This window comes from Macaca mulatta, chromosome 11 (assembly GCF_049350105.2).
Source record: "Macaca mulatta isolate MMU2019108-1 chromosome 11, T2T-MMU8v2.0, whole genome shotgun sequence".
In the NCBI taxonomy this organism is placed as follows: Eukaryota; Metazoa; Chordata; class Mammalia; order Primates; family Cercopithecidae; genus Macaca; species Macaca mulatta.
In genome coordinates, this window is record NC_133416.1 from 124,462,092 (window position 1) to 125,407,136 (window position 945,045).

Genomic DNA, 945,045 nt, shown 5'->3' on the forward strand with positions numbered 1-945,045 from the left:
TCTCCTGCCTCAGCCTCCCGAGTAGCTGGGACTACAGGCGCCCGCCACCTCGCCCGGCTAGTTTTTTGTATTTTTTAGTAGAGACGGGGTTTCACCGTGTTAGCCAGGATGGTCTCGATCTCCTGACCTCGTGATTCACCCGTCTCGGCCTCCCAAAGTGCTGGGATTACAGGCTTGAGCCACCGCGCCCGGCCTATTTTTCTTCATTTCTGTGCTTGGGGGGCCTGCAAGCCCCTAAGAGGAGTTCCTGCTCCATCCCACAGTCCCTGCTAAAATCACCCTGCACAAACTCAAATCCTAGAATAAGCCCTTCTGGGATCCCTCCTCCCTGGTTTCCCAGTGGTCCTCTAGGGTGGACTCTCCCTTGCTGCAGCAAGGTAATACACTTATCTTTGTTGGGCTACAGATGAATTTCTGGTTATTTTTGGCTGGTGAGGTCAACACCCCTTTCCAATGAAATCTCCACAATCTAGCTGCAGATACCATTTGAACTCCCTTCAACACCATTCACACCTGTTTTGCCAAGATCCAAGCTCCCATTCTTTCTGTAATCTCAAGATGTTAATAAATTTCCAAGCTCCATGGTAGCAGGGAGGTGAGTAATCTTTCAGTGGGTCTCTTCCGTGTGCATGTTCATACATTTGTATGCCCATTCTCTCTTTCTCTTTTTGTTTTGGAGACAGGGTCTTGTGCTGTTGACCAGACTGGAGTGCAGTGGAGCAGTAATAGCTCACTGCAGCCTTGAACTCCTGGGATCAAGCCATCCGCCTGGCTCAGCCTCCCAAGTAACTGGGACCATACGTGTGTGCCACCATGCCTGGCTATTTTATTTTATTTTTTGAGATGGACTTTCACTCTTGTTGCCCAGGCTGGAGTTCAGTGGTGTGATCTTGGCTCACTGCAACCTCCACCACCTGGGTTCAAGCAATTCTCCTGCCTCAGCCTCCTGAGTAGCTGGGATTACAGGCGTCTGCCACCATGCCTGACTAACTTTTTTTCCTTTTTTTTGTATTTTTAGTAGAGACTACTATTTGTATTTTTAGTTTCATCATGTTGGCCAGGCTATCTCGAACTCCTGACCTCAGGTGATCCGCCTGCTTCGGCCTCCCAAAGTGCTGATATTACAGGCGGGAGCCACTGCGCCTGGCCTATGCCTGACTATTAAAAAAAAATTTATAGAGATGGGAGCTTGCAATGTTGCCCAGGCTGGTCCTGAATTCCTGGCCTCAAGCAATCCTCCTGCCTTGGCCTCCCAAAGGCCTTTTCTCTTATTAATCTGCCTTTTGTGAGTTGATTTTTCAGTGAAACTTCTGAGGGCAAAGGGGGAGTTTCCCTTACTCCCTACAGTGTTCCTTGTCCTCATAATTAATACATGCATCCTTTCTTTTCTGGTCCACTTCCCTGCCCGCCTGACAGCCTTTGCTGATACAGGTCCTTTTCCTAGGAGTGTCTCCTCAGCCACACCTACTCATCTTTCAGCTTTCTGCTCAAGTGCTCCTCTGTAGGAACACAAGTTCATGAATGCAGGCTAGGCAAGCTCCTTCTGCCTTGTGCCTTGGCAGAACCCCATGCCTTTCATTCAGTATATACTCGCAAACTGTAGGAACACACACATGGCCATGATTACTAGATTCATCCTCCCGCTGGGGCATATCTGGGTTTAGTGGAGCTTAGGCTGTGTGGAGGCCCTATTTGTGTTTTTTTTTTTTTTTTTTTTTTTTGATACGGAGTCTCGCTCAGTCGCCCAGGCTGGAGTGCAGTGGCGCGATCTCGGCTCACTGCAAGCTCCGCCTCCCGGGTTCACGCCATTCTCCTGTGGAGGCCCTGTTTTATTTTTTAAGACGGAGTCTTGCTCTGTTGCCCGGGCTAGACTGCAAGTCTCGCTCTGTAGCCCAGGCTGGAGTGCAATGGCGTGATCTTGGTTTACTGCAAACTCCGCCTCCCGGGTTTAAGCGATTCTCTCACCTCAGCCTCCCAAGTGGCTGGGACTATAGCACACATCACCACACCCAACTAATTTTTGTATTTTTGGTAGAGATGGTGTTTCACCATGTAGGCCAGACTGGTCTCAAACTCCTGACCTCAAGTGATGTGCCTGCCTCAGCCTCCCAAAATGCGGGGATTACAGGTGTGAGCCACCACACCCAGCCTGGAGGCCCCGTTTTAGAAAAGAGATACACAGGGATTAATTCACAAGTACACACGAGAGTATGTAGAATGAGAAAAGAAGTGGCCTTGGAAGGGAGGGGCTTTTTCCAAGGGAGAGGCCTTAAAATTAAGCTTCATCATTTCCATCAAATCTCTTTCTACAATATAGCAACCGGCTGGGCACGGTGGCTCACACCTGTAATGCTAGCACTCTGAGAGGCTGAGGTGGGTGGATCACCTGAGGTGAGGAGTTCAAGGCCAACCTTGCCAACATGGTGAAACCCTGTCTCTACTAAAAAAAAAATTAGGAGGGTGTGGTGGCACATGCCTGTAATCCCAGCTACTCGGGAGGCTGAGGCAGAGGAGAATTGCTTGAACCTGGGAGATGGATGCTGCAGTGAGTCAAGATCATGCCACTGCATGCCAGCCTGGGCGACATAGAGACTCTGTCTCAAAAAAAAGAAAAGAAAAGAAAAGGCAACCTCAGCTGGGCAGGGTGGCTCACGTCTATAATCTCAGCACTTTAAGAGGCTAAGGTGGGAGGATCATTTGAGCCTAGGAGGTCGAGGCTGCAGTGAGCTATCATCACACCACTACAATCCAGCCTGGGTGGTAGAGCGAGAGCTTGTCTCAAAAAAAAAAAAAAAAAAAAAAAAAAGGCAACTTCTGTGAAAACATGGCTTCTGTCCAGTTTTGCCAAAATCGTTATTGAACGTACATTGAGGACATCTCATGTTGTCCTACAGAGACGCTTTCTGACCACCTAATCAACCCCTTTATGTGCAGGGTTTGTTCCCCTACCCTCCTCATTGTCCCCTCAGAGCCACCTTTTTTTTTTTTTTTTTTTTTTTTTTTAAGACGGAGTCTCGCTCTGTCGCCCAGGCTGGGGTGCAGTGGCCAGATCTCAGCTCACTGCAAGCTCCGCCTCCCGGGTTTACGCCATTCTCCTGCCTCAGCCTCCTGAGTAGCTGGGACTACAGGCGCCCGCCATCTCGCCCGGCTAGTTTTTTGTATTTTTAGTAGAGACGGGGTTTCACCATGTTAGCCAGGATGGTCTCGATCTCCTGACCTCGTGATCCGCCCGTCTCGGCCTCCCAAAGTGCTGGGATTACAGGCTTGAGCCACCGCGCCCGGCCAGAGCCACCTTATTGCTGAAGACTTCCCTGTGTAAAAAGTCACTTTTCCTTGTTTTTTTTCCTCCAAAATTACTTAATCATCACTAACATTCTTCTTCCTACCCCCTCCTCCTCCACTTCTTCCTCTTTCCTCCTCCTCCTCCTCCTCTTCCCATTCCCCTTCTCCTCCTCCTCTTCCTCCTCCTCCTCCTCTTCCTTCTCCTCCTCTTCCTTCTCCTCCTCCTCTTCCTTCTCCTCCTCTTCCTTCTCCTCCTCCTCTTCCTTCTCCTCCTCTTCCTTCTCCTCCTCTTCCTTCTCCTCCTCTTCCTTCTCCTCCTCTTCCTTCTCCTCCTCTTCCTTCTCCTCCTCCTCTTCCTTCTCCTCCTCCTCTTCCTTCTCCTCCTCTTCCTTCTCCTCCTCTTCCTTCTCCTCCTCCTCTTCCTTCTTCTCCTCCTCCTCTTCCTCCTATTCCTTCTCCTCCTCCTCCTCCTTCTTCTTTCTTCTTCTAGCTTCCTTATGAACCAGGTTCAGTGGCTCACGCCTGTAATTCCAGCACTTTGGGAGGCCGAAATGAGGCCAAGATGGGCTGATCACTTGGGGTCAGGAGTTTGAGACCAGCCTGGACAACATGGTGAAACCCTGTCTTTACTAAAAATACAAAAATTAGGCAGGTGTGGTGGAAGGCACCTGTAGTCACAGCTACTTGGGAGGCTGAGGCAGGATAATTGCTTGAACCTGGGAGGCGGAAGTTGCAGTGAGCAGAGATCGCACCCTTGCACTCCAGCCTGGGCGATAGAGTGAGACTCTGTTTCAATAAATAAATAAATAAATAAAACAAACCTTACTTATTGTCCCTGTCCTTCTTCTGTAATGTCAGTGCTACTGGTTGATCCACCAGAGTCTGCCACATAATAGGTCCTCATTCTATTTCTATGGAACGAATGAATGAATCCTACAAGCACATCAATTGAGCTGACTGTATTTTGTGTGTGAGGTGGACATGAATCATTGGGAGCCATAGGATGGGCTGTGTTAAGCTGGAAATGATCCCCAAACACGTCCAGGGTCTAATACCTGAGAACTGTGAATATGTTACCTTATGTGGCAAAAGAGGGCTTTTCAGATGTGATTAAGGAATCTTGAGACGAGATGATCCTGGATTATCTGGGTGGGTCCAATGTCATCCCAAGGGTTCTCCTAAGAGGGAAGCAGGAGGGTCAGAGGCAGAGGACGACATGGAATAATGGAAGCAGAGGTCAGAGTGATGCTGGGCTGTGAGCCAAGGAATGTAGGAGGCTTCCAGAACCTGGAAAATGCAAGGAAATGAATTCTCCTCTAGAACAGTAGTAACAGTCAACAAATACAGATTTAATTCACATTTTGTATTAGCTTTCCTTTTTCTTTTCTTTTCTTCTTCTTCTTCTTCTTCTTTTTTTTTTTTTTTTTTTTTTTTGAGGAGTTTCTCTCTTGTTGCCCAGGCTGGAGTGCAGTGACATGGATCTCTGATCACTGCAACATCCACCTCCCAAGTTCAAGCAATTCTCCTGCCTCAGCCTCCTGAATACCTGGGATTACAGGTGCCCACCACCACGCCTAGCTAATTGTTTGTATTTTTAGTAGAGACGGGGTTTCACCATGTTGGCCAGGATGGTCTTGAACTTCTGATCTCAGGTGATCCAACTGCCTCTGCCTCCCAATGTGCTGAGATTTCAGGCGTGAGCCACCATGTCCTGCCTTAGCTTTCCTTTTTCTTTTTTTTTTTTGAGACAGAGTCTCTCTCTGTCGCCCAGGCTGGAGTGCAGTGGCACAATCTTGGCTCACTGCAACCTCCACCTCTCGGGTTCAAGCAGTTCTCCTGCTTCAGCCTCCCGAGTAGCTGGGACTACAGGCGCTTGCCCCCATGCCCGGCTAATTTTTTATTTTTAGTAGAGACGGGGTTTCACCATACTGGCCAGGCTGGTCTTGAACTCCTGACCTTAGGTGATCCACCTGCCTCCACCTCCCAATGTGCTGGGATTTCAGGTGTGAGCCACTGTGCCTGGCAAGCTTTCCTTTTTCTTTCTTTCTTTTTTCTTTTTCTTTTCTCTCTCTCTTTTTTTTTTTTTTTTTTTTTTTTTTGAGACGGAGTCTCGCTCTGTCACCCAGGCTGGAGCGCAGTGGCCGGATCTCAGCTCACTGCAAGCTCCACCTCCCGGGTTCACGCCATTCTCCTGCCTCAGCCTCCCGAGTAGCTGGGACTACAGGCGCCGCCACCTCGCCCGGCTAGTTTTTTGTAGTTTTTAGTAGAGACGGGGTTTCACCGGGTTAGCCAGGATGGTCTCGATCTCCTGACCTCGTGATCCGCCTGCCTCAGCCTCCCAAAGTGCTGGGATTACAGGCGTGAGCCACCGCGCCCGGCCCCTCTTTTTTTTTTTTTTGAGATAGGGTCTCACTCTTTTTTCCAGGCCAGAGTGCAGTGGTGTAATCACAGCTCACTGCAGCCTCAGCCTCCTGGGCCCAAGGGATCCTCCTGCCTCAGCCTCCCAAGTAGCTGGAACTACAGGCGTGAGCCACCATACCTAGCTAATATACTAGCTTTCTTCAGTCACTCTAACAAACTACTACAATCTAGTAGCTTCAAACCATGCAATGTTATTATTTTATAGCTCTGCATGTCAGAAGTCCCCAGTGACTCTTTCAGGGCTAAAATCGAAGTGTTTGGCAGAGTTGTGTCCCCACTGGAAGCTCTAGACGGACATCTGTTCTTTGTCTTTTCAGCTTGTGAAGGACACTCACATTCCCTCGCTCACAGCTACCTCCCTCCCACTTCTACAGCAATGATGCAGTATGCCAGGGAGATTTTGTGGCTGTTTGTTACTCAGCATTAGTGTGGCAAGAGCTGACTGGTACAAAGAAGCAGACAGGACATACGCACAGACACATACACAGACAACTATTGCCAAGCAACACTTCCTGGGTGCAAAGTGATTGGTATAGACAAGCAGCACAGACAGAGGCTATAGGCAGGCACCCACAGAGGGGTTGTTTGAATTAAACCCTCAGCAATAGAAATGGTATCAACAGAAATAAGAGAGGAAGGTGTGTTTCCAGGTAGTGGGGAGTGGCAGAGGCAAAGGCCTCATGGGAAGGAAAAGAAAAGCTGTGTTTAGAACCACTGGGGTGAATCAGCCCAGAAAGGTAGACTTGGGTGGAGCTGAGGAAGAAAGGGAAGCCAAAAAGGGCCACTTGTGGTCACACAAGCACTGACTGTTGGCCAGAGGGGCTAGCCCTTCCTCCTCTGATCCCTAGTGGCACTGAGTGACTTTGAGCAAAAGCATGACGGGATGAAAGAGATGTTTTAGGAAGGGCAATCTGGGGGCAGTGTGTGCTTTCCAGGGAAGGCAATGCCACCAGCCTGGAGGGAAACGGAACAGGTGTCTCTCTCCCCGTAGATTTTGCCGGCAGCGTTCTGCTAACAACAGTGTTTCCATTAGAGACTCTTTTGGAAACGTTCAAGACTAAATGAATTCGGTGACTCACTGCATCATGTTTAATTAATGCCACAGATACTACACTTTTAGTTTATTGCATGCCTCTGAGGCTTTCTCAAACTTGTTTTTTTATTTTGAGATGGAGCCTCGCTCTGTCGCCCAGGCTGGAGTGCAGTGGCGAGACGTTGGCTCACTGCAACCTCCACCTCCTGGGCTCAAGCGATTCTCCTGCCTCAGCCTCCTAAATAGCTGGGACTGCAGGTGCACACCACCATGCCCAGCTAATTTTTGTATTTTTAGTAGAGACAAGTTTTCACCATGTTGGCCAGGCTGGTCTCAAACTCCTGACCTTGAGTGATCCACCTGCCTTAGCCTCCCAAAGTGCTGGGATTACAAGTGTGAGCCACCGTGCCCGGCAGGCTTTCTCGAACTTAATCGTTGCTTTATTCAGTAGTTCCTTTCTTGATGAGAAAAGGAACTGAAGGAGAGAGGAGGAGAGTGGAAAACATCACCCCTGAATATCTTAAAATTCTTGGTCACAGTAAATTAGCAAGGGACCAAGAGAGTGAGTCTTCCCATGTTAACTCCGGGTTTCAGCAGAGAAAACCTAGATGCATGAAGGCCAGGAGATCACTCACCTCCGTACCCCCATCCCTGAGTCTAGTAATACAAAGAAATTTGAGGGTTTTTTTGTTTGATTTTGTTTTTTTAAATCACTTTACATGGCTGGGCGAGGTAGCTCACACCTATAATCCCAGTACTTTGGGAGGCCGAGGCGGGCGGATCACTTGAGGTCAGGAGTTTGAGACCAGCCTGGCCAACATGGCAAAAACCTGTCTCTACTAAAAATGCAAAAATTAGCCAGGTGTGGTGGTGTGCATCTGTAATCCCAGCTACTCAGGAGGCTGAGGCAGGAGAATCGCTTGAAACCCAGGAGATGGAGATTGCAGTGATCCAAGATTGTGCCACTGCACTCCTACCTGGGTGACAGCGAGACTCCATCTCAAGTAAAAATAAAAATAAATAAAATAAAATAAATAAATAAAACATAAGTAAATAATCACTTTACTAATTACTCAGGTCTCAACTCTTCTGCTGTTTGATTAACGTAACCTCATTTTCCTCTAGAGGCCATCACTGAAGTGAGTTCCTTTTAGTGATGTGTATCAAACTCAATGTTGATTCACCTGGTTGTAAAGATTTTGCCTGTGTTTGATTTCCTGGCAATCCTGTGGAGGGTAGAACAAACAAATAAACACATTTTGACTCTGTAACGGACCGTGAAGCCCATATTCTATATTCGTTTGTAGTGACTCCAAAATATTTGTATTTTCCCTCCCCCACCACTTGTCTCCCACCTGCTTCTCTTTCTGATTTGTACTTGGGAAGGTTCTGTTTTGGTGTAGACTCGGGTTTTTTACGTGGTTGCCAGGAAACAGAAGCCTTTTGGTTGGGATGCATATAATGTTAAATTGTCCCCAGCTGCCTCTGGGGCGGAGCCTGTTGAAACTCCAGTGTGTATATAAGTCATGCGGAGATCTGGTTAGACATGAAGATGTCTGAGCCTTTCCCTGGACAGGTCAGGGAGATGCCCAGGCACTGGCTTTTTTTTTTTTTTTTGAGACAGAGTCTCACTCTGTCACCCAGGCTGGAGTGCAGTGGCATGATCTTGGCTCATCACAACCTCCACCTCCCAGGTTCAAGCGATTCTCCTTCCTCAGCCTCCCGAGTAGCTGGGACTTCAGGCACACACCACCATGCCCGGCTAATTTTTGTATTTTTAATACAGACAGGGTTTCACTGTGTTGGCCAGGCTGATCTCGAACTCCTGACCTCATGATCTGCCCGCCTCAGCCTCCCAAAGTGTTGGGATTACAGGCGTGAGCCACCGCGCCTGGCAGCACTGGCTTTAAAAAAGAAAGATCCCTGTAACTGCAGGTGGTCTGAGAAGGCCTGAGAAATTCAGTGCCTAAGTATCAAATAACTTCAAGATGGGCTGTCGGAACTTCTAGAAGACACAAAAACTGAGAAGACTGGGAGGCACCAGAGCTGGGGCCTTATTTTATCTACCTATTCTACTCCATTCCATTCCATCCTGTCTTGCCCTTGCATATTGCAGATATTAACCTATTTAACCCTATCATAAACCAATGGCGTAGAAACAATCATAACCTATTTCACAGTGAAGAAATGGAAGTATAGAAAGGATGGGTAACTTACCCAAAATTGCACAGTTATAAAGTGGAGGAGCTGGAATTTGAACCAAGATAGTCTGGATGTCTTGGTGACATAGGAATGCAGATTCTTGGGTTGCACAGTTTGGGTTCAAATCTCACCTCTAACATTAACATGCTGTGTTGGTCTTGCATAAACTGTCTGATCCCCTTGCGCGTCAGTTACCCAAGCTTTAAATTGGAGGAGAGTAAACGGTAACATTTCAAAGCATTCTTGTCAAGACTAGCTTTTCTTTTTTCTTTTTTTTTTTTGCTTGACACTCACTCTGTCGCCCAGGCTGGAGTGCAGTGGCACAATCATGACTCATAGCAGGCTTGACCTCGCAGGCTCAAGCAATTCTCCCACCTCAGCCTTCCAAGTAGCTGGGACTACAGCTACCCCTGGCACTGCAGGTGCACACCACTACACCCAGGTTTTTTTGTTTTTTTTTTGAGACCGATTCTCACTCTGTCACATAGGCTGGAGTGCAGTGGTGTGATCTTGGCTCACTGTAACCTCCGCTTCCTGGGTTCAAGTGATTCTCCTGCCTCAGCCTCCTGAGTAGTCGGGGTTACAGGTGCATGCCACCACACCCAGCTGATTTTTGTATTTTTAGTAGAGATGGGGTTTCACCATGTTAGCCAGGCTGGTCTTGAACTCCTGACCTCAGGTGATCCACCCGCGTTGGCCTCCCAAAGTGCTGGGATTACAGGCATGAGCCACTGTGCCCAGCTGTATTTTTGTATTTTTTGTAGAGACAGGGTCTCACTCTCTTGCCCAGGCTGGCTTGAACTCCCAGACTCAAGCAATCCTCCCACTTCAGCCTCCCAAAGTGTTGGGATTACAGGCATGAGCTGCTGTGCCCGGCTGTATTTTTGTATTTTTTGTAGAGACAGGGTCTCACTATCTTGCCTAGGCTGGCTTGAACTCCCAGACTCAAGCAATCCTCCCACTTCAGCCTTCCAAAGTGTTGGGATTACAGGCATGAGCCACTGTGCCCACCAGGACTGGCTTTCAATAACTGTTTGCCCTTTTTAAAATTGGCTAACACATTGTTGTAGGACAGTAAGTGGGGCATGGAGTTCCCTGACTCCTGCTCTGTCTCTGATCTTCATCCCATACTTGAACTTAGGCATGAGGCTCAGGGATGGGATGGAGGAGTCAGGAGTGATATATGTGTGCGGGTAGGGTGGGCAATGAGTTGAGTAAGCTACTTGGTAATTTAAAAAAAGCTGAATGTCGGCTGGGCGCAGTGGCTCACGCCTATAATCCCAGCACTTTGGGAGGGCGAGGCGGGCAGATCACCTGAGGTTAGGAATTCGAGACCAGCCTGGCCAACATGGTGAAACCCTGTCTCTACTAAAAATCCAAAAAAATTAGCCAGGTGTCGTGGCCGATGCCTGTAATCCCAGATACTTGTGAGGCTGAGTCAGGAGAATCGTTTGAAACTGGGATGGATGTTGTAGTGAGTTGAAATTGTGCCATGCACTCCAGCCTGAGCGACGGCGATGGAGTGAGAGTCTGGCAAAAAAAAAAAAAAAAAAAAAAAAAGCTGAAATGTCTAGTCACGGCATCCAAATGGCCATGTCTGGAAGGGTATGATGAAGCCTCATCCCCCTGCATCAAACCCAACCACCAGTTTATTCCTTTATGGTCACAAATCTGTCAGGCATTTGACATCAGCGCTTCTTCATCTGTTCTTTTTTTTTTTTTTTTTTTTTTTCCTGAGACGGAGTTTCTCTCTTGTTGCCCAGGCTGGAGTGCAATGCTGTGGTCTCGGCTCACCGCATCCTCTGCCTCCCAGGTTCAAATGATTTTCCTACCTCTTGGTGTCCTGAGTTGCTGGGACTACAGGCATGCACCACCACGTCCGGCTAATTTTTGTATTTTTAGTAGAGACAGCGTTTCGCCATGTTGGCCAGGCTGGTCTCAAACTCCTGACCTCAGGTGATCTGCCCGCCTCAGCCTCCCAAAGTGCTGAGATTACAGGCTTGAGCCACTGCGTCCAGCCTCTTCATCTATTCTTTTACTGCTTTTGAGGTCTCTTTTGGAACTGGGCCTGAAACCAGCCAGGAATTAGGGTTTAGGGTCCTCAGGGAGGACGGCCCTAAATGGAAGACGGCTGAGGGTCCAGGTCCACCTGTTTCTCTGGGGTCCTGGCTACGGAGCAGCTGTGCTGGAGGAAAGGGGGTGTTGGGAAGGAGGGCAGAGAGGATGCTCAGCTGCGCCACCCAGACCTGCATCCGGAATCAGGAACAGTCCGCTGGCTGCTGGCAGCACCCTCAGCCTTCAGCCCCTTGGGTGTGGCTTCTGCTGGTGAGAGTTGCCTGACTCAAGACGGACTGATGTAGGGGTCTAAAGTCCCGCCTTCCAGTCCCAAATCGGGACCCCTCTGAAAGGTCACCTTTAGAATGCCCTGCAGGGCTGGCTGAAGTTTCTGTTGAGATTTATGGCAGCTCAGCTTTGCCTCTGACCAGAGAGGCCTCCTCCCCTCTCCTCCTCTCCCCCTGCCCTTCCCTTCTGCCTCCTCCTTTCCCTCCCTTCTCTCTTCTTCCCTTAGCTTTCTTCTCCCCTCCCCCTTTTCCTCTTTTTTCTTTCCCTCCTCTCTGCTCCCTCTCCTCCTCCTCTTTTCTCTCCCTCTCCTCCCCTCCTCTACCCTCCCTCCTCTTCCCTTCTTTTCCCTCCCTCCCCTCCCCCTCCTGCTCCTTCCCTGGTCTGTCTTCTCCCTCTCCCCTGTTCCTTCCTCTCTCCCCTCTTCTCTCCTCTCCTTCCATCTCTTCCCCTCCCGTCCTCTCTCCTCCCTTCCCCTCCCCTCCCACTCCCTCCCCTCCCTTCTCTTCCTCTCTTTTCCTCTCCAGTTCCTTCTCCTCCCTTCTCCCCTTCCCCTCTCTCCCCTCTCCTCCCCAAGAGCACTCCCTTGTCAGCCTCCTGACAACTCCATCTCAGAGCAGGCTTCTGGGGTACCCAACCCAGGACCCCAGGCCAAGGTGTGAGAAACTCCAAGCAAATCCAAGAGAAGACAGCAGCCAGCCAAGTTGAATCCACTTTTTAATATTGTAACCATAATGCAAACAAGCATAATAGGCTTTTGTTGAATCCCATAAAATTGGAAGATGAGAACTATACAGAAGAAAAGCATGCGACGAACACAGCCTGGACAACCTCGCAAAGAGCGTGGGGTGGGCGTCAGGCCTTCAAGGAAGGTGCTGGAGCACAGGGACACTTGGCAGAGATTAGCAGCATCGAGAGCTCAGAGGTAGGGGGGAAGGCCGAGTTTCTGACAGCGTGTGTGTGTGTGTGTGTTTGTGTGTGTTGAGATGTGACCAGGTCTGCCCATCTCCCCAGTTTCCCAAGCCCGGAAAGGACACTGTGATGTGGGGTGCCCGGCACCACTCTTTGGGCCTTCTGGAAAACCACTGCTGAGCCAGGAGTGTGAGTCTTAACAATCACAATGAGAACACAACAATGAAAACAGTGGCGGCAGAGCACAGGACGTGGGAGGGAACTGAGACCGAGTCGAGAGCACTGGATCTCAGTGGGTCTTAATCAGAACCAACACCAAGGACATAGTGTATTATTGAAATGGGCTGTCATCCTCTGTCCTGGCATAAGAGGGCTTATTTATTTTTTTTTTCCATAGGGTCTCATTCTGTCAGCAAGCTGGAGTGAGGTGGCACCATCTTGGCTCACTGCAGCCTCCGCCTCCCGGGTTCAAGTAATTCTCCTGCCTCAGCCTCCCGAGTAGCTGGGATTACAGATGCCCGCCACCATGCCAGGCTGATTTTTGTATTTTTAGTAGAGATGGGGTTTTGCCATGTTAGCCAGGTTGGTCTCTAACTCCCGGCCTCAAGTGATCTGCCAGCCTCGGCCTCCCAAAGTGCTGGGATGACAGGCATGAGCCACCACACCCGGCCTGGGAGGGGTTTTTGAAAGCATACTGCCCTCCCCGTGCCCCCTCCCCCAGATCTCCTCAAATCCCACTTTGGCAGGAGATAATGGCAACAACCACTGGGCCAGGCAAAGCTTCTGCTGCTTGCTCCAGGAAATCTATACTGAGAAGTCCTGGGGTAGCCAGCAGAGATTCTCTTGACCCTGAAGTCCCAGAGAGGGGTGTTGTCCCCGGGGACGTTGGGCAATGTCTGATGACATATTTGATTGTTACCATTGGCAGGACACTGCTACAGGTGTCTAGTGGATGGAGGCCAGGAATGTTGCTCGGCTTCCTACGGTGCCCAAGACGGCCCCCACAATAAAGAATTATCCAGCCCCAAATGCCAATAGTGCCGAGGTTGACAGACCCCGTGCAAGAGCCTCCTAGAACTTAAGAGTCAAATCTGGGCACTTGGATGTCCTGGAGTCATTTTCTAAAAGACTATAGGAAGCAGTGCATGGAGGCAGATGTGTTCCTGCCTACCAGGGCCATCTCGTTAATAACGGACTGTGTTTTGGACCAGACAGGCATAACCCTGCTTGATCAGAACTGTTCAGATATTCCAGAACAAAACAAACTCATAGATACATACTAAGGCATATTGACACCTGACCACCTCCCTCGCACGTGGCTTTGATAAGTATTAATAGGAAACAGACTCGCAACAGACACTGCTTTCCATGGGTGAAAGTGTACCTGGGTCCTCACATTTGGAGAAGGCAGCTTTTCTTTTGGGGTTCTTTTGCCACAAGGCAGGGACTGGCAGTGGGCCAAGGATAGGGGGTGTGAGATAAAGGGCAGAGGCCAGGCCAGGTTGGCTTCCAAAGGTGAAATCCCTGTTCATGGGGAACATCTGTGTTGACTCCCTGGGAGGCAGGCCCCTTCCCTCAGACCCTCAGACCTGTGTTTCTTCAATCTCAGCACCTGGTCTTTCAGTTTGATTTTTTTTTAGAGACATGGTCTCGCTCTGTCACCCAGGCTGGAGTGCAGTGATGCCATCCTAGCTCACTGTCGCCTTGAACTCCTGGGATCCAGTGATCCTCCTGCCTCAGCCTCCCAAGTAGCTGGGACCACAGAAGCATGCCACCATGCCCAACTAATTTTATTTTATTTTTTTGTAGAGATGAGATTTTACTACATTGCCCAAGCCGGTCTCAAACTCCTGGCCTCAAGTAATCCTCCCACCTCAGTCTCCCAAAGTGCTATTACAGGCATGAACCACCATGCCTGGCCTACTTTTTGAGCCAAAGAGGACATTTGGATGCAGGAGACTTTATGAAGTTTGGGGACAGCCAGAGAGTATGAATGGGTTATAAAGGAAGACTAGTTAGTGTTTCTCTCTCCTTGTTGCTTCCTGGCAGTCTCAGACTACCTTCCTGATACAGACAGAAGGCTTTGAGGACACGGTGGCCATAGCAGTATGCTGGGTATCTGGGGCAGCGGGTAGGGAAATATACAAGGAAACATGGCTGGCTTAAAACACAGACTAGAAGTCCATGGATTTCCTAATGGCATGAATGAAAAGGCTGCATGAGGCACTGGTGCTGTAGGAGGGCAGGGGCTCAGGCATCTGGACTGCCCATCCTGTCAGAACCATTTGTCCCATGAGCTAGGTCAGGACAACTCTCACTTGTTTTGAGCTTAGGGTAAAACCTGACCTCTTTCAAAGTCCAGAGCAGGCAGCTGCTGAAAGCGTGTTTGGTCAGAAGATTCCGTGTTCTTAACCGATGTCTACTGGCTGGGGGTCAGTTTTCCCTCCGGGCATCTGGGCATGGCTGGACTTGGGAAGGATTCACCCTGTCGACTCCAGAGAAGCTATCACATCAGCTCTGAAAACTCGTTTGCCTGAGCCTGCTCTTTGGAGACCTCTCTCTCAGCTAGTGGTAAGATGTTTTGTTTTACTTTATTTTATTTTGAGATGGAGTCTTGCTCTGTCACCCAGGCTGGAGTGCAGTGGTACAATCTTGGCTTACTGCAGCCTCCACTTCCCCGGCTCAAGTGATCCACCTGCCTCAGCCTTCCAGGTAGCTGAGACTACAGGCGCGTGCCACCATGCCCGGCTAATTTTTTGTATTTTCTTGGTAGAGTCAGGGTTTCTACTAACTGACTGACTGGTCTCCAACTCCTGACCTCAACTGATACACCCACCTTGGCCTCCCAAAGTGCTGGGATTACAGACACGAGCTACCGTGCCCAGCCTGCAAGATGTTTTAATTTCTCTTTTGTTCTCACCCTCTATAGCAGATGGGGCGCCAGGTACGCTGATTCAGTTCGTGGAGTCTCTTTATCACTACATCTGCCTCTTCCCTCACTCAAGCCTTGGTTGCAGCAATAACCCCCCAACAGCTCAACGGGCCATGCTCTATACTGTGGCCAGAACTTTCTTTTCCAAGCATAACTCAAATTGCCATAATGTCCCCTTTTAAAAAAAACACTCTTAGGGACTCCCTGTTGCCTTCCGAATAAAGTCTAAATTTCTTGTCATGCCACTCACCTCTCCCCACGGTCTGGTCCCAGCCCACCTTTTCTCGCCCTCCTCAGCCTTCCAAAGCCAGCCCCAATTTATCTTACATGCTCCCTGTCCGTGCCTTTCCTCTCTTCCCAATTCCTGACCAACTCTTACCTTCCAGAAGCTACCAGTAAAATCCCACCCATTTCTCAAACCTCAGAAATTTATGTCAGTTCCAAGACTGGTGTTCTCTCCATCAGATTATAACCTTTGGCCGGGCGTGGTGGCTCATTCCTGTAATCCCAACACTTTGGGAGGCTGAGGTGCGTGGATCATTTGAGGTCAGGAATTCAAGACCAGCAAGACCAACATGGTGAAACCCTGACTCTCCTAAAAATACAAAAATTAGCTGGGCATGGTGGCAGGCACCTGTAGTCCCAGCTACTCAGGAGGCCGAGGCAGGAGAATCGCTTGAACTGGGGGAGGCAGAGGATGCAGTGAGCTGAGATCGCACCACTGTAGTCCAGCCTGGGTGACAGAGCTTTTCTTGTCTAGAAAAAAGAAAAAAAAAGATTCTAACCTTTTGCATGAGAGGAACTGTGTTTCCCTTATCTCTGCATACTCTCTGGTGCCTTCCACACACTGGAGAAGCAAGACATGTTATAAGTTAAGTGAAAAATTAAAATGCAGTAAGTTTTGAACCAGGTACTGTAACTGGGCATTTCGTGGGCATTGTCTCATTCAATCCACCTTGTTATACAGGTGGGTAGATAGACTCTAAAAGGTCAAGTGAGCCGCCCACAGCCATCTGCACCAACAGGGGCAGAATTAGGATTTGCACTCAGGTCGGCTCCCAAAATTCCATTTTGATGGGTCTGAAGCATCCCCGGGCAAAAGAAAGCCACCTGGCTGTCTCACTCCAGGGAAACCAAAGGAAGCTCTCTCTCCTCCCAAGGAGTTTAACTGTCATCTCTCTGCTCTTTCACGACACAAGGTGCGGGAACTGGATTCATAGTGATGGTAGGTAAGCATGATCCAGCGTTCCTATTTCAGGAGACGTCTCATTCCTCTCGGCCAAACTCACTTTTCTGAAATGGGGTTGGAGCTGCTACAGGCCAATTCAGGGGGAAGAGGGAAATAAACGGGCCATAACCCGAACAACCCCCAAATACCCCGTCAACCCTATTTTGCCCACCCATTGGTTAATTCTATTTTGCACTTACGGTTGGCTACAAGGCCTGGATGAAAAGTCACCACAAGAGGGCAGTATTTCCCCATCCTGGATCTGAGCTAAACTCTAAATCTGTACTCCACTCTGGTCCTTGATAGGTTACTCAACAGAGAGAGGCTTTTGGTATCAGGAATTCTGGCAAATGAAAGAAACACATCAGATCGCCCTCCTGCCTTCTAGCCTGGAGTTGTGAAGCAGCTTGTGTTGGGGATTGAAAGGTGTTTACTTACAAAAAAAAATCTTTCTGGAGAAGAAGGATGAATCCTGGTTATATAATCATTTCTTTGGACTCCTTGACAAAATGAGACAATGTTTCCATCTGTCTGCTACTAAAAGGGTAGGGACATGCAGAAAGGAGGTGCCTGGCACATCGTAAGCTCTTCTAAGTATTTATTCCCTGATGGAAAAGCATTCCTGCATAAAGCTTGACTTGGAGTGGGAAGCACTGGTCAATTTCTCTTTGATGGGGGTTGGACACAGCAGTTTCCTTCCCTGGGGAACTGGGGTGGCGTCTCCAAAGGTATAAAGGATTGGAAAGAAAGCCTTCTGGAGAAAAGCTACTAGGAGCTGGAACTGTGTTTGCAGGAAAGGAGTTTAGAATGGGCTTCCCTTCAGGATAGAAGGGGAATCTAAATGCATCAAATTCTGGGACTGCCCCTTTCATTGGGAGATAGCCCCCTTAATCAATTTCCCATCCTCTCCCCATGCCCTGAACCCTTTCTAACTAGAACAATTACGGGGCTTCCAAATGTTTCAGGTACATGGGCGTGGACCCTTAATTATGGACACGTGTGGGCTTAATACAGGCCAGGGACATGTTTCTTGGCATCGAGGGTCTTCAACGAAAGCAGTGGCCATCTAAGATCGACACACTTGTGCAGGGAAGGGGATGGAGAGAGAGTGTGGGATGCTAAGTCTTTGTTCTTTACATCTGTGGAAGACTGAGCAGGGGAAATTGTGATTAAAGGAAGGCAGGGGAGATTATAGCTGGCATGAAGTCAAGCTCCACATGGCAGTAACGGGGCACTGGGGAGGGCTGCCAGGGATGGTAGAGCAAGGTGAGACATAGATTGCCTTTTCACTTTAACAGTCTCCTGGCCTGGGTCCTTTGGGGTGTTGGTGCCCTCATTGTAAAGGCCTTTCAAAGAGGGCCAGTGCACTTCCTCTTTAGCGGGCGCCCAAACTGAACACCAAGATATGCCCACGCACAGCATATAAAAGAAATGTGGTTTTTCTGTATGGCAAGACACAACAAACAGGGTAGAACCAGCAGAACATTCCCTTTCCATCCTTGGGGACCCTGCAGTCTGGGGGGCCACTAGGATTTCTTGTTTCTTTCTGGGAACTGCCTGACATTAATTTGTAGTACTTAAAAAAGTATAAAAAGGGATCCCTTCCCACCATTTACTTTGAGAGAGTAAATTCAACAGATTGCCTCTTAGGGAGAAATTGCGCGGGCCCCAATTCCTGCCAAAGACTTGGCTGCCCATTTTTGATCTGAGTTGAGGGTAATTTATTTGTCAAAATTACTTTAACAGGTTTAAAACTTTGGAGATCAACTGTAGAGGGCAACAAGCCTGAGGGCCAAGTTCTTCCCACCCTGAGTTGTGGTTCCTATTGAAGAAGCCACGTGGGACCTCATTGTGGCAACTCTTTCCAACCTCATCCACTTTAACGAGCTCCCATCATTTCATCCCCAAGGGTGAAGCAGCAAGCCCCCTTTGGGGGAATAAAAAAATAACAATCATATTGTTACTTGATATTGTTTCCAGGCACCAAAGCTTTAACATTTAATCCATTCATATTCTTTAGGTTCATATGACATTATGACTAGGAAAAACTGAGGACAAAGGACCCATCCAAAGTCACCTGGTGGCAAAGTGGAAGATCCTTATTGCCACCGGACTTCTTTGAACAACGTAACTTCCGGACCCCTTGGTATTGCTGGAAGGGGGGACTCAATGGACGTGGACAAGTTAAGTGATTCTGGTTGGGATGGCTGGGTTTGGAGAGGGGATTTGCCCAATCCCATTGGATGGGTTCATGTCACATGAGGGCTCTGCTCAGTGGTATCGGAATCTAAATGCATCAGATTCTGGGAATGCCTCTTGCATTGGGAGATAGCCCCCTTAATCAATTTCCCATCCTCTCCCCATGCCCTGAACCCTTTCTAACTAGAACAATTACGGGGCTTCCAAATGTTTCAGGTACATGGGCGTGGACCCTTAATTATGGACGCATGTGGGATTAATATGGGCCAGGGACATGTTTCTTGGCATCGAGGGTCTTCAATGAAAGCAGTGGCGATCTAAGATCGACACACTTGTGCAGGGAAGGAGATGGACAGAGACCCGGCCCATCACACACGCATATACACACGCACCACCAAAATGTCATCATAAAAAAGAAGGGGACTTCAGCGGCTGAGGGACTGGCTCAGAGAGCTTGTGCCTAGTTCCTGCAGCCTTTCCAGGGGAACCCCAGAGAAAAAAAACCCCACAGCGACGGCCATGTTCCAGTGGTTTCATGCACCCGTGAGCTGCCCTTGTCAGCAAGAGAGGGGGCGGGAACAGAGTTTTGTAAGAGCCACCGCAGATTAGAAAAGCATTGCATCGCAGCAGGAAAACTCAAGGAGGAAACCCAGGAGGGCCGAGGAAACCACTGAGGGGCGAGAACCCCGAGGAGGGAAACCAGGGCACAGCGACAAGGACAGGAGGCAGAGCGAGGGCCACGCAGGGTCCCAGAGGGAAGGTTCAGCAGTGTCTGTCCGCGCTTACAAAACTTGCAGCCGGCTGGGCAAGAGGGTCCAGTTAGGAGCTGAAAACCCTGTGGAAGGAGAAGTCGGGGGCAGTTAGTGCGAGGCTGCTGTGTTTCCTCTGAGTGTCCCAGAGAAAATCGCCCATGCTCTGGGCTCAGGGGCTTCGTCTCTTTCTTTCTTTTTTCTTTTGAGACGGACTTTCGCTCTGTCACCCAGGCTGGAGTGCAGTGGCGCGATCCCGGCTCACTGCAACCTCCACCTCTCACTGAAATCCCAGCACGGTTCAAGTGATTCTCCTGCTTTAGCCTCCCAAGTAGCTGGGATTATAGGCGCCCACCATGCCAGGCTAATTTTTGTATTTTTAGTAGAGATGGAGTTTCACCATGTTGGCCAGGCTGGTCTCGAACTCCTGACCTCAGGAGATCTGCCCGCCTCAGGCTCCCAAAGTGCTGGGATTACAGGCATGAGCCACTGCACCTGGCCCATCTCTTTCATTTAATCTGTAGCCCTAGTGTCTTGGACAGGACCTGGCACCTAGCAGGGGCTTGTTTTGAAAGAAAGAAAGAAAAAATGAATAAGTGAATGAATGAATGCTCACAAATACAACTGGCCGGGAAGAGCAGCATTTCAACGGACTTTTTTTTTTGAGACTTGAGTCTCACTCTGTCACCCAGGCTGAAGTGCAGTGACGCGATCTCGGCTGGTTACAACCTCCGCCTCCTGGGTTCAAGCGATTCTTGTGCCTCAGCCTCCTGAGTAGCTGGGATTATAGGCACATGCTACCATGCCTGGCTAATTTTTGTGTTTTTAGTAGAGACAGGGTTTTGCCATGTTGCCCAGGCTGGTCTTGAACTCCTAGGCTCAAGTGAGCCACCCATCTTGGCTTTCCAAAGTGCTGGGATTACAGGTGTGAGACACTGGGTCTGGCAAAAGGGTTTGTTTGTTTGTTTTTTCTCTTGAGACAGGGTCCTGCTCTGTTGCCTAGGCTGGGGTGCAGTGGTGCCATCATGGCTCACTGCAGCCTCGACCTCCCTGCGATCAGGCCATCTTCCTGCTTCAGCCTCCCAAGTAGCTGGGACCACAGGCGTGTGCCACCATGCCCTGCTAATTTTTAAATTATTTGTAGAGACAGGGTCTCCCTACATTGCCCAGGCTGATCTTGAACTCCTGGGATAAAGCAATTCACCCACCTCAGCTTCCCAAAGTGCTAGGATTATAGGTGTGAACCACCACACCTGGCCTTAAATGCTTTTGACAGCCCAGGGACTTGTGATCTGAAAGGCAATGATATGAGTCTACTGGTCACAACAGTATGTTTTTGAGACTGCTGTGTCATTGTAAGCAGAAAACAAGGAAGATGCCAAATTCAAGAAATGAGTGTATGCCTTGTGCTGCTGAAAAAACACAGCTGAGTCCCCACCCAATTTAAAGTAAAGGGCAGACACGGGTGGTTTCCAGGGGTTTTATGGCGGGACTGGGGCAGGGAGCTTTGGGAAATGAAATGATGATCAAGGTTGCTGTGCCACGGAATTCAGGTAAGGTTTAAATCATGAGACCCAGTCCCAGTCTCCTGGTGCCTCAGCCTGTTTCCAGCAGTTTCTAGAGGTTCAGTGAAATTCTCAAAATCATATGAAGTGTAATTTGTGTTGATGAGAAAGCCCCCAGCCATTTAGGGGGTGAGGGAGCCGCGGGAAAGGACACAAAAACTGAACTCCAGACCCCCACCCAGGTCCAGGGCGATCCCATTCTTCTCCCCACTCTCCACAAAAACTGAACTCCAGACCTCCACCCAGCGCCAGGGGTGATCCCATTCTTCTCCCAACTTTCCTAAATGAGGAGTGTTCAAACACTTTTGTAGAAGAAACCCTTGCCCTAAATCTGATGCTAAACCCCAGTAGGTGAAAAACAAACAAGAAAGATACTTCTGGTAGAAATGTCACAGATCCGGCCAGGCGCGGCGGCGGCTCACACCTATAATTCCAGCACTTTGGGAGGCTGGGGCGGGCAGATCACTTGAGGTCAGGAGTTTGAGACCAGCCTGGCCAACATGGTGTCACCCTGTCTCTACTAAAAATACAAAACTTAGCTGGGCGTGGTGGTGCACGCCTGTAGTCCTAGCTACTTGGGAGGCTGAGGCACCAGAATCGCTTGAGCCTAGGAAGTTGAGGATGCAGTGAGCTGAGACTGTGTCACTGCACTCCAGCCTGGACTACAGAGCAAGACTCCGTCAAAAAAAAAAAAAAAAGCAACTTCCCAGAGCTAGGAGCCATCATTATACTAGGGGGTGCCCCAGACAGAAGCCGGCACCCAAAGCAGGGGTTTCCTCCCACACTGGACAGGGCCTCAGGGTTCCCCTGGAGGACTCGTTAAAATGCAAACTGCTGCATCCTAACTCCTAAGTTTCCCATCCAGCAGGTCTGGGGTGGCCTGGGAATCTGCATTTTTAAACACGTTCCCAGATGGTGCTGATGTTGCTGTTTGGGGACTCTACCATGGGAAAGCCAGACATCCCTGCCCAGTAGGACCTAGAAGAGCGGGCTCTTCCTGCCCCTCACCCAGGGATAGAGCCAGCTTACTCATCGGTGTCTTTTTTGCTCTCTTCAATGAAGGCAATGGACTCAGATCTAAGGCGGTTGGTCACTTCATACGTTCGCAGGGTGACTCCGAAAATATCCTCGTGGTACCGGTTGTCATCCTAGAAGACAGAAACAGCCAGAAAACAGCTCTCAAATGCCAGATAAAGGCTTGGAGCAGGGACAGACTCGCCTGACACCTGGAACGGAATATCCCTCAGGAAGATGGTTCCCAAAGAGATGAGGCTGAAGCCAGTGCCCCCGAGGTACCTTTGATCTCGAAGACTCTGCTCAGCAAAACTGTTCTCTGGGATGTAGCCCAGTTGGCAAAGAACATTTAGGTTGCCATCTGGAAACACTGCAGCTGGTTGGTGGATTCTCAGGTGAAAAGGAGTGATGAGGTCAAATGGAAACCTCACCATTCCCCGCTTTCCTCCCTCCAACGTGTTCCTGCAAGTTCAGGTCTGGGCAAGGCTGGGTTTAGTGTGAAATAGCCCACGAGACCAGAAGAAAGGGGAGGAAGGAACAAGTGGCCGCTTAGCACTCAGGGAACTCCCCATAGCTGCCCACAGTGGAGACTGCTTGGGCATGCATGAGTTTCTCTGAAGGTGAGTATCTTTGCTCAGCATTGCCCAGAAAGAAGCAAGCAAAGAGAAGAACCTACCCTGGAGTCCCAGGAAACAGCCCAAGCGATGACTGACTTGTGACATCTGCAAATTTACCAAGTTATGGGAGCTCCTGTGGCGGGCAGTCAATATTCTCAAAGGGCAAGGGGATTAAACAAGGGGAAAATGCACCTCAATGCTGGGGAAGGGCAGTGGCTGGGAGCGTGCATCTGGCAAGCCAGGAAGAATCTGTTGTGCACTAGGTTCCAGCCTCCCCTGGTCCTGAAAGTTTTGAAGAAAGTCACCCATCTGTAGAGTGGGTTCATTTTCATTTTCAGTTGGGGTGAGTTTTTTTTTTTTTTTTTTTTTTTTTGAGACAGAGTCTCGCTCTGTTGCCTGGGCTGGAGTGCAGTGGCGCGATCTTGGCTCACTGCAACCTCCGCCTCCCGGGTTCAAGCGATTCTCCTGCCTCAGCCTCCTGAGCAGCTGGGACTACAGGCATGCGCCACTATGCCCAGCTAATTTCTGTATTTTTAGTAGAGACGGGGTTTCACCATGTTGGTTGGCCAGGATGGTCTCAATCTCTTGACCTCATGATTCACCTGCCTTGGCCTCCCAAAGTGCTGAGATTACAGGCGTGAGCCACTGCGCCTGGCCATTTTTTTTTTTTTTTTGAGATGGAGTTTCACTCTCGTCACCCAGGCTGGAGTGCAATGGCGCGATCTTGGCTCACTGCAACTTCCACTTCCCAGGTTCAAGCGATTCTCCTTCCTCAGCCTCCCGAGCTGGGACTACAGGTACCCACCACCACGCCTGGCTAATTTTTGTATTTTTACAACAGACAGGGTTTCACTGTGTTAGTCAGGCTGGTCTTGACCTCAGGTGATCCTCCTGCCTTGGCCTCTCAAAGGGCTGGGTTTATAGGCTTGAGCCACTGAGCCCAGCCGGGGTGAGTTTTTAACTCCCTTCCGCAAAATCCTGGGGAATCTATAAAAGTGTCTCTTGAGGGTCACACGAAAGAGACTGAGTATATAGAGGGCTCCACAGCTCTCCTCGGATCTGTTTGTGCAGTGCTCAACCTGTACAACTACACGGGGCAGTGCTGCAGCTTCTGAGGCAGGAAAAGTTAGGTTAGAATGGTTTCTGTCTAGTTACCAGAGGTCCATTCACTCGTTATTTTCACACATGGCCTCCAGTCATATTTACTACACCTGCCTGCATGCCCAGCCATCCTTCTACTTTCTCTGTCATTGTTTGGGGCCACCTATATCCTCTACCCTCAGTGGTAAGTGCAGTGAATGGGAGCAGGGATATCATCGTGGCTCCCTAATCATCAAGACAGGTTGGATGAAAAAGAGGCGATAGGAGAGTGGATATAGGAAAAGGGACCTGGGAAGCCAGCCTGTCACGCACCCTCAACCGACTGATGAACACGCCGGCGTCCTCTGCCGAGAGCTTCCCCTGCTGGGTCATGATGCGCTGGATGGCTTTGAGGACATCAGCGGCCATGGTGACGTCCCCACAGACGTAAATGTGGCCCCCTTGCTCCTTCAGGGCTCGGTACACAGACTCCGCCAGCTGCTCCTGCAGGATGTCCTGCACGTACTTCTGCAAGGAGCAGAGGGCAGTGAGAAGGGGCTGGGCTGTACAACATGCCTGCCATAGCCCATGTCCTCCCGGGAAGCAGAGCCTGACTCAGGGGCTTGTGGGCAGGTAGGATCTTTTGTGAGCTGATCCCAAGGAACAAGAGTAAGGGACTGGGAAGAATGAGATAGGGAAGGCGGGAAAGTCAATTGGAGGGTGCAGGAATGCATTGCTACCCTCTTTGGACAACTGGAGCTCAGCTCTGCTAAGGACCCTCCAGGGAGCTGGATAGATTGCTTCCCAGAATCATCCGCTGCAGAGGGGAAAGACGGGGAACATTCACTACCCACTCCTCTCTCCTGGTGGCCAATGGTCCCTGGGTGTTAACACCTGCACACGTCCAGGTGTGCGGCTGGTTACTGCAGGCATCCTATGTTAGAGTGCCAGGGAAGCCCTGGGCCGATAGCAAGAGATGGGGGTGAGGTGAGGGGCTGGCTGCTGTAGCAATAGCAGAAGGAAAAGGTGGGCTGAGAGGGTGTGAGGTGGGCACAAGGGGTGTCTAGTACAGCTCCAGGGAGCTCATTGGTTCAGGATATCTTTAATTTGTCCAGGAAACTCCTGCTCTGAAGCTGATATTCAGCTGGAACATGCTGGCATGGCTGTAGTGACTCTTAAGACTGACATACTTCCACCCACACTGCTCGGACTCTCTGGGTGCCCCCCAACCCACTGCAATGTCCTGACTCCTTCCCTGGGACCCTCAGACCTCCCCAAGAGCCAATGGAGCTTTAGTACTGTGGTCCATGTCCATTCTGACTAGTATTGCCTCTCGTGGACTGTTAAATTTCTATTTATTTATTTATTTATTTAATTTATGAGACAGAGTCTCACTTGTTGCCCAGGCTGGAGTGCAGTGGCATGATCTCGGCTCACTACAACCTCCGCCTCCCGGGTTCAAGCCTTCCTCCTGTCTCAGCCTCTTGAGAAGCTGGGACTACAGGCAAGCGTCACCACACCCGGCTAATTTTGTGTTTTTTCTTTTTTCTTTCTTTTTTTTTGTAGAGATGGGGTTTTACCATGTTGGCCAGGCTGGTCTCAAACTCCTGGCCTCAAGTGATCCAGCCACCTCAGCCTCCCAAAGTGCTGGGACTAACAAGCATGCGCCACTGCACTCAGCTAATTTTTATATTTTTATTAGAGATGGGGTGTTACCATGTTGGTCAGGCTGGTCTCGAACTCCTGACCTCAAACGATCTGTCTGCCTTGGCCTCCCAAAGTGCTGGGATTAAAGGTGTGAACCACCGCACCCAGCCTAAATTTATTTTTTTAAATTTCTGTTTTTAAATATTTTAAATTTTTATTTCTAACTATTTATTGTTTAGAGACAGAGTCTTGGTCTGTCGCCCAGGGTGGGTTGCAGTGGCATGATCACGGCTCACTGAAGCCTTGACCTCCCAGGCTCAAGCTGCCCTCGTACCTCAGCCTCCCAAGGAGCTGGGACCACAGTCATACGCCACCATGCCCAGCTAACTTAATTTTTTTTTTTTTTTGTAGGGACGGGGTCTAAGCATCTTGCCCAGGCTGGTCTTGAACTCCCAGACTCAAGTGATCCTCCCACCTCAGCCTCCCAAAGTGCTGGGATTACAGGCATGAGTCACGGTGCCTGGCCCAACATTTTTCATTACAGTAAAATACACGTCATGTAACATTTACCATTGTAACCACTTTAAAGTGTACGACTCAGTGGCATTAAGTACCCTTCTCAGTGTTATGGGATCATCACTATCTGGTTCCAGAACTTTCTTCTTTACCCCAGATGGAAACCCTATACCCATTTGCAGTTACTCCCCACTCTCCCCTCCCTCAGCCCCTGGCAACCACTAATCTACTCTGTCTCTATGGATTTGCCTATTCTGGATATTACATATAAGTTGAATCTTATAATATAGGCTGTTAAATACTTTATTGTATCACATATATATTTTTGAGATGGAGTCTTGCTTTGTTGCCCAGACTGGAGTGCAGTGCCACGATCTCAGCTCACTGCAACCTCTGCCTCCTGGGTTCAAGTGATTCTCCTGCCTCAGCCCGCCAAGTAGCTGGGACTACAGGTATGCACCACCATGCCTGGCTAATTTTTGCATTTTTAGTAGAGATAGGGTTTCACCATGTTGGCCAGGCTGGTCTTGAACTGCTGACCTCAAGTGATCCACTCGCTTTGGCCTCTCAAAGTGTTGGGATTACAGGCGTGAGCCACTGTGCTCGGCCTGTTAAATATTTTACGTAGATATTTTCCCTACCCATGCTTTCTGAAGTAGAGAGCAACTTCACAGAAGGGAAATCAGGAAGCTTAAGAGTGAGGGTGAGGGGTTTCTGAGAGTGGGATGTACAAGTGTGTACACACATGAGTGTGCACCAGTGTGCACATGTGTTGGGCTGGGCTGGGGGATGCGCTGCTGGGGGTTACCTTTGGTTTGTCTGGCTCCCGGGAGTAAGCCGTGTACAGCTCTCTGAAGACCCCCTTGTTCTTGGCCTGCAAGGTCTCTTCCCTGTAGATATGATCTATCTTGGATTGCCGGCACCCGAAGACCAGGACCATGGGGCAGGGGTTCATTCCTGGGGACCGGGAAGACCTTATGTCACCGATGGCTCTCTGCCTGATGTGTGGGGTGGCTGAGGTGCCAGGGATGGGGAACTGAGACCTTAGCGTGCGCCATGCGGATAGAGGCTCACGAACACTGGGGCAGGCAGATGTATGCGTGCACACACATGTACGCAGGTGGGTGCTCACATGCTCACACATGCACACACTGAGGAAGGAGGTGACGTGTGTTCAATTTTAGTGGACCTCCCTCCCAGGTCTCAATCCTTCTTTCTGCTCCTTGACTACTCAGGAGCCCCCACCTGATGCCCAGACTCTGGAGCTAGATGGCCTGGATTGAAATCTCAGCTCTGTGATGAACAACTTAGTCAACTTTTTTGTTTTGTTTTTTTGTTTTTTTGAGGTGGAGTCTTGCTCTGTCACCCAGGCTGGAGTGCAGTGGCACGATCTCGGCTCACTGCAACCTCCGCCTTCTGGGTTCAACCGATTCTCCTGCCTCAGCCTCCCGGGTAGCTGGGATTACAGGCGCCTGCAACCATGCCCGGCTAAGTTTTGTATTTTTAGTAGAGACGGGGTTTCACTGTGTTGGCCAGGCTGGCCTCAAACTCCTGACCTCGTGATCCGCCCACCTTGGCCTCCCAAAGTGTTGGGATTATAAATGTGAGCCACTGTGCCTGGCCTTTTTCTTTTTATTATTACTATTATTATTAAGATGGAGTCTCACTATGTCGCCCAGGCTGGAATGCAGTGGTGTGATCTTGGCTCACTGCAACCTGCAGAGTGAAACCTGCAGAGTTTCACTCTTGTTGCCCAAGTTGGAGTGCAATGGCACTATCTTGGCTCACTGCAACCTCTGCCTCCCAGGTTCAAGTGATTCTCCCGTCTCAGCTTCCTGAGTAACTTGGATTACAGATGTGGGCCACCATGCCTGGCTAATTTTGTATTTTTAGTAGAGACAGGGTTTCACCATGTTGGCCAGTCTGGTCTCAAACTCGTGACCTCAAGTGATCCACCTGCCTTGGCCTTCCAAAGTGCTGGGATTACAGGTGTGAACCACCACATCCAGCCACAATGTACTCAACTTTCTAAGCCTCTGCTTCCCTATTTGCAAAATGGATATAACAGGACTGTTGTTGAGAAATGAATGTGAAACATTACAACTCTGCCTGATACCTGGCAAGTACTTTATAAATGTTAGCTATCCACTACAATGACAGTTCCATGGGGGCAAGTTTTACTGACTGATTGATTGATTTGTTTTTGTAATCATCCCTCGAATCAATGGAAAGGTTTTCATTTCTGTTTTAGTTGTTTTTCTGTCTTGTTCACTGCTATGCTCCAAGAGTGTTTGGCACTTATTAGGTGCTCAATAAATCCTTGTTTAGTGCATGCTACAATTTGGGTTTCTTTCTCTCTCCTGCCGAAGCTGATCTGCTGTGTCTTTCACACAGCACTTGCTCTTGAATAACAGTCTTTGCAATAATTACAAAAGCATAGCCATTTGATAAGGACTAACGCCTACCTTTTCCAGGCTATTGGATTATTTTTTTTGAAGGGATCACATCTTAACAAATGTCCTCTGGGCCTGGAATTTCAGGCCCCTGGGACAGGCTGTTTGGATGACACCATGAACTTCACCTGTGGGTCAGGCTGGTGCTACACGCCCCGGCTTCTCTGAGGCAGTGACGCCATGGAGTGACACCTTCACTATTCTCTAGGGCTGCTGAGACACAGCTGGACCTCCCCAGGTCTGGGGGTGGGAACCAGGCAGCCGCTGGACTGTAACCCACCTTTGTGTTGGATATCAAATTGCCGCTGTTGCCAGAAGCTTCGGAAAGGTGCAATGCCGGTGCCCGGTCCAACGAGGATGCAGGGGACTTGGGGGTTCCGGGGCAGGTGGAAGCTGGGTGCTCTGGGCAAGGAAGAGGGGGTCAGAAGTCTTGAAGAGGTCAAATCCAATCAAGAACAACTGAATCTTAGGTAGACCAGGTGGCTGTCTTCGGTAGACATACAATGAGACTTACGGCTCTTCAGCCGGGGCCAGGTGCCCCTTTTCAGGGTGGGAGTCTCACCGATTAAGGGAATTCCAAAATGGGGGGTCCTCAGGGTCTGGCTATTCTTCCATTCCCCAATTCTTCTCACTGCTGGGCTCAGCAAATTCAACCCAAAGTATCTCTACACTGGCACCATTGAGACTTGGGGGTGGACCTCCTTGGTCGTGGCACTGTCCTGTGCATTGTAGGGTATCGAGCAACATCCCTGGCTTCCAGCCACGAGGTGCCAGGAGTACACGTGAGTTGTGACAACCCAAAATGTCTTCAGACTTTGTCAAATGTCCCTGGGTGGCAGGGATGGGGTGGGGCGCTGCAAAAATCACCCTGGTTTGAGAGCCACCATTTTTTTTTCTTTTTTCTTTTCTTTCTTTTTTTTTTTTCTTCTGAGGTGGAGTCTCACTCTGTCACCCAGGCTGGAGTGCAGTGGTGATCTTGGCTCACTGCAACCTCCAACTCCCGGGTTCAAGCAACTCTCCTGCCTCGGCCTCCCAAGTAGCTGGGATTACAGGCACCTGCCACCACCCTCGGCTACCTTTTTTTTTTGTATTTTAGTAGAGATGGGGTTTCGCCATGTTGGCCAGGCTGGCCTCAAACTCCTGACCTCAAGTGATCTGCCTGCCTTGGCCTCCAAAAGCGCTGGGATTATGGGCGTGAGCCACTGCACCCAGCCCAGAGCCACCGGTTTAACCAACAATGAAATCTTTAAATCAAGGAGTCACAGACTTCAGTGTGTAAAAGAATCACCTGGGGATGTTCAAGATGCAGATTCCTGGGCCATGCAGTACATCTGGGTTCAGGACGCTATGTTTGAAACACCAGAGGACTCTGATGTCAATGATATTTGGATCGTTTTCAATGGCACGTGGACCATATTGTGAACATTCTAACCTCAGTGGTTGAGAAAAAGGATTGGCTAAAGCCACTGTTCAGATAGAGAAGTTATTGATCGACAAAACAGGTTAACTATAACTGGTCTAAGATCAGCTATAGCCTTTAAAGCTGAGTTTGGGAGGAAAGGCGCCAATGAATGGGGGTGATTGGATTTTTTCCATCACCAGGAAACTGGGACTGATTGGGAGTGACCAGCAGAATTTGGCTAGAATTTCCACTAGCCCATACAGTCCACGAAGGTGGAGACTGTATTTGCAGGGTTCTCCCCGATAGCTCCAGCATCTAGCCCAGTACACGCCCAAGTGAAATGTGTGTTGCATTGACTTGACGTCGACCAGAGGACTTGCCTAGCTTGCTGTGCTGCTCTGATCTTGTTTCCTTAACAATTAAGAGAGACGCAGGACATTGGTCTCCATTGTGTGCCACCCAGTCACCTCTCTAGAACCTTTCAGACCGGTCCACCTACTTCAACTTGCAACATCAATATGCAGATTTGAGATGATTGCTCATTTTTCTCCACTTATTACTCACCCTCTCACGAAACAGGGGACCACTTCGTCAGCCTGTATCCGGTTGAGCCAGGAGGAGCACACGCCGTGGTGAATTGGTCCTTCTCCATCTAGCAGAATAACCAAGGCAGTCAGGACCACCCACTGCTCTGAAGCACGGCCTCCCCTCCTCCCTCCAATGCAAAATGCTCACAGGCCCAGTGCCAAGTTTATCCTTTGGAATTCCTCCCCAGGATCCCTTCCTCTGAAGGGCAAGAGGAAACGGTACAGCTGGGGTGACTTCGTGCCTATACAACCACCCAGGGTTCTATTGGGTAGGGGTGGTTCGGATTCAAATCCTTCCCTATAGAAGGGTGCTTTTGGTGGCTTGCTGGACTCCTGGGACGGGCACTGTGCATTTTAATTGCTTTATCTAGGAGGAAAAAGACAGGGCAGAGCTTGGGTTATCTGACTTGCAACCAGCTGGGCCTGATACAGCAGAGCGCTCTCCCAGGGAATGAGTGGTGGTGGCTTGTTCTAGCTGGTGCTTCGGGGATATGAGGGGGCACCATTGCAAATACACGTCTTGCCTCTTTCCTAATTCTGCTCAGGCTTGGCTCTGCATCAGGGGACAGTTCACCTGCTGCTTCTTCCCCCAGTTTTCTGGTCTTGGGGGTGTGTCTCTTCCCAGGGATTTGGGATTTAGCCTGCAGGCAGTGGTTTAGGGAGCCCTCCAGAGGCCCCTCGGGGGAAAATGCAGCCGAGGAGGCTCTCCCAGTGCCTCCGCCCACCTCGAGTGCGGTAGGAAACGATGGCCACAGTGAGGTGCACTTCATCAGGGTACATGTCTGGGGAGGAGCTGATGGAATAGTAGCGGGGCTGCAGCAGGGACAGCTGGGTCAGGAGCAGGGTGGCCGGCATCTGGATGGATGGGAACTCCTCCAGCACCTCCACGATGGTGGGGTTCTTGCCCCATTTCCATTCCTCATACTCCTGCAAACCCTGTGCCAAGGAGACCGACAGAGACAAGCTTGAACCCAGCTGCTACATAGTTCCCATGAGGACCTGAGGGGGTCTAAGAAGAAGGCAAAGTGAAAGTAACAGTTGGCAGGTGTAGTGGCTCATGCTGGTAATCGCAGTGCTTCGGGAGGCGGAGGAGAGAGAATCACCTGAGACTAGGAGTTCAAGGCCAGCCTGGGAAACATAGTAAGACCCTGTCTCTACAAAATTTAAGAAAAATTAGCTGGATGTGGTGGTGGATGTCTGCAGTACCCCAGTTACTTGGGAGGCTGAGGTGGGAGGACTGCTTGAGTTCAGGTGCTTGAGGCTGCAGTGAGCTAGGATCACACCACTGCGCTCCAGCCTGGGTGACAGAGTGAGACCCTGTTGACAGAAAGAAAGAAAGAGAGAGAGAGAGAAAGGAAGAAAGCAAGGAAGGAAGGAAGGAAGGAGAAGGAAAGAAAAAGACAAAGAGAAGGAAAAGAAAAAGAAAGAGCAATAACAGTTAACACTTGAATAGCAATTATTCTGTGCTGTTTTGATTCTCATGAGGACCTTATGAAATAGGTATTACTGTTTCCCCATTTTATATATGAAGAAACTGAGGGTGATAGAGGTCCTATGGCTACTAGGTGGTGATGCTGGGTGAAACTGAGCCTTGCTCTAGACAGTGTGTCTTCAGAATTTGTGTTTCTAGTCACTACACACTCCTGAAGTCAAGAGAGACGCACTATAGAAGGGAGTCATGACTCACGCGGGGAGTGGCAGCATTCGGTGGAGACCTGTGATTTGTTGGTTGCAGAATCTGGAGATGCATCTTTGGAGAGCTTGGGTCATGTTCATGGCGGTGAGTGACAGCCCCGGAAAAATCAGGTTGGGGTGTGTGGAGGACCATGTTTGGGGACGTGTTGACAGCAAAGCCCAGCTGTAACCAGGCAACAGAGGAACTCTCTGGAGCTCTGGAGTTATTTTTCCTTAATCTCAGAAGATGCCCTAGGCAGTCTCTGATTGCTGGAACAGAAGGCTCAGTTTCTGAGACCAGCGTGCCAGTGCACTGTATAACAAAGATTTTCCCCAGTTTCTAAAGACTGTCCTGGCCTTATTTATTTATCTATTTTTTATTTTTTTTTTGAGATGGAGTCTCACTCTGCTGCCCAGGCTGGAGTGCAGTGGCATGATCTTGGCTCACTGCAAGCTCCGCCTCCCAGGGTTCACGCCATTCTCCTGCCTCAGCCTCCCGAGTAGCTGGGACTACAGGCGCCTGCCACCACATCCAGCTAATTTTTTGTATTTTTAGTAGAGACGGGGTTTCACCGTGTTAGCCAGGATGGTCTCAATCTCCTGACCTTGTGATCTGCCCACCTCGGCCTCCCAAAGTGCTGGGATTATAGGCGTGAGCCACAGCGCCCGGCCTGTTCTGGCCTTATTAATAGGCGATGGCATCCTTGACATCGTGCTTCTCAGACCTCCAGCCTGACTGGCCTGCAACTGCAGGAGCAAAATGGACAAAGAGCCCTGGCCTTTCAACTCTTTGAAACTGACATTACCTGAAACGGACATCCATCACCCTGTTGGTGCCAGGCCTGCCTTCCCGCAGGCTGCTCCCTGCCAATGACCAAGCACAGGAGTCTCCAGGACTCCTCAAGAACCCTGCTGGGCCTTCCTTAAACTGCACTGCAGTCTAGAACGTTCTCATCCCACCTTTCTTCCTTTTCCTTTGGCTGGCGTTAGATTTGTTTTGAGGTCTGGTGGTTCTCCCAGCCCTATCTGATCCCTTTCCACTTTATGTCACATAAGTGTTTCCCCTAATAAAAATCCTTGCTCATTTAATCCTGTCTTGAAGTCTGCACTTTTTGGAAGAAATAAACTAATACACATGGGTTATATCAAATTCTATCTATCTATCTATCTATCTATCTATCTATCTATCTATCTATTATCTATCTATCTATCTATCTATCTATCTATCTATCTATCTATCTATCTATCTTCTATCCATCTAGAGACAGATTCTTGCTCTGTCACCCAGGCTGGAGTGTAGTGGTGTGATCTCGGCTCACTGCAACCTCCATCTCCTGGGTACAAGCAATTCTCCTACCTCAGTCTCCTGAGTAGCTGGAATTACAGGTGCCCATCACCACGCCCAGCTAATTCTTGCATTTTTAATAGAGACAGGGTTTCGCCACGTTGGCCAGGCTGGTCCCAAACTCCCGACCTCAGGTGATCCGCCTGCCTCAGCCTCCCAAAGTGCTGGGATTACAGGCGTGAGCCACTGCGCCCGGCCTATTATTTATTTATTTATTTATTTATAGAGATGGGGTCTTGCTCTTTCACCCAGGCTGGAGTACAGTTGGAAGATCATGATTCACCATAGCCTCGAACTCCTGGGCTCAAGTGATCCTCCCACCTTAGCCTCCTGAGTAGCTGGGACTACAGGCATGTGACATGATGCCCAGCTAATTTAATTTTTTTGTAGAGATGGGGTCTATGTTGCCCGGGTTGGTTCCAAACTCCTGGCCTCAAGCAATCTTCCCATCTCTGCCTCCCAGAGTGCTGGGATTACAGGCATGAGCCACTGTGCCCAAATTCTACTTTAAATAAGGTAAAAACAGTGCAATCTAATAAGGTACCAACAGTGCAATCTACAGTCCTTCTTCCTATTAGCCACCCTCCCCCATTAATTAAAAGTTTTAAATCAAAATTATACTTGCAGATAGTCTAAAAAGTTAAATAACTTTGTAAAGCTTATGATTAAAAATAATGGTCTCCTGTTCTACCTCTGCCATCTGCTTCCTACTCCCCGGAGGTAACTACTTACAGCTCTTTAAGTGTTCCTTCTGGTATTTATTTTCATATTTCTAAATACTACGCACTCGCTAATTAGCCTCTTCCTTGCTGCTCACCATTCAATCCCCTCTCCTGGACGGCAGAAAAAAGCTAAGCCATCCTGTGCTGGGGGCTTGCTTTCTGGGAAGGAGCCCCCATTGGTAGCAGTGTGGGCCGTTCTCCTGGGTAGAATTCTCACTGAGCAAGGCTTTGCAGCAGGCTGGGGCAGGTGATCCCAGGATTTCTAAGCAAGGTGGTAGAGGCTACGTTTGGTTCATTTTACAATCAGAGACCTCTGATCTCTAGTAGTTCCACCTGCAGCTCCTCTGCATTGGCAAAATCTCATCATAGCAGCCACATGGATGGAACTGGAGGACATCATGTTAAGTGCAAGAAGCCAAGCACAATAAGACAAATTTTGCATGTTCTCACTCATTTGTGGGAGCTAAAAACTAGAAGCAAATAAAGTCATGAAGACGGAGAGTAGAAGGAGGGCTACCAGTGCAAGGAAGGGTAGTGGGGAGGGGTGGGGGAAAGTGGAGATGGTTCATGGGTACAAAAATACAGTTAGATAGAAGGAATAAGATCTAGGCTAGGCGTGGTGGCTCATGCCTTTAATCCTAGCATTTTTGGGAGGTTGAGGTGGGTGGATCACCTGAGGTCAGGAATTTGATGGTGAAACTCCATCTCTACTAAAGAAAAAAATACAAAAATTAGCTGGCCATGGTGGCAGGTGCCTGTAATTCCAGCTGCTCGGGAGGCTAAGGCACGAGAATCCTTTGAGCCTGGGAAATGGAGGTTGCAGTGAACTGAGATTGTGCCACACGGCACTCCAGCCTGGGCTAGAGGGTGAGACTCTGTCTTAGGGACCAAAAAAAAAAAAAAAAAAAAAAAAAATCTACTATTTCCTAGATCTAGACAAGGTGACTATCGTCAACAATAATTCATTATATATTTAAAAATAACTAAAAGAGTGGAATTGGAATGTTTCCAACACAAAGAAATGATGAATGATTGAGGGGGTGAATACCCCCTTTGCCCTGATGTGATTATTACACATTGTATACCTGTATCAAAATATCACATGTACCCCATAAATACATACACCTACCAAGTATCCATAAAACTTAATAAAACAACAAACAAGAAAAAACCTTATCTTTAAACCAAGGCATGGTGAGATCCTGTTTTTCTCCTAAGCATGGCCTAAAATGGCACTAATGGAAGCCCAAGGTTCCAAAGGAAGACAGAAAGAATAGCAATTTCAGTTGTAGCCAGGGAACTGTTTGATTCAAAGGAGTCACTCTTGCTCTGCCAGGCCTTAGAACTGGGGGCAGACTAGCCACATTGGACCAGCCAATATGGCGACCTACAGCAAATAATGGCCCCCTTGGCTCAAGACTGCCATCTGCTGGAAGCCTGGTAATAACAGTTTTCAACTCTTTAAAGACGAGGAGATGGGCTCCCTAGGGTTGTGCGAAGCCTGAGGACCCACCTTGCTGAGGACCAGCAGACGCTGCTTCTCCTTCTCATTGGTGGCTAGGGAGGCAAACTGCTGCAGCTGCAGGGGCGTTGGTGGCGTGGTGATGTCCAGGTAGTACTTGAAGGCCTGGAAGATGGTGCAGGGTGGGAGGCGGTGCTCGTCTGTCCAGTTACTGATGATGCCTGTGGAGGTACAAGGCGGGTGAGGGGTGGGTGTGGGAGGGCTTGAGTCTAAGTCGGGGGTTCAGGTCTGCTCCTGGAGCAGAGGATGGGGCCAGGTGAGGAGGGTGGCTCCAGAGCCAAGCAACCTTCTAGCTCTCCACCTTCCATGCCCAGAATCCAGGGGATTTCATGTGTGCAAGAAGCAAATCCAAAATTAATTATGCAAATGAATCCAAAAATTAAGAAAAATACATGAAGAGAGGAGAAAAATATTAAAATAGCATGGCATAGTCCACTGGCGTTCTATACAATGAGCCCCCAGCTGTGGGTGACAGAGATAAGCCTATTTCAGCCCCATGTATCATGGGATGGTGTCAGCCTCTCACCCCCTGAATGGGATGTTAGTGTTTGTCATTATAAACACTAACACTTATCTAGCACAGTCTATGTGCCGAGTACTATTATTAGTATTTTATATTAACTCATTTAATCATCACAACAATCCAAGACAGTGTTATTCTTCTCCCGGCTGAGAAAAATAGAAGCACAGAGAGGTTAAGAAATTTGCCCGAGGTCACACAGCTCATAAGCGTGAAGTCAGGCAGTGTGGCTTCAGATCTTGTTCTGACTACTATATTGTACTCCCTCTATATACTCTTCCTCCAATATGTCCCTAAATATAAGCCTCTCCTCCATCAGGGGTTCGATCCCAAATAAAAAGCTCTATTTCAACATAGAGGAAGTATTGTCTGGGTTGGATTTATTTTATTTTATTTTATTTATTTATTTTTTTAGACTGGGTCTCACTCTGTTGCCCAGGTTACAGTGCAGTGATGCGATCACAGCTCACTGTAGCCTTGAACTCCTGGGCTCAAGTGATCCTCCCACCTCACGCTCCTGAGTAGCTGGGAATACAGACGTGAGCCACCATGCCCTACTAATTTTTTTTTTTTTTTTTAGATGGAGTCTCGCTCTGTCACCCAGGCTGGAGTGCGATGGTGCGATCTCGGTTCACTGCAACCTCTGCCTCCCGGGTTCAAGCGATTCTCCTGCCTCAGCCTCCTGAGTCGCTGGGATTACAGACATGTGCCACCATGCCCGGCTAATTTTTTGTATTTTTAGTAGACACGGGGTTTTGCCATGTTGGCCAGGCTGGTCTCGAACTCCTGACTTCAGGTGATCCACCCACCTCGGCCTCCCAAAGTGCTGGGATTATGATTACAGGCATGAGCTGCCGCACTCGGCCTGATGCCTGGCTAATTTTTGTATTTTTTTGTAGAGATGCAGTTTCACCATGTTCCCAGGCTGGTCTCCAACTCCTGGGCTCAAATGATCTGCCTGCCTCAGCCTCCCAAAGTGTTGGGATTACAGGCGTCAGCCACCTCACTCAGCCAGGATTTATTAAGAGAGGGTATGTCTCAGCCGGGTGTGGTGGCTCATGCCTGTAATCCCAGCACTTTGGGAGGCCAAGACGGGTGGATCACCTGAGGTCAGGAGTTTGAGACCAGCCTGGCCAACACGATGAAATCCCCGTCTCTACTAAAAATACAAAAAATTAGCTGGTGTGGTGGCATGCGCCTGTAATTCCAGCTACCCAGGAGGCTGAGGCAGGAGAATCACTTGAACTTGGGAGGCGGAGGTTGCAGTGAGCCAAGATTGCGCCACCGCACTCCAGCCTGGGTAACAAGAGCAAAACTCTGTCTCAAAAAAAAAAAAAAAAAAAAAAAAAAAAAAAAAAAAAAAAAAAAGAGGGTATGTCTCTCTAACGTAGTGTCTTCCTGAGAGGTTTTCAGCAGGGCTTTGACGATATGCTACTTTCACATTCTATCCTGACTTCACATCCTAGCTCTTTTGTAAAAGTGACAGGCCTGTATTGGTCTGCCAGGTAAGGTCACTGCAGTTCCTTGTACCTGACCCTTGAGCCCACTTGTGCTCCTGGATGAAGCACTGGGACCCATTTGCCTTTGAAAGTTCTTCAATATGAATGTCAAGGATGGACACTTAAGCAGGCGAGAGCTTGATCTAATGAGGTAAAACATGTGGGCTCAATCCCTCGTTGGCCATCGAGCTTCCTATAGTACCTTTTGATTTTAAGAGGAGGCAGGATCAGATTTCTGCTGTTATTTACTTGGTGGGCAATGGGGTACTAGAGATTTTCCTAAGGGTTAGTGGTGAGGATGGAAAGTAAAAAGAGTGGCTACTGCTAACATCCACGTCTAGTCAATGAAGGAAGGTAGCAGCCCCCTTCTCCCAATGGTGAGCCATCGATGGCCTGGCACTGTGTGCATTTATTTGCTCAGCTGGTTGGCCCAAGGTTGATCAGCCATGAGAAAGGGGAAAATCTTCAGTGTCTCATCGGCTGCTAGCAACAGAGACCCACTCTCCTGCCTGGACTGGTGATTGGGAAGAATGGGTCTCCTCTTCCCCAGACACCCACTGCCTCTGCAGCTCCCTAGAGCAGGGAAGGGCCCCTGGGAATGTTACCTAAAGCCGTGTTCCGCTCCTCCAGCAGCTCCACTTTCACCATCTGGTTGACAGGGGGTGCGTCCTCCAGCCGCTCGATCAGGGCATTCACGAGGTCCTCGTGGTTGCCAGGGAAGACACCCAGGTGGTCCCCAGGCTGGTACTGCAGCTCCTGATTCCCGTTGGTGTGGAGACGCACGAAGATAGTTGACCGACTGCAGGAAATTGCAGAGGAATCAAAGGACAAGGGCCAGCAGCTACTTCCTCCTTTTCTTTGGCTCTTCTGTCTGTCCCTGTTGGCTGCAATTCTCTCCTTCCATTCTTGTTGAGGCCTGTGCTAACCAAGCCTATTCCCCCATCATTCTATTATTATTATGGTGAGATAGGGTCTTGCTCTGTCGCCCTGGCTGGAGTGCAGTGGTGCGATCACGGCTCACTGCAGCCTCTATCTCCCAAGCTCAACGATCCTCCCACGTCAGCCCTCCCAAGTAGCTGGGACTACAGGCAGGCACTGTCATGCCTGGCTAATTTTGGAATTTTTTGTACAGATGGAATTTCCCTATGTGGCCCAGGCTGGTCTCAAACTTGTGAGCTCAAGCAATCTTCCCACCTCAGCCTTCCAAAGTGCTAGGATTACAGGTAAGGGCCACAGTGCTCAGCCATCATTCTACACTGAGGCTTTTTGTCAAGGTCACCAGTGAATTCCTCACTGCAAATCCAATGGCTGCTTCCTAGGTTTCATCTGGATCTGGAAGCAGTATTGGGCATAACTACTCACTCTCTCCTTCTCAACTCCCTTCTTTTGGATTCTAGCACCCCATTCTCAGTACTAATAGGGGTTCTCTCAGTGTCTAGCACTTCACTGTAACCACAGACTGTGGTATTCCCAATCTGTGAAATCCTACATCTCCTAGGAATTGCAAGCCCCACCGCCTTTGGCAACCAGGGTTCCTCGTGTTGTAATAGTAAAGGAAAAAAGACTTGGCTTTAAGCTTGGGTTCCTCCTATGCATAAACTCATCAATATTACAACATTGAGAGATCTAAAAAGACAACACAGAAGGAAACTCACTGTTGCCTACCGGGTTATAACCTTTCTGCATTGATTTTTGTGTTTCAGGTTCAGGAGGCCTGTGCTAATCCAACAGCTTTCAAGAACAAACTCTCAGAATGTGATTATTCTGGTCCTTTAAAAAGTTTCAGTACAGGCCAGGCGCAGTGGCTCACACCTGTAATCCCAGCACTTTGGGAGGTGGAGGTGTGTGGATCACCTGAGGTCAGGAGTTTGAGACCAGCCTGGCGAACATGACAAAACCCCATCTCTACTAAAAACACAAAAATTAGCTGGGCATTGTGGCACGCGTCTGTAATCCCAGCTACTCCAGAGGCTGAGGCGGGAGAATCACTTGAACCCAGGAAGTGGAGGTTGCAGTGAGCCGAAACTACACCACTGCACTCTAGCCTGGGCAATAGGGAGAGAGTATATCCCCCACCCCCGCCACCCAAAAAACAAAAAAACGAACCCCACAAAAACCTTTCAGTACAGTATACTGCATTTTACACAATACCTGCAAACTCTAGGATCAACTACACTTGGATAAATCAAATCTTTTGCACCCTTTGAGCTATGATTGCTTTTTCAGACCTGCTTTTTCTTCATTGCCAATGAGTTTTCAGTGGATAGAGACGCTTGATATTCAACATGAAGTTTCTATATTCTCTATGGTATGTAAATCAACACTTGAATAGCCCAATGGGACTCGCTATTTAAAGGAGTTTTTGGCTCAACCAAGAACCCCTTTGTGCTACAAATAGCCACCATTATTAAAAAGAGTTGAGCGGGCATATTATTTTGGGGGAAGAAACGGTGTCAAGTATTTTCTTGAAGCAAGGCATCCCTGCCCTTAGCATAGTGGGGAACTTAGCGACCATAATTGTGAATGGTAGTATTAAGGTCTGGAGTCCCACTCTCCCTCCCTGGGCAGATCTTGCCCTGTCTGGGAACCTGCACGACTGAGCCTTCTCAGAGCTCACACCAGTCTTTGGTTCCTGGGGAGCAGACATTACCTCCAGAGAGCTGCAAGAAGTTAGAAGCCAGGGCCAGCAGGGGGCGCTGTGGGGTTTCTAATTTGGGAGCCTCCTAAGTTTACCCAAAGGAAGCCTTTGAAAGGCCCGCAAATCAATTCCCGCTTTCTTCCCAGATCATCACGATTTGTACAAAATAGAAACGCAGAGGACCCAAACTTGCTGAGCTAGCTCACGAGCACAGCCACCTCCCCCCAAGTCCTCTTGAACGAGGCAGAGGGTGGCCGTGCAGACAAGGAGCAGGCATGGGAAAGTGGCTGGCTAGAAGGTGGGTCCAGGCTCTGGCCCTGCTGGGAGTTTAATCAAGGGGAGTTTAATCAAGGGGACTCCGCATGCTGCTTGGGGGTGCTTGCTGAGAACTCCCAGCGTTGAATGGCCGCAGGGCCCCAGGTGCCCCAGGGCACCTTGGTGGGCTGGTCTTTGATGCTTTGCTGGGAAGCCGACCCTCTGGGGAGTAGCACTGGCTCATAAACCAATTGTCTTAAATCTCAGTTCTGCTGAGCTTTGTAAGTGGATAATTTTTAAACATTTTTAAAAATTATTATTTTTATTTTTTTTGAGATGGAGTCTCTCTTTGTTGCCCAGGCTGGAGTGCAGTGGTGAGATCTTGGCTCACTGCAACCTCCACCTCCTGGGTTCAAGCGATTCTCCTGCCTCAGCCTCCAGAGTAGCTAGGATTACAAGCGCCCACCACCATGCCCGGCTAGTTTTTGTACTTTTAGCAGAGACAGGGTTTAACCATGATGGCCAGCTGGTCTCAAACTCCTGATCTCAGGTGATCCACCCGCCTCAACCTCCCAAAGTGCTGGGATTACAAGTGTGAGCCACCACGTCTGGCCTATTTTTTATTTTTTCTTAAAGCTTGGGACACATACGGGCCATATGAGAAGTACAGGGAGAAGGGGAAGAGGCAATGGAACAGCAGCCACCATTTGGGCCCTATTTCCTTCTCCCCCGAGTGTCCCCTCTGTGTGATTTATTTCTAGTCACATCCAGAAGCATCACATACACACACATGCTTGGCGGTGGCTCAATGATAGGTTTGCAGATAAAAGAATAATTTGCTAATGTCCAGCATTAAATGGAAAAAAAAAACCCAGAAAATGTGCATTTTTCAGTGAAAAGGATAAATATTGTCAGCTGTGAACTGCTCAAGTTAACAAGGTTCATTCATTCAACACCCGTACATTGCGTGCCAAGCACTGTTCTAGGCACTGGTGAGAGAGTGATGGGGAAGGACAGCAAAGTGCCCTATTCTCATTGAGAAGTCATTTAAAAGATCTCAGGTGGGGTTGGTGATGTGGATGAGTGGGTGGTGATGGGTTGAGGGGAGTAGGCTATGTCGATAGGACAGTCACGGAGACCTCTCTGGCGATTTGACATTTAAGCAGAGACGTGCAAAGACCTGCAGGCACAGCATTCCAGGGATGGGGAAGAGCACGTGCAAAGGCCCAGAGGCAGAGAAAAGGTGGCATGTTCAAGGAAGTGAAAGAAGGCTGGAGTGTTTGTTTGGACAATAGTAGCAGCCATATCACAAGAGCCTCATGATGACCTGCCATGGGAAGGAGTTTGGAGGTTTCCTGAAGTCCAGCAGACCATCAGGGGCTGTGAAGCCGGGGAGTGATAGGCTTCAATTCACGGTTTTAAAAGATTCCTCTGTCTGACGACCCGCTTCCATAGTAAAAGATTAGGATGGGGGTGGCCAGAAATTCACACCTTATACAAGTAGGACACCTAGTCCAAACCAGTTTTTCGCACCCTATGCAAATGACACGCCTGGTCCAACCAATATTTTGCGTCCTATGTAAATCAAACACTGCCTCCTCACTAGACATCTGTAAACCCCCAAGCCCCCGTGCATTTCACCGTGGATCTGGCAACTCATTTCTCCAGGACCCCTCTCTTCAGCAGAGAGCTCTTTTTTTTTTTTTTTTTTTTTTTTTAAGACGGAGTCTCACTCTGTTGCCCAGGCTGGAGAGCAGTGGTGCGATTTTGGCTCACAGCAACCTCTGCCTCCCGGGTTCAAGTGATTCCCCTGCCTTAGCCTCCCGAGTAGCTGGGATTACAGGCACCTGCCAACATGCCCAGCTAATTTTTGTATTTTTAGTAGACACGGGGTTTCACCATGTCGGCCAGGCTGGTCTCAAACTCCTGACCTCGTGATTCGCCTGCCTTGGCCTCCCAAAGTGCTGGGATTACAGGTGTGAGCCACCGCACCCAGCCCTTTCTTTCATCAATTAAACTTCTACTCTTAACCTCAAAAATAAAATAAAATAAAATAATTAAAAAAAAAAGAAAGAAAGAAAGGAAAGATTCCTCTGTCTGCTCTTTGGAAACCGGTGTTTTTAGAGAAAAGCTCAGAAACCAAGAGACAAGTTGGGTGGCTATTCCAGTCAGTCAGACTGGACATGCCCATGGCTTTGCTCAAGGTGGTGGGTCTGAGATGTAGTTGAAAGACAAGGCCAAGGGCATCTGCTGAGCGACTGCATGACCCAGGCGAGAGGGAGAGAGGAGTGAGGATGACACTGGAGGTTTTGACTGAAACCAAATGTTGATGTCCTTGGGGAAGGCTGGAGAGAAGCTATTTTACTCGAGGGGAGATGAGACTGAAGCATTCTACCGATCAAGAACTCTGCATTGTAATGTCTGCCATTCTCCCAGACATCCTGGTGCTGACCTTAACTTCTGCTGTTCTTCCTTCCTGGACCCCCCTCCTCTTTCCCGCCTTTCTAAAGCCCACCCTCCCATAAGAGGTTCATCTCAAGTCCTGCATTCCCCTCTTGCTCCTGATTTCTAGGACTTGGTGTCTACACCCCACACACCAGCCATCCATTATGCTCTCTCTTCTGTGTCATTTGCTAATTGTTGTACGTGCATTAGAAAATTTATTTCCAGGCTGTGATGGTGACTGCGGTCACTTTTCTCTTTAGATTTTCAAGGATCATCCTCAAAAGGCGGCCTACTTCCTCATAAGCACTTTGCCTGCAATTAATGGTCTCTTGTAGGGGGATTAGTAATATCTTGGTCGTGGCCTTTTAGGCCAGACAGCCCAACTTCAGCCTCGGGCAGGAGAAAACGGGAGAGTCATGCTTTTTCACTCAGTTATTCCTTTTTCTTCTTTTTTTAAATAAGCCTTATGAAGCTGGAAATGGTATTAAGCTTGAAAATAGGTAGTGCTTTTAAAGCACTGTAAGCTTGAAAATAGAGAACATGCTTTTAAAGAGAGAAACACGGAGGTAAGACTGGGTCCTTTTTGTGCTAATTCATAACTGATTTGAATTCTACACTCCAGTTCTAACCTTGTTTGGAATATTCTCTTGCTAGTCACTTTTAGACCCGTCGCTTAGAGTCAGGTGCCTCCTCTGGATGGGCGGGGGTGGGGGCTGATTTTGGGACTTTTGGTTTCACTTAGTATCAAAACATTTGCAAGTTTCCTTGCTACTTATGTACTATGGCTTTGGGAGTAAATTCTGTAAGCTGATCTTTCATAGTTTGTTGCTGAAGGAAATTTCCAGTAGATTATTAGGCCTTCTCATGCAATGCTACTTATATCATCCCTTCCCATAGGACCAAAATAAGTAGTAAGAGATATATTTCAAATACGGAGTCCCTCTCCACATCAGGGGCCATTATGCTCTGAATTGCACTTAACTAATTATTCAGAGATTAATTTCCCACTCCATTTCTTTAATGTTTGAGAATCTAAGAGAGAATATGAGAGCCCTGGGGCTCTGCTCTGTTGATCACTTTTATCAAAGGTTTGGAAGATTACATAGAAAGCACACACACTATATTTGCAGGTGACATGAAGCACGGATGGATAAGGAATACTGACGGGACTCTATGATATGCTAGTTGCTTTATGTAGCTTATTTTTAATACTTAGCAGCCTTGCAATGCTGGTGAGGCCATCTGTGTAGCCATTTGGCACACTGACTTTGGAGTCAGATAACCAGGTCGGTGTGACCTTGAGAAAGTCACTTGTATTTTCTAGTTGTCATTGTTCCTATTTAAAATGTGTATGATAAGAGCGCCTACTTCCCAGGCTGGTTAGAATTATAAAAGATCCTGGACAGAGGACTCAGCACAGTGCTTGGAACACAGAGAGCTCTAGAAAAACATTAGTCATCTTCATAGCTATCATTCCTATTATGTAGGTAAGGAGACAGGGGCTCAGATCACCTAAATGGCTTAGCCAAGGCTGCACAGCTAGTGCATGGCAGAGCTGGGGTTAGAGCCCAGAACTGCTTAATCAAGAGCCTACTCTTAGACATCACATCTCAAATCGATCAAACTGGGTCTGTCCATCCATCTCTCTACTTGTATAAGTAATTTTTCTTTTTCTTTTTTCTTCTCTCTTTTTTTTTTTTTTTTTGAGATGGAGTCTTACTCTGTCACCCAGGTTGGAGTGCAATGGTGCAATCTCAGCTCACTGCAGCCTCCGCCTCCTGGGTTCCAGCGATTCGCCTGCCTCAGCCTCCTGGGTAGCTGGGATTATAGGCCCCCACAACCACACCTGGCTAATTTTTGTATTTTTAGTAGAGACAGGGTTTCACCATGGTGGTCAGGCTGGTCTTGAACTCCTGACCTCATGATCCATCTGCCTCGGCTCCCAAAGTGCTGGGATTACAGGTGTGAGCCACCATGCTGGGCCGAGTAATTTTTCTAGCACTAATGAAGGTCTTTGCACTGGTTCCCGTTGAATGGAATGTTTTTCACTTTGTAGTTACAGCAGAACATCTTTTCAAGTCTTGATTCTTTGCACAGCATAGTTCACTGCGCCGTGCTTAGTTCACCGGGTTACCCACCTCTGTTCCCAGAGCAGCAAGGGGGTCTCTGTGGTACTTTGCAATAATTGGAAAACAGCCAGTCCTTGGAATCAGCAAGAGCTTGTCCTTTATTGTGGGTGGCACCTGGGAGCAGAGGTGGGTAACCCAGTGAACCAAGCACAGCACAGTGAACTATGCTGGGCAAAGAATCAAGACTTGAAAAGATTCTTGATTCTTCTGCTGTAACTACAAAGAGAAAAAGATTCTATTCAACAGGGATCTATGCAAATACTTTCATTAGTGCTAGAAAAATTATTTATACAAGTAGAGAGATGAGCAGACCTGGTGTGACGATTTTGAGAAGACGTGATGTCTAAGAACAGCAGTGATCGCTTTTAATGGAAAAGCAAAACGGCCATTAGAACCATGCCTGAGATCTCAGGCAGCATTAGCGCGTCCTGTTCAAATTGGTGATGGTAATAATAACCTGAGCACATTTGGCAGTGATCACATACTCTCCACTGCACTGTGACCAGGTGAGAGTGACATTTCCAGCAGGACAGAGTGTGTCCTTTTACTAAAGCCAGATGCTTGGGAAACCATGTCTTAGAAAAAATGACTTGAAGGAATCAGGCCCCAGAGGAGATTGGTCAATGTTGTTGGCTATTTCCAGGTCTCTCATTTGGAAAGAAATAAACTTGTCTTAGGTGTCACCAGAGAGTAAAACTGGGTTTAAAATAAAGTGCTAGGAAGACATGCTTTGGTTATATTTGATAAAAAGATACTGGTTATATTGGATATTAAGCTAATTTCTAACGATTAGGACTTTATCTCCCATCAACCCAAAGAAATTTAAGCAGAGTGTGGGTAGCCACTTTTTAGCTACATTAAAAAAATTATTCATAATAGGAAATACTTGGACTAAGTGATTTCCAGCTAAGATGCTGTGGTACAATGAACATGTAGCAAATCTACAGGGGTGTGGTCCACTGTTAAAAAAACCTTACTCAGAAAACCTTTTTCTTTCCTCTTTTCATGAGATCAACACCATCTCCTTTTCCCACCCCTTCAGGTTGGAGCTTGGCAAAAGGAAAGCAGGAACTCCGGATGCTAAAAAGCAGCAAGGGAGTCTCTATGGCACTTTGCAATGATTGGAAAACAGCCAGTCCTTGGAGTCCACAGGGCTTGTCCTTCATCGTGGGTGACATTTGAGAGAATAGGTGGGTAACCCAGTGAACCAAGATGTTCCTACCTGGATTTAGGGCTCTGGAGGTTTTGACGGCTAAGGAGTCGGGCAGCTGAGACTCGCTTTTTGTGGACATTGGATAGACCTGTGGGGAGAAAAACAGTCTTCCTGAGAAGGTGTTGAATGTTCCATTAAAAACTCCCCAGGCGGGGCAAGGTGGCTCATGCCCATAATCCCAACTACTTAGGAGGCTAAGGTGGGAGGATCACTTGAGGCCAGGAGTTCAAGACCAGTCTGGGAAACATAATGAGACCTTTTCTCAGAATATTAATACAAACAAACACTCTGCAGCATTTTCTTCACCCTCTACTGACACTTCTACTGTTCTCTGGAGTAGAATGAGAGACAGAAGAGAACAGATGAGGCAGACATTGGTTGGGATGGGTGAGGTGGTTGTGGGTAGTGCAGAACAAAAAGAAAATCTGGTTGAATTAAGTTGAGAAGAGGATGGTTTGGAAGAACACAGCATATTACTAGAGAGACAGAGAGAGAGAGAGACATTTCCCAGTACTTGTTTTACGGAGTGTGGGAGGGCAGCAAAGTATTCATTTTGGTAAGACTGCACTAAAGGGAGATCAAAGCAATGAAGCCCATCTTCCCTAAGCACCTTCTGGAGGTGAGATCGCCTGCCTTTCCCCCATTGTCATGAATGCCTCCCTAGAAGGGTGGTGGGAGGTACCTTGCGTGAGTTCTGGAGCTTCGGCCACATAGGTGAGGCGGAACTTGTTTCTCTTCCAGCTGCGGTCATTGCTGATGAGGGAATTGTTCGCCTTTTCAATGTTGACATCATCTCCCACACAGAAGACATCACAGGCTGCCTGTGGTGTACACAAGGCTTTCAGTGACCTCTTTCAGCCAAGCGGATCTCCTTGCCAACAGCTCCAAGTCATGGCATGTATCTGCATCCACCCATCCATCCATCTATCCAACTATCCATCCATCCATCCATTCATCCATCCATCCATCCATCCATTCATCTATCCATCCAGTAACCCTTCCCTCCTTCCCTTCTTCCTTCCCTTCCTTTCTTCACTCTACCCTTTCATTGTCTTCCTTCCATCCATTCACCCATCCACTCATCCACTCTGCCATTCATCTACCCTTCCGCCCTCCCATCCATGTATCCATCTTTCCATCCATCCATCTGTCCACTCACCCACCCATCCACCCACCCACCCATCCATCTTTCCATGCACCCATCCTTCCTTCCATCTACCCATGCACTCATCCATCTTTCCATGCATCCATCCTTCCATCCATCTACCCATCGACCCACCCACCCATCCATCTTTCCATGCATCCATTCTTCCATCCATTCACCCACCCATCCATATATCTTTCCATGCATACATCCATCCATCCATCCTATATATTTTGAGTGTCTGCGATGTGCTGGACATGTCAGATTTGCCATTGACTTTAGGACCTAACCTGCACTTAAGATATAATTCTATTATGTCATTTATTCCTAAAATTAATATGTGCAGAGGTTTAACATTAAATAAGAAAGTAAACATCTCAGAATTTCCCAATCCATCTTCCTCTAAATATTTAAGAATTATGTAAAGAAAGAGCATACTGAATGAATGTCTGGATGACTGCAAATACATTTTCCTTTTCTTTTTTTTTGGTCAAGCTCACTTGTTCTTCGATTTTAACAGTTCTAAGAATTGCTGTCCTTATTTATTTATTTATTTATTTAAGACAGAATCTCACTCTGTCACCCAGGCTGGAGTGCAGTGGCGCAATCTTGGCTCACTGCAGCCTCAACCTCCTCCCCAGGTTCAAGTTATTCTCATGCCTCAGCCTCCCAGGTAGCTGGGATTACAGGCATGTGCCACCACACCCAGCTAATTTTTGTATTTTTAGTAGAGACAGGGTTTTGTCATGTTGGCCAGGCTGGTTTCGAGCTCCTGGCCTCAAGGGATTTGCCTGCCTCGGCCTCCTAAAGTGCTGGGATTACAGGCATGAGCCACCATGCCCGGCCAATGTCCTCAGTTATTTTTAAGATAAAACCACAGATAATTCAAAATAATGATAATTTTTAAGAATAGTTCTTACCATTGTTTGACCTCATGTTGACTTTAAAACAATCCAAATGTTCACCAGTGGATGAATGGATTAACAAGACTTGACACATCCATACCATGGAATATTATTTGGCTATAGAAAAGGATGAAGTTCTGATACATGCTGCGGCATGAATGAACCTTGAAAACATTATACTAAGTGAAAGAAGTCAGTCACAAACGACCACATTATGATTCCATTCATATGAAATGTCCAGCACAGGGAAATCTACAGAGACAGAAAGTAGGTTTGTGTTTGCCAGAGCTGGGAGTGGGATGGGAGCAGGAGGTTGACAGCTAAAGGGTACAGTGGCTTTTAACAGGCCTTCCTTCCTGGTTGCTCAGTCAGGGTTGGCTGATGGAAATCAAGCAACAGAATTATCCCAATGGGTATAAAAAGCCATTATTTCAACTCTCCTTGTCTGGGAGGAAATGCAAGAACAGGCTGATAAACACTGCCTCCCCACATGGAAATCCTCACAGCCCAGGGGCCTCAGCTTCCCCATTTGCTCTCTACCTGCGTTTGCTTTCAGGATGAAAAGTGTCATCTAAATGACAGAAGGTTGCATAGTACTCTTCTCCCGGGGTTGCTGATGAGTATGCATTCCAAGGCTAGGATGGCGTGGGTAAAAGTGGCAGGGTCTACATTCATTACCACCTCCCAGCCTAGAATGGTCAGTTTAGTCATCCTCATATGCAGATAGAAGGCCATGCATGGTTCATTTATTCTCCTGTGGCCTTAAATTTAAAACAGCTCTGGCCAATAGGATGTCTTATCATGATGGAAAGGTTCTACACTGTCTAATATGGTAACCCCTACCCCTGTGGCTACTGAGAATGCAAAATGTGTATTCTCAGTTGCTTACTGCAACTGAACAATGGGATTTTTTTTTAAATACTGAAGAAAGATAACAGTTTATTATAATTTATTTTATTTAACAATCTAGGAAGTTCGCAGCCATCAGCAGTTCCAGCGCAATTTCAAGTACAATTGGGGATTCTGGAATCTCAGTGGAGCTGTGAATGTAGTGAACGTTGTATGTAAACTGTGTGCCATGCCTATAATCCCAGCACTTTGGGAGGCCCAGGGGGGCGGACTGACTGAGCTCAGGAGTTCACAACCACCCTGGGTGACACGGTGACACCCCATCTCTACTAAAATACAAAAAATTAGCTGGGCATGGCGGCAGGTGCCTGTAGTGTCCCAGCCTCTTGGGAGGCTGAGGCAGGAGAATAGATTGAACCCAGGAGGTGGAGGTTGCAGTGAGCCAAGATCGTGTCACCGCACTCCAGCCTGGGCAACAGAGCAAGATTCTGTCTCAAAAACAAAACAACACAAAACAAAACATGTATACTTTTGTTAATACAGGGATAGGAATCTCTCTCTCAAATTAACTTCATTTGTTTTATTCTCAGCAAACTGACCTGGGCCACTCAACATGGCTTTTATCATTCCTGATGTTAGCACATGTTCTATTTTTACAACACATTCCTGACTCTCAGAAGGTATCAGTTAGACATGCATGGTACCAGGGACTTCACAGCCACCATAGGCTTTCTCCTCTACATCCATCATGTTCTCATGAAATTCTACTTTGCTTCCCCAGGAACTTCAGTAGTTTCCTGGTAAGGTGGGGGTGCAGAGTCTGTCGCTCCCTTCTGTCTGGAGGAAGTCAGGAATGGGATTTTAAACCTATTAAATTAAATTAATTAATTAGTTTTTTAAAGACATGAGGTCGCACTATGTTGCCCAGGCTGGTCTTGAGCTCCCGGGCTCAAACAATCCTCCTGCCCAGCCTCCCAAAGTGCTAGGATGACAAGCATGAACCACCATGCCCAGCCTTATTTAATTTTGAACTGTGTAGATAGGTATAGATGTAATTCACGTAACATACAATTCACTGTTTAAACACGTACAATTCTGTGGCATGTAGAACGTCCACACGGTTGTGCAACCCTTCCCACTATCTGCTTCCAGAACATTCTCATCACCCCCCCCCCACACTGAAAAACTTTTCTATCTGTTAGTAGTCACTTCCATTTCCCATCCCCATAACCCCTAGCAACCAATAACCTGCCTTCCCTCTCTATGGATTTTCTGATTCTGGACATTTCATATAAATGGAATCCTGCAATACATATTCTTTTGTGACTGTCTTCTTCCACTTAGCACAAAGTTTTCAAGGTCCATCCATGTTGTAGCATGTATCACCACTTCATTATTTTTTACAGATGAAGAATATTCCATTGCATTGATGTATCACATTTTATTGACCCATTCATCATATTTAATTTTAATTAGCTGAAGTTTAAATTTAAATGGCTATGTGTGGCTAGTGGCTACCATATGATATTGGTCAGTGAAGATCTAGCACAAGAGGGGTACGCTTGTCAAAGTTGGTAGACTGCCAAGATCTTAAGTTTGGTTTGGTTGACTAACTCTATGTTTTTCTGTGTACCTGTATACCAAATACGAGTGAGGGATGGCTTCCTCCCAGCCCTGACATTCCAAAACTCTATAATTTTTTTATGGACCAACTCCTTGCCCATAATGTAGAATGTTGGATTCTGGGTAGAAAATATGTGCTTTCAGGACACCCAAATTTATCTGAGCTGTTTAAAGTTGTATTTTGGCTGGATACATGGGAGAGGTACTGAGGGTTCTCTCAAGTTTATTCTCTTCTTGATGGTTTAGGTGCTGTCTTTGGGAGTGTGGGGAGCATTACTTCTCCCTGTAGGTCCATGAGATCTAGATTACCTTGAAGACCTTCTTGGCCCAGGTCCTGAAAGCCTCTTCCTGCCCACAGAGCTCATCCCCTTCCCTCATCTTCAGGATCCTCTCCCCTCCCAGTTCTTCCAGGAGGGTGTCCACAGCATGTCCGAAGGCGCAAAAGTGAGGGTACGCTCGTGAGCCAAGACCAAACACTGAGAACCTGTCAAGGGGACAACAGAATGTTCATGCTAAGGGACTGTGGGGAATGTGGGGAGTGTCTGGTATAATGTGTCCCCCCAATTTCATATATTAAAACTCTAATCTCCTTATAATTGTATTTTGAGATAGGGCCTTTAAGGAGGTAATTAGGGTTAAATTAGGTTATAAGGGTAGAGCCCTGTTCTGATAAGATTAGTGTCCTTATAAGAAGAGGAAGAGACACCAGACCTCTCTCTCTCTCTCTCTCTCTCTCTCTCTCTCTCTCTCTCTCTCTCTGGACATAGTAAGAAGGTGGCCGTCTGCAAGCCAGAAAGGGAGACCTCACCAGAAAGCAACCCTGCTAGCACCCTGATCTTGAACTCTGGCTTCCAGTACCATGAGAAAATAAATTTCTTTTCTTTAAGCTGTCTGTGAGTTCTAGAATTACAGCCAATACCACTTAGTCTGTGGTATTTTGTTATGGTAGCCTGAACTAATATATCTGGTATCTCAAAAAGAACAATGTTTAGCTGATGGTGGTCAGGCAACCCCAAGCTCATCTGTGGAAGGGCACTTTAAACCTAAGGGCTCTCAAGTGTTTCTCTCCCTTTCTTTTGGTCTCTTTTAGTTACTGCCATCATCAGGAGAATATTCTAATTTGTTCTAAGGCAGACAAATTATGGATAGCAATGACCTGGAACTACTGGCTGTTTTGTGCATGTCCTCTTCTAAGCTGGACCAACTGGGGAAATTAGTCTATTTTAGTGGAAGGCTTGAATTCTATGAGTGACATAACTAGATTAGTTTTAAGTATGAAGATAATGAAACTATAACATAATGGTCCTCAGGGACTTGTATTAATGAAGAGACCAGAAGAAATTGTCATCAACACATCAGACAGGTTCTTCTAAAAGGGGATGAAAGAGTTATAAATATTCTGGTTACATTCCTTGTAGGGTCTATGAAATTAAATTGCTTCACAGACCCTCTGTGTATAGATACCACCAAGAAAATGTTGGTGCTTGAACCAGTGGGGTCAAGTTCATGAGATGTTTCTCTGTTTTGAGGTGGGGACACTTGGACTGAAGGAAGGAAATGGAGGGCTATGTCCTAGGTGGCTCCTGTACGGGTGGTCCACAGCCCTTCGGACACTTTCTGCCACATTTCTAGAACTTGGTCTTGGCTGTAGGTCTAGACCTCACAGTGACAGGAACAACAGGTTCATGAATGGGACAAAAACACCCCACCTTGCCCCACTTTTTAAGGTCAGAGTGTTCTGCTGTAGACTGTCATCTCAGATAAACCATGGAGTGGGACTACTTAACCCACTCCATACAGGATCAGGCCCTGCCCCTGAATCTCTTTTTTAGGTTGATGGGGACAAAATGGTAACAGATTGAGATGGGGAGGAAGGAAGAAGGTAGGAGAAGTTGGGAAGGTACCCTCCATCATTGGAGCATGAACTTGGGGTGGGTCCAGGTGCCTCACAGGTGAAAGTTAATGTAGGTTAATATCCACTCCCCTCAAATCCACACTCATATTGTATCATTTAATCTTCCTCTTCTTTCTTGCCCTCCTTTCCCTAGAATTCCAGAGCCTTTCCAAATAAAGTATGTGGGATTAGACAGCATTTTGCCATTTACTTATTGATTTATTATTATTTTTTTGAGACAGAGTTTTGCTCTTATCACCCAGGCTGAAGTGCAGTGGTGTGATCTCGGCTTACTGCAACCTCTGTCTCCCAGGTTCAAGTGATTCTTCTGCCTTAGCCTCACGAGTAGCTTGGATACAGGCGTGCCTGGCTAATTTTGTATTTTTATTTTTATTTTTATTTTATTTTATTTATTTTTATTTTTATTTTTATTTTTTTTTTTGAGACGGAGTCTCGCTGTGTCTCCCAGGCTGGAGTGCAGTGGCGTGATCTCGGCTCACTGCAAGCTCCGCCTCCCGGGTTCACGCCATTCTCCCGCCTCAGCCTCCCAAGTAGCTGAGACTACAGGCGCCCGCCACCACGCCCGGCTAGTTTTTTGTATTTTTAGTAGAGACGGGGTTTCACCATGTTAGCCAGGATAGTCTCGATCTCCTGACCTCGTGATCCACCCGCCTCGGCCTCCCAAAGTGCTGGGATTACAGGCTTGAGCCACCGCGCCAGGCCTAATTTTGTATTTTTAGTAGACACGGGGTTTCACCATGTTGGTCAGGCTGGTGTCAAACTCCTGACCTCGGTGATCCGCACACCTTGGCCTCCCAAAGTGTTGGGATTACAGGCATGAGCTGCTGAGCCCAGCCTGCCATATACTTTTAACTAATGATCTTCTTGAATCCAAAAACATTACCCTTTTCTTGCAGGGTGGTGGCCTGACAGGTAGACAGAGATGGTGACTGGATGTGGACTGATTGGAGGGGTGACACAAAAGGGCATCCCTGCCTGAAGCCACCTGCCTCAGCCTTAGCCCAGTGCAGATCGGGAGCTCCCAGCACTAGTCATGCCTTCTGGTTAAGGTGCTATTTCCCGAATCTCTGTGATTTATGTTTGTGATGTCTGCCATATTCGATTACCACTGACACTGTCAACAACTCATTTGTGCTTTTGAACTTGCTTTTACTTTTTCCTCACTAGCTCATCACTCCTATGATCTGAATGTTTGTGTCTCCCCCAAATTCACAGGTTGAAACCTAACCCTCAATGTCATGGTATTAGTGGCCTTTGGAAGGTGATTAGGTCATGAAGGTGAAGCCTCATGAATGGGGTTAGTGCCTCATAAGGGGCTGAAGAGACCTTCCGCCATGTAAGGACGCAGCTGGAAGGTACCATCTATGAGCCAGAGAGTGGGCCCTCACCAGACACTGAATCTGCCGGCACCTTGATCTTGGACTTCCCAGCCTCTAGAACTGTGAGAAATAAATTACTGTTGTTCACAAGCTACCAGTTTATGGTGTTTGGTATAGTAGCCCCAATGGACCAAGGCTCCTAACTCTTGTGTTCACCAACAGATGATGATTCAGGTGGTTGATTCATTAATATTCTTCTTGGTGGGCCTGAGAACCTAGACTGCAGTCACTACTAGTCACATTTCCATCACAATCTTCAGCTTATGATCTCAAAATGCCTGTTTTAAGCCTCCAAACCAGGAGTTGGCAAACCTTTTTTTTTTTTTTTTTTGAGACAGAGTTTTGCTCTATCGTCCAGGCTCGAGTGCAGTGGCGCCATCTTGGCTCACTGCAACCTCTGCCTCCCAGGTGCAAGTGATCTTCCCACCTTAGTCTCCAGAGTAGCTGGGACCACAGGTGCATGCCACCACGCCCAGCTAAGTTTTTATATTTTTGGTAGAAATGGGGTTTTGCCATGTTGCCCAGGCTGGTCTCAAACTCCTGAGCCCAAGAGATCTGCCTGCCTTGGCCTCCCAAAGTGCTGGGATTATAGGCATGAGCCACTGTGCCCGGCATTGCCAAACTTTTTATATGTGGGGGTCAGACAGCAAATATTTTTAGGCTTACAGGCCAAGAAGCAAAATTGAAGCTATTACATAGGCACTTACAAAACAAGAAAGAAAACAAATTCCTGAACATTCTCAATTGATAAAATTAAAAACATAATAATAACACTTAAGCATACTTTAACACAGGTCTACTATGAGAAGACTGGAATTCATTTTTTGGGAGAGAATAATAACATTTTCTTCATTGGGGTTCAAAGGTAATGTTTTCTACCATCAAACTGATTACAAATGTTCATCGGTAAGAAAAGCATTATTAGCTCATGGGTTGTTAAAAATATGCAGTGACCAGGCTGGATTTGGCTCACAGGCGTTAGTCTGCCAACCTCTGCCATGATAGATTTAATAAGGGAAAAATGGGTCTGACTGTCAAACTCCAGAACTGATGTTTCAATGTTGAGCTGAAAAATGTACTGATGTCAAAACCTATAGAATGTTCAACACCAAGAGTGAACCCTAAAGTAAACTATGGACTGTGGCTGATAATGATGTGTCCCTGTAGGTGCGTCAGTTCTAACAAACGCACCACTCTGGTGTGGGATGCTGATAGGAGGGGAGACTGTGCGTGTGTAGTGACAGGAGGATGTGGGAACTCTCTGTACTTTCTGCTCATTTTGCTGTTAACCTAAAATTGCTTTAAAACATAAAGCCTATTTGAAAATGTCCTGGAGGACATAACAGATATTTCAACATCTAGCAAACCAGTGATCTATATCATCTACTAAGCATTGCTCTGAGTAATTATGGAGAAGGCTCAGTTAGTGAAGTTCTGAGAGATTTGTGGCCAGGCCTGAAGGTTCTTCCTACAGGGCAACTCACATTAGTCTTGTCTTGATCAATATCCACGAAACCAAGGGTTTGACATCCCAGTTTTCTTTCCTTCCAAGAACCCATTAGACTGAATACACAACTGTTGTAATATAAAATATTTGTCCACGTACTTCCTAAAATTATCTCATAGTATGTGACTAGGCCATGAGATAATATGAGGTTAGGGCAGTATTTGTCAAATCTGACTGCATGTTAGAGTCAATTGGAGAGACTTAAAGGAAAAAGCAGCACATGGGCCCAGTTCCAGATCAATTCCATCAGAATCTCTGGAGATGGGGCTTGGTTATTGTATTAGTATGCTGCAAACCTCCCCAGGTGATTCTGAGGAGCCTCCAGGATTGAGAACCATGGGGTCATAGCAGGGTGTCTACAGAAGCTTCTATTAAGTATACACCATAGCTATTGGGAAGGGCAGCTCATTGAGCAATATCCAGAGATTGATAGCCTTCAGCACAAATAACGGGGTGAACCTTTGGTAAGGGGGCTCTGAGGGAGTGTGTATAGAAAAAGAAGTCACAGAAAGGATAAAAACGGTGCATGGGGAGACCAGGCAATGTGACTTAATGGGTGGGAGGGGTCCCAGACAGCCAGGATGCAGCTGGTTTTATGAGAAATGAATGGACATAGAAGGGAGACTGCCTCCCCACGACGAAGAGCTCACTTCGTAACTAGGTCCAGCTCCCCAGGAGCCTTAGTCTTCCCTGACCCCCGACCCCCTTATCCCCTTGCTTACCTCACATTGGCCAGGGGTCCAGCACTCTCAAAGTTGTCTCTGAGGTCGGGCCCATCGCCTGATGATTTTTGGGAGTCAGAGTAGGAGGAGACGCTATTGAATCGGACCTTGTAGCTCCTGCCAAAACCAAAGAGAACCTTTGAGCTCTGGCCTGGAGCTCCCTCCTGAGGTCAACACCCTTGATGGATCTTCAAGTGACAAGTCCTGATTCTAGGGTCTTCTCTTGTATGTTGAGTCAAACCATAACACTCCCATGGTCTCTTCTATAATCTACCAACGTACCCATGGCCACCACAGTGGTAACCGTCCATCTATACTTGGTCTTACTGGTACTAAAAAGGTTTCTGGCCATGCTTAACTCAGGAAACCTGAGACCCATAAAGTTAACATGATTTAATCAGTAAGAAGTCAGGAGCAGAACTAACTACTCCCCTAAACCATGAGACCATGCTTTCTTGTTTCTCAAAAAAAAATTTTTTTTGGGACAGAGTTTCACTCTTGTTGCCTGGGCTGGAGTGCAATGGCACGGCCTCGTCTCACTGCAACCTCTGCCTCCCGGGTTCAAGCAATTCTCCTGCCTCAGCCTCCCAAGTAGCTGGGATTACAGGCATGTACCACCATGCCTGGCTAATTTTGCATTTTTAGTAGAGACAGGGTTTCACCACATTGGCCAGGCTGGTCTCGAACTCCTGACCTCAGGTGATCCACCCTCCTCGGCCTCCCAACATGCTGGGATTACAGGCGTGAGCCACTGCGCCTGGCCCTTTCTCAAATTTTAATGTACACAAGAATCATCCTGGGATTTCATTAAAATGCAGATTCTGATTAAGTAGGTCTGGGACCTGGCTTGGAGTTCTGTGTTTCTAACAAGCTCCCAGGAGATGCCAGTGTCTCCGGACTTCACTTTAAGTAGCTGGAAACTAGACCATGCTGTCCAAGATGGCAGCCATTGGCTAAGTGTGGCTATCTAAAGTTAAATTAATTTGAATTAAATGCAAGTCAGTGTGGGTTGGTACACTGCAAACCTCCCTAGGTGATTCTGATGTGCATTCAGCTTTGAGAACCACTGGGTCACAGCAGGGTGTCACTTGCACCAGCCACATTTCAGGGGCTCCAGAGTCACGTGTGGTTAGTGGCTGCCATAGTGGACAGCACAGATATAGAACATTTACATCTCTCTAGAAAGTTCTTCTGGACAGTGCTGGAGTATCCCATTCAATACTGTCCTTCCATAAAGTTATAGTCCTTAGACTTTTCAGGGTTCTGTCACATTTCACATTTCAAGTAAATATGAACAATGTTCAGCACTGACACCTGGCATGGAAAGAGACTGCATTTTTAAATTAAATTATTTTGAAGGCGAAGGACGATGTCATTGGGACTCAAACCTCAAGATGAGAGGCTCAGGAACCTTCAGACTAAAAAAAAAAATCCAATTTCTCAGTTTTCCCCTAAAAGTGGTAAGTTGTGCTCTCAGGTAAGGCAAAACAAAACAAAGCAAACAGAAACAAACAAAAAATCTGAGACCAAACAAACAAGCAACCAAAACTCCAAAACAAAACCCAAACCTCAAGAAGCAAACCCAACACACAAATCTAATTACAAAAAATTAAAAAGAAATAAGAAAATAAAAAACAAGAGAGAGGAAGAAGAAAAGAAAAGAAATTGTGCATTCTGGCAGCAGGGTTTTCTAAGCTGGATGTTCTTTAAAGTTTTTGCTCCAGCATCAGGAAAGTTCTAAATATATGTAAGTGTATTTTCTGCCCTAAAATAGTCTCACATTGAGTCATGCAATATATCAGGGGGTGGCTGTGTTGTTAGTGTTGGAGGAATGGTTGATGGTTGTGGTAAAAATAACAGCACGTGCATTTGTATGAGGTTGGAGGTTTTTCCAAATGCTTTCCTTTTTGTTATTACCCTTTAACCCTGCCAATAGGCCACAGAAGTGCGTAGGGCAGAGCTAATTTCTCCCCATTTGGCAGAGGAGAAAGACCGAGGCCCACGGGGGTTAAGTGACTTGCTCAAGGTCACTTAGTGAGTTAGTGACACAGCTCAGGCTAGAACTCAGGTCTCCTTGAGACCTAGATGTGTGGCCTGGGATGCTCAGGTATTGGGCCTGCATGCACGCACTCGCACACACATGCGTGTACACACATGTGGACATGTACACACATGCACACTCTACCTGTGCTGGCTGTCACGGGCTGTAGCCAGACCGTGGACTTCTGTGTCACCATGGGGGAGGGGAGGCCCTTTACGGGGAAAGAAACGCAAGGGTTCCGGGCACCTAGAGGGGAGAATCGATGGTGCCCTATCTCTCCCTGAAGGAGGGGTGAGAGGGAACCTGCTGGGAGGCCATCCAGGATGGGGTGGGAAGGAGAGAGGTAGCGAGAGTGAGGACTACGATGCTGATCACAAAGGACTCAGCAACGGTCAGTTTCCTGGGTATCAAACTTATGTGAATATGGCAGTACGTTCTCTGCCCAAAGAAAATCAGAAGGGATTTTCTTTTTTTCTTTTCTCTTCTTTTCTTTTTTTTGAGACGGAGTCTCTGTCGCCCAACCTGGAGTGCAGTAGCGCAATCTCTGATCACTGCAACCTCCGCCTCCTGGGTTCAAGTGATTCTCCTGCCTCAGCCTCCCAGTAGCTGGGATTACAGGCGCACACCACCATGCCCAGCTAATTTTTATGTTTTTAGTAGAGACGATTTTCACCATGTTGGCCAGGCTGGTCTCAAACTCCTGACCTCAGGTGATCCTCCCACCTCGGCCTCCCAAAATGCTGGGATTACAGGCGTGAGCCACCGTGCCTGGCCTCAGAAAGGATTTTCTGCTTAACATAGCCAATAAACACCAGCCAGCTAGAGCATTTGATATTCACCTTAAGACACAGGGATCTGCTCCATGCTTGAGCAAATACTGAGTTGGCCTAATGGAAAGATAGCTCAGTGTGCACATACCATATGTCCTATACCTTATCGGGTATGCAAGGGCTTTTCAAGGGTAATTAAATAAAATTTTTTTTTTGGCTGGGTGCGGTGGTTCACACCTGTAATCCCAGCACTTTGGGAGGCTGAGATAGGCAGATCACCTGAGGTCAGGAGTTTGAGACCGGCCTGGCCAACATGGTGAAAGCCTGTCTCTACTAAAAACACGAAACTGGGCCGCGCACGGTGGCTCAAAGTGTAATCCCAGCACTTTGGGAGGCTGAGGCGGGTGGATCACGAGGTCAGGAGATCAAGACCATCCTGGCTAACAACATGAAACCCCGTCTCTACTAAAAATACAAAAAAAAAAAAAAAAAAAAATTAGCTGGGCACGGTGGTACGCGCCTATAGTCCCAGCTACTCAGGAGGCTGAGGCAGGAGAATGGCGTGAACCTGGGAGGTGGAGCTCGCAGTAAGCCGAGATCCCTCCACTGCACTCCAGCCTGGGTGACAGAGTGAGACTCCGTCTCAAAAAAAAAAAAAAAAAAAAAAAAAAAAAAAAAAAAAATTAGCTGGGCATGGTGGCATGTGCCTGTAATCCCACCTACTTGGGAGGCTGAGGCTGCAGAATCGCTTGAACCCAGGAGGTGGAGGTTGCAGTGAGCCAAGATCATGCCATTGTACTCCAGCCTTGGTGATAAGAGCAAAATTTCATCTCAAAAAAAATTTTTTATTTCCATTTTTTAGAGACAAGGTCTTGCTCTATTGTCTAGGCTGGGGTGCTGTGTACAATCATGGCTCACTGTAGCCTCGACCTCCTGAGCTCAAGTGATCCTCCTGCCTCAGCCTCTGGAGTAGTTGGGACTTCAGGTGCATACTACCATACCCAGCTAATTTTTAATTTTTTTTGTAGAGATGGGATCTTGCAATTGCCCAGGCTGGTTTGAACTGTTGGCCTCAAGCAATCCTTCTGCCTTAGCTTCCCAAAGCACTAGGATTATAGGCATGAGCCACCGCTCCCAGCTGTCAATGGTAAGTTTGATTAGATGCTTTTTTACTTTGTCAAATACCTTTAGAACTCAGTCCCACATTACATGCAGCTCCATTACAAACATATTTTTGACTACAGGTATGTTTTGTCTTATGATGTATCTTATCTTTTGAACTCAACTTCTAGATTAGCTGCAACTTCACTGTGAGCCTCAGACAGGAACCTTCTAAGGAAAGAAGTTCCATTCTTTGATTTTAGCAACTTTTTTTCTTTTTTGTCAAAAGGTCTGGCTGTTCAGGCTGGCCTCAAATTCCTGGGGTCAAGTGATCCTTCTGGCTCAGCCTACAGAGTAGCTGAGACCACAGGTATGTGCTACCATGCCTGACTGCCTTGCACTGATTTTGAATGTGGTTCCCAAAGAGAGAAAAATAATAATAAGAACAATATTTACACAGTGCTTTTTTTTTTTTTTTTTTTTTTTTTGAGAAGGAGTTTGCTCTTGTTGCCTAGGCTGGAGTGCAATGGCGCGATCTCGGCTGACTGCAACCTCCACCTCCCAAATTCAAGAGATTCTCCTGCCTCAGCCTCCCGAGTAGCTGGGATTACAGGCATGCGCCACCACGCCTGGCTAATTTTTGTATTATTAGTAGAGACGGGGTTTCACCATGTTGGCCAGGCTGGTCTCGAACTCCTGACCTCGTGATCCACCTGCCTCAGTCTCCCAAAGTGCTGGGATTACAGGCATGAGCCACCGCCTCCAGCACACAGTGCTTTTACATCTAGTTTGTGATTTGATTCTTACTAATTAGAAAGTCAAGGCAGGTGCTATAATCTCTATTTGATAGAAAAGGAAACTGAGGCACAAGGCTGTAAGTGACTCAGAAACCAAAATATTGGCCCTAGTAGACTGCAGACACCTCACAACTAAGACCCATCACAAATGGACTTCAGAGTACGGCCACCATCCAGAACTCAAATGTGAACCCCAGGTGCCGAAAGTCAATGTCCAGTTACCCTCAGGGGGTGGCGGGTGACATCGGAGGGGGTCATTCACTTACTTCCTTTCTTCCTGCACAGAGTTGGGGTGCCTCATTTCCATCAACGCACAGCCAAATTTCTGGAGGTGAAAACATATGGGTGAAATTAGCACATCTTAGTAAATGGGAAGCCAGGTCGGGCACTGAGCGTCTGGGGTCCTGGCTGTCACAGAAGAGACTGATGCCTGGAGGTCAGGATGTCAGGAGTGGTCAGGGGCTCAGGCTGGACAGTAATGCCTGGGTTACAGACTCAGTGGATACACCTGCTGTTTAAATGACTACAGATGTGGACTCCCTACCTCCAGCACACAACTTCCCTTTGGAGACTTCCTTAAAAATATTGTCCCCACGTTCCTCATCTACATCAGGGGATATCAAGCTCATGATAGGAGCAGCGATTGCAAACAAATAGCTTATTTAGGTGACAACATTTTCACCAGGGACTTGCTAACTAGTGGACACCCGTAGACTGAGTACTTGGAATTGTCCAACCTTTGTATAACTTGGATCCAAATGGAAATTACTGGCTTTGGGCTCTGGGAGGGTTTGCTACTGAATAGCAGGTACAGGAAGAGTCTCAACTGTGGCTCCCACTTCTTCCTGATGATGGAACCACACTCTTAAACAGGTAAAAGCTCATCTCACCTCCCCATTCTCAGGGGGATCTCCGTTGCCAAAGGTGCTGGTAACCACGAGGACCAGAGTTTCATGTTCCAGGTGCACGATGTCATATTCTTCCATGGACATCACCTAGGTGGGCGGGGCACAGGTATGGAATGGGGAGAGGAAGAAGGGGATGAGGAGAGAAAAGAGGTGGGAGAGACAGGAAGCGATGGGGAAAGGGGAAGAGGAGAGAAAAGAAAAAATGTGAGTCATTTTGAGTCATCTCCTTTGGAAGGAGAACTGAAAGATCTGGGGTGTTAGTATTTCAGTGGGCTCAAGTGGGTAGAACTAAACGCTTTTTGGTAGTGTGGGACCTTGCTATGGTCACTGTGGCCTGAAGGATTGTGGAGAGTCTGGAGCAATGGTTCAAGCGATTGACAGACACAGAAACAGATCTTGATGGAATCCCTTGGGATTCTTATAGTCAATTGGTCTTGGATTCTTCCCGACCCCAGTTAGGTTGGGAATGATCTGGCTAGAGCTGACTAAGTCTTCTCAACCTCCTCTCTAATCCTCCTGCAAGCAGTGTGGAGCACCTGACCAAACAAGCCTGAGATATCTGCCTTCTGGAAAGATGATTGCCCTGTGTCTCATCACCGTCTGAGCAACATTTCTCAAAATAGGTTCTAGAAAATCCCAGTCTCCTGAGATGCTCCATGAAAACAAGTGATCCACGATCAAACATGTTTGGGAAACGTCTATATTCTATCCTCGCCTCTTTTGGAGATTAGAACACATGCTTATAGATTACAGGCTCTGGGAAGTCCTGCCACAGCAATGAAAACCATTGAGCTGTACTTCAGGCAAAGCTTCCCAAACTGACCTCAGAATGGTTTCTTATAAACCCTCTAACATTTTGCACTAAAGAAGGGAATTTCATTTTGTGACTCCTGGACTCATGGGGAGAGGGATATCACAGTCCCCTGAAATTTATACCAACGTGCGTGTGAGCTGATAGGCATTGTCAGTTGTGCTTTCATCCTTTGCCAAAGGCTTCTTCTCTGTTGACTTCCCTCTCTCCCCTTGCCGCCTTAATTTACCGTGAGAAGCTGGCGGAGCTAGGGCTACCCCCCACCTACCTTGGCATCAAAGGCGTGTTTGAAGATCTCACACAAGGTCTTGGCATAAGCTTGCGATTTGCCTGTCTCCGTGGCATACAGGATGGTTGCTTTGACCCTCTTGGCCATAGCCTGCCCCATCAGCTTGGCCGAGAACTTGACAGCTCTGGAGGGAAGAGGATGGAGATGAGAAATGGGAAACAGAAAAGGGGAGAGAAGATGCTGGATTGGGACTTTTGTGCAAGAACCAGGATCCATGAAATATAACAGAAGAGAACTCTCTTGATCTTTGATGACTTCAGGGGTTTCCTCAGAGGCATTCGAAGCCCTTGTGTTTAAGCACCATATTATTGAATCCTTTTATTTTATCTTATTTTATTTTTTTAACTTCTCTAGAGATAATGCTGGATATTAAATCCTTTATTAAATCCTACCAGAGGCTGGGCGCAGTAGCTCATGCCTGTAATCCCAGCACTTTGAGAGGCCGAGGCGGATGGATTGCCTGAGCTCAGGAATTTGCCACCAGCCTGGGCAACAAGGTGAAACCCCGTCTCTACTAAAATACAACAGAATTAGCTGGGTGTGGCAGCTGTGTGCCTGTAGTCCCAGCTACTTGGGAGGCTAAGGCAAGAGAACTGTTTGAACCCAGGAGGCGGAGGTTGCAGTGAGCCGCAATCGCACCACTGGGCACCACTGCACTCTAGCCTGGGTGACAGAGTGAGACTCTGTATCAAAAAAAAAAAAAAAAAAAAAAAAAATCCCACCAGAGCAATTAGTCATGAGTTAAAAGAAGTAGTTAAGTTTTGCTAGCTTGTTACTTGATAGATCCCAGGCTTAAGAACCTTAGTGTGCCGAGTATTGCCTCAAAAGATGATCGTTCATCCATTTCCTCTCTCTTTCATTCATCAAATATTAAGTGCCTAACTATGTGTCAGTATTGTTACAGGAACTGGAGACCATAGAGAACATAGCTATGGCATGCAGCTGTCATGGGGCTCATATTCTAATGTGTGTATGCACATGTGTGAATGAGAGAAAGACAGAGAGAAATGAATCACGAATAAGTCACCAGGCATTGAGTTTGATGGGATTTTAGAGGTTTGTTGGTCCACAAGGGAAGGACCAAGTCTGATTTATTCAGCAATGCATGCCAAGGGTCTTGCACAGAGCCTGATACCCCATAGGCACTAAATAAATATCTATCAAAAGAAGTTATGGGATAGGCATAGTGGCTCATGCCTGTGATCCTGGCACTTTGGGAGGCTGAGGCGGGAGGATCACTTGAGGCCAAGAGTTTGAAACCAGCTTGGTCAACATAGCGAGACTTCGTCTTTATAAAAAAAAATAAAAGAAGTTATGAATTTTAAAAGATGCTGCCACTGAGAGCCTGGGGAGTCTGAACATCAAATCCAGCCTCTTTCTAGCTAAACAGAAAAGCTCAAACCAGTGTCTCTTCCTTTTGCTCTACGGGGCAGGGCGAGTTCCGGGGGCACGTAGCAGACAGGCCAGAGGCTCAGAAATACCTGCGCTCGACTCCTGAACAAGCCTCCCTGTTGTAACTAGAAATCTCATTGCAGACAAGTTGCTAACTTTCCCCCACCTGGGATTATCGGCGTTAAGTTCATTATTTTTTAGAATCAGGGAAACCGCCCACGCTGCAGGAAGACTTAGCTAAGGGGAAGAAACAGAAAGGAATAAAAGGTACCTGGAGGGTTCCCTTTGAATAATTTGAGCATAAAGATGCATCTATAATTAATTCCCATTGTTACTACCCAAAACTCAATAGTGCAATTAATGTTTTAGATTTCTCCCTCCCCTTTCCCCCAGAGACAGTGGAGCTGAACTGAAGCCAACAAGTGCCTTCCCTGAGACTATCTGAGATATTCTTTTTAGGGAAATGGTGGCTGCTGATGTGTTCTTGCTTGGCTGGGGGATGGGATTAGGGTGGAAGGAGAGAGATGGAGGGAGGGAGGGGAGAAAGAGGGAGAGAGAGGAGAGAGAAGAGAGAGAGAGAAAGAGGAGAGAGAGAAGAGAGAGAAGACAGAGAGAAGAGAGAGAGAGAGAGGAGAGAAGAGAGAAGAGAGAGAGAGAGAAGAGACAGAAACAGAAAAAGAAAAGAGAGAGAGAGAAAGAGAGAGAGAGAGATTGATTGATTGATTCTATGGGCTCTATTAATGGAACCAGGACCTAGGTTTGGGTCCGTGCAAGACCAGTCAGTGTCTTGTCTCTTGGACCCAAGGCTTAGATGATACCTGTTGTACAACTAGTTATCATACATAGAGAATTCTGGACCTGAGGGAGCTGAGGAAAGAGAGTAGTGTCTTCTGACAAAAAGTTAGCTCCAAACAGCGATCTTTTGTAAGTGGATCAGTGGGGTTCTCTTTATTTGGGCAGAAGGCTGGCATCCCCATTAAATCAACTTAGTTAACCCTACCCTACTTGTCAGCTGGTTCCCTGGCTGGTCAGGCATGATTCAGGAAAATCACTCCTCAGTAGTCTCAGGCCATAACCCCCTTCCTGCCCCTCTTTGCTTAAACTTTGTTCATCTCATTCTTTAGCTCAATTGTCACCTCCTCTAGGAAGCCCTCCCTGACCTCCCAAACTCTGTGAACCATTATTACTTCCAGGAACCATTCCTCGATGGTACCTTCCACAGCTGCCATGTTTACTGTATTTGTTGATTCTTTGACAAAGGAATGGCTGTGAGCTTCATGACAGCAGGGACAGCGTTTGTCTAGCTTGCCATGATCCCCCTGAAGCCTCACATGGTGCCTGGCACAGAATCTGCGTAGCTAGGACTATAGGCGTGTACCACAACACCCAGCTAATGAATGAATGAATGAATGAATGAATGAGTCAACGAACGAATGAGTAAAATTAGGGGTCAGCTCTGAACGAGGGTGCTCTCCAGGCAGCAGTGTGCTGGAGCCGACTAACTCTAGCTCCTCCCTACTCTGGGTTCAGTGACTTCCTAGGCCAGGCGCAGTGGCTCATGCCTGTAATCCTAGCACTTTGGGAGGCTGAGGCAGGAGGATTGCTTGAGGCCAGGTGTTTGAGACTAGCCTGGGCAACAAAGTGAGACCCCTCCAGCCTGGGGAACAGAGTGAGACCCTATCCCAAAAAAGAAAGAAAGAAAGAAAAAAAAGAAATTGTTCATAGTGGGAATATTTCCATCATGGAAACTGGCAACCATGAAAATCAAAGTATTACTATTACTATTTCTATTATTATTATTATTAGGAGGGCTGGTTCACCAACACACCATTGCCCCAGGACAAGAATTTAGGAAACTGGGATGAGGAAAGTGAGGCTGAGAAGGAGAAGAGTTGGAACGACATTCACAGCTCAGACTCAGAGGCAAAGAAGGCACAGGTGGCTGGAGAAGACAAATAAATCATATCCTACGGAGAGGTCAGAAGGCACAGGAGTCTGCCCAGCCTCCTACTCTGGGCTCTCTGAGTTTGTGCGCACATCCACCCCACCCGCCCACTGCAGGAAACTTACTCTGCCAGTTTCTTGAAGCCGATGGCTCGCCGCTTTGTGGGGGTCCCGTTGGTGCCTTTCCAGACGTGGGTGTTCCAGGGATCAGGCTGGGAAGAGAGGAGAGGGCTACGGTCACTCACTGCAGTGAGGGCATCTGGCTCCTGTTGGGGATGCTCAGGACCCCCTGAGGCTTGTGACTGCCTGACCCAGAATTCTGCCCACTGGTGACCACCATGGGGGTAGGGATGCAGGTGGGGGGGGCTGTCCTTGCCCAGTGGGTGGTCTGGCCTTGGCAGTGTTCTGCTAGCTCTTTCCCCTCCGCCCCCAGTCCCTCTCAAACTCTCTTCTTGTGACCCCTGACTACTCACTCTCATTTCATCCCTCTCTCTCTTTTAGGAGACAGGGGTCTCACTCTGTTGCCCAGGCGGGAGTGCAGTGGTGTGATCATAGCTCACTGCAGCCTTGACCTCCTTAGCTCAAGGGATCCTCCTACCTCAGCCTTCCAAATAGCTGGAACTATACAGGGTGTGCCACCACACTCAGCTAATTTTCTCTCTTTCTCTCTCTTCCTTCCTTTTTCTTTCTTTCTTTTTTCTTTCTTTTCTTTCTTTCTTTTTCTTTCTCCTTCCTTCTTTCCTTCTTCCCTTCCTTCCTTCCTTCCTCCCTTTCTTCGTTCTTTTCCTTCCTTCCCTCCCTCCCTCCCCTTCTCTCCCTCTCTCCCTCTCCCCCTCCCTGCTCTCCCTCTCTCCCGGTACCCTCTTTCCCTCTCCCCTTCTTCGTCCTCCCCCTCTCCTCCTCTCCCTCTCCCTGTCTTTCTCTCTTTCTTTCTGTCCCACTCTGTTGCCCAGGCTGGAGTTGAGTGGCTTGATCTCAGCTCACTGCAACCTCCGCCTCCTGGGTTCAAGCGATTCTCTTGCCTCGGTCTCTTGAGTAGCTGGCATATGCCAGGCTAATTTTTTGTATTTTTAGTAGAGATGGGGTTTCGCCATGTTGGCCAGGCTGGTCTCGAACTCCTGACTCAGGTGATCCACCTGCCTTGGCCTCCCAAAGTGCTGGGATCACAGGTGTGATCCACCATGCCCAGACTGCTAATTAAAAATTTTTTTAGAGATGGGGTCTCACTATATTGCCCAGGGTGGTCTCAAACTCCTGGCCTCAAGCCACCCTCCCGCCTCAACTTCCCAAATCACTGGGATTATAGGCATAAGCCATCATGCTGGACTCATATTGTCTCTCTTGTTCTTTCAGCTAGACCCGTGCTATGGTAGCCACCAGCCACATGTGGCTATTGGGTGTCCAGAGCGCTAGCCTGGGTTGAAATGAGCCTAAATGTGACACACACACCAGATACAGGACACTTAATATGAAAAGAGGCAGGGACAGGGAAGGACCTGGTATTCGAAGGAGGGGGTGAGCCGGTAGTTGAGCATCTCCTGGTGGAACACAGGGGTGATGCTTCCAGACATGGGGGGCACAATCCACACCCAGTCGGCAGGGCAGCCTCCCCGGCAGCGGTACTCGTTCTCCATGTGCTTAATGAAGGACTCGGTGGCGGAGTGATGGTCAACAATGGTCACTTTGTCACTCTGTGGGAGGAGAGGCGACATGGGTCAGGAGGTACGAGAAGCTGGGGTATTTTGGGACTTCCTCCCCCAAAGAGCAGCATTTCCCAAAGGGTGGTCCCTGAGATGGTTTAGAACAGTGTGAAGTGAAATGGAGATTCTCTTTGCATTTCTTGTCCAGTCCTTCTACTTAGACCCAGAAGAAAGTCTTCGCTGGGTGCTTCTGTATCTTTAACACCTTTCTTGTCGATCTTGCCAATCTTCCTCTCTCCCATCCCACCCCACACCCTTTTCTTCCTTTCTTTCTTTTTTTTTTTTTTTGAGATAGAGTCTTGCTCAGTTGCCCAGGCTGGAATGCAGTGGAGCGATCTCGGCTCACTGCAAGCTCTGCCTCCTGGGTTCACGCCATTCTCTTGCCTCAGCCTCCCAAGTAGCCGGGACTACAGGCGCCCACCACCTCGCCTGGCTAATTTTTTTTTTTTGTATTTTTAGTAGAGATGGGGTTTCACCATGTTAGCCAGGATGGTCTCGATCTCCTGACCTCGTGATCCACCCGCCTCGGCCTCCCAAAGTGCTGGGATTACAGGCGTGATCCACCGTGCCCGGCCCTTTTCTTTCTTTTTATATTTTTAATTTTTATATTTTATATTTTTAATTTTTATAGGTTTTTGGGGAACAGTATTTGGTTACATGCGTGGTGATTTGTGAGATTTTGGTGCACCCATCACCTGAGCAGTATACACTGCACCCAATTTTTAGTCTTTTATCCCTCACCCCTTCCCACCTTTCCCCACTTAGTCCCCAAAGTCCACTGTGTCATTCTTATGCCTTTGCATCCTCATAGCTTAGCTCCCACTTATGAGTGAGAACATACGATGTTTGGTTTTCCATTCCTGAGTTACTTCACTTAGAATAACAGTCTCCATTCCCATTCAGGTTGCTGCGAATGCCATGAATTCGATTGGTTCCACATTTTTAGCAATTGCGAATTGTGCTGCTATAAACATGTGTGTGCAAGTATCTTTTTTGTATAATGACTTCTTTTAGGTTTTTTTTTTGTTTTTTTTTTTTTTTTGATACCGGGTCTCACTCTGTCCTCCAGACTGGAGTACAGTGGCACAATCTCAGCTCACCGCAACCTCTACCTTCCAGGCTCAAGTGATTCTCCTGCCTCAGCCTCCTGAGTAGCTGGGATTACAGGCGCATGCCACTACTGCCCGACTAATTTTTGTATTTTTAGTAGAGATGGGCTTCACCACATTGGCCAGGCTGCTCTTGAACTCCTGACCTCAGATGATCTACCCGCCTCGGCCTCCCAAAGTGTCGGGATTACAGGTGTGAGCCACTGCGCCCCGCCTACTTTTAGTTCTTTAAGGAATCTCCACATCGTTTCCCATAGTGGCTGTACTAGTTTACATTCCCACCAGCACTGTAGAAGGATTCCCTTTTCACGGCATCCACACCAACATTGGTTATTTTTTGTTCATGGCCATTCTTGCAGGAGTGAGGTGGTATCACATTGTGGTTTTGATTTGCATTTCCCTGATCATTAGTGATGTGATGTTGAGCAATTTTTTCATATGTTTGTTGGTCGTTTGTATATCTTCTTTTTTTATTTGTTATTTATTATAGAGTTAGGGTCTCACTATGTTGCCAAGGTTGGCCTTGAACTCTTGGGCTCAAGTGATCCACCTGCCTCAGCCTCCCAAAGTGCTGGGATTACAGGCATGAGCCGCTGTATCCACTGCCCCGCTCTTTTTTTTTTTTTTTTAAATAAGAGGGAGGAACCTCAGGCAGTATCTAGCTAGAATTGCTCAACTTTGATTTGTTTTCCTTCTGTTTGCTTATTTGTTTATTTAATATTACAATTAACATATTTATGGCAACCAGTGCTGGCTCTCCATTTAGGGTGGTGATATAAAATCTTAAAATATACATTTTTAAGTAATAAAGATGAGTCGATTAAGAAATAAAACAAGCACATCCCAGCTGAGGTGGGGTGGACTGGCTGTCAGGGAAAGCTGGCCCCAGAGCCTGCTGTGGTTGATGGGTTTGAATTCACATCTTGTCCAAGCAATGTTTTCTGTCTGTGCCCACAAACCTTGTTCCCTTCCTACACTTTTCTGTTTTCATTATTCATCTTTTTTTTTTTTTTTTTGAGATGGAGTCTCGCTCTTGTAACCCAGGCTGGAGTGCAGTGGCCCGATCTCGGCTTACTGCAACCTCCACCTCCCGGGTTCAAGCAATTCTCCTGCCTCAGCCTCCTGAGTAGCTGGAATTACAGGCATGTGCCACCACACCAGGCTAATTTTTTGTATTTTTAGTAGAGATGGGATTTCGCCATGTTGCCCAGGCTGGTCTTGAACTCCCGACCTCAGGTGATTTGCCTGCCTTGGCCTCCCAAAGTGCTGGGATTACAAGAGTGAGCCATAGCGCCTGGCTAGTTTTCATTGCTCATCTCAATCACATCCCTGTTGTCTCTGGCTTGACAGACTTCATACCAGTCCATCAGGCCACATGCCACACTCCTGAAACCTTATTCTCCATGGTTAAGAGAGAAGGGAGGTGGCCTCCTTCCTTCTTGCCCTGTCTCAACTTGTCCCTTTCCTCTGACATTCCTCAGTGCATCCACTCCAACCAGATCTGACATGGGGACCTATGGCTTCTATTCCTATCCCTCCATGGCTTGATTTAACACATTCATTCTGCTGGCTGTGTGTGCCTCTCATGTGCATCTATGGGGGTCTAGCTGCCTAGACTGGAAGCCCCCAGAGGACAGTGATGGCCCCTATTATAGAGAGCAAATTCTAGTCTCTAGATCTCCTGGTTGGCCCAGGAGAATCCTAGTTGATGTCCATTGTCCTGGCATAGTTATTACTAGTGTCCCCCTCTGGCTCTCAAAAGTGTTGTGGTGGCCAGGCGTGATTCACGCCTATAATCTCAGCACTTTGGGAGGCCGAGGCAGGTGAATCACCTGAAGTCAGAGTTCAAGACCAGCCTGGCCAACATGGTGAAACTCCATCTCTACTAAAAATACAAAAATTAGCTGGGCGTGGTGGCAGGCACCCATAATCCCAGCTACTCAGGAGGCTGAGGCAGGAGAATCACTTGGACCTGGGAGGTGGAGGTTGCAGTGAGTCGAGATTGTGCCACTGCACTCTAGTCTGGGCGACGAGTGAAACTCCATCTCAAAAAAAAAAAAAAAAGTGTTGTGGCTTAGTTGATATATTTTCCAGCCATCCTGCTATAATGCCATTTAGCACAGCCTTATGCATTTAGGAGCCTATATGTTTCTGACCATGTTGAAGAGTATTTGTCTCTGTTATGTGATAGTCTGAGGCCCTAAGAGATGACAAGACAGAAAGGATGCCTCTTGTCTGAATTCTAAAGAACTCTAAGCAACAAGACAGAACACTCCCCTACCTCTGCCACTGTCTGTTCATCTCTTCATCAAATGGTCCCCACCCAAGATCCACACTGGAGAGGAGGGCATGCAGGATGGAAGTTAGACCATGTTCATGGACACAATCCCCCCAAAGGTGGTGTCTGGCAGTGAGGTCTCTTGACCCTCTGCACCAAGGCTCTGAAAGGTTTGAGCTCCCATTTGAGGCTTGACCCTGGTGGTGCGGGCCCTGGTGTTACCTGGAAGCTATAGAGAACTGCGATATTGATCTCCACCAGCGCCTGGTCCTTCCACAGCGAGGACGTCTTCCTCATGTCTAAGTTCATCTTCTTGGCCACTTCCTGAAAGAGGAAGGAAACACAGATTTACAGGCTGGAGTACCTCTGGATTTCATATTGAAGAGGGACAGGGCTAGTGGCATGAAATAATTTCTTTTCTTTTCTTATAAATGGAGTCTCACTTTATCGCCCAGGTTGGAGTGCAGTGGTGCGATCTCGGCTCACTGCAACCTTCACCTCCCGGGTTCAAGCGATTCTCCTGCCTCAGCCTCCTGAGCAGCTGGAATTACAGGCATCTGCCACTATGCCTGGCTAAGTTTTTGTATTTTTAGTAGAGATGGAGTTTCACCATGTTGGCCAGGTTGGTCTCAAACTCCTGGCCTCAAGTAATCCACCTGCCTTGGCCTCCCAAAGTGTTGGGATTACAGGCATGAGCCACCTTGCCTGGCCAAGAATTTCTTAATTAATTAATCAATGAATTCATAGACTAATGAACTCAATCATTCAAAAATTTTTTATTGATCTGTTGGACTAGGTATGAAATAAAAATTTAAAAATATTTAAAAAGTTACAATTTTTATTGAGAACCTACCAGCAGCAGGAAACTAGAGACTTGGCTAGCCCTTTAATTATTAAGCTTGTATTCTAATGGGGGAGAGAGACACTTAATATAGTGGTAGGTGCTAATTCCTAGGAAGAAAATAAAGAAATGGGATGAAGAGGGATATAGGGGCTGGGCTAATTCAGCCGGGGTAGTCAGGGAAGGCCCACTGTGGAGATAGCATGCAAGGCGAGGCCTAAGTGATGAGAAGCAGTCAGATATCTGCAGATCTGGGGAGGGAGTGCTCTAGGCAGAGGGGGCAGCAAGAGCAAAGGCCCTGGGGTGGGATGAGGCTTGGGCTATCTTAGATACAGAAAGAAGGCCAGAGGGTGCTTGGAGGAGGGTGGTACGAAAGAGGTAATTGGTGGCAGTGAGACAGGACTAGCTGGTACAAGATCTTGAAAGACAGGCCAAGGAGTCAGGATGTTATTCCAGATGTGATAGGCACAGGGGGCAGGATCTCTGGAGCATTTTTTTTTTTTTTTTAGATGGAGTCTTGCTCTGTCGCCAGGGTAGAGTGCAGTGGCGTGATCTCGGCTCACTGCAACCTCTGCCTCCTCGGTTCAAGTGATTCTCCTGCCTCAGCCTCCCAAGTAGCTGGGACTACAGGTGCGTACCACCATGCCCAGCTAATTTTTGTAACTTTAGTAGAGATGGGATTTCACCATGTTGACTAGGATGGTCTCGATCTCTTGACCCTGTGATCTACCCGCCACAGCTTCCCAAAGTGCTGGGATTACAGGCGTGAGCTGCTGCACCCAGCCCCTGGAACATTTTAACAGAGATGTGGGTCTGTGAGTGCATCATCTGCTTTCTAGTAGGAAAAGCTCTTCATCCATCCTACTCTACCCCTAGAGTGGTCACGACCTAGCATCTAGGCCATGGGTGCTTTGAGCTCATGAGGCCCCTGCCAGTCTCCATCTGACAGATGAGGAAACTGAGGCTCAGAGAGGTGCCTGGACATGTCCAGTGTCCGCAGAACCAGCTAGCCTCAGAGTTGGAGCCCAGGGAGATGCCTAATATCTAAGACCTTGGAGCTGCTCTCCAAGCAGCTGATGCCTTCAGTAAAATTACTTGCAAAGAAAGGAACTCATGACATGCGTGTTACAGCTAAGGCAGAAGCAGGAGCTGGTGTCAGGACCAGGGAAGACCCAATAGCAAGTGCATTAATTAAATCCCTGCTTTTCACTTCCTCTGTCAATACTAGTCACTGGTGGGAACCCAGGTCTCATTATGGGACTAGAATGCAGCAATTTCTTGGGTTTGGGTAAACTGCTCCCAGACCCAGCTGTCAACGTTTGTACATCATGGCAGATGGAATTGGAGGGTCGGGTGGGAGAGAGGCTCATTTCAATTACCAGGAGACTACTCTTTGCAACTGAAATGTAAACAGAAATCAGAGAGCAGACTTATTAACTCACTCTTCGAGGCTGAGGCATTAGTTTCTGCTTGGGGTCTCTATCAGCGACACATTTGCGGGAAGTAAGAAATTTGTTGCTGCTTTCCATAAATACATATAAAGCTGGAGTGTATGACAGAGGAAAGTACACACACAGAGGAAAGTATGTATAGAAGAACAATGCTATTGTTATTCTATGCATTATTTTGGTTAAAAGAATAGAAATTAATTGCGGGGGGGTGGGAACTCCTTAAAAAACAATCCCCAAATGCAAGTTGAGCCACATCTACGAAAACCGCCTGAAACATTTTTTCCTTCCTGCCAGAAGTTTGCACGCATTAGTGGTTGTTTAGGCTGGGCATGGTGGCTCACCCCTGTAATCCCGGCACTTTGGGAGGCCAAGGTGGGTGGATCACCTGAGGTCAGGAGTTCGAGACCAGCCTGGCCAATATGGTGAAACGCCATCTCTCCTGAAAATAATAATTAAAAAAATTAGCCGGGTGTAGTGGTGTGTACCTGTAGTCCCAGTTACTTGGGAGGCTGAGGCAGAAGAATTGTTTAACCCGGGAAGTGGAGGTTGCAGTGAGCCAAGATCGCACCACTGCATTCAAGCCTGGGTGACAGAGCGAGACTCCAATCCCCTACCCCCCAAAAAAAAGAAAGAAAGAAAAAAGAAGTTTGCATGCATCAGTGGTTGTCCAGAAGAATCTCCTAGGGAACATTGCAAAAATGCAGATACCCAGGGCCCACCCCAGACCTATGACATCAGAACCCCGATGAGTGGGACCCAGGCATTGCGAAGCCCCCCAGGTACCCTCCAATGTGTGGCAAAGCTGAGGATCCCTGGCATCTGTTTTCCACAGTGATACCAGTGGCTTTTTTTTTTTTTCTTTGAGATGGAGTCTCGCTCTGTCGCCCAGGCTGGAGTGCAGTGGCACAATCTCAGTTCACTGCAACCTCCGCCTCCCCAGTTCAAGTGATTCTCCTGGTTCAACCTCCTGAGTAGCTGGGATTATAGGTGCACGCCACCATGCCTGGCTAATTTTTCTATTTTTAGTAGAGACGGGGTTTCACCATGTTGGTCAGGCTGGTCTCAAACTCCAGGCTATGATCCACCTGCCTCGGCCTCCCAAAGTGCCGCGATTACAGGTGTGAGCCACTGTGCCCAGCCAACCAGTGGATTTTTTTTTTTTTTTTTTTTTTTTTTGAGACGGAGTCTCGCTGTGTCTCCCAGGCTGGAGTGCAGTGGCGTGATCTCGGCTCACTGCAAGCTCCGCCTCCCGGGTTCACGCCATTCTCCCGCCTCAGCCTCCCAAGTAGCTGAGACTACAGGCGCCCGCCACCACGCCCGGCTAGTTTTTTGTATTTTTAGTAGAGACGGGGTTTCACCATGTTAGCCAGGATAGTCTCGATCTCCTGACCTCGTGATCCACCCGCCTCGGCCTCCCAAAGTGCTGGGATTACAGGCTTGAGCCACCGCGCCCGGCCAACCAGTGGATTTTTAACAACACAAACCTGATGCTCGGTTCTGGGTTCTAATCTTGGTTCTGTGCCTTAGTTCCTGTGTGACACAGGCCCGATGCTTAACTTCTCTGTTTTTCGGGGCCCTCTTTTGAAACAAATCCAACAGCAGCAGAGTGTTGTTAGAGACATTTGCTGACAAAAACGCAGCAATCATGATGCTTTCACCGAAGTTGGGCTTCAGGAAGCACCGCTCCAGCACTTTTTAGTAGATACGGATGACTCAGCCCGGGAGGGAATCAGACCCTCCGCCGAGAAATGCTTAGAGTGGGGAACCACTGCCAACCTCCTCCCTTGTTTTTTAGAAAAGACACTAAATATGTCCCGAGTTTGTCAGTCATCCTCAAGCTCTTCTAACAAGATTTAAGACCGAGAGGCAGTGGAGTGGGGTGGTAATGAACTTGGACCATAAAGTCAAACCAGACACACGTCCCAGCCCTGCTGCCCGCTAGCTGTGTGACCTTGAGCTTGTCATCTGTCGAAGGCGGATTCTCATACCTCAAGGTTCAGGTGAGGATTAAATGAGAATGGAACACAGAAACAGTGCTTCGAATGGTGTTAGCATGTGCTATGTGCTATGTGTGTGTTTGCTGTCATTTTCATCGTTGTTAAAGACATGGATGCCCCTGGCATTTCCAGGGGCTTCTCTGGGATTGTAGTTCTATTCTAACCCCTTCAAGTTTCCAAGCAACCAAGCTCATCGTGGAGAAAGGGACTGCTGAGCTGGTACCCTCTCCTATGTGCTTTTCCGTGTGGTGACCAGAGAGGGTCCTTACCTCCAGGATATTGTAGCGGGAGTTGTCACAGTAGTCGCGGACACCAATCTCTGTGCCCATGTACCAGCCACTGAAGGGACAGGCGCTGAACTCCAGGCCGCCAATCTCCAGGAGCATGTTGGACACAGCAGGGAGGCCGTACCACTTCAGCCCCAGGTCCTTGAACCACTCAAACCTGCAGGGAGTAACAGGGCCCAGCTCACCTGGAGCAGCTGTCTCATGGGCGGGACACCTTGAATCTAGAGATGCTGAAATGCCAAGGATTGAGTGGGACTGACAAGGTCAGAATACGGTTCCTGGGCCCTGCTTCAGATCTGTGCAATCACAGGTTCTGCAGCTGGGGCCTGAGAATGTACATTGTTAACATATTTCTCAGGTGTTTCAGATGGATATCCAGGCCTGGAAACTACTGCCTTAGGCTGCTGTTTCTCTCCCAAACCCACCCTGAAAGTGAGTCCAGGAGAAAGTGTGCGGACCTCTCTCCTGCTTCCCTGACTGAGCACCCTCCTACCTTCAGGGCCTTTGCACAGGCAGCCCCTTCCTCCTGGGATCTTCTCCCTTCCTTCTGTGCTTTCAGTTCTTACTCATACTTTAATTTTCAGCTAAAATCATGCTTATTCTGGAAAGCCTTCCCTAAGGCCCAGCTGGTCAGGGGATTTCATCCTAGGTACCATACATTTCCTTTGCAGCACTTCATTAAAATTAAGTGGTTATTTGAGTAATTACGTGTATAAGCACTTCTTGTCATTGAGATCATAAGCACTATGGGGGCAGGGATTGAGTCAGCCCCCGAAGCTAGCACAGTGCCTGGCCTGCATGAGGAACAATGAACTGTGCTGAATGAGCCAATAAGTGAATGAATAAACGTAGAGACTACATTTCACCAAGGAACTGGGTGAATTCCCAGATATCAGGCAGTGTCAGGAGCCTCAGCACACTTGCTTCCTCTCCAAGGCTGGGGCTAGGGTGAGGCAGGTGTGGCACTATCCTTGGGTGTAAAATTTAAGTGGGGGGAGCTATTAGGTTGGTGCAAAAGTTGTTGTGGTTTTGCAATTACTTATGAACCAATCTAATAGTTTCTCCCTCTTATGTTTACTTTTGCCATTAAAAGTAATGGCAAAAACCACAATTACTTTTGCATCAACCTAATAAAAACTCAATAATTAATATCAGTGCTATTATTTATCTATACAATATTTTAAATTAATGCAACATTTAAAAAATCAAAATGAATGTAGATATATGATGAACAATAATGTAGGATTCCACCCTACCTTTGTATGATACCTCGTTCATCTCACCCTAATCTCAATCCTGAGCTGGATCCTATCTTTATTGAAAATGTTGATATATTGTTCATCACGTGCTTTTTTTTTAAAAAAAATTAACTTTGAGACCAGAAACTATAAAACTACTAGAAGAAAACATCAGGGAAATGCTTCAGGATATTGGTCTGGGAAAGGATTTTATGAATAGGACCTCAAAAGCACAGGCAAAAAAGCAAAAATAAACACACAGGATTATATTAAACTAAAAAAATGTCTGCAGAGCAAAGAAACAAGCAACAGAGTGAAAAGACAACCTAAAGAATGGGAGAAAATATTTGAAAAATATTCATCCACCAAGGGATTAATATCCAGAATATACAAGGAACTCAAACATTTCAAAAGCAAAAAACCCAAACAATTGGATTAAAAAATGGGCACTTGCTCTGAACAGACATTTCTCCAAAGAAGACATACCCAACGAATACAGGAAAAAATGCTCAACATCACTCATCAGCAGGGACGTGCAAATGAAACCCACAATGAGATAACATCTTATTGCAGTTAGGACGGCAATTATAAAATGACAAAAAATAACAAATGCTGGTGAGGTTGCAGAGAAAAGGGAACTCTTAAACACTGTTGGTGGGAATATAGGCTAGCACAGGAGTATGCAGAACTGTATGGCAGATCCTCAAAAACCTGCAAATAGAACTACCACGAGATGGGTGCAGCACACCAACATGGCACAAGTATACATATGTAACAAACCTGCACGTTATGCACATGTACCCTAGAACTTAAAGTATAATAAATAAAAATAAAAAAAAAAAAGAACTACCACAAGATCCAGCAATCCCACCAGTGGACACTTATCCAAAGGAAAGGAAATCAGGTTGGGCACAGTGGCTCACGCCTGTAATCCCAGCATTTTGGGAGGCTGAGGCAGGCGGATCATTTGAGGTCAGGGGTTCAAGACCAGCCTGACCAACATGGTGAAACCCTGTCTCTACTAAAAATACAAAAATTAGCTGGGTGTGGTTGTGTGCGCCTGTAGTCTCAGCTACTTGGGAGGCTGAGGCAGGAGAATGGCTTGAACCTGGGAGGTGGAGGTTGCAGTGAGCCAAGATCGCACTACTGCCTGGGCTGGAGTGAGACTCGACTCTGTCTCGGAAAAAAAAAAAAAAAAAAAAGGGAAAGAGCATCAATATGTCAAAGTGATATCTACATCTCCATGTTTATTGCAGCACTATTCACAGTAGCCAAGATATGGAATCAACCTACATGTCTAACAACGGATGAATGGATAAAGAAAATGTGTGAGGTAAAGAAAATGTGTGAGATACACATATATATGTATATAAAATATATATTGACTATAGTCAATAATAACGTAATTGTATGTTTCAAAATAACTTAAAGAGTATAATTTGATTGTTTGTAACTCAAAGGATAAATGTTTGAGGGGATAAATACCCCATTCTCCATGATGTGCTTATTTCACATTGCATGCCCATATCGAAACATCTTATGTACCACATAAATATATACATAAATACATATATAAAAATATATACACCTACTATCTACTCACAAAAATTAAAAGTAATAATTAAAAAAAAAAACTCTACCAGGTCTGGTATGGGTTCAAAAGAAATTTGGAGTCACGAACTCTAAATTAATTTATCTCTCTCTCTCTCTCTCTCTCTCTCTCTCTCTCTCTCTCTCTCCACACTGGAATACCATTCAGCCATAAAAAAGAATGAAACCATGTCACTCACAGCAACATGGATAGAACTGGAAGACATTATGTTAAGTGAAATGAACCAGGAACCAACAGTTAAACACTGAATATTCTCACTCATAGGTGGAAGCTAAAAAAAAAATTCATCTCATAGAAGTAAAAAGTAGAACAGAGGATGCTGGAGGCTGGGAGGTGGAGGGAGAAGGGGGAATGGGGAGTGATTTGCTAAAGGATACAAAATTATAGCTAGAAAGGAATAAGTTCTACCGTTCTATACCACTGTAGGATGACTATAGTTAACATTAACATACATTTTCAAATAGCTAGCTAGAATAAAGGAATATTGAATGTTTCCAAGACAAAGGATAAGTGTTTGAGACAATGGGTGTGTTAATTACCCTGATCTGATCACTACACATTATATATATTAAAACATCATTATATCTCATGAATATATGCAATTATACATCAATTAGAAAAATAAAATGAAACATTAATTTTGATTTAAAAATATTGCATTCTTATATTTATCTTGATTATTATTGAGTGTGTTAGCAACCCCCTCGATTTTATTCAATCCCAGGTTTGAGTCTAGCGCCTCACAGCGGGTGTCCTTCACTCTCAAAGGGCAAATGCTGTTTGTGTTGCTGGCCTGAGACCTTGAAGCAACTTTTATGACTCCAAATTCCTTTTGAACTCGATCCACGCCAAGTTCTGTACAGTTTTTTTTATTATTATTTTTAATTTTTGTGGGTACATAGCAGGCACATGTATTTATGGGGTACATGAGATGTTTTGATGCAGGCCTGCAATGTGAAATAAGCACATCATGGAGAATGGGGTATCCATCCCCTCAAGCAGTTATCCTTTGAGTTACAAATAATCCAATTACACTCTTTATTATAAAATGTACAATTATGTTATTATTGACTAGAGTCACCCTGTTGTGCTATCAAATAATAGGTTGTATTCATTGTTTCTAACTATTTTTTTTTGAGATGGGGTCTTGCTCTGTTGCCCAGGCTGGAGTGCAGTGGCATGATTTGGGCTCAACTGCAACCTCTGCTTCCTAGGTTCAAGCAATTCTCCTGCCTCAGCATCCCAAGTAGCTGGGATTATAGGCACGTGCCACCATGCCCAGGGAATTTTTGTATTTTTAGTAGAGATAGAGTTTTGCCATATTGGCCAGGCTGGCCTCGAACTCCTGACCTCAGGTGATCCTCCTGCTTCGGTCTCCCAAAGTGCTGGAATTACAGGCGTGAGCCACCGTGGCAGGCCTCTATTTTTTTTTTTTTTAATACATCTCTTAACTGTCCCAATCTTCCCCTCACCCCCTTCCCAACCTCTGGTAACCATCCTTCTACTCTTTATATCCAAGAGTTCCATTGTTTTGATTTTTAAATCTTATAAATAAATAAGAACATGTGATGTTTGCCTTTCTCTGCCTGCTTTATTTCACTTAACGTAATGATCTCCAGTTCCATCCATGTCATTGCAAATGACTGGATCTCATTCTTTTTTACGGCTGAATAGTACTTCATTGTGTATCTGTGCCACATTTTATCTATTCACCTGTTAATGGACACTTAAGTTGCTTCCTTAGTGTTGCAGCTATCGTAAACAGTGCTGCAAGAAACACAGGTGTGCAGATATCTCTTTGATATACTGATTTCCTTTCTTTTGGGTATATACCCAGCAGTGGGATTGCCGGATCATATGGTAGCTCAATTTTTAGTTTTGTGAGGAACTCCAAACTGTTTTCCATAGTAGTTGTACTAATTTACATTGCCACCAACAGTGTACAGGGGTTCCCTTTTCTCCACATCTTTGCCAGCATTTGTTATTGCCTGTCTTTTGGATAAGCCATTGTAACTGAGGTGAGATGCTATCTCATTGTAGCTTTGATTTGCATTTCAATTGAGAGAACTGTTTAAAACTCTACAGGACTGGATCATCAGATCCTATAGAGTTTTAAACAGTTCTCTCAATTGAAAATGTGGGTCAGGTACAGTGGCTCATGCCTGTAATGCCAGCACTTTGGGAGGCTGAGGCGGGAGGATCACTTCAACCCAGGAGTCCAAGACCGGCCTGGACAACATGGCAAAACCCTGTCTCTACAAAAAATACAAAAATTAGCCAAGCATGGCGGTGTGTGGCTGTAATTCTAGCTACTTGCAGGGGCTGAGGCGGGTGGATCACTTGAGCCCAGCAGGTCGAGGCTGCAATGAGTCATGTTGGTGCCACTGCACTCCAGCCTGGGCAACAGTGGCAGACCCTGTCTCAAAAAAAAAAAAAAGAAAAGAAAAGAAAAAGGAACAGGAAAAGAAAAAGCATGCTCACAACAAGACAGTATGGTGCTTCTGCTCTTTCAATGCTTAGGGCTGGAAGAAGGGCAGGTCCTTGTTAATGGCTTAGGAGTGAGATGGTTCAGAAAAGGTGGTGGTCTCCAGGCCGGTCAAAGAGGTCTTTTTGCTCCTTGAGGGAACTCACTCTGCCCAAGCCCGCAGTGAGGACAGGAACCAAGCCCTCCTTTCCCCTTTTAGCTTCTGTCTGGACTAGAAAGAAAGCCAGGGGGGATGGGGCTGCGCAAAGAGGGGCACTGGGCAAACCCACTCACCCTCTCCCACCCCTTGCCGGTCCCTCTTACTTGGGGTGCCTGATGGGAACTTCCAACACCAGCTCTGGAGGAATCTGGAAGAGCTCAGGGTCATTGCCGTTGGCCTGAAGCAGGAGCGGCAGGACATCAAAGCGGCCTCTCGGGGGTTTCCAGCCCTGCTGTATGCAAATCTGCAAGCAGACCCGGCCAGGTAACGCCACTGTACCCCACACCCTACAAACATGAGCCTTATGTGGGAAGTGGGGGTGGGGTGGATAGAGATCCAACTGCAAGCCCCCAGGAGACATTTCCTCTGGAGGCTCTTGGATCACGTCACCTGCTTTATAAAGTTCTCCCTGACATCATCATGTATTAGGTTGGTGCAAAAGTAATTGTGGGTTTTGCCATTACTTTCAATAGCAAAAACCACAATTACTTTTGCACTAACCTAGTAACTAGCATGATTTCTCATGGGCCCACAGGACAGAGGGCAACTCCTTCCTCTGGCACTGAGCATTGTTTTCCGGGTCTTCCCTGCCCACTGGAATTCCTAGAGGGCAAGGGCTGAATCCGACTAACAAGTGCATCTGCAGGTTGCCAGCTCTGTGTTTGTATTAGGTGTTGTAAGATACAAAGAAAATCTGCTGAATTTGATGAAGGCAGATGTATTAGAATTACAGTATAAAATGCACATGTTACAGCAGCTGTCCAATAAAAATATAATGCAAGCCACGTAAGTAATGAAAACTTTCTAGTAGCCACATTAGAAAAAAAAAACAGGTGAAAATAATTTTGATTTTATCTTTTTTTGCTAGGCTTCTTCAAATCATGGGAGAAAATAATTTTAATAATATACTCATCTAAAAGTTCAACAATGTCCTTGATTTAATATTAATTTATTAATAGTATATTAAAATATTACTATCACATATTCTAATTATATATTTGACATTAAAACTAAATATGTAACACACTTATTCATCCAATAAATATATCAAATAATACATTAAATATCAACATTAATTTATTAATAATAAATTATTGAGTGTATTTAAATATATTTAACATTAAAATTAAAAATATACTTATTAATCCAGTGAATCTATTCATTTGTTAATAAATATATTACCCTAATGTATCCATATTATTACTATTTAAACATCAAAAATGATCAATGGGCCGAGCGTGGTGGCTCATGCCTGTAATCCCAGCACTTTGGGAGGCTGAGGTGGGCAGATCATGAGGTCAGGAGATTGAGACCATCCTGGCCAACATGGTGAAACCCTGTCTCTACTAAAATACAAAAAATTAGTTGGGCATGGTGGTGCACATCTGTACTCCCAGCTACTCAGGAGGTGGAGGCAGGAGAATTGCTTGAACCCAGAGTTGCAGTGAGCTGAGATTGCACCGCTGCACTCCAGCCTGGCAACAGGGCAAGACTCCGTCTCAAAAAAAAAAAAAAAAAAAAAAAGAAAAAAAAAGATCAATGAGTTATTTCCCTCTCTTTTTTGGACCCAGACTTTGAGATCCAGTGTATATTTTGTCTTATGACACATCTCAACTGGGACTGGCCACATTTCAAGTGACCAACAGCCACAGGTGTCCCTATTAGGGCAGGGTTAGAGGGTTTCAAAATGTAAAATTACATGGTTAGGTTTGGAATGATTCTTTGTGCTTAGTAAAAAGAGGAAGCACCAAATCATGGTACACATCCTGCTCAGCAAGGTTTCCAGAGATGGAGCAAGAGGAAGAGTTTGGGGCGTTTATGTTCTGGTGACCACGAAGACAAGGTCAGCCAAGTACACAGTTAGTGCTCAGCCAAGTGGAGCAGGGAGTCTGAGCCTGGCTGCCTCTAAAATGGCACAGGTGCAGCTCCTGGTTGCCCTGGTTACAGTCCCCTCCTCATGAGAATAACATTTTCATAAGAAAAGCCACAGGCAAGTTGGCAGCCAGGAAGGAGTGGAGCAGCCCTTAGCTTTGCCAGCTACATTTTCAAGGAGATGCCACCGGGGAGGGGCTTGAGCAAAGGACAACAGTGAAATTCAGCAGGGTATGAGTTGGGTGATAAAGGAAAGGTGGTAGCAGGCCTGTGTGCCTGAGATCATTCTAGACCCGGGATGTGATTGTGCTGTCGTGTGGACATGGTCCGTATAAGCTACCATGTCTTACCTGTGCTACCTGCCCACACTACCACCTGGAAGGAACCCTGGGCAGGGAGATGGTGGTAGTCACTTTCCTGGTGGCTTTTATGAATTGACTTGGGCTACTAGTAACTGTAGTGATACTGGTGACAGGCAAAGTCAAGCCTACTCAAAGGCTTGGGTGGCTCAAATTGTCGTATCAACAAATGAATGAATGAATGATATGAAACTGACATATCTCATAACTCAGAAAAGGTGGATGCCAGATATGGCTTCCATTTCTCGGCTCTTCCTTTCCTGGTGAGAGGCAGGAGGTTTGGACTGTAGTTCTAGCTTTTCTTCTCTACTCATTTAGCAGTCTTTTTTTTTTTTTTTTTTTTGAGATGGTGTCTCACTCTGTTGCCCAGGTTGGAGTGCAATGGCACGATCTCTGCTCACCGCAACCTCTGCCTCCCAGGTTCAAGCGATTCTCCTGTCTCAGCTTCCCGAGTAGCTGGGATTACAGAGGCATGTGCCACCACGCCCGGCTAATTTTTGTATTTTAGTAGAGACGGGGTTTCACCATGCTGGCCAAGCTGGTCTCGAACTTTCGACCTCAGGCGATCCGCCCGCCTCAGCCTCCCAAAGTGCTGGGATTACAGGCGTGAGCCACCGCGCCCGGCCCATTTAGCAGTCTTGAATAACTCACTTGGCCTTAGTGAGACTCGGTCTACCCATCTGTGAAATGGGAGAACAGTTCCCATCAGGAGGGCTGAGTGAGGTAATGGCATGAAAGTGACCAAATGTCCAGCTGTAAAATAATTAGAATGGGGAACAGCCTGATGGAGAAGTAGGTTTGGAGAAGAGTAAACGACCCCATCGGCGGCTGTCCCTGTGATGACAGTATTAAGCCCGAAAAAGTCTGTGGATAAAAGTCTGGGGACGTAAGAGCCTATGTTGGGGCAGGGTAGGGGGCGGAAACGCTCGCACCTCTGTGAACTGCACGTTGGCCGGGTCCCCCAGGGTGGAGCCGTCGGGCTGCTTGTAGCCAGCGTAGCGGATGAGCTGGGAGTTCCAGACTCGGAAGTCGTGCTTGCCGTCTGTCCTCTGGGGGAATATGGTGATGGCAGACCTGTGGTGGAGAGAGGGGAACACCCGGCATCAGGGCGGGACTTGCGCTGTGAGAATATACTAAACATGGTGCCACCCAGGGCCACAGCCGCTTGACGCTCGGGGTGGATTACCTCCGTGCCAAGGTCCTCAGCGCCAAAGGAGCGGCGGTCGGAAGGGAGGGGCCATGCTCTGTTCCTCCACCGGAACTATGGTGTGAGGAAAACGGTGGAGGGGGTGGGAGGCCCCATGCCACCATGCTGAAGGAACGAATCTCTTTCTAGCTGGAGACTTTTAAATAATATTAACTTGAGCCAGTCTTCCAAAGAGTTATTTTGCAGCCAGTTATTTCCATGGCAACATCAGACCTTGTTTCCCCTTAAGAATGCACTATGTGCCGGGGGCAGTGGCTCACCCCTATAATCCCAGCACTTGGGGAGGCCGACGCGGGTGGATCATGAGGTCAGGTGTTCGAGACTAGCCTGGCCAACATAGTGAAACCCTGTCTCTACTAAAAATACAAAAAATTAGCTGGGTGTGTTGGTGCACGCCTGTAATCCCAGCTACTTGGGAGGCTGAGGTAGGAGAATCGCTTGAACCTTGGAGGCAGAGGTTTCAGTAAGCCGAAATCACACCACTGCACTCCAGCCTGGGCGACAGAGTGAGACTCCATCTCAAAAAATAAAAATAAAATAAAAATAAGAAAAGAATGCACTACAGGCCAGGCATGGTGGCTCATGCCTATAATCCCAGCACTTTGGGAGGCCAAGGCAGGCGGATCACGAGGACAAGAGATGGAGACCACCTTGGCATACATGGTGAAACTCTGTCTCTACTAAAAATACAAAAATTAGCTGGGCGTGGTGGTGCATGTCTGTAGTCCCAGCTACTCGGGAGGCTGAGGCAGGAGAATCGCTTGAACCCGGAAGGTGGAGGTTGCAATGAGCCGGGATCGCACCACTGCACTCCAGCCTGGCAACAGAGCAAGACTCCATCTCAAAAAAAAAAAAAAAAAAAAAGAAAAAAAAATAATAGTAATGCGCTGCAGAATCCGGATTCCAGTCTTCTCCCAGTCATCATTAATTCTCATCCACTTTGCCCACCCCCCTTACCAAACCAAAGTTTATAGACTTCTGATTAAAAAGCAATCAGCTTGCATTTGCATTCACATTTATTTATTTAAAAGAAAACTGCAGGTCACCAGCCATTGGCTTTGCCTGCCTAAACAGGCAACAGTGAAGGCTGTATTCTTTTATTAATTGTGGAAAGCTGTTGTCTGCTGAAGGTCCTATCTGGTGCCCTGGTCTCTCTGTTAAAAGGGAGATCAACAAGTATTAGGTGTTAACAATATCTTAGCACCAAACTGAGCCTTTCTCCTCGACATCATCATCAGGATTGGAAAAAAAAAAAAAGAAAAAAAAAAGGAAAATAACTTTCTCACAATGTAGTTCAATGTCATATTACGGCAGGAGCTCTTGCCAGCTGGACTCATTGGTCCCCCATCCCAGGCTATGGAAACACGGTCCTGGCTTCTTGTGTCAACACAAAGATGGCATCTTGGGTCCAACTCGTTGCTTCTAGATCTTCTCACATAAACATTTCTGTCCAGAACTGTGTCCCTGCTGATCCCCTTGGCTGGAACCCCCCTTTTCCATTTTACGTCCAAGTTCAAGACCTGATTCAAATCCGCTTCCTCCATACAGCAACCCCTGTCTCATCTAGTTTCACAGGGCCTTCTTTCTGAGCATGGTTTTTCGGTCTTACTCTCTACACAAGACAATGTAGCATGTAATTCTGCAGGGGTGATGCATCACAGCTGAAGGTGAGTCTAGAATCCAGGCTGAAGGCCAAAATCACATGGAGTCAAAGATGCTCTTAAAGATCTCTTAACAGAGGCGCCATCTTGGAGATGAACACAGAGTGAGTCAAACAGTTTTCCCTCCAGCACTAAAACACATTGCTGTTTCTCTGGTTGAACATCCGATAAAGGGTGTTTGTGTAATGCGGATATTTTTAAAGTGTGTTTAGAAACACCGGAATCACACACAGTGAGTGGGGTGTGATGCCTACTCTATGTGCAGAAACTGAGACCAACGGAGGAACCAGAACACATATCTATGCCTCTACTCTCCTGCATCCCTGAGCACAGTGTAAACCTGCATCTCTCCCTCTCTTCTCTCTGCTATCCTTCCCCTCTTATGCATAGATTATTCCTATAACATGATATACATTTTTTTTTTTTTGAGACAGTCTCACTCTGTCACCCAGGCTGGAGTGCAACCTCCACCTCTGCTCACTGCAACCTCCACCTCCTGGGTTCAAGCAATCCTCCCACCTCAGTCTCACAAGTAGCTGAGACTACAGGCACACTCCAGCACGTCCTACTAATTTTTTGCATTTTCTGTAGAGATGGGGTTTTACCACATTGCCCAGGCTGGTCTCGAACTCGAGCTCAAGTGATCCATTCACGTTGGCCTCCCATCTCGCTGGGATTTCAGGCGTGAGCCACAGCGCCCGGCTGCATGGTATACATTCTTACATAGTTCTCATCGTTTTCAGACATGAGGGTTAAAAATTATAAAAAGAAAAAGAATCTGCTGAATGTTTTCTTTAATAGATCTCACAAAGACCCCCTAATACAGCAGTGAAAAAAGTGGAGGTGCACTGCTGGGTTTGGGGTGACGATGCTCAGAGCCTGCTCACAGCCCCATGTGAAAACTACCAGAAGAGACTAGGCGTGGTGGCTCACACCTGTGATCCCAGCTCTTTGGGAGGCCGAGGCAGGTAAATCAGCTGAGGTCAGGAGTTTGAAACCAGCCTGGCCAACATGGTGAAACGCTGTCTCTACTAAAAATACAAAATTTAGCTGGGCATGGTGGTGCGTACCTGTAATCCCAGATACTCGGGAGGTTGAGGCAGGAAAGCTGTTTGAACCTGGGAGGTGGAGGTTGCAGTGAGCCAAGATCGTGCCACTGTACTCCACCAACCTGGGTGACAGAGCAAGACTCTGTCTCAAAAAAAAAAAAAAAAAAAAAAAAAAAAAAAAAAAGGAAATACACCAGAAAGCCCAAGAACCCATAAACTCCTTGAGGACCTGGCCTAACCAGGTCCAGATACACGGGAGGGTTCTTTAATATTCTTTAAGGGGTGAGGTCTCCAGGAAAAGAGTTGTCTTGGGAAAGAGACCTAAATACCAATTCCTCATGTGGGTCCAGGCTTAGATTACAGGCCCTTTTCTTACTGGTGAACTCAGAACATTGGCAAACCCCATTTCCTTCTTAAGGAAGAGAAGAGACACATCCAAGAAAACTCATGCTTCATGCAGAGAAGCCACTTTTGGATGAACTCAGTGAAGCCCGGAGGCTTGTGGGAATATCCCTGCAGTGATCCTGTGTGGCTCCAAGATGGGACTGGTGCTCAGTGGCTGGGAACAGATGCTATGGCAGCAGTGAGCCAGCAGAGTCAACAAGTGTAGCCGGCTGTCTGTGGGGCCCCAGCTGTTCCCTTCCACCTGTCCCTCTCCCAGCTGAGACTTGCCAGCGTGGCCGCCACCAGCCACGTGGATGTCTGCCTGCCTTGGCCTGCTCCCTGTGGCTTTGTTCTTTGTATTGTTGAAGAGGAGTCCAAGGCGTGGCTTGGCTGGGTGGAACCTGAAGGGGCAATTCCCATCACATTGGCAAGAGAAAATTGCCTTTTAAACCAAGGAAGATTTGGTTTGGTTTGTCTCCAGGCGACAGAGCAAAACACAGTAAAAGCAGGTCACCACCAGCAATAGGATTTTCCGATTTCTGGGAATCTCAACTATTTGTTCCTGTCGTCTCCACGAAGGATGCTGAACTGTGGGTTGAACATGATGTTTGCTGCTGTACTTTTGCCAACCACACAGGAGTCCACTTGCCCCAGAAAAGAAAGAACATGGGATGGGGTATGGAATAAAGATGCTGGGGCCAGGCGCAGTGGCTCATGCCTGTAATCCTGGCATTTTGGGAGGCCGAGGCGGGTGGATCACTTGAGGTCAGGAGTTTGAGACCAGCATGGTCAACATCATGAAAGCCTGTCTCTACTAAAAATAAAAAAATTAGCCAGGTGTGGTGGCGGGTGCTTGTAGTCCCAGCTACGCAGTAGGCTGAGGCAGGAGAATCGCTTGAATCTGGGAGGCAGCAGTTGCAGTGACCCGAGATCACACCACTGTACTCCAGCCTGGGCGACAGAGCAAGACTGTCTCAAAAAAAAAAAAAAAAAAAAAAATGCCAGGACACCTCTCCCTGCTTGGCCTGTCTCCCTGAGATGACGAGTATTTCCCTGGCAGGTGAGCTGACTCCAGAGTCAAAGTACAATGCTGTGGGGACTTTTGACCCCCTGCTCCCCAATGCCCAGCTGGTCAGCTCACCTGAGGTTCCCTTTGTTGGTGGCATACTTGACGTGGTTGCAGATGTAGTTGAACATCCCGTGGGCTGTGGTGCAGTCGCGAGCATCGAATACCTGGAAGAGGCGCAGGGTGGAACTGATTGCCTCTTCTTTCCCTCCCTAGTTCCCCAGCGTAATCTTCCCATTTTAGGAGAACCCAGATCCCACTCCAGCTGCTGCTCCATTGGTGAAGTGGGTACCTCATTACTGAGTCCCAGGCTGCATTTTATATTTTCTCTTTTCTATCCTAATAACCAAGGCCAATTTGAGCAGGAAAAAAAAAAAAATCCCCTGAAAGTAGGCATGGCATGTAAGTGAACATGGGAAAGGATTAGTAAATGAAGGGGAGTTTAAATGTGTTGGTTACATTTTCTGTTAGGTTACTAGGGATTAGGGATTAAAAAAAAACAACAGAACAAAAATCAAACAAAATCTCCCTGATCTTGATAACAAATCTACTTCCAACTTTAAACTATTTCCTAAAATAAAATCATAACCAAGGGACACAGAAACAAATGCCTTCAGGGAGTAGGCAGATAAATAAGCTGAGTAGGTGCAAGACAAAAGGGAATGGTGAGGTCTGTGGTCAACTGAAAAGTATAAGCCCTCCCTTCCAAGAGATATGCAAGTTCATTTTTGCAAAAGCACTGTGTTGGCTAAATAAGACATGATTATCATCTAGAGCTGGCTGTGATCTTAGAATGTGGGACCCCATGACCACCATCTGATAGGTCACCATGGCCACCAGGTACACTTGATAGAACCTTATCCTTTTTAAAGCTCCATCCACTCCCATTCCCCTCTTCCTTCATTTATGGGCTCTTCAAGGTATCTGACTTCACCACCTACCTGCAGCTTGGACCACTGGATCCTGCCCACACAGCGTGAGGCATTCCGCCAGGCATGCTTGGCCCCGTAGATGAGCTCTGTATCCTTGAGCTGGTAGGTGCTAGTGGTTTCGATCTCTTTGTTCACTTCTTCCAGCCTTTCCATGTGGGCTTTGGAGCCAAATCTGAATGAAGAGGAAGGGACATGGGAACATCACCCCGTCTTCTGAATTAGAAGTTGGTGGAAGGGGAGAGCTATTCCAAGAGGCTGGAAGCTACAAAAAATTCCAAGTTGACTTCTGGATGCAACAGTTTGATTTCTGGATGCAAGATAAAGCAGACACTGCAAACTCAAATGCCCACAAAGGCTGAACATTGTACATACAACTCAACCAGCTGGGTGGGGACTGTGGCAAACAGGTGAGCCAGGCCTTTTCCAAAGCAGGCAGCCATGACTCCACTCCTGCCACTTGTCACCTGACAGGAGCGGGGGCCCATGACTGCCAAATCTTTCCAGAGAAACTGGAAATCTGACTTTTAAAGGGAACTCTTCTAATTTTTAAATATTGGCAATGAATTCAATTTTAGAAAGTTAAAAAAAATTTCTACGAAAAATTTTTGGTTTACAGAAAGGTATATAGGATAATATAATAAACCCCCATGTCCCAAGCCTAAAAAATAATGTAATAGTTTCTTGGGGAAGGCTTCCCCAAGGTAGACAATTCTCTCCCCGGAAGTGACTGCTATGTTGAACCTGGCATTTATCATTCTCACACACTTGTTTATATCTTTGCCACATGTGTATCTATCCTTCAACCATGTACAATGTCATTCTGCATGTTTAAAGCATTCATATAGGCTGGGTTTGGTGGCTTACATAATCCCAGCACTTTGGGAGGCCGAGGAGGGTGGATCACTTGAGGCTAGGAATTTGAGACCAGCCTGGCCAACGTGGCAAAACTCTGTCTCTACAAAAAATACAAAAATTAGCTGGGTGTGGGGGCGCACGCCTGTAATCCCAGCTACTCAGGATGCTGAGGCAGAGAACTGCTTGAGTCTGGGGGGCAGAGGTTGCAGTGAGCCAAGATCATGCCATTGCACTCCAGCCTGGGTGACAGAGCAAGACTCTGTCTCAAAAAAATACATCAATAAAAAAATTCATATAAATGGTGCTATACTGGATGTATCCTTTTATAATTTATCCTTTCTTTTGCTCAAAGTTAGCTATGAACTGCAGTTCCATTAACATGCAGAGCACTAATCCCTTTGATTTTCATGGTTGTATAGTATTCCATCACTGGAATATACCACAACTTACCCATTCTCCTGTTGATGGCATTTATGTGGTTTCTTTTTCTTTTCTTTTCCTTTTTTTTTTTTTTTTTTTGAGATGGAGTTTCACTCTATTCACCCAGGCTGGAGTGCAGTGGTGTGATTTTGACTCATTGCAACCTCTATCTCCTGGGTTCAAGCGATTCTCATGCCTCAGCCTCCCAAGTAGCTAGGATTATAACTGTGCACCACCATGCCCTGCTAATTTTTGGATTTTTAGTAGAGGTAAGGTTTCACCATGTTGGCCAGGCTGGTCTTGAATTCTTGGGCTCAAGCGATCTGCCGCCTTGGTCTCCCAAAGCGCTGGGATTACAGGCGTGAGCCACTGTGCCTGGTATCTTGTTGGATCTTTAATGTTAATTTTTTCCTGCTACAAACAATGTTTCAGTGAACATTCTTACTGATGGTTTCTTGTGAACAGGTGTGAGAATTTCTCTAGGGTATGTATCTAGGCATGGAATTGCTTGAAATTTTTCAAATTATAAGCAGCCCTTTGCAGGTGAAACAAAAGCACTTCTGGGGAACAGATGTGACCTGTGGGTAGCCAGTTTTAAGCCTCTGTGTATGGCAGAGGCCTTGTGCTTTGGCCTTGTGCTTTGGCCTTGGTTTGCAAAGTTGGGGCTGACATCTTTGTCTCCAGCATTCGATAACTTACCTTGGGCTCCCCAGAATTGACATACACTTGCCTTTTAATTGATGAATAGTATTGATCAATAAACTCTTTGGCGAGAGGGAAGAGCTGTTCTTTTGTGCGGACATCTTCAGGCCTCCGTATATGCTGAGAAGGAAGCATGATGGAGCCCATGCAGATGTACTCAGTGCATCCCGTTTCCTGGAAGATCAAGAGATTTGGGCTATTGCTTGGTTTTACCCAAGAGTGGCAGGTGTTAGGCTGTGGGCTTGGATCTCATATTCATGATTGAATTTACCTGGCCCTTAATTCCCAGAGGCAATTTCTCAAGTACCAGCTTCAAATTCTTGCTGGATATGGTCATAGCCATGTTAAGGAACACTAAGTAGCATTTTCAGGTTCCTAAAGTATTTGCTCTACTCATCTTGGAAACAGAAGCTTTTTGACTAGGAATCAGAATCACTGGTACTAAAATCTGAAATATTTTTAGATTTTGCATGATGATCAAAGAGGAACTAATACAGTGGCTACAGTAACTCATTTGAATGCATCTATGATAGATTGATTGCAAAATAGGGCCCTAATTTTTCCCCTCCCTGTATTCACATCCTTTGTGATGTGGCTTTACAGCAATTCTCCATGAAGAAGTGGAGCCTATCCCTTAACCTCTTGACTCTGGGCTGGTTTGACCCTTAGGATGTGGCAGAAATGACCCTGTGACAATTCTGAGTCTAGGCCTCAAGAGTTCTTGCATGTTTCTGCTCATCCTCTTAGAATCCTGCAACTACATGTGAACAAGCCCAAGCCAGCTTGCTGGAAGAGGAGAGACCACATGGAACAGGGCTGAGTTATCTCAGCCAGGACCATCCTAGACCACCCTGACCTTAGTTGACCCCTCAGACGTACCTACAGATGTACGAGAAAGCCTCACCAAAATCAACAGAGTCTGGACCAGATCACTAAACCACCCAGCCAATCCGTAGACTTTTGAAAAATTATACATAGTTTTAATAGTTGTTTTCACCCAATAAGTTTCAGGGCAATTTGTTACATTGTAATAGCTTGCAGATACCATTCCTCCAAGAGGCCCAGGTTCAACAAAAATTTAAAACAATATAGCGGTTTGTTGACTATTAAAAATATGAAATAAAAATATTGAGGACACACTGTGAAATCAAGGAAGGGTTTGTTCAATACTCCACCAGTGGTCAGACTATGAGAGACAGAGAGGGTATTCACAAACAGCAACTCTTCTTAGATTCTTTTGCATACCGGGTTCACGAATAAAAAGCATTTACGTAAGAGAGTGAGAATTCACCAGTGGTTCTCAAACAGGGGTGAATTTCTTACCCAGGGGATGTTAGGTAATGTCTTGGAGACTGCAAGTGTTGAAGAAGGAAGAAAGAAACATGAAAAGTGGCTTAACAATCAGAGACAGGTTTATTTTAAAGAATAAACCTGAGAGGGGCTTCTGGCTGAGTTAGGTTAGGAGCACTCTTTTTTATTTCTTTAAGTTCCAGGATACATGTGCAGGTTTGTTACATAGGTATACATGTGCCATGGTGGGCACTTAACAACCCATCATCTAGGTTTTAAGCCCTGTATATATTAGGTGTTTGTCTTAATGAGGAGCACTCTTTTCTACAGACTAAGAGTATTTAAGGGTTTAGGGTGATAGAGTTTATCACAAGCTTGAAATGTTTCTGTGTCTCTTTGTCTTGCTTATCTGGGAGGGAGAATTTTTGTGTCTGTTCCCATACATTTTCCTGCAGCTGCAGGCATATCCCCCAAGTCTGCTTTTAGCTTCCCTATCTTAGTGCATCTAAAGGGAAAGGAATATGCTATTAAGGCCCACTGTTTTACTGGAGCCTATTATATGAGTGTGAAGTTTGGTGGTTACCCAAGAGACTTTTCCCCCTCCCTCTGTGTCTGAGCTGTCTTATCTGTGTTTTACTGTCTGCCTTTCTGGCTGCTAGTTGTTAGAAGGGAGGTGATTTCCTTGAAATGCATGAGGTTAGAAAGGGAGCTGGGGCCAGGCGCGGTGGCTCAAGCCTGTAATCCCAGTACTTTGGGAGGCCGAGGCGGGTGGATCACGAAGTCAGGAGATCGAGACCATCCTGGCTAACATGGTGAAACCCCGTCTCTACTAAAAATACAAAAAACTAGCTGGGCATGGTGGCGGGCGCCTGTAGTCCCAGCTACTCGGAGGCTGAGGCAGGAGAATGGCGTAAACCCGGGAGGCGGAGCTTGCAGTGAGCCGAGATCGGGCCACTGCACTCCAGCCTGGGTGACACAGCGAGACTCCGTCTCAAAAAAAAAAAAAAAAAAAAAGAAAGGGAGCTGGAACTTAAAATGGCAGTGTTTGTCCAAGAGGGCGGTGCTTCTGCTGTCAGAGACATTTTTAGTTGTCACAACCTGGAAGGGGATGTACTAACATCTAGGGGGTAAGGGTCAGGGGTGGTGCTCAACACCCTACAACAGAGGACAGCCCCCACAACAAAGACTTATCCGACTCCAAATGTGGACAGTGATGCAGCTGCACCCCCTTGTCTATACCCTGCTGGGGTACTCACCAATGTGCTGTTAAGGTGGAGGGTGTCAGTGAGAACCACGTCAGTCTCCCAGTTCTTGACTTTGAGGAAGCGTGGACACTTGGAGGGGCTGCCATTCTTTGTGGGGGACTGTTTTCCTGAGGCAGGGGGCTGAAGCAGAGAATGAAGGTGGAAGATGAGGCAGGGCCTTGAGTGGACTGTAACATTGTCTCCACGGAGGCTGGGAGAGCCATTGTTCTTCCTGGGATCTGCCTTGAGTCACCAACTGTCTATATCCAGAGTAAGATCCAGCCCTCCCTGGTTGACATGTACAAGGTTCCTGGGAACCTGATTTCCCCACTTACGTGGAAAGAAACACCATGGAAGAGCCTCTTGGGTTCTGCTCTGGGGAGAGGCATCAGGAACTCAAAGGTGGTCTCTCTGGTTCAATAGGGTCTGACACACTGAGTAAGGACTCGGTGAACATTTGTTGAATGAACACATGACTGAAAGGACACCATCAGCCTCTTTGAATGATAATAGCCCCTAGCACCGAGGAATCAAACCTAAAGCTGGGTCGATTTACTTGGATTTCTAGGCCTTTCTGTGACAGTCCAAACTCACCATTTCTGGCAAGGACTGAGAAAACAAAGATTTAAACTGAAAAATTTTGGGCCAGGCACAGTGGCTCACACCTGTAATCCTGGCACTTTGGGAGCCTGAGGCGGGCGGATCACTTGAGATCAGAAATTTGAGATCAGCCTGGCCAACTTGGTGAAACCTCGTCTCTATTAAAAAATACAAAAATTAGCCGGGCGTGGTAGCGCATGCCTGTAATCTTAGCTACTTGGGAGGCTGAGGCGAGGCAGGAGAATCGCTTGAATCCAGGAGGCAGAGGTTGCAGTGAGCCAAGATCACACCACTGCACTCCAGCCTGGGAGACAGAATGAGACTCCATCTCAGAAAAATAATAATGAAATAAAATAAAATAAAATAAATTGAAAAAATTTGAGGCAAAGAATATTGCCCCCAAATTTCTGGTTTCTGACTTTTAAAACTTCCAGGCTCATTCCTGCCTCTGGGCCTTTGCACTTACCGTCCCCTCTGTCTTGAACACCTACATGGAAAGAAGCCATGGAAGAGCCTGTTTATGGGGAACTTTAGTCCCCCATTTGTCTTCACTCTGCAAACAATTTGACCAGCAGGTGAGTGGGGATAAGTCTCAGGCTGACCAGTGTTGGCCCATTCATTTTAGACCTCACTGATAAGGATTACATCTGTCTTTTTTTTTTTTTTTTTTTTTTTTTTGAGACAGGGTCTCACTCTGTCACACAGGCTGGAGTACAGTGGTGCAATCATAGCTCACTGTAGACTTGACTTCCTAGGCTCAAGCGATCCTCCCACCTCACCCTCCCAAGTAGCTGGGACTACAGGTGCATGCCACCATGCCCAGCTATTTTTTTGTATTTTTTGTAGACACAGGGGTCTTACTATGTTGCCCAGGCTGGTCTTGAACTCCTAGACTCAAGTAATCCTCCTGCCGCAGCCTCCCAAAGTGTTGGGATTACAGGTGTGAGCCATCGCGCCTGGCCTAGGATCACATCTGTCTTGGATGCTCCTGGGTTATTGTCTACCTGCCTGGGCACAGGCACACACATGCATCAGGCAAGCATTGGTCACTTAGTAACTCTAAGGGAGGGGCAGCAGGCGCACCCTGATGCGAAAGCCAAGCAAGGTCCGGGAGAAGATGAGCCAATGTTAAGTGACACTCATGCAAAGAGTACATCAGTGCACAGTGACCTTAAGGCAGGGTATTCATACATTCAACTAGTATTTATTGAGTACCTATTATAATACATGCTCAATAAATAGGCACTGGGGATTCAGCAGTGAAGAAGACAGACAGGGACCTTGCTCTCTGAAGTGTTATGTGGTGGAGGTGGAGATAAACAGTAAGTAAACTAACAGGATCAGTATAATTCCAGGTGATGATAAGAATAGAAAATGGGGAGGTGACTGTAACTAACCGGAGGGGAGAAGGGCAAGTGCAAAGGCACTGATGTGGGAATGAGCTTGTTAAGTTCAAAGGACCAGCAAGGAGGTTGAGTGTGGCTGCAGCGTATGCATGAGGGCAAGTGTAAGGAGATAAAATCAGAAAGGAGGCACAGCACCCGTCTCACTGACTTGGAGGAGCTCAGGCTGGTGAGGGTAGCTGTGAATTATGATTAAAGGTGCTAAGTCCAGGATAGAAGTCACAAAGAACTGCGAAGGACTAATACTGATAACTAACATTAAATGAGCACTTATTATGTGCCAAGCAACAACCTTATTATCTCCATTTTACAGATTAGGAAACTGAGGCACAGAGAGGTTAAGTTGCCCAAGATCACAGAGCTAATAAGCTGAAGAAAGGAGTCCAATCCAGGCAGTCTGGCTATCAAACCATGTCCTTAACAGCTTGACTATCCTGCCTCTTGGCCATTAGGAATAATTCATTCATTTAACACATGTTTATTGAGTAGTTCCTATGTGCCAGGTGAGGCAGCAAAGACCAAGACCATAGGACAAACTAGATGGATGTGAGCTCCCACGGAGTCACAGTCCTGTAGGAGGTGATGAAAACTGAATGAGCCATGGCAATCGATTTAGCACAATGGATGCCATTACATGGGACCTTGGCAGCACAGGGGAGGTGGAAGCGCATAGAAGAGACATCTAACCTCTAGATTAAGACCAAAAGATGAGTACATCCTAGACAGACAAAGAAGAGGAAGCAAGGTCTTAAAGCAGAGAGAACAGATCATGCAAAGGTCCTAAGTTAAGAGAACTATCATGGCCACCTTCGCAGCCAGTGGAATAACAGTTCTGTGTTGAAGCGTTCATGGCGCCATGTTGGAGCCTGGGGAACAGGAGGTTGGGGAAGAGTGTCCCACTGTTAAAGATCGCTCCGGAAGGGTGCAGGCTGTGGCAGCACAGGGAACCCACGGAAGGTGATAGGATTCATAATCTTCCTCGTCTTCCCACCCTGGCCAGATCTGGTCCTCCTCAGTGCTGGGCGCTACCAACCATCCGTGCTGGACACGCCACACGTGGGAGCTATCTTAGTCATCAGCTTCTTCTCTATCTCCCACACCCAACTCATCACTGGTGATCACCCATCTTAGCTTTTTAACTAGCTCTAGAATCCATTCACTCCTCTCCCCTTCCACTGGCCAGCGCCCTGACCAAGTCATCTCTTACTTGGATGATCAGTCACCCCCTAAATGTTAGTCATTATTTATTATTATAAATGTTATTATTATGTGACCACTAGCCCAACTTATAGTATTAGAAGTATTAGTATTACCAGTAGTACTGCAATGATTCTGCAAGCATTATTACTTGTATTACTTGTATTATTACTACTTGTATTATTACTTGTATTACTATTATTACTTATATTATTACCTATATTATTATTACTTGTATTATTATTATTATTACTTCTGCAAGTATTATTACCACACTACCACACTCGGAGCATGATAAAGGTTTGGATGAGTTCTTCCCTTTGTTTCTCATTGATAGTTTCTGTCTCAGTTATTGTGCCCATGTTTCCTTAGGAATCTGGATACAAACAACCCCGCTTTGTTCAAAGGCCTGACCAGGCACCCTAAACACTTCTTTAGGATCCTGTCTCCCCTCCTGTCTCTTCCAGGAGGAGTTTTGGAGGTGATGAAAGTCACATCTGGGCAGGGCCTTGTAGTAAACACATTCCTCTGATCATGCCGACAACCTGTATCATTGAGGAAAAAAAAATCCTACCTTGCGCAGAGGAAGAAACCCCAGCCATCTCCCTACACACCCGGTTTCAGATGTGGTGATGACATCGGGTCTGGGCCCAGGACTCAGAGGGTGGGGGGCCAGGCATGAGGAGGAGGAGCAGGGTGCGAGCCTGTGGGCAGCAGCCGACAGTCTTCATCGCCAGGGAGTGGGAGGAACGAGATAACAGGACTAATAAAAGAGGCCATCTGTGGAGGTCCCAGATGTGTGAGGGGTGGTCGTTAAGAGTCAAGTAGTTGGCTGCCCGAGTGTGAGCCGTGCCCCCCTCCACCCTGGGTTTCACTGGATTGCACACTTGAAACCAGGCATTAGGAGGCTTCTGGCAGGGCTGTTGTACTTGGCGCTTTGATGTTTTAATTAGCCAGCAGCAATATTAGATGACTCAGGAAGGGAGAAACGGGGAGATTAATATAGCAGTCAGGGGCCCTGCATGCAGGATGCAAATAACTTTTCTGAGTGGGCACCAAAGTTCTCCTGGTCAAAATGCAGATTAGCAGCACTTGCGAGTTATTACGGTGGGCACAGGGCACATGTGGGCTTTGGACTGTGGCTACATACATCCTTTTCTGGCTTTATGTCTGCGGTGGGGACAATGGAAGCTTTTAAGTGGGAGGAGACATGGCTCGCTCTTTGTGGACCCCGGGACACCTGCCCCTAAGTGTGCAAAGGAGGCCATGAGCTCATGGACATTTTCATAGCCTTGTCAACACCTCTTTGCCTAGGAAGCTTGCAGAGGTCCTGAAGGAATGAAAGGAAATGGTCCTGCAGCCAGGCTCAAAAGGAGGCAGGGAGGTGCCGTCATGTCAGCCTGGGCTCTGGAGCTGAGAACGCCACTTCCAAGGTCTGCTGAAGCTGATTCCTTTTCCCCCTCTCTCTTTTCCTCCCTTCTTTCTCCCTTTCAACAAGTGCATATTGAGCACCTACTGTATTTTGGGGACAAGTATTCTAGGACTCAGCAGCCGTTGAATGACTCTCATTCCACAACTGGGAAAAGCATCTTACAGCTGCTTCTTCTAAAGCAGAGATGCGCAGACGGCGTGGCCCACTGTCTGTTTTTGTACAGCTCCTGAGCTAAGAAGGATTTTTTCCATTTTTGGATTATTGAATGCAAAAATCAAAAGGAGAATATTTTCTGACACACAAAAGTTATATGATGTTCAAATGTTAGTGTCCATAAATAAAGTTTCATTGGGGCTCATTTGTGTCCATATAGCGTGTGGCAGCTTTGACACAACAATGTCAGAGCTGGCTAGTAGTTTTGATGGAGTCCAATGCCATGTGGCCCACAAAGCCAAAAATATTTATCTTGACCTTTAGAGAAGAGGTTTGTAGACTCCTGATCTAAAGGGTTGAATTCCAGTGGCTGACCCCGACCACTGAGTTTGCTCAAATGCCGGCATGTTAGAAAACTTTCCTGAGCCTTTTTTTTTTTTTTTTTTTTTTTTGAGATGGAGTCTCACTCTGTCACCCAGGCTGAAGTGCATTGGTGTGATTTTGGTTCACTGCAACCTCCATCTCCTAGGTTAAGTGATTCTCCTGCCTCAGCCTCTGGAGTAACTGGGATTACAGGCATGTGCCACCAGGCCTGGTTAATTTTTTTTTTTTTTTTTTTTTTAAGTAGAGATGAGGTTTCACCATGTTGGCCAGGCTGGTCTTGAACTCCTGACCTCAGGTGATCTGCCCACCTCAGCCTCCCAAAGTGCTAGGACTGCATGTGTGAGCCACTGTGCCGGCTGTGATCATTCTTTAAAGCAGTGTCACCTCCTTGACATTCTCTGCCCCCAATCACCCTTACCATGCTTTGTTTTCCCCCTAGCACTTAACACTACCTGTGGTCATCATGAGCATATATGTACCTGGACATGTATGTGCATATCTACATTTATATATCTTGTAGATATAGATTTACATATACCTATTTAGGCATTTATATAATACTTGTTTTCTGCCTACCCACTGTTCAGTTTGTTCTATCCCTGGAATAGTGCCCAGCACACAGTACATGTTCAATAAACATATGAGATCTGCATGAGACTGCATTCTGTCCTTCCTCCAAATTTATTTGAAGCCTGTGATAGTTAATATTGTCAACTTGATTGAAGAATGCAAAGTATTGTCCCTGGGTGTGTCCGTGAGGGTGTTGTCAAAGGACACTAACATTTGAGTCAGTGGGCTGGGAAAGGCAGACCCACCCTCAATCTGGGTAGGTACAATCTAAGTAGCTGCCAGTGTAGCCAGAAGAATAAAAGCACCAGAAGAATGTAAAAAGACCAGACTGGCTTAGCCTCTGAGCCTACATCTTTCTCCTGTGCTGGATGCTTCCTGCCCTTGAACATCGGACTCCAAGTTCTTTTAGCTTTGGGACTCAGGCTGGCTTCCTGGCTCCTCAGCTTGTAGATGGCCTATTGTGGGACCTCACCTTGTGATTGTGTGAGTCAATACTCCTTAATAAACTCCCCTTTATATATACATCTATCCTATTCATTCTGTCCCTCTAGAGAACCGTGACTAATACAAAGCCCTAACCCCATCCCCCACCCCCATGTGATTTTGTTGGGAGATAGAACTTTTAGGAGATAATGAAGGTTAGACAAGGTCATAAGGGTGGGGCCCTAATCTGATAGGATTGGTGGACTTATATGAAAAGGAAGAGAGCGCTCTTTCTCTCTGTCTGCCATATGAGAACACAGAGAAGGCAGATGTCTACAAGCTGACAAGACAGCCCTCACCAGAACCTGACCACGCTGGCACCGTGATCTTGGACTTCCAGCCCCCAGAACTGTGAGCTGTAAATTTCTGTTGTCTAAGCCACCCAGGCAATGGTCCTTTGTGATTATAACCTAAGCAAACTAACACAAGGTCTAAAAAGCTTCAAGACTGTAGAGTCCCTTAAAAGCTAAGCCAAGGACGTTGGCCTTGATTTCATAGAGAATCACGAGCCCTGAAACTGCCTGCCTGAGTGAGTGATCTTATCTCAGCTGGGTTTTAGGGAAGACATGATTGCAAGGATTGCAGGAGGGAGAGGGTCAAGGCAGAGAGACCCATGAGGAGGATGCTGCAATGAGGCCGTGAGTGGCCACAGGGTGGGAATACAGCTACAGGGGCAGCAGGACTAGAAGCGGGGAACTGAAGGTTGGGGGCTCTGGAAGTGGAACTGAGAGTCTCTGGGTAGGAGAGGATCGGGGCAAAGGATAAAGTCAACATGGATTGGGTAAGTGGAAGGATGGTGGGCTTTTTTTTTTTTTTTTTTGAGATGGAGTTTTGCTCTTGTTACTCAGGCTGGAGTGCAATGGCATGATCTTGGCTCACTGAAACCTCCGCCTCCCGGGCTCAAGCGATTCTCCTGCCTCAGCCTCCTGAGTAGCTGGGACTACAGGCATGTTCCACCACACCTGGCTAATTTTTGTATTTTTAGTAGAGACGGGGTTTCTTCATGTTGGTTGGGCTGATCTCGAACTCCTGATCTCAAGTGATCCACCTGCCTTGGCCTCTCAAAGGGCTGGGATTATAGGCGTGAGCCACTGCGCCCGGCTGGATGGTGGGCTTTTTTAGCAGATGTTAGGCAGTAAGAAGCAGGTGTGCTGGGCGGTGGATGGAGGGAGATTTTTTAGGCAAGAAGACAGAAACTCAGCACCAGAACTCAGAACACCTAGAAACAGAGGTCAAGCACCTGCCCTTCCCCAGTAGTGGCTGTCACTGTCACAAGTCTCACAGTGAAACCAGGACTGACAGCTACACCAAGGGAGGCAGGCAGGCACCTCCAAGACATACAGCATCTTAGGAACTATTATGGCAGCAGTCTTCAATCTTTTTGGCACCAGGGACTGGTTTTGTGGAAGACAAATTTTCCATGGGCCAGTGGTCGGGGGCATGGTTTCAGGATGATTCAAGTGCATTACCTTGATTGTGTGCACTATTTCTATTATTATTATATTATAACACACAATGAAATCATTATACAACTCACCATAATGTAGACTCAGTGGGAGCACTGAGCTTGCTTTCTGCAATTAGATGGTCCCACGTGGGGGTGATGGGAGACAGTGACAGATCATCAGGCATTAGATTCTCATAAGGCGCATGCAGCCTGGATCCCTCATATGCGCAGTTCACAACAGGTTCGAGCTCCTATGAGAATCTAATGCCGCCACTGATCTGACAGGAGGCAGAGCTCAGGCGGTAATGTGACTGATGCGGGGCAGCCGTAAATACAGATGAAGCTTCACTTGCTCGCCCGCCGCTCACCTCCTGCTGGGCGGTCCAGCTCCTAACAGGCCAGTACTGGTCTGTGGCCTGGGGTTCGGGGACCCCCGTATTATGGGATGAACCGTGTCCTCCCCCCACCCCAACCCCATCAAATTCATATGTTGATGTCCTAAACTGCCTCAGAATGTGACCTTCTTTGGAGTTAGGGCCTTTATAGAGGAAATCAAGTTAAAGATGAGGTCATCAGGGTGGGTCCTGATCCAGGAGGGCTGGTGTCCTTACAGAAAAGAGAAATTTGACGGCAGACATGCTCACAGGGAGAGCGCCATGTGAACACAAAGACGGCCACCTACAAGCCAAGGAGGGAGGACTGGGTCAGCTTCTCCCTCCCAGCCCTCGGAAGGAACCAGCACTGCCAACACCTTGATTTTGTATTTCCGGCCTCCGGAACTGTGAGACAATCCATTCTGCTGTGTAAACCACCCAGTTGGTGGTGTTTTATTACAGCAGCCCTAGTAAACTCATCTAAGAGCTAAGGCCTAAACTTGTACAAAGCAAGTCGCTTCTTATTCTAATGCTATCGGCACCAGTGACAACTCTTCTATTAGAGGCCTGCAGCAACCTGCCCTGTTTGGCTTCTCCTGAAATGAGGGCAGCACACCAGGGCTGAGCTGGGCAGAGGGCCATTCACACCAGGGGCCAGACACCACACACTGTGCCCTTTGCTGCAGCCCTGGGTGGCACCGCACCCACCTGTAGGCACCACCTCTCCCGGGCAGCAAGTGTAACCCGGTTATGAGCTGGGGCAGACCAGCGTCCAGGCCCACAGACTCACAAATCCAGAAGGTACCCACTTATCTGTGCCATTAAAACATTGCTACGTATAGAACTTAACCAAGCGTATTTAGTACTTTGGAATATAATTTCCCATAGTGTATTCAAAGCACTATGTCTAAAGTGATTCATTCCTTAAGATAACTCCATAGAAACTCAACACTGCTTACTCTGCTTCTCTCTCTTCTGTAATTCAACAGTCTGTAGAAGGTGATTAAGAAAGGGGGTGCTTGGGTGTCAGACCCATCCCAGTTAAGGATTCAGGGTGATAGTGGAGACCTCTGGAGGACCAAGGGGCATCAAGGCTGAATTTTTTAAGCTTTCTCCAAATTGCAGTGATATCACAGTATAGCCAGATGCTACTGACAACTTTCAGCTTGGTCCCATTACCAGACCAGAACGTACATATACACCAGGAATTAATCTTAACATCAATCCTGTAATTATCTCATGGCCTGCCCTATGATACTGCATTGTACTGTGTTTGTTTGTTGAAAGCCTTAACTTGCCAAATGCAAATATTGAAAATGTACAAGTTTTGCGTTTATGTTTTGGCCCTTGGATCTTAGAAAATCCTGGGAACCTCAGGAAATGGAAGTAGGCTGGGGCTGTTGACCTGTAAGAGCCTGTTTGGTGGGGGTTGGTTTTGGCAACTGATAGCAATTTACAGAGAGAAAGAAAAATGACTTTGACCCAACTTGCCCTTTTTGGGAAAAGCATTTCAATATGGGGTGGTGCAGTGAAGGAGCATGCAGAGTGGTGTCACTGATTCAGAACCACAGTGTCGTTGTCAGACCCGGACAACAGTCTGGACAGCCTGCATTGAATATACTAACCCTTAAAACAAACAGTTAGCAAAATATGTGGAAATTCCAGCAGGGCTGAACCCAAACACCAGTCAATTCACGTACCACTTCCTGGCTCCACCTTGGCTCTGACCACCCAGGACAGCAAGCTTGGTTGCTGGCCTCTTGGCTCAGTGACCTATAAAGACCTGGGAGTCACTGAGCAGGCGATGCCTGGGGTGGAAGGAAGGAAGACGCTTCTGGGATGGAGAGAGACTCTGTTCAGTATATATCCCTAGAAAGCATCTTGGTGGGGGGTCTGCTGGTTTGAGGGCACCCTGGGAACGGTGGATCACCCCAGGAAGTGGGGCACTGAAGATGCTTTTGGGAAAATCCAACTTGGGTGTCTAGACCAAGGCAAGGGATACCGGACCTGATTGAAGTCGGGGCAAAAATGAGTTGGACTGCAGCTTAGAACTCGGGATTTGGGGCATCCTCCTACAGAGGGTAATTAATCTAAAAATGCAAGAGGTTTCTCAAATGCTTCGAGATAGACTTAGGGAAGGGAGTAACCAAGAAGCACCTTGAGATGTCAGCCTCAAGGGAGCCAAGGGACTCTACCAAGGCCAGCCAAGGGAGCTCTGTGGGTAACATCTGTGCACGAGTCTACGAAACCCCAAATATCACAATATGATGACTGCTGTGTGTATCCCCATCTGTAGTTTGTCTTGAAAGTAGAAGTTGGCCGGGCGCGGTGGCTCAAGCCTGTAATCCCAGCACTTTGGGAGGCCGAGATGGGCGGATCACGAGGTCAGGAGATCGAGACCATCCTGGCTAACACGGTGAAACCCCGTCTCTACTAAGAAATACAAAAAATAGCCGGGCGAGGTGGCAGCGCCTGTAGTCCCAGCTACTCGGGAGGCTGAGGCCGGAGAATGGCGTGAACCCGGGAGGCGGAGCTTGCAGTGAGCTGAGATCCGGCCACTGCACTCCAGCCTGGGCTACAGAGCGAGACTCCGTCTCAAAAAAAAAAAAAAAAAAAAAAGAAAGTAGAAGTTTTCAGAAGTTGAGGTACATATTAAATGAGAAGAGGGGATGGCTCGGCTGTGAACTGCTCCAGGGCAGTGATCATACTCAATTTCATTTCTTTTTTTTTTTTTTTTGAGGTGGAGTCTTGCTCTGTCACCCAGGCTGGAGTGTAGTGGCACCATCTCAGCTCACTGCAACCTCCGTCTCCCAGGTTCAAGCGATCCTCCTGCCTCAGCCTCCCAAGTAGCTGGGATTACAAGTGTGTGCCACCATACCCGGCTAATATTTTTTGTATTTTTAGTAGAAACAGGGTTTCACCATGTTGGCCAGGCTGGTCTCAAACTCCCGACCGCGAGTGATCCGCCTCAGCCTCCCAAAGTGCTGGGATTACAGGCATGAGTCACCACACCTGGCCTTCATTTAATTTTGAGTAACATTCAGTAAATGTCTATTTGGTGCCTGACCTGGGCTAGGCCACTGCACATCCACAGGCTCATTGAATCCTCATGGTAACCCATTCTTCAGATGAGAAAATAGAGGCTGTGAGAGATGACGTGGCTATCCTCAAACTAATGAAAAACAAGCAATAGAGCTGGGCTTGGAATCCAGGCTCTCAAAGTTCCGATCTTTCCACTCAAGGCCCTCCTGCTCTTTTCTCTGTGTTTCCAGAGCTCAGCACCCAGGAGGCATAAATCATATCTGTCCCGTTAATTTCAATGACTGACAAAGATGACAATGTGGTCGTAAAGGGGAAGAGACGCAGCCTTGTCATGACTCAGTGGGTGGTCACTTTGGGCTTTGGGTCACCTGTGGGCCACAAGGGTCTCATCTGTAAAATGGGCACAGTGCTTTCTTGTCCTAACTGCCTCAAATTAGCAATATATTATTTAGTCAGATAAGAACAATAGTAATGACCCCAACATTTGTTGAGCATTTACTCTGTGCCAGGCCCTGTAGCGTGGGCTCAGGGCTCCACGGCCTGGGTTCAAATCTCATCTCCGTCACTTACTGGTTATGTTGAACCACAAAACCCTCTGTGATTCTCAGTTTCCTCATCTGTAAAATGGAGACAATCACAATATTTCATCGGGTTGAGCTGGGGGTTCAGTGAGACCATGGACCTAAAGTGCTTAGCACAGTACCTGATACTGCTCAATAAATACATTAGGTCCCGTTGTTATGGTTGACATCATTATCTCATATGTTATCTCATTTCATCCTCCCCACAACTTGATGAGCCTATTAGTCCCTATTAGGAAAGGGAAGCTCAGCACAGATGCTGTTAATAATTAGTCATCTGACCAAGGTCACCAGCTAGGCGCTGTACTCCTGGCCTCAATGCTGTGGGCTCATAAGTCCAAGGGTTAAAATGACTACACACTTGCCCCCATGATATTGTTATCACTGTTACTATTTTATTTTTATTTTTTATTTTGTTGAGATAGGGTCTCACTCCGATGCCCAGGCTGGAGTGCAGTGGCATGATCTCAGCTCACTGCAACCTCTGTCTCCTGGGTTCAAGCAACTCTCCTGCCTCAGCCTCCTGAGTAGCTGGGACTACTGGCACACGCCACCACGCCCAGCTAATTTTTGTATTTTTAGTAGAGACAGGGTTTCACCATGTTGGCCAGGCTAGTCTTGAACTCCTGATATCAAGTGATCCACCCTCGTTGGCCTCCCAAAGTGTCGGGATTACAGGCATGAGCCACCGCGCTGGGCCATTATTACTGTTATTTTTATCCTGACATAATGAATCAGGGCTGACTTAGAAGGCTTCCCGGTGAGCGTGCTGGGTTGTCGCCAAGAAGTGGAGCATTTTACTGGTTTGCCTTCATTCAGACCCAGGCTGGCTGGGGCTGGCTACACCGTTTTGGTTTTCAGCAAGGCCAGCAGTAGCTGGCCAGTTGGTGTCATCCTGGAGACCTTGGATCCCCTAAAGATTGGGAAAGAAATGGCCCGCAAGCCTGTCCCCCACCTTTCGCATAATTTAGAGCCTCTAGAGAAGCTGGGGGGATGCTGTCATTTACCTGGAAACAGGGAAAATCTTCTCAACAGATTTTGACATTTTGAAAGCAGCTAACAAGCCCTGTGTCCCCAGGGGTGAGAAAATGCCATGATCCCAAGGCGGCTGAGCTTGGGGAGTGGGATTTCGATTTAACAGTCATCTCTCTATCTGATCGCCTTTACCAGTCAGAGGCTGGAGGGAGGGGCAAGGGCAGTGGGAAGGACGGAAAAGAGGAGAGAACCGCAAATGGAAATACCACTTCCCCAGGTCTGACCCTGTCCCCACTCGTACCTCATACTAAGGGTTTGATTGACGCTTAATTGGTATCTGAAAATAGATGTTCCGTCCCCAAACAGGGCACGATTCTACCCCTTCTCTCTTAGGAAGGCAAACTAGACAGGCAAGGGAAACAGATGCTTAATAAGAAAGGAAGGGAAGAAGGACTTGATTTGAATCCTGAGTTTGTGCAGGGAGGATGGCCCAACAGCAGGTCCTCATGTTATTTATCTAGGGTAGCTTTTTACTTAAGATGATTATTATGATAAGAGCCTTTAGGATGATGTCAAAACTCAATATGTGTTCATGACTGTAATCCCAGCACTTTGGGAGGCCAAGGCGGGCAGATCACAAGGTCAGGAGATAGAGACCATCCTGGCTAACTTGGTGAAACCCTGTCTCTACTAAAAATACAAAAAAATTAGCGGGGCGTGGCAGTGTGCACCTGTAGTTCCCGCTACTGGGGAGGCTGAGGCAGGAGAATGGCGTGAATCCAGGAGGCGGAGCTTGCAGTGAGCCGAGATCAGGCCACTGCACTCTAGCCTGGGTGGGTGACAGAGTGAGACTCCATCTCAAAACAAAAACAAAAAACAAAAAACAAATCCATACAAAACAAAACAAAACTCAACATGTGTCTCAGGTTGTGTTAGCACCAAAGACAACCTCAGAGAACTAACGATGATCCTTAGCAAGAAAAATAAAAAGCAACGTATCAGCCATAATGATTCCCTTGACTATAATGCCTTTTTCCATTTTCTTTTAGGCAAACTCCTACCTGAGCTTCAAAACCCAGCCCAGGTGTCACTTCTTGGGGTAAACCTTCCCTAGTACCTACTTGCTGAGGTAATTATGTTCCCAAAGCATTTTGTATTCCTCTCTATTTCAGCACTAATTGAACCTTGTATGAGTCTCTTCCCACACACATCCGTGAGGGTCTCAAGGGCAGGGACGTCTATGTTTGCTCAGCTTTGCTCCTACCCCAGAACCATGCACATAGCAGGTTAGTGAGTGAATGGTGACAGGTGAACTGATCTGTTCTATCTACTATCCCAGGCCAGATGCAATTTGCAAGGGAGTGGTGAAGATGAGGATCACAAAGTCATACACACAATGCACTCTGTGACGGGGGACTCGAGTCTCACTGGCCCGACCCACAGTGACCCAGACTGTTGGCAAGAGAAATGACTGCTAGATAAAGATTAATGCCTCAGCCTCCTGAGATGGACTTAAAAGAAGATGCCTCTAGGGCTGATTTTCTTTGAATCTAGACAAATAAGAGCATCGAAGAGGGTGGGGATCCCTTCTGGGATTACCAAGGAGTCAGACCTCACTCTTTCCTCCAGGAGCTTATAGTCTCCTGTGTCAGGAAGTTCTTCCTTATGTCTAACCTGCATCCATCCCACTTCAATTGCATTCTATTGCCTTTTGCCCAGTCCTTGGCAGTTGCTTTGCTGCTTTGCCCAGCTGCTTCTCAATCCCCACCTATCCCTTCCTGACTCAGGATTGCAGGTAGTGGCTGGGTTTCTCTCTGTGTCGTTAACAATGCTAGGCCTCCTGTGGATGCTTAAACAAGCCATAAATGTGGGTTACAACTGGAAGGATAGAAGCTGATTCCAGGAGCTCCAGGTATAGTAGCTTTGAGCAGGTACAGGCGAGGTTAGGAGACCATCTTTCAGGATGGAAAGGAGAACATTGTGTTTGCTATTAATTTGCTCACCCTGGGAAGCATTTCTGAAGCCTGTGCCTATGGAGATGTCTAGCAGGCCACAACAGGGCTGTTTCCTTTGTGCTGGAGCTGGGACTCAAATATATCCGAGTGCTAGGGCCTCTGCCTCCTGACAGCTCTATTTCTGAGAGGCATTTGGAAAATTGAATCTCAGGCAACAGAGTCAGGATGATTTCGCAGGCCTGTGACTTTTTTTTTTCTTTTTGTCTTTTTTTTCGAGGCACTCTGTTGCCTAAGCTGGAGTGCGGTGGTACAATCTCAGCTCACTGAAACCTCCACCTCCCAGATTCAAGGAATTCTTGTGCCTCAGCCTCCCAAGTAGCTAGGACTACAAGTGTGCGCCCTCACGCCTGGGCTCATTTTTATGTTTTTAGTAGAGATGGCGTTTCACCATGTTGGGCACGCTGGTTTCGAACTCCCGACCTCAGGAGATCTGCCTGCCTCAGCCTCCCAAAGTGCTGGGATTACAGTCATAAAACACCTTGCCCGGCCTGGCCCGTGGTTTTAAATCTTTCTGGGTGAAATCCTACATTAAGGATTTGATGGTGGGTGAAGATGAACATAAACCCCAAGCTCTGCTGGTCTATCAGTCATGCTCCCAGGAACTCTCTAGGCTAAAACTGCTCGGCAGACTTACTTCACCTTGGAAGATTCAGTCTTACCCCCTTTCTCCAGCACCCTCAAGTCCTTCCCTTCTCCAAGCAAACGGAATTTCTATATTAGCAGAGGCCTTAAGGCAAGCTCTCCATACATCTTCCTGTCCTTTCATCATCACGTCCTGCAAAGGCTAGTGGTCCTCCTTCCAGTCCGGAGTTTGTGCAGGGAGAATGGCCCAACAGCAGGTAGGTCCTCACTCTATTTATCTAGGGTAGCTTTTCACTTAAGATGCTTATTACGATAAGAGGCTTTAGGATGATGTCAAAACTCAGCATGTGTCTCAGTTATTGTTAGCACCAAAGACAACCTCAGAGAACTAATAATGATCCTTAGCAAGAAAAAAAGAAGCAATGTTATCCGCTACAACCATTCCTTTTTTTTTTAAGATGGAGTCTCGCCCTGTCACCCAGGCTGGAGTGCAGTGGTGCGATCTCAGCTCACTGCACCCTCCACCTCCCAGGTTCAAGCAATTCTCCCACCTCAGCCTCCCGAGTAGCTGGGATGACAGGTGCCTACCATCATGCCCGGCTAATTTTTGTATTTTTAGTAGAGACGGAGTTTTGCCATGTCGGCCAGGCTGGTCTCAAACTCCTGACCTCAGGGAATCTTCCCACCTCGGCCTCGCAAAGTGCTGGGATTACAGGTGTGGCCCCGCATTCCTTTTACTATAATGCCTTTTTCCATTTTGTTTTAGGCAAATGCTTATCTGATCTTCAAAACCCTGAGGCCCTGTTCTCAATGTTGAGCTCAACTCCTCAGACTTGAAGACCAAAGTTATGCTTTCAAGTTGGCATTGTCTAACTAAGGTGGGCAGTGTGCAAGGAAATGACCAGAGTCTGCCATTGCTCAGATTTCTGCATTGACTTTTAGTGTCTTTCTCGCAGGGTCGAGGCCTCCCCTGTTTCTTCCTTCGAATCGAGATCTCAAGGTTACTGCATACCAGGAATTACAAACTGATACCTAGAGGTGGTAGGTGGGTAAGCTAAATCAGTAAAGAAGGCTGGGTAACTTCAAAACAGGACACTCAGTTGCATATTAAAAAAGAAAGACTTGTGTGTGTAGAAATGAAGAATGTTCTTAGCTTTTTTTTTTTTTTTTTTTTTTGGAGACAGGTTCTTGCTCTGTCACCCAGGCTGGAGTGCAGTGGCACTATCACGGCACACTGTAGCCTCAACTTCCCTGGCTCAAGCGATACTCCCGCCTCAACCTCCCAAGTAGCTGGGACTACAGGTGCATGCCACCATGCCCAGTTAATAGTTTATACTTTTTTGTAGAGACGGGGTTTTGCCATGTTGCCCAGGCTGGTCTTAAATTCCTAGGCTCAAGTGATCCTCCTGCCTTGGCCTCTTAGAGTGCTGGGGTTACAGGTGTGAGCCACTGTGCCCAGCCAAAAAAAATCTTTCTTAAAACATGAACCTTTTGGTCCATCTCTACCTACCACTTATAAAAATGACATGGGACCAGGTGCAGTGGCTCATACCTGTAATCCCGGCACTTTGGCAGGCCAAGGTAGGTGGATCACCTGAGGCCAGGAGTTCGAGACCAGCCTGGCCAAGATGGTTAAACCCCATCTCCAAAAAACGTAAAAATTACCCGAGTGTGGTGGCACACGCCTGTAATTCCAGCTACTCGGGAGGCTGAGAGGGAAGGACTGCTTGAACCCAGGAGGCAGAGGTTGCAGTGAGCAGAGATAGCACCAGAGTCTGTCTCACAATAAATAATAATAATAATTAAAAAAACATGGATATGAAAAGATTTAACTTTCCTTCTACTATAAGAAATCAAAAGCACTAATGCTACTATAAATGACAATGGACACTGGCCTTAATAAGAGGGAGACAATAGGGAGTGGTGAGGTTTGTGGCCAACTAGAAAGCTGCACTCTGTCTAGAGGGGGCAGCTGCTATTCAGTCTATGCAGATTGTTGCCCCATAAGAATGTGGTTGGCTGCAGTGACTCACACCTATAATCCCAGCACTTTAAGAGGCTGAGAAGGGAGGATTGCTTGAACTAGGAGTTCAAGACCAGCCTGGGCAACATAGCGAGATCCTGTCTCTACAAAAAATCTAAAAAATTAGCCAGGTCTGGTGGCACCAGCCTGTAGTCCTAGTTACTTGGGAGGGTGAGGTGGGAGGATCTCTTAAGTCTAAGAGATTGAGGTTGCAGTGAGTAACCTAAGATGGTGCCACTGCACCTGAGCCTGGGAGACACAGCAAGACATTGTCTTTAAAAAAAAAAGAGTATAGGCGCAATGTGGTCAGATTATGTACTTTTTTTTTTTTTTTTTTTTAAGACAGAGTTTCGCTCCGTCACCCAGGCTGGAGTGCAGTAGTGCGATCTTGGCTGATTGTAACCTCCGCCTCTTGGGTTCAAGCGATTCTCCTGCCTCAGTCTCCTGAGTAGCTGGAATTACAGGCACCTGCCACCATGCCCAGCTAATTTTTTTTTTTTGAGACGGAGTCTGGCTCTGTCTCCCAGGCTGGAGTGCAGTGGCCGGATCTCAGCTCACTGCAAGCTCCGCCTCCCGGGTCCACGCCATTCTCCTGCCTCAGCCTCCCGAGTAGCTGAGACTACAGGCGCCCGCTACCTCACCCGGCTAGTTTTTTTTGTATTTTTTAGTAGAGATGGGGTTTCACCGTGTTAGCCAGGATGGTCTCGATCTCCTGACCTCATGATCCACCCGTCTCGGCCTCCCAAAGTGCTGGGATTACAGGCTTGAGCCACCACGCCTGGCCAGCTAATTTTTGTATTTTTAGTAGACATGGGGTTTTACCATGTTGGTCAGGCTGGTCTTGAACTCCTGACCTCGTGATTTGTCCCACTCGGCCTCCTAAAGTGCTGGGATTATAGGTGTGAGCCACCGCACCTGGCCTTAGACTATGTAAATTTTATTTTATTTTTTAATTTATTTTATTTTATTTTTTCTTTTTTTTTTAATTATTATACTTTAAGTTCTAGGGTACATGTGCATAACGTGCAGGTTTGTTACATATGTATACTTGTGTCATGAAGCTGTAGATATATTTATGTAAAAATCTGAAACATTGGCAGTACATTTAAAATATGACTATAAATTATCTCTTAATACAATATGGTGTAGACCTAACAAATCAGGTCTGCAGGCTAGATCTGGCCCGAGGCTGCCTCTTACTGTCTTTCTTTGTCTTGTGAGGGCTCATATGATGGCCATACCTCTTTGTTTTCAATTAAGAAAATATAAAAGAGCTTTAAATCATATTTGTTCATTTAATCATGAATGGAGCATAGCTTCCTAAAGCTTATGGTGTGGTCTTGACTTTTGAAGACAACATAATAAAAGTCTACAGTTGTGCTTTTCCACCAAACATTTCCAGATATCACTGCTAGAGGGACATTCAGCTAGTGGGATCACGGGTCTCACCCACTGCAGAAACCCCGATGTCCTTTTCTTCCTGGCCAGCCATCAGCGGCTAAGGAAAGCAATTGCCACCAAGGCTCTAGAATGTCTCATCCTCCCCGCTGAAGCTATGTAGAGAGGCTCTGAGGCCTTGTTGAGATGTGCTGGCAGTGAAAGCTGCCATCTGTAGGCCAAGCATCAGGAAAATGAAGCAGGTCATCACTTGCTGAGTCACCTAGGCCACCCCCATGTTCCGACCTCCCACTGGTCACTCCACCCCGACTTCACTGCAATGCAGAGGATGGGTGTGAAATTCACACGCTTCCTTACGGTTACCCTGACCTGGCCCATCAGCTTACTGGACAGGTGAGACAAAGGCGCTGCTGATCTCCAGCCAAATCTAGTCACTCTTTGTAAATGATACTGACTTAGCTGTCAAAACACATCTGAACAGATTGGCAAAGACTAAAAAGTTGGATAACAGATGGAGTTGGCGAGGCTGTGAGGAAACAGTCACTCTGCTACTTAGCTGGTAAGATTGATCCAACCACTATGGCAAGTACCACCAAAATCACAAATGTGCACGAATTTTGACCCAACAATTCCACTTCTAGGAATTTATTCTATTTTGTTTTTTTTTTGAGACAGGGTCTCCCTCTGTTGCCCAGGCTAGAGCGCAGTGGTGCAGTAATACAATCACAGCTCACTGCAGCCTTGACCTTCTAGGCTCAGGCGATTCTCCCAGCTCAGTCTCCAGGGTAGCTGGGACAACAGGCACGTGCCATCATACCCAGCTCATTTTTGTTTTTTTTTTTTAGAGATAGGGTTTTGTCATGTTGCTCAGGCTGATCTCAAACTCTTGGGCTCAAGTGATCCTCCTGCCTCAGCCTTTCAAAGTGTTGGATTACAGGCATGGGCCACCATGCCTGGCCTTTAGGAACGTATTCTATTGATTAGCCTATCCATGTGCCAAACAAGGTATGTGCACAAGGTCACTCATTATAGCACTGTCATAGCAAAATATTGACAATGGCTCATTATGAAGGACTGACAGAATTACAGGATGATCACACAATGGAATATTATATGGCTGTAAAAAAGGAAACAAGATCCTCTTTACCTACTAATGGGGACTAATCTCTACGATATGTTAATAAGTGAAAAAGCAAGGTATAAAACAACATGTGTAATGTGCTCTTATTTGTGTAAAAATATTCAAAAATAATGTGTGTGCTTGTCAATGCATAAAATACGGCTAAAAGAACACACAAAAACCATTAACATTGCTTGACTCTGGGGAGGAAAACTATGTGACTGGAATTGGGGACATACACAGCTTTTCATTATGTATCTTTTTGCTTATTTATTTCAATTTTTTTAAGAGACAGGGTCTCACTCTGTCACTCAGGCTAGAGTGCAGAGGTGCTATATCACAGCTCACTGCAGCCTTGAACTCCTGTCCTCAAGTGATCCTTCTGCCTCAGTCACCTGAGTAGCTAGGAACTACAGATATATGCCATTATGCTCTACTAATTAAGAAAAAATTTTTTAAAAAAAAAATTGAGATAGGGTCTTGCTATGTGGCCCAGGCTAGTTGTCTTTTTTCTTTTTCTTTTTTTTTTGAGATGGAGTCTTGCTCTGTCACCCAGGCTGGAGTGCAATGGCGCGATCTCGGCTCACTGCAAGTTCCCCCTTCCGGGTTCACGCCATTCTCCTACCTCAGCCTCCTGAGTAGCTGGAACTACAGGCGCCTGCCACCATGCCAGGCTAATTTTAGTATTTTTAGTAGAGATGGGGTTTCACCATGTTGGTCAGGCTGGTCTTGAACTCTGGACCTCAAGCTGTCCTCTGCCTTGACCTCCCAAAATGCTGGGGTTACAGGCATGAGGCACTGTGACCAGCTACCATGTATCTTTCATATCTTTTAAATTTGGAGCCATGTGAATGCCTTTCCCGGTAGAAACAGAATTAAAACGTGAAAAATGGCAAGCTCACAAACAATACCAAACCACACAGAAACGAAGTCGAGGTCCACATCCGAGGATAAACACTCCTGGCCTCGGCATCCCAAGTTCTCCAGCCACGGCGGCTGATTTCCATCACGACACAGTTTAGGGTTTAGCTTTCCTCCCCTCAGCTTCCCACCTGGGAGGGGTCGAGAAGGCATGGGAAGCAGTGGTACCAGCTTGGCATCAAGCACTTACCTGCTCCTTCTCTGAATATGGGTTGTTGAGGACCACAGGCACATTGCCCTTCCCCCATAGGTCATTGAAGACTCGGTCATTCTCCACACCAAGGGGCAGAGGTTTGTGTGATTTGCCGTCCAAATCTCTGAAAGGCAAGGTGGGGCAGGTGAGGAAGGGGACATCAGGAGGGACTGCTAGTTGCTTCGATCTGGAAGTCCTGAGTCTGTACAGAACCGCAGTGGCTCACTCACATAACTCGTTATGAGCCAGCAAGCTTTGGGTACCCCGCCCGCTGCTTCATAAAGATCGACAGTGACACGTGGGAAGGCAGTTCCGGGTATCAATCACAAAGGGAGTGCATCCAAGGGGACTTTGACAGCTGGCATATCCCTATCTTTGTGGACATCATTTCAGGATGGCAAGGAGAAGGATTTTGCCTGTCCCTCTCCCTTCTTCATTCCACGGATCTGGGAACACAGGAGGCCTGTTTCCTAGTAATAGTCCATGTACCATGAACCCCTGGACAACTTAATGCTCATGACACCTACCAGTGGAAAAAGTAGGAGGAAGGAAGGATAGAGAGGTCCTGTGGGCTTTGGGTAATAAGTTATTCTGACCCTAAGACTTTTGGCTTTGAACAATAGCAGCTCAGGACAAACAGAATGATTTGGAAAATAAAGGGAACATAATGACAAAAATAATAATACTATTAATAAGGAGAGATAGCATTTATTAAGCACTTACTATGTGCCAAGCACTTTACATGTGGGTTTTTAAAAATTATTATTTTATTTATATTAGACATGGGTTCTCCCTGTGTTGGCCAGGCTGATCTCTAACTCCTGGGCTCAAGCAATGCCCCTGCCTCAGCCTCCCAAAGTGCTGGGATTACAAGTGTGAGCCACCATGCCTGGTCATGTGTTTTAGTGCATTTAACTCTCGTGACAACCCTTTGAGACAGGAGTGACTGTTTTTTGTTTTTGTTTTTTCCCAGCCTTGTCCTGTCATCCCAGCTGGAATACAGTGGCACAATCACAGCTCACTGTAGCCTTGATCTCCTGGATTCAAGTGATTCTCCTGCCTCAGCCTTCTAAGTAGCTGGGACTACAAGGGTGTACCACCACGTCTGGCTAACTATTAAAATTTTTTGTAGAGATGGGGTCTCACTATGTTGCCCAGGCTGGTCTCAAACTCCTTGGTTCAAGTGGTCCTCCCACCCCGGCCTCCCAAAGTGCTGGGATTACAGGCGTGAGCCACTAAGCCTGTCAGGAATGATTGTTAATCAGTATTTTATGGATGGGGTAAGGGAGACAGAGAGAAGCTAAGTAGCTCAAGGTCACACAGTAGCAAAGCCTAGTATTCCAGCCCACTCATCACATCCATTCTAAAGTAGGGGTTGTCACTGTCATCATCATCATCACCACCACTGTCACCATCATCTTTATCACCACCACTACCACAGTCATCACCATAGCCACCATCGTTCTCATTGTTACCATCATCATTATTGTAATCATCATCATCTAACTTGCCTCATCAGCTTCCACCATAATCACCATCACCATCCTCATCACCATAATCACCCTCATCATTATCATTATCAACCTCATCATCATTATCAACCTCATCATATCCTCATCTTCATGATCAGTGCCATCACCTTCATTAGCAGCATCACCATTATCACCATCCTCTTCCTCCTCCTTGGCATCATGACCACACCAGCATCTTCAAGACCACCAGCATCATCCTCACAATCATCACATGAGGAAACTATAGTTCAGAGTGGTTAAGTCACTAGCCTAAGTCACACAGCTAGTGATGGTGGATTCAAACCCAGGCTTGTTCTGGATGCTAGAGCCTGACTTTTTCTGGAGACAGTCTTGCTCTTTTGCCCAGGCTGGAGTGCAGTGGTGCAATCCTAGCTCACTGCAGCCTTGACCTCCTAGGCTCGAGCGATCCTCCCACCTCTGCCTCTCCAGTAGCTGGGACTACAGGCGCGCATCACCCTACCTGGCAATGTTGTAAATTTTTTGTAGAGACAGGGTCTCACTGTGTTGTGCAGGCTGGTCTCAAACTCCCAAACTCAAGTGATCCTCTTGCCTTGGCCTCCCAAAGTGCTGGGATTACAGGTATGAGCCACCATGCCTGGCCAGAATCTGACTTCTTACTCAGTAAGTTTTCCTGGCTTCCTGTCCCTGAACTCTAACAGGCTCAGGCTGAGGTGATCTCAGCTAGGTTCCACAGGCTGGCCACCCTCTGAGATGGAGATGGGAGTTGGCACCAAAATCCAGATGGCCTCATCAGACCTGTCCTACTCTCTGAGTCCTTCTACTCTCTAAGTACTGCCCTCCTACTTCCCAACAGCCTTTCTCCTTTTGGCTCTCCTATCCAATTTCACTCTGACCATGGCCTCTGTCTGCCTCTAACTGGGCAATGCAGCTTGCCCTGTGGCTCATCTTGGTTTGGGTCCCAGGCATTAAGACTGGCCATTGTCTTGCCTTCTGTTCTATGTTCCTAGCTTTGGGGACTCCTCCATCCCCCAATCTGGTACAATGACAGTCATCTTGGATGAACCAGAAGCCACGGTCCAAGCTCTGAGAGCGAGACCCCCAGTGACCCCTCCAGCAGCTCCCTCTGGGCCACCCAGATACCCTGCCTGCAGTGTTTCACGTTGTCCCTGTGGCCCATGTCAAAGCCACTTCCGCTCTTCTGCCTGGAGAGGTTTGCAATTTGTCAGAGGGAACATTCTGTTTCACCCTCTTCAAAATGTCACCAAAACATACCCAGAGTGGCTCTTGATTACAGGCATTTCCCAAGTTAACGGTTACCTACATGATCATAAACAGAAGTATCGTCTGTTGAGAGTGCTGCTCTAAATGTCACTCAGTTCCCTTTCAGCTCTGAAACTACTGATCCTACATCACATGACCATAAGTGAGGATTCAGCAGAGAAGGGAGGAGGTTAATGTATTTGGAGCCTCTATAACATTCCAGGTACTTGCACAGAAGTTATTTCATTTAATTTCAACAGACATTAAAAGTCCCCATTTCACACATGAAAAAACTGAACCCAGAGGGGTATGTAAGTTTCCCAAGGCCCCATCGTCAGCATATCGTACAGCTGGGATTTGAAACTAGGTGTGACTGATGAGCTGCCAAGATCCTGCCTTTTTAATTTTATTTATTTTATTTTTGAGACAGAGTCTCACTCTGTTGTCCAGGCTGGAGTGCAGTGGCGTGATCTCAGCTCACTGCAACCTCTGCCTCCCAGGTTCAAGCAACTCTTCTGCCTCAGCCTCCCACATAGCTGGGATTACAGGCACACACCACCACGCCCAGCTAATTTTTGTTTTTTTAGTAGAGATTGGGTTTCACCACGTTGGCCAGGCTGGTCTCGAACCCCTGATCTCAGGTGATCCGCCTGCCTTGGCCTCCCAAAGTGCTGGGATTACAGGAGATCCTTCCTTTTTTAAAACAGAGATAGGAAAAACTGGTTAGGATGCTCACTGTAAGCCAGAGGCTACAGAGCAAGTAACCCAACATCTCCTGCGGAGTGGAGCCAATTTACAAAAATTACAAGGTACAATTACCCAGGCAATTTGAAAATGATCACATGGGTCGTCTTATGGGAATTTGCAGAGAGAGTTTCTTTTACCATCATTCTTCTTTATTTTTAATCAATTAAGATCTTTGTTTAAATAATGCAGTTGAAGTGTTTTGCCAACAAAAACTTAATTTTGGAGTCCTATGTGATGGGCATATACATTTGTATTATTTATTTTTTTTAGATGGAGTCTTGCTTGTCGCCCAGGTTGGAGTGCAGTGGCATGATCTCAGCTCACTGTAACCTCCATTTCCCAGATTCAAGTGATTCTCCTACTTCAGCTTCCCGAGTAGCTGGGATTATAGGTGCGCGCCACCATGCCCAGCTAATTAAAATTTTTTTATTTTTATTTTTAGTAGAGACAGGGTTTCATCATGTTGGCCAGGCTGCTCTTGAACTCCTGGCCTCGAGTGATCCACCCACGAAGGATATTTTAAATATGGGATCATGAGAAACATCCAGGTTGAACTATTTTACTTCCCGTCACCCAGAAGCAAAATCAGAAGCAGATTTAGTTCAATTCTCAAACCACAATCTGTCAGTGAGAACCAGGTCTGAAGGAAATATCTGGCTTACCGCCACAAATCTGTTCAACCTGGATCCACCTGTTTGCTGGGGTTGCAGGAGCAGTGTAGCATGCTGGTTAAGGACGCAGCTGTGGATTGGGAGGAACTGGGTTCAAGTCCTGGCTTTGCTGGTTATAAACTATGCAACTCTGGACACTTCACCTGTCTCAGACTCAGTTTACTCATCTGTTAAATAGGGTCAGTAATATCTGCAATGATTAAAGGAGGTCAAGCTTATAATACTTAGCAGTGTGGCACCTGCTATCACTTTTGCTGCTTATGGAGGATCAGAAAGAAATAGAGAAAGAAACTTCTAGCTCTGTATAGAACAGTGGCTATTCCTCTGTGCCATCCCTGTCTAGTAGAACTTCCTGCGATGATGGAAATGTCTCATATCTGCACTATCACATATTATAGCCGCTAGACACATGTGGCAATTGAGCATTTGAAATGAGGTTATTGTCATGGAGGAACTAAATTTTAAGTTTTATTTAACTTGGATTGATTTAAATTTAAAGAGCCAAATGTGGCTTAAGGCTATATTGTCAGACAGTGCAACCGCCGGAAACCTGAAGGCTCCAAAGACTGGGAATTGAAGGCATACATGGCTCCAATCAGGGGGCATCTTTGCTGGGGGCTGGGGCCCATGTTGGGGGGTCTACCCTCAGACACTTTCTAAGCTGCCATGTCTTGTTCATGGAACCCAGGAATTCGATAATTCTCTACTTCCCTTCCAGACTCCTACCTCCTATCATTTTTGGCCCTGATCTCTTGACTCCTCTCTCTTCCCGAGGAGTACACCATGTCCGCCCTTACCTTTATACTTAAGCTCCCCAGGTTGCTCTTTCATATTCCCTCTGCTGAGAGCCAACTCCTGCTCAGCCTTGATGGCCCACTTCATGTCCCACCTGTCCTGGGAATTTAATGAGATCATGCATGTAAAATGCCTAGCACATAATCAGCACTAACTAAACATGAGTGATGTATATTTCCATTCAGAACTAAGAAAACTGATGCCCAGAGAGATTAGGTAATTTGTCAAAGGTCACACAGCAGGCAACAAGAGCTTGCAGATGAGATGTCTCTTCATTGTTGTCCCAGCTAAGAGTCACTGTGTATAGGGCTTATGTGGGGGGCCTCTGGGAGGGCAGCATTTGGTTGGACCTCACATCTGAGAAGAACCTCAAACTTAGATGTTAGATGTTCTCTCCAAATGGGGTAGATGTGTTGAACATATTCATTCATATATAAATTTAGTAACTCTGTTGTATTATTATTATTATTTCGAGACAGAGTCTCACTCTGTCACCCAGGTTGGAGTGCAGTGGCATGATCTCAGCTTACTGCAAACTCCTGGGTTCAAGCGATTCTCTTGCCTCAGCCTCCTGAGTAGCTGAGATTACAGACATGTACCACTACGCCTTGCTAATGTTTGTATTTTTAGTAGAGACAGAGTTTCACCAGGTTGGCCAGGCTGGTCTCCAGCTCCTGACCTCAAGTGATCCATCTGCCTCAATCTCCCAAAATGTTGGGATTACAGGTGTGAGCCACTGCACCTGGCCTGTTTTATTATTTATTCACTAAAAATATATTGAGAGCTCACAGAAGGAGACGGACAGGGCCTCTTTTGACTTCTGAGATGTCTGGATGGTAACTACCCTTTAACAGAGCTCATGAGTCTTGGTCTTGCCCAGCTGCCTGGAATAATCTCAGTTTAGATTGGAGTTTCTCTGCTTCCAGACTACTGGTATTTGGGGCCTGATAATTTCTTGTTGCCGGGGCTGTCCTGTGGATTGGAGGATGTTTGAGCAGCATTCCTGGCCTCTGCACACTAGATGCCAGTAGCACCCCTATCCCCAAAGTTGTCACAACCAAAAAATGCTTCCAGATATTGCAAAGTGCCCCCTGGGAGGCAAAATTGTACTCCTACCCACTGAGAGGCACTCTCAGTGGTTTAGATGTGGCTGAGCATCTCAACGTGACACTTCCAAGTTCCTCCCCATCCTTGCTCTATGCTCACCCAAGGATCTGCAAGGACTTATTCACCAGCTGTCCCTTGTTCCCAGATGGAATTGACGAGCTCGCCTTCACTAAATGGCCCTCACCCACCCCTCTCAGGTGTCCTTCTCCGTCTGGAAAAGCCATCCCCCAGTGAGCCTGACATTCTGGTGGCCAGTGTCCCCAGGGCTATCATGTGGACACATTTGGTGGTTCTCAAACTCCAGGGTGCATCCAGATCAACTGAGCGGCTTGTTAAAATTCAGATTCCTGGCCAGGCATGGTGACACATGCCTGTAATTCCAGCACTTTAGGAGGCCGAGGTGGGAGGTTCGCTTGAGCCTAGGAATTCCAGACCAGGCTGGGCAACAAAGTGAGATCCTGTCTATACACAAAATAAAAAAAATTAGCTGAGCGCGATGGCGCCTGCCAATAGTCCCAACTACTGGAGAAGCTGAGGCAGGAGAATCACTTGAGCCCAGGAGGCTGAGACTGCAGTGAGGTAAGGTTGCGCCACTGCACTCCAGCCTGGGCGACAGAGACAGACCCTGTCACACACACACACACCCCCCTCAGATTTCTGAGCTCTCCTCCTAGAGAGTTTGAGTAGTGGGTCTAGGAGGGAACCCTAGAATCTGCATCATCAGAAGCACCCCAGGTGGTCCACGGACACACTGGGAGACCCATTCCGCTGGGAGCTCTCTGGCCCAGGCTCTAGCAGTAGGCAGCAAGGTTCCTTCTGGGTTAGAGAGGTCAGCCTCCCTATCTCCTTTCCTTTTTTCACCCCCGTCCTCCTATAAGGCCAGATGTGGAGTTCTGCCTCCCTCCTGGTAAGCATTTTCTATGCTTTCTGGCGAGAACAAAACTAAATTCTTTTTTCTTCCACTTCACTAGCTGGATGGTTGTACCCAAGCCAAAAGTTGCTTGTGCATCTCTAAACCTTCTGAGAATCTTTGCCAGATCCTTCCAACTGTGGCTTCCTAAGAACCAGGCCCCCCAACCTCTTGCATGGAAGGAAAAGGGGTCCTGGGCTTGATTTCCCAGGAAGTTTGAACGTGGGTCGATGGGACCGATGCTGAGCACTTACAGACCCCGAGGATCTGCGAGGGGAACAGGTAGGCCAGACCCTGTGCTGGGCACAGGGAGGTGGGGGCTGCTGCCTGTTCCGGCCAACCAGACAAGGAGGCCGCCGAGGAGCAGCTGGTGCTGGCAGGAGGCCCTGACCACATTTTTCAGCAGACACCACACTCTCTCTGACTCCTGCTTCTCCTGGCCCTGCACGCTCCAACAGCCTTGGTTTCTGCCTCCACCTGGTCTGGAATGCTGGGAGCTGAGTAGGAAGTAGGAAGTAGGAAGTAGGAAGACTTGGAGGCTGTAGAGGCCGGGACTGGGGTCTCTGCAAAGCTTTTCTTCTAGATTTCATCATGCTTAGAATGGGAGGAATGGGAAGTTCATGTTAAACAGAAAAGTATGCTTTATTATTATGATTTTTAGAGACAAAGTCTCGCTGTGTCACCTAGGCTGGAGTACAGAGGCATGATCATAGCTCAATGCAGCCTTGAACTTCTGGGCTCAAGTGATCCTCCTGTCTCAGTTTCCTGAGTAGCAGGGATTACAGGCATGCACCACCATCCCTGACTAATTTTTAAATTTTTTTGTAGAGATGGGGTCTTGCTATGTTGCCCAGGCTGGTTTTAAACTCCTTGGCTTAAGCAATCCTCCTGCCTTGGCCTCCCAGTGCTGGGATTACAGGCGTGAGCCACCACACCTGGCCAAAAGTATGCTTTGAAGAGGAGGAATTCTACCATGAACGCCGCATCTGGGAAGTGAGGAGAGGGCCTTTGGGCTCCGTCACAATCATGACTTAATTGTTAATATCACCAAAGGTGGACAGGATTCTTAAACTCACGTGTCTGCAGAAGACAGGCTGGTGAGGACAATGTGTGGACTGGGCTGTTTAGATGCTGGAAGATGAGAGACCCCACAGTGGCCCCTTTCCAGCTCCTGCCACTGGTTGCCTCACAAGGATGTAGACTCTGTATTAACAGAATTTTGGAATTTTTTTTTAAGAGGCTGGAGACTGATTTCACCACAAATTCACTATTCTGGAAAACTGCAGGCGAAATAAACTCATGGGAGAACTGTGTGTGCTCCTCAACCTTTTTTGCAACCCTTGCCCTAAAAGGATGTTTTGAGTTCTTCTCTTTGGAGGAATGTTCCAGAGAGGTGGAGTTCCTACGATCCAGGTGTGGTGTGGCCTGTGATGAGCGTACCAGCCACTGGCCCTCACGAGGAACCTGAACGCTAGTTCTGGAAGAAACCTTAAGGCTCATTTGGTCCACATCTCATTTTTACAGATGGGAAAACTGGTGCCCAAAGAGGTCAAAGGGCTTTCCTAAAGTACATAGCTGGTGAGTGGTAAAGTGGAAGGAGGGGCTAGAAGCAAGGTCAGTGGACTCAGTCCAGTGAGACCTCATAGGGATGGCGGCAGGGATAGCCATAGGTTAGCCCAGGGCCGGGCCAGAGCATTGCTCCATGGTGTTGGTTAGATGAGTGTGGTAGACTGAATAACAGCCCAAGGATCTCAGATCCTAATCCCTTGAACCCGTATATGTTTCCTTAGATGGAGAAAGGGTCTCTGCAGATATATTGTGATGTTAAAGATCTTGAGATGGGCAGATTCCCTGGGGTTATCTCTGTGGGCCCTCAATGTAATCACACGTCTTAATAAGAGGGCTCTGACTACAGAGGGGATGTCACCATGGAAGCCAGATGCTCTGTTCCTGGTTTTGAAAATGGAGGAAGGGACCACAAGCCAAAGGATGCAAGGAACGCAGCTTTAGACCCTGGAAGAGGCAAGGAAATGAGTTCTCTTCAAGAGCCTCCAGGAAAGAACACAGTTCTGCTGATACCTTGATTTGATATCAGCCCAGGGAGACCAATTCAGACTTAAGACCGTCAGAATGATAAGGGAATAAAGGTGTATTGCTTTCAACCACCAAGTTTGGGGTGATTTGTTATGCAGCCATAGGAAGCCGACACAATGAGTGAATGGGGGTGGGGACAGGGATGACAGTAGGGTGGTTGATGAGCCCACCCATGTGTCCAGCCTCACTGCCCACCACTCTCCCCGTCCACTCACTATGCTCAAGCCCCTCGAGCTTTCTGTCCTTTGCACGTTCCCACCCGGTTCCTGTCTCAGGGCCTTTGCTCCTGCTGTGCCTTCTGCTAGGAACACCTTTTCCTAGATGTCACATGGTTGGTATCTTTGGCCTCAGTAAAAATGTTGCCTTTTCAGAAAGCCCCTTCCTGACCCCCCGATCTAATGCTCTACCACACCCCAAGCCACTTTTCTTCAAATCACTGTTTTATTTCCTTCATAGCATGTACCACTATCTAAGATGACTGCATTTGTCTACTTATTTATTTATTTATTTATTTAGAGATGGAGTCTCATTCTGTTGCCCAGACTGGAGTGCAGTGGCATGGTCTTGGCTCATTGCAGCATCTGCCTCCCGAGTTCAAGCGATTCTCCTGCCTCAGCTTCTTGGGTAGCTGGGATTACCTCACCTGGCTGATTTTTGTATTTTTAATAGAGACAGGGTTTCACCATGCTAGCCAGGCTGGTCTCGAAATCCTGACCTCAAGGGATCTGCCCGCCTCGCCCTCCCAAAGTGCTGGGATTACAGGCATAGGCCACTGCACCCGGCCTATTTATTTTTGATTTCTTGTCTCTGATATGATTCTCTAAGGGCAGAAGTTCACCATGGAATTCCCAGGGCTGAGTACAGTGTCAGGGCAGAATGGATGCTCAGTAAACATTCATTCCATGAAAGGCGGTGAGAAGCCCCCTGGTTAGCCATCATTTTTGGTGGGCGGGCAGGCTTATCCCATGGCTCTTCCTCAGAATAAAGGGCCAGGTACCCACCTGGCAAGACAGCAGAGACACAGATGGGGAGAGGGTCCAAAGTGAGAGTAACCCCGGGAAGGGTGGATGGGGAGCTGCTTACGTTCAAGTGGGTAAGATCAGAATAAAAGGTGGAGATTCAGGTTGAAGGCTAAGTTACTGGGCTTAGTTCCTTAATTGAAATATACCCCAGCAGAGGGATTCCAAGCTCTGAGATACATCAAGTGCACCCTGGGAGGAGTGCTTCTGACTCAGACAGTCCTGGAATCAATACTGCCATCGGTCATGCTGAGGTCAATTCTAATGGAGAGTTCTAACTAGCGTGAGTCCTCTAAGCCAAAACTGAGCCAGTCAGTCATCTTCCCTGCTGTAGAGGAAGCCATGGGGGAACAGACTGCCTCCCTCCCTCCCTCCTTCCTTCCTTCCTTCCTTCCTTCCTTCCTTCCTTCCTCCCTCCCTCCCTCCCTCCCTCCCTTCCTTCCCTCCCTCTCTCCTTCCCTCCCTCCCTCTCTCCTTCCTTCCCTCATTCTCTCCTTCCTTCCCTCCCTCTCTCCTTCCCTCCCTCTCTCTTTCCCTCCCTCCCTCCTTCCTTCTCTCCTCCCTTCCCCTTCTCCTTCCTTCCCTTTTTTCCTTCCTTCCCTCCCTCTCTCCTTCCTTCCCTCCCTCTCTCCTCTCCCTCTCTCCTTCCTTCCCTTCCTCCCTCCTTCCTTCCTTCCCTCCCTCTTTCCCTTCCTCTTTCCTTTCTTCCTTCCCTCCCTCTGTCCCTCCTCTTCCTTCCCTCCTTCCTTCCCTCCCTCCTTCCTTCCTTACCTCTGTCCCTCCTCTCCTTCCTCCCTCATTCTCTCTTCTTTCCCTTCCTCCTTCCTTCCCTCCTCCCTTTCCTCACTCCTGCTTTCCCTCCCTTCTTTCCCTTTTCTTTCTCCCTTCCCTCCTTCCTTCCTTTCCTCTCCTTCCCTCCCTCCTTCCTTCCCTCTCTTCTTCTTCCCTCCCTCCTTCCTTCCTTCCCTGCCCCTCCTCCCCTCCCTCCCTCCTTCCTTCTCTTCTTTGCCTCCCTCCTTTCTTCCTTCCCTCTCTCATTCCTTTCCTCCCTCCTTCCTTCCCTGCTTCCTTTCTTTCTTCCTTCCCTCCTTCTTTCATCTCTCCTTCCCTCCCTCCTTCCTTCCCTCCCCACTTCCTGCCCTCCTTCCTTCCCTCCTCCCTTCCCTATCTCCTTCCTTTCTTCCTTCCTTCCCTCCTTACCCCCTTCCTTGCTTCCCTCCTTATTCCCTCCCTCCCTGCTTTCTTCATGCATTCTTCCTTCTCTCCCTCCCTCCCTCCCTCCTTTAAGGCCTACTCTGGGGTCAAGCTTGGAACTAAATGATGGGGATTCAGAGAGGAATAGAATGTGGCGCTTAAATAGTGAGACCATGGGTGGGAACCAGCCTTGGATGAAGGATGGGCTTTTTCATCCCATTCTTCACCCTCTCTCCACCTGCACCCTCTCTCCACCTGTTTTCCTGCCGTGTTGTCAGGTGGGTACCCAGCCTTTTATTCTGAGGAGGAGCGAGCCATGGGATAAGCCTGCCTGCCCACCAAGGTTGCAGTGAAGAAGAAAGGGCATGAGGACCACAGAGCAAATGAAGAGGCCCTTCCATAAATGGGGGAGTCCCTCCTGTTGCTTGAATGAAGCGGGGCCATGGGCATCCCTCAAGGTGACCTGCATTCGCTGCAACAGGCCAGGGGCACTTTCTTTAGCAGATGGCACCCAAGGCCTCAGTTTCCCTTTCAGATGCTGAGAAAATATTCCAGTGTCCTAAAAAATGTGACAGCTAGAAGCCAGGTGCACTGTGGCCAACAGTGCAATCTAGAAAGTCAGTAGAGGCCAAGAGTATGAGTTTGGGGTCAAGTCCTGGCTTTGCTACTTGCTAGCTGTGTGATCTGGGACAAGTGACCATACCTCTCTGAGCCTTGGTTTCCCCATCAGGAAAACAAAGTGCCGTGCATAGAAAACGACTTAACTGACGTAGAGACTGTAGCATGGAGCCAGACTCACTTCCAGTGCTCCATAGAGTTTAGCCAGACTAATAATTATAAAACTTAGGCTTCCCACAGAAGAAGCTTTCTTCTCTGCCTCCGACAACTGAGTTGATTCTCTGGAGTTGAAATTGACTTCTGTTCCCCCCATCACATTCTCTTGCCTAGTGTCCCTTTAATTTTTATTTTATTTTATTTTATTTTATTTTATTTTATTTTGAGACAGAGTCTGGCTCTGTCACTCAGGCTGGAGTGTAGTGGGGCGATCTCAACTCACTGTAACCTCTGCCCCCAGGTTCAAGCGATTCTCCTGCCTCAGCCTCCCAAGTAGCTGGGACTACGGGCATGCACCACCACATCTGGCTAATTTTTTTTTTTTTTTTTTACTTTTAGTAGAGATGGGGTTTTGCCATGTTGGCTGGTCTTGAACTCCTGACCTCAAGTAATCCACTTGCCTCAGCCTTCCAAGATGTGGGAGTAAAGCATGAGCCACCCACCTGGCTTGTCCATTAAGTTCTAAACACTCACTATGAGGCTTCTAGGTAGAACCAGGAGAGCACCCTGTGGCTGGTGCTGTGTGACCCTGGGAAAGTTGTTTGCCTCTCTGAGCCTCACCCTCATCTATGAAAGTAGGCTGAAACCACACACCCTCCTTATGGGGCGGAATTCAGACACTCGGAAGAGGCTGACAACTATTGTGAAGGGACTTTGTAAGTAACCAAGTGCCCTACAAGTGGGAGGGGTTATCAGAGCACAGGGCGAGGCTGACCTGCTGGTCCAGGTGGACGCTGGATCAGGAACCTTGGCCTCTTTGGAACCCTCCTTCAGGGCAGCAAGCTGAGTAACCTGGATATTCTCTTACATGCAGCATTTTAAAGTGACCGCTCCAGCCAGGTGCGTGGCTCACGCCTGTAATCCCAGCACTTTGGGAGGCTGAGGCAGGTGCATAATTTGAGGCCAGGAGTTTGAGACCAGCCTGGGAAACCTGATGAAACCCTGTTTCTACAAAAAAACATAAAAAATTAGCTGGGCATGGTCCCAGGTACTTGGGGAGCTGAGGTGGGAGGATCACTTGAGCCCAGGAGGTGGAGATTGCAGTGAGCCATCATGGCACCACTGCACTCCAGCCTGGGCTACAGAGCAAGAGTCTGTCTCTAAACAAACAAACAAACAAATAAAGTGACTGCTCCCAAGTACAGAAGGTGCTGAAACTTTGGGATTCACTACCTCCCTTCCCCAAAGCCCCTCGTATTGCTGCCACTGCCTGCTGGAGCCACCTTCCTCTTGGGATGAAGGGATAATACTGTCTTTAGAGTAAATATCACTTCTCGTCCCAAATAAGTGCCACCATCCTGAAACTACAGGGACGCCCCATGGGGGAATGGAAGAGATGTGGCAGGAGATTAAGCCTGTTTCCAAGAGGAAAGAAAGAAAGAAAATGGGGACAACAGAGCAGGAGAGACAGGGCACTGCTGAGAAGCAGTGACAGCTCCCGCCTCGGCTTGGCCCCCCGACTGGCAGGTGCGCCCTGGATCTGGGGCTCTGGGCCTGGTGGGCTTCACTGTCATCCAAGCCAGTGGGTTTTCTCGGGCCAGTGACTTCACCCAGCATCCAGGATGCCAGTGCTGATGTCCACCCCCTACATGCAGCCTGGATGGAGAGGTCACTGGGAGGATGAGCATTTTCCAAGCAGCCATGTGCTCTAAGCAGTTTGAATCAAGCCAGGACTGCCTGTCACAAGAGTGACCCCGAAGAACATTCTCGCTCTGGGATTCCAATTCCTGACTTGGGACACTGACGCCTAAAGAGGTCCTTATTTCAGCCCCTAGGAGGCCATTTGGCAATTTGTGGAGGTAGTTTTGGTTGTTACAAGGATGGAGGTGGGGGTGCTCCTGGCACTGTAGTAGGAGGGAGGTGGCATTAGGCTTGGTGGCCATCCTGCAACACCAGGAACATGAGGGAAGAGAGTCTTGCATGCCACACGATCTCTGGGACTTCACACATATAAAAGACAAGCTTATATTCCTGGACTGAGATCCCAACTCTCTCCTGTATAAATACGGCTTTAAAACAGACTGAATTTTCCATGCAGTAAATCCACTGGGTAAATTAAGGAAAGATGGATTTACCCATTGCTTTATCAGGAGTCATTCACCATTTTGGAAAATCGCATCACCAAGGCGACGCTGCTCATGGCATTTGAGTTGCCAGAACAACACACCTGTGTCAGTCTCTGCTTCTGACGCTGTTGTGTTTGCAGCAATTCTATGTTTAGGCGCAAACATCTGACCATTCCAGTGCGGTCGTGTCTGAACGCTGATATGTTAAATTACAGGCTTTTGAAATTATAAGTTACTTTTATGAGGTCCCCTTCATTTAATAGTTAATGGCATTTTATTAGATTTTAAAAATAAGAAGTGCAAGTAGGTTATATGATCCATGAATTAGTAAAGACACTTAAAAATATGTGTTAAGAAATGGAGGTGCTGGCCGGGCATGGTGGCTCACTCCTGTAATCCCAGCACTTTGGGGGGCCGAGACGGGTGGATCACCTGAGGTCAGGAGTTCAAGACCAGCCTGGCCAACATGGCGAAACCCTGTCTCTATTAAAAATACAAAAATTAGCCAGGCGTGGTGGCGTATGCCTATAATTCCAGCTACTCGGGAGGCTGAGGCAGGAGAATTGCTGGAACCTGGGAGGCGGAGGTTGCAGTGAGCCGAGATCATGCCACTGTGCTCCAGCATGATTAACAAAACGAGACCCCGTCTCAAAAAAAAAAAAAAAAAAAAAAAAAAAAAAAGAAGAGAAAAAAAAAAAAGAAATGGGGGTGCTTTGAGTGCAAGCCATTGAGCTAGGAGGACACACACTATTATTAAATATCACTCATCCTTAGAACTGCTCACCTAAGTGAGTTTCACAGAGCCCTGTACTTGCTCTAAGCCACCTTCTCCAGACCTTGTCTCTCCTCTGAAGCAGGTTTTTTGGCTGCTTTTGGGCAAACCACCTCATCACGGTCACAGTTGAGATGGGTGACTAGTGGGAGGACTGCAAGGGATGAGGGAAGCTGAGAGCTTGGATGCAGCCTCCTGAGTTGGGAAATAGGTCTGCAGGGGCATCCATGTCAGGCTGGCTTGTCTCGCCCTCTTGCTTGGGGAAACAAAGACAGGAGACTACTTCCTGAGATGGCGTTTGGAGAGGAACCCCTTGGTGCCTGGTGACACGAGGGCTCCCATGAAGTCCTCCGCATCACACCCAAGCCTAGAGTTCTGTACCAAGCCTCGTGTCCCAGACTGTCAGCTGGGGGAGAGGATCAAATGAACCCCCTGGAGGGGAAGGACCCAGCTCCCAGTTCTGGAAGGGAGGTTGCACTGGGATCCTCTGGGGGACATCTCCACATCACATACAGAGATTCAGACTCCTGGGGTTCTGGGGGTGTGGCTGAAATAGAGCCCCTGGGAATTCTGATACTCACCCCTCCATGCCCACCCCAGGCCCAGTTGAGAATTGCAATCAAGTGCATGGGACACTAGATACAGCTAGGATTCAGCTGCCCATGGGAAGGGGACTCTGCTTATATAAGGTAAGACAGAGCTCCCATTCCACACTGGTGCTGCTCTTCTCAGGAGAGGGAGCACTAAGGGAGAGGGAGCACTAAGGGACAGCAAGGGTGGCAGAGGATTGGGAGGCAGAGGTGGTGCTTGGGGGCAGCCTTTCGGTAGGGACACTTCCCAAAGCCTCCTGGCAAACAAGGCCAATGCCTTCTGTTCTGGATCCTACAGCTGCCTTAGGATTTAACTCCATGGCATGAGCTGGACTGCTGGGAGACACAGCAAGGCCTCAAGATGCCACCTCCACAGGATGTGCTGCTGGAGGGACCTAGGGGCAGTGGCAGCTCCCTGAGGCCCGGGTTCCAGCCTGGGAGGCCTCCTGTGCTAGTTGTAAGTGACTCAGGCTTCAAATCTCCCCCAGTCAGCTGAATCCTGAAGACTGATCCTGGCTACCCACTCTGGAAATGGACATCCAATGCCACAGAGTTCCCCATGCATGCATCTACCTCACTGAGACGTCACACCATGCTGTGTGTATCTGGACCGAGACTCTTGGTCTTCCTCCTCATGGGGACGAGGACCAAAGGTGCAGGGAGGACTCCAGGCTGTCCCCAGGGAATATACAGAGGAAAAAAGAAGTAGGTTGGAGGGAAGAGGCTTAAAGGGAGGCCTGTGACCCTGGTTTTCCCTCTGCCCAGGGACTTGTGATGGAGCCCGTGTCTTACTCCTTGGGGGGCTCTGGGGTCTTGATGGAATTGGCCCCATTTTTGCCCAGGTGTGAGAAGTTAGGAAAACTCTGATGCACTGGCAGACTGAGGTGGGCTGCCACAGACTGAGGGGCCACCAAAGGGCATTTTGGGAGGAAGGCTGCATCCCATGCAGCGCCTCAAACACTCTCTACCTGGAGTGCCCATCCCCTCTCCCACCCCCTGGAAAGCTCCCAGATTCCCTCTCTCCCTTCCTCCAGGCATTTAATTAATTAATTATGAGACGGAGTCTCGCTCTGTGGTCCAGGCTGGAGTGCAGTGGTATGATCTCGGCTCACTGCAACCTCTGTCTCCCAGGTTCAAGTGATTCTCCTGGCTCAGCCTCCCAAGTACCTGGGATTACAGGCACCCACCATCACGCCTGGCTAATGTTGTATTTTTAGTAGAGATGGGGTTTCACCATGCTGGCAGGTTGGTCTCAAACTCTTGACCTCAGGTGATCTGCTTACCTCGGCCTCCCAAAGTGCTGGGATTATAGGCATTAGCCACCTTGCCCGGCTGTATTTAAATGTTGTCTTCCTAGTGAGACCTGCTCTAGCTTCCCTAGTTAAAAGTTCTCAATATTTCTGATCCCATCCTTTCCTGCCTTTTTTTTTTTTTTTTTTTTTTTTGAGACTGAGTCTCGCTCTCCTCTCGCTCTGTTGCCCAGGCTGAAGGGTAGCAGTGCAATCTCAGCTCACTGCAACCTCCGCCTCCCAGGTCCAAGTGGTTCTCCTGCCTCAGCCGCCTGAGTTGCTGTGACTACAGGCATGTGCCATCACGCCCAGCTAATCCCTTCCCCGCTTTCTTTATCTCCTTTACATATATCCCTAACAGACGGTCACGTATCGCTTAACCACAGGGACACATTCTGTGAAATGCATCATTAGGCAGTTCAGCCATTGTGGGAACATCACAGAGTGCACTCACACAAACCTGGATGGGAGAGCCTACACCACACCACACCTAGGCTACATGGTGTAGCCTATTGCCTCCAGGTGATGAACCTGTACAGCATGTGACTGTAGGGAATGCTGAAGGCAACTGTAACACAATTGTAAGAATTTGTGGATCTAAACATATCTAAACATGGAAAAGGTACAGTAACAATACAGTTTTATAATCTAATAGGATCCCTGATACAAAAGCAGCCCTTTGATGACTGAGACATCATTATGCATCTATAGCACATGACCTCATTACATATTTTATGTATTTATCTTATTTATCACCAGTACTCCCCACTAGACTGTAAGCTCCCCAAGGGCAGGGGATTTGTTGATTTCATTCATTGCTCCACCCTAGAGCGTAGGACAGTGCCTGACACACAGTAGGTCCTCAATGAACATTTGTTAAATGAGTGAATGCAGGGGCCTGGGGAGCTACCTTAATCCAGGCCCCCAGGTTGTCGGCGGGGAGAGAGTGCGGAATGTTCCTGAAGATCTCTAAGTGCTCTGAGGACACTTTGGCGTTCTTGGGGAAAGGGTTGGGAAATCTTGGCCTGGATTTTTTGGTGGCCCCAGACTGAGCCTCCCTCCGAGTATGCCTAGACCCACCCTGGCAGCACTGGGGACTGTAGCATCAGTGCTAGACCTAAGATGCAAATGGAAGGGGGACAGAGAAACTTCTCTCTGTGTTTAATCTCCTGACCCATTATTCTCTGACCGCCTGGCCCAGCCGCTGATTTCTCCCCAGAGAAGGAGCTAGCATCACCCACTCTGCTGCCAGCTCTCCTCCTGCAGAGAATTGAAAACATTCATCTGGTAAACATAGAGGGCTGGTACCTAGTTCTTTACATTCTCGTCCCAGCTCTCACATAATCCCAGGAAGACTGCGGATTTTGGGAACTGGCGCCAATTCTAGACTTTGATTCCCTTCTCCTCCTTTAGAATTTTACACATCCCGGACTGGCTGCAATGAGGAGAAAGCTGATTTAGGCTAATGGTTGCTCCGGGCTCAGCTCTTCCCTCCTGTCTTCCAAGGGGTTTTGCAGAGCCACACACCCCAGGGTGCCATGCACACATGCCTCCCACTTGCTAGGCAACCTCAGGAAGCGCAGCCTCCACTCCGAGCCTCTGTCTTCTCACTTGTGAAACACAGATTGTAAAAATGCAAGTTCCTGGGTTCCTGGAGGATTATAGGGGATAAAGATGAGAAGACGCACTGTCCGCTACCATGATGATTAATTCGCTCTGGGTTTTGTGACAAGAGAAGCATCCTAGAAGCTATGCCCTCTGGCCTCTTGCGAATGTAATTTTAAGTGAAGATCAAGGGGGCCGCCAAGTGGGAATGCATATACAGGTGTCTGAGACAGCCCAGGTTGGCTTCTGGGCTGTGAGGCTGAGTCTCAGTGGACACAAATGTACACACACAAGCATGCACACACACACACACACACACACACACATACCCCCCGTGGAGCTTACCTGTCCACCTGGATTCCCATATCTTTCATCTCTGCCTTGGCAGGTGCCCCTCCCTTGACCCCTCTGCTCCCACTGGTGAGAAGGTTCAGCACAGGCTCTATCTCCTTGAGCAGTTCATTGTTCTCCCCTCTGCCTTGGAGGCCGACTCTGGCTGCTTTCTTTGCAGGGTCCTGGCCCGGGGGCCTGGGGGCCAGGCCGTTGGCATGGGGGAGCGAGCCAGCCTCCTGCCCATCGTCTTGGGCATGCTGAGGCCCATTCCCAGGACCCGAGGCCCCATCCACTGCCAGCGGTTGTTCTTTGCCGGCTGATGGCTGGTGGGACAGATCCACAGCTTTGGTGGGGGGACCCAGGGGCTGCGTCACCCGGATGGTTTTGGGGGTCCCATCACCTGTAAAGGTGGTCTCCAGGTGCGTGGTGAAGCCTTCAGGGCCCCTGAGAATGAGGACCACGTGGGTCTCGGAGGCAATGCCTCTGAGTACCTCCAGGGCGCTGTCATAGCTCAGGTCCACCAAGGGCCGGCCGTTGACTGCAAGAATGATGTCTCCGGCCTGGATGAGGCCACTCTGTTCCGCGGCGCCCCCACGAATCAGGTCGGAGATGATCACGGGTGGCTTACTGACCCGCTCCTTCACCAGGAATCCCAGGCCCCCAACTTTGCGCTTGAAAAGACGAACAGAAATGACATTGGGCTGGATTTGCTGAACACCGAACATGTGATCCTCCATGGTAACCAGCTTCCAAGGGGTCCTGTCTGAAGACCTCACGATGCTATCAGGCCAAGGTGATTTCACCAGGAGGAGCCAGGCTTCAGGCAAAGCTGAGAGCAGGAGCCGGGGTGACAGGTGCTGACAAGGCTTCAGCCCTCTCTGTCTTTGACGTCAACTCAGCGTCACCCGCTCATGGCTGGTGGCCCGTCGGTGGCATGATTTCCTGCGTCCGCCTCTCTCCTTATTCTCCAAGGAAGTGATGGTTGACCAGGCAGACGTCAAGAGAGGTGGTGGGATGTGTCCCTAAGCCACAGGTCAGGCAGAGAGGGGAGGAGACGCGTCTGGTGGCTGTGTCTAGAAGTGACGCATGATAAATGTGAACTATTCTCTGGGTATCTTCATTGCCAGCCTGTTAGATGCGGATCAGACCTGAGGCATCATGAGCTGAAGAGGAAGAACAGGAAGGGGATGAAAAGAATTTTACAAAAAGAGATTGAAGTAGAGTGCCCAACACCACCTTGAAAACTGAGATAGAAAATGCAGCCAACTGACAAAGTCTAGCCACAAGACACTCCAGAATTTCAAGCCAACCTAGAAACAAAATGCTTCTTTCTGGAGTTAGCTGCAAAATACCCAGTGTCGCTTCCATGATCAACGCCCTCCGGGACGAAAGGGTCTCCCTGGGCAAACCACAGACAATCACCCCGAGAAATCAAGTGACAAGAATCAGAAAACCTCTCTTATCTCTTTCCCACCACGAGAAGTCATCAGTCCAACTTGTCAAGCATTCTAGTTGCTCTCTGTGTCTTGTATACATTTTCCATCCATAGCTCAGGGGCTCAGCTGGCATAGATTTTTGGGCTCTCTTTTCCAGCCGCTCCCAAAGCCCAGTGGAACGGGAATGACACTGCCTTCCATGGACCCAACGATGACGAACGTCCATTGGCCTTCATAACCATGTTTATAATTATTAGCTTGTTCCATGTTCAAAAGAATAGGCTTAGTCACACTACAAACATGAATACCAAGAAGATGGGTCCACACAAAATTGTGGAAGACACTTTTGCTACACACACAGCTGAAACCCTGATGGAGAAACCTTAGGAAGAGTAGATTTTATACCCCTAAGGGAAACATAGGAACATTGCAGGTACTCAATGAATATTAGTTGACTGAAGAAAGAAAAACCCCAAAGACTAAACACGACAGACACTTTTTGAGCACGTTCCCTCTTAACACATATATTTTTTATTTCTCCTTTAATCCTAACGATAACTCCTCAAAAGAAGAGGAAAGGGAAGCTTGGGAAGGTTCAGTAACTTGTCCAAGGTCACACAGAGAATAATGGCAGGGGGAGGGTTTGACCTTGAGTCTGAGCTTTTAAACTTATACTCTAGCTCTTCCAAATTTATACTCTAGGATGGGTATGGAGACTCACACCTGTAATCCCAGCATTTTGGAAGGCTAAGGTGGGAGGATCGCATGAGCCCAGGAGTTTGAGACCAGCCTGGGCAACATAGTGAGACCCTGTCTCTATTTATTAAAGAAAAAAAAAATCAGGCCGGGCACAGTGCCTCACACCTGTAATCCCAGCACTTTGGGAGGCCAAGGTAGGTGGATTACCCGAGGTCAGGAGTTCAAGACCAGCCTGGCCAACATGGTGAAACCCCCACGTCTACTAAAAATACAAAGATTAGCCAGGCGTGGTGGTGGGTGCCTGTAATCCCAGCTACTTGGGAGGCTGAGGCACTAGAATCGCTTGAAACCAGTAGGTGGAGGTTGCAGTGAGCTGAGATTACACCATTGCACTCCAGCCTGGGCAACAGAGTGAGACTCTGTCTCCCTCGCCCCCCAAAAAATCAAATCTATATTCTAGTTATTTTCTTAACTCCTAACTTTTTCCCCGAAATACTGGCATCTTCCAAGTCACTGACTCCTTCAGGCTCAAAGAAATGGGGTCTGGTTGGGGTACCAAAGGCCAACAGGGGGCCCAGCTGGAGATGCTGTGGCCCAGGTGAGGGATGAGTACCTGTAGCATGTACCCACGGGGCCGTGTACATGCACAGGGTGGCACGTCTGGGGTGGGGCAGGTGATCTGTGGGGGTGGGTAGGGTGGGAAGTAGCCCCCAATCTCTACCCATGATTATTAGTTTGTTCCAAGTTCAAAAAGATAGGTTTGGTCACACTACAAACATCAATACCAGCAAGATGGGTAGCGGACATCAGAGAACCCTTCCATCTCTTTCCCTACCCCCCACTCAAGTGCTACTTCCATCTCTGTCCCAAAGCCCCTTCCTGCCAGCATCCTCACCACGCTTCAGCACCAGGAGGGAACCCCCATCTGCCATGACTAACAAACTGACACTCACTTCCTCGCTTCCCTTTTAGTGACTTCCCAGGGTCACCCCAGGACTGAGGCAGCTGACAAGCTCCTGCTGCCTGTGAGAGCAGGAGGTGGGTGCAGAGACCCTTCCAGAAGGAGGTGCCACCTTCTGGAGCCCCACAATGGGGGGTGTGTGTGGGGGGGTAATTAGCAAGTTCAGCCTCCCCTTTGCAGCCTGCATTACATAACTCCGCCAGCCCCTCTGTGTGGGTGAGGAAATAATGAATCCCCAGGCCCAGCCCGGGCTACATTCTCCATCTGGCGTTGCTCTGTGTATGTTTCTCTCTGTGTATTCATGCGTCGCCTGCGTGCTGTGTCATTTCTCTGCTGTGTGTGGCCCGGGTGTCGACCGGCTGAGTGTCTTTTGGCATCTTGCTGCTGGGGTTCTGGTTTGCAGGGAAACCCATCCAGGACCGCGCTGTGCCCTTCTCTCTCTTTGCTTCCTTAACCCTCCCCGAGCCCCACATCCTCCAGGTACCAAACCAAGGATGCTCACTGTTCAGTTGGTGGCAGAGACAGCCGGGACCTCCAGGGCTCTCTTGAGCATCCTGTTTGGCATTAAGGCTTAATTCTTTATTAAAAGAAGCAACTGAAAGGTGACCTCTTGGGTAGGCAAGGCCCCCAAGTTCACTTCCTCCAGACTCTGGCTTGGGCCAGACCTTACTAAAGGACAGAGGTGGGAATTAGCCTTTGGTGTACTTTGCTTAAGGAAAAAAGAAAACAGAAATGAAGCAACTGGCAACGGCCCCTGGCCGCTCTCAGCACGTTCTTCTCTCTTTCTCCTCTGCGTCCTACAGTCAGGGAGGGCTCTGGGCTGGTGCTTGGGAAATTGGTGTGCTGTTTCTCTCTCACATCTTGGCCATAGAAAGGAAACTTGATCTTTGGAAGGGGATGAAAAGAAGCTGGGCTGGGGAGAGGCAGAAAAATTTTTGGTCTGCTGAGACAGACACAGAGAAGGAGGGAGACAGCAAGCTCTGGGTCTGAGTTCTGGGTTCTGAGCGCTTTTCATTGTCAATCATCTTCTTCTTCTTCTTCTTCTTCTTCTTTTTGTTTTTTAGAGTCTCATTCTGTCACCCAGGCTGAAATGCAGTGGTGCGATCTCAGCTCACTGCAACCTCCGCCTCCTGGATTCAAGCGATTCTCTAGCCTCAGCCTCCTGAGTAGCTGGGATTACAGGCTCCTGCCACCACACCTGGCTAATTTTGTATTTTTAGTAGAGACGGGGTTTTGCCATGTTGGCCAGGCTGGTCTCGAACTCCTGACCTCAAGTGATCTGCCTGCCTCGGCCTCCCAAAGTGCTGGGATTACAGGTGTGAGCCATTGCACCTGTCCGTCAATCATTATCTTAATAACAATTCCACAACACTTTCTCTACCTCCCTTTCCTCCCACAAAACATCCTCATCTACCATATTTTTCATCCTTGTCCTGACCAACATCAGGTTCGGCTGTCCCCCAACTTTACAGATGAATAAATTAAGCTGCTATAAGGACACCCGCTTGTCCCAGTTTTTGAATGTCCAGTTTCCGTGAGGCTCTGTAGGGAGAGCTGGCTACCTCCTGCCCCAGGGAAGAGTTTTAAGGTCCTTCCTGGCTCTATCCGGGTGTTTCTGGGTGAGTTCTTTATTTTCTCTGAACCTCAGTTCCCTTATCTGTAAAATGCGGTCATTTGTAAGCACCTCGTCTCTGAGTAACAGGGAGGGTTAAATTAAACAGTAAATGCAGGGAACTTGGCAATGTCATAGAGTAGTGAGAGCTCAGAAAAGTGGCTTCCTATTATTGTTATGTAATAGATAACGATTCGGACTTCCTGGCTTTTAATTCAGTGCACTTTCTACTCTGTCACTGTCCAGCCAAAGGTACTTCAGGCGCCATGTAGAAGGGGGCCCTTCCCTTGAAATCACACTGAGCCATCTCACGCCGGTCTGGGTGGGAGGGCACCGTCTACAGAGAGACGGCCGCTGGACAGAATCGCCTGACAACCCTGCCTCCACCCTCGTGAACAGGGATTTTAAACAAATCACATATGCATGCTTGCCAGGGTACACACCATGGAAACAATACTTAGACCCAAGCCTCATTCAAGTAGTTCAGTGGCTTCGGGTGTATTTATTTCATTTACCTTGCTGTGAGGAAATTAGTAGCTGACTATCGGGGATGCCTGCCAGTGACAGGGAGGAAGCCCAAATAGGGCAGCGTCTGCTACTCCCTCCTCTGTGTGTGACCTTGGCCAAGCCCCTCTCCACCCTGAACCTCATTTCTGCAACTGAAGGAAAGGTCACAGCAGCAGCCTCCTGTGGTTGAGAGCTTACTGTGTGCTAAGCATTGGTGCCTGAGCCCTCTGCATAGGGGTTTTATTTAATCGTTACAGACACCATAGGAGATATATATATATATATATGTGTGTGTGTATATATATGTATTTTTTATATCAAACTCTGTGCCTCAAGTGATCCTCCTGCCTTAGTCTCCCGAGTAGCTAGGACTACACGTGCATGCCACTATACCCAGCTACTTGTTTTTATATCTGTAGAGACAGGGTCTCACTATGTTCTTGAATTCCTGGGCTCAAGTGACCCTCCTGCCTCGGCCTCCTGAGTTGCTGTGTCTACAGGCATGAGCCTCCATGCTGGGCCTTGTAAGTGCCATTTTTATCTGCACCTTATGGATGGATAAGGCAGATGAGGTTCAGGGACATAAATTAAGGAGGTAGATCTGAGTCTAAGCGAGTGGGTTCTGAGCACTCTCTGTGGTCAATCACAGTCCTGAAAATAATCCCACAACACTATGCCTCCCTCCTTTTCCTCCACAAAGCACATCCTCATCTGTGGATCTGGGTCATATTCGATTGTCCCCATTTTATAGACGAGAAAACAAAGCTCCCACAGGGAAGCCTGCCTGTCCTGGTTTGCCTGTGCTTTCCATTTTTAGCATTGAAAGATGAAGAATGTTAGGATGAAGGGAAGCCACCAAGCCTGTCTAGTCTAGCTTCCTCATTCAGAAATGAGGAAACAGAGGCCTGGAGAAGCAAAGGGCTCATTCAACATGGACCAGCCATAGCTGGAGCGTGCAGACCTGTGCTGTCCATTATGGCAGCCATTTGCCACACATGGCCATTGAGCACAAGGCCTGTGGCTGGTTCAGTTGCAATGTGCTGTAAGCGTAAAGTGCACATTGACTTTCAGAGATTAGTATGAGAGGTGATGGGTGCACCAAAATCTCAGAAGTCACCACTAAAGAACTTAGCCATGTAATCAAACACCACCTGTTCCCCAAAACACTTATTGAAATAAAAATATTTAAAAAACAAAAAACAAAAACTAGCATGAGAAAAAGAACATAAACATCTCCACGATGTTTACTGATTACATTTGAAGTGACGCTGTCATGGATATATTGTGTTAAATAAAATTATTATGAAAGTTAATTGTCCCCATCACTTTTCACTCTTTTTTCTTTTTTTTGTGAGACTGGGTCTCACTCTGTTGCCCAGGCCGGAGGGCAGTGGCACGATCTCGGCTCACTGCAGCCTCCACCTCCCAGGCTCAAGTGATCTTCCCACTTCAGCCTCCTGAGTAGCTGGGACTCCAGACACATGCCACCATGTCCAGCTAATTTTTGTATTTTTGTAGAGAAGAGGTTTTGCCATACTGACCGGGCTGGTCTTGAACTCCTGGGCTTGAGCCACCACCCTCCTGCCTCAACCTCCCAAAGTATAGGGATTACAGGCATGAGCCACTGTACCCAGCTGCTTTTCACTCTTTTTAATGTGACTTATAAAGCCAAGCATTACACACGTGGCTTGCATTATATTGCCATTGGGCAGCGTGGGTCTAGAGTGTGACTGTTGTTCCTTCTGTAGCCTACCATCCCTGGATCTCCTCAAGAACCTACTGGTAACAGCCAGGCAGAAGACATTTCTTAGAGTTTTTCCTTCTAAAGAAACCAGAAAAATGACAAAGAGGGTTTGCAAATATCATGTCACCTTTTGAAACTGACCTCTGGGAATAGGCATGGTGGCGGTAGCATGGAGAGAGAGAAAATCCACCCAGAACCATACAAAGAAAGAGGTCTCAGTAGAATGTCGCCTGGGCTAATAGTCCAGTATCCAAAATCTTGTTTCCAAGTGTCAATTGAAATCTAACCCAGGGCTGTTATCCCAGCACTTTAGGAGGCTGAGGCAGGCAGATTGCTTGAGGCCAGAAGCTTGAAATCAGCCTGGGCAACATAGTGATATCCCATTTCTACAAAAAAATACAAAAATTTGGCCAGGTGCAGGGGCTCACACCTGTAATCCCAACACTTTGGGAGGCCAAGGCAGGTGTATCACTTGAGGTCAGGAGTTCAAGACTAGCCTGGCCAACATGGTGAAACCCCATCTCTACTAAAAATACAAAAAAGTTAGCTGGGCTTGGTGGCAGGCACCTGTGATTCCAGCTGATCAGGAGGCTGAGGCAGGACAATGGCTTGAACCTGAGGCGGAGGTTGCAGTGAGGCCAGATGGCGCCACTGCCCTCCAGCCTGAGCGACAGAGTGAGATCTCTGTCTCAAAAAAAAAAAAACAAAAAACAAAACAAACAAAAAAAAACACCAGAAAAACCAAACAAACAACAAAAAAAATGAAACAAAACAAAATAAAAAGTCAGGCATGGTGACACATGCCTGTAGTCCCAGCTATTCTGGAGACTGAGGTGGGGAGGATCAATTGAGCCTGGGAGGTTGAGGCTGCAGTGAGCCAAGATAGCACCACTGCACTCTAGCCTGGGTGATAGAACGAGACCCTGTTTCAAAAAAAAAAAAAAAAAAAAAATCTAACTCATCTGTACAATAAATGTGTCATTAAAAACAATGAGGCAGATCTCTATCTGCAAATAAGAAATGAACTCCAAGGTACACCATTAAGGTGTAAACAAGTTGGTTCTGTATATGTAAATGCAAAGATTATTCTGGAGGAAACGGATCTCAATGATTGCATCTTAAGACGAATGTTAGAAGTCAGTAGGAGGGAGATATACTTTGTATTGAATACCTTTTTTTCTATTTCAGTATCATGTAAATTTTTGAAATCACATGTGTATTACCTTTTACATGAATAATATCAAAGAAAACAAAACCCAGCCTGCCTGTGAAGTCTTGACTGTTTTTAGTTTGTACACCCACAAAATCACTGATGGAGTTTCAGCCCTGTTTCCTATCTCCCTGCAATCTCATTTAAAAACAAACTCCAAGTCCTCCAAGTCTCCAAAAACAAAACAAAATACTGCCACCCCCAACACAAACAAAAGACTGAAAGCGTAAACCCAACTGTGCTCTTTTTAAAAATGCAAAACCACCAACTTCTTTACATCTCCTGAACTGCTCATTTGCAGTCTTTCCCCAGAGAGATCACCACCCCGGAATCAAGCTGAAGTGTTTTCTCCTACGCTAGTAAGTCATAGCTGGAAACCCACGAGTCCTCACAAATCCAGGGGGTAAGTTGGCATTCTGTGCCTTGGGGATCCCAAAGACGCAAGCATCCTGAGTCTCCCCAGCCCTGGAATCCCCCGAGTTTCATGGCTACAGTTTGCCTATGATGATGTCAATCTTCCCACCTCTGATGCCCATATCTCAGAGGTAGTAACAGGCTCAGCTTAGAGTTACAAGCATGAGCATTAATGATTGTTTCAAATGTGACACACACTCTGTTGCCAAGGCTTTGGGAAACCCCACTCTCTTACATTGCTGCTAAATACAACCTCTTTGAATGGCAGTTTGACAATATCTACCTCCAAAGTTAAAATACATAAACCTTAGCCTGACAATTCAAATTTTAGGACTTTCTCTTATAGGTAACCTGAAAGGAACATCCTTAAACACACACAAAACTCTTCTTTGCAGGGTTCTGAATATCTGAATATCAACAGATTGAGAAAATCTTAAGTACCCATCAATAGAAGACTATTAAATCAACTACGGCAAGCTCCGCCTCCCAGGTTCATGCCATTCTCCTGCTTCAGCCTCCCGAGTAGCTGGGACTACAGGCGCCTGCCACTACACCCGGCTAATTTTTTGTATTTTTAATAGAGACGGGTATTCACCATGTTAGCCAGGACAGTCTCGATCTCCTGACCTCGTGATCCGCCTGCCTCGGCCTCCCAAAGTGCTGGGATTACAGGCATGAGCCACCACCGTGCCCGGCTGGATTTTTTAACTTTCTGTAGAAACGGTGTCTCACTATGTTGCCCAGGGTGGTCTCAAACTCCTGGCCTCAAGCAATCCTCCCACCCTTGACCTCCCAAAGTGCTGAGTTATAAGCACGAACCAGTGTGCCTGGACTAAATTATTAGTTTTTAACAATGCTTTTTGCATCAATTTTAAGAAAAGAGTAAGGTTTTTGAAGTCAGACTGTCTGATTCTCTACTTGGCTTTGTGATTGTGGGCAAGTTACTTACTCTCTCTGAGTCATAGTTTCTGCATCTATTAAATAGGGGTGATAATAGTGCCTATATAGATAGGGTGTCTGAGGATAGGAGATAATAGTTAATGTTTTTTCCTTTTTCTTTCTTTTTTTTTGACATGGAGTCTCACTCTGTCACCCAGGTTGGAGTGCAGTGGCACAATCTTGGCTCACTGCAACCTCTGCCTCCCAGGTTCAAATGATTCTCCTGCCTCAGCCTCCTGAGTAGCTGGAACTACAGGCACTCGCCACCACGCCTGGCTAATTTTTGCATTTTAATTTTTAAATTTCTATTATTTTTATTCTTTTTTGAGATGGAATCTTGCTCTGTTGCCCAGGCTGAGTGCAATGGCATGATCTTGGCTTACTGCAACCTCTGCCTCCCAGTTTCAAATGATCCTCCTGCCTCAGACTCCTGAGGAGCTGAGATCACACCTGACTTTTTTTTTTCTTTCTTTCTTTTGTATTTTTAGTAGAGAAGATGGAGTTTCATCATGTTGGCCAGGCTGGTCTTGAACTCCTAACCTCAAGTGATCCACCTGCCTCGGCCTCCCAAAGTGCTGGGATTACAGGCATGAGCCACTGTGCCCCGTCAATAGTTAATGTTTTCTAAGTTATTACAATGCACCATAGACTAGTAAGTGCTCAGGAAATGGATCCTTTTACCACCACTCTTACTAATTATCATCACTTAAGCAGTCATTTTCCTATTGAGCATCTGTAGTGTCTGGTGGATGTGTTGCTTAAAGCACTTTGTGTTGAAGGACCAGGTAAAAGGTATGGACACGTGGACCGGTCCTGTCTCCCATGGGAGTGGATGACTGTCACTGGCTCCTTTTTGGAATGCTGCAAAAGCAGAATTCAGTTTGTGGGAATACGGCACATGAGAGGTGCGTCCAGAAGCACTGAGACCCCAGAACTTGGTGGTGAATCAACACCACCAGGGCGGGATGAGGAGGATGTTCTGGTTCATCATAAGGAGAGAGCTGCAGGGCTGTCATCCCCATGTTAGAATGGTTCTGGGGAATCACAGAGTCTTCATTTCGGCTTCGTTTTGCAGAGCTCATTTACATGAGCTAGTTCGGCCAACAGGAGACCAATATATCCATCAATCATATGACAGAAAATTTCAGGGTTTGGGGCTAAGGTTCTTAAGTTCCTTCTATCCATGGACACTTCAGTGGGAAAAAAGTCCCCACAGATGCACTTCTGCCTCCCATCCTTGCCCCTACATACATGCCTCATTGCTGTAATGCTGTGTGGGGGTCAAAGGCATGAATTTGGAGCTAGAAAAACCAGGGTGTGTGACCCACCTCTGCTGCCTATTAGCCTCAGATTCCTCATCTGTAAAGTGGGAACAATTCTGGTTTCTGCCTTAAATATGGAAACCAATAAATCACATGGGATAATTTAAATGGAAGTGCATTAGAGGGGACAATTCATCTAAAGCATGGGACAATTCATCTAAAGCATGTGCTACTGTTGACTATTATTTTTAGAGTCACTTTAGATTACACATCAAGAAAATTGAACCATTTCAGGCTAGATATGCAAACATAATCACGGCCAAGAGGACAGCCTCATTACTATAAAAAGAAAACATATTATCAGTGGTCTCAGAAACTTTTCTTAACAATCATTAAAATAAGATGGCAAGGCCGGGCGCGGTGGCTCAAGCCTGTAATCCCAGCACTTTGGGAGGCCAAGATGGGCGGATCACGAGGTCAGGAGATCGAGACCATCCTGGCTAACACGGTGAAACCCCGTCTCTACTAAGAAATACAAAAAATAGCCGGGCGAGGTGGCAGCGCCTGTAGTCCCAGCTACTCGGGAGGCTGAGGCAGGAGAATGGCGTGAACCCGGGAGGCGGAGCTTGCAGTGAGCTGAGATCCGGCCACTGCACTCCAGCCTGGGCTACAGAGCGAGACTCCGTCTCAAAAAAAAAAAAAAAAATAAGATGGCACATATTTTCTACCCCCATCAACCTTATACTCAACTTTTTACTTTTTTTTTCCTCCTTCCCTCTTTCTCTCCTTTGCCTCCTCTCATCTTTCCTTTTCTTTCATTCATGCCAACCATTCATTTGCTAACTCATACACAGCTCTCCCCAGGTCAGGGCAGTCAGTGTGGACTTTGCATTGGGATTACAGGGATGGGTAAGACAGACAGCATCCCGGCCCTCAAGCTTACAACCTAGGGTGGAGGTAGTTGGAGAGAAATATGAGTGATAAAAACAATGAGTAGAACAAAAGGGAAAATACAGGGTGCTAATGAGAGCTTGCATAAGGGACATAACATGGTCTGGATGGTGGTGGTCAGGGAAGGCTTCCTGGAGGAAGAGTCAGGATCCAGAGTCGGCCAGATAAGAAGGTGGATGGAGGAAGTGAGAAGTGGAGGACAGAGACCAGCATGTGAGAAGGCACTGTGGTAGGATGGAGCTGGCATTGTGGTGAGACAAGAAAGCCATGCCATGAGATAAAGCTGGAGAGGTCATCAGGGACTGGATCATCAGGTCTCTTGAAAGGCAAATTAACAATTTTGGACTTTATTCTTAGAGCAATGGCAAACATTGGAGGGTTTTCAGACAAGAAGTACAGTGGTCAGATTTAGATTTTATGAAGATTACTCTGGCTGCTGCTGGATGGAAATGGTTGGGAAAATCAAGGCTGGGTACGGGGAGCCTGGTTAAGAGACTGCTGCAGGCCAGAGATGAGCGATGATGGTGGTTAAGGATCAGGTGGTGAAAGTGAGGAAGGAAGGAGGTGGGTCGATTTAAGAGATGTTTACAAGATTGAGTCAACAAGATTTGGTGACTAATTGGATACAGAAGCTAACAGAGAAGGAGGTGTCTGCAGTGGCCTCCCAGCTCCTGGCTTCCACTAGTAGAAGGAGTGTGAAGGATTTCCTGAGAGAGGGAAACCTGAATAATGGGGTGAAAGGGCTGGATGCCTGTAATCCCAGCACTTTGGGAGGCTGAGGCAAGAGGATTGTTTGAGGCCAGGAGTTCAAGACCAGCCTGAGAAACACAGTAAGACCCCCATCTCTACCAAAAAAAAAAGAAAAAATTAACTACGATCGTGCCACTGCACACCAGCCTGGGTGACAGTGAAACACCCTGTCAAAAAGAAAGAAGGAAGGAAGGATGGATGGATGGAAGGAAGGAAGGGAGGAAGGGAGGAAAATGGTGAAAAAAAGAATAAGAATGAATGAAACTCATTTCATAGAATTGTCGGTCATGAGTAGTAATAAGTAATTTAGTTGTGGTCTAGTATATCGCAAGAATCAACATTTCCTAATAACGTCATTTCCATAATTCTGAGAATTCAGCTATAAAAAATAAGCTCAATTTGGCTCAATTCCAAGCTTTGCCATTTACAAGCTATTTGATCTTGGATAAGTCATTTAACATTTTGACTCTCGATTTCCTTTTGTGAAATTGAAACGGTGATAACAACTAGTTGCCAAGGATTTTGTAATGATTAAGCAAGACGGACACAGCAAAAGGCACTTTGTAAACTGTAAATGTCAACTATAATGACAATGTTGACTGTTTATTTTTCAGGGAAAATCAGTAACTGTTTTCTCCAAATTGCACATCAATGTTAACTTGATGCTCAACCAAATTTCTTCTCTCATGCCTGGCATCCTTGGGTGCTTTCTGGTATAGGGGAGCTGAGTCAAAAGGCTGACAAAAAGTGCTCAGGGAAGAAAAAAGAAGTAAGAATAACTATTTTAAGACAGCAGTAATAATATCTGTTCCCTTCACTCGAAAGTTCCCTTTAAACAGATCCACAGCATCCATACAGGCCTGAATCAGTTACAAATGAATTTCAGTAAAGGGAAAACATGTTAAATAGAAAACACAAACTACAATGGCAGAAATAATTCCATATATGTCAGATATACCAGTAATAACAATAAATGCAACTGGGTCAAACTTTAGTAAAAGATCAAGACTCTTCAATTGTTTAAAATGTATTTGCAGTTGCCCTACCTTAGCATGAATGTGTAGACTAGTAGCAAGGACAGGAGGGAAAATATTCAGTAAGGCAGGGCTGAGCCTAGTATACATTTGCTGGCCGCTTGCTTGGAACTAAAGCACCAAAGGTCTGCTTTCATCTGCACAATATAACTGACTTTCTTCTTAGAATATGTTAGCACCTAGTAAGCATGAAATAAGTATTTGGTGACTAAGTACTTATTAGGTTGAAATATATGAAATTAACAGTTTTGCAAGTGATCAAATTTTTCAATTTCGTATGGTTCAACTTAATATTTTGAACATTTTTATATGTAAACACTTTATTGGAAGATCTCATTTTCATTCTTGCAACACGATATGAACATGATGTGACATTATAATTCCCATTTTATAGATGTTAAAATCGAGGCTCTAAGACATTAAGTCATAGATTATGCAGCTAGCGTCAGTGGTGGGGACTTAAGTCAAGTTTGTCTGAACTCAACGTCTTTGCTTTTCTAACGTTCTAAGTACTGCTATGTATTTTTAGCTCAATTCTACAATTTTAGTAATTGAAAGTTGAAAGAGATGCTAGGGATTTTCTACTCTAGTTCACAACATTGATTTTATAAACCTCCTACAGGGCTCAGGGAACCCTGAAAATCCTGAAATTGTGGGTGCAACTTTTGTGATATGTGCATTTATATGGGGAAAACAGGCCATGGCATTAATATGATTCCCCAAGTATTCCATTACACAATAAATAATAAGGGTAGAAGTCACTGGTTTAACATTGCATTTTGCAGATGAGGAGCTAGAGGCTGTTAGGAAAGGACTTGTCTAAGATTCTTAGAAACAGAGTCAGAACGAGGATCAGACTCAGGCTATATGATTCATTCTTGTTTGCTTGCTTTTTTTTTTTTTTTTTTTTTTTTTTTTTGACAGTGACTCACTCTGTTGCCCAGGCTGGAGTGCAGTGGCACAATCTTGGCTCACTGCAACCTCTGCCTCCTGGGTTCAAGCAATTCTCCTGCCTCAGCCTCCTGAGTAGCTGGGACTACAGATGCCTGCCAGCTCATTTTTATATTTTTAGTGGAGATGGGATTTTGCCATGTTGGCCAGGCTGGTCTTGAACCCCTGACCTCATGTGATCCGTTTGCCTCGGCCTCCCAAAGTGCTGGGATTATAGGCGTGAGCCACTGCGCCCAGCTGCAAGATGCTCTTTCTGTCTTGTTATGCTGGAGCTTAACAATTTAAATTATTGCCCAAGCAGTCAAATATTGGCTTACCTTTCTTCCTGGTGAAATACCTCCAAAAATTATCTGCCTCCTAAGGATCGATAACAGGGTATCTGAAGATACCACTAAAAGTGAGATGAGGGGGCAAGGCTAACAGATTCTAGTCACTTGTCAAAGTAAATGTTTAAACAATCAATTTCATAATCAGGATAAGAAGCTTAAAATAAATATTTAGTGCTGAAAGGGAACCACAGATGATAATGCACTTTTTCAAATAAAAAATCAAATAAAAATAATGATTATGGTATCAGAGACGTCTGCTATGATTCCTTCATTTACTCAGCTTTTATCAAGTAACTACTTAGGGCTGGGTCCAGTGGCTCATGCCTGTAATCCCAATACTTTGGGAGGTTAAGGCAGGAGGATTATCGAGCCCAGGAGGTTGAGGTTGCAGTAAGCCATGATAGTACCACTGGACTACAGCCTGGGTGACAAAGCAAGACCCTGTTTCAAAAAAAACAAAAACAAAAACAAAAACAAAAGAACCACCTGTGCATAGCACAGGACTTGGCACATAATAGGTGCTCAGTGAATCAGGGTCTCAATCTCTAAGTCTGCAGCTACTGAATGAAGCAGCCCTGTGAGAAGTGAGAGGGAGCAGAGGGGACTGTAGAGAACTGAGGGCCCCATGCCACATCTGGAGGGCAGTTCTAGCCAGTGGTTGCCATGCAGAAAGCCAAACTGGTCTCACTTCACTTCCTGAAAGCTGCTGCAGGGAGGTGATGGCACGGCCCATTACAAATGAATGAAACTTTAGACACTTGGTTAACAAAACCTGGATTCAGGCCAGGTGCCATGGCTCACGCCTATAATCCCGGCACTTTGGGAGGCTGAGGTGGGCGGATCACCTGAGACCAGGAGTGTGAGACCCGTCTGGCCAACATGGTGAAACCCTGCCTCTACTAAAAATATAAAAATTAGCCAGGCGTGGTGGCACGTGCCTGTAATCCCAGTTACTCAGGAGGCTGAGGCAGGAGAATGGCTTGAACCTGGGAGGCGGAGGTTGTAGTGAGCCAAGGTCACACCACTGCACTCCAGCCTGGATCATAGAATGAGACTCTGTCTCAAAAAACAAAAACAGAAACAAAACTTGGATTCAGAAAAAGGAAAGACAATGTGGGGTGGGTCTTAATGGAGTTTGCAAAATCACCAGCGATGAACATGGTCTAGTCCCTTGCTACCCAAAGTGTGGTCCATGCGCCAGCACCATCACCATCACCTGGGAACATGTCAGCAATGCAGAATCCCAAGGCCCAGCCCAGACCTACGACTCAGGCTCTGCATTTTAGGAAGATCCCCAGCAGATTTACATGCACACTGGAGTTTAAGAAACACCGGTACAGCTTGCTTCTAAAGCCCTGTGTGACTTTTTGTGACCTACACAAATGGCCATTTCAAAGGAAATTTGGAATTCAACTCAAACTATCACCTGTTCTGCACAAAAAATGCCTCAGATCCAGGATATCATATGCTTCAATCAGGCTCTGGTCAGATTCTATCAAAGACAGCCCATAGGTATACAAATGAGCTGCATTTGGTTCATACAGTTAATTTTTTTCCCCCCAAATTTGTTACCACCATTTAAAAACTAGAGGTTTCAGGCTGGGCATGGTGGCTCACACCTGTAATCCCAGCACTTTGGGAGGCCGAGGAAGGTGGATCACTTGAGGTCAGAAGTTGAAGACCAGTCTGGCCAAGATGGCAAAACCCTGTCTCTACTAAAAATACAAAAATTAGCTGGGTGTGGTGGTGCATGCCTGTAGTCCCAGCTGGTTGGGGGTCTGAGGCAGGAGAATTGCTTGAACCTGGGAGGCAGAGGTTGCAGTGAGCCGAGATCGCGCCACTGCACTCCAGACTGGGTGAAAGAGAGTGTGATCCTGTCTCAAAAAAAGGAAAAAACAAACAAACAAACAAAAAAACTGGAGGTTTCACCAAAGATAAAAATCTCTGGCTTTCTTGGAACTGTGGAAGATACGTTAATACTGCGCTTGAGTTCCTGAGCACACTCCAAACAGCTGGAGTAGGTGGCGGCACCCCCTATAGGTGGGGCATGAGCTCTCTGGTTCCCCTGCACCAACCTGTGGCCCCCATCATTCGTTTCTTGCCAATAAGTATTTGACTATAGGCCTTTGACTGTGGGACCCCTGCTAGAGAGTGAGTTTTAAAGGGCAACAAGGAAGGTCACCTTCAGAAGCTACTCAATGAAGGGACATGGTGTGCTCAGTGATTTGGGTCTTGTCCTAGGTGGCCCCAGTCGATCCAGGTGTTCGATGGGATCCCCACCTCCACAGGAGATCACAGCATCCACCCCAGATTGTGCCCTGGCGCTGATGCTCAACCCTGACCTTGTTCTCCCTGGGTTAAATCTACTGAGAGTGACGCAGCACTTTGCACGATCATCATCTTTATGTCTATATCTGTTTCTTCTTTCATCTTGGGCGTGCACCAAAGCCCTTCCTGGAGTGACACCTTTCTATCTAAATTGGAGTTTTTCTTTTGATGTCAAACCAGTCTTGCGTACTCATTCTAACAGGAGCTGAGTGGAACGCAACTTCCTTCCTCCATTCCGAGGGAAGATTCAGTCCTAGATCCCCTACAGTTTTTTTTAGTGACTCTACCTGGGGGTTACCTGAACTGGCTTGGTCTTTATCTCGTGCTGCACCCGCACACCTGGGAAGCCCCTGGAGGACACCCCACCTCAGCACCGCGGGACACATCCCCAGCTGAGTTAGCTTTACTGAACAGAGCTCTGCAAATATCCCCCGAAATCAAATCACAGAAGGGAACGGCGTCACCTTCAACAGTCTATAAGCTGATGTCGCAGAGGTTGGAAGGAAGGATTATGGGGGAATGTCATGGTTTAAGATCACAGGCACAGGATTCAAATCCCGATTCTGCCATTTACTGACATGTGACTCGGTCAAGGGCTTCAGCATCTTGGTGCCTGTTTCTTCATCTATAAAATGGAGAAAAACAATAGTCCTGAATCTACTTTGCAGGGCTCTTCTGAGGATTCCACGAGGTAACGTAATGTTTCCCATGCTGCTCTTACCAACATTCTATCTTTGCATCATACCCATGTCTCACCTATGCAATTATTTATTTAATATTTTCCCTTACAATGAACTGACTTCCTATCTTACTTACTATAGCCTCATCCTAAAAGCTAAAATCCACGAAATCATGGTATAAATTTGCTAGCTGCTTTTTTTCTATGATCTATCAAAACAAATATTTAATGGGTAATTTTTTTTTAAAATGGTGCCTTGATCTAATCATGAAAACACGTGGAACAAATTCACACGAAGTGGCACTGTAACTGACCAGTCATCTTCAAAAGTGTCAAGTCCACGGGAGACAAGGAAAGACTGACAAACTGTCACAGATCAGAGGAGGCAGACAGAAATCAGCGCCGAAAGCAATGTGGGATCCTGGAACAGACACAGCACAGCAGTGGAGAAAGTGGTGCCATTCGAACAGGGTCTGTCGTTTAGTTAATATCACGCCATTGTCAATCTTCTGTTCTTGATAATTAGACTATGGTTATGTATGATATTAACATTGGGGAAACTAGGTCAGGGTATAAAGAAGCTCGTACCATATTGCAACTTTTCGGTGAATCTAAAATTACTTCAAAATAAAAGTTTAAAATAAATGAGTATCAGTAAAGTGGTTGCTCCCCCTTTCCCCTCTCCTTGCCCCCTGGCAACCACTAATCTGCTTTCTGCCTCCATGGATTTGTCTATTCTGAATACTGCATATAAATGAAATCCTACAAGATGAGGCTTTTTGTGTGTGGTTTCTTTCACTCAGCTTCACACTTTTGAGGTTCATCCATGTTATAGCACAGATCAGCACTTCATTCCTTTCAGTGGATGAGTAATATTCCATCACATAGATGGATAAGCCGCTTTTAGTTTATCCACTCGTCCACTGACAGACATTTGGGTTGTTTCCACCCTTTGGCTATTGTGAATAGTGCTACGAACACACATGGAAAAGTTTTTGTTTGAATACTTGTTTTCAATTCTTAAGAAGTACAAGGTTCCCTTGTGGGGTAATGGAGATGTTTTGGAACTAGATAGAGGCAATGATCACACAACACTGGGAAGGTACTAAATGCTACTTTAAAATGGTTAGTTTTATGTTACGTGAATTTTACCTCAATGAAATAAAACAATAAAAAATGGGTCCCGCCAGTGGAGTAACCACCATATTTTGGAAACCTGTGATTATACAGGCCCAGGGCTTAGCATGGTACCTAGTCTGTAGCACGTACATGAAGAACATTGGCTGGTGTTATTATTTATTATTTTGAGACTGGGTCTTGTTGTATTGCCCAGGCTAGAGTGCAGTGGTGCGATCATAGCTAGTTGCCGTCTTGAACTCCGGGGCTCAAGGATCCTCCTGCCTCAGCCTTCTGAATAGCTGGGACTACAGGCATAAGCCACCACACTTGGTTAATTTTTAATTTTTTTGTAGACATGGGGTCTTGCTATGTTGCCTAGGCTGGCCTCGAACTCCTGAGCTCAAGCGATCCTCCCTCCTCAACCTCCCAAAGTGCTGGGTTTACAGACGTGAGCCACTGTGCCTGGCTGGCTGGTGTTATTATCATTGCCAGAGACACACAGACTCTCAGCTCCCACTTCAGAGTTTTTTCTACAGCATCATTGTCATTTCCACCAAGAAAGTTTCTCCAAGTTTAATCTACAACTCTCCTTGAAAGTCAGCAGTAAAATCTCAGGATTCCTGAGATGCTATCATTAGAAAACCTTGCTTTGAAATCTAAGAACCTTTTGCACTTTGATAAGACTTGCATGCCTGGCTGGCAGGGCACAGCACGCCATTGTCACGGGACGATGGGTGATGTGCTCAGGGACAATGCAGAGTGGGCATTCAACAGGCACTTACTTGTTACCTGTTGACTGTACACCAAAACCATTTCAACAGATTCTTCAATGAGCCACACCTCCTCAATTAACTGGGTGCTTTATTTAGGACTCCACCCTACAATTTGCAGGCTAAGCTGCAATGACCTGGCACTGTTCACTTGATTTTACAGTACCCACTCTCATTTTCTCAAAGTACCTTGGGTGTTTGAAATGAAAGCAAATGCCTGATTTATTTTGAGGATTTCATAAGGACCCTACAGAAAACTGAAGACACACTACCATGTCCTGGATCCGGGAAGCAAAATGGAGACATTCCAGAACGTCCCAACTCAGGGAAACTTCTTTTTGCTCAGAGCTGATGAACCGGGATTGGTCTTACCATTATTGGTGAGCTCTTCCTCTTTCCCCCCATCTGTGCTAGTTGTGCTCCATCCTTTGCCCCTAGATTCATTCTCCAAACTTATCTGGGCTTCCGAAGAGACTGACCTCTATGGACACCAAAAGGTCTCTTGGCCAGGCGCGGTGGCTCAAGCCTGTAATCCCAGCACTTTGGGAGACTGAGGCTGGTGGATCATGAGGTCGGGAGATCGAGACCATCCTGGCTAACACGGTGAAACTCCATCTCTACTAAACATACAAAAAAATTAGCCAGGTGTGGTGGCGGGCGCGTATAGTCCCAGCTACTCCGGATGCTGAGGCAGGAGAATGGCGTGAACCCGGGAGGCAGAGCTTGCAGTGAGCTGATATCATGCCACTGCACTCCAGCCTGGACGACCAAGCGAGACTCTGTCTCAAAAAAAAAAAAAAAAAAGAAAAGAAAGAAAGAAAGTCTCTTGCTCTCTGGCATCTGATTAGGTTTGGCCAATGGGACGTGGAGACAGGAGATGAGGGAGAAGCAGAGAGAGGCCAGGGTATTTCTTTCTCTGCTCTCTCCCTCTCTTAGTGCTGTAGTCTGGCAGGGTCTGCATTCCCTTCTGAGTATAGCTTCTACAGGGACCCTTCCTTCGCCAGCACCCCCGCTCCATTTCACGACCCAAAGGGCTTCAGTAACACTGTTGCTTCCCCCTGTTCCTTCAGGCCTGGAGTGGCAACTGCTGCCCTGGTTGCTAGTCCCTGAGTACTTTAGCACCCTCTTGTTGGTGCCTTAACCTGTGTCCATAAGCTGCTCCTTAATTAAATTATCTTGGAAGTCCCAGCTGCAGCTGCCTTCTGTTTCCTGCTTAGACCCTGACTGACAAATCTTCACCTCCATTGCCCCTTGGGTCGAGGGATGAGGAATATCAGAAGGAACATGGATAGTCAAGGGCGTGACATGTCTAAGCCAAGTCATCCTAATCACCAACCTCATCCTTACCGAGAAACTGATGGAGGAGCCTGCATGTGCCAAGCATTTAATGGCCTCAGTAATGCAGTGAAGTGGAATTATTCCTGTGTTTACAGAAGAGGAAAATGAGATTTACAGAGAGATTAAATAACTTGCCAAGGTTACAGAGTGAATCAATGGCAGTGGTTGGATTTGAACCCAGCTTTGATGGGCTTCAGAATCCTGCCTCTTCTCCATCATCCAGAAGTGTTCAAGAACCTGCTGGGCATGGTAACTCACAGCTGTAATCCCAGTACTTTGGGAGGCCTAGGCAGGCAGATTGCTTGAGTCCAGGAATTTGAAATCAGCCTGGGCAATGTGGTGAGACCCCGTCTCTACAAAAAATACAAAAAATTAGCCAGGTGTGGTGGTGCACACCTGTAGTCCCAGCTACTCAGGAGGCTGAGGTGGGAGGATCACCTGAGCCAGGAAAGTTGAGGTTGCAGTGGGCTGTCATCATGACACAGCACTCCAGCCTGGGAGACAGAGTAAGACCCTGTCACAGAAATAAATAAATAAATAAATAAATAAATAAATAAATAAATAAATAAGTATTCAAGAGCTGATGTCTGGAGGTGAGAAGCGTGGGCCTGGGAGAAAGCTCACTATCACTGAGAAGGAGGTCAGAGCTTCAGTTTTGCACAACCCTCTCAAGCTCAAGTGCATTCAGTCCATGAACAAACCTCAAGCTCATTTCTCAGTCCCTCAAGAGGCCCTGAGCCTGTTCTGTTGCTGACAGAGGGAACTGTCGCCTGCTCACTGCTCAATGCCCCTGATGTAATGAGCACCGCCAAAGAGGGCTCGATTGGGATGCTAAACAGCCGTAAATGACATTGTCACCAGCCTTCATAAAGCATGGTGACTCACAGCCCTAATTAAAATGCTGAGGGAAAAATGTAAAGAGAAACTGCCATGAAAAACAGTGACATTCTGCTAAACTGCAGGATTATTGCTTCCAGGAAAAAAGAGGGAGAGAGAGAGAGATGTGTGTGTTCATGTGTGCATATGTGCGTGTGCACATGTATTCATGTGTGGGAGGTGAGGGGATAGAAACGAGATGGCTAAATATTATTCTCCTAAGAAACTTGGAAAAATTTAACAAGGAGGAAAGTTGAAAGCCATTCTTGGCTCCCAACTTTTTTATGATAAAGTGTTTAAAGAGAAAATGTAAAAGAATGTTGTAAAAACACCCAAAAACTTTCAACTTAATTCAACAGCTATTAGCATTTTCATATTTACCTACTTGTCTTTCTCTATCAGTCATCTATCTATCTATCCATCCATCCACACACCTACCTACCTACTTACCTATCTACCTACCTATCCATTCGTCCATCCATTCACATACCTATCTATCTACCTACGTACGTACCTATCATCTGTCTATGCATCTATCTACCTACCAATCTATCTACCTACCTATCACCTGTTATCTATCTATTCATCTATCTACCTATGTATTTATCAATCGTCTATCTATCCTTTAGCTATTATCTATCTATCTATCTATCTATCTATCTATCTATCTATCTATCTATCTACCTAGCTCTCCATCTATTATCTATCTACCTACCTACTTACCTACCTTTAAAATGAACCATTTTAAAATAAGTTGCAGAATCATAATGTCTCGGCTCTAAATTCTTAAGCACATATGCCTTCAGCATAGAGACAGACTCCCACAAAACCCACAGTACCATTATTACACCTAAGAAAATTAACTATATACTGTACTTGCACAACTTCACCAAATACTCAGTTAAGATTGTTTCCTAAACAATGACAACTCAAGTCATAAATCTCATCCCTGTTGGTTAGGAGAGAGAAGCAGACAAGCTGCTTCCCAGTAATAGGTGTCAAGGGTTCTCACGAGGGAAGAGTTTTAGCGTCATGGAGGCTGGCTCCCATTGTCAGGGTCACAAGATGAAGTACATGGCGCACAATGCTTGACTTACATGTCAGTTTTGAACCAGATAGGCAATCCTGATCATACCATATTGTTTTTTTAAAATAGCCCTCCTCTAAACTAAATCTCCACATTTTGGGCTGGGTTCATGCCTGTAATCCCAGTACTTTGGGACGCCGAGGCAGGAGGATCATTTGAGCCCAGGAGTTCAAGACCAGCCTGGGCAACATGGTGAGAATCCATCTCCATAAAAGCAAAACAAACAACAATGAAAAAAAAACCACAATGAAACAAACAAACAAGCAAACACCAAATCTCTACATTTCATCCAATGTCATCACCCATTTTAGCCAAAAAAAATGTGGCTCTCAATGACTTCTTGCTGTTTCTGAAATTCAACTGCATCCTCAAAAGCCCAGTAAGATATCACTAGTAGGGAGATTCGGAAAGAAATACCATGCTTAAGGGACCCCCAAGAAATCCTAGACCTTGACAGCAGCTGGAAGCGAAACAATATTTATCTACATATAGGAGTTTGGCGTGTTTATTAAAAAGATCATCGAAATCAATAAAAATATCAAGTCAAGAAACCCATCCAGTCCCATTATTTTATACCATGCTTTGGGAGAAAGAAAGAGGTTTCATTTCAGTGACTACCTGATATTAGAGGCAAAATGATAACTGAAGGTATTGCCAGCTAAGACATAACAAACAAGCACATAGATGCTATCAACTGTGTTCATTACCTGATTTCTGGCACGTGAACATGACTGACTTTCATTTTTTTTTACTGAATATTCCAGAGCTGATAGACTGCTTCAAAAAAATTAAAGAGAAAAATATGCCTAAAATATGTCAGTTGTGATCGAGTACCATTCTGACTTATCCCTGGAGGATACGTTTTTTTATGCTGAAAATTCCTGGAATGACATAGAGCCCAATGTGATCCATGTGGCTGTCTTAGTGACTAAATAGGATGGACTGCCCACATCGTTTACCCCACTACATCTAGTTATTGGTGAGTGGATGCCTGTTTTGGACACCACGAGCCACCTTGAGGGTAGGGACCCTGTCTTCCCTTTCTTTACGCAGAAGCCTCTCTTGTGGGGTCTGGCACAGAGCTGGGAGCTCAGGGTGTGTTTGTTAAATGAAGAAGTGGTTAACTTCACTCTTGTTTACGACAAGAAATACTTTAGCTGGGAAACGACGGCTGTACATGGATACTATCTGAAGCTGCATAAGCTTTTTGAATTCACAAGATTCCTTCTTCATTTCCAACTGGAAATGGGTTTCAGAAAGGCCCACCTTTTTAATCCTCATGGTAGTACAATTTAGCTGTGAGGTTTTCAATAAAGAAGAGATTCTTGAGTATTATTTAATGCCAGTGGGCAAATGTTCCCAGCAGAAGCTGAGATGCTTTTCAGGGCACCTCTGAAAACCTGTAGGCTCCTGAAGCATCGTGGATGGTCAAAAAGTAAAGGCTCATCATTTCCAGGAAATCCCAGTCTCAGTAGGAAACAGAACATACAAATCAGAGGTGGGAAATGCCCAGGCTGGAAATGGGAACTTCGCCCCTTGCAAGGGGCTTCTGTATTTTCCACCTGAATAGGGCCACCTTTCTCCTAGGAAATGTCAGCAGAAATCATAAACACAACTGATGGATGACAATTGGGCCCATGTTGCTCTAGGTAAGGCAGAGGATGTTAAAGCTGTAAAGGTCTTTGAGGGAAGTTAGTCCTGGGGTTATAAACTAAAATGCCTTGAAGGGCCAGACAAGTGAATTAAACAATATTGAATGGTGAGGCTGGTGACCTAAAGGAAAAAAAAAATACTCTTCAAACAAAACCCAACAAAACAATGCCCCCCAATCCAAACAAACAGAAAACAAAAAAAACCTCTGCCAGACTAAGAGAACATATCTGCAGGTCTCTGATGGGAGATGCCCTTTAATTCCAACTCCATTTCACAAATAAGAAAACCGGAGGCTGAGCAAGAGAAAGGGGCTCAGATTACACCAACTGGCTATCTTAAAAAATTAATTGATGAATTAATTTATTTATTTTTGAGACAGGTTCTGGCTCTGTTACCCAGGATGGAGTGCAACAGCACAATCTCGGCTCCCTGCAACCTCCGCCTCCTAGGCTCAAGCTATCCTCCCACCTCAGCCCACTGAGTAGCTGGGACCACAGGTGCACGCCACCACACCTGGCTAATTCTTTTGTAGAGATGGAGTCTCACGCTGTTTTCCAGGCTGGGCTCGAACGCTGAGCTCAAACAATCCTCCTGTCTCAGTCTCCCAAAGTGTTGGGATTACAGGCGTGAGCCACTGCGTCTGGCTGGCTAACTAACTCTTTTTACAATTTCTTTTCTTTATTATGATCACTGAGATGGGCCCAATGCTGCTTCCCTTCTAGAGTTACACACACACTATCCCACTAAATCCTCCTAACAACCCCCTGTAGTACTCATAATCTCAGCTGCATGAATGACAAGCCAGAGAGTCAGAGATGTTAACTCTCACTCTGAGTCACAGAATCCACAAGTGCCCAAGCTGGCCTCTCGCGTTTCCTAAGACGATTCTCAGTGTGAGACTCTGCCTTTCAACCTGGCTGCTGCTGGCCCAGTTTGGCACCGGGGACCCCATCCCTGAGAGGGTGCCACAAATCAGGCTACGGGCTTCGATGCCACCTCCTCTGAGAAGTCCTTCCTGATTCCCTCAACCACCTGTCCTGGGTGCTGCCACAGCACCTCACCTCCACCTCTCTTGCAGAAACTTCACGCCAGGTACAGGGCTTGTCTGTTGCTCACCGCTTAGCCGGACTGCAGGCTTCATTAGAGTGGGGCTCACACCACCTTTATCTGGGCACCTGCCCTCGGCGCCCAGCACTGGCCTTGCCATTTAACACGTATCATGACACATACGATAAATGTGCTGACGTCTGCTGCCGAACGGCCCACGGTAACTGCTGTTCATCCTTAGCATCATACGACTGTGCCAAGACCCACATCCACTATACCCTGTTAACCATACTTGAATTAGAGACTCAGGGGCACTTTCTGTTGATACATCATTTTCATTTAAAAGATTCGAATGGGCTCAATTTTCCAGCATTGCTGGTGCTGCTCATCATTCTTCTACCTTAAGAACAGGCATGTGAGCAGCACAAACACACTTGCAAAGGCTGGGTGGAAGGCCGAAGGGCTGCTGAAATGAGCTCAAACCAATGGCTTTGGTGAAATCAATGGTAGTTAAACTGGGTTTATTAGCTCTGTGACTACTTCTCTGCAGAAGTTATACCTGATAGGTCACTTATAAAAGGAATTTTTCTAGACCTGGCGTGGTGGCTCACACCTGTAATCCCAGCACTTAAGGATGCTGAAGCAGGCAAATGGCTTGAGCCCAGGAGTTCAAGACTAGCCTGGGCAACGTGACAAAATCCCGTCTCTACCAAAAATAAAAAAATTAGCCAGGTGTGGTGGCACACGCCTATAGTCCCAGCTACTCGAGAGGCTGAGGAGAGATGATCAGTTGAGCCCAGGAGGTCGAAGCTCCAGTGAGCTGTGATCACGCCACTACACTCCAGCCTGGGCCATAGAGAGAGACCTTGTCTCAAAAAAAAAAAAAAAAAAAAAAAAAAAAAAAAGAATATTCCCTCTGAAAGGGATAGATCAAATAGTGGGGCTAATGTCCAAGATTAGATGGGAACTCAGTGCTGACACCCAGCAAGGTCAAGGTGGGAGGACTTATTTTCAGTCTCCTCTGAGCAGTTGGTCTAATCTAGAATGACAATCAGAAAGATGAAATTAAAGTTCTTTAAACCCCGGCATTTACAGGGCTTGTACCAAAGGAAACATGAAGTTATCATCAGTGAGGATTGGACAGCGAGTCAAGACACTGAAGTTCTATCCCAGCTTTGGCAGTAATGTGCTGTGTGACTTTCATCCAGTCACATGCCTTTCCTGGGCCTCAGTTTCCCAATTTGTACAAGGAGGGTGACAGACAAAAACTGAGGGTATTAGAATCTCCTGGAGCAGCCTTGTTAAAAATATAGATATTTCCAGTCTCCCCCAGGGATGCTGATTTGGTAGATTTAGGGTGGGGTCTGGCATCTTTGCTTTTAACCAGTGACTTGTTGTATTCTGACACTAAAGGCCCACTGGGCTGATGTTTGGCGTTTGCTGGATTAGATGATGTTTAAATGTTGTCATATATTAGAACAAGGAAAATGGTCATGTCTATAACTTATGTGGTGTTAACCATAAAAACCCACACTGATCCGTGGCAGGAAACATGCCCCCCTGTTCAAACAATCCAGATTAAAAAGGGTCCTGAAATGCCAAAATCAACTTCTACAAATTCCGGTTTCTTTTTCTTTTTTTTTTTTTTTGGGACGGAACTGCACTCTGTCGCCCAGGCTGGAGTGCAGTGGTGTGATCTCGGCTCACTGCAAGCTCCACCTCCCGGGCTCACGCCATTCTCCTGCCTCAGCCTCCTGAGTAGCTGGGACTACAGGCACCCACCACCACGCCCGGAGAAGTTTTTGTATTTTTAGTGGAGATGGGGTTTCACCGTGTTAGCCAGGATGGTCTCGATCTCCTGACCTCGTGATCTGCCCGCCTCGGCCTCCCAAAGTGCTGGGATTACAGGCATGAGCCACTGCGCCCAGCCTACAAATTCCAGTTTCTAATGGGAAAAAGCCCCAGTTCTCATGAGCACTGATTGTTGCCTGTGGCTCTTAACCACATTCCAAGCCCTTCACAGACCCATAGAACCTGAGTGACAGGCAACACATGAAGTCTTGTCATAAGACACCCCAAAACATCAGCAGACTGTGAGCGCAACAGGCACAGCCAAACCTGTCTGTGCTCACAATATGCAGGCAAATTGACCTCCCAGTCTTCCTGCCTCCTGGGAAATCAGCAACCCTGCCAGCGGGGACATTTCTGGACAACCGTCTGAGTGGTACCTTGGACAACTCTTTGCATCTTACTCACAGAGACCCACTGGGAGCAGCCTAACCTGTCACAATATCCCCGCCCTCTCACTTCTCCGTGAAGTCCTTCCCCGTGGAATACATAGGCTCCTGGGGACTGGCTTTGGCCATTTGGGAAAAATAAAGAGGAGACAGAAAGGGCAAAAAGCAGGCTGCTCTGAAAGCCACGATGACACTATTGGCCCCAAACGGCTCCATTTGTTTCGGATTGTAAGGCCTTCCTGCCTTACAATCACCAATCTTGGCATAACAGCATTGTTTCTAGAACACCTTTCACACACATAATCACAAAGTCTTCAAAACAGCCCCGTGTGGGAGTTACTGTTCTCATTTTACAGACAACAGAACCGAAGCTCAGAAAGGTTAAGTGAACAATCTGAGGTCACACAGCCATGGAGTGAGCTAAGCTTGGCCTCAAGCTGAGATCTTCACCAGGTCTCTCTACCACACTGCTCACTCTTTCTCTACGTGATCTGGGACTCTGGGGAAAAAAAAATCACACAATTTGTGGAGACAAAGCCAAGCCTCTGACCATAGGGATGGCTGGCCTCTGGCTGAGCAGATGTATCAGGAAATACAGCTATGTGTGCCAAGGTTCCGGTACATGTCAGATTGCGTAGGTGCCCAGATGTATGCAAAATGCCCCCAATTAAGAAAGCAAAAATTGGGGTTGAGGTCTTGGGTAGTGCCACTTACCAGCTAGGTGACTATGGGTAGGTAGCTTGGTTTGCCACACCTCAATTTCCACAGCTGCAAAATGGAATTCAGATGACTGCACTGGCAACCTGAGAGTTGTTAAGAGGCTCCAGGTGAATAATATGTGTGACAGTGCCTTGGAGCTGTCAGTGACAGAGCTGTGCGCCCCTCAGGGCGCCTCTGAAATCCAGGCTAGTGGAAAGGGGCCGGGGCCGCTGTGGCGGTGCTGGTGGGACAGAGACCCCCTCCTTCAGAGACCTGCGGAGGCTTCTCAAACCATCCGCTGAGATGCCTTGAGGGCGGAGAACGGACGCGACCCATGCGCACTTGGGGGGATTTATCTTCAGTTCTGAAGAAATAACGGGGGAAAATTCTGTGCTCCAGAGAGCTGCGTCAGTGTTCCCTGGTGTGTTTATGAATTTCTTGCGTTTGCCCCGACCCCAATTAGCACTGAAGAAAGGGAGCAATTTTCCCTCATTCCTCTCGGGAGGAGCGGTCTGGGGGCTCCTTTCTGCTGTCTCCCAAGGTCCTGGGCCGCCAGAGGTGAGATGAGGCGCCTAGAGGAGCGCTCGCCTGCACCGCACCCTTGCCTAGCGGCGTCCCTAGGGACCCTCCCTCCGTGGCGGCTGTGCGCGCTTTTCTTAGGCCTGAGCGCAGGGTTTGATCTGGGTTATGGGAGTAGAAGGAAGAATCCCATGCGTCTTCCCCAGGATTACCGGGTTAGAGATGGAGGCGAGAGCAACCTTCTGCAGCCTGTAGTACCCTGTGGGCTAGACCCCCCCAGTTCCTACTGGCGGGAAACCCTAGACCTGCGTGCGAGTCTCCCAGATCCGGTCCCAGAGCATTACAATAATGGTTTTAAAAAAAGAAAAATCAGCAACACTTCCTGCGTTATGAACACTTACCCTGACTTCATATTCACATTTATGATTTTTTAAGGTCCTCACGACAGTCCCACGAAAAAGGTACTGTTTCTCCATTTTACAGATGAGAAACTGAGGCTGGGAAAGATGAAGAGACTTACCGAAGGTCACACAAGTAAAAGGTCGATCTAGGACCAGAACCCAGGGGAGTCACTGGAAAGGTTCCTGCCCTCCTCGGCTGCCTTCTCTGTGAGAGCCTTTCCTCTCTGGATGTCTACCCCAGACAGCTTGATGTGGGGCTTGGAGAGCCATGAGCTCTCTGGTCACAGTGCCCTGGGGGTGGGGGCGAGCGTCTGGCCTCCTCTGGGGCGCAGTCCCGAGAGAGCCCCTTCCAGGACCGCGGACGCAAGGTCCCTGAGTGGCCCTGGAAGTTGGATCTCCCGGGGACCCTGCTCCGACCCTTGGCCACCTGGAAACCACCTCACCGAGCTCTGGTGCCGCTGCCCAGCCCCGAACCGCGGCGGAGCGCGCCCCTCGGCCTCCCTAGAGCTTCCTTCGCGGGAGAGGCACAACTTTCCCAGGTTCTGGAGACGGCGCTCTTACACCCCAATCTCGCTCAGACGGAAGAAGTGCGAGGTGCGGGCGGCCCCGCCATGACCGCGGGAGGAGAGCGCAAGGAGGCTCCTCACAAAGTTGGAGGCCAGGCCCAGGCGATGTTCCGGGGAGCGGAGCCCTCCCAGCTTCGGGCCCCCAGCAGCGGACGGCTGGCGGTGCCAAAGACTCCGCCATTACCTGCGGCTCGCAGTTGCAATTCGGCCGCAGAGTCTGGCACAGAGGAAGGCGTAAAGTTGAGCTTGGGCAGGTACAACGGTCCCCAGGGACTGGCATCCCCCAGCCAGGGCTGCCCGCGGGAAGGTAGCGAGCTGTGCCAAGGGCTCCGCCATTACCGCCAGCGCACAGCTCGGAGCCGAGCGCGCGGCTGGGGAGCGACTGGGGTCCTGCAAAGTTGGAGCCTGGGCGCACAGACCCCCGGACCGGAGCCCCTGGCCTGGGGCCGCCCGCTAGGAGGAAAATGAGGCCGCCCGAACCAAGTTGGGACGCGCAGCAAAGCCCGAGCCTTCCGCGCACACCAGGGACTCGGGCGGGAGCGGGGAGCCCTGGGGACGGAGAAGGGGCGCGGGACGCCCGGATCAGGAACTCACCTGCCGCCGAGCCGGGCAGCGCGGAGGCTGCCTCTTCGCGCTGCGCACCCGCCCGCCCGCCCGCCTCCTACTCCTCCTCTTCCTCCCGGGTGCCAGCGGCCGCCGCGCTCCGGGTTCTGAATCCTCCGAGTCCGCCGCCCCGCGCGGCTGGAGGGCGCCGGTTGCACCCACTCGCCTCCTGGTAGGAGCCGCGCGCGTCCCTCCCCTTCCCCTCCGCTTTGTGCCTCCAAGATCCCTCCCCACCCCCTCTCCCCTAGCCCCCACTCCTCCCTTCTCTTCTCCCCTCCCCTTGCGTCCCCTCCCTCAGCCTCAGCGAACCCAAGTTCGGGACGGAGGCTGCGAGCTTCCCCGGCGCAGTGCTGGGCGCCCCGCACGCGCCCCTGGCTCACCCCGTCCACTCGGCCGCTGCTCGCTGCCCGGCCGCCCCTCCGAGGAGCCGCGGCGCTAAGTAGCTCCTCACCCAGCCGCTGGGAACGCGGCATAAATATGTAGGGACTGAGCCGTGAGCTCAGCGAGGGTCGTGAGGGGGAATTTATTTCTTAATGTCCCTCCTTTATCCTATCATCGCTGAAACGAATTAGTAGTGACGTCCAACCCGACTGGTTTATGGGTGTGGGGAGGGAGACGTCGCAACCCTCATTAAAAGAGCCGCTCTGGGCTCCAAAGCATACATCTTTTATATAACCTAATTTCCATTTTTTTTTTTCTATCAGGAAACACACACACACACACACACAACGACAATTTCTGGGAGCCTGGAGAGGGCTGAATGTAGTAGCCACGCAGGGGAGGGCAGGTCTATTTGGGCAGAGAAGGCCCCATAGGAGGCAGGGATGGTTATTTCTGTCTCTACATCAGTGTTGGGATAGCATTCCTTAATGGGACAGTGGAACACACAGCCCCCCAGGTTGGGCAGTGCTGGGGGCCCCTCCCGGGAGCCCGCAGAGTCGCAGCCTGGGTTCTGGCCTTGGCTCTTGGGTGGACAGACGGAGAAAGGCAGCCTGTTCAGGAAATGTTGCCTGGTTCTGGTCTTTTCTGGAGCCACACTCAGGCCTGGCATCTGGGGAGGGGGAAAGATGGAGGGCACATGTTCATCTGTGGCCTGGGAGCGCCACAGGTGTGGATAGGCCAAGGTCTGGGCTGGAGGAGGGGAAGACAGGGAACGCAGCTTCCCTTCCTTTCTTAGGGGCCCTAACATATGGGTAACCATATAAATCCGACTCAAAAGCTGTCTTTTCCTGGGCAGATTGCAAAGGATTTTGCATCTCCCCGTTGCTGTTGCTGCTGCTCACACAGTCTTGGGAAAACGGGGGAAAAGCAAGGAAAGAGAGGACACACACACACACACACACACACACACACACACACACACACACTTGGCACCTGGCTCTGGGTGATTTGATCTTTTCTTCCTCCCCAGCCTTGCCAAGTGGAGCAAACCCACTCAGGCTTCGAGTTGCACAGAGAAGAGGCAAAGAGGAAAACCACCACCCCCTTTGTCACTAATAAATGCTTTTCAGATGTCTTGCACATCCAGCAGGGGAGGGGGGTGTGACTTTGGGGGCAGGAAGAGGGGTGTGGGGGATGAGGAGGGGAGGAAGGAATAAAGAAGAAGCTGATGAGGGTGCATGGAGGTCTATGCTGTCTTCTACACACTGGAAGGAGGCCTGGAGAAATGCCGCCAGCCCCAGCGCTCTGCCGCTTCCTGACCGCCACAAGGGCAAGTTTCAGAGCCTGTTTCCCGAGCCATGGATGGGCCTGGGGATGTCATGAGGATATACACAATGAGATGGTGTTGGTGAAGCCGTTGACATAGTGCTAGACATATAGTAAATGCTCAGGAAACAGTTGCCAACAATAATGATGATTTTGATGATGATGATGAGTAAGAACAGTGGCACACAGACTGGATGGGGGGCGGGTCCCAGAAAATTGAGGCTGGAGCTGAGTCCTTGCAGTCTGGTCCCCTCCTGTCTTGGGTCCAGCGTCCCTTGCCTGAACCATTTCAAAGTTGAGTGCTGGGTTTCAGTGGTGTCATTCTCAGAACGCTGCTCCCTCAATTACCATGGCAACTGGGGAAAATCAGGAAGCCAGGGGAAGGGAAGCTGCTGTTCCACTGGGCTGGCGGTTCACCTGCTCAAAACAGAGTCCACGTCTGCCTGTGTGTGGGTCGAGGCCAAAAGCAGCTCAGAGTAGGGGCACTTCCCCTCTGGGAGCACAAGCTGTTTTGAAACTGGGGAGAAGGGTGGTTGGGAGGGAATGCACGGCCACGAGATGGTGGAGATAGTGGCGTCAGAGCCAAGGCTGGCTGTGCCTGCAGAAGGCAGAGTTGGCTGGATTTGGGGACAGCAGGACAGAAACCCCACTCCCCTCACTTCTCTCCTCACTTCCAGGTGCCTTGGTGCAATTAAAAGCAAAGCCTTAGAACGTGGCTCTTGAGACAGAGATCTGGGAAGACAGAGTCTCAGAGCCCATGGGTGGAGCCAGGGACCATGAGGGGCCCTCTGTGTGTGTGTGTAGATGAGAGAGGAAAACAGACACACACACACACGCACGCGCACACACACACACAGAGTCAGAGAAGAGAGAGAGGCAGAGAGATTGGCAGAGAGAGATACATAGACAAAGAGCGAGACAGAGGCAGCAGAGACTGGCAGAGACAGTGAGAGATAAGAACAGACAGAAAGACTGGCAGAGAGAGAGAGAGATTGGCAGAGATGGAGATAGAAAAAGCACACAGAAAAAGAGACAGAAACATTGACAGGAAGACAGAGACATATTGGCAGAGACAGAGAGAAAGACAGAAAACAGAGGGAGACAGAGATTGGCAGAAAGAGTAAGAGAAGAGAGAGGCAGAGGGATTTGCAGAGAGAGAGAGAGAGACAGACAGATTGGCAGAGGCAGAAAGAAAAAATACACAGAGAGACATATTGGCAGAGAGAAAAAGAGACAGAGAGAGTAAGAGAGAGGCAGAGAGAGATCGGCAGATTGACAGAGAGACTGGCAGAGAGAGAGAGAGAGAGAGAGAGAGATCGGCAGATTGACAGAGAGACTGGCAGAGAGAGAGAGAGAGAGAGAGATTGGCAGAGACAGGAAAGAAAGACAGAGATACAGAGAAAGATGGACAGTGACAGACAGAGCCAGACTTCCCTTCCCTCCCTCTGGTGGTGTCCCTAGGATTAACGGGAACTAGGGACACTAGTTGCAGTGGTAAAGAGAACAATGGCCATCTTCTATTGAGCACTTCTCATTTCACTGGTTTTGAGCCAAGCATTTAATAGGTATATCTCACTGAACCATCAGAAAAATGGTAAGAGATGACTCCCTTTCTTATTCCCATTTTACAGAGGGAGAAAATAGAGGCTCTGGAGGCCGAGTGACTTGCTCCAGATCACCCAGGTAATCGGTGGTAAAGCAGATATTAGAACTCGGGACCCCAAAGTGGGACTTTTCCTGCCTCCTCGCCTCTGTCTTGTGGAGAAAGAGGGAGAGTGAAGATGTCGGAGCCATCCGGGGAGTGTCTCAGGTTTGGGGAGAGTGGCTCCTGGTGTCTGGGGACTGCTACCACATGAGTGCTGGGCATTGTCTCCAGAGATCCCTAGCAAGTGGAGGGAAGAGACTTTTACCGTCAACCAGGTGGCCTTGGGATAATGCACAGTGACAGTCCCCCAAATGCCCCTTGGGTGTAGTGCCTTGGAAGCCGCTCTGGGCTGTCACAATAACCTGATTCCACCAGGACCCCTTTGGGGTTCAGGGGAAGATGAGGGTTGTGCCACCCTTCTCTCGAGCTATTGGAAAGTCAAACCAGCTGAGACCCGTCCTGGCATCAGCACAGGGCAGGCACTTCATAAATGGTCACCATGATAACAATTATTCTTGGCCTTTCTCTCAGGACCACACGCCTCAACCCGTGCGTGGATGGTGGATGGGTGAAAAGGGTGTCCCTTCCCCCCACCTCCCAGCCATGCTGGACCCTCACTGGTGCCCACCCCTTAGTGCAGAGGTGGACCCCAGGGGAGTGGAGAGCTCTGGTGGAGCCCTGGGCAGGAGGAGGAAGGGAGGAGGCTGGCCTCACTGATGTGGCTGTCACCGAGGGGGTAATACATTATCCAGGGCTAATGAAAACATAATTATCTTCTTTTGGCTGCAGAGAGGGGCTAATTTAATAGGCTGCGATCGAAAGGCATCTGCTGAATTCACCCAGCAGTGAAAACACTTGAAGAGCTCCAGTGGGGGAAATGGACGGAGTGCGGCTGGCCGGGTCCGGCAGCTGCGTCCAGGTGGCAGCTCCCCTGGGAAGAAGGGGGTTCCTGGGGCTGCAGCAGAGGGGATGTGGCTGCTGGTAGGCATCCTATGCACAAACAGACCTGGGCTTCTTTCTTGCCATGAGTTCTCAGGCCAGTTATTTCCCTGTCTCAGCCTCACCTTCCTCATCTGTAAAATGGACGTTAATCCTACCTTCCTGACATTGACTGGGAGGAGCGGATGAATGATATGAGAGAGAGCCTGGCACATTCTAAGTAAGTGTTTCATGAAATTTTCACCCCTCTTCCACTTCCTGGGCTGGCTCTACTTGGCCTTCAAGTCTTAGCGTGAACTCCCCGTCCTGGGAGCAGTCCTAGGCACTCTGCATGTCCCACTTCAGAACGTACAAGTTCTGTGATGTTTACTCATTCAGTGCCCTCACGAGGGCAGGGTGATCTGTCTCCTCTGTTACTCCAAGGCAGGGATTCTCAAAGCGTGTTCCCTGAATGATGAGATCAGCATCACCTGAGAACTTGTTAGTGATGCTGATTCCAGGGCCCCACCTCAGACCGCCCGAATTAGACACTCAGGATGGGGCCCCGCAATCTGCATTTTAAACAAGCCAGTCAGATAATTCTGATGCCTGCTCAAGTTTGAGAACCTCTGTTCCCACCAAAAACCGAACAAATGTTTGTTTAAATAAGTAGAATTTGCTGTTAAGCTGGGGTTCAGCTATGTGATGACAATGAGTCTCCCTTATTAGACGCCAACTATATACCCAGCCCTGTGCATTATCCCCTTGAACCCACCAAGCCACCCCTTTACCTGTTACTCACCATTTCCCACACTACTTCATCCCCAAGAAACGCCCCTTGGTCTGCCTCATTGTCCTGCCTTGCTGGCCTGTTGGAGGTGTTGGAAGACCCATGGGGTGCCACCTCTGTGTCCTTCCTGTTCCCATGGTGCGCAGGTCCCCTCCCTCCCTTAAGCAGCCCTGTCCACTCAGGGCTTCTGATTCTGAAAGGAAGTTAGCTTTTGACCCTGTCTCTGGGTATTTGGCTGGGAAAGTGATTTGGACCTGCTTGTTGTGAAGGACGGCACCCATCGGTCAGTTTTGCAGTTAGAGTAAGGAAGGGCCTTTGGAGATGGCTGCCTCCAACCTAGCATTTTACACTAGGGAGGCCAAGATCCAGGAAGGTTTGACAATCCATCCCGGGGCAGCAGCCTATCAGTGACAGATCAGTTTCCTGTCCTAACTCCCAGTTCAGGATGCGGGGTCTGAGACTCCTAAGAGCAAAGTGGGTGTCACTAAAGTGGCCCTGGGGGCATGCTTCTGTAGGACCCAGGAACAATGAACAGCGAACAGGGTTGTCCGAGAGCCCAAAACCCCCAGGAGAGGTAGGATATTTGCAGGACTCTGGCAGAGAAGAAAGAGGGAAGAGCCCTTTAAGGCTTAAGGAGGCAGTCTGAGCATTAAAAACACTAGATTTGTGGCTGGAACACCTGCTTTCCAGACTGGACACTTCCACCAATGTGCTATGTGAGCTCAAGGAAACTCCTTGGCATCTCTGGGTCTCAGAAGATCTTAACCTGAAGATGGCCAAGTCCCTGGAATTATATGCAAAACCAATTGCAAGTGCATTTTGCTGGGATAGAAGGTTCACAAGTGTGCAGCGGCTTTTTAAAGGGTGTGAGACCTTGGAAAGGTTAAACGCAATTTCTTGCCGGAGAACCGGCTGGCAAATTTGCAGATGCCTGTAGCTCTATGCAGCCCGTTTGGCAGAGATGCAGTTTCCAAAATGACCAACAGATGGCGCGCTAAACCTTCGCTGTAGCCTTCCTATTTTCCCGGAGACCAGTCAGGTAGTCCATGGCTTCCTATACTCAGCTTTCAGGACCAGAACCTAGGTCCCCGCTAAGCTGGGCTGCCCTGGGTGGGTTGAGAATCCTGGATCACCCCAGAAACTGTCTGCATCTCCTGGTTCCCAGCATCTGTCCACATAGAGAAGGCACTAAAAAGAATGTGAGGGCATAGGCAGGACATGGGGTGGGGGTTGCAAGCATACCAGAGGACCAAGTAAAACATTGAGAGGAGTCCTAAGTTTGCTCTTGATACCCTCAATTTAGTCCTTCAGTTCTTCCCTTCACCCACATTACGGAATTCCCTGGATCTCGCCCCAATTAAAGGCAGCTCATTGCAAAAATTCTCTAAGCCTGGAATTCTGATGGTCTAAATTGCACTGGGGTATGAAGGGCTGGTCAAAGTATTTGCATTTTGAAGGCACTGTTAGGGAGAACCCAGTGCTAACAGGGGGTTGCGAATGTACATACTTCCAGGGAACATGAAGTGGGCTGGGTAGGAGACATCAGGGAGTAGTGGAGCCTGTGGCTAACTGGAGCACATGCCCCTCCTAAAGGCATTCACATTCAGATGTTTCCAAAGTAGCGTTCCACCCAACTAAATCATTTGGGCCAATAGTATAAGAGCTCTGACCAAGGAAATGGGTTTCAGCCTGGTTAGTGGAGCTGTTTGAGCAGCAAAGAAGGTCTTAATCAGAATGTAAAATAGTGGCTCCCAAACTCTCAGATGTATAGGAATTCCCTGAGAAGGGGAACACCAATTCCTTGACCCTGCCTCCAAAGATTAGGAGTCTAGATCTGGGGTGGTACCCAAAAGGCTGTATTTTTAATAAGCTCTCCAGGGGAAACTGAGGCAGGTTGTCTTCTGGTTCTAAGTTGGCTACCTTGTGCTGGTAAGGCCACCCCAGTGTGCTGGGCTGGGTCCTTACCCTTGCTCAGCAGATAACTGGAGTTCAATGACAGAGCTTCTCATCACCAATGACATCCCCTCAAAATGAAAGCATCCCTTCAAAAAGAAAGATCTCTTACAATTCTGCCCCACCCCCCACCATACCACAGACATGTGCAAAAAAGATGACATGGGCTGACTTATTTCTAAGAATTAGGCAAATTCTGAGACCAGTCCCTCGGGGAGGATAGTGGGGAGGTGGTTGAAAGAGGAAGAGGTTAAATTCCAGCTCAGTGTTCTGGAAAGCTCCCAAACCAGGGCCAGGGTACCTTCTTTATTTGACTCTATCCTCCATCTGCTATGTGACCTTGGGCAAGTACCATTCCCCCTCTGGGCCTTAAATTCACCATGTATAAAATTAAAGAGTGGTAGACTGGAGCATAGTTTCCTCCTCTGTTCTAGGACCACCTTGGGCTCTCCAGTAGTGTCTTGGGGTCTCCCTGTCATGTAGGTCAAGGGGGAAGGTTGGGGAGCTGAGCTCTGAGCTCACTCAGACGTGTTCTGTTTTTAATCTGTCTGTGTATCTGGCTTCCTCATTCAGCTTTCATTGAGAGCTACTGGCCTGGCATCTTCTAGTATACATGTAATCATTCACTTCCCCCTCTTTCTGGTGGTCCACATGCCTGGCACTATGTCAGGGGGCTGGGGCAACCCCAGGCAGGCTTCTGGCTCATGAAGTGCTCAGTGCCAATGAGAAAGTCAGATGAGCTCATAGTCCACAGGCCATAACAACCAAGCCTGCTAGCGTGCTGACGCTTTGCAGCCTACACTGCCCAGAACCATGGAAAGGGATCCTGCTGGCCTCACCCTGACTCTTAAAGCCTTAATGAGAGAACCCACTTTCTTCTCCACAGCCTGACAGCCTAGAGCTCTGTTAGCTTCATATGCTTTGACATTTGATTTATTCAAACAGACATGCGAGCAAACTGTCTTAGACTCTTCTCTAATTGTGTGGAAGAGGGGAGGGCACACTGATATGGTGTGATGTAAAAGCTTTGGAGTCAGTCCTGGGCTTTGCTACTTCCTAGCTGTGCAATCTTAGGCAAGTTAATTACCCTTTCTGAGCCTCAGCTTTCTCATCTGGCAAAACTGGGGAAAATGATAATCCCTACTTCATAGGATTGTGCTGATAAAATGAGATAGTGGATTGGAAGCCCTTAGCACAGTATTTGGCACATAGTACACGCACAACAAATGGTAGTTCCTTCTCCTCCTATTATTACTAACGTGAGGGTCCTGCCTCTGTTTTGAGATTAGGAGCCCTTTGAGGGGTAGGAGCCATGTCCGAATCTATTCTGACATTCTCTAGTATGCCTAGCAGTTTGCCAGTACATCCCAGGCATTCAGCTACTGAATTCAATTGCATGGGGGAATTAGGACAATTTCTCTAGACCAGTGGTTCTCAAAGTGTTTTTCCCAGACCAGCATCACCTGGGAACTTACTAGAAATGCAAATTTTATGAATCCACTCTAGACCTAGTGAATCAGCAACCCTGGGCGTGGGGCCTGGCAATCTGCATTTGGAGAAGACTCCAGTGATTCTGGTACACTTTCAAATTTGGGAATCAGTTATCTGAATCAATAATTTTCAAACTTGTTTTAGCCGGGGCATTAAAAAATATTCTAATGGGATTGTATGCAGAAGCCAGTATATAAAATAGGTGAAAGGGGAACTATTGCAGAATCATGAAGCAGGGGGCAAGATTCTTGACTGCCCTGTCCTCCTCCAGGGAGCCCGTGGAGCATTTAGGACTTCCAGGAACAAAGCTTAAAAAGCATTTCCTTACAATTTTTCATCCTCCTACTCATCTCATCTACCCACCTATCCATTCAGCCACCCACTGACCCATCCATCCATCCATCCATCCATCCATCCATCCATCCATCCATCCATCCATCCATATCTGTTGGGAGATTATGTGTCTCTTGCATTTCTCTATGTCTTACCAGCAGAGGTACTGATTGCCTTTTCTTCAGTACCTTTTCTTCAGACTATCCTTTTAAGGATGCTTATATAGAGAACAGCTTTGGAAGACAGAAATAATGTTTCAATTCAGAGCGAAGGGCAGGCATGTATACTATCCAGTGTGATAAATATACTATCTCAGGAAAAGGGGGCAGGTTTGTCTAGTATTCAGGATGGGGTTTCCTCTCTTGTAAGCCAATCCATGTCACCTAATCCTCTTTCTGTTGGAGATTGAGGAACTGGCACAAATGCTGATACTCTGGTTATTACTATTGCTGTGAGTAATAAAATCCTATGTCTCTGACCCAGGAATCTCATGTCTTCTGCCAACATCCATAAAACTCGGCAGCTAAATTGTTGTCTTGCATGTAGAGTAAAGCCTCCAATCCTTCACTGTTCTTGACACTAGTCAGCCTCCCCCACATCACTCTTTTGTTGTTTCAGCATAGTGTGTTGGCTACTCCATGGCATGCAAAAGAAAATCGTGTCCTAGCCTCAGAGGGCTTGCAGTTGGCTTGTCAAGGTGAAAGATAGAGACCCACTGATCACTCTAGCCATGCTGTCAGGCAGAAAGTGGGAGTTTTTTGGAAGAATGAGAAGTCTGGACTTGGGAGACAGCAGAAAGTCCAGAGGAGGGCACATCTCTGGAGTCCACAGGGAAGGACTGAGGAGTCCACAGGGAAGGTCTCTGGACAGGACAACAGCATTCTTCTGCACCTCCCTCTGTCCCTGCACTGCTGTGTGTTCACTCTCATCTGTCTCTGCTTCTCTATCTGTCTGAGCACTCTTTGGAGCAGAGACCCCATTTTCTTCATCTCTTGGGCCCCAGAACTCTACCCAGTGTTTGGCACACACTAGGTGTTTAGAAAAGGTTTGCTGACTCACAGGAAGAATTTCAGGTAATATTAATGATGACGATAAAAGAAATATGATGATCAGAAACAGTAGCACTTTAGCACTCACTATATGTCAGGCAAGGTCCTAAGCTCTCACCCACATGGGAAATGTTATATTCATATATTGGTATATTCACTGTCACATACTTGGTGAATGATACATTAGTGTGTTAGCTCTCACCCACTTAATGACTGGCAGAGCCAGGATTTGAACCCAGGAAGACTGACTGCAGGGTCTGTGCACTTAAATGCTACACAACGATTGCTAAAGTTGAAGAGGGAATGATTAGAAGGGGCAGCTTGGGACACAGGAAGATGGGGTAGCAACTAAAAAATATGCTAAGCATCACTTCACCCAGATCACCATGGTTACCATTTCTTGAGCACTTACTATAGGCCACGCTAATCTTCCTTATTCTTCATAGCCACCCTATTAGTTGGGTATTATTGGCCTGTTTTGGGGGGAAACTAAGGCATAGAGAGGTAGAATTACTTGCTCAAGGATACCTGGCTAAGCAGTGGCAGCTGCAGAATTGCAGCTCAGGTTGGTTGAACTACAGAGCCCAGTAATCTTAAGGGGGAAAGTCTGGTTGAGGTGAAGCCCTAGAGGGTTGGGGTGACCTTAAGGCAAGGGCTTCCGTTGACTGAACTTTGAGGCAAGGTTAAGCTGACCTAGGTCTGGAGCCAAAGAGAAGAAAATGAGAAAAATGGGTGCCCTTCTTAAACTTTCTAGCCCAGGGTATCCACATCACTGTTGTATCCAACTGATCAATGTTATGAAAAGAGAGAGAGGGTGGGCACTGAAGCCAGGCAAGACTCAGCCCAAATCCAGCCTCTGCTTCCTGCTAGCTGTGTGACCTTGGGCAAGTTACCTAATGTCTCTGAGCCCCAGAATCTACCTGCCTGTCAAAAACCTTGAAAATCACATGAACTAACAGCTCCAAAGTACCTAGTATGTACTAGGCACCCAACCAATGTCCATTCCTTTATTTATTCAATAAATATTTACTGAAGCACCTTCTGGTGGTGCCCCACCCATATCACCTTGACACCTACCATTCCCATGCATGCTGATCCAGCTGCCAGCTGTGAGCATCTGCAACTCTTTTGCTAAAAAAAAGTCAGGGAATTCATACCCACCCACTCCCCGCCTCACCCAGGAACACTTAACCAATGATTGACAAGATTTGGGGTACAAATACCTGAATACTTCCTTGCCTCTTGATATGGTTTGGCTTAGTGTCCCCACCCAAATCTCACCTTGAATTGTAATAATCCCCACATGTCACGGGAGGGACCCAGTGGGAGGTAATTGAATCATGGGGGTGGGTCTTTTCCGTGCTGTTTTCATGACAATAAAAAGTCTCATGAGATCTGATGGTTTTATAAAGGGGAGTTCCTCTGCACAAGCTCTGGCTTGCATGCTGCCATGTAAGACACGACTTTGCTTCTCATTCGCCTTCTGCCATGATTGTGAGGCTTCCCTAGCCATCTGTAACTGTGAGTCAATTAAACCTCTTTTCTTTATAGATTACCCAGTCTTGGGTATGTCTTTATTAGCAGCATAAGGACAGACTAATACACCCCTTGAGTGGACTAACTCTGAGATGTGTTTTCTACATTGGTTTCCATGTCTGATAATTCATCCTTCATTGGCTCCTTGCCTTCTCTGTCTCATTTCTCCATTCTCCTATCTGTGTTTTCTGAGATCTCCTCCCAAAGAAATTCCTTGCATCCCAACCCTTGTCTTGGAATTGGCTTCTGGAGGACTCAAACAAAAGTGAAGCTAAGACATGTACTAAACTCCTCTCACATACCACCCACTGAACTCCATCTTGTGCCTGGATTAACCAGACAGATACAGTCCCTGCTGTCAGGATGCAAAGACTCAGGCCATCAGAAGAATCAATTACTAAATGAAGAAACTCATAAAGGATTAACTGCAGGCTGGGCACGGTGACTCATGTCTGTAATCCCAGCACTTTGGGAGGCCAAGGCGAGAGAATCACTTGAGGTCAGTTGTTCGAGACCAGTCTGGCCAACATGGCGAAACCTCATCTCTACTAAAAATACAAAAATTAACTGGGTGTGGTGGCATGCGCCTGTAATCCCAGCTACTCAGGAGGCTGAAGCAAGAGGATCGCTTGAATCTGGGAGGTGGAAGTTGCAGTGAGCCGAGATCACACTACTGCACTCCAGCCTCGGTGACAGAGTGAGACTCCATCTCAAACAAGAAAAAAAAAAAAAAAGAATTAACTGCAGATATGAAGCCCCTTTTCTTCCCCTTTTCTGCCTCTCAGAGATGTTAAGGCCCCATCTTAGGATGCATCTGAGTCTTTCCAGAATTGTAATAACTTTTCATGCCTTTTCTTGACCACTCAGTGAATAAGTATTTTGAAGCCAGAATCATGTCTCATTGTTCATATTTCTTTTTCCCTGCAAAATGCCTGGCCCATCGCTTTGTGTTCATTCATATGATAAATATTTATTGAGCACGACTATATGTCCTAGGCCCTGGCGGGGACACACTGAGCTAACAGAAGTGGCCCCAGCCTTCATGGAGTTGATATTCTAGCTAGGGAAGCAGAACATACACAAGTAAAGACATCAATAAGATAAAAGTTCACCAGTAAACAGATAATATGATGTCAAATGATGATGAGGACTCTGGCAAAAACACCAGGACAAGGGGGCCAAGAAGGGACTGGGCTGGAGCCAATTTTAGATAATGTGGCAGGCCCCTTGGAGGATGTGCATACAGTTGGTGCTCCATAAAGTGTTGTTAAATACAGGAAGTATCATCTTTAACTATCCAGCCAGTGAATAATATGACAGATGAGGATAACACCCTTGATATAAAAGGGAAAAGGGGCCAGATGCAGTGGTTCATGCCTGTAATCCCAGCACTTTGGGAGGCTGAGGTGGGCGGGTCACTTGAGGCCAGGAGTTCGAGACCAGCCTGACCAATGTGGTGAAACACCATCTCTACTAAAAATACAAAAAGATTAGCCAGGCTTGATGGAGCACGCCAGTAGTCCCAGCTAGTTGGGAGGCTGAGGCACAAGAATCCCTCGAACCCAGGAGGTGGAGGTTACAGTGAGCTGAGATGGTGCCACTATACTCCAGCCTGGGCGACAGAGAGAGACTCTGTAAACAAATAGATAAATACGAAAAGACCATGTAGAATTTTCCAGTCATTCAGAAATCTGTTGGGTCTCCAGTGCACACAGTTTTTGTGCCAATTAACACCCCCCACCACCACCACCAGAGGAAGGCGGCATTGATAATTGATCGGTACTAGTAGGAGAGCTGTCAGAATCAACGAAGGGGCCATCTGAGGTGTCAGGAAGCCACAGGTGCCGGTAAAAACAGAGTCTGCAACAGATTCTGCAGTAAGTCTCATGACTGAGAAGAGGCTCAGGCCAGCAACAGCTGATACTTCATGTCTGCGTCTTCTGCTGTAGGCTTCACGCTAAGTACCTTATGAGGGACACACTATTAAGGCTCTGATAACCCTGTTAGGCAGCTACTATTATAACCCCATTTTCCAGGGGATGAGGAGATTAGTAACTTGCTCAACATCGCACAGTGACCATGAAGTGTGGTCAGGGCCACAATGGAGAATGGTGGTGAGGGAGGCACAGAGGAGGCATGCCTACCCAGCCTGGGGCAAATCAACGCCTACCTCCTAGGCATAACTTCTGAGCTGAAGGCTGGAGAAGGATTGGGGTTGGCCCAGGGAAGGTGAGCAGGGAGGAGGGAAAGGAACTCATTCTAGAGAAATGCAAAGATCTGGAAGTGTTGGCACTTTTAGTAACCCCCAGGAGCTTATATTTTGCTGAAGGTGAAATTAACCCCTTGTCCAAGAGTTTGCACAGCTCAGGGCCTGGCTGGATGAAAGTCACGTTTCTGGAGCCATGGTGTAGTCCTAGGCTTCCCCATACCCCGGGGAAATGCTGTGTGGAGGGTGTGGGCATCTCCCAGGTGATTCTCTGTTCCTTCTTTGGGCAAGGTTAGCCTTGTGCCCATCTCCCTGGGCCAACAGAGTGGAAGATCTCTGGGGTCAGTGACTGGGCTACCATAATTCTGGCAGCTAGAGGGGTCTTTATATCAGCTTATGGGATTGGTTTGGATCCCTGGGTTATTGGGGGCCTTGGAGTCAACAGCTGTGGTGGGCTAAGGGTGGCTGCAGGGTCTGACACATTTGTTAGCACATGCTGATGCTGATGCTGGCATCTAGAGCACCTCAACCTCCACCCAGGGCTGTAGCCTCCCACCCAAGCTCACCAAGAAGGCTCTGAGCTGTGGTTAGCAGCTTAATTAACTATCACACATATAAAGTCCCAAAGGCTCTGACCCCATCTTTCCTTCTCTATAATCACTCTGCAGTGTGAGCCACCATCTTCCTCACCTGGGCCATGCCACCAGCCCCAACAGGCTTCCCTGATCCCTACAATCCAGTCTCCTAGCCCAAGTCAGCAAGATCTCTCCAAGGTGCAAATCTGACCATGCCATCTCCAGATCTGGAAGTACTTCAGAGTCCCCAGTGACCTCTGGATAAAGCCCAGATTCTTTAACATCCCTCGGTTCATTTATTCTTCCAACCCGCAAAAGATGATTGAGCACCAATAGATGACCCTTATTAGGTTTGATGACGCATTCGCTTCTCAACTGACTTCGTTTCATGTTCTTTTTGGTAGGAAGGAGCCTATGAGAACATTTCTTATTTTCTCAGGCTCAGCATTTGCATCCCTTCTGCAGCTGCACCTTAACTTTCTTTGGGGTGCCCCCACCCTCCTTCACTCAGTCTTGGGACTCTGGTTCCTGTACCTGAGGCTCAATTTTTCAGCTTTTCCTCAACATCTTGGTGCTACCTCAAATTCCTCCAATACACTTCTTCCTCCCTTTGCTGGAATTTTGCCAGAGTCAGTTTATGGTGCTTGAAACCAAATAAATCCTAATGAATGGGTCCACCTCTCATCTTTCAGCCTGGAAGGGGCATGGGCAATTGTTGGTTTGCCCCCTCTAGGTTAATTCACTACACTTCTGCACTATGCTAGGTGCCCTTGGAGGCTGACCCAATGGACAGACCTCTCTTCCATTTGGATTCAGTCAATAGAACACATTGGTAGGATAATGGGGGGTGAGAGGAGAGTAAGGTTGGGTTTATTCCCTCTTGGGTTAGAAAGAGCAGTGGCTGCCCTGGGCTAGAAAGAGCAGTGGCTCTGTCCCTTTGTTAGAGGCTGTCCTCGCCACATAGCTCATTCCCAAGTTCTGCTAGCTGCTCTCTTCCTCTCACTTTTTGAGGCTCCCCATAGTCCTGGGTCTTGCACTATTCCTTGTTGGTTTCCCTTGCCCCTGACCACACCTTTGTAAACTAGCCCTTCATTCATCTGTCCTCAGTTACATGGTTTGAGTGCATATCCCTTTCCTGCCGGGGCCCTGACTGATACAGGGAAGGTCTCTGCCATGATCCCTGCCTGCTTAGGATCTAGAGGAGATGGGAAGCTGTGGTGAGTCTCCCAGTCTTCTGGGATGTAGCAATAGAACAGAAGTTCTGGAGGTAGCAATAGAAGAGAAGCAATAGAATCAGCACAAGCATCAGACAAAAAGTCTCTGAAAGTATCTGCAATGGGAAGCACTAAGAAGAGCTCCACTAGAAAGAGCTTGGAGCTGTATGTAGGTCAGAGGACAGGGGCCCACTACTTCCTTGCTGTGAGGCCCTGGAGAAAATCACCTCCTGTCTCCGATTCTTGTCTTTTCATCTGTAAAATGGAAATGATAACAGAGCCTACAGTATCGAGTTTTACTGGGGAGTCAATGACATCAGGTCATTCATTCATTCAATTATTCCTTAATTCAACAAATATGTATTGTGTCCTCCTATGTGTCTGGGAATGTGCTGGGTGCTGGGCACACAGTGGGAAAGAGAACAGGTGCTGCTCTTACCCTCAGGGAAAGAGATATAAGTAAGCAAAGAGCCACAAATAAATATCCAATTATTCACTGTGAAAAGCCCTCTTGCGAGGGGCTCCATTGGATGGAAAAGTCCTCTCTGAGGAAGTGACAGATGTTTGCTGAGTCTTGGAGGAGGAGGAAGGTTAGCCAGGTAGGAAAGGTGACCCACATATAGACAACAGAACATCCCAAGGTGGAGGTGATTGTAGGAGGAACCATGAGTGATGGGGAAGTAGAAGATGAGGTGGGACAGGTGGCAGGAACCAGGCCAATCAGGGCCTCGTACACCTCAGTGAGGGATTTGTATTTTATTCTGAGTGCAAGGTCTGATCTGTGGCTTGAAGGACTACTCTGGTGGGTATGTGAAGGACAGACTAGGGAAGGGACAGGAACAGAGTCAGGGAGACCAGCAGGGACTGCCACAGTCTCCCAAGTGAGACTTGATGGTGGCTTAGACCTGGGTATTGGCTATGAAGGTGGAGGAAATAAACTGAAGCAGAGATGGTTGTCAGTCCCGCAAGGGTTCATACTCTCTATTTCCATAGTTTATAGTCGTGGATGGGAAGCAGCCAGAGACTACATTTCCCAGAGTCCTTTGCATCTGGATGTGGTCATGTGACTGGTTTTCACCAGTGAAACGAGGGCAGAAGTGATGGCCTCATCTCTGGGCTGAAGTGGTTAGGAGCAGGTGTGTCTTCCCTGCCTTCTCTTTTCCTGTGTGTTGGTTGGAGGCAAAGGCCATAGGGGATGGCAGAGTCATAGATGAGAGCTCCATACATCCCTGAATCACCACCTGAACCCTTCATTAGATTTCATTTGTTTGCAGAATAAACTCCTATTATATTGAGTTACTGAGATTACAGGGTCTGTTTGTTACAGCAGCTAGCCCTACGGTAACCAACCTATGGGCAGATTAGTTGAATAGATGGAACCAGCAGGACTTGGTTATTGTGAATGAACAAGGAGGTGAAGAATTACTTCTAAGTTTTAGCTTGAGCAACTGTGGAGATGGAGTTGATGTTTTCTGAGCTGAAGATGACATTAGAGAATTCACTTTTTCTTTTTTTATGGGAATCAAGAGTCAAGTTTAGAACACGGATGTTTGCAGTGTCTGGGAGACATCTGAGTGGATATGTCAAGTAGAAAGTTAGATATAAGGATTCAAAAGAGGTCTGGGCTGGTGACGTAGTTTAGAGATTTGTTGTCTTGTAGGTAGTATTTAAAGTACTTCGTAGGTACTCAATAAACCTTCTTTGAATCAGATGATGTAAATCATCTTTTCCTCACTTGTACTGAGCCTTTGGAAGTAGGTGGGCAAGAATCATCCAAAAGTAATTTAAAAGCCCCCCAAAACCCTGCAGCAAGCTGAAGAACCATCCATTCCTTGCTTTGCTCTTGTATGCCCATTGAGGAGCCTCTCTGAGCTCAGAGCAGCCTGAGAATCAAGCTATTCAACAGCTGAATGAAGGTAATGCTGATGATGTTTAAAACCGCCTTCCTGCTGCATTGGGTAAAACACTCATCTTTGATGCAATGAAAACCACTTGAATGTCTGCCTTTTATTCCTTCAAACAGCTTCACCTTGTAGGCCAGGATTTGAAACAGTGTAAAAAAGGCAAGGCTTGGCTTCACCTGCCTCTGTGGAGGCCTCTTGTCCAACTTCCCAGGCTACAGATACTTTACTCTGTAGGGGTTTTGGTGGGATTCTGGGTAGGCCAGGAGGCAGTGTGTCTAGGAAGAGACCTCCAGGCAAAGTTGACGTTGTCATCCAAATGGCCTATAATCCCAGGGTAGTAAACTCAGATGCTTGCAGGAGGCAACTAGTCAATGAGTCAGAGAAATGGGTCACATGGGGACCTTAAGAACCAGAGAGCTCAGGTCATGGGTAAAGGGGTTGGTACGATTTGGCTCCAGCCCATTTGTTACCACGTGGAACACAAGTCCAGTATTGGTGGGTCTTCTGAATTTTCAAAAGAAGCCCCAAATTCAGATTTGATGTGAAATTTTCTGAGTTTTAAATGCTGGTAAAGGGTTACATTTTAAAAAGTGCACTGGGGGCCAAACAAATAATTTGTACATGGTGCCAGTGACGCCTGGGCTTGCAACCAGCTTGACACCCTTGGGGAGCTGTGGAGCAGTCATGTGCCTCCTTCTCAATCAGTTGTCCAAGGGGACATACCATTTGGGAATTGTGATTGAACCCACACATGCTCTTTGACTCAGCCACAGAAATAGTGAACTATAATTATGGTTCTTTTAATTCCTCCTTTATTTAGGTAAACACTTAAAGTTTTTCAACAAGTGAGAAAAAGAAAAGATAAAGACTGAGAAAGAACTAGAATTCAAGAAAGAGCTAGAATTTGAACAGTGGGGCTATGTATATCTTATCCACTGCTGTAAGTCAGGCTGGGTGCACAAAAAATGTTGCTGAATAAAGTATTGAATGAAAGGAAATGTGAATAAATGTAGAAGAGTCACAGGAAGGAAAGGTGAATAAAAGTAGCAAAGTCACAGAGCCAAGTTTGCATGTTTCAGGGTGTGGAAGGGTGGCACAGTAGTTTCCCAAGCCCCACATTTTAGTTCTGTTACATCTAAATTATTCTCTGAAGAGGACATCTATAGGATGCTGGTGCAATGTATGAATGTATGATTACTCCCATTGAGGAACATGAACTTAGTATTACCAAGGTCTGTGTGGTTGACCTGGCATTCTCCTTTCCCTTCTCTCCCCCACTAGAATTCCTCTCCAACCTTTAAATTGTAGCTCCAGACTATGCCACATATAAAGTTTTTATTGATTCCCCCAGACAATAATAGCAGCAATAACAGTCCCATTTAATGGACAACTACTACCTGCTAAACATTGTCCTGGATGTTTGTAATGATAACATTTTTGACACCTGGCCATAGTGGTGAGTACACATGACTAAAGCCTGGCCAGTCATAGCACCTCATACCCTTCCCCTAAAGTGATTGGTCTGAAAGGTAAGCAAGTGACTCAAGCAGAGCCAATCAGGCCTCTTCCCTGGAACTAATATACTGTTACTGGGTGAAGGAAGCTGTCTTCCTGCTGAGGCTGCTAAGCCGAAGCTATTAGTGGTATTGTTACTGCCGCTTGGGAAAGGCTCATCTGCAGGAGAAGAGACTGAGGTTTATACAAATCAAGAGATGAGACAAGCAGAGAACAGAGGAAACTGTGGATGCAATGCATTCCTTTATCTGTCTCCTTGGAGTGGGGTTTTTGTCATTTACAACCAAAAGAATCCTGACGGATACAGCCCATTATATACGTTGTCATACTGAACTGTCTTAAGAACCCTGTGACACTGATATTAATAACCCTCATTTTATAGATTAGGAAATTATGGCTCAGAGAGGTGAAGTGACTTGCCCAAGGCCACACAGCCACTAAGAGGATGGTTTGATGACTCTGGATGCTCTATTTCCATTGTGTTGCTCTGCCTGTCTTGATAAACCAGTTGTCTGGGTTAGAGCAAGCTAACAACAGCTAAAAAATATCATTATTATTCCTGTAGGGCAGGAATGTCTCCCCAGCTAAGAAGTCTACTGTTTCAGGGTTAGAAGGAACTTCAGAGTTCAGTTGAGGTTCTTTGGAAAGAGCAGGGAACTTGGAATCGGGAGGCTTCTAGGGGAAGTTCTGTTTGTTCCTAGCTGGGAAAATCAGTCACTCAGTGTCTCTGTATTTGAATGTCCTCATCTGTGAAAAGAGGATAATACTCAAGATACAAGATTGTTATGACAATTAAAGGAGATAAAGTACATGAAACTGTCTTAGACATATAAAGCCCTATATAAAAGTAATGTACTAATACTATTATTTATCCCTACGATGCTTATGCCTCATCTCAGTTGTGCCTGCATACTCCCACATATAGGGAACTCACTGTCTCTCAAGGCAGTTCTTGCCACCTTTGGACTATTTTGATTATTATGAAAGTTTTTCATATTCCAAGTTGAGATATTTTCTCCTTAGACTTGTGTTCATTGAGTCTATTTTATCCCCATGGGTTTCTTTTTCTTTTTCTTTTAAATTGAGATGGAGTCTCCCTCTGTCACCCAGGCTAGAGTGCAGTGGTGCAATCTCGGCTCACTGCAGCCTCCACCTTTTGGGTTCAAGTGATTCTCCTGCCTCATCCTCCCGAGTAGCTGGGACTACAGACGGATGCCACCACACCTGGCTAATTTTTTTGTATTTTTAGTAGAGACGAGGTTTCACCATGTTGGCCAGGCTGGTCTCAAACTCCTGACCTCAAGTGATCTGCCTGCCTTGGCCTCCCGAAGCGTTGGCATTACAAGCATGAGCCACTGTACCTGGCTTCCCATGGGTTTCATCCATCCATCAATCTATCCATCCATCCATCTATCCATCCATTCATCCATTCATCTTCCTCCCTCCCTCCATCCCTCCCTTTTTTTCTTTCTTCATTCCATTTTTGCACCCATCAATCTACTGAGGTAAATACTGAAGGAAATTGGAGAATCAAGAGCTTGTGCTAGTGTGCATGTCCACACTAGCTTCACTCCACCTATCCAATTCTCCATCCAACAATTGGAATAATTTTCTAACACAGATATAATCCTGTCACCTCCTTACTTCAAGCCTACCAGTGGTCATCCATGGCCCTCATGATAGAATGAGCTGAAGATCTCTGTCTGATATGGCCCCTGACCACCTCTCCAGCCTTGCCTCTCCCCTCTCCCATCTCATGACTATCCTCAAACCGAATAGAGTGTGACCCAGCTGAACAGAGTGACTGACAATTGTTGGGATGGGCCACTGTCTTCCCCGCCAGGCCTCTGCACAAGCTCTTCTCTATGCCTGGAATATGCCGCCCACCACCCCTGCTCTTTACCTAGCTCAATCCTACTTATCCTTCAGATGTTGGTGGAGACATCACTTCCTCCAGGAAGCCTCTCCTACCTCCAAAGACTGGGTGAAATCGCTTCTCTGGTATTTCCAGAGTCCCCTGGGCTCACCTCCAGCCCAGGATAGATCACACTATGATTAGCTCCCTGCTTGCCTGTCTGTTTTCTGTCTCTGTGTTATATTGATGTCTGGTTCTCCGACACCTAACAGAGTCTCAATAAAGAGTTTTAAATGGATACCATCTCTCCTTTCATTTCTGTCTCTTGTCACTTGCCTCCATCCCTCAGGACGCTGTGAATTATAAAGAGAGCTAATGACTCCACTACAGTAGAGATGAACCACTCTGGGAGGGGCGCCTGTCTGCAATAGCTCTAGCTTACCACAGTAGCTGAACCACCACCATTAGGTGGTATCTGAGGGATCCTCAGACAGAGACCCACAGTAAGTGAGAGAGGGGTGTGTGTGTGTGTGTGTGTGTGTGTGTGTGTGTGTGTGTGTGTGCATGCTCCTCACTGCAGCACTTTGCAAGGGTCCCAAACTCCTACTTTCCAACATCAGTACTGCCAGGGGCCAGGGTGAAAGGCTGCTCATAGGAGGCTGTGTGGCACAGTGGTTGTCTCCTGTAACTGGTGTTGACTTCCTGGGTTTGAATCCTGACTCTACAGCTTCCCAGCTGGGTACCCTAGGGTAAGTCATTGAATGCATCAGTGCCTCAGTTTCTCCCTCTGTAAAATGGTCTTGATAATAACAATGTTAACTTTTGGGGTCAGGATGAGGGTATTCAGCAACATGATGCCAGTAAAGTGTTCAGTATAGAGCTGGGACAGAGTAAGAACTTAGTAGACCTCAGTTATTGTCATTGTTCTCCTTTAAATTTAAATGATTCTGCTTATCCAGAAGTCCTGGGATCTGGTCCCAGCTCTGCCGCTAACCCTGTGGATGGCCCTGGATAAGTGCTTTTCCCTCTCTGCACTTCTCCCTGTGTTCTCGAATTCTCCTGCCTCAGAGCTTCAGATGAGCGGGCTTTACTGAGCAGCTGTGAAGTGGCAGTTGGACTGCCTGGCCCTGAGCCTGCTCTTTTGTGGGGGATGAGAAGGTGGGCAGTGGACCTGAATCATCTCAGGATGATATGCCTTCAGAAGCACAGGAGGGCATGGGTAAAGGGCCTGCAAGCTGAGAGGTCATAGGTGGAGTGACCAACTTTGTTGATGTGCCCAGGACTTTCCTGGTTTTAGCATTGAAACTTCCATGTTCCAGGTACCCTGTCTGTTCTGGGATCAATAGATGTCCACTGAGCAGGATCATCATGTTTCTGGGAAAAGGATCTGGGGATTATGAGGTTGGGACAGGAACTGAAGGCTGGGGAGGGGCTGCCCAACGCATCTGGCACTGCTGGTTGGGGGTACCTGGAGGTGGGATATGGTCTCAGCAAAGCGAAGGAGAAAGTAGAGGGGGAGGGGGAAGGGCTGCTGCTACTCTTTCTTTTTTTTTTTTGGATAGGGTCTCGCTCTGTTGCCCAGGCTGGAGTGCTGTGTCACAACCAGGGCTCCTTGCAGCCTGGACCTCATGCGCTCAGGCGATCCTTCCAACTCAGCCTGCTGAATAACTGGGACCACAGGCATACACCACCATGCCTGGCTAATTTTATTTGAATTTTAGTAGATACGGGATCTCCCTATGTTTCCCAGGCTGGTCCTGAACTCCCGAGCAAGTGATCCTTCCTCCTCGACCTCCCGTAGCGCTGGGATTACAGGTGTGAGCCACCGTGCTTGAGCTGTTTCCATTTTTGCACATCTCCTCCAAAGTATCAGCTGCCCTGTGGGATGAAAGCAGGGACTTTTCCAGCCTCTGGTGTTTGCTCTTCCTGCACCCCTTCCTGTTACCTACTTAGGAACTGGGTCTGTATCTATATCCTTCCCAGGCTGCCTTGTAGCTCTCCATACATGTTTGATGAATGAACACTGAACCACACTACAGGTTTCAAAGCCTCATTTGACTTTCTAGTCTAGGGGGGACTAGAAAGGTCTTTTGGCAAGACAACAACAATAATAGCTAATGTTTATTGAGTATTTCTGTGTGCCTGTGAATGTTCTAAGCACCCTACAGCAGTGCAGTTTCTTTTAACTCAGAAAATGGTTGCCAGCCCCAGATAGCCTCCATCCATCACTGCTGACATGACACTACACACCAGGAAACAGTCTACCCCCGTACTTCTCAACAGGATGACTTTGTGCCTCAGGAGACACTTGGCAATGCCTGGAGACATTTTTGGTAGTCACAACTGAGGGAGAGGTGGAGACCAGGGATACCACTTAATACCCTACAGTGCGCATGGCTGCGCCCACCACAAAGAATTATCTGGACCATTTTGTCAGCAGTGCAGAGGTGGGGAGACCCTACATGATATGCTTCATCTCCTATTTTATCCTCTCAGTGGCCCCATGATGTAGGATCACAAAAGAGGAAACTGAGGGTCAGAGAGGTTAGGCAAATGCCCAGTGGAGCCAGGACGTGATCGCTGGTGGATCGGGTGTCAAATCCCATGCTCTTGGCCCCTGCTCTGGGGAAGCTGACTGGGAGATGAGGGCAGAGAGGCTGCCTTGGGCAGGGGCAGGGGGGCCACTCTGCTGGAGGGCGTGGATCCTCCGGATTGCTGAACACAGTCCTGTCTGAGGGTCACTGGAGGGTCGGGGTGTGGCAGAGTGGCTTGTCCAGAGCCCAGAGACAGCCTGTGGGGAATTTTCCTGGCTGGCCAGAGCAGCCACCAGATGGGAGACCGAGCAGAATGTAATATCTGGCCATCTGCAGCCAGCAGCCCCCAAATGCAGCAGGCAGCCCCTCCTGGCAGATAAGAAGATGCTTCCTGCAACCCTGTGTGCTGGATTCACTGCTGGTCTAGGACGACTGGACTTTGGGGAATAGAGCATCTCACATGCAGTTGATACATGCATGTACTCACGTGCACACAAGACACATGCCTGCACACAGCCTCCACCTTTCAGGTGCCAGGGGCTCTGACGGGCCCTGAGACCATGGGTGACCACAACTGTTGGACCATCCACCTCTCTGTCACATGCCTGCTCTTGTCTCTGTGCCTCTCCTTAGGAAACTGGTCAGAATTGACCTGCGGTGGAGGATATCTTTGCCCCCTGTGCCAAGCAGAAGGGAAAACATCAAGATTGCTATGAGTGGAGGCACGATGCATTCAGGAGGGCATGCAGGGTGGCAAGGGGGCAGGTCACCCTCACCTGTCCTCAGTCTACTCTGTGCCTTCAGAATACCTGTTCTCCTGTCAGTCCTGTGAGTCTTCAGCAAGTGCTCCTCTCCTCTCTGATCTGCTTCCAAGGAAATACAACCAGCTTCAGTTTTTGGGACCCGAGAGAGTCTTTATGAGTTCCAGAATCACCCTAGAACAATGAGAACTACCATTCACTGAGGGTTTAAATCAGGCACCAGGCACTGTGATGCACATGTCTCCTCCAACTCCTGTGATAGCTCTGAGAGATGTTGACATACACCTGAAGCTCAGAGAGGTGAAGTCTTTCTCCCAAGGTCACAGAGCAAAGCACATTATTTCAGGGTTTTCTAGGAAGTTGAGACTCGCTGTAGATCAGGCAGAAGAGTGCAGGGCAGGGCATATGGCAGGCACCCCAGATTCATCCATGTCCTTGTAGGGGATTAGGGAACCCTCTTCAGTGACAGACAAGAGCTGTTCATAACCAGTCTCACACCAGGCTGCCTGTCAGGTGTTGGGGAGCACGTGGCTTTTTGCAGTGGTTAAAATACACTCTTATTGTCGAGTGAAGAGGAAGTAAACATTGTTGACTCATTTGGTCAAAACTTTCTTTAAAAATAGGAGCATGACCCACTTCATATGGACTCAGCATCTGAGAATGGCTCAAATTCTTGAATTTGCATCTTCCAAGCCTTCACCCGGTTCAGAAGTTGCATTCTTCCTTGATTATCTCCCTGATTAACTAAACGTGACTGTGGACCAAGTCTGAGCCCGGCATGAGGAACACAAACATGAAGGCATGGGGGTGGTGGAGGTCTCTGCCTGGTGTGTCCATTCACCGAGAAGAGTGACTATTTAAAGCACCTACTATGAGTTGAGTGGCTTTGCAAACTGGACACTTCCTTATCCTCTTGGTGGTCCTGTGAGTTTAGATGATCATCACTTTTATTTTACAAGTCAGGAGACTGGGACTTGGAAGAGTTTTGTGGCTTGATCAGGGTCCTGCAATCAGATAGTGGCAGGGGTGGGATGGGGACCTAGGCCTGGCTGGGCTCGGGATGGGCAGGGCCTCTTCATTTGCCTCCTGGGTTACACTGCTTAGCTTTGCTACCTTTGGGGGTTCAAGGCTGTTTTCCTCCCAATGGGATTAGCTCTGTTCTGATTTTAACCCAAATGGAAAGTTCTGGCTACAATCACTAAGGGCCCTTCCAGTCTCCAATGACACCACGCCAGACAGGCCGAGGAGTTTGCTCTCCTAGCCCAGAACACCCAGTCTGCTCCAGACGAGGAAATCACATTACTGAATTATGGTTCACTTGCAAGGTTCCCCTGTCCAGCCAGGATGCTGGCTCCCTGACCCCATTAATCAGAGATTCAGCTTTCCAAGTGCAGGGCGGCCTCCGCAGTCCATGGTAGTTGTCCCAAGGACCACGGCTTGACCTTTGTGGAGCGAGATGCTAACGCTGAAATCAGGTTTGAATTCCAGCAGCTCCTCCCAATTTGGAGGCAATTATCTAACTTCTCTGAGCCTCAACTTTCTCACCTACAAAATAGGGATAGTCATGGTGTCTGGCAGACTTTTCCTTTCCTTTTCTTTTTGTCTGTTAGTGTCCATTTTGCTTTTCGGCTGGCATTCCCTCTTCTCATATTTTTAAGGAGAGAATTCACCTTTTTCTCTGTTGGATGATCATGGATTCTGCTCTTCCCAATCCAGAGGCAGGTACTATTCACCCCATGGGGTCATAGAGAGGATTAAATAGGGTGATGCCTGCCATGGGAAGATTTGAAAACCTTTCTTCCAACTTTTTTTTTTTTTTTTTTTTTTTTTTTTTTTTTTTTTTGAGACGAGTGTTGCTCTGTCGCACTCACCCAGGCTGGAGTGATCTCCAGCAGTGGTGTGATCTCAGCTCAGTGCAACATCCACCTCCTGGGTTCAAGTGATCCTCCTGCCTCAGCCTCCTGTGTAGCTGGGACTGCAGGTTCCTGCTACTGTGTCCAGATAAGTTTTGTATCTTGGGTAGAGATGGGGTTGCACCACATTGGCCAGGCTGGTCTCAAACTCCAGACCTCAGGTGATCTGCCCACCTTGACCTCCTGAAGTGCTGGGATTACAGGTGTGAACCACCACGCCCGGCCCTTACAGCGATTTTGAAAAGCATTTACCCGGGCCTGGCAGTTGGTATGGACATCAGCTGTCCCTCAGGGGGAGGCAGACTTCGAGAAACCCCAGCTCAGTCTTGTATTTGGTCACACAGCCAGGTATTCATAGTCAGACCCCTTGTGACTCCTTCCCCTTCACGTGTGGGTGAGACCTTGTGACCTGCTTCTAATGAATTGATACAGCAAAAGCAAGGGGCTGGCACTGCTGAGATCAGGTGACAAAAAGGCAGTGGCTTCTGTCCTTTCCTCCTGCCATTGCTCTCCTAAGAGCCCTGGAAAAGCAAGAGGCCAGGTTGCGAGCTGCCCTAGGGAGAGGTCCACGTGGCACAGAGCTGATGCCTCAGGCCTGCAGCCAGAGAGCACAAACCTGAGGCTTGCCAAGAGCCTCGTGGGTGAGCTTGGAAATGAAGTGAGCTATCTGCTTCCTTTTCCCCACCGTTGGGAGAATAGATGGTATTCTGTAAGCTCTGAAACCCTCTGTGATTTTTGCTATTTTTCTGTTAACTATTGCTTTAGCAACTGCCAGCAGCAAGCCCCACTGACGACATGCTTTCTATGTGCTAGGCGCTGTGTTAAGCCCATGTGTCTACGTTCTTTTTGAGACAGAGTCTCGCTGTGTCACCCAGGCTGGAGTGCAGTGGCGCGATCTTGGCTCACTGCAACCTCCGTCTCCTGGGCTCAAGCAATTCTCCTGCCTCAGTCTCCCGTGTAGTTGGGACTGCAGGCACCCACCACTGCACCCAGCTAATTTTTGTATTTTTAGTAGAGATGGGGTTTTTGTCATGTTGGCCAGGCTGGTCTTGAACTCCTGAGCTCAAGTGATCCTCCTGCCTCTCAGCCTCCCAAAGTGCTGGGATTACAGGCATGAGCCACCATGCCCAGCCCATTTGTCTACTTTTTTTTTTTTTTTTAATCCCTTTTTACAGAGGTGACACTGCAGCTTGAAAGGGTTAACAGTCTTGCATGTGGTCACAGGGCCAGCATGTGGCTGAGCAGGGGGCACAAAGCAAAGTCAGCCTGACATTTTGGCACCTACTTCTGGACAGGTGTAGGCTGAGGCTTCTGAGAGAGGAGCCCCAAGAAGCCCTTTATACACGCCAGGGAGCACCCTCTGCCCACGGCAGGGTTGTTGGGGGTGCCAGTGTTGTTTTGTACTGAGGGTCATGCAGAGCTGAGACTGTTCTAGAGAGACTCAGAGACTGGGGGTTTGCAGCACCTTCCTCTTAGCTGGAGGAGAGCATGGGGGCAGGTCTGCGTGGCGGCAGCAGGATGGCTGAGTTGGCCTGCCTGAGCTTTGGACACTCCAGGTTTCTTGGCCACGCACTTTTGTTCCTGAGCTCAGAGGCTCTGGGCACAGGCTTCTGGCTATGGGTCTCTGGCGACTCCTGGGGGAAAGGGGCCCCACTTGTGTGACTGAAGAAGACAAGGACCCTCCGTGGTCATTCCTCTTCCCAGGGAACCTCCTCCGAGCCAAAGGTTTGTGGTTGCTGTGACCTCATCCTCTTGTGCCAGTTCCTGCTTCCCTGTAATTTATGGCCACGTCTGCATTAATTGATGCTGCAGAGGCCGTGAACTGGACTAATTGTTTCCAAATATCAAATTGCAAGTTTTCTTGGCTGATTACAGGGGCATCAGAGTGGAAAGCGGCAAGGTTCTGCTGTTGTGATAATGAATGAGGGACCCCAGGGATGCCATCTGCCCGGATGAGACTGAGAGACCTCCCCACGTGGCACAGTTACCCAGCAGGCTGGGACACCTCCAACCCCTGGTCATGAGAGGGGCACATTTCCTGGAAGGAGCTGGGGGAGTTCTTCTCTACGGCTATGTCTTCAATGTCCCCCATTATCCTGTGGTGATAATGGGACAGACAGAAAGGGGCCTAGTGATGCACTTCCAGGCCACAGAGGAAGCAGATGCTTGCTAGATCATCAACATCATCATCATTACCTTACAACAGCACCTACTACGTACTAGGAGCTATGCCAGACCTCTCCGTAGAGCTCATTTATTTAATGCATCATTGCTATAGGGAAGGTACTCTTTCCACTGCCATTTTACAGTGAGGAAACTGAGGCACAAAAAGGGGACATCACATAGTCAGTAGGTGGTAGAGCTGGTTTTTAACCCTGTGTAGTCTGACTCTAATACACATGCTCTTAACTACCACACCAAGAGTCTCTCCAGGGGGCTCTATGTCAGCCAGACGAGCTTGCATCTCCAGTTCTGGAAGCTTTGGGGTTGTGGCTTTTTAAACTCCCCACTGTTTTCTTTTCGCTGTGTGTCCAGGCTGGAGTGCACTGGTGCAATCTCGGCTCACTGCAACCTCTGCCTCCTAGGTTCAAGCGATTCTCCTGCCTTAGCCTTCTGAGTAACTGGGACTACAGGCATCCGCCACCACTCCCGGCTAAGTTTTGTATTTTTAGTAGAGACGGGGTTTCACCATGTTGACCAGTCTGGTCTCAAACTCTTGACCTCAGGTGATCTGCTCGCCTTGGCCTCCCAAAGTGCTGGGATTACAGGCATAAGCCACCATGCCTGGCCACCACTGCTTTCTAATTGTTCCAATTTCCATTCATTTCCAGGTCAGCCCCTCTGCACTTCCCTTATCCCAGTTACTCCAGGGCCTTTTCCCTTTCCTTCCTGACTTCCTACCTCCTCAGGTTGGGTGGATTTAGAAGAGAGTGGGAAGGAGGGAAGTGAAGCTTACTGAGTCCCTACTACCTATGAATAATTTTGCAAATATGATCTCATTTAATCCTTAAAAATATATATATATTTTTATAATGAGATAATGAGAAAACTGAGGCTGAGAGGTATTTGACTTGCCCAAGATTACCTATACAAGTGGTAGAGCCAGGAATGGTCTGACCTCAGTCTGTTTTCATCGTGACATGTGGCCTCAGGATGAGCAGTCTGTTAATGCTTTGCATCTATTTCTAGCTGGGCATTTTTCACAGTGTTAACCATTTGATTAGGTGTGGCAAATATCTGTCATGTGTGCACAACCTGCCCTTCTCATGTCCCTGGCAGACATTACTAGTGGATCACAGTACACTCTCCTGCTGAGCCTGGATCTACTCTCAACACTGTGGTCTAGGCATCATTACCAAACCCTTTGAGATGACATTTGACGTAAAAACCAGGCTGGGTGCAGTGGCTCACACCTGTAATCCTAGTGCTTTGGGAAGCCAGGGCAGGAGGATCTCTTGAGTCCAGGAGTTGGAGACAAGCCTGGGCAACAAAGCAAGGCTCCATCTCTACAACATTAAAAAATAAACATTAGGCTGGGCACGGTGGCTCACGCCTGTAATCCCAGCACTTTGGGAGGCCGAGGTGGGTGAATCACGAGGTCAGGAGATCAAGACCATCCTGGCTAACACGGTGAAAACCCGTCTCTACTAAAAAATACAAAAAATTAGCCGGATGTGGTGGCAGGCACCTGTAGTCCCAGCTGCTCAGGAGGCTGAGGCAGGAGAATGGCGTGAACACAGGAGGCGGAGCTTGCAGTGAGCTGAGATCGTGCCACTGCTCTCCAGCCTGGGTGACACAGTAAGACTCCACCTCGAAATAAATAAATAAATAAATAATAAAATAAAAATAAAAATTAGCCAGGCGTGGTGGTGCATGGCTGTAATCCCTGCTACTCAGGAGGCTGAGGTGGAAGGGTTGCTTGAGCCCAGGAGTTCAAGGCTGCAGTGAGCTATGATCATGCCATTGCACTCCAGACTGGGTGACAGAGAGATACCCTGTCTCTAAAAAAAAAAACCCCAAACAACAACAACAACCGCCAAAAAAAAAAAAAAACCAAAAACAAAAACCACAAAAAAACAGATGCCACTCTTGTGATGGTCATCTTGAGGAAAAGGCAATAACTTCTGATTCCTTGGTCTCCAATCTCAACCTCAAATGCCTGCCAGTCACAAGGGGGAACCAAGAAACCCCTCAATCTTGCTGAAAACAAACCCAACCCAAAGTTTAGCCTCCTCCCCAAACACAACCAGTTTTGGAAGTTGCCCTTTCTGGATGAAATATTAGCTCAGTGCTATTAAATTGCAACTCTCAACTTTTCCTCTTCAGAGACCTGCAAAGACAGACGAGGCTAAGCATTCTCATGGGCATCCCTAGATTTCGAGGTTGGAAAAACATTTGGCAGAGAAGTAAAGCAGTTTAGTAGCTTGTAGCCACCAGGGCTGCCAACTCCCACCAGTGATAGCTTCATGGCGTCAGGCATGTTGTGGCTGAAATAGGACAGAAGGTAGGCGCAGACCCTCGTGTATCTACCTATGGTGAGCCCACGTCCTTTCTTCCTGCTCAGAAAAGTTTGTCAGTGACTGAAAGTGACATTTCTTTCAAGGACCTCCTGGAATCTGCTCTGATTTCTCTAGAATCCAATATTTGTATATCAAGTATCAAGACTTGTGTGCTCTGGAACCTCTTGATTGGTCCTGACACACCAGTGTCCCACCCCAGCAGTGAGAACCATTGCCCTAAGCCAGGAGGCCAGAAATGACCACTCCCCTCTCTAGTGCCCAGAGCCTCTTCCATGATGGCTGGTACTGAGTCCTACACACCGTGAATACTTGGTCTAGAAGTGAAATGTTGAGTCCCTGAGCCTGTTGCCTCCACAGTCTGCTTAAGACAGTTCCTGGGTTTTCCTGACCAGCTCTATCCCCTCTCCTTCTGATAACAGCACCCCATTTTCCTTGGGAGAACAATTCAGCTTTTACTCTCATGGCCATGGGATTGATTGAGGAGAAACAAGTGCCTCCAGGCAGGGCAATCAGAGGCAACACACACTAACTGAGTTCTACCCCACCGCTTCCAATACTCTCCAATTCTGCCTCAATTATAATTGTTTCAGAGCGCTTATTAGGGTCTGACTGTTGTCTGCCCACTAGAATGTAAGCTTTAAGATGGCAAGGACTCAGTCCATTTTGATTACTCATGATGCCTCAATTCTTACAATGGTGCCTAGAATATAGTAAGTGCTCAATAAAGACTTGTCAGATGAATAAATGGTGACTTTACTTTGGCAAAAGAGAGTCTAAAGGAGAGCCTTTCTTTCCACTGGTGTTGTTAAAGGGATAGAACAAAAATCTGCCCTGAGAAGAGCCTGCCTGAGAATGAAGACTGCACAGAAGAAAGCAGACCTGAGAGGTGAACAGAGAAAGATTCCTGATAATGCTGGTCACCTGGGATCCAGCTGTGTCTGAAGCCAGAACTAGAACCACTGCTTAGATGGCTGCTTTCTCATTTATTCTACTATGAGTAATTCACATGTTAGGTGCTGGGTAATACTTTGGCAAATAAACATCCATGATCCCTGCCTTCATATTCCAGAGGAGGAACTAGACAGCATAAAAGCAAGCAAATGAACAAAAGCCAAAATCATTAGCCATGATAAAGGCTGTAAAGAAATATCGCATGATGGCTAGGTGCAGTGGCTCAGGCCTGTAATGCCAACACTCTGGGAGACCAAGGTGGGTGGATCACTTGAGCCCAGGAGATTGAGGCTGCAGTAAGCTATGATTGTGCCACTGCACTCCAGCCTGGGTGACAGAGTGAGACCTTGTCTCAGAAAAAAACCAGTAACAAAAACCCAAAAAACTTGAAGATTGAGAAGTACCCCTGCCCCTCCAATGAAGAGGAGGTGTTCTGAGTAGAAGAAACAGCACATGCAAAGGCCCCGAGGTTGGAGGAAGCTTGGTAGGTATGAAGATGCCAGAATCCTGGCACGTACAGAGTGAGGGAACACCTGGCTCGAGACAGAGTTGGACATTAGCACATATCTTAGCCTAGAACTTGGAGATCAAGGTGAGGCATTTAGATTTTATCTGATGTGCCCTGGAAAGTGACAGAAGGATCTGGAACAAGGAATGACAATCACCTTGTGTCTAGACAGATTCCTTCCTCTGCCTGCTTAAGGCAAACGCATTGGGACAGAGGGTGAAAGAGGACATAAGGGCTCCTGGCGAGAGATGACTAGGTGATCGTGGTGATGCTGGACAAGGCAAGAAGTGGGCAGAGGCAAGAACTGTGGTCCAGCTGAATTTTCAGAGGCCCTCTCATGTGCGCCCACTCTTCGGAATTATTCTCATAGATACCCTGTGGGACGCCCACCCCCCAGCCTGGCCCTGCGTAGCGCTGAGTCATATCTAATTATAGCCTTCCAGGGTGATTTCCTTACCTGCTTTTTTCTGTGTTTTTAAGCTCTTCATTACTTCCTAATTGTTCTGATTTTAGTTCTTTCTTGTTCTTGTCAAACACCCATTTAAAAAATGAGTCATCATTAACTGCATGCCACTCTTCATTTAGAATTAGGCCCATTCCACCCTTTCTCTCTCTCTTTTTTTCCTCTTCAAGAAAACTGGGGGATTAAAAAATTACACTTTTCTGACATCCTTTCTTTATCTCTTTTGCTAGCGCAAATGCTGTTGGCTGCTCAACTGCCTAAGGGTTTCTTCTGCAGCCCAAATGAACAGCTTTGTGCTTCCAGCCTTTGATAGCTTTTGGGGGCGTTGATCACTGAGCCAAACCTCCAGGTCTCAGCCTCCCATAGTGGCCTGCTCAGGCATGAGTCAAATCAAGACTAGACTATCAGGGGACATGAAGCTACTGCTCACCTTGCAAATGAAGCTGGCCTGGCCTTGACCCACTCCCTGTGCAGTAATCCTAGGCACTTCTAATGTTGCAACGCCAAAAACCAGCAAGACAGGTGCTATCATTCAGTCAATCAACAAATATGTCTACTGGGTCACAGGCCTCTGCTGCGAGATAGGACAGAGCTAACGGTAGGTTCTGGATTCAAACTGCCTGAGGCTGCTTTTTTTATAGCTGGTAAAATTTGAGACAAATGACTTAACCACTCTGAACCTCAGTTTCCTCATCTGTAAATTGGTGGAATACAAACACCCTACTTACAGGGTTGCTCTGTGAATTGAAATGGATGTGATCGAAGCCATTGTCCAGCCATAGGTGATGAGATCTTGAGGGAAATGTACTTCACACAGAGGAAGAGGGATAGACATCAGCAAGTGTCAGTGGACATGGTCACTCAAGCTGAGTTTTCAGATGGGATGAGAAATAAAAAATAAATTGGTCAACTCTCAAGAAGGGGCCTACGGCACAAAGAGAACATATTGTGTGATTCTATCTCATGAGGTTCAAGAAGAAGAACACTACTGATGGCGGTAGATGTCAGAATGGTGGTGACCCATAAGAGTGGGTTATCTTTTACTATTTTTTTGAGACAAGGTCTCACTCTGTTGCCCAGGCTGGAGTGCAGTGGCACAATCATAGCTTACTGCAGCTTCAATCTCCTGGGCCCAAGCAATCCTCCAGCCTCAGCTTCCCAAGTAGCTGGGACCCCAGGCATGTGCCACTATGCCCTGCTAATTGTTTTGATTTTTTAGTAGAGATGAGGTCTCATTATGTTGTCTAGGCTAGTCTCAAATTCCTGAGCTCAGGCAATTCTTCCGCCATGGCCTCCCAAAGTGCTGGGATGATAGGTGTGAGTCACTGCACCCGGTCAAGGGGTGGCTTATTGATTGGGAAGGGCACAGGGATATTGTAGGGTGTGTTGGAAATGCCCTGCATCTTGATCCAGGTGGTAGATACACAGGAGCCTTGTTAAAACCCAGCAAGGGTGTACCTTTAATATTAGCACACTTATCTGGGTATAAGTTATGTCTATAACTCTCATTATAACTCTTGGTATCAAACCCCTTATCTAACCACTCTACCCAGTTATTTTTCTTCTATCTGTCCATCTATTCATCCATCTATCCTTCCATTCGCCATTCATTCATCTACCCATTCATCCTTCCTTCCATCCATCCATCTTTCCATTATCCAACCATCCATTCATTCACTCATCAATCTATCCATCATGTAATCATTCACCCTCCATCCATATTTCCTTCCTTCCTTCTTTCCTTCCTTCCTTCTTTCCTTCCTTCTTTCCTTCCTTCCTTCTTACTCCCTTCCTCCCTTCCTCCCTTTCTTCCTTCCACCCATCCACCCATTTGTCTTTTGGTCCATTCATCCACCCACCCACCCATCCATCCTTCTATTCATCATTCATTCATTCATTCATTCATTCACCAATTCATCCATTTATCCTTCCTTTCTTCCTTCATCCATCCTTTTGCTCATTCAGAAACTAGTAATGGCTCCGACAATATGCCAGGCATTGAACCAACTCAACTAGGAGGATGCGACAACGAAGAAATCATCATCCTTGCCCTCTCTCAGTTCATTTCAGGAGACAGAACCCAAATCCACCTCTATGATGCACCATGGAAAGTGCTACAGGGGTGAAATGGAGCCCTGTGCTTACAGCTAGAGAGTCTGGGGAAAGGGATGTGTATTTCAGAGGAGTTGATATCTTGGATGAAATGTGAAGGCTGACCTGGTGTTTACTAGGGTAAGGAAGGGCAGTGGCATTCCAGATGGGCCGAACAGTGTGTGCAAAGGCATGGGGATGAAGGAGCAACTCAAGTTCTAGGACGTGCATATTCAGCCTGATGACATATAAAGAGTTTGGGCAGAAGACTTACAGGTCTTAAGGCTGGTGGGGAGGACCACCTGGTGGAGGACTCTGTGTAGAAGACAATTGGCCCTGGCTGCATTAACTGCATGGTACTTAGGGAAGGAGGAAACTATTTCTAAGGCAGTGGCCAGCCCCAGACCCTTCTGACATATATAAACAAAAGCCCTTCCAAAGCTATACAGGGACATCTATCTCTTTTCTCAAAACCTGAATATGTCTGAGGTCTGGAGGAAAAACAGGCCCTAGGCCATGATTAAATATCTACTATATGCTTAGTTATGTGTGCAATTTAGATTTAATAAGAGGGCTCCTGGATTGTATAATAAAATACAATGAGCATGTTACCAGGTGAGGCCTGATTTTTATTTAATTAGATGCTAGCTTCATGTGGCTTCAGGGAATGAGAAAAGGACTTATGGGTTAGGGAATGACTTTTGCAGTAAGATTTAGCTATGTCCCTCTCTAGGGTATCTGTCAAAATTACCAAAGGAATATAAAAATCAGGGAAAGCCTTTATCAGTGCTGGAAACTAGGGGAGATTGGCATCCATATAAATTCATATAATTTATGCAAAATAGAGTGTGGATGAGATTTGACTGAAAGAAGGTCTGAACAGATTTATAGAAGGTCATGAAGGAGTAAGTCACCTTCCAGTTAGTGGAACAGACCCCAGAGCATACAACTGTCAGGAATGGGAAGTAACAAATAGGTTCATTTAAATCCAGCTGGTGCCTCTGGGAAGGATGTAGTACGGGCCACCATGTTGTGGTGAAGCCCAAGTGGGTGTTAATCCTTGATTGGTGGCCACTGAGGGAAGCCAGGCTCGGCAGACAGTAAGGGCATTGCCTTCATTATTTCTCTGATTCCACAATCACCAGAGAAAAGACACCATTTGGCCCAAGGCTGAGCCACCTGCTGAGGTTGCCCATGATAACCGTCCCTCACTCTCCTCTCCTGGGTGGCTGGAATCCCCAACTGGAAATGTTCAACTGTGATAAGTCCAATTTTCCCCTTCTTGTTTCTGTTGGCCTTGATAGGATTAATAAGGCTCATGTAACCTTAGCAACATGGAGGATCAATTCAGATATTACCAAAGAGGGAGTAAAATAAAGAGAAAAATAATTTGAAAAAATAGAAAACTTTCTTGAGGTTTCAGTCTATAATTGGCTGAGCCGAGTGAGTATCTTAGCCAAATCTAACAAAAATCAATATCAGGAATTTCAGAATAAGAAAAAATTTCTGCAAGTGTTTAAGAAAAAAAAATGAAGCAAAGCCAAACGCCAAACCTCAAACCACCACCACCACCACCCAGGTGATCTTTATAAAGGAACAGACTCAGGCTTGCCACAGATTTCTAAAACTTGATACCACAAACAAAAGAAGCAAATAGGCAAAAGAGTTGAACAGGCACTTCATGAAAGAATATTTCCAAACGACCGCTAAGTAAGCCTGTGAAAAGATGTGCAAAGTCATGACATTAGAGAAATACAAAGTAAAACCACAGTGAGCTCTCTCTACACACCTGGAATGGCCCAAACCAAACAAAATAAGAATTTAAACCCCGGCAAATTCCAAGTGTCGACAAGGACATGGAGCAAGTAGAACTCTCATGCATGGATGGTGGAAAATGGTGCAGACATGTTGGGAAACTCTTTGACAGCTTCTTACAGTGTTCACCTCCTATATGATTGAGCAATCCCACACCTACGTACATACCTGGGGAAATGAATTCAGTGTCTACAGAAAACACCTGTATAATAACAGTAATCCCAAACTGGAAAACACCTAAATATCTATCATGAGGAAAATGGATAGACAAACTATGGTACAGTCATTCAGTGGACTAATACTCAGACAGAAAAAAATAATTAAAAGGAACAAATTAGTGATACACACAACACAGGTGAATCTAAAAGAAATAAGATCTAGTGTTCAATAGATCAGTAGGGTGATTATAGTTATCAATAATACTATTGTACACTTCAAAATGGCTAGAAGGGAATAAAACAGATGTTCCTAGCATAAAGAAAAGATATAGCCTGGGCAACATAGTGGGACCCTGTCTCATCATAATAAAATAAAATAAAAGAAGCCAGGTGTGATGGTAGTATGTGCCTGTAGTCCCAGCTACTCGGGAGGTTGAGGCAGGAGGACCCCTGGGGCTCAGGAGACTGAGGATGCAGTGAGCTATGACTATGCCACTGCACTCTGGCCTGGGTGACAGAGTGCCCTGTCTCAAAAATAAAATAAAATAAAGAGTCAAAGTGATGAATATACCTATTACCCTGATTTAATCTTCACACATGGTATGAAATGTAACAAATGATCACACATACGTGAAAATATGTACATCTATTATGTATCAATTAAGAAAAACTTAATGTGGAGTAGAATAAGCCAGACATAGGGTCCAGACTGTGTGATTCCATTTATATGAAGTACAAGAAGAGATAAAACTAAATTGCTATGATTCTAAGGGTGGTTGCACCTGGGGGTGGAAGAATGCCTGCAAAGGAGAATAAGGGGACATTCCTGGGTCATGGAATTGTATTAATCTGTTTTCATGCTGCTGATAATGACATACTTGAGACTGGGTAATTTATAAAGAATAAGAGGTGTAATGGACTCACAGTTCCACATGGCTGGGGAGCCTCACAATCATGGCGAAAGGCAAAGGAGGAACAAAGGCATGTCTTACATGGTGGCAGGCAAGAGAGAGAATGAGAGCCAACCATCAGATCTCACGAGACTTATTCACTACCACAAGAACAATATGGGGGAAAATGCCCCCCTGATTTAATTATCTCCCACCAGGTCCCTCCTACAACATGTAGGAATTATGGGAGCTACAATTCAAGATGAGATTTGGGTAGGGACACAGTGAAACCATATCAGGAATATTCTTATTGTGGTCCAAGAATTTTCCACTCTTATATTCACCTTTCAGGTGCCATGAATGTATTCTCAGACAAAAACCTGGAAAGTCTGCCACTTGTGTGCCCTCAAACAAAACAAAATGAAAAACTCAAATGCAAGCCCTTTTTGACCAAACAATAAATCAAAACAAATAATCCAAGAATGGGGAGATCATGGATTTTAAGAACTGATATTGAGCAACAAAACCAGAAAAACAAAAATATAAATCTATGTATATTTTTGTTAATAGTTACTGACAATGCAAATATAAAAATAATTATCTGAAGTGTGATCTACTATTTTATTAATACTAATAATTTGAATCTAAGCTCCTAGAATATGATGAAAGAAATTCTGAAACTAGGGAGAGAAGAAATAAATCTTAAATAAATAAACAGATATAGGAAAAAAAGATGAATGTTCAAGGAGAGTTATGGAGTTATTGATGAGACAGAAGAAATGATCTAAATTTTCATAATGGAGGACTATATGACAGCATATTACACAGTCCATAATATTATGTCCTTTTTCTCATCTGGACTCTTTCAGTTATAGGGTAGATGACCTCAAGTGAGCCTCAGATTCCTCATTTGTAAAATAGGGTCATTCATTCATTCAACAAATATTTACTGAACACCTACTAACCGCCAGGCACTGTGGAAGGTCCCCAGAACACAAAATGAACACACCAGGGTTCTGCATTCATGTAGCTCACATTCTAGTGTGTAAGGAGGTAATGGTGCTGCAGAGAACGTTATGACAGGGTAGAGAAACAGAGGGGGACAGGATATGCTGGGGTGATCAGCAAATGCCTCTTTGAAGAAGAATCACTTCATCAGAGACCTGACAGAGATGAGAAACTGAGAAAATGAGCCCTTGGAAGGCTTTGAGTAGGGGAATGATGTCATCCAACTCCTATTTTAATAGAATCCTTCTATGTGGGATCATAAATGTAGGGTCACTCAAGGATTCATGGACAACAGGGGTTAAGGGATGGACAGAATATGGTACACAACCATCATGAAATAAGGGTTTTTGTTTTTGTTTTTGGAGACTGGGTCTTGCTCCATCACCCAGGCTGGAATGCAGTGGCTGGATCCTAGCTCACTGTAGCCTCGAACCCCTGAGCGCAAGTGATTTTCTCACCTCAGCCTCCTGAGTAGCTGGGACTACAGGCATTCACCACCATGCCTGGCTAATTTTTTAAAAAAACTTTTTGTAGAGACAGGGTCCTGCTATATTGCTCGGCCTGGCCTCAAACTCCTGGCCTCAAATGATCTTTCCTCCCTGGCCTCCAAAAGTGTTAGAATTACAAGTGTGAGCTGCTACACCCAGCTGAAAGAATATATTTGAAACTCCACTTGCACCTAGGAGAAAGTAGAGTTCTTTCTGTTGTGGGGGATGGGAACGGAGGCAACTAAAATCTTGATTTGGTCCATTGTTTTCTAGTTTTGCTCCAGAGACAGGGCTCTGGCTATGCTGAGACTGTTTGCAAGGCCCAGTGGACATGGCATGATTTGCTCTGTGTGGCTTCTGCCACACTCTCTGCAACTCCATTGGAAGAAATGGACGGAAGGGTCATTACCAAGTTCTCGTCCACATAGCCTCTGATGACCTTTCTGCAGGCAAAGGGTGACAACACTTTCCTGAAGTCCCCTGCTCTTCCCTGCCTCACCAGGAAACGTGTCAATGCCCCAGGAGTACTGGTCAGCTGGGACCCCTCCCCAGGGGCTTGGTGAGAAGAGGATGCTGTGTCATGAAACGTTCCCCTAGGGATTCTCCAGGGGTCCAACCCCTTTCTCCAGCCTTTGAAGCCTAGCTGCTGTAGAGCTGAGACTTCTTTAACTGAGACCCCTGCTTCCTCTCTTGCTGTCCCTAGGGATAGGAGGCGGGGGGTACCTGGAAGTACTCTCTTCCTTCATTCACTCATTCATTAATTTATTTAGTCAATACCATCTAATGCGCAAACTCAACAGGTTTAACTCCCACAGGGGAAGTGGTGGGGCACAATGGGGAAGACCATGGACTCTAGACTCAGCCAGTCCTGGGTTCGAATCTTGGCTCTACCATTTACTCCCTGGGTAATGTTGGGGGAAGTCACTTTACTTCTCTGTGACTCAGTTTCCTTCTCTGTAAAATGGAGATCCTCATGGTACCTACCTCATAGAGCTGACAGATTTGTGCACATAAAATACTTAGCCTTGTAATTGGCATATGATGATAAGACAAAATGGTAACTGCCATTGTTATTATTATTATTATTGCTAAATCTGCCTGAATTTGAATCCCAGTGATGCCACTTACTTTTGTGTGACTGGAAGGTTATAGAACCTTCTTCTTTAGGGGTGTTGGAGACTTCAGTGAAATAATTCAGGGGAAGTATTTGGAAGAGGGCCTAATATAAGAAAATAGTAAGTGTGAAATCAGTACAAAAAGGCCGGCTGAACGTGGTGGCTCACGTCTGTAATCCCAACACTTTGGGAGGCCAAGGCAGCCAGATCATTTGAAATCAAGAGTTCGAGACCAGCCTGGCCAATATGGTGACACCCCATTTCCACGAAACATACAAAAATTAGCTGGGCATGGTGGCCTGCACCTGTAATCCCAGTTGCTTGCGACACTGAGGCAGGAGAATTGCTTGAACCTAGGAGGTGGAGGTTGCCGTGAGCCGAGATCATGCTACTGCACTCCAGCCTGGGTGATAGAGCAAGACTCTGTCTCAAAAAAAAAAAAAAAAAATTAAAAACATTTTTTTAAAAGGACAAATTTCCCCCCAGTGTTTCATGCCACACTGACACCAGAAGAGGAAGGGCAGAGGCCATTTGACCTGGAGGAGGGTGGAGAGAGTGGTCGTTTGGGTCCCCCGCTGTGGAAAGAACCCCTGGGAGTGACCTGTCTGCTTTGCACATATCTGTTTGTAACCTTTCCACACCCTGCCCACCGGCCTAGACTGTTATGCAGTCAGCAGAGTTGAAGGGGGCACAGTGCAGCCACAGACAGCATGGACTTCAGAGCCAGACTGACACAGTTTGAGTCTTGACTCTGCTGTCTCCTGGTTGTGTGACTTGGACAAATCCTCTCACTCCTCTGGTCCTCAGTTTTCTCATCTGTAAAATGGGGACGATAATAACGGTGCCTGTCTGGTTGGGTTGGTGAAGGATTAAATGAGATCATTCCACACTGCCTGCACCTCCTATGGGCTAAGCCTAATGGAAGGTACCAGGGAACATCCGTGAATAGGACAGGTATGGTCCCTGGCCTTGAACAGGGGACACTGTCATGGTCAGCTTTCAAAAACCCTCATCAATCATCATCATAATTAAATGATGGTGTTTGTTCTCTTGAATCTGCCCCAAACAATACAAATAGCCAAGGGTTGGGTTAATTATGCTCTTCTTTGAACACCTCTGACCTCAGTTTTCCCCAGGCTTGTGAGATGCTAGGTGGCTGATCACTGGCACTCTTGTAGGAAGGTCACCAGGCACCATGATGGCCTGAGACTCCTCCACCAACCTGGCCCCATTCACAGAGGACACATCTCTTTCCTGCATCTTCGAATCTGTGGCTATGAGACATCTCAGAGCACACAGGCTGCGTTTATTGAGTGAGAGCGAACCTTTGCCTGGGAAGGGGGTTCATTGAGAATGGTTTAGGCCAAGAAATTTCAAAGTTTGCTTTTAGACCAGCTAACAGAATTATTGAAGGGGCATTTGGCTGATGCTTAGCATTTAAGCTCGAAAGAAAAGGGTCGTGAGAGTTTCTGGCAAAATCACTTGGGTTTTTCCTGGGAAAATAGACAGGAGGATTGATGGAGGATCCACCGGGGGCTTGCCAGACCTTGGCTACTGATAAATTACAGAGAACTTGACTCAGCAGGAGCAGTCGGGCCTCATTCTGTTTCAAGGACTGATAATAAAATAATAGACCCTTCTACCTCTACGATTTATCTGAGCTTTCTGACAACTTGTGAGGCAGGCAGGTTAGGCATAATTTGCCTGAATTATAAATGATGAAACTGAAGCCGAGAGAAGCTAAGGAACTGCCCAAGGCCACATAGCTAAGTAATTGACAGTTTCTTAGCGCCAAATTGTATGCTGGTGCCAGTAACTGTGAGGACTCTAAATAAGTGCACGACCTCAGCCTGCAAGGAAAATGTCACTGTGATATATTGCAAAAATGATGACAATAGTCTATGACTCCTCCCACTAAGTGGGGGAAGTATGTTTCTCCATCCCTTGAATATGGGCTGGTCATTGAACTTGCTCTGACCAGGAGAATACAGCAGAAATGATATTTCTCAGTTCCCAATGTAGGCTTCAAGAGACTGTGTAGCTGCTCTCATGCTCCTAAAATGCTGCCACTATCACATGTACAAGCTTGGACATGGCTGGAGGATGAGAGACCACGTGGAGCAGAGATGACCCATTTCAGCTAAGAACTGTTTGGATCAGCCAGGCTGCAGTTGACCTGGTAGCTGACCACAAGCGCATGAGGGAGCCTATCTGAGATCAGAAGTACCACTCATCTGACCCAGCCTAACTGCCAATTGGCAGAACTGTGAACTTAAATAACTTCAAATAACAAGCATTGGCAGTTTGGGGTGGATTGTTACACAGCAAATGCTAACTGATACATCACAAGGAGAGACAGTTTCAAAGGACCATCACTGATCCAACATGTCAGACTAGGAGTATCCATATAGATAAGACCTTCCTCTCTTGGGAGGTCAGAGCCTCAATACATGCCATCTTGTGGTCAGCCTTCTTAGAGATCCTCCAATCTGCTTCCAAAGTTAGGACCACAAATGCCTCTTGCACAATGAACAGATGTTTTGCAGCATGCCTGGACTCTACCTGCTAGATGCCAGTAGCACCATCCACCCAAGTTGTGACAACCAAAAATACGTCCAGACATTGCTCAATATTCCTTGGGGGATACAATTGTCTCTGGTTGAAAACCACTGACATAGCCACCCTCTGATGCCCAAGAAACAGGGCAGAACTTCCTCCATGGCTGAGGATGGCAGAAGGTGGAGAGAGACAGCTAAAAATAACGCTGCCCAATCAAGAATTATAAATCACCGTGAAGGAGAGCTCTCACCCAGATGATGCCATCTGTTTCCAAGTTGGTGGTGGAGGTGCCCGGGTAAGCTGGCCTGGAGGGGAAGGCAGAATGGGGAAGAGATGGGGAAAGTGGGGAATAAGTGGAACCAAGCTGGGAGGGATGGGGATTCAGAAGGCGGAGATGAGAAGAGATAGTGTCTTGGGTTGGTTTCCCCAGAGGCACACTCTGAGATGAAGATTCCTGCCCCTGTGATTTACTGGGAAACGTCCTCAGGAAAAATGACAGAGAAGAGGGGGAAATAGAACCACAAAGGGAAGACAGCCAAGCAAGCCTGTGATATCAGCAAAGTCCCCTGGAGGCTCAGTCCCGGAGGGCAGTACTGCAGACTGCGTAGGCGATACCCTGGAGCTGTTCTTGTTAGTGGCAAGGGAGCTGCACTCCCCCTGTCACTGAGGTTCACCCTTTATGGGTCACCCATAGAAGAAGGCACATTCCCAGGAACTCAGGGTCTCTCCCAGACAAAGCCTGAGGACAGCCCGCTGCAGAGAGATGCAGCTGCCAGCGGTTGGGAGTAAAAATGCACCAAGAGCTGGTATGTTATGCAAACATGGTGAAGAAATCTTAGTGACCGTGCACAGGATAATGACAGTGTCTGCTGTGGACATCCAGAGACAGAAGTAGACTGAAGAGCAAGAATACATACGCAGCTGCCTTTTATCATATTAAGTGCCAGATACTGTGCCTGTCGCTTAATGTATGACCCCAGCTCATGCCCATGATAAGTCAATGAGTTGGTGTTATTGTTCCCGTTTATAAATTAGCTTCCGGATAAATGACGCTCAAGTCACACCTCTGTAAAGTGCCAGAGTAGGATTTGAACTCAGCTCTTCCTGGCACTAAATTCTTGTTGTTGTTGTTGTTGTTACAGAGTCTCGCTCTGTCGCCCAGGCTGGAGTGCAGTGACATGATCTTGGCTCACTGCAACCTCTGCCTCCTGGGCTTAAGCGATTCTCCTGCTTCAGCCTCCTGAGTAGCTGGGATTGCAGGTGCCTGCCACCATGCCTGGCTAATTCTTTTGTAGTTTTTAGAAGCCAGCTTGGTCTCTAACTCCTGACTTCAGGGGATGCTCTCACCTCAGCCTCCCAAAGTGCTGGGATTACAGGCGTGAGCCACCGTGCCTGGCCCCTGGCACTAAATTCCGACTATTGGGCTCTGGCGAAGAGAAAGAGAGGTACAGATGAAGAAGTGGAACCTAGATGCATGTCTTAGATGAGGCAAAAAGAGAGGCTGGGGCTGCTGGGATCCCAGCCTTTCCTCCCACATCTCCCTTCTCCTGCCCTTGCTTCCTTCTGTCTGGAAAAATTAAAAACTGCCTTGAACCAGTGTCAGCCAGCCTGGCCCACGCAGAGCAGCTTGAGACCAGCTCCTTTAGGTGAAGGAGCTGTAAGGAATGGTTGACCCCCAACCCCGCAGTCCTCAGGATTAGGACCTAGGGGAGGCTGGATGAGCACTTGGGGTGGCTGGAAATAGGGTGATTTGTGGGGTCATGGAGGCTCCCAAGGCAGGGACCCCAGACCCCGATGCCTCTGGGAGCCAGGCTGCATGGTCCTCGGAGGCATTGGGGTCTGAGGTCATTTACACCGGGGTGTAAATGAGAAAGTGGGTGAGGTTAGGGGCTGAATTGAACTGGAGAGCCTATGACCTCGTCTACGGTGGGCACCTATTGCTGCCCTTCCACTTTGACTGATTGTCCCCAGGTGAGAACATGGAGCCTTCAGTGTCATCAGGCTCTCTGAATTTTCATAAGAAGCTGGACATCTAGATTATTTTGTTAAAAATGTGAAATCCCAAGTTATAAATCTCGATGGCTAACCTCAAAAAGCAAACCCAATCAGGCAAAACATGACGGTCTACATGACACATGCCCACCTGAGAGCTACTTACATGTGACCACTGGCCTATCGGGGTGAAGAAATGGGGACAGTTAGACAGCAGTGGAAATGGTGAGACCATAATGGTAAAGCTTACTTTACAGGACCCTAACTTTAAGAAAACCAGTACCTCTTTCTCTCTTCCGTTCCCTTCTCCTCTCTCCAGCCGGCCCCACTCCACCCCTGCCACCTCCTTTTGCCAGAAATTTTGCAACTGATGAACTTTTCACCTAACCTCAAATACACTGCAGTCATTTCATACCTCTGTACCTTTGCACATGCTGTTCCCCCTGCCTGGAATGCCCTCTGTCACCCCTTGTTCTCTGGCTCTGTTCATTCTAAAGAGGAACTCAGGTGTTAAGCTCTTGGGCCCAGCCCTCATCACCTCTAATACAGAACATAATTCCTGTTATTGTAACCTGCTGTTTAATGGATTTGTGTCCCTCTGTTTTCCCCATCCTTAGCTTTAGGAGGGCAGTAACAATACAGTGCCTGCCACAGAGCAGGTGTGCACAAAACTGTGAACCCCCTCTCGGTGGCTTCCTGTGGCTGCTGGCACAGGGACTGATCGTATTGTTAACTGTGGCTGCTGGCACAGGGACTGATCGTATTGTTAATGAGGCCGAGGTGAGGGTTCCGTTTCTTCCTTACATGCTCGGGAACCTATGTCAGGGTAGCTAAAACCTCAAGGGAGCCCTGAAGTTATCTCAGACTACTGATAACAAACATCCCTGATCATTCTGCTTTTCTGTATTTCCTAATTCGTTTACAAAGAATACACACGTATGCAATTAAAAACAAAGTCTTGATAGACTATAAGTACAGAAAGTCTGACTGAATTGACTTCAGGAATGAAGGTTCCAATCCCCAAATACAACGAAGAGTCTTTCCTTCTTTGCATCTGCCCACCTGCCTCTCCATCTGCTGCCCTCATACCAAGGTGCCAGACTTATCTGTCCATTATCTGCCCTCCTCTACTTGGCTCATGCTCATTTATCCTTCACGTCCCAGATTAGATCCACCTCCTCCAAGAAGTCCCCCGGGGTTTCCCAGGTGGGTGAGAGGCTTCCTCCATGCTCCCGCAGTGTACTGCCTTATCCAGTCACATCTCCTGGGTCCCCCCACCAGAAGGAGTCCCTCATGTCTTTCCATGACCTGCCCACAGGTCTTGCCAACTGCAGGGAATGGGGGTCTCAAACCCAGACACCCGAAATTATCTCCCAATGTGGTTATTCGTGCAGTCACCAAAATGCAGCAGTGGGGTCCCAAGCAGATGACATTTACCAAACAAGTTTTAACTTCTGCCCTGCCCCAGACTTTGCCAGCTGTAATGCACTATGAATTAATATTTAAAGTGAATCCTGTCACTTTCTTATGACCAGCGTCCTCCTATTGCATTGTTGTGGAAAGGTGTGCAGTGCAGTCTCATTAGTGCATTTCAAGGATTAAAAATATAGCAGCGACTTTTAAAACACTGGTTTGAAACGCCCTCATTTTTGTGTATACCAGGAGCTTCAGGAAGTGGGAGCGGTCTGGATCTCTTTCAAACTCCGAGAGGCCCTGTTCTTGGCTCCTGCTTCCAATTCCTCTCCTTTCAAACCTCCCCCTCTTCCTGCAGGAGCTGCTCTTGATCTTTCCAGTGCCCACAATGGGCATTTGCCTAACCAAATACAGACCCTGCCCAGGATCATAAGAGTGGTGGTGCCAGGGCAGGCCTCATCGAGGGTTCGGGACTGCACAGAGTCTTGGCAGAAAGCCCCTTCCTACTGGGCAGGATGACTGGAATCTTCCCTGCCCAGGCTTCCTACCTGGCTGAGGCCGCTGAGTCCCTCCAAGGCTCCTCCTTTCCCTCCTCCTCCTCCTTCTTAGGATCTGGGCAGATCCTGAAGTCACCTCTGCCTGCTCTCCCAGAGGCCTGGCCTTCTCAGGCTCCTGGCAGCCTGGCGCTGAGCAGGTCTGACCCCTGACCTCAGCGAGCCCTCCCCTTCCAGGGCTCTGGGCCGTGAGAATCAGCCCAGGTGCATCCCAGGGCCCCGTCACCTGCGCCCAGCTGCCCCACGCTCCTGGGCTGCACCTGAGGCTTGGGGAGAAAGTGGAGCTGAGACGTGGCTTACTCACCCCAAGGCTCATCCACCCATCACAGATTCCCAGTCTGAATGGGTGTCTCCAGGAGGGTTCCAGAAATCTGTGTTTTTAACAGGTGTACCAGCAATTCTCACAATTTGACAAGTTGGGCAATGGTGAAGGAAAATTCTGGGAAGGAGCCTTGAACCCTGGAATCCTGGGGGCTGGCCCAGGCTGCTAGCTAGGCAGAGAAGTGTTAGGAGAGGAGGGTAGTGGGGACTAGCTGGTGGACAATCAGCCAGCCAGGCTACAGCCTGATTGGTTTCCCTGAGTCTTAGACCTACTTGCAATTATACACTTATTGATTTGTTTACTTTATTGCTGTGCCCTCTATTAGAATGTCAGCCCCGGGAGGCTGGAACTGTGTCTAACTTGTTTGTTGCTATATCCCAGGACTAGTACAGTGCCTGGCACATAATAGGTGTTCAATAAATACTTGTGGAATAAGTGAATGAATAAAATAATAGATGTGTGAGAGGATGGACAGACAGACAGGCAGGTAGATAGAGGGATGAATGAGTGAATGGAGGGGTGGAAGGTGGATGGAGGGATGGATGGAGGGATGGATGAATGGATGGGTGGATGGATGGATGGGTGGATGGGTGTATGAAGGGATGAGTGGATAGAGGGATGGATGGGTGGATGGATGGATGAGTGGATAAAGGAATGAAAGAGTGGAAGGGGAGACAGATGGGTGGATGGAGGGGTGGAGGGATAGATAGAGGGGAGATGGGTGGGTGGATGGGTGGCTAGAGGGATGGATGGGTGGACGGAGGGATGGATGGGTGGATGGGTGGATGAGTGAATAGAGAGATGAGTGGATGGAGGGATGTATGGGTGGATGGATGGATGGATGGGTGGATGGAGGGATGGATAGGTGAATGGATGGTGGAGGGGTGGATGGATGGATGAGTGGATAGAGGGAGGGATGGGTGGATGGGTGGATAGAGAGATGAATGGGTGGATGGAGGGATGGATGGGTGGATGGAGGGATGGATGGGTGGATGGAGGGATGGATAGGTGAATGGAGGGGATGGATAGGTGAATGGAGGGTTGGAAGGGTGGATGGATGGATGAGTGGATAGAGGGAGGGATGGGTGGATGGGTGGATAGAGAGATGAATGGGTGGATGGAGGGATGGATGGGTGGATGGAGGGATGGATAGGTGAATGGAGGGGATGGATAGGTGAATGGAGGGTTGGAAGGGTGGATGGATGGATGAGTGGATAGAGGGAGGGATGGGTGGATGGGTGGATAGAGAGATGAATGGGTGGATGGAGGGATGGATGGGTGGGTGGGTGGATAGAGAGATGAATGGCTGGATGGAGGGATGGATGGGTGGATGGATGAGTGGATGGAGGGATGGATAGGTGAATGGAGGGGTGGAAGGGTAGATGGATGGATGAGTGGATAGAGGGAGGGATGGGTGGATGGGTGGATAGAGAGATGAATGGGTGGATGGAGGGATGGATGGGTGGATGGAGGGATGGATGGGTGGATGGAGGGATGGATAGGTGAATGGATGGTGGAGGGGTGGATGGATGGATGAGTGGATAGAGGGAGGGATGGGTGGATGGGTGGATAGAGAGATGAATGGGTGGATGGAGGGATGGATGGGTGGATGGAGGGATGGATGGGTGGATGGAGGGATGGATAGGTGAATGGAGGGGATGGATAGGTGAATGGAGGGTTGGAAGGGTGGATGGATGGATGAGTGGATAGAGGGAGGGATGGGTGGATGGATGGATAGAGAGATGAATGGGTGGATGGAGGGATGGATGGGTGGGTGGGTGGATAGAGAGATGAATGGGTGGATGGAGGGATGGATGGGTGGATGGATGAGTGGATGGAGGGATGGATAGGTGAATGGAGGGGTGGAAGGGTAGATGGATGGATGAGTGGATAGAGGGAGGGATGGGTGGATGGGTGGATAGAGAGATGAATGGGTGGATGGAGGGATGGATGGGTGGATGGAGGGATGGATGGGTGGATGGAGGGATGGATAGGTGAATGGAGGGGTGGAAGGGTGGATGGATGGATGAGTGGATAGAGGGATGGATGGGTGGATGGGTGGATCCTGAGGGGCCCTCGGAGCCTTGAGGCTGCCTCTACTCCCTCTGCCAACTTGGCCCAAGTCCCTCCAACTTCCCCAGCAGCCTGCCACTCCCCTTGTCCATTTCCAGACAAAGAAAATCTACTCAGAGAGAAAAGCTGCCCCCTGGGGTCATGCCAGAGAGTTCTGGAGGCCAAAACCCGGTGTCCTGAGCAGGTCTGGAAGCATCAGACCTCAAAGCTGAAGAGTGGCTGGGGGCCAGGGCTCATTTCAGCCACTGAGGCCCCAAGGAACCACCCTACCCCTGCCTTCCAGCCTCAAAGTTGGGGAGGGTCTGGAATCTTTCAAAAGTAAAAAAATGTACAAAGAATAAAATAACTCCTCGCGTGGTCCCACCTCAGCGCTAACCTGGATTAATATTGTGCATGTTTGTATCCAGCTTTTTTCCTAGGCCTATGCTTTTTAAAATTACATCATTAGTGTTTGAACACATTATCCTCTAAAAACATGACTAGTATTAATTGAATACCTACCCTATGCCAGGAGGTGTTTTATGCATTTTATATAAATTATCTCTTGTCATCCTCACAACCACTCTGTGATATAGGTATTATTAGTTCCATTCTACAGAACAGGAGACTGAGGTTGGGAGAAATGAAGTGACTTGCCTTGGGGCCAGGATCAGAACTCAGGCAGTCTGCCTTCAGAACTCACGCTCTTAACCACTGTGCTGGAAAAAAAAATTAGGATATTATAGGTAAAGCTAAAGTATCTTTTACCTCCCAGCTCTGACTCTGGTCCTCTGTATCCCCTCCCCAGAAATGGGCACCAAGGGTGGGGCTGAGGGGGTAACCCACCCTGGTTGCAGGTAATAAGGGGCTGGGCTGTCGGTAGAAAAATTTACCACAATCATAAAACTGACAAAAGCCAGTCTGCTTTTTCTTATTACCATGCACTGGCTGTTCTAACCAATGTCAGGGGTCAAATATTTCACCCTGAGAAAGTATTCTGTTTGTCTAAAATCTAAACCATTGCTGCCTTACTATTAAGTTTTACTAATAAGCTTCAAATTAGTACATTTAAAAATTCGATACATAATATTTGGGCGTATGTATGGGGTACATATATTTTGTTAAGTGCATAGAATGTGTAATTATCAAGCCAGGGTATTTAGGGTACCCATCGCCTGGAGTATTTATCATTTCTGTGTGTTGAGAACAGTTCAAGTCCTCATTTCTAGCTATTTTGAAATACACAATAATTTGCTGTTAACTATTGTTGCCCCACTCTGCTATCGAACAGTAGAACTTATTCCTTCTATTGGACTGTAGGTCAGTATCTCACCAACCTCTCTTTACCTCTCCGACTCACACATCCTTCCCAGTCTCAGATAACCATCATTCCACTCTCTACCTCCACGAGGTCAACCTTTTTTTTTTTTTTTTTTGACCCCCAGACTGGAGTGCAGTGGCGCGATCTCGGCTCACTGCAAGCTCCGCCTCCCGGGTTCACACCATTCTCCTGCCTCAGCCTCCTGAGTAGCTGGGACTACAGGTGCCTGCCACCGCGCCTGGCTAATTTTTTGTATTTTTATTAGAGACGGGGTTTCACCGTGGTCTCGATCTCCTGACCTTGTGATCCACCCGCCTCGGCCTCCCAAAGTGCTGGGATTACAGGCGTGAGCCACTGCGCCTGGCCTAGTTATTCTTTAATGAACACAGTACATTATTCTACATGGAAGTGAATTCAGAGAACCCCCTGGTTATACACAGGCAGACTCAACATGCGATTATTTCAAAAGTTGGAAAGTTCAGAACCGTTTGGAATCGTTCAAAGTCACTGAGGGCCCAATCTGTGTCTTCAACCTCTAGAATAATGTATCTTCCTTTGTTTAAACAACAGTGATTATAGACACAATGAAGTAGCACTTGAGTTAATTCTGTCATTCTTTGCCACCACTGGGAATGCTGTTTAACATTTATTTGTGATTAAAATTTAAAATGGTGAAATAGGGTACAACCTGTGAGTTTGTTTTTTTTTAACTTTCAACAAACTCCAAATAAATTTTTGGAGTTTTTTGTTAGGCACAAATTTATAGTTTACACAAAATCTATTTTACTGAATTTGAGTATAACTTTAACATAGAAATGTATTATTTTTAAATAATTGGTTTTAAAACCAAGGAACAGGACACTGTAAAAAGAGTACTTATTGTTAGAGGATTATTACTGAAAACAATTTTGTCTTAGAGAGGAGGGGAGTGTTAAAAAATGATCCTCTCTAGGTGTCCTCCAATGTCACTGCTTCCCAGAGGTAATCTATGCTGTAAGTTTCCTGTGTATCTTTCCAAGCTTGCTTTCTACTGACACATATGAATATATGCACCAGCATCGTATAAGATAGCATCATTTTGTAGATGGACAAATGTTCAAGTATATCTACATATTATCACCTTTTAACCTTATTCTCCCACCTCCTTTTCTCACTCCACAGGATGTGTTTGAGATCGGGTCACGTGGATGCTTACAGATCGAGCTCTTTCTTTTAACTTGCAATATTCATGATAGAGACCACATTTTACTTATTTGCTCCTGGGTGGGCACTCAGGCTATTTCCGGTTCTTCACTGTTACAATGTGTCCCTGAGGTAGGGTTTCTCTACACATGGAAAGGTCAGAGGCAGACATAGTTCTCAGCTTAATAGAGCCCTTCAGGCGCCCTCCTGAAGAGGCCACCCCAGCCTGCAGCTTCTCTCACTCCAGGGTTATTTTCACCCCTGTCCTTTTCCACGATGGCCCAGGGCCAGGTCAGGCCCAGGATGCCTTTCTCAACTCTGGTGGCACCTGCGGCAGATCCTGTGACCCTCACATGTGGCTGTCACTAACCCTATGCCATGAGCCCTGGAATCTGTGCTATTTAGGTAATTATGCATGCATGTGCGCGCGCGCGCACACACACACACACACACACACACACACACACACACACACACTGCATCCCTTGTTCTCTCCATGCCAATGGGAGAATTCCAGGCCTGATCATATTACCCTGCTCTGTATTCCCTGGGCTGGCAACTGGAGCTGGGGATACCAGGGCTGTTCCCACTGTCTGTCTTCACCGGTAGTTTTTCCTCTTCCCAAAAGCATTCCCTTGGCCATTGCCCCAGCCTGGGAGGTGTGCCAGGCATGGCTGTTTCTCCTCTTCCTTTTAAATAAGTGTCTATCTCCCCAACTAGCCTGTGATATCCTTGAGGGTAGGGACAGCATCTTGCTCACCGAGTCCCCAGAACTTGGCACAGAGGAGGTTCTGGGTCATTGGAGAATTGTAATTGATCAATGAAACACAGCTGTTCTGTGTGAGGTCCTTATTCTGTTGGGCATGATACTTTTTGTGTATTTTCTCATTTAATTCTTACATGGCCTTATGAGTAGAAGGCTTTATATGCTGTTACAGTTCTCACGAGGTAGTAAAATAGTCCTTATTTTGTGAGAAAACCAAGGCTCAGAGAGCTTATGAATTTTGCTCAAGGTCACACAGCAAGTACCTCTGTGGACAGGATTTGAACTAGAGTGTGCCTAACCTTCGCTGGTGACTAGGTGAAGTTTGGGAGTTCAGAGGTAAGACGGGCATCACTTTAAACCCCAATTCCTCAGCCCTAATTGAAAGACTTAGACCACCACCAACTCTGGTCAGGATGATGGTGAATGCCTCTTAGCTGGTCTACTGCCTGTTCTTGTACCCCCACTGAAGTTCCTCACAGCATCCAACATGGTCTTTCTGTAGTGTCAGTCTGAATCTGTCTCCCCTTGCTCAAATTCCATCCATGGCTCCCTATTGCCCATCCTCCTAAAGACGGCCGATGACCCTCTTTGACCCAGACCTGCTTTTGTCTCCAGGCTCATTTCCCCTCACCAGCCCCTTCCAGCCTCCGTGGTCCAGCCACACCCAGCTGCCTTCAATTCTGTACTTATATTTCCCACTCCCTCACTTCAGGGACTTTGCACATGCTGTTCCCTCTGCCTAGAGCACTCTTCCTTCCTTCCCTTTGCTGACTCAACCTTCAGATATCAGCTTAGAGACCATGCCCTCTAAGAGGCCCTTTCCTATCTCCCCTAGACTGATGTGGTACTCCGGTACCTCAAGCACAGCACTGATCACATTCTATGGTAATACCCTGCTGTAGATAGGGGCTGCTAAAAGCCATACAGAGGGCCGGGCACAGTGGCTCATGCCTGTAATCCCAGCGCTTTGGGAGGCCGAGGCAGGCAGATCACAAGGTCAAGAGATCGAGACCATCCTGGCCAATATGGTGAAACCCCGTCTCTACTAAAAATACAAAAATTAGCTGGGCGTGGTGGCCCATGCCTGTAGTCCCAGCTACTGGGGAGGCTGAGGCAGCAGAATTGCTTGAACCCAGGAGGCAGAGGTTGCAGGCAGAGGTACCGCTGCACTCCAGCCTGGTGACAGAGCGAGACTCTTTCTCAAAAATAAAAATAAAATAAAATAAAAGCCATACAGAGATATTCATGATCATGGGCCATGGCCCATAGTAGGCATTCAGCTAATATTTAGTGAATGACTAAGTAAAAAATTAAACTCTTGGGCATGAGCCCAGGAAAGTGAAACTGGGTGAGCTTGGGTAGCTTAGTTCAATCCTTTCCATCTCGCCTATCCCTGCCCCCTAACTCCTAGAAATGCCACTGCAAGCCCATTCTCTTAGGCCCCAGTGACCCAAGTGGCCCCTCCTTCCTCCTCCTCTTCCTGGCTCACAGCCTCCAGCATTTTACTGCCTCTCCCTGCCCCTGACTACTGCTTGGTTTCTCACCAAAAGGAGGGTCTGGTTCTTGCTATCAAGGTGTAACCTCGATCTGAGGTTCAACATCACCTGACTATCCACCATGGGGATCGCTCTGGTCTCAGCTGAGGGAGATGATAGCTCTAGATCTAGATTACGGATGGGGAAGCCAGGGCTCAGAGAGCTTAAGCGTTTTGCCCAAGGTCACACAGCAGGATCCTCCATGGCCACGATTGGAACTGGGGTGTTCTCCAACAGTGATGTACACACCGGCCACATGGCGGTCTTGCTCACAGGCAGGGTCTGACTCAGTGAGTCTGGGGCAGGGCCTGAGCTCTGCATTTCTAGCCAATTCCCAGGTGATGCCAACGCTGTGAGTCCATGGCTCCTGCTTCAGGAGCAAGGCACGAACTAAGTGCTTTTCAAATGTAGCAACAAAGCCCCCTTTTTCAAACGCAGTCATGCCCTATGTGTCTGAGGAATGCCAATTATTCTGATTTAAAATCCCTGGTAGGCTGCAGCGAGCCCACACTCCAGCCTGGGCAGCACAGCAAAACTCTGTCTAGAAAAAAAAAAAAAAAAGATACCTTCTTTAAAAGAAGAAGGTAATCTTCTTTAAAAGTCTGTGTAATGAAAAGTAACTCCCTAAAATCAACACACATTTATTGAGAACTTACTATGTCCCAGACCAGCCAGGCAGGCACATGTCTGTGACCTCTGACTTAGTTTCCCAGGACTGTCCTAATGCATTGCCACAAACGTTGTGGATTAAAACAACAGACACTATTTCTCTAAGAGTTTGGAGGCCAGAAGTCCTCATCCAAGGTGTTAGCAAGGCCAGGATCCCTGCAAAGGCTCATGGGAGAATCCATCCCATGCCTTTCCTAGCTTCTGGTGGTTGCCAGCAAGCCTTGGAGTTCCTTCGCTTGTAAATGCATCAGTTCAATCTCTGATTACATTTTCACATTCTGTTCTTCTCTGTGTCCTACATTTCCTTCTCCTTTCTTATAAGGATACCAGTCATAGGATTTAGGGGCTACCCTTAGTCCAGATAATCTCATCCCAAATCCCTGACTTAATCACATCTGCGAAGACCCTGTTTTCAAATAAGGTCACATTCGCAGGCACCAGGCATTAGATGCATCTATTTTGAGGACACTGTTCAACCCATTTACAGCCTCTCTCAGCAGGAGTTGGGGCTAGGAAATAGAATTAAAAACTTCCAACTCAGCCAGGTGTGGTGGCTCACGCCTATAATCTCAGCACTTTGGGAGGCCAAGGGTAGCGGATCACCTGAGGTCGGGAGTTCAAGACCAGCCTGACCAACATGGAAAAACCACATCTCTACTAAAAATACAAAATTAGCTGGGCGTGGTGGTGCATGCCTGTAATCCCAGCTACTTTGGAGGCTGAGGCAGGAGAATCGCTTGAAGCCGGGAGGCGGAGGTTGCAGTGAGCTGAGATCGCGCCACTGCACCCCAGCCTGGGCAACAAGAGCAGAACTCTGTCTCAAAAACAAAAAACAAAAACTTCCAACTCTATTCTGAAGCCTACTGACTTGGTGATGGTCTCAGGTGACCCCCAGCTTCACCAGCAGACCCCAACAGTAGTGGGTCCAGCTCACACCAGCCTTCCCTCTCTACTCCCCACCCCTCAGTGCCGATTACATCATCTCATTTCCTGGCAGTTTCCTACAGAATCAAATATCACTGACAGGGCTGCAGACTCCTGGATAGTAGAGGCTGGGACCTTGGAAAGACTTGGTTTCCAACTTTGAACTTCTCTGTGGTCCAAGACCAGGTCAAGAAGAGCTGGACTGCCCCCCGAGGGTCCAGCTGCATGCTGAGCAGGTGGTTCTGGAGTCAGGGCTTGAGGCTGGGGTGGTGGTTGGGAGACTCAGCATTCCTTGCTACCTGGGGGGTATCAAAGATTTGCACACCTCCAGCGTCAGCATCAGCATCAGCAGTCAGGATGCAGAGACTGGTCACTGCTCAACCTCCCCCGCTGCCCCCCATAACAAACCTGAGAAAATCCCTTCTTCATTTTCTGGCATTGGGCTGGACCACTGCTGGCTAATTCGAGCACTGGGAGATAAGGACCCTAAGGAAGCACCCCTTGTCCATCTGCCTCCTTTTGCTTTATTCTTTCGTGCTAATTACCCACTCCCTCCATGCGCCAGGCACCGGGAGAGATCCGATGGCAACCATAGGCTACCAGAAAGAGGACTGGTGATTTTCAGACCCAATCTTAGGCATGGATCCTCTTGAAATTCCAGGGAACTGTTTCCTCCTTGGAGTGTCCTGGTGCAGGGTCTCTTTAAAAATGGTGCCTGCAATGCCACCTGCCACCTGTGATGCCTGCTTGACTTGATTTCATAGGGGACACCAGCTGTTATCCATCTTCCCACATGGGAAAATTATACAGAAAAGTCAAGCTGACTTTCCTGATAAACCTCTGTGGTGGACCTAGGCCAAATCCACTCACAAATTGGTTTAGGACTTGTGGTTGGTGAAGGGCTGAGAGTTCAGGGCACAGACATTTGTCCTTTGGACTCTGCCACATCCCTCTCCAGAGCTGGTAGAGGCAGCGGCTGGGTTTCAGGTATCATCCTTCCCCCGGTTGCCTCCAGGACATGAAGAAGAAGGGACCCTCTTCCACAGCATGGCCATGCCCAACTCTGAAAGTAGCTCTTACATCTTTCTGGCCAAAGTTTTCAGAACTACTTTTAAGAGACTTGTGGGGAGGGAGAGTGGTCAGGAAGCTGCAGCCCAAACCCACTTACCCAGAAACTTCCCAGCTCACCTCTTGTGCCAGATCATCTGCCAAGGATGGTCTGCAGCCACCTGCACCACAATCACCCAAGGACCTGGTGAAATGCAGATTCCAAGGCCCCACCCAGATCTTCTGAATCAGACTCACCAGCCTGTGACGTGTGCAGCTGCTGTTGCTGTCCTGAATTTCTTACTAGTTTTTGAACAACGAGCCTCACATTTTCATTTTGCATAGGGCCCTGCAAATTAGGTAGCCCGTCCTAATTAGAATCTCTGGAAGTGGCGATCAGAAAGCTCCTTATTTATTTATTTATTTTAAACTAGGCCGCTGGGTGAATCTGATGCATGCTAAAATTTAAGAGCTACTGCTCTGGGGAACCTACAGTAGGCAAAAAAAAGGAGGTTTTAAATTCTCCCATTGAAAAAGGTAACATAAATTGAACACCGTTTTTTGTTTGTTTGTTTGTTTTTCAAAACTTCCAGCAGCTTCCTTTTGCCCACCTGTCCCTGGTTACTCAACTCCCTGGTCCGTGACAGCGACAGTGATCATATATATATTATATATTCTCTTCCATATAAAGGAATCAGCCTCAAAATGCCCAAGTACTTCATGCTCCACTTATTTGAAGAGAGGGAAGGTAGAGGAGGAGGAGGAAGGGTAGGAGGGAGAGGAGGGAGAAAGGGAAGGAGAGAAAGGGGAGGAGGAGGGGTAGAGGAACCACAGCAGAGTTCTAGTGACAAGCCTTGTGTCCTTAGGTTCTGTATGTTCACTTGTTTTTTTAATTTTAATTTAAAACTTTTACTTATTTATTTTTTGAGACGGGGTCTCACTGTGTTGCCCAGGCTGTAGTGCAGTGGCATGACCTCAGCTCACTGCAACCTCCACCTCCTGGGCTCAAGAGATCCTCCTACCTCAGCCCCCCGAGTAGCTGGTACCGCAAGCACGTGTCACCATGCCTGGCTAATTTTTATATTTTTTTTGTAGAGACAGGGTTTTGCCATGTTGCCCAGGCTGGTCTTGAACTCCTGAATTTAAGCAATCCAGTTGCCTTGTGATATGGTTTGGCTGTGTCCCCACCCAAATCTCATTTTGAACTGTAATTCCCATAATCCCCACGTGTCATGGGAGGGACCAGGTGGGAAGAAATTGAATCATCGGGGCGGTTATCCCCATGCTGCTGTTCTCATGATAGTGAGTGAGTTCTCATGAGGTCTGATGATTTTATAAGGGGCTTTTCACCCTTTGCCTGGAGCTTCTTCTTCCTGCTGCCCTGCAAAGAAGGACGTGTTTGCTTGCCCTGCTGCCATTATTGTAAGTTTCCTGAGGCCTCCCCAGCCATGCAGAACTGTGAGTCAATTAAATCTCTTTCCTTTGTAAATTACACAGTCTCTGTCAGTTCTTTATAGCAGCATGAGAATGGCCTCGTACACCTTGGTTTTCCAAAGTGCTGGGATTATAAGTGTGAGCCACCATGCCCAGCCTGTACGTTCATTTATAATCACATTCTCTCCCCTCTCCAATCCTCCTTTCTCCTTATCTCCTTATCTAGCTCCTGACCACTTAAGGAAGGGATGGCAGATTCTAAGGCCATTCTTACACATTCCTGAATTGCTGTGAAGTCCCCGCTTGCTATGGGTTGAATTCTGTCCCCTCACCCCCAATTCGTATGTTGAAGTCCTCACCTCCGTACCTCAGACCGTGACCTTGTTTGGGAACAGGGTCACTGCAGATGTCATTAGTTAAGATGACGTCACACTAAAGTATGGTGGACCCCAATCCCATATGATGAGTATCCTTATAAGAAGAACACCGTGTAAAGAGACAGACATGCATACAGTGGGGAGGATGTGAATACACAGCGAGAAGGAACCCTACAAATTAGGGAACACCTGAGGCTGCAGAGGCAAAGAGGGAGGCTTGGAGAAGATTCTTCCTCATGGCCTTCTGAAGGCATCTGCCCTGCTGACACCTTGGATTTGAACTTCTGGCCTCCAGAAGTGTGAAAGAAGAAATTTCTGTTGTTGGAGCCACTTAGTTTGTGGTAGTTTGTTAGGCGAACCCTAGGAAATTAACACATCTCTTATCTAAGACAGTCAATATTTCACATCCCAACTGCAAAGTGGATTGTGACTGCCCAACACATTTCAGAGGTGGGACCACGGGCACCCGGAGATGCCAATCACATGTCTGGTGTCCCATAGCACTTCCAGGCTTGAGGAGGGGCTAGGCTTGGAGCATGTCTGGGCAGGAACAGCCTGGAATGGGTGGGGGCTGCCTCTTTTCTGTCTTTCTGCTTGGATGTATCCCCTATGTCCCCATGGGTGTAGACAACAGTGGGAACAAAGCATCCAGTAGCAAAGGCTCTAATTGGCATAAGCTAATTGTTCAGGTGAACTCCCTTGTGGCTGGCAGCCAGGCTCCCAGGAGGGGCCCTGAACCACAGTCACCCACTACAGGGGGTCTTGTGCATGGGAGGACATCTCCATTAGGCTGTCAGCCTGGTACTTCTTTGCCCATCAAAGTCACAGTGGAGAAAACCTGCTGAAGCATCGCTTTCAGGAGACAAAGCCATTGGGCAACAATTACCAAAATGATTCTATGGCCCGCTGGTTCCTCCTATTATTAGACAGTCTCAGAATTCTAGGAATGAGACTGGCCATCTAATTACGGGATGCCCATGTGCTGTCATTAATGAGTTTGTCACACCTTTTTCTGCCACTGTGAGAAAAGCAGTGTGACACTTATCACGGACATGGAGTGCCCTACCCTGGAAACCTTGAAGGACTTTGAGAGTGATGGCTTCAAAGAGGTGAAGCTCAGCAGCCACCCCTATGATGTGTACAAAGGCTGAGCACAGAGCATCAGCCGGCATCACCACAGCCACCTCTAGGATCTCACTGGGGAGTCCTACCATATCCAATGGCTTCTGATCTAGCCCCATGAGCCATCTTACTACGTTTATCTCTGGGTGTGAGTGACAACTGGCCCTAAGTAGAATCTCCTCACATTAAGACCATGACTTCTAGAATTAAATGGACCCAGGTTCAAATCCTGGCTGTGCCACTTACTGAATGACCCTGAGAGTAACTTCACCTCTCTGAGCCTCAGGGTCTTCATCTGTAAAATGGGAATTATAGGGGGGATTGCCTCATCTCTTCAAAGATACTAATGTAGTTGAACCTAGAGGACGTTATGGTAAGTGAAATAAGCCAGGCACAGAAAGACAGATACCCCATGATCTCATTTGTATGTGGAATCTAAAAGAAAGTAGAATACACAGCGATAGAGAAAAAAAAAAAAAAAAACAGTGATTACCAGGGGTGAAATGGGTAGGAAGTAGGGAGATGTCGGTCAAAAGACACAAAGGGATAGATATGTGGGATGAAGTCTAGAGATCTAATGAACAACATGCTGATTATGGTGTATAGTATTGTATTGTACTGTATTGTATTTGGGATTTTTGCTTAAATAATAAATTTTAGGTGTTCTTACCACAGGAATAAAAAGGGTAACTGTGTGAGATGATGGATGTGTTTATCTGCTTGACTATCATAACTATTTCAGTCTCTCTGTATCAAAACATCATGCTGTACACTTTATTATTATTACCATTGAGACAGGTTCTCACCCTGTTGCCTAGGTTGGAGTGCAATGGTGCAATCACAGCTCACTGCAGCCTTGATCTCTTGGGCTAAAGAGATCTTCCCACCTTAGCTTCCCAAGTAGCTGGGAATACAGGTGCACGTCACTATGCCTGGCTAAATTTTTACTTTTGTAGAGATGGGATCTCACTATGTTGCCCAGTTTGGTCTTGAACTCTTGGGCTCAAGCAATCCTCTTGCCTCGGCCTCCCAAGGTGCTGGGATTACAGGTTTGAGCTACTGAATCTGGCTGTACATTTCAAATATATAGAATAAACTTTTTGAAAAAAATGCTAATATATATATAGACGGCTTAGCATAGTACCAGAAACACAGGAAATGTCCACGCAATGGTGGTGGTTTTTTTAAAAATCAATTCACAGAAAATTTAGAGCCTTTTCTTGCTTTTCCATAGAGAGGCTTTCGAACCAGAGCATCCATGTTGCCCTTGGTTTCCAAAATCCAAGATCACTCAAATGTTAACGTGAACAACTGCATGATTCCAATTTTAGCCCTAAGACCAGGAGGTCTGACCCTGGGCCTGCAGAGGTCTGCAAACATCCTCTGCAAGATGTGAGAAACAATTCAGGGTACATGTGTGTTTTTCTGCAGAGAGAGGCTTTCACTGTTACCAGATTCTCAAAGGGATTCTCCGTCCACAAAGGGATCAGCTTGTGAGGATGATCTGAGCAGGCTGCTTATGTCCAGGAGCCAGGAGAAGGGACCCACTCTTTACTGACCCTCCTAAGTGCCAGGCTGACATACACTATCCTCATACTAACAACAATCAGACAATGTAGGCATCATTATTCCCATTTTCTAGATGAGGAAACTGAGGCTTGGAGAGCTCAAATTAGGAGACAGACACTGAGCTCTACCACTTACCCTACAGCTGGTACAGGGCTGGGATTTCAGCTTGTGTCTATGTGATCCCAAGCTGGGTCCTGTCCTTGGTGCCATGCAGCCTCTGGGGAATGGAGGTGATCTAGCTGGGAAATGCATGCCCTGTCTTCTGTCAGAGCCCTCAGGAGACCAGGCTTTGAAGTGTCAGAGACCATGAGACAATCCCTGTCTAAATCTATGAGTAACTACTCTCAAGTACACAGAATGTTCCACCCAAACTCTGATATCCCTTCCTGGGGAGAGTCTCCGCCTCTCCTCCGAGAAGAGTCCATTTCTCTCTCCTCCACGTTCCGCTGGTACGTGGCTTACACCCCTCTTGGTTCCTCTCTCATGGTCTGGCTGTGTGCTATGTCAGAGGCCACGGAGTGGTTAAAAACCTGGGTCTTGGAGGCAGGTGGAGTTCTGGCTCTGCCACTTATCAGCTATGCGACCTTGAATTATTCGCTTAACCCCTCTGAGCCTCACTTTCTACACTTAGGAAATGAAGCTAATAGGACCTACCTCACATGATAGGGTATGATATTTTTCTCTTGTACTCTCTTCTATCAGGGGCATCCTCTCTTCATTCTCCATCTATGTCCTATTCTCCTATTAGTTAGAACTTAATAAATGGCAGCAGTGATCTCAGCTATTGTCACTGTGTTAGTATTAGCTGACTGCACATTTACATCCACCACTTCCCCCAGACCCTAAGCTCCCGGAAGGCAGTGATTTTTCATTTCCATATCTCTAGCACCTGCCATAGTTGCTGGAGCATAATATGTCCTTAGGAAATGTTTGTTGCTGAATAAGAAATTCAAAAAATTCCCACTTACACAATTGATAATATACATGTAACATTCAGAGCTCCAAATCTGCTCCATAAAAGTACAAGTTCCAGGAAGGTTCACAGACTTTTGCTTTGTTTTGTTTTGTTTTTGACAGGGTCTTACTCTGTCACCCAGGCTGGAGTGCAGTGGCACCATCATAGCTCACTACAACCTCAACCTCAACCTCTTGGCTCAAACAATCCTCCAGCCTCAGCCCCGAGTAGCTGGGACTATAGGCACATGCCACCATACCTGGCTAAATTTTATATATTTTGTAGAGATGAGATTTTGAGACCATGTTGCCCAGGCTGGTCTTGAACTCCTGGGCTCAAGTGATCTACTCTCCTGGGTCTCCCAAAATTCTGGGATTAGGTGTGAGCCACTGTGCCCAGCCCAGAGACACTTTTGAGTGAAAGATCCTCCGTGGGTTACTGGGAGAGCTGGGGAAAATTAGGGCATGAACTTGACCTTAGGGCTACGTGCAATAGGGCCAACTGTTACTCCATGATGTGTGTTTTGATGGCACTTGTCCAGTTTATCAGGGACCAAAGGTCATGTGCCTTCCACCTTTCCAACCAATAACCTTTTCACCCATTTGTGTATCCATTCCAGCCTTCCAGTTACTTATGCAACCATCCCCTCATCCACTCATCCATCTATCCACGCATTCAAACAACCATCTCCATCCACCATCTATTCATACATTGATCCACTCATACACTCATCACAAACATCTTTATTGAACACTTTCTAGCTTCCAGGCACTGTGTTAGGCATTGTTGTGACCTAATGCTGAACGTCATATGAATTTCACCTTCAAGGAATTTATACTCCAGAGGGGAGACCATTGAGTAAATAGATCATCTCAATTCAATGATGCAGATTATGATAGGGATGAGTGTAAGAGGCTGTGGGAGGACACAGGACTTGGAGGCTCAGGGAAGACTGGCAGAGGTGCTGTCTATGCCCAGGGAGGAAAGACATGTAGGGGATGCTGCTGGGGAGGAGAGCTTTCCATGTGGAAGAACAGCAAGGGCAAGAGGATGTCTACTGATCTGGGGAAATTGCAAGTAGTTATATTTGGCTGAATTATGGGAGGTGAAGCTGGAAGGAATAGGGTTGGTTAGAGACTAGGGCCTGGTCACAAAGGGCCTTGGGTTGAGTTTGAATTTGGACTTTATCCCAAGGGATTGGGGAACCTTGGATTGATATCAAAGAGGCTTGAGTGAAGAGAGCAGGCTTTAGAAAGATCTCTCACACAAGAGATTTCTCTTGTAGGAAATAGATTATCTTTATGAACCAGGAACAGCACCCGGGAAACAAGTCATCAAACTTGGGAATGATAGCAAAAGGCTTCTTCCTTCTGACATCGGTCTTGTCTCCTTTTCCAGGACCATTTTATGCCTGGCTGAAAATCTAGTGATGCTGGTGGGAGGGAAGTTAATGATTCAGACAGTTATTAATATTCTCCCTGAAGAAGCTTCCTTGAAGCTCGAATGGGAAAGGCAGACCTCCAAGGCCAGGCGAATTTCTGTAGTATGTAACTGTGGGCAATAATAGCCCCCATGACTATGCTTTGGCCAGTCAGTGGGGATGGGCTTGCATGCATCGTATCAGCTCCAGTCCTTCCCCTGGCTATAGTGGTGGCTGGGGGTTTATTTTCCAGATCAGCAGCCAGGTTAGGGGGCACATACTATAGGCAAGGGGCAGAGCACGGGACACGGATTTACTGCACACCTAGTATGTGCCATTAGATCCACTTGAGATATAAGAGAAATCAAACCAGGTGTCTGCTTTCCAGGAGTTCATAGTTATATTAAGTGTACAGGATCTATGCATCAAAAGACAGCTGTCAACTTTTTTTTTTTTTTGAGATAGGGTCTGGTTCTGTTGCCCAGGCTGGAGTTCAGCAGCACGATCTCATCTCACTTGCAACCTCCACCTCCTAGGCTCAAGTGATCCTCCCATCTCAGCCTCCTGAATAGCTAGGACTACAGGCATATGCCACGATGCCTGGCAAACATTTTTTTAAAAACATTTTTTGTAGAGATTGGATTTCGCCATGTTGCCCAGGCTGGTCTCGAATGTATGACCTCAAGCAATCCTCCTGCCTCAGCCTCCCAAAGTGCTGGGATTTCAGTTGTGAGCCACTGTACCCAGTCAGTTGTCAATATTTTGAAATGCAGAGAAAGGGGAAGAACAAAGGAAGTTGAAGCACCAACATCTCATCTGAAATAGTGTGGAGTCAAAATATAACCCCTGTAGTGGATGTAAGAAGAAATGGAATCATAAAGGCATTTGTTAGAGTTGCCAAGGTAACCAAGGTAGAACTAAAAATAGTGATAAACCTATTTTGGGAGAACAGGGCAAGAAATATTAATAGATGAGGTCTAAGGTCTGTAAATCAATAAATACCATGTTTTAGCGTGATGCTTAGAGGTTTGGAGAAAACCACAGAGGAAGCATCTAGAAAACTTAAGAATGGTAGCCCCTGGGAAGCAGAATAAAAGTAGGAAGAAGTAGGGGGAGAACTGCTTCCTGTTTTATGGGGTTCTCTCTCATTTGATTCTTTTTTCACCATGTGCATGTTGGTAGATAAAAAGAATTTTGAATGTTCAAATAGAAATAAGTCTTAACTAAATGGAATTGGTAGCATGAGGCAGACAGCACCATTTGATTTGTAGCAAGGGGTCTGTGGACACAACTCAGAGAAGCTGTGAACCTAGATGGGAAAAAAATTACATCTTTATTTTACATTAACCTCTAACTGAAATGTAGCACTTGCTTTCATCACGAATATAGACCAATAGCCACAGTAGTATTATCAGTACCTGTGACTTTATCACTAAAAGAAATCATAAGTATTTTCATACCACCTTACAGTTGTTACAAATATCTTGAAACGTTTATGTTCATTACTACTTCAAAATTATAGAATCTGTTAGACTCACAGCTAGCTCATTTGTTAGTTAATGTGTTAATAAAGAAACACACATGTTGGCTGGGCGCGGTGGCTCACGCCTGTAATCCCAGCACTTTGGGAAGCCAAGGTGGGTGGATCATCTGAGGTCAGGAGTTCGAGAGCAGCTTGGTTAACATGGTGAAACACTGTCTCTACTAAAAATACAAAAATTAGCCAGGTGTGGTGGCGTGCGCCTGTAGTCCCAGCTACTCAGGAGGCTGAGGCAGAAGAATCACTCCGGGAGGTAGAGCTTGCAGTGAGCTGGGATCATGCCACTGCACTCCAGCCTGGGTGATAGAGTGAGACTCCGTCTCAAAAACAAAAACAAAACAAAACAAAACAAAACAAAAAAAAAAACCCACACATGTTACCATATCACATTGGTTTCTTTAAAAGAAATACTTGGTAACTATATTTCAGTATAATTACTTCCTTTGCAATCCTATGTGTTATGTTTTATGCATTTAAAAACATTATTTGTTTTCAAAATAGCAAAGACATGGAATCAACCTAGATGCCCAGCAATGGGCTGGATAAAGAAAATATGGTTTGGGCCGGGAGCAGTGGCTCATGCCTGTAATCCCAGCACTTTGGGAGGCCAAGGCAGGAGGATCGCTTGAGCTCAGTTCGAGACCAGACTGGACAACATGGTGAAACCCCATCTCTCCAAAAAACACAGAAATTAGCTGGGCATGGTGGCTCAAGGACCTGTGGTCCCAGCTACTCAGGATACTGAAGCAGGAGGATTACTTGAGCCCAGGAGGCAGAGGTTGCAGTGAGCTGAGATGGCTCCATTGTACTCCAACCTGGACAACAGAATGAGACCTTGTCTCCACAAACAAACAAACAAACAAACAAAAAAACACAAAAAAGAAGAGAAAAGAAAAGAAAAAATGTGGTACATATAAATCATGGAATATTACACAGGCATAGAAAAGAATGAAATCACCTTTTTTTTTGCAGCAACATGGATGCAGCTGGAGGCCATTATCCTAAGCGAATTAATGCAGAAACAGAAAACCAAATACCACATGTTCTCCTTATAAGTGGGTGCTAAATATTGAGTACACATGGACACAAAGAGGGGAACAATAGACACCAAGACTTACTTGAGGGTGAAGGGTGAGAGGAGGGTGAGGTTCAGAAAACTACCTATTGAGTACTTATGTTCACTACTTGGTGACAAAGTCATGTGTACACCGAATCCCAGTGACACACAATTTTCCTGTGTAACAAACTTGCACATGTACCCCCTGAACCTAAAACAGAAGTTGGAAGAAAAAAAGAAAGAAAGAAAAACATTATTCTGAGAAAGAGTGTAGGTTTCACCAGACTACCAAGGAGCCTATGGAATAAAACAGGTTGAGAACCTGCATTAGAAAAAGGAGACTAGCTGTGAGGTTAAGGCACTGGACAAAGTCTTCATAGGCAGAGAAGCAGGATTCACATGTTGAGGGAAGCTGGGACCCAGAACGATGGAGAGACAGAGAAAGCTGATGAGCGAATGATGGTGATCGTGACACATCATCATTGATAATATGAATGAGGTTGATGGTAACAGTAACACGGCAGTTATTATTTACTGAGTGCTCACAACGTTTCAGACGCTGACTAAGCCCCTTGCAAACATGATCACGTTCACTTTTGACAATTACTGTACAAAGGTGTGAATGCTATTTCTCTTTTACAGCCTAGGAAACACAGCCCCGGATATGTCCAGGGTCTACTCTCGGGTCTCCTAGCTAGCAAGTCGTAGAGCTAGAATTCAAGCCATGGGCTGCCTGATTCCCCAGCTTGTGCCCTTACTCACTCATCCATTCTGCCAAGCGCAGGGAAGGTGTTATTCTCATTTAGCCAATGAAAGAACCAAGGCTCAGAACAAGTAAGGTGAAGCCAAGCCCAGGAGTTCAATATGCTTAGGAAAAGCAGCTGAGGTTTCTCCCTTGCTCAGCTGCTGCTGATTTCCTTCCTCATCTCTGATGGCACCTCCAGGGCCTGGGAGGCTCAAGGAACCTTGTGCCAGTTCTCTGGGCATCACCATCAAAGCTCAAATCCTGCCTAGTCTTCCTTTAACATAACACATGGCTCAGATTCTTCCTTCCATTTTTTTTTTTTTTTTTTTAATATGGGTTCTCGTTCTGTCACCCAGGCTGGAGTGCAGTGGCATGATCACGGCTCACTGCAGCCTTGACCTCCTGGGGCTCAAGCAATCCTCCCACCTCAGCCTCCTGAATAGCTGGGACTACAGGAGCATGCCACAACACCAGGCTAATTTTTATTTTTTGTAAAGCCAGGGTTTCGCCATGTTGCCCAGCCTGGTCTCTAACTCCTGCATTCAAGTGATCCTCCTGCCTCAGCCTCCCAAAGTGCTGGGATTATAGGCATAAGCCACCACACCTGGCCCTTCCTTCCCGTTTTAGCCATTGAAGCCCTCCTGCTATCAGGACTAAATAACATCATAACCTCTTAATTCAGCTCCCCAATTCTAATCCATGCTCCCCATGAATGCGAGATGTGTCTGAACATGAGTTTCTCAAATTGGGGTCCCCTGGAGCTTCACAATACACTATGATCATGTTGTAATTGCTTTAAGTTGTAGGATATTACCATCATCCTTTTCTGAATTAACTGATCACTATCTTATCATCGTGCATTGCCACATGATGCTGGTGTCTGTTCTGCATTTGTGTTAGTGATGACAACTGTGCTGAACTGTCTCACTTTAATTACTGCACAATGACAAGAAAATACCATGGGCATGATACAAAAATGATCTTCTTCGTGCCTGGTAAAGGCTCAAGAATGGAAAGCCACGCTGTAGGAACAGAAGGTTCACAGAAGTCTGAGAAGGGGAAAGTGGAAAATCAGGTCCTCACAGAGGCAGAGGAAAATCAAAAGAACTCTCTGGAATAAATACATTTTAAAAATGACATGTGCTGATCAAGCTCTTGAAAAAAGAACCATCTGGGGTGTGTGTCCACCATTTAGATTGTGAGTGGCAGTTTTGTGTCAGCAAAACATCACAGTGTGTACCGCAGACATATTTTGAATTTGGATTTTATTGGTTTTGTAATTGTGATCATATTTAATTTGCAGATTTGTTTTGGTTTTATAGCAGTAGATGAGATATAAGTGAAGAACTTATATCTACTTTTATGCCAATGTACATTTAAAAAAACCTCATAATAGAAAGATTTTATGGCGACATTGGCAAAGGGGAGGTGTCTGTGAGAATAGGTACCTGCTGAAGGCATCCCATGTTAGCGGGGCATGGTGATGCGCGCCTGTAGTCCCAGCTACTTGGGAGGCTGAGGCAGGAGGATGGCTTGAGGCCAGGAAGTTGAGGTTGCAGTGAGCTGTGATCATGCCACTGCACTCCAGCCTCGGTAACCGAGCAAGACCCCGTCTCAATTAAAAAACAAACAAAACAAAACGGCCAGAGGCCACATGGTAGCTCATGCCTGTAATCCCAGCCCTTTGGGAAGCTGAGTTAGGTAGACTGAGCCCAGCAGTTTAAGACCAGCCTGGGCAACATGGGGAATCTCTGTCTGTACAAAAAATTAAAACATTTGCCAGGCATGGTGGAGCATGCCTATAGTCTCAGCCACTGGGGAGGCTGAGGTGGGAGGATCGCCTGAGCCCAGGGAGATTGAGGCTGCAGTGAGCCATGATCATGCCATTGCACTCACTCCAGCCTGGGTGACAGAGCAAGACTCTGTCTCAAAAAAAAGTTTTTAGTTTTAAAAGAATTTTTTAAAAGCATCCCATGTTTGAAAGATGCTGACCCGCTTGCCACTTTGCAGATTACATTTACTGTTCAAATTATTGCCCATTTGGAGTTAATGCTTCACATGCTTCACCTGTGGCCTCTGTAGCCTGCCAGGTTGGTGGACAGATCCTCTGCTTCAGTCAAATGGGTAGATAAAACATCCTTTGAGTCATCTGTGCAGTACTTTCACCTACAGTTAAGGATGGGGTGTGCCGAGCGCTCAAACTAGCACCTACAACATTGATCAGTGCCTGCTAAATGATAACCACTATTAATATGAGCACAGTTGCCTCTTCAAGAGACTGTGGAAAGAGATGTCACATCTGCTGGCATAAACCCCCCTCTCCCGATGTTCCTGTCTCTGCATCTTACAGCCTGATCATGAGAACAGAAGAAAATTAAGGTAAATGTGTTATCCTAAGTAGAGAAATACCTGGGAATGAGTTTTGGGAGGCTCCATCATGTTGTGAGAAAGAATATTCTGGATTAGGGAATACAAAGACTTAAGGGTAGGGCCCACTCTGTGTGCCCTTGGACAAGACACCTAGCCTCTCTGAGCCTCGAGCTCTGCTATGTTGAATAGGACAAAGGATCATTGTAGCCCTGCTCACTTCGTGGGGCAGGCGGCAGGATCAATTAGGTCAGGGATGTGGAAGGTGGAAGTGACAGTGACCTGAGGGGCTGCCATGATTATTGCTAGAGTGACAGTGATGAGGCAGAGTTGGAGAGATGCTCAGAGAGCTGGCAAAGGAGGGAAAGGCAGAGAGAGAGAGAAGAGTAACTCTATTGCCTTTACTGTCTGTCCTTTCTCCGGAGCTAACTTAGGCACACACAGTTCCTATGAATTTTCCTCCCAGCTTCTTCTCTCAACTGGGTTCAGCTTACACAGACTCTTAGGGAGTCTTAGGCTGCCTTGGTGGCAGCTGAGGTCCCAGTAGAGAAGCTGGAATAGTTATCTTGGAGCCCCATAGGAAAAAGAGGGATGACACAGGCCAGGGACATGGCTGCTCGGGGCATGGCTGCTCAGGGCGAAGAGTGCCCATGGCTGAGTTGTGCTCAGCTCAGACCACACTGGGCTCACTGAGGGCCTGCAGCTCAGCATTGACCCTTGGTTCATCCCAGAGACATGTGCCCCAGGAGGGCCCTTCTCTCATGTCTCAGTTCGTCTATGGAGGAGGAGATGGAATGAGATGCTCTTTTTTTTTTTTTTTTTTTTTTTTTTTTTTTTTTTTTTTTGAGACGGAGTCTTGCTCTGTCACCCAGGCTGGAGTGCAGTGGCCGGATCTCAGCTCACTGCAAGCTCCGCCTGAGATGCTGTTTTTAAAGGCACTCAGAATGTGAGCAACTTGATGGGAGTGGGTGGGGAATGTCTCATCCATTTCTGCAGTCTCAGAGCCCAGTAAGGCAGGATGAGAGTAAATGTTCAATGCATGTTGGGTGAAATAAATGAGTAGATGGAAAGATGGATAGGTGGATAGATGGATGGACAGAACAACAGATGGATGGGTGCATGAATGGGTGATGGATAAATGCATGAGAGGGTGGACAGATAGATAAAAGGACAGAGAGATGGATGGAGTGAAGGAAAGCTTTAATACAGTAGCTCTGAGACAACTCCCCTGAGAGCCCTCCTTGCAAGACTGACCCTTGGCTTACAACTGGGAAGTCGGATTTTGGGAGGGTTTCCAAAGATCCTAGAATTGATAAGAGTAGCTCACTATGGTTTATGTTAAACATTCATTTTTCTTCTGAGAGTCTGGAATTTTGGTATATTTTAGGCAGAGTGTGCCTACATGGCCCACCCCCACAAAAATCTTAGGCACAGAGTCTCTAATGAGCTTCCGTGGCAGAAAACATTTCACACGTCTTGTCACAACTTGTTGCTCCAGGAATTAAGTGTGTCCTCTGTGGCTCCACTTGAAGAGGATTGTTGGAAGCTTGCTCTTGGTTTCTCTGGGCTTTATCCCATGCATCTTTTCCCTTTGCAGATTTTACTTTGTATCTTGCACTGGAATAAATTCACGAGTACAACTGTATACTGAGTCCTGAGTCCTCTGAGAGAATCATCAAACCTGGGAGTGCTCTTGGGGACCCCAATTACAGACAGATGGATGGATGGATGGATGGATGGACAGATAAACTAATAAATGGATAAATTAAAGGTAGATAGATGAGTGATGTCTGATAAGCTATTGGTAAATGTATGGATGAGTAGATGAACAGGTGGATGGATAGACAGATGAATGACTAGGTGGATGGATGGACAAATGACTAATGGGATGGGTAGATGTATGTATGTATGGATGGATGGAGGGTTGGCTGGATGGATAGATGGTTGGATGGATGGATAGATGAATGCATGAATGGATGGATGGTTGGCATGCATGCATGGGTGGATGGATGGATGCATGGACAAATTCCTGGATGCATGGATGGATGGATGGATGGATGGATGGATGGATGGATGGATGGATAGACTGATGGATTCATGGGTGAATAAATGGTTGAATGGATGGATGGGTGGATAGATGGTTCCATGGGTGAATAGATGGTTGGATGGATGGATAGATGGATGCATGCATGGATGGATGGTTGGCATGGATGGATGGATGGATGGATGGATGGATGCATAGATGGATGATTGGTTGGATGGATCGATAGATACATAGATAGATGGATGGTTTCATACATAAATGGATAGATGGATGGGTGGATGCATGAGTGGGTGGATGGTTGGTATGTGTGCAAGAATGGATGCATGAGTGGATGGATGGATGCATGAATAGACGCATGGGTGTTTGGATGATGTCTCTGTGTGTGTGTGTGTGTATGTGTGTGTGTGAAGGGTTAGAATGAGTGACCTAAATCTTTCAGATGCTCTAAAGGCCACAGATTTTAATGGCCACAAGAGTTCCTCAAAGGCTCAAGACTATTCATACCTAACTTCTTTGTCAGGAATGAGTCAGCGCCTGGGGGATTTTTGCTTGGCGGGATCAGAATTTAATATGGTCACTGCTTATATACGCATATGGGTACCTGGAGGACTAACTATATGTATAGTAGTGCCCATGATGAATAGGAAGGTTGGTATGGGGCATAAGCTCAGAATGCAGGAGGAAAGAGCGTAGAAGAATGCATCTGGTTTCCCAAATCTGTGGGTATTACTGGCCAACAGCACTACTAGCTTCCCGAAGACTGAATTTGTTTTCTCTAGTTTGGGGTTTGACTCTGTAAAAATATTTGGTCTTTATTTGAGATCTTTTGTTTTCCCTTGCAAATTAAATGTCTCTTTATGATTCATTGTTCTGGAGGAGTCATGGTGAGCATTGCAAACCCATTTTTTCCTGTTTTTTTTTTTTCTTGAATGATGAACTCTACTTTGATTTAAATATTTTTATAATAATTTTTCTTTTAATTGAAAAGTGATTTTAAAAATGCATTTGGCAGAGGGGGACAGGGGATGTGTAAAAGTTACAGTCTCATTTATTCCTAGTGAAGTGGAAGGGAAATGGAACCCAGGGGAGGAACAGGATAAAAAAAAGAATACTGGAAACTAATAGAACCAAAGGAGGAAAGAAAGAATACAATGAATGTGAGTGGGCTTTGAATAGGCATCTTGTTTTGTACCTAAGCACTCGAGTTAGAAGAAATAGAGAAACGAAAAGTCGGAGCTGCTACCTGGCCAAAGACCAATTCTCTGTGACTCAGAGGCACTGCCACCATCTCCCTCTGAGCCCATGGGCCTCAGTTTCTACATCTGTCAATGGGATGAAGCCATCTTCATAGGGCTGCTGAGGGTCTCAGGAAATAATGAATGGGAAAATGCAAGCTGTATGGTGCTACATGTGGGGTGGGTGGGTGGCGTGAGTGGGGTGAAGAAAGTAGGGTGAGCTTCCAGACTCTCCTAGCTCTAAGAGTCCATAAGTAATGAAAATACATGGATGTGTATCACACTCACAGATTTATACTCTCTCACACACAGTTACACATGCACCCACCTCTCACATGGATTCTCACACATCTCACACAGCCACACCCTCTCACACACACATGCAGACTCATTATACACACCCTTCCACACGCATAGACACACCATTAAATACACCCTCACACAGATATCAACTCCTCACACACACACACTTTCACACATGCTTCACACATACACACCCCCTCACATGCACACTCTCAACATCGCTTCTCACACACACCGTTAAACACATCTTTGCATGAGAACCCTCACACACACACCCTCACACACACACTTCACATCCCCTTACACACACTCCATACACACACTCCCTCACATGCACACTCTCAACATAGCTTCTCACACACACCCTTAATCACATCTTTGCATGCACAGAACCCTCACATGCACACACATCCTCACACACACTTTACACACACACCTTTACACACACACCCTTACACACATTCCATCCACACACAGCTCACAGGCACACTCTCAATATAGCCTCTCACACATACCTTTAAACACATCTTTGCATGCACACAGCCCTCACACACACACCTTCACACACACACACATCCCCTCACAGACACTTTATATACACACACATCCTCACACACACTCCATACACACCTTCATATGCACAATCCCAATATAACTTCTCACACACACCCTTAAACACGTCTGCACGCACATAACACTCACACTCCCTCACATGCACACTCAACATATCTTCTCACACACACCCTCAGACACACTCCATACACACACACCCTTACATGCACACTCTCAAGATAGCTTCTTACACACACCCTTAAACACATCTTTGTATGCACAGAACCCTCACACACACACACCCTCACACACACACCCTCACAGACACACTCCATACACACACACCCTTACACACACCAACACACTCCATACACACACTCACACACACACCGACACACTCCATACACACACCCTCACATGCACACTCTCAACATAGCTTCTCACATACACCCTTAAACACATCTTTGCTTGCACAGAACCCTCACACGCACACACATCCTCTCACCCACTCCATATACACACACACCCTCACATGCACACTCTCAACATAGCTTCTCACATACACTCTTAAACACATCTTTGCATGCACAGAACCCTCACACACACACGCACACACACACTCTACATATACACACGTAGGGTGCTACATGTAGGGTGGGCGGTGGGGGTGAGCTTCTAGACTCTCCTAGGTCAGTCTAAGAATCCTAAGTGATGAAAATACATAGATGTGTATCGCACTCACAGATTTACACTCTCACACACAGTTACACGTGCACACAACTCTCACACGCATTCTCACACATCTCACACACAGCCACACCCTCTCACACACATGCAGGCATTATACACACCCTTCCATACCCCATACCCATAGACACCATTAAATACACCCTCATGCAGACACCCCCAACTTCTCACACAAACACCTTCACACACGCTCCATACACACACCCCCTCATGTGCACATTCTCACACACACCCTTACACACATCTTTGCATGCACATAACCCTCACACACACGCATACCCTCATACATATACCCCATATACATACATCCCTCACATGCACTCTCAACATAGCGCTCACACATCCTTAAACACGTTTGCACATACACAACCCCCACACACACACCTTCACACACGCACACACCCTCACACACTATATACACACACATCCTCATACGTAAAATGCTCAACATAGCCTCTCACACACACCCTTAAACACATCTTTGCATGCACACAGCCCTCACACACACACCTTCACACACAACCTCATACACGTTCCCCAACAATCCGTCACATGCACACAAACTCTCATACATAGACGACCCACAATCCTCGCATGTGTTCACTCTCACACATACCCTCACACATATGCACACAACCTCACACACACACACCTCTCACACATATGCACACAACCTCACACACACACCTCTCATATACACACAACCTCACACACACACCTCTCACACATATGCACACAACCTCGCACACACACCTCTCATATACACACAACCTCACACACACAGCTCTCACACATATGCACACAACCTCACACACACATGCACACAACCTCACACACACACCTCTCATATACACACAACCTCACATACACAGCTCTCACACATATGCACACAACCTCACACACACACACACCTCTCACACATATGCACACAACCTCGCACACACACCTCTCATATACACACAACCTCACACACACAGCTCTCACACATATGCACACAACCTCACACACACACACTCTCACACATATGCACACAACCTCACACACACACCTCTCATATACACACAACCTCATACACACAGCTCTCACACATATGCACACAACCTCACACACACACCTCTCACACATATGCACACAACCTCACACACACACAGCTCTCACACATATGCACACAACCTCACACACACACCTCTCACACATATGCACACAACCTCACACACACACACCTCTCACACATATGCACACACACTCATACTCCTCACAGCCACACAGTCACCCCCCACACAGCCTCACACACACCATGTCCTTCAAATGAGCTATTTTGAGGGGTTCAACCAAGCTATGGTGGAGATCAGAGTGTCTGCTCACTCTGCTACCAGGCTTCTGACCCATGGACGCCCAGAAACTGCTCCTTCTGGGCTTCCAATGACCGCATGAAACCAAATTTCAATGGACACCCACATGCGCTCACTCTCCTGACCCCTGGGTGATGTCTCCCTTTCTTCCCTATCCTTGGTATCTGATGACCCCAATCATGAACTTTGAGCTCCCCAAGCAAAGGGGCCTTTTCTGCCTTATTCACATGTGTATCCTCAGAGCCCGACAATCAAGAAATATTTGCTGAATGAGACGGAATGAGGGTGTGAGGCATGGAGAAAGAGATGATTTACCTAGGCCAGGGCTCGGGGCTCTGGGAGTGAGGTGCAGGGAGAGGATGTAAGGGTACCCTTCACAGCCAATTTCAAGGCTTCCCTCTCTGCCCAGCTCTTGGCTAAACCCTAGGCCCCTCCTGAACCAGATCCTCCTCCCCACATACATCCCATCCTTGCCTCCTCCTGAATGACCCAAAGTTCTGGTACTATTTGGAACCTGCCTCCAGCAGCCATTTCTGACTCACCTCTCAGGGCTTCCCAGGTCCCTCTGGAGTTCGGTGGGAAGGGACCTAGCTTCACTGGGAACCCAGGCCTTCTGTGATCCAACCCAGCCTCAATACACCCACACCACCATCTTCATTGCCCCAGTAGTTACTACTTGCAGGAACTGGGCTATCCTCCCAACCATCTAGAAGGAAGGCCCTGGTGGCAGCCACATCCTAGAGTTAGGGGAACAGAGGCTCTAAGAGCAAGTCTTTGGCTCAAGGTCAACAACGGGCAAGTGGTGATTCTGGGATTTGAACTCAGGCCCCCAACTCTTCCTGGCCAAGTTTCCTCGACTTCCCACACTGGGTCTGGCACCCCCTTCTGGGCTTCCCCATCCAAGCAATGTTCCTTCCTTGCTATCCTCATCTGTCCCCTCACCTGTCTCCCCCACTGATCCAGAAACTACTCAGGGGCAGTGGTGTGGACAACAGTTGTGTCTTTGCTAGGCTAGGGCAATGCCCCAGCTGGGTATTGCCTTAGGTAGGGAAGCTGGCTTGCTTGGGAGATGATGACACCTCCCCCACCTCCCCAACTGAGGACAGCCTAAGTCAATGACTGATTGACACAGGCATACAAAAAACTGGCCCCCTTTTGTTTTCTGTGTCTACCACTTCATCATGAGGGCCTAGACCAATGCCTGGCACATAGCAGGAGCATAGTGAATGTTTGCTGAATGAATAAATGAATGTCTCTTCTTCCCCTCACCTAGACATCTGCATTTCTCAATTCCTATCCAGGTCTTCTCTAAATCTTCAAGGGCATCCTCTCCTGACCTGCCAGGTATCCTCACCTGCCAGGTTCACCCCGGCGGGCCTTGACTCCATAGCAAAGTGCTTTGTCAGCTGTCTGTACACCTCAGGAATTCAGCTGCATATAGGGGGTGAGAGGGAGTCCAAGCTGAGGGAGGTGGTGAGACTCCCACCCTAGCTCAACCTGGAACACCCTGCTTTGATCAGTTTCCACAAGATTTTGTTTAAACAAAAATGCTCTCCACCTGCAAAGGCTGAGAAGCCCTTTGACATGTTGTGTTTTCCTTCTGTCCCACCCACTCCCTTGATGGGAAGCACACCCTCCCTCATGCTGCCTCATCCAGATTTTGTAGAAAATTGCTTCTGTCTCATCTAGACTGGAACTGCTCAAGGAGGGCTGCAGCCTAGAGGGTGAAAGTGTGCACTCTGGAGTCACAAAGACCTTGGGGAAGTTATTTCACCCCTCCTAGCCTCCGTTTCTGTAGCAGTAAAATGGGAAAGTAATAGAACTAGTAAATGAGCACTGGGCAAGAGTTCAACAAGGTTAATTATCTCAGGCCAGGTTCGGTAGCTCACGCCTGTAATCTCAGCACTTTGGGAGGCCAAGACGGGACAATCACTTGAGCCTAGGAGTTAGAGACCAGCCTGGGCAACATAGCGAAACCCCACCTCTACAAAAAATACAAAAATTAGCTGGGCATTGTGGTGTGCACCTGTAATCCCAACTACTCAGGAGGCTGAGGTGGGAGGATCACTTGAGGCTGTCATATTGAGGCTACAGTGAGCTGTGATCGCACCACTGCACGCCAGCGTGGGCAACAGCACAAGAACCTGTCTCAAAAAAACAACAAAACAAAACCAAACAGAAAACAGAAGATGAAACACAAAACAAAAATAATGAATCATCTCATGTGCTAAACACAGCGCCTGGCTCATGGCAAATAACAAATGGTACCTTCTAGTATTTGTTAAATTATGCAAGCAAGTGCCTTGGGCATGCCTAGCAATTAATTATCAAAATTATCATACTTTCCTTTGGCAAAGGAAGTTAAACCATGGATGTATGTGAAGCTCATTTTGCTCTGGTGTGGTTACTTCCCAGAGGCCTAAGGGGGTATGTGATGGTCATAATCCCCGGCCTCTGGCTAAAGCCACTAATTGGGTGGACATTGGAGACATTCTGCATGGTTTTGCCAAGTGGGGCCTCATCCTTTGCCACAAAAAGAATCCCATGTCCTACTGTTTCTTAGGCATCTAGATTTCCACTAGATCCAGGCATAGCATGCAAAGACAGCTGAGAAAATTGGAAGAGGCCGTGGTTGCTCATATCCCAGATCTGCCCGTGTATCTGCCGCAGCTAGTACAGGGCTCACTCATAGTGGATCCTCAATAAATGCCGTGCAGTGAGCAAAGGAATACAGGAATTTGAGATCTCCCATGTAATTTCAGCATCTAGCAATAGATGTTTCTTGATAAGCATTTTTTGAATGAATGAATGCATTCTAGGTTTGCTATCATATCCTCAGCGTTGGGCCTAGGTCCTAGCACAGAGGCCTCTGATGAATATTTATAGCAGAAATGAACTAGATCCACTATTTCCCAGAAAGCAGCTGAGCTTCCCTTGTAGCTGCCCCCATCCCTTTCCTCTTGTCTCATACTCACAGTCCTCGGGTCCAGCTGCCAGCCTGGCTTGGCGTTAGCCAGCTGGGAAAGGAATCTGGGAGACAAAGCAAGTGAAGCTCCCCAAGATGCACAATTGGGAGAGTCTCTAGCCAGCTCTCCAGGAAGCTCTGGGGGCGCTGCCCTCGGGAAACACTCACCCCCGAGATAGACTGAGCTGGCAAGAGCCATCTACAGTGATTCTGTGACACTGTCAAGGAGCCCTCCTCTGCATGGCTTTGGCATTGAATGCAACCACACACACATACCACACACACACACACACACACACACACACACACACACAGAGCAGGCACTATGCCCTGCTGGACAGAATGGGCTACAGGGATATGCATGGGCAAATGCACCCCAGACAGCATGTGCATGTGGATGGACACTCAGCAATGTTCCATCTCCCCAGGCCAGGCCCTGCCATCCTATCTCAAACACACTTTGCCTCCACCCCAAGCAGGCAGTGGCCACAGACCACCAGGTGGTACCACCAAGTGATAACACTGCCTGTCACCACAGGGGACCCTCTCATGGATAACGGAACCTCTCCCAGCCAGGAGCTGAGGCTCAGCGTTTACAGCCAGTGCAGGCTCAAGGGCGAGTCATGTGTCCCCCCACTTCCTGGAGGCACTGGCGAGCTTTCCCTGTCTGTGTCCCCCCACCCACGTCTGTCCCATGAGCAGGCAGCCACCTCCTCCTCTGTCCCTGCTGGGATCAACTCTCCACTAGGAACCAGGAGGTGGCTCAGATCCTGCAGAGTGGCCTGGCGTGCAGGCTGTACTGCTATCCCTAAAAGCATCTGTGGATCCTGGCCAGGGCCCTCCTTGGCCTTCAGTTATGCTCCAGGACATGTGGCCCTCTGAAGCGCGTGGTCTTCCCCTCAGCTCTGGCCTCCAGTACAGCAGCCTCTCCATGCCTGCTTCCCACAGGGGTCTCATACCAGCCGAGCAATGGTGCCACCCACAGCATGAGCTCTGGGGCTGGCAGGTTGGAGGGACCCAGCCTTAGAGTCCCAGACAGGCCGGCAGGGAGAACCAGCTCTGTTGAGGGCGATGAGAGCAGAGTGGAAATCCTAAAGCCTCATCTGTGCCGACTGATCCCTCCTTCACCCATCAGGTCTCCTGACAGTGTCTGGGGGGAGCCCCTGCGGCTGCGTGACCGGAGGGGAAGGACGTGGGACTGGCCTGTGGTCCCCTTGGGTACCCTTCCTGTAAGGCTGAGGTGACGGGGGTCAGGGATGCTGCGAGGCCCTGTAACGCTGCAGGAAAATGAGCCCTACAGTGAGCCCCCAGCCCACGACGCCCAGCTCCGGCACACCAGGTCCCCCTGCCTGGGGAGCCGAGCCCCCGCCTGGGTACTCACCAGCTCCGGCAAGGCCTCACCCTGGCATGGTGGCAGTCACCCCCTCTCAGACAGTGCTCCCCATCTGGAGAGGCCAGCGGCACTAATCAGCCGCCTGGCGTGGTGCAGGCCGAACAACTGGGGTTTAATTGACACCAGGTGGCCCCTCCCCAGGGGCAGGCTGGGAGGCGGCTCTGCCGGGTTGGGAGGCCAAGCCTTGGGCAGGGGGGTTGCACCCAGACCAGGCCAGTTCAGGCTTCCCCGGGAGAGACAAGGGCAGTCAGGCAGTCGCTGGCCACCCCCCCTTCCACTCCTGCCGGCTGCCTCCATGGCACGGCCCTGGCTTCCCTAGGCTCTGACCTTTCTTTCATTTAGAGGTGGCAGCGGCAGTGGCAGTGTCTGCCCAGGAGGAGGGTGGCTCAGGTTTCCCCCCAGCTGGCTGGGGGCAGCCAGGATCAAGCTCACTGTGTCTGCGGGGATCAGGCTGTGCCCGCCAGATCCTGAGTGAGGCCACCCACGGCAGTCACAAAGGATCCCATGAACTATCTTTTATTGAACACTTACTGTGCACCAGGCCAGGCATGGTGCCCACACTGTCCCCTCTGAAATCTCATGTGCCCCCAAAAGGTGGGCATTTATTAACCCACTTTGCAAAATGAGGAAACGGAGGCTCAGAGAAGCTAAGCTTCTTCTCCAAGGTCACACAGCAGAAGAGCCAGAACACACATCCAGCTGTGTCTGATACTGAGTCAGGGATTTGCATGGCCACCTGCAAAGTAGATGATATCATCCCCATTTTTGAGATGAGGAAATTGAGGCTTAGAGAGGAGAAGTCAGTTTTCAAAGTCACACAGCAAAGTACGGAACGTGGATTTGCCACTAGGTGTGTTGGGCCAGGTTGCCCAGGAAAGTAAAGTCCACAGCTGAAATACAAGCCGTCTTCTCTGACCCACATGTGTTCCTGCTTATGAGCCACAGTTTGGGGTTTAGGAGAAACAGCACTGGACTTACAGTCAGAAGACCTGTGCCCAACTTGCTGTGTGACCTTGAGCAAGTTACTCCACCTCTCTGGGCTTTGCTGCAGCTGCTGTGAACCCCAAATGGGACATCACATGGAAAAGGCTTTGTGACTTGTGTTCACAGGGCAGGATGAGGGAGTACCAAAGTAGCACCACTCTGCCCCGGAGCCCTTCCCAAAGACCCCCAACCCTGTTCTTTCTCTTTACTGCCAGGAGCGGGACCCAGCAGGGAGGAGCATACAGGTTCCACAAGGGCACAGGGTTCAGATCCCGGCTCTGATCTGAGTCTCACAAAGCGCGTGACCTTCAGAAGTCATTTCACTCTCTAGTCTCAATTTCTCCTTTCTAAAAATGTGCTCCCGGGCACTCCCGCCATGCCTGGGCTGCATGAAAATAATGAGATAATACTCAGCACCTGCCTCTTTGTTCAACAACATTTATTGAGCACCTACTAGACACGGGTGACTGTGCTGGCGATATAATTTTTACAGGAACAATATTCTCGTAAAAACAAAGTCAGTTGACCAGGTGCGGTGGCTCACGCACTTTGGGAGGCTGAGGCGGGCAGATCACCTGAGGTCAGGAGCTCGACACCAGCCTGGCCAAGGTGGTGAAACCATGTCTCTACTAAAAATACAAAAAAATATTAGCCGGACATGGTGGTGGGCACCTGTAATCCCAGCTACTCAGGAGGCTGAGGCAGGAGAATCGCTTGAACCCGAGAGGCAGAGGTTGCAGTGAGCCAAGAACTTGCCATTGCACTCCAGCCTGGGCGACAAGAGTGAAACTCCGTCTCAAAAAAAAACCAAAAAACCAAAGTCAGTCATTCATGCCCTTGTGGTGGAGACAGACAAATGTAAAAACCCCACCAAAAAAATATGTAATTCCTTGTGTTACGTGCTCGACAAATGGAAGTAGCTATTATTGTTGTTGTTCATGCATTTATTCCACAAAAGAACTCACTGAGCACCTACTAGGTGCCAGGTACTCTTCTAGGCATTGGAGATATAGCAGTGACCAATACAGACAAGGCTGTCCACTTTAATAATTAACTATGACAATAAATAGCAATAATTAACCATGACAACATATAGCAATAATAGTTATTATATTACTATTCTCAGGCAATGCAGGTTCTCCCCAACACACTGGATGCCCTGGTTTTCTCACTGGTAGAATTACATACCTGTCTGCTGCCATCTGGCCCTCTGGGAGCTCCAAGCTGGAGCATGGGATTCCAGAATGTTCTTAGGTCTGATCCTCAGTGAAGCTCATGGGCTCTTTTTGGTCTGACTTGCGGGCACTCTGGCAGGCAGCTCATCCCCCTGGCATAGACCCAGAACCCATGTGGGTTGGGAGAAATTGAGCCTGTGACTCAGCCAGCCTGGCCTGTCAAGCAGAGATGAGAAGGGAGCAAGCAGCTGGCTGGGCTGTTAGCCATGGGGCTCTCCTGAACCATAGGGCGGGTGCCTGGGGGACAGAATGGGGCTTTGGGATGACAAGGGACCGGCCCTAAGCTCAGGTGACTGCACCCCGGCCCCTGGTGATGGTGGCTGTCTCTAGTAAAGAGAATTTGTTTTTAAGACAGAGTCTCGCTCTGTTGCCCAGGCTGGAGTGCAGTGGCATGATCTCTGCTCACTGCAACCTCTGTCTCCCAGGTTCAAGCAATTCTCCAGTCTCAACTTCCCGAGTAGCTGGGACTACAGGCACGCACCACCATGCCTGGCTAATTTTTTTGTATTTTTCCCAGAGATGGGGTTTTGCCACGTTGGCCAGACTGGTCTCAAACTCCTGACCTCAAGTGATCCACCTGCCTTAGCCTCCCAAAGTACTGGGAATGTAGGCATGAGCCACCACGCCTGGCCAAGAATATTCTTACAAGAATCACAGAGTATGCTGCCTTGTGAGTGAATGGGCTCCTCATCAATCAAATAACTCCAGCAGGAAGCTATAAAGCGGAATCCAGAATGGCCTGTTCATTTGTCAGATGTATCCGTAAGACTGAGCTCTACCTTCTAGGTCTCATTTACACCATCATAACTCGAGTGTCTGGCACAGAGCACATCACATAGTAGTTGGCAAATATTTCTTATATTCATATATGTACAGATCAGAATGTTCTTTCTGGCTTTGACCACATGAGACTTTGACAAGTAGCCCTGCCATTTTATTCATTTGTCTGTTCACTCAACAAATATATCCTGAACACCTACTATGTGCCAGGCACTCTTCTAGGCACTGGGGATATAGTAGTGATCAAGACAGATAAAAATTTCTGCCTTCGTGAAGTCTACCATCTCATGATTGGACTTTCATTTTATTTTTTAGAGATGGGGTATTAGTCTGTTCTCACACTGCTCATAAGGACATACCCGAGACTGGGTGATTTAGAAAGGAAAGAGGTTTAATGGACTTACAGTTCCACATGGCTGGGGAAGCCTCACAATCGTGGTAGAAGGTGAAGGAGGAATGAAGTCATGTCTGACATGGCAGCAGGCAAGAGAGAGCTTGTGTAGGGGAACTACCATTTATAAAACCATCGGCTCTCATGAGACTTATTCACTATCAGGGAAACAGCATGGGAGAGACCTGTCCCCATGAATCAATGACCCCCCATCGGGTCCCTCCCACATGTGGGAGTTATGGAAGCTACAATTCAAGATGATATTTGGGTGGGGACACAGCCAAACCATATCAGACAGGGTCTTGCTTTGTCACCTAGGCAGGAGTGCAGTAGTGTGGTCATGGCTCACTGCAGCCTCACACTCCTGGGTGATCCTCCCACCTCAGCCTCCTGAGTAGCTGGGACTATAGGCATATGCCACATTTCTTCATCTTTTTCAGAGGTGGGGTCTCACTCACGACTGGGCTTTTAGCGAGGTAATTCCACAGGTGTCAATCATATTAATCACAATGACAGGCATTGCCTTAGGACGACTGGGCTTTTAACGAGGTAATTCCACAGGTGTCAATCATATTGATCACAATGACAGGCATTACCTTAGGTTTCTGTACCTTGGCCGTATTAACATTTGGCTGGATAACTGTGGCAAGGGGCCGTCCAGTGCACTGTAGGATTTTAGCAGCATCCCTGGTCTCTACCCACTAGATGCCAGTAATAACCTCCCTTCTGCCTCCACTTATGACATCCCAAAATGTCTTTAGACATTGCCCGCGGCCCTGAAGGAGTAATAACATTGTCCCTGGTTGGAAATCCTAGTCATCTATTAAGCACCAACATGCGACAGGCACTTTGCATTCATTAATTTACTTAATCTCTAAAATAACTCCAGGAAGCAGGGATAATTACTATTTCCATTTTACAGAGGAGGAAACAGAAAAGATCAGCCACTTGCTGATGGGTCCCAGTCGGTGCACCTAGCCCTCTGATGCGCAGCTTCCAGCACTTCCCATGCTGAGCCCATGCGCAGCTGCACCGACCAAGCCTAGAGCAGGGTGTCTCTTTCCTGGACTTTTGCAGATTTCTCTTCTGGTTCTACTCTGTGGCCTCTTGCAGAGCACAGGGATTGGGGCCTTCAGAGAAGCCGCGACCACTAGAAAAATACTGCAAGCTGCAGATATAATTGTAAGTTTTCTAGTAGCTGCATTCAAAAGGTGAAAAGAAACAGGCAGCATTAATTATAATAATTAATACACTTTAATCCAGTATCATTGAGAGCTATCATGTCGGCGTGTAACTAATTAAAATTTATTAATGAGATAGTTTAGTCTTTTTTGGCACCTCATTGAAATCTGGTGTGTGTTTTGCACTTGCAGCTCCATTCAGAGCAGCCACATCTCAAGAGTTCGGTAGCCATGTGTGGTCAGTGGCTCCCGTTTGGGGAATGCAGATATGGAACGTTGTGTTGACTGAGGGAATGAAGACAGGAGGCAGGATATTCTCAGCAAAATGGGCAAGGTGTCCCTGAGCCCACAGATCCTGAGGTTTGCCACACTCTACTGTCACTTTCCACTGGGTTCCTTTGTGTTTATCTGTCTTTCTGTCCCTGGAGCTGAGCTCCACAGTGGGCCTCTGTAGGAGAGGCAGTTTGGAATCAGAGCGGTTGGAATCAGAGGCCAGGGCCCTATCCTGGCTTTATCACACAGGTGCCTGAGCCAGAGCCTCAGTTTCCTCATCTGTGAATTGGGGATGGATTGCTATTCCCTAGAACTTTCTGCGGTAATGGACACATGGAAACCAAGGTGGTAGCCACTAGCCACACGTGGCTATTAAACATTTGAAATATGGCTGGTGTGACAGAGGAACTGATTTTCAAATTTTGTTTAATTGTAATTAATTGAAGTGGAAGTAGCTGCCTGTGGTTCGTGGCCGTTGCATTGGACAGCACAGCTTCAGAGAGTTATCGGAGGATTAAGCATAAAGTCCCTGGCACAGAGAAGGCGTTCAGCACCTGCTGCCTCATCCCCCTGGCAGGTAGGTCCTCAATGATTGTTTGTGGAGGTCCCCTTGAGGGCTCAGCTGACCACTGATGGTGACTGGGAGGAGATCACCCAAGGCTGGGGACACCATCTGAGGGGATTAGAGGCAACAGCCTCTCACACAGTCCTGGGAAGAGTGCCTGTTGCTACGAGCCACACCGGAAAGCCTCATAATTCACAGAGCATTGGTCAGATTCTTCAGAAGGGTCTTGCCTGAGTAGTGGGAAATAATTAGCCCTAAATGAAATGCAGCTCTGAGTCTGTCTAACACAGCTTAAAAGCAATGATTTAGGAGCGCAGTCTGGTGTTCAGACCCCAGTTCAAGTCCCAGCTCTGCCTGCTGTATTACCTGCTGTGTGACTTAGAGCAAGTCGGTTCTCTCTAAACCTCAGTTTCTTCACCTCTCAAATGGGCATGCTGTAACAACAGTGCTTACCTCGTGGGGCCTTTGGGAGGACTCAGTGAGCCCTCAGCAAAGTGTTCAATAAATTGTAGCAATTACTGCTGTTTGACTGCAATGGAATGCAATGGAATTTATGTTTAAAAAGCACTTGGTGGCCGGGCTCATGGCTCGTGCCTGTAATTCTAGCACTTTGAGAGGTTGGGTTGGGTGAGTCACTTGAGGTCCGTAGTTCAAGAGCAGCCTGGCCAATATGGTGAAACTCTGTCTCTACTAAAAATACAAAAATTAGCTGGGCATGGTAGCATGTGTTTGTAATCCCAGCTACACAGGAGACTGAAGCAGAAGAATCGCTTGAATTCAGGAGGTGGATGTTGTAGTGAGCCAAGATTGCACCACTGCACTCCGGTGTGGGTGGCAAAGTGAGACTTCGTCTCAAAACAAACAAACAAAAGTGATCCTGTGAGAATTACAGGAGCGGCTGTTAGAAGCAAAAGCCCACAGAGGTGGGGGAAGGGCACACATATATGGCAACCACTAAGTGTCCCAAGTCAGTGAGACTAAGAGCTGCAGTTCAAACCCCTGGTATCTAAGTCCAGAATCCAGGGACTCTAAAAAACATTTTAAAGTTGATACATAGTATTTGCACATATTTACAGTGTACATGTGATATTTTATTACATGCATAGAATGTGTAATGATCCAAGTGGCCCCCAAACACTTGTCTATCAACTGGTGTTTCCACCCCACTGGCTTTTGGAGAAATGAGAAAATATAACAGCATTTACATTTTTATTCTTCAAATCAAGGCCCTCCTAATCTTGGGGTGATAGATAGCCTTTTTTTAATAAAACAATGTTGATACTAAGTTGGAAATATCTTGTTTTTGTTTTGCTTTGGTTTTTAAAATGTCTTTACTTGGCAAAATAAAAAGCTGAGATAATGTTATCAGTATCTCTAAAGTTTCTTTCTTTCTTTTTTTTTTTTTCTTTCATCTAATGGTCCAGGAAACATGGACTATTAGGCTGCCTGGTTTGTAAAAGGTCTCAGAATATACTTGGAATTTTTCCCATGTCTGAGAGCAGTGTTTCTCGAAGCGTTCCACAGAGCATGAATCCACCAAGATACAGTGAAAAAAGGGTTCTGAAGCCAAGTAAGTTGAGAAACCTACCTGCTCCAACTTCTCCTGAGGGAGTTATAATGTTCATGGGCATATTAAAGACTGACAGGCTGGGCACGGTGGCTCACGCCTGTAATCCCAGCATTTTGGGAGGCTGAGGTGGAAGGATTACTTGAGGCCAGGAGTTGGAGACCAGCCTGGCCAACATGGTGAAACCCCATCTCTACTAAAAACACAAACATTAGCAGGGTGTGGTGGGTGGCATGTGTCTGTAATTCAGCTTCTTGGGAGGCTGAGGCAGGATGATCTCTTGAACCCAGGAGGCAAAGTTGTGGTGAGCTGAGATCACACCACTGCACTCCAGCTTGGTCAACAGAGCAAGACTGATATGGTTTGGCTGTGTCCCCACCCAAATCTCAACTTGAACTGTTATCTCCCAGAATTCCCACGTGTTGTGGGAGGGACCGGGGGAGGTAGCTGAATCATGGTGCCCAGCCTTTCCTGTGCTGTTCTCATGATAATGATAAGTCTCACAAGATCTGATGGGTTTATCAGGGCTTTCGGTTTTTGCTTCTCTCTTATTTTTCTCTGCTGCCGCCATGTAAGAAGTGCCTTCTGCCTCCCGCCATGATTCTGAGGCCTCCCCAGCCATGTAGAACTGTAAGTCCAATTAAACCTCTTTTTGTTTGCAGTTTCAGGTATGTCTTTATCAGCAGATGAAAATGAACTAATACAAAGACTCTGTCTCAAAAAAAGAAGAGTCTGACAAGTCCTGCTGCAAAGAGCCAACTTAACTTAGTTGCATTTAGTGCCCTTTTTCTTCTTTCTTCTTCTTTCTCTTTTTTTTTTTTTTTTGAGATGGAGTTTTACTCTTGTTGCCCAGGCTGGAGCGCAATGGCGCCATCTCGGCTCACCGCAACCTCCGCCTCCCTGGTTCAAGCAATTCTCCTGTGTCAGCCTCCTGAATAGCTGGGATTACAGGCACCCACCACTATGCCCAGCTAATTGTTGGCATTTTTTAGTAAAGAGGGGGTTTCACCATGTTGGCCAGGCTGGTCTCAAATTCCTGACCTCAGGTGATCTGCCAGCCTTGGCCTCCCACAGTCCTGGGATTATAGGCGTGAGCCACTGTGCCCAGCCCCTTTTGCTTTTTGACCATAATCACTAACCTCCCATGAACACATTTCAGGAAAACTCCAAGTCCTGGCTGAAGCCACTAATCTTGGAGCTTAAGGATGTGTGTTTCCTTGTTTGGCTTGTTAGCCACTGAGATGACATTTTCCATGTTCATAAACCCCCAGGGGAGCTCCAGGAGTTATAAATGGTGCAGGAAAAACAATGACCCAATTGTCCAACACTACTGTAATTTGGAGCCCTGGGAAGGGCAGGGCCTCACATTTAGAGCTGGATCCTGGGCACTCCCAGCTACCTGACTGCAGCCGTGGAACCTGCAACTCACCCCCAGGAGCAACCATTGCAGACTGCTTAGACAAACAGGTATTGTTGGGCATGTTTTGGAAACTAATGTTAATGTCAGGTGAGGCCTGCAGGGACCCAGCCCCAACCAGAGGGCAGTGGTGGCCAGAGGTAGTGGGGAGGGATTGGCATGTGAGAGTGTGTGGGGTGAGCAGTAGGAATTTACATGTCCTAAAGTTGGGCAAGTGTGGATGTGGGTGTGCATGTGGACGATAGTGTATCCCTGTGCACACATGTGTGTGTGCATGTGTGAGCTCCTGGAAGGTAAGGCAGGGACTTGAGGGTGGGGCCACCTCTGGAACCTGTAGGCCTATGAGAAGAGGGTCCCAGCCAGGAGTGAGAGTCCCTGCTTTGGCCAACCCCACCCTTACTTGGAGCTCCAGTCACCTGCACGGGCCATACCAGCCTCACCCTGGACATGACCCTACCTGAAGTCCCTGGAGCCTCTTGGAAGGTGTATGAAATGCTCAAGGGCGGACATGGACATTCCCCCAGAGCTCATTTCAGGATGGGGGGAAGCACTGCTTGCACCACACATGTGGGGTTTGTATGGCTGACCACATCAACTGATGGGCCATCTCTGGACCACCACTGCCTATGAGCCCAAGCCCCAAATTTTAGCCTGGCATTCGGGGCCCTCAACAAAAGTCCTGCATCCAAGTGCCAATCCTGTTTCCCAGAATGCCCTGAACTAAAACATGCACTGAAGTCTTACTCTGTGCTAAACATTGAAAGTTTTTTTACATCAAGTCAATAAGGATTCACAATTTTTTGAAATAGACACTTTCATGATTTCCATTTTACAGATGAGCAAGCCAAGGCTCCAAGAGATGAAACGACTTACGCAAGGTCACACAGCGGCTAAGTGGTGTTTTGGCCACGACACAAACTCATATCGGGGGTGTCCTGACTATGCATACGAGATGCTCCTGCTCAGAGGTGGCGGCAGATTCCCTGAGGTTAGTGTCTTTGGTTTGCTTTTCTGAAAGTGTGACCGTGCAAGTGTCAGGAGACCCAGGTTCAAATCCCAGCTCTGGCCCTTTCTAGCTGTGTGGCTTTCAGCACACAGCACATGTCTCTGAGCCTTGGCTTCTGTAACTACAGAATGGGGATGACTGTTTTCAACTCCAAGGGTCTTGACTAAGCTGGGCAATGACTGAATGAATGATCATTAAATGCGTGAGCTGGGGGCATCCCTGGCCCTATGCCCACTGCACAGAAGGTGTTTAAGAATGCTGGCTTGGATTTCACTCTGTCCCTTAGCAATTCACATCACTTCTCTTGCTGCATCTGTAGAGTGAAAGCAGATGACTTGCTCTCCAACCAAGGCCTTTCTTATTCCGTGAACACTGTCCAATTGCTCCCCGCTGTAACCCAAGCCAGTGTGCCCCACCATGCCCTGTACTTGCAGGATTTCTCAACCCCAGCACCACTGACATTTTGGGCTGGATCGTTCTTGTTGTGGGGGACTGTCCTATGCATTAGGGGATTTGAACAGCATCCTGGGCCTTTAGCCATTAGATGCCATTAGCATCCCTCAGTTAGACATTGCCAAGTTCCCCGGGTGGCAACATTGTCCCTGGTTGAGAAGCATTGATTCATTGCAATGGCTTTTCATTGCCTCTTGTCTTCCCTGGAAGTCATCAAGAATTGCAATTCAGGCCAGGAGAGGTGGCTCAAGCCTGTAATTCCAGCACTTTGGGAGGCTGAGGCAGGAGGATCACTTGAGCCCTGGAGGTTGAGACCAGCCTGTGTAACACAGAGAGACCTTGTCTCTACAAAAAATAAAAAAAATTAGCTGGGCATGGTGGCACGCACCTGTAGTCCCAGCTTCCTGGGAGGCTAAGGTGGGAGGATCGTCTGAGCTCAGGAGATTGAGGCTGCAGTGAGCTGAGATGGTACCACGGCACTCCAGCCTGGGCAACAGGGTGATGCCCTGTCTCAGACAAAACAAAACAAACAAACAAAAATGAATTGCAGTTCAGAGCATGGGCCCCAGATTCAAATGGTCTGGGTATGAATCTTGGCTCCACACTTCCTGCTGTGTGATGTTGAGCAAGTCACTTAACCTCTCTGAGCCTCAGGAGCTTCATCTGCATAACAAGAACAATACAGCATTTGCTGCATGGGACCATGGTGAGGGTTAAAAGAGATGACAAATGTAATGTGCTTAGCACTGTTCCTGGGAACTGAATGATGGGAGATGGGAGATGTGGGTGGGCTCTGGAGAGTCGCATTCTGGGCAAATGTGAAGAGGTGTCCGGGACTAGAAGGGTTTCAGAGGCCTTCTCCCTGCCACCCAGGCAGCTGGGAAGGCACCTCATCTGTGCCTGTGTTTCTGGTTACCAGGCACTTGCCCTGAAGCCAGTGCACAGAGGTTAATGAGCTGTTTAGTTCCGATTACTTGCAAGGTTTCCCTCACTCAGCTCAGCACTACTGTGCCTGATTGATGGTGACCCCACGGCCACAGAAGACCACAAGCCAGAACCAGGATAATCAATTAGTTCCAGGTCCCAGGAAAGACTCTTCCCCTTCTCTTCCTCCTGCAAAAGGAGAGAGGAGGATGGAAGGTTCTGGTATTGTCTCACACCGCCTCCCCACGTCAACACTCTCCCAGAACTAAATGTCAGATCTGGGCTTGAAATAGCTAATGTGTATTGGTTGTTTATGCCAGGAATTGTGCTAAATGTTTTACCTGCTTTTATTCCTAACCACAACTCTCTGAAATGAATGTCATTATTATCCCAATTCTACAGTAAAAAAAAACTGAGGTTCTGAGAGTTTATGTCATTGCCCAGTTGAGTCACCCAGCTGGTCTGAGATAGGCCAGGACAGACAGGCAGATGCTGTAGGAGACTCACTTTTTGCAACCTCAGTTTTCCCTTGTGTAAAATGGGCCAGCTCCTACACCCACCCCATCTGAATGTGGTGAGTGGGAAGAAATCATGCTTGTGAAGGTGGGTCGAAAAGGTTACAGTGCTGGATACCAATTGCTATCCTCTGAGACAGAGATTGCAGGTGAGACAGGTCTGGGTTCACCCAGCAGAGACTGGCATTCGAGGGAGCAGATGGTCACTCATGGTGGAGTTCATCTTTAGGCACTAATGTTAGAAATGAACCACAGTCATACTTTTTTTTTTTTTTTTTTTGAGACAGAGTCTCGCTCTGTTGCCAAGGCTGGAGTGCAGTGATGTGATCTTGGCTCACTGCAGCCTCCACCTCCCAGGCTCAAGAGATCCTCCCGCCTCAGCCTACCAAGTAGCTGGGACCACAGGCGCCCACCACCATGCCTGGCTAATTGTTTTGTATTTTTAGTAGAAACGAGGTTTCACCATGTTGCTCAGGCTGGTCTTGACCTCCTCCTAAGTTCAAGCGATCTGCCTGCCTCGGCCTCCCAAAGTGCTGGGATTACAGGTGTGAGCCGCCACGCCCAGCCTAGCAATAAATATTCAAACTAGCAACTCATACATTTAAGAACACTTACTAGGCGCCAGTCACTGCTGCAAGTACTGAAGTTAATTCATGTAAGCCTCATAACGCTGGGAGGCAGGTACTACAGGTACAATAATTATGCCCATTTACAGATGAGACAACGGAGACTCAGAGCAGCTAAGTGACCTGGCCAGGGCAACATAGCTTGCATGTGGCAGTGCTATTTAATAGAATTAGACTCCAGCCTGTCAATCTGCTCCCTTCTAGCACATATTGAGAAGGACTTACCAGGACAGATGAGGTCAGTTCTTCCATCTCTCAGCAGCAGCTCCTCTAGGGAGGGGCCTGGGAGTTCCAGCCAGATTTGCCGGAGAGCCTGTTTCTCCATCTTCAGTTATTCTGCTGTTGAATGCGTTGAATAGTCCCAGTCTCACTGGTTTTCCAGGTCAGGTGAGATCTTGTTTCATAAAAGCACTTTATAAAGTGGCTTTTAAAAATCCAAGGTACTTAGAAGCCCGTCATGCTGTGTGTGGCCCCAAGAGGGCTATGAGCTTTGGGTTCTGACCTTGGGGTGGGCCAGTTACTTCATCCCTCTGCACCCAGCCTTCCCATCTATAAAATGGAATTGTGTGGTTGTGGGGATTAATATGGGCGCAGATCATATGCTCAATGTGGAGAGCCGTAGTTGTGTGCACATCTGTGTATATTTCCACATTCACACGACGAATTCACAGACGAATTTCTGCATTCGTCCCTAGGAAGAGGATGCATTTTTGCCCGGCTGGCTGGAAGAATACTTGGCCAGACTGTGATAATTTGGATTACAGTGCAGGAAACACTCACTTCCTTCCCCCTCCCATTCTGGGTGGAGTTTACAGCCCTGTCCTATTGAAAGGCTCAGTTATTTGACTTGCTTGACCCAATGAAATATTAGCGCATATGGTTTGAGTTGGTGTCGTGAATGTGTCTCCACAGGCTGGTTGGCTTGGCTCTTTTTTTTTTTTTTTTCTTTTTGAGACAGGGTCTTGCTCAGTCACCCAGGCTGAAGTGCAGTGGCACAATCATGGCTCACTGCAGCCTCAACCTCCCAGGCTCAAGTGATCCTCCCACTTCTGCCTCCTGAGTAGCTGGGACTACAGGTGAGTGCTGCCAGCCTGGCATATTTTTTTTTTTGTAAAGATGAGGTTTCACCATGTTGCCCAGGCTGGTCTCAAACTCCTGAGCTCAAGCAATCCACCTGCCTCACCCTCCCAAAGTGCTGGGATTACAGGCTTAAGCCATCACACCCAGCCTGGTTTGGCTTGTATGTTCTGATGATCTTTCACGGGAAGAGCATGCCCCAGGGAGTTTCTTCTTCAGCCTGGCCCCTGAAACAGGGAGACATGTGGAGCTGACTTGAACTTGACCTGAAGCCTGAAGAGGAGCCTCTTAGGTAAACCCAACCTAGAATTGCAGACCCATGAGCACAAGGATAAATGTTAGCTGTTATAAGCCATGGAGTTTGGGGGAGGTTTGTTACACAGCATTACCATGGTGATAGCTGGCTGATACACTGGCCAATGTCATAATTCAAGCTTCTTTCTGTACAACAGACAACAATAGAATTCAGACGGTCTTGGCGGCAGTGCAATGCAGTAATTCTCAAATTCTTTATTGGCATAAATAATTCAGACATTGGTTTTTCACTAAACATTGCACTAAACACAAGAAACAACAGGCTTGCCGGCTCAGAGGCACACAAACTGTCCAACAGCCCAAGTTAGAAATACTTTTTTTAGAAGTGTAGAAAACTTTATAAATGATTCTGTACAAATATACACAGTGGACCCTCCATCCATCTGGCCTTTCTTTCCTGGGCGGCATCTGAATAGAGTGTTATTTCTCAGCAACAAGACATTGGCAACAAGTGAGAAAGAGAGAGACAGAGACAGAGACAGACAGAGATAGAAACAAAAAGCAAAAGAAAGAAGTGGCCCCAAAAAAAGAAAACAAGAAACCACCTTCTTACATCAACTCATTCTGCAACAGTCAACACAAACAAACATGGAGAAAAGAATGTGGACCATCGGTCCGCGTTGGTCTGTACAAGAATTAGTCTTTATATATATAATATATATGTATAATATTTATAGGTCTATATACTTTGTGTATAGAAAAAGATAACAGCATAATTTACATATAGAGAAAGCCTTTTTACAATTGAGGAGTTTTCCTAAGGTCAGTAACTTCAAGAGTAATCAACCAAATTAATCATGCGTTAAGTCTGTGGAGTGGATCCTGGTACAAGATCAAGTCTCAGAGACAGAGAGAGAGAAATGAGAGGCTTGGGGTGGAAACGTTGACCACCTAAGTCTGGGACCTTCTCTGCCTGGTCCAGGTATGGTCAAGGGCACAGACATGACGTGACTTGCCTTGTCTGCCCCAGTGAACTTCTGCTTTGGGATCTGGAGGAAGAATGTTCTGTTTCTATAAGGACCTTGGTGGGGTGGGGGCTGGTCTTGCAAGAGACTCTCTCGAATCCTAAGAGGCCTCTGCCTTGTAGACAGGGGCAGCGGGTGTCCTTATGAGACTTGGGCATCCCTCCCCATGTTCACCAGGACCCAAGCATCTAAATAAATGGGTAACACCCACCACCTCTCTATTCTGGTCCCCTATTTTTTTCAGGAATGTCCCCCTAGAGGTGGGATTCTGGGGGAAGATCATTTGGGTGATTGAGAAGAAAAGCCACATTGATGAAGCACCTACTGTGTGCCAGGTATTGCGTAACATTATTGACATTCATTATTTTATTCACTCCCTCCAATAAACTCAAGGGTTAGTGATATATTAAGTGCTCGTGGGCTGCACAAAGCTAAGAAAATTCAAGGAATACTCTGGAGGGGCTGCTGATGCTGAGAAAGTGTGGATGAAATCATTATCCACAATAGACAGTGGCTCAAGAAAGGCAAATTGAGTCAAGTTGAAGCAGATAAACAAGCCTCGCTAATTTGCAGTAGCCACATACACCCTGGGAGTCTGGTGGTCAGCAAAGATGCTTTGTTTTCTGTCTTTCAAACCCTGACATATATTTATAGGGACGGCAAACACGCCATTCCACCAACAGGAGTGATACATTCTTTCCCACACTTCAGACTGTATTGCAGACTTGGCCCGTGGCCCACTATGGCCCCTAGGTCTTCTTCAGTCATTTCTGTAACAAACCAGCATTTTGCCCATCATACCTGTAATGTTTAGTCAGAGACCCTCAGTGTAGGGTCTTTCCATAAATACATTTCCACATTCATGCACGTCCTTGACCTCAACACTCCTATTCATAGAGGGGCCTATTCATAGAGTGATATGAACTGTCCAAGAAAGAGGACATGGTAAGACTGCCGAAGGAGGTTTTTTGGTATGGTAAGACAGAAGTGGGGGCCCCAGAGACATCAGAGACACAGGTCGCAAGAGTTGATAGAGGGAAAGTGAAGCAAAAGAGGAAAGGAATGAAAATGCTTTAGAGAGGAGGGCTCATGGCCAACCCATCTATAGCCAAGATGCTTATGGACTTCAGGACCCAATGCAGGGCACTAAGAAATAGAGACACATCCTCCACTGTGTGGAGGCAGGCAGACACACACACACACACACACACACACACACACACACACACAGACAGGGAGAGAGAGAGAGAGACAGAGAGAGGTCTGTAGAGCCAGAGAGGGATGCAGAGCAGGCCTGAGGTGGCCTGAGTACTGGTCTGACTCCAGCAAGCACAAAACTCTCCTCAGACATCTTCCCCCACAGGACACCAAGGCTAACAGTAGGAACCAGAGCATGCTGGGGAGAGAAGTCAAGGTCTCCATGTCTGAGCCATGGCACCCTCTGTTTGGAGATGGAGCCTCTAGGGTCCCAAAATCAGGCTTTGGGGAAAGCAGGGAAAGGCAGGCAAGTGCCAGGGGGCAGGCTTTTAGCCACTTGCAGTTACCCTCAATAAAGCATGATCTTGTCTCTGAGTCCACACACAGGCTGTCCCTTCTGTCTGACACACCGTTCCCTACCATTCTACTCAAATTTCAAGACACGGTTCAGAAGTCTCCTCCTCTGAGAACCCTCCCTGGAGGGTCTTTTTCTGGGTTGGGAGCTCCTCTGGGGCCTCGGGACCCTACTGGAACTCCTCCCTCTCTTCCACTGGACTCCTAGTACCCTGAAGGCAGCACCCACTTTTCTCCATTTTTTTTTCCCAGAATCACAAGAGGCACTTAATAAATATTTACTAAATGACTATATAAAATGAAGATTTGGGGAATGAAGGGATAAGGGTTGCTCCATGCAAGGCTCTGCTGAGGGTGTAGTGAATGTGGCTGGGGACACGAGCCTTTGAGATACAGGGAAGATTTTCTTAGAATCCTTTGGCTGCTCAACTGGAGGCATTTGAAATCCACCAATGTACCCAAAAATAGGGCTATGAGGAAACTAGAGGACCACGGCCCAGAAGCAATGCCTTGTGGAACATGGGACAGCTACGGGAGCTCATGGAGAACAGAGACTCCAAATTGGATGCCATCTTGGAAGTGGAGTCAGAGAAGCTCAGGTGACACCATGCCTGACCTGCCACCATATGGGCTTCCAGCCTCTGTGCTGCAAGGCTTGGGGCTTTGTGAGGATTGATTCCAGACAGCAAAGTCAGGGTGTGTTTTGATGGGGTGGGGAGTACAATTTATGATATTCCTTGACAGGTAGGGACCATGGGGTCCTCAGGAGGAGATAGACTTCTGAAAAGAAGGAAGAAGGGGCCAGGCAAAGATGTATGCATCTCACGGTTGTGCAGAAGCCCTGACCAAGGGCAGCCCCTCCCTTAATGCTCCAGTCGAGTCAGGACTGTCCAGATAGCTTTGAAGGGGCAGGGTATGCAGTGCTCCCTAGAAGGCTGGCTAGGAGGGAAAGGGGGCCAGGGCAGGGGGCCTCGGTGTGGCAGGGCAGGTACCTTAGAGTACCTTGATGTCCATGCTGTGGCTACATAGCAGTTACTTGAACTTACACATATGTACCCATTTAAAAATTATCACTTGTAACGCATATAGAAAAATAAGCAGAGGAAAATGGCTAGAATCTCACAGGACCAATACATTAATTGTCCAGGACGCACTTAAGCTTCCAATGCCCCAACCTGGGAAGGGCTGTGTTGGGGAGAGGTTGACCCCATCCCGGGCAGAACCCCAGGCAACTCAATTGTCTTCTTGGAAGATGTCCCAATCCCCAAAGCAGTTTTCCAAGATCTGGTCTTTTGCAATGCCCGACTCTTCCTCTCTGTTACCCTTCCCAATCCTGGGACTGCTGGAAGCCCCAGGGATTCGATTCTAGGGGTAAAACAGCAGGACCTGCAGAGGCCATCCTCACCCACTGCCTGTCTCCATGCCCAAATCAGTCAGACGGGACTGGACAGAACTGCCACATCTTGTCCAGACTGTCTATGTTGTTGCTTCATTGCTACCAGAGACAGCCATTCTAACCTGGCCTGACTCTTCATCACAGTGAACAGGGAATTGCAAGCAAGGTGGAAAAGGCCCTTCACTATCTGGGGGACTTTCCTTCCTGGGGAATTCAGAGGGACTTTCCTTGAGTAGCCTCAGAATGCAATACCAGGATTGCCGGATGCAAGTCTCAAGATTTCAGCTCGGCAAGAGGGTCTGCTTCTTAGAAGGGCTGTGGAAGGATGGAGAGAATGACTGGAGATTTCAGCCCCTGTCCACGCAGATGATGGCGAAAGGCAAGTCCACATTCTCCTTACCTAGACAGCCTTCAAACCACCGGTGATGCTAACCAGTGCTTTGAAAACCTATTTCCCTGCCAAGTTACTCGAGGAGTCTCCTCCCTGGGTTTTCCTCTTCCCCTCTGATTTCCTTTCTCCCACGGAAGGTTGCGGATGGCAGGATGCTGGATTTGATTCCTGGTCGTGTGGCCTGGAGACAACTCAGGGGACATCTGGCAATGTCTGGAGATGGTTTTGGAGGTCACACTTCGGATGTCAACTGGAGGCTTTTGAAATCCACCAATGTACCCAAAAAAAAGGGCCATGCTGGAACGAGAGGACCGCGGCCCAGAAGCAATGCCTTGTGGAATATGGGACGGTTATGGGAGCTCATAGGGAAAAGAGACTCCAAACTGCATGCCATCTCAGAAGTGGGGGTCAGAGCTCAGGTGACACCATGCCTGACATGCCACCATATGGGCTTCCCGCCTCTGTGCTGCAAGCCTTGGGGCTTTATGAGGATTGACCCCAGATAGCAAAGTCAGGGTGTGTCTGGGGATGTTTTTGGATGTCACCAGTACCAGGCGCTACTGGTATCTTGTGGGGAGAGTTGAGGAAGCTGCTTAACATCCTCCAATGCCCACGACAGTCGCCACCTCAAAGAATTATCTGGCTCCAAATAGCTCAACAGTACTGAGGTTGAGAAACCCTGGCTTAGAATGATCATCTCTTCCTCCTTTTCTTCCTTTAGATCTTGACTTAAATGTCACCTCCTCAGAAAGACCTTTGCCAGCAGCTCTCCCACAGTAGCACCCTCTCCCATGTTTCTGGTCCCCCAAGAGTTTTCTTTCCGTAGATCTACATGAGTTGCAAATTTATATATTTGTTGTTGGCTTGGTTCTTGTCTCTCTTCCCCATTGGGCTTTAGGCTTCAGAAAAGGGGAGACTTCGTATCACTCATCACTGAATGCCCAGAGTCTAACACATAGTAAATGCTCAACAAATCACCCATTGAATGAATAGTTGTGAAGAAATCTCTGTCAGAGAGGACAGAGGTTCACTGAATTCCAAACAAACCCAGAATGCCAGCATCTGTGTGAGGACACAAGACTTCTCTTCTACCTTGATCACCCCATCGCCCACCCCTCAGAAAAGGCCTCTCTGGTTATTGTTGGCCTGTATTTATTTCCTCCTGATATCCTGATACCAGCCTTTCCAAAATTCTCATGGTAGTGCTGGAGGTCAAGGTATTTTTAAACTAGAAGAACTAGCCAAGCTGGTATTTTTTTTAAGTGGTGGAAAAGAAAAACTAAGATTTGTTTTTAATCATTTGACTTTCAAATGTAAGAAGGCGCGATGCAAATAGCATGTTGGCATAAACAATTGCTGCCCACTCAATGGAGGGAGGGAGCCGTTCTTCTGAGCTAATTTAAGCTAAATACATGGCAGCTATTTTTCATCTCTACAATTGTGCAACTTTCTCCTCCGTTTACAATACACGGGAGATATTATTGGGCAGAAGGTGGATGGGGGATAAGTGAAGAGGGGAAGGAAAAGAAGAGGCAGTGGACAAGAAGGTACTCTCAGCCACTGAGCTGGTGATTAGAGGTATTTCAAGAGCTCAGGAGTAGAGTTGGTGGTCCACTAGGACCTCAAGATCTTATCTGGGTGGAAACTTGATTTTGAGCCTTCCATTCAGGGAAGAAACCAAAGAGTAACTGGAGTCAGGCTCCTTTTCCTGCCCTTTATATGCAACACCCCTTGACTTCCCAGAAGCCCAGACTGAACTGCAGAAATTTTACAAACCTCCTCAAGAAAGAAAAGCCCTTGCAGCTCTCCTGCACACCACCATGCACACTGTTATTCCTTAAGGCCCCTATATGCCATGACTTCCAGCCCAGATGTTACTAGACTGGGGGTAGCATTCAGGCCTTGTGGTGAAGCCGTGCCAGAAAAGAAATGATTTTTCTCCAAGCAGGCAGATTACCGAGTAGGATCATACACAAAGTCTTAAAGACTTTGTGTATGATCTTTCTGCATTTTCCAAGTTCCCTAACTAAGAAGAAACATCTGCAGGGCCCTGATAGACTGTCCACCAACTACAGCCCAAATGGCTTGGCTTCTGGAAGCTTCTGAGGCCTGAGTTCTAAACCTACCTCTGCCTCTTAGAAAGGACCTGACTTAGGGGAGTTTATTATAGCTTCCCCCTCTGGGCCTCAGATCCTGCTTCTGCAAAAGGAGAAGTGTGAGATAAGGGAGGGTCACTCATATCCATCTTAAGTGGTAACTCGAATGCCCTGAAGCTACATCTGTGATCAGTGGGAAGGCATGCTGTGATGGATTAATGACGTCTGCCAAGAGTACAGGAGGGGACGCTGGTGGTAGATCCATTACATATTTGTACTCCTAGGACCAGATCTTTATCCTTCTAGATCTTATAGATAGAGGTCCTTCTAGATTGTCATCCCAATGACTTGGTTGAAGATTAAAACCCAGGTGAAAACTTAACTAACCCTTCTGAGGGTGTTACATCTTAAAATAATTTTCACATTGGCCTCCAAGCCATGGTATGTTGGAGAAGCCACCAACACACAGCAAATTTGATCCCTCGATTGGGAGACACCATCAGCCAGATGTGGCGTTCTTGTTCATGGAACCACTGTCCACATGCATGGAATCAGGGTCTAAGCTACCTTTCTCATCTCCTAGCAGGGTCTATGAATGCTAGTGGTCAGCATTTTTCTGTAGGCCAGTACACTGACATTGCCTCCTTCAGTACAATGTAAGGTATCAAGTCTCATTCACAGAGGTTGATCTTGTTGGAGATTCAGAAACAGGTCTGGGAAAGCTTGGGAAGAACAGTATCCTATCAGTCATTTAGAGATTCAACCACACAATAGTGTCTTAAAAGTTCTGAAAAATCCTGCAATCAAGAAATTTAGTTTCATTTTACCTAAGCATTTCCAATGCATACTTGTCCCAGGACCCTTTCAATAATGCAGTGTCCAGCTAGTTTTCCATGGAACGAAAGGTCTGTGGAACACACTTGGGAAACAAGGTCTTATTTAGATCAGGCACATTCTAGACAGAGTCCATCTCTTCCAGCTCAGTCCTCAGTGGAAGGAGGGCAGCCATTCTCAACCCCATGAGATGAATCCTTCATATTCTTGGTGTTAGGAAATGGGAGCTGCATGATCCCAATGAGTGGGAAGGAAGGGCCCTTTCCCACCCCCGAGAGGGAAGAGCACTCACTGATGTACGCCTCTCGGGAACACAGGACCACAGTTCAACGTCCAGCGTGAGAGAAGGAGGGGATGGGAAGCCTGGAGCAGGGATGCTGGAGGGACCCAGAAGGGGCTCTGCCAACCGAAACACACATTTCCTGGAAATCCGGGCTGCTGCTGGCAGCCTGTCAGTTTGAGAACATAAGTGCAAGTTTCTGTGCAAACTCCCAGGAGGGTCCTTGCTGGCCTCTGCACCCTCCCTTCTACAACTTCCTGCTTTTCCTCTCTCTCTCCTGGTTCCAAGTTGCCAATAAGTGTCAGAGGCTGGGACTGTGACATCCCCATGAGCAGCTGGGCACGAACCCCTGGACCTGGGGGTGGGTTCCCGGGAATGGACGAGCCCAACGACTTGTTTTTAAAATGCTGGGTCTGCAATTAGGAGGCTGGCTTCTGTCCCTGTACCGCAGTTACCTCATTGAAATGAGAATAAGTCTACCTATCTCCCCAAACCATCATAGGAATTCCAGCCTGGCATGTAGTAAGTGCTCTGTGAACAGAGGCTGTTCAGGGTGGATTGTTACTCTGCCTCCTAGACATTCTGGGCCACCTGATCCAATGGGTCACTTCATAAGTCACAGATATTAAACCTGGCAAACTGGCTGGGCACAGTGGCTTACCCCTGTAATCCCGGTGCTTTGGGAGGTTGAAGCAGGGGGATTGCTTGAGACCAGGAGTTCAAGACCAGCGTGAGCAACATAGCAAGACCCTGTCTCTACAACAAGTAAAAAATTAGCAAGGCATGATGGTGTGCACCTATAGTACCAACTACTTGAGAGGCTAAGGTGGGAGGATTGCTTGTGGCCAGGAGTTCGAGGCTGCAGTGAGCTATGATCATGCTGTACTCCAGCCTGGGTGACAGAGCAAGACTCTAAGTCTAAACAACAACAACAAACCTAACAAACTCATTGGGGTTGATATGGCGCCCACAACATGGTCTGGCAAAGGGGAATCCCAATACCCGCCAATGGTGCCCTTCTAACTCCCTGTGCCCGGGTCTTACTCTTACCCAGCAACCCTCTCTGTCTGCATTCTGTAAACATTTCTTAGCACTTACTATGTGCCAGGCACTACTAAGACAAGTCCAGTAGGTCAATGGGACTGCAGATTTTCCACTTGCCCCACTACTGGTTTCAAAATTAAACTGGTAACAGAATGGGTATGGATTACAGGGCCTCAAGAAGGGAGTCTGGGATTTGGGTTAATATCATAGTCAGGCACTGAGCAGAGAGGACAGAGGTTCACTGTGGCTCCACATTCCAGGACCCAGACTGACATTTGCTGCCTGTCACTCCCCTTGGAGTTCAAAGTGATTCCCTTGCAGGTGTGTGCAGGTAAGGGTGAGGTGGTATGGGAGGGGGTGAGGCTGGGAGCCAGGGAGAGTGGCCGCGTGAGTCTGCCTGGGAACTTCCCCACATCACAGGCAAAGCCAAAAAAGGAAACAGCAAAATGTAGCTCATGAAACCCCACTCCTTTGTCAATGAACAAGAGTATAGATAAAATCAGATGCTATGTCACCAACAGCTTTGGATGGGGCCATGAAGCACATTCAGGGGTCAAGTGACAGTCCTGCTACAGACAAGCCACTTACACACAGGCTGCTCCCACACAGCCACAGAACTGAGATCCAGAGCTGTGGGAATTCAGTGATGGGACCTGTTGATTAGGGCAAGCTTGGTAAGCATGACAGCAACAGCCTGACCTTGTAGACCAGGAATTCTGGGGAATCTATCTTCCAGGGGACCTGGGTTCTACAGTGGAGGACCAGTCAAGGCACAAGAGAAAATGTCTTAGAGGGTGTTACGAGTTGCGGTCTCCCCACATCTTTTCCCCACCAAAAAAAAAAAAAAAAAAAAAAAAAAAGACATGTTGAAGTCCTCATTCCTAGTACCTCGGAATGTGACTTCATTTGGAGAGAGGGTCTTCGCAGATATAATTAGTTAAGATGAGGTGATACTTCAGGAGAGTGGGCCCTTAATCCAATATGACTCATGTCCTCGTGTCCTTAAAAGAAGACGGCCATACGAAGATAGGGACACTCAGAGAGATGATGAGGGCAGGGATTGGCCTGACATGGCTGCAAGCCAAGGAATGCCAGTGATGACCAGGAAAGCACCAGGAGTTCAGAAGCCACCAGGAAGGATTCCCTTACAGATTTCAGGGGGAGCACGGCCCCGCTAACACTTTGATTTTGGACTTCTGGTGTCCAGATGGGGGAGGGATGATATATCCGTTGTTTTAGGCCCCAGTGGGTGGTGGTTTGCTGCAGCAGTCCTAGGAGCCTCACAGAGCTGAAGAGGGCTTGGGCATACTGATGGCACAGTGGAACAAGACCAGCCTGCAGGGGATGGATGTGTGAAGTGAAGGTGTGCATAGGATGAGGACAGGGAGGGCATATTTGAGAACTCAAGATTGAGAACCAGCATGGAGAAAGAAAGCCAGGGATGGGAATAAAATCACAAAGCATTGGAACCCTAATCTAATAAGATTATTGTCCTTATCAGAAGATGAAGAGATAATGGGGATGTGCAGTCACAGAGGAAAGGCCACGTGAGGTCATGATCAGAAGGCAGCTGTCTGTAAGCCAAAGAGAGAGCCCTCACTAGAAACCAACCCTGCTGACACCTTGATCTTGGGATTTCCAGCCTCAAGAAGTGTGAGGAGTAAATTCGTGTTGTTTAAGCCACTCCGTCTGTGATATTTTGTTATTATGGCCACCCTTAGCAAACTAAGAGTATTAAAGTCCAGGGAGTCGATCCAGCCTTCAGGGCCTGAATTGCCTCCGAATCACACAGGCCAAGAAGTCAACCTCTGCTCCACCCTATCCAAGGACAGGGAGTTCTCTACTGCCCGAGGCGGTGTGCTGAATCCTGGGCCAAGCTGGCCTTCTTCCAATGAAACAAGTTCTCTCCCCCTCCAGCTTCCTGTTCTTCCCCTGAGAGCCATATCCAACCCTCTCTATCAAAGGCTAGCAAAGTTAGGAAAGGGCCAGATTGTAAATGTTTCTGACTGTGGGGGCCACATCGTCTCTGTTGCAAATAGCCGGCTCCCTCACTGTAGCACGGAGCGGCCGTGGTTGTGTACATGGAGAGGTGGCTGTGCTCCAATAACATTTTGTTTATTGACATGAAATTTGAATGTTACAGAATTTTCATGTCATGAACTATTATTCTTTTGATTTTTCCTCAATTAAAACATGTAAAAACAATTTGGCAGGCTGGATATGGCCTATGGAGCATAGGCTGGCAGCCCTGGGTTTAGATTTCTCAAGATAATGATTGGCCTAAGCTCTGTGTTTACTACTTCCTCCGTGTGCCTTTGATGATCATCTGTAGGTGGAGATAGGAATGGTGGAAGGTGAGAGAAGGCTGGTTTTGTGTGTTTGTGGGAGGGACATGATGTGTGTATATGGCATGGGAGTGAGAAAAAGGGAAGAACTAGGTTTTCTGGATACAAAAGTCTAGTGATCAATATCAGTCAAGGACTTCTGTTGACTGACAATCCAAGGTAGCTGTGGAGACAAATGGATGGGGTGAGGATGGGGGGTCCAGGGCAAGATGAAAATTTTCTCTTTGATCAGTAAAAGGAATACTAGGACGAAATGGATCTAAGCAATGACTTTGGGTTTCCAGCTTGGCTCTGGGGATGGGGACACAAGGAGCATGTCCTCCCACAGGAGGCCAAGAAGGAAACTCCTTGGTTTTGTGAACAACCTGTACTCTGGAAGAGTTGAGTGAAATTTATATGCAAATCCACATGCCCTTTAAAGAAAGCTGAGATGTTTCTCTCTGCAAAGCCAAGGCTTCCTGGTGAATCTTCACCCTGTGGACTGGTCCCCTTGGGAAGCTAAGGGGTTTGCTAAAAGCAAGACAGACTGGAACAACTTGCTGTTGAGTCAGTGACTTGTGTATACTGGGCACCTGTGTGCAGCTGTGACGGGACAAGGGCAAATACACAAATCTTGGTCATGTGGATTGTATAGAATGAGTTGAAGGTGAGGCTGGTAATTATGATGTAAAAATATACAGCCTCTTTCCTCTTTTTTTCCTCCCTGCATAAGATGAATATAACCTCCTCCCAAAACTTCATCAGTGAATAAAGATGGAGGCCAGCAGGGAAAGCAGTGGTCTGGTTCTTCCTGGATTTAAATGTGTGCAAATTAGAGCTGGCTTCTCAACAAGTCAGGGAAGTGTAGGGGGGACAGGGCAGGGATGTCAGCAAGGGACTGAAGGCCAGGAGCCTGGCCTCGCTGCAGCAGAGACCAATGCACGTGGGGACAGAATAGTGAAGTGGGGAAAGATCGAGAAGTCAAGAGCAAATGACACAGATTCAGGGATGGACTCAAGGCACCCTGTTCCACAAAGGGCTGGGTTTTCCCCCTGGATCACTCAGGCCCTGTCCTTAATCCCAAACTGGTGCTCATGAATGAATGCAAAAATCAACTGTTGGACACCATGCTAGGCCTTGCCAAAGGCTGTGGTTGGATATTTTAGCTAATTCTGGAAACAGAAGAGGCAAGAGTGAGAAGGTGCCAGTTCTTGTGGACATTTTAGCTGCAGGGTAGTAGACCCTGGCTACCTTTTCCTTCCTCGTATCCTTTCTCTTGGCACAAGGGAACATGACAAGGACTGGAGTCCGTGGACCCAAGAAGTCCTGGTGTGATGGAAGAGAAGTGAGTGGTTGGGTTTCAGGCACTCAGTAGGCTGCTGGGCAGAGCCAAGGCAGGTGCAAGTCCAGGCCAAGGGCTGGGACACAGAGTGTTGTGTCGGGATGGGGAGGTGTCCATTGACAAGAGCCATCCCCAGCAACCCCAGAGTGGCTGGGGCTCAGGCAAACATGTATAAAATGCCTCCAAGACACACACATGTCAAGCCAAGAGCCACAGATGTCCCCAGAAGAGCAATGTCCACTTAGGAGCAGCCCAAGCCGGGGTCTTTAGTCCTGTAGTCCCAGATAGCTGGGAGTGTTGGAAAGGCAATTCGGGAGGGCCCTTTGGGAAACACAGGGGTTTCCTGTAGCCAGGCTTCTGCGAAGCATGACTGGTCTCATCATTCTTCCCAGTGTGGAAGCAGGTTTGGCCCCCAGAGCATGAACCAGTCTGAGAGCCAGCCAAGGTGGGGAAGAGATCCCTATAGGTCTGTTTGGATTTTGGGAGTAAGATCAGGTAAGGGTTTTGAAGTTCTAGGTCCTCTCTCTGGCTCTCTAGGAGGGAGATGCCTGGATAGATAGCAGCTACAAGAAGACTAAGGCCCAGGCAGTACCCAGGAAATACAGAGGGGCTGTGGGCCGCCCTGAGCTCCCTGTTCACTGCCCAGATACTCCTGCTATTGCTCTGCTTGGGGACAGATTTCCCTTTTGTACCAGGTCACATTCAGGGGGTCAGGGCTTTGAAAACATGGGCAAATGACCCAGAGGCTCTCGTCTCCCATCTGCATGCCCAGCCTGCTCCCGGCACCCTTCCTGCAGAACACCAGTGGTTTCCCCAACATGGTCAGGAAGAGTCGCCGGCCCAGGCTGGGAGCAAGAGGAGGGAGGAAAGGTGGGGCACTGAGGGAACACACACAGGTGAGGGACACAGGCTTCCGATGGGAAAGCCACTCCAGGACCCCGCACCAGGCTAGAGTGGAGAACACAGAACTGTAACAAACGACATCCCCCTTTGTGCTTTCCCAACAGGACTGCTTAAGGGTGAAAGGCAGGGAAATCTTTTGCAAACGTGTTATCACAGGTACAACCACATAACCCAACATGGACATATCCCAAGGACCCTCATCCACCACGGTTGGGGAATAAGCTTCACTGGTGTGAGCAGCAGAGAAGAGAGAAGAAAAGGAATGTCCTAGAATTCCCTGCCCAGAGCCCTGATTCTCAGGGACCAGACTTCAGGGGGTGCCCTGAATGATAGTGAGCTCTAAGGAGCCCCTCAGAAGTCATCTTGGCTTTCCAAATGGCAAGGAGGTGGGGGCAGTGAGGTGAAAAGGGGTGCTACTCTCAGAGAACAGGAGGAAACAGCAGAAATGGGGGCATAGGTCCCCCAGAGAGACCCAGCACTCAAAAGACGTTCTAACTTTCCTATTGTACTTCAGAGCTCTACGCAAAGGTGCCACATGCCATGACAGGCTTGGGTTGGGGTATCTGAAAACAGATATTTCCAAAGGAACGGGCTTAGCCACTCCCGACCTTCCCTACTCGATCTTGGCTCAGCAGCCTTGACTAAGCCACCGCTCGGCTCTGTACCCCTCCTCTTAGCTTCCCAGATGGCACAGCTGGAAACCACCACACAAAGACAGAACTGAGGGGTGCCCCATCACCGGGGCAGTCTGGCTCTTGCTTGTCAAGGTGAAACAAGAGTGAACAGCGTCGAACACACAGACACACACACACTTAGCCCCAGCTGCAAGCCCGCCCACGTGGGGCCTCCTGTCCTAGTCCCATAGCCCAAAGGCACCACGTGCAGCCTGCAGTGCTTTCATTTGTGCTGTTCCCTGGGCCGCACTGACCAATAATGCATCACCCTGGCTGGTCCGGTTCAGTCCTAGCTCGGGGGTCCCCAACCCTGCCCGAGGAAAAGGGCTCAAGTCTGAGGTGCAGGGAGGCCGCCAAGCTGTTGTCCAGTGCTCCCAGGTCGGTCAGGGTTGGTACCCTCTGATGCTGAGTCTCTGGCCTCCTGAGCTGGCAGAGGACAGAGCAGGGAGGGAGAGGTGACGGGAGCCCAGGCAGCTGGACGCCGTCCCGGTGTCCAAAGGTCACAGCCTGGAGTGGGGAGAGAAGGGAGAGAGTGGTGAGAGGTCACAAGGACATGATGATATCATCCGTTGTGAATGAGCAGCCTCTCAGAGGGTCAGGTGGCTTGAGAGGAACAGTTCCTGGCTTCTGCAAGAAGACGTGGAAGAGATTTCTGCTAACTGAGGTCGTACTATACCCTGGGCTCTGTGCCAAGTGCCACACATACCTGATCCCATTTAAGCCTGAGATGAGCCTGCAATACAGGCTACGAATATTTTCAAAGATGAAAATAATCAGTGATGAACTTCTATGACAGAATCATACAATTTCACAGATGAAAACACTGAGGCTCAGAGAGGTTAAGTGTTTTGCCCAAGGATACACTGCCAGGAAGCAGCAGAGTCAGGATTTGAACTCAGAACTTTTCCCACTTGGGCATGGACTAGGAATGGTCATCCAGTGTGTGGGGCTGGAATAAAGCTCCATAACAGCTAGAGATGCAGGAAGAGGGGGTGGGACTGGGATCCACACCATAGCCTCCTGCTATGAGCAGACTTTGATGTCCACTGCAGCAAAAGGAACTCATTTATTTTGTTCACCGCTGTATTCTCACACTTAGAACAGTGTCGAGCACATAAAAGATGTTCAGTACACATAGGCTGAATAAAAAAAGAATGAATGGAAGAGGAAATGAATGGAAAATTCCACTGAACCCAACATCCCATTCTGCTAGACCACAAAGTTTCTGGTCCTGTGTTTGTTTGTTTGTTTGTTTGTTTGTTTGTTTTTTTCAGCCCAACTCCACAATAAAATATAGAAAGAGAAGCCTCCTGCTTTTCTCTCCAACCAGTAAACTTTAAGTCCCTCTCTTCAGTTAAACTGCTGGATCCTGCCTGGAGCTCCAACACTAATTCTCTAACTTGCCAGCACTCCTTTGAGCTGGGCAGAGTTTTTGCTTGTTAAAGCTTCCTTCTGTCTGTTTTCGTATCCAATCCATTGTAAATCCTGCCAGGCTGCCAGCACAGGGCTCATTCTCCCTCCTGGCAGATGACGGCAGCTGAGCTACAGTGAGTGCCTGCTATGTGGGAGGCACCTGCTCACCAGGTGCTCTGCACGTGGCCACATGGAACCTGCACAGCACTTCTGCTAGAGCAGTTTCACCGCCCTCACCTTTCAGAGCATGAAACTATAGCTCAAAGAGGCCGAGTGACATGCCCAAGGCCACACAGCTATTACACAGTGGAGTGGGAATTCCAATCTACGTCTGCCTGTAAAGTTTATGCTCCTTCCAATGGTCTGGGGAAAGGATAAGCCCCTGGGGAACGAAGAGATTCCATCCTGCAGGTTCAGCAAGCTCAAACGGCAGGGGAAGGGAGGAAAAAAGAGCCTCCCAATGTCCACAGCCCCTGGGAACATCTGTTCTTCAGGACGCTGCCTTGGGGCACTTCATGGGAAGACTCTGACAATGGCTATGGTACACCATGCCCACAGGTGGGTGTATCTATATCTGTGGGTACTGCTTGTCTTCAGTGGGTAAGCCATGGTAGTACAAGTGTGTATATACACATGTCTTCATGTGCCATGTAATGTGATTGTGATTGTGTACCTGTGTGTATGTGCCTGAGTCTGCCTATGTGTGCAGGCTTCCATGTGGGGGTGTGCGTTCATGGAATGTTTTTGTATACGGATGTGTGTGTGTATAGATCTGAGTGCAGCCGTGTGTGAAAGAATTTGTATAGAGGTACGTTTTTAAGTACTGCTCCCGGGTCTGCATGAGTGTGAGTACCTGAGAGTGTCCGTGTGAGTGTGCACAACCATGAATACCTGGGAGCAACTGGCAGAGCCATGGGGAGCCCTCAGTAGCCTCATCTGGGCCTGTCTCCCTCTTACCTTCTAGAGAGTTCAGTCACAGAAGCTGGGGTTGGCGAGGGAGGTCCCAGAAAGAGATGCCACACTCATTATCTCAGATAGAACTACTGATCTCCAGCCAGAAACAAGAGGGAGGAGCAGGGTCTGGAGCCTCTTATGAGGAAGCCAGAGATACTTCTGGTAAGAAGCTCAGAGCCTTTCCTGCTCTGGCATTCATGCAATGGAGAATGCTGGAAGCTGTGATCTGCTGTGACAGGGGCAGGCTGCTGGTCCAGAAGGAAGAGTTCCAGAAAGCTGGGCCTCATAGAGGGGTACTCTGAATACCTGACATGTGGGAGGCTTGGTGGGTTCAGGCATCACCTCACTGCATGATGCTCAGACACATCAGGGCATCAGTCTTCATCAGGAAGAGATAAGCAATGAGAAACCCAGGGTAGCTGCAGGAACCAAGACCCCACAGGACAGACTCCAGGACCCAAACCCCCAAACAGACTCCATTGAATGGAAACCTATTAGGGAAGGGTGGTTGCCAAAGGGTGGGCACATGGACAGGAGCTTGTTGGGGGAGAAGTAAAAAGGGGCAGAGAGGATCAAAAAGGTGACAAAGGGCAGAGGACAAGGCAGTGGGGAGAGATGCTAAGGGAGAAAACCTACTCTGCAGACTTCCAGAAATGTCCAGGGTGAGATAGGCGGCGGTTTCGCTTTGGCAGTTTCTCCAGCATGTCCATGAGCTTGGTGAAGGTAGGTCTCTCTTCTTGTTCAAAGGCCCAGCAGAAGAGAAGAATGTCCTAAATGAAACCAATGTGTGGTGATTACACATAAATGGTGACTTTTTGATTACTCTTTGGCATCACATTTGGTCCGCCAATTTGTCCATTCATCTGTCCCATTTCCATATTCCTCCATCATCCATCCATCCATCCATCCATCCATCCATCCATCCATCCAGCATGTATCTACACATCTACCCATCCATATCAATTCACCCTTCCATCTTTCATCCATCCATCCACCCATATATCATCCATCCATCCATTCATCCACTCATCCACCCATCATGCATGCATCTATACATCCACCCATCTATATCAATTCACTCCTTCATTCTTCATCCTTCATTATCCATCCATCCATTCATCCATCCATCCATCCATCCATCCATCCATCCATCCATCCATTACCATCCATCCATCCTTCTTCCCATGTATTTTCTGAACCCAAATAACAGCCAGGTAAGCTCTATTCTAGAAGGTCTAGGATACACTGAGATCAACAATACTTCCCAAACAGTTTCTTGACATTTTTCTTAACAGAAGGGATAAAAGGGAATCCTGGGGTCTCCATCCATATCTCAATACTATAAGAGCCCTTCAAAGTCAGAGAAGAAAAGTTACTTTTAGTAATCTCTTCATCACCTAGGTGCAGGTAATCCTTCAAAACGTAACATATAATTACTCCTTCTCTGACTTGTGTGTCTTCTGATCAAAAGAGAGGATTCTTCCTGCTGTGTTTTAGAGGAAGATTGTTAATATATACCCAGGCTTCTCTGTTTCTGTATGTCTTGTTCTGAGTTAGATAATGCCTTAAATTATTATGTAGATGCAAATAAAATTAGAACCATTAATATTTGTGATGTTTTAATTCATATCTTTTAAAAATAGCAGAAAAAGAGGGATATATAGGTTCTACCTAACTCAGCAACCCATAGTCAGGAAAAACCTGACCACGTGTTACTGTGCCCCTGGTGGCAGGTACCTGAAATTGCAGGCACAGTGCAGCAGCCTTGCCTTTTAAGCTTCAAACTGCTGTCTGACAAGGTTGTGATGCATATTTTTTTGGTCACCCTATGAAAGCATTTGTAACCTTAACACATAGTAAAAAGAAGGCCTATGACTGTGTCTGTGTCTCCCCTCATCCCCCAGGTCTGGCCCTATCTTGGGACTTACCGAGATTTCTTTTCCCATGCCAATCTGGCTGAGGTTGGGTTTCATGCCTGTGCCCATTTGCCATATTATTGCCTCTGCCGGTTGGGTCTTGAAAGGCCATTCCCTGGCGTGGAGTTCATACCAGATCGTGCTGTTGGCAGACGTTGTTAAAGGGGTGTTGGTGTGGTGTGTCACTTGCAATCTTGTACCTCCATTATTAACACACACCCACCCAGCCAGCCTCCTGGCACCCATTCTTCTCCCCAGTTTCTTCCTCATGGGGTAGGTATTTTGCCACGTGGGACACACCTAAAGCTTTCTTAATGTCTTAGAAGTCATGTTTATCCCAGGATATCTTCTAATGAATAGTTAAATACAATGTGATTAGGATCTTTGTCCCTGATTCTACTTGCAATGATTCTAGAAAATCATTGCAAATAAATAATTAGGGGTACAAAAATTTATTTATAAGGATATTCCCAGAGAATTATATATAATATTGAAAAAAAGTAAAAACACAATTGTCCAATAAGAGGAATTGGTTATATGTATTATGTTAAATCCATAAAATAAGATGAAATGCTGTATTATTATAAAAACATTTCAATGAAATTTTGCTGACATAAAAAATGCTCAGTACATAACCTTAGGTTAAAAAAAAGCAGGATATGAGACTGTATGTAAGGTTTGATATTGCTTTCTAAAAAATCATATGTGTATGAACAAGAGAATAAAGTAAAGCATAGCAAAATGTTAACAATAACTAACTCTGGGTGACAGATTAGGATTTTTTTCTTTTATACTTTTTTTTTTCTAAGTATAAACCATCCTGCGGAATGGTGGAAAGAAAAAAAGAGGTTTGAGAGTGACTTGGGTTCAAGTCCTGATTCTATTTATACTAGTAGTATAATAGGGTAGGTTTCCTGGGTATGTCACTTCACTTCTGTGAGTGCAGGTTTTCTTACCTGATAAATGAGAATAATGATAACATTGCAGTGGAAGGATGTTTATCTGGGACTCTGAATGCCAAAACAACTCCATGCTAGGATTATTCTAGAGGGATTTACCACATTATCTTCTGTTTCACAAATCGTGACATTGTAATTAACGGAGAAAGGATTGCTCTAGTGAGTAGCATGTGTCATGAATGGGGTGATGGGCCAGGTGGTGCATAAATGATGCTATGAAGTGTGAATAGCAGTGAGGACCACAGTGGATGAAACGGGATGCTGGGTTGTCACTGAGCTGTACCATGTTGACAGATCTCAGTGCTTTGAGCACAAGATTCCCCAACTTAGGAAACATCTGAAACAATTCTAGAAAGTGATCTTTCCTCCACTGTAAGATTTCATGTAAGTTTGCTTTAAAGAACACAAAGCACTCTGCTATCCTCTTTACTGATCAGAGCACTGTGTCAAATCAACTATTGTTAGGGTTTCACTTCATAGTTACATCTTCCTTCTACCTGACAACCTTATACCTCTGGGGTGGGTAAGGAGTGGTGATGCTCAGGTGTTGGAATGTCAGTTTAGGTGATCAGAAAGCTCTCAAGAGAAGGTACTAAAAGATTATAGTTATCCTAATAAATAATCATACTTATTTAGTTTTTACTCTGCACTAGACACTACTCTAAGTTTTTTGCTGAGGGAGGTCTATTAAGCATGTCTTTTTATTCTGATGCTTTGACTACTTGGGGCTTTGCTGACCCTGGAGATTCTGCCCCTTCCAGGAATAGCCAATTCCTGGAGATAGTAAAGGGCTCACCTGTGAACACACCTTTCACAGGCTAATCAGATAATCCAGAGCTCACACTCATACTGCCAACTACCTCCTTAATTGGGCTTGCAAGCTCTGGGCCAATATTCCCCAGCCCCTATATGCTATGAGCCTGCTGAAATCATTCAAACGAATCAATCCTAAGCCTTCTTACCCTGCCTCCCCTGCTCCTTCCCAAGAAAACCACAATAAAGGCTCTTCCCAACATTTTCCTCACATTTCCTCTGCTGCCAGACCAACCCTGGTGCTGCCCTCTGTGGACACTGCATGGTGTGACACGCCCCCTCTGGAACTGTGAGTAACAAACCATCTTTTCAATGACGACTGTTGGCCTCATGCTGCCTGAATAATAACAAAACCTAAATTTTAAAACAGAAGGCATTATTATTAATATTATCCCCCTTTCATAGATGAGGAAACTGATGCCCAGAAAGGTTGTGTGTCTTTCCCAAGATAACACAGCAAACAGGAAGGGCAGCCAGAAGTTGAACTTAGTCTGTCTGACTCCAAGATGGTGCCACTAGCCAACGTGCTATACTAGGAAGCTTAGACTCCATCCTATTTAACAGTCCTTTGTAATCAGGAAAATGCAAAATTTGGGAGGCGCAAGCTTGTGGTTGGTGACTGGAGTCTGGTGAAGGAGGCATCAACAGACTCATCCACCACTCATGTGAAAGGGGGAAGGATGCCTTGAGTTATTCCCTGTGCTGGGTACCTTACAAATGTTTTCTCACTCAATTTTTAGAACACCTCGATGGATTCATTATCCTTGATTTACAGTTGAGAGAAATAGGCCTTTGAGTGGCAAAATAAATCCTAAACCCATCAGGGCTCTATGGTTAAAAGCTCCAACTCTAGAGTACAGGATATTCCAGGTGAATCTCAGCACCATCAATCATCACTGTAAGGCATGTCACTGAGCCATCTGAAGCCTCAGTTTTCTCACCTGTCAATTGGGAGCAACATGGTATCTGCTTTGAAGGGTGCTTGTAAAAATTCTGTGAGACAGTGCACATAAAAGACTTAACACAGTGCTCAGCCCTCTTTAAAAAATTCGTTTTTGTTCTAAGTCATTTCTGAGCACGAGGTTCCCCAGCAACAGGATGCACCTAATTGGCAGGAAACCCAGAGCGCCGGGTCCTTCAGAATTCAGCAGTGTCAGAAATAAAAGCCTCATTAAAACTTCCTTTTAAACCCAACTTTCAAGAGAAACTCACTTTAAGGAAAAAAGAATTGCTGAAGATGAAAACTCCAGCAGAAAACCAATTATTCCGGTACATTTTGTTAATCACATTTTTTTTTCTTTTGCTAAATTTACACTAAACTATACCAACGTAATTATTGCAATTTGGTTTCAGATAACAATATTAACTAGATAAAGATTTGGGCATAAAATAATCAGGCCGACTGACTTCCTCTAAAGTGGCCCAAGCAACAGATGTTGAGAATTCTGATCTTCCAGAAATATCTCCTCAGGGTTTTTCAGTGAGGACGCAGTGGGGGCCCTTTTCCAAGGAAGACTCTCTGTAACATCTCTCGATGGTGTTAAGTCTAATTGCACTCATCTGCAGGCCTGCAACTTTCTCAAACAGCTTCCCCAGTGTTATCTCCCCCAGCCATTGCAACCACCTGTGGACAAGATTAGGCAAGGATTTGCATGGTCATGGGAGCCTAGAAGCCTTTCTGGCTATACTTTCTCAAGGCACTCTGCCCTGTATCCTGGGGCTGTGTCCTGGGCCCTTCTTCTCCTACTGTACTTCCAAAGACATCTCATTCTGTCTGTGGCTGCAGTTACCTACTTGCTGACAAGTCCTAAACTCCTCTTTTCTATACTAGTCATGTAGAGACAGCTGTGTTTTGGTGGTTGCATTTGTCATCTCCAAGACAGCTCAAACTCACTGTGTCTAAATCTGACCTCTTTGCCTCCCTGGCATGCCCCAACCCTGCCGCACCTCCACGGTCTCCACCTTAGTGAATGATGCCACTCTCCATCTGGTTGCTTAAAGCAGCTATCTAGGCACCACCCAAATTCAATCCATGATCAAGCTCTGTTGCTTCCACCTCCTATGTGTGCTTCTGATATCCATTCTCAGCTTTCATACCCACAGGCTCTGATTCAGTGAAGGCTGCCAGCATTTCCCTGGGTATTGGACATCCGGCTCCCATCCTCTCCTTCTTCATTCCATTCTCTACACAGCAGCCAGAGTGATCTGACTGATCTAAAACTCAATTAGGATTATGTCACTCCCCGTTCCCCCAGAGCTTAATAACCATCAATGGCTCCTTAGTGCACTGAAGATGAAATGAAACCTTCTTAACTCAACCTTTAGGTCCTCGCAGGATTGACTGTGCTTCCCTCTCTAGTCTCTTATCTCACCACCCCCAGCCTAATTTTTTCCTGACTCTTCATCTATCAGCTCCCTTTCCTCCCCCAACCCTTCTACATATTCTTCCATGTGGGCAATGTGTTCTTTTATTTTTGCACCTTTTTGCACATTCTTTTGATCTGGAACACCTCACCCTGCCCTTGTACTCAACCTTTAACTTAGGCTCAGGATTATCATCTCCTGGAAGCCCTCCCTGACCTCCCAGAGTGGATTTGATTCCTTTTTTATTCCCACAGTCCTGTGTTTATTCTCAGAATAGCAGTTATCATACTTTGCTAAAGTTGAATGTTTCCTTATCTGCTTTCCACTAGAAAGAGAGAGTAGGGGCCTCTGGTGTTTTTAATATGTCCAGTATATTCTTTGATACTCCATCATGTATAAGATAGAGCTTAATTCTTCTCCCCTTAGGTGTGGACTGGATTTAGCAACTTGCTTTTAACAAACAGAATATGGTAGAAACAATGATATGTAAATTTATGAGACTAGATCATAAATGACAATGAGGCTTGTAGCCACCATGCTGTGAAGTCATTCAAGCAGCCTATACACAGGCCCAAGGGTTGAAGAACTGAGGCCTCCTTCCAACAGCCGTGCGAGTGGGCCACCATGGAACTGGATCCCCAGCCTGGTGAGCCTTCAGATGAGACCACAGCCCTAGCCAATATCTTGACTGCAACCTCATAAAAGCCCACTCAGAACCAATCAGCTAAGCCATTCCCAAATTCTTGACCACAGAAACTTAAGATAAGAAATGTTTTCAGTGGCTAAGTTTTGGCATAATTTGTTACGCAGTCATAACTAATACAACACTGAGTCTTGTGTCCCCTGCATCTGCTACAATCCTAGCACATAGCAGGCAGTCAACAAATAGCTACTGAATAAGTAAATGAGTTGGGTAACTTGTTATGGCCACATAATCCATTGGAAACCAGGCACACAAGTTTGTTAGGGTCATTCTTTCTAGTATACCCTACTCAGATTCCTCCATTCTCACCCCAAAATCCAGCCACCTTGGCCCTGTAGACAGGTACACCCTGGCCCTTCCAAAACCATTGAAAGACTTGACAAGTGCCCCTCTGCCCAGGCTGTGGCTCTCAATGGCCAGGGCAGGGCCCACTTACCCAAGGGCAAAGACGTCAGAGTGCTTGGAGAAGGGGAGCTTATCCTCCTCTGTGTCGGGGGACAGCTGGCGGATGATCTCTGGTGCCAGGTGGCACAGCCAGCCATTCTGGATACGCAGTTTGTCCTCCCGTCTGGAGAAGCAAAGCACAGGATGAGCTCTGTTTCATAGCCCAGGGAGGACCAGCCCCCCTAGCACTGACCCCATGTCTCTGGAGCCATCTCTGCTGCCCTTCTTGCTTCCCCCATTGAGCACTGCCTGACCACCTACTGGAGGCAGAAACCCAGTAGGAGGTACAGGGAAGACTGCTCTAGAGAAACACTCAGGATCCAAACCATCATTGAATTCCATTGCCTCTGAGGCACCCACCTTCTTGCCCATCTTCATTCAATGACACTGTGGATTCTTGCTATTCATGGCAGTTATGTTCTATAAAGTCACTGGAACATGGAATTAGTAGAATACTGAATCATTGCTCCTGGGGAAATATGTACACATGCACACATCCTTCACATAGTTTATAATTTTAAGCTCTGAAAACAACTTATCCTAATAGATTCTGTTTTATTTTACATAATAGACTATGAGGCTCAGAAGTGTTAAGTGACTTGTCTGAGGCAACCCTACTAACGAGTTCCAGAGTTGGGATTCAAATCTCATCCAACTGGCCCCAGAGGTGCAGCGTCTTATGCTACCCTGTGCTGCCCACTCTGGCTCAATCTCTGTCCTCAAGGCTTCTCTGTATGAGGCCAAAACAGAGGCAGAGCATCCTTTGTTTGACCTAAGCTGGGAACATGTGCATCGGGCAACTCAGAGTTTTCCCCACTCTGCATGTCCATGAATAACTGTGAAAGTGCTGTGAGTATTGATTTGGGGGATTACAAATACATTTCAGTAATACACAAATAATGATAATCTACTGTTTTTCTGTCACCTATGATGCCTAGGTTCTGTGCTTGGCATGGAACAAGACCGACAAGGTCCCTTCCCTCCTGGAGCTTGCACTTTGGTAGGGAAAGGAGACAATAAATGAGTTCAATAAATAAGAAAAACTAAAGATCGTGATAAGCATTGTACAAATAATTAAAATAGAGGATGCATCAAAGACAAGACAGATCTTACTGCAGGTAAACTGTGAGCTAGGATCTACGTGACATGAAGGATCCAGCTATGTGAACAAGGAGAATATCTAGGCAGAAGGAGAAGCAAGGACAAAGTTCCAACAAGGGCCCCATTCAGGGTGTTCCAGAACCCTAAAGAACTCCAGTGTAATTGGAACATATCATCCCATCCTATGTATCAAAGTATATACAACCACCTCCTTGCTGATGGGCCTTGGGCGGTCAGTTCCCTCTTCCACCATTATGAACAATGCTGCCATGAACATCTTTGGGTAGATACTGGGAATATCTCCCTTCACCCACATTAATTTATTCCTTAGGTAAATTCTTAGACGTGGAAGGACGCCGGCTCCCTTCTTTCACTGGAAGTCCTTAGCAAGGCAGAGCTTTCCATGTGGGTCCGAAATCTAAGCAGACCCCGTCTGAGATCTTCATTGACTCAAGACTCCTAGGAACTGGCTCATTAACACAGGGGAAGTGAGCAGTCGGGGGGAGAGGGGGTGCATATCTCAAATCATCATTAAAAGTGAGGTCATGCAGGATGACAGCCTCTAGCATGAAGGTCTCTGTGGGGACCTGGGGCTGGCTAGATTCTTCCAGGGAGAGTTTCTGAGATGCAGAAGTTGTGACATGTTGCTCTCTCAAATGCATTCATTCATATCCCATAATCATGATTTTTGCCATATCTAAATACCTTTAAGAGCAGCATTGTACAATAGAACTTTCCATTATGACAGAAATGTCCTCTCTATGGTCCAATGTGGCAGCCACTAACCACCATAACTACTGAGCACTTGAAATGTGGCTTACAACTGAAGAACTAAACTTTTAATTTTTTTTTTTTTAAATTTTAGAGATAGGGTCTGCTGAGACAGCCTGTCAATCACCCAGGCTAAAGTACAGAGGTGAGATCATAGCTCATGGAAGCCTTGAAGTCCTGGCCTCAAGTGACCCTCCCATCTTCAGCCTATGAAGTAGCTGGGATTACAGGCACGAGCAACCGCACCCTGCTAATTTTATTTTATTTTTTGAGGAGATGTGGTCTTGCTATGTGATCTTGCTATCTTGCCCAGGCTGGTCTCAAACTCTTGGCCTCAAGGGATCCTCCAGCCTCAGCCTCGCAAAGCATTAAGATTATAGGCATGAGCCACTGCTCCCAGCCCTGAACTTTTCATTTTAATTAAAGTTAAATTTACGTAGCCACATCTGGCTAGTGGCCACCAAACTGGACACCACTGTTCTAGACTATCATGTACTAAGAAATGCATTTTTAACTTAAATATGTTTTAATAGGTCACTCTTTAGTGTGGCCATACATGGAGACTAGTGATTTTCTAATACACGTTAAAATTAAGATAGAAAATGTTTGTTCATGTCCTCCCCCAAATCAACTTGCAGATCAACACCTGTAGAAACACTGGGTGGAGGAAAGATCCCTGAATGAGACCCCAAGAGTTTGGGGCTCAGGGTTCCAGTACTGCAGTGACATTCACTAGCTGGGTAGGGCTGGGTGTGTCCCACACATGTAGTTCTTTAAGATCTCTTTCATTCCCCCTCCATCTTACACATGAAGGTAGCATCCATTTGCATATACTCAACTTTTTGTAGAACCCAAAACAGGGACTGTAGGAAAGGAAGCATATCTGGGTAACTGCTGTAATCGCAACTCTCAGTTGCATTTGGATGGTGGCTTACCACAGGTATCTCATCCTGGGCCACCCATCCACCTCCTGCATTCCCAGGCTAGGAGCAGACTGGCATGCATGCAACAGAAAAAACTGTGGCCAGGCAGACACCATTAAATTTGTTCTAATTTAGGATTTCTCAACCTTGGCACTATTGACATTTGGGTCTGGGCAATTCTTTGTTGTTGGGGGGCACGGGGGCTGTCCTGGGCATTGTAGGATGTTCAGCAGCATCTCTGACCTCTACTTATTAGAGGCCATTAGCACCCCCCTTCCCCCAATCATGACAACTAAAAATGTCTTCAGACATCATCAAATGTCCCCTGGAGGAGAAAAATTGCCCTGGTTGAGAATCACTGTCCTAATTTATACAAAATAAGGAAACGGTCCAAATCTCAGTGTTTCAGGATTAATAACACATGACTTGCTCCTGCATTCTACACAAAAGACATGATGCAACACATCCTGTGCTAGAAACTACTACTCAAACTCACTAGCAAACTCTTGAGTCAGCAGAGTTAAATCAGCTCTTGCTTCTACAATCAGGAACACACACAGAGGTTGAAGGCTCCATCTGTGCTTACTAGCTATGGAACCTTGAGCAGACCCAAATTTCTATCTTCCCATCTGTAAAATGGGCACATTAATTTGTACTTCACAGAGCTGTTGCAAGGACTAAAATGAGACAGTGCATGGCACAGGACTGTGTCAGCTGCCAGAGCCACACAATTACTGGACATAATCATTACACATGTATATATCTGTTTACGTGTGTGTGTGTGTGTGTGTGTGTGTGTGTGTGTGTGTGTGTTTATCTTGAGGACTCAGAAGTGGATTTGAGACTAGAGGCCACAGTAGGAATGTCCTCCATGAAAGTCTTTGGCATAGGCTAGCCAACATTCCCCTGCAATGACTGGGCCACTGTGGGTGGAGTGGGTTGGGGTGCTCCTGCCCAAGGGAAGCTTCTCTGCTCCCATCTTTTTGCAAACACCCCTGCCACCTGTTCCTGACTCATGGGGTCAGCAGAGAACTGGCATTTTGGGGCCAGGGCAGGAGGTGGAATGGTGGCCACGCAAGAGCCATCAGCCTGGGGCCGGTGTGGTAGGGGGCCGGGAGCCAGGCCTGGCACTAACACCCTGTGGTGCCCCATTCCCATGGCGATAGGCCCACTGGTGGCAAACCCAAATCATCTTCATTATGGTTATTATGATTAATAACAGGCTTTGGGAGGCTGGCATGACAGCACTGGCATCTAAAATGATACCTTTTTTGACGACGGCAGAACAGCTGTATGCTAGAGTCTGTCTGGATGTGCAGAACACACATCACTGGGCTGCTCCATCCCTGCCTCGGGCTGAGGGGTGGCCTCTCCCTGCTGGGCACCAAGGGCTATCCATACCCCAAGCTCTAATAACTGAGGGGAGGGCAGGAAGGCAAGTGACTCCTGCTGAATGCTTACTGTTTGTCAGAGTGCCCATCCCACTTAGGCCTCACAAGCCCACAATCTGAGGGCTACCATCCTGTTCTGTGGATAAGGAAACGGAGGCTCAAAACAGTTAAGTGACCTGTCCAAAGGGACAGAGCTGAGATCTGTTTGAGCACAAGTCTTTAAAACCCCAGGGACTAGGCACCTCACCCCAATTCTACAAGAATTTCTGGAGAGAACCATTAAAAAGCCTGGCTGGGTATGGTGGTGCACACCTGTAAGCCCAAGACCTTGAGAGGCTGAGGTAGGAGGACGGCTCAGAGGTTGAGGCTGCAGTGAGCCATGATTGCACTACTGCATTCCAGCCTGGGTGACAAAGCAAGAGATCCTGTCTCAAAAAAAAAAAAAAAAAAAAAAAGCAAAATGCTAAACTAAGCCTTCCTCATCTGTATCCCGTTTAATCACCAAAACAGCCTTATGAGGTAGGTGCTATTAATTAGTGCCTGCCCCTACTCCTATTTTACAGATGAGGAAACTGAGGATCAGGGAACCCCTAGGTGTGTGTTAATCTGGAATCTATCTCAAGGTATTATAGACTGAATTTTGTCTCCCCCAAATTTATTATGTTGAACCCCTAACCCTCAATTTGATTGTATTTAGAGATAAAGCCTATAGGGAGGTGATTAAGGTTAAGTGAGGTCATAAGTCTGGGGCCCTAATCCAATAAGATTGGTGTCCTTATAAGAAGAGGAAAGACATCAAAGACCTCTATCTCTCTCTTTCAGTGCACAGAGAAGAGGCCATATGAGGACACAGTAAGAAGGTGGCCATCTGCAAGCTGGGAAGAGAGCCCTCACTAGACACTAAATTTGCCAGCACCTTGATCTTGGACTTTCAGCCTCCAGAACTGTAAGAAAATAAATGTCTGTTGTTTAAACCCCTGAGTCTGGTATTGTGTTACAGCAGCCCAAGCTGACTAATACATGCACTCTCTAATTATTTGCTGACTGGCTGAGTGAATAATGAATGAGGGAACTTCCAGGCCTATCTCCTGAGAGATACTGGCCCTGCTTCCTGCAATGCCCAAAGCCTAGCCAGCTCCCTTCTCTCTCCACTCCTATAATCCAGCCCCCAGGTTGTTGATTAGGGCCATAGATGCCCCTTATTCAAGGGGTGTCCCCTGGCCTCTGGCTGCTGCACTGGGGGCTCCAGGCTGCAATGGGGGCAGTTACCAAAGATGCCTTTGCATAAACAAGAGGGAATAAATGGACCTGAACCCCTGAGGGGACTCTGTGGATCCCTAGAGCTACACTGGAGGTATTCATAAATATTGAGGCAAATCCACTACCTGGGAAACGTCCTGGGATTCATGGGACACCCAAGAGTTCCACCTCCCTGTCATGGTTTGCAACATGCTTGCTTTGGTAGAACCCACTTGCTACATAAGTTTGATTACCCTGAGACTGCCATGGTGTGAGGAAGCCCAATGTAGTCATGCAGACAGGCTGCATGAAGAGGGAAAAGCAGGAGATGAGAGAGACCCCATCAGTCCCCCAGATGTTTCAGCCAGCCCAGCCCAGCTGTGTGAATGAGGAAGCCTTCAGTTGTCTCCAATTTTACCACCCATCCCATTGTACCTACAGGACAAACTGAACACAAGAGCTCAGCTGAGCCCTGTCAACTCACAGAACCATGAGGGATGACAATACCTTGTTTTAAGCCACCAAGTTTTGAGATGGTTCATTGCAGCATAATATGTAACTGGAACAAGGATAAAAGCATAAGAAGTCATTGATGGCTACTTGTGGGTGGCCGGGAAATGTGAATTTCTTGTTGGGAGATGTTGCTGAGGGCACTCCCTGGGTTTGTGTTGACAACTTGGCTGGGGCAGGGGTGGGAGGGGCTGCTGTCTGGACAAGCAGACTGGAAGCCACATTGCCCTTGACTTGGTTGAACTAACTTCCTGGTTGACACTGGGTCTCCATGAATGAGCTAAAGGAAGGGATGCCCAAGGCATTCCATTCCATTCCATTCCATTCCATTCCATTCCATTCCATTCCATTCCACTCCATTCCATTCCATTTCTTTTTCTTCCTTTTCTCCTTGTGGCTTCAGAAAACTAAGTCTAAAGGCAGAAAATCAGAGGCCCTGCACCCCTTTCCTCCACCACAGGGAGAAGCCACTGGTCAGGAGAAAGGGAGAAGTGTGGACATGCCACCAGGAGGGAAGAATGTCTGCTTTTTATAAAAGCCCAGAAGCAAGTTAGAGAAAACTCTTACTGGGCCTCCTTTTGTCTTGATGCAAATACTTGGGTTCACAGTGAAGTCACCCACCATTGCATCCTTGCAGTTCCCCTGGGACACTGGGAAACTGGGAAGGGTATGAGTTCCCTGCCAGTGAACCAGGAACTTAACTGCTGCAGGGGAGTCAGAGGGAAGAAGGGATTCTACACGGTCTTGCCCTCCTGGGCTTCTTGGGTTCCAACTGGAGGGACTCTCTCCAGTATCTCTTGATATATTTACATATTTACTGCCTACTTACTGCCTTAGGGACTACAGATAGTTTTGTAGACTATGGTTAATCTTTCTTGGGTGGAGTAAAATCTGAAAAAGAAACTTAAGCATCTGTTTGGTCCTCATCACACAGAAACAGCTACGTGAAGTTTTGTCAAATTCCAAATGATCCGACTTATAACAGATTCAAGGTATCGCACAGCACAAACAAGATTCACTTTGTTGGCGTCCCTGCGGCATTCCTCAAAAAAAAAAAAAAAAAAAAAAAAATCAGCGGTTCTCAAAAGCAGCTGAAACGGAAGTAAAATGAGAGAAACTGTGGGCTTTCTGAAGAGATGCACCATTTGTTACAAAATGCAGGATTACAAAAAGCATGCAGAGGTTTCAAGTGAGAGGGAGAGCGAGACAGCGAGAGAGCGAGACAGAGAGAGAGCACAGTTCAAATTAAAAGTCACAAGGGTAGACTTTGTGAATTATGGGTTATCTGAGATCAAGCTGGTTTTCACGTGGCCAACTCAATGCAGCTTGCTCTAGGGTGAGTAGTGGCTGAGAGTTAATTACTTAACGACAGTTAATGATTCTCCTGGGTGATACTGGGAGGTATATGCAAATTAATACTAATTACAACAACTCAGCAGCAGCTACCCTTTGTGGAGCTTTTGAGGTACATCAGACATTGGGTGGATGCTTGATGCTTGTTCTCATTTTATCCTCACAAGAACTGATTGAGGAAGACATCATCAAACCTACCACTTTTCTTGCAGACAAGGAAACTAAAGTTCAGAGACGTTGTTCGGCTTGATTAAAGTCGCATTTAATAAGTGGAAGGGCTGTGTCAGGCCATGGTTGCCTCTGACTTTAAACCCCTTGCTGTTAACTGTACTCTTCCTGTACTAAAATCAATTAATTCCTAGAAAACTTTGAGCAAGGCCTCTTGGGTGATCTCAACTTCCAGGTGAGTACTTAGGGTTAGAGGAGAGCCCTCCAGTTAAATTCAAGGGTGGGGGCTTTGAAAGATCTGGGGATGCTCTGTGTCCAATCACACACACTCAAAGACAAGACAGGTGAGCAAGGTGCTGGCCTCCCCATGGGGAAACACGGCATGGCCTTGGCATCCTGCATCAGTAGAGCAGCCGACCCACTCAGTTCAGCAACCTCAGGCCCAACCCTGAGTCTACGTCACTAAAGCCATTTGGACTAACTTCCCACCTCCTGACTATCATCTGTTAGGAAACTCTCCGGGTGCTCCCACCGCCTCTCACCTGCCAGCCTGCAGCACCCCAGAAATGCTGAAGAGTCCAAAGTCCGTGATGACCACTTTGCCGTTGTCGTAGAAGACATTCTTTGACTTGAGGTCCTTGTGCAGGATTCCCTTGGCGTGGAGGTAGCCCATGCCCTGCAAGAAGCAAGGAACAGGGAGTTGCCAGAGAACAACCTAAGAGCTCGCTGCCACCCTGGCTTGAGTTCACATCCCTTGTCCTGAAGACTTGGCTCCCTAATGGGACCACACTCAACAGTGGCAGGGCCTGGGGTCTGACCATGGGTCCTGGGGGAGAGGTCGGGGAAGGCATGGCAAGCAGGAACAGGCAGGGCCCCCAAGACACAAATCCATTGCCACTCTCAGACCACAGAAAGGCCATCCCCACTTGCTCATCTGATTCCTGAAGAAGAAGCAAAAGAGATCCCTAGGGAAAGGAATTCAACCAACCATTTTCATCCACTTCCCCTTTAAAGACTAACTCTTCTGCAAGACTAGTCAGACCTACTTAACCTATGCTGCTGCAGAAGGCACTGAGTTCCTAAACAGATGTTCATAACTGCTCATTAAGAACAGACAAAAGTCTATTGGAAGCCTCGTTCAAGGGCAAACATCTAGAGTGGCAGTGGTTTCTTTCTTTTTGCCTTTGTGAACAGTTGCATCGTTCCTCTTACAGCTTGGTCCTAACACCTCCAAATGAGAAATGAAAGCTTGAGTACAACTAATAAGGCACCTGCCAGAAAACACAGGATGTTCTTGCTTGTTTTAATCCAAAACAACACCCAACCATTTGATGTTTCCTTAGCAGCAGTGGAGAGAGAGATGGTTTCCACTCATGGGAGTTCAAGGCCTCAAGGGATGGTGGATCCTAACCAAGAGGGCTGAATAGCTTGTATGTGACCCCTGGTCCTTGCATAGGTCCAAGTACCATAGCAATGAGACACCAGATGGAAACCATCCATTGGTGGATAGTTCCTACAGATCGTATCGAGGCAGAATTCTTACTTACACATGGCCTGGCATTTTTCAGGTGAAGTCTAATTTCTTTTAAGTCCAGATTGGTAGTCTGAAATCCAACCATGAATGTTAGGAGTCCTGGGGTTGGAGGGCTTCTCTGGGGGAAACTGGGTCTTTCTGAGATTTAGGTAGGAGGCCCTAGAGCCGACAGTACCTTCACAATTTCTTGAGCAATCTGCCTGGTTTTGTTGACATCCAAGACGATTTTGGCATCCCTCACGACAGAATAGAGCGTCCGTCCCTTACAGAGGCTGAAAAGCAAAAGGACAAGATAAATTAATGGCAGTCGTTCAGAAGAGGGTGACCCATGACAGTTACTTCAAGTGACAAATGATGGAAGAGACACGTGGACACACCACTATTGTGCTTATGAGATAATAAGTCTGGGACTGGACTTCAGATCTGGTTCTGGGATGGAGATCTGGGAGGAAGTTCTTGTAGATTCTTTAGAAACTTGGCCAACGTGGCTGACCGACAAGGACACCCACAGAATCTAGCCTAGTCCAGAAATGGGTTTGCCACGTCCAGTCCATCCCAGAGGCTCACAGGTGGAAAGCAGCACATAAATCAACAACTTCTGGGTCCTCAGACACCACTCAGACAGCATTCTGTTGGCCATTCACACCAGCTGCATGCACTTGCCAGGAGTCAGTGTGTGAGGACAGTGATGAAAGACCAGTAAAGTGGTGGCTGATGTGTATTAAGTATCATCAGCAAACGATGCAGTCAATTGTTTGGACGGGGATGTGTAAACACCAGTAATACCACCCCCAAACCAGACGCCTGTCTAGCTAAAGAGTTTTTCTAACTATTTTCAGCCTCATTGAGTTCATTTCCAGGACCAGTAGTTTAAGATGAATGACAGGATGAAAAAGGACATTATGCAGTGAAAGTAACACCTTCTCATTTAGTCGCCTGTATGCTCATCCGTCCCGTTCCTCTGCAGTGAGTCCAATTCCCAGCAGGCACAGAGCAGGCACCCACAAGCCATCACTGAATGAATGGATTCTAGATTCATCATAGCACTCCCAGCCCCTAGCACTGTGACTGGCTCAGAGTATGCAATGTGGGCCAAAAGAAGAAAGAACATCACTGTGAAAATTAATTTTCCATCTCCATCAAAATCACTGTTTGAATCTTCCTCTTTTAACCTACGACGTTATTGCTAAAATACTCCTGGCATTGTGTTCATCCATTTGGTATTTACTGAGCCCTTGTCGTGTACTGGGCTTTGCTGAGATTGTATGTCCTGTGATTGAAGCAAGAACGCTGGTATCAGAGGGATCGCAGTTAGAATCCCAGCTGTGCTCCTTACTTACTGTCTTGAGATGGGTTACCTCACCTCTCTGGGCCTCAGTTTCCTCATCGACCAAAGGAAACTAATAATACTTAACCCTGTAGTTGAGTATGAGGATTGAATGAAATACAGAGTTGGAAACAGGCCTTGGCATCCAGTGGGAAGTATAGCACAGTGGTTAGGAGCATGGGGACTTAGAGTAGGACTAAGGGGTTAGAATCCTGATCTGTCATTTAGTGGCTGTGTGACCTTGGGTGGGTGCATTAACCTCTCTGAGCTTCAGTTTTATTATCTACAAAATGGGGCCAACAGCTCCTGCCTTTCTGAGTTGTCAGGAGAATCCCATGAAACCAGGCATGTAAAGGTATAGGCACCTCTCTATGCCTAGTACATTTCATGGTAACTCTCCATGAGATCACTGGCTATTGTAAGAAGTTGTAAGTGATTAACAAAATAGTAAACAGACACACATACACTTGTGCAAATATATATAAGTGATATATCTACATACATATCACACTGTTTATCTGTCCACCCATCCGTATACTCTTCTAAAATGCTACTGATAGCCACCTATGATCTTTAACATTTTTTTCTTCATCTGCTTAAGGTGAAGTCCCCAGGTAGCTGACTCACAGAAAGTCTGATTCACGTGTCCGAGGAGGTCACCCAGCCAGCTGGCAGGAGGCAGCCCAGAATGAGTCAGGGCTGGCCCCGCATCCCCTAGGTTGCTGTCCCAGGCAGGGTGTTTGCTGTGGCTGCTGGAGCAGAGGTGGAGGAAGAGTGGGCAGAGCAGCCAATTACTCCATGTTGACATTTCAATATTTGAGACCGTGGGCGGATTCCCTCCCCTGGATACTTTGTTCCTGAACAGCCACCTACACTCATCACAGGCCAAAGCCCAGAAATCACCCTCCCCACTGCAGACCAAAGGGCAAATCACCGCCAACAAGGCTCCAAGACTCCCCGGAGTGTCCTGCTCAGGGTAACTGCAGGTAAGTCTCAAGCTTCAGATTTCCACCCCTTGTCTTCTTTCCCTCCTTACGTCATCTTTCCCTTCAGCAGCTACTGGTCTTTGCTTCTCTCACTCCCATATGACCTCAGGAGCTTCTGGAGAAACCACTGCACCAGTTTGGCACAGCTACTCAGGTGAAATATACATACAAATAATAACCTGATATGGTTTGGCTGTGTCCCCACCCAAATCTCACCTTGAATTGTAATAATTCCCACGTGTCAAGATCAGGGCCAGGTGGAGATAATTGAATTATGGGGGCAGTTTTCCCCATACTGTTCTCCTGGTGTTGAATAAGTCTTATGAGATCTGATGGTTTTATACAGGGGAGTTCCCCTGCACAAGCACCCTTGTCTGCTGCCGTGTAAGACATGCCTTTGTTTCTCCTTTGCCTTCCACCATAATTGTAAGGCCTCCCCAGCCATGTGGAACTGTGAGTCCATAAAACCTCTTTCCTTTATAAATTACCCAGTCTCTGGTAGGTCTTTATTAGCAGCATGAAAACAGACTAATACAAATCTACAACCAGCAATTCTTCCTCTAAGTAAGTACCCAACAGATATGAATTCTCATATTCACTCCTACACATGCACTAGAATGTTAACAGCAACCTGTCTGTTGGAATCCCAAACTAGGACCAACCAGCAATGGATTGAATGTTTGTGTCCCCAAATCTGTATGTTGAAATCCTCATCCCAGTGTGATGGTATTAGGAGGTGGGGCTTTGGAAGATAATTAAGTCATGAGGGCGGAGCCTCATGAATGGGATTAGTGCTCTTTTAAAAGGGACTCCAGCCAGTTCTCTTACTCTTTCCCTGCCATATGAGGATACAAGGAGAAGTCAACAGTCTGGAAGACGGCCCTCCCCAGAATCTGCCCATGCTAGCACTGGATTGTTGACTTTTCAGCCTTTGGAACTGTGAGAAATAAATTTCTGTTGTTTCTTTCTTTCCTTTTTTTTTCTTTATTTTTGAGATAGAGTCTCCCTCTGTCATCCAGGCTGGAGTGCGGTGGCACAATCTTGGCTCACTGCAACCTCTGCCTCCTGGGTTCAAGTGATTCTCCTGCCTCAGCCTCCTGAGTAGCTGGGATTACAGGCACAATTTCTGTTGCATTTAAGCCATCCAGTCTGCAGTACTTTGTCATGGTAGTCCAAACTAAGACGCAACCCAAATGTTCGTCAACAGAAAAGTGCATAAAATATGATATATACATATAACAAAATATGTTCATGCTGCACTATATAAAAATAACCAAACTACTGCTAACTGCAAAAAGCATGGATAAAGCTCACCAACATAATGTTGAGTGAAGGAAGCCTGACACCCAAGACTACTCCATTTATATGAAGTGCATAAGTAAATGAAACTGACCTAGGTGCTGGAAGTCAGCACAGTGATGGCCCTTGTGTGTGTGTGTAGCAGGCGGTGGTGCTGGAAGGAGCATTATTAGGGGGCTGGGGGAAGGCAGTGTTCTGTGTTTTGATTTGGGTGCTGGTTACATGGATACACTTAGTGGAAACTCACGGGGCTGTTCTTTTATGATCTGGATACTTTTGCAGGTATGTTATCCTTCCAAAACATGTTTTAAAAAGTCATAGCCTGGGCAACACGGCAAGACCCCAATTCTACGAAGGATACACAAAAAAACTAGCCGTGTGAAGTGGCACATGCCTGTAGTCCCAGCTATTTGGAAGGCTGAGGAGGGAGGATCTCTTGAGTCCAGGAGGCAGAGGTTGCAGTGCATGGTGATTGCACCACCACAATCCAGCTTGGGTGACAGAGTGAGACCCTGTCTCAAAAAAAAAAAAAAAAAAGAAAAGAAAAAAAAAAGAGTAAGCAGGGAAAGAATTAACAATTAATATAATTAGCATATGGTGTTGAAATCTGTAAAAAATGTAAAGCAGCACTGATACCCAAGGTATCCTTTTCTAAAGCCTTTACACAGTGAAGAGTATTTGCAGATGGGCAATGTCTACAGAGGAATTTGGGGCTCCAGGCCTGGCTGTGCCCACCTGGGTGTTTATCAAGAGCTAAGCTGGAGATAAGTTGAAGATGAAAGCTGAGCTTTAAAGATGAGCAGGCATCAGGCAGATGTCCAGGATGACTGAGGCTAGGATGGTCCCGGCAAGTCAGTTCAAGTGTCCACAGCAACTACTCTGAGCTTGGAATTCCTCATGACTAATAATGGTGGCCTAAAAGCCACTCGCAGTGTGGGATGTGGGGAAAGGAAGGGAGAAGAGGATGAAAGTTTACTGAGCATGTGCTTGGGACCTATATCACTTCCATGATTCCTTCTAGCAAGGCTGCAACCCCTATATATAATAGCAAACCCTATTATATCTATTTTATGGGTGAGGATATGGACACCCAGAGGCCCAGCTTGTGGATGCATAGCCTTGATGGGAACCCACTCCCAATCTTCTTCCTGTCTTCTCCTCCACTGTGTGGGTGCCCAGTTATCAGACATGATTCTTGAACCATTAATCAGGTATCACAGCTAAGGGAACAGAGGAGCACAAACTGAGTCCAAATCCTGACTCCAGCATTTACTACTTGCTGGGTGACCTTCAGATGTGACTTCAACCTCAGTTTCCATGTCTGTAAAATGGGTCCAGCAGAAACAATACAGGCTGACATGTCCTGGGCACATTCTATGTGCCAGGCAGTCTAAGGATAAGAGCCTTACAAAGTGGGTATTCTTGCTGTTTCTCATTGATTCCAAATATGCACATTTCTAAAATCAGAATGTGTCCTGCAATCATTGACAGAGCATAGTTTCATTGGCACTGTATTTCTTTCTTTGTAGCACGTAAAATAAATGGTGACTATTCTTTTCTTTGGAATGGGGTCTCACTATGTTGTCCAGGCTGGTCTCAAACTCCTGGGCTGAAGTGATCCTCCTGCCTCGGTCTCCCAAAGTGCTGGGATTACAGGCATGAGCCACTGCACCCAGCCTAAATGGTGAATATTCTAATTGAAGGTCTCTTCAATGGTTCAATGAAGCATGGTATCAATCTCATTTTATAGATGACAAACTTGAGGCTCAGGGGTTAAGTAGAGCTGGGATGATTTTAATTTAATGTATAAAAGTTGTATATATTTATTGTGTACTACATGGTGTTTTGATATATGTATATATGTGGAATGGCTAAATGAAGCTATTTCATTTATGCATTATCTCACATTTTTTTGTGTGTGGTGAGAACACTTAAAATCTACTCCCTCAGCAATTTTCAAGCATATAACATATTGTTATTGATTATAATAACCATGATGTTCGATAGATCTCTTGGCTTGTTCCTCCTGTCTAAATGAAGTTCTGTGTCCTTTGATCAAAGTCTCTCCACTCCCCACACTCCCCAGCCTCTGGTAACCACCATTCTACTCAATTTCTATGACTGACTGTTTTAGACTCCACATATAAGTGAGATCATGTGATATTTGTCTTTTAATTTATGTATTTATTTTGAGACGGAGTCTCACTCTGTCACCCAGGCTGAAGTGCAGTGGCGCCATCTCAGCTCACTGCAACCTCCGCCTCCTGGGTCCAAGTAATTCTCTTGTCTCAGCCTCCTGAGTAACTGGGATTATAGGTGCCTACAATCACACCCAGCTAATTTTTGTATTTTTAGTGGAGATGGGGTTTCACCATGTTGACCAGGCTGGTCTTGAACTCCTGACCTCAGGTGATCCCCCCCATCTCGGCCTCCCAAAGTGCTGGGATTACAGGCCTGAGCCACCACACCCGGCCGTTATTTGTCTTTTTATGCCTGCCTTATTTAACTTAGCATAATGTCTTCCAGGTTCATTCATGTTGTCACACATGATAGGATTTCCTTCTTTTTTTAAGGCTGAATAACATTCCATTGCATTTATATGCCACATTTTCTTGATCCATTCATCTGTTGATGGATTCGGGTTGATTCCATATCTTGGCTATTGTGAAGAGGGTTACAATGAACCAGGGAGCACAGATCTCTCTTCGACATGCTGATTTCCATTCCTTTGGATAAATACCCAGTCGTGGAATTGCAGGAACTGGGGTTTTAATGCAGGCCACCTGGATCTGGAGGCTATGTTCTTAAAACCCGTCTTTTGCTTCTTAGCAACTTTCTCTGAGTCTCTGGCATGTCATAAGCCCTCAGAAAGTGGTAGCTGTAATGTCACTATCCCCATCGCCTATGGCAACGAAGATTAATGAGGACTGCTGGTAGTACAGTCCATCTGGAGGTCAGTAGAAAGTGTTTTAGTGGCTCAATAGTGTATTTAGTACCTCTCTAGCTTCTAGTACACACACACACACGCACCTCTCGGTATCTCTCTACACCAAAAATCATCTTTCTCCAAGAAGAGGGGCAAGGCCTGGGAATTCCCCATCTTATCTGCAGGTACCCCACCTCTCCCAGCCTGGCCTCAGGCAGTACCCACAAGGCTGCCCTTTGAGCCCCTATCTCAGGTGACACAGAGAGCCTTTGGCTAAGATGGCACTGTGGGTACGAGATGTTTATTATAAACCAACCTAAAAGGGGCTTGTCAGAAACAATGAGATAAAACCATCTAGAAGGTTTGTCTCTGAGGGCCTCTGTCCAGACTGGCTCATTCTGCCAAAACAGTGGCTGGGACAGAAGCCTGGATGCCTGTGGCAGCCATGTCCTTTCCCTCCTCCAAACGCCTCACCACCAAGCCCAGGCACCTGGGCCAGGTGTGAACAGTGGGGAGCAGGGGCTTTTCTGGGAGCAGCCACCTCTGAGGACTGACACCCTGGTTCCCAGACCAGCTCTGTCACCCCAAGCCCCCATGGCCTTGGGGCACACGCATCTCATGGGGGCACAGGCTCTGCCTCTATAACCAGGAGTGTGGTGAACTGAATAATGGCTCCAAAGATGTCCACATCCTAATCCCTGGAACTGGTGAAAATTTACCCTACATGGCAAAGGGGACTTTGCAGATGTTATTGAGTCATACTCTTGAGATAGACAGATTAGCCAGGCGGGCCAGATGGATGTCACAAAGGTCTTCAAATGCAAAGGGGGAGACAAAAGAGAGAGGCAAAAGGAGATCTGATAGAAGAGGGAGCTGGATGGATGTGATGGGGGAGAAGGACTCAACCCACCATCACTGACACTGAAGATAGAGGAGGGGGCAACAAGCCGAGGAATGCAGGCAGCCTCTAAAAAGCTGGAAAAGGCAAGAAAACGGATTCTCCCCTAGAATCTCTAGAAGGAGCATAGCCCTGCCAACATCCTGATTTTAGCTCCATGAGACCCACTTTGGACTTCTGACTTTCAGAACCATGTTCTCGTTGTTTGTTGTTTGAAGCCACTAAGACAGTGGGGCAGTAAGTGCTGCATCGTGAGCAGGTGTGAGGTTGAGATGAAAGCACACAAGTGCTTCGTCCAGTGTCCAGCTACAGCGTCTACTCCTTCACCAGCTGCTTGTATTATCACTAATAATATTACCATGAATATTATTGCTAATAAGATTTTTCTTCCTGAATGATGACAACGGTTCCTCACTGTCTCTCTGGCTTCCCCAATTCATTCTCCATCCGGTACTATGAGCAACTGCTTCAAAACGCAAAACTGATCCGGTCACTCCACTGCTACAATGACTCCACAGTCCTCTCTGGATAGACACCAGAGTCTCCCAGTGCCTGGAGGTCCCATGTAGTCTGGCTCCTACACACCGTTTTCCCTCTTCTCATATGACTCTCCCTGTCATTCACGGAGTTCCAATCACACCAGCCCACCTCCGAACCTTTGCCTCTGCCATTTCCTTGGCCTGCAATGCTTTTCCCACTTGCCTCAAAAGCCTCCCATGGCCTCTCCAACTAGGTCACTCCCTCCAGTAGGTCCCTGAAGCACTGTGGACTCTACCTTTGTAACACCTGTTGTAGTTGTAATTGAACAGGTGTTGCCTGGAGCCTATGATGATGAACTGTCTCCCCACTGCAAACTGTAAGCCCTAAGAGGGCAGTTATATGGTTTGACTGTGTCCCTACCCAAATCTCAACTTGAATTGTATCTCCCAGAATTCCCATGTGTTGTGGGAGGGACCCAGGGGGAGGTAATTGAGTCATGGGGGCGAGTCTTTCCTGTGCTGTTCTAGTGATAGTGAATAAGTCTCATGAGATCCGATGGGTTTATGAGGGGTTTCTGCTTTTGCTTCTTCCTCATTTTCTCTTGCCGCTGCCATGTGAGACGTGTCTTTCGCCTCCTGCCATGATTCTGAGGCCTCCCCAGTCATGGGAAACAGTAAGTCCAATTAAACCTCTTTTTCTTCCCAGTCTTGGGTAGGTCTTTGTCAGCAGGGTGAAAATGGACTAATACGGGCAGGGACTGGGTTTATCTAGTTAATGTTACACATGTTATAATGTTAATGCTGAACACACGAATGAATGAATGAATGAATGAATGGATGCAGTGCCCTAGGCTGCTTCCCACGGCCAGAACTTTCCTTCCAGTATTCCAGGGAATGAGATCCCCACCATGGTGTGACAACCAACAAAACATAACAGCTTCTTTGGGGGCCCGCACCTGTGGTCTCCTTTGCCACAGTCCTCACCACTCTGTAATGTACCACACCTGGTCTACTTCCTACATTTATAGCACCTACCTAGATCCTGTAGGCGTTTAAGCACTAGGCCAATGGTTAACAAACTTGAGCAGGCACTAGAATCTCCTGGGGAGCTTTGTTAAAACAAAGGTGGCCCTACTCCAGCCACCTTTAACCTGCGATGGAGTTTCTGATGTGCATTTCTAACAAGTTTCCAGATAATGCAGATGCTGGGGGTCCAGGGAACCCCACTTTGAGAACCACTGCTCAAGCCCACTCTCCTTTTATGGAGGCCCAGAGGTCATCTGTTAAGTTCAAAATCCACTACATGGGTGCCAGAACGGTCCTGGCACCGTGTTCTAGGTGCAGAAGATATGTACGCACCACTGACCTAGTCCTTAATCCCACAAGCTGAAGGTCCAGTGGAGAAGAAAGGCGGTAAACAATAAGATAAAAGCAGATAAATAAGACTTCAGAGAGGTACAAGTGCTGTAAAGAGAATGCAGAGACTTATTGGATAGAGAGTAGATGGAGTTGGGGGCATCTTTAGCCACGGAAAGCCACTCTGGGGAGGTCATCTTTCTTCTGAGAGCTGAATGAAGAAAAAAGCCAGGCATGTGGAAATCTGGGGAGAGAACTCCAAGCTGGGGAAACCAGCCAGTGCAAAGGCCCTGAGGTAGGACAATGTGTGGCATGCTTGAGTAACATGGCAAAGGCCATCTGGCTGGAATCCAGAGTGTCTCCCAGTGGTAGCTCTCTACAGGTGTTTACCTTCCAAATAAAATACACAGAGAGCTGGGTGCAAATAGTCCGTGGTGCTGCCTGACTTGAGCTCACAAGGCAGTTGGTTTCAAAATCAGCTGTTATTTTAAAAAATACTCGAGCTGTCAGAGGGATTTACAACCCCTCTGCGGCCCCCTCCCTTTCAAGCATTCCCCACTTCTCACAACTCAAATCCCACTTAATTGTCCCATGCTCTTCCCCCCTCCCTTGAGCAAATAAATCACATTCCAAGTGACAGGTCGCGCACTCCATCAAATTCCAGCCTCCGGCAATCTCTAACTTCCAAGTTGCTCATGAATCTAACGCTCAAGATATTAAACCTTGGGACTCTGGGGCTTTATAATAAAAAATGCCAGGTTAGCTTCCTATAAAAATGGGACATGCCAGAAAGCAAGTGAGAAATGCCAGCTGTCTGCCACCTGCTTAACTCAACGTGTGTCCAGGAAATGAAGAGTTATAGAGTTCCATTAAGTAAGGGGCTGGCTGGGGAAGGCTCACATCCTAGCCAGACAAGAAAGATGACAATGGCCTGCCAGGCATCAGAATATGCAAAGACAGAGCCTAGTTGCCCATGAGGGCACTGAGCTTTTGTTAATGCAGGCCCTCCCTCCCCTCCTCCAGCCTCTGATATTGCTGCAAGGCTCAGAGAAGTGGGGAGGGAAATTCATATAAATACAAGTGGGCAGATCTTGAATGATTGCAAGGTGAAGAATACTGAATCAGATGTGCAGCCCTACCCTTAGGAGATGCTGAGAAAATATGATGCAGCATTGGGGAAGAGCATGTCTCAGGGTATCTTTGGACAGTGTCGACAACAGCGGGTCCCAGGCTGGACCCCACAATGTGACAGGAGGTAGAGGAATGCCAGGTTACCATTTCCCTGCAGTTCTTCCTGGAGTGACCTGGAGGCTCACACTTCCCAGTTGGCGTCCTGTGGGGTGGGAATACTCCCTCCCTATGAAGCCTAGACCGGAGAGGGCAGAAGGTCACCCAGATGCCCAGCAGCTTGGTGTCATACGGTCTGGGGCAGAAGGGATGGCCCCTAACGGGCAGAACCCCACATCTCAGTCTTTGAAGAGCCCAGAGCAGCCAGACTCTGACCTTTTGTTTGTTTGTTTGTTTTTTGTTTGTTTGTTTTTTTGGAGACACAGTCTCCCTCTGTCGCCCAGGTTGGAGTGCAGTGATGCAATCTCGGCTCACTGCAACCTCTGCCTTCCAGGTTCAAGCAATTCTCCTACCTCGGCCTAGAAGCGTAGACTCTCTTTCTGTCTTGCTAAATTCTTCCCCCCATAACTGAATCTGATTTTGCTAAGTCAAGAGATCAGAGGCGGCCGGGCGCGGTGGCTCACGCCTGTAATCCCAGCACTTTGGGAGGCCGAGGTGGGCGGGATCACAAGGTCAAGAGATGGAGACCATCCTGGCCAACATGGTGAAACCCTGTCTCTACTAAAAATACAAAAATTAGCCAGGTGTGGTTGTGTGTACCTGTAGTCCTAGCTACTCAGAAGGCCGAGGGAGGAGAATTGCTTGAACCTGGAAGGCAGAGGTTGCAGTGAGCCGAGATTACATCACTGCACTCCAACCTGGGCGACAGAGGGAGACTGTGTCTCCAAAAAAACAAACAAACAAAAAACAAACAAACAAACAAACAAAAGGTCAGAGTCTGGCTGCTCTGGGCTCTTCAAAGACTGAGATGTGGGGTTCTGCCCGTTAGGGGACATCCCTTCTGCCCCAGACCGTATGACACCAAGCTGTTGGGCATCTGGGTGACCTTCTGCCCTCTCCGGTCTAGGCTTCATAGGGAGGGAGTATTCCCACCCCACAGGACGCCAACTGGGAAGTGTGAGCCTCCAAGTCACTCCAGGAAGAACTGCAGGGAAATGGTAACCTGGCATTCCTCTACCTCCTGTCACATTGTGGGGTCCAGCCTGGGACCCGCTGTTGTCGACACTGTCCAAAGATACCCTGAGACATGCTCTTCCCCAATGCTGCATCATATTTTCTCAGCATCTCCTAAGGGTAGGGCTGCACATCTGATTCAGTATTCTTCACCTTGCAATCATTCAAGATCTGCCCACTTGTATTTATATGAATTTGCCAGATCAGCCAACTCCTATTTATCACTTAATAGCTTTTATTAAATGTACTGCCCTTGGGGGAAAAAAATCAGTGTATTTTAAAGAGATACTTTCTGTCATTACCGTCTATCATTGCCAGATGGAAAGCTAGAATCCCTAACCCCAGGTACAGAGTAAAAATAAATACAATGAAAACAAACATACATTCAAAAACAAAGTGAAATCTCGTTTGGCACTGTGGTCTGCCAACGGCCCTAAGGTTGGGGGCTCCTCTTTTTGTAAAAAAACAAAACAACAAAAGTAGTTTAGCAAGTTAGAGTTAGAAAGGTGTCGCGTCCTAGCACTGAACAGACACGTTCTCTTTTCTTTTTTTCTTTTCTTTTTGAGACGGAGTCTCGCTCTGTCTCCCAGGCTGCAGTGCAGCGGCACAATCTCAGCTCACTGAAACCTCCACCTCCTGGGTTCAAGCGACTCTCCTGCCTCAGCCTCCCAAGTACCTGGGATTACAGGCATGTATCACCATGCCTGGCTAATGTTTGTGTTTTTAGTGGAGACAAGGTTTCACCATGTTGGCCAGGCTGGTCTCGAACTCCTGACCTCAGGTGATCCACCTGCCTTGGCCTCCGGAAGTGCTGGGATTATAGGCATGAACCACTGTGCCAGGCCAACGACATTTGCCTTATTGTCACAATGATGGTGTGTGCAGGTGACAAGAAGGACTGACTGCTTGAATGAGCCGACATTCTCATGAGACAATATGCAAATAAAATAATAATAATAAATGCAAATTATAATTAGGGCAATAGAGAAACAAACTAGGTGCTAGGTGCTTCCATTAATAGGATCACTGGGGTAGGTATCTCAGGAGAGGCAGCAGGGCCCCCCTTCCCACCACCCTGTGTCGTTTCAAGGCAAAGACTCTGCATTAACTTGTGACAACTTCTAGCCTGATACTCCTTATCAAATCCCTCCACGCAGGGCAGCATCGTCCTGTTTAGGATGATGACCATCTTTAGAGGGCCTACCAGGATGCCAGGCACAGAGGCGAAAGCTTTCTGGGCAGCACCTCGTTATATGCTCCTTATAACTCTCTAAAGTGGGTACAGACCAGGAGACTGGGACAGTAAGTCAGCCTAGTTAGGAGCATACACTTCAGAATCAGAACCACCTGAGACAATCTGCCACTTTCTGGCTACGTGATTTTGGGCAAGTTACCTAAAACCTTTGGAACTCACAGTGCTTTGTAACCTCTGAGGTGGGGACGTACAGTCTGAACCGAATTCATATTCCAAGGGGCTCCGCCTTGCTTTGGAGATTCCCTAGCTGTTATTTTTTGAGGACAGGAAATAAGCATCTTGCCACTTCCGTCTTTTGCACAGGTGCGTGTGATCTTTATGTCCAATTTTAATACACACTACTCAGCAGTACTTGCAGGTTAAATGAGATAAGATGATGGTCTCCGCTGATGGAGTTTTCTCCTGCAAGGGACTGCCCTGAGAAATTCTCATACCATCTCCCCTAGTAGGAGAGACACAATTTATAAATGAAGAAATCCATGCGCAGGAAGGTAAAAATTACCTGCGCCAGGGTCCCCCAGTGAGTAGGCAACAGGGTCAGGATTTGAGTTCAGGACTCAAACCTTCACCTCTTTTCAGGATTTCATAAGATCCCCGGGAAAAGATGACTTAGCAGAGCAGGTGACTCCGGAGATGCAGAGAGCCTGACCTCTGAACCCTCATTTGCTCATTGAGCTCAGCTAAGACTACCCCACTCCAACTGTAGGCCTTTCCTTCCACCCTCCAAATTCAGGGCAGGGCCATGTTAGTCCTTATCATGCATTTGCTGCTTTTGTTTGGGAATTCCCAGCTGCTACCCAGAGACAAGCAAAGCAGGCTGCAGGTGGCTAGAGCTAGAAGGTCTCCAAGCTGCTGGATGCATCCTTGTCCACACTGGCCCAGGGGAGGGGCCGAGGAACTGCTCTTGGAATGAGTGCATGGATAAACAGAGGAATGAATGACTCCTCTCCTCTGTTTTCTTGGGGATATGCGTCCGGCGTCCCCTGTAGCTGGGGAGGGCTATGTTTCATGCCAAGTGATACAATTTGGCTGTGTCCCCATCCAAACCTCATCTTGAATTGCAGCTCCCATAATCCCCATGTATTGTGGGAGGGACCCAGTGGGAGATCATTGAATCGTGGGGGCAGGTCTTTCCTGTGCCATTCTCGTGTTAGTGAATAAGTCTCACAAGATCCGACGGCTTTATAAAGGGGAATTTCCCTCCGCAAGTTCTCTTCTCTTGTCTGCCGCCATGTGAGATGCGTCTTTCACCTTCTGCCATGATTGTGAGGCCTCCCCAGCCATGTGGAACTGTGAGTCCATTAAACTTCTTTCTTTTGTAATTGCCTAGTCTCAGGTATCCTTCATCAGCAGTGTGAAAACGGACTAATACACCAAGATATGCTTTTACCTGCTGTCTTAACACATGAAATAGACCACGAGCCTAGCCCAGATCAAATTGGTAATGAACTTTGAGCCTCTTCCATGAGCAAGGTACCACAGGGGCAAAAAGACCAAATAGACCCCTGGTCCTTCGCTCTAGGGCTAGACATCAAAGGATATCAACACACTGAGTTCTTTTTGTTGACTCACCAGAACCACACTTAGGTTTCAACTCAACAGTAGCCTGAATTACTGTTTTAAAAACTGTACACATATATCACCTAATTCATATGCATTAAAAATCCAGGGAGAGGATAGCCCCCAGGGTGTTAGCAGAGCTCTCTCTGGCTACTGGGATTAGGAGGTTTTATAAGGTTTTTTTTTTTCCCTTGCTGCTTATCTTTCTTTCCTAATTTTTCCTCCAACAAATGCATGTTCCTTTTGTAAACTGAGAAGAAAAGGAAGAAATGAAAACACGTCTGACTTCTGACTAGAGTAAAACCAGACGTATATGTTTGTTCTGTAGACAGTTTGGAAAATATTGAGCCGGTGGGGAACTGAAATGAGAAAGTGGAGTCTGAACCAAATTCATACTCCAAGTAGCTCAGCCTTGCTCTAGAGACTTCATGGTGGTTACTCTTTGAGGACTGGAAGCATTTTTGCACCTTCTGTCTTTTCAACAAGGTTTAGCCCACTCTGGTCCTCTTTGGAAGTGGGCACACAACAAATGCTTGGTGATTGCTGAAAAACCTAATAACACTCTTGGCCCAGGAAAGTTCGGTCCCTAATGAGGAAGACAGAGTTTACTGCTCAATTTTTTTTTTTCTTTCTAATAACTGTGTAGCTGGTAAGAGAAAAAAGGGCAGGTAGATGCGTGGTAGGCATAACCTCCACCTCAAATGGCTGTGTTCTTTCCACCCATGGGCCCCACAGCCCAAGAGGGCACAGGAAGGGAGGCTGAGGACACTGGGAGGAGGGCCTGTGTAAGGCAGTCAGCCAGGGTGACATGTGGGGGGCACTGCTCCCTTCTGCCATTGAGGCTGAGTCAACCTTGGACCTGTGGGTCAGGTCTGATCCTTGGTGAAGGGAGATGGAAAGATAAGGAGAAGGAGATGGAGATGGAGGTAAGAGGAAGAGGAGGCTGGGAAGGTATCTGAGCATGGAAACTACCTGGCCATGGTGTAAGACAACACATGTAGAAGAGAGAACAGGCATAGAAATGTTTTGAACTCAGGTTGTAGTCTAACGTTAGGAATTACTGGATCTGCTACTTTCATGGGGGAGATGGAGAAACCGGATTGCAGAAGGGGGATGGAATTTCCCAAGGTTGTGTTTTGAGTGACACAGCCTGGCTGCAACCCAGCTTTGTCTGAAGCTAAACCCAATGCTTGTAGACACAGAGCTATGCTGCCTTCTCAGAATAATAATGGCATTTGTGAACCTCCCCGTGAGGACTCTGCTGAAGGTTTTACATAAATTATCTCCATAGGTTGTAGTCCTAACCTAACCCCATGAGGCAGGTGTTATTCCTATCCAACAGATGAGGAAACTGAGACTCAAAGAGTTCAGGTCATTTGCCAAGGTCATATAGCTAAGATATATGAGGCAGAACTGGTATTCTACCTCAGTCTATTTGATACTAGGGTCTTAACCACTAAGCTACATGGCCTCTTTGGAAGTGGAAGGAACAAAGGCTGAGGAACAAGGGAATCGAAGTTTTCCAAGCTCCTGAGACAAGCCTTGTACTCATTCCACCCACACAAGAGCCCTGAGGGGGAACTTTTCATCCTCCCATCCCTCCAATGAGGAAGTAGTGGCTCAAGAGGATGAATGACTTGCCCAGTAATCTTCTGTGCCAGGACATGCAGCAGGAGCTGGGTCCAGTTTGCCCAAAGCCACTGGGCCTTCCACTGCTTCCCCCTTTTCTGAGAAGGCTTCCAGCACTGGGCCATCCCAGCACATGCCCAACTAGCCCACTATTCAGACTGCTGCAGGTCAAGGGTTTGCAGAGTATAGAATTTGCAAAAGTGAAGATACTGAGACTTGCTAGAACCAGGATTCTGAGACGGGAGTTGCAAACTATGGCCCACGGACCAGATGTAGCCCAAAGCCTGTTTTTTGCATGACCCATTAGCTAAGAATAATTTGATACTCCTTTAAATGGTTGAAAATTTTCAAAAGAAGAGTAGTATCTTGTGCCATGTGAAAATTATATGAAATTCAAATGTCAGTGTTTACAGTAAAGTCTGATTGGAAGACAGCCATACCTTTGTTTGCAAATTGTCTATAGATGCTTTCATGTTAAAATAGCCGAGTTAAGGAGTTGTAACAAAGACCATATGGCAAAGCTGAAAATATTTACTATCTAGCCCTTTACAGAAAAGGTTTGCTGACCCCTGCTCTAAGAAATCACGGTGGAGCCAATAGAAATTGGGCTACTTAAACTAGAAGGGCTTTCTTCAATTTCAGCCATTCTCCTCTGCATTGGGGTGTGGTTAAGGTCAAATGGATTTTCCATTCATTCAGTTGCTCACTCAGTCAACCATTTATGCTTCTATGCATGTGCTGAGCTAACACTTCCAGAGCCCTGCCAGGCACTGTGCCAGGTGTGGGGATACTGAGTCTGGTGAGCAGGCACACATTACTTGAGAAAGTGCCGGCAAGTGTCATAGGTCCAGGGACAAGGTTCTGCTTAGGATTGAGTTGGGCTAAAGAGGGAGAAGGAACTTGAACTCAGGCCAGTGCAGATGCAGCCAAATAAGGGAGTTTATCTGCAAGCCTGTGTTATGCAAGGTGGAGACAGACTGAACTACCCGCTGCCACCCATCAGGGAGAGGCGTGCCCCAGCCACACAATCACTCAAACGTGGAAGCATATGTCAAGTCCATGTTTTCTGCCTCTTCCTTTCCCTAACTCTCAGCCCATACTCCTATATCACACCCTCACAGAGCCTTCCCAGGCAGCACCTGGACATTAAATTAGCTGGACAAATGTTCACCCAAGTGAGACAAATCCAAAATTGCTTTAGAATGCCGTTCTTACAGACCACTGACTTCAAAACGGCCATCGGGAGAAAATGACCTGACCCACTGTCACCACATAGGGAATCACTGTAACTGAATCAAAAGCCACAAGTGTGACCTATGTCTGCGCACACAGGTATGCACATGGGCATTCTTGTTTCTGAGTGCAAGTGTATGTCTGCCTCTGTGACTATATGCACACATGAACACATGCAAAGACATGTCAATGTATGCATGTGCATGACTGTAGGTGCAAGTGTGTGCACATATGTATGTGCATTCACATGTGTAGGGGTCTTTGCATTTATGTGTACATCTATGTCTATGTATCTATATGTTTTTTTGTGACCTGACTTGGGGACAGCAATATGGGTACCATCATGCCAACTGCAGAACTGACCTTTCTCATCCCTCAGAAAGCACTCTGGGTCTGCATTTTCCCTGGACTCTGAAATGCTCCAACAAGAAAACCAATTCTTTGTCTAAAACTGGAACTTCAGGTTGCCTAGGGGTGGGGGAAGTTGGGAGGAGGGTAGTGGGGAATGACTGGTAATGGGTATCAAATCGATTCTGTTTTTTGAGGAAAGAAAATGTTCTAAAATTAGATTTTGGTGATAGTGGCACAATTTTGTTAACATACTAAAAACTGTGTGTACACTTTGAGTAAACTTTAGGGTATATACATTATATATCAATAAAGTTGTTTTAAAAAAGAAAAAAACAAATGGAAGTTTACAAAAATCCCAACTCACTTCTTCCTGTTGCTTTTGCTGAGGAGCCCTGAGCTGGGCAATGGGTAAAAATAAAACACCCTGATTTCACAGCTTTGTCAACCAGGGAAGGAATTTCCTCCAGTTTCAACAACCCATGCCTCTGCTGGCCTGACAGCAAAGAACATTTCTGTGCTTTGCCCTTGAAGCTTTGTAAATAGAACTTGAAGGACCTACGAGATTTGAGGAGGCCTCGGGGTGGGGTGGGGGGGCAAGATACTGGGGTGGACATTGAGAGGAAAACAAACTACCATTTCACTATCCCAAGAGGAATGGAGAAAAATTGAAGCCAGGGGAGTGTGCTGGCAGGAATCATTTCTTTTAGAAGGAGGAACAGAAATGAGAGTGGAGAGGGGAGAGAACTTATTAGGGGAGACAGTAGCACCTAGAGGTTAGGAGCTTGGAATTTGAAGTCAGAGCCAGGTTTCAGGCCCAGTCTTGATACTCTTTACCTATAAGCTTTTGGGAAAGTTGCTTAAAATCAATGCAGGTAGACAGACCAGAATCTATGTCATAGGTCTGGAAGGGTTAAATTAGAAGATCCATGTGGCAGAGACAACACCAGTGTTCATCAGATCTTGCTCCATGTTGCTCCTAGGCACTCGGGAGACTACGCTTTTCAATCTCTTTGCAGTTATGTTGCATATGTGACTGACCCTGGCCAATGAAAAGTAGGATGTTTTTATTGGCCTGGTTGGGGTATTTTAAAGTGCATTGCTCAATTCCCACTTTCTTTTCTTGTGCCACCCATGACCAAGGAGGCTCCAGGATGATATGCAGACCCACTAGATCAGAACAGCCTGAATCCCTGAGTGACTGCATGGAAGACAGCTGCCCTGGAGGATTGCCCAACCTATAGCCAACTTTACAGGAGTGAGAAATAAATGTTCTGAGTATTGAGAAATAAATGTTTACAGAGATTTTAGGGTTGTTTGTCATTGCAGTATAAGCCTCTCCCATCCTACCTAAAAGGACATGCAAAGAGGTTGGATCATTAAAAGCACTCAGTAAATATTGACAATTATGGCTGATTGGTGGGCCCCAAAATACAAAGTGAGTGAGGCCATGAGAAGAGAAGAGAGACAGGGACAATAGCAAAATCAACAAAAATAAGATACTGTAGCTAGGATCAAACTTCCACAATAAACATCACTATTTTGGGAAACCAAACTCTGGGATGGGAGTTGTATTTTCCTTTGTGTTGAAAAAACATAGTTCTTTTCCAAACACCCACAAACACTTACCTCTATTTGTACATAAATGGCCAGCACAATGATTTTAAAAACCAACAGGCAAATGGGAATCTGTGCTTGGTGAGATTCAATTTCATGTTTTTGTTAACAGCTTTCTCCTACTTCTCACAGAAAGCAAACCACTCTAGGGACGTGACCTCACCTCTCAATCATTTAAAAACAGAAAATAAATGTCCAGAGAGATTAAAAACATAGGTTCTGTGCCCCAAAACGTCATGTGACAATGTTGCATCTTCATGGGAAAGATGAAAACTCCATGTAATCCTATTACGATTATTTCCATTAGCCACCAAGCCTCACCTTGGTAATCTGTTTCAATTGAAAGTCCTGTCATTCCCCAAAACCCAATTTAGAAGGTGCAGGGACAAAATATAAGTTTGTGCCAATTTCTCAAAGATGGGCAAAAATCATCACTTGAGCTCATTTGGGATTCTTTTTTCCCTTAATCTCTTAACTCTAGGGCACTAAAAGAATTCTTTCCCAATGTTCACCTAGGTAATCTTGTCCTCTCAGGCCTCCTTAAATTCCATAGGAACTCTAGCTTCTATCTGTGAAGTTTTGAGGGTGAAGATATGGGGATCTTAATAAGCAAATGCTCAGCTGCCTGGATATCCAAGGTTCCTGTGCTTTTGGATGCTCTGGGAAAGTTAGTAGGAGGGGGTGACTGGAACTGGTGCCACAGTGTATACAAAAATAGTCAGGATCAGCCAGACTGTTCATACAGCCCAGCACCAGAATATTTTTAAAAAATCTTTGTTAAAATTTCAATAGCTTCGGTGGCTCACGCCTGTAATCCCAGCACTTTGGGAGGCCGAGGCGGGCGGATCACAAGGTCAGGAGATCGAGACCACGGTGAAACCCCGTCTCTACTAAAAAAAAAATTACAAAAAATTAGCCGGGCGCGGTTGTGGGCGCCTGTAGTCCCAGCTACTCGGGAGGCTGAGGCAGGAGAATGGCGTGAACCCGGGAGGCGGAGCTTGCAGTGAGCCGAGATCACGCCACTGCACTCCAGCCTGGGCTGGGCGACAGAGCGAGACTCCGTCTCAAAAAAAAAAAAAAAATTTCAATAGCTTTTGAGGTACAAGTGGTTTTTGGTTACATGGATGTATTATACAGTGACAAATTCTGAGATTTTAGTGTACCTGTCATCTGAATAGTGTATGTTGTACCCAATATGTAGTTTTTTATCCCACACTCCCCCCTCCCATTTTCCCCCTTCTGAGTCTCCAAAGTCCATTATATCACTGTATGCCTTTGCATATTCATAGCTTAGCTCCCACTTATAAGTGAGAACAAATGGTATTTGGTTTTCCATTCCTGAGTTACTTAATAATGGCCTCCAGCTTCATCCAAGTTGCTACAAAAGACATCATTTAGTTCATTTTTATGGATGAGTAGTATTCCATAGTGTATATATACTACATTTTCTTTATTCACTCATTGGTCAATGGACCAGAATCCTGACTTTGTGTCAGTCCTTATGCAGTCCTCTCACCAATGTGGAAGCTATCACATCATGTTGACCACACTGAAGGTGGGTGGGGAATAGCTGGTCCCATTGTCCCTCAAGGAAAAAGGTTTAACTCAAACCCAAGAGGCAGAACATGGTGGATGTTGCCCTCCCTCCAAGACCAAAACCCAAATGTTTTGCTTTCATGCCATTGTATTTTTAACCAGATCACCCCAGCCTCTTGCTCAAACAGAATTGTGCTTCTGTTGCTTATACCCATGGAACCCTGGGCAAATAATAACATTTCCTGGAGTCTGATCTGTAAAACAGTGACAATCATATTCTCCTCTCAGGTTGCAAGCATCTAATAGTGTAAAGTATGTATAATGTGCTCAGCACACTGCATAGCACCTGAAAAGGTTCAACTATCCACTCTTATTTTTAATATTACTCATCCAGGAGGGTCAAGATACATTAGGCTTTGGTGTCCCTCACTGCACATCCCCCAGTTGGCACAATTTGCTCCAACTCAACTGAGCTATTTGAAGTTTTCCAAATGTGACTTCTGTCACCTTCTTGGTCTGTGCTGTTCCATACACCAAAGAACACCCTTCCTTTAATCCCCATTTCTTCCAAAATGTCTTATTCTACAAGAAACAGCCCATTTCACCAGTCAGGCAGTCTCCTTCTCTGAGTTCTCTTCATGGCCTTTGCACACCTCTGTTTCAACACTTCCTTCCTTATATAATGACTCCTCAATTTTTGGACTATCTTCCCTATGGCTGGGAGGCTATTGAGGGCAGGCATGTCTTATAAAGCACCGCAGCTCCAGTACCTACTAGCTCCTGGCTATGCTGGATGAATGACTGGACAAGTGAACGAATGGATACACCAATTATTAACAAAGTCATTTCTGAACATTTTGATCAGGGACACAGATCTTGATCCTCTATGACTAAGAAAGAATCTTCAAAGTTGATACACATGTCACCAGTATTGGGCCCAACAAAACATCTTCTCTATCAAAATTAGGAGCTAAATGTCAAGGCTCTCAGATGCAATTTCATAAATTATTTCAACTAGGCAGCTTGGAAGAATTAGACTATGGATTTTATTGGTTCTCCATATTATATGTTAATACTCTTTTTTGGCAGCCTGAAAATGACATTTCTCTTTCCAGCCAATATCACCTCTTTCTCTACTTAGCAAACATCGATATATTTTTTTCTTGAGTTGTTAATTTCAGGTTGCAATTTCCATCCCTGTTTGGTGCATGCATGTGGCAGTCTGTTTGCTTCAGAGATTGAGAAATAAAATCCTCTGGGTGTCAGAAGAGTTTTGGGTCACCCATAAGTCTGTTTCCTCCCAGCATAGCTGCCAAGACCACACACCTTTTTAGAGAATAAATGTAGTAGCCAGGAAGTGACAGAGATGGGGCTGCACCAAAGTCTATAGGATTCCAGAGTGCTATGCAGTTCTGCCTCTGAGATGGGAGGAAAGAGAAATTTGGTTTGGCATGGCTCTTTCTGGGAATAGTTCAGTGGTTCCCAGTCCTGGTTCCATAATAGGATTGCCTGGAGGTAGGTAGGTAGGTAGGTAGATAGACAGATACATACATACATACATCATACATACATACATACATAATACATGATTATACATATACATATAATACATGATTTTATATATATACATACATATATATATTTTATATTTTATATATTTATAAAAAATATATATATATATAAAATCCACCCCAGATGGACTGATTCAGGATCTTTTGGGGTGGAGGGTGGAGCCCAGGCATCACTTAGACTTCAAGAGCTCCCAGGTAATTCTAATGTTCGGCCAAGGTTGCGAACCACTGGAAAAGCTGAAGACACTCATTTTGATTCAATAAAGGAAAAAAACTCTCATTTTCATTAAAATTCACCTGAAAAACTATTTGCCCCTCACATCCGCTTTGCATTTTTCTGTTTACAAAACACTTTCACCCACATGGTTTAATCTACTGCCTGAACTCTGTGGGATGGGCAGCAGCACGTCCGTTCTACACAGCAGGAAGCTGAGGATCACAGAACCCAAGTGACTTGCCCAAGGCCATTCAGCACCAGGATGGCAAACTAGGTCTTCTAACCTAAAATCCAAGAAGCTTTCCTGAAATGAAAGGACCAGAGATCTTTAAGTCACTTAAAGGAGGCCATGGCCATTCATCTCCCATAAAGGAATGAGTTTAAGGGTCCTGGTTTTGAGACTTGACTCCAAAGGACATTCATTCTTTCTAGGGTTGACCAAAGGCTTTTACTAGGCTACTGAAACAGCAACATAGAGCCAAATGTCAAATTCAGACTGGATGGGGCAGAGAGAGGCCAAGACATACTCCTTAGAGATCATTCTGAGATAAAGTGAAGGCTTCTGGAGTTGCAAAGCGGGGGCTGTGAAGGCTGGATGGTGTCCTTCTGTCACCAGCAGCCCCATCTGCCTTCAGACAGTGAATGTGCTGAGGCTTTTATTCTGGTTGGTTTTCTTGAGGGGGTTAAACCGATCCCCCTGCGATCTTGTTTGAACTACTGATTTGCTTAGCAAACACTTTCTCTATAAATAATGAGTAAGTAAACTCCAGCCTGCTGCTGATTGCTGATAAATTATTATGAGTTGGGAGTTAATGGGGTATAAAGTAGGCAGTGAGCAGCCCCCACCCCCACTCCTATTGGAAATCAGGCTGAACTACCTCAGGGCCTGCTAAATTGGCACTTTCTCTCCCTGTCCCCATGGCCCAAGCCTATCCTCTTCCCCTCCATTTATATCACCTTCCAGACTGAGATAAAAAGCCACCCTCCCTTGTCATCTTCCCAGGGTCTTAGACCTCTACACTCATCAGCAGCCTTGAGTTCCACAAAAGTTACATCCAAAGGGAAGGAAACCTGCAGGAAAAGACAATTCTGATTATTTTAGTCATGCTGCCCGTATTTTCCTTTGAGGGGTAGTCTGTTTTATGTTTATATCTGGGAATGTGATCCATAGATGTGCAGTTTGCTAAAATTCCCATCTACTGATGCTCCCCTAGACTTACTTGTTGTTGGCGCTAAACACGTGATACCAGAATGATGCTGACCACAGCCTTTCCATGCTACCGGCCATCATGCCTTGCCTCAAGGAGTTGGCTTTAATTGTGACACACTGCCTGCTTCCATCATATCCCAGAAGAAAAGCCCCACTCATGAACTTCTAGCACCTGGGATTGCATGTCAGAGAGTAAGATTTCGACAATTATTTGCTGAATAGCTAGGTGGCTAGAGTAATGATGGGTGAATGGATGGGTGCATGAATGGATAGGTAGGAGGGTTGGAGAGTGGGAAGATGAATGGATGGATGGATAGATGGATTGATTAATGGTGATTAGACAGATGGGTGGGTGGGTAGGTGGATAGCTGGATGTTAGATAGATGGAGGAGAGGGTAGGTGAATGGATGGGTGGATGGCTAGATTAATGATGAGTAGATGGATAGGTAGGAAGTGGATAGATGGACTGACAGGATGAATGGGTAAATGGATAGGTGGATGTTAAACACATGGATGGATGAGAGGGTGGGTGCATGGGTGGATAAATGAGTGTATGGGCAGGTTAATGGTGGATAGGTGGATGGGTGGCTGGATAGATGGTTAGTGTTTAGGTAAACTGACAGGATGAATGGGTAGATGGATAGCTGGATGTTAAACAGATGGGTTGATGTGAAGGTGGGTAGATGGATAGATGGGTGGATGGATGTTGCATGAATGAATGGATGAGAAGGTGGGTGGGTGGGTGGATGGGATGGATGAGTGGATGGATGGCAGGTGGGTTTATATTGAATAGACGGATGGCTCAGAGGGTGACGGGATGGGCAGGGGGACAGGTAAGGGTCTGGGGGATATAAGATGGTTGAATTGATAAGAGGATGGATGGACGAGTGGTCATTCACTTCTGAGGGTTCAGCTTAATTCAAACAGGTCCAGACAAGGAGGTACATGGCCCAGCTAAAGATGAAGCAGATAATGTTATAATCATTTCACAAACAAGAAAATGGAGCTAGAAGGTTGAAAGGCTTATCTAGAGTCACAAAGTGGTAGAACAAGAACCTGAACTCTTGGCTCCCTCCTCCTTCCATCCCCTTCCCTCTTTGTATTCAGCATCTGATGGAAGGCCCAACCCTCCAAATACCAGGCAAACAGCACCATGTTTTCACCTCCAATTCAGGAGCCAGGTGGTGAGATAAGGCCAGGGATAGGCCAGCACCAAGGCTGGAAAAGGGACAGAAAGAAAGAGAGCAGGGAGGTGGGAGAGCACACAAACACTGCAGAAGGAAGGGCTGCAAGGCCAGCTGAGCCTAGCAACTGCAGCTTATTGACAAGGTAGAATAATAATCCACTGAGCTTCAGTGCTGTGTCTCTAGCTATGAGAGCTGGTCAAAGGCAGCCCTTGTTGCTCAGAGAGAGATCAGACCCAGGGAACTGAGACGTTCTGATAGTCCTCAGTGGTCTACAAACACTTCCAAACAAGTCCACCAAGAATCCTTGATCTGTGCCTCCCAGTCCCAAAGGGCTGTGCTAATAACAGCCGTGGAGGGATTGGCCTCAGCTGGGGAAATGCTGAGGATGCTTGTGACCCCCTTCTTTGCCTTTGAAGATACCTGATCTGTTCCCTTCTCGAGGTTCCTCTCAGTCTTTTAAACACCTAGAAGAAACAATCTTCTTTTGAAGAGGACTTGAAGTCAAATCTTTTGATTTAAAGCAAGAGTGACTTCTCAGCTGTACACTTTCTACTGCCATCAAAGGGAGAAGATGCAAGAGGGCTGGGGAAAGGGACCTCTGCTTCTCATCACTCAGTCTCAGAGCAAAGACAGACACTTCCCTGGAGACCACTGAAGGACTTGAGTACCAAGAATGGGGGCGCTGACTGTGGGTCCCCTCAGTTGCAGTTCTAACTTTAAATGTTGGTCACCTACACCTGCCAACTCAAGAAGAAAGTTCTCTTCAGCGATAAGGTGCTATGTATACTTGCTTTGACAACAGCAGGCCTGAGCCCAAATCCTAGCTCCATCATTACCAAAAGCATCAAGCCCACCTGATATATGGAAAAAATCAAAGTGCTTGGAACAGTTCTGGACACAAAGTCAGTGCTTCATAAACTATTACTATTACTACATGATTTAAAAGATTATTCCACATTTCTGTAGCCTTGGTCACTTTATGAAGAATTTTCGGTTTTGCCTAACCACCTAGAGAAATGCACACTGTTATCTCTGTGTTATAAATGAGAACCCTAAGGCTCAGAAAGGTGAAGTGGTTTTGCCCTAGGTCATACAGCCAGCAAATGACAAGGCTAGAACATTCATCCAGGACATCCAAGTCCATACCCAATATTCTTTCTACCGCAGCAAGGGACAGGAGTGTTGTATTTACTTCACCTCCATTGAGTACCTGTGGTGTAGTGCTAGCAGTAACAGTATCTGCAACAGGCTGGGAGCAGTGGCTCATGCCTGTAATCCCAGCACTTTGGGAGGCCAAGGCGGACAGGTTGCTTTGGGTTCAGGTGTTTGAGAACAGCCTGGGCAACATGGAGAAACCCCATCTCTACTAAAAATACAAAAATTAGCCAGGCATGGTGGCACATGCCTGTGGTCCCAACTACTCGGGAGGCTGAGACTGGAGAATTGTTGGAACCCAGGAGGTGGAGGTTGCAGTGAACTGAGATCGCACCACTGCATTCCAGCCTAGGCAACAGACTGAGACCCCGTTTAAAAAAAAAAAAAAATCTGCAACAACAGTAGCAGATGTCAACGCTAATCTAGCACTTGATGTGTGCCAGGCACCATTTTCAGAGCCTTATGTCTATTAATTCATTTAATCTTCACATTTATCCCACCAGGTAGGGACTATTAGCCTATTACTACCTTCATTGAACAGATGCAGAAACTGAGGCTCAGACAGTCTAAGTGATTACCAAGACAAAAGAAAAACTTGTGTTAGCAAATCTGCATGAAAGTTCAATTACTCAAGACCCAAAACAACTAGCAAACCAAGCATTCCCCTATAGACTCTTTTGGTGACCACTTGGCTTCTGTTTCCTGATGATCCACAAGGTCAAGCACTGGCGGACACACAGGTGCTCAACTCTGATGTGGAAGAACATTTCTTTGCAGTTCGAAATTTCTGTAAGGCAGAAAATTCTTACAAACTTTACTTTATACCCAAGAGTAAGAGAAGTGGCCAGACTACGGCAGTGACCTATGAAATTCATCTTGGGAAGGCATGGAGAATAGCCAAAAAGAATAACCAAACAAAGATTTTTGCATTCTTTAAGATGACACAGTACAGCCTGGCAGGGTTAGGACTCAAGCTCTGAAATCAGAGGTCAAGGTTATGCCTTGGCTTAGCCTGACACCAGCTATATGTCTTTGGACAAGCCACCTTACCTCTCTAATCCCCAGCTTTCTCATCTGTAAAACAGGGATAACGATTTTAAAAAACAGTATCTACAAAGTCCTTAGCACAATGAATCTGTTGCTCAATGAATCTGTTCCCTTTAATAAATATCCAAGTGCCATTTCACAAGGAAGCCCTCTTTCATATTAAAAATTATTCACCCAAGTGACCAACTTCCCTTCTTTATTTTTAAAGGACAGTGGTGGCAAACATCAGTGATTAGTTTGGAAAACAATACTGCTCAGTCCCCAGAGAGGACATGTCTCCTGGAAGTCAATGCATTTCCTGTCTCAGCGACCCCACACTGCCATTCTGGCGAATTTTAGCTCTTTCCTGCTGCGAACTGTTGCTGGGAAAGGATCTTCTAGTTCTGTCCTTGATCCCTCCAATGACTCTGATGACTGAAATAGTCCCACTAACCTGGTTCAGAGGGTGAAGAGTTTTACTCCCAACTGAACCCTAGCCCTACGCTGGAAATGTACACGGTATGCAATTACAGGTTGAATTGTCAAATTACAAGTTGAGCTGTCAGATGTCACTGGGCAGATGGATAAAGGAAGTCTGCATGCATGGTAAAACCACAGCCTAACAAGATGTTAAGGCTGCAAGAATTCTGAGGGACACTTTTCTAGTTGCATCCCATTTGTCCTTGCAACACCAGCCTCTAAGCTGCTGACCACTCCCCTTGCTGGACACTGAGTGTCCCAAGCTTCCATGATAATACCTTCTCCTGGTTTTCCTCAATTCTCTGGTTCCTATCAGTCTTCCTTGCAGGAATGCTCTGTCCTCTTCTCTTCTCAGCTTCTTCTTTCCCCCCACCAAGCTTCTGGTTCTCAAAGTGGGGTCCCCAGACCTGCAGCACCCGTATCACCTGGGATGATTGTTAAACATTGTTAAAATGCACATTCCCAGGCCCCTCCCAGACCTACTGAATGAAAAACTCTGGGGGTAGGACCCAGTAATCTGTGTTTTCAAAAGCCCTCCATGAGCTTCTGATGCACGTTTCAGTGTGAAATCCATGTCTTCTAATACCTTCTAATACCCATGCTTTCTAATTCCACGCAGCATGGAGGGCTCCCAGGCCAGTATCTCCAGTCTAGAACTCACCTCTGAACAGTGAGGTATCTAAATGTCTACTTAACATCACCTCTTAATAGACTTAGACTTGGAGGCACCTCACATTCAACATCCCCAACCAAAGTCTCTTGATTTTGCTCCCTGAGCCTAACTTCAGTAGCCTGGTTCCAACCTGCCATCACGTCCCACCTTTCCCTCTTCTATTTTTTTCCAGTGATACCAGAAGGCCAAACATTAACAGAACCTTGCTGCCCATAGGCAGAAGGGATTTCTGTGCACTGGACATCTAGACAACACAAAAAAGGAAACACTAAATACAGTTTCTCGTGGAGGAAAACCTCTCCTAGGATTTCCGTAGTTCACTGCCCACCGCCCCAAAAAAAATCAGTGAGCACCTACTTTGTGCAGGTGCTGTGTTTGAGTCTGGGGATACTGAGTCATTCTGTCTCTCTGTCCTCCCTCCATCTCGTTTCCCTCTTCTGCCAAACAAATTCTCATTTCACAAAGATATATGCTCTCAATGCATATATTAATACATCTATTGATTTTCCTCTTGCCAGTCATTATCAAGATTTATTTAGCCTCACAGTTCCCCATTGATTGAGGAAAGCAGTATTCCCAGTGGTCAATCAATCCTGATATACTCCATGACAAGGAGTCAATATCTATTTATTATTTGATTTATGGACTTAATTATCTTAAACATGATCAGGCAGGGGACAAGGCCAAAGTTGAGCAGAGACCAAGCAACTGGAGCCAGGTTGGGAATACATCAAACCAAAGCCTGGGGCCCAGCAAGTTTCTGAACACTGCAGACACACTGATTTTGCTCTGCCCACCCTCACCACCCCAGCATCTGCCGCTGAGGAAAGGGAGGGAAAGGAACAAGAGGCAGGGTTTCAATTTGTGCCTGCTGCCAACTTAACAAGTCACAAGCCAGGCAGGTTTGGTGGTTTGAACAATGAACCTGATTTGGAGGTAGGTCAGTTGTTGTCCTCCACAGGGAATGGGACCCAGCAGTGGGGAGTTCCTAAGGTGTCCGTGGGGCATAAGAAAGTGGGATGGACTCAGGCACAGCTAGGAAGGGAAAGCTAGGAAGGAAAAGGGAAAGAGGGTGGTTGGATACAAGCTTCCGTATGAATCACACAGTCTCTTCCTAGCTTATGACCTTGGGCAAAATTGTAATTAAAAGCTGATTACCTGCAATCTGACCAACTGGCATGCATTACTGGTTTTTCTGTCTTTTGAATCCCTTTCATGATCCCTTGAAGTAGGTACCGTTCAATTCCCCATTTACAGACAAGGAAATGGATTGCATGGTACCTATTTCAGAGAGTGGTTAATTACAACGTTGTCTCCCGATGTAAAGCTGTCCCCATGCTCCCAAATCTTTGTTTAACCACTGCCTGCCGGCAGTACGGAGGAAACCGTCCCTTTGCTTTCTGGAACACATGTTAAGGGCCCGATGTTGCCCACACTTGCCTTCAAAACATGCAAATGCAGCTGGCTATTTTTAACGTTGGTAAATAGTGAAAGCTGTTGAAAATGCCTTCGTTTCCAAAGGCCTGCCAACTCCCTGTTGCTTTCCCCTAAGGGAGGCATGCCAAAAATCTCTTAGAACCTAAGGCATTAAAGCCTGCATTTGTTCCTGCTAATATCTTATTAGGAGCAATACCACACCATTTTTTGGAGGAGGGGAATACATCAACAACCCTACTGCAAGTTCTCTTAAGAAGAGGGAATGCCCCAAAGTAGTCTTTATAAAATGCAAACCAGACTGTGTCCCTCTTCTAGTTTAACCCCTGGGTGGCTCCCCTGACTGCCTTTAGGAGAAAGGTTCAAGTTCCTTAGCCTGCCTTGAAAGGTCCTTTAAGATCTCTCTGGTTTCTTTCTCTCTTTCTCTCTCTCTCTGTTTTTTTGAGACAGGGTTTCACTCTGTTGCCCAAGCTGGAGTACAGTGGTATGATCATGGCTCTCTCACTGCAGCCTCAGCCTCCCGGGATCAAGCGGCCCTTCTGTCTCAGCCTCCCAAGTAGCTGGGACTAGAGGAGCACACCATCACATCTGGCTAGTTTTTGTAATTTTTGTAGACATGGGGTGTCCCTATGTTGCCCAGGCTGGTCTTGAACTCCTGGGCTCAAGAGATCTTCCCACCTTGGCTTCCCAAAGTGCTGCAATTACAGGTGTGAGCCACTGCGCCTGGTCGGATCTCTCTAGTTTCATATTTCTTGCTACTCCCCATATATATCCTCTACTCCAGCTCTTGCCCTTTCCCTGGCCTTGTTACCTCCTACCTCTAAGCCTTTGCATACGCTGTCCCCTCCATTAGGAATGTCACTCCCTTCTTGTCCATCTGCCTAATTACTTGGTTGGATAAGGGGCGGGTTCCAGATCCCCATGTACCCCTGGGATCTTACTGCAGAGATCACAACACCGTTGGAGAATCATCCAGTTAATTTCCTTGTCTGTGAGATCCATGAGGGGCAGACATCATGCCTTCCTCTCTCTATTCCCATCATCAGGCATGGCATCCTATACACAGTAAGTGAGTGGGGCAAATACTCCTTTATTGCATTGTTATAACTTACATCACATACTTGGCATCTCTTTTCTTTTCATCACTGTTACTTCTCCCACATCCTATAGTCATCCCTCCAGTGTGTACTATATTTTCCTTAAGTCTACTCATTTCTCAGTGATTCTAAGTAAATAGCACCATTCATTGTCTGCTGCTACACTTGCCTAGAGGAGTAGACTGTGCTAATGCATGTGAATGTATTTTTGTAAACTTATTCATCCATTCAACAAGTATGAACGGAGGACCTAGTATTTTGGGGGCTGGGGATACAGAGGTGAGTCAAATAGCTGAGATCCTTACTTTCCTGGGGCTTATGTTCTAAGGTGGGGGAGGGGATGCAGGGGAAAAAGTAAGTGAGCAAACATAGAAGAGTAAAATAATTATTATCTTATGTTGAGAAGCACCTTGATGAGAATAAAATGCGGGCCAGGCACGGTGGTTCATGCCTGTAATCCCAGCACTTTGCGAGGCTGAGGCGGGCAGATCACTTGAGGTCAGGAGTTTGAGACAAGGATGGCCAACATGGTGAAACCCCCTCTCTACTAAAAACACAAAAATTAGTTGGGCGAGGTGGCACGTGCCTGTAATCCCAGCTACTGGGGAGGCTGAGGCAAGAGAATTGCTTGAACCCAGGAGGCACAGGACGCAGTGAGCTGAGATTGTGCCACTGCACTCCAGCCTGGGTGGCAGACTGAGACTCTGTCTCAAAAATAAAATAAAACACAGCAATGAAATAAGAGGAGACAGAGATGGGGGAAGCTGCACAGTGGGAACAATTTTGGGTTGGCTTCCTGACTTCATGCTCCTCTGGTTGCCTCCACCATCCAGCCACTTCTTCTCGGTCCCCTTGCAGAATGTGCCATCTCAACTGGGCCACAATGCTGCAGGTATTCCGGGCTTCAGGTGCTCTGGGCTTCGTCCTCGGGCAACCCTCCTCTTTTCCCCAGATGACCTCAGCTTTAGCAGAAGTCCATGACTTCCATCATCACGTCTATGCAGATGACTCATACATGGTTATTTCTAGTCCCAACCTTTCGTCCAAGCTTGAGACCAGGATATCTAGCGCCCTACTCAAGATCTCCCTCTTGATGGCTCAAAGCTTAGAGGTTCAGTAACTTGGCCAGTGTACAAGCCAGGAGCACAGCTGGGACACAAATCCAAGTAATCAAACTGCAGCCACTGACTCCTATCATTTGATATTATAATAAACACAAAACACTTGCTGTTTGTCGTGTCAAAGATGTTTTGGCACCTGAGAGAAAATACATGACTTGTACGATTTGCTGCTACCATTATTATTATTGTTGTTGTTATTATATCATTATTATTATAGCATCATTTTATAGGATGATATTATTATAGCATCGTTTTATAGGAGATAAAAGTTATTGAGCATTCCAGTCACAGGAGGCACTATGCTATAGTCTTTTCATATACATCTCTAATTCTTATCACCATCTTGCAAAAGAGATAAATGTTATCCCCATTCTACATGTGGAGAAACTAAGACAAGCAGGAGTGAAGAAATTTGCAATAGACCCAAATGCCAAAGGGGAGTGTTTCATACATATATTGTTTAGTGAATATAGCAAGTCATGAAACAGGGCTGCTGGTGTGAGTCTATTGCTCATGGTAGAAGAAGATCTATCCATAGAGATGAATGTGTGCCTCAGAGCTCCTGGCTGTTCATTAAGCCCACTATTTTCCTCCTGGGAATACAGTTAGCTATTTTCCAGCCCTCTTTGCAGTTATGTATAGCCAATGGACTCAGCACCAGCCAATGGCACATAAGTGAAGTGATATGTACCACTTGTACGAGGCTCACAGACCACCCCCCCCAAGGATGTTCCATGCCCCTTCCTTTTTCCCCAGCTAGAGGCAGAGGACTGTACAGCTTAGAAGAAGGCAAATCCAAAAGATGGACAGGGTTTGGATCCCCCCATACATGGAGAAAAGCCACCTACCATCCAAAAACTTGCATCTTAGACTATTACATGAACAAGAAATAAACTTATATTGTGTTAAACCACTTCATGTTTTAAGGCTTATTTGTTACAGCAGCTACCATTACCCTGACCAATACAAAGTGTGAATTTACACACACTCTGGGACAAATGCCTGGATGGATATACACTAAGATGTTAATGTCATTCTCTCTGGCTGGAGGCAGTATGGGTGAATTTCATTTTCTTCTTTCTGCTGATCTGCATTTGCAATTGCAAACAAGTCATTCACTTGTGTAATAAGATACACAATTTTTAAAAGTGATGACAGATGTCACACGTGCTAATTCAGGATCTTTGAGATTCGAGGAAAGTGGTGGCCAGTGGTGAGGTCTTCAGCCATGCAGATCCTCTGCTGCTCACTGGCTGGATTACACAGGCGTATGCAATGTACATGAGATGATGCTGATAATAATAATGATAATGATGCTGTACATTTATAGCGCTTCCTTCACAAAAGTCCCAGGGTGCTTTACATTTCAGCACAATTAAAGGCAGCCACAGACAAAAAACCTTTTCAGCTGTGCTTTATAAAGGGAAAGCGATTCAGCTTTTTGAACATAAAAGGAAGCCGATTCCACTCGATGATGGGGACGGAATCTTCATGTGCTCAGGCCCCCAACTCCTATATGTTATATTTAGGACAATCAAACTGGCCTGAAGGGAAACAAAAATCAGAAAGACCACAACTACAGGAGTTACAGAAAAAGCAAGTTGAAATCTCACCCAGGTATCGAGTTACCATCTTAACAGAAGGCAGGGTTCTCCGTGTGTCTGTCTGTCAAATATAGCAGCTTAGTGCTATTATATTTGAAAGCATGGAAAACAGGAACTGATTTGGAGTTGGAAATAAATAATCTAGTAAGTAGTTCCTGATATTTACTGGATTTAAAATGCTGTGCAAATGAGGCCCTAAGGGATTTCATTACTACCTTGTCCCTAGGAGATGGGTAAGTGCTGGATATTTCATGCATGCGGGCAACAGTTAACCTCACATAACTGAGAAGATACCTCTCAGACTCTGGGAACCCAGCAAGGGGATTGGTGACAAGCGCCAAATGAGAAATTTTTAAAATCATCCTGGGGGGCATGGGGAAATCCAGTTCTTCCTTCCTCTTTTTTCTGGGGGCACACAGTCTGAGCCCCTCAATTACGAGATGTTTAGGTAATGCCCCTAATACCTCGCCCCATCTTACCCCAGTCGCTGGGAAAGGATCCTGATGAAATTCACTGGTATCGTTCCTGAGAGCCCCACACAGGTGGAAATGGCAAACTGACAGTCAGGATACCCCAGAGCCTTTTCTCTCAGCCTGTGCTCTTCGGCGCTGGGTTTCCTTGATGCCATCACTATTCTAACCCATATGCATTTTGACACATTGAACCAACCAGCTGAGTGCAAGAGGAGGTAGGATCTTGGCCATCAGGAACCCCCCAGAGTAGTGTGGGCAGCTTCCATTTAAAACCTTACCCAGGCTTCCCATTGTCTTAGGATAAATGCCACATTCCTTTCTATGGCATTCAAAGCCTTGCAATTATCTGGCCTCTGCAGCCCCTTTCCATAGCTCCTCAAATGTACCAATCTTATGCCTACCCCAGGGCCTTTGCACCTGGGGTTTCCAAGGTGTGCCCGAAGCTCTTGGCAGTCGTAAAGGCAGTTTGCTCCAGGTGGGAAGAAGGACCCGCTTTCTTTAAAGCAGCAGGTCTCACAATTGAGCATGAACCAGAATTCCATATAGGGCATCTTAAAACCCAGTTCTTCCACCTGAACTGCTCTTTCTCTGCCTCTTGGCATGGCCATCGCCTCTTCATCGTTAGATCCTAGCTCAAATGTCACTTCCCCTATGAAGCCGGCTCTGAGCCCCTCTTCAAAGTAGCCCTCCCATCACTCCGACCCATCGACCGCCCTGTCTATGGCCTTCGCAGCACTTATTACAGTGTTTTAATGATCTTATGTGTTTGTTTAACTTGTTATTGTCTGTCTCTTCTGGAATGCAAAGGCCACAGTACAGACTGTAGACACTGTGTTCTGAGTGTCTATCATGTGGTTTGGCACTGTGCCGGGGTCTGATGAACGTCTGTGGAAGGCACGTTAGTGGAATGTGCTAGCACCGAAGCTAACAGATGGCTCTCAGGCCCCCGGAGGTGCTGATACTGGGTCACGCTAGGCCCTCACCCATGGTGGACTCAGCTGCACACCTCTCAGTAGTGCCTGAGAGAAGAGGTTTCCAAGGTGTGCCCGAAGCTCTTGGCAGTCGTAAAGGCAGTTTGCTCCAGGTGGGAAGAAGGACCCGCTTTCTTTAAAGCAGCAGGTCTCACAATTGAGCATGAACCAGAATTCCATATAGGGCGTCTTAAAACCCAGCTGGCTGGACACACCCACAGAGGTTCTGATTCAGCGGGGGAGGGTGGGAGAGAGAATTAGCATTTCTAACAAGTTCGCAGGTAAGGCTGCTTAGGGAACCACATGATAAGAAGCACAGATTTAAATAATTTTAGAGTTCAACAAAATTATTTGGGGAGTGGGGAAGGGGGTGAGGTGGGGGCTTCTGTGAGAGACTGTATGTTCTGTGAGTTCTGCAGAGCAGTTTTGTGACTTGCTAATATTTGTGGAATGAGTTTTGCAGGGAAAGATAGAGTATGTGCATTTCTTTGAGGGGACGCGGGAAAGAGAACAGGAGAGAAAGAAGATAATTGGCGTGTAATTTAGGGTTTATATGGAAGAGGAGCGAGTGTGTGTGTGTGCACGTGTGTGTATGTACGTGTGTGTGTGCACGTGTGCTTGAGCATGGTTATACTGGTGCCACAGGAATTTACAGGGTATTGGAGAAGCACATAAACACCAGAAAATCAAAGCTACAAAAATGCAACTCAGTTCTAACAAGCCAGTGGTTCTTAAACTGTGGCATGAACGAAATCCCCTGGTACTTACTAAAAAGGATAGAGGTCCAAGCTAATTGTAGGATGGGGCCTCCGCCCTGAATTGTTATCAATTTCTCCAGGTGATTGTGATATGACCAGAAATGCAGAATCTCTGTGCCACAAAAGTGCTCGCAGATGAAGCCCATTCCCCTTGACCTAGCTAAGGCAGCCATTGGCAAAGAAGGAACCTACTACTAGACTAGTATTCAGATAGACATTTGCTTATTCCCAGTTCTGCCAGTTATTTGTTCCATGATTTGGGCAAGGGTTCCCCCTGCCTTTCTGACCTCAGTTTTCTCACCTGTAAAATAGGCACAAGGATAAACAGGAGAACCTCATCACGCCTGGCCTGAAGAAAAGCACTTGCTGAAAGCTGCTGGAATCTGCGGCTTTTTTGGTTTATTTTTGAGGGCTCTGTCTTGGTTCTACCCCACAACCAGGGAACTGATTTCAGCAAAAAGGCTCAGCCATGTCACCTAGCATGGCTTGGCTTCTGCTGGTTCAGAGCCTCACCCAGTGTCAAAACGGCAACCCTAATATGGTGACCTTCATAACACAGGGTTTGCCAGTGCAGAGTCCCCTGCACTCTGGACAATGTCTTGGGGGCATTTTTGGTTGTCACAACCTTGGGGCTTGGTGCTACTGGCATCTAGTGAGTAGAGGCCAGGGATGCTACCAAACACCCTACAGTGCATGGGACAGCTCCCACCACAAAGGCTTTTCTCACCCCAAATATCAGCAGTGCTGAAGATGGCAGACTCCGCTCTGGGGCAGGGCCAGGCACCGTTACTGTATTAAAAGCTCCCCTTCCTCCACCAGGCTTGAGAACCCCTGCTCTCTCCAGTCGTGCTCCTGACAGCTTCTCTACCCTCACCTTCTCCCCTTTGCCCTCACCTGCCACCATCACAGTCTTTTTTCTGGAATCTGCAGTTTTACAACTTTCTTCTCCCATGACTCTGGTGCAGGAAGGACCAGGTACACCATCTTTGAGATGCATTATTCCAGACCTGTTCCCAGCTGCTTCTCAAACACAGCTCATTATCAGACAAGCAAAGAATACGGTCAGAGTCGGCAGGACACTGCAACAAACATCCGCTTCCACCTGCTCATTTTACAGAAGGAGAAACTGAGGCCTGTGAAACTCTAGATAGCAAGGTAGAAGGGTGAGAGACACTTTCACTCAACTCTATTGGCTTTCAGATTTCACTTGGAGTTCTTCACATGAGTGATTGTGCAGACTGTCAATAGCTTTGCAATAATCCCATAATGACCCAATTGTGAAACAATTTAGCAATCCTGCTGCTAATAGCATTTGTGGCTACAGCAATTGGGTAACTAGTTGGTTATTACTCATTCCCCAAGAGCCACACATATTGCATTGCAAGGAAGCTAATCTTAGAAATACTTGTTAACTTCGATGATAATTACTAAGTAATTGGCTAGAATGTGCCATTGTGAATTGATCCAGAATATGCCAGGTAATTATCTGGTCTTATGTTCCCTGTAAAATAAATCTAGGGTCCAAAAATGGTTCCAGTTGGTTGGCTATCGTCCAGTCATCAACCTCTGCCAGCCAATCGTGCGAATGCAAGTGATTAATCAAATTACTCAAATATTTGGTTTCAAACTGAATGTGCAGATAAGAAACCTAGAGAGCCAACAAGTGGACAGTGCTGAACAGAAAGAGGGATGCACAGAGGCCCTCCCGAAGATAAATATATAACAACACAATAATATGGAATCAATGCCACTTCTCTGGGGCTCATCTGGCATCCTCACACAAAATACCAAAACACTTCAGAGACCAATTACACGTCCCAAAGCTGCAGAGTCTTTATCGTGGTGCCAGGAAAAGGCTGGGCTATTTGTGAAATCTGTAGGCAGTTATGGCGCTTGGGGAGGGGGGCTCAGAATTTTGTACATAATAGAAGAGGGCCGCAAATGCAGCTGGCTTGCAGGAAGAGCAACACATTTTCATAATGACCACTCGTTTTTCAAGGATGGCTGCTGAGTTTGTCTATTTCCAACTTGCTAGCCTTTGAGGAGGGGGTGAGGGAGCCATGGGGATTAGGCTCCATAGATAATGCTGAACCAGGAGGCAGGAGGGTGGTGAGGAGCTGACCAGAGAGAAAGACGGGATAAGAGCTTAAGATGGGAGCAATAGAGAGAAGGCCAGGGGTGGGGAAAAGACCACCCTTCAACCAGACTTGTGTATCCCAAGTAATAGGCTATTGACTGCTGCTAAAAGATGAGGATATATACTGGGTAAGAAAGGGAAGGAAAGGGAGCTAAGGGTCTCTCTGTAGTAGATTGCAAAAATAGCCACAGATTGTCCCCAACCTGCAGCCACATCCTTGCAGCGGGACACTGCAGATCTTCCCATTCAGAAGTAGAGGCTGTGTCTCCATGCCTAGAATCTAGGGGAGAATAGGAGTTTCTCTGGCCAACAGATGTAGGTCTTGACCTCTCGCTGCACTTGGAAACCTGAGACCGCCATGAGAATGAGCCTGAGCTAGGCTGTTGGGGATATCCCCTGACAGTCTGCCAACCAGCAGACACACAAAGGAGGGCATCTAAGACTGACTATCCCCTTGTTGACCCAGAGCTGACCACAGCCAACTACAAGAGCCCAGCTATTCAGTCTGGCTAAGCCCAGAACTGTCCATAGGATACAGAGAAACCACCAAGTTGTGGCGTAGTTACTCAGCAAAAGCTTACACTCAAAACAGCTCAGCCCCTGAAGATTCCTGGGCTGATTTCTTCAGAGCCACTTCTCTGCCTTGTGCAGCATTGAGAACCACCATTTTTATCCTGCTTTAAGGAGGCTTGGAGGCCCATCCCTAGATCCCCAATCTTTCACCAGCGCTTATCATTCAAAGCACGAGTCACTCTGGTCAACCCACCATCCGCATTATCTACGGATACAGAATATAATGCACCTTCTAACAATCACCAAGTTCTTATAAGTGGACTCAAGGAGGTTTTGTCTCACAAGGGAGGAGATCAAAGACACACCAGCTCTTCTCTGAGCCCACAGCATCTGCTCTGGGCCTGCTAAGATGCAAGACTTGTGCATTTGGGGTCTCACTGCTTGAGTTGAGTAGAGGAAGGAGAGAGCTCCTAACGGGCCCTTGGCATCACAGATCATACTAAGAATGCCACTGCAGAGGCCAGTCCTAATGTTACAGGGGAGCCAGTGCCAGAGTTTGAAAACAAACCAAAGGGTTGTTTCACAACTGTTTCATCAAAACCAAAGGTATTTTTCCCCCAGTGCCTTAAGCCTCTGGGAGAGGCCAGAGAGCAAATCTGAGAAAGTTCAAGAAACATTTTCACAATGTTAGTTCTCTATGAACTATCCCTTTTGTGTACCCAAAGACCACAGATCCTGGATATTCCAAACGACAATGGTAAAGACTGCAAATGTGCTCTGCAACTTTCATGAAAACCAGAATAATAGTTACCAGAATCTTGGCTCATGCTTGTCATCCCAGCACTTTGAGAGGCAAAGGCGGGCAGATCACCTGAGGTCAGGAGTTCAAGACCAGCCTGACCAACATGGCAAAACCCTGTCTCTACTAAAAATACTAAATTAGCCGGGCATGATGGTGCATGCCTGTAATCTCAGCTACTCAGGAGGCTGAAGCAGGAGAATCGCTTGAACACGGGAGGTGGAGGTTGCAGTGAGCCGAGATCGCGCCATTGCACTCCAGCCTGGGCAAGAAGAGTGAAACTCCATCTCAAAAAGAAAAAAATCTTAATCAGGGGTCTGCAGACTATGGCCCATGGGCCAAATACAGCCCACTCCCCGGGTTTGTAAATGAACTTTTATTGGAACACAGCTCTGCAATTTCATTTGCAGATTGTCTATAGCCGCTTTCAGACTACAGTGGCTGAGCAGAGTAGCTGCTACAGAAACTGTACAACCCACAAAGCTGAAAATATTTACTATTGGGCCCCTTACAGAAAAAGCTGGCTGACTCCTGATTTAGTCGAATATACTCATTTCACATATGGAGAAAGTGACTCTTTGAGAAGCTGTTACACAAATACTTGGAATACAGGGGGAGCAAGACCCGATGTTTCTGATTCTCCATTTAGTACTCTTTGGTTTTGCTAAAGAGTTTTAGCATTAAAAGTATTTTCTGGGTTTAGGCGTGGTAGCTTACGGGCCTGTAATTCCGGCACTTGGGAGGCCAAGGCAGGAGGATTGCTTGAGGCCGGAAGTTTGAGACCATCCTGGGCAACATAGCGAGACCTCATCTCTACCAAAAAATTAAAAAATGAGCCAGGTGTGATGGCACACACATGTAGTGCCAGCTACTTGGGAGGCTGAAGCGAAAGGATCTCTGGAGTCCAGGAGTTCAAGGCTGCAGTGAGCTATGATCATACCACTGCATTTAAGCCTGGGCAACAGAGGGAGAGCCTGTCTCTAAAAAAAACAAATAAATAAATTAAGTATTTTCTGGAATCTTAAGTCTTAAACCATGTAAGTAAACTGTACATGGTAGAACTGGAGATGGTCTATTAACCAGAGCGGTCAAGTAAGCAGAAAACCATTTCTCAACCATGCCAGAAGCAGAATTTTGCCAATCCCTGGGTGGGAGCCCAGGTGGAACTGACCTGGTGATGATGGCTAGGTGAGGCGGGCTCATGCAGGCGCCCATGAAAAGCACCACGTTCTCGTGCCGCGTTTGCCTGTAGGCCATCACCTCCCGCTTGAAGGCCTTGAGCTGGTCCTCGTTGTCCCTCTCAATGTCAATCAGCCGGATGGCCACCTCGCCGTGCCAGCGGCCGTGGTACACTTGCCCAAAGCGACCCTTTCCAATGAGTTCACCGATCTCCAGCTGCTCAAAGGGGATGTCCCACTCCTGAAGGAAGATGCTGGTCTGGCTGGCCTTGCGTGGGAAGCTCCGGGCCGAGAGGAGGGACAGATTCATTTCCTCGAAGTCATCCTCTGACTCCTCGGCCTCATCGTGGACCTCTTCATTCTGTGGCCGGAGTGGGAGAGAGGTCAGAATTGGGTTTGCCACGGCCCCAGCCTCCCTCATGGTCCTGCTGGGTCCCGTGTGCACGCGTAGGTCTGGACACATCTCTACATGCATCTGGAGCTGGTGCAGACACACGTCCCTCTGTTTCCCCAGGTCTAGAATCTGGTCTAGAATCATACTACAGTGAAGGTGCTGAAAGGGAGATCATGATCATCCACCTCTCTTGTGCTAAATGGGGGGATACTGAGGCTCAGAGAGAAGTGTTATGGGGATCACCCATTCCAGTTTGCTGGAATCTTCGTGGTTTTAGCACCGAAAGTCCCATGTGTTGCCCTGGGAAGTGACTCACTCCAGGTCATGCAGCCAGGCAGAGGAGAGACTAAGATCCAGGTCTCTGGACTTGAATATTCGATGCCCTTCCTATTCTTCCATAGTCTTTTGGTTTGGCTGTTTATGTGCATGTGATAAAGTTGACAGGCTAGACAGGCTAAAACAACGGGTACACCATGCATCTGCAGGTAACACGTGACAACTGCCAACACGGAGTATCTTTTCCTTCCCCCAGGGAATTTGGAATTGATGATTCAAAAATTGGGAGAGGTCAGAGCTACAAGCTAGATGTTTGAGGCTCCTACAGCAGCTGGGAAGGTAGGAGACATGAGAGTGAGGGGTTGACAGAATGGGCTTAACAATCAGACAAAGTGAGCTGAAATCTCGCCTCTGTGTGACCTTGAGCCAGTTGCTTTACTTCCCTGAGGCTGCCTTTCCTCATTGTAAAGTGGGGGTAAGAAAATCTGCCCCAGGAGCAGTGTGAGGTTTTAGATGAAGGCCTGTTAAGTTCTTAGTACAGAACTGACCACCTGTATTAAACAGCCAGTGGGAGGCCCAAGAAAATGCAGATTCCTGGGCCCCACCCAGCACTATTGGATCAAAATATCAGCAGGCCAGGACCAGGAATCTGCATTTTTACCATGCACACCCACACGACTCAGGCATACTTCGGCGTGACTACCACTAGAGTTAAATGCTCGAGGTGTAGGGACCTACCTTATCAGCATGATATCTAGGGGTGCTTTGGGGTGAATTGCCTCTTGGATTCTCCTGCAGAATTGTAGGAACAGCAGGGGCCAGGGCCAGCAGGGATTCCCAGAGACCCTGGGACCTGATGAAATAGCCTGAGAAGGTGGCCTCTTGAGTGGGTACAGGTCTTCCTGACCCAGAATACCTGAGCAAGCTGCCCCCCTTGGCACACTCAGGAGAAACAATACAGGAGACATTAGTTTCTCCCAGGATCATATTTCAACAACCAAAACAGTCCCAGAAAAGAACACGATTTTCCTTGGAAGCCCTGACTCGATTCCTTTCAGTACAAGACACAGTGCAGTGGCAGAGCTGAGGGGCCAGGACTCCATGGTTTCCAGCCAGGGCATTTTATGTATTTCTGCAGCTGCTTAGGCAGGTGGGAAGAAGCCCCAGCACATTCCCAACACTTCCAAGCCCGGCATCCCTGAGGCCCCCACCTCCTCCCACATATTCTTTTGAAGGCAGCAGGGCACATCCCCCTTGGTAGTCACCCGGCTGTGAGCTGATCTTTCAACTAAGAATGCAAATCTCTTGACAATTTCCGCACAACTGGCTTTTCCATGATGCATGCCATATAATGGCCCATTAGGCTCAGTGCTAGGAGGGGCCACCGCTTGCTAAATGTCCCAGAGTTAGAACATCCATCGGTCAGGGCCACCACAGCCCCAATCTGACCCCAAGCCCTCTGCGTCATCCAAAACGTCAGTCGGCTTTGCCAAGTTCTGGGCAGCCCCTGGAAAATGTCGCTACACTGCTCTCTGATTCTCACCTCCGACGTTGGCTCCACTTCAATTTGAAGTAATGGATTTCCTTCCAAGCTGTAAAGAAAGAAAAAGAAACATGATCCCTAGGTGAAAAGGTAGGTCTGTATATTGAGTTTAGCTTTGTATGAAGAATCCCCAGATGGGAAGTCTTCACCACCAAGCCTTTATCTCACATTTCATTTCAACACGTGTGTCTGAAATAATCCATAACCTCGCCACACACACACACACACACACACACACACACGAAACACAGTGTGCCAGGACCTTGTTTTAAGTTGATTTTCTGGGCTGCTCAGGGCTCATTTTTATTTATTGCTTTGGTTTCAACTAATCTAGCAGCTTTCTTATAAACTGGCCTAAACGCCCTGGGTAGACAAGTCCTCAGAGCTCTATATGTTTGGAATTTGTTGGAAGGATCTCAGTGTTCTTGTTTGTCTGTTCATTCATGCATTCATGCGACTATTGAATAGATGTGTGTGCCAGGAACAGTGTTAGGCCCTTGGAGGGATATAGAATTGAAACTGGCATGGCTTCTGACCTTAAGGAATATTGTGTTCCTACTGAAGGAACTAAAGCCAGTATGTAGATACTATGCAGAGAGGCTAAAAGTAACAAGGCCAAAAGTTAGGTATGAATTGGATAAATGGAGCGTGGTGGGAATTCGAAGACGAGAGAATTACTGGGTGTATTTGAAAGTTCCCAATGTTTGAGGTAGGCCTTGCCAATCACATGGAATGAGGATGTGTGGAATGAAAATAAAAAGACCATATTGAACTGGAAGACACAAGTGTGTGTGTGTGTGTGTGTGTGTGTGTGTGTGTGTGTGTGTGTGTGTGAGAGATGCATTCACAAGCTCATGAGCCGCAGTTCTGTTCTTAGGAAGCAAACATTTTGGGTATAGATGCTGGCAGGGCGTCACAATGTGTTTGTGTGAGCACTGCATAGGTATTATGGGATGTGCTTTGTGCAGGGCTGTCTTGTGTGCATGTGAGTTGGGTGTACACACAGGATGTTGAGGAGGATGCTGTATGCTGATGGTATAATTGGGTGTGCATTAGAGGTGTGAGCAGACTGTCAAGTGCATGTGACATTTGACATGTCATGGATGTTGGGCACAGTGTGCATTAGAGGTATGTTGCGGGGTTTAGACTTGAGGATGTGCACGTGTTTTTGAAGTGCAGCAGGGAGACAGAATGGGGCTGTTGAAGGCATGGAAGAGCTGAGACAGGTGAGAAAAAAGAGTCACAATGAATACCCCACCCCTCCTTTCCTATTTCCCCAGTGGATCCTCCCTTCCCCCTACTCATTTGGGGAACCTCCCGTATCCTGACCCTCAGATCGCAGGAAGTGGCTGGCTCCACAGAGTCAATCCACTTGCTGGAGGGGGTCCTGGTGAGAGAGAGTCTGAAAGACCACAAGAACTAAAAGAAGGAGAAAGAAAGGTCAATCCCAAAGTGGCATTTGCCATGGTATTAACCAATTATTCATAGCACAGCCTGGGAAAGTGGAATGAACCTGCACGATGACAGCTGACATGCTGGGAACTTGATGCCCTGGGGGGACTTGGCTGGGACAATGCAGCTGGAGTCCCTCCTCATGCCCCAAACCAAACCAGGCCACCCTCCTCTCTGCATCAAGGCGTGATTCCAGCAGCCAGGGCTATTCAATTATTTCCCTCTGCAAAGAGTTGCCATCACTCCACGCACATTTAAGCAGATCGCAAGCAGCTATTGACTGTTTTTCACTGGTACTTCTGGACTGTCAGTTAATAACCTGGAGTTCATCTTGCACAAATTGTAGAATTGGTTTATGTGAAGCAGAGAAATGATCCGAAGCTAGATGTCAGCACCATATCCCCCGGCAAGTTGCTACTCCTTTGATTTCAGAGATGTACCATGTAAGACTTTAAAAAGTCCTTAAGACCAGTCAGAAAAGATGAAGCAGTTAGGGGACCCAGAAGAAAAACTAAGTAGGCAAAAGGTGAGTTGGCAAACTGATCAAATCCTAGCAAGCCCCAGGCTTCCATCACAACCAAAGAAGTTAAGGAGGTGACTTTGTGGTTATTACTTTTTTTTTCTTTAGACAGAGTCTCCCTCTGTTGCCCAGCGGGAGTGCAGTGGTACGATCCCACCTCACTGAACCTCCACCTCCTGGGTTCAAGCGATTCTCCTGCCTCAGTCTCCCGAGTAGCCGAGTAGCTGGGATTACAGTTGTGTGCCACCACTCCTGGCTAATGTTTATATTTTTAGTAGAGACAGGGTTTCACCAGGTTGGCCAGGATGGTCTCCAACTCCTGACTTCAGGTGATCCTCCCACCTCAGCCTCCCAAAGTGCTGGGATTACAGGCGTGAGCCATAGCGCCTGGCCAAGCTGACCTCACTTCTGCTGCACAAGCAATAAACCACCTGGAAAGAGGGTCTGTTTCCAAAGGATGCTATGCACAAAGATGTCCATTGCAGCATTATTTACAACAGTGAAATATGGGAAGCAATGTAAAATCCAGCAATAGGAAAATGGTTAATAAAATTATTCTACATCATATGTCATTTTACAGCCATTAGAAACAATGTCAGACAGGTGTGACTCATGCCTGTAATCCCAGCACTTTGGGAGGTTGAGGTGGAAGGATCGCTAGAACCTAGGAGTTTGAGACCCGCCTAGGCAACATGGCAAATCCCTGTCTCTACAAAAATAAAAAAATAAAAAATTTGTTGGGTGTGGTGGCACACACCTGTAATCCCAGCTACTCGGGAGGCTGAGCTGGGAGGATCACTTGAGCCCAGAAGGCTGAGGCTGCAGTGAGCTGTGATCGTGCCACTGCATTGCAGCCCTGGGTGACAGAGTGAGACTCTGTCTCAAAAAATAAACAAACAAAAACCAAGAACCAACAACATCTATAGAGAGGCTAAAATAATATTCATAAAATGTGATGTTCAGCATAAAGATAACAAAGCAGGATGGTAACTGATTGCATATCTTGTGGGTCATAACTATGTAAAATATAAATGGAAAGAACACACATAGAAGTTCTAACAGTGGTGAGATCATGAGTGATTATTTTGCCTTTCCCTTTTTAATGAATAGTCCAAATTTTCCAAAATTAGCTTATATTAGTTTTACAATAATATGAACCAGAGGTTAGCAAATTTCTTTCTGCAAAGGGTCATAGAGTAAATATTTTTGGCTTTGGAAGCCCTACAGTTTCTATTACAACTACTTAACTCTGCTGTTACACTGAGAAAGCAACCCTGCACAATACATTGTAAACAAATAGGCATGCTGTGTTCCAATAAAACTTTATATAAAAACAAGCAGGAGGTTGGATGTGTCCCACGGGCTACAGTTTGCTGATTCCTGGTATAAACCTAAATGAGACTTTCAAAAGTTATTCCATGTTCAGTGACATGGAATAACTGCCCTTTCATTAAGCCCCAACTATCGCCTGGGGAAAGTTGTCTTCCTAATCATACGGGTATTATGGGTCCTTAGGAAACGGTCCAGCCCCTGGAAAATGCATTTGACAGGCAGGGGCAGAGACACGAGGCATAGCTGCTCGTGAGGAACAGCATTGCCTCTCTCTGCCTGAGCTCTTACGTTCTTTCTCTTTGCCTAAGTTATTCCCTGTGTCTCTCTGTACCCCCTGTACATCTCCCTCTGCCCCCAACTCCATCAGTTCCAGGAAGAGGAGGAAAGAAGATAGGGAACCGGAGTGGATTGTAGGGCCAGGGCTGGGAATCTCGGAGAAGGGGGAAGATGTCTCTGTCCCACTTACATTGGATTCGAGGTCACCGGATGCAGGATGACCTGGGGCGCCCGGGTCGGCGTCTCCGGCACCGGCACCACATCTGAAAACCAGAGATTGGACATTCAGAAAACAAATGTGAAGTCCACAACCCTCACAAAGGCCTGATTCCTGGGTGACATGGTAGCTAATTTTTCACCAGATCTTGGATCTCTTCCCTTGGCCAATCTCCTTTCTCCTTTCCTGGACCACCTGGACTCTACCTGCTCAGCTGGACCAGGGTTCTGGATGACATCCTCCACAAAATTCCTCATTGTTGAGTAGGGGGCTGCCAGAACCCTCAAGCATCCAGCCTGAAGCATTGACTGATCATCTCTGAATCTTCCTTTCTCCTGGGTTCCCTCTGGTATGATAAGGCCCCTTGGTTTCACATCTTCTCAGTACCCAGCTCAGGACCCTATGACCATCTCTTCCCTGCCACATGGCTCTAGACCCCTCCTCACCCTTGCCCATTGTTCCACGGCACTCCACCCTCTCAGGCCTTTCCATGGCGCCTTGGGACCTCCTTGGGTCCCACTGTGCCCTTAGGACTTCCCACTCTTTCTTTTCCACTTCCATGTTCAGCCATTATCCTGGAGTGTGATGGTTCCACTACCACCCTCTTTGATCTTAGGCACCCCCACAACATCTGCCTCCATTCATCCCAGCAACTCCTGCAATGCAGCAGGGCTTGTTCAGAAGAGGCTGCTTCCAGCTCACATGAAACTCACCTGGGAAGATGAACTGCTGCTTGTATTTGTAGTAGTGGGATGCTTGCAAAAGAAAGAAAACATCAGAGTGAGTGTCCCCAAGGAGATGTCCCTTCACGGACCAAACTGAGCTCTTATGGCCACCACATGGTCATTCTCTGCCCACCTTCAAGAGTTTTCACACTTTTGCAGACAAAGGACTGCAAACATGTGTAAAGAAACCAGAACTCTAAACATCCATGCCAACCCTCCCATCTGATATCTCACACTCCCTAAAATCAGACTGCTCCAACTCAAACAGACGTTCTGACTACAATACCATTTTTGTGAAATGCATAATTACACACACACATACAGAAGAAGCCTGCAAAGCCATAATCCAAAATATTAATTTTTCCCCCTTTTGGCAGAATGATTACAGTGGCTTAAAAAATCCTTTATGCTTTTTCTGTACTTTCCTAATTTTCTGCAATGAGCATCGTACCAGTTTTCTCTTTTTTTGTGGATGTAACAAATTACTACAAACTTAGTAAAACAACACAAATGTATCCTCCTACAGTTCCGGAGGACAAAAGTCTGAAATAAGTCTTACAGGGCTGAAATCAAGCTTAGTTCCTTCCGAGGGCTCCAGGAAAATCTATTCCTTGTCTTTTCCAGTTGTTTGAGGCTGCCTGCATTTGTTGGCTCATGGCTCCATCACTCCAACCTCTGCTTCTGTTGTGCCATCTCCTTCTTCTGCCTTTGACCTTCTTGCTTCCCTCTGATAAGGACCTTTGTGATTATATTTAAGGACTTCCCAGATAAGCTAAGATAATCGTCTCATCTCAAGATCCATAACTTAATTACACCTGCAAAGTTCCTACTGTCCTTTAAAGCAGCATCTTCCCAGATTCTGAGATCAAGACATGGATATCTTTTGGGAATTATTCTACCTACCACAAGTATGCATTAACTTCTGTATTTAGGAAAAAGTTACATAAAATAAATTTTCTGGACTTCACTGCTGGTTCCCTGACAATTCCTTTTACTTCTAATCTACTCGCCAGAGGCCAGGAGTCTTGGACACTTAAAGGTTTCTAACATGCTAATACTCCATTGGGGAACAGTGCCTGGAATAGGGGGTCAAGGGGTGTTGGGGGCAGGGGACACAGAGCTTTGTGTCCTCAAGTAAATGAAGAGGGCAGGGATATAGTCAGATGAGTCTGTATTGGTGAATCCACTTCCAGAAACAATTCGATGACATTCAGGGACAAGCCACCATTGGAATTGTTTTATCAAATATTAGCACAGTAGCTCAGAGCCTAGAGTCTGGAAGCTGATCCTGAATGGTCAAATATTTGCTCTGCCTTTGGCTATTTGTAGAGACTCCAAGTCTCACTGCCCATATGTGTAAAATGAGGATAATAACAGTCCCTTCCTCAAAGGGCAAGGACCATCACTACAAGATAAAAGTGTATTCAAGGTACCGAATTAGTATTAGCTTTGAGATAAATAAACACATTTCTAAGCTCTCTTAACTAATAGACAAGAATGATTTATAGCTAAGAGATAATCACATAGTTCCAAGTGCTAACTAAATGTTTTGCCTTGGGGAAGCAGACGGAACACTCTCCCTGAGGTTGAAATTTACTGATAGATTGCTTCAGGATAGGGAGTAAATCCTACTATCTCAGGACCTCAAACTCCTGGTTCTGTGCCTTGCACCAGTCAGCGTGCAACATACATTTGTTGAATTAATCAACTCTCTTTATCATAGATGAAACAGCAAAAACCTTGGGCTTAGTCCAATTCCAGATTGTATCAAATAGTTGGAGTCCAGATGGATGCATTTTTGATTCTGGAAAATGAGATGTCCAGGGCAAGAAGCAACTTATTCGAGGTCACAGAGCAAAGCTTTAAAAGAAAAGCACCCTCCATGATTTCAGGGACCGTTTTACTGTTAGATAACATGAGTTTTTCATTGCATGCAACTATTTTATTAGTCAACAAGGGGCTAAAATTAAAACAGGAAAACTACCCGAGGCTCTTAAGAGGCTTGGCTGATCTTTTCCCTCCCCAGCTCTGACAGTGATGGGGGATTCAGTGTCTGTAGAAAACGTTCGCTGACAGCTATGTTCTTGTTGGGCAATGGAGAGCAGGAGCAGCTTCAGAAAGTCCGAGAAGGGACAGGTGTCAGGCAACGGGACACCAGCAAATGCCTCCACACCCGAAGCCAACGCCCTCCTTGACTCCTCCCCATGTGCCATGGAACAACTCGTTCCTGGTGACTGAAAGGGAAACACGTGGCCAGAAGAGGAGGAAAGACATTGTTGGGAGACCTGTTCTTCCTGCTGATGACAGACACCATCAAGAAGTGGCTCTAAAGAACAGCTGGTGACCTTGAGTGGGCTGCTCAGGAGAGCCCAGTGGCTCCTGGCTTTCTGGCATCCAAGATGACTCAGGACCTGGGAGGTTGCAGATGAAGTCAAAGAGACAAGCAGGCCACTTTGAAGGAGCCTCCCCTCCAGAGCCCCCATGCCTACCCTGAAGCCTCCCAAGACAGCAGCCAGAGTGGTCTTCTAGAAGGAAGGAAGAAAGGTCAAGTTGTTCTCTGCCTAAACCTTTCAACTGCATCCCATGGAGTCTCACATAAAATCTAAAATAGGCCGGGCGCGGTGGCTCAAGCCTGTAATCCCAGCACTTTGGGAGGCCGAGACGGGTGGATCACGAGGTCAGGAGATCGAGACCATCCTGGCTAACACGGTGAAACCCCGTCTCTACTAAGAAATACAAAAAACTAGCCGGGCGAGGTGGTGGGCGCCTGTAGTCCCAGCTACTCAGGAGGCTGAGACAGGAGAATGGCCCGAACCCGGGAGGCGGAGCTTGCAGTGAGCTGAGATCCGGCCACTACACCCCAGCCTGGGTGACAGAGCGAGACTCCGTCTCAAAAAAAAAAAAAAAAAAAAAAAAAAAAAATCTAAAATACTGCTAGGCCCAGACCCTGCAGCCCTGAGTCTCTCTGGAGGCCACTTTCCCTTGTTTATGGCACTTGGGCCCCTTCTTGTGACTGGGCCTTTGCCTTACTTCCCCCACCTGCAGAACTCAGCCATCCAGTGACCCTCCAACCTAAATCTGTTCTCTTGCATTTGCTCAAGGACTCTTGCAAAGACTCTTGGCCATCACAGCCTTCATCACAATCTATAATCCTGTTTTCATGCATATGTTTATTTGGTTAACACCTTTCTTTCTCACTAAGCTATACTTTTCATGAGAACTAGAGCTGTTGTAGGCAGAATAATGCCTGCCCCTACCCCCACAGCATGTTCAGGTCCTAATCTCTGGAAATTGTGAATCCATTTCATTACATGGCACACGGGACTCTTTGGATGAGATTACTTAAGGATCTTGAGGTGGGGAGATTATCCTAGATCATTCGGGTGGGCTCGACGTCATCACAAGGGTCCTCAGAAGAGGGAGGCAGGGTCAGAGAAGGAGATGTGATCACAGAAGCAGAGGCCAGAATGAGGAGGGGCCACAAGCACAGTAATGTGGGCAGCCCCTAGATGCTGGGAAAAGGCAAGGAGATGGATTCTCCCTGAGACCTTCCAGAATAAACCAACCCTGTTGACATCTTGGTTTTTAACCCAGTGAAGCCAGTTTTGGACATCTGGCCTCTAGAACCATAAGATAATAAATCTGTGTGCTTTTAAGCCACTAAGTATGTGGTCATTTGTTACAGCAACAATAGGAAGTGAATACAGGGGCTACATATGGTTTGTTCACTGCTCCAAACCTAGTGCCTAGTACAGTAGCTGGTACAGAGTAGATGCTTCATAAATACTGTTAACAAAATGAATGGATGAACACAGTCTGAGGGTCAAGAAGAAAATTTGAAGAGAAAAAACTGCAGCCCTGGGCAGTGCATGAAATTCAGGTCATTCATTCATTCAACAAACACTTAATGAGTGCCTTCAGTCACAGGCAACGTGTCGGGCTTTGAGTGTGCATTGGTGAATGAAGACACATTGCCTAGTCTCATGCAGCTGGCATTCTGATGGAGGAGACAGACACTTAACAAATGAGTACGTAAACCAGATCATGGCACAGAGTGATGAGCATAAAAGAGAGGCTTGGGAGAGATTGATGGAAAGGGGAAGGGAGGAAACACTCCCACGAGTCCAAGTGGCCCAAGTGAGGTCTCAGAAATCCTGCAAACTCCACCAAAGGCAGATTCCACCTCCTTTCTTCTCCCTTTGAGCCATTAGAATTTGCCATTTCCTGGAGTTGGGGGTATGTGTGTCTCTGTGTGTGTGTTTCAAGATGGCTCTAGGTGGCTCCAAAGAAAAAAGGTATTTGAGCACTCCAGCCTCAGAAACCCATAAGACAATCATTTCCAAAGCCTCTTCATCTATCTTGCCATGGTGGTCGCCACCACAGCTCTGAATTGTTAGCCCCATGTTACCGATGAGAAACAGACCTAAACAGAGGCAGTGCCATGCTCAAAGCCACACAGCTAGGAAGGAGCAAAGCTGGGATCCAACCCCAGGTCTGTCTGTCCATGTAGCACTCTTGACATCACCTTATACTGGGCCATGTCCAACATGGTCCCAGGACTCAGGGAAAGGTGGTTAACAGGAGGTCCACCCAGCTGGCAGTGCACAGTAACAAGTACCACCGAGGCTGCACACGCCACGCTTGGGTTCTAACAGCCTTTTCACCACATGTCCTGAGGTTAACAGACGAGTTAAATGGCTGGTCCACCCCCCACCCCCTTTTGGACAAGAATGTTCTAGATGAATCAGTGCTGGGGACATTGTTATGCCTAAGCTTTAGCTTAAATAGCCTTCAGAAAACTCAACATCTGGCAGGGACCCACCGGCTAAGTTCCATTTTTCATTAACAGAAGCTCCCAGTCAAGAGTGGGACAGCCAGCCAGATCTTTGTACAAACAGGACAGGTACTCATGACCCTGGGGCTGTTTTGCTAAAACTGCCTAAGACACAGGGTATGTCCAACTGTACTTCCAAAGGTTCTATTTTGTTTTCCATTTCAGCACTGAATTTTATTATTCGATTCTAAAATGGATGCACACTCATATACGTCGTAGAAGTAAGTGCATGAGATAAAGTCCCTCTCCTCAATGGCTGCCATGAAGTTCTTCCAGACTTTACCGTGCACATGCGAACACATATACACACACTGGTACACAGACATACATGTATGTAAATATTTTACAATAAACAGAATATTATACTGATGACTTTGCAAATCACTTACTTTCTACTTGAGAAACATTACGGATATCTTTCCATGTCAGGAAATCTACATAGAGTACTATATTCCTTTGAAAGTTTGCAGAATATTTGGTTATATGGATATATGTGTGTATTCAACCATTCACTGCCCACTCTTGATGGGCATTTGGGTTAATTTCAGTTTTCACTGCTACAATGAAGTCCTTACACACAGATCTCTGCACCCTAGTGCAAGTGTTTCTGTATATACATTCCTAGAAGTGATATACTGGTCAAAGAAATGCACATTTAAAACTTTAACAGGGCTGGGCATGGTGGCTCACACCTGTAATCTCAGCACTTTGGGAGGCCAAGGCGGGTGGATCACCTGAGGTCAGGAGTTCGAGGCGAGCCTTACCAATATGGTGAAACCCCGCCTCTACTAAAAACACAAATATTAGCCAGGCGTGGTGGTGTGCACCTTTAGTTCCAGCTACTCAGGAGACTGAGACAGGAGAATTGCTCGAACCCGGGAGGTGGAGGTTGCAGTGAACTGAGATCGCACCACTGCACTCCAGCCTGGGTGACAGAGCGAGACTCCATCTCAAAACAACAACAACAAAACAAACTTTAACAGAAAATATCAAATTACCTTCCCCAAATGTTTACTTCAGTTCATACCCCTATGGCAAGATACATTGGGATTTCATCTTTTATTCTACAATTCTGTCTAGGCCCCCACATTAATTAACAGTGATAATGAGAAATGCAAATAAAGGTAGCCACTGTACTTTATTATTATTGTGTTTAATAATAATCCAAGGAGCCCAGATTTGTTGAGGTCTTCAATGAAACTGTCACTCTGCCAAGCTTTGTCCATGTATTATGACATTTCTTTCTAAAACAATTATCTAAGGTGGGTACTATTACAATCTCCATTTTACAGATGAGAGCACTGAGGCCCAGAGAGGCAAGTTATTTGCCCAACATCACACAGACATTAAGTGGTAAAGCTGAGATTTGAACTTAAGTAGCTTGGCTGCAGAGCCCACACTCTAACTGCCATGCTGAAGTGCTTTTACCCAAAGGACCCCTTAGCTCAGCCCCCAAAGAGGGCCAGGACCTTGTCATGACCTGCCATGGAGTGGGGGGGGGGGCGGGGAATGAGGTGGCATGCTAGAACAACACATTTTCAGGCACCCCTCCTTGAAGACTCTGGCTGAGGGAAGGAAGGAGCTAAGGGACACCCTGATTACTCCAGGTTAGGCAGGTCTCTTGTCTGGAGACGCCAGCAGATTCTTTAAGGGATGAGAAGAGTTGTGGTGCTTTTGTGCACAGTTCTCCCATAAAACGGGCCCTTCCCCTTCCCTTGGTCCATAAACAAGTGCCAAACAATTTGAGAGAAAATACTCCTGAAGTCAGTGTCTCCAGGGAGTGAAGTGGCTACAGGAAAGCATCGGGCCCACTTCCCCTAAGAGTGGGTGGTCATGGGAAGTCTAAGGGTCTTTTCTTTTCCCTTTCATCTCTTTCTGAAGAAGTAAAAATGAACAACCCTGGAGATGGCGGTGGGGGCCCTTCTGTCTGTGGAAATGCCGGGCAATGAACCAGCGGCACTTACTAAGAGGATTCAGCTGGTGACTCACACGGCAGTCCCTGATGGGTGCCAGGTGAGTGGCCCCCACACAAGGCGGATATGACGCTGTTAAATTCAGACTTGAACTTAACAAAAAACCCAAAGTTCCAAGAATTCAAAATATGTGCCATCTCTGTGGACGTAGCCCAAATCAAAACAGTGTGGGCAGGTGCTGTGACTGGCTTGTCCTCAGATGGATGGTTGCATGCGGGTGCTGCCCAGGTGTGGGGCGGGGCCTCCATTTGCCTCCTGGCCATTCACTCATGCCTGGTTAAGCTTAGAGGTGTGAGCTGCGACCAAGGACCTAGGATTTTTTTTCATAGTGTGAGGCTTGTTGACTCAGGAGGAAATCAGGAGCTAGACCAGAGTAACCAAGGGAACTTTCAGTGATGATGGAAATGCTCTATACCTGAGCCATTCAGTATGGCAGCCACCAGCCACATGTGGCTACTGGGCCCTTGCAATGTGGCTAGTATAACCAATAAGCTAATTTTTAAATTATATTTAATTCATTTAAAGGTAAATAGCCACACACGGCTAGCGGATACCATATTGAACAACACAGATGTAGACTCTGGTTCCAACTGGCCATGCCAGTCCCACCAGCCTTCTTCTTGAGGCCAGCTGCAGTGCCACAAATACGGCTGAGTTGGAAGCATTCTTAGGGCCCTAGCACAGGAACTGGGCTAGGCTGGACCCTGGAATAGATGGGGAGATTCTTAGGTCTGGTCTACCTGAAGGAAGAAAAATATCCCATTCTTAGGTCTAATGACAAAGAAGGTCAAGAAGCCACAGTGTCCCATGAGTGGCTTCTCTACTATCATCTCATAGCCCAGTGCATACTCCCTGGTCAACAGCCTAGGTGCCTTGTAATTCCTGAGCTAGAGGAACCTTCCAGATCATCTTGTCCAACTACATCTTTTCAGACGTGAGACACAGCAAGAATGTGATAGACCTGGATCTTGACTCCAGGAGACCAGACTGTTCATTGACAGCCCTGTCCTCACATCTGGGTTAAGACTCAGTATGCAGCCCTGCTCAGATGTGTGCCCCTAAGATCTCCAGCACAGGATCTAGCTTCCAATTTTAACCAATTTAGCTCATAAGATAACTGTCAGCTCCAGAGTCAATGGTTCCCTTCTGTGACTTAGACTTAGGCGAAGACCCTGGGTTGTAGCTTGCCAAAACACACAGTCTCTAAGAGTTCCTGCACCCCTTTGAGCCTCTGTTTCTTCATCTGTAAAAGGAGCTGATAATGCTCACTTGTGGCTATTCCAAAGATTAAATACGTGATATAGGGTAATTGCTTAGGATACGATAAGGGTCAGTCCTCATACTTCCTTACCCCTCTCTGGTCATCAATCCGTCACCTTCCAGCAGAGACTTGCTGTATCAGGACTCTGGCGTGAACCCACCCCCTCCCTAATCTCTGCCCCTCCAACGCTGCACACCCCATATCTCCCCAAGCATGGAGGTACCTGGCAGGTTGAAGTTCTTCTGCTGCCGTGTGCACTGCGGGGAAGGGTGTAGGGGAGAAGGCGGCGTGGCACTAGGAGGGAGAGGGGGTGCTGGCGAGGAGGGCGTGGAGGACGTCGTGGAGGAGGGGTTGCTGCTGGAGTCTGGCTGGTAAGGGACAGGGATGTGGTCCTGCAGAGAGAAAACAGGGTAGGAGTCAGGGATAGGCAGGGAAGCAGAGACACAGCAGAAAGAGTGGGCTGAGCAGGAGAGGCCCCCACCCCAGCCCCTGCACCAACTCTTGCCCTTTCCTCAGCCACCAGATCCTTCCAAAGTCCCTCCTGCTTCATCAGCCCTGCTGGGCTGCATCCAGCTGTGGAAGGAACAGCCTCTGCAGTCGAATTCCTGTCCACTGCTTGGACCCCAGAGTGAAAGGTGACCGTGTAATGAAAACGACACAGGTGACAGCCACTCACCCTGTGCCTCTTTGATTCTGATAAACCCCATGCAGAGGTGTCCAGAGTACCCCTCCCAAACCAACACCTCTCCTCCCAAGTGTTTATTAAAGAATCAACAGTCTGACAGCTCCAGAGAGAATGTGAGAGGGAGCCTTCAGCATCTTAGCTCGGGTCACAGCTGGAACCAGCACTGCCTCTCTTCATGCCAGACCAGCTCAAAAACAAGGAGAGAGAAAGAATCCATGTGTGCATTTTCGGAATGGCCTGCTGGGGTGGACTTAAGAGCACAGTAGTGGGTTGAACGGCGTCCCACAAAAGACGTCCACCCAGGACCTCTGAATCTGATCTTATTTAAACTAAGGGTCTTTGCAGACATAATTTAAGGTAAGGATCCCGAGATGAGATCATCCCGGATTCGGGTGAGTCCTAGATCCAATGACAAATATCCTAAATCCAATGACAAATATCCGAATCATCCTGGATTCAGGTGAGTCCTAAATCCAATGAGACACACGGAGAGGGAAGTCACATGAAGATGGAGGGAGAGATTGGAGTGATGCAGACACAAGCCAAGGGTTGCTGGAGCCACCAGAGACTGGGAGAGAGGCATGGAAGAGATTGTCCTTCAGAGCCTCCAGAAGGCAACCCTGCTGGCATCTTGACATTGAATTTCTGGCCTCTAGAACTGTGTGAGAATAAATTTCTGTTGTTTCAGCCACCCAGTTTATATTCTTTTGTTACAGCAGCACCAGAAAATTAGTATCAGCAGGATCTGGAGTCAGGAAAACCTGGACTCAAAGTCCACAGCCACCTCTTTTCTGTGCATCCTGGGCAAAATGCCTAATCTTTCCATTCCTCAGTTTTGTCCTCTGTAAAATGGGAATAATGATAACATCAAGTGCACAGGGCTGCATGAAGATCAAATGATGTGGAAGAATGGGAGGGAGGGAGGCAGGCAGGGAGGAACAGTAGCTGATATAGAGGCATGGGAGGGAAGGAGGCAGGCAGGGAGGAACAGTAGCTGTATGTATTTGCAGGCATGTTCTCCTGGAAAGTGATAGATTGGTGCTGCCTAAAGCTTGAAAAGCATTTCACCTCTTTGGGACTTTTTGCTTTCACCAGATGGCAAGAGATGAACAAAAGCAGCAAACCTCCACATGACATAAAAGGGATTCCTGCCTCTCAAAGCCAGCAGAGCTAAGTGTTCCCAGGGGAGCCTTCATCTGTTCACCCACAGGACCGTGGTCACTTGATCCCTCCATTACTCAGAGGTCCACTACTCATGTGGACCAGGTACTCAAAGATGCTTTAGTGTGGTCAACAGGTATGCTTATCTGCCAACTCCAAGAGTAGGTGTGGTGAACACCCAATAGCAAAGGAGGTCAAGGGCAGAAGGGGAAATGGACATTCTCTGTCTACTCAGGCTTACTGGGTGTCCAGCCAGGTTGTATATTTCACCCTCCCAAAGCATACTCTACTGCCACTAGATCCACACTGCTTCTGGGTCAGTGAGTCTCTCTTTATCCCATTTTTTTTGTTTGTTTGTTTTTTTTAGATGTGGTCTCATTCTGTGGCCTGGGCTGGAGGGTAATGGCATGATCACGGCTCACTGTAGCCTCAGCCTCCTGGGTTCAAGCGATCCTCTCATCTCAGCTTCCTGAGTAGCTGGGACCATAAACATGAACCACCACGCCCAGCTTTAAAACACTGTTTTTTTGTAGACACAGGGTCCCACTATGGTGCCTAGGCTGGTTTCAAACTCTTGGGCTCATGCGATCTGACCCTCCCACCTCGGCCTCCCAAAGTGCTGGGATTACAGGTGTGGGTCAATGCGCTCGAACTCCTTATCCTTAACATGGGCTAAGAACATCCACCTTGTAGGTCTGTTGTGAAGTTTAAACAAGTTATGTATGTACCTACCTCCTTTGTATTGAGTAGAGGTGCTTTATCATCAATAAATGGTAGCCATTATGTTAATGATAGTGTGTTTCTATAATTAAACTTTTTATTTTGAGATCATTGTGGATTCACATGTAGTTGTAAGAAGAGAGAGATCTTATGTTTCCTTTGCTCAGTTTTCTCCACTGATAACATCTTATGAAACTATAGTACAATATCACAGCCCAGATACTGAACTGATACAGTCAAGATACAGAACAGATCCATCAAAACCAAGATCCCTCATGTTGCCCATTTATAGCCATACCCATTTCCTGCTCTCTCCTCACCATCCTCTCCCCATATTTAACCCCTGGCACCTCTAATCTATTCTCCACATCTGTGGAGAATAATGTTATACTAAATAGTGTTATTTAGTATAATAAACACTAGTTGTATGTGGGTTTTTTTTTTTTTTTTTTTTTGAGATAGAGCCTTGCTACATTACCCAGGCTGGTCTCAAACTCCCGGGCTCAAGCAATCCCACTGCCTCAACCTCAATCCCAAGTAGCTGGGATTAGAGTTGTACACCCTGGTGCCCAGCTCTACTCTCAGTTTCTATAATTTTATAATTTCACTGTTTTATAAATTGAATCATACAGTATGTAACCTTTTCAGACTGCATTTTTTCACTCAGAATAATTATAAATTCATCCAAGTTGTTGCATGTATTAATAGTTTCTTCCTTTCAATTGCTGAGTTTCTTCCTTTTGATTGCTGAGTAGTACTCTATGATATGGATATATCAGAGTTTGTGTAACCATTTACCCACTGAAGGACATGTAAGTTGTTTTCTATTTTTCGCTATTGTGGATAAAGCTGCTATAAACATTTCTTTACAGGATTTATGTTAACATATGTTTTTATTTCTCTGGAATAAATGCTCAGAAGTGTAGTTTCTGGATAATATAGTAATAACATGTTTAGTTTTAAAAGGAAATGCAAAAACTGTTCTCTAGAGTGGCTGCACCATTTACACCAGCAATGTAGGAATGACTGATATTTCTCTGCATCTTAGCCAGTGTTTGGTGTTATCACTATTTGTTATTTTAGCCTTTCTAATTGGAGTGTAGTGATACCTCATTGTGCTTTGATTTGCATTTCCTAATGGCTAATAATATTGAACTTCTTTTCATGTGCTTACTTGCCATCTGTATATCCACTTTGGTCTTGATGACTGTATCTATATAAGAAGTCTTGAGATCAGGTAGACTGATTCCTCTCACTTCATTATTTTTCAAAAGAATAAAGCTATTGCAGATATTCTAGTTCCTTTGCCTTTTCACATAACTTTTAGAATAATCATGTCTTTACTCATAAAAAATAATCTTTCTCGGATCTTGATATAAATTGTGCTAAACCTATATATGAATTTTGAGGAGAACTGACTTCTTAACTATGTTGAATCTTCCAATCCATGAACATGGTATGGGTATCAGTTTCCTAGAGCTGTTATAACAAAGTACTATAAACTGAGTGGGTTAAAACAACAGAAATTTATTCTCTCACAGTTTTGGAGGCCAAAAGTCCCAAGTCAAAGTATTGGCAAGGCCGTGTGTCAGGATCCCTCTGAGACTTTAGGTAGAATCCTTGTTTGCCTCTTCCTACCTTCTGGTGGTGGCCAGCAATCCTTGTCATTACTTGGATTGCAGCTGCATCACTCTAATCTCTGCCTTTGTTGTCACATGGTGCTCTCCCTGTGTGTCTCTGTTTCTCTTCTCCTCTTCTTATAAGGCCGAAAGTCATATTGGATTAAGGAACCATCCTTCCAGTACACCCTCATCTAAACTTGATTATATCTGCAAAGTTCCTGTTTCCAAAGATCACATTCACAGGTCCTGGAGGTTACAACTTTAGCATATCCTTGTAGGGAATACAGTCAGACCCACAGTGGTATCTGTCTCCATTTCTTTTGATCTGTGTTTCCTTTCACCAGCATTTTGTAGCTTTCAGTGTACAAGCCCTATACATGTTTTATCAGATATACACCAAAGTGTTTCCATTTTGTTCAGCAATTGTAGATGGCATGTTTCTAATTTAGTTTCCATATGTTAATTGCTAGTGTATAGTAAATATAACTGATTTGGGCTGGGCACGGTGGCTCGCACCTGTAATCCCAGCACTTTGGGAGGCTGAGATGGGCAGATCACAAGGTCAGGAGTTCAAGACCAGCCTGGCCAATATAGTCAAACCCCATCTCTATGAAAAATACAAAAATTAGCCAGGTGCAGTGGCACACACCTGTAGTCCCAGCTAGTTTGGAGGCTGAGACAGAAGAATCGCTTGAACCTGGGAGGCAGAGGTTGCAGTGAGCTGAGATCATACCACTGCACTCCAACCTGGGTGACAGAGCGAGACTCCATCTCAAAAAAAAAAAAAAAAAAAAAAAGAAATATAACTAATTTGTATTGATCATGTATTCTGTGACCTTGCTGAATTCACTAATTAGTTCTAAGAACTTTTTAAAAAATATATTCTTTGGGACTTTTGTATTTTCTTTGGGATTCTCTACATAGATGATGATGTCATTTGCAAATAAGGACATTTTTATTTCCCCCTTTCCTATCTGCACGTCTTGTTTCCTTTTCTTGCCTTAATGCATTGGTCAGAACTTCTAGCACTGTGTTGAATAAGAATGGTGAGAGTGGATGTCCTAGCTTGTTCCCAGTTGTAGAGGAAAACATTTAGTTTTTCATCACTAAGTATGTTAGCTGTAGTATTATTTTAGGTGCTTTTATCAAGTTGAGGAATTTCCTCATTTTTACTTTTCTGGTTTCTTTTACCATGAATGGTTGTTGAATTTGGTCAAACAATTTTTTGTATCAATTGATATAACCATGTTATTTTTTATTCTTAGCTTGTTAATATGGCGAATTATGTTAATTGATTTTTCAGATACTGAACCAGTCTGTTATCCCTGGAATAAACTCCACTTGTATATATTGCTGACCTCTATTTTCTAAATATTTTGTTAAGAATTTTCACATCTATATTAATGAAGAATATTAGTCTGTAGTTTTCCTTTTCTGTACTTTGGCTTTCAAATCAGGGTAATATTGGCATATATCATGAATTGGAAAGTATACTCTTCTATTTTTTGGAAGAGATTGTGTACAGTTGGTGTTAATTCTTCTTTAGACATTTGGTAGTATTCTCCGGTGACACCATCTGGAGATTTCTTTTTTTGGAGTAAGATAGTTTTAAAATTACAAATTCAGTTTCCTTAATGTTTACAGGGCTATGCAAATTATACATTTCATATTGGGTGAGTTGTGGAAGTTTGTGATTTTCAAGAAATTGGCTTATTTCATTTAAGCTAAAAAATGTATATGTGTAGCATTGTTTGTATATTCTCTTTTTGTCCATTTGATGACTGCAGAGTCTGTAGAGATGTCCCCTCTCATTCCTGATAATTGTAATCAGAGTTTTCTCTTTGTTGGTCACGCTACAGGCTCATCAATTTCATTTTTAATTTCTGTTTTATTTTTCCTGCCTTCCTGTGAGTTAAACATTTTTTAGAATTTCATCTTGACATAGCTAGAGTATTTTTGAGTGTATCTCTTCCTATAGCTTTTTAAATGGCTGCTGTAGGTATTATATTATATACGCATAACTTATTGCAGTCTACTGGTGTTGACATTTTACTAGTTTGAGTGAAATGTTTCTTTATGTCCTTACCCTCCCCCTTTAATAATTGTCTTAAATATTTCCTGTACATATATATAGAACCACATCAGAAAGTGTTATAATTTTTGCTTCAACTCTCAAGCATAATTTAGAAAATTTAAGAAGAGAAGGTATATGTACTATCGTATCTACTAGTATTTGTACACTTTTTATTGTTTCCTGATTTTCCAAGGTTCTTTATTACTTCTTTTCTGTTTAGAAAATACTTTTCAGTTATTCTTTCAGGATAGATATACTTATCACAAATAGTTTTCCTTCATCTGACAATGTCTTGATTTCTCTTTCATTTTTGAAGAACATTTTCACTATGCATGGAATTCTGAATTGAAAACTTTTCTTTCAGCACGTGAAAAAATGCTGTGCCACTTTCTTCTGGCCTCCATGGGTTCTGATGAGAAATTTGTTGTCATTTGAATGGTTTCTCCCATAGGTAAAGTATTGTTCCTCTGTTGTTGCTTTCAAGATGCTTTTGTCTGTCTTCAGTTTTCAGAAGTTTGACATGACATATCTTAGCATGGATTTCTTTGAGTTGATCTTCTTTGGTGTTTTCTGAGATTCTTTAATCTGTAAGTTTATGTCTTTTGCCCAGTTTGGGAAGTTTTCAACCATCATGTCTTTAAGAACATTTTCAGCTCTATCCTCTTTCTCCTCTTCTCTCTTTCCAGGACACCAATGACACCAATGTTAGATTTTTTATTATAATCCCCAGGGGTCCTTGCTACTCTGCTCAGGCCATTTTCTCTCTGTTATCCAGACTGTGTAATGTCTATCACTCTATCTTAAAGTTCACAAATTCTTTCCTCTGCCCCATCCATCTTGTTATTCAGTCCATCTACTGAATTTTTTATCTGGTTATTATATTTTCTAATTGTATGTTCTAAATTTTCTAAATGCTTCTTCTTTTTATCTTCCGATTCTTTGCTGACACTTTCTGTTTCTTTTCAGGGACTTCTTATGTTTTCATTAGTCTCAAGAATGTTCATAATTGCTTATTGAAGTATTTTTATAATGAATGCTTTAAAAGTGTCATCAGATAATTCTAAAATCCCAGTCATCTCAGCATTGGCTTCTATTGATTGTCTTTCTTTTTCTATTCAGCTTGAGATCTTTCTGCTTCTTGCTACGACAAGTAATTTTCAATTGAAGCGTGAACACGTGAGTATTATGTTGTGAGACTCTGAATCTTATTTAAACTTCTTGTTTTTGCTGGATTCCTGTGACATTGCTCTAGCAGAGAAAGGGGAGGTACTGCCTTGCTATTGCCAGGGATGGGTAGAAGTCTAAGTTCTCCATTCAGCTTCTGTTAGCCCCTGAAGAGGGGAGGAGTTTCTCATTATTGCTGGGCAGAGGTAGAAATCCAGCTCCCCCATAAACCTTCGCTGATACCACTCTTGCTGGGAGGGGTAAGAATGTTAAAAAGCAGGGAGCAGACTTGTTAATGATGGTGGTGGCAAAAGCTCTGACTCTTCACTAGGTCTCCTCGAATCCTCCCTCAGCAGGTGTGGGAAGGAGTGCTGCATGATTGCTGGGTGAGGGGGGTGTTCACTCCCACCAGCAGGGACGACAGTCCCTATTCAGCCTTCTCTAACACCAGCCTGGCAGAAGGATTGGGATGCCAGGGTTCAGCTTGACAAGGATGGGAGTCTAGATTCCCTACTTGATCTTTGCTGTTATGGGTGGGTAGGGCAACAGATTTTGCTGTGGTGTTTGGCTGTGGCGTTTGGTTGGTTATTGGGTAAAAGTTTTCTTGCTAAGCTGTCCCTTTCCTGGGCCTTCGACTAGATGGGGCAGGCTTTTGTTGGGGCTTTTATTGTTTTTAACCCATTGACACATCCAGGGTGCCAGCTTCTTCAGTTCTAAGTCTGGGATACATGGAGCTAAAAGAAGTCTCAGACGGCCAGGCACGGTGGCTCATGCCTGTAATCCCAGCACTTTGGGAGGCCAAGGCAGGTGGATCACAAGGTCAGGAGTTCAAGACCAGCCTGGCCAACATAGTGAAACCCTGTCTCTACTAAAAATACAAAAAAAGTTAGCCAGGTGTGGTGGCAGGTGCCTGTAGTCCCAGCTACTTGGGAGGCTGAGGCAGGACAATCGCTCGAACCTGGGAGGCAGAGGTTGCAGTACACCAAGATCGCGCCACTGCACTCCAGCCTGGGTGACAGAGTGAGACTACATCTTAAAAAAAAAAAAAAAAAAAAAAAGAGGCCTCAGGGAACTTGCCACTGTGTCATTGCTTGGGTCCCTAGCTGGTCTGCCTCCTTCTTGCCCTCTTTCAGAGTGGTCTTATGTTTATTTTATATACAATGTCCTTTGTTTATAGCTGTACAGTTGACCCTTGAACAACACAGGTTTGCATTGCACTGGTCCACTTATATGTGAATTTTCTTCCACCTCTGCCACCCCTGAGGCAGCAAGACCAACCCCTCCTCTTCCTCCTTTTCCTCAGCCTACTCAACATGAAGACGACAAGGATGAAGACCTTTATGGTGATCTGTTTCCACTTAATGAATAGTAAACATATATTTTCTTCCTTATAATTTTCTTAGTAACATTTTCTTTTCTTTAGCTTACTTTATTGTAAGAATATAACATATAAGACATAGAACATACAAAATACATGTTAATAAACTCTGTGTTATTGGTAAGGCTTCTGATCAACAGTGGGCTATTAGTAGTTATGTTTTTGGGGCATCAACAGTTATATGTGGATTTTCAACTGTGGGGGTGGGGTTGGCATCCCTCACCCCCATATTGTTCAAGGGTCCACTGTACTTAGTGGGAGGAATACGGAAAAGTAAAATTACTCCATCTTCCTGGAAGCAGAGTAACTAATATTGTTAGTTCATTTAATCCTGGCAGCAAACCTGCAAGTTAGGTGTTATCTCTGGAGGGAGAAACTAGACTCACTCCAGAGAGTCTCCAAGAAAGGGAGACTCAACTATGATTGTGTAGACAGAGAAATGAATATTGGTCCCATGGACAATTAACATTCCCAAGCTATAGAATTTTCCTTGGAATAACAGATCTCTCCAGTTTGATCTCTAATCCTGCGTGGGAGAAATAAATGTGAGTCCCAATAGAAGGCAGGGAATATCTGACCACTTGGACATAGTCTTACTATTCTAGGCAAGACTGTGCTCTAGTTCATTCTAACCACCTGCCAGGCAAGACCACCTTGAAAGTAACTCTGATCCAACATTAGTAGAAAGGCATCAGGAAGCCTTCTCACTCTATCTTGTCTAACGGTAATTGCATTTCCATAACAATGGACATACTGGTGTAAGGAATAATATGTCAGTGACATGTGGAGCAAACATTTATCATTTATGACTATGATATAGAGAGAAGCTCCCACTCAGCCCAGGGGGCAGGTGAGGTTTTTCAAGAAAGTTGGGGGCCAATTATATTATACGAGGAAAAGAAAGGCATCTACCCACCCTCCCAAGCCTTGCTCTTTGAACTTGCTGGCAAATTTCAAGAAGTTTCCATAGATGCTCTGCAAAAAGATGGTCATTGTCTAACTTTAAAAAAAAAACACCATATAGGTTTGTGCTTCTGCATGGACATTTGTCAGCTTATCTGTCTCATCCTCTAGACTAGGCACTCCTCGAGAACAGGGAATATGTTATATGCATCAGCACTTAGCAATGTGCCAGTCACACAGTCACATGGTGGCCACTACTCAATAAATGTGTGCTGGATGAAGGAAAAAAGAAAGGAAGAAATGAAAAGAGGAAGGGTTGTATGGATGAAAAGGAGAGACGGATAGAGGAGGATCTATTTCCTCCCACTAGACTGTTACTTATTCATCTTGGAATCTGTAAAACTAAGCAAGAAACAAAAACAGAGGAGGTAACTAATCAATGTTATATGAATGAATGAATGAATTAAGCAATTGAAAGGAAGAAAGGATAGAGGGAAAGAGGGAGAGAGGGAGAGAAAATTGTCTTTATGGTGGAAGGATGTATCTCTACCTCTTTGAGGACAGACTCATTAATACATATAGTACTTACTTCTCCTGGCAGAATTGTTACAACAGGCGGGAAAATATCTTCTGCAGGTCAGACTCAGATCTGTGTCTGAATAGGACCAGCAGCTGGCGGTTGTGTTCCATCAGAAGGAAACTTATTAAACTCTACCAGATCATGCAGGGAAAGGCTAATGGCATAATTCCTCTTTCTGAACATAGATGAGAGCTGGAAACATCCATCAGAGACCGTCCAGTCCAACCACTTCATTCTGTAGGAGGTGATGCTGAGACTCTAAGGTAGGAGGAATGGACTCCTCCTGGAGTCACACAGAGCATTAGTGGCCCAGGTCCCAAGTCCTGGCCCAGAAGCAAAAACACAAGGTTGTGCCAAGTAATAAGAAATTCACATCTGACTCTGGAACTCAAATAGAAGCACGTTCATCACCAGGTTTCCACTTCACTCAGCTGAGCACTGATTTGGACATGGTGGTGATGGTCACTGTTCTCCCATGGAAACTTTCTAAGGAAACTGTCCTCACCCTCCAACCCAACAGCCTTGGTTCAATGGACTGTCCTAAACAGACACACCTGTCTTGTGACCTCCATAGCCCACTCCCAACACAGGACCATAGGCCAGAGCATAATGGCAGCTGACCAGTGACCTATAATATGGGATGGAATAATGAGATACGCCATTAGGAAGAAGAGCATTAGGAGCAAAGGCTGAGATAAGATGAGGTTCAAAGAGAACAGGGGAGCCACAACAGGCCAGAAAACAAAGAAGCCAAAGGTCATAAGGAGTATGAACTATATGGAGGCAGAAGCAATGATAAAGGAAAGAAAGACAAAAGTAGAAGATGAAGAAACCAGCCAACAGTAACAACACATCAGAGCAGACCCACAAAGAGTAGCTAAGTCAGGGACATGATGGAAGACCAAAATAATGGCCCATGGGCTTGCTTTGGGTCCAAGGAGCTGGATTGAGCTCAAGACTGTCCTCCATGTCTAGTTTCATAAGGTCCAGATCCTAAATGATGATTTCCCTTTCTCTGAATTGCCCCATGTCCACCCTTTACAAAAGACAACTCATTTTGCAGAGCCAGCCTAGGCAGGTCTCTGTACCTTGCAACCAACCAACAAAAGTAAGCCAGCATGCAGGCACTTCAAACAGCTTGAATACAGCAGGCAGAGATTCAGCCTCTGCCACTACTGCAGATGGTAGTTTTGATGCCTTGATGTGCAAGTACAAGGGTTGTAGATTGGTCCCATAAGGAATTGGCAGATGCTACTGCTGCTGCTTCTCCTCCTTCCCTCTCCTCCATTCTCCTCATCCACCCCACTCTGTCTTCCTCTTCTTCCTCCTTCTTTCTCCTTCTCTTCCTCTTCCTGCTTCCTTTCCTCCTCCTTCCCCCTTCCTGTTCCTCCTGCCTCTTCCTTCTCCTCTTTCTCTGTCTTTGTCATCATCAAGCTATTTCCATGCCTTGAGTACTCAGCATTGGACTAAAATCCTTTATACATATCATACATCGAATCCTGTCTGCAACCCCAATAATACCTCCTATTATGCCTATTTTACATAAAGGAAAACTAAGGCAGACAGATCTTGAGATAACTGGCCCACAATCACACAGCAAGTTAAAGACCTGAGTTGCAAGCCCAGACTTCCTGACTCCAAAATCTACACTCTAACCACTGTGCTAGGTGAAAAAGCAGGGCCTTTGTGAACTGGATTGACTGAACTAGACAGGAGACAAGAAAAAGAGCAGTGAAAAAAAATCTTCAGACCAAATTGGCTCAGAAACTTATTGCACTAACCACGTCATTGCCTGACAAGAAGAATCTGTGTGAAGCCAGCAAGAAGGGAAAGAGGGGAAAAAATAACCCAGCCCTATGATAGATCCTGTCCACCTTCATGTCAAAGCTGCTTTCTTAATAGAGGTTAATTTATTTCCCTTATCAAATTCTCCTGCTGGCAGACAAGCAGAACAATGTCACAGTCACTGATCTATCTGACCTATGTTTCAGTCTCATCTGACACCAAGAGGCTCATGGTGCCTGTAAAGCCAGAGAGAAAGGTCTCAAGGTGGTTCTGAGCTCCTCACCCCTCAAAATGTCACAAAGGAAAGAATGGGTTATAAGGGATGCACAGTTACTATAGTTCCCAGAAGCCTCGCTATTTGAACTTACTCAGCCCTCCCAGCAGTGGGGATCCCCTCTCCTAAAGACCTGTATCTTTTGTGAATAACAAAGGAAAAGTGGACCCAGCCTGACGTTTTGATCAAAGGCCCCTAAATTTAAGCTGATAATAATAGCTAGAATCTCCTGGATATTAACTGTGGGCCAGTAAGTACACTGAGTGCATTTAAATGTTGATTATTGAATTCCATCCTCATAACAACTGTCTGAGGTTGGTGTTCTTATTGCCTGCCATGGGCAGTTTAAAATATGACTACAAATCTGTGGACTCTTCCCACTAAGAGTTGAGGTCTGTGTTTCTTCCCTTTGAATCTGAGCAGGCTTGTGACTGTTTCCATCAGTAAAGAGTAGCAGAAGTGACACTGTCAAAGTTCCACCTGTTTGCTAATTCATTTGCTCTTTGAGCCATGAGCTGCCATGTAAGAAGCCCAACTACCCTGAGGCAGCCATATTGTGAGGACACCCAAGCATTACAGCAAGTCCATATACAGGTGCTCTAGTTGACAACTCTGCTGAACCCATGCTTCGACTCAACCCAGCCCAGGTACCAGGCATGGAGTGAAAGAGCCTCTGAATCAGGGGTCAAAAAACCTTTTCTGTAAAGATTCTGACAGTAAATAATTTAGGCTTTGCAGGCCATGCAGTCTCTGTCATGACTACTCAACTCTGACATTATAGCACAAAAGCAGCCACAGAAATATGGGTATGACTGTGTTTCAATAAAATTTTATTTACGAAAGTAGGTGGTGGGCTGGATTTGGCCTGTGGGCCATAGTTTGTCAATCCCTGTTTTAGATGACTCCAGCCCTTATCTGTGTGAGTCTTCCCAGTTGATTCCCATCATGGAGCAGAGACAAACCACTCCCTCTGCTCTCTGTCCTAATTCCTGACCTACAGATTCTGTGAGTATAATAAAAGGATGATTGTCATATGCCACTAAGTTTGGGTGGTTTGTTGTGCTGCAGTAGATAACTGGAACACCCCCATTTTACATACAGGAAAACTGAGGCTCAGAGAGATTAAGTTACTTGTTCAGTCCCACAGCTAATAAGCAGAGGAAGCCCTGGCTGGCTGCCAGGTTTGCCTGATTCCAGAAGCCAGCTTCACTCAACTGCTGAAATGATGCCACAAGGAGCCAGATGGTAAACGGCTTCGAGATAGAAATGGCGGGGGAGATAGCTCAAGAGAAAGGGGACACATGAGCTTTGTGGGGAGACATGGAAGGAGAGGTCAGAGATAGAGGAGGGACCAAATGATACATGGCCTTTCAGGCTGCAGTAGAGTCTGATTTGTTTTCTAGATGCAATAGAAAGCTATTGGATGGTTTTTAAGCAGGGCATGGCATCATTCAAATTGCATTCACTAAGTATCACTCTAGCTGATGTGTGGGAAATGGATTGGGAAGGGGGCAATCCTCTCTCTGTGCATTGCCAATGAATAGTGACTCGGCTATCACGATGTTCCTCTAGGACCTGAAGACAGGTCAGTGCCCTCCTGATCCTTGGGCTAATGCGCTTTTTCCACTGATATAGTTTGGATATTTGTCTCCTCCAAATCTCATGTTGAAATTTGAACCCAATGTTGGAGGTAGGGCCTAGTGGGAGGTGCTTGGGTCACAGGGGTGGATCCCTCATGAAGAGTTTGGTCTCTTTTTTTTTTTTTTTGCAGTAATGAGTGAGTTCTCATCCTATTAATTCCTACTAGAGCTGGCTGTTTAAAAGAGCCTGGCACCTCTCTCCCCTTGCCTTCCCTCCCCTCCCTCCCCTCTTCTCCTCTCACCTCCCCTCTTCTCTCTCCCTCTCTCTCTCTCCCTCTCCCTCCTTCTCTCTCTCGCACACGCGTTTCCTTCCTTCCTTTCGCCTTGTGATGCCTGCTTCCCTTCACTGTCCAACATGAGTAGAAACAGCCTGTGGCTTCCCCAGAAGCAGATGCTGGTGTCAGGCTTCTTGTACAGACTGCAGAACTGTGAGCCAAATAAACATTTTTCTTTATAAATTACCCAGCCTCAGATATTCCTTTATAGCAATGCAAATGGACTAAGACATCTACCTTCGACATAATGCATGAAAGCTTTGAGATGCTTGGGAAATCACCTGCTGGTGGGTGCAACCTTTGCTTCCTACTGTGAAGCTGGGCAAACCCCTGGGATAGATTTGGTACAGTCCCATCAGCAGATCAAATAAAGGATATGGAAATCATGCCAGAAATTTCTGGGCCACAACTGAAAGAAAGATGCACAGAGGGGCCCAGTGCTAACCTCTGTCTGAGGGTAGAAGCCAACCAAATTGCCTGTTGCTCAGAGCTCAGGGCCCCAAAGAAAACCCACCCACCCAGCATCTACCAGAAGCTCAGAAATAGACCCCTATTCCTTGGAGGTCTGATCCGACAGATGTGTCAGAAAGCCCAGAACCATCTGCAAAGTTGGTCCTGGAAGATGGTGTTATAGTGTGGCAGGGTCGCCACCCAAATCTCATCTTGAATTGTAGCTCCCACAATTCCCACATGTCATGCGAGGGACCCAGTGGGAGGTAATTGAATCACGGGGGCTGGTCTTTCCTGTGCAATTCTCGTGATAGGGAATAAGTCTTACAAGATCTGATGGCTTTATAGAGGGGAGTTTCCCTGCATAAGCCCTCTCTTGTCTGCCATCATATAAGATGTGCCTTTCACATTCTGCCATGATTGTGAGGCCTCCCTAGTCACATAGAACTGTGAGACCATTAAACCTCTTTCTCTTCATCAATTACCCAGTCTCAGGTATGTCTTTATCAGCAGCATGACACAGACTAATACAGATGGCAAAACCTGTCACAGAGCAAAGCAAGTGAGGTCTGGACCACTAAGGAAACTCCTTTTAAGCCTCTCCTCCCATCCATTGTGCCTTCCTGGACACCCTCATCCATTCTCATTCCGACATGGCCTCTCTCTAAATTAGATTTCTGGCACACAAGCCTCTCCACTGATCGCTGGATGTCCCTCAAGCTTTACTCAACACAAACATCACAGAATTAGGGAAGCTGAGATGGGTTGGGAGGGAGCGCCATACTTCCAGATCAACCCTTCCTCCCTCCTACCCCTCACCCAGCAGTGCCAGCCCCACATGCCCAGACCCAGCAGAAGCCCAGCCTTACCTTGTTGATTTTGTTGGTTTTGGGGAGCGTCTGACTGATGTGCAGGTCTGAATATCGAGGTGGCTTCCGTAGAGGGTTGTTGATGTCACATGGAACGGACTCTGTCCGGACTAACCTTGCTGGATCCGTAGGGGGAAAAACATTGATTTGGGAATTTAAGTATCACTTTGTTTTTGGTTATGCCAGGAGAGCATAGCTCAGATCCCACCTCTTAGGCCCAGCCTCTAGACTGGAGGACAATTCACTAAAAGTGATCATCGTTCTGTGGTGGGATCCGGGTATTCTCTGTGGTTTGCAACATATTTCTATTGTCCATATATGACTTTTGACAATTAAGATGATAATAATAAAACTAAAGCTATCAGGGTTTTAAAAATACCATAATTGTTTCATATTGGCAGACTCAAAATTCATTTTAAATACACGAGATTCCTGATTTCTCAGGGCCTGTGATGAGTGGAAAAGCTCATCACGGTGCCCTGTCCCTAACTTTCTAACCTCTGTGTTAGGATCATCTTTCATTACTTTTGGGATTTCTCAGGCCTAAGCAGCCTGCCGCACATTGAAACACTTTGTCCTAAACAACCCTGGATCCCTGAAAGAAAGACAGCTGTTCCAGGAAGCTAGGCACATAGTAGATGCTAAATAAATGCTTCCTGATCCAAATCACGTCGCCCAAGCCCCTCTCCCTTCTGTTTCTATTACTCACAGGAGAACACAGTAAGGGACAAAAATGAGAAGATCAAAATCAAATCTGATGCCTGGTATTGTTACTTGTTAGCTGTTTTTTGTTTTTTGTTTTTATTGCAGTGGTGAGGGGAGGGTGTTGGTTGAGAAGTTTAAGCTCCGGATTGACCCAGGGATTTCATTTCTCTTCTTAGCCTGAGCTGCCATCACCATGGAAACTGACTATATTTTCAACTTCCAACCAACAGAGAGAAAAAGCAAGAAGCTGGTGGATTTCTGCAAAGTTCAGTTTGCTCTGCATGTACAGACACCTGCCACCTTTGAACAAAAGGAGGCATGGCCTTGAGGGTGGGTGGGAGGGAGCCCTTCTTCAAATGTCAGCCTCTGAGAGCCATCACCTTCCAACAGGCTGGTTCTGTCCATATGGGAATCGGCTGCTAGCAGAACCTTTTACAGAGGAGAATTTGGTGGGAGGCAATTTTTCCAATGAGGCTAACCCAAGGCAGGGTCTCAAGAGAGGTGAGAATTCAGGCTTTAAAATAGCCTCATTGAGTGTATACAGTTATTCAAGGAACAGATGGCTCTCAATTAAGGATGTGGGGTGGGAAGGGTAAGAGAAGGGAGCTGAAGACTTTGCCTTCACTTGCAATTTTCTGTGTTTTTGGAGATAAACAATGCAAAGATCATTGAAAGCTGGCTTTGGGACACATCACAGTGCTTTCAGCAGCAATTTGCCTCCTTCTTTAAGTTTCCCTTGGGTTCATTCTGAATTAGGGCAGATTCCCAGGAATATGTACTGATCAAGGCCAGGGGACATGGGAGTGGGAAAGCGGGAGGACAGGGAAGGAGGACTCAGTGCCCGATTAGCAAGTTGCTGTACTCTAAAGTTGCTTCCTGGTGATTTGAAGGCTCTATCCATCCTATAGATGAGGGGTTTGCAGGGAGGTGACCAGCATGAGTTTAGAAGATTTTAATAAACTGCTTACATTTAAAAATAAGCATATGGGCCAGGCGCAGTGGCTCACACCTGTAATCCCAGCACTTTGGGAGGCCGAGGCGGGTGGATCACTGGAGCTCAGGAGACTGAGATCATTCTGGCCAACATGGTGAAACCCCGCCTCTACTAAAAATACAAAAATTAGCCGGGCGAGGTGGCGTGTGCCTGTAATCCCAGCTACTCAGGAGGCTGAGGCAGGAGAATCGCTTGAACCCGGGAGGCGGAGGTTGCAGTGAGCCGAGATTGCACCACTGCACTCCAGCCTGGGTGACAGAGCGAGACTCCGTCTCAAAAAACACTGAGTAAATAAAAAATAAGTATTTGGCACACAAAATTCTCTATTTGGGCTTTTGTTGGAAATGTCAGAAATGCTGGCGATGTAGGTCCACATGGCTGGAGTGGCTGGCTACCCTCTCTAGATGGCACTTGGGTTTTCCAGTGTCCTACAGCCCCATCTGGCCAACTTCTCTCATTTAAGACATCTACTTGGCCCTCGTAGGCATCTCAGTTTATGTCTGACTCCTGCTCCAGAGAGTGCTTCTCCACTTTAAGGTGCATGGGAATTCCCTGCAATCCTGTTTAAAATGCAGATTCTCATTCAGTAGGTCTGGGGTGGAGCCATAAATCATGCATTTCTTTTCTTTTCTTTTTTTTTTTTTTTTTTTTGAGAGATGGAGTATCACTCTGTTGCCCACGCTAGAGTGCAGTGGCATGATCTCAGCTCACTGCAAGCTCCACCTCCCGGGTTCATGCCATTTTCCTGCCTCAGCCTCCCGAGTAGCTGGGACTACAGGTGTCTGCCACTACACCCGGCTAATTTTTTTTTTTTTTTTTAGCAGAGATGGGGTTTCACCATGTTGGCCAGGATGGTCTTGATCTCCCGACCTCATGATCCACCTGCCTCGGCCTCCCAAAGTGCTGGGATTACAGGCGTGAGCCACCACGCCCGGCCTCATAAGTCATGCATTTCTAACAAGCTCCCAGGCGATCCTAATGCTGCTGGTCCATGGACAACGCTTTGAATAGCAAGAATCTGGCCTATGGTGTGCAGTAGAACTTTCTGCAATCAATAAAACGTTCTATATTTGTACCAATATAAGCCCTTGAAATGTGGCTGGTGTGACTGAGTAATTAAATTTGTGTTTTTATTTGATTTTAATTAATCTAAATTTAAATAGTCAAATGTAGCTAGTAGCTACTGTATTGGGCAGCACAGGTCCAGAAAGTCCCTCAGGGATAAATTTCAATATGGATAATGGAGTTTGGGGGTGATCATCCCATTGGACAAGGATCAGGGGAACTATTTTGAAAGCTGGACTACAAGAGTTCCCAAGACAGTGTCCCTTATAAGTAAGTCCTTGGCAGTCAGGGAAAAGCCTTTCCTTTCAGCCAGATTTGTCTTGCTTTTGCAGTGGAATCCTGGTAGTGGCTCTCCCAGGGCTGTTACTTCCTTGCCTGGATAGGTTGGCTCGAACACTCCTAGGGCCCCAGGAGACAGGACACCGATGGCCCAATCCAACAGGCCCAAGATGTACCCCTCCTCATACCTACTTTTGCAAGGCCAATTGATTAAATCTAGCGAACACACAATGGAAAAACACCCAGCCAGTGCTCTTTTTGGTGGGAAGAAAAGCAATGGGATTGGTAAACAGAAGAGGCTAGAAGTTAGCACAGGAGGCAGGATGAGAGAGCAGGGGTTAAGTGGGGAGACAAAAGGGGCTAAAGTGTCTGAGGGACCAGTAGAGGGGCAAGAAATAGAGAGAAGAGGCATAAGGGAGGATAAAGGAGACAGATGTCAGGAAGAATGGTGTTAGAGAGGAAGAAACCATGTGGGGAACTATGTGGGGATCAGGAGGTATTCAGAACCAACCCGAGTGGGACAGCTATGTGCGGGACCTGCAGGAGCCCCACCTCACCCCTACCCCTAGGGCAGTAAGTGTTAAATACTTACCTCCTCGGTGGATGATCAGAAGATGACAGGGTGGGGCTTCTTTGGTGCATTTGTTGTGGCACTTTAACCTGAGAAAGATAAAGAGAGAGAAAGATGGATAGGTGAATGGCTGAGTGGACAGGTGGGTGGGTGGGTGGGTGGATGGATGGATGGATGGATGGATGGATGGATGGGTGGATGGGTGGATGGGTGGATGGGTGGATGAGTGAATGAATGGATGGGTAGATGGATGGGGGATAGATGGGTGAGTAGATGAATGGGTGAATGGATTCACGGATGGATGGATGGGTAGTTGGATGCATAAATTGGTAGATGGATGGATGCATGGCTGGGTGGATAGATTGATAGGTGGCTGAACAGATGGATGGATGGTAGATGGATGAGTGGATGAATAGATGGATAAATGGGTACATGGATGGATGGGTGGTTGGATGAGTGGGTGGATAGATGGGTAGATAGATGAATAGATGAATGGATGGGAGATGAATGAACAGATAGATTGATGGCTGATGTGTGGATAGATGGATAGATGGGGAAGTGAATAGATAAATAAATGGATAGATGGGTGGGTGAGTGGGTGGATGGATGGATGGATGGTGGATGGGTAGGTAGATGGATAGGTGGATAGATGGGATGCCCCCAGTGGTCTGGAAAGCTCTGGGTGCTGTGGATACTAAGATGTGAGATGAGATGGGGCAGCTACTGCAAAGGCATATCCTTAGCAAACCAGGAAATTAACTCTGGAGACAGGCTTCTAGTATCCTACTCTCTCAGGTCAGTCTTGGGTGGTCCAACAGTGGATGGCAGCTGTTTTATTAGCATTGCCCACATGGACTTCATGTTTTAAACAAATATCAAATATCATGCTTTTCCCATTAGCCTGTATCCATGATCATCATCACAATTCTTCTCATCATCTTCCATTTACTTGAAGACTCATTTTATACTATGCCATTTAATCTTTATAACAATCTCACAAAATGGGCATTATTATCATTCCCATTTCACAGATGGAAAAACTGAGATTAACTGACTTGCCCTGACAGAAAACCTGGGTCAGTGGTCCCAAAGGTGGCCGCTCATTTTTCTTAAAGCCTCAAGCTGTAGGACACATTCAACCAGGGCTTCCAATTATAATGAAATTGGTGCCAGGTATTAAGTTTTAGAGGCATAAAGTTGAAGAGTTTAGAATGAAAATGTCTTCCTTTGAAAGGAGCCAAAGAGGACACCTTGTTCTTTCCCCTCGAGTTGCCTGACTTCACAAGGATAATAAAAATCACAAATTACTGCAGCCTGGCTTTGTCCTTTTCTTTTAGAGTTTTATGTCAATAGGATAGATACACCCTGTGGAAGATGCCATAAGTGCCCCATTCATATCCCCTTGAATTCTCTTACCATTTTGCACATACCAGCCTAACTTCCAGCAGCCAACATCTTTGCCAGATGGTGGCCCTCAGGCTGCTTGGAGATTTAGTATGAAAATAGACACAAATACTAAACTCAGAAGTAGGAACTTTACAGTTGCCCCCACTTTCTTCCTGATTTGACAGTTCTCTTTAAAATAATGGTTTGAATATGCAGGCACAGACTCAACATTGATTCCTCCAATTAGTCTAGTTCAGTGGTTCTGAAAGTAGCGTCCTCAGAACAGCAGCATAAGCACCACCTGGGAACTTTTCTGGGGCCCCATGGCAGACCTGCTGAACCAGCACTCGGAGGCTAGGCTGTAGCAGGCAGCACTCTGGGTCTGAACGAGCCCTCTAGGTGAATCGGATGCATGCTCAGGTGAGAACCACCAGCCTAGCTGATTGTTTTGGAATATTTGTGCACAATTCCCCAGTTTTTCTCTTGTTTGGTCTTTCATGGTCCTCATGGGGCTCTGAATTCCTCTCTGAAAAAGTTAGACCTGGGACCACCAAGAGTGCAGCAGGGGAGCAAAGAGGGACATGGGCAATATGAGACAATGCTGAATCACAGGGTGAGACATAAGCCCCTCTCCAATTCTCTTTCAATCTGATGGCACCAGAGAGAAGGTGTCTCCAACACGTGTTATGTCCAGTCCTGGATTTCGACAGGTAGCAGTATCCACAGGGAGTTTTATCAATGGATTTTTCCATTTGAAAATTTATTTTTTCCAGGTTGCCTTATGAGATGGTTTGCATATTTGTCCCTTCCAAGTCTCATGTTGAAACATGACCTCCAAGTTGGAAGTGGACCTAGTGGAAGGTGTTCGGGTCATGAGGATGGATCCTTCACAAATGGCTTGGTGCCTTCCCTATGGTAATGAGTGAGTTCTCACTCTATTAAAGACCCTGAGATCTGATTGTTTAAAGGAGCCTGGCACTTCCTTCTATCTCTCTTGCTACCTCTCTCGCCATGTGACACCCCTGCTCCCCCTTCTCCTTCTGCTACGAGACCTTACCAGAAGCCAAGAAGATGCCGGTGCCATATTTGTACAGCCTGCAGAACCATGAGCCAAATAAACTTTTCTTTATAAATTACCCAGCCTCAGGTATTCCTTTATAGCAATGCATAACAGACTAACACACCTTATATTAATGGCAAGTGATGTTGATTTTTCATTTATGATGATGAGATATATTTTCATCTTTCAATAAATTTAAGTTTAAAAAGGCCATAAATAGAAAATAAGTAAAAATAGTAGAGCGGATATGTAATTATGATAAAATCATGACAGAGTGTTAGACAAATGTCTGAGTTAGACTGGGAAAAGCTGACTTAGACATTTTGGAATCTACAAAAAGAGGACACAGCTCTTGGCACCAGAAAGTCTAAGATGGTTGAAAAACATTTGGAATTGCTGTTGGTCATGAAGGACATAAAAACGGTAGGGCACTGAAAATAACAAGAACTAACATGTATGATGTGTCAGGTAATATCCTAAGTGCTTTACATCATTCATTTAATCCTCGTAACAGCCCTAAGAAGTAGCAATTATTGTTAGTCCCATTTTACAGAGTAAGAAACTCAGGCTCATCAAATTTGTATAACTTACCTAAGGTCAAATAGCCAGTAAGAGACAGAGGTCCCAAGCCCAACTTTTAACCACGATGCTAGATGCCTTCACAACTTGCACACTTTTTGCTTTATCATTTTGGGTGTAGGTGTGGGTAAAGCAGAAAGTTCCCGGGAGCTATGACTAACTGAGTCAAAATGCCCTTCTTTGAGACAAGCCTAAGATAACACCTAATCCTTCCCAATACAGACGCTTGACTTGACAAGGATAATCAAAATCCCAAGTTACTGTGACCTGGCTTTCTTTGTCTTTTCCTTTTCTAAGATCCTCAGACTCTCAGACTTATGGGAAATATCCCAGCCCCCATGGGAAAGCTCATGATGTCTCAAAACCCTTATGCAGAGCTCTGCTAAACGTGAAACTGGCCTTTTATTCATTCAACATTGACTTGGCCTGGAGTGCCCCAGGTACTGGACATACACAATGAACAAGACTAATGCTGCCTCTCTGTTTATGGGGAAGGATGATAAATGTATAAGCAGATAAATCAAATAACTGCAGATGTCATAAGATCATGAAAAAATATTTCAGGGAAGTGGGATGGGGGGAATGATGGAGTATGAGGGGGGTCCTTGGGTAGGTGTCAAGGGTAGGTGAAGCCGAGTTCCGGCACAAAGGTTTGGAGGGCAGGACATGTGTGGTGAGTTCAAGGGTTAAAAGTTAAAGGTCAATGAGGCTTTTAAAGTGATGAGAACTTTTAAAGTGAAGAGAACAACACAAACGGTGGGGACATGAGGAAGGGGAAGTGGCGGAGACCCCGAAAGCTAAGACAAAGGGTCTGCATTTGAATCTGCAGGGTGCTGTGAAGCCGCTGAAGGTTTCTGAGGACCATGACACGGTCAGACAGAAGTTTGGGAGGCCCTGAGCTTCGGGGAATCTGATGTCAAAGGGGAGTCAGACTAAGAAGTTTTTGCACTTGGAATAGCTGGACTCCACTCCAGAAATTTCAAGAAAGAATTGTTTTCCTTTCCAACACCCCCACCTATGAGTCATCTCTAATAAACCCAGCTGGGAGAGTGCCTTGCAGATACAAAGAAGCCCTGTGGCTATCTCGTGGGCAGCACTTTGAATCAGGGGCATGCAATTTGATTTAACCTGTAGACCACTGTTAACCCAAGACAGGACAGGTGAGGCTGCCCACGACCTTAGCCTGTTTCCTGCTCTCCTCCTTGGCATTTTTCCTCTCCAGAGTCCCTTGTTGCTTATCTCTGGCAGTAATGGGAAAGCCCTCCTTGACCTCTGTCCCAGGAGTGGGAGACTGAACACTCTTCCTTCCAGCCAGGGGCTTCAGAGGGCAGCATTGGCAGTGGAAACACAGCCTTGCTCATGCAGAAAACCCCAAGAGAAATATCTCCAATGCCCAGGCACTTAAACCTTGCATGGAGGTTCAGATGTCAAGAACGAGAGCCTGCACATCCAGGATCTGCTAATAGAGTCGGCAGGATTAGACAAGCCCTGAAATTACACAGACTCTGGAGAGCGAGGGAAGAGGGACCACAGCAAGACTTTGCAAGCACACTATGTCCCACTTAACAAAAACTGTTTTTCCAGCTGGAAGTGTGCAGCATTTTCCCAAAATATGACTTTTCCTTTTCCCTACCCGTGGAAGAAAGAGCTACTAGCATCTAATTTACCAGGAGACCACCTGCTTCAAAATTAGATTCCCAGACCTCACTCTCCGAGGTCCTGATTGGGTAAGTGTCTGTTGGGAATGCAAATTTTAAGCAAGCACACGTGAAACTTGAGAACTACCGTATCAGAGGAATACATTCTACTTCCCAGATGAGAGATGTATGGGAGCCTGAATCTTTTAGAATACAATGTTCTCCTCCGAAAGGAAAATAGGGGCAAAGTATATAGAACAAACCTCGGTTCAAATCCTGATACCACCACTCCCTGGCTGTGATAACTTGGGCAAGCTCCCGATACACTCAGAGCCTCAGTTTCCCCATCTGTAAAGTGGGGACAATTGTAGCATCTTGCCTCTCTGGGTTGCAGTGAGGACTAATGATACAATGCAAGTAAGGTGCCCAGAACAAATACTTGACACACAGTAGAATCTCAAGAAGTGGCAAGTACTATCTTTTTTATTATGGTAGCTACCATAATTATTGCTAGTTTGTGCAACAGCTTTCTACAGCAAGCCCCTAAGATCCTCTGCTGGAGGACTTTCTCTGGCTGGAAATATGGGCTGGCTAGAACACTTGGAGACCTCAACCAACTATAGGTGGGCATTGGTTGATGGATATTCCAGCCCCCTCTCTCATGGTTTGCATGACCCAGAGGCATGCTCATTTTAGGACTGCACCCCACTCCCTGCAAGCACCTGCTCTTTGATGCACCCATTACCAGCTGCCTTAACTCTCTGTCTCACTTCCCCACTCCTCTATTGATATGGCCTGGGATCATCTCTCAAATAAACCACTTGCCCTCACATCCTTGTCTCTGGGTTTGTGGAAACAGGGGAGCCCAGTTAAAATATCAGGATTATTAACAGAAATTCAGGGCATAAACGTGGCCTTCCACACGGCTCTCACACCAAAACCAAGCCTTCTGCCCCTTGACTCCTCGTGCGTCTCTAGCTGCCAGTCCTTTATGAATTTGGTTCTCCAGGTGCTCCATTCCCCAAGGAGGAAGGGAAGAGGTGGGTGGACACAGCAGACTGCCTCCAACAACATGAAAGAAGGCAAACCTCCACACCAGACGTGGGCCAGGAGGAGCTCCATGTTTCAAGATGGTGAGTCTGAAGGATTCCCAGGCACCAGGGAAGGTCCTATATGGTTCCAGAAGTGGTCAAAAGTTTGCACTTTGGAATCAAGCTGCCCTGAGCCTAAATCACAGGTCTGCCCTTCCTAGCAGGGCAAGAGAGCATTTAATGAGAGAATGAGTAGTGCCACATAGGCACTAAATAGGTCAACGCTTTAGCAGGCAGGGATACGACCCACTCTGAACGCACGCAGGAAACGCCCTGCCACCCTCATAGAGCCTGCAAACTTGGAAAGGATTTATTTGAAACTTTCATTGCAAATAGTTAACTTTTTTTTCTTTTAAATTCCAAGGTTTAATAGGATAAGCTTCAGTTATCGGGAAAAGTTGCTTACGAGGAACATCTCATTCCCTCAAGGGAGCTGCTGGCTAAATGAGACATCGTCTCTGTCTGAAAATTAAATATGTGAATTCATCTTGAGGGCAGAATCTAGGTCTCCCTCATGTTCTACCTCCCTTTCCTTTCCTCCTTCATTGAAAGGTGCCTGGTGCTTATTATCTGGTGGGTAAGTATGAGAGAGAGAAAGAGGAGGAAAGAAAAAGAACAGGTGGAAGGGGAAATCTGTCAGGCACTGAGATTTAGAAACACTCTAATCCCTATCAAAACCGTTATTGAAAGGTCATTTCTATTTCTTATAAATCGTATCCCTCTTTGTTTGTGAAATGCAATGATGCCCCCTTCTTTCTTCCCTCCCTTCTTCCCAGTGTGAGGCGCGGGGGCAAGGATTTGACCAGAAGCAAACTGGATCTCCATGGGAACCGCGGGGGACACATGGTCTCTTTCACAAGCAGCTCTGCTGTTTTCTTGAAAGATTTGTCATGGCCCCCTGTGAAGCAGTCACAAGCCTAGAGCCTGGCGCGGAGCTGGGATTGGAACGCTGGCGTTCACAGGAGGGACAGGCAAGACGCCTCCTGGGGAAGGCTGTCACGTCAATTTCTCACCATTCATTGGGCGATTCTAACCAATGGATGAAAATTTGCTCCAATCAGCTTCAATCTCTCATTTCTCCTACTTTTTCTTGTTCCATACCAGCTAACTTCACAATAATCTGTGTGAGTAGGGCCTGGGCTTTCCTTCCGGAGTGCAAATGGAACATTTAAAAAACCTGGCTCCTAATATCCAATTGAGGAAACATTCAGCAAGCACAAACTTTGAGCCAGGCGCTAAATTCCACAACCCATGTCCCCTGAACAGCAATCTCATAAGAGGTGGATATTGTTACACCCATGTAACATGTGAAAAGTCCTGAACACCTAGCTTTGTTGGCTTACTTTTGTTAATGAAATAGTGGATATCAATTCACGTATGGCTATGGAATCACAACATTGACCATGAGACTAGGAATAATAATGATTTCCCTCTACCATGTGAGATAAACTGTGTGAAATGTTTTACCTATATTTTAACACTTATTAGCTTCTGTTTGTCTGTTTGTTTACTCTCACTGCAGATCTAATGCATTCATTTTGCTCACTCATTCTTCAGAAAACAGAAGGGATAAATCCTCATAGATGTGCCCCCATTGTGTAATCATGTGATGTATAACTCTGTCTTCTACGTGCATGTTTTTAAAACCTCAATTTAAGTTTTAGACTGCAATCAAGTTGAAGACTTGAAGTCTAAGACTCTTTTTAACTGTTATCTTTTTCCCCCAGTATTTTCTTTTGCTTTTTAACTTTTTTTTTTTTTTTTGAGACGGAGTCTTGCTCTGTTGCCCAGGCTGGAGTACAATGGCACAATCTTGGCTAATTTTGGTATTTTTTGTAGAGACAGGGTTTCACCACGTTTGCCAGGCTGGTCTCAAACTGCTGACCTCACGTGATCTGCCTGCCTTGGCCTCCAAAAGTGCTGGGATTACAGGCATGAGCCACCGCGCCTGGCCTGTCCCCCTCTTTCTGTCCATGTGTTCTCATCATTTAGCTCCCACTTATAAGTGAGAACATGTGGTACTTTGTTTTCTGTTCCCGTGTTAGTTTGCTAAGGATGATGGCCTCCAGTTCCATCCATGTTCCTGCAAAAGACAGGGTCTTGTTCTTTTTTATGACTGCATAGTATTCCATGTACATCCATTTTTAAGTCAAGAAGACTGGGGTCCAGTAACAAGCTCAGTCATACAGATAGTAATGGGCAGAATTGGGACAATTCACCCATGCATGCCCACAAGAAAACACTGTGTTCCTCCTCTGTGCCAAGGGCTGTGCTCAGCACTGGGGTATAATAATTAAATAAGACAAGAATTCTTTCTTTAAAGATCTTACAGTCTAGCAAGAAATGTACTGTCCAAGAATGTAAACCCGTCTCTTGTGGCTTCAAGCATGAACATCTTTCTACTCATCCTACTGCTCCCAAATTGCCTCTTAGAAATGAGCCCATCTGGATTTGAACCAGATTTTGGGGGCCTCATATTGGCAAGAACCACTTTCTCTCCAGAGGTCCCTACTGAGATCTACTCAAGCAACAAATATTTACTGAGCATTTACCATGTGCCAAGCACCGTGATGGCCCTAGAGGTTTAAACAGTGAACAGTCCAGAAACGAGATGGCCCTGCCTTCAAAGAGTTTAAAGTCTGGTCAGGAAGACAGGCAGGTAAATAGACAAATACAACATAGTAGTATGTAATATGGTGTGACAGAAAAGGGCAGACAGTGGCACTTCAGATTTGAGGGGAGTCAAGGAGGGCTTCCTGGAGGAAAGTGGTGACTGAGCTGAGCTTAAAAGATAAATGAGAGCCAGGAGAGGTGTGCTAAAAAGATGCAGGCAGTAGCAATGGGGTGCAAAGACATGTCAATGAGTGGGCACATGGCCTGCTACAGGGATTGATGGCTCAGGGAAGCTGGAGCTCTGGGCACAAAGAGGGGAGAGATACGAGGGGATAGAGGAGGAAGCAAACATGGCGCAGGGTCTCATCATGCAGCTGGATTTCGCCGAGAGCCAGGGGGAACTAATGAAGGATTTTAAACCGGGAGGGGAACGCCGGCTAAGCATTTTGAAAAGACCCCCTCTGGCAGCAGAAACTTGCAATTAAAGGGCAGCAAAGTTCCCCTCTCATTATCTTCCCTACTCTCTGTACCTGCTTTCCTTTTCCAGGTCACCGCATTAAGTGTTCCTGAAGGCTTCTTGCAAAAAAAAAAAAAAAAAAAAAAAAAAAAAAACAACGAAACCAAATCCTTGCCCCCTTTGCAGCAGGGCTTGGTTCACTGCATACCCCAATTGAGCATTCTGGTCTCATGTGAGTTCCCTTGTGGTCTCTTGTTTGAACCAATGCTTCTAGAAATGCCTCCGTATGCTCCAAGTGCAGGATAGCAAAACACCCTTTCCCTCACTGCTAATAACTCAGTGGGGTCTAGCTCTTTAGCCTATAGCCAACCACAATATAAATGAGCAAAGGGCAGGTGGTAGGGAGTATTGACATATAAATCAAACCTTGGGCTCCAGGGACATCATGAAAAATCACCAGGAACCCCCCAGCACTTTTCTCTCCATAAGAGAACACTGCAAGGGAAGCTGTACATTTATTGCTGGCTGTACCCTCCCTCCTCTCCTCTCCCCCACCTTCCCTGAAAAAGGAGAAAGTGACTGTAGAGTCTTCTTGGCTCTCTGAACCCAGAGATGTTCATCAGAACACAAAGATCCATTTGTCGTCTTTCAATTTAACAAAGGATGAGGGGAGCGTGGGGCAGGCTGGGGGACGAATGACGAAAAGCTTTGGTCCAGGCTGGGATTGAGACCAGATTCTTATACTCTGTTCTGCTTGTTTAGTTAAAGGGCAAGCAGAGTGACACGTAGCATTTATTGCCGGCCTTCTGTGTAGCCAGCCTATGTAAAGTGGTTAAAAGTCTGGGATCTTGAATCAGAGCGATCAGTGGGTTTGAGTAACAGATCCACTCACCATGACACTTAGAGCCAGCTGTTTACTTCTGAAGGCCTCTGTTTCCTTGTCTGTAAAATGGGGGTAATAACAGACCCTACCTACTTTCCATAGTTGTGGCAAGGATTAAATGAGATCATGCATGTAAAGTGTTTAGCAAAATGTCTGGCACCTGGGTGAGCCCCCAATACATGATAGCATCATTATAATTATCATCATCATTATCACATCTAATCCCACCTCAGCCCCCAGTAGAATTATAAGCATCCCTCAGATACAACTATAATTAGACCTAAATTTTTGCTTATCATAGGTAAAAACGCATATATGGGATGATTAACTCCCATTATAATTATTGCAAAAACTGAAGTGTTTCTATTAATAGAAAAGTAAGTTCAAGATTCAAGCTGGTGATCTCTGAAATACTTGCTCATAATTATATCCTGCCAATATCCTGCCTGTTGTACAAACTCCCGAAGCTTCCAGGAACTTCGCAGCAGCTGCGACAGCAGCACTCATCATTTCCCCACTTTTTAAAGGTCTGGGTAAATCAGTGCAATGGTGGCTCATACTAGCCATGGCTTACTTCACACTTTTATCTCCTCATCACTTGTGGCTGCAGCTATTTTGCAAAAAAAAATAGGACATTTTTAGGTAAAACATATTTTGATGCAAGAACATAGGAGAGCAGAATGCACAGGGCAAGAGGGAAACCCAAGATGTGCTTGGTTTTGCTGTGTTATTGGATATTTTCACTTGGATTTTGATGTGTACGAATCCCATTGAAAAGATCCACTAACACGGCAAAACTCAATTGAGGAGTGCGTGGCTTATTTAAGTAAAAATTAGTAAAGTGACTGCTTATATAAAAAGAAATAGGTACGAGCATGTCTGGCCAGCTACTGCAGTCAGGAGGAAAGAGGACTCGTATAAAAGCCATGAAAACACCACTGGAATACACTGGAAATCTTGTGCTGGTTAACTCAGGCTTTCAAACAGCATGTCTTACCTTACTAGGGGACTGATCATGGGTCTCACTCCTACAGAAGTGGGCGGTGACCTCAACCGGAATGTATAAAATGTTTTTGGCTAGTAAAGACCTACCTCTATTATAAGGTGACCAACCTAGGCGTGACCGAAGGGTTTCTAGGCACTTTGGACTTTCAGTGCTAAACCTCAGAAAGTCCCAGACAAACTGAGATGGTTGATCACCCCCTAGTATAATAGGGATTATAATGCCTATATCACCCTATAATTATAGAGTAGATAACCCTGTAGTTCACCCTATAACCTGAAATATATATAAGGATTCACCCTACAAGTTGACTATTTGAGTAACGAGTCCAAGCACAGGTCAAGCAACTGCGAGTTGCCATTCTAAAACTGAATAATGCACAGCACAGTCCCATGGCTTAGGGATGAGTAGCTCTCTACTGTGGGCAGTTCTGACCCCCAGGAGACATTTGGCAATGTCTGCAGACGTTTTTCATGGTCACAACTGGGAGTGAGGAGGGGGTGCTACTGGCATCTAGCAGGTAGAAACTGTAGATGGTGTTAAACATCCTCCAACGACAGGACAGCCCCCACAACATAGAATTATCTGGTCCCAAATGCCAATAGTGCCAAGGTTGAGAAAAACTGAAATAAACCCTTTAACAAGCCTTCCAAGAAGTTGGCTGATTCAGAAAATTCTGAAAGAAGAGCAGAGAACCAGAACTACAGAAAAGGTGAAAATGTGCTAAAATTTTCCAGAACTTCGATGTTGCTTCAACCCATGGAAGCGATTTAGTGGGTCTGTTTCTTTTTATACTTCGCATTCATATAAAGTCGAGTTTTGCAATGAAATAAATGCTGAACAACATATTTAAAGATTCTAATTTGAAAGAATTCTCAAGTCATTATTATTGGGGCATGAACATATTTCATCACATGGAATGAATGTGTTACCCTCACTGTACATCAGAGAGGTTTAGAAACCTTCCCAGAGTCACACAGTGAGGCAGTGGCAGGGCCAGGACCTGAACTCAGCTCTCTCTGCCCGCAGTCTGTATCCTTGCTGTTGTTTCACTGTCATAAGTTGAGTTTTGTAGAAGCAGATCCTGAAATGAATATTCTTGCAAATGATTTATTGAGGGAGTATGCTCAGAAGAAACCTATTCCAGCCGGGCACGGTGGTTCATGCCTGTAGTCCCGGCACTTTGGGAAGCCGAGGCAAGCAGATCACTTGAGGCCAGGAGTTTGAGACCAGCCTGGCCAACTTAGTGAAACCCTGTCTCTAGTAAAAATGCAAAAATTGGCTGGACTTGGTGGTGGGCACCTGTAATCCCAGCTACTCAGGAGGCAGAGGGGGAAAATTGCTTGAACCCGGGTGTTCCAGGCTGCAGTGGGCCGAGATCATGCCTTTGCACTCCATCCTGGGCAACAGGGTGAGACTCTGTCTCAAAAAAGAAAAAAAGAAACCTATTTCATTGTGGAGGAAGCAAGGTCGGGAGTAGGGAGAAACCAGGCATGGATGCGGTTTCAGGTGAATGCAGTCTCAGCCTGATACCATGGGGACCCTGCAGGAAAAACTGTACCATAAAATCTATTTGTCAGCCGAGCGCGGTGGCTCAAGCCTGTAATCCCAGCACTTTGGGAGGCCGAGACGGGCGGATCACGAGGTCAGGAGATCAAGACCATCCTGGTTAACACAGTGAAACCCCATCGCTACTGAAAAATACAAAAAAAAAAAAAACCCTAGCTGGGTAAGGTGGCGGGCGCCTGTAGTCCCAGCTACTCGGGAGGCTGAGGCAGGAGAATGGCGTGAACCCAGGAGGCGGAGCTTGCAGTGAGCCGGACCCACCACTGCTCTCCAGCCTGGGCAACAGAGCAAGACTCCGTCTCAAAAAAAAAAAAAAAATCTATTTGTCTCAAGGTAAGGAGGCTGGGATTTTGCAGCCCTGAAAAAGGTAGTCACTGGCTCTGAACTACCTGGGGAAGGGGGAGGGGCTTAGTCCCAGGTACCTGGGTGAGGCAGCTGCAAGGTACTAGCCATTTGCTGCAGCCTCTGTAGCAGCGGCTGATCAAAGAGATCACTGGAAATCTGATCTGAGCACAAGATGGAAGTGGGTGAGGTAAGACTATGACCATTGGCCGCTGAGTTTATAATCACATCCTGTCTTCAAAGCAGAGGAGGAGTGCTCCTTGGTCCTAGGGAAGAATAAGCCTCCAGCATCTATGAAGTACTCTGAAATCCCTTAGTTGATCAGACCCTTCGAATCTAAGGCCCTGAGAGCAGATGACTCAGAGAATATCGCAACTCCTAGTGTGCGTTCCTCACTCTGCCACCCACAGGAAGGGTGATCTTGACACCAGCATGCTCCTCCCCATGGCCCTGTACTTGGCAAACAACCCACTCTTGCGATAATGAGAGCCTGAGTCCAAGACTGCTTTTCCAGGAGTGGGTCTGGATGGGCACTGAGCAATGCTTCCCACCCCCATCCTGTCCCCTGCCTGGAGCATCAGGTAGCAGCAGCCTGAATCATGGCAATAACTGGCCCAAACAAGCCAGGCTCAGTCCTGTGGCTGCAAAGCAGAATCTATCTCCACTCTCCCCCAGTCCCTGCCTGGCACAAACAATTGCAAAATATGCTCAAGGCCTTTAACGTCCCGGTCCAAGCTTTTGCTCAGGCTGTTTCCTCGGCCCAGAGCGCCCTGACTGCTTCACCTGGCTAACTCCTCTTCCTTCAAGACGTAGCTTCAAGGTCTTCCAGGAGAGCACCTTGATGTGCATTACTGCATCCGCCCGACCTTGACGCGGCACCGCAGCACTTCCACACTTAAATACAAATACGAATTATCTGGGAGGCTTAGTAAAATGCACATTTCTAGGCCTTATGCTCACAGCCTGGTCCAGGAAATCTGCAGAGGAGCTCTGGAAGCTGCAATGTTAAGCCTGCACCTTGATCCCGAGATAGGTGGGGCCAGGGCACACCTTGAGAACTGATAGTGACTGTGAGCATCCCCAGGACAAGTGTGTCTTCTTCACCCTCATACTCCGAGTGGCAGCAAAGAATCCCCACACGCTCAGAGATGGCTGAACTAACCAGAAATAAAACATAATCTGAGAAGAGAAAACGGGTAGCTAAAACAAGCATCAGAGACAGCTAAAATGCTACTTATCCACTTGTGGTTCTGGAAGGTGCTCCCCTCTCTTCCACACTCCAGCCCATGAAAAAAAAAAAAAAAAAAAAAGCATCTCCGTTCAAACTCTCGTTTTCTAGAGCAGGTGTCACCCAAATCACGTTGTGCATTTTCCTGCAAGAAATGCAGATAGCAGTAGAGAGGCTTCCAAGGAACCAGATCTCAGCTCTGCAGAAACTTGTGGAAGGACCCCGAGAAGGGGGAAGAATGCAGATAACACGTGATTGAAGGTTGGGAAACCCATCAGCATCTTACTGCAAAAGCAAACTTCTGCCAGCTGAATCCAGTTATCAGACAATATGTGAATTGTGCTGACATTCTACTCTCAGAGCTAAACTCCATTCTGCTCTCACGAACCTATTAGATGAAAACGCCTCAATTTAGATAACTGCAAATTGCTTTCTGAGTCTTAATTTCCTATTAGTTCATTAATCTCTCTATTCAGAATGCCAACAAGACAGCTAATGATAATTCCGGAGGAAGTGGGCATGAAATCGGAGCAGGAGGGAAGGGGGTTAGACATGAAGGAGATGTTTCTGGCTTCCTGGGTGGAGGGGTACCCCAAAGTTAATTCATAAAGTTAGTAATATAGCATTAGCTTAGATTAATTAAATACTTCTACTGGACTGGGTACTAGGATGAACATGTCATTGAACAATTACCTTGTTTTGTTGTCGTCGTTGTTGTTGTTAAGCAGTCTAGTAAGGTGGATATTATTATCCCCATTCTACAAAAAAAAAAACCTGAGGCTCCAAGGGGCCGCACAACCAGCTGGCAGCAGAGTCAGGGTTCAAATACAGGCATGTCTGACCTACAGCCTGTGTTCCTAATCACACGTTATCTTTTTTTTTTTTTTTTTTTTTTTTTTGAGATAGGGTCTCACTTTGTCACCCAGGCTGGAGTGCAGTAGTGCAATCTCGGCTCACTGCAACCTCCACCTCCTACGTTCAAGTGATTCTCCTGCCTCAGCCTCCCGAGTAGCTGGGATTACAGGCACCCACCACCAAACTTGGCTAATTTTTTGTAGTTTTAGTGGAGACGGGGTTTCACCATGTTGGCCAGGCTGGTCTCGAACTCCTGACCTCAAATGATCTGCCTGCCTCAGCCTCTCAAAGTTCTGGGATTACACGCGTGAGCCACCATGCCTGCCTCCTAATCACACATTATCTTTTAGGCTCGTCACACCAATGGATGAATTTGCTGAGCAGATGATGATGAAAAAGATTCCTATCTATAGAGTGCAGCTAAGGCGTGTAAGAACAAAAGAGCCTGAAACACCATCAGCAAAGACTTACACAAACATCTCGCATTATAAAATGTCCAGCTGGACAATACAGTTTGAATTTGTTTTTTAAGCTAGTACTTCTAATGTAGAGTGGTGGTTTGCAAACTGGGGTCCGAGGGCCGGCAGCCTCAGCGTGGCCTGGGAACTTGATAGAAATAGACATTCTGGGAGTCCACCCCAGAGGTATTGAACCTGAGAGTCTAGAAGTGGAACCCAGAAAGCTGTTTGTTAAATAAACCCTCCAGGGGATTCTTGTGCACATTCAAGTTTGAGAACCATCATCTAGAAAATGAAAAGTAGCTCAGGAAAGAAATTTGGAGATCACCTAGAGTAGTGTTTCTCAAACGTTAATGTGCAAAAGAATCACCAGGACTGTATTAGCCTGCTTTCGTGCTGCTGATAAAGATGTACCTGAGACTGGGTAATTTATAAAGAAAAAGAGGTTTAATGGAGTCATAGTTCCATGTGGCTGGGGAGGCCTCACAATCATGGTGGAAGCCCAAAGGTGGCAACAAGAGAGAATGAAAGTCAAGCGAAAGGTGTTTCCCCTTATAAAAGCATCAGATCTCTTGAGACTTATTCACTACCACAAGAACAGTATGTGGGAGACGGCCCCCATGATTCAATTATCTCCCACTGGGTCCCTCCCACAACACGTGGGAATTATGGGAGCTACAATTCAAGATGAGATTTGGGTGGGGACACAGCCAAACCATATCAAGGACCATCTTAAATGCAAATTGTGATTTGGCAGGTCTCGAGTGGGCCCCGAGAAGTGCATTTCCAGCCAGGTGCCAGGTGACGCTCATGGTGCTGGTCCAGGGACCATGTGCAGAATAGCATGAGGCCAATCCAATCCCTGTCACCCAGGGAGTTTCTGGCAGTAACAGAACTGGATTTGCTCTGAGTGAAAAAAAAAAAAAAAAAATAATTCCCTTCAGGGAAGGTTCAAATCCAGGCTTCTGGAGGGGCTTTCAGAGGACAGGAAATGACCCAGATCACACACTACTCTTTTTGCAAAGTTCTCACTCAGGTATGAGACCATCCTTGAACACTTTAATTGAAGTTGCAGCCCCCATCCTGACCCTTCTCTGCTTTGTCCATCTTCTTAGCATTTTGCATCATCTTATCATATGACCTAATTTACTAATTTACTTTGTTTACTGTCTGCCCAACTCCTGCCCAGGCCCCAGCATAGAAACTAGGGAAGGATTTTGTCTCTTTTATTCACTGTCGTTTCCCCAGTGCCTACAATTGTGCAGTCGATAGCAGGTGCCCAAAAAGTATTAGTTGAATAAGTGAACAAATGGTTCTACTCATTTTCTACAAGAAGCTGCCTCCTCATCCTTGGTGTCACCTCTCTGAAATGTCACCTGTCACCACTCTTTATGTGTACACTCTCATTTTATTGACATTCAATTTCCATAGGTGTGTCTCCTCTAAACTCCTTGACAGTGGGGTCTGTACATCTCCCATTTCTATCCCTCATCCAACCCTTCTATCAGCTCATAAGTGCATCCAAAATTCTGCCAATCTTTGAAAACACATACAAGTAACCCTCTATCCTCACTATAACTAATGTGAAAACTGCAGGAATTTATTGTAGAACACGTCTCAACTTCAACTGGTGATATTAGCAATGCATGCTCATAATTATGTACTGGAGATTGCTCTCAATTCTGTTGTAGTTTCTGCAAGCACTATGTCAAAACTCCTGAAGCATGTCAGATCTTCATGTTTTGAATTTTTGGTTTTGAATTTTGCCTCTTATATGCCAGGAGTCATTTCTGCACAAGATGGAATAGAGAAGAATGTGATAAAACATTGCAATCTGGAGCATGGACATTTCATTGACTCCTTCCAACAGCCCTGTGGTGGGTGTTAATGTCACACTTGCGTTGTAGAGAAAGACATTGAGCCCCATGACGGCACACCTCTGCTTAAGCTCATGCAAGAGTTTAGTAATGGAGCTGGGACTCAAACTCAGTTCTGACTGCTTTCCAAGTCTGTGTTCTTGCAGCCTGCCCCCCCGATCCCATCCCTATCCTTCCCACAACCTCCTCTCCCAACCCTTGGCAAGGTCTAAGGCTTTGCTCAGGATTTTTAGACCAGAGAGCACTAGCAAAGGCTACTTCTAAGTTCTGCGTCTAGTGCTGAAAATGAAAACGGCTTGGGAAGTGTTCAGCCTCGCTACCCCAGCTGCAACCCTGTCACCTAATTACCCGACTTCGAAGCCTCCACACGGCAGGTATGAGGATGTAAGAGTTGCCATCACCTCCGCGGAACGTGGTAGGTCTAGATACAGATGAGACGGGTCTTTGGAGCTGCTGGTATACGGAGAAAATCAGCCAGCCCGGGGACCAGACCTAAAGGCCTAGCCTTATGCCTTTTGTTGTCAGAAAGACCACTGAGAGCCTAGGTTCACAGAGGACCAAGGCAAGGAAGGTGGCCTTGAAGTACTAATATTTGGTCATTATTGCCCCTGCTTTCCCTTAAATTTTTTTTGTTTTTTTTTTTTGTTTTGTTTTGTTTGAGACAGGGTCTTTCTCTGTTGCCTAGTCTAGAGTGCAGTGGTGCAATCACAGCTCATTGCAACCTCAAGCTCCTAGGCTCAAGTGATCCTCCTGCCCCAGCCAAGTAGCTAGGACCACAAATATGTGCCATCACTCCTGGCTAATTTTTTACCTTAATTTATTTTGTAGAGACAGGGTCTAGTTCTGTTGCCCAGGCTGGTCTTGAACTCCTGTCCTCAAGTAATCTTCCTGCCTCAGTCTCCAGAGTGGCTAGGACAACAGGCATGTACCATCATGCCTGACTAATTTTTTTTTTTTATTTTTTTTTTTTTTTGTGTGTGTGTGGATGGGGGTCTCACTATGTTGCCAAAGCTGGTCTCAAATTCTTGGGCTCAACTGATCCTCCTGCCTCAGCCTCCCAAAGTGCTGGAATTACAGGCATAAGACTCTGCATCTGGCCTGTGCTTCCCTTTATACCATGGGGCTTAAGGCTCCCCACGACTCCAGGAGGAAAGGATGCTCAACCTTACCTTCATTACTCAGGTGAGACTGCCAGGTGGAGGGTATGGACAGGGGTGGGGCAGAGTAGGGAGAGTCAGAGCTTGCCCTTGCCACTATCTCACTTCTATCTTGGGGCAGGGATGTGGGGAGGCCTGAAAGGGCCTAAATGAGAGGCCTCTGCCTGGACTAGACAAGGAAGAGCAAGCCTAGAGCAGAAAGAGGAATTCTCAGAATCTTTTAAACTAAATGACTTCTACAAAGCAAACAGATGCACGTTCATTTGTAATTATTACATAAAGTTGACTGTTACTGACTATTTTATAGTGTTGGACCTGAAGGGGTATGTAATACGTGTTTACAGAAGGAGAGAGAGGGAGAGATTGAGGCCCGACAGCAAAGCATTGCAATTTCTTACAAAGGACTGGACTAAGCCAGGCACTGTGTTATGTCCTCAAGTGTGCTGAGTTATCAAAAGCTCATTGCCACCCAAGGCAGGCATGATAATTATATTAGTCTGTTTTTATGCTGCTGATAAAGACTTACCCATGACTGGGTAATTTATAAAGAAAAGGAGGTTGAATGGACTCTCAGTTCCACGTGGCCAGGGAGGCCTCACAATCATGGTGGAAGGCAAAAGACACTTCTTACATGGCAGTGGCAAGAGAGAATGAGAAAAAACAAGCAAAAGGGGTTTCCCCTTGTAAAACCATCAGATCCCATGAGACTTATTCATGCCACAAGGATAGTACGGGGGAAACCGCCCCCATGATTCAATTATCTCCCACCAAGTCCCTCCCATAACATGTGGGAATCGTGGGAGCTACCATTCAAGATGAGATTTTGGTGGTGACACAGCCAAATCATATCAATTATTATTCCTTTCTTTTTTTTTTTTTTTTTTTTTTTTTTGAGACGGAATCTCGCTCTGTAGCCCAGGCTGGAGTGCAGTGGCCGGATCTCAGCTCACTGCAAGCTCCGCCTCCCAGGTTCACGCCATTCTCCGGCCTCAGCCTCCCGAGTAGCTGGGACTACAGGCGCCCGCCACCTCGCCCGGCTAGTTTTTTGTATTTCTTAGTAGAGACGGGGTTTCACCGTGTTATCCAGGATGGTCTCGATCTCCTGACCTCGTGATCCACCCATCTCGGCCTCCCAAAGTGCTGGGATTACAGGCTTGAGCCACCGCGCCCAGCCTATTCCTTTCACACAGATGAAAATACTAGGGACAGAAATGTGAAGTGACTTGCCCAAGGTCAGGCAGCTGCCAAGTGGCAGCGCCAGGATTTGAAACCAGAGCCCATATCTGGTGTCTCAGTTTTCTTCTTCCTCCCTACCTTTTGCCAGCCACAACCTTGAATGGGGGTGAAGAAGAGAAAGGAAGCTGAGGAAGAGAAAGACCACCTGGGTGGTCTGGCTTTCTCATCAAAATTCCAGACCAATATGATACTACAGAAAGTGAGCAGAAAAGGAGTTAGGGATCTGGGTTCAGGTCCGGACTGTCACTTCTTCACAGTGACTTTTCATTGCTAGACTCAGCCTTCACATCTGTAAAATGGGGAGAATTACAATGCTGGTTCAAAAAGGTACCATGAGGAGAAAGAAAAAGCAGAGACAGACTTGGGAGCCAGGCGCAGTGGCTCCCGCCTGCAATCCCAACACTTTGGGAGCCTGACGAGGGAGGATCACTTGAGGTCAGGAGTTCAAGAGCAGCCTGGCCAACATGGTAAAACCCTGTCTCTACTAAAATTACAAACAAACAAAAAAAAGCCAACATGGTGGCACAGGCCTGTAGTTCCAGCTACTCAGGAGACTGAGGCAGGAGAATTGGTTGAACCCGGGAGGCGCAGATTGCAGTGAGCCAAGATCACATCACTGCCCTCCACCCTGGGTGACAGAGCAAGACTCCATCTCAAAAAAAAAAAAAAAAAAAAAAAAAAAAAAAAAAAAAAGAGACAGAGAGAGAGAAAAGGATTTGGCAAATTCTAACTCAGGATCAGCAAATTACAGCTGAGGGCCACAGCCAGCCTGCAGTCTGTTTTTGCAAATAAAGTTTTATTGGAATAAATGAAGTTGTCAAGACTGTTTCTGTTTCTGTATTGTTTACGGCTGCTTATGGTCTGCAAAGCCTAAAATATTTGCTATCTGGTCAATTTGAGAAAGTGTGCCAACCCCTGGCCTTAGATGCTATGAAAACGAGAAGTACCACTGTGCCTCAGCACACAGCATTAGGCATTTCCAGCATCTTCCATCAGCTCTGGTTCTTATTCGGAATTGCCCTCCCTTGACCCCCTACCGAAATGTAGAGGTGCATTTCAAATCTATTTCTGAAAAACAAAGCAAACAACTCTCCCAAGAGTGAAGAAATTAAACTCCCAAAGGCTGTTTCAGTGACCTGCATAGTTCTAGCTGACATTGGGTGCTGGAAAAAGTCACCGCAGGGCACAGTCACTTACTTGCAGTTTTTACACTTGAGGCCAAAAAGCATCCCTTTCCCACAGACTGTGCATGTCTGAGACATCCAGTACTTGGTGGAAAACCTGTGGAAAAGAGACAGAAAATGTTCAAGGTTAAGGAAACGGCAACTGACCTATCTCTAGAGGGATGAAGCACTTGAAGAGCAAGCACATGAACCCTGGATTCCAGTCCTGTTTCTTCCGAGCTGTGTGACTTAATCAAGTTGCTTAAACCACTGGAACCTCTGTTTCCCCATCTGTAAACTCCAGATAATAACAGTATTGACCTCGTAGGTTACTGGGGAGATTAAATGAGGTCAGTCAGGCATGTCAAGGGCTCTGTGCAGTGCCTGGTACATAGTAAGCACTCAGTAAATTGGGTTGTGACTATACTACTACCTTGAACATTCATAAGGGTCATTCATTTGTTCAACAAATATTGCCTGGTGGCCTACTATATGCCAAGGTCAGTTCTGGGACAGAGCAATGGATAGGGCTGGAACTGCCTGCAGAAAGCTACAGAGCAAGGTGGAGCCTCCTGGGGGACCCGCTGAACCATCTCCCATCAGTTGCTGGTCACACCACCTGGGGAGTATCAAAGGGAGCCCTCCCCTCCCGAAAGACCTGAGAACCCAAACTTCAGTGGCAGAGAAGAGTCTTTGAAAGTGAAAGCCATTTCAGACCATCAGCTCACCTTGCTCTCCAACCCCATCCACTTGCTGCAAACATGGGCAGTTTGGAGGTCTCCCGTGTGCAGCGATAAACCAACTGGAGCAGAGGTGCATTCGATTAACTCCCCGGGCACATCTCCCCTCGATATTGCCAGGGTGCTTTCTTCCCCAAGAGATATGAGGCAGCGGCAGGACTGGGCCCAAGAAAAGTACTGAAGGTTGCCAGGTCACAGTTAATTTTAATTTTCAATGTGTGTCACCGTCAGCAGGAGTTGTATCTAATCTCCACTGCCTCAGAGTGTCAAAAGGGAAATCGGAAGTGATTATATAACTTGGAGTCGGAGAATTTCGAGGGAAAGGTTGCATCCCTCTGTTGGACCGTTTTGCCTGATTTGGGTCAGTCACTCTCCAAACAAAATAAGCCACAGCCCAAAGCCTCCAAATCTAAGCAAACAGCAATATTCTGAGCAAAGACGCTTACTGCCAAGAAAACTCTCCCTCTCTGGTTTTGGATTTGTGAGTTGGTCAAGCCCCTTTCTTTCCCTTCAGCAGAGCCAGTGAGTTTAGCAGACCCTGTTTTGCAGAATTTGGCAGCTCCGGGGAATGGCGGCGAAGGAGCGTGTATTTCGCTCATCAGCCAGCCACACAGGAATGGCGGGCAGGCGTCAGAAGCAGTGGGTGACAGTTTTTTCTCCTTTCCAGCTCTCTCTTGTGCTTGGGATCAGCTCTGCCTCTTCCCCAGCTCTGGCTGAAGTGACTTGGATGGCAGCAGATGGGATTTTAATTTCATTTCTTCACCAAGGCTGGGGTGAGTCCAGTTCTCTCTACCTCCTGGCATTAAGCCCAGGGAGAAACACAGGGAGAGACTGAAGAGTAGTAGGTCATCCCAAGTCTCAGCTCCTCTGGGAAGACATTCCTACAATTAACAGGTTGTCTCCCGCCTCTGGGCATCAGCTTTTGAATCTTAGGGACTACCAGAGAGCCTGGGGGCTGGGCGATCTAAGGGGTGGGGCTGAGCCAGGGGCATGGCCAATCCAGGAGCCGAGCTGAGCCAGAGGAGTGGCTGACCCAGGGGTGTGGCCGAGCCAAGGGCGTGGCTGAGCCAGGGGCGTAGCCAATTCAAAACTGGGGATGAGCCAGGGGCAGGGCCAGTCCAGGGAGCATGGTCGATCAAGGGGCGTGGCCAATCCAGGGGTGGAGCAGAGCCAGAGAGCAGTGAGGAGGAAAATACAAAGAAAAGCCCTCGTCTTTGATGCCCTTCTCTCTGCAGCTCAAGGCCTGACCATTGACGTGTCTATCACACACTTCTCACTGCTTCCTCCAAAGTTTTCTCATTTAAGTCTTAACAACTATCCTGTCAACACACTTCTTTCAAAAACTGTTGACGAGATGCCATTCCGTGAGTCCCCATCATGAGAATGCTCATCTCCGCCATGGCCCCAGCTATGGTGATGCATCTGGCCCTGCTATCACCCTACCTTGTCACCCTGATCTCTCCATACTGTCGTGGTCTGTTAACTATCTGACCCTCCCCTAGAGCACAAGCTCCCCAAGGGAACAGGCCTTATGTCTTGGTCAGGGCTGTAACTGTGGCACAGAAACTCTGTAAATACAAGTGGAAAGAATCCATGAATGAGTGAACGGATCCCCCAGCGAGTTCACAGAGGCCCTGGTGCTAGGAAAACTCAGCAGGGTGTCAAAAGAACACAAAGTACTGAGGCTAATTAGCTTTTCGACCTATCGCTTAATCTCCCAGGGCCTCAGTTTGCCTATCTGTCCAATGGCCATGAGCACACTTGCCCCACTCACCCTGCTAAGTTTGTGAGGAGACTGGAACTACCAAGACGAAGTGGGGAATGCTAAATTCAGGGAGTTAAAGGACTTCTTATAAGGGATGCCTGGTATATGCAAACGCCCCTCCCCAAAAGGGCAGGTATAGCCCTGGAGAGGACCACCTGTTCCATGCACCCAGCAGGGCTAGAGCTCTGGACCGACCTCCACCACACCAGAGAATGGACACCTGCAATCTTGTGTATTCTGGGTGAGGAGACCAAAAATTAGGACATAAAGCATTAATCTTAAGAATGATACTGTTTATTAAGTGTTTGTTATGTGCCAGGATCTGTGCTAAGCACTTTACATATATTATCTCATTTAATCTGTACAGTCACCCTATAGGTAGGCAGAATTATCTAAGGAAAAAATTGAGCCTCAGAAAGGTTAAGTAACTTCCAAGGTTGCAAAGCTATAGGAGCTGGGATTGGAACATGGGTCAGTCTGACTCCAAAGCCCTGGCTTTTAACTGCTATGTGCTAATTTTATAAGGGTCAGATTAGTAAGAAGCAGATGTCTCAGTCCCCTGGTTGCCACTTTAAAGTTTAACCTAGCAGAGGAGAAAGGGACATGGAGATGTAGGTGCTGGAGTTCAATAGCCCAGCCTTCTCTCACCCCAGGGCAGGGGCCAGAGCCCCCACCCCTCACAGGGCTGTGAAGTAGGCACCAGTGCACACAGGAATCCAGCCTACCTGTGCTTGATGGAGTTGCCGAGATCTCTGCGAGGGATCTGCGGGGACCAACGTGGCACAGACAGTGTGTCTACAGAGAAAAGAGAACAGCCTGTTACACAAAGGGTCAGAGACTGGGGTGGGCTCTGGCAAGCCCTGGAAGGAAAAGGGGGGGCTCGTCACCCTCAGGAAGGACACCAGTTGCCATCACTTGCTAAACCAAAGCCAAGTGGAACACTGGTTTAGCTTGTCACCTCAACTCACGCAAGGTCCCCTGGGCAGGGCTGCCAGGGGATGCCTTAAATGAAGCCAGCTGTGGAATGAATAAAAGCGAGCATCACTTCCATTTACGGAGTGCTTGGTGTGTGCCAGGCATGTGCTAAGTGATTCACATGCCTTAGCTTGCTACATTCTCCAAACGACCCCAAGAATAGGGGTTGCTAGCATCTTCACCTTACAGAAGAAAAAACTAAGGCTTGGAGAGGGGAAGTCGCTTGCTCTAGGTCATATACCTTAGAGGCTGCACAGCAGCTGTGATTTCGGGTTCGAGGAAACTGAAATGAACACATGCCTTTGCATGAAAGTTAGAGTGCAGTGGATTCCCAGTGACAGCCAGGCACGTGATGCTTTTCTCATTTCTGCCATGCCTCTGTACAACTGCCAAGTTATTTATTTAACATTTTAGGCTGACTCCAATATTTTTGGCTAAATACACTTATTTTAAAAGCAAACCCTATGTGGAAAGCCATATCAATTTCTGTACATTATAGATAATTATTTTAATAATGTCCAACCATGCACCACCTAAAGTTATGCAAGAGTAAGTAGGTGGATGGAAGAGTGAATAGATGGGTAGGATGGATAGGATGGATGGATAGGCAGGTGGGTGAGTGGATGGATGGATGGATAGGTGGGTGGGTGAGTGGATGAATGGATGGATAAGTGGGTGAGTAAGTGGGTGGATGGATGAATAGATGGATAGATGGGTGGGTGGGTGGGTGGATGCATGGATGGATGGATGGATGGACGGACGGACGGGTGAATGGAAAGATGGATAAGTGAGTGGATAGACAGGTGGGTGGGTGGGTGGATGCATGGATGGATGGATGGATGGACGGACGGACGGGTGAATGGAAAGATGGATAAGTGAGTGGATAGACAGGTGGGTGGGTGGGTGGATGCATGATGAATGGGAATGAGGAAGAAACAAAACAAAATCAAACTTCAGATGAGATGCCTGTCCCCATCTGGTCTTTTCTTTCATCCCTTAGGCTAAATCTCAACGAACTGTACTATCACTCCATTACAGACTGAGTTCTGGTTCTCCCACAGACCCTGTGCACCAGGTCCCACCTCCGCCCTACTCCCCATTGCCCACACCGTCCTTCTGGCAGAGCCTGCAGGCCCCAGAGAGCTGTAAAACAATGGCAACAAGTAACCAGCGTTGCCTGTGGAATCTCCACCAGACAGGGAGAGAAGCAGCAAGTGCCTGACCCTACACGCCAGTTCTCATTTCTCAGGCCAGATGGATGGAGCCAGCTCCCTGTGTCTGGAGCTGCAAATGCATGCCTCATTTTTCACAGCAATTGTTATGGAGTGGCACTCTCTTCGGGGAGCCGGGCATGTCAGAACCTATCACAGAGCATTTAACCCCCAACCTACTTGCTCCTCTATTCTGTCTAATGACACCGTCGGCAGCCATCTGAAAGCTGTTTCCAGAAATCCCAGTTCTGCCCTTGTAAAGCTGGGATCCTTTATGAGAGAGCTAATGATTTCCCAAGCTTCAAAGGGCAGAGAAAACCTAGGAGGGAGAGAGCATGATGTATCAATCAGAATTACAGCCTGTGGGATTCCTTTAGTTTAAGTAAAAACTAAATGTCATCAACCTCAAGCCCATTTTACTACTTGTTTCCATTTCTGAGGGAAATAGAAAAGATAAGAGGAAAAAAAAATTTTAAGAGAGCATTTTTCTGTTCCTATCCCTTTTGGGGACTGAAGTCAGATGTGGGAGGAGGGATTCCACCATTAACTCCCTAAGGTGCTTTCTTCAGTGCCAGGGGTGGGTGGGAATGGGAGGACTGCGCTGGAGAGGAAGGGTCAGCGTCCTCACCAGGAAATCTACAAAACTAGGAGTGCTAAATGGGTTTCATTTCTGGGGCCACTAGTAGTGGCTGCCCAAAGAAGTATGTTAAAATGGATTCTGAGGCTCAACAGGAAAGGGCACTGAAATTGATTAGCAATGTCTGCCACGGGTGAAGAATAAGATTGTACCAACAGGTCCGCCTACATTTTCCACCTCTGCAAGAGCAGGAACCACATCTCAGCTTTCCATCATCATCTCAAAGCATAGTGCCTGAAGCAAAGTACTTAATACATGTTTGCTGAATCCAAGATTATTATAATAAAAACTCCGAGTTTACTGATTACTCAATAGGTGCTAGGCATTATGCTATGCATGTTATACCTGGAAGCTATTCCTCTGTGCAGTCAGGCTATCATTATTCCCATTGTGCAAAGGAAGACAAAAGGATCTCAGAGAAATGCAGTGACTTGCTAAAGGCCACACAGTCAGGTATCTGCAGATGCTCAATGAGGAACTCTGCAATTGTTTGAAAGTCTTCCAGGAGCCCCTGCACCCCCGTTCTCAACCAGAGGAGTGCTTTTTCCCCCTAGGGGATATCTGGCAATGTCTGGGGACATTTTTGGTTTTCACACTGTGTGTGTGTGTATGTGTATATGGGTGTGTGTGTGTGTGTGTGTGTGTGTGACCAGCATTTGGTGGAGAGACAGCAGGGATACTGTTTAACATCTTATAATGCACAGGGCAGACTCCCATTATAAAGAATTAAACAGCCCAAAATGTCAATAGCACCAAGGTAGAGAATTCCTGATCTAGATGTTTCTCTGTTTCTCTAGCCAACTTCTTCCCTTACTACCCCCACCCCTCCACCAAAAATCCCCCAGGTGGTGCTTCTGAGGCTCAACTCGGCAGAGAACAAATCCTCTTTTATTATAAGCACATCTCACTATTAGGTTCACAGCCTAATATTCAGTTATTCTCAATTATAGCTCCTTTTCAAAAACTAGATGTAATTAAGTTTAGTAGTTTGGTCTCATTTCCCAATATCTGGTTGAAGGGGTGAATTCTGTCAATTACATTAAGCGGCTGCAGCATCATTAGTCTCATGCAATAATAACCTCCATGCGGCTTCCTACGTGGGCGTGAAGATTTGAACTTTGAGATCCTTTCTTTGCTTTCTTCATTTGAATTTTATTAAACTTGCCAATGCAAGCCTTAAAGCAACGGAAAACTGTTGAAAGGGAAGGGGAAAAAATATATGAAAATCCAGGGCTTATCATAGCAGAGAAGACAAACAACATTTACAGCAATTAAACCAAAACAGAAACTTCTGTTTAACAATCAAGGCACCTATTAAGATGTCTCCATAGCTGAACAAAAGCTTCTTTTCTTCTCTAATTTTCTGATAACAAGTCATGCAGACACAGGGGCAGAATTGTGTGCATCCCTGGTGCCTACGGTCTCAGGAGTAGAATAACAGACATTTCTCCGTAGATATTTTCATTTCTAGTGCACAGAAAGAAAGAGGCGGAAGGAGGGAAGTTTCTTCTCCCCTTGCACAGGTCTAGCTATTGATGTCTTCTGAGAAAGGCATCTGCCCAGAAGGGGCTTTGCACAGAAGAGGGAAAAGCCAGGAGCCCTGGTCTTTGGAATCACCTTAGCAGTCAGAGGGACAAACAGAAGGCCCAACAGAAGAAACCAACATTAACAAAGCATCCACACCGCACAGAGCTGCTTGATGAAAAATCAGTCTCTGACCTGGTGAATTTGAAAGCTCCCTGACGGAGGAGCTATAGGCACGGGAAAAATACGTGAGGATATCCACAGACATACAGGGAAAAATGGGTGACAGTGAAGGAAAGGAAGAGGAGGAGAAGAAAGAAGAAAATAAGATATAAGAAAAATATGGCTGGGTGCGGTGACTCACACCTGTAATCACAATACTTTGGGAGGCCAAGGTGGGAGGATCACCTGAGGTCAGGAGTTCGAGACCAGCCTGGCCAACACGGTAAAACCCTGTATCTACTAAAAATACAAAAACAATTATTTTCGTTTATGGCAGGCACCTGTAATCCCAGCTACTCAGGAGGCTGAGGCAGGAGAATCACTTGAACCTGGGAGGCTGAGGCTGCAGTGAGCCAAGGTTGTGCCATTGCACTCCAGCCTGGGCAACAAGAACGAAACTCTGAAAGAAAAAAAAAGAAGAAGAAGAAAGAAAGGAAAGAAAAAAGAAAAGAAGGGGGGAGGGATAGCATTAGGAGATATACCTAATGTAAATGACAAGTTAACGGGTGCGGCACACCAACATGACACATGTATACATATGTAACAAACCTGCACGTTGTGCACATGTACCCTAGAACTTAAAGTATAATAATAATAATAATAAAGAAAAGAAAGAAGAAAAATAATAGTAGATCTGCTGTCTGTTGTTACCATGTGCCAAGCACTACTGTCAAACAGACCCTTGACCTATATTATCCCATTAATACAAACACTACAGAGTATACACACACATGGCATATCAGCCATGATCATTAGTGCTATTTCAACAAGGAAATTAAAAAGTTATCCTGACTGCCCAAAGTAAATGCAAGCAAATGCCAGAATGGGGATTTTTAATTGAGCCGTGGCTGTGAATTTCATCTCCCTTTCACAGAGGGGAATATTGAGGCTTAGAAGCAATATGCAATTGTCTGGAGCTGATAAGTGACTGAGTTGGGATTTAAAGTGCAGACAGAAACAAACTGGATGCTTTTAGTCCAGACCTCCCTCCAACACCCTGCTCAACCCATCCTATACTGCCAAGGCCTCCTATCTACCTCTGTCTGGGAAGGACCAAGGAGGCCTGGGAGGTGATGTAATAGCATAATGCTACTGTCCCACCCAAAAGATGATCACGTCCTAATCCCTGGAACCTGGGACTATGTTATCTTATCCAGCAAAAAGAGATGCTGAAGATGTGACCAAGTTAATTATCTTGAGATGGAGAGGTTACCCTGGATTACACGGGTGGACCCAATGTCACCATAGGCCCGTATAGGACGGAGGGAGGAGGGTGAGAGTCAGAGGTCAGAGAAGGGGACGTGACAATGAAAGCCGAGGTCAGAGTGATGCAACTGCTGGTTTTGAAGGAGGAGGTGGGACACCAGCCAAGGCACAGAGCTAGAAAAGGCGAGAATGGATTCTTCCCCTAGAGCTTCCAGAAGGAACCAGCTCTGCCGACACCCTGATCTTAATCCCATTGGCATCCATTTCGGGCTTCTGACCTCCAGAACTGTAAGATAATAAATCTGTGTTGTTTTCAGCCGCTGAGTTGGTGGCCGTTTGTCACAGCAGTCATGGGAAACTGACACAGCACCTACCTTGTTCCAGGCATGGTTTCAAGGGGATATGGTGAACAGGATAACCATGTTTTTTGAGCTTAGAGTCTACAGGGGGAAAGAACAGAAAGTAAATGAGCCAAGAAATAAGAGTCCATGAGGAAAATGAAACAGTACCGACGTTGGGGTTGTTTTACGGCAATGGAAACCCTGATGTGCGTTAGAATGGAAGGAGGACGCTGTGCTGGGCAGTATGGATTTAAGAGCTCCCTCTGGCGGTCGAGGGGAAATAGCCTGCCAGGCTGTAACTGGAAAAAACAGGGAGGGCCTCCCCACCTCCCTATCCCCGCATCAATGCTCCATCACCCCAACCCCTACCCAGGTCCAGCGCTACAGCCCTAACCCTGACAAGATCATTCCTTCCCAAGGTCATTCTCCCAACCCAGGCCTTTCCCACCGGAGCTGTCATGATCCCACCCACAGCCCCTCATAAAAAATCCACATCCCATCACTCCTCAATGTCCCCGGGAAAAGCAAAGGGGGTGTACTCATTGGCCCCACAGCCTGTATTATTTTTCAGAAGCTAACAGAGTATATTTACTATGCTGTGGCATAGACTGACCTTAGAGGAGAGTTTCTGAAGAAATTTTCATGGGATTTGCATTCTTAAACCCAAGCAGGGGAGGATAAAGAGATAGCCACAGGAAGAAAGCAAAGCCAATTTTAAAAAATTATTGTTTGTAATTTGTCTGCTATGGGGACAAATGGCACTAGGCTGGGAGATTTTGGGGTTTGGGCCTGGGTCTCATCTGTCACTGTATCCCCAAGTGTCTAGCTCAGGATCTGCTCAAAGAATATTAAATGTGTGTTTAATGGACAAATGAAGGACGAACAAATGAATAGACTGATAGTCAAGTCCTGGCTGAAACTGGTGTTTTTCTGGTTAATGATTAACTTACGTGGCCCTGGGAGATCTTAGAGATAACTTTATCAGACTCACAGCAAATCTGAACTGATTTATCCTCAAAATATTCAGTGTGGTAGGGAAGAAAGTACACATTATAACTATTTCACAGACGGCAAATTGAGGTAGATGTGGGATGTGACCTGCTGTGTGTCTTTGGGCAAGTGACAACCCCATGAGCTTCAATGTCATCAGGCAAAAACTGTGAGTAAATAACAATGCCCACTGTACCTCATTGTGTTGTTTGAAGACTAAGTAGGATAATGCACAAAGAGTATTCTGTATTCTGAGCATGACAGCAATGCTCAGACATATTTATTATATGTATCTTGCAGCTATGTCTTCATTTAATCCACACAGTCTTATGAGTTTGTATCCCCAGTTTATAGATAAGGAAAGTAAGGATAACTAAATTGTTCAAAGTCAAAGCTAAAGTTCACCAAATATCGTGAACTCCAGAGTTGAACCCAGTTTCCTATAAAATTAAAGCCTTCTATCCAGCTCCATACCATGTCCCCTTCTGAGATAAATGTAAAAATTATCTTAAAAGCCATGCCAGTCTAGAGTTGAAAAGGACTACAAGAAATAGTTTATTGCAGTCTTTGAATCTCTCAACCCTGTTGGATAAATAAGGAGCTACTCTACCCTAAATGTTTCCATGGAGATAAAGACCTCTGAGCACATAATATTATTAAACATAATAGCTAACTTTTATTAAGCACCTACTACACAGCGGGACCTAGATTATGTGATTTAGATGTATTATTTCACTTAGTCTCCATAATTCCCTTTTAGGTGCTAAAGCTCAGGTCTGAACCCAAGAGCTCATCCTCAGAAGTAACACAAAGGAACTGGAAGTTCCAAACTGCCCTTAAACTTCCAGCCCAGGGACATGACAGACTGAGTGAGAACTCAGCAGAGGTGCTGCATTCAAATCAACTAGCAAATTCATTGAGGCTAAAGGTAACTGAAACTAATAAAACTTAGACCATTAAACTTTTCTTTGGAGTCACAGGCCAGTCACCAGCTAAAATCCCACTGATTTATCCAAGGTGCCAACCAATCCTAGATTAAAGCTGCTCATGATATCATTCACATAGCAGAGGATAACTCTATTTGCTTTAATATGCAGCTCAAATATATCAGATCTGAAAGTATTTTAATTATGTGCAGTTTCTAAAGGTTACAGCTCCATGATGCTTCAGGGCCAAATTGCATTTCTTCATGGTGTTGGACATAATTTTCTCCCTGAAACAGTGACACTCATCTCCCAAGATCCAAACATCATCATCTGGGACCCTTCATGGCTATGGGGGCTTCCATGGAACCCCTTGGCACTGGTGAGTGCATAGACCAGGGTGGGCTTTGGTTTCATGTCATTGGGGAAGAAATAAGGCAGAGGAGACTGACAGCGATAAGAGATGCTAGGGGTGAGCAAGGATTCTCGATGGAAGGGATCATATACAGGGATTTCACAGAAGTTTCCTGGGGCTCCCATGACATTGAGACAAAACAATGGGCAATGGCTAAGCTATTGAGACTATGGCCTCAGTTCCTGTCCATTGCAGGAATGCAAATATTAGGATCACAGCAATCCATGCATGTGTGGAGTTTAAGTTAGAGACAAGACCTTGAGTGTGGACCTCCTCTGGAGACAGAGTAGCATATTTCTGAACAGGAAGGGCCTCAAGGGCAATCAACTTGCCCAGTGAAGTGTGGGAGAGAAAGCATGGGACTTTGACGTGAGCACACCTGTGACAAACACCAGCTCTGCCACTTACAAGCTATGGGATCTTGGTACTCTTACTTTTCTGAGACTCGGTTTCTCCTATAAAAAAGAGGTCATTGTATCTCCCTCATAAGATTGGTAGGAGGATAAAGTGGGGTGATATAATTGGAACAGTGATCCACTGAGTGTCTGATATAGTATTGTTATTATTGTTTTTGTCATTGTCATCATCACTCTGCCTCTTGAATTTAACACATCAGTTAGAAAATGACAAATCTCTGTACGAACTATGACTTAGGGCCAGAGTTGGCAAACTTGACCCTCAGGCCAAATTCAACTCACTGTCTAATTTTATATAGTTCGATTGGCACACAGCCACACCCACTCATTGACATATTGTCTATGACAGCAGTAGTAGTTGTAACAGAGACAGTATGGTCCACCAAACAAAAAAATATTTATTACCTGGCCCTTTAAAGAAAACGAGTGCCAAGTCCTGATTTAGAGCTGTGAAACTCATTTTCTTGGCTAATCAGCAGAAAGATTTTTTTCTATGGAGCCAGAAGACCAGGGTTCAGGATCCCCTTCTGCCACTTACATGGTAGGAATCCTTAGACAAACAGTCTGTAGTCTCCAAGCCAAAATACATTAAACCACTTGGTGTCACCCCACTGCCCACTTAATCCTAGCACCCTGTGACGTGTGTTGTTTTGATCCCCATTTTGCAGAAGAGAAGAGCCAGACAAAGAGGACTTGCAAGCAGCCCAGTCAAGATGATAGCCCAACGCTGTGTTCTTTCAACCCCTCACTGTCTCTCTATTCACTGTAGAATAATCCATGAGGGAGCAATGTCTCTATATGCAACTTCTGAAATCTGGGTCAACTCATGGTGGCAGAGGAAAAGAAAAATTAACTCTCTCCTCTCACTGCTTCTGTCTGGATTAAATAATTTGATTTTCTAGTTGTCACTCTATCAAAGCAGAGAGAAGACCTGAAGGAGTCTTTCTCCAGGGGAAGGAATATGCTGATCCCAGGCAGAAGAGGAAGAAATGCCTCATGCATCTGCTAAAGCACCATGACACAGCTGAGACCTGGGGGAGTCTTCTCTCTAAGTTACAACTGGAGGCAGTGGTGGTGGTCACGGATGAGATAGAGATAGGAGATGCCCTGCTAGGAGTGTCTCCAGGTAGCAGCTGATATTGGTAGGACCGGTGAGTGGTGAGGGCACTGCACTAATGGCAGCAAAGCAGATGAAGGGCTGGTATGTGGGGGCTAGAGGTAGGACACTGGAGACGATGTGAGGGATGACATCACAGGAAAGTTGTCATCACCACTCTCTTCCTCACCCATTCCACCTGGTCCCACCCCTGGTTAAAAAAAAAAATGGTGTAGTGGCTCACGTCTATAACCCCAGCACTTTGGGAGGCAGAGGTGGGCGGATCTCTTGAGGTCAGGAGTTCAAGACCAGCCTCGCCAACATGGCAAAACTCCATCTCTACTAAAAAAGGAATACAAAAGTTAGCTGGGCATGGTGGCTCACGCCTGTAATCCCAGCTACTTGGGAGGCTGAGGCATAAGAATTGCTGGAACTCAGGAGGTGGAGGTTGGAGTGAGCTGTGATTGTGCCACTGGACTCCAGCCTGGGAAATAGAGTGAGATTCTGTCTCAAAAAAAAAAAAAAAAAAAAAAAGGGTTATACTAAACTAGAAACACCTTCAGGATCTAGTGAAGATATACGAATGTATTTATTCTAATATTCACATATTCACCCTCAGAATCACTTTCCCCCCAACTTTTTTTTTTTTTTTTTTTTTTTTTTTTTTTTTAGACGGAGTCTCACTCTTTCACCCAGGCTGGAGTGCAATGGAGCAATCTCCACTCACTGCAACCTCCGCCTCCCAGGTTCAAGTGATTCTCCTGCCTCAGCCTCCTAAGTAGCTGGGATTACAGGTGCCCACCACCATGCCCGGCTAATTTTTGTATTTTTAGTAGAGACGGGGTTTCACCACATTGGCCAGGCTGGTCTTTAACTCCTGACCTCAGGTGATCCTCCCAAAGTGCTGGGATCACAGGCATGAGCCACTATGCCGGGTCCGCTTCCCCCTTTTTGAAAAGACCACCACCACCTCATGTCTGAGTCCTGGCAGGTAACCGTCAAGCTGGGATCCCCTTAATTTGCCCTAAATCAAATGTGTGGACAGTGATAACATCCCTCCCTCTCCCAATGAGAAATGTGGATCCTACAGTCATCACCTATGATTTATTTCAGCCTTTCTCAGATGGCCTCAATTAAGTTTCATTGCCAGTAAAGAAAGAAAAGATGGCTGAGGCATTTAATTACAGTTTCATAATGTGCTCACTGCTGAATTTATTAAAGTGCATCAGGGATTTTTAACCTTGTAACCAAACAATGGGAGACCTGGATGCCACAGGAGTAATGATCTTCCTTGTGTTGATGATGGATGAAGAATCCAAGATGGTAACAGTAGGTCAGGTAGGCATGCAAGGGACATGGGGACACTGGTAGCCAATCAGGGGTGAGGCACAAGACACCATCCCATGGATCAGAGAGGGGAGTGTCATAAATTATCAATCTTCATTTGAATCTAAAGATGAGACATGTTTGAAAACTTATCTTTCTTCCCTCTCCTGGCCCCACCCCCAAACTTTCCCTTCAAATTTCCCCTTGATATAATTTTACTGCTATGGTCTGGAAAGAGGAGAGCAGCCCTGATCATGTGCAGAGGCAGCTTGGAGACCTGGAGAAGCATGGGGCCTGGCTAGTGGTGCAGAGCCATCTCAACCCACATATATACAGGACTGTCTCCTTGACCCAAAGGAAAATGCTTATTGAAAGAAGTTGGCTTCCCCTGCCTGACTCAGGCTTAAATGAGGACAAAACAAGAGTTGACAGAGGACCCACACTGCCATCACCGCAAATGTCCCTGTGAAGGGAGAATAACAGCCAGCCCTGTGCTCCATCAATTTCCATTGTAAATGGCCTCACATTGAAATAAACCAACAGAAACAGCAGTAGCTTGACAGGTGTGGGGCAGGGGAAGATGGGAGACACGCAGACCACAGCCTGGAATCTGCAAGTTAGGCTTGACATTTAGACCCAGAAACTGGTGAAGACTTGTTTGTGGATTGCATGTTCCCAAATCCAGGCAAATGAGGGGATGCAAACCCCCTCTTTTGCCTGAGTTGGAACGGGCAAAATGGAATTAATTTACAGATGCAGGCCTGAGTCAGAATTCTAGCTCTGTGCTTGTGTGTCCTGTCATCTGACTCTTTCCCTCTGTGCATCTCCTCCTCTGTAAAATGGGGGCAATGAAATCCATCCTGCAGGGTTTACCTGAGGATCAGACACTGGGAAATGAAGCAGGTACCTGGCAATAGTACGTATGCATTAAGAGGCGGATGGCCCCTAGAGCAATTCAGCTGCTTGCTTTTAGCTTTTCTTAGTTGTCTCTCTTCCTGGCTGGAGAAGACCAAATATGGGAAAAGGCTCTTTTGGGAAGGAAGCCATGACCGTAGAGAGAAGCTGCAGTGAGTTATGCAGGGGACAGAACTGTCTAGGTCCTTCTTACCATTTATTCCCCTTCTATCATCCTGTTCTCAGAGAGTGTCCACAGCCCTTGCCTGCCCGGGTGTGATGGATGGGTCTTAAGTTCCTCACACACTACATCATCAATTACTTACATATTTATCGCCTTGAACTGAGTTTATGGATCTTAAATCAGAGCCATTCGGAGTTGTCTGAGCTGAAATTCTCCCCTGATGGAAATATGATGTTTCTCATTATGTAGCCACTCTCTAGTTAATGTTCAGTGGAAGTTAATTGTCCACAGAACAAAGGGCTGCTGAGAAGTTCCCCCTACAGAACCATTCTGTGGAATTTACTGCCTGGATGGACTGCTTGGGGACAGACCAGATAAGCTTGCTGCCAAAGACCCCAGCCAGGCTTTCAGAAACCCAAGACACCAGGCATCATGGGGCTCTGAACTTCAGGCAATAGACTGTCTCTCTCTCTCAGTTTTCTGAGACTTAAAGTGCCATCTGAAGAGATGTCACACTGTCTGTAGTTTGCAGACATGGTGGGGACAGCCTCATGATAAATAATATATAAGTTCAAGACTGGGTGTCCGTATTCCAAAGCCAATCTTTCTGAAGCATCCCCAAGTGAGGCCAGGAAGCCTGCTGAGGCGACAGGGTTGTGACAGGTGCTGATTGCATCCCTGAAAGTGAGACCTCTGAGGCAGGATACCTCTGGCAATAGGGCTATGGTTTATCAGTGAGAGGTGTTATCAGTAGAGGGAGGATACAAAGAGTCCCCATACCCCCAAGAACTTGGCGATAAGAAAGGGATTCCCCCCCAACAAGAGTTAAACCAGCCCAACTCCTGACAAATAAACAAAGTTAACCTAGAGAAACAGCTCTCAATTATAAGCCCTGTTGACCCCTAGGGGACATTTGGCAATATGTGCTGACATTTTTGGTTGTCACAACTTGACGGGGAGGAGTCTTACTGGTATCTACTGGGTAGAGACCAGGGACGCTACACACGAACAGAACAGCTTCCTCCAACAAAACATTGTCCAGCTCCAAATGTCAATAGTGCCTAACTGGAAATCCCTGCCTAGAAAGACAGGAAGGGACCTAGATCTCCATAGCCTGATACAATCCATTAAATGCATGGACAGATCTAAAAACAGGCTCAGTCACCATGAAAGGAGAGGCAGAGCCTAACTCTTCCAGCCCATCCAGAGGCAGAGCTCTTTGGCTCTGGACATATGCACAAGCTCAGAGCCCATTCCTCTTTCTTCAAAACACCTACCTAGATGTCACCTTATAGCCCAACACAGTGACAGGGCCTTTTCGCTACTGAGTCTCCTACAAAGGAGTTTGTTTATTTATTTATTTACTTATTTACTTTACATATTCTTCTGGGTATAAACAAATTTATACTAATTAATTCACACCAGTGCCACAGAGCCCTAAACATTGCTAGATCAAATTCTAATGTGCAGACAGTGCTCCACTGGGTTAATACATCATAATTAACTCAGGGACAATCTTTGAAGACCACCTCATTAAAATCTCCTAGTAGGCCTGTCCCTCCTATCAGTTACTTCTGAAGAAAGTAGCAGCAGCCTGATTTTCCACTGGGAAACTAACATTCCAATGTCCCACAGCAGGCTGAGTCCCTTCCAGTCTCAAAAGAGAGTGTTTGACCAAGGCTTGGTAAGGCCACAGCATTCTGACCACGGTGATTGGTTCAGGCAAAGACACGGGAAGGAAGGGCTGACACATCATTTGAGCCCCTGGAGCTTCTCCAGTTACCCTTCCTTCCTTCCTTCCTTCCTTCCTTCCTTCCTTCCTTCCTTCCTTCCTTCCTTCCTTCCTTCCCCCTCCCTCCCTCCCTTCCTCCCTTCCTTCCTTCCCTCCTTCATTCCCCCTCCCTCCCTCCCCCTCTTCCTTCCTCCCTCCCTCCCTCCCTCCCTCCCTCCCTCCCTCCCTCCCTCCCTTCCTTCCTTCCTTCCTTCCTTCCTTCCTTCCTTCCTTCCTTCCTTCTTTCCTTCCTTTTCCCTGCCCTCCCCTCCCCTCCCCTTCCCTCTGTTCTCATGCTGCTAATAAAGACATACCTGAGACTGGGTAATTTACACAGAAAAAGAAGTTTGATGGACTCACAGTTCCATACGGCTGGGGAGGCCTCACAATCATAGCAGAAGGCGAAAGGCATGTCTTACATGGCAGCAGGCAAGACAGAACATGTGTAGGGGAACTCCTCTTTATAAAACCATCAGATCTCATGATTCTTATTCACTATCATGAGAACAGCAAGGGAATGACCTGCCCCCATGATTCAATCACCTCTCCCCAGGTCCCTCCCATGACACATGGGAATTATGGAAGCTACAATTCAAGATGAGATTTGGGTGGGGACACAGTCAAATCATATCACCAAGCATCTCACTCTGACAACCAATGGGTAGTGTCTGCCACTTCCCACCTGCCATAATGCACCAACGAACACCTACCCAGACATCACCTTGTAGCGAAACAGTGTCAGGGCCTTTTCACTATTGGGTCTCCTACAAACGAGTCATTTATTTATTTATTTACGTATTTATTTATTTTACATATTCTCCTGGGTATAAACAAATTTACATTAATTAATTAACATCAGCACAACAGAACCCAAAAGCTTGGTAGATCAAATTCTAATGTGGCAATTTAAAAGTAGACAATGCTCCACTGGGTTTATGAATCATAATTAACTAAGAAACAATACTTTAAAGACCACATCATTAAAATCTCCTAGTAGGCATGTCCCACTAATCAGTTACTGCTAAAATAAGGGTCATAACAGGAGGAAGAGCAAGCACCAGGCTCACTATTGCTTTGATAAAGCACCGTGGTTCGCAGTTAAACATTTCACATCTTCCTTTCAAGTTACTGAATCTTTCTTTTTCTGGAATGGTGATTTTAGCCTCTTCCATACACCGTTTTTGCACTTAGACATTTTTCTCCACAGCCAGTACTGCCTCCTTTTTCTTTCCTACGTATCTCCTGTATAAGGGCATGGAAAACATCATCAATGTAATAGTGGTATGCAGCAGATGTCTCAAACAAGAGACAGCTGAATTATTGGGCCAAAGCCAATCCTTCTTCCTTGGTGACCTGAGGAGTTTATTTATAGAGTGGCTAATGACTTTAGTCACTGTGGTAGACTGAATAATGCCCAGCCCCGCCAAAGATTGCAGGTGCTAATCACTGGATTCAGTGACTGTTATTAGGTTCGTACGAAAGTAATGGCAAAAAAAATCGCAATTACTTTTGCACCAACATAATAGTTTATATGGCAAAAGGGACTTTGAAGATGTGATTAAATAAAAGATCTTGTTATGGGGAATCCTTCTGGATTATCCAGGTGATCCCAAGATGTAATTATAAGGATCCTTATGAAAAAGAGACAAGAGGATCAAAGGAAGAAGACGGTGATGTGACCACAACAGGGAGGAAGGGAGAAAATGTGAGGCAAAACCATGAGCCAAGGAAGGAGCGCTGCCTCTGAAAGATGAGAAAGATGTAGAGGCTCATTCTTCCCGAGAGCCTCTACAAGGAAGCGGCCCTGCCAATGCCCTGATTTCAGCCCCACAAGACTTGTTTTGGAATTATGACCTCCGGAATGATTAAAAAATATGTTTGTGTTGTTTTCAGCCACAGATTTTATGATAATTTGTTGCAGCAGCAATGGGAAACCAATGTAGCCATGTATTAAATATTCACCAGTTACCTTTGCATCAACTTAATATTACTTTTGCACCAACCTAATACTTCCCAACTCTTTCAAATAACAGGCATAACTGGACATTAATTTATCAAGCTCCTATTCCACGCCTGGCGTTCTATGTCCAGGATCCTCACAGCAACCTGAGAGTTCAGGACTATCTCCCATTACACAGGAGAGAAAACTGCAGATCAGAGAAGTTCAGTAACTTTCTCAACACAAGGAGGAGTGGGAAATTTCTCTTTTTTAATTTTATTTCAATAGATTTTGGGGGACAGGTGGTTTTTGGTTTCATGGATAAGTTCTTTACTGGTGATTTCTAGATTTTGGTGCACCTATCACCCGAGCAGTGGACACTGCACCCAATGTGTAGTCTTTTATCCCTCAGCCCCCTCTCACCCTTCCCTCTGGGTCCCCAAAGTCCATTATATCATTCTTATGCCTTTGCATCCCCATAGCTTAGATCCCACTCATAAGTGAGAAGATACAATATTTGGTTTTCCATTCCTGAGTTACTTCACTCAGAATAATGATCTCCAACTCCATCCAGGTTTCTGCAAATACCATGATTTTGTTTCTTTTTATGGCTAAGTAGTATTCCATGGTATATATATATACCACATTTTCTTTATCCACTAATTGATTGATGGGCATTTAGATTGGTTCTATTTTTTGCAATTGTGAATTGTGCTGCTATAAACATGCATGTGCAAGTATCTTTTTCATATAATGACTTCTCTAGTGGGATTGCTGGATTGAATGGTAGCTCTACTTACAGTTCTTTAAGGAATCTCCATACTGTTTTCCATAGTGGTTGTACCAGTTTACATTCCCACCAGCAGTATAAAAGTGCTCCATTTTCACCACATCCACGCCAACATCTATTATTTTTTTAATTTTTTTATTATGGCCATTCTTGCAGGAGTGAGGTAGTATTGCATTGTGGTTTTGATTTGCATTTCCCTGATAATTAGTGATGTTGAGCTTGTTTTCATATGTTTGCTGGCCATCTGTATATCTTATTTTGAGAACACTGTACTCATGTCCTTTGCAGAGGAGTAGGGAATTTCTTGCTGCTTTCTTTATCAGGAATTTCCCACAGGAAAAAAAAAAAAAAAAAAAAAAAAGTCCGTTTATTCTATATGTGACCTAGCAGCCTGAAGTGATGGGTCTGCCCTGGTAATATCTGTGAATAAGATCCAATATTCCATGAAAATCAAAACAAATGAAGTCTTCCCCCGACCTTTCCTGGAAATAAACAATTTAATCTACTAAGTCCACAAGGGAAGGCGCCATCAGACAAAAACCAAAGGCATGCTCTCACCTGTAACAGTCATTTACCGGCATTTTAATTTACCTAGAAAGTGATTTGGCCTCTCAGTCTGATAAGAGGCACTGATGTTGAGTGTTAGCTATTTGTATAATGGCAAAAACTGCAATAACTTGTGCCCCAACTTAATAATTTGACACAACTTCAAATGGGATGGAAACCCAATCGGGATTGAGAAGCTGGACTCCAAAGTCAGTTGCATGTCAGCCATTTAATGAGACCCCCACCTGCAAGTGCCTCTCTTGGCCTTTTATAGCACTAATGACTCCAGGTCACTGGTTTCCAAACTTCATGCATCAGAGTCCTGGGGGAAGGGTGGGTTGTTAAAACATCAATTGCTGGATTTCTTCCCCAGAGTTGCTGATTCAGTGAGACAAAGAATCTGCATTTCTAACAAGTTCTAGAAGATGACTGATACTAATGGCACTCCTCTTGGGACTGAATTTGGAGATCCACTGACCTAAATCAAGAATTTCCCAACCTCAGCACTGTTGACATTTGGGGCTACTCCATTCTCTCTGGTGGGGGCTGTGCATTATGAGACAGTCACCAGTATCCCTGGCCTCTTACTTACCAGATGCCAGGAGCCCTGTCCTCCCCAAGCTGTGACCAAGAAAAATGTATCTAAACATTTCCAAATGTCCCTGGGGGTGGAGAGGCAACGTTTCCCCAGATTGAAAACCACTGCCCTAGATCAAATATTTCCAGAATGCACAAGAAGGAGGGAGATCACTGAAGAAGACTCCAACATCTTAAAGCTCTTGACTGTACTGCCAACTATTTATTAAGCAGGTGGCTTGAACGGTGACCATGGTGGGGGAGACAATGGAAAGAGATGGGGAACAAGGAAATATCACAAAAGATCCTACCTAATGTTGTTCAGACTTAGAGCGAGCCTGGGTACTACAATGCCTAAGCCTGTCACTCCTGTAGACCTCCCAGGTCAGTCAAGCTGCCACAGGTTCTACCAGACAAATGGTCCATTGTCTTCTTTGAGTGACCTGCAAGTTCTCAGAGCAGCCACCACTCCCAGCTGTAGTGACTCAGCCCTGTACCTAAGGACAAAATGGCCAATCCTGGCTAATCATTGAGAAATGGGTCTGAGCCCAAAAAGGAACTCAGGGCCAATGCTCAAAGACGGTCTGATTGCAACTATCCAAGAGGAAAACAAATTCACAAAGCAGTCCCAGGTTGCCACTTCTCAAAGTCAGCAAACCAAATCCTAACGTGCAATCTTCCCCAGGTTTTTCAAAAGCCATGGGATTGATAGTCAGTGGGGAAAGGAAGAGGTGTCGAATCTGGGCCTGATGGATGGGTGCAGATGCAATCAGACGTGTTTTCAGAACCAGTGTGCTCTGACACCTGCCCCCATTCTCCAAGGAGTTTGGCTCTGAATGCGTCCCTGGACCACGCCCTCCGTCTCCTTTACCTGGCGTTCCTATTCTTGTAGAAAAGAACACAGCCTAATGATGGATTTGTTCAATGTGATCATTCTCACTTATGTACAAAACAAAGGCAGAATTGATGAACTCCTAAAGAAGCATATTCACAGGCCTGATCTATGCCTCTCACCTTGGAGCAGGCAGCAAGTACAGCCTCCAAGGGAATGTCAACAGCTTTGCACTTTGTCAATAGGACCTTGATTCTCTAAAGGCTGAAAGGTGTTTTCATGGCTGAATGCTTAGAGCCAGCTCAGGGTTTTCCAAACCCCACTCAAAGCTTCTTTTTGCATCTGTTAGCTTCTTTCATCCCTAGATATCACCCTAGGGAGAGGGCAGGCAAAAGATGTTCTCTGTACTTCAAGGAAGAAATGTTAAAGGCATGGGGGTCGAGCGGGGGCTGGGGACTCCTATGTTCTGGACAGAGTGAGGTTACTGTCCTGAAGTCACATCTCAGCTTGGCCCCTGGATGAGTCTTTTGCCCCCTCTAAGACTGTTTACTTACTTACCTGCAGTACGAGCATGTAAGCAGCAGCTCTGCATGGTGGCTGTAGGATTACATGAGCATCTGGAGTCTAGTTGCTGGTGTTGGCATCCTAATTCTGCTACTTGTCAGCTATAAAACTTTGGGCAAGTTCTTAAGTTCCTCATAGGATCAAACAAGTGCTTAGAACAGTGCCTAGCACTTAGTACGTGCTTAGCTAATATTTGTCTCTCTTTGCTCACTTCTACTCAGCTTCCAAGTGCATCTAACAAGACATAAATTGTCTGTGCTTACTCGTTTAGAATAAAACATCTTGGGGGGTACCTAATTACTAGATTAAATAGTATCCTTCCCCAAAATTTACATTCACCTGGAACCTCCAAATGTGACTTTATTTGGAGATAGGGTCTTTGCAGATGTAATCAAGTTAAGATGATGCCATCCTGGGTTTGTGTGGGCCCTAATCCAAGTCTTCTCAGCACAGGGGAAAATGGACACAGACACCCACACAGAGGGAAGAGGATGCAGGAACACAGACAGGGAGAACACTATGAGACCAAGGAGGCAGAGACTGGAGCCAGTGAATGCCAAGGATGCTGACCACCACCAGAAGCTGGAAGAGGCAAGGAAGGACCCTCCCCTAGAGCCTTCAGAGACAGCATGGCCCTGCCTACATCTTGATTTTGGACTTCTAGCCTCCAGGACTGTGAAAGAATAAATGTTGTCCTAAGCCACCCAGTTTGCAGTATTTTTGGCATCAGCCCTAGGAGACCAATACACCTAATATCAAAGGCAGCCAGTTTGTCCAACTCTCTGCCTCCAGACAAGAGCCTGCCAACCTTCCAATCTCTCAAGAATTCCCACCTGACTTCCGTCATCTGGCTGGGAAGGATCTAGAGCTAGGCCCAGCAAACATTTTCAGTAAAGTGCCAGATAGTAACTATTTTAGACTTTGCGGCCTATACAGTCTCCGTCCCAACTATTCATCTCTCCTGTGATCACATGAAAGCAGCCATAGGCGATACGTAAATGAATGAGCATGGCTGTTTTCCAATAAAACTGCATTTATGGCCACTAAAATTTAATTTCATGCAATGTTCATGTGTCACTAGATATTCTTCTTTTGATTTTTTTTCCACTTGCTTAAAAATGTAAAAACCTACTCTTAGCTTGCGGTCTGTATGAAAACAGGCAGTGGGCCAGGTTTTTTTTTTTTTTTTTTTTTTCGATTGAAGCAAAATTCACATAAAATAAAATTAACCATTTAAAAGTATATGATTCAGTGGCCTTTAGTACATTCACAGTGGTGCACAAACATCACCTCTATATAGTTTCAAACTATTTCATCACCCCTTAAGGAGACCCTGTACCCACTAAGCAATCACTCCTCATTCCTCCCACCCCAGCTTCTCCCAGTCCCTGGAATTACCAATCTGCTTTCTGTCTACATGGATTTTACTATTCAGGATATTTCATTTAAGTGGAATCATATAATATGAGGCATTGTGCATCTGACTTCTTTTACTAAGTGTAGTATTTTTGAGGTTTATCGATGTTGTAACACGTATCAGTACTTGATTCCTTTTTATGGCTGAATAATATCTCATTGTGTGATACACACACACAGAGCACAATTTGTTTATTCAACTGTTGATGAACATTTGTATTGTTTCTACCTTTTTGCTATTATAAATATGCTCCTATGAATATTTGCATATAGGTATTTGTTTGAAAACCTATCTCCCCAGAATTATGGCATTCTGAAGACTAGGAATGACTTGATGAAGCTTGCAAACCTCCCTTATTTGGAATCCCACTGGGCCTGAGTTCTTTTTCATTGCCAAAGCCCTGTTGCTAAAACTATATAGAAGCACCCTCCCTCTAGGCCCAGGAACTATCTTGGAAGAGGTGGGCGTTGAGATTGTAAGGGCTGGTTTCAAGGGATAGAATTAGTTCAGTCTGCAAATCAAGGATGGACACATAGATGCCTAAACAGGTGGCAAATTGAGGAACTTTGCTTCCTTGGCCATTATGTGACCTCTTTTCCATCCATCTCAGTCATGGAAAAATTCCTACTTTCCAAAGAATTAAAAAAGAATTGCCAAGAGGATATCAAGATACCTGGTGACAGAGCCTTCTGGGTATAGTTGTTCCAAGTTATGGGATTTATGCAAATAGAAATATAAGAAATTTTTCAGCCACCTTAGCACAAATTATTAAAGTGACTTCAAAAAGCATTGCAGCACAACAAAAATCTCTCACTTCCTTACACAACAAAAGTCTCCAACCTCCTTAGCTTAAGTGATTTTAGCAAATGTTTTATATAGCTAATTGCTACAAGTCTAACTGAAACCAAGATTACAGCAGCTCTATGCACAGAACTTACAGATAAGTCAACTTTGTAACCTTGTTTTTGGCTTTGATTTTTGTCGCTTAAATTGATGAAAAGGTTTTCAGGGTTGATGAGCGTCTGCCCACCACCCTTCCTGTCTGGCCTGGAATGTTTAAATTGGCCGTCAGTCTTTTGGCTCTAAATTCGTTGGTCACAGAGGACCCACCAAGGGCCAGGAAGGACCCAGGGCAGGCAGCCACACCACCCCGGCAATGATATGGGATGAAATAGAAGTTTAGCCATCAATGCTGCCTCTGGAAAAACTTGACCAAAAGGGGCAACATGAGAAATAAAAACAAAATTCTAACCCTCTCCAAAACCAACTGAAAAGACTCCCTCTTGACCAAGGGGACCCCCCAAAAAACTTGAAAACTGAGTTCTCAGCCAGGACAGGATGGGAGGTCAGACACACCTCATTAAAACTCCTGCTTTGCTAACTGTTTTAGGCTTTCTTCCTGAAGGGCTAAACAGAAACCAGCCTTTTCAACAGACTCCACTGCTGATATCAACCAACTGTCTGGCTGCTACCCCCTCCTTTTGCAATTTCAACAAAACAACCAACCAACATTTCTTCCTGATAAGAGATCACCAACCATGGAGTGGTTCTGCCTGGTCTATGTAGAATGCACATTGGGGTTTCCAAGTCTTCTGCTTCACTTATTGACATCAGAGGGTCAAAAACTCTACCTTCAGATAAAACACTGCCATTTTTTTTGACATGAGATCCTTGAAGGGGCATGCGGCTCAACTGCACAGGTGCACAGTTCTCCTTTCATAAATATTCATGACTCCTCCTAAGTTTATTGCATATGTATATTCAGCCACCCCACTCAGCATAAATCCCTATTCCCTTTGCTTCTCCCTTGAAGTGTCTGTTTCCAGCTTCTGACTGGAGGCTACACTTCCCAGCATGTCAGAATGGCCACCCTGCCAGCTGCAAAGCTTTGTGAAAAATAAAACTCTCCTTTCCAAATCAAAAAGAAAAAGACAACCTGTTTTCAATTCTTTGGGGTACGTAAGAATTGAATTAGGAGTGAAATTGCTGTGTTGTATGGTAATTCAAAGTTCAACTTTTTGAGGAATCACCAAACTGTTTTCCACACAGTTTGCTACTCCTTGCCCTAGAGCAAGGGTAAGAAATCTCAATGCCTATGAGCTAGAAAAATGAAACAGACAAGTTACACAATAAAAAGGCAAGTTTTTTCATGATAAAGGGGGATCCTCTCCATCTACCCACAGTTTTCCTAATTTTTATAGAAGCAGAGATGCAAGTAATTGTTACTGAATATGTTAATTCAACTATATATAATCTTTTATATAATATATATTTAAAAATTGCAGTGTGCATGTCATGCTAGGTTGGTATCTGGCATTCTGCCTCATTACTGGAGATGCTACAGGAAGAGTGGGACTTCGGCAAGTTGGAGACCATGCACCCATCTGAAGGGGATGGCTCACTGCTCAGCTCTAGTCCATTGTGGCCGAGCAGGAATGGGGGTCCAGTGCCACTGCATTTTCTCATTGTTTTTCCAAGAGAAGCCAGAAATTCAGATTTTTATATATAAAATTTCTCTATTTTTAAATATTAGCAACTAATTCAGGGGAAAAAATGAATACCTGAGTCAAGCAAAAAATATTTACTATCTATATCCAAGGATTCTAATCTCTTGTGCTTTCTTGTGATTGTGTTTGTGGCTTTTTCTAAAGAAGAGAGGGAATGAATTCACTGGGGTCTCAGGGGATTTGGGCCTCTGTGAGGAATGGGGTGTTCTAAGGTTCTCCCAAGTGTCTGTGGATTGCCAGATATGGGCATCCTGAGTTTAAGTGAGGGGCTGTGACCAGCTCATTGGTGTGGGTTTTAAGGACACTCTCTCCAACCCAGGAAGGCTCTTATGTTCATTAAGTCTCCTCCAATGTTGCTGCAAAGACCACAAATCTCTGACCTCAACATTGAGGTAATATTTTTCATTACAAAATTTTTAAAAGTTTCAGGGTACATGTGCAGGATGTGCAGGCTTGTTACATAGGTAAATGTGTGCCATGGTGGTTTGCTGTACCTATCAACCCATGACCTAGGTATTTAAGCCCAGCATGCATTAGCTATTTTTCCTAATGTTCTCTCTGCTTCCCCACCCTCCCCTGACAGGTCCCAGTGTGTGTTGTTCCCCTTCCTGTGTCCATGACCCAGCAATCCCATAACTAGGTATATACCCAAAGGAACAGAAATCATTCTATTATAAAGACACATGCACACGTATGTTTATTGAAGCACTATTCACAATAGCAAAGACATGGAACCAACCCAAATGCCCATCAATGATAGACTGGATAAAGAAATGTGGCATACATACACCATGGAATACTATGCAGCCATAAAAAGGAACGAGATCATGACCTTTGCAAGGACATGGATAAAGCTGGAAACCATTATCCCCAGCAAACTAACTCAGGAAGAGAAAACCAGACACTGCATATTCTCACTTATAAGTGGGAGCTGAACAAAGGGCTTATTTTATGCCTCAGTTAGATTCCAGAAATGAGAAAAAGAAACCAAAGAAAGAAACAACGGGCCCAAAGAGAGGAAGATTCACCCATAAAAGGAAAAAGGGCTCTTCTTAAGTGTTATATCCCAGGGTGGTGACCATGGCTGATGGGAGATGCTGTGATTAGATAATGCATGCAGAGTGTTTAGGGCAGGGCCTACCTGGCATGCAGGAATAGACAGGTGAAAGTTAAACAGTTAAAAAATTTAAATACAGCATTAAGGACCTGGTATTCAAGCAGACATAGTTTTCTTAGTGATTGACTCCTAATGACTTTCAAATTGCTTATCTTTCCTCCCTCCCTTCCTTCCTCTCCCCTCCTCCTTCCCTTTCTTATTCCTTCCTTCCCTACTTTCTTCCTTCCTCCTTCCCTTCCTTCCTTTCTCCCTACCCTCCTTCCTCCCTCCCTCCCCTCCTTCCTCCCTCCCCTCCTTCCTTCCTCCCCTCCTTCCTTCCTCCTTTCACTCCTTCCTTCCTCCCTCCCCTCCTTCCTTCCTCCCTCTTTTCCTTCCCTCCTCCCTCTTTTCCTTCCTCCCTCCCTTTCTTCCTTCCTCCTCTCCTCCCTCCCTTCCTTCCTCCCTCCCTGCCTCCCTTCCTTCCTCCTTCCCTGCCTGCCTCCCTTACTTTCTTCCTCCCCTTCTTCCTCCCTTCCCTTCTTCCTTCCTTCTTTCCTTACTCTCTCCTTCCCTCCCTTCCTCCCTTCTTTCCTTACTCTCTCCTTCCCTCCCTTCCTCCCTTCTTTCCTCCTTCTCTTCCTCCCTTCCTTCCTCCTCTCTCTCTCTCTCTCCCTGTTTTCCTCAATGAAGAAAATGATGATGGCTGTGAAGATACAATCACAAATAAACACAGGACTGGGAAGAGGGGGAGAAAGAGTCCCTGGCATAGGAGAGAAGAGACCACTGAAAGATTCTCTCTGCCCATGCAGACTCCTGCTTGCCATTGCAGACTTCTGACCTCCCTGGAGTCCCTGGGGAGTTCTGTAGGTGATAGGACCACGTGTAGCCCATCCTGTCCCTGTGGGGTACCTGCAGTGTGATTTGTCCACTGGCTCATTGAGCTCAATGACGATGAGCTCTTCAAGGGCAAGGGACGTGTCTGTTTCATCTCAGCCTCCCCTGGGCCGGGCCCAGGGCCTGTCTGGCTCAGAGCAGTCACTAACGAAGACCTAGTTGCATTCAACTAAGGTAGAGTAAGGCTACTTTGCATATAGAGGAAATTCCCCTAATATGGATTAAGGATAAGAACTTAGATGCCTTCACTGTGCTAAGGGCTGTGAGGCCTCCTCTAGTCTTCTCCGTGACTATGGGGAAAGAGACATACCTATTCCCCATCTTGCAAATAAAGAATGAGCCCAGAAAGATGCCCAGCTGGTAGGAGGCAAAGCCAGAACTGAACCCAAACCGGGCAGCCTCCGAACTGCTGAGTCTGCACTGCCCTCCATCCCATCAGCCAGCGCTGCCGCTGGGAACCCTGGACTCTGCATGCCTCCACAGGCCCCCTTTCTCCATCAGCAGGAGAATCTCCAAGAGTGAATCAGGAAAAGCTCAGCACTATCTGAGCTCACGCTCCACCACCCCACCTGCATCCACAGACCTCCCGGAGAGGAGAGGAGAGGAGAGGAGCGGGAAGCACAGAGGAGCAGGGAGCAGCCTTGATGAGCAGGGGTGACAGTGCCAGGCGTTTTGCTGACAGGAGATTAACCGGGGGTTCTGCAGATCTGAGGCCGACAGACAGGTGTGACAGGAGGGCACAGGGTTTCTGACACCACTGGTGCCCTTTTGGAGAGAGCAGGGCAGAGTCGGGGTACAGAAGAGGCTTGGTTGTCCCCAGTGTCACTGAAGCGTGAGCAGCAGCTCCTTGCTGCTCAGGCACCTGCCGGTAATCAGCACTGCAGCCCGGCCAACAGGAACGGGGCCCCACATGGGGTCAACTCAGCTCTGTAAGAGAACCACTCCTTGAGGCTAGGAAACTGGTTGCTTTTACCCAACTGTGGAGAGAAGGCAGCAAGGCATTGGAGCAAATGATTAAGGCTTGAATGCCAGCTCTGCTGCTTACAAACAGGAACAGTACTCAACCTCTCTGACCCTCAGTGCCTTCATCTGTACAGTGGAGCCAAAAATAGTATCTCAAGTGTCTAACGGTGTCTAATGCTTGCCAGAGTTTTAACATGAGCTTGCCTAGCCCACAGGCTCCTTGAAGACATGGCTGTGTCTTACACAGTTCACAGAGAGGTATCAGCCATATAGTAGCTGTTCAATTAAGAAAAAATATCCACTGAACAAAGAAATGTGCAAACAAATGTACAAAACCACAGATGATTTTATCATCACCTCCAGACTTTGGGTTAATAAAGCATCACTGTTACAATTTTTAAAACAAGGAGATATCAGCTCAGAGAATAAAGAAACTTGCTCCAGAATGCAGAGCTTTGCAGCTGTTACATGCTTCCAGAACTGTGGGGAATAGAATCAGAGCGGCCTCTCTCATCGGCACCGGAGGCACAGTGCCTGGGCCCACCCTATATACAGGTGCCCTTGCAAATCCTTTCATTTTCATTTCTTTTACAAACAGAAGAAAAAAAATAAATAAAATAACAATGAGTATGGCAAAATGAATCCAGGATGGATTATATGATCTTTATACCAACATAGACTAAAATATAATTTTTAATTTTTTCCTTTTTCCTTTTTTAATGGAGAAGGGACTAATGAAACCAAAGTACCTTGGGCCCACACTGAACAGTATGAGGCCTCTGTGGGGAAACATCCATGGGAAATGGAGTGGGGTTAAGCACTGTGGGAACTGACATGTGCACAGTTGGGGGGTAATAGCTCAGACTTAGGGTACACAGCAAATTCTGGGCGGTTGTCCATAGCTAGGGAGCCTCCCCACTATATTCTTTCTGCAGGTAGCAGCCCCTTCCCTTACTCATATTCCCCTTGGTCTATCCCGCACCACATCTCCACTTCTCACCTTGGCCCCAACCTGAGACAGACACATCCAGGCTTAGGGAAAAGTCACACAATTTTGGAACCAAGTGGCCTATAGATGTTACACATTGGCTCCAGAATGGGCCACACCTGGCTCAAATCCCAGCTCAGCCACTTTGCCACTGAGAGATGCTGAGCAAATGATTTCACCTCTCTGGGCCTCAAGTTTCTCATCTTTAAAATGGGGATAACAATGTTCCACAGGGTTGATGTGAGATGAAACAAAATCAGAATCCGTGTACAGTGCCTGGCCTATAATAAATGCTCCATGAAGATGAAGAATATCAGTTGCCCCAGCTCATAGAATCTCCAATCATTAGAATCTAACCCAGAGGTCAGCTAACTTACAGCACCAAGGCCAAATCCAGCCTGCCACCTGTATTTTTTATTTTTTGTATGGCCGCAATCTTACAATGGTTTTACATTTTTAATGGCTTGCCTAAAAATTTTTAAAAGAATCATATTTTGTGACATGGAAAATTTATATGAAATTCTAATCTCAGTGTCCATCAACAAAGTTTAATTGGAACACAGTTGCACTTGTTCACTTTTGTGTTGCCTGTGGCTGCTTTCGTACAACAATGGCAGAAGTGAGTAGTCGTGACAGAGGCCATGCGACAGGACTCTCAAGGGTTCTCCAAGGGTGGCACCAGCAACATTCGGAGCTGGATGATTCTTCATGTTGGAAGACGGTGCTGGGCATTGTAAGATATTGAGCTGTATCCCTGGTCCCATCCCCCTGGCATTCCCCTGCATTCTCTCCCCAGCTGTGACAGCCAAAAATGTTTCCAGACACTAGGAGTGGAAAATCACCCCCAGTTGAACTGTTGCCATATGGCCACATGGCCCACAAAACCTAAAATATCTGCTACCTGTATCTTTATGGAAAAAGCTTGCTAACTCCTGAGCTGACCCAACTTCCTTTTTGCACAAATAGAGAAACTGAGGCACCGGGAGGCGCACATGACTCACCCAGATATACCCTGGATGGAAGCAGCTTGGGGTCTGCTTATATCATTTTCTTATTTTTATATTTTTTTCTGAGTGTTCTTTCTAGATATTACTCAGCCTCCTGGGTGAGAAGATTTTTGGTTTTTAGGAAGTATAAACCAATAAGTTTTTATAGGATAATTTGGCAATATAATTCAATAGCCTTGTAAATATGCATTCTCTATGACACAGAAATTAGTCTTCTAAAAATGCCACCTAAGGAAATAATCACGGATGCTCACAAAGCTCTGTAGCTGTGCAGATTGTTTTAGTATTACAGAATTGTTTAAAATGCCCCCAAATCAGAAAACAACCCAAATTTCAAACAATAAAGGAAGGAGTAATAACACACAGGGTGTATTATGAGATACTATGCAGCCATTAAAAACGATCCCAGTTATGACAAGGCACAGTGGCTCATGTCTGTAATCCCAGCACTTTTGGAGGCCAAGGCAGGCAGATAGGCAGATCTCTTGAGGTCAAGGGTTCAAGACCAGCCTAGGCAACATGGTGATATCTTGTCTCTACAAAAAAATACAAAAATTAGCCTGGCATGGTGGCATGTGCCTGTGTCCCAGCTACTTGGAAGGCTGAGGTGGGAGGATCAATTGAGCCCAGGAGGTCAAGGCTGCAGTGAGCCATGATTGTACCACTGCACTCCAACCTGGGTGACAAAGCGAGACCCTGTCTCAAAAAGAGAAAAAAAAAAAAGAAAAAAGAAAAAGATCTCAGTTAGAAAATAAAACACACACACAGTATTCTGAATGCATGTATAAGTAGATAGGTAGATAGAGAGACAGAAAGAGAGAGAGAGAGAGAGAGAGACAGAGAGAGACAGACAGACAGACATATAGATAGATAGAAAAACACTGGAGACATATATATCTCAATATATTATTAAGAACCCTAGTGAAAGTACTTCTGCAATAAATCATTAGTATTGTGTAAAAAATACATCAATGTTGCCGATTCTAATTTTTAAAATATGTCTGGTTTTAATAACAATGATTTGTATAGGCTGCATAGTTTATGCTACTGTCTAAGATTATATCACCTTAGTCCTTATAAAAGTTATAATAATCTCTTGCTAAAAAAAAAAATTGTTGTCTATAAACCTAAAATAGTAATGACAATGACTTAAAAATGTTCTGATTCTAATTTTTAAAAGAATATGGCAATCATCTCTCTTTCTTCTCTTCCTCCTAACCTCAGCACTTCTGTGGGCTTGGGAGTTGTGAGATGAACTCTGGGAGAAGTAGGAGCTCCTGGATGAAGCTTGATTGGTTCTAATTTACTCAAGAAAGCTTAGAAAGTCACACTGGGTGTGGCAAGACCAGGGATGGATATGGGATCTAAGACAGTTTCCAAAGCAGTCAAATCAAGGTGTGCATCTGAGTTTCATGGAATTTTGTCAATACTTGAAAAGGCATATGCGCGCGCGCACACACACACACACACACACACACACACACACTGTATCCACTGCAGATTACCTGCTATCAGTAAGCAGAGTGACAAGTGGATGGGACATAGCATGGTTATGTTTACGTTATAGAAAGCTTCCGTTCATGGGGAATATGATGGGGAAAGTGAGTGGACATCTGGGGTACTCAAGAGCCAAGATTCACGATTGGCCAAGAACAGGTCCCGAGTAGAAATGACAGCTGAGCCCAGCACTCATGTAGCAGCTGGGAACTTCTTGTAACAATCACTTCTGGAACCCATATTCTACAGGAGAAGTACAGATAATCCTAACCAGTGATAACTTAAAATCACCTTTGTGATTTCAGTCCTAAAAAGAAAGGAAATTCTGACACATGCTACAACATGGATGAGCCTAGAGTTCATTATGCTAAATGAAATAAGTCAGTCACAAAAGGACAAATATTGTATGATTCCACTCAAATGAGGTACCTAGTCTAGTCAAATTCATAGAGACAGAAAGTCAAATGGTGGTTGCCAGAGATTATAGGGAGGAGGGAATGAGGAGCTAGTGTTTAATGAGTACAGAGTTTCAGTTGGGAAAGATGAAAAGGTTCTGGAGGTGGATGGTAGTGATGGTTGCACAACACTGTGAATGCACTTGATGCCATAGAACTGTACTCTAAAAAAATGGTTAAAATGGTAAATCTCATCCAGGCCCAGTGGCTCACACCTGTAATCCCAACACTTTTGGGAGGCCAAGGTGGGTGGATCATGAGGTCAGGAGATCGAGACCATACTAGCCAACATGGTGAAACCTTGTTTCTACTGAAATACAAAAAATTAGCTGGGCGTGGTGGTGCGCCCCTGTAGTCTCAGCTACTCGGGAGGCTGAGGCAGGGGAATCGCTTCAACCTGGGAGGCAGAGATTTCAGTGAGCTGAAATCATACCACTCCACTCCAGCCTGGAGACAGAGCAAGACTCCATCTCAAAAAAAAAAAAAAAAAAAAGGTAAATCTTATGTTATTTCATCATGATAAAAAAAAATTTAAATTGTGTTTGCCTTTGGAAGGCATGATGCAATTCTTCTTGCCAGAAAGTTTCCTTTTTCAAAGGTCAGCCAGAGCAATACCTAAATGCCTTAGTACTCCCTGAAAAAAAAAAAAAAAAAAAAGCAACCCAGAAGGTTGCTAGGAAATATAAAATTTAACTTGTTCTGAGATATACAAATAACAAATTTGCAGAAGAAAAGCCAATGGCCAATACACCTATGAAAATAATTCTAAACCTCACTATAATAATGGCAGTGCTATGGTTTGGCTCCGTGTCCCCACCCAAATCTCACCTCGAATTGTAATCCAGGTTTCGAGGAAGAAACCTGTAGGGAGGGAATTAGATCATGAGGTCAGTTTCCCCCATGCTGTTCTGGTGACAGTGAGTGATTTCTCACCAGACCTAATGGTTTTATAAGTGGCAGTTCCCCCTGCTCTCTCTCTCTTTTGCCACCGTGGAAAGATGTGTCTTGCTTCCCCTTTTCCTTCTGCCATGATTGTAAGTTTCCTGAGGCTTCCCCAGCCATGTGGAACTGCAAGTCAATTAAACCTCTTTATAAATTACTCAGTCTCTGGTAGTATCTTTATATCAGTGTGGGAACAGACTAACATAGACAGATTAAAGCAAAACCATTTTTCAGCTCTTCGGCTAGCAAATCGTGACATAGATGATAGTATCCAGAGTTGGTAACAGTATAGGAAATGACTCTCTCATACTTCCCTAGTGGGGCTGTAATTCCATTTCACCTTACTGGAAAGCAATTTGTTGCCATCTATTAAAGCTCTATATGCACATACATTTTGACCTAACAATTCTACTTCTGTTATATCACATAGAAATAGTAGTGTATCAGACTCAGCTCCCCCATTGGCCTCCCCAGAATTATTCAGCCTCACTGAGTCCCAGACTTTCAGCTACTGGCCCTGTCTAAGTTGTCACCCTGCAGCCCAACTCCATGTGGCCCATGTGGTTTTGCCACCTGAGGCTGATCAGTGGCACCTCTAGAGTCTCTGGACCCTCCTGCACTGGACTCAGATGAAACATGAAACCACAGGGCATGGGATTTGGCCTCTGTGAACTACTGCCACATGGGCTAGCAGACACAACCTATAAGTGAGGGAGAGTTAATGCTCTGTGAGGTGAACCTTGGTCACTGGAAGACAGGATGTAAAAAGCAGTTGGGCAGATCCATCTTCTCTCCCGTTCTCTCTTCAATGGACTATTCTTGAAGCATGGTTTCTCTGCACAGCCTATCCTAAGGACATCACATGTGGATGAACAGATGCACCTGCTAATTGACTGGCTGTGTCTCTTTGTGGCTCACAGTGAAGTGGTGGCCAGCGTGGTAATGCATCGTCTTACACGGTTCTCCCTGCTTCTCCATCCTTCACTCTCCATGCCCCTGAATTGTACCTCCCAAGTAACATATTAGCACTTAATCCTTGCCTCAGGCTCTGTATTCTGAGGCAAGCTCAAGCAATTAGCATGATGTTCAGAGATCTGTATGCAAGCCATTGTGGTGCTGAGACCATGAAAAGTTCAGCAAAATAGAGTAGCAAATAAATAAATGATAGTACATCCACAGTATGAAATATTGTATGTTATTAATGCCATATACATATATGTACTGATATGAAAAAATACATTTGATATAGTGGTAGGTGATAATAAAATAAGCAAAGTAAATAATAAGACATATTTTCATATTATTTAAATTAATAGAACACTACTATATGTATAGAAAAAAAAACTTAAAAAGGATGTACCCAGACTGGTTTCTAAGTGGACATATTCTGGTGACAGAATGTGACCTTTTGACTTTACATAATTGTATATTGTTTCAATTTGTTGAAATAAGCATAAATTACTTTTTATAATTTAAAAAAGGACTGAGCCCTAAAATCTAGAGAAAGCTTATTCTAAGATACATAGAAGGATACAAATGAATAGTTAAGAACTGATTGGATTTGTTTGGGCTAAATGGAAAGTGCTTTGAAACTCTCTGGACCATATCTCCCTGGGTGGGCTGTTCAGAACTCCAGTTCATTAGCTGATAAAATGTGAATTTAATATCACTATTAGGAGTAAATGATGAATCTGGTTGAAAAAGGAACCTAACAGAAGATAAAAGGGGAGGCCATTGACATCTCCATGTGGAGAAAGGTGCCTTAATAGTTTTCTGTCATACTTTTGTGCATTCAACTGTGGAAACTCAGGGAGAGGAAAATGAATCAACATTACAGGACTGCCTTTTAATTTACGCCTGTGAAATAATTTTGACGATTGTTCATAAGTGTTTAACTAATGGTTATTCTGGAAATGTCACCATTGCCTCTGGAATTTACTTTGATATTCTCTGAGTGTTATCTCTCTATTAATATGTGAGCCTGGAAATAACTGCTCCCTGTTTTTTGTCCTGACATCTTTTTTTGATGTGCTAAGACTTGGACTGAATTTGATAATAATGGTGGCGGTTGAGGGAAAAAAATTACCTTAAAAGAAAATCTATTCCATGCTCTATCTTTCAGAGACCTAGGATGCCGTCCCTTCTCCTCCCACCACAGCCACACTAGAGATATCCAGGGTACCCTTGGCCCCTACGGTGTTCTCCTCTCTAGTCTACCCACTTTGGGAGCAAGAATCTTTGTAAGACAGTAGAGGTGAGCACCCACTCTCTTCTGGTAAGACACACTCAGAGTCCTGAGGAAGCATGTTTCCTTCTCTCTTCACTTACACACACATGCACACACATACACACACACACACAATCAGATTCCTCTTTTGTCCAGAAAAATGTGTAGTGATTTAAAGATGTTGGGGAAGCTCAGGCACAGGAATTAAATCCTGCCCATTAGCTCAAGCCTTGAGTAAGGATGACATCTGCCAACCAATGTTAAATGCTTTGTTTTCTTTGCTACCAGCCCCCATTACCTACCCATCTCCAAGTCTTCAGTCTTCAGTAAGCTCATGACAATGACACAATCGGCTTATTACTATGTCCACCTGGGGACAAAGAAGATGAGAGCCAATGCAATGTGGAAAGATGGTGACTAGCTCCTGTGAAACTAGGGCTCCCATGTCATAAGGACACTCAAGGAGACCAATAGGAAGATTCATGTAGAGAGGAACTGAGGTCTCCTGCCAAAAGCCAGCACCAACTTGCCATCCATATGAGTGTGTCATCCTGGAAGTGGATCCTTTCAGCCTCAGTCAAGCCTTCAGATAAGACTGTAGCCCCAAGCAACATACTGACTGGATATGAGAGACCCTTATCCAAAACTGCCCATTTATAAGCTGCTCCAAAATCCCTGACCCATAGATGCTGTGGGATAATAAATGTGTATTGCATATTAAGCCACTAAGTTTTAAGATAAGTTGTTATGTAGCAGATAATACATACAGATTTTAAACAGATCCCAGCACTCTGGGAGGCTGAGACAGGTGGGTCACTTGAGCCCAGAAATTCGAGACCATCCTGGGCAACATGGTGAAACCGCACCTTTACAAAAAAACACAAAACTTAGCCGGGTGTGGTGGCACACGCCCATAGTCCCAGATACTTGGAGGGCTGAGGTGGGAAGAGGATTGTTTGATCCTGAGAGGTTGAGGCTGCAGTGAGCCATAATCACGCCACACCACTGCACTTCAGTCTGGGTGACAGAGTGAGACCCTGTCTCCAAAAATAAATAAATAAATACATAAATACATAAATATGAACTTTTAGTGCCTAGTAAATTGAAAATATTTTTATAAATATTTAAATGATGACTCAATCAATCAATTTGGAAAAAAAAGAAGAAAAAGATCAGCAAAAGTCACTATAAGTAAGTAGCTGTCCAGTCCCCAAGGCCCATGAGGAATTGCATTTTCTCCATTCACATATTTGAGAGCTTAAGTTATTTTGCATGGTTGTTCAATAACTAAATAACTTCAGAAGGCTACAGAACTTGGGATGCTGGGTTCCTATGCTTGCTGTTTTCTCTGGAGATATGAGGCACCACCCAGGTATCCCTTCCAAGTACCTGCCCTTGACTAAAGAAAACAGCCTTGCCCAAAATCACTCTCTCCTTGGGGTCAGTCCACTACTAAATACTGGTCAATGAGGTCATATAAAGACCTGTGCTTTTTGTCCCAATTCAGAACAACTTTGCATTGCCAGCCCAGCTCCTGAGCACCCTGTGAGGTTGGATGAGGTCTTTACTGAGACTGTATCACAGCCCAACTTCTCCTTCTGCCCAACCTTGCTTCCTTTACTCCCTTTGCTGTTGATTCCAACAGTGTTCCCTAACAATCTTCTGATATGCTCATTTCTTTCTCAGATTCTGCCTCCTAGGAAACAACTTGAAATATTTGGCAATTCTCGGACAGAAAGCCAGGCTCAATGATTCACCTTCTTATTCTTCCTTCTCTCCTTTCTTTCTTTCATTCTTTTGTTCATTCATTCATTCATATGTGCATTAATGTAATGAACAAAAGCTAGGAGCCCTGCATTAATGAGAAATTCATTTCAGGGCACTGGGTTTTGCAGTTTTACGAAGATGTTTGTGGATGTGGTTTCCTTTGTATTCATCTTGTTTGGGGTTCAAGGCACTCCTTGAAGCCGAAGCTTGATGTCTTTTGTCTTTTTTGGAAAATTCTTGATCACTATCTCTTCAAATTTTGCTTCTCTCCCTTCTTCCTCTCCTCTCCCTCTGGAATCTCAATCAAAAAGACCTTTTCAATGGGTCCTATATGAGTCACACACATTCTTTTCAGTATTTTCCATCTTTCCCTCCACTTTTTGTTTCAATCTAGGTATTTTCTTTTAATCCTTCCTCTAGTTCACTAATTCTCTCTTCAAGTGTGTCTACTCTTCTATTAAGCCCATGTATTGAATTCTTCATTTCAGTTTTTGAATTTTTCAGTTCTAAAATATTCATTTGACTTTTTGATAATTTCTAGATCTCTGCTGTAATTCTCTATCTTGTCATTTAATGTCTTATATATCTTAATCATATTAAAGCTCACGTCATAAATACAGCAATTAAAAATAACAAACTACTGATAAATACAACAACATGGATGTATTTCAACAGCATAATGCTGAATGAAATAAGCCAGATACAAAAGAGTATATACTATATGAAGCAATTTATATGAAATTCCAGAAAATGTAAAGTAATCTATAGTGATAGACGATAGATAATTAGTTGATGGGTCTAGGAGGATGAAGTGATTGCACAAGGAATGAGAGAACATTTTGAGGTGATTAGAAGGTTCTGTTTCTTCATTGTGGTTGCATTTATAAAGGTGTATGCACTTGCCAAAACTTATCCAACTATATATGGGTACAACAAGTGCATAAATGTGTACGCACTTGCCAAAACTTATCCAACTATATAAGGGTACAATACCACAATAGTGTTGCTTTAAAAAACCCAGATTAAACCTAGATGAGTTGAGGAGATAGCTCCCAATTCTGGAAAATCCCAGAACACAAGAATTAAGAATAAATTAAATTATGATAAAAAAAGATCAAGTCCGTGTTTGATAGCCCAAATATCTGGATCTCTTCAGGGTCTGATTTTTGCTCTGGTTTTTAGTCATGTCATTTTATGTCCTAATATTTCTGGTAACCTTTTATTGAATTCTTAAAATCGTGCATAAAAATTTGAGGAGATAATTTGAGTTTCTGGATGATGTTATCTTTCTCCAGAGAGGATTTAAATTTTGCTTCTGGCAAGCAGTTAGAAAAGAGAAAAATAACACTAATTCAATCAAGGATTAAGCAGATTTGATACCGGACTTCAATTTTACAAGCACCCGTCTATTTCTAGCTTACCGTTACTCCCAGAGTGTAGCCCCTCAGAGTCCCTACTCGACACGTTGATATTTACCAAGGTCCCCTTCTGCTTGATGGAACTTGAGTGCCAACATTTGTCCCTCAGCAACATGAGGTGCAGGAAGGTCTGTTGGCTTCTTAGTTTCTCAGCCGCCATTTTGGAATTAGCAAGTATCTTGAGGGGAAATGCAGCATTGAACTTTGAGCTCTTTCCTCTGTGCCTCCTTTCTTTCTGGAGTCATGGCCTGAAATGATTTGGCTGTGCCCAACCCCTCCAAATCTCATCTTGAATTGTAGCTCCCATAATTCCCTCATTTTGTGGGAGGGACTAGTAGGAGATAACTGAATCATGGGGTTGGTTTCCCCTATATTGTTTTCATGGTAGTGAGTAAGTCTCACAAGATCTGATGGTTTTATAAGGGAAAACCCCTTTCATTTGGTTCTCTCATTCTCTCTCGTCTGCCACCATGTAAGAATGCAAAACGTGCCTTTCACCTTCCACCATGATTGTGAGGCCTCCCCAGGTGAGTCCATTAAACCTCTTTTTCTTTAGAAATTACTCAGTCTCGGATATATCCTTATCAGCAGCATGAAAATGGACTAGTACATGGCCACATTCAAGCCCTCACTTTCTTGGTAGCTTGATAATACCTTCAAACATTTTTTAAAAAATATTTTGTCCAGCTTTTCCAGTTATTCTCGGTAGGAGGATTGGTCTACAGCAAAACAACTCCACTTCTGGAAGCAGAAATTTCTGCAGGACCCTAGGGGGACACAGATCCAAAGATAACTCCTACCTTCAAGAAACCTTCTAGGAGACCTTAAGAATTACTACAATACTATCTGCTAGATGGGGAGGCTACCAACCTGGTGCAATTGCTCTTCCCTGGCAACATTCCTTGTGTGCAGTCAGCCACAAGAAACAGTCAATTTTCGATGTTAAAAATAGTAATAATAACGCACACATATACAGTATGTCAGAATGTCTTATATAAGTCCAATTAATCATCTCACGTGAGCCTCAAAATTGATACTTTTTATAAAGACAGCTTTACTGAAGTATGATGTGCATATAAGACTCACTCATTTTAAGTGCACAATTCAATCATTTTTAGTAAACTTGCTGAAATGTGACCAACATCAAAATCCAATTCTAGAACATGTCCATCTCCCCAAGAAGACACCTTGTGCAAAAGTTACTCACTATTCCCAACCCTAGCCCCAGGCAACCATTAATCTACTATCTGTCTTCATATATTTGCCTTTGCTGGACATTTCAAACAAACGAAACCCTACAGTGTGTGGTCTTTTACATCTGCCTTCTTTAATTTATCATAGTTGATCTTTAATGTAGGTATTATTAGCCTCACTTTAGAGATGAGAAAATGGAGAACTGGAGAGATTAAAAGAATTGCCTGAGGTTAATCAGCTGGTTAATGATAAGGACACCAAGATCTGGACCCACGTCTAAAAGCTTTTTCTCCCTACAAAACCACCTTCATCGTATGTGAGCTTCCTGGGAGTCACAGTCATATCCTATGGGCTCCTAGACCCTGGATGGTGAGTACAGGGTCTACCACATCATGAATACACAGGAGTTATTTGTTAAACAGAAACAAATTTATCCTATATTAGTTCCTGCTTCTACCCCAATTCACCATCCCCAAACATCATTTTGAGTGACCTCCTGTTGCCTGCCATTAGTTGATGTTTGCTTAGGGACCACACATTTGTGTTATGGCTGACAGAGAAAATCACAAAGGAAACAAAAAATAAAGACATTATGGAAGTACACGCAGCACAAATAGTTTGTGAGTTTACCACGATTGAAGCTTATGCACTCTAGAGCTCCCAGTGAGCAGATATCTGTGCCCTGATAGAGATGAATTAGGTTTCTCCCTAGCTCCAATATCAGCAGCAAAGGCTGGAAGAGTGAACTCATTCTCTGCTTACATGGCTCAGAATATAGGTTAAGACACTTCTCTGTGAGCTGTGACCAATAACCAATGTGTGGGTATTTACATTCTTATTTTTTTTCTGATTATGCCATTACTAGTTCTCATGACGCAGACTTAACAGTAAGTTCTGGGAAAGCAGGGAGAGAACACTCCAGTCATATTCCATTGATCCTACTTATATATTCACTACATACATACAAAACAAAACCTAAATACGTAGTAAGCCCCTTCCATCTATAAATTACTGTGGGAAGATTAGAGGATATATAATCTGAGTTTCTGCTTCTAAGGAATTTTATTATTGAATTTGGAGGCAGTTGGTATGGTTTGGCTCTGTGTCCCCACCCAAATTTCATCTCGAATTGTAATCCCCACGTGTCAAGAGAGGAAAGTTACTGGATTCCGGGGGTGGTTTCCTCCATACTGTTCATGATAGCAAATGAATTCTCATGAGATCTGATGGTTTTATAAATGGTAGTTTTTCCTGTGCTCTCACATGCTCTCTCTTGTCTACCACCACGTAAGACACGCCTGCTTCCCCTTCCACCATAACTAAATTTCCTGAGGCCTCCCCAGCCATGCAGAGCTGTGAGTCAATTAAACCTCTTTTCTTTATAAATTATCCAGCCTCTAGCAGCTCTTTATAGCTGTATGAAAATGGAATAATACAGCAGTAAAGGAGAAAGATTAAAAGCACAGGATCTGGAATCCGATTTTGGCTGACTCTACCACTTACTAGCCGCATTCACATAGGCAGGTTATTTAACCTCTCTGTGCCTCAATCTCCTCATCAGTAGCATGAGGATAATTACAGTATGTGCTTTATAGGGTTGTTACAAGGATTTCAATGATATAGGCAGAAAAGGGGCTGGTACAGAATTTAGTTATTGAATCCATATATAAGTGCACGTCAGCAACACAGACCTTCTCCTGTAATTTAGTTAATGGTATTATACCAATGCCATTTTCCTGTTCAGGTAATATACTGTGATGATATAAGACAATATCATTGGGAGAAACTGGGTGAATAGTACATAGGAACTCTATACTATTTTTGCAACTTCTTGTGAGCCCAAAATTATTTCAAAATAATACATATTTTTTAAAATTTCAAAACCAAAGATAAAAATCATAATCATAATGCAGACCTTCTCCCCATGAGCCAACCTCAACCACTGTCACCTATAGCTCCATGCTTTAGCTGCATAACACAAATTTGCAAATGATAAAAGATAAAGGGACCAGCCACATTCCATGGGCACCTTATGGATGCATTTGCACATCCTATTACATTAATTTAGGGAGCTAAGGAATAATCTCACTGAGCACATGAAAGTTATGTAACTGCTTTGACCTCACAAGCAAGATGGCACCAGTTGGCAAACGCTTGATGGAGCAGTTGATGGGAGAATTTGAGACCATTTTCATCAGTGACTCCCAGTGTGACCTTAGGCATATCTCCACATCTCTCTGCACTTCTGTATTTTGTTTTTTGTTTAAGTATGGTGGAAAAGTGCCTAATCCTTTTGGGAATCCAGGATTTGGGATGTGATTCATTCAGGATTAAATCATCATTTCCTGCATCTTATTTTACATAATTCAAGAACTCAGAGAGTCAACACTGTTGAAATTTACAATCAGCCTTCACAGACTCTGTACTCAAAACATCTGCAAAGCAAAAGAAAGAGTCTATCTCAGAGAACCTCTTTGATAAGACAATAAAAGTTACTTTATTCAACTGGCATCTTATTCTCAATGAGCCTATTTGTGCAATTTCAGTGTTGTGCAATTTAGTTATCAAGGTTCTTTTTTCCTGTCCCTGGCAGACAAGGTCAAGCAGGATGTGCATGTTAACACCTTCCACTGCCTTAAGCAAAGGTAACACCAGGTCTAACCTACACTGGTTGGAGAGATTCTCCACACAAAATATTGTGGAGAGATTTTTCTGCACAAAACTTCCAGGTCCACTCTATGCTATAAAGCTTCAATTCAATAGGATTTCTAGAATCTTGAATTGTTTAGAAATGTCATTTACTCCACTTTTAGGAATAAGAGGAGATAATTTCCCAAACCCATCCAAGCCGTTACACACTCAATAGATATTTCCTGAACCCCTTTTATATTCCATATATGGTGCTGAATGCCAGAAATATAAGAAGCAAAGCATGAATACTGACCTCTTGGAATGCACTGTTGGGTCTGAGAAAAAGACAAATAGCCCTAAAATGATAGCATATTGAGGTAGGCATGCACGCCAATGGAGGAAGTTTAAGGTAGTGACTCAAAGCACAGGTATTAAGAGTCAGAGCTGACATGAAAACCAGACTCTGCTGGCTGCTGGTATGAGGCTCAGGGGAAGCTACTCCACTTCTTTGAACCTCATTTTCCTCTGCTTAAATTTCATAATGCAGATCTGATAATGTGCTTGGCACATAGTAGATACCAATGGACACTCAGAGGTGGATACCAGTTAAATTCCATAACAATATCTCACATTTACACATTTACTTACTTATGCCTTTGGTTTTATATAATTATTATACTTTAAGTTCTAGGGTACATGCGCACAAAATGCTGGTTTGATACATAGGTATACATGTGCAATGTTGGTTTGCTGTACCCATCAACTTATCATTTACATTAGGTATTTCTCCTAATGCTATCCCTCCCCCAGCCCCCAACCACTGACAGGCCCCAATGTGTGTTGTTCCCCACCCTGTGTCCAAGTGAACTCATTGTTCAATTCCCACCTATGAGTGAGAAGATGCGGTGTTTGGTTTTCTGTCCTTGTGATAGTTTGCTCAGAATGATGGTTTCCAGCTTCATCCATGTCCCTGCAAAGGACATGAACTCATCCTTTTTTATGGCTGCATAGTATTCCATGGCATATATGTGCCACATTTTCTTAATCCAGTCTATCATTGATGGACATTTGGGTTGCTTCCAAGTCTTTGCTATTGTGAGTAGTGTTGCAATAAACATACATATGCATGTGTCTTTATAGTAGCATGATTTATAATCCTTTGGGTATATACCCAGTAATGGGATTGCTGGCTCAAATGGTAATTCTAGTTCTAGATCCTTGAGGAATTGCCACAGTGTCTTCCACAATGGTTGAACTAATTTACACTCCCACCAACAGTGTAAAAGCGTTCCTATTTCTCCACATCCTCTCCAGCATCTGTTGTTTCCTGACTTTTTAAGAATTGCCATTCTAACTGGTGTGAGATGGTATCTCATTGTGGTTTTGATTTGCATTTCTCTGATGATCAGTGATGATGAGCATTTTTTTCATGTGTCTGCTGGCTGCATAGATCTCTTCTTTTGAGAAGTGTCTGTTCATATCCTTTGCCCACTTTTTGATGGGGTTGTTTTTTTCTTGTAAATTTGTTTGAGTTCTTTGTAGATTCTGGATGTTAGCCCTTTGTCAGATGGGTAGATTGCAAAAATTTTCTCCCATTCTGTAGGTTGCCTGTTCACTCTGCTGGTAGTTTCTTTTGTCATGCAGAAGCTCTTTAGTTTAATTAGATCCCATTTGTCTATTTTGGCTTTTGTTGCCATTGCTTTTGGTGTTTTAGTCATGAAGTTCTTGCCCATGCCTATGTCCTGAACGGTATTGCCTAGGTTTTCTTCTAAGGTTTTTGTGGTTTTAGGTCTAACATTTAAGTCTTTAATCCATCTTGAATTAATTTTTGCATAAGGTGTAAGAGATCCAGTTTCAGCTTTCTACATATGACTAGCCAGTTTTCCCAGCACCATTTATTAAATAGGGAATCCTTTCCCCATTTATTGTTTTTGTCAGGTTTGTCAAAGATCAGATGGTTATAGATGTGCGGTGTTATTTCAGAGGCCTCTGTTCTGTTCCACTGGTATCTCTCTCTGTTTTGGTACCAGTACCATGCTGTTTTGGTTACTGTAGCCTTGTAGTATAGCTTGAAGTCAGGTAGCGTGATGCCTCCAGCTTTGTTCTTTTTGCTTAGGATTGTCTTGGCAATGTGGGCTCTTTTTTGGTTCCATATGAACTTTAAAGTAGTTTTTTCCAATTCTGTGAAGACAGTCACTGGTAGCTTGATGTGGATGGCACTGAATCTATAAATTACTTTGGGCAGTACAGCCATTTTCATGATATTGATTCTTCCTATCCATGAGCATGAAATTTTCTTCCATTTGTTTGTGTCTTTTATTTCGTTGAGCAGTGGTTTGTAGTTCTCCTTGAAGAGGTCCTTCACATCCCTTGAAAGTCGTATTCCTAGGTATTTTATTCTCTTTGCAGCAATTGTGAATGGGAGTTCACTCATGATTTGGCTCTCTGTTTGTCTGTTAATGGTGTATAGGAATGCTTGTGATTTTTGCACATCGACTTTGTATCCTGAGACTTTGCTGAGGTTGCTTATCAGCTTAAGGAGATTTTGGGCTGAGATGATGGGGTTTTCTAAATATACAATCATGTCATCTGCAAACAGGGACAATTTGACTTCCTCATTTCCCAATTGAATACCCTTTATTTCTTTCTCTTGCCTGATTGTCCTGGCCAGAACTTCCAACACTATGTTGAATAGGAGTAGTAAGATAGCGCATTCCTGTCTTGTGCCAGTTTTCAAAGGGAATGCTTCCAGGTTTTGCCCATTCAGTATGATAGTGGCTGTGGGTTTGTCATAAATAGCTCTTATTATTTTGAGATACGTTCCACCAATACCTAGTTTATTGAGAGTTTTTAGGATGAAGAGCTGTTGAATTTTGTCAAAGGCCTTTTCTGCATCTATTGAGATAATCATGTGTTTTTTGCCATTGGTTCTGTTTATGTGATGGATTATTACGTTTATTGATTTGCATATGTTGAACCAGCCTTGCATCCCAGGGATGAAGCCAACTTGATCGTTGTGGATAAGCTTTTCGATGTGCTGCTGGATTTGGTTTGCCAGTATTTTATTGAGGATTTTCACATCGATGTTCATCAGGGATATTGGTCTAAAATTCTCTTTTGTTGGTGTGTCTCTGCCAGGCTTTGGTATCAGGATGATGTTGGCTCATAAAATGAGTTAGGGGGGATTCCCTCTTTTTCTATTGATTGGAATAGTTTCAGAAGGAATGGTACCAGCTCCTCTTTATACCTCTGGTAGAATTCAGCTGTGAATCCATCTGGTCCTGGACTTTTTTGGTTGGTAGGCTATTAATTATTGCCTCAATTTCAGAGTCTGTTATTAGTCTATTCAGAGATTCAACTTCTTCCTGGTTTAGACTTGGGAGTGTGTATGTGTCCAGGAATTTATCCATTTCTTCTATATTTCCTAGTTTATTTGCATAGAGTGTTTATAGTATTCTCTGATGGTAGTTTGTATTTCTGTGGGATCAGTGGTGATATCCCCTTTATCATTTTTTATGGTGTCTATTTGATTCCTCTCTCTTCTCTTCTTTATTAGTCTTGCTAGCAGTCTATCAATTTTGTTGATCTTTTCAAAAAACCAGCTCCTAGATTCGTTGATTTTTTGAAGGGTTTTTGTGTCTCTATCTCTTTCAGTTCTGCTCTGATCTTAGTTATTTCTTGCCTTCCACTAGCTTTTGATTTTGTTTACTCTTGCTTCTCTAGTTCTTTTAATTGTGATGTTGGGGTGTCAATTTTAGATCTTTCCTGCTTTCTCTTGTGGGCATTTAGTGCTATAAATTTCCCTCTACACACTACTTTAAATGTGTCCCAGAGATTCTGGTACATTGTGTCTTTTTTCTCATTGGTTTCAAAGAACATCTTTATTTCTGCCTTAATTTTGTTATTTACCCAGTAGTTATTCAGGAGCAAGTTGTTCAGTTTCCGTGTAGTTGTGTGGTTTTGAGTGAGTTTCTTAATCCTGAGTTCTAATTTGATCGCACTGTGGTCTGAGAGACAGTCTGTTGTGATTTCTGTTCTTCTACATTTGCTGAGGAGTGCTTTACTTCCAATTATGTGGTCAATTTTAGAATAAGTACGATGTGGTACTGAGAAGAATGAATATTCTGTTGATTTGGGGTGGAGAGTTCTGAAGATGTCTATTAGGTCTGCTTGTTGCAGAGCTGAGCTCAGGTCCTGGATATCCTTAGTAATCTCCTGTCTCATTAATCTGTCTAATATTGACAGTCAGGTGTTAAAGTCTCCCATTATTATTGCATGGGAACCTAAGTCTCTTTGTAGGTCTCTAAGGGCTTGCTTTATGAATCTGGATGCTCCTACTGTATTGGGTGCATATATATTTAGGATAGTTAGCTCTTCCTCTTGAATTGATCCTTTTACCATTATGTAATGGCCTTCTTTTGATCTTTGTTGGTTTAAAGTCTGTTTTATCAGAGACTAGGATTGCAACCCCTGCTTTTTTTTTTGCTTTCCATTTGTGTGGTGGATCTTCCTCCATCCCTTCATTTTGAGCCTGTGTGCATCTCTGCACATGAGATGTGTCTCCTGAATACAGCACACTGATGGGTCTTGACTCTTTATCCAATTTTCCAGTCTGTGTCTTTTAATTGGGGCATTTAGTCCATTTACATTTAAGGTTAATATTGTTATGTGTGAATTTGATCCTGTCATTATGATGTTAGCTGGCTATTTTGCTTTTTAGTTGATGCAGTTTCTTCCTAGCATCGATGGTCTTTACAATTTGGCCTGGTTTTGCAGTGGCTGGTACCAGTTGTTTCTTTCCATGTTTAGTGCTTCCTTCAGGAGCTCTTGTAAGGCAGGTCTGGTGGTGACAACATCTCTTAGCATTTACTTGTCTGCAAAGGATTTTATTTCTCCTTCACTTATGAAGCTTAGTTTGGCTGGATATGAAATTCTGGGTTGAAAATTCTTTTCTTTAAGAATGTTGAATATTGGCCCCCACTCTCTTCTGGCTTGTAGGGTTTCTGCTGAGAGATCCACTGTTAGTCTGATGGGCTTCCCTTTGTGGGTAACTCAACCTTTCTCTCTGGTTTCCCTTAACACTTTTTCCTTCATTTTAACCTTGGTGAATTTGATAGTTATGTGTCTTGGGGCTCTTCTAGAGGAGTATCTTTGTGGTGTTCTCTGTGCTTCCTGAATTTGAATGTTGGCCTGTCTTATTGTGTTGGGGAAGTTCTTCTGGATAATATCCCAAAGAGTGTTTTTCAACTTGGTTCCATTCTCCCCATCACTTTCAAGTACACCAATCAAACATAGATTTGGTTTTTTCACATAGTCCCACATTTCTTGGAGACTTTGTTCATTTCTTTTTAGTCTTTTTACTCTAACCTTGTTTTCTTGCTTTATTTCATTAATTTGATCTTCAATCACTGATACCCTTTCTTCCACTTGATCGAATCGGCTACTGAAGCTTGTGCACATATCACGAAGTTCTCGTGCCATAGTTTTCAGCTCCATCAGGTCATTTAAGGTCTTCTCTACATGGTTTATTCTAGTTAGCCATTCATCTAATCTTTTTTCAAGGTTTTTAGCTTCCTTGCGATGAGTTCAAACATCCTCCTTTAGCTTGGAGAAGTTTGTTATTACTGATCTTCTGAAGCCTACTTCTGTCAGCTCATCAAAGTCATTCTTTGTCCAGCTTTATTCCATTGCTGGCGAGGAGCTGCAGTCTTTTGGAGGAGAAGAGGCACTCTGATTTTTAGAATTTTCAGCTTTTCTGCTCTGGTTTCTCCCTATCTTTGTGGTTTTATCTACCTTTGGTCTTTGGTGTTGGTGACCTACAGATGGGGTTTTGGTGTAGATGACCTTTTTGTTGATGTTTATGCTATTCCTTTCTGTTTTTTAGTTTTCCTTCTAACAATCAGGTCCTTCAACTGCAGGTCTGTTGGAGTTTGCTGGAGTTCCACTCCAGACCTGTTTGCCTGGGTATCACCAGTGGAGGCTGTAGAACAGCAAATATTGCAGAACAGCAAATATTGCAGAACAGCAAATATTGCTACCTGATCCTTCCTCTGGAAGCTTCGTCCCAGAGGGGCAGCCGCCTATATGAGGTGTCTGTTGGCCCCTACTTGGAGGTGTCTCCCAGTTAGGCTACACGGGGGTCAGCAGTCTGTCTGTTCTCAGAGCTCAAACGCCATGCTGGGAGAACCACTGCTCTCTTCAGAGCTGTCAGACAGGGATGCTTAAGTTTGCAGAAGTTGTCTGCTGCCTTTTGTTCAGCTATGCTCTGCCCACAGAGGTGGAGTCTAGAGGCAGTAGGCCTTGTTGAGCTGCGGTGAGCTCTGCCCAGTTCAAGCTTTTCGGCCCGCTTTGTTTACCTGCTCAAGCCACAGCAATGGTGGACGCCCCTCCCCCAGCCAGGCTGCCATCTAGCAGATGGATCTCAGACTGCTGCACTAGCAGTGAGCAAGGCCCCGTGGGCGTGGGAGCCGCCGAGCCAGGCACGGGAGAGAACCACCTCGTCTGCTGGTTGCTAAGACCTTGGGAAAAGCACAGTATTTGGGTGGGAGTGTCCCATTTTTCCAGGTAGTCTGTCACGGCTTCCCTTGGCTAGGAAAGGGAAATCTCCTAACCCCTTGCACTTCCTGGGTAAGGCGATGCCCTGCTCTGCTTTGGCTCGCCCTCCGTGGGCTGCACCCACTGTCCAACCAGTCCCAATGAGATGAACCAGGTACCTCATTTGGAAATGTAGAAATCACGATCTTCTGCATCGAACATGCTGGGAGCTGCAGCCCAGAGCTGTTCCTATTCAGCCATCTTGGAACGCCTTCTATGCCTTTGGTTTATGTCAGAATATACTTAAAACTGCTTACATTCATACATTACAGAGGAAAAAAAGGGGTTTTGTATGATCTAATGAGAAAACTGGACAAGAAGGAAACAAGAGTAAGAAAAAAATGTGAAATCAAAAGGGAGAAAAGAACACAAAATCTATGCTGACAACTGCAATAAGTTGGTCACAGATTTGATTTTGAGCTCCCTCGTGATCACAGCAAAAAGGAAAACACATCAGTTATCTGACTCAGTCACTAGTTCCATAATGTGCAAAACAAGAGTGCATGAGAATCAGAACTCTTTCTGTTCCTGACATCAGAAATAAATTACTCCTATATGTCCTCAACAGGACGCTAGTTACTATAGCAATCAACATCCTCAACAACTCTTGGAATTGTCTTAAAATGTCCTTTAATTAATAGTGAGGAATATAAGAACCAAGGTGTAAGTCTGTGGAAATAGTTCAATGAGAATTTAAAATATTCCAGCTCTGGCATCACCCAAAGACTAATTCTGGCATAACAAGAAGAGTTGTACATATCCTCCATAAAGTCTACTCCCATCAGTCAACCTTTAGCAAAACAAGCATCAGCAAGTCCCCTCCAAGTGGCCTGCCAGGAGCTTTGCCAAGGATGCTACCATCTGCTTTATTGTTCAGCCTGCTGGACTCATGCAGAAGTGGGTCATGGGAGTGCTCATGGACAGGCCAACAGGACCATTCTCAAGTGGCTTTGGATTCCTCCCCCTACAGAAGAAGAAGCAAGAAAAATCCCTAGGGTCTAAGGAACAGGTGCTGCACATGCCTAATGTCCTCCCACTAGTGACATCTCTCAGCAGCCCAGTGATTCTTATTTGTGGGAACACTTATCTAACAAACTGCAGGCCAACAGATGACACGTACTGTAGATGCTCGATGCTCAGTGGCATTCTAGGCAAAGAGAACAGCACGTGCAAAAGCCCTGGGGTTGAAGACAATATGGTGGTATGAGGAATGGCAGTAGGGGAGGAAAGGAAGAAAATGTATGTGTGCATGTGTATGTGTGTGCACACGTGTGTGCATGTGTGTAAAGGAAGAGGAGTTGGAAGGTTGGCAGAGATTGGTGCAAAATAAACACAGGCACTAGTGCATACAGAGCCTAGTGTGCCAAGGACTGAGTTTTGTACAGCCATGGAAGGATTATAAACAGAGGCTACCTGATCGGATTTGCCTTTTCAAAGATCTTGTCATCTGCATAGTGGGGAATGAATTGGAAGAAGGCAAAGGGAAAGGAGGAGTTAGGAGACTGGGCAGTAGTGATGGCTCTGACCCAGCAGTGGAAAGTTGGATGGAGACAAGTGATTTGAGAGCTAATTAGGAAGTGCAAACTGGCAGAGATTAGGGACGCAAGGTTCTCTGGGAGTTGCAGTCATTGAATAGATGAAAGAGATTGGGACCAACGAGTGGTACCAATGGGTGGTATTGATGGGTAGAGAAACTAGGGACTGGGGTTACATCCTCTGCAAAAAGCAGGAACCCTGCTGATAAAGGACAATGGTACTGTTTCCTCTGGGTATAGATTCTCCGAAGACCTCAGGATTCACAATCCAAGCCAATGAGCTCTGTGAGAAATAAAAATGCTCCCCAAGCTGACAAGAGGCTGGCTGTAGAGTAAGATTCTCAGTAAATATTTGTTGAACAAGCCAGGCATGCTGGCTTACACCCATAGTCCCAAAACTTTGGGAGGCTGAGGCCAGGAGTTGAAGAGCAGCCTGGGAAACATAGTGAAACTCTGTCTCTGCAAGAAAAAAGTTTTAAATTAGCCAGGCATAGTGGCTTGTACCTGTAATCCCAGCCTCCTGAGAGGTTGAAATGAGAGGATCACTTGAGCCCAGTGTTTGAGACTGCAGTGAGCTATAATCACTCTACCGTACTCCAGCCTGGGCAACAGAGTAAGATTCTGCCTCTAAATAAATAAATAAATAAATAAATAAAAATTTGTTGAGTGATTAAATGAATGGCTGAGTCAGTTGCTGCCAGAGAGATGCAGTTTTCAAACAGTGAGCCTATATGATGGCCTGACCTCCTGTAACTACTTCTGTGCTTGAAAACTATTTTAGACTTTTATTTTACAATTTCATGATTCTTCTTTGTGATTATCATAAACCTAGGTCTTTTATTTCTCCATCAGAGAAACAATCTTGACTTTTATCTACATTTTTCATGCCTAATTATTTTTCTTCATCCATATTCCACTGTGCTAAATATTATGATAACATAGCTAGATAATCTTTAGTCGGTTCCTTTTCAAGCATACCAAGAATTCATTAACAACCAGAATCCAAATGAAACCCCAGTGTTTGTTATGTACTGATCAATAGGAAGAATCAAGTGACTTCAGGGTAGAGCAGGGATAATTATCATTATTTATCATATGAAATAATACACAAAAAGTACTTTAAAACCAAAAGCAGTATGCAATATGCGAGCTGTTATTATCATTCATTAAACAAAATTGCAAAGTATAAAGTCCCCATAAAACATTTATTTTGAGCAGCAACAAGTTCCTGGTATACCCACAAAAATAAACTAGTTGCAAATATATTCCTGGTACCAGGATGGAGTAATACAGTACAAAAGATCATTAACTAAAAGTCAGAAATATAGGAAGTCAGCTGCCAAAATTCTGACAATTTTTTTCATAGCTGTCCAGGAATTTTGGCTAGAATTACTAATAGGAGAGCCTAGTTGTCTAATAAGACCATTCTCCGTATACAGCAGTAAACTACATTATTCAACAACTTCATTAAACCAGTATTGAGTCCTGTTAGATGCCAGGCTGTAAGAGAGTGCTTATGGCTCTAGTCCTATGCCTTTTTTTTTTTTTTTTTTTTTTTGAGACAGAGTCTCGCACTGTCACCTGGGTTGGAGTGCAGTGGCGCAATCTTGGCTCACTGCAACCTCCGCCTCCCAGGTTCAAGTGATTCTCCTGCCTCAGCCTCCAAGTAGCTAGGATTACAGGTGCCCGCCACCATGCCCGGCTAATTTTTTTGTGCGTTTTTAGTAGAGACAGGGTTTCACTATGTTAGCTAGGCTGGTCTCAAACTCTTGACCTCATGATCCACCTGCCTCGGCCTCCCAAAGTGCTGGGATTATAGGCATGAGCCACCATGCCCTGCCACCTACTCCTTTTTCTAGCTTTTATTTCAGGTTCAGGGGTACATGTGCAGGTTTGTTATATAGGTAAATTGCGGGTCATGGGAGTTTGCTGTACAGGATTATTTCGTCACTCAGGTAATAAGCATAGTACCTGATAAGTTGTTTTTCAATCCTCTCTCTCCCACCCTCCACCCTCAAGTAGGCCCTGGTGTCTGTTGTTCCCTTCTTTGTGTCCATCGGTGCTCTATGTTTAGCTCCCAAGTATAAGTAAAAACACGCAGTATTTGGTTTTCTGTTCCTGCATTAGTTCACTTAGGATAATGGCCTCCAGCTCCATCCATGTTGCTGCAAGGACATGATCCCATTCATTTTTATAGTTGTGTAGTATTCCATGGTGTACATATACCACATTTTCTGTATGCAGTCCACCGTTGATGGGCATTGAGGTGGATTCCATGTCTTTGCAATTGTGAACAGTGCTGTAATGAACTGCTCTATTTTTAGTTGTAGGAGAGCTTTCATCCAATTATTCCAAGGGGGAATAAAGTCATTCAGGTACAACTGTTAAAAGGCTGGAACATACCCCTTTTTCATGGCTACTGGAAATAGTGATTCGGTTTATCAAAAGACATTTTTCATCAACTCCTGCCTTCATAATGTTACTTAAGTTACGATGTTCACTGTCCTCCAGTGATGTGGATTTCTTTTCAATTCTCTAAATATTGCCAACCTCTTTCCTGCTTCAAGTCCCTGGAAGTTCCACTTCTCTCTGCTGAGAACACTCTTCTTCTGGTTCTTCTCACATCTGACTCCTCCTTAATCTTCATGTCTCAGCTTGAATGTCTCCTTCTCAGCAGAGCCACCAGGAACAGGTGTGCAGGTTGTGCCTTGCCCAAGGCCTCCTGGGTCAGGGGAATATCAGTGCCCCAGAACTACTATAACAGAGAACAACATACTGTGTGCCTTAAAACAACAGACATTTATTCTCTCACGGTTCTAGAGAAGTCTGAAATCAAGATGTTGACAGGACTGGTTCTTTGTAGAGGCCCTAGGAAGGATAAATCCCATGCCTCTCTTCCATCCCCTGATAGTTGCTGGAAATCTTTGGCTTGTGGCTGCGTAACTCCAATCTCTGCCTCTGTCCTCACCTGGTCTCCTTCCTGTGTGTCTCTCTGTGTCTTTTTGCAAGGACATCAGTCATTGGGTTTAGGGCTCATTTAATCCATTGTGACCTCACCCTAACTCATCACATCTGCAAAGACCCTATTTCTGTTAATAAAATCACACTCTGGAGTTCCTCATGGACATAAGTTTTGGGAGGATGCTACTCAACCCAGTACAGGCAGACAAATTGGAGGTGGGATTTCATCTGCACTGTGCTCCCCCAGACATGCCCCAGTGTGGGGTGATGCTGTCCAGGGACGTATGTTTTTCTAACTGATGTTATATGGACCAGGCAGCCCTGCCTGACTCTGCTTCACATAATTTTGGAACTATCTGGATGATTTGTTTTCCCATTTCCTATCTGGCAATCACTCCATGAAGGCAGATGCTGTGTGTGTCTTACATACCCAGAGCCTAGCCCAGCCCCTGGCGTGTGGTGGGTGATCCATGACTATACATCGAATGAATGACAGTTCAGGTTCTATCCAAGAGTCAGCAACCAAGGTCCAGCCTTGACCTCTTAGCTTATCCCATAACAAACCCCTGTCCACAGAAGCCAAAAAGAAAGGTAGCTCTGATCAGGTAGGAAGAGGGAGGGAGCCTCATTTAAAGGAAAACTACACGCACTGAATTGGTTTGAAGTTGTTATTCATCTAATGGAAGAGAAAGACAAAATGTGCAAGACGGAGCTTCAAAAAACCATTGCATGCATCAGATCCTCTGTAGAATCTGAAAGCCCCCGAGTCTATCTGGCACTCCTCAAGTACCAAACTTCCACAACACCCATGAATTCAGTCAGTTGCCAGATCAAAATTAAAACAAGAAGAAAATTCACTCCAAGCAAAAAAGGGCTAGAGTGAGGTGCCCCCAGGATAAAGCCTGATGGGAGTCATCCTTTTCCCAGGTTCACACACAGAAGCGAGGAAGAATTGCCCTCTTGGGTGGCACTCCCATGGCTAAGAGAACCGGCCACAGGGAAGCAATGTCATTAGGCAGGAATCAGGGCCAGATGCCATCAGACAAGCCCTGTTCAGCATTCAGAACTCCAGAGACAACTGGCCTGCCCTGAGAAATCTGAAATCAACCAGGATTACTTCTGAGTAGATGATATTTTTCTTGGCAGGGAGAACGTAAATGTTGAGAAAAATCATATTCATCTTCCTGGGAAACAGAGTAGGGTCCAGAAGGCAGACCCTCTGGCTACCCCGAAGATGGAGATGTGAGAGAAGTTATCCAGCCTAAGCCCACCCAGCAGAGGTTCGGGAGGCCCAAATGCAATGGCTCCAGACACCTGAGCCCTGGATTGTCAAGGAGGCAATGCCACATATAAGACCTGCCCAAGGTATTGTGGAGGCTGCTGTTCTAGCCAATCAAACATCCGTACACAGCAAATTGCAGGTTAACCCACGGCCAGCCTCCTAGCATGGAGGTTCTCTGGAAAAGTCAGAGTTTGCTGCTAAAATTCAGGGGCAGAAGGAAACAAGCCTCCTGTCCCCTCATTCATGATAAGGACTTGCTCTTTCCTGTCTTCCCCACAGCCAGACTTTTTCTGCTATTATAAACACCACTAAAAATAATGGACTACATACATAAAGGGGCAGAGGAAAGAAACACCATATATTTTAAATAACAAAGGGAGGGTAGGTGATTATGAAGTGATTAAAACTAAGAGCAAACTAAAAGAGATGAATAACCTAGAAGTTAAAAAATGAGTTAGAATTCCAATAAATAGAAGGCATTAACTGTTTTTCCTCTAACTAGTGAGATAAAAGAAAAGGAATTTAAAATAACTAAGATTGCCAGTCAATGAAGCCAAAATTTAAAAGACCAAAGGCAAAAGAGATAAAAGGTTAAGATAAATGGTTTAAACCCAAGAGATGATCAGTATAAAATGCCAAAGTAAGTGATGGGTTTAAGGATTAAGAAAAAAAGAATAGAAAATATAATTTTTTTTCAATGAGATAAATATTTTTAATCAAGGTTTACATTTTGGAATACTTTCAGATTTACAGAAAAGTTGCAGAGATAGTACAAGAGAGTTCTCATATACCCTCACCCAGTTTTCTGTAATATAACCTCTTACCTAACCACAGTACATCTGTCAAAACAAAGAAACCAACATTGGTATGTTACATTGTTGTTGTTGTTGTTGTTGTTGTTGTTGTTGTTGAGACAGAGTCTCGCTCTGTCGCCTAGCCTGGAGTGCAGTGGTGTGATCTCAGCTCACTGCAACCTCCACCTCCCAGGTTCAAGCGATTCTCCCACCTCGGCCTCCTGAGTAGCTGGGATTACAGGCGCACGCCACCATGCCTGGCTAATTTTTGTATTTTTAATAAAGACAGGGTTTCTCCATGTTGGCCAGGCTGGTCTTGAACTCCTGACCTCAGGTAATCCACCCGCCTTGGCCTCCCAAAGTGCTGGGATGACAGGTGTGAGCTATGGCGCCTGGCCAGTATGTTACTACTTTTAAATGCTAGACTTTATTTGGATTTTACTCATTTTCCACTAATGTCTTTGTCTATTGTAAGATCCATTCTAGGATACTACATTTCATTGAAGAGAGGAATATTCCACTGCTGGGTATATAACCAAAACAACAACAAAAAAGAAACATCAGTATATCGATGAAATATCTGCACTCCCATGTTTGTTGGAAAAATAGTTAAAACATAAAAAAATTAAAATAAATCTTATGTACTCCAAATATATATACATGGATATATATATATAAATTCATATATATATATGAATTTTATAAGAAAACATTTAAGATCATCCAGGTAGATATGAAAGAGGAAAACTGAAATAGAGAAACTAGTCACATCCAAGATAATAGAATAGGGAGTACAGGAACAGTCCTGAGTGAAGGTAGACACCTGATCAATGACAGGTTGACATGACAGATGAGTAGAGGAAGGAAGGTTATTCAGTAAATGCCACTAGGCAACTGGTTATTCATCCAGAAAAAAAATAAGGCCCTAACTTATACCATATTCTGAAATCAATTCCAGGTTGATTAAGAACTTAAATGTGAAAGGCAAAACTTCACAACTTTTTAGAAGAATATATAGAACAGTATGTTTATGACCTCAGGGAAGAAAGAATTTGTTAAATAACATTTTTTAAAAGTAGACACCATAAAGGAAAGAAATGATACATTTGACTGCATTAATGTTAAGAACCCCTATACATCAAAAGAGACAATAAAGAAAATAAGAAGGCACACCACAAACCAGCAGACATTTGCCACATATATACCAAAGCATTAGAATTCAGAATACTTTTTTAGTTTCTAAAAGTCAATAGGAAAAAGAGAGGCAATTTAATAGGAAAAAATGGCAACTCACAGAGATATTTCACAGGTAATGAAATCTAAGAAGCCAATAAACTTGTGAAAAGACCTTCAACTTCATCAGCAATTAGGGAAATGCAAACTGAAATTAAACTGAGGCACCATCTCCTTCTCGCCTCCTTGCCACAAAAGTTAAACAGCCTGGCCAAATGAAAGTTAGCAACGATGTGGAGCAACCTAAACAAAGTTGGTGAGCATATAAATTGATGCAACAATTTTGTCAGCCAATTATACATCATTTGTTCCAGTAGTTCTCAACTGGGGGTGATTTTGACACCCACCCCCACCCCGGGGCACATTTGACAATGTCTGGAGAGATTTTGGTTTCATAAGTGTGTAGGTGGTAGGGGAAGAGTGCTACCAGCCTGTAATGGTAGGTGCCAAGAATGCTGCTATACATCTTGCAAGGCTCAGGGTAGCCCCTACCACAAAGAATAATCCATTTCAGTTGTCAATAGCTCTGAAGTTGAGAAACTGATCACATCCAGTTGCAGATGTGCAGACTTTCAGACCAAGCAGATCTATTTCCAGGAGCATTTCCTAGCTTGATATTTCCAACACTTTTCCTGATAAAAATTAAGAAGGGCACTTGTATCAATGACTAAATCTCAGTCATGTCCCTGGGAAGGCTGATTCAGAAATGGGACCCAGCAATCAGTTGTTTTTTTTTTTTTTTTTTTTTTTTTTTTTGAGACGGAGTCACTCCGTTGCCCAGGCTGGAGTGCAATGACAGGATCTCGGCTCACTGCAACCTCTGCCTCCCAGGTTTAAGTAATTCTCCTGCCTCAGCGTCTGTATTTTTACATAAATGCCTAAGTAACTGGTAACACCAGAGAAGCCTGCAAAACTGTCCTAAATGCTCAAGTGTGCAAGAAGAATGTCCAAGAATGCCTCAAGGTAAAAAATACATACACACATACATAAACAGAAAAAACGGGAGAGAATCCAAATGTCTTTCAACAGAGGAATGCTTACATTAATGGTGGTCTATTCATAGAATGAAGTGTTACTATATTTCCTGTACTCTAATAGGACATTGATTGAAGTACATCACTAATTTACGAACCACTAAGATAAAAAGAGGCTGCCAATTAATCTAGGACACACTGCTTTCTCATACTTAACATTTTTGCCTAAGTGTCATCTTAAAATCTTGTTCATTTATTTAGATACATTTTATCATATATTATGCTGCTCAGTTCCCATGTCTTCCTGCATAGACAAATTTTAATGCCAAGTTACAGTGTAATAGTTTTGAAGTCCTTTTAAATTCTAGTTAAACTCATGTAAGATCAACAACGAATAACAGGACTGAAGTGATAACATGAAGAGCCATGTCCGTGGGCCCTAGATAGGCAGGCAGTGACAGCTACAGCCCCCCCATGCTGGGCAGACAGCCACTGTGGGGTGCCACACAGTGCAATTCACAGCCCTATTTCAGAGATGCTGAACTGTTCACAGAGCCCTGAACGAATCTCAGAAACAATATTCAGGAAAAACAAAAAAGCTGCAGAATATGTGAAATATGACCTCATTTCTATGAAGTTCAAAACCATGCAAAATTAAAAGATATACTATTTAGGGACACATACATGAGGTTTCCCACAGGGGAAAGTGAGACCTGGTCAAACAAACTCAGGATGATGCTATCTCTGTGAGGAAAGGAAGGGGAAGGCAATCAGGAAATGCACATCAGGGCTTCCAGGAGCTTGTGATATTCGATTTCTCAAGTCCAAATTCAGGACTGAGCACTCAAGTGTTCATTTTATCAGGGCTGAGACTACCATGAGGCAAGTGAGGTAAACCCTCCAGCACGAAATTTAAGGGGAAATCCAAAAAATTCAGGTATCAGGATAAAAATATTTTAATGCAATAATTTTTAAAAAATCAAAATGAATGACCCCAAAACTCCATGATCAACAAAGTATGATCGATAAAGACTTTTACATAAAGACGGGATTTAGCCCTGCACCTACCTGATACTGCTTCACAGGGCACTCTCTAATCCCGGCCCTCATTCCAATAAAACTTTATTTTACAAAAACAGGCAGCTGGTTCACGTACATTGCCCACTTAGTTTTTGAAAATGTTGTATTAAAATATTTTCATCTTGATATATGAGCTTTGGGGCACCTCTTAAATTTTGCATCCAAGGCAAGCCTTTGTTCCCAGCCCCACCCTAGTCCTGGCCCTGCATTTTATCTTTAAAGTATACATATTAATAGATTAAAAGCATATACATATAAGCACAGACACACATATGCATGTATGTAGACACACTAATTTATTATTATTATTATTATTATTATTATTTGAGACAGAGTTTTGCTGTGTTGCCCAGGCTGGAGTGCAGTAGTGTGATCTCAGCTCACTGCAACCTCCATCTCCCAGGTTCAAGCAATTCTCGTGCCTCAGCCTCTCGAGTAGCTGGGATTACAGGTGCACAACACTGTGCCCGGCTAATTTTTGTATTTTTAGTATAAATGGGGTTTCACTATGTTGGCAAGGTCGGTCTCAAACTCCTGACTTCAAGGACTCCACCTACCTCGGCCTCCCAAAGTACTGGGATTACAGGCGTGAGCCACCGCACCCAGTCATGTTGTTGTTGTTGTTGTTGTTGTTATTATTATTATTTTAATATTTTACAGAAAGGGAAAGCCAGTGAGAAAACTCAAAACAATACTTGAGGTGGGAGATCTCTCCTATGGCACCCTCCCTCATGGTGGGAGAAATGTCCTCCTCAGATGTATCCCGTCAATACCAGTAATATCAAGGGGCATTTCCCACCACAAACTCCAAACAGATGGGTCAGGAGCTTCACTGCAGCTTCTGCCAGCCTGGGGCAGGAACCTTCTCTACCCCCTCCCCCACAGTAGAATAGCTTCAACTTAGAAGCCACTCTGTCATACATCCCAGAGCTTAAGCTTTGTCACAATGCTGCAGGGGAAGTGGAAAACTCCTCATTTTCCTGACGGGGAAACTGAGTCTCGGGGAGGTTGACAAACCCAGCCCACATTGCACAGCAAAGGGTGGCAGAGCCCGGCTCCTTGGTGGTATGGAATCTATTCAATATGCATTCCATCATGGCCAATTGACGGGTGGCCTTTCTGAATCAAGACACACTTCACCTAGTTTACTATTACTTCAGAAACTGGGGTGACAAGAGGAAGCAAAGGGGGTTCCAATGAAGCTCTTTTTTTTTTCTTTTTTTTTGAGATGGAGCCCTACTCAGCCTTGAAGGCTCACTCTGTCACCCAGGCTAGAGTGCAGTGGCACGATCTCGGCTCACTGCAGCCTTCACCTCCCAGGTTCAAGTGACTCTCCTACCTCAGCCTCCCCAGTTTACAGGCACATGCTGCCACACCTGGCTAAATTTTGTATTTTCAGTAGAGATGGGGTTTCACCATGTAGGCCAGGCTGGTCTCAAACTCCTGACCTCAGGTGATCCACTTGCCTCGGCCTCCCAAAAGTGCTGGGATTACAGGTGCGAGCCACCCTGCCCGGCCTTGATGAAGCTCTTTTAACTGGGAAAATAGTTTCATCCGAAGAGCGTGTTCCTACAGTGTGGCAGGCAGTATAGATTCGTGCACTTGAGGTTGGGCAGCAGCAGCTGCAACAGTCGTGTCTAATTGGCTCCCAGCCCTTCCTCCTCCCTGGACTCCCGTGGACAGCACGTCTAGATTCCCCTCCATGGCAAACAGCCGCCCAGAGCAATGGGCCATTTTGGGAAAGAGCATGGAACTCTTTACGGTCACTGGAGGGGTGATCACTCGAACACATTGACTGATGAGCAATTTCACAGCTGAGAAGAGCTCATGTCACTTCCCCCCAGAAGCACCCAGTTTACTCCCAGACTGATTATACAGTCACTGGGAAACAGATTCATTAGCACACCACTCGCTAAGTCAAGGCTGAAGACATGCCCATGATAGACACTGTGTTAAGTCTCCTAAGCTGTTGTAACAAAGTGCCACAAACTGGATGGCTTCAAACCATGGAAATGCATTCTCTCCCAGTTTTGAAGGCTATAATGTTTTTTGTTGTTGTTGGGTTTTTTTGGTTTGTTTGTTTTGAGATGGAATCTCACTCTGTCACCCAGGCTGGAGTGCAGTGGCACAATCTCGGCTCACTGCGACCTCTGCCTTCCAGGTTCAAGCGATTCTCCTGCCTCAGCACCCCAGGTAGCTGGGAATACAGGCACGTGCCACCACGCCCAGCTAATTTTTGTATTTTTAGTAGAGACGGGGTTTCACCATATTGGTCAGGCTGGTATCGAATTCCTGACCTCAAGTGACATGACCTCACCTGCCTCTGCCTCCCAAGGCTAGAAGTTTTTATTTTTCAAGGTGTCATCAGGGCCACACTCCCTGTAAGACCATTAGTAGAATCTTTCCCTGCATCTTCCTAGTTTCTGGTGGCTGTCCTCGGCATTCCTTGACTGGCAGCTGTGTCATCCCAATCTCTGCCTTTGTTGTCACATGACTTCTCCTTGTGCACCTCTGCGTCTGAATTTCCTTCTTCTTATAAGGACACCAGTCATATTGAATTAAGGGCCCGCCCTACTCCAGTATGACCTCATCTTAACTTGCCTAATTATACCTGCAAGGACCCTGTTTCCAAATAAGGTCATATTCCAAGGTATTGGGGGTTAGGACTTCAACATATCTTTTTTAATGAGGGGCACAATTTAACCCATAGCAGACACACCTGTCAGGTAGCAAAAGTTGCCCTTGAAGAGAAGAATAGAAACAGCATGGTTTAGTGAGCACCTGAGGCTAAGGCTTTCGCGCTTTCCTCAGGTCTTAGATGAAAGCCTGGATACTAAACTAAAATCTGGGTCTGGCTCCCACCCACCTCTCCAGTCCCACCTCTAACATTCTCTCTCTGTTGCTTCATCCACAGAACCTTCTGCATTCCTGAAACCTGCCAAGTTATTTCAGCACAGGCTATTCCTTCTGCCTTAAATGCACTTCCAACCCATTCCCATTCATCATCTGGCTGGCCCTGCTCACCCTTGAAGCCTTGCAGTTTAATGGCACTCACTCTTGGAAGCCTCCCCTGATCCCCAGCTAGATCAGGCATCCCTGTCCCCTCACCACTGCTGCTCCCCTGTTGTAGATTTCTGTAGCATTCTGAACTTCCACTTTGCAGCTCTTAACACTGTCATAACCAGCCCTTTTGTATCTGTGTTCCCAGCAGCCTGGGTGTTCTATGAGAATGGAGATCTTGGACATTGATGCATCCATTTCCTTGGTGTCCATCACAGGGGGTGAGCACTCAAAAAATATTTGTGATTGGAGGAACAGAAGGAGGAATGACTCTTGACGAGACAGGCTTGGAAGCTGTCCTAGGGGAAAAGTCATAGTTCCTGTATATTTTCAAGGCTTCCTTCAAGGTTCCAGAGCCAACTTTGTAGCATCAGAAAAAGCAGAAAAGAGCTCTGGACCTCAAGGTAAATGTACCTGTCCCTGAATCTTTCCTCCCTCATTGTCGACCCTGAGAAAGCCGCTTAACTTAGCTGCACCATGTTGTCCTCACTTACAAAAGGAGAAAATCAGACTCCACCTTCCCCCAAGGTTGTTACAAAGAAGACCATGCCCCTTGATACTTTACCAGGCTCTAAGCCATACTGGAGTTTGGGTGGACCTTTTTCATTTGTCAATGATTTGCTGATCTTGTGATGACTGAACTCAAATAGGAATTAGAGGTTTAGGGAAAATACTTTCCTTCCTAGAGCCTTGAGTTTCCCTTTATAACATGCAAAGAAATTTCTAGGAGAAATAGGAGAGTAGTTTCCAAGTTGAGTTTTAAGGAGGTGTCTTAGGGGCCACTGTTGTTAGGGAATGGAAGGAAAGGAAGACCCACGGGATGGGACACCAAGCCCCCAGGCTCCATGTAACCCAGAATGATTCCACTTTTATCTGCTCATTCATATGCTGAGGTTTTAGACGGGATTTTTTTAGAAGAGAGGATTTATTGCTAAATAAGAAGAAAGTTTTAATACGCCAATCTAGAGAAATGGCTTCTGACTTGGATTTTATGCATCGGTGAAATTAATAAATAGAGGACTACTTAGAGTTAGCAACTTTTCTTTCCCAATAAGGACACTAAATCGAAACCATCAGCCGGGCATGGTGACTCACACCTGTGGTCCCAGCATTTTGGGAGGCCGAGGTGGGCGGATCACTTGAGGCCAGAAGCGTGAGACCAGCCTGGCCAACATGGTGAAACCCCATCTCTCCTAGAAATACTAATACAGAAATTAACTGGGCATGGTGGTGGGTGCCTGCAGTTCTGGCTACTCGGGAGGGTGACACAGGAGAACCGCTTGAATGCGGGAGACAGAGGTTGCAGTGAGCTGAGATCATGCCACTGCACTCTAACCTGGGAAACAGAGCAAGACTCCATCTCAAAAACAAAATAAAACAACAACAACAACAAAATAGCCATTTATCACTATCATCATTTCATTTTTAAAGGGCATTTAACACCAAAAAAGGATGCAGGATATCATCTTAAACTAAAAACTTGTTTATTAAGTGCACAAACATACTTTATGGACACACTCACTACATTGCCATTATTTTCTCAGGTGGTTGGCAGTTGGCGAAAATCATCACCAGGTCCTAACCCTGGTCTGCAGACTGGTCTCTGTATCCTAATTCCACGAGTGCTCGTTAAATAGCCCCCTGATTCTGGGCCCAGCCTCAGAGACTGGGATCAGCAGTTATAAGATGGGAAAGAGATTCAAAGGCAGCGGATCCACAGAACCAGCATTTAGGAACGGCCAGAGCCTCCTCTTACTCTAAATCTTAGCTATGGGCTCAACAATTTTACTCTTAACACTACCGCACGATGCCTGACTTTGCATATCTCCCATAAACATCTGTTGAATGAATGAATGAATGAATGATCCTTGGATGGCGTGTGGCAGATGTTTTAGGCCCTCTGGACAGCTGTTGAAGCCTCCTCTTTGGCCTTGTCCCTACGGGCTGATCTGTCTGTTGTCCACCCCAGGAAGCACAGTTGTGTCTGTAGTTCATGCCTGCCTGGCCACTCACTGTCTCCACCTCTGCACATGTGGATTCAAGGGGCTGAGCAGCTGCCTTGGTGCCAGTTCAGCTGAAGATACAGCAAGCAGCCCAGATAATCTGACAGTAATCAGTGTGTTAGTAAGCAGGAACAGCACTGGTGAATTATGGCCCCAGCGAGGGCTCTGTACCTGTAAATTACACAGATCATATCATGGCCCCAAACCTGTGTCCTATTGATTTCTAGGGCTTGGATATGGTTTGAGATGAGAAGAAAAAGTTTGCAGCATCTACACTGAAGTCATAGGTATTCAGAAAATCCTACTAGAGTTTAGCTCCACCTATCTAGGACAGCTGCTGAATATGCAGGCTACTCCAGCAGGATCAGTGGTTCTTGATCTTGGCCGCATGTTGCAATCACCCAGGGAGCTTTAAAAAGTACTGACCCCCCGGACCCTATCCTCCAGGGGCTCTGATGTCATTGGACCGGAGTGCAGCCTGTGGATCAGAATTTTAAAATGCATCCCAGGTGATCTGAATGTGAAAACAAGTTTGGAAACCACTAGGCAAGAAGCACTTTCTTTTTGTTTCATGGTCAGCTGAAAGCCCATGGTGAAAGTGGGGAAAAGAGGGATTCCTGACACTCCCTGAAAGTACAATGTTGAGTAATCAGAAAGAGAAACACTCATCAAACAGGTTCATGCTCCTCTTTTGAATTAATAATCATTCATATTCCCCCCTGGCCACTCCATGGGGGAAGAAACAAATGGCAGCATGAATCACAGGTGCCCAACCCATGAACCAGTTGGTATTTACAGGCAGCAGTTGTTCTCGCGTGCTCAGCATCCGTATTCGGGTGGTTACATCACCCTGGTCTTTGGAAATCCACTCCCCTTGATTGCAACCCAGTTGGTTCAGTGGAGTTGATTCACTCCATGGCTTCAAGAGTGGACCAATAACTTGGGCCACCGTTGGTTAGAGTGATCAGTTCAGGATAAACATGTGTGTGTTCCCATGCATCTAATCAGAGCTAATACTGGGACTCTTTTACTGATACACTTAGAACTGTGAAGATGGAAGTTTGGAGCAGTCAAGGGCTACTATGAAGAGGGAGCTTAACTGGGAATAAAACTCACAAGGCTGTAAGACCAAGAAAGAGAAAGAACATGTGCTGATGACACTGGGCTCCTGGATCCAGCCATTCCTGATGCCTTTATTCTAGAAATGGATTTTGTTTTTCCAGTGCATGAACCATCATGTTCACTTGTATTTGCTGAAATGAGTATGTGGTGGTTCTCTGTTACTTATATCAGAAAAAGTTCTGACAAATGCAATCTTGGAGGCCTCCATGCCAGGCGTCCCTCTGCTGATAACAATCCCCACTCCTCTGCCCAAGTTCTATGGGATTTCTCAAAGGGAAAGAAGTTGGCTAAGTAAGAAATCTTCTCCTCTCTATAGACCCTTGAATCCCATCCTCAACCACCTACCTGCTCTCAGAATTAACTTTACACCCATGTACAAGTCATATTGTTCTTTGCGAAACCTCAATTTCACAATCTGCCTCCCTACCCAATTTTCCTGGAAGCAAAATCTCTGACTGTTTGGAAGGGGTAGTGATGGAACAGTGTGGCCAATCTTAGATCAACGCCTTGGCTTCTCATGAGGGCTAAGCGTGAAATGTTCTCATCAAATACAGTGGGTGGAGAAGCCTCATCAAAAACCACTCTGCTTGAACTCTTCTTACAATTCCAAATATAGCACTGAAAACAATTATGTCTTCTGGAATGTGCGTGTGTGCGTGCGTGTGTGTGTACAGCTGTCCTTCCGTATCCATAGGGGGTTGGTTCCAGGACACCCCACATATACCAAACTCCAATATGTTCAAGTCCCTGATATAAAATGGCATAGTCTTCATATATTAATAACTTACACAAAGCCTCCTGTATACTTTAAATCACCTCTAGATTATTTATGATACCTAATACAATGTAAATGTTACGCACATAGTTGTTATACTGTATTGTTCAGGAAATAATGACAAGAAAAAAGTCAGTACATGTGCATTACAGACATAATCATCTATGTTTTTTCAAATATGTTAGTTCTGAAGTTGGTTAAATCCATGGATGTAAAATCCATGAATACAAAGGGCCAGGGCTATTGTCCTGCAAAGCTGAAAATACTTATTATTTGGCCCTCTGCAGCAGTAGCAGCTGACCCTATCCAGCCATTTCCAGCCCATAACTTGTAGTACTGGCTCACTGGGTCCTTGTGGCAGCTCTATGAGGCTGGGAACACTTACATCATTAGTCCCATTTTATAGATGGACAAACAGACAGGTGAGGTGGCAGCCTAAGGTGACCCTACTGCTCGGGACTGGGCTGAGGCAGAGCCCCTGTGCTTTCCACTGCATCCTGCTGATGCCTAACCTCAGAGGGCCCTGATATGCCCCGTTAGGGTGCCTGCCAGGGCTAGCAGCCTCCCAGAAAGAGCTGCTGCAGGACAAGGCAATGGTTCCTGGGGTTTCCAGAGAATACTGCAGACAAAGCTTGGAGGGTGGTGAAGTAAATACTCCAACTGGAAGCAGGCCAGGGTGTGCCAATTAACCCCAGGGATCCAGGACCCCAGGCTTGTCACGATGGAGTCAGCATCGAGTTTCTCCTGAAGGGGCGCGCCAGCACCCACCCTACAGAGCTCCTCCTCTGCCATCTGTCCCCTCCTTCTCACTCCTCAGTATTCAGCATCAAAGCCCCGGCATTGCTCCCAAAGAGACAGATGCTCTGACTTCTGAGGGGGGTTAGTCCTCCCTCCCTCCCTCAGTCCCCCAGCCACCACCTCCAAGTCTTCTCTGTCAGCGGCAAGGGTTTTAAGGAATGCAGCGCAGAAGGGCTGCCAGCGTTCAAGAGGCTGTGAAGGGTGGATGGTTACAGCCAGGAGGGAGAGGAGAGGGAGAAAGAGCCAGGGAGAGGCAGAGACAGAGACAGAGATGAGAGATGTGGTGACCAGGAGAAAGAAAGACTGAGAGGGTGAAAGCCACACACAGAAAAGAGAGAGGAAGACAGGGCTCAAGGAAGAAAGTAACAGAAAAAGAGACTGGATGATCCAGACACACAGACCTGAAGACAGATGTGATGGAGGAAGAGGGCAAAGAGAGTAAACAGAGGAGGGCAGGCAGGAGGGAGAGAGGGGCGCAGGAGCTAAGTGCCCACCTACGCCTGCCTGGTCATGTCCTGACTTTATCAGAGGGAAGAACAGCTTTAACAGAGGCCTTCGACAGAGCAGCATGGGGCACGGTAGAACACTTGCCACTTTTATCCCCAGCCAAGAAGAAGTTGGCCTGAGATGAAAAACAGGGTCTCGGATCCTGCCCAGAGACTGATGGGGCCAAGCCTCAGAGTGCGGATGTGTGCCAGGAGCCAGCACGGGCCCAGGGTGCCGTGGGTTGGGGGCTGTGGCACGTCCACCCGAGGCCTAGGAAGGAGCCTGTTATTTGGAGAAGGAAGAGTTCCTCCATTCAAAACGAGTAACAAAGAGGTAAAATCCCCAGGGTGAAAATCCGAGTTATCAAAGCTACATCCTAGGGGCATAATCACAGCCGGGAGGACAGGCTTTTGCGGCATGTTAATGATGCTGGAGATCAGGAGTGGGGCCAGGAGCACAGTCCTAAGGATGAGAAGGAAGGCTGACCCATCCATTTTTGTTCTAATTTTTAGTGACAGAGTCACTCTGTCACTCAGGCTGGAGTGCAGTGGCATGATCAGAGCTCACTGCAACCTCAATCCTGCTGCCTCAGTCTCCTGAGTAGCTGGGACCACAGGTACACACCACCACGTCTGGCTATTTTTTTTACTTTTTTTTTTTTGTAGATATGGGGGTCTCAGTACATTGCCCAGGCTGTTCTCAAACTCCTGAGTGCAAGCAATCCTCTCGCTTTGGCCTCCAAAAGTGCTGAGACTACAGGTGTAAACCACCACACCCAGCCTAACTCTGTCTTTTTAAACAGAAAAGTTCCAGTTACAAGAATCAGCAAGGGACATACCATTTATGGCAGGTCCAATGATCACAAACTGGTGGCCCCCATATATATGATGCTTAACCTGTGATGGTTTTTATTAAAAAAAAATTTTAATCCATTGCCAATATTTTTAAAATGATGAGATTATCTACGAAAATCTAGATGTCTGGCTTCTCTGAGAAAATTTGGATAATGTGATGACAATTTTTCCCTTTCCCATACAGCAATGATTGATGGGGACTGAGCATTAAGTGCCTTCTTTAGAAGTGGAGGAGGAGGTGATCTCCAGTTTACCATAATCTCCACCCCTCCCTATTGTCTGACACCAACTGTATCCTTCATCTCTGATGACCCCTAATATCCTCAATCTGGATTTACTGAGTAACCATTGTGCCCCTAGCATAAGGCATTAGGGCTTCATTTATGCATTCAAAACATACTTGCTCAGGGCCTATGATGTAGCAGGCTATAGATATGAGGATATGGCAGTCAATAGAAAAGATAAAATACTGCCTTTATAGAGCACAGTCTTGTGGATGGGACAGATGGTAATCCTTAGCATTTCATTTCCTACAATCTTCACCATAACCTTGCCAGGAAGGTATTGCTATCACTTTATACATCAGGAAACTGAGGCTTGAATATTTTCTTATGCCTAGTGAGGTAGGTAGTTGTGTCTAGCGGTATTACTGAAAATATTTAACCACCCTTATGGGGTGGCATGGGCCAAATAGAAACATATCCAACCAATCACGCCAAGCCAATGAGGAAATATGCTCAGCCAAACACAAAATACGCCCAGCCAATCAGAAAATACAACTAGTCAATCAAAACATACACTCAACCAATCAGAAAACACACCAAAAACATGCCCAACCAATCAGATTGTATAGTGCTACAGACGCGCAACATCTGAATGTCTGCCCTGCCTGTCTGTTTGCTGTCTTACTAGGCAGAGATAATGATACTTTGTCCATCTGAACAATTTCTAGTTTCCAAATGGTGATCACACACCTCCCAACAAACAAGTTTTGTGAGGTAGGCAGATGACATCAATATGCACATTTGTCAGATGAAGAAACCAAGGCTCTGAAATGTTGAGTGATTTAACAAGAGCCATACAGCCAGGGGTAACAGCCCTGGGAGGAAAACCAAGATTTCCCAACTCCTGGCCCAGAGTTTTGCCTGCATCCTAGAGGGCTTCTAACCAATTCGACTGCAAGTTTACTAAGGTCAGGGACTGTAACGTACATTTATTTGACTCCTCCCTGATACTCAGTATCTTATTTTACATTTCAGATGTTCAATTAGTACTGATTGCTGCATTCAGATACGCTGTAGGGTGGGGCAATATCCAGCAGAAACCAATGAGGATTAAAGCTGACCTAAATCCAAACACCATACAACAGTATCAACAACCACGACACTCAGGTACTGCTTTCTATGCAGCAGGCATACTGCTTAGGATCCTTTCATTTCATCCCAATAATCAATCCATGAGAAAGGGATATGATGTCCATTATAAAGATGGAGAACCTGAGGCTTGGAGCTGGTAAGTAATATGTGGCAGAGATAAGATCTGAACCCAGGCTTGTCCAACTCTCAACTGCCTGCCTGGCCAAAGCCAGGATGCCATGGCTTTGCCCTGGGAGTGGGGCTGAGTCTCTACTTGGTACCATGATTAACTTTCCCTAGAAGGCTGTGTGCTTCCTAGAGGAGTGTCAGGGGATGGGAGAAAAAAAAAACTCCTTTCCAGGGATCACTGGGGAATACAGCCCAACAGAAACAGAGAACTGAAATGGTTTTCTGTACAATGATGGAGACACAGCCTGCTAATTCAGGTCATGAACTGATCTGGCCTGGGGTTGGAGGAGTGCTCCTCAAAGTCTTTGAAGACAGGGACCCCACATTATTCATGCTTGCTCTGGTGAACACTGGTTGTCAGCCTCCCCAGCATTCATTCTCTCTTTTAAGCAAATGTCATGGTTAATACTGAGTGTCAACTTGATTGGATTGAGGGATACAAATTATTAATCCTGGATGTGTCTGTGTGGGTGTTGCCAAAAGAGATTAACATTTGAGTCAGTGGGTTGGGGAAGGCAGATCCACCCTTAAACTGGTGGGCACAATCTAAGCAGCTTCCAGGGAATATAAAGCAGGCAGAAAAATGTGAAAAGGAGAGATGGGCCTAGCCTCCCAGCCTACATCTTTCTCCCGTGCTGGACGCTTCCTGCCCTCAAACATATGACTCCAAGTTCTCCAGTTTTGGGAATAAGACTGGCTCTCCTTGCTCCTCAGCTTGCAGACAGCCTATTGTGGGACCTTGCGATCGCATAAGTTAATATTTAATAAACTCATTTATATATATATGTGTGTGTGTGTGTGTGTGTGTATATATGTATATGATTAGACCCAAAAATGCTAAGGACTCTACTTCTAATAGTATAGAGAACACTGTAGAAGAGCCGTAATTGCTTTTCTCTGTATGTCAGTTCTAATGGTGGGAATCACAGTCACTCAACTACAAAATTTAAATACAAGGGGAATAATTGGATCCCAAGGTGGCAGGGGCCAATGGCAGCACTCAACTGTCAAAGGTAAGGTGAGTGTAGCTACCGCAATGGACAACAGAGGCACAGTGGCAATCAGAATACTCTGACTCTAAATGAAGTAACTCAGGAATGGAAAACCAAACATCATATGTTCTCACTGATATGTGGGAGCTAAGCTATGAGGACGCGGAGGCATAGGACACAAGGACTGATAGTCCTTGGCATGAACTGTTTAGAGAGTTATGCAAAATAAATGCATTTGAGACTCCTGATTCACTGCTTATGAAAGGCCAGGAGTTTAGTGACTATATACATAATACCTTTGACCATATGTGGAGAACCAAGGAACACAATGAAGCTGGTTGGCTGCTCCTAAGTTCAGTAGACAAAGTGATGAAATAAAATTATGAAAGAAATTACGAACTCAGGGATTCTGTCTCCCAGCTTCAGAAACAGATACTGAGCCTCAAATCTAGTAAGATTGCCCTGAGTGAGTCTTATCTCCTGTAGAGAAAGAGCTGAAATTGTGGAAAAGCAGACATAAGCTCTTACCATGTGAGTGGCTGACCTGCAACGAAAGGTGCATGCACAGCCTCACGAGGTGTTTACTGTTAAAGTGAGGGCATAGATTGGAAAAAAATGAGACCCTGAAACTTGGAATGGGGATTTGTGGGAGGACCCTGATGAAGCTGGGGACACTGAGTTTGTAAACTCTGATGGACCCTTTTTGCCAGAAGGAACAACTTCCCTATCCCCAGTAATGGCAACATCCCCTCCCCAACCAATGCTGCCATCAGCCTTTCTACCTTTGTCTGAGGAGATAAACCCTGCCCTGCCTAACGCAACAGTCATGGCCTCCCCTGAGGCAGTTGCCAGGCAAAATAATGTTGATTCTCCTCAGGAGCCACCCCCAATACCTCTGTTTGCTTCTAGACCTATAACTACATTAAAGTCCCAGTGGGTCCCTGGAGGTGAGGTTGAGAGTGTGACCCATGAGGAGGTGCACTATGCTCTAAAAGAATTGTTTGAGTTCTCTAATTTATATAGACAGCAAACTGGAGAACAGGCATGGGAATGGATACTAAGGGTGTGGGATAATGGGGGAAGGAACACAGTTGGATCAGGCTGAATTTATTGATTTGAGCCCACTAAGGAGGGACTCTGCATTTAATGTTGCAGCCTGGAGAGTTAAAAAAAGGTTCTAATAGTTTATGTGCTTGGTTAGCTGAAATATGGATTAAAAGATGGCCCACTGTGAGTGAGCTGGAAATGCCTGGTCTCCCTTGGTTTAATGTAGAGGAAGAGATCCAAAGGCTTAGGGAGATTGGGATGGTGGAGTAGATTAGTCACTTTAGATCTACTCATCCCAGCTGGGAGGGTCCAGAAGATATATCCTTGACCAATGTCTTGCAAAACAGATTTGTGAGGGCAGCACCTACATCTTTGAAGAACCCTGTAATTGCTCTTCTCTGTCTGTCAGTTCTAATGGTGGGAATCACAGTCACTCAACTACAAAATTTAAATACAAGGGGAATAATTGGATCCCAAGGTAGCAGGGGCCAAGTGGCGGCACTCAGCTGTCAAAGGCAAGGTGAGTGTAGCTACCGTAATGGACAGCAGAGGCAAAGTGGCAATCAGAATACTCTGACTCTAAGTGAAGTAACTCAGGAATGGAAAACTAAACATCATATGTTCTCACTGATATGTGGGAGCTAAGCTATGAGGACACAGAGGCATAAGAATGATACAGTGGACTTTGGAGACTCAGGGGCAGTGTAGGAGGGGGGATGAGGGATTAAAAGACTACAGATATGGTGCAGTGTATACTGCTCGGGTGATATGTGCATCAAAATCTCACAAATCACCACTAAAGAACTTACTCATGTAACCAAATACCACCTGTACCCCAATAACTTATGGAAAAGATAAAAAATAATAATTAAAAAAATAATACTCTGACTCATGTAGATCTCTGGCATTGGCTAATTAATCACAGTGTTCCTAGAAGTGAAATTGATAGGAAGCCTACTGCATTCCTACTTAAATTATACAAACAGAAAATTTCTGGGTAGAATGGACAAAAGACTAATTTGAATTATAAAAAAAGAGAATCACAGCCCCTCAGTCAATTTCCAGACTTGAGCCAGTTTATAGACCCAGAACCCTTTGAATGAAGGGGAGGCTGGGTCCCTTGAGGAAGGACCCCATTATATTACAGACAATTTATGCAGTGAATCTTTCTCCCATCCTTCCCTAAGGAGACCTCCAGCCTTTTAACAGGGTAACTGTGCACTGGGGAAAGGGAAATGATCAGACATTTCAGGGACTACTGGACACTGGCTCTGAGCTGACGCATTCCACGGGACCCAAAAACGTCACTGTGGTCCTCCAGTTACGGTAGGAGCTTATGGAGGTCAGGTAATTAATGGAGTTTTAGCTCAGGTCTGATGTACAGTGGGTCCAGTGGGTCTCCAGACTCATCTGTGGTCATTTCCCCAGTGCCAGAATGTATGACTGGCATAGACATACTTAGCAGCTGGCAGAACCCCCACATTAGCTCCCTGACTGGTAGGATGAGGACTATTATAGTGGTAAAGGCCAAATGGAAGCCATTAGAGCTGCCTCTACCTAGAAAAATAGTAAATCAAAAACAATATTGCATCCCTGGAGGGATTGTGGAGATTAGTGCCACATCAGGGACATGAAAGACACAGGGGAGGTGATTCCTACCACATCCCCATTCAACTCTCCCATTTGGCCTGTGCAGAAGACAGATGGATCTTGGAGAATGACAGTGGATTATCGTAAGCTTCACCAAGTGGTAACTCCAACTGCAGCTGTTGCACCTGTATCACATGTGATTTCATTGCTTGAGTAAATTAACACATCTCCTGGTACCTGGTATGCAGCCATTGACTTGGCAAATGCCTTTTTCTCCATTCCTGTCCATAAGGCCCACCAGAAGCAATTTACCTTCAGCTGGCAAGGCCAGCAATATACCTTCACTGTCCTACCTCAGGGGTATAGAAGCTCTCTGGCTTTGTGTCATAATCTTATTCGGAAAGACCTTGATTGCTTTTCGCTTCTGCAAGATATCACACTGGTCCATTGCACTGATAACATTATGTTGACTGGATCCAGTGAGCAAGAAGTAGCAAACACACTGGACTTACTGGTGAGACATTTGCATGCCAGAGAATGGGAAATAAATCCAACCAAAATCAGGGATCTTCTACCTCAGTAAAATTTCCAGGGCTCCAGCGCAGCACTGTGGAACCTGTTGAGATACTCCTTTTAAGGTAAAGGATAAGTTGCTGCATTTGGCCCCTCCTACAGCCAAAAAGAGGCACAACGCCTAGTGGGCCTATCTGATTTTGGAGGCAACACATTCCTCATTTGGGTGTGTTACTCCAGTGCATTTATCAAGTGACCCGAAAGGCTGCCAGTTTTGAGTGGGGTCCAGAACAGGAGCAGGCTCTACAACAGGTCCAGGCTGCTGTGCAAAGTGCTCTGCCACTTGGCCATATGACCCAGCAGATCCAATGATGCTTAAGGTGTCAGTGGCAGACAGGGATGCTGTTTGGAGCCTTTGGCAGGCTCCCATAGGTGGATCACAGCAGAGGCTTCCAGGATTTTGGAGCAAAGCCCTGAGATCTTCTGCAGATAACTACTCTCCTTTTGAGAGACAGCTCTTGGCCTGTTACTAAGCTTTGGTGGAAACTGAACATTTGGCTATGCGTCATCAATGTGACCTGAACTGCCTGTCATGAACTGGGTGCCTTCTGACCCAGCTAGCCATAAAGTGGGTCGTGCACAGCAGCATTTCATCATCAAATGGAGGCAGCATATACATGATTGGGCTCGAGCAGGTCCTGAAGGCACAAATAAGTTACACGAGGAAGTGGCTCAAATGCCCATGGTCTCCACTCCTGCCACCCCTGCCTTCTCTTCCCCAGGCTGCACTGATGGCCTCATGGGGAGTCTCCTATGATCAGTTGACAGAGGAAGAGAAGAGTAGGGCCTGGTTCACAGATGGTTCTGCACAACATGCAGGCACCACCCCAAAGTGGACAGCTGCAGCACTACAGCCCCTTTCTAGGACGTCCCTGAAGGACAGCGGTGAAAGGAAATCTTCCTAGTGGGCAGAACTTTGAGCAGTGCACCTGGCTGTGCACTTTGCATGGAAGTCAGAAATGGCCAGATGTGTGATTATATACTGATTCGTGGGCTGTAGCCAGTGGTTTGGCTGGATGGTCAGGGGCTTGGAAGAAGCATTATTGGAAAATTGGTGACAAAGAAATCTGGGGAAGAAGTATGTGAACGGAACCCTCTGAGTGGTCAAAAACTGTGAGGATGTTTGTATCCCATGTGAGTGCTCACCAACGGGTGACCTCAGTGGAAGAGGAGTTTAATAACCAAGTGGATAGAATGACCCATTCTGTCAACACCACTCAGCCTCTTTCCCCAGCCACCTCTGTCATCGCCCAATGGGCCCATGAACAAAGTGGCCATGTGGCAGGAACGGAGGTTACACATTGGCTCAGCAACATGGACTTCCACTCACCAAGGCTGACCTGGCTACAGCCACCACTGCTGAGTGCCCAATTTGCCAGCAGCAGAGACCAACACTGAGCCCTCAATATGTCACCATTCCTCAGGGTGATCAGCCAGCTACCTGGTGGCAGGTTGATTATACTGGACCTCTTCCATCATGGAAAAGGCAGAGGTTTGTCCTCACTGGAATAGACACTTACTCCAGATATGGGTTTGCCTCTCCTGCATACAATGCTTCTGCCAAAACTACTGTGGACTCACGGAATGCCTTATCCACCGTCATGGTATTCCACATAGCATTGCCTCTGATCAAGGCACTCACTTTACAGCTAAAGAAGTGTGGCATGGGCTCATGCTCATGGAATTCACTGGTCTTACCATGTTTCCCATCATCCTGAAGCAGCTGGATTGATAGAATGGTGGAATGGCCTTTCGAAGTCACAATTACAATATGAACTAGGTGACAATATTTTGCAGGGCTGGGGCAAAGTTCTCTGGAAGGCCATGTATGCTCTGAATCAGCATCCAATATATGGTACTGTTTCTCCCATAGCCAGGATTCACAGGTCCGGGAATCAAGCAGATGGAAGTGGCACCACCCACCATCACCCCTAGTGATCCACTAGCAAAATTTTTGCTTCTTGATCCCAGGACATTACGTTCTGCTGGCCTAGAGATCTTAGTTCCGGAGAGAGGAATGCTGCCACCAGGAGACACGACGATTCCACTAAACTGGAAGTTAAAATTGCCACCGGGACACTTTGAGCTCCTCCTACCTTTAAGTCAACAGGCTAAGCCAACAGTGTTGGCTGGAGTGAATGACCCAGACTATCAAGATGAAACCAGTCTGCTACTCCACAATGGAGGTAAGGAAGAGTACGCACGGAATACAGGAGATCCATTAGGGCATCTCTGAGTATTACCATGCCCTGTGATTAAGATCAATGGGAAACTATAACAGCCCAATTCAGGCAGGACTACAAATGACCCGGACACTTCAGGAATGAAGGTTTGTGTCACTCCACCAGGAAAAAAACACGACTTGCTGAGGTGCCTGCTGAAGGCAAAGGGAATACAGAATGGGTAGTAGAAGGTAGTCATCAAAACCGGCTATGACCACGTGACCAGCTGCAGCAATGAGGACTGTGTCATGAGTATTTCCTCCTTCTTTTGTTGAAAACATGTTTGTGCATGTATACACTTGTACTAAGAACATATCTTCATTTTATTTCCTTTTCCTTTATCATGTGACATAAGATTTATTGTCTACATATCAGCATTTAAGTATTGTTAACTTTATGTAATAGTATTTGGGTTAGAGATCGGTATGTTTCTGGTTATATGGAGGATAGTTGTGGCCAGGCATGGTGGCTCACACCTGTAATCTCAGCACTTTGAGAAGTCAAGGTGGGTGGATCACCTGAAGTTGGGAGTTTGAGACCAGCCTGACCAACATGGAGAAACCCCACCTCTACTAAAAATACAAAATTAGCTGGGCATGGTGGCACATGCCTGTAATCCCAGCTACTCGAGAGGCTGAGGCAGGAGAGTCGCTTGAACCCAGGAGGTGGAGGTTGTGGTGAGCTGAGATTGCGCCATTGCACTCCAGCCTGGGCAACAAGAGTGAAACTCCATCTCAAAAAAAAAAAAAAAAAAAATTTTAACTTTTCCTTGCTCCTCAGCTTGCAGACAGCCTATTGTGGGACCTTGTGATCATGCAAGTTAATACTTAATAAACTCCCCTTTGTGTGTGTATATATATTATATATATATAAAATATATATATATCCTATTAGTTCTATCCCTCTAAAAGAATCCTGACTAATACAGCAAAATTCTCCATTTCTAAGCCTATAGGTTAGATCATGGCCCAAATAAAGCCAGTAAGTATCCACCCCATTTCTCTGGCTCTGCTGATTTGTTCAGAGATGAGAATACAGTCAAGCCTATGGATTCAGAGTGAATCTCAGATCTAAACAATCTTACTCTGCCGCTATAGACTAGAATAGGGGAGACTGCTGGGGCCATATTGTCTCCACATAGAACATAAAAGTGAAGCCATCCTAAAGAAGAGCAGGGCTGAAAGATAAGAGACTAAATCACAATATGAACAGAGCCCCTAGATCCAACCATACCTGAAGCACCTGAAGCCCACACAGCCTATGGACCTTTTAGTTATATGTGTCAATAAATTACCTCTATATTAAAAAAAAAAAAACACTTAGGTTGGGTTACCTGTCACTTGTAACCAACCATGAATCCCAGTCACCGTCACCACCATGCAGTGATGAAGAGCTGCTTATTTTTCAATCAACAAAATGATTTTGGGGGCAGTTTTTCTTGGACACTTGCCTTCCTAGTCAGTTAAGCAGGAGAACCATCCATAAATCCAAAGACTGCGTCCAAATCCAGAGACTTCAGTTCCTGCCTGGGTGATGCCAAGCCCAGCCAGTCCTGCAGCTCTGGAGGGCAACAAGTAGAATTCTTTGTCTTTTGCCATCTAGATCCTGAGTAGCTGAAGGTTCACAGTGCTGGACACAAAGTGAGTGCTCAAAAATGTTCATTGCTATCTATTCAAAACTATTGTGTGTGTGCTAGCCCCATGCCAGGCACAGGGATGAGCAAGACTGACGTAGTCACTGCTTTCATGGAACTGATATTAGAGGAATGAGGCATGAAACAAATTCTCATATAAGTACACATACACCTGCACATTGTGCTAAATGCTTCTAAAGAAAAGTATAGATATGAGAAAAGGTATAACTGATCTAACTTAGAATATCAGCAATGCTTTCCCAAGGAAACAATAATTCAGATGGAAGTGATAATAATGAGTGGGCGTCCATTAGCCTAAGAGTTCATGTCAAGAGAGAACATAGTTCATTGAAGGAATTCATGTGACAGGGCAGAGAGAGAAAAATGAAGCTAGAGAGAGCACAGGAGCCAGCCGGGGTCTGGTGTGACACATTAAGGATCTGGGCTGTAGACTATGAACCGTGGGAGATCGTGGTAGAATCTTACCTTAATTGGGGTGGAGAGCCAGATTTTCACTTTGGGAAGATTACATCAATGGATTGGATTTGGGTCAAAGTGCATACAGGACGATCCATTTGGAAACTATTGCATAGTTTGGACCACGGTGGTGATGATGGAGGAAGAGATGAAAAAAAGTGGAAGGACAGAGGTCACAGTCTACATCCCACGAACCAAATCTGACCCTCCGCCTGTTATTGTAAGTCAAGTTCTATTGAAACACAGCCACATCCATTTGTTTTAGTATTGCCTCTGGATGCTTTGTGTGTTACAATGGCAGAGTTAAGTAGTTGTCACAGAAATCATACAGCCTGCAAGATTGGAAATATTTACTATCTGGCCTTTTACACAAAAAATGTTGCTGACCCCTGATTTAGAAGCCTCACTCAACACGACATGGAAGATGGGGCATCATGGAAGAGAAGGGTCAAAGTTCACACCTAAATATAGGCTTACCCAGCTGGATAGATGGGCAAGACAGGGCTGCCAGAAGAGGATCAGGCTTGTTGGGGAGGAGGGTAAATCTGATTGAAACAAATCCAACCCCCGCTGCAACCCTACCACTTCATAGAAATGAGGTCAGGCCAAGTTATGTGCAGAAAGAGCATGCAACCTGGTGTCTGAAGGCGTTGTGGTTTTTAGTCTTGCCTCTGATGCACTATGTAACTGCTGGCCAGGAATTTTCCTCTCTTGGAACATCAGTTTTCTCATCCACAGAATGGGGATGCAGGGGCATGGATAAGGAATACGAATGTCTTGTGTACACTGTACGGTTCTATCACGTAGAGAAATCAGCTGATGTTTTGAAATCAGCTGATGCTCAAGAGAGGGGTTACTGAGACAAAGGCAGTAACACTCAGACACAGGTCCCGATGCGGGGAAATGGCATTGCCCACTCTGACAGCACATACCTGACTGAGGATCAGGACTTAACTCCAACAGACACAAATGGCTCCCTTGGTTTCTAATGCCAACCACTTACCTACAAATTTTGTTTGCCACAACTCCTGGTGAGAGCAATCATAACAAAAGGTCTGAGGTTGTCTATTGCATGGTGAACCCAAACTGTTTTTGCTAGGGCAAGAAGTACAAAATGTGTAGGCAGGGACAAGAGAGGACTGATGATAAGAACCCAGAAGTCGCCTCTCATGGAACATACACACCCACACATGCACACACACGTACAGCTCATGCCCACATGCTTCAGCAGCCCTCCATACACACAAACAGCGTCACCATTTAAACAAAGACACGCTAACTTCCTTTGAACTTCCACCACCTTGTTGCTGAGCACTTGGAGTGGCAGCAGAGACTGCTGTCAACCCTCTTGATATAATGGAGAGAGCCATTGGTTGGGCATCAGGAGACTCAGGTTCAAGTCCCAGCTCTATAGCCCTGGGCAAGTCCTTTCTACTCTCTAGCCTCAGTTTCCCCATCTGTAAAACAAGGGGCTGGACTCGGTGATTTCTGAGGCCCTTTCCAGCTCTGACATCTATCCTAGAACAGAGATTAAAAATTGGGAGCCCCCAAACAAAATATAACCCACAAACCCGTGGCGTTATCCAATATGGGCTTATACAGTGTCAAAGGATGTATAATTGGGTGCTAACATTTTTTAAATGGGAGAGTGCTTGTAAAAGTCAGGATCTCCAACTTCTGAACAAATCAAACAATCGGGCAGCGCAGCGCTGGGCCCACATCTCCACGGGGCCACACCTGCTGGGGCTGGACAGCAACTGTCCCTGCCTCACCTCTTTCTTCTCTCCCCCACCTCAGGCTGCTACACTCTTTTCAGGTACTTCTTGGAACCCAGTAGGTATCTCAGAGAAAAAGCCCTGTTCCAGCTGGCATTTAAGGTGAAACTGAGACTTGAAACAGGTATTGACTTGCCATGATTATACAGTTTGGCCCTGGTGCCGCCTTTCCTTATTCTTGTTCGGAAAATGAGGAGGAGGTCTGCGTTGGTTTCCTAGGGCTGCTATAATAAAATACCAAAAACTGGTGGCTTAAAACAAGACGGGTTTGTTCTCTCACTGTTCTAGACACCAGAAGTCCAAGAGCAAGGGGGCTCTTGATTTTCAAAGCAGGGTTGGTTCTTTCTGGAGGCTCTGAGGACATCATGTCCTCATGCCTCTCTCCCAGCTTCTGGGGGCTCCGGCAATCCTTGGCGTTCCTTGGCTTGTAGATACATCGCTCCAATATCTGTCCCTATCTTTACCTGGTGCCATCCTGGCATCTCTGTCCAAATTTCCCTCTTCTTATGAGGACACCAGTCACACTGGACTAGAGCCCATCCTAATGACCTCATTTTAACTTGATCAACCTGCCAACACCCTATTTCCAAATAAGGGCACATTCACAGATATGTGGGGTAGGATTTGGGCACATCTTTTTGAGGCCACAATTCAACCCATGACAAGGCCAAATCTACCTCATTAAACGGGTAGAAATGAACACACAAGAGGTTGAAAACTCCTTTGAAACATAAAGACATTTAATAGATACATCTGCAACGGAATCATGACAATTTGACACACGTGCAGTCCCTTAAGGCCCATTGCTTCCATCCAGGCTTTATCTTCTGTGTCAGTTTCTGGCACATTGAGAGAAATTTACATCTGGAATAACTCCCATCCCATCACAGAGAAGCACAAGGAAGGCTGAGGGCTGGGCTCCTGGCTTCCTGGAAATCCATGGGGCAAGTGTGCAGGGCACAGAAGGACCTTAAGTCTCCTGATGCCACACAGTGGAGTTTTCTATGAAGACATGATATACTAAGAAAGATTCAATGCCACTTATGTAGGCATCCTGCCAAGGACATCTAGCCTGAGTCCAGCCAGAAGGAAATATCGGGCAGACCCGAACTGAGAGATGTTCTATAAAGTAACTGACCCCTCCTCTTCCAAGAGGCCAAAGTCATACACAACAACAAAGAAGGCTGAGAAACTGTTCTAGCTTGCATAACTGCTAAACACAATATGTGACCCCAGATTCGATCCTGTACCAGACAAAAAAATTGCTCTAAAGGATACTATTGGGGCGATAGATGAAATTGGAATCTGGCGAGATGAAAGTACTGATTCAATGTCAAGTTTCCTGAAATTGGTAACCTACGGGGTTATGTAAGAGAGTATGCAGCCTAGTCCCAAATGGTTCACAAAAATTAGAGAAAGAGAAAGAAAGAAGGAGAGAAAAAAGCAAATGTAGGAAAATGCTAAAAACCAGTGAATCTAAGTAAAGAGGGGCCTCGAAGTCCCCTGTGTTGTTCTTGCAACTTTTCTGTAAATTTGAAATTACTTCAAAATGAAAGCTTTAAAAAAAAAACTGTCACATAACCCGGGGATTCTGAAATGCCAGCCTGTAGAACTCCCTGGAGAGCTTGTGAAAACTCAGATTACTGGACCTCTCCCCAGAACTTCTGATTCAATAGGGCTGGAGGGGAAGAGCAAGAATTTGCATTTCTAATAAGCTTCGGGATGCTGCTGCTGCTGGGGATGATGGTCTGAAACACATTTTGAGAACCCCTGGTAGAACCTGGTTTAAATTGTGGTCATGACCACCAAAATCACTAGGCAGAAAGAGTTAAGCTGGCTGCTTCTGGGAGGCAGGACTGGGGAGGGATAGTGCAAGAGATCAGTGTTTTTCATTAGGAACTGTTCTGTAGCGTTTTGTTTATTTCCAGGTTTATATATTTTAATGCCTGCAAATCATCTACATCCACCTGGCATGTAGCAGGTGGTCAGTACCCATTAAAAAACTGCTGGGACCTGAGTTCCTAAAAGATGCCAGGCAACGTGGTACCTCCTGTGTCTGCTGAGTCCTCAGGGGAAGAGAAGATACCAGCACCTACCCCAGCTCATTTTGGGGGAGCAAAGCCCTTTGGGTAACTCCAATAGGATATCTACTTTCCCCTTGGAATTGGCACCAATGAGTCCGGTCAAACCCAAACTGCTCAAAATATCTTCCAATTCTGAGACAAGACTGTGGTTCAGTCAGCAAACTTCTGTCAAGACATGAGCCTCTCCTCCCTCTCTTCTGGGGGTAATGAACCTTGGCCTTAAGCCTCATTAAACCCCATTATATAATCACCCCCATCCTGAGTCTCTTTATAACCCTTCCAGTGGCTTCCTTGGGAGCAGGCAGTTCTGCTCCATCAGTCTTTATTGCTACCTGCTGCCTTCCTCGACAAACCAGGCTTCTGACTCAGCCTCAAGGTACACACAAGGCCAGGCTACCAAATGAGGGTCAGCTCTCTCTTAGCTTGTCCCCAGGACAAAGAGCAGGAGTTGCTTAGAGTTGGGATGAGCTGAGGGGCTGCCGTCTTTCAAGACACCTCATGAAGGACAATATTTCATAAGACCCAGGGCTAGTGGGTACTCCAGCTGGTGTCATTAAGACCAAGATGGGGAAGTTCTGGAACCCATCAGTCACTTGTTCCCCTTGGTAGCTGCTGCCCTGAAGCTGCTGCACCTGGTAGCTGTGTTCTCCCAACCCCAAGCCCCACCCAGAGTTTCCAAAACCAGCATTCTAAGTGAGTCATGGGCAGCTAATAAAGAAACACCCAGAAAACTGCAGGTGGCAAAATTACTACGTCATTCTTCATCTTCTACCAGAGATGTCCAGGATGGATGAGTCGCAGGAGCTTCCTGCAGCTTGTAATTTTGGCTCTGCAACTGCCTGGCCCCTACGGGGATGGCTACAACCTGGGACAACGGATCCCTAGAATAATCACAACAGAGTCGGGTGGAGCAGCAAAAGGCCAGTCAATGCAGGTGCTGCTTCCTAAGTGAGCACAGCACACTGACAAAGAGGCATCCTTTGAGCAAGGCTGTCACCCACAACACGCTCCCCCAGTGATGCAAGGGCATCGGAGAGAAAACTTGAGCATGCTCAGTTCCCTACCTGATGAGCAAGCAAGTTTTAATGAAGATGACATTGCAGTTTCACAACCTAGCATTGCAGAGTGGAAGATTCAAAAGGATGGCAAACTTCACCTCTTTCCTGACCTTGTGACCTTGGGCCAAGTGCTTAAACTCTCTCAGCCCCAGTTTCTTCATCTGTAAAATGGGGATAATAGTATATTATTATAGAGGATAGTAGAGTTTAAATGAAATAATAAAAGTAAACTGCTTTGTGCAATGCCTGGAACATTGTCAACACAATACATACCGATTGCTATTGTGACCATGGTTTTCATCATTGTTGCAAGCCACTTCATCATGTAACATATGGCAATAGCTCCCAAAGCCACCCTTGATTGAGACTCAGTGCTGTAAGTACCAATCTCCATGCTAGTGAATTTACATGCATTTCTCAGTGTATCCTCACTGCATCGTTGCTGGGTAGAAAATAGACTCAAGAGGTTGATTTGTCCAGTGACTTAACAGCATCCAGTTAATTGCTTTAAACCCGAAGTCACTTCTACCAGCCAGTAATGAATGATGACAATTATTTCTTCCATCTAGGTGGCACTCTTTCATTCTGAAGTCGGCTTTCTTTAGGGGATTTAAGACAGCCTGACCTTCACCAGCTGGGATCAGAGATAGAAAATAAGGAGCTCACAAGCTTGCAGACTGGTGGAGTAAAGATGATCCATTGGTGAAGAGCACCTAACCAAACCACCAGAGCATGGTGGCCCACCCAAACGCAACACAGAGTAAATACAGCAAGGGTGGAGAGATAAGTCCACTGATCTCTATTTCTCTGGGAAGCAGGTTCATTTGAGTCAACATCTCCCATGGTGAACAGAAGCAACTGATGTCTTTCATACTAGCCCTACCTGAGTGAGGCTGTGAACCCCAAGGGCTGGTGAACCTTGGAGACAGATTCCTCCATCAGCGAAGGCTCCTGCCATTCCCCTCCCTCCCTTTCCTCACTTGCCACTCCCAGGCCAGGGGACTAGGGTAAGCCCCAAGAAGGTGATGTCCTTCTCATGCCCCACTCGAGGTGGCTGGGCACCCTGAGGTTGTGAGGCTCGGCCACACTACAGCCAGATCTGCCTAATGCTGTCCCCAGGCATTACCATCATGGGGGAACAAGATGGCGTGTCACTGCCCTTCACAGTGCAGACCAGAGCCAGAGCCGACAGTGACAAACAGGCAGACAGACTGAGCCGGGCATGGATGCAGCCCCAGGGGCCCCCTTGGCTGGGTCAGCCGGAGGAAGGCTGCCACCAGGGTCCAAAAGCAGGGAGTTCTCTTCTGAAATTCACAGTGGCGGGGGAATGGGAACGATTACAAACAAGGAGGAGCCAGCACCCGGTAGCTGTGTTCTCCCAACCCCAAGCCCCACCCAGAGTCCCCAGAACCAGCATTCTAAGTGCGTCAAAAGATTTGCCTAGGAAATCGCAGTGGGTAGACCTCAGAGTCACTGAAATGGACCCTCAGGGAGTGCATACCCCTGGGGAAACTGAGACCCAGATAGAGAAAGGACCTTGCTGCATTGAAGTGATACAATGCAGGCTAGATTGCATGTGGATTCAGAAGGGACCCCACGGACAAGTTCATGCACCATTCTGAGCCTCAGTTTCTTGATCTGTAACATGGGAATTCTACTACCTGCCTCACAGACTGGGGCGAGTCTTAACTGAAATAGTGCAGCTGACACACCAGGCAGAGACAGAGGCCACACAGGCAATGGGCAGCAACACTGAAATTCCAACAGAGAGCATCTCATTTCCCAGACTGGAACCTGCCGCACCACACCAGGCTGCCTCTGTTCCTGTTACTTGTTAGAATCAACAGATAGGGAACTGGTCCCTGGGGTTTCAGCTAATAGTTGGGTTACACACTCATTTTTCCACTGAGACTCAAATGCTATCTTTCTTCTTTCTGGGAGATCAGAGAGCAACTTCTTTGCACGCAAGAACCAAGACTGTCCAAGAGGCAGTTGTGCTCCTGGTGCCTCATACTGCTGGGAGCTGCCTTTTAATTAAGGACTTTGCTCCTGTCCACAGGCAAGCAGAAAAGCTTTTCCTCTTAGGTGGAGACCAGGGCAGGAACAAAAAGTTAGAAGCCACAATGAATCCTCAAAAACTCTTTGGTAGGGACGGGGGCTCAAATGTTCAAATCCATGGGGGTTTTTTGGGGGGTTTTTTTTGTTTGTTTTTGTTTTTTCAAAGCAGGAGGGAGATGTTTTTACTCTGGCCAAAACTAAAATGCAGAGCAGTGGTCAAACCCCTGGAGGGGGCCCTGCTGACATTTACTCATAGGATGGCGATGACCAAGGACAGATGGCTGCTAGAGGCAGTGACCCAGAGTCATGCCAAGGCAAATGCCAAGCACCCTTAGGGCCATGGGTAAGTGGGGAGGGGGAGTAAACTGCAAGGCATTTAGCCACAAAAGCCCCAAATTAACCATCAGACCACAGGCTGTAAGTGCTTCAAGAATAAAACATCATCATAAAAGCCACCATTTATTATGAACCTACTGTGTGCCAGGAACTGTGCAGAAGGCTTGGCATGCATGAGCTTATCTAATCCTCACAACTATCTACAAGGTGAACCTCTTAGTGTCCCCATTTTACAGATGAGGAAACAGGTTCAGAGGCTTTGAATTCACTTGAGGTCATGCACAATTGCTTAAAAGTAGAATAACTGGGGTTCAAACCCAGGCATCTGTTCCTGGTTGTGACATCTGCCTCACCTGGCTGTTGCTACACACTGGACATGTCACTATCATGCTTTTCTTCATCCACGCTCATGCAGCCACTCTCTTTGACTACCACGCAGGCCCACCCTCATGAAGGGTGCTCTCTCTGGCGGTGATTTCTCTGGACAAATTAATAAATTGGCTTTCTGGTGTGGACCTGTGAGCCATGGGTGCTATTTTAGTTTGCTCGATTTAGAGCCTGCCTAACCTGGGCACTGAGACAAGGCAGTCTCTGGATTGACCCCTATATGATGTCCACATGGTTTATCAGTCTACATCCTCAGCTGATTCCTACCATGGATGCGCCATATACACCCGTGGGCTATAAACCAAGCTCACCACCCAGGCCCAAGCCTAACCATCTAGCTGGATGTTGGATATTACACGTGCCTTTTTTTCCAGGCAAGAATTAATAGATCTTGCCAAATTCTCAACATGTAGGAACCCTTACGTGAAAGTAATGAAGAAAATCCCACATTTAGAGAAAGGCATTCTGCTGGCTATTTGAGCCGTCATGGTTATCAAATGATGCGTGATGTGTTAGAAATAACCGAATTCAAATCCCAGCTCAAATACTCAACACCTGTGTGACTTTGTGCAAGTTCTTTGACGTCCCTGGGCCTCAGTTTCCCCTTCTGTACAATGGGAATAATCCATCTGCACGAGGGATTGTTGCAAGAACTAAATGGGGCCCTGCCTGTGAGTGATTAGCATGTATCAGTGCTCAATGAACACGTCTCATCATTTCTCAGAGCAGCAACACAACGTGCACAGCCTGTGGCTGAATTAAGGGCCAAGGGTTATGTCATCTACATTCTCAGAGCCCTTCCTTTTCTTGAGCAATCAATCAATAAAAGTTGTTGTCTTGGCTGGAGGACTGGCTGGGTTTTATTCAGGGGGCTGCCCCTCTGACCATGTCTGTGCCTGTTTGGCAAATTGGGCCTCTGGGTAGAGAAGATTAAACACCTTCTGAAACCTCAGCCCTCCATCACCAAAAAGTTCCATTTCTGCTCCAAGTAATAACCATCCTGTCTCCAGCAGAAATTCATAAGAGCAGAGAGTAAACCACCCCAGGCCATGCTCAACCGCATTTGAACCCAAATACATCTTTGAGATGGAAAGGTTATATATGTTGACCCGAGTGGGAAAAAAAATACAAAACTGAATCATAGATGCCTTAGCCACAGCGGCCAAGAAAAGTCCTGTAATCAGGCAGCTGAGAGACAGCGGGGAGGAGGGAGAGAGAGGGCGGGTGCTTCCCTGAATGCCTGCTTGCTTTCCTCTATCTTTCCTTCACACCTGCAGGGGAAAGAACGGGAACCAGGGACCAATGACAACACCCAGTCAACCTCCCCAGCGTCAATGATGCCCCCCTCCAAAACCATCCAAATGGATGTGAGTGGCACAGGCAGATGTTGCGGGGGGGGGGGGAGCCATGGGCAGAGCATGGGTGAAGCTCTATCAGTGAGCATTTTACAAGCCCTCGAGATAAAGAAAAGAGAGTTTGCACCTGGCGCAGAGGACAGCAGGTGCCGGGGAGAAGGAGGTGGCGCGGCCGGCGTCCCCAGTGCAGCCCGGCGGGGGACTTACTTGCAGAGAAGTTGGCCTCGGTGTGCACAGGAGGGGTGGAAGGCAGGAAAGGTGCGTGTCCCACAAAGAAGGAGCGGAGGGAGCGCTCGGACAGCAGCGGGGAGCGCTGCTGAGAGGGGATGTTCTCGCAGCTGCCTACGCTGCTGTGGATCTTGAGGTTCAAGGGTTTGCTCTTCTTCTTGGCTCTGAAAGGGAGACAGAAAAAGAGGAAAAGGAAATATATCCATAGGTGCGCAAAGTTACAGCAGGGAGGCCCAGACTTGTGTTTCCCATGAGGGATCCAAAACCCACAGGGAGAAATTAGAAGAGCCACAGGCTTTTAGGTAGAGACACAAGGGCTGGGTAACAAGGGTTTGCCCTCTCACCCCTAGGTCCCTCTGAGAAGCTCATTCTGCCATGGAGCACAAGCAAACACTTCAGCCATTCTTTTTCGCCCAGCTCCCTAGAGAAGCTCCAGAGAGCCAGGGTCAAGTTCAGCTTCCAACTCCAATCCCACAACTTTTGCCTAAACATCTCGAGTCCCCAGAGCTCCAAGCCCCCAACCTGTGGCCAACCTGCCCTTTGGCCATTTGACAAAAACAGCAAATCCCAGGCTGTCCTCAAGTGAGTCCAGATCTGTGTCAAGGTGGCATTCACCATCTACATGTTTCATCCCCAAATCCACTGCCCTTCCTCCAGGGAACAATGATCAGTGCATTTCTGTAGATGTTAAGCCTGACGACTTTCAAGAGATCTAAGTAGACTAAGCCTTCGGTAGGATCCCAGTGCCTCTTCTGCAAATGCTTCCTCTTGCTCAGAACTTCTAGTGCTGGGCTCCTTCTTCTCAGCCCACCCACGGCTCTGTCTGGCTCTCGGTCCAGTGCCTGCCAGGAGTCTCAGACGGTGCCCACCTTAGGAGTTCAGGAGGGAGGGTGCTCCCCCAGATCATAGGCTGGATCTGATGGGGTGCCTCACAGGCAGCTGCCAGAGATCAGAAGAGTGATATAGACGAGGGACCCTGGGTGCCCCCACCCTTCATCGCTGTGCCCACCATAGCAGCATTGCTGGAGGAGAGCAGGTGCAGCTTGTAGGAATTACACTATTCTGGGGTCACACTCCCCAGATTCAAATAACTAGTCTCACCAACCCCGAGTGAGTCCATTAAACTTCTCAAGCCTCAGTTCTCTTGCCTACAAAAGAGTCCTCCTTTGGAGAATTGTGGAGTGAATTTAAAAATGCCCATAAGTGACTCAATACAAAGTAGAAACGTGAATTATTATTATTATATTATGGAGATCTGTCTGATAGTTCCTTCAGAAGAAAGAATCTGCAGCTAAAACCAAGCAGAAGCTTCTGGAAAGTGTGGTTCTTCTCTTGGGGACTCTTTAAGACCCAAGAGATTGAACGGTATTCTTTGTACACTCTGTGCCCAGCAAAGCGAGTCACATAGAGAAGGAACTTAAATATTTGTTGAATGATCTCTAAATGGTAAAAGGAAGGAAGGTAAAGAGGAGCTCTTCCAGGGACCCCTCAGCTCACAGCCTTTGATCTATGACCGGTTATAGATTCATTCAAGAGAAGAGAGAGGGGTGATGTCTGATCTCAATCCTACACATGGGCATTGGTCTCACCCCACCAGTGGGTGAGCATCTGCCTTCTGCACTACAATATGGTGCATTCATGGCAACAATTGTGCAATAAAGCCAGGGGCTCTCCCTTACACAGAATCATAAAGGTAATGCATAGGTAACTCACTGAAACAGATAATGGCGTGATATTTAAGCAATTAATAGAAATGTGTTATGAGTGCTAGTATCCATCAGAGTTAAGCTTATGACACAATCTGATACTATCAAAAATAAGTGCAATGTATACCAAAGGCTGAGAATAACTATGCCCTCAAGAATGGATCTGTCACATGCTGGCCATTTCTTAGTATAGAGCTACCCTGTCCAATAACAGAGCTACTCGTCCACATTAGCACTTGAATTTGTGGCAAGGCTTAACTGAAATAGGCTTAGAATGAAAAATAATAATAATAATGGACAATATCTAACAATACTTTTGTAAGCATCAAATGTTGGGGTAAATATACATTGCTAAAATTTAAAAAAAAAAAAAAAAAAAGAGGGCTGGGTGCAGTGTCTCATCTCAGTAATCCCAGCACTTTGGGAGGCCAAGGTGGGAGAATAACTTGAGGCCAGGAGTTTGAGACCAGCCTGGGTAACATAGCAAGACCCTGTCTCTATAAAAAATTTAAAAATTAGCCAGATATGGAGGCATGTGCCTGCAGTCCCAGCTACTCAGGAGGCTGAGGTGGGAGGATCACTTGAGGCCAGCAGTTTGAGGCTGTAGTGAGCTATGATTGTACCACTGCGCTCCAGCCTGGGTGACACAGTGAGACCCTGTCTTTAAAATAATAATAATGATAACAATAAAATTTAAAAATGATAAAGAAAGTGAGGGGCTTAGCAATTATTCACAGTCTGTTGCTGAAATAAAAAAAAAAAGCAGGGTATTTAAGATTCTTTTAGAATTGTTTCTTTTTTTCAAGGCATCTTCCTTGCCAACAGATTATTAGGAGGTGAAATTACTCCATTTCCAACAGGACCTCTCATACTGAGAGAGAGATGGAAAGGAGACACTAAAAACAAGGATTCCAGCCAGGTGCTGATTAAGCTTTCATCTGAAACGGAGAGAATACAGCTCTGAAATTATAGACATAAAACATGGACATTTAAAATTTTTCAACTTGATCGAACAGGAGGTTTCATCATAATAATAACAACAGCAACAACAGCCAGTGTTACTGCTGCTTTGATTTGAGTGCCGACTGTCCTAGGGACTGTATCAAGTGCTTTGCTTTTCATGTATGACCTCACTTAAGTGCCATAGTAACCCTAGGTGGGAGATGCTGTTATTATCCTCTCCCCAACGATGAGGACTCCAAAGTAAAGAGATCAAGGATGCGGTGAAAGTGGTCCCAGCCCTGAAACCAGGCAGTATATGGCACCAGGGTGCATCTCTCAACTGCACCCACACCAGACCCTGCGTGTCAGTCCCAACCCCACATCATCACCCACCTCAAGGCCAGCTATACTGAGAAGTTTGATTTGGGACATGCTCAGGTCAGAGGCACAGGGGTGGCCAAGAACTGAGCCCCAAATCTTCACTTTTGCTTCATCCACCTCTTTTCTTGGAACCCTTTCACCAGAACCACCCAGAAACCCCATACAGATATTTCCCTTTGACCCCCTGTCTCCAGCACTGAGCCCTTTTGCTCTGGAGTAATTAAAGAGAAAAATGCTGTAATAGATGAAGGAGACGGGGCGGGGACCCTGGAGAGTCCCTGTTTAGTGGCCCCCATGGAACGGCAAAGCTGCCCCTTACAGAGTGTTTCTACCATTTCTCTCCCTCCTCCACCTGGTGAACCCCTACACATACTCCATGGTCCAGTTCAAATATTAACGTGTATAATGCCCTCTCCAACCCACAGAGTCAGGTAACTTATCATTCCCTCACCTCACTCTCTTAGTACCTGCTTTCCCATCACATGCTGGAAAAGACCCAATTTCCTTAACATGGTCCCCAATATCTACCCACACACACACCTGGGTCTGGCTCTGGGGCCTTCTCACTCTTTGTATATGCTCTCTCCACCACCGGGAGTACCCTCCGTTGCTTTGCCTGGTTAAACCCTATTTGTCTTTTATGACTTGGCTCTGATGTCCTCTCCTCCAGGAAGTCTTCCTTGATATCCTAATTCATTTCAGCATGAGTCAGGTGTTCTTCCTCCAGGAAGTCTTCCCTAATACTCCCTCTTCCCTCCTAGACTTGGCTGGGTGTTCCTTTGCAGTTCTCTCTCTCTCGATTGATTGACTGATCATTAGATATATAGATAGATAGATAGATAGACAGATAGATAGATAGACAGATAGACAAACAGATTGATGGCTACAGTTTCCCATTTTTTCACATTTGCTGTCTTCCAAGTACACTGTGGTCTTTGAGGGCAATGACTCTGTACGGTTCATTTTCCTATTCTTGGCAACCAGCACAGAGCCTGGCACACAGTAGGCGCTCATTAAATGCTTACTAAATGACTGTTCTGGATTAAGACTCTGGCACACATCACATTCCCTTCTAATTCTTTGCCTTCCACACGTGACTGTAGACTCCTTGAGGTCAGGAACCATGTGGTTTTCCCTGTTGGATCCTTCATCCCTTAGCTTGGTACTAGTTGAATGAAATGAAACTTTTCAGTGGGCTTGAAAACATTTCTTCCCTTCCCAAGGAGTGTGCTTAAGAGCGCTTGGTTCAAAGCTGCATCCAAAAGGAATCTTTCAGCTCCTCCTACCCACCTCCCCCAAACTCCCGTCCTGCCTGCCCGGGAGTGGAGCGCCCTCTTGTGGCCAGAGCACAGCCTCCTTGCAGATTTTCAGAATCCCTGGATGGAGAGTTTAGAAAAGTCTGTTGGTTTAAGCCTGGGGGCATCCCACACAAGCAGCTGAAAAGTCCCACTGTGCAGGAGGCCTGCTGCTCGCTGGCTTGAGGGAGTCTAAGCATGCCTGCAAAGTCTCCTTAGTGCCTGGAACGCCAACTCTGCTTATCTCCCCCAGGGCTCACGGCGAGGACCAGAAAGGAGCTTCCAGTTACAGCAGCACATACTGGCGGACTCTTTCTTGCCCATGGTCAGAGAAGAAAGGAAAGCAAGGCGGGGCTGGGGGGGGTGGGGAGCGGTTCCATTTCATCATTTCATCCCACGCAAATGCTCAATGTTGAAGATTCAAAGAAACATCCATACACGGACACAAATGACTGTTCCTAATGACTGTGACTGTGTACTTAAGATTTAGTGAATATTTTGCAGCATATCACACAGATGCAGTATAATTTAGTGGTTAAACTCATAGGCCTTGGGGTAAGAGAGACTGGGACTTAACTCCCGATTGTGACCTTGAGAAAGTGATCTCAGTTTCCTCATCTGGGCAATGGGGACAATACTAACACAATCTCAGAAGGCTATTGTGAGAATTCTATGAGATAACAAGCTTGGCACGGGACCCAGCACAGAGTGAGGGTTCAGGTGATATCACCTGCTATTAAAGTCATGATGACCAGGTCAAATTAGATGTCTGTATAGCTAGAGAAATAGACTGGAAGAAGCCAAAATTGAAGCCAAGTTGTAATTTTCACCCGAAATATCCAACAAACTTTTCTTTTCTTTTTTCTTTTTTTTTTTTTTTTTTTGAGACAGAGTCTCACTCTGTCACCCAGGCTGGAGTGCAGTGGTATGATCTCGGCTCACCACAACCTCTGCTTCCAGGGTTCAAGGGATTCTCCTGCCTCAGCCTCCCAAGTAGCTGGGACTACAGGCATGTGCTACCACACCCGGCTAATTTTTGTGTTTTTAATAGAGACGGTGTTTCACTATGTTGGCCAGGCTGGTCTCGAACTCCTGACCTTGTGATCTGCCCGCCTCGGCCTCAGCCTCCCAAAGTGCTGGGATTACAGGCGTAAGCCACTGCATCCAGCTATATCCAACACACTTTCAATCTACCATGGCCCTTAGTGAGTGAAGAGGACACAGCAAAACCCTCTGGTGATAGATAACCACTATCATCTCCGAAATCCTGACAGGAGCCTTGAGGCACTGAGTCAAGCGACAAGACCAGATCTTCTGGCAAGAAGAACCAAGTCTGACCCAGCACAAGTTTAGCAGGAGCTCAATGACCTCAGAGTCAATCTGTTTTACCAACCATGGCCACAGATGGAGGGGAGAAGGGGTATATCTAAATAAGGGTTAGTTGGACAGAAGGATGGATGAAAAGATGCATGGATGGAAGAATGGAAAGAAAGAAGGAAGGGTGAAAAAGTAGAAGGATGGAATTGATGAAGGACAGAGAGGATGGGAGGATGAGAACACAGATAAAAGGAAGGGAGGATGGGGGAGGAAGATGAAAGAATGGAAGGATAAATGGATGAAATAAAAGTGAGAATGAGAAGACAGAAGAATCGATAAAGGAATGGAGAAGAATGGGAGAATGGAAGGATGGACAGATGGAAGGAGGATGGAAGGATAGACAAATGGAAAGAGGAAGGAAGGATGGAAAAGGGAAGAACGGTGGGATGAAAAGATGGAGAGAAAGAAGGGCAGAAGAGAGAATGGGAGTAAAAGAAAACGAGAGAATACATGGGTATTTGATTAGAGTAGGGTGGAAAGAAATCCCATATTGCTTCCTACCCATCAAGGAAGCCTTCATGGACAAGATGTGGGATCCACCTTTTCCATCCACCCTCATTACCAAGGCATGGTCAGAGGGGAAAAAACAGACACAAATGACTGTTCCTAATGACTGTGACTGTGTACTTAAGATTTAGTGAATCCCACGTTTGCAGTGTATCCCACAGATGCAATTAAAAAGGACATTCTTTCCCATGATCTTTGTAGGATATTAGATATCTGTCACACAGATGTCTCATCTGGAAATAAGGCCAATTCAGAGAAAATCAACAAAAGGAGGTGGCACAAAACATTGGAAAGGGAAGCCCCATCCTCCGGGGCCATATCAGCCCTGGGTGTACCATGGTGCTTTCCGGATGGGCCAGCAAGTCAGGGCTCCCTGACAAGGTAAGCTGTGTAGAGGGGCTGGGCTAAGCTGAGGCTGCACATCTATGTTAGGGAAAGGCACTCAGCTCCAGGCCATCACCTGTGCTTAGGAAAATACATGTGTTTCCCAAGTCCAGCAAGGGACTCTTCCAGTGTTGGAATCTGGGAAACCTCCTCTCACTTTTCTGATGCCCAGTTTACATAGAGTATCAAAACTGAAAATATCCCAAGAAATCTTACATTGTCTTTGAACGAGTTCATTATTCTCCATCTCTAGCCCCATTGTTCTGGTCCAAGCCACCAACTTCCTCTCACCTGGGCTGCCGCTGCCTCCTCACTGGAATCCCAGACTCACTTTTATTTGGTTCCATTTTTGCTTTTTTGTTATATTAAGGTGAAATTCACATAATGTAAAATTCACCATTTTAAATGGAATAACTCAGTAGCATTAAGTTCATTGATCATATTGGAAGATCACAACCTCTATCTAGTTTCAAATGCTCACAACTTCAAAAGGAAATCCCTTACACATTAGTCACTCCCATTTCCCCTTTCCTACAGCCCCTGCCACCACCTTGCTCTCTCTATGGATTTGCCTATTCTGGATATTGCATATAAATGGAATCCTACAAGATGTGGCCTTTTGTGTCTGGTTTCTTCACTCAGTACAATGTTTTTGAGGCTCATCCATGTTCTAGCATGGATCAGCACTACATGCCTTTTCATGGTTAAGTAATTGGATCCCACTTTGGATGCTTTACAAGGTATTCTCTACTCAGCAGTCAAAGGCAGGCTTTAAAAAGTATACATTGTATCATGTCACTCTTCTGCTTAAAACCCCACAAAGGTTTCCCGTTGTTCTCTCCTCTTACGGTCTATAAAAGCTTCCTAGGACCCTCCACACCTACCCTCCAACTTCTTGTGTCATCTTGGACTACAGTTGTTCTGGTCATCTTTCTGGTCCTTGACCACACTAAATGCTCTACCTCAGGGCCTCTGCACATGCTGTTCCTGCTGCCTGGGACATTATTTCCCATTCTGCTTGTTAGTGGTATCCTACTCATCGTTAAGGTACCACTTCCTTAGAGATGCCATCCTTAACTCCCAAACCAGCCAGATCTCCTGGTTACACCTGCTCCCAGCACCACCTGCTTTCCTTCTTAGAATGCATCCCAGCTGGAATTCTGCATTTACTTATGTGGTCACCAGAGGACTATCTGTCTCCCCTAGGGCCCGTGCCCATGACACAAAAAGGGCCTGTATCCTCACCATCTAGCATAAGGCACGGATCCAGAAGCTGGGTCTACAGATGCTCACCCTAGCCCATGTATCCCACCTCAAGCAAGGACGATGTGACACCTTCTATTTGGGGGGAATTCTAAAGGAATGTGACCCAGTCTCCATTTGCAAGTCAGAAGGGCTGGTTTAGCAGCATCTTCCCAGTTAATTCCCAAGTAAGGGCTCTTCAAGGACAGAAACACAATTTCTTTTTCTGACAATTTCTTCTGTCAGCCCCTGGCCACCCTTGGCCTAGGTCTGGCAGGTGGTTGCACATTCAGAAAACTGAATCGATACCCTTTTGCCAGCCCACCTCTCCCAGCCTTCGTCACAGAGATTGTCAAGGGAAGCCCCAAACTGATGTTTAGTCTTTGCACCATTTCCTTTTCCCAAAGTGTGCTGGGGTCTGAAACAGAGCTGCCGGCTCACATGGCCTCAGCTTCCTTGAACATGTGGTTGTGTCCCCTTGAACTCAAAAGCCTTCACCCGGCCAAATCCCTCAGCATCTCATTAACTGTGTCTGCAGCATCTGGCCCAGCCAATTGGGAGGAAATGGCAGGGCTGGGAACAGGCAAGCTCCTCACAAGCCTGCTTTGAGGACAGGCAAGAGCACACATTCTCACCCTGTGCAGCAAAATGCTAATCCAGTAACCATTTCCCCAAACAGGAAAAATCCCTACTGGTCTGACACAAGGCTGTGAGCTGTCCCTATCAAGTGGCCCTTTTAAACCCTTTGCTCTTGGGCTGATCCAATGACCCAAGAGGAGGCTTCCAGGAAAGACTCTTTTCAAAATCAAAGAATGCACAATGTTCTGGGGCAGCAGAGCTTACAAGCCCTCGGCTCAGCTGCTCAGAGCCTAGGAAAGGGAACAGTTTGGAAAAGCAAAGCCCCGTTATGTATAACACCACAGGGATGTTTATTGAGAATCTGCTCTGTTCTTGGCCACAGGCGATAGCCCTCATTTCTGGCTGGAGCACTCCCCACGCATGGCATTAATCAACCAGGGCCCTGGCAAAAAAAAAAAAAAAAAAAAAAAAAAGGTGGGGGCATGGATGAGCCAGTGAAATAGCACAAGCTGCATTTCCCCAAGTGTGGAGGAACATGCAGTCCTTTTAAAGGAGACATGTATGCATCTTTTTGCATTTTAATAAAATTCAAGAAATAGACTTTGCATGTCAAATCTATAATTTCGTAGTAATTATTTTCTATATGCAAAAGATACTAAGAAGGAGAAAAAGAAGAAGGGGGGAAGAGAAAGAAGGATGAGAAAAAGGAAGACAAAGGAGAAAAAGGAAGAGAAAAAGAAGAACAAGAAGACAAAGAAGGAAAAGAAGATGTTGGCTAAAAAATGTTAAGTAAACTATAGTAGAGATCCCACCCAAATGGCTAAAAATAGATTGACAGTTACAAATGTTGGCAAAGATATAAGGCAACCAGAATTCTTCTAAAATCCTGGTGGGAGTGTAAATTGGTACAACCGTTTTTGAAAAATGACTTGGCAGTATCTACTAAAAAAGCTCTGACCCAATGATTTTACTCCCAGGCATGTACCTAATCAAAATGAGTGCCCATGTCTGAAAAAAAAAAAAGACCTTTGTAAGAATGTTCATGGCAGCATTATTCATAAGGGCCACACAAACACTGGGAACACCTCAATGACCATCAATAGTAGAAGGGCTAAATAAGTCATAGTGTACAAATGCTATGACTTGAATTCTCAAACACACAAAGTCTGAGAATGACAGTGAACAAGTGGAGAAGGGTGTCCATCATTGGGATAAGATGATGATGCCAGGCCTGGGAAGCAAGAAGCTCTCCTTGAAGAAGGGAGCATACAATAGCATCATCAAAGGCATCCAGAGAAAAGATGTGCAAGGAATACTTGGCCAAAGTGCCTTTTCTCCCCACACTGAGTTTTTGGTCTTAAGACATTCTCTCAGTTCTCACCATCAATGCATGTTATGGGCTGAATTTTGTTGCCCCCTCAAGTTCCTATGTTGAAGTCCTAACCCCTAGGACTTCAGAATGTGGCTGTATTTAGAGATGGAGACTTTAAAGAGGTGACTAAGCGTAAATGACATCATAAGGGAGAGCCCTAATCCAATATCATTGGTGTCTTTATAAGAAGAGGACAAGACACCAGACACCGGCTTACATAGGAGCTGCCATGTAAGGACACAGCAAGAGGATGGCCATCTGCAAGACGGAGAGAGAGGCCTCAGGAGAAACCAACCCTGCCAACACCTCGATCTTGGACTTCCAGCCTCTAGAACTGTGAGAAAATACATTTCCATTGTTTAAGCCCCTCGGTCTGTGGTATTTTGTCATAGCAACCCTAGCAGACAGTAACCTCATCTCAAGGGATTCCTTGGCATCATAACTAGAACAAGAAAAATACCTACCACTTTTTGTGGGATAGTTACTGGGGACCACACATAGGACTGGCCACTCTATGAAATTCTTATTCTAGCGGTGTCTGAATTTCTTTGTTTGCTGTCTCTGCCAACTAAAATACGAGCTCTATCTCAATCTTGCTTACTAATGTTGTCTCCAAGGCCTAGAAAAATGTCTGACACACAGCGTGTCCTCCAAAACTATACTTTGGATGAATGTACAAGTGAATATTAACATCAAGCCTCGTAGGCAGTTCCATCTTACAGATGAAGAAACTGAGTCCAGAAAGTTCTGAGCTGCCTTTTTTTTTTTTTTTTTTTTTTTTTTGAGACAGTCTCACTCTGTTGACCAGGCTGGAGTGCAGTGGTGTGATCTTGGCTCACTACAACCTCTGCTTCCTGGGTTCAAGCCATTCTTCTGCTTCAGCCTCCCAAATAGCTGGGATTACAGGCATGTGTCACCAAAGCCCAGCTAATTTTTTTTTTTTTTTTTTTTTTAATTTTTAGTAGAGATGGTGTTTCACCATATCGGCCAGGCTGGTCTTGAACTCCTGTCCTCAAGTGATCCACCCAACTCACCCTCCCAAAATGCTGGGATTACAGGAGTGAGCCACCATGCCCGGCCAGTGCCAGGCTTCTAACCCAATTTGTCCAGATCCAGAGCCCAGGCTCTCACAGCTACATCCCACTCTGGTGCCAAAAAGAGGATACTACCCCCTGCCCCCATCAACCCCTGCCAAGCTTCAGATTGCAGACATCTTCACGTACTAGGAGTTAGGATTCCCAGGCTCTCTGGGTGAGACCTACATGACTTCCTCCTCACTGTGACCCAAGACCTCGACCACAAGGAGATTCGGACTGAAGAACAGATTTCTTGCAAGAAGCAAAGGAGTTCTCCTCCAGGTACAAAACAGAACTGCTGAGGTACCTAAGAGGTGTTACCTGCATCTGTCCTCTCAAACCAAGCATCCATGACACAGGATCTGGCCTGGGAGGAATATGGTTCCCCTATGGTCATGGGATCTGTTTGGGGATAACGCACCTCTCAGAGAATGATCCATGTAACCCTGAAGGGACCTCTGTAGTGCAAAGGCAGGTTTTATGTGGGTGAGGACAATGGACAACATGATGTGGGCAGCAGGGACTGAATGCCAAATGGCCCTGGATGATGGTCCTCCTCCCCTTGTACCAGCTGTGTGGTCTTGGACAAGTCACTTCTCCTTTCTGAGCCTGTCTCCTCATTTCTTAAAGAGGGATATCATCCAAGGGTGGTGATGGTACATGAGACAAGGTCTGCTGAGGGGTCTGCCAGGGAAGGGACATGGCATCAGTGGCACCAGAAGGAGAGACTGGCATCACCCTCTTGGCATGAATCCCTTTTGTTTCTAGTAAATTTCCTACTTCATGAAGGCACATGGCCCAAACTGTTTCCCCTGTCTGCTTTCACCTTGAACCTGCTCTGGCTCAGCTTCTCTGTGCCTTCACTCTCCTAGGACCCAATACTGTCTTCTCTCCACATATCCTTAAAGACTGAATTCAAGTCTGAGCTCCTTTGAATCTTCCAGAACCATCCAATTCAGGTTGCTATCACCAGCACTCCATGTGCGTCAGCACCATGCCTGAGCATTTCCTATGGCCCAGGTACCAGCTCTCCATGTGCATTAACTCATGCAGTCCTCACAACAACCCAACAAGGAAGGTACTCGAGTTACACCCATTCCATAGATGGGGAAACTGAAGTTCAGAGAAGTTATGCGGCACTTGGTGAAAAATTCAGCACACACCAACCAAACACACTCTCTAAGTATGATGCACTGTGTTCTTACACTTCAGCGTGTAAAGGGAAATAGAAGACACAGTTTCCATTGTCAGCAACCCTGACTTGTGTATCACATCTGCACCAGCACAGACCTGGCCATGAGGCAGGAGTCTTTGACACCTGCAATAAGGGTATGGATGTCTCAAGACACAGCAGAAATCTCAAATCAGATGTGGTGATCCAGTAACTGGTTCACTGAGAGTAGGTCATCCATGCTGTCTTTTAGGCCATCTGGGTGTGTAAAACTAAACAATTCCTGGGTTATGGGTAGGGCATGGTTCTCCCTTTGTTCTCAGGAAGATTGCCTGGTGGTCTGAACTGGGCAGCTCTAGCCAGGTTCTTCCAGAACAGGGGTTCTAGAAGAACTATGGGCCAACCAATGGCCAAATCCGGCCCTCACCTTGTTTTGGTAAAGAAAGTTTCCTTGGAACACAGTCATGCCTGTTCATTTACATACATATTGTCTGTGGCTTCTTTTGCCTGACAATAGCAGGGTTAGTTGTGACAGAGTTGGCATAAACCCAAGCTGGAATATTTATTATCTGACTCTTTATGGAACAAATTTGCTGATCCCTGTCCTAGACTACCTGTCCACAGATGTCAAGAGCAAACTTGTAAGACAGCCTGCTTTAAGGGTCTGCCTAGGATTTATTTTCCCTCAAGATACAGCTTCTCTCTTGACCTTCTGTGTCTAAATAATGAACATTCTCTATTCCCGTTCACTCCTCTCCCCATATCCCTGAATTGTGTGCCACTGTGACTGGGTTATGGGGAGGGAAGTGAACAGGAACATTCTTTAATGATCAGTATAAATCCCTTTGTCTAAATCTATGCTGTTCTTTACAGATATTAACATTTTAATTAAAACAAGACAAAATTTAAAATTCTTCTTATCAGCCATTATATCCACGATTTAAATGCTCAAAAGCTACATGTGGTCAGTGGCTACTGCACTGGACAAAGCAGGTAGAAAACATTTCCATCATTTCTAACATTTCTTTTGGACATGGCTGCTCTAAACAATCCCTGCCCCCAGCATTGAAGGATGAGATGATGCATTGTTCTGCGATTAGATCATTTGCTCCATCTCATGTCTCTGTCCTCTCCAAGTCTGGTTTTCACACCCCTCCCAACAATAGTGAAATTAACTGTGCTTAGCAAAAGACTGGAGGCAGCTGAAATATGCATTATAGTGGACTGGTCGATTAAATTATGGTAATTCCATTTGATGGAAACTATGTAGGTGTTAAAAAAGAATCAGGAGAGAGAGAGCACCAACATTTATTATAAAGTGAAAGTGAGAGGAGAAAAAAACAATGGATATGATATAGCCTCATTGTGTCTTTGAAATATACATATTAATTCAAAAAAAATGACCTGATAAATATTACTAGGACAGTAAAGTAATTGGATTCCAGCAATGAAGGAGGCAGACAAGAGCTATATTTTCCCTGGGCTTATATCCTGATGGGGGAATACAGACAAACAGCAATGAAGAAATGCTACTTAAGAATAAGAGCTACCATCAGGTGTGGTGGCTCACGCCTGTAATCCCAGCACTTTGGGAGGCCAATGCAAGTGGATCCCTCGAGCTCAGGAGTTTGAGACCAGCCTGGGTAAGATGATGAAACCCTAACTCTACAAAAAATACAAAAATTAGCCAGGCATGGTGGTGCACACCTGTAGTCCCAGCTACTAGGGAGGCTGAAGTGGGAGGATCGTCTGAGCCCCGGAGGTGGAGATTGCAGTGAGCCAAGATCGTGCACTGCACTCCAGCCTAGGTGACAAGGCCAGACCCTGTCTCAAAAATAAATAAATAAATAAATAAATAAATAAATAACAATAATAAGAGCTTCTATGTAGATAATTAAAATCCAGTGATATGGTAGTGAGTAACTGGGTGAGAAGGCAGACCTGGCATTTTGGCTGAGACCTGAATGTCAAGGAGAAGCCAGATTTGAAAGATTTGAAGGAAGAAGGATCAGGCAGCTTGAGGCAGGGGGAATGTCGCAGAGCCCACAGAACTGGCGCAAGGCCAGGACAGGGAAATTCAGAGTGAGTGCCAAGGAAAGGGCAGAGGTGAGGTCGGGGGGCAGCAGGGCCAGATCACTGCAGGTCCTTGTTAGGAGGTAGGGTTTTATTCTGAGAACCTTGGGAAGCTGTTGGAGGACTTTCAGAAGGAAGATAATGGAATTGGATTTTGCTTTTAAAAGATCACTTTAAAGTCTTTAATCCACCTTGAGTTGATTTTTGTATAAGGTATAATGAAGGGGTCCAGTTTCGGTTTTCTGCATATGGCCAGCCACTTCTCCCAGCATTATTTGATAAATATGGGAGAAATAGAAACACTTTTACACTATTGGCAGGAATGTAAATTAATTAAACCATTGTGGAAGACGGTGTGGCAATTCCTCAAAGATTTAGAACTAGAAGTACCATTTGACCTAGCAATCCCATGACTGGGTATATACCCAAAGGAATAGAAATCATTCTATTATAAAGATATATGCACACGTATGTTCACTACAGCACTATTCACAATAGCAAAGACATGGAATCAACCCAAATGCCCATCAATGGTAGACTGGATAAAGAAAATGTGGTACATATACACCAAGGAATACTATGCAGCCATAAAAAGGAATGAGATCATGTCCTTTGCTGGGTCATGGACTGAGTTGGAAGCCACCATCCTCTGCAAACTAATGCAGGAACAGAGGACCAAGCACCACATGTTGTCACTTACAACTGGGAGCTGAACAATGAGAACATGTAGACACAGGGAAGGGAACAACACACACTGAGGCCTATTGCAGGGGCCGGGGGAGAGAGAACATTAGGAAAAATAGCTAACGCATGCAGGGCTTAATACCTAGGTGATGGGCTGATAGGTGCAGCAAGCCACCATGGCACACGTTTACCTATGTAACAAACCTGCGTGTCCTGCACATGCACTTCAGAACTTGTTTTGTTTTGGTTTTTGAGACGGAGTTTTGTTCTCATTGCCCAGGCTGGAGTGCAATGGCGAAATCTTGGCTTACTGAAACCTCCGCCTCCCGGGTTCAAGCTATTCTTCTGCCTCAGCCTCCCGAGTAACTGAGATTACAGGTGCGCACCACCACACCAGGGCTAATTTTTCATATTTTTAGTAGAGATGGGGTTTCTCCATGTTGGTCAGGCTGGTCTCGAACTCCCAACCTCAGCTGACCCACTGCCTTGGCCTCCCAAAGTGCTGGGACCACAGGCATGAGCCATCACGCCTGGATGTACCTCAGAACTTAACATTCAAATTAAAGAGATCACTTTGCCAGATGTGTAGAGAGTTGACCAACAAGAATGGAACAAGAACAGCAACAAGAATGGAATTGGGGGATCTGGAAAGGAGGGTGTTGGAGTCACCCAGGCAAGAGAGGATGGTGGCTTGGAGCAGGGTGGAGGTCATGAGGGTGGAGGGAGGGGACTTGACTGGGACACAGCTCTCCCAGGACTTGCCAGCAGTTTCAGTGTGTTGGGGGTGAGAGGCAGAGGAGTGAGATGCCTCCTAAGTTGAAGCTTCAAATAGATGCACTGAGTCTTAGACGCACACACATACGTATCAACATTTTCTGGAAAGACAGGCAAGAGGCAGTTGGCAGGTGAGGGGGCTGTGGATTTGGGGAGCAGACACTTTGTTACTTTTAGACTTGTCTCTGCTATTTGAATTTAGTAACAGAAGCATTCTTTTATAAAAATAAGGCATAATTTTTAGTTATATAGTAGTCATATATAAATAGTATATGACATATACTTTTTTTTTTTTTTTGCCTAGAATGTTTTCTTTTTATTTTTGTCAAAGGAAAAAAGTTCTAGAAAACAGAAAAACAGACATTAAATAACAGGGTCAACTTTTAATATTTTGATGATATTTCATTATTTTTTCAAGAAGTTACACATAAAGATCAAATTTGAGTTGGATTTTTGTTTCCTAAGTAGCTGCTATAAGTTAGCTGGTAACTGGTATCTTGGATTTAGTTGGCAAATATGAAAATGTAGTTGTGTATAAATTCCTAGAAATTAAACATATATCCTATACCTACATAAATTTATATGTTATATGTATATTGGAACATTTACACCTGAAAAATATGCAAGATGTTTTAAGAACAGCTAGATAGTGCTTATTTAGAGATTAAACTTCGCTCAGTGACAAATCATCTCTTGATACCTAACAGACCTCCTACCAAGGCTAGATTTGAAGAATGAACGAAACGTTCCTTAAATACATATTCCCCTCTTGTCCACTAAGATGCTGCTTCTGATGTAGGGCAAGAGAGGGATAAAGAAAGGGAGAGGAAAGGAAGGATGTCCTGAGGCAGAGGTTGCCAAATCTTTTCTGCAAAGGGCCGGAGAGGAAATACCTTTGGCTTTGCAAGTCACTTGCTCTCTATTACAACTCTCCATCTCTGACTTTGTAGCAGAAACTCAGTTGCAGACAATGTGTAAGTGAACAGGTATGACCATGTTCCAATAAAGCTATTTACAAACATAGGCAACGGGCTGAACTAGGCCTCTGGGCTAGATAGTAGGTTGGGTAGTTTCCCAACCACTGTTTTAATAGGATCTAGACTTACCTTAAAGTAGGGAAGTGAAAACAAAACACTAGGAGTAGCCCCTGAACCCCACTTCCCATCAACTGGTTCCCCGAGAGCCCTCATCTCTGCCACTGGGACTTTATCTAGTGTCTCTCCTCTCCTCATCCGGACCCACCCCTCCTGGGATGGCTTAGGTCTCCTCCACAGCTCTGACCACAGTTCTGAGGTACACATTGATTTTTCTGATGACTTGATGAGTATGGGCCTCTCCCACTGGTTTCGGAGTGCTGGGAAGGCAGGGGTTGGGTTTAACTTCTTTCTGGCTCCCAGCACCCAGCTTAAAGCCTGGCATATAGTAACGGCTCCATAAAAACAGTTTAACTAAACAAATACATGGAAGTCCAAGTATTTCCACTGTATTATTACATGAACGCTCACAGGCTTTCCACGGAAATGAGCGGGGCGGGGGGTGGCACGCCAGTGGATCCAATTTTCCTCGATGCCATGAGAGAGGCAAGGCCGGCACCCACCCTCTATACATATTTCCAACAGGAGGCATTTACTGCGTAGAGTGGCCATGTGGGGTTTAGCTGGCAGGAGAGGTAAGTGCCTGTACCAGCCCACCTCGGGGAGGGAATTCCAATTCTCACACAAATGCCTATGTCAGCACCAAGATCTCTCTGTTATCACATGCCAGAGGCCAGGCACTGTGCTCAGGACACATTACCTCATTTGGAGTTGGAGCAATTATGACTTCTATTTTGCAATTAAGGTAACCGGCGTTCCCGATAATTAATGTACGCAGATCACAATTCAACACAGCCTGGAGTGTGATGGCAGTTCTGGCTGATTTCAAAGCCAGTTCCTAATCACTCTATTAATTCTACCGTAAGAGTTGATCACATATATTCCCATTTTACAGAGGTACCTGTGCAAACAGGTTGTCAATTTCAGGGTTAGCCAAGGAGACTCAATCTTAGACTTGCAATCTTGGAGGGGAGGGGTACGGGCTGGTCTCAGCCAGTTCTTTAACTGGACACTGACAATGCTGCCTCCACACCATGGAATAATCCAGAAGCCCATGGCTCCCTCTTCCAGTGAAGAACCACTGCACAGCACAACCCAGCCTCCTCCACCATCCCCTGAGCTCATCCAGACAGCGACCCGGACTTTGCCTCTTAGGCCTGATCTGTGTTGGCGTCCAGGCCCGTTGATTTTCCTGCATCCCTATGATTAGTGACTAATCTTATTTTTTTGTTCCCAAACCCATAAATCAGTTACAGACCAAATATTTACACAGGCCATCATTTCCGACTGAACCAGAGCTCGTGACAGCCCTCATTATTAAAAAGGATGACTGATTTTGGGCAGAGATTTCACGGCCATGTGGCTGGATGGTTTCTTTTAGGTTTCCTTCCTCCTCCCCTTGCCTGAAGAACAGACAATTTCCAAGATAAATTGGCGCAGAGGTCTGCTCTCACTGTCTCCCCGGGGCCGATGGAACGTGGGCAGGCTTCTGTCAGCCCAATAAGTGATGGCCCCCCGGAGAAATGGCCAGTGCTAGCTTCTGCCCGCATCTCCTGGCCTCCCTCTGGGGCCAAAGAGTGGAACAGGGAGTCATTTGATTCACAATCGTTCCCTGAAATCAGAGGCTGTAAAGACAGCAGAGGGGAGGAGCCCAGAAGAGGAAATAGCTGCATTGCCACCTCCAGCCCATGTGACCCATGGGGCAGGGAGTGGTTTGGTCTGTCCAGGTGCCCCACCCCCAACCCACCACGAGAGGCCACATGTTGAGTGGATAAGATCCCTGGATGGAGAAGCAGGAGGATGAATTCCTGACCTAGCTCTGTCATTACCTAAGTTATCTTGGACTTTAATGCTGATTCCCCCCCTGTAAAAAGCAGAGATTTGCTGAAGGTCCCTTTCTATTCATTTTTGCTTCAGTTACCTTGGTCCTAATTATGACAGCTGCCGTTAATTTCACCCTTAATACATGCCTGGCTTTGTGCTAAGCATTTTAGAGGCATCAGCTCATTTTATTCTTCTTTATCATTTTTTGAGACAGGGTCTTGTTCCGGTCACCCAGGCTGGAGTGCAGTGGTGCGACCACAGCTCAATGCAGCCTCAAATCTCTTGGGTTCAAGCCATCCCCCTGTCTCAGTCTCCTCAGCAGCTGGGACCACAGGCACACACCACCACACCCAGCTAATTTTTTTTCTATTTATTTGTAGCAGAGATGAGGTCTTGCTATGTTGCCTAGGCTGGTCTTGAACTCCTTGGCTCAAGTGATCCTCCTGCCTTGGTCTTCCACAGGGCTGGGATTACAGGCATGAGCCACCATGCCTGGCCTCATTTTATTCTTTATGATGGGATCTGTCATCTGCAGATGAAGAAACAGAGGGTCAGAGAGTCTAGGTGACTTGTCTAAGGTCACACAGTATATAAGGGGCAGAGCCAGGATTTGAACCTGGTTCTGTCTGACCCCAAAGGTCTTAATCCTAAAATATGTCACAGACTCCCTAAGACCTGGCTTTGTAACACCTGGGAAAAAAAGCTCATTGTCATCTGGATTCTCAACACTCCGTCATCTCCATAGGAAAGCACCCAGAGTCAGTGTCCTAAGCAAATGCAGCATTCATCATTGTGTACTCAGGTGGTAAGCCAGTAAAAAGCCTCTTCTCTGTGCCAGCAGGAGGTCAGCCGGAAATATTTTACTCAAGGAAACTGATAGTTTTGCCACCTATGGATTATTTTACAGATGCTTCCTTTATCCTGGGAAAAAATAAATGGAGAATGAACCCTTACAAGCATGCCTATTGGAATATATTTCAATCTATGATTCTATGAGATCCACACTGAAATCCATCCATCAGAGCCTGAGAGACAGACAGCGAACAGTATCTACCAGTTCCTGAGGGCTTGGAGAGGACTTGAAAGATGCTGGGGCTGGCTGGCTGCCTGGCTGGGTGCCCAGGGCTAGTTGCTTAACCTCAGTGAGCTCTTAGCTTCCTCGTTTGTAAAATGAGGGGCTTAGAGCAACTCATCCTTAAAAGCTTATCCACCCTCAAGGCGGTGATTCTGTGATGCTGCTCCCTTTCCTCCAAGCTTCCAGCACGATCTTGGGCAGGTCAGAATCTGTGTGGTTTCAGGTCCTGTTATTTATACAACGGGATAACTTCTCCTGCCTCTGTCTGCCCCTTGCTTCTGTGGGGGCAAATGAGTCAGTGTGAGCTCAGCAGAGAGCGCAATTAAACATCAGCAAGTATGATCCCACCAGTGTGGAATTTCTAATAATTCAGTCGTGGCTCTCCTACTGTGACTCCAAGAAACAAAGTCTGAATCTCTTTTTCCACGAGAGTTTGAAGAACTGTTGCCTGAAATTAGAGGGTCTCTTCAAAGCCAGGCTTTTGATGTGCTTTCAACTTTTACATCCAGGATGAATTTGTTAGGGTAGAAAATGTGCTTATTTGGGATCAAACAGTATAGAGGGTGGGCTCGCTGCAAATTGTCACTTAACATGTTCATCTATGTAATTATTCCTGCTCAGTCAGACTCAGGTATTTCAATATCCGAGCCAAGAGCCTGTACTGCTGTCTTGCAGAGGACACTGGTTTTGTGAGCATCTAGCCTTCACCCGACTCCACCTCAGGGAATTCTCTCTCCTACTCTGTGCATAACCTTACTGGGGGTGTCAACTAGGGGACACTACCTTCCCCTAACTCACCAGGTGCCAATCGGACCAATCTGAATCTCTCTTGGAAATATGAATCTTGAATAGCATGACACACGATGGAAAAAAATATTTGAAGCTCAGTTTAATCTAGTGGTGGTTCCTCTCAAAATCAGCTGTCAAGTCATTCCTGCTACTTAGAGCCCAAAGACACCTGGATCCTGCCCCTTTCTGAGCCTGGGTCTCCAGCTTTCCTGTCAGTCCTCAGAGTTATCCCATAATATCCCAAACAAGTTCATTTTCTGCCTAAGTTAGCTAGAGTTGGCTTCTGTTGTTTGCAACCAAAGATCTTATCTCTAATGTATTCCGAGACCTTTAAAGCTGAATTTCCCTTTTAAAAAAAAAAGCCACTGCACCCAGGTACAGTGGCTCATGCCTGTAATCCCAGCACTTTGGGAGGCCAAGGTGGGTGGATTACTTGAGGTCAGGAGTTCGAGACCAGCCTGGCCAACATGGCGAAACCCCGTGTCTGCCAAAAATGCAAAAATTAGCCAGGTGTGATGGTTGGTACCTGTAATCCCAGCTACTTGGGAGGCTGAGGCGGGAGAATCGCTTGAACCCAGGAGGGGGAGGCTGCAGTGAGCCATCATGCCACTGTGCTCCAGCCTGGATGACAGAGCAAGACCTTGTCTCAGGGAAAAAAAAAAAAAAAAAAAAAAAAAAAGTCTATAGCTTAATGTTTTCACTAAGTCAGACTAAGTACCCTCAGCTCCAAAGTTTCTCAAGTCCTTTGGAGTGGGGCCCAGAAATCTGCATTTTATCACGCTTTCCAAAGAAATTTCAAGCTCCCCAGAACCACTCTCTGCATTACAATTCTACACCAATAACATCAGCCAGTGTCCAACTGGCAGGTTTGACACCGGCTGATGCTCTGTAGCAAAATACTTTTCACATGCTAGTGACTGCTCAGGCCCTCCAAGAACCAGACTCCAAGGCCTGAGTCAGGTTTAGTCCGTAGAGGCTCGATCAGGGTTCGAGTATGCCAGAAGCAAGGAGAAAATGTACTGCCAAAGGACACTCTCCAGGATGGCCATAGGGATATAAGTGCACACGCCATGAAGTCTTTGCTGCTGTAAGTTTTGAAGACAACTCAGATTCCTCCGCCTTCCCCACTGGAAAAGTCCACAGTGTTTGTGTCAAACTCTAGGCACCCCGGTCACAACTCATGTAGTAGATCCCCTTCTTTCCTTCCTTCTCTCCTGCCTCCTTTTTCCTTCCTTGCAAATGACACATGCATTACACACATCGTAGGTATTTTCATTGTAAAAGATTCACACACATAGTCCAATTTGGAAGTTCCTCCAACCCCCTTACTCTCACTGTCTGTCTCAGTGTAAACTCTTCTAACTCTTCTGTGACCATAACTACCTTATGCCAACACATAAAGAATATGTCCAAACATTATATAAATGTATATATATATATTTATGTTTATATTTATTTCTCTTTGTAGAAATAAGGTCATACTATACATGCTGTTTGGCAGTTTGTTGTCTTCACAAATCTATGTATCTTGGAGTTTTAGACATCTGTTTGTGTAGACCAGGGGTCGTCCACCAAAGGCCGTGTCAATTGCAGCAAAGCAGGAGATGTCTTAATAAGAGAGTGATTTAATAAAAATATGATGATTCCAGATTATAGAACACTATTCAGTCATTAAAAAGAATGAGGTGGTTCTATAGCAGGAGTCAAAATTTTCTCTGTAAAGGGCCAGATAGTAAATATTACAGGCTTTGCAGGACATGCAGTCTCCATTGCAACTACTCAATTCTGCCTTTACAAAAGCAGTCCTAGGCATTATATAAACAAATGGGTGTGTCTGTATATTAATAAAACTTTATTTACAAAACAGTCAGCGGGCCAGATTTGGCCCTGGGGGGCATGGGTGGATGACCCCTGGTCTACACAAACAGATGTTTAAAACTCCAAGATACATTGATTTATGAAGAAAACCAACTGCCTAACAACACACATAGTATGATCATATTTATACAAAATAAATATAAATATAAATATGTATACCTGCATTTATATAATGTTTGGACACGTTCATTATTTGTTGATATGAGGTAGTTATGATTACAGAAAAAGAGCTAGATGGGTTTATACTGAGAAAGACAGTGAGAGTAAGGGGGTTGGGGAAACTCCCAAATTTGACTATGTGTGTGAATCTTTTACAGTGAAAATGCCTAGCACGTGTGTAATGCATGTGTAATTTGGAAGAAAAGAAACAGGAAGGCAGGAGAGAAGGAAGAAAAAAAGGAAGGAAGATGGAAAAGAGAAACAGAAGGAGGGAAGAATGAATGGAGGGAGGGAGGGAAGGAGGGAAGAAGACAGAAAGCTATGTTCCAATAAAACTTTATTTACAAAAACAGGCTGTGGGCCAAGTTTGATCCATGGCCACAGTCTTCTAACCTCTGGTTTAGAAACCCAAGTCCACGAGGGCAAAGTTCTGGAAATCTTATTCACCATTATATCCCCAGTCTCTAGAACAGACCCCGACACACAGCAGGAGCTCAAGAAATAGTTGTTGAAAGAACGGGGGAAAAGGCCGGGCATAGTGGCTTACACCTGTAATCCCAGCACTTTGGGAGGCCGAGATGGGTGGATCACCTGAGGTCAGGAGTCCGAGACCAGCCAGGCCAACATGGCGAAACCCCGTCTCTATTAAAAATACAAAAAATTTGCCAGGTGTGGTGGTGTGTGCCTGTAATCCCAGCTACTTAGGAGGCTAAGGGAGGAGAATTGCTTAAACCTGGGAGGCGGAGGTTGCAGTGAGCCAAGATCACACCATTGCACTCCAGCTTGGGCAACAGAGGAAGACTCTGTCTCAAAAAAAAAGATAAAAGAATGGTGAAAAAATAAAACCACACAGCCTTTCCCTATCACCCTGGAAAACAAATAACTCAACTATTATTCTAAACCCTTGTCATGAGCATGTGTAAAGGAACATGCTGTGTGTTATTCATTTAAATGTCTTGAACTAATTGCTGCTAGCACACAGGTTAATTAAATGGCAGTGATCTTAAAAACAACAACAACAACAAAAACTAGTTGTCATCCTCACATTATCACATCAAAGGTGGCTCACTCTGTGGTACTTCGGTGGCTCAGAAAACGTTTTGCTCTGTATCCAGACACCTATTTCTCTGTTCTTACCATGCACAAAAGCTGGTCGGTGGTCCTGCAGGTTCTCAGATCTGAAGGCAAATATTCCCATCTCCAAGGAAACCATATCTCTAAATGCAATGCAGTGTTTTCCGACCACAGGCAAACAGATTCTAATGTAGAAGAGAATCAGCAAACCTACTCTTAAACACAGGGACAGGGCTTCAAGTGGGACCCAGCATGGGTTGACAATGTTGCAAAAGTGACTTTCAAAAGCATCTGGGCTGCATTTTCGAGGGGATAAGTGGAGAAATGGGAAGCTGTGCAAGCGGATTTCAGAGGAGAAACGAAATTGCTGCATTTTTGGACGCTTCGTTCCACAGTGCCCTGGAATCCAGGGTAACGGGCATCTCAACTGGCGAACTCAGGGAAAATGTCAAATACGACCTTTAGGTCCCTGGGAAATGACACAACCCAGAGCTTTACTGCTGCAAAGAGAGATGGTGCCAGGGGATACTGAGTCACTGACCCTCGCCTTGAGCCACAGGCACCTGGGAAACTGGATAAGAGCCTCCCTTCTCCCTCCCACTCACGCAAACTCTCCTGTCTTCTGCTGCCTTCGGTGTGATTCCAAGCCATGTTCAGCACTAAGATTAATGAATTATGCATCAGTGAGGTTTGGCAGGTTGACATAGACAGACGGCTGCCCACCGAAGGCCATGCCGGGTGCAGGCCAGAGCCATCACATCAAGATGTTCCAAAAGACTCCCTCCTGCCTCCCGTTCTCCATGGTGCAGAATCTCTACGCTGTGTGGCTGGCTCCAGCACTATCTACAGCACCTATCCCAGATCTCTGATGGATGCTAAGGCATCCAGCAAGGTAGTATGTCTCATAGGCCATGCCGTAGCTGCAAATTAAGCCTAGAGCAGGAAATAAAATCAAACTAGGAAGAAGTGTTCATGTCTTCTGGGGGCCCTCCCCACACTGGGTACTAGGATACACATTTCCCCTACATTGCCTCTAATCTTTAGAGACCATATAGGTGATAGAGGATTCCCCATTTTACAGATGAGAAAATTGAGGCACAGATAATGGAAGCTGCTTGCATAAGGGCAAATAGAGGTGGCATTCCATCCAGACCTGGCTGGCAACGAGTCTGTGTTCCTTTGCCTCTGCAGGGTGTCACTCCTGTGCTATCAGGCTGGTAGAGGCTTAAGGGAAGGGGAGGTTACAAATATGGATCAAAAAGAGGAAAGGGAACAGAAAGACAATCCAGTTAACAGACGGACAAATGGCACAAAGAGACGGTTCTCCGAAGGAGATATATAAGTGGTGGCCAACAAGTGTATGAAAAGATGTTCAACATTATTAGTCATTGAGGAAATGAAAATTAAAATCACAAGGAGATACCACTTCACAACCACTAGGGTGGCTATAATTTTAAAGATAGAAAATAATAAGCATTGGCAAAGATGTGGAGAAACAGGAGCTCTCACATATCACAGGTAAGGATATAAAATGTTGCAGCTGGTGTGAAATAGTTTGGTGGTTCCTCAAAAAATTAAAGATAGAATTACCACATGACCTGGCAACTTCACTCACATATATATATACACACACACACATATACACACACACACACACACACATATATATATACACATTTTCAACTCATATATATGTGTGTGTGTATATATGTACACACATGTATATACACACATATATATACACATATATATACACACATATATATGAGTTGAAAATAGGTACTTAAACAAATACATGTACACCTATGTTCATAGCAGCATTTTCACAGTAGCTAAAATATGGAAACAACCTAAATGTCCATCAACAGATGAATAAACAAATTGTGGCATATCCACACAATGGAATATTAGCCACCCATGAAAAAAATACAATTTGAGACACGATGAATCTTGAAAACATTATGCCAAGTGAAGGAGGTAGCGTCACAAAAGGTCACATATTGTCCGATTTCCATTTATATGAAATGTCTAGAACAGGCAAATCCACAGAGACAGAATGCAGGCTGGCAGTTGCCAGAGGATAGGGGGAAGCTGGGGAATTGGGAGTAACTGTTTAATGGATATAGGGTTTCCTTTTGGGGTGATGAAAATATTCTGGAACTACTTAGAGGTGGTGGTTGTGCAACAGTGTGAATGTACCAAATGCCACTGAATTGTTCAGTTTAAAGTGGTCAGTCTCACGTTATGTGAATTCCACTTCAATAATTTTTAAAAAGAATGTGGAATCCAAAGAAACAAGGAGGCAGGATGGTTACCTAAGAGGAAGCCTGGGAAGCCTGGGGGGTCTTTACCACCAACCTGCCACCCCATCCTCAAGCAGCCAAGACTGCCCCCCGAAGTGAAACAGAACAAATAAATAAAGACAAATGAAAACACAGTGTGAGATAAATACTAAGTGCCTGTTGGCCTTGTTTAATTGAATAAGGATAGAATATTAATAGACGATGCTGTAGAGTAAGAACCAATCTACAATGAACCACCTGTGGGCCACAAATGACTTGCCAGTCACCCTCCATGGAAGCCCAGAGGATTGTGCTGACTTGGTAGAACATTCCTAAACTAGAAAGGGAAGTTCATTTTCCAAAAACTACACATCCTCCTCCCCCACATCTCTGCTTAGGTCACTGAAGATGGGTGACAGCTTCAAAAGACCCTGCATCTCAAAGTCTGGGTCTGAAGAAGCAACAATCATGATAGACAATAGTCATGTCTGTGAATGCCCAAGTCTAGCATGTTAGCATGGTCCTCAGCTGACAGGAAGTTGTGCTTGATAAGTTCTGGGTGGATAAATACCTCCTTTCCATAATAGTGATGCTCTGGGAGTGCTCATGTCCTTCCAGGCCCTATGCTAGATGCTTTATATGCACAATCTCATGGAGTTCTCCCAACCCCAGGAAGCAGGTCCTACCGTCATCCCCACTGACAGATGGCACACCTGCGGTTCACAGGGGAGACTCATTTGTCAAACTATCTGCCCACTGAGCAGTAAAATCAGGCTTCTATAAGACATGCTCCAACGCCTATGCCCTTAAGCTAAACCACTCTGCTCTTGCCTCTTGAATAACTTACTTTCTTCCAGTTCCATATTCTTTGGTCTACAACACTGATTGAAGGGTCATTACTCAGCCCCTGAACTTTGTTTTAGGTGATAAGTGAAAGGGTTAACTAAAGGACGCTGCAAAAAGGTGTGGAGGAGGTGGAGAAACAGGAACCCCACTGCATGGCTGGTGGGAATGTGAAGTGATGCAGCTGCTGTGGCAACCACCATGGAAGTTCCTCCACAAACTGAAAACGGAATTACCATATGATATGGTTTGGCTGCATCCACACCCAAATCTCACCTTGAATTGTAATAATCCCCACAGGTCAAAGGCAGGCCAGGTGGAGATAACTGAATCACAGGGGCCGTTTCCTCCATACTGTTCTTGTGGTAGTGAATAAGTCTCATGAGATCTGATGATTTTATAAATGGTAGTTCCCCTGCACAAGCTCTCTCTTGCCTGCTGCCATGTAAGATGTGACTTTGCTCCTCCTTTGCCTTCCACCATGCTTGTGAGGCCTCCCCAAACACATGGAACTGTGAGTCCATTAAACCTCTTTTTCTTTATAAATTAACCAGTCTTGGGTATGTCTTTACTAGCAGCATGAAAGCAAATTAATACCCATATGATCCAGCCATCCCACTTCTGGGTAAATACCCCAAAGAACTCAAAGCAAGAACTTGAACAGATACTGGTACACACATGTTCACAGCAGCATTATTCACAAGAGCCAAAAAATGGAAGCAACCCAAGTGTCCACTGACAGACGAATGGATGAACAAAATGTGGTCTAGCCACACAATGAAATATTATTCAGCCTTAGACAAAAAGGAAATTCTGACACATGCTCCAACATGAATAAACCTTGAAGACATTCTGCTAAGTGAAATAAGCCAGTGACAAAAGGACAAATGTTGTATGATTCTACTTTTTTTTTCTTTTTTTCTTTTTGAGATGGAGCCTCACTCTGTCACCTCAGGCTGGAGTGCAATGGCACTATCTTGGCTCACTGCAACCTCCGCCTCCCAGATTCAAGCAATTCTCCTACCTCAGCCTCCCGAGTAGCTGGGAGGACAGGTGCATGCCACCATGCCCAACTAATTTTTGTATTTTTAGTAGAGATGGGATTTCACCATGTTGGCCAGGATGGTCTCAATCTCTTGACCTCGTGATCCGCCCGCCTCGGCCTCCCAAAGTGCTAGCATTACAGGAGTGAGCCACCATGCCTGGCCGTATGATTCTACTTCTATGAGGTACCTAGAGCAGTCAAAATTGTCGAGATGGAAAATAGAGTGATGGTTGGCCCATGCTGGGGAAGGAGAATGAGAAATTTAATGGGTACAGAACTTTAGTTTGGAAAGATGAAGAGAGTTCTGGGGATGGATAATGGTGATGGTTGCACAATAATGTGAATGTACTTAATGTCACTGAACTGTACACTTTAAAGTGGTTTAAATAACAAATTTTATGTTATGTATATTTTGCTGCAATAAAAGAAATGTGTTGGGGTTGGGCACTATGGCTCACACCTGTAATCCCAGCACTTTGGGAGGCCGAGGTGGGTGGATCCCTTGAGCTCAGGAATTTGAGACCAGCCTGGGAAACATGATGAAATGCCATCTCTACAGGAAAAAATAAATAAATAAATATAAGAATTAGCTGGATGGGGTGGCATACACCTGTAGTTCCAGCTACTTGGGGGGCTGAGGTGGGAGGATCACTTGAGCCCAGGAAATTGAGGCTGCAGTGAACTGTGATCACAAAACTGCACTCCAGACTGGGCGACAAAGTGAGATCCTGTCTCAAAAAAAAAAAAAGGAAAAAAGAAAAAAAGATCTGTTGGCAAGGGAATAACCCACCCTCCGATAATGAAGGCCTGAAATGGGGAAAAAGGGTCCTGTGGGGAAGAGACAGAAAGAGAGACACCGGAGAGGTCACCGCTCTTCCTTCTTCAGGAAGGCCAAAGAGGGGGTCACCAAGACCCACAGCAGGGACAGGACTGCCATCCATTGGGAAATGGAAGCTGAACTCGTGCAAGTGAAAGCTGACAGCCAGCACAGTGACAGAAGCCATCAGCAGGCTGAGCTGAGGCTGGTTCCCTTCTACCTTCTCTGCAGCTGTTAAATATCGCTTCTAGCTGTGTGCTCTCCACCTGCTCAGAGCCGATTTAATTAGAGGTTCAGGACTCCCCACGTACCAAAAGTAAATGCCAAGTTTATGACCATTAGCAAAGGAGCCATAAAACTCAGGGCCACTGAAGTACAGCTCGAAGCCACCTGTCACCTGCCACTCCAGGGAGGCTGCTGGGCCTCAGCTTGGGTTTCTCTGAGGTCCCACTCCGCCCATGATCCACACATTACCTGGGTCATAAGAAAAGCAGTGGACGGTGAACCCCAAAAGAGAACGAGGCCTATGTCCCAGAAGCACAAAGTGTACACATTTTCAAAAGTAATCATGGCAGTAAGTGTCCTAAGGTACCCTGAGCTGTCCTTACGGATAAACTTTACTGTGTATGCCAAGACAAAAACAGGTTTAGAGACAGACAAACTTGGAATTTGTTTCTCTGCACCTTAGATTTCTCTTCTGCAAGAAGAGATGACCTACATCCTAGCACTGGTGAAGGGAGTATCATGGTCTTGTGCAGAGTAGGGGCTTGGGAGTTGGAAGGGGATTCAGACCCAGCTCTGTGGCTGACCAGCTGTGATATTTTAGTGAAGGTAATCTTTCTTGTAAAGGCATTGCATTGGGTTAGATAGTGCCACTCTCCCAAAGGGCCCTTTCAGCTCAAATCTACCCTAAGACTACTTACTATGTTCATTAATGAGTGATTACCAGGCATCCAAGGATTTCTGTGACTTCCCCTTGCCAGACCCAGATGACATCCACGAAACACCTAAAAAACTGTTCCTAGGAAGTCACCTTGGAGAGCCTCGGCCTCTGCACCTATAAAATGGAACTAGAAGCACCTGCCTCCCTGGGTCGCTGGGAGCGTTTCCTGAGATTGGACGTGTTAAGCTGGGCTCTTCAATCTTTTTCACATCATGACACACACAGAAAGTGACACAATTTGTGCGCTGGGGTGAACAGATGAGGGGACGCCAGCTGCCCCAGGCATCCAGAGTTCTGAGCGCATTGGCATTTCAATGCACCTTTAACCATTTTGCAGGACACTGGTTTGGGAAGCTTCTTTGAAAAGCACCCAGCACAGAGAACAAACGAAGCTGCTTTCCTCCCCCTTGAGATGGAAGGTTCCCTATCAGCTCAGGAAGGACAGCGTCCCTAAACTTAATAATATGAGCTCTTTATTTGCAAGTTTAATTTGCAAGTTTTATTGTAAAAGTAAATCCACACCATTTTTAAAATGTTAAAACAGTATAGGAAGTTACATATTGAAAAACAGAAGCTCCTGCTCCTCCCCAGAGGGCTTCTGGAGGGCAGAAAATGTTGGTTCTTGATCAGACAGCTGGTTACAGAGGTGCGTTTATTTAATGAAAGTTCAAGATGCTCTCTGCTTAGGAGTATGCATTCTTCTGCATATATGTTAGACTTCAATAAAAAGGTTTCGGCCGGGCGTTGTGGCTCATGCCTGTAACCCTAGCACTGTGGGAGGCCGAGGTGGGCAGATCAGAAGATCAGGAGTTCGAGACCAGCCTGACCAACATGGTGAAACCCCGTCTCTCCTAAAAATACAAGAATTAGCCAGACATGGTGGCACGTGCCTGTAGTCCCAGCTACTCAGGAGGCTGAAGCAGGAGAATCACTTGAACCCGGGAGGTGGAGGTTGCAGTGAGCCGAGATCACGCCACTGCACTCCAGCCTGGGTGACAGAGCGAGACTCCATCTCAAAAAAACAAACAAAAAAAAGTTTCAGTGGCCCCTGTTATTTGGGTTGGTTCAATTGTGCTTTCTCAAAATATAGTGAAGTTCCCCAAACCCCAGTATCAAAGAATGTAATATGATATGGAAATAGGGTCATTGCAGCTGTAATTCGTTAAATTTAGAGGAATTCATAATTGGAGTAGGGTGGACCCCTCCGATATGACTGATGTGCCTATAAAAGGGGAAACTCAGACACAGAGACACACACAGAGAGGACACCACGTGAAGATGAAGGCAGAGATCAGAGTGATGCTTCCAGAGGCCGAGGAACACCAAAGATTACCGGCACATCACTAGAAGCAGAAGCTAGGCCAGAAGCATAGGACAGATTCTTCTTCCAGCCCTCAGAAGGAATCAGCCCTGCTCACACCTTGATTTTGGACTTCTGGCCCCCAAAACTGTGAGACAGTAAATTTCTGTTGTTTAAGACATCCAGTTTATGGTACTTTGTTACAGTAACTCTAGGAAATTAATATATCCCCTTGGTCTCTTCCTCTCTTAGTAGAACTCCTGAGAGATCCCACTGTTAATGGTTCCTTGGGTGTTTCTCAGATTTTTTTTTTTTTGAGATAAGATCTCAGTATAGGCTAGAGTGCAGTGGTGCAATCACAGCTCACTGCAGCCTCTACCTCCCGGCTCCAGTGATCCTCCCACCTCATCCTCTCGAGTAGCTGAGACTACAGGCGCGCACCATCACTCCCAGCTAATCCTTTTTTTCCTTTGGTATTTTTTGTAGAGGCAAAGTTTTGCTGAGGCTGGTCTCAAACTCCTGGGCCCAAGCCATCTGCTCAACTCAGCTTCCGAAAGGACTAGGATGACAGGCGTGAGCCACTGTGCCCGGCCAGATTTTTTCTCTTAATCATTACATCTGTCATCCCTTCCTAGCTTCATCCACATCACAGACACTCAGATCCAGAGCTCCAAACCCACTTCCAAACCCTGAAAGCCTCCAGCAGTCCCCTGTATCATGTTCCATCCACTCATCAGCTTTATTTTCCTCCTTTTTCTCCTAGCACCACTTGACATTATATTTCTTCTTGTTTATTCATCTTCTGATTGTCTCCTGATGGGGCCCATCAGGGTCTTACTGGCTGCCCCGGGGCCTTTGCACACACAGTTCCCATGGCCTGAAATCTTCTTCCTGTAGAAACCCCCATGGCTTGCTCCACAACTTCATTCTCTGACTAAATAAGCCCTCATCAGAGAGGCCATCCCATCCCCTTCATCCAAAAGAACAGCTCTCTCCTTAACACTTTCTACCTCTTGACCTTGCTCTCATTTAGTGTTCGGCAACAACCATCACCTGACATTGTGTCTATTCATTGGTTTATGTGCCTTTTGTCTATCTCCCCTTACCAAGCTATATGAAGACAGGGCCTTTGGATGATCTGTCCTGCTTTAAGCCTAGCTCCTAAGGTAGTGCATAGCATGTGCTTAGCGTTCAGTAAATACCTGTAAATGAATCAATGGTATGGCATTTATGTAAAATGGCAGAGAGAATTATGGTTACCCTTTTCCTGAGTATTATCCATGCATTATCTAATTTAATTCTCCCAGAAGCCCAGTCAAGTAGGTAAATACTGAGTATTATCCGTGCATTATCCTCATTTAATCCTCCCAGCAGCCCAGTCAAGCAGTCATGTGTCACTTAATAAGAGCAATACATCCTAAGAAATGCATTAGGTGATTTTTGTCATCGTGCAAACATCATAGAATGTACTTATACAAATCTAGGTGGGAGAGCCTACTACACCTGGGTTATGTAGCCTATGGTTTCCAGGCTACACATCAGTACAGCATGTTACTGTACTGAATGTGGTGGACAACTGTAATACAATGTTAATTATTTGTGTATCCAAACATCTAAACATAGAAAAGGTACAGGGAAAAAAAAAAACGCTATAAAAGATTAAAATGGTACACCTGTATAAGGCATTTACCATGAATGAAGCTTGTAGAACTGGAAGTTGCTCTGGGTGAGTCAGTGAGTAAGTGGTAAATGAATGTGAAGGCCTAGGACATGACCGTACACTACTGCAGGATTCATAAACACTGTACACTTAGGTGACACTAAATTAAAAAATAAAGCAACTACTGCAAGGTTACAATAGCTATGATGTCACTAGGTGACAGGAATTTTTCAGCTTCATTATAATCTTTTTTGATTTTTTTCTTGAGACGGAGTCTCACTCTGTCACCCTGGCTGGAGTGCAGTGGCATGACCTTGGCTCACTGCAACCTATGCCCCCCAGGTTCAAGCAATTCTCCTGCCTCAGCCTCCTGAGGAGCTGGGACTGCAGGTGCATACCACCACACCCGACTATTTTTTTTTTTTAAGTAGAGACCGGTTTCACCATGTTGGCCAGGCTGGTCTTGAACTCCTGACCTTAAGTGATCTGCCTGCCTCAGCCTCCCAAAGCACTCCATTATAATCTTACAGGACCGCCATGGTATATGCAGTCTGTCATTAACCAAAACGTTGTTATGTGGCCCATGACTGTATTGTTGTCCTCATTTTACAGATGGGATACAGAATGGTTGGGACTTACCCAAGGCTATACAGCTACAGGGTGGTGGAGGCAGGATCTGACAACAGGACCTCAGATCCTGGAGCCCACAGACTCAACCACCTGCCTAGCTCCCTTGTCCAGCCTCACCTACGCATCCCATGTGACAGCGAGGTCCCTGTCCATCTACCACTTTGCCTATCCAGCCATGATCTGACCTCAGCATTGTAGTAGAACGAGGTCCTTAATGAAATGCACATGAAGTGCAACCAAGAGTGAACACCGAATTGCCTTTCTCATGTATTTTTCCTGCACAGGACAAGTTTGGTTATTATAAAAAAAAAAAAAAAGTCACTGAAAAAGAATGACGCTTCATGGATGCTATAGAGATATATAAAGTCTGCCTGTGCTATAATTGCCTTCCTGTCCCTGTATGTACTTAACTTGGTGAAGACGCTATTAACTGCAGTAAAGAAAACATTTATTCACAAGGAAGCCATGTAATGAGGAGAATCCTCAACGTGGGAGCGAATGTCGGTATCTCTCAGATAAGAGACAAAGGTTCATTCAGATGACCGAAACATCCTCTTAGCAGGTTTTTGTACAACTCCCAGTGTCGGTGCTACCATGCAGGGCAACACCGAATAAATGATTCCAGATGGTAAAAAGGAACATCCATTATATTTCCTAAGTATTTCTTGATTGTATCCATTTCTTAACATTACCCCCTCTCAATCACCCCAGGAGATAAGCTACCATCATCTCTTGCTAGATGACTGGGGAAAAACACAAACCAACTAACCTTTTAGCTCCACCTGACTGTTCATCCATCCTCCATCTGCACAATAGAAGGAAAAACTTTGTTTGTTTGTTTATTTATTTTTTGAGACAGAGTTTTGCTCTGTCACCCAGGCTGGAGTGCAATGGTGCGACCTAGGCTCACTACAACCTCCACCTCCCGGGTTTAAGGGGATGGATTCTTCTGCCTCAGCCTCTCACCTAGCTGGGACTACAGGCACTCACCACCACAACTGGCTAATTTTTGTATTTTTAGTAGAGACAGGGTTTCACCATGTTGGCCAGGCTGGTCTCGAACTCCTGATCTCAGGTGATCGGACTCGCAAAGTGCTGGGATTACAGGTGTGAGCCACTGTGCCTGACTGGAAAACTTTATGTAAGCATAAATCTGGTCATGCCAACACGTTTGCTGAAAATCCTTTAGCATCTTCCCAAAGCATATAAAATAAAGATCAAATTCTTCAGCATCATCTCTGTAGTGGGTTGAATGGTGCTTCTCCAAAAAAGAAAAAAAGGCTACTGGGACTTGTGAATGCTGCCTTATTTGGGGGGGGAAGGGAGTCCTTATAGATGTAATTAAGGTATCTTGAGGTGAAATCAACCTGCATTGTCCAGCCGGGTGCTACATCCAATGACAGGTGTCTTTATAAGAGAAAGGCAGGGAAGACGTGACATAGACACAAGAGGAGAAGACACAGAACAGAGAAGAAGGCCGTGTGAAGGCAGAAGCAGAGACTGGAAGGATTCAGCCACAGCCAAAGAACGTCAAGGATTTCTGGAGCCACGGAGGCTGCATGAGGCAAGGGAAGATCCTGCCCTAGAGCCTTTGGAAGGAGCACAGACCTGCTAACACCTTGCTCAGACTTCTGATCTCCAGAACTAAAAGAGGAAAAATTTCTATTGCTTTCAGTCATCAAATTTGGGGTAATTTGTTGCAGCAGCCACAGGAAATTAATACTGGTCCAAGGTTGCTATGTGATCCGGCCCTTCCCATACTGGTCCAAGGCTGCCATGTGATCTGGCCCTTCCCATACTAGTCCAAGGCTGCCATGTGATCTGACCCTTCCCATACTGGTGCAAGGCTGCCATGTGATCTGGCCCTTCCCACTGGCTCCTTCCCCTCAGCCACACCGCCCTTCTTTGTCACTCGAGTGCAACTGCAACATGCTCCCTGGCCCACTGCAGGGCCTTTGCACATGCTGTTGCCCTTGTCTGCTCCCCAGTAGTTTCTTCCACACTTCAGACAGCAGTTCTATCCTCCTTCCCCTCAGTAAGCCTTCCCCAATGTCACTGGGCCAACGTGATTCCCTGTTACAGGCCCTCCCAACACCAAGCACCTCGCCTTGGTAGCCTTTGTCAGGTCCATTGCAAAGATGTGAGATTCAATTGTCTTCTTATCAGATCTGTTCCACGAGGGTGGGGACCATGTCTGTCTTCTTCACCCCCATCACCGAGCTACCTACACAATGCCTGATGTGTAAAAGACACCTAAATATTGGAATGACCGTTGGAAAGAAATGAAGTGCAATTTGGTGAACCTCAAAAATTGAGTCTCTAACCAAATATCAGATCCATCAAACTGAAAAAGGAAGGAAACAGAAAAGTCCCTGTGGTGAATAGGTGATTTAGCCTGATTCATTTTCCCATAAACCATATCAAAGTTTTCAGAAGCAACTACAGTGCCTACGGATGGTGTCAAACCAGGACATTGACTTACACACTCCTCAGTGTTGACAGAACCACCTTCCCTATTAAGGATCACTTTTATCCACGGATCCCCTGTTCCCCCACCGAGCTGGAATATTCCCAGACACTGAGCCAAAGTCTCCAACCACTTTCAAACGGACAGAAATTCAGTGAAACGGCTAGAGCTGCTGGCCCATGCACCATGGCCCTTTCAAAAGCTCCTCTCTGGCTAATGGAATACTTAGCTCAGAATGAAATCCTCCAGAGCTAAGTTATTACATGTTTGGGCCATTTTTCTGTTTTCACAGCTGGACAACTGACTGGAGTAGAAGCCAGTCAGCTTCCCAGGGAGCCCAAGGGGGAAAATAGTGAGGAAGGACAGTTTTCTAGCAATAAACTTGTTTCCTTCTCATTCTCTCCAGACTCAGACTCATCAACTCTTTGGAAAAGCCCACCCAAGAAATGAGGGGGAAGATAAGAAAGCCGGGATCAAACCAGGTTCAGAGAGAGAGAGAGATTGACAAAGAGAAAGGCGGATGGCTCTGGAGTCAGGCCTGGGTTCAAATCACATATTCAGAAGTTGTCATTTGCCAGATCGTAGGCAAATTATTTCACCTCTTTTAGTCTCACTTCCTTACATAGAAGAGGAATTAATTTGTCCACTCAACAAATACTAAAGGCGCAACAACAATGTGCTAGGCAAGACTGTGAATAGGGCAAGGTGCATGAGGTGCCTAGGATACTAAATTTAAGTTGATACTCTCAGAGACATACCCAACCTTCAGAGTGGGCACCTCCCTAAATGCTACCCCTGATGTCCCTCAGTTGCCTCGCCCTGGCCCTGGTGCTGGATATTGGGATCCACTAATAAAAACATCAAGGCCATTTCCCTGCTATGAAGTCTACAGGCTAAAAGGAGAAAACTTTCCTAAACTTCATGACACTGATCTCCTGGTCACAATAAAAACAGCAAAGAAATTGAACACTGGAGTTCTTAAAAGATCAATTCCACCTCCCACTGAAAAACCACTTGTGTGACTTAAGTGAGGCTGAATTTATCAAACACACACAGCTACCCAGCAATCCTCCCAGAGAGCCGGATTACAGGCCAAAAAAATTAAGGCAAACAGACGCCATAAATACCAATCTCTTCCAGACCTGCTCTGCCGGGGCATACGTCCTCCCAGTCAGGACGCTGAGAACTCCAACTGCATGAGGTATGGACTGTGAGCCCTGAAATTACCCCCTCTCTATGCAGTGTAAATAAAACAAGATGAAATCAGCGAGTCTCTTTACTTTGCAAAGAAACTGGGGAGAAAAAGGGCAAAAGCACATACCGGGATGTATTAACATAAACAGAAAGCATTTGGGCAATTTCTGGGTAAGAGCTTAGCCTTATTTTCAGGGCGTTATTTGATCTGTGCACTGTTTCCTATGGAGTTCCAATAGAAGACCTATAATCGTCATGATTATCTGAATTTGGGGAGGACATTTCATATTCATATTCATGGATGGAAGAAATGCATATTCATGTCTTGGTGGTGAATGGTTCCTGAGCTGCAGGTGCCCCTGAAAAGTCTTTGGTATCAACAGTCTTTAGTTATGGAAACTCAACTTTCCAAATAGCTGCAGCCACTAAGATTGTATCCCACCCACCGCTATCTCTGGTCAAGTAGGCAAATGGAAAAGCACGTTTTCAGTGTGGAAGGAGAAGCTGGTAAGGGGTAAAGCCAAGAAAATCCAATTGCTATTGATCTCAGAGCTTACTTCTGCAGTCTCTTTAATAATTGATCAACACAGCCTCACCTGCAACCCAGACCACTGGGGAGAGAAGGGATCCCCCAAAGCCCTGGTGAAATAGAGCCTATGTGACCCACAAAGCCTAAAATATTAACTATGTGGCCCTTTACAGGACAAGCGTGCTGACCTCTTCTCTATACCAAGCTCAAGACATAATGAAGGGCCAGGTGCAGTGGCTCACACCTGTAATCCCAGCACTTTGGGAGGCCGAGGCAGGCAGATCACTTGAGGTCAGGAGTTTGAGGCCAACCTAGCCAACATGGTGAAACCCCATCTCTACTAAAAATACAAAAAATTTGCCAGGCATGGTGGCACACACTTGTAATCCTAGCTACTTGGGAGGCTGAGGCAGGAGGATCACTTGAACCCAGGAGGTGGAGGTTGTAGTAAGCCAAGATTGTACCATTGCACTCCACCCTGGGCAACAGAGTGAGACTTCATCTCAAAAAAAAAAAAAAAAAAAAAAAAAAAAAAGCATAATGAAGAAGGATCTGGGGATGAGATTATTTTAATTTGGAGCTACTAACTCTAAGCTTAAAGAGTGGGACAAGGTCAGAAGGACTCATTTGTCTGACCCTTTATTCAGTCACCCATCCCACAAATATTTATCAAGGGACTCCTTTGTGCCAGGCCCTGGGCTAGGACATGCTGGGATATGTCTATGAGCTAGGCAGGCCAGGGGCTGCCTCCAAGGGACTTAGAGTCCATCCTATAAAGGATGAGTTCATTACGGTGAATGCGAACACTACAGAAGGGCAGTTCTGGGTACGCTGAGAGCTGATAAGATGCCCACAGCCTAGCGAAGGGATCCTGGGAAGTTCCCCCAGGAAGCTAAGACCACACTAGAGAACAGGAACTGGTCAGGCAACAGACACTCCCAGAGAAGAAGATCTCTCAACCTGCACTGAAAAATGCCAGTTCCATTCATTTGCTCCCACATTCTTCTGGTTATGCAGCGGGCCCACTTATTTACTGAGGGCCTATTAGGAGCCTGGAATCAGAGACACAAGACACCAGACAATGGGTTCAGGGTCACCCTTTCCTCACCCCGCTAGGCACAGTAGCAGATGCACCGATTGGGCCCCCAGGGGACACCAAGCAGAGGTCTCTAATCCCGTCCTTATGGCAATAACTTCAGGTCCTGCAGCCCCAGCCTCAGTGTGGCCTTGGCTTGACATCGAACAGCTGAATGTGCCTTGTGCTGCCTGGTGACAGGTTCCATCTGCTTCATTACTGCCAGTTCCCAGAAACCATGCTTGCAGCTAAGTGCTCTTGGCCCTAATTGGTTCCTGATAGACTGGGCCATAACGAAGCACTTAGACTTGCCAGACAAGTTGAGGATGAAGAGGGGGTGCCCCTGCATGGACTGGGAATGCTCCCCTCTTTGGGAATTCTTACTGGGAAATCTGGGCAGCTGGAGAGGTGGAGAGGATTCAGGCTCCTGAATTCACCAATCTGGAATGCATTCCCGGTATCCTCACTCACCGCTGTGAGCCTCAGTGTATTCTTCTGTAAAATGGGGCTGGTAACACCTGCCTCACAAGCTGTTCAGACAAAGGGAGGTGCTGACCATGGTGTCTACGGTTAACTGAGTGCCTGCCTTGTGCAGAGTGGTTGGCTGAGTGTTATTGGGTCTTTTTTGTTGTTGTTGTTGTTGTTGTTGTTGTTGTTGTTGTTGTTGTTGTTATTGTTGAGACTGAGTCCCGCTCTGTCGCCCAGGCTGGAGTGCAGTGGTGCAATCTCAGCTCACTGCAACCTCTGCCTCCCGGGTTCAAACAATTCTCCTGCCTCAGCCTCCCGAGTAGCTGGGACTACAGGTGCATGCCACCACACCCAGATACTTTTTGTATTTTTAGTAGAAATAGGGTTTCACCCTGTTGGCTAGGCTGGTCTCAAACTTCTGAACTCAGGTGATCCGGCTGCCTTGGCTTCCCAAAGTGTTAGGCTGAGTGTTTTGAATGCATCTACTCTTTATAATTTCCAATCCTGTTAATCACCTACAATTACCAACCCCACTTCACAGATGGAGAAATGGAGCCTCAAAGAGGTGAAATCACTTGGCCAAGCCGCCTGTCTTCTGTCCACATTCCCATAGTGGACGTTCAGAAAAGGTAACCTCTTCTCTCTCCGCATGAGCCATTCTGCTTGGGTCACAGATATAAAAGTATCTCAGTCACAAATGTAGACAGACAGAAAGCTGGTGAGCGGTTGCCTGGAGCTCTGATGGAAGTGGGGACTAACTGCGACATGAGAGACCTTTTCAAGGTGACAGACATGTTCTAAAACTGGATTAAGACAAAGGTTGCACAACCGTGTAAATTTACTAAAATGCATTGAATTATACTTCTTAAAGTGGTGATTTTTTATGCCATATAAATTATACCTTATTAAAGTTGTTAAGCAAATAAATAAATACAATTATACTTCAAAAAAGTGGCCTGGTCAACATATTGTCTATAACAATAAAACATACATTGTAATAAACAGGAGGGTTACAAGAGATATTAAAAAATATGTCCACATGAAATCTTGTACATGAATATTCATTGCATCAATAATTGCTAAAAAATTGAAACATCCGAAATGCCCATCAACTGAGGACTGGATAAACAAAATGTGCTATGCATGTATGTGTATATGTGTGTGTGTGTGTGTGTGTGTGTGCAAAATGGAATATTATTCAACCATAGAAAGGAATGCGTGCTACATGAATAAATTTTGACAACATTATGCTGAATGAAAGAAGTCAAACACAAAATACCACATAGTGTATTATTCCATTCATATGTGATATTCAGAATGGGCAAATCCATAGAGACAGTAGATTAGAGATTGCCTGGGGCTAGTTGGGAGCAGGGGAGTGTAGGGATGGGGGTAAAATAGGAAGTGACAGTTCAGATATTTGAGTTTCTTTTCGGGGTGATAAAATGTTTTAAAATGGATTGTAGTGATGGTTGTACAACTTTGTTAATATACAAAAAACCACTGAATTCTATACTTTAAATGGATGAATTGTATGGTGTGCAAATTATATCTTGATAAACTTGTTTTAAAAAGAATGGAATAAAATGGAAGGGCTAGTTGTAGTCTTGGACAGCCAGGGTTCAAAGCTAAGCTGCATCACTTTCTAGCTGTGTGACCCTGAGCTAGTGCCTTGGCTTCTCTGAGCCTTGGTTTCCTAATATATAGAAAGTGGTAGGGTATGAGTAATAGGAGTACTTTGGCATGTGGGTTGTGCAGGAAACAAATGAAGTTACTGAACACAGAGTACTAAGCGTTGTGAGCCAGGCGCACACTCCAGCCTTGAGAAACAGAGGAAAGTCTTGAAGACAAGCAAGAGAAAATGAGGACACAGAGAGTCATCTAGACTGGCTTCACAGTAACCCATCTATTTCAACTGGTATTCCGACTCCAAAACCAGCACCCGGGCATGGCTGTCTGGGAGGAGATAGGGTTGCAAATATGCCTCAGCTTGCTCTCTAAGGCTTCCTGGATCAACGATCTCTGGTAGTATTTCCCCTAGGGTGCTCCTCACCATACTGGCTCCAAGAGATGCTGATAGACGTTGCATGAAAAAGGAGTCCCCGAGGCAAATTATCTTGGGAAATTCAAAGTGTAAATGAAGTGAAATGGACATCTTTGCTGCCAGCCTTGTCAGAGCCTTTAATTCACCTATTTGTGCACTGGATATCTCTACAAAGATATAGTACCCAGAATTTTCAAAATTAACTTAGTGACAAACCATTCTTGAGAGTTTCATGTGGTATGACAGTTTGGCAAAATAAACTTTAGGAGACAGCGGATCCATGGCTTTAATTAAACCATTGTGATTCTGCTTTTGGGCGTTAAGTCAGATAGTGATAACTGAAACTGTTAAGTCAGATCCGAAACTTGAGGACTTCAGGGTCCAGTGGAGTCCAGTGGTTCGAGTGTCAGGTTCTCTGTGCCTTATCTCATGGGAACCTTTTGAGAACCAGGAGGTAGTGGCTGAGATTTACCCCACTAGAGATGAAGGGACCTGCCTCAGTTAATTAGTAGTAGTACCAGAACCTGAAACTAGGCTAGACTAGACCCAAAGCCAATGATTCTAATCACCATGCCTCATTACTTACTAATCGCATAGTAGCTAATACCTAGTGTAGTGGATACTGTAATGTGCCACCCAGGTCCCCCTGGAAGAATGAAGGATTCACACCCCCAGCTGACGAGAGTATGGCCAGGGAATATCTCTCTGCTGTCAGCCTCTCCAACAATTGACTGAGGCTGAAAAAAACTGCTTCTCCCAAGGCCAATTTCCTTCCAGGGGCCACCTACATCTAATACTGATTGTTTCAATGTGCAGCAACACTGGAATAAAGGGTCATTCCAGCAGGAGACCTGGCTGTAAGGTTGGCCAAGGCCTCTGTTGAGACTGCATCACAGCTCGCGTTTTCCCACTTCCCAATCGTATTCATCTCCTGTTCCTGCTGTAACAAATCACCACAATGGGAAACGGCTTAAAACCACACACATTTATGACTTTATAGTTCTAGAAGTCAAAAGTCTAAAACAGGTCTTACGGGGCTAAAATCAGGGTGTTGGCAGAGCTGCATTCCTCCCAAGGATTCTAGGGAAAATATATGTGATTGCCTTTTCCAGATTCTATAGGCTGCTCGCATTCCCTGAATCATGGCCCCTTCCTCCAACTTCAAAGCCCATCATTGCCATGTCAGCTTCTATCATCAGATCTCCTTTTTCTAATTCTGATTCCCCCACCTCCCCCTTATAAGGACTCTTGTCCTTATAATCTCCCCATCACAAGATCCTTAACTTAAACCCACCTGCGACGTCCCTTTTACCATGTAAAGCAACACAATAAATTCACAGGTTCCAGGGGTGCAGACATCTTTGGGGGAGCTGTTATTGTTCCTCTCACACCCATTTTGCTTCCATATTTCTCTTCCACTGTTAATCCCCAAAGCACCCCCTAATTAACTTCCTGCATCCTATTCTTCATTTCAGAAGCTTCTCAGGGAACCTGACCTACACCCAACAATCATTGGGCTATATGTTATATTTTTGTTTTCTGAGACAGGGTCTCACCCCATCACCCAAGCTGGAGTGCAGTGGTGCAATCATACCTCACTACTCCTGGGCTCAAGTGGTCCTCCCATCTCAGCCTCCAGAGTAGCTGGGTCTATGGGCATGCACGACCATGCCTGGCTTATTTTTTTTTTACTTTTTGCAGAGACAGGGTCTTACTATCTTGCTCAGGCTGCTCAGAAGGCCTCAAGGGATCCTTCTGCTTCTGCTTCCCAAAGTGCTAGGATAACAGACGTGGGCCACTGTGCCTGGCAGCTCTCTGTTTTGTCTACTTCAGTGCACCAGGCTGGGGACACAGGGCTTAGAAAAACAGCTGCTCACAGGAATCATGGTCTAAATTCAGGTTTTCTCAGCCTCAGCACTGTTGACATTTGGGGACAGATAATTCCTAGTTGTGAGGGGCTGTCCCGTGCATTGTAGGATATTGGGCAGCATCCCTGCTGTCCACACACACAATGCCAGTAGCACTCCCACCCCAAGTGACAACCAAAATGAACTCCAGACATTGCCCACTGTCCCCTGGGAGGGGGCAAAATCACCAAGATTGAGAACCACCGGACTGTGGGAAAGAAGAGATTAAATGCACTTGATTGTAAAGAGTCTTGATCTACACTGGTTCTCATCCTGAGAAAGAGGGTCATGGAGTGAATCTGCTCCCAGCTCTCGAGGGGGTGGATCTGGACAGGACCTTTGGCATCCCACTGGTATTTGAAAAATCAGCTGCAAGAATGTTGGAAAACTGAATCTGAGCCCTGAATATAAGGAGAGAAATGAGTGAAAAAAACAGTGAGCCCCGACAGGTAATGATGCCATTTGAATATGACCTCTTGCTCCGAACCATCAGACCATCGCTGCTGTTTTGTTCAAAGAAAGAAAAATGACCAACAGGAAAATTGGCAGGTGACATCGAAGGCCTCGAGGGCATCTGGATTTCATTATCCGCCTCTCATCTTTTATTTAACAAGGAAATGGGAAAGTTTCAGTGCATTTGGGGGCATGGAAATAATGAAACATTCAAGTGCATTACAAAGCAAAGTGTGTGTTAGGGCTGGGCAGAAAGCTTTGTCCTGAGGTGCATTATCACAGAGTCTGGGGTACTCACGCCTCCCTCTACTCCAGGATGCCTTGGACGCTTTGGCAGAGGAGCGTGATATGGGAGCAGAGTGCAGACAAAGGCAACTGTTTTGTGGTATCTAAAAGCTTTGGAGTCATGGGTTCAAATCTGAGCTTCACCTCTGCCAGCTGTGTGGGTGGGGTTTGGGGCACGCAAGTTAACCTTTGGGGACTCAGTTTCTTCATTGGTTCCTTGAGAATAATCGTATCGATGGTTGTAAGAATTAAAGAAGCTATATAAAGCTTTTAGCTCAGGGTCTAATACACTAGGGCTAAATAAATGTTCAGTACTATCATGATGGTGATTTTTTTTAACACATACTCTGCCCCCTTCATAATTCCCTGGTGCAATGTTTCATGTTCCTGCCGCACCATGTTTCATCCCTGCCGACCTTCTTTCAACGAACATTCTAAAATCACTCCTGCCTCAAGACCTTTGCACATGCTGTTCCCTCTGCCTGGAACAGTCTTCACTCCATTCTCCACTTGGCTCATATCTACAATCCTTTAGAGCTTGTCTCAAATGTCACCTAATCAGAGACACCGTCTCCAGCCATTAGTCTAAGTTAGATCCTCTTCCTGTCTTCATTTCTCATTGCACTCTTCATTTTCTTTCCTATCCCTTATCACAATTTTATAACATATATCTCTTTGTGTAATTATCTATTTAAAGACTATTGTAGCCTCCAAACTCCACATTCCAAGAGGGCAAAGACATGAGATAAATAAAACAATTTTAAAGTGCCTCGCCTGCCATTAAGGAAACACACCGGGAGCTGAGATTGAGGATGACAGGGTGGTCAGGATGGGCTCTCTGAGTGGCTGAAACTGACATCAGAAGGATCAGAAGGAGTCAGCCATGCAAAGAATGGAGATGGGGAGAGAGAAGACATGTACAAAGGCCCTGAGGCAGGAAGCGCTTGCAGGCTGCAGGAACTCATGGAAGACCAGTGTGGCCGAAGCTCTCTGGATTATGGCTTGGAGCAAGGCAGTCAGGGTTGGAGGGAAGCACATGGAGATGGGAAAATGCTGGTGGCCTAGACAGAACGATGGGAATGGACACACCAAAGGTGGATGGAGTTGAAATAGATTTTGGAGGTGAAATTGGCAGGCTTTGCTAATTACCATTATGTGTATTGCTATCCTTCCTGGGAAGACAGGAGTCTGGAATGCAGAAAGATCTATGGATTATACAGGCCAGAAACTCTGAGGACTTTGGCTACACCTCTTCTCTTGATTTCTCATGGAAGGATCTTCCTGAAATTCTCCATCGTTTTATGTAGTCATCATCACCTTAAGCTCTTGCAGAGATGCCCTTAGCTCTCTGCTATAATATACAAAGCAGAGGGCAATGCTGTGGTTAGAAAGAAGCCCCTGGGACTCCTCTGTGGTTGGGTTGTGCCATGAGGAGTTGGCCCAGAAGTGTGGGGATCAGGGAGACACCGCTGAGCCATGCCCTTTTCTCAGGTTCTCCCATGGCTGTCCTGCATGGAGGCAGAGCTGGCCTCAGGGGACTCCATCCCACAGGGACTGCCTGCATGTGAGGCACCCAATATCCAGGTTTGAATCACCCAAGCCAACCCTCCCAGCTCCAGAAAAGGGGCTTCAAGTGAGCTCATGCATGTCTCACTCCCATGTCAGCAGTGACAAGGCCTCTTAGTCCTTGTCCTCGTAGGCAAGAGGTGGCAGGTGACGTAGAAACCCAAGGTGTGGCCTCATTCCTTATTTCCATCAGCAATAGCCTCATCTCTACTAATAACAAGATGCTCGCATGCTCCTCTCAAGGGGGTAGACTTCTCTGAAGCCTTGGATTTGGGAAGTAGTGGAAAATCTTCCCAAGAAGGGATGAAGTCTGGGGACAGGGTCTCAGGTGAAGGAAGCAGATGGGGAAATGGGGGGGAAGCCACGAAGACCACACCTAGGAACAAGACAGAGGGTCAGCTGCTGAGACCCTCGGCTGTGACAGAAACACCACTAGCCGGAGTCAGAAGGGATGCTCCTCCCTGCCCAGATGCCCGCCAAGCAACAAGACATTCTCACCCGCTCCTTCCTGGGCCTCACTCCCTCCACCTGTAAAATGGGGCAATGAGCTTGGTCCCTACCTCCTAGAGTGCTTATGAGGAGCAAATGATAAAATGTATTTAAAAGGCTTAACACAGCATCTGGCACGTGGTAAGAAATTCTACTTCTAGAATGCCTTCAGACTCAAGATTTCAACATCAACTTCTGCCAGGCCACTGGCAGACCATCAGGTATTAACAGGTTTGGGTCAGTTACAGGAGCCAATTCTCGAAAATCAATCTCTCTCATTCATTCAGAGATAGATAGATGCAGACATATCTACATCTATTTATCTAGTTAGCTATCTATCTAGATCTAGATATAGATATATCTAGATAGATAGATTATAGATAGCTATAGACATATCTATCTAGAGATATATCTTTAGATAGAAGCAAGATACAGATATACATCATCCTTTTCTCATTCATCTATATTATCTAAGTAGATATAGATAGATAATATAGAGATGTCTCTACAGAGAGAGAAATATATACAGATATCTAGACAAATACATAAATATATCTATATATACTTATATAGATAGATGATAGATATAGATAGATATTTGGATAGATATTTATAGATATATGCATATCTAGGTAGATAAAAGATACAAGATATATATATATCTGGATGGAGGGTTACAGATATGTCTATATAGATAATAGATACAGATATATCTCATCCTTTTCTCATTCATCTATATTATCTAAGTAAATATAGATAGATAATAGATATAGATGTATCTACAGAGAGAGAACTATATATAGATATCTAGACAAATACATAAATATATCTATATATACTTATATAGATAGATGATATATATAGGTAGATATTTGGATAGATATTTATAGATATATGTATATCTAGATAGATAAAAGATAGAAGATACAGATATATCTGGATGGAGAGTTATAGATATGTCTATATAGATAATAGATACAGATATATCTAAGTAGACAGATGATTGATAGATACATGACAAGCAGATATAGCTGTATCTATTATCATTATCCATATCTATAGATAATAGCTACAGATATATAGATACAGCTAAGTAGACAGTGGGTGGATGGATGGATGGATAGATAGATAGATAGATAGATAGATAGATAGATAGATACAGAGATGTCTCCTATTGCTTCTGTCTCTTTGGAGAACTCTGACTGATACAGATACAGATACAGATTTTGGCACCTTAGTTATTATTCTTCAAAAGAATGCACAACAAATATTAAGAGAACGCATAACTAACATTAAGAGCAATTACTTCAGGACTAAAATTGGGGCAGGAGGGAATGGGGGGCTTTCACTGTTCTACTCTATCTACATTTGTGTAGTTTGTATTTGTCACACCAGCACAGATTACTTTTATAATTTAAAACAGGAAAAGGGAGGGATGAGAAGGGACAGTAAGAGGGAGGACAGAATAGGACAGGAAAGAAAAAGTCATTCGAGCCTCCAAAATTCTGTCCTCTCACCCTCTCCTCTCTCCTATTTTCTGTCAGCCCTAATGAGAGCTGTAGAAGGGCTTCGAAGTGAGAGGTGAGGTGGACTCGCTCCCCAGGGGATGAGGCAAAACACAAATTACTCCCTGAGGCTGAGTCAATTTCAATGGCTCTGGCTCCAGCTCCCTGATGCCAGCAACCCACTGCTTCTAAGTCAGAGTTAAATGACTTCAGCACAGCATCACCTGTGATGTTTGCGGGCTGAGGAGTGCAAATTATTCCCCCAAATTATATTTCATCCTTTTCTCATTCATCTAAGAGGTCAGAGTGAAGAAGAGGAATTTTCTTTCCTGATTTGGGGGCGGGATGGAGGGAGGGGGGAGCAGCAGCTCTTCATTATAAAGTCTGGCTCGTTAAATATTCATTCAAATGCCTGTCACTGTTCCAGGAGGATGAGCCGATTTAAGGTTCAAATCTTACTGATCTATTATTCTTTTTGGAGCGGCAGGTGGAACTCTTTCATCAGGCTGCAAATGATAAAACTGCACCATCCTCTGAAAGGAACTTTAAGTAATCGAATGCAACTTTTTCTTCACCCCAACAGGTATGCCTCTTACGCTGATTCTCCTGAAGAAAGGCAAGAAAAAAGAGCAGAGGTAAAAAAAAAAAAAAAAAAAAAAAAAAAACCTTGGGGAAGATTGCACCTGTTTGCCCCCTAGGGACCAGCAAAGAGGGGAAAAGATTCTCAGGGCCCGGGAATAAGAGTGAAAAGGAAGAGGAGGAGAGGAGAGGGGCCATAGGGAGAGAAAGAATGGCACTGGCAGAGAACCTATTTTGTGCCTACCACTTTGACAGCATTTCATCTTTACAACAACCTTTGAAGCAATAATTCTCTTCTGAGAGGTGAAGTGACTTGCCCAAGGTCACACAGCTGGCAGCACGCACTCTGGGGATTTGAATCCGGTCTCTCTGACCTCTCAGCCCAGTCCTCTGTAACAGCTGCCTCACGACTCACAAAGTCCCTGTCTACCAGTGGTTCTCAGTGGGGACAAATTTGCCCTCTAGGGGACATTGGACAATGTCAGAAGACATTTTTGGGTGTCACAACTTGGGGGCAGGAGTGCAACTGGCATCTAGTGGGTAGAGGCTGGAGAAGATGCTAAACATCTACAATGCACAGGACAGCCACCACCATGAAAAATTATGCAGCCCCCAATCTCAGCAGTGCCAAGGCTGAGAGATTCTATGCTATGTGGAGGGCATTTGCAGTGACCCCATCGTGTATCCGCGCTTCTGGCTGTCACTATAGGAATCTAGAAATTCCACCCAATGCTCTGGTATTTTTTTTCAGAGCCCCAGAAAAAACTCACCTGGTAGTGAGCAGGTATTTTGGGGATTCTTGCCTCTCTGTGTTGCCCCTGGATACATAAATTCTCATCTAAATTCATGCTCACATTCACAATTCCACAGTGGCAAGAGAGACACACTTTTCTCATTAAAGGGCATAGTCTAAGTTTCTCTCCACTGAGGCAATAAGAATCTGTGCTCCCTCAAAATGAAGCACTGCTGTAATTAACATTTATGAAACCCCCTAAGTCGACCCACCCGGGGATCCCTGCGGCAGGGTCTATGTGCTATGGACAACTCCATTCTACCTCACAGCCCCCGTGAAAATAAAACGCAACATTCAGGAATAATGGAGGGACCCACAGAAGAAACTCAATCCCCATTTCAGCGGCCTGTGAACAAGAAAGGTGTGCAAGCACCGGAGCTGGAGCCCAGAGAAAGATTCGGAGCAGAGCTCAAGGGAGAAAATTCACCTTTGTTGTATGTTGTACCAAGGGCCGGCCACTGGGACAGGCAAGAGATATCCTCCTCTCATTGAATCCCCATACGGCTGTTTAAAGAAGTTATTATTTTCCCCATTTTATAGATCTTAGGTCAGCAAACGTTTTCTGTTAAGGTTCAGATAATAAATATTTTAGGCTTTACAGGGTGTAGAATGTCTGTTGCAATTACTCATTTCTGCTACTGTCATACAAAAATAGCCACAGACAACACAAAACGAATGCATCCTTCTGCCTGTCCATAACTCTGTCTATCCATCCACCCATCCATCTATGCAACAAATATTCATCAACAACCTGCCATATGTCTGGCACATTGGATATCAAGGCAGTTGAGTCTCTTTCAAGGCACCCTCCATATAGCCCCAGTTATACTGTTTTTCATTAAGTTCCCAGAACATGCAAATGCTTTCCTGCCTCAGGGCCTTTGCACATGTCTTCTCTCTCCCTGGAACATGCTCCTCTATCCCCCTGACACCCCCACTCTTTGTACGGCCTGTTCTCTGACCTCAGCTTCAGTGAAACAGGTCTTCACGATCACTCTATCAGTCTCAATCTCAGCACCTTGTCTGCTTCTTTCATAGCACTTGGAACACTTTGAAATCATTGTATTTACTTCATCGTAAATTTGTTTTGTGTCACCCTCTTCCATTAGCACATGCCTTCCATGAAGGTAGAAATCAAATCTTTCTCATTTGCCATTTTATCCTCGGCATCTGGCACATAGTATATGCTCAATAAATAGTTATTGAACTAAATGAATGAATTGAAACCCAGAAAAATTTACTCTGAAGTATGGCTTCCACCCATTACACCAAGCACAGCCTACACTGTGCCACCCAATATGGCATCCACTGGCCACATGTGACTAGAGGGCACCTAAAACGCGGCTAGTCTGAATTGAGATGTACTCTAAGTATATAATGCATACCAGATTTTGAAGACTCCATATGGAAAAAAATAATGTAAAACATCTCAAGTTTTTCAGTTGATTACTTATTGAAATAATATTTTGGCTCTATTGGGTAAAATAAAATAAATTATTAAAACCAACTCCAACTGTTTCTTTTTACTTTTCTAATATGGCTATTAGAAATTTTTAAATTACATACAGTGTTTGTATTACGTGTCTGTTTGGTAATGCTGGTCTAGAACTGCCTATATTCTATTCCCAGACTTCTTACTAATTAGCTCTCTGACCTTGGTCCAGTCAATTAACCTCAGTAAGTCTCAGTCTCTTTATGCAACAAATGAATATAAGAATTTCTGACCTGCCAACCACACAGGGTTGTGATGTAGCTCAAATGAGATAATGGATATGAAAGTGCCTGGGAAAAAAAATCTATACAAATGCAAGCTCTTCTGTAATGAGATTTTCTGGCTTTGTTTCTAAATCTCCAAGTGTTTTATTTCCTCCCATGCTGGTTCCTGGATATGACCCAACTTCCTCCACCTTTCCCAACTTCTGATGCTCATAGTTTGACTTTTGAAGTCAATATCGACTCTTCTTCCAGGTAAATTTCAGAATTGCAGAAGCTGAAGAGTTTGGCAAGACAAGTCCATTGTCAGACTCCTCAAGTTCACCAAAGTTGGTGTGTGGTCCACTCTCCCAGCACACCTAGGGGATAATCTTTCCAGTAACAACGATGCCAAGGTAACTTGATGATTTAGACAAACTCCTCGTCTTATAATGGCACATTGCCAACTGCACTTTTCAGAGAGCCCAAGGCCAGGTACAGTGGCTCATGCCAGTAATCCCAGCACTCTGGAAGGCTGAGACAGGAGGATTGCTTGAGCCCAGGAGTTTGAAACCAGCCTGAGCCACATAGTGAGACCTCATCTCCACAAAAAAGCGAAATTAGCTAAGCATGGTGGCACATGCCTATGGTCCTAGCTACTCAGGAGGCTGAGGTGGGAAGATCGCTTGAGCCCAGGAGGTCAAGGCTGCAGTGAGCCAAGACTGCACCACTGCACTGGTGACAAAGCAAGACCCTATCTCAAAAATAAAAAATAAAAATAAGAGGGCCCTATATGATTTAGGCTGACTGGGAGTTGAAGTTTTCATTATTTTAAAATGTAAATGACATCTGTTACTTTAGTCTGTCTACCATCCATCCATGTGTGTGTGTGTGTACGTGTGCACGCCTGTCCCAATCGGCTTACTGCATCCCACTGGACACAAAGATGGTTTCAGGATAGGCGAGAGGCCCAAGCTGACTTACAATGGGCCAATCTCAGGACTTCTGCAGAAACCTTAGAGAAAGAAGTTTCTTTTTCCACTGAGGCAATTGAGTCTCTTTCTGGAACTACTTGAGACGCAGAGGGAAGGGAAGGCAGCTGGCCATAATGAGAAAGCAAAGCTACCAAGGAGCACGGGGCTGAGACAGACAGAGTTTCTTCAACATTTGTTTAAGCACCTAGATCCAACTGTACCTAAAACCCACCAGTCCTAAGCACTTTGCAGCTACACAAGCCAACAAATACATTTTGTGGGAGAAGCCAGTTTAAGTTGAGACTTAATCACTTAGAAAGAGATGAAAAAATAATGCATTTGAAAATTACTTTTATGACTTTCAATTCCTATAGTAACTTCATCTGGATTAACAGAGTATTGTCTAGAGGTGCTGCTAAAAATCTTTTATAACTAGATTATGAATTCAATACAAACAAGTTCTTCTAAAGTCTGGGAATGCAAAGAGGATCATAACAAAGGCATTTCCTCTGGAACCACTTTACTGAAACCCTGTTGTTCACTGTCCACGGAAGCAAAAAGACTGCTCAGCAAAACTAAATTTTAGACAAGTCACTCCAGTTGGAATGATCCAGAACTGGATTAATGGTCTTTAAATAAATGTGGCTTTCAGGGTTTTATTCTTGCTGCTTGGCAGAAACCTCGTGTGGGAATGCCACCCAGAAGACCTCCACCTGTACCCTGAGGTCCTGCTCCTCGTCACCTCCTCAGGCAGACCATGAGGTTGGTGAATGAGTGGCTCAGAGGCAGATGGGGAAACTGAGGCACGTGCCCAGCTGGAATTAAATCATACGCATTGGAAGCCCAGTTTTGTCCTCTAAGCCGGGCACCCTGCCATGAAGATTAATGAGGTGACAGTTGCTCAGGGCCTGGAGGTAGTTAAGACAAAGCAGCCACCCAAACACTTGGGACTATTTTTAGCCTCTTCGGCATGGGGCTTGAATACACATGCCAACACCAGCTCTGGCGAGGCAGGGCCTTTCTGCTGCGTGCTGATCCCCGCTATGTCCCCTCTGCCATACAATCATGAATATGGAGACTCTGACAAGGTCTAAGGTGATGATTTAGAGTCACCATCTCCCTGAAAGGAGAGGATTTCCCACCTCCCAAACAACCACTCATCAATGGATCCAGAAGGTTTTCTGTTTAGGGCGACTTCCAAGAAAACACGATTCCATGGATTTGTAAGGTTTGAAATTTACTATGCAAAGTGATGGCCTGTGGAGAAACATCTGGAATGCAGACAAACTTTATTTGGCTCATACAAACCTTAAACGTATATTCATTGGCAACATTTATAAAAACAGCAAAATTCCACATTAAAAATTCATGCTTCCAATTTTTCTTGATAAATTGAAACAATTCAGGTTTTTTTTTTTTTTCTTTTCCAGCCCAGGCTGGAGTGCAGCGACACGATCTTGGATCACTGCAACCTCCACCTCCCAGGTTCAAGCAATTATCCTGTCTCAGCATCCTAAGTAGCTGAGATTACAAGCATGTGCCACCACACCTGGCTAAGTTTTTGAACTTTTAGTAGAGATGGGCTTTCACCACGTTAGCCAGGCTGGTCCCGAACTCCTGACCTCAGGTGATCTGCCCACCTTGGCCTCCCTAAGTGCTGGGATTATAGGTGTAAGCCACAGCACCTGGCCAATAATTCAGGTCTTGCATTCAATGTGGCAACAGTCAGCTAGAAACAAGGAGTGGCTTCCTCCTTTAGATGAGGCATGGGTGCTCCAGTTTGCCCCACTCCCCACCATTCCCTATTGTAAGTCATTGACCCTGAAGCCAAATGTCAGTTGCCATTTTTCATCTTATGCTAGGCCCTCTTCAACCATTTGAGTTTCCTGCCAGGCCCTATTAGGTATTAGAGTTTGCATGTTCCGCAAAATGAACATGCATTAATCACATAATAAATTGTTTAGGCAAAATTCCAACAAGCAATTACAAGGAAGATGGCCCTTCTAAGCCTCCTTCAAACACTGGTCTTGTGTGACTATATGAACAGTGTCTGAGAATATTAGAACTATGAGTCTTCTGAGGTTAGTGTGTTGGGGGCGAAGTGGAATGCTTCTCCTTACCCTCAATGTCTTTTTCCATGTGAAAGAAATTCTGCCAGCATCCCACTCCTGGCCCTTCTCCACTCCTTCATCACTCCTTCCATGCAGAGAAAGAGTGACTGAATAACTTGAAGTCTGGAAGCTTGGGAGAGAAGCTGGGTATAGGGGGGCATTTCTCATGTCTTATTCTTCTTCAGACAGGGGGCAAAGTGCCTGGAGGAAGTGCAGAGTCAAAGTTCTATAAATGGTTCATTCCTGCTGAACCAGGCATGCCCTGATTGGGCGCAGCCAGGGACTGGATGAGTAACTCTCTTCAATTATAGGGAAGCAGGGCTGTTTCTTAGGTGTTGTAAAGACCACACCAATGATCTAGGCTGATGGCTGTTATCATTTAGAAGGTTTGCTACCCTCTTTTAAAAAATCTCATGATGGAAGCCATGGACCCTCTAGCACCTTCCTCCCCAGGTGTAGCTGTCTGCACAACACTTGTATATACAGTGTTATGGTGTTTACCGACCCTTGAAGCCCTGAAGCCCATTAATAGGCTCCAGATATTTTTAACCCCTAATTTGGCCCCAGGCCTAAAAAGGAATTGTTTAAATTAACACGAGGCAGAGGCAAGATCGATACAAGACCCAGCATCCTGATTGGCATCCCTGTCACTTTGCATCAGATGTGTTTATTCATTCAACAAAGTCTAAGTGCTTGTGTGCCAGGCAATGATAAGCTCCACCCGTTGGTCTTAACCAAGGGCTCACACATCAGACTGCCTATTACACAGATGAATGTCTAATCATACATCATCATAAATGCTATGAAAGAAAGAACAGCCTCCTATTCTTGACAAGGGGGTCTGGCTTATTTGAAGGTGATAGAGTGGGAAAATATTTCTCAGTAGAAGTACCTTGAGCCCAGACCTGAGATCTCAGGGAAAAAATAGGAATTACAAGGAGGAAAGAAACACAAAGAAGAGGCACAGAGGAAAGCATAAACAAAGTCCCTGAGGCAGGAGGGAATGAGACGAAGCTGGAAAGCGGAGAGTTGTGTATAGAACACAGATGACAGGGACAGGTATTGACTACAGATCCTCTTAAGTCCCATTCAGCCATCAGACCTGTAATTTGTAAGGGGAGGGGAGTTTAAACTTTGACAAAGAGTTAAGGAGTTCATAAGCTCAATACCTTTCCTACTTCTAGGAAAATTTCTCCAAGGAAAAGAAGTCGTAAAAATCAAGAAGTTTTATGAACCAAGATGCCCTCAGCGGTGCTACTGATAACACCAAACCTCTAGAAATAACGGAAATCTTTATCTGAAAGAGAAATAGAGAACCATAGATACCAATGCAATGCAACATTATGTGCCCATCTAAAAATGGAAACTCCCAGTTGAAACAGAAATGTGGGTAAATGCTTACAACATAACGAACAGTTATCTATGAATGTAGATGAGAAACAGAAGGTCATATACTTCCATAGTTGTAGAAAAGTATAGAAGGCTATATGGTCAGAATAATACTATTAATGATAACAGTGTAATTGGCTATCAAGTGGGATTTCTACTGTTGTTCCAGAATTATAGTTTATACCCAAAGCTAAAAATAAGACATTAAAATAATTCTACTTTCTAAAAAGAGCTAGTGAGCCAGAGCTGAGTTCAAACTCCTTCCCACAAGGATCCAAAGAGGGGGCAGCTTGAGCCCTACATCCCAACGACCACTGCCGCCTCCTCAGAAGAAGAAGAGGAGGCAAATGGGTTGAGTTTTGGTCTTTGACCTTCTGAGGGCGTAGGATTCACAAACAGAGTGTGTTCCTACTCCCCAGGGGTGTCTACCAGAAAAGAAACTGGCATCTTATTTCCTAAGTAGATGTCTGCTGAAATTATGGATCCCATGGTCACCCACTGGTACCACCCTCTAAGCAGACAGAGGTGGGGCAGTTCTTAGAAAAGACTAACATGGGTAGCCATAAGATGTGGGATCTATTATTTCGACCAGCAATGTCCAAAAGAACTCTTTGTGATAGTGGAAATGTTTTATATCTGTACTGCCCAATATGGCAGCCACCAGCCATATATGGTTATTGAGCACATGAAATGCAGCTAGTGCAACTGAGGAATTAAATGTTTAATTCCATCTAAATTTAATTTTTTAAAAATATTTTTAAGGGTCTTGCTATGTTGCTCAAGTTGGTCTCAAACTGGGTTCAAGGGATCCTCCCACCTCAGCCTCCTAATCAGCTGGGACTACAGTTGCATGCCACTACACACTAATTTTAATTCTTTTAAATTTAAATAATTAACACCTATGGCTAGTGGCTACCATATTAGACAATGCAGGCCTAGACATTTCTGCAGGTGGGGGAACACTAGATGACCTACCTCCAAACAGCTTGAGGGCATCAGAGGCGTGTGAATCAGAGCAACTCTATCTTGAATAGGAGCTGGGTAAAATGAGGCTGAAACCTACTGGCTGCATTCCCAGACAGCTAAGGCATTCTAAGTTACAGGATGAGATAGAAAGTCAGCACAAGATACAGGTCATCAAGACCTTGCTGATAAAACAGGATACAGTAAAGTTGGCCAAAACCCATCAAAACCAAGAAGACCACAAGAGTGACCCCTGGTTGTCCTTACTGCTACACTCCCACCAGCATTGTGACAGTTTACAAATGCCATGACAACGTCAGGAAGTTACCCTATATGGTCTAAAAAGAAGAGGTATGAATAATCTACCCATTGTTTAACATATCATCAAGAAATAACCATAAAAATGGGCAACCAGCAGCCCTGAGAGCTGCTCTGTCTATGGAGTAGCCATTATTTTATTCCTTTACTTTTCTAATAAACTTGCTTTCACTTTACTGTATGGATTCAACCTGAATTCTTTCTTGCAGGAGATCTAAGAACCCTCTCTTGGGGTCTGGATCAGAACCCCTTTCCTATAACAAGGGGACACAGAAGTAGTGAGTCTGAGAAGGCAATGGGGCTACTTCCCACTCCATCCCAGATCTCTACGTACAAAGAGAATACGACAAGCATCCCGTATTCCCATGGCTGCAAGGGAAACCCTGAGGGCTAGTGGATGGCAGGAGTTCTCTATGTCTAGGTGACCACCAGAAAAGGGACCAAAGGGGTGCCATCCAGTGAGTCAGTGAGACCAGGCTGCCCCTCAGTGGCAGGGGAGGTTATCAGGATGACCCTGAAGACAGGTCAGAGGAATCCATCCTCCCCATTCACAGAGAGATCACTCACAATAGAAGAACAAATCAAACCACACCAACACCAGGCAGACCTTCTCTGCTTCAAGCTCTTCCAGCCAAAAGTGAATAAATCTGCCCAAGTTGTCACTAAAAATGGAAAAGAAGATATTCCACATGTCTCAACTAAACTAAAAGTAAACTGCTTTCTTCATTTTATACTTCCATGAGTTTAGATTTTTCAACCAACCCATCACAACAGTTCCCAAGCATGATATACCTGCGTAAGTTATTGAATTTAAGCCTCACAACAACCATAAGAGGCAGATATTATCAACTCCATTTTACAGAGGAAGAAACTGAGGCTCAGAAAACTTGAATGAAATCATCCATGATCTTACAGAGAAGTGACAAGGCTGGAATGGGAACTCATATCTTTCTCACTCCAAAATTGTCTTGGATATTGCTAGGCCATCTTTTGAACAATAAGATCAACATTAAAAAAAAAAAAAAGCACAAAATGCAAGTAAAAAAGTAAAAATTGGTGAAATCCAAATAAGATCTGTACCTAAGTCAACAGTATTGTACCAATGTCTGTTTCATACTGTGGTTATGTAAGATACTGTCACTGGGGGAAAGTTGCGGGGAGGATACAAGGAGCATCTGCACTATTTCTTGTGAGTCTTCAACCATTTCATAATATCATTTTTTAAAAAAACAATCTAATACGGGATTTTTGAAGTTATGCAAATAACATTTATTGTGTATTTCTCACATAAAGTACTAGTATAGATACCAAGAAAATCTCACATTTTGATAAGTATTTTAAACTCAAGCTGTCTTTAAATCCTGTTCTATTTATTTCAATTTAGTCTTTAAAACATAATATGTTTTAAAGGTAGGATTAAATATGTATCTTTCAGGCCAGGCGTAGTGGCTCACGCCTGTAATCCCAGCACTTTGGGAGACTGAGGTGGGCGAATCACTTGAGGTCAGGAGTTCGAGACCAGCCGGGCCAACATGGTGAAACCCCGTCTCTACCCAACAACACAAAAATTAGCAGGGCATGGTGGTGTGTGCCTGTAGTGCCAGCTAGTTGGGAAGCTGAGGTGAGAGAATTGCTTGAATTTGGGAGGTGGAAGTTGCAGTGAGCTGAGATCCAGCCTGGACAACATGACAGAGTGACACCCTGTCTCAAAGAAAAAAAGAAAGAAAGAAAAGAAAAATAACATACATCTATCAAACTATACCTAAAAATAAGTAGCAATGTTCCTCAGATACTGAGGTGTTAGCCCAGGTTCTGATTCACCATTTACAAATATAAAAACTACACTTTTTCTAAATAATGATGCAATGGGTAATACAATCTTTCCATTTTGTTCTGAAGAGTCATGAGACTTTAGGTGGCTTTGCTGCTAGTAGCCACATGACAAGCATCATCACTCTGGATCATCAGCAAAACATAATCTGCCCCCTCCGCCCCCCGCCGCCCGCATACCCCTCACCCTATGCAGTTCTGGACTGCTGGATTCTCCATGGTCCACATCAAACAGGCAGGGGGGGGTCTGTGCAATCCCAGGACATAACCAGCAGCATCAGCCCAGATGCACAATAACATGGCAAGAATAAATGGGAGGAATCAACAGAGACAAGGCACATTTTTGATCCCTTGTAGCAAGGGTTGTTTGTGAGTGTTTAGTCCTGGCTTGATGAGTCACTCATTAGGAAAGAAGAAGTATGACTTTTTTTCCTATCGATTCCAGGAAGACTTCGGGTAGGAGGGAGGGATTTCAAGAAGCCAAGAGAGTCAAAGACAAGGGGAGGAACAGACTTGGCCAATCTGTTTAGACTGGAGGCTCTTGGGGCAAGTGAGAACTTAGGTGCTGAGTGGAGAACAGGAAACAGGAAAGAAAACTGGTTAACAAGAACAGGGATGCTCGGGGCAGGCATCTGGTACTTTTTATCCCTGGCTTAATTCTCTCTCTCACACACACACCCCAAAAACAGAAGATGGCAACGGAGGTAGACTGCAAAAAGGCATGAGAAATAACAAGAAGCAAAATATAGCTTAGTTTTTGTCTCCCAACTGCACTCACCCCCAGCCCAGTGAAAGAGGGGAGGCTGAAAGCGGAAACAGCAGAGGAGACAGATGAAAAGACAAGAGACCAGAGATTGCCTTAAAAGCAGGCACGTGGATCAATGGAATGGAACGGAGAGTCTTGAAGTAGACCCACATACACGCGGCCAACTTACATTTGACGAAGATATCAAGTCATTCAATGGGGAGTGGGTGGTCTTTTCAACAAATGGTGCTGGAACAACTGGATATTCATGTGGAAAATAAGGAGCTTCCATCCTTACTTTACATTATATACAAAAATTTATGTGAGATAGATAATAAACCTATCAGAAAAGCTAAAAGCTATAAAGCTTCTAAAAGAAAACAGAATCTTGACAACTTTGGGATTGGCAAAGATTTCTTAGGACACAAAAAGCACTAAACATTAAAAAATTATTAGGCCGGAGGTGGTGACTCACACCTATAATTCCAGCACTTCGGGAAGCCTAGGCAGTTCACCTGAGGTCAGCAGTTTGAGACCAGCCTGGCCAACATGGTGAAACCCTGTCTACTAAAAATACAAAAATTAGCCAGGCATGGTGGCGCACACATGTAATCACCCCCTACTCGGGAGGCCGAGGCACAAGAATCACTTAAACCCAGGAAGCAGAGGTTGTGGGGTGCGGTGGCTCACGCCTATAATCCCAGCACTTTAGGAGGCCGAAGCAGGCAGATCACTTGAGGTCAGGAGTTTGAAACTAGCCTGCTCAACATGGTGAAACTCTCTCTCTACTAAATACACAGAAAATTAGCTGGGCGTGGTGGTACACGCCTATAATCCCAGCTACTAGGGAGGCTGAGGCAGGAGAATCAGTTGAACCTGGGAGGTGGAGGTTGCAGTGAGCCCAGATAGCACCAGTGCACTTCAGCCTGGGTGACAGAGTGAGACTCCACATCAAAAAAATAAAATAAAATAAAATAACCCAATTTAAAAATAAGCAAGAGATTTGAATAGATAATTCACATATTCATATAAAATGTGAGAGAAATGGCCAATAAGTCCAAAAAATGATGTTCACCATATTTAGTCATTAAAGAAGCACAAAGCAAAACACAATAACATTTCACACCTGTTAGGATGAACAAAGTTAGATGCTTGACAGTTTTAAACGGTAGCAAAGAGATAGGGCGGATTTCTCAACCTCAGCACTGCTGATCTTTCCAGCTGGATAACCCATTACTGGGGACTGGGAATGGGGACTGCCCTGTGCATTGTGAAATGTTTAGCAGCATCCTTGGTCTCTCCCCAGGTGCCAGATGCTAGCAGCGCTGTCCCCTCCACTGCAAATCATGGCCAGCAAAACTGTCTTCAGACGTTGCCAAATGTCGTCTAGGGGATAAAATTCAAAATTGCCCCATATTGAGAACTACTGATGATAGAGAAAAACTGACTCGTCACACCTGCTGGTGGGATTGTAAAATATGCAAGCACTTTGGAAAACAGGTTGGCAGTTTCTTACAAAGCTACATAAAAACACACAACACTAGGACCTAGGGATTCTACTCGTAGCTATTTACTCAAGAGAAATGAGAATATATGTCCACAACAACAACAAAAAATTTGTACAAGAATGTTCTAAGTAGATTTAGATTTACTTTCAATAACCTCAACCTGGAAGCATTCCAGATGTATAGTGGGTTGAAATGTAGCCCCAAAAAAGGTATGTTGAAGTCTTAATCCCCAGTAACTGCAAATGTGACCTCATTTGGAAGGAGGGTTTTTGCAGATGTAATCAAGTTGAGGCCATATTTGATTAGGATAAGCTCTAAATCTAATGACTAGTGTTCTTATAAGAAAAGAGGGCTTGTGTGCTTGCTCACACCTGTAATCCCAGCATTTTGGGAGACCAATGTGGGAGGACTGCTTGAGCCTATTAGTTTGAGACCAGCCTGGGCAAGATGGTAATACCCCATCCCTACCAAAAAAAAAAAAAAAAATACAAAAGAAAATTAGCCAGGCATGGTGGTGAGCACCTGTAGTCCCAGACGCTCGGGAGGCTGAGTTGGGACGATCACTTGAGCCTGGGAAGTAGAAGCTGCAGTGATACGTGATTGCACCACTGCACTCCAGCCAGGCTGACAGAACCAGACCCTGTAAGGAAAAAAAAAAAAGAAGAAAAAGAAGGAAGAAGAAGGAGAAGAAGGGGAAGGAGGAGGAGGAGGAGGAGGAAGAGACAGAAGAAGGAGGAAGAGGAAGAACAAGAGGAGGAGGAAGAGAAAGAAAAAGAAGGAGGAAGAGGAGAAGGAGGAGAAAGAAGAAGGAGGAGGAAGAGGAGGAAGAGGAGGAGGAGAAAGAAGAAAGAGGAGGAAGAGGAGGAGGAGAAAGAAGAAGAAGGAGGAGTTAGAGGAGGAGGAAGAACAAGAGGAGGAAGAGGAGGAAGAGAAAGAGGAGGAGGAGAAAGAAGAAGAAGGAGGAAGAAGAGGAAGAAGAAGAACAAGAGGAGAAGGAGGAGGAGGAGGAAAGGAGGAGGAGGAAAGGAGGAGGAGGAGGAACATAGTGAGGGAAGATGCCATGTGCAGCAGAGTTTAAAATAATGTAGGCTCAAGACAAGGAAAGAGCACCAAGTATTGCCAGGAGCCATCAGAAGCTGGGAGAGGCAAGGAAGGATCCTCCTCTAGAATCTTCAGAGGGAGCACGTCCCTGCCCACACCTTTACTCCGGACTTCTGGCCTCTGGAACTGCCAGACAACAGAATTCTGTTGTTTTAAGTCACTATGTTTGTGATACTTTGTTACAGCAACCCAAGGAAACAAATAAAATGAGAATGGACCAATCAATGGTGGTATATTCACACAAGAAAACATTAGTAATATGTAGCTATAAAATAATACAAAAGAATGCACTGATACAACACGTGGATGTATCTCAAAAACATCATATCCAGTAAAAGAAACCGGATACAAAAGGGTACACACTGTATGATGGCATTTACATGAAGTTCTGCAAGAGATCTAAGCTATGTGCTAAAAAGCAGAACAAGGGTTGCCTTCAGGGTGGGGCAAGATGATTGGAGAGGAACAAGAGAGAACTTTCTGGGGTGGTGGAGAAATATTCTGTCTTGATTGGGGCAGTGGGTATCTAGGGATATACCTCCATCCTAACTCATTGCAGTTACAATCTGTGGTTTTTATTGTATATAATTGATACCTCAGTTTTTTAAATGGTAAAGAAGCTGAAGAGAAAGGTAAATCAGAAAGCATGTCCTCTTCCATAAAGATAACAGGCAAATAAGGGTCATATGAGAAGAAGACCAACGGTCATATGAGAAAAAGACCAACACACTGATGACTTCTGTCATTTTGTTACACCTGTGCTCGCTATGGTTAAGTAAGCTCACAAATTCGTCACTGGAGGCCAAGTTTGCAGAGATGCTCAAAGCAAATTGGCCCAGGTGGACATCCCAGCTGCTGTCCATTATAACCTGGAATGGAACATTACCTTCTGAGAGGCCCCTCTGGCTCCCAGAAAGCCCCCAGCTGCCCCACACTTCAGGAATAATCTTGAAAACTTAAATGGACAACTGAGAAAAACTCAGAACCCTGTGTCTGGTGAGCAACCTGTGTGTTCCCTCAGCGCTGCAAAACACACCAAGCATGGATAACGGCCATGCCGCCTCACCACTCAGCTGCACTAAGCTCTCATCTCAGGCGATGCGGGGACTTGAGCTGAGCTGCAGACTCACAGGCTCTCAGTAGCGAAGAAGTGGCCTTAGACAAAAGTCCTCTATGCTGTCCTTACCCAGGGCCAAGCCATGCCAGGGGGTCACTGTAAATGTGATGAAGAGTGGAATATCATGAACTTTGGCATCTGGTAGTCCAGAGTTCAAGGGCTGAGACTTGCGTCTTACCTGGGCTCTTGATGCCATCTCTTCACCCGACAAATGGGCGAAATGCTAATTTGTTGTAAGAGATACACGCATATAAGGAACTGGTACTCCATAAATGCGAGTTTCCTTTTGCAAAATGCGGTTAGCGGTACCCAATTCAAAACGCTGCTGGGAGGCCAAACTCAGCACTGTGCATGAAGGTGTTTTTCAAATGCCATGGCTACAGAAAATGAAGTCACCAGCAGGACACCTTTTTTTTTATCAGTAAGAAATAGAATCAGTGCCCCTCAGGGAGTCTACAACCTAACATGGAGGGTGATGCCGCCGGTGCTTCTGCGTGGAATTCCCAGCTGACCTAGGGAAGAGCATCCCTCTCATGCATTGACTGCCTTAACTCTAGAGAAGGGACCACATGAATTTACATTCAGGACTCTGCTTGCCATGGGGGTGACAAATACTAGTTGCGTACGACAACAGGGTATTAGTAATGTTCAGAGTCTAAATTACAGGCAAGGACAACTCTAAGAGATCTGTCGAAAGGAATGATAAAGAATGTTTCCTCTGGCTTCCAGGGACCTCCACATTACTCTGCCTGGCAGGATGAGGGCTGGAAAGATGCGGCTGGTGTCTTCAGTCAGCACAGTGTCATTCACCTCCGTCCCTACCTGAGGTCCCTCATTATGAAGTTTCTCTCACGTTCACTCCGTAATGGGGAGAGCACTAGACTGAGAGTCGCCTTCCAATGCTGGGAAGGCTGCAAAAACCATTTAACCATCCACCCATCCACCCACCCATCCATCCATCCATTCATTCATTTGACAAACATTCTTTGAGCCTTTAACAATGTGCCCAGTGCTGTGTTAAACTGAGAAATGAAAGAGATGAATAAGACAGGGTCCCTACTCTCAAAGAACTCATGGTCTAGGATTCTGGAAAATACCTAAACTAATACCTAAACCTGCTGTACAAACAAGTGATAAGCATAGAAATGGTAATATAGAGGCAGCATAGCACTGATGATCATGACTTCAGCCTCTGGGTCCGAGGAACCTAGGTTTGTATCACATTTGCTACTTATTAGCTAGGATAGGAGTCTGCAATCATTTCTGAAAGGACCAAATGGTAAATATTGTAGGCTCTGTGGGTCATATCGTGTCTGTTGCAACTACTCAAGTCTGCCATAGTAGCATGAATGCAATCAAAGAAAATATGTCAATGAATAGGTGTGGCTTTGTTCTAATAAAACTGTATTTACAAAAACAGGTGGTGGGCAAGATTTGGGCCTCAGGTGGTAGGGTGGTAGCCTGCCAATCCCTGTACCCTTGAGCAAGGAGATGTGATCTTGAGCAAGTTATATAATCCTCCATACCTCAGTTTCATTCACTACAACAGATGATGATAAAACCTACCTCGTGGGATGGTATAAGCTGATACTATATATAAGGCACTTAGCACAATGCCCATAACATGGTAAAAAACGCAGTATATCCCGTCTCTATTATTACTACTATAATAAAAGTGAAATCAAAGCTGGTGTCAAGCTCAGATCCCCTGAGGTGCCACAGTTCTATCTCTACCCCAGGTGCATCTCGCCCTGAGTTAGTAGGTAAAACCCTTGTCGTGAAGTGGTAACTGCTAACATTGCGCCTAATTCAGCTGATGGACACAGAAAGTCCACCTCTTTAATGTATGAGCAATGATCCCAAAACATGACTAGAATGGGAGGGATGACTTGGTGTCTGCTTCCTGAATTTTTTTTTTTTTTTTTGAGTCAGCATCTCGCTCTGTCACCCAGGCTGGAGTGCCATGGTGCCATCTCAGCTCACTGAAACCTGGGCTCAAGCAGTTCTCCTGCCTCAGCCTCCCGAGTAGCTGTACACCCCCGGGCATACAGGCACCTGCCACCATGCCCGGCTATTTTTTGTATTTTTAGTAGAGATGGGGTTTCACCATGTTGGCCAGGTTGGTCTTGAACTCCTGACCTCAAGTGATCCATCCACCTCAGCCTTCCATATTGCTGGGATTACAGGCGTGAGCTACAGTGCCCAGCCCTGAAAATTACTGAGCAGCACTTAGAAAGTGACCCTCACCTGCTCTTCTTGAAGCTTCTGGGAAGTTGATCGTGCTGGAAGGAGGCCTCAGCTGGAGACCTAGAGAGTTGTTAATATTTTTCTTCTTCCTCTATTAATTTGAGTTAATAAATGCCTCTAGCCTAAGGGGAACAGGAGGAGGAGGTGAAGGCCTCATTACCAGCGACCAGACAGCCCCTGGCCACATGCATTTCAAATTACTGAGTCCTAATGGGGTCCATCAGAAGGGATGTAGGCCAGGAGGCCATCAGAGGTGATGTATGCAGAGCAGTGCCCGGCCCTGAGAGAGGGTCCAGGGCTCCCTCCTCTGCCATCAGCCGCCAGGAGCAGATGGCAATGCCTCCCATTGACTTCTGCTCAACTGTGTCATCAGAGCCACGCTCTGCTGTGTCCTGGGAGGCACACTTGCATACCTGCAAGAATTAATTAATGGAAAATAGAAAGAAAGGGGCTCAGAGCAACTAGACTGAGGCCTTGAAGCCACAACGCACCATGGCTTAAATGATGCATGACAGGTCCTGTCCCTCCACTCTGAGAGCCATTCTAGAGGGTTTCCTACTGACTGTCCTCAGGATAAGCTCAGAACTCCAAAACAGCCCCTCCTAATCCTCCTGTCACCTCATGCCGCACCACACATGCATGCTATGGTCTAGCCATGCAACCATTCTTAGTTAATATTTTTCTTCCGAACCAGCTCTAGCTCCCAGGCCATGATACCTGTTCTCCTGCCTGAACACGTCCCACTCTTTACCTGGCCATTCATTTCCCACTCACTCTTTAGGTCTTATCTCAGATCAGGGGTCAGGACATTGCAGCCCACAGGCCAAATCTGGCCCACCACCTGTTTTTGTAAATAAAGTTTTATTGGAACACAGCCATGCCCATTTATTTGCATACTGTCTGTGGCTGCTTTTGCTCATAACAACAGAGCTGAGTGGATACAACAGGGACCATATGGCTGCCAACAGCCTGCTGTATTTACTCCCTGGACCCTTACAGGGAAAACTTGCCAGCCCCTGTCCCAGAGGCTAATTCCTCCAGAACATTGTTCCTGGCTCACCGGAATGTTTTAGGTGCCTGAATGTTACTTCCCCTACCCCAGCCCTTTCCCCTATGAGTTATAATTGATATTTTCAGTCTTTCTCTTCTAGACTCCGAGCTCCTTATGAGGAAGGCTGGTTTTTTTGCAGCTCTGTGCCCCAGGCCTCTTACACAGACCCTGAACCCCTCGTAGGCACCGAAAAATAAGTTTGCTGAATGGAAGAACGAACGAATGAAGGAGTCTTTGAACGCAGTGCTGGAAAGCCCAATTCTGTCACTAAATAGAGTTCAACTAACCCAGGCTATTGATGAATGGCAAGAGACTACACAGGCTGGGTGTGGTGGCTCACGCCGATGCCCAGCAATCTGGGAGGCTGAGGCGGATGGATCACTTGAGGTTAAGAGTTTAAGACCAGCCTGGCCAACATGGTGAAACCCCGTCTCTACCAAAAATATAAAACTTAGCTGGGCATGGTGGCGTGTGCCTGCAGTCCCTGCTACTTGGGAGGCTGAGGCAGGGGAATCACTTGAACCTGTGAGGTGGAGGTTGCAGTGAGCTGGGATTGCACCACTGCACTCCAACCTGGGCAATAGAGCGAGACTCTGTCTCAAAAAAAAAAAAAGAGAGAGAGAGAGACTACACAGAGGCATTATTTCTCTGGAATGTACAGAGAGAAAAGGAAAGGCTTAAAGATTAGCCCATCCAGTGATTAAAGAGGCCCCACAAATATCTCCTGGGGAGCTTCTCCTAGACCAAATGCAAGGGAGAAGAGATGAAAATCTCACTAACAGCTGGGGCCCGGGGTCCTCCAAGATTATTCCAAGTTACAATCCATACTCCAAATTCTCTGGATGCTTCCAAGTCAGCTCCATCCCTCCCTCTTGATCCTTCTCATTGTACGTTGCTATTTCAGTCTGCGGACTTATCATTCTTTTCTGCTGAACTGTAAGCTCCTGGAAGGCAGGGTCATTTGCTCACCAGAGAATCCCTGCTGAGACCTGGCTTCGTGTAGGCCCTCCTAAAATGTGTGATGGATCCATGCACGGATGGATGGATGGATGGATGGATGGATGGATGGATGGATGGAATCTAACCATCAAGTCCTTCCATCTGGCATACAGTGGTACAGAGTGCCAGGTGGGGCCTGATTTCACGCTGGGGTGAACCCAGGATTGGTCTCCAACCCAGCAGAGAACACAGAGGAGCTTCATTTAAGGATGGTCTTGACTGTTTTGTGGCTACTTTGTGTCTATCATGCCGAAGCCACACACTGGGTGTTGAACAGCTTTGCCCTCATGGCCTCCACTTTCTGGGTGTGTTTCTGGGGCCTCAGCTGTCTCCAGACTTGTTCCTGCCTACCTCAGTGTGACCGTTCCACCCCAGCCTGGCCCCCACTACCCTAAATCAAAGTGCTGGGCACCTGCCCTCTCTAATTCAAGTTGCCACCCCGGGGCCAAAGCACAGTGGAGATGTTGGCCCTGCAAGGAATTTTTCTGACTCCCCATTTATCACACTAAAGGTTCATTTCAAATTATATTAAACAGGTCAAATATCAAGATAGAGAGCAGAGCCTTCTCTTTCTGTTTTCCAGAAATGACACCACCCTCTAGGGTGAATAGATCTGGGGCATTTAATTTGGCAACCAAGTGACATTCCCTCCCAGAAGCCTGGCGCCTGCCAGTGGCCAAGCGGAGAGAGAAGGGAGGAGAAGCAAGAACTCAACATGATTATCACAAAGATAAAAAGAAACTATAAATTCTACAGGACTAATGATGTTCCTCAGGAAACCCTGCATTTTCCTGTACACAAGACTGGCTATTTTGTTCCTAGGGACCTCATCCCTGAGACGAATTCTAATGCTCCTTCTTTTATCATGTTAATAATCATAACTGTAATCAGACATTTAAGATACCAGTGTCATGCAAAATGTATCATTCCACTTATGGTGAAACAGTTCTTGGTTTGCATCAACAATGGGCCTGTAGGATGACACTTCTGGGTGACTTGGAGAAAGTGCATCTCTAAGATAGTCACAGCACCATAAAACCACAGGGTGCCCTGTAATAGTAGTTAAGAAATACGCTTAACAGCTTAAAAATGACACTCTTCCCCAAGCATTTTCTTACCTCCCTGCATTTCATCTTCTAAGACACATCCCCATTAAGAGAAAAACTATTTGCTCAAAATGACAGAATTTAGGGCTTTCAGAAGGGATAGAAATAAGATTAATTGAACGTGCCCCTTTTGGATGACTTAGAGTAATTTTCCCAGAGTGTTGTGTTGAGAATTCTGGAGTCATACCGGGATCCAAGAAGAATGTCTGCCTCCAGAAACGGTAGAGAAATGGTCAGCCTTATACACACCAGCTATCCCAACCTGACTTTTGGTCATTTGACCATAGCTGAATCAAGTCAAAATAAGTACTAAAATGTTTATCCATTTCTCTAGGCCCAGTCAACTCAAATACATCCCACAGGGCCCTGTTAAAATGTCCCCCAGGTCATGTATTCACTTTGTTTTCCTTGGTGCTGTTCCATTCTGCTCAGGGAAATGAAACACTCCCTCGCCTGTTCAAAAATGTAAAGTGATCAAGTCTGTAAATTCCACAGCTTTCTCTCCTTTAGTGCTTCATAAACTGACTGGAGGAATTTGCCTCTCTGTCTGTCTCCTCCTCTGGCAGGAGCCTGCCCCATCCATCTCTGAACTCCCAGTGCCTGGCCCATAATAAGGACTCAGTAACTATTCGTTGAATTTATGTTTCATCTGAGTAAGTCTCATCCCATCCTCGTCTCAACCAAAAACTTTTAAAACTAATAAAGAGTCAGAACCAGATGGGCTCAGTGGCTCACACCTGTAATCCCAGCACTTTGGGAGACCAACGCAAGAGGATGGCTTGAGTCCGGGAGTTCGAGTCCAGCCTGGGCAACATGGCGAAACCCTGTCTCTACCAAAAAAATTACAAAAATTAGTTGGGTGTGGTGGTGCATGCCTGTAGCTCCAGCTACTCAGGAGGCTGAGGTGAGAGGATCGCTTGAGGCGGAGGCTGCAGTGAGCCAAGATTGTGCCACTGCACTCCAGCCTAGGCAACAGAGAGAGAGACCCTGTCTCCAAAAAAAAAAAAAAAGAAAGAAAGAAAAAAGAGGGCCGGGCGCGGTGGCTCAAGCCTGTAATCCCAGCACTTTGGGAGGCCGAGACGGGTGGATCACGAGGTCAGGAGATCGAGACTATCCTGGCTAACACGGTGAAACCCCGTCTCTACTAAAAAATACAAAAAACTAGCCGGGCGAGGTGCCGGGCGCCTGTAGTCCCAGCTACTCGGGAGGCTGAGGCAGGAGAATGGCGTGAACCCGGGAGGCGGAGCTTGCAGTGAGCTGAGATCCCGCCACTGCACTCCAGCCTGGGCGACAGAGAGAGACTCCGTCTCAAAAAAAAAAAGAAAAAAGAGAAAAAAAAAAAAGAGTAAAGATCAGTTTCCAGAGGGGAAATTGCAATGGCAATGAGCTTATTCCAGAGTAAGAGCGTTTCCTTCTCCCTACCAAGAACCTGGCTCCACGGCTCAAAGGGGAGAATGAACCCTTGAAGAAGCACAGGGAAAAATGCATGGCTCCCAGCCTCTTATCCAACGACATTGAAATCTTCCATAATATATTCAACTTCAAACACAATTTTCTACCTGTGTGGCCTCATGAGTGTTTCATCCACACTGGAAAATTCAATCCAATCCTTTGTGGTTAGAATATGACTTCCAACTATTTCGCATTTGCCCTGAGAATGCTCTTGTCTCTAATTCTAATGTAACATCATATACATTTCCACCACATTAGGATTAGAGACAAGTTCTGTTTAGAAATAACTCCAAGAACAGTTATTATATTTTATTTTCACACTGAAAATCAGTCAGATTTGCTTCAGCCTCAAAGAGTGTGTTTATGTCAGATTAAATGAGTGCTGGCAGCACATGACATTTTTTTATTTTCTAAACAGGAAATGGGTTAAGGTGGTACCTTCCAAACTTCAGTCATTCTGTAAACCACCTTCTCATGCTCTGTCATATCTAAGAACCATCTTATTTACTGGTCATTTCTTTAAATTGACTTTCTGAGGCTGAGTGCAGTGGCTCATGCCTGTAATCCCAGCACTTGGGGAGGCCGAGGCAGCCAGATCACTTGAGGTCAGGAGTTTGAAACCAGCTTGGGCGACATGGTGAAACCCTGTCTCTACTGAAAATACAAAAATGAACCGGGCATGGTGGTACATGCTAGTAGTCCCAGCTACTCAGAATGCAGAGGCACGAGAATGGCTTGAACCCAGGAGGCAGAAGTTGCAGTGAGCTGAGATCACGCCACTGTACTCCAGCATGGGTGACAGAGCGACATGCTGTCTCAAAAAAAAAAAAAACTTTTTGTTAAAGCCTCATCTTAAGCAACAGACACATCTGATGAATACTGAATCCAATGTGTCAGCTACACTTTTTTTCTAATAACACTAAAATGTTAACATAATTTTAAATGTTTAAAGTTGGCTGGTATATCTCTTAAAGTCACCTCAGCTGCAACAGTTTGAGTCCCAAAGTGTGCAAGTCACTGCCCTCAAGAATTGTTCCACAGGCACACCCTGTCCCCTCCACAGGGCTCCAATCACAGCAATTAAAACCCACATTGTTACTGGGCAGAAGACAATACTATCCCAGAAGCAGAAGGACTCAGCAATCGAGAGTAAGGGATTTGGAGTCAGAGCTGCATTTAGACTCTGGCTCCTACATACTAGCTGCAATGGGAAGCAATGTTTCTACCAACTCTAAGCCTCAGTTTCCTTATCTGTGAAATGGGGACACTAACAGCATCCACTTCATATGGGATGATGTGGGGATAAATAAGAAAATGCATTCTATGTACCATCATGCATCACTTAACGACAGGGATGCATTCCAAGAAACGCATGATTAGAGGATTTCATTGCTGTGCAAAACATCATAGAGTGTACTGACACAAACCTAGATGGCGTAGCCTACTATCCCCCTAGGCTGTGTGGTGTAGCCTACTGCTCCCAGGCTAAAAACCTGTTTAGCATGTACTCTACTGAATGCTGTAGGCAATTATAACACAATGGGAAGTAGTGGCGGATCTAAACTTATCTAAATATTAAAAAGGTACAGTAAAAAAAAATGATATAAAACACAAAAAATGTGGCTGGGCATGGTGGCTCATGCCTGTAATTCCAGCACTTTGGGAGGCCGAGACCAGTGGACTACTTGAGGTCAGGAGTTTGAGACCAGCCTGGCCAACAAGGTGAAATCCCATCTCTACTAAAAATACAAAAAAATTAGCCGGACATGGTAGCAAGCACCTGTAATCCCAGCTATTCAGGAGACTGAGGCAGGAGAATCACTTGAACCCGGGAGGCAGAGTTTGCAGGGAGCCAAGATCACGCCACTTCACTCTGGCCTGGGCGACAGAAGACTCTGTCTCAAAAAGTGAAGGATAAAAAACGTTGCACCTGCGCAGGGCACTTACCATGATCTGAGCTTGCAGGACTGGCAGCTGCTCTGGGTGAGTGAGCAAGTGAGTGGTGAATGAATATGAAGGCCCATGATGTTACTGTACACTACTGTAGACTTTATAAACACTGTACACTTAGGCTACACTAAATTTATTTTAAAAATAAAGTAATTGGCTGGCGCAGTGGCTCACACCTGTAATCCCAGCACTTTGGGAGGCAGAGGCGGGTGGATCACGAGGTCAGGAGATCGAGACCATCCTGGCTAACACGGTGAAACCCCATCTCTACTAAAAATACAAAAAATTAGCCAGGCATGGTGGCGGGCGCCTGTAGTCCCAGCTACTCGGGAGGCTGAGGCAGGAGAATGGCGTGAACCTGGGAGGCGGAGGTTGCAGTGAGCCGAGATGGCGCACTACACTCCAGCCTGGGTGACAGAGCAAGACTCCGTCTCAAAAAATAAAATAAAATAATAAAGTAATTGCTCTACAATGTTATGACAGCTACAACATCACTAGGTGATAGGCATTTTCCAGCTCCATTATAATCGTACAGACCACCGTTGAGATAAACAGTTCATCCTTGCCCAAAATGTCATTAAGCAGTGCATGAGTATAATTAGTGCTGGGCACGTCACTGGCACTCAATAATGATGTTATTAACAGCATCATAAATGCATTATCACTAGCAACATCCATTCATTCAACCAACATATATATAGCATCTGCTGTGTTTTCACTGAGAGCTCAGTGGTGAGCAAGACAGGCAGGATCCTTGGGGAGCCTGGGTCTGGTGGCAAAGACAGTCTAGGGAAGAAGAAAGACTAGAAACAACTGGACGGGTTGCTAGAGACAAGATGAGGTAAGAGAGGGGTGCTGGGAGTTGAAATAGACCTCCCAATCTCAGCCAAGGCACAAACTCAGAGAAGAGTAGCAGGAGGTAGCTCAGGCATGTGGTTGGACTGATGTATTTTTTTTTTTTCACTCTTAGAAAAGCTTTTATTTTCATTTTTTAAAAATTTCTTATTTCCATAGGCTTTTGGGGAACAGGTGGTATTTGCTTACCTGAGTAAGTTCTTTAGTGGCGATTTGTGAGATTTTGGTGCACCCATCACCCAACAGTATACACTGAACCCAAATGTAGTCTTTTACCCCTCACTCCCCTCCCACCCATCCTCCCCGAATTCCCAAAGTTCATTGTATCATTCTTATGCCTTTGCATCCTCATACCTTAGCTCCCACTTATGAGTGAGACATACAATGTTTGGTTTTCCATTCTTGAGTTACTTTACTTAGAATAATAGTCTCCAGTTCCCTCCAGGTTGTTGTGAATGCCATTAATTCATTCCTTTTTATGGCTGAGTAGTATTCCATCATATATATACACACACATACACACACACAAACACACACACACGCAATTTCTTTATCCACTCATTGAATCCCCCATCTCATCATCCATCTGAGATTAAAAGGAAGTGGTGGGGAGGGAAAGATATAGCTGCCATACCACTTACTCACACTTCTATCTCTGAAAACTTACTTGATGGTCAAGGTTAAAGGGTACATCCTAAGAAAGATGGGAACATGTTTAAAGGATGCAGGGGCAGCTAGAAGGGGCTTCTGCTGACCAAATCTGGGACAATTTGAGCATCAAAATAAATAACAATAGTAAAGGAGTATAACCTATTGAATGAAATAAGAATCCATAAGTCTACACTGATACAAATAGAGAGCTGGGTGTGGTGGCTCACACCTATAATCCCAGATACTTGGGAGAATGAGGTTGGAGGATTGCTTGACCCTAGGAGTTCAAGACCAGCCTGGGCAACACAGCAAGACCCAGTCTGTACAAAAAAAATTTTAATGCACAGTGGTGCACACCTGTCAAGTCTCAGCTACTCAGGAGGCTGAGGCAGGAAGATCACTTGGGCCCAGGATGTCGAGGCTGCAGTGAGCTAGGATTGCACCACTGCACTCCAGCCTAGGCGACAAAACAAGACCCAATCTTTTAAAAACAAACATATAAACACACAATACAAACCACATCACTACAAAAAACCTCAAACAACCTCTTGAGTCCAGAAGTGAGGATTACAGTGAGCTATGATTGTTCCACTGCACTCTATCCTGTGTTGCTCAGGCTGATCTTAAACTCCTGTTCCTGACAGAGAAAGGCCCAAGTCTCTTAGAAAAATAGTATTATTATTATTATTATTATTATTATTAAAAATAAAGAGGGAGAAGGGAAAGGTCATCCTTTCGGTAGAACTAACTAGTAAATGTGGAAGAAATGACAGAATTTGAAAATCACCATTTGGAAACCATCATACTTATAATTGATTCAGGAAAGAATCATCAGTGGATGCTAAAACTCATAGTGAAATTTTGAGGAGTAACAGAATATTTATGTAGTTTAAATATACCTCCCCACAAGATACTTACTAATTTCAACTGGTGAAAGAATAACTGGACGGTGAAGAAATGTGGCAGACAACACCTTCACCAAATGATCACAGTATCACCAGTTATGGGTCAGATGGACAGGTGTTCCCTGCTGTGATGCACTGAGAAGAATACCACATCACTTCTATGGCATCCCTGTGAAAACTGTATAACCTGAATCATCATGAGGAATCTAATTTAATCATAAGGAAAAAAACAAGTTGAAAGATAGTCTACAAAAGAAAGCAAGTCTCAGGAACTGTTCCTGATTAAAGGAAACTGAGGGGTCAGGACAACTGAATGTATTGCATGATGTGGATTTTTCTTTCACTATCAATGGCATTATTGGGACAATTGAAATCTAAATAAGTTTGGAGATTAGATCACAGTCTTTTATTTTTATTTTGATCAGTGTGAATATTCTGATTTTGAGAATTGTACTGTGATTCTTTAAGAGAATGTTCCTGACTTTAGAAAATATTCTCTGAAGAAGTTAGGAGTAAGGGGGCATTATGTCTGCAACTTAATCCCAAATGGTTCAGAAAACATATGGATGAATGGATAGGATGGATGGATGGATGGATGGATGGATGGATGGATGGATGGATGAATGGATGGATGGATGGGTAGATGGATGGATGGATGGATGGAGGGATGGATAGATGGATGGATGGATGGGCAGAGAGATGAACAGATAGATAAAAGGGTAAAGTGGGTATAATAAAATATTAACATTTGAGAATTTGGGTGAAGGGAATTAGAAAGGAATTCTTTGTAATGTTTTTGCAACTTTTTTGCAAGTCTGAAATAATGTCAAAAACAATTTTTAAAGAGGTAGAGGTTCCAAACTTTTCCCTGCTAAGTATTTTGAAGGCTTAACCAAACTTGAATTTGAATCTTTAAAAATTAGACAGGAGTAGAGCAGAAAAAGAAGACTTGTCATTCAGAGACCCTCTCCTCTTAGCAAAAGCCACCATCCTCTCTGCAAGAATAGTTATGTCATGAAGAAATCCACACATCATTGAGTCACTGCGCCTAAAACTGCGGTCAGGATGTGAGTGATAAACATCTCCACCTCTACACAGTGTGGTTAGTCCGGTGAGCACTTTCCTGGGACCATCCCATGTATCCATTGCCTATATAAACTACTGAAGGAGTCCCATCACAGATGACCACCTAGCTAGACCATGCCCTGCCAAGAGCATCCGACCTCCAGCTTCATTAGGCCAAGGGCATGCTGCTCCCATACAATCCAATTTGCCAATCACCATCCATCTTAAACAACTAAACACAAAAATAAGCCTGCCAACAAGAACTCTTCATTATACCGTTCAGGCTTTCAGCCCAACTCCCCATTACTAACTCTTCCCAAAGAAGCAAGTGCACTTTGTCTTCATTAACCAGGACTTTGATCACCCCCTATTTCTTTAAGTGGCAACGGCACGATCTGTCTTGGGATTCCCATTCTACTGCCACTGCAGGCTTGCTTAATGTGCTGCTGGAGGGAAATGGGAAGACCATAAATATGGACAACCAAATGACAAATGGAGAGAAAGCAGCAAAGGTCTCCTTCTTTGACTTGAGGTTTTCCAGAACATGAACTATGCTGTGGCACAATATGCACAATGATTTCTGTGAATATATTCCACACACACGCGTGTATGCACACACACATTTATACACTCACTGCAGTAAATCTTCAACATTCTCTTAAAGAATCACAGTACAATTATACTATAACTGCTATAATGATCTCTACCTTGCAGAGAAGGTAACTATTGCTCAGACAGGTCAGTTTTCCAAGGAAATTTGGCCAATGGGTGGCATGGCTGGGATCTGTTCAGCTTTATTGCCTATGCCCTGAACCTTTACACTACTCTGCTTTTCTGTCATTGGTAGACAAATGCATTCTAAGTGGCAAGGACCTCAGATGCACTTAGCCAATCACCAGGCATCTTAAACAATGCAAGGTGAAGTTCTTTCTGTTCTAGAGGAGAGAGAGAGAAGCAGAAGATTCTTCAATGCCTGGCTGCTTTCAATCCCTGGCCTCCAGATCCAAGCCAAGATGATGACCAGGGAGGTGCCAAGAGCACCCCATGAATTCTCAGCTCCCTTCACTTCATTCTTACCACTCCTGGTGGTTCTGTCACTGGTCCCAAGCCAGCACACAAGCCCTGCATGCTCTCTCTTCCATCTGATTCCTATAGCATTTGATTTCTGTGCTGTCTAGTTGGCATAAGCCCCATCTATCATAGCACGGTGGAAAGACCTCTGGTGGTAGGCTGGGTTTCCATCATGCCTGCCTCTGCTGCTTGAAAAGCTGCATGACACTGGTCAACCTTCCTGAGCCTCAGTTTCCTCATCCATAAAATGGGGCTAATAATAACTACCTCTCCTGTTTACTGTGAGAATGAATTACCCTAAAATACGTGGAGTAATAGGCCCATCCTATGTATTAAAAAACTGTTAGTTCCCTGCCTCCTTGAACATAGAATGATAATCTTCCCACGTACCCATGTGTTCTGGATACCAGGACCCATCACAACTGTAACTGGGTTAAAAACTGTTGACTGGTAAACATAAGCCTTTATGAGCCTTTCCTTCCCCAAGAAAGGAAATGAAAGGAATTCCTGAATTGAAGCCTGATAAGAGATTCTCCATGGTTCCAACCTAGAACTTTGTTTATAGAGGGTCCAAGATCTAGCGGAGAGGTTTTCTAAGTTGGCCAGCAGGAAGAGCAGGAACAAAGGAAAGCAATCCATCACTCTGCGGCCACTGACAGCTGCCCTGCATGGAAGCACTTAGAGCCTGGGGGTGGAGGCAACAAATCTGTAAGTTTTTCTCTACTTCCAAATCTGTTTTCATGCTTGATCCATTATTAACTTCACATCTTAACAATAAATATCTCTTGTTTTCTCAAACTAGACTTGAAGCTCCTTAAAAGCATTGGGGGTTCTATCAGATCCTTTCTCCTATCCTCCACAGTGTTATTGATTAACTGATCATTCCCCTGCAGGAAACCTACTAAAAACCAAGGTTATAGTCACAGATTCTGAATAACAACTAGGAATAATGTTTTTTAAATAATGACAATTGGCAGCACTAATTTAGCATTTACTCTGTGTCACGTAACTCCCCGCAACAAAACTATGAACTAAGTGCTGTTATGAGCCTCATTATATAGATGAGGAAACCAAGGCTCAGAGAGGGTAAGTGACATGCCCAGGGTCACACAATCAGGAAGGGTGAAAAGAGGAGGCAAACCCAGGCCATCTGGGTCCAAAGCCCCTGCCCTACCCCTACCACAATGCTGCCATAGACTCTGGGTAAAACAGAATCCCCTCTGATCCTTAGTGTAAATGAACTTAGACAAGGTATACTCTCTTACAGCCTATTTTCTCACCTATAAAATGAGACTTTCAGGACTAAATAAAATAAACCATGATATGACTCTAAAAGCACAGGCAAGAAAAGCAAAAATAGACAAATGGGATTACATCAAGCTAAAAAGCTTCTGCACAGCAAAGGAAACTATCAACAGAGTGAAGAAACGACTTATGGAGTGGGAGAAAATATTTGCAAACCATACATCTGATAAGGTGTTAATATCCAAAATATATAAGGAATTCAAACAACTCAATAGCAAGAAATCAAATAGCTCATTTTAAAAATGGGCAAAGACCTCTCTTACCACTCCTATTCAACATAGTATTGGAATTTTTGGCCAGGGCAATCAGGCAAGAGAAAGAAAGAAAGGGTATTCAAATAGGAAGACAGGATGTTGAATTGTCTCTGTTTGCAGATGACATGATTTTATATTTTGAAAACCCCATCATCTCAGCCCCAAAACTCCTTAACTGATAAACAACTTCAGTAAGGTCTCAGGATACAAAATCAATGTGCAAAAATCACAAGCATTCCTATACACCAACAATAGACAAGTAGAGAGCCAAATAATGAATGAACTCCCATTCACAACTGCTACAAAGAGAATAAAATACCTAGGCATACAACTTACAAGGGATGTGAAGGATCTCTTCAAGGAGAACAAACCACTGCTCAAGGAAATAAGAGGACACAAGCAAATGTAAAAACATTCCATGTTCATGAATAGGAAGAATCAATATCATGAACACGACTTTACTGCCCAAAGTAATGTGTAGATTCAAGGCTATTCCCATCAAGCTACCATTGACTTTCTTCTCAGAATTAGAAAAAACTACTTTAAATTTCATATGGAACCAAAAGAGAGCCCTTATAGCCTAGACAATCCTAAGCAAAAAGAACTAAGCTGGAGGCATCATGCTACCTGACTTCAAACTATACTACAAGGCTACAGTAACCAAACAGCATGGTACTGGTACCAAAACAGATATATAGACCAATGAAACAGAACAGAAACCTCAGAAATAACACCACACATCTACAACCATCTGGTCTTCGACAAACCTAACAAAAACAAGCAATGGGGAAAAGATTCACTATTTAATAAATGGTACTAGGAAAACTGGCTAGCCATATGCAGAAAACAGAAACTGGACCCTTCCTTACACTGTATGCTAAAACTAACTCAAGATGGATTAAAGACTTAAATGCAAAACCCAAAACCATAAAAACCCTAGAAGAAAACCTAGGCAATACCATTCAGGACATAGGCATGGGCAAAGACTTCATGACTAAAACACCAAATGCAATTGCAATAAAAGTCAAATTTGACAAATGGGATCTAACTAAACTAAAGAGCCTCTGCACAGCAAAAGAAACTAGCATCAGAGTGAACAGGCAAGCTACAGAATGGGAGAAAATTTTTGCAATGTACCCATCTGACAAAGGTCTAACATCCAGAATTTATAAGCAACTTAAACAAATTTACAAGAAAAAAAAAAACATCAAAAAGTGGGCAAAGGATATAAACAGACACTTCTCAAAAGAAGACATTTATGCAGCCAAAAACCATATGAAAGAAAGCTCATCATCACTGATCATCAGAGAAATGCATATCAAAACCACAATGAGATACCATCTCATACCAGTCAGAATGGTGATTATTAAAAAGTCAGGAAACAATAGATGCTGGTAAGGCTGTGGAGAAATAGGAATACTTTTACACTGTTGGTGGGAGTATAAATTAGTTCAATCATTGTGGAAGACAGTATGGCAATTCCTCCAGGATCTAGAACCAGAAATACCATTTGACCCAGCAATCTCATTACTGGGTATATACCCAAAGGATTATACATCATTCTACTATAAAGACACATGCACATGCATGTTTATTGCAGCACTATTCACAATAGCAAAGACCTGGAAGCAACCCAAATGCCCATCAATGATAGATTGGATATAGAAAGTGTGGCACATATACACCATGGAATACTATGCAGCCATAAAAAAGGATGAGTTCATGTCCTTTGCAGGGACATGGATGAAACTGGAAACCATCATTCTCAGAAAACGAATACAGGAACAGAAAACCAAACATCACATGTTCTCACTCATAAGTGGGAACTGAACAATGAGAACACACGGACACAGGGTGGGGAACAACACACACTGGGGCCTGTTGGAGGGTGGAGGATGGGGGAGGGAGAGCATTAGGACAAATACGTAATGCATGTGGGGCTTAAAACCTAGATGGCGGGTTGATAGGTGCAGCAAACCACCATGGCACATGTATACCTGTGTAACAAACCTACACATTCTGTACATGTATCCTGGAATTTAAAGTAAAATAAAATTAATTAATTAATTAAAAATGGGCAAAGAACCTGAATAGACATTTCTCAAAAGAAAACATGCAAATGACCAACAGATTTATGAAAAAATATTCAACATCACTAATCATCGAGGAATTGCAAACTAAAACCACAATGAGATCTCACTTCATATCTGTCAGAATGGCTTTTATCAAAAAGACAAAATTACCAAGTCATAGAGAGGATGTGGGGAAAAGGAACCCTTGCACACTGTTGGTGGGAATGTAAATTAGTACAGCCATTGTGGAAAACAGTGTGGAGGTTCCTCAAAAAACTAAAAATAGAACTACCATAAAATTCAGAAATCCCACTACTGTGTATGTATCAAAAGCAATTGAAATCAGTATGTCAAAGAGATATCTGCACTACCATATTTATTGCAGCATTATTCACACTAGCCAAGACATTGAATCAACCTGAGAGTTCATCAATGGATGAAGGGATAAATAAAATGAGGTATATGTATGCACAATGGAGTACTATTTAGCCTTAAAGAAAGAGGAGACCCTGTTATCTGTGACACCGTGGGTGAACCTGGAGGATACTATGCAAAGTGAAACAAACCAGGCTCAGAAAGACAAATGCTGCATAATCTCACTTTGAAAAGTCAAACTCATAAAAATAGAGAGTAGAATGGTAGTAACCAGGAGCTGGCAGGAAGGAGGCAGTGGAATGGGGAGATACTGGTTAAAGGATACAAAGTTTCAGTTAGATAGGAGGAATAAGTTTTTCAGATCTATTGCACAGCATGGTGACTTTAGTTAAAATAATATACCACATATTTCAAAACCGCTGAGAGTAAATTTGAAATACTCTCATCACAAAAAAAAACATAAGAATGTAAGATGATAGATATGTTAATTAGCTTGACTTAAATAATTCCACAATGTATACATATATAAAAACATTACGCTATACTCCATAAATATGTATAATTATTATTTGTCAATTAAAATAAAAATAGTAAAAATACAAATAAATTAAACCATGCAAGGTGTCAGCATACAATAAGCTTTCCATAAGTGACAGCTATCATTTATATTCTAATAACCAATCAATCAAGAAAACTTTTGTGTTAGTGAAAATGTGTCTATATAGCTGTGTAAGAGCTTAATGCAATTATATTTACGATGACCTTTATCCCTGTCTTAATTTGGGTTCCCTCAAAAGCAGACCCTAAAGCAAGGTTTGGGGTCCATGTAATATATTTGAGACGTGATCCTAGCAGCAGGATGAGGAGATGGAGAGGTGAGGCAGGGGAGAAAACATAGCCCATAAAGGGTGTTATGGGGAATGCCTTTGGGGACAATTGGGGCTGTCCCTCTGGGAAGCCTTCAGGACGGGTATAGAACGCACAGCAGAATGGGCCCTCTGAAGGCATATTTATGCACTAGCTCTTGTCCTTCCCCAACTGAAGGTTGTTCCAAGGACAACACCAAGCCCCTGACATTTCCAGCCTGCCCTGTACTCAGATTGAACATGTTCCACTGGCAACAAACAAACAAACAAAACCGCCCAGGCCGAGACACAGGTGCTTGGCATGGGAAGCCCTCGGTGTATACAGAAACCACCCACCACAGCTGCAGGTGAGATCCTGAGTAGGGCTCGGGAGTATGAGGGGACCTCACCAGCTCTGAGAAGTGGGCAGACACAGCCTCCACGCTACTGGAGCATCAATTCCTAAGTGACTATTTGCAGTCACAAGGCTAATTAGTAGCCAAGGCAGGGTTCACCCTGGGCTCCTTCTAAAACACCTCCCAGGAAACTCTCAACACCCTGAAAAGAAATAACAAGAGAGGAAGGCAGGCACTGGGAAAGTCAAAGGACTCGACATAACATAGGGAAAAAATCTCACCAGCATAATATCATCAGTTTGTTCCTTGTAAATAATAAGGAATTGCAAACTAAATACTCTGTTACCCAACCCACAGAACACTTCACCACAAAAATTCATCAAGAAGCACATTCTTGAGCTGATTTTCCATTGTGGAACTTCAGAGCTGCTGTTTCAATAGGAATGTGACAATAGATGATTCATTAGTGCTGTCTGTATAAGCCTCTGGGGCAAACACCAAAAGATAGTCCATTCGATATTTAGAAAGCCAAACATATCTTAAATGAGCCGTACTGGACTAAATCTCTCATCACCGGCCTGAAAGATTCAGCAGCTAGGGGGTTGTGGCATGGTCTTAAGGGAGGCTAGGGCAGGGTCTTTAAGAGGATAAGGACCGATTCTTGCTCCAGAGCTAAGGAAGAGGGCATGGAATCCAGGATAGGGGGTACTAGGTCAATGCTGAATGGGAATCTGGGGGCTCAAATAGAACTTTCTGGCCGGGTGCGATGGCTGATGCCTGAATCCTAGCATTCTGGGAGGCCGAGGCAGGTGGATCACCTGAGGTCAGGAGTTTGAGACCAGCCTGGCCAACAAGGTGAAACCCCGTCTCTACTAAAAGTACAAAAAAATTAGCTGTACATGGTGGCACGCACCTGTAATCCCAGCTATTCAGGAGACTGAGGCAGGAGAATCACTTGAACCTGGAAGGCAGAGGTTGCAGTGAGCCAAGATGGCGCCACTGTACTCCAGCCTGAGTGACACAGTAAGATTCCATCTCAAAAAAAAAAAAGAACTTTCTTATGCAGAGTAATAATAATACTTAACAAAAATTTCTCAGGAGCATAAATTTTACTAGAAATAATTATGTTATAGAATATGTATACATATAATACTATTAATATAAATTATAAAATACCTTGTGAAAGATCTCATCAATTCAAAATAAGACATTCAACATGAATCGGTGACAAGTCTACATTGTAAGATTTTTATTTTTTAATTTTAATTTCAATTTTTTATAATTTCAACTTTCATTTTAGGTTCAGGAGGTATATGTGCAGGTTTGTTACATGGGTGTATTGAGTGATGCTAACGTGCAGGGTATGATTGACCCGTCATTCAGTTAACGAGCATAGTACCCAATAGTCTGGTTTTCAGCCTTTGTCCCTCTCCCTTCTCACCCCTGTCTAGTTATCCCCAGTTTCCACTGTTTCTATCTTTATGTGCATGTGTACATAATGTGTAGCTCCCACTGATAAGTGAGAACATGTAGTATTTGGTTTTATGTTCCTGTGTTAATTTGCTTAGGATAATGGCCGCCAGCTGCATCCATGTTGCTGCAAGGGGCAAAATTTTGTTCTTGTTATGGCTGTATAGTATTCCATGGCATATATGTACCATATTTTCTTTATCCGATCCACCATGGATGGGGACCTAGATTGATTTCATGTCTTTAGTATTGTGAATAGTGCTGCAATGAACATAGGAGTACATGTGAAGCTGTGTGATACGGTTTGGCTGTGTCCCCACTCAAATCTCATCTGGAATTATAGTTCTCATAATCCTCACGTGTCATGGGACAGACCAGGTGGAGATAATTAAATCATGGGGGCAGTCTCCCCCATCCTGTTTTCATTACAGTGAGTGAGTTCTCATGAGAGCAAATGGTTTTATAAGGAGCTTTTCCCCACCTTCGCTCTGCACTTCTCCTTGCTGCTGCCATGTGAAGAAGGATCTGTTTGCTTCCCCCTCTGCCATGATTGTAAGTTTCCTGAGGCTTCCCCAGCCATGCTAAACTGTGAGTCCATTAAACATTTTTCCTTTATAGATTACCCAGTCTCATGTATGTCTTCATTAGCAGCGTGAGAACGGACTAACACACTGTACGTAAAGGATTAACACAATCTTTTCCTCTTCTGTATGAGACTTTAACCCTGGGTTAACTTTCTAGCTCTGATCTGCTGAACCTGATAAACAGGAAACATCACTGTGTTAGTGGGCCACAGTGCTCATCAAATTGCCTCTTGTTGGTAGACTGCATCTGGACTGGGAGCTCATGGAATGAATCTGAAATATCTGATGAGGAATCCACAGCTTTGGGAGTCCTTAAGCAGCACGACTGTTGTAACAGGGCACGTCCCCTGCAGACACCCTGGCAGCCATGAAGACAGAGTTGTTACAACAGCTATTGTCCCATAAGACAGGATAGTTCCCACATGTGCTAAATGTGAGTCTTTGTACCTCAACTGCCACTTGGAGGTAGAGGACAAAAAGAATGGCCCCTGAGGACCCACAGAAGAGATGCCCTATGCTGCCTGCACCCTCTTAAGTCAGTACAGTGCTGAGTGTGTCTTAGTTAGCATAAAAGGAATTACAAAATGAGTACGGCAGAAGTCTTCCTATTTTAATTAATATGCTATTACCCACAGACTAGTCTTCCCTCTCTTACCCTTATAAATACATTAGAGATCGTTGTAATAATTAGCACAATGATTTATAGGTGTGTGCTAGTGAGTTTAAGCACTTATACCTGATTCGTTTTCTAAAACAGACAAAAATATACCTTCTGAAATCTTATCTACATAATGAATCTGTTAGGCAAAGCCTGTTTCCATGCAAACAGCAAATGATATAGCCTAGGCCATGCACAAAATCTGAATTAGTTGGAACAGAGAGAATGGGGTTTGAGTGAAGGTGTAACAAACACATACTCTGTGGCTCTTATCCAGCCTGGTTCTCTCCGCTCACAGGCCAGCTGACGCTGTTGACATACTGCTCCGTAGTGTGGAGGTGAAATGTGTTCACTCATAAACTACACAGGTCTGAACACAGAGACATGTACCAAGGAATGTTCTAAATGTGCTTTGGGGAAAACAGAAGAATTTCCAAAGGAAATAAATTGTGAAAAGGTCATAAATGGAATATTTGTATTTGTGCAGGACTAATAAAGGCAAGACACATTAATAAAAGCATATAGTGTGGTTCCAATAATGAAGAAAGGGAACTAGATATATTTCATACATACCTACAAAGATGAATAAATGCACACAAGGATTTATATCAAAGTATGACTAGCAGTTATAGTAGTTCTCCATGACAAGGGAAACAGGGAATTTTACCATCTTTTGCTTACATTTTGTTTTGCTTGTATTTTCAAAATAAAGATATATCTGCAAATTACTTCTGTAATTAAAATTATAATTGAAAAATCACCTTTAACAAGGATTTGAAAAAATATATATGTGATAGGATTCCTTTTTAATACTGAGTTTCTCCTGCACATTTAAAATGTAATTCAGTTTACAGCAATGCAGTTTACCCTTTCAGATCTTCTGAAAAGAAAGAACAAGCCATTTGTATCATGGGCAGACAAATGAGAAAATCTGAAGACATACAAATCATTGCACACATAAGAATTGTTAGGATCTTTCTTTCCCCAACAACGTGGTCATGGGTGTGGGATCCTTGGAATGAAGATCAAGATAACCAGAATCCCTGAGATCATTTCCTCTTAATTTTCCGAACAGTTCACTATGAGGAATCAGTGCCTGTTTGCCCTTCTAAGTAGGGCCACAAAGCCAGAGGGAAAACGAAGGCTGATAAGAATATCAGAGAGATTTTTGGTAACTCCCCATGCCTATGGCTAACATTTATAGGATTAAATCCATAATCTATGTCAGTGTTTCTCAACCTGTTTTCTATTATGGCTCCTTTGGGAACCTTTTTAGATTTTGTGGTTCCTAATCTCCATCCACAACCTCCAATGAAATTTTCATAAACACAGATATGGTGTATCTCTGTTTACATACAGTGGCTCCTTGTGAAGGAGAGGCACAAACTATTGTAAAAATCCAAGACTTTTCCTGCCTTCCCCCAATAACCAATCTTTGTCCCCTCAGAGGTGATTTCAGCCCCATTGAGAATTCATGCTCTACGTGTATCTATGTATATAAGTATATGTGGTATATACACACTATGGAATACTATACGGCCATAAAATAGAGCAAGATCGTGTCCTTTGCAGGAACGGGGATGGAGCTGGAAGCCATTATCCTTGGCAAACTAACACAGGAACACAAAACCAAATACCCCATGTTCTCACTTTTAAGTGGGAGCTAAACGATGAGAACCCATGGACACATAGAGGGGAACAACACACACTGGAGCCTTCCGGAGGGTAGAGGGTGGGAGGAGGGAGAGGATCAAGAAAAATAACCAATGGGTACTAGGCACCTGGATGATGAAATAATCTATACAACAAACCCCCATGACACAAGTTTACCTATGTAACAAACCTGCACTTGTACCCATGACCTTAAAATGAAAGTTAAAAAAAAAAAAAAAGAAGAAAGAAAACAAGAACATCAGCACACACTTCCCACTCTCTTCATCACATTTCCAAAGTTGTTTCAACTTCCACAATAATCAATCGTTACTTTTACCGGGTAAAGTATAGAGCGTGTGTGCGTGTGTGTGTGTGTGTGTGTGTGTGTGTGTGTGTGTGTGTGTGTGTGTGTGTGTGTGTGTGTGTTTTAGGAATGCCAGAGGAATAAAACCACATACTTAAATGCAAAAATAAAAAGAAAGGAAAAGAAGAAAATAAACAGTTCTTTGAGAATGAACATAAAACAGGGGAAATGGCTTTGATTAGACTAATCATAGCAATTCTAACATATTCCAACACACCTAGATGGCAAATCTCCCAGTGGAGATGACAGACATGCTGTGGCTAATATATTCTTGTATTCTTGTCATGCTCATTCTGAAAAGACGTGGAGATACTACTGGGGACAGGAGGAAAACCCAAACAGATCATCTGATAAACACCAACATGGGTGTGCCTGAGAGCACCAAGGATAAAGAGCCTGAAAAATAGCCTTCCTCGGCCAGGCATGGTGGCTTATGCCTATAATCCCAGCACTCTGGGAGGCCAAGGCAGGCAGATCACCTGAGGTCGGGAGTTTGAGACCAGCCTGATCAACATGGTGAAATCCCATCTCTACTAAAAATACAACAATTAGTGGGGTGTCGTGGCACGTGCCTGTAATCCCAGCTACTCAGGAGGCTGAGGCAGGAGAATTGCTTGTACCCGGGAGACAGAGGTTGCAGTGAGCTGAGATTGTGCCACTGCACTCCAGCCTGGGCAACAGAGTGAGACTCCATCTCAAAAAAAAAAAAAAATTAGCTTGGCATGGTGGCAGGTACCTGTAATCCCAGCTACTTGGGAGACTGAGGCAGGAGAATCACTTGACTCGGGAGGCGGAGGCAGTGAGCTGAGATCGCACCACTGCACTCCAGCCTAGGCAACAGAGCAAGACTCCATCTCAAAAAAAAAAAAAAAAATAGCCTTCCTAGCCTTCCTCCAACCCAAGACCTCCTTTGGTATTGTGTGCTTGAAAAATCACAGGAAGGAACAGTTTTGAAAGCTTTGGAACCTGTTCACAAAGATCTGTGACTTCTGAAACTCAGATTCATTCCATTCAGAGGAAATTAAAGCAGACTGAATACCGCCAAGTTAGCCACAGAGATGGGTCCCAGCAGGACTACAGGGGTGAAGGAGAGAAGAAACCAGACATGAAAGAGAGATAACTGGAACCCAAATGCACAGAATAGCTCTGGAACTCTCTCTGGCTACATTTCACAGAATAGAGGGCAAAGGCTTCTCAAACCTTCTCACCTACTCCCTGATGGGGTTTATTCTAGAATCAAAGCTGTTCAGAGTAGGAAAAGCCTCCAGCGGGGGAAAAAGAAAAGGACATACAGGCATATCTTGTTGTATTGCACTTCACTCTACTGCACTGTGCAGACATCACATTTTTTTACAGATTGAAGGTTTGTGGCAACCCTGCATTGAGCAAGCCTCTCGCTGCCACATTTCCAACAGCACAAGCTCACTTCATGTCTCTGTGTCACATTTTGGTCATTCTAGCAATATTTCCAACTTTTTCATTATTATTATATCTGTTTTGGTTATCTGTGATCAGTGATCTTTCATGTCACTACAGTAATTGTTTTGGGGTGCCACAAACTGTGCCCATATGACAGTGAAATAAATCTATCAATGTTGTATGTGTTCTGACTGCTCCACTAACAGGCTATTCCCCATCTCTCTCTCCTTTTCCTGGGCCTCCCTATTTTCTGAGACACAACAATATTGAAATTAGCCCAATTAATAACCCAACAATTACCTCTAAGCGTTCCAGTGAAAGGAAGAGTTGTACATCTCTCACTCTAAATCATATGCTAAAAATGATTACGCTTAGTGAGAAAGATACGTCAAAAGCTGAAATGAACTGAAAGCTAGGCTTCTTACGCCAAACGGTCAAGTTGTGAAGGCAAAGAAAAAGTTCTTTTTCTTAAGGAAACTAAAAGTGCTATTCCCGTGAACACATGAATGATAGGAAAATAAAACAGCCTTATTGCTGATACGGAGAAAGTTTTAGTGGTCTGGACAGAAGATCAAGCCAGACACAACATTCCCTTAAGTCAAACCCTAATCCAAAGCAGGGCCCTAACTCTATTCAATTCTGTGAAGGCTGAGAGAGGTGAGGAAGCTGCAGAAGAAAATGTGGACACCAGTAGAGGTTGGCTCATAAGGTTTGTGGAAAGAAGTTGTCTCCATAAGATAAAAAAGTACAGTGAAGCAGCAAGTGCTGATGGAGAAGCTGCAGCAAGTCATCTAGAAGATCTAGCTACGATCATTGATGAAAGTGGTTACACTAAACAACAGATTTTCCATGTAAATGAAACAGTCTTATATTCAAAGATGCCATCTAGGACTTTCAGAACTACAAAGATGAAGTCAAGGCCTGGCTTCAAAGCTTCAAAGAACAGGCTGACTCTCTTGTCAGGGACTACCACAGCTGGTGACTTTTAAGCTGAAGCCAATGCTCATTTATCATGCCAAAAATTCTAGGGCTCTTAAGAATTATGCTAAATCTACTCTGCCTATACTCTATAAATGGAACAACAAAGCCTGGATGATAGCACATTTGTTCACAGCATGGTTTGCTGAATATTTTAAGCCCACTGTTGAGATCTACTGTATAGAAAAAACAAGATCCCTTTCAAAATATTATTGCTCATCGACAATGCATCTGCTCACCCAAAACCTCTGAGGAAGATGTACAAACAGATTATGTGATTTTCATCCCTGCTAATACGTCCATTCTGCAGCCCATGGATTAAGGAGTAATTTTATCTTTCAAGTCTTATTATTTAAGAAATACATTTTATAAGGCTATAGCTGCCATAGATAGTGATTCCTCTGATGGATCTGGGAAAAGTAAAATAAAAACCTTCCGGAGGCTGGGTGCAGTGGCTCATGCCTATAATCCCAACACTTTGGGAGGCCGAGGTGGGTGGATCACCTGAGGTCAGGAATTTAAGATCAGTCTGGCCAACATGGTGAAACTCCATCTCTCCTAAAAATGCAAAAATTAGCCAGGCATGGTGGTGGGCACCTGTAATCCCAGCTACTCAGGAGGCTGAGGCAGGAGAATTACTAGAACCCAGGAGGTGGAGGTTGCAGTGAGCCAAGATTGCTCCATTTTACTCCAGCCTGGGTGACAGAGTGAGACTCCATCTAAAAAAAAAAAATCTTCTGGAAACGATTCACCATTTTGGATGCCATTAAGAACATTCATGATTCATGGAAGGAGGTCAAAATATCAACATTAACAGGAGTTTGGAAGAAGTTGATTCCAACCCTCATGGATGACTTTGAGGGCTTCAAGATTTCAATGGAGGAAGTAACTGCAGACGTGGTGGAAACAGTAAGAGAACTAGAATTAAAAGTGGAGCCTGAAGGTATAACTGAATTGCTGCAATCTCATGATAAAACTTAAATAGACAAGGAGTTGCTTCTTATGGATGAGCAAGGAAAGTGGTTTCTTGAGATGGAATCTACTCCAGGTAAAGGTGCCTTGAACATTGTTGAATTGACAACAAACATTTTAGAATATTACATAAACTTAGTTGACAAAGCAGTGGCAGGGTTTGAAAGGACTGACTCTAATTTTGAAAGAAGTTCTTCTAGGCTATCAAACGGTATCACATGCTACAGAGAACCCTTTTGTGAAAGGAAGAGTCTACCTATGTAGAAAATTGCATTGTTGTCATATTTTAAGAAATTGTCACAGTCAGCCCAACTTTCAGCAACCATCACCCTGATCAGTCAGCAGCCATCAACATCGAAGCAAGACTTTCCACTAGCAAAGACTATGGCTCAGATGATCATTAGTGTTTTTAGCATTAAAGTATTTCTAAATTAATGTATGTACATTGTTTTTTAAGACATAATGCCATTATACACTTAATAGACTACAGTATGGTATAAAACATAACTATTCTATGTACTGGGAAATCCAAAATTTGTGTCATTCACTTTAGGATCTTTATCGTGGTGGTCTGGAACCAAACTCACAATATCTCTGAAGTATGCCCGTACTTACTGAAAACAAGTTTTACAAAACAACACTAAAACGCTTACCATATGCAATGTGTTCCAATATACTCTAGTCTAGGCTAGTCTATTTCATTTTTTTAATGCTGGTCACAAGCTATTAAAATAATGCTACCAACCACGAATGGGTCATGACCACAAATTTAAAAACACAAATGTATTCTAACCTCTTAGGTCCACAGCTGAGAAAGCTAAGATTCAGAGAGGTTAAATCCGTGGTCAAAAGGCTACTTCCTGACAGAATCAGGACTACCTCAGACCCAGGTAAATGATGACTGTTGTTACTAGTCTAATAATTGGGACTCACCTCAACTAACACCTCCTCTATAAGTCCTGATCAGAATTCACCTCTACCCATGACCCCTGCTACCAACATTATTCAGGTTGCTGTTGTTTATGTCTTAGGTTTTTTTAACACCCCCAGGCCTGCTGCCCTGATATCCCTGTGAACCTGGAGGCATGGTCTCAGGCTAAGTGGTCCCACAGCATTTTCTACATCACCAAACTGACCACTCTGTTCCTCTCCTCTACTCCTTCCTTGCCATGAACCACAGCATCCCCCAAGGTGGGCCAGGGAACTACTAGCCTTGAGAAAGTGATGAGCTTGCTAACTCAGCCAGAAGAAACCTGAAGGGCAAAGCTTAACACCACCTGGGTCCTGATATACACATTCCAAAATTTGGAAGACCTTGAAGAAGTGGGCCATTCAGCCCTATCCAGGCAGAATTAATCCTTCAGGGGTCTAGGGAAAGGACCGCATTTAAAAACCAAAGGGCAGCCTCTCTCACTTGGCCTCCATATTGCAGATTAAAAGATGATGTGTCTGGAGAGTCGGCTTTATGATCAAGTTTCGCCTTACTAGGTGGTGCACCCTGGGAAACGGACAGGAAGAAGCACAAAGTGTGGGGACAATGTAGCAAGCAGACCCCAAATGCCTCTTCCACCTTCCACCTTAGCAACCTGCACTCCCAGCCTTCCTAGAACTCTACCCCATGTCTTCACCTTGAGGTTTCAGCAGGCCCCAATCTCTGTGGCTGTCACAAAACCATGCAAATCAAACCCAACTCCAATCAGAAAAGCATCTATCCTCTGCTTCACCCTCAGAGGTCTCAGACACGCATTCTACGTCTTCAAGCTAGGTTTCCACACAGCAGCTTGAATATGACTATTGTAAAATCATATGTTCCACGTCAATCACTTTAGGGCATTCCCAATGCTTCAAAAAAGAGAATCACTCTCTACACCACAGCTTCAGACAGGGCTTGGTAAACCACAGTTCATGGGCCAAATTGGGCCAGGTACCTGTTTTTATAAATAAAGTTTTATTGGAACACTGCCATGCCTATTTGTTTACCTATTGTCTGTGCTGGTTTTGTGCTACATGATAGAGTTGAGTAGCTGCAATAGAGACCAAATGGCCTGCAAAGTCTAAAGTATTTACTATCTGCCCCTGTACAGAAAAAGTGTGCCAACTCTTCACTTACAGAATCCTGCCTTTTTTTAATGGTGATAAAATACACATAACATAAAATTTACCATCTTAACTGCTTTGAAGTGTAGAGATCAGTGGTATTAATTACATTTGCATTGTTGTACAACCATCACCACCATCCATCTCCAGAATGTTTACATCATCCCAAATGCAAAGTCTATACCCAATAAATAATAACTCCCCATTCTCCCTCCCCTCAGCCCTGGCATCCACTGTTCTACTTTCTGCCTCTTTGAATCTGTCTACTCTAGGTATCTCATATTGGTGGAATTATGCAGTATTTGTCCTTATGTGTCTGGCACATTTTACTTAGCATGCTGTCTTCAAGGTTCACCCATGTTGTAGCATATATCAGAAGTTCCTCCCACGTCGGGCGTGGTGGCTCATGCCTGTAATCCCAGCACTTTGGGAGGCCAAGTCGGGCAGATCATTTGAGGTCAGGAGTTTGAAACCAGCCTGGCCAACATGGTGAAACCCTGTCTCTACTAAAAATACAAAAAATTAGCCAGGCATGGTGGCGCAGGCTTCTAGTCCCAGCTACTCGGGAGGCTGAGGCAGGAGAATCACTTGAACCTGGGAGGCAGAGGTTGCAGTGAGCTGACATCGCACCACTGCACTCCAGCCTGGGCAACAGAGCGAGACTCTGTCTCAAAAAAAATAAGTTTCTTCCTTTTTAAGGCTAAATCATATTGCATTGTATGGATAGACCACATTGTGTTTACTCATTTGTCTACTGATGGACACAGGTTGTTTCTACTTTTTGGCTACTGTGAATAGCACAGCAACCTGCCCAATCCTCAAGTGTCACCCTACATCACACACCTGCTCTCTCCCTCAAAGGGGTCCTCTGTCAATTTCCTCAATGTGTCCTGCTTCCTACCACCTTCAACTGAAATGAGCCGTGGATATAAAATACACATTCAATATCAAAGACTTTGTATTTTAAAAAATGCAAAATATCTCAGTAATGATATTTTACATTCATTCTATGTTAAAATATTATCATTTTGATATATTAGGTTGAATGACGTATTATGATAATTAATATCACTTGTTCCTTTTCATTCTTTTTAATGTGACTACTAGAAAGTTGAAGGTTAATATATGCCTCATATCCTATTTCTAGGAGCGGCACTAGGCTAGACTCTGCAGGGGTTGGCAAACGTTTTCAGTAAAAAGCCAGATGGTAAATATTTTCAGCTTTGTGGGCCATTCTCACTCTGCCATTGTCAGACAAAAGCAGCCATAGGCAACACATAAAGGAATGATCATGGGTATGTTCCAATACCTTTTATTTACAAAATCAGGCCAGCTATCAGATTTAGCCCCTAGGCTATAGGATATTAATCGTATTTTTTAAATGGCCTATTCTGAGAAAGTCTGTTCTATTCATTTTCTCAGAACCCTCTGTGAAAAGCCATTTTTCATTCAGCCAGAGTCTGGAACACAAGTCTGTTCCCGGTTTCCCTGACCTGGGCAGCTCCTGAGACCACGGGGCAGCCCCTCGCAGTCCGGGACTCGACAGCCCCAGGGCACCCACCGACCGCACTCACTTGGGCGTGTGGGCCTCGTCCACGCGGTGCCCCAGCTGGAACTCGTGGGATTTGCTCCGATGCAGCGCGGTGAACCCCGGGATCAAGTGTATCAGCTTTCGGGAGGAGGGTGGTGGGGTCCCCGGGGGCTTCAGCTTGTTCTTCTTCCTCATGGGCGGCGTGCCCGGCGGGGTCACGGTGGTGACGATGTTGGGGGTGCGCGGCGGGGTGCGGACCGCGTGCCGCTGCCGGGGCGATGGGGGCAAGGAACGGTGGCCCGACTCCAGGGGCGGGGGCGGGCACAAGCCCGGGTAGGGGTCCACGGTAAGCCTGTCCACGTGAGTGTACACAGGGGCCCCGGGAGTGGGGCTGGTGTGACAATAGTGCTGGACGCACTTGGACTGGACCCTGGGGCTCTGGGAGAGATGGGTGCGGATCCACGGGGTGGGCTCCGGGGGGCACACGGGATTGTTCTCCTTCCCCGTTTCTGTCGTGGGCCACTGGATGGTCCAGTCTTGTTTGGAAAGGTTGCCTCCTAAGTTGGAACAGAAGAGCAGAGACAATGGGTAAGCCATGAGAAAGCCAGATGAGTTATACCACATACACCATTACATCATACACACATTACACCACATGCCCATTACATCATACGCATGTTACACTATATACCTGTTACATCCTATGCATGTTATTTCATGTGCACATTACACCACGTGCCCATTACATCATATGCATGTTACACTATATACCTGTTACATCCTATGCATGTTATTTCATGTGCACATTACACCATGTGCCCATTACATCATATGCATGTTACGCTATATAACTGTTACATCGTATGTATAACATACGCTCATTATATCATATGCACATTAAATCACATGCATGTTACACTATATATCTGTTACATTGTATGCATGTTATATGTACATTATATCATATGCACATTACATCATATGCATGTCACATTATATGTACATTACATCATATGCATGCTATTTCATATGCCCATTACCTCTTATAGACATTCTATCAAATGCACGTTACATCATACTCACATTAGATCATAAGCACATTTACATAAATCCAACCACCCCTACTTGGCCTCTCCAAAAAGAGAATGAAATCCCTTTGTTGACCCTGTTACCCTATTCCCCATTCAACAGCCTTGTCTTCCACTGCCCCATAGCTGGAAAGACCCCACAGCCCAAATGCTCAGAAAAGCAAAGAAGTTAATTCTCGCCTTTTGAGCTTCCCAAGGTTCCAGTTCCGGCAGTTTCAAAGTGATTTAAAGGATTTTAAAGGATAACTTTTCCCTTACATGGACATTTTAATACCTAACCCTCACATGAGATACACAGATTCCAAGGAAGTCAAGTTCATCCTTCTCCCTGACCACTTCCTCGGCCACCGCATACTTCTTCCAGATCTATGTCACCATGTTCTCATTCATGCATTTGTCCAGTAAACATCCTGTGAGTGCCAACTATGCCCTTTGCTTGGAAAAGACACAAAAGTAACACAGAAGAGACCCTGGTCCCTGGACTTACATTCTGCCAAAGCAGAGTCATGATAGACAAGAAAACATGCTCACTGAAGGATTTCACCCTCCTCCCGAAAGCTGATACACTTGATCCCAGGGTTCACCGCGCTGCATCGGAGCAAATCCCACAAGTTCCAGCTGGGGCACTGCGTGGACGAGGCCCACACGCCCAAGTGAGTGCGGTCGGTGGGTGCCCTGGGGCTGTCAAGTCCCGGACTGCGAGGGGCTGCCCCGTGGTCTCACGAGCTGCCCAGGTCAGGGAAGCCGGGAACAGACTTGTGTTCCAGACTTGTGTTATTGGTGCTGGGAGGGAAATAAACAGAATGATGTGATAAAAGCAATATGGGTGGCTGTGCACGGAGGCTCACACCTGTAGTTCCAGTAATTTGGGAGGCCAAAGTGGGTAGATCGCTTGAGGTCAGGAGTTCAAGACCAGCCTGGCCAACATGGTGAAACCCCATCTCTACTAAAAATGCAAAAAATTAGCCAGGCATAGTGGCACGCACCTGTAATCCCAGTTACTGGGGAGGCTGAGACAGGAGAATTGCTTCAACCCAGGAGGCAGAGATTACAGTGAGCCAAGATTGCATCACTGCACTCCAGCCCAGGCTACAGGCTCGCTCTAAAAAAACAAAGAATATGGGTAACAGAATGGTTAACCATAGAGTGCTACATACAAACCACATGCTACACAGCTCAGCCAGGAGAAGGCACCAAGTGCCAATGCACACAAAAGCCTGGGCGAATGTCCAGAGAATTAGGCTGAGTAAAAAAAATGCCAATCCCCAAAGGTTACATACTATATGACTCCATTTATATAGTATTTTTGAAATGACAACATTTTTGAAACAGAGGATAGACTGATGGCTGCCAGGGGTTAGGGATGGCAGAAAAGTGGGTAGGAGAAAAATGGATGCGGGGATAGAAGAGCAATACAAGGGAGCCTTGGAGTGCTGGAACTCTCCAGCATCTTGACTGTGGTAGATATACAAACCTACACAGATGATCAGAGTACATAAAAGTAGGCCCGTGGTGCACATAGACACCATGGAATACTATGCAGCCATAAAAAAGGATGAATTCAAGTCATTTGTAGGGACATGGATGAAGCTGGAAACTATCATTCTCAGCAAACTATCACAAGGACAGAAAACCAAACACCACATGTTCTCTCACTCATAGGTGGGAATTGAACAATGAGATCATTTGGACACAGGGTAGGGGACATCACACACAGGGTCCTGCAGGGGGAGTGGGGGACTACGGGAGGGATAGCATTAGGAGAAATACCTAATGTAAATGATGAGTTGACGGGTGCAGCAAACCAACATGGCACAAGTTTACCTATGTATCAAACCTGCACGTTATGCACATGTACCCTAGAACTTAAAATTTAAAAAAAAAAAAAACTAGGCCCATGGTGGTGGCTCTTGCCTGTAATCCCAGCGCTTTGGGAGGCCAGAGCCTCCAAAAGGGAGGAGGATCACTTGAGCCCAGGAGTTCAAGACCAGCCTGGGTGACATAGTAAAACCTTGTCTGTACAGAAAGTAAAAAAAAAAAAAAAATAGCCAGGCATGGTAGTGTACTCTGTGGTCTCAGCTACTTGGGAGGCTGAGGTGTGAGGATTGCTTGAGCCTCAGGAGGTTGAGGCTGCAGTTAGCCATGTTCATGCCATTGCACTCCAGCCTGGATGACAGAGTGAGACCCTGCCTTAAAAAGAAAAATACATAAAACTAAATAAACACACAGGCACAGGCGCACACAAACACACGAGTGAAAATAAAGCTGGGGAAATCTGAACAAGATGGTGGATTGTATCCATATCAATATTCTATGATATTGTATTGTATAGTACAGTAGTACTATAGTTTTGCAAAATGTAACATTGGAAAGAAAAGTATACAAGGAATGTCTGTATTATTTCTTACACCTGCATGTGAATCTACAATTATCTCAATCAAAAATTTCTGTTAAGAAATTAAAAATAAAATACAAGAATATAGGGGGCCTACTTTAGTAGGGTGATCCGGGAAGGCCTCCTAAGGAAGTGACATTCCTCCTGGTATGTGAAGGACAGGAAGCGGATGGTCACACCAAGCACCAAGGACAGAGCACACCAGACTGGGAAACAATAAGGGCTAAGGCCTAGAAGTAGGAAGGGCTTTTTTTTTTTTTTTTAAGTCTTCCAATAGCTTGTTAGAAAGAAAAGACAGTTTTTTTAATCCCCACTGTTATGAATTCGAATTGAGGTTTTCATCCGTAGTATAAACTGAATTAAAAAGAGAGACAGAAATTTAAAAATCCAATGGTAGGCCGGGTGTGGTGGCTCACACCTGTAATCCCAGCACTTTGGGAGGTCAAGGCAGGTGGATCACCTGAGGTCAGGAGTTCGAGACCAGCCTGACCAACATGACGAAACTCCATCTCTACTAAAAATACAAAAAAATTAGCTGGGCGTGGTGGTGTGCACCTGTAATCCCAGCTACTCGGGAGGCTGAGGTAATAAGAATCCCTTGAACTCAGGAGGCAGAGGTTGCAGTGAGCCGAGATCGCACCATTGCACTCCAACCTGGGCAACAAGAGTGAAACTCTGTCTCAAAAAAAAACAAATCTAATGGTGTATTAACATTTTTCATTCGTTTGCCATACTGACCAGTGCAAATACAAATTTGGTCTAAAGACACAGATTCTCATGCAACCATGTAAAGCCTTTCTGCATCCTCCATGCTAAGAGCTCTAAATGCGTAAACATCCAATAATACCAAATGTACAGGCTTCAAAACCAGCTAAGTTAGGGCAGTCACTTTCCTAGGTCTCTTTCCTGGGTGCCTGCATGAAGGTGGTGTTCACAACCGTGTGATGACAATGGGGTGACCCTCAAGGAGAGGTTGAAGGGACAGGTGAGAACAGACTGCCAAGTCTGCGGGCTAAGGTGCAGACTGGCTTCTATACCAAGTCCAACAGGAAGCCATTGGGAGTTTGGAGGCAGGGGAGGCACGGATTGAATGTTCATTTCTCAAAGATCACTCAGGCTGCTGCAGGGAAAAGTAGAGCCTAATTAAGGGGTATCTCAGCGAGTTGCAAGAGATGATGCCAGCTCTGGCTGGGGTGGTGGCAACAAAGATGGAGAGAAGTTGGCCAGGTGTCAATGAAGGAAGAACCACCAGAACCCAGAGGAAGGTAAACACGTGAGCACTTCCACGATGGGCCGAGGAAGGAGATTTGGGGTGGAAAGAAATTCCTAGCTGACTAGCAATAACAATAATAATTACTATAACGACCGTAACAAGAGCTAATTTATAGCGCATTTGATGGCTTCCAGAGTGCTTTCATGAACACTGACTCACTGTTCCATTTTTAATTAAAACAACTCATTTTGTTATTATATATTCAGTACAGAAAAATTAGAAAATTGAGATAAGAGAAAAAGGCAATGCTGTTCTACAGCCTAGCCATCATCCCTATCAATATCTGACGGTAGAGCCTTCCAGATGGTTTGGGGTGGATTTTTTTTTTTTTAAGGAAAAAAATATTCCATAAGACCATATTTAATGGTTCATTGTCTGTTTTCTTCACTTGTTATATTGGGACTGTTTTACATCTAACTTAATTTTTGTAACTCTGTGTGCAAAGGGTCATTCTGATTTCCATTTTGTAGGTAAGGAAACTGATGCACAGAGATGAAGATGTGCCTAAGGTCACAAGAGAGATGGTAACTGGCAGCCAGACTCAAACCCAAAACTTTGGCCACCTCAACAAGCAGGGCATGAGACTGTCTGTGGAAGAGAACTGGGGCCTCCATTTGCCATCAGAGATCATTCAAACGGGAAAAGATACTGAAACAAAGGCTCATTTCTCAAAAGGGTCTCCTTTTCCCTCCTCCCAGGCTTGCCAAAAGAACACTCTACCAAAGTCACCATCATTACAGTATCTACTCTCAAATATTGACACATACACATTAGCCCAGTGAGTAAGAGAGTCAACGCTGGAGTCAGATGACTTGGGCTCCAAATCTGACTCCCCACCACTTACGGCTGTGTGACCTTAGGCACTCATCTAACCTCTCTGAGTCTTAGCTTTGTCACCTGTGCAATGGGACCAATAATAAAACCTACCTCAGGGACTACTATGAGGATCAAATGCACAAATACAAGTAATGTGCTTAGCACAGCTCCCGGCACACAATAGGTACACCATAAATGCTAGCTACTGGCATTGTAATTCTCAACACTGTGGTAATACAATATCTGCTATTTAAAGAGTGTGTAGTGGTTCTGACAACTTTACTATTCTCACCCCTTGTACAGTGAGGAAGCTGACATTTAGCTGAAGCTACATAGCTCTAAGAGTCAGGAACAGAACAGAGAATCAAGTTAAGACAAGTTTCTCCATCACGCATAAGCTCTGGATTGATGTATCAGATCAGGGAATACAAACTCATTGTCCAGTTAGCCTAAGTAAAGCCTGTTTAAGAAAGTCAATCTATTTTCTAAGCTGTCTTAATCAAATACTGCACCATGAAACCACAAAGTAGTGCTTTTGGCATTATCATTACAAGCTGTTGTCCATCCTGAATGAAATGGAAAGAATACAGGATTGGGAACCAGAAGAACTCAATAGAATTCTGATTACACTACCGACCAGCTCTGTGACCTTGGGCAAATTACTTAACCTCCCTGAGCTTCAGTTTGGGGGCTCATAAAATGGGAATAATTATGGCTTTGTTGGAGGGTGCAGTGAGAATTAAATGTATTTATTTCACAAATATTTGAACACCCTTTATGTACCAGGCACCGTTCTGGACACCAGAATAGAACAATAAATAAAACACACACACACAAAAAAAAACCTGTTTTTGCAGAGCTCACATTCTTAGTAGGGAAACAGATGAAACAAGTAGATGAACAAATGTATCATATATACAGTGATAGTGAGTCCTCTAGAGGGAAAGAAAGCAGAGCACAGAGACAAAAAAAAAAAAAAAAAAAAGTACTGAGGGCTATTTTAATTGGAAAAGGATGAGGAGGTGATGGTGGACATTTGAGCAAATTTCAGAGTGAAATGAAGACTGAATTAATAAGATAAAGTGATCAAACCATCAGACAGAGCCTGAGCCATCATGTCCATGCCAACAAATGGCAGATGATTGAAGATGGGTGAAAACATCTATTCTGGTTGCCTTGTGACTCATCCCCTTTGTCCCCAGGCATTCACTATGCCAGCCCCTGTCCTCAAGATGCTCCCAGTCTAGTGAAAATGATCAATAATAAAAAAACTCTCACTGCAGTTCCATCCTAGGTACAGATCCCAAATAATTGAAAACAGGGACTCAAATACTTGTAGACAAATGCTCATAGCAGCACTATGCACAATCGCCAATAGGTGGAAACAACCCAAGTGTCCATCAACTAAGGAATGGATAAACAAAATGTGGTACGTCCATATAATGGAATATTATTCACCCATAAAAAGGAAAGAAGTACTGATTCATGTGGATCAACCTTGAAAAACACTATGCTAAGTAAAAGAAGTCAGACACAAACGGTCACATGTCATATGATTCCATTTACATGAAAAAATCCCAAAGAGGCAAATCTATAGAGAAAGAGAGCAGATTCGTGGTTGCCAGGAGCTGGGGCTGGTGGGGAATGGGGAGGAATGGTTAATAGGCATGGGTTTTTGGGGGAGGTGATGAAATAGGTTTGGAACTAAATAGAGGTGGTAGTTGCACAATCTTGTGAATGAACTAAATGTCACAGCCTGGTTCGCTTTGAAATGATTAATTGTATGTGATGTGAATTTCCACTACATAAAATGAATTAATAAGTACTCACAATACCAAACACAGAATCCTAAGTCAGAAAAAGTGCAGGAGCATATGGGGCACAGAAGAGAGGAAGCCCACTGGCCAGGAGGTGGGGGTGGGTAGGAGAAGGCAGCCTGGAGGAGGTGGCACCTAAGCCCAGAACTTGAGGGTGAACAAGAGTTCCTAGGAAAGGCGGCAGCGAGGTGGGTGATAGTGGAAGGATGGTAACACAGAAAACAGCAGAGTCAAGGGCCAGGAGAAGAGGGACGTGGGAGTTTGGAGAACTGCCAGTCGTTCACTATGACTAGAGTTATTTTTCCAGGGTGAGGAGGTGGGGAGACAGAGTCTAGCTCTGTCGCTCAAGTTGGAGTGCTGTGGCATGATCTCAGCTCACTGAAACTTGAACCTCAACCTCCTGGGGTTCAAGCGATTCTCCTGCCTCAGCCTCCTGAGCAGCTGGGACTACAGTGGCCTCACGTGATCCACCAGCCTTGACCTTCCAAAGTGTTGGAATTACAGGTATAAGCCACTGCGCCTGGCCAAGCTGGAGTTATTTTGAGAGAGGAAAAAATTCAGCCAGGAGCGTTGGCTCACACCTGTAATCCCAGCACTTTGGGAGGCCGAGACGGGCGGATCATGAGGTCAGGAAATCGAGACCATCCTGGCTAACACTGTGAAACTCCGTCTCTACTGAAAATACAAAAAAAAAAGAAAAAAAAGAAAGAAAAAAAGTAGCCGGGTGTGGTGGCAGGTGCCTGTAGTCCTAGCTACTCGGGAGGCTGAGGCAGGAGAATGGCTTGAACTCGGGAGGCGGAGCTTGCAGTGAGCCGAGATTGCGCCACTGCACTCCAGCCTGGGAGAGAGAGGGAGACTCCGGTCTTAAAAAAAAAAAAAAGAGAGAGAGAGACAAACAGGAACACAAAAAGGAAATGAGGCTCTGGGGAAGATGATTGTGAAGTCTAGTTAAAGAGGCTGGGCGCAGTGGTTCACAATGTAATCCCAGCACTTCGGAAGGCCAAGGGTGGGTGGATCACTTCAGGCCGGAAGTTGAACGTGGCGAATCCCCGTCTCTACTAAAAATACTAAAATTAGCCAGGTGTGGTGACCCACATGTGTAGTCTCAGCTACTCTGGGGGCTGAGGCAGGAGAATGGCGTGAACCCGGGAGGCGGAGCTTGCAGTGAGCCAAGATCGCGCCACTGCACTCCAGCCTGGGCGACAGAGCGAGACTCTGTCTCGAAAAAAAAAGAAAAAATCGAGCCAGGCTGGAGAAGCGAAGGGAGGACTTCCCAGGGATCTGCTATTCTAGGCAGAAGGAGATGCTGAGAACTAAGGCCCAGTGTGACTGATCCTCTTGCCACTGGCCTCCCAGAGAGGGAGGCGGTCTCCTCCAGGACTCCTGGAGACCTGCTGCAGCTGAGGGCTTGTGGCAATCAAACTTGGTAATGGGTGTAGTAGAAGATCTGGTCACACTCAGCTGCTTCAAGGCTTAGACCCTAGTCCCGTGGTCATGCCAGGGGAGGGGCTGAAACTCCCCTAACCATAAATGATAATGGGATGGAAGCTAACTTTCTGTAGGGGCATATATTGCCATATCCTTGAGGCTTGGGCCCCAAACTCCTGCTCATGCCGGAGAAGGGCTGACTCTCCCAATGGGCAAATGCAGACAAGTGGGTTGGAGCTGGAGGTCAAGCATCTGCCCACAACAGTGCTGCTGAATGCCAGCTCCTGATCATACCAGGGGAGGGGCTGGTGCTGCTTTGATCATATGGCTTGAAAGCCACACAGCCCAATGGATGGGATCCATGGAGTCCTCCTGGAGCCCACTGTGCTGGGCCAGGGTGTAGAGGACAATGGTGAGTGGGGACTATACCTGCCACTCCTGTCCGTGTGTGATTAAAGCTGTCCCAGAAACCCTGGTGCACAGGCTGTGTGGGCATCCGTCCTTGCGGCTGAACAGGGCCGCTTTGTGTAGGGAAGCTGAGCATCAGGAAACATGTCTCTGACCATGGAGTGGAGATAGGATTGGACAGAGCCTGGGTGGCAGCAGGAGCCCAGACTGAGGCTCCTGGAGACATCTGGATGGGAGGTGACGAGGACCTGGGATAGCTGTAGCAGTGGAGATAAAGAGAGGTGGAGTGACTGTATATTAGAGGAGAAAAAAGGAAAAATAGCCAACATTTATTGAATTTACACATAAGTTACAGACCCATGGAATCATCCAACAAAGTGGGTAGAATTTACTCTCTTACAGATGAAGAAACTGAGGCACAGAGAGGTCAAGTGGCTTGCTCGAGGCCACACAGCCTTGTCCAAGAAGGACATGTGAGGTTTGGAAATTCACCTGACCCGTAACCAGGACACTAAGTCCAGGCTGATGTCCCAGTTGCTAGCCTGGGTCACAGAGTGGCCGGTGGCATCGATCACAGCAATAGGAAATGCAGGAGAAGAAAACTGGGCACAGAGGAGGTGGCAAGCTCAGGGTCAGACAGGCTGAGTCTGAGGTTCCTGCAGGACACCTAAGAGGAGATTCTGGGATGCAGCTGAACCTCAACTTCGCCTTCTCCCAGAAATCCCAGGACCACTCTCCAGGAAGAAGTTATTTTTCTAGCCTGAAAAGATGGATCATGAAATTCTAAAATCTCATCTTAGTAGTTTTTTTTTCTACAAAGACATGATGATTTCATCACATTCACCTACTGTTCCTCTCCCATCTGATCTCCGAATCTGTAGACTAAACATCCCATGACCCTGAATTACATGCCAGTAATGCAGGTCTGGAAGACGGGGGGTCATGAGCCTGTCACTCACTGACTAATTCCCTCAGACGGGAAGATACCTCTGCATATGGAGGACTTACTTTCTGAACTGAAAGAACAAGAGTTAATTCTCCTAAGTCAACGCCAACACTTAGACATGAATTTGTCCCTACCATCCCTCACTGTGACTCCATTTCTTCATTTGTAGAATGGGGATAACAACAGAGCTTTCCCCCAGGATTGCTCTGAAGATTAAACAAAAACATGCAAGCAGAGCATTTAGCTTCATTCTCTAGCACACAGTCAATGTTGTTTAAGTGTTCGTGTACAAAGAGTGTAACACCATCTGTTTCACAGAATGCCACTGAGGATTAAATAAATGCATACAGTGCTTTTCATTGAGCCTGACAGAGTTCACACTCAAGAATCATCCAGTCCTGCCAGGCACAGTGGCTCATGCCTGTAATCCCAGCACTTTGGAAGGCCAAGGCAGGTGGATCACCTGAGGTCAGGAGTTCGAGACCAGCCTGGCCAACGTGGTGAAACCCCATCTCTACTAAAAATACAAAAATTAGCCGGGTGTCCTGGCACATGCCTGTAATCCCAGCTGCTCAGGAGGCCAAGGCAGGAAAATCGCTTGAACCTGGGAAGGGGAGGTTGCAGTGAGCTGAGATTACATCATTGCACTCCAGCCTGAGAGTGAAACTCCATCTCAAAAAAAAAAAGAAAAAAAGAATCATCCAGTCATTATCCCTGGTCTTGGCAGGTGCTAACTCTGACAGAAAGAAAGCCCAGGGTATTAGAAGCCACTGAGCCTTTATTTTGGGTTGAACTGTGGCTTCCTGTACCTTATTTGCATATAGGATCTTTGCAGCTACAATCAAGTTAAGATGAGTTAATACCGGATCAGGACCTAAGTCCAATGGTTTGTGTCCTTATAAGACGAGGAGAAGACACAGAGGAGAACGTCATGTGAAGACAGAGGCAGGGGCTGGAGTGATGCAGCTACAAAGCAAGGAGCACCAAGGATGGCCGGCCACCTGCTGAAGCCGCAGGACAGGCAAGGAACCGATTCTCCCCCCGAGCCTTTGGAGGCAGTGTGGCCCTGCCAACACCCGATTTCAGACTTTCAAGTCCCTACAACTGTGGGAAAGTATGTTTCTGCTGGTTTAAGCCATCTAGTTTGTGGTGGCTTTTTTTTTTTTTTAACAAAAGCCCTGGATAACTCATGCATATGCTGGACACTGACTGGGGAATCGCCATATAAAAGCCTGCACGTGGAGTGCAGCTGCCAGACTCTGCATTAGAGGATCTGGTGCTGATCTCACGTGCCCTGTAAAGTAGATGTTATTGACAATTATCAGCCAGGCGTGGTGGCTCATGCCTGTAATCCCAGCACTTTGGGAAGCCACGGCGGGCGGATCACGAGGTCAGGAGATCGAGACCATCCTGGCTAACATGGTGAAACCCTGTCTCTACCAAAAATAGAAAAAAAGAATTAGCCAAGTGTGGTGGTAGGCGCCTGTAGTCCCAGCTACTCAGGAGTCTGAGGCAGGAGAATGGCATGAACCCGGGAGGCGGAGCTTGCAGTGAGCCAAGATCATGCCACTGCACTCCAGCCTGGGTGACAGAGCAAGATTCCATCTCCAAAAAAAAAAAAGTTATCAACAAGTAATGTTATAAAGCACTTTAGGCATGTATTCAATCCTCCGTGGATCCTGTGAAATAGATGCTTTTACCCCCTTTATACATGAACATTTATACAACATTGTGAAAGGAAAATAAATCTTGGAAGCCCCAAAGTCACTAAGCTAAAGGGAAAAGTCAAGGTGGGAACTGCTTAGAACAAACCTACCTCCCATTCTACTCAGAGTCATCTCTCTGCTCACTGAGATAAATGCATATCTGACTGCTTCCCTTGGAAAGGCTAATCAGAAACTCAAAAGAATTGTGACCTGGAAGCCCCCGCCCTGCTTGAGTTGTCCCGCCTTTCTGGATGGAACCAATGTACATCTTACATATACTGATTGATGTTTCATGTCTCCCTAAAATGTATAAAAGCAAACTGTGCCCTGACCACCTTGGGCACATGTCATCAGGACCTCCTAAGGCTGTGTCACGGGCATGCATCTTCAGCCTTGGCAAAATAAACTTTCTAAATTAACTGAGACCTGTCTCCGATTTTCAGGGTTTACAACATTGGCTGTGTGCTTACTGTGCTTGGGATGGGGCTAAATGCTCTAATTGCGTCACTTCATTTAATTTTCAGAATAATTCTGGGAAAAAACTCTGCTGCTATCCCCATCCTACAGATGAAGAAACTGTAATGTTATCAACAAGTACTAGATGAGTGACAGGTCATGGCTAAACTCTTATAGTTGGTAGTAACCTACACCCTCACTTTCCCCTTAATTACATGGCATCCTGTAGCTGAGCTGGGATCCACCCCTCCCCACAGCCTACAGTTCCCCCAAAGTCACACAAACACACGTTCACACATACACACCATTCCCCCAAAGACACACAAACACACACTCACACATACATGCTATTTCCCCAAAGACACACAAACACACACTCACACATACACACCATTCCCCCAAAGATGCACGCTCACATATACACACCATTCCCCCAAAGATGCACAAACACACACTTACACATACACACCATTCCCCCAAAGACGCACAAACACACACTCACACATATACACCATTCCACCGGGGGCCACGGGAACATCGACTCACCCTCAAGTTAACTTTCCTTCCTTAAAGTTTGTTCAAAGTCTGAGACAGAAGCAGAGAGGAAGAAAAGCCTTACCCTCTGCCAAATTATCTTTCGCAGGAAACTATCTTCCTCTCCACCCCTACACTTCAAAACCAGAAGTTTGGGGCTAAAAATGCAAAAAGCCTCATTTCATTATCCAAATTACCGGCTTCTAAATTGACAGGGATTCAGCTTCTCTCTGCCAAAGCTTTAACAGCGTTTCACTGATGAGCTGTATTATATCAACTCTTCCCTCTCTTTTTTGATCCTCTTTTTAATAAAGTCTGAGGGAAATAGGTAATTTATCATTTTAAATAGGAAAGGTGTGGTAGCAGGGGGCTCTGGGGGTTATTAATTGTCACCCTTGCTATCTTGTCATCCGTTTCTGGAAAATCATTTTATTTCAAGTCTTGAAATGGGTGGGGAGAAGGGAATAGGTGTTTAAGAATTGAAAGGTCTGAAGATTGATTAAAGACATTTCAAGGTGCAGGGGTTTTTCACTTGACATTCTCTGATAAGGGGCTAAGAGAAATAAAAGCCATTCTCAAGGGAAAAAGTGATTTCAGAAAATCTAAGCAAGTGTCTAACTTCTTTGTCCCTTCCCATTAAAATTTTATAAACAGGCAATCGTGTGGTTTAAATTTGTCTGAATTTCGGAGCCAGCATTGGAATCTACGCAGTAGATTCTTTAGCTCTTCAGAGGCAAAAGTGACAGAGAGTCTGCTATTCCAGGATCAACACTGCTTGTAACTTTTGTGAATACTTCAATGCACTTGTTAGTTTAATCCTCAGAACTTTCTAGCAAGAAGCAAAACTTTTAGATGCCGGCTGAAAATATTAGACTGAAGTCACTGGTAGAAGAAAAAACTGTTTTTTTGGTTTAAATCCTCATAACTTTCCGGCAAGAGACAGAACTTTTAGACATTGGTTGAAAACATTTGACTGGAATCACAGGAAAAGCAAAGTATAATAATTAGTAGTAGTACAAATAACAATTACTGTTTACTGAGTGCTTACCATGTGCCAGATACTATTCTAAGTATTCAAGTGCATCACCTCATAGTATCCTCACAAGACCCCATGAAGAAAATTCTTCTATTGTCTCCACTTTACAGTGCTAGGAACAGAGAATTATTTGAAAGACTGAGTTGCCTTTTTACACAGCTGGTAAGTGGTAGATCAGGGTTTCTGATCCAGATCTGTACCACTGGAGGGTTCTCTGGAGCCCCCACCCCTCAGGAAATGAGAGACCCGTCCAGAAAGTCCTTGGAAAGCTGAGCCATTAGACACAGGCTTGTGGGTCAGCACCTGCGGCAGCTCCTTCTGACCTCCCGAAAGTCAAACAGGACATTCATTTTAGCCACAATCCCAGAAAGCCTGAAACCGAAAATCCAGGAAAATATTTTGAGTTTCGAGTTTGTCATCCTTGCAAAAAGAAGTGAATAAGGACAAATGAAAAACACGCAGTTGCCAAAGTAATTCAACATTGGCAAGAATCTTAATCTAAGACCTCATTAATGAGCTTGGCATTCAGCAGAACCCCGGGTCCCGTTGGGCACTAGCCCCGCCCTAGGACGTCCCCAAGTAGAACCAAACAAATGCACTGACCCTAGTTCAGGCAGGTCATCTGGGAGACGGGACAGGGCAGGGAGCACGGGCTCTGACCCAGTAATGCCTCCAGGTCCTGCTCTATGAGATTCGTGATTTTATTACCCACCAAGAGAGTGGGAAGATTAACCTTCAGTCACTAACTTTAGGGTAGCTCTTCTGTTTTAACAAAGCTCTTTTAAAAAAAAAAATTATTGAGGTGAAATTCACAGTAACCATTTCAAAGTATAGAATTCGGCACCACTTAGTACGTTCACAATGCTGTGTAACTGCCACCTCTATCTAGTTCCAAAACACTTTCATCACACCCAAAAGAAAACCCCATCCCCATTCGCAATCCTTCCCAATTCCCTTCTTCCCCCAGCCCCTGGCAAGCCCTAAGCTATTTTTTGTCTCTATAGATTTACCTATTCCGGCTATTTTATATGAATGCAACCCTACACTATGTGGTCTTTCTTGCCTGGCTTCTTTCCCTTTACATAATGTTGTCAAGGTTCATCCAAGGGTATCATGTATTGGTCTTTTGTTTCTTGTTATGGCTGAATAATATGTATAAACCACATTTTGTTTAACCATTCCTCAGCTGATGGACATTTAAGTTGCTTCTACCTTTTGTTACCTTTAAGTAACAAGTGCATTGAAGTATTCACAAAAGTTACAAGCAGTGTTGATCCTGGAATAGCAGACTCTCTGTCACTTTTGCCTCTGAAGAGCTAAAGAATCTACTGCGTAGATTCCAATGCTGGCTCCGAAATTCAGACAAATTTAAAAGGTAGTACTGCTCTGAACATTTGTGTATGAGTATTTGTCTGAACGTCTGTTTTCAGTTCTTTGGGGCATATATCCAGGGGTGGAATTGCTGGGTCAGATGGTGACTCTGTGGTTAGCCTTCTGAGAAACCACCCTGCTGTTTGCCACAGTGCCTGCATCATTCTACATTCCCACCCAGCAACATATAAAGGCTCTGACTTCCCCACATCCTCACCGACACTTGTTATTTTCCGTTGTTTATCATCAGCGTCATCATAGCCATTCTAGTGGGTATTTAATAAAACATTCTTAGTAATAGCCATAGGTAACATTTATTGAGCACTTACTGTGGGCTGGGTTTTTGCAGCATTTCCTCTCATTCTCACACGTTATTTCATTTAATTCTCATAACAATCTTGTGAGATGGAGAGGAAATTACAGCTCTGGAAAAGTGGAGTCACTTGCCCAAGGCCAAGATTCAAAGTGAAATGCAAAACCTGGCAGTCTGACCACAGAGCGTGTTCTCTTGGCTGCTATAAACATACTGCACATCTGAATAGGAGACAAGTACCCAGGGGATAGGAACCATCAGCCCCATGTTTCCGATGGAGAAATGGAGCCAGAGAGAGGAGTAGAAACTTTCCCAAGACCCACCCATCTAGAATATTACTCAGCCATAAAAAGGAATGAATGAATGACATTCACAGCAACCTGGATGCGATTGGAGACTATTATTCTAGGTGAAGTAACTCAGGAATAGAAAACCGAACATCGTATGTACTCTCTCATAAGTGGGGGCTAAGCTATGAGGATGCAAAGGCATAAAAATAATACAATGGACTTTGGGGACCCAGCGGGGGAAGTGGGGGAGGGATAAAAGACTACAAATTGGGTTCAGTATATACTGCTCGGGTGAAGAATGCACCAAAATCTCACAAATCACCACTAAAGAACTTATGTAACCAAGTACCACTCGTTCCCCAAAAACCTATGGAAATCAAAATAAATTGATTAATTAAATTAAATTTTTAAAAAAGATCCACCCATCTAGAAAGTTCCAGGTCCATCCATCCATTCCTTCCCCCCAACCCCATATTCCTTCCCCTCCATTGTGTACAATTGTTTTACAATATTTAGCATTTTAATTGTCAAGTGCAGTTAAACCTGGGACTCAGCTGCTTCCAATCTCTGGAATGAAGAGAATGATTATCATCATTCATTGGACATTTTAAACTAAAACACAAAGTCCTTCCTGGTTAAAATCACAGTTAAAATCTACTTCAGGAATACTGCAATAAAACACTGCCCAGTATTCCAACATTGCAATCAAATAAACCCTATCTTAGAGTTGGGGTATTTACTACAAGTCATAAAATTATAAACTGCGGCCCAGACTCACATGGGGCCAGACTTAGGGGATCAAGGATAAAAGAAATACTCAGGACACCATTCTCAATAACCCTTTTCAAGCATATCCACATTGCTGGAGGTAACTGGATCTGACATTGGACACCACAGGCCCCTGGGAGTCATGGATATAAACCCTGATGGTGGTTGTCATCTCACTACAGCCCTAAACAACCTAATAGGGCAGGGTCAAAGGCACAACACCCTGGACATCAGGATTCCCGGGTTCCACGGTGGCTTGGGCACACACAGCTCTGAGGACCTCATCTCAATTCTCCACCTTTGGGAGGCTTCCCCACCCACATCCACCCCAGCCACTCTCTCATTCCTCCTCTTGTTTCATTTCCTCACGGCCCTTACCACCCAGTGGAACTGTTTTGTTATACAATCCGTTCTTGTTATTCGTGGCAATTGTGTTCTCTTCCACAAAGTCACTGCAAATACTGAATTGGCAAATGCTGAATCATTGTGACTAGGAGAGATATGAGGTTAGGTTCCTGTGAGCCTCTGGTCATATTATCATCCACTCATCCACACATAACCTTGTTTTAGGTGTGTTTCTGTTTCAAGATACTGTATTTTAAATATATATATGGTTGATTCATTAACATTGAACTCACAGCCCACAGCACTATCACTCAAACCTAAACCAGGCATATCTAACACAGGTATTTTCTCCATAAGGCACAGCACACACAGCCTTCTTATTCTTAGGAACACTAGAGAGCACTTCAGCACTATGCTTCGGGGCCATTGTAAACAGCAAAATCACCAACACAAAGTACACACAAAATGTGAAAAGCATAGCATTCAGTTTAAGACCACGGAAAGGACACTGCTTACATCATGAGAGCTGAAACGAGACCACAGAAAGGACACTGCTTACATCATGAGAGCTGAAACGAGAGGGCAGAATGCTGCCTTGTTCAACCTCAAGGGTTGTGCACATCAGGTGACTCAAAGTTTTTTTTACCACTCTGCAAACGCAAGTATTGATTTAAGGGTTACAAACACATTTCAGCCCGTAGGCAAATTCACAAATACAGAATCCACAAAGAATGAGGATCGACTGTTGTTATCTGTTTATCATCCATCTTTCCCACTGGAGTATATTCTCTAAGAAGGCAGAGCCCCGGACTCACCTTCTCACCACTATATCACCCACTGCCTTGCAATAAATAAATAGTAATTTTTGGCCGGGTACGGTGGCTCACACCTGTAATCCCAGCATTTTGGGAGGTTGAGGCCAGTGGATCACTTGAGCCCAGGAGTTTGAGACCAGCCTGGGCAACACAGCAAAACCCCATCTCTACTAAAAATATGAAAAATTAACTGGGCGTGGTGGCATGAACCTGTAGTCACAGCTACTTGGGTGGCTGAGGTGGGAGGATTGCTTGAGCCTGGGAGATCAAGGCTGCAGTGAGCCACGATTGCGCTACTGTACTTCAGCCTGGGTGACAGAGTGAGACTCTGTCTCAAAAATAAATAAATAAATAAAATAAATACAATTTTTTGTCTCAATGCACAAATTATATGTTGCTTTAATAAATATTTGTGGAATGAAACAATTCTTTTTTACTTTTCTTTGAGGTGAAATCTCTCTCTGTAATCTAAGCACCACCTCAGTTGACTACATCCTCCACCTCCTGGCTCATGCGTTAGCCTCCCAAGTAGCTGGGATTACAGGTGTGAACCACCATGCTCAGCTAATTTTTGTATTTTTAGTAGAGATGGGGTTTCACCACATTGGTCAGGCTGGTCTCAAACTCCTGACCTCAGGTGATCTGCCTGCCTCAGCCTCTCAAAGTGCTGGGATTACAGCAGTGAGCTACTGCAGCAGGCCGAAACAATTCTTGAACAGTCATAAATTAAAGCTGCCATGATGGATAACAGTATTTGTATCATGTACCTTGAATTCAGGCAAGAAATTAAGTGGGAGACAACTCGCTACAGTCAAAATTCTATTCATGCATAGGGCTACCCTAGATGGATAGTCTTGAGAAATGAAGGCCTAGTGACCAGAAGAAAGGGTGGAAGGTCGTCCTTATCTTGACCCTGCCTCCTCTGGCTCTGCATCCTCTGAGAAACAGCTGTGCCTCTACCCGCTGGGAAGAATGGGCTGTCCCATGGGCCTCTGAGGGAGGGAGAAGGAGGTGAGAAGCTGAGGAGACCCATCCAGCTCAGGCTGACTCTCACGCATGCTTGCACAAGAGAGTCCACACCAGGAAAGCCACATTAGAGAGGGATGACCTCTGAGACGCTCCTAATTCCAGAACCCTTTGTTGCTCTATTGCTCTGCCTTCCTTGAGTGACAGGCGTTATATTAGTTTTATAACCTCTTGTGTTGGCAAATTCAAGAAAGCTAAAAGTGGCATTCGACGACCTTATGTGCTGCAAGGTGCCCTATTTTTATCTCCCAACAACTGACTTGGGGCACAGGTTTTCCAAATCCCTTTGGCTTTCCCCTCCCTGTGCAGATTCAGTGGGGCCAGCACCTGCCCCGGTTTCTCTCCCAATTTCCCTCTGCAAAGACAGTGCTTGTGACGCCTTCAGAGCCAGGTGTGCTAGGAGGTCAGTTTGCTCAGGTTATCCACATAGCCTTAACCTAGAGGCAGAGAGAAATGTGTATACTTCTAAGAGAAAGGTGTTGTGTAAATGTCTATCAACCTTTTTAACTCCCCTTAACTAAGGCAGACAACCGCATGGGCACCAGGGGGCTTTTCCAAGACATCTAGATTTAATACCTGCCAACAAAACTTCTTGCCAAGGATGCAGAACTCAGCAGGGCCAGTGAGCTGGGTTTGAATCTCAGCTCCACTACTTACTAGCTGTGTGACCTGGGGTAAACTTCTTAACCTCTCTGAACTTCAGTTCACGCATCTGAAAATGGAATAATAAAAGTACCCTCTTCTTAGGGTTGCTTAAAGGGTTAGTGAACATGAAACACCAAACAAGCAGTGGGCCTGCTCTCTTTGTTACTATTTGATATGGCGTGGCTCTGTGTCCCCACCCAAATCTCATCTCAAATTGCAATCCCCACGTGTCAAGGGAGGGACCTGATGGGAGGTGATTGGATCATGGAGTCGGTTTCCCCCGTGCTGTTCTCATGATAGTGAGTTCTTATGAGATCTGATGCTTTAAAAGTGTTTAGCAGTTTCTCCTGTCTTCTCTTTCCTACCGTCTTGTGAAGAAGGTACTTGCTTCTCCTTTGCCTTCTGCCATGATTGTAAGTTTCCTGAGGCCTCCCCAGCCATGCGGAACTATAAGTCAATTAAACCTCTTTCCTTTATAAATTACCCAGTCTCGAGTATTTCTTTAGAGTGGTGTGAAAATAGATCAGTACACTATTGTTGCTATCATTAGTAGTAACTTTTTTCCCTTCCCCAGGCAGAATGTGTGCATCTTTTGATGTATGCACACATTCTGACTTATACACCAGGTACTTTGATCTGAAGATGGACAGTTTCTCCATCCACACAGAATTCACACCCTACCCAGTAGGTTATGAACACATAGCATGAAAAAAGTAATACAGCTCATTGATCATTTTTACATGGATTACATGTTGAAATGATCATATTTTGGAAATATTGGGTTAAATATATTGTAAAAATTAATGTCATTCCTCAAAAAGTTAAACACAGAATGACCAATTGGCAATTCTACTCCTAGGTCTATACCCAAAAGAATTGAAAGCAGGGATTTAAACAGATATTTATACACCAATGTTCAGAGTAGCACTATTCATGATAGCCAAAAGCTGGAAACAGCTCAGTTTCCATTGATGGATGAATAAATAAACAAAATGTGATATATCCATATAGCAGATTATTATTCAACCTTAAAAAGGAAGGAAGTTCTGATACATGTTACAACATGGATTAACCTTGAAAACCATATGCTAAATGAAATATGCCAGACACAAAAGGACAGTGTATATTTCCACTTACATAAGATATCTAGATGACGCAAATTTATAAAGACAGAAGGAAGAATAGGGGTTACCAGGGGCTGAGATTACTTAATGGCTATGGAGTTTCTGTTTGGGATGATGAAAAAGCTCTGAAGATGGATGGTGGTGATGATTACACAACCTTGTGAACATGTTTAATGCTACTAAACTATACACTTAAAAAACGTTAAAATGGTAAACTTTGATGTGTTTTGCTACAATAAAAAATTGATGTTGGCTGATTTTTTAATGTTTTTAAATGTAACCACTAGAAAAGTTAAAATTACATACATGGTTCCCATGATCTTTCTTTTGGACATACAATGTCTAGCACAGATCTGGAAGAAGAGATGGGCGCTAAACAAGGAATCACATCTCACAATATCACAGAGGGTTGTTGCAATGTAATCCAGAGCTGAGGGCTAGGGAGAGGCTTACCTTAAGGAAGAACATTTGCACTGGGGTCTTGACATGCTTTGGCTGTGACCCCACCCAAATCTCACTGAATTGTAGCTTCCATAATTCCCATGTATCATGGGAGAGACCCAGTGGGAGGTAATTGAATCATGGGGGCAAGTCTTACCCATGCTCTTCTTGTGGCAGTGAATAAGTCTTACAAGATCTGATGGTTTTATAAATGGGAGTTCCCCTGCACAAGCTCTCTCTTGCCCGCTGCCATGTAAAAAGTCCCTTTGCGCCGGGTATGGTGGCTCACGCCTGTAATCCCAGCACTCTGGGAGGCCGAGGCGGGCGGATCACAAGGTCAGGAGATCAAGATCATCCTGGCTAACACGGTGAAACCCCATCTCTACTAAAAATAGAAAAAAATAGGCCCGTGTGGTGGCAGACGCCTGTAATCCCAGTTATTCGGGGGCTGAGGCAGGAGAATGGCGTGAACCCGGGAGGCAGAGCTTGCAGTGAGCCGAGATGGTGCCACTGCACTCCAGCATGGGCAACAGAGCCAGACTCCATCTCACACACGCACACCAAAAAAACTCTCTTTGCTCTTCCTTCGTCTTCTGCCATGATCATGAGGCCTCCCCAGTCATGTGGAACTGTGAGTCAACTAAACCTCATTTCTTTATAAATTACCCAGTCTCAGGTATGTCTTTATTAGCAGCGTGAGAACAGACTAATACAGGTCTAGAGGATGAGTGGCAGTTAATTAAGCAAAGAAAGAAGGACAAGTGTCCCAGTCAGAACCAGTCTGTCCAAAGATGTGATCCATTGGAGGAGGCTGAGGGGCAGAGGAGGTAGAGTGTAGATGATGGAGAGAGAGAGAAGGGGGAAAGTGAGGCAGAGGAGAGGTGGACAGGTCAAAGTGGAGAGCTGAGGATTTATCCAGAGGACAGTGCCATGTGCAATGTCATGGCACCAATGATCACCCCTCACGAACCAAACCCACTGTATTTGAGTTGTAAACTTCTCTGTGTCTTCAACTGGATGATGAACTCCTGATGCTCAGGGACCACATCTTGGTATCTTCCATATCCTCAAACCATCTCAGCCCCTGGCACAAAATTTGCACCAATAAATATTTTACTGGCTTTACCTAAAGGAAGCCAACACAAGTGGGTCCCCCTAGCAGCTAACCCTACCTGGCACCCAGCCTTCCTCTGGAGCCCAAACGTCAGGTTGACAATGCTTCCAAAGGATATTTCTAAAAGGAGATGCTGCCGAACCCAGAGATAAAGAACAAATGCAAAACTGAAAATATCCCTGCAGGTCTAAACAATAATTAAACCTTTGAAACTGATAAAAAAAATCATTGGGTAAGGTGGAACTAAGCATGTTTAGATATTAGCAACAGAGATGTTCATGCTTAACATCATTCCATCCCTAGTTACCAACCCTGTAGGGCAGTCTGGTGCTGGGAGATAGTGCATCAAACTTGAATTGTTCCATTGATTATTCTTTCCACATATCTTTGTTGAGTGCGTACTATGAAGCAGGTACTTTTGAGATGCTAGAAGCCTTGGTCAGCTTCTGACCAATCGTATCTGGACCAGAACTCCCCTCCTGTATCTAGAGTAACTCCTCTCATACTGCAGCTGAATATCTTATTATCAAATGCTAATGAGGAAACTAACAGGTTTTTCTGAGACAGGGTCTCACTCTGTTGCCCAGACTGGAGTGCAGTGGCACAATCATGGCTCACTGCAGCCTCAACCTTGTAGGCTCAACCGATCCTCCCACCTCAGCCTCCCAAGTAGCTGGGATTATAGGTGTGTGCCACTACACTTAGTTAATCTTTTGTATTTTTTGTAGACACAGGATTTTGCCATGTTGCTCACACTGGTCTTGAACTCCTGGACTCAAGCAATCCATCTGCCTTGGCCTCCCAAAGTGTTGGGATTACAAGCGTGAGCCACTGAACCCAGCCAGAAACAAACATCTTTAAAGTATTTACTATGTGCCACGAATTATGCTAGACATTTTGCCCACACCACCTCATTGTAATCCTCACAGCAACACTGTGGGGTAGACTCTATTCTTCACAAAGTACATATGAGATTCTAGGCTTCTGTGTTTTACCCATTCTAAGCTATAAATCTCCTAAGTGAAAAAGCCAAAATTTGAACCCAGAGCTCCTCTTATTTCTCGATAAGGGAGACGTGAGAGAAGTTCAACTTGAGCAAGAAAAAGAAGAAAATGGGAAAGGCTGTAGGGTAAGAATGGGGTCAGGACATCTAGACCCCTCCGCCCCTCATAGCAACATCCTGTGGGTAGAATGGAAGACTACACATAATAATGGCAAAAAAACGCTCATGTGTTTCTAAAAGAAACAACAAAGTAAGATCCATGGTGTTTAAGGATAAAAATGGTTTCACCAAGGACTGAACTTAATAAATATTTACTGAGCCCCACCCTATGCCAATTGCTGTGCTGTCAGCATTCAATATCCAAGGAAAAAATAACAATGACAATGATCATGGTCACCCTTTTCTGGAAAGTGTACCATGTGCGCAACACTATTCTAAATACTATACATATATTAGCTAATTCAACCCTTACAATGGCACTACAAGGTAGTTATTAATATTTTCTTGATTTCATGGATGAAGGACAAGTTGGATGTAGTCCCTGACCCCAAGGTTCCCATGGTGGAGTAGGGGAGATAAGGCAAGCAAGGAAACAGCCTCTGCATCATGTCAACGCATTGAGCAAGGTGCCAAGTAGCAAGACAACAGCAATCAGGTGAGGGCTTAGATACTGATTCACTTCTCAGAGCCCCTGTTTCCTCATCTGTACAATGGGGATACTGTCACCCACCTCACAGGATTGTTTTGAGGGTCTAGTGAGTTTATACTTAAAAAACACCCAGCCCAATTTTGATTCTGGCCATGAAAGAGCAAGCTCATCAAAGCCCATCTTTCCCAAAAATTCTGGGGGAAAAAATGCAAAAGGCAACAACCCGAGGATTCCTACAAGTCATTGACAACAGGTGGGTAGGGCAGGGGAGTCCACTTTTGAAGCAAGACTAATGTGGCAGTGGTGAGTTTCCTTCATCTCTCAGTTTTGGCCAAAAGATTGGCAGGATCTAGGAACTGTGCTTTGGAAATGAGGAGTAAATACTTCAGAGCATCCCATATTTCTGGCCAGAGGACCAGGAAAGGAAGCTCTGTGAGTAGGAGAGTATGGGCAGAATCTTTGGGGTTTGTGTGTGTGTGTGTGTGTGTGTGTGTGTGTGTTTGTCTTTTTTCTCTCCCAGTCATGCCCCAACATCAGTCCAGACACAAAACTGCACTCATATGACATAGAAAGAGCACAGGCACCAAAGATCCCAAAAGACATCCCATTCCTTTGGACCAAGAAGCTCAGAATGAATAAGGTAAGGGAGAGTACATGAGATTAAAAAAAAATTTAATAATTTCAACTTTTCTTTTGGATTCATGGATACGTGTACAGGTTTGTTACAGGGGTATGTTGTGTGACGCTGAGGTTTGGGGTATGAATGATCCCATCAGTCAGTGATATGGTTTGGCTGTGTCCCCACCCAAATCTCACCTTGAATTGTCATAATCCCCACGTGTCAAGGGCGGGGCCAGGTGGAGATGATTGAATCATGAGGGCAGTTTCCCCCATACTGTGTCTCATGGTAGTGAGTCTCACAAGATCTGATGGTTTTATAAATGGGAGTTCCCCTGCACAAGCTTTCTTGCCTGCTGTCATGTAAGACGTCCCTTTGCTCTTCCTTCATCTTCTGCCATGATTGTGAGGCCTCCCCAGCCATGTGGAACAGTAAGTCCATTAAACCTCTTTCCTTTATAAACTACCCAGTCTCATAGATGTCTTTATTAGCAGCATGAGAACAGGCTAATACACTCAGGTAATTAGCACAATACCAAACAGGGCGTTGTTCAGCACTTGCTCTCTCCTACTCTCTCCCATCTAGTGGTCCCCAGTATCTGCTGTTTGCATCATCTTTAAGTCCATTACACCCATGGGTTTTTTTCTCTCTCTTTTCTCTCACCACTTCGCCCCCAATGAGAGGGCCAGTCATTCAGATCTGTGCAACAGGGCAAGAGGCTAAAACTCTGACAGAACCCTATCTTTTTGGTCAAAAGAACTAGAGAAAGAGGCCCCTGAAAGCCAGAGAACGTGGAAGTTATCTCCAAAAGAAAAGAGCTGGAGAAGCAAAGCCGTAATCTGTATGTGAAATGCTGCCCACACTCAGAATAAACCCAAAGCAGCATAGCAAAGGTTTTAGGAACTTAACTGGCATCGGATCACCACCTATAGAAGGCAAGACAGAACCAACAGTCTGAATCTAACCAGAATGACTGACTGTTTAAGAAAAACAAAACAAGCAAACCAAACATCATATTCTCCAGAAGGAAACCCAGAGTCTCACAAAAATATTCAAAATCTCCAGGAGATACTCCAAAATTGTGTGATATGCCAAAGACTGGGAAAATCCTGACCAATTTTCAAAGGCAAAAGCAATCAACAGGCCGGGCACAGTGGCTCGCACCTGTAATCCCAGCACTTTGGGAGGCCGAGGCAGGTGGATCACCTGAGGTCAGGAGTTTGAGACTAGCCTGACCAATATGGTGAAACCCCATCTCTACTAAAAATACACAAATTAGCTGGTCATGGTGGCAGGCACCTGTAGTCCCAGCTACTTGGGAGGCTGAGACAGGAGAATTGCTTGAACCCAGGAGGCAGAGGTTGCAGTGAGCCAAGATCCTGCCACTGCACTACAGCCTGGGTGACAGAGTGAGACTCCATCTCAAAAAAAAAAAAAAAAAAAATCAACAGGTGGCAACACCGAGATGAGCCAGATATTAGAATTACCAGACAAAAACTTTAAAGCAGGCATTATGACCATGCTCCATAAGATAAAGGTAACCACTCTTGAAATGAAGAGCTAGCAATTCTCATAGAGAAACAGAAGCTATTAAAAAGTAACCAAATGAAAATTTTGGAATCAAAAAATACACTATCCAAAATTCAGTGGAAAATGTTCTCATTTACTGGATGAGCTCAATATCAAAATGGAGATGACAAAGGAAAGAGTCAGTGAATGTGAAGTTAGGTGAATAGAAATTATCAAATCCAAAGAACAGAGAGGAAAAAAAGATTAATTTCTTGTAAAAAGCCCCAAGGAGCAATTAGACAATATCAAAAGATCTAACATTCATGTCGCTGGAGAATTGAGAAGGATTGGTGCAGAATAAAAACAACAAAAACCAAAACTCTTAAAGACATAATGGCTGAAAATTCCCAAATTTTGTGAAAAACATAAATTCACAAATTCTAAAAGCTGAGTAAACCCCACATAGGAAAAACTCAAAGAAAACCATGCCTAGGCACATCAAAATCAAACTGTTGAAAGTCAAAGAAAATCCTGAAAGCAGCCATTTAACAAATAATAATGACGCATTATAGATGAAGGGACAACAGTTTGAATGACAGGAGATTTCGTACCAAAACTATGAAAGCCAAAAGTTACTAGAACATCTTTTTTTTTTTTGCAGATAAAGTATGACATTTATTCCATTTTAACAACATTTAAGAAAGAAGTATATTTTTTCAATCATATTTTCCACTTTTTACTAAGCAGACATTCAAGCTGTCACACACACTCATATATTACCCATGATACTAACATATTTTTGATTTTTTTTATTTTTTAAACTTTTATTTTAGGTTCAGTGGTACATGTGCAGATTGGATGTAGAGGTAAACTTGTGTCATGGGAGTTTATTGTACAGATTATTTCATCACCCAGGTACTAAGCCTAGTACTTGATAGTTCTTTTTTCTCATCCTCTCCCTCGTCCCACCCTCCACCCTTAAGCAGACCCCAGTATCTATTTAGAACACCTTTTGGCTGGGTATGATGGCTCTTGGCTGTAATCCCAGCACTTTGGGAGGCTGAGGCAGGCAGATCCCCTGAGCTCAGGAGTTCGAGACAAGCCGGGCCAACATGGTGAAACCGTCTCTACTACAAATACAAAATTTAACTGGGCGTGGTGGTGGGCGCCTGTAATCCCAGCTACTCAAGAGGCTGAGGCAGGAGAATCACTTGAACCCAGGAAGCGGAGGTTGCAGTGAGCCGAGATCACACCATTGCACTCCAACCTGGGCAACAAGAGTGAAACTCACTGAGGTCGGAAGCTCGAGACCAGCCTGATCAACATGGAGAAACCCTGCCTCTACCAAAAATACAAAATTGGCCAAGCATGGTGGTACATGCCTGTAATCTCAGCTACTCGGGAGGCTGAGGCAGGAGAATCGCTTGAACCCAGGAGGTGGAGGTTGCCGTGAGCTGAGATCATGCCACTGCACTCCATCCTGGGTAACAAGAGCAAAACTCCATCTAAAAAAAAAAAAAAAAATTATGTATATCAGCTCTCAGCTCAAACATCAGGCATCCTTCCTGGACCATGTCTTCTGAGTCTGTCCCTACCCCACTACTCTCTACCACTGCCTCTCCAATCAGCACAAGTTTAAAGTGTGTATTTATGTGTTTATATGATCATTGCTCTTCACCCTTAGAGACTGTAAGGTCTGTGCAGATTAGTTTGGTCTTGTTCAGTCTTGGCTCTGTAGCATCTTATAGATACCAGGCACAGAATGGGTACTCAAAGGTGCATGGAATGAATGAGCAAATGGGTAAATAAAAAATAAGAAGAAAGTCAGCAGGCCGGGTGCAGGGGCTCACATCTGTAATCCCAGCATTTTGGGAGGCCAAGACAGGCAGATCATCTGAGGTCAGGAGTTTCAGACGGGCCTGGCCAAGATGGTGAAACTCCATCTCTACTAAAAATACAAAAATTAGCCAAGCATGGTGGCACATGCCTGTAATCCCAGCTATTCGGGAGGCTGAGGCAGGAGAATTGCTTGATGCCGGGAGGCAGAAGTTGCAGTGAGCCGAGATTGCGCCACTGCACTCCAGCCTTGGCAACAGAGCGAGACTCCATCTCAAACAAGAAGAAAGCCAGTCAATTGGTTGGTCAAAGCAAAGTGCAAATATAGTTTAGGAGTGGAAGGGTAAGTAAACCATGTGGCTAGGCAAAAGAAGGAGCTTTCAGATGAGCAAAATCACTGGACTCACCAAAACAGACCAACCAGAAGGGCTGTGTGATCTCCCCCGATCTTTATTAATAGGATGAACTGCCATCTGTCTCAGAGAGATGAAGTAGAGATAAACTACACCACGCCAGAAGACTCTTAAGATACCTTTTGACTCAATAATAGATATTTGCTCTTCGTAATCACTCTTTGAAACTGTACATGGGAAAGAAGCCACTTTAAAGAAGTAATTTCTAAATACTTCACTAGCTAAAAAAGTCAGACCATGTCTATGGGATGGGAACCAGGAAAGAGAAGTCTTGGGAAGAGATGGAGAATGAACAGTTGTCTTCCTGCTGCTGCCAGGCAGAAGGTGAATTAGACTTGTTCTAGGAGGTTCCAGGACTCAGAGGTAAAACCAAGAAGAAATTAAAGGAAAACAGATTTAGCTTACTGTAAGGCAAATGCTAATAGTTATCAAGATCTCCTCTGAAACAAAAGAAATGGATGACCTCATAAGGTCAGCAACTCCTTGTATCTAGAAGGCTTGGAGAAAAGGCTGAATAACCAGAAATTTACAGAAGGTAACTTCAAACTGCCCACTTGGCAGGAGATTGGACTAGATCTGTGTTTTCCACACTGTACCATGGGATATGAGTCCTGAAAGGAAATCTGAAAAAGACTGCATGCTATAACCCTCCACTGGAGATTAACAAAGCACATTAGCATATTATAAGCTTTGAAAAATCCTGCAGATAGGACTTGAGCTCCAATGTTGTACAGAACACTTTTTTTTTTTTTTTTGAGACGGAGTCTCACTCCATTGCCCAGACTGGAGTGCAGTGGCATGATCTCAGCTCACTGCAACCTCCGCCTCCCAGGTTTAAGCAATTCTCCTGCCTCAGCCTACCGAGTAGCTAGGATTACAGGTGCGTACGACCACGCCTGACTTTTTTGTTTGTTTGTTTGTTTCATATTTTTAGTTGACATGGTGTTTCACCATGTTGGCCAGGCTGGTCTCAAAATCCTGACCTCAAATGATCCACCTGCCTTGGCCTCCCAAAGTGCTGGGATTATAGGTGTGAGCCACCTTGCCCAGCCTCCAGAACACATTTCAAATGACCTGGACTAGAAGACAACACTGACCTTCTCAACTTGAACATTCTATGCTTCTCTCTCCATTAAAAAGGAAGCTCTAGGCCAGTGGGTCTCCAACTTGAGTACGTATCTGAATTCCCTGGAGAGCTTATTAAAACAATTTTAGGCTCCACCCCTAAATTTCCCATAGCTGGGATCGGGGGTGAGGTCTGAAATTTTGCATTTGCAACAAGTTATCAGATGGTGCTGTTGCTGCTGGTCCAGTGATCTCATTTTGCAATTTATCTAGCCTTCGAGATTAAGAACGTTCAGGGTTTTAAAAACTTGAACTAGCTAAACTTCATATACCTCACTGCGAATTAGTCTCCAAGCACCTGTAATTCTGATCTTTCCTTCTCACCCCATAAAATGGTAGGTGGATGCCTTCTGTAAGGCAAAAGAGAAATCTGATCCTTAATGAAGTAGATACAGTCTGCAAAGCCCTCTCCTGTCAGTAATTGTGACCAGAGAAGACCCAGGTGGCATTATTAGGGGAGGCTACATGGAGCCAGCCTTGCTCAGACCTTTCAGATTCAAATTCAGGCACATACTTAGTTTTCCCCCAGGCATCCTCTGAGATGCTTCCACCTCTGTTGCCTCACGTATCCACCAGGGAAACCTTACTAGGCAGCTACCACGATTCCCTTTTAACTGGAGGCAAAACTGAGGCTCAGAGAGGCAAAGTAGGTTGGCCAAGGTCACATGGTAGAAAGAAACAGAGCTAGGGTTTGAACCCAGATCATTTAAACCCATGTTTGGTTCTTTTTCTGTAATATGACTCTTCCTGCCAACTTGCATGCCGGCCTCCTTCCGATCCTTCAGTCCCTCCCTATCCCTCACATTGGTCAAAACGTACTGCTTGAGGGAAGCCCCTCTCCTCCACCAATTCCTCCTAGAAGCAATTCCCTTTAGTTGCACAAAGCACTACTGAGTGTCAGGTACCTGGAGACACAGCCGTGAACAAAACAGACAAGGTCCCCATCCCTGCTGAGTACACAGCAAAATTAGCTAAACAGACAACTCATACAGCCTGCAAAGTATTCTCCAAACACAGACACACAGTATGTCTGGCTGGTCAGAAGGGTTTCTGGGAGATGATGCTTTTGCTAAATCTTAGAGGTATCTGGAGGAAGACACACTGGACCCTAGACCAACGCCCTGGGCTGACGCTTCCCACATCACACCTGGACCCCTGCCAACCTCCCAAGCTTCCCCCACTCCATACATAGCACTGCCTTCCGCTCCACTGCATGGAACCAAAACATAAGAGTTGTGAGCCCAAATATCTGAGACAGGTCTCAACCAATTTAGAAAGTGTATTTTGCCAAGGTTAAGGACGTGCCCGTGATACAGCCTCAGGAGGTCCTGACGACAGGTACCCAAGGTGGTCAGGATACAGATTGCTTTTATGCATTTCAGGGAGACAGGAGACATCAATCAGCATGTGTAAGAGGTACATTGGTTCAGTCCAGAAAGGTGGGACAACTCGAGGCAAGGGGTAGGTAGATGACAGACAAAAGGTTACATTCTTTTGAGTTCTTGATCGGCCTTCCACTAAATACACAATTCAATCTGGCTCTGTGAATCTGCATTTTTACATAAACAATAGGGCAGAGGAAGCAATCAGTTATGCATTTGTCTCAGGTGAGCAGAGGGATGACGTTCTGTCCTGTGCCTGTGAACATCAGCTATCCATTTACATTGCCAGGGTGAAATTCAACAGAACTGTTTTAGGGCAAAGATCTTGAGGCCCACAAGGAATTTCCTTGTGGGCAAACTGTGAGAGAGGTATGTCGCTTTTTGATCTTTGTAGCCATCTTATTTTGGAATAAAATGGAAGGCAGGTTTGCCAGCTTGACTTTTCCCTTAGCTTAGTGATTCTGGTAGCCCACGGTTTATTTTCCTTTCACAGAGTCATCCTTGATAAATCTCCTTCCTCCCACCCCATCCACACTACCTCTGTGCACATTCCTGGAATCCATCTATTCTGTCCATCAGCACTGCTGTGACCCAGTCCCAGATACCCTCACCTCACACCTGGACAACTGCAGCAGCCTCCCCACTGGTCTCTCTGACTCCCTTCTAGCTCCTCTATAACCCGTTTGACTAGAACAATGGATCCTTTGTAATCATGTATCAGACCTTCACTCCCCTCCTGTCAACCTAAATGGCTCCCTATTACTCCTAGAATCCAAATTCTTTCTAATGGCCTACAAGTCTCTCCCTAATCAGAGCATAGCCCACTTCTCTCCCACCTCACCCACCTCTACCCTTTCCCAACTCTCATCTCCTGCCACACTGACTTTCCTTCTTTCCTTTAAGCCCACCAACTCACCCCAGGGCCTTGTCACTTGCTGCTCCCTATCTGCAAAGCTCTTCCTCCAGACCCTTCAGGAGCTTGCTTCCTGTCACATAGATCCTTAGCCTACATGTCACCTTCTCAAGGAAGCCTCCCTTGATCTCCCAGTCACTCCTGATTATATCAAAGATGTATTCTTTTTCACAGCCCTGAGTCATTCTCTGATATTTTCCAGTTTATTCATCTACTATCTGTCTCCCCCAACTGGAATATAAGTTCCTTAAAGGCAGAAACTTTGTCTATCTTGTTTATTTCCTAGAATGAAGCTTGTTACATTCTAATGGATCCTCGAATATTTACTGAGTGAGTGAATGAATGAATGGCAAAAAAAAAAAAAAAAGCTCAGTGTAATTGAACATCCAGTCTGTGGAAATGACACTGAGGGGTTTTCAGCCAAGGAGTGACATGATCAGAGGTGCTTTCTAGAAAGGTCACTCTGGCTGCTGGAGGAGTGGGAGGGGAGCAGAGACATATACCAACTTGAAGGACATTTGAATGGGACGTGGTGATGAGTGAGACACACAGGAAGCTGAGGAACGGAGGTATCAGCGATCAAAAACTCCACTGCAGTTCATCCGACACTGCCCAGACCCATGGACTGTGCTGCAACAGATATCAACATTTTAATTCACTAACTAAATGTACTCTGTGTATTTCAGAACCAGAAACTTCTTCTCTGCTTCTCTCTTTCCATATTTCTCTCTACTCCCAAAAGATAGATTGCACAGCACTATGCCCACTATGAGTGCCCACTGTATAAATACATGGAGCTTCTAGAAGGTGAAAGATCTGACACTCCCTCCATAAGATGCAAGGGGAGCAACGATAAAGCATTGCTGTTCTGGCCAAACACAGTGGCTCATGCCTGTAATCCCAGCACTTTGAGACACCGAGGCAGGTGGATTGCTTGAGCTCAGGAGTTTTGAGACCAGCCTGGACAACATGGTGAGACACAATCTCTACAAAAAAAATAAAAATTATCTGGGCATGGTGGTGTGTGCTCGTCCTGTAGTCCCAGCTACTAGAGGGGGCTGAAGCAGGAGGATTGCTTGAGCCCAAGAGGTCGAGGCTGCAGTGAGCTGAGATCGTGCCATTGCATTCCAGCCTGGTTGACAGAGTGAGACCCTTTTAAAAAAGAATTGCAGTTCTGGAGTCAGACAGAGCTGGTTATACTGCATGCACATTGCTTAGCTTTTGGGCCTCAGCATCTTCATCTGTAAAATAGGGATACTGGGAGCCTCCATCTCAGAGGATTCTTGCAAAATTACAAGGGATCCTACATGAAAAGTGTTCAGCGCTGTGCCAGGCACAGAGTAAGCCCACAGGAGCTATTATTAGGAATCTCAGTCACTTAAATCAAATCAGCAGCCTCTCCCAGCCCCGTGGCCCCTGCCCTCTGCCTCTGTCCCTGTGTCTGAATCATCCTACTTTCCCTGTCTTGACTGCTGGTTGGCTGCTATTTCTCCAGACCTGGGATATGTCATAATGTGATTGATGCACCCAATCATAAAAATAACTAGTTATTTTGATGTGGGGTGCGTCATCCCTAAAAATAACTGAGCACTGTGGAAGTGAAGGCACCAAGGCAAATGTTGGTTTGCATCGTGTGCGCACACACTCACACCAACATGCACACACACACAACATGCAGACCCTCACACCAACGTGCACACACACACAACAGGCAGACCCTCACACCAACGTGCACACACCCTCACACCAACATGCACACACACACCAACGTGCACACACACAACATGCACATACACACCAACAGGCACACACTCTCACACCAACATGCACACATACCAACATGCACACTCTCACACCAACATGCACACACACAACATGCACACACACATCAACATGCACACACACACACCAACGTGCACACACACACCAACGTGCACACACACACCAACATGCACACACACATCAACAGGCACACACTCTCACACCAACATGCACACATACCAACATGCACACTCTCACACCAACATGCACACTCTCACACCAACATGCACACACACACCAACATGCACACACACAGGCACACACACCAACAGGCACACACTCTACACCAACAGGCACACACACTAACATGCACACACCCTTACACAACATGTACACACATATCCTTACACCAACATGCACACACACCAACATACACACACACCATGCACACATATACACCATGCACACATATACACCAACATGCACACACTTACAATGTGCACACACACCAACATGCATACACCCTTATACCAACATGCACACTCTCACATCAACATGCACACTCCCTTACACCAACATGCACACTCCCTTACACCAACATGCACACACTCACACCAACATGCACACACCCTTACACCAACAGGCACACACCAACAGGCACACTCACACCAATATGCACACACCAACAGGCACACTCACACCAACAGGCACACTCACACACCAACATGCACACACCAACAGGCACACTCACACCAACATGCACACACCAACAGGCACACTCACACCAACATGCACACACCAACAGGCACACTCACACCAACATGCACACACCAACAGGCACACTCACACCAACAGGCACACTCACACACCAACATGCACACACCAACAGGCACACTCACACCAACAGGCACACACCATGCACACACCAACAGGCACACTCACACCAACAGGCACACACCATGCACACACCAACAGGCACACTCACACCAACAGGCACACATCAACATGCACACACCATGCACACACACCAGCATGCACACACCAACATGCACACTCACACCAACATGCACACACTCACACCAACATGCACACACACACCAACATGCACATGCCCTTATGCCAACATACACACCAATATGCACACACTCATACCAACATGCACACACACACCAACGTGCACACACACACACAGAATAGTCACTTTAAATAGGATGGGGAAATACTCCAACTTTAATCAACGGGAGAAAAGCCTCGCTACGACCACCCCATCACTCTCACAGACAGCTGATGATGGTGACAGCTGATTAGAGGGCTCTTGTCCAGAGGCGGCCCAGCAAGGGACAGAATGAGACAGCCTAACTACAGTATCAGAGAACACTGCTAATGGTTTTCCCCAAGCTGCAGCAAAGTGATTGACTTCCAGCCCCAGTAACTTCCAGGACTTCATTTGCCACGAGAGCACCCCTCATTCTAAGTTGGTGTCATGCTGCTTTCCTTTAGCAGAGAAATGCCCCCAAGACATATCATTCTGACTTGTACAGCAAAGGACAGCGACTCATCATTCTTCCAGCCTCTGGAAACGGGTCCCATGCTGTTGACAGTGCCTCGGAAGAAATTCGTTCTTTATCGCTGGGACCATTTTCTTCTTCCCTGTACACTTCAGGAATGATGGGCACAAGGTTCGAAAAACCTCTAGACTTTTTAGAAATAGATGAAGCCCAGCTTGCCAATGGTGTCACCTTCCTGGCGACAACATCTTTGACTCCTCCTGGCAGATACCACCTCAGCCTTCTGGAAGATGATGCCACCTTTTCACATGGAGCTCAGCATGCCAAGTGGAACACACTGGAATGCCAGAAGACCACAAGATTCGAGAAGTGGCTCAGGATTGTCGGGACACCAAGACCCTCTGGAAGGGACCCAGAATCTTCACAGATGTCCCCAGCTTCCAGAGAATGACATTTGCCTCCAAGATGCAGGAAAGAGGTTGTGACAGCTTGCTGGCAGGAATTCAGACTGAGTGAAGGTTGGAGACAGTAGCCTGTGGTTTTTATTGATTGAGACAGGGTCTTGCTCTGTTGCCCAGGCTGGAATGCAGTGGTACAATCATAGCTTACTGCAGCCTTGAACTCTTGGGCTCAAGCAATCCTCCCGCCTCAGCCTCCCGAGTAGGTGAGGCTACAGGTGTGTGCCATCAATTTTTTGTAGAGACAGGGTCTCACTATGTTACCCAGACTGGTCTCAAACTCCTGAGCTCAAGTGATCCTCCAGCCTCAGTCTCCCAAAGTAATGGGACTACAGACATGAGCCACCACATCTGGCCAAAGCCTGCATTTTTGTTGTTGTTGTTGTTGTTGCTGTTTTGAGACACGGTCTCTCACTCTGTCACCCAGGCTGAAGTGCAGTGGTATGAACACAGCTCATCACAGCCTTAACCATCTGGGCTCAAGTGATCCTCCTACCTCAGACACCTGTGTAGCTGGGACCACAGGTGTGTGCCACCATGCCTAGATAATTTTTTAATTTTTTTTTTGCAGAGACGGGGGTCTCGCTATCTTTCCCATGCTGGTCTTGAGCTCCTGGACTCAAGCAATCTTCCTGCCATGGCTTCCAAGGTGCTGGGATTAAAGGTGGAAGCCATCAAGCCCAGCTGGCCTGCATTTAAATACAAGCATCACCTCTTACTAGTTAGGCCTTTGTAAGCAAGGGCATGTGTGAGCCTCAGTTTCCTAGCGTGTAAATTGGGGGAAATACCTACCTAATAAGGTGATGGTGAGGACTAAACGAAATGATCTCAGGAAATTACATCCCAGGTATAAGGTAAAAAAACAAGTTGTCATTATCGTCAGCATGACGTTAGACAAATGTGGAAGGGATATAAGCTGCCCTGTAGATTTCCAAACCCATGCTGCATTCCTGAAAGCTCCCAGTGATATTTCACACCCAAAGGAATCTCATCATGTTGGGAAAAGACTGTGGCCTTCACAGTCAAACAGGTCTGGATTGAAATCCCAGCTCTGCCCATTACCAGGCATGTACCCTGGATTTCCCCAAGGCTCAGTTTCCGCAGCTGTGAAATAGATGTGGAGTTCCCAGAGTAGAGGGGATGATAACCATGCCAGGAAGGGCTCACAAGATGCAAGAAGGGCTCACAATACTATGGCTCAATTATCCCTGTAGATCTCCAGCTCAACCCATATGTTGATAGAACCCCCATGGCATTCAGTCCCAGACCTGCTGCCCAGCCTCCAAAATGCCCAGCAACTCCACAGCCAAGGAGGCCAGCCCAGAGTCTCTTAATTCCCCTGCTCACTCATTTAACAAGCATTCACCAAGTGCCTGTTGAGTGTCGAGCTTTCAACTGGAGCCTGGGAACATAACAAAGAACAAAGCCAACCCAGCCCCTGCTCCCCAGAGCTCACCATGCAGATGGTGAAGAGATCATCACACAAAGACTGGGTTAGGGTTCCTCAAACAAGTGAAAGCTAGAATGACCACAGGACTCAGCAATTCCACTTCTAGGCATATACCCCCACATTAAAAACAGGTGCTCAAACAAATCCTGGTATGCAAATGTCCACAGCAGCCCTATTCACAATGGCCAAAAGGTGAAAACCACCACCATGTCCATCAACAAAGGAATGGATAATAAAATGTGACCTAGCCATACAATGGAATATTATTCAGCCATAAAAAGGAATAAAGTACTGATACATGCCATAGCTAGGTGAATCTTGAAAATATTTTGCTAAGTGAAAGAAGCCAGATGCAAAGTGTCACATCTTACAAGATTCCACTTACAGGAAATGTCCAGAACAGGTACATCCATTGAGACAGAAAGTAGAGGGGTGGTTGCCAGAGACTGCGGGAAGGAGGGAATGAGGAGCGACTGTTTAATGGCTATGGGGTTTCTATTTGGTGTGATGACAATACTTTGGAACTAGACAGAGGCATAATGGCACAACACTGTGAATGTACTAAATGCTACTGAATTGTTCACTTTAAAATGATTAATTTTATATTATATAAATTTCACCTCAATTTTTTTTCTGACACAGGGTCCCGCTCTGTTACCCAGGCTAGAGTGCAGTGGCGCAATCATGGGTCATCGTAGCCTCGAACTCCTGGGCTCAAACCATCCTTCCACCTCAGCCTCCCAAGTAGCTGGGACCACAGTTGTGCACCATCATGCCTAGCTAATTGTTTTTCTTATAGACAGGGTCTCACTATGTTTCACAGTCTGGAATTGAACTCCGGGGCTCAAGCAATCCTCCTGCCTCAGTCTCCCAAAGTGCGAGTATTACAGACGTGAACCACCACACCCAGCCTGTCACTTCGATTTTTTAAGAAGACTGGATGATGTAGAACAGGGGTAAATGCTTTGACAGGAAAGTGTGAAGTGCTGTGAGCAGCATGGGGGCCCTAATCCCGTGTCACTGACCAGATTGACTAGTTATCTCAAAAGCTAATTTTTTTCTTCTCACCTTTGAAGTATCAAATGGGATCTTCCTACAGCCCATGTCTGAAGACTACATTCCTAAGAAAGCAAAGGCACCGGGGTGGGGCTACCTGTCCTGAGAAGGGAAAGGTGGAGAAGAAGCTGCCCTGCCTGGTGCCAGCTACTCAATCTCTTATATCTGCGCTTCTGTCTGGACTGATTCCTGTTCCAGCTGCAGGCTAATCAAGTCTTGAGATAAGGCTCTAAGAAGTTCCTAAAGAAACAGAGGAAGCTGGGTGTGGTGGCTCACGCCTGTAATCCCAACACTTTGGGAGGCCAAGGCAGGAGGATCACTTGAGGTCAGGAGTTCAAGACCAGCCTGGGCAACATGGTGAAACCCTGTCTCTACTAAAAATACAAAAATTACTGGGCGTGGTGGCACACACCTGTAATCCCAGCTACTCGGGAGGCTGAGGCAGGAGAATCACTTGAACCTGGGAGGTGGAGGTTGCAGTGGGCTGAGATCCCACCATTGCACTCCAGCCTGGGCAACAGAGCGAGACTCTGTCTCAAAAACAAAACAAAACAAAACAAAAGTTACTAAAGAAATAGAGGAGGAGGAAAAGGGGGAGGTAGGCAAAAAGTTCTTCCCATATATATATATATATGTATGTATCTACCCAAAATAACTGAAAACAGAGACTCAAACAGATCTTAGTACATCCATGTTCATAGAATAATTATTTACAACAGCCCAAAGGAAGAAACAACCCAAGTGTGCATCAATGGATACATGGATAAACAAAAGGTACTATATGCATACAATGGAATATTATTCAGCCTTAAAAAGGAATGACATTCTAACACATGCCACGACACTGGTGAACCTTAAAAACATGATGCTGAGTGAGAGAAGCCAGACACAAAAGGCCACACAGTGTAGGAGTCCCCTTATCTGAAATATCTAGAAGAAGCAAATCCGTAGTGGATTGCCAGGGGCTGGGAAAAAGAGAAGAATAGGTATTAAGTGATTCCTTAATGGGTACAGGTTCTATTTGGTGTGATGAATACGTGTTGGAAATAGATAGTGGTGATGATTGCACAACATTGTAAATATACTTCATGCCACTGAATTGTAGACTTTAAAAATGGTCAGAATGGGCCGGGCACAGTGGCTCATGCCTGTAACCCCAGCATTTTAGGAGGCCAAGGTGGGCAGATCAACTGAGGTCAGGAGTTCAAGAACAGCCTGGCCAACATGGTGAAACCCCGTCTCTACTAAAAGTACGAAAATTAGCCAGGCGTGGCGGCGGGCACCTGTAATCCCAGCTACTCGAGAGGCTGAGGCTGGAGAATAGCTTGAACTGGGAGGCAGAGGTTGTAGTAAGCCAAGATCGCATCACTGCACTCTAGACCAGGCAACAGAGTGAGCCTCCATAAATAAATAAATAAATAAATAAATAAATAAATAAATAAAATAAAAAAGTCAGAATGGCATAATTTTATATTGTATCTATTTTACCATAATAAAAAATGTTTTTCTTTAATCATAAATGATGCATGGACATTGTCCTTATTCTTTCTAAAAGCAAAATTAAGAGGGTTGGGATCAGGGATCAAGCAGACTAGTGTTGAAGCTCAGCACTGTCACTTCAAGCTGAGTGATCTTGGACAACTCTCTTAACATCTCTGAGCCTATTTTCTCATCTATAATAGTACCCACAACTAAGGGTGGTTGTGAACATAATGGATGCAAACCACAGTCCCTGGCTCTTAGCGTTGACTAAATAGCGATGATTGTTAAGACTCTGGGGCACCTAAAAGGCACCAAAATTCTTTTCCACCTCCAAGAGCTGTGCTAGGTTGAGTGTAAAAAAGACTCAGGCTCTTAGCCCTATGAGACGAGGCTGTGCACCTGCAAGATGACAGGAGAGGCGATAATTCAGTGACAATGGCTCTTCGTAGAGACTTCAAAGAAACATCCAAAGGACATCTTCCAAGGTTGGGTATATGAGAACATCAACCTTTCTGAAGGCCCTCTGTATGTGCATTGCCCAAACACCACCTGTGACAAGGCTGCTTTGGGGGCCTACGGCTCACCTCTGGGCAGGGCCAGGAGGAAGAAGGGCAGAAGCCGAAGGGGCCTGCTGGACACCATCTCAGATGGCCACAGGAGCGAGGGACCAAGGCTGCTGTTTTGGGCAGGTTTATTGAGCCCACCATATATGTCGGGCGGGTCCTAGGGGGTCTCTGTGGCCAGTTTCCTGGGCCAGTTTCCAGGACCAGTTTTCTGTTGGTGGTTCCTCATGTGCTATTTTTAATTATTCTGCCCCCAAAAGCTTAAAAACTCCAAGAGTCACAGAGGCCTGGGTGCTTATCCCCTGGGGAAAAGAAGCCGTGGGGAGCTGGAGAGGCCAAGCTCTGTGGCTATTCAGTTGGAGAAAAGCAGATTCCAATAGGATAGTGTATTAGTCCATTCTCACATTGCTATTAAGAAATACCTGAGACTGGGTGATTCCAATAGGACAGTGTATTAGTCCATTCTCACATTGCTATTAAGAAATACCTGAGACTGGGTGATGTATTTATTTTTTTTTAATTTTATCTTACTTTAATTTCTGGGATACATGTGCAGAACGTGCAGGTTTGTTACATAGGTATACATGTGCCATGGTGGTTTGCTGCACCTGTCAACCTGTCATCTAGGTTTTAAGCCCGCATGCATTAGGTATTTGTCCTAATGCTCTCCCTCCCCTTTTCCCCCATCCCGCAACAGACCCTGGTGCGTGATGCTCCCCTCCCTGTGTTTGTGTGTTCTCATTGTTCCACTCCCACTTATAAATGAGAACATGTGGTGTTTGGTTTTCTGTTTCTGTGTTAGTTTCCTGAGCATGATGGTTTCCAGCTTTACCCATGTCCCTGCAAAGGACATGAACTCATTATTTTTTGTGGCTGCATAGTATTCCATGGTGCATACGTGCCACATTTTCTTTATCCCGTCTATCATTGATGGGCATTTGGGTTGGTTCCGAGTCTTTGCTATTGTAAATAGTGCTGCAATAAGCATTCGTGTGTGTGTGTCTTTATACTAGGATGATTTATAATCATTTGGGTATAAATATTTTATTTTATTTTATTTATTTTTAAGACTGAGTCTCACTCTATCACCCAGGCTGGAGTGCAGTGCAGTGACACGATCTCAGCTCACTGCAACCTCCACCTCCTGGGTTCAGGTGATTCTTGTGCCTCAGCCTCCTGAGTACCTGGGATTATGGGCATCTGCCACCATGCCCAGCTAATTTTTGTTTTTTTTGTATTTTTAGTAGAGACAAGGTTTTGTTATATTAGTCAGGCTGATCTCAAACTGTTGGCCTCAAGTTATCCACCCACCTTGGCCTCCCAAAGTGCCAGGATTACTGGCATGAGCCACCACACCTGGCCATGACTTGGTAATTTGCAAAGAAAGAAGGTTTCATTGGTTCATAGTTCCTCAGGCTGTCCAGGAAGGATGATGCTGGCTGGCATCTGCTCAGCTTCTGGGGAAGCCTCAGGAAATTTATAATCCTAGAAGGAGGCAAAAGGAGAGCCAGCACTTCACGTGGCCAGAGTGGGGTTGGGTGGGGAGGAGGTCCCATGCACTTTCAAATAACCAGATCTCACGAGAACTCACTCACTATCCCAAGAACAGCACCAAGAGGGAAATCTACCCCCATGATCCAATCACCTCTCACCAGGCCCCACTTCCAATATTGGGGATTATAAATTGACACGAGATTTGGGCAGGGACACAGATCCAAACCATATCAGATGGAGAAGGGGCTGGGGAGGTCCAGGGAAGCAGGAAGTACCGTGGGCTGGGGGAAGAAGAACAGCAGGTGGCCTGGGATTCCCAAGAGGCCTTGGGGCTGAAGAATTTTATATGACCAGGGTTGTTCACCATAAAAACTTGTCCCTAAGAAAAGGGTGACTGAAAAGGCAATGGAAGGGGCGTGGGATACATTTGTCAAAAGGTATGATGAGCAGTGTCACTCACTAGCTATGTAACCTCAAGCAAGGGTGTAAGTTTCCTATGACAACAAGCTTGGGAGCTTAATACAACATACATTATCTCAAAATTCTGGAGATCAGAATTTCAAAATAGGTCTTACAAGGCAAAAATCAAGGTGTCAAGAAAGCTGTATTCCTTCTAGGACTTCTAGGGGAGAGCCTGTTCCCTTGTCTTTTCCAGCTTCTAGAGACCATCAGTATACTTTGCTCCTGGCTCCTTCCTCCCTTTCCCAAGCCACTGGTGTAGCATCTTCAGACCTCTCTGACTCTCACCTCTGACCCTCCTGCCTTCGTCTTTCCCTTATAAGGACTCTTGGGATGACTTTGAGCACACCCAGATCATCCATGATAATCTCCCCATCTCAAGATCCTTCATTTAATGACATTTTCAAAGTCCCTTTACCATGTAATGTCACATATTCACAGGTCACATACTCCCAGATCACACGTTCAGAGATGTCCCTGGGGATGAGGGTATGGGCATCTTTGGGGAAAGGGGGTCATTATTCTGACTACTACAGCAAAGAATTCCCTCCTCCTCTCTGAGCCTCAACTTTCTCATCTGTAAAATGGGGCCAATAATAATAGCACTGACATTTGGGGTTTGTCTGAGGATGACACCAGGAATAGAATGATCTCTTAGCAGGTCCCCTGGGAAAAACCAAGCGGCGGGGGGGTGTTGGTCAGGGTCCAACCCTTTCTTTCCCCACCCACTTCCCTTTTCCCCACAGATACCTATCGCATCTTTGGAATCAGGGTTTGCCAACTCCTTGTCCAAGTGTGAGGCTCAGGAGAGAGTGACATATTGACTCCCAGCCCCGGCTCTGACAAGAGGGTATCATTCTTCATATAAAAGTGAAAAATGAATCTTCACACCCCCCGATCTGGGAGTAATGGGATTTTTCAGGCAGGCTTCATTACTGTGCCTCGGTACCATTTGACTGATAATTGCATTCTGAAGCTGGAATTGATAAATTGCCCATGCATTGTCATTACTGGATGTTTACCTGATCTATTTGATGAATATTAATTCACAAAAAAAATTTCCATTCCCGAAGCAATTCCGGGCAAAATGATGCCTTTCTCTCTCCTACCAGGGACTGCCGAAACAATGTACAGAGTTAAGTAATAACAAGCCCCTGTCAGAGTGATTTATTGGGCATGAAAACAAAGAGAGAGGAGGACTTCAGCCTCTCCTTTATTAAGCAACACCTAGGGGAAGGAACACAGCGTTCCATTCCAGAGCTGGGAGCGGATCACAGAGAGTGGCATTTGAAGGCCATAGAGAAAAGAGTTTATACGATATATTCACCTTTTGCCAAGGTATCTTCCAAGGAGTGCCAAGATGTTTCCTCTGTATCCCTGACCCCAAGCTGGGGAGCTTATAGAAAAGAGTTGAAATTGGCCGGGCGCGGTGGCTCACGCCTGTAATCCCAGCACTTTGGGAGGCCAAGGCAGGCGGATCACGAGGTCAGGAGATCGAGACCATCCTGGCCAACATGGTGAAACCCCGTCTCTACTAAAAATACAAAAAAAAATTAGCCAGGCATGGTGGTGGGAGCCTGTAGTCCCAGCAACTCGGGAGGCTGAGGCAGGAGAATGGCATGAACTCGGGAGGCGCAGCTTGCAATGAGCCAAGATCGCGCCACTGCACTCCGGCCTGGGCGACTCCTTGAGCGAGACCCCGTTTCAAAAAAAATTAAATTACATTAAATTAAAAAAAGAAAAGAGTTGAAATTTATGGAGCACTAGCTACGATTCTGTCTTTCTGGCCATGCATTTCATCCTCACTACAAACTTGAGAGGCTGGGCCCATCATTGTCCCCATTTTACAGATGAGTACACTGGGGCTCAGAGAGGTTAAGATCATACTCATCCAAGGCGATACTGCTTGAAACTGGCAGAGCTGCATCTGGAACCTAACTCTGACTCCCAAAGACAGTTCTCTTTCCATTTATAAGGGGTTGGCAAACTATAGTCCCTGGGCTATTTTTGTAAACTGAGTTTCATTGAAACATAGCCATATTCATTCATTTATTGTTTTTGGAGGTTTTTGTCAGACAGGATCTTGCTCTGTCACCCAGGCTGGGGTGCAGCGATGCAATCTCAGCTCACTGCAACCTCCGCCTCCCAGGTTCTAAGTGATTCTCCTGCCTCAGCCTCCGGAGTAGCTGGAATTTTAGGCATGTGCCACCACGCCTGGCTAATTTTGTATTTTTAGTAGAGACAGGGCTTCACCATGTTGGCCAGGCTGGTCTCGAACTCCTGACCTCAGGTAATCCACCTGCCTCGGCCTCCCAAAGTGCTGGGATTATAGGCGTGAGCCACCGCGCTCGGCCATTGATTGTTTATACCTGATTTCACACTACAGTGGCAGAACTGAGTAGTTTCAACAAAGACTATATGACCTTTGAAGCCTAAAATCTTTACTACCTGGTCCTTTAAGAAAAAGTTAGCTGACCCCTGCTCCTATACTATTTGCCAGCAAGTTTGGAGTCCACCTGGAGACCCTAGACTGAATACCCAGTAAATGTCAGCCAAACCATAATGGCTATTGTTGCTGTTGTTGTTTTAGTATCATGCTATTATTATACTGCTTTTATCATATTTATCTCCTTGAGAAAGACAAAGAAATCTTTCCAGCCACCCCATTAAGGAACCGGCCTTCAAGATAATAAGTGTTGTGTTTCCTGCAGTAAATCATAAGATCCTTAAACACATTGAATAATATCTTAGGTCTTTCAATATTTCCAGCTTCTTAATGAGAATTTAAATTGCAACCGCATCCTTCAACAAGCTCTTCTGAAAATGTAAGCTGCTCTCCCTCTCATTACAGAACAATTCTAGAGATGTCCAAAAGCACACGGTTGGAAAAGGTCCAGGTTATTTACCAAGATATGGATGGGAATAGTCAGACCTCTTGGCCTGTCTTAGCCCATCTTTCCGGGCTGCCCAGAGCCCACTCAGCATCCCTGGAAGCCATGAAAGAATTCCTGGGCTCTAAGTAGGGTGACCAACCATCGTGGATGGACTGAGGGATTTCCAGGGATGTGGGACTTTCAGTGCTAAGACCAGGAACACCCTGGGTAAACTGGGATGAGTTGATCACCCTCTCTCCAAGACATTTGGCATTCACTCCACCAGAAACAGATGGGAAGCCCGGCTGAAGTCAACCACAGATCTTTTAATTTGGGAGAACTTCTTGTCAAACCCAACCTCCCACACACACCTTTTTAGGGACTAGCTTGGCTGTGCTGAATTTAGACTCTGAATATTACTCAAGCCATCTTTGAACCACCTTGGGCCAAGACAGAGGTGTGGCCTTCCCTGGTAACTTTTCTAGAGACCAAGAAGGGTAGAAATTGAGAACACAGATTCTACACTCGCTAGTCATATAAACGTGGGGAAGTTACTTCCTGCCTCTGAGCCTCAGTTTCTTCATCTGTAAGATGGGGACAATAGAAATACTTGCTTCAAAGGGTTCAGGTCATGATGAAATAAGTTAAAACAACCAAAGCCTGTTCAACAGAGCCTGGTACCCAGTAACTATTTTGTGCTGGCTATGCTTCAAAATCTCTGAACCTGAATTTGCACGTGCAGATTTGCTTATTTTAGACCCTGGCTAAGTGTGGTCCCTAACCAGCAGCAGCAGCATCCCCCAGAAGCTGGTTAGAAATGCAGGTTTCCAGGCTAGGCACAGTGGCTCATGCCTGTAATCCCACCTTGGGAGACCAAGGCGGGCAGATCACTTGAGGTCAGGAGTTGAGACCAGCCTGGCCAACATGGCGAAACGTTGTCTCTACTAAAAATACATAAATTAGCTGGGTGTGGTGGTGCGTGCCTGTAATCCCAGCTACTCGGGAGGCTGAGGTACAAGAATTGCTTGAACGCAAGAGGCAGAGGTTGCAGTGAGCCAAGATTGTGCCACTGCACTCCAGCCTAGGTGACAGAGGAAGACTTTGCCTCAAAAAAAGAAAAAAAGAAAGAAAAGAAATGCAGGTTTCCACGCCCAATCCCAGACCTGCTGCAGCCGAATTAATGTAATATGATCCCCAGCTGAGGCATGTGAACATTAAGTGTGCGGAGTGCTGTTTTAAACAACATCTGGCATTTCCTAAAAGTTAAGACTCAGGAGGGAGATGAGTATAAGGGCAGATCACAGGATGGGAGTATGGGATTCTGGAGGCACCTGCTCTGGCCTGGGGCTTTGCTGCTCACATGTGGCATATTCAAATTCCCTGCTTCCATCCCAGTTGCAAGTTAGAATTACCCAGTATGCTTTTGTAAATCCTGGTACCCAGATGCCACCCCAGCCCAATTAAATTAGCTCTAGGAGTGAAGGCCAGGCAGCCAGAGTTTCAAAGTTCCCCAGGCAACTAACTGCAACCAGGAGCGAGACTCAGGGCTCCAGCCTAGACCAGATCCTAAAACTCGTCTAGGGCTCCATTTCCCTCTCTCTAAGTCGGCAGAAGCGGACTAAGGACTTCAATATGGAATTACCTTAAGGAAATTTACATAACAAAATTGACCACTTTCACACAGACACTTCAACGGCATTTACACTCACAATGTGGTGCAACCACCACCTCTATCTACTTACCAAACATTTATATCACCCCCAGAGGAAACCCCAGACCCACTAATAACAGTCTCTCCCCATGTCCCCTCTTCTCAGCCCCTGGCAACACCAATCTGCTCTGTCTCTATGGGTTTACCCATTCCGGACATTTCATAGACATGGAATCCTGCAGTACAAGCCCTTTTGTGTCTGGCTTTTTTCACTTTGTCTAATCTTTTTGAGGTTCGTCCACATTGCAGCATGCATGCATATCTCATTTCTTTTAAGTTACATTGAGACACTAGTGTTCAGTGAATCGAATCGAAACTCCAATTCATCTGCTGTACAGGCTGGGGCCTCAAGAACAAGCCTCTCACTTCCCAGAGTGCCTGTCCCCATGCCCGTCCCCTGTCAGGATCCATTACGGAGGGAAAAGGATGGAGACACAGGCGCCTGTTCCGCTCAGCGTCAGCTGGAGCAGCCGTGACACTTCCTTTTCATGGTGGGGAGTCTGCAGTGTCACCGGGAAGCTGCGAGTCCCTGATCAAACCTGACAGGAGGGAAGCTGAGCAGCGAGACAGCCTCACTCTAACCCGATGACCTGCTCAAGAAACAAAGCCAGGAGAAAATGAAGCAGGCGATTCCCGGGCCTCTTGGAAACCGAGTGTATTTTAGAAACCCACCTCCAAATTCCACCGACCACCAGGGTATCCCCCCTCCATCTAGAAAACCAGAGTGAGGGCTTGGATGCAGCGTATAAAACAGAGAGAGATGGAGACAAGAGACGTAAGAAACCTACTGTCACTTTCGGACATTTCCATAAACTGAGTTCTACCAAATAATACTAATCCACAAAGTGTTAACAGGTTCTATGGGAAAGAGAGACCCAATGCTCTAACAAGTTTGGGTTATCACCAAATATCGGCTCCCATTTTTGGAGATTCTCCAAGCAAGTTTGCGAATTAAAGGCTCTGAGAAGTCCTGCAGGAAAGAAAACTATACTCATTTATTTAATACATCTGATCAAGGAAATATCTCTAGGGGAGGAAACTCACTGACCTATAAATGCATCATAAACACCCCTACACATCTTGAATTCCTTGTTCAACAAATATCTATTGAGAACCTACTATGTGCCAGGCACGGTTTCAGGGACTGAGAATGTGGTGGTGGAAAAGATAGTTGTGATTCCTACATCCCAAAAAATCTACATTTTAGTAAGTGGAGATGGGTAATTAACAAACTAATAAGTAAGCAAGAATAACAACACGTGAAATCCGCTCTTTCAGTGTCTGCCTCAAAGTTCCCTTCATTCAAACCTTTCCAGCCCCCTCCAATCAAGAGTCATGTCTCCTTCTTTGAGCTCCTACAAATTTATGGGCTGCACCATTCAGGAGGTAATACATTGTGCTCTGCCTGTGACAGCTCCCAAATAATTACGCTGAACTTTCATAATCTCTTGGATTGATGAAGTTCCAGGCTTTATGTCTTGTTTTCTCAGCCACATTGCATGTTCCTTGGAGGAAGGAAAGGAGTTCTCTCTGTTTCTCTCCCCTCTTGACTCCAATTGTGTAAAGCCCAAAGCCTGGCATTTCCTTAGGCCACTCTGGGTGGATTATAATGAGTCTAGATGTCATATACGGCCCTGTCCAAGGGCCTCTTGGACCTACCAAAGCAGAACCAGAATTGCAGAGCCCAGAAATCAGTGTTTTTGCAAGCATTCCATGTGACTCTGATGCACAGGCAAGCTTGAGAACCTCTTAGCCTACAGTATCTACTCCCGCCTCCTAGATCCTGGGATTAAATGCCAGCTCCAACTTTGATAAGTAGGAAATCAAGTTTGGAAAATCAAATGAGGAAGTTATTTAACCCCTTTAAACCCCAATTTCCTCATCTCTAAAATGGGAGTAGTAATAGTGACTACCTCAAAGAGTTGGTATGAGGATTAAATGACATTTTCCTTTGGAAGAGGTTTAGTCCCGGGCCTGGTCCACAGTTGGAACCCAATCCCTGCTAGATCTCACTAGCATGATTACTTTGATGATCACTAAGAAAACGTAGCATGTTTAATTACATTTCAATCTGAAGTCTCTGCCCATCTGTCCACCCTCAACTCCTACACTCCTCTCCTCTCCCATCCATTCCAGCCCTGGTGAATTCTTTGCCATCCTTCCAATGAAACACGCTCATTCCCACTCTGGTTAGCTGACCATAACAAGCTCCTTCCTCCTAGGCCACATCTAAATGACGTTTCCAGCCTCCTTCGCAGTTAGAGTTCTGGCCAATGGAATATGGATGCAGCAAATTAGAGCACTTCTAGACATGGTCAGTAAAGACTCCTGTGCAATCTTACACATCCTCTCCTTCTCCCCTCTCCTTCTCCCCAGTCTACCTTCTGGGTGTCAATATCCAGGGCAATCCTGATGGATGCTGTACATTGAAGATGGTACAGCATGGGTCCTGGGCTTCCTGAATGACCATGTGGAGCAGAGTCCCCACCCCCCACCTCTAATCCAGAGCATCCATTTTTAGACTTTACCTAAGTTATAATTAAACTTCTACCATATTCAGCTGCTGAGACTTTAAGGTTTATCTTTTACAATAATCAGCACTACCTTAACTAGTACATCACCGGAGGGGCTTAGATGTGCTGTTCCCTCTTCCTGGAAATTTCTTCCCATTCATACCTCTATGCCAAGGTTTCTCAACTTTGACACTGTTAACTTTTGGATCTGGCTAATTCTTTGTTGATGGGGGTTGCGCTGTCCTAGGTATTGAAGGAGGTTAAGCAGTATCCCTGGCTCCTACCCACTAGAAAGGAGAAGTAGCACCCCCTTCCCCGTCTGTGACAACCAAACATATCTCCTGAGATTGCCAAATGTCCACGGAGGCAGAAAAGTGGGGTGCAAAATCACCCCCAGTTGAGATTCACCAATATACATAAATGTCAACTTGTTAGAAAGTACTTTCCTGGCCACTTAAACTAAAATAACCCGCTTGCCTCATCAACATCACTCTCTGTTGCTTTGCCCCACTTGTTTGTGGTTGTCCACAGAATGTGCCACTCACTGAAATTATATTATGAAGCAGTTTACTGTTTTGCTAGCTCTCTCCCCAGCTTCCATATAAGTCCCACATGAGCAGGGGCCTTGTCCATTTTGTTCTCTGCTGTATCCCTCATGCCCAGCCCAGCACCCAGCTCCTAGCAGGAGCTAAAAAATAAATAATCTAATATATACTTAATGAATGAGAGGCAAATCAGATGCCAGCAGTGAGAAATGGATGGGGATGGGAGGATTAGAACTCAGGGGATGGACAGTATAATTTGACCCAAATTTACTTAGTGATTCAGAAAGCAGAAAGTGATTCCAGTGACTGAAGAGAGGGTAAAGATGAATTTTGGAGGCCGTTGGCATTTGTGAGGTTCAGTCTCTGTAGCTCTGTCAACAGCAGCTCTCAGCTGGGAGGAAGTAGAGCCCAAATGAGCCTTTGCTGAGGCACCCCTCAAAGACTGGCCACCAGTGAGCCACTAACCAATGGAACCTAACAAACGGATCTGGGTTTGGTTTTTGGGGGTTTTTTTGTTTGTTTGTTTTGTTTTGTTGTTTTGCCTCACTGGAGTCATATAACAAAGAACCCACAAAATTCAGGAACTATCACTCTATTAATCTGCACTCTACAGTATCTCCATCAACTGACACTTTAATATGAAAATAAATCCTCTCTCAATTTCATTTTATTTATTTATTTTTGAGACAGGGTCTCTCTCTGTCACCCAGGCTAGAGTGCTGTGGCACCAACATAGCTCATGGTAGCCTTGACTTCCCAAGGTCAAGCAATCTTCCCACCTCAGCCTGCAGAGTAACTGGGACTTACAGGCAGGCATCATCATGCCCAATTAATTATTTTAATTTCTTGTAGAGATGGGGTCTCACTATGTTGCCCAGGCTGGTCTCACACTCCTGGGCTCAAGGGATCCTCCCGCCTTGGCTTCCCAAAGAGCTGGGATTACAGGCATGAGCCACCGCATCCAGCCCTTTCTCAATTTTAAAGGTGATATCCGACTGGCAATTCAATTATCATTTCTTAGCCCTCATCCTAGCATTCCAAGCTAATGTGCAGAAGAAATGAAAGACAGCTGCTGCAACATGAAGACGGTTAAACTGTTTAACTATTCCAGACCTCCAGCTTGTCTTTGTTTTGCTTTGTTTTGTTTTGGGGGTGGTGGTATTATTTTTGGTTGCTTTTAGAAAAGGGAAAATAGAAATGAAGAGAGATGAGTAAAGTTAATGAGCTTATAAAAACAAAGCTAAAAATAAATGAAGACATGAGAATGATGACTGTGGAATGAAATAAAATTAAGTTAAATTGAAATTAAAATGTGCTGTGATATCGTTCACAGAGGCTCAAACTTGATAAATTGATGAGTCTTCATCAATTGCATCAAAAGACCCATCAACTGGTTGCTTCCCAACCAATGCCTGGGTCTCAGATGAAACCCTTTGGTGACAGGTGCTTCAGAAGTCCTGTAATTGGAGGGCAGGCCTGGCAAATAGAAAGTTCTTGCTTTAATGAAGCCCAAACTATGGTCAGGGTGACTACTGCCCTCCTGGCCCTGCTCTGTCCTCTATAACCACACAACACAGCCTCCTCTGCCCCACAGAGCCCTTCTCACAGGTGACAATGGGACGTGACTATACCCCTCCCCACTTCTGCTTCAGGAAACTATCTCTAGTTCCTCCAACCATACTAGAAGGCATACAATTTGGGGGAAGGAATAACTTTAGTTCAGTACTTCTCAAAGTGTGGCCCCCTGTCCAGCAGCATCAGCAACACCTGGGGATTTGCTATGAATGCAGATTCCCAGGCCCCACCCCAGACCTATGGAGTCAGAAATTCCGGGCATGAAGCTGAGTGATCTGTGTTTTCACCAGCCCTCTAGGAGATTCTGATGCATGCTCAAGTTTGAGAAGAACTGCTTCCCATTAAGACAGAACTTAGCAGATTAACCTCTCTCTGCCTCCACTTCCCCTGCATAAAATGGGGCAATTAGAAGTACCCACATCACAGAGTAATTGTAAGAAATTAGTGAGATAAGGTATGTGACAGAGTTTACCGGGACTCTGGTAAGCCTGGAGCTTACTGAGGAGGTCAGTAAAAGATAATACTAGTTACTAATGTTGTCACTACAATTAGCTAAGGATTGATAGCTATAGAGAGGACTGCTCTAAATTTGGTCAAGTTCTACTTAGATTCACCTGCTTAGAAAAGGAGATGTTTTGGAGGTTCTGCAGGGACCTGAGGCAACTCCCAGGCAGCACTTAGAAGTTCACAACCCACCTGCTGCCTGAGCTTAGAAAAAAGTGTGGTTATTCTTGCCTCCTTCAGCAGGCCAACTGAGAATGCCAAGGGACAGTCTCTGCTGGGGGTCAGACCACTGAGCTTGGGCTCAAGGAGCACGCAGGATTTTTCTTGGGAAAAAATAAGGTCCCAATGTGAGAAGATTCTTGTTGGCATTCATTTTCACCAACTATCTGCCTTTGAGAGCTCTACAGCTGCCCTGTCCAACAGGGTAGTCACTAGACAGATAGGCTACTGGGCACTTGAAATGTGGCTAACCAAATGGAGATGGGCTGTGAGTATAAAATACACACAGATTTCTAAGACTTAACACAAAATAAAAGAACATAAAATATCTCCGTAAAAATATTTTATATTGATGTCATGTTGCAATGATTCTATTTTGGATATACTGGGCTAAAAAAACCATACTGTTAAAATGAATGTCACTGGTTTCTTTTTTACTTTTTTAATGTAGCTACTAGAAAAATGTTAAACTATTTGTGGCTTGCTTTATATTTCTATTAGAAAGTTGATCTAGACAGTTGAGCACACAGGAGAGCCAAGTCCAATTCATTTCAAGTGACGCCTTCAGCTCCTCTTGAATTTATTATAATGAATTTCAGATAGTAAATAGTCCTGTACTCTCTGTTTCCCAGCATCATCATTTACTAGCTAAGAAGAGTCCTGTCTACAAGGAAAGCTATAAAACCCTGATGAAAGAAACTGAAGAAGACATGAGAAAAATGGAAAGATATCCCACGTTCATAGAATGGAAAAATTAATATTGTTAAAATGTCCACAGTACCCAAAGTGATCTAAAGATTCAATGCAATCTCTATTAAAATACCAATAACATTCTTCTCACATAAATTTAAAAAAAAAAAAATTCTAAAATCTATGTGGAACCACAAAAGACCCCAGATAGCAAAAAAATAAATAAATAAATAAAAATAAAAATAAATAATCCTGAGCAAAAAGAACAAAGCTGGAGGCATGACACACACCGGGACCAGACTTCAAAATATACTCCAAAGCTACAATAACCAAAACTGCATGGTACTGGCATAAAAACAGACATCAGACACATAAGCCAGTGGGACACGATAGAGAACCCAGAAATTAATCCACATATCTATGGACAACAGATTTTGACAAAGGTGTCAGAAACATTCAATGGGGAAAGGGTAGTCTCTTCAATAAATGGTACTGGGAAAACTGGATAGCCACATGCAAAAGAATGAAACCAGACCCCCATCTCTCATTGAATACGAAAATCAACTCAAAATGGATTAAGGATCTAAATGTAAGACTTCAAACTTAAAACTACTAGAAGAAAACACAGGCAAAATGCTTCAGAACATTGGTCTGGGAGGGGATTTTGTGAATAAGTCCTCAAAAGTATGGGCAACAAAAGCAAAAAAAAAAAAAAATAGACAAATGGGATTACATCAAACTAAAAAGCTTCTACGCAGCAAAAGAATCAATCAACAAATTAAAGAGACAATCTAAGGAATGGCAGAAAATATTTGCCAATTATCTTACACGGGACTAATAACAAGAATATTTAAGAAACTCAAACAACTTATTAGCAAAAAAATAATAATAATCTGATTAAAAATGGGCAAAAGACCTAAACAGACATTGCTCAAAAGAGGACATACATATGGCCAACAGGTATATGAAGAAATGCTCAGCACCACTAATCATCAGGGAAATACAAATTTAAACCACAATAAGATATCATCTCACACCATTTAGAATGGCTACCATCAGAAAGACAAAAAATAACAAATGCAGAGGAAAAGGAACTCATACATTGTTGGTGGGAATGTAAACTAGTACAGTCACTATGGAGAACAGTATGGAAGTTCCTTTAGAAACAACACGTAGAACTACCATATGATCCAGCAATCCCACTACTGAGCATTTATCCAAAGGAAAAGAAATCAGCTTATCAAAGAGATATCTACACTCTCAGGTTTATCGTAGCACTATTCACAATAGCCAAGGTATGGATTGACCCAAGTGTCCAACAAGAGATGAATGGATAAAGAAAATGTGGTATATATACCCAACAGAATACTATTTAGCCACAAAAACAATGAAATCCTGCCATCTGTGGCAACATGATAGAACTGAAGGACATCATATTAAGTGAAATAAGCCAAGAACAAACACTACATGTTCTCACTTATAGGTGGAAGCAAAAAAGATGATCTCATAGAACTAAAAAGTAGAAGAGAGGATATCAGGCTGGGAAGGGTAGGGGGAAGAGTAGTAAAGGGAGAGATTTATTAAAAGATACAAAATTATAGCCAGATGGGAGGAATAAGTTCTAGTGTTCCATACCATTGTGGGATGACTACAGTTAACAATAGTATATACCGTTAATAATAAATAGCTAGAAGAGATATTGAATGTTCCCAAGACAAAGAAATGAGAAATGTTCGAGATGATGAATATGCTAATTACCCTAACCTGATCACTATACATTGTATATGTCAAAATCCCATAAATATCTACAATTATTATATGTCACTTAAAAATAAATCAATAAGAGCCTGGAGCATGGGAGGATGGGGGTGGGAGATGTGGTGGTCAATCATCTTGCCATCAGGATAAAGGGGGTGGGGGGCTCTGCCACTTCTACTGTGACAACCCCTCCCAAACACCAAGACCCCTGACAAAGGGCAGAGATTAAATAAACTGCACAACGGGTACCTCAAAATATTCCCAACCAGGTAAAAAGAAGTTCCCTTTGGAGATCTCATCTCCCTACAATGTTCCAGCAAAACCGCATTCCTCCACAGAGGCTCCATTCAGAGAGCACTCGGGAGGCATCTAGGGGGCATGAAGAGTGAACTCTACCTCGGTGCCTTGTGCTAACCACAGCAGGATCCCTAGTTTCAGCAGGATCCCTCAAAGTGTGGGTCCTGAACCATCTGTACTTGAATCACTCAAGTACATGTTTAAGATACAGATTTCCAGACTCTAGCTCAGACCAGCTGAGTAAGTATCTATAGGAGGAAAAATATTTGCTACTCATGTCACAGTAAAAGGCCAATATCCTAATAAGTAAAGAGTTCTTACAAATCAATAAAAAGACAAACAATCCAGTGCTAAAATGATCAAAGGGTATTACCAAAGGGCTCACAGAAAGGGAAATACAGATGGCTCTTAAATATATTAACATTCTTAATCTCACTCATAATAACAGAAAGGCTCATTGAAAGCTTGGGAAAGAGCACTCTTAGACCTAGCCACAAAGGTCAGTCTGGCAAGACCATCCAAATGCAAAACACATAAGCCCTTTGACCCAGCAATTACAATTCTATATTTCACACAGGTGAAATCATGCATTAAAAGATATTGCTGAAGCTGTGTTTGTAACAGCAAAAGATTGCAATCAACCTCAATGCCCATCAATGGGAGACCAGTTAAACTATGGATCATTACACAATTAAATACTAGGAAGCCATGAAAAAGATCAAGATCACTCTATATGTCTTGATATGGAACAGTCTCCATGATACATGTATGAGAAAAAAAAGTAACATGCAGAATAGTGTGTATAGCACTCTACCGTGTACATAATAAAACATTTATAAATATTCATTTATTATTAATGTTACCAAGTACTACTATGTACTAGGCATTTTGCAAGATGCTCAGGATACAGTAAAAAATCAAATAGACAAAATTATTATCTTCACAGTGTTTCTATACCAAGAATGTGAGTATTAAGTAAATAGTACATATGCTAAAGAGTATATGGAAAAAAAGTAAGTACTATGAAAGAGTATGGTGGGAAGGCGTATAGGAAGTGTGGGGGGTGGCCAGACATGGTGGCTCATGCCTATAATCCCAGCACTTTGGGAGGCTGAGGCAGGCAGATCACAAGGTCAGGAGTTCGAGACCAGCCTGGCCAACATGGTGAAACCCCATCTCTACTAAAAATACAAAAATTAGGCAGGCATGGTGGCATGGGCCTATAATCCCAGCTACTTGGGAGGCTAAGGCAGGAGAATTGCTTGAACCCAGGAGGCAGAGGTTGCAGTGAGCCAAGATGGTGCCACTTCATTCCAGCCTGGCCAACAGAGCAAAACTCCATCTCAAAAAAAAAAAAAAAAAAGAACAAAGTGTGTGTGTGTGTGTGTGTGTGTGTGTGTGTGTGTGTGTGTGTGTGTTGGGGAGGTGAGAAGAGGGCAAGGTTGCAATTGTAAACCAAGAAGTCAGGGAAGGCCACCTCTTGATCTTGGGCAGGAGTTTGTGACTCCTTCAACCAATAAAGAATGGTGGGAATGACATTATATGACTTACCAGGCTAAATTATAAAAATGCCATGCACCTCCTCCAGGTTCTGTTGGATCACACACTGTTGGAGCCCAACCACCATGCTGTGAGGAAGCCCAAGCAGCCACCTGGAGTTCTGCGGATGGCCCCAGCTGAGGTTTTAGCCAGTAGCCAGCATCAACCTCCAGCCATGTGAATGGGTGAGCTTTTAGATGACTGCAGCACCCAGCTATCATGGCGCAGAGACAAACTATCCACTCTGTGTCCTGTCCCAACTGCTGATCCACAGATTCCACAGCATAAGAAAAAGGTTACTGTTTAACACCACAAAGTTTGGAGTGGTTTGTTGCAATAATATTTTACAAGTGTCTGTGACCTGGCTTTGTCTTTTCTTAGTCATCATAGAACCCTGGGAAGGCCATGATGGCTGAGGGCACAGACCCTGGACCATAGCAGATACAACTCTTCATCATACTAATTAATTTCCACATCACTTTCCTCTAGAAACCTGTGTCATCCTTAAAGGCATGGTCATCCTTGGATCCTCAGGGCACAGCACAGAAACTGACCCAGGGTGACAGCTGCCACCACTAAGTGTTTACTAGAAGGCAGGGCATTATTTTGGTTAATTCACAACACCATCCTGTGGCAAAGAACAATCATCACCCCCATTTTTCAGATAAGGCCACAAGGCTTCCAGAAGTAAAGTGGGTCTGCCCATAGTTGATTAGCTCATAAGTGGCAAAGAGCTGAAATTCCAACCCAGGGCTGTTTGGATGGATTCCCATGTGATTCCATTACACAAGGCAACACATCCTTCTGACTGTTCATCTTTCCATCGGCTTCTTCTTTCCATTTGACTTTCCAAAGAAGTCGATGAAAAGATGAACAGCTGGATGGCTGCATTTCTGTGTGCAATGACCAGGCCAGGGGACGGGAATGTCCTTTTGCCAAATCTTTCCAGAAATCCCAGAACTCAGTTTTCAACCAACTCCAACTCTTATTCATGAAAAAGTTTCAATAAGCCATTTAAGGACTGTTACAGCCTTTCCGTGAAAGTCTCTCTTCCTCTGGAAAATAGTTTGCTGACAAAGAGCAGTCCCTTAAGACCTACTGTCTATTTGCATCTGAATTTCAAAACCATTCTAGCAAAACTTCATTAGACTTTGAGTGTGTCATAAGAGATAATGATTTGTTCTCTCTCTCTCTCTCTCAATACCCCCCAACACCGATGTTCCCAAGTAAAAACAGCACGGTAAATTAGATGGCTCTAATTAATGACTCAATAAATAGAAAAGGAAAAGGTTGGCAGGACACTTACTCCAGATCACACATTTTGGCTGATAACAAGCTACCTTCCCACAGCCAGCTCACCCCTCCTTAAAGGAAGGACCCCGCTCCAGGATCTGACCTTATGATAATATTACCTTATAATATTATTTATATATATACTAATAATGTAATATTATTAACTCTTGCTATTAATGGCCCCTAACCCCTGGCCCCATATTTGTGTGCCAACATTGATTAAAAACATGCTATACACAAGACCTGAATTAGACCTCAGGAGGCTATGACAATGGATAAAGAGAGATTCCTTTTCCCCACAGTGGCTGGGATCTCCCCCAACCAAATCCCTTTCTTCAAGATGTTCCAGGCTGGGCGCAGTGGCTCACACCTGTAATCCCAGCTCTTTGGGAGGCTGAGGCAGGTGGATCACTTGAGGTCAGGAGTTCAAGACAAGCTGGGCCAACACAGTGAAACCCCGTCTCCACTAAAAATACAAAAATTAGCCAGGCGTGGTGGGGTGTGCCTGTAATCCCAGTTACTTGGGAGACTGAGGCAGGAGAATTACTTGAACCCAGGAGGCAGAGGTTGCAGTGAGCCAAGATTACACCACTCCACTTCAGTCTGGGTAACAGAGCGAGATTCTGTCTCAAAAAAAAAAAGAAAAGAAAAAGAAAAGTTCCAATGCTTTGTCCAATACATCCCGCAAATCAGATGTAGAGAGTAGAATAGGGATCAAAGGGCAATCTCTGGGGTCACACTGCTAGGGCCAAATCCTAATGTCACCATTTGGCCCTGGGAAGATTTCCTGCCCCACTGATCAGTGATCCTTAATCCCCTCACCTGGGAAATGGGAACCACAGCAGAGACAGTATGTGCTCGGAGGCTGCAGCCAAGGACTCTGAGTGTTTGTATGGCCTAGGGCACGTTGTGTGGCCTAGGGCGCATTGCTTAACCTCTCTCTGCCTCAACGTCCTCATCTGTAAAGTGAGAAGAATAAAAATGGCTCCCTGGCAAGGTTGCTATGAGAAAGAAGGGAGCTAAGAGACACAAACAACTCACAGCACAGCCTATGGGTAAAAGGTTGGCTCAGAGGTTTGAGCTCATATTGTGGCAGGGAGAATGCAGTGAATGAGCCCATGGCAATTACTTAGTGCAGGGCGTGCCACCTGAGAAGCATGTCATAAATGTTCATGGGTGGCGGGGTTTTCATTGTGGTTATTGTCATTTCTAAACCAGCCTTTGATCCTGCTGAAAACATTCTGTGGCTGGAGGAGGAGGAACGCCTGCTGTCATTGGCTGCATGATTAGGCAAATGTCCTTGGAGATGGGGAATCTTAGTGTTCCCCAGTTGCAGGTGCAAGGATGACAAAAAAGCAGGCGGGAGATGAAGAATCTGAAAATCCTGCCCAGTGGAGACATGGCCAAAGCAACTGAAAATGTTTACACCAGGGAAGAGAAAATCACGAAGATGCATAAAAGGCTATCATGAAGCATGATATGGAGGCTTTGCTGACCAGGGCAGCCCCCAAAACACCAACTCCCCATCACAAGTTCTTATAGCTCTTACACCCCTTTTTTCCAGAGCATTGCTTACCCTGGTGTTCAATCATGATTTACATCATTAGTTGTTCAATGTCCATCCCCACCAAGAAACCATGAGCTCCATGAGATTAGGGGCTAGGTCTGTACTACTCCCTCACTGTGGCCAAAATACGTAGCATCAGGCTGAAGGAAATAAGGCCAGTTTGAGCTCAATGAAGGACTGACCACCCAGAACAAGCTAGCTATGAAAGGGGACTGAGTTATTTGGGAGTAAGTTCCCCGTCACTGCAGGTGTACACCAGGTAGGTATCTACATACCCAGCAGAGTTTAAGTTGCATTCTTTCATCCAGCAAACATCTACTACGGCATCTTCTAAGTGAGGGGCATGCCCTAAAGGGTGTCCTAGGCACCTCATAGGGATGCAGGGTTACTGAGAGCCTCCTAGACCTGGTGAGGTTATCTCAACACACAGAACAAGGATGCTGGAGGGCATGGTGGGGGTAAAAGCCATGTTCACTCTTTTGATTTATGGTAATGGTTTCCTGGGTATCTACATATGTCAAAGCTCATCAGATTGCATACTATAAATCTGGGCAGTTTATTAAATCTTGATTATATCTCAGTTAAGCTGTCAAAAAATATCTCATGTTCAAAAGAAGTGGAATGAGAATAGGTAATAGAAAAGTATTCAGAGCAGTAGTGTCAATAATAGCAAAAATAATCACTCGCTCAAAAAACAATAGCAAAAAGAAAAAGCAAAAAGCATAATATAACCAAAACCCAATACTTATGCAAATTCCCCTGTTCACAGGAAGAAAACAGGGTGTAGCTATTAAGCGTGATATTTTCAAAAATTAATGACATGGCCCTCCAAAAAAAGAGAAGAGAAGGAAAAAGGGCATAAGATAATCAATATAATTTTATACCATTTCTGTTTTGTTAAAAATGCATAGGAAAAAGCCTGAAAGGTATTATAATTAAAATGTAATCCCTTTGCTTGGGTAATTTTGAAAGCATTTTTAAATATTGAAAAGACTCACTGGAAAATGCGAATATGAGCAACATTATGGGTGATTTGGTTTTCTTTTTTTTATGTATTTCTTCATTTTTCAAAATTTTCCCAAACAAAAATGATTTTAATATCAAAAAGAGAAAGAAATGTTACTTTAAAAAAATAACTAGAAGACAGCTAAGGGTTCCCCTCTACCCAGTTCTATGAGCGGGAGAAACCAAAGCAGCATTGAAGTTGAGGTGACTTTGGACCCCCTGAAGACTGCCCCTTGCGATCTCTTCTAAACTCCAGATAAAGGTTTGGGGGCACCGAGGTTATCGACAGGAGGGGGGGGATGTTCTGCCTAACGCAGATGCTGATCGGATTAGGGTCTGGTTCTGTTTTCCTCTAAGTAGATTATGCTTTTCTTGAACTTGCTCCAGTGGGTCCCGGAAATTCAGCCCAGGACAGACCTGCGGTTCGTTTTCAGAGCTCACTGGAATATGTTTAAGCATGTAATAAATACATTTAAGCCTAATCAGATAAATCACTAAATCAGATCGTTATCTTGCAATTTGAAAACCAGGCTCTGGATCCAGACCCTGGGGAAGGAGGAAAAGGAAGAAATAGGAAGACTTCGGGCAGATGTCGAGGTCATCTTCCGACCCAACACCACCCAACATCACCCAACACCAAAGAACCTCCCTCCTTCCCTGACAACCCAGAGGTTCACCGACTTACAGTGACCTCAGATATGCAACAAAACCTGGCAGCAGTCAGAGTCAGTGTGAAGAAAAAAAAAAAAATCCAGGTGCTACCAGCAATTCAGGACCTTTCAAAACACACCAGTATTAGAAGCCTACATGTGGTCCATCTGCTCTACTCCCTGTCTCAAAGCAAGAGAACTTTCAAGTTCTCAGGCAAGACCTCTGGAAGAGCCATGTTACTGAGTCTCTGTTGCTGAGGTTTTCTTACATTAAAGCCCTGAAGACTCAAGGTTAAGGGGCAAAAACTTGAGAACCAGACAAGTCTAGGTTCAGATCCTCTGTCACTCCTTCTCTGTGAGACTCTGGGCAAATGACTGCCTCTCTGTGCCTCAGTTTCTGCATCTGTAAAACAGACATAGTCACAGCACCTAGTTCATAATGTTGTTGGGAAGATTAAGTGAGATAATGCCTATAAGACACTAGCACAATGCTTGGCATAGAATGATTAATCCATGTTAGATACTATTATTGTCTGAATTATTTTTATTAGAACTTCCCACCTAGTACACAGTTGATCCTAGAACAATGCAGACTTTAACTGCATGGGTCTACTTATATGTGGATTTTCTTCTGACTCTGCCACCACTGAGATGGCTAAACCAACCCCTCCTCTTCCTCCTCCTCTTCAACCTACTGAGCATGAGGATGAAGACCTTTATGATGATCCACTTCCACTCAATGAACAGTAAATATATTTTCTCTTCCTTATGAGTTTCTTAATAATAGTTTCTTTTTCTCTACCTCATTATAGGAATACATATATTCATAACATATATATTATGTGTTAACTGACTTCATATTATCAGTAAGGCTTCCAGTCAATGGTAGGATATTAGTAAAGTTTTGGGGGAAATCAAAAGTTATATGTGAATTTTCAATGTGTGAGGAGTTGGTGTTCCTAACCCCTCTGTTGTTCAAAGGTCAACTGTACTTTTTATGTGGACATACAATATTTTTATAAGATCTAAGCTGCCTGATAACATTTCATTTTATTTTAACAAATATTAATTGGAAGCCAGGCTCTGGGAGAGACAATAGGGACACAGTGGTGAACAAAAGAACATAGTCTTTGGTCTCAAGGAGTCTGAAGTATTATTGTCAGAGGCATTTGAACTACAGCAACTCCATCTTGAACAGAAGCTGGGTAAAATGAGGCTGAAACCTACTGGGCTGCATTCCCAGACAGTTAGGCATTCTAAGTCACAAGATGGGATGGGAGGTCGGCACAAAATACGGGTCATAAGACCTTCCTGATAAAACAGTTTGCAGTAAAGATGCCGGCTAAAACTCACCGAAACCAAGATGGCGACGAGAGTGACCTCTGGTCATCCTCACTGCTACACTCCCACCAGCGCCATGACAGTTTACAAATGCCACGGCAACGCCAGAAAGTTACCCTATATGATCTAAAAAGGGGAGGCATGAATAACCCACCCCTTGTTTAGCATATCATCAAGAAATAACCAGAAAAATGGGCAACCAGCAGCCCTTGGGGTTGCTCTGTTTATGGAGTAGCCATTCTTTTATTTCTCTACTTTCTTAATAACTTGCTTTCACTTTACTCTATGGACTCGCCCTGAAATCTTTCCTTCACAAGATGCATGAACCCTCTCTTGGAGTCTGGACCCAGACCCCTTTCCTGTAACATTATGACACAGATGTTAAATAAACACACAAATAAATAGACGCTCCTCAACTTACCAAGGGATATGTCCAGATAAATCATAAGTTGAAAATACCCTTATGTTAAAAGTGCATTTAATACAGCTGACCTACCAAACATCATAGCGCAGCCTAGCCTACCTTAAATGTGCTCAGAACACTTTCAGTACAGTAATCCCTAAACTACATGAGATATCCAACACTTGACTATAAAGTGGAGTTTGTGTTAAATGATTTGGCTCAGGATCATGAGACAGTAGTACCATACTACATATTGCTAGCCTGGGAAAAGATCAAAATTCACAACTTCAAGGACATTGTCTCCTAAATGTGTATTGCCTTCACACCATCATAAAGTAGAAAAATCCTAAGTTGACAGTCAGGGACCGTCTGTGTGTGATTAAAAACTGGGACATGTACTACCAAGAAAAGGAAAAGGGTTATCCCAAGAGAAAACAGAGAAGTGCTATTTTGGACCAGGGACAGGAAGGCTTTCCAAAGAAAAATACATTTAAGCCAGAATATGAAAGTCCAATCAGAATCAGCTAAGGAAAAAGAAAAGAATGTTCCAGACAGAGGCTACAATATATGCAAAGTCCTGAAGTGAGAATGGCATTCAAGGAACTCAAAAAAAAAAAAAAAAAGTGTGGCTGGAGGGTGTGGAGTAAGACAGAAAATAGCAGGAAATGTGGCTGCCGAGGTAGGAAGGAGTGGACTGGGTCTTGTAGATGGAGGGTCTCCAGCAAGAGTCACATGATTTGCTTTGGGATTTTAAGAGATGAATCTGGTTCCAAGTCCAGAAGACATTGAAGGGGAGCAAGAATGGATGCAAGGAGGCCAGACAGGAGGCTGCTGCCGTCATCCAGGCAAAAGCTTGGGGTTGTAGTCATGAGAAATAGGCAGGTTTGAGATACAATTTGAAGACAAAATGAACGTGAGCTGAGTACATATAGCATTTGAGGAGTGAGGGTTGGGCTGGAATCAGGAGGCTCCCAGGTTTCCAACTTAAACATCTAGAGAGATGGTGCTACCATTTACTAAGAAGAAAAAAACATCAGGTGGAAGGGCAACTGTAGGGAAAAGAGGAGCAATTCAGTTTTAGGCATGATGCTAAGTTTAAGATGCAGGTGATACATCTAATGAGAGGACAAAGAGGTAGGAGGAACACCAGGAGAGTGTGCTTTCTTGGAAACCAAGAGAATATATCATTTCCAAAAGGAAGAAGTGGTCAGTGGTCTCCTTGCACATACTGATAGGAGATCAAGTAAGAGAAGAGAGAGGTCTCTCCGATTCACCTTGATATCCAAAGTGCCTGACATATAATTAGGGCAGCCACTCTGGAGAACAGTGTGGAGTTTCCCCAAGAAATTAAAAATAAAACCACCATCTGATCTAGCAATTCCACTGCTGGGTATACATCCAAAAGAAAGGAAGTTAGTATATCAAAGGGATGCCTGCACCCCCAGGTTCATTGCAACATGATTCACAGTAGCCAAAATATGGACACAACCTAAGTACCCATCAATGGATGAATAGGTAAAGAAAATGTGGTATATATACACAATGGAATATTATTCAGCCATAAAAAGGAAGGAAATCCTGTCATCTGCAGCAATATGGATGGAACTGGAGGTCATTTTGTTCAGTGAAATAGACCAAGCACAGAAAGACAAAGATCACATATTCTTACTCCTATGAAGCAGCTAAAAAAGTGGGTCTCATGCAGATAGACAGTAGACTGGTGGTTGCCAGAGGCTAGGAAGGGGCAGGGGGAGGGGGTACGAAGACAAGTTGATTAATGGGTACTAATATTCAGTTTGATAGAAAAAATAAGACCTAGTATTCAATAAATCAGTAGTGTGACTATAGGCTACAAGAATCTATTGTACATTTCAAAATAGCAAGAAGAGAATAATTGAAATATTTCTAGTATAAAGAAAAGACAAATATTTAAGGTGATGGATACTCCTACACTAATTTGATCTTTACAAATTATATGAATGTATTAAATTATCACATGTACCCTGAAATTATGTACACCTATTGTGCATCAATAAAAAATTATTTTAAAAGAATTTTAAACAAAGTGCCTGACAAAGCCGGAAGCGGTGGCTCATAGCGGTAATCCTAGCACTTTGGGAGGTTGAGGTGGGTGGATCACTTGAGGTCAGGAGTTTGAGACCAGCCTGGCCAACATAGTGAAATCCTGTCTCTACTAAAAATACAAAAAAAAAAATTAGCCAGGCGTGGTGGCGCATACCTGTAGTCCCAGCTACTCAGGAGACTGAGGCAGGAGAATTGCTTGAACCCAGGAGGCGGAGGCTGTAGTGAGCCAACATTGTGCCACTGCACTCCAGCCTGGGTGACAGCAAGACTCCATCTCAAAACAAAACAAAGCGCCTGACACATATTAGGTTGTCAGTGGATGATTGATGGGTACGCAGATGGACATAAGATGGGTGCGTGGATTGTATATATGGGTGCGTGGATGGGTGTGCTCATGGAAGATTGGTACGTACGCAGATGGATGGATGGGGGTGCATGGTTGGGGGCATGGGTGGGTAAATGTGTGTGGGGATGGATAGGTGCATGGGTCAGGGCATAAATGTAGTGGTTCCAGCTATGGAGAACTCTGGTTAGTTTTCCAAGCAAAAAATACTTTCCTTCTTCATGTTACCAACTCCCTCTGTCTTGAGCACTCTTTCTGCCATCCCTTCTCTCCTTTGCATTCTTCAGATCTCAGTTCAGTGTTACTTTGTCAGAAAGACCTTCCCTAACTACCCTAGCTAGCTAACATGGCTCCCTCACTATTTTCTTCACAGTGTTTGTCAGATTCTCAAATCATCTCATCTTTCTGCTGAATGGTTTATTGTCTGTCTCCCTTGTTAGATGGTTCAGTCCACAAAGGCAGGAGCTTTGCTCATCATTTCTAAATCTCCAGCACTCAGCAGAGTGCCTGGGATATAGAAGGGGCTCAGTGTCAATATATTAGTTGGATGGATGGACAGATGAAAGAATGGATAGATGGATGGATGGGTAGGTGGATAAATGGGTGGGTGGGTGGGTGGATGGATGGATGGATGGATGGATGGATGGATGGATGGATGCATGCATGCATAGATGCATGGATGGGTGGATGGGTGGATGGGTGGATGGGTGGATGGGTGGGTGGGTGGGTGGGTGGGTGGATGTGTGGGTGGGTAGATGGGTGAACAGGTGGGTGGATGGGTGGGTGGATGGGTGGGTGGGTAGATGGGTGAGCAGGTGGATGGGTGGGTTGGTGGATGGATGGATGGATGGATGGATAAATGCATGAATGGGTGGGTGTATGGATGGAAGGAAGGAAAGAGCAAAGGGGAGATGGATAGAAACAGAAGAGAATGAGAGGGAGGGAGGAATGAATGAATGAATGAATGAATGAATGAATGAATGAATGAATTCACCCCACTTCCTTCTGATCCATGCTCAGGAAAATTACCACCTTGACCTCTCTGGATCCACCTCTGCTCAGCCACCATCAGTCAAAGCCCACAAAGCCTTGCAAAGAAGACGTATACCCTCCCAGGTGCTAAAGGACTTCAATTCTCTTTTTGCAAAGCCCACAGCAGTTCTGCTCTGCAGCCTCAGCCAGAGCTGTGGCAACATCCCGTTCCTGGGGGTTGATGTTAGCTGTTCCTGTTATACTGTCTGTGATAAGAAAGGCAGGGTCAGGCTACTGGGCAATGGGAAGGAGGGAAAAAAAGATCTTTTTGAAGACTAAGGGGAAAAAACACTCTAATAGGAGAACAAACAACAACAAAAAAACCATTTAAAATACACTGCTGCTTAGAGAGAGGGTCAAGCCTTCCACTCTCAAAATATTCAGAGAATGACAAGCAAGAGACACATGAAGTGTGAAGGGTGACCTCTGTGAAGCACTGCCTGACATTAGCAGACGCAGGTATTAGCATTTAGCAAGATCTTTTTAAAAATATACACACACACACACACACACACACACACACACACACACACACCCAGAGAGAGAGAACTGACTCAAGGATGAGGGCTCCAGTTTTCCTGCACTTTTTGTTTAAACATCATGGACACCTGGGCGCAGTGGCTCATGCCTGTAATCCCAGCAATTTGGGAGGCCAAGGTGGGCAGATTGCTTTGAGCTCAGGGGTTCAAGACCAGCCTGGGCAACACGGCAAACCCCATCCCTACAAAAAAATACAAAAAAATCAGCCCAGCATGGTGACTATATGTGCCTGTAGTCTCAGCTAGTGAGCTGAGATCACACCACCACACTCCAGCCTAGCCAAAAAAGTGAGGCCCTGTCTCAAAAAAAAAAAAAAAAAAAGGCAGTAGCTCTCTCTTTTATAGATGTGTTCTTGGGATTTCTGAGCTCTGCCCCTGACTTCCAAAAGCCATTGTAAAAACTGAATAGGAGGAGGAGGAAAAGAGAATGAAGTCTGCCTTTTTGAAATGAAAAAAGAAGGCGTACCCGCTCCCAGAAGTCTGAGGAAGAAAGACTGGACTTGGGTGATCTTCGGAGAAACTAAACCAAATGGAGCCAGATCCCCTTTGCAGCCGCAGGACTTCCCATCTATAAGCTGAACCTCCACCTGGTAAACATGTCCTGCCTCTAAAATCACCTCATCTACACAGGGCTGGGATGGGAGTTAAGATCTCAGGCGCTGTCGTCAAACGACCTGGCTCCAATACTTACTCGCTGTGTGCCTTTGGCTGTGACTTAACTCTGAGCCTCAGTTTTCTCATCCATTCAATCAGGATAATCATAATTACCACATAAAGTCATCGTGAGGAATAAATTAGACAACCCATGCAAAGTGCCTGGCACAGATCAAATAGTTGATCAATGTCAACTTGGTTTCAAATAGTTGATCACAGATCAAATAGTTGATCAATGATGTTGGTTGCTACTAATGATATCGTGGATAATTTCTTTATTTAGCACTTACAATATTTAACACAATATGTAAGTGATAAATATTGGGCACTTTGATATGTCAGTGTCCTACAACTCGTTAAATTCTATGAGGTATAAACTCATTAAACCCTATGAGGTAGTAGTAGCATCCTCATATCATAGAAGGTGATGAAAGCACAGAGAGGTCAAGTAACTTGTACAAGGTCACACAGCTAGTAGGCAGCAAAGCTGGTTCTCAAACCTCAGCCAACTAATTCGAGTCTGTACTCATCACTCTGGCATTATTCTGATGTATGACCCTTCCACAATTCAGCTTTTTAAATCCCCACCCAAACCATTATTTCATATTATCTTCCCTATCTCCTGGGGAGAAAAAATGTAGCAGGGACTCACATCATTTCTATTTCACAGACTTGAACACCAAGGAACAGAGCAGCCCAGGGCTCTGGCTACTTCTTGTATTAACTCCAGGGCCATCACCAAACCCCATGAGGATGGGACAATGCACTACTTGTCCACCGCTGTGTCCCCAGGGCTTACTCAGTGTCTGGCATGCAGTAACACTCGGGAGGTGTCAGCTCAACACCAACTCTTCCCTGAAACAATACATCCCAGTCTGCTTCATAATCACTTGTCTCAACATATGATCAGCAAAAACAGAAAGCCACAGCCAAGTTTAGGTAGAATCCTGGTGTTATGTAATATCCAGAACATGGCAGCAAGTAAAATCCCTCAACATCCTTTGGAACGTGCTATCCTGAATAGTAAACCATTAGTAGCCATACAAATGACTACTAAACCATTTTTATTGAGTGCTTGCTGTATATCAAGTATTTGCTTTATATATTATAACTCATTACATACTTAACATAATCCTAAGAAGTGTGTGTTATAATGATCCCCACTCCCAGATAAGGAATCACAGATCACTAAGCCCTTTTATGAAAGCAAATCTACAAACCCTGGACCTGCCCTTGCGGCCAGGCTGTCCTGAGTTACAAGGGCAGACAGCACCCAAGGCCGACTGGTCTCTATCTTGCTAATTCAGGGGCCTCTCAGCCCTGGCCTCAGGCCCCCAAAAGGTATCCAGTATCCATACTACCTGGATGTCCCTCTGAAACTTTCCAAGACCCTCTGTGGGATGCACCAGACTCTAGGTCCTTGTCCCTTAGCTAGCCTCCCAACTGCCATCTGTGTCACACTGTGAAAACAAGAACCGTGCCTTGGAGAAGTCTAGTGCTCACATTCCCATTGGCCTCAGAAGGTGGGGAGTCAATTCCAAAAGGATGAAGTGGTTCTGAAGAGTCTGGGACAGCCAACTGGGTCCAGGTCAGCCAGCTTCAAAGCTACCTGCAGATGGGGTGACCCTGGGGTAACTCCAGTATGATGAACTCAGTCAACCACACACCACCCCTTAAGTTGCTCCTTGAAGCTAATCAGCATGGAAGATGAAGGCATAAGAGTCACCATTCCTGTCCTTAGAATCCTTCCCATATAACCTCTCACTTACCTCCCCAACCTCATCTCCTCTTCTCATCTCCCTAATCATCATCCAGGTTGACTTCCAACTCATGCTTTATCACAACTACGTGCCTCACTTTAGGCTTTTCCTTATGCCTGAGCAGACATGTTCCCCCAACCAACTGGTAACGTTCTGGTTTTATACCCAACTCAAATATCTCCTTCTCTCTAAAGGCTTCCCTAACCTTTTCCTATGCTCAGCCTCCAAAACAGTGCTTGTTTCACCCTCTATGCCACCACTGCAGCTGACACAGTTCTCTGTATCTTATTGCATCATGATAATACCTTAAAGACAAGAAGTACATGCGCTCATCTCTAAACCTCTTGTACCTAACATGGGGCTTGGCACAAAGAAAGGGTTCCCAAAACGCTTGATGAATGAATAAGTACATGGGCCTACTTGTTTACAAGCACTCAGATCAGAAACTGATGAAAAACAACAGAGGGCCACAGTCAAGGCCTAGGACAGAGGTCCACATTTTCTGTAAAGGACTAGACAGTAAAGATCTTGACTTCATGGACCACACAGTCTCTGTTGTAACTAATCAATTCAACCATTTTAGTAGAAAGGCAGCCACAGACAATGTATACATGATTAGCTGTAACTGTGTCCCAGTAAAACTTTAACTAGGCAGCCCACTCTAGTTCACTGGCTCCTGGATTAGACTATTCAACACATGTTAAAGTGGCATAAAGCAGAGAGGCTCATGCTTAGCAAGTCATCCTCTATTTTCCTCTAAAGATAGCTGGCCAGCATTATCCTAAGCAAATTAACGCAGGAACAGAAAATCAAATATTGCATGTTCTCACTTACAAGTAGGAGCTGGGCCGGGCGCAGTGGCTCACGCCTGTAATCCCAGCACTCTGGGAGGCCAAGATGGGCAGATAATTTGAGGTCAGGAGTTCGAGACAAGCTTGGCCAATGTGGTGAAACTCCGCCTCTACTAAAAATACAAAAATTAGCCAGTCATGGTGGCACATGCCTGTAATCCCAGCTACTCGGGAGGCTGGGGCAGGAGAATCCCTTGCACCCGGGGGGCAGAGGTTGCAGTGAGCTGAAATCAAGCCACTGCACTCCAGCCTGGGCAACAGAGCGAGACTCCATCTCAAAAAAAAAAAAAAGTAGGAACTAAACATTGGGTACACATGGTCATAAAGATGGGAACAAAAGGCACTAGGGACTCCTCAAAGAAGGGGGAGGGAGGGGGACAAGTTCTGAAAAACTAACTATTAAGCAGTATGCTCACTACCTGGGTGATGGGCTCATCCATACCCCAAACTTCAGTGTCATACAATATACCCGTACATGTACCCTCGAGTCAAAAAATAAAAGTTGAAATTATTAAAAATAAAATTAAATTAAAAGAACAGCCAGCCCGGCTAGAATAGAAGAGGAACATTGAAAAGGAGAGAGAGAAAGAATATACCATCTCCTAAGAAAGCCTGCATCGTTTCCAGATGATTAAAAAGATTTTCTCAGAACTCTATCAGACCTCAAGCCTCAAGCCCTTGAGGCAGATGTGGAGAGAAGCAAATTTAAGCTATGAGTTAGTAACCGATTCCTCTAAGAAGACAGTTGCAACTCCGGCCACAAACCAGAGATCACGGAAGATATGATACTGTTTGGGTTTTATGATGATTTTTACTATTATTATTACTAATACTGTCATTTCTATTGATAAAGTCTGCCTACTGATAAAATTCTGCCTCATTTTCCTTGAGAAAGAAGGGAAACAGATGAGAAAATTAGCTCAAAGGAAAAACCAAACTCCAAGGAAATTTAATTAAATAAATAGATTTCTTGGCTGTGAGAGAAAAGAGATGTGACATGTCCCCAAATCCAACTTCCTCCATGTTCCTGTCTCCTGGGGAAACCGGCAGAGCATGAAAAATCCAAATACCTCCCCCAGAGCAAGAAACGCTGATATTATTATCAATATGCCCTTGCCACTTTAAATCATGTCTGTTCGGGCAGAACTTGCTTCATTTCGCTCTTTCTCTTTCTCAATAAATGTACTTGGAAAGGAAGTTTGGATTATTTTTTAGCTCTTTCTTTTTCCATCCTGGTTCTTAACTGATGCTATATCTCCAACAGCTTTGAGCAATTTCTTTCCCTCAAGGAGAAGTTTCCTGCTTGTTCCACGTGGGCGGAAACCTCCAACCCGGCCCACCTTGCTAGAAGCAGGGGCAGGACAGCCCCGGGCCCCTCTTCTCTGCCTCTTTGAGACCTGAACCAGGTTGCTTGGCGGCTGCCCTTCTTTCTTCATCTATAAATTGGGGGCAGGAACGCCAGGCACTTAATTTATACAGGAGACAGCTTGGGAAAATGAAGTCAAGTTGAAAGCAAGGGGGAGAAAAATGCTTGCAGGACTGCTGGAAGGATTAAATGAAATCATATAGGTGAGGACACCTACTAGTAACAATAATTATTACCCAATAATAATAATGGCAAGGTATTGGTTATCAGGCACCCACAATAACTCCATGCAAGACACTGGACTTTGTATATTTGATTTCGCTTAATCCTCCAAACAACCCAAGAGGTGGGGACAGTTATTATCTGAATTTCCACACATGGAAGTGATGGCTCAGAGTGGTGAATTCACTTGCCAAAGGCCACACAGCCAAGTACCCCACACAGTCCAGGAACACAGGAGGTACTTAATAAATGCTGGTTAAAGCTGAATGCATAGGTCAACTGCACACTAAGATGTCATCATCTCTTGACTGCCATAACCTCTAGAGACAGCTAACCTCATTCTATTTTCAAAAGAGCACGATTTAAGATACTTGAGGGTGGTTTTCCCCTCACTATAAAACTTGTACTGTGGCCGGGTGCAGTGGCTCACGCCTGTAATCCCAGCACTTTGGGAGGCCAAGGCGGGTGAATTATCTGAGGTCAGGAGTTCGAGACCAGCCTTGCCAACATGGTGAAACCCCGTCTCTACTAAAAATACAAAAATTAGCCGGGCATGGTGACATGCGCTGTAATCCTAGCTACTGGGGAGGCTGAGGCAGGAGAATGGCTTGAATCCATTAGAGAGAGTTTGTAGTGAGCCGAGATCGTGCCATTGCACTCCAGCCTGGGAGACAAGAGCAAAAACTCCATCTCAAAAAACAAAAACAAAAACTAAACAACAAAAAAAACCCTGTACCGTGTCCACATCCACATGTTTTAGGGGAGGAAAGCAGAGCTATAAGGCAATTTATTTCAACAAAGAAATGCCCCCCTCTTCTTTGCTAATGGCTGCAGATAAAGCTACAGATCCAGCGTCATCAACAAAAGTAGCAATTGACATTTGTTGAGCACAGAGAATACAGCAGGGCTGAGCTGCAAGCTTTTATCTGCATCACCTCACTGTGTCCTCAACGCCAACGTCTAAGGAAGATGCAGGTACTGTCGCAGTGTTCCTGTTACAGAGACCCACGGAGGTCAGGCCAGTAGCTGCCTGATGTCACAGAGCAAGCTGGAGGTGGCATCGGCATGCCAATCAGCCCTTCCCAGAGCCCTAGAGAGCGGGGTGCTCCTTCAGACCCCAGGCCTTGTCTCCAGCCCTTCCTAGGTCATCTCACTTTTCTCACCCTCTGCCTTGGATCCAACCTACTCCTAGGCTATGAAGCCATTCACCAGCCTTACCTGGGCACAGGCCAAGGTACTGCTGCCTGGGACAACAGGTCACTCCATGTGATGGGTTTACGTCCCTTGAAAATCAGTCTGAACTCTTGAAGTCCACGGGCTTTCAGACAGACCCAGCAGAGACCAGTGGGATGCCCCTGGCCAGGCGGCTTCTGCACAGCACATGGGCTCCCAGCAAATACGCTGCCTTCCTTTTGCTCTTTCAGAGCCTTCGGGAGGGCAGGGGGAGGCGGGAAGGTGGGGCGGTATGTAGCGGTGGTTTCACGCCAAGTTCCTGAGCGCAATGCTGGCTTTGTGACCTACCCAACCTGTGCGGCCTTTGCTAGGCCCAGGCACCTCTCTGAATTCTATCTCCTCCCTTTTTGCAAGGGACAGGGCAACTCATAGCTTAGAAAGTTGTAATAAAAATAAAAGGAAGGCATCCATGGAAATTCCTCACACATGATGTGTCTAGCACACTGTAAACGTGGACCAGTGCCTTATACATAGTAGAGGAATGTTAAACATCTGTGCAGAAACCTTTGGGACAGGAGTGCATTTGGGGGTGAGGGTTGGAGTTTTCTTAGAGACAGGGTCCTGCTCTACCACCCAGGCTGGAGTGCAGTGGCATGATCATAGCTCACTGCAGCCTCAAACACCTAGGCACAAGAGATTCTCCAGCCTTGGCCTCCGGAATAGCTGGGACTACAGGCACACACGACCAAGCGCAGCTGAATTTTTTTTTTTTTTATTTTTTGGAGAGAAGGTGTTTTGCTACGTTGCCCAGGCTAGCCTTGACCTTCAGCCTCAAGCAATCTTCCTGCTTCAGCCTCCCAAGTCACTGGGATTACAAGTATGAGTCACAGTGCCTGGCCAGGGGTGCATTTTAAATCCTTTTTCCACATTTATGGGCATCATGAATATTCAGAAAAGACCACTGGACACTAAGTCCTTCCTTCATGAAGAAATCTACAAGCTCTTTCATCTCAACCTCTTTTTGAACCCATCTTGATGTCATAATTCCCCTACGGTGATTTCCCAAAAAATCACAGTATCTTGTCTTAAACTGGCATCACCCAGCGGCGATGGTGGCTCGCCTGTAATCTCAGCACTTTGGGAGGCCGAGGCGGGTGGATCGCTTGAGCCCAGGAGTTCAAGACCAACCTGGGGAACATGGTGAAACCCTGTCTCTACAAAAAAAAAAATTAGCCAGGTATGGTGGCACGCCCCTATAGTCCCAGCTACTCTGGAGGCTGAGAGAGGAGGATCGCTTGAGCCTGGGAGGCAAAGGTTGCAGTGAGCCAAGATCATGCTACTATACTCAAGCCTGGGTAAGAGAGTGAGACCCTGTCTCAAAAAAATTTAAAAAAAAAAAAAAAACACAGAACTGGCATCACCCAAGAACCCGAAGGACCCAGCTGAACAAAGACCGTTATCCAAAGTTAAAAGGAGTTTCACGTAGGTTCTGCTTCCACCCTCTGGCTATTGGGTACAAAGATCAAAGGAAAGTGGATGTCATTGAGTATGACTCTGTCCTTCTTTCCAAAATCCAAACAGAACAAGTACACCTTTCCCAGAGCACCGTACATTACTGACCTCAATACTGAAAGTGTGCAGGCAGCTTTGACATCACAAAATGTCCAAAAAGATACTGGGGTGGGGTGGAGGCGGATTTTTTTTGAGCTATGATGATTTGAGTGAAAAAAGAAACTGTCCTGAGTACACTGGAGATTTGGTATTTGATGGGCAATAAAATAAAATAATCAACCCAGGAGGCAACGGGAGAAGCCCAAACATAGCCTCTGAACTCAATGGAGAGGTTTATTCTCCTAGAAAACTTCCCCTGAGCTTGCTCAGACTGCGTTAAGCCTCCTCCTCTGGGCTTCCCAACCCCTGTGCTTCCCCAGCCTAAGAAGAGCAATGATCATGATACTAATAGTAATAGATGATATCCACAGTAATACCATACATTGATTACTTCCTACAGCATTTGAGCTGAGAGCCAAATAACGAAAAGGAGCTGGCTCACCAGAAAGAGTATTGCAGGCAGAAGAAACAAATGCAAAAGTGGGAATTAATTTTTTTATGTTCAAAGAATCTAAAAAAGGTGTCACTGAGTGGATATAGGGATTGATGCAGTAATAGCAATAACAGTGAGAGGCTGTGGGGGTAAACCGGAGAGCTGTCTTTGAGGGCAGGGATGCGGTTACTGCTGGCAGCTCATTGGCTGGGCATGAAAATCCAACCTGAGACACAGAGTCCAGGGAAAAAGGGGCTTATGGGGCATCCATCCTGTCCTCAGGCATTTGGCAGACCAGGACACCAGGCTCGGTGAGGCCATGTGGCTGATCCAGGCTCCATACCAGAGAAGTCAGGGGCAGAGCCAGAACCCAAGCATCCTGCCTCCATCCCTGAGCTCTGTCCGCTGTTGCCTCCTTTCATGGGTGATCAGGAGCTGTTTATCGGCAAAACTGATGGAAGTTTTAACAAGGTCCCAGGGGAGACAGGGAGAGTATGTGTGTGCATGGCGAGTCGGAGGGAGGATGGTATATCACGGCTCCTCGCTTTCATCTGGTTCCTGTTAATTGGACTAAAGACCCCTGGGAAAACCATGCTCTGGGCCTGATAAGCCAAAGTCCAACTCAATTATGGCTTTCTGTGCTTTACAGAACCTCAGTGTTCACAGGAACTCCTGGCTTTCATCTGGCCTCAGGATACTGAAGTTGTCATCAGTATTGTCGCCATAATCCTCCCCCTCCTCCTTAGAACCACAGCAGCCATGTTCCTGGAGTGCTGACGGTAAGTCAAGCCAGTGGCTCTCAGCCCAGAGTGATTTTGCTGCAGGGGACATTTGACAGTGTCTATAGGCATTTTTAATAGTCACATCCAGGGGCTGGGGGATTGGATACTACTGGCATCTAGTGGGTAGAGGCCAGAGATGCTGCTAAACATCTTCTAAGGCACGGGACAGCCCCCCACCACAATTTTCCAGCTCCAAATGTCAATAGTGCCAGGGTTGAGAAACCTGAGGGGCTAGCCCTTTTCGTCCTGTAATTGGAGACCACCAAGAAAACCTCCTACTTGGGACCTGAGGTCTAACGACTGACATCAGAGAGGATTAACAATGATCATTGCTCTTATGCAAGGCCCCCTACCCTACGGCCTCCAGACATTCTGTAGTTAGGGAGTACCCTCTGTAAACCAACAGCCGCCTACAGAAAAGCCCTTTAGTCTAGAAACTTGCCCACTCTTGGGGAATAAATATAGTCATATATTTCCAAAAAAACACTATTGGGAAACTTTTCCCAACCTCCCAAATATGTTAAAAGAAGATTGTGATTGGGCGCTACCTTTTTTCTGCTCCAAAATACTAAAAGGGGTCAGAACACTGTCCTCCATCCACAGGGCAGTAGCACCGAGTTTAGACCCTGATGGAAGTCACAGGCAACACCCTCAGCCGTCGGTACCCATCACGAAGTGGACTTCAACAGCTCTGGGGCCCCGTGACCATCCAGCTCCTGTGGAATCTGCCTTCCAGAAAGATGCTGGAGGCAGAACAGGCAACGCCAACACCATACTTATCAGGAGACAGAGAGAAGCCTTTCACTTCACCATTCTCTTTGGGTTGTATGATTTCCAATTCACCCCAGCCAAAAGGAGCACAGCCAAGACTCGTTTAGATGGAGCGGTGGTCCCAGACAGAGTTAAAGGCACACATCAGCCCCCTTAATCCTCACAACACTAAAAGCCTCAGTATCGTGATGCCCGTTTCAAAGACAGAGGTTCCGATAGGGAAGAGGCTGGACCCGTGGCCCAGGCAGGACTCACATCCCAGGCTCAGGACTCGCATGCCTTCCTGACCGTGCCACAAACCGACCAGGGCAGCTGAATGACGCAGCCAGGAGGCCCAGCCCTTTGCCAACTGTGGCCCATGTCTTTTTGATCGATGCACCCAGTGCAGGGAATGTGGCAAGCACTAAGACACTGATTTCAACTGAAGCAAGTCCAGCCACTTCTCACCGTAGCCATTCTTTAGACAGCCTCTCGGAGGGCTCCTATGCAGCCGGGGGTGCCCCAGACTGGGCCCCAAGCTGTTTCCAGATGTCTCCCAAGGGAATAAAGCCACTGCCTAGAGCTTTTTCTGTCTCTTCGGAGCTCCCTTTGCATCTCTAGTGATTATTTGGAAGCTACATTTCAATGTTCCTTCTTTCAGTTCATTTTCTCCTCTTAATTGGCCTTGCAGTGTGGCAGGGAGACCAACGCAAGAGCATCATGACATGAATGCGGAAGGAAGGTGAGTGGCAGCAAGGCCCCGTCGGAGTAGGCTGCTCTGAGACATGCCTCTGCCGTTCACTCCGGGCCAGCCCGGAAAGAAACCCAGGGTCTCCCCTGGCTTGCAGCCTGCCTGCCGAGAATGCTCGGTCTGTGAAACAGAATTAAGCCAGCATTCGTCCCTGCTGTATCTGAGTCAAGCCCTTCTCCTCTCTGAGACTCAGTTTTTCCTTGCTTGAAAGTTGAGATGATCAGACCGAGATTCCTGCCAGTTTCTACATTACTGTGCATCTTTTGCACCGATTTCAAGTCAATTTTGACGTCTCCGCTAAAGGAAGCTTATCGGGCAGCGCCTCCTGGTGGCCAAAAGTGACACTGAGCCATCAAGAGGGGGCCCTGGTCCGATGGTGTCCAAGAAAAGAAACACTGGGAGGAAAAGGCATCCAAGTGTCTATACCCAAGCAGCTACATGCCCCTAACTTTTTCAAGCAAGGAACCTAGGATTGAAAGCAACAATACAGCCCTGGCGCTCAGTTCCTCCACCTCCGTGATCATTAAGGCACAAGGTCTTTACAAGTTGAGCTTGAAAAATCTGTCAGCCCCAGCCACTGAGAGCATCCTGGTATCCGATGACAAAGCTTGTCCACCTCATTTCTCCTCCGCAAGGTACCAGATAGAGAAGGAAAAAAACAAAGGCACTAAGGAAAGAAAATGATCAGATAATGAAGCTAAACTGAGCTCTGTTCCCAAGGACAGGGCTGACGTGGGGGGTAGGGAAGTACCGTCTCCCACCCTCCCAACTCAAAGCAACAGGTTCTGTGTGGCGAAAGGAGGACCATTTAGGGTTTCCTGTTTGAAGAGTGAAGGCAGTGGGGGAAATTTAGAGTGTAGAGCAACCCCACATTTCTGAATCCCATCGGGATGGTGGTCACACTCACCCAAAGAAAGCCACAGACTCCTATATAGGCGTGACCTTCAGCGAGTACTATCCAGACAGCATTTGTGTACACTCTCCAAAGACAACAAGATGTGGTCCCCACTCCCCAAAGAACTCAGTCTGATGCAGAACAGACCCAAAAAGTCAGCACAAAGGACCATGCATAATGTTTTGGGTCTGTCTGAGACAGAGTCTCACACTGTCGCCTGGGGTGGAGTGCAATGGTGAGATCTCAGCTCACTGCAACCCCCGCCTCCCGGATTCACACAATTCTCCTGCCTCAGCCTCCCAAGTAGCTGGGATTACAGGTGCACACCACTACACCCGGCTAATTTTTTGTATTTTTAATAGAGATGGGGTCTCACTGTGTGAGCCAGACTGGTCTCGAACTCCTGACCTTGTGATCCACCCACCTCAGACTCCCAAAGTGCTGGGATTACAGGCCTGAGCCACCACGCTCAGCCAGGGCTATGCATAATGAAAGCATGTGTTTTGGGTGAAACTGATGTGGGTTTGAGCACAAGCTCTACCAGGTACGAGCTGTGTGACCCTAGGCATCTTACCCTTTCTGGGCATATGCCTTCTTCCTGCCTTCCCCAGAGCACTTAGTATGGGAAGTTCTTGATCAATTACAGCCCCCTATAAATGTTGTACTACTTGTACAAATATTCATTCACCCCCACTACAGAGTTCTTCACAGTCAATGCCTCCCCAGCCTCTTCATGTATTTACTGCCCTCCTCCAAAAGGAAGCTCTCCTTTACATCAGACCAAAATCTCCCCTGATTTAGACATGTATGTATTTGTTTTAATTGACACTCACTATTTCTAGCTTGGTCTTTTACAAAAAAGGTTAGCAAACGTTTTCTCCAAAAATCTTGACAGTAAATATTTCAGGCTTTGTGGGCCATACGATCTCTGTCACACTACACAATTCTGATGTTGCAGCGTGAAAACAGCCATAGACAAAGTGAAAACAAAGAGCTATGGCAGTGTTCCAATAAAACTTTATTTACAAAAGCAGGTGGAGGGCTGACTTTGGCCCGTGGGCTATCCTTGGTCAACCCCTCTTTGAGAGAGAAAATCTCTCATTATCTGACCATTATCCCTCCCACACGATCTCATCCCTGATACACAGACAGAAAGTGCTTTGGCTTTACTTCTCTCCCCTAGGGCAAACCTATAAATGCTTCAACCTTCCCCTCCAAGGGCATAATTTCTGTGATTAGATTATGACAGTTCATTTGTTCGTTAATTCATTCAATGATACTTTCGCAACTGCTAAGTCATTTGTAGGAAATGAACGAAGTGCTGTGTTTAGAGTGCATGGTCTGGAATCAGCCCGAGCTCAAGCACTGGTGCCCTGCAATTTACCGGCCACGGACCTTGGTTGGGTACCATGGTTCACCCCACTGTGCCTTCATTCTCTTCTCTGAAAACGGGAATACGAAAGTCCCTATCTCATGGGGATAGCTGACGATTAAGTGAAATAACTCTCAAAATAAGCTCAGAACAGCGCCTGACACTCAGTATGTTTTCAATATTTTGTTATTATTTGGTTATTAAAAGATAGCTCTTGCTATCTAGGAATTTCCAATCTAATATAGGAAATTTAGATGTCAAAGCAACTACAAGATAACTGCCCAATGACTATGGCACAAGATTGACGCAGGTGCAATCAAGGAAATCCTCCCTGCAGTGGTCAGGAGTTGCCTAAGCCATAGGAAGGTTTACTTTAGGAAGATGCAGCCCACAAAGTTTTTCCTTTTGAACAGATGCAAAGGGACGGTGAATCAGTGAGAAAACCATTGACATCTGGGAGGTCAGAGCATCCTTCCCCACCAGGCACCAGCAGCAGAGAGGGAGGTATCACAGTACAGATGAAAGTAAGCAAACGGGGTTCAAGGAGGATTATTTTCCTTCAAACTTCCTCATTCAAGTTACACAACTACTTATTTGTTGCCCAGAAAGACAGAAAATGCCAAAGGGCAAAAGAAAAAAATCATCGCCCTTAACCAAAGAACAGCTATGCTAAATATCCAAGTGGATTTCCTTCCAGATATTTTTTCCCATTTTATTTTATTTTATTTTATTGAGATGGAATCTCCCTCTGTCACCCAGGCTGGAGTGCAATGGCACAATCTCAGCTGTCTGCAGCCTCTGCCTCCCGGGTGCAAGCCATGCTCCTGCCTCGGTGCTCTGAGTAGCTGGAACTATAGGCGCTCACCATCACGCCTGGCTAATTTTTGTATTTTTAGTACAGATGGGGTTTCACCATGTTGGCCAGGCTGTTCTTGAACTCCTGACCCCAGGTGATCCACTCCTTTGGCCTCCCAAAGTGCTGAGATTACAGGTGTGAGCCACCACACCTGGCCTATTTATTTATTTATTGAGATGGAGTCTTGCTCTGTTGCCCAGGCTGGAGTGCAGTGGCATGATCTCAGTTCACTGCAGCCTCTGCCTCCTGGGTTCAAACAATTATTCTGCCTCAGCGTTTTGAGTAACTGAGACTATTGGCATGCATCACCATGCCCAGCTAACTTTTATATCTTTAGTGGAGACAGGGTTTCAACATTTTAGCCAGGTTGGACTCGAACTCCTGACCTCAAGCGATCCATCCGCCTTGGCCTCCCAAAGTGCTAGGATTACAGGCATGAGCCACTGCGCCTGGCCCCGTGCAACAATTTAAAAAATACTAGGCTGGGCGAGGTGGCTCACACCTATAATCCCAGCACTTTGAGAGGCCGAGGTGGGCAAATCATGAGGTCAGGAGTTCAAGACCAGCCTGGCCAACATGGTGAAACCCAGTCTCTACTAAAAATACAAAAAATTAGCTGGGCGTAGTGGTGGATGCCTGTAATCCCAGCTACTTGGGAGGCTGAGGCAGGAGAATTGCTTGAACCTGGGAGGCGGAGGTTGCGGTGAGCCGAGATTGCATCACTGCAATCTAGCCCAGGCAACAGAGTGACTCTGTCTCAAAAAAAAAAAAATTACTAAGTGACATGTCAATGTGAATGCAAATTATGGTCAATATAGTGCTTTCTTTTTCTCTCTCAAACAATAGCTTGGGTACTTCTCATACAAGAGTATAAGTTGGTAATCAGGGAAATAGAGAAAGCAGAAGGCCACCTGAGTAAAAATCATGACTATAATGAACTGGAACCATTTCCTCTCGGAATATTTTAGAGGAAGGCAAGAATAATTTCGCTCCAAATAATAAAAAATATTTTCATCCTCCTTGCCCTTCCTGCCTTCCCCCTGCATGTTCCCTGCAAGTTTCAAATATATTCATGCGCCCAAGGAAGCCTCTCATCCTCGCTCAGGACCATGGCTGGGAAGGACAGAGATACTGATGGAGAGTCAAATCCGCTGGGAATGTTCCCATCTGTGAAACTGGGCACACAGCCTAATCTGCCCACCATTCCTATGGTTGTAAGGCTAAAACAAAATCACCTGCATGCAGGTGCATCCTAAAACTGAAGGTGCTCTGCAAATGTGCGGTATTATTTGATATTTACATGCAGCCTTTAAATAATTTCTTTTTATCTCAGTTCCAGTGTAAGCTGCTACAAAAGCCCCAAAGGGTTCCTCCCTCAAGCTGAGCAAATGCAAACACAGGAACCACTCAGAGTTAAGAAGAAAGCCATTCATTTCCACCAGTCTTTTACGTGGGAAGCCTCCGTTTAACAAGAGTCAGACAGAAATGAGTTCAAATCCTCCCTCTGACATTTAGTTGCTGTGCGACCCCGAGGCAAGGACTCTACCTCTCTGAGCCTCAGTTTTCTTACCAGAAAATAGAAATAATAATCCTATGGACTTCATGAGGTTGTTGAAGAATTAAATGAGCAGGTGCTGCGTGACTTGGCCCAGGAAGAACTCAATCAATATTCGTTGCTGCTGTTATCATCAACCACTAGCATTCACTCAGTCACTCTGTGACTACTTCTTGCATTCCAACTCTGAACCAGATGCTGGGAGAATTCCAACACAGGGGTTCTCAGAGTGTGTTCCCCAAACCAGCAGCACCAGCATTGCCTGGGAACTTGTTAATGCAGATTTCTGGGCACTGCCCCGGACTGGCTGAAGCAGGAACTCTGGGGGTGGAACCGTCTAGGGGATTCTGATGCATGTTGAGGTTTTGAGCACCACTGTTCTTGTGGAAAGGGGTATGAAAACAAACAAATAAAATCATTTTAGATGTGCTAGTGACTATGATAGGAGAGAGTGGACAGGATGGAAGTGGGACTCTGAGAAGCTGGTAGTTGGGCTGAGTCCAAAATGACAAGGAATCAGCCAGGGGAAGATTGAGGCAGGGTATTCCAGGCAGAAGAAGAGCCATGCAAAGCCCCTGGGGCAGACAGTGTGAAGAAGAGAGGGTAGCTGGGTGCAATGAGCCAGTGAAAACATCAGCAGATAGGGACCAGATTGGGAGCCCAAGGACAGGACTGGGGGTCTCATTCTAAGATGTAACAGTCTGTTTGGATCTGACTCAGTTCATGTAGTTTCATGGCACCCACAAACCTCAAAGTTCAGTCCCTGCCCAGCACAAGTTCAATGTCAATTCTGCACCCAATTCTTCTGCTCAGCACCTTGTGGGTGCCAGGAATAAAAAGAGAAAGTGACCACAGCACTGATCAGAGATGACAGCCAGAGAGTCAGGTTCTCTTTGTTCTCACTGGGGGGGTTCCACAAAAGCCAGATGCTGGCCACAGGAAGCAGCAGATGGGCAAGACAGAAGGGCCAGGGATGGCCTGCAAGAAAGAGAAAGTGGGCTGGAGGGGGACAGGACAGGTGGATGAAGCCTTGGACCAGGCTGCTCAACAGGGGTGCTGCTGCAAGACAAAGACTGGAGAGGAAAACGTCCTGCCTCTCCCTCCACCCCTGCCTTAGTGGGGACCAGCCAGGGCTCTGTAGGAAGACTGCCTTGGTTCAGATTCAGCTTGGGAAGGAGGGAGGAGAAACGAGGGAGGGAAGCTGTCTTTAAAAATAATAAAAATCATAGCCCAGTACATATTGAGTGCCAAATTTACCAGACAAGTGTTTACATTAACACGGTGTTTATATTGCTTCATTTATTTCCTTGCAACAACTCCATGAGAATGATACAACTAGCATCCCCATTTTACAGATGAGGAAAGCAAGGTAGTTAGACAGAGAGGGAACGCTGAGGGATGAAGGAGGGAGAGAGGAAGGGAAATTGACTGATGGATTAATTTAGCCTAGAACGAGTTAAGTAAAATCCAATCAAGTCCCTTCCCTTCTTTAATCCCCTCCAATGGTTTCCCATTCTACTAAGAAGCTTCCAGCAATGGCTACAAGAGCCCTCAGGAACTGAGCAACTGATCCCTGCCCATGTTTCTGACCTCATCTCCTATCTTCTGCCTCCTCTCCCAGCCATAGATTAGCCCACTGACAACTCAATTATGCTGGCACCCACGTTTCCCTGGCATCCGCGTTTCGAGAATCCCCTTCTCTGTGTGGTTCCAGATAGCCAAAAGTGAAGTTGTACAAGACTTAGGTGGCAAAAGAGAAGCAGCCATCATGCCCTGAAGAGTAACATGGGTTGAAGGCAATGGAGAACAGAGGCTGGGGTGGTGGTCCCGTTTATCCTCCATCTTCCCCACCTCACAGCCAGCTCTTCTTCCTGACAGTAGTCCCTCGATGACCAACAGCGACCTCAACTTCACCACCAGATGCTTCATGACAAACTCACAGAGGCAATAGCCACAAAGGGCTAATAACTTTCCCTGGGCATCTATCCAAGCCCATCTGCAAGGTCCCTTCCAACAGGCAGATGTATTGGCTGCCAGATGTCCCTGAATCCGTAGGCTGCCTTACCTATGTCAGGGTAGGTTTGAGACCTTTCTCTGAATCTTAAGCTTCCCTTTTTGAGCTTGTACTTCCCCAGCTCTTCCTACGGTCGTACAAGTCTAACATCTAATAAATTCCATTTTTTCCATTATACTCACAGTAGTTTGGCTTCCCTGATTGACCCATCACTGAGACCGTCACCAGCAGAAGGGATACTGTTCCAGAATTAGCAGCCTCCATTTCCTCCTCCTTGGGATGTGTGTTGTGAGAAGCCCATGTCACATGAAAGGCAACATGTGGGCACCCCAGCAGATAACCCCCAACTGAACACGCACTCAACAACTAGTGCCAACTGCCATCCATGAGCATGCACCATCTTGAATGTTCCAGCCCAGTCAAGCCCCAGATGATGGCAGACCCAGCCAACAACACACAGAACAGAAGAACCACTAAGCTGAGCCCAGCCAATCCCTGAGTCCAGGGAATCATGATGAAACTATGCCCTAAAGAGTTAATGGAACCAATGACAGAAATTACTGAGTTTGCAGGATAACAGACAAGAAAAAAAAAAAAAAAAAAAAAACTTGCTGAGATGCTGAAACTCCTTCCTCTTGTGAGTTTTGGGTTTTTGTGTGTGTGTGTGTGTGTTTTTCTTAAAAAACTCACAAGATTTTAAAAAAGATTTGGCAGTGGGCTAAAATCAGTTGGAACCAATATGACCAACTGGAGTTTGTGCACAAGTTTACTGACACCACAGCCCAAATTTCCACCACATATGTAATGCTAACTCCTCCCAAATTTGCACATGTAACCTACGAGGTAGCATAAAGAAATAACTACACACATCCAAGGACTTTCCAGACTTCCCCTTTCCCTCCACCAACCACCTGCTTACCCAAGTATCTACCCCCTAAACCTTTCCTAATAAAAATACTGCCTTGAATCCAGCCCAGGGTGACAGATTTGAGCTTGACTCCTGTCTCCTTGGGAGTCAACTTTCAATATGAAGCTTTTCTTTTCTCAAAAACCTGTTGTCATAGTATTGGCTTCTAGTGCATCAGACAGTGAACCCCTTTTGCTCAGTAACAATGAGAGATAACAAGGCAGTTGTTGAGCCACTACGTTTTGAAATGCAGGTCTGGGACACAGACCCACGCAGCCATGGGTCCCCAGAACCAATGGCCATGTAGGCCTGCCTTCTGCTTCTTAAAAGGGCTTCCAAGGCATGCATTTGAGACCTGTTTGCTCTCAAAATGCTCTTCCCCCATATCTTCTCTTGTGTCATACTTTCTTGTCATTCAAGTCTCAGCTTAAATGTCGTCTCCCCAGAGAGGCTCACTGTCAGTTTTACGTGTGAACTTGGTTAAGCTTTAGGCCCCAGTTATTCAATCAAACAACCATCTAGGCATCAGGTGAAGGTATTCTGTTGCTGTGATTAAAGTCTATAATCAGCTGACTCTAAGTAAAAATTATCCCCTAAATCTGGGTGAGCTGATTCTACCCATTGAAATTGAAATGCCTGAAGAGTGGAACTGAGACGACTTCTTTTTTCTTTTTTTTTTTTTCTTCCTGAGACAGGATCTCACTCTGTCACTCAGGCCAAAGTCCAGCGGTGCAATCTCAGCTCACTACAGCTTTGACCTCCCAGGCTCAGGTGATTTGCCCACCTCAGCCTCCCCAGTAGCTGGGATAACAGGCACACACCCCACCCAGCTAATTTTTTGAATTTTTTTTTTTTTTTTTTTAGTAGAGATGGAGTTTTGCTATGTTGCCCAGGCTGGTCTCGAACTCCTGCACTTGAGAAGTCCACCCTCCTTGGCCTCTCAAGAGTGTTAGGATTACAGGCGTGAGCCACTGCGCCCACCCAGAACTGAGAGCTCTCCAAAGAAAAAGAAATTCCACCTATAGACAGCAACTTCAGTTCAAGCCTGCCCTTCCTAACAGCCTGCCCTACAGATTTCAGACCTTCCCAGCCAGCCCCTACCATTGCATAGGCCAATTCCTTGCAATAAATCTCTTAATACAATGCATCTTATTGGTTCTGCTTCTCTGGCTGAACCCCGACTGACCTGCTGTGATCACCCTATTAAAGCCAGCCACAAAGCCACCATTGTTTCACTTCAGTTTTAATTATCTGCATAAAACCTATTATCATTTGTTTTTTGTTTTTTGTTTTTTGTTTTTTTTTTTTAGACAGAATCTCACTCCGTTGCCCAGACTGGAGTGCAGTGGCATGATCTTGGCTCACTGCAGCCTTGACTTCCCAGACTCAGGCAATCCTCCTGCCTCACCCCTCAAGTAGCCGGGACTATAGGTGTCTGCCACCATACCCAGTTAGATTTTTTTGTTTATTTTTTGTAGAGATGGGGTCTTGCTATGTTGCCCAGGCTGGTCTTGGACTCCTGGGCTCAAGCAATCCTCCTGCCTCAAGCCCCGCAAAGTGCTAGGATCATAGGCATAAGCCACTGCACCCAACTTGGTATTTTTCTTATTTATTGGTCCTTCCAACATATTCTAGAGCAGCACTGTCGACTGGAATATTCTGCGATGGTGGGGATGTTCTAGAACTGTGCTGTTGCAACAGGGAGGCTCCTAGCCACGTGCGGCAATGAACACTTGAAACATGGCTCCTGAGAATGAAGAAGGGAATTTTAACCTTTATTTAACGAATATAAGTTTACCTGGTCACACAAGTCTGGTGACTGCAGTACTGAATAGTACAGGTCTGGGACACAGACCCACGAGAGCCCACAGCCAGCCAGCCTTCCCCACCACTGTATCCCCAACCCCTCCTAGCAGCTTACACAGGGGAAGTTCCATCTGTGTTTACAGAATAAATGAATGAGCCATTTGCGCCTAAGCGTGTTCGCATCAGGTTTCTGCCGCCTGTTAGCAGGAGACCTAATTTGATGCTATCGACATGTAAGGGATTCCTGAGCGCCTACAGAACAGGAGGGCTGGAGCAGTTACAGGGGAAACGAAAGACATCAGCGTCAATGCTAGAACATACGAGACCCTGTGGGCTTCGGGAGGAGCAGCTCTTCCTCTGCCAGCCCAGCCTTTCCCAAGTTAGAAGCGAGTAGAACAATAGGGCAATCAAGACCCACTCTTACTCTTTGTTCCAGTCAAAGGAAGACGGTATGGTGGCAGGCGGCATTCTGGGGGGCTTCATTCAAAGCCCAAACTGGGAAGAAGCCAGAGGGCATCTGAGGCTGTCCTATTTCGGGGGCCACTTTGCATCCTGTTTTTCTCCTGACTGCCAGTTCTCCCCCTTGATACTCAAGAGAAGAAGCCAGAGGAGGGCCCACGCAGGCAAGCTCCTGGGAGGCTGTGGGGTGCACGGGCACCTGCCTGCCTGCAGCACCCTGGCCTCCACTCTCTCCCCTCAGTGGCTCCCTGAGCCCCCGAAGGATTCTCAGCATCTGTCACCTGCTCTAAGCCACCCACCGACTCTGCAGTCAGAGTGTTATTTGAAAACCAGACAAGAGATCCAGGCACCTTCTGTTCAGCCTAACCTGCTTACTCTGCAGTGTAAGCTCCTCACCGTGGCCCACTGTGGGGGCTGGTACTGCGCACCTGTCTGGCTCCAGCTCCCACCGCTCTCCCCGGCATCCCCACTGGGCAGCCATGCTGTTCTCTCTGCACCTGGGATGCCCCCCTCCCTCCCGTCCCAAGGCCCTTCTGAGGGTTCCCATCACTCCCAGTCGTTAAGACTTCCCCTCCCCCTTCAGGTCTCAGTTCAATCCTGAAGTCCTGAGAAAGTCCCTGAGCCCTGGAACCCAACACTGTGTGTGCCAGATGCAGAGAAAGTGCTGGATAAACACGGGTGGGAGGGGGAAAAGGAGGGAAGGGTAGAAAAGAAGGAAGGGGAGGAGGAAGGAAAGCAAGATCTCCCATTATCCTTACATAAGCATATTCATTTTAAAAAAGGAAAACAATAACCACAGCAAAGATCTTCCATTATCTTGACCAGAGGTTTTTCCTTGGGAAAGGAAAGATGCAGATGACCACAAATTATGAGGCTGAAAATATCAAAATGCCAAAAAGAAGAGGAGAGAGAGAAAGAACAGCAGAGAAGAGGAAAAAGGCCACAGCAACAGCACTCTGAGAGCTGGGCCATGTCTCCACCAGGCTCTCTTCTGATAAGACAACTGTGGCCCGGGAGAGGAAGGTCTAGGAAGGGACCTGCTGTCCTCAGATGCTGAAGTCCCCAGTCTTGGAATGGAGAGGGAGGTGGAGGCAAATGGTGAGAATGTGCTCTTCCTGCAGCCAAATCAATTTCACCCCAGGACCTCAGCTCTGTAGTAACCACAGGGGAAAACGGGGGCTGGGTCCAGAGAGAAATGGTTTGTGGCCTTTATTTTTGTGGCCAGGGAATGGTTACCTCCAGAGAATAATCTAGCCAGACAGAAGGGAAGTAGTCTCAAAAGCAGCAGCAGTGCTGAGGGAGACCGTGGCTCAGAGGGAAGAGAAACAAAGAATGAGAGAGCTGAATTAGAAAGGTGAAGCCCCTTGGAAGGGCCCCCTGGAGGAAAAAAGAGAGGAGGATGAGGAGGAGAAGTGGAGAAAGTGAGCTGGGGGAAGAAAAAGGCTGGAGGAGCCTGGTGATGGTGATGACGGTGGTAATGATGATGGTGATGGGTGGTGATGGTGGTAGGTGGTAATGGTGGTAACAATGGTGATGGGGGTGGGTGGTGATGGTAGTAACAATGGTGATGGTGATGGTGGTGGGTGATGATGGTGGTAACAATGGTGATGGTGGTGGGTGGTGATGGTGGTATTGGTGATGGTGGTATTGGTGATGGTGGTGGGTGGTAATGGTGGTAACAATGGTGATGGTGGTGGGTGGTGATGGTGGTATTGGTGATGGTGGTGGGCGGTAATGGTGGTAACAATGGTGGTGGTGGTGGGCGGTGATGGTGGTATTGGTGGTGGTGGTGGGCGGTGATGGTGGTATTGGTGGTGGTGGTGGGCGGTGATGGTGGTATTGGTGGTGGTGGTGGGCGGTGATGGTGGTATTGGTGGTGGTGGTGGGCGGTGATGGTGGTATTGGTGGTGGTGGTGGGCGGTGATGGTGGTATTGGTGGTGGTGGTGGGCGGTGATGGTGGTATTGGTGGTGGTGGTGGGCGGTGATGGTGGTATTGGTGGTGGTGGTGGGTGGTGATGGTGGTAACAATGGTGATGGTGATGGTGGTGGGTGGTGATGGTGGTAACAATGGTGATGGTGGTGGGTGGTGATGGTGGTATTGGTGGTGGTGGTGATGGTGATGATGGTGGTAATGATGATGGTGGTGGGTGGTGATGGTGGTAACAATGATGGTGGTGGGTGGTGGTGGTGGTGGGTGATGGTGGTGGTGGTGATGGTGGTAACAATGGTGATGGTGGTGGGTGGTGATGGTGGTATTGGTGGTGGTGGTAATGGTGATGATGGTGGTGGTGGTGGTGGATGGTGATGGTGGTAATGATGATGGTGGTGGGTGATGGTGGTGGTGGTAATGGCGATATTGGTGATGGGGGTGGGTGGTGATGGTGGTAACAATGGTGATGGTGGTGGTGATGATGGTGGTAATGATGATGGTGGTGGGTGGTGATGGTGTTAACAACGGTGATGGTAGTGGGTGGTGATGGTGGTATTGGTGATGGTGGTGGGTGGTGATGGTAGTAACAATGGTGATGGTGATGGTGATGGTGGTGGGTGGTAATGGTGGTAACAATGGTGATGGTGGTGGGTGGTGATGGTGGTATTGGTGGTGGTGGTAGTGATGGTGATGATGGTGGTAATGATGATGGTGGTGGGTGGTCATGGTGGTGTGTGGTGATGGTGGTATTGGTGGTGGTGGTGGGTGGTGATGGTGGTAACAATGGTAGTGGTGGTGGGTGGTGATGGTGGTAACAATGGTGGTGGTGGTGGGTGGTGATGGTGGTGGTGGGTGGTGATGGTGGTGAGTGGTGGTGGTGGTGATGGTGGTGGGTGGTAGTGATGGTGGTGGTGGTGGGTGGTGATGGTGGTAACAATGGTGATGGTGGTGGGTGGTGGTGGTGGTGGGTGGTGATGGTGGTGGTGGGTGGTGATGGTGGTGGGTGGTGGTGATGGTGGTGGTGCTGGGTGGTGATGGTGGTAACAATGGTGATGGTGGTGGGTGGTGGTGGTGGTGATGGTGGTAACAATGGTGGTGGTGGTGGTGGTGGTGGTGGTTATGGTGGTGGGTGGTGATGGTGATGATGGTGGTAATGATGATGGTGGGTGGTGATGGTGGTGGTGGTGGTGGTGGTGATGGTGGTGGTGGTGGGTGGTGGTGGTGGGTGGTGATGGTGGTGGGTGATGGTGGTGGTGGTGATGGTGGTATTGGTGATGGTGGTGGGTGGTGATGGTGGTAACAATGGTGATGGTGGTGGGGGTGATGGTGGCATTGGTGGTGGTGGTGATGGTGATGATGGTGGTAATGATGGTGGTGGGTGGTGATAGTGGTAACAATGGTGGTGGTGGTGATGGTGGTGGTGGTGGTGGTGGTGGTGGTGATGGTGCTGGTGGTGGGTGGTGGTGGTGGGTGGTGATGGTGGTGGGTGATGGTGGTGGTGATGGTGGTATTGGTGATGGTAGTGGGTGGTGATGGTGGTAATAATGGTGATGGTGGGGGGGGTGATGGTGGCATTGGTGGTGGTGGTGATGGTGCTGATGGTGGTCATAGTGCTAATAATAGTGATGGTAGTGGTGGTGATTTGCCTATATCATCTCATGTAATGCTCCCAACAACCAATGTGGCTCAAATGATCATCATCCCCATCCTACTGCTTAGGAAACTAAGCATAGAATCATAATATGTCCTATTCATAATCACAGCTAATGGGTGGCAGAGCCAGAACTGAAACCCAAGTTTGTTGGACTCCAGATTCCATACTCTTAGAAAATGATTGAGGACTAAGAAGGAGAAAGGAGAACGAGAATGGAGCCTGCTCTAGCCGCCTTATTTAGTATGATGACCAGTTCCTCCGTTCCAGAGGCCACTACCAACCCCGCTTAGCCTGCTGCACATCTTCTTTAATCCTCGGCACCTATTCTCACACACTGGATAAGGTACGTGCTCATTAGGACAATAATTCATTGTCTGCGCCCCAGCCCCCCACACTAGAAAGTAAACTTTACAGGGACATACACTTCAGCATGCATTTCTAGAGATCAGAAGAGCACCTGGCATAGAATAACCATGCAACCAATTGCATTGAATGAGTGAATAATGGTTTTTGGTTTCAGGCCATAGCTGCCATGAGAAGGAAAGGTGAAGCTATCCTGGCTCCCGGACGCTTTGATCTTGCTCAATGAATGGATGAGTGTTCTTTGGTTTCAGGCTAAAGCTGATCTAACAAGCTACGAGAAGAGAAAAATGAGTTAAGATTTCCTATCTTCCGGGCTCCTTGGGCACTGCAAAATAAAGATATCCCTAAAGCCCAAGGAGAAAATTAAGATTAGCATTAACGTCTCTAAAATAAAGCTACTTCCATCCTCTGAGAGAGAGAGAGAGAGAAAGAGAGAGAGAGAGAGAGAAAGAGAGAGAGAGAGAGAGAAAGAGAGAGAGAGACAGAGACAGAGAGGGACAGAGAGAGAGAGGGACAGAGAGAGAGAGAGAGAGGGACAGAGAAAGAGAGGTGACATATTCTTGGCCAGGCACAAAGCAGCCTTGCTGCCATATCCTTGGTCTCCATATGAGTTCCTCAATACAACTTGTCTTCTGTCATTTAACAAACACGCATCCAGTCCGCACTTTGGGCCAGAATTTTAAAAACCTGATTTCATCACTGTAGGAAACGCCAGCTCTGGGTTGAGCTGGGCTTTTAAGATGAATACAATATCACCCTCAAGAAGTAAGAGTATGATGGGAAAGATACTAGTTTATTCCTCAGTCTGGGATAACATTTTTAGTTAGAGTAAAGGGAAGCCATCCAACTCCCAAGATGGTTAGAAGCTTCAAGGAACCAATTACTATTTTTGAGGGAAGAAAGGATTTTAAACATGAAAGATACTTTGAGGATGGCTCACTGGTTCCCCCTTGTGGACATTAATAGCGAGCACATCACACAGCTTTTCAGAGGCAGGGAGGGGCTCGGCGGTGTAGATCTTGCGGTCACTGAAGCATCTGGTGTTCCGGTAGCCAAGGGCAAGTGGTCAGCTCAGTTTGCAGAGCCCAGGAAAGTCCTCATAGAGAAGCAGGCTTTGCATTGGGCCTGGGGAAGAGCAGGGATTCACCAGAAGGACAAAGGGAAAGAAAATTCTAGGCAGAGGGATGTGAGTACCAAGATGTGAAATCCAAGCCTCATCTAGAAAACTCTAAGTAATTCACAGATTTATCAGATATTTAGGGCTTGAAGGGAGAATGTGACTGGTAGGACTTCAAGTGGAGCCAAACCATGAGACGTTTTGCAATCCATGAGGAAGACTGTGTTCTTTAAGCCACTGGTAAGTTTTCACGGATTGCTTGAGCTCAGAAGTTTGAGACCAGCTGGAGCAACATTGCAAAACTCTGTACCTACAAAAAGTACAAAAAAAGACTGCCAGGCACGGTGGCACACGCCTGTAGTCCTAGCTACCCAGGAGGATGAGTGGGGGGATTGCTGGACCCCAGGAGGTAGAGGCTGCAGTGAGCCAAGATTGTGCCACCACACTACAGCCTGGGCAACAAAGCAAGACCCCATCTCAAAAAAAAAAAAACATATGTATTAAACTGCTACTATGTGCTAGATATTGATCTTCATCTGGGAATCAAACAGTGAGCAGAAACAAGTATGATCCCTGCCCTTTTTCAGCTTACAGTCTAGTGGAAAAGAGAGGCATTCATTTAAAAACAAATTGCTCCCCAAAAAAGGTAAGCATTAAAAAAAATTTTTTTTTGAGATGGAGTCTCGCTCTGTCATCCAGGCTGGAGTGCAGTGGCACAATCTAGGCTATCATATGCATTATTTCTATCTTTTCAACTTATAAGACATATCTGAGGTCTATTATTCCTTAAATTTGCAATGCTATATAACGTTGTGCTTCATCGTTTTATTTTTTTGTTTTGTTTTGGGGTTTTTCTTTTGTTTTGTTTTGTTTGAGACGGAGTCTCGCTCTGTCGCCCAGGCTGGAGTGCAGTGGTGCGATCTCGGCTCACTGCAAGCTCCGCCTCCCGGGTTCACGCCATTCTCCTGCCTCAGCCTCCCGCGTAGCTAGGACTACAGGCACCCGCCACCACGCCTGGCTAATTTTTTGTATTTCTTTTTTTTAGTAGAGACGGGGTTTCATCGTGTTAGCCAGGATGGTCTCGATCTCCTGACCTCATGATCCACCCACCTCGGCCTCCCAAAGTGCTGGGATTACAGGCGTAAGCCACCATGCCCGGCGTAAATGTTTTAAGTGGCACCATTACCTGCAGGAACAGCATAGGTGAAGTACAGTGTTAAGGATCAGAAATGGGTACACAATTCTTTACTAAGAAGTCTGAGTTCAGCTGACTCCAGTGCCGAGTGCTGTAGGAACATGGGTAAACAAGGAGCACTTGGCCATTGCTTTCAAGGTGCCGGTGGCCCTAAGGCTGGCATCTGAGGCAGGACATAGAAGACTAAGTCTTAGCAGCCTGGGAAGAGTCCAGAGGGAGGCCTATGTGGAGGCAGAAGGATCAATGAGATCAGTGTAGGTTCAAACCATAGTGAGGTGTATAATGAAAGTGCTGCTTGACCAAACATGGGGATGCATGCCTGTAATCCCAGCACTTTAGGAGGCCGAGGCAGGAGGACTGCTTGAACTCAGGACTTTGAGTCTAGCCCAGGCAACGACAAAGCGAAACCCAGTCTCTACAAAAATCAGAGAGGTGTGGTGGTGTGCACCTGTAGTCCCAGGTACTGGGGAGGCTGAGGTGGGACAATTGCTTGAGCCCAGAAAGTCAAGGCTGCAGTGAGCTGTGATCACACCACTGTACTCCAACCTGGGTGACAAGGTAAGACCCTGTCTCAAAAACAAAAATTAGTGGCAGGCCAGGCACGGTGGCTCATACCTGTAATCCCAGCACTTTGGGAGGTCGAGCCAGATGAATCACCTGAGGTCAGTAGTTTGAGACCAGCCTGGCCAATATAGCAAAACCCCACTTCTACTAAAAACACAAAAATTAGCTGGGCGTGGTGGCGCATGCCTGTAGTCCCAACTACTCAGGAGGCTGAGGCAGGGGAATCACCTGAACCCAGGAAGCAGAGGTTACGGTGAGCCAAGATCACGCCACTGCACTCCAGCCTGGGTAACAGAGTGAGACTCCATCTCAAAAAAAAAAAAGAAAAGAAAGTGGACATTACCCGCATCTGCTAAATGATATAGCATAGAACAGGAATGGACTTACAACATTGTCTTTCATCATGAATAGGAAGGAGGATTATTCTTTCATGAAACATGCTATAATTGTGTATATGTATGTTCAGCTACATGGTGTGCATGTATGTATACCTATGTGTGTGGAGGGGGTCACAATATAAATTGTACTTGTACTGTCCATCTGGATCAAACAAATTTTGAAAAAGATCAGAGGACAGGGCCAGGTGTGATGGCTCATGCCTGTAATCCTAGCACTCTGGGAGGCCAAAGCAGGTGGATTGCCTGAGCTCAGGAGTTCAAGACCAGCCTGGGCAACACGGTGAAACCCCATCTCTACTAAAATACAAACAAATCTAGCCGGGCGTGGTGGCATGCACCTGTAGTCCCAGCTACTCAGGAAGCTGAGGCAAGAGAAGGGCTTGAACCCAGGAGGCGGAGGTTGCAATGAGCCAAGATCGCACCACTGCAGTGCAGCCTGGGTGACAGAGTGAGACTCTGTCTCCAAAAAATAAAAATAAAAATCAGAGTACAAGACCTTTCATGTTCTCGCGCAGCCCAGAATGTTACAAAAAAATGACTATTCTGCCCCCATAAGGCTGACAGAAATGCCTCTCTCACAGAAACTGGAACCTCACTCTACTTCTAAGGATGCTGCCAAACTCAGTAGAGCCTCTCTGATGAGACAACGTGAATTCTGAAAAGTAATTAAAAACCTAACCTCAAACACTCACTGTCAAGTATTGTGGGGGCATAAATGGGTACAAACTTTCTGGAAAGCAATATGACAATGTTCACCACAATTCTTAAAATATGTGTTTTGTTTTTGTTTTTGTCTTTGCCTTTTGTTTTTGAGACAGTCTCGCTGTCACCCAGGCTAGAGTGCAGCGTCATGATCTTGGCTCACTGCAACCTCCACCTCCCAGGTTCAAGAGATTCTCCTGCCTCAGCCTCTCAAGTAGCTGGGATTACAGGTGTGTGCCACAACACCCAGCTAAAGTTTTGTGTTTTTAGTAGAGACGGGGTTTCACTATATTGGTCAGGCTGGTCTCAAACTCCTGACCTCAGGTGATCCACTGGCGTTGGCCTCCTAAAGCGCTGGGATTACAGGTGTGAGCCACCGTGTCTGGCCAAAATATGCAAATGTTTTCCTGCAAGACTCCTCTCCTATGAATTCACTCTAAAAGAATAGCCACAGGGGTCCCCAAAGACAACACTCAGGGGTATTCAGGCAGCATTGCTTATGATAGGAAAAGTATGGATATAACTCAAATTTCCAAAAATAGGAGATTGGTTGAATAAATTGTGTTAGTATTCAGGCATTAAAAATAAGAAGTGAATGCATTTATTGACAAAGGAAGATGTTTATGAGATAACATTGTAATTTGGTGCAATTTATTTTTAAGAGAGGATCTCACTCTGTGGCCCAGGCTGGTGTTCAGTGGCACCATCTCAGCTCACTGCAGCCTTGACGCCTCCAGGACTCAAGCAATCCTTCCACTCCAGCCTCCCAAGTAGCTAGGACTACAGGTGCATGCCACCACACCCAGCTATTTTTTTTTTTTTTTTTTTTTTTTGTAGAGGTAGAGTCTTGTTATGTTGCCCAGGCTGGTCTCAAACTCCTGGGTTCAAGCAATTCTTCCACCTTGGCCTCCCAAAGTGTTGGGATTACAGGTGTGAGCCACCATGCCTGGCCTGCAATTTTTTTTTAAAGAGAGAAAACTGCCATCTGCTTCTCACTGTGGGTAAAGAGAGAAAGTCACCTTTGGAGTAGATTTTGTATGTACTGAGTGACTGAGAGGCCCCTCCGTGTCAGCCACACTCGCGTTCGGTGAGTCAGCACCATTGTGCTACAGGTGAAGAGTAGCATCACCTTTACAGCTCGTCAGCCAGCAGTGATTGTGCCTCCCTGGGGACGTTTTGAAATATCTGGGGATATTTCCGTGTGTCATGACTTTGAGTCGGGGGATGTTACTGGTATCTCATGGGCAGAGGTCAAGGATGTTTCTAACCAAACATCCTTCAAGGCATAAGACAGCCCCCAGTGCATGGTCCGCCCCCACTTTATTTTTGAGACAGGATCTTGCTCTGTCCCCCAGGCTGGAGTGCAGCAGTGTGATCATGGCTCACTGCAGCCTCAATCAATGTCCTGGGCTCAAGTGATCCACCAGCCTCAGTCTCCCGAGTAGCTGGGACTACAGGTGTGTGCCACCACACACGGCACTTTTTTTTTTGTATTTTTTGTAGAGATGGGGTTTCACCATTTGCCCAGCCTGGTCTGGAATTCCTGAGCTCAAGAGATCCTCCTGCCTTGGCCTCCCAAAGTGCTGGGATTACAGGCATGAGCCAGTGTGCCCGGCTGCATGATCCCTTTTGATGCTGACTGTACCTGAATCAGGATCTGCCAGCAAGAAAAAAATACAAAAGGGCACGCATGGAGGACTAGGCCAATGACCTGTTTCAAGTATGTTCTGTTCTGTTCACTGCTGCCTCCTCAGCCCTGCTGGCACCCCATAGCCACTCAGATTAGAAGACTTCTCCAGGTCTAGAACAATATTCAACAAATGCTTATTGAATAGAGCAGGTTGAATCCAGCAAGGGCATCCGAGAGCCTCCACCTGACTCTGCCAGACTGATGCTCAACAGTGACACCTTGTGGTGGGAACTGAAACAACCGTGCTGATGGTCACTAACACTTCTCCGTGGCTGGCGTTTGCAGAGCGCATCCCTTGGGACAGAAAGGCCCCAGAATTTGCAGATAAATCATGAGGCTAGAGAGAAGCAGGAAGCCTCAGGAAGATGATATTTGATGTTCTGCTAATAAAGACAAATGGGTATCTGAGCAATTAATGGAAAACATCCAGGAGGGATGACAATATATTTGGCCCCCAAACTGATACAAGTCACAGAGGTTATTTTATCAGGTGAAAAAAAAAATTTTAAGCAATATGTACGGATAATTCTAATTCTATTTTTTAAAGTAAACATATATCCATTTGTCAGGAAAAATTATACCAAAATGATAACAGCAGTTACCTAGAGGGTGGGGCTTAGGGCGATTTTTTTAAAAATCTATTTTCTGGTTTATGTTACAATGAATGCAAATCACTTCTGTAAAAAAATAAAAATAAAAAAATAGAAGCTAGACATTGACCCAAAATGCAAAGGCACTTAAACATGTCTAAAGTAAAAAGAACCTGGTCTCCTACACACACTCAACATTTTCATGTCCGGACCCTAATTATCCAGCACCAGATACCCTAAACCTCAGCAGGTCGTCCTGGGGCAAGAGTTCAAACCCAAGAACTTCCCTTGTCGGCGTCTTCCGGCCTCCAAATCCCAGGTCCATGCTGCCTCTTCCTGCGTGTCACATTTGCCCCCCAGGGTTGACTGTCTCGTCCTGGCCTGCAATGGCAGGCACAAGATGCTGAGGGACCGTGGCAGCTGTTCTGGGGACAAGTCTCCACATCCCCGGCCCCAGGGCCTGCTCACCTGACATGTGGACATTCCTGAGGCAGGAGAGGGAGGCATTGAGGCGGGCACACTCTTCCCGGTTGGCTCCGTATTTCTCCACAGTCTCGCACACCTGTTCATCCGTCATCTCCAAGAGGTCCTCCAGGCTCAGCTGGCCCGGGGAGATTTCCTAGGGGAGGGGAGAGAGGATTGTCAACGGTGGGGCAGGAACAGCCTCTCTGCCTCCACCCCGCCCTCTAGTGGTGCCTAGAGGAGAACACTCCGCCGTGCAAACGCTTTGCACAACAGTGGGGTCTCCGAATCTCCGGTTTGCCACTCATTAGCTCTCTGGGCCTCACTTTACTCATCTATAAAGTGGGACTCCTAAGTGTTCACACTTGGCAAGGTAGCGCAGGTGCTTAGTGCTATTATAATTACTACCCTGTCTGGCGTCAACACTGTGCCTGTCTCTCGAATGTTTATAAGCCAGGGCCCCATTTTTTCATGTTTGCATGGCTCCCAGTGCCTCCTCCGCAGGGACTCATCTGAAATCCCAGCACACACTCAGAGCAAGCACAGGATAAGGCAGGTGCGCTGATGGCTGGGCCCCACTCTGCTTCCTTTCTTCTCTGGCTGCAGAGTCCAGGCCTCACACTGGTCTTCAGAAAACCTAATGGGAAAGGGATTGAAGGTCCGTGCTCCATGCTGGAAATGAAACTAGGTTTGTTTTTGAGCCCCACTGGGGCATGGCTTTGCATCCTAAGGCAAAGCAGAAATGCTGGAGTGTAGCGTGGAGTTGGGGGAAGGGACCTAGAAAAGGTAGGATTCTCAATGTGCTGGCAAGCGAACTTTCACCGCCACCCCATCTTCCCAAAACAGTGTCTCCCTAGACACCATCATATGGAGACACCTCAAAATTTGTCAAGCTTCTACATTTATGCATATATATCTGTATGTATATATGAGTCTTCTTTTATAGCACTTACTACTCAACATCTTAACATATATTATTACTTAAGTAAAGGTTTTTTGTTTTGTTTTTTGTTTTTGAGACAGAGTCTCACTCTTGTCTCCCAGGCTGGAGTGCAATGGCATGATCTGAGCTCACTGCAACCTCCGCCTCCTGGGTTCAAGCAATTCTCCTGCCTCAGCCTCCTAAGTAGCTGGGATTACAGCCACCAACCACCACACCTGGGTAATTTTTGTATTTTAAGTAGAGACGGGGTTTCACCATGTTGGCCAGGCTGGTCTCAAACTCCCGACCTCAGGTGATCCGCCCACCTCAGCCTCCCAAAGTAAATAAGGGTGAAATAGCATACGGATGGTGATTCTAGGGCAGTATTGCAGAATACATCTACCCTCTTGTGGTCATGTTTGTGTATTACACATTTGTGTATTACAACAAGATACAGCTCCCACATTAAACTGATAGCCAGAAAGAAGAAAACTGTCTCAGCACAAAAAATTATCTTCAAAAATATGAGCTATGGCGCAAAAGTCGAAGCCCAATCAGTGCCTTTTCAACTCACCAGGGCAGGCAGGGGGCAGAGAGAGAACAATAGTGGAGTCACTTAGAGGCTTTCTCAAATAGGGACACATTGCAGATGAGCCCCTTTAAGAAAGGTGATGATCAAGGACCTGTTTGTTTCTGGTTGTTGTTTTTCTTAAACAGAGACAGGGGCTCACTCTGTCACCCAGGCTGGGGTGCAGTGGTGCCATCGTATCTCACTGCAGCCTCAAACTCCCGGGTTCAAGCGACCCCCCCACCTCAGTCTCCTGAGTAGCTGGGACTACAGGCATGCACCACCATGCCTGGCTAATTTTTAAATTTTTTGTAGAGCTAGGATCTCACTATGTTGCCCAGGCTGGTTTCGAATTCCTGGCCTCAAGCGATCCTCCCACCTCGGTTTCCAAAAGTGTTGAGATTACGGACATGAGCCATTGCACCCTGTCTAGGATCTGAAGGTACAGAATGACTCACATTTGAAGGGGGTGATTCATAACATAAAAAGATTCTCCTCTTTGATTCAGGATTCACTTGTGCATTTTAACCTTATGATTTACATATATATAATTTCAATTTACTCTGAAGTTTAAGATCACAGAAAATCATAAAAGTAACATTTTTTAACATCAAAAATGGAGAAACCCTTAACAATCTGGGCCAAAAGGGCAGACACACCTCTGTTTGATAAAATAATAGTAGTAACAATAGCTGAAATGGATGGAACACTGTTTTAAGGTTTTTGATAGATTTCCTTTATTATCACAAAGACTACTGAAAGTAGGCACTTTTATCACCACCACTTAGAGACTAGGACAGTAAAATTCAGAAAGGTTAGACCACTTGCCTAAGGTCACACAGCAAGTAATTGGTGGAGCCAGGATTCAAACCCAGCGGTTTTACTTTGGAGCTTTCTCCATACTTCGGTCACTTCACAGAAAGGGGACCTCTGGTGGACACATGCCTGAACTGCAGACAAAGAGCAGAAACCCCTCATCTTCTCCCGCCCACTCCCTGGGTGGTGACCTTGGACTCAAGATGCTCATTGACTGAGGCAACAGCCACAACTCAGCTACCTGCAGGCCAGGTAAATGTAAATGAGCAAGTCGATGCCAAACAGGAGCTCAGTTCCATGGTCAACATTTCTGATTTTGTGAGTGAAGCCAGAGATCTGGGATTTTTAGGCAGACTCTTTTGGTTTTTAAGTATTGGCTCAAAATAAATGTCCTGGCATCATATTAGCCAAACGACAACAAAAAAAATGTCTGCATAGCTGATCCAGCTTGAGGGCCACCAGTTTTCAGCCCCTGGTCTAGAATCGTTTCTGCCTTATTTGCCCCCACAAGTAGCACTTGAGAGACAAATGATCCTGAAGCCTCCCAAAAAAATTCCCTGAGCCGTGCAAACACAACGCCATCTGTCCTTATGCAGGACCGTTCATTCTAAGGATATTTGCAAGAAACTCATCTGGGTTCTCTGGCCATGCTGAGAATGAAATAAGGAAACATGGAATTGTGCATGGTCTGATGTGCATATGCAAGATGGGGTGGGGTGGGGGCCTGGAGGAATGGAGCGGGGTGATGCCGCATCTGACTCGGGATTCTTAGATCTGGTGGGGCTGGGTGAGATTCTTGTCCCTGCGGACAAGGTCTAAAAAAGACAGGGAGCCTCTTCAAGCAGGAGGCAGGGAGCACCTTGAGAGAGGACTCTTGGTTTCACTGGCAGGGGGGCAAGCTCCTCTTCTGCCCAGTTCAGGGAGGCCCAGGCAACAGGAAACAAGGCTAAGGCACAGTCCTTCCAACCTAAAGCTTTGCTGTCCATCTGAGCTGGACATCCCGCCAGCCCCATCCACTTACCAGCTAGACTAGTCACTTAGCTCTGAGCCTCAGTTTCCCGCTCTGTACAAGGGGGATAACAGTCACACCTACTGAAAAGGTCATTGCAAGGAGGCTGAACAGTCTCAGCAGTTGAGATCCTAAGTGCAAAGCCCTTAGCACAATGCCTAGCATGAAAGATGCAGTGATGTCCGCTGGTTTTATTAGGTTTGGCTTGGCCCTGTCACTGCAAATGGATCAGTCCCTGGGATCCCAGGGGGTAAGAAAATCTCACTATCCTCAAGATGTTAAGAACGTGGTCCAATCTTTGAGGGTGGACATAAGATGTCAGATGCTCACAGCAGTAATAGCCTGGCATCTACTGAATGCTATTTGGTGCCAGAATATGAGCTAAACCTTTTTTTTTTTTTTTTTTTTTTTTTGAGGCAGAATCTTGTGCTGTCACCCAGGCTGGAATGTAGTGATGCAATCTCAGCTCACTGCAATGTCTGCCTCCTGGGTTCAAGCAATTCTCCTGCCTCAGCCTCCCGAGTAGCTGGGACTACAGGTGTGCACCACCACACCTGGCTGATTTTTGTATTTTTAGTAGAGACGTGGTTTCACCATGTTGGCCTGGTCTCGAACTCCTGACCTCAAGCGATTCGCCCACTTCAGCCTCCCAAAGTGCTGGGATTACAGGCATGAACCACCGCACCTGGCCTTTCTTTTCTTTTCTTCTTTTTTTTTTTTTTTTTTTTTTTTTTTTTTTTTTTTTTTTTGAGACAGGGTCTTACTCTGTCACCCAGGCTGGAGTGCATGATCACAGCTCACTGTAGCCTCAATCTCCTGGGCTCAGGTGATCCTCCTGCCTCAGCCTCCCAAGTAGCTGGGACCACAGGCACGCACCACCACATCTGGCTAATTTTTGTATTTTTTGTAGAGGTTTCACCATGTTGCCCAGGTTGGTCCCAAACTTCTGTGCTCAAGCAATCCATCTGCCTTGGCCTCCCAAAGTGCTGGAATTACAGGCATGAGCCACTGTGCCCAGCTGAGTTTAACATTGTATAAAAATCATCTCATTCTATGATGTTGGCTATTTAAGAAGAGATGACAATCATTATGCACATTTCACAGATGAGAATATTAATGCTCTAAGACAGTACTGTTCAATATGGCTTCCACGGGCCCCATTAATTAATGTTAAACACAATTTAAAATTCAGTTCCTTAATCACATGTCCTAACCACAAGCGGCTACCACATCCGGCAGCACAGATAGAAAATATTCCCATCGTAGCAGAAAGTTCCACTGGACAGCGCTGGACTAAGAGGTGAAGTGATTTAGCTAAGGTGACTCTGTGAATATGTGGCAGAGCTGAAGGGTTCTGACTGACTCGGGAAGCACACTCTCGATGACCCCATTCAGACAGCACCAGTCATCCTGAATGTTTTTGTCCAGCACATATTTATTAAAAGCCTGCTATGTGCCAGGGACTGTGCTGTGCACAGCCAGAAACCTGCAGCCCAAGAGCAACCCAGGGGGTAGCTGCTGGCCAGGAAGGGGCAGGGGACACAGGGGCCCCCCAGGTCACCTCCAGGACTTCCTTGCGCACATCGACGATCCGGAACCAGTGCCGTAGCTGGGGGAAGCCATCCAGCTCCGCGTTGCGCTCCTGCAAGGCCACCTTCTTTTTGCAGGACAGCTGCCGGCTGAAGTACTTCACCAGCTTGCTCTGTGGAGACACAGCCAAGGACGGAGGACACATCTCAGAGGCACTGACACAAGGAAGAGAGACAAGAATCCCCTACGAACCCCCACCCTAAACCCAGCCAGCTCTGTACTTTAAAGACTGGTTCCACTACAGTGAGATCCAGGTTAGCACCCATCTTTCCACCTCGTTGGTGAAGAAACAGGCGGCTCCAGCATCTGGCTCGTGGTTGGGGGAGGTGGCGCACATTGGTACCAATTCAGTGGAGGGCCTTTTGATGGCATCCATTGACACCTCAATTGCACACATCTTTTTCTCTTTTTGTTTTCTTTTGTTTTGAGATGGAGTTTCACTCTTTCACCCAGGTTGGAGTGCAATGGCATGATCTCTGCTCACTGTAACCTCCGCCTCCCAAGTTCAAGCAATTCTCCAGCCTCAGCCTCCCGAGTAACTGGGATTACAGGTGTGCACCACCATGCCTGGCTAATTTTTGTATTTTTAGTACAGACGGTGTTTTACCACGTTGGCCAGGCTGGTCTCAAACTCGTGGCCTCAGGTGATCCGCCCACCTCGGCCTCCCAAAGTGCTGGGATTACAGGAGTGAGCCACTGCACCTGGCCTGCACACATCCTTTGATCCAACAATTCCACCTGCAGGAACTCCTCCAACAGACACCCATACTGTGCAGAATGACTGTACAAGGTTACTTCCTTATAGTTCTGTTTGCAACAGCAAAGGACTGCAAACATTCTGAGAGTCCATCAGTAGGAGACTCATTACATAAATGACGCTACAGCCAACAAAGAAACTTATGCAGCTCTAAAATCAAACCACGAGGCAGGCTCTGTACTGACAGAGAACAGTCTCCAGGGTACACTAATAAATAAAAATAAATACTCTCCCATTCATAAGGAAAACGTTTCCCTGTATATATCTTTGTAAATGTAGAAACTCTGTCCACAAGGACTCCCAATTCTTTACTTTTTTTTTTTTTTTTTTTTTTTTTTTTTTTTTTTTTTTTGAGATGGAGTCTCACTCTGTCGTCCAGGCTGGAGTGCAGTGGCGCGACCTCAGCTTACTGCAAGCTCTGCCTCCCAGGTTCACGCCATTCTCCTGCCTCAGCCTCCCAAGTAGCTGGGACTGCAGGCGCCTGCCACCATGCCCAGCTAATTTTTTGTATGTTTAGTAGAGACGGGGTTTCACCGTGTTAGCCAGGATGGTCTCAATCTCCTGACCTCGGGATCTGCTCGCCTCGGCCTCCCAAAGTGCTGGGATTACAGGGGTGAGCCACCGCACCCGGCCAAGGACTCCCAATTCTTTAGGGGAGGGAAGAGGAAGGTGGGGAAAAAGAGTCGGGGAAACATTTTATTTAAACTCTTTTGTGCTGTTTGAATTGTAAGTCCTACAGAAACATCCAAAAATTAATTCTTTTAAAATGAGACAGACTTGAACCCAGGCTTCTGAAGAGATCCCATGACATGAGAAAAGAAAGTTTTTTATTGCTGGTTTTTTATTGCTGGGTTTGTAAAATCTCACAATATTAACCAAAGAAAGGCAATACTTGTGTGTCTGAGCAGAGAAAACAATTTGGAAGAATAAACTCCAGGCCTCTGACGTGGGTCAAGTATTTCTTTATACACATTTTTTGTATGCATTCAGTAGTTACCCGAGGTATAATACATTATCATCTTTTTTTTTTTTTTAAAGAGACAAGGTCTTTTTCCATTGCCCAGGCTGGAGTGCAGTGATGCAATCATAGCTCACTGCAGCCTCGAACTCCCTGGCTCAAGAGATCCTCCTGCCTCAGCCTCCCAAGTAGCTAGGACTACAGGTGAGTGCCACCAAACCCAGCCTATATTATCATCTTTGTAATTTAAAATGTATTTAATAAAGATAATTAAATAGAACAAAATTAGAATTCGGTGTGGAGGTGTCTGTGGCATTTCAAAACAGTCAACCAACATTTATCAAGAACAAAGTCTGAATTCTAGGATCAAAAAATTCAGAGGGCCAGATGCCATGGCTCACACCTGTAACCCCAGCACTTTGGGAGGCCAAGGCGGGAGGACTGCTTGAGCCCAGGAGTTTGAGACCAACCTGGGCAATGTGGTGAAACCCTGTTTCTACAAAAAAAAAAAAAAAAAAAATCCTCACTCAGGAGGCTGAGGTGGGAGGATCACCTGAGCCCAGGAGGTGGAGGCTGCAGTGAGCCATGATCATACCACTACACTCAAGGCTAGCTGACAGAGTGAGACCATCACTCAAAACAAAACAAAGCCAAACTTGGAGCCTGGGATGGCTGTCATGGGCTTCTGTTGCTTTTGCTACCTGGTCTCCATTTCCCCTTTTACTGAAAAGAACACATCAACTTTCTTTCAAGGAACCTCCCTTCTTTGGCCCGCAGTCCATCCAGCTGATGTGAGGCTGCTCCCATTGCACCACCCCATCAAACAGCCGTACTTGGGTCACGGCTGCAGGGTGGGCACGTAACCCAGGCCCCATCAAACAGCCGTACTTGGGTCAAGGGCAATCACGGATCCAGCTGGGCCACTGAGACCCCACCAGGACCTCTTCTAAGCACTCAGGACATAGCCATAGCACACCCTCCAGGGCTGCCAGGTGGTGTCATGGAAGACAGGAGCTGCCTGGGCTGTCGTCCCTGCTGCCATCTGGGAGCCTCCTGACACTGAAGCCCATTTGGAAGACAGCAGAGCCAAGAGATGGAGTCACATTTCCGGCCATAGCCATCATCTGAGCCCCAGCAGTGAGCGGAGAAACCAGATCTCCCTGGACTCTGCAGTGATGTGCGCCAATAAATTATCTTCTTTTGCTTAAGCTGCAGTGAGCTGGATTTCTGTCGCTAAAGCCTCCTGACTCATAGGGAAATTAAAGAACATGGAGTCCACCTCCTTGAGGGAGTCTTGGCATCCCTGGTATACTGGTTTCCTGTGGCTGCTGTCATGAATAACCACGTACTAAGTGGCTAAAAACAATACAAACATACTGATCTCGCAGTTCTGGAGATCAAAAGTCCTAAATCAGTCTCATGGGGCTAAAGTCAAGGTGTCAACAGGGCTGGTTACTTCTGGAGGCTCCAGGCAAGAATCAGTTTCCTTCCCTTTTCAGTGATCAGAGCCCGCCCGCATGCCTTGGCTTCTGGCCCCTTCCCCACATCACTCCAACCACTTCCTCCATTACCACATCTCCTGCTACTGCCTCTTATCCTCCTGCTTCCCTCTTATACAGACCCTTGCAATGATCTGGGACCCACCCAGACAACCCAGGGCAATCTCCCCATTTCAAGATCCTTATCTTACATCTGCAAAGTCCTTTTTCCCATGTATGGTCACACAATCACAACTTCTGGGGAGTAGGAGGTAGAAATTATTGGGGGACTGTTATTTAGCCCACCACACCTGTGCACTTACCCGGGCAAGTGGTTCAACTCTACCTGGAGGAGAGGGGAGGGGCTGAGGAAAGGCAGCCCCAGCAGAGGTCAGGGCCCATGAGACAACCATCCAAGAAGAGCATCCAGAAATAGCAATGGCCCAGTGAAGTTGGGAGATTAGGTAAATACAGAAAACTGAGCAAATAAACAAATCTATTGAGCATTATTGTTCTTCCTGTCTGAGAAGAGTGACACGGGATGTGGGATGGGAAAAGCTAGACTAAATCCTGTGGTATTGGTTTGGGAAGAGTTACTCCATACATATAGATAGAAATGTTGATGTAAATGTGTGTGTATATGTATACATATATGCACTGCACACACACACACACACATACATATATATATAGCCTAGATTGTCCACTGAAGGGACTCAGATTTACTCCAAAAGGTGAGTTCTGGGCTACGGTAGTTTACAAGGACTGCTGTAACAAAGTACCACAAGTTGGATGGTTCAAACAGGAAACATTTCCAGTGTCACAGTTCTGGAGGCTAGAAGTTTGAAATCAAGGTGTCGGTGGGGCCATGCTCCCCCTGAAGGCACTGGGAAAGGCCCTGCGACAGGCCTCTCTCCTCGCTTCTGAGAATCCCGTGGCTTGTGGCAGCCAAACTTCAGTCTTCACATAGCATTCTCCCTGTATGTGTGACTGTGTCCAAATTTTCCCTTTTTACAAGGACACCAGTCATACTGGACTAGTATGAACTCACCTAAACTAATTACATCTGCAACAACCCTATTTCCATATAAGGTCATATTCTGAGACATTGAGGATTAGGATTTCAACGTATGAATCTTGGGGTATCACAACTGGAACCAGAACACGGACCTTTGAAACACAAAAGCAAGAGTGACCCCCGACCACCCCAGTCTGACCATCTGTCTGCAAAGACACTGCATTCATCCTAGATCAGGGACCTGGGTAACACAGCGAGACTCCATCTCAAAAACATAACAATAATAATTAATTTAAAAAATAAAATAAAAAACTAATCAGGTTTAAATTACTAAACATTCTTTAAAAGCCCAATATATCATTTATCTAGTTTTTTTCCAGTACAGGTTACCGTTATACTGCAAGAGAATGTACTTTTAATCGGATAGAAAACTGTGTCTTCCTAATTCGTAATTTAAGTTCTGATTTTGAAAATAGTAGGGTTTAATTTAATCCATCCTATTTACAGAAATTACGAGAAACACACACAAACTGACATCATTGGCAATATCTGCAAATCGGGCTTTGTACCAAGCGGTTTCCTCAGCCTTTTCTTCTGAATAAATGAGGTTTTACTGTTTATTATTCTATATCTATGTATGCCCATGTTGTGTTTCAAATATTGCAAAAGAAATAAGGATCTGGCCCCTTTAAAAAATAATAATAAATGAGCATGATTTATCAATTTCTTCCCTTCCCTTCCCTTCCCTTCCCTCCCCTCCTCTCTTCTCTTCTCTTCTTTACTGTGACAGGGTCTCACCATGTTACCCAGGCTGGTCTCAAACTCCTGGACCCAAGCAATCCATTCACTTCGGCCTCCCAAGATGCTGGAACTACAGGTGTGAGCCACCGTGCCCAGCCTCAATTTGTTAAACAAAAGAGGTAATGTCAACTGGGAAGCCAGTGATGTCATGCGTCATACCTTTAAAAAAGTCACAGAAAATTGAAAAACTAGGCTAAGACCAGAAGTTAAATGGCAGGACCATTGGAACCATGGTACTGCCTTATGCAAACATCTGCTGGAGAATAGTACTGTTTCCCAACTGCGGGTATCACTGATAACTTGAGAGGTGGTACCCAGGCGTAGTGTTAAATAACATCGTATCATATAGTGAGCACTTTCTTCTCCGTCCAAATTTTTCTCCAGCCATCTGACTATATCAAGGAGACAGTCTCTGTTGAATGATACTATGTCTTTAACAACTCTCTAACCTCTGCAATCTCTGTCTTTTTTTTTTTTAATTTTATTTATTATTATTTTTTTTGAAACAAGGTCTCACTCTGTCACCCAGGATGGAGTGCAGTGGTGTGATCATGGCTCACTGCAGTCTTGACCTCCTGGGCTCAAGCCATCCTCCCACCTCAGCTTCTCATGTAGCTGGGACAACAGGTATGTACCACCATGCCTGGCATGGGCCAACACACCATGCCTCTTTTTATTTTTTGTAGAGATGGGCTTTACTTGGTTGCCCAGGCTGGTCTCTAACTCCTGGACTCAAGCAACCCTCCTGCCTCAGCCTCCCAAAGTGCTGGGATGATAGGCATGAGCCACTGCTCTCTTTATAACAGAGCACAGGACAGTCTCAGAGCCTTCGGCAGATAACAATATGATACACCATTTCATGACACTTGTGTTTACATTGTATTTATTTTCTTCATTGTCTTCCATTTATGGCAAGTGACATTAGTTTTCCATTACAATAGCTGCACATGGGTTAATTTTTAAATACATGCATGTTAAAAAATGGAGTTGGTTTAAAGAAAACACAAATATGGCAAAAAGTATGACGGTGGTATCAAGTTGATGCATTTGGAGAAACACTGTCCTACAAAATACAGTTCTGACTCCTTAAACTATTACTTGGGGCTTAACCCTACTCCATTTCTCCTTCCTTGCCTCATTCATTTCCATGTAATTCCTTAAACAGGGCCAGGCACAGTGGCTCAAACCTGCAATCCCAGCACTTTGGGAGGCCGAGGTGGGAGGATCGCTTGAGCTCAGGAGTTCGAGACCAGCCTGGCCAACATGGTAAGACCCTATCTCTACTAAAAATACAAAAATGAGCCAGGCATGGTGTTGTGTGCCTGTGGTCCCAGATACTCAGGAGGCTGAGGTGGGAGGATGGCTTGAGCCCAGGAGGTCGAGGCTGCAGTGAGCTGTGTTCAGGCCACTGCACTACAGCCTGGGCAACAAAGCGAGAGCTTGCATTTAAAAAAAAAAAAAAAAGTGGAAAACTACCTAAACACATGCAGGACCTCAAATGTCACCTCCCTGATTCCTCCTACCTGGAAGTCCTTTCCACACCCACCTGAGGAAGGGTATAAAAATGACCTGAGGCCGGGCGTGGTGGCTCACACCTGTAATCCCAGCACTTTGGGAGGCCGAGGCGGGCGGATCACGAGGTTAGGAGATCGAGACCATCCTGGCTAACACGTTGAAACCCCGTCTCTACTAAAAATACAATAAAAATTAGCCGGGCGTGGTGGCGGGCACCTGTAGTCCCAGCTACTTGGGAGGCTGAAGCGGGAGAATGGCATGAACCTGGGAGGCGGAGCTTGCAGTGAGCTGAGATCGCGTCACTGCACTCCAGCCTAGAGACAGAGCAAAACTCTGCCTCAAAAAAAAAAAAACAAATACCTGAATCCTTTACACCCCTCCTGTGTCCATACCCTTTGCAATGTCACTTTGCAGTTGATTTACCAAAGGGGTGCAGTCTGTGTCCACACCTTTTCAGTGATGCTGGCTATGTGACTTGCCTCAGCCAATAGAGGGAGGCCTGTGTGCTTCTACTTGCTGGCTTGGACCTGTCATCCTCATGAGAATGTGCCCAGGCTAGTCAGCTGAAGGATAAGAGACTACATGGTGCACAGTCAAGTCTTCCCAGACGTCCCAGCCAAAAACCATCCCAGCTCAGTTGACAGCCAACTCTTGCCTGGCTATTGGCTATAAGTGAAGCCATCCCAGATCAGAGGAGCCACCAATCTACTGCTGATCCCAGAGGCATGGCCAATAAATGCTTATGTCATGTGCCATGGGGGTTTTGTGTTTGTTATGCAGCATTATGGGGACCCGTAGCTAACTGATACACCACCACATCAATGCATGAAAATCTGATTTTTTCTCCAAAGCCCACCTCAAATGCCACCTGCTCCAGCAGGAACTTATAAATTCTTTCTTGGGACTTTATTTGTACACACTGTATTATAGAATTATTCACAATTTTTCTTGCATTATAACTGACCAAGAAGACACTAGATCCCTTAAAGGGCTAAGATGTCCTTGCTAGATTTGGAAGAGTAAATGAAATAAATATAACAATAAAAATATGGCCGGGCATGGTGGCTCACGCCTGTAATCCCAGCAGTTTGGGAGGCCGAGGTGGGTGGATCACCTGAGGTCAGGAGTTCGAGACTAGCCTCATCAACATAGTGAAACCCTGTCTCTACTAAAAATACAAAAATTAGTCAGGCATGGTGGTGCACGCCTGTAGTCCCAGCTACTCGGGAGGCTGAGGCAGGAATCTTTTGAACCCAAGAGGTGGAGGTTGCAGTGAGCTGCGATCATGCCACTGCACTCCAGCCAGGGCAACAGAGCAAGACTCTGTCTCAAAAAAAAATAAATTAAATAAATAAATAAATAAATAAATAAATAAAAATAAAAGTACCATTTCTGAGCACTTCCCCCATGGGCCAGGCCCATGCTGAATGTCACACATGCATTATTTCAATATATCCTTACATTCCCAGGAACTAGGCGCTATTAACATCTACATTGTACCAAAGAAGAAACCAGGCACAGAGAAGTTAGGCCATTTGCTCACAATCACACAGCTAGTAAGTGCAGAGCCAAGATTCAAACCCAGTCTAATTCAAACACTCCAAAGTTACAGAAAGGATAATCTCAATTTAATTTACTTTAATTATTTAATAAATGCATGCTTTTTTTGTTTTGTTTTGTTTTGTTTGAGACAGAGTCTCACTCTGTCGCCCAGGCTGGAGTGTAGTGGTGTGATCTCAGCTCACTGTAATCTCTGCCTCCAAGGTTCAAGCAATTCTCCTGCCTCAGGCCCCCGAGTAGATGGGACTACAGGTGTGTGCCACCAGACTCAACTAATTTTCGTATTTTCAGTAGAGATGGGGTTTTGTGCCACGTTGGCCAAGTTGGTCTCGAACTCCTGACCTCAGATGATCCTCCCGCTTCAGTCTCCCAAAGTGCCGGGGTTACAAGAGTGAGCCACTGTGCCAGGCCGCATATATTTTCCTTATAAGAAAGTTAGGACATTTCAGGCCAGGCGCAATGGCTCATGCCTGTAATCCCAGCACTTTGGGAGGCCAAGGCAGGCGGATCACCTGAGGTCAGGAGTTTGAGACCAGCCTGGCCAACATGGTGAAACACCGTCTCCACTAAAAATGCAAAAATTAGATGGGTGTGGTGGCAGGTGCCTATAATCCCAGCTACTCGGGAGCCTGAGGTAGGACAATTGCTCGAACCCAGGAGACGGAGGTTGCAGTGAGCCGAGATCACACCACAGCACTCCAGCCTGGGTGACAGAGCAAGACTCCATCTCAAAAAAATAAAAATATTTAAAAGAAAGTTTGAACATTTCAGATAAGGCCAGAGCTCCCTTGGACCACTCCCATGAATGCAGATCCCATCCCTGGAGGTAGAGCAGGTAATCGCTGAGACTACTTAGGTGCCCCTCTTTCCAGACGTTGATCTGTGAATTTTCACAAATACATACAGATCTGTTGAAACTCTGCAATGTGGTTTTATGTGTACGATTTCTTTTTTCCTCTCACATAAATGGTATCATACAGCATGCACTTTTGTGCACTTGCTTTTTTCACTCAGTAGTAAGCCCTGAGAGTCTTTCCATGTTAATCCATACAGATCTGCCGCGTTCTTTTTAATCTTCTGCATGAAGGATTCCTTTGATACCTGGGTGAAAAGCCCATGATGTGAGCAGTTCTGTGATGTCTGCTGGGACATCTTTGTCAATGACAATAAAGCGTTTTCAGGAATAACAGCCACCATCGCAGCTGCCATGTACTAAACATTTACAGTATGCCTGGTATCGTGAGCCAAGTGCTGTGAATGTGTTTGTTCCTTTTTTTTTTTTTTTTTTTTTTTTTTTTTGAGGCGGAGTCTCGCTCTGTCGCCCAGGCTGGAGTGCAGTGGCCGGATCTCAGCTCACTGCAAGCTCCGCCTCCCGGGTTCACGCCATTCTCCAGTCTCAGCCTCCCAAGTAGCTGGGACTACAGGCGCCCGCCACCTCGCCCAGCTAGTTTTTTTTTTTTTTTTTTTGTATTTTTTAGTAGAGACGGGGTTTCACCGTGTTAGCCAGGATGGTCTCGATCTCCTGACCTCGTGATCTGTCCGTCTCGGCCTCCCAAAGTGCTGGGATTACAGGCTTGAGCCACCGCACCCAGTCGTGTTTTAATCCATGCGACAATGCTAGCTGTGAGGCTGGTACTTTCAGCCCATTCTACGAACGGGAAGACCGAAACTTCAACATGCTGAATCATTTGCCGAGATCCACAGAGCTATTGAAGTGGGAGCGCCACGGTATGATCCGAAAGCTCTGTCTCTTTACCAGGACACTATGCTAGGAGCTGTTCACGGCTCCTTCCCACTGACCTGGAAGTGCAAAAGTTGGGCATCGACCCCTCAGGGGAGAGACAGGGCCTTATTCATCTTAGGAAGTCCTCTAAGTGAATTCCTGAATTCTAGCTCTGAGGTTTGGGCCAGTCAGTTCAGCTCTCTGAGCCTCCACTTTCTCATCTGTAAAACAGGTGTCTTTCACCTTTCCTCGCAGGCCTGCTGAGGCAGTCTCAGCCAGACGTGGTGGCTCACACCTTTAATCCCAGCACTTTGGGAGGCCGAGGCTGGTGGATCACCTGAGCTGAGGAGTTTGAGACCAGCCTAGCCAACATGGTGAAACCCTGTCTCTACTAAAATACAAAATTAGCCGGGTGTGGTAGAACACACCTGTAGTCCCAGCTACTCGGGAGGCTGAGAAAGGAGAATCGCTTAAACTTGGAGGTAGAGGCTGCAGTGAGCCGAGATTGCACCACTGCACTCCAGCCTGGGCAAGACAGAGCGAGATACTGTCTCAAAAAAAAAAAGAAATTATATGTACAGTAGGTACCCCATACACTCACGTCCTACTTGTTGAATGGGGATGTGGACTCTGGGCAGGTGTTTCCCAGGTCACCCAGAGACTAAGATCCTGCACTCGCCAAGGAGTTAGAACCAAGGGGTGTCCCAACTATGACACATTAGAAATGGGAGGAGTGAGTTTAGGAAGCAGATGGAGTGAAGGAGACAAGTGGGGACAGTGGCCTCGAGTTGTGGCCTTGCCCTTGAGGCAAAAGGGAATGAAAATCATCTTGCGGGACAAGAGTGTACTGAGCTGAGCAGGGAAAAACCCAGAAAACTGCAGAGTGTGAAGCTATGCTGGGCAGAGATCGAGCAGGGCTTCCCAAACAGGGACCCTGGGAAAGAGCAGCTCTTTCTCCTGGTTTTCCAGGACTGATGCTACAGAATAACTGCGGCTGTCAGTTAACAGATTTGCTTTGAGCCAAATGCTGAAATGAGCACATTTTATGAATTACCTTCTTTAATTTTCCACAACGCTGGAGGATTGTGATATGGGTCCAATCACTGTCCCCATTGTACAAAGGAAGAAATCAAGACCCAGAAATGTCAAATAACTTGCCCAAGGTCATCAAGCTACTAAGTGGATAAACTGGGATTTGAACCCAAGTCTATCAAACTCTCATTAATTAACACACAAGGAATGTCATGCCAGGCCAGGCACGGTGGCTCACACCTGTAGTCTCAGCACTCTGTGAGGCCGAGGCAGGAGGATCACTTGAGGTCAGGAGTTCAAGAGCAGCCTGGACAACACAGTGAAATCCCACCACTACTAAAAATACAAAAAATAGCCAGGCGTGGTGGCATACACCTGTAATCCCATTTACTCGGGAGGCTGAGAGGCACGAGAATTGTTTGAACTCAGGAGGCGGAGGTTGCAGTAAACCAGGAAACTGAGATCGTGCCACTGCGCTCCAGCCTGGGTGACAGAGTGAGACCGTCTCAAAAAAAAAAAGAAAAATGTCATGTCAGATGAAACCACACAACAGCCAAAACAAAAGGTATAGTATAACCCTAGTTTCTGAATGCAAAACGCATTCATATATATAATTATATACACACACATATATATACACATATACACACACACACAGAGAGAGAGAGACAGAGAGAGAAAAAAGGTTGGCAACTGCATCTCTGGGTTATGATAGGTGAAGTTTATCTTCTTATTTCTGTCCTTCTGTATCTTATAATTTTTCTCTAAGATACAGATATTTTTTCCAAGAGAGGGGGTCTTGCTATGTTGCCCAGGCTGGTGTCAAACTCCTGGCTTCAAGCAATCCTTTTGCCTCATCCTTCTGAATAGCTGGGATTACAGGCACAAGTCACTATTCCCCATTTATTTTTCCATAAGCCTGAATTACCTATATGATTGTAAGTTACAAATCACATGAAAATCAGACATTTGCCAATCATAAAGACACACAGGCCATCCTTAGTGTCAGCCATCTCATTAAGTATGACAGGCATTACATAAATATGCCAGACATTCTGCTAAGTACCTGACACATTATTTCACTGAATCATCACAATAGCCTCAATAGGAACCCCATCTTATTTACAAATGTGAAAACAGAGAGCCACAGGGTTTAAGTAGTTCTCCCAAGGTACTAGATAATTTCACATTATTTCCCTCTTTCCTCAACTTCCAAGCATAAGCTTCATCTGAAGATGTCTGTTAAAAATCAAACATTACTACTCAGGAGGCTGAGGCTGGAGGATCGCTTAAGGCCAGGAGTTCAAGACCAGCCTGGGCAACATAGCAAGACCCCCATCTCCACCAAAAATTAAAAATTAGTCAGGCATGGTGCTGTGCACCTGTAGTCCCAGCTACTGGGGAGGTTGAGATGACGGGATCCCTTGAGCCCAGGAGTTCCAGGCTGCAGTGAGCCATGAATTGCACCACTGCAGTCCAGCAGGGACAACAGAGCAAGACCCTATCGCCAAAAAAAAAAGAAAAAAATCAAATTTCTAGGCCCATCTCTTAGAAATTCTGATTCAGTGAATCTGGCGGCAGCCCAGGAATCTGTGAAAACACCGAGGACTCCAATGGTTCCAAAGATCAGGCAAGTATGAGAAACATCCCTCTACTGTCTGAACAACTGCATAATGAAAGTAGCTTCTCAGTCAAGCTGAAGGATCTGGGTCCTTGGGCAATAAACACAGGGCAGAAACCCCATTCAAGAAGCCAGGGTTCAGCACCCTCCACAATCAGTCCCCTCTACAAGGGCTGTGGGCTCATTTGTACAACAGGCTCATTTTCCAAACAGCTTCCAGAGCAGTCAGCACCTGTCCAGGGCTGAAGGGGCTCCCAGTGGGCAGGAAGGACAGATGTGCAAATGCAAATCACAAGGCCACATGGCAGGAACCAGAGCAGAAGGGCAGCCAGGGTTCAGTGCGGGCATGGAGGATGCCAAGTCAAGAGAGATGCCTTTTAAAAAGCCATGTTCCCGCTGGATGCAGTGGCTCACGCCTGTAATTCCATCAATTTGGGAGGCCAAGGCAAGCAGATCACCTGAGGTCTGGAGTTTGAGACCAGCCTGGCCCATGTGGTGAAACCCCATCTCTACTAAAAATACAAAAATTAGCAGGGCGTGGTGGCGCATGCCTGTACCCCAGCTACTCCAGAGGCTGAGACAGGAGAATCGCTTGAACCTGGGAGGCAGAGGTTGCAGTGAGCCGAGACTGTGCCACTGCACTCCAGCTTGGGCACCAGAGCGAGATTCTGTCTCAAAAGAAAAAAAGAAAAAAAAAAAAAAGCCATGTTCCATAACATAGGATAACAATAATGGGAGCTCCACATTTATTCTAAGAGAAGTGAGGCCTCATTCATTCATTTAAAGATGTTCATGGTGCTTTTTTTTTTTTTTGAGACAGAGTCTCACTGTTGCCCAGGCTAGAGTGCAGTAGCATGACCTCGGCTCACTGCAACCTCCGCCTCCTGGGTTCAAGCAATTTTCGTGTCTCAGCTTCTCCAGCAGCTAGGATTTCAGATGCATGCCACCACGCCCAGCTAATTTTTGTATTTTTAGTAGAGATGGGGTTTCACTATGTTGGCCAGACTGGTCTGGTACTCCTGACCTCAAATGATCCACCTGCCTTGGCCTCCCAAGGTGCTGGGATTACAGGCATGAGCCACGGCGCCTGGCTGAGGTGCTTTCAAAATACAGACAGCAAGGGATACAAAAATCACCTACACACTACCCCTGCCTTTAAGGTGGGCTATTTCAGGCAGGACTTGAAGACAGGTGCCTTTTCTATACCTTTGGATAAGTACAGAAATCAAGAGAGAGCCTTTAGATACTTTTATAGCTATCTGATGGAGTCATCTTATGTCTGTTCAATCTAATTTTTTCAAAGTGAGCACTGGATGTTGTTTGGGGTTTTCTCCATTTCATTTCCCTCATAAATCCTCTTTATTCTATTTCAGAAAAGTATTGGCTGCAAAATGTCAGAAAAGATAAAGCTGATTCTTCACCACAGAAGGTGGGAAAGGCACTGACTCTTCTACTTGGTGAATTTCCATGTATTCATCTTAATCTACCAACATCTCTAAATAAATTATTTTCCAGAATGGTTCATGTATCATGACAATCCTGAGTGAGTAGATTTTTTTTTTCAACTTGTTTTGAGACAGGGTCTCTCTCTGTTGTCCAGGCTGGAGTGCAGTGGCACAGTCGTAGCTCACTGCAGCATCAACCTCCTGAACTCAGGCAATCCTCCCACCTCAGCTTCCCAAGCACCTAGGACTACAAGCGTGTGTCACCATGCCCAGCTAATTTTTTCATTTTTTGTAGAGGTGGGGTCTTGCTATGTTGCCCAGGCTGGCCTCAAACTCCTGACCTCAAGCAATCCTCCTGCCTTGGTCTCCTAAAGTGCTAGAATTACAGGCATGAGCCACTGTACCTGGCCCGATTGTGAATATCATTCTATAGATGGGGAAACCAGGCCTTGGAATTGCTGGAATCGTGCCCGTGATCACAGAGATAAAGCAGTATCAGGGTCGTGATTTGAACTCAGGACCTCTAGTTCCCAGTGCCGTGCCCTCTTCACAATTCTCTGCTGAAACAGAGCATCAACGGTTGAGAAGCACAATTAGAAAAGGGCCTTTGTATGGCTTCACCCTGCCAGGCGGCCTAATTGATTTTTAGGTCGACCTCAATTCAAGTCCATGCAGAGCCGAACTGAAGAAAAAAAACAAAGGTTCCATCTTCAAATAAAGAAACACAGGACTCTTGGAAATAGCACACCCAAGCCAAGCCCACCGTCTGACTCTGCACTGCCCAGGTGTAGGCTAAGGTTCCCTGGGCCTGGGGTTAGAGGGATCACAGGTTGCGGAAATCCGACAGAGCTGGAGCCCGAAGGTGTAATTTTCCATCTCCACACCAGGGGGCAGCCTGGCACCTTCCACGACAGATGGAAAATTTTTCAGGCCTTGGCCCATCGGAGCGTCCGCAGCGCCTTATTACTGTACTCTGTATTAGCATGGCGGTAAATTTAGCAGCATAAACACACACACACACACACATACACACACACACACAAAATCAAAAAGTCAAGCCATGTGACAGAGCTAAAAATAATCGTGTCTGAAATCCCTAATGTGAAACGGGGAACTTTTCACTCCAAATCTAAACCCAGATCAAACCTGGAGACCTCCGGGAACGTACTGGCCGTTGGGTTTGACAGAGCCCCAGATCCTCACCCTTTAGGTGCTATTTTTTTTACATATATATAAAACAAAAGCGGAGTCCATGAAAGCTGGGAGGGAATGCAGGACACCGTGGGGGCCTTCTACGGACCGGGCCCTTGCAAGAACCATCCCTGGTGTAGACCTCGCAGCAGCGCCAAGGGAAGGGGCTTAGCTCTCAGCCCATTTTACACACGAGAAAACTGCGGCTCAGGAATGGGACAGGGCTGGCCTTATGGTCACACACATAAAGAGGCAGGCTCCAGAGCCCTCTGTGTCCCTCAGGACTGCCCATCAGCACCCCATAATCGCTACCTTCTCCCTAAAGGTACAGATGAGCAGCAAAGAGTTCCAGCCTTTGAACTTGCTTGTCCCACCGTCCGGAGCTCTTCTGTCAGCTTTAGGCATAAACGACCCTTTCCGTTTCTTCAGGTGTCACCTCTGCCCGAGCCCCCCTCAATGCCACCGTCACGCCGCCCTGCTTTCTTTCCTTGGTGGCACTTCGCTATCTCACAAATCATCCTGTTTATTGGTTTCCATGGTTACGCACCCCCCCCCACCACCACCACCACCACACACCCATCATGTCAGCTCAAGAGAGCACGGGCTTTGCCTGTCTTTTCCCCAGCGTTCAGATCTGTGCCTGGCATACAGTCGGTGCTCAATACATTTTCCTTGGTCTTTCAATAAACCAACATCCTTGGTGGTTAAACACCAGGCCACTAAAAATGAATCCCAAGTCCTTTTCAAGCGGGCACAGAGCACCTGCAGGACCGGGTCCCTGGTTGTGTTATTAAGGTTCTCGGGTGATCAGACCCCATGCGGGTAATGAAATCGCGGCAGCCACAGCCGGCAGCCCCGACGCCTTCCCGCCGTTGCCAGGGCGACCATTGTCATAACATCCCTGGCGCTTAGCGGCCCAGCTGACGAGGGAGAGAATTATTTGACTGGAGAACGTCTCAAGTAACCGGCCAATTTGCATCCACAGGAAAATCCCCTGCTGAGGGAGGGCTGGAGGCCTGGGAGAGGCGCCCTTCCTTCTCTCCCCAGCTCTGGATCCCAGTGAGAACCAGATCCCTAGGCCAGGCAGAGGAACCCAACAGTCTGGGGCAGTCCCCTGTGAATGCTGGAACACAGGCAGCTGCCTCTGCAGGAAGGAAGAGCCCCCTGTCCGCTGCCTCACTATTGCTGATGGTTTTTCCTTTTCTCTATGTTATTACTGCTAGTGAATATTACAAACAATAGAAAAAAAGGGTTAATATATTTAATGAGCACTTACTAGACAGCAGGTCCAGTAGTAATAACTTCCTTACACGATACTTATAATTTTAACATTTACACAATAATACATTATGTCAATATTTATACTCTACATGTATATTGTCTGATGTCATCATAGGTGTAGGCATACATCCCCCACACATGATAATTCATATGTAATACATAATATAATTTGAAATATAACAATATTTATATTATGCAACATATACAGGTTGAGTATCCCTTATCCGAAACACTTGGGAGCAGACATGTTTCAGATTTTAGATTTTTTTCAGGTTTTGAAATCTTTGCATTATACATCATGAGATATCTTGGGGATGGTACCCAAATTTAAACACAAAATTCAATTATGTTTCATATATACCTTATACACATAGCCTGGAAGTAATTTTGTACAATATTTTTAATGTGTTGCATTACAGAGTTAGTGTTAAGATTTATGTGTGGAATTTTCCACTTGTGATGTCATGCCAGTGCTCAAAAGTTTCCGATTATTGGGAGGCCAAGACAGGTGGATCACTTGAGGTCAGGAGTTCAAGACCAGCCTGGTCAACATGGTGAAACCCCGTCTCTACTAAAAATACAAAAATTAGCGGAGCATGGTGGTGGGTGCCTGTAATCCCAGCTACTTGGGACACTGAGGCAGGAGAATGGCTTGAGCTCGGGAGGGGGAGGTTGGAGTGAGCCAAGATCATACCACTGTACTCCAGCCTGGGCGACAGAGCAAGACTCCATCTCAAAAAAAAGTTTCCAATTACAGAACATTTTAGATTTTAAATTTTGGATTAGGGATGCTCAACCTGTATTATATATTTATAATAATAAAACTGACATTTGTTGATTGTTTTTATATGCTAGCCCTGTGCCTACTGCTTTGTGTTAATAATGCTGTTACTGATGAATTATTATACAATATATTCATAATCACAAACATAGCTAAGTCTTATTGAGCACTTACTATGTGCTAAGTGCTTTATGAATATTATCTGTCATACGCACCCTAAGGGCTAAGAACCAACCATATTATTCCCATTTCAGAGATGAGAAAAAGCAGCACAGAGTAACAACGGAACTTGCCTAAGGTCACAAAGATAAAACACAAGGAGGGAGGCTGCCCCCAAGCCTGTCCCCTTCCTTATTTCCATAGCACAGTTCAAAGGTGTTAAACTTGAGCTTGTAGCAAGATCACCTGGGGAGCTTGTTAAAAATACACATGCTGAGCCCCAGCTTCAGCCCCAACCCAAGCCTACAGAATCAGGCACTCCTGGGGACAGGGGCTTCTCTTTTCTTTTCAACAAGGTCCCCAGATAGCTCAGACAGAGGCAGAGTTCAGAACCACTGCATGGGGCTTTGCCGCCCAGCCCTATGAGAGATGGGTTCTTTATTTGTTGTAAATATCACAGTTCCCATTGGGTGATCTGATTACATGAATGAGTCTTGAGGGGCTGAGATGTGGAGAGGGCAGCTTTGAGTCGGATATGCAAGACCAAGAACCCCAAAAAGAAGGAAGAGAAGCAAGAGGCAAAATAAGAATTCAGGCAAACTTAACCTGCACTAATCACTCCCAGCCTTTTTGGAACCAAAGAGCCCTTCGTGAAAAGTAAATCAGTAACAGCGCACGCTTTCATCCGGGGCTGGCTTTTGCGGGGCAAAGCCAATCCGCCTAAATTCCCTCCCACTGGTCACCACCCCGCATAACACACACACTACCTGCCTCCTCTTAATCATTCACCAGGGGCCAAGCTGGACAGAGAAATATCAGCTTGCAGGGTGGGTACCCAGCCTCGGCACCCACATTTTGAACCATGGGACCTCCTGGCAAGTGACAAAGATGGATGATGTTGTTAATAATAAAATAAAAATTGGTGGCAGGTAGTGTACTAGGGGAGGCAAGGCTAGGAGGAGGTAGGCAGAAGTTCTGAGAGCCCATGCCTGTGGCCCCTGCACTGCTGGGGGTACTGAGAGCTGGACCCCAAGTAGCAGCCAGAGAGACACGCTGCTGGGTCTACTGTAAGCTACACGTTGCCTTAGTAGCTATGGCTGAACTAAGAAGCAAGCAGAGTTAAGATTCCAGACTCGAGGTAAGAGCAGATGAATCTGGGATAAAATACACATGCCCTGAAAGCAGGTCTCACTGCAGCAATTGCTAAGCAGCTTCCCACTTTGGCCACAGAGGCTGTTCCATTTAGAGCTGCAGAGAAGAACTCCTCCCAATAGAGAGGCAACTTACCACATACGGCTATTTACGGTCACGCTGGAATTAACTAAAGTTACATAAACAATCAACATAGTGAATAAACGGGGGTCGTAGATGCGTAGTGAATCAACACGCATCCTATCAGGGTCGTGGATAAAACATCCGGACAACACGCCCGCCGAAATCACTGGTGGTTATGTGACCTCAGGCAATCAGGGAATTCAACTCCCCTCCCACTGCCTGGAAAAAAAAAATTCGTTAGAATTTAACCCTGGAATTGTGTGACATAACCCAGTATTCTTAATGGGGTAGCATCTTTAAGTTCTAGGAAGATCCAGAATGAATACAGGCATACTTCAGATAAATAATCCCATGATATTAATATCTGAATTAAAGAGATCATACATTTTGCGTATTTTATTTTATATTCTTTTAATGTTATATAATTTAGCCAGTTAGAGTAAGAGTTCATCTTTCTAAGCCTAATTTGAAATGTGTAACTGAATACCTAATTTAGACATGTATTTTAAATTGAAATTCTATTCAATTTATGTACAATATTATTAATAGAAAACGGCTCGGCGTATTTATAAGTTTAATTTTTCAGGCTTGTGGGTTATATAAGTAGTTAAGAAGGTTTGTCTGTCAACAATTAAAGAGTAGTTTTTAAAATCCTGTATATCGGCCTGGGCAATGTGGCAAAACCTACTCTCTACAAAAAATAAAAAATAATTAGCCAGGTGTGGTGGCACACACCTGTAGTCCCAGCTATTCAGGAGGCTGAGGTGGAGGCTGCAGTGAGCCGTGATTGCGCCACTGCACTCCAACCTGGGCACCAGAGCGAGACCTTGTCTCAAAAACAAAAAAAGAAAGAAAAAACTGTATGTCAAATTTATAAATGCAGTTTAAATTTTTTGAAGATGTTTAATTAACCAACATTGTAATTGGGAGCACACAGTATACAAAATCTCCTTATACCTGATTGCCAGATTTTGGTAGATTTATATGAATAGGTCTGGGCACGGTGGCTCATGCCTATAATCCCAGCACTTTGGGAGGCCAAGGCAGGCAGATCACCTGAAGTCAGGAGTTCGAGACCAGCCTGACCAACATGGCAAAACCCCAACTCTACTAAAAATACAAAATTATCCAGGCATGATGGTGTGTGCCTGTAATCCCAGCTACTTGGGAGGCTGAGGCAGGAGAATCGCTTGAACCTGGGAGGCGGAGGTTGCAGTGAGCTGAGACCGTGCCATTGCACTCCGGCTTGAGCAACAAGAGCAAAACTCCATCTCAAAAGCAAACAAACAAACAAGATTTATATGAATAGAACAATACTGTGTGAAAGCATAGGAATAAATAGAATGAATTTTTTTGCTTTAATAAATTAAATATTAATTTCTAAAACCGAAATATAATTACATAAAAGTAAAAATTCAGTTCCTTGATCACACCAACTATCTTTCAAATGCTCAGTAGCTGCTTGTAGAGAGTGGCTCTTGTACTAGACAGTGTAGACACAGAATATAGCCATCATCCCATGGAGAGTTTCTTCCAAATCAGGAGACAATTTTTTAGCAGATCTCTTAGGAAAAAGTACCCCAAGACCCCGCCAAAGAGACAATTTAACTCTTTCTATTATATTCAGAATTGTCCTAATGGATAATACAGGCTCCTGAAGAAAATGAGACAAGTTATGAGGCGACCTGGGCTGGGAGGGATGGAAAACAAGGCAGAGAATGCCGACCATGAAATTTACCCTAGACCAAGGACGACCCAGAAAACCTGCAGGAGGAAGCCGTAAATATCCACTAACCCCTCCTCACATTATTTTATGACAGAATTTTGCCAGATTCTTTTTTTTTTTCTTAGACGTGAAACCTCCACCTCCCGGGTTCAGATTCTCCTGCCTCAGCCTCCCAAGTAGCTGGGATTACAGGTGCCCACCACCACGCCCAGCTAACTTTTTTGTATTTTCAGTAGAGACGGGGGTTCGCCATGTTGGCCTGGCTGGTCTTGAACTCCTGACCTCAGGTGATCCACCCGCCTTGGCCCCTCAAAGTGCTGGGATTACAGGTGTGAGCCACCATGCCTGGCCTTTTTTTTTTTTTTTTTTTTTTAAGACAGAGTCTTGCTCTGTCACCCAGAGCAGATTTTGGAGCATTCTGATCAGGATACTCAACCTACACCAGATTTCAAGTATCTCGAGGGCAGAGGCCTTATTTCTGTCATCTCTGCATCTTCCCAACAATGAACACGGTGAGTTTCCCCGGAATAATTAAAATTATGGAATAGATTCATGAATAAATGAATGAATGAATGATGTGCAAGAATGAACAAAGGAAAGGCCTTTTCCATAAGCAACAACCACACATGCCTAATTGGTCCAGGGTTCAGATTCATGGTCTCAACTCTGGGTTACTTTTTGTTAGTGTTTGTTTTGGTTTGTTTGGGGGTACAGAGGGGGCTTGGTGAGGAAGAGATAGAAACGCGACAGACCAGCCACTCCAACCAGCTGCTCCCACCTAGAGATGAGGTGTTGTCAGCAGACAAGTGAAAAGCAATTCTTTCCAAAAAGAAAGAAAGATCCTTTTCACCATGTAACCCTTGTTAATATGGTGATCGTCCCACTAACTCTGTGCTATAACCCCCACTGAGTCATTTCTCCCAAGAACCTCAACAGCTACTAAGTGACAACAACATTCCCCATTCTGCTCAGGCTCTTTATGTATAAAATCTTGAATTCTTCTTGTGAAATTCTTATGAACTTATAATGTTGGCCACATTATCCTCATTTTACAAGTGAGGAAACAGAAGGTCAGCTGACTCGCCTTGCACAATGCTAGCTGGACAACAGCAGAGCTGACCCCAGGCTGTCTGGCTCCAAAGCTGCTGTCTTTCCACAAGCCATGGCGACCATCTGAGTCGGGAAGAGACAGAGCCATAGGCCAAGGTTGAGAATTGAAGTCCAGCAGGGTCTGTTAGTGACTCCATGCATCTTTGCCCAATGAATATTAATATTTCTCGAGGTTGTGAGAAGAGAGAACAGAAGACCGAATGGCTTAGGGCCCCACACCCAATACCAAAGTCCTCCTATTCAGGGCTCCTCCAAAGGGATGTTGGAGTGTCCTGTGCATATTTACAGAAAGATATACATTTCCCTGAAATCTCAAAAGCAACTATAAGTTTCAGGATGGAAATGCTATGGCAGCTACAGGACAGACCATTCTAAGAGGAAAGCACCTTGCGCTTTCCAACAAGGCTCTCAAGGGGCTCAGAGTCCAGTGGAGCAGACAGGGATGTGCACAGCTCCCTCAACAGATTGCAGCGGGCAATAGGCACCATAGTAGTAGCATAGGCCAAGTGTTCAAAGGACAGGGAGATGAATTCTGGGAGAGACAATCTGAGAAAGCTCTCTGGAGGAGGTGGCATATAAGCCAGGCCTTGACAAGCACTCATAACTTCCCATTTCCAAATTGCCATTCAACTACCATCTACACACATAAACACACCCACACTGGCTTCCACCTGAGCAGAGATGAGTCACATTTGGATAGGAATGTTGAATTGCACGAACCTTGAGGTACCTTTTAACCCTGGAATGTTATGGTTACAGGGATCTGAGAACTAACCATTCTTCCATCCATTCATCCATCCATCCATCCATCCACTCATCCATGCAACCAAACATCCACACATCTAGCCATCTATCCATTCATCCATCTAACCACTCATCCAATCATCCATCCAACAATCCATCCATCCATCCATCCATCCATCCATCCATCCATCCATCTATCCATTTATTCATCCAACCATCCAACAATCCATCCATCCAATCATCCATGCAAGCATCCATTCATCCAACCATCTATCCATATATTCATCCATCCATCCATCTAACAATCCATTCATTCAACAATCCATCCATCCATCTATGCATTTATTCATCCATCTATCCAACAATCCATCCATCCAATCGTCCATGCAGGCATTCATCCATCCATCCATCCATCCATCCATCCATCCATCCATCCACCCACCCATCCATTCATCCATCCAAAAATCCATCCATCCAATTATTCATGCAACCATACATTCAATCCAACCGTACATCCAAGCAACCATCCATTCAGTCCAACCATACATCCAACTATTCATCCATTCATCCAACCACCCATCCATCCATCCCTCCCCCGCTCCATTCATGTATCCATCCATTCATCCCTTCAACCATCCATCCATTCACCTATCTATGCATCCATCAAATAAAAGTATTTCACTCCTGGTACCCACCTAGCACCATATATTAAAAACATAAGGAAACTGAGATTGACTATCATCTTAAAAGCCAATTACATCACATCAGGCATATCAGGCCATGCAGAACTGTTACATCCAAGTGATACAAATTATAATTACTGCTATTAATAATAAAAATAGTTTGTAACCAAACACACAGTAGAATCAGATGAGATAATGTTTCTAAACTGCCTCTCACAGTGCCTGGCACATAGTAGGTGATGAAGAGTTGATTTCCTGGGTCAATCATTGTGCTAAGTCCTGAGATAAAACTATGAACAGGCAGGCTTGGTCCCTGCCCTCATGGAACTTCTATTTGATAAGTGCTACGGTTGCAGCAAAGAGCTCAGAACATATAACAGGGAAGGACAGTTTATTACCTGGAACAGCCAAAGAAAGTCTCACTACAGAAGGCAGCCAAGCACAGAAAGGTGTGCAAAAGCCCTGAGGTGGGAAAGCACTCGGCATGTCTCAGAAATTGAGAGCTGGAATATTATGGGCAAAAGAGAGATTAAAAAGGAGTAAAACTCCGTCTCTACTAAAAATACAAAAATTAGCCGGGTGTGGTGGCAGGCATCTGTAATCCCAGCTACTTGGGAGGCTGAGGCAGAAGAATTGCTTGAACCCATGAGGCGAAGGTTGCAGTGAGCCAAGATGGCACCACTGCACACCAGCCTGGGTGACAGAGCAAGACTCCATCTTAAGGGAAAAAAAAAAGGGGGGAAATGAAGTCAAAGAAGCAGAGACAGGGGCTGGGTCAAGTAGAACCTGCTACAGTCACAGAAAGCAGGTGAATTTCATTCCTGTGCCATGGGGAGCTAAAGAAGTTTTTTAAACAGAGAGTGACATTATCCGATAAAACAGGAAAATCATGCCATTTGTCCTGCAAAGCAACCTAGTGAGAGATGGGTCTGGCCAATGTCACTGTGCCCATCTTACAAATATGTCTTCAGGACCTCAAACTCTGAACTCACCCAGGCTGGAGGACTGCTCCCAGCTCCCGCCTCTAAATGGTAGTGCCCCTCCTGCAGATTACTCTCAGCCCAATTCCCAGTCCCAGAGCAAAACAACACAAGCAAAAGGAAGAGAGAAAAAAAGGACATGAGAATGAGGATGAGAAAAAATCCTGCCTCCTTGCCAGGTCTCAGCACAATGTTCTCTGTGACATATACTCAAGTTGGCACGAACCTTTTCAGCTCTGCATCAGAGAGACAAAATCCTCCACCATGCCAGCTCCCGCTAGAACTGAACACAGTCTTCTGAAAGGGAAATTTCTAAAGTTCTCTGACTTGTAGCAGCAAGGGGGAGAAGCATCTTGGAATCCTGATGACCAGCAAGCTCCATATATTAAGTTTCCACCAAAAGTTGATACTCAGAAGAGATGCCAAAAACACTGCGTTGAGACCAAAGAAACACACAATCTTCTAATTCTGGTGGATGTGCAAGTTGCTATACCGTTATGAAAAGCAATCTAGCAAGAGCATTACAAACTCAAAGTAGATGTCCTTTGACCTCTGTGGCTGTGGTAGAATGAGTGGAAAGGAGCGATGTAGAGTCTATCTAAGTGCTGCACTGCCGAGACCTCCATAAAATTCGCTTTGGGGAAGGAGGCACTAGAATTCACCAGCCATCTCTGTTTCTTTCTTCTCTACCATCTGCTCCGTTCCTCTTTACTTTAAACCTCACCAGAAACAAATGGATTAGAAACAGCCATAGCACCTGCCGTGTAGGAAAACTGTGCAGAACTAACACCTTTCTGTCTTCCCCACCAACATGCAGCAGGTAACACCAGAGGATGCTCCTGCCCGGAGGAGGGAGCACAGATCCAAGCCGAATATCCTTGGATACGTTACTTCACCCACCCGGGCCTCAGTTTCTACTGCCCGGGGGACACTCACAACAGCCCTGTTGCATGTGGATGATGAAGCCCAGGCTCTGAGAGGCTAAGTGACCCGTCTGAGGTTCCACAGCTGAGAGTGACACAGCTGGACCTGAAATCCAGGTCTTTCCAACAGAGATCCTAGGAGTCACTACTGCCCCTATGTATTGAGTGCTTTCTACATAGAGGGCATGATGCCAAGCACTTTCCATGCAGATCTCATTTAATCCACACACTAACCCTATAAAGTAGGGTTCATGCTCACTTAGCACATTTTCAGATAAGGAAACTGACACAGAGAGGCTAGGCAGTTTACCCCAGATCGCACAGCCAGGAAAGGTGGAGCCAGAAAATGAATCAGGTCTAGCTGAGAACCCAGGCTCCTAGCCACTGTACCACCCTGCTGGGGTTATCTCTGGGGAAAAGTGTGGGTCTGTTTGTAATATGTATATTTTATAATATGCATATAATTATATATTTATAGGTGTGTATAAACACATATGTAATATATACATATATGTGTATGCTTATATACCTATATTATATATGTGTATTTTATGTAATTACATGTATATAATATATACATATGTATTGAACACAGGGTGGGGAACACCACAGGGGGCAGGGGGTAAGGGGAGGAAGAGCATTAGGACAAACACCTAATGCATGCGGGGCTTAAAACCTAGATGACAGGTTGACAGGTGCAGCAGACCACCATGACACACATATACCTATGTAACAAACCTGGCCAGGCGCGGTAGCTCATGCCTGTAATCCCGGCACTTTGGGAGGCCGAGGCAGACGGATCACAAGGTCAGGAGATCGAGACCATCCTGGCTAACATGGTGAAACCCCATCTCTACTAAAAATACCAAAAAAATTAGCCAGGTGGGGTGGCAGGCACCTGTAGTCCCAGCTACTCGGGAGGCTGAGGCAGGAGAATGGCATGAACCCGGGAGGTGGAGGTGGCAGTGAGCTGAGATCGCGCCACTGCACTCAAGCCTGGGTGACAGAGCGAGACTCCATCTCAAAAAAACAAAACAAAACAAAAAACCTGCACATTCTGCACATGTACCTGGAACCTAAAATAAAAATATACACGTGTATATATATGTATGTATATATGTGTATCTATAATATTTGTATAGGTATAAATAATATGTATAGGTATATATAACAAATAAAAATATATTTATGTATACGTATAGGTATTATAAGTATATTATATATGTATGTTTATATACCTATAAATATATGTAATTATATAGGTATATACCCACAAATATATGTAGTATATATTTATATACATAATTTATATAGATATACAGTCATGCACCCCATAACGGTGTTTCTGTCAGTGACAAATCATATATATGACAGTGGTCCCCAAAAATTGTAATACTGTACTTTTCCTGTGCCTTTGCTATGTTTAGATACACAGATACCATTGTGTTACCACTGCCTACAGTTTTCAGTACAGTAACATGTTGTGCAGGTCTGTGGTTGGGAGCAATAGGCTCTATCATATAGTCTAGATGTGGAGTAGGCTATGCTATCTATGCTTGTGTAAGTGCACTCCCTGATGTTTACACAATGAAATCACCTAACAACGCATTTCTCAGAACGTATCCCCGTCATTTAGTGACATATGACAATATACGTATAATTATATATAACATAATCACATATGTAAATGTGCATAATATACACATGTCTATCACATAACATCCATACATAACAATATACATACACACACATAGATGTTGATATGTAATTGTAACATCCTTCTTTTTGTTTCTTTTTTGCTATGTATATTTTATCTCATGTGCATATATTACCTGACTTATTAAAAAAAAAAATAGTCATCCCCTATGAAAGAGAGAGAATACCTTTTCTTCTTTTTTCATTGTTACATTTTTTTGAGAGACAGTCTTACTCTATCACCTAGGCTGGAATGCAGTGGTGTGATTATGGCTTGCTGCAGCCTAGACCTCCTGGGCTCAAGCGATTCTCCCACTTCAGCCTCCCCAGTAGTTGGAACTACAGGCGCTCATTGCCACACCTGGCTAAATTTTTTATTTTTTATAGAGATGGAGTCTTGCTATGTTGCCTAGGCTGGTCTCGAACTCCTGGGCCCAATGATCCTTCCACCTCAGCTTCCCAAAGTACTGAGATTACAGGCCTGAGTCATCATGCCCCACCGGATTTTTTTTCTTTTCTTTTTTTTTTTTTTTTTTGGTAGAGATGAGGTCTTTCTATGTTGCCCAGGCTGGTCTTAAACTCCTGGGCTCAAGCAACCCTCCTGCCTTGGCCTCCCACGTGCTGGGATTACAGACATGAGTCACCACACATGGCCCCTTGACTTCTTTTCCATCAAGAGACTAAGAATCAGGCCAGGAGGGAGAGGTTCAGGTGAAGTTTACATGCAAACCCAACTAGGTCAAATCCAGTGTACCCAGGCCTGGTGGAACCACATGGAGCAGAACAGGCCCTTGACCAGTCCTGAGAATCCAGTGTTTCAACAGGATGTTCTGCTTTAGGGAACTAAAAACCCTCCTAAAAGTGGCTTCAACAAAGGAATCGCTTAGTTACACAGCAAGAATCCAGCAGCATGGCGGCTGCCAGGGTTGCTTCACTCAGTGACTCATCAGCGGTATCAAGGGACCATAGGTGGTTTCTCCCCTGGTGGGGTTGAGATGGCTGCGGCATTTCCATGTGGGCATCAGCAAAAGAGATGACCATTTTCACCAGTGTTTCCTTCCATGCATTTAAAAAAAAAAAATCTCTCCTCCACTGGCCACCCCTCATATCCCACTGGCCAGGAGTGGGTAGCCACATGGCTATGATCAACCATTGATTGCAAAGGGAACGTCATTGGCCTAGACCAGTCATGAGCGACCTTGTCTCAAGAGCAGGCTGCTCAGATGAGCAAGAACAAAACTGGGTTCAGGAAGCAAGGATAACTTTGGATAGGAAAACAGTGTCTTCCAGTGCTTCTTCCACTGTCTTCCAGTGTCTTCCCAGTGCTTTCCTGAAGAAGGGCTTAATGCTTGGGAACAATATTTCCAAGTGTAGCCTTTTCTCCAGCCCCAAAACCCTACCGAGAACAACCATCAAACTGCCAGCATTTTTCAGTTTTCATTTAGATATTTGATCTTCAGTTTTTACCCAGGGCACTTTCAACCATTCTATCGGAGGCCAGATAAAACCCTGGACAATGCTTCTGGGGATATTCAAAGACACAAACACAAATGTGTATATTTATATTCGAATATACAAGTAAGTGTTCCACCATATCAAAAGTATGCTCTCCAAAAGGACGAATACTCTATGACTCCACCTACATGAGGTGCCTAGAATTGCCAAATTCACACCAGAAAGTAGACAAGAGATTAGGAGTGGGAGTGATGGGGAGTGTTATGAATGTGTCTCCCCAAAAGCCATATATTGAGTCCCTAACTCCCAGTGTGATGGTATTTGGAGATGGGGGCCTTGGGGATGATTAGCTTTAGATGAAGACCTGAGGGTGAAGCCTCCATGATGGGATCAGTGTCCTTCTAGGAAGGGGAAGAAACCAGAACTTTCTCTCCACCATGTGAGGACACAGAAAGAAGGTGGCCATCTGCAAGCCAAGAATGGAGCCCTCACCAGAACCAGGAACCTGACCATATTGGCAACCTGGTCTTGGACTTCCCAGCCTCCAGAACAGTAAGAAGTAAATTTCTATTTTTTCTATATATGGGAAAATACATTTATATTTTATTTCTATTGCTTAAGCCATCCAGTCTATGGTGTTTTGTTATGGCAGTCCAATTTGACTAAGTCAGGGAATTAGTGAATTTCATTTTGGGGTGATGAAAAAGTTTTAGAGATGGATAGCGGTGATGGTTGCACAACAATGTGAATGCACTTAATGCCACTGAACTGTACACTCAAATATGATTAAAATGGTAAATTTTATGTTACATATAATTTACCACAATATTTAAAAATGAATGTTCCCACAGGTCTTATAGTGTCTGTCTTACAGGTATGGAAACCAAAGTGCAATCAGGCACTTGAATGATGTTCCCAGGATCTTCCATGCAAGTTATGGGTGGAGGTAGAATTGAAACCCAGGTCATCTAACTCCAAGGATGCTGTGCCCCTTCTGCAGCTCAGATGCTTCTCCCAACTCAGGCCACATGTAGAAGGAAAATCCAAGCATGAGAGACAGTTCACCAGCAACGGAAAACAGATCTCTTGTGGTTATTATTAGCAGGGCGAACAGCCAGGTGTGAAGCGGACCAGCTGTGAAACTCTCACGGGAGGGGAAGCCAAGGTGAAGTGGAGGGAACTCATGCCCCCACATCACAGCAGCAAGCTCTGCAGTTACAGAGACCTCAAACTTTCCACCAATAATCCTCACTTGCAGCCTCTTAGCTCTTGGGGGAAAATTAACACAGGTCGCAGGGCTGAGATTTTCCATGTTTAGTTTCAACCCAAAGGAAATTTTTGTTAGAAAGTTGAAAGCGTGTGACTATTTTTAAATAATGAGACATGGGGCCATAGTGTCAGCACACTGAAAAAGGTAAAAAACATTTGTATCTTGCTTTCTTCCACCCTCCCCTTCAATTCAGATGGATAGACTGCAGAAGAAAATAAGGGAAGTTAACACTTAATTCAGAGCTTGCCAAATATAAGGAACTTGCTTTAGACTTGCTTTAGACCAGCAATTCTCAACTAGAAGTGATTTTGTCCTCCAGGGGACTTTGGCAATGTCTAGAAACATTTTGGTTGTCACAACTTGGGAGATGGGGAACTGTTACTAAAATCTAGTGGGGAGAGACCAGAGTTGCTCTTCAACATCTTTCAATAGACAGGACAGATCCCACGACAGGGAGGTATTCACCCCCAAATATCCGTAGTACCGAGGTTGAAACACCCTCTCCTACTCTAAGAGTCCTCAAACTTGAGCATGCATTAGAAAGCCCTGGAGGGCTTGTGAAAACACAGATTACTAGATTCCCTCCAACCCCTACTCCCTGCCAGATTTGCTGACTCAGCAGGTCTGGGGAACCATCCAATTTTGCGTTTCTAACAAGTTGCCAGGTGACGCTGATGCTGCTGGTCCAGGGACCGCATTTTGAACAGCGCTGTATTGGATCATCCTCAAAAAGGTCTTGAGACAATGGTACTGCTCTTCTTATCTTATGTCTTTGAGATCTAAGGCTCTGAAGGAGGAGAAGTGTCACCTAAAGTTACCCAAGTCACACTGGGTCCCATAAGCTAGTAAGTAGTTTGATCTTTATACCAAGATGAGTCTAATCTCCAGCCTCTAGGGGTGTCCTCAGGCTTTAATGCTCAGCCACACGTCCAGGGAGCACCAGCGAGTACCTTTGGTGTGAATCTTCTCTGACATTTACCATCCTCAACAAATGATGAGCTCCAAACTAAAGGAAACAACCTGAGAATTCTACAGTAGCCCTCTCCCGGAAACACTGCTTAGAAGTCTAGTCTTTTTAAATAAGCTCACTATTTAAAGATCCTCTCTGCATTAAAGCCTTTTGCAGGTTCTAAGAACTTTTCATGGAAGAACCATATTTATCCAGGCTTCCATGCTCAATTTACTTAATGGGAAGACCTATGCATTTGGCAGATCCATTTGATTGCATTTGATCCCTTTATTGCATTGTTTATGTACCCATAAGCTAGAATTTTTTTCTTCCCACTTAGATGCACCATGGGACATCTCTCTGCCATATCTTGCATCACACTTGGATGGTGTAATGGAAATAACATTAGACTGGGAGTCAGGAGACTTGGGTTCCAACAGAAGGGAAAAAGAAGTCTCTGAGTGGAATATTGCAACATCCCATATTCTCCCGAGAAGGGCTGCTGGATTCCCTTGCTGATGAGGAATTACCATGGGGTCACCTTGCTACATGGCTCATCACTGCCATCCCTCCCTTCAGAAAAATTAAATCATTCAAAGGTCACATAAGATGTCAATGGCAGAATGAAGGCAGCAGGGGACCAAAAAAAAAAAAAAAGTGAAATTCCCAAATTTTTAGTCCTCTAGTTCAAATTACTAGACAATAATCCCTTTATTAGAAATGTCTTCTTATGGCTGGGTGCGGTGGCTCATGCCTGTAATCCCAACACTTTAGGAGGCCGAGCTGGGTGACTCATCCGAGGTCAGGAGTTCAACACCAGCCTGGCCAATATGGTGAAACCCGTCTCTACTAAAAATACAAAAAATTAACTGGGCGTGGTGGCGCATGCCTGCAATCACAGCAACTTGGGAGGCTGAGGCAGGAGAATTGCTTGAACACGGGAGGTGGAGGTTACAGTGACCCGAGATCGTGTCACTGCACTCCAGCCTGGACGACAAGAGCGAGACTTCATCTCAAAAAAAAAAAAAAAAAAGAAAAGAAAAGAAATGATTTATTAGACAGGTGTGGCAGCTCATGCCTGTAAATCCCAGGACTTTGGGAGGCAAAGGTGGGAGGATTGTTTGAGCCCAGGAATTCAAGACCAGCCTGGGCAACAGAGACTCCATCTCTATAATAAATATCAAATTTTTAAAAAACAAAATGTTTTATTATACCGAATATGACTTTTTTAAAAAAATAAATTGCTTGGAAGGAAGCATGGGATGAAAACCAAACAAACAAACCAAAAAAAAAAAAAACAATTAGGCTGGGTGTGGTGGCTCATGCCTGCAATCCCAGCACTTTGGGAGGCCGAGGAGAGAGGATCAATTGAGCCCAGGAGTTCAAGACCAGTCTGGGCAACATAGGGAGACCCTGTCTCTACAAAAACAAAACAAAATATTAGCTAGGCATGGTGGTACACACCTGTGGTCCTAGCTACTTGGGAGGCTGTGGTGGGAGGATCACTTGAGCCCAGGAGGTTGAGGCTGCAGTGAGCCATGATCATGCCACTGCATTCCAGTATGGGTAACAGAGTGAGACCCTGTCTCAAAAAAAACCACACATGACCCAGTGCGGTGGCTCATGACTGTAATCCTAGCACTCTGGGAGGCCAAGGCAAGTGGATCACCTAAGGTAGGAGTTCAAAACCAGCCTGGCTAACATGATGAAACCCTGTCTCTACTAAAAATACAAAAAGAAATTAGCTGGGTGTGGTGGCGGGCACCTGTAATCCCAGCTACTCAGGAGGCTGAGGTTGAACTCAGGAGGCAGAGGTTGCAGTGAGCTGAGATCGCACCACTGCACTCCAATCTGGGCAACAAGAGCAAGACTCTGCCTCAAAAACAAACAAACAGAAAAACAATACACACCAAAAACCAGTTGGAATATCTTTGTCTTTCTCATTTGTCCGTATGCCTCTCAAACAAAGAGCTCTCACAACACATTATCTCCATTTCTTTTAGAACTCTTCTCTTTTTGTCTCCAGCCCTTCAAGATTCCATCTTCATAGACCAATTTCAGACTTTTCAAAGCATTTTTTTCCCATACTGGCTTCTGGGAAAAGGCAGAAATTCCTATATACCAAGAGTCAGCAAACTACTGCCCAGAGGCCCAATCTGGCCCTCAGCCTGTTTTTGTAAATAAAGTTTTATTGGAACACAACCACAACCATTAATGTATATATATCATCTGGGGCTGCTTTTGTGCTCCAACTGCAGAGCTGAGTAGTTGCCACAGAGACTGTATGACCCAAAAAGCTTAAAATATTTACTATATTTACTATATGGCTCTTTAAAGAAAAGTTTGCTGACATCTGTGCTATGTGAAAAAAAAAAAAATCAATTTCATGAGAAGTTGCTTTTAAAGTGAATTTTTATAAATAGTATTGCATCTCTACTCCAAATGCAGGGCTGTGGCTCCCTTGTCCCATGTCCCATAATCAGCACAAGACAAGGCACCCAGCTGGACTCAATAATTATTTGCTGAGCCAAATGAATGAATTACCAATGAAACGAAGGGGGAAACTGGGATGAGACCCTATGTAATTTTTTTTTTTTTTTGAGACGGGGTCTTACTCTGTCACCCAGGCTGGAGTGCAGTGGTGTGATCATGACTCACTGCAGCCTTAACCTCCCAGGCTCAAGTCATCTTCCCACTTCAGCCTCCCGAGGAGCTGGGACTACAGGCGCATACCACCATGTCTGGCTAAGTTTTGTATTTTTGGTAGAGATAGGGTTTCACCATGTTGCCCAGGCTGGTCTCAAACTCCTGGGCTCAAGCAATCCTCCCACCCTGGCCTTGATGGTGCTGGGATTACAGGCATGAGCCACTGTGCTCAGCGAAACCATATATAGACTAAAAATGTCTTTTCAAAAAAAGTGACCAAGTCTCCAAAGAATCAATGAGGCTCAGTTTTCTCATCTATAGGTGAAAACCAACATTTTCCACCCTTTGTACTTTGCAGCGTAGGCTGTGGCCCATGAACCCGAAAGTGTCATACACCCTAGTATGTGCAAAGCACGTAAGCTCTCTGCATGAAGATCCGGGTCCAAATCCGACTCACCACCCACTACCTGTGTGATTTGGGTCGAGTCCCACATCTCTCTGAACCTTGTATCCTCATCTATAAATTGAGAATTCTGTCACCCACTCCAGATGAACTGTTGTGAGACTCAGGTGGGATAAAACAAGACCAGGAGGGCACCTAGGAGTACCCAGAACATAGTAGGCGCTTGCTTTTCACAATATCTGGGAGAGAGGCAAAATCAAGGCCAAGAATAGGGTAAGGAGAGTGAGGCATTCGCTCTGGGTACAAAATTTAAGGAGGCTCCAAAAACTCCGTAACCAAGATAAGCATATTTTAATGCAGCATTTTAAAATGTCAAAATTCATAGCCAGGAAAATCCACAAAGAATAAAATTCAAAATTCTTAAATAAAGACAGGATCTAATAGTGCCAGCATTAGGATGAGGATTGTGAGATGAATTGTACAGCTGCCAGGTCACAGGCTGTCTCTTTGTAAAATGTTGATATTTTGTTTATCATGAACTTTTGTAATAATTTTTATCTTTAAATAGTGCATTAAAATATTATATGGCTGGGCACAGTGGTTCATCCCTGTCATCCCAACACTTTGGGAGGCCATGGCGGGAGGATTACTTGAGGCCAGGAGTTCCTGGCCAGCCTGGGCAACACAGAGAGACCTGATCACTAAAAAAAACAAATTAATAAAAAATTAGCTGGGTGATATGGTTTGGCTCTGTGTCCCCACACAAATCTCATGTCAAACTGTAATCCCCACATGTTGGAGGAGAGGCCTGGTGGGAGGTGACTGAATCATGGGAGTAGACTAACCCCCAGCTGTTCTCACAAGACCTGGTTGTTTGCAAGTGCGTAGCACTTCCCCCTCCCCTGACAATCTCCCTCTCCCCCTCCCCCTCTCGATCTCCCGTTCCCCCTCCCCCTCCCATCTCCCTCTCCCCCTCCCCCTCCCATCTCCCTCTCCCCCTCCCCCTCCCCATCTCCGTCTCCCTCTCCCCCCTCCATCTCCCTCTCCCTCTCCCATCTCCCTCTCCCTCTCCCCCCTCCATCTCCCTCTCCCCCTCCCCCTCCCCTTCCCTCTCCCCATCTCCCTCTCTCCCTCCTCCTCCCCATCTTCCTCTCCCCCTCCCCCTCCCCTTCCCCTTCCCTCTCTCCATCTCCCTCTCCCCCTCCCCCTCCCCATCTCGTCTCCCCCTCCCCATCTCCCTCTCCCCCTCCCCCTCCCCATCTCCCTCTCCCGCTCTGGCCATGTGAAGACCATGCCTGCTTCCCCTTTGCCTTCCGCCATGATTGTAAGCTTCCTAAGGCCTCCTTGCCAATGCTTCCTATACAGCCTATGGAACTGTGAGTCAATTAAACCTCTTTTCTTCATAAATAACCCAGTCTCAGGTATGTCATTATAGCAGTGTGAGAATGGACTAATATCCCAGGCATAGTGGCACTATGCCTGAAATCCCAGCTACTCAGGAGACTGAGGCAGGAGGATCACTTGAGGCCAGGAGTTCAAGACCAGACTGGGTAATACAGTCAGACTCTGTCTCTACAAAAAAATTTTAAAATTAGCCAGGTGTGGTAGCACACACCCGTGCCTATAGTTCCAGCTACCCAGGAGGCTGAGCTGGGAGGATCGTTTGAGCCCAGGACTTTGAGGCTGCAGTGGCCCATGATCATACCACTGCACTCCAGGTTGGGTGACAGCAAGATCCTGTCTCTAAACATCTATATAAAATATATATTACTGACATTTTGATGCCTCCACACAAACATTGTGCCCAAGGGGAGTGCCTCACTGGCCTTACCCTATTCCAGGCTCTGGGTAGAGGCCTACCAAATATCTCACTTGCACAAGTAAGTTCCCCTAGCCCAGTGGTTCTCGAACTTGGCTGCACATGGACTTCAACCAGGGGAATTAAAAATATAATAACAATAAAACCAATTACTCAGAATGGAGAGATGTAGGGGCAATGCTGGAATTTGGCATTTTTTTTAAAGACCTCTAGACTTCACACCTATTAGGATTTCACAGCTCCTATTATGGCTATAATCAAAAACACAGACTGTAACAAGTATCCGTGAGGGTGTGGTGAATGCAGAACCCTCCTGCATTGCTGGGGGAATGTAATCTCGTGCAGCTGCTGTGGAAATGTTTGGCAGTTCCCCAAAATGTTAAACATAGAGTTATCATATGACCTAGAAATCCCACTCCTAGGTATATACCCAAGTAAACCAAAAACATCATATAAAAACTTATACATGAGGCTGGGCATGGTGGCTCACGCCTGTAATCTCAGCACTTTGGGTGGCTGAGGTAGGTGGATCATCTGGGTCAGGAGTTCGAGACCAGCCTGGCCAACATGGTGAAACCCCGCCTCTACTAAAAATATAAAAATTAGCCAGGTATGCTGGCGGATGCCTGTAATCCCAGCTACTCCAGAGGCTGAGGCAGGAGAATCACTTGAACCCGGGGAGGCGGAGGTTGCAATGAGCCAGGACCATGACATTATACTCCAGCCTGGGCTAAGAGTGAAACTCCGTGGAAAAAAAAAAAAAAAAACTGGTACATAAATGTTCATAGTAGCACTATTTATAACAGCCAAAAAGCAGAAACAACCCAAATGTCCATCAACAAATGGATAAATAAAATGTGGCAGAGCCTCACAATGAAATATTATTCAGCCATGAAAAAGGAATGAAGTACTGATACATGCTACAACATAGATGAACCTCAAAAACACTATGCTGAGTGAAAGAAGTCAGACACAAAAGGCCACATATAGTATGATTCCACTGAAATAAAATGTCTAGAAAAGATAAATATATGGAGACAAGAAGTAGATTAGTGGTTGCCAAGGGCTGGTGGGAGGTAGACTAGGGAATGACTGCTAACATGAGGTTCCTCTCAGGACGATGAAAATGTTCTGGAATTAGTGGTGGTTTTGCACAACATTTTTTTAGGGGTGGGGGAGGCGGATAGAGTTTTGCTCTTGTTGCGCAGGCTGGAATGCAACGGCGCCATCTCGGCTCACTGCAACCTCCACCTCCTGGGTTCAAGTGATTCTCCTGCCTCAGCCTCCCAAGTAGCTGGGATTCCAGGCGTGCACCACCATGCCCAGCTAATTTTTGTATTTTTAGTAGAGATGGAGTTTCATCACATTGGCCAGGCTGGTCTTGAACTCTTGACCTTAGGTGATCCCTCTGCCTCAGCCTTCCAAAGTGCTGGGATTACAGTCATGAGCCACCACACCTGGCCTGCACTACCTTATAAATATATTCAAAAACCACTGAACACTTTAAGAGGATAAATTTAATGGTGAGCTATATCTCATTTTTTAAAAATTCTCCCCAGATGATTGTAATATGGAGTCGAGGAATGCAGGCTCCATCTTTATAAAATGGGTAGGCAGTCGTCACCCTCCTGTTAGGTGAGGGCTTCTCTGAGGTTAACGATCCAGTGTTCACACTGGAAAAGCCTGACAAGACAGGCGCTGTGCCAAGCAGGGCAGTGACACTTCATCTGCCTAACCAGGAGGTGTTAGAGTGAAGAGGTTTCTTCCTCTCTGCCCTGTTCCTCTTCACCTAAGTCTCCAGGGACTGATGCTCAGCTTGAGGGAGTAGCGGAGCGGTCACACGTTCGTCATCAGAAATTATTGTTTCATTAACATCCAACTCCCAAGCTGTGACAGATGCCAGTTTCAGGCCACATTATGCATAGCAGAAATGATCTGGAGGGGGGAAACATACCAGGGCAGGGGTGCCAAGGAAATACTTGCCAACTAAGAATACCTTTGGCGGTCAGCACGCCGCCAGAGAAGGTTTCTTTCCCTGACCCAGCAAGTCTGAGATCTCGGCTTCTTTTAAGAAAAAAAGAAAGCACTCCAGCCTACCCAGCACCCTCCATTATCAAGAGGCATGAAAGGTTGACTAGGAAACCACATCAGCTTTGCAGCATCCAAAAATATAATCAAAGCTTACTGGTGTCTCCTGTGATTCCCAGGCGAGGGGCCGCACTCTGTCTTCATGTTGTCCCCATTACCTGGCTGAACAGACACGTCTCTGAGGTAACAATGGCCTTCTGGAGCGGGGAAGGAAAATTCTCCCCTTGTGGAAATCCCCTTTGGTACAAAAATAAGTATGAGGTTGGTAATTTTCCTATTTTTTTAAATGTGAGCTAGGTGACTTGGGTGCTAGCTCTTTGCAGTGCTAAGAAACCTGCTGATGCGAGATCCTGAACGCAGCAGAAACCACCAAGCAGATGCCGTACAAATATAATGGGCTTCATTCCCCAAATTGTTGGGAATATTGTTTTATTTTCCTATGAAAACACCCCCACAGAAGTTTTAGTTGGCTTGAGAATACAGCCACCCACATGAAAGGGTTGGCAGTCTATTGTACACACCGTCTGTGTGTGTGTCTGTGTGCACTCATACACGTACACACGCACAGTCATATGGTATACTCTATCGGCAACCTAACACCACTCCCAGGTGACTTCCCGGCCAACTTCAACAGTAAGAAACACACCAAACAGCTTCCTGTGAATGCTTCCAGCCTCCTGCCCATCAACCGCCTGCCAACCGGTTACCCATCTTGAGAGTTAGGCGACTCAAAGGCACTTCAAAAGAGTAACGGGATCATGAACACTTACAGCGAATGGTCAAACTTCCCCTGAAAATAACTGTCTTGGTACAGAGTTAAATGCAATCACATTTCAAAAGCCCTCTGGTTTGAGAAGAGGTCAGTGAAGCATTTTGTCTTCCACTTTCTTTAGGAAAACAGTAGGAGGTTTTTATGTGGCTGTTTGTCTCCTTTTTTTCTTTTCTTTTTTTAACTTTTTTGTTTGTTTGTTTTTGAGACAGGGTCTCGCTTTGTTGCCCAGGCTGGAGTGCAGTCATACAATCTCAGTTCACTACAACCTCCACCTCCCAGGTTCAAGTGATTTTCCTGCCTCAGCCTCCCAAGTAGTTGGGATTACAGGCACCTGTCACCACGTCCAGCTAACTTTTTTATTTTTAGTAGAGATGAGGTTTCACCATGTTGGCTAGGCTGGTCTCGAACTCCTGGCCTCAAGTGATCCACCTGCCTCGGCCTCCCAACATGCTGGGATTACAGGTGTGAGCCACCATGCCTGCCCTTTTTTAACTAAAAAAAAAAAAATTATGTGGGTACATAGATGTATATATTTATGGGGTGCAGTGTCCATCAACAGATGAATGAATAAAGGAAATAGGTAGGGATACACAAAAGAGTACTCTTCAGTAAAAAAAAAAAAAAAAAAAAAAAAAATTGAGATCCAGTTACTTGCAACAACATGGATGGAACTGGAGATTATGTTAAGTGGAATAAGCCAGGCACAGAAAGACAAACATCACATGTTCTCAGTTATTTGTGGGATCTAAAAATCAAAATAATTGAACTCTTTGTTTGTTTTTGTTTGGGTGGGGTAAGGGTCTAGCTAACATAAATTCCTACTTGGAGGCAGGGAGCAGGGCCCGACAACCTTAGAAGTTTCTTCTTTCTCTTTAGACTATTTATTTAAAGTCCCTCCCTTCATAGAATCTTGGCGCAGATGATCTCATTACATTTTCAGTATGTACATCATGGATATATCACTGATACTTAGCATGTGAAAAATACCTAAAAATCTCCGCTTATCCCAAAGTCAAGCTTCCAGCAACTCCCACCCCACTTTGGGATACAACCGTGAAATAAACTGTAGATAAAGGCCTATGAGAAGTTAAACAGGGTTGGGCACGGTGGCTCATGCTTGTAATCCTACTCTTTGTGGGCTGAGACTGGAGTATCACTTAAGGCCAGGAGTTTGAGACTGGCCTGGGCAATATAACAAGACCTTGTCTCTACGAAAATAAAAAAAAATTATCCAGGCGTGGTGGTGCACACCTGTAGCCCCAGCTACTCAGGAGGCTGAGGTGGGAGGATCACTTGAGCCCAGGAGTTCAAGGCTACAGTGAGCTATGATCATGCCACTGCACTCCAACCTGGGCAACAGAGACCCTGTCTCAAAAAAAAAATTAGAAAAATAAAAAATGAACAAAGCATTTTTAAAAAAGAAGAAGTTAAATAGTTTTCCCGAAGCCCATGCACCAACATGTAAGTGTTTTCTTCAAGGAGGCTGTGCTAGGCAGAAGCCTAAGATGGCCCCACGATCTCTAACGCTGCCCTTGGTATTGTCTTGTACGACCCCTCCCCTTGAGTGTGACAGAACATGTGACTTCCTTCTAGCCAATAGAATATGGCAAAGGAGATGGGATATCACTCCCATAATCACAACTCAATATCTAAAACTCTGTTTTAACACATTGGAGAGAAAGATTTTCTGCTGGCCTTGAAGAAGCAAACGGCCACACTGTGAACACAAAGAGAGCCACAGCCACACAGCAACAAGCAACTTGAGAAGACTTCTAGGACATGAAGCATATCTCCACCGAACAGTAGTAAGAAGTTGGGGCCCTCAGTCAGAAAGCTGCAAGGACATGAAATCTGCCAACAACTCAAATGACCTTAGAAGCAGATCTCCCCCAGTCCAGCCTTCAGATGAGAATGCAGCCAACACTTTGACTGTATCCTTGTGAGACACTGCGCAAAGGACTCAACTCTGCCATGCCTGGATGTCTGATCCATGGAAACTGTGAGATAATAAATGTGTGTTGTTTTAAGCCACCATGTTTGTGATCATTTGTATGCAGCAATAGAAAACTAATACAGAGGCCCTTGACTACTTATTCAGAGACTCATTGACTGTTACTCAACACCCAACAAAGAGGCTATTGACTCTTACTGAATACATAAATTCAGGTGTATATTTTTCTAGTACTCAGCTAATAAGAATCATAATACTAGCAAGACATATCCATCAGGAACAGACCCTATAAGAAAGAAGCCTTGACAGCAGTTAAAGGAAAGGTGCTGTAGTCAGTCTTTAGCACACAGTGGGTCCTCAAAGAACATTAGATAGATGCCTCAAGGGAAAAGAGAACAAAACAAGAAAACAGACATAAAATTAACAATAGTGTTGACTACCATGTATTGAAAATGTACTGTGTGCCAGGCACAATGCTGGAGACTTTATATATATGTTTCATCATCACAGTAGGCATAACAAGTTAATTATTATTAATTGGGTTTCCAAGATATTAGAAACAGGCAAACTCAACTTACAACTTGTCTTTCTTAAGACATCTGCATCATGACCCAATCTCATATTTAAGAATGCACCCAACATGACAATGTGTTGAGTCACACACTCACTACAGCGGCTAGTGCCTCTATATTATTAACTGTGAAAAGCAAGCATGACGTGTAAGGCGGATAAGTTCTGGATTGCATGGATATTTGATTGGATACAATCAATTCACATGCCTCCAAACCAAGCAGTGGTTTTGGTAAAGACACCTTTTCTCTTCAAAATTCTTAGAACAGCATGGCCAGACATCAAACCATTAAGACCAAAACACAGTTTCATCTTTCCCAGCAGAGAACCTGGTGGCATAATAATTTCAGCATCAAGGGCTCTTCCAAAAAAAGTCAGCCTGACATTGGGAAGAGGAGATTAGCATTGCGACAAACGCTCATGAATGAAACAGTGCACTGTGCGTCATGGAAGGAGAGGAACCGGGGCCGGGTGACAAGAGTGAGACACTTGGTTTGGGTGCAAAATGTGAGGGGTGCCAAAAAAAATTCAGGAATATGATAAATAAATAAGTAGACAATAAACATATGATACAATAACAAATATACATCAAAATACAAATAAACTATGCGATATTTTAATGCAATACTTTTTTTTCTTTCTTTTTTCTTTTTCTTTTTTTTGAGACAAAATCTCACTCTGTCACTCAGGCTGGAGTGCAGTGGCTCTGTCTCAGCTCACTGCAACCTCCACCTGCTTGGTTCAAGCAATTCTTGTGCCTCAGTCTCCCGAGTAGCTGGGACTACAGACGCCCGCCACCACGCCCAGCTAATTTTTTATATTTTAGTAGAGATGAGGTTTCACCATATTGCCCAGGCTGGTCTCGAACTCCTAACTTCAAGCAATTGGCTTGCCTAGGCCTCCCAAAGTGCTGCGATTACAGGCATGAGCCACCGTGCCTAGCCTTAATGGAATACTTTTAAAAGTTAAAATGCAAAAAAAAAAAAAAATTATAACAAACAAAATATTCAATTTTTTTTAAAGGTAGGGTGTGGTTGGTTGGCTGTTTTAAGATCTTGCGTTACCATGCAATAAGAACCATCATTTCCAATCAGCCCATTATTCCTAGACCTGTGAGGCCATCACATATGCCACTGGGTGGGTTTACGAGGGTTCACCGTGGTGTACAAACAGGTTAGACGAAACAGGGCTTTATATATAGTCAGTTTTTTAATTGTAGAGCTTTATTACCTTTTCCACTCAGTTCAAAATATGGGAGGATATTTTAATAGGTGTACAGAGGGGCAAATATTTTTTATTTGGCCTCGTGATCCAATATGACTTCTTGGCTCTAGGAGAAACTGTCAAAACTACCTTTCTCTCAGCCAGAATGTAGTCACCAGTCAAGGACTTCCATCTTCATAAATCCTGAATGGCCAATTTCTAAGTAAATGAATGTGATTTCGAACTCAGTTTGAAAATTTGAAAATTCTTGGTGCAGTAAAATATGCTTATGCTTGCTAAATGAGAATTATAAGGTAGCCAGGCGTGGTGGCTCATGCCTGTAATCCCAGCACTTTGGGAGGCCGAGGCGGGTGGATCACTTGAGGTGAGGAGTTCAAGACCAGCCTGGCCAACATGGTGAAGCCCCGTCTCTACTAAAATTACAAAAATTAGCTGGGCGTGGTGGCGTGTGTCAATAATCCCAGCTACTTGGGAGGCTGAGGCAGGAGAATCACTTGAACCCGGGAGGCGGAGGCTGCAGTGAGCTGAGACCACGCCACTGTACTCCACCCTGGGCAACAGAGTGAGACTCCATCTCAAAAAAAAAAAAAAAAAAAAAAGGAGAATTGCCAGGTAAGGAAAAGGGAACCACCTTCAGTACAAATGTCATTAGACTCATATTTTAAGATGTCTTTGTGGGTTCAGGGACAGGGGAGACATAGCATTAGGCGAAACACCTAATGTAGCTGATGGGTTGATGGGTGCAGCAAACCACCATGGCATGTGTACACCTATGTAACAAACCTGCACGTTCTCCACATGTATTCCAGAACTTAAAGTATTTTTAAAAAATAAATAAATAAAAGTATCTGCTAAGCCAGCTCCAGTGAAAACATTTCTCCAAAAGTGCAAACATTTTATTTATGAATTCACCAGAAACATACACTGAACAATGCAGAGAGGATGACAGCACAGTCTCTGGAGTCAGATCACCTGTATGCGAATCCTGTCTTTACTGCCTATGAGCTGTGTGACCTTGGGCAAGTTCCTTAACCTCTCTGAGTCTCTGAAACATAGAAGATAACTGTTGTCTTTACTTCATAGGGCTTAATGAATTGATACATTTTAAGCACTTAGAATACAGCTTTGAACATAGCAAGACCCCCCACAAATGTAAGTCGTGTTAATGTAGGTGAGAGTTTGATTTCCATACTGAATGCGTAGTTATAAAGTTATTTCCATTTGATTTTCTTTCAGTTACATTTTGTCATCAGGTTTGATAGAATTATGGTAAGAATAACTATAAATCATAAACAGAGTACATGTGAAAATAAGAGCTTCTCTCATACTTTATGACCATCTGGAGTCATAAATCAGGGCTGGCCCACAGCTGGCTGTGGGTTACACAGCGAAGCAATAGGAAAGTGTGGATTTGCATCTAACAGTATAGTAACAAATAGGGTATGGCCATAGAGTCGCCCAAGTTAGCAAATAAAAATAGAGGATGTCCACTTAAATTTGATTTTTGAATAAACAAATACTTTTTAGTGTAAAGTATATCCCAAATATTACATGGGATATACTTATGTTTTATTTAAGTGTTCATTGTTTATCTGAAATTCAAATTTTACTGGGCTTCCTATATTTTATCTGGCAGTCCTGCCTAGGGGCAAACAGCTCAAATATCCCAGTCAAACCCCTACCATATCACTACGGGAGAATGCTTGCAATCTGTATCACTGATGGTGACCAGAGCAATGTTTTACATAATCTTATCTATTTAAAGAAGCAACATATTTTTTGAAATATGTACATTTAAAAAATAAGACTTTGAGGCCAGGCACTGTGGCTCATGCCTGTAATCCCAGAACTTTGGGAGACTAAAGCAGGAAGATTGCTTGAGGCCAGGAGTTTGAGGTCAGCCAGGGAAACTCCATTTCTGCAAAAACATTAGTTGGGCATGATGGAGCATGCCTATAGTCCCAGCTACCTGGGAGGCTGGGGTGGGAAGACCGCTTAAGGCCAGGAGTTCAAGGCTGCCGTGAGCTATGATCATGCCACGGTACTCCAGCCTGGGTGACAGCGCAAGACTCCATCTCAAAAACCAATCAATCAATCAATCTTTGAATGGCTTGGTCAGAAAAGATTCTGTGATATCTTGTCTCTAAAAAAAAATAAAGAAAACAAAATTTTAAAAAATGGTTCACACAATAGTCGCTGAAAGAGAAAACATCACCTGTCGGGTGGATGAACAAGAAATATGTCTGCAGCCCTGATGCTATACAAAGAAGCAAGAGCGGTGATCATCCGGCCCCTTAATCAGACCCTCAGGGATTCATATCCAGGACACCAGCCTCACAGGAATCTCCTCCATACCTGGAGGTGCTTCTGATATAGTCAGTATCTAAACCCATTGAATGAGATTGAAATTCTAAGAATGGTGTCACTGGAAGTGTCTGCTATAGACTTCCACCAGTTCTCAGCCAACCAGGTGCAGACTAACGTTACAGGAGAATTCAAAAGTGCAGCCTGCACCACTCGTATTTACATTTTCCACATCAACACTTGGTTTAAATGCAGACTGTCTTTAAGAAACTAGAAGATGGATTTCAGTGGCCTTATAACCCCTGTTCCACACTAAATAAAAATCACAGTCCCTTCTGAATATTGGACACCCACTATGGGCCAGTACCCTACTAAGTGTTTTATATACTCTTACTTGCGCAATTCTCCCCATCGCCTTGGGAGAGAAGAAATACTGTTATTCCCATTTTATGGTTGAAAACATAGTGGCTTTAAGCATGCTGAATCACTTAGCCAAGGTCACAGAGCTGATTAGCGGCAGATTCCAAACCCAAACCCCACTGTATTTAGCCTTCAAGAAGATGATCTTGGTGTTTCCAAAACTTGCCACCTGTACACCTTCCTTCTGACCTTTGCCAAAACCACTGCTATTAATTTAAAATCAGCAATTGTTACTTATTTAAAATGTGTATTCTGGCCAGGCATGGTTAATCCCAGCACTTTGGGAGGCCAAGGCAGGTGGATCACCTGAGGTCAGGAGTTCGAGACCAGCCTGGCCAACATAGTGAAACCCTGTCTCTACCAAAAGCACAAAAATTAGCCAGGCATGGTGGTATGCACCTGTAGTACCAGCTACTCAGGAGGCTAAGGCAGGAGAATTGCTTGAACCTGGGAGGCGGAGGTTGCAGTGAGCCAAGATCACACCAGTGCACTCCAGCCTGAGTGACAGAGCGAGACTCCATCTCAAAAATAATGTAACAAAACAAAATATAATGTGTATTCTTCCTGTAGGAGACAGCTTATGATAAAAAATAAATAAAAACGTGTATTCAAGCTAACACGGACCTACTATCACTATTTATTTTAGCTTTGTCCTAAATAATAATATCTGGGAACCCATATGTTTGATAGTTATGTTTGTTATAATACAAATAAAATAAGCATGTAACTATTAAAATGCAAAATGTTTTGCCCGTGGACTCCACTCCAGCCCCAAATCACTTCGTGCACCATCAGTGATCAATGCACCACATTCTGGGACACCTTCACCTCTAGAACCAGCAAAGACAATGAAAGGAGGCAGGTGTCCAGAGGAAGAAACAAGATAAGCTAATAAAGTGTGCAGGTTACATTCCACAGCTATGATATATAGGCTACGAAAAAAGATGCAGAACTAAGAACGGCTGTGATTGTACCTGCCTCCCTGAAGGACGGTGTGGTGCAGCAGGAGAAAACACTTTGCCTGAGAAGTAAGTGATGAGGGTTCAAATCACTGCTCTGCCTTATGCCTGGGGACAAGACACTGGTCCGTGACACAAGGAAAATAATAAAATAACCACAAAGGAGCAATTGTACACCCTTGTCTTTCTGAAAAGATTTGAACTAAATTACACCAAGTTCCCTTTTTTCTGCTTTGATTCCATGATCTGGAAAAAAAAAGTAGGAAGATAGTACATAATAATTAACAAAAAAAAAGAGATTATAATGGTGATCATGATACTACTTAATATTCATTGATTCACTCATTCCACAAATATTTGTTGGGTGCCAACTATGAGCCAGGCACTGTTCCAGGTGCAAGAGATACATGGATGAGAAACATTCGAAAAAACCGCTTGTCAGCCGGGTGCAGTGGCTCACGCCTGTAATCCCAGCACGTTGGGAGGTCGAGACAGGTGAATCACCAGAGGTCAGGAGTTTGAGACCAGCCTGGCTGACATGGCAAAACCCCATCTCTACAAAAATACAAAAAAATTAGCCGGGCATGGTGGTGGGCGCCTGTAATACCAGCTACTTGGGAGGCTGAGGCAGGAGAATCGCTTGAACCCTGGAGGCAGACGTTGCAGTGAGCCGAGATCGGGCCATTGCACTCCAGCCTGGCTGACAAGAGCAAAGCTCCGTCTCAAAAACAAACAAACAAACAAAAACACTTACCTTGATCACCTGAGATCAGGAGTTCAAGACGAGCCTGGCCAATATGGTGAAACCCCGTCTCTAAAAATACAAAAATTAGCTGGGCATGGTGGTGCATGCCTGTAGTTCCAGCTACTTGGGAGGCTGAAGCAGGAGAATCACTGGAACCCGGGAGGCGGAGGTTGCAGTGAGCCAAAATCATACCATTGCACTCCAGCCTGGGCTACGAGAGCGAAACTCCTTCTCAAAAAAAAAAAAAAAAAAAAAAAAAACTGCTTGCCTTCACACAGTTTCTACTCTAGGGAGGTACAAGCTTTTGATGTGCTCAGGATTCTCTCATTGATTCCTTACAGCAGCAGTTCTCAATGTTCAGTGAGCATCAGATCCCCTAGAGGGCTTGTTAAAATACACATCACTGGTCAGGCATGGTGGCTCATGCCTGTAATCCTAGCGCTTTGGGAGGCGAAGGTGAGAGGATCACTTGAGGCCAGGGCAACATAATGAGGCCCCCATCTCTACAAAAAAATAAACAAAATTAGCCAGGCGTGGTGGCACACGCCTGTAGTCCTAGCTACTCAGGTGGCTGAGGCAGGAGGATCGCTTGAACCCAGGGAGGTGGAGGCTGCAGTGAGCCGTGATTGCACTGCTGCACTCCAGCCTGGGTGACAGGGTGAGACCGTGCCCAAAAAGATCCAAAAATCTGTATCTCTAACAAGTGCTTGTGTGTTGCTTCTGCTACTGCTGGTCGGGAACCCCACTTTGGGAACTACTGCCCTTCAACAATTCTATGAGGGAGATACTTTTATTATCCCCCCTTTGGATAGATGAGGCAGCTGAAGCTCGTGAAGGGGAAATTACTTGCTCACATGAGCACCATAAGTAAGTGACAGCACCAAGATTCACACCTGGTTCTTTCTGACCCAATGTCTAGATGAGCCATTACACCAAACTGCCTTCGTTCTGGGTGGGGGCGTCCTGACATGCCGACTTTGCAGAGACAAAACAGGTGCACTTTTTTTTTTTTTTTTGAGACGGAGTCTCGCTCTGTCACCCAGGCTGGAGTGCAGTGGCCGGATCTCAGCTCACTGCAAGCTCCTAAAGCTCAAGGAAATGAGTCCGCCATCCTGTGAATCCAGGTGTGCTGGGTCTGCGTGCTCAAGCCGACACTCAGCAGGTATCTCAGGTGAGATCTGGTCTCTAGGTGAAGGCACAACAGCTGCACCCCTCTCCCAACACCATCCGCTAACTAATCTACGGGGCTGGATTGACGTCAGCCACAGTGGAAACTGCTCTCCTGCCCTGACCTGTTTAGAGATTAAGAGAGCACAGAACACAGAGAGAGAGAATATCAGAAAATGTGAATGGAAAAATCTGTAAGGAAACCAACCACCTGTAAGAGTACAAGGCTAAAGTGAGTTAACCTTACACTATTTAGTCATGAAATGCAAATGAAGAGAAATGAATGTGCTGGCTTTCCAGAAGTATCTGAAGGGGGAATTGTAACCACGTCAATTTTTTTAGTTTTTCTTTTTTCTTTTTATAAAGCTAATAATACGAGCTTCGTAATCATCTTTTCACTGCCCTTCTTTGAGAGCTGCCAATTTACTGAAAAGGTATTCAAAATAATCACACTGCTTGTCTTCTACAGAGAAAAAAAATCAACTAGAAGTTTCTACTGAGAGCTGGAAGATACTGGAAGATTCAGGTTGGGTAAAACTAAAGGGATAATTAGTTTCCAAGAAGGAAGAATGTAAATAAGAAAACGAAATATTTGGGGTGGTTACTTGCAAGAAGGTGATTGACAACGATCAATATACAATATAGCATCAATATCTTTAATTCATATTTTGTGTTGAAAATGATTTATATATGGAAAAGCTAAACAGAGAACATATTTACATGAACTTATCACATATCTCATATATCTATTTACGCATATTTCTGAAAAACTCAGGAAAAAATAATTTAAAAACTCATTAACTTTGGCTTTATTTGTGCCTTTTTTTAAGGCTAATTATTTACCAAGTTTGGCTTTCTTCGGGATTACACTGTAGAATCCACTGGGATGTGTACTGAGCAAGGCTGCTTTGTGAGAAATCTAAACAAATGTATAAATGCACCCCCACCTTCACCTTTAAGGAACCTCATCAAAATAAAATATTCCTAAACAACCAGCCACAGGAATAGAACAAGAAACCAAAGCACAATTTGTGAAAGCTGCCCTTTCTACTATCTGGAGAATGTCCACAGCTTAGATCTTTACATATCTCTGTGACACAAACACGCAAAGTTAATCTCTGGGATCTGAACGGAGAATCCACAGTGATTCTAAGGCCAAAGATAGTTCAATGTGCTGTCACTCTTACAAGAATGAGAGTGCATTGCATGTGAAGTCATACAACTGCAAGAAATATGCCAACATTCTAACGCAATACAAAGAAAAGTATTCAGTTGATGCAAAAAGCAATTGCGGTTTTTGCCATCAAAGGCAAAACGCATCAAAGGCATCCAAGGCAAAAACTGCAATTACCTTTGCACCAACCTAATACTTCAAATATGTCACACTCAAGTTTCCACAGTGAGTCGCAGGATGTTCTCTTGAGTTATTAAGGCAATGAGGTAGTTGGGCAATGAAATGTCCTACTCAATTTCAGTATTTAATTTACTCTGTATCACTACATTGAATATTGAAACCGAAAGTGAGCTTTTGAAGATCTCTAGACCAATCCAATTTCGCAGGTGAATAAACTAAGACATAGAGGGGTAACTTCACTAGGCACAGCTAAGAAGTGAGTTAGTTCCAGCACCAAGACTCAAACTTAGTTTTGATTCCCAAGACCAATATGCATGTCCTTATACCAGTGGTTTTTGAACTTTAGGGTCCTATGCTAGAATCCAGCAGGCAGCATTCCAACACTCCCAATGGCTTCAACCCAATTACTTTATTTTTACCTACTTTACATATAAGCATCTTCAGTAAGATTTCTCTTGGAAAGGGGGCTCTTCAACCTGACTAAAATTTGAACATCACTTCACTACCCCACTGTTGTGTCCTTTAAAACAAATTCACTCTGAAGCTATCTTCCCCCTACCAGGTGTAAGTCACCTGACATTGTTTGCCAAAAGCATGGTGGTAAGGTCGGAAACAATGCTCACACTGGCGCTTCAGTTTTCCTTCCACTGCCCCCCAACTATTATGACTTTAAACTGGCTTTATCTTCCAGCACAATTATCCAATATATTGTTTACCAAAGTATACACATACCAAAGTACGTGTATGCCTGTTAATCTCACGGAATATCTTAGCTGGTGCACGGATACGGTATTATATAACTTTGAATCCCATAGCACATAAGTCGTGTCTTTTCCAATTCTTTTTCAGTTCCATCAAGATTATACCAAGGGAGGGTGTGGTGGCTCACACCTGTAATCCCAGCACTTTGGGAGGCCAAGGCAAGAGGATCACTTGAGGTCAGGAGTTCGAGTCCAGACTGGCCAACATGGTGAAACCCCATCCCTACTAAAAATACAAAAAAAAAAGGTAGCTGGGCATGGTGACGCATGCCTGTAGTCCCAGCTACTCAGGTGGCTGAGGCAGGAGGATCGCTTGAACCTAGGAAGTGGAGGCTGCAGTGAGTCGAGATCACACCACTGCACTGCAGCCTACGTGACAGAGCAAGAGCAAGATTTTCTCAAAAAAAAAAAAAAAAAAAAAGACTATCCCAAGGCAAAGCCATGGGCCATGGTGGCTCACACCTATAATCCCAGTACTTTTGGGAGGCTGAAGCAGGAGGATAATCTGAGGCCAGGAGTTTGAAATCAACCTGGACAACTTAGGGAGACCCTGTCTCTGCAAAATAAAAATAAAAATAAATTAGCCAGGCATGGTGGTACATGCCTGCAGTCCCAGCTACTCTGGAGGTTGAGGCAGGAGGATCACTTTAGCCTGGGAGTTTGAGGCTGTAGTGAGCCATGATCATACCACTACACTCCAGTCTGGGTGACAGAGTGAGACCCTGTCTCAAAGAAGAAGAAAACAAAAAAGAGTATGCCAAGAATGTCTCAGTTTAGTGCCGTTAGATCCTTAACGACTTCCCAATGCTTGCTAACCTTCTCCCTATTAACTAAGAGACAGTGCCCATTTCCTCACTTGTAATACAAACACCTGCCTCACAGACTGGTTCTGAGGTTCCAATCAGGTATGAAAAGTGCTCAGCACAGTACCTGGCATAGAAAATAGCCAACGTTGGCAAGCGAGAGTCTTGCTTTTTACCTGCTCCTGTGTAAGGATCAGGAAATCAGAGTTGAATAAAAGTGTCCCTATCCTCAAAGTGCCCCAAGTCGTGGCACTATTTTCTATGTTACCACAATTAAACTTACTTTGCTTTAGAAAAGCTTCAAGATTTCACAAGTTCCTCTGGAGACAAGGAGAGAAATGCCTGGAGTAGCACAGCAGGGCCAGGCACTCACCTGTACCCTCTTGTTATAGTGCAGTAATATATAGCGTCATGGGATCCTCAGAGAGTGCTGGAGTATGTTACTTTGGAAACTTTGTTTGAATGTCAGTTTAGAAGGCAGGCGTGAATCTAGCATGTGGCACACCATAGCGCAGTCCTAAGAAGAGGGCATATGTGTGCTCAACTCTGTTCTTTTGTCACGAGCAAAGGGAAAAGCTATCGCTCACAAAAGACCACAGTTTGGTGCCTCCCAACTTGATCCCGTGTGAAATTTACTACTAGACCAACCAGAGCAGGGTTGTAGGTCACAGTACTCACTACTCTGCCTTTAAGATACCATATGTTTCTAAATTTCCACACATAAGTCACGCCTGGTGAACTTCTACGCATCCTTCAAAACCCAATTCAAAGTCATCTCTTCTGTTAAACCTTATCTATGGCAGATTGTTTTACTGTTCTGCAAATATTCTCTCTCCCTCTCTCACTTGCACACATTCTCTCTCTCTCTCTCTCTCTCTCACACACACACACACAAACACACACTCACGCGCGCAAAAGGAAAATAATCCTGCCTACTCTACTGATGGTGGGCTTGGTCATGTGACTTGCTTTGGCCAATGGAATATCAGATGACTTGATGTTTGCCACATCTGAGCCAAATATTTAGCTTGGTTTGGCTTCTTGCATTCCTGTCATCTGTCATGAGAAGAGAATGTTCAAGAAGCTGCTGTTCCTTCCTCCTGGGTCCAGAAAGATCATCCTATGAAGACTTGAACCCAACCTGCAACCTACTACAGAGCTACTTCAGTGACCCACAGACTAATGAGCAAGAAATAAAGGGTTTGTTGCCATAAATCACTGAAGTTGGGGATTGTTACTGCAGCAATAGCTGACTAATACATTCTGCAAACAAAACCTCCCTCCTCTGCTCTGACAGCACTTGGACATACCTCTATCAAGGACTTCTTGTCCTACTTTATTTTTTTTTCCCAGAAGCCCATGTCCTCACCAGACACTTAACTCCTTGAGGGCAAGAACCGTATCTCTTCCCATCTCTTTTATGGCAGGCATTCAATATACTTGCTGAATAAATGACAGTGTTAACCAAATACCACAATTCATGAGGATCAAAAACTCTCAATCACTACAGGCATAAGTAACATATATAAAGAACATTTTAAACACTCCAGCATATTGCTTGGCAAGAAGCCAAGGCTTATGCTTCTCTGGGCCAGGAGAACCACTTGCCCTGGGCCTCAAATCCAGAAAGGACCTCAAATTTAGACATCTGATGCTCTCTCCAAAGGACGTGAATCATCAGTCACTAACGTGTGTGTTAAACATGTTGATCTCCTAAGTGAAAACATTGAACACATATCACCGACTTGCATAATTCTGGTTTGGCATTAAAAAAAAATTTTTTTTATTTCCAATATATCAGGAAACTCAAAGAATGAAAGTGGCATAGGGCTCTCTCAACCTCTAAGAGGTGTTGTGATAAACAAAAGTCCTGGATTTTCAGAGCCATTATGTACTAAATATGAAAATCAAGTTCTCCCAAGACCAAATTAAGCCATGATTGGTAATAGCCAAGGTCAATGGGAAAAGCTACTTCACTGGTATTTAGCTACTTGGATCTCTGACCTTGCTTAATGCTCTGTCTTGGCTTCCTTGCTAAAACAGAATTATATGATTCAAATGATGGTATGTTATATTCCTCTGGGAGACACAAAAAATGTACCTGTGACCTTAAGACCATTTGAAACTACAGAAACGTACGGCAAACCTTTGCCAGTAAAGAACCATGTTATAATTCATACACCCTTATGGAAAACCGTAATTCTGTTTGTCCACAAGAAATCTAAAGTTGTCTGAAAGTTTTGAAAATGAAGAAAAATTACATTTACAAATAATCATATAAGATTAAGCATGAAAAGGAAGATGCAAAGTATTCCATCCAGATGTCCTCAATACATAAGGGGGAAACATACCAAAAATGTTTCAGCAAATGCCTTGGTGTGGTGGGATTATGGGACTCTGCTTTGTATTTTGTAACACTTTTACATCCTGTCCAAATGCTCAACAAGGAGCTGGATTTAAAAATATAAAAAAGGAAAACATAAATTAAAAAGAGTGATTTGATCTTAACACTTCAGAGAAGACAGTGTTCTCTGATCACAGCTCCTCCGATGCTGTATTTTAGGAAGACGGCAAGTAGGGCCCCGTAAAGATAGTGAAATGCCAACTAGGGAAGCTTACCTAGTTAAAAAAGAAACAAATCATTGGCAGCCAGTCCCCTCAGGGCAGACACTGTTTCCAGCCAGTTCTGAAAACAGTTTGTTCCAAATTAACCTTTTGATATTAGTCTCCAGCAGACCCAGAGGTGAGAGGCCCTACCCGGGGCAGGAAGCAGGAAGGTGGGGACAGGGAAACCGTGACATCTCCGACTAGAAAATCAATGGCGTATCCTGTCCGTTCCCGAGCTGGCTTCAGAAGAAGGGTGCTCCACCCCCAGGTGGCCCCAGAGGAGAAATCTCCTGGGATTTGCACAATGAGTTTCTAGACCAGGACTCGGGGACCTAGTTTCTTCAGGCTGTTGCGAGCCGTTCACGTGTCAGTGTATTAAGGGAGGCATAAGAGGTCCTTACTCCAAGGAAGCAGACATCACTGCCAAGCGCCATGGAACCGTAATGGCCCCTGGACTTATCTGTCCTCCACTTTTCCACATATCTCACCTCTCCCCGTGTCCATCCCACCATAGTGGCTTGAATGCCATCTCCCCCAAATTTATGTTCACCTGGAAACTCAGAAAGTAACTTTATTTGAAAAATAGGGTATTTTGTAGATGTCATAAGGTAAGAGTGAAGAGGAGATCATACTCAAAAGGGTGGGCCCTAAATCCAATGAAGGCATCCTTGTAAGAGACAGAAATAGGAGACAGAGAGAAGAAAGCCATCTGAGGGCAGAGGCAGAGATTGAAGTGAAGCAGCCACAAGCCAAGGAACGTGGGGAGCCCCCAGAAGCTGGAAGGGGCAAGGAAGGGTGTCCCCTACAGCTTTCGGAGGAAGCATGGCCCTGCTGACATCTTGATTTGGGACTTGTGGCCTCTGGAACGGTAAGAGAATAAATTTCAGTTGTATTAAGCCACCCAGTTGAGTACAGCAGCTCTAGGAAATTAGCACACATACCTCTCTCCCAAGTTCTCCACCCTGGCGTCTCGGGACCCGCCAGATAACTCTGCGGCATGTTTTACTGTTGCCTACATTGAATCCAGCATCCTACACACCAACCTCTCCCATGACTTTTCCCCTCTGTCCCTCCCTTCACTCTCAATGGGGCAACTGGCTCCAGAAGGGTTCCCAGGGGTCCCACCACTTACTGGTCATGTAATATGGAAACAGTACACCTACCCCTCTGTGTATCCAATACTCCGTCTGAAAACTGGGAAGAATAATATTCTGGGTGTACACCGTTATTAGGAGGACCGAAGAAGTCATCTATGGCTAGACGCAGTGACTCACGACTGTAATCCCAGTACTTTGTGGGGCCAAGGTGGCCAGATTGCTTGAGCCCAGGAGTTTGAGACCAGCCTGGTCAACATGGTGAAACCCCGTATCTACTAAAAATACAAAAATTAGCCGGCCGTGGTGGCACACACCTGTAATCCCAGCTACTTGGGAGGCTGAGGCACGAGAATCGCTTGAACCTGGGAGGCGGAGGTTGCAGCGAGTCGAGATCATGCCACTGCACTCCAGCTTTGGCGACAGAGTGAGACTCTGTCTCAAAAAAAAAAAAAAAAAAAAAGCCAAAAAGCAACAACAAAAAGAAGTCATCTATGCGAAGCTCTTCAGCATACCACTTAGTGTTTAGAAAATACTCAACTGGTTTTATCTGTCATAATCAGTAATTGTTTTTTACGAGACAGGATCTCACTGTCACCTAGGCTAGAGTGCAGTGCTATAATCATAACTCACTACAGCCTCAAACCCCCGGGCTCAAGCCATCTTCCCACCTCAGCCTTCCAAGTAGCTGGGACTATAGGCGTATGCCACCACACATGGCTAATTTTTACATTTTTTGTAGAAATGGGGGTCTTACTATGTTGCCCAGGCTGTTCTTGGACTCCTGGCCTCAAGTAATCTGCCCACCTTGGCCTCCCAAAGTGTTGGGATTACAGGTATGAGCCACTGCGCCTGGCCAATAAATTTTTGTCTGCATAAGTGAACACAGTGTGAGCTGAGGGACCTGAAACTATGAAAGGCTGTAGGCAGCAGAGCATCTCAGAGAAAAGAGGCCAAGAAAGGACACACTCATGTACTTAAGATCTCAGCTATGCAATGAGGGTCAGCAACACCAAATGTTAGTAGGGGTACGAGGCCGCCTAAAGCTGTACCAGCAGCAGTCTGTGTCTGTATTAACTTTTTTTCTTACCCCAAAATGAAGATTCAAGATCTGATAGTCCCCAAGATACTTACTATCTTAGTTCAGGCTTTTATAACAAACTACCATAGGCTAGATGGCTTATAAACAACAGAAATGTATTTCTCACAGTTCTGCAGGCCCCAAGTCTGAGATCAGGGGCCAGCAGGGTCAGGATCTGGTGAGGGTCCCCCTCGCATGGCTGAAGAGGGAAAGTGAGCTCTCTGGAGGTCCTTTCAGTAAAAGGCACTAATCTCTCTAAATGAGGGCTCCACCTTCATGATCTAATACCTCTCAAAGGTCCAGCTCCTACTGCCATCACATTAAGGGTTAGAATTTCCATATGTAAATTTGGGGAAGACACAAACATTCAGTCCATTGCACTTAAGAAGACATTGGGGCAGTTTTCAGCTGGGATGACAGTCCATTCGTTCCTTTAACTGATAGTTAACTGAATACTCATTCGGGCCATGCAGCAGGGAAATAGTGACAACACAGACGGGGCCCCAGCCATCAGGCTGATCACAGACAAAATCCCAGGAAATCCCAGGAAAACAGTCATATCTCCATATCCTCCATGGATCCTGACAAGTTTTAAAACTTTGGCTCGAGATATATTCTAAAAATATCACCTTTTTCAAAAGCTGATTCAGATATCACCTCCGCCTTGAAGCCTTCTCTAAGACCTGAAGATTAAAGTCCTCTCACTAATTTTTTTAAAAAATTTTAAAGTTAGTTGGGCATGGTGGTACATGCCTGTAGTCCCAGCTATACCCAACGCACCCTACCACCGACTCCCCACACCCAGAATTAACAAAACCTTCTCTACCCTCAAGCAGACTTTGAGGAAATTTTTCATTTTTCCAACTAAAAACCTAGCAAATCATTCTACTTCCATTTCTTGCTTTTTTCCTAGCCCACTGCATTCTGATATCCTTATTCATGCTTCTCAAACTAGGACACATGAAACTTTACGGGGCTGCAGATGAATTGTTGGGGGTCTAAAAGTTCTCTACAGGCCAGGCGTGGTGGCTCAAACCTGTAATCCCAGCACTTTGGGAGGCCGAGACAGGCAGATCACGAAGTCAGGAGATCGAGACCATCCTGGCTAACCTGGTGAAACCCCGTCTCTACTAAAAAATACAAAAAACTAGCTGGGCAAGGTGGTGGGCGCCTGTAGTCCCAGCTGCTCGGGAGGCTGAGGCAGGAGAATGGCATAAACCCGGGAGGCGGAGCTTGCGGTGAGCTGAGATCCGGCCACTGCACTCCAGCCTGGGTGACAGAGCGAGACTCCATCTCAAAAAAAGAAAAAAAAAAAAAAGTTCTCTACAAGACTTTTTAAATTTTGAGTTTTTCTTTATTCCTTTTTTTGTTTGTTTGAGACAGAGTCTCAATCTGTCACCCAGGCTGGAGTACAGTGGCACGATCTCAGCTCACTGCAACCTCTGCCTCCCCAGTTCAAGCGATTCTCCTGCCTCAGCCTCCTGAGTAGCTGGGACCACAGACAGGCACCATCACACCTGGCTAATTTTTGTATTTTTAGTAGAAACGGGGTTTTGCTATGTTGGGCAGGCTGGTCTCAAACTCGCAACCTCAGGTGATCCGCCCGCCTCAGCCTCCCAAAGTGCTGGGATTACAGGCATCAGCCACTCCACCCAGCCAAACTGTGAGTGTTTATTTCAAAGGTAGTTTTTTTAAACAGAACACAGTATATGCACCTGCTGGATCATCTGGATGCCCACTTTATAAAGAAACACTGCCTGGTAATTTCAGTGGTTATAATTTATGATTCTTTCGGTGCTAAGTTGCACTGATTTAATAATCACTGCCTAATCAGAGTAGAGCCAAGGCACATTTAATACTTTGTTCTATAACGGGTCCCCCATAGTGAAGGCCAATGAAGTCACTCCTACCACTCTTTCTTCCTCAAAGAGACATACCTGAGGCTCACCAACGACAAAATAATGCTCACAAGAATAGAAGCAGCCCCATTCAAGTTTCAATGCACCGTTTACTTTCACCAAAGTATCATTTCCATCACTGATGTCATCTACTAGAATGTACTGGCTTTGCAAAATAGATCGTATTTAATGTTTGCAGATTTGTTTTGTCTGCATAATTGTTTGATATCTATAAACATAAGATATTTACAGCTAGGTTTGTCCATGGCTTTTCAATCTGGGCCCTAATGATGTTTAGGGCTGAATAATTCTTTGCGGTGGTGGGCCATTCAGTGCATTGTAGTTCATTCAGTGCATCCCTGACCTTTACCCATGAGATGCTAGTAGCACACCATCCTCCCCAAAGTCGTGACAATGAAAAATATCTCCAGACATTGCCAAATGTCCCCTGGGAGGGGGCAAAATTGCCCCCAGTTAAGAACCAGTCTTGTGCTGATAGATATTTAAGTAATATTATAATAAAATTAAGACTATACAATATATATATAAGTCTTTTCCAGGCTGAGCACAGTGGCTCATACCTGTAATCCCAGTACTTTGGAATGCTGAGGCAGGAGGATCCAGTGAGGCCAAGAGTTTGAGACCAGCCTGGGCAACAGGGAAAGACCTCATCTCTAAAAAAAAATTTTTTTAATTAGTTGGGTGTGGTGGTGCACGCCTGTAGTACTAGCTACTCAGGAAGATGAAGTGAGAAGATCACTTGAGTCCTGGAGTTTGAGGCTACAGTGATCATGACACTGTATTCTAGCCTGGATGATAGCAAGACCCTGTCTCTAAAAAAATGTTTGATAAATGAATATTTAAAAAGTCTTTTCTCTTTATAAAAGGAACATGTCTCAAGTTGAAGAAACACCAAGGCATGGCATGGGAGGTAGGGGGCTATGGGTTGCCATGTTGCCCAGGCTGTTCTTAAAGTCCTGGCCTCAAATTGTCAATATAATGCGTGCACCCACGGATGAATATATTCACCTGTGGATATATTATAATATGGTCAATACTCTGAAGCCCTACTGTACATGACTGAGCCATGCTCCATTCTCCCCCAGCACCCGAGGATGAAAATAGGCAACTCACAGGCCAGATCCAGCCCATAAAAGAGCCCTTCAGATTTTGCTTTAGTTACTAGACTTTGAAAATTAGGAGAGATAACAAAACCTGAATGACTGGCTTCTCTTGAAAAACAAGCAGAAGATCCAACCGTGCTGAGCCCACATTTCTGGATGAAAACCTCGGCTGGAACTCAGTAGTGGCTGTCTCCACTTCTCAGTTCATCCCATCTCTAACTCCCCACCTCCCACTGCTTATTTCCTCGGACTCAGACCATGGCAACTGCAATAGAAATGTATTTCTAATTGAAAGAGGAGGCTGAGAACTGACCTGACCTCCTTGACCTAGCCAACAGGCAGTTGCCTTTCAGACTATGTTTATTTGGGGGGACACAGCTTCATTCATTATGGCTTCCCTGGCACCTCTGTGCATTTCATTTGCAAACCTAAACCCAACATGGTGTTTGTGCAAAATCCTAAAACATGTCTCTAATCTGCCACTCTCCTGCTCAAGAACACTAGCTCCCACTTCCATCAAATTATTCAAAGCTTGTGACAATATGGCCCCAGTCTTGATAGCCAACTTCCCTAAACTACAGCAACAAGCTCTGAACTTCCTTGCCCCATCACCTGCTTGCCTGCCCTATTCCTTCTCCTCTACTATCTCCTAACTATCTTTTAATACCTATTTCACATATTGTCTCCTGGCCGGGCGCAGTGGCTCACGCCTGTAATCCCAGCACTTTGGGAGGCTGAGGTAGGTGGATCACCTGAGGTGGGGAGTTTGAGACCAGCCTGACCAACATGGAGAAACTCTGTATCTACTAAAAATATAAAATTAGCCGGGCACGGTGGCGCATGCCTGTAATCCCAGTTACTCAGGAGGCTGAGGCAGGAGAATCGCTTGAATCCGGGAGGCAGATTGTGGTGAGCCGAGATCGCGCCACTGCACTCCAGCCTGGGCAACAAGAGCGAAACTCCGTCTCAAAAAAAAAAAGTCTCTTTTAAACTTTTTCTGCAGGTGGGGTAGCTCACACCTGTAATCCCAGCGCTTTGGGAGACCAAGGTGGGAGGATTGTTTGAGGTCAGAACTTTAAGACCAGCCTGGACAACATGGAAACACATAGCCCCCCACCCCCCAAAGAATAAAAATTTAAAAAATTAGCTGGGTGTAGTGGTGCATGCTGTAGTAGTCCCAGCTAACTCAGGAGGCTGAGGTGAGAGGATCGCTTGAACCCAGGAGTTTAAGGCTGCAGTGAGCCATGATCGTGCCACTGCCCTGCAGTCTCAGCCGCAGAGCAAAACCTCATTTCAAAATAAATAAATAAACAAATCTTTTCTAGTCCTTCAAACCAGGCATATTCTTGGCCCTGCTTGGAACAACTCCTGTGCTTCAACTGTAGCTTGTTAGTGAACAAGTCCGAGAGACCCTAGTCTGTGCAGACCCTTAGCAATGAAGAGATAGTCCAGATTTCTACTCTGGCCCTAAGCATAAGGTTGCTTTGCAGGACTTCTGCATCTTTTTGTAGCTGTCAACTGCTTTGAATATAGGATCATAGGTAAGAGGAGCATTCCAAGGAATAAGTGGAGGGACCATCAGCTTTGAACACAACCCGGCAGAATGTGAATCTTCAAGGAAGCAGATGCTAGGCTGGCTGTTTCAGTACTGTTTGTAATAACAAAATGATTAGAAGTATCTAAAATGATCTTTCATAAGAAAACGGCTAAACTATGGAACATCCATGGTCACTAATGCTACTCACTAATTCCTGTCTTGTTTCTCACAAGAAATTATACTTCCCCATATCCTTTAGTGTAAGGCATGGTCATGTGACTTATTCTGGGCAATAAATCATGAACAGAAATGGCACATGTCACAGCCAAGTGGAAGCCTTTAAGAACCAGCATGGGAGTCTTCCCATCACCTTTCTCTGCCTTGGCAATTGTGGAGTTGAAGCCTCTATTAGCTTAAGCCCATGGGTAACTCTGATTAGCATAGACCTGGAATGAACACGTGGCATAAGAAGAAAATAAACTTTTGTTATGTTAAGTCACTGAAATTTGAGGGTTGTTTATTTCTGTAGCATTTCCTAGCCTATGCTGATCCATATACATTCTATAGATTACAATACAGCACTTTAAAAGATGGGACTAACAATTGTAAACATATATGTACCTAACAACAGAGCACCAAAATACATGAAATTAAAATCCACAAAATTAAAGGAATAGGCTGGGCATGGTGGCTCACGCCTATAATACTTTTTAACAATTTATTTTATTTTGAGACAAGGTCTCGCTCTGCCACCCAGGCTAGAGTGCAGTGGCACAATCAAGGCTCACTGCAGTCTTGACCTCCCAAGCTCAAATAATCCTTTGACCTCAGCTTCCCAAGTAGCTGGAACTAAAGGTAGGAGCCACTATGCCCAGCTAATTTTTTCTATTTTTTATAGAGATGAGTGTCTCACTATGTTGCCCAAGCTGGTCTCGAACTCCTGGGCTCAAACAATCTCCCGGTTTCAACCTCCCAAAGTGCTGAGATTACAAGCCTGAACCTCTGTGCCTGGTCTTTTTTTTTTTTTTTTTTTTTAAACAATTTTAATGAAAGAAAAAGAATATAGGTCTTATGATGGTGGCTTTGACCTGGAATAAGAAAAGAACAAGACCATCTCCTAAGTTAAAACAGATAAATAATGCTAATACATTGATGTCACTTGTTGAGCATTTACTATATGTCAGGCATTAAACCAGCTACTTCACATGAATTAACCTGAAACCTCACCATAGGCCCATGGGGGAGATACAGTTATAATTTCGGTTTTTGGATACAGAAATTGTGGCTCAGAGAGGTGAAATCTTTTTCCCAAGAGTATATTCTATAACCCAGTCTCTGAACTTCTCTAAGTAAACTCAGTGTCTAGGGTAGAGCCAGTAGCTTCCCAGTGTGGCTGCCCACACTGCACAACAGGGTGGAGGGGAGGAAGGATTCAGGCATAAAGATGCAAGAGTTTCTGAATTTGGCACGCACCTGGCTTCAAAGTGGGTTTGTGGCCAACAGATGGCTAACTCCCGGGTGGCAAACTTGAGAAAATGTGGACTCGCTGTAGGTAGAAACACAACCCTCCTCATTCTAAATTACAGCTATCTGCATACCGTTCTCAGTCTCGATACTAGTATTTTATCTTTGAGAGGCAATAACAGTGTAAGGGTCTGGTTCAGAGACCCCAGCACCTGTAGATTTATTTGAACCCAGGCTTTGCAATTTGCTTACTTATGTGATTTTAACTTCTTATTTAATCTCTCTGGGCCTCAGTTTCCTCATCTGTAAAATAAGGGTAATAATCAGACCTACCTCAAAGGTTATTAAAATAACTGCATGAGCCAATATACATAAAGTCCTCAGAACTTTACATGTGCCTCCATGTCAGGCACATTAAGTATTAAATGACTGTCAGATACTATTGTTATTCCTAACTCCACAAATGTCAACCATGGTGGCATATATACTTATATGATAAATGTTCAGTAAATATTAAGCAAATTGAATAAAGCTGTCTTTGAAGCCATATACAGTGAGATCTTATTATAAAGAAGCTTTTCAAGACACTTCTTTCCCCACCCCCTCCCCCAGAGATGGGGTCTCACTACATTGTCCAGGCCAGTCTCAAACTCCTGGCCTCACAGGATCCTCTTGCCTCAGCTTCCCGGGACACTTCTAACCAAGGCAGTTAACACACAAGCTTTGGAGTCAAGCAGACCTAGACTCTGCCACTAATGGACTGTGTAACTCCAGGAAGGTTACCTCACCTCTCTGAATGTCAGCTTCCTGATTTATAAAAGAGAGATGCTGATACTATCCCCTCAGAGCTGCTGTTAAGAACTAAATGCAATCAATGTAAAGCTCTTAGTGCCATGCTTAACACATAATACACGCTCATTAAATGACAGCTATCATTACCAGTAACTCAGTCCCCTTGCATTGGGCTCGCTTACCCCTTTTCCACCCCAGATAATATTATAATGCACCCACAAGAAGATGCATAGCTAGTAAAATGGTTTGACAAAAATAAAAAGAAGTAATTGGTAAATAGTAGATGCTCTTCTTACATATATAAATGCAAATCCCTGAAGAGTTTAGCAAATGTATGTTTGTGTGACAGCTATTTATGGAGGCTGTATACTTTTATTTGCCTAGAATTTGATGCACTAAATGTAAACAAAGCATGATGAAGACTCTAATAGAAGCAGTCCCCAGACAGAAGCCAGGGCTCCTTCCCAAGCTCTCTGGAAGGTTGGCTTCTCTGCAGGCGTGTTGATGCGGTATATTTAGTCTGTTAATCATACCCAGAAGCGTTCCCACCTATCTGAAGACAGGGCAAACCCAGCAAGTCTCAGATTAGCAACATCCTACAAAATTTTCATCAGCCAATCTAATGCAAATGCTTTAACTTCTTCCCAGAGAAATTCTGGGAGAAATTCTCCCTAATAGGCTAAAGTTCATGGCTCAAGATCAGCTATCAGGACAACATAATGAGTCCCTTGGTCAAAGCCTGCATGGCTGGAAAAGTGCATGTCAATCAACTTTGGGGTAAAGGCAAACACCATTCACATATATTAACAGAATTCCCTATTTAAAGAAAATCTGGGTCGATCACATGGTAAGGTGAATAACAGTCATAAATAAAGCACTTGGGGACATTTTATATCAGGTTGAGTTCACGTTAAATATTTCTAAAGACCCAGAACCAGTAGATTTGATAGATCTGATGACCCAGTAGATTTGACGGATCTGTGCCCGACCAGTGCTCTGCTGAGAAACAACTACAATTCAAAAGAAGGGAAACACACCTAAGCCAAACACAAGTATTTAGAGCTTTAAGACCCAAAGCAAAAAATATCCACTCTTCCTTAGAGATGCAGTCATCCACCTACCACATAACGAGGTGCACAACAGCATGGTCTTGCCCCTCACGGAGCTCACAATTGAGTGGAGAACGGAGAACAAAGAAAATAAAGAGTCAGTCCTCATTATTTGGGGATTATTCCATTTGCAGATTTGTCTACTCACTGAAATTTATTTGTAACCCCAATATCAATATGCATGGTCTTTTCATGCGTCATTTGGGGACATATGCACATACAGTGAAAAACATGAGCTGCCTGATGTACATGATGCCAGCTGAGGTCCAGAAAGGCCTTACTTCATGTTTTTGTACTTTTTTTGGTGATTTCACTATTTAGAATATTTAGAATATCCCCAGTTAGGGATAAAGTGCTGTCTAGTGTGTTCCTAAGCACAAAAAGATTGGAATCTGCCTTACAGAGAAAACATATGTGTTAGATAAGCTTCATTCAGGCATGAGTTATAGTGCTGTTGGCTATGAGCTCAATGTTAATGGATTAACTATCTATCATCCATCTGTCTGTCATCTATCTATCTACATCCATCTATCTATAAAATAAGGTGTCTTTAAACAGAAACACACATAAAATGATGCTATGTATTAATTGGTTTGTAAATTTATAGCCAAAGGCTTGCAGAAACCTAACCTTCTTATCTCCCTTGCAGATTCGATATTCGTTAACTCAGGGTTCATGGAAACTTAATAGAATATAACTGCCATGATGGCGGGTGTAGGGGCTTATGCCTGTAATCCCAGTACTTTCAGAGAACAAAGTGGGAGGATTGCTTGAGGCCAGGAGTTCAAGACCCCATCTCTACCAAAAATTTAAAAAATTAGCCAGACATGGTGGCACATGCCAGTACTCCCAACTACTCAGGAGCCTGAGGCAGGAGGACCGCTTGAGCCCAGGAGGTCAAGGATACAGTGAGTTATGATCACACTACTGTACTCTACAGACTTTTGAGATACTGTCTTAAAAATATATGTGTATATATATGTATGTATATATACACATATATATATAACTGCCATGAATAATGAGAATTGACTGTAATCCAAATCTATAAACACAATGAAACAGACAACTAAGTAAAGAAGTAAACAGGGGTGTGCTACTTTAGAGTATTCAGTATATGTAGTATTCTATGTTTTGTGTAACAAAGGGGTTGACATTATACATATTTGCTTTTTTTTTTTTTTTTTTTTTTTTTTGAGACAGAGTTTCGCACTTGTTGCCCAGGCTGGAGTGCAATGGCGTGATCTCGGCTCACCACAACCTCCACTTCCTGGGTTCAAGCAAATCTCCTGCCTCAGTCTCCCGAGTAGCTGGGATTACAGGTGTGCACCACCACGCCTGGCTAATTTTGTATTTTTGGTAGAGACGGGGTTTCTCCATGTTGGTCAGGCTGGTCTCGAACTCCTGACCTCAGGTGATCCACCCACCTCGGCCTCCCGAAGTGCTGGAATTACAGGCGAGAGCCACCGTGCCTGGCCTATATTTGCTTTTTTAATATAGGTTAAAACTTAAAACTGAAAAACTAAAATAAATCAATCTATTGCAGATATCAAGTGACATAAGTATACAGAAAAAAAATTTAGGCCAGGCGTGGTAGCTCATGCCTGTAATCCCAGCACTTTGGGAGGCCCAGGCAGGCAGATCATGAGATGGGGAGTTTGAGACCAGCCTGGCCAAAATGGTGAAACCCCGTCTCTACTAAAAAAATACAAAAAATTAGCGAGGTGTGGTGACAGGCGCCTGTAATCCCAGCTACTCGGGAGGCTGAGACAGGAGAATTGCTTGAACTGGGAGGCGGAGGTTGCAGTAAGCTGAGGTCATGCCATTGTACTCCAGCCTGGCTGACAAGAGCAAAGTTTCATCTCAAAAAAAAAAAAAAAAAAAAATTAAACCATGCCCCTAAGGAGGCGTAAAAAATCTACAGGACAAATGACTCAGTTTCTTCAACAAATAAGTAATGTGGGGAAGAGGGAGGTGGAACTATGGAAATTAAAAACTTAAGAGACGTATGAACCAAATGGAACATAAGACCCCTGTATGAATCCCAATTCAAACAAGTCAAATGCAACAAGACATTTTAAAGACCTGGAGATATTTGAACATGGACTGAATATAAATGATATTGACAAATTAATGTTTTGTTTTATAAGCTGTGGTAATAGCTTTCTGTAACATTACTTTAAAAGGCCTTACCTGTTTGAAATACTTACTGAAGTATTTACAGATAAAAATCTATGACCTTTGGGATTTGCGTCAAAACACTCCAACACACACACAAGTAGGACAGAAACAAATGAAACAAGATTGGCAAGATGCTGATTATTGTTGAATCTGGGTGGTAAGTACAAGGAAGTTTGTTATACTATATTTTCTTTTTTTCTTTTTTTTTTTTTTTGAGACAGGGTCTCACTCTGTTGCCCAGGCTGGAGAGCAGTGGCTTGATCTTGGCTCACTGCATCCTCCACCTCCCAGGTTCAAGCAGTCCTCCCACCTCAGCCTCCTAAGTAGCTGGAACTACAGGCTCACGCCACCATGCCCAGCTGAGTTTTGTATTTTTAGTGGAGATGGGGTTTTACCATGTTGCACAGGCTGGTCTTGAACTCTTGGCCTCAAGCAGTTCACCCACCTCAGCCTCCCAAAGTGCTGAGATTACAGGCATAAGTCACCATGTCCAGCTTATATTTTCTTTCATATTTAAATTTTCCATTTAAGAAAACTTTTTAGGCCGGGTGCAGTGGCTCAAGCCTGTAATCCCAGCACTTTGGGAGGCCGAGACGGGTGGATCACGAGGTCAGGAGATCGAGACCATCCTGCCTAACACGTTCTCTACTAAAAAAATACAAAAAAACTAGCCGGGCGAGGTGGCGGGCGCCTGTAGTCCCAGCTACTCGGGAGGCTGAGGCAGGAGAATGGCGTGAACCCGGGAGGCGGAGCTTGCAGTGAGCCGAGATCCCGCCACTGCACTCCAGCCTGGGCGACAGAGCAAGACTCCGCCTCAAAAAAAAAAAAAAGAAAACTTTTTAAATAGTCTTTTACTGACCTTACTCTTTAAAGAAGAAGGTCATCAATGCTGACACTTTTTAATCAATTACAGGGTTGTTCACTATTATTTTAATATATGGTGGTATTTTACATAATAATTATAGTAATGACAGCAGCAATGGCTATTAATATTATTACTTATTGCATGTCTGATATGAGGCTAAGCATTTTACATGCATTATCTTATTAAATCCTAACCCTGATAGGTAGGTCTAGCATGATCTATATTTCACAGATGGAAAAAACTGAGGTACACAGTTGCTCAAAGACGCATGGCTAGTAAGCAGCAAATCAGATTTGAGCCCAGGACTGATTCCAAAGCGTGTGCTGGGGCAGGGGTTTAGTTAGTATGGGACATGGCCCAGTGTAGCCTTTTCAGAAACAAAGTAATGGGTGCCTATGGCTCTTCTTCATGTAGATCTGGAGTCAAACAACAGAGAAAAGCCCATAATCCCAGGAGTTCAAGACCAGCCTGGCCAACATGGTGAAACCCCATCTCTACTAGAAACAAAAATTAGCCCAGCGTGGTGGCATGCCCCTGTTATCCCAGCTACTCAGGAGGCTGAGGCAGGAGAATCACTTGAACCCAGGAAGCAGAGGTTGCAGTGAGCCGAGATCACGCCCCCGTACTTCTAGTATAGGTGACAGAGTGAGATTCCGTCTCAGAAAAAAATAACAACAGAGAAAAGAGGAGGAGGAAACCCAGCTCTCTCCCCATCCCAGCCTTGGTTTTCTACTTAGTGAATCATGTGAATCTTCACTAGCCCATCTTGTTTTCTGCTCCAAAAACAGAAGTCCTGATAACGTGTTCACAGAGATGCTGTAAGCACCAAACATTACGTGCAAAGCACCCCCAAGGATGATGGACGCTCCATAATTCCTAATTAGCATCTCTCAATTAGGAAGCTGGAAGCTGCTGCTCTGGCGGTGAATTGCAAGTCTGACTTGCAGGTATCAGGGCTGCTTCAGATGAGGAAAACGGTTGGCCTCTCTCTCTGGAGGGACTCCGTGGGTGGCCCTTCTAAGAGCTCTTTTCGGCACTTTGGACGTTTCTCTAAAGATCCATTCTCCTTGTGATATGTTTACATTTATCCAGCGGAGAAAAATCACCCAGGAGCCACCAGTGGCGACAGCCCCAGATGGCCTTGCTCTTGGCGGAGACGGCCCAATGACCTTCACCACCCACCTCTGTCCCTGCAATGTGGATGCACAATTAAAACTCTAAGGGTGGCCTTGCTCGACGGCCTATTAGCGGGTATCCTGGGAGATGGCACAGCATGGCCTACAGGACAGCAGAGACTGAGGTTCTGAAATCTTGCTTCCAACAGTTCCTAGTTTTGTGTCCTTAGGGGAATTACTTGATCTCTCTGTGCCTGGGTTTTGTCATTTGTCAAATGTGATGTTCCTGCCTCCCAGGACTGTTGTAGGTAAGAAACTATATATGGAAGGTGCTTAGTTCAGTCTCTGGCACACCGTTGGCACCCAATCACAATGCAGATCATTTTTGGGTAATGATTTTATTGTCTCTATATATATATATAAAAGGGACCATGGCCGGGCACGGTGGCTTAGGCCTGTAATCAATCCCAGCATTTTGCGAGGCCAAGGCGGGCGAATCACTTCAGGTCAGGAGTTCGCAACCATCCTAGCCAACATGGTGAAACCCCATCTCTACTAAAAATACAAAAATTAGCTGGGTATGGTGGCATATGCCTGTAAACCCAGCTACTCGGGAGGCTGACCAGAGAATCACTTGAACCAGGGAGATGAAGGTTGAAGTGTGCTGAGGTCACGCCACTGCACTCCGGCCTGGGCGACAGAGCGAGACTCTGTCCCAAAAAAACAAAACAAAACAAAACAAAAGGACCAGGCCTTGGCTGGGCACGGTGGTTACGTGTGTAATCCCAGCACTTCGGGAGGCCGAGGCAGGTGGATCATTTGAGGTCAGGAGTTCGAGACCAGCCTGGCCAATATGGTGAAACCCTGTCTCTACTAAAAATACAAAAATTAGCCAGGTGTGGTGGCATGAGCCTGTAATCCCAGCTACTTGGGAGGTTGAGTCAGGAGAATCACTTGAACCTGGGAGACAGAGGTTGCAGTGAGCCAAGATCACGCTACTGCATTCCAACGTGGGCGACAGAGCAAAACTCTGTCAAAAAATAAAAAATAAAAAAGGAACCAGGCCTTTCCTAGGCACCCACTAAATGCTGGTATTTGAAAGCAAAGTCATACTAGTATAAAATTAGCATCTAGAAAGTCATTCTGCCCTCCTTGCCCCCTTATTTTTTATTCTGATAAAATATATATAACATAAAATACACCATTTGAAGTGCACAGCTGAGTGGCATTAAGCACATACACAGCGTTGTGTAACCATCACTACCATCCATCCACAGAACCTTTTCATCCTCCCAAACTGAAACTCTGTACCCATTAAGCCATAACTCACCACTGCCCTCTCCTCTCAGCCCCTGGCAACCACCGTTCTACTTTCTGTCTCTGATTTTGACTACGTTAGATGTCTCACTTAATTGAAATCATACAGTGTTTGTCCTTTTGGATCTGGCTTCTTTCACTCAGCATCATGTCTTCAAGGTTCATCCATGATGTAGAATGTGTCAGCACTTCATTCTTTTTTTTTTTTCTTTTTTTTTTTTTTTTTTTTTTTTTTTGAGACAGGGTTTTCCTCTGTCACCCAGGCTGGAGTGCAGTGGTGCAGTATCAGCTCACTGCAACCTCTGCTGCCTCCTGGGGTCAAGCAATCTTCCCACCTCAGCCTCCTGAGTAGCTGGAACTACAGGCGTGCACCACCATACTTGGCTAATTTTTTGTAATTTTAGTAGAGATGGGGTTTTACCATGTTTCCCAGGCTGGTCTTGAACTCCTGAGCTCAAGCAATCTGCCCACCTCGACCTCCCAAAGTGCTGGGATTACAGGCATGAGCCATCACGCCTGGCCTTCATTCCTTTGTAAGGCTACATAATATGGGTATATCTATGGTATGGTATGGGTAGATCATATTGTATTTACCCATGTATCTGTTCGTGGACACTTTGGTTGCTTCCACCTTTTAGCTATTGCAAATAATGCTGTCATGAACACAGGTGAACAAATACCTGCTCAAGTTCTTGCTTTCAATTCTTTGGGGTATATACCCAGAAGCAGAACTGTTAGATCATATGGCAATTCTACATTTAATTTTTTTGAAGAACCTCCTTATATTTAATGGAAACCAATATTTGTTGAATATTTACAAGCCAGGCACTTGAATTAATTTTTTCACCTTTAATCATCTCAACAATCCCCATGAGGTAGGCATCGCAAATGGAGCCAGAGATTGGGTAGGTAATTTGCCTACGACATCATGCTTCGCAAAGGCAAGTGCCTGAATTTGAACTCAGATCTGGCAGACTTCAATGCCAACCTTTCCCACCAGCTGACACTGTCATCTCAAAAAAGGAAGGAAAACACTGATCCTTCGCCTTAAGGCAGTCTCGCATGTGTCCTTTGGGATCAATGGAAGGGAACAAATAAACCCAGAAACCCAGGACCATCACCAAATAGTTGTATGACTTCAGACACGTCCCTTCACATCTCTGCATCTCAATTACTTCAGGTTAGAAACAGTGTTAATACTTGTAGGAATATACTCTAGGATTTGAAAGCACATACTTGTACACCAATGTTCATGGCAGCATTGGTGTGGTTTGACTGTGTCCCCACCCAAATTTCATCTTGAATTCCCTCATGTTGTGGGAGGGTCCCAACTGGGAGATAATTGAATCATGGGGTTGGTTTCCCCCATACTGTTCTCATGGCAGCAGATAAGTCTCACAAGATCTGAAGGTTTTATAAGGGGAAACCCCTTTCTTTCCGCTCTCATTCTTCTCTTGTCTGCAGCCATGTGAGACGTGCCTTTCACCTTCTGCCATGATTGTGAGGCCTGCCCGGCCACATGGAACTGTGAGTCCATTAAACCTCTTTCTTCTGTAAATTGCCCAGTCTCAGGTATGTCTTTATGAGCAGCAAGAAAACAGACTAATACAAGCGTTATTCACAATAGCCAAAAGGTGAAACCAACACAAGTGTCCATCAATAGACGAATGGATAAATGAAACACAGTGTATCTACACAATGAAATATTATCCAGCCATAAAAAGAATGAAGTATTGATATGTGCTGCCATATGGATGAATCTCAAAGACATTAGGTTAAGTGAAAGAAGCCAGACACAAAAGGACAAATACTGTTTAATTCCATTCATATGAGGTACCTACAACAGGCAAATTCATAAAGACAAAACGTAGAATAGATGTTACCAGGAGCAGGAGGTAGGGGAAATGGAGAGTTCCTGTTTAATGAGGATAGCGTTTCTAGGGATGATGAAAAACTTCTGGTGATGATGTGGCAAGTTATTACACAGCATTGTGAATGTATTTAATGTCACTGAATTGGACACTTACAATTAAATAATAATGATAAAGTAATAAATATTATGTATGCATACCTCAATTTAAAAAAAAAATTTTTTTTGAGACAGAGTCTCACTCTGTCACCCAGGCTGGAGGGCAGTGGTACAATCTCAGCTCACTGCAACCTCTACCTCCTGGGTTCAAGCGATTCTTGTGCCTCAGCCTCCCAAGTAGCTGAGATTATAGGCACACACCACCACGTCCAGATAATGTTTTGTATTTTTAGTAGAGAAGGGTTTTGGGCATGTTGCCCAGGCTAGTAACAAACTCCAGAGCTCCAATAATCTGCCCGCCTCGGCCACCCAAAGTGCTGGGATTACAGGCATGAGCCACTGCACCCAGCCAAAAAAATTACTTTTAAAGAAGTTGTTCTTCATTATACTGGAGTTGTTCTGAGGACTAAACTGGTGTTCTCAAACTTTAATATGCACAGAAATCACCCAGTTGTATTAAAATGTAATTCCATGAGGCTGGGCCAGGTCCTGAGATGTGGCACTTCTAATTAGTTCCTAGGTGGCACAGATGCTACCTACCCATGGGCCACACTTTGGGTAGCCACATACATAAAACTTCACTGAGTGCCCAGCATATAGTAAACACTAGATAAATTCTCACTGTAGTTATGACATTAATACTAAAGTTGATGTAGGCCAGGCGCAGTGGCTCATGCCTATATTCCCAGCACTTTGGGAGACCAAGGCAGGCGGATCACCTGAGGTCAGGAGTTCAAAACCAGCCTGGCCAACAGTGAAACCTCATCTGTACTAAAGAGACAAAAATTAGCCAGACATGGTGGTGCGCACCTGTAGTCCCAGTTACTTAGGAGGCTGAGGAAGGAGAATCGCTTGAACCCAGGAAGTGGAGGTTGCAGTGAGCCAAAATTACACCACCGCACTCCAGCCTAGGCAACAGAGGAAGACCCTGTTTCAAGAAAACAAACAAATAAATAAATAAGGTTGATGTGGATCTTTCAAACATTTTGTCTTTCACTGGTAAATGCTCATTTCAAGAAGAAAGCAGCACATTTTGATCTGCTCTGAAATCTTAAAACCCCCAAGCACACTCTTTTTACAGAAACTCCAAGAGAGTCGTGCGGAGCAGAGACTTCAGCGGCTGTGTCTCCCACAGACATCTAAAAACATTTCTCTCAAAGTGTCATATGGATAAAAACACCAAGCTTGAAAAATATTTTCATTTTAAAGGATCTCAACCAAAAAGAAGCATGCATAAGACACAGATAGCACCTTGGCCTAGCCCAGTCCATGCCCTGTTCCTGAGCAGCCCTCAAACACTTCTTATGACCTGGGAGTTCATTTTTTTAACTATCTCAGCCATTGTTCAGGGCCTGCAGGTGAAGAATAGATAAGAATAGTTAGGGACCAGGGCTTCAGAGAACGACTCAAAAAGAAGGACATCACCATGGCTTGGATTCAGGTCACACTCCTGTATCCAATCTGCCTTGCTAATAAGGTCATGCTCACCTGGATGTAGGGTACAATCTTGAGTCAAGACTGCCACAATCATGCCCACCAATTCTAGGAACAACTCAGTCCAAATCACTGCCAGACGTTCTCTCTTCCCATCCCTCACCCTTTCCAACAATTTAGAGCTGAAAGCTGCTCATACGTGTCAAGATTCAGGACTGCATCTTGTTATTCTGCTTTAGGAATTCAATCTGCTAGGCATGGAGCCCAACCCATAGGAACAATACAACCAGAACATTTCCAAATAGAGCTGAGAAGTTCATTTGGAAAACCGAACCCAGGTTATTCTAGACCAGCCAGATTAATTTCTATAGATTTACTATAACTGCAGTGGCTAACATTGAGTGCTTGTCACATACAGGACACTGAGCTGAGCACTTTGCACCTATTGTCTAATCCTCATGCCAACATTAGGAGCAAACATCCTATTTTTACAGATGGGGATTGAAAGACATGGAGGACATTATGCCCAAGGTTATGACTCTGTAACTTAGGGAGACAACACTGCTATCTAAAACTTAAACCTGGCCAGGTGTAGTGGCTCATGCCTGTAATACCAGCACTCTGGGAGGCTAAGGCGGGTGGATCGCCTGAGGTCAGGAGTTTGAGACCATCATGGCAAACATGGCGAAACCCTGTCTCTACTAAAAATACTAAAATTAGCTGGGCATGATGGTGGGCGCCTGTAATCCCAGCTACTCAGGAGGTTGAAGTAAGAGAATCACTTGAACCCAGGAGACAGAGGTTGCAGTGAGCCGAGAGAGCACCACTGCACTCCAGCCTGGGTGACGAAAGCAAGACTCTGTCTCAAAAAAATTATTTAATTAATTAAACCTATCTCAAAATGATCATCATGGTGTTATAAAGTTGACATATGTTTACAAGGCCAAATTACAGAATTCACACTTGATCATAACACTACAGTCAAAAATAAGAACAGGCCAGGCACAGAAGCTTATGCCTGTAATTTTAACACTTTGGGAGGCTGAGGTGGGAGGATCACCTGAGCCCAGGAGTTCAAAGCCAGCCCGGGCAATACGGCAAAACCCCATCTCTACGAAAAATACAAAAAAAGTAGCCAGGTGTGGTGGCACACACCTGCAGTCCCAGCTACTCAGAAGGCTGAGGTAAGAGGATCACCTGAGCCCAGGAGGTCGAGGTGGCAGTGAGCTGTGATCACGTCACTGCACTCCAGCCTGGGTGACAGAGTGAGATCCTGTCTCAAATAAATAGGCTGGGTGCGGTGGCTCATGCCTGTAAATCCCAACACTTTGGGAGGTTGAGGCGGGCAGATCACCTGAGGTCAGCAGTTTGAGACCAGCCTGACCAACATGGTGAAACCCCATCTCTACTAAAATACAAAAATTAGCCAGGCATGGTGGTGGGTGCCTATAATCCCAACTACACAGGAGGCTGAGGCAGGAGAATCACTTGAACCTGGGAGGCGGAGGTTGCAGTGAGCCCAGATTGTGCCATCACACTCCAGCCTGGGTGACACAGCTAGACTCCATCTCAGAATGAATAAATAAATAAGAACAAAAAGATCATGCACACCCAATCTGAAAATACTAGTGATGTCTACCATTTGGGGGTTCTTCCCAATGTTGACATGAAGTGACTATCAGGGGTTAGCAGTGAGTGGTTGGTGATAATACATTCCACTTGTTATGATCACCTAGATTTGCCAGATTTAGCAAATAAAGAGACATTTGGTTAAATTAGAATGTCAGATAAACAACAAACAATTTTTAGTATAAGTATGTTTTGTGCAGTATTCAAGCATACTTATACTAAGAAAGTATGCATTGTTTATCTGAAATTCAAGTTTAAAAGAGCATCCTATATTTTATCAGGCAACCTGATAAGCAGCAAAGTCATAAAGTACTCCTGGTCATGGCACACTACAGCCAAGCCCTAACTTGCGGGGCCACAGTTTCCCAAGTACTTCAAAAAGCTTCTTACCCTTGATCCTCCCAGTATCCTGTGGCTCAGTCAAGTTATGTAACTTGCCCAAGTGACACACAGCAAGAGGGTGGCAGAACTGGGACCCAGCACCATGCTCCAGTTCTCCATCCACTCACCATCCCAAAAAAGATACATGGCGCCTCTTAAAGGGGAGGGCAGATGTATGACCACACTTGGCTTCAGAGTGGATGAGTGGAGCGAGAACTAGTATTTAAATCCAGCTGACATTGCAAACTCTGAAACATTCCACTCTGAATATCCAGACATTCCTAGTAATATGTTCTTTACCCTTTTGATCCTTATGTCCTACTTAGAATTTTCTGCATTTGCTGCAATTCTGGATTAAGAACTGTAGCTACATTGGAACAACAGAATCTACCGTATCCTCCAGCCAAGCTTATTATCTTTGAGTAACAGCATCCCAGCTTTTGTTTGGAGAACATCCCTGCTTGGTCCACAGGGCTTGGAAGCGACTGATCTTGCTCCCTGGCTCCAGAACTGACCCATGAGAACACCGCTCCCTTTTGACTCCAGGAGTAGAGAAATGAACCACTCCTGACTGGTGAATAGGATTCCCCAGAAATTTGTTGGAGCCACTGAGAAATAATCACGCTCTTCCTACAAGCAAGGTGATAAAATGCAAGTGTGGCACTTCCAGTGGCCATTCTGCCGCCGTAAGGATTGTTTGGATGAAAGCAATCCAGAAAGAAAGCCCAACTGAGAGGTGGAGACAAGACTTTGCTTTGTTAAATACCTGGATCCAGCCATGCTGAAGCCAGCTACCCATAAACATCTCAGTCCCACAAGCCAAAGAACTCCCCATTTTTGTCGAACCAGTTTGAGATAAGTTTCTCACACTCGCAAACAAAGGAGCTCAGGTTAATACAATCAGTGAATATCATCACATTTTCTATCAGTCAACAGGCAAGGTCAAAAACATCTGAAAATCCTGTTCACTGTAAGTTCTAAATATACCCCAAATCCAACCATGGCTCGCCGGCCTGGTGCAAGCCACAGTCGTCTTCTTCTATTTACTTTTTACATTTTTTTTTCTTTTTGAGACAGGGCTTGCTCTGTCACCCAGGCTGGAGTACAGTGGTATGAACATGGCTCACTGCAGCCTCGAACTCCTGGGTTCAAGGGATCCTCCCACCTCAGCCTCCTGAGTAGCTGGAATCACAGGCGTGCACCACCACACCCAGCAAAATTTTTTAATTTTTTTGTAGAGACAGGCTCTTGCTCCATTGCCCAGGCTGGTCTCAAACTCCTGGGCTCAAGTGATCCTCCTACTTCAACCTCCCAAAGTGCTGGGATTACAGGTCTGAGCCACCTTGCCCTGCCTTCTTCTTTTTATACACGGGATCTTGTCTTGCTCAGTTGCCCAGGCTGGAGTGCAATGGCCTGATCACAGTTCACTGCAGCCTTGACCTCCTGGCTCAAGCAATCCTCCCTCCTCAGCCTCCCAAGTAGCTGGAATCATAGGCATGCACCACCACACCCTGCTTGCAGTCTTCTAACTCACCCACCTGCTTCTACTCAGGCCCCTAGAGTCTGTACTCAACCAGTGGCTAGAAACATGTTGCTAGAACTCAAGTCAGATCCCACTCCTCCTCTGCTCAAAACCCTCTGATGTGCTCATTTCATGGGGCAAAATGTTTACACTGGTCTAAAAGGCTCTCATGGGCCGGGCGTGGTGGTTCATGCCTGTAATCCCAGCACTTTGGGAGGTCGAGGTGGGTGGATCATTTGAGGTTAGAAGTTCGAGACCAGCCTGGCCAACATGGTGAAACCCCACCTCTACTAAAAATATAAAAATTAGCCAGTTGTGGTGGTGGGCACCTGTGATCCTAGCTACTCAGGAGGCTGAGGTATGAGAATTGCTTGAACCGGGAGGTGGAGATTGCAGTGAGCCGAGATTGTGCTACTGCACTCCAGCCTGGGCAATAGCGTGAGACTCAGTCTCAAACAAACAAGAAAACAAATAAATAAATAAAGGCTCCCATGATCTGGTCCAACTCCACTTCTCTGAGCTCATCTTCAACGCCCTACTCTGGTCACACATGCTTCCTGGCTGTTCCTCGGAGACCTCAGGGGCTTGGCACGTGCGGTACCCTCTCTCTGAGTGCGCTTCCCCCAGAGGTCCCAGGGATCACTCCCTCGGTTCCTTTAAGTCTTTGCTTAAATGTCACCTTTTTCATGAAGCTTGCTCTACATTTTTTCTTTTTTCCATAGTACTTGTCACCTTCTATCATCCTTGATGGCTTCCTTATTCCATTTATTAAACTTTTTTTTTTTTTTTTTTTTTTTTTGAGACAGGGTCTTGCTCTGTCACCCGGGCTGGAGTGCAGTGGTGTGATCTTGGCTCACTGCAACCTCTGCCTCCCAGGCTCAAGTGATCCTCCCACTTCAGCCTCCTGAGTAGTTGGGACCATAGGCAAGAGCCACCATATCCAGTTAATTTTTCATAAAGACGGTGTTTTACCATGTTGTCCAGGCTAATCTTGAACTCCTGAGTTCAAGCGATCCGCCTGCCTCAGCCTCCCAAAGTGCTAGGATTACAGGCATGAGCCACCACTCTGGGCCTAAATTATTTTATTTTTGAGACATGGTCTCAATCTGTTGCCCAGGCTGGAATGCAGTGGTGCAAGCATGGCTCACTGCAGCCATGAATTCCTGTGCTCACATGATCCTCCCACCTCGGCCTCCAGAGTAGCTGGGACTACAGGTGCACACCACCATGCCTGGCTAGTTTATTAGTATTATTTTATTTTATTTTTTTTAGAGACAGGGCTTCGCTTTGTTGCTCAGGCTGGTCTTGAACTCCTGAGAGATGCTGCCATCTTGGCCTCCCAAAGTGCTGGAATTAGAGGCGTAAGCCGCCATGCCTGGCCAGCTTCCCCATTCAGTGACTGTGAAAACAGCTTTTATTTGTTTATTGTCGGTCTCCCCCACCTAGAATATGAGCTACAAGAGCACAGGGCTCTTGGCCTGTTTTGCTCTCGGATATATCTCCCCAGCACCTAGAACACTGCACGCCACATGGCAGGTGCCCCATGCTGGGAAACCATGAGTTGAGATGAGGCCGACCCAGGAAAAAGAAACAGGTCTGAAAAACAGAAGAGTGATGTCTGGGAGACTAGACAAACATGAGCCAGAGCCCAGAGGGTGCCCAAGGACGCCTCCTCCATCTGCCTCCAGCCTCAAGGTGACGTTTGGGCTCAGCCCACCTTCTCCCCTCTTGGTTCCATCTTAGTAAAGACCCGAGTTACCATCTTAGCAGACAACTAAGGGCAACTGGCTGCGAGGAAATGTGATTATACACATATGACTAAATAGTAGCGGGGGAAAGTTCTCCTCTTAATCTGAGTTAATTTAAGACTGCTCTTATTATCGTTAATCTGATCAAACAATGACCAGCTTCTCAGACCTGTAGCATGCTGCTAATGAATTTTTCATAACTCTGCACAGACATTTTCTGCCCTGCTGTTAATCATAAACCACAAAGCAGGAGATTTCAGATGCATTTCCATTTCACCACCTCTTTTATCCTGATTTTATTTCCCCTCCCTCCACCCTACCCTTCTCAAGATCTTGCCCATCTATTATTATTATTATTATTATATTATTATTATTATCATCCTCATCATCATTATGAAGTGGCTTGTGTTTGTTCTGGTGTTAAAGAACCTGCGTCTACCTTAGGGGACCAATAAATTAATGTTATACTTTCAAATCATATTTGAGAAGTGGAGATCATATATTAGAGAGTTTGATTCAATTTGGCAAATGAGACTGCCTTATTTTCCTATAATAAGGAGATGAGGCAGGAAGGAGACGCAAAGGAACCCAGTTTAAAGACAGGAAAATGTGTGGTCCCATCCCTTTGTCTCCAGATGAGCCTGAGCTGGGCACAGCGGCTCACCCCTGTAATCCCAGCATCCCAGCACTTTGGGAGGCTGAGGTGGGTGGATCACTTGAGGTCAGGAGTTCAAGACTAGCCTGGGCAACATGGAGAAACCACATCTCTACTAAAAATGCAAAAAAAAGAAAATTAGCCAGGCACGCCTGTAATCCCAGCTACTTGGGAGGCTGAGGCAGGAGAATCTCTTGAACCAGGAAGCAGAAGTTGCAGTGAGACGAGATCACACCACTGCACTCCAGCCTAAGCGACAAAGACACACTCTGTCTCAAGAAAAAAAAAAACCTGAAACATACTAGTCTCCTCCCATGTTGGACTTCATTTGGTTCCTCAAATGCCCCATGCTATTTCCTAACTCTAGGCTTTTGTGCATACTGTTCCTGCTGCCTGGAATATCCTTTCCTCATCTCTAGCTAACTCCGTCATCCTTCAGGTCTTAGCTTTAGCATCACGTCACCAGATCCATGACATGAAGGCATGTATTCTGTGTCCCAGTTCCCAGCACAGTGCCTGATGTGCAATACATATTTGTACATCATAATTTTCATACATGCCAGACTTGCATTTGTGTATCTAATGCATTCAACATAAAGTAGAATAAATGAAGAAATGAACGAATGCTGAACTCATCAACCAGGTTGCCTTTCAAAGCAGACATCATAGGCCAGGTGTGGTGGCTCATGCCTGTAATCCCAGCACTTTGACAGACAGAGGTGGGAGGATCACTTGAGTCCAGGGGTTCGAGATCAGCCTAGGCAACATAGAGAGACCTCATTTCTAAAATATTTAAAAATTAACCGGGCACAGTGGTGCACCCCAATAATCTTAACTACTCAGGAGGCTGAGGCAGGAAGATCACTTGAGCCCAGGAGTTCAAGGCTGCAGTGAGCCCATAATCATGCCACAGAACCCCAGCCTAGGCAACAGAGCAAAGCTGTCTCTAAACAAACAAAAATAACCAGCAAGTAGATATAAAAATGGCTGAATACTTATCCCAACACCAAAGCTATGACCCCGCTTGTTGAATTCCCTTTCAGATACTGTGTCCAGAACATCGTCATGATCATCATCAACGGCAGCACATTTTGTTAAGAGCGGACTGGACTATTTATGCATTTTAAATCAACAAAAATCACTGGGAATCAGTCAAGCAGACACAGTAAATGCTACCATCTGGGGTCAAAAAAAATAAAAAAGAAAGTAAATAGACTTGTTTTCCTGTAAAGTGACTGAAGACAGCATGTAAGAATATTTTAAGTAATGCCAGCAGAGCTAGGGCAAGGCAGACATAATCACAGTGATGACTTCAATAAATACAGTCCTCTTTTGTGTATGAATATTTCATTTTGTTGTTTCAGGAAATACCTGATTGAGGAATTGGTGGTGTGACAATAGCACCAGTTATGCTTAAAACATAGTACTTACTGTTTATGAGAAATATATAATTGAAATGTATTGAAGATGAAATGCAATAATGGTTTGGGAATTGCTTCACGATAATCCAGGGAGATTTTTGACATGGGGAGGCATTGATTGACCATGATTTGATCATTGGTGAATTTGTGTGATGGGGACATAAGAGTCCATTTTGCAATTCTCTCTACTTTTGTATAGATTTGAAACATGGCTGGGCCGGGCACAGTTGTTCACACCTGTAATCCCAGCACTTTGGAAGGCTAAGGCGGGTGGATCACGAGGTCAGGAGTTCAAGACCAGCTTGACCAACATAGTGAAACCCCATCCCTACTAAAAATACAAAAAATTAGCTGGGTGTGGTGGCGGGCGGCTGTAATCTCAGCTACTCGGGAGGCTGAGGCAGGAGAATCACTTGAACTCGGGAGGTGGAGGTTGCAGTGAGCCAAAATCGCGCCATTGCCTGGGTGACAGTGCAAGACTCCATCTCAAAAAAAAAAAAAAAAAAAACAGATTTGAAATGCAGCCAACGTGGTGAAACTCTCGTCTCTACTAAAAATGGAAAAATAACCTGGGCATGATTGTGGGCGCCTATAATCCCAGCTACTCAGAAGGCTGAGGTAGGAGAATTGCTTGAACCCAGGAGACGGAGGTTGCAGTGAGCCAAGATCGTGCCACTGCACTCCAGTCTGGGAGACAGAGTGAGACTCCATCTCAAAAAAACACACACACACATTTTAATTAACAGGCATGATGGTGAGGTTCTTGATCAGATGGTAACGAGGTACTGTCTGCTTTTTATGAAATACCACGAATATAATTACCAGTTTATGCCAGAAACAAAGGCTCGGTCACATTCCCTTATAAACATCGATACTGGATGTCCTTCAGGAACCACTGATTGTAAATTGTTGCTCTAGCCTCAAGGTAACTTCACCAAGGATAACACAGATATCATTACTTGGAATATCAACCTAACGGGAGGTCTCTCTAATGCCATATCTTCAGTGACAAGACAAGGTTGAATTTCTAGGTAACTTTTATTCATACCCCAGCCAACTCTTTGTTTCATAGGTATCTCAGAGCAATTGTAAGCCATTTCTTTATTCAACTTATATCTATCTCTACTATCCATATGTGTAACATATATTATAGAAACCCATGTATTTTGATTGTGAGGCACAATTTTGATGGTGAGGTACATGAACTTGGGGCATAATCAGCCTTATTTTCATCTGTATTTGAAAGAATGAGAACAATTCTTATTTTTCCCAGGTATTGAATTCAGTTGTGTACTGCAGTGTTCACAAACATAATGCGTAAACCTTTTGCCACTTTTCACCAACCACATTCAATACCAATTTAAAACAGTCAAGTAGTCAAGACTGAAATTAAAATAAATTTTTGTTTGTTGTTTTTTAAGGAATATGGCAAAGAGCACGAAGTGTTCATGGGCTGAATCCAACCTACGGGTATATTTTTTTAAACTTTGATAGCATTTTTTGTTTGGAATGAAAATTTTCACACTTAAAGTTTTGATTTGTGGGCCAGGCGTGGTGGCTCACACCTGTAATCCCAGCACTTTGAGAGGCTGAGGCGGGCGGATCACTTCAGGCCAAGAGTTTGAGACCAGCCTGGCCAACATGGCAAAATCCCATCTCTGCTAAAAATACAAAGATTAGCCGGGCATGGTGGTGGTGGCCTGTAATTCAGCTACTCGGGGGACTGAGGCAGGAGAATCGCTCGAACCCAGGAGGCAGAGGTTGCAGTGAGCCGAGATTGCGCCACTGCACGCCAGCCTGGGTGACAGAGCAAGATCGTGTCTCAAAAAAAAAAAGAAAAAAAAAGATTTTTATTTCTGGGGTTATATTGAAAAATGGAAATACTTGACAATACTAGGTCCAAATCCTATTTATTGCCAACACCTGACATTTCTAAATGGATGTTGCCCAGTTCACCATGACCTCCCCTCATGTCACCCCCCAAACATTCCACTCCAGCCCCATTTTCCTTCTGTGGGTTTCCTGCCTAGCCCCCAGAATCACTGTGTGACCCCCTAGAAATCAAGCAGCCTCATCCATAAAACTCACACCTCTTTCTGATGCCATTTGGGGAAAAAAAAAATCATCTTAAATTAGGCTTTCTTGTCATTGACATGATTCAAAATCTATTTATTTCAACTCAAAGTGTACATTTTTTTAAAAACCAAGACTGCTTCCAGCCTCTTAGCTCATCATGATCAGTTGATGCACAGATGTAGTAAAATGACTTTACATATTTTTATTAACTTTCAGATTTATTTGAAACATTTGCCTCTACAGTTGTCATTCCTGAAGCTATAAAATCACAGGCTCTACTTTTTTTTTTTTTTTTTTTTTTTGAGATGGAGCCTTGCTCTGTCACCCAGGCTGGAGTGCAGCGGCACGATCTTGGCTTACTGCAGCCTCCGCCTCCCTGGTTCAAATGATTCTCGTGCCTCAGCCTCCCAAGTAGCTGGGACTCAGGCATGTGCCACCACGCCTGGCTAATTTTTCTTTTTTTTTTTTGCATTTTTAGTAAAGACAGAGTTTCACCATGCTGGTTAGGCTGTTCTCAAACTCCTAACCTCAAGTGATCCACCTGCCTTGACCTCCCAGAGTGCTGGGATTACAGGCATGAGCCACTGTGCTCAGCCCACTCTTTTAAACTCTGAGAAGGTTATGAAGTAGAATGCTCTTTCCAAGGGATCATTAGGCCATAGATGAACAAAAATCTTACGTGCATGCATTCATGCCACTTCTAGGTATATTTCTTTCTGTTTTTGCTTACTTTTAATTTTTATGGATACATTATAGTTGTACACATATATGGCGTTCGTGTGCTATTTTAACACAAGCATACAATGTGTAATGATCTAATCTGGGTAACTAGAATATTCATCACCTCAAACATTTATCATTTATTTATCATCTCTTTGTGTTGGAAACATTCCAAATCTTCTCTTCTAGCTATTTTGAAATATACAATAAATTATTGCCAACTGTAGTCAGCCTACTGCACTGTCAAACACTCGATCTTATTCCTTCTGTCTAGCTGTATTTTTGACCCATTAACCAACCCACTTCATCTCTCCTTCCCCCAAAATTCTTCCCAGCCTCTGGTAACCACCACTCTATTCACTATCTCCATAAACATCAATTTTTCAAGTTCCCTCTAGGTATATTTCTTTTTCTTTCCCATTTTCTTTTTTTTTTTTTTAATTTTATTTTTTTGAGACAGGGTCTTGCTCTGTCACCCAGGCTGGAGTGCAGTAGTGGGATCATGGCTCACTGCCGCGTCAACCTCCCAAGTTCAAGTAATCCGCCCACTTCAGCCTCGCAAGTAACTGGGATTACAGGTGCATGCCACCACACCTGGCTAAATTTTTTTGTATTTTTTTGTAGAGACAGAGTTTTGCCATGTTGTCCATGTTGGTCTCAATCAAACCCCTGGGCTCAAGCAATCCTTCTGCCTTGGCCTTCCAAGGTGCTGGGATTACAGGCATAAGCCACCCTGCCCAGCCTATATTTCTTAAAGAAACAAATAAGAGTGCTTTACAAAGACTCCATTTCAAAAATATATTATTAAGGCTGTGTTTATGAGAGTGAAAAACTAGAAACAATCTAAGTCACTAAAGGGTGTCTTTCAACTCAATTATGCTGTATCGTATGTTGGAATGTTATATAGCCATTAGAAATGCTATAAAATATAGTTTTGACACTGAAAGACGTTCATGTCTTAAGTCAACTTTTCAGGGGAAATGCGGAGACTACAAAATACATATCATACAGTTACTCTTAAGACCCATAAAAATACATGTTTGCATGAGGAAAACCCCGTAAGACCCTGTAACAAGGTGTCAACAATGTCAATATGTGGGCAGTAGGATCATAACAGCATTCATTTTTCTTTTTGACTAAGTACATATTCTGTTTTTTCTACAGTAAAGTACTTTGCCTTAATGACTATTAATTTATTAAAATGACTAATTTCTCCATTTCTGAAGTCAATATGAACAACTCATAACCTGGTCTATATAACCTGAATAGCCACTCAAATGCCTTTAAGAGCTCCCTGGAATTGTCACACTGAACCATCATGTACAACTACAAAAGCTACAGAAGAAACAGATTCTGATTCTAGAGATCCTAACTGTGCACCAGCCTGAACCTGGGGACATTAGTTTGCTGTAGAGGACATTCCTCCTTATGTGTCCTTATCCACCTAGCCAAAAAAAAAAAAAAACTTATAGCGAAACTATTCTCAAGAGCCACAAGGTAGAAACAACCCAAATGTCCATCAACTGATGAACGGATCAACAAAACGGACATATACATACAACAAAATATTATTCAGTCATTAAAAAAATGAAGTACCGATACATGGGTGAAACTTGAAGACATTATGTTAAGTGAAAGAAGTTGTAAACAAAAGGTCATTGACATGGTTTGGCTGTGTCCCCACCCAAATCTCATCTTGAATTGTAACTCCCATAATCCCATATGTTATGGGAGGGACCCAGTGGGAGATAATTCCATCAGGGGAGAAGTTTCCCCCATACTGTTCTTGTGGTAGTGAATAAGTCTCACAACATCTGATAATTTTATAAGGGATTTCCCCTTTCTCTTGGCTCTCATTCACTCTTGCCTGCTGCCATGTAAGACGTGCCTTTTACCTCCCGTCATGATCGTGCCTTTCACCTTCTGCCATGATAGCAACACTTCCCCAGCCACAAGGTTTAAAGAGTCCATTAAACCTCTTTTTCTTTATAAATTACCCACTCTTGGCCTGGCGCAGTGGCTCATGCCCGTAATCCCAGCACTCTGGGAAGCCGAGGCGGGCGGATCACCAGAGGTCAGGAGTTTGAGACCAGCCTGACCAGCATGGAGAAACCCCATATCTATTAAAAATACAAAATTAGCCAGGCATGGTGGTGCATGCCTGTAATCCCAGCTACTCGGGAGGCTAAGGCAGAAGAATTGCTTGAACCCAGAAGACGGAGGTCGCAGTGAGCCGAGATAGCGCCATTGCACTCCAGCCTGGGCAACAAGAGCGAAACTCCGGCTCAAAAATAAATAAATAAATAAATTATCCAGTCTCGGGTATGTCTTTATCAGTAACATGAGAACAGACTAACACAGCTACATATCGCATGATTTCATTTATATGCGATGTCCAGAATAGGCAAAACAATAATGTCAGATCAGAAAACAGACTAGTAGTTGCCAGAGAATAGAGGGCAAAGGGATTGAGATTGACGCTAATAGGTACAAAATATTTTTTGTGGTGATAGAAATATTCTGCAATTAGATAGTAGTGATTGCAAAACATTGAGCATATACTAAAAATCATTTAATTGTACGGTTTAAATGGTTAAAAGGTTGAATTTTATGTGAAATGTTATCTCAGTTTGTAAAATCCTAAAAAAATATGGTCAGGTGCAGTCAGGTGCAGGCTTACACCTGCAATCCCAGCACTTTGGGAGGCCAAGACAGGCACATCTTTTGAGCCCAGGAGATCGAGGCCAGCCTGGGCAACAAAGCAAGACCTTCACCTGTACAGAAAAAATTAAAAATTAGCTGAGTGTGGTAGCACACGCCTGTAGTCCCAGCTACTCAGAAGGCTGAGGTGAGAGGATCGCTTGAGCCTGGGAGGCCAAGGATGCAGTGAGGCATGATCTAGCCATTGCACTCCAGCCTGAGCAACAGAATGAGACCCTGTTTCAAAAAATAAATAAACAATTAAAACCTAAAAAAATAAAATCTGGAGTGACTATATTATATCAGAGAAAATAGTTTCCAGAGCAAGGAAAGTTACCAGGGATTAAAGAGAACTTTAAGTAACAACAAAGGATGAACTGACCAAGAAGACATAACCATCCTAAATGTGTACACACTTAACAAAATATCTCAGAGCGCATGAAGCAAAACAGATGGAACTGAAAAAGAAAAATGGACAAATCCACAATTACAGTAGGAGACATCAACACTTCTCTCTCTGTAATCAATAAGACAACTAGAGAGAAAATCAGCAAGGATATCAAAGATCTAAACACCATCAACCAACTGGATATAACTGACATTTATAGAACACTCCTCCCATCAACAGCAGAACAGGTGTTCTTTTCAAGCACACATGGACCATTCACCAAGAAGGAACATATCCTGAGTTAAAAAAGAAACCTTAAACATCTTAAGAGAACTGAAACCATACGAAATGTGTTCATTGATCATAATTGAACTAAACTGGCTGAGCACAGTGACTCACACCTGTAATCCCAGAACTTTGGGAGGCCAAGGTAGGTGGATCACCTGAGGTCAGGAGTTCAAGATCAGCCTGGCCAATGTGGTAAAACCCCATCTCCAGATACAAAAATGAGCCAGACGTAGTGGCAGGTGCCTGTACTCCCACCTAGCTACTCAGGAGGCTGAGGCAGGAGAACTACTTGAACCCAGGAGGTAGAGGCTGCAATGAGCCAAGATCATGCCATTGCACTCCAGCCTGGGTGACAGAGTGAGACTCCGTCTCCAAAAAAATAATAATAACAATAATAATAATTGAATAAAACTAGAGGAGCGATGTCAGCAAGATGGCTGACTAAAGACACTTGGCACTCATCCTCCCACAAGAAAGGACCAAGGCAATGAAATAATAGCTAAGATTTGACTGGCATATCAAAGGGAGAGTGCTGGTGTGCGAAAAAAAAAAAGGAGAGGAGATATACTTTTGGTAATTGGAAGTCCAGCAGGGCAGGGAGGAGGTCACTGGCCTCTCTGCAGCCCCACCTTCCTCACCCAGATCAGCCCGGAGACCAGAGAGGCTTCCTGTTGTGGGGAAAGGTAAGAAGAAGAACCCAACCAGCCCCTCTTGCCACTGAAAACACCTATAGTTCTTATTACAGAAGAATCTCACAGTACTTGCAAGCCAGGTGAGACCAGTTGGGAGAGGTGCTGGGAATTCAAGCAGCTTCCTTGTCCCAGATTAGGAGCACAAGGTGGACATTCCACTCCCCTACTGACCCCATGAGCCAGGCTGCTACAGTATGGCACCATCTTGAGACCAGAGCCACCTCTGGAATGCCCCCTGCTCTGGAGGACACAAGCCACTGCACCTCTCCAGCACTGGCACTCCATCCTCATTCCACCAAGCCCACATGAGTGGTCGAACACAACAACCCCAACAGGGTACAGCCTGGACCTAGGATCAGCTGTAAGTCTGGTCCTATCCAGCAGAGAAACCAAGAAACTAGAAATCAATAACAAAAATATAATAAAATATATCCAAACACTTAGAGATTAAACAAGAGTTCAAAAGAAAACATGCATCAAAGAAGAAGCCTCAGAAGAAATCAGAAAATATTATGAACTGAAAAACAATGAAAATATATCAAAATTTGTGGGAAACAGTTAAAGTAGTTCTTAGAGGAAAATTCATGGCAATAAATAGTTACATCAGAAGAGAGTTCTCAAGCCAACTAGTTCTCAGGTCTTATCTATTAATAAGTATCTGCCTCAACAAAATGGGAAGAAAAGGGTAAAATAAACCTATAGTAAGCAGAAGAAAGAAAAAATAATAAGAATGAAAATCAACAAAATTGAAGACAGGAAAACATTAGAGAAAATAAATGACGCCAAAAACTGGTCCTTTGAAAAGCTGAATTAAAATTATAAACTTCCAGCCAGATTAACAAAGGAAAAAAGAGAAAAAAAGACATATTACCAACATCAAGAATGAAAAGAGGAGTATCACCATAGAGCCCATGACATTAAAAGGATAGTAAGAGAATACTGGGAACAACTCTATGCATGTAAATTCAACAATTTCAATAAGAAGTACCGATTCCTTAAAAGCCACAAACTACTAAAATTCACCAAGAATAAATACACTACATGAATAATCCTAAAAACATTAAAGAAATTGAATTTGTAGTTAAAAGCTTTCCATAAACGCAAAAAAGTTACTTAGGCCCAGTATTATCCTGATTCTTAAACTAAACAAAGGCAGTATAAAAAAGGAAAACCACAGATCAATATCCCTCATGAATACAGACAAAAAAATATGTTCCGCAAAATACTAACAAATCAAATCTTAACAGTATATTAAAATAATATACCATGACCAAGTGGAGTTTATCCCAGGAATGCAAGGCTGGTTCAAAAATTTTAAATCAAACATATTAAAAGTCTACAGAAGATAAATCATATTAATAGTTTAAAGAATGGGCCAGGTGCGGCGGCTCACACCTACAATCCCAGCAATTTGGGAGGCCGAGGCAGATGGATTACTTGAGGCTAGGAGTTCAAGACCAGCCTGGCCAACATAGTGAAACCCTGTCTATCTCCACTAAAAATACAAAAAAAATAGCTGGGTGTGGCGGTGCATGCCTGTAATCCCAGCTACTCAGGAAGCTGAGGCAAGAGAATAGCTCAAACCCAGGAGGTGGAGGTTGCAGTAAGCCCAGATCACGCCACTGTATACCAGCCTGGGTGACAGAGCTAGACTCTGAAGAAAGAAAAAAAGAAAAAGAAAAAGAAAAGAAAGAAAAGAGGAGAGGAGGGGAGGGGAGGGAAGAGGAGGGGAGGGGAGGGAAGAGGAGGGGAGGGGAGGGGAGGGGAGGACCAGACCACATGACCATACCAATTGATATGGACAAAGCATTTGACAAAATTCAGTATCTATTCATTATGGAAAACTCTCAAGGACCCAAGAATAGAAAGAAGCTTCTTAACCTTATAGAGAAAAGAGCATCTACCCAAATAAACAAACAAAAAACAAAAAAACCAAACCTAACATCAGTCTTAATGGTGGAAAATTTGAACACTTTCCCCTTAAGACTGAGAACAAGGCAAGGATATCTACTCCCACTATTCCCATCCAACATTATAATGGAAATCCTGGCTAGTAAAATAAAAAAAAATTAAAAAAAACATAAAATTTTTAAAAAATCAATTATCCTTATTATCAGACAACACGATTATCTATGTAGAAAAATTCATTAAATCCAGGGGAGAACAGTTCCTAGTACTTATAAGTGTGTTTATCAAGGTCACAGGATACAAGGTCAAAACAAAAATCAATTATATTTTAATACTAAAAATAATTGGAAATCAAAATTTTTAAAGTAAATACATTTACATATATCAAACACTTGGGTATAAGTCTAACCAAACATGTTAAGGATCTATACGCTGAAAACTATAAAATGCTGATAAAAGAAAGAAAAGAAGGCTTAAATAAATGGAGAGACATACCATGTTCACAGATTGGAAGACTTATATAGTTAAGATGTCGCCGGGCGCGGTGGCTCACGCCTGTAATCCCAGCACTTTGGGAGGCCGAGGCGGGCGGATCACAAGGTCAGGAGATCGAGACCACGGTGAAACCCCGTCTCTACTAAAAATACAAAAAATTAGCCGGGCGCAGTTGTGGGCGCCTGTAGTCCCAGCTACTCGGGAGGCTGAGGCAGGAGAATGGCGTGAACCCGGGAGGCGGAGCTTGCAGTGAGCCGAGATGGCGCCACTGCACTCCAGCCTGGGCAACAGAGCGAGACTCCGTCTCAAAAAAAAAAAAAAAAAAAAAAAAAGATGTCAATTCTCCCTGAATTGAGGTACAGGTTTAATACAATTGCAATAAAAATCAGATTTTTATTGTAGATATAGATAGACAAGCTTACCTAAAATTTATATAAAAATACAAAAGAACTAAATAGCTAAAACAATTTTTGAAAAAGAATAATAAAGGTGGAACTCACACTATTCAATTTTTTTCATCCCTTACCTAGATTTGACTGATCAATTTTAATAATTACAATAGGCCAGGCACAGTGGCTCACGCCTGCAATCCCAGCACTTTGGGAGGCTGATGCAGGTGGATCACCTGAGGTGAGGAGTTTAAGATCAGCCTGGCCAACATGGTGAAACCCCATCTGTACTAAAAATACAAAAAAAAAAAAAAAGAATTACTATAACGCTACAGTTATCACAAAAATGTGATATTGACAAAGAAACAGACACATAGATCAGTGAGACAGGACAGAGTCCAGAAATAGATACAAATATAGACAATTATTTTCTTACAAAGGTGTAAAGGCAATTTAGTGGAGACAGAAATCAGCTTTACAATGAATGGTGTTGAAAAAAATTGTACATACAAAAGCACACACACAAAAAAATGAACCTCAATTTAAACCTCACACTATATACCAAAATGTATTAGGTTGGTGCAAAAGTAATTGGAGTTTTTGCCATTTTAAAAGTAATGACAAAGACTGGGCGCGGTGGCTCACACCTGTAATCCCAGCACTTGGGAGGCCAAGGCAGGCAGATCACAAGGTCAGAAGTTTGAGACCAGCCTGGCCAGCATGGTGAAACCTCGTGTCTACTAAAAATACAAAACATTAGCCAGGCATGGTGGCGAGCGCCTGCAATCCCAGCTACTCAGGAGGCTGAGGCACGAGAATTGCTAGAACCCAGGAGGTGGAGGTTGTGGTAAGCTGAGATTGCGCCACTACACTCCCACTTGGGTGACAGAGCGAGACTCCAGCCCAAAACATATATATATATTATATATAAATATATATTATATATATAAGTTTAAATATAAAATATATAATACATAAATATATAATTACTTTTATATATAAAAAGTACTTTTTATATATAAGTACTTTTTATATATAAAAGTACTTTTACACCAACCTAATACACAAAATGAATCATAGATTGTAAATTGTAAAAAAATTAAAATTTTATGAGCAAATAAATTTAAAAGTGATAAATTGGACTTTATTATATTTTACGTTTTGCTCTGCAAACAGCACTGTTAAGAGGGGAGAAAAAACAACCTTCAGAATGGGAGAAAATATTTGCAACTCACATATCTCACAAAGGATTGTATCCAGGACACATAAATAATTCTCAACATTCAATGGTAAGAAAATAAATAATACAATTTTGTCTCATGGGCAAGGGAATTCTCAAAAAGACAAAGCTTATGGTAATGCAGAATCGATCAGTGGTTGCCAGGGGTTAAGAGTAGAAGTATATTGGGGAAGCATGAAAGAAATTGTGTGGGTAAAAGAACTACTCTGTATCCTAAATTGTGGCAGTAGTTACACAAATATATCCAGTAATTAAAGCTCACAGGACTGTACACCCAAAAATAAGTCAAAAATAAAAAAGTACATGATGTATGATTTCATTTATATACAGTTTTTTGCCTAAGAACAGGCAAAATTAATCTATGGTGGAAAAAGAATGAGAAAATTGGTTGATTTGAAGGTAGAGGGAGAATTAGCTACATAATGGTAAATATTCTATATCTTGATGGAGGTTTAGGTTACAGTGGTGTATCCTTTTGCCAAAACTCAGTGAGTATATGCTTAAGATCTGTATGTTTCATTGTTTGTCCATTTTACATCAAAAGAATGAATATTGAACTCTAATGATAAATATACAGACATATACAGACAGAAATGCACTGATGTCTGCTAGCTATTTATTTATTTATTTATTTACTTACTTACTTACTTACTGAGATGGAGTCTCGTTCTGTTGTCCAGGCTGGAGTGCAGTGGGGAGATATCGGCTCACTGCAACCTCCGCCTCCTGGGCTCAAGAGATTCTCCTGCCTCAGCCTCATGAGTAGCTGGAATTACAGGCGCACACCACCATGCCCAGGAAATTTTTTGAATTTTAGGAGAGGCAGGGTTTCACCGTGTTGCCCAAGGTGGTCTCGAACTCCTGAGCTCAGGCAATCCGCCCGCCTTGGCCTTCCAGAATTCTGGGATTACAGGTATGAGCCACAGCGCCCGGCCTGCAGTTTACTTTTAATACATCAAATAAGATAGATTCATGGACAGAGGGATGCATAGATGAATAGATATGTAATAAAGCAAAAAGAGCAAAATGTTAATGGTACCAGGTGGCAGATGCTCACTGTAAAGTACCTTCAACCGCTGTATGTTTGAAATTTTACATAAACGTTGAGGCCAAGCACAGTGGCTCACGCCTGTAATCCTAGACTTTGGGAGGCTGAGGCAAGTGGATCGCTTGAACCCAGAAGCTGGAGACCAGCCTGGTCAACATAGCAAAACTCGTCTCCACAAAACATACAAACAAGAAAAATTAGCCGGGGGTGGCGGTGTGCACCTATAGTCCCAGCAACCTTGGAAGGTTGAGATGGGAGGATCATTCGAGCCTGGGAGGCAGAGGCTGCAGTGAGCCAAAGTCACATCCTAGCCTGGGTGACAGAGCAAGACTCTGTAAAAATAATAATAATAATAATAATAATAATAAAGAAAAAAAGTAAATATATATTGGGGAAAAACAAAAGTATTTAGCATTCACTTCTATTCTCCCGGTACAAGCTATTAGGTAAGCATGAGAGTAATTAAGGAAGGTCCTGCCCACCAGCGGTTCTTCTTGTTTATTTATTTATTTATTGAGACGGAGTCTCACTCTATTGCTCAGGCTGGAGTGCAGTGGTGTGATCTCGGCTCACTGCAAGCTCCACCTTCCCAGTTCACACCAGTCTCCTGCCTCAGCCTCCCCAGTAGCTGGGACTACAGGCGCCCACCACCACACCCGGCTAATTTTTTGTATTTTTAGTAGAGATGGGGTTTCACCATGTTAGCCAGGATGGTCTCAATCTCCTGACCTCGTGATCCACCTGCCTCGGCCTCCCAAAGTGCTGGGATTACAGGCGTGAGCCACTGCGCCCGGCCACAACCAGTGCTTCTTCTAAGAGGGCTTTCTTTGGAGCTGGTGGTAGAAACTCATTCTTGCAGCTTAGGTTTTAAGCATATTTCTTTTTGAGTTTATCACAAAACACTGCTTCTCCAAGTCAGATAAAGATAAAATAAAAACGGTGGCATCTAAACTTGCTTTGCCTCCTGATAAAAACAACATCCCTAAATACCCACTTAACAAGTTCTTTTATACCTATTGGCTTCAGTGCTCAAGTCCAAGCCACCAATCCTGAACAAGGATCACCCCAGTGCCTTTGTGGGTGGGCACACAGAGAAACACTCATGACTATTTCTGATTAGTGTGATACTCTGGGTAGGGGAGGTGGACAGACAAAGGGAAATTCACCATTTCAACAACTCCAGACCGCCCCCCCAGATGGATAAGAATGGAACTCACACAGAGCAGGGGAGAGCAGGGGGATGCTGGCTGCGAAGTTTGAATCAGAGACTCATCAGAGGTCTTTGGGAGTGGCCATCTCTTGTCTCTACCTGGTAGGTTCCAGATCTAGTCTTCTTAAGACTATTTCCTCAACTAAAGGAGGGACTGGCCTCATTCCCTGTTCTCCAGAGAGCAAAATCAAAGGAAGGAGGTTCCCAGGGAGTGAATCCAACTCAACAGAAGGAGGACAATTGTAACCATCACAAGGAGATCAAAAGGCTGCCTTGTCATTCTGCTAAGTGAAATAAGGCAGACAGAGAAAGACAAATACAGTCTGATTTTGTATGTGGAATCTAAAAAAGTCAAACCCATAGAAATAGAGAAGAATGGTGCCTGCCAGGAGCTGGAGGAGAAAATGGGGGAAATATTGGTCAAAGGATACAACCTTTCTGTTATGAGATGAATAAATTCTGGGGATCTAACATGCAACGTGGTGACTAGAGTTAATAATACTATACCGCATACTTAAAATTTGCTGAGGGTAGATCTTAAATGTTCTCATCACACACATACACACACATACACACACACACACACAGCAACTGAGGGGATGAATGTGTTAACTAACTTGACTGTGTGATCATTCCATGATAGATATCAAATCACCATATTGTACACCTTAAATACATGCACTTTGTTACGTATGCTTCAGAAAAGCTGAAAAAAATTTAATTTAAAAAATTGTTAGGGCTGGGAATGGTGGCTCATGCCTGCAATCCCAGCACTTTGGGAAGCCGAGGTGGGCGGATCACCTGAGGCCAAGAGTTCAAGACCAGCCTGACCAACATGGTGAAACCCCGTCTCTACTAAAAATACAAAAATTAGCCTGGTGTGGTGGCGGGTACCTGTAATCCCAGCTACTTGGGAAGGTGAGGCAGGAGAATCGCTTGAACCTGGGAGGTGGAGGCTACAATGAGCCAAGATTGCCCCATCACACACTCCAGCCTGGGCAATAACAAGACTCCGTTTCAAAAAAAAAAAAAAACCTTTGGCAGTGCACAGCGGCTCACACCTGTAATCCCAGTACTTTGGGAGCTGGAGGCAGGAGGATCACCTGAGCTCAAGAGTTCGAGACCAGCCTGGCCAACATGGTGAAACCCCACCTCTACTAAAAATACAAAAATTAGCCAGTCATGGTGGCGCACGCCTGTGATTCCAGCTACTTAGGAGGCTGAGGCAGGAGAATCGCTTGAACCTGGGAGGCAGAGGTCGCTGTGAGCCGAGATTGCACCACTGCACTCCAGCCTGGGCAATGGAGTGAGACTCCATCTCAAAAAAAAAAAAAACTTTTAAAGGCTGCCTTGTGAAAGGACTTGAGCAAACATTTCTCCAAAGAAGGTATACAAATGGCCAACAGGCACACGAAAAGATGTTCAACATCATTAGTCATTAGGGAAACACAAATCAAATGCACAATGAGATACTACTTCATACCCACCAGGAGGGCTATAATTTTAAAAATGAAAAATAACAAAAGTCATGAAGGATGTAGAGGAATTACTGGATTGCTGGTAGGAATGTAAAAGGATTGCAGCCACTGTGGCAAACATTACGGTGGTTCCTCAAAAAATTAAAAATAGCATTACCGTATAACCCCATGATTCCGCCCCTGGGTACACACCAAAAAGAATTGAAAACATGAACTCAAACAGATACTCGTATATCAGTATTGTAGCAGCATTACTTACAATAACCAAAAGGTGAATATAACCTAAAAAATGTTCAACTTGACAGATGAATATACAAAATGCCAACTATGCATACAATGGACCATTATTTAGCCATAAAAATGAATGAAGTGCTGATACATGATGAGCCTTGAAATTGTATGCTAAGTGAGACACAAAATAACAAATATCATATGATTCTACTTACATGAGGTACCTAGAGTATTAAGTTCATAGAGAAAGTAAGATGACAGTTACCATGTACTAGGCCAGAGAATGCGAGTACACGGGAGTTATTGCTTAATGGATACAGAATTTCTGTTTGAAACAATACAAAACCTTTCAGAAGTTGATAGTGGTGATGGTTATACAACATTGTAAGTGTACTTAAGGCCACTGAATTGTACACTTAAAAACAGTTGAAATGGGTGGGGCACAGTGACTCATGCATGTAATTCTCAATGCTGCTTTGGGGATGAGGTGGGAAAATCACCTGAGCCTAGGAGTTTGAGACTGGCATGGGCTAGATGGCAAGACCCAGCCTCTACAAAAAATATTTAAAAATTAACTAGGCATGGTGGCATACACCTGTAGTCCCAGCTACTCAGGAGGTTGAGGCAGGACAATCACCTGAATGCCGAAGTTTAAGGCTCCAGCAAGCTGTGATCACGCCACTGCACTCCAGCCTGAGCAACAGAGCAAGACCCTGTCTCAAAAAAAAAAAAAAAAAAAAAGTTAAAATGGTAAATTTTATGTATATTTTCCATGACAAAAAATTGATTTTAAAAAATCATTTAGGGTGAGCCTGATGAGGTAGCACTCACCCTAAATCTGGACACTGGGCAAAGATGGGGCTGGACAACCTCTGAATGTTCCCCCTACCTTTACAGATGTGCTTTTCAGATGCTCAGACATCAGAGTTTTTAACTCTTCACCATGCAAGCTTAAGACAAGTACAGAAGTTGCAAGGCCCAACTCCATACTTCGTTATCCAACTTAGAGTTAGGATGAGCATGCGGTTTAAAGACTAAGGCCTGCTAGCCACTTATGGGAGGTGCGTCATCTGTGGGCAAATTCAGAGATCCAGATGGAATGTCAGGAATCTTGTTCCTTCTGTCACCTGCAGCCTAGTGGGTGTGCCACTATGCTATAAAGGCCTTCTATGGGTTTCTTCTTCTCACACACTGGGGGCTTAGCTAACATTTACTGAATAAATGAATGATACTGCAAGGACGGTATCTCCCCAGATGGCAATGCAGAGCTCAGCACCACACAGGGCTGAAGCACCCTCAGCTCCCTCCTGCAAATCTACAGCGGGGATGATCATCAAAAATTCCAAAATCAAGACTTATTAAGAATTTGCAGCCAGGCACAGTGGCTCACATCTATAATCCCAGCACTTTGGGAGGCCAAGGCAGGTTGATCACTTGAGGTCAGGAGTTCGAGACCAGCCTGGCTAACATGGTGAAACCCCATCTCTACTAAAAATACAAAGAATTAGCTGGGTGTGGTAGCATGCGCTTGCAATCCCAGCTACTGGGGAGGCTGCTACAGGAGAATCGCTTGAACCCAGTACATGGAGGTTGCAGTGAGCTGAGATTGCACCACTGCACTCCAGCCTGGGCAAGAGAGCGAGACCCTGTCTCAAGAAAAAAAAAAAAATTGCCGTGTGACAGGCACTCGGCTCTACCCAGCTCCTGAATGCGTGATTCCATTTAATCACATAACAACCTCATGTAAAATGATCATTTTGTTTCATTTGAGGCAGGATCTCATTCTGTTGCCCAGGATGGAATGCACTGGCATGATCATGGCTCACTGCAGCCTCAATCTCCCTGGGCTCAAGTGATCCTCCCACCTCAGCCTCCCAGGTAGCTGGGACCACAGGCATGCACCACCACACTCGGCTAATTTTTTTATTTTTTGTAGAGACGCTATCTCCCTATGTTTCTCAGTCTGATCTCAAACTCCTGAGTTCAAGCAATCTTCCTGCTTTGGCCTCCTAAAGTGCTGGGATTACTGGTGTGAGCCACAATCCTGATTTTATAAACAAGGAAACTGAGGCTTGGAAAGGAGAGATCATTTGGCACAGGGTTACTTAGCTAGTTAAGTCCTGAACCAAACTGGAACCCAAACAATCTCACCTCAGAGCTCAAGCCCTACTAACTGCTAGTCTATATTGCTTAAAGCACCCATTTGAATTTGCAGGGAGTCAAGTTATTATTTCTGAGTCTTGATCTCACTTTTCTGGTTCAGGAAAATCAAACACATCCATCTTTGGAATGCATCCACTGCTTTCATCAATGGCTGCCTGGTAACTCTCGGGGGATCAGATTTTCAGTCCTCATCAAGACCAAGATTTCTATTATGGCAAAACAGAGAAATCGCTTCAGTGCTCAAAAACAGCTCTGTTCCACAGCAATATACAGTGAGCCACTCTTGTAATTTAACATTTTCTAGTAGCCTCCGGGGAAAAGAAAAGGAAAGCGCATACAGGTGAAATTAATTTTAATATATTTTATTTAACCCAGTATATCTAAAATACTATCATTTTAATATGTTAGTATAAATATTATCAAGGCTGGGCATGGTGGGTGATGCCTGTAATCGCAGAACTCTGGGAGGCCAAGGCCGGAGGGCTGCTTGAGCCCAGGAGTTCGAGACCAGACTGGGCAACATAGCAAGACTCTCATCTCTACAAAAAATTAAAAATTAGCCAGGTGTGGTGGCATGTACCTGTAGTCCCAGTCGCTTGGGAGGCTGAGGTGGGAGGATTGCTTGAGCTCAGGTGGCCAAGGGTGCAGTGAGCCGTGATTGCACCGCTGCACTCCAGCCTGGGTGACAGAGCGAGACTTTGTCTTGCTAAAAAATTTCTTTTTTTAAAAAGAGAAAAGAGAAATTATCAATGCAATATTTTACTTTTTTTTCCTTCATACTAAGAGTTTGGGCTGGGGGGGTGGCTCATGCCTGTAATCCCAGCACTTTGGGAGGCGAAGGCAGGAGGATCACATGAGCTTGGGAGTTCAAGGCCAGCCTGGGCAGCACAGTGAGACCCCATCTCTTTTAAAACATACATTTAATTTTAAAAAAAAGCATTTGGAATCTGGTGTGTATTTGACACTAACAGCACATTTCAACTAGGACTCACCGTCTTTCCATTGGTCAATGGCCACATGTAGCAAGTGGCTACTACACTGGACAGCTCAGGTCTAAAATATCTCCCTCTCTTTATCTCATCCTCCCATCTCTATGAATGCCCTACTTTGTTTCTATCAGTCCTCTGTTTCTCTCAAATAATTGTCATCCACAATAGTCACCAAAGAAAGCATTTTAGCGACAGAGTAAGTATTCCATCATCGTGACTGTCATTAATCCTATGGCTGCCACCTCTAATCACATCATTACCATTAACGTCTACACTTCCCCATTGCCCTCCATTTATCCTCATCTTTCTTTCTTCTCTTCCGGATCATTTCACCTTTGGGGAGTCCACAGGAGAGCAGTAAACCTCCGTCTCTTCCTGTGTCCGCGGCTGCCTTAGTCAGTCAGTTTGGGTCAAATTGGTGACTCTAAACCTCAATAAACCTGCCTGTAAAGGAGCAACCACCACGGTTGTGGTCACGACCCACTGGAAAGACATTCCAAGCATCACAGAAGCCCTGCTGAAGAAAATCATTCTACTTTTTCACTTTCTTCTCCTATTTTTGTCCCTCTTCCCTTCCCATCCTTCAGCTTCTCCATCCTCCTTCCTAGCCGCCATGTGTCTGCTGTCCTCCTCAGCCTCTCAACACCTCCCCTGTCCCCACACCCAGAGCAGCACACGGTGGGCAAGAAGGAAGGCCAGGCCCTATCCCTCTTCCCAACAGTTGGGACCCCATGGGTAGAAGCCCAGGAAATGATCCATTCTCTGGGGGTGGGAAGACTTCCTAGTTTTCTACCTATTGAAAGGTAATGGATTACAAACTCCCTGCTAGAATCCACTTCCGAAACCCAGAGGGAGGAGTGAACCCTTCAGACGTAACATTTATCGTGCGTTAGAATTGTGAGTTACACACACACACACACACACACACACACACACACACACACCCTTTTATGAACACAAGGCAAAAGGAAAAGGCCAGGTCCTCACAGGCTGATTTTTTTTTTTTTTTTTTTTTTTTTTTTTTTTAAAGACCAAGTCTCACTCTGTTGCCCAGACTGGAGGAGTACAGTGACGCAATCTCGGCTCGCTGAAACCTGCACCTCCTGGGTTCAAATGATTCTCTTGCCTCAGCCTCCCAGTAGCTGGGATTACAGGCGTGTGCCACCACGCCAGCTAATTTTTTTGTATTTTTAGTAGAGATGGGGTTTCGCCATGTTGGCCAAGCTGTTCGTTAACTCCTGACCTCAAGTGATCTGCCTGCCTTGACCTCCCAAAGTCCTGGGATTACAGGCGTGAGCCACTGCATCCAGCCGAGGTTGACCATTTTGTGCAGAAAACCAAGCATTCCCCATTACCCCAGGTACCCAGGCCCCACCCAGTTAAAAACAGTAAAGATCACATTCTGACCTGAGACAAAAGCCTCCTTAACCCTGAGCTCTTAGACATCAAAACACTCACACTCAAAAAATAAAATAAAATATACACCTGTGCTGAGGGTATGGGGAAATGAACCCTTTCCAACACTGCTGGTGAAGGGCAACTTGGCAAAACCTGTGGAAAGTCCTAAACTTTTGCATATCCTTTGATCCAGCAGTTCCATTTCTAGGAGCTGAAAATAAGAATTAGCCACAAGGAATCCACTGTGGCATTGTTATAAAAACATAAAAGTATGAACATAAGCACATGACAATAGAATTTTGGTTAAAGAAATGATGGTGGCTGGGCACGGTGGCTCACACCTGTAATCCCAGCAATTTGGAGGCCTAAGCAGGCAGATCACTTGAGGTGAGGAGTTCAAGACCAGCCTGACCAACATGGTGAAACTCCATCTCTACTAAAAATACAAAAATTAGCTGGGTGTGGTGGCACGTGCCTGTAATCCCAGCTACTCAGGAGGCTGAGGCACAAGAATTGCTTGAGTCCGGGAGACAGAGGTTGCAGTGAGCAGAGATCACACCACTGCACTCCAGCCTGGGCAACAGAGTGAGACTCTGTCTCAAAATAAAATAAAGTGAGAAATGATGGGGCATCCGTGTCATACTATACAGCCATTACAAATAATACTTTATACAGATATACAGAAAAAATAAGAACTAGTGTTGAATAAACCAGTAGAGTGATTATAGTAAACAATAATATATTGTATGTTTCAAAATAGCTAGAAGAGAATAATCTGAATGTTCTCAGTATAAAGAAAAGATAAACATTTAAAGTTACCCAGATTCGATTCTTATACATTATATGAATGTATTTAAATATCACATGTACCCTGAAAATATGTACATTATGTACTAATTAAACAATAATAATACTTTAATAATTTGAAAAATTGGTTCACGGCCTATTAAGTGAACTTCGTATCTCTGGCCTTTCTCAGAGCTCCACGTTCACACATCCAGCTGTCTACCTGACAAATGTAGCATGTCAAACAGAACTTGACTGTCAAACCCAATCTATCCCACTTCCAGTCTTCACATTTCAAACAAGGGGACTCCCATTCTCCTAGCACTTGAACCAAACACCTAGGAATAATCTTTGATTCTTGATTTTCCCTCACCGTCACATCAGATCCATCAGCACCGTCCACATACTTGACCTTCTGAATCCAACCACCTGCCCCGTCCACCCCAAAACAATCATACCAGTCAAAAGCACAGTCATTGAGGGCTTGGACTTCCACAGTCACTACCAACCTGTCTCCCTGCTCTTATGCCTACCTCCTACAGTCTGTTTACCCGGCAGCAATCAGAAGATCATTTAAAAACATAACCCCTGGTTCAAAGGGCTTCTATCACAGTTAGAACAAAAATCCAAGGCTGGGCATGATGGCTCACACCTGTAATCCCAGCACTTTGGGAGGCTGAGGCATGAGCATCACTTGAGCCCAGGACTTGGAGACCAGCCTGAGCAACATAGGGAGACCCCATCTCTACAAAAAATTTTAAAATGTAGCCAGCCATGGTGATGCACATCTGCAGTCCCAGCTACTCGGGAGGCTGAAGTGGGAGGAAGGACTGAGCCTGGGAGGTCGAGGCTTCAGTGAGCCATGATGGTGCCACTGCACTGCAAACTGGGTGACAGAGTGAGATCCTGTCTCAAAAGAAAAAAAAAAAAAAAAAAAAAAAAAAAACTTCAAGTACCTTAGTGTCTTAGCAAAGCCCCCGATGACCAGCTTCTGTCTCCCACTCTGTCCCTCCTCATCCCTTCCCTGCCCACTCCCTGCATTCCAACCACAGTGGACACCTTGGGATTCCAACAGCATGCCAAGCATGTTCCCACCGAAGAAGTTTGCATCTGCTGTTCCCTCTGCCTGGCACACTCTTCCCCCAAATATTTCATGGCTTGCTTCCTGGAGTTAGCAAAATCTCCATGAAGGAGCCTTTGCTGATCATCCCATATCTTTCCCTTGCTCTCCTATGCTCTTTTTGTTTTGGTTAATTTTCATGGCTGTGGTATATCGTGACATTGGATTGTTCACTAGCACCCCAGTAAACCACACCTCCTGGAATCCATAGCCACGGTGACTCTGGGCTTATCTATGTAACATGCTCTGGCGAAGAGGGCATTAGCAAAGGTTGCAGAACCGAGGCTTAGGAAGGGCTTGTGCACTGAGGCCTGTCCTCTGGGAACGCCATTGCTGCCACCATGTAAGAAACCCGGGCTATCCTGCCAGAAAAGCCATTGGGGGAGCAGAGAAGTGAGGCACTGCAGCCAACCACCAGCCATGTGAGCAGGGCCATATGGGACTCTCCAGCCACAGTCAGGCCATCAGATGAACACAACCACAAGTGAGTGAGGCAAGACCTGCAGAACTGGCCAGCTAAGTCCATACCTGACTGCAGGCACCTGAGCAAATGATGATTGTTTTAAACTACTAAGTTTTGAGGTGGCTTGTTCTCTAGCAATACATAACTGATATGACAGCTTATCATTAGCTGTGGCAGAGACTACTAGCTATTCAGCAAACACTATTTTCTTTTTCTTTCTTTCTTTTTTTTTTTTTTTAAGACAGGTTCTGACTCTGTCACCGAGGCTGGAGTGCAGTGGTACAGTCTCGGCTCACTGCAACCTCCGCCTTCTAGGCTCCAACCATCCTCCCACCTCAGCCTTCCGAGTAGCTGGGACTATAGGCACGTGCCACCACACCTAATTTTTGTATTTTGGTAGATATGGGGCTTCACCACATTGTCTAGGCTGGTCTCGAACTCCTGGGTTCAAGCAACCATCCTACCTTGGAATCCCAAAGTGCCAGGATTATAGGCGTGACCCACCACACCAGCCTATTCTCTCTTCTTCCTGAGCTCACAGCTAAACTTCATTCTCCACCTTCTTTGCAGTGCTGTGACTGAATGCTCGCTAAGGAAATGCAAGCATAAGGGAATGCACTGATGAGGGCAACTTTGGGAAATAAGGCTTTGTCTTCTCTGCACTTTCTCCCCCTTCTAGATGCACCAATGATAATGCTGCAGAGGGGAAGGGGTCTGGAGCATGAGAGAATGGCCCGCCACCTGCCAACCAAGAACACCCTCCTTGGACTGTTTAGCGAACAAGAAAAAGACATTTAGGGGTCTATTTCTTATAGTCTGTCCTAATAAATACACTAACTTAGAAGCTTCTCCAACCAAGATGGGAGTCTATTTCCCCATCCTCTATACCCAGACTGGCCACGGGACTTACATTATCTCACAACTCCAATGGAAGTAACATTCTGCGATTTCCAAATACTAAGACGCCTTGCCACTTTCCCTCTCGCTCTCTAGGAATACTAGAGACCTGTAAGAAACCCAAGCTATCACACCACCAGGCCGCAGGGAGAGAAAGTCTCAGCTTTCCTATCCTCCCCTTCCTCCAGCTAAATGTGGCCACACGAGTGGAGCTCAGGCAACACCAGCAGAACCCTCCCGCCAAGCCCAACCCACAGAATCATGAAAATAATAAATTGTTGTCTTAAGCCCAAAGTTTTCCAAACAAAATTAAGTTTAAAGATCGTGGCCGGGCGCGGTGGCTCAAGCCTGTAATCCCAGCACTTTGGGAGGCCGAGGCGGGCGGATCACAAGGTCAGGAGATCGAGACCATCCTGGCTAATCTGGTGAAACCCCGTCTCTACTAAAAAATACAAAAAACTAGCCGGGCGAGGTGGCGGGCGCCTGTAGTCCCAGCTACTCTGGAGGCTGAGGCAGGAGAATGGCGTGAACCCAGGAGGCGGAGCTTGCAGTGAGCTGAGATCCCGCCACTGCACTCCAGCCTGGGCAACAGAGTGAGACTCCGTCTCAAAAAAAAAAAAAAAAAAGATCGTTCATGACACAGCAACAGAAAATTGAGATGGAATATATGAAGAGCAAAAAAACAACAGGAGGCCAGGCGTGGTTATTACACCTGTAATCCCAGCACTTTGGGAGGCCAAGACAAGAGGGTGGCTTGAAGCTAGGAGTTTAAGACCAGCCTGGGCAACAAAGCAGGACACTGTCTCTATAAAACAAATTTTAAATTAGCTGGGTGCAGTGACATATGCCTGTAGTCTCAGCTACCCAGGAGGCTGAGACAGGAGGATCGCTTGAGCCCAGAAGTTCAAGGCTGCAGTGAGCTATGATCGCACCACTGTACTCCAACCTGGGTGACAGAGCAAGACCCTGTCTCTAAAAAACAAAAAGCTACGATACCCTTGCTATACAAGGAGATTCCATACTTGTCCAACCCTAACTCCTAATATTTTTTTCCCCTTACAATTTAACTAAAACAGAATCCAGCTCAGAACTACTTCTACTTGGCTAGTACTCTCCCATTCTAGTGTCACTTGCTCACGTTAGGGTGGTCTCTCTTTCAGAGTTTTTCCCCTCCCATCCGTCCTAGAGTCTAGGGATTAGCAAGCTACAGCCCATGGGCCTAATATGACTCATCACCTGGGTTTGGTTTGGTTTTGTTTTTTGGTGTTTTGTTTTGCTTTTTGTTTTTGAGATGGAGTCTTCCTCTGTCACCCAAGTTGGAGTGCAGTGGCGCAGTCTTGGTTCACTGCAACCTCCATCTCCCGGGTTCAAGTGATTCTCCTGCCTCAGCCTCCCGAGTAGTTGGGATTACAGGCACCTGCTGCCATGCCCCACTAATTTTTGTATATTTAGTAGAGACGGAGTTTTGCCATGTTGGCCAGGCTAGTCTTGAACTCCTGATCTCAAGTGATCCACTCACCTCAGCCTCCCAAAGTGCTGGGATTACAGGCATGAGCCACTGTGACTGGCCACCATCACCTGTTTTTGTAAGGCCCAGAAACTACAGTTTGTACAACTATGAATATAAAAAAAAACAAAAGAAAAATATTCATGACATGCAAAAAGTATATCAATTTCAAGTTTCAGGGTCCATAAATAAAGTTTTATTAGAAAACTGCCTCCCCCCAGGTTGGGCTTGATGGTTCACACCTATAATCCCAGCACTTTGGGAGGCTGAGGTGGGCGGATCACTGGAGGTTGGGAGTTTGAGACCAGCCTGGCCAATAGGCTGGTCTGAAACCCCGTCTCTACTAAAAATACAAAAATTAGCCAGATGTGATGGCGCAGGCCTGTAATCCCAGCTACTCAGGAGGCCAAGACAAGAGAATCTCTTGAACCTGGGACGCAGAGGTTGCAATGAGCCAAGATTACACCTCTGCACTCCAGCGTGAGCAACAGAACGAGACTCTGTCTCGGAAGAAAAAGAAAACTGCCCCACCCATTCATGTATGTACCGCCCATGGTTGCTGCATGCTGCAGCACAGAGTCGGGTAGCTTTGATGAAAATTGCAGGGTTCACAAAGCCTGAACTCTTTACCATCTGTCCCTTTCCAGAAAAAGTTTGCCAGCCCCTGCTGTAGGCTGCCATCCAAGGCAGGTGAATCGCTTGAGCCCAGGAGTTCAAGACCAGCTGGGGCAACATAGCAAAACCTTGTCTCTATTTTAAAAAATGCAAAAACTTAGCCAAGCATGGTGGTGCATACCTGTAATCCCAGCTACTCAAGTGGCTGAGGCAGGAGGATCACTTGAGCCCTGGAGATCAAGGTTGCAGTAAGCCATGATTGCGCCACTGCACTCCAGCCTGAGTTACAGAAGGAGACCCTGCCTCAGAAAAACAAAAAAGCTTATACTTTTCTATTATATTCATTCCAAAAGCTTTGAAGACTTCTATCTCCTTCCGCAAAGGGATGAAACTTTGTTGGTCTGACTCTCTAATCTTTAGTTGGATCCCAGAAGTTAGTGGCCTAAATTCATTTCCTATGACAGGCTACCAGGTACCCTCCATTCTGGGCAAAATGGTCTCTAGGCTGCCCCCATGATGGCATTCAAATACCTTCATCTGGTTCGTTGTCCTTGTCCAGCAAGCTCTCCCCTTTTGCTGCAATCTAAACCCTCCTCATCCTTCACTCCAAATCCCCATCTCCCCAACCAAGAAGGTTTCCCTGCTTTGCCAAATGTTTTCCCAGGTGTATTCTATGGAACAAAAATCCCAAGAGAAATCCTTGGGCGGGGTGGGGTGGCTCACACCTGAACTTTGGGACCTCTAGGCGGGCAGATCACCGGAGGTCAGGAGTTCAAGACCAAACTGGCCAACAAGACAAAAGCCCGTCTCTACTAAAAATACAAAAATTACCTGGGCGTGGTGGTGTGCATCTGTAATCCCAGCTATTTGGGAGGCTGAGGCAGGAGAATCACTGGAACCCAGGAGGCGGAGGCTGTAGTGAGCCGAGATCGCGCCATGCACTCCAGCCTGGGTAACAGAGCAAGACTCCATTCTATCCTCTCTTGGAGGCCTAATACACATAGGTAGCATATTAAAGGCTCTGAGCAGTCCTGCATTAAAGATGCCTGTTTCCCTTTGCTTAGTTCAACTCTTCCCAAACTTATTAACCATAGAATTTGTTTTGTCCACAGAACACTTATTAACTACCAGCATTAAGTACAGTGCCTGGATGTCAGCATTTGTTGAAAGAATGAAAAATGCTAACATCCCAGATTTAGGGTTCTACAGAACATACTTTGGAAATGTTATTCAAGCTCCTCCTCCTGTCTCTCTAATCTGAACTGCTCCCTTCCGTGCCATCTAGTCAACACCATCTAATGCCAATCGTTATCATCATCACAGCTGTCATTCATTAACACCTGCAGCCACTCTGTTCCAGATAGTGCTAGACCCTTGAAAACATTATCTCTTTCGATCCTTATAACCACCCTCTGAAGCAGGGAATATTATTTAATTATTGCTGTTTTGCCAAAAACTTAAAACTATAAATCAGAAAACTTAAATCACTAGCCCAAGATAAAGTAAAAAGAAAAGATAGAATTTACAACTATATCAGTCTGACTCAAAGTTCAATGAACTTTCTTTTCCACCAAAATATCTTCTGATAATGTGCCATGGCTGCCATCGCTGGCTGTCCACTTACTTAATATCTACCTGTGCCTCCTTCCACACTAGCAGAGCCCTGATTTTGCATGGAGTGGCAACATGTCATTTCAGGCAATGGATCATGATCCATCTAAGCCGATCGTGGTGGTGTTCCCACTTCCCCACCTCCCGGGCTCCCTTGCAGCTAGGACTCAGTTCTGGCCAAGAAGATATAATCAAATCATCTGCAAGGTGAGGAGGAAGAGATGTCCTGGGGAACCCTTTATTCCTTCACACTCACCAGGTCCTCCTCTTTGCTACCTTGAACCCAGATGTAATTGCTGAAGCTGCAGGAACCATCTTGCAACCACAAGAGAAAAGCCATGAGAATTCCCAAAGACATCAGCCCTGGTATTACTGACCTACTGAGCCAACCGAAGCAGCTATATGTCTCCAGAATTCTTGTTACATGAAGAGAAACCATTATTTGCCTTACCGCTGTGACTGGGTTTTCCATTTCATGCAGCTGAACAAAAACAGGCCTAATGGGCCCACACGTTGTCCCCCATATTATTTACCACTTGGACTTTATCATTATTTCACATACACATTATTCTGTCATCAAGTATGCGTCCTGAAGGCCAAGTCCACCTTGCGTATTTTTGTGTCTACAGAAGTGTATACATGCTATTAAATGCTGTTCATTATCACCCTTTTCAGGGATCATCTATTCAATTTATTACTTGCATTCGTGTTAGCAAGCAGTGAGTTTTCACCATTAAATAGCTGAAATATCATATCTTTCTCCTAATGGATTAGCATCTCAAAGTGTCCATTTGAAAACATGTGTCAGAAATACCTGGACTGTTTATTACACGCAGATTTCTTGGCCCTCTCGCTAAACCCAGCTAAATTAGAATCTCTAGGGTTAGAGAAGCTGAGAATCTGCATTTTAACAAGCACCCTCATATGGTTCTGATATACAAAATTAGAAAATTCCGTGCACCCAAATGTTAGGATTGGCTGGACTCGTCTGGACCCTGAGTTACCAGCCCCTCTGCAGGGACCCTCCCTAACCCTACAAATCTGGGAAATAGAAATTGGAATCATTGCTCAAGACCATTCCCTGGGCAAGATGGATGAAAGTGGTTGGCATGCTCTGTAGCATACTGGGACCAGGGAACTGAAAACAGATGCATTTCCTACAACTGCAACTCCCCCATAGCCATCCTACCAGTGCCTCCATCCCCCCAGTTTAAAAGGAAAACCACTATGCAGAAAGAAGGCAATGCCCACTGCGGCACATCACCATCCAGGAAGCTATCAGAGGATGGAGCATGTTTGAAACAGAAAAAAAAAAAAAAGAAAAAGAAAACTTCGAAGAAACTTACACAGGAATACACAAACTAGCATTTGGGACTCCTGACTCAGAGGAACAGAAGAGAGCTCCGATGGCTTTTTGGGGGTTATTTATTGACTGCATGCAGGTCTGAAGAGTCTGCTCTTGGGTAATGTTCAGGCAGAGACAGAAGGCTGGATCCTACACTTTTTCTTCCAACAGCAGAGCTCTGGCCTCACCTGCTCTCCCAAGCTCCAGGAAAGGCAATACCTGTGCCTCCCAACACAATTCCCACTCTCCCGATACACCTTGACATTGATCTTATTTCGTCTCTGAGGATCACATTTCCAGATGACAGGTGCACACAGACATGCATCCTAGGGTAGCAAACAGCATCCTCTCTCTATCTCTCTCTCTCTCTCTCTCTCTCTCTCTCCTTTTGAAGGGATGACCTCCTGCATGTTGACATCCAGCCAAATTTAAAATCACGGAAGAAAAAGAAAGACCCAAAGTGAATCCAAGAAAAGCACCTATCCAGGCTAGAACAGGGGCAGGAGGGCTACAAGATTCACTAGGGACTGACGAGTTCAGGCCTTGGGAACTCATGTGCCAGAAGCAAGATGAACGTCTCAGTACTGCTCATGCCCACTCCACCACAGGGGGAACCCCTTTTCTCCCAGCCCCACTGCCCCCACCCTTGGTGGATGCCAGCTAATGGAAGTTCCGAAATTTAATCAACCCATGTGTATAGCTGGGTTGGTTTGAGAGAAGGAAGTGAGTTGAACCCTTCAAACATTTTGAACAATGCAGATGTCCAATGATCTCATGAACACCAGGCATTTGGCAGTTCCTAAGGCTCTTTAAACCTTCCTCCTTTGACCAAATGGCCTTCAGAAAAAACTAATTTCTGCCATCTTCTTTCTGAGTAACTTTGCATCCATCCCTCATCCCATCCCACTCCCCCAAAAAACTGTTTCAAACTCCCCCTCAAGTTCTGCCGGAGAGAATGTTACAAGAAGCCAAGGAGAACTCCTCCTCCCCGACCCCTTTCCTCTTTCCTCGCAGCCCCACTGAGATTCAGGAGTATTCTCCTACACCACCTATGTGTGCTGATTGAGGCATATTTTTTTTTCCTTTTATACGTTTTAGGCCTGCAACAGCTCACTGCATCAAAACGATTGGATTGGAAATGGGTAGCTCCATAGGGCTTTTTTTTCATGCATCTTGCCTCCTGACATGTATATCACTGATTTAAAAAAAAAAAAAAAAATCTAAGGAGCAAAAGGAGGGCGGGGAAGAAGGCCAAGAGAAGAAGAGGTCTACAATGACAGGCGGCCCCATTCTGCGAGCAAAAACCACCTTTTGACCACCTGCAGAATGCGCAAGGTCACGTGGGTTCTCTGCAGCTCCTTAATGTATTACCCGGCACACAAGCCCCCGTGGCATATAAACAAATCCACAAGCGGAAAAAAGAGAGAACTCCCTCCTCAGCCGGGAAGCGAATGATAACGGTAACAGCCGCAACAATAATAATAAATAAAGAATAACAATTACTACTACTACTACCACCACCCAGCCAAGCGCAGACGACAGCAGCACAGTAAAAGGATATCCAATGCAGGCTGTGCAAGGAGAGAAATCACAGAAAAGCAAACCGTGCCCACCTTGCTTGCCCGCACCATCACCCCCAGCCCCCAATAAACAGAGTCAGAGGGAAAGGGGACCGTGGGGAGAAAGGAGGGGGAAAGAAGGATTGCTTTTTTTTTTTTTTTTTTTTTCTGTAGGCAACACCTACCTCCAGGGTCCGGATTTCTTTTTGTGTGAGGTCGTTGGAGGTAGCACATTTGGTCCTAAGACCTTCCAGGTTGGAGATGCTCAAGTCTATCATGTTTTGGACCAGTTCGCACTGCTGTAAGGCTTTTTGCAAACTCAGAGGCTGCTGCTCCTCGCTTTTCGTCATGTTTTCCTCATCCATCGCTTGCTCTGCAACCCCCTTCCCCTCCTCCTCCTCCCAGAGAGAAAAAAGAGGGGGGGGGAGTAGAGGTAGTCTACCCCTCCGCCTCTCCAACCACTGCGACTTCTCAACAATGTCTCATGAAGAAGAAATCCAACATCTCACACAGGGTTGAGGGGGTGGGAGTGGGAGGAGGGGACAAGAGCCAAAATTTATTATTTTATTTTGGGGTATCAAGCGGACTCCATTAGAATGTCTCCTCTCTGAGTCTCTGGTCCCTGAAAAGGAGAGATGCTGTTTCTCAGAAGCAAACCAGGTGATGTGATGCTGTCTGTATACTTAGGGAGGAGGAGGAGGAGGAAAAAGAGGAGGAGAAGGACGAGAGAGAGGAGGAGGGAGAGGAGGAGGAGGGAGAGGAGGAGAAGGAAAATAGCGCTCACTCTTTACACACCGGCTCCTTGAAGGACAAAATTATATATTTTTGGCTTGCTTGCTTTTATGTCAAAAAAAATCTGGTTTGCCCCCCTCCCAGTTGCAGGGACACGGCATGGTCCACGGTTTGGAAGTGCTTTAGCGCGTTCTCAAGGTGCTGTCTGCATTGCTCCCGCGGCTGCGGCGGCTACTGCGGCTGGCTGCTGTCTCCTCCCCGCGCTGCTGCTGCTGCTGCTGCCGCCGCCAGGCTCCGGGGGTGACGGTTGCTGCAATAGCTCCTGCCTCGCTCCACACCGACATCTTGCCTGTCAATCAAAGGGCGGGGGGGAGCGAGGGAGCGCCGGAGAGGGATGGAGAGCGAGCGAGGGACCTGCAGGGGAGCGGGTTGGTGGAGAGGCGCCGTGCGCGCAGCCGCCCCAGCCGGGCCCCGGCCCCGGCGCGCCAGGGACCCGCCGAAGGAGGCGGAGGAGGAGCGCGCAGGCTCGCGCACCTGGCCGGGGACAGGGCCGGGGGGCGGGATTTCTAGGGGCTGCGGAGCTCGCGTGGCAAAGTGAAATTACTACCGGGAGTGCGTGCGAGCGAGCAAGCGAGCGATCGGCGGGCGGGGGCGCGGAGACAGAGCGCGCATCGGGCCCAGCCTGCTCCCGGGGGCGGCAGAGGAGGCAGGGAGTGTGCCCGAGCCTGGAGGCTGGACGAGGGGGCGGGGAGAGGGAGTCGGTGGCGGGGAGGGGGTGGGGGCCACTACTCCTGCACCGCTCTCGCGAGACCGAGCTGGAGTGCTGCTCAGCAGGTGCGCTCTGGCTGGGAGCAGGTGTGCGCCCAACTTTGAAACCTTCGGTGCGCGCTGGAGAGGCGTCGGCGTGAACCTGGGCACGTCTTCTCTGTCTTTGGCTCGGTGTGTGTGTGCGTGCCTTTTTTGTTCGTTTGTCCTTTCTTGTTACTGGGGAAAAAATTAAGCGAACCTGGTGATCTTCCGTGAATTTCAGGAAGCTGCCTCCTAGACTTGGTACCCTGGCCCGCCCTGATGGCTTTCCATTTGGAGGGGAAAAGGGCCTTTGCCTTATTCTGAGTATTCCCATGTCCTACAAGGGTCTGTGTGGCCTGACCCCAGCATACCTAACTGACGTTATAACAGCAGACGATGGCTCCATGGTTAATATGTTTTTACCTTTTGAAATGGTTGAAAGCCTGGCGCGGTGGCTCACGCCTGTAATCCCCAGCACTTTGGGAGGCGGAGTCAGGAGGATCACTTGAGACCAGGAGTTTCGGACCAACCTAGGCAACGACATAGCAAGACCCTGTCGCTACTAAAAATTCAAAAATTAAAAATGTAAATAAAATGGTTGGAAAAAATCAAAAGAATATTTTGTGACACGTGAAAATTATGTGAAATTCACATCTCAGTGTTCACAAGTAAAGTTTTGTTGGAATACCACCATCCATCTGTTTGTTGTCTGTGGTTACTTTTGCCTTGTAAAGCAGAGTTAAGTAGCTGCAGCTGAGACCGGTGGTTCACAGCACCTGAAAGATTTACTGCCTGGCACTTTACAGAAAGGTTTGCTGACTCTTGATTAAATCTTCGCACTCTATGTCCACCGTGCCCAGAACATGCTTCACCCTAATCCTCTCCTGGTGGGTTTCTTCTTGTCACTGCTAACTCAAATGTCATCTCGGAGAGGCCTCATCTCCCTAATCACCTTATCTAATAGTATTCCCAACACACGTTGCCCAACAGATGTATTTAGAATAATTAACAAAAGGCACCTTTCTCCAGGTGAACAGAGCCCTGTGCTGAGGACTGAGTAAGGAGTGATACTCAGAACACATGGTATAATATATCACCCTTAAATGAAGCCACTTGAAAAGCAGAAAGAACAGGAGCCAGTGGTGGCCAAGTTGAATGACAACCTTTATTTTTAAGTTCTGGGGTGAATGTGCAGGACACGCAGGTTTATTACATAGGTAAACGTGTGCCATGGTGGTTTGCTGCACCTATCAACCCATCACCTAGGTATTAAGCCCAGCATGCATTAGCTATTTTTCCTGATGCTCTCCCTCGACACACTTTTTTTTTTTTTAAGACTGTACGCTGACCCAGCATGGTGGCTCACACCTGTAATCCCAGCACTTTAGGAGACCAAAGCAGGTGAACAGCCTGAGCTCAGGAGTTTGAGACTGCCTGGCCAACATGGTGAAACTCCGTCTCTACTAAAAATACAAACAATTAGCCAGGCGTGGTGGCAGGCGCCTATAATCCCAGCTACTCCCAGGCAGGAAAGTTGCTTGAACCCAGGAGGCAGAGGTTGCAGTGAGCTGAGATTGTGCCATTGCATTCCAGCCTGAGCAACAAGAGCAAAACTCTGTCTCAAAAAAAAAAAAAAAAGAAAAGAAAAAGAAAAAAAATACTGTAAGCCATGGGATTTTATAGCTATACAGAACTGAGTCAGTATTTTCAACATCTGTCAATGAGCAGATGAAGTAAGTTCTCTATGTTCTCCGTCTTTTGGACCATGAAGTTTATGAATTCCAGTTGTCTGGTAAAATTATCTCTTTTCATCTATTTTCTCCATCGTTTAGTTTTTCTTAAACATGTTAATTATGGTTATTTTAAAGCATTTGTCTAACTCCAAAAACTTGATGACCTGTGGGTCTCTTTCTATTGACTATTTTTCCCTTTATTTTCAGTGATATGGTCCTGTCTCTTGGCAGGCCTTGTAATTTTTATTGAATGTCAGACATTGTGTATGAAAAAATGTACAGACTCGAGGTGATAATATCTAAGTCTGGAGAGGACACACTCTTTCTCTGCAAGATAAATTGCATACAGATCAATTATCTTAATCCAATCAGGGGCTGAGCTGGGTGGAGACTGGGTTATAGTTTTAAAAAGACACCACTTCACTCTGTCCCCTACCTCTAATGCTTTGCCTTTCCAGGGTTCCAACCAGGAACCTTGGGTGTTCACTAAGTCCCCTCTCTCTGGTCCTGAGCTCTAACCCTTATCTTCACAGCACGACAAGACTGTGGAAATGGCTCTGTTTTTCAGCGACCTTCTGCTTGGCATCTTTGCTTCTTGCCCTGCACTATTTCAGACTTTGCCAAATATCTTGAGGGGAAAACCACCATCTATCAGGCTCACTTTTCTGCCCCTCGCTTCTCCCTGGGATAATAGCCTCTCGAGTCTCCAGTTTTGTCTTTCTAGCCCTATGAGGTTGCTAAAAGTTTTGTCAGTTTCTCTGTTCCCCCAAAGCAGCCTTCATGCCTGGGAAGAGTCTAGAAACTCAGCCTCTTTCCCTGTGCCCAAATGTGCAAATATCCCCAGGGAAAAATCAGCTGCAGAATGTCAGCTCACCACACCAGAGTGTCCCTGTCTCCAGAATCTTGGCCTCTTTAGTCCTGGTTATTTCAGCAGTTCTCTGAATGTCTTTTAACAGATGGTGATGATGATGATGATTTAATCTGGCTTTTCTAGTTGTTCTCAGAAGTGGAAGTTTAAATAATGAAAGTAGCCCACAGGTCAAATGTCATCCATTGGCAGGGCTGTAAGCAGCACACAAATGCATCTTCTTCTTATGTTTGGAAAATGCCTCACATTATGAGTTCCACATTTCCCTCACAGAAGCGAAAGCACTTTTCCAGAGCCCTCCTTGCAAACAGGTCACATGTGATCTAGGCTGTGCCATTAGAAGATCACATGAGATTTCTGCCAGGAAGTGAGCAACAAAAGAGAGGAATCTATCTGGTAGTGAGCCTGGCAGCCAAGGCCTCTGCTTCCAGGTGCTCCACCCCTCTGTAAGCTTGGTATCCATGGTGAAAGGCATGTCACGTGTTCACAGGGGGCAGCCCTACAGCTGGTTTGGGAGTCATTTCTGGCTGCACAGACAGAACCTGGCTCTCTTGTCCTCCTGGAGATTCTACAGAGTTTTCAACCACCTGTCTTAGAGGCTGCCATAACAAAATACTGGATGGCTTAAACAAGAGAAATGTATTTTGTCGCTGGGCGCAGTGGCTCATGCCTGTAATCCCAATACTTTGGGAGGCCGAGGCGGGCAGATTACAAGGTCAGGAGTTCAAGACCAGCCTGGCCAACATGGTGAAACCCCGTTTCTACTAAAAATACAAAAAAAAAAAAAAAGCTGGGCATGGTGGCAGGTACCTGTAATCCCAGCTACTCAGGAGGCTAAGGCAGGAGAATCACTTGACCCCGGGACGTAGAGGTTGCAGTGAGCTGAGATCATGCCACTGTACTCCAGCCTGGGGGACAGTGTGAGACTCCATCTCAAAAAAAAAAATTATTTTCTCACTATTCTGGAAACTGGAATTCTGAAATTGGGATGCCAGCATGGTCAGGTTCTGGGTTCTGGTGAGGGCTCTCTTTCTAAACTCTTGCAGATGGCCACCTTCTTGTTGGTAAAGAGAGAAAGAAAGATCTATTGCTTTCTATCCTTCTCTCTCATCCTCTTCTTGTAAGGCCGTAGTCCTATTGGATTAAGCCCCCACCCTTAAGACATCATCTAACCTTTAATTACCTCCTAAAGATCCTACCTCCAGATACAGTTACATTGAGGGTTAGGGCTTCAACATATGATTTGGTGCAGGGAAGAGGGACCACAATTCACCACCCTATTAAAATACTTCTGCTTAAACTACCTAGAGTAGATTGTGTCATTGGTAACAAAGAACCCTGACTAATGCTCTTGATAGTAGTTCCAAAATTAAGAGATACTACGCCAAAAATGCAGATCTCTGGCCTTTCTGGGAAAAGGGGAAGAGCCGGCTGCATTGGGCAACAATTGGTTGGAAGAGAGGTAACTATCCTTTCAGATGGGGCACAGACTCTCCACTACAGTCCCACCCAGGCCCCTACATTCATTATTGATATCTCCTCCCTGGCTCGTGTAGGCATTTGAGTTTGATGCCTCTGGTGAAGGGTTTTGCACCTCAAACTAATAAGAGTGTCATCAGTTTCAAAGAATGGAAGCTGATGGATGATAATTTTGTTGTTGATGATGCTGTTGTTATTGTTGATGTATTTCACTCTAGAAACTGCATACTAACTCTGAAGGCCATAGGTCTCAGAGTGATTTTATTAATAGTGGGAATAAATTATTGTTACCGGGCGACTGAATGAGCTGGATTTGGCAGGAGGAGAGACAGGTGGGAATCAAGAACTGGCTTGCTTTTCCTTCTTCCACTGCTTCTCAACCTTAAGATCCACTGCCAGGGCTCCCTTCTCTGCCCTGAGCAATATCTTAGTAAATCTCTTAGCTTTTCAGTTAGTTTCGACTAAGAATCTCATCAGACATTAAAAGTCCAGTCCAGGCTGGGCACAGTGGCTCACACCTGTAATCCCAGCACTTTGGGAGGCCGATTTGGGTGGATCACCTGATCCTGAGGTCAGGAGTTCGAGAACAGCCTGGCCAACATGGTGAAACCCCATCTCTACTAAAAAACAAAAATTAGCTAGGTGTGGTGGCAGGCACCTGTAGTCTCAGCTACTTGGGAGGCTAGGGCAGGAAAATCACTTGAACCCGGAGGGTGGAGGTTGCAGTGAACCGAGATTGTGCCACTGCACTACAGCCTAGGAGACACAACGAGACTCAGCCAAAAAAAAAAAAAAAAGTCCAGTCCAATCAAAACTTCATTCTCACATCCAGTTTAATACCTTGTTCCCAGGCCAGGCGCGGTGGCTCAAGCCTGTAATCCCAGCACTTTGGGAGGCCGAGACGGGCGGATCACGAGGTCAAGAGATCGAGACCATCCTGGCTAACATGGTGAAACCCCGTCTCTACTAAAAAAATACAAAAAACTAGGCAGGCGCCTGTAGTCCCAGCTACTCCGGAGGCTGAGGCAGCATAAACCCGGGAGGCAGAGCTTGCAGTGAGCTGAGATCCAGCCACTGCACTCCAGCCCAGGCCACAGAGCGAGTCTCCGTCTCAAAAAAAAAAAAAAAAAATACCTTGTTCCCTGCCCCTTCCAGCCTGACCCATGGATGGCTCAGGAATCTGCAGGTGAGACTAGGGTGTGTGTCCTCCTGATCTCCATCTCGCCTTGCAGGAGAGCAGGAACTGAGGGCTAAGTGGAAAAAGTACCTTCAACTGAGAGCAGGTGAGGGGAGTCAGATGTCCTACCATGTCCTGCCAGGCACTTGCAGGCTGACTTTTGAACATGGGGCACACTGGGGGATCTTTAGAGACCCTCATGGGGACCTTATCGGGACTCAGTGCACACACTGGGTGGTCTTTTGCAGACCAGTTTTCCATTCATACTCCAGCAAGTACCCCACATCTTCTTTCTGAGGTCCCTTTGCTGAAAGGATGCCCTCTTGGGTAAGTCTTTTCAGGATGGCTCAAGGCCAAGTGTGCTCAGAGGTAGTCACCTGACTCACAGGAAACAGGACACACCTTTGCCCTGCAGAGTGGCAATCGCAGGCTACTCCTCCTGCTGCCCTCTCTCCGCACCCTGCCATCTTGGGCAGCCCCAGGCAGCCTTCAGCCGGCAGTGAGGTGCCAGCATCTCCGTTTGGTGCACCCAAGTCTCACGAGTGACCTTTTGTTGAACCCCCTTCTCTTGGCTTGTGGTTGGGAAAGAAAAAGAAAATCCCCTACAAAGACCTGTCATGGAAACCTCTTCTGGACAAAATCTTGATCTTGTCTTACATAGGCTGGAGGCTGATGGTTACTGATAGTCAAAGGACCAGTCTAGCTACCTCTTAATAGGAGGAGGAAGTGTTGTCACCCACTGCCCTCACCTTGGAAGCTTTAGCTGAAGTTCTGGGTCAACAAGAAAAGTCTCATTCCACATCCAGTTATGTTAGCTATGAGCTGGCCCCAATATTTTCAAAGTTGCATTGTGAGGAGGCAAATGGGGAAATGGCAGATTAGGAGGAGAGGGGGCTACCAATGCCCCTGGAACTAAACCAAACTAATACTGACTTGTCCTTGAAGAGTTCACCACATTGCTTTCCCAGGGAATTTTTTTTCTTTTTTTCTTTTAATAAATTTTGCAGAGGCAGGTCTCGCCAATGTTGCCCAGACTGGTCTCAAACTCCTGGGCTCAAGTGACCCACCTGCCTTGGCCTCCCAAAATGCTGGGATGACAGGTGTGAGCCACCATGCCTGGCCTCCTTTTGTCTTTTTCTACTGATTTTTGTGGGGAGAAAAAAAATCTCACAATGCTATCCCCTAAAATACAACCAAATCTTCCATAGCTATTAGAGGATTATTGTTTCATTCTAACTTACCGATCCTCAAATCATAAATGATTTTTTAAAAATACCTTCTACTTCCTGGCCGGGCACGGTGGTTTATGCCTGTAATCCCAGCACTTCGGGAAGCCAAGGCAGGCAGATCACCTGAGACCACCCTGGCCAACATAGTGAAGCCCCACCTCTACTAAAAATACAAAAATTAGACAGGCATAGTGGCAAGTGCCTGTAGTCCCAGCTACTCAGGAGGCTGAGGCAGAAGAATCGCTTGAACCCGGGAGGCAGAGGTTGCGGTGAGCCAAGATTGTGCCACTGCACTTCGGCCTGGGAGACAGAGCAAGACTCCATCTCAAAAAAAAAAAAAAAAAGAAAAAGAAAAACACACTTTTCTACTTGAGAGGCTGAGGTGGGAGGATCACTTGAGCCCCGGGATTTGAGGCTGTAATGTGTTATAACTGTGCCTATGAATAGCCACTGCACTCCAGCCTGGGCAACACAGTGAAGCCCTATATCTAGAAAAAAAAATTACCTTTGATGAGGGCAGGCAGAAAGTGCCTATCTTTAACCTTGTAAGGTTTTCCTAACATCAGAAACAGATTTTTCACTCCAGCCTGGGCAACACAGTGAGATCCCATCTCCAGAAAAGAAATTACTATTGATGAGGATAGGCAAAATGTTCCTATCTTGAATTTTGTAAGGTTTTCTTTACAATATCAGAAAACTTATTTTTCTAGAGTTCTTCTCCTTTTGGCTTTTTGCCTCATTGTCTCTTAATTTCCATTGTGAGCAAGGCAACCAGATCACTCTCTTGATGGTGAGATAATTTGAGCTCACGGTAATGGACAATTTAGTCCAGTGATTTATGCTAGCTTTACAAATTAAGCACTCAACGATACACCGTGAATTTTCAGATATAGCACCCTCAGGATGGGAGAGGATGTGTACTGTGGTACTCTCCAAGTACTTAAAGATGTATAGCCAAGAAATGCCATTGAAAATTGCAGTAAAGTAATGCCATCAACACAATTCACTCACTTCTTACGACATCTCGTCTATGAAGTTCAAGATCAGCATTAGCCTGAACGGCGTCTTTGTATGAATTAGAAAAAGGCATCCACTTTGCAAAAGTACCAGAGGTCTCAACCCAGGGGGCAGAGCACAATCTAGATTTCAGATTTGCACCCCAATCTGGGCGCCCTGTGCAGGCAACAAGCTGTGTGGCATCCATCAGAGACAGCCCTGATGAAATTCCCGATTCTTTTGTTTTTATTGTGGTAAAACATATATAAGATAAAATTTACCACTAGTGACTTTTAGTGCATTCACAATGCTGTGCAACTATTGCCACTATCTAGTTCCAGAATGTTTTTATTACCCTGAAAGAAAATCCTGGCCGGGTGTGGTGGCTCATGCCGGTAATCCCAGCACTTTGGGAGGCGGAGGCGGGCAGATCGTGAGGTCAAGAGTTTGAGACCAGCCTGACCAATATGGTGAAACCCCATCTCTACTAAAAATACAAAAATTAGCTGGTTGTGGTGGTGTGCGCCTGTAATCCCAGCTATTTGGGAAGCTGAGGCAGGAGAATTGCTTGAACCCAGGAGGAGGAGGTTGCAGTGAGCTGAGATTGTGCCACTGCACACTCCAGCCTGGGCAATAGAGCAAGACTCTGTCTCAAAAAAAAAAAAAAGGCATGCATGCATTGACTTACACATTTCTTGAGTGACTACAATGTGCCAGATATGATGCTGTATGTGTAAGATTAAAATATTAATCAAGTGTATGCATTAGTATTCTTTTAGCTGCAAGGAACAAAACCCCAACACACCCAGTTTAGACAAAAGAAAGTAACTCGTATAATCGAGAAGTTTAAAGATGACTCTTACTCGGGTCTAGGACATTTCTTTTCTGTCTGCATCTCTCAGCACTACTTTGTTGTTGGCATCATTTTTAGGTGGCTTTTTCCCAGATGTAAGAAGGACAACTGCAGAATGCTGAGCAACCCTATCAGGGATACAGTCTCTCTCCCATTAGTTCTAGCATAAATTGTACAATTCACTTGCACTGACCTGGTCCGGACACATATACTCCTGAGTCAGTCACATTAACCAAGGGGATGGAATGTGTGTGTGGATGGGCCTGGCCTGGGTTGTAGGGCCGCCCTGGAACCTAGGGAGTGGTACTGATGCTACTCAAACCGTGTGGTATGAGATCAGGAAAGGGCTGATCTGTCCCTCCAAAAAGGCGGGGCTGCTGTTATCAGAAGGAGCATGGATGCCTGGGCGCGGTGGCTCATGCCTATAATCCTAGTACTTTGGGAGGACGAGGCAGGCAGATTGTCTGAGCTCAGGAGTTCAAGACCAACCTGGCCAACATGGCGAAACCCTGTCTCTACTATAAATACAAAAAATTAGCCACGCGTGGTGGTGCACGCCTGTAATCCCAGCTACTCAGGAGGCTGAGGCAGGAGAATTGCTTGAACCCAGGAGGCAGAGGTTACAGTGAACCGAGATCACACCACTGCGCTCCAGCCTGGGTGACAGAGACTCTGTCTCAAAAAAAAAAGAAGCATGGATGGATGTCGGAGAGGCAAAATCATCAGCAATATTCCACCATTCTTGGGGAAGTCACAGTCTAGTTGGGGGACCCGTGTAAACAGAGCCTGTAATTATAGCAAATTCTGAGAATAAAGGAGAGGAGTCCTTCAACCCTGAAAGGAAAAGGGGGAAGATTCTGAGAAGGCTCTGGTGAGATGATCCAGAAACTAAGATTTAAAAAGGAATGGGAATCGTTCAGGTACACATAGAGGACCTGGCTTGTGAGTCACAAGAAACATACACTTGCCACTTTTTTTTTTTCCTTAGATGGAGTTTCGCTCTGTCACCAGGCTAGAGTGCAGCCGCGCGGTCTCAGCTCACTGCAACCATCACCTCCCGGATTCAAGTAATTCTCCTGCCTCAGCCTCTCGAGAAGCTGGATTACAGGCATGCCCCTCATGCCTGGCTAATTTTTTTGTATTTTTAGTAGAGACAGAGTTTCTGGTTGCCATGTTGGCCAGGTTGGTCTCAAACTCGAACTCTGACCTCAAGTGATCCACCCTCCTCGGCCTCCCAAAGTGCTGAAATTACAAGCATGAGCCACTGTGCCCAGCCTTGTCACAATTATTTTTAAAGTTGCAACTGAAATACTAATCTGTCAGGTTCTATCTTAAGAAGGATTATGTTGGTGAATCACATGTGGCAGTCTCATACCTTGACTCTGAACTGGGATATTTCGCTGATTAGCTTAAGCCAAGACACTACAGGGTGACCAATCATCCTGGTCTACCTGGGACTAAGGGGGTTTCTAAGATGTGGGACCTCCAGTGCTAAAGCTGGAACAGATGAAGGCAAACTGAGACACCTTCATCATCCTAGAGTTAAGTCCCCAGTTCACGAGCACCTAGAGTGTGTGTGGAGTTGGGATCAGTGCTACAGGAGCACACACTGTTATGTATGAATGATCTCAGCATGCAAACGAAACTTGTACGTGAATGTTCATGGCAGTACTATTCACAATAGCCAAAAGGTGGAAACAATCCAAATGTCCATCGATGGGCCAGACACAGTGGCTCATACCTGTAATCCCAGCACTTTAGGAGGCCAAGGCCGGTGGATCACCTGAGGTCAGGAGTTTGAGACCAGCCTGGCCACCATGGCGAAACCCATCTCTACTAAAACTACAAAAATTAGCTGGGTGTGGTAGTGTGCAACTCTAATCCCAGCTACTTGGGAGGCTGAGGTAGGAGAATCGCTTGAACCTGGGAGGCAGAGGTTTCAGTGAGCCAAGATCATGCCACTGCACTCCAGCCTGGGCGACAGAGCAAGACTGTCTCAAAAAAAAGAAGAAAAAAGAAAAAGAAATGTCCATCGATGAATACATGCTACCATATGGATGAACCCTGAAAACACTATGCTAAGTGAAAGAAGCCAGTCACAGAAGACCTCATTGTATAGTTCTTTATATGAAATATTCAGAACAGGCAAATCCGTCCAGACAGAAAGCAGATTAGTGGTTGCCGGGGGGCAGGGGAAGGAGGGTGGGGAGTGACTGCTAAATGGGTATTGGGTAATGAAAAACTTCTGGAACTATATAGTGGTGATGATTACACAATATGAATGTGCTTAATGCCACTGATGGTATACTTCGGTTAAATGATAAATTTCGTGTGTTTTACCACAATAAAAATGTAAGAATAATTTTTAAAAGAGTGAACCCTGCCTCCCAAAGGGTTTATTAACTAGATACACTAACAGGCAGCCCTCAGGGTCAAATTTAGCCTACGTATGAGTTTCATTTGGCTACACAGAGTTTTAAAAGAGTCTGAGTTTGCTGCTAACATTTAGAAAATGGGATGTTTCACCTAACACTTCTGACCACCAGTTTATTTTGAAAAACTCCCAAAACCCAGCCCCACTTGAGCTCCTTTTCCCGCTGGCAACATCAGGATGGGGGTGGAGTGGCTTCTCTGCTTGGGGACAGACACTTTCCAGTTCTTTTAATCCCCTTCCCCTAACCCTCACTTTGGCTCCCTCCCACCTCTGCTGTGACTGCCTGGTTCCCATAGGCACTAACGTGTAGAATTTCCAGTACTTGCACAAAACAATTAGAAGACAGATAGATAATCAAGTAAGGAAATGAAACAAAACACATGGTGACTTCCATTTTTATTCCCTTCTAAATGAGATGTCAGTGGGTTACCATTTTGCCCGACATGTTATATGACTGTTGAAGTCCTTAGCCTGTAAGGGGTAAGAACAGTTGCCCTTAAAGCAGCGGCTCATCACTTTAGCTGCACACGGGAATCACCTGGGAAACTTGATTTTTATTTTTTATTTTTTTCTGGAGACAGGGTCTTGCTTTGTCGCCCAGGCTGGAGTGCAGTGGCATGATCACAGCTCACTGCAACCTCGACCTCCTGGGCTCCTGGGCTCAACTGATCTTCCCACTTCAGCCTCCCAAGTAACTGAGAATACAGGTGTGTGGCACCACGCCTAGCTATTTATTTTTTTTATTATTTTATTTTTTATAGAACCAAGGTCTCCCCTGTGTTGCTCAGAGTGATCTCCAATTTCAAGACTCAAAGCAGCCTTCCGTCTTGGCCTTCCAAAGTGCTGGGATTACAGGCGTGAGCCACCATGCCCAGCCAACAAAACGTTAAAAACTATCAATGCCTGGATCCTACCCGCTAAAGATTCTGATTTATCTGGTCTGAGGTACAATCCAGGCATCAAAATTTTTCACAACTCCCCGGGTGATTCTAATGTGCAGCCAAACTTGAAAACTACCACTTTACAGCTTCCATTTATTTATTTATTTATTTATTTATTTATTTAAGACAAAGTCTTGCTCTGTCACCCAGGCTGGAGTGCAGGGGCGCCATCTCTGCTCACTGCAACCTTCGTCTCCCAGGTTCAAGTGATTCTCCTGTCTCACCCTCCCGAGAAGGTGGGATTACAGGCACCCACCACCATGCCCAGCTAATTTTTGCATTTATAGTAGAGATGGGGTTTCTCCATGTTGGCCAGCAGTGGCACTCAGCCAATTTCCTTTTATTTACTTATTTATTTATTTATTTACTTACTTACAGGGTCTCACTTTGTCCCCCAGGCTGGAGTGCAGTGACGTGATCTCGGCTCACTGCAACCTCTGCTTCCCAGGTTCAAGCAGTTCTCCTGCCTCAGCCTCCTGAGCAGCTGGGATTACAGGTGTCCACCACCACACCCAGCTAATTTTTTGTATTTTTAGTAGAGATGGGGTTTCACCGTATTTGCCAGGCTAGTCTTGAACTCCTGACCTCCAGTGATCCGCCCGCCTCGGCCTCCCAAAGTGCTGGGATTACAGGCGTGAGCCACGCACCTGGCCCCAACTTCTGTTTAAAAAGTTATCTTCTGGCCGGGTGCGGTGGCTCAAGCCTGTAATCCCAGCACTTTGGGAGGCCGAGGCGGGCGGATCACGAGGTCAGGAGATCGAGACCATCCTGGCTAACACGGTGAAACCCCATCTCTACTAAAAAAAAATACAAAAAAAAAAACTAGCCGGGCGAGGTGGTGGGCGCCTGTAGTCCCAGCTACTCGGGAGGCTGAGGCAGGAGAATGGTGTGAACCCAAAAGGCGGAGCTTGCAGTGAGCTGAGATCCAGCCACTGCCCTCCAGCCTGGGTGACAGAACGAGACTCCGTCTCAAAAAAAAAAAAAAAAAAAAAAGTTATCTTCTGTGGGCCTCAGATGCCAAGGACCCAACTACACACAAAAATCTTTGTAGTTTCGCTGCTGTGGTGGCTCACGCCTGTAATCTTAGCACTTTGGGAGGCCGAAGAGGGTGGAGAATTGCTTGAAGTCTGGAGGCAGAGGGTGCAGTGAGCCAAGATGGCGCCATTGCACTCCAGCCTGGGCAACAAGAGCAAAACTCCATCTCAAAAAAAAACAAACAGAATCTTTCTAGTTTCAACTCAAGTGTGTTTTGTTGTTCTTGGTATATACCTTTACAGATACATTCTATCTTCAGCTGCCCACCAGGCATCTTGGCAGATACAAGAAACATATGAATAATCTATTTTCAGATATTTTTTTTTGGAGGAGAATCTGTTGATTCATTATCAAATACAGCATTTGGCTCTAGCTCGTGCCTGTAATCCCAATGCTTTGTGAGGCAGAGGCAGGAGGATCACTTGAGCTCAAGAGTTTGAGACCAGACTGAGCAACATAGTGAGACCTCCCCACCCCTCTCTCTACAAAAATTTTAAAAATTACAAATTAGCCAGGCATGGTGGTGCGTACCTGTAATCCCAGCTACTCAGGAGGCTGAGACGGGAATATCGCTTGAGCCCGGGATTTTGAGGCTAGAATAAGCTATGATCACGCCACCACACTCCAGCCTGAGCAAAAGAGCGAGACCCAGTCTCTAAAAAGTATATATTATTTATTTATTCAATTATTTAAGAAAAATAGCACCTAAAGCATCTCATAAAATCTGAATGTTACCCCACACTGGTTTAACTGGTGTGAACGACTCTAGTCCACAGTGTGCTATATTTTTTTTTTTTTTAGACAGTCTCACTCTGTCACCCAGGCTGAAGTGCAGTGGCACAATCTTGGCTCACTGCAGCCTTCGCCTTCCAGGACCAAGCGATTCTCCTGCCAAAGCCTCTCACGGAGCTGGTATTAATTTTTGTATTTTTAGTAGAGACAGGGTTTCACCATGTTGGCCAGGCTGGTCTCGAACTCCTGACCTCAAATGATCCACCCGCCTCAGTCTCCCAAAATGCTGGGATTACAGGCATGATCCATGTCATTTACATGGTTTGTCATGTAAATACACGTGCGCTCTTCCAAGTGGTCACCCCTTCTTAAAGTGCAACCATGACACAATGGCCGATACCCTGGATATGCATCTTCCACGTGCTCCTGCCTGTGAGCTCTCTCCCAGCACACCAGAGCTCTTCCGTGGTACATGATAGCAACTGCTGGAAGAAAAAGCAAGATCTGTGCTATGGTCTGGACATATTCAAGGTATGCTTTCTACTCTAATGCAGACCTTTCCTGCAGCCAGCTGTGCCCTGGTCAGAGAGGAAGCCCGCATCTGCCCTGCAGCTCCCATGTGGGGTGTCTGTCTGGTCGGAGAAAGCAGAAAGGGCCTCCTCTTTGCACCCCACCTCACAGCTGTCTGCATCTCGCCTTGTGGCACGGCGTTGACTCGGCTTCCAGCACCCATCTGTGCTTGGCAAAAAGAAAAAGAAAAAAGGAATGCATGTAGTGTGAGGGCAAAAGAGCCCATGGAGTCCCAGATGAGCTCAAATCATCCCAAATGTGATTGCCTTCTGAAAGGTACAGACCCAGGATTTATTAGGAACTCTCCTGGTACTCCAGTCTCACAAAATGAACTGAAGGTCCTTTACAAGGATCTTCTGCAAGTTTTCAACTTTCCTTTTCTTTGGGAAAATAAATGAGGTGGGGGAAACTGAGAAATGCTGAGCTGAGCAGGTCACAGATTTTCCTGTTTTGTGCTTTTCTGAACAGAATCAGAAATCAGTTACCAGGTTAGTTTTCTTGGTAAATGGAGAACCCTTTTTATTTTCAGCATGGGAAATACACATGTTGGCTTTTCTTTTTTCAAGACAGACCTAGTCCATGATTTCCATTGAACTAGAAAGTTTATAGTCCTCAATCCTGGGAAGTCACTGATTCATTAATTCGTCCAATACAAATATTGATAAATTTCTGATTGCAAATAGTCTGATTGTCGATGATAGGATTGTCATCCCCAGACTGACAGGCTAGAATGATAAGAAGCTGTAGAATTGGAGGGGGTGATGAACCTTCATCATCACAAATAGAGGTGGGGATCCAGGAGAGGAAGTTGAGCATTGCAGGTAGGAATATTGGCTCTAAGCCAGAGGACTTGAGTTCAAATCCCAGCTCTGCACTTCCTGACTTTGTGACCTCAGGCTAGTGGTCTCACCTCTTGCATCTGAGTCTCCTCACCTGTAAAATGAGGGTAATAATAGTAGCTGTTCAAAGGGTTGTACCGAGGATTAAACATATGTAAAGTGCTTAGAACACTGCCTGAAAATTACATGTAACTACTGCCCCCTGGCAACAAAACCCACTATATAAGCAGAAGCGTTATCTGTGGCATGACAGATTTATATCCAGCTAGCGTTCTTGCCAATCTATTAAAAAATTTGGGCCAGGCGCGGTGGCTCAAGCCTGTAATCCCAGTACTTTGGGAGGCCGAGGCGGGTGGATCACGAAGTCATGAGATCGAGACCATCCTGGCTAACACGGTGAAACCCCGTCTCTACTAAAAATACAAAAAACTAGCCGGGCATGGTGGCGGGCGCCTGTAGTCCCAGCTACTCGGAGGCTGAGGCAGGAGAATGGCGTAAACCCGGGAGGCGGAGCTTGCAGTGAGCCGAGATCGCGCCACTGCACTCCAGCCTGGGTGACACAGCGAGACTCCGTCTCAAAAAAAAAAAAAAAAAATTGGCCGGGTGCTGTGGCTCATACCTGTAATCCCAGCATTTTGGAAGGCCAAGGCAGGCAGATTGCTTGAACCCGGGAGTTCAAGACCAGCCTGGGCAACATGGTGAAAGCTCATCTCTACAAAAAACCCAAAAATTAGCTGGAGTGGTAGTGCACATTTGTGGTCCCAGCTACTCCAGGGACTGAGGTGGGTGGATCACTTGAGCCTTGGGAGATGGAGGTTGCAGTGAGTTGAGACCGTGCCACTGCACTCTAGCCTGGGTAACAGAGGAAGACCTTGTCTCAAAAAAGAAAAAAAAATCTAAATTGGGTTAAAATGGGAAGGTCTGGTTCAGAATGTCTCTCTTTTTTTTAATTGAGACAGAGTTTCGCTGTTGTTGCCCAGGCTGGGGTACAATGGCGCAATCTCAGCTTACGACAACCTCCTCCTCCCAGGTTCAAGCGATTCTCCTGCCTCCACCTCAGGAGTAGCTGGGATTACAGGCACCTGCCACCACGCCTGGCTAATTTTTTGTTTTTAGTAGAGATGAGGTTTCACCATGCTGCCCAGGCTGGTCTCGAACTCCTGACCTCCGGTGATCCACCCACCTCAGCCTCCCAAAGTGCTGGGATTACAGGTGTGATCCACCGCGCCTGGCCTCAGAATTCCTTAAAACGTCATGCCAGTTGTACCAGAAGCACCTGGGTTGCATATGAAAATTGCAGAATCGCAGGTGACACACTCCAGACCTACTTTATCCAGCAGCTATGGACCAAATGTTTATGTTCCCACAAAATTCATATATTAAAATCCTAAGCCCCCTAGGTGATGGTATATTAGAGGTAGGGAATTTGGGAGGTGTTAGGTCTTGAGGGTGGAGCTTGGAGATTGGTGCTCTTATAAAAGAGGCCCCAGAGAGATCCCTTGTCCCTTCCACCATGTGAGGGCACAGTAAGAAGATGGCTGGCCAGGCATGGTGACTCATGCCTGTAATCCCAGCACTTTGGGAGGCTGAGGCGGGCAGATCACTTGAGGCCAGGAGTTTGAGACCAGCCTGACCAACATGACGAAACCCCATCTCTACTAAAAATACAAAAATTAGCCAGGCATGATGATGCATGCCTGTAATTCCAGCTACTCAGGAGGCTGAGGCATGAGAATCACTTGAACCTGGAGGCGGAGGTTGCAGTGAGCCAGGACCACGCCATTGCACTCCAGCCTGGGCGACCGAGTGAGGCTCTGTCTCAGGAAAGAAAAAAAAAGAAAAAGAAATTCAGCAAGTGCTAGAGAGATGTTACAGGCTCACTAACACCACATGGAGGCTTTCTCCTTGATGAAATGGAAGGGTATTAAAAGGGGAATTACCTCCCCCTTGGGTGATTCAATGTCATTTAATGTTGGGTCTAAGCACCACCTAAAATCATTTCCTAGTGAGTCACAGCTTATGCGTTGTGGAGATCTTCAATAAAGTCTTTGAAAGTTTACTGACTCTGCATTTGCAAAAAAAAAACAAGAACAAAACTAAAAATGACCCCAGGCGATTGGAGACACCACTGGTAGACATGGTTCCTGTAGTCCATAATTCTGTTGCCACGAAAATTTAGAACTTCCCTCAGATGTCATTCTCAAAGGGTGACAGCATCAAAAGGATTTGGGTTAGGATCTGACCACCCACTTACTCACTGTGAACTTAAGCAAGTCTCCAGAAACCTTAGTTTTTCACAGCTATAAAATAAGCTGATGCTTGTTCAAGCCAAGATGAAATAAAATGATGTATGAAAAGCCCTACCACAGTGGAGGACACATAGTTAATGTTCAACAAATAGCAGCTTTTAAAAATTACCAAGACTTTATATTTTTAACCACTTTTACTAGTACTCTTTGTAAAGCACTGTTCTACTTCCTAAATGCAGTGTAACTACTGGATGACTCACGGTTATCATCTTGAGTGCTTCCATAGTCACTTTCTTGTCATTTGGACATATTTCAAACAGCTTCCCATACTCGCCCTCCTTCTTGGCCATCTTGAATACACAGTGGGCTGAGAACCAAGCTAAGTGTTCACCAATAGAGAACGAATTAAGTCAAGTATGGCAACATGACATAGGTAGCAAACAAAAATGCAAAATATATTTCAACAGTCATCGGAAAAATATTAATTAAAGCGACAAGATATTTTTGTCCATCAGCATAGCAAATACTAAAAAGTGTAATGTTATTTAAGGTTGTTGAGGATACGGCAAATAAGCACTCCCCTACACTAATGGTGGGGGTATCAATTGATACAAACATTTTGGAGGGCAATTTGTTAGATGCATCAAAATTTAAGATGTATATAACATTTGACCCATCAATTCCACTTCTAAAAATCTGTGCAACGGGGTCTGTTCCACATGGACACGAGAATGTATGTGCAAAAACACAAGTGTTAGTTGATGAAGCAGAGAAATTAGAGCCTTTGTGCATTGCCAGTGGGAATGTAAAATGGTACAACCACTATAAAAAACAGTGTGGCAGTTCCTCAAAACACGAAACATAGAATTATCATATGATCTATGATCGTATGATTCCACTTTTGGGTACACACCCAAAAGAACTGAAAACAAAGATTTGGACATATATTTGTGCACCAGCCACCAAGGTCCATACAGCATTATTCACAAGAACCAAAAGTTGGAAACGGTCAGGTGCGGTGGCTCACCCCTGTAATCCCAGCACTTTGGGAAGCCAAGGCGGGTGGATCACCTGAGGTCAGGAGTTCGAGACCAGCCTGGCCAACATGGTAAAACCCCATCTCTACTAAAAATACAAAAAAATTAGCCAGGCATGGTAGTGCATGCCTGTAGTCCAGGTTATCACTTGAACCCAGGAGGTGGAGGTTGCAGTGAGCTACAATCATGCTACTGCACTCTAGCCTGGGTGACAGAGCAAGACTCCACCTCAAAAAAACAAAACAAAACAAAAAGTTGGAAAAAACTCAAATGTTCACCAATGGATTAAATATATAAAACACATACAATGGAATTATTCAGCCTTTAAAAAGGTAGGAAATTCTACAGTATGCTATAACATGGATAAACCTTTAGGACTGATATAGTTACCTGTCCCACTCAAATCTCATGTTGAAATGTAATCCTCCCACCAAAAAAGAAATGAGATCCCTAATGTTGGAGGTGGGGCCAGGTGGGGGGGTGATTAGATTATGAAAACAGTTTATCATGAATGCTTTAGCACCATCCCCTTGGTGCTATCTGTGTGACAGAGAGTGAATTCTCCTGAGATCTGGTTGTTTAAAAGTGTGTGGCACCTCCCCTCCCTCTCTCACTCTCTCTTTTACTCGTGCTTTCTCCCTGTGATGTGCCTGCTCCCCCTTTGCCTTCCAGATGATTGCAAGCTTCCTGAGGCCTTCTCGGAAGCAGTGGCTGCTATGCTTCCTGTATAGCCTACAGAACCATGAGCCAGATACATCTCTTCTCTTATGACTTACCCAGTCGTAGGTATTTCTTTATAGCAATGAAAGAATGGCCTAATACAAGGACATTATGCTAGGTGGAATAAGCCAGTTACACACAGACACACAGACACACACAAAACACCAATACTGTATGATTTTTTTTATATGAGGTACTAGAGTAGTCAAAATCATAAAGACAGAAAGTAGAATGGTGGTGACCAGGAATGGGCAGGAAAATGAAGGGAAGTTAGTGTTTAAGAGAGTCCAATTTGGGAAGATGAAAATGTTCTGGGGTGGATGGTAGTGATGCTTGCACATCATAAATGTACTTTATTTTATTTTATTTATTTTTTTATTATTATTTTATTTTGAGACAGTCTCTCTCTCTCTGTCGCCCAGCCTGGAGTGCAATGGCACAATCTCAGCTAACTGCAACCTACACCTCCCGGGTTCAAAAGATTTGCCTGTCTCAGCCTCCCGAGTAGCTGGGATTACAGGCACATGCCACCATGCCCGGCTAAATTTTTTTTTTTTTTTTTTTTTTTTTTTTTTTTTTTTTAGTGGAGACGAGGTTTCGCTGTGTTGTCCAGGAGGGTTTCGAACTCCTAAACTCAGGAAATCCACCTGCCTCAGCCTTCCAAAGTGCTAGGATTACAGGTGTAAGCCACTGTGCCCGGCCTATTTATTTATTTATTTATTTATTGAGATGGAGTCTCACTCTGTCACCCACGCTGGAGTGCAGTAGCACAATCTTGGCTCACTGCAACCTCCACCTCCCATGTTTAAGAAACTCTCCTCTCTCAGCCTTCTGAGTAGCTGGGACTACAGGCGCACACTACCACACCCGGCTAATCTTTGCATTTTTAGTAGAGACGGGGTTTCACCATATTGATCAGGTGGTCTTTTTTTTTTTTTTTTTTTGAGACGGAGTCTCGCTCTGTGGCCCAGGCTGGAGTGCAGTGGCGCGATCTCAGCTCACTGCAAGCTCCGCCTCCCGGGTTTACGCCATTCTCCTGCCTTAGCCTCCCGAGTAGCTGGGACTACAGGCGCCCGCCACCATGCCCGGCTAGTTTTTTGTATTTTTTTAGTAGAGACGGGGTTTCACCGGGTTAGCCAGGATGGTCTCAATCTCCTGACATCGTGATCCGCCCGTCTCGGCCTCCCAAAGTGCTGGGATTACAGGCTTGAGCCACCGCGCCCGGCCAGATCAGGTGGTCTTAAACTCCTGACCTCAGGTGATCCACCTGCCTCAGCCTCCCAAAGTGCTGGGATTACAAGCGTGAGCCACCGCACCCAGCACTATGTTGTTTCTTTTTTTCTTTTTAGACGGAGTCTCGCTCTGTCGCCCAGGCTGGAGTGCAGTGGCGTGATCTCAGCTCACTGCAAACTCCACCTCCCAGGTTCAAGCGATTCGCCTGCCTCAGCCTCCTGAGTAACTGGCATTACAAGTGCACGCCACCAGGCCCGGCTAAGTTTTGTATTTTTAGTAGAGACGGGTTTCACCATGTTGGTCAGGCTGGTCTTGAACTCCAGACCTTGTGATCCGTTTGCCTCGGCCTCCCTAAGTGCTGGGATTACAGGTGTGAGCCACCACGCCTGGCCTTTTTTTTTTTTTTCTTTTTTCTTTTTTCTTTTTTTTCTTTTTTCTCTTTTTTTTTTTTGAGACAGTTTCATTCTTGTTGCCCAGGCTGGAGTGCAGTGGCAGGATCTCAGCTCACTGCAGCCTCCACCTCCCGGTTCAAGTGATTCTCCTGCCTCAGCCTCCCAAGTAGCTGGGATCACAGGCATGTGCCACCACGCCTGCTAATTTTTGTATTTTTAGTAGAGACTAGGTTTGACCATGTTGGCCAGGCTGGTCTCAAACTCCTGAGCTCAGCTGATTCACCCGTCTTGGCTTCCCAAAGTGCTGGGATTACAGGTGTGAGCCAACATGCCTGGCCATGAATGTACTTTAAAATGGTTAAAATGCATCCAACGAAAGTTTACTATCCAGAATCTGTAAGGAACTTAAAGAATTCAACAAGCAAAAAACAACCTCATTAAAAAGTAGGCGAAGGACATGAACATACACTCTCAAACGAAGATATACAAGCAGCCAACAAACATAGGAGAAAATGCTCAACATCACTAATCGTCAGAGAAATGCAAATCAAAGCCACAAGGAGATACTATCCCACTCCAGTCAGAATGGCTACTATGAAAAAGTACAGGGCCGGGCACGGTAGCTCACACCTGTAATCCCAGCACTTTGGGAGGCCGAGGCAGGCGGATCACCTGAGGGCAGGAGTTCAAGACCAGCCTGGTTAACATGGGGAAAAAAAGACACATGTATTTATATGTTCATCACAGCACTATGCACTATAGCAAAGACATGGACACAACTTAGGTGCCCATCAACGGAGGACTGGATAAAGAAAATGTGGTATATATACACCAGGGAATACTACACAGTCATAAAAGAGAACAAAATCATATCCTTTGCAGCGACATGGATGCAGCTGGAGGCTGTTATGCTAAGTGAATTCATGCAGGAACAGAAAACCAAATACTGCAGTTTCTCACATATAAGCAGGAGCTAAACAAGCACACATAGGCATGAAGATGGGAAAAATAAACACTGGAGACTACTAGAGGAGGGAGAGAACAAGGAGGGTGAGGGCTGAAAAACTACCTGTTGGCCATTATGCTCACACGTGGGTGATGGGATCCTTTGTGCCTCAAACCTCAGCATCATACAACATACTCATGTAACCAACTTGCACATGTACCTCTGAATCTAAAATAAAAGTTGAAATTATAAATAAATAAATAATAACATGGTTAAAATGGTAAATTTCTTTTTTTTTCTTTTTTTTCTTTTTTTTTTTTTTTTGAGACGGAGTCTTGCTCTGTCGCCCAGGCTGGAATGCAGTGGCACAATCTCGGCTCACTGCAACTTCTGCCTCCCGGGTTCAAGTGATTCTCCTGTCTCAGCCTCCCGAGTAGCTGAGATCACAGGCACCCACCACCACGCCTGGCTATTTTTGTATTTTTAGTACAGACGGGGCTTCACCATGTTGGCCAGGCTGGTCTCGAACTCCTGTCCTCAGGCGATCTCCCCACCTTGGCCTCCCAAAGTACTGGAATTACAGGCGTGAGCTGCCGCACCCAGCCTAAAATGATAAATTTCATGTCAAGCATATTTTACCATAATTTTTAAAAAATTGATACTACACCAAAGAATGTTACTTTTAAACAGAACTTTGATGATCTGGGAATATTTTTCTTCTAATTGCAGGTTCAACACTATGTACAAAAAGAAAATGAACAATATTGGAAATCAGGTCTCGAAATAAGCAGAATGTTACTGGGTTTGTCTGTCTTTTTTCAGTGTTTCTCCTATTCATCTTCATTTCCATAAAAATACAAACAGAACTCTACTAATGTTTATTAAACAGTTAATAATTTATAAACTAGACACTGTGAAAACTATGCTCTTCACAAAGCTGACAGATTATGAGGATTCAATAAGATAATACATATAAGGCTAGGCACAGTGGCTCACACCTATAATCCAGCACTTTGGGAGGCCAAGGTGGGCGGATTGCCTGAGGCCAGGAGTTGGAGACCAGCCTGGCCAACATAGCAAAATCCTGTCTCTACTAAAAATACAAAAATTAACTGTGCGAGGACAGGCGTGGTGGCTCACGCCTGTAATCCCAGCACTTCAGGAAGCCAAGCGGGTGGGTCACCTGAGATCAGTAGTTCGAGACCAGCCTGCCAATATGGTGAAACTCCGTCTCTACTAAAAATACAAAAATTAGCCAGGCATCGTGGTGGGTGCCTGTAATCCCAGCTACTCAGGAGGCTGAGGCAGGAGAATCGCTTGAACCCAGGGGGCAGATGTTGCAGTGAGCCAAGATCACGCTGCTGCACTCCAGCCTGGGAGACAAAGCAAAACACTGTCTCCAAAATAATAATAATAATAATAACAACATGTATAAAGTGCTTTGCACAATTAATTAGGTATTGTTATTTTTATCTCACTTAATTATCAAAACATTCCTATGACTATTGTTATCCCCATTCTGCAGGCAAAAAAAAAAAAAAGCAGGCTCAGAGAAGTTAAGTGATTTTTCCATGTTCACACAGCATATGGCAGAGTTGAGGCTAAAAGGCAAGCTGTCAGAGTCCGATGTCTACATGCTTGACCACTATGCTGAAAACATTTTGTCAAATCTTTGATTTCCTGAGAATATACTAACCATTGATAAACGTGCACCAAAGCAAGTTTTAATTAATTTTTTAAATGTGAAAATATTATTGGCCGGGGTAGTGACTCATGCCTGTAATCCTAACACTTTGGGAGGCCAAGGAGGGTGGATTGCCTGAGCTCAGGAGTTTCAGACCAGCCTGAACAACATGGCAAAACTCCATCTCTACAAAAAATGTAAAATAAAAAAAAAATTTTAAAAACCAGCCAGGCGTGGTGGCACATGCCTATAGTCCCAGCTACTTAGGAGGCTGAAGTGGGAGGATCACTTAAGTCTGGGAGGTGGAGGCTGCCATGAGCTGTGTTCACGCTACTGCACTCCAACCCAGGTGACAGAGTGAGACTTTCTCTCTCTCTCTCCATATATATATATATGTATATGTTATTTACTAGCTCATTACTGTAGTCACATATAGTATATATTACTATCTTCAAAGTATTAAATGATGTATTCAAAATAACATGGTTCCTGGCTGGGTGTGGTGGCTCACGCCTGTAATCCCAAAACTTTGGGAGGCCGAGGCATGGGGATCACCTGAGGTCAGTTAAAAATACAAAATACAAAAATTAGCCCGGCATGGTGGTGGGCGCCTGTAATCCCAGCTACTCGGGGGAGGCTGAGGCAGGAGAATCGCTTGAACCCAGGAGGCAGAGGTTGCGGTGAGCTGAGATGGCGCCATTGCACTCCAGCCTGGGCAACAAGAGAGAAACTCTGTCTCAAAAAAATAATAGTAATAACATGGTTGCAAAGTGCATTATTTAAAAGACCCTGCAATCCTATCCTTCCCCAGCCTATCTTTCATGTCCTGCTCTCCAGAGGCAGCCACCCTCAAACCTTATACCTTTTCACCTTGGTACTTACCGCCATGCTTCTAAATAAGAAAGTTATACTGCAATTTCTTGACATCAATTTTTTTTTTTTTTTTAAGACAGTCTTGCTCTGTCACCCTGGCTGGAGCAGTGGTGCAATCTCAGCTCACTGCAACCTCTGCCTCTCGAACTCAAGCAATTCTCCTGCCTCAGCCTCCCAGGTAGCTGAGATTACCAGTTGTGCACCATGCCTGGTCTATTTTCACTTTTTAGAAATGGGAGTATGCTCTTGTTTTTTCCATTTAGGAATGCACAGTGGATCTAGTTTCAAGCTTGCTTCCTTTTAACTGTTTAATTCCCCTATTGATGTCCATCAAAATTGTTTCAAGTTTTCCCCCCAAAAATTTGCAGAGTACTAACTTCCTTTTGCAGTTTAAGTCCTGGTTACAACCACCTTGAAGAGTGATAGGTCTATCCCTTATTAAATCATCTGGGCCAGGTGCAGTGGCTCGCACCTATAATCCCAGCATTTTGGGAAGCCAAGGTGGGAGGCTCACTTGAGGCCAGGAGTTCCAGACCAGCCTGGGCAACATAGGGAGACCCTGTCTCTACAAGAACTTTTTTAAAAACAGCTAGGTGTGGTGGTGCATGCCTGTAGTTCCAGCTACTCAAGAGGCTGAGGTGAAAGGATCACATGAGCCCTAGAGTGTGAGGCTGCAGTGAGCTATGATCGCACCACTGCACCCATTGTGACAGTATGGGTGACAGAATGAGACCCTGTGTCAAAAAAATAACAACAACAACAACAACAAAAAAAAAAACCATCTCTTCTATCCCAAATTTTCCCCTTGTCTATTGCCTACAGGATAGATTCAAATCAAACTGCTCAGCCTAGCATACAAGGTTGTTCAGAATCTGGCCCAAAAAGCCTTGCATGGTGATAATCTACACATACATCCAACAACCCACTCTTCACTCAACCCTATTAGTCTTTAGACTTTCACATGCACCAGCCTGTCTTGAATCTGGATCTTCCAACACACTCTCCTCTTTGTCTGGACAACTTTCTCTACTCCCTCACCACCAGGCTAAATTCTACTCATTCTTCAAGTCTCCATTGAAATATCACTTCCCCAGGGTCTTCCTTGACTTTCCTTCACCCTCATTCATGCATCTTCACACTTGTAATTAACTTACTCAATGTGTGTTTTGTCTGCAGTTCTCCATGCAGACAAAAGGAGGGTCTGTCTTCTTTACCCGCTATATCCCTAGGGCAATGTGTCATAGTGGGTGGCACATTGCAGATGTCAATAATTTTTTTTTGCTGAACCAGTGATGCCGAGTGACTCATTGGGAAATTTGACTGCTTCTAGATAATACCCAAGCACGTAGGTGAAGTCTCATGTTGAATATTTGGTTCCAGTAACAATGATAAGAAAGACACAAATCACCAAAATCAAAGTCTTCTAGTTTCTTTCTCAAAAGTGCCTTATACATTTTAAGAGTTGCAATTTTTTTCTCATGTGTATTAATTTATTTGTGGCTCTATCATTGTCAACCTATTTAAATGAGTCTTTTATAATCCAGTTATCTGAAGTAATTGAGATCTGATGTTTATTTCTACTGCCTTTTGTTCATGGTGGAGTGTTTCCTTGTGTGCTTTGTAATTTCAAACGTGTAGATCTCTACCTGTGGGAATCCCACACATCTAGGCTGAAGCTTTGTCATTCCCGAGTTTGTGTTTAGTTAATTTCTTGGCTTGGGTTTTCCATAGTATAAATTTGAACTCCAAATCTATGCGAGTATAGTCTTGTTTTCTCATTCTAAAATATTTAATTAACAAATAAAGGTTGGCTGGGTGTGGTACCTCACGTTTGTAATCCCAGTACTTTGGGAGGCTGAGGCAGGGGGATCGCTTGAGCCCAGGAGTTTCAGACCAGCCTGAGCAATATAGTGAGACCTCACTTTGTCACCCAGGCCAGAGTGCAATGACGCAATATTGGCTCACTGCAACCTCTGCCTCGTGGATTCAAGCAATTCTCATGCCTCAGCCTCCCAAGTAGCTGAGATTACGGGAATGTGCCACTATATCTGGCTAATTTTTGTATTTTTAGTAGAGACAGAGTTTTGCCATGTTGGACAGCCTGGTCTTGAACTCCTGACCTCAAGTGATCCACCCTCCTTGGCCTCCCAAAGTGCTGGGATTACAGGCGTGAGCCACTGCGCCCAGGCAAAAAGAAAAAATAAATAAATTAGCTAGGCATAGTGGCAGACACCTGTGGTCTCAGCTACTCGGGAGGCTGAGGTAGGAGGATCACCTGAACCCAGGAGGCAGAGGTTGCAATGAGCTGAGATCTCACCATGGCACTACAATCTGGGTGACAGAGACCCCGTCTCAAAAAAAAAAAAACACACACACACAAAACACAAAAAACAACAAATAAAGATTGTACATACATATTCAAGGCATACAACATGATGCTTTGATGTATGTATATGATATAAAATGATTGTCACAATCAAATTAATTAACACATCCCTCACGGGCCATGGTGCACATTAGATGTCCAGAACTTGCTCAGTTTATAACTGAGAGTACGATCATGTTGTGACAAACGTAGAGGGGGAGTTTTCTCCACGTAGGACCCAGAATAAGACAGATAAGCCTCCTTGTCATCTCCCTACACTGGGTGGACAGATTTTTACGACCATTTTCCTTAAGGGTGTAACTCTTTGAGGGTTCTTACTTGTGTGGAGGTTGTAGTTCCAGTTCCACCAAAGCCTTGTCCCCTCCCTTTAGGAACCTTTAAAACTCAAACCCCAGCCGGGCACGGTGGCTCACGCCTGTAATCCCAGCACTTTGGGAGGCCAAGGCAGGCAGATCATGAGGTCAGGAGATCGAGACCTTCCTAGCTAACACGGTGAAACCACGTCTCTACTAAAAATACAAAAAAATTAGACGGGCGTGGTGGCAGGCGCCTGTAGTCCCAGCTACTCGGGAGGCTGAGGCAGGAGAATAGGGTGAATCTGGGAGGCGGAGCTTGCAGTGAGCCAGAGATTGCGCCACTGCACTCCAGCCTGGGCGACAGAGCGAGACTCTGTCTTAAAAAACAAAACAAAACAAAACAAAAGACTCAAACCCCTTTCACCTCCATAAAGACCTACTTCATCCTCACAATTCTGTTTCTGTTTGTTTGTTTGCTTGTAGAGACAGAGTCTCCTGTCACCTAGGCTGGTGTGCAGTGTTGTGATCATACCTCACTGCAGCCTCAACCTTCTTAGGCTTAAGTGATCCTCCTGCCTCAGCCTCCTGAAAGTTGAGACTAATTTTTTCAAAATGTTTTTGTAGAGACAGGGTCTGGCTATGTTGCCCAGGCTGGTCTTGAACTCCTGGGCCAAGAGATCCTCCCAGCCCTGCTTCCCAAAGTGCAGGCATTATAGGCGTGAACCACCGCACACAACCCAGCTCTGGTTTTCATATCCTCTGTTTCTAATTCCTGAGGATTGTCCCCATTTTCTGGCATTTAAGAGTGTGTTTGCTATATCTGGCCGGGCACGGTGGCTCACACCTGTAATCCCAGCACTTTGGGAGGCCAAGGTGGGTGGATCATTTGAGGTCAGGAGTTCAAGACCAGCCTGGCCAACAAGATGAAACCCCATCTCTACTAAAAATATAAAAATTCACCAGGTGTGGTTGTGCACACCTGTAATCCCAGCTATTAGGGAGGCTGATGCAGGAGAACTGCTTGAACCCTGGAGGTAGAAGCTGCAGTGAGCCGAGATCACACCACGGCACTCCACCCTGGGTGACAGAGCAAGACTCCATCTCAAAAATAAAAATAAAATAAAAGTGTGTTTGCTCTATTTTATCCAGCATTTGTAGATGATTATTGGTATGAAAGTTTTTAGATTATCTGGCTCAAAATATTGCCAAAAATAGAAACCCAGTAGACTAATTTTTAGGCTTCTCTTCATTCTGTGTTCATGAGTCTATTTTTACAAAATGTCACTTTGTTCTCCTCTTATTTTCTATATATCTACCACTTTTCTCCTCTTATATTTACAAGTTACATTACAGAATGAAATGCCCATGCTAATCATATTCCTTGTATAAACTATTCTTTCTTCCCCCTTCGTATTTGGTTATCATTACTGGTTTATTTCATCTTTTCCTAACAATACTTTTATGTAATTTCTAGTAAACAGGCACCTAATATAGCTTGTATTTGCTCTGCTAAAATTGCCTTTTTGAAGAAAATACTATCCCAATCTCGCATGTTAAAAAAATACATATACTGGCTGAGCACAGTGGGTCACGCCTGTAATCTCAGCACTTTGGGAGGCCGAGGTGGGTGGATCACCTGAGGTCAGGAGTTCGAGACCAGCCTGACCAACATGGTGAAACCCTGTCTCTACCAAATACAAAAAATTAGCCAGGCGTGGTGGTGTATGCCTGTAATCCCAACTACTTGGGAGGCTGAGGCAGGAGAATCGCTTGAACCTGGGAGGCGGAGGTTGTAGTGAACCAAGATTGCGCCACTGTACTCCAACCTGGGCAACAGAGCGAGACACCATCTCAAAAAAAAATATATATATACATATATATATATACACACACACACACACACACACACACACACACACACACACACACACATTGACATCAACAAAACTGCTAGCAGTGTTTCCATGATACCATTGTCAAAATGCTGGCAAACTTGGTAGCACTAGGTAGCTAAGTCTTTAAAAATTCAATACCAGTATTGCAAGTCATATTTACAATTCTTTTTATTTTTTGAGATAGAATTTCATATGTCGCCCAGGCGCAATCTCGGTTCACTGCAGCCTCCCAGTCCAGAGTTCAAGTGATTCCCCTGCCTCAGCCTCCTGAGTAGCTGGTATTACAGGCACGCACCACCATGCCCGGCCAGTTTTTGTATTTTTAGTAGCAATTGGGTTTCAACATGTTTCCCAGGTCTGGAACTCCTGGCCTCAAGAGATCCACCCACCCCGGCCTCCCAAAGTGCTGGGATTATAGGCATGAGCCACCGCGCCAGACCACAAGTCATATTTATAATTCTAATGAAAATTTTGACTTGCTTAAAACTTTCTTTTGGGCCTAGATAAGTTTCTTTTGCTCTTAGATCTAAGAATGTATGCATATAAGTATTTCTATTGTTATATATCAAGCGTACTTCATACAGATCGTATTTGCAGTCTCAGAGTGCAACAGTAGAGCACCCAGTTATTAACACTGCACATTCTTACACATAGCTTACTTGGAATTTCTCATTTACATGACACCAAGTGAAAATTAGTTAAGTACTGCAGTGACTGCTTTTGTTACTGCTATCATCAAAGTTACACATTAACTAACTTACAAAGAAATTCCTCTTCATGACAGAAACACTTGCAGCTGAAACAGTTTGTAAGTGCATCTATAAAGCTTTTTCAAAAGGACCTTAAAAAAAAACTTCCTTATGTTATGTCAGTTTGGGTCAATTAACATTCTACAATCTACCTGCTTTATATATACAGAGAGAGAGTCTCGCTTTGCTGCCCAGGCTAGAGCTCAGTGGCACAATCTCAGCTCACTGCAACCTCCATCTCCGGGGTTCAAGCAATTCTCAAACCTCAGCCTTCCAAGTAGCTGGGTTTATAGGCATGTGCCACTATGCCTGGCTAATTTTTGTATTTTTAGTAGAGACAGGGCTTCACCATGTTGCCCAGGCTTGTCTCAAACTCCTGACCTCCAGTGATCTGCCCACCTCAGCCTCCCAAAGTGCAGGGACTACGAGAGTGAGCCACCTCACCTGGCCACCTACCTGCCTTCTTTTCTCAACCTCCAAAAACTTTTAAGAGTTTGTAAATCCCAATTTTAAGAATTTAGAAAATTGCCATTTAAATCAGTCATTTATTGCTACATAACAGACCACATCTAAAGACAATAGTTTAAAAATAAAAATTAATTTATGCTATTTTATATTTATTAAGGGACAGGGTCTTGCTCTGTTACTCAGGCTGGAGTGCAGTGGTTCAATCATAGCTCACTCCAGACTCTAACTCCTTGCCTCAAGTGATCGTCCCACCTCAGCCTTTCAAGTAGCTGGGACTACAGGGATGCCATTATGCCTGGCTAATTTTTGTTACTTTTTGTAGGGACAGGTTCTCACTATGTCACCCAGGCTGGAACAACTGTTTTACTTGCTCATAAGTCTGTGGGTCTGGGACTCTGGCTGAGCTCAGAGGGGCAGTTCTGTGCTGATATGGTTTGGCTGTGTCCGCACCTAAATCTCATCTTGAATTGTAGCTCTCATAATTCCCACAGGTGGTGGGAGGGACCCAGTGGGAGATAATTGAATCATGGGGCAGTTTCCCCCATACTGTTCTTGTGGTAGTGAATAAGTCTCACAAGATCTGATGGTTTTGTGTGGGGAAACCCCTTTTGCTCGGTTCTCATTCTCTCTTGCCTGCAGCCATGTAAGTCGTGCCTTTGCTCCTCCTTGCCTTCCACCATGATTGTGAGGCCTCCCCAGTCATGTGGAACTGTGAGTCCCTTAAACCTCTTTCCTTTATGAGTTACCCAGTCTCTGTTATGTCTTTATCAGCAGTCTGAGAACAGACTAATACATGTGTTCTACGTGGTGTCAGCTCTAGTGGTTTCCTGTGGGGTTGGCAGATCCAAGATGGCCTTGCACGGCTGTCACTTCAGCTGAATTGGCTCCAACGACTGGGCACTGGTGAAGATAGCGGGCTTCTTTTCTTGTGGAGTTGGCTGGACTTCCTCATGAGTTTGGAGCCTGGGTTCTGGCTGTTATCTGGGTTCCTCGGGTCCCCTTTACTTCACCTGTTTCCCCAGTAGGATGGCATGGACATTCTCACAGGGCAGATGGCATTCTCTAAAGTTAAAGTAGAAACTTCCAGACCTCAGCTTGGAAGTCCTAGAATAGCAACAGCGTTTTCACTGCAATCCACCAGCCAAAGCAAGTCAAAGGCCGGCCCAGATTCAAGGAGTGAAGAAACAGATTTCACCTCTTGAGAGACAAAACTGCACGCACCCACTGGGATAAAGGAATTGTTGGCAGCCCTCTTTGTAGACCTATCTACCACAGTTACTTTCCCCCAATAAGACAGCAGCCATTCTATTAAAAAGTTGCTACCAATCAAAGGGGATGTTTACTAACTATAGTTTAGTACTAGTACTTTTTTTTTTTTTTTTTTGAGACAGAGTTTCGCTTTTTTGCCCAGGCTATAGTGCAGTGGCACGATCTCAGCTCACTGCAACCTCTACTCCCCAGGTTCAAGCGATTCTCCTGCCTCAGCCTCCCAAGTAGCTGGGATTATAGGTGCCCATCACCATGCTGGGCTAATTTTTTTTTTCTTTTTGTATTTTTAGTAGAGACGGGGTTTCACGATGTTGGCCAGGCTGGTCTGGAACTCCTGACCTCAGGTGATCCACCCACCTCAGCCTCCCAGAGTGCTAGGATTACAGGCCTGAGCCACCGCGCCTGGCCAGTTTATATTACTTTGACTAAAGAGATGTCAAGGTACTTTCCCGATAAAAAATATATTTAGAGCGGTGTTCGAATGTCACTGTCATTTATTAACGCTTACAATTTTAAGTGAGAAGGAGCAATCTCAATTAATGTTAAAGCTTAAGCTAAATTCTCCTAGTCTTTAGTATCTGAGGGGTTACCTTTAGTTTATTACCTCTGTGTGTGTCTTCTGCCTGGTGGTCACTTAGGAATGTGGAAGACATGAATAAGTTATCTTGTTTTTTTGTTTGTTTGTTTGTTTTTTGAGACAGGGTCTTGCTCTGTTGCCCAGGCTGGAGTTCAATCACAGCTTACTGTAGCATTGACCTCCTGAGCTCAAGCATTCCTCCTGCCTCTGCCTCCCAGGTAGCTAAGACCACAGGCAAGTACCACCACGCCTGGCTAATTTTTAATTTTTTGTAGAGATGAGGTCTCACCTTGTTGCTCAGGCTGATCTGGAACTCCTGGGCTCAAGCCCTCCTCCCACCTTGGCCTCCCAAAGTGCTAGGATTACAGGCGTGAGCCACCGTGCCCAGCCTGTTTTCTCATTCTCATAATACCATATTGCAGACTTGGAATAACTTTCTAATCCCACTAATTGTTTTTAAAGAAATAACACAATTTTGATTTCGCAAATTTTATCACACCAAGTTCCCCACAGTTGGGTACACCAAGATCTTACCATTGAAACCCTTCCTGGTGTTAAGCAGATGGATAATTTTGAAATATGTACGTATGGAATTAAGTTCTGTGACTATCCAAATATGCCAACTTCTTCCATGGCATTTGGAATTATGCAATAGAAAATGTTTTCAGTGATGCCCTTTTATGTGTTAATTTTGCAAAATTTATTCCAATTATAATTTCAAACCACCTGAGCAACAGAAGAAAATTAGAAGTTGTATCAAAACCAAGAACTTATTCGAGTTTAGCATTAAGGAAAGATTTTTAATTAATTAATTGGCTCAAACTGATGATAACCCATATTCAACAAGCCAGTTCCGGTTGACATTTCCCAAAATATGACATATTGAGTATGTTATTTTTGTCCAATATCTCTTAAATTAAGAAAAAAAACGAAAGCAGAGGATATGAAATGATTTACTCTCATGCAACTCAGGAAACTTACTCTTTTAAGAAAGAAATTTGCTTTTGTTCAAACTTGTACTTTAAATGATCTTTACATTTCAAGACCTAATAAACAAAAACTAGCTGAGTGTGGTGATACGTGCCTGTAGTCCCAGCTACTTGGGAGGCTAAGGTGGGAGGATGGAGCAAGACTGGGAGATGGTACCACCACTGCACTCCAGCCTGGGTGACAGAGCAAGACCCTGTCGCAAAAAAAAAAAAAGAAAAAGAAAAAGATTTCAAGACTTTTTCATGACACAATTGTCCAATCCTCATATTAATGAATGTGCCAGGTATTTTAATTTCCTGCAGATCTGCCAAGTTGCTTCAGTTCAGAGCAAGACTTACTCTAAGGTGCTTCTCATTTAAAAGAATTCTCTTAAAGCATTTTTAAAAATATATTTTGATAGTCTATATTTGAACCCCAAAAAATATCTTCAAGCTCAAAAATTCTCCTCTATATTGACTTGGGGCAACGTTGGTGTCTCAATTTTGTTTTCTTTTCTTTATTATTATTATTATTATTTTTTTTAATAGAGATGAAGTTTTGCCATGTGGCCCAGGCCGGTCTTGAACTCCTGGGCTCAAGCAGTTCACCCACTTTGGCCTCCCAAAATCTGGGATTACAGGTGTGCAGCACCATGCCTGGCCCAATTTTCTTTTTTTTTTTTTTTTTTTTTTTCTTTTTCTTTTTTTTGAGAGGGAGTCTTGCTCTGTCACCCAGGCTAGAGTGCAATGGTGTAATCTTGGCTCACTGCAACCTTCGCCTCCCAGGTTCAAGTGATTCTCCTGCTGCAGCCCCCCGAGTAGCTGGGATTATAGGTGTGCACCACCACACCCGGCTAATTTTTGTATTTTTAGTAGAGGTAGGGTTTCACCATGTTGGCCAGACTGGTCTCGAACTCCTGACCTCAGGTGATCCGCCTGCCTTGGCCTCCCAAAGTGCGGGGATTGCAGGCATGAGCCACCGCGGCCTGGCCCAATTTTCAATGCTTACTCTCTTGCTGTAATTTCAGCATTGCATTTTTTTAAAATGTACATTTTCGGGGCCAGGTATGGGATTATATGCCTATAATCCCAGCACTTTGGGAGGCTGAGGGGGGGCGGATCACTTGAGGTCAGGAGTTCAAGACCAGGTTGGCCAACATGTTGAAACCTCATCTCTACTGAAAAATACAAAAATTAGCCAGGCATGGTGGTGCACAATTGTAATCCCAGCTACTTGGAAGGCTGAGGCAGGAGAATCACTTGAACCTGAGAGGTAGAGGTTGCAGTGAGCCGAGATTGCACCACTGCACTCCAGCCTGGATGACAGAGACTCCATCTCAAAAAAATAAAAATTAAAGTATGTATTTTAAAAATCACATTGCCTGGCCGGGTACAGTGGCTCACATCTGTAATGCCAGCACTTTGGGAGACTGAGACAGGTGGATCTCTTGAGCCCAAGAGTTCAAGACCAGCCTGGGCAGTATGGTGAAACCCTGTCTCTACAAAAAATACCAAAATATTAGCCGGGCATGGTGGCATGTACCTGTGGTCCCAGCTACTCGAGAGGCTGAGGTGAAAGGATTGCTTGAGGTCAGGAGGCAGAGGTTGCAGTGAGCTGAAATAGAGCCACTGCACTCCAGCCTGGGCAAGAGTGAGACCCTGTCTCAAAAAATAAAAATCATATTGCCATTAAACTTGGGCTAAATGCTTTGAAAGAGTGAGTTTAGGGGAACTGGAGGAATGGGACAAAATGTCTATAAACAGCCACGCTTTGTGTAGCATCTACTATATAATAAACTGTTGTGTAACTCTGCCATGCAACATAAATAATGCTAGTGATTTGCATTTTCTTATTACTTGGCATTCTCGAATAAATTCTACAGTTTTTTTGCCAATATTGAGGTCTATTTCTCACTTCCTTACATCCCCCAGGGTCCCTAGTATGATGGCAGAGGGGCAATAAATTGTCCCCTTGTTGTGCACACAGAGCTTACAATAGGTATGCACCCAACTGCTTTGTCATCTCTGCATTTCCTTTTTAAATTTACTTATTTTATTTTTTTTTTTTGAGACAGAGTCTCACTCTGTCGCCCAGGCTAGAGTGCAATGACATGATCTCAGCTCACTGCAACCTCTGCTTCCCAGTTTCAAGTGATTCTTCCACCCCAGCCTCCTGAGTAGCTGGGATCACAGGCACCCACGATCATGCCCGGCTAATTTTTGTATTTTTGTAGCGACAGGGTTTCACCATGATGGACAGGCTGGTCTTGAACTCCTGACCTCAGGTGATCCACCCGCCTCGGCCTCCCAAAGTGTTGGGATTACAGGCGTGAGCCACCATGCCCAGCACATCTCTGCATTTTTAGTGTCACAAACCCAAAAGCTGTGTGGTCCCAGGCTGGACCACTGCCAAACACAGCCAGGATAATGTAAGTACACTTTGACCACATCCTTATTAACACCTTTTTATCTTTCTCAGTCCCCATGACTTTGGGATTTCTAGCCTAGGGCAATTACATGGGATTCCATGTAGGGAAAATAAGGGAAAATTTCAAAATAAATCTTTTTTAAATGTTACCGGCTTAGAGGGCCTATTATTAGTGTGACAGAATAAAATGGTTGAGAAATTAACTAAACATTAATATTTACTGCTGAAGACTCAATACAAAAGACTAAGGAGGATTTTTCCCCCCAAGCAATTAAGCCTTAGAGTTCTGGAATATTGGGCTTGCCTAGTCCAGGGGAACTTGAATGCCTAGAAACTTTGGGACTTAAAGTTGAATTGTCAAAACGCCAGGCCCTTCGAGGGGACGAGGTGGGAGTGTTGTATGAGAGCAGAGTGGCCCAAGTCCCTGAAGAATTCACAGTGAGGGTGTAGAACAGGCTGGAGAGGCAGGACAGTAGGATAGAGATACCAGGTTGGTGCAAAAGTAATTGCTTTTGCACCAACATAATACAATGCAGTGGTATCCAGGGTTTGGCAACTGAAGTGTGCTTACCAATTGCCTGGAGACCTTATTACAATGGAGATTTGGATTCAGGAGGTCTGGGGTGGAGCCAGAGACTGCACTTCTAACAAGCTCCCAGGTTGTGTGAAGGCTGCAGGTCCCTGAACCTTGCTTTGAGTAACAAGAGTGCAGATCACATCCTGTCTTCATAGATCAATACTTCTCCTGGAGGCAAGGGAGGGGAGATGTGATAAGAAGGACTTTGAAGAATGAGCACAGGGAAGTCTAAACCCCAAACTCTTGTGGCACTGGGTGCGATGACAAACGTTCTGGGTGGCTAAGTTGTACACTGAGAAAATCAACACTATTACCCACAGAGCTGCTGATCTTCAAAGGGATTGTTCCAACTGCACAAAGAGCATCTATTACAACAGACAATATAAAGAACTGAAGACCTGTAATCCCAGCACTTCGGGAGGCCGGGGCGGGTGGATCACCTGCGGTCAGGAGTTTGAGACCAGCCTGGCCAATATGATGAAACCCTGTCTCTACTAAAAATACAAAAAAATAGCTGGGCATAGTGGCAGACACCTGTAATCCCAGCTACTCAGGAGGCTGAGGCAGGAGAATCACTTGAACCCGAGAGGTGGAGGTTGCAGTGAGTCGAGATGGCACCATTGCACTCCAGCCTGGGCAACAAGAGCGAAACTCCGTCTCAAAAAAAAAAGAATTGAAGACCAGCCGGGTCCAGTGGCTCATGCCTGTGATCCCAGCACTTTGAGAGGCCAAGGCGGGAGGATTGCTTGAGCCCAGATTTCAAAACAACCAGCCTGGTCAACATGGTAAGACCTCATCTCTACAAAAAATTTAAAAATTAGTCAGGTGTGGTGGCACATGCCTACAGTCTCAGCAATGCCAGAGGCTGAGGCAGGAGGATCACTTAAGCCCAGGAGGTTGAGGCCGCAGTGAGCTGTGATGGCACCATTGCATTCTATCCTGGGTAACAGAATAAGATGTTGTCACTAAAATTTAAAAATAATAATAATAATGATAATAATAATAAAAGAATTGAAGACCAAAAGCCCTTTCTCCAAATTTTCTGGCCCATTTCTACAACCACCTAGGCATCTTGAATAGCCCCAGAGAAGGGAAGAAACCCAACCCTCCACTCCCAACAGAATGAATTTCCAAACTACCTTAGCTTGAGAGAGCAACAGCGAAGGACATTAAGCCAGATATATATTAAACGTAGAAAAATAATGAAATGTGAATTTTTTTGAGCCCTGTATATGGAGCAAATTCATAGGAGTTAACCCTTCCAACCTGAAAATTAGAATCAGATTCAGGATGTGATAAATAACCATCTATTCGTTAATCAACACATGTTAGAGGATGATGAACGAAGTCCCTAAACTCTAACATGGGGGATTTGGGGTTTCTGATAAGAGAAAGTAACTGGGGGGAAGAAGACCTCAGGACTTTGAGCACTGATCAGTCGTCTAGGATTTTGCTGTGGCCATTGAAGACACTCTTCAAATTGCCCTTTGAGATGTTTTTCTCCTTCAAGTCCTCCCTCTATTTAAACATGATTTCACCAGTATAAACATGCTCAGGAGAAAAACTCAGTTTGATTTTCTTCTGCCAGCATCTTCCAAAGATAGCCTTCAATCCCATTCTCTCATAAGAAGAAGTCTTAAAAATAAACGAAGGCGGCCCAGCGTGGTGGCTCACACCTGTAATCCCCACCCTTTGGGAGGCCGAGGCGGGTGGACCACAAGATCAGGAGTTCGAGACCAGCCTGGCCAACATGGTGAAACCCCGTCTCTACTAAAAATACAAAAATTAGCCAGGTGTGGTGGTGGGTGCCTGTAATCCCAGCTACTCGGGAGGTTGAGGCAGGAGAATTGCTTGAACCTGGGAGGCAGAGGTTGCAGTGAGCTAAGATTGCGCCATGCACTCCAGCCTGGGGGACAGAGCAAGACCCCGTCTCAAAAAATAAATAAATTAAGATAAACAAAGGCAGTAAGTGCTGTGTCCAAACCCAAGCTTGTTCCAAAGCTGAGAGTAGCAAAATCCCAGGCTCCCTTTCTCTAATCCAATTTTAAGAGCAAATGCCTTGTGTTGATAATTTTCCTTGTAATGTATGATCCTGCCATCTCTACGACTTGATGTTTTATTAAATTGTTTCCAAATCTGATGGTGATTATATAAGAAAAGTTTGCACCTGTGCTAATTAATGGTACAATTCACACAGAGATGTCACCTTTACTTGCCAGTAATGTCCCAGAAGGGCTAAACCACAGGCAGAAGGGGAAAATAAGAAGAAATGACATCTTTGCCTGATCATCTGTCTTTGACAAATTAGAAATCACAAAGTGATCTGTATAGTGTTTTTGCCTGGCCAGCAGTTTGTTTTTAATTAGTTACCAACATTTAATATACAAGGATTTCATATAAAATCCAAATTTCACCCAGGCACCATAGTTCACACCTGTAATCGCAATGCTTTGAGAGGCCAAAGCGGGCAGATTACTTGGGCTCAGGAGTTCAACACCAGCCTGGGCAACATAACAAGACCCCACCTCTACCAAAAATTTTTTTAATTAGCAGGGTGTGATGGTGCATGCCTTATAGTCCCAGCCACTCAGGAGGCTGACGGGGAGAATTGCTTGAGCCCAGGAGTTCAAGGCGTCAGTGAGCTAGGATTCCATCACTCCACTCCAGCCTGGGCCACAGAGTGAGACCTTGTCTCTAAAATAATAAATAGGCTTGGTGAGGTGGCTCATGCCTGTAATCCCAGCACTTTGGGAGTCCGAGGCAGGAGAACTGCTTGAGCCCAGGAGTTCGAGACCAGCCTGGGCAGTAGAGCACAACCCTGTCCCAAAAATAAAATAAGATAAAATCCAAATTTCTGATTTTGCTTGAAAAATCCGAAGCACTGGCAATATTTGACTATCGTCCCTCATGGCAGAATAGTGGTGTGATAAACACTTGTGATACCTTCGGTCACCAGCCTTTGAACCCCTCTCCTTTATTCAAGGATGTCCCCAATTCACAAGTCTTGGTCGGAGGCAGGTGCCATTTCCCACTGTTCGAGCAATATACCCGATACTTACCAACATGCTCCAGGCTTGGCCAATTAAGCGTGTCTCCCAGGCTTATAAATGGGGTGCTAATTTTAGGAAGAATCCAGGACAAAAAAGAATTGGTGAATTATTTCTGGCAGTCGATGGTGAAAGCAAAATTCAGCTTCTAGGAACAGCAAGGGCGGTAGGGGCAGTGGTATTCCATGGTTGGCAGCAGCAACAGTTTCTTAACTGGCTTGATTTGGGGAGTAATTTTGATCACGGTTTCAGTTGCGCAGCCTATCTGCCCATTTTCCAAGCTCAGTACTCCAGTCTCTTATAATAGTGATTATATTGCTGGGTGCGGTGGCTCATGCATGTAATTCCAGCACTTTAGGAGGCCAAGGCGGGCAGATTGTCTGAGGTCAGGAGTTCAAGACCAGACTGGCCAACGTGACGAAACCCCGTCACTACTAAAAATACAATAAATAAATAAATTAATTAATTAATTAATAATAATAATTAGCTGGGCGTGGTGGCAGGCACCTGTAGTCCCAGCTACTCAGGAGGCTGAGGCAGGAGAATTGCTTGAACCTGGGAGGCGGAGGTTGCAGTGAGCCGAGATGGTGCCACTGTACTCCAGCCTGGGTAACAGAGTGAGACTCCATCTCAGAAAAAGAAAAGAAAAGGGCTCATACGAGCTATCCAATATTTCATTATCATATTCCCCTTCTGCTTAAATCTTATATCTAAAACTTCAGCCCCCTTGAGGCACGGCATAGCTTCCACCCAACCCTCTTCCTTTAAAGATTAACTTCCAGGCTACTTAGAGACATGTGAGTTTGCAACTCCAGCCTTTCTCTGTCTTTCTCTTTACAGTGAAAGCATTTCGGTACTTACAGAGAAAGCAAAGACCACTAGTGCAAGAATCAGCAAAGTAATGAGAAAAAGCTTCCTGAAAGCCCCTCCCATCATTTCCTCTTACATCAAAATTGGGCAGAACTGGGTCACGTGCACATCTCTTAAGCCAATCATGAGCAAGAGGTCCGGGATGGCTGTGATTGGCTTTATTTAGCACAGTAGTTCAACTGTGGCTGAATATTATAATCACCTGAGAAGCCTCTTTAACATGCCAATAGAGGCTCGGCATGGTGGCTCAGTCCTGTAATTCCAGCACTTTGGGAGGCCGAGGCGGGCAGATCACCTGAGGTCAGGAGTTCAAGACCAGCCTGGCCAACATGGTGAAGCTCCATCTCTACTAAAAATACAAAACAATTAGCCATGCATGGTGGCCAGCACCTGTAATCCCAGCTACTTGGGAGACGGAGGCAGGAGAATCGCTTGAACCTGGGAGGCGGAGGTTGCAGTGAGCCGAGATCACTCCACTGCACTCCAGCCTGGGTGACAGAGCAAGACTCCATCTCCAAAAAATAAATGAAAAAATAAATAAATAGGCTGGGCGCAGTGGCTCACGCCTGTAATCCCAGCACTTTGGGAGGCCGAGGCAGGTGGATCACGAGGTCAGGAGATCGAGACCATCTTGGCTAACACGATGAAACCCCATCTCTACTAAAAATACAAAAACAAAATTAGCCGGGCATGGTGGCGGGCGCCTGTAGTCCCAGCTACTCAGGAGGCTGAGGCAGGAGAATGACGTGAACCCGGGAGGTAGAGCTTGCAGTGAGCCGAGATGTCGCCACTGCACTCCAGCCTGGGCAACAGAGACTCCGTCTCATAAATAAATTAATTAAATAAATTAAAATGTCAATGAAGGGTCCCACTCCCAGAGGCCAAGTTTAATTGGTCTTGCTGAACTTCTGATAATGGATTTTTTTTTTTTAAGTTCTGCAGGTGCTTTTAGTGTCAGCCAGGGCTAAAAGTCACTGATCTAGTCCAGTCCCCACCCCTGCCCATTTTACAGATGTGAATACTGAGGTCCAAAGACACGTTAAGTAACTTGCCCAAAGGCCTATACCTTTAATTAATAGCAAAAACAGAAAAAAGTAAAACCACACACACAAATTACATTTAGTAGGAAAACTTGGCTAGGCGCTGTGGCTCATACTTTTAATCTCAGCACTTTGGGAGGCCAAAGTAGGAGGATCCCTCAAGGGCAGGCATTTGAGAGCAGCCCTGGCAATACAATGAGACTCCGTCTGTACGAAAAAAAAATTTTTTTAATCATAATAATACTAGAAGAACTAGGCCAGGTGCGGTGGCTCATGCCTGTAATCCCAGAACTTTGGGAGGCTGAGGCGGGCAGATCACGAGGTCAGGAGATTGAGACCATCCTGGCTAATATGGTGAAACCCTGTCTCTACTAGAAAATACAAAAAATTAGCCAGGCGTGGTGGTGGGTGCCTGTAGTCCCGGCTACTCGGGAGGCTGAGGCAGGAGAATGGTGTGAAACCAGGAGGCGGAGCTTGCAGTGAGTGGAGATTGCGCCACTGCACTCCAGCCTGGGCGACAGAGCGAGACTCTGTCTCGAAAATAAAAATAAAAATAAAATAATAATAATAATAATAGAACAACTTTGTGTTTCCAGAATATACATGTGAGTACTGTTAAATAAAATTTATGGTATGAACCTGACATGTTTTAAGAAAATAAAAATTAAAAATTAAATAAAACTTATGAGAGGTATTGTTTGGACTAAGTTCCTACGCTAGGCCTTGATAGAACAGACCAAACCAAAATGGAGTCACCTGTGCTAACTGCCATGCAAACAAATGGAACTTTAAAATGGGCCAGTTTTTGACCAGGTGCAGTGGCTTATGCCTGTAATCCCAGCACTTTGGAAGGCCAAGGCAGGTGGACCACTTGAGGTCGAGGCAGGTGAACCACAGGAGTTCGAGACCAGTGTGGCCAACGTGAAACACCGACTCTACTAAAATACAAAAATTAGCTGGATGAGGTGGCAGGCGCCTGTAATCCCAGCTACTAGGGAGGCTGAGGCAGGAGAATCACTTGAACCCAGGAGGCAGAGGCTACAGTGAGCTGAGATCGCACCACTGTACTCCAGCCTGGATGACAAAGCGAGACTCCATCTCAGAAAAAAAAAAAAAAGAAAAGAAAAGAAAAAAAAATGCCAGTAGTCAAAAAACCAGATTTACAGCAACCAGTCCAAAAGGGCCCAGTCAAGCTGAACAAGCATAAGAATGTCTCCTCTGCTTTAATCTTATAAGGAAAGTAGCTTTGAAATTATCAGTTCACTTTCTAGCCTGTGTTTCTGCCGTCTTCAGTTCTTCTGCATATAAAACCCATCCCTTGCTCAGCTCGCTGGAGCACCTTTCTGTTTTACAAATGGGATACTGCCCGATTCATGAATTGAAAATAAAAGACGGCCCAGCACGGTGGCTCATGCCTGTAATCCCAGCATTTTTGGAGGCTGAGGTGGGCAGATCACCTGAGGTCAGGAGTTGGAGACCAGCCTGCCTAACATGGCAAAACCCTGTCTCTACTAAAAATACAAAAAATTAGCCAGGCATGGTGGCAGGCACCTGTAATCCCAGCTACTCAGGAGGCTGAGGCAGGAGAATCGCTTGAACCTGGGAGACAGAAGTTGCAGTGAGCCAAGATTGCCCAACTGCACTCCAGCCTGGGCAACAAGAGTGAAACTCTGTCTCAAAAAATACAAAATAAAATAAAATACAGACAATGAGATCATTAAATTCAGTTTGATAAAATTTTGTTTTTAGACAGCATCCATTGTGTTTCTTAGAAAGTGAAGTCCTGGGGCTGGGCACAGTGGTTCTTGCTTGTAATCCCAGCATGAGCCACTTTGGGAGGCAAAGGTGGGTGGATTCTTTGAGCCCAGGTGTTCAAGACCAGCCGGGAAACATGGCAAAATCCTGTCTCTACAAAATATACAAAAACTAGCTGGGCATCGTGGCATGCGCCTGCAGTTCCAGCTACTAGGGAGGCTGAGGCGAGAGGACCACTTGAGCCCTAGAGGTGGAGGTTGCAGTGAGCCACGACAGTGTCACTGCACTCCAGCCTGGGTCAGCCTGGGTGACAAAGTGAGATCCCTCTCTTAAATAAATAAATAAATAAGGGAAATCAAATTCCTGGAGTGCTTGAAGACTGAGAAGGAGGGTAGCGTAGTGATATGACTCTCAAACCTGAGCGCTTCAGAATCCCCTCAAGGGCTTGTCACAACACAGATGGCTGGGCCCCACCTGCAAAGTTTAAGATTTCCTGGGTTTGAGGTGGAGGGAAGAATAATTAGGATGTCTAACAAGTTCCCAGGAGCTGCTGTTGATGCTGTTGTTCCAGCATGGGCTATATAGAATCAGACTATATTAGCAAGATCCAGTTCTGCCCCTTACAAATGAGAACCTAGGCAAGGTACCTAACATATCTACAAAATGGGGCCAATGATGGTAACTTGGGCTTCTTGCAACAATTGAGTGATCATAATAAATGTAAAGTGCTCAGAACAGTGTCTCAGCCATAACAACTGCCTAATGGATATGAGTCATTTTCATTCATTCATTCATTCATCAAACAGTTATGAATTGAGTACTTCCTTTGAGCCAGGTAATGTTTCAGGCACCAGAAGTACAGTGGTGAGTAAGTCAAAGGTTCTCCTCTCAATGAGCTTACATTCCACTGGGAAGGCATACAATAGATGACTTTGCAACATATAATCTAATGTCAACACAGCAGAACTCTACATTCCAAGTTAACGCAACAGCAGATGCACACAGAGTTTTATGATAAGTTGTTCTGGTCTTGTTTGAATCTTCCAGCTCAAAGAGGTGGCAGCATCATGCTTCTAATGCAAAGATCCTTAGAAGGATGGCTCTTACCATGAATGGCTTGTACCATGATGGTAAGGATGGCTGTAACCATCAGTAAGGGCAGGTTGTGGCATAGTTCCCCTAGCAAATCCTTTGGGTTTTGTTTGAAAGGACAAATTTGAAACCAGAACGGTTTGGGTGGAGAGTGTTAGGAGGGAAGGGAAGAGTAGGGTGGCAATGTGTTGGATGCTGCACATTTGTTCTTTCATTTAATCCTTACAACCATCCTTGAGTAAATATTACTGGATAAGAAGAGAAGCAACCTACCCAAGACTAAGTGGAAAAAGTGGTATCTCACCCCAAGAGTACCTAATGTTTGGCAAGGAGCAGAACCACTGAAGGGAGAACAAATCATGAACAAAGAGAGAAAGATCCAGAGTCCACATGGCCATCTTCAAAAGTTTGCCCTTGCCTTGCAACTTAAATTGCCTTTCTCGTGAGAAGCAAAAACATTTCAACGCACCATTTTCCTGGCATGTAGCTTTGGTCTACATGTTCACTGCACTGATTCTAACGGTTCTTTAGACTTTATAATTCTTTTCATTCTCCTGGAACACTTGAGGATCCAGGGACTTGCTTAGTTTTCTCTCCATAGGCTGTGTAAAGATTTGTAGAGTTGAACTGATTGAGGCAGGTCAATCAGATTTGTAGAGTTGAACTGATTGAGGCAGGTCTTCTGACACCCAAAGCAATGCTTTCTTGATGACTTCTCCTTTAGTTTCAAAAGCCACTGTATTAGTCCATTTTCACACTGCTATAAAGAAATACCCGAGACCGGGTAATTTATAAAGGAAAAAGATTTAATTGACTCACAGTTCCACATGGCTGGGGAGGCCTCAGGAAACTTACAATCATGCTGGAAGGCGAAGGGGAAGCAGGCACCTTCTTCACAAGGAGGCAGGAGAGAGAAGAAAGAGCCAAGCAGGAAAAGCTCTTTATCAGACCATCAGATCTCGTGAGAACTCACTATCACAAGAACAGCATGGGGGAAACCGCCCCCATGATCCACTCACCTCCCTCCCTCGACACCTGGGGATTACAATTCAAGATGAGATTTGGGTGGAGAAACAGAGCCAAACCATATCAGCCACCCTTTAGGATTTTAAAACCCCAGTGTAAAGCCTCCCTCTCAGTAATTAGATCATTGGTGAGGAGGGTACAGCACCATTTATTTCTTTAGTAATCGCTCATAATTTTGCTTAGTTATCGTATCAGTTGTTTTCTAGAATTGTATCAGCTGTTTTCCTTTACACACCCATCACTTGTATTTTATGCCTTTTAACAAACAGGAGTGGGCTGGGTGTGGTGGCTCACGCCAATAATCCCAGCACTTTAGGAGGTCCAAGGCAGGCAGATCACCTGAGCCCGGGAGTTAGAGACTGTAGTGAGCCATGATCGTGCCACTGTACTCCAGCCTGGGTGACAGAGTGAGACCTTCTCTCAAAAACAAAACCAAACCGTAGGAGTGTTCAGAGACCCCAGAATTTGGCAATACATGACAAATATTTAATGTGTTTCTGTGACTTTAATTCAGAAGCATCTATATCTCACCTCAGCATGTGTCAGCAAGTTAATTGTAAACATGTGCTGATTTTTAGCTTTAGTATTAAAAAAAAAACAAACTTGTTAATCACTTATGATTCCTTTCCTGGAGATAAAAATGAATAAAACCAGTTTTATCTTAAAAGAAAGAAAGAGGCCGGGCGCGGTGGCTCAAGCCTGTAATCCCAGCACTTTGGGAGGCCGAGACGGGCGGATCACGAGGTCAGGAGATCAAGACCATCCTGGCTAACACGGTGAAACCCCGTCTCTACTAAAAATACAAAAAATTAGCCGGGCGCGGTGGCGGGCGCCTGTAGTCCCAGCTACTCGGAGGCTGAGGCGGGAGAATGGCGTGAACCCGGAAGGCGGAGCTTGCAGTGAGCCGAGATCGCACCACTGCACTCCAGCCTGGGAGACACAGCGAGACTCCGTCTCAAAAAAAAAAAAAAAAAAGAAAGAAAGAAAGAAAATTTTTTAAATTACATGCTAATGATCTAAGCCCCCAGTGTTAAAGTTTCCTGGGAGAAAGCAGAGTAGGGGCTCTGTCACATCACAAGCCCTAGCTGATCCCCTTCATCGAGGTCCCCAGGCAGGGGCTAGGGTGAAGCCATAACTGCCATCATATACTTGCCACTGTCCCTCTGCTGTGTTCCTGAAGCAGGTGACAGTGATGTAATCCAATGCAAGGAGTACTGCTACCTCCTAATCAGAACACTGCTGACCCCAGGCCAGCCTCAAAAATCCTCCCAGGATTTTTGTCTTCCTCATCATGTTAAAAGAAAAAAAAAAGCCGGGTGCGGTGGCTCACACCTGTAATCCCAGCACTTTGGGAGGCCGAGGCGGGTGGATCACGAGGGTCAGGAGATTAAGACCATACTGGCTAACATGGTGAAAACCCGTCTCTACTAAAAATACAAAAAATGAGCTGTGCATGGTGGTGGGCACCTGTAGTCCCAGCTCCTTGGGAGGCTGAGGCAGGAGAATGGTGTGAACCCGGGAGGCAGAGGTTGCAGTGAGCCGAGATCGCCGCTGTACTCCAGCCTGGGCAACAGAGCGAGATTCCGTCTCAAAAAAAAAAAAAAAAAAAAAAAAGACTTCAGTATGGATGCTTTGCATGCTCATTGCTGGAAAATACAGACCAGGCCAGGCATGGTGGCTCACGCCTGTAATCCCAGCACTTTGGGAGGCTGAGACGGGTGGATCACTTGAGGTCAGGAGTTCGAAACCAGCCTGTCCAACATGGTGAAATCCCGTCTCTACTAAAAATACAAAAATTAGCCAGGCGTGGTGGCACGCACCTGTACTCCCAGCTACTCCGGAGGCTGAGGCAGAGAATCGCTTGAACCTGGGAGGCAGAGGTTGCAGTGAGTCAAGATGGTGCCACTGTACTCCAGCTTTCGTGACAAAGCGAGACTCCAAAAAAAGAAAAGAAAATACAGACCGATAAAAAAGAAGAAAATAAAAGCGATCTAGAATTCTCCTCGCTTCAGGAAAAAAACTAAAATGTTGATATCGATTCTCCTCAGTATCTCAGATCACAGAGACCCTGTCCTCTGTGTTCATGAACTAGATCCTTCCAGCGACACAGATTAACCCAACTGGAAGTTTCTGTTTGTTTTTCTCTGGAGATGTTTTCTGGAGGTTGGTTCTCCAAATTTTGTTGGGTGAGGGACACGGATTCTGGAGACAGGTAGGTTGCAGTTGTGTTTGTTTGGGGTTGTTTTCGTTTCCAAACATTCACCTCCCAGCTTTGGGGCCGAGAGGTATCGCGAGCCTTTTTTCACAAGGGCGTCTGTATTCAAGACCCAACCGTGTTACTCCGGGCTGTTTTTTTCTTAGATTCTTTTTTTTTTTTTTTTTTTTTTTAGCCCCGGCAGCTTTTGTTCCTTTGAACGTAAGGGTTTGAAGCTTGGCGATGGAGGAATTGGCTTTGGCCGTGCGATCTTAATATGTAATGATGACTGGGGCTGCAGGGGGCCCTGCCTTTCCCGCTTCCCTGCTCTGAAAGCGCCTGGGTATCTAAGAGCTCAGAGCAGGCTGGAGGGGCGGAGCTTGGAGGAAGGCCGGCGGCCCGCGCCTCCCGGTAACCTAGCAACCGGCGCCCTAGCAACGCGAGGGGGCGGGACCGAGGGAGGAAGTCGGAAACTGGTGGCTACGGCTCGCGAGAGTTGCTTTTGCGCGCGAACTCTAAGTGCCAGGGTCGAACTCAGGGCCGGGTCGCGGCTGGTCACTGGACAGGGGCTTGGGTGACGCGACGATCTCAGCTGATCTGGTCACCTTCGTCTCCCCGCCATGGAGACCTCAGCGCTCAAGCAGCAGGAGCTGCCCGCGGCGGCCAAGATCAGGAACCTGCCCTGGTAGGAAGAGGCCGAGCGGCGGCTGTGGGCAGAGGGGGCCGGGCAGCCGCGCGGGGAGGAGGTGGCTGGAGTGGGCAGGTGATCGGACCCCAACCCGACCTCTTCCCGTCTCCCCCGGGCCTGCAGCCGGGACCGAGCCGCAAAGGTTTTCTCCGACACCCCCCAGCTCCCCAGACTCGTCCGTCTGTTTAGGACTTTTGCCAGCTGTCACCCTTTGACGCCCAGCTCCATTTGCCGAAGAAGAAGTCGGCTTTCGCACCTGGTGACAGCACAGGGGTTCGATTCCGTGTCTCCTGACACCTGCAATGGCCTCCATGCCAAAGTGCCCTCTTCCCACTCTTCAAAACCTGCGATGCGACTACTGGTCACATTTTAAATTAGTAATAAGGCTCCCTGGTCAACTTTTATTGGATGGCATATTATTAGATTAGCAGACGCCCTGTTAGATGTTCGATCCTTACAAAGACCGTAAGAGGTAGGCACCGCTTCAAATTTTACACAGGAGGAAACTGCATTTTAGAAGGGTTAAATGACTTCCCTATGGTCCAAGGCTAAAAAATTGGCTTGGAGGTGAATCTAGGAAGTCTGAATTCAGAGCTTGTACTCTTAACCATCCTACTTCAACAACTGTGTTCTAGCAATGCTTTCAAGACTTTGAAGCAATTTGGCTTGGCTTCGAAAAGCTCCAAGTTGTCATTGTCTAGTAACTAGTTTAAAAAAATTTGTTTTTTTGAGACGGAGTCTCCCTCTGTTGCTGGAGTGCAGTGGCGCGATCTCAGCTCCCTGCAACCTCCGCCTCCTGGATTCAAGCAGTTCCCTACCTCAGCCTCCTGAGTAGCTGGGATTACAGAAGCCTGCCACCACGCCCGGCTAATTTTTGTATTTTTAGTAGAGACGAGGTTTCACCGTATTGTCCAGGCTGGTCTTGAACTCCAGACCTCGTGATCCACCTGCCTCGGCCTCCCAAAGTGCTGGGATTACAGGCTTGAGCCACCGTGGCCGGCCAATTTGTTTTTATTGTGGTTAAAAAAACCCAGAAGATTGACAGTTGTAACTATTTCATGTATTTACATATTTTTTTTTTAGAGACAGGGTCTTGCTCTGTCGCCCAGGCTGGAGTGCAGTGGCGTGATTACAGCTCAGTGTCACCTCAAACATTGGAGTTCAAGCCATTCTCCTGCCTCAGCCTCCAAAAAACTGGGACTTTTGGAGGCGAGCTACCAAGCCCATCCTGTAACCATTTTAAAATGTACAATTCAGCGGCATTAAGTACATTCAGAATGCAGTGGACTGTTGTGGAGTCTTCCCACTATCTAGTTCCAAAATTTCATCACCCCAAATAGAAATCCTGTGCCCATTGACAGTTACTCCCCATTCTCCCCTTCCTCTAGCCCCTGGCAACCACTAATCTACTTTCTGTCTCTATGGATTTGCCTATTCTGGACATTTCATGTAAGTGGAATCCTACACTATGTGGCCTTTTGTGTCTGGTTTCTTTCACTCAGCATCATGTTTTCAAGGTTCATGCATGTTGCTGCTTGCATCAGTAGTTCATTTCTTGTTATGGCTGAATCATATTCTATTGTGTGGACAGAAGAGGTTTTACCTATCCATTCTTCTGTTGAAGGCTATTTGGGTAGGAGTTCAGTTTCAAATGCACTTTGAAATAGTAGGTGCCCATCAGGTTGAGATTATAGACAAACAGCTGGAAAGATGAAATTAGAACAGAGTTCATCCTCGGCACTATTGACATTTTGGGCAAGATACTCTGGGTGGGTTTGGGGGAGCTGTCCTGTGCACTGTAGCATGTTTAACAGCATTCCTAGAGATTACACACTAAGTGCCATAGGACCCTCTGCTCACCTGTGACAACTAAATATGTTTCCAGATATCACGAGATGTTCCTGGGAGGACAAAATCACCCCTGGTTGAGAACCACTGGTCTGTGTTCAAACTTAAAGTGCTTTGTTTTTCTTGCTTTTTAAATTAGGATATGAAAGGATTCTTTTTTTTTTTTTTTTTTTTTTTTTTTTTGATACAGGGTCTCACTCTGTCGCCCAGGCTGGAATGCTGGAGTGCAGTGGTGCAGTCTCGGTTCACTGCAACCTCCGCCTCCCAGGTTCAAGCAGTTCTCCCATCTCAGCCTCCTGAGTAGGTGGGGCTGCATTGGTATGCCACCATACCCAGCTAATTTTTGTATTTTTGGGTATTTTTTATTGAATGGCATATTATTGGGTTAGCAGACGCCCTGTTAGATGTTCGATCTTTACAAAGACCCTAGGAGGTGGCCATAGAGACAGGGTTTTTTCATGTTGGTCGGTCTGGTTGGTCTTGAACTCCTGACCCCAAATGATCCACCCGCCTCGGCCTCCCAAAGTGGTGGAATTACAGGTGTAAGCCGCTGTGCCTGACCTGCAAGGATTCTTTTACACATAAAATATTCTTGCATGTATATATGTCATAATACATACTAAATTGTATTTCAGGGTTGAAAAATACCGGCCACAGACCCTGAATGATCTCATTTCTCATCAGGACATTCTGAGTACCAGTAAGTATCCATGTGTCAGTTGCTCTTGTCCTGGTTGAGGGACCTGTGTGAATTTCTTGGTGAGGTCTCTCCTAAGTAATAACTTCAAAGAATCTGATTGAGCTTTGTAGAATGTGGCTTTAAGATCATTCATTCATCTTCTTCAGATAGCTGCAGTCTAGTGGGTAAGTCACGAACATGAGCATAAAATTGCAACTCAGTGGAGTAAAAATAGCATTACAGCGAATGATTTAAGTTTACAGATGTTGTCAGCACCCAGAAAGGTGCCTGTAACACAGTAGGCCCTCAATAAATACTTGCTGGCTGGCTGCACTATTGAGTGAATTCCAGTTGCCCCAGGAACGCAGAGACAAGGCCCCTACATCAAGTTGCATCTGCCTCTGATTTGGACATTGCATTGGGTTGAAGAGCTTTCAGCCCAACTCAGGAGCCCAGGGTGAATGAGGCGGCTCCCAAAGACTGATGGTGCCCTTCTTCCTTCCTGATCCTCAGTTCAGAAGTTTATCAGTGAAGACCGACTGCCACACTTGCTTCTCTATGGTCCCCCAGGGACAGGCAAGACATCTACCATCCTAGCCTGTGCGAAACAGCTGTATAAAGACAAAGAATTTGGCTCCATGGTCTTGGAGGTAAATACAATTGTTCTTACTCCACAAATAACTTAGGACTCCAGTCTCTGAATTTCAGTTCTGCTGGCTTTATTTTACTTTAAAAGTAAGTTGCCCCATGGACAGTTAGGAAAGAAGTAAATTCGAAATAAGATATTTTAATTCCCTTTTTCCTATAATGGTCATTTTAGTCTGGATTAGTGTTGGTCAGCTAGAGGGCAGTTGTAGGGCTAGGCACCTTTTTCTTTGCTGTTGCCAACTTCTACCCAAACCCTCCTTTATGGTTACTTGGTTGCTGCCTGTCTGCCATGGCCCCTCCAGATCAATTCTCCACGTCTCTCCACCCTATTCCTGCCTGGAAGGCTGAGCTCTACTGACTATAAGCTTACTTACCCTCTGGCTCCTGGTTGGGTTTGGCCAATAGAGGCCTTGGCAGGGGTAGGGGAAGGAAGTGAGTGATGCCGGGACCTTCCCTGAGGGCTGACAGGCTGGCAGCATGGCCCATCTGTAGGGTACATCTCACAGGTGGTACCTTTCCTGCAGCCCTCTCCAGGTGCCTACAGCCACTCCCTTCACTAACCCCTTCAGGCTTAAGGGTCACGGGTATTGCATAGCCCCATGGTTTTCCTATTATCGCACCTTTAAAAAGATCTCCTTGTTTAATTCTCTTCAAATTGCTGCGTTTGAGTATGCCATCTGTATATTGCTGCAACCTTGACTAACATACTTAGATTCAAAAATGTGAATATTGTCTATTGCAAGAAAAGTTTAATTTACCTTTTAGACGCAGGTCTCAGAACTTTGCTGCTACTAATGTCCTTATGTCAGTTTATTAAGAACTTGGTAACCTTGGGATTGTGGTAGCTGAAATTTGTATCATTCTGCTCATACCGGAGGTGCTATTCAGTGTAACCATACCAATTAATTATTTCTCCAGCTTATGTCAGTCATTGTCCTCAAACGGTGGGGGTAATATAGCCATCTTTATTGATTTAGTGAGTTTTGTGTAAAACTGATTTTTTATTTTGTGATGATCTCTTAGCCATCATTAGACATAGAAAGCTAACCTGCTGAGCTGGACTGATGAGGAGATACATTAAAACCAAGAACTCACAGATAGCATAGCAACATGCTTTTTGTTTTGACTTCTGTCTTCCACGTTTAGCTGAACGCTTCAGATGACCGAGGAATAGACATCGTTCGAGGACCAATCCTGAGCTTTGCTAGCACAAGGACAATATTTAAGTAAGAATTATTTGTGTAATTTCGCTCCCTTGATTTTGATTAGTAAGATGACATGGCTTAATTTTTTAATCCTCTCCTTAGCCAGTTTATATGGGTTGAAAAAAAATACTGACTTTGTCCAAAGCAACCATGGAAAAGAGATAAAGGAGAGGATGGTAGTAAGAAGTATTATAATGCAACTGCTAAAATAAAATGTTGTCTACACTTGTATTAGCAAGTTCTTTTTTTTTTTTTCCCCTTTTTTTTTGGAGACAGGATCGCCCTCTATGGTACAGGCTGGAGTGCAATAGCATGATCTCGGCTCACTGCAACCTCCACCTCCTGGGTTCAAGCGATCCTCTAGCCTCAACCTCCTGAGTAGCTGGGACTACAGTCGTGAGCCATCACGCCCAACTAATTTTTGTATTTTTTAGTAGACATGGGGTTTTGCCATGTTGCGTTGGCTGGTCTCGAACTCCTGAGCTCAAGCAATTTGCCTGCTGCAGCCTCCCTGAGTGCTGGGATTACAGACGTGAGCCCAGCCTGTATTACCAAGTTCTTTAGGGAAGCATTCTTCATTTTTAGTTCCTGAGAACTGGTTAGATTACCCTAAGCCTGGATGAGCTAGTTTGAATTTTAAAATAAATTGAGATCAGGAAAGACAACTAGGATGGTGGCTAAAAAAAAAAAAGAAAAGAAAGAAAAAGGGTGAGGGCCAGGAACAGTGGCTCACACCTGTAATCCTAGCACTTTGGGAGGTCTAGGCAGGTGGATCACCTGAGGTCAAGAGTTCAAGACTAGTGTGGCCAACATAGTGAAACCTCGTCTCTACTAAAAATACAGAAATTATCTGAGCATGGTGGTGGGCGCCCGTAATCCCAGCCACGCGGGAGGCTGAGGCAGGAGAATTGCTTGAACCTGGGAGGCAGAGGTTGCAGTGAGCCGAGATTGCGGCACTACACTCCAACCTGGGCAACAGAGCAAAAACTTCGTCTCAAAAAAAGCGAAAGGGTGAGAGACTCTGGTGTGAGTGAGGGAGATGGGGAAAGCAGTAGCATGGTAGGGTGGTATGTGGAGGAAAGTGAAGATGCCAGAGGACACAGCGCATAGAAGTAGAGAAGTCAGTCCTCCATTCCCACCAAGTGTTGAAGGAGTGATGGGGTATTTCCTCTCTGAGTGACCAAAGATGTCTGTCTTGGCCAAAGTTCTAGAAGAAATAGCCTTTCCGAGACAGGACCCGATGGCACACATGGGAAGATGTAGGTTTGAGCCCCGATGTTGAGGTGAGATTGAAGAAATCTTTAGACAGCACCATTTGTTTTTCTAGGAAAGGCTTTAAGCTAGTGATCTTGGATGAAGCAGACGCCATGACTCAGGACGCCCAGAATGCCTTGAGAAGAGGTAAGCAGAGGCACTGTGGAGTGTGTGGGCTGGCGCGCGCACTAGAAGGAGAATTAGGAACTTCGTGTTTGTTGCTGTTATTGTTTTTTTTGGGGGGGGAGGGGATGGTTTTGAGTCAGTCTTGCTCTGTCGCCAAGGCTGGAGTACAGTGGCGCGATCTCGGCTCACTGCAGCCTCTGCCTCCTGGGTTCAAGCGACTCTCCGACCTCAGCCTCTCAAGTAACTGGGATTATAGGCATGCACCACCACAGCCGGCTGATTTTTATATTTTTAGGAGAGATGGGATTTCACCATGTTGGCCAGGCTGGTCTCGAACTCCTGACCTTGGGTGATCCGCCCACCTCGGCCTCCCAAAGTGCTGGGATTACAGGAGAATTAGGAACTTTGGACATGAGATATGGCATGACTTGTTTTCAGTTTTCATCTTCTGGCCCAGAGAAATCTCTATGCCTTTCTGTGTGTCTCCCATCTGATGATACAGGCAAGATACCTCTGCAGTGGGACCTTCCCCTTCAGCAGCCTAAGGACTAAGCCCTGCGGGGACTTTTAAGTCTGGCCAGTCACTGGTGTTCAACCTCCTTTGACACTGGGTTCAATTTCAGGGTTGAGAATTCATATCTTTCCATGGGATGGGGTGTGGAAAATCTTTCATCCCTAAACTATCGGATAGTCCTTTCTGCTAATAGTACCCTTTCCTTTCTGCTAATGGTACCCTTTGAACCACAATAGCTAGGAGAAGAATATCTGAAGTTGAGGTGCTCAGAGAGCTGACATTACTTCACTGCTTGCCAAGTGAATGATTTGGCGGGGGGAGGGAGAGCACCCTGCGATTTGTCTGTCTTCGGGGGCCCAGTGCAGTTCTTTTCCCTTAAAGGACACTTGTCATCTCTCATTAAGATTCCAAGTGAATCAGCTTTGAGAGAAGAACGATCTTTAGGAGCTTGTGGGGAGGGAGTAGATGGCAGCACATGTTTAAGGAAAGGACGGGGGAAGGTGGGGGGAAGAGGAGCGGGTGAGGAGGAGAAGGGGGAGGAGAAAGGGAGGAGGAGGGTAGGGGGAGGTGGAGGAGAAGGGTAGGGGCAGGTGGAGGAGGAGAAGAGGGGGTGGAGAAGGAGAGGAGGGGGAGGAGAAGGAGGACGAGGCAGAGGAGGAGGAGGTTGAGGAGGACAGTGAGAATCTCTCTGGTCCTAGAAGCTTGGCAGCCTTTCTTCGGCATCTTGTTCTGCCGAGTGACTGTCATTCTGGGCAGATCCCCATGTAAGAACATTGGGTACCTACAGAATGGAACTGGTGTCATAAGCAACTCTTTGTTCGGGTTATTGCTCCCTTGAGTGCTCTGAGGCCTCCAGACAGTCTCCATGGAAAAGTCTGCAAAAAGCCGTCCCCCTCCCTGCCCATAGAAGGTGAAGAATCATCAACCTGCCAAATATAATTTTATGTAAAAGGACAAGAAGAGGTCTCATAATCTTAATGGGATTACATGGCAAAAGTGCCAGAATCATGGTAAATGGCAAAAAGGAAGCATTTTGTAAAATTCCACGGAGGCATGTTTACCAGTTTGTGAAAGAGGAGTGGCTAGGCCGGGTGCGGTGGCTCATGCCTGTAATCCCAGCACATTGGGAGGCTGAGGCGGGCAGATCACTTGAGGTCAGGAGTTTGAGACCCGCCTGGCTAACATGATGAAACTCTGTCTCTACTAAAAATACAAAAATTGGCCTGGCGCAGTGACTCATGCCTGTAATCCCAGCACTTTGGGAGGCCGAGGCGGGCGAATCATAAGGTCAGGAGATCGAGACCATCCTGGCTAACATGGTGAAACCCCGTCTCTACTAAAAATACAAAAATTTAGCTGGTGTGGTGGCACGCGCCTGTGGTCCCAGCTACTCGGGAGGCTGAGGCAGGAGAATCGCTTGAACCCGGGAGGCAGCGGTTGCAGTGAGCCAAGATCGCGCCATTGCACTCCAGCCTGGGTGACAGAGCGAGACTCTGTTTAAAAAAAAAAAAAAAAGAGGAGTGACTAACCTCTGATCTGAAGAGGACAGAGCTGCCCTGTCTTGTTGCCGGCTGCATCTTCATTTGTTTACATTCTTTCTTTTTTGAGACAGAGTCTCACTCTGTTGCCCACGCTGGAGAGCAGTGGAATGATTTTGGGTCACTGCAACCTGCACCTCCTGGATTCTAGCAATTCTCCTGCCTCAGCCTCCCAAGTAGCTGGGATTACAGGCATGTGCCACCACACCTGGCTAAATTTTGTATTTTCAGTAGAGGTTTTGCCATGTTGGCCAGGCTGGTCTCGAACTCCTGACCTCAAGTGATCCTCCCGCCTCAGCCTCCCAAAGTGCTGGGATTACAGACGTGAGCCACTGCGGCCGGCCAACATCCTCACTTGTTTGCAGTCTTGAATCTTTTCCTATACCCTTGTGACAACAGAAAAATTCAAGTTTTCTGGACTCTGAAAAATCAGAATGGAGTTTGACATGAGGTGGTTTTATTTTCTCTTACCAGTAATTGAGAAATTCACAGAGAATACCAGATTCTGCCTCATCTGTAACTATCTGTCAAAGATCATCCCTGCCTTGCAGTCCCGCTGCACGAGGTTTCGGTTCGGTCCCCTGACTCCTGAACTCATGGTTCCCCGCCTGGAACATGTCGTGGAAGAAGAGAAGTGAGTATTTTGCGGGTCTTTGGGGATGCAGTGTAGTAGAAACAGGCTTGTGGGATGACTGATGGTTCGTATGTAGAGGAGAGGATGTTGGAAAACGACTTTGCTGAGTGCCTAGCACAGGGGAGGCACTGGGGAGCGTCTACTGCTATCATTTTCTCTGCTGTCTCAAGGCCATTCCTCATAAAAGTCTTTTGGTACTTCATTTTTCTTGATTCCATCCTCCTCCCCTGGAAGCTGCCCAATTTCCTCCTACTCTTCTTTGTCATTGGAAACTGCAGGCTGCTGAGTCCCTTCTGCAAAGATGCTTCCAGCCTTTTTAGACTAGAAGGGAAGGTTCTGAGACATCACATTCTGTGTAATCAGATGCCAAACAAGTAGCCGACCTGAGCAGCTGCTTGTTGTAAAGGAGGAGTTTGGGCTGTGTGATCATGGCTTGTGCCAGGCCTCTGCTCCCCAGAGAGCAGAATTCAAGGCGACTGGCTCCATGGGAGAATGCTTGTTCCTAAATGCAGGCTGTTCTCGTTTTGGTTGGCTGTGAGTACTAATGTGAAGCCCAGGTCCCTAAAAACCAGAGTGAATTCTAGATCAGATAGATCATGAGATTATTAACTCTGTTCCTCTCTTTCCTTCATTCCTTTAAAGCCTTAATCATTCCAGACCATCTTGTTCCTTTGGTGAATGCTAGTGCTCTCCGGGGACCTCATAAATCCCTTCTGCTTATTTCTTTCAGAGTTGATATAAGTGAAGATGGAATGAAAGCACTAGTCACTCTTTCCAGCGGAGACATGCGCAGGGCTCTGAACATTTTGCAGGTATGGTCTCAGCAAATCCTTTTGTTTTTGAGACAGAGTCTTGCTCTGTCGCCCAGGCTGCAGTGTAGCAGCACAATCTCAGCTCAGTGCAACCTCCGCTTCCTGGGTTCAAGCGAATCCCCTGCCTCCTGAGCAGCTGGGATTACAGGCGCCCACTACCACGCCCTGCTAATTTTTGTATTTTTAGTAGAGATAGTGTTTCGCGCCCTGCTAATTTTTGTATTTTTAGTAGAGATAGTGTTTCGCCATGCTGGCTAGGCTGGTCTCGAACTCCTGACCTCAAGTGATCCGTCCGCCTCGGCTTCCTAAAGTGCTGGGATTACAGGCGTGAGCCACCGTGCCCGGCCTGGTCCCAGCAAATCCTGAGTCATTGTTTTGTCATAGTTTTTTAAGAAAGACCTAAGCAAAGGCATGATCAATCTGTACATTTAGAAATCTACAACTGGTAAGACCTTGATCTCATAACCTGCTGGATTTCCCCCTCCTTACTTTGTATTTTGATTAATTGAAAAAATCACTTGTTGCAGGGCCAGGTATGGTGGCTCACGCCTGTAACCCCAGCACTTAGGGAGGCCAAGGCAGGTGGATCACCTGAGCCCAGGAGCTGGAGCCCAGCCTGGGCAACATGGTGAGACTCTGTCTCCACTAAAAAAAACATGAGCCAGCTGTGGTGGTACATGCCTGTAGTCCCATCTACTCAGGAGGCTGAGGCAGGAGGGTGACTTGAGCCTAAGAGGTCGAGACTGCAGTGAGCCGTGATCATGCCACTGTACTCCAGCCTGGGCAACAGAGCAAGACCCTGTCTCAAAAAACAAAGAGCAAAAGAAAATGTTTTAAAAACAAAAGGAGTCATTTGTTGGCAAAGAAGGCAAAGGGAGAAAAGGATTTGGCACTGGAATAGCCAACAGGCCGTGGCGTCCTCTGATGAGGGGACTCTTCCCGGTGTAGATCGTGTGGGTTCTAACTGCCTTATGCCCATGGAACTTTGCTGCCCACCTGTATTGCTGCCTTGGCAATTGCTTCTTGGCTCCCTGCAGCTTGGTGGCTGCTGTGACAGCCACTGTGATCTCCCCCTTCCCCCTCTCTGCACAGAGCACCAATATGGCCTTTGGGAAGGTGACAGAGGAGACTGTCTACACCTGCACCGGGCACCCGCTCAAGTCAGATATCGCCAACATCCTGGACTGGATGTTGAATCAAGATTTCACCACAGCCTACAGAAGTATCCTTTCTCATAACCTCCTGGCCAACGAGACCTGAAGTTGGCCCCAGGAGTTCAGGCTGCAGCCAGCACCCACACCTTGCTGGCAAAGCACAACTGGCTGCAGGCGACTCTGGTCAGCTTGTTGTGGGAGTGAGATGTCTGTAGGTGGAGTGCGTACTTGTCTTTAGCACTCCAGAGTTCTCCTTGGGGGGCGCTGACCTTCAAGTCAGGGTAAGGCTTGAAGCAGCTTCACTCCCAGATGGGAGAAAAGCTTAGGCCTTGGCATCGAAGATGCAGTAATTTTCAAGTGGTCAGTGATAGTGATAGCTCTTGTGCTGTGAAATTAAAGGCTGGGAATGGTGATACGAAGCCTTTTTGAAAATGCATTTGGGGCTGGGTGTGGTGGCTCATGCCTGTAATCCCAGCACTTTTGGAGGCTGAGGCAGGTAGATCACTTGGGGTCAGGAGTTCCAGACCAGCCTGGCCAACATGGCGAAACACTGTCTCTACTAAAAATACAGAAATTAGCCGGGCGTGGTGGTGGGTGCCTATAGTTCCAGCTACTCGGGAGGCTGAGGCAGGAGAATTCCTTGAACCCAGGAGGCAGAGGTTGCAGTGAGCCGAGGTCGTGCCACTGTACTCCAGCCTGGGTGACAGAGGAAGACTCCATCTCAAAAAAAAAAAAAAAGAAAGAAAAATAAAATGTAGTTGGCTTTATTCTCTACTAGAAGGAGGTACAACTCTATCTTTCAGAAAGCCCTTACTGAAGATGAAACAAAGAAAAATAAAGAATTGGAGTCCAACACGTGCAGCTTCAAGATGAAAGAGAAACAGTTGTTGGGATTAAAAGTCCTACTTTAAAAAGTCACTTGCCAGGGTTTGGATTCAAAATTCTCTGCAGTATGTTTGTTCTGGAACTTGTTCCCTTTGCCTTAACTGCTCCTCTAGATATTACAGAGTTGAAAACTCTGAAGGGGTTGGCACTGCATGATATCCTGACAGAGATACACTTGTTTGTGCATAGAGGTAACTGACATTAGACCCCAGCTGAGAAGCTGTGGAGAAGGTAGCCTGCTTTGGGGTTAAGGATGGTTAGGACAGGAGGCTTCATTCTTGAAGCAAAGAAACTAATGAAGTGTAAATCAGACCCCTTCTTGTTAGCAGTTCTGTCTTGCCACTGTTTAAAATTTTGTTCCAGAGCTGGGTAGGGTGGCTCAAGCCTGTAATCCTAGTACTTTGGGAGGCCGAAGCAGGCAGATCACCTGAGGTCAGGAGTTCAAGACCAGCCTGGGCAACATGGTGAAACCCCATCTCTACTAAAAATATGAAAAATTAGCCGGGTGTGGTGGCACACGCCTGTAATCCCAGCTACTTGGGAGGTTGAGGTGGGAGAATCATTTGAACCTGGGAGGTGGAGGTTGCAGTGAGCCAAGATTTGCCACTGCACTCTAGCCTGGGCAACAGAGCTAGAGTTTGTCTCAAAAAAAAAAAAAACTGTTCCATAAACCCTCTTTTAATATCTAGAACTGCTGGGGAGAGTGAAAACTCCTGGAGGCTAACTTTATTTCCTCTAGGGGTTTGTATTTTCTAGCAGTAAGTAGTATATATTAATTCACATTTCTAAAAAAAACAAAACACAGTCTCTATCTATATCTGTGTATCTGTCTAGATATATATTCCCAGAAAATAAAGAGAAAATATGTAAACATGTAAACCAAAGCAGGCTTAAGGAAAACATCTTCAGTTCCACACTTGCCTGTACCTTCTACACGGAGAACTGGTTCTCAACCTTGGCAGCAGATAGGGGCACTCCAGACAAATTAAGTCAGCTTCTCGGAGGAGAACCAGGCATCCGTATTCTCTAAGCTCCCCAGGTGACTTGTGTAGGCTTTCGGAGAAGCTCTTCCCTCCACAGTGGCCAACTGCGGATGGAGACTTAACTGGGTCAATGAATGTTGGTTCTGCCCAGGCCTTCACAGACCTCTTCCTGGCTGGCCCATGCCATGCCTTCTGCCCAAAGTATGGTTGGCTCAGGCCCTGCTCTGCACCTTGATTGTGGAAGCTGAGCATAAACCAACTTTTAAAAAAATCTGTTGTTTGTGCTTGGTTTTTAAATGGGGACAGGCTGGGTATGATGGCTGACGCCTGTAATCCCAACACTTTGGGAGGTCGAAATGGGCAGATCATTTGAGCCCAGGAGTTCGAGACCAGTCTGGGCAATATGGTGAAACCCCATCTCTACAAAAAATACAAACTAGCCAGGCATGGTGGTGCACATCTGTAGCCTCAGTTACTCAAGAGTCTGAGGTGGAGGATCCCTCAAGCCCAGGAGGTCAAGGCTGCAGTGAGTCATGATCACACCATGCCACAGCACTCCAGCCTGGGCAACAAAGCAAGACCCCCTCTCAAAATAAAGTAAAATACAGAATAAAAACAGCAAGTGGGAACTCAGCATTCAGGTTAACTTGTAGAGCTACCCAGCTGCTAAGAACGGTGTGATCTTTGGTGTTCTCAGGATCACTTTGGTATCTGCTCATTTTCCTTTTTGACTACCCTATAAAGAAGCACAAAATCGAGTGGGTAAAAAGTATGAAACCAGCACCGTTTTTACTCTTAGAGGTGTGGTATCTAGTGAGCAGGCTGAGGCCTCGGGACTAGTTCAGTATTAAGGATTTGATGTTGAAACTCATTTGTCCTCTGTGGGTTTTTTGACAGTAGAGAGTGACAGACCTAACTTGTTTGATTTTGTTTTTCCCTCAGTTGACTTTCCGTCTTCAGTTCGAATACATTTATTGACCAAAATGGCAGACATTGAGTGAGTACTTCTCCCAGTTTTCAGTTTTCATTCTTTTCCTCCTTTTTCTCCCTGTTGTGAGTTGTTTCAACTTTCTTGGTTTCAGTTTTTTTTTTTTCCTAAATCGTTCACATCCAGTAGAATCCAGTCTGGTGATATTGAATGGAATGTGGGGAAGGGTGAGCTGCTTAAAGAACATGGGGATAAACTCACAGGTCAAGTACAGATCACTTACATATCTGACATGAAGGCCTTTCCTTGGACCTCACAGGCTCGGCCCACATTGATTCTGAAAATGCCCTTGTTATTTGGGAGGCCTGCTTCGCTTCAACCACCCAGCTGTTATGAAGGCATTTTGGCATACTAAAGCATATTGGGGGGAAAAGTAAACACAAACTCAATTTTCTGCTTTGCCTGGTTCCGTAAACACTGTTATTAGCCCCCAGCGAAGCTGGCAGCTATCATTTAAGTAGACAGCATTGGGTTCAACAGAGACGTCAGCATAGGCCAACTAATTTGTGGCATTGGCTTTCACAGGCACAAATTAGGTCACCTCTCTTCATTGCATTGTGAATATGACGATTTTGCTCTCAGTGGCTGGGCATTTAAAAGGTGGCAAGAGGAACTCCAGTGTCCTGCTTTACTGACTAGACCACAGACCCACCAATATATCAGCCAAACTTCCCAGTGAAATGGCTTAATTAAGAGGAAGGAAATCTCCGTTTTGTTTCCCTCTTAATGTATTTTGCCGACAAAATAATCCTTCATTACATAAATTTTGTATATCTGTATAGTTAGGACAAAGTTAAGTTCAGAACACCACTGTTGATACCTAATACTTTATTTCTTTTTTTTGAGACAGAGTCTCGCTCTGTTGCCCAGGCTGGAGTACAGTGATGCAACCTCTGCCTCCCAGGTTCAAGCCATTGTCCTGCTTCAGCCTCCTGAGGAGCTGGGATTACAGGCATGCACTACCACGCCCGGCTAATTTTTGTTTTTTGTTTGTTTGTTTGTTTTGTAGATGGGGGTTTCACCATGTTGGCCAGGCTGGCCTCAAGTGATTGGCCCGCCTCCCAAAGTGCTGGGATTACAGGTGTGAACCACCGCGCCCGGTCTGATACCTAATAATTTTTAAAATTGAATCTGTTCTTATGAGTTTGAAACATCACATTTATAAATCAATGTGTAGGGCAAAGAAGAAAATGTTAGGGGGACACATACAAGATTGCCGTCCAGGGTAAATTTGTTTTATCACTTCCCATCCCCACTCCTTCAACAGATTTTCAGTCCTAGATCTCTTTTTCCCTTAAGAAAAGGCAGCTATGTGTGGTGTCTTTTTTCTTACCCTGTGTGTTTGCTTTCTGTTAGGTACAGGCTTTCTGTTGGCACCAATGAGAAGATCCAGCTGAGCTCCCTCATTGCTGCATTTCAAGTCACCAGAGACCTGATTGTTGCAGAGGCCTAGATGCTCCGAGGGCTGTTCACAATTCTCAGGGCTCTGCAGTGACGGAAGAACAGAGGACAGTTCCGGGATGAACTGCAGCCTGGGGTCGTGGGATGAACCAGTCACTCTAAATCTTGGAAAAACTCCTTTCCAGGACAGGATGGGCAGGCATTTTTAAAAGTACCATTTTTGTGGTGGTTTGGAGCAGAGATGTACAAAATAATTTTAATGTATAACTCATACTGCCCATCTTTTATAGGGGAAAAAAATAACCTTTTTTATTTTAAAGTTATAAGGCTTTTACCTTTTAGTTGCTTGGATGACAGGGAATTAGCCTACCCCATTTTGGTCTGGAACAGAAGACTTTCAAATCTAATATGGTCCAAGTGTCTTCCTACTCAAGGTAAACATCATCTCCAAAATTACATTTACGATTCTAATATTTGGCATTGTGTCTTTATCTAATTTAAACAGATGTTAACGAACGTCTGGCCAAAACTATTATACTTTTATAAGATGAGCTGAATTCTCTGACTTTAAAAACTGGTCTTTTTATTTACCCTTTGTGGTAGAAGAGTTACCAGCAGGGGCCGGGCGCGGTGGCTCAAGCCTGTAATCCCAGCACTTTGGGAGGCCGAGACGGGCGGATCACGAGGTCAGGAGATCGAGACCATCCTGGCTAATATGGTGAAACCCCGTCTCTACTAAAAATACAAAAAAAAAACTAGCCGGGCGAGGTGGTGGGCGCCTGTAGTCCCAGCTACTCGGGAGGCTGAGGCAGGAGAATGGCGTAAACCCGGGAGGCGGAGCTTGCAGTGAGCTGAGATCCGGCCACTGCACTCCAGCCTGGGCGACAAAGCGAGACTCCGTCTCAAAAAAAAAAAAAAAAGAGTTACCAGCAGGTTCCAAATTGATGTGGATGATAGGAAAAAAATTTTAATTTTAAATATAATATAGAGCCTTAAACTATGCCATTGGGGGACAGAGGCTGTATAAAACACACTTGTTTTCATGCAGGAGAGGGGCAAGTAAGATTGAGCCTGACTGTAAACCTAGAACTGTGGGAGGACTGGGACTTTTGTACAAATTTCACATTTATTTTATAGCAATCATGCTGCATTTGTGTTAGTGTTCTTTTTTTTTTTTTTTTTTTTGAGACGGAGTCTCGCCCTGTAGCCCAGGCTGGAGTGCAGTGGCCAGATCTCAGCTCACTGCAAGCTCCGCCTCCCGGGTTCACGCCATTCTCCGGCCTCAGCCTCCCGAGTAGCTGGGACTACAGGCGCCCGCCACCTCGCCCGGCTAGTTTTTTGTATTTCTTAGTAGAGACGGGGTTTCACCGTGTTAGCCAGGATGGTCTCGATCTCCTGACCTCGTGATCCACCCGTCTCGGCCTCCCAAAGTGCTGGGATTACAGGCTTGAGCCACCGCGCCCGGCCAGTGTTCTTTATAATAAAAGACAAAGCAGCCTGCTGGCTGGCTGTGTTACAAGTGACTCTTCCTTAGACAGCTAGAAAGATGCTGACTTTGTCAAACTTGCATTTATATGAAAACCTTCCGTCTCTAATATCACAGAATAAACTTTCTTTGGATGCTGTTCTTTATATAAGTGTCAAATTCTTAAACTGTCTAACGGAAAAAGTCACTATTCCCTTTATTCGTGGAGGACTCAACTCCTTAAGGACAGTGGCAAAGTTTGAAGCTAAATCTGATGGCCAACTAGGCCTTAAACCACCCAGAGGCTCAGCCTCTGCTGTACCTGGAACTTCAAGATAACCATGAAATGCAAACGTTGGCCAGTTGGTTCCCAGCTCTTCCACTGTACTACTTGTTTTATCTGTTTATTTTTTGAGGCAAGATCATGCTGTGTCACGCAGGCTGGAATACTGTGACACGATCATGGCTCACTACAGCCTCCAAGTCCCAGGCTGGAGCAGTTCTCCCACCTCAACCTCCTGAGTAGCTAAAACCACAGAACCACAGGTACATGCCACCACATCCTCAGCCCCGAGTAGCTGGGGCTACCGTGCACACCACCACCACACTAAGTTTTTTGGCTATTTTTTTTTTTTAAATAAAGATTGGGTCCCGTCTCACTCTGTTGCCCAGGCTGATCTTGAACTCCTGGGCTCAAGCACTCCTCCCACCTCAGCCTCTCAAAGTGCTGGGATTACAGGCATGTGCCATCACACCCAGCCCTGCTTGTTTTAAAAGGGGACTTTTTTTTTCTTAATGGAAAAAAATGAAACAGAGCCAAAAGCTTTTTTTTTTTTCTTTCCTTCAATGAAAGCCTCTCATTTTGAAAAGACATGTTTTTCTTCAAGCAACAAAGGTGGTAGAGGAAATTCCTCAACTTTCTCAACAAGTCATGTAATGTTACACTGGCCTCCATAAAGCACCGATTAAGAAAGCTAAAGAATAAGATGTTGTATTTCTTTTAAAATAATTTAAAATATATTAAATTTTCCTAAGGCAGGTTTTGTTTGAATGAGGTGTCTTGATTAGATAACTACATGCCACTGAAGGAGAACAGTACTTTTAAGGAGCTATTTTTGTTTCGCAGTAGAGTTGAAACCAGCTGATTAATCCAATGAAGTTAAACAGCAGAGACAGATCTCGTACATAAAAGTATCAGCTAAAGTCATGACTACACCAAGTCTTTACACAATTAAGACATCTTTGCAACTGTTCAATTTAAGTACTACGGTTATTAGATAATCGAGAAAAACATAGTTGTACCTTAACATCTGTTGAGGTCTGGCCAAAACTATTGAGAAAATACAAATAAATATGATGATGATAAATGGCCACTGATAACTCAGTAGCCATCTGAATAGTCATGCAGTTTAAGAATACATCCTTGTATAATCTGACATACAAATTTGTCATCTCCTGCACATGCACACCATTGTTAAAAAAAAAAAAAAAAAAAAGCCAATAATAGTGTCTCGATCAGTCAGGAGCACGGCCTCTGATTCCCCTGTAATTTAGTTAAGCTAAATTAATACCTCATACCAAATGGCTCCAGGAAAACTGTCCTGCAGGTCAGAAGGGAGCCCAAGAAGAAAAGCACTTGGCCAACATTGAAGCAACTCTGACCACAGCAGGAGAGAACTTGAACCAATGCTACCACTGCATCAGTAACACAAGGATAGGTACTAGGCAGAAGCCATCCTTCCCAGTGGAGGGAGTGTGAGCTGCTCTGCCACTAGAGAGGCTCTGGAGGCCTACTTACTTGTATAATCAAAACAACATCAGTAACTGCACTTTGAATCAAAACAACTAGAAAGAGTTCAACACTTGCTGTTTGTAACTGGACTGAAGATTTAAGGTAAAGCTCTGTTGCCATGCAAGTGGAATCTCTTCCTCTAAGACTGACTTTCACATGCCAGGGAGAGAAAGATCCATGACTAGTACACTGGAATCTGGTTTTGCTACATTCTATTCACAATCCCGAAGAAATGCTATTTGAATCCAAGACCAGATGTTTGGCCCATTATTCCAGCACCTCCCTTTAACAGGACGATCTACCCTGCTACAAAGAAACACAAGATGTGGCGTTGCTTAAAAAGTCCTGTATGTGAGGAACTCTTTCATTTTCTTGGGGATTGGCAGTGCTAGGACTTGGTAAGTTGTTAGGAAACTTCGAAGGGCTTTCCGGCATAAGTGCTTCAGTGAGGACAGCACCCGAGGAGCTGTCCAGAACTGGACGTGGCCATCTCTTGTCCTGAAATGAAACAAACCGATGCTGTGTTAAGACAGAGCTTGGATGTTCATGTTTTCATGAGGATGGATACTCAAGTTTCTGTTTTGACTGGAAAGAGCGGAGTCTTCAGAGAGTGAAATGTAACCCTGACCGTGGAAATGGATGTAAAAGTTGTGGTGCTGAATAATTAAGGCTGCTGATAGGATTAGAAAAACTCAAGACACCTTTGATACCAAAGTGCTCTCTCTCCGCACAGCCCTTTCTAAATCTGACCACAGTCAGTTCTAAAGTAATAGGAGGAAGAGTGCCACCTACTGAATTATAGATGTTACCTGTAAAGTGGTCTTTTAGCCCTAAATAGTTTCCCATATATTATGCATCATCTCAATTTTATTCTCCCTTGTGAACTTGGCCCATTAGGTGGCATGACTTACAGGTCTTTAATTACATTTAGGTTAAATATTCAGAGAAAATGGTACACTGTATTAGCAAAATCGATCATTTGAGTTTTATATAATCTTGAATTGCCTTAAAGGTTTCCTCATAGGCAAGAAAATTCTAGATGGTTTCTTTCCTTAAAAAGCTCCATGGTATACTCAGCAGAAACCACCACCCATCTGTTCAGCTAACAAATACATACCCTGTGGCAATGACTCCACCATGTGGAAAAAATGTGCAGCAAAGACCATTGGTCATAGGAGCAAATGCTATGGGAGTTTTCAGTTCCAGGGCCCAGATCCTGAGGAGTCTGGATGGGGAGAGAGAACATCCACACATTAGCTGACCCAGGGCAAGACCAGGAGGGCCTTGCTGCCATTACTTGCAAGCACTTGTTCTGAGGTCACGTAAAGAGAGTTCTATTTGTTACCTGTCATCTGCCACCGTGGCAAGGTACAAGCCTTCTGGAGAGAAGCACACAGATCTCAGTGAGCTAATGTGGACATCACTGTCATCCATGGCGGGGTCAACCTGGGTGTGGCTGAGAAGGAAAGAAACAGGATGGCAGGCCTGGAGTGATGGCTGCTCTCCACCCTCCATCGTCACCCCAGGCAGGAAGCCAAACTGCCGTGGCTATAAAAGGACTCAACATGCACTTGTGTGCCCCTCGTGGAAAAGCTTGGGATTTGCACACTGGGAAAAAAAGGATATCTCAGAAGGCTCCAGGTGTCCTGTGGAGGGACTGAAGGGTTACTAACACTTCCTTGTGCTAATTGGCTTATGCAAAGTAGGTCAGCCCTCACTTTAATGCCACAGTAGAAACTGCAAGTCTTTTTTAGGCTAAGATACATGATAATTATAGGACTGCCTATTATTTGCTTCATAAAACAACAGACACAAAAGGAAAAAGGAGACCAAGTTTATGAGAACATGAAACTCATTTTGGAAAGCACAGTTTCGATAAGAGGCTCTTTCTGAACTTGTTACTACAGTTATTAGTAAATGGAAATAAAGAGTCATATTGAGGCTTCATAATGCTGATTCCAAAGAAGTACATGCAGCCGCCTGAATCGGGAGACGGGAAGACACTCAAAGCTACTTGAGAGGGCTTAACTGACAAGGCATCACTAAGAAGCAATGAACCAGTCCAGGCGCAGTGGCTCATGCCTGTAATTCCAGCAGTTTGGGAGACGAGGCGGTGGATCACCTGAGGTCAGGAGTTTGAGACCAGCCTGACCAACGTGGTGAAACCCCATCTCTACTAAAAATACAAAAATTAGCCGGGCCTGGTGGCACACGCCTGTAGTCCCAGCTACTCAGGAGGCTGAGGCAGGAGAATCGCTTGAACCTGGGATGTGGAGGCTGCAGTGATCCAAGATTGCGCCACTGCCCTCCAACCTGGGTGACAGAGCGAGACTCCATCTCAAAAGAAAAAGAGACCCACTGTGCCTTTTTATCCAGCTTTTCCCCCTCCCATGTCCCAGACTCTAAAAGAGACATGTCTAATCCCAGGCAGGTTCCTCATCAGTCCCCCTACAAAAAAGTCATAGCAGGATTCAGTCCTTACTGGAGTGACCTCAGCCTTTCGCCGGTGTAGGGGTCCCACATAATCACATTGGTATCGTAAGAAGCCGTGACAAGCAGGGCAGAGTCGGGGGAGAAGTCACAAGAGACAACACTGCTTTGATGGCCCTCTAGCTTCCGAATTAACGTGTAGGACCTCATGCTCCATAGAAAGACCTGTGGAAAGTAAGAAGTGCCTGGTTAGGGCAGAAGCGAAGTGCTTAGGACTCAAATGGAGGGAGGGAAAGGTACCACCACCAAATCTTCTGCAGGCCTTGTGGCCAGGTCAAGTTGATTCTCTATCCCTTTCCTACAGCTCTTCCAGAACCTGTCGTATAGGTTTAAATAAGGTAACTGGTCTGGATTTTTGAGGATTTAAGCCAACAGACATGCTCAAGGAGCTCACTATAAGAGAGAATAAACCAGACCAGCCTTAGGAAGCCCCCCGCTGAAACGCATGTGCAGAGACTTCGGAGTCTGCTTCTGAGTCCTGTTTGCCAACAGGGTAGTACGTGCTGATGAAGACCTGAGCCAAGTGCTATCTTATTCCACTTAAAAGTTGGTGGCCAGGCATGATGGCTCACGCCTGTGATCTCAGCATTTTGGGAGGACAAGGTGGGTGGATCACATAAGGCCAGGAGTTTGAGACCAGCCTGGCCAATATGGCAAAACCCCAAATACAAAAATTAGCCAGGCATGGTGGTGTACGCCTGTAAGCCCAGCTATTTGGGGGGTTGAGGCAGAAGAATCACTTGAGCCTGATAGGTGGAAGCTGCAGTGACCTGAGATCACATCACTGCACTCCAGCTTAGGCGAAAGAATAAGACTGTCTCCAATTTTTTTTTAAAGGGTCAGAAGTGAAATCTGCGGCCACCCCACAAAGTAGTGGCAGCCTGTCAAGGCATTTTACACCCCCCACCTTGTGTATGGAACCATGGAAATCTGTCCCAAGACTGTGTCTCTAACCTAGCTCATCACTTTAAACCTTTGTGAGAAGCATTAAGAGGATTTTATTTTCATTCCTTTAAGAAAACCCTCAGGCCAGGCACGGTGGCTCACGCCTGCAATCCCAGTACTTTGGGAGGCCGAGGTGGGTGGATCACCTGAGGTCAGGAGTTCGAGACCAGCCTGGCTAACATGGTGAAACCCCATTTCTACTAAAAATACAAAAAATTAGCCAGGCGTGGTGGTGCACACCTGTAATCCCAGCTACTCGGGAGGCTGAGGCAGGAGAATAGCTTGAACCCAGGAAGCGGAGGTTGCAGTGAGCCAAGATTGTGTCACTGTACTCTAGCTTGGGCAACAAGAGCGAGATTCTGTCTAAAAAAAAAAAAAAAGTAAAAAAGAAAACCCTCATATTCCAAACCACAAATAAAGCCACCAGGACTGTACCAAATGGTGAACTCTCAACCTTCCCTTCAGTCACTTGCAGCAAGTGGCTCAACGCAACACAAAATTCAAACAGAAACTGTTCTCAAATTGTTCTTGGATTTCTAATACATGTTTGTTTTTTCAATTAACAGGATTTCAGGACAAAGTTCAACAAGTAACTACACTGACATGATTTGAATTGGAAATCCAAATTAGAGAGATTCAAATTTGATGGTTCAAAGGAAATTTGGACTCACATGTGGGCTGCAACTTTTAAAATCTCAGACTCCAAGAAGAAAAGAAATTTAAAAAGCAATCATTTTCCCATTTTGTAAAGGGAAACAGACCTCTGATGACAGGAGCAACCTGTTTCCAGATCCCTCCTGTCTTTGGGTTCATGTTAAAGTGCAAGTCACAAGGGAGTTTCGCAGGTGGCAGCCACGGTCCACCAGCATGCCTTCTATTGGGGTGGATTTGCGGACGATTTTGAGAACACTCACACACACCAGGCCACCACTTCAGACCTCCACGTCTCAGTGAATTAAAGCAATAATGCTGGAGACTCACCGACTTCTCTCCAGCTGCAGAGCACAGCATGCTGCAGTCTGGGGAGATGGAACAGCAGTAAACCCACTGCAGGTGGCCCGATAACACTTGAATCTGTTTACCTGGCAGAAAAAAGAAGCAAACGATGAGCCAATCCTCAAAACAACAAAGCAGGAAGACTGGAGAACTGGGAGAACTGGGGTGGTAACAGCCCCCCGCCCAGTATACCCATCAGCTCCTATCAGCTGGGCCCAAGGGTCCAATTTTCAATTCAGAGTAAGAAATATGACCAGATTTGTCATTTAAACACCTATAATCTGTGAATATGATATTCTAATTCCCCACGGAAACCATTACCTATGGCTTCAACACAATCTGTAAGATCAGTAAAGGCGAAGGGGTATGGTGATCACTTTTTTTTTTTTTTTTTTTCTGAGATGGAGTCTCACTCTGTCTCCCAGGCTGGAATGCAGTGGCGCAATCTCAGCTCACTGCAACCTCTGCCTCCCAGGTTCAAGTGATTCGCCTGCCTCAGCCTCCTGAGTAGTTGGGATTACAGGCACGTATCACTGTGCCCAGCTAATTTTTGTAGTTTTAGTAGAGACAGGGTTTCACCATATTGGCCAGGCTGGTCTTGGACACCTGACCTCAGGTGTTGACCACTTTTTAAATATAATCTTGAATTGCCTTAAAGGTTTCCTCATAGGAAACCATATCAAAGGGAGCCTTTGATAGCAGAGAATGTTCTTTTTCGGCTCCCCAACCACCTCAAGTACCCTGAATCATCATTCCCAATTTTGAGAGAGAGTTTATCTTCAATTCTCCCTCATTTAAACTGTAAAGGTTTCTCTGTAATCACAAGGATCCTGCTGCAGACTGTCACCCTGCCAGCCTTGCCAGGATGTCCAGATGAGCAGTGTTGTGGAGTCATTAGGGGCACACATTCTAGAGTCAGACAGCTTGGGTTTGAATCCTGACTCCCCTGCTAATTCAGCACATAACCCAGGGCAACTCACACAATCTCTCCAGCTCTTGCTTTAAAAAAAAGCCCGTCCATATAGGGGATGGGCGAATAAATGGTGGTATATCTACCCCATTAATGCAGTTGGAATTAGAGACAGATTTTCCATGGGGTACCTACCGTTTAATGAAAAATGCGAGATGCAGGGGAAAATTGTGAAGATATATGATTCCATTTTTGTGAAACAATGACCCAAAAGCCATGAATGCAAATGTGTGTGCACAGGATTATATAAGCAGAGAGAAAAATATGGAAGGGTATATACTAGCTCCTAACACGGGGTACCAGGATGCAGGGGAAGAGGGGAGGATGCCGACAGCAGGGAGGGCAAGAGAGAGAATTGGGAAGGAAAGAGCCAAGCAAGAAAGAAGAAAAAAGAATTGTTATATGCCTGTACATGGTCATATATATGAATTTATTGAAGTTTATGCGGATGTATGGATCTACAAAAATTAGTACTTTTTATTTTTAATTTTTATTTATTTACTTATTTTGAGACAGGCTCTTGTTCTATTGCCCAGGAGGGAGTGCAATGGCATGATCTCGGCTCACTGCAACCTCTGCCTCCCGGGTTCAAGTGATTCTCCTGCCTCAGCCTCCCGAGTAGCTGGAATTACAGGCACCTGCCACCACGCCCTGCTGATTTTTATATATTTTTAGTAGAGCCAGGGTTTCACCATGTTGGCTAGGCTGGTTTCGAACTCCTGACCTCGAGTGATCTGCCTGCCTTGGCCTCCCAAAGTGCTTTAATTAATATTTTTAAAAAGTCATGGTGCCTGTAGTCCCAGCTACTCGGGAGACTGAGGCAGATCACTTGAGCCCAGGAGGCAGAGGTTGCAATAAGCTGAGATCGCAGCATTGCACTCCAGCCTGTGCAACACAGTGAGACTCTGTCTCAAAAAAAAATAAAGGTCAATCATAGTTTCTTCAGCCGTCAAATCTCAGGGTGCTGTGAGTACTGAATAAATTAAGGCCTGTTAGGTCAGTGGGGCAGCACCCGGCAGCTGGGAACGCAACTTTATTCCCCTCCTCTCCTTGAAAAGCTCTCATAATTGGCCTGCTCCATCCCACCCACTCTCAGTCACACTCACTTGGTCTTTCGTTCCCAGTCATCAGGCGATTTCCAGAGCCACGGCATGGACCTTCCTGAGATGGTGGCAAGCTGCCTCAGTACACGCATTAAGCCAGCATTTAAAAAGGCACTGCCAGAGGAGCGTGGTACCTCACACCTGTAATCCCAGCACTTCGGGAGGCTGAGGTGGGCGGATCCCTTCAGGTCAGGAGTGCAAGACCACCCTGACCTTACCTTCATGGCAAAACCCCATCTCTACCAAAAATATGAAAATTAGCCAGGCATGGTGGCACACACCTGTAGGAGGCTCTGTCTTAAAAAAAAAAAAAAAAAAAAAAAGGCACTGCCTTGGAGAAGGTGCCCTGATCAGCAGCGTATCTTAGACTGTGTGATTACAGGTTCCACTAGAGTAGGTCAGGCGCAGTGGCTCACTCACGCCTGTTATCCCAGCACTTTGGGAAGCCCAGGTGGGCGGATCACTTGAGGTCAGGAGTTCGAGACCAGCCTGGCCAACATGGTAAAACCCCGGCTCTACTAAAAATACAAAAAATTAGCCAGGTGTGGTGGCTTATGCCTGTAATCCCAGCTACTTGGGAGGCTGAGACACAAGAATCACTTGAACCTGGGAGGCGGAGGTTGCAGTGAGCTGAGATCGTGCCACTGCACTCCAGCCTGGGTGACACAGTGAGACTCCGTCTCAAGAACAAAACAAAACAAAAAAAAACCACCTAGAGTTATCTGTGTGATCAGATGCCTTCAGATGAGGATGCACATGCACCGCCTTAGTTTGTTTGACAAGTTGCTATGGACTAAATGTGTCCCCAACACATAAAGCCCTAATCCCCAATGTGATGGTATTAGGAGGTAGGGCTTTTGATAAGTCAATAGGACATGAGGGTGAAGCCTCGGGAATGGGATTAGTGCCCTTAGAAGAAGAGACATGAAAGAGAGAGATCTCTGCCAGATGAGGATATAGACAGAAGGTGGCTGTTTACAAGCCAGGCAGCTGGTGCTCACAGACACCAAAACTACTAGCACCTCGCTCATGGACTTCCCAACCTTCAGAACTGGGAGAAATAAATGTCTGTTGTTTAAGCCACCTAGTCTCTGGCACTGACTAAGATACAAGTTTTTGGGCTCACTGCTAAAAGAGCAGGAGAAAGGTCCCTCCCATGGCTGTGTGGAGCTGGACAGTCATAACTTGGGAGAGAGTGCCAGTGCCTTCACACCATGGGGATGAGTGGCCTCTTCATAACTCTCCTTCCAATCCCTCCCGCCCCTGATCCTCTTCATGACCCTTTACCACTGCCTCCTTCTAATCCCTCCAGCCCCTGAGCCCCATCCAGGGCTGGAGGGATTGGAAAAATGGCATTGCAATAAATTCCCCTTTCTTATGTCACATTTTTTTTTTTTTGAGACAGAGTCTCGCTCTGTCGCCCAGGCTGGAGTACAGTGATGCAATCTCGGCTCACTGCAAGCTCCGCCTCCTAGGTTCAAGTGATTCTCCTGCCTCAGCCTCCCGAGTAGCTGGGACTACAGGAGCCCAGCACCACGCCCAGCTAATTTTTGTATTTTTTAGCAGAGATGGGGTTTTGCCATGTTGGCCAGGCTGGTCTTGAACTCCTGACCTCAGGTGATCCACCCGCCTTAGCCTCCCAAAGTACTGGGATTACAGGCGTGAGCCACTGTGCCTGGCCTGTTATATCACCTTTCTAGTTAAGGATCAAACCAGAGATGTATGGAATTCCTTACTGGGCCACCCCCGTATATAGTTTGCTCAAGGCAGAATTTCACAAAACCTGATGCCCTGTAGCCTGAGAGAATTATTCTAGGCTTAGAGTCTGCTTCAAAAAGAAAGTCTAACAGGAAGCACCCAACAGGGACTTCTACATCAGTGGTTCTCAACCTGGGGAGACCTTGCCCTTCACAGAACATGGGGACTTTTTTGCTTGTCACAACTGGAGAGGATGCTACTGGCATCAAAAGAGAAGAGGCCAGGCATGCTGCTCAGTGTCTTAGAATGCACAGGAGAGCCCACGACAAAGGGTTATCCAGCCCAAAATATCCATAGTGCCGATGAGGAAACCTGTTCTAGATCAAATATTTTTAACAGGGGCAATTCACCCCAAGAGGGTACAAACTAGTTCTTGGTAGCCAAAAAAATCTTAACATTTTTTTACATACAAAGCATAGACATGCATTCAGCACATAAGCAAATATACAATAGATCTTCAATATTACAATAGCCTAAATAGACACACAGTATATGTCTGGTATTAAACTCTCTTTGGTACGGTATTATCTTTGGGGCGGGCAGGGGCAATTAGGAAAAAACTGTCTAAAAAGGCTCCTTAAGGGACAATCACAGAAAAAAACATCAAGAAACACTGTTTTAGATCAAAACGAAACTGGTAAAGAGGAGAAAGCAAATACGGTATTTGTGGAGTTGCCAAGTAGTTCCTTCTCTTCCCATACCGTGTTTATTCAGGTCCCAGATGCGAAGAGTCTTATCCCGTGACGCGGAGACCAAAATCAAACTGCCACTGGGTGTGAAGCTCAGATCTCTCACGACATCTTGGTGGCCGGAAAGATTCAAAAGCAGGAGCCCTGGCATGAAAGCAGGGGCACTCAGTCAGCCAGAGAGGGGGCACAAGGTGTGCCTTCCACGGCCACACCCCTCGGCCAACACGAGTGGAGCAGGGAGGTGACACAGTCAGAACATGCACCCGAGCCTCCCAGCTCCTGCGCCAGCCAGGAATGACCTACCTGTCTGCACCTCCCAGATCTTGATCTGCCCATCGTTGAGTCCTGTAGCAAGAACCAGGCAAGAGACATCGGGCACCTGGGGGTGGTGGCGTGCCCAGAGCTTCCTGCTGGGTGGGGAAGGCCACGGGCTGAAGGCCAGCCCCCAGACAATCTGACCACAGTCCAGCGTCTTCTCTTTTGGGCTGCCCCGCCCTTTCGTCTCATTTTTGCTACTGCGGCTTTTGGCTTCAAACCCTTTAGGGATGCTGGGAGAAGCAGAGATTTCTTAATGAATCTGCAATTGTTACCAAGTCTATCAACTTTTCATCCTGGAACATGTAAGACTTTTGGGGAGTGGAGGGAAGGGTCTGTCACCCAAGCTGGCATGCAGTGACACAATCATGGCTCACTCAGCCTTGACCTCCCTGCTCAACTGATCCTCCCGCCTCAGCCTCCACCAAGTAGCTAGGACTACAGGCATGTGCCATTAGGCTCTGTTAACTCTGTTTGTATTTTTTGTAGGACGGACTTTTGTCATGTTGCCCAGGCTGGTCTCGAACTCCTGAGCTCAAGTGATCTGCCCACCTTGGCCTCCCAAAGTGCTGGGATTACTGGCATGAGCCACCCCACCGGGCCACATAAGATTTTAAATCCTAGAAACAAGCTGGCCTTTGGTGCAATTTGCTGTGACTTTTCTTTTTGTTTCTTTTTAAGAGTTGATGTAGGCCGGGCATGGTGGCTCATGCCTGTAAATCCCAGCACTTTGGGAAGCCAAGGCAGGTGGATCACCTGAGTTCCAGAGTTCGAGACCAGCCTGGCCAACATGGTGAAGCCCCATCTCTACTAAAAATAAAAAAAAAAAAGATTAGCTGGGCATAGTGGCGGGTGCCTGTAACCCCAGCTACTTGGGAGGCTGAGGCAGGAGAATCGCTTGAACCCAGGGGGCGGAGGTTGCAGTGAACCAAGATCGCACCATTGCACTCCAGCCTGGGGAACAAAGGCAAAACTCTGTCTCAAAAAAAAAAAAAAAAAAAAAAAAGAGTTGATGTAACACAGGCTATACTGGCCATGGCTCAATCTATTTGCAACAGCCCTGCAATGGGGTGACCTGCCTTATGGGATAACTAAATCACAGATGCTCCAGGGAGTCACATGCTGGCTCAGAAAGTTCTCTCGGGTTTTGGTGAGTGGAAGGAAAAAGATACTCAGTTTTTCCCATGAGTAAGAAAGCGCAATGCAGGTTTGGAACTAGGGCAGAACTTAGAGTCTGAATAGCCACCACTCTCCTGCCTGATGAGTTCCCTTATCTCTAGCTTAGAAATCCCCAAGGAGCTGGAAAATAAACCCCTGTCTTGCCAACACCGTTTGTTTGGTACATGTTAATTTCCACCTTTACTCACTATGTTCCAACTGATTAATGAGGCTCCTTCATTTACTTCCCTGATGGTAACCCGCACAAGAATCAAACAGCAAGGTAGTCAAGAGAGAAAAGGAATTCACAGGGCTGCGTAGAGGTAGCCTGTCCTGGAAGATCTCTTAACCCAACCCTCTCCTACAATTCAACTTACAGTGAAACAGGCCCAGATAAGCTAAAACATGGGGCCCTGGCTGCCACTGTGCCCAGGAAACAATGTCTCAAATGCACAAGCACTTGGCCAGCCCTGGGGTTGAGCCTGAAAACATGAAGCTTACTGTTTGCGGTACACAGCACAAAGGTCTCCATGTGACCTGACCATACTCTGGTTGGTTAAACTGAGGGAAATGGAGACGAGAAAGCTGAACGCCAAATTTGGTTCCAAGAGAAATCCTAAACTTGATGCATATGTAGTTGACAACTTTATGTATTAATTGGTGCAGAAATAATTGCAGTATTTGCAATTACCACCATTACTTTTGCACCAACCCAATATTACAGATGGTAAAAACCACCATTACCTTTGCACCAACCCAATATTACAGATGTTCCCAAAAAATTCTAACTAAATCACATTTCTGTCAATTGTGTGGTGAAAGACATGAAAGAATTTTAACCAAGCTCATTTACAAAATTAGAAGGGAGGGGCCGGGCACGGTGGCTCACACCTGTAATTCCAGCAATTTGGGAGGCCGAGGTGGGTGGATCACCTGAGGTCAGGAGTTCGAGACCAGCCTGACCAATATGGTGAAACCCCGTCTCTACTAAAAATACAAAAATTAGCTGGGTGTGGTGGCAGGGGCCTGGTGGCGCACGTCTGTAATCCCAGGTACTCGGGAGGCTGATATGGGAGGATTGCTTGAGCCAGGAGGCGGAGGTTGCACTGAGCCAAGATCACATCACTGTACTCCAGTCTGGGTGACAGAGTCAGACCCTGTCTCAAAAAAAAAGGTCTACGCTCTTAGCAATTGTCAAGTGTATATTATTAATAACCACAGTCATCATGCTGTACAATAGATCTTCTGAACTTACCCTGCTTAGCTGAAACTTTATACCTTTGATCAATATCTCCCCACTCCCTCTCCCACCCCCGGTAACCACCATTCTACTCTCTGTTTCTATGAGTTAGACTTTTTTAGATGCTACATGTACGTGAGATCACGCAGTATTTGTCTCTCTGTGCCTAATTCATTTCACTTAGGATAAAGTCCCTCAGGTTCATCCATGTTGTAGCAAATGACAGATTTTGTTCTTGTCAATAAAGTTGTATTGGAACGCAGTCACACGCATTTGTTTAGGTATTGTCTGAGGCTGCTTTCACACTGTGACAGTAGAGTTCAACAGTCAAGACAGAGACCTTATGGCCTACAAAGCCTAAACTATTTACTTTATAGAAAAAGTTGGCCAGGCACTATAGCTCATGCCTGTAATCCCAGCATTTTGGGAGGCCAAGGTGGGCGGATCACTTGAGGTCAGGAGTTTGAGACCAGCCTGGCCAACATGGTAATACCCCGTCTCTACTAAAAATACAAAAAATTAGCCGGGCATGGTGGGGGGTGCCTATAGTCCCAGCTACTTAGGAGGCTGAAGCAGGAGAATTGCTTGAGCCCAGGAGGCAGAGGTTGCAGTGAACTGAGGTCGCACCACTGCACTCCAGCCTGGATGACAGAGCAAGACTCCATCTCAAAAAAAAAAAAAGAAAAGAAAAGAAAAAGAAAAAGTTTGCCAACCTCTGGGTCTAAATGGCCAAATATAGGCTAAAACTTGTTATTCTGGCCAATCTGAATGTGACCACGAATGTCACTTCGATCGGTCCAGACCTACCTGGCTCTGGCCCTGGCACTGGCCGCTGAGTTTGCTGTCACGAGAAGAAGCACTTAAGAGGCAGGCTATGGGAAGAGGTTTAAGACAGGTTGGAGCCACCAGTTAAATTTATTTTCTTATAAAATCCTGATTTCTGTATTTGTTTTATTTATTTTGGTTTTTTTTTAGAGACAGGGTCACTCTCTGGCACCCAGGCTGCAGTGCAGTGGTGTGACCATAGCTTACAGCAGCCTTGAACTCCAGGGCTCAAGCAGTCCTTCCACCTCAGCCTCCTGAGTAGCTGGGACTACAGGTGCATGCCACCATACCCAGCTAATTTTTTAATTTTTTGCAGAGACAGGGTCTTGCTGTGTTGCCCAGGTTAGTCACTAATTCCTGGCCTCAAGCAATCCATCCACGCCTCCCAAAGTGCAGAGATTATAGGCATGTGGCACCACACCTGGCCCTAATTTCTGCATTTGAATTAAGGAATACACCTGTAGCTACTTTATTCCAAAAGAATTAAGGCATATTTATCATTTCATTTTAATATCCTAAATTTAATTTTTCTAGAAAGAGATACTAAAATCTCCATTTTATGGGTTATTAACTTTCCCAGGGTCACAAAATCAGGGGCAGAACTGGAACTAAGGTCTTGGGTATCCTGGCCTAATGCTTAACAAATACTTTGAGTTTGCTAATGAATCAAGGGATGAGTTACATGAAACGCAGTGGGATCGTATCATGGGAAAGGGCTGATGAGGCAAGACAGATTCATTGGCAGAATTTAGCTTCACTGAAGTTAAGGTTTCTAAAAACTTTATTTCAAAAAGCAGTATAATTATTTGGTTAATATCAATTATTTGCTCAATATCAAAAGCACTACATAATATGATTTTTTAAAAATGTAAAACTACCCTAACTAGAATATAAATGCCTCAAATTCTCTTTTAAAAGACTTTTAAAATAGCAATTGTTGGCGGGGTGTGGTGGCTACGCCTTTAGGAAGCTGAGGGAGGATCACTTGAGGCAAGGAGTTCAAAGCTGCATTGAGCTATGATCATGCCACTGTACTCCAGCCTGGGTGACGGAGTAAGACCTTGTCTCTGCCCCCCAAAAAAACCAATCATTTTAAATTATAAAAATAATAAATAAAAATAGAAGAGAAACATGGGAGAAATGTGAAAATGAGACAAATAAAGTAAAAATTACCTATAATCCTACCACCACCATTCTAAACATCTCACTATAAATTTTTGTGTATATACACGTCTTTTAAAAACAAATCTGGCCGGGCGTGGTGGCTCAAGCCTGTAATCCCAGCACTTTGGGAGGCCGAGACGGGTGGATCACGAGGTCAGGAGATCGAGACCATCCTGGCTAACACGGTGAAACCCTGTCTCTACTAAAAAATACAAAAAACTAGCCGGGCGAGGTGGCGGGCGCCTGTAGTCCCAGCTACTCGGGAGGCTGAGGCAGGAGAATGGCGTGAACCCGGGAGATGGAGCTTGCAGTGAGCTGAGATCTGGCCACTGCACTCCAGCCTGGGCCACAGAGCCAGACTCCGTCTCAAAAAAAAAAAAAAACAAAAAAAGCCAAATCTGGTATCATACTGCACACATGGTTTTACAAACTGCTTTTTATTTTTTTTAAGAGACAGCATCTCACTGTCGCCCAGGTTGGAGTGGCCTGGTATGATCAGAGCTCACTGCAGCCTCTAATTCCTGGGTTCAGGCGATCCTCCCATCTCAGCCTCCTGAGTAGCTAGGACCACATGCATGTGCCACCACGCCAGGCTAATTTTTAAATTTTTTTTTGTAGAAACAGGGTCTTGCTATGTTGCCCAGGCTGATCTAGAACTCCTAGCCTCAAGTAATCCTTCCACTTCTGCCTCCCAAACTGCTGGGATTACAGGCGTGAGCCACCACACCCGGCCATATAGCCTCTTTTTTTTTTCAATAAGCTTCATACTGCAAACATTTCCTCAGAATACTGTTCTTCAAAATATGTGATTTTGTCAGGTGCAATGGCTCACGCCTGTAATCCCAGCACTTTGGGAGGCCAAGGTGGGTGGATCCCTTGAGGCCAGGAGTTCAAGACCAGCCTGGGCAACATAGTGAAACCTTGTCTCTGCTAAAAATACAAAACAATTAGCTGAGTGTGGTGGCACACGCCTGTAATCCCAGTTACTCAGGAGGTTGAGGCAGGAGAACCGCTTGAATCCAGGAGGCGGAGGTTGCAGTGAGCCGAGACGCGCCAGTACACTCTGGCCCGGATGACAGAGCAAGACTCTCTCAAAAAAAAAAAAAAAAAAAGCAGACTATAAATTCATATAGTAAATGTACTTATATGTCAAGTCTTGAAGGAGCATCCCTTGTATTTCAAGTGGGGAATTAGTAAACAATGTATGACCTTGGCATTATCATTAAACCGACCACAGAAGGAACTGAAAACTCTGATTAAAAACACATGGCAAAATTTGATGGCTGCAAAAATATCATATGGAAATGGTAAAATTTTCTTAACCATCCTCTCATTTCTGGATTTCAAACTGTTTCCAATTTTCTTAATATACAACTAATTTCATAATGAAGATCAGTGTATATAAATAGATGACACCATTTCTGAGATTTCTTTTTTTTGTTTTTTTTTTGAGATGGAGTCTTGCTCTGTTACCCAGGCTGGAGTGCAGTGGCGCGATCTCAGCTCACTGCAACCTCTGCCTCCCAGGTTCACGCGATTCTCCTATCTCAGCCTCCTGAGTAGCTGGGATTACAGGTGCACACCACCACACCTGTCTAACTTTTTGTATTTTTAGTAGAGACAGGATTTCACCATGTTGGCCAAACTGGTCTCAAACTCCTGACCTCAAGGGATCCGCCTGCCTCGGCCTCCCAAAGTGCTGGGATTACAGGCATCAGCTACCGCGCCCGGCCCAAAAGAACATTTTTCAGGTCTTTGATGCATTTTGCCAGCCTTCCTTCCAGAAACTGCACAGATTTATCCCCCTCAACCCTAGCAGCATGCAGAGTACCCATCTCAACAAACTCCTGTCAACATTCCCTTTTATCAATGCAAATTTCATATCCAACTTATAAAAACCTTAAATCTAATGTTATTTATAAAAAATGCTTAAAGCAAAATAAATGAGAGCTTCAAGGGCAAGGGCCATGTTTGATTTATCTCAGGACTCTCAGTCCCTAACTCCGTGTTACGCAAAGAAACTATGCAACCAAGGCTGGCCAACATAGTAAAACACCGTCTCTACTAAAATACAAAAAAATTAGCCAGAGGTGGTAGCGCACGCCTGTAATCCCAGCTACTCAGGAGGCTGAGGCAGGAGAATTGCTTGAACCCAGGAGGCGGAGATTGCAGTGAGCCAAGATGGCGCCCTTGCACTCCAGCCTGGGCGACAGAGCAAGACTACGTCTCAAAAAAAAAAAAACCAAAAAGAAAGAACCTATGCAACCAAGGCTGGCTGAATGAATGAATACAGACATAGAGTTGCCCTGGGACCAATGAAAACATACAGATGCTGGACTATCTGAATGGGAGCTCACAGCATTCTGACACCGGGGCTTGTCCATCCCAAAGAAAGAAAAACTAGTATCAGAAACTAAACTTGGCCAAGCGCCATGGCTCACGCCTGTAATCCCAGCTACTTGGGAGGCTGAGGCAGGAGGACTGCTTGAGGCCAGGAGTTCAAGACCAGGCCTAGGCGAGACCCTGTCTCTACAAAATATTTAAAAGTTGAGCGGGCATGGTGGTGCGCCTGTAGTACCAGCTACTTGGGAGGCTAGGGCAGGAGGACAGCTTGAGCCCAGCAGATTAAGGCTGCAGTGAGCCGTGACTGAGCCACTGCACTCAAGCCTGGACAAGAGAGCAAGACCCTCTCTCTGTCTCAAAAAATAAAATAAAATAAAATAAACTTGGTTGATAATAAAGAGACAAAAACGAGCAAAGGCTCTGAGTAGACATTTATCCAAACAACGTATACAAAGGACCAGTAAGCACCTGAAAAGATACTCCGCCAGGTGCAGTGGCTCCACACCTGTAATCCCAGCACTCTGGGAGGCCAAGGCGGGTGGATCACCTGAGTTTGAGACCAACCTGGCCAACACAGTGAAACCTCGTCTCTACTAAAAATACAAACATTATCTGGGCGCGGTGGTGTGCACCTGTAGTCCCAGCTACTTGGGAGGCTGAGGCAGAATTGCTTGAACCCAGGAGGTGGAGGTTGCAGTGAGCCGAGATCATGCCACTGCACTCCAGCCTGAACAACAGAGACTCTGCCTCAAAAAAAAAAAAAAAGAAAAGAAAAGAAAAGAAAAGATGCTTGACATCTGTAGCCATCAGGGAAATGCAAATCAAAACCACTATGAAATGCCACTTCACACCGCTAGGATGGCTATCCGCTAGGATAATAAAAAAGACACACAATAACAAGGGTTGGATGTAGAGAATCTGGAAACTGAATCCATTGCTGGTGGGAAAGTAAAATGGTGTAGCCACTCTGGAAAACAGTCTGACACTTCCTCAAATAGTTAAACATAGAAAACACAAGTTTTCTATAAAAATGTTCACAGCAGCACTATTTGTAACAACCAAAACATGAAGACAACCCAATGTCCATCAACTGATAAATGTATGAACAAAATTTGTCATCTCCATATGATGCAATAAAAGGAAATGAAATACTAGTATATGCTAGAACACAGACGAATTGTGAAAACATTATGTAAAATGAAAGAAGCTAGTCAAAAAAGGCTACGTGTTGTATGAACCATGAATAGGAAACATCTAGAATAGGTCAATCTAGAGAGACAAAGTAGATTAGTGGTTGCCTGGAGAGTGCAGGGGGGTTAGGGGATCTAAGCTAAGGGATACAGGATTTCTTTTTGAGGAAATAAAGATATTCTAAAATTGATTATGTGCTGGGTGCAGTGGCTCATGGGAGAAATGTGTAATCCCAGCACTTTGGGAGGCTGAGGCAGGTGAATCACTTGAGGTCAGGAGTTTGAGCCCAGCCTGGCCAACATGGCAAAACCTCATCTCTACTAATAATACAAAAATTAGCCAGGCATGGTGGTGTACGCCTGTAATCCCAGCTACTCAGGAGACTGAGGCAGGCAGGAGAATCGCTTGAACCCAGGAGGCAAAGGTTGTAGTGAGCCAAGATTGTGCCACTGCACTCCAGCTTAGGAGACAGAGACTGTCTCAAAAAATAAATAAATAAAGTAAAATTGATGATGGTGATGGATGCACAACTCTGCAGATAGATTAAAAGCCATTGTATTGTATACTTTAAATGGACAAATTGTGTGGTATATAAATTACATCTCAAAAAAGCTATGGAAAAAAAAGCCAACTTGGGGCTAACATAATCTTGACCGAATTGACTTTCACATATACAGAACTTGGGGCTCTGGAAACCCCCATGATCAATTCCTGAACCATGAGCCACCTTCCCTCTCTCTGGTTCTCGGGCAGGGAGATGGCAAAAGAACAAGGGGTGTTTGGAAACGCGCTGGATGGGGGCCCCAGTGAGAGAACACTTACAACTGCTCCTCCAGTGGCCAGGGGATCAGTTTGACGATGCAGTGTCCTTGAGACCAAGCAAACCAGGAGCCATCTGGGGAGAAGGCGACGCTCCAGGTTTCACAGCTGGACTTCCAATCAAACTGGTGGGGGCGCCCGGGCTTGAGTTCGGCCAGCAGCAGCGGTTCCTCTGGGGCAGGAGACAACATGCTTCGAATACACACCCCCTTGCTCCCTGACCACCCAGACACAGGAAAGCCACCGTCTCCCTGTGGCAAAGAGCGACACTATCCATTCCCAGAGGGAGTTGTCACTTAAATGACCCAGGGCAATAACAGCAGCCACAGGCCACATTCCACCATGGTTACTCAATCCTGGCACTCCTCACTGCTGGTTAACCATGACTCACAGTAACCTTTGTGCCCGTGAACTCAGTGAATGGAGGCCTCATTTTCCTATGAATACTTGAAGGGGAGGAAAGTGGAGAGATAGCCAGACCAGGAATATGCTAGATAGTGCTGATTATGGGGCCAAAATAGCAAGGCCTTCCAACGCATTTCAGTTTTCTTCAAAAGAACCTGCTGCTAGGAACGGGCGCGGTGGCTCATGCCTGTAATCCCAGCACTTTAGGAGGCTGAGGTGGGCGAATCACGAGGTCAGGAGATCGAGACCATCCTGACTAACATGGTGAAACCCCATCTCTACTAAAAATATCAAAAATTAGGCAGGTGTGGTGGCGGACGCCTGTAGTCCCAGCTACTTGGGAGGCTGAGGCAGGAGAATGGTGTGAACCCGGGAGGTGGAGTTTGCAGTGAGCCGAGATCGCGCCACTGCACTCCAGCCTGGGCAACAGAGCAAGACTCCGTCTCAAAAAAAAAAAAAAAAAAAAAAGAACCTGCTGCTGTCAAAGAAGGAATATATGAAACTCAAAGGCTCCCTCTCACTCGCCTGCATCCTCCCCATCATCAAGGCTAAAAACGCTCAGTCCTTGCCCTGCTTCCTCACACTCAGAAGTATGGATTCCATCTCCCCACCTCTCCTGCTTCCACATCCTCTGTCCGGGGTTAAACCTTCATCTCATCTTGCCCAGATCTTTTGCTACAGTCTCCTGATCGGTCTTCCTACCCCTAGAGACGCTGCTAAAGCTGAAATACACATACCATCACATCATTTCTTTCAAATACATTTGAAAGCTCCCACCTGCCTACATCATAAAGGCAACTGAGCCCAGGCCTTCCACCACATGCCATCTGCCCCAGCCCATCGGTCCAGACTCCTTCCCTTATCCCCTCCCTGCAGGCCACACTCTGGCCACAAAATCTCCTTAACATGCAAGGGGCTTATTTACGTTCACACCTGGACCCACTTTTGCTTATGAGAATCCCTAGCTTCTCAAAGTAACAAAAAAGAAAGAAAAAGTAATAATCCCACCTAGATTCACAACTAAGAAGCGTACCCTGATCTCACACTATCAAAACGGAAATAAGTCGCACCTTGTTTATTTCGTTCTCTCTTATGTAACCAATTTCCCTCTGCCCCCGGCCCTCCTTATCAATGTCTAAATACCTTGTTCCAACACCCAGATCATTTCATCTTTGTTTCTCCCAGGACCTAGCACACCATTTTCTGAAAGAGTAGGCACCAGATTGGAGCTTCTTCATTGACCGACCCACAGTTCCTAGCTCAGTTCTTTACTCCGGTGGAAGATTCTCAATGGCTGAGGAAGCTCATAAATTAAAGGCCTTCAGAATGAATTTTTTGACCATTATGACTGTGATACTTACTAATATAAAAACTGGCTTCCATCCTGAATGAGGTCAGTTCCTGATGTGTGCATTCCACACAAGGAATGTGGAATGTGGAAGACTTTGACCCTGGCTGTTACCAGATAGATACTCATTTTTAAAACTCATATTTCATATATGTTAAGACACATCTTTATACATCTACATTTTGACCTTGCTGAAATCAGGATGTATCTTACAATCAATGACTTTTCATAGTTAAATAGGTAGTATTTTTTTCTCAGTTATACATGATGATAATACAATCCATGGTATCTTGGATTCAGTAAAGCAGATGGTAGAGATGCATATGTGTATATTTATAAAATATTTTTGCCGGGTGCAGTGGCTCACATCTGTAATCCCAGCACTTTGGGAGGCCAAGGCAGGTGGATCACTTCAGGACAGGAGTTTAAGACCAGCCTAGCAAACATGGTGAAACTATGTCTCTACTAAAAATACATTAAAAAAAAAAAAACAGGCCGGGCACGGTGGCTCAAGCCTGTAATCCCAACACTTTGGGAGGCCGAGGCGGGTGGATCACAAGGTCAGGAGATCGAGACTATCCTGGCTAACATGGTGAAACCCCGTCTCTACTAAAAATACAAAAAACTAGCCGGGCGTGGTGGCGGGCGCCTGTAGTCTCAGCTACTTGGGAGGCTGAGGCGGGAGAATGGCGTGAACCCGGGAGGCGGAGCTTGCAGTGAGCCGAGATCACGCCACTGCACTCCAGCCTGGGAGACACAGCGAGACTCCGTCTCAAAAAAAAAAAAAAAAAAATAGCCACGCATGGTAGCGGGCACCTGTAATCCCAGCTACTCAGGAAGCTGAGGAAGGAGAAGCACTTAAACCCAGGAGGCGGAGGTTGCAATGAGCCGAGATTGCGCCACTGCACTCCAGCCTGGGTGACAGACCAAGACTCTGCCTCAAAAAAAAAAATAGGCTCATGCCTGTAATCCCAGCACTTTGGGAGGCCAAGGCGGACAGATCACCTGAGGTCAGGAGTTCGAGACCAGCCTGACCAACATGGAGAAACCCCGTCTCTACTAAAAATACAAAATAAGCCAGGCGTAGCAGCACATGCCTGTATCCCACCTACTCAGGGGGCTGAGGCAGGAGAATTGCTTGAACCCGGGAGGTGGAAGGCAGAGGCTGCAGTGAGCCAAGATGGCGTCATTGCACTCCAGCCTAGGCAACAAGAGTGAAACTCCGTCTCGAAAAAATAAATAAATAAATAAATAAATAAATAAATAAATAAATTCTGGTATATGCATTTATAGGAAAATAGTAACATAGGTATATCTTGTTATATAAAATAGGTATGCGTTGCTGAAACTTCTGTCTTTAAATAGAATGTTAATAAATCATATCAAGCCTTTGTAAAGAGAATATTCATTCTCAGAGGTTCTACGTGTAGATCTGGGTTTTAATGTATTAGGTCTGGCCAGGCACGGTGGCTCACGCTTATAATCCTAGCACGTCGGTAGGCTGAGATGGAATGATCGCTTGAGGCCAGGAGTTCAAGACCAGCCTGGTCAACATAGTAAGACTCCATCTCTAGAAAGAGAAAGAAAGAAAAGAAAGAAAAGAAAGAAAGGAAGGAAAGAAAAGAAAAGAAAGAAAAGAAAAAAAGAAAGAAAGAAATTTATATATATATATGGTCTGTGTAAATAGCTCGTTGTATAGACCCAGGTAAATCCTCCTAGAAATCTGTACATTTGTATGTGTGATAGTTTTATTTATACAATCACATGTTTATAGCTATTTGTATAGACCCAGGGTTCTCAACTGGGGGCTATTTTGCCCCTTGAGGACATTTGGCAGTAACATTTTTGGTTGTCACAACTGGAGATGCTACTACTGCTGTCTAGTGGGTGGAGGCCAGGGATGCTGCTCAACACCCTGCAGTGCACAGGACAGCCCCCAGCAAAGAATCATTTGGCCCAAAACGTCAACAATGCTGAGGCTAAGAAACCGAGATGCAATCAAGTATTAAATGACATTGACTGATCTAGAGAAACATTTTCAAATGACCCGGATGGCCTGGGATGTGGCTTACACCTGTAATCCCAGCGCTCCGGGAGGCAGAGGTGGAAGAATTGCTTGAGACCAGGAGTTCTGGATCAAATGACCAGAATGAAAATTTCTTTTTTTTTTTTTTTCCCATCCTGATAACATTCACAGTTGGTTCACTTCCTCTACATTATCCCCCCTTTTTTTTTTTTTGAGATGGAGTCTCGCTGTGTCACCCAGGCTGGACTGCAATGGCGCAATGGCACGATCTCAGCTCACTGCAACCTCCGCCTCCTGGGTTCAAGCAATTCTTATGCCTCAGCCTCCCAAGAAGCTGGGATTACAGGCACGCACCACCACACCCAGCTAATTGTTGTATTTTTAGTAGAGACAGGTTTTTGCTATCTTGGCCAGGCTGGTCTCAAACTCCTGGACTCAAGCAATCTGCCTACCTCGGCCTCCCAAAGTGCTGGGATTACAGGCATAAACCACCATGCCTGATCTTTTTTTTTTTTAAATCTCCCAAACCAAATCCATTAGCAAGTTCTATGAAGTCTGTTTCCAAAAGACTTGCCAAATCTAACCCCCCTCCATCTCTACTCTCATCCATGCAGCACCATCTCCCACCTGGCTCAGTAGGCAACCTTCCAGTTGCTCTCCCTGCTTCCCCTCTAGCCCCGCACCATCAATTCTCCTTGCCTCCAGAGTGATCAGTTTCACTGTTAGAATAAAGCTCTAGCTACTCACCCTGCCCTCAAAATCCAGCATAATCTGAACCTCCCTGGGCTTGTACTTCTCTCCCTGCCCCTGGCTCCAACACATTGCCCTTCTCTCTACCCTCTGCCAATGCTCAATTAGTTCTGACCCTAGGCCTTTGCACCAACCATTCCCTTCATCTGGAATGCCTCTCCTCGGCTGGCATCTATTCTTATTCAGGTCTGGCTCAAATGACAACTGCTTAGAGAGTCTTCTGACCCCTGTCAACCTCCTTCACAACCCCTCACTTTATTTTCTTTACAGCCCTATCACCATTTGATTGCCATCTGTCTCCCCTCTACTAGGACATCAATTCCAGGGAGCAGGAACCTTGTATATTTATTCCCAGAGCTGGCAGAGTTCCTGGTGGAGGGCAGGCAGTAAGTAAATATTTGTCTAAAAAATACATATGGTATAACTCTTTAAACAAAAAAGTAATATAAAGCTGGCCGGGCATGGTGGCTCATGCTTGTAATCCCAACACTTTGGGAGGCCGAGGCAGGCGGATCACTTGAGGTCAAGAGTTCGAGACTAGCCTGGCCAACATGGTGAAACCCCGTCTCTACTAAAAATACAAAAGTTAGCCGGGCATGGTGGCGGGCGCCTGTAGTCCCAGCTACTCGGGAGGCTGAGGCAGGAGAAATCACTTGAACCCAGGAGGTACAGGAGGTACAGGTTGCAGTGAGCAGAGATTGCACCACTGCACTCCAGCCTGGGCGAGAGAGCAAGACTCTGTCCCCCAAAAATAAAAAATAAATAAAGCCCCTTAAACTCTGATGATGCTTATGCCAAACACTTCACATGAAATGCTTCTTAAACACAAGCCCTACTTAGAATTCACACTCTATTTCTGTGATTTAGGGATTTAATCTCTGGCTATTTCAGGTTCAAGAATCCAGGAGCTAAAAGAAGAACAAACTCAGTGACTCCTGTCTCTTGGAGTCTGGGCCCAAACTAAACTTGGCTACAGGGAGAGAAAGCCCTAATTAGTGCAGAACTTAAAAACAAAACAAACAAACAAAACACAGCTGGGGGTGGGGGATCTAGCTTCATCTGGTATGGTACTTGCAGACCCTTCTTGGTGAAAAGGCCTATGAATCAGGGTTTCTTTGTTTTCTCCTTTTTTTTTTTTTTTATTTTGAGACAGAGTCTCACTCTGCCGCCCAGGCTGGAGTGCAGTGGCGCGATCTCAGCTCACTGCAACCTCCGCCTCCTGGGTTCAAGTGATTCTTCTGCCTCAGCCTCCTGAGTAGCTGGGATTACAGGCATGCACCACCACGCCTGGCTAATTTTTGTATTTTTAGTAGAGATGGGGTTTCACCATGTTGGCCAGGCTGGTCTCAAACTCATGACCTCAGGTCATCTGCCCACCTAGGCCTCCCAAAGTGCTGGGATTACAGGAGTGAATCACCGCATCTGGCCTCTTCTTTTTTAAATTGATAAATAAAAATCATACATATTATGGCATATAACATGTTTTGATATACGTATACATTGTGGAATGGCTCAAGCTCATTACCATATATGCATTACCTCACATACTTATTTTTGTGTGGTGAGAACACTTAAAATCCACTTTTAGCAAATTTCAAGTATATCATACATATATATTTGTTTTGTTTTGTTTTTGAGACAAGGTCTTATGCTGAAACCCAGGCTGGGGTACAGTGGCTTGATCACAGCTCACTGCAGCCTCAACCTCCCACCCAGGTTCAAGTGATCCTCCGGCCTCAGCCTCCTGTGTATCTGGGGCTACGGGGGCATACCACCACACTCAGCTAATTTTTTTTTTTTTTAACTTAAATTTTTAGTAGAGATGGGTGTCTGGCTATGTTCACCAAGCCGGTTTTGATCTCCTGAGCTCAAGCGATCCTCCTGCAGGCATGAGCCATCACACCTGGCCCTGGATCAGGGTTTGCTAATTAAACAATGGGATGTGTTTGGACAACCAGGCTGAGTGGAAAGGTATATATTATAAGCCTCTTCTAGGCAAAGCAGTTAGCCTTAACACAGAGATGAAAGCTATGACCCCAGCCAGCAGGAAGCTAGGCGATTTTTCCTGTCTCAGGACATGTACATTAGATATTCCACCGGCCTCAAAAGCTTTCCTCGGTTGCTCCATCTTATCATTCAGGGATTAGTCCTCAGGTCACCTTCTCAAGAGACCATCCTGGCCTCACCATCTAAAGTGACCATTCATTTTCCTTTTTTTTTTTTTTTTTTTTTTTTGAGACAGGGTCTTGCTCTGTCGCCCAGGCTGGAATGCTGTAGCGCGATCATGACTCACTGCAACCTCGACCTCCCCAGGCTCAGATGATCCTCCCACCTCAGCCTCCCCAGCAGCTGGGACTGCAGCCGCATTCTACATGCCTATAGTTCTGTATTTTTTTTTTTTTTTTTTTTTGAGACGGAGTCTGGCTCTGCCGCCCAGGCTGGAGTGCAGTGGCCGGATCTCAGCTCACTGCAAGCTCCGCCTCCCGGGTTCACGCCATTCTCCTGCCTCAGCCTCCCGAGTAGTTGGGACTACAGGCGCCCGCCACCTCGCCCGGCTAGTTTTTTGTATTTTTTAGTAGAGGTGGGGTTTCACCATGTTAGCCAGGATGGTCTCGATCTCCTGACCTCGTGATCCGCCCGTCTCAGCCTCCCAAAGTGCTGGGATTACAGGCTTGAGCCACCGCGCCCGGCCTAGTTCTGTATTTTTTGTAGGGATGGGATTTCGCCATGCTGCCTAGACTGGTCTCAAACTCCTGGGCTCAAGTGATCTACCCAAGTTGGCCTCCCAAACTGCTGGGCCACTGCGCCTGGCACCATTCACTTTCCTTTAACCATTTTATTTTCTTTATAACCATCACTTAGATATTTTTTTTCTTTCTTTTTTTTTTTTTTTTTCTGAGGCGGAGTCCGCTCTGTCGCCCAGGCTGGAGTGCAGTGGCGCGATCTCGGCTCACTGCAAGCTCCGCCTCCCGGGTTCCCGCCATTCTCCTGCCTCAGCCTCCCGAGTAGCTGGGACTACAGGCGCCGCCACCACGCCCGGCTAATTTTTTTGTATTTTTAGTGGAGACGGGGTTTCATTGTGTTAGCCAGGATGGTCTCGATCTCCTGACCTCGTGATCCGCCCGTCTCGGCCTCCCAAAGTGCTGGGATTACAGGCTTGAGCCACCGCGCCCGGCCCTTTTTCTTTTTTTTGAGATGGAATTTCACTCTTGTTGCCCAGGCTGGAGTACAATGGCACGATCTCGGCTCACTGCAACCTCCCACTCTCTAGTTCAAGCGATTCTCCTGCCTCAGCCTCCTGAGTAGCTGGGATTATAGGCATGCACCACCACGCCCAGTTAATTTTGTATTTTCAGTAGAGATGGGGTTTCATTATGTTAGTGAGGCTAGTCTTGAACTCCTGACCTCAAGTGATCTGCCCACCTCAGCCTCCGAAAGTGCTGGGATCACAGGCATGAGCCACCCTAGCACATTTGGTTGATATTTTCTTGATTGCCTGTCATTTTTACATATTTATTGTCTATCTCTTTCTCAGCGCACCCAAACTTGCCAGTTCACTGCTATTGGGCTACACCGTCTAATAGGGAAATCACATGTAGTTACCAGCCACTTGAAATGTGGCAAGTCAGAATTCAGATGGCCTGAAACTATAAAATACACAACACATTTTGAACAGTTAGCACACACAAAAAATCTAAAACATTACAATTTATTTGATTACATGTAGCGCTAATATTTTAGACATGTTGGATTGAAAGAGTTTTTAAATTGTCGCCTAGTTCTTTTTTCTTTTTTAATGTGACTATTTGAACATTTTAAATTACATACGTAGCTCACATTAAACTTTTGTTGGTCAGGGCTAGCCTAGAGGGTGCCTGGCACATAGTAGACACTCAACAAATATTTGTTGAATGAATAAATGAATTCTAACCATTGCTCTGAAGATTTCAACTGTTGCCCATTGTATTTCCTTTACAATGGGCTTTATTCCATTTGAAAAGAAGTTAAAACTCTGGCCTTTTTTGTACAGTAACTTGGCAGCTCTCAACAACCCTGCCCACACCCTCAAAACGAAGTTGTCAATCTTTAGGAAAATCCCAGAACTGGAAACAGATTTCTGTTAAAAAGGGAGGCCAGCTACAGATTGCTTTCACACTGAACTGTAAGGAGGCAATGGAAATGAAACGGAAGCTATAAAAAGATTCACATAGGATCTACACAAACAGTAGGGGCCCTTTAAAAAAGAATTCTCCGGGTAACACACTCACTGAAAAGAAAGCCCTTATCTAGATGGGAAGGGGAGAGAGCTGCCTTTAACTCAATGCCTGACTTCAGCAAACAAAGAAATGTCATTTCCTAAATTAAAAAGTAACACCACCCCAGGGAATATCCAGATTTCAACCTTCCCACCCACAATAACAAGCCATCAGCAATCAGAATTCTCCAGACCAGGATGAAGCTTGAACTTGGCTGCAAGATTACAATGAAGTTCTGGAACAAATTCTGAGCCCTGGGCCTTGACCCCGTTCTGAAAATTTCTCCTAAGGAAATTGCATTTAAACTCGGGTCCTTCAAGAGCTGGGACTCCAGGAATCAATTCTAAATCTATCCCAAGTTTCTATACAGGTGGGATTCCGAGGGAAGGTCGTTGGAGGGGAGAGGGCCGAGGCGTGCATGCGTCTTGAGGTTTTTTCCCCTTGCATAAGAGACACACCTTTCCCACTGAGATTTAAATGTTCATCTGAGCTGGTTTGAGGTATATCCAATATCCTGACTTCCACGCTGTCTTCTGATGGGGATGACAGATAACAAGAATAGAGGCAAGGTCCTCACCCATCAGTGTATCCTAAACTTGCCTGATCATACATATCGCCAGGGATCAGCATCTCCAGTCCCGCCCCACCTCCACTGAATTAATCTCCAGTGGGAGAGGCTGGGAATAGATTGTTTCAACAGGGAACCCAGACACCATTTTTACCGGGTTCCAACCACCCTCCGAGGCAGGTACTAGAATTATCCCATTTTGCAGATACAAAACTGAGACATGGGTGGCTGGCGGTGGTTCTGTGGTTCGTCCACTGTCACCATCACACAGCTTGTGAGGGGCAGAGGTGACTCCCATCTAGACATGCGAGTGCGTCCCCTGGCACCTGGGTACCCAGAGGCACCCACCCCCTTCGGGATCTCCGTTTTAGGGCTTGGTGCTCCCCACCCAGGAGCCCCCCCGTCCCGGTCGGGGGATCTCCTCCCGCAGAAGCCCGATCTTCCCGATCCCGTCGCCAGCGGGAGCCGGGGTGGCGGCCACTGACAACGAAAGTGAAACAAAGCTGGTCGCCGGGCGCGCACCCCCGCCGGCCCCGCGCGGACCTCCCAGGCCGGACGCCCCCGCCGCGTCCAGCCCCCGCCCCGCCCCGCCGAGCCAGCCCCGGGGTCGCCTCCCCCTCCCCGGGGAGAACGGGCCACGGCCCCGCCGGGCGGGAACTGGCCGCCGGGCCCCACTCACCTCCGGCCTCCATGGAGGACGCGCGCGGCCCCCGCGGCAGGCGGCGGGCGCCTCAGCCCCCCGGGCCGCGGGCCCTCATGCCGCCCCCGCGCCGCCCGCCCTGGCCCGGCCGCCGCCGCCGCCCGGAGAGGCCATCAGCTGCTTCCCGTCACATGGCGGTGGGCGCGGGCGGAGACGCGCGGGGGCGGGGCGCTGGGGAAACGGAGGGGGGGTGCGGACGGGATAAAAACGGTGGGGAGGCAGCTGAGGGAAAAGATGGAAAATCGGGGGGGCGGTACGCTGACGGGATAAAAGCCCAGGGGTTGCTGAGGGGAAACGGGGGCGGGGAAGACGCGCGAACCAGATAAAAATGGGGCAGGGGTGGGGGGAGGTGAGCGGAAACGGGGTGGGGCGCGAACGGGATAAAACCCAGGGGTTGTGCGGGGTCCTGAGGGGAACCAGCGCCGGATAAAACCGGGGAAGGGAGGGAGGGGAACTGGGCTGAGGGAAACCGAGGAAAGGGGAGCGACAGAAACCGGAGTAGGGGAAGCCGGGCTCAGGGGAAAAGGGGGTGTTGGAGAGTGGGTAGAGCCAGGCTGAGGGAAAAACCAAGCGGGGGAAGCGGCGATCCGGGGAAAACGGAGAGAGGGGGACTGAGGGCGGTGGGGGGAAGGGGAACCAAAGGGGCTGAAGCGAAGTCGAGGGGAGGGGCAGGTGAAAATGGAGCCATGCGAAGCCCGATGAGGGGGGAACGGGTAAAAATGGGGGCGGGAGAAATAGGGTGGAGGGAACACGGGCCGAGGAGAAACCTGGGGGAGAGCTGGGCTTAGGCGAAAATGCGGAGGGAGAGGGGGTGGAAGGAAGGTGTAATAACCGGGTGCTGGGGCTTGGGGGAGGACATGAATAAGAATGGGGGGTGCGGCGAGGGTCAAGGCTAGGGTAAAACAAGGGGGGCCGCTCAATGGCTCCGGTAATGGGAGAGGGAAGTGAGGAGAAAACGGCGCAGTGGGGAGAGGAGCGCAGGGTGAAAACCGGGGTGGGGGTGGGAACGAGATAAAAAACGGGGCAGGGGCGATTCGGAAGAAGACTGTCCCCTTAACTACCTACTGCGACAGCCTCTCCTGTCCCCGTCCCCCTGAGAAAGCTGCTCCCTGTGTACCTGCATAGCCTCAAGAAATGGCTCGCTTGGGCCAGACGCCCCCTTTCTAACATTGCAGGGCCAGGGCAGGAGTCATCATGGAGGCTTTTCCTGCCTGAAAGACCCCATTTCTTAGTTGTGCGGTCCCCAGTAGTGTCAGTGGCTTGGGGATTTCTTACTGAGCTCAGCTCATTGTCCTCAAAATCCCTCCCTTTAGCCCCGACTCGAGCGCTTCCCTTTCCTGCTTTGGGTCCAATCTCTTCCCGCGGTTCTTGGTGTCAGCTTCATTCAAGTCACTCTCGCGCTTCTCATTCCTTTCTCCCCGCCTTTCTTCACTTCCCTCCAAGTGCCCTCTCCATTTCCCGGTCACTGGTCCCAGAGCTCCGGATCGCAGTGGTTCCATTTTAAACTTCTTTGCTTTCTAACGCAACCTATGTTTTCTGCGGTAACTGAGGTTCCCGGGTTCTTTTTCGCCATGGTCTCTCCGTTTTAATGTTTTGGTTTTTTTACCCAGGCCCCTGTTTTATGAGCCCTGGGTACTTCCTTCTTGTGTCCCTTTTGGCCTCCTGGGTTACACTCCTGTTCACCCCACTTGGCCGGTTTTTTTTTAACCTGCCGATTTCTCAGTCTCCCCGTTTTCCGCTGGCTACCTGTCCCTTCCTCGCCGCCCATTTTAACTTTAGCATGCCCCGTTCTCACCCTTCATTTTCCACTGGGTATTTTTTATGCTTCCTAATTTTAAAAACGGACCAGCACACCCCTTCCTCTGGGTCTCCACTTTTTACCTCTGGCACCCGTGTCGGCCTCCTCCACCTCTGCTCCCATTTAATCGCTAATTTCCTGCCTCCTGAGGACCCCCGTTTTATTGTCCAGCCTCCCCCCTCCCACTTTTCTCTTCTCTAATTTTCTGAGTCTCCATTTTTTGTCTTCCAAATTCCTTCGATTCCTGGAGTCTTTACAGGCCTCATTTTTATGTACACATCATGGAAAAGAATAAAAGGGTAAGGGCGCAGGGCACGATGGCTTATGCCTGTAATCCCAGCACTTTGGGAGGCCTAGGCGGGCAGAACACCTGAGGTCAGGAGTTTGAGACCAGCCTGGCTGATAGGGCCAAACCCAATCTACTAAAAATACAAAAATTAGCTGGGCATGGTGGCTGGCGCCTGTAAACCCAGCTATTTGGGAGACTGAGGCAGGAGAATCACTTGAACCCAGGAGGCGGAGGTTGCAGTGAGCTGAGATCTTGCCATTGCACTCCAGCCTGGGCGACAGAGCAAGACTCTGTCTTGAGGAAAAAAAAAAAAAAGTGGGGCTGAGGTGAGAAGAATATTGTTACCAATTTTTAAAAAGCTAGTAAAAAAAAATTTTTGTCAAGTTCATTTTTCCACGTCTTTCAATTTACTAAGCAGGTCTCAATCAAGATCACAAAAGCACTTACTTAAAAATAGCTTTATTCCATTATCTTTTAAAAAATGCATATGATAACCTCAGAATTAATTTCTCCCAATCTCCCCCCACCACATCTTAAAATGTAAATAATGGAGAAGGAGCTGTTTTTTTTTCTTTGCAGCAGTTCCTGGCCAGTCCCAACGTGAGAAATATCAGTTGGCCCTTATTGCATCATAATACATTTTACCTAGTAAGGATGATTTTCTAAGTCTCAGTGCATGGGTTATTGCAATTTTCCATCTTGTGTTTTCCTGCGGCAATTATGGGGCTTGTATGTGCTTGTGAGAATTGGAGCCAATATCAAAGCCACAGAATTGTGGAGGCTCCCTTCCTGGGGTCCACCAGGTTTTGAGAAAAACAAGAAAAAAGTCAGTTGCAATGGACCTGAAGTGTTTATCTTCCTGGTCCTGATAAATAGATCTCACAGTCTCTACGTTAACAATACATGCAGATAAGTTTTTTTTTTTAAAGCACAGTGTAACAACTCGGACTTTGCCACACAAACTGTAATCCACTGTCAACAAGCTTGTGGATTTGGGCATGGATCGTCTTAAAGAAGCCTGAATTCTTCAAAAATCCTTAAAACTTGAAGACCTGGATTCTACCTGATCCAGGATATTAATGTGCACACAGGACTCAGATATGTGAACGCAGTCACAGCTCAGCTGGTCAAAGGTTTATAGTGTTTGGCACCAGGACCATGAAGCTCCCATTTGATAGTGGAAAAACCCTCAAATATTTCCTATCAACAGATGTGTGTGCAAGAGAAGAGGAAGTTGTGGAAAATATCCCAGTGATCTTACAAAACATTCTCTGTGTTCCCAGTGAGGGTTTTTTTTTTTCACCTCAACAGTTTTTGTGTTTTCTTTTTTTAATCTTGTTGCCTCTGAGTAGTAGACTCTTCAATTCTGGAATTTGGTTGCCGAAGACTCTAAAGGAGAGACTCACTCAGTATTCAGTGACTTTAGAAGCAAGCTGAGTATCTCATTCTAAAATGACACTGATTTACACTGTTGAGAATGGTTAAGTACGTGGGTGCCTTGCAGCAAAAGACAAAAAGCCAAAAGCCAGTAGAACTGCAATTCACAGCTATTCCTGAGGGGTGCACATTGCAGCCCACTCTTGAGCTCCCCAATGTTCTGAGCAGGGGACAGGGCATACTTCTAGTGATTTGCTTAGTTTAGTCCCTTCATCCAAGAAAACAGGCCTTCCCCAACCACACCTGCAGGGTTACTTCAGACAACCAGCTTCTCATTTTAGAGTCCCAGTTCCTAGAATTAGAGAAAGGAAGTTCCCCTTTAAGCCCTAGGTCCGGCCCACTAGAGCAGATACGCAACATTAAAGAGTGCAAATTCAAGTAAGTTTTTCATATTTAGCAAACATCCACTGCACCTTTATAAGATCCTTGACTTTAAGAAATTTATATGAAATCAGAAAACTTAAATATTGAAACTATACAAGGATCTACTGGAAGCATCAGCAGGCTAAACTCATCACATGGTATTTTCATTCCAAATTTAGTGTTATTGATCAGTGTACCCTCAGAATATCCTTAAGCAGCAGGAAGGAAACAAGTTTTCCTCTTCCCATTTCCAAGATTGAGAAACAGTCCAGATGAGCTGGTTTGCCCAAGCAGTTCTTATCACCAGATACTCCGTTATTAAACATGTCTCCTGCCTTCTTTGAAAGCAACAGGAGAAATGAAGCATAGGAAAGTCTGCAAGCTAATAGTGTATCACCTAGGAGGCTTGTATATAAATATGAAGCTCTGCAAAATGTGGTTATAATGAAAGGCACTTGCTATTACCAGCTCCCTAACTCTTTTTAAAAGAATTCTATCTCCAGGGAAATAAAAATGGTTAAGACAGTGCTGATTTGCTTAGTTTAGTTCCTTCATCCAAAAAAACAGACCTTCCCCAACCACACCTGCAGGGTTACTTCAGACAACCAGCTTCTCATTTTAGAGTCCCAGTTCCTAGAACTGGAGAAAGGAAGTTCCCCTTTAAGCCCTAGGTCCTGCCCACTAGAGCAGATACGCAATATTAAATAGTACAAATTCAAGTCAGATTTTCATATTTAGCAGGTGATCTTACAAAGATGTTTTTCAATAAATGGATTACGTTTTTCAATGAATGGATCTTACAAAGATGTTTTTCAATAAATGGAAGGAAAGATGTGTGTGCTTGGTTTTTTTGCTGAGACCCAAATGTTGCTAGTGCAAGCACCCACCAGGGGTACAGGTCGAGTCAAAGCTGAATGAAGAGCTCATCTTCAATGTAGCTTTCCAAGCTTTCCGAACGAGACAATAAGTGAGCAATTTCCTCATCTATTTCATAGGTGAGGAAATTGAGGCCAAGAGACAGGTAAAGAATCGTGCCCTAGCCCATGAAAGAAGGAAGCAACAGAGCCCAGATTCGACTTCAGGTGTTTCTAACTCCAAAGCCTGAATCAAACTGCCTTCCTCTGATTGGCATTGGTACCTGGAACTTCACCTGTTCCAAGGAATTGATATTTGCATGGTGGCACGGCTGAGGCAGGAGAATCGGTTGAATCCGGGAGGTGGAGGTTGTGGTGAGCCGAGATCGTGCCATTGCACTCCAGCCCGGGCAATAGAGGGAGACTCGGTCTCAAAAAAAAAAAAAAAAAAAAAAAAAAGTGGCAAAAGGCACCAAGACCCAGCGCTTCCCTGACCTCTGCTCCCTCCAAATAAGCATCTATCACAGTAAATCAACCTGGATAAAGCCAGGATTCACAGCAGAAGTGGCACCTCAGATACCAAAGCAGCCTTACTTCTCAAAGCTTTTAAACATCATTGGGAAAACTTAGAGCAAATCAAACCAACGTTTTTCAATAAATGGAAGGAAAGATGTGTGCGCTTGGTTTTGTTTTTTGCTGAGACCCAAATGTTGCTAGTGCAAGCCCCGGCCAGGGGTGCAGGTCGAGTCAAAGCTGAATGAAGAGCTCATCTTCAGTGTAGCTTTCCAAGCTTTCAGAGCAAGACAACCATGGATCATCCTCTTCTTCAGACTGGCCTATCTTCTTCTTGAACAATGTCACTTTGCTCCTCACTGCTGTCATCTGCACAGGGGGGAAATAAACCCAATGCTTTGTAATCAGAGTGTGATTCTATTTCAACCATCAGTCATCAATCATCTCAGTGATTTCTAGTCCTTTCCTGGTGAGTCAGAGAATGGGATCTCATGGAGAAGAAGGTGGGGTAGGGTGTGTTTTCCCCTTTTCACCTGTTTTCTACACTCAAAACCTCTAGGCATGCTTGATACCAGCCATCCTTCATGTCCTCTGCTCACGCCCCTGCCCTCACCTGAAACACCCTCTCTCCTTTCTGCTTATTCCAACTCAGCCGTCCTAAAGCCTTGCTTCATGTCCACCTCTTCCATAAAGCTTCCCCTGACCAGTGCACCCCTCCAGGCTCTTATCTTTCTCTGAGGTCCTATAATTTTTGGTTCAGTGGCACGATCTCAGCTCACTGCAGCCTCAACTTCCTAGGCTCAGGGGATTCTCCCACCTCAGCCTCCCAAGTAGCTGGGGCTACAGGTACATGCCACCATACCCAGCTAATTTTTTGTACTCTTAGTAGAGACGGGTTTTGCCATGTTGCTGAGGCTGCTCTCAAACTCCTGGGCTCCAGTGATCCGCCCACTCTGGCCTCCCAAAGTGCTGGGATTACAGGCATGAGCCACCACGCCTATAATTTTTAAATATTGTCCATCAGGCAATTAATCAAATATCTTTCTGCAGCAGCTCTTCTACTGCTCTCTCAAAGTGTTGGTTCAGTCTTGCTCCTGTTTCCATTTCCCCTGTGGGTTTTAGTTTGTTCACCTAAACTGGTTTTTTTTGTTTTGTTTTGTTTTGAGACAGAGTCTCACTCTATCACCCAGGCTGAAGTGCAGTGGCTCAATCTCGGCTCACTGCAGCCTCCGTTTCCCGGGTTCAAGTGATTCTCCTGCCTCGGCCTCCGAAGTAGCTGGGATTACATGCACCTACCATGCCCAGCTAATTTTTGTATTTTTAGTAGAGATGGGGGGGTCTCACCATGTTGGCCAGGCTGGTCTCAAACTCCTGACCTCAAATGATACACCTACCTCAGCCTCCCAAAATGCTGGGATTATAGGCGTGAGCCACTGCACCCGGTCTGAACTGGTCTTGTAAAGCCCCTGCATGAAGACGCTAACAGTTTCTCTTTTCTATTCTCCCACAATGCCAATATTGTGCCTACCCTAGACCAGGACCTTGATAAGAGTGTGTCAATTTGATTTTCATGTTGGTAGTTGACAGTAGTCTCAGGTTCTAGACTAAAGTTTAGCTATCTTCCCCAGCCTTTAAAAAACCAAACTCACCCCTTAGAGATTTCCTGCTGAGAAGCTCACTGCAGTTCAGAGGTTTGTGGGCTTTTTTGTTTTGTTTTGTTTTTTTGTTTGTTTTTTGAGACAGGTGTCCCACTGCTGCCCAGACTGGAGTGCAGTGGCGTGATCATAGCTCACTGCAGCCTGGACCTCCTACACTCAAGCGATCCTCCTGCCTCAGCCTCCCAAGTAGCTGGGATCACAAGTGCACACTACCATGCCTGGCTAATTTTTCTTTCTTTCTTTCTTTCTTTTTTTTTTTTTTTTTTTGTAGAGACAGAGTGTCACTATGTTGCCCAGGCTAGTCTCGAACTTCTGGGCTCAAGTGATCTTCCCACCTTGGCCTCCCAAAATGCTGGGATTATAGACATGAGCCAACATGCCTTTGTTTGTTTTCTGTTTATTTGTTTAAGGAAAAAGAGCTTACCTTGTAGATCCTGGAATCCATTTCCCATCTGTTCTATGTTCCCATTCACCAAGGCGGTCACTCTGTGAATGTGGTCTTGCTTAGGTATTTCTTTTGGCAACTCCTCTCTCTCATGTGCTTCCTCCTCTTCCTCTACTGCAGCATCTTCCTCCTCCTCCTCCTCCTCTTCTGAATCCACCAAAACCATGACATCATCCATGTTTTGTCCCCTAATTTCCAAAGGGAAAAAATAATCAAGAAGATTTCCTATTTTTCCCAACTTCAGCCCTCACTGAATAGGAAACACTAGATTTTTTGCGACCCCATTAGTAATATGGAAAATTCCTCAGGCACTCAGCTTGGTGAAGTAATGAGATGATGGTGTGGTAACCAAAGAGAGAGATGCTGCCACAAATTGCTTCAGATGATGGTATCTCATGCTGGGTTTGTTTTATTACTCCCTTGCTCCTCGGGCAGGTGACCATGTCCCAGGCATCTACCATTTCATGTCCCCTTACAGCTGGTAGACAAATGTTTTTCCTTTTTGAAATGCCCTCATTCTGCTCTACTTACCGAAATCTGTCCCCCTCCTCATTTTGGAAGACACAGGTAAAGTCCTCTCTCTCCCGCTAAAGACCTAAATTAATGATTGCATTTAGAGTCCACACTGTAGCTCATTTACTGTCAGCTCACTAGCTCTGCCTACCCAGCCAGACTTTGCATTTCAGACTATACATTTCTTTTTCTTTTCTTTTTTTTTTTCTTTTTTAAGATGGAGTCTTGCTCTGTTGCCCAGGCTGGAGTGCAGTGGCACGATATTGGCCCACTGCAACCTCCACCTCCTGGGTGCAAGCAATTCTCCTGCCTCTGCCACCCAAGTAGCTGAGACCAAAGGCGTGCGCCACCACATCTGGCTAATTTTTGTATTTTTAGTAGAGACGTGGTTTCAGCATGTTGGCTAGGCTGGTCTCTAATGCCTGGCCTCAGGTGATCCACCCACCTTGGCCTCCCAGAGTGCTGGGATTATAGGGCATGAGCCACTGTGCCCGGCCTGGACTGTGCATTTCTTCTTTTTTCTTTTTTTGAGACAGAGTTTCGTTCTTGTTGCCCAGGCTGAAGTGCAATGGCACAATCTTAGCTCACTGCAACCTCCGCCTCCCAGGTTCAAGTAATTCTCCTGCTTCAACCTCCCGAGTAGCTGGGATTACAGGCATGCGCCACCACACCTGGCTGATTTTTTTGTATTTTTAATAGAGATGGGGTTTCTCCATGTTGGTCAGGCTGGTCTCGAACTCCCAACCTCAGGTGATCCACCCACCTCAGCCTCCCAAAGTGCTGGGATTACAGGCATGAGCCACCGCACCCAGCAAAACAAACTTTCTTTTTCAGACGGAGTTTCACTCTTGCTGCCCAGGCTAGAGTGCAGTGGCGCGATGTCGGCTCACCACAACCTCCCCGCCCTGGGTTCAAGTGATTTTCCTGCCTCAGCCTCCTGAGTAGCTGGGATTACAGGCATGTGCCACCATGCCCGGCTAATTTTGTATTTTTAGTAGAAACGGGGTTTCTCCATGTTGGTCAGGCTAGTCTCAAATTCCCGACCTCAGGTGATCTGCCCGCCTTGGCTTCCCAAAGTGCTGGGATTACAGGCATGAGCCACTGTACCCAGCCTGGACTATGCATTTCTTAAGGAAGAAAGAATGAAAGTCACAGGTCAGTCACCTGCCCGAGGAGCTGTGTTACATTCTCATTTAATCTTCACAAACCCCTTGGTGAAACAGATCAGGAGACGAAGGCTCAGAGAGGGTCAGGGATTTTCTATTGGTACAGGGCTTGGGAATGGCACAGCTGTCATTTGAACCCAGGTCCAATGAATGGTCTCAATGCCTTTTCCTCCTATACCACACTGATGCCTCCGGTGAGAAACAAGCCCAGGGAATGACAGACTTACTGAGAGAATGGCCCTCCAATACAGGGCAGTAAAGGTAATGTTTTGCTACGAAAGATGGTCCCAGAACAATAACATCCTGTTGTTATGAATAGGTAAAGAACTGTTTTTCCATAGGATCATAGAGAAGAGTACTCTGCTCCCACCCAGAATCTCCTTAGGAAATGTAATATACAAGTTCCATTTGGTTCCTTTGCCCCTACTGGGGTTTCCTTTTGGGAGGGGTTTCTAGGCATGCTCATAGTAGTCTTCCAAAACACTGTAAAACTGGCTGGGTGCAGTGGCTCATGCCTGTAATCCCAGCACTTTGGGAGACCGAGGTGGGCAGATCACTTGAGGCCAGGAGTTCAAGACTAGCCTGGCCAACATGGTGAAACCCCGTCTCTACTAAAAATACAAAAATTAGCCAGGCATGGTGGTGCGCACCTGTAATTCCAGCTACTCGGAAGGCTGAGGCAGGAGAATGGCCTCAACCCAGGAGGCAGGGACTGTGGTGAGCCGACATCGCACTCCAGCCTGAGCAAGAGAGCGAGATTCTGTCTCAAAAAACAAAAAACAAACAAAACAAAACAAAAAACTCTAAGACCATGATTGATTCTTTCTTTTAGCTCTTTTTAGAAAATTAAATAAAACAAATGCATGAATGACTGGCTCAAAATGTACACATTGTCTTTCTGTCTCAATGACAGACCTGCAATGTGTCCAGCCCTGAGGTTTGGCATTGTAAAAGAACACAGACTTTGGAATTGATTAGACCTGGACCTGAAAGAAGGCACTGCTGCTTTCTTCCAGAATGAGCTTGCAGAAATTACTTCATTGAGCCTCCATCCCCTTATCTGGAAAATGGAGACGTCACCACCACCGTGAGGAGATGATGAAAGGGTTTATAAGAATACCTGATAAAACCCCTACACCAGTGTCTAGTACATTGTAGGTCCTCAGTGGTAGTTGCTATTATTGTTCTTATGAAAGGAAGGGAACAAAACAGAAGTGAAGACAGATGGTGGGAATGGGTTTGAGTCTAGGGAACACTCACCTGAAAGTGTTTCCTACTGAAGAGAGAAAGGAAAAACCATTAATATCCAGTAACATCCACTTCAACCTCACAGGTTCTTATTCAGGCTAACATTTACTAGAGGAACAAATAAGAAAACTGACTCAATGTGACAGGTGATAGGGTGTCCCGGGATGGTACCTAGATGACTTATTACTGTACATCTCGACCCAACGAAGAAGCCCAGAGAACAGAACTTCAGGTGGGCGCATGACAGGGGCCATCCTTCCCCAACCCGCACCTTTTCAAAAGCCTGGAAGAGAAGCTAAGGGACCCAGGGAGCTCTTACCTTTCCAGCAGAACACAGGGCTGTAATACAACAGAAGCCCTGAGATAATGGCCAGTCCCAGCAGAAGGAGACTCACAATGGTTCCCACAATCCCCCCGATATTTACAGGTTCTGTAAAGACAAATCACACCGTTGATTCTTCCATCAGATATGTGTGCAATCAGAACACCACCTTCCTTTCTCTGCGTGGATCCAGTTCTTGTCTTATCTTGATTGCTGACCTTGGGTACGGCTTATGACCTGTCTGTAATGCCAGATAAATATTTTATCACCCAACCTCAGAGAGTTTGTGGGGATGAGATGGAGCAGGGAATGTGAAAAAACAATGGAAAGTTAAAATCTCTCTGTCTGCCAAACATTGAGACTATTTATAAGGCCATGGTAAGTAAGAGTGTGAGAGTTATCAATGCCATGATAAACAGAGTGATCAATGGAACAGAACAGAGAATCCAGGAACAGGTCCACACGTAAATATACTTGATATATGACAGGGTATTGAGCAAAGGAAGCACTATTTAAGAATTGGTACTAGAGCCTGGGCATGGTGGCTCACGCCTGTAACCCCAGCACTTTGGGAGGCTGAGGAGGGCGGATCACCTGAAGTCAGGAGTTTGAGACCAGCCTGACCAACATGGTAAAACCCCATCTCTACTAAAAATACAAAATTAGCCAAGTGTGGTGGTGCATGCCTGTAATCCCAGCTCCTCGGGAGGCTGAGGCATGAGAATCGCATAAACCCGGTAGGTGGGGGTTGTGGTGAGCCAAGATTGCGCCATTGCACTCCAGCCTGGGCAACAAGAGTGAAATTCCGTCTCAGAAAAAGAAAGAAAGGGGAGGGAAGGTGTGGGAAGGGAAGGGCAAGGAAAGAAAAGAAGGAAGGCAGGAAAGGGAAAAGGGAGATGAAAAGGGGAAAGGGAGAAGGGAAGGGAAGAAAGAAAGAGGCCAGGTGTGGTGGCTCATGCCTGTAATCTCAACACTTTGGGAGGCTGAGATGGGAGGATCACTTGAGCCCAGGAGTTCAAGGCCAACCTGGTCAACATGGAGAGACCCCATCTCTATAAAAAATAAAATAAAAATAGACATCTATAGTAAAAATTAGAATTCAGGACCGTGGTTACCTTTCAAGAGGGGCCCAGGATGAGACTAGGCCTACAGGGAGGGTTCCCAGGTAAAATTCAGTATGCCCAGTGAAATTTGGATTTCAGATAAACAATGAATAGTTTTTCAGTGTAAGTATGTCCCATGAAATATCTGGAACACACTTATACTAAAAAAAAAAAAAAAAAATTATTTTTCTAAACTCAAATTTAACCAGGCATCCTGTTTTTAAAGTTCTATTGTTATTTTCTTCTTTTCGAGATGGAGTCTTGCTCTGCCGCCCGAGCTGGAGTGCAGTGGCACAATCTTGGCTCACTGCAGCCTTCACCTCCCAGAGTCCAGTGATTCTGCCTCAGCCTTCCGAGTAACTGGGATTATAGGCACCTGCCACCATGCCCAGTTAATGGTCTCCAACTCCCAACCTCAGGTGATCTGCCTATCTCAGCCTCCCAAGTAATTTTGTTTTTTTACTAGCAATGGGGTTTCACCATATTGGCCAGGCTGGTCTCGAACTCCTGGCCTCAACTGATCCACCCGCCTCGGCCTCCCAAAGTGCTGGGATTACAGGCGTGAGCCACCGCGCCCAGTCCTATTGTTGTTTCCAAATCTGGCCCTGAGACATACCAGTAACCTAATGCATGTTGGTACTATATCCTAAATGGGATGACAGTTTCTTAGGTGTTCCTTTTGCTGTTATGCTTCACAACTGATACACACTAGATATCTATTCTTTGGTGTGTATAGATAGTATGTAATTTTTGCTACCTATGTAAATATTAGTGAGTTTGGGGTTGGATAATAATGTATTCCAGCCACCTGGTCAAGTCATAAGCAAGCGGATATGCCTTCTCCCAGTTGGCAGTGACCCACGTGCAGGGAGGCACCAGGCTGTCCCCATGCTGGTGCTAGGTGCTCTGAAGCTCTGAACCCTCCTCCTTCAGGCTCAGTTCCACCACTCACCTTTCACACTCAGCCAGATTTCCACCTCCCTCACCCCTACAGGGCTGTCAGCCCGGCAGATGTAGTAGCCCTCATCCAGGTCCTGGGAGCAGTTGTGGATGGTGAGGGTGGAGTCCTGGCCGTCCTGGGTAATGAGATGGCGGCTGCTGGGCTGGATGACCACCTCAGGCTGGGTAAGGTTCCTCAGCCACAGGATCTTGGCAGGGGGGTAGGCCCCAGACACCTGACAGGTAAGTGTCACATTGCCTCCAACGAAGCAAGTCTTCATGGGCTCAGAGAGAAGGGAGGGACCCCCTGGTGATCAGAAGGTAAAGAAAGACAAATGTTAGAGATTCAAGTCATGAACTGAGATCTGCAAGAAAAATACAGTAGTCTTCTTTTTTTTTTTTTGAGATGGAGTTTTTGCTCTGTTGCCCAGGCTGGAGGGCAGTGGCACAATCTTAGCTCACTGAAACCTCTGCCTCCCTCTCGGGTTCAAGCAATTCTCCTGCCTCAGCCTCCCAAGCTGGGATTACAGGCGTGTGCCACCACACGTGGCTAATTTTTGTATTTTCAGTAGAGACAGGGTTTCACCATGTTGCCCAGGCTGGTCTCAAACTCTCAAGCTCAGGTGATCTGCCCATCTCAGCCTCTCCCAAAGTGCTGGGATTATAGGCGTGAGCCACCGCATCCGGCCCCAGTCCCCTTTATCCGTGATTTTACTTTCTGAGGTTTCAGTTACCATGGTCAACTACAGTGCAAAAATATGAAATGGAAAATTCCAGAAATAAACTTTTTTTTTTTTTTTTTTTTTGAGATGGAGTCTCACTTTGTCACCCAGGCTGGAGTGCGGTGGCACAATCTTGGCTCACTGCAATCTCTGCCTCCTGAGTTCAAGAGAGTCTCCTGCCTCAGCCTCCCGAGTAGCTGGGATTACAGGCGTGAGCTACCACGCCTGGCTAATTTTTGTATTTTTAGTAGAGATGGGGTTTCACCATATTGGCCAGGCTAATTTCAAACACCTGCCTCAGCCTCCCAACGTGTTGGGATTACAGGTGTGAGCCATCATGCCCGGCCAATTCATAAACTTTTTATCTTTTCTTTTCTTGCAGTACTTTTAATATTCACAATTTCCTAAGTTTTAAACTGCACACTGTTCTGAGTCGTGTGATGAAATCTTGCACCATCCTGAATGAGCCTTTCTTCATCACAAGAAGAAGGCTGAGTAGATATTTTGAGAGAAAGATCACATTCGCATAATTTTTATTACCGTATATTGTTATACTTGTCTATTTATTATTAGTTACTATTGTTAATCTCTTATTGTGCCTAATGTATAAATTAACCTTATCATAAGTATTTATGTATAGGAAAAAGCATAGTACATATAGGGTTCAGTGCTACCCATGGTTTCAGGCATCCACTGGGGATCTTGGAACATATCCCTTATGGATAAGGGAGGAACACTACCTTTCCTTCCTAATGAAGCAACTCCAGAAATTTTTTCTTTTTTCTTTTTTTTTCTGAGACAAGGTCTTGCTCTGTTGCCCACGCTGGAGTGCAGTGGCATGATCTTGGCTCACTGCAACCTCCGCCTCCCAGATTCAAGCAATTCTCATGCCTCAGCCTCCCAAGTAGCTGGGATTACAGGTGCCCACCACCACACCCAGCTAATTTTTGTACTTTTAGTAGAAACAGGGTTTCACCATGTTGGTCAGGCTGGTCTCGAACTCCTGACCTCAAATGATCTGTCCACCTTGGCCTCCCAAAGTGCTGGGATTACAGGCATAAGCCACCGCACCTGGCCAACTCCAGAAATTTCTGTACCACACCTGGTCTTACATAATAATAAGCCTAACATTAACTAAGCATTTACTGTGGGCAAGGCACTGTTACACATATTAACCCAATTCACTCTCACAGCAACCCTGTTATTATGCCCATTTTGCAGATAAGGAAACTGAGGCACAGAGAAAGTTAAGTAATTTGCTCAATGCTACAGAACTAAATAGGAAATGCAGCTATGATACAGAGTGATCAACTGTCCCAGTCTGCCCAGGACGTGGAGTTTTCCCAGGCTGTGGAGTTTTCAGTCCTAAAACCAGGAGAGTTCTGGGCAAACCAGGATAAACTGGTTCCTGTATCCACAAGCTTTCCTTCTATGCTATATACTACTACATACAAAAACTGTACTGATCATATAAAAAATGGACACATATCTAACAAGGATTTCAAGGGGACAAGAGGGCAGCTGTATTTGTTTCCAATTGCTGATGTAACAGATTGTGACAGACTTAGTAGCTTGAAGCACATTTATTCTCTTACAGTTCTGGAGGTCAGGAGTCTGGAATGATCTTACATCAAGGTTAACATCAAGGTGTTGGCAGAGCTGGTTCCTTCTGGACGCTCTAGAGCAAGCTTGTGCGACCTGCAGCCTGTGGGCCAAATTCAGCCCAGGATGGCTTTGAATGTGAGGACATGTTTGCTTCTCTGTGGTGGTAGATATCATGAAAATTATGCACGGACCCTTTTTTTTTTCCTGCTCATCACCTGTTGTTAGTGTTAGTGTTTGTGTGAAATGCACTCCCATCATCCAATTACCTCCCACCAGGTCCCTCCGCCAATATTGGGAGTTACAATTCAACATGAGATTTGGGTGGGGACACAAAGCCAAACCATATCATGAGGTTTCGCTGTGTTGCCCAGGCTGGTCTCAAACTCCTAGGCCCAAGCAATCTGCCTGTCCTCGGCCTCCCAAAGTGCTGGGTTTATAGGCATGAGCCACCATGCCTGACTGATCCTGGCACTTCTCATCTCCCTTAACTTCGCCCATCCCCCCACTTTTTTTTGAGACAGAGTTTCACTCTGTCACCCAGGCCTGGAGTGCAGTGGCACAATATTGGCTCACTGCAGCCTCAACCTCCTAGATCGGCCGCCCCAGTAGCTGGGATTATAGGTGCATACCACCATGCCCAGCTACCTTATTTATTTTTTATTTTTTGTAGAAACAAGGTCTGTGTTACCCAGGCTGGTCTCAAATTTGTAGCCTCAAGCTATCCTCCCACCTCTGACTCCCAAAGTGCTGGGATTACAGGCGTGAGCCACCACGCTGGGCCTTCTCTCTTCTTACAAAGAAATACACCAGTCATTGAATTACAGCCCGCTCTAATCCAGTATGACCTTATCTTAACTTGATTCCATCTGCAAAGACTCTTTCCGAATAAAGTCATATCCACAGGTATTAGGGTTTGGACTTGAACATACCTATTCGGGGGACACAACTGAACCCCCAACCTCCATCCAGCTTTATCAGTATTTTACACACAACGCCCCGGTCACACAGGTCTTCTCTCGGGTCCTCAAATGCCAAATTTGTTTCCACCTCAGGGCCCCTGCGTTTGCTATTGCCTCCGCCAGGAACATTCAGACCACGGTCTTCACCTAGCCAGCTCCTTCTCAAAGGATAGATTACCACCTCAAGGAGACCTCCCTGCCACCCTAGGAAAAGTGTCCCTCTTCTTATAAAGATCTCTCTTTTATACATACCATTTTATTATCCTCATAATTATTATCATATCTGGACCTATCTTACTTGTTTTTGTACTTTCTGTCTTCCTTCTACCTCCATGCCACCCAGGATAATAAGCTCTGTGAAAGAGGAATGGTTATGGTTTTAAAAATATGTACAGACATTCTCTGACACTCCTCCCTTCAAAAAGTGGTGACTAATTCTCCCCAGTTCTCTTGAATGTGGGCTGGACTCATTTCTAATACACAGAGTGTGCAGAAGGGATCCCATGTAACTCCTGAGGCTAGGTCATAGAAAGGATAGCATCGGCTTGACTTACTCCATCTTGGATCATTTGCTCTGGGGGAAGCCAGCCGCCATGTTGGCAGGAAATTCAAGGAGCCTTATGGAGAATCCCACATGGAGAAGAAATAGTTGCCAGGGATGGGAGTGAGGACTTCAAAAGTGATTTCAGCCCCCCAACCTTCAAATCTTCCGGCTGACACCCCAGACATACAGAGCCAAGACAAACCATCCCCAATGCCCACTGTCCCCTGTCTGAATTCCTGACCCACAGAAATCGTCAGATAATATATGGTTATTCTTGTTTTAAGCCACTATGTTTGAGAGTAATTTGTTACATAACTAGATGCTATAGTTTGAATGTTTGTCCCCTCCAAATCTCATGTTTAAATTTGATCCTCAATGTTGGAGGTAAGGCCTAATGGAAGGTATTTGGATAAGTGAATTCTCATTCTATTAGCTTGGTGCAAAAGTAATTACAATTTTTGTCATTATTTCCTTTTATTTTTCTTTTATTTTTTTGAGATGGAGTCTTGCTCTGTCGCCCAGGCTGGGGTGCAGTGGCGTGATCTTGGCTCACTGAAAGCTCTGCCTCCTGGGTTCATGCCATTCTCCTGCCTCAGCCTCCTGAGTAGCTGGGACTACAGGCACCTGCCACCATGCCTATTTTTTTTTTTTTTTTTTTTTTTTGTATTTTTAGTAGAGACAGGGTTTCACTGTGTTGGACAGGATAGTCTCGATCTCCTGACCTCATGATCCGCCCGCTTCGGCCTCGCAAGGTGCTGGGATTACAGGCATGAGCCACCATGCCCAGCCTGTCATTACTTTCAATGGCAAAACCACAGTTACTTTTGCACCAATCTAATATTAGTGCTGGTTGTTGTTTTTTTTTTTTTTTTTTTGAGATGGCATCTCACTCTGTCACCCAGGCTGGAGTGCAGTGGCACAATCTTGTTCACTGTAACCTCCGCTTCCTGGTTTCAAGCAATTCTCCTGCCTCAGCCTCCCGAGTAGCTGGGACTACAGGCACGCACCACCACGCCTGATTAATTTTTGTATTTTTAGTAGAGATGGGGTTTCATGATGTGGCCAGGCTGGTCTCAGACTCCTGACCTCAAGTGATCTACCAGCCTTGGCCTCCCAAAGTGCTAAGATTACAGGTGTGAGCTACTGCGCCCAGCAAGCACTGGTTGTTAAAAAGAGCCTGGCACCTCCGTTCTCTCTTGGTTCCTCTCTCACTATGGATCTCTGCACAAGCTGGCTCCCCTTTTCCTTCTGTCATGAGCAGTAGCGGCCTGATGCTCTCACCAGAAGCCAAGCAGATGCTGGTGCCATGTTTCTTGCACAGCCTATGAAACTATGAGCAAATGAACTAATTTTCGGCGAGGCCCAGTGGCTCACACCTGCAATCCCAGCACTTTAGGAGGCTGAGGCAGGTGGATCACTTGAGGTCAGGAGTTCGAGACTAGCCTGGCCAACATGATGAAACCCCATTTCTACTAAAAATACAAAAATTAGCCAGGCATGGTGGTGCATGCCTTTAGTCCCAGCTACTCAGGTGGCTGAGGCAGGAGAATCACTTGAACCTGGGAGATGGAGGTTGCAGTGAGTCAAGATTGTGCCACCGCACTCCAGTCTGGGCAACAGAGCAAGACTCTGTCTCAAAAAAACAAAAACAAACAAACAAACAAACAATTTTCTTTATAAACTACCCAGCCTCAGGTATTCCTTTACAGCAACAGTAAATGGACAGACACAAAAGATGATGAACCTCATCTGTCTTGTTCACTGCTCCACCCTCAGCACGTAGAAACTGTACCTGGCACATAGCACGTGCCCAATTAGTATTTGTCAAGCGGAAAATAGCTTGGACTAGAACGAAGAAGCTTGAGCGAAGCATCTCTAAAGTTTGAAAGGAATGAAACACAAAGAAAAAGAAAGGAAGAAAGGGAAGGAATTCAGTCCACTCTGACATCCTGGGATTTCTTCCTCAGAAGAACTCTCAAATGCTTCTCCCAGGAGAAAGGAAGGCAGGTGAACTCCCAACCCCAAGACAAAGCAAAACAGACTCACTGATCTGCACCACGCAGCTGGCGCCCGACTCTGGCCCGACTATGTGGCTTGTAACACACTTGAACTTCTTGCCATCCGACAGCTGGGACTCGCTCAGCATTTCCACCCCCAGCTTTGACTTGCCCACGATTACACCTCCTGGCTCTTCTATCCACAGGAAGTCAGGGTCAGGGTATCCCCCATCCCAGCGACAGGTGAGCTGCAGCATGAACGATCCTGATGCCATCTGTGCCCAGCACTGGGGAGCTGATGGAGGGGGGTCTGCAAAACACCAGAGGAGAGCATGGGCTGAATCACAGACTCTAGGATCAGCCACTTGGCTGACTCTAAGGATGGTAGAACCAGGGTCTCAGAGAGATATCAACCACCGTTAGTGTCAGTGTCCAATAGCTCCTAGCACAACTTCATGCCTGACAACACTCAGGTTTCCTCTGTTGGGTGTTAAATCTCTGAGGACCTGGGTCTCATTCGCCTTTGTATTTCTTTCTTTCTTTCTTTTTTTTTTTTTTTTTTTTTTGAGACGGAGTCTCACGCTGTTGCCCAGGCTGGAGTGCAGTGGCACGATCTCGACTCACTGCAAGCTCCGCCTCCTGGGTTCACGCCATTCTCCTGCCTCAGCCTCCTGAGTAGCTAGGACTACAGGCGCCCGCCACCGCGCCCGGCTAATTTTTTGTATTTTTAGTAGAGACGGGGTTTCACTGTGGTCTCGATCTCCTGACCTTGTGATCCGCCCGCCTCGGCCTCCCAAAGTGCTGGGATTACAGGCTTGAGCCACCGCGCCCGGCTTTTTTTTTTTTTTTTGAGACAGAGTTTCACTCTTGTCGCCCAGGCTGGAGTGCAGTGGCATGATCTCGGCTCACTGCAACCTCTGCCTCCCAGGTTCAAGCAGTTCTCCTGCCTCAGCCTCCCAAGTAGCTGGGATTACAGGCATGCGCCACTGTGCCCCGCTAATATTTGTATTTTTAGTAGAGACAGGGTTTTGCCATGTTGGTCAGGCTGTTCTTGAACTCCTGACTTCAGGTGATCCACCTGCCTCAGCCTTCCAAAGTGTTGGGATTACAGGCGTGAGCCACCGCGCCCAGCCTCGCCTTTGCATTTCTTATTTATTTTTTAATCTATTTTTTTTTTTTAATACAGACAGGGTTTTGCCATGTTGGCCAGGATGGTCTGAACTCCTGGCTGGCCTCAGATGATCCACCTGCCTCAGCCTCCCAAAGTGCTGAGATTACAGACATGACTACCACGCCCAGCTCCACTCTGCATTTCTACAGTGGTTTTTGTCCAAGATATTTGTGTATGGGAGTGTTTGGTTGGTGTTTCCACCCCTGAGATAAAGGTTCATGGACCACTTGTTCACAACAGTGCTAGAGGGCCTGGTGCCTGTGACAGTCACACTGGGTCCACAAAAAGAATGTATATAGATGGATAGATGAACACATAAATTGTGGTCCATCCATGCAAGGAATGGACTATTATTCAGCCATTAAAAGGAATGCATTACTGATACATGCCTCAACATAGATGAACCTCAAAAACATGACGACAGGTGAAAGAAGTCAGACACAAAAAGCCCCACATTGCATGATCCATTCATATGAAGTGTCCAGAACAGGCCAACCCACAGGGACAGAATGCAGATTGGGGGTTGTCCAGGTCCGGGGAAAAGAGGGAATGAGGGTGATTGCTTATTGGGTACAGGATTTCCATTTGGGATGACAAAAATGCTTTGGAGGGCCAGCTGTGGTGGCTCACGCCAGTAATCCCAATACTTTAGGAGGCTGAGGTGAGCAGATCACTTGAGCTCAGGAGTTTGAGATTAGCCTGGGCAACATGGGGAGACCCTGTCTCTACCAAAAATACAAAAATTAGTCGGGTATGGTAGCACATGCCTGTGGTCCCAGCTGCTCTGGAGGCTGAGGTGGGAGAACTGAATGGCTTGAATCCGGAAGGTGCAGGCTGCAGTGAGCAGAGATCGCGCCACTGCACTCCAGCCTGGGCGACAGAACGAGACTCGGTCTCAAAAAAAAAAAAAAAGAAGAAAATGTTTTGGAACCTGACACAGGTGATGGTTGCATAAAAGCACTGAATGCCACTGAATTATACATTTTTCTTTTTACTTTTTTTTGAGACAGAGTCTCACCCTGTTGCCCAGGCTGAAGTGCAGTGGCACAATCTCGGCTCACTGCAACTTCTGTGTCCCAAGTTCAAGTGATTCACCTGCCTCAGCCTCCTAAGTAGCTGGGATTACAGGCGTGAGCCATTGCACCCATTCAATTGTATGTTGTTAAATGGTTAATCCTATGTACTTTCACCTCAATTTAGGGGAAAGAAAAAAAAGAATGCATTAGTGTCCTTCCATGGCTCCCAAGCACTCTCCTGCACCCCTGCATAGCAGCAAGCTTCTAGAAGGGATTATTCCCTCCCTGAGTGTAGCAGCCCCGGGTGTGTGTATTGGGGGAGCCACAGATATATGTTCAGAAGAACCATGTAGCAGGCATGCCTTTAAGGACAAACAGGAGGCCGGGCACAGTGGCTCACGCCTGTAATCCCAGCACTTTGGGAGGCCAAGGCAGGCAGATCACCTGAGGTTGGGTGATCTGATCAACATGATCAGATCAACATGAAGAATGTTGCCTGATCAACATGAAGAAACCCCGTCTCTACTGAAAACACAAAATTAGCCGGGTGTGGTGGGGCATGCCTGTAATCTCGGCTACCTCGGGAGGCTGAGGCAGGAGAATCGTTTGAACCCATGAGGTGGAGATCGCAGTGAGGTGAGATCACACCTTTGCACTCCAGCCTAGGCAACAAGAGCGAAACTCCATCTCAAAAAAAAAAAAAAAAAAAAAGACAAATGAGAGAGGCACAAACGTGCAGTTCGTAAGTTCATAAAGGGTTAAGGGGAAGAAGTAGGGCAGAGCAGTGCTGCTTACGCACAGTAGACCAGGAGCTCGGTGGTCACCTTTCGATGTCTCTTGCTGAGCAGATTCAAGGCCAAACAGGTGTAGTTCCCTTGGAGGCGTGGCGACATCAGTAACAGCGAGAAAGAGTTGACTGTCAGATTGTGGCCGAAGGACTCACTGCTGGAATTCAGGGCCTGGAACCACCATTCAACCAAGGGTGGTGGCCTGGAGCTGCTGTTGCAACTGAAGTCCACCCCGGAGCCCCTGGCTGCGTAGAGGGTGCCGTTGGGGAGTGTGCCGGTGGCTGCGATGTGGACCTCAATCTGATAGGGGCCGCCTGGGAATGACAGAGGAAATAGGATGGCATTAATTATGTAAGAGTTCATTTGATTGTCACTGGGCGCGGTGGCTCACGCCTGTAATCCCAGCACTCTGGGAGGCCGAAGCGGGCGGATCACGAGGTCTGGAGTTCGAGACAAGGCTGACCAACATGGTGAAACCCCGTCTCTACTAAAACATTAAAACAAAATTAGCTGGGCATGGTGGCGCACACCTGTAATCCCAGCTACTCAGGAGGCAGAGGCAGCAGAATCGCTTGAAACCAAGAGGCAGAGGTTGCAGTGAGCCGAGATCGTGCCATTGCACTCCAGCCTGGGCAGGCGACAGAGGGAGATTCCGTCTCAAAAAAAAAGAGTTCATTCGATTGCCTTACCAACTCTAATATATAAACGAACAGGAAACAGCCAATGAAGAGTACGGTATCTAATACTATGTGACAAATGCTATGCCAAGTGTCCTGATACATTATTTCATTTAATCCTGGGTGACTATGTGAGATTTTATTAGGGGCATAAATCTTTACAGAACAGCAAAAGTATATATTGCTCCTTAAAAAAAAAAAAAAACAACTGTAAGGGCTAGACACAGTAGCTTATGCCTATAATCCTAGCACTTTGGGAGGCTGAGGTAGGAGGATCACTTGAGGCCAGGACTTCCAGACCAACCTGGAAAACATAGTAAGACCCCATTTCTATAAAAAAATAAAAATTAGGGCTGGCATGGTGGCTCATGCCTGAATTCCCAGCACTTTAGGAGGCCGAGGGAGGTGGACCACTTGAGGTCAGGAGTTCAACACCAGCCTGGTCAACATGACAAAACCCTGTCTCTACTAAAAATACAAAAATCATCTGGGCGTGGTTGCACATGCCTGTAATCCCAGCTACTAGGGAGGCTGAGGCAGGAGAATCACTTGAACCTGGAAGGTGGATGTTGCAGTGAGCCGAGATTGCGCCACTGCACTCTAGCCTAAGCAACAGAGAAAGACTCCGTCTCAAAAAATAGAAAAAAAAAAACAAACCCAACACTGCAAGGGCTAGGTACAGTAACTCATGCCTGTAATCCTAGCATTTTGGGAGGCTGAGGTAGGAGGATCACTTGAGGCCAGGAGTTCCAGACCAACCTAGGAAACATAGCTAGACCCAATCTCCACAAAAAATTTAAAAATTAATGCCGGCACAGTGGCTCATTCCTGAATTCCCAGCACTTTCGGAGGCTGAGGCAGGCAAATCACTTGAGGTCAGGAGTTCAAGACCAGCCTGGTCAACATGACTAAACCGTGTCTCTACAAAAAATACCAAAATTAGTTGGGCGTGGTGGCACACACCTGTAATCCCAGCTGCTCGGGAGGCTGAGGCAGAATTGCTTGAACTTGGGAGACAGAGGTTGCAGTGAGCCAAGATCGCATAACTACACTCCAGCCTGGGCAAGAGAGTGAGACTTCGTCTCAAAATAATAAATAAATAAATAAATAAATAAATAACCAGGTGTGGTATCACGTGCCTATAGTCCCAGCTACTCAGGAGGCCGAGGTGGGAATCTGGCTTTGGCCTGGAAGGTTGAGGTTGCAGTGAGCCATGATCTTGCCCCTGCACTCCAGCCTGGGTGACAGAGTGAGACCTTGTCTCAAAACAAAACAAAACGCTACAGAATGGAAAGTGTATTTGTGCAGCGAAGAATTAACACAGCAGTCCTGGGACTCTGGCTTTCCTAGAAAGGCCTGCTTGCAAGGCCGGCCATTGGCTGCTATCCGGGAACTTGGATTTCAGGAGAATTCCCATCATTCCTAGAACTGAGAAGAGTGGCTTGCTGTGCCTAAACTATGCAAACAATCTGGTTTAAACTGGGCCTAGTATGGTGGCTCATGCCTGGAATCCCAGCACTTTGGGAGGCCAGGTGGGTGGATCACCTGAGGTCAGGAGTTCGAGACCACCCTGGCCAACATGGTGAAACCCCGTTTCTACTAAAAATGCAAAAAATTAGCCAGGCATGGTAGTGGACACCTGTAATCCCAGCTACTCAGGAGGCTGAGGCAGGAGAATCACTTGAACCCAGGAGGTGGAGGGTGCAGTGAGCCGAGATCGTACCATTGCACTCCAGCCTGGGCAACAAAAGCAAAACTGTCTCAAAAAAAAAAAAAAAAAAAGTGGTTTAAACTGAACACCTGTTTTCCTTCTAGGAGTCAGGAATTCAGTAACTGCAAGGCAGAAGGTGCCCACATGATGAATCCCCAACAAAAAATCTTGAGCACTGAGTCTCCAATGAGTTTCCCTAGTAGACATTCGATGTGCGTAGCCACAACTCATTTCTGGAAGATTTCAGTGTATCCCATGTGACTCCACTAGGAGAAAACTTGGAAACTTGCGCCTGATTACCCTGGGTTTATTCCCATGCGCCTCTTCCCTTTGCAGGTTTTGTTTTGTATCCTTTTGCTGGAATAAATCATCCTACGTGCTGAGTCCTGTGAGTCCTCTTAGCAGATCGTCAAACCTTGTGGACCCCCAGCACAATATCACACTAAAAAGCAAGAAACGGGGCCGGAGGCCGGGCGCGGTGTCTCACGCCTGTAATCCCAGCACTTTGGGAGGCTGAGACGGACAGATCACAAGGTCAGGAGATCGAGACCATCCTGGCTAACACGGTAAAACCCCGTCTCTACTAAAAATACAAAAAAATTAGCTGAGCGTGGTGGTGGGCGCCTGTAGTCCCAGCTACTCGGGAGGCTGAGGAAGGAGAATGGCATGAACCCGGGAGGCAGAGCTTGCAGTGAGCCAAGATCCGACCACTGCACTCCAGCCTGGGCGACAGAGCGAGACTCCGTCTCAAAAAAAAAAAAAAAAAAAGAAACGGGGCTGGATGCAGTGTCTCACGCCTGTAATCCCAGCACTGTGGGAGGTCGAGGTGGGTGGGTCACCTTAGGTCACGAGTTTGAGACCAGCCTGTCAAACACGGTGAAACCTTATCTCTACTACAAATACAAAAACTAGCCGGGTGTGGTGGCACGTGCCTGTAATCCCAGCTACTCGGGAGACTGAGGCAGGAGAATTGCTTGAACCCAGGAGGGGGAGACTGCAGTGACCTGAGATCACGCCACTGCACTCCAGCCTGGACGACAGAGTGAGACTGTCTCAAAAAAAAAAAAAAAGCAAGCAATGAACTAGTCTGACCTTGGCCAAATTACCCTCCTCAGCCTCCATGTCCTCATCTATAAAATGGGGTGATGACAGTTACCACTTCCTGGGGTTGCGGTGACAACTACACGAGTGGGTGCAGTGAGGCACTGGGAACAGTGCGGGCATGTTGGAAACACCTGATGAATTGTTAGGCCTCATCTCAGTTCTTTTCACGTTTCCTTTTTTTTTTTTTTTTTTTATGAGACAGAGTTTCACTCTTGCTGTCCAGGCTGGAGTGCGGTGGGGCTATCTCAGATCACTGCAACCTCCACCTCCCGGGTTCAAGCCATTCTCCTGCCTCAGCCTCCCAAGTGGAGTAGCTGGGACTCCAGGCGCCCGCCACCACACCTGGCTAATTTTTGTATTTTCAGTAGAGACGGAGTTTTACCATGTTGGCCAGGCTGGTCTCGAACTCTTGACCTCAAATGATCTGCCCATCTCACCCTCCCAAAGTGATGGGATTATGGGCATGAGCCACCGTGCCCAGTCTTCTCTTCACATTTCTGAACTTCCTTCTTGTCCCCTGAAATGCCTTCCACTGTTGGTACCCAGGACCTCTAAGATTCTGCATCCCCTTGAAGAATATATCTCCTCCCAAAATATATATAATTATTACTTGTCAATTCAAACGTTTCTATTTTAGTTTTTGTTACTTTTTAAAATTACGTATTTATGTATTTGAGATAGGGTCTCCCTCTTTCACCCAGGCCGGAGTGCAGTGACACAATTACAGCTCACTGTGGCCTCAAACTCTCAGGCTTAAGCAATCCTCCCATCTTAGCCTCTCGAGTAGGTGGGACTACAAGCACGCAACAGCACACCAGCTAATTTTTAAATTTTTTATAGAGATAGGATCTCGCTATGTTGCCCTGGCTGGTCTCAAATCCCTGGGATCAAGCAATTCTCTCACCTCAGCCTCCCAAAGTGGTGGGATTACAGATGTGAGCCACTGCACCTGGACCAATTAAACATTTTTTAAAAGACTGTACCTAACAGCTGTTTATCCTTAAGTAATTCAGTGTCCTACCTCTCCCAGAGACTTCCTCTTTAAAAAAAATAAAAGTAGGCCAGGCATGCTGGCTCACGCCTGTAATCCCAGCAACTTGGGAGGCCAAGGCAGGGGGATCACTTGGGGTCAGGAGTACGAGACCAGCCTGAGCAACACGGCGAAAACCCATCTCTACCAAAAATACAAAAATTAGCTGGGCCTGGTGGCGCGCACTTGTAATCCCAGCTACTCGGCAGGCTGAGGCAGGAGGTTTCCTTGAACCTGAGAGGCCGATGTTGTCATGAGCTGATATTGCACCACTGGACTCCAGCCTGGGCCATGGAGCGAGACCCTGTCTCAAAAACTAAACTAAAAAAAAATTAAAATAAAAATAAATCCAGGAAGCACAATGTTTAACCAAAAGAATAAATCTATGGCTGCAGATTTTTGAACAGAAATAGGCCAGCAACAAAAATTATTTGCAGCCGGGCGTGGTGGCTCACACGTGTAATCCCAGCACTTTGGGAGGCTGAGGAGCACAAATCACCTGAGGTTGGGAGTTCTCAAGACCAGACTGACCAACATGGTGAAACCCCATCTCTACTAAAAATACAAAATTAGCCAGGCGTGGTGGTGCATGCCTGAAATCTCAGCTACTTGGAAGGCTGAGGCAGAAGAATTGCTTGAAACCAGGAGGCAGAGGTTGTGGTGAGCCGAGATTGTGCCATTGCACTCTAGCCTGAGCAACAAAAGTGAAATTCGGTCTCAAAAAAAAAAAAAAAAAATTATTGGCTGGGCGTGGTGGCTCACACATGTAATCCCATAACTTTGGGAGGCCAAGGTGGGCGGACCACAAGGTTGGGAGTTCGAGACCAGCCTGGCCAACACAGTGAAACCCCATCTCTACTAAAAACACAAAAATTAGCCAGGCACGGTGGCATGCACCTGTAGTCCCAGTTACTCGGGAGACTGAGAAGGAGAATTGCTTTAACCCGGGAGGCGGAGGTTGTGGCGAGCCGAGATCATGCCACTGCACTCCATCCTGGGCAACAGAGTAAGAGTCCGTCTCAAAAAAAAAAAAAAATTATTTTGTGGGAGGAAACAGCTTTCGCAGATAGACCTCCTCTGCCTATGTCCAAACCCATTGTATAACTATAGAAATCATGGGTTTCAAAGGACAATGTTCTCATGAAGTTGCAGCTGGCTCCTAACAGTTTCAGGGATCTGTTGGAATCACGTTGCCTCCAGGGGAAAACTCAGATCAAGGTTCGGGAGGTGCTCAAATGTCCCATTCGCCATTGCTGGCTAGTTGGTTAGGTATGCGGATCAGCAGATCTCCAGGCACACCAACAGTTGGCACGCCAATCAAGCACTGGGCACGTCCAGGGTACTGGCAGCCAACGCCAGGTACTGTCTCAGCTCGGACAAGTCTGTGTCTTTCACACTGCAGCCCCAGAGGGGTCCCAGTCACGCGGCATGGACAGTGTGGACCCCCAGACACCAGCTGGAAGAGATTTTTGCCAAGCACAGTTCTCAGCAAGAAATGGAGCTGGTGTACAGGGACTGAATGAGAAGGAAACAGGTAGAAGAATTCAAAATTTAAAAAGAAAAATCAGCAAATGAGAAAGCCTAAAGGGGACTCCTGAATTGTTCAGTGTTCAAAATTAATAGCTCATCTCTAAACCCCTGGGGTTTGAGGCTTTTGTGTTTTTTTGAAATGGAGTCTCGCTTTGTCGCCCAGGCTGGAGTGCAATGGTGCAGTCTTGGCTCTTTGCAACCTCCCCCTCCCAGGTTCAAGTGATTCTCACACCTCAGCCTCCACTGTCCTTCCTACAAAATGAAAAGAGTGCTAATGACTTATATCACTGGGTTATTGAAGGATCCAATAAGGTAATATAAGCAGGGCACTTAGCCTGGTCAATATTCAGCAAGTGTTATCTGATATTGTTATCAGCATATACTTGTAGATTGATTCTAGCACAGGGGTCGGCAAATGGTAGCCCACCATCTGTTTTGTATAACCCAAGAGCTAATGATGGATTTTAATGATGAGCACTTTTGATCAATCTGACGAGAGAACACTACCTGTGAATCCCAATTAAGTGAAATACTATCCTCCCCGAAAAAGGAATTCCATTCTTCTCATTAACAGATCTGTACTGCAAAAAAGTTATCAATTACTATTTTATGTATACAAATATATAAATTACATATTTCATATAAAATATTATATTAGTTATATGTAAATATATACTTATATACTACATATTATATTATTTTATTAATATAAAATATATTTAAATATTATATTATTTATATATAATATATATTTTTTATAATATATAAAGACTATATATTTAGTATATAGTTTGTAATATATAAAGACTATATATTTAGTCTTTACTAAAAATACAAAAATTAGCTGGGCGTGGTGGCACATGCCTGTAATCCCAGCTACTCAGGAGGCTGAAGCAAGAGAATCACTTGAATCCAGTGAGCTGAGATCGCGCCACTGCACTCCAGCCTGGGCAAGAGAGTGAGACTCCATCTCAAACAAACAAACAAACAAACAAACAAACAAAAACAGATAAGCTTGGCAAGACCCAATTTTGGGCAAGACCCAAAATAAATAATATTTATTTTATTGAGGTCAGGAGTTCAAGACTAGCCTGGCCAACATGGTGAAACCCCATCTCTACTAAAAATTCAAAAATTTGCTGGGTGTGGTGGCACATGCCCGTAGTCCTAGTTACTCCAGAGGCTGAGGCAGGAGAATCACTTGAACCTGGGAGGCAGAGGTTGCAGTGAGCCAAGATCATGCCACTGTACTCTAGCCTGGGCGACAGCAGTAGACTCCATCTCAAAAACTAAATAAACAAAAATAAAAAATAAAATAATTAATTAAAAAGAAAATTTATTTTTAATTTTTTAATTTTTTATTTTTTGAGATAAGGTCTCATTCTGTCACCCAGGCTGGAAAGCAGTGACCTGATCACGGCTCACTGCAGCCTCAGCCTCCCAAGGCTCAGGTGATCCTCCTGCCTCAGGCCCCGCCAGCAGCTGGGACTACAGGCGTATTCCACCACACCCAGCTAATTTTTGTATTTTTAGTAAAGACAGGATTTTGCCACGTTGCCCAGGCTGGTCTTGAACTCCTGGGTTCAAACGATCCACTCACCTTGGCCTCCCAAAGTTCTGGGATTACAAGTATGAGCCATCACACCCGGCCAAAAAATTTTTTTTAAGTTTTGCTGGCCAGGCACGGTGGCTCACGCCTGTAATCCTAGCATTTTGGGAAGCTGAGGCAGAAGATCACATGAGTCCAGGAGTTCGAGACCAGCCTGGACAACATGGCAAAACCCCATCTCAAAAAACACCAAAGAATTAGCCAGGTGTGGTGGTACAGGCAGGTAGTCCCAGCTATTTGGGAGGCTGAAGTGGGAGGCTCACTTCAGCCCAGGAGGTGGAGGTTGCAGTAAGCTGTGATTGCGCCAGTACACTCCAGCCTGGGTGACACAATGAGACCCTCCCTATCTCAAGAAAAAAAGGAAAGGAAAAGCTTTGCCGAATCCCGTTCTAGAACAATCTACGGCTGCTGCCTTCCTGTTCTCTGCTGTCCTCTTTGACATCAGAATTCACTTCTTTTCTTTTTTTTTTTTTTTTTTTTTGAGACGAGTCTCGCTCTGTCGCCCAGGCTGGAGTGCAGTGGCCGGATCTCGGCTCACTGCAAGCTCCGCCTCCCGGGTTCACGCCATTCTCCTGCCTCAGCCTCCCCAGTAGCTGGGACTACAGGCGCCGCCACCACGCCCGGCTCATTTTTTGTATTTTTAGTAGAGACGGGGTTTCACCGTGTCAGCCAGGATGATCTCGATCTCCTGACCTCGTGATCCACCCGTCTCGGCCTCCCAAAGTGTGGGGATTACAGGCGTGAGCCACCGTGCCCGGCCTTCACTTCTTTTCTTACCCACCACAAATATAGGTTGGCCAGTCAAGAGCTGCAAAAGGTTCATTTACATCTCAGTATCTTGAGTTCCTTGCTAACAGGAAAAGTTACCTTATCTTCAGCCATTTACTCTTCAGACCAGCAATCTTATTTGAAAATGACTTCAGGCCGGGCGCGGTGGCTCAAGCCTGTAATCCCAGCACTTTGGGAGGCCGAGATGGGCGGATCATAAGGTCAGGAGATCAAGACCATCCTGGCTAACGGAGTGAAACCCCGTCTCTACTAAAAAATACAAAAAACTAGCCGGGCGAGGTGGCGGGCACCTGTAGTCCCACCTACTCGGGAGGCTGAGGCAGGAGAATGGCGTAAACCCGGGAGGCGGAGCTTGCAGTGAGCTGAGATCCGCCACTGCACCCCAGCCTGGGCCACAGAGCAAGACTCCGTCTCAAAAAAAAAAAAAAAAAAGAAAATGACTTCATAATGCACCCCACAGTCTGTGCTAATCAGTTAATGTGTACTTCTCCAATAGGATGAGGTCTGTGGGAAAACTTAAAGACTGTGATATCACCTTTACAGGCAAAATCAACAACCCACTGCCTCTTGATCTCCCTAGTGACTGCCACTCAGAGCCCATCCCAGAGATCTGCAGGCTCCTGTAAGCACCAATCTCTGCCACAGATAAGCTTGGCAGGCCGGGCATGGTGGCTCACGCCTAGAATCCCAGCGCTGTGGGAGGCTGAGGTGGGTGGATCACTTGAGGTCAGGAGTTGGAGACCAGCCTGGCCAACATGGTGAAACCCTATCTCTACTAAAAATACAAAAATTAGCTGAGCGTGGTGGCATGTGCCTGTAATCCCAGCTACTCAGGAGGCTGAAGCAAGAGAATCACTTGAATCCAGGGGGCTGAGATCGCGCCACTACACTCCAGCCTGGGCAACAGAGTGAGACTCCCTCTCGAACAAACAAAAAAAAAAAACAGATAAGCTTGGCAAGACCCAAATTAATCAATCCTTGGGCAAGAATCACCCCACCTTCTGAGCAGGCACACACAAGTTTTCTTCGGTGTACCCAACATTCCCCTTCCCTAGGAGTCTACACTGTGAGAAGACATAGTGACACCACCACCAACACACAAAAGCACTGCTGGTGGGTCCATATCAGACAGGCCCATCAGCCAGGAAACATGCATCTTTCCTGAGATTCCCTTTCTTGGAAGTTTGGAGTGAAGGCCACATCACTGGCTAGAGAGGAGCTCCCCATCCCCCAAACCCAACTGAATCCTAAGCCTCTTGGAGGTCGACACAGACCAGCTTCCTCATTGCTCACATGCTAGCTGGTTCCATTGTTCCCTAAACACTTGCTTGGCCTAAGAAAAACAGACACAGGGAGAGCCTGGCACTGTGTACCATGAAATCTAACTGGGGTCTTTCATGGGCTGATCTATCTCTTGATATCTCAGCTCCTCAAATGCATACATAAGAGACAATATCTTTTTTAAAAAAAGAAAAACACGAGGCCGGGCGCGGTGGCTCAAGCCTGTAATCCCAGCACTTTGGGAGGCCGAGGCGGGTGGATCACGAGGTCAGGAGATCGAGACTATCCTGGCTAACATGGTGAAACCCCGTCTCTACTAAACATACAAAAAACTAGCCGGGCGTGGTGGCGGGCGCCTGTAGTCTCAGCTACTTGGGAGGCTGAGGCAGGAGAATGGCGTGAACCCGGGAGGCGGAGCTTGCAGTGAGCCGAGATCACGCCACTGCACTCCAGCCTGGGAGACACAGTGAGACTCCGTCTCAAAAAAAAAAAAAAAAAAGAAAAAGAAAAACAAAAAGTTGGCTGGGCACGATGGCTCACGCCTATAATCCCAATACTTTGGGAGGCCGAAGCAGGCGGATCACCTGAGGTCAGGAGTTTGAGACCAGCCTGGCCAACATGGTGAAACCCTGTCTTTACTAAAAATACAAATAATTAGCCAGGCGTGATGGCACATGTGTATAATACCAGCTACTTGGGAGGCGAGGCAAGAGAATCGCTTGAACCCGGGAGGCGGAGGTTGCAGTGAGCTGAGATTGCGCCATTGCACTTCGGTCTGGGCAACAAGAGCGAAACTTCAACTCAAAAAAAAAAAAAAAAAAAAAGCACAAAGTCAGCCGGGCACAGTGGCTCACACCCTGTAATCCCAGCACTTTGGAAGGTCGAGGCAGGCGGATCACTTGAGGTCAGGAGTTCGAGACCACCCCGGGCCATACGGCAAAACAAAACCCTGTTTCTACTAAAAACACAAAGATTATTCAGGCATGGTAGTGGGCGCCTGTAATCTCAGCTACTTGGGAGGCTGAGGCAGGAGAATAGCTTGAACTCAGGAGGCGGAGGTTGCCGTGAGCTGAGATCATGCCAGTGTGGGTAACCAAGTGAAACCGTGTCTCAAAAAAAAGTGTACCAAGAAAGTGCACCTTCCCTATCTGACCAGCCTGTCTGCAGGTAAACACATGGCTGTTCCAATATCATACCCACTCCAATCTGGAGGTCGCAGGGATGGGTCAATTGATGAAATAAACAGCTGTGTAGCCGGGTGAGGTGGCGCATGCCTGTAAGCTCAGCACTGTGGGAGGCTGACACGGGAGGATCGCTTGAACCCTGTAGTTCAGGATCAGCCTGAGCAACATAATGAGGCCCTGTCTCTGCAAAAATATTTGTTTAATTAATTAATTTATTTACTTGTGTATTTTTTTGAGATGGAGTCTCACTCTGTCGCCCAGGCTGGAGTGCAGTGGCGAAAACTCAGCTCACTGCAAACTCCGCTTCCTGGGTTCAAGTGATTCTCCCACCTCAGCCTCCAGAGTAGCTGGGATTACAGGTGTGTGTTACCACACTCGGATAATTTTTTTGTATTTTTAACAGAGATGGGGTTTCACTATGTTGGCCAAGGCAGTCTCAAACTTCTGACCTCAGGCGATCGGCCCACCTTGGTCTCCCAAAGCACTGGGATTACAGGCATGAGCCACCACTCCCAGCCTAAATTTAAAAATTGAAAAAAAAAAAAAAAAGAGAAAGAAAAGAATAGAAAAGAAAGAAAAACGGCCTTGGCAGCCCTTAACTGCTCTGGACCAAGGGATTTCTGTACATTTAGAAGCAGAGTTCCAATCCCGATGGCAAGACCCTTCAACCTCACCTTTCAATTAACAGGGAGCAGTGCACACTCTTGCTGTGGGATGAGTGATGAATGGACACCACAGGTACCCATTCCAGGGAGGTTGAACTGCCCTGGGCCTACAGAAAACCTGACCTCCTACAAGAGAGACACCAAATGCCCACCAATGGACAAGCAGAGGACCAGGGGGTAAGGAGAGAGAAATCTGGCAACCCCCTACTGCCATTTCCGTGTTTCTACAGCATCTCTGTCCAGTCACACATCCCAGGCCACTTGCAGATAACAAACTGTCATACCTTGTTCCCCCTAGATTCCAACGCCATATTAGAATGTTTCCAAATCGTTCTCCTTAAGAGAAGGAGGGGGCTGGGCGAGGTGGTTCACATCTGTAAGCCCAGCACTTTGGGAGGCCAAGGAGGGAGGACTGCTTGAGCCCAGGAGTTCAAAAACAGCCTGGGCAATATAGTGAGACCTTGTCTTTACAAAAAACTAAAAAGTTAGCCGAGTGTGGTGGCACACACCATTAGTCCCAGCTACTCGGGAAGGTGAGATAAGAGAATCACTTGAGCTTAGGATTTCAAGGCTGCTGTGAGCCGAAATCACACCACTGCACTCTAGCCTGGGTGACAGAGTGAGATCCTATCTCAAAAAAAAAAAAAAAAGAGAGAGAGAGAGAAGGAGGTAATGTGACCCAGCTAGCAACCACATCAGTGAAAAGATATGGGCACACAGAGTCCCCAACCCACAGCAAGACCTGTTCGAAAGACCCAGATGAGGCCGGGTGCGGTGGCTCATGTCTATAATCCCAGCAATTTGGGAGGCCAAGGCGGGCAGATCACGAGGTCAGGAGTTCGAGACCAGCCTGGCCAACATGGTGAAACCTCATCTCTACTAAAGATACAAAAAATTAGCCGGGCGTGGTGGCACATGCCTGTAATCTCAGCTACTCGGGAGGCTGAGGCAGGAGAATCACTTGAACCCGGGAGGCGGAGGCTGCAGTGAGCTGAGATTATACCATTGCACTCCAGCCTGGGCGACAGGGTGAAACTCTGTCTCAAAAACAAAAAGAAAAAGGACCCAGATAGAAACTGGTTGATTGTTGAGAACTTGAGATGGACTGCCCAATGGGAGTCCCCTCACTGGCTTAACCACTGGATCCAGTTCAAGTGTGCTGAGGGCTACATGAGTTTGTCTCATTAGTGCATACCACAAATCTGTAACTCGTTCCACCGTTACCCTCGATTTCACAGACAATAAAACTAACATTGGAGTTCAAGGGACTTTCCCAAGGTCACACAGACGACAACTAGTAGAACGTGGATTTGAACCTAGGTATCTGGACCACTCCACAATACCACTGCCATCCCAGAAAGACAGGCTGAATCAAACCTAATCTATTTTCCCAAATCTACGCAAAAATGACGGCCAACTCCAATCAGAGATATCATGCCCTTCCCGCTGGCCACTGTCGGGGGAGCAACACAGGGTTCCCCGAGGCAGAGGAGGGTCTGGTGTTTTGTCCAGGGACCTCCTAAGATGAGAGCCAGGAGACCAAGCCCAGAGGGCTCTGGTGTGTTTGAACCGAAAGGGATCTGTGTCTGGTTTTCACAAACAAGCCGTACATTAGTCAAGGACTCCATGTATTTCCAAGTGAAGAGATTTCCACGCTATGAATCACAGCACAGTAACAAAGACACGCACAGGACTTGCCTGGAGGGAGCGCAAAGTGCCACGGGAATTCAATGACGTTTTTATTTCTTTTCTTTTTTTTTTTTTTTTTTGTTGAGACAGAGTCTTGCTCTGTCACCCAGGCTGGAGTGCAGTGGTGCAATCTCAGCTCACTGCAACCTCCACCTCCCCGGTTGAAGTGATTCTTGTGCCTAAGCCTCCCAAATATCTAGGATCACAGGTGCGCATCACCACCCCTGACTAAGTTTTGTATTTTTAGTAGAGATGGAGTTTCACCATGTTGGCCAGGCTGGTCTCAAATTCCTGACCTCAAGTGATCCATCCGCCTCAGCCTCCCAAAGTGCTGGGATTACAGGCGTGAGCCGCTGCGCCCAGCCAAGAGTTCAGTGACATTTTTAAAAATGTAAGTTCACGTTCATTGTAACAAGACCTTGCCTTTATCTCCCTAAAGGGCAATAACAAAACTAGTCCATCCTCCAATAAACTTAGCCAATTATTAACAAATCAGTGTCCGTTCAAGTCATCACAAACTAAAGAGAGTAGCCGGGCGCGGTGGCTCACGCCTGTAATCCCAGCACTTTGGGAGGCTGAGGCGGGCCGATCACGAGGTCAGGAGATCAAGACCATACGGGCTAACACAGTGAAACTCCGTCTCTACTGAAAAAACAAAAAATTAGCCAGACGTGGTGGTGGGCGCCTATAGTCCCAGCTACTCCAGAGACTGAGGCAGGAGAATGGCATGAACTTGGGAGGTGGAGCTTGCAGTGAGCCGAGATAGTGCCACCGCACTCCAGCCTGGGCAACAAAGCAAGATCCCGTCTCAAAAAAATTAAAAAATAGGCCGGGCGCGGTGGCTCAAGCCTGTAATCCCAGCACTTTGGGAGGCCGAGACGGGCGGATCACGAGGTCAGGAGATCGAGACCATCCTGGCTAACACGGTGAAACCCCGTCTCTACTAAAAAATACAAAAAACTAGCCGGGCGAGGTGGCGGGCGCCTGTAGTCCCAGCTACTCGGGAGGCTGAGGCAGGAGAATGGCGTGAACCCGGGAGGCGGAGCTTGCAGTAAGCCGAGATCGCGCCACTGCACTCCAGCCTGGGTGACAGAGCCAGACTCCGTCTCAAAAAAAAAAAAAAAAAAAAAAAAAAAAAAAAAAAAAAATTAAAAAATAAAGAGAGTGATGATAAAGAAACAAAAAGTTGCAATGTCACCTTACTCCACTGTGGATAAAAGATAAAGTTATTGGGCCGGGCGCGGTGGCTCAAGCCTGTAATCCCAGCACTTTGGGAGGCCGAGACAGGCGGATCACGAAGTCAGGAGATCAAGACCATCCTGGCTAACACGGTGAAACCCCGTCTCTACTAAAAAATACAAAAAACTAGCCGGGCGACGTGGCGGGCGCCTGTAATCCCAGCTACTCGGGAGGCTGAGGCAGGAGAATGGCGTGAACCCGGGAGGCGGAGCTTGCAGTGAGCTGAGATCCGGCCACTGCACTCCAGCCTGGGCGACAGAGCGAGACTCCGTCTCAAAAAGAAAGAAAATAAAAAGATAAAGTTATTCATTGATGAGATGGACAGGAAGGGATGACTAATTACTTTGGGCAGGAGGACCGAGGGAGACCAGCCAGCAGTTGCCATGGGCTCACAGTAGGAAACAAACAGTGGGGCCAAGATGGGTGACATTTTTTATGCACCCCCTTCATTCCTGGCATCACCCAGGAATTTATCTACGGCATCTCCAGACACAGAAACACTGCCCTGATGGATGATGCCCTAATCTTTGAGAACTGGCAGAAACCTTAGACATCATCCAAAACCCAAGAGGTGTCCTGGAGGTCTCTCTTTCCTTTATCTTCCACTTCCGATCCACCAGCGAGTCCTGCTGGTCTCCTTCCAAAATATTTTCCAAACCTGTGCATTTTCACCAAGGCCACTGTCGCCACCCTGGTTCTGGTCACCGACTTTGTATACCTCCGATTGTCTTCCCTATTTTATTTCATCAGCTCTACTTGATACCAAACACATACATTTTCCATGTGCTAATGAAATGGTGCCACACCCCTGCGGGAAGCTCCAGGAGTTTCTCCTGCACACAGAATAAAATCACAACTCCTGGCCAGGCACAGTGGCTCACGCCTGTAATCCCAGCACTTTGGGAGGCTGAGGCAGGCAGATCACCTGAGGTCAGGAGTTCAAGACCAGACTGGCCAACATGGTGAAACCCCTTCTCTACTAAAAATACAAAAATTGGCCGCGCATGGTGGTGTGAGCCTGTAATCCCAGCTACTTGGGAGGCTGAGGCAGGAGAATCGCTTGAACACAGGGGATGGAGGTGGCAGTGAACCAAGATTACGCCACTGCACTCCAGCCTGGGCAACAGTGTAAGACTCTGTCTCAGAAATATAAAAAATAAAAAAATAAGGATGTCAGTCAACCTGGGCTAGTGCTCACCGTAATGATCTCCTCTTAACTTGATTGTATCTGCAAAGACCCTATTTCCAAATAAGCTCACATTCGTAGATACCAAAGGTTAGGATTTCAACATATCTTTTTGGGGGACGTAATTCAACCCATAGCACAGGTCCTACTTGGCCCCAGTCTGGCCTGGACTCCCGTATTTCACACAGCCTGCCCTCTTATACACAAGGCCCCTGCCACACCAGCCTTCTCCCTATCTGTGAATGCATCACGCTCAGCTCAACCTGTCTTGTTCTGCCTGAAAAGAGAGCTGGCAGAATTCTTCTCCTTTTATTTTTTCAGAGACAGGGTCTCTGTCTGTCACCCAGGATGGAGCGCAGTGGCATGATCATGGTTTACTGCAGCTTTGATCTCCTGGGCTCAAGCAATCACCCCACCTCAGCCCCTCAAAGTGCTGGGATTACAGGCATGAGCCACTGTGCCCAGCCCTATTTACCAATCAGTTTAAATGTTACTATTTCCAGGCCAGGTGCAGTGGTTCATGTCTGTAATCCCAGCTTTTTGGGGGATCAAAGCAGGTGGATCACTTGAGGTCAGGAGTTCAAGACACGCCTGGCCAACATGGAGAAACCCCATCTCTACTGAAAATACAATAGCCGGCCAGGCGCGGTGGCTCAAGCCTGTAATCCCAGCACTTTGGGAGGCCGAGATGGGCGGATCACGAGGTCAGGAGATCGAGACCATCCTGGCTAACACGGTGAAACCCCGTCTCTACTAAAAAATACAAAAAAAACTAGCCGGGCGAGGTAGCGGGCGCCTGTAGTCCCAGCTACTCGGGAGGCTGAGGCAGGAGAATGGCGTGAACCCGGGAGGCGGAGCTTGCAGTGAGGTGAGATCCGGCCACTGCACTCTAGCCTGGGCGACAGAGCGAGACTCCGTCTCAAAAAAAAAAAAAAAAAAAAAAGAAAGAAAATACAATAGCCAGGTGTGGTGGTGCACATCTGTAATCCCAGCTACTCAGGTAGCTGAGGTGTGAGAATCGCTTGAACCCGGGAGGCAGAGGTTGCAGTAAGCCAAGGTGGCACCACCGTACCTCAGCCTGGGTGACAGAGGGAGACTCTGTCCCAAAAAAAAAAAAAAAAAGTCACTACTTCCCAAATCTGCCCTGTGGCCTCCCAATTTAAAATGTTTCAGAAAAATCACATTAACTTGTTTCTCATCTGTCCGCCCCACTGGGCTGCTCACACCTGTGGCCCAGTGCCCAGACCAGTGTCTGGCATCAAGCTCTCAATGAATCTATGCTGAATAAAGGAATTAGTAGGTTCTTTGTTTTACAAATGAGGAATCTTGGATCCAGAACAGTGAAGTGATTACATGGGTATTTCTCTATTTTTTTATTATTATTATTATTTGAGACAGAGTTTCATTCTTGTTGCCTGGGCTGGAGTGCAGTGGTGCAATCTCGGCTCACTGCAACATCCACCTCCCAGGTTCAAGCGATTCTCTTGCCTCAGCCTCCCGAGTAGCTGGGAATACAAGTGTGCACCCCCATGCCTGGCTAATTTTTGGTATTTTCAGTAGAAATGGGGTTTCACCATGCTAGCCAGGCTGGTCGTGAGCTCCTGACCTCAGGTGATCCGCCTGCCTCAGCCTCCCAAAGTGCTGGGATTACAGGCGTGAGCCACCACACCTGGCCTATTATTTTTATTTTGAGGCAGGATCTCACTCTGGAGCCCAGGATGGAGTACAGTGGCACCATCTTGGCACACTGCAACCTCTGTCTCCCATGCTCAAGCAATCCTCTCCACTCAGCTTCCTGAATAGCTGGGACTACAGGTGCATGAAACCATGCCCAGCTAATTACTATTTTCTATACTTTTTGTAGAGCTGGGGTCTCACTACGTTGCCCAGGCTGGTCTCAGACTCCTGGGCTCAAGCAATCATCCCACCTCAGCCTCTCAAAATGCTAGGATTATGGGCATGAGCCACCATTCCTGGCCTCCCATGGATATGTCTACTAAACTACATGCCCCGAATCTAGAGCATGGATGTCCTTCTAATCCAGTGACCAGCAAACTCTCTCTGTTAAGGGCCAGAGAGCAAATAAATTTGGCTTTGAAGGCCCTAGGATCTATGTCACAGCCACTCACCTCTGCCATAGTTAGTAACAAAGATAGAGATAATATGTAAATGAATGAATGTGGCTATATTCCAATAAAACTTGATTTACGAACACCAACATTTGAATTTCATATGTTTTTTTTTTCTTTTCTTTTCTTTTTTTTTGAGACAGGGTCTTGCTCTGTCACCCAGGCTGGAATGCAGTGGCATGATCACAGCTCACTGCAGCCTCGACCTCCATGGGCTCAAGCAATCCTCCCACCTCAGCCTCCTGAGTAGCGGGATCTACAGGCACACACCATCATACCCAGCTAATTTTTTCACTTTTTGTAGAAACGGGGTCTCACTATGTTGCCAGGGCTGGTCTCAAACTCCTGGGCTCAAGTCATCCATCCGCCTCAGCCTCCCAAAGTGCTGGGATTACAGACGTGACCCACTGCACCTGGCATCATATGATTTTCATGTCACAAATATCCTTTTTTTTTCAATCATTTAAAAATATAAAAAATATTCACAATTGGCTGGGCAGGGTGGCTCACGCCTGTAATCTCAGCACTTTGGGAGCCCGAGGCGGGCAGATCACAAGGTCAGGAGATTGAGACCATCCTGGCTGACACCGTCTCTACTAAAAATACAAAAAAAAAAAAAATCAGCTGGGCGTGGTGGCAGGCACCTGCAGTCCCAGCTATTCGGGCGGCTGAGGCAGGAGAATGGCGTGAACCTGGGAGGCGGAGCTTATAGTGAGCCAAGATCGTGCCACTGCACTCTAGCCTGGGTGACAGAGTGAGACTCCATCTCAAAAAAAAAAAAAAAAATTCATAATCTGCAGGCCATACAACAGCAGGCTGTAGTTTACAATCTCCCACTCTAAATTCCTTTTTTAATAATTTTTTGTAATGTGGAGTCTCACTACGTTAACCAAGCTGGTCCCAAACTCTTGGCTCAAGTGATTCTCCCGCCTCAGCCTCCCAAAGTGCTGGGATTACAGGCATGAGCCACAACACCCGGCCTGCTGTAAATTCATACGTGTATATCAGCAGATATGATAGACTGTTTTGGGAAAGTGCAATAGGAAGGGTGGCTCGTGCCAAGCCCTGTACTTAGCACCACAGTATAAGAGTGCTCGCTATAGCCAGACTTGGTAGCTCACGCTTGTAATTCCAGCATTTCGGGAGGCCGAAGTGCGCACATCACGAGGTCAGGAGTTCGAGATCAGCCTGACCGACATGGTGAAACCCCATCTCTACTAAAAACACAAAAATTAGCTGGGCGACGTGGCGGGCACCTGTAATCCCAGCTACTTGGGAGGCTGAGGCAGGCGAATTGCTTGAACCCGGGAGGCGGGGGTTGTGGTGAGCCGAGATTGCATCCAGCTGCACTCCAGCTTGGGCAACAGAGTGAGAGTACATCTCAAAAAATAATAATAATAAAATAAAATAAAAATAAATAAGAGTGCTCACTACACTCGACAAAGCAGGCAATGTATTATTCCCCATTAAGAAACGAGGAAAACTGGAGCTCAGAGATATGAAGCTACTTACTCAAGGTGACACAGAACTCAGTGACAGCCTTTGCATTGGGATTCAGGCAGTCTGACTTGACTCTGTATGTTTTTTTTAGAGGCAGGGTCTCCCTGTGTTGCCCAGGCTGAAGTGCGGTAGCTATTCATAGGTGCAATTATGGTACATTGCAGCCTGGAGCTCCGGGACTCAGGCAATCCTGAGTGGCCAGGACTACAGTCCCACACCACTGCACCTGGCTTTGATTATGATATACTGTAACTTTGTTACATAATAAAATGATATTAATAGCAAAGATGATATTAACAACAAGCTAAAAATAAAAGCTTATTAATATGCCAGGAGCCTTTTAAAGCACTTTATTTGTTTTTCTTTTTTTCTGAGACAGAGTCTAGTTCCGTCGCCCAGGAAGGAGCACAGTGGCATGATCTCGGATCTCCGCAACCTCCACCACCCGGGTTTAAGTGATTCCCTTGCCTCAGCCTCCCGAGTAGCTGGTATTAGAGGCACCCACCATCACGCCTGGCTAATTTTTGTATTTTTAGTAGAGATGGGGTTTCACCATGTTGGCCAGGCTGGTCTCAAACTCCTGGCCTCAGGTGATCTGCCGGCTCAGCCTCCCAAAATGCGGGGATTACAGGCATGAGCCACCATGCCTGGCCTAAAGCACTTTATAAACTGGTATCTATTCTTCACAGCAATTCTAAGAAGTAAGAATTTTTTATATTTTTTTATTTTTATTTTTTTGAGACAGAGTCTCGCTCTGTTGCCCAAGCTGGAGTGTGGTGGCATGATCTTGGCTCACTGCAACTTCTGCCTCCCAGGTTCAAGCGATTCTCCTGCCTCAGCCTCTCAAGTAGCAGGGATTACAGGCATGCACCACCATGCCCGGCTGATTTTTTTTTTTTTTTTTGAGACGGAGTCTCGCTCTTTCGCCCAGGCTGGAGTACAGTGGTGCAATCTTGGCTCATTGCAAGTTCCACCTCCCACGTTCACTCCATTCTCCTGGCTTAGCCTCCCAAGTAGCTGGGATTATAGGCGCCGGACTCCACGCCTGGCTAATTTTTTGTATTCTTTTTTTTTTTTTTTTTGAGACGGAGTCTTGCTCTGTCGCCCAGGCTGGAGTGCAGTGGCCGGATCTCAGCTCACTGCAAGCTCCGCCTCCCGGGTTTACGCCATTCTCCTACCTCAGCCTCCTGAGTAGCTGGGACTACAGGCGCCCGCCAACTCGCTCGGCTAGTTTTTTTGCATTTTTTAGTAGAGACGGGATTTCACTGTGTTAGCCAGGATGGTCTCGATCTCCTGACCTTGTGATCCGCCCGTCTCGGCCTCCCAAAGTGCTGGGATTACAGGCGTGAGCCACTGTGCCCGCAGTTTTCTTTTGTTTTGAGACGAGTCTCGTTTTGTTGCCAGGCTGGAGTACAGTGGTGCAATCTCAGCTCACTGTAACCTCGGCTCACTGCAACCTCCAGGCCTCCTGGGTTCTAGTGATTCTCCTGCCTCAGACTCCCAAGTAGCTAGGACTACAGGTGCATGCCATCACGCCCAGCTAATTTTTCGTATTTTTAATAGAGACGGGGTTTCACCATCTTGGCCAGGATGGTTTCCATGTCTTGACTGTGATCCACCTGCCTCGGCCTCCCAAAGTGCTGGGATTACAGGTGTGAGCCACTGCACCCGGCAGGCATTTTTTGTATTTTTAACAGAGATGGGGTTTCACCATGTTGGCCAGGCTGGTCTCGAACTCCTGACCTCAAGTGATGACCGCCCGCCTTGGCCTCCCAAAGTGCTGGGATTATAGGCATGAGCCACTGCGCCTAGCCACAGGAATTATTTTTATCCCCATTTTACAGGTGAGGAAATAGAGGTGTGAGAGGTCCCTCAGCTTGCAAGTGGCAGGGCCCAGAAAGAATTCCAGGCCATCGGAACCCAAAACCCACATTCCTGACCATGGTCTCCTCCTTTCCAAGGCTCTGAGCACCTCTCCAGCCCCGGTCCCTGCCAGCCCCACTTACTGGCCACCTGCAGCCACACTTGGAACCACTGAGTCACATTCAGGATCTCCTGGCAGGTGTAATTCCCCTCATCTCCCAGGCCCAGCGATTTGATGTGCAGGGAGCTGGCATCCACTAGAGAGAAGCGAGGCTCAGCTGGTGGGAGGCTAGAGTTGGATGAGAGAAGGAAGACAGGCTCCGAGTCGTTCCGGTACCAGGTCACCAGGCCCCTCGGTCCCGAGATGTTGCCACAGTGCAGAGTAATATTCTCATGAACTTCTCCAATGACAACAGCCTCCAATCCTGTACAAGGCAAGATCAAGCTGTTACTACCCTTCTTAATTTCTAAACAATGTCCCTTTTTGGACAGTCCTCCTGTATTAGGATTTTTTTTTTTCATCAGGTATATGTTCTTTTTTTTTTTTTGGAGACGGAATCCCACTCCGTCGCCCAGGCTGGAGTGCAATAGCACGATCTCGGCTGACTGAAACCTCCGCCTCTCGGGCAGCCTCCCAAGTAGCTAGGATTATAGGCACGCGCCACCACGCCCGGCTAATTTTTGTATTTTTAGTAGAGACAGGGTTTCACCACCACATTGGCCAGGCTGGTCTGGAACTCTTGACCTCAGGAAAGGTCAGGCTCATGCCCCCAGCACTTTGGGAGACCAAGGCGGGCAGATCACAAGGTCAAAACATTGAGACCATCCTGGCCAACATGGTGAAACCCCATCTCTATTAAAAATACAAAAAATTGTGGCTGGGCACGGTGCCTCACGCCTGTAATCCCAGCACTTTGGGAGGCTGAGGCGGGTGTTTCACCTGAGGTCAGGAGTTCGAGACCAGCCTGACCAACATGGAGAAACCCTGCCTCTACTCAAAATACAAAATTAGCTGGGCATGGTGGCACATGCCTGTAATCCCAGCTACCAGGGAGGCTGAGGCAGGAAAATCACTTGAAACTATGAGGCGGAGGTTGTGGTGAGCTGAGATCGCGCCATTGCACTCCAACCTGGGCAACAAGAGGGAAACTCTGTCTCAAAAACAAAAACAAAAACAAAAAATTAGCTGGGCATGGTGGCGTGCACCTGTAGTCCCAGCTATTTGGGAGTCTGAGGCAGGAGAATTGCTTGATCCGCCCGCCTCGGCCTCCCAAAGTGCTGGGATTACAGGCATGAGCCACCACACCTGACCGTATGTGTCTTAAGATGCAGTAACACATACAGAGCAGCTGGGCATAGCGGCTCACACCTGTAATCCCAGTACTTTGGGAGTACAAGACAGGCAGATCTCCTGAGGTGAGGAGTTCCAGACCAGCCTGGCCAACATGGCAAAACCCCGTTTCTACTAAAAATACAAAAATCAGCCGGGCATGGTGGTGCATGCTTGTAATCCCAGCTACTCGGGAAGCTACGGTGGGAGAATTGTTTCAACCTGGAGGCGGAGGTTGCAGTGAGCCGAGATTGTGCCACTGCACTCCAGGCTGGGTGACAAAGCGAGACTGTCTCAAAACAAAAACAAACAAACAAAAAACACATACAGAACCTCTGGTATGTTGAGACTCTTGGCCAGTCACTGACAATAATGAACTTGTAGTAGGTAACAAACAAAGCCCCAGTTGCCCAGCCACCCTGCCCATCATCCATGCCCCTCACCATCCATGCCCCACATCACCGGGCGGGGGGGGCCATCCCATTCTTAGTGAGGACTCAGCCATGAGACCTGTTTTGGCCAATGGGATGTTGGGGAATGTGACACAAGCAGAGGCTTTAAAGTGCTTGTCTATAATCACTAGAGAAATGCAAATCAAAACTACAATGAGGCCGGGAGCAGTGGCTCATGCCTGTAATTCCAGCACTCTGGGAAGCCGAGGGAGACGGTTTCACTCGAGGCTAGGAGTTTGAGACTAGCCTGGTCAACATGGTGAAACCTCGTCTCTGCTAAAAATGCAAAAATTAGCCAGGCATGGTGGTGCACACCTGTAGTCCCAGCTACTCAGGAGGCTGAGGCACGAGAATCACTTGAACCCAGGAGGCAGAGATTACGGTGAGCCAAGATTGTCCACTGCACTGCAGCCTGGTTGACAGGGCAAGACTGTCTCAAAAACAAGAAAAAAACAACAACAAAAAGCCAGGCTCCATGCCTGTAATCCCAGCACTTTGGGAGGCCGAGGCAGGCAGATCACCTGAGCTCAGGAGTTTGAGACCAGCCTGGCCAACATGGTGAAACCTCGTCTCTACTAAAAATACAAAAACTTAGCTGGGTGTGGTGGCAGGTACCTGTAATCCAGCTACTCGGAAGGCTGAGGCAGGGGAATCACTTGAACCCAGGAGGCAGAGGTTGCAGTGAGCTGGTATTAGGCCACTGCACTCCAGCCTGGGCGACAAGAGCGAAACTCTGTCTCAAATAAATAAATAAATAAATAAACTACATGGTACAGACCCAAGTTGTCTCAATGGCTCCAGCTTGGCCCATTCTAGATCAGCCTTCAGCTAGTCATCGATCCCTAGGCGGATCAGCAGAGCCACCTAACCAACCACCCAGGCCTGTGGGTAATAAGCACTACTGTCATTTTGGGGTTGTTTCTTACACAGCATTACTGTGGCGATCAATAATTCATAGAGAACCCAGGTGGCTTTATTTGCCTAGAAACCCAGAAGGGGTAGAAAGAAGAGGGCTTTAGCTTTGCTTCCACTGTCCTCCTGCTCTCTCTGCCTCTCCCTCTCCCCCCATCTCAAACGGCCCTAGAGTTCAAGTTCTCTCAGAAGCTGCACGCAAGAATGGGCTGGCAGTAGGGACTGTGTGCCCACACTGGGCAAGGCACTGGGAACCCCATGGTGGACACAACACACAGAAACCTCCAAGAGTTCACAGTCTAGTGAAGAAAAGAGACAATAAACTGGCAATTACAATGCAGTGTGATAAACACCAAGATAAGGCCTCAGAGAAAGGGCTCCTAAGTCCAACTAGGGCAAATGTCAGGAAACACTTCCCCCAGGAAGCCAAACTGAGATCTGATGGACAAGTAGAATCAGCCAAGGAAAGGTGAGGATGGGTTCCCAGGCAAACGGAACACGTTCAAAAGCCCAGATCAGCGGCCGCAGAGTGTTAGAAACACAAATTATCAAACCTCACCCCAAAACACCCAAATCAGAAACTGTGGGAGAGCAGCAGCCCTTTTTGTTTTATTTATTTGTTTATTTTGAACAAATCAGCAATTATTTAACTTTTTTTTTTTTTTAAAGAGATGGGGGGCATGGGTCTCACTCTGTTGTCCTGGACAGTCCTGAACTCCTGACTTCAAGCAATCCTCCCACCTCAGCTTCCCAAAGTGCTGGGATTACAGGAGTGATCCACTACACCTGGTCCAGCATCTGTGGTTTAACAAGCCCTCCAGGTGATTCTGACGACCACTCAAGAGTGACAGGTGTCCGGGTGTGGTGGCTCAGGCCTATAAGCTCAGGGCTTTGGGAGGCTGAGGTGGGAGGATCACTTGAATCCAGGAGACTGAAGCTGCAGTGAGCCACGATCGTGACACTGCACTCCAGCCTGGGCAACAGAGAGATACCCTGTCTCTTTTTTTGTTTGTTTAATGTAAATAATTTTTTTTTTTCTTTTTTAGAGATGGGGCGGGGGGTGGGGGGGGGTCTCACTAAGTTGCCCAGGCTGGTCTTGAACTCCTGAACTCAAGCATTCCACTCGGACCCACTTTGGGCTCCCAAAGTGCTGGGATTACAGGCGTGAGCCACCGCATCCAGCCGACCCTGTCTCATAAAAAAGACTGACAGGTGCTAACGGGCATTAGACTGTCACTAGGTAACAAGAAGCAAATGCAACCCATTTTGCTGAGAAGTTTCACAATTGTCCAGCCCCCTCCACAATCAAGACCCAAATACAAAGAGGCTGCAGGAATAGGAAGACGGGCAGAACCTGTTGGGGTGATAAAAATGATGAATTAGTGGTGATGGCCATGTAACCTTGGAATACACTAAAATCCCCTGAGTCGTACACTTTAAAAGGGTGAATTTTGTGGCATGTAAATTGTATCTGAATACAGCTGTTATAGAAAAAATAAACTGCCACCTGCCCCTGGCAATCCTTCCCGTTTAAGTGAAAGAGTAATCATTATCGGCCGGGCGTGGTGGCTCAAGCCTGTAATCCCAGCACTTTGGGAGGCCGAGGCGGGCGGATCACAAGGTCAGGAGATCGAGACCACAGTGAAACCCCGTCTCTACTAAAAATACAAAAAAATTAGCCGGGCGCGGTGGCGGGCGCCTGTAGTCCCAGCTACTCAGGAGGCTGAGGCAGGAGAATGGCGGGAACCCGGGAGGCGGAGCTTGCAGTGAGCCGAGATCGCGCCACTGCACTCCAGCCTGGGCAACAGCGTGAGACTCCGTCTCAAAAAAAAAAAAAAAAAAAAAGAGTAATCATTATCTGTATTTGGCCTCTTGTCTGGTTAGAAGGGCTCCCTTTGAGAGATCTGAAGCCAGCCTGGACCCCAAGAAGTTCTGATTCTCTCACCATTTTGGCCACACCCTTCCCAAAAGACTTTTGAGCCAAGTCAGGATGGAGAAAAAAAAAACAAATTTTAAAAACTAAGCCACTTGCTGAAAGGTGGAGAATGTCATCTAATGATAGAGATTCCAAAACAGCAAGAAATGCTTCTGAACAATCACTTTAAAAAGCAGGTGAGAGGGCCGGGCGCGGTGGCTCAAGCCTGTAATCCCAGCACTTTGGGAGGCCGAGACGGGCGGATCACGAGGTCAGGAGATCGAGACCATCCTGGCTAACACGGTGAAACCCCGTCTCTACTAAAAAATACAAAAATCCAGCCGGGCGAGGTGGCGGGCGCCTGTAGTCCCAGCTGCTCGGGAGGCTGAGGCAGGAGAATGGCCTAAACCCGGGAGGCGGAGCTTGCAGTGAGCTGAGATCCGGCCACTGCAGTCCAGCCTGGGCAACAGAGCAAGACTCCGTCTCAAAAAAAAAAAAAAAAAAAAAAAAAAAAAAGCAGGTGAGGGCCGGGGGCGATGGCTCACACCTGTAATCCCAGCGCTTTGGGAGGCCGAGGCAGGTGGATCATTTAAGGTCAAGAGTTCGAGACCGGCCTGGCCAACATGGTGAAACCTCGTCGATACTTAAAAACACAAATATTAGCGGAATGGCCGAGTGCGGTGGCTCCTGCCTATAATCCCAGCACTTTGGGAGGCCGAGGCGGCAGATCACCTGAGGTCAGGAGCTCGAGACCAGCCTGGCTAACATGGCGAAACCCAGTTTCTACTAAAAATACAAAAAATTAGCCAGGCATGGTGGCACATGCCTGTAATCCCACCTACTCAGGAGGCTGAGGCAGGAGAATCACTTGTACCGGGGAGGCGGAGGTTGCAGTGAGCCAAGATCATCCCACTGCATTCCAGCCTGGGTAACAGAAAAACACTCTGTCTCGGAAAAAAAAAAAAAAAAAAAGAGCAGGTAAGAATTCTTTTTATGTCTCCATTTATTTTTTGAGATGAAGTCTCACTCTGTTGCTCAGGCTGGAGTGCAATGGCTCAATCTCAGCTTACTACAACCTCTGCCTTCCGGGTTCAAGCAATTCTCCCGCCTCAGTCTCCTGAGTAGCTGGGATTACAGGCACCCGCCATCATGTCCCGCTAATTTTTTGAATTTTTGTAGAGATGGGTTTCACCATGTTGGCCAGGCCGGTCTTGAACTCCTGACCTCAGGTAATCTGCCCGCCTCGGCCTCCTGAAGTGCTGGGATTACAGGCGGGGGCCACCGCGCCCGGTCAAGAATTCTTTTTAAATTATTAGGACTGAGAACCCAAATTCTCCAGTGGCAACCCCCACGATAGAAAGGAAGATGAACTTTAGAGTTACAGATGCAACATGCGACCTGCAGACCTGCCCCTTGCCTAACTCCTTGGCAAGGAAATATAGGAACAGTGGCTTGGAAAAAAGCCCTGGTGAAACTTTAGTATTGGAACTTCAGCTAACATTGTCTTCTCCTCCAACGCATAGAATGACATGATCACAAAAGAAACCATTTGAAGGCTTCTCCTGGCTTGGCTTACTCCATTCTTTTTTAAACCACTGTATCTGAAGGTGCCTTTGGAGATCATCTAGTCCAGATCTGTGACTGCCCTATGGGCTGGGTTGACCATGAGTTTGAGTCCTGGCTCAGTGGAAAAGAACACAGTCATCGATTAGTGATGTCTGACATAGACATGGAAGGGGTAGTTCTTGCCTGGCAATCCTATACCTCCTCACTTTACTATTGAGAAAATTGGGATTTAGGAATATTAAATTATTCACTTAAAGTCCCAAGCAAATCACTGGGAGATGTGGGATTGTCACTCAGGTCACTTTACTCTGGTCTCCAGACAGGATGCAATGATAAAATATAGTAACAATTTTAGAGATCATTTATATGGTGTCCAGAGGGTCCTTCTTGCCCCCAACCTTAAATGCATAATAGGGAACAGAAGAGGGAGTAATATAAACTCCCTGATGCTGCCCATGTATTATTATTTACAGAGTAAGAGTTATACCCAAACATTTATTTATTTTTTTTAAGCAACTTTTCCCAAGAATAACCTAGGATTTACAATCCAAGGTACCTAGTGGATGCATATAAGTTGTCTGGCGTTGAATGTCAGGAGAAAGACAATTTCCCCCCCGCAAACAACTCCCAACTTAAAAAACAAACACACAACAAAAATACACCAAGCTCAGGAAGCCCCCTGGCACCATACACAAAGGTGAAGCAGGTCTGAGCATCAAAATAGCTGGGCAAAGTCCCAACACAGTGGCTCACATCCGTAATCCTAACACTTTGGGAGGCTGAGACAGGAGGATCACCTGAGTCCAGGAGCTTAAGACTAGCCTGGGCTCAAGCAATTGTAGAGACCCTATCTCTACAAAAAAAATTTAGAAATTAGCTAGGCGTGGTGGCACATGCCTGTAGTCCCAGCTACTTCTAGGCTGAGGTGGGAGGATCAGTGCAGTGATTGCACCACTGCACTCCAGCCTGGGCAACAGAGCAAGAGCCTGGCTCGAAAAAAATAGCTGGCCATAGCAGTGGAGATAGGTTCCCCATGGGGTGGGCGGCAGTCAACCTGAATGCCGGGTCATTCCAGCAGGATGACTTCATCCCAGGGTTCTTCTGTCTTCCCAGGTTCCTGGTGTTCATCTTGCAGGAAACAGTGCCAACAGCTGGGGAGATGGGAATACTTGACGACCACCTTTCACGTCCAGAAACTGTCCTTCTCCCCTGCCACACACACCCCAGCACAGTGATTACTCAGCCAAATGCCTGGAGGGCCAGCAGGTAACACCCATGACTGAAGGTAGGGGGGCAAATATTACAACAGGGAGAGGTGGAACAAATTTGGGCTCACATGCCCTAGATAAAAGGATGACCACTGCCCAGTTCCAACTGGGAAAGCAGGCCCCGTGTTGCCAGACCTTCAGATTTTTCCAGATAAACCGGAAACCTAGAGATGTTATTGTTTTTAAATGGTTGGTTTAAAAAAAAAAAGCAAAATAAAATTGTAGGAGCCTAACAATTAGGAACTTTTGGTACTTCCTGCTAGGAAGCTCCAGCATAATTTACAACTCATCTCCAGAAACGTGCAACAGGAGACCAGCTGGGTAGAGTATACCCGGGAACACAAAAAGTAGGGCTCTGCCTGCATCCTGGCAAACTTCACCACCTCCTGGCTCCACCTCCTCTCCCTGCACCCCAGCTACCTCCCAACTTGTCACACTCCCAGCGCACAGTAGGCACGCACAGTAGGCATGCTGGTGAATTAAATTCATATATATATATTCATATATATATTATATATATATATTTCAATCTTTTTACATTCTACATATTTTTGTAAGCACCCCCCAATTCTTTTTTCGTAGCAAAGCAGACCATAGATGAAGCATTTCAGACCTTTTGTCAATCATGTCAAGTGTGAGGGGAAGTCTTTTGTAAGTCTGCCAAGTATTTCAAAATAAAAAGCTTTTCCAAAAGTAAAGGCGGAAGACCCCGCTTTGAAGGCGCTGGTCAGCACAGGAAGACTTGCAAAGGTGTGTAGGGAAGTCCACCGGTTACAGGTGTAAAGCGAGTTCAACCTTGGGCAGAGGGAGGAGAAAAATAAAGTGGGAGTCTCGAGTTTGAGCACCAGCGTATCGTATCAGGTATTAATAAAACCAGAAAGCGAATTTACATCCGACGCTTAAAAAAAAAATCACTTTCCCGGCACACGTGCCTCTTTATTTTCCCCTGCACCTCGGCTCGGGTCCTCTGCAGCCTCACCGGCTGCCCACCCCAGGAGGCCAGGGGTATCTCGCCCCGCACCGGGCGCCCGGGAAAATTCCTTCCTGCAAAGACCGCCGAGCTGCAAGCAGGAAACCAAGACCCTCCTGGGGCGACTTCTAGGCTGCGGCCACCACGGATCCAAGCGGAGTCGGAGGGAATTTGGTCCCTCGCTGTCCCCTCCCCACCGCTGACTGGGAAAACTCAACTTTTCCCTCCAGATCGCGGCCCCTTACCTAAGGCGACCCAGCCGGCCAGGAGCGCCCCGAGGCAGACGAGGACGCGGGGCTCGGGCGCACCGCCGCCTGCGGCCATCTCGCCCCAGATCCCGGCTCAGGAAATGCAGGCTCAGGCTGGGCTGGACGTGTGCGCCCCAGGGCACCGGGGCCCGGGGGACCAAGGGCTCCTCTCAGGTCCTCGGAACGGCAGAGTGGCCCCACTTTCTCGGCCCCCAGGAAGGATGCTTGGCTGAGCCGGGTGTCCGGGGCTGGGAGCGGCGCTCGGCTGCAGGCTCGGGTCCCGGCTCCCGAGCGCCCTGGCCGCGGAGGGAGGGCGCACCCCGCCCCCTGCGCCTGCCTGCCCACTCCCGCCGGCGGAAAACAACAGGAGCGGGCTCCCTCCCGCCTCCCAGCCAGGCGGGAGCCCAACTTCCTCTACCTTGGCCGGGGAGGAGGGCTTTCTGCCGAGGGCGCGCCGAGCCGGGTCCTGCCGGGCCAGGGGCGGAGCACGGAGGCTGGGCCCTCCCCGAGTCCACTCCGCCCGGGACAGCAGTACGGAGTCGCGGGGACAGCGGGCGGGACGGAGCCCTGCAGCTGCCGCAGGACGCACCCCCCGCCGCTGCCCCGAGCTGCAGAACACGGAGGAGGCGGTTGCCAAGCTGCAGAATGCAGGACCCCCCCCCCCCGGCAGTCCCAGCTGAGGGTCTCGAGGGATTCCCGTCTGTGTCCCTGGGCGCGGGGCGGGCGCCAAGGCCGCCATCGCTTCCTTTCCCTACCCTTTGCAAAAGGGAGCCGGAGAAAGATGATCCCCTGACCTTCAGCCAAAGCAGCCACGAGACTCCGGTTCTCCAGTGAACTGGCTGGGACCACACAGTGAGAGCGAGCGCCAAGGAGTCCCCAGGACCTGTTTCTCAAGAGTTTTGTTTTTGCTTTTCCCCTTTTCGTTCTCCCATCCCCTACCCAGTCAGATTCCCAGGCTAAGCTCTTCTCTTCCCTGCCATGCCCTCATCCCATTCTGTCCTGGGGAAAATGCGGCTTTGATATCCTCAGGAAGAGCCATCCATAAAACAGCCCTAGGAGAAACTTACTGTTTAAAATAATAATGGGCCGGGCGCGGTGGCTCAAGCCTGTAATCCCAGCACTTTGGGAGGCCGAGACGGGCGGATCACGACGTCAGGAGATCGAGACCATCCTGGCTAACACGGTGAAACCCCGTCTCTACTAAAAAATACAAAAAAAACTAGCCGGGCGAAGTGGCGGGCGCCTGTAGTCCCAGCTACTTGGGAGGCTGAGGCAGGAGAATGGCGTGAACCCGGGAGGCGGAGCTTGCAGTGAGCTGAGATCCGGCCACTGCACTCCAGCCTGGGCGACAGAGCATGACTCCGTCTCAAAAAAAAAAAAAAATAATAAAATAAAATAAAATAATAATAACATGGCCGAGCATGGTGGCTCACGCCTGTAATCCCAGCACTTTGGGAGGCCCAGGTGGGCGGATCACGAGGTCAGGAGTTCGAGACCAGCCTAGCCAAGATGGTGAAACCCGGTCTCTACTAAAAATACAAAAATTAGCTGGGCATGATGGCTGGCGCCTGCAATCCCAGCTACTGGGTAGGCTGAGGCATGAGAATCTCTTGAACTCGACAGGCAGAGGTTGCAGTGAGCCGAGATCCCGCCATTGCACTCCAGCCTGGGCGACTGAGCGAGACTTGTCTCAAAATAAATATTAAAATTAAAATAATAAAATAAAATCATTCGATCTCCTGACCTCGTGATCCGCCCGTCTCGGCCTCCCAAAGTGCTGGGATTACAGGCTTGAGCCACCGCGCCCGGCCTTTTTTTTTTTTTTTTTTTTTTTGACACAGGGTCTCACTCCAGTTGCCCAGGTTGGAGTGCAGTGGCACCACCATACCTCGCTGCAGCCTCAAACTACCAGGCTCAAGTGATCCTCCCACCTCAGCCTCCACCACGCCCAGCTGATTTTTATATTTTTAGTAAAGACAGCGTTTCGCTATGTTACCCAGGCTGGTCTCGAGCTCCTGACCTCAAGTGATCCACCCGCCTTGGCCTGCCAAAGTGTTGGGTTTACAGGTGTGAGCCACTGCGCCCAGCCCTTTTTTATTCTTTGCTCAAATATTTTAAAATAACTGTTCATTGGCTGGGCACGGTGGCTCACGCCTGTAATCCCAGCACTTTGGGAGGCCAAGACAGGCGGATCACCTGAGGTAAGGAGTTCGAGATCAGACTGGCCGACGTGGTGAAACCCCGTCTCTACTAAAAATACAAAAATTAGCCGGGTGTGGTGGCAGGCGCCTGTAATCCCAGCTACTCAGGAGGCTGAGGCAGGAGAATCGCTTGAACCCAGGAGGCGGCGGTTGCAGTGAGCCGAGATCGCGCCACTGCACTCCAGCCTAGGGGAGAAGAGCGAGACTTACTCTCAAAAATAAATAAATAAAAATAAAATAACTGTTCATCAGATTCTTGACAGGATTTTTTTTTTTTTTTTTTTTTTTTTTGAGACAGAGTCTCCCTATATCACCCAGGCTGAAGTGCAGTGGTGCAGTCATACCTCATTGCAGCCTCCACCTCCTAGGGTTAAGTCGATCCTCCCAGAGTGCTGGAATTACAGGCATGAGCCACTGCACCCAGTTTGGTTCTTGCTTTTCATGTTTGACCTTGGGGCAGATCCTATACTTACCAGACCTGTTTCCTATATCCTCAGTACCTGCCAGCTAGTTGCCATTCTAATATACATTTGTTGAGTAAACAAAGGAGTTAATTGGTTTTGATATTGTAGTTCCTCAGCTTTTCTGGCAAACACCTTACATCCTCACCTGCAATAAACAAGCTATAAACAAAATCAGTAACTGGGCCAGGCAAGGTGGCTCATTCCTGTAATCCCAGCACTCAGGAAGGCCAAGGTGGACGGATCCCTTGAGGTCAGGAGTTCGAGAGCAGCCTAGCCAACACAGTAAACCTCCATCTCTACTAAAAATGAAAAATTAGCTGGGCGTGGTGGCACACATAATCCCAGCTCGTAATCCCAGCTTCTTGAAAGGCTGAGGCAGGAGGGTTGCTGGAACCCGGGAGGCGGAAGTTGTAGTGAGCTGAGATTGTGCCACTGCACTCCAGCCTGGACAACACAGAGAGACCCTGCTCTAAATAAATAAATAAATATTTTTAATTTTTAAAAAAAACCAATAACTGGCCAGTTTTCAGCAGAGGGCCTGGAATTCTCCATGGCCTCTTGGTGGATTGCACAGGCCAGCCTTCCTGACATATCGGTCAAGTCCACTCATAGTTCTAATCTCACTGGACCCTCCCTGCAATCCTTGGATCTAAGGTGCAGTGCCATATACCATCCAGTTTTATTTATTTATTTATTTTTGAGATGGAGTCTTGCTCTGTCTCCCAGGCTGGAGTGCAGTGGCATGATTCCAGCTCACTGCAACTTCCGCCTCCCGGGTTCAAGCTATTCTCCTGCCTCCGCCTCCCAAGTAGCTGGGATTACAGGCTTACGCCACCACACCTGCCTAATTTTTGTATTTTTAGTAGAGATGGGGTTTCACCATGTTGGCCACATTGGTCTTGAACTCCTGACCTCAAGTGATCCGCCTGCCTCAGCCTCCCAAAGTGCTGGGATTATAGGCGTGAGCCACCGCACCTGGCCAGCCATCCGGTTTTATAAGTGAGAAACCTACAGCTCTGGGAGGTTACCTCCGAGTCACACAGCTGGCTGGTGGTAAGCTACGACTGACTGTCTGACTGCAACTTCAGCCCCACAAAGTTGCAAACTTGTCACATGTGCAAAGGCTGCCAGGGCTAAGGGGACATGCATCTGAATGTTGTGTGTGTCACTGGATGATCAGACACCAGCCGTCACCTGAGCAGAGCTGGCCTGGAAAGCACCACCCTCTTTGTTTTGACTGCAGGGGCTCAGGCCAGCCCTGAGTCAGAAGCTGTGTAAGGAGCTGCCCTGATGTCCGCTTGCATTTCAGGCCACTCTGGACAGTAGAAAGTACCCTGCCTAGAACAATGTTCAGTGAGTTGGGAGTTTTGCATGGGGTCCCCAGCAATGTAGGGTCCTTTTAAAGCCTAAGTTTCCCTGTCAGCAAAATAGACCTAATATTTATCGCATGGGATGTTGTAAAGATAAACTAGGTTGCGTTTTGAGGCTTAGGCTGGAAGACTTCTTGAGGCCAAGAGCTTGAGACCACCATGGGGCAACACAGCAAGACCCCCATGTCTACAAAAAATAATTTTTTTTTTAATTAGCCAGGGCCAGATGCTGTAGCTCACACCCATAATCTCCGCACTTTGGGAGGCTGAGTCTGGAGGATCACTTGAGCCCAGGAGTTCAAGATCACCCTGAGCAACATAGTGAAACCTTGTCTCTACAGATTTTTTAAAATTAGCCAGGCATAGTGGCACGCCTATAGTCCTAGCTACTCAGGAGGCTGAGGTGGGAGGATTGCTTGAACCCAGGAGGTGGAGGCTGTAGTGAACTATGATCATGCCACTGTACTCCAGCCTGAGCAACAGAGCAAGACCTGTCTCTGAGAAAATAAAAATAATTAGGATAAACTGGATTGACTTGTATGAAGAGAGTCAACAAAAATCTTTATAGACCTAAGGCATGGTTTTGGAGCCTGTCATTTGATATGCCACTGATCCCACAGTCCTATCTGGACCATGGGGCTCAAACACTTCTCTGTCCAGGGTGCTACATGTAGCTTTTTTTTTTTTCTTTTAGATGGGTTTTCCCCTGTCACCCAAGCTGGAGTGCAGTGGTATGAACAGAGCTCACTGCACCTGCCTCCTGGGCCCAAATGATCTTCCCACTTCAGCCCCAGAGAAGCTGGGACTACAGGCACAGCCACCACACATGGATAACTTTTTTATATTTGTATTTTTTATTTATTTTATTATTTTATTTTTATTTTTTTGGAGACAGAGTCTCACTCTGTCTCCCAGCCTGGAGTGCAGTGGCGCAATCTCGGTTCACTGCAACCTCCACCTCCCGGGTTCAAGCACTTCTCCTGCCTCAGCCTCTGGAGTAGCTGGGACTACAGGCACGTGCCACCACACACAGCTAATTTTTGTATTTTTTGTTTGTTTGTTTGTTTAGTAGAGATGGGACTACAGGCACACATTACTACCTCAGTTAATTATTTTTTGTAGTGATGTGGTGGGGGGGGTCTCACTATGTTGCCCAGGCTGGTCTCAAATTCCTGGGCTCAAGCAACCCTCTTGCCTTGGCTTCCTAAAGTGCTGGGATTATAGGGCTGAGTCACTGCACCCAGCCAATGAAGTATCTCCATTCTCTGTTTTCTAAATGTGTCTCTCATTATTCTTTCTCTTTACAGTTTTCTTCTGCATTAAAACTTTTTTTTTTTTTTTTTTTTAACGGAGTCTCACTCTGTTGCCGAAGCTGGAGTGCAGTGGTGAAATCTCAGCTCACTGCAACCTCTGCCTCCCGCGGTGGCTCACGCCTGTAATCCCAGCACTTTGGGAGGCCAAGGCGGGTGGATCATGAGGTCAGGAGTTCAAGACCAGCCTGACCAACATAGTAAAACCCTGTCTCTACTAAAAATACAAAACTTAGTGGGGCACAGTGGCATGTGCCTGTAGTCCCAGCTACTCAGGAGGCTGAGGCAGGAGAATTACTTGAACCCAGGAGGCAGAGGTTGCAGTGAGCCGAGATCATGCCACTGCACTCCAGCCTGGGTGACAGAGCGAGACTCCATCTCAAAAAAATCAATAGGCCAGGTGCAGTGGCTCATGCCTGTAATCCCAGCCCTTTGGGAGGCCGAGGTGGGCGGATCACCTGGGTCAGGAGTTCGACACCAGCCTGGCCAACATGGTGAAACCCCATCTCTACTAAGAGTACACAAATTAGCCAGGCATGGTAGCGGGCAGCTGTAATCCCAGTTACTTAGGAGGCTGAGGCAGGAGAATAGCTTGAACCCAGGAAGTGGAGGTTGCAGTGAGCCGAGATTACGCCATTGCATTCCAGCCTGGCAACGAGAGCAAGACGCCGTCTCAAAAAATAAATAAATAAATATTTTTTTATTAGATGATTACTTCTCTGTCCTGTCTAAGAAACTTTTGCCCACCTGCAGGTCATAGAGATATGCTCCTGTGTTTTTCTAAAATTTGTATGGCTTAAGTTTTTTTTTTTGTTTTTTTTTTGAGACAGATTAGTCTGTCGCCAGGCTGGAGTGCAGTGCACGATTTTGGCTCACTACAACCTCCACCTTCCGGTTTCAAGCAATTCTCCTGCCTCAGCTTCCCGAGTAGCTGGGACTACAGGCACATGCCACCACGCCCAGCTAATCTTTGTATTTTTAGCAGAGATGGGGTTTCACCATGTTGGCCAGGATGGTCTTGATCTCTTCACCTCGTGATCCACCTACCTTGGCCTCCCAAAGTGCTGGGATTACAGGCGTGAGCCACTGCGCCCGACCATATGGCTTAAATTTTATGATTAGGTATGTAATCCTATACAAAAAAAAATTTTTTTTTGAGATGGAGTTTCATTCTTGTTGCCCAGGCTGGAGTATGGTAGCACAATCTCAGCTCAGTGCAACCTCCACCTCCTGGGTTCAAGTGATTCTCCTGCCTCAGCCTGCTGAGTAGCTGGGATTACAGGCATGTGCCACCACCCCTGGCTATTTTTTTTTTTTTTTTTTTTTTGAGAAGGAGTCTTGCTCTGTCACCCAGGCTGGAGTGCAATGGCGCGATCTCGGCTCACTGCAACCTCTGCCTCCTAGGTTCAAGTGATTTTCCTGCCTCAGCCTCCCAAGTAGCTGAGATTACAGGCCCCCGCCACCATGCACAGCTAATTTTTGTATTTTTAGTAAAGATGGGGTTTCACCGTGTTGGCCAGGCTGGTCTCGAACGCCTGACCTCAGGTGATCCACTCGCCTCGGCCTCCCAAAGTGCTGGGATTACAGGCGTTAGCCACCACGCCCGGCCTAATTTTGTATTTTTGTTTTTTTTTTTTTTGAGACGGAGTCTCGCTGTGTCACCCAGGCTGGAGTGCAGTGGCGCGATCTCGGCTCACTGCAAGCTCCGCCTCCCGGGTTTACGCCATTCTCCTGCCTCAGCCTCCGAGTAGCTGGGACTACAGGCGCCCGCCACCACGCCCGGCTAGTTTTTTGTATTTTTAGTAGAGACGGGGTTTCACCATGTTAGCCAGGATGGTCTCGATCTCCTGACTTCGTGATCCACCCGCCTCGGCCTCCCAAAGTACTGGGATTACAGGCTTGAGCCACCGCGCCCGGCCTAATTTTGTATTTTTAATAGAGGTGGGGTTTCACCATGTTGGTCAGGTTAGTCTCAAACTCTTGAACTCAGGTGATCCACCTGCCTCGGTCTCCCAAAGTGCTGGGATTACAGTCATGAGCCACCGCACCCGGCCAAATTATTTTTTGTGTATGGTGTTATGGTCTGAATATTTGTGTCCTCTCAAAACTCATATGTTGAAATTCAAATCCCCAAGTTAATGGTATTAGCTAGAGGGGCCTTTGGAAGGGGATAAGGTCATGAGTGTGGAACCCTCATGAATGGTATTAGTGCCTTTATAAAAGATGCCCAAAGGAGCTTGTTCACTTCTTCCACCATGTGAAGACACAGCGAAAAGACAGCCATCTGTGAATCAGAGAGGGGACCCCCACCAGACACCAAGTTTGCCAGTGCCTTGATCTTGGACTTCCCAGCCTCCGGAACTGTAAGAAATACATTTATGTTGTTCATAAGCCAATAAATAAATAGATTATTAAAAAATTTAAAAATTAGCCAGGCATGGTGGCGCATGCTTGTAGCCCTGACTACTCTGGAAGCTGAATCAGGAGGCTCACTTGAGCCCAAGAGTTCAAGGCTTCAGTGAGCCATGATCATACTACCACACTCCAGCCTAGGCAATAGACTGAGACTGTCTCGAAAGACAAAAAACAGTAAGTGAAGCAAACAAACAAACAAACAAAATCCAAGCAATGTATAGTGAAATTCTCCTTGAAAGAAAGCCTTTTGGCTGGGCGCAGTGGCTCACACCTGTAATCCCAGCACTTTGGGAGACCAAGGCGGGAGGATCACCTGAGGTACAGGAGTTTGAAACCAGCCTGGCCAACATGGTGAAATGCCGTCTCTACTAAAAATACAAAAAAATTAGCTGGGCATGGTGGCGGGTGCCTGTAATCCCAGCTACTCGGGAGGGTGAGGCAGGAGAGTCGCTTGAACCTGAGAGGCGGAGGTTGCAGTGAGCCAAGAACGTGCCATTGCACTCGAGCCTGGGCGACAAGAGTGAAACTCTGTCTCAAAAAGAAAAAGAAAAAAAAAAAAAAGAGAGAGAGAAAGAGGCCGGGCGCGGTGGCTCAAGCCTGTAATCCCAGCACTTTGGGAGGCCGAGACAGGCGGATCACGAGGTCAAGAGATCGCGACCATCCTGGCTAACGCGGTGAAACCCCGTCTCTACTAAAAAAAATACAAAAAACTAGCCGGGCGAAGTGGCGGGCGCCTGTAGTCCCAGCTACTCGAGAGGCTGAGGCAGGAGAACGGCGCAAACCCGGGAGGTGGAGCTTGCAGTGAGCTGAGATCCGGCCACTGCACTCCAGCCTGGGCGACAGAGCGAGACTCCGTCTCAAAAAAAAAAAAAAAAAGAGAGAGAGAAAGAAACCCTTTTGCCCACCCCAGACCCCTAGTCTTCTTCCCCAGGGACGAGCTGTCTCACCAACTTCTGTAGACTACAGTCTTTACTGGTTGCCTAATATGTCCCCGTCAGAATATTATACAGCCATTAACACTGGGTTTTTTTTTTTTTTTTTTTGAGACGGAGTCTTGCTCTGTCACCCAGGCTGGAGTGCAGTGGCCAGATCTCAGCTCACTGCAAGCTCCGCCTCCCGGGTTTATGCCATTCTCCTGCCTCAGCCTCCTGAGTAGCTGAGACTACAGACCGTCACCACAATGCCTGGCCATTTTTTTAAATTGGTAGAGATGGAGTCTCAGTATGTTGCCCAGGCTGGTCTCAAACTCCTGGGTCAAGCAATAATCCTACCTCAGCCTCCCAAACTGTTGGGATTACAGGGATGAGACACTGCGCCTGGCAACTTGTATTTTTAAAGTTTATATAAGAATAAAAATCCCTCTATTGTGATGATTCAGATTTGTAACATTCCGTAAAAGTTTTTTTGATAGCAGCTTTATTTTTATTTTGAGACAGAGTCTTGCTTCGTAGCCCAGGCTGGAGTGCAGTGGCTCGATCTTGGCTTACTGCAACCTCTGCTTCCCAGGTTCAAGTGATTATCCTGCCTCAGCCTCTCGAGTAGCTGGGATTACAGGTGCCCAACACCATACCCGGCTAATTTTTGTATTTTTTAAATTAGAGACAGGGTTTCACTATATTGGCCAGGCTGGCCTTGAACTCTTGACCTCAGGTGATCAACCCACCTTGGCCTCCCAAAGTGCTGGGATTACAGGCATGAGCCATCACACCCCCGCTGATAACAGCTTTATTGAGATATAATTCATACCATAGAATTATCTCAAAGTGTACAATTCAATGGCTTTTAGTATAGTCACAAGCTTGTACAACCATTACTACCATCAATTTTAGATTTTCATCACTCCAAAAAGACACCCCACACCCTTTAGCTATCACCTTGCTATGGTTTGAATGTGTCCTCCAAAATTCATGTGTTGGAAACTCAGTCCCTCTACCCTCAAGAATGGATTAATGTTGCCATTGTGGGAGTGGTTTTGTTATAAAAGCAAGCAGCCTCTGGCTCTCTTGCTTTTGTCCTCTTGCCATGTGCTGTCCTCTGCTGTGTTATGATACGTCAAGAAGGTCCTCACCAGATGCTTGTTCCATGCTCTTGGACTTCTCAGTCTCCAGAACCATGAGCTAAATATACTTTTTTTTCTTTATAAATTACCCTACCCAGTCTGTGGTATACATGCAACAGAAAACGGACTAAGACACATTCCCAATTTCCTTATCTCCTCAACCCCCAGCAATCATCAATCTACTTTCTGCCTCTATGGTTTTGCCTATTCCAGACATTTCATATTAACAGAAGCAAGCAATATATGTTGTAACTAGCTTCTTTCACTTAGCACAATGTTCTCAAGGTTCATCTACATTGTAGCTTGTATCAGTACTTCATTTCATTTTATGGCCAAATTAGATTCCGTTGTATGGAGATGTTGGTAGCAGTGAATCCATACAGGTCTGTGGCAACCTGAATCCTTGCCTCCTCAGAAGAGAGAATTCAACCAAGGGGCATAAGGCAGAGTGAGAAACTAAGGCAAGTTTCACAGCAGGAGTGAAAGTTTATTAAAAAGTTTTAGAGCAGGAATGCAAGGAAATAAAGTACACTTGGAAGAGGGCCAGTAGGGAACTTGAGAGATTCAAGAACGCATACAGCTTCGGTAAACATTCACATGCAGCCCCTCCCGAGCGCTGGCAGGCCATTGTACATGCAGACGGCCAACATATAAAACCCCAAGTCAAAGGTCAAACCACGCACTTGAATCTCTCAAGTTCCCTACTGGCCCTCTTCCAAGTGTACTTTATTTCCTTGCATTCCTGCTCTAAAACTTTTTAATAAACTTTCACTCCTGCTGTGAAACTTGCCTTAGTTTCTCACTCTGCCTTATGCCCCTTGGTTGAATTCTCTCTTCTGAGGAGGCAAGGATTCAGGTTGCCGCAGACCCGTATGGGTCTTGAGGCATTCTTCCCTTATCAGTTGAGTGTTCCTAGAGGAAGGTCATGTACCAGTTAAACTCCACCATTTTCCCTTTTCATGCACATGCTTAAGCCCACTCACCCAGCTCCTGAGATCTTACTGGGAAGCTGCTGACCACCAGTTTCTGGCGTTTCTAACTATTGGGAGACTGTTTTTCCCTGGCATCGGCTGCAACCAATGATTATTTTAGAGAGACAGTTTATTAACTGCCTGACCATCTCCTGATGGGGCGGAGGGGCCTCCCCTTCCCTGCTTAGGTCTGACTAACTACCTACTGCAACAGAGATACCACCTTTTTTATATCCATTCATCTGTTGATTGATATTCAATTAATATTTAAGCCATGAAGTGACTCAGAACCTGGGGCACCTCTTTCCTAAAGTCCTCCCTTCCCTACCCCATCATTCCACCTCTAGAAAGACATTGATTTTGCTTCCCTTGCTTGCCTTACTTTACTGTGAACAGATTGACACTTTTAAAAGCCGACCTCTCTTTATTTACAGTGGGTTTTCTGGCCGGACGTGGCGGCTCAGGCCTGTAATCCCAGCACTTTGGGAGGCTGAGGCAGGCAGATCACTTGAGCTCAGGAGTTCAACAGCAGCCTGGGCAACATGATGAATCTCCATATCTACCAAAAATACAAAAAAACTAGCCGGGCATGGTGGTGTGCGCCTGTGGTCCTAGCTACTCAGGAGGCTGAGGTGGGAGGACTGCTTGAGCCTGGGGGATGAAGGTCGTAGTGAGCAGAGATCGCGCAATGGCACTCCAGCCTGAGTGACAGAGCGAGACCCTGTCTCAAAAAAATAAAAAATAGGCCGGGCGCGGTGGCTCAAGCCTGTAATCCCAGCACTTTGGGAGGCCGAGACGGGCGGATCACGAGGTCAGGAGATCGAGACCATCCTGGCTAACATGGTGAAACCCCGTCTCTACTAAAAAATACAAAAAACTAGCCGGGCGAGGCAGCGGGCGCCTGTAGTCCCAGCTACTCGGGAGGCTGAGGCAGGAGAATGGTGTGAACCCGGGAGGCGGAGCTTGCAGTGAGCTGAGATCCGGCCACTGCACTCCAGCCTGGGCGACAGAGTGAGACTCCGTCTCAAAAAAAATAAATAAATAAAAAATAAAAAATATAGAATGGGCTTTCTTTGTTTTTGTTTGTTTTCTGTTTTCGTTTTTGTTTTTTTGAGACAGAGTCTTACTCTGTCACCCAGGTTAGACTGCAGTGGCATGATCTTGGCTAAGTACAACCTCCACCTCCTAGGTTCAAGCAATTTTTGTGCTTCAGCTTCCAGAGTAGCTGGGGTTACAGGCTTCCGTCACCAGGTCCGGCTAATTTTTGCATTTTTAGTAGAGACAGAGTTTCACCATTTTGGCCAGGCTGGTCTCAAACACCTGACCTCAAGTGATCTTCCCACTTCAACCTCCCAAAATGCTGGGATTACAGGCATGAGCCACCAAACCCGACCTAGAGTGGCCTTTCTGTATGCCAGTGCACCTGGCTGGAATTTAGTCAAGCAACACTTGATGCCATTTTTTTTAATTTTTTCAACAGTTTTAGTCAAACTGTTTTGGATGTGTAGTTGGAATTCCCAATTTCTTAGGGTCTCAGTGAGACAGGAATAAAACAGGTTGGTCACAAGAGAACAGAAAACTCCAGGTAGCAGTTTCACGTGACTTGCGAAAGGAAACTTCTGTTGCAGAAGTAAGGGACCGATAAGACCCTGAAAAACCAGGGTGTGGACCAAGCTGGCTAAGACCAACCGGGCCCAACATGGTGCTGGATTTGATGTAGGTTTCACCAAGGACCTCATTATACACTCATTAACGTACTAAATCCCACACCCATTGGGCATGGTGGCTCACGCCTGTAATCCCAGCACTTTGGGAGGCTGAGGCAGGCAGATGACCTGAGGTCAGGAGTTCGAGAACAGCCTGGCCAACATCGTGAAACCTCGTCTCTACTAAAAATACAAAAATTAGCCAGGCATGGTGGTGGGAGCCTGTAATCCCAGCTACTTGTGAGGCTGAGGCAGGAGAATCCCCTGCACCTAGGAGGTAGAGGTTGAAATGAGCCGAGATTGCGCCACGGCACTCCAGCCTGGGTGATAGAGTGAGACTCTGTCTCAAAAATTAATAATAATAAATAAGTAATAAATAAATCCCCCACACACCAGGGCCATGATAGTTCTGGAAAAACCCATATTTGGTGTAAAAATGGGTAGCACCACAGTTCTGAGAAACCTCCACCTCTTCCCAAGAATCTTCATGAATATTCCACTCCTTGGTTAAAGAAACCTAAAAGAGCTGGGCACGGTGGCTCACACCTGTAATCCCAGCACTTTGGGAGGCTGAGGCGGGCAGATCACCTGAAGTCAGGAGTTCGAGACCAGTCTGGCCAACATGGTGAAATCTCATCTGTACTAAAAATACAAAAATTATCCAGGCGTGGTGGTGCATGCCTGTAATCCCAGCTACTCGGGAGGCTGAGCCAGGAGAATCGTTTTAACCCAGGAGGCGGAGGTTGCGGTGAGCCAAAATCGCGCCACTGCACTCCAGCCTGGGTGACAGTGCGAGATTCCGTCTCAAAAAAAAAAAAAAGAAACCCAAAAGGTAGAAACCCCAAGTCCCAAGTCCCATTGGACTCTGTCTTGAGTCAGCCTGCACTCCCCTTTCTTGTATATTTTTCGCTTTACAATAAATCTTTGTATTTTCATCATTTTCTGACTCACTCTTGAATTCCTTCTCCAGATGGTGTCAAGAGCCTGGATACCGACTGGGGTTGAGGTCCCACCAGTCTCTGTCTAAAAAAAAAAAAAAAAAAAAAAAAAAAATTACAGTTTAGGGGCCATGCAGCCTCTGTCTCCAGGAGTCTGAACAGCCCCAAATTACTCCTGGAAGTAACATCACTATTGTAAAACCTAAGATCAGGGCTTGGGAAATTTTTCAGACCCTGCACTTGATGGATGGATCAGCTGACACCACCCAGACGGCTCAGCCAGCTCTGCCATCCCACTTAGGAGCAGAAGACAGCAGAAAAACTCACTTCGATCCCCTGATTCCATCTCCAACCTGACCAATCATCACACCCCACTTCCCAAGCCCTACCTGCCAACTCATCTTTAAAAACCCTGATTGGCCAGGCGCGGTGGCTCAAGCCTGTAATCCCAGCACTTTGGGAGCCCGAGATGGGCGGATCACGAGGTCAGGAGATCAAGACCATCCTGGCTAACACAGTGAAACCCCGTCTCTACTAAAAAATACGAAAAACTAGCTGGGCGAGGTGGCGGGCGCCTGTAGTCCCAGCTACTCTGGAGGCTGAGGCAGGAGAATGGCGTAAACTCGGGAGGCGGAGCTTGCAGTGAGCCGAGATAGCGCCACTGCACTCCAGCCTGGGTGACAGAGGGAGACTCCGTCTCAAAAAAACAAAAACAAAAACAAAACAAAACCCTGATCCCTGAATGCTCCGAGAGACTAATTTCAGTCACAGTAAAACTCCGGTCTCCTGCACAGCCAGCTCTGCATGAATTACTCTTTCTCCACTGCAATTCCCGTTTTTTTGTTTTTTTTTTTCCTTTTTTCTTTTTTTTTGAGATGAAGTCTCACTCTTATCCCCCAAGCTGGAGTGCAATGGCGCGATCTTGGCTCACTGCAACCTCCGCCTCCCAGGTTCAAGCAATTCACCTGCCTCAGCCTCCTGAGTAGCTGGGATTACAGGTGCCTGCTACCATGCCTGGCTAATTTTTGTATTTCTAGTAGAGATGGGGTTTCACTATGTTGGGCAGGCTGGTCTCGAACTCCTGTCCTCAGGTGATCCACCCGCCTTGGCCTCCCAAAGTGCTGGGATTACAGGCATGAGCCACCGCACCCGGCCTCCCCTGTCTTAATAAATCCGCTCTGTCTAGGCAGCAGGCAAAGTGAACCCATTGGGCAGTTACGTTATCGTTTTACAGATGAGGAAGTTGAGGCTCAGGGACATGAAATAACTTTCCAGATAGTCATAGCCTCAAGTCCACGTTTATAAAATGCTGCCCTGGGTTATAGCATTCCCTACGGTAGTGATTTTTTTTTTTTTTTTTTGAGACGGAGTCTCACTCTGTTGCCCAGGTTGGAGTGCAGTGGCGCGATCTCGGCTCACTGCAAGCTCTGCCTCCCAGGTTCCGCCATTCTCCTGCCTCAGCCTCCCAAGTAGCTGGGACTACAGGCACCCGCCACCACGCCCAGCTAATTTTTTGTATTTTTAGTAGAGACGGGGTTTCACCGTGTTAGCCAGGATGGTCTTGATCTCCTGACCTCGTGATCTGCCCGTCTCAGTCTCCCAAAGTGCTGGGATTACAAGAGTGAGCCACCGCGCCCAGCTTTTTTTTTTTTTTTTTTTTTTTTTGAGAAGAAGTCTCACTCTGTCTCCCAGGCCGGAGTGTAGTGGCACGATCTCGGCTCACTGAAACCTCCGCCTCCTGGATTCAAGCGATTCTCCCCTGCCTCAGCCTCCCAAGTAGCTGGGATTACAGGCACCCACCACCACGCCTAGCAAATTTTTGTATTTTTAGTAGAGACGAGGTTACACCATGTTGGCCAGGCTGGTCTCGAACTCCTGACCTCAGGTGATCCACCTGCCTCAGTCTCCCAAAGTGCTGGGATTACAGGCATAAGCCACCGTGCCTGGCCAGTAGTTGTTCTTAAACTTGGGTTGGGAGGTGGGTACATTGAGAACTTTGTGATAAGCCTGGGCAACATGGTTAGACCCATCTTTACCACAAATTAAAAAATTAGCTGGGTGTGGTGATGCTTTCCTGTGGTCCCAGCAGTTCAAGAGGCTGAGATGGGAGGATCACTGAGCCCAGGAATTCGAGGCTGCAGTGAGCTGTGACTGCACCACTGCCCTCTAGCTGGGCAATAGAGTGAGACCATCCCTGCTGGACAAGATGTCAGAGCCCGTCACTGGCAAGCGGTGGGCTCGCAGGTCGTAGGTTAGTAAAAAGAATTTACTGATGTCAGTATAGGTCTGAAAAAAGAAAAAATTTATTAGAAAGAACACTGCATGAAAGTGCAGCGGGGCTCCTCAGCACGAGAGGCCTGAGTGCCCTGCGGTGAATTTTCCTTCCAGGTATTTATGGACCTAAAAGCGGGAGCTTAAGGGTAACTTAGACCACATTAGCTGTGCAGGTCACGATACATGATTACATTTGTAGACATTTTGATCCCTTAATGTCAGCCAGGGTCTGCACAATGAGTTTTGATACGCATGCATTTCAGAGATGTATAGAAATTCTAGTTACAGGCCAGGCATGGTGGCTCATGCCTGTAATCACAGCACTTTGGGAGGCCGAGGTGGGCAGATCACTTGAGGTCAGCAGACCAGCCTGGCCAACATGGTGAAACCCCGTCTCTACTAAGAATATAAAAATTAGCTGGGCATGGTGGTGCACGCCTGTATTCCCAGCTACCTGGGAGGCTGAGGCGAGAGAATTGCTTGAACCCAGGAGATGGAGGTTGCAGTGAGCCAAGATCGTGACCTGAGATCAGGTCCTGAACTGAGGTCAGCAGTTCACTGGATTGTCACTCTAGCCTGGGTGACAGAGAAAGAGGCTCTCACTCAGAAAAAAAAAAAGAAAGAAAGAAAAGAAAAGAAAAGAAATGAAATTCTAGTTACAAATTGTTTGAGGAAAGAAGCCTGGAACCAGATGCCAGCTTTAGATTAAAAAATAAATAAAAAGAAAATAAATAGGAAGAAAGAAAGAACGAAAGAACGATCAACTCAACAAAAGGCAGATTCATTGGAGAAAAGGCATGTAGATTTATTAATGTGAACAAGCAGGGAAATTACAGAGGAATTACCCACAACTCAAGGGAATTTGGAACACTAAATATCATTTTGAGATTACAGAAAGACAGGGGTTTCCATCCTGGCAAAATGGGTTATTGGAGGGAAAAAAGAAATTTAGGGGGAAATAAAGGATTACTAGGGAAATGAATGGGTCGGGAACCAGAAGAGAAATCAACTTGTAAATAGATGTCTTTGAAATGTGAATGAGCCTGACATTATCTTGTGAAAGGATCTGTTCAGGTGTGGTTACCTTCTGGGTCTTCCTTTCTGCAATAGATAAAGAGATAACAGGGAGGGAAAGAAAGAGCAATTGTTTCTAATTGGGGGGTCTGGATTTTAGGTAGATAAAGGAACTTCCTGTGCTTTTGGAGGGGAGGGAATTATCAGAGAGATCCTTCTTCAGTTCAGTGTATCAACGCCTCCGTTTCTGAGCCCCAACAAAACAAAAAAGCCAATCCTGCTGGTCTAAACTGGAATTCTAAACTGGGTCGGTCTGGCCCAGGAAGTGGGAAAAAAAATAGTAATAATAACTCACTTACAAACTGGAATCACCAGGTGGCGCTCTCGGCCCTCAACAGAACCTGGGTTCCACAGCCAAGGTCATCTCAAAGATAATAGTTGGTTCAAGCTTCATGGAACTCCAAAAATTTCAGAGATTATTGGTTCAACCAATAGCCTTCACCTTCCAAGGGAGGAAAAGTGTCCCAGAGTTGTTAAACAGATTGCTTAAGGTCACAGCTCACGGACAAAGGCAGGGCTCACCCGCTTGTCTAATCCTGATATTTCTAAAATGTATCACATATAGCTCCCCGACACTTTCAACAGAGCACAGTATGCACAAGGCAATATTTTCTTGTGATAATTCAAAGAATGGACTTTTGTGTATGAACACTGGTGTCTGTGGTGTGCTATCTGTGGGAACTAGATAGATTAGAGGACCTTTATCCCACACACAAAATGACCCTGGACTACTGTTTCTTTGTTCCAACAGCTACCTACATTTTTGTTAATTCCTCCGAGGGGTGAGGCACTGTGCATAGGTTTTGGTCCTCCTATTTGCCAGGTTTGTTTGTGTATCTCTGTGTCTTTAGGAAGAGATATTTCTCCCTTCTCTGAACTTCAGTTTATGGCAGTCAATAAAAGTTGCCAGCAGGAAGGAGATAATCAATAATTGGTAATTATTAATGTAAATACACTTCTTGACATGTTAGCAGCCAACAAACATGAAAAAATCATTAATCATCAGAGAAATGTAAATCAAAACTGCAATAAGGCTGGCTGGCTCACGCCTGTAATCCTGGCACTTTGGGAGGCTGGGGTGGGAGGATGGTTTGAGGCCAGGAGTTTGAGAACAGCCTGGGCAACATAGTGAGACCCCCATTTTGACGAAAGCTCTGTCACCAGGCTGGAGTGCAGTGGTGCAATCTCAGCTCACCGCAACCTCTGCCTCCTGGGTTCAAGGGATTCTCCTGCCTCAGCATCCCGAGTTGCTGGGATTACAGGCATCCGCCACCATGCCCGGCTAATTTTTGTATTTTCAGTAGAGATGTGGTTTCACCATATTGGCCAGGCTGGTCTCAAACTCCTGACCTTGTGATCCACCTGCCTCGGCCTTCCAAAGTGTTGGGATTACAGGCATGAGTCACTGCTCCCGGCCGCAAATAACATTTGTTGCTGACCTATTTCTATTCAAAATTCTGCAGCTGTAGATTTATTCTTTTGGCTAAACATTGTGCTTCCTGGATTTATTTTTATTTTATTTTTATTTTTAATTAATTATTTAGTTTTTTGTTTTTTTTTTTTTTTTTTTTTTTGAGACGGAGTCTCGCTCTGTCGCCCAGGCTAGAGTACAGTGGCCGGATCTCAGCTCACTGCAAGCTCCGCCTCCCAGGTTTACGCCATTCTCCTGCCTCAGCCTCCCGAGTAGCTGGGACTCCAGGCGCCCGCCACCTCGCCCGGCTAGTTTTTTGTATTTTTTAGTAGAGACGGGGTTTCACCATGTTAGCCAGGATGGTCTTGATCTCTTGACCTCGTGATCCGCCCATCTCGGCCTCCCAAAGTGCTGGGATTACAGGCTTGAGCCACCGCGCCCGGCAGTATTTTTTTTTTTGAGACAGGGTCTCGCTCTGTCGCCAAGGCTGGAGTCCAGTGGTGTGATCTCAGCTCACTGCAAACTCCACCTCCCGGTTTCAAGTGATCCTCCTGCCTCAGCCTCCCGAGTAGCTGGGATTACAGGTGCCCTCCATCATGCCCAGCTAATTTTTGTATTTTTGGTAGAGATGGATTTTTGCCATGTTGCTCAGGCTGGTCCCAAACTCCTGACCCCAAGCGGTCCACCTGCGTTGGTCTACCAAAGTGCTGGGATTACAGGCATGACCCACCATGCCTGGCATATTTTTATTTTTTTAAAGAGGAAGTCTCTGGAGGAGGCAGCACACTAAATTACTTCAGGATGAACAGTTGTTAAAGTTTTTTTTTTTTTTTTTTAGACGGAGTTTCACTCTTGTTTGCCCAGGCTGGAGTACAATGGCACGATCATGGCTCACCGCAACCTCTGCCGCCAAGGTTCAAGCGATTCTCCTGCCTCAGCCTCCCTAGTAGCTGGGATTATAGGCATGTGCCACCATGCCCGGCCAATTTTGTATTTTTAATGGAGACGGGGTGTCTCCATGTTGGTCAGGCTGGTCTCAAACTCCCAACCTCAGGTGATCCGCCCGCCTCCGCCTCCCAAAGTGCTGGGATTACAGGCATGAGCCACCGTGCCCGGCAGTTGTTAAAGTTTTTGTTTGTTTGAGACAGGGGCTCACTCTGTCACCCAGCTGGAATTCATTGGTGTGATCACGGCTCACTGCAGCCTGGACCTCCCTGGCTCAAGACACCCTCCCACCTCAGCCTCACGAGTACCTGGGACCACAGGTGCGTGCGCTTACGCCCGGCTAATGTTTTGTATTTTTTGTAGAGATGTGGTCTCACTGTGTTGCCCAGGTGGGTCTCAAACTCCTGGGCTCAAGCGATTCACCTGTCTATGCCTCCCAGGCGTGAGCCCCCGTGCCCAGCCGATTCTTAGTTTCTTGATGGCACCCAGAAGTTTGATCGACCCAGGAACCCAAGCAGCTTTGATTACCAGGGCTCTCTCCTTCTGTATACCTTACTCAAAAAAGCTCCCAGCAGGCCAGGAGCTGTGGCTCACTCCTGTAATCTCCGCACTTTGGGAGGCTGAGGTGGGCGGATCACCTGAGGTTGGGAGTTTGACACCAGCCTGATCAACATAGAGAAACCCTGTCTCTACTAAAAACACAAAATTAGTCGGGCATGGTGGTGCATGCCTGTAATCTCAGCTACTCGGGAGGCTGAAGCAGAAGAATCCCTTGAATCTGGGAGGTGGCAGTTGCAGTGAGCCGAGATCGCACCACTGCACTCCAGCCTGGGCAACAAGAGCGAAACTGTCTGAAAAAAAAAAAAAAACCTTTCTACATTTTTTATCTCTCTCTAAAGAAACATCACAGTTAACTATTTGTTGTTTATTCTTCCAGATATGCATTTATATGCATTATATATGACATATTAACATATATATATTTTTGAGACAGAGTTTCGCTCTTGTTGCCCAGGCTGGAGTGCAATGGCACAATCTTGGCTCACTGCAACCTCTGCCTCCCGGGTTCAAGTAATTCTCCTGCCTCAGCCTCCCGAGTAGCTGGGATTACAGGCATGCATCACTACACCCAGCTAATTTTGTATTTTTAGTAGAGATGGGGTTTCTCCATGTTGAAGCTGGTCTCGAACTCCCAACCTCAGGTGATCCGCCCACCTCAGCCTCTCAAAGTGCTGGGATTACAGGCATGAGCCACTGTGCCCAGCCCATACATATATTTTTAAAGACATAAATAAGGTCACACACTATATGTTATTGTTGTTTTTTGAGCCTCTCTCTGTTGCCCAGGCTGGAGTGCAGTGGCGTGATCTTAGCTTAGTGAAACCTCTACCTCCTAGGCTCAAGTGACCCTCCTGCCTCAGCCTGGAGTAGCTGGGACCACAGGTGAGGGCCACCACACCTGGCTAGGTTTTGCATTTTTTTTTTTTTTTTTTTTGAGACAGTGTCTCGCTCTGCCACCCAGGCTGGAGTGCAGTGGCGTGATCTAGGCTCACTGCAAGCTCCGCCTCCCAGGTTCACGCCATTCTCCTGCCTCAGCCTCCCGAGTAGCTGGGACTACAGGCGCCCGCCACCTCGCCCGGCTAGTTTTTTTGTATTTTTTAGTAGAGACGGGGTTTCACCGTGTCAGCCAGGATTGTCTCGATCTCCTGACCTCGTGATCCGCCCATCTCGGCCTCCCAAAGTGCTGGGATTACAGGCTTGAGCCACAGCGCCCGGCTAGGTTTTGCATTTTTTGTATAGATGGGTTTCGCCATGTTGCTCAGCTGGTCTCAAACTCCTGGGTTCAAGCAATCTGGCCTCCTTGGCCTCCCAAAAGTGCTGGGATTACAGGTGTGAGCCACTGCACCAGGCATGTATGTGTGTGTATGTATGTGTGTATATATATATTTTATTTGTTTTGTTTTGTCTTGTTTGAGATGGCGTTTCACTCCTGTTGCCGAGGCTGGAGTGCAATGGCACGATCTGGGCTCACTGCAACCTCCACCTCCCGGGTTCAAGCGATTCACCTGCCTCAGCCTCCTGAGTAGCTGGGATTACAGGCATGCACCACCACGCCCGGTTAATTTTGTATTATTAGTAGACATGGGGTTTGTCCATGTTGGTCAGGCTGGTCTCGAACGCCCGACCTCAGGTGATCCACCCTCCTGGGCCTCCCAAAGTACTGAGATTACAGGCATGAGCCACCATGACCGGCCCACCTCAGCCTCTTAAGCAGTTGGAACAACAGGCACCCACCACCCCACCAGCTAATTTTTGAATTTTTTGTTCTTTTTTTTTTTTTTTTTTGTCACGGAGTCTCACTCTGTCACCCAGGCTGGAGTGCAGTGGCGCGATCTCCGCTCACTGCAACCTCCGCCTCCCAGGTTCAAGCGATTCTCCTGCCTCAGCCTCCTGAGTAGCTGGGGTTCCAGGTGTGTGTCACCATGCCCGGCTTTTTTGTATTTTTAGTAGAGATGGGATTTCACCATGTTGGCCAGGCTGGTCTCAAACTCCTACCCTCAAATGATCCACCTGCCTCGGCCTCCCAAAGTGCTGGGATTACAGGTGTGAGCCATGGTGCCCAGTCACATTTCTGTATATGTGACATTTGCCCTTCTAGAACTTTGATCCAACTCTAGGGAATTGGCTTGGCAACGCTTTTAAATCTAATCTCTTTCTTTACTTACCTTGAACTTTTGGTCAAATGTTCACTACAGATAAACATGACTAAGTCAAAACACTTGGAGAAATAGAAATAAATTCCAGGTTGATGTGTTTTAATGAATAAAGTTTCTCAATTTCTGGAGCTTGCAGAAAATTCTGGAGCTTGCAGAAACTCATAACATTTTGATAAGTAGAGATGGAATCTGTTTTAATTAAGTGGCCAATATCATACATAATTAATATCAGCTGTGTACACATGCAAGGCGCTTACTCACCTGCTTAGATGCTGCTCTCTCAAGCTGATTAACAAGATCTCTGCATTGGTGTGTGCATCACTCATTTGCTACTTGCAGAAGGCATCTTTTGCTTTTACGTTTCCTACCTGTATTTCTTTTTCTTTTCTTTCTTTCTTTCTTTTTTTTTTGAGACAAAATCTCGCTCTGCCGCCCAGAGAGTCTAGCTCTGTCTCCCCGGTTGGAGTACAGAGGCATGATCTCAGCTCACTGCAACCTCTGCCTCCCAGGTTTAAGCAATTCTGCCTCAGCCTCCCGAGTAGTTGGGATTACAGGCACCTGCCACCATGCCCAGCTAATTGTTTTGTATTTTCAGTAGAGATGGGGTTTCACCATGTTGGCCAGGATGGTCTTGAGCTCCTGACCTCGTGATCCGCCTGCCTCGGCCTCCCAAAATGCTGGGATTACAGGCATGCGCCACCACGCCCAGCTGTAATTTTGTATTTTAAGTAGAGATGGGGTTTCTCCATGTTGGTCAGGCTGGTCTGGAACTCCCGACCTCAGGTAATCTGCCTGCCTCGGCCTCTCAAAGTGTTGGGATTACAGGCGTGAGTCACCGCACCTGGACTTTATTATCTTATAATTTCTATAGATCAGGGGTGTGGGGATACCAGAGCTGGGTCTTCTGCTGGCCCAGGGTCTCACGAGGCTTCAATAAGTGTCAGCCAGGTCTCGCGTCTCATTGTCAAAACCTTACTCAAGCTGGGAGAGCGAGCTGAGGTGTCAGGTGTCCAAGTAGACAATTAAGCAATAAGCCATCGGCCAGGTGCACTGGGCTCACACCTGTAATCCAAACGCTTTGAGAGGCCAAGGCAGGAGGATCTCTTGAGCCCAGGAGTTTGAGACCAGCCTCAACAACATAGTGAGACCCTGTCTCTAAAAAAAAAAAAAAAAAAAAATCGAAAAATTAGCAGGGCATGGTGGTGCACACCTGTAGTCCCAGCTACTCAAGAGGTCAAGGTGGGAGGATCACTTGAGCCCATGTGGCTGAGGCTGCAGTGAGCCATGATTGCACCACTGCATTCCAGCCTGGGTGACAAAGCAAGGCCCTGTCTCAAAAGAAAAAACAAAAAAAAGGCAATAAGCCAAAAATGAAAGAGGTAAGGCCTTATCACTTGATTGTGATGGTATAAGGGCCAGGAGTGGAAAAGTACTGGATATGAAATCAG

The 945,045-nt window shown here is 45.8% G+C and overlaps 7 protein-coding genes and 7 long non-coding RNA genes across 37 annotated transcripts; 6 read left to right on the forward strand and 8 right to left on the reverse strand.

The window, feature by feature from the left end:
* Positions 1-11,981: 11,981 nt before the first annotated feature.
* On the reverse strand, positions 11,982-15,511 carry LOC144333125 (uncharacterized). Its single transcript, XR_013401521.1, has 2 exons — positions 14,817-15,511; positions 11,982-13,857 (listed from the first exon to the last, which is right to left on the reverse strand). It is a non-coding gene; the product is annotated as an uncharacterized LOC144333125 (long non-coding RNA).
* On the forward strand, positions 14,593-27,505 carry LOC144333126 (uncharacterized). The gene is made up of 3 exons (XR_013401522.1): positions 14,593-14,761; positions 18,371-19,597; positions 27,460-27,505. It is a non-coding gene; the product is annotated as an uncharacterized LOC144333126 (long non-coding RNA).
* NOS1 (nitric oxide synthase 1) lies at positions 16,932-244,378 on the reverse strand. Of its 3 annotated transcripts, none has more exons than XM_077955339.1 (30): positions 244,277-244,378; positions 134,161-135,311; positions 115,367-115,493; positions 94,489-94,617; positions 91,971-92,116; positions 89,975-90,137; positions 89,109-89,200; positions 84,599-84,740; positions 81,540-81,679; positions 75,884-76,058; positions 71,548-71,649; positions 67,735-67,929; positions 66,365-66,450; positions 62,882-63,026; positions 61,785-61,889; positions 61,161-61,219; positions 58,371-58,472; positions 56,186-56,302; positions 50,972-51,146; positions 46,824-46,962; positions 46,151-46,229; positions 38,067-38,260; positions 35,434-35,603; positions 30,905-31,115; positions 30,157-30,244; positions 28,471-28,592; positions 26,546-26,694; positions 23,908-24,102; positions 21,893-22,011; positions 16,932-19,384 (listed from the first exon to the last, which is right to left on the reverse strand). In XM_077955339.1, the coding sequence occupies exons 2-30, from the start codon at positions 134,883-134,885 to the stop codon at positions 19,369-19,371; spliced, it is 4,407 nt and encodes a 1,468-aa protein (XP_077811465.1). In that variant the 5' UTR covers positions 134,886-135,311; positions 244,277-244,378; the 3' UTR covers positions 16,932-19,368. The 3 variants fall into 3 exon arrangements, with proteins under 3 accessions (XP_077811465.1, XP_077811464.1, XP_028685785.2); XM_077955338.1 differs by lacking the exon at positions 244,277-244,378 and adding an exon at positions 164,861-165,056; XM_028829952.2 differs by lacking the exons at positions 58,371-58,472; positions 244,277-244,378 and adding an exon at positions 164,861-165,056.
* On the forward strand, positions 161,475-171,984 carry LOC114670967 (uncharacterized). Of its 2 annotated transcripts, none has more exons than XR_013401519.1 (2): positions 161,475-165,041; positions 168,208-171,984. XR_013401519.1 is itself a non-coding variant. In XM_077955347.1 (2 exons), the coding sequence occupies exon 2, from the start codon at positions 164,312-164,314 to the stop codon at positions 164,732-164,734; it is 423 nt and encodes a 140-aa protein (XP_077811473.1). In that variant the 5' UTR covers positions 163,294-163,338; positions 163,735-164,311; the 3' UTR covers positions 164,735-165,541. The 2 variants fall into 2 exon arrangements, 1 of the variants encoding a protein (XP_077811473.1); XM_077955347.1 differs by lacking the exon at positions 168,208-171,984 and having other exon boundaries at positions 163,294-163,338; positions 163,735-165,541.
* On the reverse strand, positions 165,250-169,210 carry LOC144332670 (uncharacterized). Its single transcript, XM_077953107.1, has 4 exons — positions 169,061-169,210; positions 168,326-168,458; positions 167,914-168,058; positions 165,250-167,860 (listed from the first exon to the last, which is right to left on the reverse strand). Exons 1-4 carry the CDS (start codon positions 169,208-169,210, stop codon positions 166,990-166,992), a joined length of 1,299 nt encoding a protein of 432 aa, XP_077809233.1. The 3' UTR covers positions 165,250-166,989.
* A 23,951-nt stretch (positions 244,379-268,329) lies between the features above and the next one.
* KSR2 (kinase suppressor of ras 2) lies at positions 268,330-776,684 on the reverse strand. Of its 3 annotated transcripts, XM_028829955.2 has the most exons (20): positions 775,780-776,684; positions 667,131-667,271; positions 662,261-662,411; positions 565,098-565,611; positions 472,671-472,855; positions 388,126-388,195; positions 384,930-385,013; positions 364,326-364,393; positions 360,691-360,809; positions 345,334-345,502; positions 337,031-337,072; positions 336,291-336,363; positions 332,521-332,569; positions 330,301-330,668; positions 290,129-290,225; positions 288,962-289,095; positions 280,956-281,087; positions 275,693-275,822; positions 274,401-274,534; positions 268,330-271,904 (listed from the first exon to the last, which is right to left on the reverse strand). In XM_028829955.2, the coding sequence occupies exons 1-20, from the start codon at positions 775,957-775,959 to the stop codon at positions 271,898-271,900; spliced, it is 2,847 nt and encodes a 948-aa protein (XP_028685788.1). In that variant the 5' UTR covers positions 775,960-776,684; the 3' UTR covers positions 268,330-271,897. The 3 variants fall into 3 exon arrangements, 2 of the variants coding, with proteins under 2 accessions (XP_028685788.1, XP_077811466.1); XM_077955340.1 differs by lacking the exon at positions 268,330-271,904 and having other exon boundaries at positions 274,397-274,534; positions 360,691-360,817; positions 364,328-364,393; XR_013401510.1 differs by lacking the exons at positions 268,330-271,904; positions 274,401-274,534; positions 275,693-275,822; ... (1 more) ...; positions 288,962-289,095; positions 290,129-290,225 and adding an exon at positions 295,120-295,784 and having other exon boundaries at positions 330,011-330,668.
* On the forward strand, positions 292,149-308,855 carry LOC114670968 (uncharacterized). Its single transcript, XR_003720828.2, has 2 exons — positions 292,149-292,266; positions 308,694-308,855. It is a non-coding gene; the product is annotated as an uncharacterized LOC114670968 (long non-coding RNA).
* On the reverse strand, positions 500,177-508,252 carry LOC144333127 (uncharacterized). Its single transcript, XR_013401523.1, has 3 exons — positions 506,831-508,252; positions 501,027-502,834; positions 500,177-500,228 (listed from the first exon to the last, which is right to left on the reverse strand). It is a non-coding gene; the product is annotated as an uncharacterized LOC144333127 (long non-coding RNA).
* Positions 644,173-648,417, reverse strand: LOC144333135 (uncharacterized). The gene is made up of 2 exons (XR_013401531.1): positions 646,298-648,417; positions 644,173-645,077 (listed from the first exon to the last, which is right to left on the reverse strand). It is a non-coding gene; the product is annotated as an uncharacterized LOC144333135 (long non-coding RNA).
* A 47,576-nt stretch (positions 776,685-824,260) lies between the features above and the next one.
* On the forward strand, positions 824,261-841,635 carry RFC5 (replication factor C subunit 5). 12 transcript variants are annotated; one of them, NM_001261662.1, is given in 12 exon segments: positions 824,261-824,457; positions 826,944-827,008; positions 827,501-827,637; positions 828,782-828,861; positions 830,168-830,241; positions 832,747-832,906; positions 833,637-833,718; positions 834,811-834,940; positions 835,871-835,948; positions 837,683-837,737; positions 839,085-839,747; positions 840,063-840,093. In NM_001261662.1, coding segments are annotated over 11 exon segments (1,023 nt in total). In that variant the 5' UTR covers positions 824,261-824,392; the 3' UTR covers positions 839,182-839,747; positions 840,063-840,093.
* On the reverse strand, positions 841,635-923,132 carry WSB2 (WD repeat and SOCS box containing 2). 6 transcript variants are annotated; one of them, XM_077955358.1, is made up of 9 exons: positions 923,073-923,132; positions 860,396-861,204; positions 851,641-851,885; positions 851,350-851,481; positions 846,803-846,903; positions 844,869-845,041; positions 843,732-843,842; positions 843,504-843,611; positions 841,635-842,884 (listed from the first exon to the last, which is right to left on the reverse strand). In XM_077955358.1, exons 2-9 carry the CDS (start codon positions 860,581-860,583, stop codon positions 842,722-842,724), a joined length of 1,221 nt encoding a protein of 406 aa, XP_077811484.1. In that variant the 5' UTR covers positions 860,584-861,204; positions 923,073-923,132; the 3' UTR covers positions 841,635-842,721. The 6 variants fall into 6 exon arrangements, with proteins under 6 accessions (XP_077811484.1, XP_077811485.1, XP_077811486.1 ...); XM_077955359.1 differs by lacking the exon at positions 923,073-923,132 and adding an exon at positions 905,937-905,989; XM_077955360.1 differs by lacking the exon at positions 923,073-923,132 and adding an exon at positions 871,507-871,803 and having other exon boundaries at positions 860,396-860,564.
* Positions 848,061-849,185, forward strand: LOC144333139 (uncharacterized). Its single transcript, XR_013401538.1, has 2 exons — positions 848,061-848,329; positions 848,672-849,185. It is a non-coding gene; the product is annotated as an uncharacterized LOC144333139 (long non-coding RNA).
* Positions 872,976-922,738, reverse strand: VSIG10 (V-set and immunoglobulin domain containing 10). Of its 3 annotated transcripts, XM_015152928.3 has the most exons (10): positions 922,537-922,737; positions 921,740-922,350; positions 913,225-913,506; positions 891,907-892,209; positions 888,970-889,230; positions 883,107-883,400; positions 881,049-881,159; positions 880,742-880,757; positions 877,782-877,990; positions 872,976-876,068 (listed from the first exon to the last, which is right to left on the reverse strand). In XM_015152928.3, exons 2-10 carry the CDS (start codon positions 921,816-921,818, stop codon positions 876,013-876,015), a joined length of 1,611 nt encoding a protein of 536 aa, XP_015008414.2. In that variant the 5' UTR covers positions 921,819-922,350; positions 922,537-922,737; the 3' UTR covers positions 872,976-876,012. The 3 variants fall into 3 exon arrangements, 1 of the variants encoding a protein (XP_015008414.2); XR_013401534.1 differs by lacking the exon at positions 880,742-880,757 and having other exon boundaries at positions 881,034-881,159; positions 922,537-922,738; XR_013401535.1 differs by lacking the exon at positions 880,742-880,757.
* Positions 887,560-888,754, forward strand: LOC144333138 (uncharacterized). Its single transcript, XR_013401536.1, has 2 exons — positions 887,560-887,831; positions 888,532-888,754. It is a non-coding gene; the product is annotated as an uncharacterized LOC144333138 (long non-coding RNA).
* Positions 923,133-945,045: the final 21,913 nt, after the last annotated feature.

Excerpts from the sequence above, each read along its gene's own strand:
- NOS1 (XM_077955339.1), bottom strand. The coding sequence starts at position 134,885 with ATGGAGGATCACATGTTCGGTGTTCAGCAAATCCAGCCCAATGTCATT. Across the intron at positions 92,117-94,488 it reads TCCACCTTAACAGCACATTG|GAAACGGGATGCACTGAGTA; the intron begins GTGAGTACCCCA and ends TTGATCTTCCAG. Across the intron at positions 38,261-46,150 it reads CTCCAGAGCCCTAAATCCAG|TCGGTCAACTATCTTCGTGC; the intron begins GTAGGAACATCT and ends AATTTCCTGCAG.
- LOC114670967 (XM_077955347.1), top strand. The coding sequence starts at position 164,312 with ATGACCGCGGGAGGAGAGCGCAAGGAGGCTCCTCACAAAGTTGGAGGC.
- LOC144332670 (XM_077953107.1), bottom strand. The coding sequence starts at position 169,210 with ATGCCTACCAGCAGCCACATCCCCTCTGCTGCAGCCCCAGGAACCCCC. Across the intron at positions 168,059-168,325 it reads TCTTTCTCCACAAGACAGAG|TGTCCCTAGTTCCCGTTAAT; the intron begins GCGAGGAGGCAG and ends CACTGCAACTAG. Across the intron at positions 167,861-167,913 it reads CTCTCTCTCTCTCTCTGCCA|TCTCTCTGTCAATCTGCCGA; the intron begins GTCTCTCTGTCA and ends TCTCTCTGCCAG.
- KSR2 (XM_077955340.1), bottom strand. The coding sequence starts at position 775,959 with ATGGATGAGGAAAACATGACGAAAAGCGAGGAGCAGCAGCCTCTGAGT. Across the intron at positions 360,818-364,327 it reads CTTCTGATCATCCACCGAGG|GGATCCAGCAAGGTTAGTCC; the intron begins AGGTAAGTATTT and ends TTTTCCCCCTAC. Across the intron at positions 336,364-337,030 it reads GCAGCAGTTCATCTTCCCAG|ATGTGGTGCCGGTGCCGGAG; the intron begins GTGAGTTTCATG and ends TCTGGTTTTCAG.
- RFC5 (XM_077952415.1), top strand. The coding sequence starts at position 824,393 with ATGGAGACCTCAGCGCTCAAGCAGCAGGAGCTGCCCGCGGCGGCCAAG. Across the intron at positions 830,242-832,746 it reads CCAGAATGCCTTGAGAAGAG|TAATTGAGAAATTCACAGAG; the intron begins GTAAGCAGAGGC and ends TTCTCTTACCAG. Across the intron at positions 835,949-837,682 it reads ACACTTGTTTGTGCATAGAG|TTGACTTTCCGTCTTCAGTT; the intron begins GTAACTGACATT and ends TTTTTCCCTCAG.
- WSB2 (XM_077955360.1), bottom strand. The coding sequence starts at position 871,615 with ATGTTAGAAAGGGGGCGTCTGGCCCAAGCGAGCCATTTCTTGAGGCTA. Across the intron at positions 860,565-871,506 it reads AGGAGAGGCTGTCGCAGTAG|AGGAACCGCTGCTGCTGGCC; the intron begins GTAGTTAAGGGG and ends CTCCTGCCCCAG. Across the intron at positions 846,904-851,349 it reads CTGGGACCTGAATAAACACG|GTAAACAGATTCAAGTGTTA; the intron begins GTATGGGAAGAG and ends TTTTTCTGCCAG.
- VSIG10 (XM_015152928.3), bottom strand. The coding sequence starts at position 921,818 with ATGGCCGCAGGCGGCGGTGCGCCCGAGCCCCGCGTCCTCGTCTGCCTC. Across the intron at positions 892,210-913,224 it reads AGTGTGGCTGCAGGTGGCCA|GCGGCCCCTATCAGATTGAG; the intron begins GTAAGTGGGGCT and ends TGTCATTCCCAG. Across the intron at positions 889,231-891,906 it reads CACCGAGCTCCTGGTCTACT|ACCCCCCTCCATCAGCTCCC; the intron begins GTGCGTAAGCAG and ends GGTGTTTTGCAG.